At 46.8% G+C, this 1,153,433-nt stretch overlaps 7 protein-coding genes, 5 long non-coding RNA genes and 4 pseudogenes across 16 annotated transcripts in view; 8 read left to right on the top strand and 8 right to left on the bottom strand.

The window, feature by feature from the left end:
- Positions 1-78,263: 78,263 nt before the first annotated feature.
- LOC119168106 (protein RER1) lies at positions 78,264-186,210 on the bottom strand. Of its 4 annotated transcripts, none has more exons than XM_037419526.2 (6): positions 185,949-186,210; positions 173,402-173,609; positions 158,430-158,508; positions 127,786-127,921; positions 92,596-92,678; positions 78,264-78,425 (listed from the first exon to the last, which is right to left on the bottom strand). In XM_037419526.2, the coding sequence occupies exons 1-6, from the start codon at positions 186,015-186,017 to the stop codon at positions 78,410-78,412; spliced, it is 591 nt and encodes a 196-aa protein (XP_037275423.1). In that variant the 5' UTR covers positions 186,018-186,210; the 3' UTR covers positions 78,264-78,409. The 4 variants fall into 4 exon arrangements, with proteins under 4 accessions (XP_037275423.1, XP_037275418.1, XP_037275436.1 ...); XM_037419521.2 differs by having other exon boundaries at positions 78,264-78,428; XM_037419539.2 differs by having other exon boundaries at positions 92,570-92,678; positions 185,949-186,209.
- LOC142804258 (uncharacterized) lies at positions 129,496-152,787 on the bottom strand. The gene is made up of 2 exons (XR_012894551.1): positions 134,813-152,787; positions 129,496-134,754 (listed from the first exon to the last, which is right to left on the bottom strand). It is a non-coding gene; the product is annotated as an uncharacterized LOC142804258 (long non-coding RNA).
- A 201-nt stretch (positions 186,211-186,411) lies between the features above and the next one.
- Positions 186,412-406,319, top strand: LOC119168092 (tRNA pseudouridine synthase-like 1). Of its 2 annotated transcripts, XR_005109425.2 has the most exons (8): positions 186,412-186,569; positions 207,557-207,620; positions 239,899-240,092; positions 269,510-269,686; positions 315,414-315,648; positions 388,221-388,389; positions 403,819-404,178; positions 404,290-406,319. XR_005109425.2 is itself a non-coding variant. In XM_037419513.2 (7 exons), the coding sequence occupies exons 1-7, from the start codon at positions 186,454-186,456 to the stop codon at positions 403,944-403,946; spliced, it is 1,083 nt and encodes a 360-aa protein (XP_037275410.1). In that variant the 5' UTR covers positions 186,412-186,453; the 3' UTR covers positions 403,947-404,524. The 2 variants fall into 2 exon arrangements, 1 of the variants encoding a protein (XP_037275410.1); XM_037419513.2 differs by having other exon boundaries at positions 403,819-404,524.
- Positions 217,207-234,636, top strand: LOC142804257 (uncharacterized). The gene is made up of 2 exons (XR_012894550.1): positions 217,207-220,152; positions 224,444-234,636. It is a non-coding gene; the product is annotated as an uncharacterized LOC142804257 (long non-coding RNA).
- Positions 312,838-317,665, bottom strand: LOC142804256 (uncharacterized). Its single transcript, XR_012894549.1, has 3 exons — positions 317,619-317,665; positions 314,080-314,149; positions 312,838-312,989 (listed from the first exon to the last, which is right to left on the bottom strand). It is a non-coding gene; the product is annotated as an uncharacterized LOC142804256 (long non-coding RNA).
- An 8,310-nt stretch (positions 406,320-414,629) lies between the features above and the next one.
- Positions 414,630-791,110, bottom strand: LOC142804260 (uncharacterized). The gene is made up of 3 exons (XR_012894552.1): positions 790,839-791,110; positions 415,777-415,947; positions 414,630-414,748 (listed from the first exon to the last, which is right to left on the bottom strand). It is a non-coding gene; the product is annotated as an uncharacterized LOC142804260 (long non-coding RNA).
- Positions 429,261-443,222, bottom strand: LOC119168085 (uncharacterized). The gene is made up of 2 exons (XM_075891006.1): positions 442,173-443,222; positions 429,261-429,419 (listed from the first exon to the last, which is right to left on the bottom strand). The coding sequence occupies exons 1-2, from the start codon at positions 442,792-442,794 to the stop codon at positions 429,367-429,369; spliced, it is 675 nt and encodes a 224-aa protein (XP_075747121.1). The 5' UTR covers positions 442,795-443,222; the 3' UTR covers positions 429,261-429,366.
- LOC142802680 (uncharacterized) lies at positions 438,588-439,619 on the bottom strand (the record flags this gene model as incomplete). Its single annotated transcript, XM_075887649.1, has 1 exon — positions 438,588-439,619. A coding segment is annotated over one exon (1,032 nt), but the record flags the coding sequence as incomplete, so codon positions are not given.
- LOC142802681 (uncharacterized) lies at positions 439,619-441,900 on the bottom strand (annotated as a pseudogene).
- LOC142803555 (uncharacterized) lies at positions 469,013-472,539 on the top strand (annotated as a pseudogene).
- On the top strand, positions 595,815-597,324 carry LOC142802682 (uncharacterized; annotated as a pseudogene).
- Positions 700,586-804,192, top strand: LOC119168072 (protein RCC2). The gene is made up of 7 exons (XM_037419504.2): positions 700,586-701,031; positions 701,095-701,191; positions 702,846-702,977; positions 759,907-760,409; positions 775,927-776,107; positions 795,883-796,061; positions 803,698-804,192. Exons 1-7 carry the CDS (start codon positions 700,939-700,941, stop codon positions 803,869-803,871), a joined length of 1,359 nt encoding a protein of 452 aa, XP_037275401.1. The 5' UTR covers positions 700,586-700,938; the 3' UTR covers positions 803,872-804,192.
- Positions 715,866-718,675, top strand: LOC142804259 (uncharacterized). The gene has a single exon (XM_075891007.1). It carries the CDS (start codon positions 715,896-715,898, stop codon positions 717,402-717,404), a length of 1,509 nt encoding a protein of 502 aa, XP_075747122.1. The 5' UTR covers positions 715,866-715,895; the 3' UTR covers positions 717,405-718,675.
- Positions 743,274-751,575, bottom strand: LOC142804261 (uncharacterized). Its single transcript, XR_012894553.1, has 2 exons — positions 751,347-751,575; positions 743,274-743,365 (listed from the first exon to the last, which is right to left on the bottom strand). It is a non-coding gene; the product is annotated as an uncharacterized LOC142804261 (long non-coding RNA).
- Positions 804,193-954,043: 149,851 nt separating the features above from the next.
- On the top strand, positions 954,044-995,328 carry LOC142803202 (uncharacterized; annotated as a pseudogene).
- A 156,847-nt stretch (positions 995,329-1,152,175) lies between these two features.
- Positions 1,152,176-1,153,433, top strand: part of LOC119168060 (TWiK family of potassium channels protein 7) — a 136,713-nt gene continuing 135,455 nt past the window's right edge. The window contains exon 1 of the mRNA XM_037419498.2: positions 1,152,176-1,152,775. Within this exon, the coding sequence (XP_037275395.1) occupies positions 1,152,310-1,152,775 (466 nt within the window). The 5' untranslated portion in view covers positions 1,152,176-1,152,309. The remainder of the gene's footprint in view (positions 1,152,776-1,153,433) is intronic.

A 1,153,433-nucleotide genomic window follows, 5' to 3' on the forward strand; every position in this document is an offset into this window, starting at 1 on the left:
GGCCCCACATGGTCGATGGCCACTGTGTGGAAGGGTGTTTGTGGCAGCTCCCTTGGGTTGAGAGTTCCTGGTTGTACACCCTTTGCGTGGTTGTGCTGCTGACACACTCGGCACTCTCTCACATACTGTGCAATGTCCTGGTCCATATTCTGCCAGTAGTAACATTTGGACAGTTTGGACTTCGTTCGCAGGGCGTCTCCGTGACCAGCATGATCGTGGTGACTTTGCATTAGAGCAGATAGTAACGATTTGGGAACGACAACCCGTTGTATTGTCTTGCCGTGTTGGGTTATACTGTGCATGAGCATGCCATTAACGACCTGGTAGCTTTTGCCAGCTTTGCTTTGGTTTCCCGTTTCAGTGCAGCTTCGATGTCTTTGATAATAGTGACCAGTTTTGCATCTTTGCACTGGACTTCACACAGATATGAATCATTTGCCCTCTGCACAAACACTGCGTTCACCATTCTCGATAGTGTGTCTGCCACGGTATTTGTCTGGCCAGATGTGTGACGCACAGTGAAATGGTATGTGGACAGGTCTAGGACCATGCGTGCAAATCGCCTGTTGGAATTCTTTTTTGGACATAATGTGCGTAACAGCCCAGTTGTCTCTTATGAGCTCGAAATGTTATGAACTCGAACGGTAACAGTGGAAACGTTCGGTTATGGCCTAGTGAGCTGCGATTGCCTCAAGTTCCGTCGAATGCTTGTGGCTGTTGCTGTCGGAGACTTTTTTTATTGCATAATCCACTACCCGTGTGATGTCACCGTGTGTCTGCGTAAGGACTGCCCCGAGCACTGTGTGGGAGACGTCGACATGTACTTGTGTCGGCAGGTTTCGGTTGAACGTCGCCAAGATAGGTGGCTCCGTCAGTCGTTCCCTCATCGTGTGTCCATGGCACCTTGACATTCAGGTGTCCACTGAACGATGGCATTTTTTTTTTCGTGAGAAGTGTCATGGTTCGAGCAATTTCTGCGAAATCTTTTATGTACTTGCGGTAATGTGGTGAGAGTCCAAGAAATGATCTCACTTCGCTTTTTGTTTTCGGCGCCGTGTAGTTCTTTATCGCTGCAATGCGTTGAGGGTCGATCGTCACTTTTTCTTGTGATATGAGAAATCCAAGGAATGGTATCTGCTTTTCTGCAAACATACACTTGCTGTATACCACACGCAGTCCTAAGTCATGAAGAGCCTTCCGTACCTTGCCAAGCACTTCAATGTGTTCCTCAATAGTGTGAGTAAAGATGCACACATCATCGATGTAGACGATCACATGACCACTGTCGATGAATTCTTGAAGACCTTCATTCATGACGCTCTGCATTGTTGCAGGTGCTGTGCATAGGCCAAAGAGCATTCGTAGTGGTTCGAAGTATCCATGTTCTGTCACGAAAGCAGCTTTAGAAATGTCTTCTTCGCGTAGTGGTATGTTCAAGAAGGCTTTCTTGACATCCAGCTTTGACAGATATCGTGATCCGGCCACTTTCCGAATGAGTGTGTCGACTTTTGGCATCGGGTAGGCTCACTTGACCGTCTTCACGTTCAAAAATCGATAGTCCACACACAATCGTTTCGGTGTAGTCTCATGATGTGGTTGGTCGACAACGATTACAGGGGAGGCGTAGGCGGATTTTGAAGGGCGGATGATACCTCTTCTGATCCACTTTTGTGTTTCTTCCCGGATGAATCTCCTGTTGGCATCGCTTGTGCTGTAGGGCTGCATCCTGATCAGCTTTTGGTCAGTAGGCTCAATTGCATGTTCGACGTGTGTGCACAGACCAAAGTCATTGTCAGGGTGGGTGAAGACATTAATGTTGTTCAGCAGAGACGCCTTCAACAGTTTTGTTTGACTCTCTGTGAAATCTTCGGGAACAGGTTTACATTGAATCAACTGGGCGATTTCTCCCGCTGATATTAGTTGGGGCACTTCACGTGTCACTGTTGTCTTCACATCAATGGCTCCACACACTTCGATGACGTCTGTTGAGTGGACTTCTGGTTGGCTGGACATTTCTTTGGAGTATTTGATGCCTTCGCTCTTTACGAGGTTGTCCGTGCTCAGTTCTGTCACGAAGTTTGACAGAGACGGCTGGGTGTCCGAGTCACTGCTGGTTGATATACCGACATTCTTTTTCAGTTTCTGTATGAAATCGATACTGTGAATGCCGTTATCGTAGTGTTCAATATACTCAAATGGAATGGCCTGTCTCCAGTCAAGGCCTACCATGACTTCGTGTGGAAAATTCTGGATCACTTTAGCTTCTACTGTAGCACAGGCATCACCAATGGTGATCCTCGCTTGAGTCACACTGGTTGGCTTCCACGAGTTGCCAAATGGACCACCCAATACACAGTCCACGTCAGTAGCAACCTCGAAATTGTGCTTTTGTGCAAACTGCTCGTTGATGAGTGTTACTGCAGAGCCTGTGTCCCAAAGAGCTTGTGATATTATCTCATTTACACTGGCCTGTAGTAGTATTATTCTTCGCCCACTCCTCTCAACGATGGCGACCCTACTGATGCCTTGTGGTGAGCTTTTCGCCTGGCGACGTCGCACAGCTGCTGCTTTTTCATCTTCTGTGCGTGTGTCTGGATCAGGGCAGTCGACTGCTGTGTCCTTTCCTTTTGCAACGTGCGCACGTGTCGGCCGGCAAGAGTGCATACTTTGGTGTCGTTGTGGTCGTTGGTTCAGCTGCATTTCTCTCGTGGAGCTTTGACGATTTTCTGACTGCCAGAGGTTTTTTTTTCGTCGCTGATTCCAACATCTCGTCTATCCAGCTGTTGGGAATAGTGCAAGAACTCTGTGATAGTTCCGCGTCGCAGGTCGTGAAAAGCTGCTAACATGGGTTTTACGCTTGTTGACCGTACTCCCTGTATGAGCCAGTCGACCACATCGTCGTCAGACAGTTTATACCAGGCTCGTCTGATGCGTTGGAGGCGTGCGTACATATAGTCTGTCATAGTTTTGTTCTCTCGTTGAGCTTTTGCGTCGACGTAGGTGACCCATTGACAGAACAGGAGAGGCTTGTCAAATTCAGTTTTTAATGTTGTCACCCATGATGTCCAGTCGGCGTGCAGGTGCTCGGTAGTTTGGTGCCATGCACCTGCGCGGCCCCTAAGTCGCGAGATTCCTGCGTTGATTGTTGCTGCCTCAGTCCATGCGCACCACTCGCGCATTGATTCTACAGCAGTCTTCCATTGAGCAAAGTTGTCTGATTCAGTTCCCGAATAGGTCAGCAGCGTTCCCGTTAGATCTGGTGTCGTAGTTATTTGCAGCTGAGCACTGGTGGCGTTGTCGTTCGATGTGCCTGGCGGTGTTCCCAACTGCCTTTCGAGAAGTCGCGCCATAATTTGCAACATAGTGTTGAGCATCGCGAGCTCCATTGTTCCGTTTGCGTTTTAGTTCGGCGTAGTTCGGTTTTCGATGGCGTCCGTGCGTGTCAAACGAGTTGGAGAGATGCTGTCTTCGAAAATACCTTGAGGCGTCGTAAGCTTCAGCTCATTCGTGCCGAAAGCCGCTTCGTCCGCTATCAGCGTGGAGTTTTTCACTTCGGTGTGGTCGGTCTCCATACTGGTCGTTGTCGCTGGCTGCACTGTTGCTAAGTGTTATCCTCTCGCTTCGTCTTCTGTTCTACGTAGGCCATAGGTTCGTTGTTAGTCCTCGTCACCATGTCAGGGTTTGATGCATACCATTACACGACTGATTGAATGACAAACAACTGATTTATTAACGATTCAAAGAGATTACGTAACTGATACCTTGTGAACCGCTTAGCGCTCGCCAACCATCTCCCCCGTCCCCCTTGCGGCCACTCTCTTCAACCGCTAGTAGTTCCACCACATCACGAAGGTGGCGCCAGCTCTCCGTAGTGGATTTAGTTGCCTAACAGTAGCCATCCAAAGTATGTTTCTCGTGGACATTGTGAATGTTTCTTAGATATTCATATAAATCAAGATTACGAAGATTAGATGTACCCGCAACAATAAAAAGCTCGGCCGAGTAAAGTAAATTGCAGGTACGTTGCACATGGACACTGAATGGACATACGAAGGATATACATAGATATTGTAATATGGTAAATAAAACGTTTTTATGCACTTCCCACACTTACCTCATGTAGTTTGTGTGCTGGACCTGTGGTCCCATGACATTCTTGCTCATTCCGTCTCAACTGTAATTTATGGAAAGCGTCATAGGTGTGAGGGTGGCCAGATTGATTGATATGTAGTAGTAGTAGTAGTAGTAGTAGTAGTAGTAGTAGTAGTAGTAGTATTTTTATTTACAGTAAGCCGGATACAGAGCTCACTGCAGGGGCAAAGGGCTAAAGGCGAACAGCCTGACAAAGGCCCTTGTCCCTCCGCAGTCCGTGACAGTGCAAAGCTTAGACATCAGCACTGACAAACAATATATATATTTAATACATTGGTTTCAAGCAACCTCAAATTGTAAACACAAAATTCAAACATAAATAGCATAAGAAGTTTACATAACACATTTTAAGAGTTACAGGTCACTCTCGTTAAAATTCACAACTAAGCAATATCAATGAAACAACTCAAAAACATACACAAAATGCATGCGGATACAATGAATTCCGCTGTATACACTCGTATAATTGACATAGAAGTTTATGAACAATTTAAGCATTTGCAGAGGCATGAGACTCCATTACGTAGTTTCGATAGTGTACACCGGTGGTTATGAATAAGTTCTTTATTTGTTTCTTGAAAGTCGCACTACTAGCCCTAAAGTTCAATTGATCTGCAAGGGTATTTAAAACCTGAGGTACCTGGTAAGCAATACTTTGTTTTCCATATTGGGTTCTTGTTCTAGGAGCTCGTTTCTTTTGTTCTCGCAGACTGTAGTGTGGTCTTCCGGTGCAACTTTCTTCATATAGCTTAGTCTTTTGTATTAACTGAAGTAATTTAAAATGATATATTTGATCAATTCTGAGTATGGAATGTTTAATGAATAGTGGAGCAGTGCGCAAGTCTTGTAGATTCCCCCTGTAATTTTCAAAGCAGCGCAATATTTTCTTTTGTATAGTTATTAACTTATGGTAATTCCCTTGTGATGTCGTTCCCCAGACTAACATCCCATAACTTACTTTAGAATGGAAGAGCGCATAGTACATACTTATTTTTAACCTCAATGGTATTAAGTGCATTGTTCTAAAAAAACAACCAACTATTCGCGCTAATGCGGTGATCAGATGATTTACATGTGTGTTCCAGTTTAATTCCTCCTGAAACCATACACCAAGAAACTTTTGTTCCCTAACATGTGCGATGCAATTTCCTTCGAATTTTACAGCTATATGTTGCGAATAGGTTTGTTTAAAGGTCGGAATATCATATAGGTTGTTTTTTCTGCATTCAAGCGCAGTCCATTTTGCCTTAACCAATTTGAAAGATTGCTTAGATAATTATTTACACTGACCTCAATTGATATTAGATTGTCTGATGAAAAGAAAACATTCGTATCATCAGCGTACATTATAAGTTCATGAGAATGAGGTATATCGACAATATCAGTTATATAGGCAAGGAACAATATTGGCCCCAGTATAGACCCTTGGGGGACTCCTTGGTTCAACTTTATCTTTGCAGAAATAGTGTTATTTAGTTTTACATATTGATAACGATCTTCTAGGTAACTTTTAAACAGTTGTAGTGCAACTCCACGCACCCCATAACTTGATAATTTATGAATCAATGATTTGAATTGTATGGAGTCAAATGCCTTTTGAAGATCGAGGAAGAGCCCATGAGTATATTTTTTGTTTTCCATATTTTCGATTATCTTATCTTTGATATACAGTACAGCTTGTTCTGTTGATTTATTTTTTTGAAAACCATACTGACTTTTTGTTATTATTTGGTGCTTATCAAAAAAGGATGCAAGTCTATCATAAATAACCCCTTCAAATATTTTTGATATTGTTGGAAGCACGGATATAGGTCGATAGTTCGCTAAAGTATTGATAGCACCACCTTTATGTACTGCAGTGACTTTTGCTACTTTTAGCTGCTCTGGAAATACACCGTTAGTGAAGGTGAGGTTGATAATATAGGCCAAGACATTAGATATCAATGGTGACACCATTTTTAACTCAACAGAACCTATCTCATCAATCCCTGATGCAACATTATTTTTAAGTTTTCTGATTAATCTTTCTACTTCAACCGGATCTGTGGGTGCGAGAAAAATAGAATACGGCAAAGGAGACTTATCAGGAGTTGGAGCATTATCTCGCTTTTCATCCGTTAAAATAAAGGAACCCGCATTTATGAAATGTTCATTCATGACATTGGCCAACCTTTCACCACTGAAAATCTGACCATTAATTGTTAGGTCCTGTGTCCTATTACAACCCTTATTTCTGTTCGTAAGCCCATTTATGACCTCCCATAGCTTCCTCTGGTCATTGTAAATGCTTTCAAATAATTTTTTCTAGTAGTTCTGTTTAGCCTTCCGTATTTCTGAATTTAAAACGTTTCTGTATTTCTTGTACTCAGCTAAGGCGTCTGTGTTCCGCGAACGGATGAAATCATGATACAATTTATTCTTTATTTTTATGCGCCGGTAAAGATCACGGTTTATCCAAGGCTTTCTGCATTTCTTATTTCTGCCACGTGAGCGCTTCTGAAGTGGAAATGCCGCATCATAGCTAGTACTCAATAACGTTATGAATGTGTTATAAGCATCATCAGGATTTTCTTGTCTATAAACAGTGGTCCAATCTATGTTCTGAACTAGCTGAAAAAAATGTTCCCGAGTTTTGCTGTTTTTAATTCGGTGGAAAGATGCCTCTGTTTTCTGACCAATTTGAGAAGTAACTCGTGCAAGAAGGAAGATGGGCATATGATCACTTATGTCATACGCAAATACCCCGGATTTTATATTCTGTGAACTTAAATTTGAGGCGCATATATCAAGGAGCATATCAAGGCGCATATATGTAGGGTTTAACAACCAAAAACCACCAAATGATTATGAGAGACGACGTAGTGAAGGTCTCCGAAAATGTCGACCACATGGAGTTTTAACGAGCACCAAAATCTGTTCACACTGGCCTACAGCCTTTTCGCCTCCATCGATAATGCAGCCACCGCAAAAGAAATTCGCACCCGCGACCTGCAGGTCAGCAGCTGAGTACCTTAGCCTTTAGACCACCGCGGCGGGGCTGAATTTATAGATGGGTATACTGACCCAACAGGCAAAATCATTATCAATGTGTGTGAAAGGCATGATTTGGGGCTGTAATTGGGAAAAGTATGATCTGCACTGAAAAGGTTTCCTGCCTAAAATAGATTCCTGTGGCATGAAGCTTAATGACGACAGGTGTGTATTTGCTGCTACTTAAATTGCATTCTTAAATTATAACATAAGTGCTCGCGGTTTTTCGCCGGTTGAGTCTAAGGTCGCTGCCATTCTTGATTCCCCTGTTCCTAAAAGCACTACAATCCTTCTTGGGGTTAGTTGGATATTATGCGAAATTTCTACCGCCTTATGCTGATGTTGTTGAGCCTATGCACCCCTTGCTCCGGCAAGGTCAGAATTTTAAATGGTCCGCTGAGGCCAATGCCAGTTCCAATCAGGTTAAAACACGAGCGCTGAAACCAGCGCTCGTGTTGTCCTCTTTGCTTTCCTTGCCTCGCCTTTCGTTTCACGTTTCTTCTAGCACCTTTGTGCTCACTCTGCAACCCTTAATACCACGAATTCCAACCAACTAGCGCAAACAGCCGTTCTTCTTCAATACATTTCTAGTACACAGGGCAGTTCTATTTTTTGGACCCGTATTCTCAAGACCCAGCCACTTTGGTTTCGTGGATTGCAGTATGTTTATGTCGAGCACGTGCAGCATCGTGGAATATTCGGCAAAAGACATGCCCGGAAGGAGTTCGCAATTTGTGCGAAGTTTTAGCTCCATCTAGAGGACACGCAAAAAGGATGTGCAAGATCATCAGGTCTGAGTGCTGGAGACAAGTGCGCTTCTACAGAGATTGCCTCCGGGTTTCATGTGGCCGGTTCCTGACTGGTGATCACCGGGATAGAGCATACCGACAGTTGTACTACCAGTCTGAGTTGGCAACTGAGTCTTTGTAGAATCGTGTGCGGCCTCTCCTGCCAAGACGAAGCAGGCGTTCCGGACCAGCGGGGACGTTCATCAACATGGGTGACACGCCTATTCCTGAGAAGGTTCAACAGACGCTTCGTCTGGGACCGAGGTTCAGCCTGGAACCTTCTCTCCGAGGAGCTGAAAAGGTGGCTCTCGCTAGGAATGTGTCAGCCCATGTGCCTGAAGATGAACGTTGTCGGTGCACTTCGGAATGCATCGACGTCCTCGTGAGAGGTGGGTGTCGATCAAGATCGGTCATGTGTCTAAAACCACTCTCTAGGTTCTTGTCCACGAATAATTTGCGTGTTCTTCAAGCGGATAAGGAAGGTGTTTTCGTTATTCTACACAGTGATGTCTTTTTGCAAAAAGCGTCACATGCTATTGTGAAACACTTTGTACAAGTTACAGCAAGAAGTTCAAATATCAAGAAAGATGCTATAGCTCGCCTCCAGGCTGTGAATTTGCTAGGTTTAGCCCGTAGCGTAAAGAAAGCTACTTACCAAGAATTGTCTATTTTTTTCACTATTAAGAGTCATAAGCCGGAACAACCTTTGCGTGCAATTGTTTCTGAAAGAGGAATCTGGCAGAAGCTTTCTAGAGGTTATTTGCAGACAGCGCTCGTGTTGTCCTCTTTGCTTTCCTTGCCTCGCCTTTTGTTTCACGTTTCTTCTAGCACCTTTGTAATCGTTCATTCCGAACGGAAACCACCTTCACACTTGCACTCACCAACATCATTGCAGAACCAGTCGCAATACTCTGCCTCGGTTCCACGGTTGGTTTCTATCCCTATTCCTGCAGCATCACCATCTGACCCTGGGGGAAACAATATTCAGGCGCCGGTTGCAAGTCTGGCTGTGGTGCCCAGCCACGAAGTTTTACCGTGCACCGAGCACGCTTCAGAGTCCACGGACACTTTTCAAGCTCTGTCTCGATCAATATACTTGACTGACGAGCCCAGTTCCCATGCCAGTATCCTTCCTAACACTAATGGACATGGTTCCGAACTTTCAGGTTCTCATGTTTTACGCCAGGGTTCTTCGTCCCCAGCTGCAACTGAGGGACGCTTAAGCGAGTCGTCGGACTCCAGTTATTCCTGTGTGCTCTCAGCTGTGCCTGAGCCACGCGTAAGCGAGCTAGTAGGCTCATCCTCACATATACCGAGCTTGTTGCTCCGCAAGGGAGCTATTGAGACTCGCCGAAGAGAAGGAGAAGAAGAAGACAAAAGGCACGGAAGAGCGCGCGCGTTAGTAAGCAAAATAATAAAAAAGAAGATTCTTGCTGTTCACTCGCATCGAACGCAGTCTACGCTTGTCTCGTCTCGTTTCTGCGACATGGTGTCGTGACCAGGATAGCGGCTTCTCCTCTTCCCACCGGCCACGGAATACCAGGACGAAGGACAGGCCACAGAGGACGGATGAAGATGAGGCCCAGTGCGAACCGATGGCAGTGAGATGGGACATTGCCATCTGAGACAGCGGCACAGACACAGAGGACGATACAGCCATGGATGAAGATTCGCCGCTGAAATCTGTATGCGACCAGTCGTTTCCTCAATTATTCAAAATGAACAGGGAAGTAATTTCGAAGAAAAGAAAAACGCTGAGGACGCCCACCTACTGAGCACACCTACTGAGAACCCACCGAGTGAGCGAAGCAGAAAATAAGCTCCATGACAACGAGGACCCTACGGCAATATCGCTGATAGCCAGCCAGATTAGAGGCATTGCTGACATGTTAAAGAAAGTTGACGAACAGATGAAGCAGTTGATAATGCCAAAAACAGCCGAAGCCGAGTTTGCGAGGACCACTGAGTACGCGCTAAGGACGATTAGCATTCTGCATAACATCAATTAATGCCTACCTTTGTCGACAAGAACGGTGCGAGCCAGTGAGAGAACATGTCACTTCAAATGACAATGCCAGGCAAGTGCCGCAGGCAAATGCAGTAAAGCTGCCAAAGGTAGAATTAATGAAGTTTAATGGCGACAGGGGGGAGTGGCAGAGATTCTGGCATCAGTTTGAATCGGCTGTTAACGTGAGAACGGAATTAAACGAGAATCAAAAGTTCACGTACCTTCTGTCATCACAAACCGGGAGACCGGGAGAGTGGCAGCCACCGTGGAGGGACTTCAATATTCAGACAGCAATTATGTGAAAACTATCGACATGCTCAAGCAGCTATACGGGAACGATGAAGCGCTTATATGAATGCACATGAAAGAGCTCACTAACTTGAGTACTAGTAGCAAGCTGCAGTGACTATGAAGGATTGAGAAGACTGTCAGACAAGGTACAACTGCATACACGTGGGCTGTAATCCGTAGGCGCGAAAATCGAGTCCTATGCATCGATGCTACTACCAGTATTGAAAAGATCTTTACCTGCGGAGATGCACATGAGGTTCCAACTGAAACTAAGAGAATCGGCCGCTGGGTCTTCAGATCAAGATCAGAATGCAACTAAACATCATGAAGAAATTTTGAAGCGCTTGATGAGGTATATAGAAGACCAAGTTGAGTGCAGAGAGGAATTAGTAGAGCGCAAAAAAAGCCATGGCAACAAATTTGACAGTAGGCAACAAAAAAGAACGGTTAATTTTCAAAGCACCGCGGCTAAGTTTTGCGTATTCTGTGAGACTAATACCCACTATTCTGGTGACTGCAGAAAGAATATGCCATATGAAGAGAAGAAAATGAAGCTAAAAGCATCTCATACATGCTTCCGTTGCACGAGGCCTCAACATTGATTGATTGATTAAAACTTTATTTTTGTCCTGAGAATACGCAGGGGAGATCCCGCGCCACCCGGCTAATCCCATGTTGGGACCGTCAAGCCGAGCTTGGCGGCCCGTTCACGGGCACTCTGGACGGCCAGGGTTTGATCCTTAAGTTCGGGGCTGCGTAAGAGCGCAGCCCACCTGTCCTCGCTGAGGGCGAGGCTGATGGCTTCACATTCCCACAACACATGATTGAATGTGGCCAACAGTCCACAAGCGGGGCAATCCGCACTTGCATACCGTTCAGGGTAGATGGCATGAAGAACAGCAGGGTTAGGATACGCACTGGCTTGCAATAGTCTTAGGGTGACTGCCTGCGCCCTGCACAAGGCCGGGTGTGGGAGAGGGAATACCCTTCTCGACAGATAGAAGTGCTTTGTTATTTCGTTGAACGTAAGTAAGGGTTCCCAGCGAGGCAGAGGGACTGTGGAGGCGGCGCGGTCAGTGAGTCCTCGCGCGGCCTCGTGTGCGCCCTCGTTCGGGTTAGAGGTAGAGCCCTCAATCGACCCCAGGTGAGCGGGAAACCAAGTGAGAGAATGGGGCGTGATACTCTTGACGCTTTGGAAAATACGGAGGGCCTGCAGGAGGGGCTACCATCTCGGTTTCGTAGGCTTTGATAGCCGCCTTGGAGTCGCTGTATATTGACTCTCTGCGACTATCTAGCATAGCCAGCGCGATTGCAACCTGTTTGGCTATCACGGGCTTCGATGTGCGTACTGTGGCGGAGCAAGTGAGCCTGAAATTTGAGTCGGCTATGGAAACAGCGAATGACTCTTGTTGGACATATGGCGCAGCATCCACAAAGCTTGAATCAGTGGGGTTGCTACGGACGTGCTCGAGCAGAGCTCTACCCCTGGCCCTACGCCGACCGACGTTGTGCGCAGGGTGCATAATGCGGGGAATGGGTGCGATGCGCAGTTGAGACCTGATGTTTCTGGGAATCTGCAGGGAATCGGGGCGCTGGTAAATAGAGTTGAGGCACAAATCATCGAGTATCTTGCGGCCCAATTCGGTTCCGGAAAGCCTGAGCAGTTGTGAGCGCTCTTGCGCCTCGATTATCTCTTCGAGTGTATTGTGAACACCGAGCTTGAAAAGGTTTTCAGTGCGAGTACTTACAGGCAAGCCGAGCGCGAGCTTGAAGACCTTTCTTATGAGGGAATTGAGCTTACTTCTCTCTGCAACATGCCAATTATACATGGCCGCCGAGTACGAAAGGTGGCAGAGCACAAACGCATGTATGATGCGGATGAGATTGTCTTCCTTGATTCCGCGGTGTCTGTTGGTAATCCTCCGGATGAGGCTGAGAGCACTTTCCGTCTTGGTAGTGATCTGTCTCAGTGCAGCTCCGTTAGCGCCGTTGGACTCGATATACATTTCCAATATTCGCAGTGAATCCACTCTGGGCACAGGGGACCCGTCACTAGTGAAAAGCCGTATTTCACTTTGAGACGCAGGTTTCCAGCCACGGTGGCCGCCGCCTCGGGGTCTTTTCTTGTAGAGCAGAAGTTCAGATTTCGATGGGGAGCACCCGAGACCGGTGGGACGGAGGAAACGTTCAGTCACGTCGATTGCGTGCCGCATGGCTTCCTCAACTTGACCATCGCTCCCGCCGGATATCATCTTCGTAGATGGTATGATTGACTCCTTGAATCTTCGCGAGTTCCTTGGAAAGCCCGATCATCACGATGTTAATTAGTGTTGGTGAAATAACTGAGCCCTGAGGCGTGCCGCGTGAACCGAGGTTGATCTCTCGTGAGAAGTACCCTTCGATCTTGAGCTTGGTAGTTCTCTGGTAAAGAAAGGATCTCACGAAGTCGTAGACCCTCTTCCCTAGCCCTAGGCTGGCAATAGACTGGAGAATGAATTCGTGAGAAACGTTGTCGAAAGCCTTCTCCAGGTCTAATCCAAGGATGGCTCTGGTATCTCCTGTGCTCCGGTCGATGATCTGATACTTTATCAGCTTTATGGCATCCTGTGTCGAGAGACCAGCTCTGAAACCAATCATATTGTGGGTGTACATGTCATTGGTCTCGACGTGCACCTTGAGTTGGTTCAGAAGGGCGTGCTCTGCGACTTTACTGACACAGGAAGTTAAGAAAATCGGTCTTAGATTACCTATTCCTGGTGCTTTACCAGGTTTCGGGATTAGAACTGTGTAGGCCGTCTTCCATTGTGCGGGAACCTCCCCACTGCGCCACACCTCATTAATCTTTTCCGTAAGGAATTCGATGGATTCATTATCAAGGTTCTTGAGCATCTTATTGGTTATGCCATCAGGGCCAGGGGCGGATTTGGCATTTAGGGAAAAGAGAGCCTGCCGTATCTCGGCCACAGTATAGTCCTGGTCCAACTCCGGCACGTCGCACCCCGCGTAGTCCGGAAACTGTGTGGGTGCAGAGCTATCCGCGACTCGCAGATACCTGTCTATAAGCTTGTTGACAACCAATTCGTCCGGGGTAGAGTCAGTAGCAAGATGGATGGCTCATGCGAGGGATCGCCTCTGACTGGACCTGGTGCTGCCCTGATCGAGAAGGTGTTTGAGAAGACCCCAGCTCTTCCCATATCTGAGCTGACCCTCGATGCTCTCACAGAGCTCATGCCATTGTTGTTTACACAAGGTTTTGCAGTGCTCCTCGATCGCCCTGTTAACCTCGGAGACCTTCTTGCGGAGCCTCCTGTTATGCTTTTGTCCCTTCCACCTTGTGAGTAGGTGTGCCAACCTGCTCTCCATGTTTTGAACATCGAGGTCAGTGACGACCTCCTTGGTCGCTGCCGTGGCGTCATCTCTGATTACTTTGTACCATCCTTCAAAATCTGTCCCAGCCGTTGGTGCTCTCTCAGCTCTGACTTCGCGAAAAACGTCCCAGTCGACCACGTTGAATTTTTTCGTCCTAAAGCGGGCAATCGCGAAGGCTACCTCGATGATGTAGTGGTCACTTCCAAGGTCTAGAGCCGTGTTGACCCATTTGGCCTTATCAATATTCTTCACAAAAGTCAGGTCTGGGGTGGTATCCCGACATTTGGAGTTACCTCTCCTAGTGGGGAAATCCTTGTCAGTTATAAGCGTCAAGTCGGCTTCTGTCGCAGTCTGCCGTAGCTCGAGTCCCTTGGGGGTATCATACATGTATCCCCACACGCTGTGTGGGGCGTTCAAATTCTCTGCGACTACAAGGGGGTAACAACTGGCCATGCTCACAGCCCTTTTGAGGAGAGAGTTTGCTCTCGCCCTGCGATAACTGGGACTGCAGTATACGTTGAGAATAAAAAGGCTATTTCTTCGAAGACCCTTCTTGGGTGAGTTCATTATAGTTTCAGTGAATACGTACTCAATGCCATTGGCAACTGCACCGAGGTCACGCGATAGGTAATTGTATCTTTTGCTGATGAGTGTCGCAACTCCCCTACCTCCTGAATGTTATGACGCTACTAGGTAACCCGGGAGTTTGATAGGGGTCCAAGACGCAACTTCCTGAACAGCGATGATTTGGGGCTTAACATCGAGAGTGCTTAAATATTGCTGTGGAATGGGCTTTTTGTGAGTAAACCCACCACAGTTTCATTGCCAGATTCTGAAGTTTTCGTTCACACTATGCATGTTTAGGCTGAGGGGATGGTTGAGCAGCTATAGCGGCCCGGAGGATCGCGCCCTCAGTCGATGGCGCTAGTACATTGCGTTGTGCGGGGACCTGCAAAGGAGTCCGACCGGAGTCCCTCCTCGCATCGACCTCTTCTAACTTGCGTATGCGTTCACTCAGTGCTCCTAATCCCATCTTGGGGTGCGCCACGGCTTCTTGAATTTTCGCTAAGGTAGCCTGCATGTTCACAAAGGAAGCCTTGAGTTCCGACAGTAAGTTTACCGCCTCTTCTTCTTGTGTGTTCTCAACCGCTCGGCGCTTGGTTCCGCTAGGCCTATGAAGTGCCTCAGACGTATCCATGGCGACCGGGGTTGGGGCGGGCTGCACCGAAGGGGGTGAGGACGCGAGCTTTCTAATCTCCGCCATCTCCGCTGCTAGCCTGCTCATTTCTTGCTTAAGCTGCGTGTTTTCTTTCCTCAGCTGCTCGTTAGCTCGTCGCATCTCGTCGAGCTCACTCACGTGGGGAGAACCGCGATTCGATTCGTCGCCTCTAGGAGACTCACGTCTTCCTCGGGCCTTGTCGGCCCAGGAGAGCGTCGGCTTCTTGCTGTTAGAGGTGGTGGGCGTGCTGGAGCGGGACCTGGTCGGCCCCGACGAAACCTGTCCCGGCTTTGAGTTGGAGCGAGGCTGAGAAGTGGAACTTCCCCGGGCACGTTCTGTCGACCTGGAGCGCGAGCCGGAACATCCCTCGGAGGCACCACGGCGCCTGGATCCGGAGCGGCCTCCCGAGCGTCCCCTGGAACGAGGGCGTCCTCTGCGCTGAGCATCCGTGGTGGGTGACGAAGACTGGAACTCGTCCGCAGTGTCGAGGTGACGTTGCGGGGACGGTGACGCAGCATCAGTCATTCTGGCACGCTCACTGCGACGACGGCGCACAATGTACGGGATCTTGAACCTTTCAGCACAGTCTTTGCTAGCCGTGAGATGCTGGCCACCACAGAGTTTGCACTTGGGAGTACACACATGTTGCTTGTCAGGGCTTGCGGCACCACAGCCTCGGCAAATCGTGTCACCGGGAGTGGGGCACACGTCAGCGCGATGACCAAGACGGCCGCACGCATAACACACGTCGATTTGCTTGCGGTAGAGTGAGCACTGCATCAGCACTGGTCCATACCTGACAAAGTTCGGTACACGATACCCGTCGAAAGCGATGATGACTGTGCCAGTTTGGGCTATTCTCTTGGCTGCTAAGGCGAGTGGATTATTTGTGTTGACAATCTTCGCATCGATGACGTCAGGGCCGTCTTGAAGTGGGACGTTGCGAATGACCCCTTTGCAAGTGGAGTGTGGGGCAGTCGCATAGGCACTTAGCTCGTGCACTTTGCCTGAAATGAGTATTAATTTGCTTCATCCGAACGTATCGGTCTGCGTTTTCGCGCTTGGGAGTACTGGCAACCATAATATTTTGCTGCAGATTCGGGCATAGAGTATCCTGGCACAAATCTTTCTGGCTTATGCCAGCGGCAACTAGTATTGCGTCTGCCACCGTAGCTGCGCCAATTTTCGAAATATTGAGTCCACCTCTCGGCCAGATCACAATCTTGATGTCATCTTGAGGAAGAGAGGGCATCTTTCCCGCCCGTATTAGTTTGGACTTCAACGCAGCGCCTCTCGATTTGCCGTGGCGTGCACCCGGCTGCGACGATGGCGCGTTAGAGTCAGCAGTGCGTGTTTTGGCGCCAGCTCTTCTGGCCCCTGCGGACTGCCAACCTTTATCTTGAGTAAACTCTTCTTCTGAAATATCCTCTCCGTGCACTTCATACTCCATCGTGAGCAAATAATTCCGCGCACCGGGCCTCTGAAGAGCCGGCCGCAGGCGAGAACAAGCCCAGCAAAAGCGCGGTCTCCCGAGCCACTCGTTAGGGTTAAAGAGGGCACCGCTCCACAGGAAAAGAAATTGTTCCTAACTTGACAAGAACTCACTCACTGTGGTCAAATATGGTATCGGTAGGATCCTGATGACTTCTCGGAACCGATGCGAGCAACAGTTCATGAACACTTGAAGAAAAAACTCTAGAAACACAGATTTAGTTGCGCGTCCACAAGAGCCGTACGAACGCAGCCTCCCATTCCGCGTCTCCCAGCCGCCAGCCAGGCCTCGACATACCACCAAAATATGCAAGGCAAGCATAAGATGCAAGATATGCGGGAAAAGGCATGCAACGTCTATGTGCCTGGGAAATGAACTCACAGTTGAAGGTACAGCAGCCATTCAAGGTAAAAATGAAAATCAGGAAAAGCAAGGGTCGATCTGCCAATATACGAATATATTGCCACAAGGCAGTAGTGGGATTGGGGCATAAAGCGGTAGAGGGTCTCTGCTTGGAAGAAAAGACTACGAAGTGGATAGAGACTCGTCCCAGCCCACCAGTGTGCCAGCCATTGCCATCGCATGTAAACATTGTAAATATCCGCAAATATACGTTTCCTTGTAAGATTATTGGTGGAGGTGCGGGGTAGGTTTACCTGGCTCTCCCGGCAAACCAACGCGGAACTTCGGAGTGGTCGCCACCTTCATTTTCCTGCAATGGCTTGACAGGCCCACCCATAACAGCAACAGCACCAGCAGCTGCCTTTTCTAATTCTCCTGCCTCCACGAGACCTCGGAACCTTCTCGGGCACAGGCAAGGACAAGGTGAATGTCGAAGATTGGGTCGCATTGCACGAGCGCGTGAGCGAATACTATAGGTGGGACCCCACGTTGATGCTGGCCAACGTTGTATTTTGCTTGCGGGATACGGCACTCACCTGGTACGAGATGCATGAGTTGGAGTGGACCAGCTGGGACATTAGCAAAATAAAGCTTGTCGAGTTGTTCAGCAGGCCATTTGAGCGACAGCGGGCCGCGATGAAAGACCTGGGATGTCGCGTGCAGACATCGACAGAATCGTATGTATCTTATATACAGGACGTATTGGGCCTCTGTCGAAAGGTGGACGAGAACATGAGCGAAACTGACAAAATCACCCACATATATTAAGGGTAATTGCCGACGACGCCTTTAACCTGATGATCGTTAAAGATGGCGCCACCGTCGACGCAGTGGTGAAGGAATGTCAGCGCTTCGAGCACGCCAAGAACTGTCGCATAACCCACCAGTTTGCGCGTCTACCTAATACTGCAGCCACTTCGACCTGTGAAGACTGCCCCAGGTTCACGCAAACTACATCACCCGAAAATGTCACCCGGGTTTTTCACCGCGAACTCGAAGCAATGGCTCCTGCAGCCATCGCTTCATGACGGCCCTCAAGATACGTTGTTCGCCAAGAAATAGCGAATCTCGGCATCGCACCTGTTTTCGCTGTTCGCACTACCGAGAGTTCGGCTTCGGTTAACCAGATCCCGGTGTACCCTTCACGCTACCCTTCCCGCTACCGGAACCCTGCTGAATGGAGGACGTCGGATGATCGACCGATCTGCTTTCACTGCTCTCGCGCCTGACGCATTGCGCGCTACTGTCGCAATCGTTGGACGTCGATTCATCCTGGAACACTGGGACATGGCGCCGCTTTGAAGACAACTCTCGTCGGATTCCTACTCACGATCCGCAGCCTACTGCTACTAACGTTCAGGGCCGAAGGTTCAGCCAGTCACCATCATCCCAAGGCCACCGATCTCTCTCGCTGATGATTCCTCGATCCAGGTCCCCTGCACAACCTGGGCCCTCAACCTCGATCGGGAAACTACACCATGCAGCCCTCGGAGGTTACGCTGCATTAACGACCCGGTCTTCAATTCCTCTGTTGACGATTCCTACACGCCGCAATATTTTGGACCTTTTGGTGGATGACGTAACCGTTACAGCCCTCATAGACACTGGCGCACAAATTTCAGTCATGAGCGCTGCTCTCTGTATGAAACTGCGAAAAGTGATCACGCCTCCTCTTAAGTGTGCAGTAATGCTTGCCTATCGATAGGAGCACATCTACCGTTCTCGGCATGTGCACCTCTCGCGTGTGTATTGCTGGCCGCCAGACCGTCGTATTGTTCACCGTGCTTGAGCAGTACCCACATGTTGGGATTCTCGGTCTCGACTTTCTCTCTGCGCACTCTGCCACTGCTCGACGGGCCTTCTTCAGTTGGCACTGCCTTTTGACGCCGCTGTTGCCCGTGATGCTGAAAGTCGCTCTTGTGCCACCGAGTTCCTGCATCTTCCGCCGCAAGCCGCGACTTACGTGCAGCGCGTGTGTGATCCGCCTGTGCGCGATGGTGAATATGTCGTTTCACCTATTACCGACGTTGTGCTAAAGCACTCCATTGCTGTCCCGCACACCGTGGTGAGAGTATGCCACAATCAGACCCATCTGTCTCTTTTGAACTTTGGTTTCTCCACGCATGTGCTGCCTGCTGGTATTAAACTAGGCATCATGTCGTCGTTGCAAGAGTGTGATATTTCTGAACTGTCGGCTTAGCAACCTACTCCGCACGTCAACTTGCTCACTGCGCCCAACCTGTCAAGCACTGACATTGCCAAAATGATAGCGCCAGATCTTTTGACCTCCGAAGCACAAAACCTCCACCGTCTGTTGACATCCTATGCGGACATATTCTATCTTGACAACCGCCCTTTAGGCCAGACATCAGTTGTGACCCATCACATCAACACCGGCGATGCCAACCCAATTCATCGCCGCCCTTATCGCGTCTCCGCTGCCGAACGCTCTGTCATCCAGAAAGAGGTCGAGAAAATGCTCGCCAAAGGCGTCGTCGAACACTCATCTAGTCCGTGGGCATCCCCGGTCGTGCTTGTCAAGAAGAAGGACAACACATGGCGGTTTTGCGTCGACTATAGACATCTCAACAAGGTCACTAAGAACGAAGTTTACCCTTTACCAAGAATAGATGACGCCCTTGACTGCCTTCATGGCGCAAAGTTTTTCTCGTCCATTGACCTTCGATCTGGTTATTGGCAGATCGCTGTTGACCCACGGGACCGAGAAAAAACAGTATTTGTAACCCCCGATGGGTTATATCAATTTAAAGTAATGTCGTTTGGGCTTTGCAATGCACCGGCCACCTTTAGCACATGATGGATTTCCTTCTGCGCGGCTTTAAATGGTCTACTTGCTTGGGCTACTTAGATGATATAATTGTTTTTTCACCGACGTTTGCGAGCCACCTTGAGCGACTGTCCAGTATTCTCCAAGTATTCCGCAACGCTGATCTCCAGCTGAACTCCTATAAATGCCATTTCGGCCATCGCGAAATAATTGCACTTGGTCACCTCGTTAACGCATCTGGGGTACCGCCCGACCCAGATAAAATTCGCGCAGTCACTCAATTTCCCGTACACTTTTCTGCTAAGGATGTCCGGGGCTTCCTTGGTTTGGGCTCCTATTTTCGCCGCTTCATCCGGAATTTCGCCGATATTGCGTGGCCTCTCACCGAGCTTCTCAAAAAAGACGTCCCATTTACTTGGAATTCGCCTTAACATGCTGCATTTTCGGCGCTTATTGCAGCCCTCACGACTATTTGGACTGCCCCGCCGCGATGGTCTAGTGGCTAAGGTACTCGGCTGCTGACCCGCAGGTCGCGGGTTCGATTCCCGGCTGCGGCGGCTGCATTTCCGATGGAGGCGGAAATGTTGTAGGCCCGTGTACTCAGATTTGGGTGCACGTTAAAGAACCCCAGGTGGTCAAAATTTCCGGAGCCCTCCACTACGGCAACTCTTATAATCAAATGGTGGTTTTGGGACGTTAAACCCCACAAATCAATCAATCAACTATTTGGATGACGAGTCCATAACTAAGTTAACTGAATTCATTAACAAATCATGGAAGACAGGGTAGATTCCGCGACAATGGAAGACGGCAAAAATCGTGTTAATACACAAGCCAGGCAAGCGACTGCAGATTGTGGACTTGAGACCCATATCTCTCACATCTTGCGTGGCGAAACTCATGGAGCACGTAATTCTGGAGAGGATAACTACCCATCTCGAGGACCGGGATGCGCTTCCACCCACAATGATAGGGTTCAGGAGGAACCTCTCAACGCAAGACGCAATGCTACAGTTAAAACATCAGATTATAGATAATCCGGGAACAGCGACTAAGACCTTTCTAGAGTTAGACCTCAAGAAGGCCTTTGATAATGTAACCCATGCAACGGTGCTAAAGAGGGTAAACGATCTAGATCTGGGACAACGGACGTTCAATTACGTGCGTAATTTCCTGACGGGAAGGAAGGCAAAGATCATGATAGGAGGCCTAGTTACGGAGGAAATTGAGATGGGCAGTGCAGGTACGCCGCAAGGCTCGGTATTATCACCTATGTTATTCAATCTGGCTCTAATTGGACTGCCAACCAAACTCCAAGCAATCGAAGGACGGAATCATACAATATATGCAGACGACATCACCCTATGGGTGAGAAGTAGTAGTGATGGTCAAATAGAGGAAATCGCTTCAAACAGCAGTCGAAATGGTCGAGCGGTATCTGGAAGGTACTGGGCTAGCCTGCTCTGCGGAAAAATCGGAGCTGTTGCTGTACAGACCTACTCCTACTCGTAGAGGTCGCAAACCAGGCAACTGCCTGCAAGATCTCGCTCATAGAGAAGTAATGCAGATAAGAACAGCCGATGGAAAAACCATACCCATAGTCGACAGGATCAGTGTACTGGGTTTGCTCATCGAAGCCAAGGGCAACAATGGAGAAATCCTCAGGCAACTGGATGCAACTGTAGCCCAAATAATGAGACTCATAAAAAGGATAGCAACTAAGCACAGTGGCATGAGGGAGGAAAACGCGATAAGGTTGATACGGGCATTCGTGATAAGCAGAATAGTATACATAGCGCCGTACTTAAAATGACAAGTCGTGGAAAAGATCAAGTTAGACTGCCTCATTCGAAAAATATTCAAACTAGCTATAGGGCTACCGATTAGCACAAGCACCGACAAACTGTTACAGCTAGGCCTGCACAATACCATAGATGAGCTCATTGAGGCACAGCGTACGGCGCAATATGAACGTCTCTCTAAGGCACGAGCAGGAAGACATATTCTAGAGCGACTAGGCATAACGTATCACACACAACACGGCGTCAAGGTGGACATCCCAAAAGAGACCAGGGAAACAATGATGATACCCCCCCCCCCCTTGCCAAAAAACATGCACCCCGAACACAATAAGGCCAGACGAGAGACAAGAGCAAAACAAATAAAAAAAAGTTCGGTAATGACAAGGACGCAGTTTTCGTAGACGCTGCTCGATACAAGCGCAGACGGGGGTTTACCGCAGCCGTAATCGATTGCAACAAACGCTGTACGACATGCGCGACGATACGCACCACAAGTACCGAGACAAGAGGTGGCCATAGCGCTTGCAGTAGCTCAGACAAACGCCGTGATAGTATCTCCCCGGAGGCACTACGTATTCTACAAGTAGGGTGTCGAACAAGCCCCCGAAATACATACATTATATGGACACCTGCTCATGACATCGCGGGGGACAGCAACAACGGGGCTGTACATGACGCAGCTCGAGGGCTCACTGACCGAGCTGCCCTCTTAAGTGCCGCCCCAGCCTCCTCCGGTGCTTACGGCGTGGCAGACGAGTGGGAGTGGGAAGACAAAATGACCAGATACAGTAAAATTACAAAACATTATAGACTACAGAGGGGCATATTCCCGCCCCCTCACACAAAATTAACAAAAAGACAGTCTGTCGAATGGCGGCAGTTACAAACTAGGACGTATCCGAATCTTGCACTATTGCACATTATATATCCTGATATATACAAAACGGACAGTTGCAAGAGTTGTGACTCCAGAGCCACTATGGAGCATATGTTATGGTAATGTAGAGGGATTAGTACTCATAACAAGTATGCGGCCTCTGCTGACAGCCGTCGCGCGCGCTGGGAAGCCGCAACGCTCAGCTCCGTCCTCGAAGACCAAATGTGGGCCGCCCAGCGGGCCGAGGAAGCCGCTAGGATTCAAGGACTCCTGGCCGTAACCTAGGCGGGGCCAATCGCCCACCCCATCTACTCGCCGGACTCTGAATAAAGTTCTTTCCTCCTCCTCCTCCTTTCAAATACCATACCTGGAACACAAGTAGAAATATTTCACAATAGGGGGATCGCGCAGAGCTGCCACACCGGATGTGCAGGCCTGTCTGTGCCAATGACTGGTCGACGGCACGCACTATGCCATTGATAAGGCTTGTGCCACGCGCTCCGCTGTTCGCGCTTCATTTGATGCCGATAGTACGTCACAGCCCTGTGACTTGAATGAGCTTTTTTGCGAACCATTTCGCACTACACAAAATTATAGGGGTGGTATGGCACAATACAAAAATCAAAAATAACGTACGTGTGGCGTAACAAACAATACATTCATCCGACTCCTTCATCAATACCCCAACGTACTGGACGTTTGACCAGTCCGCCCGCTCTGGTCACATATCCTGTGGCCGAGGGAACCTGAGTAGCCGCTAATGAGGCGGCGGTATTTTCATCGCGCGGCTCAGCCTGATCATCGGAGTCTGGGAACTCGTAGCTATTTTAGGGTTTCTCCCGCTTTAGCAGATAGTATAGCATCTTTTTGTTACGCCGTAGCACGATGCTCTTATCAGTTTCCACCACGTAAGACCTGGTTGTAGCTGCCGCTGCAATTACCGTGGCTCTCGTTTGCATGTCGGTCACCCAAACCGTATAGCCAGGATTGAGTTCAAGAAGTTTTCTGGCTCGGGGCGTTTGTTAAAATACCACGCTTGCCGGTTCTTCTCAGCGCAGTCTTTGCCTTTAACGTCTAAGAGACTAGGCTTGAGTGGGTCACGCGATCGCGGTACCATGGGAACACGGGTTCGAAGAAGCCGGCCCATCAAAATTTCCGCCGGACTGAGCCCGACAATACCGGGTGTCACCCTGTAGGTGAGAAAAGCCAAGTATGGGTCCTCCGATTTGAGCACGTAGCCTGAATTTGCTTCTCACTCTCACGCACGTAGCGGGCGATGAGGAGACGGTTGGCATCCGCGAAGCACCCGAAGTAGGTGACGCTGGTGTCGGGGTCGTGCGCATCCTTCGCGGCACAGTCGGACGCCTCGTTGCCGGGTATTCCTATGTGTGAAGGCACCCAGTGCAGCGAAAGGTCACATCCCGTTTGCTGCACGGCGTGTAGCTTCCGGGCAACTCTCTGCGCAAGGAGGCTGCCGTCTTCCTCGCACGAGATCGCGGCCAAGGCCGCCCGGGAGTTGCAGATGATGGCTGCAGCACTCATGGGTGCCCGCTCACTCAGGAAATCGGCTGCTAAATTTATTGCGACGAGTTCCGCCACAGTGGAGGAGCCGAGGGAGCTAGGGGAGGCGACACTTGAGAACCGCGCCGACTGATGGCATAACGCAGGCGGCGGCCGCGGAGCCGTCGCGAAGCACTGACCCGTCGACGTGAAGAAGCAGCCGGCCGTTCGTGAAGGAGGGCGGAGCACTCCTACTGCATCGCTGCCAGCGGGATGCACACCTTCGCCTTGATGCCGCCAATGGTCTTGGTGATCACCAGAGGGATGTGGCAGTAGGGGGATAGCCAGCCAGCTGGGGTACTGCATGTCTGGCACAACCGTCAAGAGCTCACCCCCGTAAAGCACTGATATCCCATCAACATAGAATTAAGATCCACATGTCTACGTCTATTGATAACATCTAATCGACATCCCCATGATGTGCCATCCTTACAATCTAGAAAGCCTGCGTATTATTAACGTCGTATGCACTTCTCTGTTAAACAAATACTAGACGTCGCTAATGATGTCACATATACGTGCTCACAACATCAAATGCATCGCAGAGCTTCTTCTTCTAAAACTGTAGTATATCGTGCGGCGGACGCACCGCACGGAGAACACAGGGCACAGCGCTGAAATGCCGGCCGACAAGAAGTACGCAGCAGCCGGTAGTAAAGCAGCAACAGTTTTACTATATACAATGTCATGCATATATACACAGGGTAGCACTACAGAACACCTATACACTACCTTTGTAGCAACCCCTAACGGTGAATATTGTTTACATGAAACCGGAACTAGCTTTTACTTAAACCGAAACACACATCCCCCCTCCCTGAGAATGAAGAGGACATGTGGTTCTACGATCCTTATACACTGAATAATGGCACATAACTTATATAACCTTATACAATTTTAGAGGAGCGGTATAGGACTTGTACGGCCTTAAACTACAGTATTTACAACATTAACATCCTTCCTCCTTTTGTCGTAAAGTAACCAATTGAAGAAGAGAGTAGTGGCATGAAATGAATAAAAAAACATAACTATGTACACGGCGCACCATGGCTGAAAGCACTTATACAAACAATACAACAAAAAATCGCAGCATACCAGTGTATCCCTTATACCTTTATAAAATAAATAAATAAACAGCATACACACAACAATGCACACGTATGGTACAGATTCTAACATACGAGTAAGAAAGAAGAGTTTAGGACACGAAGTCCTTAAACCTGGATGGTTTCTTACGTGAACGCTTAGAACAGTGAAGCTCATTGCGCTCCGAAGTGCTCCTGTCGCAGAAACGAGGCGAGATAAGCGTGGACTGCGTTCGATGCGAGCGAAAAGCAAGAATCTTCTTTTTTATCATTTTGCTTATTAACGCGTGTGCTCTTCCGTGCCCCTCATCTTCTTCTTCTCCTTGTCTTCGGCGAGTTTCAATAGCTTCCCGCGCGCATGAAGTTTTGTTCTCCTCATTGGAAACAACCTTCAAGTTGGTAGATAGGTTGTACAGGTCTCCGAAGGAGTTTTCCATTAGTTTTCAAAAGGCAGGAGGGTACGTTCCCGTCGACTTCCGAATAAGCTTTAATTACTTTGGCCAGATTCCAAAGTGATAAGAATGCGTGAACCAAGCAATGCGATGTCTCCTCGGTTCACTCTCGTTTATTTTTTACTTGCGTAAGCTTGCTCTCTCAATTCCTTCAGGTATTCCTTGTTCCACTTTTCCCACCAAATTTTCATGACGTTTTGCCGCCTTCTCCAGATTTCTTCATTGTTGACTTCATGTTGATCTTCGTCATTGCCTGGAAGTCTGTATTTCCACCTATTATGTCAGCTGGCACAATAGGTAGCGGCTCATCCGGTTCGCTGCATATATACGTTAACGGCCTGTTTTTAGGCACCGCTTCAACTTCAGTGGTTATTGTTTTCTTCTCTTCCCTGGTTAGCAGTCTCTTTCCGACGAGTTTCCTCATTGAAGATTTCATGCATCGTATTATTCTTTCATTAAAGCCTTCCCACCAAAGCGCTTGTTCGGCGATAAACTTCCACTTTATTTTATCTCCTTGGTTAGCTCTTCTATAGAGACTTTTTCTTGTAACTCCTTCAGTATACGATTGATTTCTTTGTCGGCTTTCTTGAACGTCCTTGCATTGTCACTATATATATTGTGCGACATAAGCCTCTTCTCGCTGTAAATCTTCTCAATGCGTGTAAGAATGCTTCTGTTTTACAGTTGTCGACAACTTCGAGATGTGCAGCTCTTGTTGTTGCACGCACGAATACTGCGATGTACAGTTTTATCATGCCTTTCACGGCGTCTTTTATAAGCATCAGGCCTGTAAAATCAACACCAGTCACTTCAAATGGTTGTCGGTGGTTTACTCTGTCAGCAGGTAGGAGTGCTGTGTCTTGTTGATTGGTTTAGCGTCAAATCGTTGACCCTTTAAACATCTATGAATAACCTTCTCCACCAGCTGCCTTCCTTGGATTATCCAATATTTCATTCTAAGCTGCTACAGTGTTGCACTGACTCCTCCATGCAACGCGAGTTAATGCACATGCCGTACTAGCAGCTTAGTAGCAGCCGTCCACTTTGGTAGCACAATTGGATGTTTTTCGTTGTATGTGAGTCCACTTTGAGACAGACGAACCTTGTGCCTTATTAGTCCTTGTTCATCTTGAAAGACCTCCCTACCACAAAGAAACATACTTGTTGTCTTAGTCTTATTGCTCTTGTTGAGCGTAATTTGTTCCCGTATCTTTCGTCGCTCCAATTTTATCATCGCCGTCTCTGCATTCTTTAGTTCCTCAAAACTCAGACGGCCGATTATCTGCTTCTTTCTTATAAACTGTATGTATCTCAGAACCCAAGCTGTTACTCTGAGCAACCTTATGTAGGTTCCATACTTCTCTGCGTCGATCACGACCGTAATTGACGTGTAAATGTTAGTTGCTTAACATTCACTACTCTCAGTGTCTTCCGCTTCCGTCTGCCCTGTGGTCTTGTTTTTCGTAACAAGCCACTTTGGACCATGCCACCATAGGTCCGACTGTACCAAAGCCTTTGCGCTTACACCTCTGGTCATGATATAAGCTGGGTTCTCTTCACTTGCAATGTTTTTCTAGTCTGATAGCTTCGTTTTATCTTTTATCTCCTTCACCCTATTCTCTACAAATGTGTCTCACTTTTTCTTTCCATGTAGCCAACTAAGAACAACGGTCGAGTCCGTCCAGTATCTTGTAGCATTTACATTCCTTACAAATCCGCTTCTGATGTATTTAGAAATGCATGAAGACAGCAACGCAGCCATCAACTCAAGTCGTGGTAACGAGATTTGCTTCATTGGCGCTATTCTTCCTTTTGCATTTGGTATTTCAGCCTCCTTTTCCTTCTCGTAGTGATTTATCAAATAGGCCGCTGTTCCGTGTGCATATAGACTTGCATCCGAAAACAAGTGAAGTTCCATGTGAATAGGCTTCCTCCTCTGTCTTACATCCAACCATCCTGGTACACTGAAATCTTGAATCGATTCCAGCTCTTTAATCCATCTTCTCCAAGTCTTCCTTTCATCATCTGGCAGTGAGTCGTCCCAAGACGTCCCTTTCCCCCACATGTTTTATATTTCTTGCTTGGCTGTTACCGTGAATGGAGTAAATAGTCCCAGAGGATCGTATACTCTTGCAGTGAGCTCTAACATCTGGCGCTTCGTTAGTGCACCGCTGGTATTGATGTCTTTTATGTCAAACGATGGTAGGTACAGCCTATTTTCCTTGAAGTTCCATCTGATGCCAAGGACCTTTATTTCGGTGGAAGCCCCGAAGCTTGCGTTTTCCTCTTTCTTTATGTTTTGTTGTAGTCCAGGCTCAATTGTGTTGAACTTTCTGAGAGTCATTGACGCCTCTTGAAAAAATCTCCTTTGATTCCCAGTAAAGTTTTTTGGCTGCCTTGGTTGATTCGGCTCCCATTATTATGTAGTCGATGTAGATGTTTCTCCTCAGCTGTTTAATCGTCTCCATAAATTTCTCTTCCAACTTGCTGAGGCGGTGCTGTACTGTTGCTGCGAGCAAGAGGACAGTGCCAAACGTCACTTTTGACATTCTCTATGTTACGATCTTCGCATCGCTTTTACTCGGAACTCTATCCGACCAAAGGAAACGCAGTGCGTCTCTTTCTAATGTATTGAAATCTGTAAGAATGCATTCTTAATATCAGCTTATTATTGCAATGAGATGGTGTCTGAAGTTCATCAGCATGTGCACGAGTTCACAATTGAGATTTGGCCAAGCTTAGAGGTTGTCATTTAGAGATGACCCTTTTGTGGACGATGATGACACACCAATTACTATTCTTATCTTTATTGTTTGACGATCCTCCTTGATGACGGCTTGATGCGGCATGTAGTAGCAGTGTGTCATTGGTGCCCTCCCTTCCTCGGCCACTCTGCCACTCCACTAGTCAAGTACTCTCTGATGGCATTGTCGTAACGTTGCAATACACTTTCGTCTTTCTGTAACCTTCGAGTGAGTTGCTTCAATATGGTCATTGCGACACCCTTGTTTTCATCAAGCTCCGCGGTATTTTTCCATGGAAGTCGTTCCGACTATCTTTTTTCTTCACACTTTAAGTTCTTGCTAAAATACAGCATACTCTCTTATTTCTTTGCGTCTTCCTCAGTGCCCTCTATGCCGATGGTTTCTATGTCCCAGAAATGCATTAGCTCTGTTTCTATGTCGGACTTTTTCACTTCAACCTGAAGTACCCTAACGGTTGACCATTTCATTAACGTTGTGGCTAAATTAGTTTTGCCCTGCACCGTCCAACCGAATATGGTCTCTGTTGCCGTCAGCTTCTCTTCCAGTTTTCGGATGCTTCCGGTCATTATTGCCAGTACTGGTCTGATTCAGCAAAGATTCCGATTTCTCTGCAGTCTGTGCTAGCACATAAACCGTCAGCCAACTTTAATCCGTCGTCTTCATGCTTCTTCTTCAGCTAAACTGGCAGGAGCGGTATTTTTTTTTTATATAACGTCAACCTCGAGTGCTTCCAACGAAACCTCTTCGCCACCATATGCGCTTCTAAGTTTGACTTATTGATGTAGCTGTACCCTTTAAATCAGACGGTGGCTAACGCCACCTAGCCGTAATACTTAGTGAACCAACAATCATATTTATCTTTTTCTCCTTTAAATAGTGAAGTTGAGGGCTAGTACTTTGCAGTGAATGGTTTAATTTTCACTTGTGCCTTGATTTTAGCCACCAATCAGATAACCTCCTTCTAGTTAATTCTACCCACTCAAAGTCTAGCTATTTTGCCCTCCCTGTCTCTAAACCCTATAGTGCTTTGAAAAACTCTGCGCCATCATCCTGAACTATAGGGTGAAGCCCTTTACAGAACATTATCAAGTGTTCGGCAGTTTCCTCCTCCTCTCCGCATGCACTGCATACCGTGTCTACCCCTTCGTGTTTGGCCCGATATGTCTTGGTTCGCAATACTCCCGTCCCGGCCTCAAACAGTAGAGAACTACCCCAAGTATTATCATAAATCCTTTCCTTAGCAATTTCCTGCTAAAAAGTCCAATGGATCTCTAGTGTGGTCTTCTTAATAATGCCGCTTCTCCACATGTCAGTCTCCGTTTCCTTCATCTTCTTCTTAACCGATAGTTCTTTTTTGGTTTGGCCACCTGCTGTTTTCTAAGTATTTACCAGTCAATTTCCTGGTTCGCTTCCTCCATTTGGTATCGACATTCTTCATGTACAAGTAGCTGAAAACCTTCCTAGCCCAATGGCCCTCCCCCATTTTTCTCAATCGCTTCTCAACTTTTATCTTGCTGCTAGCTTCCCTGCCCTCAAATGATTTCCATCCCATATCACCTTGTACGGTGTATTGCTGTGAGCTCCTAAAGCAAGCCTACCTATTCCACGTTGCTTAACGTCTAATCTTTCTTGAACTTCTCATCTCATGCACAAGACCGCAATGCCGAACGTCGGACCAGGAACCATGACCACTTTCCATATTCCTCTCACAGCATCATACCTATTGTAATTTCACAGTGCCCTATTTTTCATTACTGCTGTATTCCTGTTACCTTTAGTCGTCACGTATACTTCGTGTTCCCTTAGGTACTCGGTCTCATTGCTTATCCATACGCCCAGATATTTGTATTATTCTGTTGTTTCTAGCGTGACCTCCTGTATCATAAGCCCACTATCTTCATTATCATTAAAAATCATGACTACTGATTTTTCCTTACTGAATCTGAAATCTAACCTATCTCCCTCATTACCGCAGACACTTCGCGTCAGCCTCTTCTCCCATAGAGTTTCTTAATATACACTAGAGGGAATTCTGGCGCTAGTGTCTATGGAAGCTGCAACGCAGGGCGGTTCAGCGAGCATGGGAATGATGGGTAGTACACACATTTGTCTAAACTTCGTACTTCTGGTCTGGTTTTGGTTCCGTGTGTGTTCGTGTGGCTTGGAGCTGTTTTCTCACGAAACAAAAATCAGCAAATGTTCTGTGATTGTGTTTCACCACTTCATTCTTTTAAACTTACCTTTCCAAATTAGGTCACGAAGTTCAAAAGGGTTAAATCTTTATTTCAAAACAAAACCGAAACACAGCAGTAAACGAAGCCGCAAGTACGATTCGCCACCCACAAGTACGAAGATTAGGCAAATGTGTGTACTACCCATCATTCCCATGGTCGCTGAACGATCGCAGCGCCAGAGTGCCCTCTAGTTAATTTTAGGAAACTCTGTGTATTCTTCATCCGCTTCTACACTTGGGTCTATTTTCAAACCCACCCGGCATCCTGAACTTTATAGTCTTTTTAACCATGTCTTTCTGACACCGATTGTCCCTATAACTTGTCTCACTCGATAATTACAAAACGCGATCCCTGCCCTACGGAAAGGGAATGTTTAAGCTCTGCTACAAAAAATTTGTAATAGAAAAAACAACAACAAAAAATGAAGCACACACACGCGCACAAACTAATAAATACCTGGTGACTGACCCGCGAAAAAGCCGCACAATGTAATAAGAGCTACAAAGATTTTAACTGTTGACTTATTAATTATAAAGACAAGCTTAAAACATGCAAAACCACTTATAGGCGCAGTCGATCGGGAGAGCTCGAAAAACACGTCCATCCACCATGACAGTCCGAACCGAAAAGTGGAAGCGAGCTCAGGCGCGCCATCTAGCGGTTGGTGAGAGCCTATCTTGCTGGGCAGCGAAGGAGCTCGAGTCGCCACTCTTTATATAACATGTTTCTCCATGGGCGAGGGGCCAAGGTATATGTAAACTGGTGGCGTAACTTCCATAGAAGCCCATGGATCCAGTAGTCGGCGGCTCGTTGCCACCATTGAGATCTAGTGAAAAGAAAAATACTAACAACAAAAATGAAAATAATGACGTCACGACCGGAAGTGGTAGCGTCGTTGCGCATTTTCCATACATGGCACGAAATTGAAAGTTTGTTATTGCTGATCTCCTACGTGCATTTATTACGCGACTTTATCACGCCATAATTGTGTCTCGCTAATTGCATGCGAGAAAAAAAACAAATAACAAAGATTGGGAAGTAAAGCTGTTTTATTAGCCAAGTGCCGTACTTGTAATATGCACAAAGTTCGCAGAGGCGATTGTGAGTCAACTGTTCACGAGCACAATAGCGTAATAGTTTGGAAACTCGCGTTGGCCAAACCTTGAAAACCATGCAGCAAGACAACACTTTTGAAAATATAGCTTTGGCAGCCGTAGAGTAAAGCACCTTGTTGCTTAGCCAGTGGCGTTCACAGTCACCAAAGACGAGAGCGTGCCAGCCGAGCGCCAGCGAAAACAGTCGGCACTCACATGAGCGGCTATCTACACATTTTGTGAGCTAGTTGAGCAATGAAATGTACATAAAAAATAAGTAAACTTCTGAAGCTGCGCACGAAACCACCACGGAAAAGTGCGCGATGCCTCGTAGACCTGGTAATGCGCCGAAGCACAAACCCGCCGAACTAAACACAATCTGTGATAGCATGTTGCCTGGATACGCTACAGTGTACTAGCCCTGTTCTAGTACAATGAAATTTGTTGGTCTATGTTACCAGACTGCCTGCATATGCCCGTTTTTTTTGAAATACGAAAAAAATAGGAGCTCGACCACATACCAAATACCTAAACTTTATTAAGGTGATCTGATTTTGTGTAACAAACAAAATCAAACTATTGAAAATGAACGTTTAAAAAATTTTGTTTTTGCTATCTGTCCCTTTCTCACCTAGTCGCGCTTCAATCGTCAAGCTGTTGATGTTGTCTGTCGCAACAGGTTTCAAACAACTTCTCATTCCGACTTTAACGACCACGGAGGAACGAAAGGTGTTAACGACCTATTTCGATTGACCTTGTAGGGGCGTTGGTCGACGGGTTAGACGCTAGCCCGGCCGCGCAAGCGCAAAAAAAATTGCCCGCAGCTTCCCTCGGGGGAACACTGAGGAGGATGCGGACCATATAATTGGTTAACGGGGTGTTAAAGTGCGACTTACTTGGGTCGATGGCTAAATTGGTTAACGTGGTTGTGAAATGGGGTGTTAAATTGCGACTTACTTGGGTCGATGGCTAAATTGGTTAACGTGGTTGTAGGAGGGGGTGTTAAATGAGTGAACACGTACACACGTATGCGAAAGGGCGGCGCTGGTCGAAGGGACGTCGATCATTGTGTTTGTGGATTCGTTGGAATTCATTTCACCGCGACCTTGGACGTCGACGCGCCGTACAAACCAACCGACGAGCGGCAACTGAGCGAGCGAGCGCCGACCTTGAGTATATATACAGCGCGACGGCGCATGCACTGTCAGCTGTTGAATGTTCTCGAAGCGCGACGCCACATGCGCGTCCACTGGAGAATCAGGAGAATTGTAGATGTCGAACGCGGTGTGTAGAGGAGGAAGGGTGCACAGATGGTGGAGGAGTGAAGCGCGCGCGGTGTGTAGAGGAGGAAGGGATGCACAGATGGTGGAAGAGTGGGCGACGGCGCGACGGCGCATGCGCGCGCGTCAGCTGTCGAATGTTCGAGAAGCGGTGCGGACGGCGCACTACAAGGCGCGAGTATAAGATGCTCCGCATCTAAAACAGCTGTAGGCGAGGCCTTCGCCGCGTCGTCTGCTAGGGCACGGCCGCTCAACCGAATAGCGCCTGCTTTGCGGTGAAGCAAGCGTCGCTCTTGGTATGTGCGCATGCAAATTGAGAAGCCGGCGCGGTTCTCGAGAAGCGAAGTGACTGTACCTTTCCTGCAAGCAATCATACAAGTAATAAACCTCGCCCCATACATGAGCGAAATTTCAAGCTCTGCTGACACTGCCATAATTAAGTGATTTGGTAGAACGCATGACACTTTTGATCAGCCCAAAGTTGGGCGCCGCAAAAAGCACAATAAATATACTACTGGGTTATTACGCCCGGTAATAGGTGGGAACGCTGTAGGAATGCACCGGCTGCAATACACTGCATTGAAAAGAACTCAGAAGAATGCATGACCATGATTTACTCTCAATAAATAAAAGAAGAAAGTTCTGTTCAAGCTTATATGAAAGTGAAAAAGTGGGTTGGGACATTTACAAATGTATTTTAAGTTAGCTGTACTGCTGTACTTAGATAATTAGACTATTTAGAAGCGGGTCGCATCATCGTGAGCCTTGATCGCCGCCCTCCTCTTATCCGGAAGGGACGCATGCAAGGCGTCGCATGTCTGAGCGTTCGCCCTGGATTCCTCCCAGCAGGCTTGTACTGCTGACCACAGGTTGTCCGAAGACAAGCCATGTAGGCTGCGGGAGCACAACGCTGCTTACACGTTTTCCCAAATGTTCTCAATTATGTTAATGTCTGGGGATTGTCGTGGCCATTCCAGCACGGCAACTCAACGCTCTTGTAGGAAGGAGGAAGTCAGCTTGAACTTGCGTAGGGGGAGTGGTATTGTTGGAGGATGAAGCCTTCATCTGGAAACGCTTCCCCAAAAAGGAATGGCAATGTCACATCGTCTAGAATGAAGAAGTAGCTCTCAGCTTCGAAACAGCCATGCACCCTGTCGAGAGGACCGGGGCCATTCTTTGTGATTGCCCCCCAAACAGTCACTGAACTTCAGCCACTGGCAGCAGGAAATGAACAATATTATTTTATTAACGGACAAAGTTGGCTTTATAGTGCTGCAACATGTAAATGCGGAAAAAGGCAGTGCGACAAGGTACTGACCGAGCCAATGACTGGTGATTTTTTTTTGTGGTTGCTTTGGAGACATTATGCACCGGGGCCAAAGACTCGTGGTAGGTACGCATATTTTTCATTCTGTCATGGGTGTGATGAAAGAGACCCCGAGGGCAAAACGAGGTTCCGAGAAAAATAGAGACAGCGAGCTTGATCAGACTAGACCTGAGATGCCGTAGCCGCCGACCAGTTAGCCTGCGGGTCGTCTACAGACGTTTTCGGGCGTGCTTCCCGAAAACTGTGAGTTACACCTGCATCCATTTTACAAATGAGTCACCTTCGTGGGTTTCCACATGAGTTGAAGTAGGGTTACAAAGAATTTTCAATATAAACTTGCTTATTATAGGTACACTTTTCATCATGCGTACCAAAAAAAGGGCATTTGGTTAAGTGTATTAGATACCATAGTTCAGTGTTCTAGATAACAAGGAAAGTTATAGGTGCTGTTCTCAGTGTCTGATAAACTCCAATGAATTACCTTCCTGTTAGACATCACTCGCACCATGCAGTACCTTACAGAAAAAAGGTTCTGACACTATTTCGCGGCTAACTTCAAGTCAATGAAGTATTACCACTTACTGAACAGTCATATCACAGGTAACTAGCGCTGCTAAAAGCAGCGGACGAAATTCACACAAACACGACTGCTTCTTGAAAGCTTAGAACTTCTTTACATATCGCAAGTTCATGGGGCGCTACACTCGTGTTCTCTGATCCCACCAAGTCGTGAACGTGGACTGGCCCGTCCAGTCAGATGCAGGTCAGTGGGCTATATCTTAAGCAAACTGGAGTCACTTCGCCTTGTTCTAAGGTCACATGAGCGCCTTCCTGACAGCCATTCGGCTTCTAAGTCCTGTTTCGTAGAAACGGCGCTTCACAGTTGTCGCCGAAACGTGGTTGAGTGCGAGGTCAGCCTGTACTTCTCGAAGTGTAGTTTTCGGCTATTCCGCTACGGCTGTCACAATTTACAGGTCTTCGTCATTGGTAGTAACCCGACGACGGGGCTGCCGAGGGGCGTCTCCAATGCGTTCATCGTATCTGTACCCTTCAATGATCCGGTTGACAGTGCAAGAGGACGGTTTGTCATCGCATATATAGCACGTTGAGAATATTTTTCTCAGGCATAAATCTACGATGCGTCGTCTTTCGTTTTCTGGCACTTTAGGGATGGTCCTTCAATCGAAACGCAATACTGGAATGAAGTACTACCGCACATATCCAGCCTTTTATCACATGACGATAAAAAAGGAAAGTTTGGCGGCGCTACGAATTGAAGGCTTCCAAGAAATTACTACAGTAGGCTAACATGTCAAGTCAAAAACACATGAAGCGATACGCGGGCCTTGCGTTCACCAGATACAAAAAAAAAAAGGAATGAAGCTTTATTCTGCACCTGGTCTCAACAGTAAAAAATTGTGATCGACACTTGGTTGGTGCACTGATTGCCCAGTACAAGTTCTAAATTCACCCAAATTCACGCAGACTTCGTTCGCTGCCACGACCTACGGAATGTGTTGTCGGTCGCAGCCATCTTGTCTGTTTTTGTCTCGGCTGTTCGAGATCTCGCGAGAGCCACTGCTAAGGTATTCGACAACTGTAGCATGCCGTCATGGAGGAAGGAAAAACTTTTTCTTCCTCCACGCATGCCGTAGAGGTGTGCGCCGAGGCGGTTTCGACCAGCAGTGGCGTGGGGCTTGTTTTTAGTCGGCGGCGGCGCACGGCCCCTTTTCGTCGGCAGCAGCGGCGCCGGCGGCGTGGAAACCTAAACCACAAGTTCAAAAAGGTCTTTACTGCGTCCTTTTTTTTTTGCTTAATTGGCTGAAATTCGGAGCTTTTAGTACTAACGGCATAATAAGACAGTTGAGATTACTAGAAGAGAATTGGCAGACGTTTCGTAAATGCTTTGTTTTTGAGCATGCACACTGAAAACGGGGGGAAAAGTGGGGTGAGGGGGGATACTTATCTCAAGTCGTGCACAGTACATTATTAATTTTTGGGGACGTTTTGACCACCCGTTTAGCGTTCGTCAAATAGCGATTACCGTGGCTGGGATCGAACACGGATCAGAACACCGTACCACATCGGTACGTATGTTGAATGTATGTTGCTTCCACACATGTGCAGCATTTTTTTAGGGGCGAGGCCCCTTAGGGTGTGGGTCTGTACAACTTCTGATGGTGTATGTAGCCACCGAAGCCACATACCCGAAAAAGTGGTCCTTAACATGTCCGCTGGATGGCGGCACTTCTATATGATGAATACATGATGAAAAGATGTGAGATGGCTGTACTTGGGAGTGTTCATAGTAGATAGACGGACGCACGTACAGATGACCAGACGGGCTGATGGACGCACAGACAGACAAAGGGGCGGACGCACGGACGGATGGACAGATAGACAGAGGGACGACCGCACGAACAGACGGAACAACGGACCGATGCATAGATGGACGCATGGGCGGACGAATGAACGGACGGAAGCAAGAACGAATGGGCGGACGAAAGCACGAACGGACTGACGAACGCTTCGCCCCACCAATCATCATTCACTCCGTGGATATGCTGTGTTTTTTTTTTTTGGTGCTGCTTTTGCATATGTATCACTAGATTCATGGCGGTAACCTGCTGGCATATCATTTGAAAGAATGACGAACCCAGCCTTGAAGGATGCGCGCACACAACAAGTTTCAACACGCAAGCTTGGACGTCAATATTTTTGATGAAGCAGCACGGTTCGAAAGGAAAACCAAGACGAACATGTGCTACACGTGATGCAGCTAGTACAGGTGAAAACACTGCGCAGGAGACAACCACATAATAAATAACGAACACGTGCCCATGCGCCGTAAAAACCATAAAGATTTAACGCAGGGCATAATACATTCTAAATTACATTTCTCTATAAAGATGATCAGCGTCTTTACGTGATAACGCTCTGGAAGGTACATGCTCAGGACTATGTTTTTTCTGTGAATTTCATATACTTCATTCAGTTCTTTATCGCATATCGTGGCATTTGATATATTCTTTCGTCAGTTCTTTCTCGCATTTATTTCATTGCTGGGTATCATTAAAAACTGGCGAGAAACTGCACTCTCAGATGTCGAGCAGGCGAGTCTCCTCCCGATGATGTGGTCGACATTTCAGGTTCTTTGAGCGCCTCGCCTGGCCTATGCACACTCTACCACAAAACAAGGAATGGCTGAAATACCTGTCCATTTCTTCTTCCGCACACAACAAGGAAACGGTATACGATACTTATGACATCTAACAAAATAATGAGCCCTTAAATGTACACTTACTTTTTTCACGTTTGCGAGTAATTCGGTTAATCTATTACGTGTTCAGTTGTACCTGCTCCTTGATTTCCGGATTCGATGATCTCACTAAATCGCGAAAGCATTGCATGGCGCCGTGAAGTTGGCATTTTTTTTCACGCTATGAGAAATGTGTACTACCGCTCACCTACTGTACACACTTGAACGCGTACCTGAAGTTCCGACTGTTTCTTTTTTAACTTCCTTTTCGTTTCAACTCAACCTTGAAGCATTGCAACGGGTAACTCAAACGCTGCAGCTTCTCAACGAAGGCTGTCCAAGTACCGCCTATTTCCCTCTGCGATCGTAGGTATGCATGACCCCCTAAAAATGCACGTTCTTTCTACTAAGAGTCCTTCCAAACAAACAAAAAAGTAGGGATGCTGCGGGGGGAGTGGGGCAGGGGTCACAAAGCAGTAATTTACATTGCCAGTGTCAGAAGCAATTTTCCAGCTTTTTCTTTCTTAATTAAAGTGGAGTAGGTATGGAATCACATACAAGTACTTCTCCGCGGAACACGTTGTGGGTTTGGTCCGGCGCAGAGTCACGGAGAAAGCGGTGACCTCTTTCTTCTACCTCCTCTTCCTCCTAATACAAGAAACAGGCCGCCGGAGGGCTGTGGGCCTGCTGATGGCTGTCCAAATATGTGCTCTGGACATGGGAAGTGGGGCGCTATGCAGCCCGACGAGGCAAGGAGTTCGACGAAAACTACTGCAATGGTTCCCGGCCACACCACCCTGCTTGACGAGAGTGGTGTCACGGCGGATGACAACCAGTCTCGATAATTGGACCGTGGCGAGCAACGGTCCCTTTTTTTTTGCTCCATTGCATGAGCGTTAGACCTATGTCTCAGCCCTTCTCACATCAAGAAAGAGACACGTTAAACTGTGGTGGCAATGCCTAGTAAAAAACGTTTACCTGCAGGTGGGCGTGGGCTCAGTGGAAACATCTTCATCTGGTTTCATGATATGTCCATCACGTGGCAAAATGCTTGTCCTGTAATTATTCTAAATAAACGTCAATTTTCCTTTTACTTAAGGAAATTTAGTATCTTCAAGCTGCCTCGACCCCATCTTTGCGAATCATCTATGCCAGAACGACCGGGCTCAGCACTTCTAGAACCACTTATATATCTTTTGAGAGTTTATTGTCATTTCGTAATCTGTCATATAAAGGGTTGTTTATTTATTTGGCAGTTTTATGAATTCTTCGATTACTCGCATAACAATGATCTACGGTAAAAGACTATGCACAATTCAAGAATATCTTTCTGAATATTTCGTACAACATGCTGAAAGGAGGTCGATCGGTCTGTGTAGTTTGTGGATGAATGGTGAAACAGATCACGTCGTCTGTTGATGAAGTGGAATCGTATATGCGCATGATGAGAAGTTATCAGGAGAAGAGGAAGTGTGTGAGGACAGTTGTTACATCACTCGCATGGCGATAAAAGTGATGATCTTTGGTGAACTATGCTTTATAAGAAACCACCCAAAAGCACGAAAACAGCGAAGGAGCCAGACAGGACAAGTGCTGGGCTAACAACTAAATAGTTATTAAATTAAGCCCCCACACGCATGAACCATCAGCGCATGCGTAAATGGGCTATCAGAGCCTAGTATGTTGCACATTTAACAATACAAAGCCAAGAATTAAGAATGTCAAGGTGTCGCAAACAGCGCATTTACACAAAGCCAAAATATTAACGCCAAGAATTAAGCATATCAAGGTATTTCAAACAGTGCATTTCCAAAAAGCCAAAATATCAACGCCACGTGCGCCCATTGACTAAAAACTGAGGGTTCGCATCGCATATGTCACGTTGCCTTTTTCATTATACTGATACGCTTCGCAACTTTCATATTAAATGTTATTTCTCAAATCCTTTTTTATGGCACCCTGATTTGTAATCAGGGGCATGCAGCTACAGCCCTTGCAGCGCAGACGTACGTGAGTTTCAAAATTTCCTTGTCATGTAGCCGTTTATACAAAGTGCTGTGTTGGGGGCTGGCTGGTCCCGACGAAGCAGAAGAAGAAGAGGACGGCCGACGGAGACGTACGCGGCCGGCGGGGACACCGACCAGCCCGAACACGCGGGTTGGCGCGAAGCGCCGAAAGAATGCACGACAACCGCACTCCACGGTTACCCAACGCACACTGTCTATTTTACAGTCGCCTTGAAATCCTAGATTAAAGTGCCTGAAAAATCATAACAGCCAACATAAAATCCAACAATCATAACAACCCCTGCTGAACGCAGATATTCAGTAGGAGAGCGTGAAGCTCTCGCTTGTCTTTTTGCCCGTGAGAAATGGCATGTTTACTTGTGGGGCCGGCACTTCACATTACGTACAGATCACCAAGCACTAGTTGCTCTTTTTTCTGCCGGATCCGAAGGCCGCCGCCCCATTCGCATTTCCCGTTGGTGTGCCAAACTCATGTATTATAATTTCAGTGTTCATTATTGTAAAGGTTCTGATAACGTGGTTGCTGATGCACTGTCGCGCCTTCCTCTTCAGATACCGGTTACTGAACAGCGGGATGAGAAAGTTGTTTCATTAGTTACTTCTTGCATTACTAAAACTGAGCTTCAGGCAGCTACAGCTGCAGATTCCACTTTGTCTCAAGTTCTCAAATATTTACGTGAAGGATGGCCTTCCAAAGGTGCTCTTGCTTCTGAATTCTTGCCTTACTTCGCAGTCCGACAGGAACTGTCTTGTGTCGAGGACTTGCTTTTCCGCGACGAACGCGTGATTCCCCCTGCTTCTTTCCGTAACAAGCTAATACAGCTTGCCCATGAGACCCATCCAGGCATTGTCCGCACCAAACAGAATCTCCGAGACAGGTACTGGTGGCCAGCCTTAGACAAGCAGGTCGAGCATGCAGTTTACAACTGTCATATACGTATGTCAGGCAGCTGACAAGTCTGCCAAACCTGCATTTTCTCCGTTGCAGCCAGTCCAGTGGCCTGATCGGCCTTGGCAGAAACTCGTCATGGACATCATCGGTCCTTTGCATAATGTTCCGCAAAATGCCCGGTTTATTGTTTCTCTCATCAACTACCATTCCAAATGGCCAGAGCTTTGTTTCACGCATACGGTTACTTCTGAGGTCATCATTGAGTTTCTGTCTTCAATCTTCAGCCGGGAAGGTTTTCCTGATGCCATAGTTACGGACAATGGTCCACAGTTTCAGTCCCAACATTTCGAGGCTTTTCTTTCACAACGAGGAATTCAGCACTTGAGGTCATCAGTTTTCTATTCCCAATAAAATGGGCAAATCGAGCGCTTCAATCGCGTTCTGAAGGAACATATCCAGATCGCCCAATTAGAGCACCGTCCCCTCAAGCAAGTCTTGACTGAATGTTTAGCTTCGTACAGGTTCACACCACAAGGCACCACTGGAGTGTCTCCTGCTCAACTTCTCCACGGTAGGCAACCGCGAGTTGCTCTCGACATAGTCTCTTTGCCTCGTACCATAGCAGTGTCTTCTCCTGATCAAATTCGTACCAGGGTTTTTTCTCATCAACAAGCAATGAAAAAGTATGTCGACACCCGTCGAGGTGCAAAGCAGTCCAAAGTTCGCACTGGCGATCTAGTCAAGGTTCGTGTGCCAGGCAAGCGCCCCAAGTATCGGGGTCCTTACAAAGTCTTGGGCCGGGTTAGCCCCACTTCTTTTCGCTTAAGTGATGGTAACATCTGGAATGCTTCACTCCTTGTTATTTTTCATACGGATACGCCTTCAACACCTAAAAGTCTTCCTCATCACGTTCCGTCCACGCCTTCAACTACGCATCAGACTGGTACATGTGGCCTTCATGTACAGGCATTTCTTCTTCAAGGGGGGAGGAGTTACCAGGCGGTGTCGCTGGTTCAAGTACACCAAGTCATACGGTTCACTTCGAACCTTCAAATACGGCTGAGACCGTTGAACCGGACTTCGGTCCGCAAAATTCTTCCGAAGCTCATGCTGCGAGCTCTGATGAGACCACAAATTTTAACCCTCGTTCAGAGCCTTCGCAATCTTCCACTGCTCTTGATGTGTCACATCAGAGCAGAAGTGACCCAGGTGCAGAGACACCTGATTCTACACCCAAAAGGGCCCGCCCTAAGCGGAAGCGGCAGAAGCCCCGTCGGTTCGAAGACTATGTGATGTAGAACTCTTGTTCCGAACAGTTGTGTACATTTTTTTTGTTTGTCAGTGCATTTTCAGGACTTGTAGTGTGAGAGTTCGGTGTGCCGTGCTCTGAATTTTCATGTGTTCTAATATACATACCTTGTATATGTTGGTATCGAGCATGTATATATATAAACAGTGTATAGGTGTGCTTTTTTCGAGTGAAATCCTAGATGCCAGAGTGGCGCCCCCTCGCATCCTCACATGTCAATCCGAAACTGAAACCCAGAACACAACACAAAGGTCAGAAGAACCGATCAGATTCAATAACAGACTGCGTGAACACCGCATTCTACTCCCTACAGGAACTGGTGGAAACTCACCACTGCATTGCCATGGCTCTACGTCCCTGATTTCAAATCAATAAGTGTCATTGGCAAAGGAATTAAAAATAAGCTTTAACGTAAAGTATTTACACCCTTCAAAATAAAACAAAACATGGCAAAGCGTCATATGTAAATCATCTATCAGTTTTCGTTACAGATAAAGAACTCGCGTTGCTACATAGTGATTGCACAATACCATCGACTTAAAAGTGTTTCATGAAAATGTGCTGTTTGTAACACCTTAACACCTGGGCACTGTTAGGTGTGCAATTGTCAAATGTCTCAAATAGCGTAATTTATGCACGCATTGCTGGGTTGTGTGGGCCTGGGCTTTCTGCAATAAACATTGTGTTTGAAGTCCAATGCTTGCTCTCTGCGGTTGTTCTCCTTTGTTGTCTTCGTGTCTTTCATTGAATTTCTCTTCCGAATATTATGAAGAAACTCGCACAGGAAGTTGCGTTAGTGATGTACTGTTTCAAACACCGTTGAAAAAAATTGGCATCTATATTTAGTTAGTCGAATTTAGTCGAAGATAGAACACGGGTGTAGTTAAGCGCAGATTACTCGGTTTGATTGTCGAAGAGTGCATGACAAAGCGGAAGAAAGACAAAACATTACGTGTTTATCCGCATTATAGACACAGTGGGGTTCGAACCGGAGTCCGCTGGGTGCCTATCCGGTATTCTACCACTGAACCACACGAGGGCTTGGGGCTTGTAGCCAAGCTTGCTTTAGACAAGGTTGATGTCGGAAAAGCAATCGCGTTGTTACGACCTATAAGATGTTTTAAAACAGCGAAATTTCGAACAATTAACCACTCATCGCACAATGCGGATAGCGTAGCGTGTGGGTCGTCCAATATGCTCCAATCTATAACAAAAGATATTGTTCTTGTTCAGTCACTTACTGTGGCGCATACTAGCTTCAGGCACAATTCCTCATCGTCGTCAGTCACTGCATGAACAATTGGCACAAAATTCCTGGCAAGTGTTTAGCGAATACAACGCGTCTCAAAAAAATTACAAGAAATAGCAGATCGAACGCCAGCCTACTACCCTAAAATTTTTATTATTAATGCCGTAGTGGGTTTCAAGCAGGTGTGCTTGCAGCAGTTACGAAATGTGCTTAGAAAAGGCTCTGAAAGGCCGTTCTTCCAGCCCTTGCTTTGACTGTGCTGCACCTCCCGCGTAGGCCTGGCGTTTTTTTTTTTTTTTTTGATCCAGGTCTTTAATTGTAACCGGCAGGCAAATTGATTGCGATGCGTTAACTAGAATGAAAAATTAAGAAAGGACCTGTAACTTACTGGTGACAGAATAAACTGCCAAAGAAAGTTTTACTTAAAAAAAATTATTCGACGCGCCAAAAAAAAAAAACACACTCCGGCAGCAGCGGCGCGCCGATCAGCTGGTGTCCGCAGCGTAGCGAAAAGTGTTGGCGGCGGCGCGCCGACGTCTTGGCGCACACCTCTAAGCGTGCGCAACGTAAGAGCGGAGACACTCTTGCGTACAGCGCATGCGCAGAGTGTGCTCCTTCTACGGGCGATGCGTGCGTTAGGCAGTTGCGTGCGCTAAACTAAAACTCTCTACTGATGCCATAGGTTGTTCGATGGCAATAACCACAGGAAAAAAGCCTTAATTTAGCGAGAATCGCGTAGCACTGACAGTTACAAGATGGTGTTGGTTCATAATTATGAACGGCGCATGTTCCGTGTGTTTTTATGCGCTGTTCATAAGTTTGAGAATCGTGTAATTCGCGACAACTTTATTTTCGCACATCGCACGTTTCACGTAGTTTTTCGCCGCTTTGAACGATTAAGCAGGTGCCTCGATAAAGCAATCGCTAGAACTATACTTCGGTATTTTACAAATAACGCAAGCAAACAAGATATTTCGGCATATATAAACATAGCTGTGGCACACTGTCATCATGACGACCATGCAGCACTGAGTCGACGTTCACTAAAAAGGGACAACACAAGACACAGCCACAAAATCAATAAAGTAATACTTCCACACTCAGCGGGATCGCTTCGACGGACTGCTTGGGCAGCGATGCTGGTGGAATAGGTTTTCTCTGGTGGCGCGGTGGTCGCCAGCCCCCACGCGGCTAGAGTGTACTAGAGGTGTTGACTCTGTTGAGTGGTGGTACCACGCCTCACCACCTGATACCTACAGCGTTGCCCGTAGCAGCGGCGCTGCAGTTAGAGGTGTGCGCCGAGGCGATTTCGACCGGCGGCGGCGTGGGGGTCATTCAGAGTCGGCGGCGGCGGCATCGTCGGCGGCGGCGGCATCGTCGGCGCACGCCGGTTATTTCATAGGCGGCGGCGCGCGGCTACTTTTCATCGGCGGTGGCGGCACCGGCGGCGCGGAAACCGAAACTAAAAATTCAAAAGGTTCTGCCACAGGTTACTGAATTAGTTGAAATTCAGAGATTTTTATCCAAATAGCACTAATGACACTACAAAGATGTGTCGACGTCACAATAAATGCAAAGCGTTTTGTAAAATCACGGAGGAAGGAAAAGGTAAGGAGAGGCCCTGACATCACTCGTTGTGAAGCCGCGATGAAGCCGGAAGTCGGCCATATTGAGTAGGCAAATTCTCCTCTCTTGTTTACATATGAATGCGAAGCAGAAGGCGCGACTCCCTCTCCGGCTCGGAAAGCACGTGGGGCGTGTGTCGTGACGATCCGAAACTAATGGAACTGGGCTCATCACTCAGAGCCAGCGGGACACCTTCAGCGAAATCGCTTCGTCCGAGTAATAACAAAGAGTAACAGCTCGCTGACAACGAAGCAACTACGAAAGAACGCACGCTAGATGCACTGACAACGGCGAGTGCTTTCACGTCATGATTTCAGCAACTGTACAGACAACAAGATTGGTCGTGCGCCTTCTACGGTTGCATTCCGCCGCGTGACTGACGCAGCGCCCTGCCACTGTGTCCGTGTTCCGCGTGAAACTCACCTGCGTCAGCGTTCTGCGACCGTGGAAACTTTGAGCACGGTGCTAGTGACAGTTGAACGTGGTTGCTGTTACGTTGAGATTACATGCAATGCTGGTGGAGAGTGTACCAAGCGGAACAGAAAAGGTGTTTTAATACGCACATGCAAGTTGTTACTGTACACACACAACACGAAACTACGTATGTGCACATGGTCCTCACGGCGTCTTGCTGGGCTCAACAGCGTCGTCCGTTGTCACAAGCAGGAGCACTGCTCAACCGTCACTGACCTGCAAGGCGTTCGTCGTCATTCAGCTTCGTCATGGTGCCCAAGGCCATTTCGCTGAACACTAACTGCTTCATCCGCGTCGTCCGCCGCACGACACATGGATATGCACTTGTTCTACGCGCTGTTGAAACCCCGTGATGGACAAAGAGATTTGTAAACGTTGCTAAGAGTAATGTAACAGCCAGACGAACACTGCGTAACCAATAACGCGGCGCAGAGCACAGATATTGTCCGCCACGGCTCAGCACGAGACCTGGGGAGGCACACATTCCGCCGCCAGCCGCGGCCGCTCACTGCTAGACCAGCTTCACTGCGCAACACGTAACCATAACAACGCCGCCATTGTGCCTACTGAATATGGCCACCATGATGTCATTTCCGCCCCATTTTTTACGCCCTGCGCCGGCTGGGCATGCCTCTCTCCATACCTTTTTCCTTCCTCCGTGTGTAAAATAGTTTCTATTTCACCTTCATAATAAAATACGCGTATTTCAATATATGTCCATGTTCTACCACGAATGTGCAGCACTTTGCTTATTTTTTTTTTTAAATTTAAGATGCAGCAGTTTGTTTCTGTTGTTGGCTACGTCATACTTCATGAAACCTTCTTTCATTGAACATTGAGCAAGCACCGACGCACGTCAGTCAGTTGGCTTTTTCCAAATCGAATCTCACTTTTACATTGTACGCTGCACGAAAAAAGAAGCACCTCTGCTACGAGTTTTCTTATTGCGATTGCAGGAAACCGCTCTTTTGAGTATCTGTCATGCCTTGAATGTTACTTTCCTTCAAACGAATCGATATACCTACTTTTCACAATATCAGAATGTTTTATGTAGCGGTATAACATGCGGAAGAAAACAAATCTGCGCATTTAGTCAACTAGACCTCACCGTTGTGTTCAATGAATGAAGTGTAGACATAAGCGTGGTGCAAAAGGGGCACTTGACCCCTTCAAGCCGCACCAACACTTACTACCCACTCTAGCAACACCAACACGGCCCCCTCCCTCAGCCATGATGCAAGTTGAAAGAAGGGTTTGCTTACCCCCAAGACAAAAACCTGTCGGTGGCCATATGTGCAGATGACAGCAAATGCAATATTTGCTCAGATACACAGCCCACACTGGTCACGACTTGTAGGCCCGTTGACACGCCTGCCGAGAACGTTGACTCCCCGACGACCCCTTTGTGCTCGGTCAGGGGAGGGGAACACCCCTTGCAAGCGGGCCCCATTAAAATTTCTCTTAAAAACGTCACAAATAAGAATGCTTGATAAGTATGTATGAAACATTCAACTTTTTAATGCTTTTTGTAGCGTGTACACGTGCTCAATACACATCAGGTGTGTGAGACAATTGAAATCGCAACTGCCACTCTCGAATGGTTTCGGAAAAGACTCAATAGAAGAATACAATTACGAGAGCTGGGAACCTACGTTCGTTTGTCTATTTGATTTCTGGGCATGATTTTAATTTTTATATAAACAAAAATAAAACCTGCAAAATATTAAAACAAAAAAACTGCTATTGCAAGATGTGTGTCCCCCTTCATGATTTTTCTAGACTTACGCGTCTGCAAGCAACATCTGGTGTCACAAACTTGCAAGTGTCTCCCCTCCTCCCCACGACATCTCCCAAAAGCCCCCCCCCCCCCCTCCCCAATAAAAAGGCACCAATGTAGGCCTCCGTAGGCCTCCATGATTGCCTACTGGCGCATGGCGGGCCATTTCGGTTGCTAGGAGCAACAGTGCCGATTTCGACATGCTTTATTGAAGGTGCTGAAGGATCAAGAAAAGGCCGATTGTTGTAAATTCCTTGAGAGTTCAAGGATAGCTTCTTTGTAAATACCGTAGATTATTGAACCTAACTTTGTGTATAATGCTCCAATGAAAAAAAAATGGTTTCACCCTGGGTCACTGCAGAGTCAGAAGCCATCACATGGGCATGCGTCATTAAGCCTCTATATAACATTGCTAAGGTTCAGCACATTTGTGCAAATAATTCTCGTTAATTGAACATTGAGTATAATCCTTGCTTGGGTTAGTATGTGTGAAACATAAATTTGAAATTTAAAAATTCTCATTGTGGGTTTCCGCAGCAAAGACACATTGATTAAAACTGATGATCCCGGAGCTATAGCAGAGGTAACATTCGTTATGTTTTTTTTCGGTTACGGTAATGATTGTGCGTTACCTTTTTTGTGTATATATATATATAACGTGGAGCCGTCAAACGTTCCTTTTTTAATAGAGTAACGGGTAACGTATTTAGTTACTTTTTATTGTAACGGATACAACCCTAAATATATAGACTTACAGGAGTGATGTCGGCCCACACCGTCAGTTGCGGTCTATAGGCTGGCTGTAAACATTACATAGATATATTCCTTTCATCCAGCACGTGATCGTGAAGGTTTGCTCGACCATTGATGATCTCGACCTTTGAGGAATACAGAACAGCTTCTTAATAATATGCATATCATCAAACCGAAGCGTGCACTTTGTTTCGCTATAGTTTACAGTCAACGTGAGTGCTGTCATCACGCCGTATGTTTTAGGTAGAAACTTAGCCTAGGTACTCAAAATACCCAAAGACGTCGATCCACCTAGCAACGCGTGGCTACCCGCTGACGGTTCTGTATGAAAATAGCATCCACAGTGGAACCTGTCGCGTCTGCTGAAATTTTATCGCAACATTGTTATACTGCCACTTCGCTTGTATTTTTATGTCACTGCCTAGCGCAAAGGCACCGCCATTGTTGTTCAGTAGCTAAGGTACTAGGCTGCTGACCCGCATGTCGCGCGATCGAATCCCGCCAGTGGCGGCTGCATGTTCGATAGAGGCGAAAATGCTGTAGGCCCATGTGTTCAGATTTGGGTGCATGTTAAAAAACCCCAGAATGTATCTTGCCGGTACTTAGCTACGGAGCAGAAACCTGGAGACTTACAAAGAGGGTTCAGCTTAAATTGAGGACCACGCAGCGAGCAATGAAAAGAAAAATGGTAGGTGTAACCTTAAGAGACAAGAAGAGAGCAGAGTGGATTAGGGAACAAACGGGGGTTAAGGATATCATAGCTGAAATCAAGAAGAAGAAATGGACATGGGCCGGACATGTAGCGCGTAGACAGGATAACCGATGGTCATTAAGGGTAACTAACTGGATTCCCAGAGAAGGCAAGCGGGTTAGAGGGGAGACAGAAGGTTAGGCGGGCAGATGGGATTAAGAAGTTTGCGGGTATAAAATGGCAGCAGCAAGCTCAGGACCGGGTTAACTGGCGTAACATGGGAGAGGCCTTTGTCCTGCAGTGGACGTAGTCAGGCTGATGATGATGATGATGATGATGATGATGATGAAAGAACCCCAGGTTGTCATAATTTCTGGAGTCCTCCACTTTGGCATCTCTCATAATCATATGGTGGTTTTGAAACGTTAAACACCACACATTAATCAATTGCCTTGCGCAAAGCACGCTTGACTGTCTGCGAAAATTCTACATTATTTTAGAATCTTCTGATAAGCTTGAGACACCTACAATACGGATGATGACAGAGAATTGTCATATCAAGGCCCGCAAGACAGACGACAGCAGGGTATTTTGGATTAATACGGAATCTGATCTCAACTTATTCACGTGACGTTGACAAATTCGGTTCGCTTTTCCCAACTCATTAGATTTCGTCGTGTATCATCATGTCGTTGCTTTCTTTCGAGGAAACTAAATCCCTCCTTGCTAATTCTACTTGTTCATTGCTGCACATCAATGCGCGTAGTTTGCCAAAAAACTACGATAACATTAATGGATTCACTGACTTACTCTGTCATTCCTTTTCATTTTTATGTATTACTGAAACATGGCTAGGATCTTGTGATGGCAATCTGTACGGATTTCGATCGTTTAATTCTGAATATTGTCACCGCGATTCAGGTCGCTATGGCGGCTCGGCCATATTTATATTGCCCGAGATAAAGTACAAGCGCAGGACTGACCTATCTTTGAATATTCCGAACTGTGAATCTGTATGGATCGAGGCTGCCTTGCCCTCCTCTGTTAACCTAAATAAAGTGATCATTGCATGCATTTACCGTTCTTCATCTTCGTCTATTCCGCATTTTCTACATAATTTAGCTGCTGTACTCGACATTATCGCCGTAGAAAATAAGAAAGTTGTTTTGGTTGGTGATATCAACATTAACCTAATGGATACAGATAACAACCGCACCATAGCATATAGTGATTGTTTTCTTGGCTTCGGGCTTGAATCCTTAATTTCATCCCCTACTCGATTTTCACCCACTGGAACAAGCACGCTTGTTGACCACGTATTAAGCAATTTTTCGCCAACCCCTAGCGCAGGAGTCATTGATGTGTGCATCACTGATCATCATCCTGTCTTTGTAACTTTTGCCGTAAATCTACCTCGCCTTAGCACGTGTCATTTCACGTCAACCTTCGATCAGGAAAACTTTATCAAGGCAATTCAAGGCTCTGAGTGGTCTTCCATTAGCACCTTAGAAAATCCTGAAGAAGCACTACGCAACTTCTGCTCCCTATTTCTTAAAGATGTGCATGCAAACACTAAAACTGTTAAATGCAAGAAAATATATAGGTTTCAACGTAATCCCTGGTTAACTCAAGGCTTGTTAACTAGTATGCGGAAAAAAGATAATCTCTACAGGAAAACAAAAAAACAGCCATTTAATGTGAATTTGAGACTTAGCTATAAAAATTATAGTAAGATGTTGAATAAACTGCTGAAAAAATCAAAACGACTTTATTATGAAAAAGAATCCTGTAAAGCAAGAAATGACCCAAAAAAATGGGAACCTTTCAATGACTTTTTAAACAGACCTCAGGTTAGTAATGTCGTTGATAAAATTAGGTATAAACAGCAAATCTGTACTGAGTCCTCTGACATAGCCGAGTCTTTTAGTGATTACTTTTATGAAGTATACAATGATAGGCCCAAAGTATCCTCGTACACCCTTACCCGCTGTATCCATTCATTCTTTCTATATCCTGTTACCATTGACGAAGTCTATTCTACAATCCTGAGTCTAAAAAACTGTAGCGCTGGACTAGAAAATGTATCAGCGTTTCATTTAAAACTTGCTGCTACAGACATCTCAGAAGTCTTAAGCAATATAATTAATGTCATTTTTAAACATGGTATATTTCCGAGCTCACTGAAAAAAAGCCAAGTTAATCCCAGTACACAAAAAAGGTTATACGACAGATGTCCGTAACTACCGCCCTATTTCTATTTTGTCTTCCATCAGCAAACTTATTGAAAAATTATTTGTGAAACGTATTAACAAGTACCTCAATAAATTTAAGCTGCTAAAGCCTTGTCAATTCGGTTTCCGGACTGGTAGTTCTACGAATTTAGCATTGCTATCATTAACCGATTTCTTGAAAACGTCCATCGACAACGGTAATTTCACAGGGTCTGTATTTCTTAATTTCACGAAAGCCTTTGATACCATTAGTCATAATATTTTATTTAGCAAATTAGAGTCCTTGGGAATCACTGGCCCTTCCTTGACCTTCATAAAAAACTACCTTCTTTATCGTGAACAATCAGTCTGCATTGGGGGCGTTAATTCTAATGTTAAAATAATTAATCAAGGGGTCCCACAGGGTTCTATTCTTGGACCCTTACTGTTTTGTATCTATATTAATGATTTGCCTGACTGCCTTGGAGATTCTAAAGTTATTCTTTACGCTGATGATACGACCATTTCCATCTCACATAAATCATTACCTACTCTGATCAATAAGTTGAACAAAGAACTGACTAATGTCGTTGAATGGTGTCGCTTAAACAACTCAATTTTACACCCGCTCAAAACTCAGTTCATGGTTTTTAAAACATCACAAAAAATGCTACCTTTCATTCCACAAGTGTTCATTGACAATCATTTCATTCCTGCGTCTAACTGTGTGTGTTTTCTGGGCGTAAAATTAGACCCTCATTTAAAGTTCACCAATCATATTCTTTACGTCAAACAAAAAACAGCATTTGGTATAAGATCACTCATCAAATCTCGTCCTTTTTTTTCACTTGAAGCCTTATTGTCTTTATACTTTGCCTTCACACATAGTCACATCACCTATGACATTACATCATGGGGAAATACATATAACATTCATATTTCGTCTGTACTGCACATTCAGAATCAGGCCATTCGCATTATTACCAACAGTTCATCTTATTCTAATGCTACACCACTCCTTCAGGCTAACTGTATTCTTACTGTGTCTGGCTTATTTAATTTTCACTTAATCATATTGTTATATAAACAACTTAACAAACAGCTTGTGTTTGATTTATTCGATGCTAATTTACTCACTAACACCAATAGCACTAGATTCGCCCACAGTCACAACTTCCTTTTACCTAAATGTAACACCAATTATGGCAAAATGACGTCCGCCTTCGCGGTCATTAAATTGTGGAATAACCTGCCCTATACACTAAAATCATCGTCATCTTTTCATGCATTCAAACGTGATCTTAAAAACTTCATCTTGCATAACTAGGTTGACAACGATGATTACTTAACGATTCTTATGTATCCGGGCATAAAATTGGAAAGACTTTGCAAATTTAGGTTATTGCTTTATGGTGTGATTATGTTTTACTTGTATGTTATTTTATGTGTGTTCACTGTTTACTTTTCACATGTGTTGCGTATTTTACGTGCTGTTATAATTAATAATTTTATTGTTATTGTTAACCGAGGGTCCCACTGCAGTCGCTTGACTTTGGGACCCTCGTCTGCATACTACATTCTACGAATTTTGTATTTTGAATGAATGAATAAACTGAACTGAACTGATGTTCGATGCCACGGGTATATATGGCGACGTACCTACACGCAGATCATATTGCCGACGACCAATGCTCTAATTACCGCTATCTGCGTAAAGCGTAAATTTCTAGTAATTTGTACTTTTCTAGGCACACGTTCACGAAATAAAAAGTGTCGTCTTGAGCAACCCAAGTACCACATTCTTTGCCGTCGCAACCACGTGGCAATATGGTGAGATGAGAACGGTGAAATGATTGATACAAAACAGTGAGATAGGGCGTAAGTACACGGCCAAGTTTTATTTAAGATGCGTATACCACAAGCTTTTTTCTTCTATAGAACCAATATAATGTGGATTTGTTAAATTACTGTGAAGTTGAATGTCAAGAAAGGAAGAACACGAACTCGGAAAGAGACAGTGGAGGCGAAAAGTGATAGGTATCGACGTGAAGTTTGATCGGTCATTCCACGCCAAACATCCAAGGCGTTTTGGTGACTGCCTCAGGTGTATTCGAAAAATGTCGGGCTGATATACTCCATGAAAGCAGTGTATTGCGAAAATGTGTTGCAGAGAAAAATGTTTTTGGTCACCTATATGTGACCAAAATACCGGCTATAGGCTAGGCCCTATATCGAGTCCTAAGATAAAAGCACACTTACTGAGCGAGTCTACATAGGCTCCATATATTTTGCCGACCTATGGTTCCGAATATTTAAAATCTCCTACTATGGCGTGCCTTGTTGTCGTATTGACGTTCAGGCTTGTAAAGCCGAAAACTTTATATTTTCAAACGATAAAACTGTTCATATCTCCCCCTCCCCGGAACTCATTCTAGGTCCTTTGATAAACACCAGTCATATATCTTTAAAAAATGCTTGGATATCAACTATTCATAACTCTCATTTAAGGATGTAGAAATGAAATGACCGTCACTAAATGACCGATGATGTGAAATATCAACATTAAAAGCATAGTAAACGTGACTAAATAGCTAATTCTACGCTAAAACAATGTAACCTGAACTAATGATGTCACCACACCTCTAAAACCTCATGCAATGTATATTGCATACCTGGAAGGTGCGGTTATTCGAGCGCTTTTTGCAGTGAAATTTGGTCATGGAGTTAATCCCGTTCATGGTGGTGCTATTTGTAAATTTGACGTTTGAATATATAACGAAGCATTAGAAAATTCTTTCCGTAAAACCCGTATTTTTTGGCGATGTAATTGAGGATTGTATGCATTGTGTTGGCACCAAGTTTAATGTAGGTGATGTGTTTGTAGAGTACACCGTTCGCTGATTGTGGTGAAATAGAAACAGCACTTTATGTTAATTCATGCTACAAAACTCACGTGATCTGCTCCCAGAGAAAAGAAGAATACATAACGAAGTGCGTTACTAACGAACGGAGGAACTAAATATTTCTCGGTCTTTTAATGTTGTTTCTGTTCTCCAATCTACAAACGTTTGTATTAAACGAGCATGACGGTACGAAGGCATGGAATTGGGTTCTGCAGCTTGTTGTGACACATGTGCCACTCCAGGTCACCTTTATTACGTGACATCGGAATTTACACTGAGCTTGATCTATGATTATGTACCTAATCAACGGAGAATAAGTGCTAAGCTCCAGATTCATTATTAATGTGGCTTCAAAGACGATAAAGCAGCACGATTCGTGAGCAATCGAGCACCCGTTCTCTCTCTTTATTGCGTTGAACTGCTTGTGCCCTCAGATGCCACTTCAGCTTTTTCTTGAATAAATGTGGCGATTCGGAAAGTTGTGAGCACTAAACAAGACGTTAAGAAGAACGAGAGAGACAGGATGGGTGCTTATGAACTTCGTGAGGAAGCATTAGTTTGCGCTAAAAAATTTTCCAATAGCAATGCGCCATCTGGCTGGATTTCAAGTTTTGTTGAAATGTACGATGCCACAGACCATGGGCTTTTGTAATGTCCTTTGCTACCAATTAAACAGCGGCTGCGTAATCCAGGGTACCATGAAAATTCTTGCGGCCATATTTCAAGAAGAAAGGAGGCAGAAACGCACCGTTCATACCGTATGTGATCCTTCATCACTCGCGGAAATAAATTTATTCAAGCTGAAACGTGGTCGAAGAATTCTTTTACCTCTCGGCCATCAGAGAGGCTTTTAATTCTCGAGTCTCTTTGTGAGATATTGCTGCCATCTTTTTCCTAACGGCCAGCAATTCTGTTGTAAGGACACAACATAGCAATGCCCGTGTTTTTGTAGATTTTTTTTCATTCCCATTTAAACACTTTTCCATTCATAGTCATCTTTGAAGCGCATAAAAACTTCCTGTCGTCCCTCACCCATCATTGCGTTTTTCCAGTCCACACTGCAAAAGGCTTAATTGATGACAAAGTCATTTTCCACGCTCAAGTTTCTCGTACCCAATCTTTCGCGCTCTTTGTGCTTTTCAAGGAATGCAGAAAGACTACAAAACGAAACGAGCTCTACACCGTGCCTTCGGGACTGGTATGGGGCAAACATGTTGCGAGTGGTGTCGCAGTGTTCCGCCATTGCGCTCCGTTCGCTGTTCCCTGCGCTCAAGTTGGGTCGACATGCGGCGTCCTTGCGGCGCCATCGGTGTCGTGTTTCCCGTGTCTTTTCTTTTTAGTGCTGGGTACCCAAGCGGCTTGCGTACGCAGGACGTTGGGGCGGCGGTATTGCGCATGCGCGAAACCCCAAACAGATGCGTCGCAAGATCGCTGGGGCGATGGGGCCATGCGTCCGCGCGGTCCACCTTCGCAATAACTCACGGTATCCGCACTGCGGATACTCTAGCCGTCGAGTTAAAATAAGCCAAAGTGCGAGCACTTATAGCAATTACACGGTTTCAGCCAGATTTCCAAAGCTAGAATGGCCTGGAACATAGAAACTAAAAAGCATATGCCAGCCCCCGACCAGCTGAATAGGTGGCGTCATCTAGCGCGGCTATAGTGAAACAGACAACCACAACTTTGTTATTGCAGAAACATTGGGCATTGTACATCTGGTGCAAAAACTGCGCAGCGACAATATTAAAAATGAGTAACCTTTTTATTCATTTTCACTTCGAAAACATTACGCGTAAGCTAACATGTTCCTGACTGCGGTTGCACAAAGTGTCACAAGATGTCAGCACTGTCGTTACAGTAACCTTGTATTTTTTATTTTTTTGCATATACCAGATTACTGTACACAATAAAAAAGTGTACTGATCACTATGTATGTTTTATTTAACAATTTAAATCATAAAAAGACTTAATTATACTTGTGAACTTCGTGCGGCTTGCGTTTGCGTGCGTGCCATTGTGCCACCGGGCTGGGCACGCAACGCCCCAAGAGAATGCGTACCCAGCACTAAAACTCCCTAGTGTTCTGCGAATAAATGCCTCTGTGTAGCCGCTCCTGCCGAGGTCACGGATTATGTTTTTCCTTCCTTCCGCAGCTGTGGTGACAATCAGTGGTTGGATTATCGGTTGTTTATTTATTTTAGTTTTCTTGTTTAGCTAGTTTTCTGTATTCTTGCCCAAGAAAGGTGATCTAGGACATTTTTTTTTCTTGTGGGAATAGCCATAGGTATGTGCGTACGTGGTTGCAGCTCCACATTTCCAAGTCGTACGACTAGGACTGCCCAGCCAACGGCCCCTATTCTCTTTCTGCTCTGGCAGCCATGACCGTCACGTTCTTCCAAACCTTCTCCTCCTTCCTACTTCTAAACTCTTTTCTCCACTCCCCCCCCCCTCTCTTCAAGCCGCTGAGCCCTGCTCTCGCAAGAAAAGATAGCGTCTTTTTTTTCCTTTTCTTCAACCACAGATTCTCAGGGGAAGCTTGCACGCAGTAACTGGTTTGGAAGGCAGGTGAGGTTCGCGGAAACTCACCTCACCCTCAGCTGCCGAGCACAAAACAAAGCTTAGCCGAGAGTCATGAGAAGGCTAGATTACACAGCAAGTTGAAAAGAGAAGATATTTTGCCTAATGAAGTATTGCGAAAGCCACTGGGGCAACCCTTTCCTTTACCACTATCCCCACTTCTATTCGTACATTGAAGTAATGAGAAAAGTTTCGCCAAAACATATTAAAAAAACGACGTTTTGAAGCCAATCTCTCACCCCTGAAGAAGAAGCCGGACCAGATTCGAAACTTCTGTTTTTTTTTTCCTTAAATATATTTCGGTTGGAGTTCTCATTCCTTCAGTTTCTATCCAAAACAGACAGGCTTATGTCGAATGTTCACCTTTGATTCCCTCTCGTACATTATATCCTCGCTGCTCCGACAAACCCCCTCACACCGAAACATTTAGAGAAGCAATAACAGGTGCGCAACCGTAAACAGCCCCTCTTCCTTCTTGGACGCTTATAGCTCTGGTGTGCTTATGTGTGCGGGGGGGGGGGGTAGAAACAGGAGCACTGAAAGAAAAAAAATGTTGCATCTTGTTTTTTTTTATTTGTTGCAGCAGGTAGCTAACGACCTAGTCATTATTTTCCTTTTGAGGAAGCAGCATACAATACAACACAATCATGCATACCTAAAAAGACGCAAACACAGGCGCTGTATTGCAACTGATGAGTTATTGTCGAAAGACTCAGCCTATCTAGGATAACACGTACATGTGCACTAACACCAGTGCATCCAATGAAGACAAGTTTTTCTTGTAGTGTTTTGCAGGAACACTACAAGAATTTATGTTATTAATTTTACAAGAAATTGTTAAATTAAAAATTATTAAATTTAACAGGTTCTAAATTTAACATCTTTGGCTTATCTAAGTTATCTGTGTACTTGCACGTGTTCATACCTTGTAACAATGGATCCTAGCATGAAATACAAGCTGTGTGGAAGCGAGGAGCATTTAGAGAACATATTGGGCTTTGTTCAGGCAAATTGAAGTGATTTATTAGGGAGTATTAGTATGGGTCCCTATCAAAATGTAAAAAAATTAAGACGCCGATTTATTAAAAGGTCGAATGTCAAAAAGCTGAAAAATTTAAATGCCATAGAATCGAAACACCTAAAACAACGAATGCTGGAAAATCAAAATGCTGAAAAGACGCATCGCCGAAAATTCCTTGAACCATGCACGCGAATACCCCCGATTCGGAGGGAAATGGACGAAGAAGTGGCGGGGTGTGTTACCAAAAAGGAAAACCAATACTTTGTTGCAGTTGTGGTTATGTTTATGTTGTTGACAAGAAGGTGTATTCTAGGCCCTATTGGAGGTGCGAGAAGTGAAGAGACTGCAACGCCAGAGTGACTACCGACCTTCCTGTAGAAGGTACTCGCATGACAATCTCGAAGAAAGTGATCTACGACAGCCATGCAATTTCGGTTTATTGCTACCATGAAGAGGAAGCAAGCCAGGCTTGAATACATCGTCAAGGGAGCGACAACCCCACTGCTTACAGAGCAAACTGTTTGCGATAAGCAAGCAAATTGAAACCACTCTGATGTGTGATTGGAGGTGGAAACATTTATAGTTTGCTATTTTTATGAAGGCTTGAGACAAATATGAAGGGACAACTGGTTATGAGGATGAACGAGTGTGCTGGCGTAACCTCTAATTTAGCTAGATACTTCATCTTCCAGTATAGCTAGGTGACGCAGACATTTTGATATTTCGGCGTTTGGATAGTTAGGTGTTCTGATTTTTTGACATTTTACACTTTCGGTATCTTGTATAATCGGCTTTTTGATTTTTCGGTGTTCTTAATTTCGGCATTCTAAAAGTTCGTCATTTTAATTTTCGGCATTTCGAGTGCCACATTATTATAGCTTTAGTCAACAATAAATGCGAACTCTACCCAGACGCATTTAAACCTCGTGCAGCTCTCCGCTTACCGGGAAGTGATACAAACCTGTGCGACAAAAGCAAAGAATCCATAAAATAAAAAAATGTTGCATGACAGAGAAGTCACAGTTATGAACTAACTGAATAGTATTTAAGGGACCATGTTTAATTAACCAGTAATCATGTGTTGGTTTATAATTGAAACTTATCCGCCGCGAAGCATACTTTTTTTTATTTTCGCGGATTATTTGCATGATCGTTGTGCTGTATCAATTTATAAATCTTCGGGTGTAATTAACGAGGAGCTTGACACATCGGTATACTTTTACAGTGTCACAAGAAGTCCACGTGGTGCACTCTAAACGTATTCAAATTCCTCGTTGACTAAAGCTAATACTTGCACGGAAATAATTTGAATAATTACTTAGAGAGCTAGATATGCTGTCTAGATGTTTCTCGTATCTGGTGAGCTTGCAGTTAATGCTAGGACGCATTGCTTAAGGTATAAACCAACCACCTTCATTTAAACACATGCGAGGACTGGGATCAGTGGAAAGCCAATTCAAAATTATTTAACTCACTAAAACAAAAAAAGCTTTTTTGAAAAAACTTGCAGTCGGTACACAGGGCAGGCTGCTAGCAAATGTGCTGAGTATATTTCTGTCTAGACACATCAATGTTAAATTTAGAACCTAATGTGGCACGTCATTGGCTCAACATCTTTCTTCAGAACACCACAGTCTAGATGGTGATGGTCTATAAGTCCTTCAATTAGCAGAAGTGGTCTCTTATAATGTGCTTTACTTTTCCAAGCGTGTCAGGCGTATAGTCTTCTATGCAGCCCCCTAGAATAGGGTTAATTGAAGGACTCATTGAAGCTAGCTTTCTCTTTGTACCAGCACCAAATAGCACATCGTCACTACTGCCGCGTGCTCCACATAGCACCACTCAAAAATTTTATTCAGAAACGCCATGGTGAAAGTAGCAATGGGCAAAGGGCATGGTTTAACCCAACACTCTCAAGACTAGAGGTTTTCGTTACACTGGACGCACAGACAATAGCATAGAGGCTTTTACTTGCCGTCTTCGCACTCGCCATTATCAAGAGTTACAACATACAACATCTGTGCACCGGGCCCCAGTGCATAAATCGGGTTTTCAGCAAAAATATGTCAATTCTTCTAATCAAAATATACCAGAGGGAAAATGCCTGGTGATCGTATGCTTGGTAGTCTGTACAAATTCCTGTAACTGCGTTGATACGGCTTATTGTACACCATTCTATAGAAGCGGCAGCGGGGCTCATGAACCATGGAAAAGCGCAGACAGAGAACAAGTACTCCCACGAGCAAACTTAGTTTTAAAAATGTTGGAGCGATTTCCTTTTTCTCGGAGTATCATTTCTAGAAGTCGTGCGCGGCGAATAAATATTTGTAGTACTTTAACCCAATTATATGGGAGTAACCATCGCCTCATACCTCAGCTATATAATGAAAATATACTAGAATTACAAGACTTTCAAAGAAAAGAAGCTATCGCATACACTGCACGCCTGTTTTAGTAGATGCACGTTACGTACGTCATTGTGACCACTTCCATTTCCCTTTCGGAGTGAAACTGTGCGTGCTTGTGTGCATGCGTCTGTGAAAGATGTTAAGATTGGCCTCCCTGGCTAGGCACCGCTTGGACGCGGGGGACGATTGCAGCTAAGCCTACCCTGATTTGTTTCGGATCAACGCTCTCGAAGTGCGCCAAAAGCAGCGACAATACGAAAGTCATACTTCAAATTCTTTAGGGTTGTTGGCTCCCCTCGTCAAAAACTCTTTGGACACGCCTGACGGCCAAGGAAGAGCTGTTGGAAATCGAGGCTGCTTGATTTGTTCAACGTGCCACGAGACGCGCTGAACAATTCGCCGAGAGCTTGGGATCCCTGGTCAGGTATGTTTCCCACACTCTGTGGTGCTTGAAAGTCTTCCTTTCTCACAAGCCCTAGCTTGCCTAACGCTGCAGACCCTATTCTGCGCATGCGATGCAATGTTATTGCACTGTGATGTGTTGTGCGTATTATTGCACTCTGACCTACGTTACGTTTCTCTCTCGCAGTGTGACCAACTGAACGTGCACCTTCTCTCTTTCCTGGGTTGAAAAGAAGGCAGTGTTTGACTTTCTTTCTTTTTCTCCCTCTCTCGATTTTTTAATCCTTATTCTCCTTATTCGCTGCGCCCTGCACTCCCTGCTGGGCTGCAGAAATTAGGTGCCTTCTTCTAACCCCCCCCCCCCCCTCATTCGGCAGACAGAGATGAAGACGACAATTTCTTCGGACTGCCCTGAACTGAATGGACATGCAGTCTGTCAGTTTACAGTAATCTGCAAGACGGCTTTTCTGTAAGGTTTGGTTTCGAACCAAAAACTCTCGTTCACAGACTGCTTTAATTTCTCATTTTGAGCACGCGAGTACAACAAAATGTCACCTCTCTAAATTCCAGCGAAGGCACGCGAGCACAACAAGATCTCAAAAAAAAAAGGAATGGCAAAAACGAAATGAGTGAGAATAGCAGCCTGTGAACGAGAGTTCTTGGTTGAAAAACTAACGTTACAGGAAAGCTGCCTAGCAAACTATTGCAAACTGTCCATTGTTTTCTCCTGTAGAGAATTTTTGGGAGACCAGGGCGTAAAGCGCGAGCACCGAGACGCTCTGAACCAGCTCTCAGAAGCTCCCATCAAGCTTCCATGATGCTACCATCAACGTATATATAATATTCATATGGATGTAAAACGACATCATTATCAGTTCAAGATGGCAGCCTATGACCGTGCCCGAAAGAGGGCGCATACACAGAAGAAATGAAGTGGTAGCAGTGCAGCACGAATGCAGCGCGTTAGGTGAAGAACTACACAACATTACATTTATTTTTTGTCAATTTGTCGAACATGTAATTTCATACAGCGGCCGCCGAACTTGTGCCGCTGGTCATAGTGGTACTCTCGGTCTCCGAAGCTGGATGAAGATAACTAAGAAGCCTGTTTTTGACTGGCTACATAAATGTGAAACGAAGCTATAAATCAAGATGAAAAAGAAAAAGCAAATATGTGAAAAGTTAGTACTGGTGCATAAATGGCGCGCCGATTGCGCTGATGAAAAACGTCGGCGGCGGCACGCCGATCAGTTCGCGTCGGCGGCGAAAACTCTCGGCGGTGGCGCGCCGACCAGTCGGTGCACACCTCTAGCTGCAGTCGAATAGTACTGAAAGAGCCACGCACCGCAACTGCTATGGGCTTAAGCTTCTCCGGTGCGCTTTTTTGATGCAGATTTCTTCGTACCTACCCATCATTCATGTCTAGCACATGATGTCATAACCCTTGGAGTATCACACGCCAACCTGTTGAATTAGAGCTCCATAGAAATCCTTGTGAGGGATGAAAAATTACTTTAAAAAGGCGTGTCTTATTGTGATTTCTTCTGTCTTAACTTTTTCCTCATTGGGCAGGCATCTACAATATTAGGAATAACTGAGCTAATTTATTCGAAGTTAGCTGTGGGATGAAAAAAAGATATACCACACGGACCGTGGATATACCATGTTGTTGAGAACGACGGACCGATCCCGCCGAAGCCACCACTGTTGCGAAAGACGGCGACGCCAACACGGCCCCGGAGGCGCCACTGCTTTCAACTCCGCCGGGAAGGTCACCAGCCGTTTGGTAGCGTATGTTTATCAGCTCGCGACTGCTTCTGCGCAGAGCTGATAAGACGAGCGGACGAGACGACGGTGAGTTAAACAAGGTTTATGTACAGCATATTTACAGAGGCGTTACAATTTCGGCACTGGGGCCGACAGAGAATCGAAGAGCCGAGCTCTCCTCTCTAACACATAGGTCAGCCTTTCGCCTAAGACCGCTGACTCACACACATGTCGGCACTCCGACACGGGGACTCCTCTCCTCGGACCTCCGATCGCGACGCGCCGCAGGGCTTCTTTTATTTACACCGGGTCCAACCAAAAAGGTCCAATCAGAAGCGCCGCTGGTCGTCAGGGCAGATTCCGCCAATGGGGGTCGCCGCGCCATGCGTCAGACCACCAGACACGCGGACGCCGGCTCGCTGTCACGCGCGCAGCTGACTCAATGCACGTGGGCCAGGGAGGCGCCGCGCGTGTTCACTCCGTCGAGTTGATCGCGCCAGGCAGACTGCGGGCTGGCCTTGACCCAGATTGCCTTTTTCAGAAGCACGGACGTTTGACGAGGACTCGCTGGCATAACAGCACCCCCGCCGCCAGACAATGCACCGGAAAGACGAGCTGCTTCCACGGGGCTCGGATGTCAGGTGCGCTCGTTCGCCAGGTCCCTCCAGGTTCGCCTCCAGGGCCATGGGGAGAATACAGCTCCAGACTGGTCCGGGAACACATTCCACTTTTGACGACGGATCCCAGCTCCACTGGCTTGTCGCCACAACTTGCTGGCCAACTGCGCTCGTCTCTTCTGACCATCTTCGGTTTCAGCACTTGTCGATGGTTCTGCAACTTGCTAAGAACGGTTCGACAACAGACAACACACGACACAAGCAAGTGCCCCCGGTCACCTGACAGAACACCAGACAAAGTATAGTACAACATATACCTATCTACGTGTTTATCGGAATTTTGTTCCCTCTACATCAAGAGGCACATGTGGGACAAAAGACCCCTAAAATGACAACTCAATTTTTTTCCCCGTACAACAACGTAACGGATTAGAATACCACATAAAGTTGGCCCCTTGAGATCACTCTGAACGAGAGCGCTCAGCCCAGGTCGTGATGAGGTCAAAATTTTGCCCCGAATCGCCAGCGAGAAACCGAAAGGTTGAGAAGGTACTAACTAAACGCACGGCTCAATGCGTCGGCATTAGCGTTTAGCCTTCCTTTTTTGTAGCGAACGTCAAAGTTGTGCTGTTGGAGTATCATGCTCCACCTCAGTAACCGGCCACTTTTAGGCGACATGTTATTTAACCAGGTTAGAGGACAGTGGTCCGTTTCAACCACAAACCTCGAACCGGAGACATAACAAGCTAGCTTTTGAACGGCCCACACGAGGCAAGCGCATTCCTTTTCAGAGGTACTGTACGCCTCTTCCCTGCCGCTGAGTTTTCGACTTAAATACAAAACTGGCCTTTCGTTACCAGCACTGTCCTCCTGGCACAATACAGCTCCCATGCCGCGATCACTCGCGTCGCATTGAATCACAAATCTCTTAGAGAAATCGGGTGCCATGAGAACAGGCTTTTCGCTTAGGGCCTGTTTTAGCTGGCAAAACGCAGTCTCCTTTTCTGAGTACCATACTACTTTAACCGGCTCGGACTTTCGAAGCGCGTCAGTGAGGGGGCTGGCAATGCTAGAGTAATTTTGCACGTAATGCTGATAGTATCCAGCCAAGCCCAAGAATGCCCTTATCTCTGATTTTGTGGTTGGTCGTGGATAGTTCACGACAGCGGCTACCTTAATTTCTGAAGGTCTACGCAGGCCACGCCCCACAACGTGCCCCAGGTAAGACACCTCGCCACACCCTAGGTGACATTTAGTAGGTTTCACGGTAAGGCCAGCCTTTCTCAACCTGTTCAGCACGACGCGTAGATGCTCGACATGTTCTTCCCAGTCGTTGGAGAAGATGGCGACATCGTCAATATACGGCAGAGCGAACTCGGAGAGGCCTTTAAGAACGCGGTCCATTAAGCCTGAAAAACAAAAGGGTGCATTTTTCAATCCAAAGCTCAGCTTAAGTGGGCGATACGTTCCAAATGGAGAAACAAATGTGGCATAGCGGCTGGCACGCTCTGTAAGGGGGACTTGCCAATACCCTCGCACGAGGTCTAACGTGGAAATATAGCTGGACTGTGACACAGTTTCCACCCTCTCCTCTAGGTTGGGTATCGGGTAAGTTTGGTCTCGAGTTATTGCGTTAAGACGCCGGTAATCGATGCATGGCCTCGGATCTTTTCCTGGCACCTGAACCAATATTAGAGGGGATGTATAGTCACTCTCGCCCGGTACTATGACTCCCAACTCCAGCATTTTATCGATCTCCTCTTTCATGATCTGCTTTTGCACGGGGGAACAACGATACGGCTTGCTACGGATTGGCTCCTCACAAGTTAGCTCGATATCGTGCTCGATCACCGTCGTGTTTCCGGGACGGTCCGAAAACACGTCTTGAAACTCGGAAACAATCCTTCTCAGGTCCTCCTTCTGGACTTCACTTAACCTAGGCTCTAGGTTCAACTGCTCCAAGATTACCTCCGACCCCCTTCGATTACATCACTAGAATTCAAAATTTCTTCTCCCTCTTCTTCTGCAGCATTCAACAGCAGATTTACGACCGCTTGACGTTGAACGTATGGTTTCATCAAGTTACTGTGGTAAATTTTGTTCGGCCGCCTTCCTAATTTCACTTCATAATTGGTATCAGAAAGCTTCGATATTACTTTGGCAGGCCCTTCCCAATGAACCTCAAGCTTGTTCTTTTTGGACGGCCGCAGCAGCATTACTTGACTACCAACTTCAAATGTGCGCTTCTTCGCCGATTTGTCGTAGTACTCCTTCGACAATACTTGTGCAGCCTTCATGTGGCTTTCCACAAGATCTTTCGTTTTTCCAAGCCTCTGAAGGAGGTCTAAAACATACGCAACTACATTAGGGTCCTCATCGAATCCCTCCCAGGACTCGCGTAGCATTTGCAATGGTGTTCTCAAACTCCTGCCATACACAAGTTCTGCAGGGCTAAAACCAGTGCTCTCATGAGGAGCTGATCTTAGAGCGAACATAGCGGGAGGAATACACGCTTCCCAGTCGCATTTGTGCTCATAGCAGAGAGCTCTCAGTATCCGTTTCAGAACGGAATGCATACGCTCTACCGGATTAGATTGCGGGTGATGGATCGAGCTGTGCACTACTTTTATTCCACATTTATCCATAAAGGTAGAGGTAAGGCAGCTGGTGAAGACACTACCATTGTCGCATTGGATTTCAGAAGGAAATCCGACGCGTGCAAAAATAGATAGCAGCGCATCCACGACCTGAGGGGAATTGAGCTCCTTAAGGGGTATCGCTTCCGGAAATTTTGTGGCTGCACAGAGAGCCGTCAGGATGTACCGACAACCTTGCCTTGACTCTGGCAATGGCCCGACTATATCAATTACTAGGCGCCGAAAAGGTTCTGTGATAATCGGCACAAGCTTCATAGGTGCCTTCCACTTGTCCGTGGATTTCCCCGCTCTCTGACAAGTGTCGCATGAGCGCACAAAGTCTTCGATATCCTTCCAGCATTTCGGCCAATAAAACTGAAGGGAAACTCTAGCCTTGCTCTTTTTTATGCCGAGATGCCCTGCCCATGCGTTTTCATGCGCCAGTTCCAATAGTTGGCGACAATACTTTTGTGGCACTAAGAGCTGCTCATACTTGCGACCTTGCGCATTTGTGTAGCTCCGATACAAAAGCCCCGCTTTCTCAAAAAAAGAAACATTCTTTTTCTTTTTTTCTAAGTTTACGCTTTCCATTAGCGCTTTAATCGAGAGGTCCTCACGCTGCTCTCGAATGAGCGTTTCTCGATCAACCCTCGACAGCTCACTCCAACTTTCCGCTACAGGCGAGAGCGTTGCAGCCCTCTCCCTCTGATCCAATGGCGCCATGTCGTCTCCCCTTTCCACGGGAACCGCGCTGGTCGGTCCGGCGACGGGCCGCTCGCGCGACTGCTCACATGACTCACGCGGAAAGTTTCCTCTCTGAGGTTCCGTCGACCCGCCGACAAGGTCACTTGAGAGTTCACCGCTTTGAACAAGGTCAAGCTCTTGCGAGAGCTTCCGCGCTTGCGATCGCGTGAGGGCCATGTACGCTAAGTTGGGGAAGAACGATTTACCCTGCTCTTTGAGAAGCTGCTCTGAGTTGTTGGAGAAGAGATAAGGAAAACGATCGGGAAGCGCGGCAGACACAGCCGCTTCGGTGCGAAGCTTACCGAACGGGCCTTCAATGACAACCGTGGCGATTGGTAAGCAAGCACTCTGCTCCTCGGCGACTTGCCTGATCCACGCGCATTCTCCTGTAAAGTCGTCTGGAGACACCAATGAAGGATGGACAACATCCATGGTTGCCGCGGAGTCTCTAAGTGCTCGACACGCTTTCCCATTCACACTAATTTCTTGGATATACGGCTCCAACAACCGCATGTTCTTTTCCGATTCTCTAATTGTTGCAAAAGCAAACTTTTGCTTACAGTTTATCGCGATGTGCCCTTCCTTTTTGCAGTTGTAGCAGATTAGTGGCTTCCGTGATTCAAACGCCCGTGTGGTATCAGTGCGTTGTTTAGAAACCTCACTCGATTTTTCCGCTTCTGTTTTCCCTTCCTCTACAGTGTCCTTCGTAAGAGACGGGTCCTTTTTGAAATTACGGTGCGGAGCGGGCTTCCGTTGATCAGGTTTCTTTGAAAAGCCCTCCTTTCTTTCATCCTTTTCAACGCGCACTGCCCTGCTATGCAACTTTCGGCGAGTATAATACTCCTCAGCTAACTCTGCTGCCTTGTTTAGCTGTACTTCACCAAGTTTGTCCTGCAGCCAAAGTTTGACATCCTCCTCGATGCAGCGGTAGAATTGCTCCAGTGCAACGCATTCCACCACTTTATCGCGGTCGTCATAAACACCTTCGCCCTTGAGCCATTCAATCAAATCGGCTTTAAGACGAAACGCGAAGTCAACGTGTGACTCATTCCCCTTTCTAGCATACCGGAACCTTTGCCTGAAAGCCTCGGGTGACAACTTATAACGTCTCAAGAGCACTTCCTTAACCTCGTCATAGCTCTCAAACGCTTCCCTCGACAAGCAAGTTATCGCGTCGGACACTTCGCCGGGAAGAAGAGCTAGCAGGTTCCGCGCCCAAAGAGGCCGCTCCAAAGCGTTTCGCTCACAGACGTGTTCAAACTTGACGAGATACTTCGCCATGTCCTCGCCTACTACGAACGGTGGCAGTTGGTCCCGAATTCTAAAACCGCTGACCTGAATCGTCGGAGAAGCTACGCTAGGCGCCTGCGAACACTGTAGGATTGCCAATTCTAGTCGTTTCAACTCTAGGCGCTCTTGTCTCTCGGCCTCCTCACGCTCGCGACGTTCGCGCCTTTCAACTTCTTCACGTTCGCGAGCTTCGCGCCTTTCAGCTTCTTCACGTTCGCGAGCTTCGCGCCTTTCAGCCTCTTCACGTTCGCGAGCTTCGCGCCTTTCAGCCTCTTCGCGGCGTGCTTTAATATCCACCCAGGCCTCATCGACTTCCTCAGCCGACACTCCCTCATCCTTCATGATTTCAAGGATCACTTGCTTTCGTTTCGCACGGCCCAAAGTAATGCCGAGTTCCTCACAAATTTCGATGAGTTCCTTCACTTTAAGGTTCTCCATCGTTCACACTAGCCTCTTGCTGTTTGCCCCTGTTAACAATTTACTTGCCGTACCCACTATAAGTCAACTAGCAAGACGCGCAAGCAACTTTTCACTCTCCCGTGTTTACCCCCTCCGCATTAACTTTGGTTTCAAAGCACTTCGACTTTGCTTGAAACGATCAAAGCTCACTCTAATGCTTCACACAGCCCTTCTCTAAACTACTACAACCTGAGCTAGAGTAGTCTGGTGAACTGAGGGGAAAACATCAGGCACTCACCGCATCGATGTCGCTGACGCCGGCCGATCCCGCAGCTGCCAACCACTGTTGAGAACGACGGACCGATCCCGCCGAAGCCACCACTGTTGCGAAAGACGGCGACGCCAACACGGCCCCGGAGGCGCCACTGCTTTCAACTCCGCCGGGAAGGTCACCAGCCGTTTGGTAGCGTATGTTTATCAGCTCGCGACTGCTTCTGCGCAGAGCTGATAAGACGAGCGGACGAGACGACGGTGAGTTAAACAAGGTTTATGTACAGCATATTTACAGAGGCGTTACAATTTCGGCACTGGGGCCGACAGAGACTCGAAGAGCCGAGCTCTCCTCTCTAACACATAGGTCAGCCTTTCGCCTAAGACCGCTGACTCACACACATGTCGGCACTCCGACACGGGGACTCCTCTCCTCGGACCTCCGATCGCGACGCGCCGCAGGGCTTCTTTTATTTACACCGGGTCCAACCAAAAAGGTCCAATCAGAAGCGCCGCTGGTCGTCAGGGCAGATTCCGCCAATGGGGGTCGCCGCGCCATGCGTCAGACCACCAGACACGCGGACGCCGGCTCGCTGTCACGCGCGCAGCTGACTCAATGCACGTGGGCCAGGGAGGCGCCGCGCGTGTTCACTCCGTCGAGTTGATCGCGCCAGGCAGACTGCGGGCTGGCCTTGACCCAGATTGCCTTTTTCAGAAGCACGGACGTTTGACGAGGACTCGCTGGCATAACAATGTCAAACGCGCGTAGAACCAGAAGTATGGTGGTTAGAAGGGGCAGTGTGACAGGCAGGGGCCAGAAGGTGCACATACGTTCAATGAAACACGGCGGCACGTCTAGGTGGCGCTGCGCGCGTCAGGAGCGTGTGCAGTGGTGTTAGAGCGTGGCTGAGGGCCAAGTATGTATATATATATGTTTCTTTTCATATTTGTTCATTATGCGGCATGCATTTGTTGCACGCTAAACTTCCCATGTATGCTGCAAATGAGCAATTTTATTGAGTTGCCAGTCTGCGCGAGATATGCAATACATACGGCGAATGGGTAGTTGGCAGTCGCCCATGTTATGTAAATTTGTGTTAGACGTTCGTCCCGGATACGACGTGCTCCTCAAATTATTTTATTCTTGTCGCTCCCTAGTTACGCCCCGCACTCAATAAAATAAACAAGCTCCGGTTCGCGTGGAAACTATACTAACTGCGCAGCTGCAACTTGAATGTTATGAAGAGGGGCGTTACATTCCCTTAACATTTACAACTTGTGCGTGTCACAAGGCTACAACACTCTGGTCATTCTACTACCACTAAGTATATTGAGCAAGTGTTTCTGGAAATGAAAAAAAGTTTGTACGGTGCATCCAGCTGGTTCTTCAGAAACATTTTATTTTTGACATGCTCATGCATCAGTTCCAACACAGTGCGAATAAATGCACTAAAACAAATCAGTCAGCACAGCAGAGAATACTAAGTGAAAGTACCCACAAAATTTACTGGCACCTTCGCAACGTGAGGTGTTTCTGTTTTCGCCGCTGGACAGATAGGTCAGAACAGCTTCAGTAAACTCCGATTCTGCAGCATGCTGTGCTTCTATTACTTGTTCACTTTCTTCCTGCGCCTGCTGCTTTACAGTAGTCTTTTTTTCTTTAGTCGGGGGCTCACCTTGTTCACACAGGTTTCTCTCCTTCCTTCTAGTCGGCGTTTTCTTTGTGAGGTATTTTGGCGCATCCGGGAAGATTGTAGGAACGGCGTCTTCTGTTAGCAGCGGCCGATCGTGTGGAATTTCAACCCCCTTGTTGTGTTCTAAGTTTCGGTTTCGGAATGACATGTGAGGATGCCAGGGGGCGCCGCTCTGGCATGCAGGATTTCAAGGCGACTGTAAAATAATACGAGTGTGTGTTAGGTAACCGTGGAGTGCGGTTGTTGTTCTTTCCTTCGGCGCTTCGTGCCAATCCGTGTGTTCGGGCTGGTCGGCGTCCCCGCCGGCCGCGTGCGTCTCCGTCGGCAGTCTGCTTCGTCGGGACCAGCCAGCCCCCAACACAGCAATGTTAACCGCATCAGTGAATGTGGTATGAAGCTTAATAACAAGTGCATTTTTTTTTCTGTGAATGAGTTACAATTTCTAGGACATAATGTCGGTTCCCGCGGCTTGACACCCGTTGAATAAAGTTCAGGCCATTGTCAATGCCCCGCAGCCTACTGATGCCAAAACCTTGCAATCTTTACTAGGACTTGTTGGTTATTATGCCAAGTTTGTTCCTCACTATGCTGATGTTGTTGAACCACTGCGTACTCTACTTCGTCAAGCACAGCCTTTTAACTGGTCAGCTGAAGCTGAGCAGAGCTTCATTCGAGTTAAGTCAATACAGGCCTCAAAGCCAGCTGTTAGTATTTTCAATGAGAAGCTTCCCATCGTCATCACGACGGATGCGTCCGATGTTGGACTGGGAGCAGTGTTTCAACAACTCAGAGGTGATCAGCTGATCACTATCGCTTTTGCATCTCGTACGTTGACCCCTGCTGAACGCAGATATTTAGTAGGAGAGCGTGAAGCTCTCGCGTGTCTTTTTGCCTGTGAGAAATGGCATGTTTACTTGTGGGGCCGGCACTTCACATTACGTACAGATCACCAAGCACTAGTTGCTCTTTTTTCTGCAGGATCCGAAGACCGCCGCCTCATTCGCATTTCCCGTTGGTGTGCCAAACTGATGTATTATAATTTCCGTGTTCAGTATTGTAAGGGTTCTAATAACATGGTTGCTGACGCACTGTCGCGCCTTCCTCTTCAGATACCGGTTACTGAAGAGCAGGATGAGGAAGTTGTTTCATTAGTTACTTCCTGCATTACTAAAGCTGAGCTTCAGGCAGCTACAGCTGCAGATTCCACTTTGTCTCAAGTTCTCAAATATTTACGTGAAGGATGGCCTTCCAAATGTGCTCTTCCTTCTGAATTCTTGCCTTACTTCACAATCCGACAGGAACTGTCTTGTGTCGAGGACTTGCTTTTCCGCGATGAACGCGTGATTCCACCTGCTTCTTTCCGTAACAAGCTAATACAGCTTGCCCATGAGACCCATCCAGGCATCGTCCGCACCAAACAGAATCTCCGAGACAGGTACTGGTGGCTAGCCTTAGACAAGCAGGTCGAGCATGCAGTTTACAACTGCCATATATGTCAGGCAGCTGACAAGTCAGCCAAACCTGCATTTTCTCCGTTGCAGCCAGTCCAGTGGCCTGATCGGCCTTGGCAGAAACTCGTCATGGACATCATCGGTCCTTTGCGTAATGTTCCGCAAAATGCCCGGTTTATTGTTTCTCTCATCGACTACCATTCCAAATGGCCAGAGCTTTGTTTCACACATACGGTTACTTCTGGGGTTATCATTGAGTTTCTGTCTTCAATCTTCAGCCGGGAAGGTTTTACTGATGCCATAGTTACGGACAATGGTCCACAGTTTCAGTCCCAACATTTCGAGGCTTTTCTTTCACAACGAGGAATTCAGCACTTGAGGTCATCAGTTTTCTATCCCCAATAAAATGGGCAAATCGAGCGCTTTAATCGCGTTCTGAAGGAACATATCCAGATCGCCCAATTAGAGCACCGTCCCCTCAAGCAAGTCTTGACTGAATGTTTAGCTTCGTACAGGTTCACACCACAAGGCACCACTGGAGTGTCTCCTGCTCAACTTCTCCACGGTAGGCAACCGCGAGTTGCTCTCGACATAGTCTCTTTGCCTCGTAACATAGCAGTGTCTTCTCCTGATCAAATCCGTACCAGAGTTTTTTCTCATCAACAAGCAATGAAAAAGTATGTCGACACCCGTCGAGGTGCAAAGCAGTCCAAAGTTCGCACTGGCGATCTAGTCAAGGTTCGTGTGCCAGGCAAGCGCCCCAAGTATCGGGGTCCTTACAAAGTCTTGGGCCAGGTTAGCCCCACTTCTTTTCGCTTAAGTGATGGTAACATCTGGAATGCTTCGCGCCTTGTTATTTTTTATACGGATTCACCTTCAACACCTAAAAGTCTTCCTCATCACGTTCCGTCCACGCCTTTCAACTACACATCAGACTTTTACATGTGGCCTCCATGTACAGGCATTTCTTCTTCCAGGGGGCACGAGCTACCAGTCGGTGTCGCTGGTTCAAGTACACCAAGTCTTCCGGTTCACTTCGAACCTTCAAATACGGCTGAGACCGTTGAACCGGACTCCGGCCCGCAAAATTCCTCCGAAGCTCATACTGCGAGCTCTGATGAGACCGCGAATTTTAATGCTCGTTCAGAGCCTTCACAATCTTCTACTGCTCTTGATGTGTCACATCAGAGCACAAGTGACCAAGGTGCAGACACTTGATTCTACACCCAAAAGGGCCCGCCCTAAGCGGAAGCGGCAGAAGCCGCGTCGGTTCGAAGACTACGTGATGTAGAACTCTTGTTCCGAACAGTTGTGAACATTTTTTTTTGTTTGTCAGTGCATTTTCAGGACTCGTAGTGTGTGAGTTCGGTGTGCCGTGCTCTGAATTTTTCTGTGTTATAACGTACATCGATCATGTATAAATATAAGCAGTGTATAGGTGTACTTCTTTCGAGGAGGGGATGATGTTGTGTTCTAGGTTTCGGTTTCGGAATGGCATGTGAGGATGCCAGGGGACGCCGCTCTGGCATCCAGGATTTCAAGGCGACTGTAAAATAAAACGAGTGTGTGTTAGGTAACCGTGTAGTGCGGTTGTTGTTCTTTCCTTCGGCGCTTCGCGCCAATCCGCGTGTTCGGCTGGTCGGCATCCCCGCCGGCCGCGTACGTCTCCATCGGCCGTCTGCTTTTTCTGCTTCGTCGGGACCAGCCAGCCCCCAACACAGCACACCTCACCATTAATAACATGACGATAAGTTCTCTGTATAAACGTTGCCTCGAAACGACGCAGTCGTTGGTTAGCTTCTTATCGCCTTGTTTTATATTACGGGCTTACTGCTCCCGTTTCAATGCATCCTTGGGAGCTCGAAACGACGACACCCTTGCTGGACACGACTTGTACCCACTTTTACAACCGGGTACTAAACACGTACCTGCTTTCGCTGGCATGGTAATAGTGCGTCGCTATCCGCAATCATTTACATGGTGCGCGTCCAGGAGTCACACAAAAACAGTTGCACGTGCAGAAGTTTGCTCACAGGGCCAAACACACGTGAGTGTAGCAGCTGTAGCAATGACTGAAGCGGCGAAGATTTCGCGCACTCCCGACGACCGCCGCGCCCCTAGCGGCGTAAAAAATGTCATCGCGCTTTGTGCGACTCTCTCCCACGGCGTGCATATGGCGACCGTCACACTGCCCCTTCTAGCCACCATACCAGGAGGCCGTAAGTAAAGAGGGAAGAGGAAAAGAATCTGAAGCCCCTACACAACGAAACTTTCTCGGAATTTAATTTTTAGGGTATACTAAAATTTTTACACGTATTCACAGTGACCACCAATTGCCAAAGTTAGTCGTTCTGCTGCACCCTTCCTCTGAAAAAAAGTTTGGGTAGCCCTGCGCCAAACGTTTACAGTTGGCGAAGCTAAATATAGCATGCCTCTGTACAAAAGTGCACTGTAAATTTCACCTCTTCGACAGTATGAAAGCTCAACCTAGTTCTAGTCTAACGTAGTCGGACGAGAAATGCACCGCTTAAAAATAGCGGCTGTTCTAAGGAGCATATATATATATATATATATATATATATATATATATATATATATATATATATATATATATATATATATATATATATATATATATATATATATATATATATATGTATGTGTGTGTGTGTGTGTGTGCGTGTGAGGTTACTGTACATATACACAAGTTGAATTTCTCAAAACAAAATGCACCACTGCCTGTGCCTACACTTTTGACACTTAATAAGAACTACACCTTTTATACTAAACTCGTCATAAATTTGCTGGCTTTCAATGGCGTCACGTCAACAGAATATCTAGAAAGCAGCACAACTTAAGCTATCGATACAAAATGAGAAATGGGTTCAGTGAATTAACGCAAATTAACAAAAGGGCTATATATTGCCGTGAACCATGCATTGGGTTTGTTTATTTGTGTTTTGTGTTGGGCTTGCTTGTCGGCTTGGCAATGGCTTAGGGTTCATGTACCCCGCACCTCCACCAGATGTCACGCAGCAAAGGACGAAAACGTTGTCTATAAGGAAAACAAGTTTATTGGAGCGAACCTGTGCTCCCCTAACAACTGAAAGAATACACAGGCGGCGAAGCAGCGGCCGGCAAAACGACGGGCATGCTAGTGAGCGTCGGCCATCGACTGACGCGGCATCGGCTGTGCGGGAATTTATATCTCTCGGCGCGAGGGTTTCTCGAATAGTCGAATTGTATCGAGAACACCGTGATAGCGTTTGTTAGAAACGCTGTTCGTTCGAACAGCGTTTCTAACAAACAATGCTTGAAGCGTTGTTTCTATCGAACAACGCCTGAAGCGTTGTTCGATAGCATTTGTTCGAAACGCTGTGATATAGTTTGCTCGAAACGCTGTGTAAACGGCGATAGCACAGGCCGGCGCAGCCAGGCCGAAAACACAAATAAACAAACCCAATGCATGGTTCGCGGCGACGTTGCGTCACCTCGAAGGACGCAACGTCGCCGTGCCTAGGGCGTTCAAGCGCAACTTACTAGCGTTCAGCCTCAAAAACTCCATCCTAGTGAAGAAGAATTTCAACCCCGGAACGAGAACGAATTATCTACTTGTCATCCCCGCAGACCTTCGTGACGAAATTTTGGAAGCGTGCCACGACGACCCGTCTTCCGGACATCTCGGAACAGCTCGCACGATTACAAAAATCAAGGCGAAATACTTCTGGACCCGCCTTACATCCGATGTCACTCACTACGTCCGGAGCTGCCGTGACTGCCAGCGACGAAAAACCCCACCGACGAGACCAGCCGGACTTCTGCAGCCGATCGCCGTCCCAACGAGGCCCTTCCAACAGATGGGAATGGACCTTCTGGGCCCGTTCCCTACATCCCGATCCGCGAACAAATGGATTGTCGTAGCGACAGACTACATGACGCGCTACGCAGAGACCACCGCTCTTCCTAGGGGAACTGCACAAAAAGTTGCAAAGTTCTTTATTAACCAAATTGTGCTGCGACATGGAGCCCCTGAGGTCCTAATCACGGACCGCGGAACGACCTTCACTGCGGAGCGCATGCAAGGAATCTTACGCTACAGCAACACAGATCACCGAAGAACGACGGCGTACCACCCCCAAACGAATGGACAAAGGGAACGGCTCAATAAGACAATCGCGGATATGCTGTCTATGTACGTCGACGTTGAACATAAGACGTGGGACGAAGTCCTCCCGTACGTCACGTTTGCGTACAACACGGCTATTCAAGAAACCACGCAGATGACACCGTTCGAGCTCGTCTACGGAAGACGGCCGACTACGATGCTCGACGCCATGCTTCCGCACGTAGAAGACCACGACCTCAACGCCGACGTCCAAGGATACCTCCAACGTGCGGAGGAGGCCCGCCAGCTTGCTCGAGCTCGTATAACGGACCAGCAACTGGTGGATGTCGGACGCTACAATCTCCGACGCCGAGTACCATCCTGGAGATCGTGTGTGGGTTTGGACTACCATTCGACGACGTCGACTCAGTGAGAAACTTCTACCACGCTATTTCGGACCCTACCAGATTCTACGACGTGTTGGCGAACTAACGTACGAAGTGATCCCCGATGGGGACTCCCGTACATCACGACGACGCACGCGGCCCGAAGTCGTCCATGTGGTTCGCTTAAAACCTTTCTACGGACGATGACGAACTTTTATTTTAATTTGTGTGAACTGTCCCTTATGTCAGCATCGGGTCGATGCACTCTTAGAGGGGGGGGGGGGGGTAATGCCGCGAACCATGCATTGGGTTTGTTTATTTGTGTTTTCGGCCTGGCTGCGCCGGCCTGTGCTATCGCCGTTTTCACAGCGTTTCAAACAAACTATACCGTTTCGAACAAACGCTGTCGAACAACGCTTCAGCCGTTGTTCGATAGAAACAACGCTTCAAGCGTTGTTTGTTAGAAACGCTGTTCGAACGAACAGCGTTTCTAACAAACGCTATCACGGCGTTCTCGATACAATTCGACTATTCGAGAAACCCTCGCGCCGAGAGATATAAATTCCCGCACAGCCGATGCCGCGTCATTCGATCGCCGACGCTCACTAGCATGCCCGTCGTTTTGCCGGCCGCTGCTTCGCCGCCTGTGTATTCTTTCAGTTGTTAGGGGAGCACAGGTTCGCTCCAATAAACTTGTTTTCCTTATAGACAACTGTTTCGTCTTTTGCTGCGTTATAGACAACTGTTTCGTCTTTTGCTGCGTGACAATATATACAACTGCCACTTTTAATATATATTTAAGATAACCCCTTTCGCATAGAGTTCTTGACTAGGAGGGCGTTCCTTAAGCTCGACTCCCTGGCTCGGCCTCCTGGAGCTTGCATAAAAGAAGCAAAGTGAGCACGAAAACATGTGGTTAAATCAAGAAAGCCTTTCAGAAAGCATTATTTATTATCTTCCGCAAATGTGGCCTGATATAACCGATATAAATGTTGTGACAACGGTTTCTCATGAAACAATCGAGCGCATGTGGACTTATATGAGGAACAGTATTCTTGATATGAGAAAACGAGCGCATGATTTAATCGCGGTTTCGATACTTATCTCTTTGTAGTTCACCAGTAGCCACTTATGATGTAGCGCAGCTCAACGCGCTGCTTGGGTGAGAAGCTAGGTGGGTTTGTGCAAATTCCGATTGTACATTTTCCTTTTTTTTTGTCGGCAGGATCTTGAAAGAGTGCATGTCTCGCCGCAATTACGGCATGCCTGCATAATCACTCGTGCACCATTGGCGCTTAGTAGGTGTGCATACTGTGACGAAGGATCAGAAACGCATTAAACGCGCTAGAACGAGCAAATACACGCTTTAGCAGTCTACGGCGTGCGCGCTCCCAATGCAGACGCTCCTGAGATCTTGAGTACCATGAGACTACAGCGTCGCCGCTAATGTCACTCGCCGGAGAATCAGCCGAGATATGGCGCGGCCGCCTCGTTCACTCTACTGCCCCCTCCTAGTACACTGTAGCGCGGCCGTGAAGTTGGCTTTCCCTAAAATGGCCGTTTTTCGAGCTCGTGAGCGCGCTGGACGAATTGGAGCGCGAGCGGCGAGTTCTATCAGTGGCGAAACTCTGCTACCTAAAGGTAGCTATACCGCAATTCTACACGGTCCCTAAAGGCGCGTATGCACTATAGAGACGAGACATCGATTTTGGTTTGCGGGCTGTCTTTGGGAGTGTCTTTTGTCGTCGACGTATGTACACTGCAGACACAAACAGTCCGCCAGTGGTCTCTCGAAGACTCCGCCCGCGCCTTGTCATGTTCACAGTCTTTCGTTGGTCAATTTTGTAGTCACCTTGAAGGCGCATGCAGGGACACTGACCAAACATGTACACCGGCAGCTTATTTTCAGCCATGCTCCCTGCTCTGCCCTTGTCTCTCTCTGGCTACTCAGCACAGCCCCCTCCATAATCTATGGTGACGAGCGATGGGAGTGGTGGACACAATACGGAAAGGAAGAAAGGACATGGGTGCTCAAGCTGCCTAGTCAGACGCCGCGGGGGCCTCGGAGAGGGCATTGTTAACTCTTTCAAGATTGCCCACTTCACGTTGGTTTGAAGCAAAGACATAGGGCCTATTTTCCTTAAGCTGTACATTTCCCAAAGACAAGCTGACGGCAGGCTTGCGGATGCGTTTTGCTGGTGTTTTCGGTCTGCCATCATGTTACACTACGATGAAATGGTGTCTTTTGAAGCGTCGTCGTCGGCCTAGTGTGATCATGGGGCCTGGTGACTCGTCGGTCGATAGTTTGCGTCTTCATCGGGGTCATGTCAGTGTCGTGTCTCTCTAGTGCAAACGCGCCTCAAGAGTGTCGCTGTCTGGCGACCTCCGAAGCATCATTGGCAGTGCCCGCGTTCCCATTAGAAAAACTCGGCGGTCGAGACTACATCAGCGCACAGCAGATGAACCACGTTCAACTGCTATCTCATCATTATTCGAGCATAGGCATATCTTTAATGTTATTTTCTCGTGGCTGCATGCTGTCGGGCCCCACCAGTTTATATATGAGTGTATATATATATATATAAGCAATGAACGCAATAGCAACAAAGTGAAAGGTCACGCGCAGAATGGCAAACAGATCGAAACGTGCCCCACGTTTCTCACGCACAAATGATGCACAAAACGTACTTACAGGTACAGATGAACGCGAACAAGCGTTTCCGTTATTTCGCTGTGTCTGAAAAGCGTGCCCTTTTCGCATACTGAGACTGTGTAACAATTGCAGTGACCTTTGTGTGCCCAGTTACTACAACAGAATCATTCCGGTCAAATCCCAAGGCCAGCCAAGACATGATCCTCTCCACCACGAGATAAGGGTGTGCGAGCTAGTGTCCACTCCTCTCCTCTCTCTGGGGCACACTACGCATGGGAGTAGAGCACGCGCTGCCGCATCGTGACGACGCACTCATGGCGCCATCTTGCTGGTAATGCTGAAAATACGATAGTTGCCCCCGAGATGCCCGTCAACAGCGGTAAGTGGTACATATAAATAGCTTGCCGTTTGAACGTTGAAGGATGTTCCTCTCTGTGGTTAACGCCTCGCACTCGCGTTTAGAAGTCCCAAGTGTGATTCCACGCGCCGAAGTTTTTTTTACTGAATTATTTTTCTTTTTTGTGTTTTCATATATAGATATGTATACATATACAGAGAGTGATGTCGAGGCCGGTGCAAAATCCAGCCGAGAGTGTTCATAGAATTTCTATCACAATAAAATAGGTTATAGAAAAGTAGTGAAAGAAGATACAGCAAAACAAAGTGGGAGTGTGGCTTTTCTGGACGCCCACTCCAATTTATTGACACACAACAGTGTGCGGCGCAGCCGCAACATGCTGCCGATCGGTCCCGTCTTCAACGACGGGAGTGCGATTCCAGCGAAGCAGGTCCCACAGCCGCCTGTCACAGCTCCTGGATGCTGCTGCACACAGTACATGATGCTCTTAGCATCAAGACAGATCTAAAGCACAACACAGAGTCATTTCTCCTTACAAGCAAAAATGTTATAGCATAGTCATCTCAGACTACTACTGGTTGCAATTGATTGCAATGAACACTGTGGGCAAGCAGTTTAAATGGATTTGAATTTGTCTACTTTTGAAAGCAACACTCCAGGACAGACACCACCACTGTAATATTGGTTGCTTGTGTATTCCTCACACCACTGCATTCACATAGACACAGCAATTTGTGAGGAAGAGTGCCGTCATATAAAAAGTACCTATGTTAAGGGTAACAATTATTTTAAGTGAACAAATTAAGTGTTAATGACAATTGAATTAGATAAGCTGGTTTTTACTGCTTTATTCCTGCAGTAGGGTATGCATTTGGGCTTGCTGGTTCATGATCTCCAGTGAAAAAGTAGTGGACAAACAAAGGACACAAACAACAGCATTGACTAGGGGTAGTCAACTCTCTCTTTAATGATTGCGGCTTGCACAGATTCAACTTTTTTGTCTCATTTCTGAAGTGTGTCATATCGAAAACGACGGCAAGGCATGTGCCTGCCTCTCCTCGATTTCCCTCCTTCTGAAGAAGTTAACATTTCTGTCTCATTGATTATTTTTATTACCTCTGCGCAAGCTGATCATTTTTGCACATTTTTTATTTTTCTTGCTTTTCAGTTTCCTTCAGACCTTGGTGGAGTATATTAGCCCCTAGAATGAACACTGGCGGCGCTGCGACTGCGTTGATGTGATGTCAAAGCAAGGACTCTCCTGCTCTGCGGCCAAAGCCCGCCCCGTCTTGTTCTGCACCCATTGAGTACCCACTATTTTGATATAACGATGATTACTGCTCATTCTTGCGGTGCCAATCTCCTGAGGTACAAGGTGAAAGTTTTCACTACTAGGAATAGTTCAGTAAGCTATAGATAGTTTGAATAATATAGGTGCAGTAAAGAGTTCATAATGATCAAACTCCCATCCGAACGGGATATTCAATGAGAAAATGATGATGCAAAGTGGACAGGCGTTAGTTGTTTTTACTGCGTACTCCCTGAATAGGTGCTACGAAAACATTTACGCTCATTTACATATCCATTACACAGTGGCTTAGACTCTAAACTTCAAAATGGGTCCCAAAGTATTAAAAATTAACTAACAAGGATATCTATTCACCAACTACATCACAGTTTGTTGTACAAGTTTTGTCTACCTTTACAGATAATCTAGATGTTCTCACAGAATTGTGCTTCCTGCTACATGGTACTCTAGGTAAATATGTAAATCACAAGGTATTTCTGAACATATTTGGAACATTAAAGGAGCACTGACATCCAATTTGAAGACCGAGATGTGCCCATCATTCAATGCTTGGTATGCATACGTCTTCTTAGCCATATTTGAATGGCATCCGTCGCCTGAAAGTTATTTTAATTCGATGTCAAACAGCGTAAAAAAGCTAAGGAAAAAAAAAACAGAAGATAGACTGCCCTGCGACATCGACACTAGTGCTACGTGTTTGGTGTTATACATTCCACAGATACCATTCTGACTGACGATGCTCTAGTAACAATGACGTCGATGATCTGTGTGTGTGTTTGGAGCCGACTCCCGCCCATGATCTCACTAATGGCTCTCCTAGCTGTGTTGAAGCGTGCGTGCGATTCATTTTGTCGCATCGACTAATTTGAGGTGTGCTCCACAGCGTGAGCATGATCATTAGAGTAACAATGCGTGCTAGAATGTTGGGGAACCGCTGCGCAGTGAGAAGCTGCATGTCGAGGTGCGAAAAAAGCGAAAAGTGTGTGGTGTTTCATGTCTTTCCAAGCCCCGAACCTCAACGCAGCCAGTGGATTGACTTCGTACGCGCCGATGTGGAAGGAGGACTGGACGCCTGTGAAAAACAGCTGCATTTTCTCGCTTCACTTTGCACCGAGCTGCTACAGGATAAATCTTGTGTTGGAGAACCTGTTGGGTTTCACTGGCAGTACGAGGCCCCTTCTCGAGGCCGGGGCTAAAGGGAGAGGGGAAGAATGAGTTGGCGCTGCTTAAGTTAACCGGCAGAAAACTCATGGAGGGGTTTTAGTCGACATCATTAGAGACACAGGTGGACTGACTGCCCGTGTGCTCCTAGCAGACAAAATGCCAGTGTGCGTGACGTTACCATTTTTGTGAAAGCAGCATCAGCTGTGCAGCGGTCTCGAAGTGGCCGCGAGGTAGCACTGACAGCGCTACAATTTGGAGGGCATTCGACCCATTTTGAACCGCATTCGAGAGCAGATAGATTAATGAATATTACAAATATTCATTCATACCTCAGATGCGATTTAGGTCGCGAATCGCTACTAGGGGTCGATAGCTACTCGTTGATGCAAAAATCTTGACATGAGTAAATTTGATGTTAGTGCTCCTTTAAAATAAATAATATTGCAGTCATGGCTGTGCATATTCAATAACATATAGTTCAATAGTTGAACTCGGAAACCAATTTGTGCCCAGTAAAGAGAGCCCGGCATAAAGCAAGAAGTTGTCCCCAACGCGGGCCCAGCAGTCCCAGCACTGGGCTAAGTTCAGTGTAAACACCTTGAGCACTGGTGCGGCCGCAAGAAAGGCCCCTGTCCTAGAATTGAACTCGAACGAATCTTGTGAGAAGGCCATGTGAGTTCAAAGCAGTCGAATTTTGGCTTGGGCGAAAGGAAGATGCCCAGTGACTCAGTCTGGACCAAACTCACATCGGCTAAGCTCCATTCTCTGGTGTCAAGTCACTCCCCCGGTTACGCAGCGAGGGCTCCAGCAAGTGTCAAGTGCTACTTCGAACCCCAACTGTCACCAACAAAAATAAATTAGAAATTTATTGTTTTTTATGTGCAGCGAAATCAGGTTGCTATTCGGACTGTTAAATAATGTCGAATTCGAACCACACTAGAGTCGTAACATTGCTGACAGACTTTTTTATGTGTATTTCTTTCTCACATTTGGCCAATGACAAACAGTAGAGTGTAAGTGAGCATCCCTCTGGTTTGCATCACTATACGGATGGTCAAGACAACTGCCGAACACACAATTAATGGTTGAAGTGCTGATATGTTAGTATGCTTGGACGTGTAAAGTCATCTGAGATCCCGTGGTTGTACACCCTGATTCGCATCAACTGCTGGTCCAATCAACGACCGCTTCACAAGCAATAATGTTCCATTCACGTGGGCACTGTTCATAACTACCCTTGTTAAAACAAATGCCTGAAAGTCGAAATGCACAACATGAAGCTTCTTCGGCGAACGTCGTCAGACTTACTTCAAGTTGAAGAACCTGGACAGCGACGCCAAGGTTAAAAAAGGCAACTAAGGTGCAAGCACTTGCGTGCTGCGTTGCAGCACTGCTACAGGCAGGGCGTTAACAGTGTTTCTAGGTAACCCTGTGCTGCAAGTCGTGCTGCCAATCGTATATATGCCATTGATTTCTGTTGTCCTCTCATAAGCTGAATACACATGGCATTCCCTTGATTACAAAATTAACCTATGCCTGAGTCAGTGTATGCAGTGATAAGAAGACCATAGCTTCAATTTTAATAGAAGGGCTCCTTTCTTTTCGGTTTACAAACAAAAAAAAGGGTACATGTGTGCAGAAGGTAGGGGGCAGGCTCTAGAAAAAAGGTGGCATCGCAGAGGGAGCCAAAGCGGGAACAAAAAGAAGTCAGGTCAACTGACGATCTCCTACTTCCCTAGACTTGCTTTGCTGCGACAGTGTGTCTAGAGTAGGCTTATCGCTGCCTTTATACACTGCTCATCCTGGAATAGGCACACCGCTGGTATTATACATTGTTTGTCACCGGCTGCCAGCATCAGTGAACAACAGACAAGCTGCTACTGCCGAAGATTTGCTTTTCCGCCACAGTGTGATCACTCCGCCTGGAATAGGGTGATCACTGCTGTTATACACCTTTCGCCCCCTGACTGCCAGCTTCAAAGCACAACTGATGATGTCTTACTGCCCAAGACTTGTTTGCCACCATGCTCTAATCACTGCGTCTGGGATAGACTCATTGCTGCTGTTATACAGCGTTCGCCACCAAGTGCCAGCTTCATTACACAACTGACAACCTCCTACTGTCCCGGACTTGCTTTGTTGCGACGGTGCGTCTGCAATAGGCTTATCACTACCTCAATACATCGTTCATCTAGGAATAGGCTCACCACTGGCGTTACGCACTGATTGTCACCAGCTGCCACCATCAGTGAACAAGAGACGAGCTCCTACTGCCCAAGACTTGCTTTGCCGCCACATTGTGATCGCTCCGTCTGAAATGGGCTGATCACTGCTGTTATACATGTTTCGCCGCCCGACTTCCAGCCTCAATGCACAACTGATGACACTCTAAACTTGCTTTGTCGGCCATGCCATGATTGCAGCACCTCGAATAGGCTCATTGCCGTCGCTATACGCCGTTCACCACTAAAAGCCAGCTTCATTGCTCAACAGATGACCTCCTACTCCCCTAGCTTTACTTTGCCACCATGGCATAATTGCATCATCTGGAATAGCCTGAGGGCTGCAATTATACATTTTTCGCCACCAGCCGCCAGCATCAGTGCACAACAGACGACCTCTTACTTACCTCATCTTGGTTTGCCACTGTAGAAGTCAATCGCCTTTCAATAACTTTTTATTGAGGCAGACTTTCAAGCAATTGTACAACCACAGTCCTGCTCCAGATTGCAGCAACTTGATGTCAACAGAGGGGAATAGCAGCAGCAGAAGCACATGAGTGGCACTTATCCTGCGAGCCATATCTACTGCCACACGTCGGTGCTTCAACCTTCCACCACGCTACAATGACGTCGGGTTGCTTTGTTCCCACTAGGCTCCCTCTGCAATGCCACCTTTTTGCTAGAGCCTACCACTTACCTCCTGCACGCATGATGGCCTTTTTCGAGAGCCTCCCTCATTTTTTCGTTGTGCTTGGCAAGCCTTCCATTCTATGGAATTTATGGAGTTTCCTTATCCACCCAAAAGCAGCCAGCAGAAGCGGCTGCCGAAAGACGGTGCTCTTCAGTGCGCTTGGCATCGAGGGACCAGCAAATACTTTGTGGGGCAGGAACAACTCGATGCACAAAGTGTCGCAAGCATATGACTATCATGCCGGCGTCGCCATTGACAGACGGGCGGCAGTGACGGAGTACGACAGGTTACTGCAATTGCTAGATGGGCTTTCCGCCACGATAACAAATGTGGTAGGTGAGTAGCACCTTTTCCTGAGCCAAAAACTACTGCTCAGTGAAACTTTTTCACGTCATCATGGCGCTCAAAGAAAAGGCCCAGTCATGAAAGTTTGAACTTGCATACGATGAGCAAAAACGTGGCCAGATAATTCAAGGGGTCGCCAATGCACATGCTCGGCCCAAGTTGCTACCCTACAGGCACGGCCTCACGTTGCAAAGAGTGGAAGAAGTTTGTCAAGACTAGAAGGCGCTTCACAAAGCCAATGCAGTGTTTGAAGAGAATAAGTGGCTACTCGGCTCGCACTCCAATTCCGGCAGCAGCATCCAGCACGCCTTAGTGGTGCAAGATGGTGGGTTGGCGGCTACGTCAGCTGGCCATCTGCGTCAAAGATGGCTGCGCAGGCTCATCAGTGGGTTGCAAGACTGCGTTTGCTGCCGGCAGGCACACAAGCTCGCACTCAGGCATTGAGTAGGCCCCCATTTTCACAGCGGCAAGTCAAGACATTTGGAGATTTCCCAGAAATCAATTTTTTAAGAATCCGGAATTTATTGAGACAATTTACAATTGTCTTGAGAAACGTAGCAAACGGCCCGAAAGGTGTCTGACTAGGCCATCACCCAGACAACAGTTGCGGCAGTGCGTGATGTGATTCCCAATTTAACATACACTCTAAAAAAAGAGTAAGTAAAAAGGGTGTCTTTTAGTCCCACAACAATAATCATCTATATTGCGTTCCATCCTTGCGTTATCGCCCCGCGCCCGGTATATTGCGGCCACAGTCGACATGCCCATTATCACGGTTACATTGCATTCTCGATAGGAAAGTGGCCAGCGCCGAGTTTTCAAGAAAGGAAGTGCACGCAAGCCTGATGACAATTATTGTTGCAGGACAAAAAGACACCCTTTTTACTCCACATATTTTTTTAGAGTGTAACCTAAATAGTGCTTGTATAGTACAATAACAGAAATTAAAAAAAAATCTGCTCTTGTAGCTTTGAGAGGAAAACAAACAGTAAAAAAAAGCAACAAGACAGTTGTACAAATGTGGCAGTATCTGTTAAAAAGATGAATGGAAAAGAATAAGAAATGCCATTTCCACAATATCAAAGGGCACTTTGCAGCAGTCTGCCATAAGGTTACCCCCATCCAAGACACCGACTCCGGCACTGCCGCTGTTCTGTCCACGCGAACTGCGACGACCAGCCCAAAGGACTTGCGTATTCTCGTTGTCGTCTGTGAACATATCCACATGTTGTTAGATGATACTGGAACCGACACTGCATCGCTACTGATGAAAAAGGACTTTGACATGCTTTTCTCTTAGGGGCATCGTCTGCTATGGATGTTGGCTCGCTTGCAAGGTTTCTTAACAAGTCGTATCCACAACCTGGGTTGTTTCCAGACAGACGTGCAACACTGAAGGAAGCAGGCTCACATTACATTCTACGTGACTGCATACGGGACTTTGCTGCTGGGGCTTGACGTGATCGAGCGACTACAACTTCAGATCAATGATGAAACCTTAATGTGTCATCCAACAACATCACCTGCTCCAGGTGTACCTCCAGGATTCCAGCACCTGTCTGGCGAGGACCTGCATGGGACGTGTCAATGACTACGTCCACCAGGTCAACAACCAGCAGGATATCGTGCTACTGTCCACTAACCTGCATTGGCTGCTTCGGGCGCTCCGACAACAGGTAACCAGCTAGCCGTGCCGGCTTGAGAAAAAAAAAAGGACCTCGTTTTCGATAGCTGCATTCAACATTACACTTGAGCAACCAGGTGTTGCCAGCGTAGGCATTTGCGGTGGCCCTGCTTTGAAATGCGGCTCGGCACTTGTTACTGCTCAGTGCGACTACCCACCAGCTGAAGTGCACCCTAAATTGCCTGCAACCCAGGATCATCGGTCGGAACTTCCAAAAGAAAATTCTGGGTACTCCTCTTTCCCTTTGGTAAACGTGCAAATTTCCAGTGCAGGGAAAGGAAGCACGGAAGCACTGGGGACAGGACTGCAAAAGCTGGCTCCTGACAGCTGCAACCTTCAATTTTCTACAGAGCCTGGGCCACATCGTTCCCAGAGGGCGCGTAAGCACCCAGTCCACTTGAAGGACTATGTCACAGAGTAAAGCAGTCGGTGCGTCTTCTAGTGCTGTCGTGCTTTCACAGCACAGCCGCAGAGGACTTAGCATGTGTGCAAGTGTGTGCGTCTTGTGAGAACAATGCAAGTCAGTACATGCCGGGCGGATTGAATTTTCTGTGTATATTTCAGGGTTTTAATTACAAATGTACAAATTACCAATTTCTCTAAAAGGAAGACGATGTTGGGTTGTGCGACACCTGGGGTTGTGTAAGCAAAACAGTTCATTTCTCTATATAGGAGGCTACGAGATACGTACACCTAAACTACCACGGTAGCGCCAAATCTAATAGACAGTTATAGCTTACGGTTAACATGATAGTGGAGGTTAAAATAATGACGTTACCATGCAGCAAATGTTCGTTGTGGACAGCGTCTTATAGTATAGAGGGATAGCGTTTACGTGCCCCAACTGAGACAGTGGCGCCACCTATCGGATGGTTAATAAGTTAGGACAGTGAAAAGATAAAGAAAAAGAAAATGTTTGCCTATGCCACCGTGCGAAGCATTGTTACAAGTTTATTTTACTAATATTAAAAGGAAATAAATATGAACCACGCACCAAATGGGGGAAAAATTATGTTGCCGATTTGTTTACATCAATCTTGTAGTTAGACCTAGACGCGTTCGAAGTGGGAAGCTATCTCAAAAATTACGCACACTTTTTTTGTAATACTCAGTCATCGAAGCTAACTGAAGGTAAGCGAAGCCACTTTAAGCAGTTGTTTGTGGCGAACAAGGTGAATCTTTCAACAGCTACGCCAAAATCTCTTCGAATCGGGCGTCCGAGAGCGCCGCCATATTTACGCACACTATGTACGCTTACGCTACCACGTTAACCTTAAATTTGAAAAATACTGCGCGTACGGTAAGTGGTACGGGTAACGTATGTATCTGCATATACGCGCTTCGATTCCAGTATCACGGTACGCCCGGTATCCCGGTAAGCCCGGTATCCCGTAAGCCCGGTATACTATACCTGCCTACTGTCGTTGGCATCGCCGGCCTGGAGTGACAAGACCATTTGCCAACATCGTCGGCCACTGACTGTATCCGATCGTCTGCGTCTAGTGCACGCACGTACGCTACTCCACAGACTCTGATAATTCTCAATTATATTTGTGTTTAGAACCTGTTCTCGCTCAGTTCGCACTCGGCTCAGTATGCCCTCCGCACCCGCGTGGAAGCATGAAAAGGGTTGTTAATTTGAGCAGAACGAGTCGCGGAATATTGAAGTCAGTGAGGCCACGCGAGCCCACCGGCGCTACAAAATGATTTTTTTACCACGGCCACCGATTCTTCGAACACCGTTGCGCGCACCGATTCAGGCGGCCATGCTTCAACTACTGCGCGCGCATGCACTCTTTCTAAATTTTTCTACGTGCGAGTTTCGCGGACCTTTCAAGCAAGCTACCCAACCTGCTTCCTTTCAGTGTGTTTTAGTTTGCAAGGTTGCCCTCCCGCCGCAACCTCCCCTCTCCTTATCGCAACTCCTTGACCTTCTCTCCTAGTCTGCTCTCCTCTCTCGATCACAACCCCCTTCGCCCGTCTCCACCGCTCCGCGACGCCCACCACGCTGGCTCGAATTAGTTTCGTTTTCTGACTAGAAACGGACCCAGAGCTGTTCCGCGCGTCCTGGCGCGTGTGTCGCGTGTGCGCGTCTTGCTCACTTTTGGTGTGCGTGTGTGATCATGATGGACGACGGGAGGACCAGCAAGCTTTTTTCTGCCGCTCAACAAAATGTCGAAAGTGTGACCGCTTGGCTTGAGCGTAATCCACGCGTTAGGTGCCACGGTGCGAAGCGCTTGCTCATAGCTGTTGACCACGTAACAGCCAACTTGCCTCTTTGGGCGTCCCGGTATTCAGCTGTGGAGGTGGTGAATATTTCGTGGGCGGCGGCGACGGCTACATGCGTGCGAAACTGTTTGCGTGAGGCCGAGTTCGTCGACGTCAAACCCGATTTGTGGCAGCGCGCCGTCGACTCCAACATGGGAGCGCAGGTGGAACATTTGTTGCGACAGTCTGATGATGCCGACACCACGACACCGTGCATGAATTAGGGCATTGTGTATAAAGTACAGGGCAAGAGCGATTTGGAGGAATCGAATTGCGAGAATGACGAAACTTCGGAGCCCCTCCCTCACGCAGCTTATGCCACGGGCTTCGGCGAGCGAGCCACGCTGCTGTTTGAAATAAACTAGAGACCGCTCTTATCGCTTCTGCTTTTCGAAACACGTGCATCATGGACTTTTTGGGGCGAAAAAAAAGTTAGCGTTTCCATTAGCAACTTTTTAAAAAGCTGCTTCATTTACTATGAACTTCGGAATACAGCGAACGGATGGCGCGTCAGACTCAGGTTCGTCATAAGCGGGCTCGCCTGTATATATATGTGACGTATGAAGTGATGGTAGATAGAAGCCGATGAAGAAGAAGTCACAATGGAATAAACAAGGCGTATGAGCCAGGCCACGTCTCCCATTCATCATAGCGTTACACGAGTCGACAGGATGAAGACCTCGCAACCACTTCATCGCCCGGCCATCATCATCGAAGACCTCAGCGAGACGCAGTGACCGGACGCGGATCACAGAAAAACGCGGACCACCAAGACCACCAAGCATCATGACAGCAGCATCAGACGACCTTGACATCCCTAAGTACACTGGATCAGCGGACGACGGACCCGTACAGGACTGGTTCAACCTGTTCGAGCTCCATGCCGCCGCTGCATCTTGGTCGGAACGGGAGATGGCTACAAACTTCAGCGACTACGTCACTGGTGAGGCATTCAAATTTTACCTGATTCACATATTCGAGAACGACGAGTCATGGCAAAAAATCGAAGAGGAGATGATTACCCGTTTTAATGATTATGACCAAGACTTACTCATTGCCAACCATCTAGAGACAACTGCAGACTATCGTCAATTTTCTAAACAGTCCTCAAGCATTCGAAAGTCCAGCGCGAATCGACAAGTGCCTCAAGACGAAGTGGCACATGCGTTTACTTACAGAAGGCCATGCATACATTGGCCAAAAACCCAATCGTCAAGCGCGTCTCCCTTGTACACGAAAGTCGGCATTTCCGAAGTCATCACTTCAGCATATGGCACGAGACGTTGCTGAACCACCTGATGCCCTGCACTCTTCGTCTCGCATACGTGGTCCACCACCTGAGTTTTCGTCACTCGGTTTTTCAAGCGCTCATATCGCTCACCATTCGCCTCATAAGGACACTGCGACCTCGGTAGACGACCTAACGCTTCACGAAAATACCCTGTCAAGCCAGGCTCTTTCCGGACATGTTCATTCATCACCGTGCGGTGCACACACAATGGACAGTCGAAGCAAAGCAGAAGGCTCAGACGCATCGAACGCCGCAAGCTACCAGGCACAAGAACTACTCGCAGTGAACTGCGAAGAAGCCCCTGAAGAACTTCATGTCATCTCTGCGGCACCACAGACTTGCCAAAATCTGCAGTTAAAACCTGGTAATGCCACGTCACCTGTGGTATCCCCATACAGTGCTTACAGCTCCAAGAACCGAAAAAATGCAGAAGTAATACATACACCAAACCTCGCACGCAGCTTTCTGCCCGAAGCGTCCATACTGGAACACCTTACCGAAGTCTTTGAAGAGCATAATGATGGCACATTACCAACTATGCCCGATAAGCAAGACACCAGCTCACCATGCATCAGCTGTCTACAGGACGCGTCAAACCTCGAAGGAAATGAATGCCCGATTCCAGAAGGGGCGCCACTACAGCCATCTCTTGAGCAGCACCAGCAAAGCAAGCAAAACGAAGTTCACGAACTCAGAAAACAATGAAAGAGACTGCAACGAGGGCATCGGCGAACGCCAAATTCAATGGAAGCGCATTCATCAGTTGAAGAACATCGAAAAATAAGATCTCCAAACCAACAAGACGTCAGACACTTTCAGACAAAGAAAAGTCGCCACAAACGCTTCCAGCGCCTGCTATTCCGTCTACTGCAACACCACAGAAAGCGCCGAGAAAGACGCGGAAGCACTGCTTGCAAACCGCAAGCACTCAGGCACTCCATCACAGTCTGCCGAAAAGCACGCAAGCAAGAAGCATCGGAATTGCGCCATTCACGGCGAAAAATACAACCCCGACGACACCCGAGCTTCCGATGCAACAAGGCGTTCCAACCTTGGTCAGCCCGAACAAGAGTTCTAGCAGTACTGTCAGTATCCACATGTATACCGCTCTGTCCGGAACGCAACAGTCAGCCTCGCCCACCAGAGTTGTTATAGAGTTCACCGGACTGCTCCCTCGGGCTTGAAGATTTAAAGAGACTGTGGAACTCTGTCGGGACGTGATACTGTGAATTTGGACATTGTCTGTTTATTGGCTTCTTCAATTCTTCGTAGGTTATAAACGGTGCCATTTTTCGGGGGGGGGGGGGGGGGGGAGGGGGAATTGTGTGACGTATGAAGTGATGGTAGATAGAAGCCGATGAAGAAGAAGTCACAATGGAATAAACAAGGTGTATGAGCCAGGCCACGTCTCCCATTCCTCACAGCGTCACACACACACACACACACACACACACACACACACACACACACACACACACACACACACACACACACACACACACACACACACACACACACACACACACACACACACACACACACACACACACACACACACACACACACACACACACACACACACACACACACACACACACACACACACACACACACACACACACACACACACACACACACACACACACACACACACACACACACACACACACACACACACACACACACACACACACACACACACACACACACATATATATATATATTAAATCTGGGTGTTACCCTAACCAGAATGAAGACGAAATAAATATATTGTGCATGGGCAAGATATATGCTGGTGATCAGCAGAACTGACTGGATTCCAAGAGAAAGCAAACATGCCAGGGAGGGACCGAAATTTGGGTAGATAGATGAGGTTAAGAAGTTTGTGGGTATAATATTGGAGTAGCGAGAACTGGACAGGATTATATAGAGGAATAGAGGAGAGGCTTTTGCCCTGCACGGGCGTTGTAAGGCCAATGATGATAATCATTGCGTTGACTGTTTCCGTTTTTGGTTTGCAGTTTTTTCCTAACTACAGATTACCGGGAAAGAGAGTGCTCAATTTCGGCACTAAGGGAGAGAGTGCTCAATTTCGGCACTAAGGGAGGTCACTGATCTCTTTTTTGTGAAATGCTCTGTTAACTTACTCGACGTATGGGATACCATGTGACTTAGAACTGAAAGATAAAGCAGATAAATGAAACTCGCATAAGCCTAGTTGACATGGGTACAACAAATCTGCCCTTTTCAAGACAGATGTGTCTCATTATGGCTGTCCACTAATTCAGTTTTCACTTTTTGATGTTGCACACCTGCTGCACTAAGCGCTTGGCGAGCTCTACTATTGTCGGGATTGAACATCTTGCAGTCAAATATGACTGAATTAATTCGAATTAGATGTCACTGAACAAAGCATGAGCTTGCGGGGACCAGAGAACACATCTAAATTATACAATGTTCTAACATTATTAATACTAATAGTAATAATACAAAGTAAGGCTGGGTTCTGGATTCGATATTGCAGAACTCCTACAAAACACTGGTGTGAGCAAATACGACTGCTCCGGAAAGATGTGCTATATTCACACAGTCTCTTTGCATTTAAAGCGCGCTGATGTTTGCTGAGATGGCACGCGCCTAAAATCAAAGTTCACTGTTGCTAATCGAGCAACCTCCATTCCGTCCACCGTTTTTTTTTTCATGCTCGTTCAAGACGGGTCATTTTCCTTCTGTTTCAGCATTCGAAGGAAGCTCTAACACTTGCAGCGGTGTTATCTTATGCGCCCTACAGGCGATAGAGATGGGCCGGCTCATTTGATCTCTGCTTCAGCAGCGCTTGTGTGCTTTTGCCCACTTCTAAAAGTTACAATGCACAAAGACATGTTATCAATTTGGACTTGTTACGAAACATGGCGGCGACAGCAAAAACCTGTCGAGGGTTTCCATATAATTGCTATCCCAATAATAACGTAGTATTTATTGCTAAGTAACTGTTTTGAGCTAGCTCCCACTCAAGTTTCCTATTTGTTTAACTTGTGCATTTAGTTTGTGAATCTTATACTGAACCTGCCAATAACGAAATCCTTTTTATAACAAATTTTTCCAGAAATTTGTCAATTTCGTTAAATCCAGGTTCAACTGTGGAGCAGTTTTGTCAGAGAAGAATAATATGAACAAAAAACCTCACTGAACTGTAGGCACAGTCTAGTTGATTTGGCTGCAGTAGAAAATCTGCACACAACCACACAAAGACATTAAAAAACAGTCCTTGTGAACTTTTTCATTTTTTTTTCTATGGCATGCGCAAGTTTTCCTTTACACTCATTAGATTGACAACACACATAGACATCATTTGAGTCAATGTGTATACCTGGGCAGACCAGAAATGCGTGATTTCAATGAGATTTAATATGAATGCTATTTATGGCAAATGACCTAACCTACATCGAATAACAGCGGCATCAGTCAAAGCGAAAAATCATTAAGTACTTGTTGAGTCTAAAAGAATGTGGTGACCTTTTACTGTCTCTACCATTGCTCACTGCTGTCCTGGTAGTTTACGACACATCTCTCAACAGATGAATGCCCTATTAAAGGAGAGAGCACAGACCGAGTGGCGGCCAGACCCTCACCGGCAGGAGGCAAGAGAAGTCCTCACTTGAGCGGGCCACTAGCCATGTCCCGTGCCCGGTATTGTGTCTTGCCATGAGTCCACGGCAGGTACCGGTACTTCAGCATGTGCTGCATCAAAGAGTGCCAAAACATTTCTTTTTAGCATTGCTGTTCAATTACACAGTGCACCACTTACAGCCTCAACAACCTAACCAAATATAAAAAACAAAAAATAAACTACAAATGTGTGAAACATGCGACTCATGCCATTGCACACAACTGAACAGGAAACCACCCTTTGTTAGGAACATCGAAAGGTTGCCAATGGCTTCACATGAAGTAAACAAAACAACACAGGAAAAAAGAAACCTGTAGAGGGAACAGCCACGCCAGCTGATTACTTGGACTACTTATTCGCATTCCTATGCACTGTCCTGTACTCCTGAGCAGTGTTGTCAGTTCTCAGAAAGCAATAACCAAGCCACAGCATGAGGAGACTGCAGCATGACCACTCTTTGCTGAAACCAAACCACTGTCCTCTATTAAAGTCCATACAAACCCTCGTCACCTAGATGGAGATGCCAACGGCCAACATATTAAAGGGACCTACAACTGATTGTTTTCAAAGCATTTTTTTTTCCCGGCACGACAAACGCTTACCCTTCATAATGTTTGTAGCTGCAGTAGTTAATCCCAAAAGCACGTAGTCATTTTATAAGCCCTACTTTTTTTATCTGACAGGCTCCGAACACAGACGTGCCCTTTCATCCAGCAATGCTAAGAACTGATAGCTATGCCGTAGCCTTTCTGGCAACTTGTGCATGCTGTTGTTGCTCTGCTTTCACAGGAGTTCCTGCAATTATGTTTAAGCATGTTTATTCCGAGCTTTACAACTATTTTTGAAAATAAGAAGCCATTACAATGAGACGACGTGAGACACTGCGACTCAGTAGGGCATAATTTATTTTTTGAAACAATTTGTGACCAGTGGCGTACCAACTCGTTCAGGAGTGGGGGGCGCAAACCTACCTCACTCGTCAGCCGGGACACCACACACAAATACCTATATATATAATTGAACAAAGGCGTTCCGGCGCAGCACGTCTTTAATGAATTGTATGGTTCGTCGCAGAACGTCGGGGGCAACAGTCGAGTAGGCACAAGCGCCGCGATGCACCAACCACGAACGTAGTTTTTCTGCCTGAGAGTGGTCCCCATTACCTTTTAGAACAGCGCTGATCTTCTTCATTACATTTATCTCTCCTCCTGAAAAATAGCCATCCTGGCGACTTATAGACAGGAGACTACAGTAGGGTCGTAGTAAGGCTTGAGCCGGTTTACATGCACTGTCTCACGTCCGCGGCGTCGTTGATCAGCAGACGTTGCAAGCGGTTCAACGTTATAATTGACTGGTGATGATTGCTGGACTATGCGGTAACGGCCATGGTATTTCGAAACAAATTTTGATGATTGGCCCGGGCTGGTGGAAGGGATCCAGAGCGACACAAGTGAACCAGGAACATGACGCAAGAGCCTCCGAGCTGCCTCGATGGTGTTTTTGACGTTGTTGATCAAACGTGGTGCGGAATCGAGCAAGCTGGGGACACTCTCCACGTACTTAGCCGCTTCGGAAATGGTTGTCGACTCAGTTGCGTCAGGACGGTATGGAAAAATGGTGTCGAGCATGCAGGAGGGCTCGTCGCGCCCATAAAGTAGACAGTATAGGGAGAATCCCGTGGTGGTCTGAGTTGCAGTATTGTGTGCGAACATCACGAAGGTGAGAACGTGGTCCAAGTTTGAGTGAGCGGAATCAACGTACATTGCCAGCATATCACCCAGTGTTCGATTAAATCGTTCTGCCAGGCCATTAGCCCCTCAAAAATAAGAGAATAAACTATTTTCAATATGGCATATTATTTGCCCTTAGTTCTCCGGCATTTAAAATTTTCTGGATGTCATGAAATTACTTGCTTATTATATGACGTAACAAAGCCGGAGAGAATCTCCTTCTAAATATAATTCAAGTAGGCTAGCTGCCAATCTCATAAGCTGTGGCTACATATAGCAACTGGCGAGATGGGTTATGAGTTCAATAAAATATTGCCACATGCAGCACAATGATGTTTAGTAGTTTGTGCATGTATACATACACCTCTGTGAGCTCGTACTTCCTGAGAGAAAGAGAAATACAGAGAAATAGGCAGTGCTGCATGTGTGTGCTTTTTTGCTGTCCAAGATGTATTTAGAGCTGTAAAAGTCAATTTAAGTCGAGTGAAAACCAGCTACACTGATTCCCAACTAAGCCTACATAGTGCTAAAAACCATGGTATTTAACCTTCTCCCTAGTCAAGTGGGTCAAGTTGTGAGCCATGCTTAAAAGCTGAGCTTCCTACTGAGCTCGAGTCCACTGCTTTATTCGTGGCCACTTTGCAAGCTGCCGCTATGGCTCCAAGTTACCATAAGCAAGGCTGATAAGGTTTATCATAGACTAAAGCAGAAAGAATGTTTGGCCTTTCAGTACGGAAAAACTTAAACATAAAAAATAATTCGTGACACTCATCGGCTTTAAACAGCTTCGACAGAGCAGCGGTGATGGTAAACCCTTTTCGAAGAAAATTATTTTCCGGTTTTTACGGAAGCAGCAAATGCTTTGACCGGTCCATAAACAGCTTGCTTGTTCTTCTCAGTAACTGCATCAACAAGTCACAGCAGAATAAAAGCATAAACAAGTGATGTAATAGTATAGGGCCCCTGTTTAGGTCTTGCCTACTCTGCAATACTACAGGACAAGATGCGAAAGCGTCGCACAGGCGACCCGCACCGCCAAGAGCCTACAAGAAAAAATCACAGCGGCAATGTTGGCGAAATATTGCTGTGTTGTAACTTTGCCTAATAAATAACATTTTAATTCTCCCATAAGAACAAAATTGAGTAATTACTGTTGTGACGGAAAACTTCGCCGTTCTTGCAGGTTTCCCCAGCGTGCAGCCGAAAGTGACCATGTTGCACTGCCCAAAGTGAGGGGGGGGGGGTTCCGCTCCCCCTAACCTTTCTCACCAGGAGGTCTGTCACCCCCCCCCCCCCCCCCCGCTGATATGCCTATGTCTGTGATCGCGGTTTGCCTTTTTTCCTTGAAGTCGACACCCAGCACTTTTTGCTCTAACGTGCAAATTTGGCAGACGGCCTGTTCACCTTCTTCAAAACTTAAGAACAGACGGGGCCGCATTCAAATCAGCCATGACTTCTGCAGCAGAGGGCTGCACTGGTGCTTCGTCCTCCTCCTCATCATCGTCACTAGCAGCGACAGGTTCTGCACTTCTGACCTAACATATTTTGTCGTCATCCGTGAGTTCACTACACACCACTGCACTTGAGTCCACATTGATGTAGTCCGCAAAACAGACGTCTTCCAAAACGTCCAGCATGGGGGCGGTGACACTGTGTTCGAGCACTGGTGGCTTGACAACTTGCAGAGCTTCGGTGCTGAAGCCACAGTGGTGATAGCAATTTGCTATCGTAAGGGCTGTCGCTTGCTCCCAAGCACGCACAAGCATGCGTAGTGCACTTACCAGCGTCACTTGGTAGCTACTGCACAAAATAATTCATTCCAACATTTGACGCCGATAAAATAATTTTAAATTTCTAATTATACCCTGGGCCATGAGCTGCAGTACTGCTGGCATGTCAGCTGGAAAGAAGGCTGGCCCAATGTCTTTCGTCTCAACGTTGACATTATGAGCCAAACAGTTGTCCACAAGAAACGGGGCTTTGCGGCCACAGCATTCGAACCTCTTGTCAAGCTTCCCTAGCCGCTGCGCGAACAATTCCCCGTCATCCAGGCCTTTTTGTTGGCTGCGTAGTCTGATGGGAGGGACCGAATGTTCTTGAAGCAACGAGGACCTCTCGATTTGCCTATCACGAACAGCGGCAACTTCTCAATGCCGGTGATGTTCGCAGCCACCATCACAGTTATCCATTCTTTACTTTTTTTCCCCCCGTATGCACTTGTCACCTTTATACGTAATAGTTTTGGCGGGCAGCGATTTAAAAAATGAGGTAATTCAAACCGCATTCAATATGTCCTGCAGAGAATACTTTTACATGTAGCCTTGAAGCACCTCGGAGCGCCAATCTTCAAACGCTTCCACGCTGACGGCGTTATTTCACCCGACACAGCCCGGAAGATGAAGTCATAGCGCTTGCAAGAATGGTCCAACCACCCATCTGAATTAGCAAAGTTGTCGTAGACCAGCTGCAGGGCGAAGTCCGCTGCCTTTGGCAGTATGACTGCGCCACTCAGAGTGTATGTCCTGCAAATGTATCTCTTTCATCCAATTGAGAAGTGCTTTCTCGAGGTCAGGATACTCGAGGGCTGCAACCTCCTTCTTTTGCTTGCAACTTCTGCCTGTAAGGTGTCTTCAATTGTCCTCTTAATTTTCACATAAGTAGCGTCGCTTTAAATATATACACTTTTTCACAATTTTTTGCTTAGGCAGTAGTTCAATGTCCACTACCGGCAGGATATAAGCTTTCTCTTGAAGTGTTTTGGCATGGTATTTGTTGCGCGCACACGCTATTAAGTCATAGCAGCAGAATCGTGACAAACGGAAGCTACTCCCGGCGCTACTGCAGCAAACGTTAGCCAAGACCTAACACCAACACAAAGAATCGCGACAAACGGAACCTACTCCCGGCGCTAACAACCGAGGCGTACGACATACGCCTGACACAGAGACTGCAGAGATAAAGGCTGGGCGAAGCTACGACGCACCCAATTTGCTATGTGCTGGTCATGCCATTTGTCGTTTAACAGCAATAGCTACGAAAGATTTGTAAAAGCTTTGAGATCGGCGCTTAAAAAAAAAAAAAAAACAAATCTTGGAGGTTACGTAGGCCAGAAAGGAGGCAGCCGCCAAGAAAGAGAGAGATAATGGGGAGGAGGGGGGCGTTTGAAGAGTAAGAGGTGCTATTTTCTGCGCTCTGGCCTTTGCGCCAGCTTTTTTCTCCACTCCCTGTCAACACCGCATCGTTACTCGGCAGCTGCTCTATTGAGTGACTACCCAAGCTGCCAGCGCGGTAGCGTGTAGTTTGAATTATCAGTGGGGAAACCTACTCGCATTCGAATTAATGGGCTTTTTTAATTCATTGACTTGTATAGAGCTTGGCCAGACCATAACTTACAGTTCCAATCATTCATAACTTCGAATTACTAAAGTTCAAATCAAAAAGCTTTCACTGTATACATACATGCCAAGTTCAAGGATTCTGAATCTGGTAGATTTCCACAACAAAAAAGGGCGGGGGGGGTACCAATTACCTTACAAGCGTAAATTACCTTGCATCAGCACTGCAGTCAATAATAGCTTGGAGTGGCCGAACAGATGGGGGGTAGGGTGTTCCAACTAAGGTGCAAGTCTCCGAAGGGGAGTGCAAATACTTCAGAAATTTAAAGTAATCAAGACAATTATCAAAACCTAGTGGGAATTGAGGCTAGCCAGCTGCCATTGTGCGGGCTTTGTTGCCTATTTCTGCCGTTTTCATGCCCTGACATGACTCTCCCCTCTTCAGCGGTCGGTCGCTCTGGGGGAGCGAAGAGTGACGATGAACCCCTCTCACCCGGTAGCGGATGTGGACTGTGGCGTCCTGCATGGAGTCTCTCGGGATGTTCCGCACGCACGCGTCGGGAGTGAGTCTGGGATGACTTAGGGTGAGCACGCATTTATTTTCCGTTCATCGGCTCCTATTCTTTGGTGCTCATCAGACTTCGCCAACGACACCTTGCGCCCGTGGCGAACGCCCTTTTTTTCCTCGTCCTTTTCAAACGCTAGGCCGAAGAACGATGCGGTGTCTGTGCACTTGGTCGTACTACGCCAACCGGTATCTCTCGAAGCCATTGCGAGCACATTTTTCCCTCGCTCGAGCGTTTGGGCCCTGTTGTCCCGGCGTCACCGTGAATCTCTTTTGCCCACAGAGACGAGCTCACGGCACACTATGCAGTACAGTTAAACCTGCTTAAGACAAACCTCTATATAACGAATTCCTCGAAATAACGAAGTTTTTCTATTCTCTGCCTTCGCTCCATAAAAGCACATGCATTTGCAACCTCTATGTAACAAAGCAACTGCGGTAGACAACCTTGATATAACGAATTTTTTCCATGGACAATCTAAGAATTTTGCTCCGTATTTTGGCATTTTGCTGCGAGCATGCATTTTCCGCAGCTGCCCCGCCGCCGCTGAAGCGGGCACGCGGCCCACGTACGCCTGAGGCAGGCAGGCGGGACTGCACCGCACGAGCAGGCGTTGCCCACGTTCTCCCCGCCGCGGTCGCCTGCGCGGGTGTGCCAAACCAACAACAACAAACAACTTTTACTTTTCTGTTTCGTTTCCTTATAGACTTTTCTTTGCCTTTTTCTGTGCTTTTGTTTTTTTTCCTTTACTCATGTATTGCTTTAGTGCCACTTGGTTTTTGTCACATGGTTTACTGTCTCCTCTATATGTTTTCGCGCTCTGCGCAATAAACTCAGTTGCAAGTTAGCGCTCGTGTCCTTCTTGCCTCTGTGTCGTCGTTCTGTTCCCGGGCTATAACTATCGTCATGTCATACTAACTAGCCCAAGCTGTCACACTTCTAAATTGTCTCGAAGGCCAGGCTTTGATCAGGTTTAGCTGCTGCAACCTCAGAGTCCATGCCCCGACCACCGCAAATGGTGAGCATTTCAATGGCACGGCAATAGCACGGAAAATTTGAGACGGTGAGCATGCTGATAGTACTTGCAAAAAGCTACGTGCGACAACATAAGTCAGTCACAAAGGGTTATATTCAGTGAGAATGCGCGAGTTTCTTTCAGTTCTGGGCACTATTTTAGATCGTCAAATCCATTCATGGGGTTATTTTACTTCTTTGAAATAAGGTTTTAAATGCAGGTGTCTCTATGAGATATTCATTTGGATTTTGTCTATTTTACAATATCATATATATATATTATACTGGAGCATAGTGGCGCCAGCGTCAAAGATGTTGACGTCTGTGTGACTCGTGCTTGCTACACACACGCAATTTATATAAGAGAAAGAAGTGTATACCCAAGGGCTCGTTTTTTCGTGTTTTGACACAACATTATTGATATCTAACAGACAATAATGCCAAGGAATGTATAGGGGAAGTTATTAGAACCAATGTAATGTAAATAAGAAAGAAAGAAAAGCAGGAACCTACTCACGGCAGGTTAATTTTTCATCCACTGTTCTATCTTCTTATTTACATTACACCCCTGATGAAGGGAGGACCCCTCCCGAAACTGTTGGGAAATAAATATATTTATCCTTGTTGACAACGCTCCCGTTGTGCCATATCCCATACCTTCACGCAGACTAACTGGCCAATTGAATTATTACTCCCACAATATATATATATATATATATATATATATATATATATATATATATATATATATATATATATATATATAATTCACATATAAACCCAAAAACAGTGGGTGGAGGGAAAGCCGCTGTGATAGCTCAGTGGTTAGAGCATCGAACGCGTTATTCGAAGGTCGTAGGTTTGATTCCTGCTCACGGCTGGTTATTTTTTCAGCCACTTTTCTTCTTATTTACATTCCACTTGTTCTAATAACTTCCCCTATACATTCCTTGGCAATATTGTCAGTTAGATCTCATTAATATTGTGTCAAAACACAGAAAAACGAGCCCTTAGGTATACACTTCTTTCCCTTATATATATATATATATATATATATGTATATATATATATATATATAGTGACGACGTGGGATCGACGAGCACACAAAGAATCTCGAACAAATGCGCTTTATCGATCCCAGGACAGAGACTGGAACGTCTTTTTCGTCTCTGCTCTCGGCCAAGGACACTCTCGCTGCTTCGTTGTCACCGCCACTGGCACATACGCCGCATTATTCCCCCTTTAAAAAAACATCGCCTCGATGTTAAACCTTCCAAAAGCAAGGTAAAACCAAAACTGCACCGTTAGTCACTGAAAGTAAGGCTTCATCTGAAGCACGTGGACAATCTCTGGTGAATGTCTGCGGCGCTTTGAACACTGAATGCCGTCCAGAACAACCTCGTAGTTGACGTCGCTGATGTGTCGCAGAACCTTGTAGGGTCCGAAGTACCTCGCAACAGCTTTTCGGAGAGGCCACGCTGACGAATAGGTGTCCAGACCCACACTTTGTCGCCCACGTTGTATGTGACAGTTCTGTGCCGGAGGTTGTAATGTTTGGCGTCATCGTCTTGCTGTTTGGTTATTCGCAACCGGGCAAGTTGTCTGGCTTCCTCTGCTCGCTGGATAAACTTTTCGGCATCCGTCTCATTACCATCATTTTCATGAGAGAGCATCGCGTCTAACGTTGTCATGACTTCGCGTCCGTAAAGGAGACTGAAGGGTGTCTTCTGAGTGGTCTCCTGACGAGCCGTGTTGTACACGAACGTCACGTAGGGCAATATGTCGTCCGAGTTCTTGTGCTCTACATCTACGTACATACTTATCATGTCGGCTAGTGTCTTGTTGAGACGTTCGGTGAGCCCGTTGGTCTGGGGATGATAAGCCCTTGTTTTCCTGTGAGTTGTACCACTTAGTCGGAAAACGGTGTCTAAAAGCTGTGCCATGAACGCAGTACCTCTGTCGGTGATGACTGTTGCAGGAGCACCGTGTCTTAAAACGATGGCTTCGATGAAAAATTGCGCCGCTTCAGCTGCTGTTGCGCGTGGCAGAGCGCCTGTCTCCGCGTATCGAGTCAGGTAATTTGTGGCGACAATTATCCCCCTGTTTCCAGTGGCAGACTTTGGGAAAGGGCCCAGAAAATCCATGCCAATTTGAGCCAACGGTGTCACCAGCACTCGAACAGGCTGCAGCAGGCCGACTGGTTTGATGGATGGTGGTTTGCGACGCTGGCAATCTAGACATGCCCGCACGTAAGTTTTGACAACTCCGGCAAGTCTTGGCCAGTAATAGTTTTGCCTTATCCTCGCCAATGTTCCTGCGTAACCCAAGTGACCAGCGGTAGGTTCGTCGTGGCATGCTTGCAGTACCTCACGGCGAAGCGAAGAAGGAACGACGAGAAAGTAGCTGCTGCCAGTGGGTGGAAAGTTCTTCTTATAAAGATTGTCCTTCCGCAAGCAGTACGACGGCAGCCCTCTCAGAAATAACCTCGGCACGCTATTCGTTCGCCGTTGTAGGTAATTTATGAGTGGTAGTAGTTTAGGGTCGTCGCGCTGCTGTTGAGAAAAGGGGGCAGTGTCCAAAATTCCCAAAAAGGCCGTGTTGTCGTCGCCATCCGGCGATGCCATCCCAACAGGAGATCGAGAAAGACAGTCGGCATCGGTGTGTCGTTTTCCCGACTTGTAGGTAACAATGAAGTCACATTCTTGGAGCCGAAGACTCCAGCGTGCAAGACGGCCAGATGGATCTTTCAAGTTGATTAACCAACAGAGCGAGTGGTGATCGCTAATAACGGTGAATGTGCGGCCGTACAAATAAGGACGAATCTTCAGCACTGCCCACACCATTGCAAGACATTATTTCTCCGTCGTAGTATAGTTAGCTTCTGATCAGGACAGCGTCCTGCTGGCGTAGGCAATCACCTTTTCCATGTTGTCCTTCGTCTGTAGGAGCACTGCTCCAAGACCCACATTACTAGCGTCCGTATGTAGTATTGTTGGCGCGTCTTCATCGAAGTAGGCGAGCACGGGCGGTGTTTGCATGCGCTGACGAAGCTCGTGAAATGCCTGCTGCTGGTCTTCGCCCCATGTGAAGGGGATATCTTCTCGAGTAAGCTGTGTTCATGACCATGCGATGCGCGAAAAAGTGGCAATAAACCGCCGGTAATAGGCACAGAGTCCCAAAAAACGTCGCACTGATTTTTTGTCCGATGATGTCGGGAAATTCGCCACGGCGGCAGTTTTATCCGGGTCGGGTCGGATCCCTTGGCTGCTCATGACGTGACCGAGGAATTGAAGTTCGTGGAAGCCAAAGTGGCACTTTTCGGGTTTTAGAGTAAGACCGGCCAAGCGTATAACTTCGAAAACTGCTTCAAGCCTTCGTAAGTGTTCCTCGAAAGTCGCCGAAAAGACAATCACGTCGCCGAGGTACACCAAGCAGGTTTGCCACTTAAGTCCTGAGAGAACCATGTCCATCAGACGCTGGAATATTGCTGGCGCCGAACACAAACCGAAAGGAAGTACCTGAAATTCATGAAGTCCATCGGGCGTAACAAAGGCGGTCTTCTCGCGATCTCTCTCATCTACTTCAATTCGCCAGCAGCCGCTTTTCAAGTCCATGAACGAAAAGTAGAGTGCGTTTGGTAGTCTATCCAATGAATCATCAATACGCGGCAGAGGATAGACGTCCTTCTTTGTGATCTTATTTAGCTTCCGATAGTCGATGCAGAAACGCAAGCTGCCGTTCTTTTTTTTTTTTTTTGACGAGTACTAGTGGTGATGCCCAAGGACTGTTAGATGGTCGAATAATACCATTTTCCAGCATCGTTTTCACCTGTGTTTGAATTGCTTCACGCTCTTTTGGGGCGACGCGATAACGATTTTGCCGGATGAGTCTGGCGTCGAAATTTGTGATGATGCGGTGTTTCGTTAGGGCCATTTGACGAACTCTTGATGTGTATGAGAAACAGCTGTGGAACTTGTTGATCAGCGTGACAAGGCGGTCTCGCTCAATGGGAGATAACGTTGGACTAACGTCGACAGATGCCGGTGTAGTGATAGTAGACGCTGCTGCTTCTTCCACTAGATGACAATCTTCTACTTGAGCGAGTTCGTCGAAATAGGCAATAACTGTGCCAGGGTGTCTAGCAAATTGCAGAATTAAATTTTCCTGACTTTTCTAGGTTTTCAGTGACCATTTTAGCTAAAATTCCCTGACCTATACAACAGACACCATTTTGTGGAAATGGTCCGTGAAGCATATTAAAAGGGTACAGAAAACACATTTCATTGTAGAGTAAAGCATTTATTGCAACTGCCCTCATTCTCGAAATGCACTTCAATTAGGGTTTGACAGAGTTTATTTCGTCTTGAAGAATAGAAGCTTCAAGTTGCGCTTCACTAAGCAGCCTTTGCTTTTTTTCTTGTAGCTCTTCAATCAGAGCTGCTGCTCTCTTTTTCTTCTTCTCTAATTGTGTTGTTTCATCTCACTCTCTCTTCTTTGTTTGCAGCTGCTCCCCGTAGACGCTGTAAGCACTGCGAACTGTCTTCACCATCCTGTCGGTAATGTCTACTTGAGCGATGCCACCTGCTACCAAGATTGCATCATGCACTACTCTCTGTGCCACAAGAGAATCTTCTTTCAAATTTTTAACAAGGCATTCCTTGTTGACAGAAAAGCCTCTCCCTACCGCAGCATTGCCGTGAGACAAGCACGAGAGAAGTTTCACAAAAAACTGCAGCTCCTTGTGATTTTGGGAACATATGTTTGTCCACAGAGTATCCAGCCTCTGTTTCTTCCTGTCAAAATTTGCCAGCTGTGCCCGTGTACTGCTTTCTGAGCACACCTTCACGTAGGAGCGATGGGCTCGCTTTGCTTGCAAGCCGGTCATCCAGTGGTGCTCGGAAAGTACTTCAAGTGCCAGCGTAAGCCGCCTGGGACCAGCCTCCAAAGACAATGCACAGACAGGGTCCAGACAGCCTGCACCCACGGCCAACTTGTACTTAAGCGGCGATCTCTCCACCACTTTCTGTGCACAAGCCTTGACAAACGATATGCAGCCTTTTTTAAAATTCATTATTGCAAGCCGTGACAACTTGTTCTTGCAGAGCTCGTTTTTTGCCGAAAACCCAACGTCGAATGCGGCTACATTTACTGCATTTTCTGGTATGCTTAGGTCTATCTTCATCAACTTGGCGATCGTGTCGGCAGCATCGAGAACTTCCCGTTTTACAATTCTCGACAGCAGTGAATGCAGAATGCTCTCTAGTGCTGCTGATAGGAATGGAACCATCGGTTTATCCATTGGTTCCATTCCGCAGAAGGGGTTCCAATTCACGCAGAAAGGGTTCCAATCCCTCGGCAATCGAAAGAGCAAAAGCTAGCTTTGCTGACAAGACCTGATTAGACACAGCTTATTCAACCACTTTGTAGCTTGAGCATGTTGGCCTCTTGTGTGCTTTTTCTTTACACTGCTGCACAAATACAATGAGATGCGGTAGAATCTCCAGTGCCCTACAGATTACAGTACTGTTTTCCAGCCACCTCACTGCACAGAATTTCATGGGGAATTTAGAGCACCCTGTGAGGCTGACGAAGTCGGCGCGACGTGCAGGAACGCATTTGAACAGGTTGTAGGCACTTCGAAGAAATGATACCAAATCCCAGCCAGATGCCACGTGACCAGCTTTATAAGCACCATTGATTGCATGAAGGCCACAGCTTCCTATGTCGAGGATATGGCTGTCATCTGAATCGCGAAGCTCTTCCTTCAGAGACAGCAAAAACTTAAAATTTACATTTGGCACGTCCATGGACACTTGCAGGATTTTGGATCCTTTGATTTCCTCAACCACTTGACGAAACGCTCACGCCAAGTCTTCAGCGCACTTATGACCCATGGAACAAGACGTCAGGTAGCGAGTATTCACGCTGTCGTCAGCAGCATCTCAGTATCTAATGAGAACATCCATTTGCTGTTTCTGGGTGACCTTGTTCAGCACCTCGTCGAAACAGACTACCAGGTAAGGCACAATGACGAGACTCGACAGCAACATATTGTGAAAGTACGGCTTAATGCCATGGCGAATAGTGTAGCCTACCTTGTCTTTACCTAGCTGAACTTTTGCAGCCACCTCAGAAGTGGGAAACATCAGTGGAAAAGTGCCGCAGAACGAAAGGATCCATGTGTCATTATGGTATTGAGACACCAAAATATTTCTGCTTTAGTCACGTTCTTAAACAAAAAAACCACCCACTGACACCTGCACAGGAGCTGTAGTCACTGCAACTTCGGTAGCAGCAGGCGCAGATCCAGCGCTACTGCTAGGCGAGGCGTCCGTCGGGCTTTTAAAAAATGACAATGTGTGGGCAGTGTGGGCAGGCCCCAAGACAGTTTTCCCTGACTTGTCTCGCTCGATTGACGAATTCCCTGACAATTCCCTGACTTTTCCTGGTGGCTAAAAATTCCCTGACATTTCCAGGTTTTCCCGGTTTTCCCGGTCGCCAGACACCCTGTGAGCCTTTAACTATGTGTCGGCGTTCTCTGCTGAAATTTGTCAACAAGAGTTCAGTGCATCCGTCAATAGCAGTGACGACAGCCCTGGCAATAGAAATGCCGCTAGTGATTACGAGCCCCTTGATGTTTTCAGCGGTGCCAGTACCGTTTTGTAAGATGTCGCAGTGCACGGATACGAGGGAGCAACTTCGTGGCGGCAGTATGACGTCGTCATTGTCAATACGGAAACGAGGTGGCTGGTGTTCCTCATCAGTAGCAGTGTGCAAGCGTTACGCTTCTGTCGCGGAGGTCAATCACAACCCCGTATTCGCGCAAGAAATCCATTCTCAATATGAGCTGTTTTCAGCACCCGTGAGAAATGACGAGGGTGGCGACAAAGGCGGAACCAGCGATGAAAATTCGGGCCGTGCACTTTCCAACCAGTGTCAGCAACTGACCTCCTGCAGTTCTTATATTGGGTCCATGCCATGGCATTTTCACCTTCCTTAGTCTTTCGGCTAGCTGTAGGCTTATTATAGAAAAGTGGGAGCCAGTGTCCACAAGAGCCGTCACTTGGTGGCCGTCAATGTGAACGACGATTGATATGTCGGGTTTAACGTGCCAAAACCACCATATATGATTATGAGAGACGCCGTAGTGGAGGGCTCCGGAAATTTCGACCACCTGGGGTTCTTTAACGTGCACCCAAATCTGAGCACACGGGCCTACAACATTTCCGCCTCCATCGGAAATGCAGCCGCAGCAGCCGGGATTCGAACCCGCGACCTGCGGGTCAGCAGCCGAGTACCTTAGCCACTAGACCACCACGGCGGGGCTGTGAACGACGAGGTCAGCGCTAATAACGTCGGTTACGTCGGCAGTTGTCTCCTTCGTCGAATTAGTCGTTGCTGTCGTCTTCTTCGGTATCGATGGCTTCGAGCTGTCATTTGTCTGCAATAGGAGCTGTTCAGGATTTCGATTATTGGCAACCCCACCCCCCGTGGTCGCTGCGTCTAGTTTCTCCGTTGTGGGCTAGGGGATTTGCCCCTGGTGACGTCGGCAAAACTGCGGCAATTAGGTGAACTGGGCCGCACAGGAGATGGAGAACGTGATCTGGGCATTACTGGATTTTGCGGCGGTGTGTTCACAGGAGCGTCGTTGTACATGCGTCGATCGTCGTATGCAATGTAATCAGGGTAGCGAGGAAATCTCGAGTACCTAGTGTCGCGATAACGGAAAACTCTGTAGACATGCCCAGCTTCACCACAATGAAAGCATACCGGTCGACGGTCAGCGATACGCCACAAATCGATTTTCTGACGCTGGTAGGTAATTGGAGACTCACTATTGGGCCATGTTGTGGGGCCACGTTGTGGGGCATGTTGGCTATATGGCATTCATTTTGTCGGAGGAATCGGTGAGGTTGCGAAAGTGGTCGGCGCTGAGAGTGGCTGTGTTTGCAGGGTTGGTGATGGTCCAGTCATTGGAGTTCGCTGTGCCGAAGGCACGACGACGGGGCGTCGAAGTGCATCAGCACAAGTAAGATGCCGTCGCACATCACCATAGCCGGATGAAGAGAGAGCCTGACGGACCTCATCCCGGACAACATCAGCGACAAAAGACAGTGCCGGCGTCGGTTCGGTTGCTGGAATTAAACCAAGCTGCCGAAGCTCCTCCCTCAAAATCTACCTGATGACTTCCCGCAGAGGCGTCGTTGTCGGAGAGGCTCGCCGCAGCCGCAACAGGACTACTCGTTCGAAAGTTGACCGGGTTCTGCTGGCGATACCATTGCTGTAGGGCCCGTTCAATAGCTGTGGCTTCTTTTGTGAACTCAGCTACTGTGGTTGGGGGATTTCTCACAAGCCCAGCAAACAGTTGCTCCTTCACGCCTCGCATTGAATATCGCAGCTTCCTGTTTTCCGGCATCTCGGGATCTGCCCTGCCGAAAAGACGGGTCATGTCCTCGGTGAACATAGCAACGCTCTCATTCGGTATTTGAAATCCAACTCCCAAAAGGCGTTGCGCATTTTCCTTTCTGTTGAGACTGGTAAACGTGTCAACCAGATGGTTGCAAAAGTCGTCCCACATAGCCAAGCTTCTTTCCCCGTTGATGTACAACGTCTGAGCGTTGTTCTTCAGGTAGAAGTACACATTCGCGAGCTTGTCTTCTGGGGTGGCCCACTGGTTGTACTTGGCACAGCGTTCGAACTGGTCCAGCCAGTCTTGGGCGTCTTCATAAGTCTCACCATGAAAACAATCTGGAATCATGGGATTTTGTAGTGTCATGCGCACTGGAGCTGCAGTGGCCATGGTGGTTGAAGGAGGCAAGCGATTGCTGGCGGTTTCTCGCAAGGGATTGAGCTCAGGAGCCAGGCCTAGCAGACGGCGACTGAAACGGTGGACTGGTGTGTCGACGCGCGGTTGCGATTCCGGGCTCGAATTTCGGGTCCGTGAAGGGGTGCCAAGCATTAAGACTACCCAGCACCTCCACCAGTGTGACGACGCGGAATCGGCCAGCACACAAAGAACCTCGAACAAATACGCTTTATCGATCATAGGACAGAGACTGCAACGTCTTCTTCGTCTCTGCTCTCGGCCAAGAACACTCGCGCTGCTTCGTTGTCACCGCCACTGGCACATACGCGCGGCGATATATATATATAAATATATATCGAACCTACGACCTTCGATAACACGTTCGATGCTCTATTCGAAGGTCGTAGGTTCGATTCCTGCTCACGGTAGGTTATTTTTTCACCCACTTTTCTTTCTTCTTATTTACATTACATTTGTTCTAACAACTTCCCCTATACATTTCTTGGCATTATTGTCTGTTAGATATGGGCAGTGGAACGGAGCGGCCGCCACCATGGTCGCATCCAACCACTTTTTGCTTTTTGTACAGTTGTTCGCAGTCATCAGCACGAGCTCGCCAGACTGCGTGGAACCACATGCGCCTGGCACGCCAAACGGCACGTGCCCTCCCCAGCCCGAACCAAGCCGTTGTTGCCCGGAGCCACTTCAACCTCCCGTTCCGGTAACCCCTTACGCTGCCACCAAGCCAACCACATCGACATCGTCAAGCCACCCAGAAAACTACAAATACAGCCAGCCTTGCACCGCGCTCCTCAGTGGGCAGTGGAACGGAGCGGCCGCCACCATGGTCTCATCCAACCACTTTTTGCTTTTTGTACAGTTGTTCGCAGTCATCAGCACGAGCTCGCCAGACTGCGTGGAACAACATGCGCCTGGCACGCCAAACGGCACGTGCCCTCCCCAGCCCAAACCAAGCCGTTGTTGCCCGGAGCCACTTCAACCTCCCGTTCCGGTCACCCCTTACGCTGCCACCAAGCCAACCGCATCGACATCGTCAAGCCACCCAGAAAACTACAAATACAGCCAGCCTTGCACCGCGCGCCTCAGTGGGCAGTGGAACGGAGCGGCCGCCACCATGGTCTCATCCAACCACTTTTTGCTTTTTGTACAGTTGTTCGCAGTCATCAGCACGAGCTCGCCAGACTGCGTGGAAGCACATGCGCCTGGCACGCCAAACGGCACGTGCCCTCCCCAGCCCGAACCAAGCCGTTGTTGCCCGGAGCCACTTCAACCTCCCGTTCCGGTAACCCCTTACGCTGCCACCAAGCCAACCGCATCGACATCGTCAAGCCACCCAGAAAACTACAAATACAGCCAGCCTTGCACCGCGTGCCTCAGTGGGCAGTGGAACGGAGCGGCCGCCACCATGGTCTCATCCAACCACTTTTTGCTTTTTGTACAGTTGTTCGCAGTCATCAGCACGAGCTCGCCAGACTGCGTGGAACCACATGCGCCTGGCACGCCAAACGGCACGTGCCCTCCCCAGCCCGAACCAAGCCGTTGTTGCCCGGAGCCACTTCAACCTCCCGTTCCGGTAACCCCTTACGCTGCCACCAAGCCAACCGCATCGACATCGTCAAGCCACCCAGAAAACTACAAATACAGCCAGCCTTGCACCGCGCGCCTCAGTGGGCAGTGGAACGGAGCGGCCGCCACCATGCTCTCATCCAACCACTTTTTGCTTTTTGTACAGGTTGGTCCCTTCCAAGATTATAGCGCTAAGCGATCTAGCAACTATTGTCTGCTGCTCCTTCCATGCCCACATGTGTTGCTTGATATAGTCGCAGAGTGTTTTGTTGTTATAAAGGAACTTCTTCTTTGCGGGGATATTGAACAGAATCCTGGTCCGAATAGCGAAGTATTAGCCGCCATCAGCAAACTAACCGCACACTTGGATGAGCGTCATGACAACTTGCAGAAGACTTAACGAAGTTAAAGAAAACCAGTTGCTACTTGATGCCAAAGTAACAGATTTAACCACCCGACTAACTGTACTTGAACAGATGGTTCTTACCCTCGAGAGCGTTCCCGACAATGCACAGATACAAGGTCTTGTAACGGCGGCCGTGCGACACGAAAGTGTCGCTCTCAGTTCACGGCTTGGTGACTTCGAGGATCGCTCTCGTAGGGAGAACCTAATTTTTTATGGGATTTTGGATTCTGCCTCAGAAACCTGGGCCGAGTCGGAGCTAAAAATTCGTGAAATCCTGTCTGCGTCTCTTAAACTGGAACTTCCTAATGAAGCCATCTCCCGTGCACACAGGCTTGGAACATATGTACAGAACAAATGTCGACCTGTTATTGTTCGCTTCAGTTCGTTTAAAACAAGAGAAAGTGTCTTTACTAAGAAATCGATGCTTCGCAGCACCCCCGTGTCAGTTAGCGAAGATTTCTGCAAGGCCACGCGCCACGTGCAGAAAAAGCTTTCAAATTTCGCGAAAAGCACTGGGCAGCCATATTACTTGAAGTATAACAAGATACTAATCAACAAGAAAGCCTACGTTTATTGTCCGGTCACCGATCGTGTAACCGAGGCAGGACCTATTTATGATAACCCCATCCACGTTGCTCCCGAAGTAAGCAATGCAGAATGCGCAGGGGCCAGCGCTCCTCCTTCACATCGATAGCTAGATAAGCATTTTCGAGCTCATGAATTTTCTTTTTTTGCTATGTAATTCTCGAAGTGTTACTAACAAGCGTGATGCCCTATCTGCGCTAATAGATACATGTCTAGCTGATGTCGTCGTAGTAACTGAAACTTGGCTGTCCACGGAAATTGAAAATAACGAAATTTTTAACTGTTCAAAAAAGTTTAAATTCTACCGCTGTCACCGGGGTACGAGGCGCAGGGGCGGCGTATTGATTGCCATTAGCGACGAGAGTAGCTCGTTCAGCGTGCCTGTTGTTTCACCGCTTGAAATTGTTGTCGTGTGTGTTCGCATTAACCACAAAGATATCGTTGTTTGTGGCTGCTACCGGCCTCCTAGCCTTACTACCGGTTTCGCAAATGAATTACACGATGTACTAAATAAGTTGTAAGTAAGGTTTCCGGCTGCGCCTATGTTTCTCCTAGGTGACTTTAACTTCCCTAATGTTTCGTGGTCTCCCCCTTTCCCAATAATTTCATCAACTTCTGCTGACAGTGCTGCCTTTCTTGATGTGTGTTCAGACTTTAACCTTACCCAGCTGGTTAACGCTCCAACCCGCATTACCTCGTCCACCTCCTCAGTTCTAGACTTGGTGCTGACCACGCATCCCGACCTAATTAAATCCCTATCAGTTATTCCGGGCATAAGCGACCATCTAGCTATTCATTTTAACATGACTAAAACAACTAAAAGAAATGATAGCTCAAAAGTTTTTAGGGACTACAAAAGAGCCGACTATGTTTCAATTAATAATGAGCTTCAGCTTTTCCTAAACGATTACCTTTCGCAATTTCTGGAAAGGTCCGTGCAACAAAACTGGAATTTGTTTAAGCAGAAGGTAGCAGAACTTACCAATCGTTTTATTCCGCTCCGCAGAATTAGGCAAAGCGCAAAGTCCCCTTGGTTCACGCTTACACTAAAACGACTACTGAATAAAAAGAAACGAATTTTTCGAAGGGCAAAGCTAACTAACAACGCGGAAAGGTGGTCCGCTTATCATCACGCAGCTGACGAGTACACTCGCGCATTATCCGTCGCAAAAGAAAATTATTATCAACAAGCGCTTCCCTCTCTGCTTGCAACTAACCCTCAGAAATTTCGGCAGATGATTAGGGGAAATGAAAAAAAGGCGATAGAATTAATCCATGATGATAACAGCCGTGTACCAAAAGAAGAGTGTTGTGTCATTTTAAGCTCTGTGTTTTCATCGTGCTTTGTTAAACCTACAGCGCTTTCCTTTCCCGATACCCCCACCCACAACTTTGTTGCCACGGAACCCCTTTTATTTGACTGTGTTGGCATACAAAAATTGATAGAAAACTTGAAATTAGCCAGTGCTCCAGGTGAAGACGGTATCTGTGCAAAGTTTTTGCATAATACCTCTGTTTACTCATCTGTCATTTTATGTAAGCTTTTCACACAGTCTTTGGAATGTCATTGCCTCCCGGGCGATTGGAAAGCGGGAAAGGTGGTTCCTCTTCACAAATCAGGTGACGTTCATAACCCCCGCAATTACAGGCCCATATCGTTAACAAGTATACCGTGTAAGCTCATGGAACACGTCATCTACTCCCACATAATCACTTTCTTAGAAAACAACTCGTTCCTTAGTGATAACCAGCATGGATTCCGGAAACAGTACTCATGCGAGACCCAACTTCTCTGCCTTACTAATGACCTTTTTCTTGCCATTGACACTTCTTCCCTTGTTGACTGTATTTTTCTCGACTTTGCTAAAGCTTTTGACACGGTATGCATAAACTGCTACTGCTAAAACTAAGCAAACTTAATCTTGATGCTAACATATTAAAATGGATTGAATGCTTTTTAATAGACCGCTCCCAATTTGTAACTGCGAATGAATGCAACTCTCCCCTTTCACCCGTAACCTCTGGCGTCCCCCAAGGATCCGTTCTTGGCCCACTACTCTTCCTGATTTACATTAACGATTTGCCACATAACATCTCTTCTTCTATTAAACTTTTCGCCGATGACTGTGTTATTTACCGAGAAATTAAAACCTCTTCTGACCACCTTGCCCTTCAGTGTGACTTAGACAATGTTTCATCTTGGTGCGATACTTGGCTAATGAAGCTTAATGTTACTAAATGCAAAGTAATGAGAGTCTCACGTCGAACATGTAATATTTCTACTAACTATGTACTTAATAATTCTCTCCTTACTAAAGTTAGCTCATACAAGTACCTTGGCATTACAATTTCTGACAACCTTTCCTGGCAGTCTCACATTGACATTATTAAAAACAATGCTAACCGCACACTTGGTTATTTACGCCGTAACTTCTCCCTTGCCCCGATGCAACTGAAACTTCTGCTCTATAAAACATTAGTCCGACCAAAGCTAGAATATTCATCATCTGTATGGGATCCCCACGTAAACATCCATATCAGTAGCATCGAAGCAATTCAAAATCGCGCCGCTCGTTTCATTTTGTCGAACTATTCCCGTACAGCAAGCGTAACCCATATGAAGTCAACCTTAAATCTACCCAGCCTATCATTTCGCCGCAAAATCTCGCGCTTGTGCCTCTTCCACAAGTTGTACCATACCATGCACTCACTGAGTAACTCGCTTTTTTTGCCGCCATCCTACATTTCATCCCGCAGCGATCACCACTTCAAAGTTGGAATTCCAAGCAGCCGTACAAACCTCCATTTTAATTCATTCGTGCCCAAAACAAGCACGGACTGGAATCACCTTCCCGCTTCCATCGCATCCATCACTGACCCGACCAACTTCAAGAATACCATAAACGCATACCCTTTTTAAACATGCTCCATTTGTTTGTACAGTTTGTTTGTTTTTTTTACCACTCCTCTCTGTAACGCCTTGTGCATTGAGAGAAAATAAATGAAATGAAATGAAATTAATATTATGTCAAAACACAGAAAAACGAGCCCTTAGGTATACACTTCTTTCCCATATATATATATATATATATATATATATATATATATATATATATATATATATATATATATTGTGAGCGCTGACAACGTCGTCTCACAAGTGGTGGAGCGTGCTGTGATTCCCAAGTCCTCGTGCACTACCGGTCACCCCTGGAGCTCCGATCAGGTCGACGGCTGTGCTTGCCAACAGTGATGGCGCAAAACGACCCACCCCCTACCGCCTTCTTCGCACCACCCGCTCAGCCTGCTGGGCCTCACCACACCGTGAGTACCTCGCAACGAGACCCTCCAGTGTTTTCTGGCCTTCGCGGTGAGGACGTAGAAGAATGGCTGGACAGTTACGACCGTACCAGTGCTTGCAATTACTGGGATGAGGCACATAAGCTGCGCTATGTACCCTTTTATCTGAAGGAGGTTGCTAAGACGTGGTATCATAACCACGAACGCGACTTTCCTGATTGGTCAGCATTCACGGTGCAGCTGCGTCAAATATTCGGCACTTCTACAGGACGCTCTGAGGTAGCTAAACAGAAGCTCGCTACCCGCATCCAGGGGCCTGACGAATCGTACACATCGTACATTGAAGACGTTCTGGCCCTCTGCCGCCGCGCCCAAAAGGACATGCCGGAGGCCGATCGTATTCGGCAAGTAATGAAAGGCATCAACTCCGTCGCCTTTAATGCTCTTGTCATGCAGAGCCCGACAACAGTTCAGGACATTATTACCACCTGCCAGCGCCTGGACGCACTTTACTCAATGCGCCTTCCACACGCCTCCTATGACACTCGTCTTACTGGCGAGCATGAGCTGCGAGCTCTAATTCGCACCATAGTGAGAGAGGAACTTCACAGCCTTGTTCCTGCCAGCGCACCGACTTCACCTGCCCGCTCACCCCCTCCTAACCTGCGGGAAATTATAAAGGACGAATTGGCGTCGATGACGAGCGTCGCACGTACCCCGCCTCCTGTGCCCTTACATGTGCCTACGTATGCCGAAGTCGTGTCACGGCCTCCTCCACCTACTCCACCTGTAACTACGGACGTCGTATACGACCATTTGGCCGCGATGGCAGCCAAGGCACCACCACAACCACACTTCCCTGCCTGGCGCCCTACGCGCCCCGTCTGTTACTACTGTGGCATAAGAGGACATATCTCCCGCTTTTGCCGTCGGCGCCAGCAAGATGAACGACGAGGTTATTCTTCGTACGAGAGTGACCGGGCTGCGAGGTCTGACCCCTACGTTCCAGGAACCTACATTCCCTCGTCACGACGTTCGCCTTCGCCTCCTTTGTCCCACGGTGAACCTCGTTCTTCCCGCTCACCCCGCCGTCGTTCACCATCGCCCTTCCGCCGTACTACTTCGCCTTTACGTTCTGCCCTGATGCCCCTCGACAGCCACTCGGAAAACTAGCAGCTGCAGTTTTTGGAGGAGAAACTGCCTGTCGTCGAAGTGTCCCAATTCCTCCTGCGCGCCCTGCAAATTTACTAACTGTTTGTGTAGAAGGCATTTCGGTTGACGCACTCGTGGACACTGGAGCAGCCATTTCGGTCATTGATCGCGAACTATGTCATCGTCTACGAAAAGTGCAAACTCCATATGTTGGTCCGGTGTTATGTGGTGCTAATGAAAATAGAATTTACCCTATTGGACAATGCACTGTTCGTGTTCTGATCGACGGAATTCGTCACCATATACAATTGGCTGTGCTTTCTTCATGTGCTCATCCGATTATATTGGGCTGGGACTTCCTGTCAGCCGCTTCCGCTGTCATTTCGTGTGGTCCGCCCGTTATTCGCATTACGGACACTGAAAATTCTAGTGCTTACGATTTTTCGTCGCCTCACCTTGTTGCAGCTGCAGACTTTGTACTGCCCCCGGCCCAAGAACGTATCCTCACCATTAGATCCAGCGATACCATTGACGGTGACGCAGTGGTTGTCCCCGATCAGCGCTGCATTTTCCGAGGAATCGCCATCGCATGTTGTCTAGTGCGGTTTTCGCGTGGTCATGCCAGTCTCACCGCCTACAACACGACAACAGAGCCACAACTACTGCCAGAGGGGTCCACTGTTGCCAGCCTTATCGACATAGCACCGGTATGTGTCGTCACTGTATCGTCTCCGCCGTCAGTCGCTAAGTGTACGCCACCAGGAGGCTCATCTAATGCGCTTAAAGCCACTTTGAGTCCATATCTCACTCCAACGCAAACTAATGACTTAATGGCCCTTTTAACAAAACACAAGACTTGTTTTGACGTTTGTTCGGATGGCTTAGGTCAAACTACGGTGACCTCTCATCACATCGCCACAGACGGTTCTCGTATTATCCGCCGTCGCCCTTACCGCGTGTCGTCTTCAGAACGCAAGGTCATCGAGGAACAAGTCAATGACATGCTCGCACGCAACGTTATCAGACCTTCCACAAGCCCTTGGTCTTCTCCTGTTGTCCTAGTTAAGAAAAGGGACGGATCAGTGCGATTTTGCGTTGATTACAGGGCACTAAACAAAATTACGCGCAAGGATGTATATCCTATGCCTCGAATTGACGATGCACTTGACACCTTACAGGGTGCAGAATATTTCTCAAGTCTCGACCTACGATCTGGGTATTGGCAGATCCCGATGCATGAGTCTGATAAAGAGAAGACAGCGTTTGCTACTCCTGATGGTCTCTTCGAATTCAATGTGATGCCTTTTGGGCTCTGCAATGCCCCAGCCACATTTGAGCGGATGATCGATACGGTGCTGCGTGGCCTAAAATGGAAGACCTGTCTTTGTTACCTGGATGACATCGTCATCTTTTCATCCAGCTTCTCGCAACACCTAGAACGTCTAGACGAGGTGCTCACATGTCTAGCCAAAGCCGGTCTCCAGCTAAATACCAAGAAGTGTCGGTTTGCGAGCCGCAGCATCAAAGTGTTAGGCCACGTTGTCAGCAAGCTTGGCATCGAACCTGATCCCGACAAAGTGGCCGCTGTGCTGCACTTTCCTAAGCCCACCACGCTCAAAGACCTTCGCAGCTTCCTCGGCTTAGCCTCTTACTTCCGCCGTTTTGTCCGTGATTTTGCCACTATCGCGGCTCCTCTTCACAAACTCCTGACCACAAGTGCATCATTTCTTTGGACAGATGACTGTGAAGCTGCTTTCCAGACCCTGAAGCGATGCCTCACGTCAGGGCCAGTTCTTCGCCATTTTGATCCCACAGCCCCTACTATATTACACACTGACGCAAGTGGGCACGGAATCGGCGCTGTTCTGCTGCAGCGTGACCAGGCTTCACAAGAGCAAGTCGTGGCTTACGCGAGCCGTACTCTCTCCCCAGCGGAACGCAATTACAGCATCACTGAACAGGAATGTCTCGCTATCGTATGGTCCGTGCAAAAATTTCGCCCCTATTTGTATGGCCGCCGCTTCACGATCGTCACGGATCATCATGCGCTCTGTTGGTTGTCATCATTAAAAAACTTGTCAGGACGCCTCGGTCGTTGGGTGCTCCGACTGCAGGAGTATGACTACAGTGTCACATACCGGTCGGGCCGCAAACACCAAGATGCCGACGCTTTGTCACGCTGTCCGCTGTTGCAAAATCATGACGCATCTACCTGCTGCGCAGCACCTCCCAGCCAAGAGACCACGCAGATGACCAGTCTTAGTCCCATCGAGCCCACTGCACCGGATGACTTCCTTCAATCCGCAGACCTCACCTCGCTCCAACGTGCAGACACATACTGCCGTACAATCATCGATCGGCTCACCGGCTCATCTCGTGCTCCCAACAGCCGCTTGCGACGACAACTCACGCGTTTCAAACTTCATGACGGAACGCTACTTCGACAAACTTACCATCCTCTCGGTAGCCGATGGGTCCCGGTCATACCTCGCTCACTTCGACTCCAAGTCTTAGAAGCCTTTCATGACGACCCGACGGCTGGCCACTTGGGTTTTCATAAAACCTACGATCGCATTAAGACTCGCTGCTTCTGGCCTGGCCTCTCCACTAGTGTTTCCAGGTACGTCACTTCCTGTTCATCATGTCAACACCGAAAACGTTCGACATCTCTTCCCGCCGGCCCTCTACAGCCTCTCCCGTGCCCATCCGCTCCCTTCGAGTTCGTCGGCATAGACTTATACGGACCCCTTCCGCTTACCGCCGCCGGTCACCGCTGGATTGTTACTGCCGTAGACCATCTTACTCGCTACGCTGAGACGGCAGCTCTTCCTACTGGAGCTGCCAGCGAAGTAGCCGACTTTGTTCTGCGTGCCATTATCCTGCGCCACGGCGCCCCTCGTGTTCTCCTGAGTGACCGTGGCAAGACATTTCTTTCTCGTGTGCTCGCTGAAGTTTTACAGGCCTCTGACACAATCCATAAGACCACCTCGGCATATCATCCGCAAACCAATGGTCTTACTGAGCGTTTTCATAGAACTTTGTCAGACATGATCTCTATGTATGTCCAACCCGATCACAAGAACTGGGACACAATACTACCTTTCGTCACGTTTGCCTATAACACTGCCATACAACGCACTACAAGTTACAGCCCGTTTTTTCTTGTGTATGGCCGTGCACCATCTTTTGTTCTAGACACCAGCTTTTTGTCCACGCCTTCTGTCCCATCTGCGTCCCTTCCGGAAGAATTCGCTGCCCGTGTCAACCACTGCCGCACAATCGCCCGCGCCAACACCTCTACCATTCAGGCCCAGCGAAAAGTTCGTTGTGATGCGACACGTAGAGTTGTGTCATTCTACCCAGGCGACGAAGTGCTCCTCTGGACACCTGTTCGCACACCCGGCCTCTGTGAAAAATTCATTCACAGATACCTGGGTCCTTACACCGTGCTTGAACGAACATCGGCCGTAAATTATCGCGTCGCGCCGGTTACTTCGGCTTCTGATCGCCGTCGTCGCGGGACCGAGATCGTCCATGTGTCTCGCCTGAAACCTTATATCCAGCGCTCATACACTTACTAAATGAACGTCTTGCAGACCGCTTTCGTGTAGGGGGGAAATAGTGTGAGCGCTGATTGTGTTGCTCATCATTTTCACTTTCACCTGCGCATACAAAGCACCGTGATCATCATCATCGTAGCGGCTCGCTGCTTGTTCGGTTGCTGGCTCGCGCGTCTGGGTTGACAATAAAACGGTCGCTCCTTCGTACCTGACGTCGTCTCACAATATATATATATATATATATATATATATATTGTAGTGAAAAAGAGGGGCCCCAGCGGAATTTTTCGGCGCCTCTAATGTTGCTTTCTAAGAGTCTTCCCACTGTCCTAGAACTGACCGAGTTATGCAGGCAACGAGTTGACGAGTTGCGCAGGCAACGCCTTTCCATCCGACGTCCCTCTGTGCTCGACGACTCTTTGTCCAGCCTGTCCACCCTTGGCATAGGAGAAGACCATGCCCCTCTTCTCTCCAAGATCCAAGAGTTCATCCGCGCTGAGGTCGCTCGTCAGCTCTCTTTGATGTCCTGCGTACCCGATCAACCACGCAGATTGACGTCTACACTCCGCGACTTCATTCAAGACCAGGTCGCACAAGTTCTTCCTCCCGCCCGTGAACCGCCGCCAGTCGCCGCACCTCTCACGTACGCTGAGGCCGTTGCTCGACCTCGACAGCCTGTGTTCCAGCCAGCACCTATGTATTCGCCGCCGCCCTTTTCGCCACCGATTTATTCACCACCGCCTATGCCGATACCACCTTGGCCGCAGTTTTCTGCCCCCCAGCCGCAAGTCGGAGTCTACTCTGACCAATGGCGGACCCAGGACAACCGTCCGATATGTTTTGCTTGTGGCGGTGTTGGCCACGTGGCACATCATTGTCGTCGTCGCCAGGCTGCTCAGAACATTCGACGAATGCCCTCTTTCGACCCTCAGTTTTCTTCTACGCCTTCAAGCCTTCCTTCCTCTTCTTTTCCTTCTGACCGTCCACACGGTCCCACCCGCCGGCCCCTATCCTCACGTCGACGTTCGCTTTCCCCTATGCGTCGCCTTTCCAAACCCACCTACCAGGAAAACTAACGGTCGCAGTTCCCGAGGCATGAACTACGTCCCCGTCGCCATGCACAAGTCCTCGCCCCTGTCCAGCTAACGTCATTGAAGTGTCAGTCGATGGTATCGTCGTCATGGCGCTTGTCGACACCGGAGCCGCTCTATCCGTCCTTTCCATCAACCTGTGCCGCAAACTCCGCAAAGTTCTGACGCCATTATCCGGCCTCTCTCTCAGAACGGCTAACGCACAAAGTGTAACACCTCCCGCAGCCTGTACCACACGAGTCGTCATCGAAGGGATTGTGTATATCGTCGAATTCGTAGTGCTGTTCTCGTGTTCCCATGACATGATACTCGGCTGGGACTTCCTTGCAAATAATAATGCCGTCATTAACTGCTGTCGCGCTGAACTTGAGCTATCTGGACTTCCTGATGTTGACGCAGTCGAAGCCTCCCTGCCGTATTATAAACTGTCTGTTTCGACGACACCACCGTACCACCGCGCTCTTCTCTGCCGGTGACTGTGTCGTGTGACGCTATTTCCGACGGTGATGTTGTATTTACGCCCTCTGCCCTGTTCGTTCAACGCAAATGTTCTCCACTGCCCGTTGCTCTCCTTACTCTCCACCATGGCATCACGAAGACGCTCGTGTACAATACGCTAGAAGGGCCTTTACCTTTATTGTATGGTGAATGTCTCGGTCACGTGCATCCGATCGACGCCCGTCATATTTTTGACGCTCCATCTAGTTTACTTTCTACTGACCTCTGTGCACTCATTTCTGACTCTGTTGTTGACCAGTCACTCCTTGACGCTTTCCACCGCTCCATCGATGTCGCAACGTCTGCTTCAGAACGAAGCCAGTTGGTGAACCTGCTGCAAAAGTTTCGTACTTCTTTTGACAGCCACGCTTCTGGCCTCAGTCGCACATTGAACATATCTCACAAGATTGACACAGGAAGCCATACGCCTCTACGGCAGCGCCCCAACCGAGTCTCAGCATCGGAGCGCCGTGTTATTGACGACCAGGTTGCTGACATGCTCCAGCGGGGTAGTGTACAGCCTTCTAACAGTCCCTGGGCGTCACCGGTTGTTCTTGTTTAGAAGAAGGACGGCTCTAGTCCGTTCTGTGTGGACTATCGACGTTTAAACAAGATCACCCGTAAGGACGTTTACCCGTTACCGCAAATAGACGACGCCCTTGACTGTTTGCAGGGAGCAGAATACTTCTCTTCGCTGGATTAACGGTCTGGATACTGGCAAGTACCTATAGAAGCATCTGACCCGCCGAAAACAGCATTTGTCACACCTGATGGATTATACGAATTTACCGTTATGCCTTTCGGCCTTTGTAATGTTCCAGCCACTTTTGAAAGAATGATAGACACTATTTTACGAGGCCTCAAGTGGAACACATGTTTATGCTACCTCGATGACGTACTTGTCTTTTCCACCGATTTCGACACCCATTTAAATCGTCTCGAGCCCGTCCTCACACGCCTCATCGACGCCGTGCTTCAACTCAACCTCAAGAAGTGTCGTTTTGGTGCCCGGCAGCTCACCATTCTCGGCCATGTCGTATCACGGGATGGCATACTTCCCGACCCCGCCAAGCTTCGAGCAGTCGCCGATTTTCCGAAGCCAAAGAACTTAAAGGAACTTAGAAGTTTTGTCGGCTTGTCGTCATACTTGCGACGCTTTATTAGAAATTTTGCTTCCGTATGTGCGCCCCTTACGGACCTTCTTAGCTGCGACAAGGACCTTTCCACCTGGTCACCAGCATGCGCGATGCGTTCACCAAATCACGCCACCTGCTAACTTCACCACCCATCCTCCGCCACTACGATCCTGCCGCTCCCATGGAGGTTTATACTGATGTCAGCGGTGTTGGACTTGGCGCTGTGCTCGTGCAACGAAAGGCATGGTTTGATGAATATGTTGTCGCCTACGCAAGCCGAACTTTGACAAAAGCCGAGGTTAACAACTCCGTGACCAAGAAAGAGTGTTTAGCTATTATTTGGGCCCTTGGAAAATTTCGCCCCTACCTGTATGGTCACGCATTCGACGTCGTCACTGACCACTACGCCCTTTGTTGGCTATCCACACTTAAAGACCCTTCCGGACGACTTGCTCGCTGGGCACTCAAACTTCAGGAATACGACATTCACGTTATTTACAGATCCGGTCGTAAGCACACGGACGCTGACCCCCTTTCTCGCTCACGCATATCGGATGAAGGTGTTTGCCTCTCTTCCCTCGAGCCTGCACTTGTGTCATCCGCCTTGTGCAATATGACCGTGGAACTACGAAAGGATCCCTGGATCAGTGGCCTCATAAGCATTCTTTCTGATCCTCTCACTCCTTCGCCGTCTCGCACTCTCCGCCGCCAGGCTAGCAACCTTTGCCTAAGGGATGATCTTCTTTATCAACGCAACTACCTTTCTGACGGTCGCAAGTGTCTCCTTGTGATACCCCGCCATCTTCGAGGTGCTATTTGCAAAGCTTTTCACGCAGACCCACAGTGGGCCCACGCAGGCCTCTTCAAGACATTCGCTAGGCTTCGACTCAGATTTTATTGGCGTGGCATGTATAACTACGTGCGGAAATTTATTCGCTCGTGTGCTCAGTGCCAACGACAAAAGTTACCTCCCGGGCAAGTCTACCCGTCACAACCTCTTCCTTGTCCTAGTCGACCTTTCGATCGCGTCGGCATTGACGTTTGCGGACCACTACCATCAGCTCTAGCTGGTAATCGATGGATTATTGTTGCAATAGACCATCTGACACACTATGCCGAAACAGCCGCTCTGCCGACTGCCACAGCCTGTGACGTTGGAACGATTCTGTTGCAACGTTTCATTCTGCGTCATGGTGCCCCTCGCGAGCTCTTAAGTGACAGAGGCCGTGCCTTCCTTTCTGATGCCTCGAAGTCATTAGTCAACGAATGCCGAATCGTACACCGCACAAGTACAGCGTACCATCCTCAAACAAATGGCATGAGGGAGAGCTTCAACCATACTTTTCGCAATATGCTGTCGATGTACGTTGCCTCTGATCATTCAAATTGGGACCAGGTTCTCTCGTTCGTCACCTATGCGTATAATACTGCCGTACAAGCTACTACTGGGTTTTCGCCATACTTTCTTCTGTACGGACGAGAACCTTCAAATACAGTAGACACTATTCTCCCATATAAACCTTATCAGTCCGAAAGTACAACTCTGTCCGAAGCTGCTCGACATGCTGAAGAATGCCGCCAGCTTGCCAGCTCTTTTTCTACCGAGGACCAGTGCCAGCAGCGATCCTGCCTGACTGGGGACCGTTCGGCTCCAAACTTTCCGCCTGGTTCATTGGTATGGCTTCGGGCACCTGCTACTGCACGTGGCCGCTCCGCGTTGTAGAACAAACGTCACTAGTCAACTATATCGTGGAGCCCATCATCCCATCCACAGACCTACGCCACCGCGGTCGCGACACTGTCCACGGCTCTGGCCTCAAGCCATATTATGACCCATTAGTCGTTTCTTCTCCCTGTTCCGCCAGGATGGCGTCTTTTTCTGCGGAGGGCGATTGTAGTAAAGAAGAGGGGCCTCAGGGGCATCGCCATTAGCATAAGCTCGTGCTTGCTGCGCTTGGCCGGACGCTGCTGACTGCTTTGCCTTCTGCGTTCTGCTCTGCAAATAAACCCCGTTACAATATATATATAGTCGAGCCCACTTATAACGAAACTGAGCGTGACGCGGCATTCGTTCGCTGTATCCCGAAGGTTGTAGTAAATGAAACATAGCTTTTAAAAAAAGTTGCGAGCGAAAACACAAACTTTTCTTGCCTCAAAAAGTCCGTGATGCACGTGTTTCGAAGAGCACAAGCGATAAAGGCGATCTCGAGTTAATTTAAAACGGCAGGGTGCTCATTCACCGAGGTCCGTGGCATAAGCTGCATGAGCCACTGGCTCCGAAGTTTCGTCGTTCTCGCAATTCCATTTCTTCAAATTGCTCTCGCCACGTATTTCGTTTACAATGCCCCTATCCGTGCATGGTTCAGCAGTGTCGGCATCATCATCAGCCGTAATTAAACCATCGCAACAGATGTCCCACCCACTCTTCCAAGTCGGAGTCGACGACGCGATGCCACAAATCGCTGCCGCAGTAGTCTTGTTCGGAAGCTTCAGGCTCGGCATAGGGCCCGACGCCAACGAAGTCGGCCTCACGAAAATAGTTTTGTCCGCATGTAGCCATCGCCGCCGCTCACGAAATATTGACCATCTCCACAGCTGAATACCGGGACGCCCAAAGCGGCAAGTTGGCTGCTAGGTGGTCATCAGCTATGAGCAAGCGCTCCGCACCGCGTCACCTAACGCGTGGATTTCACTCAGGCCAAGCGGTCACACTTTCGATGTTTTGTTGAGCAACAGAAAAAAGCATGCTAGTCCTCCCGTCGGCCATCATGACCACACATGCACACCAGAAGCGAGCAAGACACGCACATGCGACACACATGCCAGAACGCGTCGAACAGCTCTGGGCCTGTTTCCAGTCAGAAAACGAAACTAATTCCAGCCAGCGCGGCGGGCGTCGCGGAGCGGTGAAAACAAGCGCAGGCATTTCTTTCCTCCGTGGGCGAAGGGGTTGTGATCAAGAGAGGAGAGCAGATTTGAGAGAAGGGCAAGGATGCGGTGAGAGGGCGACCTTAAAAACCAAAACACACGGGAAGGAGGCAGACTGGGTAGCTTGCTTGAAAGGTCTGCGAAACTCACTTGTAAGAAAACTTGGAAGGAGTGCCTACGCGCGCAGAAGTCAAAGCGCGGTCGCCTGGATCGGTGCATGCGGCGGTTTTCGAAAAATCAGCTGCCGTGGTAAAAAAAAATTGTTTTGTTGCGCCGGGGGGTTTGTGTGGCCCCACAAACTACGATATTTCACGATTCGTTCCCGGCAAATTAAAAGCCATTTTCGCGCTTCTGCACTCGTGCGGAAGGCTGCTCAGCCAAGTGCGAAGTGAGTGAGAACAAGTCCTAAACACGAAACGAATCAGGAATTATCAGAGTCGGTGGGGTAGCGTACGTGCGTGCACTAGACACAGACTATCGGATATAGTCGGTGGTCGACGATGTTGGCAAATGGTCTGGTCACTCTAGGCCGGCGACGCCAACGACAGTACCAGCGATCAAAAACAGGGTAGATGGCTGACCGGCCATCGAAAGATTGGTGGCAGTGTGAAAACACGGGCTTTGTCTGATGATGTGGGGTGCTCAGAGTGGCGGGGTGGTTGGGGCAACAAAGGACAGAGGGGTGCGTAACAAAAAACAGTCGGGGCATGGAAGAATGAAACAGCTTACATTCCTCCATGGGTATGTGAGAGCGGCAACTAGAGGGTCGCGGAGGCAGGGTTGGCGTTTAACAATAAGAATGTATGGGCACCTCGCCGATACCTGATCGGTGGTTGAAAGTAGTTTCCTGAGAAGCCGGCAGACCACTGACTCCGTTCGCTGTAACCGACCAGTGGCGCTCGGTGATGTTCGTTGTAAGTGCGATTTTGTGCCATTGAACCAATGTATATTTTCACTGTCACGCGAAAATTGTTCGTTTTAAGTGGGGCTGTGATATGTGGGCTCGACTGTGTGTGTGTGTGTTGTACTGGAGCATAGTGGCACCAGCGTGAAAGATGTTGACGTCCGTGTGCCTCGTGCTTGCCGGGTTCCTGCCGGAACCAGCTTGCTGCGGCTAACGCTTCATTAATAATAACAAGTGTTTATATGTGAACTCGCTCCTTGCATTTGGTCGAAACGTGCTGCGTAACGTCCTGGAGCTCCACAGTCGTAAGCTACTATCTCATTTCGCAATGACTGAGCGCCTCAATCCCTCACAAGCTTCTTCCATACCGCCGCCTGTCATGTGCCCTAGTGTACTTCGTCTGCGTGACCCACGAGTCTACAAAGCCACTGATGATGATGATGTCGAGGACTGGCTGGCAAAGTACGAGCATGCCAGGGCGATTAACAAGTGGGATGACCCTACGTAGTTGACTAACATTATCTTCTACCTCACAGACTTGGCCAACCTATGGTTCACCAACCACCAAGCTGACATCCTAATCTCGTCGGTTTTCAAAGGGGCCATGACCTCGTTTTTTGGTCGTCCAGCTATGTGCAAGCTTCGCACTGAACTTGACCTGCGAGGACGATTCCAGCGAAATAGTGAGAGCTTCGCGAGCTACACTGAGGATGCGGTTGGCCTCTGTAAGCGAGTGGATGCGAGCATGACGGAGGCCATAAGAATAAAGCATAGATGACAGCGATTTTTATATGCTTGTGGCCAAAGACCCACAGACAGTCACGGCCGTGATTCAGCTCCGTCAAAGTTTTGATAAGCTGCGCAAGCAGCGAATATTTCGGCTTTAAGGTGCAAAAGCAGTCGCCCCGGCTACACCGTATTGATACCTCAAATTCAACAGTACATTCGGGAGGAAGTTGCTCGACAGCTCTCTCTTGTGGCCACCATCGACGAGTCCCCCAAAGCACTGGACCACTCACTTCACCGTGTATTCAGACGCAAATTGCTGAGGCTCTCCCTTCACTTGCGTCCCAAATATTAGTTACAGTAAAATCTCGCTAATTCAACCCCCGTTAATTCTGAATTTCGGTTAATTCAGCCACGGCGTCTAGTCCACGGCGTCTAGTCCAAAATGTTCATGTTTGTCCTGGCCCGCCCATACTTGCCACTCCCTTCACCACTTGAGAATTCACTCCAATTCGTCTCTTTCCTGAGCATTAAATTTTGTATCAAGTTTTAGGTATACATGCAAAACACTGAAAAAAAAAAACAGTTTACACCTGCACAAACATTGTTAGTGCAGGTGTAAACTGAGCTTTGTCATGCTGCCCGGGTAGTTCGCAATTCCGCCGACGCCTTTGCCGCAATGTTCAATACGGGGCTGGTAGTTTACGTCCCATGGTTTGAGAGCTAGTGCAGTTGGTGTAGCCAAAGCCATGAAGCAAAAAGGCGATATTCTATCCTGTGGTGGGAAAATTGTTTTCGGACAGTTTTTTTCTTGTCGGCCTTGCGGCGTGGTTTTCCGGCCACTGATGCGGTGAAGCGAGAGAAATTCCTGTAAGTTTTGTCGTGTTCACTCCGTTTGAGGCCAAGTGTGGACGGGCCTTCCTCCCACAAGCAAGCCGTGTCACGTTGCTCGCGTGCAGCGGTCAATTGCGTGTTGCATCCATGGTGGCTGGGGAAACTGTTTTTAGGGGCGAAGCTCCTTAGGGCGTGGGCTGTGCGTCCCCTGTAGCCTGTATGTAGCCACCTCTAGTTTAGTTCTTGCAGTGTTCACTAGATGGCGGTACCGTCCCCTGTATGTAGCCACCTCTAGTTTAGTTCTTGCAGTGTTCACTAGATGGCGGTACCGTCTCCTGTATGTAGCCACCTCTCGTTTAGTTCTTGTAGTGTTTACTAGATGGTGGTACTTGTAGCTGATGAAAAGATGCAAGATGTTATAAACTAGAAAGCGGTACTTGTAGTTGATGAAAGACGCGAGATCTTATAAAATAGAAATGATGTCACATATGGCGCGTGTCATTGGTTGAAGGCAATCGTTCGATTTAGTGCGGCGACGTAAGCTAGGGGGAGCGTTGTAATAAAATCCGTCCGCTGTTGGCGCGCTCGGAGTCGCCGGATCGATAAGGCTGACGAAAGGATGCAAGATGTTGTAAACCAGACGGCAGTACTTGTAGTTGATGATGAAAGATGCGAGATGCTATAAAATAGGAATGATGTAACATATGGCGCGCGTCATTGGTCGAAGGCAATAGTTCGATTTAGGGCGGCCACGTACGCTAGGGGCAGCGTTGTAATAAAATCGAGTGGGTAAAACGTACGGAGGATTCATAGTTTACCAGGTTTACCTCCGGAGCTTCGCCCACTCATCATCATTGACTTCGTGGATATGGAGTCATTTTTTTATAACGCCGAATCACAGCGTATTTATATAATGTAGTCCATCTGAAGGAACCTTAAAACTTGTATCATTACGAAATTTGCATCAACCGTAATTGTATCATCGAGATTGTACTACTATAGTTAGGAGGTGCTTCATACCTTGATCTGGCGCTTCATGGTGAGGCAGAAGAGTGTGATGAAGTAGAGCAGGAGGATGGGCCAGAAGACGGGCACATTAAATGCGTCAAAAAATGTGCACGCTATTGCCACCAGCGTTGCTTTGGTGGCCGAATACCTGCACATACAATTTGAGATGTGTGGCAGCACTGCTCTGGAATCATCACTTTAAACAGCGCCAAATGAGACATTGCCCGGAGATGCTTTCATTTTTTGTTATTTAGTATTATTATAGTGACATGGTAGCAAAACTTCCAGTGTCACCCCATACTTCAAGGGGCTCGTTTGTTTGTTATGAAACCAACAGAAATTCAGCCAAGGAAAAAAACAGGAGACATTAATTGTGTTCCGTATAAAGAAAATGACCCAATTGAAAGGAACTGAAATGAATGAAAAAGCACGCCGTTTCCGTCACTTGAGATCTGAGCCTGCAACACTCAAACGCCCATAAGCACTGAGATGCAATGCACGATGAAGCAAGTGAGTGAACCCCTGAGAGATTGAACGTCTAGAAGATATCATTACTTTATTTGATTTTTTTTACTATGTTATATGGGCATATCAAAAGTGCACAGAACCCAAAATTTTATTCATGAAAACCCTCCCAGCATTCTAATAATAAATACTTGAAGGTGGCAGCACAGGTGTCTCATTTTTGTTTACTGCAATATTTTCCAATGTGACAGCATATTTTTCACATGGCAGCACAGGTGTCTCATTTTTGTTTACTGCAATATTTTCCAATGTGACAGCATATTTTTCACAAACTATAAGCATTATGTCAATTTTTTTTTATGCTTTTCATATGCATCCCTCTAAACCACATCTACACTTTCCTGATGCTGTCCACCAAATAGAAAAAATGAGAAAAAATGGCAAGTGCAGCCGTAGTCAAAAAGTTTGCTAACACTGATGTGTCTTGGCACACTTCCTATTTCCCACAGAAACAAAACAGTGTCAAACAGAACAGAGCCGACATGTTGATTGTAGTAAAAGACTCTAATAAAACAACTCATACGCCACTTCGAGACGTCTGCTTACCGGCCATTCGTTGTAAGAAAATGCTTTTAGTTTGGACTATATCGAGGCCCTGCCAAGTGGTCTAGTGGCTAAGGTACTCGGCTGCTGACCCACAGGTCGTGGGATCAAATCCTGGTTGTGGCGGCTGTATTTCCGATGGAAAAGGAAATGTTGTAGGCCCGTGCACTCAGATTTGGGTGCATGTTAAATAACTCCAGCTGGTCAAAATTTCTGGAACCCTTCACCACGGCGTCTCTCATAATCATAGGGTGGTTTTGGGACGTTAAATCCTACAAATCAATCAATCAATGGACTATATCGAGAGCACCCAAACAAATCCTTAAATATTAGTCACGCTTGTAAATGTTGTGCATTTATGATCTTGTTATAGAGTCACTGGAGATGGGTTTTCTTCAATTGCCCAAGATTTTCCTGCGATATATTGACAACTGTTTTCTTCGTCATCAGAAGAGAAGGTTTGAAAGCAGTGCATTCGAACACCGCAGAGACATCCATTCAGTTCACAGCTGAAACGGAGGTCTCCCTTTTCAGGGCGTCCTTGTAGAGAGAAACGAAAGAAAACAGGCGACCTTCTTTCGGTGTTTTCTGGAAGGCGAAACAACCGAGTCGTCATTTTCATGCGTGGTCGTCGGCGGGATTTTTTCTTGGGAGGGGGGGGGGGGGGGATGTGTGTGCAAACCTGTGTTGCATCGAAGCTAGGTGAGACTTGAAGGGGGCGAGTGCCCCCTTTGCAGTCCCCTGCCGGTGCCCATGCTAGCTTGACGAGTCAATCCAGCCAGCCTGCTACAAGTGTTCAGTAGCTGCCTCCCTGATAGAGAGAGCACAGAGGATTTGCTCCAGCAAAGATGGCCCAGCCTCTGACCAGTATAACATGCGCAGCAAACTTTCGGACAAGTTCCACATGAACAAAACTAATACATTTTAAGTTCCCCAAAGTGATGCACATGCAACCAGACCTCATAGTGCACAGTGCAGCGCCAAGCTCAGGCAGCCAACCTTTACGGGGGGGTATTAGTGAAGTACCTGCCCACACGTGGTGCATGCCCCTGCTCGTAAATTGAAACCCTTCTTGCACATAAGAAAGGCCTACACAAGAAAGAAAACTTCCCAGCTATTGTTTATAGAATTCTGTGCACAGACTGCAACTGTTTGCACCGGGCAGAGTGTAAATTTTAAATGACGGCTAGAAGACCACACGAATGACATTAAAAAAAAAGAAAAGGTTGCGTCCATTGACTCGGGTCCAAGGTTCACCAAACGGCTGCTTCCTAGCCATGAAATTTTGTTGAATCTTCATAGTGCCTTGAAAATTCAGTGTGATTTGTAGACAATTCCACAAATTTTGTGATATAGCATGCCCACTGTCCCTAGTTAAAATGAAACTAGTACTGAGTGCCGTGTGAAAGAAATCATGCATCCTAATGATGCAATCATAGGAAATGTTCATGCGATCTAAGGAAGCCTATGCACAGATAGCTGAAACAAAACTTTTGGGTGTCGCATCATCAACGAATAAAACCATGATTGTTAGTGACATGACCACAGTGTCCATGTAACTCTGCAGGCTTGAGGCAAGTACAAAACTGTTGTTTGTTGTAGACACTGTTTATGAAACCACCGTGTGCTGTTGATGTGTAAGCAGTTTGTGTGTGCCAAGCAAAAACAACCAGTTTTTTTGTAAACACCTGCGACCAACACTGTGTAACACTCAGTGTTAAATGCACATCGGTATGAACCGTGAACGGAACTGGCACTTTGGCTTTCCTGCTTCTCTGTCATTACCTCAAGGATCGAGCTGATGACAAGAGAAATGTGGACTGCACCCCCTAGTTTCGATTGAAAGTGGTTTCACACTTTTTTACATCCCAAATTTGGGATGATTTACACTCAGTTCACTCCGATGATAGTTCGGAGGAATTAGGTGCCCCTAAGCAATCTGTGTGCTTACCGGGTGCTGGGAATAAGTTTGAAATGATGAGTGTTAACTGCATAAAAATGACAGCTTTTGCTGTGTTTCTCACCTCTTGGCATTCCCAGTTCTAAAAGCACGAGCTTTGAGATTAGTGCATGCTAGTTGTTGAGGCTGTTGCTGGCAACGTCATTCAAACACCCCTCAGTGCTGCCTAACCTTACACGCATCAAAATTACAAGGCATCATTGTTGGATATTCATTGGTGAAGGCTAAGCCTTTTCCACGTCATCAAAACAAGTTTGAAATATCCCCAACAGCACCAGTATTCGCCTGGATGGAATTCATTTTCAAACAGGCTTTCTGCTCATGGCAGTGTAGTCAAACAAACTATTGCATCACAATGCCTTAAAACAGTGCTGGCAAAGTAGCGCCTTTCCTTGGCTCAGGATAGTCTTAGTAGCCAGACTGAACACCGCCATAATGGTCTAGCGGTTATGGTGCTTCAATCCCACGACCCGCAGGTCGTGAAATCAGATCGAAACTGCAATGGCTACAGTATTATAATTATTTATAGCCAGATTGGGCGCTTACAGGTGGTTGGATTCCCCCATTTAGACTTCAGTGCTGCGCCTGAAACTTTCCTTCAGAAACTCAAGGGCAAGGAGATGAAGCTCGACCCTGCATTTTCAGCTACAAGGTCAGAAGTGGTGCGTTGTGCGCACTAAGCGTTGCACAGTCTAAAAAATGTGGCCAATAGGTACAATGTCATCATGATCAGCCTGACTACGCCCACTGCAGGACAAAGGTCTCTTCCATGTTCCAACTGTCAACCCGTTCCTGTGCTCGCTGCTGCCACTTTATACCCGCAGACTTCCTAATCTCATCTACCCACCCAGCTTTCTGTCGCCCTCTAACCCGATTGCCTTCTCTGGGAATCCAGTCAGTTACCCTTAATGACCAGTGGTTATCGCGCCTATGTGCTATATGCCCGGCCCAAATCCATTTTTTTCTGCTTGACTTCAACTATGATATCCTTAACCCCGTTTGTTCCCTGATCCATTCTGCTCTCTTCAAGTCTCTTAAGATTACACCAATCAATTTCCTTTCCATCGCTCGATTCTACTAGGTAGGTAAATACATAAAAGAACTTAAAGTGTCTGGTAAAGTGCAGCTGTTATATACTTTCCTCTGCTTGCCGAATATGCTCCACCCCATTCTTATTCCTCTAGTTACTTCAATCTAGTGGCTCTGTTCAGAGGTTACTAGCTGACGTGCTGTTTTACAACTTCGAGTGCATTGCTACCTATCTCAAAGTGCTGTTCTCTTCTCTTCTATAGGTACAATGTACCCATAGTTTTTTTCAGTGCCACATGAAATGACTGGGCTATGCCCATCAATTTCAGTGCCACCCAAGAAACCCACGAGTGACATAAGGCATGTGCGATCCTACGTTACATGTGCCGTAGGTTTTGTGAACGAAATTCTACTACCTAGCAAAAAGGTTGATATCGAGCAAATTGGTTGACGAGTCTACAATTGAGCCCTAAAACACGAACAATCTGCTCGTAATGACTTGTCTTTTCACTTAGCTATGCATTGCACGACTTGTGCCTGTGAGTCAGAGGAGACCAGTAATATTCACAATCTGGGCGGAAGGGAGAATGCACTTGCTTAGAGAACTCATGGAAGCTCGTTATATTAAAAAGAAAGAGAGAAACAGGAACAGAGACATGTTCGTTGCGCTGTGCAGCAAAGAGAGAGAACGCTTACGCAGATAGTCATCATTAGCATGCGTCTCGATGACCTTCGGATCTGGAAGGTTGTTGTGAGAACGTAACATGCAGTGTGGGTGCTAACAGAGCTGTGCATATAAAATGTTTCAAAATAAAGCTTAGTTGCGAATAGCATGTGTCTTGTGCTTCTGTGTTCTTTCCTGGTGTCATGTCTAATTCAAGCTTTTCAGTATTTAAAAACATTAGGTTACTGAACGTAATAGACAGTGCTGCCCAGTAGTTAGCTCTGTCATGTTTGCCAGCTATTTTCGATATCAATTTTTCTACTAATTCGGGTGAATGGTGGCCCTTTGAAGCCATATGGCAATGCCACGTTGCATTGTTGAAGATTTATAGGTGAAGCAACGCAGCCTCATCGGTGCCAGTGCATCTACACGAAGTAACGAGTGGGCGAAGCTAAGCCCTAGGGCCCATGATGACTACGTTGAAGTCGACAGATGGACGGATGCATAAATGAACGAACCCGATGGCCCGGCAGACAGATGGATGGATGCATGCACCAATGAACAGACGCACAGAGAGTACAGTCTATTTTTAAACCATATGTGCACTATGTGCCTGCTGTCATACAGTTTCATATGATACGATAATACCTAGAAGGAAATCTGGTGCTAGTATTTACGCGGACTTCTTCAGCTGCACTTGTACCCCCTTAGGAATGATGGGAAGGTACAGGTTTCGGATCTGCTTCAGATGAATTACGCTCTTGAGATTTGAGACACTTGTTGGCCGAGTGTAAACCAAAGTGATATGAAGTCATTTCCAATTGAAACTGGCTGTTCTACTCATGGTGCATGTGTTCCTGTGCATTTGCCTTAATTTCTCGGTAAGTAGGGCGCTGCTGTTGATTATATTGTTGTTATAAATGGTTGTCATACACTGAGCTTTCACTCTGAAATAAATTATTTACCTTTGGTGTCCCTTCAACGTAGCGCTGCAATGCCAGGTGTGTCTGTCTAGGTGGTCCGCCTCCAACGCACCCCTCGTTTCGTTTTCAAGTCGAGTCAGAAGAGCATGATTGTGCGTCTACTTAGTTTCGCTATCGTTCAGCAGACCAATTTGATTGAGCTTTGGCAAGACACGCTTATGAGAAAACATCCACTTGATGCAATATCTTGCATTTGACGTTACATCTATGCGCAGCAGTGGATAGACGATGCATCGCTTATAATGCCTGAATTATGAAATGGCTGAACAATTAAAAAATTGTTTTCACTTTTCAGCTTTAAATAGCAACCTTTAATTGATTCTGCAGTTAAGTGATCCAAAATGCAATTTCAATGCATACATTTAGGCATGTCACAAATTCTCAATATACTACAGAAGAGAGGACCTTGCAAACAAGAAATGTACTGCAGAGCTACATGAAATGTCGTGTGCCACCTCATGGGTGTGTACACACCATATAAACAAAATGAAATTAGTCAACCAAGCGATAAAGAACGAATAAGTGAGAGCTGTTTTATGCCCTTCGCGCTCTCCACTATTAATAACAGAACACTTGGTTCTAGCATAGAACATCTTACACGAGACGGTGCTACAATTTTTAAATGAAAGCAATCTTCCCCATAGGTACTTGACAGCCGGCCATAAAGGTGACATGCATTTCGTGAGTTGCTAGCTCAAAGTTTTCCGGTATGCCGCGAATTCGCAACACCGAGCAACAAAGGGTCAAAGTGTCAAATACAACTTGCAAAGCTCCAATGTGAAAGCAAATCAAGAGAGCCTCTTTGAATAATAAAGGCACTACTAAAGAATGAAAATGATATCGCAGTACTAACACTATCCAGTTCGAAGCCTGTACTTCCCAACATAGGGGTACAGCAATCGCAGTGCCAGATTCCTCTCTAGGTATTATTGTATGAAATTCTATGCTTGATTCATGCCTGTGCTCTGACTGAGCTTTCCAGGGAACGAATGAACACTGTGCAACTCAAAGTTTTTTCTAAGGCACTTCGGCATTAAAAAAAAAAGCTCGAAATGTACATTTGGGGAGACGTGCTTCTCATGCTACTTGCAGTGTCAGCCTGTCATGATAAGACTATTCCCTTATTCTTTCTAGAAAAAAGAAGACGAGTCAGACAGAACATGTGACATATTCTGGGTTGGAAAAAACGATCACTGAACCTTTTGAGGAAGGTACAGCAGGAGACAACAACCAGCCGCATCAGTGCATACGCTGCCAGAGTAATTCCAACTGGAGGTCTGCACACACCAGAAATTTGGTCAGACCTACCTTGAAACAGATCGACAATTGATTTACCTTGAACCAGTATATTATGGTGCAATGAAAAGCCCCTCCTCGATGCTTATCAAGCTGGCAACAGTTGATTCTAAGCTTGTATGAATATCTGTAAGCAAAATTTTTCAAGTTATGTACGAACAGGCAAATCACCACATTCTTACGTGAATATTTCAATTTGAGGAGACAATAAAGTTTGAAGTATTTGAAGTTTAGGTGCGAATACTACACTGACAAAGATAAGGCACACACACCTTGTGTGTGAATTTTATCTTCGTCTATGCCGTATTTGCACATACGTAATTCTTACGAAAAAAAAAAAAAAAAGGCCCACAGCTTTATTTTGTGCTGCGCTGCAACACGAGTGCCCCCACTCATTGTAGTGTGCCGATAACTATCCGGTTTAGAATACGTTTCCCTTCCAACTTGTTCTTTATTTGCTTGATGTTGCAAATATGCAACATACCGTTTTTATAGAAAATGTGAAAACCCAAGAAAATTATTTACTATGGTTATGCTCCTTTGAAACTCCAAGAATAATCTTTTGACGAAACGAAAAATATCGCAGTGAAGGGTTGACATGGCCTCCTATTCTGTGCACCTGTGAAGGTTGTTACACACTTCCTGCAAGCATCTAGGACATCACCATATGCAAGGACAGACTTCTCAAGTTTGCTTAAGGTATTCTGCGATTGTCTACGTAGTTTTGATGCTGGAAGTGTGCTAAGTGAGCACTAGCACACTGTAATGCAGACGCAGTGCACTACTTGGTCAAGAGCGCGATGACGTCACGGCTTCCCGATTTCTCGAGTGGGGCCCCTTTGAATGGAAATGTACATTAGATAGACAGTTTGAGAAGAGCTGCCCTGTGTCTTTTCTTTGCATTTGTATGTCCTTGACACTTTGTGCAGACACATGGTGAAAGTGGGCCTGCTAGAAAGAAAAAACAAAAAATTACAGTGTCTCGAGCAGGTGTGGACTCACTTTCAGCTATTTGGTTGCCACAACATCACAAATGTTTTTGGCACCACCACCCTGGTTTATAGACTCCTGGGAAAAGAAGCCGAGATTCCGTGGGAGGTTTAGCGGCCAGTGAGATTCTTGCCAGGCAGTCACTGCACTACTTGAAGAGTGAATGGAAAGGTTTATCTTCTCTGCATCTGTTGTTGCATTAATATTTCATCAAGGTGTCTACCAATTTGCTTTTTTAAAATTCCCTGACTTTTCAAGGTTTTTCATGATCATTTGAAGCTAATTCCATGACCTTTACGTCTGCTGCTTAGAAAACTCTGTGCACTGAAAACAGACTCTCAAGTGATAAAAAAAAATCAGGCACTCCTATAAAATAAGTAAATAAATGTACCAGAAGTATTCAGTATGTTCTGAGCACGTGCGGTAAATATGAAAAATATGTATATCTGGCCAAAATGAAACCTCCGAGTGAGAGAGTAAGCAAGCTGGCTGTTTATGTTTGGAAAAACTAGAAAGCGCACAAGCTAAAATTAACTGCAGCTAAAAGTTCAAAGGAGCCCACGACAATCCTACAATGTAACTAAAGCTGCTAGAAAATGCAGAAGTGGCACTATCTCATGGAATTTGTGTAAAAGGAGGACGCCGGAGCCCGGCCGGTTCCGCCACTGGAATATACTCTAGTTCACTATAATGGTTACAGCCCAGGCTGCTTAGAATGTGGATTGGACTAGATTGACCTGTATTTACTGACTAAACTATTCAGGATGTGCATTTGGAGCTGATGCGACATGGATTTCTGTAATTACTATTGATTTGCATCCTCACCTAAATTGCACACTTTTTGTACATACTTTCCAGAAAAAAAAAAAACATAATACTCGTGTATTCTGTGCACCTTGCAGAGAACAATCACTAACAATGTCGCAAGAACGAAGCCTTACTGCATAATTTCCTTTCATTCATTCTTTTCCATGACGAGCACATGCATGTTGATGTTTTATTTCTCTGGGCTCTGATGATTAGAGCTCTACGAAGTCCTCAGATGCCAGCAATGAAAGCTAGGGGCAGTGTTTAAATAGATGCTCTTGTGAACATGCGCTGGCAAGAAGGAATTTGTCGGAGCGCAAAAACTCCCTCAATTCCATAGACTTATCACAGATGCCGGCAACAACTCTCTCATTTCCATAGATTTATCACAGATGCTGGCGGGTTATCTTCGTTTGTGTACTTTTCTATGGTTATAAAGCTAAAAAGCAATCACAGATTTATTAATACCATCTCAAGCAACTGAAATGAAAAATTTGAATGAAGTTACCCCATTCTACTCTTGAAACACTTGCTACAAGCAATAGGTGCCTAGCTGAGGAGGTTTGCTGTTGCATCGCCATTAGTAATGATGATAGTAATAATAATCATAATAATAAGAGAAGACATGACATTGCTCGGCAAGCCTCTGCTAATGGCAGTTTTGGCTTCAAACCGAGCCAAATCATGGTCATGACAATTATGCGCAAATTCAATGACGTAAATTATGTTGTGGCTAGAAAGTCAGATATGCTGCGTGATATGTAGAAGCAACAGACATCCACATGGTGTATGTACGAATATGGAAACTAGGGAAGGCATTAGACAACGTGGAGGACAAGTTGCCAAGCGAAAATTTCCACTGTCTTTTGTACTTTAGGCTGACACAACTGTGACAACCAGTACATCGGCGAGACCACTGATTTCAAGGAAAGAGTTAAAACCCTCTTCTCATTCATTATCACCCAGAATAGACCATCTACAAAAAGTTTATGTTCCTCGCAGTTAAAAAAAAATAATATGATGTCAAGAAACTACGTGACCTCATATGCTCTCGCTAAACATGTGGATTCTACAGGCCACCAAACTGACTGGTCAAGTGTGCGTGCTCTGGCCAAAGGAAAGCTTGCATCATGCCTGCATCTGAAATACCAGCACAAGCAGACAACTGCACATATGTTGAACAGAAGTCATGAGACGCTTCCAACAATGTACTTCCGCTGCTTACGATGTGCTCATTCGCCTTCACTGCATGGATCGAGACTCTGTAACGCAGCGCCTCCAGAATACAATTTGCCGATATTCTCGTGCAGAACAGAAAATAAACGTTGTGTTCACTCTCTCCCGACGCAAGATTATCATTTGTCGACGACATTGGCAATAAAACATCCAGATACGAGGCCAATTTTTTTTCCATGACGGTCCCACAGGCTACAGTCAGTTTCCATGACCAGGCCAGATTTTTCATAAATTTCCTGACTTTTCCAGAAGGGTCCAAATTCCCTGACTTTCCAGGTTTCCCAGGTTGATAGACACCCTCTTCATTGACATAGGATGCGGCTGTTGCATACGCACGTGAAAAATTTACATTTGCATATTTTTTTAAAGATATAAAAGCTGCAATGGATCCAGTGATTTTGGACACAACAGTATTTGCTGCATATGTTGTTCCATCGCATTTCCTTACCTCTCGCTGTGAAGCACAATAGTATTTATTCAGGCACACAATATTTAATAAGATTTCAGACACTGCACAATCCTTGTAAACCCACCAACTCACAAAATGAGGTCTCATAATGAGAGTCGAGCCAGTGCCAACAGTGTTGAGCCAGTGGAATAAGAACATTTACACCGCAGTACATAGCCACATTTGAAAAAAAAAAAGGGGGGGAGGGGAGGGCTTTACATTTGTGTATTTAGTTTACAAAAGCCAGCTTTCTTTTGCTGCTGCCTAACACAAATGATTTTGCACCACTTGAAATCGGGATTGACAAAACTTCGGCAAGGTAATGTTCGTGTGCAGCATCATTACATGCTGACCTCTCGGGCCTATAGCCTAGCATTAACTTCGAGCTAGCAAACACGTTCAGTTCATTTCTGATGTGCAACTTCGACAACTACATGTTACATGGACAATACTGCACATCGTGCAGCGTCACAAATGCAGTCGGATATGGTGGCACTTTCACAAATCACAACGTGCGTTACTTTTACTGCTTAGATGGACTACGTTTGAACCACGTGACACAAAAAATTCCTTGGTTAAGTCTTCCACAGTGTAGACTTGTTTAAATAAAATGAAGCCATTTTTATATTCTAGAGAAAACAAACGCACATGTTTCAAAGCAGAGCTCTCTTGCGCTTTCAATTTATTCAGAACATGACAAACGCAGCATGGTGAAAATACTCAAAAATGTGCCAAGCCGAGGATGCACTAACGCCCACGGAGTGTATACAATTTCATAATTGCTTATTTCAATACATATGTTTAAGAACATCACCCTGTCAAGGCACTAATTTGCAGTAAACACAGCAAGAATGCTACGACTGAAAGAGAAAAAGTATGGAAAAATTCAATCAGACAATAAAAAGCTATGAATTACCTTCACTTTCTCTAGCATAGAAAACCACTGAGAAAAGTAAGTAAATGAAGGCAGCAAGCTACTGGGAAAAAAAATTCCGCCATATCCACGCAGTGAATGATGATGAGTGGGCGAAGCTTCGGAGGTAAACCTGGTAAACCATGAATCCTCTGTACATTTTGCCCACTCGATTTTATTACATCGCTCCCCCTAGCGTACGTCGCCGCACTAAATCGAACGATTGCCTTCAACCAATGACACGCGCCATAAGTGACATCATTCCTATTTTATAAGATCTCGCGTCTTTCATCAACTACAAGTACCGCTTTCTAGTTTATAACATCTTGCATCTTTTCATCATCAGCTACAAGTACCACCATCTAGTAAACACTACAAGAACTAAACGAGAGGTGGCTACATACAGGAGACGGTACCGCCATCTGTGAACACTGCAAGAACTAAACTAGAGGTGGCTACATACAGGGGACGGTACCGCCATCTAGTGAACACTGCAAGAACTAAACTAGAGGTGGCTACATACAGGCTACAGGGGACGCACAGCCCACGCCCTAAGGAGCTTCGCCCCTAAAAAAAAGAAACAAGAAAGAAAGAGGAAACTGATGTAAAAAAAGAAAAAAAAAAGACATGAGCTTAGTCGACATATAGTCAATGAAAATAGGAAAAGCAAAAACTTTTTTTTTGACAGCAAACAAGAATGAAAAACACCTAATAAACTGGCAAGAACATGAAGTTACATTAACTGGTTTCATGAAGAACGATCCACATTTTTAGCGTCATTTGTCACTGGATAACGAGGGTCTTAGAGACATTGTCGTTCATGATGAATTTATCACTGAATGCTCTCGTATTGCAACTTGTTTTAATAATTTTTTCCGATCTGTCTTTACTGATAGTTCTGCAAGTGGCTTTTAACCTTTTCTTCTGCGATCCCCATACATTTCGCCAATGCCTGATATAGAGGTGCCATATGAAGGTATTGTAGCGCTTTCGTTTAATAATGAACATTACAAATCTATAGGTCCTGACCGTATAGTAACAAATGCGTATTTACGCAGGTATTCTGAATGGGTAGGCCACTATATTGAAATTATTTTTAAGGCATCGCCAGCATAGAAACAGATACCAGATAATTGGCTAGTCCCAGAAGTTATTGCGGTACATAAATCAGGTGCAAAGCAAGACGTCGGAAACTATCGACCTGAAGGCCTTTTTTTTTCTAATCAGCATGGCTTTCGACGGAACTTGTCAGTACCTGTACTCCTGTGTATGTATCACCTGTATCAGTTGTCAGCACCTGTACTGAATTCGAAGAGCATCGAAAAGCTTTGAAGAGTGCATTTAAAATATATCGTAACAGTGAATATTGCTAGTATTATACGTACATTGCCATGTTGTTAGAAAATAAATCGCGTACTTCATGTTTCAAGGTGCGTTTCTTATTTACACTTGGCTTCTATTCGATCTTTGGCTACAAAGCCTGTCTAGAACGCTCAGCACAAACTGCGCCTCATTGTTCTAGAAGGTTCACAATTATAGCAAATCGTTTTGTTAAGATTACGCCCACTTCACGGACATTGCAAATTATTCTGAAACCTACCCGGCCGTTAGCGATAACGCTAGACTGTTTGATACCATGTGTATAGTGGGCTTGGTGACACTGCTAGGAGACAGATGCTTACTCTGCTTCTCTTTGTTCAGATCACCTGGCAGGCGCATTTTACCATTGAATCGACTGGCATTGCCTTCAAGCAGGCTTCCTGTGACAAATGCGTGGCAACTGACTGGGAGCATGTGCAGATGAACCTCGTCGGCACAGCAATGCCATGGATTCACCATTCACCATGAGCCTACGCCCTATTTGCGCCTGGCGTATCATCTGATCAGCTCTGTGACATCATCAAGTGCCAATAATTTCAAGCATAAATGCCGGAGCCCATTGGAGGATCCTTTCAGGGGGCTTGGTGACACTGCTAGCAGACGAATGCTCACCCCGCTTCTCTTTGTTCAGATCCCCTGGCAGGCGCATTTTATCACTGGATCGACTGATTCTTCAGGAAAATTCTTGATGTGAAAGTCAATTCCATGGAGCGGATTCACAGAACAGGTCGAAAAAACACCCAGTGCCTTTGTCCGGAGATTTTGAGACTCTGCAACTACATAGACAAAACTAAGGTGTTGTCATCATGCTTCAAATTAAAAGTTACCGAAATATCCATATCAGAAGACTTTTATAGGAATATTCGGGATACTCGAGAAAAATTATGGCGCTCCACTGCTGAAGAAAGAAAGACCAGTTCTAAGGTTTCTCTTGTTTACGATAAAGTGAAAATTGATGGCAAAGTGTTCGTGTGGGATGCGCTTCGTAACTGCAGGGTAGAGGTGTCTCAATCTACTGCACCTGCGCCATCCAAGCAGTTGTTCCTTATTTGCTCCACTCGTGTGTCCGCTCGTAAGCATGATAACAAATGACAGGTTAGAAAAACACTTCGGATTATTTCACTCAATGCACGTAGTGTTCTGAATAAGATACAGCTTCTTGAAGATATATTTAAATTTACCAACCACACGTTTTGGTGATCACGAAAATCTGGCTGCAATCTGACATGCGAAATTCTGAAATAGTGCCATCCTCTAACACCCTTATTTATAGGGGCAGAGGATCACGGGGAGAGGGCATCATAGTTGCTATTAAAAACGTCCAGTTTACTCGCTTAGACAGCATCGATAATCACGAAAGCTTGCGGTGCAAACTGAGATTTTTCGGTAAGAATATAACTTTGGATGGTGTCTACCGCCCTCCAAGTGCACCTCCAGAATGCTTAGAAGCACTCTATGATCACCTGCTGCAAAATACGGACTCGCGTTGAGACATTCTTTTAACTGGCGACTTCAACTTACCCAGCATTAATTGGCCCAATCTTTCTCATGACGGCAAGAATTCTCGATATGCTGAATCACTGTTATTAACTGCATTTACTTTTTCTTTAAACCAATTGGTATCCGACGCTACCAGTATGACCAGTTCTTCTGTCTTAGACCCTGCGTTCGCAAGCAGTTCCCTCGCAGAGTGTTCGGTCACTCTCGGAGACGGTATCTGATAACAAGTTACTTGTTATAGAGTGTCCCATTCCAGGGTTCCAATCAACAATTAGACCTTCCGACTCACTTTTCAGGGACTTCATGCATGAACAAGATGACGCAGTGCTAAGTTACATGGAATCATCATTTACTTCTTTCAGTGAACTAAATAATGTCAATGAGTTGTGGTAGCGTTTTAAAGCTGTAATATTTCACTGTCAACATACCTATGTGCCATTAAAAAAAGAAGCGCATTAACAAAGAGTACCAATAAATTAATCGTGATTTGATTCATACGAAGTGCAAAATCAAACGCTGTCATAAGCAAGGTGACAAGAAACTGCTTCAAAGCCTAATACACACTTTACAAGAATAGAGTCATGCAGCAAGAGACCAATGTTTTTCGCCCACTTTGTCTTCCTTCATGACAGATCAACCCAAAAAATTCTAGCATTGCTTATCTAAAGATAAAAACATCTGGTGGAACTAGTGACGACTCAAAGCTTCAATACCTTTTTTCAGTCGGTTTTTACGCTGACGGCCTCACACGCGCACATGCCATCTTATACGCTCGCCGAACAGATGCCTGAAGTACACTTAAGTAAAGATGGCATCCTGAACCTCTTGTGTCTACTGCAGGCAACCGATGGGTTATCGTCGCGACGGATTATTTGACCCGTTATGCCGAGACAAAGGCTATCCAGAGAGGTACAGCAGTGGAGGTGGCAAGATGTTTTATCGAGAATATTATACTGAGGCATGGTGCACCAACCGTCATAATCACAGACAGAGGAACCGCATTTACAGCAGCTCTTTTGGACCATGTTTTGAGGCTGAGTGGAACAACGCATCGTAAGACCACCGCATACCACCCACAAACGAACGGGCTGACAGAGCTTCTAAACAAAACCATTGAAGACATGCTTTCGATGTACGTTGACGTCGAACACGAAAATTGGGATACAATCTTGCCTTACATAACGTTTGCATACAACACGGCAAGCAAGAAACGACCCGCATGACACCTTTCAGCCTCGTTCATGGACGGGAAGTACGAACCATGCTAGATGCAATGTAACCGCACGAAGGCGACGATATCGTCCTGGACGCCGACACGTTTACGGAACGCGCAGAAGAAGCTAGGCAACTTGCACGTTTACGGATCAGCCAGCAGCAAGACTACGATGCAGGCCGCTACAATCCTCACCGCAGAACAGTCGTCTACCAAACTGGTGACAAAGTATGAGTTTGGACACCCATACCAAAACGAGGACTTTCCGAAAAACTCTTAAAAAGATACTTTGGACCGTACCTAGTTGCGTGACGACTGAGCGATGTCACTTACGAAGTTGTTCCTGACTGTTCGTATAGTACAAGGCGTCGCCAGCACCATCCTGAACTCGTTCATGTAGTCTGCATGAAACCTTACAACAGCGAGTGATTGCGTGATACTTTACTTTAGAAAAAAAGTGCATTACAGACTGCGCATCGGGGCGATGCTTTTGAGAGAGAGGCAAATAACACGTGTCTTCATGTGGACGATAACGATGATGGGGCATTTAGTGGGCACGAGGTAGTGGGCCTCTAGCTTCTCTCGAGGCCGAAGAAGACGATCTTGTGGCTCAGCTGTAGAGGACACGCTGCTTTCGTCGTCCCAAAATGTATCTGTGTTTTATTCACGTTGTACCGCGACAATATAGATGCATACGAAGAAATCACCAGGACCTCATGATATATTGAACGTTTTTCTTAGCAGACATGCAGTCTATGTGTCAGAATATTTGTGTAAAATATGTGTAACCTCATTAGAAACTTGTGTGATACCCAATGACTGGCACTCTGCAAGGATAGTCCCAATTCATAAATCTGGGTCACCATTGGAATTAAACACTACAGGCCAGTTTCCCTAACATCCGCAGCTTGTAAGCTACTGGAATATATAATATTGAAGGTGATTATAACACATCTGGAAGATAGTTTTCACGACAACCAACATGAATTTAGGTCTGGCTTATCCACTTTGTGGCGAAGCCTTCGAACAGTGGGTCGAATAACATCGCGGCGAAGCGTGTCGTGCACTTGCTGGTTGATTACATGGCATTCTGTGCGAGATACGCGATATGGACGTTGCCATAGTGGTGGTTGTGCGCCTGTGTCGATGCGATGCGTAACAGTGGATGTGCGGCCGAGGGAAGGTTGAGCGACATTGAAAGAAGAGCGGAATTCTCGCAACAGGGCCAGAAGCTGGGAGCGCTGGACCGGCGTAAGGTTGTCGGCAATGGAAGGACCAAATACATCAGCGGATGATGAAACAGATGTAGAAACAGCACTAAGCGTATTGGAACTTTGGCAGTGCGTGTCTTCAGGTTGATCCATGACTTGTGTGTCTTCGATGGGTTCCATGCTGCCGAGACATTCTCCTCGCACCAACGTAACACTGTATGGGGATGAGTTCAGAACAAAAATAGTGGTGCTGCTGTGAGTGACGCGAAAGGAACCAGCAAGCCTTTTCTGGTGAAAACACGATGAGATGGCGAGAGGAGTGCAGCGGTGTCGGAAAGACTTGCGCAGTAGATCGACACCGCCGCGGACGAGTTTGCAGGCACTTGCGTGTCATCCCTGACGAGTAACTTGCTTGCAGCAGATAGACTGTCAGCCGGCGTCAAAGAAGAGAATTGTGTCAGCTGTATTTCAGCTGGTGCACAATGAATGACGGCGTCGTGGCGGGAGAGAAAATTCCACCCTAGGATGACGTCATGAGAGCATGAAGGAATTATGATGAATTTGACGGCATACATCACGTCCTGAATCATGAGGCGGGCTGTACACATCGCTGTAGGGTGAATGCTTTGGGCGCTGGCTGAACGGAGGAAGAGCCCGGAAAGTGGCGTGGTCACTTTGCGCAGTAATCGGCTAAGTTTTGCGTCCATGACGGATACGGCGGCTCCAGTATCTACAAGGGCAGATGCACGAACACCATCCACAAGCACGTCTATCACGTTCGATGGACTTTCCTGTGGGCTTCCGCAGTTCGACAGCATCGCAGCCCTTGCCTCGTGGACTGCGACGACTAGTTTTCCTGGTCACCCTCTAGTGGCAAAGCCGCATCGGCGACAGTGAGCGACGTCGCGGATAATGTGAACGGCGGGTAGATGGAGTGGGGCGGGACGACGGTGACGTAGGCGGCGGTTGGTCATAAAAGCGGCTCGATTGGCTAGGAAAATTGGAGGCGACCTGCGGTAGCTGCACACGATCGCAATAGCGTGCTACGTGACCGACACAACCACAAGCAAAGCAGATGGGGCGATTGTCAGCAGTGCGCCATCGGTTCGTGGGTCCCATTCATGTCGCAGAACGCGATGGGCGAGCCGGCTGCTGATATAACTGCATAGTGGGCGGCACATGGGGTACGTGGATGATGTCAGCATATGTAGGCGTCTCAACAACTTCTACTCAATTAACTGAGATAACTCATGATTTTGTAACTTCCCTAATTTCTAAGGGCCAGATTTATGCAGTGTTTTTAGATTTTTCTAAAGCATTCGATGTAGTACCACATTATGATTAGGTTATGAAACTGTACGCTATTGGTATTGGCCACAACATTCCGCTGGATTACATTTTATTTGTCTACAAGGAACCAATATGTGATGGTTGATGATTGCGTTTCTGACACATTATTTATTTATTTATTTATTTATTTACAATACTGCTACTCTCCTTCGAGAGCGTGGCAGTAGGGCAATACAGTAATTTTTCACACACACAAAAAAAGGATGTAGACGTAAAAACATGCAAGCATAATAACAGGACATGAGGATTATATAACCATTGAGCAGTACAGAAGTTTAACGTTAGTTATGTTATTAATACACAATGTATGCAAAAATCACAAGATACAAAGCAAGTTATAGCCATTATACAGAGCTGAAACCATGCCGAAAGGCGATAGAAATAAAATACAAGATTGAAGAAAGGAACTTATGTTAGCATTGGTATCGTGAGGAAAAACATAAATGGAACAGTTGTGACAGGAATAGCAAGCACTAAAAGCATACTTCAAAAATAGCTATACTACTGTGAAAGGGACATTGAAAAAGGTGTTGCTTTAACTAACGAACAGCAGATCTGGACCGGTGCGCCTGCATGAGTATAAATTGTTATGCGCGCCCAGTTTTTTCTATCTGTGCAATAAATTCTGATAGCGATTGGGAGTTTGTGATAGTGGCATCAAGTTGGTTCCATTCCGCTATCGCGCGCGGGAAAAATGAGTACCTAAACGTGTCATTCCTACATGCGTATTCTGACAACGTGCGCGCATGTTTATTGCGAGTTTGCCGAGCCTGTGAAAATGAAAGGTATTTGGATGAATCTATCTTGTAGTTATTTTTTACTAGCTGGAAAAGGAATTTTAAGCGAGCGTATTTCGCTCTTGTGGACAGCGTTTGTAAACCTGACTGAGTTAAAAGATGTGTTGGGGAATCTGTGCATCTATATTTGTTGTAAATAAATATTACAGCTTTCCTTTGTATTGCTTCTAGTTTGGTTATATTAGTCAACGAATACGGAAACCAGACAGTGTTTGCATATTCTAAAACTGGTCTTACGAATGATGTGTAAGCTAGCAGCTTCGTTGGCGTTGTTGAGAGCGCGAGAATTCGTTTTAAGAAGAATAGTTTGCGTAGCGCCTTCAAAGTTCTATTAGCGATGTGTTTGTCCCATTTGAGATCAGAAGTCAGTGTAACTCCTAGATATTTATGTTCCTCAACTTTATTAAGAAGTGTGTTATTAATGGTGTATAGGAAGTTGGATGGTTTTGTTTTTCTGCTTACGGTCATTATCCCTGATTTTTGTGTGTTTATTTTCATCTGCCATTTAGAGCACCAATTAGCCACGACAGCTAGAGAATCATTAAGCATAATGTGATCGCTGTAATGATTAATTTCTCTATAGATCACAGAGTCGTCCGCAAATAGCTTGATGTTGCAAGTGATGTTAGCAGTGATATCATTAATATAGAGCAAGAAAAGCAATGGCCCAAGTACCGAGCCTTGGGGAACGCCGGATGTTACTGCTACTGTGTTAGAAATTGTGACCTGTTAAATAAAAAAGCTTTTATCCAAGCGGAAAGTTCTTCTATTCCGAAAACATTTTCTACTTTAGCTATTAGTTTGCTGTGGCATACACAGTCAAAAGCCTTAGATAGGTCAAGTAGAATTAAGTCAGTTTGACCACGATTATTAACTGTAATGGCAAGGTCGTGAACTAGTTCAGTAAGTTGAGTTACCGTCGATAAACCACTTCAAAAACCATGTTGGTTAGGGGAGAAAAATTTATGTGCTCTAGAAATACTGTCATGTGTTTTAAGATTATGTGTTCGAGTAGTTTACATGATGTGCTGGTCAATGAAATAGGTCTGAAATTTGAAAATTGTGCTGCGTCTCTTCCTTTATGGATCGGTATCACCTTTGCAATCTTCCAATCGTTAGGTAGTTGTGAAGTCCTGAGTGATTTTCGAAAAATGAGACCAAGATATTTGCTACACCATTCTGCATATCTTTTCAGGAAACTGTTCGGTATATCGTCTGGTCCACTACTTTTTTTGGTGTCGAGCTTAAGTAGCAGGTTGAAAATCCCAGCATCAGCGATGTCTAATTGGTCGACTTTCGTACGATGTTGCTCTTCTATTGGCGGAATAACGTTATCATCAACGGTAAACACCGATCGAAAAAAATCGTTATATGCGTTGGCCTTAACAGTTTTTTCTTCTGGAAGGAGATGCGATGCTGCTGTTTTAGTGGCGCGAAAGTGATTCCAGAACCTGCAGGGATTATTTAGAAGGAACGTAGGTAGTGTCTCGTCAAAATAGCGTTGTTTAGCAAGTTTAGCTTTGTGCTTAAATTCCGCGATGGCATCCGGTAGCTTTCAAATTCTGGATTCTCCTCCGCCTTTAGTTTTTATTGCTCTACGTAACCTTTTCAAACGTCGCTTCGCCTGAATAACTTCGCGCGTGATCCATGGATTATTTTTCGGCGAGCGTTTGACTTTTGTAGGTATGTGGTGAGCGATACAAAAACATACGACAAGTTTGAAGTGAAGCCAAAGGGAATCGACATCTACTGATGTATTCAACCCTATTTCTGAGAAATACAGGAATTCATGAGCGAGATGAGTTAGTATGCTATCGTCATCAGCGTTTTCGAAGTCTGTTACAACGGACACAGAAGAATGAGTGGTCATGGTGCCACCAAGAGGAACTACGCACACTGGTACATCGTGGTCAGATATTCCGCGGGTTACATCAATTCTTATGCGGTTTATGTCGAAATGGTCACTGAAAAATATTAGATCAAGTATGTTCTCAGTTACTCCCTGCGAGCGTGTAGGCTGTGAAACGACCTGATGAAGACTGAAGGTTAGCATGAGGTCGAATAACACATCCGAAGCTGATGACGTATAGCACATACTATCCCAGTTAATGTCTGGAAGATTAAAATCACCCATGAGTACAACACGTGAACCGTAAGCATGACGTTGCATGTAGTCATGAATTGCACTGATAGAATCGTCACCCGAGTTTGGGCTTTGATAAACACAACCTAACAATATGCTGGTACCGTCACAAAGTAGTTTACAAAAAACCGCTTCAGCATTTTGTACCTCTGGAAGGGCCACGAAAGAGAGGCCTTTTCTTATCAATATTGCCACCCCACCACCACGTGTGGGGCGATCTTTTCGGATCACGGAATAGTTGGGTGGTGTAAATTCATGATCTAAAACATCAGGCGTGAGCCACGTTTCTGTGATTAGATGTACACTCAGGGGTGCCACAAGGGTCAGTAGTTGCACGATTATTATTTTTAGTGTACATAAATGATCTTCAATTTCAAGTTCCATCACCTGTGAAAAACGGACTTTTTGTGGACGATTGTGTTGTCTATGCCAGCATTGATCAGCATACTGATCAAGCCAGCCTTAACGATGCATTGCACTCCCTCTACGCTTGGTGTGAGAAATGGGGCTTGAAGCTTAACGCATCAAAAACGGCATCCATTACAATTACAAACAAACAAAATCCATTATCATTCCATTATACCATTAACAATGCATGTGTTAAAAAAACTACGCAAGTCAAGTATCCGGGTGTCATGCTCACAGGTAACTTAAGTAGGAAACCCCATATAAAAAGCATCTGTAGCAAGGCGCTAAACAGGTTAGCATTTTTTAAACGCAAACTACGTCATACTTCACCTTCTGTAAAACTAACAGCTTACAAAGCACTTATCAGGCCTAAGTTAGAGTACACAGACGTTGTTTGGGCTCCGTATCAGAAATATTTAATTAAAAAAATAGAGAGGGTGCAAAACCTGGCTCTGAGGTTTATTTATTCAAGCTATTCTTGTTTTGTGAGCATATCTGCCCTTTGCAAGAAAGCAAAGCTCAAGACACTCGCTCACTGTAGTTTCTCGTCTAAAATTCATTTATCAGCTATACCATGGCCACTTCAAAATACCACCCAAACGTTACATAACCTGCCCGCCCATGCCCATGCTTTGATCGTATTCATCATAACAAGACAGTTAGGAAACCGTTCATTCACCTCAACGTACATCAGTATTCATTATTCCATCATTCTCTTTCATTATAGAACAAGTTACCGGAAAAAAAGGTTAATGTTGACATGACACAATCATTCGCCCATCTCGTCAATTATCAATCTCTTGATTTTTAAAATGCTGCTATATCTTATTTATGTTTCTCATTGGTGCTGTGAATTGTTGTATTTTTGTATTGCTGTATATTTATTACATTCCTCGTTCATAATGCAAATTTTCGCAACTTTTGTAACTTTTACTGATTTTTTTCATGATTCTCAATGACAGTTATGTACCCACTCCTGCTTGGGCTGGATGGGGCTTGCAGTATTTGTAAATAATAAAAAAAATGCCAACATGCTTTACCGCTTGTCCGTAGATCGTTGGCCGATGCTCTGTTTGCTGCTATCAGTGCCCGCGTGTTGCTGCAATCTAACTTTCAGTTTCCTGGCCCCAAGTTCATCCAAAAAAAAAAAAAAAAACAGTTTGATCTGAACATTTAGTGTGTTCTTTTTGTCCACGTAATGGCCCTGGGACAACATTGCATACTATACTACTATCACAATATCTATATGCATCGTTTTTTTTTCTACAGCATTTAAAAAATATTTTTTCTTTGTTCTAAAAAAAATGCATTGCTATAGTTCTGTCTTCATTAAAATACGCTATACTCGCTTTTGTTTTATGTTAACATTTACTGTATCCCTCCTGGTACAACCAGGACGGCCAACAGTATTTGAAAATAAAGAAGAAACACTAAAAAACAGAAAAAGAAACAGCTCCAGATGGCAACTTTCCCTCTTGCGTTACAGAGACACATTTTTCTCCATTTACTATGAAGTCGTCAGTGGCATCAAAATCTTTTTCACACACTTTTTTTTTTATTTAAGTATACTAGAGACCTTCTCGGTCCAAGGAGGAGTGGTACATAGGATATACAAACAATGATGTCACGTACAAAAAGGCACCGACACAATCAAAAAAAAAAAAAAAAACCTATTGAATTCCAAGTAGCCAAAACAACAGTGTCATAATGCAATGTTCAGAATCATGCTAAAAGGACAAACCAGTCAAAGGGAAAGAAACTGCTCACAATAAATCCCTATTCGTACATTTGCGACTCTAACGTGTCGAGAATCAAAGGTATTTAAATCCAACAGCTTTCTGTCACAGTATTGTCCCTTCCCATTCATTCACCTCATCGCCCTCCATAAAGAAACTGACGACACCTTTTCACTTGTACATTTGTGGACAGAGCAACAACCCGGGACACAGCATGCCTTGGGCACCCCCACCCTGTCCTTGCATGCAATCATCGCACCCATAAGTTGCTATTTGCAGAAAACAAGGACAATTCAACTCCAATGCTGCCAGAATTTTTGGGCTCCCCTGCACCGAGACGCTGTCCTCAATGCATGGCTGCTGCGGCAACATGGCAAGTTCTCCCCATAGCATTATGGAGGAGCATTATAAATGAAGACACATTTCAAGTTAGTTGCCTGCTTGCTGCTTGGCACGTCGTCATTTTAGTAATGACATAAAATAAAGATACAAGTTTGCATGTAACGAAACAGGGCTTGTTTTAGCCAGTACAACAGACAATCTCTCCCTTTGTGGGATTGTCCCTATGCATGTTCTGAGAGGTTGTCTCCCCATGAACATTTTGTGTACTTATATAGTAGGCAGAATGTAGGCAAAAGATAACACAATATTTGTCTCTTATGCCGGTGACACAATAGTTTTATTTACAGGGAGCTTGGAAACAGAGATATAACTAATGACTAATAAAACACTGTCTCCCCTAATTTCATGGGTTTCAGCGAATTTATGGAAATTAAACCCTTGAAAGATAAAAGTTATATTATATCTGCCTAAAGGAAAAGCCTTAACAAATAAAATTAACTTACTTCTGGGCTCTCTGCAGTTTTATGTTTGATTCTGTTAGTACCCTTCAATATTTTTAGATTGACTTAGTAGGCAAAGAGTGTGGCCTTCCTGTAGCGCGGAGCCACAATTTCCAACCAGGCGGGGGCATCGCAGTCACGTTAGGATTGGCCTCGGCGGGTCGTCCAGTTTGCACTTTGCTTCCAAGGAGCTGACTAGTGACTACTACAACGCTTAGCTGTGGGAGTTGCTTTCATTTATCTCAGTTTTGTACAAGCAGCTCATGGAAAAATAAATGATTAAATGACAAGGCAAGCACTGCATATATCTTCATTTTGTTCCGCATTATGCACGCATTTATTTTTTGTCTGTAAATGCGATCTTGCGATCCCGTAATGCACAATTATAGTTTAACTTCACTTCAATGCACAATACGCGGCCTGCTGAAAAACCTACAATGTCAAACTGCACTGGGAAATATAAGGAAAAAAAAAAAACATCAGGTCAGTTTCAGTCGATTTTGTGTAAGAGAATGCAGCAAGTACATTTCCAGCGACCTATCTACGGGTTGTGTGTGCGAATATTCAAAAATTGATATTCAAATGAAGCAGTGCTTTCATCGATTGTATAATTGCGTTGAAAGCCGTCATCTATAAACTCGAATACTTTAAATATATTTCAAAATGTCAACGGCACCGAAGTGAGGATGAAACTGACGCAGATGTACGATAACTTAAGCCCCATCGGCTTATTAGCACTATGAATGGTGCGAGCTAATGTAATGAGAGCAGCTACTTTTCGCTTTGGGAATGCCAGTTTATTAACTACACAATAAGCAATCACGCATTCTGAACAGTTATATGAATACAAAATATTTACTTATTCCTCCAGATGCTTTCTTTACTGAAATCCTGCATAGTGCTTTAACATTATTTACTTGCTCTTAATCACTGTTCACAAGCAAAATTATCCTTCCTGTGCATCCTTTTCGCCATACGCATACAAACGATGTGTACCTATAGCATGTACCCTTTACAATACGTATTGACCTTCTTTTAGCTGTATATGCGTATACACAAAACCTAAATTCCTCCATTCCATGTGCACAAAAACCTCCAGCACTCATATTGGACAGAAACTGAACAAGAAGCACAACTCATTCGCGGTCCAATAAGAATTTAACAAGTAACACGAGAGCCGAAACCACCAGCTACTATTTCTGTTCAGCCGTAACTAGTGATTAATTTAGAGTAATTTTTAGTGAATTGTGGTGATAAAAGCAGCAGTGGACATCGGGGATGCACCTTTTGATTCGTTCTCTGACACGTAATGCTTGGCCGGTAATGTTACTTAACACGATAAAGTTATTTAGGTTACATATTGCTCTGTCCCATAAATACAGTTCTTTTTTGCAATCCATGCGTTTTTTGATGACATGCCATTCTAAAGCATGCAGCCATCAGGTCCTGTCAACTCTCACAAACACTCCATTTTCCCATCTGGTAACTCCCACTGGAACAATTCACCTAACACACTATATGTCGTAATACGACTGACGCGCTGTGTCCTAAATGATCACCATGAATTTTCGGCACTGTAGATATCACTTGCGTGTATTCATGCATGTAACCACCCCTGCACAGGTCGTGAGGAACCTGCAGTATTCTTCCAAAAAAGAAAAAAAAAGAGGGGGGGGGGGGGGCGGGGGGGACACATTTTTGACATTGTCCTAACTGACCTTTTTTTGCTTACTCAATTCTCCTGTTTTGAAACTTCTAGTAAAATAAATAAATAAGTAAGTACTAAAGTTATGAATACGGGCACAGGAACATCACTTTCACATTTTTGTAAGAACGGCTGTTTCATATTTGTGACTAATTTCAGTGGGTACACAAAGGTCACTGGTTTGGTCAGTGGATGTACAAAAGGACCGTGTAGTGTGCAACGTCGTCACTCCCTAATAAACACCCGAAGGTCTAAATTTCTGGAGACAACTGTACAGCGGCGTGCCTCATAATCATATCAACGGTGGCTGTGACATGTTAAGACTGCAGATATTATTTGCGTGTCATTGTGAACGGGACAACTGACACTTGCGTCATCACAGCCCCAAAGTGTGTCAATAAGCCTTCAAACAGACAGATCTTTTGCTCCTCGACTGAAAACTTGGCTTGAAAGCCTCTTAACACAAGGAAAATATCCCATGAAGCAATGTCGCATGACGGAATTTGACGCACTACACCTGAATATGTCGAGAATCCGAGCTGACAATTCGCAGTATCTCAAGAAATATGTATGCACAATCACTGCAAAGAGCTCAACCGTTTGTAGAATGCGTACCTCAGAATACACTTATGCCCAACACGCGAGCGATGCAGCAACAATGCTGCAAAACACGCGGCTGAAGCAAGAGTCGCCTATCATACTGCATCTAACCCGATCTCAACGCTACGCCAGCGCCACCTCTTGCAAGGTCGACAAAACCTGGCCGCCTCTCCTAGCCAGTTAACAAACTGAATATATGTAGAAATGTTGGTATCCTTGGAGTATATTTTTCATGGCACCTTAGGAGGAATGTACGTGTCGATAACCTTCACTATAAGATGTCATCGGCCATTGGTTGATTGATTTGTGGTGTTTAACGTCCCAAAACAACCATATGATTATGAGAGACGCCGTAGTGGAGGGCTCCGGAAATTTAGACCACCTGGGGTTCTTTAACGTGCACCCAGATCTGAGTACGCGGGCCTACAACATTTCCGCCTCCATCGGAAATGCAGCCGCCACAGCCGGGATTTGATCCCGCGACCTGCGGGTCAGCAGCCGAGTACCTTAACCACTAGACCACAGTGGCGGGGCCATCGGCCATTGGTGTCCTTGCACGTTCGCGATCTATTCTTTCTACTAAAGTGAAAATTATGATATCCAACGCACTGGTATCTTTTTTACCGTACTGTAGCATAGTGTGGTGCACTACCAGAGTGACGAACTTGCGCAAGCTACAGAAAAGAGCCATAGAACATATTGCTACTATACACTGTCCTCTACAAAACTTCTTTTTAAAAAATATCATATTATTCCAGTTTTCTCCTTGTACAATTACAGGCTGATGTTGTGTTATAAAAAGCTTGTTAAAGGGAAGCTGAAGGGATTTTAGAATTCAATCAAACTTCATGTTTAGGAAGGATCGACATTATTGTTGGCGATGTCGTAAGTGTTTTCGCGGTTGTAGCATCAGGAGCTTTTTGGCGTTCACTTTTGAGAACTCTCACATCGCTTTTCTAATTCAGAAGGGATCAAACTGCCTTTAGACGCTCCTAAGTCATTTCTTTTAGAAAAGTTCTTCAGCATCCCTTCAAGCATGGCACCAATACCCCCCTTACTCTTGCTAAACTTGACGTAAACTTGAGTGTTCGACAAACCAGGCACAAGAAAGTTTGGCCTGTACCCGGCCCTAGAACTGTTTTATGATGAACAATCATTGTCCTATAGGCTACCTTCTCTACTTGGCTTATTAAACTGTGAAGATATAATTCTTCGTCTAAACAAAACTAACACATTAAACACTTCGCCCAGCTCATTACTTTTCCTGAATAATACATTATGCGGAATTTTGGCCATTCTTCTCATCGATTCTTGCTTTTTCATGTTCATGTACTTCAGGACTATACATTTCAACTATTCTATATTCACTGCCTTGTTACATAAATTTTGTATTACTTCATGTGATGTTGTGCATGTAAGTTTACTTGCTATTATTTTACATGATTGTCTGTCATTCGTGCTGCTTTACCGACATATAACAAAATCGGCATCTCGTGAAGCTCTCTAGTTTTTAGTCCTGTACTTCTCCTACTACAATGAAATACAGCAGACTCACGATAATTCAAGCACAATTCAATTTTTTTATTGGCCCTCTATCCTTTACATATATTTAAAAGCCTCTTAATTCAAACTCCACCGTTCAGTTAATTCATACTTCTTGCTGTTCTATACCAAAAAATATCTGCTGCTCTCCCACTACTATTTAAAAATGTGCATGCATATATAACCATACCAGTCTAAAAATAAAAAAATAGACGCCCTAGGCCTTTAAGGAAAATGACTTTGCTAATAAAGAAATGTTTGAAATGAAGACCACTCATAATAAACTGGGATGCTTCTCAACTGGTAGAGAGAGCTTTGTGCTGAAGGCACATATAGCAAAGAAGCAGTTGGCCATTTACCACTTCTATAAAAGGTCTGATCAGCAGTAAATGGCCAATAAACTTGCAGAATTTACACTTTTCTGTTCATTTCATTGCGTGCAGTTAGCATTCGCACTTGAGAAGTGAAGCCAAAACTAAAACGCAAGAGCGACCGGAAAACCACGACCGCACACGTCTGCCCCTGACCCGGCTGCTGCAGTCGCAACCTTGGGAATGAATTCAATATTGTCTGCTTTCTGAGCACTAAATTTCGTACTGTGTTCTAGTTATTCATGCAAAGTACTAAAATGAAGCAGCTCGCACCTTTTCAAATGTTGTTTCGGGAGATAAGCCAGAAGAAACGACCCGAGTCAATGCACTGGTGGATTCAGCAGGCTGTACACAAACGCGATACACGGGACATGCCGACTCGCTGCTGCTGCACCATCTAATTCCAGAGTTCTTGGCGATCGTAATCCAAGCCAGGATCTGAATGAACGCGTCATCATTGAGACGGTCAAGCTTCGTTGTGCTGCACGGGTAGTTTGCGACTTGAGCCGATGCGAGCCACTCCTAACACCTTTGCTGCCATGTTGAACCTGGAGCCGGCTGGTTAGATCACGTGATTTGATGTAGCGCACCAAAGCCGTGAAGCGGAAACAAAATCTGCTTTCGCATGGCGAAAAAATTGGTCTCGGAACGATTTTCCGGCCACGTGAAAATCGGTCTCAGAACGATTTTTGCATGCCGGCTGTGCGGCGTGGTTTTCTGGCCGCTTGGATGACGAAACAAGCCAGTTTTCGGAGACATTCGCCTCTTTCGCTCTTTTCAAGGCCAAGTGTGAACGCGGCCTCAGGGTCTGAAAATGCTTAAAAATTTTTAAATGTAATAAAATCAATGCCTAATCATAATGTGTGGTGTCACCTTGTGATGCAGGTTTACGGTTTCATAAATTGTTGCTCGGAGAGAAAGCCTCAGAGCCGAGAAATGATGAAGCCATTTAAAGTAAGAAAAGAAAAGTAGAAACTTTAAGCATAATTAAGAGGAACAAAAAAAGATTAAGTTGCAATGTACATACACCTAGTCTAAGCTGACAAACTAAAACAAGTGATGTAAGTTGTCCAGCTATAATGCTTATGAAAATCAACAGTCACCGGTGGCGTTGATGGTGGGTTGAGGCGGCGGATGCTGGTGATGTTTCAGCAGCTGGAGTCACGCGCTGACCAGCACGGCGACGCTTGGCGGAAGACGAGGTAGCCCTTGCCTTAGCAAGAACTGCGGCCGCTTGCTGATGCTGGCTCGTTTCAAGGAGATGATCACCACGCGGAAGGTTCCACCCTCCACGGTTGGTTCGGGATTGGAGTCGAAGCCCGGACACCTGGGACGTGACCTTGAACAGTCACGGCCGGAACTCTGGAAGGCCGGAACTCTGGAAGGCCGCGTACCTCCGAGTACACCGTGGGCAGCTGGAGCGTCCTGGCCTTGCCTGACTTCACGCGGTCGGGTCCGGAACCCGACACCGCAGTCGCGCGACACCCAGGATCTGCACTTCAGCCAGCTTGATGTCGTTCTGCCCCCGACTCGTCTTCCTCTTCTTCTCCCCCTCGTGCATTGGCAGTGCAACCTTTCGCGCACACTTCCTCTTCCTTTTGGCGGGCCGCAGTTTCATGCGTGACGTTTCGCGCCAACGTCACCATCATCTTTCCGCAGCTCAATTGAGAAGCACCGCTGCCGTCGCCTCCGAGCACGTTGTACATAACACCACGGTGCCACCACACTTCACCGACACCACCACTTCACTATACTACACCACACTCCTCCCACCGAGTCTTATGTTTGTATTTCTGATAATTCAAACTTCTTGATAGTTTAAACAAAAGTCAGAGGTCCCTTTGAGTTTGAATTAATGAGACTCAGCTGTAAAATTATTGATTGATTGATTGATTGATTGTACGAAAAGTGCTCTGCAGAAATAATTGCCCTTGGTCTAGTTGGTGCCTACTACTAATCATAGTAAGGCGCAAAAACACAAGGCAGAGACACAAAAACAAACTCCACAGCATCTGTGGTGTGTGTTGCTGTGTCTCTGTTTTGCTGTCCTTGCGCTACAACACAATTTTTATAATAAAAAATGGTCGAATGATTGCATTGCATTTCTTCTACTTTGCTGGCATGCATTTAAGAGAACCACGAGATTTTTTTTTTTTTTTTTTCAACCTACGAGTCTCCCACACTGCTTTATGACTCCAAAGGGCCACCAGTTCTATGGGTTTGCAGCAAAATCTGGACCAGAAATTGCCACATAGTGCACAAAATGTACTAACTGGGCTGGTGCCGACAGCCACTTCAACTTATCCCCTCACATCATAAAATACGAGATCACAGAAATTATTTCAAACAAAATTTACTGTATTACCAAGTTCCAATTAAAGAGGTTTAACTATGAGTGTGCATGAAACTACAATCATCTCAGCAGCTGGTAAGGACAACATTTGGTAGTTTTGGTGCAACTCACCAGAACTTGAACTCTGGTAACCGACGAATAAACGGTCGAAATTCTTCATTGACCCTCGTGGGAAGCTCAGGACCGTCCTCTGTAAAATAGAAAGCGAAATGACAACCACAGGGCTTGTCAGAGAATGACTCATTTCAATGCCACAAAACAATGGTGCCATTTACCTTGTGGACTGGGTAATGGCCCCAATTTCAATGCCCTGCAGCAGTGTCATGCTCAGCTCCACTCATTAGCAGAGAAAAGATATTTCTGGTCACTATGGGACTGGCTACCCTTGCCATAAAAAGGTTGCCAACATTGATACCAGTACGTCTTAAAGAAGCAAGTAGACTCAAACGTTGATAAAACGGATCTGAATATATTGGTTGTAATGAGGTAGGTAAAGAATAGTCATGCAATAAATACAGGGTGAGGAATATACCTTCATAACAAATTTTCTAATATAACAAACTTATTATCGTGCAAGATGCAGCTGTGTTATAGTGACATTTAAGTGTATACTTAAAGGGACCCTGAAGAACCTTTTCGAGTAACCATGGAATGAATTCGCTGGAAGAGCTTATTGCCTCGTTGAATTCAACGCAGCAAAAATTTTAAGAATCCGCCCAGTACGAGCGTAGTTACAAAGATTTTTTTGCACACTGCAAACGCATTTTCCCTTCTCTCGTCCCGACGAAAGCATTGGAAGCTAGGCAGGGAGGAATGGTAGGGGCGAAAAAAAGATACGTCACATGCGCCTTGTGCCCTTGAGCACTGTTTTCTTTTTATTTTTCTTCAGTTGCGTGGCTTTTTCAGTGTGACCGTGCACGAACGCGTGGACAAGTCGTGGATAAGTCGTGGCCTCCCGCAGCGATCTGTGTAACGACCGATCGTGTCATGTTCAAATCAGCCAATGGCTGATAGATGGGCTTTCTACGAGTGATTTGGTACGAGTGATTTTTGAGCGTCTTCCATGATTTGTCAAGAGAAAAGAAAGCAATTTGCAGCTGACTTTGATAACTTATTGTGAATTCCAGGCTGCATGCTGCGCTATAATATTTGGTTCGAGTGTTGTCGGCGCCTCTACTTCAGATCGGCAGCATTTTCTGACCATGCTCAAAAAGTGTTGCAGGGCCGCTTTAAGCTTGTATTTTTAGACTAAACCTAACAAGCCACATTCGTATGAATTTTACTATGACATGCTAGACCAGAAAGAATCACTGATGTGGGTGCTTGCAACAACATGGTCCAATTGCCATTCGCACCTTTTATACGAGCAAACGACGCCCTTTTCCAAAGGGTTCGTTTACTCCTACAAACAAGTACCCTCTACAGAGAAGGCTCAGAGCAAGTGTTCTTGTACCCCGCAAGCCGGCGCTGCTGCGGGTGTGCCCGCCACTCCAAACCAAAATAAAAAAAAGAGAACTACTTTAGCGTGTTGGCAGTGCCACACTTTAAGTTAGCGTCACGTATGCGGGGCTGCGCTGCATATGGAGGCGCTTTACCAAATAGTTTTCCGCAGTATCCTTGTTTGTGTTGTTCACTCTTCATTTGCGAAGCCATGCGCAGGTGTATAGTTTCACTGCACGCGCATGCTGTGGTCCCCGACGACGTTTAGCTTTGCTTTTTTTTTTTACGATAGCAAAATATTGGACATTCTCCGCTGTTTTTTTGCCATTGCCGCTGCCATTCATCGCATATGTATACGTATCTATATATATATATATATATATATATATATATATATATATATATATATATATATATATATATATAAAAGCTCCAGAAAGAAAAAAAAAGCCGCCTGCGCCTAGCGCCCAGCTCGTAACGATGCCCCATTTGCGCTTATCTCCCACGTGTACTTTGACCCGCGGATAGGGTGGGGGGTGGATAGAATAGCGTGCTTTCGACTTTGACCGAAACTATTGCATTTGGTTGCCGGGTGCACAAAGATCACTTCGCTCGCAGGACAAGCGTCGTTTGCGAAAAGAGTGCGCTTTTCAAACACAGCAGGTTTCTGGAAAACGAGAAAATATTGTGATGATTTTCACAACATAGTAGCACCCTCAATTCTTGCCTCACTTGTTCGCCACGCATACAGAAACTTCTCGTGCGGAAGTGAGGCGGCGGCCGTATTTTATCGTTATTCTTGTTATCGATGGTTTGTTTTGATGTTTCGGGGGTAGCTTGCTACAGTGTTTGTTACTAGCTATAATGACAATGGCGGCGGCGTGCGAGGTTGCCGCGAAGTTGGCAAAGTGCGTCGTAGCGCACGCTTTTGGGCGCCCCTGGCAATCAAAGCAGATACCACTGTTGCGATAAAAGATATCCGCAAAACGCTTTTACATACCTGCCATGTTATGGAATTCTGAATCCAGGAGATTTCCGCAAGAGGGGGGGGGGGGGGGGCAATAAAAACGTAAGAACAAACAAACAAAAAACATCGCGAAAAACAAAAGGGGGTGGGAGGAGGGTCTCAATCACAAACGCCAACATCAGAGTTGCGGCCTTATGGTGGCTACAGGTAGCCGAACACACGAGGGTAGAGTTTTTCACAAAGGTGAGAGTCTCAAAGGATCAACACAACTAGCAGAAGCTATTTCAGTCAAAACAACTCGCGTGTGTATTCCTGGGACACAGCTGAACGGACGGGACAGCGCAGCTGGCTGCCGTACAAGCGCAGGTCAAAGTTCTCCTTACGGCTACATTCTTTCGACAGGAACACCAAAACGCGTCTGGCCCCTTTTTATTGCGATAGCAATCATATGGACAGTCCAGGCTGTTTTTTTGCCGTCGCCACCGCCAACGTCCTTCACCCAATATGTATAGGTATCTATTATATATGAACACTCACAGAAAAAAAGCCACCTGCACAGACACGTGCTTATCTTGGTGGGAGAATCTTTCACTACACTTGTTAGTTTGTACTCATCTGCACCTGTGATTATGTATTGTGCATCGTTTTTGTTTGAACATGGCGTTACCTGTCGAGCGGTAAAACCTGTTAGTCTGCTCTCGTACAGCGAGTACAGTTTTCGTGCGTCATTTCTGAGTAAGTAGCGTGCTGCACGTTTCGATCTGCTTGTCGTTCTGAGCGTTACATTCCAAGTTGTTGCTGTCGCACTTATTGCTTGGCCCTTGCGGCGCAACTGCAACTTTTATTTTTTACGTATTTACTGCCTTTAACCTAACGCTGTGTGCCCCCGGAGCTCGCAGATCGTGTCACCGCGACCATAGTTTTGTGCACAACGGTCGCGGCAAACAGTAGTTCATTTTAGTATCCCCATGCACTTGGCTGCGCATGCGCCTTCAAAACTAAGTTGTTTTATGTCATCTACGATAGCATCTGCCACAGGTTTGTCCGCAGAGTTTACGAATAGCAGCGTTGCTTTGACTGGTCGAGCGCACACTTTTGGGGTTTTCTCAGTTACGTTGTCACCATACATGATCGTGTACGGAGCAACAGCGCTTTCGTCCTCAGCAGTTGTGGCAATGACAATCACACGCACTGTAGTGTGCCAGTCGAACGCGTACTTCCAAAGCTTTGAGTACGCTGCTCTCGGCCTTCGTTAGGCGGTTTCCGTGCTACTAAAGATCATATCACCCGCCACGATTAGGAAATGTGTTCGGAACATTCGAATTGAGGCCCAATGAACATAGTAAAATTTGGCTGGGGAATTTAGAAATACATATCTGCTGCAGTTTCGCATCACTGAGATTATACTGTACGTTTACATGAACGCCTCTTAAACTCATTTAGAATAAAATGTGGTAGGTTCGAAAAGCCTGGAGCGGATTTAGCTGCTTTTTTGTCAATGCGGACAGATCAGGCACAGAAAACAGGCACAGGCACACACAGTTGTGTTCTTCAGAGCTTTGGTTGCAGTCCCACCACGAAATGAGGTTGCATTTCCCTGCTCCACAGAAGTACTGGCGGCCAATTTTTGAAAGCAGCGGCAATGGCTTGTTTGCAGGAAGGTAAAAAATTCTCTCATTAGACTCAAGCACTGTCTCCGGTAATTAAAACATCAATTATATTATTTAAATACTGCCGCAATTGCAGTGTCTAGCGATTTCAAGACTTCTGACGTTCCGAGAGCCACATAAAACTGCCCTGCGAGCCTAATGCGGCCCGCGGGTCACAGGTTGTGGACCGTTGAGATAGATGGTTTGGCACAGTTTGGCGCAATTTAAGCTGATTTTATCAGGTTGGCGCAGCAAACCTTATTTGGTACACACTTGCGCAGGAATGGGATCCCTGCTTGTTACGGAACATGGCGGTGATGGCAAAAACTCGCCAAGAGCCTCCATGTAATTACTATCGCAATAATAATGCAGTTTTTTAATGTAAAATGAGCGTTTTGGGTTAGCTCTGCCTTCAGTCCCCCTTTTGTTTATTTGTATTTTTTTCAAACGTTCGTACCGAACCTGCATATAACGAAATTCTCTTTATAACAAATTTTTCCAGGAATTTATTATTTCGTTATATTCAGGTTTAACTGTAAAGAGAAAACATGATTGACAACTCTGTCATAAGAATCGGTATAACACGAAAGTAAACCGTGTCCTTACAGAAGTGTGTGAAAAGTTACTCGCACGCCACAAATGAGTTAGAGTGAAACACGCCTACTTTTCAGCAGGCACGTATTTCAGCTAACGGCACTGCGATAGCAGCAGCGAGGTTTGCTGTTTCCCCAGGTTTGCAGCAAACTGGCAGCAGGTATAGTCGCCAGCTGGTGGCCACTGGCTCAAGAGCGCCTAGTGTGGAGTGCTACCCAGGTCGTCTGCCAGCTACCTAAGGCTAGCATGTGGGCATATGCACGTTGTGGGATGCTGACACTCCCTGTAGAGTTGTTTGCGCCGGGTGGCGCACATGTCTCGCACAGAGGTCGTAGTTCGGGGGTGACAACTACCAGGCAATAGATGGTGTTGTGTTCGCGAGAGCTGGACTCTAATGTGGCCAGGATTAGGGATGGCATTTTCCCGACAGTGAAGGAAGATGGGAGAGTGAGGGTGGAGGCCCAGTCAGAGAAGAACATGGTGGATGCACTGGCCAAAGCTCAGAAGGTTGTAGAGGACAGCAAACAGGGCAGAAATCTCGTCATTATTCATGCTGGACTCAATGATGTGTTGAAGGGCAAGGATCAGAACCTTCCGGGACAGAGGATGGGATGCGTAAGCTCAGAGAAGCCTCTGGGAGTGTGCATGTGACCATATGCACAGTCCCAAAGGTCTGGGGGCAGTCTCGTGGGATTGAAAGGAGGGTAGTGGAGGCCAACTGTGTGATCAGGGGTAAGAGCCGGCAACTCGTATACAGCGTAATGGAAATGGACCAAGATGTGTATGAGCCCGGCGCTCGCCCCTTTGCACAGGATGGCATTCATTACAGAAGTGCGACAGGCAGGAGGGTTGGTAATAGGATGGGTAGTCAAGCGACAGCTTTTTTAGGGGGACCCAGAGCCCTGAGGCCAACAGTGTAGCCAAAGACGGACCTAAAGGGGTCCAAATATTCAAGCCACAGGGAGTCCGTGGGAGAAGAAATCGACGTAAGCACAAGGGCCATGCTAACCCGACATAGGCTATATTAACATGCAGGGTGGCAGGAATAGATTAAAGTGGGAAGAGATAGAAGAGCAGTTGAGACAGGAGGAGCTGATTGTATATGTGGTTGTGAAGACACATCTTCAGGACATGGAACAGCCATCTTGCAATCCGGACTACGTATGGGAATATTGTTATAGAACAGAAGGCAGCAGAAAGGGGAGTGGTATTGGGGCTTTCATACATAAAAGTATGGGTCGGCAAAGAGTCAAGCAGGGATGCATGGAACATTTATGGTTAAGAGGGAAAGTAGCTGGGCGGATGACACTCCTTGGTTTGGTATACTAGTGGACGGGAGCAAAGGCCAGAGAGGAAAACGAGGCAATGGTGGAGTGTATATCAAAGGACATTGAGGAATCAGGAGGAGAGTGTGAGATAACTATACTAGGAGATATGAATGCACACATAGAAGATATAAATGAGCATACTGACCCAACAGGCGAAATGATCATAGATATGTGTGAAAGGCATGATTTGATCATTTGCAACAGTACTGAGAAGTGTGAAGGGCAAATAACATAGGAAGTAGGATGGCTGCAGTCGACCATAAACTATGCACTGATGTCACATAGGATGTATGATAGGCTCAGGGGAATGCACATAGATGAATGTGGCTCCAGAAGTCTGAGTAGTGATCACGAACGTATCAAGCCAAGTTTTGGAAGAGCAGTGAAAGTGGGAAGGAAACAGGATGAGCAGCTACAGGAAAATTATTATTCAGAAAGGCAAAAAGAAATAGCTACTAAACGAATGGAGACAGTAATCACTGACGATAATAAAACAATGTGGACATACACAAATTTAATTAGACTGTTTGAGCTAGAGCTTGCTAAGTCACATGAGAAGTCACCCCGGAAAAGAAGACACAAGCCCAAGAGTTGGTGGGATGAGGAAGTTAAGAGAGCCATATCAAAACGTCAGGAAGCCGCTAGGGAACACAGACATGCTAAGCAGCGGGGTGAACCGACAGACGATGTTGAAAGAAAATGGGACATCTTTTTAAGCTGTATAAGGGAAGCATCCCTTCTGATCAGTGAAAAGATTAGAAGAAAGGAGGCTCAGTGACTGGCAGAAGTACATAAAAATAGTAAAAGCAGCTGCAAAATTTTAGAACCATCTAAACTCCCTAAAAAATCAGACAGGCCTAGAGCAGAGGTTTATAACTACAGCTCTAAGTGCTAGGCTGGAAGGGGATGAAGCTATTGAATATATAAGAACAAGGGTGACAGAAAAATTTACACAAAAAAGTGCCTTATGCACCATAATAGACAAGGATGGATCATAATAGACAAGGATAAATCAAGTGGCACAATGGCTCCATTTTCACGAGAGTGGAAAAGGGCTGACAAGAGGGTTCCTAGTAGTACATCAACAAGCCAACATGGAATTCAAACTATGCTGATAAAGATATTGGGTCTTTATCAAGTCTAAACAGAGTTTGAGAAAGGTAGTGAGCAAAACAATAATCGATGGTGAAGTCCCCGATGGATGGAAACTTAGCAGGATGAGCATGATCTATAAAGGAAAGGGGACAAAGCTGACATAAACAACTACCGTCCTATAACAGTGACATCAGTGGTCTACAGGCTGGCGATGCAGATTATAAAGGAAAGACTGCAGGCATGGATAGAGGATGAGGGGGTGCTGGGGGAACTGCAGAATGGGTTTCGGAAACACAGGAGGTTGGAAGATAATCTGTTTTCACTGACGCAGTGCATCGAAATAGTAGAAAAGAACACAGGCCCCTGTGGCTAGCATTTTTAAATATCATGGGAGCGTACGATAGCGTGGTTCAAGAGGACTTGTGGGAATACTGGACATACTAGGTGTAAAAGATGGAGTCACTAATCTTTTAAAGGATATCTATAAAAGCAACAAGGTAGTTATAAAGTGGGAAAAACAGGTATCCAAGCTCACAGAGGTAAAACGGAGGCTTAGGGAGGGGTGTCCTTTGTCGCCCTTGTTATTCATGATGTACCTACAAGGATTAGAGGCCAAATTAGAAAGAAGTGAACTTGGCTTCAACCTCTCTTTCGTCAAACAAGGAAAACTCATTGAACAGGCACTTCCATCATTAATGCATGCAGATGACATAGTGCTAATGGCCGACAACAAGGAAGATTTGCAAAAATTGATGGACTTGTGCGGTAATGAGGGAGATAGGTTACATTTCAGATTCAGTAAAAAAAAAAAAAATCAGCAGTCATGATTTTTAATAATAATGAAGGTAGTGAGCTTAGGATACAGGAGGTCCTGCTATTGATAACAGATAAATACAAATATCTGGCCGTATGGATAAGCAATAGGACCGAGTACCTAAGGGAACACGAAATATACGTAACAACTAAAGGTAACAGGAATGCAGCAGTGATGAAAAATAGGGCAATGTCGAATTACAATAGCTATGATGTTGTGAGAGGAATATAGAAAGGGGTCATGATTCTGGGTCTGACGTTTGGCAATGCGGTCTTGTGCATAAGATCAGAAGTTCAAGCAAGATTAGAAATTAAGCAACGTGGTATAGATAGGCTTGCTTTAGGGGCTCACGGGAATACACCAAATCAGGGAATACACCAAATCAGGGAGTACAAGGTGACCTGGGATTGACAGCATTTCAGGGCAGGCAAGCCAGCAGCAAGATAAAATTTGAGAAGCGATTGAGAGAAATGGGGGAGGAGCGTTGGGCTAGGGAAGTTTTCAGCTACTTGTACATGGAGAATGTTGATACAAAATGGAGGAAGTGAACCAGAAAATTGACGGCTAAGTACTTAAAAAACAGCAGGGGGCCAAACAAAAAAGAACTATCGGTTAAGAAAAAGGTGAAGCAAATGGAAACTGACGTGTGGAGAATTGGCACGATTAATAAGTCTGCACTAGAGATCTATCAAACTTTTAAGCAGGAAATTGCCAAGGAAAGGATCCATGATAATACTCGGGGTGGTTCTCTACTATTTGAGGCCAGGACGGGAGTATTCCAAACCAAGACATATCGGGCCAGACTTGAAGGGGTAGAAACGGTCTGCAGTACATGCGGAAAGGAGGAGGAAACTGCCGAACACTTGATAATGTTCTGTAAAGGGCTTCACCTTATAGTTCAGGATGATGGCACAGAGTTTTTCAAAGCACTGGGGTTTAGGGACAGGGAGGGCAATATTGACCTTAAGCGGGTAGAATTAACTAGAAGGAGGTTGTCTGATTGATGGCTAAAGTCAAGGCACGAGTGAAAATTAAGCCATTCACGGCAAAGTACCATTTGTCAACTTTACTATTTAAAGAAAAAACAAAGATAAATCTAAGTGTTGGTTCACTAAGTATTATGGCTAGGTGGCATTAGCCACCACCGAATCTAAAGGGGTAGACACATCAATCCATCCATCCATCCATTGGCCACCACTATCGTCATCATCATCATGGTGTAGCGCCGGCGGTGACCCCTGGCGGAAGCAAGCCTTGGTGGTGGGCGAGAGTTGAGCGAGTCTTCTGCGCGTGGCGGCTGCAGCGAACGGTTGTCTCTAGCGTGGGTCCTTGGCGCGTGGTAATGCGGCCTGCGTGCCGGGGTGCCCCACGTGGTAAGTCAAGCGTTGGCGATGCCGCCTTGGGTGGCGTGGCGTGGCGCGTTCGCCAATTCGAGACCCCAACACTGGCTGCCCAACGTGGAGCTCTTGGAGTATCGGGCGACAGTTTCCGCTGTTCGGTGCAACCTTTTGTTAGAGCCGGGGAAGAATAGGCCTAGAGGGGACTTCATTGCTAGCGTCGGCAGTGTGCATTATTGAGAGCGAGAAGATTGGTTGTTGTGGCGTGTTTGAACTTGTTGGCATGTCGAGTTTTTTTTTTTTTTTGCTCGCAAGTGCTTTTTTTTTTCGTTGTTTGATTGGTTTTTTAAGAACGTTGTTCAATTGACGAGAGCCATGTGGTCTGCATCCTGAAGTGAGCAAGGCCTAAAGCATGTGAATTGTAGGCTAGGCCCGAAACGAGTGAGTACGGAAGCCTCGTAGGTGGTCCGATTTTTCTTTAAATAGCTTCTCCTATCTTTTTTGGGCTCAGAGCCGGGCGTCGTTGCTGTCTTGTATTGCGGCTCGATGCCGGGGCGGTGGATGTCGATTGCTCGGTAAGCTGCTGTGTGCGGCGAGCGATAGGGCCACCTCACAGAGTGGATGTCTCCTCGCGGCTGCTACTTCTGCGCCTAGGCTGGGTGGGTGCCGGTTGTTGCCGAGCGACTCATTAGGCCTAAGGCTCTGCGCAGCCGCCTGTTGCACGTGGCACAACTAGGTGGATCGTAGCATTGAGGTGTTGCGCTGTGCTTTTTTTTTCATCTTGTGATGCACGAGTTCGCAAAAAGTGATTTTTGTTTTATTTTGATGGGCGTCTCGGCCGCCGCCGATGTATTGGCTAGCAGTACTGACCATCGTACCACGTGACCGAGAAGCCCGAAGCTCCCTTCTCTAGGCCCTGCTCTATTGTTTTCTTTCGAGTGTTTGGAACGTACGCAGTGAGTGTTGTAATCCTCAGCTGGCTGTTTTCTGTGCATCATCAGTGCCGCTGGCCAAGAATGAGGTCATAAGGTAGGTCGTTGGAGATGCCTGGGACCTGCGCAGCTGCCTGCAGTCCGGCGCCCTCGTGAGTGCTGGTCGCAACTGGAAGACGGGTCAGCATGAGAGACGGATCATCATGCCGACAACAACCTTGCTGTTTCGGGACCGGTACTGAGGTGAAGTCGAGCCGGACAGTGCAGCAGTGTTGACCGGCGGCGGTGTCGTAGTGCACGGGCATAATGCAGAGACATGTGTTGTAATTTTTTTTTTATAGCTTGTGTAGCTGACTTATTTGTTTTCCTAATATGCTTTCATTCAAGGTTGGGGGAATGTGGGGTGCTGACACCTCCTGTAGAGTTGTTTGCACCGGGTGGCACACGTGTCTTGCACAAAAGCCATATTTCGGAGGCGACAACCACCGGGTGATAGGTGGCGTGTTCGCGAGAGTTGGCCACCACTATCGTCATCATCATCATGATGTAGCACCGGCAGTGACCCCTGGCAGAAGCAAGCCTTCTTGGTGGGCAAGAGTAGAGCGAGTCTTTTGCGCGCGGCGACTGCCGCGAACGGTTGTCTCCAGCGTGGGTCCTCGGTGCATGGTACTGCGGCCTTCGTGCTGGGGACCCCTCGTTGTAAGTCAAGCGTTGGCGCCGCCGCCTTGGTGTGTTATTGTGTTTGTCATGTTATTGTGTGTTTGTCGTGTTTTGGGGTGTACGGAAATAGTGGGTACGGATGTCCTAGTGTGTTGATAACAACTGATGTATTGATTCGGCGGACAATATCGTCGTCTAAATTAGTTACATAAATGTATGTATTGTTTCGTTTGTACTGACCGTGTCCACTGTGTCCGTTCACTTCAAGAGCGTGGCGTGGCGCTCGCCAATTGAGACCCCACAGCATTCATTTTCAAAACGCGGTTTGTCCCACTCTAATAGCCCAAGTATGTTTGCTTGTACGGTTGCCCAGCACAGATTTTGCTTTGGTTGGCTGTATATGCTGCATAAGATCAGTTCAGGCACTTGCCCGGAGTGCTGTGTATTGTCATCGAACTCTTTGTCTCCCACAATCATGTCGGTGTAGGTGCCGCATTTTCGCTGAAGCATGTCGTAATGTGCACTTGTCGTCGTTTGAAGAATATTATATATTGTGTAATGCAACGTTTTAGCAACTCAGTGATAAAGTTTTTTAGTGTTGTTAGGTGTTTAGCTGCAGCACTGTTGCTTATCAATTACGTGATAAGCTTTAATTGTGCTTGAGGTAAGCTTATATTGTACAGTAGTCATCACACTACAATAAAATATTTGTCTCGAAAACTCTGACACTTTGGCACATAAATTGTCCCTTTGAAAAGAACAGGAAATGGAATGACATTAATTTGATTACAAGTGGAGTCACTGTGCGCAATGTTTATATTAAGTTAAATTTATGCAGATACATCTGTGTGCCTATCTTAAGGTTTGCCTTCAAGAATTCAGATGGTAAAAATGAATCCAGACAGCATGCCTCCCAAATAGTGTTGGTATCGTATAATGTCATGCAAAATAACACCCTCTTTTTTACAGTAACTTGTGCGCTTTTGGTCCCATGATATAAGCGAACCTTTGTTGCATCACTGTCATACAGATAATCAGTAGAAGAAAGCGGCAAGCTTAAATGGGCCTTGAAACACTTTTTTAAGTAACCATGGGATGAACTCACTGGAAGAGCTTATTGCCTCACAAATTCAAAGCCGCAAAAATTTTAAGAATCTGTCCAGTACGACCGGAATTACAAGATTTGAAGCACGCTGCAATCACAATCTCTCTTCTCCTGCCCCGACGAAAGCGCTGGAAGCTAAGCAAGGAGGTGTGGCAGGAGCAAGAAAAATAGGTCCTGCGAGTCTCGTGACCTTGAGCACTTCTTTCCTTCAAATACGCGTCTTTTTCAGTACGATTGCACGCGTGGACAAGTCACGACCTTCCTTGACGACCTCTGTAACGACCGAGCACGCCATGTATGAATTAGCCAATGGGTGATAGATGGCCTTATATGAGTGATTTTTGAGCATCTTCCATCATTTGTCCAGGAAAGAGAAAGCGATTTCTAGCGGACTTAGATCATTTATTGTGAATTCCAAGCCGTGTGCTGCACTACAGTTAAACCTGCTTATAATGAACTTCCATATAACGAATTCTTTTATATAACGAAGTTTTTCGATTCCTCGCCATTGCTCCATAGAAGCGTATGCGTTTGCGACCTCTATGTAACAAAGTAACAATGGGAGAGAACCTTGATATAACGAAGTTTCCCCACGAACAATCTAGCCCTTGATATCTAAGTTCATTATTACTACTCAAGCGATTCCCCTCCACAGGTTGTTTCATGCTCGTTCAATACGAGTGGTTCACTTTCTGTTTGAGGATTCGACAGCAGTGCTAACACGCGGGAGACGCTAACTTATGCACTTTCCAGGCGATAGAGATGGGCCAACTCATTTGATCGGTGCTTCAGCAACGCTCGTGCGCCTTTACCTGCTTGTAAAGGTTACTATGCGCAGGGGCATGTTATCAATTAATTTAGACTTGTTGCAAAATATGGCGGCGACGGCAAAAGCCCACCGAGAGTGTCCATATAATTGCTATCGCAATAATAACACAGATCTTTTACCGTATAATAAGTGTTTTGGGTTAGCTCTGCCTTCAGCCCCCCCGTTTGTTTAATTTACACCTTTACATTCCAAATATTCGTGTCAAAACTGCATACAACGAAACCTTTTTATAATGAATTCTTTCAGAAAATCAATTATGTTATTACACCCAGGTTTAACTGTATAACATTTGGTGCACATGTTCTCAGGAGCCTCTACTACCAATCGGCAGCGTTTTCTGAGCATGCTCACAGAGTGTTGCAGGGCCCCTTTAACTGCAACATTGTATACTTTCTAACCTTTTTTACTGTAACCTTTTTATACTGTAATAGGAGTAAGAATGAGTGTCCTGAAGCGCCGTCAGCCTTTTAACCTTCGTGAATAAATTCTTCAACTGTACCACATTCATTTCACAGAGAACTGAATAAGAAAAAAAATGTGGATGCATATTCGCAGTTATTTTATCTCATCGCCCATGAATATGACATTTCATTCTCTCTCTCTCTTTTTCTTAGTATCCAAGACCAGCATGCATGAAGCTGAAAATTAATTCAGGTGCACTACAGCAGTGTGTAGTCGGTGGGACACAAGCTTTACACTTATAAATTAATCTATAATAAATGTAATATAGCGGAAAAATGATCACAGCCCCAAGCCCCAACATCTCTTTCAATGGCAGATCGCTTTTCCCTTCAAGTAATAGTAACATTCGGTGAGCTTCGTGCATCCATTCGGCAATGGACGACATGCACATTATGAGTTGGCTGTACTCAACACATTTTATTCGCCTACAACCCGTTCACACCACACACAAAAAAGTGAAACTGCGTACATTTGTATGCGCACCGCCGGCCACCTATCCACACTAGAGATGGTGCTGCCACCTATAGCCCGGTCTCGGGGCAAAAAGCTGGATTATATAACCCTTGGAGCCACAGACTACTAGTCATGGTCTCTGATTACTTTCAGCACTTTAATGTTTCTTCACCCCACTTTTTGAAGGTTTCGTACATTCTACAACCCACCTAATTAGTAGATTTTTCAGTGACCTGGTGACCTTAAGTTAGTGAAGTTTCACTGTTCACCCGTTCACCAGCCCCATGCTCGGACCGTAGCTCACTCATCGTCCTTTTTCGTGCTGACGCCCCAAAGACTGCACCATTCTCTCTGCTGGTACCGTGCGCCACTCCAGCTGGGCACTTTTCAAAACAGAAATTGTCAAGAATTTGTTGAGTTTTTTTTTTTTGACCAGCCCTCATGTAAAACCCTTAAACCAGGGCGTTTGAGGTAACAGAAATAAATAAATAAATATTCATGGTAATGCTACAAGATACTGCAACTTCCAAACTCGAGAGATCTCTGAAGCCTACTTCATGCATATCATTCTGAAGCCTTCTTCAATGCACTGCATGGAATCAGCCTGTGTCAGTTCACCGTAAATAGTGTTAATTAACAAGGAGATACACTGTCTGTGGTCTGAAGCTCCTTGTGTCATCGATAGAGTGAGGCCCATATTCACAGACCAACCTTGGCCTTACCTCCAATTTTTCTTTGACATGCGGTATAAGGGCACAAAAATGGTAACACGGTAAAACATAACGTCAAGATTGGTTCACGAATACTAGCCAACTTTGTATATAGCGCAATAAACACCTAAAACCTATAAAGAAAACTCGAGGCAAGAATAAGGTTGGTTGGTGAATATGTGCCTCGGACACACGCACATTTTTTGAAAACATTTTTCTCTCCCACATAACCCGTACAAATGATCGCATTGTTTGATAGTCGACGCCAGCTCTTCTTCCTGCGTTTTTGGTTTTCACACTGTTTTGTAGTCAAGAAACACTTGGCTGCTGCAGTATTGATGCTGGGATGTGAAGCCAGAGGAAAAAAATTGGGCAGGAGTATTGAACATGAAGTCGTAAAAGTGTCTTATCTAGGTATGCATTCAATGCAGATGATGCTAATGCAGCTAATGTGCAAATATGCTCAGCCAACATGTTAGAAGCCTAATATGTTGCACTTCCCACTGCGACCACTTGGTCAAGTTGGGATGCAAGACGCAAATGCTCTCTGCTAGTCTATTCCTTCTTTGGTGATGCTAAATGCATGTAGGCATTTCCTGCACTGACACAATTCAAAGCCTACTTAAGCTAGCTAGTGATGCCAATGCAGCTGAGCTGTATGACTTGTAGCTTTGTTCGTTAATTTTAACATGGGTCGAGCTCTCTGACCGTAGTCGTCGGTGCCCATGGCTGGATCCACTTTGGGCGTGAGAAAGGCAATGAAGAGGTTGAGGTGGTAGATGCCCAGCGCGTACGTGATGATGTACCAGCCTTGCAGGTACAGGATGCGCCCCAGAAATGCCACCAGCAGCAGCAGGGCCCCCAGCCACCGTGCCAGTGTGTATGGCGTCCACACATCTAGCATCCGTTGATAGCTCTGCAAAATATGCAAAGCAAGTGTCCTTATTAGCTTACATTTCCATCAAAGCCAGCCTTGTCGTTGGCCTAAAGCTCACTCAAGTGGCCCGTCATCCAGTGGCCTTTTCTATGAAACTGTAAACTGCACTGCTCACATGCTCATTTGTGAGCTTCGCAAAGATGCTATCATGGTCTGCTGATTTGAGCAATTTTTGGAGCAGAAAAAAATGCATTTTGGAGCACTTTGGAGCAGCAAAATTTCTCATTTTGGAGCAATCTGGAGCAGCTAACTTCACATACTAAAGGAAAAGCATGTTGCAGTTACATTGAAGGACATCAATAATTATTTTGGGGCTCTTATGAAGAGCTATAAATATGTTGATTCATTGCAAACCTTGTGAAGCCAGCCAGACATTTGATGATGCAAAAATAATGTTGTCATTCTGTTAAACATTCTAAAGAAACTTGTTCAGTGATTATTTTCGTAGTAAATAAACAGAATACTAGAATAAAATAGTACTTCATGAAATAACACATGCATACATCAACTAACTCACGAGCCTCAGTCCCCAGCGGCTGCGAAGCAATAGACCACGGCTTCGGTCAGATTTGCAATGCAGCAGAGGGTGCTAAGAATCTTTGGATCCAGGCAGGCCGCCATTGGAACCTGAACTTGGCAACGTCTAAACCTAGAACCTTATCTAGTGAGGCAAGTCTAGGTGTACTATTCGAGGAGCTAGAAGGCATTAAATTGGATCTAATAAGGCTCAGTGAGGTTAGGAGGACAGATGAGGCCTATACAGTGCTACAGAATGGACACGTCCTTTGCTATCGGGGCTTGGCTGACAGAAGAGAACTGGGAGTGGGGTTCCTTATCCACAGAAACATAGCTGGCAACATAGAGGAATACTATAGCATTAATGAAATGGTGGTAGGTATCGTAATTAAACTCAATAAGAGATACAAGATGAAGGTGGTACAGGCTTATGCGCCTATATCCAGCCATGATGACGCGTCAGTTGAAAGCTTTTATGAAGACGTGGAATCGGCCATGAGTAAGGTAAAAACACAGTATACTATACTGATGGGAGACTTCAACGCAAAAGAAGGAAAGAAACAGGCTGGAGACCAGACAATGGGAGGCACCAGTACTAGAAATGCCAGAGGGGAGCTACTAGTAAAATTCGCAGAACGCAATAATTTACGGATTTTGAATACCTTCTACAGAAAGTGAGGGAACCGTAAGTGGACATGGAGGAGCCTTAATGGCGAAAATAAGAATGAACTAGACTTTATACTGAGTGCACACCAAGGCGTCGTGCAGGATGTGGAAGTGCTTGGCAAGGTACAATGCAGTGACCATAGAATGGTACAGTCCCGAATTCGCCTAGACTTGAAAAAGGAACGACAGAAGCTGATACGCAAGAAGCCAATGAATGAGCTAGCACTGAGAGCGAAAGTGCGAGAATTCTGAGTCTTGCTTCAGAACAGGTACTCGGCTCTTATCGAGGAAAACAGCCTTAGCGTTGACGCAATGAATGATAATCTGACGAGTACCATTACGGAGTGTGCATTGGAAGTTGGAGGTACTGTAATTAGACAGGACACTGGCAAGCTGTCCCAGGAAATGAAGAATCTCATTAAGAAGCGTCAAAGCATGAAAGCCTCAAGTACAACCGACAAAATAGAGTTGGTAGAGCTTTCAAAGTTGCTTAATAATTAGCGTAAGGTATCCGATGCAAGAAGGTATAACATAGAGAGAATCGAACACGCTCTGAAGAACGGAGGAAGCATCAAAGTTGTGAAGAGAAAACTCAGGATAGGCAAAAACCAAATGTATGCACTAAGGGACAAGGAAGGCAAACTAACTACCAATATGAATAGGACAATAAAATTAGCAGAGGAATTTTACAGAGATCTGTACAGTAGCCAGCACAACCACGACCTTAACATAAGAACTAGTAGTAACCCAGATGACACCCCACCGGTAAGGATAGAAGAAGTCAGAAAAGCCTTGGAGAGCATGCAAAGAGGCAAAGCTGCTGGTGAGGATCAGGTAACATCAAGCCTGCTGAAAGATGGAGGACAGATTGTGTTAGAAAAACTAGCGACCCTGCTTACGAGGGGTCTCCCGATGGGAAAAGTACCTCAATCTTGGAAGAATGCTAACATCATCCTAATACATAAGAAAGGACATGACAAGGGCTTGAAGAATTACAGGCCAATCAGCTTACTCTCCGTAGTATGCAAGCTATTTACAATGGTAATTGCTAACAGAATTAAGACACTAGAATTCAATCAACCAAAGGAACAAGCACTGAACAATCGACCACAATCAACCAAAGAAACAGGCTACTAAACAATCAAACACAATCATACTATTAATCAGGTAATAGAGAAATGCTCAGAATATAGCCAACCAATATACATAGCCTTCATAGATTACGAGAAGGCGTTTGATTCAGTAGAAATATTAGCAGTCATGCAGACACTGTGGAATCAGGGCGTCGACAAAGCATATATATAAACATCCTGGAACAAATCTACAGGGAATCAACTGCTACCATAGTGCTTAATAAAAAAAGCAACAGAATACCAATCAAGAAGGGTGTAAGGCATGAGAATACAATCTCCCCAATGCTATTTACCGCGTGCTTACAGGAGGTTTTCAGAGGCCTAGAATGGTAACAGTTAGGCATAAGAGTTAATGTACCTTAGTAACCTGCGCTTCGCTGATGACATTGCATTGCTGAGTAACTCAGGGGACGAATAGCAACTCATAGTTACGGAGTTAGACAAGGAGAGCAGAAAAGTAGGTCTTAAGATGAATCTGCACAAAACGAAAGTAATGTACAACAACCTCGGAAGAGAACAGCGCTTCGAGATAGGTGATGGTGCACTTGAAGTTGTAAAAGACTATGTCTACTTAGGACAGGTAATAACCGCAGAGCCGAACCATGAGACTGTAGTAACTAGAAGAATAAGAATGGGGTGGAGCACATTTGGCAAGCACTCTCAAATCATGACAGATAGATTGCCACTATCCCTCAAGAGAAAGGTATATAACAACTGCATCTTGCCGGTACGTAGCTATGGAGCAAAAACTTGAAAACTTGCAGAGAATTCAGCTTAAATTGAGAACAACACAGTGAGCAATGGAAAGGAAAATGGTAGGTGTAACCTTAGAAGACAAGAAGAGAGCAGAGTGGATTAGGGAACAAACGGGGGTTAAGGATATCATATTTGAAATCAAGAAGAGGAAATGGACATGGGCCGGGCATGCAGCATGTAGACACTATAACCGCTGGTCATTAAGGGTAACTAACTCGATTCCAAGAGAAGGCAAGCGGGTTAGGGGGAGACAGAAGGTTGGGTGGACATATGTTAGCGGGTATGAATTGGCAGCAGCAAGCACAGGACCGAGTGGACTGGTGGAACATGGGAGAGGCCTTTGTCCAGCAGTGCACGTAGTCAGGTTGATGATGATGATGAAATAACATTTTAAATGCAGCCACGTGGTTATCAGCAGATTCGGTAAACAAGTCGTCCACCACTCATCTCTCTGTGCTGAAACTGCACAATTCAACAAACATTGTTTTCCTTTTGCAGTGTTGGTTTATGTGGCTAGAGCGTTCTGTCTATACACTAAAAAACCCCTAAAGTGTCCTCTAGAAAGCACCGCAAAAAAAAAAAAACCTCAAGGGGTACTTTATGCCCCTTGAGACTACTAAGACAACTCGAAGGCAAGAGCCATTTCATTTTTATTGTGATAGCAATTATACGAACACTCCCGACTGAATTTTGTCGTCACCAGGAATGTAGGTAGAAATATTTTTCTTGGAGGGGGGAGGGGGCACCTTGATTTGAAGGGGAGGGGGGCAAGCAAATGGTCATTTTGCACGACATATGCCACGGCAAAAAAAAATTCGGGGGAGGGCGGACAATCTCGATGTGTCCTCCCCCTGGCTACGCTACTGGCCGTCACCATCATGATGTGTACTGTCTCAATCGTTAACACCCCCCTCCGCATCGTGTGATTTACACGCAGGTAGAAGAAGCACGTGAGCGGGGGCGACGAAGGTGACTAAAGCAGAGATAAAAAGAGCCGACCTGTCTCCTTGCACGGAGAACAGATGAGATAAAATCCTAGTACGTGTCAGGCCTGCCATCAATTGTCACTCAAGGAAAGAGGAACGCGCCGCCCATTTTAAGGAGCACAAGGAGCAGGAATGAACTAGGACCGTAAGGGGGGGGGGGGGGGGGGGGCTTATTATATGAACTCTGACACTAAAGGTCTGATCACTAGCGCATTCGCTATTTCTGCAAGCATTAATGACAGCTGGTATACGCTGCTTCTATCTTCTACTCTCAACGCTAAGTGACTGGGCGAAAGTGCTTTGCTTTCTGGAGCGGCCATATAGAAGTGTGCACTGAGCCTTAATCGTAAGGCGGCCCCCACAATAGTCGTGCCATTTTAGAGGTCCATTCATACGCGCCATTTGTGCTGTACAGATAGAATCACACTTATCTGGAGCAGTGCAGAGTGTGCCTGTCGATACTGTTGTTGACCACGGCCTTTATCTCACATTGCCTACAAGCTTATGTTCATGCTTACACTATAGCACAAGGACTCAACACGTAGTATGACCATGTTTGGTATTATTACAGTGTCTTTCCTGACATATTTCTGAAAAAAAAAAGAAAAAAAAAAAAGGTATGACAGCTGGAGCAGCCAGCTGGGCGCTCGAGACAAGTCTGCTATCTGTGCGTGGGTCAGCGTAAGAGGTGTTTTGGAGGTCTCTAGTCATCTAAGTCGCTGTATATATTGAACACCGCACATGCAGAAAGTTCTCTGCGCCTGCGTGCGGACCTTCAAAATGAGAGCCCCCTGCTGGTGCTCCTTGCAGGTATCGCATTCATCTAACACTAACAAATTGTATCTTTTGGACCTGATATTGTGCAAATCGAAAGACCGTTGGCTAAAGGGAGATTGATCACACCAGCTACCGAAGTGGTTTTCGTGCTGTCAGTTATCAAAAACGTGACGTAGAGGTTAGTAGCACAGAAAGTTTGCAAACAGTCTTATGCCTCGCCCGTCAGCGAGTGCCTCTCCTACAAGTCAGAAAACAAAACAAAACAAGAAAACACGAAGAAATGATTGCTATCCCGTGATGTCAATTTTTTTTTTTTTCGACCATACACTACTAACTCTGGAAAGTGAGGGGCCTAAGTGTAACATGGCGTAGCCGCTTCACAGTGGGCCTTCCAACACCAAAGCTGCCAGTGATGGCCTTACTACTGAAAGCTGCACATATTGAAACTTTGCGGCTGCTCTGACCAGGAGGCGTGGTTTCAACGAGATAACATTAAAAAAAAAAAAAACACAGGAAAATTTTATATTTGGACTTTAGCAATATCAAGTTTGAAAGGGCTGGGTCTTTTGGGGGCTTTTACCACAACAGCCATTACAAATGCGGATGTACTGGTGGACGACATAAGGAAAAAGATCTTCTGAATGAATATCTATAAATAAAGCGTATTAAAAGAAAAGTGTCAATGCGTTGCCACCATTCACATGTTGTTCTGTGAACACTAAGCACAGAAAATTAGATTGCTATGTCCAGAAGTAGACATGACAGACATTCTGACGACATGTGTGATGTTATTAGTGAAAATCCTTTATTTCGTGCTGCGCAACTCTTCAAACGAGCTATCAGCAGCGTTCTTGGAACGGACGATGTCCGCCGATGAATGCCCACCACAGTTTCACGCCACCCACCACGAGCCCCTGCAGAAGCACGTTTTGCCGTTAAGTGGACTAGCACAACAAAGTTGCGTAGGCACCAAAACATAACATCGTGGATTATTTAGGACGCATGCACGGCCGCTGCTGATTAAGTGGAATAATTCTAGGTACGTGATTTTGACCTTGGTGGCTCTGAGACAAAGGTGCACATTTTGACGCAGCGACGTGAATATTGCTGGTAATAAATGCTTGCAAATCTAACTTTAGCACAGTTTGGTGCAATTTCCATTGATATCAAGATTACACAGTAAATTTGATTTGGACTCAGTTGATGCAAGAGCGGGATCACTGGCTTCGCTATAATGCCACACTAATAGAAAGTACTGTAACTGGATCATTTATTTTTTTCACTTTGCTTTGATATTATCAGAGTTTTCTTCTGGGTTCGAGAAAGCTTGCAGAAAAGCGGAAAGGTGGGCTATAGTTGGTTAGGGTTCGTAATAAATTATATGGGGCAGCGCTAGAACGAATACAAGGAGGAGAAAAGACGGGACACGCACTGTACTTACAGCTAAAATTTTACAAGAATATACATTGGCTATGCGGATGACGGCGGGAGCCAGCTGCCATCACGAGACCCGCCGAACCCTATTCCTCACTACAACTTGTTGACACTGGTGAGATGAGTCTTGTGACATTGTGCTGTGTTGTGGCGAGTACTTGGTCTTTGCTATAACTTTTCAAGCTTAATTTTGTGAGTGTTGGGTTGCACTGCTGCATTGCGAATTAGGTAAATCACCTATTTATGAGTATTGACTTTTGAATGAGTCATAGGGGTCACGCAATTATGTGTGATATGCAGGACCAAAGTAAAACAGGAATTATGAAGCAATAAAGTAAAGCAGCATGATGAATTGAGGCAATACAGTGGAGGATTCAGCTGTCCTTAAGTATACTGCACAAGAATTTGGAGAAACAAATGAGTGAAGTGCAATTCAGAGCCGTAGAGAAGCTTAGCACACGAAGATAGCAGCAGGTTCAAGGATGAATAAATGTTGGGTGCTGACAAAGATGCTACACTAAGAGGCCGCCGAAGGCCATAATGAGTGCGACAAGGTGTTGTGCCAGTTTAATCAGTGAGGTGAGCCGTACACGATCTGGCACAGACTTCAAGTGAAGTTGTCATGACCATAGATCTTGCAAACTATGTCCACGGATATTTGACTCGATAGGCAAAGACACCAAAAGAAAACCAGCAGAGTGTACTGAAGAAGTACAGAGTGATGATAACAGCACAGTTGTAGACAGCTCCCAGTAATGCGAGATAGATTGTTTAAAGGAAAACAGCTGCACTGTTCCAAATCACGTTAAGGCGCCTGCCCTAGTCTTTAGAATAAAAAGATGATTTTTTCCTACATCGTTTAGACTGCACATGGGAGACAGCTAACCGAGAAACTGTGGGAGGGCTGACGAGCACGAGATGCAAGCGGGAGGCTTGAAAATAAGCTGTAAAAGGCAGCGCCGTCGAAAGAGACGCCGTAAAGCCACCAGTGAAGCAAACAGCCCTACGTGTATAAAGAATGGCTCTTAACCCTTTGAGCGTAGTAAGTACAACAAGGTGCTTGTCATCGGCCTCAAAGTTGCTTTGCATGCGTCCGAGCGGCAAAAAAGAAAAAGGAAAGGAAGGTTGTTCGCGAATGCAATCAAGTAGAAGGCACCAGTTCTCCCATTTTTATATGCACAGCACATTTCATGGGGCGCACGAGTAAGAGATTAGCGCTCGTGAATCGGCTTGACAAGGCAACAGAGCTGAGAAATCAAAGTGCAGAAGGGGTGGTGCACCCTTGAGGTGCAAAACTAGCGATGATGCAACCCGAAGTGACATTTGGAGCAGTAAGGAAAAGGTTGATCACAAACATCCCCGCAAAAGAAAAAAGCGAACTTGTGTGGCAAAGTGAGGGCTTGTGAGAGGTGGCAAACTGCCGGGCGAAAGAAAGGAGGATAGGTCATCGGCCAGTTAAATAAAAGGCGTTTGTGGCATACAGTGAGGCACAAGTGGTGAAGTGAATGCGCAAGTGGTGAACCACAACACGCATTCTCGTGACGGAATGTATGGTGAAGATTAATGTCAAGCAAACACAAGATTGTCGAAGTGGTCCTAAAATAAAGGCAACAGTACCTAAGCACTGCGCCACAGCAAGCACAAAAATGGCATGGCCACTCTTTTCCCCATATTCCTGGCATCGCCTCATAAAACCCGGCCTGATTCGCAGATAAGGAATAACTTCGCAATTCAGCTGGTAGTGCATGTTTGTGGTAATCCACAAAAACCATGACTGTCGCGTGTACGATTGAGAAATGGGGGACAGTTGTAAGCTTTTGTGGGGAAGACAACACAAAAATTCCTCGAAAGGATTTTTCTTTTTAAATAACATTCGTATGTTACCTCCACAGCTAGTTTGTCTAGGCACGCAGTTCTTCACTTTTGCTTTTCTTACAGCTGTTCAAGTTGTTTCTTCGTTAAGCGTTGTACGAAAGCAGTGGTCGTATCAGAACAAGCTATCTAGGAAATGTGTTTTCTTTGGTGTGAGAGCACATTGGTCATAAATGAGGATTTGTATGGCCAATAATTTTGAAAGCATGGTAGTGCTTGTCGAGCGTGCAGCACGAAGCAGTATACCGTCTTAAGGGAGTAAATGAGCATATCCAAGAAAAGTTTTGCAGTAAAATAAAGGATTTTTTTGGAATGTTCATGTTTGAGAAGCATTTAATATGGGGTTCTCGAGGTTTTTAGCACAAAAACCAACACAGATTTTATCACGTGCTTCTAATGTGTACGGAATCAAGTAATATTTTCTTTGCGTGTTGGTTTTCGTGAACATTCAAGTTGAGACGCATGTCTGGATGAGCTTAGGTTCTTTGAATATAATATACAGTTGAGTGGTGAGTTAATATTTCAGCACTCTACGAATGTGAGTTGTGCAGAACTGAAGCGCACAGGAGAGCCCGGTTTGTTTTTAATCAGAGAGACTGAAATGAGAATGTTACATTAAGCAAATGACTTTGCTTGTACGTGAAGTGCGTTTTCTTTACTTCATTTTTATTGATTGAGCATTGATCACATCATCACTTGGTCTGAGCATTAGCGCTTTACCAAACAATGAGGTTAGGGATACATCGAGATAGCGTCTCCTCTGAGGTTAATGACAGGTGTGAGTGTACTTACAAGCAATCTTGAAACAGTTGAGCAAATAACTTACCTACATCAATTTAGCAACCGTGATCTGCTCCAATTAGCCACTAATATTCTGTTACCACTAATATTCTGTTATTCGGACAAGTACAAAAAAAAAATTATAACTACAGCAAGGGTGACAATACTAATGCCAAACTATAACTTTTTTCAATAATTAGGGTTCGTGCAGGTTTCAAAGGAAATAATTCAAAGACATTTAGAGATTTAAAAAGCTTGTCGAGTTTTTTAAGCAGTAAAAAATACAGCATTGAAATGATGATTCAACTTTTGCACAATAACAATGTTCCAAATTCTGACTAAATTTATCACAATCATACACATACAGTTGAAACATAATTCAACAAAGTCACGACCATGCTCAAGCTACTTTATTAAATTGAGAGATTTGCGAAATCTAGAAAGGGGGTTTTTTCGTGCCTTGGAACCTAAAATTGTTACACAGAGACACCTAAAATCTGCCATAGCATCGTTTTCCCCAGCAAACCGTGTGTGCTCGTGCAAAGTCCCTTCAGTTGTACCGAACATTCAGCCTCGTGTATTTGGTCCAGGCGATAAAGTCAGTCATGTGAAATGTGACATGCAGCCGTAATGTAAAGGCGGGGAGAACAACTGCAGTAATTATGCGAGCAAGGCAAGCAAAGAACAGGCGACGAGATGATCAACTCATGTCACATAAGTAATGAAATAAAGAGTGCTTGTGTGGGAGGATTGACAGGAACAATAAACTACTAATGGCGCCATCTGGTACGTAAGGGTGCAACTGTTGTCCACTGCTCCATGCATGTGGGTGGCCTTGTCAAAATAAAGCCAAGCTCGTGAATATGCGAGACAGATGTTTTAACGCAATAGCACATTTCATGCATTTTTCATAACATTTTTAATACACCTTTCTGTACAGAAGATTCACTCCACCATACCCGAGGTTCCCAACTTTAACCATCAGTATACGGCATCTATCGAAATTTCTATCGAAGGCATTGTGGCCCTTACAAACTAAGTTAATTATCTGATTCTTGTTCAAAGAACAAAAGTCGATTGTGTAAAAAACAAAAAAATAGCACTTCTTTTTACTTATTTCAGAAAAAAGGACGGAGCGGGATGCTACACAGACCCCAAAATTCAAGAGATTTCAAGGACAGAATACAATTCCAGGATCTTCAAGGGCTTGAAAAGTGTACATTTCAATTTCAATGGTTTTCAATACTAATCATGGGTTAAAGATGGGTTTATAATCTGAAACACAGCTTTGAAAATTCACAACTACCTTGCATTTTGACATGAACTGTAACATGGCATCTTCGTCTACTTTTCTAAGGTGTTTGATCGTGTAGCCCACTGCCCCCTAGCTTCACAAATAACTGCTCTAAAATTATACACACAGACAATGACTTGGCTCCGAACTTTCTTTCAGATTACCAGCAGCTTTTCTCTCCTCTATCCTACATTCACTCTGGCATACCATAAAGTAGTGTTCTTAGGTAGCTACTATTTTTAACGACTTACCTAATAACCTAGCTTTTTGCATGCAATTATTCACTGCATTATACACCACACTGTACATGGATTTAGTGACTATCAAATTCTGCAAAACGATCGTGAACTTATCTGAAATCGGCATAGCACTTCGTTGACCACACTAAATTCATTTAGATGCAGAATAATCTCTTTTCCTTGTAAATACTGGGTCTCTAATTTGTATTCTGACATATTTAACAACCCAATATTTTCAGCCACACCATAACAGTACTCGGGAATTATTCTCTCATCAAACGTTTATTTAGAACTTAAAACTTTACTACTATGTGCAAACACTTCGAATTCGCTTGGGTCTTTTTGACAAACCCTGTGAGAATCCCCCTCCAACATTGGCAAGCTAGCTTGCCAATGTTGTTCGTTCACTCATGGTTCAAATGTGCCTCTAATATAATCACCCCACCACGACAACCTAATGAATTTATTAAAATGAGTAAGAAATTGGGATGGTTAGTTTACCTTGCATAACTATACTTAGGAATCGACCACACCACGAATAAAACTTGATATCTCGCTTCCTTTCTGTGGTATTTGCCATGACTTTGCTTCACAAATACGGACAAAATCTCCCTCCAGTTTTACCTTGCACAACAACCTCAGTTTTAAACAGACGTGCCTTCTATTCATTGGCGCTTCCACATGCCACTCGGCTGCGGAATGTTCTTCCCACTTTTATTGTCCTGGAAAAAAATTGCGACAAATTTTGCCAACTCATCAGTTCACATTCCACAGCATAATATAACCTATACAATATGCATATCGCCTTTTTTTTTTTTTTTCAGTATGCATGCTTTAGTTAGCCATTTGGTTTATGAGTTATTTATTTTTACTCATTCTTGTGTGCCGAAACATTTAACTTCGTGCAGGGGCACAGAATGTACCTCTTGACTCCTCCTCTAAATTTTACAAAACATTAAACTACTTCCTTCGTCATTTTTTTGCCTCTACAATTATTGGTCAATATACTAACTAGTTCATGATGCTGCGTGTATACTTTCGGCCATTCAATCCTGTATGACACGCGTTTATCACGCAAGATCATGTGTTATTGAGATGACCCAATGCCTCTGAAGAGGCCTGTTAGGTCTTTTTAAGTAAACAAACTGGATGTCTGGACAACATATAAACGAATAACAATTTGATTCCACTGTTAGGCTTTGTCATGTCGACTCTCACACTTCCTTCAAGGTGTTTATTAAACAGAGTCAATTTCGTTTGACAAATTTTACACCACTCTTGCATTATTTCTAGACCGACTGCATATTTCTACCCACTTTCGCACTGACGTATGTCACGGCTATCGTTAATTGGTTGCGCTGCACACAGCTTGTGCACTGCCGACTCGGCTGTACTTATGTTCTCAATCATCGTCGTAGCTGGACTGTTCTCATTTCACCAAGCTCGCTTGGCAAGCGTGAAACATTGAGTGTGATTGCACGCGATCAGTTTTTCTAGAAGATGGTAGGCCGCTTAATCTAACCACGACACTGCAGACCCATTCATTGACACTAGAGGATTCAATGTGCGGAAGCTCGCACACGCGAATTCTCAGGTCATCAGACGCTTTTTTTTTTTCGGGGAGTAACCACTGTTCAGCACAGAGTCACCAGTTCTAATAACCATTGATCACGTAGGTTTCTTATCGTACTGCCGTCCCGTGGATGGATGGACCCACCGCTCGTTTTTCGGATGTCACGGCTTCGCACCGGTAATCGACTGCCCATCACGTGCAGTACGACGAATGTAGCATTTCAGGCTCCCCTAGCAAGGCGCTACGTTTCTTTTCCAGTACAACACATGGCCGTGCCTCGACGGCAACCCACCTGACCGGCGCGCCTGAAGAACATGGCCACAGAGGACGGCTGTCCGGCGTCGCCCCCTTCCATCATCATCGTCTGGGGGGACCGCACAGGCAGCAGCGATTCAATACTGTTTGGTGCTGCGTTGTCGTAACCCCGCTGCAGAGCCTGCGAAATACCACAGCACGGTCGATCGCCCCGTTATTCAACCCATACGCCACGTAGCGAACTCAGCCGCAGCGGCACAACCTTCCGTTCATTAACTGCTGCTGCTCCACGCCTCGACTGAGCCCAAATCGACATCAACAACTACAGCCTCTTCACTGTTGCATTCCAAAAAAAGCCTATTTGCACAATGTTACTTTTTATTTTGGAAAGTAATAAATTTGATTTGGTCACATTGCCTTATTTCTACTAACTATTACTTTTTGTGAGGCTACAATTAGACTTCGAATAATAAAATCTGGCAACAACACAATGCATTGAAGCAAGTTTGGAACGAAGTCAATCCAGCAAGAAAAAATTGCGCATGTTTTGCTTCAGTTTCTGTTCGTCGAGTCCTTCGGTGTCTTCGGTTAGAGAGTGCGTCGGAATGACTTCGCCGAGGTACCTCCTAAGGTTCGCTTACCTCGGCACCAGATACAGGCAAGTGGATCTCAACATGATTGTTTTTGCGTCGTGGTGGCGCAGCTAGTGGTTACAGTGCTTGGCTGCTGACCCGAAGGTAGCGGGTTCGACCCCGACCGCGGCAGTTGCATTTTGATGGGGTTGAAATGTTGAGGCCCGTGTGCTGTGCAATGTCAGTGCACGTTAAAAACACCTGACTGTCGACGTTTCCAGAGCCCTTTACTAGGGCGTCTCTCGTAATCGTATCTTGGTTTTGGGACGTATGTTCGTTTGCGTCTGGGCCCGAACGTGTACCAATCTTAAGTGCGGAGCACTTTAGTGACCCGGCTTGTCGTACATCCATTGAATCACGCTCGCAGTAAAGTGCTTTTATTACATGCAATCACAAGCAATGCTCAAAACTGGGTTCAAATGAAAGGTCAAGGTCTCAAAAATAGTGTATTTAACAGAAATAACGAAAAACCAATCCCAGTGCTTGCCTAAAAGTTGTTAAAAACGTTTCAGCAACGTGAGATTGACTCCGAGACCGCGTAAGTATCTCTATCTACGCCGTCTCACTAGGGTGGCTAGAATGGGGAAGTGTGAAAAGCGAGCCGTGTTTCCCTTGCCGAGCGGCGCCGCGGTGCGCGAGATCTTCGCTAGGTCGTGATTTAGCGTGGTCATCGGAGGCACTAGTAGCCGCTGCTGCTAGCGCGGCTACTAGCGCGGCGGAGACGGCTGCAGGTGCAGTGTATGCCGGGGGAGGCTGCTGGTCACTCGCGGCAAGTGCTTCTCAGCATCGCTTGTGTTCCACGTGGTGCGACAACTTTGTTGTGTTTTCCCTTAAAAGACTAAATGGCTCCCACAAAAAAGAAGAAAAAAAAACGCTGCGGACTTTTTTTTTTTCGTGGGTGCAACGCGGGATACAGATCGTGCGCTGAAAATTTTCCCTTTTTTTGTGCGCTCTGGCATGCAAAGACAGGTTAGCAAAAAGAGAGCGCACCATCGCAAGGACGGACAAAGCGCTCCAGGAAAATACCGCCATCAGCGAAAAACATTTCGATGCATGGTAAATCTATTGAACTTAAGGTCAGAAAAGACGTGTGCATGTGTGCAAGGCATCGGCAAGTGAAGATATTGAACACTTTGTGGCGCTCTTAACACCTCGGCCATTGCTTTTCGATAAATACATTTATTTACCTGAAATGTATGTCTTCTCACTTGAATTTAGATTAGAAGGCGCAGTTCGATGTTATAGAAAATAAAACTGTTTTGGTTTCACCAAGCATATAAAGAGCGGTGCTGTCGGAATGACGCTCCGTCGAAAACTTCGCTCTAATAGAATGTTCGTTCAGCGAAAGATGCGTGTATTCATATTAGGTGAAATCGCAGTTTTATAATTACTTCGAAAAAACTCTTGTACTGGCGAAAAACTCAAAACGACCATCGCGAGTACATTGCAACGGAGAAAACTAGCAGTGCCTCCGACTACAGCGCCACCGCTGCAAGCTCGCGAGCGGGAGCCTCCTTGGAGAGGCCGGTTTACACACCTCCAAATTCTAGCCATCCTAGTCTCACTCTGACCGTGCCGTCAAGGATGGATGGATGGATGTATCTGGCTACAGTGTAATCTGGCCACGGCCACTGGATAAAAGAGCGCACGGGTACGGCCCGCCGCGTGCTTCAAAACCCATAGAGTTTCCCAATGTACATTAGAGAGAACTCTGGCGCTAGTGTCTATGGGAGCTGCAATGCACGGCGCTTCAGCAAGCATGGGAATGATGGGTAGTTACAGTGTACTAGAAGGGGGCAGTGGGCACTCTCCGGCAGAGGGTATGCAGTGGGGTGGCTCCAGAAATGTTGCACGTTTGTGGTTTTCTGGTCGCACGAGTGGCGGCGCTTTCATCGCCATCAATGGAAGAATTTTGGGAGGGACGTTGCAGCTGAGGCGGTTGTGAGCCTGTTAAGTCCTGCAGAGCAACAGAGTTTGAGCCACGTTGTGTAGCTGTGGACATTGTTGCGCCGAGTTTTCGCCATAAGCTTTCAGTGTTACGCACCACGCAAGATGACAGTATACTTTACAGTGCATACTGTAGCCATGCCGCGACAACGGCAAAACCTCTGTTAGGCGCTTGGGTGTCTAACAGGAAACGTGTTCGTGAAGAGTAAGCAGGACCTGTCATTGTTTGGCGTCCTGAAGATGAAAACAGGCCGAAAGAATGCGAGAAGAACCAGCACAGAGCGGACAAGCTTCTGGAAGACACCATCGCTGTTTGCGAACTCCACTTGCAACCGCGTCTGTGCATGTTATTGATGAAAAAAAAGTGCGCATACCTCACCCATTATCCACGCCGAGGCTGTTTTCAACTTGTTCGGCTGACCAACTTTTGTGACCGAGGAGGCCTCCTTCATCCCTCAAGTCAGCTGTACAGCTTCATGAAAAAGCTCGAGGATATTTTCACAGAATGTTTTTGCCAGAGTAAGCTGCACTCTGACAGCATTATGGACATACTGGCAATTGTTCAGCGCAGACTCTCGATTGAAGTTGGTTGCAGTGTGCATGCAGCTATCCTCAAAGCAAAAGTAATTACTTTTACGTTGTCACACGTCTTCATTCAGTTTGAAAGGACTGAACACTGACAATTAGGCAGGGAAGCGGCAGAGGGCCAAGCAGCTGAAGATGAGCCGTCACACATGAAGTGAATAAGGTGTGTAAATCAATGGCTAGATGGTGTACTTCAGTTCTTGCAAATAAGAGCTTCATGTCAGGAGCAGTAGCTTCGTGTGTATCGTTATTTAGTTTTTCACTATGTCGCTCTACATATGTCTAACATACGTGTGTCTGCATAATTATGATTATTAATAACCCCCAGAAAACTGTTGTGCCATGGTCTACAACTGAAGCAGAACAAAAATTATTTAAGCACTACAATTTCACTTTATAATAAAGGCGCAAACCCAGCCGGCACACCTGCATGTTAAAGCTTTTCTAGGAAGTGAACATGCACTGTTTTCTAATTATGTCGTAAAAGGGCGGGCATAATCTTGTTGCGAATTCTTTTTAGGTTCGGTCTACACAGCACGAACCATACGTTTGGTCACTGTATCAAACCATATAATTTGTGGGATACATCATCCTTTTCGACTAGGTGTTATATTCGAGGAAACACGATGTGGCCTGAACAAATATAGTGCTTATCAGGAATATTCTACTAACTCAAGCACACACCCTCCGAAACCCACACACACACAAAAAGCGTTAGCTGCGTCGCACTAAAAAGGAGAATGCACCGGCTGCCGTCGGACTAATTTTGGGGAAGCTGTATCCCAAAAGATAAGGAAAACACTGTGAAGCGAGAGCACCAGAAGCACATAATATAATCAGAGGGCAGTCAAATCATGCAAGTTTATTACAAATATCTAATAAATGCACGTTCCAACTTTTACAAGCGACCATCGGTGAGCAGCTTCTGCAGGTGAAGCTTTCATTGAAGATGCCTGTGGCGCCATCTCTGTTATGTGACGCCAAAAGCGTCAGAGTAGCTGTGGAGTAAGCCCACTGCCCTCTTCTAGTACACTGCAGGGTAGTACACAAATTTGTCTAAACTTCGTACTTCTGGCCTGCTTTTGGCTCCGTGTGTGTTCGTGTGGCTTGAAACTGTTTTCTCACGAAACAAAAATCGGTAAATGTTCAGCGATTGCATTTCACAACCTTATTTTTTTAGGCTTACCATTTTCAATCACGTCACTAAGTTCTACAGTGTTCGTTTTTTCTTTCAAAACAAAACCGTAACTAGCAATAAACGAAGCCACAAGTATGATTCGCCGCCCGCAAGTACGAAGACTAGGCAAATGTGTGTACTACCCATCATTCCCGTGGTCGCTGAAGGATGGATGGATGTGGCTGTACCCTTTAGATCGGGCGGCGACTAACGCCACCTAGCCGAAATACTTAGTGAACTAACCATTAGATTTATCTTTTTTTTTTCCTTTTAATAGTGAGGTTGAGGATTCGTACTTTGCAGTAAAGGGTTTAATTTTCACTTGTGCCTTAACTTTAGCCACCAATCAGATAACCTTCTTCTAGTTAAGTCTACCCGCTTAAAGTCTAATTGCCCTCCCTTTCCCTAAACCCCAGTGCTTTGAAAAACTCTGCGCCATCATCCTGAACTATAGGGTGAAGCCCTTTACAGAACATTATCAAGTGTTCGGCAGTTTCTTCTTCCTCTCCACACGCACTGCATATCATGTCTACCCCTTCGTATTTGGCTCGATATGTCTTGGTTTGCAATACTCCCGTCCTGGCCTCAAACAGTAGAGAACTACCCCGAGTATTATCATAGATCCTTTCCTTGGCAATTTCCTGCTAAAAAGTCCAATGGATCTCTAGTGCGGACTTCTTAATAATGCCGTTTCTCCACATGTCAGTCTCCGTTTCCTTCACTTTCTTCTTAACCGATAGTTCTTTTTGGTTTGGCCACCTGCTAAGTATTTACCAGTCAGTTTGCTTCCTCCATTTCATATCGACATTCTTCATGTACATGGATGGATGGATAGATATGGCTGTACCCTTTAGATCGGGCGGTGGCTAGCGCCACCAAGCCGTAATACCTAATGAACCAAAAACTATATTAATTTTTTTTTGCCTTAAATAGTGAGGTTGATTCGTACTTTGCAGTGAAGGGTTTAATTTTCACTCGTGCCTTGACTTTAGCCACCAATCAGATAACCTCCTTCTAGTTAATTCTACCCGCTTAAAGTCTATTTTTCCCTCGCTGTCCCTAAACCCCAGTGCTTTGAAAAACTCGGCGCCGTCATCCTGAACTATAGGGTGAAGCCCTTTACAGAACATTATCAAGTGTTCCGCAGTTTCTTCTTCCTCTCCACACGCTCTGCATACCGTGTCTACCCCTTCGTATTTGGCCCGATATGTCTTGGTTCGCAGTACTCCCGTCCTGGCCTCAAACAGTAGAGAACTACCCCGAGTATTATCATAGATCCTTTCCTTGACAATTTCCTGCTTAAAAGTTTGATAGATCTCTGGTGCGGACTTCTTAATCATGCCAATTCTCCACATATCGGTCTCAGCTTCTTTTACCTTCTTCTTAACCGATAGTTCTTTTTTAACCTGCTGTTTTCTAAGTATTTAACAGTCAATTTCTTGGTTCGGTTCCTCCATTTGATATCGGCATTCTTCATGTACAAGTACCTGAAAACCTTCCTAGCCCAACGCTCCTCCCCCATTTCTCTCAATCGCTTCTCAAATTTTATCTTGCTGCTAGCTTCCCTGCCCTCAAATGATGTCCATCCCATATCATCTTGGACTCCCTGATTTGGTGTATTCCCATGAGCTCCTAAAGCAAGCCTAGCTATTCCACGGTGCTTAATTTCTAATCTTGCTTACACTTCTGATCTCATGCACAAGACCGCATTGCTGAACGTCAGCCCAGGAACCATGACCCCTTTCCATATTCCTCTCACAACATCTTACCTGTTGTAATTCCACAGTGACATATTTTTCATCACTGCTGCATTCCTGTTACCTTTAGTCGACACGTATAATTCGTGTTCCCTTAAGTACTCTGCCCCATTGCTTATCCATATGCCCAGATATTTGTATTTATCTGTTATCTCTAGCGTGACCTCTTGTATTCTAAGCTCACTATCTTCAATTGTCATTAAAAATCATGACTGCTGATTTTTCCTTACTGAATCTGAAATCTTACCTATCTCCCTCATTACCGCAGATATCCACCAATCTCTGAAAATCTTTCTTGTCGGTCATTAGCACTATATCATCTGCGCACATCAATGCTGGTAGTGCCTGTTCAATGAGTTTTCCTTGTTTGATGAAAGAGAGGTTGAAGCCCAGTCCACTTTCCTCTAATTTGGCCTCTAGTCCTTGTAGGTACATCATGAATAATAAGGGTGACAGGGGACACCCCTGCCTAAGCCCCCGTTTTACCTCTGCAGGCTTGGATACCTGTTTTTTCCACTTTATAAGTACCCTGTTATCTTTATAGATATCCTCTAAAAGATTAGTGACGACATCTTCCACGCCTAGTGTGTCCAGTATTCCCCACAGTTCCTCTTGAACAACGCTATCGCACGCTCCCTTGATATCCGAAAATGCTAGCCACAGGGGCCCGTGTTCCTTTTCTGCTATTTCAATGCACTGCGACAGTGAGAACAGATTGTCTTCCAACCTCCTGTGTTTCCGAAACCCATTCTGCAGTTCCCCCAGCACCCCCTCATCCTCTATCCATGCCTGCAGTCTTTCCTTTATGATCTGCATCGCGAGCCTGTAGACCACTGATGTCACTGTTATAGGATGGTAGTTGTTTATTTCAGCTTTGTCCCTCTTTTCTTTATAGATCATGCTCATCCTGCTAAGTTTCCATCCATCAGGGACTTCACCATCGATTATTGTTCTGCTCACTGCCTCTCTCAAAGTCTGTTTGGACTTCGGACCCAATGTCTTTATCAGCATAGTTGAACCACCGCTGTGGCGCCACCGGAGGGGGGGGGGGGGGGCAGTTTTCGCGAGCGCTTGCTGTAGTTGCAATTGAGTGAATCTGTGTGCACCCCGCGACGTCCTTTATTATCCGTCTAGCGTGTGCCCACCAGGTAATTTCCGATCTTGCTTTCACATAGCTGCAGCCCTTCCAAATTTTTTGCATTGTCTGGCCCGAGATGCATGGAGCCTTGCACACCGATCACTTTTCATAGAAGAAAGAATTGTGAGCTCATTTTACTCGGATCCTACAAGATCACAACAACTGATCTGGAAGAGCTACACCTTTCCTAATGCATCGAAATTCATTATAGTAAATGTTTGCATGTCGCTTCAGAAACCGTTGCTTCAGATTTAACCATTTTGTTTAGAATAAGCAACCTCAGCTATTGCTGTTGCCACTGTTCATTTAACACAAAATAAGATAGACTTGTTACTTCCTCCAAACATGTCTGTAGTATTCATAAAATACAGTATTACATGCAACAACCACGATATATAGCATGTGTGCAGTCTCATAACATTGGACTCGAGCTTCTTTGAAATTTCAGTGATTGTAATTTGAATGCTGGAAATTGAGCGAGCAGTTATAAAGCTGAATGATATGAAAACTGTGAGACGAAAAGAGCGATGAAATACTGCAAAAAGTGAACAAAACCGCTTGCGTTCCTGTACTTTTGAATGTTTTTGCCTATTTCCATCATGACGTTCTTATTGATAATGCAACTTATTCAACAATGAACACATAATCGGAACAAATTACGTGAAAATATTTTATTTATTTTCAATTTAAGCCTGATCCTGGTATTTTTGTATTTTTTTTTTTAGTTCTTAACACCTTTGCATGATAAACCAGTTGAAAATTGCTTCACATCTAGGTAGGCAATATTTTTCAGGGAGAATTCCCTAGTTAGTTCATGTTAGATTGCGACGCTCACTCATACACACAAAAGGTGCCCCGTTCCGCAGCCGACAAACATATGTTTATGTTCACTACCCCACAGCCGCTGGCTGCAAACATTGTTGCATCCAGGAGTTCTGATACCACCTTCCCGTTTTCTCTTATCTCTAGTTTTTTTTTCTACTTTCTGGCTTATCTCTAATTTTCTTCTAATGTCTGCCATTAAGCCCTTAATTGGCACCTTTGTCATTAGTTCTGGTTATTTCCGAACGCTTTCGCGTTGTGGTGTCGTGCATCTCCCGCAAGGCCATGTGGAACTGATGTTCGTTTTCGTAAAACAGCTCGAGCACCCCTTCCAGTGAAGAAGTTTGGCTGTCTGTGGTCATTTGCGGAACGGCACACTCAAACTTACATCTGCAAAACATACGAAGGCAAAAAGGTGCCGGAAAGCAGCTGGTGGGCTGATGAGATTTTATATTTGAAAAATATATATACTGGCAGCCGACACACACATTGAGAGCCTCTAGCTGGGAGATTGTCAGGAGTTTCGTTCTGGAAAGAGCTGCGGTAGGAAAAAAAAGATGCCATAAACGACCTGCTATAATCGTCTCTGTTTACTTTTCATGTTATTTGTTATTGTAGTTTTGTTCTGCCTCCATCTAGTGCACCCAGCTTTTGGCTTATGTGTCTATTGACAATAAAACCATTCATTCAGTATTTTCATATTAGCCTCTTTATGGGCACTGGCAAATTCTGATAGCACTCCAACACGCTTGTGTTCTGGCAGTTTCCGTCATGCGGTTCTGTTATTCATTACTGTTTATTTGTTCTACTATGTATCATCGACAAATTGGCGCCTGTGCTCACTGAAACGAAAGAACGTGTATTTGACTGCCCTACAGCAGACATGGTTTGGCGATGTGTAAACATTAAAACATGGTTGTCAGTTCACCCAGGTGGAAAGCCTAGAAGACCAAGTTGACTCTCTGGGAGCACATTTCGAATCCATATCCAGCTCGACATACTATTCAAACCGATTCTAAAGGCACAAAACAACATGTAAACAACAAAAGTTTGAACATCTTCAAATAGGAAGGCATATAATGAACCATTCCGCTTAGCAGAGCTGCAGGCAGTTGTGAACAGCTGCAATGATTCTTCTCCAGGTTCGAATTGCATTGCATATGCAATGTTGATGAAACGCTTACCTTACTCTCCTTGTGTAATGCCATCTGTTTTTTTTCCGGCGATATCCCCGCCTCCTAGAAAGAGGCCATTGTGATTCCTATATTGAAACAGGACAAAGATTCGTTCTTCATCACAAGTTACAGGTCGTTCGCGCTGACAATTTTCTTGTGTAAGCTTTTTGAAAAAATGGTTAACCGTCGGCTAATACATCTCCTAGAGTCAGGCAAACTCCTTGACCCATATCAGTGTGGCATTCGAGAAGGTCGATCCACCACTGATCACCTCGTACGTATTGAGGCGTGAATCCGTGAAGCCTTCGTGTGCAAGCAATTTTTTCTCTCAGCGTTCTTTGACATGGAAAAAGCATACGACAACTTGGCGGTTCGGAATACTGAGGGATCTATCCCACTTAGGTTTACGAGGTAGAATGTTGGCTATAATAGAGAGTTACCTGTTGAATCGCATTTTTTGAGTCCGAGTGGGAAACATGCTTTCACGGACATTTGTTTAGGAAACAGGAGTACCACAAAGTGGTGTCCTTAGCTGCATGCTTTTTATTGTTAAAATGAATTCGCTGCGTCCGCACACCTAAGGAACATGTTTTATTCCACGTATGTGGATGACGTGCAGGTAGGATTTAGATCCTGCAACTTGGCAACGTGTGAGAGACAGGGTCAGCTTGGTTGGAACAGGGTGGCAAAACGGGCGGATGAAAACGATTTCCGCTTGAATGCTCAAAAAAGCACATGTGTCCTTTTCATGAGAAAGAGAGGCCTACATCCCAGTCCTGATATACACCTACAAGGTCAACGCCTATTTGTAGAAACAGAACAGAAATTTTAGGCTTCATTTTTGACATGAAGCTATCATTTGTGCCACACATGAAATATATCAAAAACAAGTGTATGAAAGCAATAAATGTCTTAAAGGTCCTGTCAAGTAGTATCGGCGTCAAATGAAACTTGAACAGCGGATCGCGTGTTTCAAGCATTACAAACAGTATAGTGTTGGCCGTCCAGTAATCACCATTGACAGGCATGCACATCCATTTTGGCAGCACTGCGCGATCCCCCATGCAGTGCGTTATCTCTGTTTCTGCTCTAGTTTACGTATGGTGGTAATGGTGCCCATCGTGGGCGTGCCAAGCGTTTTTGATCGTATCACTCGCTATTCCTTGCTTTTACTTCAGCATGGCAATGCGATCGGTGACTTGGCATGATAAAACAAAAAGAGAAATATAATCAATTTGCGGTTGAGTCTCAAACGATCATCGTGTCTCGTTCGACAGCGTTGCTTTACCTGCACTCTTCTCTCAGAGACCGACCCAAAAACGGTGTCACTTTAGCGGGAAATGCCAAGCGTTTCTTTGGAAGAGAAACCGCAGATTGTTTCGCTTTACCGGCACGAAGTGAAACAGCGTGAAATTGCCAGCATTATAAACTGACTTTTGTCTACTATAAATAAAAACAGCGAGAAATTTTCTGATGATGGACTCCGTTATGACAAACTGTGCTGCAATACTCGCCTTCGGCTGCAGTCGTTTGACCTGTGTTTTTTTTATTTTGTTTTTTTCAAATACCATACCTAGAACAGACGCAGAAATATTGCACTATAGGGGGATAGCACAGTGTTGCCACACCGGATGTGCGGGCCTGTCTGTGCCAATGACTGGTCGACAGCATGCACTATGTGCCACGCGCTCTGCTGTTTGCGTTTCATTTGATGCCAATAGTACATCATGGGGCAGTGACAAAAAATGGCTCCTAAACCTGTGCAAAAGTCTTCTACGCACAGGAATAGGCTATAGAGCCATAGTCTACCAGTCTTCCACACCGAGCGCATTGAAGATTCTTGATCCTGTTTATCATCTGGGCGTTCGCCTCTCTACAGATGCATTTCGCACAAGCCCTGTAGAAAGCCTATATGTAGAGTCGAACGAGTGGTCGCTCCGCTTTCAGAGAACTTCTTGTATTACTTGTCCTTCTTGTATTACTTAAAAGTAAATACAGATAAGGAATGCCCGACACACTCCACAGTTAATTCAGTTTTGTCTTTTTTGATAACCGGCTTTCAGTGAGACGACCCTTCTCACTTCGCATGAGGGGTCTAGCTGAAGAAACCGGTGTGCCGCTTCTTGAAAGCTGTCAAATGACTCCTGCTGCATATCCACTGCCGTGGCAGTGGCAGCTCATTGACTGTGATTTATTCTTTGTTGAAGCAACGAAATATGCCCCTACTGCATATATACGTTCACATTTTCTTGAATTGCAGCTGAAATATTCCTGTCCTGAATTTTTTACGGACGCTCCAAAGTCTTGCACTGGTGTGTCTTATGCTGCCGTTAGAGCATGCTTTTGTGATTCTTCTATTTTGCATCACAATTCAAGCATATTTACCGTAGAAGCTTATGCGCTACTGATGGCCTTTAAAGAGATTAAGGAATCGTAAACTGCAATCTGTAGTTATATACTACACGAATTCTTTGAGCATCATAAGAGCTTTAAGATTTCTACATAAACATAAAAATCCTGTCCTTGTCTCACTATACACTCTTTTATGCACAATATCCACACTCAAGAAACACATATAGTAGTGTGCTGGGTGCCAGGGCACCGTGATATTGGGGTAAATGTTTCGGCGGATCAACTTGCTGCATCCGCCCAAGGCAACACTGTCGCCAATACACCCATAGCGGTCTCTGCTCTCGACCTGAAGTCTTTCCTTCCATATGAGCTTAGGGCGTGTTGGCAGCAATCATAGGATAGGGAGTCGCAAAACAAATTACATGTAATTAAACTGAGACTTGGTAATTGGTCAACAATGTCCAGATCACGCTACACACAAGTAACACTCACAAGATTACAAATAGGACACATACACAGCACACATGCATGTTTGTTGTCTGGCAGCGAGCAACCCATCGGTGGGAGATGTGGGGAACCGCCTACGGTTCTCCATATACTTGTTCAGTGCAATGTGTACGACTATCTAAGAAAAAAGCACTTTCTGTTATCCCACCGACAGTAACTGCTATTACATCCTGTCATGTTCATTGGTAGGGATTCCCTTTTTAAGCTTAAATTACTGTTCATGTTTTTAAAAGATATACATAGTTTTCACTCGATATTTTGAGGTGATTCGTAGCACGACCTCGGTACAGAGGTTGAAGGTTCGATGATTGCATTGAAGACAGCACCTGCCTTGCTGCCCTGAATGCTACTCTGCATTACAATAAGATGGCTGTTCATTTTTTTTTATTAAGTTTGGCAGCTTCTCTAATGGTAATTGTCTTCCCATCACATTATTTCTGGTTATCTAGTTTGTTACAACAATTCAACAGTCTTGGGACCCAGATGTTCTTCAACACCCTCTGAAGGCAACGAAAGTAGTAATGCCAACCAACAGTCCAGTGCAGTACACCAACATCGCCGAGGGCACGGCACAGCAATCAAGTATCTATTGTCACTTTTGTAACAAGCTGCATAAGGTTGAACATCAACCTGCAAAGGCAGGAACAGTGGTTTAGCCATCCTAGCCGCTTGAGCTATGCCATGCCCTCTGATGTGGCTGTTACATGTGTAGATTAACTGATGGCCAGGTGGTAGTGACTACTGTGAACAGTAGGCCATCAGGCCCGCGAAGAACACGAGAACATGTTGAGCCCTTAGCCCAGAACGAACTGTGGTTTATTGTTTCCAAAACAGCCATCCCGCCGCTGTGCCAGGCTTGCACAGCTCAACACAGCTATTAGTGCCGCATGGGGGAGCTGCATTTGAACCAATATTGTAACACTCCTCCCCTCTTGGGAGGAAGACTACGGGGAGTATCTATTCACCGGTTTCCTAGTTCTTGTGCCACGTCGCAACTTCGGCGAGCTAGGCGTAGGAACGACAGAGCCACTGTTCACATGCACACCACTGTTGAGCGCAGTCCCGTCACTCTCCGTGGCACAGCTACTCCCAGAGAAGCTGGTTCCAGGTAGCTGTTCCTGATAGGCACTTCTGGAACAGCTGGCGCATGATGAAACAACGGCTCCAACTGTGGTAGAGCTGCAGCGATAGCAGTTTCAGGAGAGGCCAACGTTTCTGTCTGCACAAGGCGCAAGTGGTCGCTGTGTCGGTTTCCCAAGGTGCCATCTTCAAAACGGACACTGGCTGATGATGGAGTGACGTCCACGACACTGGCAGGCACCTAGGGTGCCTGCCAGTGTCGTGTCCCTGTGAAAGTTTTGCGCATACACATCATCACCTGGCTGCAGTGATGGAGCCTGCCGGGACCCTCTGTCAGCATACAACTTCTGCTTGAGTTGTTTTAGGAATACAGATGCCTGCAGGCTTGGCCTGAGGACATCCAACGGAGTCTTGAACATTCTTCCTGTCAAGAGTTCACACGGTGGCCGACCTGTCACTTCATGTGGTGTGGTCCGATAGTAGAACAGAAACCTGGTGATCTGCGTTTGGAAGTTCCCAGAACCAGACTTCTTGAGTTTCTTCTTCACAGTTTGTGCAACTCTTTAGTTTGTACAACTCTTTCAGCTGCACCATTTGAGGCAGGCCATGCTGAGCGAGTGCAATTCTCAATGCAGAAATGGTAGCTTCTACAGATGTGGGAGACACAGGAATGACTTCTATCCACTTTGAGAACGCATCCACAATAACCAAGAATGTGTGACCTAGAAATGGTCCCCCAAAATCAATGTGAAGCCTTGACCAGGGTCGCTGTGGAAAAGGCCACGGCGTCTGCTGAACCGGCTGTGCAGCTCGATGTTCAGTCTGGCACGTAGCGCAGCTCTTCACGCTGTTGGCAATATCACTGTTAATGCCTGGCCACCAAACATGGCTCCTGGCAATCATCTTGCTCTTCTCGATACCCGGGTGGCTGGCATGAAGAACACCAAGAACTTGGGCCTGCAATGACTTTGGGATCACTACTCTTGATCCCCAGAGTAGGCAACCCTCATGGAGACTGAGTTCTGAGCTCCTGGTATTGAAAGGGTTCCACTCTGGTCCTACTGGGAGGCTTTCTCCTTTCAGAACGGCAAGAACAACATGGCCCAGAAGTGGGTCATTTCGTGTGGCTTGGGCCAGAACACCTGGTGAAAAGAGTCTCGGATATGCCTCCTCTAGCAAGATTTCAGCAGGTCGTGGTAATGCAGTAGTGTCAGTTGGGAGAGGCAGTCTACTAAGAACATCAGCGTGGCCGAGCTCTTTGCCAGGCTTGTATACAAGTTCGTACTTGTAAGCAGACAGCTTGAGAACCCACCTGACCTCTCGAGGCGAAGCTTGCACGGGAACGGGCTTGTTGGCACCCAGCAGTCCAAGAAGTGGATTGGGGTCAGTGTGTGCTTTGAATGAGATGCCCCTCAAGTACTGGTGGAACCGATCCACACCAAACACTAAAGCCAGTGCCTCCTTGTCGAGTTGACTGTAGTTTTGTTCTGCTTTTGACATGCTCCTTGATGCAAAAGCAATGGGATGTTCCCCTCCATCAGCATCTTTGTGCGCCAGAACTGCACCTATACCATAAGGCGATGTGTCACAGCTGAGACAAACAGGCCTGGCAGGGTCGAAATGTACAAGAACTGGAGCTGATGTCACCAAGTGCTTGCAGGCATTGAATGCATCTTGTTGTTCATGTCTCCACTCCCACTTCTTCTCTTCACAGAGAAGTAAGTGCAGGGGACGAAGGAGGGACGAAAGATTGGGTAAGAAGTGCCTGTAGAAGTTTACAAGTCCCAAGAAACTCTGAAGTTCCCTGACATCCTGAGGCACAGGAGCATGCAGAATGGCTGCTACCTTGTCAACATTCGGGAAAAGGCCTTCCTTGCTGATGATGTGCCCGAGATACTCAACTTACGGCACGAAGAAATGGCATTTTTCAAGTTTCAGCTTGAGGCCCGATTCCTGAAGCTTGCCAAGTACAGCACGAAGGTTGCGAAGGTGCCCGGCATCATTTGCGCCAGTCACAAGAATGTCGTCAAAATAGACTGCTACATGGGGCAGTCCCCTGAACAAGTTCTTCATCTCGCGCTGAAATATGACAGGAGCAGATAAGACACCAAAAGGCAACCGGGTGTACAGAAATAACCCCATATGCGTCGTAATTGTGACGTACTCCCTAGAGGCCCCGTCAAGGACAACTTGCTGATACGCATCTCGCAAATTCAATTTTGTGAATTTCTCACCTCCAGCAAGCACAGTCCACAGGTCCTCGATCCTTGGAATGGGTTACTGCTCCACTGTTGCCACTGGGTTTATGGTGACACCAAAGTCTCCACATATTCTGTTGCGTCCATCCCTTTTGGTCACAAGAACAATAGGTGTAGCCCACTTTGCTGTCTTGACTGGAACAAGAATGGAATCTCTTCTTAGTCTATGAATTTCTTGAGTTACTCCATCTGTAAAGGCGTACGGCAGTGGACGTGGCTTGAAGAACCGAGGCAGAGCATCTGAAGGAACATGTAGAGAAGCTTTAGCACCCTTGAATGTACCAAGGCCTTTTTCAAACACTTCGGGGTAGTTTTGGACTAGGTGTTTGACGTCGGAAAGTGCGTGGATGTTTACTTCAACATCGGAGACGCCAATGCCCAGCTCACGTATTCAGTTGCGTCCAAGAAGAGTGGGCGAGAACGTCTCCGGTCAGAAAAATAGGTAGGTTGGCCTCCCTGCCATGAAACTTCACACTGACGTCAGCTTTGCCCTGAATTTTTTTTAGTTCCCCGGAATAGCTTCGCAGAAGCACTTGTCTACGGCTGCACAGGAATCGAAGGCAAAAGCTTACGAAGACGCGACTTCGCCATGATAGAGACACTTGCCCCCGTGTCCACTTTCATGCGGAGCGGCTTGCCGCAAACATCAACAGTGACGGTGAAAGGCGGAGGCGGCGTGGCGTAGTCGACTGGCCACATTTCAAAAACTTCACAAGATGAAGTGGTAGCGGCATCCTGCTTGTGTACCGTATTAACACGATGGCGGTTACTCGACGACGTTGAACTGCAAGCCGAGAACGAACGTTCCTTGGTAGGGCTGTTGCTTTGGGCCTGGCTGTCCCTTCGTCGCGAATCGCACACCTTTGCCAAATGACCTCGTTTGTGGCAGTAATTGCAGATTGTCTTCACATGCTTGCATTTTGATGCAAGATGTTCGTCTCCACAGCGGTAGCAGGTGACGCCCCCAGAACCTGACGAGACACGGTGAGTCGAGAAAGCGCTGCTTGTGTTCGCTTATGCTATCTCACCTGCGTCCCTTTTTGCTGCTTCTATTGCCAGGGCGGTCTGCACAGCATCGTCGAAGGTGAGGTCCGGTTTTTCCAGAAGTCTTGTTTGGACATCCTTATTGTTTATGCCACACACGACGCGGTCGCGGAGCATGTTTTCGAGTTCAGCCTCGAAGGTGCAGTGCTCGGACAGGCTTTTTAGTGTTGCGATAAAATTGCTGACTGATTCCCCTTCCGCGCGAACGCGCGAGTTGAAATGAAAATGCTGCACGACGGCAGAGGGCTTCGGACAATAATGGCTTCCAAGTACTTGAAGAATCACGTCCAGATTTTTATCACTGGGCTTGGCGGGCTTGACCAAATTGCGGAGCAAAGCATACGTTTTCTGCCTGCAGCAGCTGATGAACACGGCAGTACGATTGTCTGGGGCGACATCATTCGCCAGGAAAAATGCTTTGAGCTGGTCCACGTAACAGGGCCAGTCGTCTCCTCCCCCCTCGAATGGCTCGAGGTTGCCGAAACTTGGCATGGTGAACAGATGGCAGAGAGCTGTGAGAACGAAGACTTACATGAAACTTCCTTTCATCCTCGTCTCCAGTTGTTACATGTGTAGATTAACTGATGGCCAGGCGGTAGTGACTACCGTGAACAGTAGGCCATCAGGCCCGCGAAGAACACGAGAACATGTTGAGTCCTTAGCCCAGAATGAACTTTGGTTTATTCTTTCCAAAACGGCCACCCCGCCGCTGTGCCAGGCTTGCACAGCGCTATCAGCGCCGCGTGGGGGCACTGCATTTGAACCAACATTGTAACAGTGGCCATCGCAGAGTCTGTACATAAGTACGCCTGTGCTCATTGTGTCACTGTCGTCCATCGAATGTTGTCCGATAAGATTTTCGATGTCTCGTTTTCGTAGTCATGCAGCAGGATCGGTGGCTGCCCGTGCAGTTTGCTCGTCATAATCACAGCGAAAATCCAAGAAAGTGCCTGCGAAGGTAGCAGCAGCGGTTTAGCGATCCTAGCCGCTTGAGCCGTGTTGTGCCTTCTTCAAACCGTATTCCGAAAAAAAAAAAAAAAAAAACTTGAAGGAAATCATTTACACAAGCTCTTACAAAAGATAACAACACATGTCCCCAAAGAATGTCTGTCCACAGCGACACCGCCGCCTGTCGGCACTGCTGCACTGTCCGGCTCAACGACTTCACCTCAGTACCGGTCCCGCAACGGCAACGTTGGCGTCGGCGTGAGAAACCGTCACTTACGCCGACATATCTGGTTGCGATGAGCACTAACGAGGGCGCTGGACTGCAGGCAGTTGCGCTTGTCCCAGGCATGTCCATCGCCCGATCTCACGACTGCATTCCTGGCCAGCGGCGCTGACGATGCGCAGAAGACAGCCAGCCGTGGGTTACATCCCTCCCACTGCGTACACTCAAAACACTCGAAAGAACAATGCAGTAGGTCAAAGGGAAGGGAGCTTCAGGCTCTTCGCCCACATGGTACGATGGTCAGTACTGCTAGCTAATACATCGGCGGGTGCCGAGACGCCCAGCAAGAATAAAAAAAGGTCACTTTTTCCAAATTCGTGCATTGCAATATAAAAAAAAAAGGGAGGGAAGCAGAGTGCAACACCTCAACGCCACGATCCACCTAGCTGTGCCACGTGCGACAGGCGGCTGCGCAGAGCCTTAGTCCTAATGGGTCGCTTGACAACAACTGGCATCCACCCAGCACCCAGCCTAGGCACAGAAGAGGCAGCTGCAAGGAGACATCCACTCTGTAGGGTAGCCCTACTCGGTCGCTGCACACAGCAGCTTACCGAGCGATTGGCATCCACCGTCCCGGTCGGTGTCACGATGCCCCGGCGTCGAGCCACAAGACCAGACAGCAACGATGCCCTGCCTCCCGAGCCCAAAGAGATAGAAGCTGTTTTGAGAAAATCCAACCACCTACGGGGCTTCCGTACTCGCTCGCTTCGGGCTTGGCCTACAATCCTCATGTTGTAAGCTTTGCTTACCCCAGGATGCCGACCGCATGGCTCTCCTACTAACTCAACAACATTCTTGAAATAAAAACAAAAAAAGTCCACTTGCAAGCAAAAAAAAATAATCTTAACATGCCGACAAGTTCAAACACGTCGCAACAACCGATCCCCTCGCTCTCAACAAAGCACACCGCCGACGCCAGCAATGGGAGTCCCTCTAGGCCTCCTCTACCCCGGCTCAAACAAAAGCTTCTACCGAACCGCGAGAACTGACGTCCGATGCTCCAAAAGCTTCACGTTAGGGAGCCAGTGAGGGGTCTTGATCTGGAGAAGAGCGCCAGCTCTTAGAGTGAACGGACACAGCAGATATGGTTGGAACGAACCTAACAACAATTTATTTAACTCCCTTTAGAACTACAGTATCGTCGGCTGAATTATTATACATCAATTATGAAGACACACTAAAACAGCCTTACACAATATTACACAGCACTCAAAAACATAACAAACACAAGAACACACACAAGGTGGCTTTGCCAACGCTTGACTCACCACGGCCCCCGGCGCGCAACCCGCGGTGCTGCACACCGGGGATCCACCGCTAGAGATAACCATTCGCGCCAACCGCCACCTGTCAAAGAGACCTCTCGTGTGCTGCCACCTAAGCTTCCCGCCAGGCCACACCACCGGCGCTATGCACTAATCACGATGATGACGGTGATAATCAATGCTCGCAAGCACAACGCCACCTACCGCTCAATAGTTTTGAACCCGAAATGTGGCTTCTGCGCGGGACACATGCGCCACGAGGTGCAAACAACTTTACAGAGAGTGTTAGCACCCCCACAAGTTGTATGAAGACTAGAATTCTCATTGCATAATCGGACTGATTGTCTGTTAAGTTCCATAACAAGCACATATATATGTGAATTTAGCTTTTGCTGAGTGACTCACTGTGCTATGCTGTTTTCTCTGTGCCTTGACAAAGCTTTGTTGGGTGTCACACGTGCATTAATTTTCAAAACATTTGCTTTGTAAGCTAATGTGTGTAAATTAATTCCTAATTTGTTGTTGTAAACGTATGTATGTGAGTTTGTGTGTGTAGGTTTGCACGTGCATTTGCTTGCAATCGTATGTGTGACTAAGAGCGGGTGAGTGTGCGTGTGCGAGATTATGTGTAAGTTTATGTGAGTGCATGCATTTGCTATGTCTGTAGCGACGCCTGTGTGTTCACGTGCACTCGCACATATGTCTGCGTATGTTGTATGCCTGCGTGCGCTTGTGCATGTATTTACGCGCTACCTTGCACAAGAGTGTGGGCATTTATTTTTGGGTGTGTGTATGTGCCAGCATGTGTGCGCATTTGTGTATGTTTAAACTGTAATTTAGAAGTGTCATACTATTAGAAGCTTTTGTTTGTGCAGTCAGCTTCTTTTAAGGGCGAAGCTTCTTAGGTCGTTCATTCCTCCATATATATGTATGTAGCCACCTCTAGTTTATGACTTGCTCAACAGATAGCGTTAGTGGTTTTCAGAGCATATCTATGGAGTGAATGATGATGAGGGGGGCGAAGCGTCCGTGCGTCCATGATTCTGTCCATCCGTGCATCTATCAGTCTCTCTGTCCGTGCCTCTGTCCGTCCGGATGTACGAACGGATGGACACATGAACGAACAGACGGACTCTTCAGGCCACTCATCATCTTCACCATACACTCCGTGGTTATGCTTTAATTTTTTCTCCTTTTTATAGACTGGGGTAAATTACAGAGATAATGGAATACAATATTTTATCGTTTCGTTGGGACGGAATACAGTCACGCGCATTAATTCCACTCGGGCTTCACGCAAAAAATTCATGTCGTGTTACCTTTGGTAACATGAAATGAATTTTTCCCGTCGGTGTTAGTATTGAATTCAAGCAATATTGAATTGCTTGAAAACGCAATAATGATGATGCCTAGTTTTTCTCGTTAGGTAATCGTAAAGGTTTAATGCGTTAGCAGGAATGTCTGAAAGTGCGTTGTGTAGTGTTCTACATTGTGCGAATTATAGCAGGCACCCAGTGAACGGCTGATGGTGCGCCTCTCATTAGGTTCAGCACGATAGGCATTAGTGTTGTTCATTCTCTTAGCGACCAACTGGGATGGTAATTTTTTTTTTCAGCTAATGGGGAAGACTCTAAAGGTTCTGGTAGGTTCTGTGAAAATATGTTGCGGCAGAATTTCGTTAGAGTTGGGCAAATCATGCAGTGGGATCTGCTCACATCATTCGCATTACCAAATACAGTTTGTGTTGAAGGATGAAAAAAAGAAAACAAGAAAAAATAGCTGAACATTGTCAGGCAGATCGACTAAGTGGCACAGCACATTCGCGGAAATTAGTTATGCATGTGTCGGGACACTTTGGTAGTGATCAAACCCAGTCGGGAACAGATGTTTTCGCTATCTCATCTGCGCATGAATTGGAGGAGCTAACCAACAAGGTTAAACGCACATGGAATCTTGTTTACTGTATTTTTCTCACATGCGGATGAGTGTATGTGGGGCAGACTGGTGGCTGCATAAATATTCGCATAAGGGAGCACCAGTCATCTTTAAAGGGCAGGCCGCTAAGGCATTTGGCCTTACACTGTGCAAAATGCAGATGCGAGGGCACACTTTTCAAATACAATCATTTTGTTTAAGCACCACAGTCGCAACGCAGGAGAGATCGTGAAAGCATTTCACATCAACGTTACGCAATCATCCTGTATCAGCCACCCGTCAGTGACAATTTTAGAAAAAGAAGTGTCACTGCTAAAGCGAATAATGAACACATGAGATATGGTACGATAGACATGGATTTGAAATTACGACGGTGCGCATGGTGGAGGGGTCAGAGGGTGACTACATTGATATATAAATGTTCCTTTTTTGAATAAAACCTTAAGTTGATAGTAGCGCTGGTGTTATACTCTTCTTTTATTTGTCCGTGGGTCAGTGTGCACTAAAAATAAGTTACGATGCTCTCTACAGAGCAACCGAAATGCGAATGGGGTTATCATGTGCGTTTCATTGCCAGCAGAAGTGCTTTTTTGGCCAGTTAGTCATTAGAGTTGTGCTACCCAACAAGAGAGGTCAAGTTCGCTCAAAGGTTAGGCGCAAGGTGTACTTTAAAAAAATAGTGTGTTTACATGTGCCGGGGCAGGCTATCTTTGCCTGATGTCTTTTTCTTTATTGTGCAGAGGGATGCAGCGCCAGAGCACACGTCCCCACACTGAGCACTGGACTGTCCAGGGTGCCATCGAGGTATGCCTTTTGTTCAACAGTCCTTCTTTCCTTCAGTGCTAGGTCTCACATTTCACTTGGAATACTTTCCTGAGTCGTCCCCTCTTATAGTGCATCTATAAACCTACTTTGTTGTGCGAGAACCGGAATGTGAAGTTATGGTGGCACCAGAACACACACTAAAAAACTTGGTTAATCCTTCTGTCATAGAAATTGCTATAGTGCAATAGTGAACCATAATCTTACACAAGTAGTTGAATGTTGATTGTGCAAAGAGTGCTTGTAGAATGTCTCTTAGTGTTTGACGGCATGAATGTACTCATGTTGGCATTTCAGTGACTAAAGTTTATGATTAAAGATTCCACAACTATTGTGGTCATAGAAGCATAGGGTAGCTGTAGTTTAAGGTGAGAGCGATGTGACGGCCAAGAGAGCATCACTGAATAGAAGCCGAACTTTGGTTAAACCAGCCAAGGTTGCCAACTCGTGGCATCTCAGGGTATTCAATTCAATTCTTTATTTGCAGGCGTAAACTACAGAAATACCAAAACGCCATTGCCCGACTAAAACGAAATGCAACATGCATTGTGTCTTCCCTGTTGGCCAGCCACGATTTTTCATAGGGTGAGCTAAGTGGGAAGCACGGTGTTACAGCCAGGTGAAGTAGGCACACGTTTCGAAGTTACTTTTGGTATTTGCAGTGCCCACGAACTGTAGACCTATTTTATGTTTGTAAATAGGGGCATGTGCTGTCGATATGTGCTTCCTTGTAAGGGCGTCACAGTACGTTGGCTCCACCCTGCTGTCTCAGCTCAAAGCTCACTACTGCCTTCCATATCCACATGACTACACAAAGCAGGTGCAAATGCTGTCTCCGAGTAGAGTGCATTGGGGCACCTCCCACATGTTTACAAGCGGCAGCTGCAACAAAAGCTGCAGTGGCTGTAAGAGAGACTCTGAAATGAACATATGAGCTATGTTGACACGCAGCTCCAGCTCTAAGAATCTCATCGAAAAATTAGCTATCTGCACAGCACGAATGCGACTCAGTTGTAAAATGTTGCTGTTACAGCAGTGTAGGATGCACGTGTACATTTCAGTTTGTCAGCTCATGCACGAACGACTGACCCAGTTAAGCGAGTTAGGAGGCTCTTGGGTATGATAAGCAAATTCGCACAGTAAAAATACATAGTTACAAATCGTTACGGTAAATTCTCACACTGAACAAATGTGCCTGAAAAGTTATTCATGTAAACAACAAGGGCGATCTCGGTGACACTTTCATCTGTGATGCACTTTAATCAAATCAAATCAAATAAAAAAAAATCTTTTATTTTCACCATTTCATACAAAGGTGAAAAAGGGAGAACGGGAGAAAAAGCCGATAGTTCTTCGGCTGGACAAAGCTCCGGTCCCCCAGGCAGACACTGGTGAAGTTTGTTTCAAAACAATAGAAGAAAGCATGTTACAAAGTATAAAGCATTAAAGCAATAATAACATTTCAATTGAATATAAAATAAACATTGCGATGAAGGAAGAGAAATTTATAAATTAAAAACAACTATACAGCAACTACAAAGTACAACCGTAAAACACCTTTTTTTTTATAACATAGAAAATTACTATAACAGCAGCATGCTATCAACAACCGGTGGGATTTTTTTCTTTTCTAATCCTATGTTAATGAGCCGTTACAGGAACAGGTCCAACATTTTAGTTTTGTTTAGCGATAACACATCAACACTTTGTCTGTTGAAATGGTTAAGTAGCGGAGTCAGTGTATGACAAAGGCGCTGTTGTCCATAATTTGTATGAGAAAAAAGAATTTGCCATGGAGCCTGACGGCAAAATTAATATGTACTTTTGTTTTCTTGTAGATCAGCGAGGGTTAAAAATGAATCTAGCTTTCCTAGCATAGCACTCTTGTAGCATTGTAGAGTTTTCAGTTTCCAAATATCATCAGCTTTTATTATTTTAATTTGCCGAAAAAGCTCTTCCGTATGTTCGGAGAAAGCAAACATTCGCAATAGCTCGAACTGCGTTTTTTTGAAGTGTTTTCATCATCTGAATATTTTGTGCAGTGGTGTTTCCCCATATGAGTGAGCAATAAGTGAAGTGTGAGTGAAAGAGAGCATGATAAATGAGGTGCTTAATTTTATAGGGCAATGTATTTTGATAGCGATTTAAAATACCAATAACTTTTCGCACTTTCGCACACAAATTGTCAACATGAGCATTCTAGGACATATGCTCGGTGAATATAACTCCGAGTGTTTTCATAGAGGACGTAATGGTAATCTTATATGGACCCAGAACAATGTTATCTGGTAATGTAGTAGAACTTCCTTCGGCAAGAAAAATTACACATTTTGTTTTGGCTTCATTAAGAATCAAGCAGTTTGCCTTTGACCAGCGTTGAATTTTGTTACAGACAGTGCTAGCTATAGGCATTATTTCTTCAAAGTCTTTTCCTGTAAAGAAAATGTAGCAGTCATCTGCGTAAGCGACAACCTTACACATATCACTAATTTATGCGATGTCATTAATGTAATAAAGAAAAAATATCGGGCCAAGGATGCTATCTTGAGACACACCGACTTTTAGAGGTTTCGTTTGTGACCTATTTTCATTAATTTCAACAAATTGATGTCAACTTTTTAAATAATATCGGATAAGTTCAAGTGTTATTCCTCGGAAGCCATATCTTTCTAGTTTCGTAAGCAACAGTAGGTGGTTGACTCTATCAAATGCTTTGCTAAAGTCTAAGTATAACCCTAACGTTAGAAGCTTTTTTTCAATGTTCCAAAGAGTAAGATCCTTTTGTATATTTAATGCACTTTCTGTAGACCGTCTTTTTCGAAAACCGTGCTGACACTCGGTTAGCAAGTTATGTTTCTGCGAAAAATTATCAATACGGACGTTGATAATTTTTTCGAGGCCCTTTGATAATACAGAAAGAATAGAAACTGGTCTATAGTTGCCAATATTGTTTTTATCACCCCCTTTATGTAAAAGCATTACTCGGGCTACTTGCATATTGCGAAGGAAAACTCCAGTCGACAAGGATGCGTTAAAAATGTGCATTATAACAGGATAGAGAAAGTCTATGGCATACTTAATTGGTCTAATTTCTAAATCGTCCATATCCCTACTGCGGCTATTTTTCAGACATGAAAATGTTGCAATCACCTCAGAAGTGTTAGTAGGCTTTGGAAATATAGACTCCCTTAACGAGGTTTGATGCAGTGTGGTCTGAATGCCGTGATCTATGCATCCCACTTTCACAAAGAAATCATTGAATAGGTCCGCAAGTTCTGTGCCGCTTATAGTAATACCATCGATATTCAGTGTATCTATTCGTGTAGTGGCTGGCCTGCGATTTAGTGTATCGTTTATTTTTTCCCATACCTTGTTATTTCGGCGCATACAATCATTATTAAATATACGCGCCTAGTAGTCATTTTTTGCCTTTTCTTTTTCTTTGTTCAATTTATTTCTAAGTTGTTTATATTCTTTTCACTTTGACAAGTCCTTTGACTCGACAAAACACTGGTAAAGTTTATTTTTTTTTTGTTGATTTGTCTTATGAATTGTTTCAAAATCCAGGGCTTGCACGATGGCTTTTGATTTCGGTAGTGCTGAATCGGAAATGATTTAAAGTAAAGTATTTTCAGTTTGTTCATAAACTTGTCATATGACTCATTGGCATCCCTAATGGAAAGTATGCCAGTCCAGTCTGTTTCGCGCACAGCTTCTCGGAATTTATCAAGTGACTGAGCCGATATCTTGCGGTACGTTGCATTACTAGTAAACGTGCTTTTAGTTGACGTCTGTGGAAAGACCAGCCCTAAAACCAAACTGACAAGGAGAAAGTATGTTAAACTTGCAATAATGCTTCAACTACATGATATGGACAGTGTGGTTACATACCTGTGAGGTTCGTGGTTCCCTTTGTACACTCAATTTGAGACCATGAAATGCGTATAGCTTGTAAACAGACTCGGTCAGTTTCTTGGGTGCTGTCTTCTGCAAGTTCCACATAGGTCAGCAAACAGTGTTGAGCTCACTCATTCGTGAAATAGATTTTGCACTTTGAACTTGCTCGGACTCACCAAAATTTGGCTGAGCCAAACTCCCTCGATCTCACACTTGTGAATATTTTCTTCAACCTGACTCACTCCAACTTAGCAAAATATTACTCATCCAGACTCACTCAGGCTCAGACTCATAGATTGATGTATGCCTGAGTGAGTGGAATCGCGAGTCCACTAGCCTAGAATTACACTCAGACCTCAATGTAATGAACCTGGATATAAGAAAATATTGGTTATAATAAAGTGAAAAGTAAATTAAAAATAGTTCTGCAATACATTGTGTTAGACATATACCTTCATAACAAATTTCTTAATATAACGAACTTTCTTTGCTGTGAGATGCAACTTTGTTGTAATCAGGTTTATATGTAGCTTTTTATACCATGGCGTCAATGCTCCTTAACACCGATATCTCACGTAATAAGGGCTCATCTTGATACTTTTTTATGTAGTACGTTTGAATACTATTTACGAGTGTTTTGCAAACCAGTCAAGGTGTTTTTCTTGAGAAAGGTGACAACAAAAGATATATTTATCAAGAACTTTCCTGGATGAGTTAGTGGGGGTATGTAAATGCACCTCCTTCCCCAGTGCAATTGATGCTTGTGGTCAATAAATATTGACATAGTGTATGAATGATACTGCTTGGGGAATACGTGTGAGTGAATCCAGGCAAGGCTCATAGGTAAGACCATGGGTCAGCAAAATATTGTGGGACTCCCTCAGGCTCACTCCAGAAATATATCTTGCTCTTTGGACTCACTAAAGTATTGCTCACCCAACTCACATCAGATTCACACTCACGAAAGTTTTCTTCAATCGGACTCACTCAGACTCACGGATCAATCTCAGTCAGAGTGAGTTGACTCATGAGTCTGCTAACCTACAATTAGCCTTTAAGACAATGGCATCAATGCTCCTTAATGCTGATATCTCATGTAATCAGTGCACTTCTTGACTCCTCTTCAATGGTACGTTCGAACACAAGTTATGATTGGTTCAAAACCAGTAAGTCGACTAATGAGTGAGTTCGTTGACCTATGAAATCTCTACAATCAATCAATCAATCAATCAATCAATCAATCAATCAATCAATCAATGTTTCTTTATTAGCATCAGAAATGTACATTGTGAGTAAGCCTGCAGGAGGAGGTCTCAAGGTAGTAAACTACAGGCGGGACCTCCTAGGTTAATACAAAGAAAACGCTAAAATACGAATAACGAAAGAGCAAATCACAAGAATATTTCGAACTTTTTTTTTACAAATAAAGCAAGATATTGAAAATTAACAAAATGCAGCAGTTATACGTTTAATAGAGACTATCAATTTTGTCTTAAAAACATGAACGTGTATTGAGTCTTTCATATCATGTGATAAAGAATTTCATAATGAAATTGATGAACAACAATGGTCATTTTTCCATAATTAGTGCAAACTTTAGGTAATAACAGGTTATGGGCAACGGCGACTCTAGCTTTATCGGAATTATTCAACAAGGCAAAAGAAAAGATGTCGATATTGAGGGTGCGGTGCACAATTTTGAAAAACAAAGCACACACATTATAAACATACATTTGGGAGATGGGTAATACGTCAGGCTGGCACTGAATATGAATTACCCCGTGATGTAATGCAATAACTGAGATGACTATGTATGAATGCATAATACAATGCCTTCAGAGTTTTGATGTTAAAACACATTCATGACTTGACCAATGCCCTGATACCGTATGAAATCTTTTTACAAACATAATTGATATGTTGCTGAAATTTCAGAGGTGTGTCCATTATAACTCCTAAAAATGACGTATGATCTATTAAAGGAATAAATAATGAGTTCACAAAAGGTGAGGAATGAATGCTAGTCTTTTGTTTGGTGAATGAAAAAGCATAAAACATATTTTGGAAAGATTAATAAATAATCTATTACAGTTGCACCTGTCAACAAGACAATGTCAGCTTGAAGTCTTGACACGAGAGTCGCTAAATCCAAGTGATGAGAAAAGAGAGTCGTGTCGTCAGTATAAAGTAAACAAGAAGAATGATTCAGGCAATGTAGTAAATCATTTATGAATATTAAAAATAATAAAGGACCCAAAATTGAACCTTGCAGAACACCTCTGGTAATGGGGTTGGGACTGGATGTAAAATTTTCGACCGAGACCATTTGAAACATATTAAGAAAAAAGCTCTGTAATAGCGGTAATGTGGGACCAGTTATGCCGTAGTACTCAAGTTTACGAAATAGGATGAAATGTTCAATACTATAAAGTAAAGTCGACGAAGACAGATCCTGTGATGTTGCCATCATCAATGAATGATCCGATTTTGTCAGTGTGAAACAAGCAGTTGCAGTATCAGTGGAAAGACCAGCCCTAAAACCAAACTGACAAGGAGAAAGTATGTTAAGTTTGCTTAAATATTTAGATATCCTTATTTCAATTACTTTTTCCAAAATTTTATTCAGGAAGAGAAGGACAGATATGGGCCTGTAATTGCACTTGCTGAGGGGATCACCTTTTTTAAATACTGGCACTACCTTCGCTACTTTTAATTTATTCGGGAAAACATCATTTTTCAAACAGTGGTTAAAGATGTGGGTTAATGTAGGCGCTACAAGAGATATTACAAGTTTAATGTGCTTTGAGTGAATGTTGTCTAACCCAGCTACGGTAGCTTTTAATCCTGAAATATTTGAGGAAATTTCGGAAGCAGAAGTAGGAAAAATGAACATCGACTGAGGACTGTGAGAAAACAGAGGTATATAGTCTGAGGAGGAGGGGACCGCAAGGCTAGTGGAAAAGTGTACATTAAAGGCATTGGCCACGTCACTGGCCGCAGTGAGGGTGACGTTGTCGACACGAATAGAGGTAATTTTTCTGCGCGACTCAGTGGAGTTAAAAAATTCTTTTAAAAGCTGCCATTTTTTTCTTGAGTTATGTCCACAATTCTGTAGTTCCCTCTCATAATAACTTTGTTTCACCTTTCTTAAAAGTATAGCCGATGTTCTGGAGTAAGTTATATAGCGTGATTTCAAGCGTGAATGAAAAGGCTTGGCGTTTCGTCTTTGTATATAAGTTCTCTTCCTTGCGAAGAGATAATATCAGTGATTCTGATAACCAAGGGCACGGTGGGGCAAAGTAGCATCTGTTAGATGGTTGCAATGTAGTTGAACGCTCAAGTGCTGAATAAACAGTGTTGTAGAACCTGGTCAAGGCCTCTTCAGGATCATTTGCGGCATATACGCTGGACCAATCTTCATCGGCAAGGAGCATGCAGTGCTTGTCTGAATCAAAACGATACTTTTGACGCATTACGATGCTACGTGTGATGACCTGACGTAAAACCACAGACGTGAAAACCTTGTGAACCACACCACAGACAAAACAGCCATACCCGATACTCTTGTGTCAGGTGCGTCCTCGTATCCGCATATAATCAGGAAAAGCATAGTCATCCTTTTGTTCGCTGCCACTTTATTGAACCGAAAAAAGAAACACATGCTCTGTGACTGAGGGACATGTTCAGTTCATGCGAGTGTGATGAAATCCTTCTGACACCTCTAAGTCTTCTCCAGTTATATTAACAATGGAGACTATCGAAAATTCTTTGCATATGACAATGCTATTTACAATGATAGCATGAATTGAAGTGAACATGCTATGCCTCCACTCTGGGCTTATTCCAAAAATTGTGGTGCGGCACATTATAATGACAAATGCTTGGTGGAGCTAGCTCTTTTTTCTCGTTCACTCCTGAATATAACCGATGAACCGGTGTCGAAGACAGCCTCTCGATCATGTTCTACAGCTGTGGCCAATTTATCGTAACAGTCTTCGTAAACAAAAAACTGAACAGAAAAAGTCTTGGTCCATCTTTCTTGTGCCTGCCCATGCAAATCGCTGTGACAACTCATTGGCAGACAATTTTTTTCTTGTTTGCACGATGACAAATAGTGCGCGCACGAGCAAAAACACAGCAGCAACCACAGTAGGTGCAGTGGCTTTTGCCTATCATGGGAAATCCAATGCCCGGCGAATACGCCACTGCATTTTTGTGACATACGTCTGATGGAATTCAGAGGGAATCCAGAAAAAGGTCAACCCGTTTGTTAGCATAGGAACAGATTGGATGTGGGGACATACGTCCTGTTTTACTTTCACCGGATGAAGTCATGAGCTGCACTGAAGTGGATATGAAACTGGAATACTTTCCCAGATCATGCAAGCTCGCCATCTAATTGTTTGCCGCAGTGTGAAAGATTATATTTGAAATCTGTTATCGTGCATGAACAATGCTTCGCGTAACCCTGTGCCTGCTACAGAAAACTGCACGAACAATAATTGACATATTAACTGAATGGCATTCGGAGGTGATATGTGCTGAACCTGCCTGACGCATTTTTCGCAATAGCAGGCCTCTAGCGAGTAGCGCCAGCACTGCTGCACAGGACCGAATGTTTAACGTGGTGATGGTATGCAAACACATTATGTCGTCAAGCAGTCAGAAATATGGAGTTGCTTTTTCAATGGAACACACGCATTTAACATCCTTTCTAGTAGCGCTTGTGTCACAGCTCTGCTCAGACTCTAGCCATGTCAATTCACAGCACTCGTATGTGGCAATTTCGATCAGCGCAATCGAAACATGGATATTGAAAAGAATGCAGACATTTTCTATTTGCAACGTCAATGTTGCGAAAATGTGGAACAATGCCGTTTGAAAAGGACCAGTGAGATACAGGAAAAGTTATCCAAGAGATGCAGATTGTGGCCGTGACTGCACGTTTCATCACTCTAACCATATTGCTTCGCTGTTCGAGCTTGTGTTCCCGTCATGCAGCGCTTCATGATAGTATTCAAAATAATGGAACTACATGCAGTGCACGAGAAAAACTATGCTTTTATTTATTATATGTATAGATATTATATATGTAGAATATAAAGTGATTTACAAGTGTGAAAGAAGATTAATGCATGAGGGAACGGGAAGTGCTCACTTGTCGTGAGTTAACAGCTAATTGTTCATTTTCTATGTCACTCTCAGTGCTTGCACAGCTTTCTCTGTCCAGTGAAAAATTCTCGCCGTCAATATTGTTCCTTTCAACCTCACTGCTGAAAGAAATCTAAAAAGTTTCCATCCGGGTTTACCACATAATCAGGGTGCTGAGAATGTTTTTTTCTCAGACCGGTCAATAAGCAAAGCGCTTACAGCGGGGCTCTTCGATTTTCCACTTCTGGCGTCCTTCCGGTTGGCGTTCGTTTTTCTTGGGTTGGACGGCCCGAGGATCTCCAGATGTTTCCAGGACAATTTAGTCGTTAAAGCTCTCTGGAAGTTCGAAGTGTGGCAGTTTGGGCTAGTTAGTATGACATGACGATAGTTATAGCGTGAGAACAGGACGACAAAGAGACAAAAAGGACACGAGCAGAGTTGGAAGTTAGCGCTCGTGTCCTTCTTGTCTCTTTGTTGTTGTGCTGGTCTCGCGCTATAAACTATCATCCTCTCTAGAAAGTTTTGGGCAGGTTTCGGGTTAGCAGACGCTGAAAAGGTACGATACGCGCTTGGCGCCATCTTTGGGAGGACTCGACAGATTGCAATGAGTGCGCTTGAGGACTGCGCCTTCGCTTGTCATTACGCATGGAGTTATCTTCTAAAGCCTGTTCCGCCTTGCCGGATGAGGCAATTACGAGTGGCAGCGAGAGTTTGAAGCTACTGTTAATCGCTTTTGTTATGTTTCCCATGAAGCTTCCTCCTGTGAACAACACGGCGAACTGTTGCCTGCTGGCTGCGTCGTGCGCAGGCCTCAAAAGTTATGTACTAAATGTTCGTATGCACGCATAAAGAAAACTTTGGTGTTATTTTTTTTTTTCATAGTAGTCGAGACCTTGGTAGTCGTTTGTGGAGCTGTGCCTGCTTTCTGTGCACTTAGCAAAAATGATTGTGGTCGAACTAGCTCGCTCCGTCGTATGTTAGCATGCGTGAACCTCTGTCCTGTTTGCTCGATTGATCTTCAATGACGATAGAAGGCCTTAGATCGCGACTGTTGGTGATGTTTGCCAGTCCCGAGTGGTGTGCGAATCGACTTCGATCTATGGGCCAGCATATGTGGTATGATAATATATGATACGACGTGAGAAAAAAAAAGGAGAATGAATTCAGAAATGTATACATTCTTTCGTTGCCCATTTCATCGTTGGCTTTGTCTAGTTTCACCTCTTCATAATAATGCCGTGCAGTATGTACTATGTACAAGGAGGTTCTATAAAACCTCTGGAGTGGCAGTCCCGGCCGCTGCCAACGGGAGCAAGTGAAGCCGCCGCCGGCCATATTTCTAGAGGAAAAACAGCGCGGAACCGTCATAGACCGCAATGGAATACGCGCGTTGCGCGTGTTGGTTTGCACTTCTACGATTGAAAAAAATTAGATGGAAAGTACTTTTAGATTAGACCAACAAATAAATGCATATTCTTGTTTATGAAACATTATTTAATGCACCCGTTGTTAGCTGCACACTTTCAGATCAATCTGTTGTCTAGGGATACTTCGCATATCGAGCGTGCAGGCGCACTATTTCGGTACAAAAGGGTTATAGTGTATATTGGGCGTTTTAAGAAATGTGTCTGCAGATACTCAAGATCAAGGGGAACGCGACATTTGCTCGCCTCTTTCATATATGCGCTTGTGTGTGTGTCGGCAGATTGCCAGAGAATATATCAGGAAGTTGAATTAATAAAGCTAAAGTTTGAAAAGAGAGGTTATTAAGTAAACTAAGAGTCACCAGTAATTTTTCTAGAGTTATCGAATTCTAACCAATTTACTTGTGGAACCAAAACTGAAGCACTGATGTCGCGTGCAGCCGACAAACTCCAGGATTCAAAATGAACCGCTTTTAAGAACAATTGCAGTGGCGTTAGTTCTGCATAATATTTATCAATCCCATTGGCGACGTGTGTTGTCATGGCAAGAGCAGCCTTCAGAGCCTTGAAACGAGGTAGCTCGATGTTTGATATAACGCCACTCAGTTTGGCAACTTCACCTATCAGCATTTTGGTTTCGGTTTTGTCGGCAAAATAGAATGGATTTCCAAGGTGTCTCATCTTGTTTTAGATGCAGTTGCTTATTTTTGTGACTAAATTCTATTGAACCTACGTCAAAGAGGTAGAAACTAACAGGTTTTTGCAGATGCGCTGGAAAATGGGGAAAAATTGAAGGTGCATTGCTAGGCCGCAGTCTGGTTGACTGTGCTGTTCTGCCAAAGCAGCATCTTTCGAAGTCAATGGAACAGAGGTGGTAGCCATCTAACTACCGTAATTACTCGTGTAATCCTCATACTCGCACAATTCTCGCACCCCCCACATCACCCAACAAAAATACAATGTCTTTTTTCCTTGAGTAATTATGGCACCCCCGAAAACTGCCACAATAATGTCGTCTGCTCCTTCCAGCTTCTGGATGGATAGATGGATTGCATGGATTGATGTGGCTGTACCCTTGAAATCGGGCAGCGGTTAACGCCACCTAGCCGTAATATTTAGTGAACCAACAACTAAATTTATATTTTTCTCCTTTAAACAGTGAAGTTAAAATTCTGATAATGATAACGCGCGTCATCTGGCACCATCTCTTGAGCATCAAGCGTACTATTATTGCACGGAGATTCAATCCAATCCAAGCCAAGCCAAAGTGGCAAGTGTGCGTTGCGGCGTGTTTTGTATGTTGTGTCAATTCCTCCTAGATTTCCTGTGCCTGCTGGATTATCTGCGGTCACTTAAGAAGCGGCGGTCATCGGAACTACAGTGGTGGCGCCACTCAAGTAGGGGTATCTTCAAATAGGTTTTTACGTTTTTGGAGCTTACAAAAATAACGTAAAAAGTTTTAAAAAGGTGTAAACAAAATTATAATTAACCCTACGTAAGTTGACGCTGCCATTCAACAAGCAACTTTTTTAATACAAGGCATCCTTTGAAATTAGTAGCAAACGCCAAAATTGCCGATCTGAAAGGCCAAGTACTAGAACCCTTACCCCTACGTAGGCAGCGCCGCCATAAATGACCGGCGTTTCGCGCTCATTCGGCAGGCACGGGAAATCTAGGAGGCGTTGGTTGTGTCAGTAATCTTGTCACTTTATGGGGCGATACTGAAGCTACATGGCTGCTTTCAAGTTGAAAGTGATAGATCATGATCTAAGCAATGGCAACGGGGCTGTCGGTAGGTCTTTCGGAGCATACAAGTTTTGTGTTCGTTACTGGTGACAGCAGCTGAAAACCACCAACATGCATTGGGCCTGCCGTGTGCCTAAAAGTGGGATTGATGGTAAACTTTATTTCTTCAGGAGGAAACTACGGACGGTTCTGATAAATAGTTACCAGCCCAATACTGACGTCCTGCGCTTATCTTTTGAGGGCTCGTGTTGAGCAACGAACGCTACTGCCACGCCTGCATCGCCCACAAGCTTTGCGTACGGTATTCTAATTCTCGGCTATTTGCTTGCACTTTTTGTGTCTCAAATAAATCTTGCCTTGTGTTGAATCTGTGCTTTTAGTGTTGAGGTAAATTTTAATTAGTACTTCTCAAAGCTTGCTGTTAGAGTTGGTGTGAAAATCCCAATTTGCAGCCACTTCGTTTTCTTTTTCACTTTGTACTTTTCGCGGAAAGTTTCTCCGCGTAATTCTCGCACCCCCCAACTTCGCATTGATTTTCCGCCAAAGAAAGTGCGAGGATTATCCGAGTGATTATGGTATTTCTTGGAACATCATGTGCCAAGGCAGAACGAAGTGCACTTTTTTTCGGAAACCTGTAACACGGATATTCACGGCATAAAATATTGTCTACTTTTGCAAGTTCCTTGATAAACATGCACCAAAGTGATATTAACTTGCCAAAAAAATATGCATGCAAGCCGTCAGTCTTGCCTTGTAAGACAACACCAGAAAACTTGGAATTCAAAGGGCATTCAGACGTCCTACTCGTTTCAATGTTTGATACATGCAGCCTAGACTGCAAGAGCTTCGTTCACAAACTTAAAACTTATGAACAATGTGTCAGCAAGCATTTAAAGCTTCAAGTTACCTTCCATACAGCTATACGCATGTATTACACACATGCGCACCTTTCATATTGTTTCTAATTTACCAGCATACGCGAAAAAACAGGCGATCATCAGCAAACGAAGCTAGAATGCTTACTGAAAAGTGATCCCAGGCATCTTCTTGATGCGATTTGTGCAGCCATAAGTGACGCACGAAGTCATCATGACCTCGTAAAATCTTTAACTGCTTTACAAAAGCATCTCACAGTCTCCAAAGGCCACTACGAAAGCGGAGCTATGAAGCGCACTTTGTTGTCTGCTTCAGTCTTTTCTTTTCCAATATGGCGGCGACCGGCGTCACTTCTCGGGGCGCACCTCCACTCGAGAAGACATATCCCTGTATTCACAAACGCTCCTCGACTCGACTTTCACCCTTCACGTGACAGAGTTGAGCACTGTGCCAGAGCTCGGCTCAAAATGACACTGCGCTACTCGAGAATCGGAGCAGATTATTGCTGATAGTCAGTGACTTGCCATGCCTAGAGACGGCGCTCCCATTGGCTTTCTCAAGTGAAGGTGAAGCATTGAGCGAAGGGACGTTCTAGAATACGGAGGCTAGTATAGAACCTCCTTGACAATGTATGACCTAGTAGGGCAAATCAAAGCTGATATACATGACATTTCAAAGTACCACTTAGGACTGGAAAACAGGTCCAGGCAATTTTAAAATGGGTTGAAATGTGTCATGCATAGGTTTATTTTATATACGACTTGAACTCGTGGTACTAATACTACGCATGTCAAAACTTTCGACAAAAACTCAAGTTGGTCAACGTGTGTTTGCGACACATTCTACATGATAGCTGAGCAGGTATATATTCTCGAGGTCTTGTGGGGACATGATCACTTTCGCGTGATTTTGCGTCGTGTTGTGCAGTGACTGATACACGTATTAAAAAGACGTGAGCTCGTTAAGCCGTCAGCGTCGTGGCAGCTCACCTTGCATTGTTCTCGAGGAGGCGTGGGCGAGCTGGTTGTTTTGTTCGCAGACGCGGCGAGTGATTGTGCAAGCGTACAAAGTCGTACCCCAAATGCGTACGCTCAAGGATATTATTTCAGCTTTTTGGCGAACTTTGCTACACATTTCCAAGCAGACAATGCAGAAAAAAACCAACGTGCACACAGTGCATTGTTTTGTTTGGTATAACTATCAGTTAAAGCGCACGAAAAACAGACTGGTAGATAGGACAAGCGCTTTCTCGCAACTAAACTGTTTATTAGAAAGAGCAGAATATATATACAGGCAATTGAAAAACACGACGCATGCGTGTGCAGGCAAAAAAGTACATTCGTGGCACATCGAGAACACATGGTAAAAGAAGACAGATTATCTCTGAACATAGTCTAGAAAAACAAACTCTTTATTGTGCAGCAAAACCGAAGGCTGGCTGACGCATTGTTCCCCTCTTTTATTTATGTGAAAAGCTTCTGTCAACTCACGAGTTAATTTATTTTTAGACCGAAAAACCACTTCAGTATCCTGAAAAAGAGGATAACAACAAAATAAAATAGATTAACTCGTGAGTTGACAGAAGCTTTTCACATAAGAAAAAGATGGGAACAATGCGTCAGCCAGCCTTCGGTTTTGCTGAACGATAAAGAGTTTGTTTTTCTAGATTATGTTCCGAGATAATCTGTATTCTTTTAACATGTGTTCTCGATGTGCCACAAATGTACTTTTTTGTCTGCACACGCATGTGTTGTGTTTTTCAATTGCCTGTATATATATTCTGCCCTCTCCAATAAACAGTTTAGTTGCGAGAAAGCGCTTGTCCTCTCTTCCTGTCTGTTTTTCGTGCGCTTTAATTGATAGTTATACCATGCATATCCAACTAGCCCAACTATCGATTCTGTTGCATTGTTTTGTTTGCTGCCACGACGGTATAGTTTGTTTACGTTTACGCTGGCTGTCCCAGCGTCCGATTTTGCGATCTTCGGGCAGCTTCAGGTTGTCTCGGGTTCCCCACACACACGTGACCACGACGTTATTTCCTGTCCAGACTAGAACTAGCTGACTGATGTCTGGCTAGCTCTTGCTGCCAGAGAGCTGCCAGAGGCCTGAAAATTGAAGAGCCCCAGTGTGTTGCCACCTATTGACAAAAACAAGCGGCAAAACGCTGGCCACTTTCAGATTGCTTAATTATTGAAGCAGAAGTCGCCGCGACTTTCCGCATACAATGTTATGGAATTCATTCACTATAAAAGAACTGACAAATGCTATATGCAAGTAAAACGAGATGAGTTTTAACAGAAAAGGTCAGATGATAACAATCAGATAACCTACCTACGTGGCTACAAAAAAAAAAAAAAAAGTGAAGCTGAGACATGTATGCTGTGGGCTAGCATTGAAAGCGCAACTTGCCATATACTTTCTTGGATCAGATTTATTGCATCACAGAATGCCCTGTTTGTCCACTGATCCAGGAAATACGCAAAGTCGTGTTCTATCTTGCTGAAGCATAAACACTAAGGCAATCACAGCTGTACAATGGAGTGATTGTGTGCACTGTTATTGTCTTGTCTACTGACAACCTAGGGAGAATTGAATTAAATCGATTTTATTCAAGTGTGCAAAGTTACGCTTAAGAAGAGAGGACTAAAGGCACTGGCACTACCACTTGAAGTCCTCCCACATGAAGTCCTCCCATCTGAAGCAACTGCTGTTCAGACACTAGCATCGGTAACAAAAACAGAAGTGATTGAAAGCTTACATAAAAAGTAAATGTCTACATACAACTTTGAATAGTTATAAAAAGATAGAATATGGTTTTGCAGGTAATTGCAAAATTTACAAAATTTCAAATGTATTATTCTTGTGAATGGGAATCATTAGACACAAATAGCGAGCTTTATACACTGGAAGTAACACAAAAACTACAAAAGAATTAGTTGACCTATTTGACACTTAATTATTTTTCCTCATTTGTGGTTTCGTATTATTTCTTTTTACTCTTGTTGTTGTTCAAGAGAGTCGTAATCTGGTTGTACAGCATTTCTGAACCATAGTTTGTCCTGATCTTGTTATATTCCTATAGCTAAGATATCGAAATGTATAAGGCAGATGCATTTGCGAGTTGTGTAGAGTTTGAGAAAAAGCAGTGTCGTTGTTAAGTAAGTGATATGTTTTAAGAGCCAACCACAAGGTCTTTAGTTACATGTGTTTAGTATACCCAGTTTGTTTCTGTGTTTATTTTTGTTGTCTTGATATTTGAAATTACTAATGGCATAACTGGATTTTTTGTGTAAAACATATAGTGATTGCATTTTAAATTGCGTTGTGCTTTCCCAGACCAATGGACAGTTACTTAGGTATGGTTGCACTAGAGCATAGTGCATTTTCTTACTAAACCATAATGGGAATAAATGTTTCATTTTGTAGATTGTTGTGATGGTTAAGGACGTTTGTCACTATGTTTGTTTATAGCAGACGAGAAAGGATTAACATGAACAATTTAAGCGAACAAAAGAAGCTTTATATTGTACACTAGAGAAGGAAGTGACAGGAGAAAATAAAACTATATGTCCAATCCTATACGCCAAGCATCACGCAACATGCACGAGAGTCAGACCGCCATTAATATGCGCAGAGTTCGCGGCTATGCTAACTCAGTGTCCAGCGCGTATAGTTCTCGGTTCGTAAGAAGAAACCGCTGTCTCACAGTTTGGGTCCCCGTCGTCCCGACATGATGCGGTCGTCGACGTGCGCGAGGGCAAAGGTGACACGGCTGGAACAGCTGCCGGCACACGGATGCGCTACTGTGTGCAGCGCCGTTGAGTCGGACGTCGCGGCCAGCCCAGCAGTCAGGGTCGCAACTCCCGAGGTCCAGGATCAGGCCACGGCTCACGAGGACCACACCCGGTAGGCCTCGCCCACGAACCTGCTCCCGGCCACTGCACCCAGGCAGGAGCCGTTCAGCAGGCCCTGTCCTTAGACCTTGTACAGGCCGACGGACTCGACCTCGAACAGACACATCGGAGCTCGACCTGGCCGACACGTACGGGTCCCACGTCCGGCCCAACAGAACGTCTCGCTCGTCCCCGATGTGCGACGCTCTGGTGACACCGGCGCTTGATGGCATGGGTGCGGCTACGGAGCAGTCAACCCGCATCGGAGACGCGATGCTCCATGCGGGGAATGGCCAGCCCGTCCAGCGAAGAGCGTGCGCCGAGACGCGATGCTCGGCGCAACCGTGACCATTAGCCAGGCCACATTCATCGCTGTGCCGAACGGCTGACTGTGGAGACGCCTCACCGTGATCCGCGATGCCCTCGGCAAGGAAGAGAACAGCAGACCAGGCCGCGCCCCGAGATGCAGTACTCGTGCCGGCAATGCCGCCCAGCTGGTGGTTGGACGGCAGCAGCGTGGACGGCCGCGTTCTCTGGCCGGACCCTGGATCGTCTGCGTCCAACGCTTCGGCCCGCTGTCTGCCGCTGCTTCGGCTCGTCCCCAGCCACAAAGCCTACCGCCACGTCATGATCACACGTGGCCCAATCGTGGCACGCCACTTCTTTGGGCCACCGCAGGTCATCAGCTGATTGACTCACCTAACGCGCACAGTTGGCTCAAAATCCCACCCGCCACCCCGCACTTCTGTCGTCATCGTTTTCTTTACTCATCACAATTGTACTAACTGAACTAGAGAGTTTATAACATACATGAATAATGTGATCGGTCCAAATTAGTCTTTCATAAAGAATTGTGCGCTATTGTGCATGCTTAGTGAACTATATTGCGCACGATATAGCGTACTATCGTGCATTCGGGAGGCTCTTGAATTCTCCTCGGCAGCACAACAGTCAGTGGGCATTGCAAATGAGTGGATGCTATGAGCGAAGCTGACTCTTGTAGACACTTGGGCTAAGGTCGCTAACTGGCAGTCTGTTAAGGCGTCAACAGATTTGCACTTCTTTTATTGGAAATGTGCCGAGTGAGATGGACGCACAGAAACTTCACGTCGAAGGAGGTAGTTGCGGATATCATGGTTATGATGCATTGCTTCACTTTAGCAAGAGGGCTGTGAGAGGACATTGTTCGATATAAAAAGCGTGTTTGTAAAGCTTGGAAAGCATGTGGCTGTGGCGCAGTGAGTAGCATGCCTGGTGTTTGTTGTCGCTATCCAAAAAGTTGTTCGACTCCCGTTAACGGAACTTTTTCTCTTTGTTTTCTGATCAGGCATATTTTTTGACGTCACTTCCCTGACAGAAATACATCACTGAAGCCTTGGTGGATCCCAACATAAAACATCTCTGTGTTAATAAAAAAAAAGCCAAAATGGTGGCAAAGCTTAGGCATTTCCATTTCCAAGCCTTCTCCATCAAATTGACGGTAAACTCTCGTTCTCTATCAAGGTATTCCTTCATTGTTTTAATGCCTCTTGCTTCAGTTTAGAATATGACCAAACCAGCAGGTTGACAACATTTCATCGCAAAAAGACGACAGGATGTCATTTTCAAATGACAGGGCTTTGTCACCATTTTTCTTTCTTTGTTGTGAATGTATAGTACAACTAAGGCATAAATGTGACATCGCTAAATTAATGCCAACCTTAAGTTTTATGTGGCAGTGATTATCTTTGTTGTAGAAATGCTCTATTGAGAAGGGCAGTGTCCTAGAAAGCGCTGACAGCACAGCACTTCGTAAGAAACACCGTTTAAATTGCCCCACTTGATTCTCCAACACTCATTATATAACATGAGGGCACACTTAGTCAGTCATCATTTATACATGTCCTTTACACCCCTTTTTGGAGCATGAATGTATTAGACATAAGAACACCTGACAGTCTAAGATGCACACGTTATCAATAAAGCCAGAATGTCAGTCTGCATCTTTTCACATGTTTTCTGGAATGTGAACACTGAGCACCGGGAAACTCCGGAACTTGTACGGTTTCTTTATGCTGGGTATCCGTTGCAGGCTGGTCCATCTTGGTGAAGGTCACCGCAATATCTGACAGCAGACCAGGAAGACCTCTTGTTAGTTGGCGAACATTCATACTGGCTAATGACTGTTGCATTGGCGAAGGTGTCTTGGATGAAATTCTTTAAGTAGCCAAAGCTGGAGAAGTGGTGGTAGTAGTGGTTAGAAGAGGAAGAAGGCGCCTAAGGTAGAAAGCACGGCGCAGTGCCTGTGGAGAAGTAGGAGGCGAAGTGACATGGGACAAGATGTTGGAAATTCCTGAAGAGAACACCATTGAGCATCTGAGCCACATAAGAGGGCGGCCTTTGAGCAGGGCTTGGAAGTGTAACACACACTTTAAATTCTCGCCCCACCTTTCTTTCCTTTCCTTCGGGGCAGTGAGATCCTTACAAGCATGGTGGGCATTGTAACTACTTGCCTTATCTTGTCTCTGTCTTCTGTCCTTGTCTTGAAAGTAATTGTTCAATAGCCAGTTGGGCCTGAGCTTCTTGCTCCGAACTGGGATTCGCGTCCGAGAGCATCTCATCAGGAGTTTAGGTGGACTGTCACGGGAAATGAATGGGACTTTACACAGGGGCCAACGCAGATGCTATATAACATAAAGTCAAACTGCCACCAAGGCTATCGATACCATGCTCCATGTAGAGTTTCTGTTTTATCCAGCGAGTACGCCAGGTCAAAGTTGTGGAAAACTTACTCATAAGGCTGAGTCTATTAGATGCGCACCCAAGAAGTGGCTCACCTTCTGGCAGGTCAAGAGAAGCTGGGCACTCCTGGAACGTTTTAGGGACAACAGACTCATTGGCACCCGAGTCTACTTTGAAGGGAAGAGCGTGTTCACTCACTTCAATGCTGATGAACAAATTATGTTTGAGGGAAGTATTCACTGTGGGCAGCAGAATGTGGCTGAGACGCTTCTCCCTGGAATGGCAAACTTCAGCAAAGTGTCCTCACTTGTGGCATAAATTGCGTGTAGTCATTTTTGCTGGGCAATTTAGGCAAGAGTGCCAAGTAGACACAGCAATTACATAAAGTGTTCGATAAGACGTGATGCTGGTTGGCCTGAGGACAAGAGGAGCATTGAGACGCGTCTGAGGTGCGGCACCGACTTGCGTCTTTCAAGGGTGTCTATGTTAAGAGGATGTACTTGAGAATCGCCAGCTTGTTTTTCCTTTTCAGCATCATCATGAAGCGAGCTTGAGTCAGCGCATCTTGAAGAGTGAGCTTCAAGATGCGGCAGAGCTCGTCCGACAGGTGAAAATTTAGTAGACTTAGGACAAAATGGTCGCGTATGAGATGATGTTCTACTGTGAGAGGGTAGCTGCATTTCTTGACCACATTCAAGAGCATAATGACAAACGCATGTACAGTCTCGCCAGGCAGTTGACTGCATTTGTGGAATCCGCTGGACTCATAGATTTTATTGACTAGGTCAACAAAGTATTCGATAACTTTTTTTATTGACTGCGTCACATGAGGCGTAAGCTTCCGTCCGTGTCAGTCATGAGAAAAACCAAAATAAGACAAGCTTGGGGACACGTGCAGTACAGACACTAGGCCTGATGTGAAGAAGTCTTCGAACTGTTGTATGCATGCCAGCCACTGACCTGTGTTGTTGGAACGGTGGTGGACTGGAAGCAAAGGGAAATGCTGGCACCAAGAGGAGCAGCAGAACTTGAGGTCTCGAGATCATACACCGTAGTGGCAGGATCCCACTTCTGACACCATATCGAGACACTCTGCGGAAAAGGTCAATTCCTTAGAACGCACAGTGAGTGGAGCACTTCACTTTCTTCTCTAAAAATTTCAACTTTCTTCTCTAATGCCCCACTGTCTCCTCTAACTTATATAACAGTATATAGCAACTAGTCTGTTATTATTTACACAAGGCCTCGAGAGTTTTTTCACAAGTCTTTTGTGAGATTCAAATGCAATTGGACCACCAAGTAGCAGCTTTCTTTCAAAGAGTAATTGTTTTGTTACTGCACAAAAACGACTGTTCTTCGTATGTCTCGAGAAAAACATTTTTGCCACTTTGAAAAGTACTTCGGCACACATTGCAGCATAGCAAATTGTGCACAATGAAATGCTTTTTCCAAAAATATACGTTGTAGAGCAAGAAAATATTTTGAAATAAATACAAATTTGGAAAAGTGTGTAATTTTTAATTGCCAGCTGTTAAACAGTGCAATAAAAAACACTATATCTTCAAAATTATTCAAAAGATAGAAAATTCAGAATATACATTTTGAAGATAAATGACTCAGGAACAGTATAAAAAATAATAATTTTTCTACAGAATGTCTGTATTCACACAAAGAAAATCGGAAACAATGTGCTTCTTCATTACTTGGGCCATGCGGTGAAGCATTACATAATTTTTCGTGAGACATGAGTGAACGTTTAGACTTTTCTCAGTATCTCTTTTTTTCTATAAGAGCCTGCAGGTGTTCCTTTATAGATAGGTGATATGAATAATTTCTCTATAAATCAGATTTTTAATGAACTTCGCTATTTCGCCTAGTGTCACCTCTTTCCGTGATCCACATCACTCTGCATAGGCTGGTGTTCCAATATATGCATCCAAGAACATTTCATTGCAGTTTTGCACATCGTATTAAAAGAAAAATATCGCCCGGTCCTAAAATGTTTTTGACTGCTCCATAGTCGGGCCCAAGGTGTTCTTCGGTGGCCTTTTGTCAAGAGGAGAAGCTCTGCAGCGCGTGTTAGCTCACCGGGCCCAAGCGATGCGTGGACCTCGCACATAACCAGAGTAGCTATAAGATTGTGCACAAAGGTCAGCAGCTACGCACTTGTGGCGAAGAAGAAAACTTGAGGCCGTAAACAAAACAAATACATAAACGACTGTGAATGTCTTAGGCTGACCGATACCTTGTCGCTATAGAACTTGAAGCTGAGGTCGTCATCCTCGGACTCTAAGCTGGTCTTCACTCAATTCAGATGCTGTTACAAGACAGTTTCAAATGGCATGTGTTTTTTGGAGCCCAGGTGCGCACCCATGCAGGCTTGACGAAGATACCATAGGAGCGACTAGTGATACTTGATGCGGCCCTGTGATTGATATACTGATACAAACGAAACCAAAGCTGTTGGAAACTGGCTCAGAAGACCATCTCCACACTTTACACAGGCGGAAAACCTTTGGAAATAATCTTTTGTAGAATAAATTTTTCCATACTTGCATCAACAGCCCTCTATTGAATAGCTGGCATACCTTTCTGCAAAATGTTGTTGCTGAACGCTGTCAGATTGTGAAGCTGACACCATGAACTGATTTTTGACTGACAAAGGTTCTTTGGATTACAGAACTTTTATTGCACTATAACATGACCGCAAGGGGCATGCACTTTTGTCAACTTCGCCAGCCAAGTGCATTTTCCCAACAATACATGCACATTGGTGCGTGCAAAGGTCTGTCAAATGTCACTATGTTGCCAAAATGAGCAAATCCTAATTCACTCTGAAAGTTGAGTGGCTGGACTAACTACTAGAAAGGTCTGGGTGCACGAGAAACAAATTCGACATGCGAAAATTGACAATCCGAAGCATGATCATCGGTGATCGATTTAAATAGACGTGGTTACGAAAAAGTTATGATGGCAAGCTATGTTAGGATAATGTTGCTCTTATTGAATGTGGCGTATTGCTTGGGAGCATGAAATGCAGCTTTGTTGTCATGAAAAGCAGCTGTGTTGGCCCAAAACGACATGTCAATATGAAATATGTAGTGTGGTCAACTTTACAACATGACTCGTTCTTTGTTGGTGCGCTGTAAAGGACGTGTATGTAGAAGGCGTTGGTCTGTGGTGTTCATATTTTCACCTTCATGTCGCAGGCAAGAGCGGCTCTCACCTTGTGGCTGCCGTATGCTAGAGAGCTGCAGCCTGTCCGATGCTCTTTTCAGGAGCCAGCTACTAAGGGTTTTATTAATAGACCCCAGTAGTAGACTCCTATTAAACGAAACTCTCTTAAATGAAATTGCTGCTTAAATGGAACAACTGCTCGTAATATGTCTGGTTTCGTACTTGACTATTATACCCCTGTCTATCCCTCAATAAACGAAACTCCCCTTAAAGGAAACACATTTTCCTGGTCCTTTCAGGTTTCATTCAGTAGTAGTCTATTGTTCTTCTTCATATTGTCACCTGCGTGTTGAAAGCATGAGCGGCTATCACCTTGTGGCGGTCGTCTTCTCAAGAGCAGGAGCCTGACCGATGCTCTTTTCGAGAGCCAGCTACTCAGTGGTTTATTAATAGACCCCAGTACTTCTTCGTATTGTCACCTGCGTGATGAAGGCCAGAGCTGCTCTCACCTTGTGGCTGCCGTCTGCTCGAGAGCTGGAGCCTGGCCGATACTCTTTTCAGGGGCCAGCTACTCACTGGTTTATGAATAGACCCCAGTACTTCGTATTGTCACCTGCGTTTTGAAGGCAAGAGCGGCTTTCACCTTATGGCTGTCGTCTGCTCAAGAGCTGCAGCCTGACCGATGCTCTTTTCAGGAGCCAGATACTCAGTAGTTTATTAATAGACCTTAATATTTATTCATATTGTCACCTGCGTGTTGAAGGCATAAATGACATTGTCAACGTTGTTACACCTGGCACACAAATCAGATTGTTTCCAGGCAATTGCGTTTTATATCAGGAAATAACTACAGTGCATAACCAAACCGACCTCGAGATTAGTTTGCACAACATACAGGTGTGGTGTGACAGATCAGGCATGTCCTTAAACAAAGAAAAAACTGTCTGTCTTCATATCACAAGGAAAAAAAGCCCGTTAAAATATACCTACACACTGGCCACCTCACCGCTAAAAGAAGTTGAAAACTATAAATATCTGAGGGTAACATTCTCAAACAACCTTTCGTGAAATTTACATATTAGTAAAATATGTTCCTCAGCTTTCCCGAAAATTTGTTTCCTGAAACGCAAGCTTAAAAATTCACCCACCCACATAAAACTACTGAGTTACATTACTTTCATTAGACCGAAGTTTGAGTATGCTTGCATTACATGGGAAAGCTACTCTAAACACAACATTAATGTAATAGAGAAAGTCCAGAGAAAAGCTGTTCACTTTATTTACTTTAAGTTCAAGCACACCGATTCCCTCACACAGCTGATGACAGAAAATAACATCCCCATCCTCGAAACACGTGGGCAGATCTCCGCCTCAATTTCCTACAATCATCTATTAAATGTGAATTATCCATCGACCCTGTATTATATGTAACACCTCTGTCCACAAGGCGTACATGTCACGATCACACACATGCTTTAACCCTTCATTTTGCTAGGACAGATACTTACAAATACTCATTTTTTCCCAGGGCAGTGTCGTAGTGGAACTCTAATGGTAAAATGAATGAGCTTTCTTAAGTTACCACAATACCCACTTTAGGTGTTGTGTTTTGATTTTGTATGATTTTGTATGTCAGAGTGGAATTCTCGGCATATAATGAATGACCCTTTTTAAGTTACCACAATACACGTGTTAGGTGTTGTGTTCCCATTTTGCATGTTTTACTTCATTTTTTTACTTCTGTTGTAATTACAGTATTGCATTTTTTCTTTTTTTTATCGTACGCGATTTGAGGACTTTTACTATGTTGAGTCTGAAAATTTGCATGTTCCTTGTAATCACTGTACTGATATATTGGTATAGTATTTCTTTTTTGAGTGTAGTATGAGTGCCCTTCCTCCAAGGACCAAATTCTGGTCTGCAGTATGCTATTAAAAAAATTTTAAAAAATTAAAAAAAAGTGGCTCTTATCTTGTGGATGTCGTCTGCTCGAGAGCTGGAGCCTGACCGATGCTCTTTTCAGGAGCAGCTACTCAGTGGTTTACTAATAGAGCCAGCACTTCTTCGTATTGTCACCTTCGTGTTGAAGGCAAGAGCGGCTCTAACCTTCTGGCTGTCGTCTACTCGAGAGATGGAGCCTGATCGATGCTCTTTTCTGGAGCCAGCTACTCAGTGGTTTATTAATAGAGGAAGTACTTCTATCTATTGTCACCTGCGTGTTGAAGGCAAGAGTGGCTTTCATTCACCTTGTGGCTGTCGTCTACTCGAGAGCTGAAGCCTGATCAATCCTCTTTTCAGGAGCCAGCTACTCGGCGGTTTATTAATAGACCTCAATACTTCTTCGTATTGCCACCTGCATGATGAAGGCAAGAGTGGCTTTCATCTTGTGGCTGTCGTCTGCTCGAGACCTGCAGCCTGACCGATGCTCTTTTCAGGAGCCAGCTACTCAGTGGTTTATTATAAGACCCCAGTACTTCATATTGGCACCTCCGTTTTGAAGGCAAGAGTGGCTTTCACCTTGTGGCTGCCGTCTGCTCGAGAGCTGCAGTCCGACTGATGCTCTTTTCAGGGCCAGCTACTCAGTAGTTTATGGATAGAGCCCAGTACTTTTTCGTATCGCCACCTGTGTGGTGAAGGCAAGAGCGGCTCTCACCTTGTGGCTGCGGTCTGCTCAGGAGCTACAGCCTGACTGATGATTTTCTGAGGGGCCAGCTACTCAGTGGTTTATTAATAGACCCCAGTACTTCTTAGCATTGGCACCTGCGTGTTGAAGGCAAGAGCATTTGTGGCTGCCATCTGCTCGAGAGCTGCAGCCTGACCGATGTTCTTTTCAGGAGCCAGCTACTCGGTAGTTTATTGATAGACCCCAGTACTTCTTAGTAATTGCTACCTGCATGTTGAAAGCAAGGGCAGCTCTCACCTTGTGGCTGTCGTCTGCTCGAAAGCTGGAGCCTGACTGATGCTTTTTTCAGGAGCCGGCTACTCAGTTGTTTATGAATAGAGCCCAGTACTTTTTCATATCGCCACCTGTGTGTTGAAGGCAAGAGCGGCTCTCACCTTGTGGCTGCGGTCTGCTCGAGAGCTGCAGCCTGACTGATGCTCTTTTCAGGGGCCAGCTACTCAGTGATTTATTAGTAGACACCAATACTTCTTAATATCGTCACCTGCATGTTGAAGGCAAGAGCGGCTCTCACCTTGTGGCTATGGTCTGCTTGAGAGCTGCAGCCTGACTGATGCTCTTTTCAGGGGCCAGCTACTCAGTGGTTTATTAATATACCCCAGTACTTTTTCGTATTGCCACCTGCATGATGAAGAAAAGAGCGGTTTTCACCTTGTGGCTGTCATCTGCTCGAGAACTGCAGCCTTACTAATGCTCTTTTCAGGAGCCAGCCACTCACTGGGTTATTATTAGACCCCAGTACTTTTAAAGCCCTGTGAAAGACTGGTGGATGCATGGAGTAGCCCTCACAGATGTTACAGACCCTCCTGCCCTACAAGACCAGGGTCAGTCAACACTCCCATGCATTGGGCCAACCGCCGTATCAACATCCGGAATTCGACAATGCTGTTCCTACACAGACATGGATACTTTTGTTCAAACCATTTCAATACACTTAGAAAGCGCAATGTTGAACCAGTATACATTTGAAAGACCACGGGTCCCGACAGTCAACATTTCATGGCACAAAGCTCAAAGGCTTTGAAGAATGATGCTTTACTTGGAGCACGTAGCTGCCTTGAACCGATGTGACAATGCGAAAAAACTGGCGCAAATATTTCTACCTATACGCTGTTTCATTACTTTGGTTCAGCACTACCAAAACTACCAGATGTAAGAAAGCACACGCGCTCGCATGTGGCTTTCAAAAATTTACAGGGTTAGCTAGACTGGTGTTTGTTTGATGTATGTTGCACCGCATTATTATGCCTTATGGTTATTCTTGCTTGCATTTATTTTGTATGCATCTAATTATTTGTGTCGGGCACCACCGGTTAGTGTGGTTACAAATCAGATGGGAGCATCGATGTAGGAGCCACCGCCCCCTTTGATCTGAACATGCTCATTCCGCTGACAGCAATGAATAAATGGTGAAAGCAGCCATTTATTTATTTATTCATTTATTTTTTTACTTATTTATTTATTTACTTATTTATTGTACCCTCAGAGCCCGAGGGCATTACAGAGGGGAGTAGGGATATATATAACGGAAGTAATAAGGAAAAAGCTATACTAACAATAATAAGCTTATATATACACACATATATGTATACATATAAACAAACATATATATATACACACACAAACATTTAGAGAAGATCAATGGTTTTACGAAACATATTATTATCAGTTATATAAGCGATATCATGGGGAAGATCATTTCAACTGACACATGTTCTGGGTATCAATGAGTCATGAAAACATTTGGTGTGACGTGATGAAACTCCAACTTTATTGCGGTGATCAATGCGAGCTGATAAGTATGATGACCTTGTTAATAATTTCTGTTTCAGATAGCTGTTGTGATAAATTTTGTGAAAAAGACATAATGAAGCTACTGACCTGTGATGAGAAAAAGGAGGGAGGGACAAACTTAATTTCATGGCGGTTACGCTGCTTGTTCGGTGATAGTTGGAGAGTATGAAACGGCTGGCACGGTTCTTCACAGCTTCCCAATCGGAAATGAGTGATTCAATGCCAGGGCTCCAGACAGATGCAGAATACTCTAATGTTGAGCGAACCAGTGTTTTATAAAGTAATAGTTTTATTGAACTGGATGAATGAGAGAAGTTCCTGCGAATATACCCACGCATGCGGTCGGCGTTATTTATGATATAATGAATATGAGTTTTCGAAGACAGGTTAGAAGAAATATGAACACTTATAGGCACTATAGGCACTTATAGGAGAGCACAGTTTCAAGAAAGACATTGTTAATGTGGTAAGTGGAAGCTGAGCTAGAATTTCGAGAAATGTGCATATGCTTACACTTATTAATGTTTATTTTCATGTTCCAAGTGTTGCACCTGTCCGTAACCTTGTTAATGTCGGATTAAAGGCAAGAGACATCGTTATTGTCGTAATTTCACGATAAATAACACAATCATCTGCAAAAAGAATAATTGAAGAAGAAATAGTCGGTAAGTCATTTATATAGATTAGAAACAGAAGGGGCCCGAGAACGGACCCCTGAGGTACACCAGAACGGACAGGTAAAGGGTGTGAGTCAAAGTTGTTTGCTGTTACGAATTGTGAGCGGTTTGAAAGAAAACAGATCAACCATGCAAGTATATTAGGGTCAATGTTAAGATTACGTAGTTTAAGAAATAGAAGTTCATGCAAGACTTTGTCAAAAGCTTTCGAAAAATCCAAATATATACAGTCTGCCTGAGATCCCTGATCGAGGATGCAATGAAGTTCATGCGTGAAACATATGAATTGGGTTTCACATGAAAATGACTTACGGAATCCGTGCTGAGCTATAGTGAAAAAAGAATTTGATTCTAAGAAAGAGACGAGATGAGAGTATATGACGTGCTCCATCATTTTACAAGGTACACTAGTGAGAGAAGTGGCACGAAAGTTGTTAGGGCATTGTTTATTTCCAGACTTGTGCAGAGGAATCACCCTCCCGACTTTCCAATCGTTGGGCATACAACCTGTTTCAAGGGATCGTTCAAACAGTTTATTAAGAATTATGGAACAATACTATTAATCAAGAATTTGGGATGAATGTTGTCAATGCCACAAGAAGAAGAAATCTTAAGATTTTTTAGCATCTTCTGAATGCCGGATGCGTCAAATATAACTGGGTCCATAGGAAGAACATCAAAAGCAAGGTAGTTAAAATTATCGCAAGAAACATCGTTAGAAAAAGCTGCCGCAATAACATTGTTGAGAACAGAAGCACATTCGTGTGACGGGACTGCAACATCATCAGTAGATGTAAGTAACACTGTGGTTGTGTATTTCTTGTTTATTACATTCCAAAATTGTTTAGGATTGTTAATCAGCATAGCAGGCAAAGTGTGGTTGTTGAACGTGTCCTCGGCGCTCCTTAATGTGGCTTTGTACTCAGCAGCCACGAAAAAATAGGATTCTCATTGCACCTCGGAATTCATCACCTTTCCAGAGCGAAACAAACGTTTCTTTTTAATGAACAGTTTTTTCAAATGCTTATTAAACTAAGGTGATTCTTTCTCACACCTCAAGGATTTAAGTGGCTCAAAAGCGTCAATAAGATGCTCAACAATGCCCTTAAACAGTTCCCAATTAGTGTCCACAGAATGCACTGAAAACTCCTGCAAGTAATCATCGAGAAAAAAAGCTAGCTCACGATTTATCGCGTTGTAGTCAGCACGTTTATAGTCTCTAATGTATTTTGTCTGATTGATGTGGTTTCAGACAGGAGTTTCAAGATCAAAATGGAGTAACGAAGGACCACTGAGGCCAGGTAGATACACGAGTGAAGAGATAAGATGCGGTACGTTAGTTAGAACGAGATCTAAAATGCTGGATGTGGCTGAAATAGTTCGAGTAGGTTCAGAGAGAAGTTGTGACGGGTTGAAGTCCAGACAAGTCATCAAAACTTGTTACACTCAGTCGACAAAGGGCTAAGATAAGGCGATGCATTATTCCACACAATCGAGGGGTGGTTGAAATCTCCTGCCAAGAGGATAGGAGTGTTGGGAAAACGTACAGTGATCATGCTAAGCGCGTCATAGAATTCATCAAGGAAAGTGGGACACGAAGACGGGGAGGGTAACATATGCCCAAGATCAACTTCTTAAAACGTACGCAAAGCTCAACCCAGACTAGTTCCAGGTTACTTGGGGAATCAATGGGCGACACAACAAAATTATCTGCAACAGCTATCAAAACACCACCGTCACATCTTTGGCCTCTGTTGAAGTGGAATACGTTGAACTTCTTTTTGCAATCAGTTCCATACTCGTTACCTTAGAAGAAAGCCATGTTTCAAACAATAAAACAACATCAGCACCACAGGAATTGCTTATAGAGTCAAGTTCATCGCGCTTCGGTAATAAACTTCTAATATTTGTAAAAAGAAAAGAGACAGAATTTGTGATAGTAGGCGCTGAACCACTGCCCCTTCCGCAATCCTACAGCGCAGGGTGCGGTAGAACAGGGACATCACGGGTTAACTGCTGACTCTGGACCAGCGGACGAGCAGAGCGATCAGAATGCTCAGTATGTGACAAGACAGAGATACTAGAATCATCGATATCGTGACGCGATGCCTGTCCCCGAAAATTATTTTCCATAAAAACAGGATCACGAGCTGCGTTGTAGCTATAGCACTGACCATTAATGTACAGTTTGTTGTACCTCAGTTTGTGATGCGAGCCCTGATTCTTTGCAAATTGAAGCAGCTTTTTCCTGGCTTGGTGCGTTTCTAAAGAAAAATCTTCCCTTACGGCGATACCTTTATCCCTGAGCTTCACTGACTGGTATAGAATCAGCTGCTTCGTTTTAAAGGAACGAATTTCACGATTACCGGACGGCATTTGTTTCATCTTACTCAGAGTATAAAACATCAGGTACGTTTTATCGTTATTGGTGAGATATGCTGCTTGCTTAGTCGCACCTGCCAAGCCTAGCGTGCCAAGGCGGTGCTCAGGCTGCTTTGCCAGACAAACAACTCTGCATCTCCTTGTATCGGGCATGCAACCTCGCACAGAATTCTGTGTACACCGGATCCATCTTTGGTAGAAACAAAAAAGTGAAAAGCTTTACAGTGGAAGACTGAAAATAATGCGTCGATAGAGAAGCAGTCATGCAAGAGCCACGAACGAGGCCAGAGAGAAACCGTGACCACCCAAGTTCCCCATGTAATGTGTTGAGCATTCCGGCTCAAGTGCAGTTTTTTTTTATTTATTCAATACTGCCAGCCACCCTTTGGCAGCCAGGGCAGGAGTGGTACAGTGCAGAATTCGAATACAAAGTTTACACGCGACCAGTACCACGGTCCACGGTATACAGGGAAGCAATAAAGCAGTAAGCTTTGAGATTGTCACGACACACACACAAGCGTGCGCAATCAGTAGCACGGCCCACAATTTGCAAAGCAGTAGTAATTCTCTTTACAGATAGCTACGTGAATGTACAATAAAACCGGCAATGCTATTCTAATGCAAAACATACAAAGTGCGCTATGCGCATTGACCAGAAAGCGTGAAAACAAAAACAAAAAGCAGTGTGCGTTAGTGGCATAGTAGCAAGATAACGCGTAAAATATGTTAGTTCAATAGAACAGGGAAACAAGACCAGCACTTCCAATCATACACAATTTTGAATAGCCGTTGAAAAAGCATTTTGATTAGTTAAGTTAGTAACGGCGCGTGGCAAAGTGTTCCATTCTGCTATCGTTCTCGGAAAAAAGGATAGACGGTGAGCGTTTGTTCTCGTGAAAGGCCTTAGGATTGTTCTGTTGTGCTTGTTCCGGGTGGAACGTGACATGTTGAATTCGAGATAAGTATTGAAGTCAAGCTTTGAATAAACATTAACTATGCTGTGTAATATTTTAAGACGACGTAGTTTACAGCGGGACTCTAGTGTTGGTAGGTCAGAACGCCTGCGCAGTTCTGTCACGAATACTTGCCTGCTGTATGCGTTGTGAATAAATCATTTTTCCTAAATTTTTCCTAAATAAAAGTTTTTCCTAAATTTCCTAAAACACTTGGAGCAACTACTACAAGCACACTTGCCTGGTGCCCACTACGCCATAAATCATCGAAGTTGTATGCAGTGGGAAAGTGTGTGCTATGCCATTATTCTCCATTATTCTCCCTTATTTGGAAAAGCAAGGTACCTGCTACATGCCTGTAAGGCATTCATTATGTGCACTTTGTCAATGCTGTGGCTGACGACGATCAACAATTATGCCTGAGACTTTTGCAAAGGATAGGAGCATTTTACGACCCACTCCTTATGTGATTCACAGTGTGCGACACCTGGTTGTTACTTCACTATTCTAAAACAACTTATTACGTATGTTAACTCAATTCCTTACCTGACATGAAGCCTGCACAGGGTCAGTCTGCGACGCAGTTTCAAGCACTGGCGTAGCTCTGTGGTAGAGTACTGGGCTGCCACATAGAGGACCTGGGTTCGATTCCTATTCAGTCTGCAGTGTTTCTTATTTATTTAGCTTTTTTTTCTTATTTCATGTGATAGTGGTTACCGACATTGGCGGTAGGGGTGTAAAGCTACGGTGCCAGAATCGACCTTAGTTGTAATGTCGTAAAAGCTTTCTGGAAAACTGCGTGAAAACATCGTAAATGGGAAAGTAGCATGATACTTATCCAGGTCTCATCCGTGCAGTTGTACAACCACTGTGGTTTCGATCGCAGGCCGCGTTGTGCCAGCTGGGCTGCCTGGGTGATCCAGTACTGGTGCTTGCGAGTCGAACTGACACGGGCGTTCATGCATTCGAAAGTGCAGCACACGTGGACCTTCGGCCAGCCAATCCAAATCAAGTTTTCCAGCCTCAGCAGCTTGCCGTTGGTCTCAACACTGTGCTGACACGCCACAAGCACGACATCATGTAAGTATCACGATGATGAGCCAGATTGTAGCACACTATATTAGGAATCAGAAGGCTTGATTGGAGTTGTAATTATATGGCTAGGTCAGTAAAGTCCTGTTACATTTGTTTATGCCGGCCCTATTAGTATAAAAGTTAAGTAGTACTGGTAAGGTGCCATTTACTTAACTCAGTATTTTATTGAAAAATGTTGGCAAAAAGGCTCAATCGCTCAAATGATAGTTTCACGAGCCAATAACTTAATTCTAGCAGTTTCAATTGTTTTGTTCTTGTTTCAAATGAATTTTGCTAATTTTCAAGTGGCCCACATAAATGCGCCCAAACGCCAACATGCAGCTTTCAAAAAACCAGACGCATCCTGTTTCACGAATTGTAAGGCACATTGTTCACAATCGTGCTGTCTGAAAGACCTGGGAAAAAAAGACTTGACATAAGGACATTTATTTGAGCAGGCGGGAACACAAAATTCTATTTCAGTCAGCGCACATGTTGTTATCTCTAGGAAGTTAGGTGCAGAGCTTCATTACATTTAAGAGAGCTGTTTCAAAAATTGAATGTCGGTTCAGTTTTCATGTGAAGTTTAGGGTTCGTTGAAAACTCGTCTGGTTAGAAAAACTGATGGTTGAAGAAAATGTACACCTGCCAACTAAAAGAGTCCTGGTAATGTCTCCAAAATTTTGCGCCAGGACTGCAAGGCATGTTATGTAGATGAGAGTAGAAACTTTAAAAGAAAGCTACAGCAGCATCATAATGATGTAGCCAAAGGACACGCATGGTTCGAATTCCCTGGCAGAGCATTATGAAAAAACTGTACAATGTCTTGGCTGGCAGTCGGCTTCCATTATCAAAAAAGAGGAAGTATGATCATCCTGCCTGCTTATTGAACCTTGCAGCAACTACTAACATGACAAATTGGAGACGGGGCTCATTCCCGGAGGTATGCGGAAGCACGTTGTGTCTTTCGGCACATAGACCACCATTCATTCATTCATTGTGAACAAAGGACCCACACTGGGTGCCAAACCATTGCTTCTCTTGTCTTGTGTCCTTTATTGGTTGACGAGCGTACATTTTCTTCCACAAGTTTTAATGTTCTGCACGTCACAAAAAACTGTTGCACGCATTACCACACAATGCAGGCCATGCCAGAAGTCACAGGAACCTTCCTGACTGTTTTAGAGAGGGTGCCTGAATAGAAAAAAAAATACTGCTCTCTTTTTTTGTCCTCTGTTCGCGCACTGTGTTATACGCCGTCGTAAAACAACTTGCCTAACTTTACCACTCATTTGACGCAATAAGTCAAATGTATCGTGGAACTAAACGAGTTGCAGTGATAATTGTGGTGTGTTTGATAAGCTCGCATAAATGCTCACGAGTGTCGCCGATGAACAGAGTATTGCTGGTTTTTACTCACCGCTTTCGTTCAACAGCGAGCAGTTATTACAGCGCCGAGCTGTTATGAGATCACGACAAGGCTCTTGTGCACTGTAGTTGTTTGCCACCACCGCCGTCACAGGTGTTCATAACGATTATAGCACGAAATAAGAAAAAAACTTAGTAAATAAAAAGACCAATGATGCAATGGTATTCGAACCCGGGTCCGCTGCGTGCCTGCCCAGTACTCTACCACTGAGCCACGCCGATGCTTGGAACTCCGTTGCAAACTGTGGCCTTAGGCAAGCTTGATGTCGAGAAAGGAATCTCGTTAATATGAGTAATGCAGCGTTTTAGAATGGCAAAGGAACAACCAGGTGTCGCAGAAGGCTAATGGTGCAACAAGCATGTCGTCGAGTGCTCCAACCCATTACAAAAGCTTGATCTCGTTCATTTATTAACTGTGGCGCATACCAACCAAGGAGTGACGCAGCAGACGGACGGAGAGCTGTTGAACAGGAAGCCGGTGTAGACCACATGCATCCCGTGAGTCTTTGCGCATTTACGTCTCATCTATAGAGAAATTCCACTGGACTTCCACCACGAAAATGCGGTGGCACTGTCTTGGTAGGCAAAAGACCCTCTGCACTCTGCCTATTGTAGTTTCTGCTGGGTTTTCAGTGGTGCAGGTGGTGTTCTCAGTCAAGCAATGAGAAAAAAAAAACTGTATGCCGACGAGCTGCGTCGCGGTTGGATGCGAGTTGCGTCTCACAACTTAGTTTTGTTTGTTGGCGCTCATTGCAGCCTTCAGCGCTTATGGCTTTCAAAACGCCTATGGAGTCTCACAACTTCGTTTTGTTGGCACACATCGCAGCCCTCAGCACTTATGGTGGAAGTTACGTGGGGACGTCGCTATAATTTTACCCATAATGTCGACATCGGCCAACCTGTGTTTACAAACATGGAATGGGTTGATAGGAGACCAGCGCTGGTTAGGTGGCGCGCCAAAAAACAGCACCTGACAGAGAGTCATGGGGCAAAGACGACCGGCCACAGTGCACTGCATGGAGAGCACGTGCGTGCGCCACTGCCATGCTTCATTTCAGAACGAAGAGCTCAAAAAGCCATTGCGCCAGTAATACTGCACCGCGGTTTAGAGGAAAAAAAACTGTCCGAAGGCTACTCTCACTTAAAAAGCATTCGAAAACGGGGAGAAGCCCTGCTAAGTGGACCTCGTCTATGCATGTGGCATCGAAGGGACAGTGCTGTGCAGAGGTGGCAACTCGCTCGTCATTATTTTCTGGCTACATGCTAGAGTTTGTAGTAAGCTAGTGCCGGCTGATATGCCATCATTGATAAGCCCGTGTGGCGATGATACCACACTGCCCACTTCTGTATTTAAAAACAAAACAAAAAAAGTCGAAGATTCCGCATTATCTTTTTTTCTGGCGCCATATGTATGCCTTGTCTGTGGTGTGTATGCACCTGTACTTTGATCAAGTGATCAAGCAAACCACTGTGATAGCATAGCGCGGGTGATGTCAGGCTGCTATGCTTGATGGAACGGGATAGATTTCCAACCATGGCAGCCACATTTAGATGGGAGCGAAGTACAAAGAACACCCGTGAACCAAGATATATGAGCTTATTGAAGAACTCCAAGCAGTGACAATTAATATTGACACCGCACTACAGTGCACCTCAAAATCATATTTTGTTCGGTGCATAATAGCCTAGCAGTTATTGATGTTGAACAGACACATTTATTTTAAGCAAACAGAGGCAAGCGGAAAAACTGAAACTGTGCATTAGGCAAACTAAACTACGAGTAGAAATCAAGGACATTTGATTCTTTTCTGGCAAGGCATGAATTCCGATGTTACTTAGCCATGGCAACAAGAGAGAAAGAAGCTTACCACATTGGCTGACTCTAGAAAGCTAAGCTTTAAGTAGTCCGCTGCTGTATTCGTAACAAGAAGTCTGTCTTCAGCACAAAATAAATTAAAAAACAGAGGCTCTTTAGCATCGAGTATTTATCGCGAGCATATATTTTGTAACGGTTCAGCGGCTTAGGCAAATGTACTCCCACATAAATTTTGTCGACAAGGTAGCCAGGGTACGTAGCAGTCCTTAACACCCTTGAAAACCCTTGAATTTTGATATGGCATTTTCAACGCCTTGCAAACCCTATCATTTGTTTGAGGTTCCTAAAAGCACTTGAATTTCCTCAATGGAAGTTCTTTCAGCCACAATATAGTGGATTTTTCTGCGCAGCTGGCAACTATGCTCTTAAGCCAACAAACTATCTAATCCAATCCGTTTCTTTAGCCATATCAGAGTGCTGTGGTAGCGCTCGTGTGGTTAAATGGTAGTATGTATACTCTGTTTCAGAAGTTCCCTTCAGCACTGTGGAGGCTACAGGCCGCTCAGCCAATAGAAAAGACACTTAAACCCTCCATATGTATTCATTCGCGCCGTGTCGTCTGCTCACCATATTCACGGCATTTGCTCAACAAATTGTAGTTATTATGGCGAGATAATTAACTTAAAAATACAGTAAAGCTATTAAATGAGCAACTACAATGAAAACTTGAAGAAGCATGAATTTTTTACTCTGCTGAAGATGTGTAGAATCTCATGCCGTTGGATAACTGCACCTTGTGGCTGTTTTTTCTGGTGCTGTTTGTGGCTCTCGTATGTCTGTTTCTCCGTTGACACGCTTCTTTGTGTCTCCCGCTGCAACACTTCTGTAAAGTTCTTGATAGTTTTTCATCAATCAGGTAGATCTTGAACGATGATCTGCAGAGATAACGAACTCAACGCAGGCAGCACCGGAGGTTGAATGGACGACTACGTTTATGGGAACGGAAAATACTACATACAACTGAGCTTAAACGATACAAAGACAAACACAGGAAAAACGTACAGTCTCACTCTTCTATCTTTAAGGAAAGTTAGAGGCCAGACTGTTCTAAATCGTATTTGCCTCTTGCCTCACTAGTTTACCAGCGCCCTGATTGCAGCCCAGACAAGATCTACGTACATGGTACGGAGTCTCACCGATCTACCAGCACCGCTGACTTCATCCCAGACTGCCCAGACACAATCGTGCACGTCAATATCTAGTGCCAAGAACAGTGAAAATGGTACGTGGCTGTATTTTAGCCTGCCCTTCACAGCGGTGGCCTATTAGAGCCAAAATATTCGTAGGCCACAGCCCACCAGGCAGGGCCAAGACGGAAAGCCAATATACAAAAAAAAAGCTTTCCCTCTTCCTCATTCACAAGTGGTTGCAACCATTGCAACTAGCGGATGTCACACATGCGCGATTTATTGCTCTCACATTCCGCTCTTCAACAACATCGCTAGCCAACAAAAGGGACGAGGCCACGCGAAACGGGGTCATGCCTCTGCAGCGTGCACCGTAGTTGGCAGATGCCCTCCAACAGCTCCACCTGTGCTTCAGACCCACTCAGTGTGGTCTGTTTCTTGACCGGACGTGACGTATTTCCGGAACTTAATAACAAGACTGCCGCGGCCGTGGCTTTTGATCTGACGACGTAGTCCCAACACTGCCTTGGTGCGTTAGGCTTAGCAGGTGTGGCTACGCAAGCAGCACATCTTGCTAATATCGATAAAACGTACTAGATGCTTTAGTCCCAGAGTAAGATGAAGCAAATCGATTGGTGATTTCATCATTTGTTTACTGCTGCCAGCGCAGTGGGCATGTCTCACGAGCAAGTCGGGATCGAAGCGTGCAGTCTCTTTTGCATGGGTGCTGCCATGTCCATTTGTAAACACTGTTATTGGTGGCAACCAACACAAATTGTTTAATGTGTATGAAATAAATGCCAAAAAGAATACAGTCGAAACCCACAATAAAGAAATCGCTGGGGAAACTGAAAAATTTCGTTTTCGCGAGCATTTGGTTGCCGCGAGTATGAGACATAAAAACAGTTATACGGCCAGCAGAACGAAAATTTATTGCCAGAAGTCGGTCAACTTACTTTACCGACCCTTGCCATGCAACAACTTCAAAGCTCTGCCTTCACACTGGAAAAAGTGGTCCATTGCTACGTCGTTGTCATGTGCGCTGAAGAAGGAGCGAAGGATGTCCAGCGCATCCAAAACAACCCGCGGGTCAAGTTTCTCCGCGTGCGTCTCTTCTTGGTTCTCGGTGCCATCAGCTTCGCGCACGCTTTCGATAATGGCCTCGTCGATCACTTCCTCGTACACGACTACGTCGGCGGCGGCGCGAACGAACGCATCAACGATGCGGTGAGTTCATCTGGGATGTGGATGGTGTTGGTGTTGCTTCGGCCTGTTGAGCTCGTCCGACGGCGCCATCTGCACTCCAGCAGGATCATTTGCCATCGCCTTTTGCAGTGTGGCCAGGCATGTTGCCCAACACAGACCCCATCACTGATTTAAGCAAACAAAAATGGCGGTACCCACGCTAGCGTGACAAAAGCAGACGTTTACAAGTTTTGAGTGTGCAAACACGCATACAAGCATATTTTCGTCAGTTAACCTTTGGCGGGAGGGTAAAATAAGGCCCGCACTGTGGTAGAAAATTCGTTAATGTGGGATCGCTGTTCAAAAACTTCTCGTTGCCGCGAGATACGTAATACATGGGATTCTATGAACGTTCGCCGGGGACCCGGAAATATTACGTTGTCGCGGGGATTTCGTACTCGCGGGGTTTCGTTATTTCAACTTTCAACTGTAAACATATCATCTATTGATGTGGCGAAAAACGCCAAAGAAACGCCAATCCTAGCCATCCCTATCAATTTTAAAGAACTTGTATGTGGAACTACGTTATTCTGCGCAAGCGTGTGGCCTTTCTACACCCCGTAGCTTTGGTAGTGCTGAACCAAAGTGGTGAAACAGAGCATAGATGTTCTGTGGTTACAGCAGCAATAACTGAACTAAGCCTTGGCTTTTGGTGGAGACTGTCTGTGCAAGTGTGCACGCATTTTCGCAGTCGCGTCGCTCATGGTGGAACTATGCCAGGCCAGTGCGAATTCCAGCCGTTTTGGTTATGTATTGTTTCTTATAGAGAGTGGATTGCACCAGATACGTCGAACTCTCATCGGGCAAAATGTAAGTTATGTGGGAAAATCTTTGACGTGTCATCAATGGGGGAGTCTGCCCTTAAAAGTCACATGAAGAGTGTGAAACTCATCGAGAACACCAAAGCGACTACAGCCCATGGTAACTTGAGTGCATTCGTGGTGCCAACCATCATTGAGCAACGCGTAGAGCCAGTTTCATCGTCGTGCGATGTGAACAGCATCTGCCAAGCGCACGAGTGTGTGACCGACACAGAGATACTGTGGACTCTGAAGATGGTTACCTCCCACTATTCGTACAAGTCATCTCCCGCACAGGAGACTTAGTCAGGAAAATGTTCCCGAATAGCAGCATTGCTAAGGCATTCTCATAAGGGGAGAAATCTGCGTATGTTGTGTGTCATGGTCTAAGGCCATTTTTTCTCTCCAGCTTGAAACGTGAAGTGGGGCAGTTGGATGTGTGTACTATTCTTTTCAACGAGTCCTTCAACAACTACTTACAGAAGACACAGATGGACATCCACTTGCGGTTCTGGAGCGCAACGCCGGAGCGTGTAACGATGCGATAATTCACGTCGGTTTTCATGGGACATTCGACCGCCGAAGACCTCTAGGAGAAACTTCTAGGTACATTGACAGATTTGCCGCTGAAGAAAGCTGTCTAGCTGTCGAGGAATGGCCCCATTGTAAACCTGAAATGTTTCAGGGGAATACAAAAAAACCTGCTGAAAAATCATCAAGTTCAATGTTTGAACTTGGGTACCTGCGGACTTCACACTGTTCATAATGCTTATAGTGTGAGTTTTGTTGCCAGCAAGTGGTGCCTAGAAAATCTTCTGTCAAGCCTCAGTGCCATGTTTCATGATGTGTCAGCACGAAGAGAAGATTTCACCACTGTCACAAGCCAAGAGACATTCTCCCTGAACTTTGCTCCACATCGTTGGGTTGAGAATGTTGCTGTGATAGAACGGGCCATTGCACTGTGGGATGATGAGAAGAGATATGTAGAATGTACAAAAAGGAGAGATGTGAACATTCTCAGGTGTAGATCATACACCCAGATATCTGCTTTTTGCCAAGACCCACTGCTTTTGGCCAAAGTTAAGTTTGCCACTGCAATGATTTTAAAGCCATTCCTCACTGAGTACCAGCTGGACAAACCGCTCATCTTCTTTCTGAAAAATGATGTGGAAAGTCTCATGAGGCAACTTCTCACGAGCTTCGTGAAATGCACAGTGCTGATAGCTTCTGCAGGATCGATGAGCATACTCACAATGGGCCTCTCAGACCCAAATAACCACGTGTCTGCTGAAAAGCTGGATGTCGGTCATGCTGCTAGAGAAATAATCAAGGCTGCAAAGGTGAGTGCCAGAGAAGTATTCGCCTTTCGAATAGAATGTAGACAGTTCCTTGTAGCTACAACAAAAAAATTCTCGAGAAGAGCCCACTAGCAAATCAGCTGGTTCGTTCGACCCCTGTCAAATGGCCTCAAAGCCCGATGAGTGTTTTACAAGCTTTAGGAAAGTCCTAGACGCACTCATAGCAGTTGGTCGGTTAGATGAGCATGAGTGCGATGCAGTGCTTGGAGAATACGCTGAACTTCTGCAGGAGAAAAAGCCCAACCCGCGGCAGTTTGACAAATGCTCTACCTGTCTGGATGAATTTTATCTTGAGCAGCTAAAGACTGATAGCAGTTCGTCGTACATGCACCTATGGAAGGCTGTACGACTTCTAGTTTTGAGCCATGGACAGGCCTCTGTTGAAAGAGGTTTCAGCGTCAACTTGGATACCTGCGCCGGAACTTGTGGAACTCACCAAGCAGTCTAAGACAACTCACCTATGAAACCATCGTTCGTCCGCAATTAGAATATGCTTCACCAGTGTGGTCTCCTCATCAAATCTACCTGACTAACAAGCTTGAGTCTGTACAAAACAGAGCCGCTCGTTTCATTACTTCCAACTACAGCCCACATTCCAGCATAACGCAGATCAAACATGACATACCGCTTGTGCCATTAAATGTACGTCGTTCCATTTCTCTTTTATCTTTATTCCATAAATATCGCTATAGCATCAGGCCATCTCCCTTACCAATGGAAGCGCCTTCACGCATATCACGCCGCTTGCATAATCAATATAGCATTAAACGCATCAGTGGACGAACTAACACTTTCAATTCATCAGCACTTCCCCGAGCCATTGTTCTATGGAATGATCTTCCCGACAATATTGCATCTATCAGTAACCATCAAGCATTTCTTGACCAATTGCGTAAGCATTTCTTGAAATAGTATCATGTCGTCACCATTACTTTTTTTTTTCGCGAATTCTTCCTCCATTCTTTCCTTGCGAGTGTGTGTGATTGGCGAAAAATTGTTTCATGGAATAAGAAATGCTGTTCCTCTGTTTGAAAATGCTTTGTACTGTACATATGTATATGTGTGTATATATATATACATATATATGTATATATATTGTGTTTTTTTTGCTGTTAATTGCTGTTTTTTGCCATGTGTAAAAAAAAGGAGGAAAAGAGAAGGGGGGAAAAGGAGGAAGGAAAAAAAAGTTCCTTAACTACACTGTACCCTTTTTTTTCTTTTTTTCAATTTTGTTTCCCTGTATTATTTCAATTTTGTATTGTAGTTCAATTTTGTTTCCCTTTTTGTTTCGTACTTGCTCCCCTTACTCAATGCCCTATCGGGCACTGTAAGGTATCATGAATAAATAAATAAATAAATAAATAAATAAATAAATAAATAAATAAATAAATAAATAAATAAATAAATAAACCGACAGGTATTTGTTGAAAACCTAAAAGAGATCTCACATGCGTCGTGTCACAGTGTCACCTATGATGCAGTAAGCAAGGCTGGTGGTGTCAACATTGCAATAACAAAGGAATTGCTCAAATCTGTCTCAGCTGCACACAGCTACTATCAGGCCTACTTGGAGGAGAAGAAAAAACAAGCGAACAAGCAGGCAAAGATATCAAAGAGAAGCAACATTGAGAAAAAAATTCACAGTATCAAGGTGAAGAGGCGCTAGCTTGAAGAAACAATCGCTGACTTGACAGCTTGCGCTGCCAACTACTTTGAAAGGGCAGAAGCTACAAGTGACATTTCTTTTATCGTGAAGTCCAACAGTTTGAGTAAAACAGCGGAAGAGAAGACTTCATAACTTGCAGGAGTGGATGAGAAATTGAAAGGAAAGTTTCATGAACTTCTGAATCATGAACTTCTTCATGAATCTCTAGTCCACTGCCGAAAAAGGGCTTTTTGTTTATGTGTGCGTGTCTGTGTGCAATATGTCTTGTGGTGCAATATGTGGTGCAATATGTGTTAATTTATTAAGCAAACCATAAAACCGGTTTTTGAAGCCTGTGATAAACAGAAAATATCGAGCTGATAAATAATGTTAAATTTTGTTAGATAGAAAATTATTGTTCAAATGTATTTGGTTTTGCTTCTGTGATAAAGTACAAATTTTTATGCTTTAAAAAGTGGTGTTGTCATTTTCAGGAGTTTCAGGTGTTATTTTAGGTCCTTGAAGAGTATTCGTTAGGTGCTTGAAAGTCCTTGAAAACTCTTGAATTTCACTTCACTCAAGTGCTATGAACCCTGGTAGCTTTCCTTTCATGTTACTGTTAGCAAATTATGTAGACAACGTACTTGTATCATTCACTTCACGTGGAGGCATCAGATGGAGTTTGGTGGTGGTGGTCAGATAAAAACTTTTTTTACTTATGGCGTATGCTGCATGATATGCTAGCCTTATTTCCTGCAAAACACTGGATAAATTCGTCTGTTCGTCATGCTTTCCACTGGTGGCCTTCTTCATTATTGAATAAATGTAGCAGACAGGCACAATTCGGCCTAGAAAATAGCCCAATACCGCTAGACTGGAGAACGAGAGCAGAACATACTTTGTTCGTCTGACATGCAATGCCGCGTATTTTTTAAATGCGAATGCATTTTTTAGTTGGGCTATGTCAAGCGTCCGTCGGGATTCGTCTACTGCCCTCTCCTATAGCAACATCTGCGGGTGGGTGCGTCCCTAGCAACTGGAGCTTCCACCACGTAATGCTTCGACGTGGCAGCTGTCAGCAACAGCTGTGGGCGCCACACTTATTCTCGCCCTTAGCAAACGGAGCCCCCACCTCTTTGACTTGAACATGACTTTGCCATTGCGTTTGTAGCGTTTGTGCTGCCAGCATTTGGGGAGCGTTTGTGTTGATAAGACGGTTATATTATGGCCGTCAGGTCAAATGACAGGTGCAGTGCTTCGCCGCTCCTTCTCTCGTCGTTCACTTTCTCTCCTCCCTGTGCCCCATTCTCCTGTCCGCTAGCGCCTCCCTCTTGACAGTTCGCTGGCAGGACTCTCAAGAACATCCGTAAATGTGTGCTCGAGACGCCGCTCTAAAACACTAACGCTGAGCCGAGAACGCTGTTTGTTTGGTTCACTTCTTAGTATTTTTTAACAGTGCACACTATCTACAACTAGAGCTGGAAATTCATACCGCGTTTCTCACGACCGAAAAATGCCGCGTGCAGTAAACGGCGCTATTGGTTGTGTGGTGTAAAAAAAAAAACATTATTTTTCTAAGGCTGAGTTCTCACGTGCGAAGTGCCGTTATCTACGCATTCGCATTTTCTCATGATTCTCTTCAGAGAGGTGGAAGAATTTTTTATTGATATTGATACACAACAGCCGGCACAGCCTGGCTGCAAGAAAGAGAAAGACGACATTGGTGGCTGGTTGTTGATGAACTGTCGTCATCTTGTTCGCCAAGCACGGTGCATCGTATTTAATTTATTAAATAAGTTGCCGTAACATTAATGGCGGAAATGGACGACTCCCGTAGCTCGATGGAGACGCGCAGCGGTCGCAACACCGGGGACTCCTCGGCTACTTCAACTGCCAGTGCCTCATCCCCACCGGTCTTTTGATCCGAGTCGACAACCTACGTCACCCTGCCACCCCTGCGGGATCCTGGAACTTTCTCAGCTGACGGTACCGTCGACGTTGACTCCTGGCTGCACGGGTACGAACGAGTCAGTGCTACCCACCACTGGGATCCCACGCTCATGCTCGCCAATGTTGTGTTCTACCTCGACGGCACGCCGCGGACATGGTTCGAAACCAACGAAGCCGAAATCACAAGCTGGGATCTTTTCAAATCGAAGATCCATGATCTTTTCGGCGATTCATCTGGTCCTCAGCTCGCTGCCAAGAAGACTCTCGCCACTCGCGCCCAGAGGTCTACTGAAACGTACGTCTCATACATTCTTGACGTCTTGGCGCTTTGTAGCAAGGTCGGCAAGCTCATGTCAGAAGAAGAAAAAGTTAATCACGTCCTCAAAGGGATTGCTGACCTTCAACCTGCTGGTTTTTAATAACGTCACGAGCATCGACACGATCCTGACAGAATGCCGCCGTCTAGAACAGGCTAAAGCCCGCCGCGTCACCCACGGCATCACGCCCTGCCGAACACAGCTGCTACTTCCTCTTGTGATGACGCCGTTCGCCCAGTTCCCCCATGTGACAACCTCACCCGCATCATTCGTCGCGAGGCCGAGGCAGCCCAACCAGTAGCTACTCCAATTCCAACGCCCGATCCTTCACCGACCACTATCTCACTAGTACAAGCCGTCGTTCGTCAAGAATTATCGATTGTCGGCCTACACCCCATTCAACCAGTTGACTCTGCCGAGCCTTTTTATCCTCGTCCCTCCGCTCCTCGATATGGTTCCAACTACTCTCGACAGCGCAATTTGTCCGAATGGCGTACACTGGACGACAAGCCCATATGCTTCAACTGCCGACGTGTCGGTCATATTGCTCGCCACTGCCGCAATCACTGGGCTCCGCCGGCACACTATGGGCCTCCTACCCAGGCCACTTCTGTCCACCAGTGGTCCTCGACATTTGATTTTGATTCCCCAATGCCGACCACATCTTCTGATTCTGCCGCACCTCTGACGAGACCTCGCTACGCCTGCTCACCATCCCCTGCTCGCCGTCAATCTCGTCGCCCCCACAACGCCGTCCTGCCTCTCTGACCTATTCGCAGCGCTCCCAACTGGAAAACTAGGCAGTGCAGCTTCTGGAGGTGAAACTGCCGTGACGACGACCCCTGCAAGAAATCCTCTTGTAACATTACCGACCACCCGGAATCTTTTGAACGTTACTTTAGACAATGTACCTGTGTGCGCGTTGATCAATACCGGCGCGCATGTGTCCATAATAAGTGCTGCTCTTCGTTGCCGCCTAAAAAAAGTTATCACACCCGCCTTGAACCGAGCCGTTCGAGTCGCCGACGGGGGAACTGCCGCGATTATTGGCATGTGCTCTGCCCGTGTGACTATCGCCGTTAGAAGCACTGCTGTTCTTTTCACCGTTATAGAAAATTGCCCTCATGAAGTAATTCTAGGCATGGATTTTCTAACCGCTCACTCGGCCCTTATAGATTGTTCAGCCGACTGTCTTGACCTTGAAATGCCTCTACTTTCTGATCTGACCAACCCACCCCAAGGTCGCCTTTGCTGCATTGATTTCGCACGCCTTCCGCCTAACTGTGTCACACATATCGACCTCTTCTCTACACTACCTGTACCTGACAGCGATTACATGGTGGCCCCAATTCATGCCGTGATGCTTACGCATGGCGTCCCTGTTCTGCACACCATTTTGACAATCGTTGAAAATCACACATGCCTTCCTATTGTCAATTTTGCCCTCACTGCCCAAATTCTTCCACAAGGTATCTTCCTGGCCGAAATTACTGCTCTACAAGACCATACGGTTGAACCCTTCAGAGTGGATGATTGCTGCACCTCAGACCATGAACCAACTCTATGACGTTTATCTGGCGTCGACGTTGACCACATGGTATCATCAGACCTTGCTCCTGATCAAGCGGAAGCCCTTCGTCACGTCTTGGAGTCCTATAGTGACATTTTCGACTTCGCCAGCATGGCTTTAAGCCGAACGAGTGTTGTTACTCATCGCATCAATACTGGTGACGCGAGTACCATTCACCGACGTCCATACTGTGTTTCCGCGTCCGAGCGAACAGTCATACAACAGGAAGTCGAAAAGATGCTTGCAAAAGACATAATCGAGCCCTCTTGTAGCCCCTGGGCTTCTCCTGTCATCCTGATCAGAAAAAAGGATGGAACATGGCGCTTTTGTGTAGATTATAGACATCTCAACAAAATTACGAAGAAAGATGTTTACCCATTGCCTAGAATCGACGATGCCTTAGACTGCCTTTATGGTGCTTCGTATTTTTCCACTATCGACCTTCGATCTGGCTATTGGCAGATCGCTGTGGACGAGGTGGACCGTGAGAAGACCGCATTCGTCACTCCTGACGAGCTTCATCACTTCAAAGTTATGCTCTTTGGTCTCTGTAATGTGCCGGCCACATTCGAAAGAATGATGGATTCATTGCTCCAAGGGTTTAAATGGTCAACCTGCTTATGTTATTTAGACGACGTTATTGTTTTCTCGCCCACATTCGACTCCCATCTCAAGCGTCTATCGGCGATTCCTGAAGTTTTTCGTCGGGCCAGACTTCAACTGAACTCGTCGAAATGCCACTTTGCTCATCGTCAAATAACCGTACTTGGCCACATCGTCGATGCCGCAGGAGTCCGCTCGGATCCCAAGAAAATTCGCGCCGTCACGGACTTTCCTGTTCCGAAGTCAACAAAGGACGTTCGCGGTTTTGTGGGCTTGTGCTCCTATTTTTGACGGTTTGTTAAGGACTTTGCCATCATTGCACACCCACTCACAAACCTCCTGAAGAAGGACACCCCGTTTTTCTGGGGCGCTGATCAAGCCTCATCTTTTTCCCAGCTCACAACGCTCCTTACAACACCGCCGATTTTAGCTCATTTCGATCCATCAGCTTCAACCGAGGTTCGAACTGACGCTAGTGGGCATGGCATCGGGGCAATGCTATTGCAACACCAACTCGGACATGACCGTGTTATAGCATATGCAAGCCGACTGCTATCTACAGCCGAGCGCAACTATTCAATCACGGAGCGTGAGTGTCTCGCTCTTGTGTGGGCAGTCGCCAAGTTTCGCCCATACTTATACGGGCGTCCATTCCGGGTAGTCACCGACCACCACGCGCTCTGCTGGCTGGCCTCACTCAAGGATCCCACAGGACGCCTCGCTCGTTGGTCCCTACGATTACAAGAATACACATTCACCGTGTCGTACAAAACAGGGCGGTCACATCAAGATGCGGATTGTTTATCACGCTATCCTGTGGAAGAAGCTGCTTATACTGACACCTTTCCAGACCTTCTGTCTGTGACGCAGCTACTCAACCTTGGTCACGAACAACGCCGGGATGCTTCCCTGCGAACCATCATTGACAAGCTTGAGTCAATGCCTCGCGACGCATCTCTACAAATGTTCCTGGTAAAAGACTGCATCTTGTATCACCGTAACCTCGATCCATATAGCCATGACTTGCTTCCTGTCATACCAGCACATCTTCGTGCAACTGTTCTCAACCGAATTCACGACGCTCCTTTGGCAGGCCACTTGGGCGTCTCTCGCACATACGACTGTGTACGTTGTCGTTTCTTTTGGCCTGGTCTTGCCTGCTCTGTTCGACGCTACGGTCCGCTTGTGAGCCCTGCCAGCGCCACAAAAAGCCATCTTTCCTACCAGCTGGATTCCTTCAGCCGATCGACATTCCCATTGAACCTTTTTTTCGAGTTGGCCTCGACCTGCTTGGCCCATTCTCGATCTCCAGCTCAGGCAACAAATGGATCGCTGTCTATGCAACATGGTATGCCACTGACTATGCGACACGGTACGCTATCACACGAGCACTTCCGACGAGTTGCGCAACCGATGTGGTGGACTTTCTGGTATATGATATTATTTTAGTACACGGAGCTCCACGCCAACTTCTCACTGACCGGGGCCGGACCTTCCTACCAGCTGTCGTTGATGAAATCCTGCGCTCTTGCTCTGCCAAGCACAAGTTTGCCACTTCGTACCATCCGCAAACGAACGGTCTTACGGAGCGCCTCAATCGCACCATAACCGACATGCTTTCTAAATATGTAGCGGCCGACCACCAAGACTGGGACGTTCTTCCGCCATTTGTGACGTTTGCATATAATTCGTCACGTCACGACACCGCCGGCTATTCGCCATTCTATCTTCTATATGGCCGAGAACCCGCCTACCCTTTGACACTTTGCTGCCCTCGGTCACTGAGTATGCCGGCGAAGTCATCGCGCGAGCCGACCACGCACGCCAACTCGCCCGCAGCCATCTGCAGGCCTCACAGAAGCACCAAAGACAGCTCTACGATTCCCATCATCGAAACGTGCACTTTTCACCGGGTTCCCTTGTCCTCCTCTGGTCCTCCACTCGGCGTGTAGGGCTTTCTGAAAAACTGCTGTCACGCTACACTGGATCATACTGCGTCGTTCGCCAGGTGACTAACGTTACATACGAGATCGTTCCAGCCGATTCAACATCATTATCGTCACCTTCAAGTGACATCGTGCACATAGCTCAACTGAAGCCTTATCACCCTCCTTCTACCGCATCCGAGTTGCTCAAGCACCGAGACGGTGCTTCTACCACCGGGGGGTTATGACACACAACAGCCGGCACAGCCTGGCTGCAAGAAAGAGAAAGACGACGTTGGTGGCTGGTTGTTGATGAGCTGTCGCCATCTTGTTCGCCGAGCACGGTGCATCGGACTTAATTTAATAAATAAGTTACCCGTAACATTATGATTAAGAAAGAAAAAATGTGCAGGGATACGTCCTTCCTTATTTCAAACTATTGTCGCACTTGAATAAAGGGAAGTGATCATACCAGCAGTATCACCAGTGGCCATTAGTTTCATTTCGGCGTTGCATGCCCGCACTGCCTTTACCAGCCGCCACTCTCGCCTGCGGGAGTGGCTGAGAAGAGCGCGCTTTGACTGCCAGGGCACCGCAGAAACTCCAGCGCTGGCTCTTTATAGCTGTCCAACACTAAGTGATGTTGTTAAAGCTCTCTGATATTGATATACAGTAAAAAAAAAACTACTTCTGTAAGGACACGTTTTACTTTTGTGTTTGACCGATTCCTGTGACTGAGAGATCGATCATTTTTTTTTTTTCTAGAAAAATTTAAGCGCCATGTATACCTCGTTGGCTGATGTAATGTTGCACGGTGGTATAATCATAGCAACCATGCCGTCACGTTAATTTTATCTCGGGAGCGCTTGTGAAGGATTGATTTTAGAGAAACAGGAGACGAGCGTGTCAAGACAAACACACCTTATCACCCAAAATTAACAAGAACAATACATAGATTTTGTGTTAAAGCACTCAACAACTCAATAACAATCAATAACTTCATAACACTCAACGACTCAATAACAATTATTAACACAATTGTGAGACTGCACGTCCCCCGCCGCGGTGGTCTAGTGGCTAAGGTACTCGGCTGCTGACCCGCAGGTCGCGGGATCAAATCCCGGTTGCGGCGGCTGCATTTCCGATGGAGGCGGAAATGTTGTAGGCCCGTGTGCTCAGATTTGGGTGCACGTTAAAGAACCCCAGGTGGTCGAAATTTTCGGAGCCCTCCACTACGGCGTCTCTCATATTATATGGTGGTTTTGGGACGTTAAACCCCAGATATCTATCTATCTGTGAGACTACACGTAATCTGGCAGCCTTGTGCTCCATGTTGAGCTAGTCGAGACGCTGTTTTGTAGTGTTGCTCCTAGGCGCACGTGCACTACGACTCTATTGATGCCGTAGCTCCTGTTTATTAAAGTCCTTTTTGCCATATCATTACTTTGTCTATGTTGTCGAGTCCTCACATTTGGCGCAGTCGTCGAACAACTATGCAGCGGAAGCTAGAGCCTCTCGTTTATTTCGTGTGAGTTGGTGGTTGGTACCAGCGGCCCACATCTCCGCCTTTGCCTGCGTTAAGCCTTCTTCGAAATCGCCCGACCGTCCATCGACCGCAATGCTGCTTATAAACTGGAATGAGGCCACTGTGGAAAACCTCGATGGGTTCACAGCGGACTTCATACACCAAAAACTTTCGCGCCGTAGTTTGGAGACGACTGGCTCGCAGTAAAACATGATTGAGCGCTTGCTTCATGACATCGCCCGGAACTGTCAACCGTCTGGTAAGTCCGACTCAACAGCTGAGCAGTCGGTTTTAAGTACGCAAGTGCTGAATGACCTACTACAGCATTTTTTGATGTCACAACGGCCAATGTTTCCAGTTCAAGTCACTACGTTGCCCGGCCTTTGGGCTTCGCTGCCAACCTTTAGTGGTGACGGTAGCATTTCAGTTCACCAGTGGCTTGAAGAACATTAGCGTACTCAAGGCTTGGCGTCATGGACACCGTCTACTCTCCTAGCCGTGATGCTTGGTAAGCTCCATGGCCATGCTGCAAATTGAGAAAGCGTGGCAGGAAACCAGTTGGACACAGGGAATTTCAAAGCTGCGTTCGAGAACCAGTTTGGGAACAAGCCTACACTTTTGCAGTGGCAGCTCATAGTCACCAGACGCGTCTAGTCACCCAGTGAGAGTCTCGTTGACTACTCGTTGGTAAAACTGTGCGTAATTTCAAGATGTCCCGTCCAACTGACAGATCCTCAGTGCATTCAGTGTGCACAACAGGGTGTGCACAAAGCACACTTCCTTAGCAACAACCATCGCTGCACAATGGCCACCAACTGTGAGTGCATTTTTACCATCGTCACCCAACTCGATCGAACTTTAGAGCATGCCTCTGTTTTCCCAAGTCAGCCGCCTATTGCAGCCAGAACATCAACGACACGAGTGCCTTCCATACCTGTGCAGCAGATTGGTAAAATGAACGACCGATCTTCGTCACCAATCGATCCGGCTCAGTCAACAGTCTCGTGTAGCATTTCCTCATTATCATTAGAAGAGCAAGGCAGTCGTTACTGTGCAATCAGCTCTTGAAACGGTAAACCTGCTTATCGCCCTGGGGATGACCTAAGCAAGGCCACGTACTATCATTGTCTGTAGGCTGGCCATCTTGCATCCAAGTGCCTTTATTCCAGATGCAATGCTCAGAGCCAGCAAATGAGTCTTCCTTCCATGGCGTGCTCTCAAGCTTCAGAGCCACTCGAAAAACCATTAATGCAGTGCGCCGTAATTCAAGCCTACATTCCACTTGTAGGCCCTGTTGATGTGTTTCCAGACAGTGGTTACAAACGCACAATGCTCTTGCTGAGTGTTGTTGGATTGTAAAACGTGTTATCATGGTCTAAGCCTCTCATATCTGTTATAGGTGGTGGTGCTGTCATGCCAGTTGGTACAATATGTACTCGCATCACTGTGGGGCCTACTTCTGCAGTGCTTGAGGCTCTAGTTCTGGCTAGAGACCTCTTGCCTTTGATTATAGAAGAGGACTGGTTTGAAGCCACTCATGTTGAGCTGATTGTTCGGCCACCTCATCCAACAGAATTTTGCCATCCCAGCTGGGGTGTTGTCCTGCGATGCCTGCAGAAGCCGCTGCCATGAATGTGTAATGCTGTTGTGCTGTTCATTAGCTCTACACCTTTTTTTTTATACAAGAAACGTCTTTTACAGCCTGTTCGCCGTTTTCTCTGTCACCGCACAAACCCCAGCCAACATGGCTATTTCTCAAATGAAATGCAGGGTTACCTAATGTGATGCCACATGAACGAAACGCGGCGCAACTTTACTCGAGTGATACCACATTGAAATTGCCACGGCCGCAGCTACGTGATGCCCACGTAAGTCCTCAGTTACAACAAGAAGTTACTGCAGTTCAACACGTATTGCACCAGCATGTCGACGTCTTTGCCGCTGAGGACAATGACTTGGGGCTTTACAAAGGTGCTGACCACTCTACTGATCTTTTGCCAGATCTATCATCATACACATGTCACCTGCATAGATACAGCAAAGATGACAATTTCATTCAATGCCAATGTCAAGAGCTTCATGCTAAGGACTAAAACGTCTAGACGGGACGGCTGGACTCGGGACATTGCCAGAGAGTTAGCCAGCCACGGCAAGCCAATGAATTGAAAACGAAGAAGCAAAAGGAAAACAATGCAGGCATGCACTCGGCCGTACTAAAATGTGTCAGTTCTCTGGATGAGCCCCGACAGCATCTTAGCTGTAAGATTGAGGCTCTCCAAGATGAGGAACCAGCAGGTGGTGTGCCCGGTGCCCAAGGCAGGGAAAGAAGCCATGACGCCAGCTGCTAAGCCACGCAAAAACAAGTGACACAAGCCAACTCAAGGCAGCGTTGCCATTGCGAAAAACACGAAATTGGGAAAGGCACGCCAGGCTGTAGTTGCCTTTTACCGTGACAACCACATTGTCTACAGTAAGCTTGAACTGACTGACTCGTCAGCTGGTACAGATGCATGGTCCAAGGCTGAAAAGGAGGAGGAGGTTGTCCGGCAACTGGAGTTGAAGGCATAAAAGGTGAAGCACCTTAAGGAATGTTAAATGTGCTGTGCGAAAGGGGCTCAGGAGAAGCGGAAAGGTCACTGGGCTCTGGACAAGAAAAGGGAGATCAAGTTCAGAGGTGACCATATTTTGATGACGTCATCGCTGAAACGGTGCGAGAAGAGGCAGCAGAAGAGGCACAGGAAGTGGGATTCACGCACTCAGCAACTCGAACAACGTCAGATTGAGCGCCAACAGAAATGTCGGGAGAATATCAAAGCACGTAGAAAGGCCAAACGTCAGACAAAGGTGAAGAGTTTAAGAAGGACCACATCTTTGTAATATTCTGGGAAGATATTGCTGTTTTGATTGCTACTAGACTGGGTGAAAAAAAAAAAAAAAACCTTGGTGGGGTGTGATCTCAAAAGCCCATCGACCATTTTACAAAAAAAGAGGGGTTGAATGTGAGACTACACATTATCTGCAAGCCTTGTGCTCCTTGTTGAGCTAGCCGAGACGCGATTTGTTAGTGTTATTCCTAGGCCCGTGTGCACCACGACTGTTTATTAAGCTCCTGTTTATTAAAGTCCTTTTCGCTATATTTTTGCCTTGTCTACGTGCCCCATTGCTCACACAATAACAACCCGTGTACATGAGCACACTCAAACTGACTGTAGCTCAGTCCAAATAATGACCTACTCTTGACCTATCCAGATGGCAGGATTCTTATGGAAGCGCGTGTCCCCGTTCTCGTTCAACCACACACCGTTGATGGTGCTACCTTTAATCTGTTCGTCTGCTACTTCACGGCTGTTTGGACGGTACTGGAGTCAGAATGCCTGCATTCTGCAACGAACTGCCAGCATATATGTGACTATTTCTGGAAACTTAGATGGCTGGCCAAGTAAGCTATTCGGTGTGGTAAAATGTTTATTGCACACTGTCTGACAAACATGACAACTCGAAGACTTACGGAGTGTAGGACAGCCTATTAGTGTCAGATCCATTCATTTGTTTATTTATTTATTTATTTATTCAGAATACTCCTAAGGGCCCTCTCACTGGAGGGTATTACATAGGGGGGGGGGCTATAACACATACAGGCACATGAAATGATTAATTGGGCCAGAAAATACGCAAGCTAAACTATATACAGCTGCTAAATAGATTAGAGTAAATATAAGGTCAATATTCTTACCACACAGTCTTAAATAATCAGAATAAATAATATGAGCCAAACAGTAATGAAACTATAAAAATATTTTAAAACTGATCTGAGCAAGGAAGGAAATAGAGTCACAAGAGTACAATAAAACGCAATCTAGCTTACTACAAGCACACGTGTCATTAAAACATAAAGGAATGACAACATCACCAATAGCACGTAAGAAATACTGAATTAAGCAAACACAGCAAAAAATAACGCGAATCATGACCCTACGCAGATTATACAGAAAACACGGTTTGCAGAAGAAAGAGGGGGGAAATACCGCAAAAGGTTCAGACGTTTGCACTCATGTTTAGTAGGTTCTGAAATACAGTGATATCGGGGACGGTTGCAATGTTTGATGGTAAGTTATTCCACTCGGTTATTGTGCGCGTTATGAAGGATTAAGCATAATGAAATGTGCGACAAGAGAAGTGTTCGATTTTAAAGGGATGATCAGGAAGCGGAAAGATGGCAGGGGGTGGCCTCAAGAAGTTCCCGTGAAGTAATGTGTGATGGTAGAGCTTATGTAGTAGTGATAAGCGAGCAATTTTACGGCGACGTGATAAGACTTCCAGTTCGGCATGAAGTTTCAATGAAGTGATGCTGGTGTGACATGAATAATAAAAAATATAAAGCGTACAGCACGGTTCTGCAGGGCTTTGATGTTTTTAATAATGTTGTCTTGATCGTGATCCCAAATGGTCGACGCATATTCTATTTTAGGACGAATGAGGGTGATATAAGCCAGTTTACGCAAGTGCAAGGGGGTGTGTTGCAAGTTACGTTTAAGGAACCCAAGCGAGCAATTTGCTGAAGCAAGGGTGACGTTCATGTGGTGATGCCATGACAGGTCAGACCGAATGCTAACCCCAAGGTATTTATAAGAGGTCGTAAGCTCCACTGAAGTATTATTTAGCAAGTAAGACGTTGGAATACGAGACGCTTATTTAGTAAAACAGATTAGCTTAGTCTTTGAAGGATTTAGTGTCATTTGCCATGCTGTGCACCACGTAGTTAAAGAGACAAGATCAGATTGTAGAGATTGTCGATTAGTTTCAGATGAAATGGTATGGTAAATGACACAATCATCAGCGAATAGCCTAACTTTAGAATTGACTGAGGAGGGTAAATCATTAATATTGTTACGGAAGAGAGACGCTGTATCGACGAGGCTGTGGACGAAATATATTTCAAACCAGCAGCAGCAGCGTGCCCGGTAGACCAGACACCGAGCGGAGACCACCCTTCGTCTTCCTCGTCAGGCACACCCGCGCGTCGCCCCCTAGAATCTCAATTTGCATTCATGTAGCATAATCCCCGGCGGCAGAAGCGCCATCTCGGCGCATCTAAATGTCAACGTCACTAGGAGAGTGGTAGGGCTTCAAGCGCACAACATGTACAATATCGGTAGCCTGTTGGGCACATGAAGGCGATGGGGTGACGGGACCAATTTCATATGTCACAGGGGTAACCACATGAAGGACTTGGTATGGACCTGTGTAGCGAGTAAGCAGTTTTTCTGACAAGCCAACTTCACGGGTCGGAGACCAGAGCAGGACCAAAGAACCGGGTAGAAAGTGTACGACGCGGTGTCGCTGGTGATACAGACCCCGTTGCTTCACTTGAGAGGTCAGAAGGCGAGTACGGGTGATTTCGCGTGCGTGAGCAGCCCGAATGATAGCGTCCATGGCATAATCATTGGTCGGCCGCGCAGTGGATGGTATGACGGTGTCTAGAGGCAATGTTGGTTCTCGGCCAAACAGCAGAAAAAATGGAGAGTAACCGGCAGTGTCATGGCGCGAAGAATTATAGGCAAATATCACGTACGGCAATGCAAGATCCCAGTCGGTGTGGTTAGTAGAAACATACTTAGCGAGCATGTCTGTAAGATTTCGATTTAGACGCTCCTTGAGTTTATCGGTTTGCGGATGATATGACGTAGTCAGCTTGTGTCTCGTTTGACAGGACTGCAAGATGTCGGCTATCACCTTCGACAAAAAGGTGCGGCCACGGTCTGTAAGCAGCTGCCGTGGGGCTCCGTGGGGCTCTGTGTTGCGAAATTCGTCCTTGAGGAGGAAGTCGGCGACGTCTGTGGCGCAGCTTGTTGGAAGAGCTCGTGTGATGGCATAACGCGTGGCGTAGTCGGTGGCAACAGCTATCCACTTGTTACCCAAAGAAGACGAGGGGAAAGGGCCAAGTAGGTCCAAGCCAACGCGAAAGAATGGTTCTGACGAAATGTCAAGTGGTTGAAGGCGTCCGGTGGGAAGTGTCGATGGCGTTTTGCCGTGCTGACATTTCTCACAAGCCGCAACCTATCTTCTGACTGAGCATGCAAGCCCTGGCCAAAAGAATCGTCGGCGTATTCGGTCGTAAGTGCGTGACACACCAAGATGATTAGCAGTCGGAAGGTGATGAAGTTCATGTAGAACTTCCGAGCGAAGGTGTTTCGGAATGACAAGCAGCAGAGCTAGTCCATCCGGCTCAAAACTTAGGCGGTATAATACACCATTGTGGAGCATTAACGAGCTATGGGACTGATTGGAAGATGCTGATTCGAGGCGCTCAATGATAGAACGCAAGGACGCATCATGGCGCTGCTCGCCACCGATGCATGTCATTTGTGAAAGAGAAAAGACACAAGGGCCAGTGTCGGTGTCAAGTACAGTGCTCGACTCAGCAACTGGGTAGTGGGACAGACAGTCTGCATCCTGATGTAGGCGTCCGGACTTGTACGTCACCATGTAGGTATACTCTTGCAGTCACAGAGCCCAGCGCCCGAGCCGGCCAGTAGGATCCTTCAGTGAGGTAAGGCAACATAGCGCATGGTGGTCAGTTACTACTGAGAAATTTGTGCCATATAAATGTGGACAGAACTTTGAGACTGCCCAAACAAGAGCGAGACAGTCACGCTCTGTAATGGAATAGTTGTGCTCAGCAGCTGTGAGGAGGCGGCGAGCGTAGGCAACAACTCGGTCATGTCCCCGTTGGCGTTGGGCTAGGACGGCTCCAATCCCGTGACCACTAGCATCGGTTTGGACTTCTGTCAGAGCGGACGGGTCAAAGTGAGCCAACATAGGTGGAGTCGTCAGAGTCGTTAGATGAGAAAAAACAACAGCTTGGTCGGTACCCGACGTAAACGTGACGTCTTTCTTCAGAAGCTCAGTGAGAGGTCCAGCGATGGTTGCGAAACCTTTCACACACCTTTTAAAGTAGGAACAAAGTCCTACAAAACTCCAGACATCTTTGACTGACCGGGGTACAGGAAAACTCGTGCCTTCACGAATTTTCTCTGGGTCGGGCTGCACAGCAGATGCGTCGACAAGGTGACTCAACACTGTAATTTGCCGGTGTCCGAAGTGGCACTTCGACGAGTTCAGTTGAAGACCTGCAGTGCGGAATATGTCGAGAATAGCTGACAAACGCTGAAGGTGGGTCTGAAATGTTGGAGAATATACTACAACATGGTCAAGATAACAGAGACATGTTGACCATTTGAACCCTTGTAGCAGAGAGTCCATCATGCGCTCGAACGTGGCTGGGGCGTTGCATAGCCTAAACGGCATAACCTTGAACTGATGTAGGCCATCTGGAGTTACAAATGCAGTCTTCTCTTGGTCTTTTTCGTCGACAGCAATCTGCCAGTAGCCGGAACGTAGGTCTATTGAAGAAAAGTATCGAGCGCAGTGGAGACAATCGAGAGCGTCATCGATGCGGGGTAAAGGGTAAACGTCCTTTTTTGTGATTCTATTCAGATGGCGGTAATCCGCGCAGAAGCGCCACATGCTATCTTTCTTTTTAACGAGCACAACGGGGGACGCCCAAGGGCTCGAAGAGGGCTCAATGATTCCCTTGGCTAACATCTTGGCGACTTCTTGTTGAATTACTTCACGCTCGGTGGCAGACACCCGGTATGGTCGCTGATGAATGGGATGAGAATCACCTGTGTTAATGCGGTGCTTGACTAGTGAAGTCTGGCCTAGTGGACGGCTGTCTATGTCGAATATGTCGCGGTATGAAGCCAGAAGGTGGCAGAGCGCGGCTGACTTCTCAGGTTCGAGGTCCGGGGCGATCATGGAGCATAATGTTGCATCCAGGCAAGTGTCATCCTGCGAGTGACATAGGTGATTGGGACATACGTCTGCCGCAAAACAGGCGACGTGGTCGTCAATTAAGGGTCTTAGCGTGGCGACGGATATTCTTTGAGGTAGCACTTGTTTTATAAAACCGAAATTGATAACAGGTAAATATGTTCGGTTAGAGGCCACGGTTACGACGTTGTGTGGGATAGTAATGTCACGCACCAGGAAAACATCAGGAATAGGCGTCACGATATAATCACCATCGGGCATGGGAGAGGGTGTTGCCAATTCAACGAATGTGAGAGCTTTAGGTGGTATCCGGAAGAAGTCAGTGGTGCACAGGCTGTTTGGAAGTTCAGGGTGAGAATTCAGGAGAAGAGGAAGTTCTAAACGGAGAGTGCCGACGGAACAGTCAATCAGATCAGAATGCGTTGATAAGAAGTCCATCCCGAAGATGACGTCATGAGGGCAACTGTCGAGCACGGTAAATAAAACAGGAACATGGCGGCCGGCAAGGCTAATGCGAGCGGTACACATTCCAATTACGGCTACAGTTCCACCATCGGCGACACGGACGGCTTGTATTGCGGCAGGCGTGAGTACTTTTTTGAGACGGCGACACAGACGAGCACTCATTATAGACATCTGAGCTCCAGTGTCAACTAAAGCCGTCTAAGAAAGACCGTCCACATGCACTTCCAGCAAGTTCTTATTAATAGGTAGCGTCAACGGAAGATGTGGGTCAGTCGCACTTTATGCAGCACTACCTCCAGGAGCTGCATAATCTAGTTTTCCATCCGGGAAGATTCATAGTTAGTCGATGATGGATAGTGGCAGGGTTGGAGCGACGGAGAACGGCGGCGTTACGGTGACGGTGAACACGCGGTAGAGCGGCTGTTAGGTGCGTCGGAAGCAGGGTATTCACGGCTGGGCGAATACCGACGGGGGTCCGCGTATGGCCGAGGAGAAGAAGAAAATTGGCTCCAACGGGGGGGCGTCCAAGTGCTGCGGCAGTAGCGGGAGACATGGCCAACTCGGTGACAGCAGAAGCAGATTGGCTTGTTATCTGCTGTTCTCCACTCCGTCGGATTGCGGGATCTGGGCAGAGTGTACGGGTCGTGGCATGGTGCATTGCCAAAAACCAATGGCCAAAAACTGCCTAACTCGGCGGTTTTTGGCCATTTCGAAGCGGTGGCATTCCTTAATTATAACATCGACGATTGTGACGTTGTTGTAACGAGCAAGTTGAAAGTGTCGTCCGCGATGCCCTTCAGTATGTGGTCCACCTTGTCACTCTCCGTCATTTGCTCGTCCACTTTGCGGCACAACGCGAGCATATGGACGAGCAAATCCTACCTCGCATCTGCCCTGGAAGCTGTCCAAAACGGTGCTGCTAGATTAATTTATTCCACTTTTTATTACCGAGCTAGCGTATCGTCACTGAAAGCGGAATCCGGTTTATCTAATCTCTGTCTTCGTCATCGTATTGCCACGCTATCATTATTTCACAAATTTTATTACAGTGATCTCTGTCTTCTACCATACATTGTTCACCTTACACGCATACCTCATCGCCGCGGACATGAATTGCAAGTGTCACGCCCACGTGCTCGCACCCTCACATTTTTCTGTTCATTTTTCCCCCGAGCAGCAACAGATTGGAATGGCCTTTCCCACACCATTGCAGCAATTACTAATCCATCAAACTTCTTGGACAAAGTAACAAACTTTCTTACCAAGTGAAATCACCTGGCTACACCATATACCCACCCCTTATGTAATACCCCCTTGAGGGGTCTTTAAGGAAATAAAGTGATGTGATGATGTGATGTCCTGTATGTACGAGACATACGACTCGGTTGATGACTGTACTCGGGTGGCCAGTTCTTGTTGTGCGGCCGTTTGTCGACCGGACGGGTCCCCAAAGGTGTCGCGTAGTCGGTCCTTGAAGATGTCCCAGCTGGTGAGCTCGGCCTCATGAGTATCGAACCATATATGCGGGGTGCCATCCAAGTAAAAGATTACGTTGGCGAGCATCATGGTTGGGTCCCATCGGTGAGACAGGCTAACGCGCTCGTACATGCGGAGCCAGTAGTCGACGTCAAGGCCAGGCTGGGCGAAGAACGTACCGGGATCACGGCGGTGGGGCATCGCAAGGTACGTAGTAGCTGGCGCTCCAAGTGATGGCGGTGAGGGGGGTTATCATTAGAAGCCATGGCCGTAGGCTGGACGGTGCGGCCACTGCGAAGCTTCGTGGTGAGGATGGGGAACGTTCCACCTTTACCAAATATGTTACGGAAGAGAAACGCCGTATCGATGAGACTGTGGATGAAATATATTTCAAACCAGCAGCAGCAGCAGCGTGCCCGGTAGACCAGACCCCGGGCGGAGACCACCCTTCGTCTTTCTCGTCAGGCACACCCGCGCGTCGCCCCCTAGGATCTCAATTTGCATTCATGTAGCAATATAAATAAGGAAAAGTAAGGGACCAATCACACTTCCTTGGGGAACTCTAGATGAGGCTTCAACAAAAGGAGAGTATTGACAGACATGAATTGTTTTCTACTGGAAAGAAAGGCTTGCAGCCAGGCGAGAACAAGTGGGTGAATATTAAGCTGCCTAAGTTTTAGTAAGAGCCGATGGTGCGGGACACGATCAAATGCTTTTGAAAAATCAAAGAATATGGCATCAATTTGAATGCCGGCGTCCAATGATGAGTGCAAGTCATGAGTATATCCTGCAAGTTGAGTTTCGCATGAATAGCCCTTGCAAAAACCATGCTGGTATTTAAAAATGATATTGTGTTCCTCTGAATAGGAGATTACCTGTGAGTGTATATTGTGTTCCAAAAGTTTACATATGGCACTAGTTAAAGATGTGGGTCTATAATTAAGCGGGGATGAACGATCACCAGATTTAAATAGCAACACTACTTTCAAGTAGTGCTGCTATTGCAAACAATTTCTAAATCTTTTAGTATATATATTTCTGAAATATTTTTTGTTTGGGCATAATAATCACGTACTATGAGTGCTCTGTTGGCTGAAATATGAGCACAAATGCTGAAAGTGACGCCAGCGCACAGGGCCTGGCTAGCGCCACGCCGCTCGTAGATAATGGGCCTAGTAGCAGAAGGTACAAACTAGACGTGGGCGCTGGAGAGGGGCTATCTGGGCAGGTCAAGAGTACACATGGGAGTACAGTAGGTCGTGGTCCAAATCCATTACTAGTGCTAGCCGCTAGCTTTAAGCCAATATGGTGCCAGCAATTGAATGTTCTTACAGTTCGTCACATTGTGACTCGTTGCCTGTTGCTGTGTCGACACTTAGTCGAGTGTTTGTAGTTAACGGGCTGGTCCACTTCTTGGGCTCTCCGTCAATTGATCTCGCCAAACGCACTGCTCGTCCTCATCGCCAGTGTGCCGGTCCTCCTCTCAATCTTCAGCCTTGCTAGCCTTAGCTCGTCATGGACTCTCCTGCTGATGTGTCCACTTTGCTGACTGGTGTGGACTGCTCCCGTCCTAGCGCGATGTGGGGTAGCTGCAAGTACACCAGGAACAGCTGGGCAAGGGTGCGGCAAGTCTGGGCAGCCTCCCTCAGGAGCACCTTCGAGGTCAACGGCCACTTTCTGGGCCTCTCATGCTGACATCATTTAGAACCAGGCGCCTATGCTGCTCCTGTCGTAGCGACGCTGGTTTCCCACATCTTCGCAGCTCGGAGCTTCAGACCACAGCACAGTGCCAGATCATCCTCTGGAATTTTTCTTGACCGTTCGGGTCGCGTGCCACAGACCTTTTTCTGACCAATCTGTTGCGTTGACGTTGCTGATGAGCATGCCCTCGGGTTACTTTTTCCTCCTTGTGAAAAACAATGTATGCAGGTATGCTAATATATATATAGCCTTAAAAACGTGCAGTGGCCACTTCGCTATTTTGCTTAATGTGGTTACCTCGCAACTGTGCCTATGAAAATCGCTTTACGAAGGCCACTTTTCCAACTTACGCTGCGACTATGCTGCGCGTTTTGTGCATGCCTTGCGTCTTTCCTTTTTTTTGTTCTGAAATGTTTATTTTCATTTTCGTTGCGCAGGATTTGCATTAAAGACCACTAAAATCTAATCCTTAGCGTGCCTCAGTGTCTTTTTGTTTTTTGTAATATTTAAAATGTTTTTCTGTATTTTTGGGGGGTAGTCTTTAATACTATTCCAACTACCAAGTGTTTTGCTTCGCAGCATCCGCGACGTGTTGCAGGTGCCTGCCTGGTTCCACGCACGGCACTTGGCCATGTGGCGCAGTTACCGGTACCGTGTGGCCGTCGTCAAGGCGTTGCAATCCGACGAGCCAATTCGTGTCGGAGGTATTCGCGCCTGGCTCCCACTCGCAGAACTCAATCGGTGCCACATCGTTCCGTAAGTAGCTTGTTTTACATCTATGTTTAGCGATGTTCTAGGCATTTTTTGAAACATGACTTGTCTCTATGCTGACCACTTCCTGTGCCTCATTGGCATTCTGCATCAACATCACGAATGAGACAGTGAAAAGCACTAGTTTTTGCTAGTCCCGGATTCGGAACTTAACGTGGGAATGTGGTTGAAAGCAACCGCCCTCCACCTTGTAAGCTACAATACTAGAGAGGAGCCACAGGCTTCCGATTAACCTGAGTGATCACATCTGTGCATTTAAGGGTGGGTAAAGTGAACTTGACAGATATGTTTTTGTCTCCCTATAGCAACTTGCACCATTCACAAGCCCTTTCTGTGCACTTAATCCACTTGATTTAAATGATTAAAAAGTGATGCTCCTGAATTATAGCTTGTATACGTGCCGTTAATGGTTTGTGCGCAGCCTGTTTTGCCTATCACATGGCATTGATTGTGTAATGGATGTAGTAAGTTCTCCCGGGCCTGCATGCAGGTGCAGCCGAGATAATTAGAGTTTGTTGTGCTTGTCTTTTGACTGTTCTAGACCGCTGTCTCAGCACGATTTTTAGCTCGTAAGTCTAGATAAACAGTACTAGATAAAATCTGTTATCAGATTACTCCAGGGGCACAAGATCTGTGTCTATGGCACCAAGCGGAGTGAACAGTGAAATGAGTAGAAATTCTGCCACACTGCTCAAAAATGTCCGAAGAACCTCGAAATTTTTTCAGCTGCTCTAATTTTAGCTAGAAATGGCCAGCTGCAGTTTGGCCATATAATCCAATTCCGATGCTGATGTGCAGATCCCAACCTTACCCTCTGAACTAGAATATTGCCTTGTTGTGTGTTGTTTATTTTTATGTATGGGGTTTTCACCCGAAAAGACTGTTCACAACGCTCTGCACAGACTGCACTGCTTTCAAGAAGCTTGGTGATTATTGTAGCTCAAATAAGTTTATTCGAGAGCACCAGCGTTAACGCTGGTGCTGTCAGTGATTTGGTGGTTACTGTATGAGAGACAATGCGTACCGCTGATGTATCATAGACAATGCTGCTATCAGTCTACAGCGCGCATTGCTTGTAATTTGTCATTTTTTGTCGCACAAATAAAGCGTTAAGTCCTCAACATGCCAACTGCTCCTTTTGGCAACATCGTCACGGCAACGTGATAACATTCTGGCAACTAGATTAGCACCGCGCAGGGGGTCTATTTTTACTTGCATGTCAATAGATAGCGCCACTGCTACTTTTCATACTTTGCACCAGCTCGTGGCATTTATGTGTGTAGTAATAGCGGATATTTAACATGTACAGCACCATCTGTCGATGATTGCGTAAGCTCGATTTGCTGGATCGGCTTTGAGCCACCTTCGCCGGATAGTTTTATCTGCTGGAAACTCGTGCTAGCTTACACCAAGCTTTTTTGTCTTGGTGCTTGTCTTGCAGTATGGCTCGCAGAAGTATGGCATATTCTTAAAAAACACGGTAAATTACAGATGGACTCTGAACGCGGATAAAAAAAAAAAAACAAGTCGCTTGCCTAGAAAACGTGAATATGCATACGAAAACAAACATGTTACTAGTTGCAGGAAGCCATCAGCAGCTGTTCAGATAGAAACTGGGCCCGTATACATGTAATAATAGAGGCGGATATTAGAAGAATCGTAAGCTTCGCCTTTAAAAGTTGACTAAATATAACAGCACGAAAAAAAAAAGAACTCTGACAAGAAGCAGGCGGCACAAGCGCAGACTACCAACTGATATTTTAACCGCCTTTTTTCCCCCTTATTTCAGCAGCACCAGTGCTGAGTAGCAAAACGAATGCCAATATCTGATTAACCTCCTGGCTTTCCTCTTCTTTCTCTCTTATAAATAGGCTCCTATAAATAGGCGAGCAAACAGTTAACATGAGAAAGCTCTTATAAATAGGCTAGCGAACAGTCAAAAGAAAAAGAGAGGAACAGTGAAAAATGGCCAGGATAACCAATGAAAAGATAGGAAACCACTAAAAATATGAACAATCATTGTGGCTTACTGCGGAGACCCTCTCATTCCAAGAAGCAGAACTCTCTGTCTGATGGTGCAATTGATGACTTGCTTATATACACACAATCTTTTCACGCACCATCTGTGCAGCTTCGCTGATCATACGGGCGTGCTCTTCTTTAATCTTATCCAGAACTGTGATCCTTCCGAACTGCGGAGTGCACCCACACGTTCTCTCGTGTAATGCCAGGAAGCCATCTTTGCCATCACAAACATTATTGGCGGGTTTTTGTAAGTTTTCATTTAGGCATCTGCTCGCCAGGCCCTCGTAACATACATGGCAAGACAATGCGGTCCGCTCAAGTGCAAGCTTGCAAGCTGCGTCAGCAGGGCGGATAAAATCGTGTGCATCAGTAGTAACTTCGGTCATTTCAGGTAAGAGCATGGCAACCAGCATCATAATTGTTTCTCGACCATGAAGCAACCAAAGAGGGGGGAACCTTGTACTCTCTTAGATCGCAGTGTTGTAAGCAAACGGCTTCCCATACATACTGCTCTACAAATGTGATCAACAAGTCGGCACACCCACGTGCCATTATTCTCTGGAATGGTTTGCCTGATTACATTGCTGCCGAGTCAAATCATGAAACATTCCGTCATATGTTATCGAGCCACTTCACAAACTTCACCGAGTAGATGCCTTTCCGTAGCGCAAGGATAAATTTTGGGAACTTTTTTGCCCTACATCATCATCAAAGCAAATTTCTCGTATGCTTCATTAGATGAGCTATTTCTGACTGGCAGTTATCCCACCTATCCCCTTTTATTATTCACCCCGCTGTATTGCCGCTATGAAATGTATTGTTTTCTTTATCTTCATCGCGCATGGTATTAGTTTTTATTTTGTAAAACATGAACTCATTTTAAGATTGTTGCAGCTGTGACATGTAACCGCTCCGTTCTTGTGCTCAATAAATGCACACTTTCGCTTATTCTTTGCATGCGTGCATCATCTTTACATGTATATATTTATTTATAATGCTTTCTGTTTATTCTATTGCAATAGTATCGTTCCTTATGTATTTTTGCCAACTCCACATGTATATGTGAATGTACCTAGTGTATCGCCCCCTTATGCAATGTCCCCACCCCTGGGGCCCCTCATCATCATCATCATCATCAGCCTGTCTACGTCCACTGCAGGACAAAGGCCTCTCCCATGTTCCGCCAGTTAACCCGGTCCTGTGCTTGCTGCTGCCAATTTATACCCGCAAACTTCTTAATTTCATCTGCCCACCTAACCTTTTGTCTCCCCCTAACCCATTTTCCTTCTCTGGGAATCCAGTTAATTACTCTTAATCACCAGCGGTTATCCTGTCTACTCGCTACATGCCCGGCCCATGTCCATTTCCTCTTCTTTATTTCAACTATGATATCCTTAACCCCCGTTTGTCCCCTAATCCACTCCGCTCTCTTCTTGTCTCTCAAGGTTACACCTACCATTTTTCTTTCCATTGCTCGCTGCGTCGTCCTCAATTTAAGCTGAACCCTCTTTGTGAGTCTCCAGGTTTCTGCTCCGTAGCTAAGTACCGGCAAGATACAGCTGTTATATACCTTCCTCTTAAGGGATAATGGCAATCTACCTGTCATAATTTGAGAGTGCTTGCCGAATGGGCTCCATCCCATTCTTATTCTTCTAGTTACTTCAATCTCGTGGTTAGGCTCTGCGGTTATTACCTGCCCTAAGTAGACATAGTCTTTTACAACTTCAAGTGCACTATTACCTATCTCGAAGCGCTGTTCCTTTCCGAGGTTGTTGTACATTACTTTAGTTTTCTGCAGATTAATTTTAAGACCCACCTTTCTGCTCTCCCTGTGTAACTTCGTAATCATGAGTTGCAATTCGTCCCCTGAGTTACTCAGCAATGCAATGTCATCGGCGAAGCACAGGTTACTAAGGTATTCTCCATTAATTCTTATCCCTAACTGTTCCCATTCTAGGCTTCTGAAAACCTCCTGTAAGCAGGTGGTAAATAGCATTGGGGAGATTGTGTCCCCCTCCCTTACACCCTTCTTGATTGGTATTCTGTTGCTTTCTTTATGAAGCACTATGGTAGCAGTTGATCCCCTGTAGATTTCTTCCAGAATATTTATATATACTTCATCTATGCCCTGATTCCGCAGTGTCTGCATGACGGCTGATATTTCTACTGAATCAAACGCCTTCTCGTAATATATGAAGGCTATGTATAGTGGTTGGTTATACTCTGAGCATTTCTCTATTACCTGATTGATAGTATGAATGTGGTCAATTGTTGAGTAGCCTGTTCGAAATCCTGCTTGTTCCTTTGGTTGATTGAATTCTAATGTTTTCTTTACTCTGTTAGCAATTACCTTTGTAAATAGCTTGTACACTACAGAGAGCAAGCTGATCGGCCTGTAATTCTTCAAGTCCTCGTCATCTCCTTTCTTATGTATTAAGATGATGTTAGCGTTCTTCCAAGACTCTGGTACCCTTCCCGTCAGGAGACACCTCGTAAACAGGGTGGCTAGTTTTTCTAACACAATCTGTCCTCCATCTTTCAGCAGATCTGATGTTACCTGATTCTCACCAGCAGCTTTGCCTCTTTGCATGCTCTCCAAAGCTTTTCTGACTTCTTCTATCATTACTGGTGGGGTGTCGTCTGGGTTACTGCTAGTTCTTATGGTATTAAGGTCGTGGTTGTCCCGGCTACTGTACAGATCTCTGTAAAACTCCTCCGCTATTTTAACTATCCTATCCATATTGGTAGTTATTTTGCCTTCTTTGTCCCTTAGTGCATACATCCTACTTTTGCCTATCCCAAGTTTCCTCTTCACTGCTTTAAAGCTTCCTCCGTTTTTCAGAGCGTGTTCAATTCTCTCCATGTTATACCTTCTTACATTGCAAACTTTACGTCTATTAATCAACTTCGAAAGCTCTGCCAGTTCTATTTCGCCTGTTGTACTTGAAACTTTCATGGTTTGACGCTTCTCAATTAGGTTCTTCGTTTCTTGGGAAAGCTTGCCAGTGTCCTGTCTAACTACCCTGCCTCCAACTTCCACTGCACACTCCGTAATGATACTCGTCAGATTATCATTCATTGTATCTATGCTAAGGTTGGTTTCCTCGCTAAGAGCCGAGTACCTGTTCTGCAGCGACACTCGGAATTCCTGTACTTTCCCTCTCAGTGCTAGCTCATTGATTGGCTTCTTGCGTATCAGTTTCTGTCGTTCTTTCTTCAAGTCTAGGCGAATTCGAGACCGTACCATTCTATGGTCACTGCATCGTACCTTGCCAACTACTTCCACATCCTGCACGATTCCTGGGTGTGCGGTCATTATAAAGTCTATTTCGTTCTTATTTTCGCCATTAGGGCTCCTCCATGTCCACTTGCGGTTTTCTCGTTTTCGGTTGAAGGTATTCAAAATCTGCAAATTATTGCATTCTGCGAATTCTAGTAGTAGCTCTCCTCTGGCGTTTCTAGTGCCGAGGCCATAATCTCCTACGGCCTGGTCTCCAGCCTGCTTCTTCCCTACCTTTGCATTAAAGTCGCCCATCACTATAGTATACTGTGTTTTTACCTTACTCATTGCCGATTCCACGTCTTCATAGAAGCTTTCAATGCTTCAGTTGAAAGCTGGGGCCTGTAAGGTACCTTGAATTAAAAAAAAAAAAAATGTTACGTATGGCAGAACCTCATCCACGTTTTTGTGATCACGGTCAATGTACATGGATAGCATGTCAGCGAGCATCTTGTTTAATCCCTTCATCACACCGTTGGTTTGTGGATGGTATGTGGTCGCTTTGTGATGAGCAGTTTCAGTAAGCCTCATGACGTCTTGCATCAGTTGGGCTGTAAAGGTTGTTTCACAGTCAGTGATGACAACTGTTGGTGCTCTGCGGCGGAGGACAATGCTGTTTATTAAACACTACGCAATCTTATTGGCTGTTCCTTATTGTAGCACTTTCGTTCCATAATACCTCGTCAAATAGTCACTAGCGACTACGATCCAGCGGTTGCCATTTTGTGACTTCGGAAAGCACCCGAGGAAGTCCATGCCAATTTGTTCAAACGGGTGTGATCGTGGTGCAATAGGCTTCAATAAACCAGCGGAGCACACAGGTGGGGTTTTACAGCACTGGCAATCGTTACATGTTTTAACATAATGCCTTCCATCCTCCCTGAGCTTTGGCCAGTAGTAGGCAGTACGAATCCGGGCAAGGGTATGCGGGAGTCCCAAACGGCCTGACAAAGGCTCACCATGGCAGGCAGATAAAACATCAGCACGTACTGCTGATGGAACGATGAGCAGGTGTTCCATTGCATAAGGTTCGAAGTTCTTTTTTGTAGAGGATGTCGTTGGGGAGACAAAATGACCTTGAACGCGCAAATGCCCGTGATGGACTTGAGCTGTGGCCTTTAAGGTATTCAATAAATTGTGCAAGCTCTTAATTGTTCTGCTGTTGTTGGGCCATTTCAAATTCACTGACCGTTCAAAGGAACTGGCCATCAGTATCATCATACCTCGAAGTTGTTGCAATGGAGCGCGAAAGACAATCGGCATCAGTGTGTCCGCGGTCACACTTGTAACGACCGTTACATTAAATTCTTCAAAGCCCAAGCTACAACTCGCGAGGCGCCCTGATGGGTCCTTGAGATTAGCCAGCTAACAGAGAGCATGGTGGTCTGTAACAACTCACGGACGGCTATACAGATATGGTCGGAACTTTTGATTTCGCCCAAATAACAGCAAGGCACTCTTTTTTCGTGTCCGAGTAGTTGGTTTTTGTAGATGACAGATTGCGACTAGCACAAGTGATAAAACGCTTGACGTTGTCTTGCCATTGGACAAGCACTGCACCAAGACTGACGTTGCTTGCTTCAGTGTGCAGTTCGGTTGTGGCACCTTCATCAAAGCGCCCTAGTAAGGGCTCAGTCTAGACCTGTACATCAGTACCAATATAGTCGGCGGCGGTGCGCCGGTGTTTTCACCTCCAGCGGTAGCGCGTGATCGGGGGGGGGGTTAAACTACAGAGTGAGGAGAAGAGAGCAAAGAGTCGTTCGAATGGAGAAAAATAGAAAGATATTTACCAATATCATGGAAATATAGACTGTCTCTTTGAGGAAAACTCTGTATTGCAAGATTCTGCTTCGGTTCTGCGCAGCACGCCAGTGTCGGTGGTGTTTCATGGCTCCGGAGTATGACGATAGAAACCACCTTCATTTTCCTGCGCTGCCCGTTGCCCTTTTTGGCAGAAAATTGATAAGCGCTGGGAAAACCACCATCGCCAGGATGGAAGTCTCCGATATAAAAAAGAGCCTTGCGTGCTTTCCGCTAGGGAAAGAAGCATCACTGCCGCATCGGGAAGGGGTGGATTGAACTCACCAATGTCTAGTTTCTTATGAAGTCAATAATTTCAAAAGGCTTCAATGCAGCGTCGGGTTCAACCTACTGCTGAACATCGAAACCACACGTTTCAGCTTTCGCTGGTTAATCATTTATACGAAGTGCTTTGGCGGTGATGTTTTCTTGCTCCTGTCGCTTGCTGAAGTTCATACAGATTCGTACTATAACCTTGAGGAAAATCGGTTGGCGTGGTCGTTCAACTATGGTGGGAATGATGGGAAGTACACAGTTAGGATGAAATTGCGTTAGTTAGCGAACTGTCGGTGGGTGTTTTCAGTTTCAATTTGATTCTTTTATTCTGCGCGCTGTAGCTTCACACGGCCTACAGTATTCACAGGCGTGCGTATATGTGCGTGTCGGGGAGCGGGGCAAGGAAATGGTATCTTCTTTGAAGTGGTAACAGCATGCTAGCTTGTCTGATTTAGGCTGCATTGCATGTTTATGGTTGGTATTTGATAGTTTTGGCAAAGTGTCGTTCATGCACCGATCCCCAATATTATATAATCCGAAATATACCAAGGAAACTACATAGATTTCACTTTATTGTCTGTATAATTACGTCTTTCCTAGACGCACTTAACGTGGCGATGAAATGATGGCAAAATGACGATGAAGCTACCTGAACGCCCCTGAATGATCCGCTGAACCTCCCTGCATTAAAAAGATCTTTTCTGCTCTGTACTGAATGGTCTTTACAGCGGAGCGAGAGATCCATTGTATATGAACCACTGTTTTCACGATCTTTATACGCATGAGCACAGGTGCCTGCCCTTGGTATAAAAGAATGTGTTTATTACTTACTTTTCTATGCGGTATTTTTATTTCCATAAATTGATTATGCATGTTCCGAGTACAAAACTCGTGTTTATTTTCACCATTTCCAAAAAATTCTTCATTATTTGCTAGCGCCGAATCTCAAAAATAATTCCGATCATTGTATGATACTCCAGTTCGGTAGAATTTGACCCGGTTTCGGGTAAATATCAAGGTCACGCAGAGCTCCTGCAATCAGCTCTATATTTGGAAGAATGAAGCAATACTTTATTAAGAATAAGTTCATGACACTTTGTTTTATTGTCGATGAATGACCACCGCGAATGCCGAGAATGAAATCCACCTGAAGCAGATACGAAGCTTCTACTTTTCATCAGTCCCATTGTGGTTGGAGAGACTGGTGTCTAGCCTGTTGGTACATAGCTTGGAATCTAAAAACCCAGCTTTCATAAAACACATACACAAGAAGACCAATAAGACAACCGCACAACTAGAGCTTGTCATCATGTGTTTTTTGGAGGCTTGGTTTCTCTATTCCAAGCTATGGTGGTCGAAGCACCGCTCAGTCAGCCTCGCGTGCCCAACGTAGACGTTTCAAAAGTTAATTTGAGCACACACACACACACACACACACACACCCAGGCGCATCAAACACGCGCAGCGCTGTGTGTGTGTTTGTGTCGATTGTTAACGCTGAAATTAATTTCCTGTAATGATCTACCAACTAGCCCAACAACAAGTTCTTCTACTCGCGTAGACACTCGCTCCAGATTCCATTCTAGGTTTGTATTTTATGAAATTTTACACTGAAACTGGCCTCCTCAATCGGCTTAAGCAGTGTGCTTTCGATTACCGAGGACACTGTGATGTGAAAACACTCGCTGACTTTGGCGTTTTGGTAAAACCGGGGACAACCGGTGTGTTCAGAACCTTCAGTATTGTACAACGTTGTGCCACTTTACCGTGCGGGGCTAGCGCATTCGCTGCGGCATGATGATATATATATAAAAAGAAATGACAAATAGTGGCGGGCTGGCGCCACATCGCCTTTATGGTGCGACGGCAGCGTGCCTGCCCTGAAAATTTCGGCAGCAGCGACGCCAAGCAGCGCGAGGAAACCAGGTGGCGGCGCACAGCTCTACCTTAGTCTGAAGGCACTGCTGAAGCTCGGAAAAAGCGGCACTTTGCTCTGGACCGCAGGCAAAAGGAGTATCCTTCTTCGTTAAGCGAGTAAGGGGTTCGACGATGTTTGCGAAGTTAATATGCACAGAGACCCAAAGATTGCCACACATCCCGTTTGTTTAAAGGCAGGGGAAAATGCAGCAACAGCCATTGTCTTCTTTAGGTCTGACCGAATGTTATTATGACTGACAAACTTTAGTTCCTCCCAGCTTACATGGCACTTTCCAGTTTTAGTGATGGGCCTGATGATTGAATTGCGACGAAGATAAACTGATGTCGCCGTGGATGTTGCTCAAATGTTTGGGAAAAGACCCCAACAATCTCTAGACAAAGCATGATTCCCACTTCAGACCTGACAGCACCGTATCCATCATCCTTTGGAATTTCGCCAGCGCAGAGCACAATCCAAATGGTAGCACTTTAAATTCGTAGATGCCATTGGGAGTTGTGAATGCTGCTTTTTTTCATTTCCGGTCATCAGCTTCAATATGCCAGTAGCGGCTTCACAAATACATTGATGAAAAATATTGGGCATGTAGAAGTCGATCCAGTGAGTCATCTATGCATGAGAGAGGTTACATGTCTTTCTTCGTCACTTTGTTGAGCTTCCGGTGATTCACGCAAAATTGAAGAGTGCTATCTTTTTTTTAACAAGTAGGAGAGGCAACGCTCATGAGCTGTCGAGGGTTGGATGATGTCATCGTCGAACATCTGGTTCACCTGAGTGCGTATCGCCTCTTGTTCTTTTTGCGACATGCGGTAAGCGTGATCATACTGGCTGTTTGGTTGGGTCCGTTATAATGCGAAACATCACAGTTGGGGTCGGCTTGATTTTTGAAGTAGACCCAAACATTCACTATACATGCGTAAAATTATGGGCATCTGCTCCTGCTGTGCAGAGGATAGCTGGCAATTCATGTCAACTGTGCTGGCCAATGAAGTGTCACATTCGGTGGCAGGGGCTATTGGAGCTATAGTAAAACATGCTTCGTCATCAATGGCTTCGAACTTCGTGATCGCTGTTCGCTTTGCCAAGTATTGGTACTTGCCGCTGAAATTCGTGATCAAAAGCTGAGTCCTCTGATATTTGCCGAGCCAGGAGCACGGAAATGTTATTTCCGGCGATACCACTACTCTTGTTATCACAGTCGCTCTCCACAGTTACCAACATGCTGGCTCACAGTGGGAGTGCGATGGCGTTGTTAACAATTTGAACTGTTGTGGTTGTCTGCACAGTGGTATCTTTTTGCCGGGGCATATGGTCTTCAGTAAATGGTATAAACAGGTCGCGAAGGTTAATAACGGCTCCATGCTCGCAGAGGAAATCCATTCTGAGAATGAGCTTTTGGGAGCATTTGGATGACGTCATCGAGCATCTGCTTCACCTGGGATGTATTGCATCTTTTTCTTTTTGGGATAGGCGTACTGTGTTTCTGGCCATTTGGTAGGGTCGGTTATGATGTGGAGCTTCACAGAACTTTCGTATTTCTTTACGGAGCCCTCGAGAGAGAGAGAGAGAGAGAGCTCTGTAAGGAGATACAAGAAGTAAAGACAAGTCTAGACTTTTTTAATACGAAGTTTGAAAAAATATCGGCTTTGTTGTCACGACTGGAAAAAGAAAATGGTGAGATAAAATCTCAAAATGATGCTATCAAAACTGAATGCAGACAAATTAAGGCGGAATGAAGGTCTTCAAAAAATTTGTTATCCTACTGTTATGAAAATTACCATGCTTGCAAACCACTGAATGGAGATGTCAATTTTGCGAACATATTTCAAATATCTTATCTAGAAAAAAAGTTATGACAAATTTCCACATTATACTAGGTAAATTCTTACAGATCGTTATGGTAACTCGCAATAACAAAAGTTACTTTTCGAAACTACGTGTTTTCTCTAAACGGTTCATCCCACAGGCTAATCAAACTAGATGTGAAAAGGGTTATTTCTTTGATCAGAAATAACTTTGAAACTTGGAAAGTAAAAATGAGCTGGTATTTATGATATAATCACAATTCTATCTAGGTTGAGAGAAAAAAAAAAGCTTTAGCCTGTAGTTCAAGTGCTGCGGAAGAGAATGGTACCAAGTTTGTTTCGATATCTTCACAGAAATTTGCTCAAAACTTCCATAAAGCAGATTCACTTCACAAAAATAACAATGCCGAAAAAATTACATTTCCAGTCGTAAAGACACATGTGATTTCATATATTAAGCTTTTAACAAAATGAAATGTTATTTTGCCATAATATAAATTTTTATAGTATAAATATGTAAAATTGCAATTTTCAAAAGCCAGCATTTTATTTTTTAATTTGTCCTACATTAAGACCCTCGTCCCCCCCTTAAGCAACTCATTATTAACAATGAACTTAAAACTACTACCCTAAAACAGTATTCGCAAAATAAAAATATTTAAGTGAAGAACATTCCTGTCATAGAAGGTAAGCAGTTGACGAGGGTTGTTCAAAAGATTGGTGAAGTTATTGGTGAATATGTGAAGGAAGATGACATAAATATATGCCATCGCGTGGCTTTTTAGAATGTGTCTTGCCCTCATATTGTTGTACAGTTCAAAAACTGGTCTAAGCACGACACACTACTAAAAAGGTGAGAAAGTTGCACCTAACGACAGCTGGTATGAAAAGCTGCTCAGTGCAGCTTTTTTGCCAGGTCTCCTCACAACCTTGTTGCGCAATAAACTTAAGTCAATTCAATAATTCAATTCAATATTGGTTTTCCGAAAAGCATTTTTTTTTTACCTAAATGAGTATATCTGCCCACAGTTAAAAAACCACTGGAACAAACTGTTGCGTGTGAATTGAAAGTGAAATGGCGATTTCCCTGGAGGAAACGTGGCAAAATTATTGCCTTAAGGGATGAGAAATCGAGGGTGCTTCAGATTACAACTGAGAATGATGTAGAAAAAAATGGTCTAGACTTGTTGCATTTCATCTTTTAGTAAAAAAAAAACAAAATCAGAATGGCTGTAGATTGTTTAACGCCATACGAATTGAGTTTATTGGTATCTAGTAAAAATAACCCCAGTTCCTTCCTTCATATTAATGTACAATCAGCTAGAAACAAAGCAGATGAGATAGTGATACTGCTTGAATCATTTGAATTTTTCTTTGACGTCATCATGGTTACTGAAATGTGGTACCACCATGAATCGGAAGTTTGTCATATACCTAGTTATGTCACTTATTTCTTGAACCGCAACTATAAATTAGGTGGTGTGAGTATGCTTTTAGTGAAAGGTGTGTTTTAGTGTGAAATAGTTGAAGCTCTTTCGTGGTTACTGATGATTACGAGATTCTGACTGTGAAGTTTTCTTCGAGTATCTTCCCTGTAGTACACTGTCCCCCCCCCCTCCCCTCAATGCAACATGTCCACTTTTCTTTTGTTTCTAGACACTTTTCTGTCATAAGCCTATAAAAATAATTATAACCTTACTATCCGAAGTGAGCTAAACATTAATATGCTAACTATCAGCGCCCACTGGCTTCATCTTTGTGATATCATGAAATCGAATGCATTTACGAATGTCATAAAACACCCCACTTGATTTTGTGCCCATTCCTGAACAGTTATTTACGTCATTATAACAAATATTACCAGTATGCCTATTTGCTCTGATGTCCTTAAGACACACATCCGCGTCCATTTACGTGTTTATTCCATTTTTAGACAAAGGGAACCTAAACTTAGGGATGCTGAACCACTGCCTAGACTATACTGGTACATATTCGCTAGCACACTTTATATGTTCATTGAATATATATGGAAGATCTAATGGGACTTCGTTTTCTGTGATACTGATGCTGACACATTATATAATGCTTTCATCATTCATCAAAAGTTTTATCAAAGCCTATGACAAGTGCTTTACAATGAGGGCGACCGCGCAAGGCAAGAAAGCCTTGGATTACATCGAAGTGCCTGAAAGCTATTGAAGTAAAAAATGAACTTTATCAGCAATTCGTAAAATCAAGAAAAAAACAATACTTCGAGTCGTTTAAAAAACACAAAAATACTACAAATTATCTATAAAGTAAAAACAAGTTTCAATATTTTAGTGGCCTTTTCAGCCCTGAAAAAACTAAAACATCTGGAGCCATCTGGAACAGGTTAAGCATGTTGCTCCATCAGTCTTCAAATGACGACACATACACGATTAAACTTACTGTAGACAACCAAGTCCTCACTGGTGATATTGGTGATAACTTTCCTAAAGCCTTCAGTTGTTGATCATCAGTAATTCTCAAAAAAAGATGCATGATTATCTACTGACGCTTCAAGCATGATACGTCTATTTTTTTTTTTCTTTCTTATTTTAAAGACTATAGTCTTTCTTGGGGAGCTGCGACGCAAAAAATTTGGTCTACCTGTCTGTTCATTTGTCCGTTTGTTTGCCTTTAACGACACCTTAAAAGGCAATGGAGTGACCGGCCGATACCCCGAATGGCCCACCCACCCCATCCATAGCGCCCACCAATATTACTCAAGGTTCAGCGTTCATACTCGTGCGATTGTCAATTAAAAAGCAATTATTGTGCATATCTGAGGCACCATAACAACACTTCGATATTTTGTGTGTATATCTTTTACTAGACAAGACATACATAAGCAATTCTAAGGACCGTAGTGCTAATCACGCTGCGCTGACCATGCGACGCTTGCACGAAAAACGAGTGTTTCTAACGCTTTGCTAAGATGACACAGTGGTGGCACCTACCCGTTACCTTGCATTCTACGCCTTATCACCTCTGAGACGGGTGCGCACGCCGCGCGTGTGCTTCGTTTTCCAAGATAACTGCCAGATGGCGCTCATGTGTCACGTGTGACGTGACTGGATGCGCTCGTTCGTCTCTGCTGCACGCTCGAGGCACTCTTAACGCAGCACCTCCAAAATACCATTCATTCATTTTCTTGCACAGCACATCAAATGAACGTTTTTTTCACTCTTTCCAGATGCAAGACTATCGTCTTTCGACAACATTTGCAGTGTAACATGCACATACGGGGCCATTGTTTTGTATAAATTTGCATACCTCATGTACTTTATTTTATTACATGTGTCTCAATTTTTGCAAGGCACGCATATTCCTGTTCACTTATTTGCAAAGTTTCACTTGTTTCACTGATGTTTATAACGATGTTTTTTTTACTCCTAAATGTTTTTTTCTGTAGAGTGTTTGATTATTTCTTCCTCTCGCTTTTTGTTTTACTTTTTTGCTGTAGATCTGCACCTAATGTATTTCTACTGTATCAAATTTGTGTATTTATGCTTTAAGCTATGTAATTATTGTGTTTTGACAGTGTATTGTATTGATGTATTCTTACTTTGCATATTTATGCTTTATATGTACATATATGTACTATCCGCAATTACTGAGTGTTGTGCATTGTTGTGGCGAGGGCAGGGGTCGGTGCTCTGTCAGGCATTCAGTTGCTTTTTCATCACCCTTTCCCATTCAACCATTTGATAAATGAATGTTGTATGTTTTCGATTGTGAGTAAACTTCAAATTCTTTACCTCTAATGGGGAGAGCTCGCAAGACCATAGCTTTGCGGGATTCATGGGTAAGCAAATAGGCAAAAGTGCATTTCCGTTTTTGGTGACTATACGTCCCTAAATAATAGCAGGTGTTGCGATGTAGACGGTTTTCAAATTCATTCCGTGAAGCATGTCGTTCATGTATCACCTGTACTAGCATACATCGTTAACCTAATCTTTCAATTTAGCACCTTTCAAAAATTGGGACAAAAAATAACGTGTCGAATCACAGACCCATTTCTGTTCTACCTGTATTTTCAAATGTAATAGAAAGCCTTTTATAGAAACAACTACTGTGGTTGTTAACCGAGCAATACATTAATATTCATTCTCAATTTGGTTCCACAAAGAAGCACTCTACAAAAACTGCTCTAATAAGGCCAAAAGAAATAATACTCGATGCACTTGAAAAAAAATACATATATACTATATACACTTGGAATTTTTGTACATTTTTCAAAGGCCTTCCACAATAATTAAAAAACTTGAACACTATGGCATTCGGGGGAACTTTCTTAATGTCATAAAAATATATTCAAAGCACAGACAGCAAAAAGTAGAACTCAATGGCTACACATCTAGTTTAAAAAAAAACTGTTTCATGGCGTGCCCTAAGGCAGCATACTGACTGGGTCCCCTGCTTTTTAATAGTTATGTCAACAACCTGGTAAACATTGATAATTATGCAGCCTTTATTATTTATGCAGATACCAGTTTATTTTTTTAGGACCATGATTTGAATAAACCCTTGAATAAAGCAAATGTTGTCTTGGAAATGTTGAACATTTGAAGCATAACAAATTGGCTAATTATAAATACCTCAAAAAACAAAATCTGCGCTTTCTTGCTCAATAAACAAGCCAGTGATCTGCAATCTGGACTTGAAGGCTGGCTCTGAATTCATTATTATTGAACCTCTGGTGAAAACTCTAGGAGTAGTCTTCCATGAGAACATGCTATGAAACGAACAGGCTGAGCGCTAAACGTTCCTTTACTGTAGATCTCCTATCACGTATCCTTTTGCCACAAAAATTTAACTCTATAGTTTTGTCTACATCATTAAGTTGCTGTCAGCAACATTATGTTGCTGCTGTTTGGTATGGGGCACCACGATGGATGTATAAATTACAGAAAAAAGCTGTACGCATAATTGACCTTTCTCAAGCAATCCCACAACGCCCCGCGGACACGCAGAACACTATGGAAATAGTCTGTACGTCGAGGGAACTGGCCCTTCCTCCGCCCGCTGCTTATTTGTGTCGTGTGAGCACAAAACGAAAAGAACATGCCGCCGCTTGTTGAATAGGGTGCGAACCTGAAGCTGCATGTGCTTGAATTCTTATACATTTTTAGTTGACTTATGTTGCCTTCCCGATTTGCGCATCTGATACTTGTTTCTTTATTTTGTCTTTTTTTTCTTGTGTGTTATAAATGTTGTACCCACCCCCTCTGTAATGCCCTACGGGCCCTGAGGGTATTCTAATAAATAAATAAATAAATATATCTACGCTTGAAATGTGAAATGAATAACACTGTCAGTATAGGTATCACTGTACGGGTGTACATCAAACGTAGAAGATGAGCGGCATGCGAGTTGTTGCGTTCTGATACATTTGGTCAAAACATGCTATTGTGAGGAATATGAGCTGGAACATTTAATTCATGGTTATTGAACCATTAACTGCTCATAAAGTGCTGTGGCTTTTAATACCATCGTGGTATGATCGGTCTATTAACACAAGACTACAGAGAAGTGTTAGAGTTATCGAGTTTTTAATATTCTTATGGACAAGTCTTGTGCTGAAAAAAAAAAGGGGGTGGGGGAAAGTAAACACACTCTAAACGTGTTTAAAGACAAAGGCATGGGCCTAGAATTCGAGTGCGAGACACCTTGCTTTGATCACTTGCGGTTTCTTCTAATATGCTTAACTGCCTCTGCGGAGCATGTTTGCGGGCAGTATATTCTGCATTGAGTGAGACCACTATTTAATTTCACGTCGGCGCCTTCAAATATTGTTCAATGAGGAATAATGATGTTGTATACTTAAGCTCGGCTAAGAAAAAAAAAAACACATAAAACTTGGGCACATTACATGAGCAATATTTTCCAGCTGCAAGAAGGCGTGGTGTCCTGCCTATATCATATTGCATTAGTTGGTGAACAGCTCATTCGCACTGTAAAGAAAGACTACTTTAGACGACCTTCAACCACGTAGAAACCAGGAATATTGCAGTTAATTATGCATACTTTCTGCTCAGTCTGAAAGAAAGTTGGGAAGCGATTACGAGGTGATGATTACGTTTTCTACACCATAAGCTTAATAACATTTTTTCTGTACAGCGCAAAATTTCGCAGGGATCTGCTGTGGACAGGGAAAAGTATATGAAAGGCATGCTAATTATTCTTTCAATTGTTGAGCAAGAGTTGTGAACCGAATTCCACTTTAGTTCACATATATGCATCGGTCAGACTGGTTGATGTATCAACACGCGTCTCAGAGAGCATCAAAATTCATTGAATGAAGCAATCTCATCTCATCTTGCATTTTCAAATATGCAAAAAAAAATTTCATCTCTGAAGGCTTGATAATCTTGCTCAGTCATCCTTACCAGACCACGCGAGAAATTTCGGAGACATCTCATAAAGAGCACCGGACCTTGTTTTAGTCGATCAACCTTCAGTATCGCTACAATACAAGAAACTTAACTTTACTAATCAACTGTAAACATGCGCCTGGGTTGTGACATGCTGGATGCACCTACATTTTTTTATATATGTTTGTTAACATGTGTGATAACCTTTCAGTCGTGAGGGAGCGTTTCCGGTGTACAAACTTTTTTCTTGGTTCTACTTCTTTCTTTTTGCCCTGAACACTTTATTCCAACCTGCAATTACTGCCCCAAGGGAAGTTGGGGAGGCATATGCTGCAAGTGGCATGCAGTACTTTTGTGAATGTATGTTATTTTACGAAATTGTGCTTATTCATCAAATGCTCTAAATATACCAGAACCGTACAATTTACTCATAAGCAGCATAGAAGGACATTGATTCCTAATGTGTTCGTTAATTTATGGACAGTGCTTGCACCTTTTAGGCAACCAAGTTGTACGGCTTTTTATTTATGCCAAAGGTGGACTGATGCTAAAGGATAATAGTAATTAACTGTGTCAGGAAAATAGTAATTAGGATAGTAGTAATTAACTGTATCAACTGTGTTGCTCATCTGGTTTAATAGGAGGGCAAATGCAAATTGTAGACAGGCCAATTGTAGACAGACAAACACTGCAGCCTGTGAGTGAATCACGCAGTAATATATCACACCTTGCCGGATTCACTTGATCTGAGAAGTGCTGACCCAGTGCAAACGAAAAGTTGAAGCATGAGGCCTGCGCACTCATCGTGGCGGCTGCTGTGGCGTACCAACTTTTTACATATGTGTTCACATGCCTGTCGGCGGCACTGGTGTCCTTGAAAAAGGCCCATTGGAAGTGTCCCAGGCGATGAGCATACCAGACCAATTTTCGAAGTCCTTAAATCACAACCAATGCCCAACATGTACAATTCAGTTTTAATGAAGCGATATTGCACTAGACTTGCATACCATCATACATTGCATACTTCCGTACTATCATATTAGATTTGCGCACTATACTTGCAAATAACTGCTCTTTTACTCCCCGCATCAGTAGGTGCACCTTCTTCCGTCGTTGAGGGGTCTGCTCGTTTGTATAGCGGAGACATGTCGTCAATGAACATGGGAACGCTATTGTTCGGGCACTGGTTTTGGGAATCGAGGAGACGCTCTGCTTGCTTTTTTTAGTCAGATCTTTGAAAGGTATTCTGCAGCTGAATACAAAGCTCTGGCCAGGTTTTCATCATTCATGGCTTTAGAACCAAGTGCGCGCAGAGTCTTCAAGGTAAAAGTAAACATACAGACGCTTTCATTGCTCATTCCATTCGTTGACCCTGGCGCAATGGTTGTAGTTGTCAAGCCAGTCGTTGACGTCCCCGTAAGGGTCACCGTGAAATTGCTTTGGAGTTCGCGGAGCATACTTCTGTCGAGTTGTGGAAGGGGGCCGAATTCAGGTGGTAATCCTTATTGTTGCCTGCTATGCCGTAAGTCAGCTGGTTCTTCCAACACACCACTATTGCCAGTATTTGCCTGCTGATTGCTCTGTGTACAACAGTACCCCACACCTCCACCAAAAAATGGCATGTGATTATGAATTAAAAAGCACCTCTGTACACACGAGCACGGTACGTCGATTATGATGGTGATGTTCCTCTCATAATACTGGCACTCGCCCACAAAGAGGGATCGTCCAAAGACCGGGCGGTAGGATCTTTAGTTATCGTAGTGGGTTATGTATCTAAAAACATACAATTGAAATTAAGTCTATAAAATCAATTCGTAAATAATGAATGAAAATGCTGCACGAACAAAGCGGTCAGGGGATCAGATAGGCTCGGAGCCATAAATAAGAACATGCTAACAAGTTAATCTTTTTGTTTCTATTACATATGCAAACACAGCAGAGCGAGCCTCCCTGTGACTGTAATCTTATGTAATCATTCCAAAGGATAAAATTGCTGCAATATTTATTTCTAAACTTAGCCTTTCAATTGGATCGACAAGGGTTCTTTTTTTTATATAAGATTATCGGCGACAAGATATAAAGAAATCTTATATTGGTTCTATTTCCTTGTATAAGAGACATAATGGAGACGCTGTGAGCCCAGCTTTATGTGAGTAATAATTCAGATGCTGAATTCTACAACGTAGTTTGGAGATTATAATTCCTAACTGCTGAAATACACGACACTGTTTATTCCAGCAAAATCTTGGATGTACAAAGTCTCTGAGTTTACCCAATGATAAACAAGCATTCCTGAATTTTAGTGCTTTTATACGTAAGCCAAATTATGTAAAATATGGAAAAAGGGTCTGCTTAAAGGTTCTCTGGCTAATGAGTTTGCCATCTCATTCAGATAAATCTTGCGCTGGCCAGGTACGTCGAGCCGATTGATTGATTGATTGCCCCCTTTTATTTTGGCGCAACCCACCACGGGTGATCGGCTATGAAACCAGCAGTGCCGAACCAATCACCAGAAACACGAGCTCATCATCTACTTTTTTCTTTGTCTTTTCTTTTTCACGATGGCACATACACACAGTGACACATGCAAATCTCGTTTCACGTTCATGGCAATATTGTGTGGATGCAGCATTTTACAGCGGTCGCATGAAGTTAGAAAAAAAACCTTGTATCAATGACACAGTGGGGCTCGAACCTGGGCCCGCTGGGTGCCAACCTAGTATTCTACCACTGAGCCAGGCCGGCGATTGGGACCTGTTGGCCAACTTGCCTTAGGCGGACTTGGCGTCGGGAAAGCAATCGCTTTAATACAACCTATAAAGAGTTTTAAAACAGTGAAACAACAACCAGTCGTCGCACAATGCCAATAGCGTAACAAGCGGGTCATCCAGTGCTCCAGCCCATTACAAAAACTTGTTCTTGTTCAGCTATAAAATGTGGCACATACCCACTTCAGGCATAATTATTCATCATCGTCAGCCACTGTATGAACAATTGACACAAAATTCTTTGCAAGTGTTTAGCGGATACCACGCTTCTCAGAAGAATGACGAAAAACAGCATAGTGAATGCAGGCCTACGACCCAAAAATTTTTATTACTAGTGCCGTAGTGGGTATCGAGCTAGTGCGCTTGCAGCAGTTACCCAATGAAAAGACTCCGATAGGCCGCTGTTCTAGCTTTCGCTGTGACTGTGATGCATTCTGCGCAGGCTTGACGTTTTTCTACTTGTGTGGAGGGCGTAGCAATGCTGGCAGGACTGTGCTTCTGTTTTGTTTGCTCTGACATGTGGCAGCTTCCTTCTCAGTATTAAAATACGCTTATCCATATCATTGAGTCTGTGGCTCTCAGATCACATTCGTCTTTTTTATTTTTTTCGAGGCGCCATCAAGCGCCTTAAAATGGATACCCTTTTCCGCCGTATGTTGTTCATTATTCTTTCCATTTTCCTTCAGCAAGCGAGGCAATCCTAGCACCTCCCTTGTCTTTCTCTCTCTTCCAGTGTGCTTTTTCTCTCTCGCAGCACCTGTTGTCACGTAGCCTCCGTGACACTCACTACCGGTAGTTGGGATGACGCACGAGTTGGGGGCCATTACTAGGGCAACAAAGACGACAGTACAGCGTCCACCTTTGAGACAGCTTCACTGTATAACATGCATCATGCAATGGATCGCCATATGATTAGCGCAAAGTTAGCAGTGGAAAAACAGTAGACTGGGTTAAATAAGAATAATAATAATAATGATAATACTTGCACTTTGTTGCGCAAAACATGAGCGTGTCGGTGCTACTCGCCGTTGACCGACACGTACAGCTACCGGGGTGTGCTGCGTCCTACTCAGGAGTGTGCACTTTCCTGGGACGTTTTATGACTCTACGGACACGATCGGGCGGCAGGCGCTCGATCGGATCTGATAGTGTCACCATACAGTAGAGATTGGACGTGATGTCGCCATCGGTGTGCGTGGCTGCCTTCTTTTCTTTTTTTCTTTATACATTTTTAATTCGCTACTTTCTATCGCCTTCACTGATATTTTAGTGACTCAGTGGTAAATTAAGTTTTGCATTGTTATGTGTCTAACTTCGGCGCTGTTACTTATCGGCTGAGCTTTAATAATGCTTGTACCGTAATGGTGCTTGTGCCACATGTGCTTGTACAGGTGTAAAAACTGGACTGTGAGAGATTATTTCAGTCCAAAATAAGCCGTAGAAGTCATCGACTGTAAACTCCGCCACGGTGGTCTAGTGGCTAAGGTACTCGGCTGCTAGCCCGCAGGTCGTGGGATCGAGTCCCGGCTGCAGCGGCTGCATTTTCGATGGAGGCGAAAATGCTCTAGGCCCCTGTGCTCAGATTTGGGTGTACGTCAAAGAACCCAAGGGGGTTTAAATTTCTGAAGCCTTCCACTAAGGTGTCTTTCATAATCATGTGGTGGTTTTGGGATGTTAAACCCCACATATCTATCTAAACTCCGCCCACCGACGGCGATCGCCGTTTTGCAATGGCGTGCGTGACGTGACAAGCACTAAAGAGCAGTGCCATCGTCTGCTACCAAACAGCCCTTACCGCATGCGGTCAGTGTGTTCACTGTGTTTTGTCGCGTGGTCCGCGCGTGTCAGTTTGGTGCAAGTTTTGTGGTGTGTTACTAATAACTTTGCCATGTGGTCGTGCCGGCCGCAGGAGCTGAGAAAGGGACTGAGCCGCTTCCGATGGGCGGGAGATAACGTCCAACAACCTTTATTCCATGCAACCAGCATACATATATAGCAGACACTCATGTGACCAATGATGTCACGTACAAACGACACTTTACAATTGCGGGCGACAGCGCCAGATAACGCGGACACTTGACGCGCCTGGGCGCTATCACCACATCTCCCCTTCTTTAACAATACGCTGACAGTTGCAACAAACTTCGCAGCACTGCCAGCGAAAGAACACTTTGCAGAAAACAAAAAATGCGCAAGAACAATACAGTCAATTACTGAACCCGTAGCGGTCCGGCCGTCGAACAAGACGACCAGATCGCGTTTGGTATTCAGGAAGGTCAGTTCCCGGCAAGGAAGGGCTAGATAGATCGTCAGGCGCCATGCTGTCCGTAACGCGATTAGAATTCTGTTCCGTTTCTACCCGACTGTCATCTGCCTGAGGAAAATCATCGCTATCTGCCTCATCCTCACCTTCTTTTGGCTGTGAAACAAAGCGCACCAAGGATTTCCTGTTTCTTTCTAGAACTACATCAGTGGAAGTTCTAACCACATACGACCTCGGCCGCTCAGCAAGTCGCAAGACTCGCGCTTTTGCTTTGCAGTCCGTCACCCAGACTTCCGCGCCCGGTTCGAGTGCTCGCAACGAAGTAGCCCTATGACGAAGGTTGAAGTTCCTACGCTGCCGCTGTCGGGCGGTCGTATCATGGCTTCTGAACTCTCTCAGGTTCACCGTCTGAGGCAGAAGGCTTGTGGGATGGACAGGCACCGTTGTGCGTAGCCGCCTGCCCATTAGAAGTTTTGCAGGGCTTTTCCCAAGTGGCCCCGGAGTGTCCCTGTACGCTAGGAGAGAAAGATATGGGTCCTTCGCTTTTGTATTGAGACCTTTGATTGTCTGGACCATCCTCTCTACTTCACCATTTGCCTGGGGGTACCTTGGGCTAGACGTCACAGCGCGAAACCCGTAGTTGCGAGCGAACAACTTGTATTCCTGCGACACAAATTGCGCTCCGTTATCAGACATAACAACTTCTGGTGTGCCATGTCTTGCAAAGAAACTTTTAAGGTGCGTAATGACAGTGGCACTCGTGGTAGATGATAACAAAGCAATCTCTGGGTACCTAGAAAAATAATCTACGACCACCAAATACCATTTTCCTTGAACATGGCAGAGATCAGCTCCTAGTTTTTGCCAAGGACGCTGTGGAGGGGTTGTCGGGATCATTGGTTCTGGCTTTTGGTGTCTGTGCTCGGCGCATACGCGGCAATCGGTAACCAAAGCTTTCAGCTGATAACTCAACCCTGGCCACCATACCGACTCTTTGGCTCGAGCTCTGCATTTTTCGATTCCCAGGTGACTCTCGTGCAAGCGTATCAAGACCTCTGCGCGCAATTTTCGAGGGATGACCAACCTCATACCTTTAAGTAGCACGCCTTCAGCAACTGTAAGCGTGGCTCTTTCCTGCCAATATGGACGCAAGACCATCGGAAGAGATGAAAATTTTGGCCACCCTTTCCGGCTGACTTTTACGAGTGCTTGACAAACTTCGTCAGCGGCTTGTTCTGCTTTCACTCTCTCGAAGAGGCTGGCCTCGACCACGTTTGACAAGCATCCTGAAACGTGCTTGCTGACGTCACTAATAGACAGTGCATTATCAGTTTCTTTTCCCCGAATCGGGGCCCTCGACAACACATCTGCAGTAACTAAGCTCTTGCCCGGGACATGCACGACTTCATAGCTGAACCGCATGAGCCTCATGCGAAAACGCTGAATGCGAGGTGGTAAAACATCTAAAGGAGATTTTTCCAGCAAGGTTACAAGAGGTTTGTGGTCGGTTTCACACACAATTTCAAGACCTTTGATGTACCCTTCGAATCGTTCTGCCGCCCACGTCATTGCTAGTGCTTCTTTTTCAATCTGGGAATATCTGGTTTCGGCAGGCGTCAACGATCGTGATGCAAAGGCAACGGGTCGTTTTTCGTTGTTTGGTTGAACTTGCATCAGTACCGCCCCCAAACCAAATGACGACGCATCGGTGGAAAGAATCGTAGGGTACTTTGCATCATAGTTAGCCATGACGCGCGCCGAACCTATAACGTCTTTAACGTATGACAGCGCTTGCTCTTGGGCTGGTCCCCACGTCCATTCAGAACTCTTCAAAAGCAAGTGACGTAACGGCGCCGTCTTTGACGCCAAATCTGGTATGAATCTTGCCAGATGATTAGTCATACCGAGCAGCCGTCGAACGTCAGACACGTTATTTGGCGTCGGCAGTTCTTTGATGGCCCGGACCTTTTCAGGGTCCGGCCTGATTCCATCTCGACTTAGAACACAACCAAGAAACTTTATCTCAGTTACTCCAAAACAACACTTTTCTTTGTTTAGCGTAACACCAGCACTCATGAGACGGTCTAAAGTAAGACGCAGACGCTCACCATGTTGAGCTTTGTTGCAGCCATAAATGAGCACATCATCCATCATGTTTACCACGCCTGGGATTCCTTCCAGAGTCTGCGACATTTTCTTTTGAAAAAACTCAGGTGCTGACGTTATTCCAAACGGTAGCCTCTGAAAACAGTATCGCCCAAATGGCGCAATGAAGGTAGTCAACAATTGGCTTTCCGGCGACAACTGGATCTGATAAAATCCAGAATTAGCGTCCAGCTTCGAAAAAACCGATGCCCCACTTAATAGACCAAGGCTATCTTCAACCGTTGGCATAACATAGCGCTCGCGAAGTACACTTTTATTTAGTTGCGTCAAGTCAACGCAAATACGAACGTCTCCAGAAGGTTTGAGTACTGGTACAATACCTGCGCACCATTCTGTTGGTTTGTCTACTTTGCGGATTACGTCATCTCGCTCCATACGCTCGAGCTCCTGCTTCACTCGGTCCCGCAGGGATAAGGCAATGCGACGCGCAACCGGAATAGCAAAGGGTACCGAGTTCGGCTTCAGTCTGATATTTCAGACTGAAGCCCCTTTCATAGCTCCCAGACTACCTAAAAGCTGAGGGTAGGAAGCTCCGATGGCTGTTGCGCTACTGACCGAGTCAGCGAACTTGATCAGCTCAAGGGCTTCGAGCGCTGGGAGACCCAAAAGTATCGAGCGTAAAGGCGAGACTACGTACACAGTTTGTCGGACAATGCGTTGTCTCCACTGTATAGTGGCAAGAAATTTTCCGAGAACATGCAGTGGCTCATTCGCAGGGCCTGTTAAGGTTATGTCGCACTTGTCTAATTTGGTAGGCAATCCCGGAAATGTTGAGGGTACAACGGACACTTCTGCACCCGAGTCAAGTTTAGCGAACACCGGAGTGCCGTTAATGATAACTTGAGCATACCGAGAATTGAAGTGCTCCCCATTTACCGCGCCTACGAAATATGCCCCTTTTTCCATATGGAGAGAAGAAATCGGTACCTTCTTTTGCTCGCCTGCAGCCTTTTTCCGACACACCACTGCAAAATGTCCGGAACAACCGCAGTAGTTGCATTTCGCAGCTCGTGCCGGGCAGGAGGTCCTCGGGTGCTCTCCTTGACCGCAGTTGGGGCACGAACTGGACGTGAAAGGTCGGTAGGACTGTGGTCTGGTGCGTTGACCTTGTGTGACCGGTGCACTGGTCCTTGACGAGGTGCCGGAACGCTGTCCTGAAGAATTCTTTCGGGGCTGCCGTTGTTTGTTGACCGCGTCCAGGTTGCTGGCTGGCGCTGCCGAAGGTTCGTCGCTGGTTTCTCACAGCTGTTGCTGCTGTCGTTGGACGGTCTCCTTCAAGCGAGCTTTTGCCAAAGCGCTGGCGAGTGTAAGATTTGCATCCATTTGCAGAGACTCCGAGAGCTTGGCATCACTGAGGCCGACTACAAACCGGTCGTGGATCATGCGTTCCTTTTCCTTGTAGTCGCACCGGTCCGCCAGTGTGTGCAACGCGGTGATGAATTAGTCGACTGACTCGCCTGGTTGTTGTATGCGTCGGTGAAAACATGCGCTCTCGTAAACGAGGTTCCGTGCGGCCACGAAGTGATCGTCGAACTTTTTTCTGACGGTTTCATACTGCTTCTGCTGTTGTTCAGATAGTGTGAAGGTCGAAAAGATCTCTCTCGCTTGCCTGCCCATTGTGTAGAGTAGAGTCCGGACTTGCGCTTCTTCACTTCGCTCATTTAAGCCAGAGGCAAAGTGGTAGTCGTCGAATAGTTGGATCCAGGAAGGCCATTCGGACGTTCGCTCGAAGTCAAACACTGGCGGAGCTGGAACCGCGAACATGCCGTGAACTGGCTTGACTTCTTTGTCTTCTGACATGGCGCCGCTTGACGAAGAAAGGTGCAACGCCCCTCGAATATCAGAAAAATCCCACTTCTGACACCATGTCGTGTTGCGCCCTAGCGAAAGGGCATGAGCGTCCGTGCCGGCCGCAGGAGCTGAAAAAGGGACTGAGCCGCTTCCGATGGGCGCGAGATAACGTCCAACAACCTTTATTCCATGCAACCAGCATACATATATAGCAGACACTCATGTGACCAATGACGTCACGTACAAACGACACTTTACAATTGCGGGCGACAGCGCCAGATAACGCGGACACTTGACGCGCCTGGGCGCTATTACCACAGTCGGCCCCATCATTACCTCACAATTGGGGCAGCGTGTGGTTCATAGAGCAGCTGAAGCGGCAACAACATCGAGTACGCTATGCATTTTGACTTTGGCCCTATCGCCACCAGCTCATGCAACGAAGAAAGCGTATAAGGCGGGGTGAACCTAAATGCTAACTACTTTTTTTCTTGGCCAAGCCACTGTAGTTGGCGTGAGCCATGCATTTACATCATCATCATCATCACCAACAACCTCGGTGTTGTGGCAGACATTGCAGATTGTCTTTCGCAGCGATAGTTGCTGTATTTCAAGAGTGCCAAATTGACAAGCGAGCTTGGGATACGGGGTCTGTCAACGCTGCTTCCACGAGCAAGTGTTACTTTGCACAGGGAAACTCGTAAAGTGTGCAGATTTTTGTTTGCTAGCATACATGCATGAGCGACTTTTGCTGCTGAACATAATAAATAAGTGGTCATAACATTTCTGCACCTCAGGACCGTTGTCGGTTTTTGCATGCAGCATATGTAACTAAACATTGGCCAAACCAAATCCTTGTGCCGCATGTCAGTGTGGCGCTAGGGTTATCTCACAATATACATTTTTGCTGAATCTTAGATTTGGTTCCCGTAAAAAGATAGCAAGTGTGACATTTAACATTGGCACTGCCTATTAGGAGTCTCAATAAATATTTATCTGTAGGGAACAATGGCATATGCATTGCACATTCCTGGGACAATTTTTTACCTCAGACAGATTGACAAAAATTGTTTGCTGCAAGTACCAGTGCTACTTGGGTGATACAGTGGCATTGTTTCAACCTCAGGAATGCATTTAGTTCTAGTGGCAAGTTGAACAATGCAGAAAAAGTTTGATTGCAAGTGCAGCTGACCACAGAACACAAACGTTCTCCGGAACGCGCACCGTGCAGCAACGAGCAGCTCGTAAAGTCACGGCTACGGAGCGCGGCTGTGTTGCCCGCCTCTTAGGCCACTCGCTGGTTTATAAAAATATCTGATTTTAAATTAACGTAGTGAACATACAAGGATCAACCGACAGAACACAGATTATAGTCAAAAATTGGGTGTCCTGACCCTTATAAGGAAGTTAGAGGGTTCAGAGCATCAGTTTCAGCTGGTTTCGAATTTGCGTGGCCTCGCCGCCTTTTTCCCTCACAGGGAGAAGAAAATATAGCTCGTCATCGTGACTGGTTCAGACCAATCGACGAGCTGCTTGCTGCATCAAGATGCGAATCGGTGACTTGGCGTCACTGCACGTGAAAGGAGGACTGACTGGTCAGGCATAGAAAAGGAGTGTGAGAATTGTTTTTTCATATGGAGGCTCTGTGCGGAGCTGTAATATTTGAAAAACATGATCGCCGCGGTTTACCCCACTGTTTGCCGAGGTTGTTTTGGGGGGTGTAAAAAAATTACGTTATCTTCTGCTAAAGGGAACTATGTGTAGATGCAGATGCTAAGCAGCGTGCGCTGACGCTTGCACTGGAGGTGATGTTGATGCTGACGCTTTTTGTGGCGTTGCGCAGGAGAGGAACTTGGGGAGGTGCAAAGCAAGCAATGATGGACTAGTGTTTTCTGCTGGAAACTGCCGGTTACTGCTAATGGGCAGTGAGAGTCAGAAGACTCAGACTGGACGCAGATACGCTAAGTCCGCTTTTAGTCAACTCTTACGCTAGGAATTTTTATTCTTCAACAACGCATAGGAGAAATCTCCCATCGGCACTACCTTGGAGATCTAGATCAAGCGCCTATATATAAAGGGGGGCCAGTGAACAGTTGTGCAGCACGAGCAGTCGGTTTTTTCAATCGGGAAACTCGCTAGCAGACACTGTTTGCGTCCGCGTTGTGAAGTGAGGGAAGGGGAGCGTAGGAGATGAGAGATAGGAGACATGCATGTGCTATAGCAGTGCAACTGCCACAGGGAAGAATGCCTTGAGAAGAGGAGGAAGTGAGTGTAGGTTAGCAGATACTCTCTGCATCCGCGTTGCGAAGCAGGAGCGTAGGAGAGAAGATGCCTCTGGGAGGGATGCTTAGAGGAGAGTGAAGGGGGAGCGAGTGCAAGCAGGTGGTAGTATTAGAGATGCAAAATTCCTGGAAGTTTTGAGCGATTACAAAAAACTTTTTTCTTCACTTTTTTTTTCTAAATTTTAGAAATTACGGAAAAGAACATTTTTCTTTAGCACATGGCAATAGTTTATTGACAGGTGTCAAAAGCAATAACATTCATTATGTATATAGCAGAAATTAAATGCTTTCTCTCTTTGCAAATGAATACGGTATTTAACAGATCGTAGGCAGGCCAGAAGCATTGCCGGGAACTCATTTAACTTTTTGTGAATGGCTGTGGCTTCCTAGAATTGTTGCGGCAATGAAAACAAAGAACCCAGAAATGTCTTTTTCGTTGTGGCCTCGACTATGGGAACATTGATCGAGATGGTAAACAGATGAAGTTCAAACTCTTATTCAGAGTCAGTATCACTAGCTTCATCTGTAGCGTTTTTTATCGTGTAGCTGCTGTTGTGTAGCTGCTGTTGCAGTGCTTACAAACAGTGATTCCCCGTTCGCAAACACAGGTCCCCACAACCGGAAAGTGCCTGACTACACATTAGAAATTAGCCTAATTATTGCAGAATTTGCTCACACGGTTTTACAAGTGGATCTTTGGCACAGGTCGCAGAAGTGTACGAGGGAAATTCAACTATAGTGGGTACGAAAGCATCAGAAACTGCCCCCAAACGATGAAGCTGCACTGTAGACTGAAGCTTATCTGATGCTGGAGCTGTTTTTGTAATCTCGATGGCGAGTGGTTATTCGTTATTTGGTGTTTTGGTATCATGTACGATGTTTTGGTTTCATGTTTAACACTGGGTGTTGCCTTAGCTTTATTTCTGTACATTTCAGCCCTTAGAAATTTCCGCCAATTTTTTCCGACTACATGAAAGAAAATGAAAAAACCAGTTCTTTTGCGGAATTTTTCCTGTTTTTTTTTTCGCACTTCGTGTAGGCGAGAAGTAGAGAGAGCAATGCGCAGCTGTTCAAGAGAGGGAAGGGGGATAGTGCGCATGCCCACTGTGAGTGCGGACGCCGCGGGACATGGGTCCAAGCAGGAGATGTTTGGCATCTAAAAATGGTTGAGCCCTTTAAGGAGAACAGAAAATGGAATGACATGGAGGGGACTAAACTGGAGTTGCCTTGCCCAATTTTACCATTGAACAAAGTTCACACAGACACTCCAGTGTGCTTAGATTTGGGTTCGCTTTTAAAGAATCCAGATGGCAAAAAGTTAATCCAGATGGCATGGCTCACACTTAATTATGTCATGTAAATTCATGGGAAACATCATCTTTTTTACACTGTCTTGAGTGTTTTTGTAGCTTTGTTATAGACGGATTGAGGGAGTGGGCATTATTCGCTTAAATATATTTTTGTCCCATCAAATAACCGAACCATTGTTGCATTACTGTCATATAGACAATCAATCAAGGAAAGCTGCATGCTGGACTGTTACCATTTTATATTGTTATTGCACTGAGAACAAGCATGCTGTAGCGCTTTCAGCCTCATGGCTTTCCTCAAGAAACTTGTCAACTGTCCTACGTTCATTTCATGCTGAACTGAATAAGAAAAAAGTTGCAGCATATTCATGGAGTGAATGATGGAGAGTGGGGCGAAGCATCTGTCTGTCCATTTGTTCTTGCTTCCATCCGTTCATGCGTGCATCTGTGTGGCGGCCCGTGCGTCCATCCGTCCGTTCGTGTGTGCATCTGTTCGTGTGTCCGCACGTTCATCTGTGAGTCGGTCGCTGCGTTCGTCCATGCATCCGCTCCTGCGTCCGTTCATGTGTCCATCTGTCCGTACAGCCATCCGTGGGTCCGTCCATGCATCTGTCTGTGTGTTCATTCGTCCACCTATTCAACACTCTAAGTACCACCATCTTGCACCTTTTCATTATATATTCCTCATATAGTAGCACGGCCGTCCAGCGGACATTGCAAGGACTGAACGAGAGGAGGCACACGCACACTTTCTTACGGCTTGCGCTTCGTGTCTACTTCCCACCTTTAACCACCTCGAGTTCATGGTATATACTAGTTCACTGTATTCATGGCACTGCGGCCCAACGCTCACTAAACCTTTCTAAAACCGAAGAGGTTACGCCCAGCGAGTATAACGTAACAACCCTTTCTTGTCAGATAGTGCTCAATGTACATGCCAGTGGCTGCTAAGGGGAAATGAGAGGCAGGAGAATTCGGCTTTTAGTTAACGCGCACGCTGCAAATTTTTATTGTTCAACAACGCACAGAAGAAATCTCCCACCGGCACCACCTTGGAGGTCAAAATGTAAGTCTGGCTACACACTACAAATACTACTACTACTACTACTATGAGGGACGAACGGGTGCCGCTTTAAGGAGCTTTCCCCTAAAAAGGGGATGCATATTTGCAGATATCTTATCTCATTGACCAATAATATGGGATATCTTTCTTTCTCTCTTTTAACAGGAAAGTGTTTTATGCCTGGTGCACCACGGCTTCACTGGATATGACGTAAAATAATTCCTATAGAATGCAAAGAAAGAATGTGCCTGATTCCTCTCAGATGGCAGGTTATCAGCCTCGCACTGAGTCTTTCCTTTATGTGCTCACTTTCCCTCCTTTCATATTGCTCGCTTTGAAAGGGCTGGAAGGGGCTGTTTTTGTTTAGTTGGCACAGCTCTAGCCAACATGACTGTCTGCTTCTTTTAAAGACACGATACATGGTGTCAGAAGTAGTAAAGCCTAGTTGTAATCGATACCGTCGAGCCTCCAGAACAGCTACAGCTGTCAGGCAATTTACGAAGAAATTGGCAGATGTCTTCACAGCAATGCCCACTAACCACCCAGGACAGAAGCCACCAAGAGAGCAATCCTGCGCAGCATCACCGTTGTAGAAGCCCTCGACGTCTGCAACAACTTTTTGTTGGAACAAGGTGAGAGCAAGGAAAATTACCAGACAGTGCTGCGGGAGTTCGAGGTGTTGTCAAAGAGAAGGAGAGAGAGCCGTTTGAGCAGTATTTGCGAGAGCTAAAGAAACAAGCGAAGCTATGCAAGTTCGGCACGCTAAAAGAATCCATGATTAGAGGCCAGATTGTTTTTGGCGCGGATAACCCAATGATCAGGGAAAACATGCTGCGAGAAAAGCACTTAACTTTACAGAAGTCGGAGCAGATGTGCAAAGCAGCTGAGACTTTTGCACGACAGAATGCTGTTTGGTCAACTGAAACACTGCGAGTAGACTACACCCACCGGGCAGAGCACAACGAAAAAAGATTTAGGTGCCGACAGTGTAACAAAGAGCATGCGCAATAGCAGTGTCCAGCGCATGGAAAGACATGCTTTGCTTGCAATAAGCCAAACCATCTTGCAATATGCTGCAAGCGCCGCCCGAGCCGACACATAGACCAAGTAATCGAAGTTGAGGCAGGTGACAGATTTGACATTTTGGATATAGGCATCTACAGTGTAAGCGATGGGGCAAGCGCAGACTAGACGGTGAGCGGAAAGATATGCGGCCAGGAAATCAGATTCAAAGTGGACACAGGCTCACTAGCCAACGTAATTCCTTGGTGGGTTTTCCGCCATTTCAAGAAAACAGCGGCACTGCAGAAAAGCAAAACAATTTTGAGAGCTTACAAGGGCAGTGCCATCAAGCGCGTCAGATTTAGCTGAGAAATGTTGCTAAAGGACGTGACGTATGCTGTGACCTTCTTCATAGTAAAAAAAAGTTGCCAGGCCATATTAAGACTGCACGCGTGTCAACAATTTGGACTTATCCCAAAAGTTCAGTAAAGTGGAGCGAGATGGTACCTGAAAGGGCTTCTCCAGACTTATTCCAGGGCACGGGCTGTGTCGGAAGGTGATACTGAATGGTTCTGTGGGAGGACCAGTTGTGCACCCAGTCCAACAGGAACCCTTGGCCCTGAGGAGGCCTCTTCGACAAGAGCTGGAAGGCATGGAATCTACCTCTGTTATCAAGAAGGTGGACGAACCTTTAGGCTGGGTGGACCCTTTTGTAATTGCATGTAAGAAAGATGAGGCCTTTTGGGCCTACATGGATCCGAGGGAAATAAACAAGAATCTGAAGCACGAGCACTACCCCATGCCAACGAGAGAAGAGATTGAGGCAGAGCTGTCAGGTGCAAAATTTTTTTCTCAGCTAGATGCCAAGGCGGGTTTCCACAAAATTTCATTGGACAAAGTTACATCACGAGTGTGCACTTTCGTGACTCCGTTCGGGTGTTACCGCTTCTTGCAGCTTCCATTCGGAATTTCGTCAGCAAGCAAAGTTTTCCAGAAAAATCTTAACAGAAATATTTGAGGGATTCGCAGGTGTCCGAATATACATAGACGATGTTTTAGTGTGGGTGACAGTAAGGATCAGCATAACGAATGCCTACATGCTGTGCTAAAGCGGGCACAGAAGCAGGGCTGACTTTTAACCTGCAAAAATGTCTTTTTGGTTTGAAAGAAATTTGGTTTGAAAGCAGGGAATACGTCTTAATCACAACCTGGTTGAAAGGGCCCGTTCGCTGTTGACACCTACAGATAGACACGCCGTGCACAGAATGATGGCCGTTGTCGACTATTTCTGCAAATATTTACCCTCACTGAGCAATGACACAATCTTGCTGCGGAGCCTTGTGAAAGAGAACGTCACGCTTGAATGGACCACAACACATTAGGGTGAATGGGTGACAATGTGCAGTGCATTAACGAATCATCCGTTACTTGTGCTCTTTTACCAGAAGGACACTAAAATCCTTGCGAATGCTTCAGGGACCGGTTTAGGTGCTACCCTGCTGTAGAAATATGGCAATGACTGGTGCCCTGTGACGTATGCATCAAGAACACTAACCGTCTGCGAAACTCGTTACTTGCAAAACGAAAAGGAAACACTAAGTTTAGTGTTTGCTTGCGAGAAGTTTTATAATTATAATTTTCTTTATAGTCGGAAGGTAGGGATCGAAATGAACCATAGACTCCTGCTTGCCATTTCTCAAAAGGCATTGGAGACATGCCACCACAATTTTAGCGTTTTTTCATCAGGCCTTTACTATATGAATACACTTTCCAGTATGTGCCTGGCAAGAACCTGGTCCTAGTGGACGTGTCTTGGTGGACACCTGTGCCATCACAGTCATCGAATGCCCTGAAACACATATAAATCCATGTGACAGAGGTCATCACTGGTATCGTAAGCATGCCCATGAAAGCACGGCTGTAGAAGAAAATCAAAAACGACCCGTATTTGAGAAAGGTGAAAGAACAAATATCACGCGGTGACACAGTCAAAGGCGAACTCAAGCCTTTGCCGGAGAACTGTCGGTAGTAGAAGGAGTGTTACTCAAGGGCTGCAAAGTGGTCATACCTAAAGCAATGAGAGGAGAAATTCTTTCAGGAATTCACGACGGCCAGCAGGAATTCACGACGGACACCTTGGACTAAATAAATGCAAGGTGAGAGCACACAGATTAGTATTTTGGCCTGGACTCAGCAGTACTATTGATTCCTTCATTTGGGGGTGCAGTGCTTGCCAGAGGTATGCATATAAGCAGCCGAGTGAGTCCTTCCTCTTGCAGCCAATTCTGGACAAGCCATGGCACCTAGTGGCAATCAATCTTTGCCAGTTCGGTGAAGCCTCCTATATCATCGTATACGAAGCCTACTCCAATTTTCCTGACGTTGAAGAGCTAAGTGGCACAACAGCCAAAGAAGTTGTGATAAAATATTTGCCATTTTCTCACGGTACGGCATCTCAGTATTAGTATGTACTGACAATGGGTGGTAGTTTGGATTGCAAGAGTTCCGACAGTTCACCATAAAATATGACTTTCAGCATATCACATCGAGTCCAGAGTTCCCACAGTCAAATGGACTGGCAGAAAAAGGGGTCCAAATGTTAAGCACATCATAAAGAAGACCAATGACTCCCACGGTGACTTTTGGTTGCGTCTTTTAGCCTATAGGTCATCCGCTCCAGAAGATGATTGCTCTCAAGGCGAGCTACTGCAAGGTAGCTGCAAGGTAGCTTGGTATTTGGGCACGACCCTGCCCCAATACCAAGACGATCCCGGAATTCCCGTGAAAAAGCATCGCCAGTCTTTAAGGGGCAAGGCACAACCACCGCTCCAGAGGATAATGTTGGTGCGCATTCATAATGGAGACTGGTCACGCACAGCCACAGTAAGTAGGCAAGCCGCACCAAGGTCGTATATGGTGAAAACTGAAGACCAGCGTATACTGAGTGGAAACAGGCAACCTCTTCTGCACATACCAGGAAACGATGCAAGCGAGGATCAACGCGATGCAGTAACCCCGGGTAATGTGTTCAAGCCGGATGAAAGACAGGACTGCAATACACCAGGAGAGCAAACGCACAGTGACTAAGGCATGGCGAACTCCACTACTACAATGCCATGGGCTGACCACAGAGGTGTCAACTCTTTCAACTCTTCAGGTAAACGAAGGTCAACGAGGCAACGCATGGAATCCCAACAATTACATTACGGCACCAACCTCCGCCAAATTTCCTAGACTTGTTCTTTTTTTATATTGTATCAGGAAGAGGAGATGTATCAGATTGCAGATTATCAGTGTTTATACATCACACTGAGTCTTTCCTTCATGCGTTCCCTTTCCCTCCTTTCATATCGCTCGCTTTAAAGATGCTGGAAATAAACCGCTGGGGCTGTTTTGGTTTAGTTTGTGCAGCTCCAGTCAACATGACTGTCTGCTTTTTTTAAAGACACGATACATTCTATATAGAATTGGTGTAACATGAAAGTGATGCATGTCTTTACAGAGGTAGTTGAGCGTTTATTGTGCATTGTTTCAGCAACAGCAACAACTTGCAAAGTCTTATTAGAAACAGCAAGCAGCTCGAAACTTGCAGCACACACCTCAAGCAGAAAGCACGCACGAAGTTAGCATACACAGGACGAGCGCGGTATAACAACTGTCACAATTCTTTCTGTGCCGTGTGTCTGCAGTGCACTTCTTTCATAAATGCGGGCATGGCAGCTTGTGAAGTGACCTTGCTCTTCTCCCGAGTCACCGAGTCTGGTAAGCAAGCGCGCAGGAGAGACTATGCTCTGTGGGACTGTGGGGGCAGTGCTTCAACGAGGTGGTGACTTTGAGAGCACATCAAACGTGAGACCATGACGCCATCTCGTCACTGATAACGAAACTGCGCTAAAGTTTTGAAGCTCTGAGGACTGGCAAATGAATGGTTACATAAATGGCTTACTGTTAGCACTCCAGACACCGTACGCTTTGTGGCGTAGTCGTTAGCATCACGAGCTCAGAATCGTGAAGTTGCTGGTTCGATTCTGCATGACAGATGTTTCCCTTCTGATTTTTTCTTTGCAATCTCTTAGCATATATTTTTCAACGTCACTTTCGTGACGGAAGTACGCCATCGGAGTTGTTGTGGACCCCGGCATAAAACACTTTTGTGTTAAAAAAATGAGAAAAAGCTTTCCCCAGCAGGGCGTTGAATCAGTGACCTTTCGATCCGCAGCGCGCGGTGCTAACCACTACGCCATGAAGTGTACCTTTTCATGGGTGCTAGTGGCAAGCAATATGTGCCATTTACCGTTGGTAGTCGTCAGAGCTCAGGGACCTTAGCATGTTTTCGTCATGAGTAGCGAGAAGCGTGCATTCGGCACACTTGCTCAAAAAGTCGTCGCCCCGTGCCACCCCATGCGTTATGATGCGTGCTCGTCTCCACATGGCATGGTCAAATGCGTATAGATGCTACCTGGGGTGGTCGTTCACTAACTAGCACCTGTGCTTATCTCAGAATTCTGGTGCTTTGTACCTCTTGTGCTACCACCAAAAGTTTGCTTCGAAGTTACAGTGGTTCAAGAAAGCATGAAGGTCACTTTGCTAGCTGCCGCAGCCAGGCTCACCTAAGGAACACGCTGCTCACACACAAAGAAGTCGGAATTGTGATATTTGTTCACGCTCGTCTTGTGCATACTTGTGTGTTTATTTCTTGCATCTCTCTGTTTGACAAACGCGCTTGAGGTGTCCAGCTGTGACAGTTGTCCGTGCTCGTCTTTTGTACGTATAATTCGTGTGTGCTTTCATTTAAATAGCAGATCGGGTTTTTCTCACAGGTAATAGTAACATTTGGCAAGCATTTTATTCGGCTCACACTGATCACAAAGAAATTACACCACCTCCCGCTAAAGAGTATTATTTGTGGATGTGAAGCAAAGGGTAGATGGTAAATGTCACCCACAGAAACCCGTCTGCATCGCCTTAATCAGGTGCACCAACATTCAGAACCTCTATTTGACTGACGCTGCCACCACAAAAAGCCACAAAAACTGCGGGCGACCATAGCTTCTACCACAAAAAAATGGTGGACAGATTCAAGCGCCTGGACAGCCATGGTCTTGGCACCATTACTCTTCATTACCTCTGTGTTTTCCGAGAAGACATTGAGCCTGAAATAAACTTTACTATAGCACTGCTAAACAGCCGGTCGCTCAACGCACACGCCAGAGACATCGAACGTGATCCTGTGCTAACTAAAGACATTTGGCTTGTGTCACGGAGTTGTAGAATGCCGTAAGACCGACGATCAACGGCTACGAAGTGATCATGTGTATTGAGGAAGCGTTTCGTTGCCTTTGCCACAGACTCGGGAGAGCGAGGGGGAGTGAAGAGAAGAGGGAGAGGGGTGCGCATGCACAGTGGGGATGTGGACGCCGCACACCAAGAGATGGACGTTGATTACTGCTGAAAGCCCCCGTCATGAGCTGCTTCGCATCTAAGTAGCGCTGCTGCGTACATTTATACGCACGCAGCCGGCCGTCTAACCACACTGACATGGTGACGGTGGCGCCACCTGTAGCCCGATCTTGGGTTAAATACGAGCTGCCTGTGATGCTTGCCGAGATAACAGGCGCGCCATTGATCGCGAGGACTGCTGGCTTGAAGTAAAAGTTAATGTTTGCTGCGTGCTCGTCCTGACAAGGAAGCTGCTCGTGACCGCTCCTCCCGTGTAAAGGGACTTTCCCATTCCCCCCTCAAGACTATAATAAAGTTCATAATCTGCTGCTTCATGACCGGCCGTGGCTGCTCGTTCGACACCCCTTCTAATGATCGTTCTTCTTAAAGATGAGCGGGGCGTTTTGCTTGAATACCATCGAAAGGGGGCCATGCATGCAAGGACACACATGCGCCTTGCGCAAAACGGAGACAGATGGCTTTTTTTTTTCATTTCTGCTTCACTTGCATTTGTCACTCCTGCTGACGGCTCACTCACGCTTAAACGTGGGTAAAAAAAAATGTATGATGCGTGGAGGATGTTATACGGAAGAACGGCGACAGCGAAAGCATCCATGTATTAGAATAAAAATTTCCATGCCATGTCTGCTATAGGCAGGTAAACTGGTCGGCTGTATGACTTGTTCACCTATAGTACGCATCATAGACAGTCTCGAACAAAAACAGCAGCACAACAATGTGCAGCAATTGGCATATTTGAAGCATTGAAATACATTAGCTACTTTATGCACAAAGTATCATTGGGTCTGTTGATGTTCTTCAGAGATTGATGTGTTGAAAAATGCCTGTTACGGTAAGCTTGTTCGTACATGCTGAGATTGAAAAACAGCGCTAGTATGGGAAACAGGGTAGAGATATATACCTCGACTCGTTTCGTCGTCCTGGTTCATTTAATAGCCATAGAAACACAATTTCGATTCGCCACTCAGCTGTACAGCTGACATCACTTTAAGTCAGCCAATGAAAAGTCCCTGTCGTCGACAAAACATGGCAACACAGTGATGCTTGCAAAGCCATCGTTGACTGAGGTACGCGGTATCATACTGTCTCGATTGCGGTGACGTAATGCAGTCATGAACGTTGCTTCCACTTTAAGTTGTGCGGCACGGTCTGACAATGCACACGCTAGGCATAGCAAGGACTAAGCCACCCGAAACACGCCATAGATCGCAACCTAATGCAACCAGTAAGAAAAATGCTGGGGCAGCGGCCGCTGTGCCGAGCCAGCGGCCGCTGTCGTAAGCGGAACCAAGCAGATCACCTTCGACTACAAGAAGGCGAGCCTTCTTGTAGTCGAAGGAGGACTACAAGAAGGCGAGCCTTCTTGTAGTCCTCCTTCTTTTTTTCGGGCGCTTGCACAAACATTTCAAAATTTCCCAAAAGTTTCACAGGCACGCAAATTCAACCTACAAAGTTTGTCTATTTATTACACGGGGTTATTCTGTTGGTGAATAGTGTGATATAGGCACGGTGACTGGCGCGCCACCCCACGGTCGTCAGAGCAGACAGTCGTTGAGAGCCCGAGCATAACCAAATGCTCTCTCAGTGCCCACTAGCACGTAGTTTATTGGAATCATGAACTGCTGCATAGTCAATTGCATCAAAAGTACACCTCGTGTCCTGCGGGAATGACGTTTTACTGTTTTTCGACTTATCTCTGCTATATTGGGCAGCTTAATAATTGGATCACAGTTGTGAGACCTAAAAAGCATTTGGTTCTCGCTCCCTCTGCTGTTTCTCATTCTGCCACTGAATGCTTGAACTGGTCTCAAACACCACCTCTGCAGGTGAAATTATCTTTGTGATGTTCCTGCTGCTATAGAGCTGGTGAAAAAATAAAATTATGCTAGGCATTTTAATTCAGCTCAAGGCTGATGGAATGCTTTAATGGACCTTATTAATTATCAACTCGCCATCTACCCTTCAATTAACTCTTTCATTACTGTTCGAAAATGGTTATTTTTTATATATCTCGGGAATATCGTTTTTGCCAGTTCTAAACTTACTCCAGCACGCATCGTAGCATGTCAAATTTTGTGCAAATAAAAGCTCTTTCCTAAAAACACATGTTATAGAGAAAAAAAATATTTTGGAATGAATAAAAATGTGATAAATGTGTAATTTTTGGTTGCCAGCTAGTAAATAGTGCAATGAAAAATACTATATGTGAAAAATATTCAAAGTAAAAAAAATTCAGACTATACATTTTGAAGAAAAATGACCCAGGAACAGCATAAAGAATAATAAATGTTTCTACTTCACTTAGACAAAAAAAAGATCTGAACCGAGGTGCTGCTGCGTTGCTTGAACCATGCGGTCAAGCACTGCCTGGTTTTTCGTGAGACACAAGTGAAATTGTACACATTTCTGAGTAAATATTTGTTTTCTTGGCATAAGAGCCTCCAAGTGTTCCAATATAGATGGATGCCTGTGAATAATCCCTCTATAAATTAGATGTCTAATGAACTTCACTATTTCGTCTAGCGTCACCTCTTTCGGTGAGCCACCTCCCTCCGCTTAAGTTGGCATTTCTATATATGCATACAAACATATTAGCATTTTGCACATCGTGTTACAAAAAGAACAATATCGCATGTAGTTCTAAAATGTTTCACGCTGATCCGTAGTCAGGGCCGTGATGTGCTTTAAGAACTTTCTTGTCGTTAGGAGAAACTCTGCAGCAGGCGCCAGCACACCATGCCCTAGCGAAATGTGGACCTCACACTCACATGTAACCAGAGTAGCTATAAGATAGTGCACAAAGGTCAGCAGCTACACACTTGAGGAGGCGGAGGAGACAACTTGAGGTCATAAACAATACAAACCCATGAATGGCTGTTGGTGCCTAAAGCTGACCCAAAACATCGTCACTTGAAGCTGAGGTGTTGTCATCCTCAAACTTTAAGCTCTTCCTCACTCAATTCAGGTGGTGTTTAAAGACAGTTTCGAGCGGCGCATGTGTTTTGCAGTGTTGGTTCGCACCAATGTGCGTGTGAATGTTGGGTTTTAGGAGCGACTAGTAGCACTATATGCGACCCTGTGTCTGATGTAATGATATAAGCAAAAGCAATGCATCTAGAATGGCTGGAATGTCATCTTGACAAGTTAAACAAGTGGCGGACCATCGAAAATATTTTTGTAGAATAAATTTTTCATGGCTCCTAGCAACAGCTGTGTATTGAATAGCTGGCATAAATTTCAGGCAATTATTTTTGTTAAAGACTATCAAATCGCTAAGCTGACACTTTAATTCAATACTTGGCATGCAAAGGTTCCTTTTGTCACAGAACTTTGATTTTGCTGCTGCAGCATAATCACAAGGCGCACGCACTTTTTTCAAGTTTGCCAGCCCAGTGCACTTTTCCAGCAATACATGCACATTGGTTCCCGCAAAGGTCTGTCAAAAATCACCATGTTGCCCAAACGCGCGAATTCCAATTGATGATGAAAGTTAAGTGGTTGGACTAACTACTAGAAAGTTCTGGGTGCACGAGAAAAAATTTAACATGCTAAAATCGACTATCCAAAGCGTCGATCACAGGTGATCAACTTGAATAGATGTAGTAACAAAAAAGATTAAGGGGTGAACTGAGTTTTGTAGTATATTATATTGTAAACACGACTATTCACCCAGCAATGCTATGGGAACGTGGTAGGATCAAGCTAAGACTTTGAATGATTGGTTGGCCCATGTCAAACAGGCACCCCACCTTGGGGGATCGGCCATAAAATTGTTAGTGCCTTGTTATGTAAAGAAGTTTGTAGCTTATCTCAAAATGCTTAGCAATAGATCGTTTTCGAAACAAGTAGTTAGCTTAATTCACAAAGAGAAACACTAATGTTGGTGAAGAATAAGCTTAGCATTAAATAGAATAAGCTTAGCATTAAAGAATAGCCTTAGCATTAAATTCGTTTCTTCTGGCATAGTAAATCCCATTAGTCATCGCATAAGCTCCATTGGCTAAAACCTACTGCTATAACCCCAAAGGGAAAATCCTCGGAAGTGATAAATTGAATCACATTCTTCGGAGTGGCTCATCCAGAAGTCTTTTTCTTTGATTGGTAAACAATCTGCATGTTAGGAAGAAATGATGCAGGGCGAAGAGTAGCAGAACTACAGGGTGAAAAACTAAGCTTCACCTATTCTGTAGCGATGGATGTGCGTTTCGGAAAGCAACATAAACAATGCAAGAGGTTGTAGTTAATGAGAGAGATGTCAAAGAGGCAGACGTGACCGTGAGCTACCTTACAAGGTGAAGCGAAAGACGAAACGGAATTCTCATAATCATATGGTGGTTTTGAGACGTTAAACCCCACATATTATCATTGTCAATGTTGCGTGCCAACAGCACCACAAGTGGCGCTGCGCGCGGCTTTCCAAGCGGCCCCTATAGGCTCAGTCGGATTGTACAGAAGTCCTCTTTCGCATTTCAAATATCAGATGATAGTTTATTACACATTTGCGTAGAAACCTCAAGACTTGAGTCTCTATCTTTTATGAAGTCAGCGTAAGGTTTACTTTTGCTAACAATTCTTTTTTGCAAATCCTTATCTATAAGGTTTTCTAGACATTTTAAATTTAGCATAGCTAACCAACGAAAATGCTTTATTGTATACTTTTAGAAAATTTTATATGAAACCGTGTAACTAATGTTTGGGTTATTTATTTGGGTAACTAATGTTTGTGTTTAGGTTATAGAAGACTGCCGATGTTTTAGGTGACGTCATAATATTCGGAATTAAAATGAAAAAAGGTAAATGATCAATCAAATCAGATACCATAATGAATTGAATGGGGCAGAATTAAGACAAATACACAAACGACAAAAGACACGACAAGCGCTGCACTCAGAACTTGTCGTGTCTTTTTTCGTTCGTGTATTTGTCTTAACGCTGCCCCATTCAATTCATTATAAACTCTAACAAACTAGCCCACCTTTCTGTTATTCTACAATACAGATACCATAACGGCAGGATGCACACCACAAGGCAAAAGATCGGTGAAACACTGATTTATTGCAGTTGAACTGTTAGCAGTATTACGAGTAGGAACATTGATGATCTCAGAATAATTATATCAGGACATTACGTCAAGAAGACTTCTTTTAGAAGACGTATCGGACTGCATATCGATATTGAAAGGCCCTGGTTACCATGACAGGTTTTCTGTTTCTAGTTTTATCATCAAGTACATTGTCTGTTCACAGAACAAAATTATTTACTTTGCCAAAGTGGGGCATTCACCTCTACAGTCTGTTTAGTTTAGTTTATTAGTTTATTAGTACTTCAAGGGTCCTGAGGGACATTACATGAGGTGTGGGCAAAAAAAAACATAACAGATGAAACAAAAAAAGGGAGCAAATTGGCATAAACAATAAAAAATATACAAAAACAGCAGTGGATCATAATTATAAAGATAAAATATGGCTTTTTACGGCGTTTTTAAATTGATCGAACTGAGATGGCATGGCGATGTGGGCGGGCAGGTCGTTCCAGTCATGTGCTGTCTGAAGGAAAATGTTTTCTGGAAGGTTTTTGTTTTTGGGGCGTACGGGATATACGTACTGCATTGGAGTGATAATGTCGTGATGTCCAATGTGCAGGTCTGATGAATGCATTGCCTGGTGGAAAAGAATGAAAAACTTGTGATACAAGCACAAGCATGAAATTTTACAGCGAGAGGCAAGATGAGAAAGATTAAGCTGGTGTTTGACTGCTGACACACTTATGTTATTTGAGTAATTTGAGATAATAAATCTCGAAGCACGCTTCTGAATGGATTCGAGCATAGTGGAAAGGTTAGCTTGATGAGGATCAAAAATGGCATTAGCATACTCCAGTTTAGGCCTGATGAGTGTTTTATAAGCTATTAGTTTAGTAGCAGCAGGTGCCGATGCAAGGTTACGATGTAGGTATCAAAGAGCTCGATTAGCTGAGTTAGTGATGCTAATGATGTGTAAAGTCTATGTTAGATCAGATGAGATATGAATACCTAAATATTTGGCAGTGTTGGTAGCGGCTATGAGTTAGTTGTTTAGAAAGTAAGTGTTAGCGATGTAGTTATTACGACGATGAAAAGTCATTAGGAAAATTTTGTTAACATTTAGCAACATTAACCACTCCTCACACCATTACTGTATAGTGTTAAGATCTGACTGTAAAACAGAAGAATGTGAGGAATTATTTACAAGCTGATACAACACGCAATTATAGGCGAATAGTCTAACAGTAGAGGTGATGTTACGTGGCTAGTCGATAATGTAAACTGAAAAGAGGAGGGGACCTAGTACAGTACTTTGTGCAACGCTACGACTGAATGGAAGAAAGGGGAGATTCGCAAGAGTTAGGGACAACAAGCTGTTGGCGATGGATTAGAAATTCACGAATCCAGTTCAGCACGGAGGGGTCTAAGTTCAGACGGGAAAGTTTAAGCAGTAAGTGACGATAGGAAACCTTATCAAATGCTTTTTCGAAATCAAGGATTATGACATCAATGAGGATATTATTATCAAGGTGAGAATGAATTTCATGCAGGGAAAGGGCTAGTTGGGTTTCACAAGAATGGCCGGGACGAAAACCATGCTGATTGGGATGGAAAAATTATTAGTAGAGAAGAAACGCGCTACTTCAGAGTACTCTGTATGCTCCATTATTTTGCAACAGACACTGGTGATGGATATGGGAGGGTAATTGTTAGGAGGATCCGATTACCTTTCTTGAAGACGAAGACAACATGCCCGATCCACCAGTCCTCTGGAACTGAACCTGAATCTAATGATTGCTGAAATAATAGTGATAATATGACACTAGTTACATGTTTGTAATTCATGATGAAGTGAACATGTGTCTTTTAACAGATTGCAATGCATGGTATTTCTGATGTGCAGTGAGACGCCACCACTAACTCTGTTCTTTCCACATAGAGACAAATCCATCAATTTTCATGACGTTCTCACATTCACTGAACCATGTTTGTGTTAAAGGCAAAAAATGAAGAGGCACTGTGCCGACCAATGGGAAAAGTTAAAAACACACAGAAAAAGACGTTTCGGCTCCCACTAATGGTGCTTTGTTGACAAATGAACAAGGCTTCAGTAAAGGCAAGTATGCCGGCATGAGTCAAGATGCATTGTGGCTTCATCAGTTTTGTTACTTTGACTCCCTGTATTTAAGCAAAAGATCGAAAGCAAGAGCTGCTCAAACCACTGACTGAGCACAACACACTTGCATGAAATTCTGCTGCACTGTAATAGGCATCATTGGGTGAATAGTTATCAATGATTATCGTACTGTATCGTAATCTGGCGGCGTTTGCATCCAAGAGGAACGTCTGAGCAAAACCTTTTAGCTTGCAAGGTCCGGCTAACCCAATTAGTCATTTCTAGCTGAGCATTTGTGAACACCGGAAGGTCAGACTCGTTTGACACTCTCAAAACTGGCTCACCAGGTCCCTTACGCACCAGCATTTTCCCGCCTCAGTCTCTGCCATACCTAGCGATATCCTATTTCAGAATCCTTTGTGTGTGTCAACCAAAGCACATGATTGTTCTGCGGGGTCAGATTATCACAGAAGCGCACTACAGACTGATGCTCGTAATTGTTGCTTCTCTTTCTGTGATCGGTTTTCTTTTGTTTTCCTGATTACAAACCCGATTTTAACGGGAGAACACGACCGTTTTAGGCAGCAAGACGCTGTATGCTCTTGATATCTGGTTCACTCAGAGGGGCTAGAATAAGAGATATACTCCAAGATCATTGAGCACATATAGCAAATTTTTGTTATAGTTGCATGAAAGTTCACGTATCTCAAGGTTTTGCCTGTGTCCGTACTGCTCAAGGTCATTAACATGGCTTCTTAGACTTGATTTATGCTTATCAGTTACGCCTTCGATGCGAGCCAATCGTACCTTGACTTGAGTGATCTCTCAGTCCTGTGCGGTCAAGCATGCCATCACTTCATTGTACTGGTCAGGCATGTGTTCAACTGACTTGTGAAGTGCAGCTGCTCGGAATGTCCCACAAGTGTTCTCCTTCCCCTGACACAGGCCCTTGGATTTCGACTTGGTGCATGAGGCAATGGAGCTGTTGAGTGGTGAGCACGACTTTCGTTCCTTTAAGGGCGTCAGTCACACACCTGAAGAGAATGAGCGCAGCACAGTCCGAGATGTGACCGACTTCCGACTCCGGCCGGCTGCGCCGCTGGACTGCGACGACCCGCTGTACGAGAAAGTCCAACTCTGGGAGTTTCACATCCGCTCCAAGTCATTTCTCTATCGTCAGGCAGGTCTATCATTTTCTGCTGCTGGCAATAATGGTGCTTCTTTTGATGTGCTGTGCTTGTATGCGATATCTGCCACGCGCACTTTTTTCATTTTCTGGGTTACCGTCCTTTACGCATGCGCCTTGCACAAACTGCGCTCGAGTATCTGGAAAGCTTCCAGTTTATTTTACAACCTTCCGATAAGAATACATGCGCTGTGTGTGAGTAGATTCTTGAATTTACCAGCTATAACGCAGAAGGTACTTGGCACGTATAAGAATGTCGACGCGCTATACCACTTGGCAGATCACTCGGCAGCCAGCAACTGTTCTCGCCACTGTTAGCCACTGTCAGTATGCAGTGCCATTTGCTTGTAGCTTGGCCTTTCATTTTCAGGGCTTTCAACACACTGACTTCTACATTTTTCAACATGGCGACCATATAACAAATTTTTAGATGCGAAGCAGCTTACAGTCAGAGCTTGTCCTTTGTTTTCCGTAGCCTAGCTAGTACTCCGAGCATTCACTAAATGGCTCTGCGGTTGAGCGCTTGCTCCATTCTGGCGTGTGCTCTGGTATGAATGGAGACCGCTAGCAGTGCTGCGCTGCTCTATATAATGAAGATGCATACTCCTTTTTCACACGCACAGTATAGTAGTATGAATGAAGATATGAGCATGAGTGTGGCTTAGACAGGGGATCGCAAAGCAGTTGTGTGCGCAACTATGAACCTCTACAGAGATTAATGAAGAGCGCTCCATTGCAGAATTTTAAGTCGATTCATGCCTGCTTCGCATACTACCTAAAGTTCACTTTAGGGTGCCGCATTCAACCTGTAGAGAAGAGCTCACGCAGCACGAAAAGAAGGTGAAGTTCTTGCCCAGTCTTCTTTTTTAGTGCGTTTCATATAATTAAAGTGAGCTCTCTTATATCTGACTTCAGCTCTTTCTGCGTCGTGACAACGGGGAGATAAGTGTAATTTTTTAGCCCAATGGAGGATGAAGAAAATTTTTAAGGGCTCGTTCCTTTGTTTGACTCAACCTCAATGAAAACCAATAGACAACAAAGCGAAGGAAGGTCGTTAACTGTATCGTTTTTAAGTATTTTGCAGTAATTCTGGTATAGATGCAAAGAAAGTAAAGTGAACAAAATGGCAACTTGTTGCCGGCAGAGACCGAACTGGCGACCTTCTAGCTCAATGTAACATCGTGTGTGTGTTACACAAGGGTGTTGGCAGGATTTTGTCTAGGGGTGTAGAGATAGGGCGGGGCTAGTGCAGCTTACGTGAGGGAAAATGCTACTGTGGTTTGAGGGGGTGGGGCAAGCTCCCCTCCGCTATCTGTTACAGCCTACTCTGAGAGGACAAAAACTTTAGGGGAGCCAAGCACCCTAGGACTGAGGCTTGTTCATTACGGTATGGTACAGCACTGTGTAAAAGGTTAACAAGAGGCTGTTAACCAGAATAAAATAAAAGGGCACAACAACGTAAGAACACCAGCATTTAAGTACCCATCAATCAAAGCATATTACAAAAAAAAAGGTTTAGCAATAGACTAATATTAGTCATAATTGTGACAGAACAATATGAAACACACCTACAAGCACAAACCTTTTACACTAACCGGCGAATTCAGCGTAGACATTGTGGACCTTAGGACGTAGTTTTGTTGTTGACTCTTTATGTCACTTTATATAACATTAGTGTCACTTTGTCACTCAGTCTACATTACGTGTTTATTCGAATACAGGTCGGCCTTTCTTTTTCCGAAAATGTCGTTTATAATCAGCTATCGACCTATATTCGAGACCAAAGAATCTCAGCTTATATTCACGATTCAACCAAAAGCGGCAAGCTAATGGCGTTCAACTGCCACGCCCGCTGTTCTTAAAGCAGTTCCTGCTGCACACGCATGTTATATACCATAAAATCTGAAATAAAGAACCCCCTCCTTCTTCTCGACTACGTAAGTAATTGCGAAGAAAAAAGTTACTTATGCAATAGTCGCGCAACGCCCCTGCAAAATGCAGCCGCTCCGCCCCACAATGAAACTCACAATTTCCCACAGTTTGCAACCCACAGTTTGCTATGAAACCCACAATTTCCCTAGGTATTGAGTCCCTAGCCCGCTAGCCATGCTTCCTGTATTGCCTTCCGGCACACAGCCGCACTGGCACTGGCCTGAGGCCTCGCCGTCGCCGCCTCGAACTTTGCGACGGGATGACGGTTCGCATTTGCTGTAGGTGCTGCGCCGTGCTCCCTACTGGGCTGCAGAAATTAGGCGCCTTCTTCTTTTTCTAACCACCACCACTATTTGGTTGTGCGCGGTTGCGACGATGTCACCTTGGCAGTGCTACACAGGTGACTTCAAGTGCCAAGTGATACTTTTTACCAAGGACTCGTGCAACTGTGCCGTGCAGCACAAGTTCTGTGCAAAATAATAGACCTCGTGTTTTTGTTTCAAAACATAACAGACTATGTTTTAAATATTTTAGATGGCATGTGCCACCACAAAATGTCGTCTTTAGTAATTAAAACTAGTGCATGCAGTTTAGAGAAACCGTTCCTTCCGGTAAAAGTAAAGGACTTTAAAAAGGCAGATGACACTTCCTTCATAAATTTTCTCGAGCTCCACTTTATTGATTTCGAGTGAGCATCACATGTTGAATCTGTGGAGCAATTGTGGCGGAGATTTAAGGCCAACGTCGTAACTTGCGTTGATCGCTTTGTCCCTCTTCGTATTAAAGAAACACGTAAACAAAATCTCTGGATAACACGCAGCATTATACATATGAAACATCGAATTAAGAAATTAAGGAAAAGTAAAAAAAGAGCGACGGAAATTGCAGCTATAAAAATCAAGTTCAAAGAAGCCCTTGTGAATTCCAAAAATAAGTTCTTTGGCCAAACGCTTATGATCTTCCTTAACAGCTCGCCATCCATATTCTGGCGTTACATCAGTGACAGAAAGGAAAGAATTGAGCAGATCGCACATGAGGGTTGTATCCTGACAAAAGTTAAAGACTTAGCAGATACTTTTAATCGCTTCTTTCAGTCCGTTTTCACAATAGACCAGGGCGATAAGATAGGGGCATCCATCAATAACAGTGCAACAACCGCAATGGAACCTGCTATTATCAACCGCGAAAGTGTTTTTAAGTTACTGCTTGAGCTAGATGCAGAGAAAGGAAGTGGTCCGGATAACCTACCAACAGAGTTTCTCAAGAGATACGCAGAATGGGTCTCGTTTAATTAGAAATCATATTTGTGAAATCGGTTGAGACGCGATCACTTCCACAAGACTGGCGCAATGCAGTTGTAATTCCGATTTTTAAAAATGGTAACCGCTCGTTAGTAAACAATTACTGGCCCATATCCTTGACGTCGGTTTGCTGTAATGTTCTGGAACATGTACTATTAGCAAAACATATTCTTAGTTTTCTTTATTCTAACCAGTTACTTTGCGCAAGCCAACATGGGTTTCGGCATGGTCTTTCTACTGTGACACAATTAGCTGAAACGCTCCATGATTTTAATAAAAACAGCGATGCCCTTCTGTGGACTGATCTAATTTGTGTCGATTTTAGGAAAGCCTTTAATAAGGTCTCTCATCGTAAATTACTTTTCAAGCTTGAAAGATCAGGAATAAGCGAAGAAGTATTAAAATGGATAGATGCCTATTTATCCACACGTCAACAGGCTGTAAAAATTGAAAATTACATCTCAAGACCACTGGCCGTGTACTCGGGCGTTCCCCAAGGATCTGTTTTAGGACCAATTCTTTTTCTGATATTTGTTAATGATCTATGTTCAATAGTTGAGGCTCCCATTAAAATGAAACTTTTTGCAGATGTCTGCTTGATTTATTCCCCAGTTACTTGGAAAGTGGCCAAATTAATCTTAACAGGTGCTTACAGGCATTAGATCAGTGGTGTATAATATGGGACATGAAAATAAACTATAGCAAGACGACATTTACGCATATTCACTCTAGTGGACGAGAATTGTTATTCATGTATCACATCGGAAGTCACCCTTCAAATAATGCCGATTGTTTTAAATACCTGGGAGTTGGTATTATGCACACATTGAAATGGCACTTGCATATCGATAACATCTGTTCTAAGGCAAACAAAAAACTGTATTTCCTAAAAAAAAAAAAAAAACTGGAACATGCCACACCAGATGTAAAACTAAGTGCTTACAAAACATTCATACGTCCTGTCTTAGAGTACGCTAGTATTGTATAGTCACCTCACCAGAAGGTGTTGTGGACCAAAATTGAATGAATACAAAAATTAGCAGTCCGTTTCATATGCGGTAGATACCAATGCACACACTCAGTCACAGCTTTGTTAAAGGCCTGTGAGCTTGAGTCTTTGGAATATCGCAGGCGAAAACATCGCCTCAAATTTCTTATTAAGATTATAAGCAGGCAAACAAAGATAAATAAGGATTTATATATTCAGCCCCCTGGAAGGCGATGTGATCGTCTTAATAATAGTAGAGCAATTCAACCTTATTTCACACGCACGAATGCTTTCCGCCACTCCTTTTTCCCAGACACAATAGATATGTGGAATAGTTTACCCAATGCGGTTGTGCAACAAACAACATCAGTGGATTTTGAAAATGCATTAGACGGTTTTCTTTGTAGTGATGCGTGCTAAATTCTGTTGTCAGAATTTATTCGTTGATTTTTATGTGTAGTCACTGTTGTTTGTTTCTTATTTTTTTATTGTTGGTTATTCATCTAGTATTTATATGTGCTTTTGAAGTTTTCTATTTTGTGCGAACTTTATGTACTTTGTGACACCCTCCCTGTAATGACCCCAAGCACAGGGTTGACAGTATCAAATAAATAAAAAAATTAAATAAATAAATAGAACCTTTATTGCAAAACACGGCCGCGCGAAAACTGCAGGACCGTCTGTTTGCGTTCAAATGTCAGTGTCGTGCATCTTGCAGCCCAGAAATCGGCAGCAGGAACAGCAACGAGGTTGTTTGGGAAGTCAATGGATGCTTGCGAAAAATCCGATAACGACATCATCTTGCACATTTGACAAGATGACGGCCCCAGCAGCGATTAATCCGCTGTGGTATGTAAATAAAGATGTCCTGCATTTCAATTTCTCTGTTTCTAAACCTAAAGAAACAAACATTTGTCAATCTATATTCGAATATTTTTTTTTTCTCTTCTAGAACACTATAAATAAGGTTCGGCCTACATTTGTGCCCGACCTATTTTCGAGTAAATACGTATATGGGGCGGCAGCGCTCGGGTAATCATGCAGCATGCCGTGCAGTAACTCATCAATAGGGAGTTTTTGTGCTCTTGTGGTGCAGTCACTGCCACTGCACATGCGTCGTAATGCGAGCCGCTGTTAGCGTTCGCAGCCCGCCCGCAGAAAATTCGAAATAGTGTGTGGTGATCGAGATCCGCAAAGTGCTGTATGCAGCTTCCATGCATGTGGGTTTCCGGTCGGGGCAAAAGTGCCTAGACTTTTCCTTTGGGAGAGCAAACGCTATTCTAAAGCTCATATGGTGCCCACAACTAAAGCAATGCCTGCAACACCTGGGAACATTATTTTAAAACTCCCTAATACTGTAACAAGGCCTTCTTCGCCCACTCGTCATGATCTAATTCTTTAAGAAATCTGGGTTTCTTGGCAAGTTGTTTGCCGCATGGGTTCGCCACCGCCTTGCTGTGTCTAAAGTCCCGCTATATATCTTTCAAAAGTAGCGAGAGGTCCAGCTGCTGCACCCTGCAATCGGCCGGTTAGGGACACGAGACTTTTTCGCCTTCGCGTTCCTCCTAAAGGGTCCAGCGGTGGCAGCGCTGTGCCAGCGAGGGGCACAGATGACTGCGCTTTCAAGCATAGAGTTGGATAGAGCTGGTGACAACTTTAGCAAGCATAGAGTACTTGCTCTCCGCTTGTTCCTATATATAGGAACCATACTTGGGATGTAAAAACAGCGCAAAAAATATAGACTAGGACGGAGGGAAAGACGACACTGCGCTGAACTCGCAACTAAACTTTATTGTAAGACACGCACATATATCATGCAGTCGACCCAGTCACATGGCAAACCAAAGGCGTCTGCGCAGCATAGCAAAGAAGGTACGAAACATGCCTAATTATAGTGAATAGCAACATGTGTGCAACACACCTTCATACTTGCCGAAACCATACGCAACAGTCTTTAACAAACTAATAATCACTTTAACATGGCAGCGCTAAACTCGGGCACCGAACCCCCTTTTCACCAAGGGCCACCGACGGCTTACTTACACATCTTTCCCCCTCCCTTTCAATGAAAAAGCCTCCATCACTTCTCTCGTGCACTTGTCCCGATTACCAAACAAACTAGTGGCTTTATCTGCCATAGGTTGGCTGCCACACTTCTTACAATGAGCTCGCAAGTGCAACCCGCCAGCAACCATTAAAAAGGTTAAGTGTTCCCTTAGTCTCACATTAAAGGGGTCGTGAAACGCTCGCTCTAAAGCGTCAATGCGAAGCCACTGGCGTTCACACGCACTAACTAGGTGACGTCATCATAAGTAATTCTTCGCCTATCGAGGAACGCAAAGGCATGAGTGATACACGCAGGAGAACAGAGTGCATGCGCAATGAAAAGAAACCAATTATGGTACCCTATGTGCACAAGTTTTTACATTGCTTGACGGATGGACCGAAAAACTTTATTAAAAAAAAAAAAGAAACCCTGCAGAGTTACCGGCCCGGACTCGGGCCACCCTGACGTTTTGTGCAGTGAGGCGTAGCCTTTCCACCACTGTCCGGCCCCGCTGGATTGCCCACAGTTGGTCGTGCAGATCTGAGCTAGTCAGCGCACTTAGCCAAAGCTCCTTGAAAAGGTCCGGTTTTATATTGTCCTCTCGGTATATTACTGTGACTTTTGTGCATTGCCGTAGAATATGTGACATATCTGCGTGTTCGTGCTTACAGAGGGTACAGCTTGTTTGTGGGTATTGTCTGTAATTTACTCTGTTCAGGTGTACTGGATTTGAAAAGGTTCTGGTTTGCAATCTTCGCCAATCTGTTTCTTGAGATCTATCTAGCTGTTTGTGTGGGGGGGGGATATTCTTCTCGTTGTCGCTTATAATGTGCCAGTATGTCGTGATACGTGACCAGTCTGTCTCTGTTATCTTGTATCGCCGCCATCGCCGCCACCGCAGTCGTCCCCCCTTCTGTGGTGGGTGCGCGGGGCTGGGCCGTAGCTATCCAAGCCGTTGTGGGTTAGTTCTCGCACGGTACGGTGGGCCTTCTCGTTGAGGTTTTAAGGGATGGTCGTGTCTTCGATGTTTAATTCCCCCATGTGCGCCGGGATCCACTTGAGGTATTTGGGTACAATTTTGCCGTTCCGGAAGTCTTCTGCTCTGCGGTTCAGGATTTTGGCTGCTTCGATGGAGACCCATCCCTTTGTGAAATTTCTAATGGCCATCTTGGAGTCACTGATTATTAATCTGTCGTGTTTTCAACCATTGACTACGGCCAGTGCAAAGGCCATTTCTTCCGCTGCCTCCGACAATCTGGTCCTTACGGAGCCCGCGGTCAAGGTCTTCCCTTTTGTGTCTATGACCGCCATTGCGAAGAAGGAGCCATGCACAACACTATAACTGATATCTTTATTTCGGGAATACCAGGCGGCGTCTACAAAAAGCACACCCTCCCGCTTGGCGTGGTTTTTAAGGATCATTTTCATGCGGCTTTTTCGTCTTTTAACGTTCTGGGCAGGGTGCATATTTTTTGGGATGTTTTCCATAATTATCGCGGATCGGACGTCCGGGTAAATCTGGGCCTTGGGACCTTTCATTCGGTGGTAATTAATGGAGATCTTTTCTATAATTTCTCTACCCACCATAGTTCCAGACAATCGTTCGAGTTGGGCTATCCTTTGTGCTTCAGCGATCTCGTCCAGCGTGTTATGTACTCCGAGTTCTAGAAGCATTTCGTTCTTTGTGTATTGCGGTAAACCCAGCGTAGCTCTGTACGCTTTTTTAATCAGCGCGTCGACTTTGTCTTTCTCGGCTTTGTTCCAGTGGACGAGCGCCGCTACGTACGCGACATGGCTGATCGCGAAGGCCTGGACGAGTCGTACAACGTTTCTTTCTTTAATGCCCCTTCGTTTATTGGATACTCTTTGTATTAGCCTAATGGCCACCATGTCTTTCTTTTCCAGACACGTTATAGTTTCCCCGTTGGTTCCCCTGGCTTCGATCCAGAGACCCAGGATCCTGATCTTCTGGACCAAGGGTATTGCCGTGTCATTTCTAGTGGTTATCCTGATTCTTTTGTGCAATTCTGCTACGTTTCTGCAATGTATGCCTAGTCTTTTGGGGTGGTTTAGTAGCAGTTCTGATTGAGCCGGTGAGCATTCCAGTCCGGTGCCATCCAGATGACTCTCGACTGCATCCACCGCCTCTTGAAGTCTATTCTCTATCTTGCCTTCATTGGTGTCTTAAGTAGTCCAAATCGTAATGTCATCTGCATAAATTGTGTGATTGATGCCTTCGATTTGCTCTAATTTTTCTGATAATCCCACCATGACAAGGTTAAACAGCATCGGTGACACGATGGACCCTTGCGGTGTGCCAGCGCTGCCCATGTCTATTTGGATGCTCTCCTCCTCGTCCAGTCTAACCGTGGCAGTTCTTCCCGTAAGAAAATTTCTGATGTACTTGTACGTGCTCTCGCCTAGGCAGAGTTGCGCAGTTCGTTTTAGAATGGCTGCGTGCTCGACCATGTCGAAGGTCTTTCTTAAATCTAGCCCCATTATTGCCCTCATGCATCGTCCAATGGGGTCTATGACAGTTGCTCCCTTAGTTGTATCATGGCATCTTGTGTGGAGAGCCCTCTTCTGAAGCCGATCATGTTGCTGCGGTATACGTTGTTAGACTCAAGGTAGCCGTTAACCCTTTTCAGGCAAGCATGCTTCATTACTTTACTAACGCAAGAAGTCAGAGAGATGGGCCGCATGTTCTGGATTTCTAGGGGTTTACCCTGCTTAGGAATGAGAATTACATCAGATTTCTTCTATTCGTCGGGTATCTCCCCGTTCCTCCAGCACTCGTTGATAAAGTCTGCCAAACGGCTCGTTCCCTGGTCGTCCAGGTTCCGGAGCATCTTGTTGGACACTTTGTCGGGACCTGGAGCTGACTTGGTCTTGATAGTCTGCAGGACTGCCCTGATTTCTTGCTGTGAAAAGTCTCTGTCAAGATCTTCGTTGGTAGAGCCCGAGTATTCCTGTTGTTCGACTGCCGGGGGTCTGCCGAGGTAGAGCTTGACGATTTCATCACCCATCTGATGGATGTTCCCTTTATACCTGTGTCTTAACTTGGTAATTTCCGCTTTCACCGCCGTTTTGGTGGCCGACAAGTCCAGCAGGTGCTTGAGGATTTTCTATGTCTTGCCTGTGTTTATGTTGCCGTCCATGGCGTCGCACACTTCGTTCCATTCCTGATGGCATAGCTGGGTACAGTGTGTTTCAATGTGCTTGTTTAGCTCGGCGAGTTTTCTCCTTAGATTTCGATTGTGTTTTTGCCTATGCAGCCGTTTTTGAATAGATTTTTTGGCTTCGACAAGGTGTGAGAGCCTGATGTTCATCCACATTGAGAGGGTTCCGCCACACTCATCTTCGTCTTGTCGTCGAGCCAACCAGTCATCCCACTCCATTTCGGTTGTGGCTTTTTCTACGTCTCGTAGAAGTTCCCTGCTCCATTCTTCTATGTTTTCGATGGGTCCCTGTTCTTTCTCGTTTCTGCTTTTGCGGAATTTGTCCCAATCTACGCGCCTGATTGCCCGTTTGCAATTCCTGGTAGGAGGATTGCTTAAGGCGATGCTGAGGATCTTGTGATCACTTCCCAGGTCTTCAAAGATGTTTTCCCATGTGATTCGCCCGGCGTTCATGCAGAGGTTAAAGTCCGGCGTGGTGTCCCTGTGGGGACCTACACCGATTCTGGTGTGCGAGGCTGGCTCATTCAGAATGGCTAGTCCGGCCTTTTCGATGAGGTCGGCAAGGATTTTTCTTTTCTTCGACCAGTGCCCATATCCCCACTGCGTGTGTGGAGCGTTAAAATCTCCTCCAATAACAAGTCGGTTGTCACCTGCGATGTTCATCGTTTCGTTAATCAGTTCTTCGAAATTATGCTTTAGGCCCTTTTTAAACGGGCTGCTGTATACGTTTAGGACAAAAGTGCTGCTCTCCTTTTTACTGGGTGGCACGACTTCTATAAGAATGTGGTTGATATCCGTGACTTGTTTCGTAATGTGTAAGATAGCAACTAGCCCCTTCTTCACTAATGTGGTAACGACTAAGTCTCTCCCCTTTCCTTGTGTGCGTTATTTGTGGGTGGCATACCCGGCAATTTTGGCATGGTCGAATGTCTCCTGCAAAATGATCACGTCAGGTTTTTTTCTTTTTGTGGTGATTTTGATTAGTTGCGCCATCGATGCTTTTTTATTAGAAAAGCCACGGCAGTTCCACTGCCAGATGTCGAGTTTTCTCATTTCGGTGCCCGCCATGTCTAAGAAATTTTTTTCTCTAGCTCTTCGAGCCGCTTGTCGTGTTTGAGTGCCAGTACCTTACTCTCCGCCTCACTGTCGCTAAGTCGCGTGACCAGCATCTCGAACATTTTCTCCATTTTTTCCGACAGTTTGTTTATCATGTCTTCAAGGACGTCTGTTTTTTTCGTGCTAGGACGGAGCCTCTTGACCTCTTTTTCTGAGTCATTTTGCTCTTTGGTCTTCGTCAGCGGGATTTTTCACTTGGCACCTGGTTGCTGTGTTTCCACTGCTACCATTTCTACCTCCTCATTCTCTCCCTCCCTGGGGTTTTGGTCGCTGGCGTGGAGACGGCCGCGATGGCGGTCAATGGAGGCGACGTCTGTATCTGCATCTTCATGAGTATTTCATTAAGTGTTTGCTGTAGTTCATCAATTTATTTAGCTGATTCACTGTTTTGCTTTTTTGCTTTTTTTAGCTCTTGTCTGAGTAGCTTGTTTTTCGTTCTGTATTCCTCTACACGTTTCTCTGTGTCTCTGTAATTATCTCTAGCCTTACTATTATTGCCCGACCTTGCCAAATCGTGATTGGCCACTACGTCTAACCAGCCCACCTTGTCTGGCGTTCTCTGTTCTCCTTGCTACTTCATTGTCGCTTCGGGCGTCCTTCCCCTCGAGGTGGATCTCCGCTTGCTTCTGGTCCTGGGTCTGCTTCTGGACCTTGACCCCAAGCGACGTAGTTTTCAGGCTCCCAGCCTGGACTTGGATCTGGATCTGGACCTTGATGTGGGTTGACGGGCTGGTTGTGTGTTGCTGCTTCCCCAGGTGTCCTGGTCTGGTGAGCCGGCTTCCGCTGGAGTTCTTCCTCGTTTCTCCTCGCAGCCCACCTTTGTTGCTTTACAAAGTATGGCATCTTAAATTTAGCCCTGCAAGTCCGGTCTGCCGTGGGGTGTGCGTCTCCGCAGAGCTTGTGCTTGGGTGTGCTTTCATGGTCTCTGGTAGGATTTTTGGCACCACACACCGGGCACAACTTGTCTGTCGGTCTTGGGCACACATCGGGCCTGTGCGCGAGCCTCCCGCACTCTTTACAAAAGTCTATTTGCTGCCGGAAAGGGAAACTTTCATCATGATGCTGTTGAAGTAAGCCCACATGGGGACCCTGTTGCCTTTGTACAGTAGTATCACGGTGGTCGTGCTCCCCAGTCTCTTGGCGTACGCCAATGAAGGGTTCCTCACGTTCACTAGTGTATGCATGAGCTGATCATGTGTGTACTTCAAGGGAATGTTGCGGATTAACCCCTTGGCCTTGTGTTCTGGTGCCGAGACGTACGCGTTGGTCTCGTACTTCTTCCCGTTGATTTTTAAATCCTTGATTTTTACAAATTTCGTCGCCGTCTTCTCATCCCGTGTGCTGATCACCAGGATGTTTTGTGTAGGGTTGGGGCAGATCGTGAAGATTTCGTGGTTGCTAACTTCTGCTTCTTCGCGTATCGCTTCGTCAAGGCTGGCTCTGCACGTGTGTCTAATGCTCAGCCCGTCTCTTGGTCTGACGATTATCTTGATGTCATCTGCAGGCAGCCTTGGCATCTTGCTTGCTTGTAAAATCTTGCTCACGATGCTCTTTCCACCTCTGCGCGTCGGACTTCTTGAGCGGGTGTCTTTCTGTGTTGTCTCTTCGCCAGAGCTCACACGACCCTTCCTTTTATACGTGACTTCGATCCAGCCCTCCGCGTCGCCGTCTCGTCTCGTTAGGTCGCTATCGTCCTCTCTGGAGTCATTACTTGGAGTTTCCCCCACTTCTGCATCATCTACGTCCATTTCGGAGGTGCGTCCGATCCCTTGGCTTACAACTCGGCACCGTTGATAACCCTTCCCGAGGCCGGCGTCGGCCTTGTCGGTGTAGGCTTAGCTGGGCGCACTTGTAGCTCGGGTGGTTTTTCACATCGAAAAAGCTTCAAAGTCTCTCACCAAAGTTCTTGGTGTCGAAGCATTCAGATGGACCCGCTCTATCCGGTGGTGGTCGATTGCCAGGTATTTGACTTGATAAAACTGTGGAACACATTCATAAAAGGCTGAGCCGACATGAAACGCGTCCGCAGCGTTGCGATGCCCGGCAGCGTCCCGCAGTGTTCACATTGCTTGAAAAATGTAGCCAGTAGGTTGGGGTACGTGTAGTGATGCCCGCTGCCAAGAAGTTGTCCTCTATTCGCTCCCGCGTGCATAAAATAAGTTCGGGCTTACGAAAATCCTGCTCATTCTGTCCGGAGAAGAGAAAAATATATATGTTCAGTGTAAATCGTGTGTTGTATATATGTTGCCATTGTCATGCGGGGAGGTTTATATAAGACAAACCGGGCGGTGCATCAAAGGGGCCGTCAAACGGTCGCTTTACAACGACAATGTGGCACCATCGGCAGCCACATGCGCTAACTGTATCATCAGCCCAAGTGGACCTGTATAGAAGCTTTGCCTATCGAGGAACGTGGAACTCTATGTCATATCGAGCACGCGTAAGAGGCACTCATCGGCATCTGCCATACGCAATTCGCGTCCCACAAGGACTCTGCTTAATATGACGTCAGAGTTCAAGTTAGCGTTGATTGTGTATGACAAAGACGCTGATGAGTGTCCCAGTTGCACGCACTCGCAAGTACCGAAAAATTCCACGTTCCTCGATAGGCAAAGAATTACTTATGATGATGTCATCTAGTTAGTGTGCGTGAACACTGGTGGCTTCACATTGTCACTTTAGAGTGAGCGTTTCACGACCCGTTTAACGTGAGACTAAGGGAACACTTAACCTCTTTAATGGCCGCTGGCGGGTTGCACTTGCGAGCTCATTGTAGGGAGTGTGGCTACCAACCTATGGCAGATAAAGCCACTTGTTTGTTTGGCCATCGGGACAAGTGCACTAGGGAAGTGATGGAGGCTTTTTTCATTGAAAGGGAGGGGGAAAGATGTGTAAGTAAGCTGTCGGTGGCCCTTGGTGAAGGAGGTTCGGTGCCTGAGTTCAGCACTGCCATGTTAAAGTGATTATTAGTTTGTTGGGGACTGTTGCATATGGTTTCGGCAAGTGTGAAGGTGTGTTACACACATGTTGCTGTTCACTATGATTAGGCATGTTTCGTACCTTGTTTGCTATGCTGCGCAGACCTTTGGTTTGCCATGTGACCGGGTCAACTGCATGATATATGTGCGTGTGTCTTCCAATAAAGTTTAGTTGCGAGTTCAGCACAGTGTCGTCTCTCCCTCCGTCCTTGTCTATATTTTTTTGCGCTGTTTTTATATCCCTAGCATGAACCACCAACTACCCCAATTTTTGCTATTATTGCTATTATAAGAACCGTTGTCATGGCTAAGGTCCCACATTTTAAAGATAGAGGCACTTTAGGCGTGTCTGGCGAATGGGCAAGCTTTGTAGTGATGACGCTGACCATGTCTTCATCAAGCCTTTAATTTGGCGCTTTCCGCCATGTTTACGCTGTCTGCGCTATGGCTGTCTAGCCTAGCTTGCTTACACGCTGTTCGTGCATGAGTGCTATTAAACAAATTGTGAAAGTGAGATAGTGCAGGAACACTAATTCAGCTTTAACAAAGAGTATGAAGAAGATTCAATGTATGATAACATTCGAATAATACTCCTAAAGTTGTGTTCTTGGACTGTCATGAGTAGGAGGGCACGAGGCACGTGCCAGGTGCTAGAATGTGGCGTCCGTGCTCGAGACCCCCGATCATGCACATACGCACCACGTTCTATTACAGCGGGATTCACACTAGGGAGAAATACACGGGGGATAAAGGCGGAGCCTAGTGACGTCAGCAGGCGTGGAAACTCACACGGACAAGGCGAACGGTGGGGGAGATCAGTGTGGCCAAAGCCTCCATCATATAATGGAGCGGGAGCCCTGAAGAATTCTTTGACCCCCAGCCATAGATATCGGCTACTGTAATATCGACAATCTTTTGTCTTAGGGGGTGGGGGGGGGGAGGGGACAAAGCTGCGTTGTGTTTTGACTGCAGAAGGAGGAAAGCGATGATGTTTCTTGGGTGGGGAAAGTGCTGGTGTGATTTGAGGGAAGGAAGTGCCTGTTTTGCTGCTTTTAGAAACTTTCTTGTTTATATGTCTCTTTTTTGTGGAATGTAGACGCGGCATTGTCCTTGGTTTGACTCACCACCACAAGCTTTTCTTTTTTTTTTTTGCGACATTATGGACAACGTCATTAACAAAGGCGTTTCTTTTTTTTGACTACGAAATTGTTCACAGCCTCTCTGACTCGTCAAATACTACTATTGAGTTGGCAAATTGGAATTTAAGTATTTTTCGATGTCGGTTGGCTTTCTGTGAACGAAGGAATTATGCTATCATAGCATTTCTCTCATGAGAACAACCGAGAATGGAAGGAATCTAGCCTAATAATATTTGACAATTATCTGTACAAGCGTTTCATTATAATTTTAACACAAGGTAATAGAAGACCACTTCTGTCTTCACTGCGCGAACTCAGCCTAAGATTCTGCTGCATCAGTGCAGCCGATAAAGTAAAATGTGAAGTATGTCATGTTTCTGAAAATAAAAAGTAGCTTTCAGATTCTATGGCCGTCTATATTTTAAGCGTCTAATCTTGAATAAAGAGGCCCGTTAAAAAATCTTGTTATAAAGTAAGGCATCTCTATCAGGCTGAACTAGCAGAGCAGTAGCAGCAGCAGTAGCAACAAAAGCGGGCGATGTCACAATTCCTATCACAATAACCACTTTAAAGAAAACTAAATATCACTCTATAGAGATCGTAGCGCTCCATCATGTGCTTGACTATTATCTTCCACACACCATTCTTTAGGTTAGTTTTACTATAGTCATCGAAAGATATGTCCTACCAGTGAGGATATTCTTCTACGAGAGAAAAAACAAATTGGGGGATCCTTAAGCTTCGCCTCTAAAAGTGTGACGCGATAGCGAAATTTGGCCCCTTGTGCACCCTTCAACTGCTAAGTGCATACTTATTCATATTATAGTGAATAAGAAAGACGTTGATACCATCAGGTCAGCTATCATCAACACAAGAAAAAGGCACGAGATCGGCGATCAAGCACCGTCATCTGGGTCTGCCTGCGTTCCTTTCGAGCTACCACCCGCTTGCTCAGTCCTTCAATAAACCCTCTTTACATTTGGTAGATCGTGCTGGGTAACTACATCACCTATACCCTGTAACTCCGATCCCGTATCCTGCCGTCGACCATGCAAGTTGATGCTGCCCAACAGACAGCACCTCTCGCGGCCGCTACTTGCCCCGGCCCGGTTCACCAGCGAGACCCCCCGATCTTTTCGGGCGCCGAAGACCAGGATGTCGAGGACTGGCTGTCGTCCTACGAAAAAGTCAGTGGACCAAACAGGTGGGATGACGCTGCTAAGTTGAGCACCATCAACTTTCACTTGGCTAATGTGGCGAAACTGTAGTACACAAACCACGAATCCGAGTTCTGAACTGGGCCACTTTCAAGCAGGCAATATCCTCGGTTTTCGGTCGCCCTGCTGTGCGGAAGTTGTGCGCCGAACAATGCCTGCGCTCACGGGCACAAGAACCTGGCGAAACGTTTACCGCCTATATCGAAGACATACTCGATCTCTGCAGGCGTGTCGATGCCGCAATGAGCGAAAGTGCCAAGATCCAGCACATTATGAAAGGTGTCGATGACGACGTATTTCAAATGCTCCTTGCGAAGTCTCCTGGCACGGTGTCTGAAGTGGTAACTTTGTGCCAGAGCTACGAGGAATTGCGACGGCAACGAGCTCTCACCCGTCGTCCATTTCAGCCTAACCAACCAATCGCTGCACTTGACGTCGTACCTGACCACTACCGCCTTCTAGCACAAATGAAAGACTTTGTGCGTGAGGAGGTCATGCGTCAGCTTTTCTTCCTGCCGTTTTGTCAGCGCCAAGAGCTCCCACAGCAGCAGCAAGAGCGACCACCAACACCGTTAGCTCCCATGCTCTGACATGCGCTTCAGGACCAGATTGCCGAGGCTATGCCAGTGCCCTTTCAGCAGCAAGTTGTCACCGCGCCTCGTACTTATGCTGACGCAGTAAAGAGGCAGCAGCCACACCAGCCCCCGCCGTTCAATGGACTGCCACATGTCACCGCTCCTACTCAGTCTTCCGTCGCATGGGCTCCTCCCCTGGCTACCATAGCCTCGACTCAGTCGTATGCGCGTGGTTGGCGCCCGTCGCTGCAAATGCCTGGCGAATGCACTATAACCGGCCGATCTGTTTTGCATGCGGCGGCCCTGGCCATATCTCCCGATACTGCCGTCGTCGCGTGCCCGGCTACACAGACGTCCGACCACGAAGCAACTACATGGACGGACCCCCTTTTGGTTATGAAAGTTCGGATCGTCAGTCAAACACGTCTTCCCGTGACTATCCGGCAACTTCGTCTCGTCCCTCACCTTCACCCAATCGACGCTCCTTGTCACCCATGCGTCCACGACCAGCCCCTCAAAATGAGGGAAACTAGCCGTCGCAGTTCAGGGGGCAAGAACTGCGCTATCGAAATATCCAAGTCCTCGCACCTTGCTGTCAAATATCGTCGAAGTTTTTGTAGACGGCGCCCATGCATACATTCTTGTGGATACCGGTGCCGCTGTGTCTGTTATAGAAGCCAAACTTTGCCGCAAGCTCCGAAAGGTGACCACGCCGCTTGATATGATGTCCTTACGTGCAGCAAATGGAGAACCTGTTCGACCTGTAGCCGCCTGCACTGCCCGACTCACAATTGCGGAGGACCACTACATTGTTGAGTTTATCGTCCTTTCCTCGTGCTCTCATGACATCATACTTGGCTGGGATTTCCTATCGCGTAATCGCGCCGTTATAAATTGTGCCCGTTCCGAACTTGAACTACTTCCGTTGTTCGACCAGCCCTACGACCACACTAATCAAGCCGCGCACAAGCTAGTTGTCAAAGAGGACACTGACATTCCACCGACAACAGCTGTTTTGCTCCCTGTGGTCTCCGACGGCATGCGTGACGAAGTAGCATTTTTTGAGCCATCAAGCTTCTTTCTAAGTCGGAAACCACTTCTGCTCCCTTATTCAGCCCTCTCAATTTTTAATGAAGCCAGTACTCTCTGCCTTACCAATTCCTTTCCACATACCATCAAACTGTTTAAAGGCAAGTCTCTTGGATGCGTACAGCCCATTGATAACGGACAAATTTTTACCGTGCCGCAAGAATCATCCCAAAGTGACCTCGCCGCCGTCAGTGCTCTTAACCACTCTGATCTGCAGGCTTCGAAAGTGTTCGATTCGGCGATCGCAGACGAACTGTCACCATCTGAACGATCTGAACTCCTCCAACTGCTGTGCCAGTACCGTGAATCTTTCGATGTTGTTCAACCTTCACTTGGCCGCACTTCTACCACTCTACATTACATCGATACCGGCTCCCATGCGCCACTATGACAATGACCATATTGTCACGCACTAAGAGCTCGAAGGAACGTATAAAGGGACGCGACTGTCAAAATCTCAGAGACAAAGGACGTCTCCGCTGGCACGGGTTGCTAGTCTTCGTCTTCCTCGTTCACCGGCAGAGAACTGACCCACTGTTCACTGGCACAGAACACCAGGTGGCATTACTCCTCCTCCCAAGAGAGCAGCGACTCGGTGCTCAAACAAAAGTGTGCACAGAAGTGGGTCGAAGTAGGTAACATAAAGAAACATTAAACAAATTAGTGCACGAGAGGAAATGGATCCTGGGGCCCGGCAATTGGAAATAAACGGCATTCACTGTTCACATGAAGAGTTCACTGGCACAAGAAGAAAATTCGCATCACCGCGTAAAGTATGGTTTTAGGCGGACTACGTGTACAGTCTCTGGGCGTGGTAACCTGCGCTGGGATGATGGTGAGCCTCCGTCTGGAAGCACTTCGTAGTTCACGTCACTCACACGTCTGAGTACTTTGTAAGGTCCAAAGTACTTCCTCAAGAGTTTCTCACTGAGACCTCGCCGCCTAATGGGTGTCCAAACCCAAACTTGGTCACCAGGTTTATAATTAACTTCTTGGTGGTGGATGTTAAACCGCCGTGCATCTGCGCACTGTTGAGTTCGGATGTGCAGACGGGCCAGTTGACGTGCTTCCTCAGCGCGTTGAATGTACTCATTGATGTCGGGGGGCTAATTGGTCGAGCTTGTCGATGTCCTCATATGGAATCATGGCGTCCAGCATAGTTCTAACATCTCGACCATAAACGAGTCGGAATGGCGTGAAGCGTGTAGTTTCCTGCGTTGCCGTGTTATACGCAAATGTTACTTACGGCAGGATGTCGTCCCTAGTTTTGTGCTGCACATCCACGTACATAGAGATCATGTCGGCTAGCGTTGTGTTTAGCCTTTCTGTTAAGACATTACTCTGAGGGTGATACGCAGTGATCTTTCGAAGGATTGTGTAACTCAACCTGAAGATATCATCCAAGAGTTTCGCTGTGAATGATGTCCCTCGATCAGTGATGACATATGACGGGGCGCCATGCCGTAGCACAATTTGATGCATAAAAAAACTGGCAACTTCAGATGCGGTCCCTCGTGGCAACGCCTTCGTCTCAGCGTAACGCGTCAAATAATCGGTTCCGACAATAATCCATTTGTTGCCAGAAGAAGACAAAGGAAACGGGCCTAGAAGGTCCATCCCCACTTGTTCAAACCGTGTACGTGGTGGATCGATCGGTTGTAGATGACCTGCAGGTTTTAAATGTGGTGTCTTGCGACGGTGGCACTCACGGCATCCCTTCACGTAGCGTTTGACACAGGCAGACATTTTAGGCCAGTAGTAGAGTTGTCGCACCCGATCCATAGTTCTCAAGTAGCCCAGATGGCCAGATGTGGGCTCGTCGTGGCAAGCTAATAAGACGTCATCGCGGAGGGCTTCAGGCACGACGAGAAGATGAGATTTGTCACCAGCACCAGTGTTCCTTTTGTATAAGGTGCCATTTCGTAGGCAAAATGATGGCAACGTTCGCGACATCGGACGAGGAATGGGCGCAGTGCCACCTTCTAAATGATCTATGATCATTCTTAGATTGGCGTCATTTCGCTTATGTGACATCAGATCCGGTCCGCTGACAGTTGCCACGAAGGCGCCGTCCTCTTCTGCGCTAGTACTGGCGGATTGAAGAAGTGCTCGTGATAGCGTGTCGGCGTCTTCGTGCTTTTTGCCTGACTTGTACACGATGGTGACATCAAATTCTTGTAGGTGCAGACTTCATCGTGCTAATCGTCCTGAAGGGTCTCGTAGATTGGTCAACCAGCACAAAGCATGATGGTCAGTCATCACTTTAAATGGTCTTCTATAGAGATATGGCCTAAACTTTGTAATTGCCCAAATGACCCCGAGACATTCTTTCTCTGATGTGGAATAGTTTGATTCCGCGCGAGACAGTGTGCGACTTGCCTAGGCTATTACCCGTTCAATGCCATCTTGTCTTTGTACCAAAATAGCTCCAAGACCAATATTTCTGGCATCAGTGCGTATTTCAGTGTCAGCATCTTCATCGAAGTGGCCGAGCACGGGAGGGGAAGAGAGCCGGTGCTGTAGTTCCGCAAAGGCAGTCTGCTGTTTGTCAGCCCAGACAAATGGTGTGTCATCACGCGTGAGGGGGAATAGTGGCTCCGCAATGTTAGAGAAATTTTCAATAAAGCGCCGGTAATACGCGCACAGACCCAGAAACCGTCGAAGACTTTTCTTGTCAGTTGGAGGTGGAAAAGCAGTGACGGCAGCAGTTTTGTCAGGATCAGGCCGAACACCAACGGCGCTCACGACAGGACCAAGAAACTTGAATTCCTCGTAGCCGAAATGACATTTCTCAGGCTTGAGTGTGAGATCGGCCGATCTAATGGCTTTGAGCACACTCCGAAGGCGACGTAGATGCTCGTCAAACGTTCTGAAAACACAACGACATCATCGAGGTAGACGAGACAGCTTTTCCACTTGATGTCTGCCAGGACGGTGTTCATCATTCGCTGGAATGTGGCTGGAGCGGAACAGAGGCCGAAACGGAGCACTTTGAATTCATAAAGTCCATCCGGCGTTACAAAAGCTGTCTTTTCCCGGTCAGGTTCATCGACCTCTATCTGCCAATAACCGCTCTTCAAGTCGACGGACGAAAAATACTTCGCGCGTCGCAGCTTGTCCAGAGAATCATCGACTGTGGGCAACGGGTACACGTCTTTCTTTGTGACATTGTTCAACTTTCTGTAGTCAACACAAAAGCGAAGCATGCCATTTTTCTTTTTCACAATAACGACTGGTGATGACGAAGGGCTACTTGAAGGCTGTATCACGCCATCCTGAAGCATTTCCTTCACCTGCGTTTGAATCGCGTGCCGTTCGGTTGGCGAAACACGATAAGGCTGCTGCCGTATGAGATGCGCGTCGTCGTAGGCGATAATACGGTGTTTCGTTATCGGCATTTGACGTATCTTCGAAGAACGTGCAAAGCATGTGTAGAACTCCAGCAACAGCTCGCTCAAACGCTGCTTGTTCGCTTCAGAAAGCGTTGGATTGATGTCGACGCTGCTGAAAGGTGTTTCAGCAGTGCCGATGGCCTCGGAAGCAAAACACTCGGTGACATTGGCGACTGGGTCGGCGTAGGCGATGACAGTTCCAGGAAAAAGGTGCCGGTGCTCGTAGCTGAAGTTTGTGACAAAAACGTTGCAGGGATCATCACGAAGGTCAACAAGGCTTCTCGCTACGCAGACACCCTGAGACAGCAAAAGCAAGTGATTGCTTTCTACGACTGCTTCACCGTGCATCACTCCGTCCCACGCCACCTGAACCACAACAGTTGCACGGGGTGGTAACGTGACAGCGTCGACGACGCAAAGAGACACTCGGGAGTGGCTGGGGTCGGCGTAAGCGGTTCTGGCGTTTGTGGTCGCGAAAGTGACTAGACGTCGTCGAATGTCAATTATAGCACCATGCTCCCTGAGAAAATCCATGCCAATGATCAGGTCTCGAGAACACTGCCGGAGAACGCTCAAACTAGCAACAAATGTACAACCGCGAACTTGCAGTCTTGCCGTGCACATACCGAGTGGCGTGACGATATGCCCACCAGCTGTACGAATTGGCGTTCGGTTCCAAGGCATCGTTACTTTCTTGAGAAGGGCGGCCAGCTTTTCGCTAATTATGGAATAGTCCGCACCAGTGTCCACTAAAGCGCTGACTTCGCGACCATTTAGCAGAACAGGAATATCTAAGGAAACTCTTCCACAATCAGCCAGTGGTGTCGTCGATGTATCGTCGGTATCTTCAGTCCACGTCGATAGGGGTCCTTGAGCATGACCAGTCTGAGCGGCCTTGCCCCTGAAGGTCGCTGAGGCTAGTTTTCCCGACGCGGGCTAGGTGACCGGCCCTGCGCCACGCCTGCATAGGTGCGATGATTCGGCGAGAACCCCCGCGGTGATGGAGAGCGTGAGTGGTGCCGACATGTCGATCCGTGCTGCTGAGCAACGTAGTCAGCAATTTCCGGAGGCCGCTGGCCGAACCTAGGAGGTGGGGAGTTGGCCGAAAGACCATGAAGTCCCAGCTGTCGATAAGTGCACTGTCGGTAGGTGTGCCCAAGTTCACCACAGTGATAGCAAAGGGGACGTCGATCGGGGGCCCGCCACACGTCTGATTTTCGCGGAATCGGTCGGCGGTCACTGAGGTACGGGCCCGCTTGGGCTGCCTGAAGCATGGCTGGGGCTGTGGTATAAGGCGGAGTGAAATGTGATGCAGGTTGCCGCAGAATTTGGTCTGCCTGAAGCATGGCAGGGGCCACGGTGGGAAGTGGAGCCAAAGGTGGTGCTGGCTGGAGCAGAGTTTGCGCATACGACATGCGAGGGAAGTCATTTAGGAGCCGCGGCTCTGCCTGACAGGACGGTTCTCGTAGTGCCTGCTGAACTTCATCTCGGACGATGCCGGACAAAGAACTGACAGAGGGCCCTGAGGGTACAGATACCTTCTGCAGTTCTCCGTGAATTACAGAGCGTATGAGCTCTCGGAAGAAGTCGACGTGGGCCCCAAGACCACCCATGTAGTACGTAGCAGAAGCAAAGTTCACTTGTCGCTCGTACGTCTGGGTCCGTTGCCGAAGCGTGCTTTCACTCAGGACGGCTTCAGCAAGAAACTCTGACGTAGTCTTGGGGGGGCTGCGTACAAGGCCACCGAACAACTGCTCCTTCACTCCATGCATCAGGTATCGCACCTTCTTCTCTTCCGGCATGTGAGGGTCGGCTCGTCGAAAAAGACGCGTCATGTACTCAACATACATTGCTACACGTTCATTCGGCATTTGCATACGGCACTAGAGTTCACGTTCAGCTCGCTCTCGGCGATCGGGACTTGCGTACGTTTCAAGAAGCCGGCGTTTGAAGTCCACCCATGACGTGAACACACCTGCCCGGTTTTCGCACCAAACACGTGCCTCGTCATTCAAACTGAAGTAGACATGTCGGAGCTTGTCTGTGTCATCCCACATGTTATGAGCGGCAACGAAGTCATAGTGGACTAGCCAATCTTCAGCATCCTTATGGACAGCACCATGAAAGGGATTCGGCGTTTTTGGTTTGAACAGTGTATATTGCAATGGCGTTGCGCCTTCCATACTGGCTGGGTCGGAGCCGCTTGGGACAGCGCTGCTTGGAATAGTTGGGGCCGTCATCTCCTCTGAGAGAAGTCCGAACTCAGGGTCTAGTTCACGGATCCTGCGGCCAGCACGGTGAACAGGCGTAATCACCGGTATGGGGCTGGAGCTTCTTTTACTGGGAGGGGTTCGGTGCATAGGGTACCCAGCACCTCCACCAGTTGTCACACGCTAAGAGCTCGAAGGAACGTATAAAGGGACGCGACTGTCAAAATCCCAGAGACAAAGAAGGACGTCTCCGCTGGCACGGATTGCTAGTCTTCGTCTTCCTCGTTCACCGGCACAGAACTGACCCACTGTTCACTGGCACAGAACACCAGGTGGCAATATCGTGTTTCTTAGGCAGAACGCCAAGTTATTACAGAACAGGTGAACGATATGTTGCTACGTGGCGTCATTCAACCTTCACAATGTCCATGGGCCTCATCTGTAGTGCTCGTTAAAAAAAGGATGGTTCCGTTCGCTTCTGCGTGGATTACCGGCGCCTAAATAAGATCACTCGAAAAGACGTGTTTCCTTTACCCAGGATTGACGATGCCCTTGATACTTTACAAGGTGCCGAGTTTTTTTCATCATTAGATTTGCGCTCAGGGTACTGGCAGGTCCCCCTTGAGATACCGATCGACCAAAAACAGCTTTCGTGACACCGGACGGTCTATATGAGTTTAATGTCATGTCTTTCGGCCTCTGCAATGCGCCTGCCACCTTCGAGCGCATGATGGACTCGGTTCTTCGGGGTTTGAAATGGCAAATCTGTCTCTGCTATCTCGACGATATTGTCGTCTTTGCGCCAGACTTTGGAACACATCTCGAGCGCCTCAAACACGTCCTCACGTGCCTGAAGAATGCTCAGCTCCAACTCAACCTCAAGAAGTGTCACTTCGCTGCTCGGCAACTTACGATTTTCGGGCACGTCGTATCAAAGGACGGTATACTTCCAGACCCGTCTGAGTTACGTGCTGTCGCCGACTTCCCCAAACCAACGACTATGAAGCAGTTACGGAGCTTCGTGGGGTTATGCTCCTACTTTCGCCGGTTCTTGCGCAACTTCTCCTCTATCATTGCACTTTGGCTGAACTTATAGGCAGCACCACTGATATTTCGTCCTGGTCTTCTGAGAGGCCAAGCCTTCTGTACCCTTCGTCGTCTCCTCACTTCATCACCAATACTGCGTCACTACGATCCTACGGCAGCAACTGAGGTACACACCGACGCCAGTGGTGTCGACCTCTGTGCGGTTCTCGCGGAACGCAAGCCTGGATTCACCGAGTATGTCGTCGCCTACGCCAGAAGAACTCTCACCAAGGCTGCATTAAACTACAGCGTCACCGAGAAGGAATGCTTGGCGATCGTTTGGGCTCTTGTCAAGTTCCGCTCATACCTTTATGGCCGTGCTTTTGATGTAGTAACGGACCACCACGCGTTATGCTGGTTATCTTCGCTCAAGGACCCATCGGGTCGTCTTGCCCGTTGGGCTCTTCCGCTTCAAGAATATGACATTCGCGTTGTATATCGTTCCGGCCACAAGCATACCGATGCTGACGCACTGTCGCGATCTCCCCTATCCCCGGACATTGCATTTGTTTCCTCGGGCAACACATTGTCAGCTCTTATTGAAGACACCATCTTTTCTGCACAACGCAATGTCCCATAGATCGCTTCACTTCTTGACGCGTTATCCGAGGCACCGACACTTCCAACCACTCGAACCCTGTGCCGCCAGGCTCCGCACTTTAGTATTCGGGATGGCCTTTTGTATCGGCGCAACTATTCAGCAGATGGTAGGAAATGGCTACTAGTCATTCCCTGAACGCTGCGCTCTACTATCTGCGCGTCGTTTCATTCCGACCCGCAATGTGCTCACGCCGGTGTTTTCAAGACCTACGAGCGCCTACGAAAAAGGTATTACTGGCGTGGAATGTTTACCTTCGTTCATTTGCGGCTGCCACGAATGTCAGCGGCGGAAATGCCCGCCACATCCTGCAACAGGTTCATTGCAGCCACTTCCATGCCCAGACCGCCCATTCGACCGTGTAGGAATTGACCTCTGCGGACCACTATCATTAACAACAGCAGGCAACCGATGGGTTATCGTGGCAGTGGATTATCTAACACGGTACGCTGAAACTGCTGCTCTTTCCACAGCTGCAGCACAAGATGTCGCAACTTTCATACTCAATCGTTTTGTGCTTCGTCACGGTCCTCCTCGAGAACTCAGTGACCGAGGGCGTGCTTTCCTCTTCGATGTAATCCAAGCACTTCTTCAACAGTGCCATGTTGTACACCGAAAGAGTACAGCCTACCACCCACAGACGAACGGCTTGACTGAGCGGTTTAATAGTACTCTGGGGGACATGCTCGCTACGCATGTCACTTCTGATCATACAAACTGAGACCTCATTCTCCCATTTGTGACATACGCGTATAACACCGCTACGCAAGTCACTACCAGGATTTCCCCATTTTTTTCCTGTACGGTCGCCAACCATCGCACACCATTGACACTTTACTTCCATTTTCGCCCGATCCCTCCGAATGCACGCCTGTCTTGGAAGCCGCTCGCTACGCAGAAGAGTGCCGCAAACTAGCCAAGCAGGTTACTACATCCGACCAACAGCGCCAGAAGGAGACCCGTGATGACGACCATAGTTCTGCACCAACGTTCGTTCCTGGAGCACTTGTATGGCTTCATGTACCGCCCTGCGCCCCTGGTGTATCACCCAAGCTACTTTCTAATTATCATGGTTCCTACCACGTGGTCGACCGTACCTCACCCGTGAACTACGCCATTGAACCCCTCACGCCACCGAGCGACCGTCGTCGGCGTGGACGTGATATCGTTCACGTAAACCGTCTGAAGCCCTACTTTGACCCGCTTGTCTCCACGTGTTAGATTGCCAGGATGGCTTCAACTTTTTCCCCGGGGGTAAACATAGTGAATAAGAAAGACGTTGGTACCATCATGTCAGCTATGATCAACACAAGAAAAAGGCACGAGATCGGCGATCAAGCACCGTCATCTGGGTCCGCCTGCATTCCTTTTTAGCTACCACCCGCTCGCTCAGTCCTTCAATACAGCCTCTTTACAATATGTTTTGTTACATACACACGCACGCACCCAGTAGATTGGACCAGCGCGCGCTATTATCGCCAAATGGGCTCGTTTTTGTCGTGACACTTGTCGAACAAAATGCGTTAAAGAGGCCCTGAAACACTTTTTTCAAGTAACTATGGATTCACTAGAAAAGCTTATTGCCTCACGAATTCAACGCCGTAAAAATTTTAAGAAACCGTCCAGTGCGAGTGGAGTTACAAAAGTTTGTCGCATGCTTCAATAGCATTATCTCCTCTCTAGTCTTGACGAAAGTGCTGGAAGCTAAGCAGGGAGGGGTGGCAAGGTAAAGAAACTACTGCGCCTCGTGACCAAGAGCACTTTTTTTTTCTTTGTGACACGAGCTCTTTAACACTGTTACGTTAAAAGTTGCTTCATCGTTCATTTTCGTCATCACGGTGCACGCAAGTACGGAGCGCCGCCGCCGTGTTCTGCAGGCACTGCAGGAGAGAGGGCTACAATGTGGCCAGCGACCCACCTGAAATTACACTACATCCCACGCTGCATGGGGATTGTTTGACCGGTCGAAGAAACGATCCCCGCCTCCCCAGAGGAGCCACGAGGAGGTCACGTCGACACACTAACCCGTGATGTTGTTGTCACGTAATGCGCCATCTTCGCCTCTCCGGGGATTTCTCGCTCGTGTGAATCCCGCTTACGAAATTCTTTAGAGAAAGGCTCGCGGCACACGACCTAAGCCGTAATGGAAAATCTTGAAGCATGAGACGTTATTGTGCATTGGGGCTTCAAACTGCGGAGATCAGGAGGGCCAGCATCGCTACCACGACGGAAGCAGTACAGCCGCCCGGTTCGAGACTGCCGATGAAGAGGCTCGGGGAGTGGCCGTCGATCTCAGTACACTTGAGTGAGGCTGCCCGGACTTGCCGAAACCTTTCATAGCAGTTCTTTGGTAGACTACAGCTCTTCTGCATGGAGCCAGAAGGTATGCAGCCTGCACCATACTCAAAACGCCATTGACCAGTTAGGCAGAGCCTAACGGAGCCAGAGAAGATGACGAAGATTGGAACCAACTGGCAATGAGGTCAAGCGGCTCATTCAGCGAAAGAGGACGACGACTGTAGAAACTTGAGAGGATGTCGACACTCAGAAGACGAGAGAAAGACACAGAGGGAAACGTCTTTACTCTGCCGAGACTTGACCGCGAATGCCCGGTAGCGGCCACTGTCTGCGAGCGCACTAATGTTCCTCGATCTCTTCTCTCTTCAAAATAAAGCTAGAGAAAAGCTTGCAACCGTGAGCAAACGTTAACAGCAACTGTTACTAGCCTTCTTGGGCCATTACCAACTTTTTGCTACCTTTTTATACCTACATCAGCAGACACCTAAAGATTGCAATGGTTGCTACATATTGCCTACCATTTCTAACTTTTTGCCATGTACCTGTTTAACAAACTTGTTAATCGAATTTTCAAAGTTATTATTGCAAATTTTTTGCAGCCTGTTTACTAGCACCGTGATCCATCTAAATTAGGGTGATATTAGTCATGTCGATACGCCATCATGGGCCTTGTATATTTGGCCATATGCTGAGGTGGTAATATGCAAAATGGATGTAAATTTGTCTTAATATTGCTACGATACTGAGGGGGCACGTGGAAGAAGAAAAGAACGAGATTGGCACGAGCGGTGATCGGCCAGATCCCTGGACTCTCGCATTCATCATCTCCTGTAAATAAAGGCATCTCACCGTAACAAGATTGGCGGAAGGTGCTGGGTACAGTGGAGCGGTCCCAGGCGAACGATCACGGAAGCGCTACCTCAAGAACTACGCCGGAGCCGCCGACTGGCTGGTCTACCACCGCTCTCTATGGATCCGATTGCTGACGGCGACACCACGCACTCTTCGTCTGGTGCTACGTGGCCCCGACACATAGTACCACGAAGCTTCTCTGGGATGGTCGGAGAAGACGTCGACGAATGGCTGAAACACTTCAACCGTGTGAGTAAATACAACTGTTGGGATGCGGCCTCCCGGTTGTCGAACGTCGGATTGTTTCTTCAAGGGACGGCGTTGGTGTGGTTTAAAAACCACGAAGAAACAATAACGACCTGGGAAGGGTTTGAGAACGAAATAGCGAGCTGCTTTGGGGACCCATTGATGAAGAAGAAGCACGCTGAGCAAACTTTGATGCAGCGTGCTCAAGTCCCCGGTGAAACATGCACAATGTACATTGAAGAGATTCTGAAATTGTGCAAGTCTGTAGACCCACGCATGAAAGAAGATGACAAGGTAGGGCATCTCCTCAGAGGGGTTGCTGAGGATGTCTACAATTTCCTCATCGGCAAGGACACCTTGGCGTCTGTAGTGGACGTAATACAACACTGCCGGACGTTTGAGACCCTGAAGGCTAGGCGCATCACTCCCGAATTCAGTAGACTTGCCAACGTCACCACCGTTGCAAGTGTCGACGTCCCTCCAACACCCTCCTGTGATCTTGCCTCAATGATCAGGCAAATTGTACGCGAAGAACTTGGACGACGTGATGCTGTCAACCCGCCGAGAGCACCTGCTATGAACACCTCCCCGCCATACGACGCAATGTGGGCTGCCGTTGATGCCAAGCTATATGATGTGCCCCGATCAAGAGCACCAGAGTCCACAACCGACAACTTACATCATCGTGGTGGTTTCCAGAACGCTTCCCGCCAACCACCTACAATGGTGTCTTCGTGGGACGATCATGGGCACATGGCGCCTCGTGGAAGGTTTGGCGAAGTGCGTGAGGCCCCTGTGTGCTACAACTGCAGTTTCCATGGACATGTGGCTCGATTCTGTGGTCAAAGGCGTCGCCCCCAGCAGCGCTACTATGAGGGATCATCAGCTTCTTCTCGACAAAAAACCGCTGCCGCAGTGGTATGCGTTCAATGCGGGACGCATACGTTGGGGACAGGATCAGCAAACGACCCACAGTGATACACATGTAGGATGCAATTTCCACCGGAATTTACGCAACGACTTGCCTTCCTATGTGCGAAGCTTGACACCCCCCACAACACGCTGGTTCCGCTCCCCATCTCCTGGTCGACGCGTCACCTCCCCGCCTCCGGGAAACTAGGTGGTGCAGCCAATGGAGGTGAGGTCGCCGAACATTTGTCACTACATCCGCCTATGCCTCCACCCGTTTTTATGATGCAAAATAGGGTCCCCGTGCTTATTGATGGACTTCCTACGATGGCTTTGATAGATACTGGAGCAGCTGTTTCAGTGACGAGTCTTAACTTCAAATTGCGGCTAGGACATAAAGTGATGTTACGCTGGGACAGTTGTGCATCATTTCGTGCAGTGAGCGGGGAGACACTGTGCCCGATCGGTGTGTGTGTTAGTTTCACTTTGGGTGACAAGGTCTTCGAGGCTGAATTCGCTGTCCTGACCAGCTCCACTCATGACATCATCTTGGGGATCGATTTTCTACGCGAGTGCTGGGCTACTGTAGATTGCGGTGCTGGCGAGATTATGCTATCAGCATTTACTGACGATCCTAGGTGCTGTCAAGGATCTATCATTGTCATTGAGGATGTTGTCTTGCCGCCCAACTCGATAAAGACCGTACGCGTTGACACCTCTGCCTCGGACGCCGGAAAGTTTGATGTTCTTGTGGAGCCCATTCCTCTCAATTGCGCCAAGAAAAATGTGCTCGTTCCACATTGTGTTTTGTCGATCAGTGATAGGCAATCGCCCTTATGGGTGTCGAAATATTCAAATGAACCTGTTATGCTACCCTGCGGAATGCGACTCGCCCTCTTCGAACAAAATACGACCAGTTTTATTGCATCTTTAAGCGACGAGAGAGTAGATCCTATTCGTGCAACGTACCATACAGAAGCCAACTTTCTGAGTATGGTAAACAAGTCGCTATCATCTAAAAAACATCAAGCTTTGGTCGAAGTCCTTTACTATATTTGACTTTGCGCAGAAAGAAGAGCAAATAAGTGTACCCGAGTCACGTACTCGCCATGGGATTGACTCAGGATCCGCTCACCCTATCCGGCAGAAACCATACCGTGTCTCATCTGCGGAGCGCAAGGTCATTACTCAACAGGTAGAAGAGATGTTAAAGAAAAGGGTCATCCAAGAGTCGTGTAGCCCTTGGGCTACCCTTGTGATTCTTGTCCAAAAGAAGGATGGTACATGGCGATTCTGCGTGAATTACAGACGGCTCAACTCTGTTACTAAAAAGGATGTCTACCCGCTTCCCAGGATTGATGATGTCATCGATTGTTTACATTCGGCATCGTACTTCTCTTCCGTGGATTTGAGATCTGGTTATTGGCAAATCCCTATGCACCCGAATGACCAAGAGAAAACGGCCTTCATAACCCCAGATGGTCTATTTGAATTCAGTGTAATGCCGTTTGGCCTATGCAACGCTCAAGCCACGTTTGAGCGCTTCATGGAATCTATGTTACGTGGACTAAAGTGGGAAGTTTGTCTTTGCTACCTGGATGACACTATAATTTTTGGCTGTACATTCGATAAACACAACCATCGTCTAGACATTGTTCTCGCCTGCCTTGAGAGAGCTAAGCTCACTCTGAACTCTAAGAAGTGTCACTTTGGCAGCCGTGAGACTCTTGTTCTCGGTCACCTGGTGGACAAGCATGGCATTCGACCCGACCCCCAGTTGGTCGCTGCAGTCAGCAGCTTCAAACAACCTCAGTCGGTACGAGAGTTGCGAAGCTTTTTGGGCCTATGCTCGTACTTCCGTCGCTTCGTGCCCAGGTTCGCCGACCTCGCTTACCCTTTGACGTCCCTACTCAACAAGAACGCACCTTTTCGGTGGTCAGCGGAATGCGAGTCGTCTTTTTCGCAACTCAAGTTTGTTCTTACGTCAGGGCCCGTACTTCGCCGCTATGACCCATCTGCTGCCACAGAAGTTCATTCCGACACCAGTGGTGTAGGTATTGGCGCCGTCTTGGTCCAACGCCATAGAACTGCTGAACACGTTGTTGCCTATGCCAGTCGCTGTTTAAGTAAACCGGAGGGAAACTATACTGTCACAGAGCAGGAATGTCTCGCGGTCATATTTGCCGTGCAGAAGTTTCGCCCTTATATCTATGGACGCCGATTCTCGATTGTCACGGACCACCATTCTTTATGTTGGCTCACTGGACTACAGGACCCATCTGGTCATCTTGCTCGTTGGGCGTTACGATTGCAAGAACACAACTTTGAAGTCTGTTACAAGAGCGGCCATTGTCATGCCGACGCCGATTGCCTTTCACGACTTCTCCTACCGACAACCGAGTGTGACGCTGACAACTTTGATGAATATTTGGCTGTAGTGGATACTCTGTTTCCTGACCTAACAACTTTTTGAGCAGAGCAACGCAATGACAACAGTCTCGCTTCTTTCTTTATTTCTGGAACAAACGGTCAACATGGTTTCGTCATAAAGGATAGCGTTCTTTACAAAAAGAATTATTCCGGTGTAGGCCCTCGCCTACTCCTAGTTGTGCCTACAAGTCTACGACAACACGTACTTCGAGCAGTGCACGACGACCCGACATCTGGTCATATGGGTTTTTCCAGGACATTTTATCGCACGCAAGAACGCTTCTTCTGGCCGAAGATGCGTAAAAGTGTGACTGCATACGTTGCGAGCTGTGAGCAATGTCAACGCCACAAGCGTCCAACAACTCCGCCAGCCGGACTACTTCATACCATGGCACCCCCGAGTTCACCATTTGACGTCAGGTGTCGACCTGCTCGGCCCTTTTCCACGTTCAACGAACGGCAACCGATAGATTATTGTGGGCGTTGACCACCTCATACGTTACGCCGAAACTGCGGCGATTCCTGCGGCAACGGCCACTCAAGTTTCACAGTTCATGCTGTCACACGTTATATTACGCCATGGATCTCCCCGTGTCATCATCAGTGACCGCGGGCGGCAATTTGTTGCCCATGTAGTTGAAGACCTCCTTCGTCTTGCTTCGTGCCATTTTCGTCACACTACCCCATATCACCCGCAGGCTAATGGTTTGACGGAACAAACTAATAGGACTCTCGTCAACATGATCTCCATGTATGTTGATTATGGACACAAAACATGGGACGCGATTTTGCCATTCATAACTTTCGCCTACAACACTGCACAGCACGAAACAACGAGATACAGTCCATTTTATTTGCTCTACGCACGCCAACCCTGCATAGCTCTTGACACTATCCTTCCTTTTTCCGAGGCTGATCAACCTACTCTCGCCGAAACCATTTGCCGCGCAGAAGAGGCCCGGCGCATCGCCTGTCTTCGAACTTTCGTCTCACGGAAACGCTCCAAGAACCCTTACGACAGAAGTCACCGGCACGTATTGTTTGAGAAAGGGGATTTGGTGTGGCTTTGGACGCCGCTTCGCAAGCGCGGCCTCTGCCAAAAGTTTCTGGCCAACTACACCGGTCCGTTTGTTGTCCTGGAACGTCTCAGCGATGTCACGTACGTGATATCTCAGCTGTTGTCAACTGGCCGCGCTCAAGCAAGACCAACGTTGTTAATGTTGCCCGTCTAAAACGCTATCATCATCGCAACGAAGCCTAACCCACCCGGTGGGCATCGTCTGCAAAGGGGGAATTGCTACGATTCTGAGGGGGCGCATGGAAGAAGAGGAGAACGAGGTTGGCACGAGCAATGATCGGCCAGATCCCTGGACTCTCGCATTCATCATCTGCTGCAAATAAAGGCATCTCACCGTAACAATATGTTTAATTTAATGTCCTGTGCTTTGTTATCTCACGCACCTAACGAAATTGTGTACTATGTAAATATGCGTGCATAACTTAAACTGTTCATCATGACGCGTAGATGCTCTCGGGCACCTACTGCATTTCTCAGAGGCAGGGTCTCAAACACTCCTGGAGTCACATAGGAATTATGCCCATCACATAGACTTGTCATTGTGTATGTGCACTGTTCTCATTCATGACATTATGAGCATAATTACGCATGTTATTACTCGCGAATTCGACTGTGAAAGAACAGGTGATTTGTAAGGCGAAATAATCGAGACACTGTGTTTCTTTTGGGAAGTAGTAACTATTACTATGCATGTTTTACTAATTTGCAAGAAGAGTAGCAGCTGTAATAATTGAGTTTGTAATGGCGAGGGTAGTAATGGTTAGTAACATTTGGGACAAGTATCACTCTCGGAAAATATGTTAGTAATCAGTTGGTAAATGCGTGTTTTTGCTTGTTTGTGGAGTATTTCACTACCCTCACGGCGTACGTTTGCTAGCCAGCAGCTAGTATAGCTTGTAACTTTAGCCGTTACTAGCTAGAAAAGTTTTCTTAGCGTTTTGAACTAAGTAACTACTAAGCCACGTACGTGACCAGATCTACCACAGTATGTTTTGTCGTAACTGGGACATCGTAAGCAAAATTTAGGCAAGATTTACCTTGAAATAGAAGTTTTGTGCCGCATAATGGCACACATCTAAGCTTATAGAAGAGCACATAATGACGTATAGATAACAGCAATTATCTTACAAATCTTATGGCTGGTAACCAGTACACGGTGTGAGATACCAAAGTAGGGGTATATATATAGCCTTCAAGCTACAGTGGAGATCTACGATGTCGAAGTCTTGAAGATTTGAGTCTGCAATTGCGTGCCTGTTCTCGCTTGTAATCTATTCATATGCGTTCTCATATTCATATGATCACAAGCTTATATGGATATGTGAACTGTATGAGCATATTATATATTTATATGATCATTAGTATGATCATATGTAAATGTGATGTGATCACACGATTATGTTATCAATTCTGTATAATTATGTTGCTGTGATATGCACTTACACCAGTATAGTTACATATTGTAGTTAGCAGTCAATAATTAATATACGAGGACAATGCCACTTCATTTGTTATCCTATACTTTTGTAATATAATCAATTTGATATGCAGTGCACATGCACATATAACAAAATAGGCATAAATCTCTTATTTGCGGGGTTACTAACAACATAGTAATCAACTGACCACTCGAGTCAGCATTTCACTTACTAACTAGGTAGTAAATTTTGCTAACCTGCCTTTTAATATCTTCACTTACTAAGAGGTTAGTGCTTTATGTGACAAGTGAACGTTAGTGAATATGCTGACTTTTTTAAGAGTGTAGGTAGTAACTAATCAAGGTGGACGATTGGGCGAGTTGGTGATTCATGATCGACGTATGTAACTGCGCGGTAGTAAACTGCGCTTGTCCTTGTATCTTCGTGTCGTCCGTGTTTACTACCGCGCAGTTACATACGTCGATGTAGGTAGTAAACCGAAGTTAGTACTATAAGTTCTACGTTATTATTAAAGAGTTCTGCGGTCGGAGCGCTCGCAGCCGTTGAGTGCTCTCATAATGTGTACGTGTGTGCGTGCATGTACCCACACATGCATGCGTGCACAGACATACTCACACGCCTGCATGTGCGTTGACAATCAGGTGCACAAGTTTTCGTAATTCAGGAAGTTTACGCTCCTCCATTTTTTGTTTGGAAGCTTAATGAATTGGACCCCTTCAGAGCCAACAAGCACGCGACAACAACCAATTCACGCAACCAGTTCACGCGTGAGTACCAGGATGAATACACAAGCCCCACGCGTGCTTCTCCGAGGTGATGGTGGCTGGCCTTCACAGCTCCATGTGGCGCTGCTGCGGCTGGCAGGGAGATTGGTTGTACATCATGAAAAGTGGGTGGCGCTGGGGCGGTGACCGGAGAGCGAGATAAAAAAATCGCCCAACTCTCCCAAAGGGTACAATGGCGCTGACCGTTCCTGTCTTTCTTATAGTTACAGTACACACGCGCTACGAGAGGAGACTTCGAAGCAAAAAGAAAAAAATCTTCGACAAACAATAAATTTAGATGAAACTAGTGCTAAAACGTGTTCCATGGCAGTCACTATTGCAAGTAATACTGTTGTTTTTTTTAATAAAAATCGCGGAAACTCTTGCAGACACGACTCTGGACAAATTAGTTTTGGCAAATCTCTCATTTCATGCCATTTTTGACGCAGAAAAAAGTAAAAATATATATGAAAAAAGTAAAATATATGGCTTGAAAAAATGCACACCACAATTATCACAGTGTGTTTTATGGATGCGAAGTTCTAATTGACGTCACCGTGGTCACCATCTTGGGGCACCGACTGGCTGAGATGCTGCGTTAAGTCTTACTGCAAAGGGGGGAGCAATAAATGGTGGCATCAGATTAATTACCACCCCATCGTGTTCTTTTTTTGCTCAGAAGAAAGCGGAGACTGTGTGTCCTCACCTTCACCGAGACTCTCTAAAGAGATAAGAAGTCGCAGTGGCTGCCTTGTTGACGTACCCAGCAGCATTGAGAACCATTCTGTGATTGCACGCGCACAATTATACGCATATCTAGGTAACTTGTCGACCACAATGCGGCATGGCACTTGAAAAGGTTGAAGGCGACCTCTACGGTTCCTCTCTCCGCTGAATCAGGGTATACTATGGCATGGTCCATGGAAGGAGACCACGCCGCCGAGTCAGAGTCACTAGGATAACATCAGCTCAACTTAGATCACGAAAATGGCACTAGAATGAGCGCCATCCTGACTTCAGAAGTTGCATAAGGCCAGATTACGCTGTTCGCATGTACAGACGTTAGCAAACTTGACACGAACGCTCCGCGGCTTGTCTGTAAACAGTTTGATTCACATCAGTGCCACGTCGCTTTGGGTTCTGCTGCTGATGTGTTGACCATGCATACTAGCCAAGCATACAAAAGTATTGTCTGAGCAACAATGCTAGCTTCGCGGCCGGCATCAGTTGAACCTTTCTAGGCTGAAATTGCGGAGCTCAGTTAAACTAGCTCATGTTGTGGGGGTGCTGACACCCCCTGTAAAGTTGTTTGCACTGCGTGACGCACATGTCTCGCCCAAAAGCCGCATTTTGGGTTACTACCATCGGGCGATGAATGGCATTGTGTTTGTGTTGATCACCACTATCATCATCATGGTGTAGCACTGGCAGTGACTCCTGGCAGAAGGCAAACCTTGGTGGCGGGCGACAGTTGAGCGAGTCTCTTCTGCGTGTGGTGCTTGCCGCGAACGATTGTCTCTAGTGTGGGTCTCCGGCGCTCAGCACCGTGGGCTGCGCGTCGGAGCCCTCATCTGAAGTCAAGCGTTGGCTATGCCGCCTTGGGTGGGTTATTGTGTTTGTCATGTTATTGTGTGTTTGTAGTGTTATTGTGTTTGTCATGGAGTGTATGGTAATATTGTGTACGGATGTCCTAGCGTGTTGATAACGATTGATCTATCCATTCGACGGACGATATGCTCATGCTAAATTACTTAAATAAATGTGTATTCTTTGGTTTGTTTCGACCGCGTCTTCTGTGCCCGTTCACTCGAAGAGCGTGGCGTGACGCTCGCACGCAATATTCAGACCCCTCCTGGCGCCCAACGTGGAGCTTTTGGAGCATTGGGAAAGGCTTCACGGTTGGGTACAAGCTTTTGTTTGAGCCAGGGAAAAGTAGGCCTAGGGGGGGACTTTTTTGCTAGCATTGGTGGTGTGCTTTGTTGAGAAGCGAGGAGATCGGTATTTGGGGCGTGTTTGAACTTGTTGGCACGTTGAGTTTTTCTTTTTTGTTCTGATCGTAAGTGGGTTTTTTTCGTTGGTCGTTTTCAAGAACGTTGTTCAGTTAGGACGAGAGCCATGTGGTCTGCATCCTGGGGTGAGCAAGGCTTAGAGCACGTGGTTTGTAAGCCAGGCCCAAGCGAGTGAGTTCGGAAGCCTCGTGGGTGGTTCGATTTGCTGTAAATAGCTTCTTCTATCTCTTAAGGCTCAGGGAGCTGGGCGTCGTTTCTGTCTGGTATTGCGGCTCAACGCCGGGGCGTCGTAACACCGTCCGGGGCGTTAGGACGCCGATCGCTCGTTAAGCTGCTGTGTGCGGCGAGCGATAGGGCCACCTTACAGAGGGGATGTCTCCTCACGGCTGCCTCTTCTGCGCCTAGGCTGGGTGCTGGGTGCATACCGTTGTCAAGTGACTCACTAGGCCTAAGGCTCTGGGCAGCTGCCTGTCGCACGTGGCACAACTAGGTGGAACGTGGCGTTGAGGTGTCGCACTTTACTTCTTTCACTTTTTTATCTTGCGATGCACGAATTAGGAAAAGTGATTTTGTTTTATTTTTTAGATGGGCATCTCGGCTGCCGCCGATATATTAGTTAGCAGTAATGACCATCGTACCACGTGGGTAAAAATCCCGAAGCTCTCTTCTCTAGGCACTGCTCTATTGTTCTTTCGAGTGTTTTGGAAATTACGCAGCGGGAGTCTTGTAATCCACGGCTGGCTGTCTTCTGCACATCGTCAGCGCCGCTGGCCAGAAATGCGGTCGTGAGGTCGGGCAATGGAGGTGCCTGGGACCTGCTTAACTGCCTGTAATATGACCCCCCATGAGTGCTAGTCGCAACCGGAAGACGTGTCGGCACGAGTGACGGATCATCGTGCCGATGGCAACGTTGCTGTTGCGGGACCGGTACTGAAGTGAAGTCGAGCTGGACAGTGCAGCAGTGTCGACCGGCGGCGGTGTCATGATGCACGGACATTATGAAGGTTCATGTGTTGTGATTTTTTTTTTGCTAGAGCTTGTCTAGCTGATTTCTTTGTTTTTCGAAATATGGTTTGAATTAAGGTTAAAAAAATGTGGGGGTGCTGATACCCCCTGTAAAGTTGTTTGTTCTGCGTGGCGCGAGTGTCTCGCGTAAAAGCTGCATTTCGGGTTACAATCATCGAGCGATAGATGGTGTTGTGTTTGCGTTCAGCACCACTATCATCATCATGGATGTAACAGTGGTAGCGCCGGCAGTGACCCCTAGTGGAAGGCAAGTCTTGGTGGCGGGCGAGAGTTGAGCGAGTTTCTGCTGCGCGTGGCGGTTGCCGCGAAGAGTTGTCTCAAGTGTGGGTCCCCGATGCTCGGCACCGCAGGCCGTGCGTCGGGGGCCCTTGTGGTAAGTCAAGCGTTGGCAACGCCGCCTTGGTTGTGTTATTGTGTTTGTCATGGAGGGTATGGTAATATTGTGCACGGATGTTCTAGCGTGTTGATAACGATTGATGTTTCGATTCGGCGGGCGATATCGTCGTGCTAAATTACTTAAATAAAGGTGTATTGTTTGGTTTGTTCTGACTGCGTCTGCTGTGCTTGTTCACTCCAAGAGTGTGGCACTCGCACGCAATATCCAGGCCCCACAATGTATTATATTTGACACTTACTCCTCACTCGGACTCAAGTGTCACCAAATTTTTCCTTACTCGCACTCGCGAAAATTTCTTTTTTAACCGGACTCACTTTGACTCAGGCTTACGAAAATGTTACTGAACTGGGCTCACTCCGGCTCACGGTTCGATCTGAGTCCGAGTGAGTGAACCGCCATATGCATCCAGATCGCCCTGCGTAGCTTTCAAATTAAGCTTGCTGACGACTGTACAGTATAGAGCAACTTTTACGAGGAAAAAATAGTTGCTTACAAAAAAATGGTCAGGAACGCACACTCAGCAAACGTGCATTCCAGCAAGGAGCCATTTGGCATAGTCAACTCTAAACCAAGGAGTCTCATCGAGAGAAAATAAAAAGAAAAAAATTGCCTCCATCTCTTCGAAGGGAATACTGAGGATATGTGATTGCATTTCTTGTACCGGGAGTACATACAGTAGTAATTTTAATGGCACAAATTAATGATGAGACGAGAATTTGTATCGTAACCATTCATTTACACATTCATCAGCCTGCGAACGGTCAGGAGTGAGGCGCGCACTTCACTCCATTTATATAAATGTACAAGCGACGGGACGGCACACTAGGGTGCAGCGAGGAGAGAGAGCGAACTGCAAGAGAGGGAGCAGTGAAGCACTGCACCTATCCTCTCTCCACACACGCAGGAGCTCCACCAATTCGAGCACCCTCACCTGCCAGAGGGCGATCCTCTTCTTCACTCACTAAGGTGTCTCGATGCATGCCCTCTCACTCAGGGTGCTTCCAGATTTTGTACTCTCTCCTCTGTCATTGTAGTACCTGCAGCACCTTCGCCCAGCTGTAGGGTTCAATTTCCACTTTCTTCAGCCAGGTATGCCTGGATGTCTCGTTCCTGAGTGCAACAACTATTCGCGTTAAGCTAGTAAGCCACTTCCCGCCACAGCGAATCGAATCTAGTATTTAGCGGAAGTGATAATGGCGGCCGCTGTAGCAAATGACGGCCATCTTCACTCTGAGCGGAGGAGCCAGCATGGAGGCACTCTACCACTCACTCTTTGCTACTCTGCCCGCACCACCTGCTCTAGTTGCTAGGGGCGAGGATACGCACGCACACCCACACTTATTGCTATGGGAGGAGTGAGAGCGGAAAGATAACACCTGCTGGCACACAGGCACGGACAGATGCCTGACATGCCCCAACTAAGAAATGCATTCGCGTTTAAAAAAGGGACAGCTAAACAGCAAGTCAGCACGGTAAGGGACAAGGGAAATTCGTTGGGGGGGGGTTCATTTCTTTGCTAGGCACAACTGGTCACATCAACAGACCAAGAAAAACGTTATTTTGTAGTGTTTGGCTGTAGCGTTCCAATTAGGACCCTTCAATTTATGTCACAATTATTACACCGTTGTTAAATACTATATATTGGGCATGGAAACAGCATTGACAGGGTTGTGCTTAACCGACACGTTTTCGCAATGCAGGTGACGCTATCACTCGTTCTTGCTTGGCTATCATCCATCCCTGATCGCCACATAAGCCCAGTCCCGTCATTTCGGAGCTTCGGTTTTGACAATGGCTCGTGCACAAACGCCCATTTTCTGGATACCAGAAACTTCTTGGATTCAACTTCCGTTGTCAAACTCTCTCCTAGCTACCCAGCACCAGCATCAGCATCATCAGCTGCACTGACGTACTTAAACTGCCGGCACACCGACGCCGACTTGTGTGGGCGCGGAAACAGCGTTGACAGCGCTGTGCTTAACTGACACGTTTTCGCAATGCAGGTGACGCTATCACTCGTTCTTGCTTGGCTATCATTCGTCTCTGATAGCCACACAAGCCCAGTCCCACCATTTCGGAGTTTCGGCTTTGATAATGGCTCGTGCACAATCGCCCATTTTCTGGATACCAGCAACTTCTTGGATTCAACTTCCGTTGTCAAACTCTCGCCTAGCTACCCAGCACCAGCATCAGCGTCATCAGCTGCACTGACATACTTAAACAGCTGGCACACCGACACCGTCTTCAGTGGGTGCGGAAACAGCATTGACAGCGTTGTGCTTAACCAACACGTTTTCGCTATGCAGGTGCGTACACAACTCTTGCCATATTCTAAGAAATCTGATGAACTTTTCCCGATTATTTTCCCGTGCCCACAGGTGCTGTGTGAATCTCTATGTCAGTGCTACTTAATGGCTATGTTACTGCTTTGTGCCAGTGACGTTGAACCCAACCCTGGGCCTAACACTCATGCTCTTGGTCTGCAAGGGCTCGAGGACTTACCCGATAATCCTGCAGACCAAATGAAGGCGAGGTTTATGCTTCTTAAATATATTCAAGCATGTTTTCTTCAATCCACAAAATGCCAAACTGAACTTGCAACCAATGTGAAGGCCATCAAATCAGGACAAAAGAATATACAGACAGAGCTTACAAATATCCGAATGAGGCTGGATAACCTTGAGGAAAAAACCAAAACCCTGGAGCGTTGTAGTACCGACTTGTCACGCATACAGGACACTGTACTGCGACTTACTGCTCACAATAACTCATTATTACTACGTCTCAGTGATTTAGAAGACAGGTCCCGCCGTGACAACTTAGATATTTTTTGGGCTGCCCGACTCGAAAGAAACATGGCAGCAGACCGAAACAAAGCTAATCACTGTTCTAAGCGCCGCACTTTGCTTGACTAGTATTGATGGCATTCAGCGAGCCCACCAGCTCGGCATTTACACAGCTGACAAACAATGTCCTGTAATTTCCAGGTTTGCTAATTTGCTAATGAAAGAAAAAAATACTTGCAGCACGCGGGCAGCTAAAGCCCAGCAAAATCAGTGGTGAGGACTTTTTTCCCGCAACCTGCTTGGCTCCTCTAAAACTTTTTGAGTTCGCATTTTCGCTGCCAGACAAGCCGCAGTTCAAAATTAACTACAAAAAATTGCTCACGAATAACAAGCGTTACATTTACCACGCTGAATCTGATTGAGTTCAGGAAATTCATGAACATAGCAGACGTTCTAACAATAAGCCGGCTGCTCCACAACGCGTTCCTACATAGGTGTGCATGAGGGGTAGTGGCGTCAATGAAAACAGACCAGCCAGCATTCTCTATACGAACATCAGAAGTTTTCTTAAGAATCGCGACTCGCTAGCATCCACGATAGACACCTGCTCAGCCGACATAATAGCTCTTATGGAAACGTGGCTATCAGACGGTGTACTTGACTGGGAACTTTTTTGTAGTAGCATACGATATTTGGTATATCTTTGCGATCGGAAAGACCGTCGAGGAGGCGGTGCACTTTTTGCTATCTCAAAAGACATCCCATCATCAAGCATTCACATCACTTCCAACTTGGAAACAGTTTGGGCCACAGTTACGCTCAAGAACCAAAGAATAATCTTAGGGGTCTGCTATTGTCCACCTTTATCTCCACCCTCACTTATTCACGATTTACATGATGTAGTTTCAAACATTACAGCAAAGTTTCACTCCACGCCCCTTTTTCTGCTAGGGGACTTCAATTTTCCTAACATTACGTGGGCAGATAACCAGCCTACCTCATCGTTTTCTAATTTACAAGAATTTTTGGGTTTTTGCTTTACTTTTTTTTGTGTCAATTAGTAATGCATGCAACAAGAATTACACCAAATGCTTCTAACACTCTTGATTTGATCTTAATGAACTGTCCTGAATATGCATCAGATATTCATTAATTACCAGGTATTAGTGATTATTTGGTAATTACTTTCCTCCTTAATGTTCCTTTTTAAAAATTTCCAAACAACAAAAAAAGTAATCAAAAATTACAGAAAAATGAACTTTGAAGAAATAAATAACGAACTGTGCAACTTTGTGAACGAATTTCTTTAGGGCTTTGATAACCGTACTGTGCAGTCAAACTGGGACATGTTTGCGGCTGATTCAGTACAGCGTCTAACAAACAAATACATTCCAACCCGTGCCATAACATGTAATCCACATGCGCCCTGTACAATAGTACATTAAAACGGTCGTCCAACGAAAAGAAGCGTTTATATAGTTTGACGAAGCAATCGCCCACCGACTCTCGATGGGAAGTATACACATGTGCATCTAACGCCTATGTAGCCGCTCTCAAACACGCTAAAAACGCATTTTTGTCATCGACATTACCATCAATGCTAACAACCAACATACAAAAATTATGGCGTGTCATTAATCCTCTTCCCAATAGTTCCATCAACCTAAACGATTCTTCCGACAAACTTTTTTCAGTAAACCATCGCAAAACTCTGTTGAACGATGTTTTCGTGAAGAACTTCTCGCAAAGTACCGATATTACTCTGCCTACACAGAAAGTTTACAACTATTTACCGATGTCTCCAATAATTGTTGAGGTTGCTGGTGCACTTTGGCTAATAGATTAATTGGAAATGCATTCTTCTCCTGTATGTGATAACATCTGTGCCAAATTCCTTAAAAACACCTCCTTGTATAGCTCTATCGTACTGACTGAAATTTTCCGGCAATCACTCGACACATCCACTCTTCCACTTGTGTGGAAAACGGGAAAAGTTATTCCTTTACATGAATTTAGAAGCAAAACCTCACCTGCAAATTATCCTCCCATATCATTAACTAGCACCTTCTGTAAATTGCTTGAACGTGTTATTTTTATTAGTCTCATGCATTTTCTTGAACATAACTCATTTTTTACGCATTCACAACACGGCTTTTGGAAAAGCTTTTCTTGTGTCTCAATTATTGTCTTTCACTCACAAATTACACCAGATACTTGACCACTTATCCCTTGCTGATTGCATTTTTTTACTTTTCAAAAGCATTTGATAAGGCAAGCCATAAACTTTTCTTTACTTCATAAACTAAGCATACTGAACCTTGATCCTAACCTTGTAGAATGGATTGATTGGTTCCTTGTCAGTCATTTCCAGTTCATAACAGCTAATGATCATGACTCGCCACGCAACATCGTTCAGTCTGAAGTGCCCCAAGGTTCAGTCCTGGGGCCTCTTTTATTCCTTATCTACATTAATGACCTTACTTCAGTGGTTACTTCTAATATACACTTGTTTGCCGATGATTGCATAATTTTTAGAGAAATAACTTCACCGCATGATATATCTACTCTTGAATCCGATCTAAATAACGTTTGCAATTGGTGTCACCTGCGGCTAATGGAGCCTAACATTAACAAGTGCAAATTTATGAGAATATCTAGATTGAACAGTAGCCTGCCCGTATACCATCTGAACAACATTTCATAAGTAACTATGAATGCATATATATACTTGTGTGTGCATATAACATCTAACTTAAGGGGGCAGACTTGTCTTAGACATTTTTTGTTTATTTCTTCAGTGATCTTTATCAAACTGCATAGGAATATGCAGTTTTTTCTGCTGATTTCAAATGTTTAATTAGTTGTCCTGTAACTCATCTTGTTCCAGAGATAACATAAGTTCAGCCCTTATTGTTTAAGGCTGCCATAGAAAAAATTGCTTAATTAAAAGTGATATTTAAGATATGCCAACATAGGCTAATGATTATAGAGTGAAAGTTTTTTGTTTTTTTTTTTTTGTGTTTAGGCTTTTTTTGGTTATTTTACAGTAAAATGAACTAACCATTTTCAAAAGCAGTTGAAATTGTATCAAAATTTTGATGATTAATTAATTAAAAAGGCTTGTGCTCTAAATTCTGCTCCCATGCTTGCATTTCACACACATTAGCTTTCCATTGCAAAAAAAAAAATATTATTGTACCTGCCCTAGTTGCAGAGATATTTAGGCCTCAAAATTGAACAGTCGTAAATTCATTTTTTTGAGAGAAACGGAAAAACCTGAAAGCACACTACTGCTTCAAAAAGCAACAATCATGGTGCGCACGTTTTGCAATTCTCATGAAGGTGCTGATAAATTCGTAGCAGAGCTTCTAGCACAGGTGCTAAATAAAGAAGCCTCGAAGTCGGTTCCCCATTTTTTCGCAGGTTCTGCATGTGAACAGCACCAAGAATCTGAACAGGTAGAATGACATTACAAAAAAATTACCACTTCCTGGTGGGTGAAAACTTGCACAGAGATATAATAATACTTGCAGAAACCAAATATGTCAATTCAATAAAATGAATTTTTTGTTACTTTTTGAGGGGGCGCCGATTCATGCGGTCGTCTAAACATCGGCTCCTGCTTGCTCACCTTTTTTTTTTCTGGGAAAGTTAGCTATGTGTTTGATGCCTTTTACTCCAGTCGACGCCCGAAGTCTTGAGGACCATGTGGAAACAATTTTGCCACGGTGGGTGGATCTTTTACTGAATTTCGAAGGACTTTCTTGCTCGACCACGCTGTGGGTTGCTAGGCCTAAGGTTAGGCATAGCTAAGCCTAACACTAGGCTTAGCACGTTTGAGCTATCAAGATAGCTATGCAAGTCACTGTGCAAGGGGAGGACATTTCTCTCGAAGAATTCCAGTGTTCTGGATGGACAACGGCGCTTTATAACGGAAAGTCAACTAAAGCACCCGTGGCTGGCGCTGAAGTTCAAGGCCAACCATACGGCAAGAACGCTGGCACCCAATCTCGCGCCAACGTGAAGAAACGCCTCGCTAACGCGTCAAGGCTGCCTCATCTACCAAGGGAGCATTTTCGAATCATTGTTAGGCCTCGGGGAGGCCTGAACGTTCAGAATACCAGTAACGTCCGGATTTCTCAAGCCCCCACAACAGCGGCGCGTCTCTCCACTGCGGATATTACAGAAGACATCATTTGTCCTAACGCTATGCAGAACATTGTGTTGATTAGTACGCCATCGCAAGCCAACACCAAGGCCTATTCAAGTCTAGAGGCCATCATTGTTAATATTGCAAAATACGAGGTTAGCGCTTGCATTGCTGCGCCCGACAACACATGCAAGGGCATCACCAGAAACATCGATATGGAAATTGACGACGAAGAGCTCAAAAGACTTCTTATTCAGCTGAGGAATCCCACTGTTCTCGAAGTGCGGCGAATCAAGAACTCTACCACGCTCGTTATCCTCTTCGAAGGACTTCGAGTCCCAAATTACGTCATGTGTGGTCCCAGCATAGTCAAGTGCATCCTTTACCGACGGCAGACAAATGTCTGCTATACCTGTGGTAGACTCGGCCACAGAGCCGACGTGTGCCCCACTTCAGGAAATGTTATCTGTCAAGGTTGCGGAATGACCTCCCCTGGCGACCAGCACGTTTGCTCACCGAAGTGCGCCTTCTGTGGAGGGCCTCATCCAACGGCCGACAGAACCTGTACACAAAGATTCGAGATACCTTACATCGTCAGACGGCGCAGAAGAGAGAGACGCGACTTTGACAAGGACTTCCCACCGATACATCACCCGTCCGAACCAGCCAACAAGTCCAGGTCCCAGTCCAAGAGCTCGAGGGGGCGCTCCCGATACAGGAGCGGTCCCCGATCCACAAGCCATTCCCAGTCCCGGAGCTGTTCCCGACCAAGGGGCCCGGTCGTCAGCATTCAGGTGCCTGCTGCCACCGCGACCGAGTGGGCTGACCGCGTCAAAGGATCCCAGAAACAGGTGACGGGGGGCATACTGCCAGAGCAGAACAATGATAGAATTATTCAGCTAGAAAGGGAGAACGCTGCACTAAAGGAGGCGATTGCGCAACTTAGAGTATAGTTGCACTTAGGAATGCTAATAACGCTAAGAGTGAGGCTCCACAACCTTCTCATGTCACTAGACTCGAAACGCCTGTTGAAACGCCTATAGAAACGCCCGTGGAAACACCTATGGAAATAGCCATGGAAACGCCTGTAGAAAAACTCGCGGAGACGCCCGTCGAAACACCCATGAAAGTGCAGTGTACTGTTCGTCCAGCCAAAGAGAGGGCTTTGACGAGGCCCGCGTTTGATCAGAAACTGCATAGTTTTAAAACAGAGATCATAGACATGTTCCAGTCGCTTAGCCAAACAGTCGCATTGGTTCATGTTAAGGTCGATACCTTGGCGAACAAGTTCAGCGCACTGGATGCCAAGGTCAATACGTTGGACGCTAACTTAGTGCGTTGGACGCTAAAGTCAAAGCGCTCGAATGCAGGCACAAATCTTTCGAGCCTAACCATGGCGCGTCCGCATAAAGAGTTCAAGATTTGGCAGTGGAACTGCTGGGGGTTTACCCACAAGAAGGCGGTTCTTCAGCAGTTCACTCGTTCTCACTCTGAAAAGCCACACGTCATTTTGCTTCAGGAGACGCTTTCGGATTCTTTCATTCTGCCGGGTTACACACCTCACGCTCTTTATGGAGACGGACGAAGGGGCATTTGCACGCTCGTATCTAAGGAATACACCTATATCTCGCGTGATCTTTCTGTGAACAGTAGTAAAATGGAACACTCATCGGTCGAAATTAATCCGGGGGGTCTTTTAAAGAGTAGCGTTTTCATCTTGCATATTTATAGTTCACCAAATGACTCGAAACAAAGGTTTGCGGCGCTCTTGAGTAGGGCTGCTGCCAGGGCCGGTATCTCCCCGCTTGTGTTGGCGGATGATTTCAACGCTCCTCATCAGGGTTGGGATTATCTGCAGTCATCCTGTAAAGGCGAGGATTTGTGGCAAGCAGCGGCGAACTTGAACCTCACCCTGACCACGGACCCAGAATTTCCGACCAGGATGGGTAACTCCTGCACGAGGGACACCACGCCGGATCTTATCTTTGTTAAAAATGTTGAATCTGCTACTTGGCACAACTTGCATGTGGATCTGGGTAGTGACCATAATGTCTTAGCTACCCATATCAGTGTAAAGGGCAAAACCGTAAGAGAGTTTAGTTTCACAGATTGGGACTACTTCCGGCATATTAGAAAAAAAAAACGCGCGCAAGCTGAAGATTCAACCCCCAACCTGGATCAATCGGCCAAACAGCTCAAGGGAGACGTTGGTGAGGCGACAAAAAAGATACACGCAGATTTGGAAATGGATAGGATGGACAGCCGCCTTGCGCACCTCCTAGAGGCCAAGAAATCATTACTGAATAGGTGGAAGGGGAAGGGGCAGAGGCTCAATCGTCGGCTCAGCAAGAAAATTGCAGAACTTACTGAACCATCGAGGACCACTGCCAGACCCTCTCTAGGCAGCAGTGGGATGAGGTGTGCAATTCTGTTGATGGCCAAATGAGAATAGGAGGGAAATGGAATTTGCTAAAGCACCTTTTGTACGAGTCGAATTCCAAGAGTAATCAAAGGCAAGCCATTGCTAAACTGATACATGCCGCTAGACAGTCTGATTCTGAAGACGCTATACTGGATGGTTTGGCTCACAGATATTTACCCATTGGCTCCTCGAGCTGTTTAGACTATCTGTCTTACGCTGGACCCCCTTGCAATGAGCTCGGAGAGCCCTTTACCACCAGTGACATTTGGGAAGTTCTTCAAAACCTTAATGGACGATCGGCTCCGGAGCCGGATGGCATTTCGAACAAGGCCCTCAGGAACCTGGAAGACAAATCCATCAATTTCCTTACCGATGAGATCAATCACATATGGAGAGAAGGTTCTGTCCCAGACTCTTGGAAAATGGCATCGGTTGTCTTCATTCCCAAGCCGGGGCAACCTCCTGGTTTAGGCAATCTAAGGCCCCTATCGCTAATGTCTTGTGTCGGCAAGGTGGCGGAGCACGTCATTTACAACCGTGTCTCTAAGTACATCGAGAAGAACGGTCTTTTTCCTTGCAACATGGTTGGGTTTCGTCCGTCTTTGTCCGCACAGGACACAATGAGGCTGCTCAAACATCAAATCATAGACGTGAACACAAGGGACATAAGAGGCATCCTGGGTCTTGACTTGGAAAATGCGTTTGACATTTCTCACGTGCACATCTTAAACTCCATTTCAGACCTTGGACTAGGCGAAGCCTCCCACAGATATGTCAGCTCCTTTCTCGAATCCAGGAAGGCCACGCTCAATATCGGAGGCCTCAAGTCCTCTCCCATAGCACTGGGCCCTAAAGGCACGCCGCAAGGAGCTGTGATATCTCCGTTTCTCTTTAACATCGCTATATGCAAGTTGTCTACCCTGCTATCTAACGTGAAGGGCATCAACCATACGCTTTACGCTGATGATACTACTATCTGGTGTCCCGGAGGTAGTGAAGGGGAAGTCGAGATTGCACTCCAGGAAGCCATCGATTAGACAGAGCTCTTCCTTGCTGGCACAGGGCTGAGGTGCTCCTCGAGTAAATTGGAGCTGCTCCTATACAGGTCCAATAGAAAAGGAGCCAGGCCAAAAAACTCGAAGCCTTTATCAGAGGTAGACATTGTACTTCACACTGGAAGTGGCGCCCCTATTCCGGGAGTGGACGCTGTTAGAGTGCTGGGCATGATTATAGAGTCGCACAGGTACAACGCACAAACCATCGCTAAGATTTCAACCAAGACCGAGAACATGATCAGGTTGATTAATAGGGTTTCGAATAGAAAGGGGGGACTCAGAGAAGACAATCTGCTGAGGCTCTTTCATGCATTCCTTATGAGCCACATAACATATTGTGACGAAGGAACGCGTTTATTTACAGGAAATGGTTGAGATCGGTACAGCTCAGAGCCAGAAAACCGGCGACCGAGCTGCTCGTGAGCCAGACCGCTTCCACCTCTTCCTCTTCATGCGCCCATCGAGGTGTGTCATTTCCCCCGTTCGCAGACGATGCCCACTGGGCGAGTCAATAGGAAGGTTGGTGGTGATATGGCTTGAGGCGCGCGACGTGTGTCAGCTGTGTCTTGCTAGAGCGCCGACCATTGCTTGTGACGCCGGAGATGACGTATGTGACGTCACTGAGACGGTCAATGACTACAAATGGTCCGGAGTAGTGGGCCAGAAACTTTTGGCATAAACCACGTTTGCGGACAGGTGTCCACAACCACACCAGGTCACCCTTTGTGTAGGCAACGGAGTGATGGTGGGCGTCGTACCGGGTCTTGGAGCGCTGTTGAGATGCAATGGTTCGAAGGCGTGCGACGCGACGGGCTTCTTCAGCGCGGCATAGTGACTCGGCAACCGATGTTTCCACATCTAACGTAAAAGGCAGAATGGTGTCGAGGCAACTGCGGGGGGAGCGGGCGTAGAGCAGGAAAAAGGGCGCGTACCCTGTTGTCTCGTGTTTCGCGGTGTTGTAGGCGTATGTGATATAGGGCAGTACTTCGTCCCAGTTTTTGTGCTTGGCATCAACATAAATTGACAACATGTTCGTTAGCGTCCTGTTGGTCCGCTCTACGAGGCCATTCGTCTGGGGGTGATACGGGGTTGCGTGGCGAAATTGGCTGGCAGACAGGCGTAGGATCTCTTCAACGACGTCAGCGACGAACTGACGTCCCCGGTCGCTAATGACGACTCGTGGAGGGCCATGACGGAGAATGATATGCCGAAGCATAAACTGCGACACGTGAAAGGCTGTTGCAGTAGGTATAGCCGCAGTTTCTGCGTAGCGCGTCAGGTGGTCGACGCACACGATGACCCATCGATTGGCACTGGCTGAACGCGGAAACGGACCTAGAAGGTCGACACCAACAATCTCGAAGGGAGAGCTAGGAGGTGGTACGGGATGGAGAAGTCCGGGTGATGTAGTCGTGGGACGCTTGTGACGTTGACATTGTTCGCAACCCGCTACGTATTTTTCTGTGTCGCGTCGCATCTTGGGCCAGTAAAACCTTTGCTGGATGCGATGAAACGTTCTGGCGAAGCCCATGTGCCCACTGGTTGCGTTGTCATGGCAGAACCGAAAAATTTGGGGACGTAGAGTGCGTGGAACTACCAGAAGCAGACGGGCGCCTTGGCCAGAATAATTCTTCTTGTAAAGGACGGCGTCATGGACTACAAAAGAGCTTGAACTGGCCGGGTCATTCGCGGAGGCAAACAGGTGATCTAAGCAATGATCCTCGTGCTGTGCTGTCCGGAAAGCCGCGATGTCAGGAAAATGAGAGTCAATAGCTGTGATAAAATCGTCAAAATTATCAGCTTCACACTCGGTCGTTGGTAGAGGAAGCCGTGACAGGCAGTCAGCGTCTGCGTGGCGATTACCGCTCTTGTAGCGGACCGTGAAGTCAAATTCTTGTAACCGTATGGCCCATCGCGCAAGTCGACCAGATGGATCACGTAGGCTCACCAACCAGCAAAGAGAGTGATGATCTGTGATAACTGAGAAACGACGACCGTAGATGTAGGGGCGAAACTTGTGTACGGCGAAAACGACGGCGAGGCACTCCAATTCGGTAACCGTATAATTACGCTCTGCCTTGCTCAGGGACCGGCTTGCATAGGCGACGACGTGTTCAGCATTGTTGTGTCGTTGAATAAGCACCGCGCCGAGACCAACTCCACTGGCATCGGTGTGGATTTCCGTGGAAGCAGAGGGATCGAAGTGGCATAGTATTGGCCCGGAAGTGAGAGCGAACTTTAGTTGCTTAAACGCTGACTCACAATTTGGTGTCCAGTGGAAAGGGACGTCCTTGCGCAGCAAGTCAGTCAGTGGCTGGGCCTTTTCAGCAAAATTAGGTACAAAGCGGCGAAAATAAGAGCATAGGCCCAGAAAGCTTCGTAGCTCGCGGATAGACTGTGGCTGCTTAAACTTGCTGACGGCGTCCACTTTCTGCGGGTCCGGTCTAACACCAGCTTTGTCCACAAGGTGTCCTAAAACCAGTGTTTGCCGTTCACCGAAACGACATTTTTTTGAGTTCAGTGTCAAGGCGGCTTTCTCCAAACATGTTAGAACAACGTCAAGGCGATGATTATGTTCTTCAAAAGTTCGTCCAAAAATAACCACATCGTCCAGGTAACATAAACAAATTTCCCATTTAAGGCCTCTCAAGACGGTATCCATATAGCGTTCAAATGTTGCCGGAGCATTACACAAGCCGAACGGCATAACATTAAATTCAAATAGACCGTCTGGCGTTACAAAAGCCGTCTTCTCTTTATCAACTGGATCCATGGGAATCTGCCAATACCCGGATCGCAAGTCTACCGAAGAAAAGTAGGAAGCTGAATGAAGGCAGTCAATTACGTCATCAATGCGGGGGAGGGGGTACACGTCCTTCTTGGTTATAGAATTGAGACGCCGATAATCAACACAGAACCTCCAGGACCCGTCTTTTTTCTTTACCAAAATAACAGGCGCAGCCCACGGACTTGACGATTCTTGAATTACACCAGTGGCTAGCATCTCGCCAACTTGTTCAGCAATAACTTTGCGTTCGGACACGGACACGCGATAGGGCTTTTGTCGGAGAGGATGAGCAGAGCCAGTATCGATCTTGTGACGAGCGCGCGTGGTCGGTATCTGAGCCCTAGGCACCTTCCGTGCAAAATCAAATACTTTAGCATGTCTCGCCAGCAGTGCAACCAGGTCTTTGCGCTTCTGTGAGGAAATGGACTTGCTAACCATTTTTGAAAATTCAGCTTCCATACCAGAAGTTTCCGGACCCGCCCTTTCAAGATCGCTTAAAGCTCCAATGCAGGTGCTGCTCTGCTTTTCGAACAGGGCAAGGCGCATACCAGCCGGTAGTACAACCGACTCGGGTGAGCTGTTTATCACCCATAATTGAGCCGTCTCGTCTGCGAGAGATACAATGCATCGTGGTACAAAGATGTTTTTCTTGAGACAAGCTACAGGCAACGGCTCAATCACTATGTCACGTGAATTCAAACTCGAGTTGGTTTCCGAAGTGGTCACTTGTACGCTGGCCGTGGACCACGCTGGCAGAAGTACATCTTTAGCTACAGTGAGGTTACCTTTCTCACAATCAGGCTGCTGGGCGAGAGTAGACAACAGAACCTCACCTGCTCCACAATCCACGGTCGCACGACACTCTCGCAAAAAGTCTATGCCAAGTATAACGTCATGCGTTGATTGAGCCAGTACTGTGAATTCCGCCTTGAACGTTTTACCGGCAACACTAACAGACGCAGTGCAGACGCCGACAGGACGCAAGAATGCGCCGCTCACTGCCCGAAATGTGGCAGGTTTGTCCCAGTGAAACATAACCTTACGGCCTAGTCGTTGCTTAAAAACTAAACTCATCACGGAAACACTTGCGCCAGTGTCTATCAATGCCATCGTGGGAACGTCGTCAACAAGTACCTGAACCTTATTCTGAAGCATAGAAACTGGTGGAGGCATTCTTTGATGAAAATCGGTACGTCCAGCGACCTCACCTCCGTCGGCCGCGCTGGCTAGTTTCCCGGTGGCGGAGACGACATTCGTGACCGGCGCCGTGGAGATGGTGACCGAGGTGGACGGGTGGTGGGCGGCGTTAAGCTGCGCACAGATCCGGGCGAATCACTCCGGTTGATCGGCTGGTAGGCGTGCCGCTCGTCAGTTGGGTTGGGGGGCCAGTAGGTGTAGTCAGGCCGTTGGCTTCGTTGTGCAAACGTCGCGGATCTCTGAGGGAATGTCGAACGTGGATTACGTCGCATTGGGCAAAATCGGGCGATATGTCCACGAACACCGCACTGGTAGCAGACGGGCCGTTCACGGGGCATAGGGAACGTCGCTGGATGTTGAGGGTACGCGGCGCTCTGTTCCCACTGAGACGCAAAAGGAGGTGGATGGCTGTTGTAGCCGTAACGACTGTGGGGAGCATAAGGCGGCTCTACATAAGAAGACGCCGGTGGTGGAGCCCTTAGCTGAGGGCCGCGGTTGGAATAGCTGCGCTCCTCGAAACTCGTAGCATTGATACTTGTGGACGGTGTATCGCACGGTGGTTCTCGGGCGTTCAAGGGCGCGTAAAGGTGACGACGAAGTTCCTCACGTACAATGAGGCGAATCGTTGACGAAAGGTCGGTAGGCACGGAGTCTTGGCACACATCGACAGTGGCGACGGTCGTAACATTGGCAAGGCGTCCGAACTTCGTAGTGATGCGGCGAGTCTTCAGGGCCTCAAACGTTCGGCAGTGCCCAATCACATCGGCCACAGACTCAAGACTCTCCTTGCCGATAAGGAAGTGGTAGACGTCTTCCGCAATTCCTTTGAGAATGTGGCCCACCTTGTCCTCTTCCGTCATGTTGGTGTCCACACATTTGCACAGTTTCAGTACCTCCTCAATGTAGGTTCTGCATGTCTCACCACAAGCTTGAGCTCTCTGCGACAACATTTGCTCTGCACGTTTCTTCTTCGTCGCAGGGTCGCCAAAGCACTTCTTGATCTCCTCCATAAACTGGTCCCATGTTGTCAAGGTGTCTTCGTGATTCTCGAACCACACTAAAGCACTGCCATCGAGAAATAGACCCACGTGGGACAACTGGCTGGCCGCATTCCAGCCATTGGCTCGGCTCACCCGTTGATAGTGGCTGAGCCATTCTTCAACGTCATCGCCAGGTTTTCCTGTAAATGTGCGTGGCTCTCGGTAGTGGAAAGACGGCGCCCTCGCGACCGGCTGCTGGATGTCTCCGTCCAAGTTCATATCTTGAGGTAGTGGTGGCAAGCCCGCTAGTCGACGGCTGCGGCGAAGCTCGTGCTCTTGCGGTTCCGTCGTTAGTAGACGGCTGCTCTCCGGTCTCGCTTGACAGTAGCTGGCTTACCCAGCACCTTCCACCACAACTGTGACGAAGGAACGCGTTTATTTACAGGAAATGGTTGAGATCGGTACAGCTCAGAGCCAGAAAACCGGCGACCGAGCTGCTCGTGAGCCAGACCGCTTCCACCTCTTCCTCTTCATGCGCCCATCGAGGTGTGTCAATATGTTGCTGCCATGCACTCTTGGTATGGATTCGAAAAGAAGAAGCTGGAAACTCTGATGAGAAAAAGTGTAAAGAGGGTGCTGGGCATCCCCGTGCGAACAAGCACTGAACGGCTTATGCAGCTACGAGTTCATAACACCCTAGATGAGATCATTGAAGCCCAAGAGACTGCACAGTTAATGCCCCTGTCGTCTACGCCGGCTGGTAGAAAGATTCTGTCCATCCTAGGCCTCAGTCCGGCGCTCGTAGGGGATCACCGTCTTCAACTACCAGATGAACAGCGTACTGCCATCCAGGTCTCTCCGTTTCCGCGAAACGTCCATCCTCAGCACAACGTAGGAAGGTGCCGGGCTAGGGCCATCACACTTCTGAAGAACATGAGGAACGATCCTCATTCAGTTTGTTTTGTCGATGCCACTCAGTACGGTCGCTCAGCTAGGTTTTCTGTTATTTCTGATAATCATATGGGCTCTATTATCAATGCTGCGTCAGTTAGGGACTCTACTACCTCAAGAGCCGAACAGTTGGCTGTGGCCCTTGCCCTTTTGGATGACAGTAGATTGCAAATCTTCACCGACTCAAGGTCAGCGGTCAAGGCTTTCGCCTCTGGTTCCGTCTGTGCTGAAGTATTTAAACTACTTGAAAATAGGACACTTTCTCCACATACCATTACCTGGTTTCCTGTACATGTCGAACCCCTACTGGACTCTCAAGTAAACCTGAATGACACTGCTCACTCCTCGGCGCGCGCACTAACCCTCCGCGCTGGGGAGGACGTAGGTCCGCAGGTTGGCGGTGAGATGTTCAGGAACGCTTTACTTACATTCAGTAAAGTGGCTAAACACTACTAGTTGAGTAGGCGGTCATTTGCTCCACCACACAAGTTGTCTAGACCTCAAGCCATCACGTTTAGAATGCTCCAGACCAGGTCCTATCCAAGCCTATTTTTCCTCAGTATAGTCTCCTCAGAGGCTTTTGACTCTACCTGTCCTGATTGTGGTGAGGTTAGTGATTTAGCACATATGCTCTGGCAGTGCCCCTTGTTACGGGGCTCAAGTTGGCTCACGGAAAAATATTGGGACTTTGCCTTACGAAGTTCAGAGTTGCTACCACAACTACAGGCTGTCCAGAGAGCCCACGACGTAGCGGTGAGGCTAGGCTTCCCCGTTCCTACGTCGGAGCGGCCCGCGATGTTGCTCTAAAGGAGCAGCGTTTCTCAGGACCCAATAAAGTTCTTTGTCTGTCTGTCTGTCTGTCACTTTTTGGTCCCAAAGACTAGTCTGCCCTCTTAACATAGAATTCACATATCGGATACATAACTAATCAAGCCCATCATTTGTTAGGTTATTTGTGCCGCAACTTTTCTTGCACTCCATCATTATTAAAGTTACTACTTTATAAAACATTGATAAGACCAAAACTAGAGCACGCTTCAACTATATGGGACCCTTATCACCACAACCTTATTCAATCCATTTAACTAATCCAAAATAACTCTTGTCGATTTATTCTATGGGACTACAACCGAACATCCAGCGGATCTTTAATGAAATGACATCTGCATCTCAAATCACTAGCTTCACGACGTAACGTTTCTCGCTTATCATTTTCTCATAAGTTGTATCACCATCCCACATTACATCCAATATTCATGTCACGACCATATTACTTATCTCGCTGCATTGATCATCAATGCAAAGTTAGAATTTGTGCGTGCAATACCACATGTTTTCAAAATCAGTTATACCTCGTACATCAAATGACTGGAATGACCTCCCGGCTGATATTGTCAGTATTATTAACAATGAGAACTTTTGGAAAGCATTACATAACATTGTACAGTAATAAGTGTTTGCGCGATCTAATGTCACCTCAACAATTTTTTTATGGCATACTATTGATGTTGCACCTGTCAATCTCATCATCTTATTTCAAATAAAGCTGCAGTTTTTCATACAGCACTCTATTTCACCTACCCAACTTATACTGTATAAGCAACAAAATTCACGTATTTGTTAATTATGTTCTCCTTGCGTGCGATATTCGTCATACTCAGCTAACATTGTATGATTAGCAAACATTGTACAAATCATGAATTGTGTTGTTTAGTTAGTACTGCTGTGTCTTTTTTTCCTCCTGTAACCCACTCCCCTCTGTAATGCCACAAGGCCTTGAGGGTACAATAAACAACAATAACAATAAACAACAACAATAAATATACGAGTATGTCTCCTACACTTTTACAAAAAAGGTCGGCATATTCACTAACCATATACAGAGGTGGAAGTGCTGCATCGATAGCACAATCCTGCGCCAATTTGACCTGCTGCGCTTAATCATCAAATTGCGTTTGTGACGCCAAATTAAGCCGAGTCTCATGATTGACCGAGAAAAACACGCTGGCTACACAAATTTAGTTGCAACAATATTTGATGTAGTTCAGGCATGTCGTATTTCGGTTCATGCATATTGCTCACACTCTGCTTGAACGTAACATCATGTATGAATCTTGTGCCACGTGAATAAAAGGCTTTAATCCTGTTATCAAGAAGGCAGCTGTTTCTAAAGAATAAAGAAGTACAAAAAACTCGCTGCGCCGTTGCCGAGCATCCGCCAAGCACAGCAGCCACCAAGACCGTGAAACCATAAAAGCCGAAAGAAATACAAAATCAGTTTCACCGCAACACTCACAGCCCCAAGAGAGTGCTGGCAGCTCTCCTTGCGGTAGTAAATGCTCGTCCCATATTTCACTCTCTTTTCAGGAGTGCTGGGAAATGTTTGCTGCACATAGTAGACGCACTCTCTCGACAGAGCGCCTGTAGTCTGGCTGAACGGGAGTGAACAAGCTCCCTCGCCAGAGTACAGTCACACCTCTGAAATAGCGTTTATATGCTCTACGGGAGTTACACTACTCCAACAGAGTTTTACAATCTGGTTGGGCTAGAGTGCAGCAATTCCCTTCAAGAGTAGAATCACTCTTGCTGCTAGGACTAACGTCTAAAAAAAAGTCGAGCATATTCTAGAATTCAACAGAGCAAAGATTGCTTGAAGCTTCCGTCACATATAGAAGACCGACATCGGCACACACACTATAATCGTACACAACACAGAAACACAGAACATACACCTTTTGCGATACAGGCAATTATATATACTTCAACCGGTATTTATATCCGTGATGTCTAGCCCCCCTTAAGTGCGGGTGGTGCAACATCTCTAGTGTGAAAATTTGAAGAGCAATTATACATCTGGCTTGTGTAAGTATTGGTGATGGTTAGGTACTTTGTAAGCATGTCAACCTTTTATGATAAAACTACATGATATTCAACGTCGTTTTCATTACTTAATTTTAATTATCAGCTAGCATTCTGTCATAACGGCTCAACGCAGCAAAGGCACTTGTGCTTAAGACCAGGAGTTGTAGCTACGCGCTTACAAATACGGCTGGGACAATCTTTCAGCAGTGGTGGCTGAGAAATAATCTATTACATCACGATTCTGCGTCCATTCTGACTTGCGATGCTGTGGCGTGTACTAGTATGCCATAAAAGCAACGCCAGTTGGAAAACCACATTTCAAACGCATCTCTGGCAATTCTTACAATTTCACTTACCTAAGCCAGGCAAGATTGGCCCAACGAAATGTTACTTGTACAACTCCCAGTGAATGTATGCCTGGCTTACCAGCTGAGTCCGTCATACAAGTTATCAGCGCTTCTGGGTTTAATAATATGTGATTCCAAAGAGTGAAAATTACTGTACAATAGAGCCTTGTCATCGGTGAACTTGACTGAACCATTGTTTATTCCGTATGATACCCGCACAAGGAGTGATGAGCATCAATGCAATGCACTTTCAGCCAGCGGTGCAGTGCAGGCGGGCCACCGAAAGCCACCGGGTACATTCCTTGCCCCTTTGCTGTCTCCTACGTGAAAATACAGGCTTGTTGTTCGGTACACGTTCATAAAGTAACCGATAGAAAATTTCTTGAGCATGCAATTTGGTTTTTAGCAATTGGCTATGTAGTTCCAGCTTTCGGTTCACAGATGCAAACCTGTACATTCTGACACGGCCGCTGCACTATAGCATATCATCGCTTGCGCAAGAAAATACACCTTATTCAGTCAAGTATGCAGATGTTTATCAAGCTTAACAGTCGATATAAAACTTCTGTGGACATCAACCAGCAACAAAGGGAGAGATGGCTGTTGCACTTGGCAGCAAAAGCTGATGTCTGCCCCAGCTTTACAGTAACATTTGTATTTTGTTTTTCTTTTCTATGTTGTGAGTTCTGAAAAAATTTGGTGTCCTGGCATTAGCCGCATGTCATGTGTGGATGGCAGCAGTTTCCATATTATGAAGACGCAAGGTTTCGTTGGAAAAGAAAATCGCGTCTGAGTTCAAACTGCGACCCGTGAAGCGGTACAGCGTTTTCTCTTTCCCAGTTTTTTTTACTGCATAGTGAGCATGATGTGATGTGGCGTAGTGGTAGAGTACTCGCCTGGTCGTGCGTGAGGAGTTCGAATTCCACTGGGCTAAGATTTCCTTTTCTTTTTTTTTGTAAGCCATTTATTTTTTCCACTGTGTTGAGCCTCTACATAATTGTAGTGGCAATTCGTGCCCCAAACTAATTTTCGGCAATGAATTAAAAGTTGCCACTGTTCCTTGCTTTGAAGGTGTTATCGCTTCGGGAACGAAATATTCATAATAAAAAAACTATGCTTTTGTCATCACTGAAGGTTCTCCTATGAACTTGACGCATTAAACTTACATCTGGGGCATCTGCACTCAGAGGTGTGTGATTATGACACCGTCAATATGGCTTTCTGGCGTCAGTGGGGTTATGCAGGCACTAGATTGTACTCAGTCAGCAAGGGTGGAGTGCCAGACTCTTTTCACGTCTCATCGGCGAGTTGCATAAATTGGGGATTCCACCTGAATAGCAGAGCGTTCGCCGTCTCCCTTCAAGGAAAGAGCGAATTCCGCAACTAACTCTGCCCTACTTATTTATTGAGTTAAAGAACCCTAGGGAGTGATAGCATTCCTCTGCTCTTGCAGTACTTCTTTTAATTCTGTGAGTAAAGAGAAATGATCATTTCGCACGGTCTCTTCGCATTGAGGGTGCAGCACGTGAGAAAGAATATAGGAGCCCTGCACTGATGCTTGCCAAGATAGCGCGCTAGCCAGCGGTCACAACTGCGTCCTCAGAATCAAAGTGAACAGCTGCTGCTTGAGCAATCCCCCTTCCCTTGCATCTATTCATACTCGTTCATGCTCTAAAATCCCGCCGTCAAGACCGCTGGGTGTCGTTGCATGTGTCTTCCGAGCAGCGGAAATGAGCTGGCTGGTTCGATCTTTGCTTGGGCTGCTCGCGCACTTTTACTCGCGAATAAGAACATAAAATGCGCTGGGGTTGTTGTGAACTTGTAGTGTACTTGAAATAAGACAGCGGCGAAACGCATCGACATCGCAAAAAGGAGAACTTGCCGCCCCATTGCCTAGAAACGACGCATCTAGTGTATTGCTCTCTGTTTTCTATGGTTCTCATTTCGGCTGTGGCTAGCATAGAGTTTCCTAAATATACACTAGAGGGAGCTCTGGCGCTAGGGTCTATGGGAGCTGCAGCGCATGGCATGGGAATCATGGGTATGACATGGATTTGTCTAGTCTTCGTACTTTACTTTCATTCTGGCTTTGCACGGCTTGAAGCTGCTCTCTTAAACAGCAATCTGCAAATGTTTGGCAGTTCCGCTTCACCACTTTAATCTTTTAGGCTTATCACTTCGAAATGGGTCACAAAATGAAAAACGATTTGTTTTTTTTCTTGTAAACAAAACAAAAACACAGCATAAACAAAGCCACAAGTGTGTTCACGGCCTGCAAGCACGAAGACTAGGCAAATTCATGTCATACCCATAGTTCCCATGGTCGCTGAACGATCACAGTGCCAGAGTCCTTTTCTAGTTAATTTTAGGAAACTATATGGTGACCAGGCCCGCAGCCCTGGGCAGGGGAAAGCCCCCCCCCCCCCCCCTTTCAGGGAAAAAAATTCCTGGCTATGGGCCCAGCCGTGGCACTTAAATGTTCCAATAAAACTTGTAGCTGGGCGAGTTGGTTCATAATACTGGGTAAACTGGTGTGCGCACAAAAAAACAGACAAACGACAGCAGAGAAGAGACAGGGACAAGCGCAGACTTTCAACTAAATTTAATTCTTCGTCAACCTTCAATTTACAGTCGCACAGAACATAGTCAAGTGGTCACGAGGACAGAACCTAATAGTTTACAACAGGCCACGCAGAAAATGACGCTCACTATCAAAAAGCGAAATGGATGTATCACTAACACAGGTATTGCCTCTAGCAGAAATATAAAACGCTTCCATCAGTTCCCGGGCTGTGGTATCAGCACTCCGACCCAAAATCCTAATCTCCGAGAGAATCGGTGAGCACGTGCAAGCTTTGCAATGCGCGGGCAAATGCGTGATCCCGTTATTTTTAAGTGACAGCTCATGTTCCCTTGCACGGTCGTTCACGCAACGCCCCGTATGACCCACGTAAAATTTCCCACAAGACAGCGGTATTTCGTAGACAACGCCCGTCGCACATTTCACATACACAAACGCGTGCTTTTTTCCGCAACCACCGGATCTCTTCTCGCCAGGGAAGATTCTGGGACAAAGTCCAGCCAACTTACGTGGGGCGGAGAACACGATCGGCACACCGTGTCTACTCGCTATCTTTTTGAGGTTGTGGGAAATGCGATGCATATAAGGCATCACCTCCGGACGCCACCTGCGACGCAGGCCAGGGTTCCCGCTGGAACGGACTGCTTTGGCATCACGCAGAAGCACTTCAGCGACTGCCGAGACTACCGTGCAAGGATACCCAGCGGCAATTAAACGCCGCACCTGATCATTAAAGCTTTCTTGCATTGCATGTGAGCATGACTTCTCAAGAGCGGACCGTAGACACAGTTTGGCAATCCCCCTTTTTACAAGTTTAGAATGCGCAGAATCATAGGACAAAAGGGCCTTCTGCGCACGGGGACAATAACGCCAACATAGGTGGTCATATAAAACGAGACGTAAATCTAAAAACTGCAACGAATTATCAGTAGGAAATTCATAGGTGAAGGTCAAGCCCTTACCGCACAGTTTAAATGCATTAAGAATAGCGTCAACAGAGTTGTCCAAAGAAGTAAAATGGGGTCTCTTTAAAAGAATTAAAAAATCGTCCACATACCTAAAAACTTTAACAACGCATCTATTATCAAGAATGCTAACTAAACCCCGATCAACATCCGCCAAGAAAATGTTGCATAAAACAGGCGCCACGCACGATCCAATACAAATACCTTCTCGCTGCAGATAAAAACCATCTTTAAATGAAACAAAGGTAGAACGAAGATAAAATTCTAGTAACGACATGAAATTCTCGACCGATAAGCCGGAAGCATTTTGAAAAGCTATGACTCCATTCGAATCAATGCAGGCACGAACAGACGCGAACAACTGCGCATGAGGAACGGAATAAAATAGATCCTCTACATCCACAGAAAACATAAAGTCCGTACAATTCTCGACCTGCAGAAACCGCACAACATCCTCTGAACTCTTTGTAGCGAAAGGATCCACAACTTTCAGCCCATTCAGTTCTTTGAGCAAGAACTGGCTAACTGAATGCTGCCATGAACCCTGCTCATTAACTATCGTTCGCAAAGGAACTCCAGGCTTGTGCGTCTTTGCAGTGAAGAAAACTTTGAGTGCATTACCTTTGCTTGTGCTAATATCTCTTGCCAACCGAACGAGTTCAAAGTCCTTGCACATGTTAACTGCTTTAGTTTTAACACGAACAGTACTGCTTTTAACAGAAACAAAGTTCTTAGAAATTGCCTTCATAGCCTTCTCAGCATACGAACCAGATCCTAGAACAACAAAACCGCCCTCTTTATCCGCTTGAAGAAGGCAAAGATCATTTCCTCTGAAATACTTCACCACCTGTTCTGTGGGATCCCGCCGCTGATGGCAGTTTGCCTTATGCACAGTCCTTGACAATGCGTCGACGCCCTCAAGCAAACAACGCACATACTGATCTTGAGGTGCTCTGGTTGCAACACGTCTGTTAAAAGCAAGCAATTCTTGAGGCGGCACAACTGGTTCATAGCTAAACTTGGGACCCTTCTTGAGGATGCGTTCCACGTGTTCCGGGATTTCCACATCATCTCCTAAGACGAGAACAGGTGACTCACCTCTTCGTTTGTCGGCTTTCTTTCGGATAACGTGAAGCACACTACTCAGGTAGGAGGCCCACCAAAACTCAACCATGCGAGCAGTGTACGCCCTCAGGGAACGCAACTCCACTTCTGCCTTCCAGGGCGGGTCACAAGCATAGCATAAGACACGCAGATAATCCTGGAGAAGCCGAGTTTGCCTCCAAAGTTCAGAGCGGATAAGACGACACACTCGATTGGCATGACCTGGCGTCGGTAACGCACAACCGAACAGCCCCAAAACTTCTGCCGGTACCAGGCCTTTCCTTAAACAGAACGAAAGATATCTTGAACGGCAGGTAGTTGTGACAATGTGGCTCACCAAGAGATTGAAGGTTGACGACGAAGGAACGGACGAAACATTGAAGAAAGGGCCCGTTGTAGTAGAAATGTGGTTCAATAAAACTTGTAGCTGGGCGAGTTGGTTCATAATACTGGGTAAACTGGTGTGCGCACAAAAAAACAGACAAACGACAGCAGAGAAGAGACAGGGACAAGCGCAGACTTTCAACTAAATTTAATTCTTCGTCAACCTTCAATTTACAGTCGCACAGAACATAGTCAAGTGGTCACGAGGACAGAACCTAATAGTTTACAACAGGCCACGCAGAAAATGACGCTCACTATCAAAAAGCGAAATGGATGTATCACTAACACAGGTATTGCCTCTAGCAGAAATATAAAACGCTTCCATCAGTTCCCGGGCTGTGGTATCAGCACTCCGACCCAAAATCCTAATCTCCGAGAGAATCGGTGAGCACGTGCAAGCTTTGCAATGCGCGGGCAAATGCGTGATCCCGTTATTTTTAAGTGACAGCTCATGTTCCCTTGCACGGTCGTTCACGCAACGCCCCGTATGACCCACGTAAAATTTCCCACAAGACAGCGGTATTTCGTAGACAACGCCCGTCGCACATTTCACATACACAAACGCGTGCTTTTTTCCGCAACCACCGGATCTCTTCTCGCCAGGGAAGATTCTGGGACAAAGTCCAGCCAACTTACGTGGGGCGGAGAACACGATCGGCACACCGTGTCTACTCGCTATCTTTTTGAGGTTGTGGGAAATGCGATGCATATAAGGCATCACCTCCGGACGCCACCTGCGACGCAGGCCAGGGTTCCCGCTGGAACGGACTGCTTTGGCATCACGCAGAAGCACTTCAGCGACTGCCGAGACTACCGTGCAAGGATACCCAGCGGCAATTAAACGCCGCACCTGATCATTAAAGCTTTCTTGCATTGCATGTGAGCATGACTTCTCAAGAGCGGACCGTAGACACAGTTTGGCAATCCCCCTTTTTACAAGTTTAGAATGCGCAGAATCATAGGACAAAAGGGCCTTCTGCGCACGGGGACAATAACGCCAACATAGGTGGTCATATAAAACGAGACGTAAATCTAAAAACTGCAACGAATTATCAGTAGGAAATTCATAGGTGAAGGTCAAGCCCTTACCGCACAGTTTAAATGCATTAAGAATAGCGTCAACAGAGTTGTCCAAAGAAGTAAAATGGGGTCTCTTTAAAAGAATTAAAAAATCGTCCACATACCTAAAAACTTTAACAACGCATCTATTATCAAGAATGCTAACTAAACCCCGATCAACATCCGCCAAGAAAATGTTGCATAAAACAGGCGCCACGCACGATCCAATACAAATACCTTCTCGCTGCAGATAAAAACCATCTTTAAATGAAACAAAGGTAGAACGAAGATAAAATTCTAGTAACGACATGAAATTCTCGACCGATAAGCCGGAAGCATTTTGAAAAGCTATGACTCCATTCGAATCAATGCAGGCACGAACAGACGCGAACAACTGCGCATGAGGAACGGAATAAAATAGATCCTCTACATCCACAGAAAACATAAAGTCCGTACAATTCTCGACCTGCAGAAACCGCACAACATCCTCTGAACTCTTTGTAGCGAAAGGATCCACAACTTTCAGCCCATTCAGTTCTTTGAGCAAGAACTGGCTAACTGAATGCTGCCATGAACCCTGCTCATTAACTATCGTTCGCAAAGGAACTCCAGGCTTGTGCGTCTTTGCAGTGAAGAAAACTTTGAGTGCATTACCTTTGCTTGTGCTAATATCTCTTGCCAACCGAACGAGTTCAAAGTCCTTGCACATGTTAACTGCTTTAGTTTTAACACGAACAGTACTGCTTTTAACAGAAACAAAGTTCTTAGAAATTGCCTTCATAGCCTTCTCAGCATACGAACCAGATCCTAGAACAACAAAACCGCCCTCTTTATCCGCTTGAAGAAGGCAAAGATCATTTTCTCTGAAATACTTCACCACCTGTTCTGTGGGATCCCGCCGCTGATGGCAGTTTGCCTTATGCACAGTCCTTGACAATGCGTCGACGCCCTCAAGCAAACAACGCACATACTGATCTTGAGGTGCTCTGGTTGCAACACGTCTGTTAAAAGCAAGCAATTCTTGAGGCGGCACAACTGGTTCATAGCTAAACTTGGGACCCTTCTTGAGGATGCGTTCCACGTGTTCCGGGGTTTCCACATCATCTCCTAAGACGAGAACAGGTGACTCACCTCTTCGTTTGTCGGCTTTCTTTCGGATAACGTGAAGCACACTACTCAGGTAGGAGGCCCACCAAAACTCAACCATGCGAGCAGTGTACGCCCTCAGGGAACGCAACTCCACTTCTGCCTTCCAGGGCGGGTCACAAGCATAGCATAAGACACGCAGATAATCCTGGAGAAGCCGAGTTTGCCTCCAAAGTTCAGAGCGGATAAGACGACACACTCGATTGGCAGTCTCGGCAGTCGCTGAAGTGCTTCTGCGTGATGCCAAAGCAGTCCGTTCCAGCGGGAACCCTGGCCTGCGTCGCAGGTGGCGTCCGGAGGTGATGCCTTATATGCATCGCATTTCCCACAACCTCAAAAAGATAGCGAGTAGACACGGTGTGCCGATCGTGTTCTCCGCCCCACGTAAGTTGGCTGGACTTTGTCCCAGAATCTTCCCTGGCGAGAAGAGATCCGGTGGTTGCGGAAAAAAGCACGCGTTTGTGTATGTGAAATGTGCGACGGGCGTTGTCTACGAAATACCGCTGTCTTGTGGGAAATTTTACGTGGGTCATACGGGGCGTTGCGTGAACGACCGTGCAAGGGAACATGAGCTGTCACTTAAAAATAACGGGATCACGCATTTGCCCGCGCATTGCAAAGCTTGCACGTGCTCACCGATTCTCTCGGAGATTAGGATTTTGGGTCGGAGTGCTGATACCACAGCCCGGGAACTGATGGAAGCGTTTTATATTTCTGCTAGAGGCAATACCTGTGTTAGTGATACATCCATTTCGCTTTTTGATAGTGAGCGTCATTTTCTGCGTGGCCTGTTGTAAACTATTAGGTTCTGTCCTCGTGACCACTTGACTATGTTCTGTGCGACTGTAAATTGAAGGTTGACGAAGAATTAAATTTAGTTGAAAGTCTGCGCTTGTCCCTGTCTCTTCTCTGCTGTCGTTTGTCTGTTTTTTTGTGCGCACACCAGTTTACCCAGTATTATGAACCAACTCGCCCAGCTACAAGTTTTATTGAACCACATTTCTACTACAACGGGCCCTTTCTTCAATGTTTCGTCCGTTCCTTCGTCGTCAACCTTCAATCTCTTGGTGAGCCACATTGTCACAACTACCTGCCGTTCAAGATATCTTTCGTTCTGTTTAAGGAAAGGCCTGGTACCGGCAGAAGTTTTGGGGCTGTTCGGTTGTGCGTTACCGACGCCAGGTCATGCCAATCGAGTGTGTCGTCTTATCCGCTCTGAACTTTGGAGGCAAACTCGGCTTCTCCAGGATTATCTGCGTGTCTTATGCTATGCTTGTGACCCGCCCTGGAAGGCAGAAGTGGAGTTGCGTTCCCTGAGGGCGTACACTGCTCGCATGGTTGAGTTTTGGTGGGCCTCCTACCTGAGTAGTGTGCTTCACGTTATCCGAAAGAAAGCCGACAAACGAAGAGGTGAGTCACCTGTTCTCGTCTTAGGAGATGATGTGGAAATCCCGGAACACGTGGAACGCATCCTCAAGAAGGGTCCCAAGTTTAGCTATGAACCAGTTGTGCCGCCTCAAGAATTGCTTGCTTTTAACAGACGTGTTGCAACCAGAGCACCTCAAGATCAGTATGTGCGTTGTTTGCTTGAGGGCGTCGACGCATTGTCAAGGACTGTGCATAAGGCAAACTGCCATCAGCGGCGGGATCCCACAGAACAGGTGGTGAAGTATTTCAGAGGAAATGATCTTTGCCTTCTTCAAGCGGATAAAGAGGGCGGTTTTGTTGTTCTAGGATCTGGTTCGTATGCTGAGAAGGCTATGAAGGCAATTTCTAAGAACTTTGTTTCTGTTAAAAGCAGTACTGTTCGTGTTAAAACTAAAGCAGTTAACATGTGCAAGGACTTTGAACTCGTTCGGTTGGCAAGAGATATTAGCACAAGCAAAGGTAATGCACTCAAAGTTTTCTTCACTGCAAAGACGCACAAGCCTGGAGTTCCTTTGCGAACGATAGTTAATGAGCAGGGTTCATGGCAGCATTCAGTTAGCCAGTTCTTGCTCAAAGAACTGAATGGGCTGAAAGTTGTGGATCCTTTCGCTACAAAGAGTTCAGAGGATGTTGTGCGGTTTCTGCAGGTCGAGAATTGTACGGACTTTATGTTTTCTGTGGATGTAGAGGATCTATTTTATTCCGTTCCTCATGCGCAGTTGTTCGCGTCTGTTCGTGCCTGCATTGATTCGAATGGAGTCATAGCTTTTCAAAATGCTTCCGGCTTATCGGTCGAGAATTTCATGTCGTTACTAGAATTTTATCTTCGTTCTACCTTTGTTTCATTTAAAGATGGTTTTTATCTGCAGCGAGAAGGTATTTGTATTGGATCGTGCGTGGCGCCTGTTTTATGCAACATTTTCTTGGCGGATGTTGATCGGGGTTTAGTTAGCATTCTTGATAATAGATGCGTTGTTAAAGTTTTTAGGTATGTGGACGATTTTTTAATTCTTTTAAAGAGACCCCATTTTACTTCTTTGGACAACTCTGTTGACGCTATTCTTAATGCATTTAAACTGTGCGGTAAGGGCTTGACCTTCACCTATGAATTTCCTACTGATAATTCGTTGCAGTTTTTAGATTTACGTCTCGTTTTATATGACCACCTATGTTGGCGTTATTGTCCCCGTGCGCAGAAGGCCCTTTTGTCCTATGATTCTGCGCATTCTAAACTTGTAAAAAGGGGGATTGCCAAACTGTGTCTACGGTCCGCTCTTGAGAAGTCATGCTCACATGCAATGCAAGAAAGCTTTAATGATCAGGTGCGGCGTTTAATTGCCGCTGGGTATCCTTGCACGGTAGTCTCGGCAGTCGCTGAAGTGCTTCTGCGTGATGCCAAAGCAGTCCGTTCCAGCGGGAACCCTGGCCTGCGTCGCAGGTGGCGTCCGGAGGTGATGCCTTATATGCATCGCATTTCCCACAACCTCAAAAAGATAGCGAGTAGACACGGTGTGCCGATCGTGTTCTCCGCCCCACGTAAGTTGGCTGGACTTTGTCCCAGAATCTTCCCTGGCGAGAAGAGATCCGGTGGTTGCGGAAAAAAGCACGCGTTTGTGTATGTGAAATGTGCGACGGGCGTTGTCTACGAAATACCGCTGTCTTGTGGGAAATTTTACGTGGGTCATACGGGGCGTTGCGTGAACGACCGTGCAAGGGAACATGAGCTGTCACTTAAAAATAACGGGATCACGCATTTGCCCGCGCATTGCAAAGCTTGCACGTGCTCACCGATTCTCTCGGAGATTAGGATTTTGGGTCGGAGTGCTGATACCACAGCCCGGGAACTGATGGAAGCGTTTTATATTTCTGCTAGAGGCAATACCTGTGTTAGTGATACATCCATTTCGCTTTTTGATAGTGAGCGTCATTTTCTGCGTGGCCTGTTGTAAACTATTAGGTTCTGTCCTCGTGACCACTTGACTATGTTCTGTGCGACTGTAAATTGAAGGTTGACGAAGAATTAAATTTAGTTGAAAGTCTGCGCTTGTCCCTGTCTCTTCTCTGCTGTCGTTTGTCTGTTTTTTTGTGCGCACACCAGTTTACCCAGTATTATGAACCAACTCGCCCAGCTACAAGTTTTATTGAACCACATTTCTACTACAACGGGCCCTTTCTTCAATGTTTCGTCCGTTCCTTCGTCGTCAACCTTCAATCTCTTGGTGAGCCACATTGTCACAACTACCTGCCGTTCAAGATATCTTTCGTTCTGTTTAAGGAAAGGCCTGGTACCGGCAGAAGTTTTGGGGCTGTTCGGTTGTGCGTTACCGACGCCAGGTCATGCCAATCGAGTGTGTCGTCTTATCCGCTCTGAACTTTGGAGGCAAACTCGGCTTCTCCAGGATTATCTGCGTGTCTTATGCTATGCTTGTGACCCGCCCTGGAAGGCAGAAGTGGAGTTGCGTTCCCTGAGGGCGTACACTGCTCGCATGGTTGAGTTTTGGTGGGCCTCCTACCTGAGTAGTGTGCTTCACGTTATCCGAAAGAAAGCCGACAAACGAAGAGGTGAGTCACCTGTTCTCGTCTTAGGAGATGATGTGGAAATCCCGGAACACGTGGAACGCATCCTCAAGAAGGGTCCCAAGTTTAGCTATGAACCAGTTGTGCCGCCTCAAGAATTGCTTGCTTTTAACAGACGTGTTGCAACCAGAGCACCTCAAGATCAGTATGTGCGTTGTTTGCTTGAGGGCGTCGACGCATTGTCAAGGACTGTGCATAAGGCAAACTGCCATCAGCGGCGGGATCCCACAGAACAGGTGGTGAAGTATTTCAGAGGAAATGATCTTTGCCTTCTTCAAGCGGATAAAGAGGGCGGTTTTGTTGTTCTAGGATCTGGTTCGTATGCTGAGAAGGCTATGAAGGCAATTTCTAAGAACTTTGTTTCTGTTAAAAGCAGTACTGTTCGTGTTAAAACTAAAGCAGTTAACATGTGCAAGGACTTTGAACTCGTTCGGTTGGCAAGAGATATTAGCACAAGCAAAGGTAATGCACTCAAAGTTTTCTTCACTGCAAAGACGCACAAGCCTGGAGTTCCTTTGCGAACGATAGTTAATGAGCAGGGTTCATGGCAGCATTCAGTTAGCCAGTTCTTGCTCAAAGAACTGAATGGGCTGAAAGTTGTGGATCCTTTCGCTACAAAGAGTTCAGAGGATGTTGTGCGGTTTCTGCAGGTCGAGAATTGTACGGACTTTATGTTTTCTGTGGATGTAGAGGATCTATTTTATTCCGTTCCTCATGCGCAGTTGTTCGCGTCTGTTCGTGCCTGCATTGATTCGAATGGAGTCATAGCTTTTCAAAATGCTTCCGGCTTATCGGTCGAGAATTTCATGTCGTTACTAGAATTTTATCTTCGTTCTACCTTTGTTTCATTTAAAGATGGTTTTTATCTGCAGCGAGAAGGTATTTGTATTGGATCGTGCGTGGCGCCTGTTTTATGCAACATTTTCTTGGCGGATGTTGATCGGGGTTTAGTTAGCATTCTTGATAATAGATGCGTTGTTAAAGTTTTTAGGTATGTGGACGATTTTTTAATTCTTTTAAAGAGACCCCATTTTACTTCTTTGGACAACTCTGTTGACGCTATTCTTAATGCATTTAAACTGTGCGGTAAGGGCTTGACCTTCACCTATGAATTTCCTACTGATAATTCGTTGCAGTTTTTAGATTTACGTCTCGTTTTATATGACCACCTATGTTGGCGTTATTGTCCCCGTGCGCAGAAGGCCCTTTTGTCCTATGATTCTGCGCATTCTAAACTTGTAAAAAGGGGGATTGCCAAACTGTGTCTACGGTCCGCTCTTGAGAAGTCATGCTCACATGCAATGCAAGAAAGCTTTAATGATCAGGTGCGGCGTTTAATTGCCGCTGGGTATCCTTGCACGGTAGTCTCGGCAGTCGCTGAAGTGCTTCTGCGTGATGCCAAAGCAGTCCGTTCCAGCGGGAACCCTGGCCTGCGTCGCAGGTGGCGTCCGGAGGTGATGCCTTATATGCATCGCATTTCCCACAACCTCAAAAAGATAGCGAGTAGACACGGTGTGCCGATCGTGTTCTCCGCCCCACGTAAGTTGGCTGGACTTTGTCCCAGAATCTTCCCTGGCGAGAAGAGATCCGGTGGTTGCGGAAAAAAGCACGCGTTTGTGTATGTGAAATGTGCGACGGGCGTTGTCTACGAAATACCGCTGTCTTGTGGGAAATTTTACGTGGGTCATACGGGGCGTTGCGTGAACGACCGTGCAAGGGAACATGAGCTGTCACTTAAAAATAACGGGATCACGCATTTGCCCGCGCATTGCAAAGCTTGCACGTGCTCACCGATTCTCTCGGAGATTAGGATTTTGGGTCGGAGTGCTGATACCACAGCCCGGGAACTGATGGAAGCGTTTTATATTTCTGCTAGAGGCAATACCTGTGTTAGTGATACATCCATTTCGCTTTTTGATAGTGAGCGTCATTTTCTGCGTGGCCTGTTGTAAACTATTAGGTTCTGTCCTCGTGACCACTTGACTATGTTCTGTGCGACTGTAAATTGAAGGTTGACGAAGAATTAAATTTAGTTGAAAGTCTGCGCTTGTCCCTGTCTCTTCTCTGCTGTCGTTTGTCTGTTTTTTTGTGCGCACACCAGTTTACCCAGTTAAATGTTCCAAGCATAAGTTTTTGCAGTTCATTTTTACAAAGTGGTATTAACGTAAAATGGTACCAATAACTTTGAGAAACCTTAATGGCAGACTGGGCAAGAAACAGACAGGAGTTGCAGAAATCCTAGCTTACATCAATTGAAAAAAAAAAAGGTCAGTTCGATTCGCCTGCACAACGTGAACCAGTTCACAAGGTGCTGCACCTTGTCATTCGTTTCAGCGGTGCAGCATTGACGACCGCTGAACCCAGCCATTCGTTTCGAAAGGTGCAGAAGAGGTGCAGCACTGGTTCACAATTTTTCTGCACCTCCTTCGCTGACAGTGCCGGCTTGGTGCAGGCGCGCGTGCAGCTGAGCAGACGACGCAGCACTTACACGTAGGTGGCTTAGGCGCCGTACCCGCCTCTACAAATGCGGTGTGTTTTGCCAAGATGTTTGCGCCTCATAAACTGTCCGCATGTGCGTTTCGCCATAGATCAGTGTTTGCTGAACGGTATAAATTAACCGAAAAGAAATAAGCCCAACACCTTGTCGGCACATCGTCATTTATTTCAGGTGTCGTGCTGTGCCTGCACCGCTGAACTCACGCTGCACAATTTCTGAACTTCGCGTGCACAGCCGTGAACCGGTTCCGACCGGTACAGGTAAATCGAACGAACCTAAAGTGGACCTGGGTTGGTCATATAATGCATAGAACAAAAAACCAGTGTGTAATAAAAGTAACTGTTACCAAGGTATGGAAAACATAGTATGACAGGGCAGGGGGTTAAATGAAGTGACAAAACTAGGTGGTCCGAAGGGGTAAAATGAAATCAGTTCGTGCAGGATATAGGGTAGACTGGAGATCATTAGGTGAAGCTTTTATCCTGTTGTAGACTAGCACAGGCTGAGAATGATGATGACGATTATCGGATTTAAAGTGAAAGTAACATTTATTAGCTCATCTCTGGTCATCATTTGCTGTTCGTGTGTGATGCAGTGTATTATTAAAGGTTAGAATGTACGATGCATTCTAACGTGTTATCAATTAGGACTTCTTGCGGGACATGATGGCAATGGCAATAACAGAGACTTGTAGGGAGTGTTTAGACAATTGCTATTGCAAGAAAATGCAGTATCGCACCACACTGTAATAGACTTGTGGTTAATGTTGCATCGCAATGTGTTCCAGTCGCTAGCAGCAATGCATACCGAATGACTTTTTATACCGCTAGATAGTTGTAATGCATGGATAGTTTAGTTTGCTGTAATCATGATATGAACAGGGAACTATTCGAGTTATAAGTAAAAAAAGGGAATGGGCCAGATTTTTCGGCAAATGTCATCTGTTCTATGAGCTTTGGCGGCCTGCTTTACAGCAAGTGGTTGCTGCGCAGGTGCGGCGCATGGTGAGCATGGTGCTGCATGCCGGTCTGTCGGGACATGACACCCTTTTGGTGATGCGCAAGCTTTTGGAGAACCCGAGCAAGCACAACTGGCCCGGCAACGTCACTGTCGTGCCCGCATGTGGTCTTTACCTGATGCGTGTGCAGTACAACCCCGAACGTAAGTGCTGACACTTGTTTTCGAAGTTGTGCTTACTCCCCGGCACAAATTTTCTGTATGCAGTGATGGATATGAGCTATAGTTTCTAGGTCAGTGAATGTTGATAAGAATCATTCAAAAAACGACATGAACACAGGTGAAGAGGCAACAGGTGCTGATTCGTGATTTTTGACCTCTTTCTCATGCCCTGTCTTTCAAAGTGATTAATGAGCTCACCTCTTCGTCATTTTGTTTACCTTGTAAATTAATCAGTCGACCTTAGTTCTCACCTATAACAAGAACATCTGTGGTGAAAAAAGGTGGCCGGGAAAAAGATCAGGGCAGTGGCAGCTTGACAGAGCAGCAGCCACCCATCAACGGTAGAACGACAGGGCACGGCACTTGATCGCAAAATGAAAGGAGATGGAAACCTAGCTGGTTTCTCATCTTATGAATCTGTATAACACAAAAGGGAAATGGGCCTTCACAGAGGAACTTGAGCATTTACTGTGCATTGTTTTGCCACAAAGGCGAAGGAATGAATGCTACTGCAGCAAGTTGTAATTTCTCGCGAAGAAATGCAAGTAGCTCGAATCTTGCATTGAGCATAAACTTGCTCAAGCAGAAAGCACGCACAAATGAGCACACTCAGGAAGCCGCTCCGTGGTGGTTTAGTGGCTAAGAAACTCTGCTGCTGACCCTCAGGTCGTGGAATCGAATTCCAGCTGCAGCGGCTACATTTTCGATAGAGGCAAAAATGCTGTAGGGCTGTGTGTTCATATTTAGGTGCACGTTAAAGAACTCCAAGTGGTCGAAATTTTCAGAGCCCTCCGCTACGGCGTCTTCCATAATCATATAGTGGTTTTTGGATGTTAAATACCACATATAAATCAATCAAGCATACACAAGAAGGGCGCGGACAACCGTTGCAATTCTTACTTCATCGTGTGTGAGCGGCTCGCTCCTTTCGTAAACTCGGCTGGCAGCGAAGTTGCTTTCATGGTGTCCTGATTCACGAGATAGGTGCACGCGCATGAGAAAACACATTCATGCACGCAATGAAATGCGTGCAATGACGAACTTTAGAGCGTGCCCACCGCATGCACTTCGCGTGATCTCGCAACTGATGATGAAAACGCACTGTAATTGCGTAGCTCTGAGGACCGCGAAATGGTATATGATGTAAATAAGTAGCTTGCCATTAGACACCCAGCAATGGAACTTTTTCTTCTGATTGTTCTTTTTGCAATCTGTTAGTATTATAAACGTTGTACTGGAGCTGTCAAGCCATCGCGCACAGTTGCGAGCACGGTCCGCTAGCTCAAGCCTCTGCTGCGCACTCAATGCTGCTGCCCTTTTGATGATCTGATTCCTCTTCATTACAGTATATATTTTACAGCGTGCATTATATCTTTACAACCTCATATTCATGAGGGAAATACGTCAGTGAAGCCGTGGTGGACCTCGGCATAGAATACAGTCATGTTAAAAAAAAATGGCAAAGTAAGCACGGTTGAAACTTGAGCTGGTTGCTACATACTGTTGAAAAAAAAAATTGACAGACTCCACGTACCTTAAGAATATTTGGTTATGCAAAGCATGTTTTGTAATTTTTATAGAGCAAAACTTTACAAAGTAATACTAAATATATGCACGTGACACATGTCAAACTGCCGCATATGTTTTTCATAACCACTTATTTACAGTTGCGTAACAATGCCAACAACATCATGTATATTAGTAGCAACAGAGGGGTAAGTTGCTATGAAGCGCTGATGCTTGCGAGGATTGTAGCCCTGGACACTCCTGCATAAATCAACTTCGACGGATGGTGCCTAACTACAATTAATGTTAACCAGATATGACAGATGTATGAAAGCAGTACAGTCAGGCACAATTTGAAGGTTATCGCCAAGCATCAACTAAAAACTACGAGCGCCACATCCCAGAACACACTTTCGAGGAAAGCGTGGTATCATGCAAGCTTCACTCACTCTTTTTGCTGTTCATTAAGGAGTGCCTAGCCAGCACCAGCTGCAACACATCTTTTCAAGCAATTCTATAATTGTCAGCATAGATAAGAGCCCACAAAGAATACACTTTATAGCGAGAATTGGAGAGCTCAAAATTGCGAGAAGGGATGTAGAGTTCGTCTTAAGGGTAATCTTTGTAGCATGCAACAGCCAACGAGAAAAAAAAAAAGCTTTGGTAAAATCACGATTTTCATTGTTCTAAACAAATGGCTAGGCCCCTGGGACGTTAGGCTGGTCGACGGTCATGTGATGTAACCTTAATATCGCACGCAACTGTACATATTGCCACCCGCACTTGGTGGGTCAAGGGCGTCAGTGGCTCTTGCCCTAAAGAAAAAAGGAGATCTCGTGATTCTTCTCTGCTCGAGAGCCAACCGGGACGGACGCATTGTTAATGAGCTATCTACTCAGTGGCTTAATAAACCCCCCAGCACTTCTGAAGCCTCGTGACAAACTGATGGATATGCTGGGTACCCCACAGATGTTGCAGACCCCCCCCCCACCAGGGAGTCTTGCTACGGGTACAGTGCCAGTCAGCACCCGTGCATCGGCCAGCCACCGAATCAGAGGATCGCCTCTGGAAGTCGAGGGTATTGTTCTTACTACGTCAACAAACATGACCAGCGCTTCGGTCCAAACCTCGCGAGCTGGCAGGGAAAGCATGATGTCAAACCGTTATACATTAGAAAGCCCACGGGTCCCGGCGACGTTCCATGGCATGGAGCATGAGGACGTTGAGGACTGGTTGACCGACTTCGAGCGCATAGTCACCTGGAAAAACGCGGCGAAACTGGGTCGTGTATATTTCTACCTGGTGGACAGGGCGCGAACCTGGTATCAGAATCGAGAGGAGCAGCTCGTAGATTTCTGCATAATTACGCCAGTGCTGATCGCCAAGAACAAGCTGAACGAGCTACTCTGGCCGGCGTCCAGTTGCCAAATGAAACTGTGACCACGTACACTGAAGACATGACGTGCCTCTTTCGACGAGCCAACGCAAGAATGATGGAGGACGACAAGTTGCGTCACTTTAGGCGCAGTTTCAAGGAGCAGCTTTTTGCCAGCCTCGTGCGGAGCCTTCTGAAGACGGTTGTGGAGTCCTTGTCTGAGGCCATGACTGTGAAAAAAAATGCTGCAGCAGTGATCCAACCTATACGATAGGCAAGTCAGTGGCATGTCCACTTCTGACATTTTCACTGCCACTGGTACCAGCAATGACTGCGTATGAACTGATCCATTTGATAGTATGTAAAGAGTTGCAAAAGGCCAGCGTAACACCGCATCCCATTCTTAGCTGTATTGCAACTGTGATCAAGGATGAGCTTCACCAGGCCCTCCAGAACGCCTTGCCTCCTGATACAGCTGTGCCGGCTCCTGCTGAATACCGCCAAAAGACAATGTATGAGAAAGCCTTAAAGCGCCCTGCTGTATTGCTGCCACTGTTGGTTAATGCTGTTCCTACGATTTCACTCCAAACAGCGCAGCACATACCGTACTACAAAGGCACATACACGCCCCTACCCTTGCTCTATGTTCGTGGCGCTCCTGTTGCCTATCGTTCAGAGCAACCGGTCTGGCACATCGACGATCGACACACGTCTCCTCGGAAGTCAGATGTTTGGCGCACACCCGATTGCCGGCCTTTATGCTTTCACCGCGGATAAGCTGATTACTTGTACTGCCAGTGCCCATACCGCTGCCTTGGGCTTTGCGGCTTCTCTGTGTACTTTCCGCCACCCCGCTATAGCCAGCGACCCCGCGACATCGAAAACTACCTCTCCCAGCAGCATTCACCACCGTCTGCCTAACCGAACTACCCGAAGCACTCTCTGGGGCGGGGTCGCTGAACGTCGATTGAAGACTTTCTATTGACGCAGAGCCCTACAAATACTGATCCAACATCACCTGCTGCAGCAAGGGATGGCCAGCTTTCTCTCGACATGTCAGTGACGATTGATGGTTACGCGGTTAATGCATTAGTGGACACCAGCGCAGACTATTCCATACTGAGCGGGAAACTGGCAGTGCCGCTTAAAAAAGTAATCACGTCGCGGCGTAACTCACAGATTCAGACCAGCTGGTGGCCACGTCGTTACTTCACTGGGTGCCTGCGCAACTACAGTACAGATTCAAGGGCATACATTCGCAGCAAGCTGCCTGGTCCTATGGGAACGCTCCCATGACATCATTCTGGGAGTTCATTTTCTGCAGGAGAATGGTGCTATCATTAATCTGCCAGAGCACCACCGTCACATTCTCCACTAGTAAGCAATCGTCATGCAGGACGACGAGCGGCGTTTCTGAGTGGAGCTTGATGCTGCCTCCAGGAGCAAGTCGACGCAAGTTCTAGTCACGCAAGTTCTAGTCGACGTCACATGCTGTGGTTTGGGCTATGGCGAAGTGGTGGCCAAAAGAAACTTTGAACACCTCCTGCAGCGAGGCATTTGTGTAGCTAGAAGTGTAATACACCTTCGTGATGGCCAATCTGAATTGCTGGTTACCAACTTTAGCAACGAGCGTCGACACCTTTTCTGTGACACTTCGATAGGGTTTGCCCGCAGTGTAGCAAATGTCACCTACAGTTCCTCAAACATCCGCCTGACAACCACCACTCAACACAGGATCATCACGGACGAGGATGCACGCCAATACACCAGCACCCTTACCGCTTGTCGTATAAAGAACGTGAGGGGATACATACGCAAGTCCACTAGATGCTTGATGATGGCTTTATTGAACCATCCAACAGCCTGTGGTCGTCTCCAGTTGTCCTTGTCAAAAAGAAGGACAGGTCTCTAAGCTTCTGCGTTGACTACCAGAAGCCTAACAACATAACCAAAAAGAATGTATACCCGATGCTGTGTATTGACGACTCGCTGGATAGACTTCATCGTGCCCATTATTTCTCTTCTCTCGATCTGAAAAGTAGATACTGGCTAATTGAGGTAGATCAGCGAGAGCGTGAAAAAACAGCCTTCGTGACTCCAGATGGCCTCTACCGATTTTGAGTGCTTCCTTTTGGCTTGTGTTCAGCGCCAGCAACTTTCCAGCAAATGATGGACACTGTCCTCACAGGGCTGAAGTGGCAGACTTGTCTTGTCTATCTTGATGATGTGGTGGTCTTCTCTGCCACTTTCGAGCAACACCTTCACCGCCTGTGCCACGTGCTGGAGGCCATCCAATCGGCGGACCTCACACTAAAGCCACAAAGTGCCACTTCGGCTATGAAGAACTAAAATTTCTTGTACATGTAGTTAGCGCCGAAGGAGTCCGGCCCGATCCAGACAAGCTTACCGCTGTTGCCGAATTACCAGCTCCTGTCATTAAGAAAGCCGTCCGGCGCTTCCTTGGTTTGTGCGCCTACTATCACCGGTTCATTCACGGCTTTTTGCAGATAGCAGAACCTCTGACTCGTCTCACAAGGGACGACACGCCGTTTGTCTGGGAAAACGAGCAACAAGCAGCTTTTGATTGACTGTGGCACCGCATGCAATCAGCACCCGTTTTTGCTCACTTCGACGATGATGCTGACACAGAGGTGCATGCTGACGCTAGTAACATTAATCTCAATACAGTGCTTGTTAAGTGTCAAGATGACATAACGCCATTCGCTCCCTATCCCATGCTGGGACGGATTATTTCACTACGAAGAAAGAGTGCCTCGGAGTCGTGTGGGCAATCACCAAGTTTCGTCCGTAGCTTTAAGGTCGTCCCTTCAAGATAGTGACGAACCATCACGCTGTTAGTTGGCAAGGCTGCACAACCCTTCATGACGACTAGCAGGGTCGAGCTTGTGGCTTCAGGATTTTGACGACACCATCCGGCCGTAAGCATGAAGACGCTGACACACTGTCATGTGCACCCCTTCATCCTGTCAGTCAAGAAGCAAAGGACAATGAAGGTTTTCTGGGTGCCATTAGCTTATCAGACTTCAGCAGACGGTAGCAAGATGATGCAGGGATTCGTCAAATCATCGATCATTTAGAGGGCCAGGAAGCAATCATACCACGTCATTTATCGTGCTCGTTGACATCGTTCTGCCTGCGAGACAGTGTGCTGTACAAGAAGATTGATTGATATGTGGGGTTTAACGTCCCAAAACCACCATATGATTATGAGAGACGTTGTAGTGGAGTGCTCCAGAAATTTCGACCACCTGGGGTTTTTTAACGTGCACCCAAATCTGAGCACACGGGCCTACAACATTTCCGCCTCAATCGGAAATGCAGCCGCCGCAGCCGGGATTCGAACCAGTGACCTGCGGGTCAGCAGCCGAGTACCTTAGCCACTAGACCACCGCGGCAGGGCAATTCACTAGAGTGAGCGAGAGGTACTATTGAACACCCAAATGCTAGAAGCGTCTTGTTGTTCCTGTCCAAAGAATCTAAAAGCGAGCAAAGCCAGAGCTTTGACGCGGGATTTCCCGGCAAACAGCTGCACCGTCCCATCTGTTCACATGTGTTCCAAGAGGACATTCGTGAGTTGTTTTGACGGAAATAGAATCTGCTAGTTGTTTTGATGATGCAACATTTCGGGAGTATTTAGCTCTTACCTTAGTGGGAAACTTAGCTCATGTGTTCGGCCGCTACAAGCAATCATAAGACCGCAATGCCAATGTTGGCGCTTGCTATTGCCCCCCCCCCCCCCCCCCCGCCCCTCCTTGTCTCGTTATTGCGAGAAGTTTTTTCTTTTTTTTTTTTTTGGTGCCGTAAAATTGGGAAAAATAATTCAGCCCGTCGCCCCTCCTCTTGTTGTGGAAATCTTCCGGATTCAGAATCTCTAAACTTGGCAGGTATGCCGTACGCATGCCTATGTGAGTGAATGTGCATCTGCATTGCTAGAACTTAATGCTGAAGCTAGCTTGATGGTGCAATATCTTTTCACTGTTTTATGTCACTGCTGGATGCTGCTTTTGTTTATTTCTTGTGCTTATTTTGTACGCTTGCTGGTTCTGTATAAATGAATATGTAAATTGAGAAAACATTAAAATAAATTAAAGCTGAATTTTCTTTCTATGTAGGTGTCATGAAAAGCCTGTGCATGTTCCAATCACAGAGGTAGCTCCTCCAAAAGAAGATTTTGCCTGCTCCAAAATGCTGGAAGGCATTCCCACCACTTTATTGCCCCAAGTTAAGGGGGTGATCACGAGAGCAACCAGATGTAGAGGGATAGACAGACAGGCAGGTGCATGCTTAATGTGCCTGTAGTAAACAAAAATACTTGGCATTTAAAAACATCGACAGTCATTGCAGCCTGCTGCTTTAATCTTATCCAAAATTGTGGTCCTTCCGAATTGCAGAGTGCACCCACACGTGCTCACATGTAACGGCTGCAGGAAGCCATCTTTGCCACTACAAACATTATTGGCGTGTTCTTGTAGGCGTTCGGTTAGACATCTGCTTGCCTGGCCCGTGTAGCACGCACCACAAGACAATGGGCTTCTGTATGTCATCACGCCCTGCGCACACTGGACAAATAAGGTTGACCATGCGCACTTTACCACGCGCTTTTACGGAGCAGGTCTTGTTTTACAACTGGTACAACTTGTCTCCTGTACGTCATCAGGCCCTGCACACACTCGACAAATCAACTTCACCACGCACAGTTTACCGCGCGCTTTTATGAAGCAGGTCCTGTTTTACAACTGGGACAACTTGTCAGTAGCACTGGAAACCAGTTTCTCGTTAAGGCGTTGTCCTATTTTCTTTAGGCACATAGTGCATATTTGCCCCGAGATCTAGCAGAGTCGCTGCCTGGGGGCCCACTGGCTGAAGCGCGCCTAGTGTGGATTGCTCCCTGCGTTGTTTGCTAGCCACAAAGGCTCTGTTAGTGCAAGTTTGACTGCTTGTACATCTGCCTAGTACGATCTAGAGGCACATTTGGCCTTGATTCGCTGTACGCACTGCAGTAAGATCAGTTCAGGCTCTTGCCATGAGTACTGTGTATCACCACTGTGCCCTCCGTTCGCCAGGATCATGTCAGTGGAGGCGTCAATTTTTAGATGAAGCACATCGTAAAGTGCACTTGGCGTCATCCCAAGCATGAAGAGTATCAGATATTGCATGATTGCAGTGTTTTAGCCACTCAGTGAAGTGTTTGACGACGTACGTGACGACTTTGGGACATTATTTGTGCCATGACCAGCGAGTCATACTCGTCAGACTATCTTACCCCCTTAGTTATTTTTGTTTACCCCAAGTTAAGGGGGTGATCATGACGGCACCCAGATGTAGGCAGACATACAAACAGACAGACGCTCAAAATGCCTGCAGTATGCAAAGAAATGCTTCGCATTTTAAAAAATAGCGCTTAATCAACAGGGACATGAGAAGAGGCCTCACACACGCAGGTTACGAGATTGAATCCTGGTCACGGCGGCCACTTTCTCAATGAATGCGAAAATCCTTGAGGCCCGCATGCTTATATTAACACGCACATCAAAGGGATACTGAACAAAATCTTTGTCGGCAAGATTTTCAACCAAATTGAGAGATTGGGTCCTGAACTGGTTAGAGACAATCTTCATTACAGGCGGTAACTGTAGGAAAATAGCGAATTTAATTTGTTTTTCACAAACTACCATGTCTAGCAGCCGCCCCGTGAACTAGAGGAGATGGCACGGGGCCTCCGAAATGAGCCGTGATGTCACAAATGCCCAAAGCAGGTAAGCAAACAATGCCCGCCATTGCCCGCATCTCTCCACATGCTCATCTGCCCCTTTGTTTCCCAGAACCGGTATGAACTGCACTGGTAGCAGAAATGCTCCGGGCTGGGGTACAGCTTGAGTGCTTTTGTGGAAGGAGAGAGGGGAATGAAAGGAGATGTGGAGAAAGGAAGAGGAGGACAATGCATCCTGCATGTGCCTCGACAATTGTGACGTCACAGCCGCTGTGCATTGACAATCCATCGAAAATACAGCCATCTGTTCAAAAACATGCGAAATCAACTCTGTTTATGAGAAAAGTCTCCTATTTCAAGTAGAATTTCGAAGTTTACTCAGTTTTTTTCAATTTTGTTCAGTCTCTTTTTAAAGAACCCCAGGTGGTCGAAAGATATCATACTGCGTCTCTCATAATCATATGGTGGTTTTCGTATGTAAAACCAGAACAATTATTATTATTATTATTATTATTATTATTATTATTATTATTATTATTATTATTATTATTATTATTATTATTATTATTATTATTATTATTATTAGAGAACACACAACACATCTTTGTCATTGCTGAATAGTTTCACAGTCAAACTGTGGCACACTTACTATGTGTGCGTGTGCGCTAATATTACGAGCTAACGTATACCTTAACTTTTTTAACTTAAACATACCACTACAGAATAAAGATTCTTCAATGCAGTGAAAAAAAACATCAAGCACTTGAAGTAAGTTGAAACCTATTATGTTTAGTTGGGCATGGATATGTACGCGCAGATACTATGCACATGTACTTATATACAGCACATGAAAAACAGTACAAAATACATTATCCATGGCAGAACACATGAGCGCACCGATATTACAATAGGCCTATTTCAATTTTTTTATGAACTGTGCTCAAACTTCTTTTTTTTTTATCTGAAGAACAAAATATCTATTCCTTGGATTACCCGAAGTGATGTATTAATGTGACAATAATAATTTGACCACAATTGATACTAGACAAATAATGGGGAAAAGAACTCACTAGTTTGAGTTGATACCTTTTTTTTAAACCATTTTTTATGATCCACAGTTAGTAAAGGCTAAGGTAATTGCTGATTGCTGTTAGTAAGGACAAAAATAGTTACAGTTACCATTCTTGCTTAACTAACTGTTCTTACCAATGGGGTAGTAACATATGTGACAAGCATTTACTACACCAAAGTTAGCAAGTACTACTACTTTTGTTTTTTAAGAGTGTAGTCAATGTAGTTAATCAACAGTGCGTATACTCCATCTCAGAAACACCTTGCAGCTGCGGTTCTTCTTAGCCAGTAGGAAACTCAAATGGCCCTTTGTGGGGTCTCAATGTGGCAAGAGCCAGGCTCTTGGAGTGAACAGACACAGTAGAAGCAGTCGGACCAAACCAAGCCAAAGAAGTTGCACATTTTCACTACTTTTGAACGGCAATATTATCAGTCAAATAATTATACATCAATCGTGATCAACACGCTATGACATCCTTACACAATAATAAACAACCCTCAACAACATGACAAACAAGGCGGTGTTGCTAACGCCTGACTCACTACAAGGGCCTTGGCAGACGGCCCGCAGTGTCGTGCTCCGGGATCTCCCTGCGAGAGACAACCGTTCGCGCCAAACGTCACCAGGAAAAAAAAGCGTCGATCAATTCTTTCGTGCCGCCACCAAGGCTTGCTGCCAGGGGTGACCGCTGGCGCTACCAATCTAACCATGATGATGTTAGTGGTGATCACCACTCGCGAACACAACACCACTTACCGCTCAATAGTTGTGACCCCGAAATACGGCTTTTGCACAGTACACGTGCGCAAGACACGTGACTTCACAGTGGGGTGTCGGCAATCCCACATCACCCCAACTTTAATTCGAACCATATCCTGAAAAGAAAAGAAATCTTGTACACAAGTTTTAACAAAACATGACAACCCATGTCTACACAATGCCCGTGCACCATGACACTGCCGCCGGTTAACACTGCTGCGCTGTCCGGCTCGACCTCACTACTGGCCCCGCAACAGCAACGTTACCGTCGGCGCGACGAACCGTCACTCGCGCCGACACGTCTTCCGGTTGCAACCAGCACTCACAAGAGCGCCGGACTGCAGGCAGTTGCGCAGGTCCCAGACATGTCCATCACCCGACATCGTGACCGCATTGCTGGCCAGAGGCGCTGACGATGTGCAGAAGACAGCCAGTCGCCGGTTACATCACTCCCACTGCGTACATCCGAAACACTCGACAGAACAATGCAGTAGGGCAAAGGGAGCTTCGGGCTCCTCGCCCACGTGGTACAATGGTCAGTACTGCTAGCTAATACATCGAGGCGGCCGAGACGCCTATCAAAATAAAATGAAAATCACTTTTCCTAACTCGTACATCGCAAGATAAAAAATTAAACCCAGGCCTGCACGGTAGGCCCAGCACAGTCACAGTGAAAGCTAGAAGAGCAGCCTTTCAGAGCCTTTTCATAACACTCATTGGGTAACTACTGCAAGCACATTTGCTTGGTACCCATTAGGGCATTATTAACAAACTTTTGGGTAGTAGGCCGGCATTCGTTGTGCTATTTTTCATCATTCTTCTGAGAAGCGTGGTATCAACTAAACACTTGCAGGGAATTTCGTGCCAATTGTTCATGCAGTGGCTGACGACTATGAGGAATCATGACTTTAGTGGGTATGTGCCACAGTTAATAAGGAAACAAGAACAAGCGGCGGACAACATGCAACTGCGCGTGACCCATAAGTCATCTCATAACAGCCTTCATTGTGAAAAAGTGAGAGAAGCAGAATGCACCACCTGAACGCCACAGTCCACCTAGTTGTGCCACGTGCGACAGGCAGCTGCGCAGAGCCTTAGACCTAGGCTTGACAACAGGCCTAGGCTAGACGACAGGCAGCTGCGCGAAGCCTAGGCTTGACAACAACCGGCATCCACCCAGCACCTAGCCCAGGTGCAGAAGAGGCAGCCGCAAGGAGACATCCACTCTGTAAGGTGGCCCCATCGCTCACTGCACACAGGAGCTTACCGAGCGATTGGTGTCCACCGTCCCGGAATGAGGCTTCTGTACTCACTCGCTCCAGGCCTGGTCTACAATCCTCGTGCTCTACGCTTTGCTCACCCCAGGATGCAGACCGCATGGCTGTCATACTATCTCAACAACGTTCTTAAAAACCGACAACAACGCAAAAAAAACAACACTTGCTAGCAGAAAAAAAAAAACTCAACGTGCCGACAAAACAACCGATCTCCTCACTCTTAACACAACACAACGCCGACGCTAGCAAAGAAGTCCTCCTTGGCCTACTTTACCCCGGCTCTAATAAAAGCTTGTATTGAACCGCGAAATCTGTCATCCGATGCTCAAAGAGCTCCACGTTAGGCAGCCAGTGTGTGGTCTCGATATGGGGGAACACCAGTGCCACAACGCTCTTGGAGTGAACGGACACAGTAGATGTGGTCAGAATGAGCCATGCCAACACACATTTATTTAACTACTTTAGCTTCTGCGCGAGACACGTGCGCCCTGAGGTGCACAAAGCTTTACAAGGGGATGTCAGCAGCCGCACACCCTCAAGACCTGTTCATGCGCATGGTGTTGTCTCCTCGTTGTTTTTTTGGCGTTGGCTTGCCCACCTTATTGATACTTGTTCCTTGAAGTTAATTTAAAAGCCTCCTCATGAACGGCACCTCACTTTTCTTCATGTTCTGATACCCACTTATGCTGGGTATATTCACTGGTATTTGTGCGAAAGGCGTTTTTTTTATGACAGCGCTAATGCTGGTGCCTTCATCGAGCTTTATTTTTTTCTCTTCCCTTAATTTTTTCTTTCTGCAGCATCGGACATTTTCAGTGCTATTAATTCCACTTCATTCGGACAATATTGGTTGTTTGACCTACGGTGTTCCAGTGATGCACTTGAAGCACTTTTAGCAGCCATCACGTACCATTTTTGTGTGGAAGACCAAATTATTGGCACTAAGAACGATGTAGACATTTAGAGTGTTTCATATTGTCAGCATATCTCCGGCGCTAATGTTGTGGCACTGTCAGTTCAGTGAACATCCAACCACTTTTACAGCTCCGCAACGCCTGGATAGGTTTAGCAGCATAAAAAAAAAAAACGTTGCTGATACCTCCGTAGAAATCGGTAAAACACGAAATTAAAAGGTGTTCTCACAGAAGTAGTTTAATGTTTGCTGTACGTTAATATAAGAGAGCTAGCGCTATGTCTATTGGCGCTGAGGCGTTAAGGCGAACTTCTATTTGAAACGAGCCAAATGGGATAGACGCTTAGAACGACAGGTTGAAGGAACTAATGGCGGATGCCATGGTCATGACTGCACCTTGCCAAGAATGCTGTGAAAGGGCAGTGACAGATATAAAAGGCTATTTTTTTTAACGTACAAAGAACCTGACCGTGGCACAAGGCATAGTCTGAATATAGTCTGAATATTCAAAGTCTGAAAATTCGCCCTATATCTTCATGTTGGACTGCAAATGTCAACGAAGGACGATAGTGTTCCGTCTAGAGAGAGTGAATAAAACAGTTATTTGGTGCTCTGCGAGAGAAAAACAGTGAATGAGATTCTTGAGACCATCTGTTAAAGTGCCTCGATGCGTGCAGCGAATAGGTGCCACCACCGTATAGTCTTAGTCAAGTGCAGGAACCACCCACCTTTTCGTCCATCGCCTTGCATTGTCAGCTCAGCGTATTAAACCCTACTTTCCTTAGAATAGGTATGACATTTATGGTATGAAGAAACACGCCACCATATATTTATGTGTTAATTTTCTGCCTCAGATATACGAAACATTCGATTTTTAGTGGACACTACGCGTAAGTATGACCATAGAAATGTGAGCAATATTGTTGGGAATGCAGAAGTGGTTGGATTTCGGACCGTGGCCTGGACCGTGGCCAAGGCATAGTGTGCCTGGCATTTCTCGCCGCAGGCCGAGAGGTCATGGGTCCGACTCCGGTTAACAGAACTTCTAACATCACAGTATTTTATACCAGGGTCCGCCACAGCCCTGCTGACATATTTCCATCGCAGATATAACGTTGGAAAATAAATACTGACAGATTGCACAGAAAAAAGAAGGCAAGATCTGTCATGTGGACTCGAACCAGGAATCTCTTGATTCGCAATGCTAACCACTATGCCACAAAACGTACATTGTAGGATTCGGTGACGGCAAGCCATTTATATACACTGTGCAGCGATCCTCAAATCTTCCAAACTTTTGTGCGTTTTTGTTATCAGTAGCGGGATGGGGTGAGGGACTCGTGTTTGGTGTGGTCATTGCCTTGTGCGTTTGTACGAGCTCCACCTCCACGAAGCGGGGTCTTTGCTACACACATGCTTATCTTACTTGTAGTTTTGGAGAGGATGAAGTTCACTTCACTCGGCGCCACGGCCGCATGTACGCAAAGAGTGCGCTGCTGACACACGACGATAGAAGAATTGTCACAGTTGTTTGCTCTTGTCCTGTGTATACTTGTGCGCTCGTTTCGCACGCCTGTCTTTCTGTTTAAACAGCGTGCTTTAAGTGTCGAGGTGCGGCCGTTGTTGAGGGATGTGCTGCAAGTTTCAGCTGCCTGCCATTCCTAACGTGGCTTTGCAATTTGTTGATGTTGCTGCTACAATGTATAATCAATGCTCAACTACCTCTGTGAAGACGCGTTTCACTTTTGTGCTATACCGATTTTTATGTTAGGGGATCATCCACTTTTTGCTTCGTTGTCTTCCTATCATAAATATCTTTATGATGCCATTTTTGTGGCGGAAATATATTGCTGAAGGCTTGGTGTAACCCGGCATACAAAACTTTCACGTTAAAAGAGTGATCCAAATAATAGTGAAAAAATATACTTGATGCTTGGGTTTTAGCATTATATGAGATTATTTCATTACAGATTACACCATTTATTTTTTGCTTCCAGGCAGTAAGCCCCCAAAAAGCGCAAACTCAGAGGGATGCAAATGGTCTAAAATGTATGGGGGCTGCCATGTCGTTTTGCATCATAGTGTTTAGGGTGGCTATTGCAGTTACCAACCGGTTATTTTTTCAATATTTTAGAAATTGATTATAAAATGCCTGTCTGAGACAGAAGGTCTGAGACTAAAGGTCTGAGACTGAAGGTAAATGCCTGAGACTGAAGGTCTAACGCATTGCGTATCGCCATAACAAGTTATGCAAGAGGCACGACTGAAACCCTTATCTCTTGTTTATAATGAAACAGTTACACTCGGAAATATATCATGTGCTTCACAAGACTCCTCGTCGCTTCAGCAGTGTGGCAAGGTGGTTGTGAAATGGAGTAGCACCACTCGCACTCGCAGGAGACTCTCTTGGGATACCTTGCTTGAGAACCCTTGCCTGTGGTAGATCCAAGCCTCGTTAATGGTACTTGGTGGCTGTGGGAAACCATGCTTGCCATGTCTCTGATGCTTCCCCGTAATGTGCATTGTTCTTATTGTGGTGAAGCCGGCATGTTACACTTGTGTGAACAGTAGATGGTGTGAATATGGGAACCGAATAGTGTCCTACTCGATCCATTGTTTAACTCTGTTCTAGTAATTACGATGTGTAGAAAGCACTTACTTGAAATTTGTATCATAATTTCAGTAGAATATCCTTGTCATCTGCTGGCTTTCAGTGACAAACTGCAAGCGCAACCGAGACGGATGGAAAAATCGCTCACTACAAACTCTCTCTTGCAGATCTGGATTTGAACGCAGAGATGCCGAATGAAGTGGCCGATATGTACGATGCCAAGAAAAATGAACCACTCTACGAAGAGGAGAATGAGATCGACGAAGAGGTCGTCGAGCAAGTTACAGCAACCTGAGTATGGCTCAGAGTTATGGCAACATGGCTGGGACACTGTGTTCCAGAAGGACTTCTTTAAGGGCCAGTTGTTGCTTACATTAGTCAGGTTCTGGTGAAAAATACATTTCGTGAAAAAGAGAAGAAGGTGAAGCACCAACTACCATCTGTTTAATGGCAATCTTAGAAACCTGCAGGGAAGGAAGGGTCACTTTTCGCGGATGCCTGAAGAGTGATCGTACGAGGTCAAAGAGGTATGTTATCAAAGTAGCACGTTTCTGAGTTACAGAAAGTTATAAATCTGTCACTGCCACAATCAGACCCTTTTCTTCTGTTGGAAACATGTGTATCTTTTTCTTCCTCAGAAAGTATCGAGAAAGTGGACATCGAACGAATGTGCTTTCAACTCTAACATGTGTCCCAAGTGTGGAGAAAGAACACCAACAGCTGCTCTCCCAAGCGTGTCGACTGTATGGTGAACACACAACAGGATAGCACCCTCCTACAAAATCGAGAATAGAGCCAGCAGCCAAAAAGAAAGAAAAAGATTAATATACTCTTCAGTCATAGGAATCGAAAGTAAAACATGTCCTTACAGAAGTATAGTGGAATTTTTATTGTATACATTGATGCAACAGAGCTTGCACAATGTCTGTTGGTGTTTGGCAGCTGTAACACCCTTTAACCTAGATGCACTCATGTTAACGCTTGGTGGCACATCTCCATCCCGACGAATAAAGACCATGATCAATAATTTAACAAACCTTATTGAAAACTGTGGCCGTACTAGAGGCTAGCTTCATAGTAAAGCAGACTGAAAAAGATGAAGACAGGTACTGAACTAACAACTGTCATGTTTATTGTGCAGAAAGGAATGAATACATGTTGTCCGACTGCGTGTGCATCGTCACATTACAGATACTTGTCACTTTTGTCGAGCCAGCTAAATTCGCAATCATGAAGACATATAGACAAGGCAGAAATGCAGAGATCATGGTTGTGAAGAAATCGTGGTTGTATGTGTGTGCGTAATGTGAACAGCTGTATGCTAATATTTCACATGGCTGACGATGACAAGAACGCTGTGAAGCAATGGTGTACAGTCATAGGCGTCACAATTTGATGACCAATGAGGAGTAGCTATACCTTTTACTTTGTTGTTGTGCTGGTGCAGTCTCTCTTTAGTGGCAAGTATGTGTAATGAGATGACGCACCTGCAGTCAGACTACCTGTATTCATTCCTTTCTGCACTATAAACGCAACAGTTGTTAGTTTTACAGTGTCTGTATTGTGTACTCCTTCATCTTGTGTCTTCAAATTTTTGGGCTGTTCTACTATGAAGTCAGACCAACTAGCCCCATTTTGCATGCTCTTAAGAAGAGGGAAGCACATCGTGTCTCCCCCTAGCTCGGCTGAGATCTTTTTTGGGACGAGACCAAGCAGTGTTTACCCCGTTTCACAAGCTGATGGCACTGCTGGCAGCAGTAGCAAATAGTGCGTCAACTATTTTAACAATCTCAAACAATTTCATGCACTACAAACACATAAAGTGACTGTATGGTTAGGATTCATGTTTTAAAGCGTCCAAAGTGTTTTATTAATTTTTGGAATCAATTGCAAAAACCCGCTTGCATGCAGCTCAGCAGAAGCTTGTTGTGAGGTGGTGATGCGCTGCCTTTTTGCAACATGGTCTAGGCCGAGTTGTTTGTCTTTGCAACACGTCCCACAAACTCGCTGGTGAGTCATTTTTCACGAGTGTGATTTTCCCTAGCTGGCAAAGGAAATAGCTTTAAACATTCTTCAAGGGATTCGTGCAGTTCAGGAAGATTGCAATTGTGGACTGCCCTCATCGAGAGGACGGGAAAGCTTGCCGAAGCGAGCGACCGAATGCGATATCAGTGAAAAACGGTGGCAGAGAAAGTGTTCGTATGGTAAATGTTGTGATTGGGCGAAGAGGCTGGATGATCTTGAGTCAAGCACCTTGCGGAGGATGGTGCACATATTTATTGAGACGTGAGATTCCAACAATCACCTAGGTGGTGCAGTGTTTCGAAGAGAATGAGATGCAATCGACCATAGCCACAACAATAATGCAGAGGATGTTGAGTAGCTTGGCTTCAATTACAAAGAACGCTCTCTAAACGCATTTCTCATAGAAGCAAAGTGCATTGGGCAATTCCACCGCTGGTTTCTACAGAGCTGCGATGCCAGACTCAAGTTGGGAAGAGTACGATATGTTAAGAACTTTTCTCGTGGGATCACGACAATCACTAAGTGGTGCGTGCTAGATAGGATCATTCAGTGCTATTGCAGGGACAGTAGGAAACAAAAAAATGAAAAAAGAACATGCACTATTACTTGGGATAATAAAGCTTTGGAATGATTGATTCAATGATTTCTTTGTTAATTGACTCAATGATTCATTTAAGTTGATTTATTCACTAAAGTAAATATTTTTTTATAGCTATGGCATGGACATCTTAAAAAGCTTTGATTTGCAAGACCTCTTAGAACAGGTAACATTTCATATAGACAAAGCTGGGCCAATTCTTTTGGAAAGGATGCCGGCCGGTCCAAATATAAACAAAACTGATTTGAGTTGGAGCTATGGGCCACCTGCTACAATATTCAAAAGTAAGTATAGTGCTCAATTTTTCATGCAGACAGGTGGCAAGTGCTCAAATGGAGTCGCGAATACACCATTTGACAAGCTGTTGGCAGCTCTGTCGAAGATACGGACGTCCTCAGTCAATCATGACAGAGTGCACTACATGACTATGTTTCTATGCAAATGTGCTTTCCACCAATCTGGCAAGTGGCCCACTTGCCAGATTCGTGGCCCACTTGCCAGTTCTAGTATTGTTTTTATTGATGCTGCCAGGCTTGTATGTACCTCTGTTGAAAAGAGGACGAAGACGAGCTTGTGGAAAAGACGAAGTCATATTGCCAGTGGTTCGTCCCTTGGCCACAATTACGGGAAGGGTGCCGATGCTTTGGAGGAGATTATTAAAAGTTCAAAGAGATTTACATCGTATAGTCAACCCGTACTCCTATTTTCTGAATTGCGTTATAATTCCTAATTATTATTTTCTAAATTACATAGCTCAGAGTTAGTACCTATGTTTTTACTCATTTATTGGTATACTTGCAAATTTGTTACATGACTACTTCGTTCATCTTCAACGAGACGACAGTTAATAAAATAATTTGGAATTTTTTTTGAAAACTACCCAGTTCTTGGCCAATCTAGCACTGTGGGTGTGTGCCACTGTCCAAGGTTCTACTCTACTCTACGGTGCAGCCTGATGTCCTTGGGCGCCGTTAATTACAGGTTTCTGTTATGGCATAATGTGGCACTGGTGGAGGTGCTAGGTAGTTTTCTATGCGCTGTACCCATGAGGAAGGTTTACACCCCAACATGGATGCCTTACAGCCAACCTTCGGCACAGCTGGCGGCATCTCGGCCTACCCCCCCCCCCCCCCCCCCCAACTTAGGCCCTCTTCCAGAACGCTCCAGAACCATGGCAAGAGTGACAACAGCAAGTCAGATTGAACAGACCACGACTCCGCCAGTTCCATGGCCGCCAGCCCGTCGAACCCCAAAGCCCTTCCATGGGGAGCCCTATGAAGACGTTGAAACTGGCTGGACCAACACGATGTGGTCGCCGTCGCCAACAAGTGGAACGATCACCGGAAGCTCAGGTATGTTTATTGCTAGGTGGAGCATTCGGCCCGCATTTGGATTGAGAACCATGAGGCTGCCTTGACAACCTGGCTGGTATACTGCACTCAGTTGCGGAACACGTATGGTAGGGCCGGCCGAAAAGAACAAGCAGAATGTCTTCTCAAATTTCGCAATCAAGGACCAAACAGAAGCGTTAATGGCCATGTTCGTTGAAGAGATGTCCTGGCTGTACCGTCGAGCTGAGTCCGCAATGATGCAAGACAAAAAGGTATGTTTTCTGATGCGTGGCGTCAAAGAAGAGCTGTTTTCAGGACTCGTGCGAAACCCACCAGCTTGCGTGGGGGAATTCCACAGCAAAGTGATAATGATGGAGTGAATGCTAAGACAGCGCTCTTCACAGAAGCTATACTTGCTCCTGCGCCGGCGGACAACTGTTTTCCTTGACCAACCAGCCTGCAGATGCCGCAATACTTCTCGGGCCCGCCGCAATATCAAAACCCACAACCAACCAGCCTGCAGACGCAGCAGCACTTCTTGGGCCCGCCACACTGTGAGAACCCGTGACCTAATGTGCGGAAATGTAGTGTGTCGCTCTTCCGACAATCGATCACTTTATTGCTACCACTGTGTTGAGCTAGGTCACTTGTACCGGGAGTGCTCGTATCGACAGATGGGCTTGCCTGGATTTCGACTTGACGCTCATCGGCGTCAGGATTGCGAACGACCCCGTGCTACTGCAGAGTACTTGACGAGTACTCTTGGAATCTTCAGCGACCCCAATACCATTCTCCATCTCCTCGCCACTCTACATCCCTGGGTCAATACTCCATCTTTGCAGATGTTGCGGGGCGGTTTGCTAGGTTCCCAAGCCCATACCGGGGAAATAAGGAACGGCGGCCTTCGGGGGTGGAATGGCTGTTAAGCTATTGTCAAAGCATTCTGCTCAGATCCGTCCTTCCCGTCGAGACCCCTCATCGACAAGCAACCCGTTTCTGCTTACATTACCATTGCAGCCAGTCCGGGAGGATGTTTTCTGTTTGGGTCAGTCCCAGGCATGGTACTTTCCTGCATGATTGCAGTGAAATGTTAGCCCTTGTGCCGCTGCTTTGCGCTGCGGCCGAACTGATCCGAGGTCATCCAGAATGCGGTATTTGTAGTCGATGTGAGCTGCCACGCCACTTCTCGGAGTGTCGCCAAGCACTGTCGATGACTTGTGATGTTCCTTTTAAGCAGTTGATATTGCAGCCAGTCCAGGAGGATGCGCGCGGCGCTTTCCCTATGGGTCAGTCCCAAACACAGTACTTTCCTGCAAGATTGCAGTGAAATATGAGCCCTTGCTGCACTGCTGCGGAACTGATCCGAGGCCGTTCAGAACGCGGTATTTGTAACCGTCGATGTGAGCAGCCACGCCACCTCTCAGAGTGTCCTCAAGCACATGTCGATGACTTGTGGTGATTCTTCTAAGCAGTTGATATTGCAGCCAGTCCAGGAGGATGCGCGCGGCACTTTCTGTTTGGGTCAGATTGCAGCGAAATAGTAGCCCTTGTGTCGCTGCTTTGCGCTGCTCCCAAACTATTTCCTGTTGAGGAGACCGCTATCAGCATAGTTGAATTCATGTAGAAAGTTGTGAGGTTATGCATAATCATCGTGTGTAATATTATTACATGCATCATGTATGAAAAACATATACGTGTTGTCCCAGTGCACGCTGCTTCAAACTGACTATTTTTCTTTGAATGTGAAGCATTTCTTAGCGAACTTCGGCGACTTTGAGTCTGTCTGTCTGTCTATCTGTCTATTTATCTATCTATCTATCTATCTATCTATCTATCTATCTATCTATCTATCTATCTATCTATCTAGATGGATGGATGGATGGATGGACGGACGGACGGACGGGCGGGCGGGCAAGCGGGCGGGCGGGCGGGCGGGCGGGCGGGCGGGCGGGCGGGCGGGCGGGCGGATGGACGGACGGACGGACGGACGGAATGGAATGGAATGGAATGGGTGGGTGGGTGGGTGGGGATGGATGTGGACGGACGGACGGACCGTGACAATAGATAGTGATAGATAGATAGATAGATAGTGACAATAGATAGTGATAGATAGTGACAATAGATAGTGATAGATAGTGACAATAGATAGTGATAGATAGTGACAATAGATAGTGATAGATAGATGGTTTCAGTAGGCACGTTCCCAAGACATAAGCTGGAAGCAATCATGAGACAAGTGAGCGCAAAACTCACAACTAAAGACGATAGACGAAACATCTGCATTATTGCGGGCAGTTTAAATGATGTCTTAAATGAAGATTCGGCAGGATTAGCGACCACACTGGCGAAAGGGGTCGATGACATGCACACTATTTTCACTCAGGTACAGGTAGTCATACGCACGATATCGGAGGTCCTGGTGCGTGACGGCAACCTGCAAAGAGCGGTTGTCGATGCATACAAAGACGTATGGCAGATGAGTCTAGAGAAAGGTTTCGTAGTGGAAATAAACAGAGAGGTGTATAGGTTGGGTGGTTTTCAATGAGAAACAATTCACTTCGATAGGAGGCTAGGTCGCGATGTGGGTTGCAGGACGTGCAGTAGCTTTCGGAGGGGGAGGGGGGTGGGGGCACGCGGGCTCTTTGGTGTCCAGGATAGCTAGTAACGAGTAAACAACCAGGGGGACTCCTTGACAGGTCGTATAGGCAGATATGATTCCAAAGTGGCACCAATATCTAAGGTACTTAGAGTCTGAGGGAGAAATCAACGTAGGCACGAACGCCGAGTTAATTCAGACGTTGGGTATATTAACATGCAGCGTGACAGGAATAAGGATGAAGTGAGGAGAGATAGAAAAACAGCTAAGGAAGGAGAAGCTAATGGTATATAGGTTTGTAGAAACACATCTTCAAACATGAAACAACCATCTAGGCATCTGGACTGGGCATGGCAATATTGTAATAGAACAGAAGACAGCAGAAAGGGGGGTGGTATTAGGGGATTCATTCATAAAAGTACAGACAGGCAAACCGCCAAGCAGGAGTGCAGGGAACATTTATGGTTAAAAGCGAAAGCGGCAGGGCAGATGACGCTCCTGGGTTTTTTATACTTGTGGACCGAGGCTTAAGCTAGAGAAGAAAACCGAGAAATGGTGCAGTGTATAGAACATGACATTGACGAACTAGGAGAAGAGTGCGAGGTAATTATATTAGGAGATGTGAGTGTAGATATGGATGGATATATGAACCCAAAAGGCAGAATGCTAATGTATATGTGGGAAAGGTATAAATTAATCATTAGCAACAGTACCGATAAATGCGAAGGGCAGATAACATGGGAGGTAGGAAAACTGCAGTTGATGATGGATTATGCAGTGATGTCACATAGGATGTATGAACGGCTAAGGTTGATGAACATCGATGAATATGGTTTTAAAAAGCGGGATGTATGAACGGCTAAGGTTGATGAACATAGATGAATATGGTTTTAGAAGCTTAGGTAGTGATCACAAATGTATCAAGTTCAGTTTTGGAAGAGAAATGAAAAAGGAAAGGTAGCATTATGAATAACCACACGGTAATATTTATTCAGAAAGGCAAATAGAAATAGAAATAAATAGATTAAGAAAATAATCAGTGAGGATACTAAAGCAGAGTGGACGTACACAAATCGAACTCGATTGTGTGAGTTGGAGCTTGCTGAGGTATGAGTCAAATCAACTGGAAAAGGGAGACACAAAACGAAGAGCTGGTGGGATGAGGAAGTTAAGAGAGCCATAGTAAGACGTCGGGAAGCCTCCAGGGAACACAGGTATGCTAAATGGAGGGGTGAACCAGAAGATGATGCCAAAATAAGATGGGATAACTTTTTGGGCTGCAGAAGGGAAGTGTCCAATGTGATCATTGAAAATATTAGAAGAAAGGGGGCCCAATGAATAGCGAAAGTAAAAAAAAATGATAGAAAGGCAGCTGCAAAGTTTTGGAACCATCTCAATTCTCAGAGTAATAAGACAAACATGGAACAAAGGTTTATAACTACAGCTCAAGCGTTTAGACTAGGAGGGGATGAGGCAATGAAATATATAAGAAAAATGATGACAGACCAGTTTAAACACCAAGGAAGCGCTGCATGCACCATGCCGGATGAGGGTGGACCAATTAGTGCGGTGGTCCCACTGGGACGAGAGAAAAAAAAGTGGGTTTGAAGAGGGTTCCTAATAGCACATCAACAGGCCCTGATGGCATCCCAATTATGCTAATAAAGAAACTAGGACCGAACTCCAATCAAATACCAAGAGAGGAAGTGAGCAAAGCACTAATGGATAGTGAAGCCCCCAATGGGTGGAAATTAAGCTTGATCTATAAAGGGGGAAAAGCTCATACAAACAACTACTGTCTTATAACAGTGATATCCGTAGTTCACAGGCTGGTGATGCAGATAGTAAAAAAAAAAAAAGACTACAGACATGGGTAGAGAAAGAGGGGGTGCTGGGAAAACTACAAAATGGGTTCTGTAAATAAAGGAGGTTGGAGGAGAATCTGTTTTCATTGATGCAAAATCGGAAATGATTTTATTTTCCAACGAAATTGTTCGGTGTCCTTCAGGCGAAAAGCTGCATTGTACAACTTGAATGTGCCTGAAGGCCCTCACATGGCAGCAGTAACACTAAAACCAACATAAATACAGATGTTTAGCATATATCGAAATAAAATACACCATTTTAATTGAAACTGCATTTTAATTGCAGTGTATGCAATGGCAGAAAAAGAACACAGGCCCCTGTGGCTGGCATTTCTAAATATTAAGGGAGCTTACAATAGCCTGATTAAAAAAGACTTACAGAAGACATACTGGATGCACTAGATGTGGAAGATGGAATAACTAATCTTCTAAAAGATATGTATGAAAGTAACAATGTAGTTATCAAATGGGAAGAACAGGTATCTGAACCTATACAGATACAACGCGGGTTTCGACAGGGATGTCCCTGTGTTAATTATGCTGTATCTCCAGGGACTAGAAGCCAAATTAGAGGGGAGTCGACTCGGATTCAGCCTCCCTTTTACCAAGCAAGGAAAATACATTGAACAGTCACTACCAGCATTGATGTACGCAGATGATATAGTATTAATAGCCTACAACAAGGAAAATCTGCAGGGATTGATAGACATCTGTGGTAATGAGGGAGATAGGTTAAATTTGAAGTTCAGCAGGGAAAAATCGGCAATCATAGTTTTTAATGATGACAAAGGCAGTAAGCATAAGATACAGGAATTCACGCTAGAAAAGTGGATAAGTGCAAATATTTGGGCATATGAATAAATAACAGGGTTATGTACGTAAGGGAGCACGAAAGATACGTAACGACTAAGGGCACCAGGAATGCAGCTGTAATGAAAAATAGGGCACTGTGATACAATAGGTATATGACGTTGTGAGAGGAACTTGGAAAGGTGTCATGGTCCAGCAAGGTTCCTTTTGGCGTTGCATAAGTGTATGCCAGACTGAAAGGGTGGTTGTTGCCAGACTGCTGCTAAATTTGGCTGAACATTTTTTTTGTAGTTTTGGCTTTTCCGTAAGAGTTTGGTGCTATCCGCGGTGCATTTTGCGAGTGTTCTCTTGCTGTGTGCGCAGCTGTGCGATTAAGATATCGCGTCTCAGTATTGGGGATGACTGGGAAAACTGAATAGAGTCGCAGGAGGTGATGCGCTGCCCCCCTCCCCCTTACTTTTCTTTTTTTTTCCTCTCAGCTGATCGTGTCGCGTCGACCGCGCGCTACGACGCGGGACGCTACGCTTCCCCTAGCTGTGTCAGCACAAGACATATCGTTAGGACTCGTATATACATGTGATGAATAAGCGTTCCAAGGCTGGTTAATTGGGGTATGTTGGATATGCTACAGCTATGTACGCCTGGACTCGCGAAATGACCGCGGATAGCACCAAGCTCTAACGAAGAAGCCACAACTACAGAAAAAAAATTTTAAGCCAAATTAAGCGGCAGTCTGGCAACAACCACCTCAAAGTCTGGCAACAAATTTATGCAACGCCAAAAGGAACCTTGTCATTTGTTTTGTATACTGTTTTTGTAATGTTAGTATATATTACTCAGTTTAACAACCTAATAAATTATTTGTTGGTTTATAAGTATTATTAAAAGGAAAATAGGTTGATTGTTTGTTGGGTTTGCCCCTGGTTTCGGTTTGGAGCGTATTTTGATCCTACGAGAAGTGATTCTTAAAAAAAGAGAAAAGAAGAGAAAAGTGAGCCCCGTTCTTGTCTGCTTCAGTGAGCGACACCGCCACAGTAGCTCACGAGGGATGGGGGTGAGGGGGGATAAAAAGGATAGGAGTAAAGATGTAGGAAAGCCGAAGAAGGAGAAGAGAGGAAGAGACGTGAGGTGGTGAGCGAGAGACGACAAAAAATGAGGGGATAGAAAAGAAAGGAAAGATGGGAGCACGGTCACTGGAGTCCGAGGACGGGGCGCACCTGCGAGAGCTCCTTTCGGCGTCGGTGGATGGCGTAGAGCTAGTCCAGTAAGTCAGGGCTGCACTGTCGTCGGAGGTGGAAGGTCGTCGGCGGCAGGAGGTGACGTAGGGCGAAGCCAGTCGGCCAGAGCCACGCTGACGCCGGAGGTCGCAAGCGCGCGGAGCGCGCGACCGGTCAGCCCGAAATCCAGCTAGCGAGTTTTGATCCTACGACTACCCAAATACAGTACATGTGTACAGTATTGTACACATACAGTACACATACGTACAGTATCACACACAATATTGTACAGTACATGTGTACGTTCTACATCGCAATGTGCCATGTCAACAGCATTCGCCGAACACCGTGTGATAAATCTGCATCGCAACGTCAACAGACTGTTTCTTTTGTAGACAGAGAGGAAATCGGTGGTCTGGTGTCAGATTAATGGTCATCCTTGCCTTTCGTTCGCAAAATCTATGCGTCCAGTGACGCTGTTCTGGTACCACGTCTACTGCGGCGCGTTTTTCTGTCATCAGAGCGTCAATAAATAGCGCGAACAGCATTGCTTACCCAGTGGCGGAGGAAACAATGCAGTCAGTTGCATCGTTTTTGCTTACGGGCCTGGAGTTTTGTGTGTCCTTGTACGTCTCGGCAAGAAAGTGCATCGATTCTGCGAGGATAATCAAACATTCGAAATCAAAGGAGGCGGCATTCAGGAAGATCAGTCCAATATGTGCTTAGGAGAAACTTAATTGTTAACTTGTGTTGCAGACAGTACATTATTGTTATTGATTGCAGCAGTGCTCTGAGGGACGAGGATCTTTCAGTGCGCTGCTAAAATCAAGAATGCGATCCAACTTGCGTATGCAATTTTCAGTTTTCATGCAGCACATTATTGATCGCCTTATATGAAAAAGTTAACAAAAAAGTCATTTATGTACGTGCTATGCATGCCACGTTAAGCTTCTGTGCTAACTATACCCTTGCACTGGATATTAAAATGTTTACATGCTTACACTCTGAGGAAGAGATGGTTTGCTTATTTCTTTTAAACAAATCTGGAATGTTGGCCATGTTGTCGCTTGTGCCTCTAGACCAGGTAGTCGTGCCTGGACCACCAAGCAAACCAGCTTGACCTCCCTCATGCCCAGGGTCACACATCTTAATTCATGCGGCTACGATGTGCTGCTGCACTTCCACTATGAGTTGAATATGTTCGCAAGTAGACTGCCATATAAAGCACTTGCAGGTGCTCTTCGGTTTTCTTTTCTTTTTTAGCGCGTTATAGTGCAGCGATTGGTTCGCAGGTAGGACTTGCAAACCTTGTACGGCTATGGACAGGGCTGACTATTGTAGCTTCGTATGCATGTAGAAACCTTTTCCAAGTAGAAAGGTTATTATCATCAACATAAGAGAAAAGTATACAAGCTGTTTTCATCCAACCTTTCTTCACGAATGAGATAAAAATGACTAACCCATTACTACTTGAATTACTAGCCATACTGTACAGGTTGCCGTCAATTTAATCAATGCAACACCCAACATTAAAACCACACTAATTCATTAATTTCACCTGTGACGGCAATGTTAGTACAGTCAGCATTAGGCTGGCAATCCTGGCACTGCACGAGAGCCTCTTTCAATGTTGCCTATAGCAGCTAGATTACAAAAGCACTACAGTTTTGTCGAAAAACTCACATGATCTACGAAGTCTTCACGTCTCGCTATTGAGGTGACCAGGGCATGGTTGGAAGTGCTGCGATCATATGTCTGACTAAGGAGCTGAAGTGCTTGCTTCATGTGTGATGCCTGTATTGCGTTGATTTGCTTGCATCGGATCCATGCATTCATTGTGCACGATGACCTAAACTGATACGACACATGCACCTTAAAATCTCATAACATAGACAGATTAAGAGATGCCCTTCTTGGCTACCTAGTTCATAACTGAAGCTCAACAGTGGCAGGACAAAAACATGTGGGTCTAAAGGACCGGGCAAAATCCTCCTGACCTTATATGATGGTCTACTGACAAATTTTGTCGCCTCCTCACCAATGCCAAATTTAGTGTTAGTTATAAACGTTCGGCGATTTTAAACTTCCAGGCTTCAGTTTTGTCACCTTATCTATCTCGGCTAGTGATAAGGTAGCCCATGCCTTACTATGAAAGCTTGTTAAGATTTTCGCCTAACTCAGTTCATTAAGAAGCCTATACAAATTGTAGGTTCTGATTTTGATGAGATAAACCTTGAAACTTCTTTTTCTGAGAGCCTTTTAGCTCTATGTTCTCCCCATTTTATTGAACAAAATTAGACGCCGCTCAAAACTACCCGAACTCATGATATGACACATACCTGTTACAAAAGTACGGTGTAGTAAATGTGCATTTTTGCCTCAAAGAGCCAATAAAAACAAGAAACGAAAATGTCTGTGTAAGTCTACACTGTACCCTATGAATCCTTGGGAATTCAACAGCAAGTTATATGGATTACAGAAAAATGCTCAAAGCCTCAAGCCGTCAGTTGAGGTGCTGTCCACTATCATCATCATCATCAGCCTGACTACGTCCACTGCAGGACAAAGGCCTCTCCTATGTTTCGCCAGTTAACTCGATTCTGTGCTTGCTGCTGCCACTTTACACGTACCCACAAACTTCTTAATCTCATCTGCCCACCTAACCTTCTGTCTCCCCCTAACTCTCATGCCTTCTCTGGGAATCCAGTTAGTTACCCTTAACGACCAGCAATTGTCCTGTCTATACACTACATGCCCAGCCCATGTCCATTTCCTCTTCTTGATTTCAACTATGATATGCTTAACCCCGTTTTGTTCCCTGATCCACTCTGCTCTCTTCTTGTCTCTTAAAGTTACACCTACCATTTTTCTTTCCATTGCTCGCTGCGTCATCCTCTATTCAAGCTGAACCCTCTTTGTAAGTCTTCAGGTTTCTGCTCCATAGCTAAGTACCGGCAAGATACAGCTGTTATATATCTTCTTCTTGAGGGATAGTGGCAATCTACCTGTCATAATTTGAGAGTGCTTGCCAAATGTGCTCCACCCCATTCTTATTCTTCTAGTTACTTCAATCTCTTGGTTCGGCTCCGTGGTTATTACCTGCACTAAGTAGACATAGTCTTTTACTAAAAACTCGCGCTCAGCTTGATGACTTGACTCATAGCCGCAGAACTGCCTGCCTTTCGCTTCTCCACAAACTCTATCATCACCCATACCTTCACCGCATTTTCGAAGCACCAACTGTCATCTTTCCACGCACAGACCATATCTTCAAGATAAAATGTATAACTTGTCGCTCAGCTCATTACGCTAATTCCTTCATTCCCCGAACAATAGTTGCATGGAATAGCTTGCCATCCCACATTGCCACTCAAGCAGATTTCACAACATTTAACGAACTTTTACTCAACATTTCCGACTAGATATCCACCGCGCGTACTCTCATTAAGCTTCTTCATATGTACATCAGTGTTTAATTTTCTTGTTATCATGTGTTAATGTTTTTCACGACCATTGTACACGCTTGATTTGTATTATTTATGTGTTAATTGCGAACTTTTGTATCTTAAGATCATGCCATCATTTTAGTTTTTTTTCCTTGCATACTGTATTTGTTAGTGCCCTTAATTTATGTTTCCAGTATTCAATATTCTATCTCTACTTATTTTTCTTTTTTTCATAGTATCTGATTTTGGTTGTTGTTGTTGCTTTTTGTATTTAGCTCGCTTTCATTATTTTGTATACCGTAATTACTCGAATCTAACGCGCACCTTTTTTCCGGTTAAGCGAGTTCATAAATCGCATGCGCGTTAGAATCGAGTACGAACAAAAAAATTACGGTCAATCTATTGCCATCGCAAATACAAAATGGCCGCCCCCTACGTGCGTTGGCATGGTGTGTCGGCTATTTCTGCCTATGTGTTTACCATGTGCGGCACTTCGTACGTGTGCTGAGAAGTTCGTCATCTAGTAGTGCATTAGCATCGACGACTTGGAAGGGCCGACTCCAAAAACTCGAGTGCACCACGATGCCGCTTTTAAAAGAAAAGTCATCGCGTGTGCAGAAACGGACGGAAATCGGGCCGCATCGTGGTCCTTCTCGAAACGTGCGTGCGGGACCGGCGGAAACAAAAGCAGAAGATTGTCGACAGCAAAGCTTCACGCAAAGGCTTCAGTGAACCACAGCAGGGTCGGTTTACGCAAATTGAAGAGCTGCTCCGCGAGTATGTGCTTGAGGAGCGAGTGGCACAGCGGCCCATGACGACAGAACTGCTCCAAGTGCGGGCTATGCAATTAGTCTTAGAAAAAAGTCTAATGCGGAGCCTGTTTAAAGCGAGCAGGTGCTGGCTAATTAACTATATGAAGAGGAAAGGCTCTTCCCTCCGAAGGGGAACATGCATATGCGAAAACTTTTGCGGAGAAGTACGATGAAAAGCTTTACAGTTTTCAGAGGTTCGTCCTAAACTTGCGGCGCAACAACGGCTACCTGCTTGGGCAAATCTGGAATGCCGATCAGACGCCTCTTTACTTCGACATGCCTGGCACCACAACTGTCGAGAAGAAGGGGGCGAAGCAAGTTCGCGGGCTGACATCGGTCCACGGTAAAACTACAGTGACGGCAATGCTCTGTTACACGTCAGATGGGCACAAGCTTCGCCCGTACCTCATATTTAAATGGAAGACAATCCCGAAAGGAATCGTTTTTTCGAGTGGTGTGATCGTGCGGGCCAGCAAAAAAAAAAAAAAAAAAAATGGGTGCGCGTTGCAATCGATGTCTTACGTTTTTTTTTTTTTTTCGCGGTGGAAATCGGGTGCGCGTTACAATCGAGGGCGCAGTAGAATCGAGTAAATACGGTAATCTTGTTTTTAGATTGTATAAGCGTACAAAAATTTGTTTCATGTGTCCGTTCTCCTATGTCATACCCCTTCGGGGGCCTTTAGGGGTATTATGAAATAAAAATAAACAACTTGAAGTGCACTATTACCTATCTCGAAGCACTGCTCTCTTCCGTGGTTGTTGTACATTACTTTCGTTTTCTGCAGATTAATTCTAAGACACACCTTTCTGCTCTCCTTGTCTAATTCTTTAATCATGAGTTGGAATTAGTCCCCTGAGTTACTCAGCAATGAAATGTCATCGGCGAAGCGCAGGTTACTAAGGTATTCTCTATTAACTCTTATCCCTAACTGTTCCCATTCTAGGCCTCTGAAAACCTCCGGTAAGCACGTGGTAAATAGCATTGGGGAGATTTTATCCCCCTGCCTTACACCCTTCTTGATTGGTATTCTGTTGCTTTCTTTATGAAGCATTAGGACAGCAGTTGATCCCCTGTAGATGTCTTCCAGGATCTTTGTATATGCTTCATCGACGCTCTGATTCCGCAGTGTCTGCATGACTGATGATATTTCTACTGAATAAAACGCCTTCTCGTAATCTATGAAGGGTATGAATAGTGGTTGGTTATATTCTGAGCATTTCTCTATTATTTGATTGATAGTATGAATGTGGTCGATTGTTGAGTATCCTGTTCGAAATCCTGCTTGTTCCTTTCGTTGATCGAATTCTAATGTTTTAATAACTCTGTTAGCAAGTACCTTTGTAAATAACTTGTATACTACAGAGAGCAACCTGTTCGGCCTGTAATTCTTTTAGTCCTTGTCATCTCCTTTCTTATGTATTAAGATGATGTTAGCATTCTTCCAAGACTCTGGTACCCTTCCCGTCAGGAGACACCTCGTAAATAGGGTGGCTAGTTTTTCTAACACAATTTGTTCTCCATCTTTCAGTAGATCTGATGTTACCTAATCCTCACCAGCAGCTTTGCCTCTTTGCATGCTCTCCAAAGCTTTTCTGACTCCTTCTATCATTACTGGTGGGGTGTCATCTGGGTTACTGCAAGTTCTTATAGTATTAAGGTCGTGGTTGTCCTGGCTACTGTACAGATCTCTGTAAAACTCCCCGTTATTTTAACTATCCTATCAATATTGGTAGTTATTTTGCCTTCTTTGTCCCTTAGTGCATATATCCAATTTTTCCCTATTCCAAGTTTCCTCTTCACTGTTTTGACGCTTCCTCCATTTTTCAGAACATGTTCAATTCCCTCCATGTTATACCTTCTTACATCGAATACCTTACGCCTACTAATCAACTTCGAAAGTTCTGCCAGTTCTATTTTTTCTGTTGTACTTGAGACTTTCATGCTTTGATGCTCTTTAATGAGGTTATTCATCTCCTGGGACAGCTTGGCAGTGTCCTGTCTAAGTACCGTACCTCCAACTTCCACTGCACACTCCATAATGATACTCTTCAGATTATTATTCATTGCGTCAACGCTAAGACTGGTTTCCTCGATAAGAGCCGAGCACCTGTTCTGAAGGGAGACTCTCAATTCCTCTACTTTCCCTCACAGTGCTAGCTAATTGATTGGCTTCTTGCGTATCAGTTTCTGTCGTTCCTTCTTCAAGTCTAGGTGAAATCGATACCGTACCATTCTATGGTCACTGCATCACACCCTGTCAACCACTTCCACATCCTGCACGATGCCTGGGTGTGCACTCATTATAAAGTCTATTTCGTTCTTACTTTCCCCATTAGGGCTCCTCCATGTCCACTTACGGTTTCCTCGTTTTCGGTAGAAGGTATTCAAAATCCGTAAATTATTGCGTTCTGCAAATTCTACTAGTAGCTCTCCTTCGGCATTTCTAGTACCGATGCCATAATCTCCTACTGCCTGGTCTCCAGCCTATCTTTGCATTAAAGTCTGCCATCAGTGTAGTATAGTGTGTTTTTACCTTACTTATTGCTGATTCCACGTCCGTCTTCATAGAAGCTTTCAACTGATGCGTCATCGTGGCTGGATGTAGGCGCGTAAGGTTGTATCCTTCATCTTGTATCTCTTATTGAGTTTAATTACGATACCTACAACCCTTTCATTAATGCTATAGTATTCCTATATGTTGCCAGCTATGTTTCTGTGAATTAGGAACCCCACTCCCAGTTCTCTTCTGTCAGCCAAGCCTCGATAGCAAAGGACGTGCTCATTCTATAGCACCGTATAGGCCTCATCTGTCCTCCTAACCTCACTGAGTTTTATTATATCCCATTTAACACCCTCTAGCTCCTCGAGTAGTACAGCTAGGCTTCCCTCACTAGATAAGGTTCTAGTGTTAAACGTTGCCAAGTTCAGGTTCCAATGGCGGCCTGTCTAGATCCAGAGATTCTTAGCACCCTCTGCTGCATTGCAGATCTGACCACCGCCGGGGTCAGTTGCTTCGCAGCTGCTGGGGTCTGAGGGCCATGAGTTATTTGACGTATGCATGTGGGAGGTGGTGGCCAGATACTGCACCAGGGTGGCCAATCCATCTCTGGTGAGACCCCCCCCCCCCCCTTAGCTTGGGTCCGTGGTGTCACTACACACCAAACGCCTGCTTACGCAGACGCCCCTGCGTGTCCACTGCGCTATGTATTAAACCCTGGAGATTTTGGAATGTAATATAAGCCGCATTTATATCCTGATCCATCTGAACATTGACTAGCTGAATGGCGTCTATTCTGCCTATCTTATAAAAGCGTTCTCATCTGTTTTCACTCTTGAAATGGTTACTCCTTTTCGAATCTTTAGTTCATTTCGTGATTTCTCTATTCTATGCAATAAATTTGTAGTCGTCAGTAAAGATGGTATTTTTTCTTTATTTACAAACAATAAAAATGCTGCAAGTATAGATCTCCTTGTTTTTAGCCACGATATATTAAAATATATTTGGGAGCATTTTTGAAGCCTTTACTGCACTTTTTTTATTGATCATTATCCTTTTGCTGCATTCCTCATCACTGGTGTGAAGCCAAGTTATGCAATGTTCTAATCAGGCACCTGCCCTGATTCTCTAAACTACAGACCCATTCCTTTCACTTACACCTTTTCCAAGCTCCTCGAAGGCATCATTCAAACTCAAATAAATAATTATTTCAAAGATTACATCATGTTTAAATAGCACAGTTTCTGTAAGGAATTTCCTTGTGATCATCAGCTGACATAATTTACTCATGGCTTATTAATAGACACTGGCTTTCAAGTTGAAACCTTGTTTCCCAGTTTTTTCGATGCACTGATTGGGTCTCCGACCATAGGCCTGTATTCACTAACCATCCTCGGTGTTACCTCAAGTTTTTGTTATCGGTTGTAAGCCTTTATTGCGCTTGATGTACAAAGTTGGCCAGTATTCGTGAACCAGTCTTGTTGTAGTTTTTTACCTCCTTACCATTTTTGTGCCTTTATAACACAAGTAGAGGGTACAAAAGCTTGAGGAGAACTCGAGGAAAGGCCAAGGTTGGTTTGTGAATACGGGCCATAGACTCTGTAGTTAACACAACTGAACATTCACACACACATCATAGTATACAAGGGTTCCTCTGATATCGCAGTCAATTCACCTCTGTTAATGGCTCTAACCCTTCGACAGCTCAAGTAACATTCGGCACTCCGCAGGGAAGTTTCCTTGGTCCCCTGTTCTTTTCTAATATTCGTTAATGATTTGCCTAGATGTATTCTTTCTCAAACTAGACTTTTTCATTGATGACCTCATTTGTAGTGTACTGAGCCATGAAAAGTAACTCTGGCTATCAGTTATTATGAAGCAACCTCTGTTCAATTACAACTTGGTGTTCATCATGGCTACATTTCTAAATAAGTGTAAGGCTAAACTTGTCACGTTTACAAAAAGTTTCATGCTGCTTTCTGAACATCACATATTCCTAATGACATAAATGTTGATTCAGCTTGCACTGACAACTATTTAAATGTTCATTCTATGTTTGACCTGACATGGAGCCGTCATACCTATTTCGCTTTGTAGTTGCCACTACCTCTCTGCCTCTCAAATTGTAATCTACAACATGCTCCTGCACAGGTGCATAAACTCACCCACTTTACTTTAATTCATCCTAAAATATAGAGTATACTTCATAGATGTGGCACCTGGATTAGGCCTTCATCATAGGTAACATCGATCTCTCCAAAAAAATGCAACAGATTTTTTTTTTCTGATTACTACCATTTCATTGGTGTGTCAGTCCTAAAGGCTTGTGCTGGTCTTGATAACCTTTACCATCATTGTACACTAGTTTGTTTACCTCTTTTTTATAAAATATACTGCCACTCATTACTTCATTTTTTTTTTCCAATCATATTTCCACATCACCATCGTCCTTTCAAAATTAAACACATAGCTTGCTGTACTTCCATCTTTGCTAAATCATTCATCCCTAAAACCATTATCGAGTTCAACTGGCTGCCTCCTTATATTGCAACTAAAATTAATACACTTAAATTTAATAAACTTATTAAAAATATTACCCATTGTAGGCTGTCTCACTAGAGCTTTTCTATTTTCAGAATTGCATTTTTGTATATTTTGTGTGTTATGTCACACTTTTTTAGGTGTTTGTTTGATGAGTATTGTTGTTCTGCTGTTTATTGATGCTACAGCCTATCTGTTTTTCCCTCCTCTTTATGTAATATATCCCTACAAGTAAGGGCCTTGAGGCATTTCTTGCAAGAAAATCAGTAAATGACAATTCTAATGTACCAAAGTCTCCTTCCCTTTTAAATGAAACCGCTTTATGAATTTTTAGGCTGGTTAGTCATTATCAATAAAGTTTGTGAATGTCTTTTTTATGCCATTTCTAAGCCTGAAGAAAAAAAATAGCAAGAAAATACTTTAGCCACAAAAAAATCATTTTTTATTCAAGAGAAGCACTTGCATGTACAGGCTGGTGCACATGTATGCACTTATATTTTCAGAGGTGGTGCCGCTTCAGTGGCTCATACAGTACTCGCCTACTCACCCAATAGATGCAGCTTTGATTAATCCAGGCACCACGGTTGCATTTCTGTAGAAGTGAAATCCTAGAGAACCACGTCAATTGGAATACTAGGGCACAATAAAGAACCCAATGGGGTTCAAATTGTCTGGAGCCTTCCAATACAATGTCTCGAAAAGGTCGTACTACTTTGTTAAAGTCTGTAAACTTAAATTTAGAGGCAAAACTCTAAAGTAAATGATAACAGTACACTGATGAAGTCATGCAATAAAAGTTTGGACACAGCATGGTAGAGTTGATGTGTCAGAATTAATGGTGTGAAAGTATTTGAAAAGTGCAAGTAATATTGTGCAGTACCATTCAATTTGGTCTTTTGTTTGAATAACTCTAAGGGAATATTTTTTGATTGTTTAAAATTACAGCAAAATCTCAATAGTATCAAACAAACACGAGATAAAGGTATGATAAATATAATCCAAAATGCCAGAATTTGTTAGATATAGACAGCAATCACTTATACTTTTTAAGGAGAGTCACCAGATATATTAGGCCCATGGCAAAGTATCTCCAGTGCGTTACATGCCACAAAAGTGCTACTGACATTCTTTTGGGCCCCAAATCTGAATGAAACATCGTAAATAGTGTAGTGCACGTGTGTGAGTGCATGTGTTATGTATTTATCACTGAATATATCATAGGTATCACCCAGTATCTGGAGTAACATGTCAGGAGAAAAGCCAGACAAACATCTACAACTATCCACTAAAATGATTCTCACTCTTCAACAGCTTTTTGCAAAATCTGGCTAAAAAATCACCACTTTTTTCTTTGTGTTTAAAACTTGCTCTTCTTGCTAATTTCTGTAGACGAAAATTTTCTTGCCTGTTCGTGCTAGTTTATAGCTTTTCGCCGACTCAGCTAGAGAGTATCAAACAACAATTTTCATTCAAAGGATGTCTATAGGATGCACTCGATAAAATAGTGTTTATGGCAAGCTAATGAGATAATGTAACTGTAAATAAATTACTTTTTTATGTATATAAACTCATTAAGTGATTTTGGCACGAGCCAAATTGAATAAATTTGTGAAATTCGATATTCACTGTAGAAGCATGTCAAAATAAAACGGCACAAATAATATGTCATAGCAGCCTGTTCAACATGCTATGAAGTAAAAACGATTAAGGTGCTCAAGATATATCGACTGAAAAATAAATTCCAATTTCGCTTTTTTTTAGAAAAAAGCTCAGTGTTCATTGAAAGCCAACTTTGCTGGTCACTTAGTGGACTAAAAGTATTCATTAAGTTATGTATATTAGCTAAAGATATGTGAAGTTACAGGGAAGTATTGTTTTTTGAACTCGAGAAATACTTTATTTTTTTCAATTTTGTAACACTGTAAACTTTTTGACGATGTAATGCAAGTACAACACGCGTTCGCAACAGCAGCCTTCAGCCCAAGCCCACTGATCTGGGATGTAGGCAGTAAACTTGGTACTGTCTATGAATGAAATGGGGTTATCATTGGCGTTTTATTGCCAACAGAGGCAATACAAGCAATGTGGTCAGAGAGTGACAACATCCCAATGAGCCATCCAGCCATTAAGATTTAAGATCATAACATGGTACTTTCTTCAGAGGATTCTGCAAATGAAATAGGTGTGTTTTTTATATTTATATAACAATAAATAATATGCATTTAATAAGCCAGATAGAGCACTGGTGCCATTCACGCAATATACTAATAAAAGCTGACCTTTTACAATCGTTTAACTTCAAGTGCAATGCATTTCTTAGTGAACTTCTGTGACATTGAATCAATCAATCATACAATCAAACGATCTCTCTCTCTCTCTCAATATATATATATATATATATACCTATCTATCTAGCCGCCTACGACCTTGTGCACTCCTTAGCATACCTATCATTAAAGGGATGTACACCCCAAAATTGGTATACATACCGTTATACATTGATTGGTACACTCGCAGCCGTTTCATTACATAGATATATGCCAAATATGATATGACGAGATATTTTTGTACAAATAACACAAATTGAGGGTGTGGTAATGGGAAAACCATGACGTGCATGTCACGAATGGGCTCACATGCATGTCACGAATGGGCTCACATGCATGTCACGTTCATGGTGTGCTTGCGGTTATTTTGCTATAGCTTGGTTTATACCAAAATTAATATGACGTGACCATAGGTCAGCAAAACTTATGCAGCTCATTCAGACTGAGGCTCACAGCTTGATTTGAGTTTGATTGAGTCGACTCGTGGGTGAGTTCGTCAACCTATGGACGTGACTGCATGATGAACATAAAGAGCAAATGGTAACATGTAAGTTATGACATACAATCATGCACCACGTGATTTACATGACGGGCTCTTGGTGTGCTTGCGGCAATTTCGCTAGCTTAATATACAGTGAAATTTGCATTGCATACCACTGTATGATGACCATAAATGACATTTCCTAACATGCAAATCATAATATCCACGTCTTAATTGTACAGCATGGTTTCCTCCTTCCTGGCTGCTTCGCATACTATGCATCGATTCCTGTATACTGTGCATGGGATCTGCCTTTTCTTTTTCTTTTCAAGAAAAGCATCCTGCTCCTTGGGAGCCAAAGAATGTCATAAAACTAAAATATAGTCTAGCCTTATGACGCTGTTGTTTATGTTACAGTAACATGATGCACTGCGAGTGTCAACGAAAGCTACTGTGCATGCTCCTCACAGCAGGCAACCCATGAGTGGGGCCATGTGTATATGTCAGGTTGTTAGAATGGCGTGTATGAATTGCTGTGTGAATATATATATATATATATATATATATATATATATATATATATATATATATATATATATATATATGCACCTGCAGCAATGTTTTTCAGTGTTCTGCTGTAACAATGCGTCACAAACCGGCGGGAACTCACTCTGGATTAGTGTCCACCGTGTAAATTTACAGGTGATTTTGCGGGCACATTTATAAAGTACATGTAGCTATAGTTCGTAGTATGCTCCATGTAAATTAACTGATACTTTTAATGTGCTGAACCGAATGGCAGCCGGTAATGTGATCTAGAGTCTGCAGTCTACATTTCTTTGGCGGAAAATCTTCGACTGCAGATCCAGCAATTTTCTCTCGTACACTGGGGCCATTTTAGATGCCAAGCATGTTATGGTCGAGTTCAATGCTGTGTGCGGCGTGACCACCCTTGCTGCGCATGCGCGTCCCCTCCCCGTCTCTCTTTTCTCCTACACTCCCCCTTCTCTCGACTCGCACCACCGACGCAAGCAGCATCTGATAGCGAGTTCCTTGATAAAAAAAAAAAAAAAAAATGACTGCTAGCACTGCACAACCGTTCACTGGCCATCCCGCTTTAGGCACTGGATATTGACCTCCAAGGTAGTGCTGGTGATAGATTTCTATTGTGCGTTGTTGAACAATGAAAATGAGCAGAGTGCACGTTATACTTAGTTAAAAGTGTACTGAGGGTCTCTGCATTTAATAAGAGTCTTGTGTCTCTCACCCATTAGCAGTGATTGGCATGTTACAGTAAGAAACACCGGTCCATCACTGCGTGCCTAACGCCTCGTCCCCAGGTTGATCTCCTGCGCAACGCCGCGATAAGAGCCAGCGTCAACGGCGCTGCCTGTGTAAGCGTTAGCGCCCGCTGCTTCACACGTATGCATGGTTCCCTTTAGTGGGAGAGAGCAATTTTTCTTCCACCATCAGTTTGTCTATCGGCGCAGATCCCAGACTGCGCAGCTCGTAAGCAGGAGCCGTACATTAGGAATAAGCCCTGCATGCCTTACCAAATGCATCGCGTACCACGAGATTTTAAATATTTATTCCCCATCTGCAGCAGTTAACCTAAACAGCACTGCGCGCGCAATCAAAGCCACGCCACGTCAATCTATCTATATAACTCGGTGACAGCTAAGACATCATGTGCAAAGATGGCACGTGGCTAAGTTACTCAAGGACTCATGCAAATTCAACTTGCGATCAACCAGCTATAGTTCCCAAAGTGAGCAATCAAAGAAATGTAACAGCTATTATCACATCAGGTATTGCCTCTCACTCACACAATAGCCTGCCAAATGTGAGCAGCTTTAATACTCCAACAGGTGCGTACGATGAATAAGGCATATATCCTTTGATTGCTGCACATCATTTACTTATAGGCTTTACCGCAATGCTTTCGCAATGCAGTGAAGCTTAATCATCTTTTGGTAATTGTCTTTTTGTCTGTTTGAAAAGGACTCGCCAAGATGCATATTTGGCCTGAGCAGTCGCAAATGTTTATATTTGTTTGATGCACAAGTGGCCTGTGCATGCGTTCATTTCGTATCATGTAATGCTCATCTGCACACGCTGGCTTTAAGGCAGTGCTTTCGCGATGCAGTGAAGCTTAATCATCTTTTGGTAATTGTCTTTTTGTCTCCCTGAAACGGACGTGCCAAGATGCATATTTGGCCTGAGCAGTCGCAAATGCTTATATTTGTTTGATGCACTAGTGGCCTGTGCATGCGTTCATTTCGTATCATGTAATGCTCTTCTGCTCACGCTGGCTTTACGGCAGTGCTTTCGCGATGCAGTGAAGCTTGATCATCTTTTGGTAATTGTCTTTTTGTCTGTTTGAAAAGGACTCGCCAAGATGCATATTTGGCCTGAGCAGTCGCAAATGCTTATATTTGTTTGATGCACAAGTGGCCTGTGCATGCGTTCATTTCGTATCATGTAATGCTCTTCTGCTCACGCTGGCTTTACCGCAGTGCTTTCACAAGGCAGTGAAGCTTGACCATACTTGCTTTTACGTGTATTGCGACTTGTCAAAGTTTGTAATAGCTCAACTGTTGACGCTAGAAGTGATGCATTCTATGTGAAAGTTTTGTACTTAACTTCGGGGATTCATGTTTTCATAAAGTTTTCACAATATATCAGTAAGGTCGAGTTGGATAATATGCATTCTTGGGAAACGCCCACGAACACGACGGAGACACGAGATTAGAAACACTCAGTACTTCGCCTTTGTCTTGTGCCTCCGTCGTTTTCACGTTCATTTTCGAAATATCTATCAAAATGCTGACAACGCTGTTTCACTGCCAGCAACCTTTGGCGTGCAAGAAAGGGAGCTAAATTTTCTCTCAGCCTGTAAACCAAGCAATCGCGGCTACTTGATGTGCGATAAATAAAATACCAAAATTAAGAATGACCAGCTGATATTGATAACAGGTGCTCATAGCAGCACTTTTTTGCTGTGCACTTGAGTTCCTGTCTTATGTAATGTTATGGCCCGTGAGTACACAATGACACTACTACAACCAAGAAAAATTTAACTAACATTTATTTGTAAAATAACTGCTACAAAATAGAATTTTGATCCCCTTCTTAGTAGTTGCAAAATTTAGCTGGAAGAAGACAGCATCATCCAACTTCCTGACGACTTGACAACAGGGTGAGTCCACAATGTACTGGACCTGTACAAGATGAAGAAAACAGACGAAAAAAACAACAGATAAATCAAAGAGTTTAAAAAATGGCACCTGAAACTTTCAACTTGCCCACCACAGCAGTGAAAAGACTCCTGTTGTCATATGTATTTTCTGCCTGTTGGTTCACGGGCACAAGTGCCAGTCTTGTTTATTAATAGAAGCTGCTTAGCATTACTTCATTGCAAGACTTCTCTCTATCCGCCACCCGAGAACGCGCTCTGTAGCGGTCAGGCTTCGCCTAGAGACTTGTGGCAGTGTGACGTTAATGTGGGCAATGTATACACAGACTTTGGTTGCTTAATTTGTAGCAAACTCATTGTGAGCAAATTTCATAGTTGAATTGATAAAATATTTGAATGTAATATAACACTAAAATGCTGAGGCTTTAGAACATTACAAACTCAGCCTGCCTACATTAACAATCCTAGTGCCACAGGCATGCAAGAACTGCTTGCATAATCATGAATCAACTAAACCATTTTGATATATTGACAGGTTTTCAAAAATGACTATTTTTGAAACATTGATATTCATATTTTTCTCCTAAAGGGCAAGTTACTGTTGCTGAAAAAAAAAAGCAAATCATATACAAGATCTGATATTTTTTTTTGCAGTTTACAGCTGCACATGGTAAAAGGCTGCATGCATGAGTGTTTGTTGTGTGCCATTCATGGTATTATTTTCGAAATCCTTTTTCAGTTGACATTTAGTGATCAGCCTATAAATTTTCTTGTTTTTTATTTTTCATTCCGTTCATTAGATATGAATATATTTTAGTTCAGGAAAATTTGCTCAACGAAGGGAAGTTTTTCTACTTTTGGCAAAAAAACAAAGCAAGAACTAGTTCTAGAACTTTTATGAAAGAGACAGGTTTGAGGTTTGACGTGATGAGAAGTCAATAAAGAAGGAATGCCACAGAAAAGATTGCCTCAACAAAGGAATTTGGTTCGTCGGGGTAACATACATTTGGCAATGTTTTTATGTACTTGTAGTTAACGCTCCACCACTAGCTTACAACAAGAAAGAAAAATAAGGTGGTGCATGCAGAAAGTTAACTCATCACATAACGTGAAAATTTGACCCAGAACAAGAGAAGGAACAAAGACGAATGCTCACCTCCAACAAGATTTATCTTGAAGAGCAAACATATATACTCTTGAAATGCAAAAAATAGACAAATCATTCAAAAAGCCCACAACTGCCATGCACGAAAACCTTACATCCTCAGGAAAGACAATTCGTTTTGACAAATCTCTAGAGAAAGAGTGAGAGAAAGTACTGATGCAGTTCAGCTCTAGTCAACAAATCTTTTTTGCCACGACAATTTCTCTTGTAGTTTTTTTTCCCCCAATGATAATGGTGTCACACAAAAGTGGTTTGGAGCCACACCTGCTGCAGTGCAAGGCCAAGAAACGATTGCGACCATTCTTGAGGTTACAAGGGTGTTCATTGCAGCACGTGTGGCTGCAAAATGATTTTGCGGGACATCATTATTGCTGGAAGAAAAAACAACAAATAAAATGACAAGAGAAATTATCGAGGCAAAGAGGATTTGTAGACTAAAGCTGAACTGCATCAGCACTCTGTCTCGGGCTTTGTCAAATTGTCTTTTTTGAAAATGTAAGATATTTGCGCATGGCAGTTGTGGGCGTCTTGAATGATTTGCCTGATTTTTACATTTCAGGAGTATATATGTGTTTGCTCTTCAAGATAAATCTTCTTGGAAGTGAGCACTAGTGTTTGTTCCTTCTCTTGTCCTGGGTCAAATTTTTGTACTATGTGATCCATTATGCATTACCAACATGCCTAACTTCATACTTTCGATCCCTGAAGTCAGTCCTTAAAGGGCCACTCACCAAGTCCCATAACAAACTGTGGAAGTTGTGTATCTAACGGAGAGCATTATACCACAAAAAGTTTTTCAATCGGTTCATTACGAGCTGAGAAAACAGTTTCTTCTTTTTTTAACAGCAGGAAACAAGGATGAAAGGAGGCAAGCTCAAAACCCTTGCCACTCTCCCGTGTAGCCTTCACAAGCCAAATCTCTTTCCTACCCTCTCCAGCATCCGACCAAGAGGTCACGTGCACATGACGTGCTCAAACAAGCCCAACCCTCGAGCGCGCGAGCGGTGTTGTTTTGTTGACCAGCATTGTATTGTGTCTACTGCCTGTTTTTGCGACATTGTTTGGAAACGCTGGCTTTGATGTGGTTGAAAAGATGAGCATAATGAGTGCTCGAATGCGCAGGACCATTAATTTCTTTTCCAGGACAGGAGTCTGCTTGATGCAGTAACCGCGGAGACACAAACGCATGCGAAACGCCAGCACATTAGCTCGGCATCCCGTTGCAATTCACGGGGAAAAAAATGAAAAAGACAAACACATTCTCCTATTGCGTCTCAATATGTATCCCAAGTTTTATTAATCTCTTCAAGCAACAAATTGCATTACGCATGTCACGTTAAATAATTTCCGCCATGTCACGTGCCACTGTTGGCAGCGTCAGAGCACAATCGTATACATAGAGGACCAACGTCACTGCACTGCTGTGTATGTAGGGCGATTCATACGTGCACATCATAACCTCCTTTTCTGGGGGCGCGACCCAAAAAAAAGGGAAAGAAGCGTTCGTTTTGAAATTTGACCCATTTCCGCGTCGCATAGAGTTGCAATGTTTGGCAGACGTGACCATAAACTCCCGATGTACGCATAGCACTTGTCAGCTTAAAATCGCCAAACCCGGTGAGTGGCCCTTTAAAGAAAAGCAAAAATTAGAGGAGGAGACATGAAGAATGCTTAGAAATTTTGCCATATGTCTACACCAAAATGGAATGCTATTATTAATTAGAAGAATGTATCTTTTCCTTGGCAACCAGCAAACATGACTGAGAACACACGAATACTTTTTTGTCCAAGTTAGCTGCTAAAGAGCCGAGACAAGCTCCGTGAAATCCTCTTGAACAACTTGCACAAGTAATGTCCAATACTACCCCACTATATTGTGGTTGCCGGCAGACACAATGTAACTTGTAAATACTATCTCTTGGCTGTACGGGAGCAGCCATGGAGTTTATGAGGGGAAAGTCTTCGATCATACCATTCTGTATGCATTGCAGCAAATGTTTGCGTAGCATAACTTGGTTAAGGTTCAAAGTTTCTGGTTTTCTGCCTGACGCTATATTGCCACGTACCATTCCCCAAGCTTTTGTTATCGTCCCAAAACACCACATGATTCTCAGCGCAAACCGCGCCTGCAGTTTTCGAGAGGGTTCCGGACTGTAGTAGATCATTTCGATAAGATCACGCCCACTGTGCGAATGGTACAGATTGTTCTGGAACGTACGCCGCCGCCAGCGGTAGCGCTAGAACATTCGACGGCGGGAGTATAAATTCCGACGCGCTTCGCCGCTTGTCAGTTGTTGTTGATCGAAGGCCGACGCTCCGTTCGCCGCTATCAGTCCGAGACTGCTATCTGTGCGAGACTGCTGCAGTAATTGGACTTTCCGTTTACCGGGCACAGGTTCGCCCAAATAAACAGTTAAATCCCAACACGAAGTCTCCTGTCTTCGGCCACGTCACGACCCCGTGACATCTGGTGGAGGTGCTGCTTCGTTCATGTACCGCACGCCCCCGTCAAGCCGTGAACCCAGCCCACGTCGCGGAGAAGACACCGACGCCAACCAGGAGCAGCGAACAAGCCGCCGACAGCAAGGGCTACCACCGGAGTACGGGCTTCTACACGACAAGGCGCGGAAGACCAAGGCCATGACCGCGACTGCAGGGACAATGACAACCGCAGCGTCCCAGCCCACGATGGTCATGCATCAACCCAGGGAACCACCAATTTTTCATGGGTCATCGTTCGAAGACCCGGAGTCCTGGTTAGAAACATACGACCGTGTGGCCGCCCTCAATCACTGGGACAACGAAGAAAAGCTCCGGCGTGTGTACTTCTACCTGGAAGACACCGCAAGGACCTGGCTAGAGAATCGTGAGTCCACGCTCCGAACGTGGGATGTCTTCTGCGGCGCATTTCTGCAAACGTTCGCGAGCGTCGCTCGCAAAGAAAGGGCCGCTGCTCAACTAGAGACCCGGGTTCAGCTACCGAATGAGAAGGTTGGAATTTTCACAGAGGAGATGACCCGCCTATTTCGTCACGCTGACCCAGACATGCCTGAGGAGAAGAAAGTTCGTTTCCTCATGCGAGGGGTCAAACAGGAGCTCTTCGCTGCACTAATGAGGAATCCACCGAACACCGTCCAAGAATTTGTATCCGAGGCGACCACCATCGAAAAAACCCTTGACATGCGCACCAGACAGTATAATCGTCGCCTGACTCCAGAATGCGCTGCTGCTCAAACCAGTGACTCCGAAAACCTGCGTGAAAGGATCCGAGCGATCGTGCGGGAAGAGCTGCGCAAACTGTTGCCTTCGGCGCAACCTCAAGTGGATTCGATCGCCGACATTGTGCGAGAAGAAGTCCGGCAATCACTTCGAATTCCCCATACACCGCTGCCCGAGCCAGAAACTATGAGCTACGCCGCTGCAGTGCGCCACAACGCTCCTCCCCGTCCACGCCAAAACGCCGCCCCGTCGCACTTCCGTCGCCAGACACCACCGCCGCCACCACCCCCACCAACGACCTACCGCTCACTAGCAGCCCAGCGCAGTGCGCCGAGGAAAACCGACGTTTGGCGCACCCCTGACCACCGCCCACTGTGCTACCACTGCGGCGAAGCCGGGCACACTTACCGCCGTTGCCAGTACCGACAGATGGGACTGCGTGGCTTCGCCGTCGATGCACCACGTCCGCAGCCAGGAGAACGACCACGTGACATAGCCGACTACCTGACAGGATCTCGGTGGACACCACGAAGCCCTTCGCGTTCGCCGTCGCCCAGCCGCCGCACGCCACCGCACCACCGACAGTACTCTGGCCCAACGCGGGGCCGGTCTCCTAGCCCGTATCCGGGAAACTAAGGGCAGCAACCGGTGGAGGTGCGGTTGCTGTGCGACGAACTACCGAAGATCCTCCGACGACGACGACGCCGCGACGGAGCTTTCCGAACGCAACGCCAACCAGGCAAAGCCCTGACGGTGAAAGCTCACTTACTGAAGGTGGCCTGACGACGCAACATGGAAGCAGCGGAACAAGCCGACGCAGCCGTGACCCGACGCCACGCCCTAACTGTAATGCGAGACGGCGAACTAGCGACCTCGACGTTCTTACCGATGGCCACAGTGTGACCGCTCTCGTCGATACTGGAGCCGACTATTCTGTCATCAGTGGGTCGTTCGCCGCGAAGTTAAAGAAAGTAAGGACAGCTTGGAAAGGCCCTGAAATCCGCACAGCCGGAGGTCATCTCGTAACGCCTGCAGGAATCTGCACAGCGAGAGTCACCATTAATGGCCGTATTTATCCTACAGACTTCATAGTCCTACAGCGTTGCTCGAGAGATGTCATCCTTGGCATGGACTTCTTATGCCTCCATGGTGCTGTCATCAACCTAAAAACAAAGTCGATAACGTTATCCACAGAAGAAGCACTACCGCCGCGCACGCCGTCAGGACACCATGCCTTGAATGTGCTGGAAGAACAAGTCACCATTCCGCCTCGCTCAAGCGTCATTATTTCAGTCAGCGCTCCTGAATCACCCGACTTCAAAGGCGTTGTTGAAGGCAGTCAGCATCTGTTGGTCACCCGAAATATTTGCGTCGCAAGAGGAATTGCAGAGCTGAGGGGAGGCAAAGCAACGGTTATGCTCACGAATTTCAGCAATGAGTACAAACATGTGAACAAAGGAACAACAGTCGCATACATCGAAGAAATTGTCGAAGCCACCAGTGCTTTCACCCTCGCCGATTCTGCGGAACCTGCTCAGAGGAACCAAGCCCCTCCCATAGCTTTCGACGTCAATCACAGACTTCCGAACGATAAGCAAGAACAGCTCAAGGCCCTGCTCCTGCAATACGAAGATTGCTTTTCGTCGTCATCGAAAATTCGGCAGACCCCAATCACGAAACATCGCATAATAACCGAAGAAAATGCCAGACCACTCCGTCAGAGTCCGTACAGGGTTTCGACGCGATAACGTGAGGCCATGAAGAGACAAGTTGATGAAATGCTGCGGGATGACATTATCCAGCCGTCCAAGAGCCCATGGGCATCCCCCGTGGTGTTAGTGAAGAAAAAAGATGGGACCCTACGTTTCTGCGTCGATTATCGCCGCCTGAACAAAATCACAAGAAAGGACGTGTATCCTCTCCCACGTATAGACGACGCACTTGATCGGCTCCATAACGCCAAGTACTTTTCGTCAATGGACCTCAAGACTGGCTATTGGCAAATCGAAGTCGACGAAAGAGACCGAGAGAAGACGGCGTTTATAACACCGGACGGCCTCTTCGAGTTTAAGGTGATGCCCTTCGGCCTTTGCTCAGCACCTGCAACTTTTCAACGCGTTATGGATACAGTACTGGCAGGATTGAAGTGGCAGACTTGCCTTGTGTACTTGGACGACGTCGTCGTGTTTTCCTCGAATTTCGACGAGCATCTTCGGCGCCTTGAAGCTGTACTTCAAGCCATCAAGACTTCCGGACTCACACTGAAGCCAGAAAAGTGCAGATTTGCGTATGAAGAGCTCTTGTTTCTGGGGCACGTTATCAGCAAGTCTGGAGTTCGTCCTGATCCACGGAAAACAGCCGCCATCGCCGACTTCCCGCCGCCCACTGACAAGAAAGCCGTGCGCCGATTTCTGGGCCTGTGCGCCTATTATAGGCGGTTCGTGAAAAACTTCGCCCGCATCGCCGATCCTCTCACTAACCTTACCAAGGCCGACGTGGAGTTCAAGTGGGAAACGCCACAGGAACACGCTTTCCAGGAGCTTAAACATCGCCTCCAGACGCCTCCGTTACATGCCCATTTCGACGAATTCGCCGAGACAGAAATACATACTGACGCAAGCAGCGTAGGTCTTGGCGCCGTTCTTGTGCAGAGGGCTGACGGACTTGAAAGGGTTATTAGTTACGCCAGCCGATCGCTATCCAAAGCAGAAGCAAATTATTCCACAACAGAAAAGGAGTGCCTCGCCATCATCTGGGCTACGTCGAAATTTCGCCCATACCTCTACGGCAGGCCCTTCAAAGTTGTGAGCGACCACCACGCCTTGTGTTGGCTAGCCACTTTGAAGGACCCTTCAGGTCGCCTCGCACGATGGAGCCTGAGACTTCAAGAATATGACATTACTGTCATTTACAAGTCCGGCAAAAAACACTCCGACGCCGACTGTCTCTCTCGTGCGCCTGTCGACCAACCGCTACCCGACGACCCGGATGACGACTACTTCTTGGGAACGATCACTACCGACGACTTCGCTGAACGACAGCGGGCCGACCCGGAACTTAAGGCCCTAATAGAATACCTCGAAGGCAGGACCGCCGAAGTCCCGAAGGTATTCAAGCGCGCACTTGCGTCGTTTTTTCTACGAAACGGTCTTCTACAAAAGAAAAACTTTTCACCGCTTCGGGCTAAGTACCTCCTTGTGGTGCCTTCAGCTCTGCGACCAGAACTCCTACAGGCCCTGCACGACGATCCGACGGCAGGGCACCTCGGTGTTTCTCGCACGCTCGCGAGGATACAAGAAAGGTACTACTGGCCGCGTGTTACCACCGACGTCACTCGTTATGTGAGGACATGCCGGGACTGTCAGCGATGCAAGACACCGCCGACAAGGCCAGCGGGACTTCTGCAGCCAATAGATCCACCTTGCCGACCTTTCCAGCAGATTGGTATGGACCTACTGGGGCCGTTCCCGACGTCGGCTTTCGGAAACAAGTGGATCGTGGTAGCTACCGACTACCTCACCCGCTACGCCGAGACAAAAGCCCTGCCAAAAGGCTGTGCATCCGAGGTAGCTAAGTTCTTCGTCGAAAATATCGTCCTACGTCACGGCGCCCCGGAGGTCCTTATCACCGACAGAGGAACGGCATTCACTGCCGACTTAACTCAAGCGATCTTGGCATACAGCCAAACAAATCACCGCCGGACGACAGCGTACCACCCACAGACCAACGGCCTCACCGAGCGGCTTAACAAGACGATCGCCGACATGCTGTCAATGTACGTCGATGTCGAACACAAGACGTGGGACGCCATTCTTCCGTATGTGACCTTCGCATACAACACAGCGGTGCAGGAGACGACGCAGATATCTCCATACAAATTGGTCTACGGAAGGAGCCCGACAACGACGCTCGATGCCATGTTACCCAACGCCACCGACGAAGAAAACCTCGATGTGAGCGAGTACCTTCAACGCGCTGAAGAAGCCCGACAACTTGCGCGTCTCCGTATCAAGAATCAACAGATGACCGACAGCCACCGTTACAACCTTCGACGACGCTTCGTGGAATACCAGCCCGGTGAACGTGTTTGGGTGTGGACGCCGATACGCCGACGTGGACTAAGTGAAAAGCTTCTGCGACGGTACTTCGGACCGTACAGGGTGGTTCGACGTCTCGGCCAACTTGATTACGAGGTTGTCCCCGACGGCATCACGAACTCTCAACGACGCCGATCGCGACCTGAAGTCGTCCATGTCGCACGCCTGAAGCCGTTTCATGCGCGTTAACAAACTGAAACAGTGTTTTTTAAGTGTTATTGTTGTATTGTAATTTATTCATTGTACTTTCTTGCATTATTATTGTACCTTCATCTTTAGTTAAAGCATCGAGACGATGCCTTTTTCAGAGGGGGGCAATGCCACGTACCATTCCCCAAGCTTTTGTTATCGTCCCAAAACACCACACGATTCTCAGCGCAAACCGCGCCTGCAGTTTTCGAGAGGGTTCCGGACTGTAGTAGATCATTTCGATAAGATCACGCCCACTGTGCGAATGGTACAGATTGTTCTGGAACGTACGCCGCCGCCAGCGGTAGCGCTAGAACATTCGACGGCGGGAGTATAAATTCCGACGCGCTTCGCCGCTTGTCAGTTGTTGTTGATCGAAGGCCGACGCTCCGTTCGCCGCTATCAGTCCGAAACTGCTATCTGTGCGAGACTGCTGCAGTAATTGGACTTTCCGTTTACCGGGCACAGGTTCGCCCAAATAAACAGTTAAATCCCAACACGAAGTCTCCTGTCTTCGGCCACGTCACGACCCCGTGACAATATAATACATGTTGGCAATTGCAAACAAGCCACAGTCAAGTGTGTTGCACTGGTTTTGTGCCTTCATTGTTTGAATGGTTAATGTTGGCGATTGTAACTTTAGAATATGACAGATTTGCCTAACAGCGTCAGGAGGGGTATCTTGATCAATTGAATCATATATGAAGACTGTGTTTTTGTCCGCACCAACATTTGTTACTGTAAGCCAATGATTGGGGTTCTGAACATGCAAGATTTGAACGAAAGGGCCTTTGATTTGAGTGAATTGTAAACATCGGCCCAGTAAGACATCTTGAAAGCCGACACAAGTAGGATACTTTTTCTGAATTAAATACTGTGCAACATTGATTACGCTATCTGATATGGAGGTGCCCTGTACCAGAACATTTAAATCTGCATCTGAAAGAGAATACCGTTTGTAGACATTTAGCATGTCTACTTTAACAGTTGCAAGGCCTACCTTTTTTACTTGATTTGGGAAAAATTTACGCTTGACAGCTCTCACTTTTTTTGGCCACCCCCTTCTTGCTTTAACCAAAGGTACCACAAGTTTTGTACTGTTAGAATGCCCAAGATAATTTGTGGCAGTAGTTTGTGCTAACTGAGCCGGTGCAGCCTTTATGGCTGCTGAAGTTTGGTTACGAGGAAATGTGGTTAAATTTCTGAAGAAAGCCTTGCAGGACGAAAGTTTTTCCATTAACTCCTTCTCACCACAATTAGATAATACGTTAGCCATGGTTTTTGACATTTCGCAAAGACTCCTATAAGCATAAGTATACTTCTCTTGTGCAGTGTCAAACTTCACACAGGGTGGTGACTGAATGCTGCTTGTTACCACTGGTGTGGCACTAGTGGTTGTGCAGCTGTCACTCAAGAAATGATCCTTGCACCACCTGTCTGGTATGCAAGCCTTGTCGAAAAGATCTTGCTTAGTAAAGTCACGCACTGCTAAAATATGTGCACAAGGCAGAGTGTACTGGTTATAAAAAGCACATGTGCAAGAAGTCAAGCACAATTAAACACTGTACTGTGATCTTGGTGAAACTACAACATAAGAATTAGGAGTGGAAGTGACTTGATAACTTAAATTTTTAAACTTCTCATACTGCTCTAGTACTTTACTTGTAGCCTCAGAAGTGCAATTATGGGACAATTCTAGCTGAAATGGGTCATTGAAATCATTTATGTTTAGGTTCAGCTTCATTTCTTTAAGCTTAGAGAACTGTAGAAATAAAGAATCATTATCAATGTAACCTACCAATGCTTTTATTGCTTGAACCAAATGCATGCTTGAAGAGAGATAATTTTTAATCTTTTGATTGTGGCACTCAATGCGATTATTAGTAATATTACCAAATGTAGGAAGGGCTTGCCGATATGCATGTACCCACATTTCCTTACACAAGTGCCAGTTATGCATATAGTAAGAAGTGAAATCTGTGCAAGTCATAGCTTGGAGGTTAGCAAGCTTATCGATGTAGTCTTGCTCAGTGGGGGAATAAACTAAGCTTTTTAAGAGAGGAAGCAACTGATCACGTTGCTGTCTAGCTTTTTCATTAACCTTTTGCTGGGAACAATGCAACACATGCCACGTATACAAAAATATGTTAGAATTAGGAAGAGTACTGGTTAAAATGCGCAGTTCATTGAGATCTTTATCAATCATCACTACTTTGCAAGCAGACACAACAAATGGGTTGAAATATACAAACTTTGTGAACATGGGCTCAACAATTTCAGTCGTCTCATTTCGTAAGAAGGCATAACACACAGGTCTACCACGACCACGACCATCTTGAACTAATATAGAGTAAAGAATATAACCCTCAATATTCACTTTATACGTTCCATCAATAAATAGAATCGCTGGATACTTTTCCAAAATCTCACGCATGTACATTGTTTGAAGAAGTATGAATTGCAGGTTATTATTTTGATTCATTTCATAGTGAATAACCCAGTTTGGATTATTTTTTAGCAAGGTCTCTACCTTCTCTAAAACCTATTCACCATGAGCCTGCTCATTGCGGATAGGAATAGAAAATCGTTGCTTGTAATTATTAATGTCCTTTGTAGTTAACTTCTTACCAGTTTTTCGCTCGACCAAGTTTTTAAAATCCTTTGCGTCAATATTACATTTAGCTAAGTTAAAGAATTCTTCTTTTTCTCCATAATTCAGGAGCCTCTTCTGAGGATACAAATCATAATATTCTGTGGGATGGTTATGCTTAGCTTGTAGTTTAGTTATCTTGTAGTGCAGAGTAGGCGATTTACATAGGCTTACCGATACTGTCATTTCACAGCCAGTACCATTGTAAGCTTGCTTTGGTCGCTTTCCTATCCCCCTGGGCTTTATTGTGCGACCGTGAATGCAGCTATATTTAATCCTAATATACTCGAAGTCCTTATCTTCTGATGTGAATGGACTTTTATTACTCTTATTTATCATGACTACATGCCTGCCCTCCCTGCACCACTCATCAAAGCTTTTCTTAAAAGAAGAAAAGTTATCAAATGTTGCATTTAAATAAACTTTGCTACCCCCACCATATAGTGTATTTACTGGGTTATTGAGGACAGTTGGGTTGGCACCAGTGTTTATATAAATAGCCTGGGCACCAGGCTGGCAGGCCTGCTTTTGGATGTCAAAGCAGCCTCACAATACTTGTACTGCACAGCTGCAGTGCACCCAGCTTCCATAGGGTCACTAGCCTCTGTGCCAGGATCGCTCTCAATTCACATGCAATCCCGAGTCAGTGCTGGTAGATGACTTTTGCAGACAGAAACCTCGTTCACAGCGTCATTCGTGATAGATTCACAGTGAGTCGCGGAACTAACTGAGCAGTCTTTCAAATGCTTGCTAGGAACACGCTGCACCTTTTTAAAACTATCACGAATGACATTGTGCGAGACACTGGCTCGTCCTTCAGGCTTTCTACCACAGACAGCGGAAGAAGCAGACTGAATCTGTTTCTGGCTCACAACTGCTGTCATAGGTGAAGTGGACCTGATGTACTTGGCAGCTGTCACAGCAAGAACTTTGCCTTCAATGTCTGCACACAGTTTAGAGCTCTGTTCTTGCTTGTGCAGTGCCGCAGCGTTCCGCCGGCTCTTCTTTGACTGCACCAGTTTCCACTCACTGTCGCCACACTGGCGGACAGCCTGTGGCACAGCTGCTTTTCCAGCACTGGCCTCCTCTTCCCCACAGAAGAGCGCACAAGAGCACTCTCATGCTCCTGTGAGGCTCTCCTTATTTTCCTGTCACAAGTGGTGCTTGCACCTCGACTAGAGATCATTGGCTGAATAGGCCTCTTCCCAGTGTTTCCCTTGCATGGTACACTTGTGCCATGGAAAATGGGGAAAGGCAGGCTGTCCCAGGTCCACCAAGCCTTGCTTCCCTAGCAGCGAACGCGGACACCGCCAACGAGCGTAAAGCCAATACCATGAATGGTACTGGCCAGTTGGTCAGTGTCGTGTCTCTGCATTAGAGCACTGCTGGTTTTCCAGACAGGAGCTGGTGCAGCGGAAGGTCCACCTACTGCTGGAGAATATTGAACTGCATGCATACCAAGTGCTGGAAAATCGACTTCCAAGTTGATGGAAAAGTGCTCCTGCCGAGCCCACCCACTCCATGCAGATGCCTTGGACTCCTTGTAGGACTGTTGGATGTGTCTCCTCTCTAGATGGGTGGACAAGGCACAGGCCTCACGGTGCAAGAAGTCTGCCAGCACCTTGTTGCCAAGCCGGCTGGGGTGGACACCATCCCTGCTCAGGAATCCAGGCCAGCTGTCCACAAGACTATCCAGGATAGTGAAGCCCCTCTCCAGGCAAAGCTGTGCGAGTGCGGCATTCACATTCCTGTAGTGGTCATTCAAATGACAAACATCACACAACTGTTCTTCCCCTTGGCGGTACCGATTCTGCCCCCGAGGAAGAATGGCAGAAAATGCTTCATGCAACGTGGGATTGCTTTCCATGATTCCCTGAGCGAGCTGGCGATATTTGTCCATGCACATGTTCACACTGTCAACAGTGTTGTTCGTGCCAACATGTACAATGATAACATCAAAACTGGCCAGCTTGTCAGCAATCATTGAGAGCAAGTGCTCAATCCTTATTCCTCTGTGTGCGGCAACGCTAACAGACAAGCCACGGCGCGATAGGAAATACTGGTCCACGTATTTCACCATTGAGTCGCCCGCTACTAACACACGCGTTATGATGTTGCGCACACTTTCAATTCAGAATTACACCATGAAAAAAAAGAAACAAGAAAGTGAATATTTAATCTAAAACACGGCTGTCAACTACAAAATGCACTACGACACAGATACGAAGCACGTTAACACGGATGACCAAAGAAAGGGCCACGTACAGATACTGCTAAATCAGCCTATACGCGAAAAATCACAAAAATACGTATTGGGATGGATATAAACAACGTTAGTAAATATAAAATAGCAGTGAAAATGAGCGATTGAGCTTAGATGAAGATGATGTTCGAGGCTTGCGAATATGTAGCAGAACAAGGCCTGTAGACAGCTCGCAGAAGCAGCAACCAGCCGTACTCCAGCAGCAGCAGCAGCACCAAGTGCGCGTCTGCCGGGCAGCTGAGCCACGTTCCGATTCGGTAAATTCGAACAACGCGCTAAATCAGAAAAACGTATGTCGTGACAATTTTTGTGACGTCACTTTCGTGCGGAGCAGAAGCCGTCTCTGTGTGGGGATGGCTGCTGCTCCGCGCGTGCAGCAGTCTCTGCCCCCTTTTTTTTGGCAGCGTCTCCTGCGCGGCGCAGCAGCCATATCCACACAAAAGTGGCTTCTGCACCGCACAAAAGTGACGTCACTTAAAAAATTATTACCCTAAAGCTAGTTAAATGTGTAAATTATTTGTGTCTAATGCGTTAAACCTACAAATTTTTTACTAATCAGGTATTTAACGAGTCAATCAACCTATCAACCTAGGTTTATTATTTAAATACATATTACAAGTATTTTGAATACAGGGGGCGCCATGGGCGCTGCGGCTGCGAAAGGTGAACATTGTGAGATGATAGCCGCCTGCGATGTGTTAGGTGTAGAGATGTGCGCCGACTGGTCGGCGCGTCGCCACTAATAGTTTTCACCGCGCCGCCGCCGCCGACGCGAACTGATCGGCGCGCCGCCACCGCCGCCGCCGGCGTTTTTCATCGGCGCAATCGGCGCGCCATTTATGCGCCAGTACGGACTTTTCACAGATTTGTCTTCTTTTTCATCTTGATTTATAGCTTCGTTTCACATTTTATGTAGCCAGTAAAAACCAGGTTTCTTAGTTATCTTCATCCAGCTTCAGAGACCGAGAGTACCACTATGAACAGCGGAACGAGTTCGGCGGCCGCTGCATGAAATGACATATTGGACAAATTGACGAAAAATAAATGTAACAGTTACAGTAAAGCATAGACACTGCCATCTTAGGCTCAAAAGCAATTTTTACTGTTTTTTGTGTCGTAATTAGCTATGATTATGGTGATACGACGTTGAATGTAATGGCCCAGCGTTTTGATGCGTGCGAGTTCGCCATAGCACAATTCGAATATTCATACGGATGAAAAGCGGCATCATTATTAGTCCAAGATGGCAGCCTGAAATTGTGCCCGAAACAGGGCGTATATAAAGAAGAAATGAAGTGCTAGCAGTGCAGCACGAATGCAGCGCGTTAGATGAAGCGAGGAGGAGGAATAAATGAGGAAGGAAAGGGAGGTTAGGCGTTAGATGAAGAACTACACAAAACCCCGAAGGATGAAATAGAAAGGGGGAAGTTTAATGAATATTAAAAGTGTCGAAGCATAATACATGCTCGAACCTACTAAGGGTATATCAGCACCTGTCCGTGGTGTTAAAGTTGATAATTTTCGAGGATGACCATCTATATGCAGCGTCTGAACATGCTGCAGAAAATATTCACCGTCTGTTTTATTGTTTAACTTATCTGTTTGTACCGGCCTTTTAAGACATTGGATTCCCGGGATGAAGATGCCAAGGCAGTAAGATGGCAAGAGAGAGAAAGGAAGGCTGGGGGATTAACCATATCTTGGCATCCGGTTTGCCGCCTAGCACTGGGGGTTGAGAAATAGGGGCAAGAAAGGGCGTGTAGAAAGACAGAAAAGAAAACGCATGTGCACTCACGAGTAAGATGGCAAACTTAACAGAGGATTTATTAAATTCTGTACAGACAGGGCGAGAGGTCTCTTGCGAATGAGCTGGGTGGCTCACTATAAAGTGTACGTTTTGACTTAATCAGGGAATGGGTCCAGAATGCGCTGTTGAATCACGAGACACATACGCCATTTCTGACGGTCCCGCTCACACTCGCTCAAGTCAAGGTCTTTGATAGGGGCGTGGCCACCTCACTGCACCTGTGACACCAAGAAACCATTGTGGTCGTCTCGTCGAACGTCTTATGGTGTCGGAATGCCACCTTACTTCCCGGCTAAGATGGACAGTACACGGCGGACAGCAGGCTGGCAGCCCTTCGGTGACTTGTTTGATGAACAAAGAACGCGGCCCTCCCCCGTTGGCCCAGGCGCCACGCGTAACAACGGCTATCCAGTGGTGAGAAGAGGCGTAATAAGCTTGTCTGAGACCGCCAGATTTAAAAAGAACAAAACAAAATTTAAAAAACTTGCCAGTAGACAATTTACAAAAGACGGCTGGATTCATCGAAAATCCAGAGACCGACATTTGAGCGACATGTCATATATGACATAGTTCAGCAAACTGGTTTTCATGACGTAACTTGAACGGACCTACCGGCACTGGGAGAGGTTAAGAATGATTGTCGCTGACAGATGTACTTCTGTTGCAAAGGTAATGCTCAGAGTCAACCAAATAAAACTTAACATTATATTCAAGTCTTGATAAAAAAATAAGTCAAGTTAGAAGGCTCCTGAGGTGACCAAATAATAAATTACTTCACCATACTTTATGAAGAGGTAATTTGCAAATAAATAATGCAACCACTGTTTATATGACATTAAATGACGTGACCGCAATCAACGGTGTGTCGTCGCTATAAAACTGGAAAGTTAGATGTGGACCCGATCGGGCGAATGCGGCGGAGAACGAATATGTCACGTAATAAAAGCGATGTGATGTTGCACATTTTCATCTTTACAACTCCGGGCCCTTCTGCTTGCTCGTGATGTGTTCGAAGGAGCTAGCCAAGTGTCAGGTAGAAGTCAAGCAGAGTAGCCGGGGCTGATAAGAGCAACGTTTATGTTCACTATTTACACACTAAAGGTAGCAGCATGGAAGCTTGATGAGAGCTTTTGAGAGCTGGTTCAGAGCGTCTTGGTGCTCGCGTTTTAAGCCGTGGTCTTCTTAAAATTCTCTGCAGGAGAAAACAATAGACAGTTTGCAATAATCTGCAAGGCAGCTTTTCTGTAAGGTTAGTTTTCCAACCATAAACTCTCGTTCACAGACTGCTTTTCTCGCTCATTTTGTTTTTGCCATTCACATTTTTGAGATCTTGTTGTGCTCGCGTGCCTTTGCTGGAATTTGGAGAGGTGACATTTTGTTGTACTCGCGTGCTCGCGTGCATTCGCTGGAATTCGAAGAGGTAAAGACACAATGAGGGAGAAAAGCAGTCTGTGAACGATAGTTTTTGGCTAGAAAATAAACCTTACAAGAAAGCGGCCTTGCAGATCACTGTAAATGGACAGACTGTATGTCCATTCAGTCCAGGGCAGTCCAAAGAAATTGTCGTCTTCATCTCCGTCCCCCAAATGGTGGGGGTAGTGGTTAGAAGAAGGCGCCTAATTTCTGCAGCCCAGCAGGGAGCACGGCGCAGCGAATAAAGATAACAAAAAACGAGAAGGAGAAAGAGAGAGAAAGTCAAACACTGCCTTCTTTTCTAACCAGGAAATAGAAAGGATGCATGTTCAGTTCATCACACGGCGAGAGAGAAACACAACGTAGGTCATAGTGCAATAATACGCACAACACAGCACAGTGCAATAACGTTGAATCGCACGTGCAGAATAGGGTCTGCAGCGCTACGGCCTGGGGGAGTGGAAGACTTGAAAGCACCACAGAGTGTGGGAAACATACCTGACGACAGATCCCAACCTCTCGGCTAATTATTCAGCGCGTCTCGTGGCACGTCGAACGAATCAAGCTGCCTTGATTTCCGACAGCTCTTCCTAGGCCGTCAGTTAGTCAGGCGTGTCCAAAGAGTTTTTGACGAGGGGAGCCAACAGCCCTAAAGAATTCGAAGTATGACTTTCGTTACGATAGTTATAGCGCGAGAACAAAACGACGACACAGAGACAAGAAGGACACGAAAGACACGAGCGCTATAACTCTTTCGTGTCCTTCTTGTCTCTGTGTCGTCGTTTTGTTCTCGCGCTATAACTATCGTAATGCCATACCAACTAGCCCAAGCTGCCACACTTCTATGACTTTCGTGTTGTCGCCTCTTTTGGCGCACCTCGAGAGCGTTGACCCGGAACAAATCAGGGTAGGCGAGGTGACTTTCCGTGAACCTTACCTGCTTTCCAAACCAGTTACTGCATGCAAGCTTCCCCTGAATGGATGAATGTGTGGTTGAAGAAAAAGAAAAAGACACCATCTTTCCTTGCGAGACGACGGCTTAGTCCCTTGAAGGGAAAGGGGAGAGTGGAGAAAATAGTTTAGAAGTAGGTAGGAGGAGAAGGTTTGGAAGAACGTGACGGTCATGGCTGCTAGAGCAGAAAGAGAATAGGGGCCGTCGGCAGGGCAGTCCGAGTCGTACAACTTGGAAATGTGGAGAAGTGATTCTTAAAAAGAGAAAAGAAGAGAAAAGTGTGCCCCGTTATTGTCTGCTTCAGTGAGCGACACCGCCACAGTAGCTCACGAGGGATGGGCGTGAGGAGGTATAAAAAGGATAGGAGTAAAGATGTAGGAAAGCCGAAGAAGGAGAAGAGACGTGAGGTGGTAAGCCAGAGCAAGCGACGACAAAATAAGGGGATAGAAGAGATAGAAAAGATGGGAGCACGGTCACTGGAGTCCGAGGACGGGGCGCACCTGCGAGAGCTCCTTTCGGCGTCGGTGGATGGCGTAGAGCAAGACCAGTCAGAGCTGCACTGTCGTCGGAGGTGGAAGGTCGTCGGCGGCAGGAGGTGACGTAGGGCGAGCCCAGTCGGGCAGAGCCACGCTGACGCCGGAGGTCGCAAGCGCGCGGAGCGCACGACCGGTCAGCCCGAAATCCAGCAAGCGAGTCATCCGGAAATGTAGAGTTGCAACCATGTACGCAGATACCTATGGTCATTCCCACGAGAAAAAAAATGTTCCAGATCACCTTTCTTGGGCAATAATACAGAAAACTAGCTCAAACGAGAAAACTAAAATAAATAAAGAAATAACCGATAATCTAACCACCACTTGTCACCACAGCTGCGGAAGGAAGGAAGGAAAAACGTAATCCGTGGCCTAGGCACCAGCGGCTACACAGAGGCGTTTATTTGCAGAACACTGTGTATAAGAAAAGACACGGGAAACACGACACCAACGGCGCATCAACGACGCCGCGTGTCGACTCAACTTGAGCGCAGGGAACAGCGAACGAAGCACAATGGCAGAACACCGCGAGACCACTCGCAACAAGTTTGCCCCATACCAGTCCCGATGGCACGGTGTAGAGCTCGTTGCGTTGTTTTGTAGTCTTTCTGCATTCCTTGAAGTGCACAAAGAGCGCGAAAGCTTCGGTACGAGAAACCTGAGCGTGGAAACAACTTTGCCATCAAGCCGTTCGCAATGTGGACTGGACGAATGCAACGACGTGTGAGGGGCGACAGGAAGTTCTTACGCGCTTCGATGTCTATGAATGGAAAAGTGTCTAAATGGGAACGAAAAAAAATCTACAAAAACACGGTCATTGCTATGTTGTGTCAGTACAACAGAATTGCAAGCCTGTTGGAAAAAGATGGCAGCAATATCTCATAAAGAGACTTGAGAATTAAAAGCCTCTCTGATTGCCGAGAGGTAACAGAATTCTTCGACCAATAAATTTATTTTCGCGAGTGATAAAGGATCACGTACGACATGAACGGTGCGTTTCTGCCTCCTTCCCTCTTGAAATATGACCGCGACAATTTTCGTGGTACCTTAAAACACGCCGCCGCTGTTTAACTGGTAGCAAATGACATGACAAAAGCCCATAGTCTGTGCCATTGCTACATTTTAACAAAACTTGAAATTCAGCCAGATGGCGCATTGCTATCGGGAAATTTCGAGCGCAAACTAATTCTTCCACATGACGTTCACAAGCATCTGTTCTGTCTCTCTCGTTCTTGTTAACGTCTTGTTTGGGGCTCACAACTTTCCCAATCGCCACAATTATTCAAGAAAAAACTGAAGTAGCATCTGATGGCACAAGCAGTTGAACGCAATAGAAAGACAGAATGGGTGCTCGATTGCTCGCGAATCGTGCTGCTTTCTCGTCCTTGAAGCCACATTAATAATAAAACCAGAGCTTAGCACTCATACTCCGTTGATTAAGTACATAATCATAGATCAAGCTCAGTGTGGATTCCGATGTCACGTAATAAATGTGACCTGCAGTGCCACATGTGTCACAACATGCTGCAGAACCCAATTCCATGCCTTCGTACCGTCATGCTCGTTTAATACGAACGTTTGTAGATTGGAGAACAGAAACAACATGAAAAGACCGAGAAATATTTAATTCTTCCGTTCGTTAGTAACGCACTTCGTTATGCGTTTTTCTGCTCTCTGGGAGCATATCACGAGAGTTGTGTAGCATGAATGAACATAAATTGTTGTTTCTATTTCACCACAGTCGTTGAACGGTGTACTCTATAAACGCATCATCTACAATAAACTTCGTGCCAGCACAATGTATACAATGCTCAATTACATCGCAAAAAATACGTGTTTCATGCAAAGAATTTCCTAATGCTTCGTTAGATATTCAACCGTTAAAATTAAAAATAGCACCACCGTGAACGGGATTAACTCTGTGACCAAATTCAGTGCAAAAAGCGCTTGAATAACTGCACCTTGCAGGTATGCAATATACATTGCATGAGGTTTTAGATGTATGGTGACTTCATTAGTTCAGGTTACAATGTTTTTGTAGAATTAGCTTTTTAGTCACGTTTACTATGCTTTTTAATGTTAATATTTCACCTCATCAGTCATTTAGTGATGGTCATTTCATTTCCACATCCTTAAATGAGAGTTATGAATAGTTAATATCCAAGCATTTTTTAAAGATATATGACTGGTTTTTATCAAAGGACCAACCCTAGAACAAGTTCCGGGGAGAGGGGAGATAGTAACAGTCTTATAATTCGGAAAATAAAATTCTCGGCTATACAAGCCGGAACGTCAAGAGGTTTTAAATATTCGGAACACTAGGTCGGCAAAATAAATGGAGCCCACATAGACCCACTCAGTAAATGTGCTTTTATCTTAGGACTCGATATAGGGCCCATCCTATAGCCGGAATTTCGGTCACATATAAAAATATTTTTCTCTGCAAAACATTTTCGCAATAGACTGCTTTCAATAGAAAAAATCAGCGCGACATTTTTCGAAAACACCTGAGATAGTGGAATGACCGATCAAACTTTACGTGAATACCTATCACTTTTCGTCTCCACTGTCTCTTTTTAAGTTGGTGTTCTTCCTTTCTTGACATTCAACTTCACAGTATTTTAACAAATCCGCATCATATTGGTTCTATAGAAGAAAATAGCTTGTGGTATACGCATCTCAAATCAATCTTGGGCGTGCACTTACGCCCCATCTCACTGTTTTGTATCGATCATTTCAGCGTTCTCATTTCACTTACGGTATTGCCACTTGGTTTCGACGTCAAAGAAGATGGTGCGTGGCTTGCTCAAGACGGCACTTTTTATTGAGTGAACATGTACCTAGGAAATTGCAAATTACAAAAAATTCATGTTTACGCAGATAGCGGTAATCAGAGCATTGGTCGTCGGTAATATGATCTGCGCGAAGGTACATCACCATTTATACGCGTAGCATACATATCGTAGGTGTCTCAAGCTTATCAGAAAATTCTAAAATAATGTAGAGTTTTCGCAGACAGCCAAGATTCCTTTGCGAAAGGCAACTGATTAATATGTGGTGTTTAACGTTTCAAAACCACCACATGATTATGAGAGATGCCGTAGTGGAGGACTCCAGAAATTTTGACAACGTGGGGTTCTTCAACATGCACCCAAATCGCATCACATGGACCTACAGCATTTTCGCCTCTATCGAAAATAAAGCAGCCGCAGGTGGGACTTGATCCCGCGACCTGCGGGTCAGCAGCCGAGTACCTTAGCTACTGAACCACTACGGCAGTGCCTTTGCGCAAGACAGTGACATAAAAATACAAGTGAGCGTGGCAGTATAATAATGTTGCGATAAAATTTCAGCAGATGCAACATGTTTCACTGTGGATGCCATTTTCATACAGAACCGTCAGCGGGTGGCCACGCGTTACAAGGTAGATCGACGTCTTTGGGTATTTTGAGTAGGATAAATTTCTACCTAAAACATACGGCGTGACGACAGCACTCACGTTGACTGTAAATATTAATGAAACGAAGTGCACCCTTCGGTGGGATGATATGCATATCATAAAGAAGCTGTTGTGTATTTCTCAAAGGTCGAGATCCTTAATGGTCGAGTGACCCTTCCCTATCACGTGCTGGGTGAAAGGAACATATCCACATAATGTTTACAGCCAGCCTATAGACCGCAACTACAACTGACGGTGTGGGTCGATGTCACTCCTGTAAGTCTATTTAGTGTTGTATCCGTTACAGTAAAAACTAACTGAACACCTCACTCGTTACTCAAATAAGAAAAAGGGGAACGTTTCACGGCTACACATTATATATATACGTAAAAAAGGTAACGCACTACCGTTACCGTAACCGAAAAAAACAAAACGAATGTTACCTCTGCCGTAGCTCCGGAGTCATCAGTTTTAATCAATGTGTCTTTGCTGCAGAAACCCACAATGATAATTTTAAATCTCTAATTTATGTTTCACACATACTAACCCAAGCAAGGATTATACTCAAAATGTTCAATTAACGAGAATTATTTGTACAAATGTACTGAACCTTAGCAATGTCATATAGAAGCTTAATGATGCATGCACATGTGATGGCTTCTGACTCTGCAGTGACACAGGATGAAAGCATTTTTTTTTTCATTGGAGCATTATACACAAAATGAGGTCCAATAATCCACGGTATTCATGAAGAAACTATCACTGAACTCTCAAGAAATTTACAAATCTCGGCCTTTTCTTGATCCTTCAGCATCTCCAATAAAGCAAGTCGAAATCGCCACTGTTGGAGCTAGCCACCGGAATGGCCCACCGCGCGCCAGTAGGCAATCACGGAGGCCTACATTGGTGCCTTTTTATTGGAGAGGGGGGGGGGGGGGGGAGATCGGGAGATGTCGTGGGGAAAAGAGGGGACACTTACAAGTTTGTGACACCAGATGTGCCTTGCAGAGACGTTAGTCTAGAAAAATCACGTCTTGCAACACACATCTTGCAATAGCAGCCTTTTTTTAATATGTTGCAGGTTTTAATTTTGTTTATATAAGAATTCAAATCATGCCTAGAAATCAAATATACAAAAGAACAAAGGTTCCCAGCACTCGTAATTGCACTGTTCTGTTGTGTCTTTTCCGCAACAAGTCGAGAGTGGCAGTTGCTATTTCGATTTCTCACACATCTGATGGGTATTGAGCACGTGAACACGCTACAAAAAAGCATTGAACAGTTGAATGTTTTATACATACTTATCAAACATTCTTATTTGTGACGTCTTTATGAGAAATTTTAATGGGGCCCACCTGCAAGGGGTGTTCCCCTCCCCTGACCAAACACCAAGGGGTCGGGGAGTCAACGTTTTCTGCAGGCGTGGTCAACGAACGCCCAGCTCGTGACCAGTATGGGCTGTGTATCTGAGCAAATATTGCATTTGCTCTGATCTGCACATATGACCATCGACAGGTTTTTGTCTTGGGGGGATGCAAACCCTTCTTTCAACTTGCATCATGGCTGAGGGAGGGGGTCATGTTGGTGTCGCTAGAGTGGGTAGCAAGTGATGGTGGAGCATGAAGGGTTCAAGTGTCCTTTTTGCACCACCCGCCTCGCCCACGCCCATGTCTACACTTCATTCATTGAACACTGCTCTGAGAACTAGTTGAATAAATGCGCAGATTTGTTTCCTTCCACATCCTATACCACTGCATAAAAGATTCTCACATTGTGAAAAGTAGGTATTTTGATTCGTTTGAAGGAAAGTTACATTCAAAGCATGACAGATACTCAAAAAAGCGGTTTCATGCAATCGTAAGAAAAAAACTCGAAGCAGAGGTGCTTCTTCTTTTGTGCAGCGTACAGTGTAAGAGTAAGATCACATCCGGAAAAAGCGAAATGAGTGACGTGCGTCAGTGCTTGCTCATTGTTCAATGAAAGAAGGTTTCATGAAGTATGACGTTGCCAACAACAACAAACTGATGCATCTTAAATTAAAAAAAGCAAAGTGCTGCAAATTTACCATGGAACATGGACATAGATTGAAATACGCGTTATTTTTTCATGAAAGCGAAATAAAAACTATTTTACAAAACGCTTTGCATTCATCGGGATGTCGACACATCTGTGTAGTGTCATTTATGCTATTTGGATTAAAATTCCTGAATTTCAACTAATTCAGTAACCTGTGGCAGAAGAGCCTTTTGAATTTTCAGTTTCGGTTTCTGCGCCGCCGGCGCCGCCGCCGCCGACGAAAATTGGCCGCGCGCCGCCGCCGATGAAATAACCGGCGTGCGCCGACAACGCCGCCGCGGCCGACTCTGGACGACCCCCACGCCGCCGCCGGTCGAAATCACCTCGGCGCACACCTCTAGTTAGGTGGTGAAAACTCCGATGAAATCGTGGCCATGGCCTAGGCCACTCCCAAGGAGGACTGGAGTGTCGTCGCTGCTTCATGTGATTGCTGGATACTTAGTTGAACCTGGTGGTTGGAGCTAGCGCGGCCGTCCACCGCGCGGCAGCTTCATCTGAGTGTGTGCGCCATAAAGTTTCTCAGTATGATGTGCGGATTACAGTCGTTGGACGTACTACATTTTCTAGATTGCAATGCCAAGCGTGGTGTTGTCAAAGGTGAAAGTGTTCTTGCGGCCGAGTTTTGCTTGTCGCGAAGGACAAGGTCGACGATGAAATAAATGCTTTCGCATGGTTCACGTGTGACTGACTGGACGCACATGCATGAAACCTCAGTGCGTCGGCGAAGTGTTCATACGATGGATGGAAACAACTTTATTGTAATGTTCTTACGAAGCCTGTGATCTCCGAAGGCCAGAGCTACTGCATTGCCGCCTGTTTTGTCAAGTGCGAACACGTACGGCCGTTCTCATCCGTTGCTACGCGAATGCTCCCGTGCTGTCACAGGCCGCGCGTGCTATTGAGCAAAGCAGACAAGTAGTTAGATGGGCTAAAGCCGTCGGCACTTGCCCTTGGGTATTGTTTATAAAGTGCAGATCGCCGAGAACATTACGGTGACAAGTCAGTATTTTTAAAGAAAGCGGCCTGCCGGTTACCTCGTCAGGTGATGGTACACTGAGCGACATAAAAAAAGTTGCCGGAGACTACGTTGCAGTGCACCTTTCTGTCATCAAAACTTTTGATAAACCGTGGAAATCAACATTCCTGACACCTGTGCTGATGAAATCAATGCAGCCAGCTGCATTCGAGTTTTTGTGTCTTTTTTGCGTCTCGCCGATTAAGAGCATTAATTCGCAACACATTTTATCATAATAAATATAGTCAATCCTGCAAGAGTCATCGAAGATCCAATATTAAAGGGCCTGTGGACGGGACCACCACCAGCAGCAAGTCGGGCTGATGAGGAGGCGCAATTGTTAAAACAATACATGCGTGAACAAAAAAGAGAAAGTATCCATAACTGCAATAGGACTTGAACCACCAACCTCACCAGTTTATGTGTTGCTTTAACCAACTACGCCACAGCTGCCGATTAGTTTGAGATGGCAAACAAGCCGGTTTTGTATTGTTGTCACACTAAACCTAAATAGCATTTTCGTTCGCTTTTTTCGTTTGGACGTAATTTTAACGACTTTTATTGTTATGTCTAGACGTACCGCTAGACACCCCCAACTATTTAAACGAAGCGCCTAACCGAAAAATGCATGACGTCACTTCCGTGAGGCGCAGCAGCCGTTTTTGTGTGGGGGTGGCTCGTTCGCCGCGCGGCGCAGCAGTCTCTGCCAAAAAAAAAAAACAGTTATAATCACTGCAACAGAATTGTTTTTACAAAATAATAATTATACGCGCAAATCTGGTATGTTCTTTATACATAAAAACAATTTATTCAACACACCTTACGCGATTATTTTTCTTCAGCCGTACTGTCTTAAACACTTTCGTCAATTTCGTCAACGTCGGCTGCGTCGGCGTTTTTGTGCGTGAGATAACAGGTGAGGCACGTTTTCAAGCGAAGCTTGTTGAATGACATGTTGTAGGGCTTGTTATGTCATTTTTTCAGAAAACGGTTACACCTGCGCGAATAAGACACCATGCAACAAACATAAAAAGATGCACACACACACGTTGCGCTTTGTGTGTGCGAGTTTGTTTCTTACGTGGCGTCTCACTCACGCAGTTGTAACCTTTTTCTGAAGCTTGTAAGGACGGGGAGGTTCGCTAAAAAGAAAGTTTGCCGCTCTATGCGGCGGCTAGACGGGAACATTGTGCAACGTATGCAGTATAGCAAAGGCGGCACGGCGTCAAGCCGAGGCGACGCGTACTGCGTCTGCCACGGACGCGAGCGTATGTGCGCTGAGCATAGCTGGGCAGCTAGGTCATAGGCTCGGTGGCTGGGCATAGGGCTCGGTGCAAAATATTGAGAAGCGTTCGCTGGGCCTCGCATGCTTTACGACGCGTTTCCCGAAGGCTCGGAACACGAATGATTCTTGGTGTGCCGGAGGCAAATCTGGACTAGCCAAGTGGCCATCATCTTCGTTTCTTCGCTAGCCTTGTGCCACTAGTGCAAGCTGCCCACAAAATTTTTTGACGTTTCCAATATAATTTTACCGCACAAATTTCAACTACGATTTTACTTCCCCAATGTACTGCTGATACTGCGTACGCACGAAGGTCTTCTAAAGTTCCCAGGCCACGATACCATTGCATTACAAGGGATAGCGGCCTGAAAACTTCAGAAGGTCTTTGTACGTGGTCTTGACGTCTATCTTTGCAAGTAAGAGTTTTATGGGTCAGAGATGTATCACTGGTTTTGTATTGTGCATCGATTAGCTAATCATTCAAAGGGGTTTGCTGGTACACTTATGACGTGCACATATCTTTTTCGTAATTTGACAGTGAAGCATCCACTTACTAACATTTTCAGACCGCGCTGATGCCATGCCGTCCGGCGGTCCAAGCTACGGCAGCTACTGCTGTGTACCGTGGTGCTTCAACAATGGCAGAACCCACACGAAGCCTGGGACGAGTTTCTTCTGCATACCACGGGACGGCAGGTGTGTTAAAGCTTTTGTATGGTTTGCATGTCTTTAGGCTTACTGTTCGTACTTGCTCAGTGAGGGTAACAATAAAAAATCACTATTCAAGCGCTTCCCCTTTCACCTGATAGTTCATTGCCAATGCAGGATGAAAGCATGGATGCAGTATGCTGGACGTGATGATCTCCTGAGTAAGCCGGCCAGCCTATTGTACGCAACGTACAAGTTTTGTAGCGACCATTTTACTGCTCAAAGTTTCATGGACCCTGGGCACACAAGGCTTACAAGAATGGCTGTTCCCAGTGTGGAACCAGCTGCACCATGTAAATGATTGACTAAAACTCAAATATGTGCAATAGCAGCCACTTGTATTGAATCAGTGGCGACAGTTAACCGCGAAGATCTTTGTAGCCGATGGAGAAACCTCACTATAGAAGTAACACTTGGAAAGTCTTAAATTTTGTGAATTGTGGGCTATTACCTTCCTAACAGCAGCTTTACATTTCTGTCGTTTTTTGATGCTCTTGACCTGCGCAACTTGTTTTGAAAGACTTTAAAGGGCTATTTCACGTTATCTTCAAGCCTGAGTGCACATGTACATATACCTTTCATCAGTGAAAGCTGGCACTGTTGATAATTCCAAAAATCACAAATTACTTGTTTCATAGTTGGTGCCTTCTCTTTTCTTCCACGTTCGACCAATTTATGCGTTTGAAAGAGCTGTTTAAGTTTCCCCATGCTACAAGCTTTGTAACTTGTACCAACTGCACATATATGCAGGTTCTCTGAGTGTCGCTTCAAATAGTGACTGTGACATGACTGCAGAATCTGCACTGCAAGGTGCGGATGAGCTTCAGTTTGTGTTATTTTAAGCCTCTTACTGACACAATGTCGTAATTTCATTTCTTCAGGACCTGCGGTAAAGGCTTCAAAAAGCGGCTCCCACACATTGAGGTGCCCCGATGAGCAGGGTGCGTTCAGTGTCGCGATTTCTTTTTTTTTTAACCCAAATTGACTGTTGACCAAACCTCTGCAGGTGGCAGCTCCCTTGTAGCTGGTGAAAGGATTTCTGCTGACTTCGTCTTGCCGGAGAAAACATTAACCAGTCGTTCAGTTGTCACAAAAGGAACTTGTGTGACCGGTAAGTTGTATGTTCACTTCAACACCAGAGTGGATTGATATAGAGACTTCCGCAGGCCGCTCGCAAGATTGTTCCGACAGCACTGTCCGAGGCACTGAACAAGCTTCACAAGACCCTCCAGAAGACGTCTCCGCCAACAGCTCCACGCCTGAGTGCCCTAGAGAAAATGGTGACTATGCTTTTATTGCAGCTGTTTTTAATGTGCTATTTTATGTTTAGGACATTCTGAGGAAACTATCCTCAAAAGGACACTACGTGTGCACTTACAAAATGTAAGGGTGTGCTCTCAGTGATTTTCATTTTTTGTGCATTATCAACATTGTGAATGGTTTGCTTTTAGGTAGTGGAATCGAAAATATTGCACCACAGAAAGTTGTGCACCTTGGGTCTAAAAGAGCGAGGAAAGTGCTCGTATGGGATTAGTTGTTCTTCGCTTTTAGATCCATTTTTTTGTTTATTGCAGTGCTTTCCTGTGTGCCAGCGACAATGTCTCCATCAATGAAGTACAAGCAAACCAATGAACATCTGCAAGCCAAAGTAGCAGCACAGCGGAAAACTATCAAAAGACTGCAGAGACAGCCTCACCAAGCACCGTTATCGACTTCAAAGGCCCTTGGAGTTATGCGACCGCACGTCACCGAGGAGGTTTTCAAACTTCTTTCTGCACATGTTCGCCTGAGGCCCAAACGCAAGGGCAAGCGGTTTCCCGTGTGGTTCAAGAAATTCGCTCTTCACTTAAACTTCCGAGGTCCGCGAGCATACCGATTTCTGGCTCCATATTTTTCTTTGCCCTCCCGGCATTCAATAAGGAGGTGGCTAGCTAATGTAAAGATGACTCCAGGCATAATTCCAGGAATCCTTTCTTCCATTGCAACAAATACTCAAGCTTGGAATGAACGGGACCGAGTGTGAACTTTATTTTCGACGAAATAGCACTCAAAAAGAAATTGTACTATGATGCTGCAAGAGACGTCCCGGGTTTTACAGATGATGGCACTCATCGCACTTCGACCATTGCTGATCGAGCACTGGTTTTTTTTCTTGTTGGTGTTTCGAGAAAGTGGGTTCAACCGGTTGCTTTTACTATAGGGCACACATCAACACCATCATCTGTTATGCATAACTAGCTGGTGTCACTCATTTTGGAGCTTAGGAGCATTAATATTGCAGTGAAAGCAGTCATTTGTGACCACGGCAGTTCAAATGTAAGTCTCGCTAACCAACTAAGAGTGACTGTAGCAAAGACATTTTTTGAAGTTAATGGTGAGCGGGTGTATTACATTTTTGATGTTCCGCATTTAATTAAAACAACGCGCAATAATGTCCAAGCACACAAGTTATTCATTGGGGATGACATCGTTAACTGGTCACACATTGTAAGCCTTTACCAATTCTCACATGAGTTGCGGTTGCGATTGGCTCTAAAGTTGACTGAACGGCACGTTCATCAGAAACTTTTTTCTAATATGAAGGCCAGCAGAGCAACTCAGGTCCTCAGTGCATCAGTTTCGATTGCTATCACGGCAATGGTGTATGCGAAGGTGCTGCCTGCCTCAGTCATCACTACAGCTCAATTTTGTGATCGTATGGAGAGGATTTTCGATGCCTTGAACAGCTCGAGTAAAAAAAAGAACATCGCAAAAGCTGTGGCATGCAATCATGAAAAATGATTCAGAGCTGATTGACTTCCTCCGAGGCCAGCTTCCCTGGAATGCATCATGGCAGTTTGTTGGCAGACGTCAACCACAAACCATCGTAGATTGGCAAATTACAATTCAGGCTATTTGTCAACTATTGGACGACCTCTCCAAAAATTACAATTTTCAATACCTGTTAACACGCAGGCTTCAACAGGATCCTCTGGAGAACATATTTGGCCACATTAGGCATAAACAGGGTTGCAACACCAACCCCAATGTAGCACAATTTATTTGTGGCCTGAAGCACATATGCATAAGAAAACTCTTCAAGCTGTCAGAATACGGAAATGTCGAGGATGATGAATGTGACCTCCTCCAGGAGCAACTCTCGCCATTCTCCTTCACCAGTGCGTCTCTTGTGGATAATGAGGAGTGTGCGCAGCCACAGCCTGACGACTTTCCCGCTCTATACGATGTCTCTGAACTTGCAACCAACATTCACTCCCATATTATTGATGACTCCGCTGCATATTATGTCGCTGGTTTTCTCATCAAACACTTCCTTCGGAATGCATGTGACGGTTGCAGTTGCCCACACTTACTGAAAAACGACAGTGAGACGCTTAAAGGTACCCACCAGTATTTCACAATGCTCAAAGCATACCACGTCCCCAGCAAATTTTTTGAGAATATCACTGTGCCACCAGAAGCAGCTTTTGCATACGTACAACAACTTGAATCTCACTTTCTTGCCATGATTGAAGCCACTGCACATCATTTGAAAGTGTGCGATGTTTTGTATCGCCATCTGGCAAGTGTTGGCGATTTTCATTTCTGCTCTGCTGGGTGTCGCGCGAAGTTTCTGAAAATGTTTTGCCGGGTTCGTTTATGTTCGCATGTGCGTTTTGTGAACCGAAACTTAGATAGGGTTAGGTTCCAGTCTTCAATCTCAGGCATACAGCTTGACAAGTTCAAAGGTTAGCAATTAGCGGCGGGTTTACACTAAAGTATTCGAGTTGAGCCGAATCCTGCAATAGCTTTGTTATGTTATTACTTCGTTACAGCAGACTTCATTATAGTCTTATATGCTTACATTAAGTTCAACTGGACTAACCACTCCTTCGTTGCATACATTGTTTTGGTTACCCACTATGAGGAGTAGGGACACTGTGTATTCACTCGAAGTGATTTGCATAACCTTAAAAAGAATGTTGGGTATCCTGTCTGTATTTTTGTAGCGAATGCGGGCGAACTGTACACTTTACTGTGGGTCGCTTGGTCACTGTGTATGCTTTATCTCTCGAGCTCAAGTAATATATTGATAACAAACCGCTTATTGAAATGTCTTCAAGCGGGTAAGGAACACAGTATGAAGTGGGAACGGTTCATGTTATCACGCTTTTCGTATTTTAGCTTAGCTTCTCATCAACCTCCTCATCTCGCCCATCAAAATTTTCAAAAGCATACCCAAACTTGTCGCGTTTGATGGGGCTGCGGACGCTGCCATTTTATTTTTATATAGCTTGTGAGTGATAACGTACGATGTAGAGCCTTTGTGAAAAATAATGAGCCAAAGTGGTTTCCTTCTGCTATTTATTAGCCCTGTAATACCGCTCTTGTAGCAACAATTAAGGTCCACAATTCTGGATAAGTGATGACTACAATCTATTTTAGCTCGCAAGTGTCACAGCAACACCCAGTCACAAATCACTTGGGATCTTAAGTTTTTAATGAAGCGACACATAAGAAGAGCCACAAGACCTGCCAGTATTGTAGCATAAAGTTTGCCTTTCACGTAGTGAGCAAGCTGCAAAGCCCTATCTTTCCGAGGACAAGCAGGCATCAAGTCTGCTTTTTTTCATTTTGGGCTAGCTGTCCTTAAGCACAGCCAGCACACTGCACCTTTGCCTTTCTGCTATATTGTGTCGTGTGGTTTCTGTGCGCTCTTTTTTTCTATGCATTATTTTGGTTAACCCCAGGCGTGATTCGCGAATTCATTGCTGTGTATGTGTTACTTCTTCCTTCTTCATCAGCATTGTGCGCTGTGTTTTTGCCATAGATCCTTACTTACCCACTGGCCCGGTGTGTCATACTTCACCAGCTTCTCGGCTTCTGCCAACTCTAGCGATGTGTGCGTTGTCTGTGTTCTCTCTGTATTTGTTACAATATTTGTTACAATTTATTTGTAAAGCGAGATGCATTTGTTGTCTACCTTTGTCATATTGTGCTTTTTATATTCTCAGACTCTACCTTGCCTTTGAATAAAACATTGCAGATACTCTGTCTCTTTGACTAATATATACATTGATCACTTGTTCCAAAAGAAAAACACAAGCGCGATGAATAAAACCGTAGTGAATTATCATTACCTGCATCTCTTTTTATTATAACTGAATCGAAATAAATATTATGTCATGACCAATTCGCACGAACCACTGAACAAAACAAAACAGAGAATCGCTAAATCAAAACGACCTACAAAAACTATTCATTTGGGCGATGAAAAGTGGTCTGAAATCATGAACTTTCGTCATAGCCAAACGTCGGTTACGCAAAGTAATTCAAAATTTGCGCCAGTGAAACCGAAACAGGAAGCGCACGCCACTTGCTCTCACCAACTACCAGGTGTGCTAGGGTGTTTGGGCCGCTGGGGTCTACGGGAGTGTCCACTCTTAACCTTTTTTTTTTTATTTCTCTATGGTGGCGCTCTGACACCAATGCTTCTGTATGCACTCTCGTGGCGCGAAAACAAAGTCATTTCTTCATCCCAGGGCGCACTACAGGCTACAAGTCAGTTTCATCCTAGGGCGCACTACAGACTACAGGCTACAAGTCAAAAAGAAGGATGTGGTGTTCGGCGTTCCAGAGGACGAAGCTCTCTTTGCGCAGTGGCGGAGAGCGGTGCCGCGCGCTGACAAGCTGCTTCAAGAAAACTAGGCTGTGTGCGAGCTGCACTTCGACGAGAGGTACATCTCCCGGCATTTCGAGCACACTGTGAACGGCAAAATTGTTCGCATTGAAAGGGGCAGGCCCATGCGTGCTTGCCGTTCAGGAAAGGGAGGGGGAATGGCGAAAGTTCATCGCAGGGTGCCGCCTCCCTAGTAAATCAATGTATGAGGCAGATTTTACGCCTCCCTTCTAGATGACCAAAAGAGTGCCCCGCTGCCTAGTCAATGCATAGAGCAGATTTATCGGCCCCCTCCCAGGTCACTATAGGGGGGGAGCACCCGCCCCCTTTGCCTCCCCCCCACCCCTCGTGTGGACGCCTATGGGGAGGCCTTTCAGAGAAGCTCTTCGCATTTGTAGACGCCTTCGAAATAACATTTTCAAAGTGTTTTACCTACAACAACGAGCTTCACAGGGGCAGCTTGGAAAATTTAAGGTTCTTTTCTGCTTGGAAAAAAAAAATGTCAGGCTGGGCTGCGCACAACATGGTCCGAGCCTCACCAATCAGGCGACCAAGTTTTTTTCTGCACACCCATTTGCGTTTCTACTCAGATGCACTCCACGCGGACACGAGCATCTTCCCGTGAAAAGAGGAAGTACCTGAAGCTCAGGCGCGTCACCTAGGCTTGCGGCTAGGTTCTGTGGAGTGCTTGTAAAGTACAAAACTTTTTCTTTCTTGGGGATAAATAAAGACACGCGACCAGTTATTAAGAATTACTTGTACATGTCTTGTATGACCTGTGTGCACAAAATAAAAGGTTTTCATCCAGATAACCCTCGCAATACTCGTCTCTGATTTGATGTTACAAATGATGGGGCTTTATTTACAAGTTAGTGCTATGAAATGACGGTTCACCGTTGAAGGTTTTGCAAGCAAAGGCTCACAACCTATTTCATCGTTCCATTATTCTACCTCTTCCTATCAATATAATGTTTCATTGCCGTTACGCGCTCACTTTCGGCACCCAGCTAATATTTCAGTTCAGTCGCGCACCCGCGTAGGCATCCGGTTATTCCTGAAGCTAATTAACATATTTTCTTGGTCGCCATTAGAGGCCATGCACCAGCAACAAAAAATATTTTAAACGTTTCATATTGCCAGCGTGCGTGGTTGGTTCCCATCTCTGTACAGCGCATCGCCGCCTTAGGTTACGTTGTATGAATGGATGGATCGATATGGCTGTACCCATTAAATCGGGGGCTGGTACTTCGGTAGTTGGGGGCTGGTACTTTGCAGTGAAGGGTTTAATTTTCACTCATGCCTTGACTTTACTCACCAATCAGATAACCTCCTTATAGTTGATCCTACCTGCTTAAAGTCTATTTTGCCCTCCCTGTCCCTAAACCACAGTGCTTTGAAAAACTCTGCACCATCATCCTGAACTATAGGGTGAAGCCCTTTACAGAACATTATCAAGTGTTCGGCAGCTTCCTCATCCTCTCCACATGCACTGCATGCCGTGTCTACCTACCCCTTCGTTTTTGGCCCGATATGTCTTGGTTCGCAAAACTCCCATCCTGGCCTCCAACAGTAAAGATCTATCCCGATCGAGTATTATCATATATCCTTTCCTTGACAATTTCCTGCTTAAAAGTTCGATAGATCTCTAGTGCGTACTTCTTAATCATGCCTATTCGCCACATATCGGTCTCCGTTTCCTTCAACTTTTTCTTAACCGATAGTACCTTTTTGGTTTGGCCCCTTGCTGTTTCCTAAGTATTTACCCGACAATTTTCTGGTTCGCTTCCTCGATTTCGTATGGACATTCTTCATGTACAAGTAGCTGAAAACCTTCCTATCCCAACGATCTTCCCCCATTTCACCCATTTCTCTCATTCGCTTCTCAAATTTTATCTTGCTGCTATCTTCCCTGCCCTCAAATGATGTCCATCCCCTATCACCTTGTACTCCCTGATTTGGTGTATTCCCGTGAGCTCCTAAAGCAAGCCTACCTATTTCATGTTGCTTAATTTCTAATCTTGCCTGAACTTCTGATCTCATGCACAAGACTGCATTGCCGAACGTCAGAGCAGGAACAATCACCCCTTTCCATATTCCTCTCACAACGTCATACCTATTGTAGTTCCACAGTGCCCTGTTTTTTATTACCGCTGCATTCCTGTCACCTTAAGTCGTCACGTTTGTTTCGTGTTCCCTTAGGTACTCGGCCCCATCGCTTATCCATATGCCCAGATATTTGTATTTATCTGTTATCTGTAGCGTGACCTCCTGTATTCTAAGCTCACTACCTTCATTGTCATTAAAAATTATGACTGCTGATTTTTCCTTACTGAATCTGAAATCAACCTATCTCTCTTAATTCCGCAGATGTCCACCAATCTCTGCAAATCTTCCTTGTTGTCGGCCATTAGCACTATATCATCTGTGTACATCAATGCTGGTAGTGCCTGTTCAATGAGTTTTCCTTGTTTGACGAAAGAGAGGTTGAAGCCTGTGTCGAAAGGTTGAAATGCTATGTCACTAAGCACCACCACAACTAGTAGCAAGTACGTTAAGCCACTCTGCCCTTGGATGACACCTAGTAGTCTAGAAATACTGAAACAAAAAGACCATTGGTATCACAAGTGAAAGCAGCAGAGAACGAATGCCTACTACTTAAATCAGTTCAAATGCTATAGGAATAAGTCAGTCACCCTAATGAGGAAACGAAAAAAAGAATACTATGCTAAGCTAATCGAAGAGGCTGGAGGCAACACCAAGAGAACTTGGGAAATAGCAAAACCCGCAGTTGACCTTGGCTCAGATAAACGTGCACTGCCTGACGGTATAACTCAAGACACAGTGGACCGCTTTAACAAGTATTTTGCAGACGTCGGGCGTGCTTTGGCTGCTCCGTTTCCTGACACTACAGACCACAGCGTCCCATTAGACCAGTTTCTGATAGTTTTGCCATATTTGAGATAGAAATGTCCCATATTATGTCAATAGTAAAAAAAACTAGACGACAATAAAGCGGCTGGGCTCGATGCTATTACAGTTAAATTAATAAAAAATAACATAGAGATTCTGGCAGACCATTTCCTGCACATGTTTCAACACTGCCAGGACTGTGGTATATACCCAAATGAGCTTAAGTTGGGCAAAGTCGTCCCTGTATACAAAAATGGAGACCGATCAAGTGCATCAAATTACAGACCAATATCTGTGTTAAGTGTATTTAATACATTTTTTGAAAAAATTCTATCAGTGCAGATAACATCATTTGCATTCAAACATAATATAATTTGCTCAAACCAGCACGGTTTTCGAGCACACAGATATACATCTACTGCAGTTTTGGTATCAACCTAACAAGTTAACAAAGCCTTGAACAACAATAAGATAGCCGTCGTAGTTTTTTTAGACATAAAAAAAGCTTTCGATTCCGTCAACCACAACATCATGGTAAGTAAGCTTCATGACTATGGTTTTCGAGGCAAAATTCACCAGCTTCTCAATCATACCTATCCGACCGCCAGCAACGAGTAGTGATGAATGGTGTCGAGTCCTCTACTCAATCAATAGTCTCTGGGGTACAACAAGGCTCAGTTATTGGACCAACTCTCTTTTCCCTGTACGTTAACGATTTTCCCTCCATCTTACTATATTCAGAAGCTTTAATGTACACAGACGATACGGCACTAATCTTTGTTGGTGACAGCTTAAGAGACATCGAAGATAAAATTAAGGAAGAGTTACAGAGAGTACAATTATGGTTTAAACGAAACCACCTAAATATCAATACAGAGAAAACTAAATGCATGGTCTTTCACTCTAGGAAAAAAGTATACTCGACTTTGCAGGTTTCAACTTGGTTTTAAATACGGCACTGCTACAGCCAGTAGCCTTGTTTAAGTACTTAGGGGTCATGTTTGACTCGGACATGAACTGGAAATTGCATATAGAAAAGACATGCTCCAAGCTAGCATATGGGTGTCACACGCTACTAAAAGCCCGTGAATGTTTTGGCGCATCAATTTTGCGCATCCTATATTTTGCATTCGTGCACAGTCACTTGAGCTACTGTATAGCATCGTGGGGCAGTACATATAAAACTCATTTGAAATGTATTAGCCGCCTGCAAAAGAGGGCAGTCCGGATTATCACATACTCAAACAGGACGGATTCTGCAAAACCACTGTTTTAAATGATGCGTGTACTTCCACTGGACTCTGTCCACGTGTCTAATGTTGCTTATATAGTGCATGGAATAATAATAAAACGTGATGACCCATTCCCATTAAGCACCTTTACGTTACCCGCGCGCTGTACAAGAGCTGCAGCGAATCACTGTTTTAATTTACCGGTAGCCAGAAATGCCTACGGTCGAAGGCTCAGAGAATTTCACGGCGCTCTCATATGGAATGCGATACCGACTGATGTGAAAGAGGCTAGAAAATTTTCCATAGGCCATGAAGCATGCACTTCATGCGAACTTTTCAAGTAATACGTCTGTATAGTCATTTATGTTTGTTATTATTATTATTATTATTATTATTATTATTATTATTATTAGTAGTAGTAGTAGTAGTAGTAGTAGTAGTAGTAGTAGTAGTAGTAGTAGTAGTATCATTCTAGTGCTATTATTATTCTGTGCTATAAGTAGCTATGTTCTGCACTATGTTTCTTTGTATAGTTCAATCATGTGTTTTTTGCTTTTTTTCTATTTTAAACATTGTATCCAGTTTGATGACCTTTGTCGCTGTGTAACCGCTTGCGCAAGTATGTGGGTATGTCAAACAATTGGTCCCTCTACTAGCCAGTTAGGCTATGGGACAAAACAAGTGTTTGCGAAGTTTTTTGTTACATGGATGAAAAAGTTACAATAAGAAAAAGCCCAGTCCACTTCCCTATAATTTGGCCTCTAATCCTTGTAGGTACATCATGAATAATAAGGGTGACAGGGGACACCCCTGCCTAAGCCCCCGTTTTACCCCTGAAGGCTTGAATACCTGTTTTTCCCACTTTATAATTACCTTGTTACCTAAGATATCCTTTAAAAGATTAGTGACTACATCTTCCACGCCTACTGTGTCCAGTATTCCCCACAATTCCTCTTGAACCACGCTAACGTACACTCCCATGATATCCAAAAATGCCAGCTACAGGGGCCTGTGTTCCTTTTCTGCTATTTCGATGCACTGCGTCAGTGGGAACAGATTGTCTTCCAACCTCATGTGTTTCTGAAACCCATTCTGTTGTTCCCCAGCACCCCCTCATCCTCTATCCATGCCTGCAGTCTTTCCTTTATAATCTGCATCGCCAGCCTGTAGACCACTGATGTCACTTTTATAGGACAGTAGTTGTTTATGTCATCTTTGTCCCCCTTTTCTTTATAGATCATGCTCATCCTGCTAAGTTTGCATCCATCGGGAACTTCTCCATCGAATATTATTTTGTTCACTGCCTCTCACAAGGCCTGCTTAGACTTCAGACATAATGTCTTTATTAGCGTAATTGGAATGCCATCTGGGCCTGTTGATGTACTACAGGAAACCCTTTTCTCAGCCCTTTCCCACTCTCGTTGTGAAAATGGAGCCATTGCACTACTTGATTCATCCTTGTCTATTGTGGTACATGAAGCACTTCTTTGTTGAAATTTTTCTGTCAACATTGTGCTTATATATTCAATAGCTTCGTCCCCTTCTAGCCTAGCACCTTGAGCTGTAGTTATAAACCTCTGCTCTAGGCTCGTCTCATTTAATTCTTAGAGAGTTTAGATGGTTCCAAAATTTCGCAGCTGCCTTTATATCTTTTTTATGTACTTCTGCCAGCCACTGAGCTCCCTTTCTTCTAATCTTTTCATTGATCAGAAGGAATGCATCCCTTCTACAGCTTAGAAAGATTTCCCATTTCCTTTCAATATCATCTGTCAGTTCACTCCGCTGCTTAGCATGTCTGTGTTCCCTAGAGGCTTCTTGACGTTTTGCTAGGACTCTCTTACTTCCTCATCCCACCAACTTTTGGGTTTGTGCCTTCTTCTCTGGGGTGAGTTGTCATGTGCCTTAGCAAGCTCTATCTCAAACAGTCTAATTAGATTCGTGTATGTCCACACTGTTTTATTATCCGCAGTGATTAGTTTCTCAATTTGTTTTGTGGCTATTGCAATTTGCCTTTCTGAATAAAAAGTTTCCTGTAATTGCTCATCTTGTCTCCTTCCAACTTTCACTGCCCTTCCAAAACTTAGCTTGATACGTTGGTGATCACTACACAAACTTCTGGACCCACCTTCATCTATGTGCATTCCCCTGAGCTTATCATACATCCTATGTGACATCAGTGCGTAATCTATTGTCGACTGTAGCCTTCCTACCTCCCATGTTATTTGCCCTTCACACTTCTTGGTACTGTGGCAAATGATCAAATCAAGTTTTTTCACACATATTCATGATCATTTTGCCAGTGGCGGTGGCGCACGTGCAAACGTGCGCCACCGTCACCTGGTGGTTTCCTTCCAAGGCGTTGTGCATAGACGGCGCGTTCATGCCACTTTCCCATTCTAGCCACTGTATTTCTGCCGGGGTGCCATGACGAAGAGGTCTTGACGTCATATTCGTGAAGTTGCCGCATTGCAAACACCCGCACAACCTCTTAAGGGAGAAGCAGATAAACACTTCTCGATTTCTGGCGAACCACCGCAGTGGCCTTGGAAATGGTGTTTTCTGGCGGCAGCGAGTCAATCCACGAGTGCTGCTTTTTTCGCGTGTTTTTTTTTTAAAGATGTGCGATGCCCAGCTTTATAGTGTATACTCGACGCGAATCGCTACACCGCCAGATGTACCTGGTGGCACTTTTCACGCATGTTCGCTTCACTGTTGATGGCATTTTTATGCGGAGCTCTCAGCTATACGCTCCGAATTGATTCTTACTCATTGTGTCAACTGAGAACACACTGGAACTTTCGTTTTCAACTGTTTTAGGCATCGTGTCGCGTTTTTAGAAGTTGTTTCATTCATACGGAAGGACAAGCTTTTCTTGTTACCGGACTAAGTGTGTATACATTGTATGGTGTGCGCTCGCTGCGTGTTAGCACAGTCCCTTAATACCGTTCTGGTCACGAAACTTCTCCGTCACTCTATGGGAGAGCTTGGTATGGTGCCAAGAGCGGCCGCTACGCGGCGCAAGCCGTCCTAGGGGGGCCATCGCCCCGCTGCGCCCGGCGGGGCGCACTGGCCGCGGCGGCATCCCGAAGGCGTTGTGTGGTGGCAGCTCGCGGTTTCTGCATCAGCGAAACGCGAACTTCATGTGCAAGTGCATCGTGCTCAAGGTGGACGGCATGAAAATTCGAATGAACAATGCCTAAGACGTGCTGTGTGACGGGTTGCAGCTCCGGATACCGAAGCAACAAAGGAAAGGCGTCGCTCTTCTGTTTCCCAAGTAGTGCCGAACTCCGAGAGAAATGGAAGCGAGCTGTACCGCGGTTGGGAGCTGGCGGTTTCAGCTTCGAAAGTAAGAACGTTCGGGTGTGCGAAAAGCATTTTGATGCTAGCGACGTTGTGAGAACCGACGAGCACATCGTGAACGGGGTGGTCGTGTCGCTTCAGCGAGAGAGACCGAGGCTTCGCACGAACGCCGTTCCAAGAATTTTTGACGGGCTCCCGGCGTACCTGACAAAGCAGAAACCGCGTTCACGGCCTGCGACTCAGAGGCAACCAGCGAAGAGGCGGCGCGAATTGTCACCGGAATGCGCAGCAGTGGAATGCCAAAATGTCAACACCAACTCGGCAGAAGCCAGTGACGGTAAGCTCTTGAGCCGGTTTAGTCGCGGCGTTACTTTGTTCCCTCAGTCGCATGACCCTGTGTTAGCGGCTGGTGGCATTGAGGTGCTTCTGAACGGTGTTATTGAATTGTATTACAGATGCAGCAGCCAAGGATAGCGGACACGCAGATCAGGCCTGCCAAACGGAACAGGCAGTGTGTTCGTTTCTTGAAAGTGCAGGTGCTAAAGGCGCAGCTTTCGAGTACGCGGCAACGACTCTAACGGTGTCAGAAGCAGCTTGTGAAGATGAGAGTCCTGGCCAACAAAAATGCAAGACTCTTGCAAAACCTGGACAAGCTATCTACCCGTGAGAAGCTTATTTACGATCAGTGCATCATGAAGGCAAACGCGAAATCTCCGAAAGCTGCCAGGTAATCTTCAGTCGCACATAACTGCCACGAAGCTATGAATATAATCGCACATCTTTCTCGTGCCACTGTCTTGTGCATATTTTTTAAGAGCAGTGCACGCTAGCATTGCATGTCAGAGTAATCCTAAATTGCCCGCTTTGCATGATCGCACAATGCAAGCTGTCTGTTGCTCTCGTACTGGAGTAGGGGTGCATGTTAATATTAAAAATGACGAGGCATTTTTAAACACGGTGGTTGTGTATTGCGGTATGAGGAAAGATGGTGTGATGCATGTCGTGCATCTTCTTTTCTCTGCTTGCTGTGGTTATGCACTTGCACTGTTCACTCACCAGCCTCGGTTTACCTGAATGCACAACGAGCCTGCACTCTCTTTAGGTACAAAAAAGCATGGATTTATGACTGCCTGCTACTGAAGATTAAGTGGACAGCGGTCAATACATTCCTTCACGAGAATGAGTACCTTCCCTTGCCTAACCCTCGCACCCTCTACACGTACCTGAGGAGCCTCAAGGCTGACTTTGGTTTTGACAGCAGTCTATTCACCGTTCTCAAAGACAAGCTGCAAGTACTTCCTGAGCGAGAGCGTCGAGGTTTGGAACAATGCACAAACTTGCATTGAAGGACTCTGGTGTTAGCTGTGTGCACACTGGAAATACACACTTCACGTGCATGATCACGTATACAATAGAGTGGTGCCTTCTTACGGATGTGAATGAAGTACGTCAAGCACCGCCGCCGACGACGAAAAGTGGCCGTGCGCCGCCGCCGATCATATTGCCCGGCGTGCGCCGACGACGCCGCCGGTCGAAACCACCTCGGCGCACACCTCTACGTAGCGGGCGGGAACCCCGTGGCACCCTAGGCAATGATAAATAAACAAATAGTACACTAAAGGTACAAAAAGTAGGAAAAAACAACAAAAAACACAGGCAGGTTGGTGGGCGAAGAACCCCTTCTCGAAGTCCCTAGAGGGTTATTCACCTCCATTGTTCTAGGCGTGCCTTGCTGCGCCTCACTGCGGTGTAGTCCACCACGCCATCTGCACCAACAAACCCCAGCGCAGCGGTGAGGTCTGTGTCCACATTAGGAGGGCCCAGTCGTGTGCATACAGTCACAATGTGTGCAATGGTCTTATCAGCCCCATTACACGCACGACGCACCACACTCATGAGTGCGCTGTCGTATGCTTGTTTACGGACGAGAGTACGCAGGGCCACTGCTCTCACCTCAAACAAAAGCACACTTCCCTAGCCATTATCATACAGTGGGACTGGAGAAACGGTATCTTTGTGCTGACGGTAAACGAGTAGAGTAGACTTGTTCGCCTGTGCCTGCCTCCACTTGCCCTCCTCGGCCTCCTTGACTTGTTGACAAATTTTCTTAGTACGCTCACGTTTGTTTTCGACCACAAGTGGTGCCTAGAAAAAGCCATACTTTTTTTTCAAGTTGGTATACTCACCGTATATCCACTTAATGCGCATACACGTCGCCATGAGGTAGTCAGAGACTCGTCGAGACCACCTCTCGCGAGCCATGTACATCAGCCGGCAGAGGAACGTCAGTTTGCTGGCCGCCTGACGCGCTTCGAAGCTCGACCAGCCGATGTGCACCTGGACAGCCTCATTTTCCACCATGCCATGACAGCCCAGAACGATAATAAACGCCTCCCTAGTGGTAGCCGGGCACGTGAGACGAAACTCGCTGGTTTTGCCGGAGAGCGCGTTGATTGGGACGGCCTGAAAGAACCACGCCGCACGCCCGCAATCTCGGAGGCCATGCCCGGAGGTGGCGCCTTGCGCGATCTTTTTGCTTGGCACGGAGGAAGGAAAGACAGGAGAGGGCTTGGGAAGAGGGCATGCCCAGCCGGCGCGGTACGTTACAGTGTACACTTCTAGTACACTCTAGCTACGTGAGGCGTCTTCCATGGGAGGAAATGACACCATGCCGGCGTTGGTATGGTTACGTGTTGTGCAGTGTACAACTACAGTGGGTGGTGTAGCTGGTCTACTAGTGAGCGGCCGTGGCTGGCGGCGGCTTGTGTGCCTCCGCAGGTTACTTGCTGAGCCGTGACGGACAATATCTGTGCTCAGCGCCGTGTTATCGTTACGCAGTGTTCTCCTGGCAGTTATTATACTCCAGCAACGTTTACAAAATCTTTTGTCCACCAAGGGGCCTGAACAGTGCGTGGAACGAGCGCATACCAATGTGTCGTGCGGCGGATGACGCGGATGAAGCATTGGAAGTGTTCAGCGAAATTGCGTTGGGCGCTATGACGAAGCGGAACGACGACGAACGCCTTGCAGATCAGTGACGGTTGGGCAGTGCTCCTGCTTGTGGCAACGGACGAAACTGTTGTGCCCAGCAAGACGCAATGAAGATTATGTGCACATACGTAGTTTTGTGTTCGGTATGTGTACAGTAACAACTTGCATGTGCGTAATAAAACCCCTTTTCTGTTCGTAATCTCAACGTTAGAGTAACCGCGTTCAAGTGTCACTTGCAACGTGCTAAAAGTAATCATGGTCGCAGAATGCTGGCTCCAGTGAGTTTCACGCGGAACACGTGACCAGTGGCCGGGCGCTGCGTCTGCTGCGTGGCAGAATGCAACCGTAGAAGGCGCACGGCCGATCGTGTTGTCTGTACAGTTGCTGAATTAATGACGTCAAAACACTCGCTGTTGTCAGTGTATCTAGCGCGCGTTCTCTTGTACTTGCTTTGTTGTCGGCGAGCTGTTACTCGCTGTTAATACTCGGGCGAAATGATTTCACCGAAGGTGTCGCGCTGGCCCAGAGTGTTGAACCCCGTTTCAATAGTTTTGGATCGTCACGACGGGCGCTGCGCAGCCCACGTGATTTCCGAGCCGGAGAGAGAGTCGCGCCTTCTGCTTTACATTCGGATATAAAAAAGAGAAGAGAATTTACCCAGTCAATGTGGCTGACTTCCGGCTTCACAACGAGTGACGTCAGGGTCAGGCCTCTCCTAAGTTTTTTTTTCCTTCCTTCATGCTACAATGTACTAGAAGGGGGCAGTGGAGTGAACGAGGCGGCCGCGCCGTACCTCGGCTGATTCTCCGGCGGGTGACAGCAGCGGTAGCACTGGAGTCGCATGGTACTGAAGATCTCAGAAGCGTCTGCATTGGGAGCGCGTGCGAGTAGCCCGTGAAAGCATGTATTTGCTTGTTTTTAGCGCGTTTAATGCATTTCAGAGCCTTTATCAGTGTATGCACACCTGCTAAGCGCAATAGTGCACGAGTAAACATGCAGTCACGCAGAAATTGCGTCGGGACATTCACTGTTACAAGAGCCTGCCGAAAAAAAAAAGACATGTACAATCAGAATTTGCACGGATCCGCCTAGCTTTTCACTCAAGCAGCGCTTTGAGTGGCGCTACATCATAAGTGGCTACTGGCGTGCTACAAAAAGTGAAGTATCAAAACCGCGCTCGTATAAGTCCCTATATAAGTCCACATGCGCTTGATTGTTTTATGAGGAACCCGATTATAAGTAATGATGTCAGAACATTTATATCGGTGACGATTTAGTTTTATCATCCCAGTTTTGCGGAACATAATAATTATTGCTGTCTGAAAGGCTTTCTTGTTTCAACCGCGTGCTTCCGCACTCACTTTGCTTCTTTTATGCGAGCTCCAGGACGCCGAGCCAGGGAGCCGATCTGAAAGAACGCCTGTACCTCCTAGTCAAGAACTCTGTGCGAAAGGGGTTATCTTAAACATATTAAAGAGTGTCAGTTGTATAGTATACATAGCCCGTCTGTTACTCTGTAAATTCACTGTAATCAGTTCACATTTTGCAACGACAGCTAAAATTTTACTGCTTTCCTAATATTATATATGCGTAACGCCGTTGCAAGCGAGAAAATGTATGGCGATGTTTAGTATCATGGATGTAGTTCTTTTATTATGTGTCAAAAGTGTAGGCAGGTATTGGGGAAACATTTTAGGCTTTGGCGCAATAAAAACTTTCCACATAAAAGCATTTTTCACATAAAGTGTAGGCAGGCGTTGGTGAAACAAAAAGTGAAACATATTGCCGCTTACTCGCATCGGGATGCGAGTAAGCGGCAATATGTTTCACTTTTTGTTAAAGCACGAAGTAGCACTATGGTTAAAGCACCATGATTAAAGCACCAAGTAGGCTCAACCTGTGACGAGCAGGAGGGCTACCACTCTATGAAGCTACGTTAAACCATATCCTCCGAGATTGCGAGCGCCCGGCGGATTTCTCTGATCCAGCCGTCCCAATCGCACGGAGAGCGCGTGTTTCCAGAGGTAGGCATGGCCCACTCCTGTTTCCGCACCGCGGCGCTCTTTCTTCCGGTGAAAAGGGCTGCCGTACTGTTGGCGAATCTTCTATGTGGCGTGAAAAAATGGTTTCGCGCTTCTAAGTAGCTTGTGTTCGTAAACGTCGGGTGAACGAATACGAGAGGCAAAGACAATTCTGGGGCGTTTTATTTTCAAATAGGGTTTTGATTTTGCTGTAGATTGGCACCGCCCATATTAGAGCAGTTAAAATTGCAATGCCCCTGCAAGAGATCTGCATGTGCTCGAAGCTATACTTGGAAGTTCGCGGGCTGTATAGAAGGAGGGGGGGGGGGGCACCGGTGAAGTAGAAAGACAAATGGCACCCCGATCCACAAGCGAGGTCAAACGACCACAGCGCTCTACGTCCATAGATTATTTTTTACGTTCGATTGAATGGATTCTTCTTGCTCTCATTGAACTAGCGCTTCTCATTGTAAGGCTGTTTCGAGAATGCTTGCAGACGCCCTAGTGTGATCACAGCTGCGCCACGACGTGGTTTTATTGCTTCTTAAAAGCGTTCTTTGCTTCTTGGGCTGGCACACCGGCCGTCCAGCCGTGCTCGCCAAAACTAGTCTTCCCTATATATGAGACAGAATCGGCTGGACTTGCAACGACAAGCAAAACGCTGTGCGGCGTGCGAGGAATAAATAAACAAACTAAAGCATATGCACGGAGTGAATGATTAGTGGAGTGAAGCGTCCATCTACCCGTCCATCTGTCCACGCATTCGTTCGTCCATGCGTCCGTCGACTCATATCACACTACAACACGCATCGGATGGATGGACGCTTCGCCCCCCTCATCATGTCAATCACTCCGTGGATATGATGATGGCTACGCTGGATAGAAGGACGGCAGACCAAGTCGTGCTATAAAAAGCTTTGTATAAAAAGTCTTGGTTCGCAATACTTCCGCCGTGGTTTCAAACAGCAGAGAACTACCCCGAGTATTATCATAGATCCTTTCTTTGGCAATTTCCTATTTAAAAGTTTGATAAATCTTTAGTGCGGACTTCTTAGTCGTGCCAATTCTCCACATGTGGGTCTCCGTTTCCTTCACATTCTTCTTAAGCGATAGTTTTTTTTTTTGGTTGGGCCCCTTGCTTTTCTCCAAGTATTTACCCGTCAATACTCTTGTTCGCTTCTTCTATTTTGTATCGACATTCCTCATGTACAAGTAGCTGAAATCTTCCTAGCCCAACGCTGTTACCTGTTACCTTTACTCGTCACTTATATTTCGTGTTCCCTCATGTACTCGGTCTCTTTGCTTATCCATACGCCCAGATATTTGTATTTATCTGTTATCTCTAGCATGACCTCCTGTATTCTAAGCTCACTACCTTCGTTGTCATTGAAAATCATGACTGCTGATCTTTCCTTACTGAATATAAAATCTAACCTATCTCCCTCATCACTGCAGATGTCCATAAATCTCTGCAAATCTTCCTTGTTGTCGGCCATTAGCACAATATCATGCGTACATTAATGCCGGTAGTGCCTGATCAATGAGTTTTCCTAGTTTGACTAAAGACAGGTTGAAGCCCCGCCCACTTCCCTCTACTTTTGCCTCTAATCCTTGTAGGTACATCATGAATAGTAAGGGTGACAGGGGGCACCCCTGCCTAAGCCCCCGTTTTACCTCTGCAGGCTTGGATACCTGTTTTCCCACTTTATAACTACCTTGTTACCTTTATAGATACCGTTGAAAAGATTAGTGACTACATGTTCCACGCCTAGTGTGTCCAGTATTACCCACCATTCCTCTTGAACTACGCTATCGTACGCTCCCTTGATATCCAAAAATGCTAGCCACAGGGGCCTGTGTTTCTTTTCTGCTATTTCGATGCACTGCGTCAGTGAAAACAGATTGTCTTCCAACCTCCTGTGTTTCCGAAACCCATTCTGCAGTTCCCCCAGCACGCCTCATCCTCTATCCATGCCTGCAGTTTTTCCTTTAGAATCTGCAACGCCAGCCTGTAGACCACTGATGTCACTGTTATAGGACGGTAGTTGTTTACGTCAGCTCTGTCCCCCTTTCCTTTATAGATCTTGCTCATCCTGCTAAGTTTCCATCCATAGGGAACTTTACCATCGATTATTATTTTGCTCACTGTCTCTCTCAAAGACTGCTTAGACTTCGGACCTAATGTCTTTATAAGCCTAATTGGAATGCCATCGGGGCCTGTTGATGTACTACTAGGAACCCTTTTCTCAGCCCTTTCCCACTCTCGTTGTGAAAATGGAGCCATTGCACCACTTGATTCGTCCTTGTCTATTGTGGTGCATAAAGTACTTCTTTTTGAAATTTTTCTGTCACCCTTGTTATATATTCAATAGCTTTGTCCCCTTCTAGCCTAGCATCCTAGGCTGTAGTTATAAAACTCTGCTCTAGGCTCGTCTCATTTCTTGGGGAATTTAGACGGTTCCAATATTTTGCAGCTGCCTTTCTATGTTTTTATGTACTTCTGCCAGCCACTGAGCTCCCTTTCTTCTAATCTTTTCATTGATCAGAAGGGATGCATCCCTTCTACAGCTTAGAAAGATTTCCCATTTTCTTTCAACATCATTTGTCGGTTCACCCCGCTGCTTAGCATGTCTGTGTTCCCTAGAGGCTTCCTGACGTTTTGCTGTGGCTCTCTCAACTTCCTCATCTGTCACAAAACGAGCGCTCAAAAAGGGCGCACCGCCAAATTCTCGCGAGAAAGCGCGGAAGAGACGCCGCGAGGTCAACAATAAAAAAAGAAAACAAGCATCCAAAGACTCCCTGGGCGTGCGTCCTTCTCCCTTCGGAAGCGTGGCTTCACCGACGAACCTCCTCTCATCGGCGCCCGATCAAGCCCTCGAATGTTCTAGATGGAAAGGGGCGGGGGATGCCGGGTTGCGTCATCCGTCGCAGACGGCGTTCGAACGGTCTCGCCTTTTCCCCCAGCCTTCGCTGCGCATCGCGCCGACGAAATGATGAGAACTTTCTGGAATCTTGCGCGGAAGGTATGTAATCGAGCAGCCGAGATGAGAGATCAGGAGAAGACGGAAGTTAGCGCCAGAGCACGTAGGGCATTCCGCCGTGTAGTCGGCGAAGGTTTTGTCCGTAGTGACAAGGCAGGAGAAGAAGGGGATGTCTACCTGAGGGGTGACAACTCGAGCTACAGGCAAGAGTGTGTGTCTACCGCTATCGAGCGAAGACGCGTGGCAACAGCTGCGAGTGTGAAGCCGACGTGTTTCTGGTGAAGAAGTTCGAAGCTTGGAGAGCGGCACGTGAAGACGCGAGGTTTCCTGGAAGAGAAACTTCTGGGGCAGTCGAGGTTTCCTGGAAGAGAAACTTCGGGGGCAGGGGAACGACAACAACGCTGGGCTTTGAGTGAGTGATTCTCGGAAGAGTATCATCCAGACTTTTGTTCCAAGAACTTTGGACTGAATAGGTTTTCTATCTCTTTAGTCTTTAAGTGTCTTGGTTTTTCAATGCATGCGACTGCATTGTAGGGCGTATTGTTATCTGTGTCCGTTGTTTCGAGTTTGGCTGATTGTACTGTGTTGTACGTTGTTTGATTAATGACATATTGACCCAACTATTGTGGAGTGTGCATACTTGTGTATTGTTTTTGATCTGCCATTATTGAGAATATAATTTTGTTTTGTTTATCAACTCTGGCTCTGACTTGTTCTTTGGGCCACAGCCGGCGTCTGCTGGCACGCCAAAAAGGCCACTTTTAAATTGTCCACACTTTCATGGTGCGGTTCGGGGGGCCGATACTTCGGCCCTTGGAATTAGCCCGGCGATCGTCTCCCTAATTAACGGGACCTGTGACATCATCCCACCAACTTTTGGGTTTGTGTCTTTTTTTCCGGGGTGACTTGTCACGCGTCTTAGCAAGCTCTAGCACAAAGAGTCTAATTAGATTCGTGTATGTCCACACTGTCTTATTATCCTCCGTGATTACTTTCTCAATTTGTTTAGTGGCTATTTCAATTTGCCTTTCTGGATAAAAATTTTCCTGTAGTTGCTCATCTTGTCTCCTTCCCACTTTCACTGCTCTTCCAAAACTTAGCTTGATACGTTTGTGATCACTACCCAGACTTCTGCAACCACCTTCATCTATGTGGATTCCCCTGAGCTTATCATACATCCTATGTGACATCAGTGCATAATCTATCGTCGACTGCAGCCTTCCTACCTCCCATGTTATTCGCCCTTCACACTTCTCGGTACTGTTGAAAATGATCAAATCATGCCTTTCACACATATCCATGATCATTTTGCCTGTCGGCTCGGTATACCCATCTATATCTTCTATGTGCGCATTCACGTCTCCTAGTATATTTATCTCGCACTCTCTTCCTTACTCCTGAATGTCCTTTGATATACACCCTACCATTGCCTGGTTTTCCTGTCTGGCCTTTGCTCCCGTCCCCAAGTACACGAAACCAAGGAGTGTCATTTGACCTGCCACTTTCCCTTTTAGCCATAAATGTTCCTTGCACTCCTGCTTGACCCTTTGCCAGTCTGAACTTTTATGAATAAATGCCCCAATATCACCTCCCTTTTTGCTGCCTTCTGTTCTATTACAAAATTTCCATGCGTAGTCCGGATTGTTCGGAGGTTGTTCCATGTCCCTGAGATGTGTTTCTACAAAACCGTATACCATCGGCCTCTCTTCCCTTAGCTGTTCTTCTATCTCTTCCCACTTCAGCCTGTTCATACCACCCTGCATGTTATATACTCTATGTCTGAATTGGCTCGGCGCTCGTGGCTACGTCTATTTATGCCCCGGACTCTACCTATCTTAGATATTGGTGCCACTTTGGAATCGTATCTGTCCATACCACCTGTCGAAGAGTCTCCCTGGTTGTTTTCATTGTTACTAGCTATCCTGCACCCCGAAAAGCTCGCTTCCCCCCCCTCCCCAAAAAAAGCCACTGCGCGTCCTGCAAGTCGCCAACCCACCTCATGACCTAGCCGCCCATCGAAGTGAATTCTGTCTCGTTGAAAACCACCCCACCTATGCACCTTTTTGTTTGTTTCCACCACCTCAAAGTCTTTCTCTCGACTCATCCGCCACATCTCTTGGTTTGCGTTGACAACCGCTTTTTGCAGGTTGCTATCACGCACCGGTACCTCCGGTATTGTGCATATCACTACCTGTACCTTAGGAGAAGTGGTGCGCATGTCATCGACGCCTTTCGCGAGTTTGGCTGCTAGTCCTGCTGTATCTTCATTTAAGACATCGTTTAAACCGCCTGAATTTATCACGAGGTTTCGTCTATCAGCTGTAGTTTTTAGTTTTGCGCTCGCCTGCCTCATGACTGCTTCAAGCTTGCGTCTTGGGAACGCCCCTCCTGCAACCCTCTTGTCACCTCTTACCCTCTCTTTCATGGCTTCTGTGCATCGATTTAAATTCGAGTCCCCATCGATTATCACATGCTGTGACTTTTCAGCTGGAACGTCCTGCACCTGGGGGCTACTTGCAACTGTGACGCCAGCTGCTTTGTCCCCTCCCAGCCCCACCACTACCTCGCTGAAGCTGGGCCTTGCGACAGTTGAACCGGCTAAACCTGTTTTTTCCAAACTTGCTAGCTCTTCCTTCTCCACTGTTCTGGTTGCCGGTTCTCTACTGTTCTCTCCGTAGGCCGCTTCTTTGTTCAGCTTCGCTAGTGCTTCCTCGGTGGACTTCAGTCTTTCTCCCATTGCCATCGTTTTCTCTTGCTCTGTCGCCAACGCAGTCTCGAGCTCATCGATTCTCACCAGCAGTTCACTTTGGGCAACCGTCATTTTCTTCATTTTTCTTCGACCTCACATTGCCTACACTTCGCCTCTTCTCCATCCGCTTCTATGCTTTGGTCCACTTTCAAACCCACTCCACATCCTGAACACTTTACAGTCTTTTTAACCATGTCTTTCTGACACCAATTGTCCCTATACTCGATAGTTACTAAACTCGAGCCGTGCACTACGAAAAAAAAGAAAGTCCAAGCCCTACTACAAAAACTTGCGTGTTCAATGTACGCGCACCTCCCCCATGGGGTGGCAAAAAAAAATCAAACACACACACCCGCAATAATTAATAAATACCTGGTGACTGACCTCCGAAAAAGCCGTACCATAAAATAAGTTCTACGAAGATTTCAACCGCTGCCTTATAATTATAAAGACAAGCTCAAAACATGCAAAAACACTTATCTGCGCAGTCGATACGGAGCGCTCAAAAAACACGTCCATCCACCGTGACAGCCCGAACCAAAGGGAGTGAAGAACAGCGCCGCGTTGCGGCACACGGCCGAATTACCTCTCACATTTTTTCAAAGGTGCGCGCGCTGAATGGGACGGCCGGAGCAACCGCCGCGCACCCCGATCCAGGCGGCCGTGCGTCGGCGTGGTTGGTGTTTCGGCTACCACCAAGACGAGGCCGGCCCTTTAGGCCTTGTCCCACCGTACGCTTGTACAGCGCAACCATAGGACGGTTTCGGTGTTTGTAAACAAACTGGCTCGCGCCGAACGGCCTACTCCAGCAGACTTCCGGTGCGGCACTGCCGGCAATGCTTTTTAATGGTTTCAGCAGGGTTTTCGTGGTGTGTCTCAGTTTGCTGCTCTGTTAATTCTGGCGCATTCCTTAGGATGTGTTTGCAGCAACGTCTAGCGGCTACATTAAGGGGCTCACTGCTCGCGTGGCCGATGGGCGTCACGCAAAATATTGTCACCAATCTTGTCTCACTCAAGGAAACCTTCCGCAGAACTGCTCGTCAAGCTAGGACAAAAAAAAAAACTGCTCCAACCCAACCTCTTCGTCCTCTTCCACACGAAAACCACGCGAATTCATGCGGCATTAAAAAGCGGCTCAATCCCAACCTCTTCGTCCTCTTCCACACGAAAACCACGCGAATTCATGCGGCATTAGTCCCCCCTTTTAAAAAGCATCGACTCGATGCTTCTAAATAAAGAGAAGAAGAAAAAAAAACCCATAATTAGAACACGCGTTGACGCAGAGAATGACAAAGTGAGTGCCAGGGAAAACAAAGAGGGCGCACAAGCACTTGGACCATGCGCGAACACGACAGCACCAGTGGAAGAGTCAAGAAAAAAAAAAACACCACATGAGATCACTGTCACGTTTGCGAAGTAACTCGCAAGCACAGAGACTATTGTGTGTAGTACGGCTTGAGTCGTACGACATGCACAGTTTCGGGCCGATGTTGTCGACGTGACGACACTGTGCCGTCCGGAAGTACTTCGTATGTAAGGTCACTCACACGTCGGATAACCTTGTATGGTCCGAAATAACGGCTCAGAAGCTTTTCAGACAAGCCTGGTCGTCGGACAGGAGTCCACACCCACACTCGTTCACCCGGGTGGTATGCGACGTTTCGACGGCGAAGGTTGTAACGTCGTGCATCTGCGTCTTGTTGGTGACCGATGTTCACGCGAGCCAGTTGACGAGCCTCTTCGGCGTACTGCGTGTATTGCTCGGCTTCTGGAGAAAGAGCATCGCTATTATCGTACGGCAGCATAGCGTCAAGCATCGTTTGTACGTTGCGTCCATAAACAAGGTGGAAAGGTGAAAATCGGGTTGTTTCCTGCATTGCCGTATTGTATGCGAACGTGACGTATGGGAGGATATCGTCCCAGGTTTTGTGCTGCACGTCCACGTACATTGACAGCATGTCCGCTATGGTCTTGTTGAGCCTTTCCGTCAGTCCATTACTTTGTGGGTGGTAAGCCGTTGTTTTTCGGTGACTCGTGCAGCTCAGTCTGAAAATGTCCTCTAGCATTTGTGCCGTAAATGATGTTCCTCTATCCGTAATCACACATGACGGCGCGCCGTGCCGGAGGACGATGTGCTGCACGAAGAACTTCGCCACTTCAGACGCCGTGCCGCGGGGTAATGCCTTTGTCTCAGCATACCGGGTCAAGTAATCGGTTGCCACTATAATCCATTTGTTACCAGTGGCCGATAAAGGGAAGGGTCCTAGAAGGTCCATTCCCACGAGGTCGAAAGGTGTCCGTGGTGGTGTAATAGGGTGGACAAGGCCCGCAGGTTTCACGGGTGGCGTCTTGCGACGCTGGCACTCGCGGCAGCCTTGCACGTAGCGGTGTACACTGGTCGAAAGTCGTGGCCAATAGTACTGCTGGCGCACTCTGGCGAGAGTCCGCGAGTAGCCCAAGTGTCCCGACGTGGGCTCGTCATGGCACGCGAGGAGGATGTCATCCCGCATGTCGGCTGGTACAACGAGGAGGAAGGCTTTGTTGCTACCTCGAGCATCTTTCTAGTAAAGAATGCCCCTCCTTAGACAAAAGGATGACAATTCGCGAGCGATGCGCCGAGGAGTGTGAGAATTTCGGCCTTCTAAGGAATCAATAATAGGGCGCAATTCCTGATCGGCTCTCTGTCTAGACATAAAGTCAGAATCACTGAGGGCTCCGAGAAAACCATCAGCATATTCCGAGTCCATATCAGGATGTCCCACGGGTGCTCGAGAAAGTGCGTCGGCATCTTCGTGCTTGCGCCCAGACCTATACACAATCATGATGTCAAACTCTTGCAAGCGCAAACTCCACCGAGCGAGACGACCAGACGGGTCACGGAGATTGGCCAGCCAACACAGCGAATGGTGATCGGTCACCACCTTGAAGGGACGGCCGTAGAGGTAAGGTCGAAACTTTGCCGTTGCCCACACGACTGCGAGGCATTCCTTCTCTGAAGTGGAGTAGTTGGCCTCGGCTCGAGAGAGAGTACGACTGGCGTAAGTTATGACATGTTCTACGCCGTTGTGCCGTTGTACAAGGACAGCGCCAAGTCCGACGTTGCTTGCATCCGTGTGAACTTCGGTATCAGCGTCCTCATCAAAATGCGCAAGAACAGGTGCCTCTTGCATTCGCTGCCGTAACTCTGTGAAAGCTGCTTCTTGCTCTGTAGTCCAGGCAAACGGTACATCATCTCGGGTGAGTCGCGTGAGCGGTTCGGCTATCGTCGAGAAGTTGGTAATGAATCGGCGATAATAAGCACACAAGCCGAGAAAACGCCGTACCGCTTTTTTGTCTGACGGCACAGGAAAGGTGGCGACTGCTGCAGTTTTTTCTGGGTCAGGCCGCACTCCATCCGCACTCACAACATGTCCCAGAAATTTCAGCTCATCGTAGCCGAAATGGCACTTCTGGGGTTTTAGCGTGAGTTCGGCCGAACGAATAGCTTCCAGAACCATTCTTAGACGCTTCAGATGTTCTTCGAAACTCTCGGCAAAGATGACCACATCATCAAGGTATACAAGGCAGCTTTGCCACTTCAAGCCAGCGAGGACGGTATCCATCATTCGCTGGAATGTTGCGGGAGCCGAACAGAGGCCGAAAGGAAGAACTCTGAATTCATAAAGCCCATCGGGAGTTACAAACGCTGTCTTCTCTCTGTCTCGCTCATCGACCTCTATCTGCCAATAGCCGCTCTTCAAATCTATCGATGAAAAATACTTCGCGTGTCGTAGCCTGTCGAGAGAATCATCAACCCGTGGAAGCGGGTAGACGTCTTTTTGGTGACGCTATTGAGTTTCCTGTAGTCAACACAGAATCGCAGCGTTCCGTCTTTCTTCTTTACTAGAACGACTGGCGAGGACCACGGGCTGCTCGACGGTTGTATCACCCCGTCGTCAAGCATCTCCTTTACCTGCGTCTGTATAGTCTCGCGTTCTTTAGCCGAAACACGGTAAGGTTGCTGGCGGATTGGGCGAACATCATCGTCGGTAATAATTCGGTGCTTTATGAGGGGTGTTTGACCGACTCTAGATGAAGAGGCGAAGCAAGATTTAAATTCCTTCAGCAGGGTATGCAGTGCGGCCTTCTTCTCGTCCGAAAGCTTCGAACTAACGTCGATGTGGTCCAGAAACTTATCTCCATCAACCATTTCCTCGGATGCGAAGCACTCGGTGACATCCGCTACACGGTCTCCGAAGGCCACGGTGGTGCCGCGGAAAAGATGTCGGTGCTCGAAGTTAAAATTTGTGACGAGTATCTGCGACCGTCCGTCACGCACACGCAGAATGCTTCGCACTGCACACACACCTTGAAGCAGTAAAAGGGATACGTTGCTCTCGGCGACCACGTCACCGTCTTGGAGGTCTTCACAGGTGACTTCTACGAAAGCAGTCGCTCGGGGAGGCAACGTCACGCTTTCGTCGGCAACACGCAGCGCAGGTCTACGACAGCTATCAGCGCCTCGATCGGTTGCAAGTTGCGTCGAGAAAGTCACCATTCGCTCGCGGAGATTTATGATCGCGCCATTCTCTCGAAGGAAGTCCATTCCAAGGATGAGCTGACGAGAACAGTCGCGTAGTACGAGGCAGGTTACCACAAACGTTGACTCGCGTATTTCCACTCTTGCGGTACAGCGACCCAATGGAGTAATAACGTGGCCTCCAGCAGTGCGAATACGCGTCCCATTCCAAGGTGTCATCACTTTCTTAAGACTGGTTGCCAATTTTCCGCTCATAATAGAATAATCTGCACCTGTGTCCACCAATGCGCTGACCGGGTTCAGACGCACAATCCGGCATTTCTCTCGCACTGCACTCAGACGTCAATTCAATGTCTGCAGCGTTTTGTGGAAGCGTCGATAGGAGGTCTTCCGCACTTTTAGTCCCAGCGACCTCGCCCCCGAAGGTCGCTGCCTTCAGTTTTCCCGACGAGGGCTTGGGGAACGTCCCCGTGCCATCGTACTGAGACGTGGTCCAATAGCTGCGGGTCGTCGTGGAGATGGAGACCGCGATTGACGCCGTGGGAAAGGCAGACGTTGCTGCGCGAGGTAGTCCTCAATTTCTCTTGGCCTCTGACCAACTAGGGGACGAGGCGAATGAATAGAGAAACCGCGCAGTCCAAGTTGTCGGTATGGACATTCCCGGTAGATGTGACCGGCTTCACCGCAATGGAAGCAGAGGGGTCTTCTATCCGACGTACGCCAAATATCGGACTTCCGCGGAGGGGCACGGCGACCGTCGATGTCCAAACCAGCATGCGCAGATTGAATTGAAACTGGCGGCATCGTCTGGATTGGGACTGCAGGGCTTGAGACCGGCATGGAAGTGCGCAGAGCTTCGGCATATGTGCGGTTCCCAACATCAGTGGACGCAGGAGGTGGTTCTAGATTTGTAACCGTTGGTTGAGGGCGACGGCTGTGAAGCACCTGCTGGACCTCGTCCCGAATAATATTGGTGATGCTGCTTACCTCCGGCTGTCTCGCCCCGTGTAGTTTCGCGATTTCCTCGCGGACGACGGAGCGGACGATTTCGCGAATCCACTCAATGCTGTTGCTCCCGAAGCTGGCGGAAAATTCAGTAGGTGATGCAGAATTCACTTGCCGGTTGAGTAGGGCTGACCGCTGATGAAGTACCCTCTCCATCGTAGTGGCTTCGGTCAGGAATTCTGCTACACTCTTCGGAGGACTCCGCACTAGACCAGCAAAAAGCTGCTCCTTCACGCCTCGCATCAGATAGCGTAGCTTTTTTTCTTCTGGCATTGCCGGATCCGCTCGCCTGAAAAGCTGCGTCATGTCCTCCACGTACATGGTGACGGTCTCATTAGGCATCTGGATGCGTGAATGCAATGCACGTTCAGCACGATCGCGGCGGTCGGGGCTCCGGTAGGTCTCCAAGAGGCGATGCTGGAACTCGCGCCAGGATGTCAAGACATCACTTCTGTTCATGAACCACGTTCGGGCGCCGTCTTTCAAACACGCGTAGACGTTGCGGAGTTTGGCGGCTTCGTCCCAGTAGTTGATCGCTGCGACGTGTTCGAACTCGCTCAGCCAGTCGTCCACATCCTCAAACAGCTCTCCGTGAAAGGGACTAGGCATCAGCGGGTTCTGGACAGTGCAATAAATTGGTGCCGACGACGTAGGAGTTTCCATGACGCCTTGAGGCGAAGTCATAGTCGCTCTATGGATAAGCTGTGCCGGTGTCTCTGGTGGTAGGCCTCGTTGGCGGCGGCTTGTTCTGTGAACTGGCGTGTCCACGGGCACAGGGCTTGTGTTCCGGCTCCTGGATGGGCTCTTGTGCATGGGGTGCGTCGTCAGTTGTCGTACCCAGCACCTCCACCAATCTTGTCACCAATCTTGTCTCACTCAAGGAAACCTTCCGCAGAACTGCTCGTCAAGCTAGGACAAAAAAAAAAACTGCTCCAACCCAACCTCTTCGTCCTCTTCCACACGAAAACCACGCGAATTCATGCGGCATTAAAAAGCGGCTCAATCCCAACCTCTTCGTCCTCTTCCACACGAAAACCACGCGAATTCATGCGGCAATATCCATCGTGGCGTACCAATGAGCGCGGCCCCCTGCTCCTTATTGCCTCTGATAGCGGTAGCGCCTATACGATCAGAAAATGCATCAACTGCAGGAGAAATTTGTCAGTGAACTCAATTGGGTCAATTCGTTCTGCATGGCAACAATGTGGATGCGCTTTGAAGACGCGGAACAGGAATTGACAGCGCACACCTGTCTTTTTCCTGTCCACGTCTTCATAGCGCACCCACACCGTCGACATGCAGAAGAGTCGCTACATTCATTGTGAAGTTGTTCAATTCAGCTTTTCGGTAGAGATGGAAACCTTCCTCCTGTTAAACTTCGAACACATTCGAACATAAAACGCTTATTTCTGCGCCTGTGTCACATCGGGCGCTTTTTAAAGAGATAAACGGCGATGGTAATCGTTAGCGATCCGAAGTGTTCATGTGACTGAGAAAATATAAAATGTGCTGATGTGACAACGTCAACTGTGGCTGCAGGGTCACGTGAACTATTATGGTTTACTCACGAGTAAGCTATTCGTGAATCAAACTTTCAAGTTGAACCTCCCTAAATTTACAGTTCATGTTCACACCAAGAAGATACATTAGCGAGAATTCGGCGATGTTCATTAGTGGCAGAAAGACAGGCGATGAGTCATCTGCTCGCACAGATGAGAGCTCACTCACCAGCGTCGCTTTCCGAAAACAAAAGAAAAATCAAATGCAACGACAATGAAGCGTGTACGCCACGACGTACACTGTGCGGCGATTCATGTAAAGCATGGGTACTTTGCGTCCCGTGTTGTTTCGAACAGTGCACATAATTGATATCACTCAAGCTTTAAAATAAACACCTTTTCGATAGATTTTTGGTGGTAGCTTTCACGTTTTGCTGCCCATTTCAGACGTCAGTACACTTATGTGCCACGGGCGGAACACGACAGTGACTGCCCAGTTGATTGTTCGATTGATTGATTGATATGTGGGGTTTAACGTCCCAAAACCACCATGAGATTATGAGAGACGCCGCAGTGGAGGGCTCCGCAAATTTCGACCACCTGGGGTTCTTTAACGTGGTCGCAAATTTGAGCACACGGGCCTACAACATTTCCGCCTCCATCGGAAATGCACCCGCCGAGGCCGGGATTTGATACCGCGACCTGCGGGTCAGCAGCCGAGTACCTTAGCTCCTAGACCACCGCGGCGGGGTGACTGCTCAGCAACCGGGCGCCTTCGACTAATCTAAAGTCTGAGTAACGCCTCTGTGCCATCTGTCAGCGCTGAGCTTTACATTGGCTTTGATGAATTGCTAAAGAAGCCTACGTGCTCTTAGTGGGAATCCAGTTTTCTAGCGTGATCGCTACAATGCAGGCGCTCTTTCTATCGTTATTGGTCGGAAAACAGAATGTTTTGAGTAGCATATAAAATAATTTACGCTTGTAGACTACATCCTGGCCTGACACAGCTGTGCTTGAGTTGCCAGCGCTTCATCGGAATGATTTTATCCGCCTAAAACATCGGAACACAAGCAGCTCCAGCTAGCAACAAACGCTAAACCTACGTGAACACAAGTGAAACCGGAAGTTTACAGGGGTGGTTTTCTGGTGAACGCACAATGTTGCAAGAAACCGGCAGGCTCTGGCGAAACCGTCTATAATATGAAACTCTATGCGTGCAACTATACAATGGGGTTCTTTGTGCGCCGAGGTGGTTTCAACCGGCGGCGGCGTGAAGGTCGTTCCGAGTCGGCGGTGGCGGTGTCGTCGGCGCACGCCGGACAAATTGATCGGTGGCGGCGCACGGCCACTGTTCGGCAGCGGCGGCAGCGGCGTGGAAAGCGAAAGTACAATTCCGAAAGTACAAACTACTTTATCTCTGCTTATTTAGCTGAAATTCAGTACTTTGAACAGTAATGCCTGAGACAACAGCATGGACATGTAATAGGACTGGCAAACGCTCCGTAAATGGTTTGTTTTCCAGCATACATATTGAATGTAAGTTCCTTTAGCACGTCCTGTTTCTTCACATAGCTAACGCTGTATGACAAGAAATTTATTTTCTTTTTACTCTCACAGCGATGCAGTTATATCTGCTAGGTATTATTCCTTATTTACTTACTCTGTGTATTGTTCTAACTTCCAAGTAACTGTTGTTCTTTTATTTATTATCAAATGTACAAGTTGCCTCTGAAATGCCTCCCAGCCTTGATGCTACTAATAAATAAATGAATAATGAAGGAGCCTCTTTTCAACAGGTAAGTAGGGGCAAGTGGAGCTCACCGTCTTTGTGCGTAATGTACTGCTTTTTTTTCTGAGTAACAGGCAGGTGGGCAATTCATGTAGGTCACAACGGCATATAGCGATTCATGAAACATACGAGAAAGGCGCTGATTCGTCTCCCGTGAGGAGACACTGCTCAGCGACTTATGATGCAAGTACTACAACGCAACGAATATAAAAAGAGTGAAACGTATATTGGACTACATGTGCTTTTTTGTTTCCATTATCAAAGACTCCATTCTTGTAAAATGCAAGAAGGTGCGGGGGGGGGGGGTGGGGTGGAGCGCAGTGCTTAAGTCTCGTTTGTCTGTGAGAGCCCTTTTTATTAACAAACCAGCCCGTACTCCCTCCCCCTTTCGTTCCCTTAAAAGGAGTACTGAAAAAAAATTTTGAAAGTGAAATAACCTGCCAAATACATTTGTGTAAATACACACATCATCTACGAAGTGTAAATAAATATTGTTGCCCAAAATGTAGTCAAAAATAGGTTTGATTCACGTGTTGCCCTATGGCATACTAATCATGCCATCGTCATTCGTGTAAACAAACAACCACCCCCGTATCGCAAGTTTTATGTTGGCTGCTCCTGGCGAATAATTGCAAGGGAAATAGGGGCAGACTTGTACGGCAATACACAGGCTGGTGTTGGAGCTTCAGCAGCGTTTTTTGAAAGGGTCACGCATATTTACAACACCGGAGAGGAGCTCGCAGGAGCGCCCACAAAACTTTCGTTTGAAAGAGTTGTGAGCTTGGTGATTTACGCGCACGTGGTTTTGTGCGTCCACCTAGCCAGTTAGCTTTGCACGAAAACCCAAGATTCCTTTCCTGCATGCGCCAACCCCTCTAGGTCCCGCCTCACTCGTCGTTCTATGGACATCGCGTGCTCGAGCAAACGAGCTTACCTGCCATGAGTTGCAAAAAACTGACATTTTTTTTGCGTAAGTGCTCTCTTGCTCACAGAGTGCAAAATGTACGACGCGCACCAGTCCTGTCTCCTATCACAGTGTGTTGAAGACTGGGGTGCTAGGGCCTAATTTACGACTGGTAGTGGGGATGGTCGTAGATTAAATGGCTGCCGAAAAGGCTTTAGCAACGCTTCATTGCGCAAAAGATCCTTTCTTTTCTTCTTGCTGTGCTATCTCCATGTTTTCCCATGACCCCCCGCTCAGCTTTGTTTTGTGCTTGCGAGCTATGCGTGAGGTGAGCTTTAGCTAATCCCTTCAGCCTCACAGATCAGTTACTGCAGGCTTCCCCTGAAAAGCAACCATACACGTACAAAGATGTTCAAAATCCCCTTTCTCGGGCAAGAATAAAGAAATCTGAACAAACGTGAAAACTCCAATCAAATAACCAATCATCCAATCACCAATCATCACCACAGTGGTAGAAGGGAGAAAATAATCCGTGACCTCGGCACCAACGGTTATAAACAAAGGCGTTTATTCGCAGAGCCCTCCGTAAGAGAAGGAAGATAAGTGACACTAACCGCGCCGCAACAACGCCACGTGTCGATTCCCTACATCGTGGGCACCGGAGAAGTTAAAAAGGCAGGAGTCGACTTTGCCGTCCTCCTCTATCGGCAGTTTCATCCGCTGGTCCAAAGACCTAGGCTTGCACCCGCGAGAAGAGTGCAGGGCGCTGTGTGCAGGATCGCGTGCGCCGGCTAAACCAAGAACTTCCATGAAAAATTGTGGCAGCACAAGAATGACTTCCGTCAAATGAACAATGAACAGAGCACCGAGGCAGAACATTGTTAGCGGGTGTGCCACCATACCAATACCGACCATGCGGTGATCTTCTAAAAAGAAACCTTCGCCAGCGGCTCCCCTTTGAATCCTCACACATTCAGCAGACAGCGAGAGACACCAACCGCACCATGGGGACACTGCCCTCCATCTACTTCCAGGGCAACGAGTCGTGGCAACCGCCTCGTGCCTTCTCACCCCTGAAGAAAAAAAGCCGATCAGGCTTCAAAACATCAGGCTTCTTAATATAAATATTGGCTGGAGCTTTCTGTTTTTTTTTCATTTTTCTGTTATACCAACCAAGCAGACTTCTGCCGAATGCTCACCTCTGAGATAATACAGATATCTGTGCTGCACGCCCTAAACCTGGATAGTAGAGCACATCGCTGCGTTTTGTGGCCTGTCTGCATTCCTTGGGACGTAAAAAGAACACAAAAGCTCAGGTATGAGTAACTTGATCTTTGGAAAAGCCTGTGTCGTCAAGCTTTTCGCCGAATGGACTGGGTGAAAACAATGACGGGTGAGGAACCACCAAAATTGCTTCCACGTGTAAAACCTGACTATAAGTGGAAAGGAGTTTGAATAAGAAAAACAAATGCGAAAATACAGGCGCGGCTATGCTGTGTCGGTATGAAGTTCTGAACTACAGTCGGGCTGGCAAAATGTTTAGAAGCTCCTCAAGTTCTCAGGGGTCACAAAAATGTTTGACCTCATTACAGTTTGAAGGAATTTGTTTTTGCCAGTGACTAAGCATCGCACACGGCAGGAGCGGTAAGTTAATGCCTGCCTCCTTCTTCCTTAGAATTTCCTCGGAAAGCTTTCAACGTATCACATGGCAGGAAATTATATAAAAGCTGATAGCGTGTGTTACATTTACAAAACTTGAAATTCGTCGAGATGGTGCTTTTCGTCGATTGGAAACTTTTTTAACGCAAAACAATACATCGAAAGGGCATTCACAAGCACCCGTCCCATCTCTCTTCTTCTTGTGAATATTTTGTTTTGCCTTCTGTAATTTTCCAATCGCCACATTTATTCATGCAAAAACGGAAGCGGCGTCTGAGGGCAAACAGTTCAATGCTGGAGAGAGCGAAAGGGCGCTCGGTGTTCGCGAATCATGCTGCTCTGTCGCCTTTGAAGCCGCATGATTTATGAAGGCGGAATACAGTGCTCAATATCCGTTGATTTAGTACATAATTGTAGATTAAACTCAATGTAAATCATGATGTTACGTAATGAAATTCCCGGGAGTTGCACATGTGCCAGAACATGCTGCACAACTCACTTCCATGCCCTCCTAAAGCCATGTTCATTTATTTCGAACAATTGTGAATTACACTAGATACACAATAATAAAATTATGGATACTTATTCAGATTTTCCTCTCGTTATCATTGCAATCCTATAAGCGTTCTGCTCTGAGAAAAGATCATACAAGCGTTGTGGCATGCATGAGCGTAAATTGCTTATTATACTTTGTCATAGTCTGCAAACGGTGTCCTCTATAAACGCATTACCTATTAGCATTAAAGTTTAATCCAGTGCGATGCATAAAATCAATACTACATCACCAAACTTAACGGTTTTTTTTAAAAGCAACTCCTAACGTCCTGTTGGAAATTCTAACTTCAAACTGTGAAATCACGCCGGCGCGAACGGCACTAGCTTCGTGACCAAATACACTGCAAACAAATTTACAAATGGCTGTGCACCTTGGAAGTAGGCAGTACACATTAGCTTCTCAGTCATGTTAGCATTTTGATGTTGATATCTCACCTCAGTGGTGCATTTTATGGCGCCGTTTTATTCCGCGCCTTTAAGTTATCATTTTTATTCGAAGATATGAGCAAGTCGTTTTGAATAAGGACCTTCACTCGAACAAGTTTCAAGGGTGTGGAGAATTCGACAGATTTACAATTAGGAAAATAAACTGTGTTGCTTTACAAGCCGGCACATACACGATTACAAGACACGCCATAAAATGAGACTCTAAATATTTGTTACCATAGGTCAGAAAAATAAAAATATGTGCTCATTGAATCAGTTTTTTTTTCACACAGGACTCACAAGGACCCAGACTAACCAAAATATCGCTATATCGAACTAGGAACCTCTCGAACTCAGATTCACTCTGGTAAAACTCAGCCGGGCTCACTCAGACTGAGGCTTACCTAAGTATAACTTAGCCGGACTCATTCAGACTCTGTCTCATGTCTCCATCTGAGCCTTTCAATTTCTCTGATAGACTCATCAGTGAGTTTGAAGACTTATAATTGGAACACGTTTCTCGTTGACGTCACGCGTTGGTGAAGACATTTTGTGTGCGTTCACGATGGTGAAATATTGGAGAATAAGGAAGGGTGGTTGCTATGCCCACATGAAGATAATAGGGATGACCTTTACCGATCAACGTAAGAAGAAACCAACTAAAAACGCGAATGCAGCGGAGGAACCAGGAAAGACAGGTGCTGTACCTATGACATGTTATTATTTAAAGCCCTTACAATAGTTAACCAGAAGTGTATGCTTAAAAAAGGCTATCTAAACCACAGTTGCGCAATTAACTGTACTTTTTTTCAGCAAATGTTTCAAGCTGGTATAAAGCGGCCGATTTCCATGGAACACCAAAATATCAACGCCAAGTATACCAGCTATATATACCACGAGTTCATCTGTGAGGAAAGCTGAGGGATTTCTCACACATGACACTTCGCACTGTTTTGATTTCGAAGGCTTCACGAGTTTCGCTTTCAATCTTTTTTTCTTTTGCCAATGGCATACAATGATTTGAAAGAAATCACTTTGTCATGCGGTCGTGTCTACAGAGATCAGACGGGTCGAGGCCTAGTGACACCTATAGGCCATGTGAACATCCTTCAGGCACAAAACTGACCTCTTCGCTAGTCTCAGCGTCCCCAATATATCAATGTCATCGGCAAAAGAAAAATTATATTGAACGTGAAGATTCTGCAGCCTTAAAAAACAACAAAAAGGCAAAGTGAAACGCATGTATAGGTGATTCTTCAGTGGTCCTTACAGCTAGATTAAAGGTTAGCGTTGCTAGATAGCGAGTGCACATGGCGTTGATCATGGAAGTGTGCTGTTTGTACTATTTTGGTACGCTTCTTGCATTTGTAGTGTTAGGTGTGCAGCTGTGGAACACATCAGTCTATTTTTCATGAATGCACTTCTGGTACATAGTTTTGTGGACTTTCCGCCATAAACGTTTCGCTCGATGTCCTGCCAGCTTGAACTCCCTATAAGGTTTGTTCTTTCAAAAATATTATAAACCAACTCACCGAGGAAGCTACATATGTGGTGTCCTTTTTGAAACACGGTTGTGACAAATCGGCATCTATAGTTAGTTGAATTAGGTCTGAGATAAAACTGGTGAAGGAAAGGTAGATTACTTGGTTTGATAGCGCGGCGTAGAGCGTCAGACGTTGTGCCGGACAAAGCACATTGAATATACAAGCCCACACTTCAGTGTTTTGTCCGCATTCGTCTTCTGTGCGTTACTTCACAAATCACACAAACTTAATTTATGGTGATCAACAATTCGTCCAATATTGTTGATCTTGCTCAGCCTGCCGATACAATGGGGATCGTTTTTGTTTGATAGAGCATTTCGTATAATCATTGTGATTTTACCTTTCCTTCTTCATTAAAAGGCATGCATGTGGTCCACTTTCTTAACTGTTCTCTTTTTTTGTAAATATGCCTTAAACAGCTAGCGCTTCCTCAGTTATAACAATATCTTCCATACACATCGCACTTCTACCCTGCCCATCCCAAATTCTGGCCCCCAACTTTCGCATTTGAGCTGCCTTTGTTTTTAGACTCGCTTGCACACTTAGAATTTTGAATATTCTGGTACCGACTTTCCACATTTTTCATGACTGTTAAAAGCCCGCTTCACATATTACTTATTGCCGCGTGCATAGCTGCATTTAGCGGTGAGATAGCGACGACAACAAACATTGCGGATTCGCTCGAGAAGCGCAGGGCAGGCGATTGAAGAAGACGACAATTGTTTTTTTTATTAAGGTAAAAAATAAACGAAGCAGTCTTTGTCACCATTACTTAGCGATGGCTACCCCTTTCCACTTGATTGGTACAAATAAAATTATAAAAAACAATAGCATATATACATATATACAGTCCTACATGGGTGAGAGCAAACTTTCTCCTATGGGCAGAAGAAACACGTAGACGCCACGCTCACTTTTAACTTTTGTCCACTCAGTATTTGTCACAAATCTTCGTTTCTTCGAAGAACTGTTGCAGCAACTTATTGCTTTGCCATTTGAAGCGTGGAAACTTGGGCAAGTTGGTAGGACATAAATGAATGCAGAAACAGCGCAACCTGGAAGTAGTTACTTCGTAACTACGAAAGCAATAAAAACAAGGACAGAAAAGAGTGCTGGCTTTTAACAAAGATTTATTATAGGACTGGTGTACTTATATAGGCGAAAAATGAGAAAATTGGGCATGCATAAAGGGTGCAGGAACAACCATTGCGACACAATGTCAGCAAAACTCTTGTCTCTTGTTGAATAAGGTGAAAACAAATACATATGTAACTTAAAAAATATCGAGATTCACAATCTCCTTTCGCAACAATGCAACCGATGGGCAACTTACACATTTACCGTCAAACTTGTTTATTTGATAAGCTTCAATTATCTTACTCGTGGCCTGCGAGTTGTGCTTGCTTAATACCTCGCAACGCTCAAAACATGGCACGCAGCCGCAGTCTCGGCAGTGGATTCCGAGGGGTCCTTGAACTGTATACGTTGTGCACATTGTTATTGTGCTCTCTTAAACGGTCATTAAGGCACTTTCCGGTTTGCCCTATGTATACCATTCCGCACGAAAGCGGAATGAGATATACGACACCAATAACACAAGGTACAAAGCGCGTTCTGTGTTTCACAGTGCATATTCCTCTAATATCAGCGGGATTATTCACCAGCTTACAAAGCGTTGCAAGCTTTTCTGGGGCGGAAAACACAATAGTGACACTAGCGCGTTTACCGATTTTTTTCAGCCGATGCGACACGTTGTGCCGATAAAGAACTGCAACACATTTCACGGGAACAGACGCGCTTTGAGGCTGAGATAGCCCTCCTTGATTTTTAATTTGCTTCAAAAGTTTTTCCGCAACGGCATTAATTAGGGCGCTCGACTAACCAGCGCTTAAAAGGCGCTCTACCTGTGCTTTGAAACTGCATTGCATCGAGTGCGGGTATGACCTCTTGAGAGCGTTTACAGGGCAACTTTTAATGATACCCGCTTTCACCAATTTTGAATGAGCTGAGTGGAAAGGTAAAAGGGGTTTACCACTTCTCGGTGAAAACAGCCAGCACGAAGGATTACTTCTAGGACGGGGTGTTAGGTCTAAGAACCTAATCGAATTTCCAGACGGTAGCTCATGAGTAAGTTGATTGATTGATTTGTGGGGTTTAACGTCCCAAAACCACCATATGATTATGAGAGACACCGTAGTGGAGGGCTCCGGAAATTTCGACCACCTGGGGTTCTTTAACGTGCACCCAAATCTGAGCACACGGGCCTACAACATTTCCGCCTCCATCGGAAATACAGCCGCCGCAGCCGGGATACGAACCCCTCATGAGTAAGTTCAAGAGGATACAAGTGCTTCTTAAATAAATCTAGAAAACTAAGGACAACAACTTCAGAAACAGTATTCAAACAATCAACAAATACAATGAAATCATCAACAAACCTACAGACCTTTACAACGAGAGACAAGTCGAGATCTTTCTGAATGAACCGATCCATTATGCGCGAGAAAGATGTCACTCAGGACTGGTGCCAAACAGGAACCTATGCAAACGCCGCTTTTTTAAATTAAATGTTGCTCATTTCAAGACGCAGTCGTTGACTTTAAATAAAACGAAAGCAATTCCAGAAAACCATGAACTGCCATACCTGACACATTCTGGAAGTTTATCGACCCAAACAAATCAATGCATTCTTCTAAGCACGGGAGCAGTGCGTTATGTGGAAGTGAATAATATAGATATTTCACGTCTATCGAGAAAGCCTTCAGTCATTTGTCATTAAACCTTAAAAACTTAACCGCCTCAGAGTCTTTTACCAGGAAAGGATCGTCAACAGTTAAAAGGTCAAGCTTTTCTTGTATAAACAAGGCGACCTGTTTTTGCCTTCATTTCTTGTACAGCGGGCTCTTTTTCTTGCTCCTTTGTTCCTCCCGGTGTTTTAGTAGGTCGTATTGCCTTGGCTGTTTGCAATGCTAGGTCCTTCGCCTACTGCATCCGTGTAAAGGTCTTGCCTGCAGAGGTGGCGTTCCTTTGTGCTGGCTTCACTCCTTCACTTGGATATGGTGCTCGCATTTGCAAGATTTTGCGTTCAGAATGGTTTCGCCAGGCTCGCCTTTGCCGCGAGAACCTCTATCTGCAGCTTCAACGTTCAGAAAGGCCCTCTACTGCCAAGATGAAATAGTGTGAGCTATCTGCCTTGGCTGACACCACGACGGAATTTATGTGGCAACACACACTACTTAGCCTACGAGCTGTCCCTTCAAAAGAAGCCAGTCTTGCCGAAGAACCGGGTACACATCGTTGGTGATGTTGAACATCGTGAGAAAGTGCATGATGTTTTGGGACTTGGACCAAAGTTTGCTGTTGAACCTGGAAAAATGCCACAAGAGCTACAGACCCTCGTACGACAAGTTGCTCGACGCACCCCAGACAGCGAGATGAACAGGTGTGTTTCTGATGGTGTGGACGTTTTAACACGCTGTAAACCACCTAGCAGTGCAGTGCCCACTAGAAATGTTGTATCTTTCTTAAAAGCCCAGTCTTTAGCTCTTTTACCATCAGACAAAGAAGGTGGCTTTGCTGTTTTGCCTTCCCTTTTGTTTAAAAAGAAAGCCACCATGGCTATAAACTCTGTTTTTAAACCAAGCGACTCTTATATTGCAAAAGGTAAATTGAAAGCGAAAAGGCTTTGCAACTCTCTCGGCCTAGATAAAGTTGCAAAATCAATCGACAAATCAAAGAAGCTAAGTCTTGACATCTTTTTTTACCGCTAAGACGCACAAGATTGACTGCCCACTGCGGGTAATCGTTTCTGAAAATGGGATCTGGCAAAAACAGGTCGCCTTGTTTTTACGAGAAAGCTTAACCTTTTGACTATTGACGATCCATTCCTGGTAAAAAACTCTGAGGCGGTTATTAAGTTTTTAAGGTTTAATGACAAAGGACTCAAGGCTTTCTGGATAGACGTGAAAGATCTATATTATTCACTTTCACATAACGCACTGCTCCCGTGCTTAGAAGAATGCATTGATTCGTTTGGGTCGATAAAATTCCAGAGTGCGTCAGGTATGCCAGTTCATGGTTTTCTGAAATTGTTTTCATTTTATTTAATGTCAACGATCGTGTCTTGGAATGAGCAACATTTAATTCAAAAAGCGGCGTTTGCACAGGTTCCCGTTTGGCACCAGTCCTGAGTGACATCTTTCTCGCGCATAAGGATCGCCACATTCAAAAATATCTCGACTTGTCTCTCGTTGTGAAGGTCTGTAGGTTTGTTGATGATTTCATTGCATTTATTCATTGTTTGGATACTGTTTTTCAAGTTGTTGTCCTTAGTCTTCTAGATTTGTTTAAGAAGCACTTGTATCCTCTTGAACTTACTCATGAGCTACCGTCTGAAAATTCGATTAGGTTCTTAGACCTAACACTCCGTCTCAGAAGTAATCATTTGTGCAGGCTGTTTTCACCGAGAAGTGGTAAACCCCTTTTACCTTTCCACTCAGCTCATTCAAAATTGGTGGAAAGGGGTATTATTAAAGGTTGCCTGGTAAACGTTCTCCAGAGGTCATACTCGCACTCGATGCAATGCAGTTTCAAAGCACAGGTAGAGCGCATCTTAAGCGGTGGTTACTCGGGTGCCCTGATTACTGCTGTTGCGGAAAAACTTTTTAAGCAAATTAAAAATCAAGGAGGGCGATCTCAGCCTGAAAGCGCGTCTGTTCTCATGAAATGTGTTGCATTTCCTTATCTGCATAACGTGTCGCATCGGCTGAAAAAAATCTGTACACGCGCTGGTGTCACTGTTGTGTTTTCTGCCCCAGAAAAGCTTGCAAAGCTTTGTAAGCTGGTTAATAATCCCGCTGATATTAGAGGAATGTGCTCTGTGAAACTCAGAACGCGCTTTGTACGTTGTGTTATTGGTGTTGTACATTTTATTCCGCTTTCGTGCGTAATGGTATACAAAGGGGAAACCGGAAGGTGCCTTAATGACCGTTTAAGAGAGCACAATAACAATGTGCAGAACGTAGTTCAAGGACACCTCGGAATCCACTGCCGAGACTGCGGCTGCGTGCCAGTTTTTGAGCATTGCGAGGTATTAAGCAAGGCCAACTCGCAGGCCACGCGTGAGATAATTGAAGCTTATCAAATAAACAAGTTTGACGGTAAATGTGTAAGTTGCCCATCGGTTGCATTGTTGCAAAAAGAGATTGCGTAGCTCGTTGTTTTTTAAGTTACATATGTATTTGTTTTCACCTTATTCAACAAGAGACAAGAGTTTTGCTAACATTGTATCGCAGTGGTTGTTCCTGCACCTTTCTACGCATGCCCAACTTTCTCAATTTTTGCCTAAATATGCACACCACTCCGATATTAATGCTTTGTTGAAAGTCAGCGCTCTTTTCTGTCCTTGTTGTTTTTTTTCGCTTCCGTAGTTACGAAGTAACTACTTCTTGGTTCCGCTGCTCCTGCATTCAGTTTTGCCATTTGTTTCGGATAGCCATGGACCTAGTATTTTATTCAGTGCAAATGGCTGCTCGGGATCTAACTTATGCAGTTCCTGTTCTAGTCGCCTTTGGTGTGTGTCGTGTTTTGGACAGTAGAGCGAGAGGTGACAGACATCCTCGTCGTCGTGGCCGCATGAACATGCTGACAATGTTGCACGCTGAATACGAACTAGGAAGCGCTTTGTGTAAGCAGTTCTGAGTCGTAGGCGATGAATGGGTGTGTCGATACGTCTTGGGAGGTCACGGTCTAATTGGTATTCAAGATTAAGATCAACGAAAGATAGGATCGATTCCATTGTTTTTTCTGTGAACCAGGTAGACAGTCATAATTCACGTTTTGTTGTTCTTAAAATTCTATTTAGATCATATTGAGATACCGGAATGAGGCACGTTTGCATAGGATTATGAGCGATTTTCGCCAACTCATCCGCCATTTCATTTTCCCTTAATATCGCGGTGTCTGGGAATCGACTCAAATGCCACTAGATGATTAGACTTCGTAGCTTCTGAGAGCTCTTTTAGAATAGCGTATACTATACGCACACCAATGTGTCTTGAAGTGGCATTTTCTTGGCGGCCTTCTTTTGAGAGTGTCTCTCGGAGTTCCACTGTCCAGGTTTTTAAATAAACTCTCTGTATTTTATAACCCGCGACACTGGTGGAGGAGTTGGGTACTACCACCTCATGATCAGCACCCCTGTGTGAAGCCCTGAGTCCAGCCCTACGAGACAGCCACGCGTGGAGACGCCTGTGCACCACTCAAACCGTCGCCTTCAAGGTCTTGAACCAGAATTTGGCCTTTTAAAAGGAGCAACACTTTCGACAGCCACCCCTACTCAAGAAATGGCATTTTCAAGGAGTTCTGCACAGGTGACGGTTCAGAATATGCGCATTCCTGAACCATTTCATGGCCGGCCGAACGAAAATGCACAAGACTGGCTTGAGCAATTTGAACGGGTAGCTAAATCGAACTACTGGAGCCTCGATGAAAAGCTCTTCCACGTATACTTCGCCCTTGAAAACGGTGCGAAGACGTGGTTTATAAACCGCGAGGCAACATTGACGACATTGGAGGAGTTTTGTCGTTGATATCTTGACACCTTTGGTAACGCGGACCGACGCGAAAACGCACAACGCCTTCTTGAAGGGCGCACCCAACAGCTGCATGAAAGCGTCGCCATGTTTGCTGAGGATATGGTGCGTCTGTGCCACCGCGTGAGCCACAACATGCCCGAGGCTCAAAAGCTGAGCCATCTACTGAGGGGCGTCAAAGAGCAACTATTTGTTGGTCTTGTGCGAAATCCACCAACAACATTGGACGAGTTCACCAGGGGGGCCACCGCAATAGAGCGTGCGCTGCAGCAACGGTACCGACAGTCTGATCGCCTGGCCCCAGGCGCAGCTGCAGGTGTCACCGCACTTACCGCAAATGACGAGTTTTCTCTACGCCACCTGAGTCGACAGATCGTGCGTGAGGAGATTGCAAAGGAGAACGCAAAGTACACTTCGCAGTCACAGGTGCCTCCGCCGCAGGAGTCCACGGTAGCTTCCGTCGCTGAAGTCGTTCGCCATGAATTTTGAGAAGCGTTTGCCTCTCCTCAGCAATGTTCCGCTCCATCGTACCATCCAAACTCGTATACATACGCAGACGCTGTGCATCATCCATTGGATCCAGAAGTATCCTACCAGCCCAACGGATACAGCTATGCAGACGCGGTTCGTCGACCCACGCCCATGCCAGCGCCGCAGTACCTCGAACCATATCCTGTGACATCCTGGTCTCAGCAAGGTTCTGTCAGGTGACCCTATATTCGGGATCCTACCGGATATGACACACTGCTGATCGCCGACCACTTTGCTACAACTGTGAAGAGCAGGGGTACAATTACCGTTTTTGCCCACATCGCCGATCTGAATACCACGGAAGTGCACCTACCGCTACGCGCCGACAGTTCGACAAAAGCCTTGCTCCCATCGACGACGACCAGGCTGGCAGGCGGGACGGCTCTGCTACCTTCCGGACGCGCTCACCATCCCCGGCTTGTTTTGGTTCACCAAGCCGCCGTAGTTTTGCTGACGCCGTCAAAGGTCGGTCTCCCAGCCCACGGCGGGGAAACTGAAAGCAGTGACCTCTGGGGGGGGAAGGTAGCAAGCCGTTAAATTCCCGAAAATTCCCCACTGCTGCCGAAACACGTGAGACGACGATGAAGACTCCACCGAGAAAACTGTGACTGCCAACGTCACTGTGACTATTGATGGCGTTGAAGTGGCGGCCTTAATCGACACGGGTGCAGGCTTTTCCATAATGAGGGAATGATTGGCAGACAAACTCAAGAAAGTCAGGCGGGAATGGACGGGCCCTTACATCCGAAATGCTGGAGGCCAGATAATGACACCCACAGGAAAATGTACAGCAAGACTTACGATTGAAAATGTGGCTTTTGTAGCCACATTTCTGATCCTACCAGAGGGCTGCAAACCTATGATACTGGGAAAGGACTTCTTAAGAGAGTACGGTGCTTTGGTCAACATACGCGATGATGTGATTACATTCGCCGCTGACAAGCCTGTGACCCATGATCTTGACCAAGGACTCAGGGTGTTACGTGTGGTCGACGACGACGTCTGTGTGTCACCACTGTCATGTAGTCTTGTTTCCGTATGTTGCGGCGTGCACCATAACGAAGACGCCATAGCCGAACGCATCACCACCCTTCTTTTTTGCCATGGCATTGCCATCGCTCGCTGCATCGTCAGCTTAGTGGATGGGCGCGCAGAGGTGCTTCTGACCAACTTTACGAATGAGCTCTGGCATATCAGTAAAGGCACGGCTGTGGCGTGCCTCGAAGAGCTCGACTACTCTCGCGACTGTCTTCTTATGCAAGGGGAAGCCACAGCCCAATCACCTTCACATACACCACCAGTCTATATCGGTCCGAGTCTAACACAGACTGAAAGGTGCCGTCTTATGGAGCTGCTCAACCAGTTCAAGGACTGCTTCTCATCGATATCACGAGTGGGTCGAACAACTCTGACTAAGCATCGCATCATTATTGAAGACACAGCAACACCGATCCTACAGAACCCATATCGCGTCGCTCAGAAAGAACGTGAGGTAATCCAGCAGCAAAGCAAGAAATTGCTAGAAGATGATGTAATCCAACCATCAAAGAGCCCTTGGACATAGAAAGTGGTACTCGTGAAAAAGAAAGATGACAGCTTGCGTTTCTGCATCGATTATCGTAAGCTGAACCACGTTACAAAAAAAGACGTTTATCTATTACCACGGATCGATGACTCTTTGGACAGGCTACGGCATGCACGCTACTTCTCGTCAATGAACCTTAAAAGTGGACACTGGCAAATAGAAGTAATGAGCGCGAACGAGAAAAGACCGCCTTCATGACGCCAGACGGGCTTTATGAATTCAAAGTCCTCTCTTTCAGTCTATGCTCAGCCCCAGCCACGTTTCAGAGACTAATGAATACCATTCTGTCCAGCCTTAATTGAAAAACATGCCTTGTATACCTCGACGACGTGATTGTTTTTTCGGCCATGTTTGAAGAACATCTAAAGCGGCTACTGTCAGTCCTTCAAGCCATACGGTCGGCTGGACTCACACTCAAACCAGAAAAATGCCACTTCGGCTTCGAAGAACTGCACTTGCTCGGACACATGGTCAGTCGCGAAGGTGTGAAGCCCGACCCAGATAACACTGCAGCCGTCGCAAAGTTCGCAAGGCCTGTTGATAAGAAAGCGGTCAGGCGTTTTCTGGGTCTCTGCGCCTACTACCGGCGATTTACAGCAGGCTTTGCACACATCGCCTCTCCCATCACTCGCCTTACAAGGGAAGACGTTGCGTTTGTATGGGGGGAAGAGCGAGAAACTTCGTTCAACGGCCCAGTTCTTCATTGAGAACATTATTCTGAGACATGGTGCTCCAGCTGTCATCATAACAGACAAAGGCACCGCGTTTACAGCCGAGCTTTTGTGCACTGTGCCTACGCTCAATGACACAGTGCTTAGGAAAACGACAGCTTACCACCTACAAACGAATGGGCTTACAGAACTATGATATGTGGGGTTTGACGTCCCAAAACCACCATATGATTATGAGAGACGTCGTAGTGGAAGGCTCCGGAAATTTTGACTAACTGGGGTTCTTTAACTGGGCTGCAACTGGGCCGCATCTCTATCTGTTGAGCATCGGGACGACGCTCACTCTGGTGGAAGGGTAACGCCGCGTGCATAGCTGCATTTATCGACGACATAGCGACGACAAAGAAGATCGCGGATTCGCTCGAGAGGCGCATTCGGTTATAGCCACAGGGACGTCTGCTGTGCGGTATTTGAATACATAATTGAAACAAAGCGATTACCATGTTAATCTGCCTATATATATCATTTTAGACCCACCATTACCTCTGTCTCAAATCGCATCTGATAGACTTAGACTGCATCGCTCCCTGCTCAGATATACTCCTTTTTCGATTTTCGGCTTTTCTTTCTATATATGTTTTTCAGCCCAGAATTACGTTGTGTTTGAAAAACCATAAGCCTTTTAGTTAAGATCCTGCCGCCCGGTTCTTGGTCGATCCCCCTTTGTGGGTGTGCACCAAAGTATCAAGGATCATCATCATCATCAGGCGCAGGGCAGGCGAGTGAAGATGACAATCGATTCCGCAGACGTACGCTTATGCAAGTCTTTAAAGGTTCAGCACTAACAAACTCTACAGAATATTGCCATTTATTATATCCCTGGCGAAGAGACTTTTGCCGCACTCGAAAACAAGAAGTAGCTATCACAAGGCTGCGTTGCCGGGTACCAAATTTAAATTTCTATAAACACAGGTCTGCTCAGGCACCTTCGCCACTGTGTGCATTGTGTGATGAACTGGAAACAATAGACCATTTCTTTTTGACCTGCACGCGGTTTAACACATTACGAAAAACCCTATTATAAATACCTTTACGTGGTATTGGTATGGACTTATCTCTGCCTGTCATTTTGTCTTTTGGAGCTTCCATTTCTGGTTTCTCTAATGCGACAGTATGCGCGGCCGTCCGGGACTATATTGATAAAACTAATAGGTTGACTAATTAACCAGTTTCATTCCCCTAACAGGCACACATAATTACATACGTATAAAATCAGATTATTGCTCTATTCTAAGAATAAATTCGTTTATGTAAAATTTTGTATGCATTACATTAAGCACCACACTTTCCTAGGCTATCGGTAATCTTCCTGTTAAACCTCCATCATTCTAAATCTGAACAGTAAATTTTGAAACCACTCGATTCTTGGCCAATCCCCCACAACGGGTATGCGCCACTAACAATAGGACAACAACAACAACAACAACAACAACAACAACAACAACAACAACAACAACAACAACAACAACAACAACAACAACAACAACAACAACAACAACAACAACAACAACAACAACAACAACAACAACAACAATCTTAGCGGCCTTCTTTTGAGACAGTGCTTTTGAGACAGTGTATGTTTATAATATTGCATTTTTCACGGCACATAGTGACATAAATTCTTCATATCAAAATCTACAGAGATATGTGAATATGCTGGAGAGATGGCTAGATGCAGTCTGTATGACCTTAAAAGTAAATAAGAGTGCAGTATTCATATTCTCGTTATCAGATCCCATCTCAATTTCAATATGTTATAAACAAGAGCCCATTTTGCAGGAGGAATCTCTTAAATATTTGAGAGTAATTTATAATGCCTACCTAAACTGGACTTTCCACATAGAAAGCATGGCATCTAAAGCACAACGCGCCTTAGAAATTCTCCGTAGACTGAGCAGCCGTCGACATGGTTTACGCAGGGGCACACGGGTGATGATATTGTCACGGGGTCGTGACGTGGGCGAAGACAGGAGACGTCATGTTGAGATTTCACTGTTTATTTGGGCGAACCTGTGCCCGGTAAACGGAAAGTCTTATTACAGTAGTAGTCTTGCACAGATAGCACAAAGGGAATTTTTATTCAACGAATAACATGTAGTCAATATACACATACCTTTCTCATAACATTGCACATAGTTGATTTTTTTAAAACTTATCAGGAATATTGACAGGGGCGCTGTGGCCGTACATTGTTACTCAAATGAACAGGGCCTGTATTGTGATTGTGGACATGGTACAAAATAGCGGATGGGTACTTGTAGTAGCGTTAGGCAGCCGAGCTGCCGTACTCAAAGAAACAACAGTGTTAGTTGCAGAACAAGAGATCCCCTGGTTTATTCTTGGGCCACGCTTTTATAGGCATGCGGTTGATTATCCGCTGCCGCGTCAGTGCAGCTGACGACGAAGTGGAACGTCACGCAGTAGGCATTATCACATTCCTTCACCCAAGATTGTTTATCTTCAGTGACGGAAATCGTGAGGTGCGTATCAGTCGGGCTCTTTCCGTGTACGCTGGCTTCTGCGCAGGGCTGGTGGAGAGTAAGAAGGCTCTTCCGCTGGCGTCTGAGGAAGTTCGTCGTGAGCCACAGGCAGGGGCGATTTCTGCCCCCCTGTTGGCGGCGGGACCACCATTGTTGTGTCATAGGGAAGATGTTCTGCCGTGTTCGCCTCCGGATGCTCCTGGTGGGGCGTGGTGGGAGCCTCCCGATGACCTGCAGAGTCCTCGGTAGTGGGTCGTGTCAGGGCCTCTGTACCGATGTTTGCTCCTGCATACTTGGAATAACTGCGTGAGCGCAAATGGTCCACATCAACGTGCCGTACTGTGTTCTGAGTCTCTACCAGATAGGGCACCGGACTAACTGGCCAGCACCACTTGCCCTTCCGTCCGCGATACCTTCTCTTGCCTGACAGTTTTCACGTATACCCAGTCTCCTTCACAAAATACACGAAAAGTCGATATCCGTCCGTCATGCTGCCGTTTCGAAGTTTTTTGCTTTCTCTGCATGTCGTATCGAAACGATGGCCTCAGTAAGGACAACTTCGTGTGCAGCGTTCGCTTTAGAAACAGTTCGGCGGGACACTTGCCTGTTGCCGTGTTAGGAGTGGTCTGATAGGCAAGCAAGAAGTCGTCCAGTCTCTCCCTCAGCGGCCTGCTGTTACTCCCCTTGTCGTGCTTGCGAAGGCTCCTCTTAACAGTTTGCACTGCTCTTTCAGCAGCCCCATTGAATTCAGGGTGGTACGGTGGGCTGTAGGTGCGCCGGATACCGCAAGCATCGAGGAAGTCTTGGTACTCCTGCGAAGAAAACTGGTGACCATTATCAGAAACCAGTTGCTCAGGGAATCCGTAAGAAGCAAACAAGCTCCGCAAGCGGTCAATAGTCTTCGCGGCTGTAGTTGATTGCATAGGAAACACTTCGATCCACTTTGAAAATGAGTCAATGCACAACAGGAATGTTGTTTTTTCGAAGTCGAAAAAATCCACATGCACTCTCTGCCAGCATCGGGCGGGAAACGGCCATGGCTCCAGTGGGGGACGAGGAGCGTTGTTTTGCCTCTCTTGACAAATGCTGCACCTCTTTACTGCTAATTCTATGTCTACGTCGAGCCCCGGCCACCATAGCAGACCACGTGCTAGCATCTTCATGCGTGACGCACCGGGGTGTTCTGCGTGCAGCAGCCCTAACACCGCGTCTCGCAACTTTGTTGGCACGATAACCCGACTTCTCCACGTGACACAACCTGCTTCCAACGATAGTTCCGAACGCCTATTGTAGTACGGTATGAGCTCTGCACCTTCGACTTGCGCTGGCCATCCTCCCAAAGTATATTGATAAACCTTGCTAACCGTGCGGTCATACTCGCTTGCTTTAGCGACGTCCTTAGCAATAAGTGCCGTTGTTTCAAAAACAGCGGGAGTATCTGTCTCCTCCGTCTCGGTTCTACTTGAAATAGGCAATCTCGACAGTGCATCTGCAACTTCTATTTCAGATCCCTTTCTATATCTCAAGTCGTAATAATAAAAAGCCAAAATTAAAGCCCATCGTTGCATGCCAGCGGCCGCTAAAGATGGAACTTGCTTTCCTGGCCCTAAGATGCCTATCAGTGGCTGGTGGTCCGTGAACAACGTGAACGTCCGCCCATATAGATAGCGATGAAATTTCTTGAGGGCAAAAATTATCGCCAACGATTCTCGCTCGATCTGGGCATAGCCACGTTGAGCTTGCGATAGTGTTCTGGAGGCGAAAGCGACGGGTTTTTCTGTGCCATTTGGAACGCGAGAGCACATTTTTCCGTCCAATTCCAACGCTTTCCTTTCCTAGAAGCTCATACAGCGGCGCAGCTCTGCTTGCCAAGTTGGACAGGAACTTTGAGTAGAATGTTACCATTCTAAGGAAGGACTTTAACTCCGTTGCATTTGTGGGCTCGGGTGCATTCTTTATCGCCTTTACTTTTGACCCAAGTGGCCTGATTCCCTCCGCTGAAATTCCGTGGCCCAGGTAGCGAACTTCGCTGCAAAATAGCTTGCAGTTTTCCATGCGCAGGGTCACGTTGTGATCGCGTAACCGGGTCAACACTTCTTCCAGCTTCAGCCGAGAGTCATCAATACTTGACCCTTCTATGATGACATCATCGATGTAACATCCTACTTGAGTGACGCCCTTGAGGATCCTGTCCATGAGTGACTGGAATATGGCAGGAGCACTTGCGATGCCATAAGGGAGCCGCTGGTATTGGTATAGGCCTTGGTGTGTGTTTACCGTTAAAATACCTTTGGCATCTTCGTCAAGCTCCACTTGCTGAAAAGCGGAAGCAAGGTCAAGAACGCAGAATACCTTGGAGCCTGCTAAAGTTGCGAATAAGTCTTCTGGCAGAGGGTAGTACTCAGTCAGTAGCGCAGGGTTCACTCTGACCTTGTAGTCGCCACACAGCCGTACTTTTGCTCCTCCATCTTTTGGTACCACCACTAAAGGAGTTGCCCAATCGCTTCTGGTGACCTTTTTCAATATCCCAGCACGCTCTAAGGAGTTCAGTTCCTCAGACACAGCTTGCTTCAGCGCAAATTGCACTGGTCGAGCCTTGCAAAATACTGGCTTGCTGTTTTGTTTCAAGAGAACTTGCGATTTATAGCCAAATATGAACCAGATCTGCGGCGAAAACACTGCCTCGAAATTCTTCATTAATTCATCCACATTCTGATCTTGCTCTACGGCTTGAACTTCTAGCCAGTTTACTTTAAGCTTCCTCAACCAGTTGCGACCAAGCAGACATGGCAACTCTCGACCACCACCATCAACACAGGCAGGGTGTCAGATTGATCACCGTGTTCAACTCGCACGTTCACTGATCCTACCACCGGCACTAGTTCCCCTGTGTATGTCCTTAAAGAAACAGTCGCTTTCTTGATAGTCAGTTGAAGAAATTCGCGCTGAAAAACGGATTTCGGCATGACGGTAACGGACGCCCCTGTATCTATTTGCATCTTGAAGGCTCGTCCTTCAATCCTGACAGTGACAAAGCAGGCAGACTTATTGATTTTTATACTGTATATTTCTTGCTCTTCATCCGAATTCTCTGCCGGACCATCGATTGCATTCAGTGCCTTTGTTCTGCCGGGGCGCTGCCTACACATTGTTCGCAAGTGACCTTGCTCGCCGCAATTATGGCACTTATACTTGCGATACCGGCAACTTTCCGAAGTATGACGTTTGCCGCAACAGAAACACTCTGGGCACTCCGTTCTGCCACAACAGCTGTCCCTGCGACGACTGCTTTGCCTGAGAGCATCAACTTCTAGGCCGGAGCGCTTTTGTGAACTACCTTGGTGTTCTTCCAACGACAATGCCCGGGTTTGTGTGGAAGCTAGCTCACGGTTTAAAGCAATTTTACACGCCTCTTCGAATGTCATTTTTTCAGCTGCGAACAGCTCGCGTTGTGTATCGGTGCAGTGCAGCCCGGCAACAAGTCTGTCTCTAAGCGCTTCGTCGAGAAACTTTCCAAACTCGCAACTTCTGGCCAACTGCTTTAGCTGCACCACGAATTCGGCCACAGTCTCTTGTTCCAACTGCACCCTTCGGTTAAATCGGCATCTTTCGGCTATCACGGCCTTTCGGGGACTGTAGTGACCTTTCAACAAAGTCGTCACCTCGTCATACGTTTTGCTGGCTGGCGAGTGTGGTATTAACAGGTTCTTCAGGACCTCATACACTCGAGGGCCTACAACTGTCAAGAATACAGCTAGCTTCTTGCCTTCCGTCACATCGTTTGCCGAGACGTGAAGCTCAAATAATTCCAGGTAGGACTCGAAGCTATTCCTTTTTTCATCAAAAATGTCACGTTTTCCCACCTTCACCATTGCAGTGACGCCCACGCAGCCGTCGTCTTGACTTCAGCAGCAACAGAAGCACGTGGAAAGCCGACCGGATCCCATCCTCGTTGCCAGTGTAGTAGCGTTAGGCAGCCGAGCTGCCGTATTCAAAGAAACAACAGTGTCAGTTGCAGAACAAGGGATCCCCTGGTTTATTATTGGGCACGCTTTTATAGGCATGCGGTTGCTTATCCGCTGCCGCGTCAGCGTAGCTGATGACGAAGTGGAACGTCACGCAGTAAGCGTTATCACACGGATATTCATACGGATACAATATATTAGAGTGTGTCAGTATACAATGGCGAACATGCATATAACGGCTTAGCATGCAAGCATGCCCTTTCTCTTAGCAGTGTTCACCCCGCAGAGTACACTCATGCACTACCTTATGGATAACTCATTTAGACAGTAAAAGGTGGGTTTGCCACTTTTTTGCCCCCCCCCCCAAAGAAAAAGAAAAGCTGGGTGGGGAGGGGTCAATAAGGCATGACTGGGCTCAACGATCTGCCGTTCTTTAAAAAGAAAAACCTGGTATGCCAGCGGCGGAGGAACTTCTTCTCGCCGCTGGTCTCGAGTTCTCTTGTGAGGTGCTGCTACACCAAAAGTCTAATGTGGGATACCGCTGGGTAGGCCGCTCTAATGGTCCTGTGCTTGGCTTCCGCTAGGCATCGCCTTTGCCATATTACGTAAAGCGTGCAAGCGACCACCAACCTACCGAATGCGCCTTTGTTACGGTCAAGAGCCGGCGGTGGCCGTATGCAGAAATCCCTTGTCACCAGTCGCCAGATAGGCCTGACCACAGGGCATTCGAGGAGTGTGTGCTCCGCTGACTCGTCAGCACGGCAGTTAGGGCAGCGTGTGGATGGGACTACCCCAAACCGATGGAGTCTGTCCCTTGTTGGGAGGACCCCCCAATTCCTCTTCCAAACAAAATCTTAGATCGCCTTTGGTAGGCTGCCCCCAAGCTTCGCCTGTTTCCTTCGCCATTCCCGTACTTTGCTTCTCTCCTCCTCCGACATCTGGCGTCTCGTCACCTCCTCCACTATACGGACCGGTGGTTCTTCGTCGACGTCGCACTCCGCGACCTCCTTGTAGAGCATCCTCTTGGTGTTCGCCGCCACCTTGTAGAAGGGGGAGGGGTTTTGCGCCAATGAACCTAGATGCCTGTCGGCTCCTAGAAAGCCATTATTGGTACTGGAGGAGTACAGAAGGAGGTTTTTCCCCACGTAGTCTCCCATCTGGTGCAGGGAGCGTGCGATTTTAAGGCGAGCACTTTGCTGGTTGTTGCACGTGTGCCAGTGCTAGGCCCCCTTCCTTCGCGGGCAGCTGTAGGAGGCTTCTTTTTACCGGTGCCGGATTTCCTCCCCACAGGAAGCCTGTGATGGTGCTGTTCAGCATACTTGCGGTTGCCGTTGGCATCACTGCCACTCTACTGGCGAAGAACGCGAAGGCACACATGGCAGTTTTTACAATAATGGCCTTTTCTCGGAGGGTCAGCGTTAAGTTGTTGGCTCTTTCGGCAACGCTTTGAGCTCTCTCCAGGGCTTTCTGCCACGTTGCGCTTTCTACGCCTTCCCTTGAGAAATAGACACCCAGGACCTTTACTGTAGCGAGCACTTACATGTTACCCATCGCATTCGATGGAAACGAACCGAAAGTCAAAGCCTTGCTTTTCTCTTCGTTGATTCCGGCCCCAGACGTTTCGGCGTAGCGGCTGTAGGTGTGTCGAAAGCACTCAAGGCTGCTTCTGTCTCTAACAAAAAAGGAGACATCGTTGGCATAGGCCAATACCTTTAACTCCTCATCTCCAGTCAGTGGTAGTCCCCTGATGTGCGCATCACCTGATAGGCTCGTCAGCAACGGCTCGATAGATAGGACAAAAAGAGTGGGGCCCAGCGGGCACCCCTGCCTTATGCCTCTGGTGTAGGCAAAGCTTGCCGTTTCTATGCCATTGACGGCCACGCAGCATGTCAGGTCACTATACAGCAACTTGATAACGTGGATGAAGACCTCTGGTAGGCCAAATTCTCGCAAGACCTCAAACAGGTATTCGTGCCTGACTCTGTCGAATGCCTTTGCCTGGTCGAGCGACAGGAAGGCACCCGAGAGTCTCTTGCTGGCCGCATACTCAAATGCATCTCTAGTTACTGTCAGGTTTGCGAACATGGATCTTCCGGGGACAGCGCAAGTCTGGCTCGGAGAGATAATTTCTGGGAGGAACCATTTCACACGATTGTTAATAACTGTGGACACAACCTTGTAGTCGAAATTGAGGAGGGTTATGGGGCGCCAAGATGATGGTAGGGCCGGGGGGGGGGGGGCCTGTCTTTTAGCAGCAGCGCAATTCGACCTACACCGAACGAGGCTGGTTTCCGGTGCTGTTTTAGCACCTCGTTCACAAGTGCTACAAGTGGTTCCCCTAAGAGGTCAAGAAAGACCTGGTAAAATCCGGCCGTAATGCCATCCATTCTCGGGGCCGAGTTCGGGGACATTCGGGCGACTGCGTATCGCACCTCCTCAATTGACGCTTCACCGCACAGGGTCTCGTAAGCGCCTTCGCCAAGTCTGCGGAGGTTCCGGCAGAGATTTGCTACCGGTTGAGAGAGTGAGTAGCCATCTTCGGGGGCGACTTCCTGAAAGAGGGACTTGAAATAGCTTCGGAAAATGGTAGCTATTTCCGCTTGATCATCCGTGGTCGAACCGTGCAGACGCATGGCCTGTGTTATTCTAGAGCTTCCGTTACCGCAAACCTAGCGCAAGTCAGCCGTCACGTCCGTTTCACCCGACAATCCATGCGTTCCTGACGTCTTAAGCGTGCTCTCCTCTAGGGGTCGTTTGTATTCGACTTCCAGGGATGACAAGTAGTCCCTTGTGCAGGAGGTAAGGGTCTCTGAGCCTTTAGCGATTCGCATTCTGCGTAACACTTCGGCCATTTGTGCCGTCAGGCGGCGCTTTCTGTTCCTTCCTTCGCTCTGCAGGAACCCCTTCCACTCTTTTTTAAAGCTCTCCCAAACATCTGGTGTTACAGAAGGGACTTTCTGCGCCGACTTTTCCAGGAAGGACCTGATATTTTGCAGGCTGGTTTTGTCCTGTAACAGAGTGGGGTCAAGTCGCCATGCAGAGTCGTCGTGATGAGGTCCGGCTGTCCATTTGACTGTCAACACGACCGGGGCGTGATCCGACATTCTTTCTACCATGGAGGATAGGGTTGCTGTTTCGCATGACACCACTGAAGGTAGCAGAAGTCTGGAACATAAATCCTGTCGATCCTGCTCGCGGTGGTCCTGGATACACGAGTAGGTACAAAAATATTGTCATGAAGGTGTACCCAAGCATCCGTGAGCATGAAGTGACGCAAGGTTCTGACTAATTCCTTAGCATTGAAAGTAGACCTCCTACTGCCCGGGCCTCTGATGTCCCGTGTCGAGTCCACCACGCAGTTAAAATCGCCTAACAGAACGGGGGGTAGTGGTTCCTGCAGGTTGTCATGTAGCCCTCTGAAGAAGGCATTCGTGTCCGTTCGCGTGACTGGTGCGTAAATAAACATGAATCGAACCCTCCTGCCGTCGATGTAGACTTGGAGCATCAGGGAGCGCCCATTCTACCCAAAGGTACAGTGGGCCTTGCGACGGAATCTTCGCGAGATAAAGATGGCGCCAACACCGCATGACCTGGCACTTGTCAGGGAAAAAAAAAAAGCTTCGACGCGGCATTCTTTTTTAAAGACAGTGACATCGAGTGGGAACCTGAAGTTGGTCTCCTGAATAAAGAGGATGTCAATCTCAAGTGCTTGAGCCACAGCCAGAAGCTCGCGCTGCTTAATCTTATCAAGGAACCCGCGGTCGTTCCCTGTAGCAACTCGGAGCGCCATATCGCTTCGTTTCAAACCAGTGCCTCGGGGAGAGGGGGGGGGGTGCGTCGAGGGTTAACCTTCGCTAGGTTGTGCATAAAAATTATCTCGGGCCTCTGCTTCGAGGGAAGAGGGGAGGGGGCACCTCAAGCGCGCTTGCGCTAAGGTGTGCATTAAGTGCCAACCACTGGCACGCGTACGCTCGCGTCTACGCGTCAAAAGCGTCAAATGCGCTTCTCGGCGTCGACGTCGGGGGAGGGGGGAGGGGCATACATGAGCAGGCGCGAGGGATCAAGCCGGGCTTCATATTTCGCCTCGCGTACGCTACGTCACCACTCGTACAGCGGTGCCAACCAACCAGGGACCGCGTGCCAACCAACCAGAGGCCGTGATGCCTCCGAATGTTATGTCTAATGGCCACCGCTTAAAGGCACGCCCGAGTGTTTGAAGCAAGCGCGGAAACTACTCCAAACGTGCCTGAATGACCACTTCGTAATCTAGAACGACAACGACAGGAAGAACGACTGCGAGTGCTACGAGCGTGACGCGGTTTCGTGCCGAGTTCGAGCGACGCCGACAAATGCAGCGGATGCCGCCGGCTATGCTTGCGCCGGTCCCGAGTGCGATCGTCGTCCGAGCGAAAACATCGCACAGACTACTGGAGCCTGTCGGTGTTCTTGTGCTTTGATCTGTGATTTTCTGTGCTAAAAACGAGTGAAAACTGACTTCAGAGGTTCGAAGCTTTGAGCATGAGTCCTCGCCTACCGCGGAGGCAATTCAGAGCGGTGTCATCGGCATCCAGCGTAGGCCTCTACCCTCTAGTTCGTATGAACCAGCACATGCGAGGAACATCGGCTGAAAAAAAAAATCTACGGTAGTTTCCGTCGGAACATAGACACCATATACGACGCCCGAAACATCGTGTGGTGCATACAGAGGAGTTTTTTCTGCACTGTGCTTGTTTCAACATTGGTATTCATCATCGCTGAAAGCGAACCTCACACTAGCCAGCAAGTTTCGGTGATGTGAAATCGCACGTACTTATATAAGTGTATTCGCGAATGGTATGACGCTGAAACATTCGTTGGCTTCGGTGCTAATCGTTTTCGTGTGTTGCCAAGCTAATAACAAGCGTGCGCTGGTTGGTAGCAGTGTGATGTGACTTCGTGTCGGGTACCAGCGACGCTGGCACATTCAGCTGTCAGCGGTCTCATTTCCGTTCATGTACAAGATAGAAACACGAACGTGCGTTGCTGTGGTGATCGAAAAAAAATTGCATGATTAAGTGCTGCTGGCATTGCCTGCTATTTCACTTCTTGCTTGTTCTGCTTCTCTGCCACGCTCAGTAGCACTTACGTTGTTTGGAGGCATTGTAACACACACATTCTTAATTATTAGTTCATTCTGATACTCATAGATATAGGCATACAATGGCGCTTCTCCACTGATTTACAGTTTACCATAATATAACAAGCGTTTTGTTTACAGCTGGACAGATAACTGAAAACCTTGTGAGTAGCGGATGATTTCAAATCAGCTGCACGATGACACGATAGTAGGAAAAGAATGTCATCACATGTATGCACAGAATAAATGAAAGTGCACTAGTACTGTACTGCTCTTTGTATAGAAGAAATGGAAAAAGTACCTCATGTGACTTATGAGACCTTTCAGAACTGTGCATGTATTTATCTGTTCCTCCAAATTGTAATGAGCTGAAGATATTATTTGATGGTTTCGAACATTTAATATTTGTATGTGTTTCCAAGGAGTGCTTTATTTCTGTTTAGTTTTTTAAACATATGCATTAACTTGGATTATATATATCCATGAACTTAAGCATATCCAGTTTAGCTCTGTTGTAAAACTTGCCAAAACTTCTGTACGGTGCTCTGGTGCAATCCTATGATCGGTATCTTTCCCATCAAAAATTTTATGCATGCTTTATTGCATTATAGGGTATTTTGACAATTGATGACATGTGAAAGCCACAGTGCTTGGCTGTAATCTCAAAAGCAATGTCTGTCTCATCAAGAAGTGTCAGATGCATTTTGTAGATGTTAAAGGATATTTAAACTACCAGCAAAGTGCTGAAGCCTTAAACACAGCACTGATCCTCAATAACCATCCAGCTTAGAAGTCATTTGTAGTGCTCTCTAACACGTTCAAATAAAGTTATAAAACACTGGATTGATCTACTTGGTTTGATTCTTTTACCAGTGTGTCTGACTGTTTGGAGGCACTTGTATTATAATAATGTTCTATTTCTCTGATTTCTTACCGGGGTGCACTCAAGGGTAGTGATATTTGTTTACCTTGGCACACTTATTGGGATATTACTGTTTAAATCCTTTCATTTTGTATATATGTGCGCCACTTTTGCAGTAGCCTCACACTGGGCTGCCGTATTTGAAAATAAATAAATATACCATCCGAAAGTGCTCCACGCTGTGCTTGGTTCCAATATGATCGCTAATATCTGTTGCATCATGATGTGTCGGGTGTGTTTTATTGCAATGGAGAACATTTTGGCTGCCTTCCATGAAGGGTTCAGTTCGAGTATTATGACCGATATCTGTGACTTCATGAAGAGTCGGGCACAGTTTGTCGTTTTAGAGATTACTTTAACTACAGACAACGTCCAGAAGCCTTCCAGACAGAGTTCAGTTGCAGTCCTATGGCCAATATCTCTCTTATCATGAAAGTTTTAAGTACAGTTCGTTGCATTAGAGCGTATTTTGACTCCAAAAAATGCCCAGAGGCATTCTACGTAGTGCTTGGTTCCATTATTATGACCAGTATCTGTTGTATCATTAAGAGCCAGATGTGGTTTCTTGCATCACAGGATATTTTCAATACGCTTATCATTCAAAAGCTCTCCGCACAGGGCACAATTACAGCCTCATGACCTAAATCCGTCACATCATGAAGAGTGGGGTGTGGGTTGTTGCATTGGAGAACATTTCAGCTGCAGACAACGTTCAAAAGCCTTCTATACAGAGTTCAGTTCCAATATTATGACCGATATCTGTGAGTTTATGAACAGTTGGGTGCGGTTTGTCATTTTAGAGAAAAATTAGACTAAAGACAATGTCCAGAAGTCTTCCATACAGAGTTCAGTTCCTATATTATGACCGATATCTGTGACTTCACGAACAGTTGGGTGTCATTTGTCGTTTCAGAGAATACTTTGACTAAAGACAACGTCCAGAAGTCTTGCATTAAAGTTTCGGTTCTAATATTATGGCCGATATCTGTGACTTCATGAACAGTTGGCTGTCATTTGTCGTTTTATAGAATACTTTGAGTAAAGACAACGTCCAGAAGTCTTGCATTAAGGTTTCATTTGTAATATTATGACCGATATTTGTGACATCATGAACAGTTGGGTGTCGTCTGTCGTTTTAGAGAATACTTAGACTAAAGACAATGACTAGAAGTCTTGCATTAAGGTTTCAGTTCTTATATTATGACCGATATCTGTGACTTCATGAACAGTTGGGTGTCGTCTGTCGTTTTAGGGAATACTTTGGCTAAACACAATGTCCGGAAGTCTTGCATTAGGGTTTCAGTTCTAATATTATGACCGATATTTGCGACTACACGAACAGTTGGGTGTCGCCTGTCACTTTAGAGAATACTTTGACTAAAGACAACGTCCAGAAGTCTTGCATTAAAGTTTCGGTTCTAATATTATGGCCGATATCTGTGACTTCATGAACAGTTGGGTGTCATCTGTCGTTTTAGAGAATACTTTGGCTAATGGCAATATCCGGAAGTCTTGCATTAAGGTTTCAGTTCTAATATTATGACCGCTATATGCGACTACATGAACAGTTGGGTGTCGCCTGTCGTTTTAGAGAATACTTTGACTAAAGACAACGTCCAGAAGTCTTGCATTAAGGTTGTGGTCCTAATATTATGACCGATATTTGTGACTTCATGAACAGCTGGGTGTCGTCTGTCGTTTTAGGGAATACTTTGGCTAAAGACAATGTCCGGAAGTCTTGCATTAGGGTTTCAGTTCTAATATTATGACCGATATTTGCGACTACACGAACAGTTGGGTGTCGCCTGTCGTTTTAGAGAATACTTTGACTAAAGACAACGTTCAGAAGTCTTGCATTAAGGTTTCGGTTCTAATATTATGACCGATATCTGTGACGTTATGAACAGTTGGGTGTCGTCTGTCGTTTTAGAGAATACTTTGGCTAAAGACAATGTCCGGAAGTCTTGCATTAAGGTTTCGGTTCTAATATTATGACCGATATCTGTGACTTCATGAACAGTTGGTTGTCGTTTGTCATTTTAGAGAATACTTTGACTAAAGAAAACGTCCAGAAGTCTTGAATTAAGGTGTCAGTTCCAATATTATGACCGATATCTATGACTTCATGAACAGTTGGGTGTCGTTCATTGTTTCAGAGAATACTTTGACTAAAGACAATGTGCAGAAGTCTTGCATTAAGGTTTCAGTTCTAATATTATGACCGATATCTGTGACTTCATGAGCAGTTGGGTGTCATTTGTCGTTTTCGAGAATACTTTGACTAAAGACTACGTCCAGAAGTCTTCCATACAGGGTTCAGTTCGAATATTATGACCGATATCTGTGACTTTATAAACAGATGAGTGTCGTTTGTCGTTTTAAAGAATACTTTGAAGAAGGACAACGTCGAGTGGTATTCCATACCGGGTTCAGTTCCAATATTATGACTGATATCTGTGACTCCATGAACAGTTGGGTGTCGTTTGTCATTTTAGAGAATACTTTGACTAAAGACAACGTCCAGAAGTCTTCCATGCAAGGTTCAGTTGCAATATTATGACCGATATCTGTCACATCATGAAGTTTCCGGCACAGTTAGTTGCATTAGAGCACATTTCGACTGTGGAAAATGCCCGAAGGCATTCTACGCAGTATTTGGTTCCTATCTTATGACCAATATCTGTTGTATCAATAAGAACCAGGTGTGCTTTGTTTCATTAGAGGATATTTCGAACACACACATCAACCGAAAGCCTGCTACTCTGGCCTCAATTGTAGTCTCACGACTGACTAAAATCTGTCAGATCATGAAGTTTCAATAATACTGATTGTTGGCCTAGTTGGTATTTACTTAATGGCATGATTTGGCCGCAAAAGAGACACACACAAGAAAAGGAACACTCAAACGAACACTCAAATGCCGCCTGTGCTTGTCGTTTGAGTGTTCCTTTTCTTGTGTGTGTCTCTTTTGCGGCCAAATCATGCCATTAAATCATGAAGTTTCAGGCGTGGTTATTAGGTTGAGTGCTATAAAATATGATGTGTAAATATACTGAAGGTACCAGCATATTCAAAATATTGTTAATAAATTTGGTAGTGCAGGTATAGAAACCCGGTGGTTTGCAAACCTGATGAGGAGGGCAGCCGCCACCTCATTCACCGAAGAGAGGGGGGGAGGTCAATGTCAACTCCATATAATAACATAAAGGGAGGGGGCGCTAAGTCAGCCCCTACACGGAGGGGGGCACTGCGACGAACTTTTGCCCCCCCCCCTCTCCTTAAGGAGAACTCTGCACACGCCTATGATAGACGTACAGTATGCTAGACGCGAATGTTCATTCGCGGGAGCGGCGCACGCACCGATGTTGATTTCTGGTGCATACCGGTGTAGTTACGTTGGGCACTGGAATGTCAATTACTTCTAAAATAGTCTAAACTGTGGTGGGTGAAGCACTATCAATTTTTCAACGTGTTCTCATATCTTCTAAAACATATAAACCCGCTCCAGTTAGGAACGTGCCGTTCTGAGCTGAACCTGGACAGTTCGAAGCTAAAAGGTCAAGCAGCATTGTGCATCGGCCTTGGACGTATGGTGGCTTATTGTACGCGTGGGCGTCAACGCGGTTGACGCGTGCCAATGGTTGCGCGCCCTTTTCCTCCACAGGCGCGACTAGACGCTTTTGACGCGTAGGCACGTGCATACGCGTGCCAGTGGTTGGCACTTTAGACTTCGTGACGCGTCAGGGTCTATCACCGGCCTCTCTGCCAGGCGATTTCCCTCTCCCATGTGGGGTTCTAGCTAGTCTTTGGGACTTTGCTCGGGGAGAGGCATCGCTGTCGCTACTCAATATCATAGGGGTCTGTCGGCGATGTATATTGTCGGAGCCCTGAGGTATGACCTGTACCGAATCCTCTGGCCTGCTCTGCGCCCGAGGCGAGCGTGAGCGCGAGCGGTCACTGCGCCCGCGAGCGGGCTGCGTCGGGTTCGTAGGAAAGCCTTTGTCGGCCTCGTTAACGGGGCGTGCTGGTGGTGTCGTGTCTGCCGGGCTGGGGTTAACTACCAGCTGCAATGGGTTAGGTGTCCTGGCATGGTCGCTACCAACTCAAGGCGTAATGCCGGTATCACGAGGTGGGGCGTCGCCGACGTCCAAAGGCGGCAAGTGTGCCTCGTCGACGAGCAGTTCCACCAACTCTTCACCATTCTCGTGGTCTGGTACTTTTTGCTCCTCGCCCTCCAACAACGAGAGCACCCATGACTCCCTCGAGGTCTCGGCAGAGCCGGTTTCAGGGCTACTGCTCGCCGCCTGCTCCGTATCAGTGCCATCATGGCTCGACTGACTGCCGTTTTCCCCGGCATCCATCAGGGGCTCGGGTTCTGGTAGCGTGGTGTGCTCATCGACCCGCTCGTGTTCTGCGGCATTGTCCCAGTAGTTGGGTGCTCTGCTGGTGGTAGGCGCCGGAGATCTGGGTTTAAGGTGGCGGTTCTACTGTCGCCATATTGCGAGTAGTTCTGGAAAAAACACCAGACGGCGCCATCAAGTCAGGACTGGAAGGCCAACATTTCGGAGGTGAACTGCCACACGTGTGCTGGCGCGCCACACTGCATGACGAGGGGGTGCAAATCGCGCTGACACGGTTCGAAGAAATGAGGCACTGAGCAGGGGCTTTTTTTTTCTCCCCTTCAACGACACCTCCATCTCTCTCCATGCTCACTAGCCCCTGACCCCTGTGGTCGCTGCTTTTCAAGAGATCCCTCATGTAGGCTGCGTAGCCTGCTTGGCCAGCTGCTCTACGTTCCATACAGTGCCGGAATGCGAGGTTGAGTGAAAAACTCTATCGCGGAGGTCACAACAATGTATACAACGGAGATAAAAACTTGGACTATGAGTATTCATGCGAGGTTCAACGGCACAGTTCGCTCTACAAATAATTGGGGTTGCTGGAGCATGATGCGGTTCGGTGGGACAGGAGAAGGCAAATTATATTTGACTATGTATACTTCCTTCCCAGTATGACCTAAGCTTCCGAATTTTCAAAAAAAAAAAACGGGTAGTTAGGCAAATCGCGTGCTAAGAAACGTGGCCGCTGTGACTCACGGTGCCCAACACGTGCCGACTGCATAATCATTAGTTTTCCCCACTATACGTAGTGTAATTTATTTCATTAGAATTGAAACTTCAGCAGGCTAGAATGAATTCATGTTTTGGTTGATGCAGCGTTTATTTATCACGTTGCCGTACGCAAAGCATCGGACTAGTCGACAAACTATTTTTGTGACGAAAATGAAGCAATAACCTCTTGTGTGTCATATGAGCGAGACTCGCACATGCGTGGCCTGAATAGTCCAGGTGCGTTATTCCCTTGTCCAAGGAACGAATTCTCTATTCGCGTACGCTATTTCAACATCATTTTTTCCTGTAAAGGTCGTGGCAATAACATGAAGAGTGATCGTTTCGCCCAAATCAATTATTGACTGCAAGCTCGTAGATTCGAGGCCGTTACCTCAAGCTCTATAAACATCTCATGACAAAAACTGGGGCGGATTCACACAAACCTCCCAGGAGTGCAACAAGGGAGGGGAAGACTTATGGTACAGTGCATCTCCCATGCATCTTTCTACACAGCCGCTGCTTGTATTACTTCTATGTCGTACCCATTTCGAGTTCGTAAAGCGCATGCAAGGCAAAAACATGAGTACACAAATACAATAGTTGCAAAGAAGTTGAATAAAAGGTCTTGCCGCACTGAATAAGGCTTTTGGATGCATGATTGGTCAATTCAAATAACTATGTCGGCTAACATATCTTCAAGCAACGAGTCTTAGTGTTGTGTATATGCTATGCAATGAAGGGCTGTCATGCAGTAAGCAAGATTGAGTCAATACACGTTGTTGTGACAATTTATTTAGTACGAAACGAGCGTCGGCAGCACTTGGTTACAGCCACGAAGACACCTGAACATCACACACACAAAAAAGCTCGCAGAACTACAACGCATACATTCAGAGAAATGTGAAATCGCACAAAGCAAAAGTACATATAATCACGACTTTCGGATGCGAACTTGTGACAGCAGAGAATGAAGGTTTATGTTTTATTATTATTTTCCGTTATCCTATATTACACACGAACTTTTTACAAAAGTTCATTGACGCTTCTGTGGTCATGTCTTTCGGTCATTGCTGCTGCAGAACGCATGTGAATGGCTGATGACACACCCGACACAAGGAAGAGAATTGCTACCTCATAGCTTGTTCGAGCAAGAGTCTTTGCTATCGTCAAATCTGAGCCTGCATCTGCCATTAGATATATACAAGTTCGTTCTCCTAATGTGCAGTTCTTTAGAGCGAAGCTCTTACGCACATACTGCTGCGTTAAGCGGCGGCGCTTGTTGGCGTCGTCGGCGTAACCAATAGAGCGAACAAGGACGAAAGAGAGCGAACGTGGAGTCTGCCGATGTCACTCGCCACTGGCCTCTAACCTCGCCTTCTTCCTCCGTCACGCTCGCTAGCCCCCCCCCCCCCCCCCCCCCGGTCACAGCTCGCGCGCGCGCAGGGCTGGCTTCGCTTGTCGTAACGGGGCTCTCGGCATTTCGCTTGGTTCGCGACGCCTGCAATGCACAAAGTGGTATGCGTAACGCTCGAGCGCTGGAAATTTGCGTGGAAATATGTAAATAGCTACAACTGCACATGGCCGAAACTACAGACGCACTTGGCGTTGCCCCAACACGAAAGTGCGCTCAAAATCATCATTTGGTAGCATCGTCACAATTTGTGAATTTCTTGACAGTGCACGCGCCCAGCAGTCCTACGACTCAAGGCTGTGGAAAATGTCCGAGTCGCCACTCTGCTTTGCCTCCTTGTTCTTCATCGAAGCTCGTTTAGACTGCTGGTGTGACTCAATTGCTTTCACATTCCACTGTGGTCTGCGTATGGGCATGCTGCGCGTAGTACGGGGATCTACAATTTCAGGTAACATGCAGTCTCTGTAAAATCTGATTAGTTGTGGAAGCATTCTGAATTTCCAAAAGTCATTATCTCTTTCGATCCGCTGTACGTGGATGCCCTTCGACGTGCAGACGACGAAGTGGCAGAAACTTCTTTTAGTGATATGCAGCTGGTCTTGCACTTAGTAGAAATAGTTATGAGAGCGGCTCAATTTGGGTGGTTCGTGAACTTGGCTCCTTTGATTGTACTTTTTAGCTGCCTCGGATGGCTGCATGTCCTTCGCAGTGAATGGGCACTTCACCTCCACAATACCGTCGCTCGCAATCAATCCGTCTGGCGACGACGCCAAGAATCCGTACTCTGGGTAAACAAATAACCCGCAAGGTTGCACAGCAGTTTCCATTTCTTGCTCGTATAACCGGAGTGCGACACGTTCCTGTTGTCTTCCATGCTCAAGAGCGGCACTGGTGAAATTTTTCTCATAGAGCAGGGTTTTCACGAGCGTGTCACACGGTGTCCACTCCCTCCTTCGGCATACTGCATAGAAATTCGACGCCGTTAGGCGCATGTTTCTTTCAAAATGCCATGTAGGATTATCAGCCTGTCATCGAGTAGCCTTCTCAATTTCCATCTGCTGTTTCTCATTCACCTGCAGGCTTGCTAAAACAGCCCGTTCTTTCTCGGCATATTGCTCTAGTGGCATGTCTGGCTGCTGGCAATTCGGACCATAATGAATCATTGAGTCGTTCACCGTAGACTCCTTGCGCTTATGCTGCCGGTGGCCATTTTCTTCAAACAGTTTTCTTCGGAGAGACTCTTTGTTTGCTTTCTGAGCCGTCTTCTTGCTTGCGTAGCGCTTCAAGACGGCTGCAGGGCTCTTGCAGGTTACAGCCTTGGATGTGGTGCAGTGCTACTGTGGCCCCAGCTGAAAGCTGAGCCCAGCTCCATAACAGCGGTGTTCATAAGAGCCCTTTTGACATCTGTTGGTCTGTTTACCACCAAATAATTTGGCTACCAGTGCCATGACTGCCTCGGCAAGATTACTTGTATCATCTGTCACAAGACGGTCAGCTTTTTCGGCAATTATATTGGCAGCGGTAACTGTTTTCATTTGTAGCACCTTAGGCATGCTATCATAAATGTTGTCACCTTTGGTGCCGTCACACAAGTAGTCTTTGCATCTGTCGTGGCAACCAAAAACATGTTTTGGGCCATTTATGAGGTCACCCGCAAGCTGGCGCGTAAGGTCGGCTTTCTGGGCACGCTGCTTTTGTGCAGTATCCTGTACATCTCTAAGAATGTTTGCGTAGTGGTTTATGGCCTTCCGTGCACCATTCTTTAAGCGCTTAATCCTAGGGCCACTTAGGAAAGCTGAACTGCCCTATGTTTCTTTGGCTATGCCATAGAGCCGAGTGGTGTAACATTTCACAACATGGTTTGCACATTCCCTCCTTTTTACAAAGCGCCCGTACTCCACTTTCGTGAGTATCTGATGTAAAACGGACAAATCCCCGTCCCCTATGAATGTCCGGTATTCCACACCATGCATATCCACGCTTCTCTGGAAGCCTTCAACGATAATATCCGACTCCATTGCCCCTGAGCTTTGGTTCCAATTCTTGTAGCACACATGGTCTTTCTTGCCCTTTCCCGTCCTAGAATAGTGCTCACAGGTACTGCACAGCTTCTTTCGTACTCCTAGGTAGAAGAGCTTCTTTGTGCGTTCTTCTATAATCACAGCGACACCAGAGTTGGCGGAATACCGCTGTCCATGACTGCGGTGTGACCATACACTATCGACAATCTCTGTAATATAGGGGGTTATGCCATCCTCACAGAAAGCCCCAGCTTCTTCCGCGAGTTTTTTTTTCTTCTTTTCCGACTTTTATCATTTGTTCAAGAAGGACGGTTTTCTAGCACTGCAACAAAACAAAAATTACAGCAGATTACAACGTCGAAATTGTTTTCACAATAGCGATGCCGCACTTTGTAATTGCGTCAATGCGTGAGTGAGCTCCTAGACAGGACGATTACTGGCTCACTTGTAATCCTGACATCTCACGATCAATCGTTTCATTGTATACGACGAAATGTTGCAGAGAAATTCTCATCGTGCCGTACTCCCGTTCAAAACGCTTGCCATGCACGTGCCACTGTCGCTTCACGTGAATTTTACTAAAAATAAAGCGCTGTACATCCTCCATCGTCTTCCGAAAGAGAAAATAAATATTTATCAGCTTATATACCTTTCCCAGGGACTCCTCCCGGCGTAGAAAAGCCCCTTTCCTCATAGCAGCAATTTCCATGACTGCCATTGCTTCCTCGAACTGCGAGTGGCCCGATCCGATACTCATGAATGCCCAAACAGCAGCATCATTGACTCCTATGTTTGCTTTGTCAGTGAGGGACGTTGGTTCTGTGACGGGGTCAGTCGTCAACTTTCTGATTTCCTGACATTCACAGCAGGTAAACGTGAGCTCCGACCAGAGCCCCACTCTCCGTTCTTTCACGAGTGCAAAACGTCCAGTCAGCTTAGGACAGCTGTGGTCGTCGAGACTACGAACAGCGTTCACGAAATGGTCCAGCGACACAACTCTTCTTCCGGTGATGATCGGCTCCTCTGGCTGAGTTGTGACGCTTGTCTCCAGACTCAGGCCCGGAAGCTACTCTTCGACGATGCCGAAATTGTCCCAGTATTCAGACGTTGCGTCATCCTCTCTGGCAAAACCACTGTCGTCCAAGCATGGTGCACAGGCGGTGCTTTCGCGTTGCTCTCTGTTGCTCTCCGGTGAATTCGCCTTCCTGAAAATTTTACAGGAAAGTACATCATGTGGTTAGTGAGCTAGCACCAGATGCACAGGGATCATAGCAGCTACACTTCCAAAGCTGGCATGAATAATAAGCTGGTGTGGTGAGGGACCGATGCAAAACTCAAAATAAAAGGGTGAGTCCTTTTCTCAGTCGGGATAATTACTGAAAAGAATTTCTCCCGACAGTCGTCTACTATGGGTTGCTTGAATGTCGACTAAAGGCAAGATAGACGATACAGGTGTTTGTGCTGCCTTCCTTGAACCCAATCAATCAATCAATCAATCAATCAATCAATCAATCAATCAATCAATCAATCAATTGATCAATCAATCAATCAATCAATATATCACTATATCAATATATAAATTAAATAATTTTGTTTCCAAAAAAGCATATTTACGGTAGGAACGGGTGGCCGGGATAAAATATGAACCATTACGGATTGACAAGTGCGTCATAGAGTTTTGAGAGGATGGTTGGGCGGATAGGGCATGTGACACGCTGTGTGCGCGCGTGTCCGTGCGCTGTGGGATAAGCGCTCGTGTGTACAGAATCCTTTGATTGGGTGCATCTCACATCTTTTTTTTTACTTTGAGCACAGTCTAGCTTTTATAGAACACTTTCTCAGTTACAGTGCTCAGCTCTCAAGCATGCCGCGTGCTTGCGACAAAAGCAGCATCAGACAAAGATGCCGGGCTTTGCCACCACTGCTCAATGTTCCGCCCGCAAATATGCTGTTCGATCGGACAAGTGCAGGTCAGAAAGATAGACGGAACCCAAGGTCACGACAAATAAAAGGCGCCTAAGCAGACAAACACGCAAGCTGGAGCGTTGTGACGTACACACAGCGTGCTGTAGGTCCCGATTCGTCCAGACCTCTCGTCACAGCGCTAAGAAGCACCTACCCTTAGCGTTTTGATACACGGCAGCGACATTTCAGATACACAAAGAAACAAGGCTTTTTATAGACTCCACACGTCCGCAGATCTTAGCACTTTCTTCTCACGGGCGCGCATTATCTAGGAGTGACTGCGTGTCCAGCGTCCTGTACACGCACCTAAAGGCGCCGCAGCGACAAAGTACGGGCTATAGCATTAGACAGTTTTGTTCACCTGAAGCCGTAAAACAGAAGTTCTAACGAATTTGTCTTTGTACATATATAGCCGCCAAAACTAACATGCCGCCCCGCCGCGGTGGTCTAGTGGCTAAGGTACTCGGCTGCTGACACGCAGGGCGCGGGTTCGAATCCTAGCTGCGGCGGCTGCATTTCCGATGGAGGCGGCAATGTTGTAGGCCCATGTGCTCAGATTTGGGTGCACGCCAAAGAACCCCAGGTGGTCTAAATTTCCGGAGCCCTCCACTACGGCGTCTCTCATAATCATATAGTGGTTTTGGGACGTTAAACCCCACATATCAATCAAATCAAAACTAACATGCTAACATAAAATAGAGTAAAGTACAGCAGTGTAGCTGGCAACGTAAAGCTGATCATAGAAAGAATGTCGCCCACAATGTGACAATTTGCCTTCTGCTTCCTTCCTTCCTTTACGGAGCCAACATTGCGTCTGGGGTACAAAACGAGCTCGCCACCGTATCAAGAGTAGGTTTCTATAATGGTTTTTTTTTCTTTTTGCTGCTGTAGCTGCGCGCTTTTATTATCAAAAGAAACGACAGAAATCGAAATGGTCTTACCTTGAATGGTGTGAAAATGCAGCTGCTGCCCGTGCTCGACATGTCGCGATGGCGGCTCTCTTCCTCTTCCGTGAAGCTCTATCCTTATGATTTGTCATGACTCATGTGAAGCCCGGCAAGGCACTCGTGCTGCAGGTACTCCCACACACACTCGCAGCGCACGCTAAGCAAACTCTAAAGAAGCCCTCTACGCGAGCAGTGGACACCAGAGGATGCGGCAGAAATGCGTTCTATCTTTAGTGTCTCACGCTACTACAGCACTGTCGCCTTCCGTGCTGAGCACGCATTTTTGGGTCCGTCCTCATCCTCAGTTAGTCCGCCTCTCCCCTCGTCATGCTGCCTCGCACCTTCAGGCTAGCATAGTGGCTGTTATTTCACATCTCCTGCCCTCGTGCGAGGCCATCTAGACCATTCAGGTGTTAGTGGTGTCGCCTTGGGCACCCCTTCTTCCCATGGAAGCACCTGGTAAAATGCGTTCCTCGCTCACTATTGACGGGGGACTAGCTGGAGGAGAAAGGCGCGTCGCGTTCGCACATTGTTCACTGATAGGCGCGTGGCTAATTTACTTATACGTACGCGGCTTTGGAAGTCTTCCTAGTTAGGAAGCACATGGCGGCAGACACCGGCTGTGTGTGAGAGAGGGTCGGGAGAGGAGGCAGTTGTCGTTACTTAGGTAAAAAACAAAAATTTAGCGTACTTTAGTCCTGAGAAGCTATTGCTTTCTGTCCTCGCAGCTGTCTTTTAGTGTGCGAGAAGTGCACACAAGGCCAACACGACGAGTGGTCGGCGTTCCTTTGTCGTGAAAAGTACTCTGGGTCGACTTACCCCTCGAAATCCAGACCTGCCTGGCGCATTTGTGCGATACGTCTTTCTAGCGCATTACCCCCGTTTACATGGTCGTGATGCGCCAGTTGTCACATTCGTATAAACGCTGTGCGTGCCGTGCCGGCTTACGGCAAACTGTCTACGCCCGGCTATACGCAAACGTGCTTTCTTATCGAGGACAGACGAACTGGACCCCACTCCCAACAACCGTGGAGACGGCGTGCCAGCCTCTTGTTGAATGAAGTTAGTTAGTCGCCCCAGCTGGCAGCCGACTGACTGGCAGTTGCCTCGAGCTGTCAGGCTGTAATCAATTTTACAAGAATGCCAGAGTAGCCCATCGACTTTGCAAGCGCGTTTTGGAAAGGTGATGCGACGCCGTTTGCAGGACCTCTCGTCTTCTGTACGCCGCAGCTACCATGTGGTGTCGGATTACAGCGAGGGAATATCGGATTACAGCGACTTATAGCTGGGCGAGTTGGTTTATGTAAAAGAATTAAAAAAAATAACTCATTAGCTTAGTCGTGCCTCGAGCATGGGAAACAGAAATTCGCACAATTTTCTGCGTCATCAACCACTATATAAATAGGTACATATTAGCGCGAGCAAAATAACAATGAATTGAGAAAGGAGTGGCAGGAAGTAGGAATATCTCAGCTCCCGACATTTCTGCTTCGTCCCACTTCTTTCTCGAGTGTTTTTGTTTTCTTGAGCTAATATTAATTCCTTATAGCGAAAGAGGGACGCCCGAAGTTCGCACAAAGGGGGCCACCATTCACCTCATCGTGATTTACGGCCCGTGAATCGACCGGCACTCGCAAAACTGCCGATTTCCTACGCATTAGTGCAATGCGCCTTCCAATGCTTACATGAATGTGAAGCTCATGTTTCGCACTCATGTAAACGTGTTTTATGCACACCGATGTCACCACACTTTCTTATAAACTTATCTTTTTCAGAAACATTTCTGTTCTTTTCGAGCTACTAGGCGTAAGTCCAAGATCGGCTATTTCTACTCGTCAGCCTTATGGCTCACGCTAACGAGTCAAGGAGCTGCTATCTTAACGCATTGACAGTTCTCCGCACGGCAAACTTCCCAATGACGAATTGTCAGCAGGTGCCGCATGCCCTTGACATTTTTCTCTATTCTTTTTCTCCCCTTCCCCCTCCCCATGTAGGGTAGCATATAAGCCTTTCCTTTGCCTTTCTCTCTCTCTCTCTCTTTCTCCTTCAGGCGAAAGCGTCAGCAAGGTGCCTTGTCGCATGGTGTTGTACACTGGCACTGAAGAAAACCAACAAGTTCCCTACTCGACGTTGCAATCCTTAGATTGAGTGGCATAAACCCTCAGTGCATAGGAAATATAGATGGGCTTCACCACTGCTGTTCCCCCACCAGACCTGCTCAGTGGGAGCATAGTCAAAAGTTATCCGCCTTTCTGCCTCCCTGAAAGACCTCACTTGTCGCGGGTGCTTCAAAGCAGAAAAAAAAGAGCCCTGGTGCCTCATTGCTGTCCCCGCACCAAAGTACTTTCTTCCACCACGCCGTGCATTCAGCAAATTTCATGCCACTTCGCTTCGTTGTTACTGGCTAAAAAATCTGCAAGATTTTCGGGCAGTAGCATGACTTTAGCCAGTTTATACAGTGAGCAACGGAATAAATATTGCTCGGTTTTGTGGTTTATTGAAACCGACGACGGATATTCACAGCCGACTCCGAGAGAAGAGTTTTCAAGCGCCCGCGTCCCTTAGAGCGAGTTTGCAGTGATTATGAGGAACGCCATCATCGGGTACTCCAGAACATTGGTGTTTGCGCTATGGAAATGTGCGCTTGTCGTATATAAAGGCGGAAAGTGAACACGCGTCCTCAACTCCTGCTGCACCATAGTTTTCCCCAGAGTAAATAAAGGAAATAAACTCGCAGAAAGTACAAAACAGACTTCATCTCATTCCTGTAGGTGTGCCTCGTTTCGTGTTAGTGCTGTTTGTTGTGATGGGTTCATACCAACAAGCCCAGCACGTCTGAAGCTCCGTATATTTCACGGTAAAAAAAAAAGATATTCACAAATACCTTACCCACGCACGTCTGCTCAGTTCGCTCGTATCGCCCTTTTGTCGTTCGTTTTTCTGCTTTCTTCTGACTGTCGTCGCACAGCCCTCGCTTTTCGCTATAGTCCGTGAGGGGTGAGGAGGGCGACAAAGACGTGCACACATAAAAGAGGGACTTTCCAAGAATTCCGCCTTTCTTTTCCCGTGAAGACGCTCACCCCATCCTCTCGGAGGATACTGCCCACCTGTTTTCACGCTCTCCCGCGGTACCGCGCAGCCTTATGAGACTCTGAGGAGAGAAAGGCTTACAGATGACAGTGCATGGTTTGAAGTTAGAAAAGACGTTTCCTCCTGAGGATGGATGGATGGATGGATGCTATGAGCGTCCCCTTTATAACGGGGTGGTGACAAGTATGCCACCAGGCTCGACAAAAAAAAACCTTTTTTCCTTTTTTTATGTTGGCCTAATGCCTCTACTTCGATAAATTCTATCTTAATGAAAAAAAAGGTAAATTTTCAGCTTAAGTTCTCTGCCATTTACGGCACACTGTCCATATTTTATTTTTCCAATATTTATTTTTGTCCTTTCTCTCTAATTTTCAGCCACCAATACTCTAACCGTCTCTTACTTATTTCAATCGCGGGTGTGTTCAGCTTTCCATTGTTGTCCCTAAAACCCAAGGCTTCCTGTAGGCTCGTGCCCAAACGTACACCTGGGTGGATATCTCCACATTCAATCAGAACATGCTCCGCCGTTTCCTTATCTTTCCCGCAGCATGTGCATTGTTCTTCTTCTTTACTGAATCTTGCTTTATAACTACGCGTTCTAAGGCAACCCGATCTCGCTTCAAACAGTAAAGCGCTTCCCCTTGAATTATCGTAAAATGCCTCCCTCCTTATTTCATTTTTGCCCTTTCGGTAGTTACTCAAAGCCGGTTTTTTCTCCATAGCTGCCATCCAGTAAATCCTCTCCGCCTCCCTGACTTTTCCCTTAACGATCTTTGTTGACATATGGCTCACAATACCAGCCGTATATTTACTAGTGAGTCTTCTAGTTCTTTTTCTCCACTGTGTGTCCACGCTCTTCCTATACAAATAACGGAACACCTTCTCTGCCCATCTACTCTCCTTCATATTTCTTAGCCTTTCTTCGAACCTTATTTTGCTCTGCGCTTCCCTCGCCTCAAAACCTGCCCACCCCATATCGCCCTTTACAGCCTCGTTTGTCGTCTTCCCGTGAGCACCCAACGCGAGGCGTCCCACAGTCCTTTGATTTACATCCATTCCCGATTGCACCTCTGCCCTCATGCACACCTTTGAGTTCCCAAAAGTAAGCCCTGGAACCATTACACCCTTCCACAGACCTCGAAGCACCTCATACCTATTGTATCCCCACAACGCTCTGTGCTTCATTATTGCCGCATTCCTCTTTCCTTTTGCTGCCGAGGCTTTTTCCTGTACCTCCATGTATCTATCACTCTCATTTACCCATACTCCAAGGTACTTGTATTCACTTACCCTCGGTATTTCTTGGCCTTGTATGGACACCGTCTGATCACAGGGATTATTGAATACCATCAAACCACACTTCGTTACACTGAATCCTAGTCCAAGAGCTTCACCTTCCCTTCCGCATATATTCGCCAGCTGCTGTATATCATCTCGACTGTCCGCAAATAAGACGATATCGTGCGCATAAAATAAACCTGGAAGCTCCTGCTCAATCATCATGCCGCCCTGTTTGTGTGACAGATTAAAACCAATGTTGCTACCTTCTAGCGCTTTTTCCATACTCACCATGTACAGCATGAATAACAGTGGGGACAAAGGACATCCCTGTCTCAGACCCCTGCTAACCTCAACGTTCTCTTTGCTACGCATTCCTTCCCACTCTATGCAAACTGTATTTTCTCAGTATATCTCCCTCAAAAGCTGTATACAGTCGTCGCCCATGCCCATTCCTTTCAATATATCCCACAAAATTTCCTGATTAACGTTTGTCACAGAACGAGTTCTAAAAAAGAGCGCGCCGCCAAATCCTTGCGACAACGGGCGGCAGAAACGACGCGAGGTAAAAAAAAAAAGAAAGCAAACATCCAGGGCTCCCGGGCGCGCGCTCTCCCCGCAGAAGCACGGCTTCGCAGACGATCCTCCTCACCCCACTTCGGCGGCCCAGCAAGCCCGCGATTTTTCCAGAACGAAGGGGGCGGGGCCATACCGAGTTGACTCACCGGCCGGAGAGGGCATTCCAACTTTCTCGCCCTCTTCCCAGCTTTCGCCGCGTATCGCGCCGACGAAATGACCAGAAATTTCTGGAAGGTGGCGCGGAAGGTATTTAATCGAGGGGCCGAGACGACAGAACAGGAGGAGACGGAAAGTTAGCGCCGGAGCGCGTAGGAATTCCGCCGTGTAGTCGGCGAAGGTTCTGCCCGTAGTGACAGAACAGGAGGAGACGGAAGTGAGCGCCAGAGTGCGTAGAGATTCCGCCGTGTAGTCGGCGAAGTTTTGTCCGTAGGGACGGCTCGAGCTACAGGCAAGAGCGTGGATTTACCGCTATCGAGCGAAGACGCGGGGCAACAGCTGCGTGTGTGAAGCCGACGGATTTCCGGCGAAGAAGTTTGAAGCTTGGAGAGTGGCCATTTGAGGACGCGAGGTTTCCTGGAAGAGAAACTTCGAGAACTACGGAACGACAACAACGCTGGACTTTGAGTGAGTGATTCTCGGAAGAGTATCATTCAGACTTTTGTTCCAAGGACTTTGGACTGAATAGGTTTTCTATCTCTTTAGTCCTTAAGTGTCTTGGTTGTTCAATGCATGCGACTGCATTGTAGTGCGTATTGTTGTCTGTGTCCGTTGTTTCAAGTGTGGTTGATTGTACTGTGTAGTACGTTGTCTGTTTGGTGACGTATTGTATGTAACTATTGTGGAGTGTGCATACGTGTGTATTGTTGTTGATCTGCCGTTAATGAGAATATAATTTTGTTTGTTTATCAACTCTCGGCTCTGTCTTGTTCTTTGGGCCACAGCCAGCGTCCGCTGGCGCACCAATAAGGACCACTTCTAAATTGTCCACGCTTTCGTGGTGCGGTTCGGGGGGCCGATACTTCGGCTCTTGGAATTAGCCCGGCGATCGCCTCCCTAATAAACGGGACAGGTGTGACAATTAAACTGGCGTCCGCGACATAGGACCCTTTGGTGCACAGTGTGTCCAAAGAAGTGAGAAAGAGCCTCGAGTTATTGATAGTGCTATCGGAACGATTTTGTGTGTTGTTCAGTGTTCTCGTTAACGAGTGCAGGGGAGTGTTCCGATAGACCGATTTAGGCAGATATTTTTTGCACACGGCAAGGTTTTATTTGCGAGACACAATGGATCTCGAAAAGTTAGTTGCTCTTGGTGAAAAGATGGGTCTTTCTGGCGCCGAACTACGGAAGTGGGTCACCCAGAAGGAAAAAGAAGAAAAAGAGAGAGCCAAAGAAGAAAAAGCAGCCGAGCTGGAAAGAGAGAGGTTGGCGGCAGAGAGGGCCAAGGAAGAAAAGGCAGCTGAGTTGGAGAGAGAAAGGCTGGCCGCTGAAAGGGCGAGAGAAGAAAGAGAGGCAAAAGAGCGACAGCTGAAGGAAGAACGAGAGCAGCAATTGAAGTTGGAGCTGGAGAGAGAAAAGTTGGCAGCCGAAAGGGCGAGAGAAGAAAGAGAAGCAAAGGAGCGACAGCTGAAAGAAGAAAGAGAGGCAAAAGAGTGACAGCTGAAAGAAGAAAGAGAGCTGCAATTGAAGCTGGAGCTGGAGAAAGAAAGACTGGCAGATGAGAGGGCGAAAGAAGAAAGAGAGGAAAGGGAACGGCAGCGTCAGCACGAGATGGAACTCGAGCGGCTCCGTTTGCAACAGCGAAGCGAAAGAGCGAAACTCCCGTCCAAGCTAGAGTTGAAAGCAGCGAACGGGAAGATCACGGCTTCCGCTTGAACCCAAGCAAGCTGCTCGTAGCGTTTGATGAAAGGAAGGACGACCTTGACGCGTACCTTCACCGATTTGAGACGATTGCGAAGAGCCAGAATTGGCCGGAACATCAATGGGCAACTGCTTTAAGTACCTGCTTGAGTGGTGAAGCGCTCAGTGTGTACGGTAGGCTGACGCCGACCGATGCAGCCAACTACGCAAAGGTGAAAGCTGCTTTGCTGAAGCGATTTAGATTTACTGTAGAAGGATTCCGAGACAGATTTCGGACAGGAAAGCCAGCTAATGGTGAGACGGCTACGCAGTATGCCGCCCGACTTTGCCATTATTTCGACAGATGGATTGAACTTTCAGGGACAGCGCAGGAGTACGATGAGCTTAGAGAGCTCCTAATTAGAGAACAATTTCTTACTAGTTGCCACCCAAGCCTGTCGCTGTACTTGAAAGAGAGGAGAGCTAAGTCACTTGAAGACATGCTTGAATTAGCTGATCAATTCTTGGAAGCACAAGCTGGCACTGATTTGGCCAAGGTCAAGAAGGATTGTCCCGATGATTCGAAGAAATTGGCTCCTGAAGAAAAGAAGCGTGCACCAGAGAGCATTCCGCGATGTTTTCTGTGCAACCGAGTGGGTCATCGCGCGAAAAACTGTCGAACGATCTTTACGAGCCCTACGGTAGTGAAATGTTTTAAGTGTGGTCAGACTGGGCACAAAGCAGATGCATGTCGAAACGGAGCGAGTCAAACTCACCAGGTATCCTGTGTGCAAGCGGCACCGAAATCTGATAATAATGCCGTCACCGATGGATTCGTAGAATTGAAGAATGGGGAGAAAATTCCTATTGTGGGTGCTGTAATGTCAAAACAGCCAACCGGTGTTACGAAAGGAATGCCAGCGCTGCCTGGAAAAGTTGCGGACAAAAAGATTACGGTGTTACGAGATACCGGCAGCTCCACTGTTATCGTGAGGAGAGATTTGGTACGGGAAAGAGAGTTGACCGGCAGAACGAAACCGGTTTGCCTAATTGACCGTACGGTCCGGATGCTTCCCGAAGCAGAAATTGAGGTTGAAACCCCGTACTTCAGCGGGAAGGTTACTGCGTTATGCATGACGACCCCCCTGTATGACCTTGTCATCGGAAACATCGACGGGGCGCGAGGGCCAAGTGATCCAGAATGTTTGGGAGAAGACCCGAAGATAGAGCCCTCGCCAACACAGCGGCCGCGAGATACAGTGGAGGAGCATCCCGTGACGGATCTCACTAGAGCCCAAGGCGAAGCTGCGGCGCAAGAGACAGCGAAGGAGAAGACGATCGTGTCGAATAAGTTCACGGGCCGAGCAACCGGACTTACGTCGGCACGACCTCAACCGACCGACAGTGTAAAGGAGACGGAGTTCGCCAGCCGGGAAAAATGTAGAGGCATGATCAAGCGGGTAAATAAACAGACAGGACCCGTCGAATGTAATGACCCGTTAACGGTGTCGGAAGTGACAACGATGGCTGAGACGCCGCCTCAGATATCGTCGTTGGAAAGGGCTCGCCGAAAGGGAACGTGGAAAAACAAGAAGTCGAGCGAGCACCGCAAGAAAGGGCGCAAGCGCTGTTCGAAGTACTCAAGATAGGTGCTGAGGTGGAATCAGAATGTGTTCGGCAGGGCTGAGTGACATATGTTGTGTTAAGGTTCTTGTTATCCTGTGTCTCAAGTGTATGTCGAGTGAGTCAGTGTTCTGTGCGATGGTGTGATGTATGGTGTTGTATAATTGTTGGATAGACAGAACTTTGTACGGTTGTATTGTTTAGAATGTGTGATGAAGTGTTGTAGGCATGTACCTGTGGCTATATTTCATGTGTTGTGGAATTGAACTACAATGTACGATTGTATTGAGTGATATATTGTGAATGTGAAGTGTCATGAGCGACGGATTGTGTTACAGTCTGTGTGGTGACTGTTCGCGCTCGTCTGTGTGGTTTTTGAATATTATGAGATAATATTCTTAAAGTGGGGGGCAGTGTCACAGAACGAGCGCTAAAAAAGCGCGCGCCGCCAAATCCTTGCGACAACGGGCGGCAGAAACGCCGCGAGGTAAAAAGAAAAAAAAAGAAAGCAAACATCCAGGGCTCCCGGGCGCGCGCTCTCCCCGCAGAAGCACGGCTTCGCAGACGATCCTCCTCACCCCCCTTCGGCGGCCCAGCAAGCCCGCGATTTTTCCAGAACGAAGGGGGCGGGGCCATACCGAGTTGACTCACCGGCCGGAGAGGGCATTCCAACTGTCTCGCCCTCTTCCCAGCTTTCGCCGCGTATCGCGCCGACGAAATGACCAGAAATTTCTGGAAGGTGGCGCGGAAGGTATTTAATCGAGCGGCCGAGACGACAGAACAGGAGGAGACGGAAAGTTAGCGCCGGAGCGCGTAGGAATTCCGCCGTGTAGTCGGCGAAGGTTCTGCCCGTAGTGACAGAACAGGAGGAGACGGAAGTGAGCGCCAGAGTGCGTAGAGATTCCGCCGTGTAGTCGGCGAAGTTTTGTCCGTAGGGACGGCTCGAGCTACAGGCAAGAGCGTGGGTTTACCGCTATCGAGCGAAGACGCGGGGCAACAGCTGCGTGTGTGAAGCCGACGGATTTCCGGCGAAGAAGTTTGAAGCTTGGAGAGTGGCCATTTGAGGACGCGAGGTTTCCTGGAAGAGAAACTTCGAGAACTACGGAACGACAACAACGCTGGACTTTGAGTGAGTGATTCTCGGAAGAGTATCATTCAGACTTTTGTTCCAAGGACTTTGGACTGAATAGGTTTTCTATCTCTTTAGTCCTTAAGTGTCTTGGTTGTTCAATGCATGCGACTGCATTGTAGTGCGTATTGTTGTCTGTGTCCGTTGTTTCAAGTGTGGTTGATTGTACTGTGTAGTACGTTGTCTGTTTGGTGACGTATTGTATGTAACTATTGTGGAGTGTGCATACGTGTGTATTGTTTTTGATCTGCCGTTAATGAGAATATAATTTTGTTTGTTTATCAACTCTCGGCTCTGTCTTGTTCTTTGGGCCACAGCCGGCGTCCGCTGGCGCACCAATAAGGACCACTTCTAAATTGTCCACGCTTTCGTGGTGCGGTTCGGGGGGCCGATACTTCGGCTCTTGGAATTAGCCCGGCGATCGCCTCCCTAATAAACGGGACAGGTGTGACAACGTTGTCGTATGCCCCAGTGATGTCTAGAAAAGCCACGTACAAGGGCCTATTCTCTATTTTAGATATTTCTATACACTGAGTGAGAACAAACAGGTTATCGTCTAACCGCCTGTCGACTCGAAATCCGTTCTGAAGTTCTCCCAAAATATCGTTATGTTCGGCCCATGTTTCTATTTTCATTTTTACTGCTTGCATCGCCAACCTGTATAGTACCGATGTAATGGTTAGTGGTCTATACGAGCGAATCTTGTCCTTTTCTCCCTTGCCTTTATAGATTAAGTTCATTCTACTTTGTCGCCAACTGTCCCGTATTTGTCCGTCCTTTAAGCTTTTTTCTACTGCTTTTAACAATGCTTCTTTAGTGTTATGTCCTAGTTCGTTAATGAGGCTAACGGGAATCCCATCTAAACCCGCGGCAGTGCGCTTTGGAATTTTTCCTTCGGCCTTTTTCCAGTTGAAATTATCTAGTACTAGCTCTTCCTCTGTTGCTTTCTCCGCCACACTTTTACTCACCGGGGAGATCCCCTGGACGCTCTTTTGAAACGAATCGGCTGTTACCTTTTGGATGTAACCTAGCGCTTCGTACCCTTCCAATTGATTTCCTCCTTCATCTAGAATATGTTGTTGCGTTGTGACAGACTTCCTACCTAGCGCCTTCATGTGGCTCCAAAAAATCCTAGGCGCGGCCTCCTTTTTTTCGTGTATCTCTGTCATCCAGCGTTCACTTTCACCTTTAATTTTTGCCTCTACCAATTTCTGTACAAGGGATTTTTTCTCCAAATATATTTCCCATATTTTTTTGACTTCGTCCTGCGGCCGCTTCTCCTTTTTTGCCTTTCTATGCTCCCGTGATGCTTCGCGTCGCTTCTCGATCGCCTCCCGGATTTCCTTGTTCCACCAACTTTTTGGCTTCCTTTTTCCTTTCCAGCAAACGGTTTTCTTCTCTTTCCCTATCTCCTTCGTCATTAGATGTAACAGCTCCCTATACTCCCAGTCCTTGCCTGGTATTTCGCCTACTTCTTCCTCGACTCTTGCGGCTATATTTATTATTTGTTTGTCATTTAAATACGAGCTGCCAGACTTTGATTCCATGCTCATATTTTTAGTTTCGTATCCCATTTGTAATGTTATTCGTTTATGATCACTACCCAAGCTGTTAATGCCTTCCTCGTCTATCCTCATTTCTGTCAGTTTGTGGTAAATTCCTTCAGTCATGAGACAATAATCAATACTTTATTGCTTGTTTCCGACTTCCCATGTGATCTGGCCGTCACATTTAGGCCCCGTGTTAACTATCTCCAGACTATGTTGCTCGCAAAGATCTAGTAATAACTTCCCATTGGTGTCTGAATATCCGTCAAGGTCATGTATGTGGGCATTCATGTCCCCTAGAAGGATGATTTCGGCCCCATTACCAAATTCCTTAATATCCGCACTCATGCAATCCACTATCTCCTGATTCTTTTTTCTGCAGTTATTCCCCGTCCACAAGTAGGCTACCCCTAGCCACGTTTCCTTTCCACCTACTGTGCCCAGAACCCAGAGGTGCTCTGAACACGTCTGTTTCACTCTAACCCATTTGGCTCCGCGGTGAATTAGCATTCCTACACCCCCACCTTTCCTTTCCGATATGATCCTGTTACACCCTTCCCAAACATAATTTTTAATATGTGGTGGCTCTTCCAAGTCTCTAAGGTGTGTTTCTGTAACCGCATACACGCCTATCTGTTCTTTGTTTAACTGCTCCTCAATCTCTAACCATTTTGCCTTCTTTCTGCCACCCTGCATGTTTATGTAACTAATTGCAACACGCGCCTTTTTCCTTTTTCTTTTACCTTTTTTCTGGTTTTTCGCAATTCTACCTGTCAAAGCGTCCTCCTGGTTGTTTTCCCTGTTACGAGCTACCCCGGACTCTGAAGGACCCGTGAGCCCCCCAAAAAAGCTACTGTGCGTCCTGCCAGTCGCCAGCCCACCTCGTGTCCAAGCCTCTTATCGAAATGAATCTTGTCTCTTTGGAATCCACCCCACCTGTGCACTTCCCTGTTTAAATCCACTACCTCGAAACCCTTCTCTCGACTAATTCGCCATATCTCTTTGTTTGCGTCGACTACCGCTCTTTGCAGGTTGACGTTGCGTACTGGTACTTCCGGTACTGTGCATACTACAATTTGCACCTGGGGGGACACGGTGCGCATGTCATCCACCCTTTTCGCCAAGGTCGTCGCTAGTCCTGACGATTCTTTTTTCAGGACGTCATTTAACCCTCCCGCAATTACAACAAGGTTACGATTGTTAGCTTTAGCTGCGAGTTGTTCACCCGCTTGACTCATTACTGTCCCCAGCGTTTGTCCTGGGAACGTCCCTATCGCAACTCTCTTGTCGCCTTTCACCCTTTCTTTGATTGCCGCTGCGCATCGGACTAAATTTGAGTCACCGGCGATGATGACCTGTTCAGACATTCCTTCTGAAACCTGCACCTGGCTGCTGACTAGGTGACTAGCGTGAGTCACGGCTGCTGGTTTGCTCCCTCCCTCCCTCAAAACTACTTCCTGGTAGCTGGGCCCTGTGGCCAATGTATCTGCCTTTGTCATGCCTGTTTCCCTCATCTGTCCCGCACGGGGGGGTCGTCGCCATAATGCTTCCGCCGTCACCTGCGTCTTCGTTCCCCTTCACGACCTTCGATAGGCCCTTCTCGGCTGCCCGGAGCCTTTCCTCCATGGCTGACGTTTTCTCTCGCTCCTTCGCCAATGCATTCTCCAGCTCTGCGATTTTCTCCATGAGCCCACTCTGGACCGCCATCATATTTTTCATTTTCTCCTCGAACTCGCACTGTCTACACTTGGCGTCATCTTCTGCTTTCTCTTCCGCACTAATTTCCACCTTCCACCCTATCCCGCACTCTGAACACTTTACGGTCTTTTTGACCATGGCTAGCTCAGTTTACCGATGCGCACGTGTTAGATAACTGTACTAAAATACACTGGTCTAAGTCAAAAAGAACCACAATAATAAATAAATACGCTACACTTCACAGCACCTGCGCATGCACGTGGTCGGTCTACGCGCAGGCCTCAGCCACGTGGTGGCTGGAGAAAAAAAAGACACAGTACAGAATACTAAAAAAAAAAACGTACACCGTACTAGACCTAATCAAGCTTTACGCTAGCGCCTTACGTTCTCATAACGCTACATACAGAGGCAAGCTGGAAACATGCAAAAACACTTATCTGTAGCTGTCATTCCGGAGCTCTCCAAAAACACGTCCGACCTCGACGAAGGCGCCTCACCGAAGGCAAAGTGTTTTCGCACGCCGCATTCTGGGAGACAGGGAACCTTCAAATTCAGCGCTTTCCTTATTTCTGTTTAGGTGGCGCTAGGGGAAGATTTTCGTTGTAGTGATAGGAATAATGTAGAATTCTCAATATCCCTGCAGTTCTTGTGTGCGATTCGTGTGCATAAGTATACCAGAAGACCGTAACTGTTATATTTTAGGCTATGCATGCTTAGATTTCAGCGCTATTTCAAGATAACAACGATTTTGTTGATGTTTACGGCACGATAAATTCAGACAATTTGCGAGCTTTGTTTCGCATTTCTGCTTGCTTTATTGAAAAACGCTACGTTGAGGAAATAGATCAGGGGTTCTAGTTTACCCACGTGCAAATTCAACTAACGAACTTCAGTAGTTCTCCGCAAAAATGGTCCACGGTAGGTCTATCTAATGAGAATATTTCCCAATTTAGATCAATATAATTAAAAAGCGAGCGGGCGTACATAAATAAAATTGAGCATTCAAACGAAAAATGTCCTCCTCTATATACACCCAGAAAATGAATTTTCTCTAGCGAATAGGTGCCGGATAGTCCGCATCGGCATTTACTAAATTTGGCTGTTTTCAAAAGCTAATCAGCAATACAGTAAAAGTGCTAGAATATTTTGCTACGTTGAGGAAATAGATAAATATGTCTTAAATGTTCTGCGCAAAGAACAGTGCTGTAACTGCAGCAGATGTTTCAGAAAATGGTCACTGCTTTTCACACAGTCAGACCAAACCATGTAACTAGCGCTTATTCTTGGCTCTCCCAACCCAAATGCTAAAAGCTTACTTATTTTTAATAGATTTGTTTAAAATGTACAAAAATTAAGCTTTTCAATGACGCATAAACCAACTATATAAGACAAGAAGAACAGCCACCACGTCAGTTGGTAAAGTGACAAAAACGATGTGTTCGTGCCACCGGAGTGAGACCGCCGCCTTAAGGACCTGGAGTCCCGTCGTCTGTTCCGCGCAGCGTGAGGTCACAGGGTGACCGTTCTGCTCGTCGTTTGCTGGTTCATCATGGACTGGTGGGAAACCGCGTGCGGCAGCCACGTACGAGCGGTGCTGAAAGCACGCGCGCGTGCCGTGTCGCCCACCGCATCGCTTGCGCGCTTCTTCGCACCCTTCCGTGCTATGGCCAAAAGCGACGCACCGCTTACAATAAGGAGTGGTGCATGCGGTGGCCATGTGCCCCTCACCCTGGCAACGTGCGGACACGCGTCGCATGCCAAGGTATTCCAGCATTACTTTATGGCCCTGAATCGTGGTGAAGTTAGGAGCTGGCTTGCTCATTTCTATCTTCACCACCCGAACTTCATTCAGTTTAGTGTGCCGGGTCGGTACCGTGGCAAACGTCACGCTCTTAACTTTACCAAATTGTTGCATAACCGAGGTTATTGCTTCATCCGGTACATATGCCGGCGAGTGGTAGACGTTTACATATGTGACAGGTGGCCCTACTGCTTCCACTCGCACCTTCGTGCCAGTAACGGCGAAGCCCTCTGCTACCATCAGTTTGGTTGCCTGGCTAGCGTTCCGCGTACAGATGAAAAATCTGAAGCCTCCAATGTGCTGGAGGACCAGCACACTATCATCACCTGCCGTAAATTCTATAGCATCTATAAGCTCATCTACTGAAGCGTCTCCTTCCAGAGCGTTAAATAAGAAACAGTATTCCATCACCGGGGATGAAAAAACAGACGCCATTATGGTGGGCGTAATCTTTCCGTCGCGCCGGCAGCAAGGCCGGGGGCGTCTCTGGTAGAACTGGAGACGCGCAGCTGTTGCTGCGCACTCGTAGACAGGGCTCTTGGCCTTGATCAGGTGGGCGTGGCAGGTGGCTGTAGCTGGGGTAGCGGCGAGGTGGATCCGTGAGAGAGGGTCACTCCCAGACTAATCCTCTGCTCCTTGCTCCAGGGGGGGGGGGGGATGGGGGGAGTCACCAGCTGGATAACCGGGGATCACCGCCTTCGGTGCTTCGCACGGGAATCCGCTGAAGCAGGCACTTTTTCTTCCTTCTGATTACGCTCCCGGGGGTCAGCGCCGGCGTGACGGGACCCCGGGCTGAACGAAAAAAGGCTAGCTTGGAGCCGCTCAAAGGCGTTAAGCAGTGAACGGAGCGTCGGCCGTCGATCTACTACTGACAAATGGCGAAGTGCGTCGGCATTTATACTCTTACATTGAATGTTCTAGCATTATCGCTGGCAGTAACGAGTGTTCCAGAATAATCTATACAGTTCTCGGAGTGGGCGTGATCTTATCGAAATGATCTACTAAAGTCCCGAAGCTTCTCGAAAACTGCAGGCGCAGTTTGCGCTGAGAATCGTGTAGTGTATTGGAGCCATAACAAAGCTTGAGGAATATAACGTGGCATTGCGCCCCTCTGAAAAAGGCATCATCTTGATGCTTTAACTGAAGATGAAGGTAACACAATTATGCAAGAAAGTACAATGAATAAATTACGATACAGCAATAATACAAAAATACTGTTTCAGTTTGTTAACGCGCATGAAACGGCTTGAGGCGCGCGACATGGACGACTTCAGGTCGCGATCGGCATCGTCGAGGGTTCGTGATGTCGTCAGAGACAACCTCGTAATCAAGTGGGCCGACACGTCGAACCACCCTGTACAGTCCGAAGTACCGTCGCAGAAGCTTTTCACTGAGTCCACGTCGGCGTATCGGCGTTCACACCCAAACACGTTCACCGGGCTGGTATTCCACGAAGTGTCGTTGAAAATTGTAACGGCTGCTGTCGGTCGTCTGTTGATTCTTGATACGGAGACGCGCGAGTTGTCGGGCTTCTTCGGCGCGTTGAAGGTGATCACTCACATAGAGGTTTTCTTCGTCGGTGACGTTGGGTAACATGGCATCGAGCGTCGTTGCTGGGCTCCTTCCGTAGACCAATTTGTATGGAGATATCTGCGTCGTCTCCTGCACCACCGTGTATTATGCGAAGGTAACGTACAGAACAATGGCGTCCCACGTCTTGTGTTCGACATCGACGTATATTGCCAGCATGTCGGCGATGATCTTGTTTACCCGCTCGGTGAGGCCGTTGGTCTGTAGGTGGTACGCTCTCGTCCGGTGGTGGTTTGTCTAGATGTATGCCAAGATTGCTTGAGTTAGGTCAGCAGTAAACGCTGTTCCTCTGTCGGTGATGAGGACCTCTGGGGCACCGTGACGTAAGACAATATTTTCGACGAAGTACTTAGCTACCTCGGTGCACTGCCTTTGTGCAGGGCTTTTGTCTCGGTGTAGCGGGTGAGGTAGTCGGTAGCTACACCGATCCACTTGTTTCCGAAAGCGGACGTCGGGAACGGCCCCAGTAGGTCCATACCAATCTGCTGGAACGGTCGGCGAGGTGGTTCAATTGGCTGCAGAAGTCCCGCTGGCCTTGTCGGCCGTGTCTTGCATCGCTGACAGTCCCGGCATGCCCTCACATAACGAGTGACGTTGGTGGTGAGACGTGGCCAGTAGTACCTTTCTTGTATCGTCGCGAGCGTGCGGGAAACACCGATGTGCCCTGTCGTGGGATCGTCGTGCAGGCGTGCAGGAGTTCTGGCCGCAGAGCTGAAGGCACCACAAGGCGGTACTTCGCTCGAAGCGGTGAAAAGTTTTTCTCTTGGAGAAGACCGTTTTGCAGGAAGAACGACGCAAAGGAGCGCTTGAATACCTTCGGGACTTCGGCGGTCCTGCCTGCAAGGTATATTGTATTAGGGCTTTAAGTTCCGGGTCGGCCTGCTGTCGTTCAGCGAAGTCATCGGCAGTTAGCGTTCCCAAGAAGTAGTCTTCATCCGGGTCGTGGGGCGGTGGTTGGTCCACAGGCGCACGAGAAATACAGTCGGCGTCGGAGTGTTTCTTGCCGGACTTGTAAACGACGGTAATGTCATATTCTTGAAGTCTCAGGCTCCATCGTGCGAGGCGATCTGAAGGGTCCTTCAAGGTGGCTAGCCAACACAAGGCGTGGTAGTCACTCACAACTTTGAAGGGTCTGTCGTAGAGGTAGGGGCGAAATTTCGCCATATCCCAGATGATGGCGAGGCACTCCTTTGTGTTGTGGAATAATTGGCTTCTGCCCTGGATAGCGATCGGCTGGCGTAAATATTAACCCTTTGAAGTCCATCAGCCCTCTGTGCAAGAACGGCGCCGAGACGTACGCTGCTTTCCTCAGTGTGTATTTCTGTCTCTGCAAATTCGTCGAAATGGGCAAGTAACGGACGTGTCTGGAGGCGATGTTTAAGCTCCTGGAAAGCGTGTTCCTGCGGCGTTTCCCACTTGAACTCTACGTCGTACTTGGAAAGGCTAGTGAGTGGATCGGCGATGCGGCCGAAGTTTTTCACGAACCGCCTATAGTAGGCGCACAGGCCCAGAAATCGGCGCACCGCCTTGTTGTCAGTGGGCGGTGGGAAGTCGGCAATGGCGGCTGTTTTCCGTGGATCGGGATCAACTCCAGACTTGCTGATCACGCCCAAGGAACAAGAGCTCCTCGTACACAAATGTGCACTTTTCTGGGTTCAGAGTGCGTCCAGACATTTTGATGGCTCAAAGTGCAGCTTCAAGGCGCCGAAGATGCTCGTCGAAACTCGAGAAAAACACGACGATGTCATCCAAGTACACAAGGCAAGTCTGACACTTCAATCCTGCCAGTACCGTTTCCATAACGCGTTGAAAAGCCGCCGGCGCTGAGCAAAGACCGAAGGGCATCACGTTAAACTCAAAGAGGCCGTCCGGTGTTATAAACGCAGTATTCTCTCGGTCTCTTTCGTCGACTTCGATTTGCCAATAGCCAGTCTTGACGTCCATTGACAAAAAATACTTGGCGTTACGGAGCCGATCAAGTGCGTCGTCTATTCATGGGAGAGGATACACATCCTTTCTTGTGATTTTGTTCAGGCGGCGATAATCGACGCAAAACGTTGGGTCCCACCCTTTTTCTTCCCTAACACCACGGGGGACGCCCATGGACTCTTGGACGACTGGATGATGTCATCCCGCAGCATTTCATCAATTTGTCTCTTCATGGCCTCGCGTTCTCTCGTCGAAACCCTCTACGGACTCTGACGGAGTGGTCTGGCATTTTCTTCGGTTATGATGCGATGTTTCGTGATTGAGGTCTGCCGAATTTTTGATGACGACGAAAAAGAATCTTCGTATTGCAGGAGCAGGGCCTTGAGCTGTTCCTGCTTATGATTCGGAAATCTGGGATTGACGTCGAAAGCTGTGGGTGGGGTTCGGTTCCTGTGAGCAGGTTCCGCGGAATCGTTGAGGGCGAAAGCACTGGTGGCTTCCACAATTTCTTCGATGTATGCGAATGTCGTTTCTTTGTTCACATGTTTGTACTCATTGCTGAAATTTGTGAGCATAACCGCTGCTTTGCCTCCCCGCAGCTCTGCAATTATTCTTGCGGCGCGAATATTTCAAATGACAACAGATGCTGACTGCCTTCAACGACGCCTTTTAAGTCAGGTCATTTAGGAGCGCCGACTGACGCTAGAGCGAGGCGGAATGGTGACTTGTTCTTCCAGGACATTCAAGGCATGGTTTCCTGACGGCGTGCGTGGTGGTAGTGCTTCTTTTGTGGATAACATTATCAACTTTGTTTTTAGGTTGATGAAAGCACCATGGAGGCATAAGGCGTCCATGCTAAAAATCACATCTCTCAAGCAACGCTGTAGGACTACGAAGTCTGCAGGATAAATACGGTCGTTAATGGTGACTCTCGCTGTGCAGATTCCTGCTGGCTTTACGACATGACCTCCGGCTATGCGGATTCCGGGGCCTTCCCAAGCTGTCCTAACTTTCTTCAACTTCGCGGAAAACGACCCACTAATGACGGAATAGTCGGCTCCAGTATTGACGAGAGTGGTCACACTGTAGCTGTCGATAAGAACGTCGAGGTTGCTTGTTCGCCGTCTCGCGTTGCAGTTAAGCCGTGGCGTCGGGTCACGGCTTCGTTGGCTGGTTCCGCTGCTTCTATGTTGCGTCGTCAGGTCACCTTCGGTGAGTGAGGTTTCGTCTTCAACACTTTGTCTGATTGGCGTTGTGTTCGGAAAGCTCCGTCGTGGCGTTGTCGTCGGAGAAGAATCTTCGGTAGTTCGTCACACAGCAACCGCACCTCCATCGGTTGCTACCCTTCGTTTCCCGGATACGGGCTAGGAGACCGGCCCCGCGTTGGACCTGAGTACTGCCGGCGGTGCGGTGACATGTGGTGGCTGGGCGACGGTGAACGGGAAGGACTTCGTGGTGTCCACTGAGTTCCTGTAAGGTAGTCGGCGATGTCTCGTAGCCGTTCCCCTGGCTGCGGACGTGCTGCATTGACGGCGAAGCCACGCAGCCCTATCTGTCGGTACTGGCGACGATGGTATGTGTGCCCGGCCTAGCCGCAGTGGTAGCAGAGCGGGCGGTTGTCAGGTGCACGCCAAACGTCCATTTTACTCGGCACACTGCGCTGGCCCGCTGGCGAACGGTAGGACGTCAGTGGGGGTGGCGGCGATGGTGGCGTCTAGCGACAGAAGTGTGATGAGGCGGCGTTTTGGCGTGGACGGGTAGAAGCGTTGTGGCGCACTGCAGCGGCGTGGCTCATAGCTTCCGGCTGGGGCAGCGGTGCTTGGGGAATTCTAAGCGATTGCCGAACTTCTTCTCGCACAATGTCGGCGATTGAATCCACTTGAGGCTTCGCCGAAGGCAGCAGCTTGCGCAGCTTTTCCCACACGATCGCTCGGATCGTTTCACGCAGGTCTTCGGAGTTACTGGCTTGAGCAGCAGCGCACTCTGGAGTCAGGCGACGATTATACTGTCTGGTGCGCATGTACAGGGTATTTTCGATAGTGGTCGCTTCGGATACAAACTCTTGGACGGTGTTCGATGGATTCCTCATTTGCCCCGCGAAGAGCTCCTGTTTGACCCCTCGCATGAGGAAACGAACTTTCTTCTCCTCAAGCATGTCTGGGTCAACGTGACGGAATAGGCGGGTCATCTCTTCTATGAAAATAGCAACATTTTCATTTGGCAGCTGAAACCGGGTCTCTAGTAAAGCAACGGCCCTCTCTTTGCAAGCGACTCTCACGAACGTTTGCAAGAATACGCCGCAGAAAACATCCCACGTTCGGAGCGTGGACTCCCGATTCTCAAGACAGGTCTTTGTGTTGTCTCTCAAATAAAAGAACACACGACGAAGCTTTTCGTCATTGTCCCAGTGGTTCAGGGTGGCCACACGGTCGTATGTTTCTAGCCAGGTCTCCGGGTCTTCGAGCGATGACCCATGGAAAATTGGCACTTCCCTGCGTTGATGCATGACGATCGTGGGCTGGGTCACTGTGGTTGTCATTATCGCTGCAGTCGCGGTCATGGCCTTCATCTTCCGCGCCTTGTCTTGTAGAAGCCCGTAATCCGGTGGTAGCCCTTGCTGTCGGCGGTTTGTTCGCTGCTCCTGTGTGGCATCGGTGTCTTCTCCGCGACGTCGGCTTGGTTTACGGCTTGACGGGGGCGTCCGGTACATGAACGAAGCAGTACCTCCACCAGATGTCATGGGGTCGTGACGCGGCCGAAGACAGGAATCTTTATGTTGGGATTTAACTGTTTATTTGGGCGAACCTGTGCCCGGTAAACGGAAATTTCGATTACAGTAGCAGTCTTGCACAGATAGCGTTTAAGAGAACTTTATTTCCGGATATATCTCACACAGCTTATGCGCACACATAAAAATGGACAATGGTGAACAATGAGTGTGTGCAATGCAAGCTGTTATTACAGCGAAAGAAGTTATAGCGTATGCAGTGACGTAAAAATGCAAAAACTGTACAACAAAGACAGGACATTCATGACATCGAGATGATTAACCTAAATAAGCAGTAAGGCTGTATGAACAAACAAGGGGAGGTCATTCACAGCGTAGCGTGATATTTTGCATTTACCTGTGAGGACAATTTGCTCTCGCGCTCAAGAACAAAATATTGCACAAAAGGACATGTTTATAACGAAAAAAAGAAAAATACACACTGTAATGTCACAATGGTACAAGCTCTAGCCCACCTCCTCAATAGGGGAGGAAAGGCATGGACAGTCCGTTGTTTTTTACGATAATAAATCGCGTAGACCACCGTCGGAGGAAAGCCTCCTCTCCCAGCATGACTAGTTCTGCGTTAAGATGCATAATCATTATGTTTCTTAGCCGATGTAGTAGGGGAAACATGGCTCTCTGGGGGCGCCCCTCAGGCAGGCCAGCGCCCTTCGTTTCCATAAGACGAAGGCTCCGATAGGCATTAAGAGTACGACAAAGGTATCCCTGTGGCAAGACTTCCACTGCATACTTGTTTGAAATATTCTGGTAACCATGCACCAAAAGGTGCGCGCTACTATACATTCGTGGAAGACATGGTTCAGTGTTTCGACGCGACTGCATTGCGGGCATGGGGCGGTGGGCGCCACGCCCCACGCCGCAAGGTGGTTGGCCGTTGGTAAAGCCCCCCATTCCCTGAGACAGTTTAGGTCACGGACCTCAGAGGGGAGAGACGTGTTTGTAAGAGTCCAGCGTCTTTTCGCCCGGCATTTCCGGCGTTGTTCTTCAGATAGGCTTTTAAATGCTATTAATTCGCTCATATCGGTGGGGGACATTTCCATAAGTTCTTGAACTGGAAAATCGTTTCGCCATCGTTGCAAAGATTTTATAACATGTGTGTAATACGCTGGTGGCTGCTCAGCAGCTGGTCCCGTGTCGTTTGCTAAACCAAAAAGTCTTCTAGAGGTTCCTAGCAGATACACTGCAAGTTGCCTGCCTCGATACGATGAGTTCTAAAGAGTGCCCAGGTGTTTTTGAGAGCCAACATGCGGCACATTACATCAAGGTTGCGTACACTGAGCCCTCCCAATTTTACTGGTAGGCGGACCAAGGCTCTGGCAACAGCTTCGGCGTGGCCATCCCAAAAAGAGGAGCCGCACGCAGTAGCCACTCTCAGCCAAACCCGTCGAGGTGGTCGGGCAATTCTGGCTACATAAAGCAGTGGCACTGTTATGCTGGATTTAATTAGATAAGCTCTTTCAGTGAAAGTAGTTGAAACGTTCTGGCGACTTCAATGCGTCTGTCCACTTTGTGTTGGATTTCTTTCCATGCGGTGCGGGCAACCTCACCAGTCGAAAGGAAAGTTACACCTAAGACTTTAACGCCTTGGACGATTTGGATGCCATCAGGGAACTCGTCGATGTGCATCCCAAAGCACAATGCCTTGCTTTTTCCGGGACTAAGACGTGCTCCCGACAGGTAACTATACGTGTGAAATATTCGCAGAAAGACCCTGTAGCTATCTATGTTCCGAATAAACAACGAGATGTCATCGGCGTATGCCGCTACTTTCACTTCGCCCAAGCCTGGAAGAGGGAAACCACGTATCGAAGTGCATTTCTGGATTTGTTTCAATAATGGATGTATGCATAATACAAAGAGAATTGCGGAGAGGGGACAGCCTTGTTGAATGCCCCTACTTACTGCAATAGGTTCAGATGTATAGCCATTCACTACTAATGACGTTGATTGATTGATTTGTGGGGTTTAACGTCCCAAATCCACCATTTGATTATGAGAGACGTCGTAGTGGAGGGCTCCGGAAATTTTGACCACCTGGGGTTTTTTAACGTGCACCCAAATCTTAGTACACGGGCCTACAACAGTTTCGCCTCCGTGGGAAATGCAGCCGCCACAACCGGGAATCGAACCCGCGACCTGCGGGTCAGCAGCCGAGTACCTTAGCCACTAGACCACCGCGGCGGGGTAACTAATGACGTTTCTAAGTCTGTGTAGAGTAAGCGGAGGGTGTCGGTTAAATGTGCTGGGAAGCCATAACACTCAAGCACAGCGAAGAGATGGTTCAATTCTACGCGATCAAAAGCTTTTTCCTGATCCAAGGAAACAAAAATGCCAGATATTTGTGTTCTTGTAGCGTACGTGAATAAATCGCGAGTCAGTGTAAGCGAGGAAAGATCGTACGACCTGGGACACAGCATGTTTGTATGTCGCTTGCTATTTCCGGTAGAATGGTTGTTATGCGGTTTCCAAGGATGGCTGTCAATATCTTATAATCCGAGTTAAGTAGGGAAATGGACCTCCACGCCTTTTGATCGGACGGCTCTCCCTCGCTTTTAAGCAAGAGTATAACTCTGCTCTCACTAAACGTAGTCGGTTTGATTCCGTCAGCAAGAAGCCCATTTAGCATTGTCAAAAGGTGGTCTTGTATTGTTTCAAGGAAGGTTTTGTAGAAACTCAAAGGTATCCCGTCAGGGCCGGCGGCGGCTGTTGCGTTCATGTGTTGAAGCACGATGCGTAATTCATCCAGCGTCACTGGGCTGCACAGACCATTGCGGAGCTCCTCCGGTACGCGGGAAATTCCCTCGCAAAACTTATTAACTATGGTGGTATAGTTCACGTCGTTTGCGTTCTCTGCCCTGAAAAGATTCGAAAAATGTGTTTCAAAGACCCTCATCATGTCTTCTGCTCGTGTAGACTGTTCGTCGTTCGGCAACTGAACGAAAGGGACATGCATTTGTTCCCCCAAGGAGCCGTTACGAACACTTCGAAGAACAGCTGGATCTGAAACTGGTCGTCCGTTGATAAAAGACTGCGCAGCCATGCGTGAACTAAGACGCAGGAAACGTTCGTACCGCGCCTTTAACTGATAGAGATAGTCGTGCATTGCGAACGTCAGCAACTCGCCTCTGCGTACAATGCGCGCTTTTCCTAGCGTGTCGTTTATCTCTGTCGTCAGGCGCGCTTTCCTTTCGCGCCCCGCTTTGATAAGCTCGGCGCGCCAACTGTGTTTCAATGCGTCCCAGTTACGGGGTTCAGGCGGCCTTTTGCATGCTTGCTCTAGTGCATTGCGCAGTAATGCTACGCTTTCCGGGTCGTGCACGAGTGTGGTGTTCATTTTCCAATGATTTCTAAATGTAGTGGATTGTTCAAAGAAAAGTTTTACAGACACTGAAAAATGGTGTGTAATGCATGAAACGTCCGGTGGGAAATGCAGGTCCTCGCAACTAAGGACATGTGTGGCTAGCACTTCTGGAAAGTAGAAGCAGTCTAGCCGGGTCATGTTGGGACCCCGTTGCCATGTTGCAACGAAGTCATTTCCGTGAGTGTCGACCCACGCATCCCTGAGCTTGAAATTGCGAATGAGTTGTCACAATGCGCTAACTCCGTTATATTGTCTGCTTTGTCTGCGTCCGCGCGCATCTCTGCCGGGGTCCTCAACACAGTTAAAATCCCCTACTAAGAAAGTAGGGTAGCTGTCAAACATAAATGAATCGAGTGAATTGAAAAAATCGACCGTGCCCCCCCGTTGAGCTGGGGCATATATTACGAGTGCCCTTACTCGTCTGCCGTGGAGGTCAAAGTCTACTGCTAGTGTGTGGCCGTCAAAACCATAAACACAGTGTGCTCTTCGACGTAACTCTGGTGTCAAGAAAACAACTTCGACTCCGCACATCTTCGAATCAGTCAGCGAAAAAAAAAGCTTCGACTCCAAATTGTGAACGAAAGGATTGCACATCAAAAGGGGTTCTAAAATTACATTCCTGTAAGAAGAGGATGTCGACATGACGTGACTTTGCGAAGTGCATGACTTCTCTCTGCTTATCTTGGCGTCTGAAACCCCTGGTGTTTAAGGAGAGAAAATGCACCGTAGCCACTTTGAAGAAGAGAGAGTGCGCGCAAACTTCAAAAAGACCCCTTGCGGAGGGTGGGGTGAGCGCTCAACGAGTAAACATGACTAAAGAGAGAAATGCTCTGACGTCGTCAGAGAATTTGCGAATTTTGGGGGCTTACTACTGTCCGTAGAGCCCTCAGAGTCCGTGGTCGGTGGGTGGGCTCGTTTAGTGGCTGGTCAGTCTATTTCCATGGCGCTGACACCGACACTCACACCGGCTGCCGCACCTGTAATCTGGTAAATGGGGTTTGACAGGCTCAGTTTGCGAGTCTGAGCCGAGTACTTGCTGGCGCGGGCGCTCGTCGTTGTCAGTGGCATAATCACCGTTGTTGTCTTGTCTGGGCCGATGACCGGAGTGTCTGCACGTACCGTTGTTCGGGTGCCGCGTCCCATCGAAGCTCTCGGCACCTCGGAGCTACTGGTGGTGCCAACTGTGTCAGAGCTGTAGCTCTCATGGTCTCTGCTAAGTACGGGCCCTCGGGCTTCGGCTTTGGATGAGCTGTGTTCTTCATAGGCGTCCGGCGAGAAGTCGCTGGTCTCGGACGGGGCGTGAAGGGTTGACGAGGCTTTCTCAGACAGGGGAGGCAGGTCTCCTGCGTCTTGTGGTTCAGCATGGGCGTCAGTGTCGCCTGTGTCAGTGTCGCTCGCAGGCTCGAGCGCCAGATAATCATCTTGCAATGCGGGCGTGAGGTCGGTGCACGCTTGTTCTTCTGTTGCCGCTCCGGCAGCCGCTGCGAAGGACTTCGAACGTACGCAGTCAGCTTTTGCATGGCTGCCCGAGCACTTGCGGCACGGTTCTGCGCATCCCTCTGTGGCATGTCCAAACACGTTGCAGCGCGTGCAACGGGGCGCGGCACAATCTTTGGCGATGTGGCCAGCATTCCTGCACTTAGAGCACACTTTCTTGACACCCCGGTAGTCACACATGACATTGTAGCCTTGAACTTTCAGAAAGTTCGGTATTTGGCTTTTCATTTCCACTCGCGCCACACGGACACCTGTGCCAACCCCAGGGCGGCCCTTGAACACTGGCTCGTGGATATGTTGCACGTCGCCGTAGGCGGAGAGAGCAGTTGCTAGGGCTGCGTCGCCTACCCACAGCGGTACCCGGAAGACTGGGACGTGGACTATTTCAGGACCTATGCTGTGAGACGTCCCCCCCTCCCCTACGCCACCGATCACCAAAGAGAGGGAAGACCACTCAACCCCTTGTCTATCCGGTTCCCTCTTGGCTACGTGTCTCAATCACTTTCCACATACAGGGATTCGTGCTCGGGCCGGGAAGTAAGAGAAGCTACGACCTGTTCCTGTTTACTGATTCATTTAATTTATTACTAACTGGAAGCATCGTACACCCTCGTACGTCAACGACTACAAAAAATATAACAAAAGATTTAGGCATTTGCGACGTTCGACACAGGGCAGGCAAATAAAGAAAGTAACTGTAACAATACAAGGGTATGCATATAAAAAACACACGACGACACAAATGATGAAGTTATCAATGAATAAAATCACGCAATGTCTTAACAAGCCACCTCCCTTCCCGCAAAGCTAATTTAAATAGGGTGCATAAAGTTCGTCTCACGAATGGTCCGTGTTGCCAGTCTTCATCGTCTTCGTCGTCTCCGTTGTCTCTCTCAGCAATTTCCATCTTAATCTTCTTTCATAACGTCCCGCAATCACTTGCTTCCTCGTTTCCCATCTCTAACTTTCATTCCTCGTCATATCATCTCTGCCTCAGTCATCATCTCATTGACTCTCATTGCTATCTCTTCACACCGTTATCTTCCTTTTCCATTCCGTCTCTCTACCATCTCGAGCTCATCGCATCGTATCTCTGACCCCCTCGTATCGTCTCGTAGTCCCTTTTTGTAGGACCCGACTCCGCCCTACAGGGGCGCCAAATCGATCGCCACTATCGACGCGGCATATTTTCTTGTCAGACGGAGTGTATCATCTTCGACCGCCGCCTCCGCGACTCACACCAGTAGAAAGCCCTCTCCCAAACAAAGGCGAGCAAGTAACAATGTACAAACTCAAGCCTTAGAGAGAGAGAGATGGGCGAGCTGTCCCAAGACACTTTAATTACGAGCGAACGATGGTCCCGATGCTTCCGACAAAGTGCGTCGTCTGTAATGGCCAACGTCCGGAGTTTGCAGTGTTGTGCTGAAAAGTTTTCGGCCGAACCGATTGCCCCGGTTTCTGGTACTTCACGAGCCGATGTCCAGAACGAGTCTCAACGTCTCCATGCAGCTCGGTATCTCCCGCGAAATTCGCCGTAGCCGCCACTTCTTCGTCATTCAACGCCGCGGGTGGTCATCAGCGCAGATCGCAGTAATGAGCCCTGGAGCCATGGAGGCTGACGAAAAGTCAGGTAGGACCCAGCACAGGCGCTGCGGCAGGGTCGCATTCCCCGAACCAAGAAAAGGTGCTCTGCTGCTCCCCCATGCCACAAATCTGAAGGGTGCGCGCGGATTATCTTCACTGTACACTGTCACACTGTCTGTAGACGACAAGACGCCGCCCGGTCCTCGTGTTTGCGCGGGGGAGCCCGCAAAACTAGTAGAAATAATCCTTCCAGGTATTACACTCCGGAATGCCCATTCGTTACACGGAAGGTTTTCTTTTCCCTTTTTTATGCATGGGTTTAAGAAACGAGTGAAAACATGCTGAAAGGATCTGGATTCAGTCCTTGTTTGCGGCGACGTCAGAATTCCTTCATCTTGCAGAATTTTCCCAGCGGGGAAATTCAAACACGAGAAATTCGGGCGCATAGCGCCTTCGGGTTGTGCAGCAAAATTGAGACATTGCGGCAGTCTTAGACAATATGCGAGCACAGCACACTTGTGATTCAGCCCTGGCGTTGGCGTGTCGCTGAGAGGAACCAATCTGTGATTGTCGCTGAATCACCACCCACCATGAAGCAGTTTGATTCCGTATTTTGTGGAGATAGGTTTGCACAAGGCTTACCTACTATGCGCAACCGTGTAGGGATGCGACGTCCTCCAGTGCCGCTGCATGCGAAGACGTTGTGACCGGGTTCGTCGTTTTCTCCGGCATGGCACAGAAACCACACACGAGGCAGGATAACAACAACAACGGCTTTATTAACTCAAGATGCAGCACAGTGCGACACTCACGGGCTTGCAGGCCGTATAATGAACTCCGCATAACCGAGCAAGTACGCTTGCCCAGGGCGCTACGACTCCCGCACAAGGGCCGAAGTCGTACGCACGAACGAGAAGCCACCTACTGAGCAGCGCGTCAACCTCTCGTGGAGGCCTGAGAGCATCTCGTAGGAGAGAAGGATATCACGCGCGCCCAATGGGAAATGGCCCTGCGTTGTGACGTAGGTCCGCGCAGCGCACCAGCGCAGCGTGCCTGGACATACCAGCGCGGGAAGAAGCCGACGGTTGACTGGCCAAGACCAAGAGGCACCCTGGCAGCCATCTTGGCGGATGCCTGTGCTTGTGCGCTCCCGGGCTACGCTGGTGGCGCGCGTGCGGCAGCTGGGGAATGAGACGCCCGGTAAGAGGGCGCTCTCGATTCCCACATCCCCCCCCCCCCTCCTAGGACCGAGGCCGCCCTAAAGACGCCGTAATAACAGCATCCACCGACACCGAAAAAACTGAGGTCCAGGTCCATGCCGTCCACGAGATCGTTGGGCGCCCCGGTGTCTTCGTTCGGCGGCGTCTCAGCAGGACCCTGGGGTCGCGGGAGGGCGGCGGACACTGCAGCAGGGATGGCCGACTTGAATGAAGAGTCCGTGACGAGCGCCGCCACGACCGCCTGAACGGAGTTAGTCGACAGGGCAGGTTGAAGGCTCGGGCCAGGCGGCACCACCAGAGTGGACATGACCGCAGGGGCACCACCGGACTTCGCTCGGTGAACCCTCGAACGGAGGTGGGTAGCCTCGTGCACCAGCAGGACACCACAAGCGTCGCAGTAGGAGGCCTCAGGAACAGGCGGCATCGGGGCATCTCCGGAAGCGTCTAGCAGGTCCGAAAGGGTGCGTCCGCGGAAATGACGCGGGACGGACTCGGGGTCTAACGCCACCCAGACTTTGCGTTGCTTGGACCAGTGACGAGTCGACACGAAGGCGACCGGGGCCTCAGTGCCATGTTGGAACGTCCACGTAGCGACTTCACGACGAGGTGGTGTCTTGTTAGCCGGGGCCGGGGGGAGCATTCGACGGAGGTGGCATGGACGCGGCCGGTGCTTGCGGAACAACCGAGCGCGCTGCTTGTCTCCCGGGCTTTTTCTTGGAAAAACGGGACATCGAGGAGGACATAACGGATGCTGAGGTGTCGGTGAAGAGCAGAAACGCACTGAAGGTGCGGCCCCGGAGGCGCGACAGGCTGGCCCAATAAAGAGAGCCTACTCCGTCGGACTGAAGGTTGCGTGCGCCAATAGGGCGCACGCTTCCCTTCTCCCGCCGACTACACGGAAGATACCTAGTGAGAGAGTGAGCCACCGGGGAAAGTGCTTCTCTCTCGAGCAGCCTGGAGTGCTGGGAACTGGGTGTATATTCCGCGCGCAGCGCGTGTAATGGTGTTCCCAGGGAGAAAGCTCGCCAGCTAGCCGTTACTGTTGCTGTTGGATGGGCTGTCGCACAGCAGCTATAAATCGCCGCTCCCTTACATTGAGGGGATAACGTCCCGCTAGATGCCAGGGGCGAAAATCAGACTAAGTACGTTTTCGCAGGTTGTACCAGTGGCGTGGTTTGGAACCAGCCTTATGCCGGTTTCCCTGCGGTTCGGTGACCGCCTCCCCCTCCCCGAAGTCGTTCCTGAGGGCAACGAAAGGTTTGAGGTCGGAGACGTTAACTAGACCGCCGACTGGTATCCCTTGGAAGTCAGCCAACTTGTATACCAGGGGCGACACTTTGGTGTGCACTCGGTATGAGCCCAACCACTTAGCCGAAAGGGAGGCCGAGATGCCTTTGGCGGCATCACTCAAGACGCGATTGCGCCTGAGGACGAGATCACCGGCATCGTAACGGACATCCCGATGCGACCGGTCATATTGAGCCTTCTGACCAGCTCGCGCTTTGACCAGGTTGGAACGCGCCAGGTCGAGGGCCGCGTCCACCCGTGAGCGCAGTTCCGCCTCGTAGCCAGACGGGCTGACCTTCGCGGCGCTTGCCCCGCCACCGCCCTGTAGGACGCGGTCCATGGGGTTAGGCAGCTCTTTTCCGAAGTTGAGGAAAGCGGGCGTGCACCCTTTCAAGCGATTGACCGTAGACCGCAAGGAGAAGCCGATCTCGTTAAGACAAGCATCCCAATCCCTGTGTTGCTGCTCAAAGGCAGTCAGCAAAGGCTTGAGGTTCCGGTTGAACCACTCGGTCGGGTTGGCCTGTGGGTGATACGTGGTTGTTTTATGGTGCCTAATGCCAAAGGCAGCACACGCATCCACAAACACCTTGGCCGTGAAATAGGACGCATTGTCCGTGATCTCCGCCGGAAAGCCAAAGCGGGTAAAGACCTCGGTCAACTTGTCCCAGATTACGCGTGCCGTTAACTTCCGAAGGGGAAACAGTTCGACCCACTTCGTGAAGTGATCTGTGACAGCCAGGAGAAAAAAATGGCCTCTCCGGCTTCTTGGGAAAGGTCCTATAATGTCACAAGCCGCGACCTGCAAAGGCTGTTGGCTGTCGATCGGCTGCATGAGCCCGGGAGGCTTAACCCCACGAGGCTTCACGCATTGGCACACGCGGCATGAGCGGGCGTAGTGAACGGCGTCGTGCTTCATGCCAAGCCAAGTTGCGGAGCGGCAACTCTTTTGAAAAGTCTTAAGGCCACTCGCGTGTCCGGCCAACCGCGAGTCGTGGAAATAACCTAGGGTGGCTTTCCTTAGACTGCGGGGTATCACCACCTTGAAAGACTCCTGGGGAGCTTCTTCAGATGGTATGTAGCGTAGGAGAACGCCGTCGGCATCAAGCAGGTACGAGTCCAACGTGCCCGCAGATACCAGCCTGCGTACGGCACTCGGCGCCGACAGCAATACCAGCTGTCTGTTCGCGCCCGGCGGCTCGACCGCCACGCTCCACTTGGGAGCTCAGCTCTTTGAGCTCATCAACGATGTGTTGACAAAACGTATCGTCCTGCTGTGCCTTGAGCAGCTCCTCTCTGCTAAAGACGATACCGGCGGACGTGATAGAGTCTACCAGGTATGCGTCCTCACCCGAGGCTGTCGACTCGAAAGTCACTTCGCCATTAGAGTTCGCGCCTTTCGACCCTTTGGAGCTAGAGGGCCCGGAATCTACTTGATGCGATTGCTCTCGGGAGTGGCGGACACAAGTGTCGGACGCCGAAACGGGGGCACGCGACAAGGCGTGAGCCACGACGTTCGAACTCCCTTTTTGGTAGCGCACAACAAAGTTGTACCGCTGCAAGGTCAATGCCCAGCGCGTGAGGCGGCCCGAGGGCTCGCGCAAGCGCTTAAGCCAGGTGAGTGCCATGTGGTCCGTTCCCACCATGAATGGCACGCCGTCGACATAGCATTCGCACTTCCGGAGAGCCAAAACTATAGTGAGACATTCCCTTTCTGTGACGCTATAGTTACGCTCGGCGGCGTTAATTGACCGACTCGCAAAGGCGACTGGCCGGAGGACGCCATCGTGCTCCTGAAGGAGTACCGCGCCGAGACCCAGATCGCTCACGTTCGCTTGGACAACGAACTCCCTGTTCGGGTCGGGCAGCTTTAACTCGGCTGTGGCCACTGGAGCTTCGGAAAGCGCTTTGAAGGCTCGCTCTTGTTCTGGCCCCCAGCTCCATCGTGTCGACTTTTTCAAGAGTGCAGTCAAGGGCGCTTGGAGGGCTGCACAGTTTGGGATGAACTGTCGATAGTAGTTCACCATGCCCAAAAAGTACCTCAGGCCCTGAATGTTTGCCGGCGTCGGGTACTCCACAATGGCACGTACCTTCTCCTCGCACGGCAGAACACGGCCGCTCTGAATGGTAAATCCTAATAGTGAGATGCGAGTCTCACCTATTTGAGCTTTCTTAGGGTTCAAAGTCAACCCGGTGGCACGCAATCTCCCGAGGACATCCTCCTAGTGGTGAAGGTGTTCCTCGAACGTTCTAGAGAAGATGACGATGTCGTAGAGGTACGCCATGGCGTGTTGCCATTTAGCATCCCCTAGAACGCGGTCTATCAATCTCTGGAACGTAGCTGCAGCTCCAGAACAGCCAAACGGCATGCGGGTAAACTCGTACAAACCTCTGTGAGAGGTGAACGTAGTTTTCTCCGCGTCAGCCGGCTACATCTGAACCTGTAGGTAACCACGGCTAGCATCCAAGGTGCTGAAGTAGCAAGCACCGCTTAGAGCAGCCACGATCGAGTCAACGTTAGGCATATGATAAGCATCCTTCCTCGTGACCTCGTTCAGCCGGCGGTAGTCCACACAGAGCCGATGAGAGCCGTCTCCTTTGGGGACCATTACCACCGGTGAACCCAAAATACTGTTTGAGCGTTGGACCACTCCGGTCTCAATGAACTCATCCAGTGCCTGGTGAATTGCTTCCCTCTTTGCCGCACAAACGGGGCGAGGATTGCATTTCCACGGTTGTGCGTCGCCTGTGTCAATCCGGTGCCTCACGAGAGAGGTGCAACCCAGGCGTTCCGTGAACGCGTCGCTGAAACGTGTCAACAGCGACGACAGGCGTGCTTTCTCGCGTTTCGACAAGCTGTCCGGCAAAGGCGGCAGCGAGCCATTCGAGTTGCTGCTTAGCGGGTGGGTCACATGCCTAACCGAGACCTCGTTCACCGCGGCAGCATTATGCTCGAGGAAAGCTGTACGCACGGACCGTTTTCCGCCACGCCGGCCAAAGGACCCGTCTTGGCGTCGGAGGGGGGGACGCGGGCGGCGGGGGCAACGCTTGGTCTCCTTTTCTCCTTCCTCCTTGTGGCGTCCGGCGACTTACTGGCAGCCGAGACCACGGGAGGTGCAGCAAAAGGCCGTAGGGCGCCGGAAGGGCCGTCCCTGTAGCCTCCGCTTGCGACGTCAGTCGCGGTACCTGTGCGCGCGAGAAAGTCGCAACCGAGAATCGCAGGCACGGAAAGACCAGGGAGATGCACAAAGCGCTGTCGGCGTGCGCGATTCTCCCAACGCACAACCAACCACGTAGCGCCGCACGAGGTGGCGGTACCGCTGGCGAGGTGAAAGGCAGTGTCGCCAGCTTGAATGCGGACAGAGCGGTCGCGCAAATGAGCCCCAACCTCTTCGCCGAACAGCGAGATAGAATCTCCGCTATCCAGCAACGCCGCAAACTCTCGACCAGCGATCGTAAGGGCGATGAACGGCGCCGGCGTTGCTGGAATGTCATGTCCAGCGCGACACGCCATCGGTGCCAGAGGTTGTGTTACACTCCCGTGCTCTCTTACTGCTGCAGCCGCCGGCAAGGGGGAGTTCACCGACGGCTCTTCCCGTTTCCGACGGGCGAGCAGGCCGTTGCGTCGGTTGGGGCACGTTGCACTCTCGCGCGGTGTGACCACGCTCACGGCAACGAAAGCAGACAACGCCTTTTCCTCCAACAGGGGGGGGGGGGCGGGATTTGGCGATCCTTTAGAGCTACGAGGTGTCCGTTCGCTAGCCGCAGTGAGGCTTCGTGATCGAATATCCTTTCGTGCACTGGAGCACGGGGTTTCCATTCTTGTTCACGCTTCCGGGCAACGGTGGCCGCCCGGCCGTACGAGTACCGGTCCAGAGCACCGTGCGACACGTCGAGCGCGTCTCGGTCTCTCGCGGCAGAGGCCACCTCATGGTTCGGGGAACCCCAGTGTGACGAGCCACGACCAGCCCACGCACAACGAGGCTCAAGAGACGCGGACGGCGGTGGGCGATAGGCTCGCGCCGCCAGAATGTCGCCCTGAATACGCTTCGCGTCGCATGCCAGCTCGTTTAAGTCACGATAACGGGCACTCCGAAGGTAAGCGGCGAAGGTTGGATTAGCCTGGCGTATGGCTCGCTCCACCTTCTCGGCGTCTGATGCCGTAGGATCGGCAAGGAGGTAGAGCTCCTGCAAAGCTCGAACGTACTCGTGAAGAGATTCGTCGGGATGCTGTGTGCGAAGCTCTAACTCACGACGCACGCGGCGCTCGTATTCAGGAGGAAGGAATTCGCTATGAAAGAGCGCACTAAACTCCTCCATCGAGCGAGCTTGGTGGCCGACGAGCCGGTACCACCTCGCCGCTTGGGCTGTCAGCGACACGGGCAAAACAGAGCCTAGCATAACGCTGTGGCTCAGCCGCGTAGCCTGCTGATAGCGGTGCAGCGCATCGAGGTACTCTGTGGCACTGATGCGGTCTGAATAATCGCTGTACTCAGGCAGAGGTACCGTTAAGCTACTCGGAACGCTTGGCTGAGGGGACTCGGGGTCTCCCTTTAAAGCACAAGGCTGCGAGCGCACCGCATCCAACAGAACGTTTAGGAGCTGCGCCGCAGTTGCGTGCAGCGGTGACTGCTCCGACGCGGGCGCGGCCGTAACAGGTGCGCGCGCCTGTTCCACAACATGCGCATCCGACCGAAAAGGGCCAGTACACGGCATTGAGGAGGGTAGGGTTTGCGCTCCGATTGGTGCTTGAGGCCTCACACGACTGGCAAACGGGTCGACAGCGGAGCACGGTGGCCCACGTCCGTCGAAAGCGTCGCCCACGCGAGTCTCAGGCCAGCGAAGGTCGGTGAACGCGGCGACGTTGTCGGTTAAGCGAGCAGGCTCGCGAACGACATCGTCAACCCTTTGCGCTCGCGACCACGACGGGTCAGTAAGCGCGTTGCCGTCAACACCTGAGTGCCCCCGGTAGGAAGGACGGGTGCGGCGATTTGAGCTGTCAACCGTGCTGCTGACGGGGAAAGGCCAGCGAGCGGAGACTGCGCCGGGGACGGGGCCGCAAGCGCGTGAATCTCGAACAGCTGATACAGCCCGTTACTGGCTTGGCTAGGACTGTGGTCCTCGTTCAAGCGACTCGCATCCCCATAGGGGACCCCGAAAAAGGGATCTCTCCCGGTGAACGAAAGCAGAGGGTTGCCGAAAGGGCCGTCCCCCGGGCTGTTGCAGCCGTCCGCCTCGAACGAGATCAAGTCCGTCGCCACAGGATCGAACAGGAACGAGCGCCTCGAAGGGGTCTGCTCTGAAGCCATGCCGAAACCAAGTTGGGCGCCAGTTATGTGAAGATAGGTTCGCACAAGGCTTATCTACTATGCGCAACCATGTAGGGATGCGACGTCCTCCACTGCCACTGCGTGCGAACACGTTGCGGCCGGGTTCGTCGTTTTCTCCGGCACGGCGCAGAAACCACGCACGAGGCAGGATAACAACAACAACGGGTTTATTAACCCTAGATGCAGCACACTGCGACACTCACGGGTTTGCAGGCCGTATTGGAAACTCCATAAGACCGAGCAAGTACGCTTGCCTAGGGCGCTACGCCTCCCGCATAACGGCCGAAGTCGTACGCACGAACGAGAAGCCGCCTGCTGAGCAGCGCGTCAACCTCTCGTGGAGGCCTGAGAGCATCTTCCGCGACGAGCGAATCGTCGGGCACAATACAGCTCGTAGGAGAGGAGGATGTCACGCGCGCCCAATGGAAAATGGCGCTGCGTTGTGACGTAGGCCCGCGCAGCGCATCAGCGCAGCGTGCCCGGACATGCCAGCGCGGGAAGAAGCCGACGGTTGACTGTGTCAGACCAAGAGGCGCCCTGGCAGCCATCTTGGCGGATGCCGGCGCTTATGCGCGCCCGGGCTACGCTGGTGGCGCGCGTGCGGCAGCTGGGGAATGAGGCACCAGGTAAGAGGGCGCTCTCGATTCCCACAATTTCTACCGCGCACAACACACTTGAAACCTTCAGAATCACCGCAGAAACTCGTGGATAACGCGTGGACAAAACGCACACTGGTCACAGCTGCTCGTCGGATGGTTTGGCGCGCAACGTTCAGTCATGTGTGCGGAAGGTTCACTACAATGCGAGCACATCACACACTTCGCCTGCACTGTCCACTCTCGGCACAACCGAACAGAGGATACACACATTTCAATACGCTTTCATTCCACACATGCACAAAATTTTAAGACCTTATCGAACATTTCAAACCAAACGAAAAGCGGGATGGCGGGAGAGCATAGGTCATACAGCCAGCAATACCGAATTACCCTCGTGTACCATCTCCTGCCTGGCCTCATTTCAAAACACAATCAACAAAATGAAACAAGGATACAAGCCAAAGCAATACAAAAAAAACTTAAACTTTGACAGAAGGTCTTTACTAATGGCGCTGCGTTACTAATTCACAATGACCGAGTAGAAATTATAGAACATAAAATGGCATACAACATTGCGGACTCTTATGACCCTAGCCGATCCCCGAGCACTCGGCATCTACCTGTATGCAGACCTCTTTCCTGACTCCGAGTCCCGGACCCTCGATGGATGGTCCGAACTTTCACCTACTCAACCCAGTCGCGGAATGGGGCATGTGCGAAGCTATCTTATAAGACTATCGCTGCGCATGCCCGGGCTTGGTGCGGTGTACATCGAGTGTGCTGCAGTTCCCCTTTGGCCCCACAAAAACCACCCCGTTGCTATCTAGGCATTCCTCAATCTCAGTTACTCTCTCTAACTTTCGGTCTACCACCGTGTCGACCAAGACTCCGACAACTGCATCCTCAGAAAACCCATTCTCATCCAACTCCATATCCGCCACTCCTACTGGTAATGCCTCATCGTCTCGTGGGACCTTCGAGGTAGAAACCGCAACTAAATCGTCTGTATCCGCTCTAGCAACCTCGACATCGACAGCACTTGTTTCACCCAGGGGCACTGGCGTGCCAGCGTTCCCTCCAAACACACACTCGCTCAATGGCGGAGCATCCTCCTCGATCACGGAAATTACATTAACCACTTCCGCACACGGTGAACCACGACTCATTTTTACGGAGCTTGTTTCCTCGCGAATATTTACGATCGCGATTTACCTCTGCGCGTCACCGTCATGAGAAGGAGTTGCGTCTAGGTTTTCAGATTCGAATTTCGTCACCATCTCCTTGTCTTTGTGAACGCGGCTGTCACCAGTCAAATTCCACTTTCGTCGCCGGTACCGAAAGCATTCTCGCCAAAAGTGACCAAACCTGCCACAGTTATAGCACCCAACGGGATAAGGGACCTGCTTCGGGAATTTCTGAAAATTCTGTTTCACTTTATTGCGTACTGCCAAGCTCTCCACAAGTTTTTCGAGGTGGTCAAGGCGGCTATGCATCTCATAAACATCCGTGTTCTCTTCTACGTATCGAAAGGGTAACGAATGGTTCCTGGACACTTTCTTATTCCTCCTTGACCGCTATGGCAATGACCTCGTCAAACGTTTTCGGGTCTCGAGATAGAACAAATCTGCGGACCGGATCCCTCAGGCATAATAAAAATTGCGAGAGCAATTGTTCGGCTAGAATTTCGCGGCGCAGTGAAGCTTTCAACGGGTCCTGACTATCGGAGCTCGCCAGGGTGGCGGTCCCGAGCATGCGCAAACGACTCGCAAATGACCGCACCTCCGCATCTGCCTTCGGCCTCGCGTTTAAAAACCGTTCCGCTTTAAAGATAAGTGGCTCCGTATCGAACCTCTTGAGGGCCAAATATTTGAACTCAGAAAAGGTTGCAGCCGCAGCGACGCCATCATCCCACCACGCGAAATCGTGCGCCACGCCTACCATCTTGCATCGTGCTATGCAGGCCAGCTCAGTATCCCGCCATCCACCCAAGCGACCAACCTGCTCCGAAATTTTCAAGTAGACCCCAACATCCGGACCCGTATCACCTCCCGTAAATGATGGAACCATTTCCGCTAACATTAACGCGCTCATTTCTAGTGGGTCGTCTCTATCGGTCATCTTGGTAGCCTGCTCGTTCATTTTGCCGCCTCTCCTTGCCTAGTACGAGGGTGAAATCTCGCACCGTTGCCCCAGCAGCAATCCCACCGCTGCCACCACTTGAGACGTCCCCCGCTACGCCAGCGATCGCCAAAGAGAGGGAAGACCACTCAACCCCTTGTCTATCCGGTTCCCTCTTGGCTACGTGTCTCAATCACTTTATACATACAGGGATTCGTGCTGGGGCCGGGAAGTAAAAGACGCTATGACCTGTTACTGTTTACTGATTCATTTAATTTATTACTAACTGCAAACATCGCATACCCGCGTACGTCAACGACTACAAAAAATAATAACATATGATTTAGGCACTCGCAATGTTCGACACGGGGCAGGCAAATAAAGAAAGTAACTGTAACAATACAAGGCTATGCATATGAAAAACACACGATGACACAAATGATGAAGTTACCAATGAATAAAATCACGGAATGGTTAACACGCCACCTCCCTTCCCGCAATGCTAATCTAAATAGGGTGCGTAAAGTTCGTCTCACGAATGGTCCGTGTTGTCAGTCTTCATCGTCTTCGTCGTCTCCGTTATCTCTCTCAGCGATTTCCATCTTAATATTCTTTCATAACGCCCCGCAATCACTTGCTGCTTCCTCGTTTCCCATCTCTAACTTTCATTCCTCGTCATATCACCTCTGATTCAGTCATCATCTCATCGACTCTCATTGCTATCTCTTCACACCGTTATCTTCCTTTTCCAGTCCGTCTCTCTACCATCTCGAGCTCATCGCATCGTATATCTAACCCCCTCGTATCGTCTCGTAGTCCCTTTTTATAGGACCCGACTCCGCCCTACAGGGGCACCAAATCGATCGCCACTATCGACGCGGCATATTTTCTTGTCAATCGGAGTGTATCTTCTTCGACGGCCGCCTCCGCGACTCACACCAGTAGAAAGCCCTCTCCCAAACAAAGGCGAGCAAGTAACAATGTACAAACTCAAGCCTCAGAGAGAGAGAGATGGGCGAGCTGTCCTAAGACACTTTAATTACGGGCGAACAGTGGTCCCGATGCTTCCGACAAATTGCGTTGTCTTTAATGCCCAACGTCCAGAGTTTGCAGTGTTGTGCCAAAAAGTTTTTGGCCGAACCGATTGCCCCGGTTTCTGGTACTCGACGAGCCGATGTCCAGAAAGAGTCTGGACGTCTCCATGCAGCTCGGTGTCTCCCGGGAAATTCTCCGTAGCCACCGCTTCTTCGTCATTCAACGCCGCGGGTGGTCATCAGCGCAGATCGCAGTAATGAGCCCTGGAGCCATGGAGGCTGACGAAAAGTCAGGTAGGACCCAGCACAGGCGCTGCGGCAGGGTCGCCTTCCCCGAACCAACAAAAGGTGCTCTGCTGCTCCCCCATGCCACAAATCTGAAGGGTGCGCGTGGATTATCTCCACCGTACACTGTCACACTGTCTGTAGACTACAAGGGGCTGCCCGGTCCTCGTGTTTGCGCGGGGGAACCCGCGAGAATAGGAGAACTAATCCTTCCAGGTACTCCACTCCGGAATGCCCATTCATTACACCGAAGGTTTTCTTTTCCTTTTTTTATGCGTGGGTTTAAGAAACGAGCCAAAACATCCTGAAAGGACCGGGGTTCAGACCGAGTTTGCAGGGACGTCACAGCTGACTAGTGGAACTGATTCGCCGTTCAAATGAATGGCGCCACGGCTCTTCAGCTTGGTGGCTGCATGGACGTTTGCAGCTGCGGCGCCGAACTTTTCTCCTCCCATGTGCTGGAGGGACTTGATACCGGCTGGGCCGGTTACTGCTTCGAGGGCATCTATGATGTTGTCGACGGTGCTCCCCTCTGGATCGCCGAAGTTAAAGCAATGAGCTTTCGGCGGTGGCGCTGCGAAAGCCATCACACTTCCGTCCTGGCCCTGGCTCCCACGGCTTGCGCTGTGGTGCCCGGGCGTTGGCTCACGATGAAGGACTGGACAGAGCCGGGGGGTTGTCCAGGGCTTCCCTTGATGCTCGATGAGATGGGGTCGATGACTGGCAGCGTGCCTGGTCATGGGAATCCCTGCACCAGGTAAGCACTGAACGGAGCGTCGGCCGTTGATCAACTATTGACAAGTGGCGAAGTGCGTCGGCATTTATATTCTTGCCAACGAATGTTTTAGCGTTATCGCTGGCGGTGACGAGAGTTCCAGAATAATCTATACAGTTCGCAGAGTGGGCGTGATCTTATCGATATTATCTACTACAGTACCGAAGCTTCTCGAAAACTGCAGGCGCAGTTTGCGCAGAGAATCGTGTAGTGTATTGTGGCGATAACAAAGCTTGAGGAATGGAACGTGGCAATTCACCAAATGTATATGCGACCAATGCTAGAATTTGGGTGCGTATTTTCTCAGATGTCCCTGCTCACAAAATAAAGCCTCGGGTTAGGCTTGAACGAGAAGCCTTGAGATTGTGTCTAGGACTTCCTAGGTTTATAACAAACAATGTTTTGTATCAGGAAGCACGATTTCCTACATTGCCTTGCCGTTTTCGTATCCTAACGGTTCAGACGTGTCTGAAACTTTATAGCCATGCGCAAAGACGATCTGAATATGCTTTTATAAATGACACAGACACTTTTTTCTTGCTCATTGGCCACGGTTTCGAACACCTCAGATTGCTTTTGTCTAGAAACAACTAGATAGGATAAATGTAAAAATTCGAGATGTGATTGTGGCGCAGGTTACAAATCAGATTTTGAAGATGTAATTCGATGAGATTTTTCCCTCTGAGCCCAAGTTACAATCCTAAAGGGTCTTGAATAGCCGACTGCAAGATTATCTTGCACACGCAGAAACGAATAATATTATAGCCACAGATGCTTCAGTAATGGATAAAAATACAGGTGTAGGTATATACTCTCATTCGCTTGACTGGTCTCTTTCATTAACATTACCGGATTTCACCCCAGTTTTTGAAGCTGAACCGTTGGCAATATTTCTAGCGCTGCGAAAGCTACCTTTCAATACCGATAACGCGATCATAATCACAGATTCCCTGTCAGTATGTACGTCGATTACGGCGTCAACAAAATCGATGGCCTTAAAGACGCTTCTTATGCTAGTCCCTCCTCATCTGCAGCTACTGAAATTAGTATGGGTACCTGGTCATTGCGGCTTAGAAGTAAATGAAATCGCCGACTCTCTAGCACGAGCAGCATTGGAAGGGCTAGTACTATCAGTCCTTCTCGAAGTGGCCACTATAGCTGTGACATGATACAGAAAACTAGCGCTTGGTGCAGACGCTATGGTAAAAATAATTTCAACACCAGAATTTACTCACTTAAGGTTTCCGTAGAAAATTTATTGGTGTCCTACAAGACATTTGGAAACCATAATACCCAAATTTCGATGTCTTGTCCCACCGTTAAATTTCTATTCACTTAGGGCTAGTCTGGCGATATCACCGCTATGAAACTTTTGTTCAGAATCAGAAACAATAGAGCACTATTTTAATCATATCGCCAATACAAATTGCTCAGGAAAACACTCTTAGTCCTCCCATTCGCTAGCCTGGGGCTGAACTTCACGTAGAAAATATACTTTCCTTCGGTGCTTCCGATATGGCCTTCAGCCACGAGAACGCTTTCTATGCAATTAGCGAGTACCTTAATGAAAGTAAAATAATTAAGCTTTTAATTGCGTGATTATTATTTCTGCAAAAATATTCCAACATGCATAGGAGCTTTGTTTAACCATGCTGATTCTTATTCGAGGTAATGAATGATTGTCTGATCTGAATGAGTGACAAACAACTATTGCGCTCCTTTTATTCTGCCTAGAGTGTCTTTTCTTTTTAAAGACTATAGTCTTTCTTGGGGATCTTCGACGCAAAAACTTTGGTCTGTCTGTCTGTCTGTCTGTACATTTGTCGGCTTGTCCACTGTTACCGTGAACTGGATACTCGAGACAGCACTCGCCGATACCCCGAACAGCCAACCCAATCCGCAGTGCCCACCAATGTTGCTCAAGTATCAGCGTTCATACGTGTGCGATTGTCAAATAAAAAGCAATTATTGCGAATATATGAGGCACCATAACCACACGTATATATTCTGCATGTTCGTCTTTTACTAGAAAAGGCATACATAAGTAATTCTAAGGACCATAGCGCTTATCACGCTGCGCTGACCATGCAATGCTTGCAAGGAAAGGGGAGTGTTCCCAACGCTTTGCTAAGAAGACATGGTGGTGGCCCCTTCCCGTCGCCTTGCGTTCTACACCTTATCACCTCTGAGACGAGCGCGCACGCCTGTCTCAGGGCCACGCGCTCTGTTTTCCGAAAAAGAAAACTGCCAGATGGTGCTCATGTCTCATGTGTGACGTGACTTGATGCGCTTGTTCACCTCCGCTCACGCTCAAGGCACACTAACGCAGCGCCTCCGGAATACCATTCGCCGATTTCCTTGCGCAAAACATCAAGTAAATGTTTGGTTCACTCTCTCCACATGCAAGACTATCGTCTTTCGACGACATTTGCAAATTACATGCAGATACGGGGCCAATTTTTCTTTCTTTTTTTTCTGCGGTGGGTGGTTTTGATATTGAATAAAAAAATCTTACTGAATTAAGTCATCGATTCTTGGCCGATCCTCCTGAGTGGGTACGAGCTATGGCTGTGGAATCATCATCATCATCGTCTTCTTCTTTTGAGAGCGTCTATCGGACTTCCACTGTCGGTGTTTTAAATAAACCTTCTGTATTTTATAACCGGCGACAATTGAAGTGAAGAAGAGGGGTCTCAGTGGCATTTCTCGGAGCTTCAGGGGCATCGCCGTCAGCATAAGCTCGTGCTTGCTGCGCTTAGCTGGAAGCTGCTGACTGCTTCGCCTTGTGAGTTCTGCTCTACAAATAAACCCCGTTACATGTGGTGGAGTCTGCTGGGTTTCGATCACCCTGGAGCTTCGGAATCGCATTTTACGGTCCAGTATGCCTACCGACGCAAGCGCCACTCCACCTCCTCCACCGACACCGCCTACTGTCTTCTGCGCCGGTTCTCTGCGTCTGCGAGATCCTCCTGTTTTCTCAGGCGCAGAAAACAAGGACGTTGATGACTGGATTTCTATGTACGAGCGAGTGAGTTTTCACAACAAATGGGATGACACCGCCAAGTTGGACTAAGTCTCTTTCTACCTGTTGGACGTGGCCAAGCTGTGGATCATAAACCACGAAGCGGGATTCCCTACGTGGTCTGTCTTCGAAACGAGCCTCACACAAGTTTTCAGGAGGCCTGAGGTACGCAAACGCCATGCCGAGCAACGTTTGCATACTCGGTCCTAGCCGCTTGGTGAGAATTTCACAACCTATATATTGAGGACGTTCTGGGCCTTTGCAAGCGAGTCAATGGATCGATGTCCGAAGAGCTTAAGATCAAGCACATCATGAAGGGCATTGAGGACGACGCTTTCCAAATGTTGCTTTCTAAGAGCCCTCGCACTGTCGTAGAACTTACAGACCTATGCCAGAGTTTTGACGAGTTGCGCAGGCAACGTCTTTCCACCCAACGTCCCTCGGTGCCCGACGACTCTTTGTCCAGCCTGTCCACCCTGGCATAGGAGAAGACCATGCCCCTCTTCTCTCAAAGATCCAAGAGTTCATCCACGCTGAGGTCGCTCGCAAACTCTCTTTGATGTCCTGTGTACCAGATCAACCACGCAGATTGACGTCTACACTCCACGACTTCATTCAAGACCAGGTCGCACAAGTTCTTCCTCCCGCCCGTGAACCACCACCAGTCGCCGCACCTCTCACGTACGCCGAGGCCGTTGCTCGACCTCGACAGCCTGCGTTCCAGCCAGCACCTATGTATTGGCTGCTGCCCTTTTCTCCGCTAACCTATTCACCGCCGCCGATGCCGACACCACCTCGGCCACAGTTTTCAGCCCCCCAGCCGAAACTCGCCGTCTACTCCGACCAATGGCGGACCTACGACCAACATCCGATATGTTTTGCTTATGGTGGTATTGGCCACGTGGTGCATTATTGTCGTCGTCGCCAGGCTGCTCCGAACAATTGACGAATGTCCTCTTTCGACCGTCAGTTTTCTTCTACGTCTTCAAGCCCCCCTTCCCCTTCCTTTCCCCCTGATCGTCCACTCGGCCCAACCCACTGCTTCCCGTCTTCACGTCGACGTTCGCCTTCCCCTATGCGTCGCCGTTCAGGATCTACCAATCAGGAAAACTAACGGCTGCAGTTCCCGAGGCACAAACTGCGTCCCCGTCGCCATGCAGAAGTCCTCGCCCCTGTCCAGCTAATGTCATTGAAGTGTCAGTCGATGGTATTGTCGTCATGGCGCTTGTAGACACCGGAGCCGCTTTATCTGTCTTTTCCGTCCACCTGTGCCGCAAATTCCGCAAAGTTCTGACGCCATTATCTAGTCTCTCTCTTAGAACGGCTAACGCACAAAGTGTAACACCTCTCGTAGCCTGTACCATACGAATCGTCATCCAAGGAATCGTGCATATCGTCGAATTCGTAGTGCTGCCTTCTTGTTCCCATGACGTGATACTCTGCTGGGACTTCCTTGCGAATAATAATGCCATCATTGACTGCTGTCGCGCTGAACTTGAGCTATGGCACTTCCTGATGTTGACGCTGTCGAAACCTCCCTGCCGTATTATACACTGTCTGTTTCTGATGACACCACCGTACCACCGCGCTCTTCACTGCTGGTAACTGTGTCGTGTGACGGTATTTCCAACGGCGATGTTCTATTTACGCCCTTTGCCCTATTTATTCAACGCAAATGTTCTCAACTGCCCGTTGCTCTCCTTACTCTCTACCATTGCGTCACGAAGGCGCTCATGTACAACACGCTAGAAGGACCTTTACCTTTATACCATGGTGAATGTCTCGGTCACGTGCATTCGAACAACGCCCGTCGCATTTCCGACACTCCGTCTATAGTTTAGTTTCTACAGACCTCAGCGCACTCATTTCTGACTCTTTGATTGACCGGTCACTCCTCGATGCTTTCCACCGCTCCGTCAATGTCACAAGCGCCTCACATATTACATATTCTCGTCAGCTAGAATATGTAGACAGTAATCGCCAAACACTACCATTGGCGCTGTCACTGACCGGGATTCGCTGAAAAAAATGAACTCAAAAGTATTTTAAAATTCACTTTTAAATCTAATCCAACATTATTAGGAGCACTCGACTAGTTTTTATATATATATATAGTTCACCTATTTAACTTAAAATGACAGGTGAACCAATTTTGATGCGCTTGCAAAGTGGACAGAATTAAGGCAAGACTGGTGACAGAATGTGCAAAATAAAGGTAGGTTAGCTGAAAAAAAAATCCCCTTCAAATGGCGCGCCAGAGAACACGTCGGCGGCGGTGATGACAGCGCGCCGATAGGTTGGCGTCGGCGTAGCAAAACTTGTTGGCGGCGGCGCGCCGACCCCTCGGCGCACACCTCCAGTTGGTTCTGGAGACCCGTGGGCACGACCTACTGTATGTCATGCCCGCGGGCTCCTCGAAAATGTACCGAAAGCTACCGCTGTATAAGGTTCCGATAAGAAATAATGTGGCTGGTTACGCGCGTGTAGAGTTGTGCGCAGACTGGTCGGCGCGCCGGCGCCGAGAGGTTTCGCACCGCCGACGCGAACTGATCGGCGCACCGCCGCCATCGCCGCCGACGTTTTTTATCGGCGCAATCGGCGTGCCATTTATGCGCGAGTACTGACTTTTCGCAGATTTGTCTTCTTCTTTTCCATCTTGATTTATAGCTTCGTTTCACATTTTAGGTAGCCAGTAAAAACCAGGCTTTTTTGTTATCTTCATCGAGCTTCAGAGACCGAGAGTACCACTATGAACAGCGACACAAGTTCGGCGGCTGCTGCATGAAATGACATATTGGACAAATTGACAAAAAATGTAACAGTTACAGTGAAGCACAGACAGTGCCATCTTAGGCTTGTTATGGTGTTTTTTAGCCGGCACACAGCGAGCATACACAATGGTGACAGTAACGGCCAAGGGACTCTCAGCGCGAGTGGAGTCCTTTTTGGGTAGACCCACTAAAAAGCACTTGAGGGTGCAACTCATTTCAGTGTTCGGAAGCTCCTCTACATTTACCCCGAGGTCGAAGAGGGAGCCGCCTGGCGACCTAACAGCTTTTCACTACGAGCGGGTCATAAAAAGCCTTCAGGCGCTCCACGTTGACTATGTCGCGCCCGCGATGGCGCATGTTCGAAGATTGTTCAATTGGTTTGATAGTTGACTGGAGATGTGCGCTCGATCACACGGTAGGGACCTTGATATTTCGGGAGTAGTTTGAAAAAAGGCCAGCTACAGAGGTCGGGATCGAGAGCTATACAAGGGAACCAGGAAGGAACGTGGGCTCAGAAGTGGCGGAGCCATCACGAATACTCTTCTGCTGCTCTTGCTCATGCGTCGTAAAAGTCTTTGCAAGCTCGCGACACTCTTCAGCAAGCCTGACTGTCCCGGAAATAGGTGTACACTCAGATAGATTCGGCGTGTACGGGAGTATCGGGTCGATGGTGTGTGATGGGTGCCTTCCGTACAGCAAGAAGAAAGGTGAAAAACTGGTCGTGCTCTGAGAGGTGGTGTTGTAGGTGTAGGTGACGAAGCGCAGTATAGTATCCCAATTCGTGTGGTTGGCGGCGACGTACATCGAAAGCATGTCGCCGAAGGTGCGGTTAAAGCGTTCGCTCAGACCATTCGTCTGCGGGTGGTAAGCGGTAGTTTTGCGGTGGACAGAATGGCACTCAGTGAGAATGGCGTCGACGACTTCTGACAAGAAGACACGGCCTCGATCGCTGAGAAGCTCCTGGGGTGAACCGTGGCGCAGTATGAATTGATGCAGTAGGAAGGACGCAACATCACGCGCAGTAGCCGCAGGGAGAGCGGCGGTTTCGGCGTATCGCGTTGAATGATCTACGGCGACAATGGCCCAGCGGTTGCCAGCGGAGGTCAGAGGGAGTGGTCCATACAAATCGATACCTGTGCGCCCAAACGGACGGTCAGAGCAAGGTAATGGTTGCAGACTGGCTGGTGAAATGTGTGCTGACGGTTTGCAGCATTGGCAAGCGAGGCAGGAGCGAACGAACTGCTGCACGTAGCAGTACATCCCGCGCCAGAAGTTGCGTTGTCGAATGCGATGGTAGGTTTTGAATACCCCGGAGTGCGCGCGTTGTGGATCAGAATGGTAGGATTTACATATCTCCGACCGCAGACTGCGGGGTATCACGAGTAACCACTGCCGGCCCTCAACGTCGTAATTGCGTCGGTGTAGGAGGCCGTAACGAATGGTGAAATGGTGAGCTCAATGGCGCAAAGCACGCGTGGATGGCGTTGCGGACATATCAGAGAGCAAGTAGATCAGTGGGGCGATCCAATTACCCTTTCGCTGTTCGGTAGCGAAGATGTTGCTGTTTCTGCCAATGATGTCAACATCAATGGCAGAAACAGCAACCGAGGATACTGAGCAGAGCACGTCAGCTTCAGGCAGAGGAGAGCGCGAGAGGGCGTCGGCGTAAGCATGCTGGCGTCCGTTGCGGTAGAGCACGCGGATGTCGTAGTCTTGTAAGCGAAGAGCCCAACGGGCGAGATGGCCTGAGGGATCCTTCAATGATGACGACAGCCAGCATAGTGCATGATGGTCGGTGACGACATCGAATGGGCGACAACTTTGTAAGGGCCCAGGCGATCACCAGGCACTCTTTTTTCTTGACGGTGTAGTTTGTCTTGGCTCTCGTGAGCGTACGGCTTGCATATGCCACGACATAATCAGAAAATCCCGGTTTGCGCTGCGCCAGGACAGCGCCGAGGCCTACACTGCTGGCGTCCCTGTGCACCTCCGTTGGGGCCGTAGGGTTGTAGCGGGTAGCGGCATAGAATGGAAGGAGACGTCAATGAATGGCAGAGCTTCGCGAATGCTCGTCGCACTCGGATGACCACGAATTCAGGGGCTCGTCACTTCCAAGGAGCTTCGTCAGCGGTGATATGATCGTGGCAAAGTTTCGTTTGAAGCGTCGGAAGCATGAGCACAGACCCACAAAACTACGCAGTTCTTTGACGGACACAGGTTTGGGGAATTCGGCCACGGCCCGAAGCTTGGCTGGGTCAGGAAGAATGCCATCCTTGGACACGACGTACCCTAGGATGGTGAGTTGGCGTGCTGCAAAGCGGCACTTCTCCAGATTTAGTTGCAAGCCGGAATTGCTCACACGTGAGAAAACTTCTTTCAGACGTTGGAGATGCGTGGATAAATCTGGAGCGAAGACAACAACGTCATCGAGGTAACACAAGCACGCGTGCCATTTCAAGTTGCGCAGAACGGTGTTCATCATGTGCTCAAAGGTCGCAGGTGCATTACACAGACCAAACGGCATGACGTTGAATTCGTACAAGCCATCGGGTGTGATGAAGGCAGTCTTTGGTCGAGCGTTATCAGCCATGGGTACTTGCCAGTACCCTGAGCGCAGATTGAGAGAAGAAAATTGGGCTCCGTGAAGGCTGTCAATCGAGTCATAGATGCGCGGCAGTGGGTAGGCATCGTTTCGAGTGATCTTATTGAGCCGTCAGTTGTCCACACAGAACCGCACAGAACCATCTTTCTTCGCAAGAAGAACAAAAGTAGACACCCATGACCTGTCCGAGGGCCGAATGACGTCGCATTGGAGCATATCGTCAACCTGCTTGTTAATTTTCCGGCGTTCAGCAGGCGACACGCGGTATGGACGTTGCCGTAATGGTGAATGGGCACCAGTTTCGATACGATGCGTAACAGTGGACGCGTGACCGAGGGAACTTCGCGCGACATCGAAAGAAGAATGGTATTCTTGCAACAGGACCAGAAGCTGGGAACGCTGTACTGACGTAAGGTTGTCATCAATGTAGGGGCCAAATACATCAGAAGAAGATGGATTAGAAGTGGGAACAGCACTGATGGTACGCGAATCATGACAACGCAAGTCTTCGGGTACGTCCAGGACTTGTGCGTCGTCGACTGGTTCCACTCTGCCGAGACATTCCCCTCGAACCAAAGTAACAGTGTACGGGGATGGGTTGGTCACGAAAATAGCGGCGTTGCCCTGGGTGATTTGCACGGTCGCGAAAGGTACTAGCAACCGTTTCCTTGTGGAAGCACGGTCGGATGGCGAAACGAGTGCAATTGTGTCGGAGAGACCGGTGCAGTAAACCGATACAGCCATCGTCGAGCTTGGAGGCACTATGGTATCGTCTTTCACGAGATCTTGCTCCGTGTCGAGGGACTGTCTTCTGGCGTCAAATGCGAGAAGCGTCAGAGTTCAATTTCGGCGGCGGTACAATGAATGACGGGGTCGTTGCGGGAGAGAAAATCTCATCCCAGGATGATGTCATGAGAGCTTACAGGAATGATGATGAATTGGGGACATACAGAACGTCCTAAACGACAACGCGAGCTGTGCACCCTGCTGTAGGATGAATACAATGTGAACTAGTGGTACGAAGGGTCACTTTTCGAAGCAAGCGGCAAAGGTTTTCGTTCGCAACTGATACGGCAGATCCAGTGTCAATAAGACCAGGCGCATAAACACCGTCCACAATTGTCAATGACATTAGATGGGCGGCTCTGAGGGCTTTCACAGTGCGATAGCGTCGCAGTCCTTGCCTCTGGGACTGTGACGACTAGTTTTCCCGCTCATGAGCAGCCGAACTTGGCCACATGGGGGACAGGGACTGACGTCGTGGAGACGGCGACCTTCGAGGAAACGGACCTGGGCGAGACGACTGTGGCATAGGCGGCAGTTCATCGTTATACGGACGGCTAAGCTGGCCAGCAACAGGAGAAGAAATGGAAGCCGGCTGCACTCGAGAGCAATAACGGGCTACGTGACCGGCGTAACCGCAAACAAAGCAGATGGGCGGTTGTCGGGTGTGCGCCATCGGTTTGCCAGGGTGAGTTTCGCCCGGAACGGTGGCTGGAAAGGCTGCATGGTGGGCTGCAAATTAGGCTGAGGGGTTGCGTCAACACACGCAGCCGGCATACCCGCTGCAAAGGACGGAGATCGTGCGGCAGCTTCGGCGTAAGTCAGTGGTGCAGGCGCTTGAACGACTGGAGGCTGCCTGGCGACCACTTGGGCGTAACTTGGGGGCGCAGGGGCCGGAAGTTGTTCTGGGTGGTACGCAGGCATGAACTCCGCTATTTCCTGCTGAATCACTCGGCGGATGGGTGGAAGAATGGTAGTTGCTGATTGTTGAACAGATGGTGGGTGGGCAAAGGGAAGGAGAGAAAACTGGCACGCGATTTCCTCACGTACGAAGGACTTGAGGTCTGCCAGCAGCGCCACCTGATCACATCTCGCCTCCAAGCCAGCAAGCCCTGAATCTCGTGGTGTGGAGCGACGGGTCATCGAACGCTGCCGGCGGAGCTCCTCGTAGCTCTGGCACAGCGTGATGACCTCAGTCAGTATGGCTGGGTTTTTGGCAAGCAGCGTCGTGAAGGCATCATCGTCAATGCCCTTCATGACGTTCCGGATCTTGTCTGATTCACACATGATATCACTGGATTTCTTGCACAAGTCCAGGACCTCTTTAATGTAACTGGTGAATGATTCACCGGCCTGCTGAGCGCGTTCGCGTAAGCGCTGCTCGGCTTGCAGCTTACGAACGGCAGGGTGGCCAAAAACGTTGGTGATAGCGGTCTTGAAATCGGACCAGGTTGCGAAATCGGACGCGTGGTTGTTGTACCACAAGCTTGCAATGCCCGCAAGGTAGAACACCAAGTTTGTCAACTTGCCGTCCTCATCCCATTTGTTGGGGACGCTCACGTGCTCGTAAATGGCGAGCCAGTCTCCACGTAAGTGCCATCGGCACCCGTGAAGATGGGTGAATTGCGGATCCTGGGGACACCGGGACAAGGAGGTGGCATGGGAGGAGGTGTTTGCTGAGAGGCGTCGTAGGACATGGTAGATTGCAGGGTACGTGATCGTAGTTCCAAGGGCATCGAAGAGGATTGTAGCACTCTCCACCAATTTGTTATTACCCGGCACACAGCGAGCATACACAATGGCGACAGTAACGGCCAAGCACGGACTCTCAGCGCGAGCGGCGTCATTTTTGGGTAGACCCACTAGAAAGCTGTTGTGTCGGTGAGCGGCGTCCGACGGCGAGGGCCCGACGACTGAACGCGAGACGCAACGTGCGCCGGCACGCGCCCCCGACACGCGCTGTAGAAGTGAGTTGACCGGAGCCCGCGGAAGCCCAAGAAAGACTGAGCCGGCCAGCGGCCGTTTATTGAATGACACACAACGGACACGCGGACACACGTGATTGGCTGCATGAAATCACGTGTGTGCCGTTACAGGCGACATCTGTTGACAGAGTACACACTAAGGCGCACTCAGTGCGCGCGCCACTCACAGGTGGCGCCACGACACATCATCCCCCCCGCCGTCGACAAAATGAGCATTATCACAGGGTAACACTAGAGAAGGTCCCGGGATCTCCATTAAGGAATGTTCACGCCACACGAGCGGCGGGGAGAAGAACAGTTCGCGCACAGGCACAAGTGGCCTAATACAACAGATACGTCACACATCTTGTGAAACGAAATACACTACAAAAAAACACAGAACTGAAAGTCTCCTCCGATGTCATGGCTGGGCCCACCAGCTACGGCATTATAGGAAGTACTCTTTTGAGCTTAGGTGACAAAATCTTTGAGCCAGTCAGGTCGTTTTGTCTGACGGCGCGGACGCATAGAAGTCTCAGTAGAACTTGTTGAAGTGCGACCAGGTTCGGTCGTCTGTGAAAACCTTGTAGCCGCTTCACTTTCCCCCTCCCTAGGGTTGAGATTCAGTGGATTACTTGAAAAAGGTACCCGCACCAGGTCCTGCCAACTTCCCAACGTTCCTTGGGGAACAACTGATTCAGACCCTTTACTATAAGAGATCTCTGCCGAATCAGAGTCTGGCTTAAAACTGAGGGTGGAGCCCTGCAACGTAGGTGCACCAGGGGACTGACTGCCACAAAGATCTAAACTGGAATAAGAGTAAATAAGTTCTTGAGGTGTAGTAGAAAGGGCGGCATTCTGGAAAGAATCCCTAGGAATTACTCTTAACTTGGATGCATTCCACACTTTTCCGTCACTGAAGAGAAAAGTGGACGGCGCAACCTGAGAATTCCCTGTAAGAGGTCTACTATACTTGAAAAAGCCTTTCCTATGGAGTCTTACCTTAACCACATCGCCGACTTTTATGCGGGTTTGCTGCGCACCTTTCCTTTTGTCAAAATACCCTTTGCTCTTATTCTGTTTCGCTGCAACCTGATTCCGGACATTAGGCAACCGATTGGGTGACTCGGATACTTTAGGACGAATCCTAAAGTTGCTAATGTCTACTTTGGAACGAGGTTGTCGACCGTGCAGCAAAAAAGCTGGAGACGGGCCAGTCACCGCATGTGGTGTGACCCTATACGAACTCAAAAATTGTGTGATGCTCCTCGAGGCATCTTTACCTTCAAGTCTGGCTACCTGCAAAAGTTCCTTCTGGGGGACCTACTACCGTAGTTCGACGCCAGAAAGACACATCTTCTCACCAAGAGCGACTAACTTTTCGAGATCCATTGTGTCTCGCAAATAAAACCTTGCCGCGTGCAAAAAATATCTGCCTAAATCAGTATATCGGCAAACTCTCCTGCACTCGTTCACGAGAACACTGAGCAACACACAAAATCGTTCCGATAGCAGTATCAACAACTCGAGGCTCTTTCTCACTACTTTGGACACACTGTGCACCAAAAGGTCCTCGTCGCGGACGCCAAATTAATTATCACAGGTCCCATTAATTAGGGAGGCGATCGCCTAGCTAATTCCAAGGGCCGAAGTATCGGCCCCCCGAATTGCACCATGAAAGCGTGGACTATTCAGAAGTGGTCCTATTTGGTGCGCCAGCGGACGCCGGCTGTGGTCCAAAGAGCAAGTCGAAGCCGAGAGTTGATAAACAAAACCAAATTATATTCTCAGATCAAAAACAATACACAAGTATACACACTCCACAATAGTTGAGTACAATATACCACCAATCAAACAACGTACTACACAGTACAATCAGCCACACTCGAAACAACGGACACAGACAACAATACGCACTGCAATGGAGTTGCATGCATTGAACAACCAAGACACTTAAAGACTAAAGAGATAGAAAACCTACTCAGTCCAAAGTTCTTGGAACAAAAGTCTGGATGATATTCTTCCGAGGATCACTCACTCAAAGTCCAGCGTTGTTGTCTTTCCGCTGCCCCCGAAGTTTCTCTTCCGGGAAACCTCGCGTTCCGCTGGCCCCGAAGTTTCTCTTCCAGGAAACCTCGCGTCTTTAATTGGCCACTCTCCAAGCTGCAAACTTCTTCGCCGGAAACACGTCGGCTTCACACGCGCAGCTGTTGCCACGCGTCTTCGCTCGATAGTGGGAGACACACGCTCTTGCCTGTAGCTCGAGCCTTCACCCCTCAGGTGGAAATCCTCTTCATCTCCTGCTTTGTTCCTACGGACAAAACCTTCGCTGTATACACGGCGGAATCCCTACGCGCTCTGGCGCTAACTTCCGTCTTCTCCTCATCTCTCACCTTGGCTGCTCCATTAAATACCTTCAGCGCGAGATTCCAGAAAGTTCTCGTCATTTCGTCGGCGCGATACGCAGCGAAGACTGGGGGAAAGGTCGAGACGATACGAGGGCCGTCCGCGACAGATGACTCAACCCGGCATCACCACGCCCCTTTCCATAGAGAAATTTCGAGTTCTTGCTCGGCCGCCGTTGTGGGGTGAGGAGGTTCGTCGGCGAGCCTACGCTTCCGAAAGGGGAGGGTCGCGCGCCCCGGGGAGTCCTTGGATGCTTGTTTTCTCTTTTTTTTCGTTCACCTCACGGCGTCTCTCCCGCGTTTCGTCGCGAGAATTGGGCGGCGCGCCCTTTTTGAGCGCTCGTTTTGTGACACCCCACACAAGCACATCATCCAGATAGCAAATTACATTCTTGCAATCTTTAAAAATCTGGGACATCATTTTTTGAAAAACTGCAGGTGCGGACGCCAGACCAAAACAGACACGCTTAAACCGGAACAAGCCAGCATGCGTGATGAACGTCGTTAAGTCCCTACTGCTCTCCTCTAACAACAGCTGGTGATAAGCTGATGCTAAGTCTAGCTTAAAAAAACAAGTGGCTCCATGAAACATCTGCAACAACTCTTCAACGTGCGGCAAAGGATACCCATCGATGATAATTGCCTTATTCGGTTCCCTGAGATCTACACACAGCCGGATGCTTCCATTTTTCTTGCGGACGACGACGAGCGGCGAGACCCACTCGGAAGCGTCGACGCGTTCGATGACATCCGAGTCCTCGAGTCGTCGCAACTCGGTCGCCACCTGATCGCGAAGAGCCAGAGGGAGACGCCTCAGCTTGGATGCAACCGGAGTCACACCTGGCTGCCGTTGAATGCGATGAATGTACCCTTGACGAGACCCAACTCGTCGCTGAAGAGCTGCTCGAAGCCCGAAGGCACGTTGGAGGGACACTGCACTTCACATGATGTGAGTCGACACGTCAACGACGCGCCGTCAATCTGGATGCCCAGTCGCTGGATAATGTCAAGGCCCAAAAGCAATGTGCCCTTATCGGTGACGTAGAAGACCGCGGAGCAAGACCGCTGCAACACTTTGGAGCTTGGAAGGAGCCAAGAATCCCGATGCGCTGCTTGGAGAAGTTTCGCAAGTTGACTACAGCTTTGGACAGGCTGTGCTGTTTGCTGAAATGACGCTGAAAGTCTTCTGCCGTCATCAAGAATACAGACGCTCCTGTATACACCAGTAGCCGCAGGGTAACACCATCGACCACAGTGTGGACGACTAAGTCTTTTCTGGATGAGGTGCTAACTGTGAGCACGGACAACAAAGGACGATCCGAAGATAACACTGATGAGCTTGAAGTTGAGTTCAACTGAGTGGAGGCCTGCTGCTCCGGTACGACGTCGACAGCTCCCCTCGAAGAGACGCGCTGTACAAGGGCAGTCTTGCGGCACATCGACGCGAAATGTCCCCAAGCGTTGCACGTATTGCAACGTCGTTTTTGGGCGGGACAATTTCGAAAACTTGAGTGGTGCCGTCTGCTTCCGCAGCGGTCGCACAATTGAGATTGGAAGTCACCTTGAGACTTCTCATTTAGGACTGGAGCACGGTACCCTGACGACGACTGCGGCTGAAAGTCGCCATCCTGGCCTCCCGGACCTGATGACGTGACGTCCGGGCCTCCCCGACTGGCGCGGCCATTCTTTCTCTTGGCGCCGCCACATTGGGCGCCTTTCTCAACGGCTTCGACATGTTCAGGTTGACTGGGAGCAAACGCTTGGTTCGGCAAGGACAATGCTTCGAGCGTCCGACCGACTTCTTCCGCTTTCTCCAAGGACAACTCTTCGCCGTATGCCAGCAGCTTCTCTCTCACCCGCAAGTTGGACGAGCCGTGAATAATCTGATCGCGGACGCGTTCCGCGTACGTGAGCCCAAACTTGCATCGTACGGCTTTCTCCTTCAGGACTGTCAAGTAGTCGAGGAAACTCTTGCCGGGAAGTTGACGACGACGAGTGAACTCGTGACGTTCAACTAGCGGATTAGTGGACGCGGCGAAAAGCCGGTCGAGCTGCTTGACGAGACTGTCATACTTTGTAACGTCCGGAGCTGAATCTGGGTCAGACGCCAACGTAGTTGGCACGGCGTTGCTCGGAGTAGACGCCGCATTGCTCGTTTCGTGTCGGGCTGCTTCCTGTTCGGCTGCCGCGAAATACCTCCGCTGTCCTGCGTCCCAGCAGGCTGACGAGCACCGACGCACGACGCGCGTCGTTCCAGTCGCTGCCACCGGCCGCCTCGAGGTGGGCCTGAAACATTTTTTTCCAATGAGTCCACGGAACCGGCGGCGGCCCCGGCAGCTGGAGGAAGACAGGAAGGTGCTCGAAGAGAGCCATGCCGACAGGAGAGGTGTGGAGCGGAGCAAGGGCGAATGTCTACACGAGAGCTTGCCAGAGTCTGCACACAAAGAGTGCTAGGCCTCACGGGTTCTTTCTGCCGTGGAAGGAACTGAGGCGAAGAACATCCTCGTCGCCATTCTGTTGTGTCGGTGAGCGGCATCCGACGGCGAGGGCCCGATGACTGAACGCGAGACGCAACGTGCGCCGGCACGCGCCCCCGACACGCGCAGTATAAGTGAGTTGACCGGAGCCCGCGGAAGCCCAAGAAAGACTGAGCCGGCCAGTGGCCGTTTATTGAACGACACACAATGGACACGCGGACACACGTGATTGGCTGCATGCAATCACGTGTGTGCCGTTACAGACGATATCTGTTGACAGAGTACACACTAGGGCGCACTCAGTGCGCACGCCACTCAAAGGTGGCGCCACGACACAACAAAACACTTGAGAGTTCAACCCATTTCAGTGTTAGGAGGCTTCCCTACAGGCTTAAAAGCAATTTTTGCTGGTTGTATATGTCGTAATTAGCAATGATTATGGTCATACAAAGTTGAATGTACTGGCCCTGCGTTTTGATGTGTGGGAGTTCGCCATAGCCCTATTCGAATATTCATACGGATGCAAAACGACATCACTATCAGTCCAAGATGACAGCCTATGATCGGGCCCGAAACAGGGCGTATATACAGAAGAAATGAAGTGGTAGCAGTGCAGCACGAATGCAGCGCGTTAGGTAAAAAACTACACAAAGCCCCGAAGGATGAAATCAAAAGAGAGAAGTTTATTGAAGATTAAAAGCATCGAAGCGTAATACATGCCCGAACATACTCAGGGTATATCATCACCTGTCCGCGGTGTTAGAGTTGATAATTTTTGAGGATGACCACTCATACGCAGCGCCTGAACATGCTGCAGAAAATATTCACCATCTGTTTCATTCTTTAACTTATCTGTTTGTACCGGCCTTTTAAGACATCGGATATCCGGGATGAAGATGCCAAGGGAGGGAGATGGCAAGAGAGAGAAAGGAAGGCTGGGGGATTAACCATTTTGCCACGTTCCATTTCTCAAGTTTGTTATCACCCAATACACTACACAATTCTCAGAGCAAACCGCGCCGGCAGTTTTCGAGAAGCTTCAGGACTGTAGTAGATCATTTCGATAAGATCACGCCCACTCCGCGAACTGTACAGACTATTCTAGAACCTACGTAACCTCCAGCGATAACGCTAGAACATTCGATGGCAAGAGCATAAATGCCGATGCACTTCACCGCTTGTCAATAGTTGATCCAAGGCCGACGCTCCGTTCACTGCTATCTGTGCAAGACTGCTACTGTAATTGGACTTTCCGTTTACCGGGCACAGGTTTGCCCAAATAAACAGTTAAATCCTAACATGAAGTTTCCTGTCGTCGGCCGCGCCACGACCCCGTGACATCTGGTTGAGGTGCTGCTTCGTTCATGTACCGGATGCCCCTGTTAAGCCGTGAACCCAGCCACCGTCGCGGAGAAGACACCAACGCCAAACAGGAGCTGCGAATAAGCCGTCGGCAGCAAGGTCTACCACCGGAGCACGGGCCTCTACAAGACAAGGCGTGGAAGACCAGGGCCATGACCTCTACTGTGGCGACAATAACAACCGCAGCATCCCGGCCCGCGATCGTCATGCATCAACCCAGGGAACCACCAAATTTCCATGGGTTATTGTTGACCCGAAGACCTGGCTAGAGACATACGACCGCGTGGCTGCCCTCAACCACTGGGACACTGAAGAAAAGCTCCGTCGTGTGTACTTCTAACTGGAAGACACCGCAAGGACCTGGCTCGAAAATCGGGAGTCTGTGCTTCAAACGTGGAATGTCTTCTGCGGCGCATTCCTGCAAACGTTCGCGAGCGTCGCTCGCAAGGAGAGGGCCGCTGCTTTACTAGAGACCCGGATCCAGCTACTAAATGAAAATTTCACTATTTTCACAGAAGAAATTACCCGCTTATTCCGTCGCGCTGACACGAACATGCCTGAGGAGAAGATAGTTCACTTCCTCATGCGAGGGGTCAAACAGAAGCTCTTCGCGGGACAGATAAGGAATCCACTGAACACCGTCCAAAAATTCGTATCTGAGGCGACCACTACCGAGAAGACCCTGGACATGCGTACCAGACAGTACAATCGTCGCCTGACTCCCGACTGCGCTGCTGCTCAAGCCATTGACTCCGAAGACCTGCGTGAAACAATCCGAGCGATCGTGCGGGAAGAGCTGCTCCATCTGTTGCCTTCGGTGCAGCCTCAAGTAGATTCGATTGCCGACATTGTGCGAGAATAAGTTTGGCAATATCTTCGAGTTCCCCAAGCACCGCTGCCCGAGCCGGAAGCTATGAACTACGCCGCTGAAGTGCACTACAACGCTCCTCCTCGTTCACGCCAAAACGCCACCCCTTCGCACTTCCGTCGCCAGACGCCACCGCCGCCACCACCCCCAACGACGTCCTACCATTCGCCAGCGGGCCAGTGCAGTGCGCCGAGGAAAACCGACGTTTGGCGTGCACCTGACAACCGCCCGCTCTGCTACTACTGCGGCGAGGCAGGGCACACTTACCGCTATTGCCAGTACCGACAGATGAGCAAGTTCGGCAAGTCCGGCAAAAACACTCCGACGCCGACTGTCTCTCTCATGCGCCTGTCGACGAACCATCGCCCGACGACCCGGATGACGACTACTTCTTGGGAACGATAACTGCCGATGACTTCGCTGAACGACACCGGGCCGACCCGGAACTTAAGGCCCTAACAGAATACCTCGAAGACAGGACGGCCGAAGTCCCGAAGGTATTCAAGCGCGCCCTTGCGTCGTTCTGCCTGCGAAATGGTCTTCTCCAAAAGAAAAACTTTTCTCTGCTTCAAGCCAAGTAGCTCCTTGTGGTGCCTTCAGCTCTGCGACCAGAACTCCTGCAGGCCCTCCACGACGATCGGAGGGCAGGGCACCTCAGTGTTTCCCGCACACTCGCGAGGATACAAGAAAGGTACTACTGGCCACGTCTCACCACTGTCGTCACTCGTTATGTGAGGACATGCCGGGACTGTCAGCGACTCAAGACACCGTCGACAAGGCCAGCGGGACTTCTGCAGCCAATTGAACCACCTCACCGACCTTTCCAGCAGATTGGTATGGACCTACTGGGACCGTAGCGGGGCTCTCGCTGATCCAGCCCCGAAACGCATCGTATGGGTTCCTGGCCATCAGGGCTTACGAGGTAATGAGGCCGCTGACGCAGCCGCCCGAGCGCTTACCCACCGGGCTCCTCACCTTGGCTCTTATGACTCGGAGGCCAATACACCACTGCTGCGGTTCAAAGAAATTCTGAACTATTATCGCGACACTCACCGCCTTTACCCGGCTCCTGCAAAGGGGCTGAGTAAGGTGGAAGAGCGAACTCTAAGGCGCCTGCAGATAGGTACTGTACTCTGTCCTGCAATCCTAAAACATTTCGATGCGAACACAGATGGGTGGTGCCCACACTGTGGGGAGACGTGTGATATCTTCCACATGGTATGGACATGTCCGAAAAATCCCCACCTACCCCCTTCCCCTACCCCTTCCCGAGAGGAATGGGAGACTGCCCTCCTCAACTGCTCATCACTAGAGTCTCTACGGGCTCTGGTGAGACGGGCGCGAGTAGGGGCCTCGTCATGTGGTGTCCCGGACTAAGGACGCCGACTATGTAGCGGGGTCATGCTTTGGCCCCGTACCTCTCTCTTTTATAATAAATGTTTTTCATCATCATCATTCCCGACGTCGGCTTTCGGAAACAAGTGTATCGTGGTAGCTACCGACTACCTCATCCGCTACGCCGAGACAAAAGCCCTGCCCAAAGGCAGTGCATCCGAGGTAGCTGAGTTCTTCGTCGAAAATATCGTCCTACGTCACGGCGCCCCGGAGGTCCTCCTCACCGACAGCCCAGGTAGCACAATACATTAAAGTAACGTTGTATTTTTGTTGCGAATGTTGAAGAAACGTTTTATGTTTTCAAACAACATTGTCTGAACGTTTTACATAAAACGTATAACTTTCTTTGTTGTACGTAAAACGTTAAATATATATAAGAAATACACTGTTAAAATAACGTTGAATGTGGAACATTGGCGCAACATTCAAACAAAACATTGAACATTGAATGTTATATTTCAAACATTAAAGAATTGTTAAAATCGCACAAAAAATCAACATAACTGGCAAACATTCGGTAATGTTCATTTAATATTTTACCATCATTATTTGCCGAAAATGCCTATTAACCAATAAATTTAGTTGCATACAAATACTTCTTGATGTACAGAAAAAACACAGAGAAAACATCATTTCATTTAGGAAATGAAATTTGTTTTCGCTAAGTGACACCAGATAATGATGGTTACAATAACATATAGTGCAGTCAATCCGTGGCTATTCTTCAATTGATATTGCAACTATTCTATGCAAGCTTATGAACTGGTTTTACTGCTTGAAATGTCATGGACAGCTGTCTTCTGGTCAGGTATCTGTAGTAGCTTTCAAGTTTCTCACACATCACTGTGGTATGTACTTTAATAGCCAAACTACCATGGACGTCGGCATGAATGAGTTAAGTTTTGGCGGGGCGGTGGGGGTTGCATTGCGGTGGGGGAGTGCTGGTGTGACTTGGGCAAATGATGCTTTGAATTTGCATGCCCCTGCTGACTCCCAAGAACACTGGTGACTCACAAAAGGTTGTCAAAACAGTAATGCAATTTCTTTATTGAGGTCCCAATGCTTTACATGCGGGAGTGAACCAAAGAATAATTGTAAATAAAACAAAAATTCTAAGGCTTCGCTAAAGCTATCCAAGTTTAAATGATGGTGATGCTCTTGGAAATACCATTCCAGTCCTGGGTAGTCTAGCAAAGGAGCGACAGTGGGTCATGGTGCAAACAAGAGGTAGGCCGACATCCTTCTGATAATGTGTGTGGGCTGAAGTATGATGAGCAGTTGGGAAGTTATATTGAAATGTATGCAATTGGTACTACAAGTACATTCTAGTGATTGTGCATTGCAGGTAAACATTATGTACACCTGGGTTAGTCCTTATCTAAGCAACACTAGCTGGTAGAGTACGAGTAATGCTTGAGTAATTGGAACAGATTAATATACCTTCATGGTTGAGGTCAAGCTCCATAGAGTTTATTTGGGCTGCATTCAAACTGCAGTCGATTACTTTAATTTTGGGCCAATTCATATTTTGTGAGTTCAAAAATGTGTCTCATGGAGGGGCAAATGCAAGTTATAATGAAAATAGTCAGAAGCTTTGTAAGTATTGTTAACTATCTTACTTCAGAAGACGTTTAGATTCTGGTAATTCTTAAAAAACAAGACACTTAACATAATTGATAGACTACATCGTAGCATGACCTCACCAGGCTTTTGCAATCCTTTAGACTTCTATCAGCGAAGCTGTTTAGGAAATCGCGAGTCGGTGGTAGAAAACTATTATTGTTACAGGTATGTGCCTCTGTGCAGCCTACCAGAAAACTATCATCATTATAAATGGGTATGTGTGACAGAAATTGGGAAAATCTCACTACTCGCCTCTGGCCCACTAATATTGATGAAGGCAACAGTTAGCCCAACAAATCGCTTCAAAACAACAGCAAACCGAAGTCCCCTGAGCCCCCATGAGAAAATACTAGGAAATGAGAAAGGCAACAGCAGCGGCGAGAAGACCCCGAAGCAACGGAAGGCCTGTGCTAAAGACGTGCCTGTTAATCTATAAGAGGTGTGGACGCTCAGTTTCAGGGCGAGTTTCTGTCTTTAGAATTTGAATAACCATGTCGTGCCTGTGACTGTCTATGGGTTTCTCTGATCTAATAATCAACGTAAAAACAACCCAGCATCACCTAGTTAAAGCCTAGAAGCAACCAGATAAATCTTCACAGTCGTCCAATTTTGCTGTTTCAAACCTTGAGTGGCTTAGTACAAGCTTTGTAAATTCTTGTAGGTCACTGCATTAGAAGCAATATAAATATTGTGTATAGTTTCCGTGGCCACCAGAATCTGAGATAACTTATGATGCTTTTATAATTAACATGTCGACACATTTCTCATCTCAGTAAGAATCACTGCTCCTAACAAGTATGGTAGCGTGAGCATGTAAAGAATGCTCCTCATTTGGGCTTGTTTTCATTCACCGTCTCAACATCAGGAGTCAAAGCTACAGCTCATTTTGACAGAGGCAAAATGCCAGAGGCCCATGTACAGTCATCAGTAAGCCTAGCTCGAATGCTCCACAACATGTCCTGAAGCAGTTTGGTTGAGACCAGCGCCACGTAGCTTTGAGTTTTGTTGCCAAGGTGTTACGCATGCATGCCGACATACAATCCAAGCTTACCGAGCTATTATCTTGGCAACAGTGCCTAGTGTTTCGCGGCTGGCCTCAGTCAAACCAGTCCAAGACACGCTGCGGAGCGTTCAAGTTAAGCTTTCCGACAATTGTACGGTGCAATGTCGTTTAGGAACACCAGATAGTTGAAATTCCTGAAGCTCTCTGCTACAGGGCGCTCATATTCATATTGTGGTTTTGGCATGTAAATGCCCCGATAATATTAATATTAAAACTATACAAAGCCATACATAAGGGCATCACAGTGTAAGTAGTCTGGCTGTTTAAATTTCAGTGCATAAAAGAAAACAGAGCAGTAAGAACATTCAACATGAGCAGTCATGTTGTACGTTCTCCGTGTGCACTCTGCTCTTGGGCAACAATATTTCAACAAGAGCCAATACCAGATTTCACACCATTTCTGTCATGTGCACCTTGAAATTGTGTTAAATTAACGGAGATATAGCAACTCGGTCAGGACTGTAGGCACTGCGTTAATAGGATGAGGTTAGTTTCTACATTTCATCTGCAGCCCAGCCCGAATGAATTTGGCCAAAAATGAGACGTCCCATGAAAAGCATTAGGCTAACGTAACTCCTTAGCCAGGACAGCAACAGGGAAGCTACATATATGAGACGTAACGCAAGTGTGCGAATAACACACCTCGTAGGCTGTACAACTGCATACAGTCGGCCATTCGATCAAAATAGCTGAACACTAGTCAGGAAATGTCCTGCCGAAAGTCAATCCGTGCACAGACATGAAATCGCAACCAACAAAATATGGTCAGCGGGCACATTCTTTCCGTCACCACTTCAGTGAATCATGAATGCAAGGCGTGAAGACAGCGCGCAAAGGCAGTGTGCAGCTGGGCTAGCTATCCTGGCTGGGCCGCACCACGAACTGAACCTAACCGGAACTGAACCTAATTGGTTAAGAATGGGAAGATGTTCATGCGACGAAGCGCACGTCATCAAATTGTTAACATAAGAACTGCTGAAAATCTAGAAGGGCTGCGGAAACTAAAAAAAAACTAGAAAGTTCCTTTTCTGGCCGACTTAATTCATGGCTTTTTTCACACAGTCGCAGAATTATTATGATGCCTTTTCTTTCGGCAATTAAAAGCTACACGAAACGTCATACACCTATCCTTCTTAAATCTAAATGCCCGTAGTCTTAGCCACAAACAAGAATCTGTAAGCCTTTTTTTCGATACACTCGAACATAATTTCGATATCTTGACATTCACAGAAACCTGGTTTTGTGGTGATAACCCTGATGTACATTTCGCTGGATACAAATGTATTCAAATTTCGCGAGAGAACAGAAAAGGAGGTGGTCTGGCGGTTTATATTAAAAACTCCCTTCAATATAAAAATACTTTGGAATACTCCCATATTGAACTTGACTATGAGTGTTTAATGATCAAATGCATGGTCACAATTGTTGTCCTCATGTACAGACCCCCTTCTGGTTCTGTTACTGTGTTTCTTAATCATCTTGAAAGTGTTCTAGAATACTGTTGTCAATCTGGATTTCCTGCGATTTTCTGTGGTGACTTTAATATCGACTTATTGGCAACAACATCTAATAGGCAAAACCTCGTTGATATTTTCTGCTCTTTTGGGTATCAAAATGTAATTAACATGCCAACAAGAATTACAGACATATCTGAAACGCTACTCGACTTATGTTTTACAAACTATCAGCCATGTGAATGCGACGCAGGTGTACTGATAGCAGAGTTAAGCGACCACTTGCCCTTGTTTATTTTCTTCAAGTCATACTTGTCCAGACATAACCAAACTATTCAGAATACAACCAATCCATGCAGAATAATATCTGTGGATAAGATTGCGATTTTTCAACACTTAGTTGAAGGTACAGATTGAAACTCTGTGACAGAGATCAAAGATCTCGTTGCTTCATACCGCCTCTTTCTAAACACTATCAAAGGTCTCTATGACATTGCATTTTCTAAGACAACGATTAGAAAAACCCGTAGGTCTAGATAACATGGATAGATTGACACCTTTTAAAAAGAATAAAAGTGCATGATAGTCTGTTTAGTGTATTTATCAGAACAAAAAGCTTAGACACATTAGCTACATACAAAAAAATTAGAAATAAACTTGGCACTGATATTAAACAAGCGCGTTTCGCTTACTACGAAAATATGTTTGGTGGTATATCGAATGACTCCAGAAAAGTTTGGAAAAAGGTCAATGACCTTATGTGCAAAGATGATAAATCGGTTATATCGGAGCTCGTGATAGACGGTGAACCATGCTCAGGTCCACCACTTGCAGATAGGTTCAATGAACACTTCCTTAGAGTTGGCGATTGTGGGACTACTGCTGGGGAGATAAGCAATCATACTTATGTAACTAGCAACATTTCATCCTCTGTTTTCTTGTTTCCCACATCCGAATCCGAAATATACAAACTGTTGCAAAAATTAAAAAATAATTGTGCATGTGGCGTGGATGACTTAAAACCCCAGCCTATTAAAGCAGTTGCCCATACCATAAGTAAGCCGCTTTCACATATCGCTAACACAATTCTTAGTTCAGGTATTTTTCCTGATGAGCTAAAGATTGCGAAAGTATCTGTCATCTTTAAAGGTGGTAATAAAAATGACCTTAATAGCTATACGCCTATCTCATTATTACCTATATTCTCTAAACTATTTGAGCAAGTTATGAATACGACTTTCAAATTACTTATTGCAAGAAAATGTGATAATACAACAACGGTATGGCTTCCAAAAGAAAAAATCCACTGAAACAGCACTACTGGATATTAAAAAAATACTTGACAACTTTGAACATAAATTACTTACCATAGGAGTTTTTCTCGACTTCAAAAAAGCGTTCGATTCGGTTAAGCACCATATTTTATTACGGAAACTCCCTTCATATGGAATTAGAGGGAAGGCTCTAGAACTTATAAAAAGTTATCTAAGCGATCGGCAACAGTACACCAGTCTCGGCGACACTAAATCAAATGTAGGTAATATCATTTGTGGCGTTCCACAAGGATCAATCTTCGGGCCTTTGCTATTCTTGATTCATATCAATGATCTACTCAACATGCCGCTAACACCCGATGTTGTTCTCTATGCGGATGACACCAATATATTCTGCGCCGGTAATTCCCTCAATCAACTTGAACAACAAGAAACCTGTGGCTGACGCATCTATCTGACTGGTTTAAGTGTAATAGATTAGAACTAAACACCAAAAAAAACAAAATATGATTTATTCCGCCCACGCAATAAGGCAATCACAAGCGAGCCTACAATAATATTTGAAGGGCAGAAAATTGAACGTGTCACAGCGCATAAATTTCTTGGGATACTTTTTCAAGAACACTTAGACTGGTCCTTACACACCAACCACGTTCGTACCAAGATTTCCAGATCCACGGGTATAATCTGCAAATGGCGACAACTCCTCCCTCTGTGGTTGAAAAAACAACTATATTATTCCATTGTTCACTCACATCTCCATTATTGTCTTCTTGTATGGGGGAATACGACTAAAGCAAACACTGACAAAATTCACACCTTGCAAAAAAAGCTATACGACTAGTATCAGGGGTGTCATTTAGGCATCATACCGCGCCTCTCTTTAAGGAACATAAAATACTTACGGTAACCAACGTCATGAAACAAAAACTGGCAATGCTTATTTATAAACAGGTACGAACTGATCGCTCAGGGTTTTATCAGAGGCATCTTCCGAGAGATCACAGTCACAACCTACGGCCCTGGGTGTATACATACGAGAAACCACGTACAAATTACAGCACACAAAAACTATTGTATGAAATTTCGCATTTCCTGAACGAACAACCGATTGTAGCTTCTCTAATTGACAATACAGTCTCATGTGGCATTTTTAAAAAGAAGATACAGGAACACTTCCTATTTACACAAACGTAATCACCGTCACCATCTTTGTTTCATATTCCCTGAAGTATTTTCTTGTGTAAATCACATTAACGTTTGGTTATGTTATCCAAACTGTGTTTCATTTATCGGTCAAACATATTCCTTATTGATGTTGTTGTCTTTTGATTGTTGAAACCTTGTATTCAAGTTTAAAGTTTCTTCAGGTATTTTACATGTCTTACATTAGTGTTTATGTCCTCTACAGTTTGCTTCATTTGTCGGACACGCATATGCTTTATTGATTTCATTGCCTGCGCAAATTTTCGCTCATTTATGTTTTCCTGTACATGTTTTGCATGTAGAAACTTATTTATGCTTAATTTATTATTGACTCTTTACTTTACACTGAGCACTGTGTTGATTTGGTGGGTTTTGGGTTTACAGGGGGCAGGCGCTTTGTCAGTCTTTTATGCCTTTTCGCCGGTCCCCTAGGCAAATTGTACCTTTCTTCTTTTTTTTTTGTTTTTGCCTGAAATAAACTTCAACTTCAACTTCAAAAAAAGGGGGGGGGGAGGGAAACACGCTGAACACAGCTAGTACATTATCGGCAACATGCCGTAAGGTGGGACAGGTCGGAATCGATCAACGCAACCACCTTCCGCGATCAAATCAAAAGCACAGTAGGCGAGCGCTGAGAGTCTCAAGATCTGTGAAGGCCAATTTGTGCGTCGAATGTCAGCGACAGTTTTGCAGATGATGCACACACACTCCATACGTTTCGGGACGATTCCCCACATCAAAATTTGTTTCCATTACGATCTTTTACGACGCTAATTTTGCCAATGGGTCATTGCAGCGCGCAAAGGCAGCTTGCTTTGCGGCTCTACCTACGGCGTTGCCTATAACCTAGTTTTTTTACAATTTAAGCCAGTTCACGGGTGCAGCCCCGTTTACCTCTGTTTTTGCTCAACTGAGAAGGTGGTGCTAGTGAAAGTTTACCGATGTTTTTAAAAAAATAAACATATTTTATTTAGATAACAAAATCTTCCTATATTGAACAACAATCCGTTTTGTTTTGCAAATGTTTTTTTTTTGCTGAAGCACTAGAAGTCTTAATCAGATGCAGCACTTAATTTTTCTATATGTTGGCTCGAGTTGGCAACCATGAAAGCGTTTTTTATTTTGCTGGTGTTGCTCGAGTTTCCTCCTGTTTCCTTGGCGAGCGTAGACGATCGTGACGACAAGACCGGCGCGCTTTTCGTTCACGCTTATGAAGATAGTATATGAAGGCAAGCATAAATGAGTTCATTGCACTTTAAAGCTGCTACTCTCAATGAAGTGAAACTACTGCATGCATGTAATACCAATGTCATGCGGTACCGCGCCGTGGCTGACACGAAATTACAGGAGGGGTCAACAGTTCCCAGGCCACGCTGCCTTAGGAATACATGGAATAGTGGCCTAAGAACTTTTGACCAACCCTGTACGTCGAAGCCACGATGATACAAAAAAACAATCCGCGGATGGAGTTTGGCGCAGCGCAATCTGAAAGTTGGATCGCGTTGCGATAGGGGCTGATCGCAATTGGAGATGTCAAAGTAGCAGCACCTGATCCGGCTTAAGCCTTATCTAGATCGGCCCTTTTTGCGATCGTAACTGCTCGTGCGACACCGGTGCAGTCATTTTTAATCGCGATCACCAATCGCTATTTGTGCGATGTCTGCGCCAAACTCTATTCGGATCAGGCTGTAACGCAATGCATTGGCCAATTGTTTGCGATCAAAAGCGCTCTTGTGTCACCGGTTTTGCAATCGAGAAGTGATCGGGCTTGATTGTGACCAGAAGTACTCTTGTGACATTTGCATAGCCTTTAAGTTGTGAAGAGCAGAAATGATTGCGCATGGGGTGTTGTTGGAGCCAATATTTTGAAAGGTTTTGCCAGGCAGAAACAAATGCGATTCTCGAAACGTTCGTTCCAACGACACCTCGTGTTCGCAAATTTTTCATGTCTTCAAGCTCCCATTTTCCCCTGAACTTCTCCCTTCACCCTCCGTGGCTGTATATCAGTTTTCATGCTGCTAAAGTCGAGGCCACGGCCACCGCATCGCGAAGAGGCTAAGTACAAGCAAAGCTATACATTTCAATCCACATGAAAAATTCCCAGCTCGCCAAAATTAATCCTGAGTACCCCCTTTTTTATGGCATGCCATAATATCACCACTTAAGCTCGTATTACTGCAGTAGTTATTAGCTTTCTTTGTGTGTCAACTTAAATTGAAAACACTCGCTATATCATATGCAGATATGAAACGGTACCGGAGACATTTACAAGATGTCGGCGACCGGCAGAGAAAAAGAAGAGTTGCTGAATGTGTGCACGAACACTTCGCAGACATTGCAACTTCATCTTTTTCCAAACAGGATAAGAATTTCGCAAGTTATGAAGTAGACAACAGAAGCAGTGATGTCACGGAGGCTTCAAATCAAGAGTATGTCAACCCTACAAATGCTTTTGCAAGCACATCAGCTGTAGAACAGCCAAGATTGGCCAGCAACGTGGCAGAAGTTGAGTTTCAAAAAACTTATGAAGAACAACCGAGCTTAATTGGCCAGCGAGCTGGCAGCTTGGGCCTGTGAAACTAAAGCTTGTGCATCTCATCTAACGCTGCTGCTGAAAATATGGAAGAGGCACCACCCGAAGTTACCCAGTGACTCACGAACCCTAATTGGGACACCGAGGTCTTGCGCGTTAATAAAAATGGGTCTGGTTTATACCACTACTTTGATATTAACTCAACACTAGAACAAATGATACAAGCAGGCAGCATCACAAGTGATACCATCGCACTTTTGATAAATACTGATGGGCTTCCCATTGCAAAGAGTTCAAGCAAACAGTTGTGGCCAATATTGGCATCTGTTGAAGAGTAAAGTGATGTCAAGCCATTCGTCATTGCCTTTTTTGTTGGAAACACAAAACCTGAGAGCCTCCAGGACCACTTGAGTGATATTATAGCTTAAGTGAGCATGCTGGAAATGGAAGGCTTCACTCAAGGTGACAAAAAGTTTACAGTTCAAGTACGTGCATTTGTCTGTGATGCACCTGCAAGGGCATTCTTGAAGTGCATCAAGGCCCATGGGCAGTATTACAGTTGCGAGAAATGCACTCAAGAAGGAGTCTATTCTGAAATCTCTCGGAAAGTAATCCTTCCAGAGCTCAATAATCCACTGTGAACTGATGAATCATTTCTGAACCAAGATCAGGAAGAGCACCATCGTGGACACTCACCATTGACCGAGTTAAAAATTGGCATGGTTAGCGATTTTTCACTGGATTACATGCACCTTGTGTGCCTAGGGTTTGTGAGGAAATTGCTTCACTAATGGGTCCATAGAGTACCTCATAAGTCAAAGGTTCCAGTACGTGTGCAGAATGAAATGTCAGAGATGCTAATAAATTTGCAGAAGCACACACCTCGGGAAATGGCCCGTAAGCCCCGAAGACTTTGCGAACTGGAAAGATGGAAGGCCACAGTTACGAAGCTTTTTATTCTAGTTTGGACCTGTGGTGCCATCAAGGCGAATTGAAAAATGTTATTACCAGCATTTCATGAAGCTGAGTGTGGCATTGTCTATCCTCGCAAGCCCTGAGCTTTGCCACCTGCATTTAAACTTTGCCAAAAATCTCCGAGCGTTTGTCACTAATGCTGGACGTCTTTAAGGGGAGGGTATTTACGTGTACAATGTACATGCACTTGTACACGTTCCTGATGATGTGCAGAAGTTTGACCATCTTGACTCATTTTGCACATAGGGGTCTTACTAGGCACGTTGGCTACACCAGCTTTGTTTATTGTGTACAGCTGGATCCCTGGGTTGTTAGATGACTATTTTTCCCACGCCAAAGATACCTGATGCCTTGTCTTCAGGTGTAGATGAGACTAAGTGATGACAGGTTATACCGCTTATTTTTTGCTGTCTAGGTAGAGCACCAGTAAAAAGCACAAATTTGGGTGAAAGCAGATGGTCTGGGCTGTATGGGGCTGCCATGCTGCTGTAGGTCATCTTGGTTAGTGAGGCTATTGCGATTACCAGCTGGTAATGGCTACAGTAATTCAGAGTTTGTGAAGTACATGTCAAATGTACTTCTTATAGCTTCAGCGTGTCATGCAAGCAGCACAGCTAAAACCCTTGTATATACTTAATGAAACAGTTATGCCCGGAGCTATATTATATATACTTCACAAGTCTACTGCCAGTGTACTCCGCGTAGCTCCGGCAGCGCTGCAAGGTATCTGCTTCCATTCAGTGATATAGGGGTCAAAAGCTTTAAATTTTGAAATGCAGTCATGTGCAAGCAGGCAGCAAGTGACCACATATACCATCGAGGGACTACCATGACACTATCCAATGTGATGTGGACCAGGAAGGTAGCACTATTGCAAGGCAGTGCTGACAGTGATCATTATTGGTGGTTGGACGAAATTCGAGTTTTTAAAAACAGCTGCTGCGAACAAGTACTTCACAGAGCTCTTACAAAGCTACGTGCATTATTTTGCACTGCTTTGGTGGTCTAGTAGCTAAAGTACTCGGCTGCTGACCCGCAGGTCGCGGGTTCCCATCCCGGCTGCAGCGGCTGCATTTCCGATGAAGGCGGAAATGTTGTAGGCCCGGGTGCTCAGATTTGGGTGCACGTTGAGGAACCCCAGGTGGTCGAAATTTTTGGAGCCCTCCACTATGGCGTCTCTCATAATCATATGGTGGTTTTGGGACGTTAAACCCCACATATCTATCTATCTATCTATCTATCTATCTATCTATCTATCTATCTATCTATCTATCTATCTATCTATCTATCTATCTATCTATCTATCTATCTATCTATCTATCTATCTATCTATCTATCTATCTATCTATCTATCTATCTATCTATCTATCTATCTATCTATCTATCTATCTATCTATCTATCTATCTCTCTATCTATCTATCTATCTGTCCATCCATCCATCCATCCATCCATCCATCCATCCATCCATCCATCCATCCATCCATCCATCCATCCATCCATCCATCCGTCCATCCGTCCATCCGTCTGTCTGTCTGTCTGTCTGTCTGTCTGTCTGTCTGTCTGTCTGTCTGTCTGTCTGTCTGTCTGTCTGTCTGTCTGTCTATCTATCTATCTATCTATCTATCTATCTATCTATCTATCTATCTATCTATCTATCTATCTATCTATCTATCTATCTATCTATCTATCTATCTATCTATCTATCTATCTATCTATCTATCTATCTATCTATCTATCTACGTGCAATAATTGTGCAGTGGCGATGAATGGTTTTCATTGTCTTATCAATAGCATCTGCAATGTTTATGCTGCTACTAAAGCTATTTTGTTTGTTTATTATCTGCAGTAATCCCTGAATATTCGTTGTTTTTGCAGAACAAAGTGCCGCGGCCTGCTTATTGATCACAACCAAGCCTCAGATGAGCATCGAGAAATAAAGTATATATGGGCATCATGCAATAAAGTATATTTGCAATCAAGACATGCAGTTGACCTGAGTTAATGCTGTCGAACAGCTGCAAAATGTAGAAAGTCTTTACAATTGCTGATTAGATTGCTTCGAATCCGTCTGGTTCAGTCCATGCATATATTTACAAGCCGCTAACACACATACGTTCCATCAATAATTTAATGTACTTTAGAATACCCTACTGCATTTTGAAGACATGCTGTAGCTATGATACGCAAGTTTGTCTTTTCAGTTAAAAATACATGTGGCATTGAGCCTGTTTTCAGCGTTGCATGCGCATAATTTGCAATAATTCTTAATATTTTAGAAATGTTACGGGAGTTTAACTTGTAACGTCACTCTTGCGTTTTTCTTAACGTTATGCAAACATTAGCATAACGTTTTAATAATGTTTACATCATGTTCAAGATAACGTTATTGCTACGTTTATGCAGAACGTTAGCAGAACATTTAGTTTCGATGACATAACAATATTGCTTCAACATTGAAGATGAACGTAAAAGTAACATTATTATAACGTAATTGTGCTACTAGGAGAGGAACGGCATTTACTGCTGACCTAACTCAAGCGATCTTGGCATACAGCCAGACAAACCACCGCCGGACGACAGCGTACCACCCACAAACCAACGGCCTCACCGAGCGGCTAAACAAGACAATCGCCGACATGCTGGCAATGTACGTCGATGTCGAACACAAGACGTGGAACGCCATTCTTCCGTACGTCACCTTCGCATACAACACGGCGGTGCAGGAGACGACGCAGATATCTCCATACAAATTGGTCTGCGGAAGGAGCCCAGCAACGACGCTCGATGCCATGTTACCCAACGTCACCGACGAAGAAAACCTCAATGTGAGTGAATACCTTCAACGTGCCGAAGAAGCTCGACAACTCGCGCGTCTCCGTATCAAGAATCAACAGACGACCGACAGCCGCCGTTACAATCTTCGACGACGCTTCGTGGAATACCAGCCCTGTGAACGTGTTTGGGTGTGGACGCTGATACGCCGAAGTGGACTCAGTGAAAAGCTTCTGCCACGGTACTTCGGACCGTACAGGGTGGTTCGACGTCTTGGCATACTTTATAACGAGGTGGTCCCCGACAGCATCACGAACTCCCAACGACGCCGATCACGACCTGAAGTCGTCCATGTTGCGCGCCTCAAGCCGTTTCATGCGCGTTGACAAACTGAGACAGTGTTTTTTTGTATTATTGTTGTATCGTAATTGTCGTATCATAATTGTTGTTTCGTATCATTGTACTTTGTTGCATTATTCTTGTACCTTCATATTTAGTTAAAACATCGGGACGATGCCTTTTTCAGAGGGGGCAATGCTACGTTCCATTTCTCAAGTTTTGTTATCACCCAATACATCACGCAATTCTCAGCGCAAACCGCGCCTGCAGTTTTCGAGAAGCTTCAGGACTGTAGTAGATAATTTCGATAAGATTACGCCCACTCTACGAACTGTACAGATTATTCTGGAACCTACGTCACCGCCAGCGATAAAGCCAGAACATTCGGTGGTAAGAGTATAAATTCCGACGCACTTCGCTGCTTGTCAGTAGTTGATCGACGGCCGACGCTCCAATCACCGCTATCAGTCCAAGACTGCTACTGTAGTCAGACTTTCTGTTTACTGGGTACAGGCTCGCCCAAATAAACAATTTATTATTTGATTCGAAGTGTGCTACATTTTTCCACGTCACGACCTTGTGTATCTTGGCATCCGGTTTGCTGCACAGCACTGGGTGTGGGGAAACAGGGGCAAGAAAGGGGGTGTAGAGAGAGAAAAGAGAACACATGTGCACTCAGGAGTAGGATGGCAAACTTAACAGAGAATTTATTACATCCTGTACAGACATGGCGAGAGATCTCTTGCTAATAAGCTGGGTGGCTCATTATAAAGCGTGCGTTTTGACTATATCAGGGAAAGGGTCCAGAATGCGCTGTTGAATCACGGGACACACACACCATTTCTGACGGTGCTGCTTACACTTGCTCAAGTCAAGGTCTTTGATTGGGGCGTGTCCATGACACTGCACCCGTGACACCAAGAAACCATTGTAGTCGTCTCGTCGAACGTCTTATGGTGTCGGAGTGCCACCTCACTTCCCGGATAAGATGGACAATACACGGCGGACAGCAGGCTGGCTGCCATTCGGTTACTTGTTTGATGAACAAAGAACGCCACTCTCCCCCGTCAGCTCAGGCGCCGCGTGTAACAACGGCTATCCAGTTGTGAGCAGAGGCGTAATAAGCCTGTCTGAGGACACCAGTTTTAAAAAGAACAAAATAAAATTAAAAAAACTTGCCAATAGAAAGTTCACAAAAGGTGGCTGGATTTGTCAATAATGCGGAGACAGACATTTCAGCGGTATGTCATATATGACATAGTCCAGCAAACAGGTTTTCATCACGTAACTTGAACGGACCTAATGGCACTGGTAGAGGTGAAGAATATTTGTCGCTGACAGATGTACTTCTGTTGCCAAGGTAATGTTCAGAATCAACCAAATAAATCTTAACATTATATTCAATTCTTGATAAAAAAGTAAGTCGAGTTAGAAAGCTGCTCAGGTGGCCAAGTAATAAATTACTTCACCATAATTTACGGAGATGTAATTTGCAAATAAATAATGCAACCGCTGTTTAGTTGATATTCAATGACGTGACCACAATCAATGGTGTGTCGTCGCCATAAAAACTGGAACGTTATATACGGACACGAGCAGGCGAATGCAGCGGAGAACGAGTATGTCACGTAATAAAAGCGATGTGTTGTCGCACATTTTCGCCTGTACAACTCCATGCTCTTTTGCTTTCTCGTGATGTATTCGAAGGAGCTAGCCAAGTCTCAGGTAGAAGTCGAGCAGAGTAGCCGGGGCTGATAAGAGTAGCGTTTATATACACTATTTACACACTAAAGGCAGCGTAACACTACCAGCATTTCGACCGGTGCACGTGAGAGACAGTCGGCGTCGGTGTGTTTCCGCCCAGATTTGTGGACGATGGTGACATCGAAATCTTGTAGCCGAAGGCTCCATCGTGCTAGACGACCTGAGGGATCTTTGAGATTCGTGAGCCAACAAAGGAAATGGTGGTCGCTAACTACCCTGAATGGGCGGCCATACAAGTATGGGCGGAACTTTGTTATGGCCCAGACAACAGCGAGACATTCCTTTTCGGTTGCAGAATAGTTTTTCTCCGCTGGGGATAACGTTCTGCTCGCATAAGCGATCACGCGCTCGACGCCATTTTGCCACTGAACTAATACCGCTCCTAGTCCAACGTTGCTGGCGTCAGTGTGTAATTCCGTGTCAGCGCTTTCGTCAAAATGACCTAGTACAGGCGGAGCCTGGAAGAAGTTTCGGAGGGTGTCGAACGCATGGCACTGATCGGGACCCCAAACAAACGAGACACCGTCTTTTGTAAGCTTGTTGAGGGGTTCAGCAATCTTCGAGAAGTTTTTGACAAAGCGCCTGTAATACGCACAGAGCCCCAGAAATCGGCGTAGGTCGCGCTTATTTGTGGGCACGGGAAAGGTGGCAACGGCGCGGGTTTTCTCGGGATCTGGGCGGATGCCAGCATGGCTCACAACGTGACCAAGGAACTTCAGTTCTTCATATCCAAAATGACATTTGTCGGGTTTGAGAGACAGCCCCGCTGTTCGAATTGCCTGAAGAACTGCACGAAGGCGTTGGACGTGTTGTTCAAACGTGTCTGCAAAGACCACGACGTCATCAAGGTAAACAAGACATGATTGCCATTTGAGCCCCGTGAGAACCGTATCCATCATTCTTTGAAAAGTAGCTGGCGCTGAGCATAGACCGAAAGGCAACACTTTAAACTCGTACAGACCATCGGGAGTAATAAACGCCGTCTTTTCGCGGTCGCGCTCGTCCACTGCGATTTGCCAGTAGCCGCTACGCAAATCCATGGAGGAAAAATATTTAGCGTTGCGTATACGGTCCAACGAGTCATCTATCCGGGGTAGAGGATAAACGTCCTTTTTGGTGACCTTGTTCAGTTTACGGTAATCAACGCAAAAACGCAACGTACCATCCTTCTTCTTTACTAGCACAACTGGCGAAGCCCAGGGACTGGTCGATGGCTGAATGACGTCGTCCTGAAGCATCTGCTGGACTTGGTCACGTATAGCATCTTGCTCTTTTTGCGACACCCTATAGGCATGTTGTCGGATGGGTCTCTCAGTAGGTTCCGTGATGATACGATGTTGAGCAAGTGGTGTCTGTTTAACCTTTGACGTAGTGGCGAAGCAATCTTGAAATGAGCCAAGTATACGCAAAAGGCTTTCTCGTTGAGCTGAAGGTAGTCTCTCGTTTACGTCAAGAGTGCTCACGAAGGCCTCGTCAGGGTGCCCATTCGATGAAAATGAAGCTAACGTAGATGGACCATCGGCATCGGCAAGTTCTTCACAATATGCAATGGCAGTCTGTCTCGTTAGGTGGCGATATTCGTCGCTGAAGTTCGTGACCAGCAGGTGAGCATGCCTATTGCTAGGCTGAATGATTCCTCGGGCAACACAGATTTGTTGTGAAATAAGGAGAGACAAATTGGCCTCTGCAATTACCGCGTCAGACAGGTCCTGTCCCAATTCTACTTTCACAAAGAGGCTGCTTCGAGGTGCCAGAGTCAGAGAATCGTCGGTAACACGGAGCGCTCTTTTCCGGAATTGCGTACTGTCAGTTGCAGCGCAAAAAGGATCCTCGAACGACACAAGTAATTCACGGAGGTCAATAACGGCGCCGTATTCACGAAGGAAGTCTATTCCTAGAATGACTGGGCGAGAGCACACGCGCAATACGAGGAAAGAGCCCGCAAATGTTGACGTACGTATTCGAATGCGTGCCGTGCACATACCAGTAGGCGTCACCAGATGGCCACCTGCCGTGCGCAACTGAGGTCCTTGCCAAGGCGTGGTAACCTTCCTCAGTTCAGATGCCAGTGTTGCGCTCATTACGGAATAGTCGGCACCGGTGTCGACGAGGGCGTTAACAGCATGATTGTCGACGAAGACGGCAATTTCAGCAGAAACAATCTTTTTGCTGTCGGAGAACACTGCAAAACCGGAATCGCCCTCGTCTGGTCGTTGCGTCGAAGGAGGGTCTTTTACAATTCGCCGGGCCGCGACTTCACCCCCAGAAGTCGCCGTTCCTAGTTTCCCCTGCGGGGACTTGGTGACCGGCTCCTGAAAGGAGCGGAAGACGATGAGGGCAAACTGGGTGACGTAGACCGGCGAGGCGATGGTGATCTCGACTGGTGGTGCCGAATAGTCGAAGGAGTACGTTGGCCCGTGAGATAGGCTTCAATTTCGCGGGGGCGCTCACCGTAGCGCGGGCATCGAGCATCAGGGTGGAAGCCGCGGAGACCTAGTTGCCGGTATTGACAGTTCCGGTATACGTGACCCGCTTCGCCACAGTGATAGCAGAGCGGACGGTTATCCGAGGTGCGCCACGTGCTTGCCTTGCTACCACTTTGTCTTGAGATTGACGGCGAATAGGTGGGTGGGCTCGAAAACCTTGAGCCGAGAGGTGTGCTTGAAGCAGTGTCGTGAAATGGCTGCATAGCCTGGTACCTTGGCCGCATAGCAGTATCTGTAGCCGGTGGCGCAGGGGATCGCAATGCCGCTGCGTATGTCAGGACTGGGGCCTCGGGAATCGGCGGTGCGATTGGGGCTAGGGGTGTGACGGCCTGCCGGACTTCTTGTCTGATTACATCCGCGAGGGCTGACACAGGTGGATGGGATCCCACTGCCTGCAGCTGTCGCAATTCGTCCCGAACGATACTTCGAATGAAGTCTGCGAGGGTCTGTCTCTCGCTGTCAGAGCCGATAGCGCATGTGGCGGCCGGGATCTGGCGTTCGTATTGAGACGACCGCTGCTGCAGCGTACGTTCCATCGTAGCTGCCTCACTGATGAACTGGGCGACTGTCGTCGGTGGATTTCGCACTAGCCCAGCGAAAAGCTGTTCTTTTACTCCGCGCATCAAATGGCGCACCTTCTTTTCCTCAGGCATGGCAGGCTCCGCGCGCTTGAAGAGTCGAAGCATGTCCTCGACAAACATGGATACACGTTCATTCGGCCGTTGGTTTCTGCTGGATATGGCTTGTTCGGCCCTCTCCTTCCTTTCGGTGTTGCGATAGGCGTCACGGAGCTGTCGGCTAAACTCTTGCCATGTTGCAAAGGAGCCCTCGTGGTTCTCGTACCACGTCTTCACAGAATCCTCCAAGTAGAAATAAACTCGGCGCAGCTTGCGAACATCGTCCCATTCGTTGATACTGGCAACCCGATCAAAGTGGTCTAGCCAGTCATCAACATCCTCGAAGATGTCTCCATGGAACGGCTTTGGTGTCTGTGGCACGTGAAAAACATGGGCGAGAAGAGAATCATGGCCATCGCTGGTTTGGACCACCTGGCTTATCATCGCAGTTGCCATCTTTCTGGGTGTCGATGCCAAGGGACCAAATTCAGGGGGTAATCCACGCAGGCGGCGGCTGATTCTTGCTCTGGGAGATGTAGCTGTCTCCACGATGGCCGACACAGCCGAAGTACACGTACCCAGCACCTTCACCAGTAATGTCACGAACAAAACAAGACCTGCAGCCAGGAGTTCACTTGAACCAGAGCAACGAAGATGTTCTCTTCTTCGTGCCCAAAAACGCGTATGAGCCACAGTGGCTCGTTTATCAATGGTGGCAATATGTTGATGGTAGCATCATGGAAGCTTGATGGGAGCTTCTGAGAGCTGGTTCAGAGCGTCTTGGTGCTCGCGTTTTAAGTCCTGGTCTTCCCAAAATTCTCCGCAGGTGAAAACAATTGACAGTTTGCAATAATCTGCAAAACAGATTTTCTGTAAGGTTAGTTTTCCAACCAAAAACTCTAATTCACAGACTGATTTTCTCACTCATTTCGTTTTTGCCATTCCCCCTTTTGAGATCTTGTAATCGCGTGCCTTCGCTGGAATTAGGAGAGGTGACATTTTGTTGTACTCGCGTGCTCACGTGCATTCGCTTGAATTCGAAGAGGTAAAAGCACATTGAGGGGAAAAAACAGTCTGTGAACGAAAGTTTTGGATTAGAAAATAAACCTCACAGGAAAGCCGCCTTGCAGATCACTGTAAACGGACAGACTGCATGTCCATTAAGTCCAGGGCAGTCCAAAAAAATTGACGTCTTTATCTCCGTCCCCCAAATGGGGGGGGGGGGGGTAGTGGTTTGAAGAAGGCACCTGATTTCTGCAGCGCAGCAGGGAGCGCAGGGAGCAGCAAATAAGGATTTAAAAAAAACAAGAGAGGGAGAAAGAGAGAATGTCAAACACTGCCTTCTTTTCAACCCAGGAAAGAGAGAAGGTGCACGTTCAGTTTGTCACACGGCGAGAGAGAAACACAACGTAGGTCATAATGATAATTCGCACAACACAGCACAGTGCAATAACGTTGCATCGCATGTGCAGAATAGGGTCAGCAGCGCTAGGCAGGCTAGTGCCTGTGGGAATGGAAGACTTGAAAGCACCACAGAGTGTGGGAAACATACCTGACGACGGATCCCAAGCTCTCGGCTAATTGTTCAGCGCGTCTCGTGGCACGTCGAACAAATCAAGCAGCCTCGATTTCCTACAGCTCTTCCTAGGCCATCAGTCAGTCAGTCAGGCGTGTCCAATTAGTTTTTGACGAGGGGAGGGAACAGCCCTAAAGAATTCGAAGTATGACTTTCGTGTTGTCGCCGCTTTTGGCGCACCTCGAGAGCGTTGACCCAGAACAAATCACGGTAGGCTTAGCTGCAATCGTCCCCCGCGTCCAAACGGCGCCGAGCCAGCGAGCCTGATCTTAACGTCTTCTACAGACCCGCACAAAGCACACACAGTTTCACTCCGAGAGGGAATCGGTAGTGGTCGCAATGACCTACGTAACGTGCATCTTCTATAAAAAGGCGTGCAGTGTATGCCATACCTTCTTTTCTTTGAAAGTCTTGTAATTCTAGTATATTTTTATTATATAGCTGAGGTAAGAGGCGGTTTTTAGTCGCATAAATTTCGATTAAAGTACTACAAATATTTATTCGCCGCGCATGACTTCTAGAAATTATACTCCAAGAAAAAGGAAATTGCTCAAACATATTTTAAACTAAGTTCGCACGTGAAAGTACTTGTTCTTTGTCTGCGCTTTTCCATGGTTCATGAGTTTTAAGGCCTGCTGCCGCTTCTATAGAATGGTGTACAATAATCCGTATCAGCGCAGTGACAGCATTTCCTACAGACTATAGCATTCTATCACCAGACATTTACCCTCCGGCATATTTTTATTAAAAGAAGCGACATATTTTTCCTAAAAACCTGGTTTATGCACTGGGGCCCGGTGAACAGATGTTGCACATTACAACTCTTGACCATCGAGAGCGCGAAGACGGCAAGTAAAAGCCTCTATGCTATTGTCTGTACGGCCAGTGTAACGAAACCCTCTAGTCTTGAGGGTGTAGGGCGAAACCATGCACTTTTCCCAGTGCTATTTTTCATCATGGCGTTTGTCTATTAACTGACTGATGCTATGTAGAGCACGCGGCAGTAGTGCCGATGTGCTTTTTGGTGCTGGTACAAAAAGAAAACTGGCTTGTATCTCTTCTTCAATAAGTCCTTCAATTTAACCTATTCTAGGGGGCTGCATTGAAGACTATACGCCTGACACAGTTGGAAAAGCGAAGCACGCTGTAAGAGACCACTTCTGCTATTTTAAGGACATGTAGACCATCGCCATCACCACTGTGATGTTCTGCAGAAAGATGTTGAGCCAATGACGCGCCGCATTAGGCTCTAAATTCAACATTGATGTGCCCAGACAGCAATATACTAACAGCGCATTTGCTAGCAGCCTGCCCTATGTACCATCTGTAAGTTTTTTCATAAAAGGTTTTTTTTTGTTTTTAGTGAGTTAATTAATTTTCAATTGGCGTTCCACTGATTTCAGTCCTCGCATGTGTTCACATGAAGATGGTTGGTTCATACCTCAAGCAATGCATCCTAGCATTAAGTGCAAGCTGAGGGGACGCGAGAAACATCTACACAGCATATCCAGCTCTCTAAGTACTTATTCAAATTATTTCCGCGCAAGTATTAGCTTTTTTAGTCATCGAGGAATTCGAATACTTTTAGAGTGCACCACTTGGATCTCTTGTGACACTGTGAAGGGATACGGACGTGCCAAGCACCTCGTTTATTACACCCGAAGATTTATATATTGATAGAGCACAACGAGCGAATAATTCGCGAAAATAAAAAAGGTATGCGTCGCGGCGAATGAGTTGAAATTATAAACCAACAGATGATTACTAGTTAATTAAACATGGTACCTTAAATACCATTCAGTTAGTTCATAACTGTGACTTCTTTGCCATGCAACATTTTTTTTTATTTTCATAGATTCTTTGTTTTTGTCGCACAGGTTGGTATCACTTCCCGGTAAGCGGAGAGCTGCACGATGTGTAAATGCGTCTGGGTAGAGTTCGCCTTTTTTGTTGCCTAAAGCTATAATCATGGCACACTCGAAACGCCGAAAATCGAAGTGACGAACTATTAGAATGCCGAAATTTAGAACAACGAAAAATCAAAAAGCCGATTATACAAGATACCGAAAGTGTAAAATGTCAAAAAATCAAAACACCTAACTCAAAACGCCGAAATATCAAAATGTCTGCGTCACCTAGCTATACTGGAAGATGAAGTACCTAGCTAAATCAAAGGTTACGCCAGCACACTCTTTCACCCTCATTTCCAGTTGTCCCTTTACATTTATCTCAAGCCTTCGTACAAATAGCAAACTATATGCTTTTCCGTCTCCAATCGCACATCAGAGTTATTTCTTGCTTATCGCAAACAGCTTGTGTGCAAGTCGTTGTCGAAAACATGAAACGTTGTCATTGTCTGGGTTGCCCAGAGCAGCATCAAGCGATTTTGCTTAACCCTTGTTTCTTGCTCTGTAAGCGGCGCGGTTGTCGCTCCCTTGACGATGTCTTCGAACCAGGCTTGCTTCATCTTCATGGTAGCAATAAGCCGAAAGTGCAGGACTGTCGTAGATCACTTTCTTCGAGATTGTCATGCGAGTACCTTCTACAGGAAAGTCGGTAGTCACTCTGGCGCTGCAGTATCCTCACTTCTCGCACCTCCAATAGTGCTTAGAATACACCTTGTTGTCAAAAGCATAAACATAACCACAACTGCCACAAACTATTTATTGGTTTTTCTTTTTGGGAACACAACTTACCAGATCTTCGTCCATTTCCCTCCGAATCAGGGGTATTCGCGTGCATGGGTCAAGATATTTCCTTCAGTACGTCTTTTCAGCATTTTAATTCTCCAGCATTCGTTGTTTTAGATGTTTCGATTTTATGGCATTTAAAATTTTCAGCTTTTTGACATTCCAATTTTTAATAAATCGGTGCCTTCATTTTCGGCATTTTGATGGGGACCCAAGCTAATACTTCCTAATAAATCACTTAAATTTGCCTGAACAAAGCCCAATATGTTCTCTAAATGCTCCTCGCTTCCACGCAGCTTGTACTTCATGCTAGGATCCATTGTTACAAGGTATGAACACGTGCACACAGATAACTTAGATAAGCCGAAGATAACTAGTGAATAATTTTCTCACCTAAAACAGTAAACAAAAACTTTCAGTCAGTACGCAATAAAAATCACTACTAAATGACATACTTTTACCTGGACCACGTCAGTACGTGTTAATCCTACGAACACTTATGGGGAAAAAAAGCTTTTTTAGCAAATTTTGCCGCCAGTTGTCCACAGTATTTTGCATAACGTATGTTTAAATTGATTTTTAGCCTACAGGAAAACTACTTGACAATTCGTTAATACAATCTATTTCTTTTCACTATTTTCTGTCTATGGAAAAAATCTGCACTATGTGCCATATTTCTGATTTGATTGATATGTGTAGTTTAACGTCCCAAAACCACCATATGATTATGAGAGACGCCGTAGTGGAGGGCTCCGTAAATTTCGACCACCGGGGGTTCTTTAACGTGCACCCAAATCTGAGCACACGAGCGTACAACATTCCCGCCCCCATCGAAAATGCAGCCGCCGTAGCCGGGATTCGATCCCGCGACCTGCGGGTCAGCAGCCGAGTACCTTAGCCATTAGACCACTATGGCAGGGCTGGGCCATATTTCTCTTTCTTAAGGCAGCAATAAACATTTGTGAAAGGGTTCGTAAAATCATTTCAAGTTAAAAGGACACCCCAGTGCAATTGGACAAACTTTTCTCTATTTTAATATAGGAGTGATCTTCTATACATTTTATTGAGAATGTAGAACGGATTTTTCGGCTATACATTTTACGAGTCAAGCCTTCCGAAAACAATTGCCATGCGTCTTACGGTACTGAAATTGTATGTCAAGAAACGTTTCAAGAGAAAACCACTTGCTCTATAAATAGATGATCCTCAATTTTTTAAAGCTAATCTCTAATGGTTGAGCGTCAAGGTTTGAAGAGATGGCGTGGAATAGCCCAGTGATAACACTTGCCACATAAAGCTGTTTGTTTGCTCTAGATTCAGGTATAAAGTTAATTTTCACTTGGAGCCCCACGTGGTGTAAATTTCGTCTCACTGTTGATGTCACACAGGTCCCGTTAATTAGGGAGGCGATCGCCGGGCTAATTCCAAGGGCCGAGGTATCGGCCCCCCGAACCGCACCACGAAAGCGTAGACAATTTAGAAGTGGTCCTTTTTGGCACGCCAGCGGATGCCGGCTGTGGCCCAAAGAACAAGTCAGAGCCGAGAGTGGATAGACAAACGAAATTATATTCTCAATAATTGCAGATCAAAACAACACACAAGTATGCACACTTCACAATAGTTGAGTGCAATATGTCACCAAACAAACAACGTACTACACAGTACAATCAGCCACACTTGAAACAACGAACACAGAGAATAATACGCACTACAATGCAGTCGCATGCATTGAACAACCAAGACACTTAAAGACTAAAGAGATAGGAAACCTATTCAGTCCAAAGTTCTTGGGACAAAAGTCTGGATGATACTCTTCCGAGAATCACTCACTCAAAGTCCAGCGTTGTTGTCGTTCCGCTGCCCTCGAAGTTTCTCTTCCAGAAAACCTCGCGTCTTTAATTGGCCACTCTCCAAGCTTTAAACTTCTTCGCCGGAAACACGTCGGCTTCACCCACGCAGCTGTTGCCACGCGTCTTCGCTCGATAGCGGTAAACACACACTCTTGCCTGCAGCTCGAGTCGTCACCCCTCTGGTGGAAATCATCTTCTTCTCCTGCTTTGTCTCCACGGACAAAACCTTCGCCGACTACACGGCGGAACCCCTACGCGCTCTGGCGCTAACTTCCGTCTTCTCCTCATCTTTCGTCTCGGCTGCTCGATTAAATACCTTCCGCGCGAGATTCCAGAAAGTTCTCATTATTTCGTCGGCGCGATACGCAGCGAAGGCTGGGGAGAGGGCGAGACGGATCGAAGGCCGTCCGCGATTGATGGCTCAACCCGGCCTCACCACGCCCCTTTCTATCTAGAAAGTTCGAGTTCTTGCTCGGCCGCCGTTGTGGGGTGAGAAGGTTCGTCGGCGAATCTACGCTTCCGAGGGAGAGAGTCGCGCCCGGGGAGTCTGGATGTTTGTTTTTTTTATTGTTGACCTCGTGGCGTCACTCCTGGGTTTCGTCGCGAGGAGTTGGCGGCGCGCTCTTTTTGAGCGCTCGTTCTGTGACACTACCCCCCCACTTTAAGAATATTATCTCATAATATTCAAAACCACACAAACGAGCGCGAACAGTCACCCAACACTCTCACAGACTGTAACACAATCCGTCGCTCATGACACTTCACATTCACAATAGATCACTCAATACAACTGTACATTGCAATTCAAACTCACAACACATAGAGTATAGCCACAGGTACATGAATACAATGCTCCATCACATATTCCAAACATTACAAATATACAAAGCTCTCATTACCACAATTCTACAATACTATACATCACGTCACAGCAAAAACACTTCGACACTTGTGACACAGGATAACAAGAACGTTAACACAACATATAGCACTCAGCCCTGCCAAACACAATCCGATTCCACCTAAGCACCTATCCGGTGTACCTTGCGCGGCGCTTGCGCCCTTTCTTGCGGTACTCGCTCGACCTCTTCTTGTTTTTCCTCGTTCTTATTCGGTGAGCCCTTCCCAATGACAGCATCTGAGGCGGCGTCTCAGCCATCGTTGTCACTTTCCACACCGTTAACGGGTCATGATGCTCAACCGATCCTGTCCGACTATTCACCCGCTTGTTCATGTCACGACATTGGGCCTAACTGGCCGACTGCGTCACCTTTACACTGTCGGTCGGTTGAGGTCGTGCCGACGTACGTCCAGCTGCCCAGCACGTGAACTCATTCAGCACGATCATCTTCTCATTCGCGGTCTCTTGCGCTGCGGCTTCACCTTGGGCTCTAGTGAGATCCGTCACGGGATGCTCCTCTACTGTATCTCACGGTCGCTGGGTCGGCGAGGGCTCTATCTTAGGGTCTTCTTCCAAATATTCCGGATCATTCGGTTCTCGCGCCCCGTCAATGTTTCCGATGACAAGGTCGTACAGAGGGGTCGTCATGCATAGAGCGGTAACGTTCCCGCTGAAGTATGGGGTTTCAACCTCGATTTCTGCTTCGGGAAGCATCCGAACCGTACGGTCAATTAGGCAAACTGGTTTCGTTTTGCCTGTTAACTCACTTTCCCGTACCGAATTTCTCCGCACGATAACCGTGGAGCTACCGGTGTCTCTTAACACCGTAACCTTTTTGCCCGCAACTTTTCCAGGCAGCGTTGACATTCCCTTCGTAACACCGGTTGGCTGTTTTGCCATTACAGCACCCACAATAGAAATTTTCTCCCCATTTTTCAACTCTACGAATCTATCTGTGACGGCATTATTACCGGATTTCGATGCCGCTTGCACACAGGGTACCTGGTGAATTTGACTCGCTTTGTTTCGACATGCATCTGCTTTGTGCCCAGTCTGACCACACTTAAAACATTTTACAACCGTAGGGCTCGTAAAGATCGTTCGACAGTTTTTCGCGCGATGACCCACTCGGTTACACAGAAAACATCGCGGAGTGCTCTCCGGTGCACGCTTCTTTTCTTCGGGAGCCAATTTCTTTGAATTTTCGGACGCTCCTTCTTGACCCTGGCCAAATTAGTTCCACCTTGCGCTTCCAAGAATTGATCAGCCAATTCAAGCATGCCTTCAAGTGACTCAGCCTTCCTCTCTTTCAAGTACAGCGACAGGCTTAGGTGGCAACTAGTAAGAAATTGTTCTCTAATTAGGAGCTCTCTAAGTTCATCGTGCTCCTGCGCTGTCCCTGAAAGTTCAATCCATCTGTCGAAATAATGGCTAAGTCGGGCGGCGTACTGCGTAGCCGTCTCACCATCAGCTGGCTTTCCTGTCCGAAATCTGTCCCGGAATCCTTCCACAGTAAATATAAATCGCTTCAGCAAAGCACCTTTCACCTTTGCATAGTTGGCTGCATCGGTCGGCGTCAGCCAGCCGTACACACTGAACGCTTCACCACTCAAGCAAGTACTCAAAGCAGTTGCCCATTGATGTTCCGGCCAATTCTGGCTCCTCGCAATCGTCTCAAATTGGTGAAGGTACGCGTCAAGGTCGTCCTTCCTTTCATCAAACGCTACGAGCAGCTTGCTTGGGTTCAAGCGGAAGCCGTGGTCCTCCCGTTCGCTGCTTTCAACTCTAGCTTGGACCGGAGTTTCACTTCGCTGTTGCAAACGGAGCCGCTCGAGTTCCATCTCGTGCTGTCGCTGCCGTTCTCTTTCAGCCATCTCCGCTTCTCTTTCTTCTTTCAGCTGTCGCTCCTTTGCCTCTCTTTCTTCTTTCAGCTGTCGCTCCTTTGCTTCTCTTTCTTCTCTCGCCCTTTCGGCTGCCAACTTTTCTCTCTCCAGCTCCAACTTCAATTGCTGCTCTTTTTCTTCCTTCAGCTGTCGCTCTTTTGCCTCTCTTTCTTCTTTCAGCTGTCGCTCCTTTGCTTCTCTTTCTTCTCTCGCCTTCTCAGCGGCCAACTTCTCTCGTTCTAACTCAGCTGCTTTTTATTCCTTGGCCCTTTCAGCTGCCAAGCTCTCTCGTTCCAATTCAGCTTCTTTTTCCACTTTGGCGCTTTCGACCGCCAACCTTTCTTTTTCCAGCTCAGCTGCCTTTTCTTCTTTGGCCTTCTCTTTTTCTTCTTTCTCGTTCTGGGTGAACCACTTCCATAGTTCGGCGCCAGAAAGACCCATCTTCTCACCAAGAGCTACTAACTTTTCGAGAACCATTGTGTCTCGCAAATAAAACCTTGCCGTGTGCAAAAAGTATCTGCCTAAATCAATCTATCGGAACACTCTCCTGCACTCGTTAACGAGAACACTGAACAACACACAAAGTCGTTCCGATAGCACTATCAACAACTCGAGGCTCTTTCTCACTTCTTTCGACACACTGCGCACTAAAAGGTCCTGTCGCGGACGCCAGAATAATTGTCACACAGGTCCCGTTAATTAGGGAGGCAATCGCCGGGGTAATTCCAAGGGCCGAGGTATCGGCCCCCCGAACCGCACCACGAAAGCGTGGACAATTTAGAACTGGTTCTTTTTGGCACGCCAGCGGACGCCGGCTGTGGCCCAATGAACAAGTCAAAGCCAAGAGTTGATAGACAAACGAAATTATATTCTCAATAATTGCAGATCAAAACAACACACAAGTATGCACACTCCACAATAGTTGAGTGCAATATGTCACCAAACAAACAACGTACTACACAGTACGATCAGCCACACTCGAAACAACGGACACAGACTACGATACGCACAACAATGCAGTCGCATGCATTGACCAACCCAGACACTTAAAGACTAAAAAGATAGGAAACCTATTCAGTCCAAAGTTCTTGGGACAAAAGTCTGGATGATACTCTTCCGAGAATCACTCACTCAAAGTCCAGCGTTGTTGTCGTTCCGCTGCCCTCGAAGTTTCTCTTCCAGGAAACCTCGCGTCTTCAATTGGCCACTCTCCAAGCTTCAAACTTATTCGCCGGAAACACGTCGGCTTCACACACGCAGCTGTTGTCATGCGTCTTCGCTCGATAGCGGTAAACACACACTGTTGCCTGTAGCTCGAGTCGTCACCACTCAGGTGGAAATCATCTTCTTCTCCTGCTTTGTCTCCACAGACAAAACCTTCGCCGACTACACGGCGGAACCCCTACGCGCTCTGGCGCTAACTTCCGTCTTCTCCTCATCTTTCGTCTCGGCTGCTCAATTAAATACCTTCCCCGCGAGATTCCAGAAAGTTCTCATCATTTCGTCGGCGCGATACGCAGCGAAGGCTGGGGAGAGGGCGAGACGGCTCGAAGGCCGTCCGCGATGGATGACTCAACCCGGCCTCACCACGCCCCTTTCCATCTAGAAAGTTCCAGTGCTTGCTCAGCCGCCGTTGCGGGGTGAGGAGGTTCGTCGGCGAATCTACGCTTCCGAGGGAGAGAGTCGCGCCCGGGGAGTCTGGATGTTTGTTTTCTTTTTTTTATCGTTGACCTCGCGGCGTCACTCCGGCGTTTCGTCGCGAGGAGTTGGCGGCGCGCTCTTTTTGAGCGCTCGTTCTGTGACAGTGGACCCAAATTACGATTTCCTTAAGCCCTTGTTTTTCTCACAAAATTAAAAAAAAACTTTAAGCTCCTAATAATATAGGCATGATATACCCTCCCAAGAGCAAGCATTTCCTTACTCAGGTATTTATGCATAGCGCAACAACACAAAGAAATAAATCAGGGGCAGCATCACGATTATTTTACTGGTGGGGCACCCATGATAAATGAGTCCTTCAATTGTGGGCAGAGAGGCAGGGAACTTAGCCATTGTGTTGTGGCTATGTTTCCTCTTGGGGGGCAATGGGTGGGGGCGAGTGAAAACTGAGGGGGAGGGGAAGCTCTAGCTCCCCCGCGCCCACCCCTTGCACTGCTACCTTGAATAAATGCAAACGGAACATTTCAGCAAGATTTCTGGATGCTTGTATGACAGAAAAATAGCAGCAATATTGTTCAGCTTTTAACACCTGGAACAAAAAAAAATTTTAACATGAAAACCGAATTCACCATTCAAACGAGCAATGTTATAGTAAATTTCGCAAACAACACTCAGACTACAGACGTCGGTATACGGAAAGAGTGCACGTACGGCATAGGTTGGCAAAATAAATGAAACTCACTAACACTAACTCAATAACCATATATAAAAATATTTTGTGTTAGACTCACTAGGACTGAAAATAACGAAATTTTTCTCTAATTAAACACACTCAGACTCACCGATCTTTTTTATCAGCCGGATCCACTAATACTTTCCTCAAATATACCCACTCAGACTCATCAAAACGTTCCTTCAGCGGACTCACTCGGGCTTAAACTCACCAAAATAAAATGAAAATACAACTCTGGCAGACTCAGACTCACCAAGATTTCCCTGAAAAGGACAGGCTCGGACTCATACATTTGCCAAATGTTTCTAAGACAGATGCACTCGGACTAAAAATTAGCGATATGCGACTTGGTCCAGCTCATACAATAAACGTCGAAGGATCACCATTAAAAACACGTGTGAAAGAATTGCAATTGCCAAGCAACCTAGAATATATATATATATTGTAACGAGGGCAGTGGGCATGAAGCTCGAATATAGGAAAGGAAGAAGACTTGCTGTGATCGCAGGCTTGCATTCAGTTAGCCCTTGCGCTCAATAAAGCTTTCGTTCGCCGAGTCAACTCCTGCTGGTTCAACACCCCGTTTCAAGTGGTGGAAGTGCTGGGATACATCTGGTCCGCACCCTGGAACTTCGTAGCCGCACACTCCAACCACCTTCTGCGATGACTGATCCGCGACCGTCTCAGGCCGCCCCTCTAGCTCTCGCACCCATACCTGTCTTCTGCGCTGGCGCTCTCCGGCAGCGCACCCCCCATATTTGGTGGCACAGAGGACCAAGATGTGGACAACTGGATTGCCGAGTATGAACTGGTGAGCGCGTACAATAAGTGGAACGCAGCCGATAAGCTCACAAATGTGAATTTTTACCTGACCGACGTGGCAAAACTATGGAACAGGAATCATCGAAGTGATTTCAGTACATGGTTGGAATTGGCAAAAACCCTCTCGGAAGTCTTTGGACGTCCTGCTGTCCGCCGCCTTCGTGCTGAACTGCGATTGCGTGGCAGAGTACAGAGAACAGATGAGACTTTCACGAGCTACATCGAAGATGTGCTTTTCCTCTGCCAGCTCGTCAACCCGACTCTGGATGAGGCAGGCAAGATGAAAAACATAATGAAAGGAATTGACGATGGTGCATTCCAAATGCTTGCTGCGAAGTGTCCCCAGACAGTCGCCGAGGTGATTCAGCTCTGCCAAAGTTATGATGAGCTGCGTAGGCAACGTGCTTCCACACGTTGCGCTGCTAAAGACACCGCGAACCTCTCATCCCTCGACTATCGCCATGACACTGCCGACCACTCTGCTTTAATGGCACTCATAAAGCAATTCATACGCGAGGAGGTCGCCCAGCAGCTATCTATAATCACCAGAACTACCGAGCCGATGGCACCCTTATCGCCTTCGCTTCGCCAGGTCATTGAATCGCAAGTTGCCGAAGCATTGCCGCCAGCTCGGGCTCCACCATCTGTTACCGCACCACTAACATATGCAGCCGCTGTTGCTCGGCCACGCGCTCCATCGTCTCCGGCTATCTACGAAGCAACTCGCCACGTTTATTTGTCGACGCCACCTGCCCGCCCGTTGACTGTCCCGTCTCCGGCTGTATACGAAACAACTCGGAACGTTTATATGAAGCCGCCGCCTGCACGACCGTTTCCGGTACCTCATTCGGCGACAAGTGCCCCTACCATCAGCCAATGGCGCACTCCGGATAATCGGCCAATATGTTTTTCATGTGGCATCCCAGGCCACATAGCTCGTCACTGCCACCGTCGCAGCTTCCCTTCTCATGACATTGCAGGGGCCTCACACTACATGCCCACTCAGCCGCGATATCCCGTTCCTGCCGATCTACCTCTAGACGTACGTACCGGTCGCCGCCCATCCGGCTCAAGCCGTTCACCTTCTCCTCGTCGCAGATCTATTTCTCCAATGTTACGTCGTAACAGCCCACCGCGAGGGGAAAACTGACGGGCGCAGTTCCGGAGGCAAGAACTGCGTTGGCAGCGAAAATTTCAAGACCTAACTGCTGTCCCCCGAACGAAATTGAACTCTATATTGATGGCATTAAGGTGCATGGACTTGTTGACACTGGAGCTGCCGTATCTGTAATTAGCGAGAAACTGTGCCGAAACTTGAAGAAAGTGACCACGCAACTTACCGACCTATCTTTGCAGACAGCTACGTCCCATCATATTCAGCCTTCAGCTGTGTGCACTGCACGAGTCGTCATTCAAGGTGCGATGTACGTCGTCTCATTTGTAGTTTTATTCCGTTCTTCGCATGATGTTATCCTTGGATGGGACTTTCTTTCGTCAAATTCTGCTTTGGTCGACTGTGCTCGTTCCGAACTCGCATTATCTGTGCCGTGCTATGACCCCGACGATGGCGCTTCGTGTAGAGTGTTTGCTGCTTTTGACGTTGACATTGCGCCTTTCTCAGCTGTTGTCTCGGTGTCGTGTGCCTCCCCCCCCCCCCCGAAATCACCTGTGTTGTTTATGCCATCGGTCCCATCTGCGTGCCGTCGAAATATCATGCTTCCGTTTGCCGTCGTCGTTTTCCGCAACGGTCACGCTGCCATTTATGTGTGCAATCCCTCGGACAGCCCGTCATCCCTACTACGTGGAGAATGCCTGGGAAGCTACGAACCTTACGAGTGCATTCTTCCGGCTACTATACTCGATTCTACGGTTTCGCTCCCAATTTGTGCTGTCACTCCTACCAACACGCCTAATGATGTTCTCGGCGTATTCTCGGATGCCATCGACTCTGAGCTCGCACCAACTCAGCGCGAAGAGATTATAACTCTTCTTCTCCGCTTTCGCTCTTCATTCGATCGTGACCAGTCAGGCTTAGGCCGAACCTCTGCGGTCGTTCACCGTATTGACACCGGTCAACAAGCCCCGCTAAGGCAGCGTCCATACCGTGTGTCATCTGCTGAACGCCATGTCATCAACGAAAAAGTGGACGACATGTTGAAACGTGGCATCATCGAGCCCTCAAACAGTCCCTGGGCTTCACCGGTTGTTCTCGTCAAGAAAAAAAGACGGATCCATCCGATTCTGCGTTGACTACCGCCGACTCAACAAGATAACGCGCAAAGACGTATACCCTCTGCCGCGCATCGATGATGCTTTGGACTGCCTACAAGGTGCAGAGTTCTTTTCTTCGTTAGATTTACGCTCCGGCTATTGGCAGGTGCCCATGGCAGAGGGTGACCGCCCGAAGACAGCCTTTGTAACACCGGATGGACTATATGAATTCACCGTTATGCCCTTTGGCCTCTGCAATGCGCCTGCCACTTTCGAAAGGATGATGGATACCATCTTGCGAGGTCTGAAATGGAAAACGTGCCTCTGTTATTTGGACGACATTGTGGTATTTTCAAGCGGCTTTGCGACCCACCTCAGCCGCCTCGAGCAAGTTCTTACGTGCCTTTCCACAGCGGGACTTCAACTTAACTTGAAGAAATGCCACTTCGGCACTCGCAAGCTTGTAATTCTCGGCCATGTAGTTTCTAAGGACGGCATTCTCCCGGACCCTACGAAACTTAATACAGTCGCGGCGTTCCCAGAGCCAACCACCATCAAAGAGCTTCGAAGCTTCATCGGCCTATGTTCTTACTTCCGGCGCTACGCCCGCAATTTCGCCTTTATTATCGCCCCCTTGACCAATCTTCTTTCCGGAAGTTCTGATTTGTCAGCGTGGTCACAGGCGTGTGATGATGCATTTCAGGAACTCCGACGGCTCCTCACCACGCCTCCCATACTCCGACGTTTCGATCCGTCTGCTCCAACGGAGCTTCATACAGACGCTAGTGGTGTCGGGCTAGGGGCCATACTGGCCCAACGCAAGGATGGTTTTGACGAGTACGTCGTTGCCTATGCCAGCCGCACCCTCAGTAAAGATGAGAAGAATTACAGTGTAACTGAAAAGGACTGCCTTGCCATTATTTGGGCAATCGGAAAATTTCGGCCTTATTTATATGGACGTGCGTTTGATATTGTAACAGACCACCATGCGCTTTGCTGGTTATCTTCACTAAAAGATCCTAATGGTCGGCTCGCTCGTTGGGCATTGCGGTTACAGGAGTTCGATGTCCGTGTTGTCTAGCGTTCTGGTCGTAAGCATTCCGACGCCGATGCCCTGTCACGTTCGCCATTGGCTTCAGAGCCTGTTGGCTCGCCTATCTCCACCAGTGCTGCCTTGGACATCAGCATTTCGGACATGCCTTCCGAGCAACGCAAAGATGCTTGGATTTCTTCTCTTTTGGACTTGCTCTCAAACCGGACGCCCGCTACAGTTTCCAGGACGCTTCGCCGTCAAGCAGGACACTTCGCTATTCGGGATAACCTGCTTTACCGCCGAAACTACAGTTCGATGGGTCGTAAGTGGTTGCTCGTCATTCCCCGACATCTGCGCTCTGACATCTGTGCCACGTTCCACGATAATCCGCAATGTGGCCGGCTGGTGTGTTAAAAACATACACTCGCTTGCAGCTGCGGTACTACTGGCGCGGTATGTGCCGCTTCGTTCGCCGTTACGTAAGGTCTTGCCTTGCGTGCCAGCGACGCAAAATGCCCACTCAGCATGCCACAGGTCCCTTGCAGCTGTTGCCATGTCCAGCACGAGCTTTCGATCGTGTCGGAATCGATCATTACGGTCCGCTTCCCTATACTTCGAGTAGCAACCGCTGGGTCATTGTCGCTATCGACCACCTAACGCGGTACGCTGAAACAGCTGCGTTACCTTCTGCTACCGCAAAAGATGTTGAATGTTTTATGCTGCAAAACTTGGTTTTAAGGCATGGAGCACCTCGAGAGTTACTAAGCGACCGCGGCCGCGTTTTTCTCTCCGATGCTATCAAAGCGTTGTTGAGCGAGTGTCGCATCATACACCGCACTACCACAGCCTATCATCCGCAAACTAATGGGATGACAGAGCGTTTTAATCGTAACCTTGGGGATATGCTAGCCAAGTAAGCTTCATCCGACCAGTCAAATTGGGATAGCATACTGCCTTTTGTGACATATGCTTATAACACTGCAACGCAAAGCACCACTGGATTTTCGCCTTTCTTTCTTCTTTATGGACGCGAGCCATCATCAACAATGGATACTATTCTTCCTTATCGACCGGACCCTTCAGAGATGACTACCGTTTCTCGAGCAGCAGCACACGCTGAAGAATGTCGGAAGCTTACTCGTGCGTTCACGTCACATAACCAGACGCGCCAAAAACATCGCCACGACGCATCAACCACGCCTATGAGCTTTGCACCGAAGTCACTGGTGTGGTTATGGATTCCTTCTACTCCTCCAGGACTCTCCGACAAGCTTTCGTACAGGTACCATGGCCCTTATCGAGTTATACGCCAAACATCCCCTGTCAACTACCTGGTCGAGCCGCTGGATGCATCTCCGGACAAGCGCCGTCGGGGACAAGAAATTGTACACATTTCTCGGCCCAAGCCATACCATGACCTTTCTGTGTACACCTGTCCTTAGGTCGCCAGGATGGCTCCCTCATCGCCCGGGGCTGATTGTAACGAGGGCAGTTGGGCATGGAGCTCGAATATAGGAAAGGAAGAAGACTTGCTGTGAACGCAGGCTTGCTTTCAGTTAGCCCTTGCGCTCAATAAAGCTTTCGTTCGCCGAGTCAACTCCTGCTGGTTCAACACCCCGTTTCAAGCTATATATATATATATATATATATATATATATATATATATATATATATATATATATATATATATATATATATATATATATATATATATATATATATATATATATATATATATATATATATATATATATATATATATATATATATTGTGAGAATTCATTGTACGTCATCTCTATCAATAACCATCATCAGTCTTCACCCGTTCCTCTTCATCATCGGCGCCATCTTGCTGTTCCTTGAATAAAGCGTCAGCTGCACCGTTGTATTTCAAGTGGTGGAAGGTGCTTCCCGATCTCTTCGACCTCTCTCCATCCAAAGCCAGCTCCTGGAGCTCCGTTCGGGACGTCGCTTGCGCCAGCAGAGCACCATGGCCCAAGAGCAAGCCCAACCGAACCACCTCCCTGTCCTTCCTCATTTATTCCTCCTCCTCCTCCTCCAACCGAACCACCCGCCGGCGCAACCACCAGCCGCCAACCCTAGCCCGGTCAACAACCCGCCTCGGGAGCCTCCAATCTTCTCCGGTCTGCCTGGCGAAGATGTCGAAGACTGGCTCGACAACTATGACCGCGTAGACGTCTACAACAACTGGAACGAGGCATCGAAATTAGCACGCGTCCAGTTTTACGTCTCTCAGGTTGCCAAGACGTGGTTCCTGAATCATGAGAGTGACTTCCGCGATTGGTCTTCCTTCAAAGACCAGCTCCGACGCATTTTCGGTACACCGACCGTCCGTTCAGAAGTTGCTCGCAAGAAGCTGACAGAACGCGTTCAACATTGCGGTGAGTCCTACACTTCCTATATTGAGGATGTGCTTGCACTTTGCCGCCGAATCGACGACACCATGCCAGAAGTTGATCGTGTCCGGCACCTTCTGAAGGGTATCGGACCTACCGCTTTCAACGCCCTCGTCGCACACAACCCTTCGACGGTTTCTGGCGTCGTCTCGGTATGCCAGCGGCTTGATACCTTGCAGTCAATCCGCCTGCGACCCGACTTCTCTGAGAACCCCTTGGCAAACAGTATAGAGCTCCGATCCATCATTCGAGCCATAATTCGTGAGAAATTGCAAGCCTACACTTTACCTCCTTTTAACAACGTTCCCGCTCAACCCACCTCTAGTGATCTGCGTGGAATTAATAGGGAAGAAATGTCAGCGTTTCAAAGCACCCACCGTGCTCCACCATGCCCCCAACCCACTTCGTATGCACAGATCGCTGCAATGCAACCCTCGCCGTCTCAACTACCACCACCTGTACCTGATCACGAACATCTCGCACCTCTAGTCGCCCGTCCACCGAACCCTACCTACCATTCTTACTGGCGGGCCCCACGTCCTATTTGCTACTACTGTGGAATTCGAGGACACATTTCCCGGGTCTGTCGACGTCGGCAGCAAGATGAACGTCGTGGTTATGCCGCTTTTGAACGAGATGACACATGTGCTCGAGGTTACTACCGTTATGCCGACAGTCCTTCCAACCACCGATGACCGTCTACTGTGTGCGAGGATTAGAACAAGCTAACGCACCTGGCGCGTCGGACGGGGACAGCCACCGCGGCTCCGCTTCAGGCGTGGAATAAAGTGGCGAGATCAGCACGGCCCCGTCTGCCGCCTTCGACGCCGTCTCACGTCTCTCTTCTCTCGCCGCTACATTAGTGACCCGGAGAACACGCCCTTCGCCGAACGGCCCGCTGCCATGTTCCCGCAACTTTGCCCGCCAGTGCCGCCGTTCCAATTGACCTACCCCAAGGTATGGTTCATGCAGCTCGATGCCGTACTTGCGCTGAATGGCGTCACGGACCAGCCGCTGATGCACGCCATCCTTCAAAACGCCCTTCCGGTAGAGTTGCGTCATCTCTCTGGCACTTCAACCTCCAGCCAGCAACCTTACGATGACCTCTGTTCTGCGGTGCTTGCCAGCTATGGCCTCACCTACCACCCGCTGCCGTTTACCCGCGACTTTCAGGTTTTCCCTGCGTCGCAGCGTGCGGGACCCTCCAGCCCGAAGCTCTCATCTGACCGCAACCTAACTTCCACGACAACGTCTCCCTCCACCTTGGGTCCGGCCACTAGCGAAGTGAGTCTCGCACCCGGTCACATAACCAACGAGGTTCTTGAAGTCGTTCCTGCTGCTGACAACCTCTCCACCACGATGTGCGTTTTTTCGAAGTCCTCGGCCAATGGTCCTTCTGGCATGCTTGCTACATCCATGTTTTCCACGAAAGCGACGGCACGCGACACCGTGGCCCCACCAGACTCCATGACGACCACCTTGCCGCCCACATCGGAGTCTGGCACAGGTGACCTTTCGCCACCGAGCTACGCGGCCATGTTCCAGTCAGCACAAACCTGGCAGCCTCAATTCGACCCACCACTGCCCCCGTTCCAGACCTCTCGCCTAGAGACGTGGTTCGAGGAGTTTGCGGCAGCCTTGTATCACAACGGCATCTGGATCCAAGAGCTCATGTACTAGGTATTGGAATACCATCTTCCACATGACCTCAAACACCACCTCACATACTTCTCCTGGAGCCCTCGCCTGTACGATCACTTGCGAGATGCCGTGCTCAAGCTTTACGGCCTTAAACATGCTCCTCCTCCCAAAAATGACACAACTGCACCTGGCTCATCACCTTCCAGGACGCCTCTCGTCCCACAGCCAGTCCAGACCATTCCCCTGCCGGAAACTGGCCACATAGATTCTACACCGGCCGCTGCCCCGTGCACCGTCGCATTCGCTGCAGAGACTTGGTCGGCTGAACTGTCTGTCCTGGGCGATTCGACGACCTCAGCTGGGCCAGCTGACCTTCCTGCAGACTCCCCGCCTGTCCCGGCACCTGTGGAGGCCCGCGACACTACTCACACTATGAACCCAGAGCCCACTGTGACACTGCACGCCATCAGTTTCCCCTGCACACCGGTGCCTGCTGCTCAAAACCTCGTGGACTGCCAGCACCTACTAACATCATCCTCGATGTGTCCTACAGAAGTTCAAGCCCCTGAGCATGCATGGCTGAACGTGCATGATGCTGTAACCATGTCAGGAAATCCCGAGGGCCGCACGCCTGGCTCACCACAGGTGGAGCACACCGTGCATGCCCAAACAGATGCGCAGTTAAACCATCCGCCTACAACTACGTACGCGTGCTTGAGCATTTCAACGCCGTCGACGGCCCATGACAACTGTGACGCCACGTACCCGCCGCTCGATCTCGCATCACCAAACGTCGGTTCTAGCTCGAACAACGCGACGACTCATCGGCGTACGCCTGCGCGTTACACATCGTCAAAGGTTGGAAAAAGCAATCTATCAGTGCCCTTTGAGCCGGCTAGTTATCACTATAAACCAGGTCGCACTTCATCGGTCCAAAGCGCACCGTTTCCAACTTATCTGCACCCTACTCGGCTGACCAGGCGGCCGCCGCAGCCGGTAATGTGCCACCGGAAGCGACGGTACCAGCACGGTAAACACACTACCAGGGTTGAGCGCACTCCCCGTCGACGTTCCCACCAGCTCCAGCAAAGAAGTAACACTAGACCTTCTGGACTGGCCGTACTACACTCATGCTACAGTCTATCTTTTAAGCATCAGTGTCCGAGTGCGCGCGACAATCGAGCGCACCGAAACGGCCCGTGTGTGTTCTCGGCCCTTGACCATTTTTCGCCTTGTCGTTGGTACTCGCTATCAACAAAAGTGCCCCTTCATCACGACCCTCGCCCGCTCCTTCCAACAGCGTGCCTGCGTAGCCACCCTCGTTCGCTGCGCCATTCCCAGTGTCGCCCGCCAGAGACCCGCTGCTTACCGATGGCCCATCAACGTTGACAACCTGGACTTTCCAAATGAACACTTTATGGATTGTCGTTCATGTATATAGCTTTTGTCACTATCTTTCTTTTTTTCATATGCCTTCAAATCGCGCAAAGCGCTAGGGGGGGAGCCCTGTAGTGCCATCATCACCATCATCATTTCTCAATCACCGCACCGCGCCTCTCGCGCAGCTGATGCTAGCTCGAGTTGCGCGAGGATTAGAATAAGCTAAAGCACCTGGCGCGTTGGACGTGGACAGCCACCGCGCCTCCGCTTCAGGCGTGGAATAAAGTGGCGAGATCAGCACGGCCCCGTCTGCCACCTTCGACGCCGTCTCACGTCTCTCTTCTCTCGCCGCTACATGCTCATGAACTAATTTTAGGTTGGGACTTTCTCTCATCAGCATCTGCATTAATTTCTTGCCGTCAACGTGTAGTCGAAATGACCGAGACCGATCACTGCAGCGAACGCGTCAACGAAAAACTATTGCGTTTCTTCACAGCTTCTGAATCCATACTGCTCCCGGGTAAAGAGCAACTCATCACCATCACTTCTCCGAATATTGCGAATGGTGACGTTCTTATCACCCCTTCCAGCAGCCGTCTAGCTCGCGGCGTTGTAGTCCCCTCCAGCCTGGTGCGGTTCAAAGACAGTGCTGCGATAATCCTTGGCCTGAACCCTACCCCAGAGCCCGTCCTCCTACCTCAAGGTTCTGCAGTGCCATGTTATGTGGATACACAACCGGTATCTTTGGTCTCTCTTGACGCCTTGACAGTTCAGCCACAACAGGCCCAGTCTGTTACTTCCTCCTCCTTTGCTCCCGAGATAAATCCTGACCTTTTTGCTTCTCAGCGTGAGGCGTTGCTGAATTTGCTCAGGAAACACCAGGCCTCCTTCGACGCCAATGCTTCGGCACTAGGACAGACCTCAGTTGCGCATCATCGCATCGACACTGAAGGTCAGACTGTTGTACACCGTCGTCCCTACCGAGTCTCCTTGGCCGAGCGCAAAATCATCGAGGAGAACGTGACCGATATGCTAAACAGAAACATCATACGACCCTCTACCAGTTCTTGGTCATCACCCGTTGTGTTGGTACAAAAGAAGGATGGATCGGTACGATTTTGTGTTGATTACCGCGCGCTCAACAAGATTACCCGAAAGGATGTATATCCGATGCCCCGTATAGATGATGCACTTGACTCATTGCAAGGCGCCCAATACTTCTCCACCCTTGACCTTCGGTCCGGGTATTGTCAAATACCAATGGACGAAGCAGACAAAAAAAAGACCGCCTTTTCTACGCCGTACGGTCTTTACGAGTTTAACGTAATGCCATTCGGTCTATGTAATGCTCCCGCCACATTTGAAAGGGTGATCGACACTGTTCTTCGTGGCCTCAAGTGGAAAACTTGTCTAAGCTACCTCTATGATATCGTCGTGTTTTCTTCCACTTTTGATGATCATCTGCAACGCCTAGATCAAGTGCTCACAGGTGTCTCCAACGCTGGACTTCAACTAAGCACAAGGAAGTGCCATTTTGGCAACACAGCTATAAAAGTTCTAGGACATCTCGTTACTAAAGAGGGCATCCAGCCCGATCCGGACAAACTTTCCGCAGTCCTCAACTTTCCGCGACCCTTCCGTTCCAAAGAACTACGCAGTTTCCTTGGACTCGCATCATACTTTCGCCGCTTCATTCGCAACTTTGCCACTATTGCCGCTCCTCTCCACAAGCTCCTTGCTAGTACCGGTTCTTTCGATTGGAATGATCAATGCGAAGCCTCATTTCAAGAACTCAAGCAGGCACTGACATCCCCAACGGTGCTTTGTTATTTCGATGACAAGGCACCTACGATATTACACACTGATGCGAGTGGACAAGGAATCGGCGCCGTACTCCTGCAGCGCGACCATGCCTTTCGCGAGAAAGTTGTCGCGTATGCAAGCCGCACTCTGACCTCTGCAGAGAAGAGGTACTCGATAACCGAACAAGAGTGCTTGGCTGTTGTCTGGTCCATCCAAAAACTTCGCCCGTACCTACATGGTCGACATTTTACTGTTGTAACAGACCACCATGCTCTTTGCTGGTTGTCCACAATCAAAAACTTGTCGGGATGACTTGGCCGCTGGATTCTCCGATTACAATCTTATGACTTTGACGTCATCTACAAGACTGGAAGACAACATCAAGATGCCGACGCTTTGTCACGATGCCCTTTGCCGCAGTTTCGGCGCACGTCACATCGCCTTGTCAAATTGGCTATACGGAGGACGCCTCGTCGATATCATCCATTTCTTCCCTACCTTCAGCCACCCGTCCGTCAGTACTGACTACTCACCAGCGAGCCGATTCTTATTGCACTGACATCATTGGTCGGCTTACCGGTGCTTCGTCTTCCACTAATGCCAGGCTCCGGAAACAACTCCGACTATTCTAGTTGGAGGACGATGTGCTATATCGATACATTTTCCACCCGGAAGGCCACCGATGGGTTCCCGTCGTACCACGCGCACTACGCACTGAAGTTCTGCGCGCTTCCCACGACGACCCGACGTCAGGACACTTGGGTTACTACAAAACATACGAGCGCATCCGTAGTCGATTCTTCTGGCCAGGTCTTTCCACGACAATAGCTAAATATATTGCCTCGTGCGCACTTTGCCAACACCGCAAGCGGCCCACTACTGCTCCAGTCGGTACCCTACAACCACTTCCTTGTCCATCAGAGCCGTTCTCTGTCGTCGGAATTGACCTCTTCGGGTCCCTCCCAACTACATCAGACGGCAAGAGGTGGATCGTCACCGCGGTTGATCACTTGACCCGGTACGCTGAGACGGCCTCAATCACTTCAGGAAGTGCTTCGGAAGTAGCAACTTTCTTCTTGAATGCTATTTATCTACGTCATGGAGCCCCTCGTGTCCTTTTGAGCGACCGGGGAAAGGCATTTCTTTCAAGCACGCTCAGTGAAGTTCTTCAAGCATCCAAAACAGTTCATAAAACAACATCTAGCTATCACCAGCAAACCAATGGCTTAACGGAAAGATTTCATTGCACGCTGTGTGACATGCTGTCCATGTATATCCAACCGGACCATCGCAATTGGGATACCATACTTCCCTTTGTCACGTATGCATATAATACGTCAGTTCAACGAACCACAGGCTATTCTCCATTTTTCCTAGTATACGGACGCCAACCGACATCACCACTCGGCGTTTAATTCTTTTCTGGCCCCGTCAACTCTTCATTATTCGTTTGCGACCAGTTTCTGTCCCGCGTTGCTCGATGCCGTCGTCTTGCCCGTGTAAACACCGAAGCTAGCCAAGAAGATCGCAAACATCGTTACGATGCCATTCACCGCGTCGTTCTCTACCGCCCTGGCGACAATGTACTTCTGTGGAATCCTGCGCGAACGCCTGGCTTATGCGAAAAGTTTGAGTCACGCTATCTTGGCCCTTACAAAGTTATCGAACAGACCTCACCAGTGAACTACCGTGTCACACTTGTTCATGTCCCCACTGACCAACGCTGCCGCGGGACAGAGATTGCGCACGTTTCGCGTCTCAAGCCCTATTGTATGCGTTCCACAGCGTAATTCGCGGCCAGGCTGGCCGCTTCCGTCGACGGGGAAAATTAGTGTGAGAATTCATTGTACGTCATCTTCCTCATCTATCAATAACCATCATCAGTCTTCGCCCGTTCCTCTTCATCATCGGCGCCATCTTGCTGTTGCTTGAATAAAGCGTCAGCTGCACCGTTGTATTTCAATATATATATATATATATATATATATATATATATATATATATATATATATATATATATATATATATATATATATATATATATATATATATACATATATATAATAGCTTTCAACATATAAAAACAATTCATTTCCCATGCCTCTAAATATTATTATTGAAGAGAAGCTTAATAAAACATGCAATTTCCGGGACAGGCACATGCGCGCTGATATCTCTAAATACAATAAGTGCCACATGAATTGGCTGCTGTAAATGCCTGTGCTATTTTGAAATTTGGTGATACTACGCTGGTCAATACATTCGCCCACGCTTGTAATTTGGTCATTGTGCGGAATGCTGTAATATAAAATTTTTTAGCGGAAAATCTGAGAACCATGACTTGACAGGGTCACGTTCTTTAAAAAGTCTGTTACCTGTCTCGAGTTTCGAATAAGGTAAGGTACATTCATGGTTCATCATTCATCAAGTGTTCCTGCAAAACACAGCAAGAAAAACTTGTGTTCATTGTATGCTCCGGTGTTAGTACACATGTACTTGTTATCCTACATAAGCTGAGTATTTCGATAATACCTCATCAGTTGCAATACAGCGCCTGTGTTTGCGTCTTTTGAGGTGAGCATGATTGTGTTGGATTATATGCTGCTTCCTCAAAAAGAAAATAATGACTAGGCTGTTAGATACCTGCTCCAACAAAAAGAAACAAACAAGATGGAACATTTTTTTACGTCAGTACTCCTCTCTCTACCCCCCCCCCCCCACACACACACGCACACCAGAGCTATAAGCGTCCAAGAAGGACGAGGGGCTGTTTACGGTTGCGCACCTGTCATTGCTTCTCTAAATGTTTCAGTGTGAGGGGATTCGTCGGAGCAGTGAGGATATAATGTACGACAGGAATCAAAGGTGAGCATTCGACATAAGTCTGCCTGTTTTGGATAGAAACTGAAGGAATGAGAACTCCAACCAAAATACATTTAAGGAAAAAAACCGATGTTTTGAAGCTGGTCCGGCTTCTTCCTCTGAGGTGAAAGATTGGCTTCAAAACGTCGTTTTTTTTAATATGTCTTGGTTGGATTTTTCTCATTACTTCAATGTACGACTATAAGTGGGGATGGTGGTAAAGAAAAGGGTCATCCCAGTGGCTTTCGCAGTACTCCATTAGGCAAAATATCTTCTCGTTTCATCTTACTGTGTAATCTCCTTGCCTTCTCATGACTTGTGGTTAAGGTTTGTTTTGTGCTCGGCAGCTCAGGGTGAGGTGATTTTCCGCGAACCTCACCTTTTTTTCAAACCAGTTGCTGCATGCAAGCTTCTCCTGAATGAATGAATCTGTGGTTGAAGAAAAGGAAAATGACACTATATTTCCTTGCGAGACCACGGCTCAGTCGCTTGAAGAGAGGGGGGGGGGGAGTGGAGAAAAGAGTTTAGAAGTAGGTAGGAGGAGAAGGTTTGGAAGAACGTGACAGCCATGGCTGCTAGAGCAGAAAGAGAACAGGGGCCGTTGGGAGGGCAGTCCGAGTCGTACCACTTGGAAATGTGGAGCTGCAACCAGGTACGCTAATACTTATGGTCATTTCCACGAGAAAAAAAATGTTCCAAATCACCTTTCTTGGGCAATAATACAGAAAACTAGCTCAAACGAGAAAACTAAAATAAATACAGAAATAACCAATAATCTAACCACCAATTGTCACCACAGCTGCGGAAGGAAGGAAGGAAAAACGTAATCCGTGGCCTAGGCACCAGCGGCTACACAGAGGCGTTTATTCGCAGAACACTGTGTATAAGAAAAGACACGGGAAACACGACACCAATGGCGCAGCAACGACGCCGCGTGTCGACTCAACTTGAGCGCAGGGAACAGCGAACGGAGCACAATAGCAGAACACTGCGAGACCACTCGCAACATGTTTGCCCCATACCAGTCCCGACGGCACAGTGTAGAGCTCGTTGCGTTGTTTTGTAGTCTTTCAGCATTTCTTGAAGTGCACAAAGAGCACGAAAGCTTCAGTACGAGAAACCTGGGCGTTGAAAATGACTTTGTCATCAAGCCTTTTGCAATGTGGACTGGACAAACGCAACGGGTGAGGAACGACAGGAAGTTCTTACGCGCTTCAGAGATGTATATGAATGAAAAAGTGTTTGAATGGGAATGAAAAAAAATCTACAAAACATGGGTGTGACATAGTGTCAGGTTTGGGCCCAGGACCACAAGCCGAGAAACAAATCGAGCCACGAGTGCACACACGCACACACACAAAATATATTTACACGGAAAAAGAACTACTGAAGGAGCATCTCTAAACATAGTCGGTCACATGCAGTTCTATCCGAAATCTCTCCCTAAATTTGAAGTCTGTCGCCGTTTTTTGCTTGGGCTTGGACTCCGATCGCTCGGGGTGACGTGTAGTTTGTCCCGTTGGCGTCTTCAGCGTAAGTTGGCCCACACCATCTCATGGACTTATGTCGTAGTAGCAGCAGGAGGGTAGCGGTCACTCGGAAGCTCCGCACAAGAGCAACAGCTTTCAGCCGCCGCGTTCGTCCCTGTAGCCCACCTGGGTCGTGCCAGCCACCCGGAACGGCAGCAGGACCAGCGGCCCACAGCAAACGGGAACTCGTAATCACTCGGGACGGCAGCCGGAACAGCAGAATCTCGCCTGGTCCCTGGGCCAGTCACCCAGCCGGTATCCAGGCCTCGTTCACCGGTTGTCCAGCTGTCAGGAACGGCAGCCAGAACAGAAGCGGATCGCCTGGTCCCTGGGCCAGTCACCCAGCCGGAGTCCAGGACAGTACAGTGCCTAGAGAACGTTCCCTAGTTCCCCGGACCAGTCGCCCAGCCAAGAACCGTCTGTCCTTGCCCGCTTCGTTGCCCCGAACGCTGTCACGCGCTTCCCGATCCCGTGCGCTCTTCTTTGTCGTGTTCACTCTTCTGCCCATATTATCATAACGGGCAGTGCTATGTTGTGTCACTACAACAGAATTGCAGGCCTGTTGGAAAAAGATGGTAGCAATATCTCATAAAGAGAATCGAGAATTAAAAGCCCCTTTGATTGCCGAGAGGTAACAGAATTCTTCGACCACGTTACAGCTTGAATAAATTTATTTCCGCGAGTGATAAGGGATCACGTACGGCGTGAGTGGTGCGTTTCTGCCTCCTTTTTTCTTGAAATATGGCCACGACAATTTTTATGGTACCCTAAATTACGCAGCTGCTGTTTAATTGGTAGCAAAGGACATGACAAAAGCGCATGGTCTGTGTCATCGCTACATTTTAACAAAACTGGAAATCCAGCCAGATTGCACTTTGCTATCGGGAAATTTTGAGCGCAAACTAATGCTTCCACACGACGTTCAGAAGCACCCGTCTTGCCTTTCGTTCTTGTTGACGTCTTGTTTGGCGCTCACAACTTTCCCAATCACCATAGTTATTCAAAAAAAAATAAGTGAAGTGGCATCTGAGGGCTCAAGCAGTTCAACGCAATAGAGCAACGCAATAGAGCAATAGAGCAATTGCTCGTGAATCGTACTGCTTTCTCGTCTTTGAAGTCACATTAATGAGAAATCCGGAGCCTAGCACTTATTGTCTGTTGATTAGGTACATATTCATAGATCAAGCTCAGTGTGGATTCCGATGTCACGCAATAAAGGTGACCTGGAGTGACACATGCGTAACAACACGCTGCAGAACACAATTCCATGCCTTCGTACCGTCACGCTCGTTTAATACGAACGTTCGTGTATTGGACTACAGAAACAACAATAAAAGACCGAGAAATACTTAATTCTTCCATTCGTTAGTAACGCACTTCATTATGTATTCTTCTGCTCTCTGTGAGCAGATCTCGTGAGTCTTGTAGCATGAATTACCGTAAATTGCTGTTTCTATTTCACTACTGTCACCGAACGGTGTACTCATAAACATTAAACTTCGGTGTACTTAAACATTAAACAGTACTACATTAAACTTCGTGCCAGCACAATGCATACCATCCTCAATCACATAGCAAAAAAAAAAAAAAGATACGGGTTTCACGGAAAACATTTCCTAATGCTTTGTTAGATATTCAAACGTTAAATTTTAGAACAGCAGCACTATGAACAGAATTAACTCTGTGACCTAATTTCACTGCAAAAAGCGCTCGAATAACTGCACCTTTCAGGTATGCAATATACATTGATTGATTGATATGTGGGGTTTCACGTCCCAAAACCACTATATGATTGTGAGAGACGCCGTAGTGGAGGGCTCCGGAAATTTAGACCACCTGGGGTTCTTTAACGTGCACCCAAATCTGAGCACACGGGTGCAATATACATTGCATGAGGTTTCAGATGTGTGGTGACATCATTAGTTCAGGTTACATTGTTTTTGTAGAATTGGCGCTTTATTCACGTTTACAATGGTTTTTATTGTTAATATTTCACCTCAACAGTCATTTGGTGATGGTCATTTCATTTCCACATTCCTAAATAAGAGTTAAAAATAGTTGATATTTAAGCATTTTTTTTAGGATATATGACTGGTTTTTATCAAAGGACCAACCCTACAAGGAGTTCCGGGGAGGGGGGAGATATGAACAGTTTTATCATTTGAAAAATAAAATTTTCGGCTTTACAAGCCGGAACGTCAATACGACAACAAGGTACGCCATTGCGGGAGGTTTTAAATTATCGAAACCATAGGTCGGCAAAATAAATGGAGCCCACATAGACTCGCTCAGTAAATGTGATTTGATCTTAGGATTCGATATAGGGCCCATCCTATAGCCGGAATTACACTCACACATAGGTGACCATAACTATTCTTCTCTGCAAATATTTTCACAATATAGGCTGCTTTCAATTCAGTAAATCAGCCCGACATTTTTCGAATACACCTGAGATAGTCGCCAAAACGCCTTGGACATTTGGCGTGGAATGACTGATCAAACTTTAACTCGATACCTATTACGTTTCGTCTTTACTGTCTCTTTCCAAGTTCGTGTTCCTCCTTTCTTGACATTTAACTTCACAGTAATTTAACAAATCCACATCATATTGGTTCTATAGAATGAAATAGCTTGCGGTATACGCACCTTAAAAAAAACTTGGGCGTGCACTTACGCCCCATCTCACTGTTTTGTATCGATCATTTCAGCGTTCTCATTTCACTTACGGTATCGCCACTTGGTTTCGATATCAAAGAAGATGGTGCGTGGCTTGCTCAAGACGGCACTTTTTATTGAGTGAACATGTACCTAGGAAATTGCAAATTACCAAAAATTCATGTTTACGCAGATAGCGGTAATCAGAGCATTGGTCGTCGGTAATATTATCTGCGTGAAGGTACATCACCATTTATACACGTGGCATCGAACATCATCCATATCGTAGGTGTTTCAAGCTTATCATAAGATTCTAAAATAATCTAGAGTTTTCTCAGACAGCCAAGCGTGCTTTGCGCAAGGCAATTGATTAATATGTGGTGTTTAACATTTCAAAACCACCACATGATTATGAGAGATGCCGTAGTGGAGGACTTCAGAAATTTTGACAATCTGGGGTTCTTTAACATGCACCAAAATCTCAGCACATGGGTTTACAGCATTTTCGCCTTTATCGTAAATAAAGCCGCCGCAGGCGGGATTTGATCCTGCGACCTGCGGGTCAGCAGCCGAGTACCTTAGCTACTGAAACACTACGGCAGCGCCTTTGCGCAAGACAGGGACATAAAATTACAAGCGAGCGTGGCAGTATAATAATGTTTCGATAAAGTTTCAGCAGATGCGACATGTTTCACTGTGGATGCCATTTTCTTACAGAACCATCAGCGGGTAGCCTTGCGTTGCAAGGTGGATCGACATCTTTGGGTATTTCTAGTAGGCTAAATTTCTGCCCAAAACATACGGCATGACGACAGCACCCACGTTGACTGTAAATTTTAGCGAAACAAAGTGCACGCTTCGGTGGGATGATATGCATATTATTAAGAAGCTGTTGTGTATTCCTCAAAGGTCGAGATTCTCGGTAGTCGAGAAACCCTTCCCTATCACGTGCTGGGTGAAAGGAACATATCCACATAATGTTTACAGCCAGCCTATAGACCGCAACTACAACTGACGGTGTGGGTCGATGTCACTCCTGTAAGTCTATTTAGTGTTGTATCCGTTACAGTAAAAACTAACTGAACACCTCACTCGTTACTCCAATAAAAAAAAGGAACGTTTCAAGGCTCCACGTTATATATTGCCACGTTCCATTCCTCAAGCCACGTTCCATTCCACGTCACCACTTCGTGACAATATATACATAAAAAAGGTAACGCATTACCGTTACCAAAACCGAAAAAAAAACATAACTAATGTTAACTCTTCCGTAACTCCGGAATCTTCAGTTTTAATCAATCTGTCTTTGATGCAAAAACCCACAATGAGAGTTTTTAAATCTCAAATTTATATTTCGCACATACTAACCCAAGCAAGGATTATACTCAAAATGTTCAATTAACGAGAAATATTTGTACATTTGTACTAAACCTTAGCAATGTTATATAGCTTAATGATGCCTGCACATGTGATGGCTTCTGTCTCGGCTGTGACACAGCATGAAACCATTTTTTTAATTAGAGCATTATACACAAAGTGAGGCTCAATAATCCATAGTATTCCATGGTATTCCATGGTATTCCAATAATCCATGGTATCACTGAACTTTCAAGAAATTTACAACAATCGGCCTTTTTTTTTATCCTCCAGCACCTTCAATAAAGCATGTCAAAATCGGCACTGTTGGTCCTAGCCACCGAAATGGCCCGCCGCGTGCCAGTGGGCAATCACAGAGGCTACGGAGGCCTACATTGGTGCCTTTTTATTAGGGAGGGGGGGGGAATCGGGAGATGTAGGGGGGAGGATGGAGGACACTTGCAAGTTTGTCACTCCAGATTTGCCTTGCAGAGGCGTAAGTCTAGAAAAACCGCGTCTTGCAACACACATCTTGCAATAGCAGCTTTTTCAATATGTTGCAGGTTTTCTTTTTGTCAATATAGGAATTTCAATAATGCCTAGAAATCAAATTGACAAACGAACATAGGTTCCCAGCACTCGTAATTGCATTCTTCTATTGAGTCTTTTCCGGAACCAGTCAAGAGTGGCAGTTGCTATTTCAATTGTCTCACATTTCTGAAGAGTATTGAGCACATGTACATGCTACACAAAAAGCATTGAAAAGCTGAATGCTTTATACATATTTATCAACCATTTTTATTTGCGACGTTTTTTAAGAGAAATTTTATTGGGGCCCACTTGCAAGGGGTGTCCCTCCCCTGACCAAACACAAAGGGGTCGGGTAGTAAACGTTCTTTGCAGGCGTGGTAAACGGGCGTCCAGCTCGTGACCAGTATGGGCTGTGTATCTGAGCAAATATTGCATTTGCTCTGATCTGCACATATGACCATCGACAGGTTTTTGTCTTGGGGGGATGCAAACCCTTTTTTCAACTTGCATCACGGCTGAGAGAGCGGGTCGTGTTGGTGTCGCTAGAGCGAGTAGCAAGTGCTGGTGTGGCTTGAAAGGGTCAAGTGTCCTTTTTGCACCACCCGCCTCGCCACGCCCATTTCTACACTTCATTCATTGAACACCGCGCTGAGGACTAGTTGATTAAATGCGCAGATTTGTTTTCTTCCGCATCTTATACCGCTGCATAAAACATTCTCACATTGTGAAAAGTAGGTATTTTGATTAGTTTGAAGGAAAGTTATATTCAAGGCATGACAGATACTCAAAAAAGTGGTTTCATGCAATCGCACTAAGAAACCTCGAAGCAGAGGTGTTTTTTTTTTGTGCAGCGTGCAATGTAAAAGTAAGATCTGATTCGGTAAAGCGAACTGAGTGACGTGCGTCAGTGCTTGCTCATTGTTCAATGAAAGAAGGTTTCATGAAGTATGACGTAGCCAACAACAACAACAAACTGCTGCATCTTAAATTTAAAAAACAAGCAAAGTGCAGCACATTCACGGTAGAACATGAACATAGACTGAAATATGCGTTATTTTTTTTATGAAAGCGAAATAGAAACTATTTTACAAAACGCTTTGCATTCATCGTGATATCGACACATCTGTGTAGTGTCATTTATGCTATTTGGATGAAAATTTCTGAATTTCAACTAATTCAGTAACCTGTGGCAGAAGAGCCTTTTGAATTTATAGTTTCGGTTTCTGCGCCACCGGCGCCGCCGCCGCCGACGAAAATTGGCCGCGTGCCGCCGCCGATGAAATAACCGGCGTGCGCCGACAACGCCGCCGCCGCCGACTTTGGACGACCCCCACTCTGCCGCTGGTAGAAATCGCCTCGGCGCACACCTCTACGCGGCGCGTGCCCGGCGACAGCCCGAAGGTCGCAAAATCGAGCTACAGTAGAGTCTAGAAATATATTTCTAGACACTGTAAACGAACGCAGGAGTAGCGGCCGTCGTCTGCTCATATGTGCGTCGTCTGCTCGTGAAGCTGGTCTGTTTTCGTCACGCTCTCAAGAAAAATGATTGCTGTAGAGCGGCTCTCGCAGCCACTGCATTTTTTTTTCGCTCCTCTTCAGAACATGTGTTTACAACGACAATGACGAGGAGTGCAGCGGCGACGAGTTTGTCATGACTTTGCTGATACCAAATTTGGAGAGTCACGATCGGCACAGGGTGCCTTTGTACGTCGAGCGTGTTGTGCCAGCATACCTCGACTTCGAGTTTCGGAAGCTGTTCCGGCTCTCGAGAAGAACATGTGGAGCTCTTGAGGAAGAATACGAGCGATCTCCCTTCTATCCGGTGGGATTTCGGGGACGCCCGAAAATAACGGTGCAGAGGAGACTTATTGTGGCTCTTTCCTATTTAAGGTCGCAGCACACTATGTATCATATAGCCGACAAGTTTGATATCAACCAATCCACTGTGCATGCGGCTATCAGCCGAGTGCTCGACTTTCTGGACTCCATGAGTGTTCGGGAGATCAGCTGACCAGACCACGACGAGAGAGAGAGCGGAACGAAAGCGCTTTCTTGAAGTACGTTCGCCGCGGAAGGAGGCTCCCGGACGTTGTCGGTGCCATCGATAGAAGTCATGTGCGCATTGCTAGACCCACTGAGTCGGAACAAAGCTAGTACAACCGCAAAAACTTCCACTCGATAATTTTGCAGAGAGTCTGTGACGCAGACATGATGTGCACCGATGTCTTCATCGGAATTCCCGGGGAAGCTCACGACTCCGAGTACTTTACGACCTTCTTCTACGAATAAGCTGCGGCAAAGTGCGAAGGTAAGAGTTTAGTTACTATATTTCGTGTGCATGACTATATGTGAATGCGAAAAAAAGTACATGCACAAATTATTGAGTTGCTCGCAAACGGCAAAGCAGAAAGGTGCGCGTTACATATATTGCTGACGCATTAAGACGACAGCCAACAGCGCTGGACATTGGTGAAAGAACGAGAGATGAGGGCGCTGAACTAATAACCCATACGCTAGGTCATTGCTAGGATAGAACACGCACACACGCACAAAAAAAACGCCCTATGTCCAGCGCTCTTTGCTCCCTTCTTGAGTACTAACCAACTAGCCCAGTCAGATGCAGTCCTGCAGACGAGATATATCTGTAATGAGCGCAAGAAAGACACTGAGCGCGAAACGAGCAAATCGACTAGATGACCCAGCATTGTTGTTGTTCTATAGCAATTGTTCAAACTGTTTGTTTATGATAATTGTTTCATATGCGACCTCGTTTACCGCACACCTTGTGGCAATGATTAGACTAGGTTCGTTATCGACTTGCTAAACCTTAGCGTGCCTTCAACTATATCAATTATGCGAAACATTGCATGAGGCTACCTTGTGGAAGATGCTGCATATCCACTCAAGATGTGGTTGCTGCCCTCTTACTGCCGCATGACGGCAAAGTGGGAGCCCTGGATGGCAGCCTTCAACTACGCTCATACGAGGCAGCGTGTGGTCATCGAGCAGGCCTTCGGTATTATGAAGGCCCGATTTCAGAGGCTCTACCACATCGACGTCGGCAGCATCAAGCAGGCGGTGCAAATTGTGCTTGCACCTTGTGTGCTGCACAACATGGCTCGACGATGTGGTGATATCGTGGAAGGCTTGGAGGTGAGCAACAGCGGCACAGGTTGGTTGTTGGTTGGTTGTTCCTCAGAGTCCTAGCGCAACCCACCACGGGGGATAGGCCATGAAACGGACGGTGCCTCATTTGTGAGGTGGAGTTGTTTTACCACCCTGCTTATTTAGATAACGATGTTTAAACAAAGAACCAATTGAAAAACGATAGATTAGAAATAAAATAGAGGTAATAAAGAGAATGAACAGGCTGATATAATTTGAAATAATGTGAATTTATGTCTCAGCTTAACATTCTAATTGTTTTGTTGCCTTTAGAAAGTCGCATACGGCCTCGCAAACATTCCTGTGGCTAAATCCATTTTCAGTTGCTCTAAAGGAGAGGACCACCGGAAGGGATAAATTTAGAGCCAACATACGGAGAGGTTTTTAAACAGTCTCCTCCGTTGGTTTGTGTATAACCTGCATGTTAAAACGAAATGGTGAAGGGATTCGCTCTCGTTGCAATGGAGGCATAGGGGAAACTATGCCAGACCATACCTGTGTAGGTAAAAGTTCAGTGGGGGGACTCGGCATCTTAGTCTCGTAATTGATATCTCCGCCGTTCTAGAGGAGCACCATCGATTTTTCCAAGGGTACTTTAGATGGGAAAAATCCGATGTTGCCAATCGAGAATTTTCAAACTGATCTGACATGACAAATTTTTCAAAGCGTGCCATGGCGATAAATGCTAGCGTCGGTAATATAGAAATTATGGGATAATTAGGTGAGGCCACTGCGAGTGCATCTGCATATTCATTGAGGGTTAAACCTTGATGCCCTGGTATCTACACTAAACGAATGAGTCCTAAATGTCTTGGGGCAAGGTCGTAAAATACTTTTAAAGCATTGGACATATTAGGCGCAGTTAATGAACTACACACAGACAAGCAGTCTGAAAGATTAACAGCATCTGGTATCGATTGAGGTAATTTTCGTAGAGCTAAGTGGATTGCCTGTAATTCCGCTTGATAAATAGGTGTGAAATCGGGTAAACGAACCGAAAAAGAGCAATCCAACACTGAAGATGCAATTTTGACTCCTGCCTTCTCTTCGCTAACTGAAGCAACAGCTGCTATTACAATCTTAATGTCTAATCTTGCCAGGTGGTCTCTCAAAATGGCATTTAGATATCTACTGGGAAGAGTTTTGCAATTATTATGAAAAATATTCTGAAACTCTGTTTTCATTGTTTGAATAGGTGTTTTTAGTGCCCATACTTCATTAAGGTTAACTTGCAATGTTTCCAAGAGCTTCTGTACGACGATGACTTGTGGACACTTTATTCTAGACCACTGTTGGTTAAAAAAGGACGTCGGCTCATTAATGAAAACATATTGTGACCTTCTATGTGGGGATACGTATATTTTTAGGAAGGTACGGACTGCTAGTATTTGGAACCTAGCACGAAGAGAAGGCACACGCGCTCCCTTATATAAAATAACAATTGCAACAAATTCATGAAGCCCAAGACATAACCGTAGCGCTTCGCGTTCTAGTAGTACCAGTGGTCTAATTTTGTAGGCGGGTGCTCCAGAAAACAAGACACAGCCAAGCTCCAACTTTGGGCTAATATACATACAATATATCATTACTAGCACATCACGACGTAAACCACAACGTTTATTGCTGAGTCTGCGAAGCATTCCAAGCTCCTGTGCTTCTTTAGCTGCCATATTTTCTATGTGTGGACTCCAATTTAGGTTTTCAGTATAAGTCACTCCTAAGTATTTAATCGATGTCACCTGCTGGATAAAGTCCTGTCTGTAAAATACGGAAATCTGCACTGGAACACTTATAGGAAAAACTACGATTGCACTTTTCCTGATGTTTATTGATAGATTAATGTCGTCTAACCATGTGTCCAGAGCGTTCATATAAAACTGTAGCATCTGATATAATGTATGTATATCTGCAGCTGTGGCAAAAAATGGTATGTCGTCAGCGTATACATACACCTGTACATCCTGTTGTAATGGAATTGTGCGCAATAAAATATTAAATAATAATGGTGAAAGAACCGATCCTTGGGGGAGACATCTAGTTTGTTTATACTCTGAAGACGACATGCCAGATTGAGAGCTATAGTATTCTCTATCTTTTAGAAAAGAGTAAACCCATGCAACGAAGTAATTTGGTAACCCGATGTGCGTTAGCGAATTTATTAGTTTAATGTGTTCCACACTGTCATAAGCCTTTGCAATATCTAAAGTTACTAAGGCGGAAACCTGTTTTTTAGAACGAGCTAGTTGTATCCTGCTTTCCAGATCAACATGGGCACGCCAAATGGAGTAGCTACGCCTGAATCCAATTTGGCATGGGCTTAAAATTGCGTTTTCATCCAACCAGTTGTCTATTCTATTGTGTAGAAGCTTTTTAATTAGTTTTACCAGATTAGATGTGAGTGAAATAGGCCTAATGTTATCCTAAGTAAACCCAGCTCCATGTCTCTTTAATAAAGAAGTTATTTTCGTGATTCTCCACTCAAGCGGAATCCACGAATGTCTAATGGAGTGGTTAACTATTGCAAGTGAATCTTGAGGTGATACTTTATGGATTATTTTTATTACCGATGCAGTTATTCCATCGGGACCTGGAGCAGAATTGGGTAATATTTTCACTACTTGTGCTATTTCCGACGCTGTAACCTCTTCAAAGTCATCGCTGTTAACAGGGCACGGCGAGTGGTAAAAGTTAGCAGCCGTGAAGCGGCTTTCCAGCCTATGAGCAATATTTTCCAGAAAAGTAGGCAACTCACGTGGCGTTGAAACTATCGATTCGAGGTTTGTTGATGGTGGGATTACTTTTTGGGCTTTAAGGAAGTTGAAATGTGATTTCCAGTGGCTAGGCGTTGAAAGGAACTCGGAACGTTGGCTATCATAGTTATCCTTCGCAGCGGCAACTGTTCGCTTAAAAATTGCAGCCACGTATTTGTAATCGCTCCAGTTTCTAGGGCACTGATTATAGAGCAGTTTTCGCCACGCTGCTTTTCTTAGCCTGTAATAATGTGAACAATCAGAGTTCAACCAATGATTCAAAAGACGTTGTTTTGAGACCTGAACTGTGAATTTAGCTTTATTTAAAGTTTGTTTTATAGCATCAGTAAAGTTGATAACATTTCTCTTTTTATTTACCTCGGTTCGTTTTGACACAGCCACACGTATACTGTCTGTTCAAATGTTTTAAAATTGATGTGAGAAGTGGGCTGCCTGATGATTGAAGTCACGGGACATACAAGTTCAAACAATATAAGAAAATGATCGCCATTTGTACCCGAGTTTAAAGTAGACCAAGTAGAAATACAAAGACTAGGACTACAGAAAGTCAGATCAATCGCAGAATGAGACTGATTGCATAAAAACGTGGGGGTTTGCTGGTTAATGCATGTTAAATTATTTTGAGCAACAATATCCCATAAGCGCTTTCCACTTACATCTGTTCTGAATCCCCTCGAAGTGTAATGAAAATTGAAGTCTCCTACCATTAATATGTCTTTTCTGCATGATGAAATTACGGTATCTAAAACACTAGAATTTTGAACACGTGATGGGAAATAAGAATTTACTAACAAAAAGAAAATGTGTCCTGGAAGAGCAATATCTAAAGTTAAAATTTCACTTTCTAAATTTATTATTTGACCTGTAACTTTTGCCCGATGTGCAATTTTGGAAGAGATAAACACTGCTAAACCACCTCCTCGAGAGGGGCGTTCTAAGCGAAATGTTCGGTAGTTTTTAAGATGAAAGGTTTTTTCTTTAGAAAGCCAAGTTTCTTGCAACACTACAACATCTGGGGAATGCTGATTACAATGGCAAAATAAATTAGTAGTTGCGGAAGAAATTGACCGGTAATTCCACTGCAAGATTCTTAATCCACCTATTTTCAGAATATGCCGGCAGCATTCACTGGCTTCTGCAATAAGTTATCTTTCAGAAAATTCTCTTTTGATGCTATTTATTTCTGGTATTTTTTACTTTTCCCTTTAGGACTCACTGGAGATCCATTTTTTTTTGTGGCGACGCCCGCCGTTTCATTTTTTTTTGAGTCGAATTCCATTTGTGAGTCCTGCGAGCCTGAATCAGAGCTCCAATCCAGATGTTCAATGGGAATTGTTTTACGGCCGCTGTTCGATGGACTAGCTCTTGATGAATATAACTCTTCAACAGATGTTGTTATCGGTTGGCTTGGTTTAGAAGGCCCTGTTTCTACAGATCCTGCATTCACCTTCTTAGCTGAAGAAAGCATAGAGGCTGCATGTGGATGATTAACATTCGTGAGGACTTGAGCGATTTGTGCATTTACTATTTGAGCAAATGACTCCGTCAGCGTCACAAAAGGGTTCTCCAATAGCTTCGTCATTGTTTTCTTAATGGTCGAGGCTATCACGTCTGAGAGTGACGAGTCCATGACATGGTTATTACGGGTCGCAGCTACTGCGTACCCACGACAGCGCTCTGCGATGGCGATTCGAGCTTCGCGTCTTGAACAACGTTTTTCCTCAATCATTTCCATAATTTGAATCTCCTGAGTTCTCGCAGGGCATGTGCCATCATCAGATGGGTGAGGGCCACCGCAGAGACAGCAAGACCTTTCCTGAGTTGTGCTGTCCTGCACACATTTGACACCGCTATACTGATCGGCAACCCTTTATGCTATGCCCAAAACGCCAGCATCTATGGCACTGCAGTGGACGCGGAGTTAGCATTTCGACCCGATATATCAGTGGCCACGCTTTGATCTCTGTTGGTCTAGTAGTCCCAGCAAAGGTAACTATCACTGACTCTGTCGGGGTCTTATTTTTGTCAGCGCTACGTGAACAGCGAAAAACTGCCACCGCGCCTGCAGCAGAAAACATCTCTAGAATTTCGGATGGAGACAGGCTCAGGTCTACCCCACGAACCAAACCTTTCACACAGGCCAAGTGAGGAGGAACAAAAAGGCTCACTGGGAGAGAAGCAAACGATGTGCATTTTAGCAGATCTGATATGCAGGCCTGATCCGGGGAACAGCACAGAATGCCTCACGACCAAACTGTCGCACCTCGGTGATGAGTTGGAAGTGTTCGGTCACCTTCCGTAGCTCTTCCTGGATGTTTTTGTGGTGTTTCATGTGAATAGAAGCCCCATTTGTTGGGACGAGAGCCACCGGAATGCTGCTGAGACCGCTGCGCAAGAAAAGATCAATGGGTAAATTAACATTAGTGAGGGAGGCCGACCAGGCAGAGTTTGCCTGGCCGGGAGACGCGACAGACATCAGTCAGCTGAGCTCAAGTCAGTGCCGCCCGCAATGGCCGCACCCCCCCCCCCCCCCCGGAAGGGTGCACCCAGACGCCGAAGACAGCTGAACAGGAACTCGAAAAGGTCTGAAGGAACAGAGCGAGCGAACGAATGGCCGCGCGTGCAAGCGGAGTGCAGAAGCCGTTATAGCACACATCTGTGCCGTTATAGCGGCACAGATGTATCGTCTGCCGAGCCCGCTGAAGACGACTATGCACCTACTCGCTCTGCCACAGCATTCCGTGATAGCATCACCCAGAGCCGCATGTAGCCCGCATGGAGGCATCTCCTCATGATGTCCCTTTCTTCATGGATGTTTTTGAACTTAATGTATATGTATGATGTGGTGCATCAATCCTCTTCTATTTGGAGGAGAAAACTCTTATATTGTTCTTTCTGTGTAGCCTGACCTATTTGAATGCTCAATACCTGCAATGAAATGTTTTTTGAACTTAATGTATATGTATGGTGTGGTGCAGCAATCCTCTTCTATTTGGAGGAGAAAAGACTTATATTCTTCTTTCTGTGTAGCCTGACCTATTTGGATGCTCAAAAACTGCAATAAATGTTTTCGAACTTAATGTATATGTATGGTGTGGTGCAGCAATCCTCTTCTATTTGGAGGAGAAAACACTTATATTGTGCTTTCTGTGTAGGCTGACCTATTTGAATGCTCAATAACTGCAATAAAAATGTTTTTGAACCTAATGTATATTAATGGTGTGGTGCAGCAATCCTCTTCTATTTGGAGGAGAAAACACTTATATTCTTCTTTCTGTGTAGCCTGACCTACTTGGATGCTCAATAACTGCAATAAATGTTTTTTAACTTAATGTATATGTATGGTGTGGCGCAGCAATCCTCTTCTATTTGGAGGAGAAAACACTTATATTGTGCTTCCTGTGTAGGCTGACCTACTTGAATGCGGAATAACTGCAATAAAAATGTTTTTCAACTTAATGTATATTAATGGTGTGGTGCAGCAATCCTCTTCTATTTGGAAGAGAAAACACTTATATTTTCTTTATGTGTAGCCTGACCTATCTGGATGCTCATTAACTGCAATAAAATGTTTTTTGAACTTAATGTATATGTATGGTGTGGTGCACACACACATATGTATATCAGCAGTTTTGGTAGCTCATGAAGTTTCTGAACCGGCATGGCTATTAGTTTTTTTTTTCCCTCAAGGCGGGTGCATGTGCTAAAGATGCAACACAGGTAAAGCTTTAGAGGGGCTGCAACTAAGCCAAGGCATGGCATGTACCATGAAATACATACTGCAATAATCAATTTCTACGATTGAATGTTTATTACAGGGTAAAAAATATGAATAGAAAGGAAAGTACAAACAACCTTGAAGAATCGGAATCGTACGAAGAAAGCTTCAGTGCAGCATTATTTCCAATATTACAAATTAATTTCACAAACAACACTACAACAAATCATGCTAAAACAGGAATCTGATCAAAACAAAAACACAAGTGAAATGAGAGGGCTTTTACAGAAGAAATATTTTTCAAAAACGTAAGATTTATTTAATGATACAATCAGCCGCATTTGTGCTGTAACAGTGGTAGAAAAAATAAACATGCATTTACAAAAATTAGGCACTTCCTGTACAAACAACTACTACATATAGAAAAAAATATACGTATAATAGTCATGGCACTTTGCAAGAAATAGTCATACCACTTCTCTCTAGAGCACAGAAAATAAGTGCAAAGAAAAACTATACATCTTAAAACACTACATCACTTAGCTTTTTAAGAAAGAAGTTACACCTTCAGATAAGGCAATGGAATCTCAGAATGAACTATGTAAAAGAGAATATAAGGTATTGATATTTTACAAGTATTTTTTACAGAGATTTTTTTACGCAAGGCTAGTGAAACGTTTTTTACAGAAGGCTAGTAGTCATCAGTAAAAGGTTGCTGTTTCTCAAAAGATCTTGCTAAGCGCTCTGCAACACCAAGATCTTCCCGATGATGCCTATCTTTTGGTTCTATGCGCTCTGTGTGGCGCCGTTCTCTGTTCTCCTCAGCAGCTTTTAAATAACTTAAAAAACCCTCAATAAGGGCCCGGTTTGGGTCTTGCTTCTGTCGCTTGGCTGGAGGACCCTGTTACTGCTCCTGCTGCTCTTGCTGTTGCTGCGCCTGCTGTTGCTCCTCTTGTTGCTCCTCCTGTTGCACCTCTTGTGGCAATTCCGCTTCCACGTCTGCGCCCACTGGTTGGAAAAGGCTTGCAGGGCGCACTTCTTCGTCTTCAGTGACCGTGCTCGTGCTAGGCATCGAGCTTTCTCCTGCTGGCATCTGGGGGCTTGGCGCAGCTGACTGGGCACTGGCGGCAAAATGCAAGCCAAATTTGAACCCTTACAAAGGAAAAAACCTTCTAAGCCTTCTGTGCTGAATTCACATGCAAGCGTAATTGTAAGACATTTATTCAAACATAATGCCACGGTCCACTAAGACCATAGTATTCATCATTGAAAATGCAACAGTGCAATTAAAATGTATATTAAAATATCATTATGCATAAAGCATCCAGTCTGCCATGCTGCACAAATACATTTCAAATATAAAAATGACAAATAGTTCATTGTTGCTGCGATACAAACATTGCTGTGAATATTTTAAAGTGCGATTGAAAACTGGTACACAGCCTCCATGTGGCCAACACATTGTTACGATGGGGCGTATTTATTGAAGAGTGAATGGCGAAGGGTATGCACGCCGACACCAAGCTGCTTCCAAAAACAGACCACTTCATTCTCCTCTTCCTCGTTTCACACGTTGCCACTCAGCGTAACACTCCCCCTTTCCCAGACGAAGCCCCCTGGGCGAGAATCAGTCACGAGGATGAGAGCTTTAGGCGGACGACGTGAACAAGCTGCGTCTGCCTAGAACGGTAGCCACGAGATACGAGACGAGCGATTGAATATGTCACATCACTTAGGTGATCGACGATGACAAAAGGACCGGTGTAATGAGCCAGGAACTTCTGGTACAGACCACGCTTGCGAAAGGGTGCCAATAGCCATACTTTTTCTCCTGTTTTGTATGACACGTTCTTGTGCAGTGAGTCGTAGGCAAGCTTGGAGCGGTCTTAAGTTGTCAAAGTACGGAGCTGAGCTAGGCGACGTGCTTCCTCCGCGCGGCAAAGAGCCTGGGCAATGGAAGATTCCTCATGCACATGAAAGGGCAGAATGGTGTCAAGAAAGTGGTGGGGTGGTCTGACATAAAGAAGATATAATGGACGGTAGCCAGAGGTTTCATGCTTTGCCGTGTTATAAGCGTAGGTGATAAATGGCAAGATGTCATCCCAGTTTTTGTGCCTGGAGTCAACGTACATTGAAAGCATGTTGGTAAACTTTATGTTAATTCGCTCGACGAGGCCATTTGTCTGCGGGTGATACGGGGTCGAGTGGCGAAACTGGAAAGCACAGAGATGCAAGAGTTCTACAACATCGGCTACGAATTGTCGACCATGATCACTCAGAATAATCCGAGGTGGTCCATGGCGCAGTATCACAGAAGAGAGGAGGAACCTCGATATATCGATGGCCATGGCTGTTAGTAGCGCTTTGGTTTCCACATAACGTGTCATGTGGTCACCACAGACTTTGATCCAACGTACATTGAAAGCATGTTGGTAAACTTTATGTTAATTCGCTCGACGAGGCCATTTGTCTGCGGGTAATACGGGGTCGAGTGGCGAAACTGGAAAGCACAGAGATGCAAGAGTTCTACAACATCGGCTACGAATTGTCGACCTTGATCACTCAGAATAATCCGAGGCGGTCCATGGCGCAGTATCACAGAAGAGAGGAGGAACCTCGATATATCGATGGCCATGGCTGTTAGTAGCGCTTTGGTTTCCACATAACGTGTCATGTGGTCACCACAGACTATGATCCAACGGTTGCTGTTCAATGAGCGTGGAAATGGGCCGAGAAGATCTTCAACCATTTCGAAAGGAGACGAGGGAGACATCAAAGGGGTGGAGGAGACGAACCGGGGTAGTATTTGGTCGCTTGAATTGCTGGCATTTATCACAACTGGCCACATACTTTTGTGTACTGCGTCGCATAGTAGGCCAGTATCATCGAGCAAGCAAGCGGTGGTACGTTTTGGCGAACCCCAGGTGCCCCGCTGATGCGTCGTCATGCATAGCATAGAGTACGTGCGTTCTCAAATTCTTGGGGACCACTAAAAGAAGGCGGACACCATCAGCCGCGTCATTTTTTTGTAGAATAAGCCATCTCGAACGATAAAGCCATGGCTACCTATCGGTTGAGCGGTTGAGTCAGAGATCATCCAAGCTGTGGTTCTTGCGCTGTTCTTCCCAGAAGATGGCGAGGTCAGGAAAAGCAGTATCGTTGATGGCAGCTAGAAAATCATCAAAATTGTCGGCGTCGCATAGATTGCTTGGTAGGGAAAGCCTCGAGATACAGTCGGCGTCTGCATGATGGCGGCCCCTCTTGTAGCACATTGTAAAGTTAAATTCCTACGAACATAGCGCCCATCGCTCGAGGTGACCAGGAGGGTCACGGAGACCAACCAACCAAAATAGTGAATGGTGGTCAGTCACGATCGTGATTTGCCGCCAGTAGAGATATGGGCGGAACCTATGCACAGCAAAAACCACAGCGAAGCACTCTTGTTCAGTAATGGTGTAACTCTTCTCGGCCTTGTTCAAAGAATGACTGGCGTAGGTGATGACATGCTCGGCATCATCGAAGCGCTGGATGAGCACGGCGCCGAGACCAATGCCACTCGCGTCGGTGTGCACATCTGTCGTGGCAGACAGGTCGAAATGGTGCAGTATGAGTCCAGACATGAGAAAGAACTTAGGTTCGCGAAACGAGGCATCACACTCCGCTGTCCGGATGAAATCTTTATCTTTGCAAAGCAGTGAAGTCAATGGGGAGGCAGCATCAGCAAACATGGGCAATAATCGGCGGAAGTATAAACAGAGACCCAGAAAACTTCTTAGTTCACGTTGTGACTGCGGTTTGAAACAGGTAACTGCAGCAACCCTCTGAGGGTCTCGGCGCACACCATGCTTGTCTACAAGATTACCAAGTACAAGTGCTTCTCGTTGACCGAAGTGACATTTCCTGGAGTTCAGGGTAAGGGCAGCTTGTTCAAGGCATGTTAAAACAACGTCAAGTTGTGCTCAGCAAAAGAAGATCCGAAACTGACGATGTCATCGAGGTAACATAAACAAATCTCCCATTTAAGACCATGCAGTACCGTGTCCATAAACCTTTCTAATGTCGCAGGGGCGTTGCACAAACCAAACGGCATGACATTGAATTCAAACAAGCCATCTGACGTGACAAAAGCAGTGTTCTCTTATTCGGCGGAATGCATAGGTACCTTCTAATAGCCCGATCGGAGGTCCACAGATGAGATGTAAGATACCGAATGAAGACAGTCGATAACGTAGTCTATGCGGGAAGCACATACATATCATTTTTCGTCACCGAGTTTAGACGCCTGTAGTCGACGCAAAACCGCCAGGACCCGTATTGTTTTTCTTCACGAGGATGACTGGTGCAGCCCAGGGGCTAGAAGAGTCTTGGATGACGCCCTTAGCCAATATGTCTTCCACCTGTTCGGCGATCACTTTGCGCTCCGATGCAGACACACGTTATGGTTTCTGCCGTATGGCATGTGTGGACCCCGTGTCAATCATGTGGCGAGCCCGCGTATGGGGAACACGAACTTTGGTAGCACCCTGGGTGAAACCAAACAATGAAACATGCTTGCTAAGGACGCTGACCAGGGCTTCACGCTTCTCAGAGGGTAGTGCCTTGCTAATCATGTTCGAAAACGGCGAAGAGTCTTCGGGGACACCAGGGCTACTCTCATGCGCCCAGGATTCATTCGAGGCGTGATTTCTTAAGGCGCCGATATTAAGGCTCGTATCCGCTTCAAACAAAGCAAGTCGCATACCACATGGAAGCACAATAGACTGGTTAGACAAATTTGACACCCACAATGTGCTTGTGCCACAGGCCACAGAGACAATACAGCGAAGCACAAGCACACCCTTCTTTGCGACGATTCATGCATCGGCTCAACAACAGCGTCGAATACATCGTTGTCGGCACTAGCAACAGTAACCTGAACGCTGGATAACGAACGGGGCGGTACGAAAGAATCTTCACAGACGGTGAGGGTGTGCAGACAAGCAACAGGTTGGTCGGCAACAAAGGGAGAGACAAAAAGCTCACCGGTACCGCAATCAAGAGTGGCACCACACTGTTGGAGGAAATCTAGACTCAGAATCACATTATGCGTTGATTTATCGAGCACTGTGAATTGCTGCCCCCGTAGAAAGTGCGTGGTCGCCCATAGGATGGGGCTGCCGTGCGATGGCGATCGGGGCAGAATCGGGTGACATGACCGCGGATGCCACAGTGACAGCATATGGGACGTTCGCGGGGTGCGCTGAGGTCAGCAGAATGAATGGCCCGGCCGTTCCATGCTTGATAACCGGTAGGTGGTCTGCGCGCGTATTCGTCGTCCAATGAGCAGTAGGGACGCATTGTTTGGCTTGGCCCTCGAAGACGAGGCGTATAGTTGTAGGCATCAAAGGAGGCGGTGTTGATAGTCGTAGTGCTTAAATCGTAGGGAGGAAAGGGTTCTCGAACATTAGGTGCCAGCCGAGAAGCCGCCTCGCGTAGGTCGAGCTCTTCGTGCACTACTTGGCGAATCATGGACGCCAGATCAGATGGGGTTGGATGCACGTCGACACTGGCGCCATTAGTGACGTTGGGCAGGCGGCCGAACTTTGGTGTAATTCGCCACGCTTTCAGCGCTTCAAACGTACGGCAGTGCTTGATAACGTCACCTACACGCTCCAAACTTTCTTTTGCGTTGAGGAACTGGTAAACGTCCTCCGCGATCCCTTTTAGAAGATGACCAACCTTGTCCTCTTCTGTAATCCATGGGTCCAGTACCTTGCACAACTTGAGCAGCTCCTCAATATAAGTCGTGCAGGTTTCCCCGGGGACTTGCCCTCGTTGCACAAGAGTTTGCTCGGCACGCTTCTTCTTCGCTGCCGGATCCCCGAAGCACAACTTGATTTCATCGACGAACTTCCTCCATGTCGTTAGGCTTTCTTCATGGTTTTCAAACCATACAGGTGCGGTTCCTTTCAGAAAGAGTCCCACATTATTGAGCTGGGCGGTGGCATCCCAGCCATTAAACCAACTCTCCCGTTGGTCGGAGCTGAGCCACAAGTCGACATCTTCTGCAGCTTGTCCAGCGAAGGATGGAGGCTGGATGTAGGGCCGGCACGGAATGTGGGAAGCAGGTGGCTCGTTGTCATTGTTGTCATGAAACGCCATCGCAGGTGGCAGACCAGCAAGTCGTCGGCTTCGGCGAAGCTCCGCGTATCGCACCTCAGCGGTCGATGAGTCACCGTTCGTCGGGGGCGCCGTTATTGTACACAGCACCTCTCACAAAAACTGTTACGATGGGGCGTATCTATTGAAGAGCGAATGGCGAAGGGTAGCCATGTCGACACCGAGCTTGTCTTGTCTTGTCTCCTAGGAGATCTTGGCTCATACCCACATGGTGGATTGGCCACACTGTACCTCATAATAGATCATTTTTTACAACGCTTGCTAAAAAAATAAAGAGAAATTAGATAGGAACAATAATAATGTTCCTTTGAAAAAACTTGAAAAATTTCAGAAGAATGCGATAAACCAGAATATATAAAACAAATTAACAAAAATGAGGAAGGGGGAGAAAGAATTGAATATATCTGGCAGTACCACTAGCAGCGTATCCTTACGGTTGCCGCTTCCAAAAACAGACCACTTCGTTCTCCTCTTTCTCGCTTCACAGGTTGCCGCTTCAGCGTAATAATACATATGGTTTCATTTCTTATTAATTGAGATAACAAGTTTGTACCTCTGGTAGTTTTCTCTTACAGTTTTTATACATTGCAAGCTGGAAGAATATTAAGATAAATGTATTGCTTCTGTGACTGTATTTTTTCTGTGGATGGTAATGTGTATGACCTACGAATGACTCGAGAAGGAAGTGCTTTATTCTGATTCCATAATAATTATCTCCAATAATTTAAACGAATATTACGGGAGCCTGCAACTTCAGTCCTGTTCCACTTTCTAGTACCTGAAGATAAGAATTAATGGGACATCTGTACGATTGTATTTGTTGTGAATAAACGGCATGCTTTAATGAAACCATACATTTTTTTTATTTTTATAACAATTATCTTAGTACAAAGTGGAAAGCCTCACATTATCATACTCGTAATGTAAAGAAATTCGTGTCGGATAGCATCCTGGCACTTGCTTAAGCATATAAATACAGTCTGCTACGTGAAGAAAAAATGTGCAGAATAATTGTAACATACCTTTGAACTCGTCGACGTCCTGCCCCGGTGACGTACACCGAATTTATTAGGTGCTGCCGCTCCAAGACCTCGGCCAGCTGCCTGAAAATCAAAATGAAGGGAGCTTCTGATGGACATTGTGCCAAAAAAATGAGCCCGTTGGCATCTATTTTAATTTTGTCCTGTTTGCTCATCTACAAAGCAATTGCAACAAGAGAATAAGGAGAAACAAACATGCTTACTGTAAACTTTAAATTAAATATCAAGATAACATATCTACAGAACGTGAGAGAAATAACATAACCTAGGTTCATCCTAGTGCCAAGCATAAAAGAAAGAGTTTCAAATCAATCTTACTCCTCGAATTCGCAGGTTTTCCGGTCATTTCCAGAAATATTATGTTGCTTCACCAGGTGGTACTTCTTTTCGAGAGCCCTCCATTTGTTTTCTCCTTGGTTTGGGAGAATTGTGCTGTCGAATTCTAAGCTGATTTGATCCGAATTAATTTGCACATTTGCTTTTTGTTTGTTTTTTCTTGTTTCTGATGTCCATGGGAGACTAAGTTCGCCTTGGAGGACCTGGACCAGCAACGACGTCTCGTCGCCAGGGCCAAGGAGGCAGCGAAGGCCAGAGGGTTACTGGAATGAGGAGACCTCCCACCTAAGGTGAACGCGGAACCTACACCACTACATCGTTTTGAAAATAAGCGGCTATTCCTCCTTCTCCTCTGAGGTCCATGTGATATTTTTTACCATCCTAATTAAGCAGAAAACTCGAGCTTCGGGCCACAGCCCTTCTGTCCGCCGTTCCGGAGAGCCATGCGGCGTGGCATCATCTAGCTGCATTCGCGAGAGTAATGCAGTGCGGGATCTTCCTCCATAAGCCAACCGGGAGAGTGATGCAGCGCAGCATCCCCCGCCTGCCATTCGGGCGAGCCATGCGGCGCAGCAACCACCGCGACCGTATCAACGCGGACTGGCATGTCATCTGCGATAGAAAAACAGTATATCTAAGCGCCAAGATAGTTTGAATACGCACACTACTGTGTATAATCATAAGAAGAATACTTGAACGTACCTGCGGTATTACAGATAGGCAGGCCATCTTCAACGATGGGCAGTTCATCAACATCGATTGCAGGGTAAACTTCGGTCACCACATCGTCTATAAGAACGTGTATTGACATGAGGTTGTGGTGAGCTAGCAAGAATGATGGTAGCCTGCGCCCGGTCGGCCTTTTTTATATGCAAAACAACAAATTATTGAGGAGAGAGAGTACACTTATCCCTTTCTCTGGGATGCTACAGGTGTCCAACATCAACTTCTTCTTCTCTCCATCCACAGATCTCTCACTCTCACGTCCGCTTTCCGCGCTGAAGAAAAGGTTCAATCCACAATTGAGTGCGAACAGGCGCATTCACCTGTTTTCTGTTACGGATGGAAGAGAACCAAAACAAGCGATCGGCGGTGGTGTGCGCTAGCGCATCTCGAGAATTTAGGCGGTGGGCTCTCTTCTCTCTCTTGCCTATACTTATTTACGTTACCTTACACGCCAACCTTCCCCTGCGCATAGCAGATATGCGCGTCCTTCCCTATACCCAAACCGCTACTACGTCCATCTGTACCGAGAAAAGGGAGTACAAAACAGTCGCAACATGAATGATACGTACGACACTCCACCTAATTATATATAACCGCAGACAAGTGCGCTCCGCAGCAGACGACGAAACCGAAGGAAACCGAAGGACGTGCTAGCTTCACAAAGGTATGAACGCCACGCGGCACCTCTCGTATCATGGCATCTCGGAAAGAATGGATGCCGCTATCAGCGGATGCTGTTGTTACGTGCGTGATATAGACCCTGATTGTTGGCGCACCTGAGCGCCATTGGCTTTCGCTTTTTACAGTGATCCCTCCACTATGTCTCGCCCGTCATTACAGCGACGCTTTTTAACTTAAGCGGAGTTCGCCCTTCGTCGAAGCTGCTTTGTAACGCACGTTAGCACAAGCGATAGCCGAAGCGCACAGGTCGTGTGCTCAAGTTTTGTGCGCGGTGAGTCAGAAGATGATTATAAAGCTTGCCACATATTCAACCGGCAAATAATTTGTGCCTTTTGTTCATCCTTCGCAACTACGTTTCCAGCATGATTATTTCTGAGTGACCTGCATCCGATTTGAAGCGCATTTATTATCGATGTAGAGGCGCTGAACCGGTCAATTTCACACCCTATTGACGCATTGCACCACATTAGATGACCGAACCACAAGATGTTTTTTTTCGCAAAATGCTGCAAAACGTTTTTGACTTTAACCAGTGAAATTAAAGAAATTAAAAATTTTCTATGAAAATTACCGTACTTTTTTAGCACATGAAAAAACACGAACTAAACACTGCTACTTTGAAAACTACCTCATCCCAAATAACCCTCTACCTTATTTGGGCACTAATTATTATACAGGTGATGATGATGAACAAACTTTATTTAATTAGCAGAAAAATTCTCTTCCCCTCTCAGGTGCCAGAGGAGAAGAGAGGACCAAACCTAGGCGACGGCCATGATCCCATGGGCCCTGGCGGCGTCTTCGGCCTGCCGTATTAGGCGGGCTTGTCATTGAGAGTCAGAGCTTAGGAGTGCAGTATCCGATCCACTCCCGTCTGGAAATTCGCCTCTCATGGAAGCCTGCGGGCATGCCCATAAAATGTGGCTCAAGTCAGCCCTGTTGTGGCAAAATATACACTTGTCGGAATGAAGTTCCGGCACGCAGCGGTTCATTGTTACCGCACTAGGAAACGTATGGGTCTGGAGTAGGCGCCACACCACCACATGTCTTTTGTTCAATGACGAGTGTGCGGAAGGATAAATTTTCCTGCTTAGCATGTAATATTGCGTAATATTTCTATAAGTGGTCATCCGCTGAAATATCTCATCGTCCTCCCCGCTCGACCAGGGCAATCCATAGGCTCGGTCTGTAAGTCCTCGAGCTGTCTGGTGTGCAGCCTCATTGCCGGGTAAGGAGGAGTGAGCGGGTGCCCAGACTATATCTATTTTTTGTTGGTCTTTGCATCCAGCCAATATTCTTAAAGCTATTTGAGATATTCGCCCTCGTGCAAAGTTTCTCACAGCCGTCTGCGAGTCGCTAACAATTAGTGAAGTCGAGGTGGATGCTATGGCCATTGCAATAGCTGCTTCCTCCGCCTCATCTGCAAAGCTCGTTCTCACCGTGCCGCTAACCTTATGATTACCTTTGTAGTCAACTACTGCTATAGTCACGTTGTCATTTCCTTTGTATTTGGCCGCGTCTACGTATGTTGTTTCCGGTAAATCTTTTACGTTGTTATGTATATCTTTCGCTCTTTCAGCTCTCCTTGCCTTGTGATGGTCGGGCGACATGTGTTTTTTTTCGAATCGGTAAGATTACTAAACATATATATGCAGGTGATTTTTTTTTTCAAAATTTATACCGTGGCGAAGTGTGAAGAATACACACGAGATTGCATATACATTTTTATTGTAAAAGAGTAATGTCATCAACCAAGTACACCAATTTCGCTAAATAAGTGTGCTGTAAGTGCACAAAGAATCAACTGCAAAATGAACCGAGAAAGTTCTCAATGGCTGTGATAAATTGATAAAAGAGTTTTAGGCAGTTCTACTTATTTTGCAAACAACCTAACAATCATTGTTCTCGCACCAGCCTCGCTATGCAACTGCAAAAAAAAGCAACGAAGACAAGGAAAACATTACACCACAAGGATAACCTTAGGTCTGAAAGGGGGCGCACCCACAGAAAGAGCCACAATGCGTGAAACGGCTGTAAGCTGTACAAGCGAAAACAGAAGGGCGCGCGCGCCTCGCTGTATCGAAAGCATCGCGAACACAAGGTCACGAAAAACTGGAAGCGAAGGCTTTACTAATATCACGATAGTCATAATGCGAGAACAAAACGATGACGAAGAGACAAGAAGAGCACGAGTGCTAGCTTCCAACTGAGTTTATTGCGTAGAGCCCCAAAACATACAGAGGAGACAGTAAACCATGCGACAAACACCATGTGGCACAAAGAGCAATGCACGAGTAAGTAAACACACACACACACAAAGCAGAGAAAAGGGCAAAAAAAAGTCAATAAGGAAACGAAACAGAAAAGCAAAAGTTAAGTAATTACTTGCGTGGACCGAAACCTTCGAGGACCCTTAATTCCTTCTCAGACAGAGACACGGACGGCTTGCTAATGTATGACACCTGTTCGCGTGCCATCTGCGTGGTCTCGACGATGACTTCGGCGCGCTCATCCCTGTGCTTGTACAGCGTCACTGTGTCCTTGAAAGTGGGCTTACAGTTGCACTCAGTGCAGTGCTGAGCAAGAAAACCATCTTTCCCGTTTCTAACATTTCCAACACTGTATAAGCACAGAGATGAGCGCACCTATGTCAACGCGCATATATGGTATCCCGATGGCGTATTTGGAATTGCTGGTCCCGCAACGCACGAAAGGGGGAAAAGAAAGAGTGCGAGGAGGACGACAGTGCCAGCGTCAGGATCGCTCGCGCGCTATTGGTTCGCCTCTGGAGGTGACGTGCTGGTGACGCGCATGCCAAGGACGCAGCGACACAGACTGAGATTGCACACCTGCGCCTCATTTTCAGCCATGCTCCCCACTTTGCTATTGTGCCTCTCCGGCTAAGCGGCGCAGCCCCCGCCATAATCCGTGGTAACGAGGGACGGGGTTGGGGATACGCAATAGGGTAGCGAAGAAGAGACGTCAGTTGGGTGTTCGAGCTGCCTATTCAGACGCCGCCTCGGAAAGGCATTGTTAACTCCCCCAAGCTCCCCAAAGATTGCCCGCTTCGTGGTCGTTTGAATAAAAGACATGGGGCGAAAGAAGTGTTCAGGGCTGTTTTATCGTGCGAAAGCACCCTCGCCCCTTCAGTGCCGTGGATGGATCGCTACCGTGCGGCGAGGGCACGAGCGAGTGGGTTTTGATAAGATGGCGATCGCACGGTGATGGTTTCAATGAGCGAAGAGGCTCCGACTGTCAACGTGAAGTGCCTCCGTGACGCTTTCAGCACAGACAGCAGCAAGCAACTAATACGAAGTGGATCGTCGTATTAGTTCCCGTGCTGTAGCTGGTGAGCCACTCATACGCATCTGTCTGTGCAGAGGTCGAGGAGGAAGTTCACGTCAGATGTGCCGGCCGAACTGGTGTCTATTTCTCTCGTAAATGTTCGCGTGGCTGCCATGTCATTCAGAACCACGTCGTTGACCAAAATGCGCTGCACGTTTGATGTGCTGCGTCTAATTCAGACGTGAATGTCTGCCATGAGAGTCGAAATCGCGTTTCTGCAAGGGCAGTTGGAACTGGTATGGTGTGTGACATAAGCGCAATGCACGTGACCGAACGTTAGATGGTAATTTCGAACTTTAATTCGCACATGAGTGTCGACCACGTCAGAAGGGGTGCGTATGATGTAGTGGTTAATTGAATAAAAAAACAAAAACAAACATTTAGCCTTCCGCTACTCTTTCGTGTAGTTCGGTTCAGCTCACATCTTACAGGAAGACGGAAAGAGGGACGCCGAAAGGCAGAAGGAAAAGGTAGAGAAAGAGTGTGGCAGCAGGGCGTGGGTGCTTCCGTACGGTGGAACAGCCGCGAAAACTCCGCACATTCCATCGCGGGCAACGTTTCTAAAACTAGGTAAGTTGCAAAACTGAGAGATGTTACGCGGCGCTGCCACTGCCAGCGACAAATGTGGCGCTGCTGTCACATCCGGATTCACACACTGCATTCTTGCTCGTGTCACACCCGTAATCTCTGTCGGCTGTGCATGTTGCACTACGTCGATATTCACGGATGCTTGTTTCTGCGTTAACAGTTCTGTGCTTCAGCGTGCCCTGTTCGGCTTTGTATGTGTGGCGTGTTTTCATCATGCCCAAATGTTGCGTTCCTGGCTGTACGAGTGGTTACAGGAAATAAGAGAAACCACGACAGTTTTTTTTGTGCCCCACGTGTACTTGAGCAGTGAGAGGCATGGGACCACGCTATTCCTCGTGTGGATAAGAAACTGCCCAGCACTCTCGTGTGTGTGACATGGACTTTCATGAGAAGGACATCCTGAAGACTTTCACTCACGTCATCAATAGTAACAAGGTGCAAATCGCCAGAGCAGAGTGGGACCTCGTCGAAAGATGCGTTCCACTAATATTCCCGAATTTGCCCACTTGATTTTTAAAACCCGCGATAAAGAAGCGAAAGCTGCCCGATATGAGTGGGGTACTTTCCAGAATATTATCGGCAAAAACGAATAGACTCCAAGCACTGAGCTCGAAGACAGTGAAATAAGTCCCGACATGCCGTCAATGAGTGGCGTCATTTCGCTTCAAGACATAAAACATTTGTTTACCTGCTGCATGCTGGCGGAAAGTTGAGAATAAGACGTGGTGTTTCTAGTGCTCAAAGAAGAAAAAAGAGCGCTATTTGTGGAAAAATGCGTTGTCGTCGCAGATGACATGACAGTCACCATTAGTCGCCGTCGTCATCGCGTAGCCAAGTTGCCCGGCAATGCACGTACCATCACCTAATTGGCGGAACTTCACGAGGCTGAAAGTGTGTTTATGTTGTCCCAATGCGTCAGCAGGCAGCCTCGTGAGTAATGACTACTTAATGCTCACCGATACCTCGAAGTGCGGTCCCTGCTCCAAGCTTTGGCTGCAGCTGTGTTAACAGGTTTCATTGAGGAACTCAAGAAGAAGCAGAGGAAAGACGTGCGCAAGAAAAGGGTCACAGGCGCAGCTTTTAGACGGTCTAGTTGCTGAAGAATGTGACTTGCATAAAAAAAATAAGCTGAATATGTAACCAGACAAAAGCCACGCGATTGCGCCACATAGTTGTAATTTATTTTCAGGCACGAAAAACACAGTCACAAGAGATGATATAAGACAATGTAATCAGGTTTTTCGCGTCTAAAATCAATTGTGAACGTACACCAACTAGCAACTAACAGACATGCTCGTATGTTATGCTATGCATCGTTTATCAAGGGCAGTTCAGAGAGCCTAAATTTTACTGTATTTGTTTTACACCGCTAAATATTACGCATTATTAAGTTTCTGCGGCAGCACAACAAATCTCGATAATACACTGTTGGCAAAGCTCTTTCAGAATGGCCACCCCGGCGTTTTACAACGACGACTACGAGTTTTCGTCTGCAAGCGGAAGCTTGTTGCGCTATAGCGCCACCAAAGCGGAAGCTGTCCCAGTGCCAGGTGACGAGTAGTCTGACGCGGGGAGTTTTGCAACTTGCCTATTCTAGAAACGTTGATAGCGGGCGCGTGCGTGCGTCACCTGACGTCATCTGCAGGCGTGCACGTCACCTACAGAGAGGAACCAATAGCGCGCGAGCAATCCTGAAGCTGGCACTGGCGTCCTTCTCGTACTTTTTCTTTTCTCTCTTTCGTACGATGCGAGGTCAGCAATTCCAAATACGCGTCCCGTTGGCCCCAGGGTATACGAGACACTTCTCGAACCCCAGGAGTGTAGGATTTGCTGACATACGTCTTAACCACACGTCACAGCACACACTCACGACACACGTGCATCCACGTCCATGTGCATCCGCCGCGTTTCCATCTAGCACACGTGCAAACTAGAGTTACTGATATGTTCCCTACGCGAGCAGAATTTCGCAATGGTCCACCATTATGTTCCACGGCTGTGCAGTAAAGCCACTTTCCGCGCACGCAGGAGAAAAATACGGCGCGATGGTTTGGCGCGGGTGGCGTGCCGCAAACTTATCCGAACGCGCTGAACGAGATTGCACGTTTGCAGTGAGGCAGTATGTTTCCATAGGTAGCAAGAACGGTTGAGGCCCATGTGCTTAGATTTAGAAGCATGTTAATGAACACCAGGTGGTCAAAATTTCCGGAGCCCTACACTACGAAGTGTGGCAGCTTGGGCTAGTTGGTATGGCATGACGATAGTTATAGCGTGAGAACAAAACCACGACAAGGACACAAGAAGGACACGCTCGTGTCCTTCTTGTCTCTGTGTCGTCGTTTTGTTCTCGCGCTATAATTATCGTCATGCCTACACTACGGCGTCTTTCTTTAAAAACCAATAAATGAGTGAGAGGAAAATGCTTGAAAAACGCCATGCAATCATGATAACGCTGACGTGTGGTTTTTACACAAGACATTTTACACAAAACAATTTTGTGGTTGCCTGGTTTCTTTTGAGACCACTAGATGGCACCACCCTTCCAGTCTGTCGGGGGCTCACACGTTTGCGGCTTCCATGTTCTAGCCATTTAGCTTTGGTAATCCGGCTGAAACAGTGTAATCGCTACTGGCGCTCGCACTTCAGCTTATTTTGACATGTTGCCTGGAGTTTCCGCTATGCGGATATCGCGAATTACTACGAACGAAGGTGGATTTGTGAAACAGTGCCGTAAATGTAAAGCCGACCCGGCGGGTAATTTACGTTACACAAAGGTTTACGTACTGTAAACACCCACGCATGCGCTGATTCTATCCGGTAATATGGTAACGCAAATCCTACACGTACAAGCACGGAGGAAGGAAAGGTAGAGGAGTCCCTGACGTCACTCGTTGTCAAGCCTCGATGAAGCCGAAAGTCGGCCATATTGACTAGGCAAAGTCTCCTCTCTTGTTTACATCCGGATGTAAAGCAGAAGGCGGACTCTCTCTATGGCTCGGAAAGCACGTGAGCTGCGCAGCGCGCATGTCGTGATGATCCGAAACTAATAGAACGGGGCTCAACAATTTGGGCCAGCGTGACAAATTCGGCGAAATCATTTCGTCCGAGTATTAACCGCGAGTAACAGCTCACCGACAACGAAACAAGTACAAGAGAACGCGCGCTAGAAGCACTGACAACGTGCGGCGAGTGTTTTCACGTCATTATTTCAGCAACTGTGCAGATAACACGATCGGTCGCGCGTTTTCTACAGTTGCGTTCCGCCACGCGTCCGGCGCAGCTTCCGGTTGGTGTGTCCATGTTCCGCGTGAAACTCACCGGCGTCAGCATTCTGCGACAATGTGGACTTTGAGCACGGTGCAAGTGACACTTGAACGCGGTTGCTGTTACGTTGAGATAACATGCAATGCTGGGGGGAGAGTAAACGAAGCGGAACAGAAAATGTGTTTTAATACGCACATGCAAGTTGTTGCAGTACACACACAACACGAAACTACGTATGTGCACATGGTCCTAAAGCGTCTTGCTGGGCTCAACAGTGTCGTTCATTGTCACAAGCTGGAGCCCTGCCCAACCGTCACTGACCTGTAAGGCGTTCGTTGTCGATCCACTTCGTCATGGTGCACAACGCGATTTCACTGAACACTAATTGCTTCATCCGCGTCCTCCGCCGCACGACACTTTGATTTGCACTCGTTCTACACACTGTTGAAACTCCATGATGGACAAAAGAATTTTTAACGTTGCTAAGAGTACAGTAACCGCCAGGAGAACACTGCCTAACCAACAACACGGTGCAGAGCACGGATATTGTCCGCCGCGGCCCAGCACGAGACCTGGGGAGGCAAACATGCCGCCGCCATCCACGGCCACTCACTGCTAGACCAGCTGCACTGCACAACACATAACCATAACAATGCCGTCATTGTGCTCAGTGGATATGGCCGCCATGTCATTTCCTCGCCGTGTTTCTTGGCCGCTGGATTCTCCGATTACAATCATATGACTTTGACGTCATCTACAAGACTGGAAGGCAACACCAAGATGCCGACGCTTTGTCACGATGCCTTTTGCCGCAGTCTTCGGCGCACGTCACATCCCCTTGTCAAATTAGCTATATGGAGGACGCCTCGTCAAATTCCTCCATTTCTTCCCTACCTTCATCCACCCGTCCGTCAGTACTTACCACTCACCAGCGAGCTGATTCTTATTGCACTCACATCATCGGTCGGTTTACCGCCGCTTCATCTTCCCCAAATGCCAGGCTCCGGAAACAACTCCGTCTATTCAAATTGGAAGACGATGTGCTATATCAATACATTTTCCACCCGGAAGGCCACTGATGGGTTCCCGTCGTACCACGCGCACGCACTGAAGTTCTGCGCGCTTCCCACGACGACCCGACGTCAGGACCCTTGGGTTACTACAAAACATACGAGCCCATCCGCAGTCGATTCTTCTGGCCAGGTGTTTTCACGATGGTAGCTAAATATATTGCCTCGTGTGCACTTTGCCAACACCGCAAGCGGCCCACTACTGCTCCAGTCGGGACCCTACATCCACTTCCTTGTCCATCAGAGCCGTTCTCTGTCGTCGGAATTGACCTCTTCGGGCCCCTCCCAACTACATCAGACGGCAAGAGGTGGATCGTCACCGCGGTTGATCACTTGACCCGGTACGCTAAGACGGCCTCGATCACTTCAGGAACTGCTTTGGAAGTAGCAACTTTCTTTTTGAACGCTATCTACCTACGTCATTGAGCCCCTCGTGTTCTTTTGAGCGACCGGGGCAAGGCATTTCTTTCAAGCACGCTCAGTGAAGTTCTTCAAGCATCAAAAATAGTTCATAAAACAACATCTAGCTATCACCCACAGCTTAACGAAAAGATTTCTTCGCACGCTGTGTGACATGCTGTCCATGTATATCCGACCAAACCATCGCAATAGGGGTGCCATACTTCCTTTTGTGACGTATGCATATAATATGTCAGTTCAACGAACCACAGGCTATTCTCCATTTTCCTAGCATACGGACGGCAACTGACATCACCACTCGAAGTTTTATTTTTTCTGGCCCCATCAACTCTTCACCATTTGTTTGCGACCAGTTTCTGTCCCGTGTTGCTCAATGCCGTCGTCTTTTCCGTGTAAACACCGAAGCTTGCCAAGAAGATCGCAAACATTGTTACGATGCCACTCACCACGTAGTTCTCTACCGCCCTGGTGACTCGAGGGGCAGAGGAAGAGACCGACGAAGTTGGGGTCAGCAAGCAAGGGACATTTTGGCTGACCATTTTTAGTTTTGATTTTACGGGCACAGGTTCACCCTAAATAAATAGTTCATATAGTACCAAGTGCTATATTTATTGGTCCCCCTCCTAGCACGCATCGCCCCGATGCGTAGAGCCGGCTGACAGTTTCTAAGCAATAGGACTTGTCCTTGTGTTAGACGACGTGAGTCAGTTCGCTTATTCAGTTCCTGTCGTAGCACGGTTTCATCCGTACTACATGTACAACTTGCCGGAGATTCCTGCGTCGTGTTGTGCATACTTGACCTTCAGGGATCACTTCGTCGTTTAATGGGCCTAGCTGACGAAGAACCTTGTAAGGGCCAAAATAGCGCCGCATAAGCTTTTCTGATAGGCCACGTGTACGTACAGGCCTCTAGACCCACCATTCCAAGCCCGGTAGATGATCCCTGCCCGTGCCCCGTCCGGGGGAGCTATGTACGCGTGAAATCCCAGTTTTTTACCACGTAGCGTGAGTTCTCGTATTTTTTCATAGTTGGCAACTCGGTCGGCGCAAGATGTGGACACGGTGAAAATATTCTTGGCCAGATTGGTGCACACAAGATCTTCGTCGGCAACCACAGAGTGCAGTTCGCTTTTGGCGACTACAGCCGCTCGTAACTCTACGTCGTTGTATTGGGCCAGATCTACACCCGCACTCGGACGAAGGACAATCTTGAAGTCATCGACTGGCAACCGTGGCAGTCGTTTTAAGTGAGGACGCGCCACAGCTGTGTTGTCGAGCTTTGAGGAAACGCTGGGCGGTGATTCCGTTTTGCGTGCTGGCGTTTCGGCAGCTGACGCCGCTTTACTTGACTGCGTTCCTTCAGTTTCTTTTGACTGTTGTCGAGGTGAGCGTTGTCGGGCATTCAGGACTACACTCCATTCTTCTGGATTGAATTCTGTGGCAGGCAAATCCGTGCCACTCACCATGTATGTCATTACGTTGCCAAATGAACTTGTGCACGCGCGTCGAAGCGCGAGCCCGACGCCGGTGCCGGTGGCGTTCCCCCGCTCAGCAAGAGTTGATGTTTGCAAAGCTCCTCAAGAACAAAGAGGTTTGAGGCACTCACCAGCAGAGCCGGAAACTTATTGAAGTACAAGAGAGACCACTGTTGGCACCAAAAAAAGCAGTCTTGGTTCGACAAAAACTTCGTAGAATACGGAGCCCGTGCGAGGCACACCTGCCTTGCTTGGCCCCCTTGCGGACTCTCCCTGTTTTGGCATCTTCATCAAAATGAGCGAGTATGGGAGGTGAGTGCAAAAGCCGTCGTAACTCAGAGAAGGCGTCTTCTTGCTCTTTGTGCCAGGTGAATGACACACCTTCTTTTGTAAGCCGTGTCAGTGGTTCCGCAATCTTGAAGAAGTTTTCAACGAAGCGCCTATACTAAGCACAAAGCCCCAGGAAACGTCGCATAGCTTTTTTGTCTCTTGGCCTCGGGAAATTTTCAACCGCAGTGATCTTATCCGGGTCTGGGCGGACACCGTGAGAACTGACAACGCGCCCGAGAACCGAAGCTCCCGGAATCCAAAGTGGCACTTTTCGGGTTTTATCGTAAGTGCAGCCATGCGAATAGCGCCCAGTACCATTCTCAATCTCTGTACGTGCTGCTCAAACGTAGTGGAAAAAATTACTACGCCATCAAGATAGACAAGGCATGACTGCCATTTGAGGCTGGAGAGCACAGTGTCCATCATCCTCTGGAAGGTAGCGGGAGCAGAAAACAAACCAAAGGGGAGTACTTTGAACTCGTAGAGTCCGTCGGGTGTCACAAACGCCGTCTTCTCACGACCTCGTTCGTCGACTTCTATTTGCCAGTACCCGCTCTTTAGGTCCAACGATGAAAAAGTGAGCATTGTACAGTTTATCCAACGTATTGTTGACTCGTGGGAGTGGGTACACGTCCCGCTTCGTGATGAGGTTGAGTTTTCTGTAATCAACACAGAACCACATGTGAGGTCCTTCTTCTTCACAAGTACTACCAGCGATGCCCATGGGCTTTTGGAGGGCTGTGTGACATCGTCGTCGAGCATCTCCTGTACTTGCTTCTTGATCGCCTCCCTTTCTTTTGGAGCTTCTCGGTATGGATGCTGACATACTGGTCTAACATGCCCTTCAATTATAATGCAGTGCTTTGCTACAGGAGTACGCCCGACTTTCTATGAAGAGGAAAAACACTATGCGAATTCTTTGATCAACTCCACAATCTGGTCTTTCTGCAGAGATGAAAGCTCTTGGTCAATATCTATTTTTTCGAGGACACTGTCCGCTGTTGAGGGCGCTGTTGGTACTTTTTCTATGGTGCCAACATCTGAGACTTGTGCATAGTCATGAAGTGATGCTATGGCTGCTCCCTTCGCCACATGCTGTACCTCGTTGGTAAAGTTAGTCAATAGCACATCAGCATATCCGTTCCGCAGGTTCACTAGACCTCTCGCCACGCGTATCCCTTTCGTGAGTAGCAGTTCAATATTTCCATCAGCTAGTCCAGCATATGCACGAAAAACGTCACTTTTCACAGAAACTGTCACGCTGCTACGTGGAGGCACTGTCACACCTTCATCCACAATACGAAGAGACGAAACAATTGGTTGCTCCGCATGACACACGGCAACAGCGTTCTCAGTAGAGAAAGAAACTTGGGATTTCTGCAAGTTGATAATGGCACTGTTTGCTTGCAGGAAGTCCATGCCCAGAAAAACCTCACGGGAACATTCGGGGAGAACAATAAAACTGCAGACGTACACATGGCCTTTTATTCCCATTCTCGCTGTGCACAATCCTACGGGGCTGACTAAGTGCCCTCCGGCGGTACGTATCTGCGGTCCGGTCCAATAAGCGAGCACTCTCTTCAGCTTCTTTGCGAGAATGCTACTTATTACTGAGTAGTCGGCACCAGTGTCTGTTAACGCTATGGTTTCGACGTCGTCGATTCTGACTTGTAGCTCGGATGTCACGTCACCATTACTGCACGTGTGCGTCTTATTCGTTATTGTGTCAGTGTCGTCGTCTGATCCGGTTAACAATGGATGGTTTTCAGTTTTTCTAAACTCAGCGGCCCTGCCTCCACAGGTCGCTGGTTCTAGTTTTCTCGTCGCGGGCATGGTGAACAACGCCTCGGGAAAGTAGATGATGGGTGTGGACTCGGCGACCTATTGCGCATTGGTGCAATTGACAGCGATTTATGTCGCTGAGTGTTTGGAGAGGCATAGCACGAAGATAAAAATTCTTCGATTTCGTAGGGGGCTCACCGTTACGAGGACAGGGTGCACTCATTGGGAAGCCACGTAGCCCGACCTGACGGTAGTGGCATGTGTGATAAAGATGACCTGCCTCCCCACAGTGGTAGCAGAGTGGCCACCGGTCTGCAGTGCACCATACATCAATTTTACGGGGCCTCGCTTCTGGCATCCTCGGTGACGTACTGCAAGGAAACGTCGGTGACAGAACGGGAGCTTGTAAAAAGCTCGAGCATCTGATGTCTTGCCGTACGAGTTGCGCGTACGACAGCTGTGGCTGAGATTCCGGTTGCGTGTGGTGGGGCATCTGAGGCTGTGGTTGAATAATTGCTTGCCGCACTTCTTCACGTACGACGTCCGCAATTGAAGGCATTGCTGGAGGACTTTGGGTGAGGTGCAGTTTCTGGAGCTCCTCCTTAACGATAGCCCTCATCATTTCCCGGAGGACGTCAACGTTGGTGGGGAGAGTTGTTGACACCACCCTGACTGAGGAGACGCTGAAGTCTCTGTTGTACAGTCGCGCACGTTGTTGTAGTGTCCTTTCCATGGTCACTGCCTCGGACCAGAACTCCGCCACAGTTTGCGGTCGATTACGCACCAGGCCTGCAAAAATTTCTTCTTTTACTCCGTGCATTAGGTGCCGTAACTTCTCCTCGGCCATGTTTTGGTCGGCTCGGCGAAAGAGCCGCGACATGTCTTCTATGTACATGGCCACGCTCTCGTTATTCCGTTGGTTCCTCCCCTGAAGAGCTGCCTCTGCTTTCTCTTTGCGGTCCATGTTCGGATAGGTTGCGATTAGCTCTCGTCGGAAGTCGCCCCACGACAGCAAGGACGCTTCGTGGTTCTCAAACCACGTACGTGCCGAACCATGCAGGGCGACGTAAACGTAACAACGTTTTCGGGCTTCGTCCCAACCATTCAAACGTGCAACGTGCTCGAAGCCTTCAAGTCAGTGCTCGGCGTCTTCAAAGGTCTCACCATGGAAGACCTCTGGTGTACGTGGTGAATCCACAATGAGGTGAGATAGAGATGGCATCGACTGGGTGGCCATCGCAGTGACGCTTGTGCTTGAGGTCTCGACAGGTCTTGATGAGTCAATTTGGGGGCCAAACTCGGGCTGCCCACCACGTAATCGGCGACTCGTGCGTTGGTGCACAGGTGCTAATTCTGCTGGCTCCATTCTTCTGGGATCTGGGCTTCTCTCCCTTGCCTGTGGTAGGCTTGGAATCATACCCAGCACGTCCACCAGATTGTTACCAATAAATATAGCACCTGGTACCATATAAACTATTTATTTAGGGCGAGTCTGTGCCCATAGACTCAAAACTAAAAATGGTCAGCCAAAATGTCCCTTGCTCGCTGACTCCAACTTCGTCGGTCTCTGCCTCTGCCCCTCGAGTCGCGTGCCGGTCCCGTGGCGTAGCATCGTGGCGCGTGCAGGACGGCGCACCATGGCGTGGCTTTCTTGCTACTTGTGTGGCGGCATTTAAAAGAACGCGAATTGTTGAACGCGTCTTCTGCGATGGTCTAACTGTGGCAATATAAGAACAAGGGTGACAGAAAAATTTCAACAAGGTGCCTTACGCACCACAATAGACAAGGATGGATCAGGTGGCGCAATGGCTCCATTTTCACAACAAGAGTGGGAAAGGGCTGAGAACAGGTTTCCAAGTAGTACATCAGCAGGCCCAGATGGCATTCCAATAATGCTGATAAAGACATTGGGTCCGAATTCTAAACAGACTTTGAGAGAGGCAGTGAGCAGAACAATAATCGATGGTGAAGTCCCTGATGGAAGTAAACTTAGCAGGATGAGCATGATCTCTAAAGGAAAAGGGGACAAAGATGACATAAACAACCACAGTCCTATAACAGTGACATCAGTGGTCTACAGGCTGGCGATGCAGAATATAAAGGAAAGACTGCAGGCATGGATAGAGGATGAGGGGGTGCTAGGGGAACTGCAAAATGGGTTTCGGAAACACAGGAGGTTGGAAGACATTCTGTTGCTCACTGACGAAGTGCATCGAAGTAGCAGAAATGGAACACAGGCCCCTGTGGCTAGCATTTTTTTATATCAAGGGAGCGTACGATAGCGTGGTTCATGAGGAATTGTGGGGAATACTGGACACACTGATTGTGGAAGATGGAGTCACTAATAATTTAAAGGCAATCCATAAAAGTAACAAGGTAGTGGGATAAACAGGTATCCTAACCCACAGAGGTGCAACGGGCACTTAGGCAGGGGTGTCCTCTGTCACCCTTGTTATTTGTGATGTACCTACAAGGATTAGAGGTCAAATTAGAGGGAAGTGGACTTGGCTTCATCCTCTCTTTACTCAAACAAGGAAAACTCATTGAACAGACACTACCAGCATCGATGTACGCAGATCATATAGTGCTGATGGCTGACAACAAGTAAGATTTGCAGAGATTGATGGACATCTGCGGTAATGAGGGAGATAGATTAGATTTTAGATTCAGTAATGAAAATCAGCAGTCATGATTTTTAATGACAATGAAGGTAGTGAGATCGGAATACAGGAGGTCACGCTAGAGAAAACAGATAAATACACATATCCGGGCGTATGGATAAGCAATGGCACCGAGTATCTAAGGGAACACGAAATATACGGGACAACTAAAGGTAACAGGAATACAGCAGTGATGATAAGTAGGGCACTGTGGAATTACAACAGGTATGATGTTGTGAGAGGAATATGGAAAGGGGTCATGGTTTCTGGGCTAACGTTCGGCAATGCGGTCTTGTGCATGAGATCAGAAGTTCAGGCAAGATTAGAAATTAAGCAACATGAAATAGGTAGGCTTGCTTTAGGAGCTCACTGGAATACTCCAAATCAGGGAGTTCAAGGTGATATGGGATGGACATCATTTGAGGGCAGAGAAGCTAGCAGCAAGATAAAATTTGAGAAGCGATATAGAGAAATGGGGGAGGAGCGCCGGGTTAGGAAGGTTTTCAGCTACTTGTACGTGAAGAATGTCGATACAAAATGGAGGAAGCGAACCAGGAAATCGACTGATAAATACTTAGAAAACAGCAGCTGGCCCAATCAAAAAGAACTATCGGTTAAGAAGAAAGTGAAGGAAAAGGAGACTGACATGTGGAGAATGGGCATGATTAAGAAGTCCGCACTAGAGATCTATCGAACATTTAAGTAGGAAATTGCCAAGGAAAGGATCTATGATAATACTCGGGGTAGTTTTCTACTGTTTGAGGCCAGGACGCGAGTATTGCGAACCAAGACATATCGGGCCAAATAGGAAGGAATAGACACCGTATGCAGTGCGTGTGGAGAGGAAGAAAAAACTGCCGAACAGTTTACAATGTTCTGTAAAGGGCTTCACCCTATAGTTCAGGATGATGGCGCAGAGTTTTTCAAAGCACTGGGGTTTAGGGACAGGGAGGGCAAATAGACTTTAAGCGGGTATAATTAACTAGAAGGAGGTTATCTGATTGGAGGCTAAAGTCAAGGCGTGAGTAAAATTAAACCTTCCCGTGCAAAGTACAAATCCTCAACCTCACTATTTAAAGGAAAAAAAAGACAAATCTAGTGGTTAGTTCACTAAGTATTACGGCTAGGTGGCGTTAGCCGCCGCCCGATCTTAAAGGTACAGCCACATCCATCCATTCATTCATTTATCCATCCATCCTGTCACCTCACGCTTTGCCTTTTACGCACTTCTCTGCTTTGATATTAGTAATAGCAGGGCTTTGACGTCCCAAAACCACCATACAATCATGAGAGACGCCGTAGAGGAGTACTCCGGAAATTCGACCACCTGGAGTGCTTTAACGTGCACCTAAATCTAGGTACACGCACCTAAGTATTTGCGCCTCAGCCGAGAATGCAGCCGCCGTGGCCGGGATTCGATCCCGTGATATTCTAGCTAGTACACTATACTGCTACCTAAAGTATATCTAGTGGATGGATGAGTGAATGGATTGATGTGGCTGTACCCTTTAAGTCGGGTGGTGGCTAACGCCACCAAGCCGTAATAGTCAGTGAATCAACAACTATATTAATCTTTTTCCCCTCAAAATAGTGAAGTATAAGACTGGTAATTTGCAGGGAATGGTTTATTTTCACTCGTGACTTGACTTTAGCCACCAATCAGATATCCTTCATCTACTCAATTCTACCTGCTTAAAGTCTATGTTACCCTCCCTGTCCCTAAACCTCAGTGGAGTGCTTTGAAAAACTCGGCGCCATCATCCTGAACTATAGGGTGAAGCCCTTTACAGAACAATATCATGTGTACGGCAGTTTCCTCGTCCTGTGCGCATGCACTGGATACCATGTCCACCCTTTCGTATTTGGCCTGATATGTCTTGGTTCGCAATGCTCCAGTGCTGGCCTCAAACAGTCGCGAACTACCCCAAGCATTATCATAGATCATTTCCTGGGCACTTTCCTGCTTAAACTTTCTATAGATCTCTAGTGCGGACTTCTTAATCATGACAATTATCCACACGTCAGTCTCCGTTTCCTTCACCTTCTTAACCAATAATTCTTTTTGGTTTGGCCCCTGCTGTTTTCTAAGTATTTACCAGTCAATTTTTTGGTTCGCTTCCTCCATTTTGTACTGACGTTTTCATGTACAAGTAGCTGAAAACCTTCCTAGCCGAACGCTCCTCCCCATTTCTCTCAATCGCTTCCCAAATTTTATCTCACTGCTAGCTTCCCTGCCCTCAAATGATGTACATCCCATATCACCTTGTACTACCTGATTTGGTGTATTCTCGTGAGCTCTTAAAGCAAGCCTACCCATTCCATGCGTCTTAATTTCTAATCTTGCTTGAACTTATGATCTGATGCACAAGACCGCGTTCCCGAACGTCAAACCAGGAACCCCGATTCCTTTCCATTCTTCTCTCACAACATCATGTCTATTGTATTTCCACAGTGCCCTTTTTTTTCATCATTGCTGAATTCCTGTTACCTTTAGCCATTACGTATATTTCGTGTTCCCGCCCAGATATTTGTATTTATATGTTATCTCTAGCGTGACCTCCTGTATCCTAAACTCACTACATTCATTATCATTAAAATTCATGACTGCTGATTTTTCCTTACTGAATCTGAAATCTAACCTGTCTCCCTGATTACCGCAGATGTCCATCAATCTCTGCAAATCTTCCTTGTTGTCGGCCATTAGCACTATATCATCTGCATACATCATTGCTGGTAGTGCCTGTTCAATGAGTTTTCTTTGTTTGACGAAGGAGAGTTTGAAGCCAAGTTCACTTCCTTCTAGTTTGGCCTCTTATCCTTGTAGGTACGTCATGAATAACACGGTTGACAAAGGATACCCTTGCCTAAGCCCCCGTTTTATCTCTGTGGGTTTGGATACCTGTTTTTCCCACTTTATAGCTGCCTTGTAACTTCTATCAATTTCCTTTAAAAGATGAGTGACTCCATCTTCCACACATAGTGGGTCCAGCATTCCCCACAAGTCCTCTTGAACAACGCTATCGTACGCTCCCTTGATATCCAAAAATGCTAGTCACAGGGGCCTGTGTTCATTTTCTTCTATTTTGATGCACTGCGTCAATGAGAACAGATTGTCTTCCAACCTACTGTGTTTCCGAAAGCCATTCCGCAGTTCCCCCAGCACCCCCTCATCCTCTATCCATGCCTGCAGTCTTTCCTTTATAATCTGCATTGCCAGCCTGAAGACCACTGATGTTACTATTATAGGACGGTAGTTTTTTATGTCAGCTTTGTCCCCCTTTCCTTTATACATCATGCTCATCCTGCTAAGTTTCCATCCATTGGGGACTTCAACCGTCGATTATTGTTCTGCTCACTGCCTCTCTCAAACTCTGTTTAGACTTCGGACCCAATGTCTTTATCAGCATACTGGGAATGCCATGTGGGCCTGTTGATGTACAGTCGAGTGCATAATTTTAGAGACCACGGGAGCGCATGCCGAGGTGCGTCACTGCGCCTTCTGGCGGCTGCACGGGTCTCTCCGGAAGTGCTCACTGCGCACGCTCGTCCCATATTACCCGGCAGCCTGCCCTTTCGCTCGTTTCAACGGCGCGCATCTCAAAACGATGCGGATGGCACCCACTTCTGCAGTCGCTGTGCAAGCACCGGTACTCCCGAGTGATAATATAGCGGCGAAAATGCTTCTAATGTAATAGCATGGCTCGAGCACGCCATGCAATACGCTTTCTTCCTTGATGCAGCGCGGAAAACATGCAGTTTCTCAGCTTTTCTCAAACAGAGTTGCGTGATATGCTCATCTTGCAGTGATGAATTTCGTGCTCTGTTTCGGAGACGTTATGCTAGCTCCATTTCTTGGTGCGAATATCGCGCTTGCAGTTGTATGCAGCAAACCACTGAATATCACACGTCCAGAATGAATAGCCACGAAACGCGATAAACAAACAGTTTATTTTTATAAGCAACAAAAAAAAATAAAACTATAGCTATAACTGCTATCCAGGAAAGATCACTACTTTCAGTATTTATTCAAACGCCCATCGGCGGCAATCACTTGTGCCACACGAAATGGTATCGAATTGTAAAGCGCAGCCACGATCTCGGGACGTGAACGAATTGCTTCCCGCTCCTCCTGTACGGCCGCGAATAGGATCTCCTTCGTTGAACTTCCAAGATTCCGCGCCGCAAGTCGGCGTTTAACGAGACCCCAGACGTTTTAAATGGGGTTCAGGTCCGCTCCTACAGGTGACCATTCCAATGTGCGAACAGCAAGGCCCTCAAGCAAAGATTTCACACTGTGAGCAGTGTGAATCGGGCTCCTGTCAAGCTGGTACACGAAACAACCATCCTTAAACGGCCCAATCAATACATAAGGAAGCAATTCTCTCTCTATTATAAGGGAGTACGTGGAGGCCGAAAGGTTCCCATCGAAAAGAACCAGTAGTCCAAGTCCTTCCCTGGTCATGACGGCCCAGACACTCACAGAGCATCGGCCACTGGCAAAGACCGACTGCGTGTAACGTGGTGAATACCTGGCGAGGAAGGAAATGCTGGATTGGTTATACGGATTTATAAGAACGACAATGGCACATAGTCACTTTATCTTCGAACATTTTCGTCTTACTTGAAGATCCATATAATGAAATTTTAATTATGCGAGATCGCCAAGATGTTGCGAAATATTCGACATGTTTGTAAGGCACCCTCAGTGCGTTCCAGAAGGCCTCGCAAACTCAACTGTATTTTTCTAAGGTAATGAAGTATAATATGCAAACATTGGCTAAGGTGCTTAAGTTTGGCGCGCTGCTCACGATAAGAAGCAACACAGCTTAAAGAGAATCAAAGCTAAGCAACGTTCTACAGCTGGGCTTTACTTGCCTTAACCACAACGTAATAAGGCGCACTGTAGTGGGTGACCTGCCACTAATTTTTACCAGCTGCGGTTGTTTACCCTGTGCACTACTCTTTCTACACATTCATTGGTAAATAGTACAAGGATGACATTAATGTAGAAGACGAATCGCAAATGTTACCTCGAGTTCATTGGACGCCATACTCGCGCCGTTCATGATCCCAGTGACTTGAAAACGTTGATTCATCACTGAACACGACTTCTCCCCACTCTTCTGATCCCCATGTCTGCACAGAACACGCAAACTGCAGTCGCATGGATCTTTGCCTGTCCGTGATGTGGGGCTTCTGGGCCGCGACGCAGTTGGCAAGCCCTGCTTCTGCCAACCTCCTTACGGATAGTCCGGACGGACACGTTGAGATGCAACGCATCTTTTATTCCTTTCACTGTTATATGGGGATCAGCTACTACGGTGGCGATAATTAGCCTGTCCACTTCGTCATCTGTGCATTTGACCTTCCAGCATGGTCTCTGTCACTGATCCCCCTGTTTGTCGGTACGTTTGGATGGCACGACTCACCGCATTTCTTGACCTTTGAAGGAGCCGGCAGATGACCCGCTGAGAAAAGCCTTGGATGCTTAACTTAACGATGCGTCTCCTTCCATCAGCTGGTACTCATGGCAACATTTTTGAAGACGAATGTGGGGGCCTTGAAACCCCCGATCTTATACTCTTTCGAGAATGGCACTGTTCAATAGCTGTATAACAGCTGGGCTGTGCCGCAATATGCTGCCATTCAACATTTGCTGTACGAGATAATTTCTTATCGTCACCAAGCCCGAAAGACCACGAAACAAGGCAAATAATTGACAAAAATGACAAAATTGTACTGCGCCTCGCAAGCACGCGTGAACCTTCTGAGTGCCCAATTTTTCTGAGAAAGTTATAATAACGAATCGCATTTCCACGCAGTGAGTAATGCGTACAAAAGGAGCGGTGTGCCTCCGTGCGAGGTAGTTGTTGTTGTTGTTCTCCTATTGTAAGTGACGCATACCCACTGTGGGGGATTGGCCAAGAATCGAGTGGTTTCAAAATTTACTGTTCAAATTTTGAATGATGGAGGTTTAACAGAAAGATTACCGATAGCCTAGGAAAGTGTGTTGCTTAATGTAATGCAAGCAAATATTTACATAAACGAATTTATTCTTAGAATAGAGCAATAATATGATTTTATACGTATATAATTATGTGGACCTGTTAGGATAATGAAACTGGTTAATTAGTCATCCTATTAGTTTCATCAATATAGTCCCGGACGGCCGCGCATACTGTTGCATTAGAGAAACCAGAAATGGAAGCTCCAAAAGACAAAATGACCGGCAGAGATAAGTCCATACCAATACCACGTAAAGGCATTTCTAATAGGGTTTTTCGTAATGTGTTAAACCGCCTGCAGGTCAAAAAGAAATGGTCTATTGTTTCCAGTTCATCACAGAATGCACACAGTGGCGAAGGTGCCTGAGCATACCTGTGTTTATAGAAATTTAGATTTGGTACCCGCAACGCAGCCTTGTGATAGCTACTTCTTGTTTTCGAGTGCGGCAAAAGTCTCTTCGCCAGGGATATAATAAATGGCGATATTCTGTAGAGTTTGTTAGTGCTGAACCTTTAAAGACATGCATAAGCGTACGTCTGCGGAATCGAGCAGCAGTCACATAAGCGGATGATGGACAGAGTGGTAGAATTGGTTCGCTGATTGACGACTTAGCTAAGGAATCGGCTATTTCATTTAGAAACAAACCTTTATGTCCAGGCACCCAAACTAATCGTACTTTTCTCAAATGCGCAGGTACTAAAGCGTGCGAGGTATTTGGTCGAACTGCTTAAGGAATTAACTTTTGTTTCTTTGTGGGGCCTCCAACATTTGAGCACTTTGAACTGAAATGTGCTCGACTGTAATTCACTGCAGTATTTTACAAAACAACGGGACCAGAATACCAGAATACACGCTGATGCTCGAGCGACGGATGTTAATGAAGGCAGTCTCAATGCCCGACTACTTCGCGTTCGAGAATGTTCCGCGCATATGTCATGGGTAGAGTTCTACTGAAATACTGAAAGCGGTTACGCCCCTTTCAACCTTCGTGATTTTCTCTGGTTTCCGGAAAAACATTTCCAGATAACCCGAAATATGAAAAGACTCGAAAGTGAATGCCTATGACATCTCTTGCACGTCTCAATCCGCATTAATTCACGCTTGCTTGTCTTAATCTACTATAATGCATCCAATTAATGAGTTGACTGCAATTGGGGTTTATGGTTCGAGTAGTAGAAGATGACACATGAATATCTGAAATTCGAATCCTAGCAACTCGTGGGTCGAGGCTCGACTCCTACAAATAATAGGTGGGGACTCTCGACGTGACAGAACCACGATATAGAGAGAGAAATAAGTTTTATATATATATATATATATATATATATATATATATATATATATATATATATATATATATATATATATATATATATATATATATATATATATATATATATATCATATGATATAGAGCTCCACCAAAGTAACGTCTTGCGAATGTTTGCTCATTCGGGGTTCTTCAATGTCCCCCCAGTATACTAGTTTCAAATATATCTCCTCTATCGAAATACGGCATGCGCGACCAGACTTGAAGATACGTCTTTCGGGTCAGCAGCCGAGCATGGAAACCACTTCACCCACGCAGCGGCCTTAATAAAGCATTTGTCCTTAATAAACCGAGTTTGTTTTCACCTTTCTTCCTCGGCTCTTTTCTGCAGCTGTTGCAAGTTTGGTGGTTTCATGCATGTTTCTAGACACATGATATTTGGACCGAGTATTACTATGTGCGTTAGTGCGGCGAATGAGAGCGCAAAAGGCAACACTGCTGGCTGAGCCTATTGATTGCCTAACTCGACATTCAAAATGTGATCACGCCGCGTATCGCCTAGGAGTAACGTGCACTAAGTGCAGCACACCGAAACCCGGAAATGATGTGCTGTCGTCACATTAGCGCTCGGCTTTTTTTATTGTCGTCACAGTGACTACAGAAGTGACACCTTGCACCATCCGCATCGTTTCGAGACGCGCGCCGTTGAAACCAGCGAAAGGGCAGGCTGCCGGGTGATATGGGATGAGCGTGCGCAGTACGCGCTCCCGGACAGAGCCGTGCAGCCGCCAGAAGGCGCAGCGACGCGCCTCGGCACGCGCTCCCGTGGTCTCTAAAATTACGCACTCGACTGCACTACTAGGTACCCTCTTCTCAGCCCTTTCACACTCTCATTGTGAAAATGGAGCCATTGCGCCACTAGATCCTTCCTTGTCTATTGTGGTGCATAAGGGATTTCTTTGTTGAAGTTTTGCTGTCGACCTTGTTCTCATATATTCAATACCTTCGTCCTCTTCAAGCCTAGCACCTTGAGCTGTAGTTATAAACCTCTGCTCTAGGCTTGTCTGATTTCTTAGGGAGTTCAGATGGTTCCAAAATATCGCAGCTGCTTTTTTATCCTTTTTATGTACTTCGGCCAGCCACTGAGCCCCTTTTCTTCTAATCTAAGTCCAGCCCATCACCCGCCTTCTCAGGCCGATTTTCGCCCTGGCCCGCGGAAGTCCACCGTCTGGCGTGCACCTGACAATCGTGCTTTGTGCTACCATTGTGGCGAAGTTGGACACATGTACCGCGACTGCTACTACCGACGAATAGGCCTACGCGGATTCCACCCAGATGCCCGTTTTCCACGCTATGGTGAGCGCCCGCAAGAAATTGCGGATTACTTGGAAGGTAGCCATCACGCTCCTGTATCACCGCGACGACAGTCACGGTCACCATCACCCCGTCCATCCGCATCAATGCACCACGCCCGACCCGCCTTTGGATTCCCTGGTGTCAATGGCGTGGGCCCACGCCGAGGAAACTGAAAACGGTGACCTCCGGAGGTGAGGCTGCTGTCATGCGAACCGACAAATACCCTCCGCCGCTGCCTTACGACGTGCCGTTAAAGCATGTTTCTGAAACCACCAGCAGAACATCTGCTGCCATTACCGCTTCCGTCGACTGTTATCCGGTGACTGCGCTTGTCGACGCGGGAGCTGATTACTCGGTGATGAGTGCTTCATTGGCCACCCGTCTACGAAAGGTGCTGACAACGTGGGACTGTCCTCAACTAATCACTGCTGGAGGACACCTCGTATCCCCTATAGGAATTCTAAGGTGCACCGCCAGGCTTGAGATTTGTGCATCGGCTTTTGTAGCGTCATTTCTTGTACTGCGCAATTGTTCTAGGCTGGTAATTTTGGTCTCCCCAATGCTATGTACCGCGTGTTACAGGAGGTTTTCAGAGGCATAGAATGGGAACAGTTAGGCGTGAGAGTTATTGGAGAGTACCTCAGTAACCTGCGCTTCGCCGATGGCATTGAATTGCTGAGTAATTCAGGGGATGGATTGCAACTCATGATTGCAGAGCTAGACAAGGAGAGCAGGAAGGTGGGTCTTAAATTTAATCTGCAGAAAACGAAAGTAATGTACAACAACATCAGAAGAGAACAGCGCTTCGAGATAGGCAATAGTACACTTCAAGTTGTAAAATATTATGTCTACTTAGGGTAGGTAAAAACCGCGGAGCCGAGATTTAAGTAACTAGAAAAATAAGAATGGGGTGGAGCACATTTGGCAAGCACTCTCAAATCATGACAGGTAGATTGCCACTATCCCTCAAGAGGAAGGTGTATAACAGCTGCATCTTGCTGGTACTTAGCTACGGAGCAGAAACCTGGAGACTTACAAAAAGGGTTCAGCTTAAATTGTGGACAACGCAGCGAGCAATGGGAAGAAAAACGGTGGGTGCAACCTTAAGAGACAAGAAGAGAGCACAGTGGAATTGAGAACAAACGGCCGGGGGTTAAGGATATCATAGTTGAAATCAAGAAGAGGAAATTGACATGGGCCGGGCATGTAGCGTGTAGACAGGATAACCGCTGGTCATTAAGGGTAACTAACTGGATTCCCAGAGAAGGCAAGCGGGTTAAGAGGAGACAGAAGGTTAAGTGGGCAGATGAGATTAAGAAGTTTGCGGGTGTAAATTGGCAGCAGCAAGCACAGGACCGATTTGACTGGGGGAACATGGGAGAGGTCTTTGTCCTGCAGTGGACATAGTCAGGCTGATGATGATGATGAATTTTGGGCATGGATTTTCTGCAAGAGTATAGAGTGATAAATAATCTGCGTGGTTTGTTCATCAGTTTTGCTGTTACTCAAGATTCCGACATCGAGAACGAACATCGTGGCGTGGCCTTACGTGTAGTTGATGATTGCGTCACGTTGCCACCTCGCAGTAGTATCTTCGTGCTTGTTAAGTGTCCACGGGAGCAGTAAATTACGGGCATCGCCGAAAGTAACCTTACGTTATTGCTTGATCGGGAAGTCACCATTGCTCGAAGTCTTGTTCAACTCCGAAATGGCCAGACTACGCTTTTAGTTACGAACTTCAGTGGCGAATACAGGCATTTTGCGAAACGCACAATCATAGCTTACTTGGAGGCATTGAATGATTTGGACGCCTTCCCTTTGATTAAGACGATCTCGACTGAGAGCAGCTGTGATACTGACGTAACTAGTCGCCTAAACGTCAATCGTCAGTTAGAACCTAAGAGGGCAAGGTTTCTTAGTCTCCTCTCATCCTTTAGTGACTGTTTCGCCACTACATCGAAAGTCCCGCAAACCCCTCTTATGAAGCACGGTATTATCACTGAGCTCAGCGTCCAAACCGTGCACCAACATGCTTACTGCGTGTCGCAGAAGAAGCAGGATGCCATCCGCCATCAAGTGAAACAAATGCTCGACGACGACTTAATTGAACCATCGACTAGTCCTTGGGCGTCACCAGTTCTGGTTAAAAAGAAAGATGGTTCAATATGATTCTGCGTAGACTACCACAAACTGAACAAGATAAAGAAAAAGATGTATATCCTCTTCCTCGCATTGATGACTCCTTGGATCGCCTGCGGCACGCCCGTTACTTCTCTTCCATGGATCTCCGTAGCGGGTATTGGCAGATTGAAGTAGATGAACGGGATCGAGAAAAAAACAGCGTTTATTACACCTGATGGTCTCAATGAATTTAAAGTTCTCCCTTTTGGCCTGTGCTCCGCTCCAGCCACATTACAACGAATGATGGACACATTTTTATGTGACCTGAAGTGGCAGTCTTGTTTAGTGTATTTAGACGACGTAGTCATTTTTTACGACTTTTGAACAGCACATTGAGCGGCTTGAGGTGGTTCTTTTGGCTATTCGCACTGCCGGCCTCGCTCTGAAACCAAAGAAGTGTTATTTCGCATAAGAGAAACTCAAATATCTTGGCCACATTGTCAGCAGTAGTGGTGTTCACCCCGACCCTGAGAAAGCTATGGCAGTTGCTTTGTTCCCGATACCAAGAACAAAGCATGATGTACGCCGCTTTCTGGGCCTTTGTGCTTATTAGCGCCGCTTCGTGATAAATTTTTCGAAAATCGCCGACCCTCTACAACAACTCGTCAAGGACGACGTCGTCTTCGTCTGGGGTCCGAAACAATCGGACGCTTCCCTCGACCTTCAACAACGCCTACGAACGCCGCCGATCCTTGGTCACTTCGACACCGAAGCAGACACAGAAGTACGCATTGACGCAACCTTGGCCCCGGAGCTGTTCTGGTGCAATATTAAGATGGCGTGAAACGCGTCATCGTCTACGCTAGCCGCACGTTGTCATCTGCGGAGAAGAACTACTCGACGACTGAAAAAAATGTCTGGCGGTTGTATGGGTCATAACGAAATTCAGGCCCTACTTGTACGGACGCCCCATCCGAATCGTCAGTGGCCACCATTCTCTCTGCTGGCTAGCGAATCTGAAAGATCATTCGGGCCGTATCGCAAGATGGAGCCTTTGGTTACAGGAATTCGATATAAAGATGGTTTACAAGTCTGGCCAGAAACACACTGACGCTGACTGTCTTTCCCACGCACCCGTCGACATCGCTGCAGAAGACAAGGATGAAGACTCCAGCTGCCTTCCTTTTCTCGCATCATTAAACGTGACTGAGCAGCAACACGAAGACTTGGAACTACAACCACTGATCGAACACCTTGAGGGACGTCGCCCACAACCCCCACGTCAGTTTGCGCGTGATTTGTCATCAATTTGTCTACGCCGAAACATCCTCTACAAGCGCAACTTTAATACTATAAGCGCAGCTTTCATCTCACGAAAACTGTTTACCTCCTCGTCGTTCCTGCAGCTCTCCGCTATGATATTTTGCGTGCTTGTCACGATGAGCCATCGTCAGGGCATCTTGGCTTCGCGCGTACTCGGGCACGGATCAAGGGCAAATACTACTGGCGGAAACTTACGAAAACCACCCGGCAGTACGTCAAGATATGCACAGCGGTCAGCACAGCAAAAATGCAACGACGAAACCCGCCGATCTGCTGAACCTCCTCACGCACCTTTTGAAATGGTCGGGATGGATTTACTCGGCCCATTTCCGAAGTATACGGCTGGTAACCGCTGGATTGTGGTTGTCACCGACTACTTGACCAGATACTGCGAAACACGAGCCGCCCAGCGAGCAACTGCTTCCGATGTGGCTGGCTTTTTTACCAAGAACATTGTTATTTACCACGGTGCTACCGATGTCGTCATAACGATCGCGGTAGTGCTTTTACGGCACAGTTGCTCCGGGAGATTCTGTTGCTGAGCGGCACGACGCACCGAATAGCAACTGCGTACCACCCGCAGACTAACGGGTTAACCGAACGCTTTACCAAAACGATTGCAGATATGCTTTCGATGTATGTCGCCAAGGATCAGAAGAATTGGGATGAAATCCTCTCGTATGTGACATTTGCCTACAATACGGCTCGGCAGGAAACTACCGGCTTTGCTCCTTTTCGTTTGTTTTACGGCCGCGACGTCACAAGAATGCTTGACACCATGCTCCAACCAACACTGCCATACATGATTACCCCGGACGCAGATGTATTTGATCAGCGTGCCGAAGAAGACTCCCTGCAGCTACCGGGGTCCCCACGCACGAAGGCCTTGAGGTCTAGGCCCGCGTGACATTAGGACTTCTAGTGTAACGTGAGATAGGGTGAACCCCACGCCCTGCGCGGCCGGAGGGAATCCCGCATGCTGGAACCCAATAAAGTTTATTCTCTCTCTCTCCCTGCAGCTAGCGCACTTTCGCGTTTTATCGTGGCAAAATCAAGATGCTCGCCGGTACAACACCCACCACAGAGCAGTAAATACGAACCCGGTGATCTAGTCTGGTTTTGGACTCCTATACGTCAACGTGGACGCTCAGAAAAATTATGTTGGTACTTCGGACCCTACCGAGTTCTTCATCGCCTCGGGGAAGTGAACTACGAAGTTGTCTCAGCAGACACGTCGCACCATTCTCGTAAACCACGCCCCTCGTATGTGGTTCACGTCTCCAGGATGAAGCCTTACTATTCGCGTTGACTGCAAGTCAAGAACTTGGTGATGGGGCACTTGCCTTCAGCACAATTGTACATTTCTTTCTCGTTTCTTTCTTTTCATCTCGTCTTTTTTTTTCTTCTCAATGGACACAGACGTTTCTTATTACCTTTTGTTATTTTTGGAGCCGCGGCATTCATGCGATGTTTCTTCTTTTTTTTTCTTTGGGGAGAGGGTAATGCCACGCTGTGTTGGTGGAAGAAGAGGAGAGCGTAGAAGTGAAAGGCTGCTGTGGCTGAGCTAACAGTCGTACACTTCTAGTACCTGTCTATCATTTACCCTCGCGACAATATCTTCTATGTGCACATTCATATCTCCTTGTATAATTATCTCGCACTCTACTCCTAATTGCTCAATGTCCTTTGATATACACTCCACCATTGCCTGGTTTTCCTCTCTGGCCTTTGCTCTCGTCCACAAGTACACCAAACCAAGGAGTGTCATCTGCCCAGCTACTTTCCCTCGTAACCATAAATGTTCCGTGGATCCCTGCTTGACTCTTTGCCAACCCATACTTTTATGTATCAATGCACCCATTCCGCCCCCCCCCTTTTTGCTGCCTTCTGTACTATTGCAATATTTCCATACGTAGTCCGGATTGCAAAGTGGTTGCTCCATGTCCTGAAGATGTGTCTCCACAACCCCATATACCATCAGCTCCTCCTGCATCAACTGCTCATATATATCTTCCCACTTTAACATATTCCTGCCACCCTGCATGTTAATATAGCCTGTGTCTGACTTAGCTCGGACCTTAGCTTACGTCGATTTATTCTCTCACGGACTCCGTGTGGCTTGAATATTTGTGCGCCTTTAGAACCGTCTTTGGCTACACTGTTGGCCTCAAAGATCCGGGTCCCCCTAAAAAAGCTGTGGCTTGACAACCCATCCTATTAGCGACACTCTTGCCAGTCGCACCACTGTAGTGAATACCATCCTGTGCAAAGGGGCAAGCGCCGGGCTCGTACATGTCTTGGTTCACTTTCATTATGCTGTATCCGAGTTGCCGGCTCATACCCCTGATCACACAGTTGGCATTCACTACCCTCCTTTCAATCCCACGAGACTGCCCCCATACCTCTGGAACTGTGCATATGGTCACATGCACACTCCCAGAGGCTTCTCGGAGCTTACGCATCCCATCCTCTAACTGTCTCTGAAGGCTCTGATCCTTGCCCTTCAACATCATTGTGCCCAGCATGAATAATGACGACGTTTTCGCCCTCCATGCTGTCCTCTACAACCTCCTGGGCTTTGGCCAGTGCACCCACTATGCTCTTCCCTGACCAAGCCTCCACCCTTACTCTCCCACCTTCTTTCACTGTCGTGAAGACGCCATCCCTAACCCTGGTCACGTTAGAGTCCCTCACACCTAAGACCCTTCTACGCTCCAATCGCTGGCTTCCTGTTTGGGATGGCGCCCCTGTTCGCTTCACCTGTTTCTCTCTCTGCCGTCTGTCCGGTGTTTCTGCCCTGCTCGAAGACTGCCACGCCACCGAGCTGTATGTTCTCGGAGCCTCCGTGCTGTGGCCAGACTGCCGCGCCATCGAGCTGTGTGCTCTCGGCGCCTGCGTGCTGTGGCCAGATACTGCGACCCCTTGACCTGCCATCTGGCATGTTCCTTCCCGCCTGTCGCCTGCTCCGCTACCCACGCCTTCTGTCTCACACCGCTGGCGGCCGGGGCAAAGCGCCATTAGCTCCTTTACCCGCTGTTCGAGCTCGGTCCGCCCTTCCCGTTCTTTTCGAAGGTCGCCCTTTATTTGCTCTAATACGCTGGCGGTAGCCTCCTCCCACTCACGCGACGCTTCAAGCTGTTTTTGGAGTTCTATCCTCTGCTCCCGTTCCGCCCTAAGCTCCCCCTGAAGCCCCTCGATGCCATCCTCCATGCGCTGCACAGCCGCCTTCAATGCCTCGCACAGCCTGCTCACGAAGCTCGCCTTCTGCGCGTCGGCTAAACTCAAGAATTCTGTCTCGTCCAAGTAGCACCAGCGCTTGCACTCTTCGCACTGCACCAGCTCAGTCTCGCCCGTCGTTTTCCCAGCCTCCTTAGCCATTGCCCGCCCAACCATCGGACCGAGCGCCCAACAGCCCTAAGTTCAACCCTAATCCCGCTATCCAGCCGCCGACGCTAACAACTGTTACAAGCTTTTGTGTTCTTTGAGCGCCCCAAGGAATGCTCACAGGCTACAAAACGTAACAAGGAGCTCTACTGTCCGGGTTGCTCCTTTACATTCCAGCACCGTTGGATGGATGGATTGATACGGCTGTACCCTTTAGATCGGTTGGTGGCTAACGCCACCAAGCCGTAATACTTAGTGAACCAAAAACTAGATTTTTTCCCTTTAAATAGTGAGGTTGAAGACTCGTACTTTGTAGTGAAGGGTTTAATTTTCACTCGTGCCTTGACTTTAGCCACCAATCAGATAACCTCCTTCTATTTAATTCTACCCGCTTGAAGTCTATTTTGCCCTCCCTGTCCCTAAGCCCCACTGCTTTTAAAACATCTGAGTCATCATCCCGAATTATAGGGTGAAGCCCTTTACAGAACATTATCAGGTGTAGAGAAGTTTCTTCCTCCTTTCCACACGCCCTGCATAGCGTGTGTAGATCTTCGTATTTGGATCGCTATGTCTTGGTTTGCAATACTCTCATTCTGGCCTCAAACAGTAGTGAACTACCCCGAGTATTATTATAGATCTTTTCCTTGGCTATTTCCTACTTCAAAGTTGGATAGATCTCTAGTGCGGACTTCTTAATCATGCCGATTTTCCACATATCGGTCTCAGCTTCCTTCGCCCTCTTCTTAACCGATAATTCTTTTTGGTATGCCCCCTGCTGCTCTATAAGTATTTACCCGTTAATTTTCTGGTTTGCTCCCACCATTTTGCATTCACATTCTTTATGTACAAGTAGCTGAATACCTTCCTAGCCCAACGCTCCTACTCCATTTCTCTGAATCGCTTCTCAAACTTTATCTTTCTGCTAGCTTCCCTGCCCTCAAATGATGTCCATCCCATATCACCTTGTACTCCCTGATTTGGTGTATTCCCGTGAGCTTCTAAAGCAAGCCTACCTGTTCCACGTTGCTTACTTTCTAATCTTGCTTGAACTTCTGATCTCACGCACAAGACCACATTGCCGAATGTCAAACCAGGAACCATGATCCCTTTCCATATTCCTTTCACAACGTCATACCTATTGTAATTCCGCAGTTTCCTATTTTCATGACTGCTGCATTTCTGTTACCTTTAGTCCTCACGTATAATTCGTGTTCCCTTCGGTACTCGGTCCCATTGCTTATTCATACGCCCAGATATTTGTATTTATCTGTTATCTCTAGCGTGACCTTCTGTATTCTTAGCTCACTACCATCATTATCATTAAAAATCATGACTGCTGATTTTTCCTTACTGAATCGGAAATATAACCTATCTCCCTCATTACCGCCGATGTGCATCAATCTCTGCAAACCTTCCTTGTTGTCGGCCATAAGCACTATATTGTCACGCAGCAAAGGACGACGCAGTTGTCTGTGAGGAAAACAAGGTTATTGGAGCGAACCTGTGCTCCCCTAATAACTGAAAAAATACACAGGCGGCGAAGCAGCGGCCAGCAAAACGACGGGCGCGCTAGTGAGCGTCGGCGATCGAATGACGCGGCATCGGCTGTGCGGGAATTTATATCCTTCGGCGCGAGGGTTTCTCGAATAGTCTAATTGTATCGGGAACGCCGTGGTAGCGTTTGTTAGAAACGCTGTGAAAACGGCGATAGAACAGGCCGGCGCAGCCAGGCCGAAAAAACAAAACACAAGTAAACAAACCCAATGCATGGTTCGCGGCATTACCCTCCTTCTAAGAGTGCATCGACCCGATGCTAACGTAAGGGACAGTCCACGCAAATTAAAAGTTCGTCATCGTCCGTAGAAAGGTTTTAAGCGAGCCACATGGACGACTTCGGGCCGCGTGCGTCGTCGTGATGTACGGGAGTCCCCATCGGGGATCACTTCGTACGTTAGTTCGCCAACACGTCGTAGAATCTGGTAGGGTCCGAAATAGCGTCGTAGAACTTTCTCACTGAGTCCACGTCGTTGAATGGGAGTCCAAACCCACACACAATCTCCAGGATGGTGCTCGGCGTCTCGGCGTCGGAGATTGTAGCGTCCGGCATCCACCAGTTGCTGGTCCGTTATACGAGCTCGAGCGAGCTGGCAGGCCTCCTCCGCACGTTGGAGGTATCCTTGGACGTCGGCGTTGAGGTCGTCGTCTTCTACGTGTGGAAGCATGGCGTCTAGCATCGTAGTCGGCCGTCTTCCGTAGACGAGCTCGAACGGTGTCATCTGCGTGGTTTCTTGAATAGCCGTGTTGTACGCAAACGTGACGTACGGGAGGACTTCGTCCCACGTCTTATGTTCAACGTCGACGTACATAGACAGCATATCCGCGATTGTCTTATTGAGCCGTTCCGTTAGTCCATTCGTTTGGGGGTGGTACGCCGTCGTTCTTCGGTGATCTGTGTTGCTGTAGCGTAATATTCCTTGCATGAGCTCCGCAGTGAAGGTCGTTACGCGGTCCGTGATTAGGACCTCAGGGGCTCCATGTCGCAGCACAATTTGGTTAATAAAGAACTTTGCAACTTCCTGTGCAGTTCCCCTAGGAAGAGCGGTGGTCTCTGCGTAGCGCGTCATGTAGTCTGTCGCTACGACAATCCATTTGTTCGCGGATCGGGATGTAGGGAACGGGCCCAGAAGGTCCATTCCGATCTGTTGGAAGGGCCTCGTTGGGACGGCGATCGGCTGCAGAAGTTCGGCTGGTCTCGTCGGTGGTGTTTTTCGTCGCTGGCAGTCACGGCGACTCCGGACGTAGTGGGTGACATCGGATGTAAGGCGGGGCCAGAAGTATTTCACCTTGATTTTTGTAATCGTGCGAGCTGTTCCGAGATGTCCGGAAGACGGGTCGTCGTGGCACGCTTCCAAAATTTCGTCACGAAGGTCTGCGGGGATGACAAGTACATAATTCGTTCTCGTTCCGGGGTTGAAATTCTTCACTAGGATGGAGTTTTTGAGGCTGAATGCTGGTAAGTTGCGCTTGAACGCCCTAGGCACGGCGACGTTGCGTCCTTCGAGGTAGTCAATCATGGCGCGGAGGTCAGGGTCGGCACGCTGCTGGGCGGCTAGGTCGCTCTCTGTCACGACTCCGAAGAACGCGCTGTCTTCATCGGAGTCCTGTGGTGGTGGGTCGACGGGGGCGCGGGACAGGCAGTCGGCGTCGGAGTGTTTCCTGCTGGATTTGTAGAATATTGTAACGTCAAACTCTTGCAGGCGCAAGCTCCACCGCCAAAGACGGCCAGATGGGTCCTTCAATTTGGCGAGCCAACACAGCGCATGATGGTCTGTCACAACCTTAAACGGTCTACCATAGACGTATGGGCGAAATTTTGAAATGGCCCATATGATAGCCAGGCACTCTTTCTCGGAGGCAGAGTAGTTTCTCTCCTCCTTCGACAGACCACGGCTTGCATAGGCGATTACCTTTTCGTAACCGCTTTGCTTTTGGACGAGGACGGCACCGAAACAGATATCACTGGCGTCCGTGTGCATTTCCGTTTCGGCGTTTTCATCGAAATGAGCGAGCACGGGCGGGTTTTGCAGGCGTTGTTGCAGCTCGCAGAATGCCTTTTCTTGGTCGTTTTCCCAGCTGAAAGGGGTGCTTTGTTTCGTCAGGCGCGTGATTGGCTCTGCAATGCGTGCGAAGTTTGCGACGAAGCGCCGGTAGTATGCGCACAGTCCGAGAAACCTGCGTACATCCTTCTTATCTTTCGGCCTTGGGAAGTTCGCAATGGCTGATGTTTTTGCCGGGTCAGGTAGGACTCCCGCGGCGTTCACGACTTGACCCAAGAACTTGAGTTCCTCGTACGCGAAACGGCACTTCTCAGGCTTCAGCGTTATCCCCGACGTACGAGTGGCCTCGAGTACAGATTCCAACCTTGTGAGGTGTTCGTCGAAAGTCCGGGCGAATACGACAACGTCGTCGAGGTATACGAGGCAAGTGTGCCACTTCAGGCCTGCTAGCACAGTGTCCATGACTCTCTGAAACGTTGCGGGCGCTGTGCACAGCCCAAACGGCATCACCTTGAACTCGTATAGACCGTCCGGGGTTGTAAATGCTGTCTTCTCTCGGTCTCTCTCGTCCACTTCAATTTGCCAGTAGCCAATCTTCAGATCCATTGATGAGAAGTACTTGGCGTGGCAGAGGTGGTCGAGGGCGTCGTCGATTCGTGGCAGGGAATACACGTCCTTTTTGGTGATTTTGTTTAGTCTCCGGTAGTCAACGCAGAATCTTAAAGTGCCATCTTTTTTCTTCACGAGTACAACCGGCGCAGCCCACGGACTTTTTGATGGCTGTATTATGTCGTCGCTGAGCATGTCATCAACTTGAGTCCGGATGGCTTCGCGCTCGTGTGAAGAAACGCGGTACGGTGACTGTCTGGTAGGTCGGGCTCCATCTTCGGTTATTATCCGGTGCTTCGCCAAAGGTGTCTGACGTAACTTCGAGTTCGAGGAAAAACACTCGCTGTAGCGACGGAGCAACTCCAGTAATCTGTCCCGATTTTCTTGCGACAGCGCCGGGTTCACGTCAAAAGGATGTGGCAGCCTGGAAGCATCTGCGCGTGCGCGTTCAAAGGTGGCGACCGCGATCACTTGACTCGCTTCTCGCGTTTCTTCGAGGAACGCAATTGCAGCGCCCTTGTTTAGATGCTGGTACTCCTCGGTGAAATTGGTGAAATTGGTACTCCTCGGTGAAATTGGTGACGTGGGATCTGCGTTGCTTAAACCGCGCAATGCCTCTTGCGACAGACACACCGCGGTCTAGAAGCAACCTTTGGTCAGTCTCCACGATAGCGTTGACGTCAGGAGCAGCACCTTCACAATAGACGGCGATCATCAAGCTTGCGCGGGGTGGCAGGGTGACGCGATCGTCGGCGATCCTTACAGCAGCACGGTGTCCGAGGTTCGGCTGCGGCGTCGTGGAGTGATCGGAAGAAAACGTTATCGACCTGGTCTGCAGATCAATTATTGCGCCATTGTCCGTCAAAAAGTCCATTCCGAGAATTACGTCGCGGGAGCAGTCAGGCAAAATGACGAACTCCGAAGGGTACGTAGTGCCGTCCACGGTGCCGCGCGATGTGCACATTCCACTTGGGGTCACGAGGTGGCCTCCTGCTGTGCGTATGTGTGGACCGTCCCATCTGGTCGTAACTTTCTTTAGCTTGGACGCGAATGAGCCGCTTATGACCGAGTAGTCGGCTCCCGTGTCGATGAGGGCGACTACGTCGAGGCCGTCGATGGACAACTGGACGTCGGATGCCGCTTTCCTCGAATTTCGGGTGCGTCGGGGCGTCGCATCGCGGCTTGCACGTGTTGATGGTCGGGCACTATGCGTCGTCATCGTCGTCTTCTCCGCGGCAGGCTTCGTCATTTCGGGTACGCGTCACGCAGCGTAGCTGTCGTCGTTTTCGGGGGTCTCGTCAGGGTGTCGCCGGGTCGTTGGGATGAGGGCATGTCGTGAGTCACGGTCTTGCGTCGTTGGAGGGTTTTCATTTTCTCGCCGTTGTGCAACTTCACCTCCAGAAGTTGCTGCTTTTAGTTTCCCCCTCGTGGGCTAGGGGACCTTCCACGGGCGAAGTCAGCATGCCTACGATGGTTGGGGAATTGGTACAGGTAGGGCGACGGCGAACGGTTGAAACGGGATGGTCCACGGCTGGTGTTCGACAGGTATTCTTCGATCTCAAATGGGCGCTGGCCGGCTCGCGGGCGGGGTGCGTCGACGGAGAACCCATGCAAACCCAGCCTCTTGTACGGGCAGCGGCGGTAGACGTGGTCGGCCTCTCCGCAGTGGTAGCACAGCGGACGATTATCTGGCGTTCGCCACACCTCGGTCTTCCTGGGCGCCTGGTTTCGGGTTACAGGGGGTCGGGCGGGCGACATTGGGCGGCGGTACGGCGGGGCCTCTTGATAACGGGTTGGGACGGGTCGGGGTCGACGAGCAGCAGCGGAGTAGGTCATCGCTTGTGGTTCGCAAGATGCTTTCGACGGCGTGGAATTCCCCAGTGCTTGCTGAACCTCCTCGCGGACGACGTCAGTGAGGGAGGCGACTTGGGGCTGCGGCGTTGCTGGGAACAATTTCCTCAGTTCCTCGCGAACTACGGCGCGGATGGTCTCCCGCAAGTCTTCCGTCGCCAATCCAGGGGCGTTTACCGGGTTCACCGAAAGGGTGTTGAGTGGTCTATCGTATTGCCGCGAATGCATATCCAAGGTCCTCTCGATCATCGAAGCCTCGGTGACGAACTCAGCGACGGTCTTAGGGGGGTTGCGGATGAGTCCAGCGAAGAGCTCTTGTGTAACTCCCCACATCAGAAAGCGCACCTTCTTCTCTTCTGCCATTTCGGGGTCAGCTCTCCGGAACAGCATCTTCATCTCCTCAGCGAACAGTACAGCACCTTCGTTAGGTTGTTGCATTCGCGTCTCCAACAAAAGGGCGGCTCGTTCTTTCCGCACAACCGTAGCGAACGTTTTGAGGAATTCGCTCTTAAAGACAGTCCAGTCGGTTAGGGAGCCTTCGTGGTTCTCAAACCACGTTCGCGCTGCATCCTCCAAATAGAAGAAGACATGACGAAACGTTTATTCGTCATCCCACTTGTTAAAGATGCGGATGCGCTCCAGCTTCTCCAGCCACTCTTCCGGGTCTTCACCAGGAGATCCTCGGAATGATGGGGGCTCATGAGGTTGTTGCAGAACGACGGGAGGGTTGGTAGCGCTGGTCATGGTACCTGCGTTGATCATCGTGGTTTTTACGTCTTCTTTCCTTTTTTTATCCGGGAGCAGTCCAAACTCTGGCTGAAGGCCTTGCTGTCGGCGGCTGACACGAGTTGGGCGTGCTTGTCGGCTTGGCAATGGCTTAGGGTTCATGTACCCCGCACCTTCACCAAATGTCACGCAGCAAAGGACGACGCAGTTGTCTATGAGGAAAATAAGTTTATTGGAGCGAACCTGTGCTCCCCTAATAACTGAAAAAATACACAGGCGGCGAAGCAGCGGCCAGCAAAACGACGGGCACGCTAGTGAGCGTCGGCGATCGAATGACGCGGCATCGGCTGTGCGGGAATTTATATCCCTCGGCGCGAGGGTTTCTCGAATAGTCGAATTGTATCAGGAACGCCGTGATAGCGTTTGTTAGAAACGCTGAGAAAACAGCGATAGCACAGGCCGGCGCAGCCAGGCCGAAAAAACAAAACACAAATAAACAAACCCAATACACGGTTCGCGGCAATATCATCTGCGTGCGTTAATGCTGGTAGTGCCTGATCAATGAGTTTTCCTTGTTTGACGAAAGAGAGGTTGAAGCCAAGTCCACTTCCCTCTAATTTGGCCACTAATACTTGTAGGTATATCAGGAACAACAAGGGTGACAGAGGACACCCGTGCCTAAGCCCCGGTTTCACTTCTGTGGTCTTAGATACCTGTTGTGATGAGTGAAGAAAACGATGACGACGGAAGTACGGGGCAAGGCGCGTGAGATTTTGAGCCAACTGTGCGCGTGAGGTCAGCCAATCAGCTGATGACCTGTGGTGGCCCATAGAGGTGGCGTGCCACGATTGGGCCACGTGTGACCATTACGTGGCGGTAAGCTTTGTGGCTGGGGACGAGCCGGAGCAGCGGCCGACGGGAGACAGCGGGCCGAAGCGTCGGACGCAGGCGATCCAGGTTCCGGCCGGGGAACGCGGCTGTACACGCTGCTGCCGTCCAACTACCAGCTGTTCCTTTTCTGCTATTTCGATGCACTGCGTCAGTGAGAACAGATTGTCTTCCAACCTCCTGTGTTTCCGAAACCAATTCTGCAGTTCCCCCAGCACCGCCTCATCCTCTACCCATGCCTGCAGTCTTTCCTGTATAATCTGCATCGCCAGCCTGTAGACAACTGATGTCACTGTTATAGGACGGTAGTTGTTTATGTCAGCTTTGTCCCCCTTTATAGATCATGCTCATCCTGCTAAGTTTCCATCCGTCGGGGACTTCACCATCGATTATCGTTCTGCTCACTGCCTCTCTCAAAGTCTGTTTAGACTTCAGACCCAAAGTCTTTATCAGCATAATTGGAATGCCATCTGGGCCTGTTGATGTACTACTTGGAACCCTCTTCTCTGCCCTTTCCCACTCTCGTTGTGGAAATGGAGCCATTGCTACACTTGATCCATCCTTGTCTATTGTGGTGCATAAGGCGATTCTTTGTTAAAAATTTTATGTCACCCTTGTTCTTATATATTCAATTGCTTCGTCCCCTTCTAGCCTGGCATCTTGAGGTGTAGTTATAAACCTCTGCTATAGGCTTGTTTCATTTCTTAGGGAGTTTATATGGTTCCAAAATTTCGCAGCTGCCTTTCTGTCCTTTTTATGTACTTCTGCCAGCCACTGAGCACCCTTTCTTCTAATCTTTTCATTGATCAGGAGGGATGCTTCCCTTCGAGAGGTTAGAAAGATGTCCCATTTTCTTTCAACATCATCTGTCGTTTCACCCCGCTGCTTAGCACGTCTGTGTTCCATAGAGGCTTCCTGACGTTTTGCTATGGCTCTCTTAACTTCCTCATACCACCAATTCTTGGGCTTGTGTCTTCTTTTCCGGGGTGACTTGTCACATGCCTTGGCAAGCTCTAGCTCAAACAGTCTAATTAGATTCGTGTATGTCCACACTGTTTTATTATCCTCAGTGATTACTTCCTCAATTTGTTTAGTAGCAATTGCTATTTGCCTTTCTGAATGAAAATTTTCCTGTAGTTGCTCATCTTGTCTCCTTCTCACTTTCACTGCTCTTCCAAAACTTAGCTTGATACGTTTGTGATCAATACCCAGACTTCTGGAGCCACCTTCATCTATGTGCATTCTCCTGAGCTTATCATACATCCTATGTGACATCAGTGCGTAATCTATTGTCGACTGCAGCCTTCCTACCTCCCATGTTATTTGCCCTTCACACTTCTCGATACTGTTGCAAATGATCCAATCAAGCCATTCACACATATCCTTGATCATTTTGCCTGTCGGGTCGGTATACCCATCTATATCTTCTATGTGTGCATTCATATCTCCCAGTGCAATTATCTCGCACTCTTCTCCTAACTCCTGAATGTCCTTTGATATACTTTCTACCATCGCCTGGTTATCCTCTCTGGCCTTTGCTTCCGTTCACAAGTACACGAAACCAAGGAGGGTCATTCGCCCTGCCACTTTCCCTATTAGCTGTCAATGCTCCTTGCACTCCTGCTTGACCCTTGACCAGTCGGTACTTTTATGAATGAATGCCCCAATACCACCCCCCTTTCTGCTGCCTTCTGTTCTAATACAATATTCCCACGCGTAGTCCGCATTGTTAGGACATTGTTCCATGTCCCTGAGATGTGTTTCTACAAAACCGTATACCATCGGCCTCTCCTCCCTTAGCTGTTCTTCTACCTCTTCCCACTTCAGCCTGTTCCTACCACCCGGCATGTTAATATGCCCTCCCAGACAACACAAAAACAACCTTAGGACGGCCTCAGTGTGCCTCCGTGAGGACAATATGACGCCCTCAGAATGTCCTCTTATGGTACTAATCCTGTCCCTTTGTCCATACACATAACAACCTCAGCACATCCTCAAAACAGCACTTCAGGACTTTCTCAGTATCTTTTCAGAACAACGATTGCGTGGCCGGTTCGGTACTGTGGGCAGTGATACTATTTAGGATTTACTTCTGTTCATGATATTTCCATACGTCAAAAGAAAAACACCTGCGAGGTCTCGTGTATATATACTGTATCAATCGAGAGAGGTGACAAAACAAGCAAAGCTTGTTGACTGAAATTTATTTAACAGTAATTAATCACAACTGACCGCTTTGTCAGGCATTCGAGTCTACATATAGTTTGAGAAAAGAAAAGCAATATCGAGGCAGTCAACACAGCCCAATCAACCACGTTTGTAACCTTACTCAAAAGTTTGACACAGTGTCCTCATCACCACGTGTATCATGCCCAATGCACTCACTAGTGTTAGAGACTCTGCTATGACAGCCTACCAGTGCACTCTACATGGGCTTTGACTTGACTTGCCCGAGGTCGGGCCATGTGTCAGATGCAGAAGTCGATCATTTCACGTTGGAACCAGGCTGCTTCGAAGCACAATTGATCGCGATTCGCTGGTGTTCCAGGCTGCTTAGTACCACACCTTGCCGCGGTCGGCTGGTGACAATACATCCAAGATCAGTCTGAACGTTGAGCAGCCCAGTGCACCCATCAACACGGCAATTCGTCTCCTGTCATCACCTACGACTTAAACTCTCACACATATCTCACTTTCAACCATGCACACAAACAAAAAGGACACGAACCTTCACTAGTACTTAGAAGTGTGGCAGCTTGGGCTAGTTGGTATGGCATGATGATAGTTATAGCGCGAGAACAAAACGACGACACAGAGACAAGAAGGACACGAAAGACACGAGCGCTAACTTCCAACTGAGTTTATTGTGCAGAGCACGAAAATATATAGAGGACACAGTGACCATGGCACAAGAGCAGAACATGAGTAAGAAAACCAAAAACGAACAGCACAAATACAAAGGCACTGAAAAACAGCAAAGGAAAGCCTAGAAGAAACCGAACCAGAAAGGTAAAGCTACCTGCCCGCACCGAATCCTTCGAGGAACCTGCGTTCCTTCTCGGACTAAGCCACGGAGGGCTTGCTAATCCAAGGCACCTGTTCGCGTTACCTGCCCGCACCGAATCCTTCGAGGAACCTGCGCTCCTTCTCGGACAAGGCCACGGAGGGCTTGCTAACACAAGGCACCTGTTCGCGTGCCATCTGCGCAGCCTCGACAATGACCCGGGTGCTTACATCTCTGTGTTTGTACAACGTCGCTGTTTCCTCGAAGAGGGGAACACACTTGCACTCAGTGCAGTGCTGGGCAAGAAAACCATCTTTCCCGTTTTTAGCATTGTTCGCGTGCTCTCTAAGCCGATCGTTCAGACACCTTCCGGTCGTTCCGACATAACAAGCACCGCATGAAAGGGGGGTCCTATAGACGACTTCCCGGGAGCAGGCTGCATACCTGTTTCGATGTTGAACTCTGCAATCTGTTGATGATTTTGTTTTCAGGGGGTTGGTAGATTTGGTGAGGCTGATTAATTTGAACGGTGCTGAGAACAGGACGCGAACTCCAACACGTTTTCCGATTTTTTTGAGCCTATGTGATATCTGGTGTATGTAAGGAATCACGGCTATCCTTTCAAGTTCTGTATCCGTGTTGATCAGATTCTGTCGCGTCCTCTGCTCCGCCTTCATAGTCCGCAGGATCGTCTCCGCAACAGACGCGATAAACGCCTCGGGGAAGCCTGAAGCCTTAAGGCGGGAAACTTGCGCTTTGAAGCTCGCAGAGATATTGTGGGCGCAAGACCTATTTAAAGCATTCTCAAGGCAGGTTCGTGCTATGCCTCGCTTAACTATCTTACTGTGAGCAGAAGAAAAGGGGAGTAGAGGTTTCTGCGCACGTGGTTCATAACACCAACAGATGTGCTGTGGGCTAAAACCAGATTTAAATCCAAGAAGCGTAATTTGTCATTATCGGGCATTTCATGTGTCACAACAAGAGGCTGCAAACAATTTTCGAACACGCCTATAGTTTGAGTGGCCAACGAGTGAAACATAGAAGACTTACAATTTAGAATAACCAAGAAATCATCCACGTATCTAAAAATTTTGACGACATGCGAGCCTTCTAACAACAAGAGGCTGCAAACAATTTTCGAACACGCCTATAGTTTGAGTGGCCAACGAGTGAAACATAGAAGACTTACAATTTAGAATAACCAAGAAATCATCCACGTATCTAAAAATTTTGACGACATGCGAGCCTTCTAACTTTTCCTGCAGTGTTTTGCCCATTTTTGCCAATAGAAGATCACTGAGTAGAGGTGCTATGCATGAACCAATTGAAACACCCTTTTTCTGCAGATAAATGCGATCATTCCATTGAACGAATGTAGACGTAAGATACAGCAAAACCAGGTCAAGAAAATTCCGCGAACTAATGCCAGTTTTTAATTGGAAGTTCAATTCCCCGAAAATTTCTATGTTATCGCTTATACATTCTAGTACCTCATCGTGAGGCAGCGAGTAGTATAGGTCCTTTATGTCAATTGAAAAACCGAAAAGATTAGATTGATTTGACTGTTTGAAAAATTCTATCAGAGCCTGCGAGTTTTTGATCACAAATGGGTCGTCAATCTTTAGACACTTAAGATGGGTCTGAATAAACAAGCCGAGTTGCTTTTGCCACGTACCACTTTCTGTCACAATGACACGGAAAGGCATGTCAACCTTATGTGTTTTGGCAGAAAAAACATGCTGAGCCCATTTTTGTCACTTTTGCTAATGTGCTGTGCTAACTGTTTTAACTCTAGTTTACGACATATTTCCCTGGCCTGCGTTTTTACCCTATCTAGACGAATGTCGGTACAAAATTTGAAAACAGATTCGATAGCTGTGACCGCCTTTTCCAGGTACAAGCTATTAGGAAGAACGGCGAAACCACCCTCCGTGAAAGGATAGCCGTGATTCCTTACATACACCAGATATCACATAGGCTCAAAAAAATCGGAAAACGTGTTGGAGTTCGCGTCCTGTTCTCAGCACCGTTCAAATTAATCAGCCTCACCAAATCTACCAACCCCCTGAAAACAAAATCATCAACAGATTGCAGAGTTCAACATCGAAACAGGTATGCAGCCTGCTCCCGGGAAGTCGTCTATAGGACCCCCCTTTCATGCGGTGCTTGTTATGTCGGAACGACCGGAAGGTGTCTGAACGATCGGCTTAGAGAGCACGCGAACAATGTTAAAAACGGGAAAGATGGTTTTCTTGCCCAGCACTGCACTGAGTGCAAGTGTGTTCCCCTCTTCGAGGAAACAGCGACGTTGTACAAACACAGAGATGTAAGCACCCGGGTCATTGTCGAGGCTGCGCAGATGGCACGCGAACAGGTGCCTTGTGTTAGCAATCCCTCCGTGGCCTTGTCCGAGAAGGAGCGCAGGTTCCTCGAAGGATTCGGTGCGGGCAGGTAACGCGAACAGGTGCCTTGGATTAGCAAGCCCTCCGTGGCTTAGTCCGAGAAGGAACGCAGGTTCCTCGAAGGATTCGGTGCGGGCAGGTAGCTTTACCTTTCTGGTTCGGTTTCTTCTAGGCTTTCCTTTGCTGTTTTTCAGTGCCTTTGTATTTGTGCTGTTTGTTTTTGGTTTTCTTACTCATGTTCTGCTCTTGTGCCATGGTCACTGTCTCCTCTATATATTTTCGTGCTCTGCGCAATAAACTCAGTTGGAAGTTAGCGCTCGTATCTTTCGTGTCCTTCTTGTCTCTGTGTCGCCGTTTTGTTCTCGCGCTATAACTATCATCTTCACTAGTACACAGCATTTTTCCTGACAGAGCCCATTTCGACAGTCAGTTGGCTTGGAATGGCTTGGCTACTTGACTATTCAGAATGATCAGTGGTTGTCAGCTGCTTGTTTGTTATTACTTGGTACAGCGGCGTATAATGACTAATTTAAGGCTGTGGCTTTAAGAACACAGTGTTTCAGATTGAACATTTTGCAATACCAGGTTCAATACCCAAGACGATTAATTACGCTAGTCTCATCAAACGGAACGCATAATTTCAAATTTTTTGGCCAAAAAAAAAAAGAAACAAACGAGGCGAAAATATATATTATCTTTATGACTGTATGAAACGACCGCGCGGAGAAAGTTTTTACATATGAAATGCATCTACTTGGTGCGCAAAAGTTTTGGGGAATCATATCTAAATGCTCAGTGGAATATTTTTGTCATCCCCAAAAGATCCTTGACAGGACCTTTTATGGACCAATTGTTGTCCTCAGAAAGCACTCGAAAAGACGTTTCCGGGTCAAACCAGCTTGTGTCGTCCTCAGTAAGTACTGAGGTCAATGAGAACTGTGCGAAGACGATTGTACCATATGAGGACGACCTCAGGACATCGAGTGTTGTCTGGGCTATGTCTGAATTTGCTCGGCGCTCGTGGCTACGTCTATTTCTGTCCCGGACTCTACCTATCTTAGATACTGGTGCACTTTGGAATCGTATCTGTCCATACCACCTGTCAAAAAGTCTCCCTGGTTGTTTTCCTCGTTATTAGCTATCCTGCACCCCGAAGGACCCACTTGCCCCCCAAAGAAGCTACTGCACGTCCTGCAGGTCGCCAACCCACCTCATGACCTAGCCGCCCATCGAAGTGAATTCTGTCTCGTTGAAAACCACCCCACCGATGCACCTCTCTGTTTATTTCCACCACCTCAAAGCCTTTCTCTCGACTCATCCGCCATATCTCTTGGTTTGCGTTGACAACCGCTCTTTGCAGGTCGCTATCACGCACCGGTACCTCCGGTATCGTGCATATCGCTACCTGTACCTGAGGAGAACTGATAAATAAACAACTGCGCGCGCCCCTACGTGGCTCCTCCTCCGACGCTTCAGTGCGCTCCGTAGGCGCCATTTGCTGCTCAATACACTTTACTATTCTAGCCAGCTCGGCTTGCAGTTTTTTGTTATGATTGATCGAAAGTTTGCCTTACGACATGCAAAGTTAAAGTGTGCTTATTTGATTATGAAGTGCCCGAATATTGATACTATGAGCTAGAATATTCCAGTTTATTATATGTAATACCTAAATGCTCTCGAATGCTGATGACAAGGCTCGTGTAATGAGATATAGGTCCAGAACAGCAATTGGTAAGTTGTTTCAGAGTCCTCATCACATCGTTTTCTTTGGAAACATGAAAAGGTACATTAGGGACGGATTGTACGAAAAATGATAATGGAATAGCCAAAATGAAAATGCAACTGTTAATAAAATTCAAATGCGGATGGCTATATTTGACTGCAAATATTTTTGATAATTTTTGTTTTTGGCTACAATCGGTTGTACTACAGTTGCTCTATCTTTTGACTACGCCGCCTCGTCCGACCTGGCAACACTGGCACACCACTGCACTTTATTGTAATCATTATAACCGTACCTAGGCGGTTAAAGTAATATTCGCTTTATTTAAACCTCCTTGAATCGTACTGCTTTAGTGCCATTTTACCTTGCCCTTTGTTCGCCGTTTGAAAAAGTATCACGAATGCACTATCCTCATATGCGGGTCACGTTTGCGACTGCCTTTTTTACAGTGTAACGCTCATTCGAAAGCCTCGGTCTTCTCCGGCGCGGTAACTGTGGGCGCCAAGCTAAGAGCGGCCACCTGGCACGACCTACTTCCAAAGAGCGTCAAAGCGGGCTCATCGCGTCGTCCCTTCTCCGGCGGCACAACAACGGCGAGCATGGACAACGAAGCGGCGAGCGAGGCGAAGCGACCGCGGCTCGAGGACGGGGACAGCAGTCCGGCTGCGGTGGACGACGCCAAGCGCGGATTCGTGAGTTGCGCCGCTTGTAAGCCTGTCTGTGCGAGTGTGTGAACGCCACTCTCGGCGATGCAGCGCGTCCAGGCAACCGGCTCTGCTGGCACGCTGCTCTTCTCCGGGGGCACCAACTGGGACACCATCGGCCGCAGACCCAAAGACAAGCAGAAGGCCGGTGAGTACCGAGGTCTTCCATTGTATTTTGACGCGCCCCGGTCCGCTTCTGCTGCTCCAAGGGCGGGATCATCGCTGCTGAAGAGTTCCGTCCGTGATGCTGCTTATGCTTTGACATTTATGTCAATTTCTACAGAGCTCTGCGTGTGTGTTTTAACAATGGTTTAAATTTCTTCCGGCAAATGCACCTCGCTGGCTGGTCAAGTCGGGTGATCTCGCCACACAGTTGTGTCATTGGACGTCACTAGTGCCGGCAGGAAGAACGCTTAACCATAATGTTGAATATTGAACATCTTCAGTTTGGGCGAAGAAAAGAAAAAAAAAAATCAGCGGGTCCCACGTTTTGTGGTAGTCTGTGTCATGCGATGCAGGGGGCCAGTGTCTGTCCTGCATTTGTTGGCTTTGATCGAAGTGTTACGAGGTAAGTGTCAAGTAGTTCTGTGCACATTGTGGGCTAAGCAGGAACGGCAACTGTGCTAGGTGGTTCACAGACTAACGTATCATCAGCCCTCACGTTAGAGCACAGACTTTAGTATTGTCAAAACTAAATGCACTTTACAGTGCAATGATGTGAATACCATATGTGAATTTCATTAGCGTATTCCTCCAAGGTCAATCAATGCTTGTCGATAACCTTGTCGGTAAACTTCGCTAAGAAATGCTTCGCATTTTAGAAAGCGTGAGCATGCATAAATAACCAGTTCCTTCATAGATCGTTCAAATTATACAACACCACAGATGCAATCTTAACTAGCAGTGTTACAAAAGATGACCGAACATTACCGTACAGGGACACAGCCATAAGCAAAATATTTTGCACAAACATCAATTGAGTAATATAAAACTAACGGCACAATGCTAAGGAATTATGTCGTAGAGACCCACAAAATACAGAAGATTTGTATATGCGTGCGTCTTTAATGCAGTGCAAGGTTATTTTCAAATTGATGTGCACTGGTGCTTTCTTGCGTTAGTAGTGGCAATTCATTCCATTCTGTAATGGTATGGAAAACGCAGGTGGCACGTCAAGCAGAACGGCATTCACAGTTTCGGGGTAAAATTGTGTGGCTTAGAATAAGGTTTTGTTTGGTGTTAGGCAAGCAGTTGCATGGGCTTACTTAGGTAGGACACGTGGTCGTGGCTGTTTTGCACAAAGCAGTCACAATGATGATGTTGGTGCGCAACCAGCAGGCCAATGAACATGAACAGTCGTTCAGAGACAAGTTGGTGTCGTTCCAGAACTTACCCGCCCATTGCAGCTCTTACAGAAACAGTGAACCTCAGCTTGAGAAAATCAAAATCCTAAGCAGAAGCGGACCGATTAGCTCGAAAACTATCCGAAGAACTTTGTTCACACAGTAAAGTGACATGTGTCAGCACCACGTTCATGTCCTTGCGTGCCACTGAGTGTTAGATACTAAACAAAAAGTGATAGCTTGCACAAATTCCTCTCTCTGCAACTGTTCTCTTATGATTGTGCATGCGTTTGTTGCTATAAAATGCAATGTGTGGGATTTCCGTTAGGACAGTTGTAGTCAGCTCCTGTTCTGTCACGGTCTTCCCTGTTTTTGACCTAGTATTTTGTAACGTTGCAATTTTTCAAGCAAGTGTGTGTCTAAGTTTCACCAACTAGCCCACCCGCAATGTGTGTTCAGGTGGTTCACAGGAGCGCAACCTGTGGGGCCCCCACCGGCTGGCCTGGCCACACCGCGTGAAAGCAGTCTTCTCGGGCTGCTCGGCTTGCCACACCGTGCTACTCACCGAGCAGGGACAGGCCTACACCTGGGGTAACTACTCAACCTAACCATTTTTTTAACAAAGGTGCCATTGTCGTAGGTGTAGGACCATCTCTCTCTCTCTTTTTTTTTACATTGCTTGTGGTGTGGCACTAACATAAAGGGCTCAGACTAATTCTTCTGAAGCCTAAAAATTTTCGTAGGGTCTGGACTAAAAAAAAAAAAAACAATTAACAGTGCAACTGTCAACTTCAAGTTTAGGGTTAACAAAAGTGAATATAAAACAAAAAAGAGCATCTACTGCTTAATGCATGTTTGTAAAATCAGGTTTTAATCACTATGGCAGGGAAACTCTTTATACAGTGATGCTACCACTGCGCCGATTGCGCCAAGGTGCCCTGGCTGCTACATCATGTGCTACATTTCCTCAAAATTTGGCGAGTCTGCACCAAAGCAGCGTCGAAGGCCATTTCCAGATTTTCGAAAACAAAACTATCTACTTGATTTTTGGAAACAAAGATATCTACTTGCGTTTCCTCTACTCAAAACGAAGTCGCGATGTACCCTGCGTACGCCATGATCCGAGCCAAACTAAACTGAGCAAAAGGTCGCTGTTGCAATCAGGTCATTGTCCGATTTCACGCACTACCTAGGGACCACTGAATCATCCGGAAAGATGAGTTTAGGAGTTCTTTGTCTCACTGAAGCGTTCAGATAACTACAGCTAAGGCCGAAATAGTTTCAGCGCCCTCCAAGACTTATCAGGCATTTTAGTGCACGGCCAGGCTCTCGTAAATAGATTTGAGACTTTCCGCAAACCCCTTAACCATGGGCCAACCACAAGCTTCAAATTCGCGTCTCGTGAAGAGTGCTGCCTATACCAGCAAAGCGTGGAATAAAACTCGGGCTGTGGCACATTGAGCATTTGGAAACGTAGTAAAAACATGCAGTGTGCTTACAAGTGCACTAGGCAGTTAACCAAAAATGCTTATCGTAAAGGGATGTTAGCTATTAAACTGTACTGGCGCATTCCCTGCGTTGCCCCCATCCCGCTTCTGTCCGACTCCAGTGCTTATCAGTATAGACACCACCGCACTGCGCTGTGATAGTGGCCCCTTTTGATTTCCAGTCTGCTTCTCTCCAATGGGCGCAAGACCCACCACTGGAGGAGCACGCGCTGCAATCGCGGTGACGTGCAGAGGTGGATTGCGTGATCTCGCCTCGCTCTGGCAAAGGAAAGCTGCCAGTTGGATGCGCTGTTTTCAACTGCAACTTCGCGGTGTTTTAACTTTCGAACAGCGTTGTTTTGCTCCCACTTCCTGTGTGCGGACTTGTACAGACTACACAATCTGTAAAGTTGCATTGAACGTTATCGGCGCCACACCACAGCTCGCTACGTACGCGATGCCACTGTCACGACCCCTGACAGTGCCACTTTCACCTCTCTCTATGTTGTCGTGGTTATTAATTCAAGCCCATGGGGTTAAAATGAACAGCGACCCCGATTGTTCACATAAAAGCAGAACGTTTCAGTTACCGTACGGAAACCTGGCTCACAAAAGAAATGATTGTGCAAACAGTGTGATTATGTGTATTTTAAAATACGATGCACGTGCGTACATGTGGGGGGAATTGCCGCCATTACATTTAAGAACGTGCGCCAAAACCTTCTTTCTTACATCGCACATGTGCCGCTCTAGTCTGCTAAAGCTACTTCTCTATCGAAGGTATACCTTTTACCACAGTCAGCACCACACCCCACTCTCCTCTTCAGGTGTCTGTTCCCATGTGTGTACCCTACCACATGGGTTTCCGTCCACCTGTGGCGTAGCCAAAGGGTAGCACACAAAGCCCCCCCCCCCCCCCCCCCCCCCCCCAAATTTTTTCGCATGGCATATAGCGCACAAAATAAGCCAACCGCATCTGCCTGCCCTCCAATTCTAATCAACGTAGAGACCCCTCTGGAGAAAGTTTCTGCCTATGCCCCTTACGCAACTTCAGCTCACATTGTTCCTTGCTTATATGTCTGTAAAATGGGCCCACAGCCACTGTTACCTCTTCTCAATGTTGTTTTGATCTACAGGCGTAAACGCGGTCAGCTTCGAAAACTGATTCATCTTCTGAGAGCTACCGTGAACTCTCACACAGCTTATAAATGAAGCTGAAAAAACACTGGACGCTGGCATTTTTACTGAAACATGAAATTGCCGTTTAGATCACGGCACACAAGACGAACCTCGAAGCATGCTCATTTAAGGGCGCAAAATAATACGGCTGGCGCAAAGCGCCTTTGCTATAGTAATCAAGCCCGGTCTGGATCGATTTTTTTTTTTACCATTCAGCTCTTCGCAGAAGCTGTGGAACTGAGCCAGTCATTCATAATTTTCACCTATGTGTGGCTCGATGGTGATCAAATGTGCACTTGTGACAACCGTACAAAACTTTTGCAATAAATATTTGGATCGTGTTGCAAATAAATTTTTTCTCATGTGAAATTTTACGTAGTTACAACTCTGAATGAGGCACGTGCGTGTGGCTGTAAGAATGCTGTGTTGCTTCCCACAAAGCGTGGTATCCGCTTGCGCTGTGTTTCATAAGGCAATGTGTGCTCAACAAAAATGCAAATTTACGCATGCTGGTCGGTTTGAACTGCAGCTTGTCTTTAGATGCAAGCCTACAATGAAGGAAGTAGCGTGGTTGCACGCATTTATTTCACTGAAAATAAGTCTATTAGCCGCAAGCACGCGTTAATACCCATTTGATGCTTCAATGGGCTTTTTTCAAGCACACTATCGCCGCCGACGGGCGTGCGAACGCTTTTGGGAAAAATTAGTACGCCGCAGCAGTTGCCGTGACGAGCGCACATGCCTCATGCTTCAACTTTTCGTTTGCACCGTGCCAGAGCTTCTCAGATCAAGTGAACTTGGCAAGGTTTGATATACTACTGCGTGATTCACTCACAAGCTGTAGTGTTCGGGTGCTATGACCGGTTTACGATTTGCACTTGTCCTCCTGTTTAACCAGCTGAGCAACCCAGTTCAAACAGTAATTACTATTATCCTGCCACAGTTAATTACTATTATCCTTTAGCATCAGTCCACCTTCAGCATAAATAAAGAACCGTAGAACTTGGTTGCATGAAAGTTTCATTAGGTTGCATAAAAGTTGCGCGGACGCATTAGGAATCAATGTCCTTCTACGCTGTTTGTGAGTAAATTGTACGGTCTGGTATATTTAAAGAGCACTTTAGGAATAAGCGCATTTTCATTAAATAATATACATTCACCACTGCGCACCGCTTGCAGCATACGCATCACCAACTTCCCTTGGCGCTGTAACTGCAGGTTGGAATAAAGCCATCAAGGCAAAAAGAAAGTAGAACCAGGAAAGAAATATGTACACTAGAAACACTCACTCACGACTTAACGGTCATCGCACATGTTAACAAACATATATAAAATGTGGGTGCATCCCACATGTTACAATAAGGTACAAAAAGACTAACAACCGAGGCTTGTGTTTACACTTGATTAATAAAGTCAAGTTTCTTGTGTTGTAGTGATAGTGAAGGTTAATTGACTTGGAACAACGTACCATGTTCTTTTATGATACATCTCCAAGATTTCCCCCGTGGTCTGGTTAGGGTGACTGCGCGAAATTACCAGGCCTTCAAGGACGAAATTTCTTTTGTGTATCTGAAAATGCAAGGTGAGATGAGATCGCTTGATTCAGATAATTTCGATACTCTCTGAGGTGCGTGCTGGTACATCAATCAGTCTTATCGATGCATATATGTGGACACAAGAGGAATTCGGTTTGCAACTCTTGCTCAACAATTGAACGAGCAATTGGCATGCCTTTTACGTACTTTTCTTTGCCTACTGCAGATCCCTGCGACCTTTTGCACTCTACGGAAAAAATGTTACTAAGCTTATGGTGCAAAAAGCACAACACTCGCCTCGTATCGCTTCCCAACCTTCTTTCAGACTGTGCAAAAGGTATGCATAAAATAACTGCAATATTCCTAGTTTCTTAGTGAGTGGAGGTCGTTCAAAGTGACCTTTGTTTGCAATGGGAATTAGCTGTTCACAAACTGATGCAATATGATATAGGCAGGACCATGCGCCTTCTTGCAGCTGGAAACTATTGCTCATGTAATGTGCCCAAGCTTTTTTGTTTTGTTTTTCTTCGCCAAGCGTAAGTATTTTTTCATCATTATTTCTCATCAAACAGTATTTGAAGATGCTGACGCGAAATTCTATAGTGGTCTCACTCAATGCAGAACATATTACCAGCAAACATGCGCCGCAGAGGCACTTAAGCACCTTATGAAAAAAACGGCAAATGATCAGAGCAAGGTGCCTCGCACGTGAATCCTAGATATATGCCTTCGTCATTAAACACGTTTAGAGTGTGTTTACCTTTTTTTTTTTTTCAGTGTTATTTGTCCATAAAAATTAAAAAATTCTAAAGCTCTAACACTTCTTCTCTGCAGTCTTGTGTCAACGGCACAATCAAACTGCGATGTTATTAAAAGCCATAGCACTTTATGAGCAGTTAATTGTTGAATAACTATGCCTTCAACGTTCCAGCTCACATTCCTCACGATAGCATGTTTCCACCACATGTACAGTAATACCTCGTTAACTCGAAGCTGTTAAAACCAAATAATAATTGTAGATACAGTCGAGCCTGCTTATAACGAACCTGAGACTGACGCGGCATTCGTTCGCTGTATCCCGAAGTTCGTAGTAAATGAAACAACACAGCTTTTAAAAAGTTGCGAGTGAAAACACAAACTTTTCTTGCCCCCCAAAAAATCCTTGATGCACGTGTTTCGAAGAGCAGAAGCGACAAGGGCGGTCTCTAGTTTATTTTAAACAGCAGCGCGCTTGTTCGCCGACGCTCGTGGCATAAGCTGCATGAGGGACTGGCTCCAAAGTTTCGTCGTTCTTGCCACGTACTTCATTCACCATACCCTGTTCCGTCCGCGGCTCCGCGGTGTCGGCATCATCATCGGCTGTAATGAAACTGTCGCGACAGATGTTCCACCCGCTCTCCCATGTTGGAGTCGATGGCGCGCTGCCACAAGTCGCCGCCGAAGTGATCCTGTTCGAAAGCTTCGGGCTCGACATCGGGCCCGACGTCAACGAAGTCGGCCTCGCGAGAACAGTTTCGTGCGTGGACTCATTGCATACCAGGACGCCCGAAGCGGCAAGTTGGTTGCCAGGTCGTCAACAACTATGAGCCAGTGCTCTGCAACACGGCACCTAACGAGTGGATTGCGCTCAAGCCAAGCGGTCACACTTTCAACGTTTTGTTGAGCAACAGGAAAAAGCGTGCAAATCCTCCCGTCTGCCATCCTGATCACACACCACACCAAGAGCGAGCAAGACTCGCACACGCGACACACATGCCAAAACACGTGGAACAGCTCTGGGCCCGTTTCTAGTCAGAAAACGAAACTAACTAGAGCCAGCGTGGCTGGCGTCGCGGAGCGGTGAAGATGGGCAAAGGGGTTGGGATCAAGAGAGGAGAGCAGATTTGCCAGAGAAGGAGGGCAGTAAGTTGCGATAGAGTGAAGAGAAGGGAGGACATGGCGGGAGGGCGACCTTGAAAACCAAAACACGCGGGAAGGAGGTAAGTTGGGTATCTTGCTTGAAAGGTCCGCGAAACGCTCAACTCACACGTAGAAGAACTTGAAAAAGTGCCTCAACGCATCACTCGCCCGTAGAAAAACTCGAAATAGTGCCTCTGCGCGCAGAAGTCAAAGCATGGCCGCCTGGAAAGGAACGCGCGGCGTTGTTCAAAGAATTGGCGGTTGTGGTCAAAAAATTGTTTTGTTGCACCGGCGAGTGTGCATGGCCTCACGAACTTCGATATTTCGCGATTCGTTCCGCGCAAATCAGCAGCCGTTTTCACGCTTCCGCACGCGTGTGGAGGGCATGCTGAGCCTAGTGCGAAGTGAGCGAGAACAGGTCCTAAACAAAAAACGAATGGCAAATTATCAGAGTCGGTGGGGTAGCGTATGCGCGTGCACTAGACGCGGACGATCGGATACAGTGGGGGGCCGACGATGTTGGCAAATGGTCTGGTCACTCCAGGCCGGCGACGCCAACGACAGTACCAGCGATCAAAAACAGAGGGGATGGCCAATGAGTCTTTGAAAGATCAGTGGCAGTGTGAAAACACGGGCCTCGTCTGGCGATGCGGGGTGCTCAGAGTAGAGGGGGGGGGGGGGGGGGCAAAGCACAGAGGGGTACGTAACAAAGTGGTTGGGGAGAGCAGCAACTACATGGGTGCAGAAACAGTGTCGGCGTTTAACAATAAGAATGTATGGGCACCTCGCCCATGCCAGATCGGTGGTGGAAAGTAGTTTCCCGGAAAGTTGGCTGAGCGCCGACCCTATTCGCTGTAACCGATCGGTGGCCCTTGGAGACATTCGTTGTAAGTGTGATTTTGTGCCATTGAACCAATGTATGTTTTCACGGTCACGCGGATATTGTTTGTTCTAAGCGAAAGTTCGTTTTAAGGGGAGGTGCTACTGAAAAAAGTTTTTTTTTATTTCATGACCCAGCTCCTTGAAATTTTAGATGTTAGTAAAGCTTGCAGTGCTAATTTCATAACTGCAGTTATTTTTTTGATAGCTATAGTAGTTCCGGAGTTACTACAACTTTGATACCAAAATATAGGGTTTTTTGTGCACATAACAAAGCTTACTAAACATTTTCACACAGAATCGTAAAACGGCTCATTCTGCTGCACTTGAGCAGTACAATACAGAAAAGTACTTCAAATAGGAAATTTATTTGCTACATTTAAAAAAAAAATTGAAAGTACTAAATACATATTTTGCATCTTTCTATCAGTGTATCAAGTTGTGTAACAAAAAATCTGTGATGTATATTGCAACCTGAAGTAAATACTTGTATTCTAGAGTGGCTGATTAAGCTCTGTGCAAAATTTCATCAAGATAGGACTATTTTATGCGTAAAAAAGATTGTGCACAATATGAGAGAATTACCGCAAAATGGAAATTGAGAAAAATGCATTTGAAAGGTGTGAATATTGATACATAACAGCCGCTAAACACGGCTGCATGAAAGAGGAGGACGAAGTGGGTTTTCGTTCGTTTGATGCTTGTCTGGTGCCATCTTGCTCGTCGAGTTCTGTGCGCTGTAAATAGATCATTAAACAAGTTACTCGTAACATTATTGGTGGAGGTGGACGACCCCCATACCTCGATGGAGACGCGCAGCGGTCGCACCATCGGCGACCTTTCAACTGCTTCGACTGCTGGTACTTCCTCTACGCCGCCCTCATCAGTCCAAGCCACCACCTACGTCACATTCCCGCACCTCCGGGATCCCTGCACTTTCTCCGGTGATGGTACGATCGATCTTGACACCTGGCTGTACCGGTACGAGCGCGTCAGTGCTATTCACCGCTGGGATCCCACGCTCATGCCAACGTGCTTTTCTACCTGGATGGCACTCCCGGAACATGGTTTGAAAGCCCCGGAGCCGACATAACGAGCTGGGATCTCTTCAAAGAAAAGATACGTGACCTGTTTGGCGATTCATCTGGTCGTCAGCTCGCTGCAAAGAAGGCTCTTGCAACACGGGCCCAGTCTTCTACCGAATCGTACGTCTCCTACATTCTTGACGTCTTGGCCCTTTGTTCCAAGGCCGACCAGTGTAAGACGAAAAGGTTAACCACGTCTTGAAAGGCATTGCTGACGATGCTTTCAACCTGCTGGTATTTAACAACGTCTCGAGCATCGACACAATCCTTAAAGAATGCCGACGTCTCGAACAAGCTAAAGCCCGCCGCGTAGCCCAAAGCATCGTGCGCCTTCCGAACACAGCGGCCACTTCTTCATGTGACGACGCCTTCCTCCAGGCCCCTCGATGTGGCAACCTTACACGCATCATTCGTCGAGAGGTCGAGGCAGCACAACCGGTAGCCACGCCATTACCGACGCCTGCGCCTTCCCCGACCACGATCTCTTTAATACAGGCGGTCGTTCATCAAGAGCTGTCGAATGTCGGCCTACATCCTGTTCCTACCGTATACTCTGGTGAGCCTTCTTATCGTACCCCTTCTGCGCCTCGCATACAACGCAATCCGTCCGAATGGCGTACTCTTGATGACAGGCCCATATGTTTTAACTGTCGACGCATTGGTCATATCGCTCGTCACTGCCGCAGCCGCTGGGCTCCACCGTCCCATTATGCACTTCAGTATCACGCCACTTCGGCTCGCCAGTCGTCCCCATCACTTTCTCCATCAACGCCGACCACATTTTCCGCTCCTACAGCACCTCTGAGCAGACCTTGCTACGACCGGTCACCGTCCCCTGCTCGTCGTCAGTCCCGGTCGCAGCACCTATTCGCAGCACCTCCGACCAGAAAACTAGGCCGTGCAGCTTCTGGAGGTGGAGCTGCGTTGACGACCTTCCTAAGAAATCCTCGATTAACGTTAACAACGAACCAGAACCTTTTGGACGTTACTGTCGACAATATTCGTGTCAGTGCATTCATAGATACTGGCGCGCATGTATCCATTATGAGTGCTAACCTTCGCCGCCGACTTAGAAAAGTTGTCACGCCCGCCCTCAACCGAGCTGTACGAGTCGCCGATGGAGGAACTGCCGCAATTCTTGGCATGTGCTCTGCGCGAGTGTCCATTGGGGAGAGAAGCACCGTCGTTCTTTTCGCCGTTATCGAACATTGCCCTCATAAACTCATTCTCGGTATGGATTTTCTAGCCACGCACTTTGCCCTCATAGACTGTTCAGCTGCTTCTCTCCATCTCGATTTACCTCTCTTTTCCGACCCGACCAGCCCACCGCAAACCAGCCTTTGCTGCATTGATTTCACGCGCCTCCCTCCTAACTCTGTCACACGTCGACTTATCCTCCACGCCGCCAGTACCTGATGGTGATTACATGGTGGCCCCGAATCCTGCCGGGATGCTTACGCATGGGGATGCTGTGCCGCATATGATTCTGACGATTACGAGAAACCGCACCTTCCTTCCACTGGTCAACTTTTCACTCACCACCCAAGTTCTGCCACAGGGTATCTCCCTGGCCAAAGTTACCGCTCTCCAAGATGACCATGTCGAGCCCTTCAGAGTTGACGATTGCTGCAGCTCAGTCAGTGGTTCCACTCCATCACGTTCTTGGGGCGCCGACATCGAGCGAATGGTGTCATCGGACCTCACGTCTGAGCAAGCTGCAGCGCTTTGCCACGTTCTTGAGGGCTATCGTAGCATTTTCGACTTTTCCAGCAACTCTTTAGGCCAAATGACCATTGTCACCCATCGCATAAATACTGGCCATGCAACTCCCATTCACCGACGCCCCTACCGTGTGTCTGTGTCGGAGCGTGCAATATTACAACATGAAGTCGGCAAAATGCTTGCGAAAAACATTATCGAGCCTTTATGCAGCCCCTGGGCTTCTCCAGTCGTCCTTGTTAAAAAGAAAGATGGAACATGGCGCTTTTGTGTCGATTACCGTCACCTTAACAAAATTACCAAAAAAGACGTTTATCCTTTACCTCGCATCGACGACGCCCTCGACTGCCTGTACGGTGCCACTTATTTTTCAACTATTGACCTTCGGTCAGGGTACTGGCAGATAGCCGTCGACGAGGTGGACCGTGAGAAGACCGCATTCATCACTCCTGATGGTCTTTATCAGTTTAAGGTGATGCCCTTTGGTCTCTGCAATGCACCAGCCACATTTGAAAGAATGACGGACTCATTGCTCCAAGGGTTGAAATGGTCCACCTGCTTGTGTTACCTTGACGATGTTATTGTCTCTTTATTAATTTTTTATTTATTTCAATACCCTAAAGGCCCAATTGGGCATTACATAGGGGGGGATTTAAGTGAATACATACATTTCAAGCAACATGAACGGAAAACAGAATACCAAAAAGTAACAATAAAAAGGAAACAGCGAGCAAATCGAATCACAGCATCAAGTCAAGTACGTTCACAAACATTAATCGAGTACATATTCATTAGTACAATAATAATGAAAACACTTAAGAAAATTACATCGAAGAACACTGAATAAGTATCGGGAGCAAAAACAGCAGACGAAACGAGGGCAATCAGACACAGGTCAGCCATGTTTTTCACTATGCAAATAGCCCTGAAGCATGGAGTTAAATATGGAAGGATCTGTAATTTCGGCGATGTTAGGTGGAAGAGAATTCCACTTGATTATGCATAATGATAGTGGCGAATTCTGAAACTTCTTGGTCCTAGCAAAAATGGGGGCCATCTTGTGCGCATGATCAAGGCGGGGTGAAGTATGAGGGGCTGGAAAGATATGAGACTGAGCGAAGGATGAGTTGCCCACATTCGACTCGCATCTTGATCGTTTGTCAGCTATTCTGGACGTTTTTCGTCGAGCCGGACTCCAGCTTAACGCCTCCAAGTGCCACTTCGCTCGTCGTCAAATTTCCATGCTCGGTCACCTTGTCGATGCCCAAGGCGTGCGTCCAGACCCAGAGAAAATTCGTGCAGTCACGAACTTTCCCGTTCCAAGGTCCACAAAAGATGTCCGCAGTTTTGTGGGGTTGTGCTCATATTTCAGACGCTTTGTTAAGGACTTTGCGACCATTGCACACCCCCTGAGAGACCTCTTGAAGAAAAACTCCTCGTTTATCTGGGGCCGTGACCGAGCGTCGTTTTCGAAACTTACGACACTGCTTACAGCGTTACCAATCTTGGCTCACTTTGATCTATTAGCCCCAACCGAGGTTCACAGGGACGCCAGTGGACACGGCATAGGAGCTGTGCTATTCCAGCAACAACGGGGACACGACCGTGTTATAGCATACGCAAGTCGACTGCTATCTGCAGCCGAGCGCAACTATTCCATCACGGAGCACGAGTGCCTCGCCCTTGTATGGGCAGTCGCCAAGTTTCGTCCATACCTGTACGGGCGCTCATTCCGTGTTGTCACGGATCATCACGCGCTCTGCTGGCTAGCCTCCCTGAAGCACCCCACGGGACGTCTCGCTCGTTGGGCTCTACGCCTTCAAGAGTACACATTCTCTGTAATGTACAAAACAGGGCGATTACATCAGGATGCGGATTGTTTATCCCGCTACCCTGTTAACGAAGCAACCGATACTGACGCTATCACAGACGTTTTTTCCGTGTCGCAGCTGTTGAACATTGACGAAGAGCAACGTCGAGATGCTTTTTACGAGCCGTCATTGACAAACTGGAGTCAACGCCTCGCGACCCGTCCCTACGGATGTTTTTGGTGAAAGACGAGATCCTATATCGCCGTAACCTTGATTCCTTCGGATCAGACTTACTTCCTGTCATCCCAGTGCACCTGCGTTCCACTGTCCTGCATCAACTTCATGACGCTCCCATGACGGGCCATTTGGGCGTTTCTCGCACATACGATCGGGTACGACGTCGGTTTATTTGGCCTGGACTTGCCCGCTCTGTTCGCCGCTATGTCGCCGCTTGTGAGCCCTGTCAGGGTCGCAAAACGGCGTCTGCCCTCCCAGCCGGCTACCTTCGGCCGATCGACGTTCCCAACGAGCCTTTCTTTCGAGGTCTCGACCTGTTGGGCCCTTTTCCACTCTCCACAGCCGGAAATAAATGGATTGCTGTTGCCACGGACTACGCGACGCGGTACGCAATCACACGAGCACTCCCAACCAGCTGCGCTACCGACGTTGCGGACTTTCTGCTGTACGACATAATATTAGTGCACGGTGCTCCCCGTCAACTTCTCATCGACCGTGGCCGCACGTTCTCATCAGCTGTCGTTCATGAAATCCTGAGGTCTTGCCATACTAAGCACAAATTTACCACTTCGTACCATCCCCAGTCAAATGGCCTCACGGAGCGCCTTAACAGGACCCTAGCTGATATGCTTGCCTAATACGTTGCGCCAGACCACCATGATTGGGACATTCATTTGCCATATGTGACGTTCGCCTACAATTCATCTCGTCACAACACTGCCGGCTATTTGCCCTTCTAATATGGCCGGGACCCAACTCTACCCTTAGACACTTTGCTACCTGCGGCCACTGAATATGCTGGGGAAGCCATTGCTCGCGCCGACCACGCGCGCCAAGTCGCCCGTAACCGTCTACAAGCTTCACAGGCCCGCCAACAACAGCTCTACAATTCTCACCATAGGGACGTGCACTTTTCTCCGGGTTCTCTCGTGCTCCTCTGGTCACCTACTCGGCGTGTGGGACTGTCTGAAAAACTGTTGTCGCCCTACACTGGACCATTCCGTATCGTTCGCCAAGTGACAGACGTCACGTACGAGATTGTTCCGACCGATCCAACAAAGTCATCGTCAGCTCCGAGCGACACCGTTCACGTGGCTCGGCTAAAGCCCCATTACCCACCTTCGACATCATCTGCGTAAATTTAACACCGGGACGGTGCTTCTACCGCCTGGGGTTATGATACATAACAGCCTCTAAACACGGCTGCATGAAAGAGGAGGACGAAGTGGGTTTTCATTTGATGCTTGTCTGGCGCCTTCTTGCTTGTCGAGTTCAGTGCGCTGTAAATAGATCATTAAACAAGTTACTCGTAACATTATGTTTGCTCATGATTACACAGTGCGATTTGCACAAAACTTGGTGATATCATAGAAGGGACACAGCTAGAGCACCTAAAATTGTCCTGCTCCATATGTGGATCCTTCTCGCCGCTTGAGAAGGGAGTCATCAAGGCTTGCTTTCTTTGCCACGTTCCGCCGATGAGCCCTTGCCTCGGCTGTTTCACACGCAGACATTCTTTCGATTCTCCTCTGGTCGCGTGATTGGCCCAGGGTGATCAGTTGATCTGTGGGACTACACCAAGCTCCTCTAGCACGTGTTCAAAGCTTAAACGTCCTTTATTGAACCACAGCACGGCCATAGACACGGCGCTCTTCTCGGCCGTCACTCACTCTGTTCAATGTATCAGGTGCTGATCGGGCTCATGGCAGCGGCGGCGACGTATGCTACACCCGTGGCATTTCGACCGATCGACACATGGCCAGCGGCTCTTGGCATTCCACAAGCGACTACGCATGATCTACTAGATTCACCAAGCACCTCGGAGCGGTGCCATCTGCGCATCGAAACGAGCTGGATGACAAAGCATCGTGGTACGCTTCCGGATCCGCCTACTGCTGGCTACAAAAGGGAGCCCCTGAACCAATGCCCACTGGGACACGGCGCTCTTCTCGGCCGTCACTCACTCTGTTCAATGTATCAGGTGCTGATCGGGCTCATGGCAGCGGCGGCGACGTATGCTACACCCGTGGCATTTCGACCGATCGACACATGGCCAGCGGCTCTTGGCATTCCACAAGCGACTACGCATGATCTACTAGATTCACCAAGCACCTCGGAGCGGTGCCATCTGCGCATCGAAACGAGCTGGATGACAAAGCATCGTGGTACGCTTCCGGATCCGCCTACTGCTGGCTACAAAAGGGAGCCCCTGAACCAATGCCCACTGGGACACGGCGCTCTTCTCGGCCGTCACTCACTCTGTTCAATGTATCAGGTTAGTTATTTATGCCGTTGTAATTGCTTTAGAAGCAGTGATGACATGCTTCTTAGAGTGTCGTGTCCCATTAACGGTAAATGGCTTATCTGGACGTGCTATGCTGTTTCTCGCGAGTGTATGGCTGCCGCATTGAATTGGTCTGTCTTGGAGGGTTACGATGTGGCCTCTCAGTCATTACTACTCTTGGCTGGTGACATAGAACAAAACCCTGGCCCTATGTCTGTGCCTGAGCGAGAACAGATAAGTAAAATCGAAGAAATGCTAAAGGTGCTACAGTCAGGGCAGGTAACCGTGTTGGAAAAGCTGTCGGGCATTGCTAAAACTCAGGATGAGCTTCGGAAAAAGCTGGACGACGTGATTACTAAAACTAATGTAATTGAAAAGCGCCTTACTACACTAGAGGAAACAGAAAAGAAGTTCGCTGACAAACTAGACGACTTAGAAAACAGAAGCCGGAGAACAAACTTGGTATTCTTTGGAATACCAGATAGTCATCCAAAGGAAACTTGGGAAGAATCCGAAAATCTAGTTAAGTCTGTCTGTACGGATGTATTAAAGCTGGAAAATATAGCAATAGAAAGGGCTCATCGTCTCGGGGCCTACAAAACAGAAAGAATTCGTCCAATAATTGCTAGCTTTTCAGGATCGAAATCAAGAGAATCTGTTCTGCGAAATGCATACAGATTCAAGGGGACGTCATACAGCGTATCAGAAGACTTCAGCAAGGCAGTTCAAGAAAAACGCCGGCAGCTTTGGAAGTACAGTAAAGAAAAACAGCTCGACAAGAAAAATCGTGTACATTTAAGTTACGATAAGCTGGTAATCAATGGACAAGCATTTGCCTGGGATACTGACATGCACCAACCAGTTCCTCTTCGGGCGCATGCTCAGATATTGGGGCGGAAATGACATGATCATTCTAGCTTAAGAACAAATGGGAAATATACCATCACAAAAAGCTTTACACCAGTATTGTTGGTGGTCAATTGTCGAAGCCTAAAAAACAAAACTGATGAGTTTACAATCTTACTTGAAACGGTGAAAGCGCAAATCGTTATGGGTACCGAATCATGGCTTGACGACACAGTATTGGATGTAGAAATATTTCCGCCAGGTTTTACAGTGTACCGTAAAGATAGAAACAGGCACGGTGGTGGCGTGTTTCTTTTAATTTCAAGTAGCCTTGCCAGCGAAGAAGTTGTTTTTGATAATGAAACTGAATCAGTATGGTGCCGCGTCCAATTTCCCCAGGGAAACAACATCGTTTTTGGATCATTTTACCGCCCACCTGACCACAACAATGAATCTTTGATTCAACTTTCCGACATACTATCACAAATATCTCACTGCGTAATACTGGGAGGGGATTTCAATCTGCCCGATATGAAATGGGATTCCGACTGTGTAGCCCCACAAAAAAATCGAAATTGTTCTGCCTTTTCAGAACTAATGAGTGTCTATGGGCTACAACAATATGTGAACGAACCAACTCGGATTAACGCTTTACTAGATCTTTTACTAAGCAATGACGAAAATGTTATTGTTCACACAAACGTATGTCCAGGAATTAGTGATCATAGTTGCGTTGTTGCAGAGTTAAACGTTTCTAGAATACCTGCGTGTAAGCAAACCCCTCGAAATGTTTTCATGTACGACAGAGGGGACTTTAATGCCATTTCCGAAGAGCTGGTCTTGTATTATCCCACTTTTTTATGCATATCGGAGTCATGCGGCATGGATGAATTGTGGCAAATTTTCCGTGACAAGGTTACAGAGCTGGTGAATATGTACGTACCTCAGAGGTGTCTAAGATGCAGAAAGAGGCACAAACCCTGGTTCAACTCTGAGATACGCAAACTTGTTAGAAAAGCAGCGAATGCCCATAAAAGGTTTCTTAAAAAGAGAACAGCACTAAATAAAACAAAGCTCAAAAGTGTAAACAAAGAGCTTAAGTTAAAACTAAAACAGGCAAAGCGTGTCTTCTTTGACAAGCTAAACACAGACTTGAAGTGTAATCCAAAATTCTTTTGGAAGTATGTCAAGAGCAACAGAAAAGACGACACAGCTATCCCTGACCTTTTAACCCAGGAAAAAACTATAACGGATGACTTGGAGAAAGCTGAAGCATTTAACGCCTATTTTCAGTCAGTGTTTTCAAAAAGAACTGAACACTCTCCAATGCTACCTCCAAAAAATATTGGTAATGAAATGGCGGAAATTGAAATCGATTACGCTGGTTTGGATAGTCTGCTGCGTACTCTGGACACCTCTAAGGCTACAGGGCCTGACGGTATATCATCTCATGTACTTAAAAAGTGTCACGTTATTATTGCACAATATTTATGCATAATGTACAAGTTGTCTCTAGACACCGGCGTTATTCCAAGGGATTGGAAAACAGCCAATGTGGTTCCTGTACATAAGGCAGGAAGCAAAAAACATGTACAAAATTATCGTCCCATATCCTTAATTTCAACCTGTTGCAAATTATTAGAACATGTTATTTATAGCGCATTGTTCAAATATCTCGAATCTACTCATTTTTTTGCCCGCTCCCAGCATGGATTTCGGCAGGGTCGTTCATGCGTCACGCAACTAACTGAATTTCAGCATGACGTACTGACTGCGCTTGACCGTAACAACATTGTTGATGCATTATTTCTCGATTTTCGCAAGGCATTTGATACGGTCCCACATAATCTGTTAGATATTAAACTGGCTTCACTGAATATTAATGCTAAGCTGCAAACCTGGCTACGGAATTACTTAAGTGGTCGTAAACAGTGTGTTGTTTTAAATTCTAAAACGTCTTCATATGTAAACGTGACTTCAGGCGTGCCACAAGGTAGCGTTCTAGGTCCGCTGTTATTTTTGGTTTATATAAATGATATAGCATATAACATAAAATCTTGCATAAAATTATTCGCAGACGATTGCATCATCTACCGTCACATTACTTCAATCACAGACACTGAACTATTGCAAGATGACTTAAACACGGTAACACATTGGTGCTCCACGTGGAATATGTGCTTAAATATCTCGAAGTGCAACCACATCAGCTTTGCAAAGAACATTTCAAAAATCCAGTGCACATACAGTATTAATGGCGAGGCAGTCAAAAAGGTGCCCGAGTGTAAATATTTAGGAATTTACTTGACAGAATCGTTCCATTGGAACAGACACATAGACCAAATGATCTCAAAGGCTAGTAGAACGTTGTTTTTTATTCGTAGAAACTTTCACTGTGCAACAAAAGAAGTGAAAGAAACTCTTTACTTCCTTCTTGTCAGGTCTATACTTGAATATGCTTGTGTTATCTGGGACCCGGCTCAAAAGTATCTTGCAAAAACAATAGAAAAAGTCCAAAACCAGGCAGCCCGTTTCGTCAGCAACAACTACGACCCATTCGCTAGTATGTCAGAAATAAAGGCCATATTAGGCTGGGAAACTCTAAAATCTAGAAGACGGAAACTTCGATTAAAACTTCTGCATAGCATATATTATAACCTAACAGGAATTAATAAGTCTGAATACCTACTAGCACCAACATATCGTTCCACAAGATGCCAACACTCACATAAAATACAAGAATACGCGTACAAAACCACTACTTTTGCCAACTCCTTCTTTTTAAAAACAATTAGAGACTGGAATGAACTTCCCGAAGGTATAGTGAACTTGAGTGACAACAGCGCTTTTTTCTCATCGTTGTGAAATTGTGACATATGTACTTCTCTTTTGGTACCTGTTGTCATGTGCAATATTGTACTAAAATATTTTTTATTTTTATATGTTGTTATAATTGAATTTTTTCACTATGTTTGGCGTCTTATCGCAGAAATGTTTCCTATGACTTCTTATGTATACCCCCCTGCAGTAATGCCTCTACGGCGTTGCAGGAACTATGTTAAATAAAAATAAATAAATAAATAGCAGCTGCAGTTTCCACTGTTATCCGGGAGGCAAACTCAGTCTTCGGACACAACAACAAGATTTTGCTGTTCAAAGATTCTGCAGCGTTTTGGGTCTTCCCTTGGATACAACACACCAGCAACTTTTCATCTGTGAGGCTCTTGTAAATGAGAAGCACAGCCAATCCTTGAGCCTTGGTCAAGATTGGTGTGTGGTCGGGTGGGGCCTCCCCAAGCGCTTCGGCTCGCCTATGCTTGCACCAGGAAGTCGCCCCTTCTGGACAGTATCGGCGGCTGCCTGCTGTGTTGCTCGATGATGAATGGAAATATGAGGCCCAGATGGCATGATGCATTTTCAGAATATCACCTCTGTTGTTTGTGATTGAAATATGGTAATAGTTCTGCAGCTTCTGAATTGTGCCATCTGTCAGCTTTTTCCCTCGTGGAAGTCGTGTTGGCAGTTTCCGAAGTGCAGTGCCTAGACGCTTGGCCACATGGTTTGTGCACTCCTCCTTGTCCACAACAACTTCACCATATACCTTGGCCTCAGCGACAGTGGTATAAGCTTTGCTGTCCCCATGACTGAGGAACTTGGTGAAGCGCAATGGTGTTGTGTATGAGGATGTCCTGCCCCATATGCGCAAAGCTGCTTCAGTCTCCATGGCATGAGAAGAGCGCTCTGTATTTTTTTCGCAGACAGGTGCGTGGAATGCTTGCCATATTTCTTCCTCATCGCCCAAGTCCTGGTGCCGGCTACAGGCAATTCGATAGCATTTCAAAATCTAGGCACAAACCAGTGTCCACAGACACAGCAGTGCCGATGCCATTGTGGCTCTTGTGCCCTCTTTTTTGCCATGTGCCATCATACATGACAGCAGTATTAGCCCCATCCACTTTCTCTTTAGTTATCATCCGCGCTTTCGCCAGGTTTTCTTGCACAGCTTTGGTAGCTGCAGCATGAACTTTTTTGCCGATTGCAATAAAAGTCTTATGATGCATAGGTATTGCCAGTCCAAGAATAGCGCAAAAACGCGACAGCTGTTCATGCCCGATGCCTATTGCACGCGCAGCCACAACTATCTTCACATTGACAGCGAAGCTGTCGCGCAAGCTGCCGCTTCAGTAGCTCCAGTCATCACCGGCATCGGTGGGCTGTCTTTCCGGCAGAACACGCCGCGAACTATGCGCGGCAGAAACCACTGGCTCAGGACACTCACTGTTATCACAGTGCAGCTCGAGGAATGAAGAGAGGCCCTTACGTTCACTTGCGGTGTCGCTAACGACGAGTCCAGCGGTGTGGCATGTTGGACAAACAGCACGGCTTGCCATCGGTGTCAGTGCGCCGATGTCACAAAATACTCCGCTCACAGAGCCACCAACACTCTTCGTTCTCGCGCTTTCGAACTGTTCAATCTTTTTTTCCGATGCGCTGATGAACTTGATCGCGGCGTCGATTTCGTCAAAGTTCCCGCAAGCCGCCGTATCCCCGCTGCCTTGATTAGGCCTAGTGGCCCGCGGCTCGCATTCTTCTACCGCTGCTTTGCGCTTTGGCTTACGTCGACGCCCTCGGTACTTGTTCTTGCTTGCAAACTTTCGTGCTCGGAAGTCTCGCTTCTTCGAGTTAACCATGGTGAACTCGGAAAAACGTAGAAACGCTCGGCAAGTGCCGATCGTCGCAAGCGCTCAGCGAGCGAGGCCGATCAGATATAGCCAATGGCGGCCTCGGTAGCGTACCATGTGACCAGTAGAGATGCTTGAAGCGGCTGCAGCTTGGCTGTAAACCGACTTGGAAACGACTGTTTTGTGAAATTCCTCACTAAAATACGAAACTAGGGAGACGCCTGTACACTAGAAGGAGCCTTGATCTACATCACGGAACAAACCTCGATGGGGGACGTCATCGTGTTGCCGAGTGGTGGATTTTCAAAAATAGCCGTCGGATGCGCGAATTGGCGACTTCGGGAGCTACCTTCGCTAGCGCAGATCGACTTTTTACCACTTTCTTGTTTGAATTCAGCTATGACCTTTGGGGAAATGATAGTTGAATGATCAAAAGTGATTTTAGAAACAATATCTCAAAAGTGGAAATTTTCGCAAAAAACGCGATTTTTCGACCCGCATCTCCCCTTAAGCGGGGCCGTTATATGTGGGCTCGACTGGAAAAGGATTTTCGAGATAAGCGAAGTTGTGCTAATCGCCGGGAAAAATCGAGCGCGTTTTAGCAAAATCACTACTACTTACCGGCTCTTCAGCAGCAGTTTCTAATGTTTCTTCTCGTGAAAGTTTAATAAGAGAAAAAGAACTGTCACACAGGAGACGTGAACCAGCTGGATTTCGCAGCACTGCCATTTCATTTAGCGGAGAAAAACTCCCTAATGCTCTTCTGCTTTGCGGCCGTGCTCAGGCCTAAGAAGGCGTCCTCCAGCTTTCGCGCATCACATCAGACTATCTTCCCCGCCTCTGCACTGCACCTTATCTCAAAGGAAATGCAGCAATTTTCTTGTTTCTGCAGATGTAACCTCTCGAGGTGGTTCATCTTTGGCGTCGTCTCTGCCTCTCCCTACGTTAGTGGCTGTTCGAACAGTTTCGGTATCCGTCATTTCTCCGATCACGGGCACATCATGCTTGCACAGCGCATACTCAAGAAAAGTCGCGTCCCTTACCGGCCTGCTTTCTTCACTCCCTTAATTAGGGCAACATTTTTTTTTTTTTGAGCGTTAGCGATTTGCACTGTTTTTGTGACTCCATGCTTGCCGCAGTCACGCTATGTCGACGCTCCTAAAGTCAGCGTTAAATCTGTACCTCGTGCGTTGCGCAGATTAGACTGAACAGAAATGACACTACAGAAAAACAACTAGCACTGTCAAACGAACTAGAAAAACGATGCGGCTACACCAAGCGTGGGGCAAAGAGCGAGGCCTGCTGCGTGGGAGTCTCATGGCGTTCCACAGGGTTGCTCGGCCAAGTTGATATGCCACTAGGCTCAAAATTCACATTTGCGGAAAGTATCGACGTAGCGGCAGGCCCGGCTAAATAAGTAAAAAGTAAAAATTTCACGGATTTCAGGCATAGCAGCATCGCGCGAATCTTGTGTAATGGCTTGGTGACGGAATTTTTCTACCACTCCCATTCAAGATTTTGAGATATCTGCAATCTGATCCAGAAGCACTTTGAGATAAAGGGGAAAAAAATACATGGGATATAACGGAGAAGGATCGGTGCCACGGAAAATTTCCACTTGGCAGATTTTTCGAGATATGCGAGTTCGAGTGAATGAGTTATTACTGTATCCGTACGCAACAACTCGCATGCCACTTACCTTCTACGTTCGATGTACACCCATGCAGTGATACCTATGCTGATTGCGTTATTCATTTCACATTTCATGTGTAGATATACACTCAAACCCCTTTGTACCGTAATGGGATATAACAAAATAGTGGGTATAACAAAGTAAAGAAGTTCTCCTTGAAAGCTCCATTGAGAACAATGCATTTTAATCCTCGTTTTAACGAAGTAGAATTGACTGATAAATGGAGCTAAATTAGTCGATCAAATAGTATATCAATTAAAAAAACGACTGCAGTGTGTTAAGTATATTTTTTTCTGCGCAGTTTGACGCTCGTTCGGCGCGTCTCTTTCAAAACTACCGCGCCGAGCTTACAGCCATGCCATGCATGGCCGAGAGAGTTGTCCTCACACAGCCAGCGGAGAGGATCGAAGAAGCGTTCAGCGGGTCCCATGACCGCGAAGCGGCGCCGCGTTGCAAAATGATTTCCCTCTCACGATGGCAACAACTGCATCTCCGCTGCTACCCTCTGCACCAAGAAAGCACTCTCTGCGACAGCTTTTCTTTTTTTTCTCTCTCTGCGCGCGGCCTTGAAAAGAGAAGGGTCTCTGTGTGCAGAGACGGTAAAGGGAGAAGCGTGGAACAGGCGTGTCGCAGATCGGCATTTGAGAGAGAGCAAACAATCCGCCACAGTCTTTCCTTTCTTTTTTCTCTTTTCCTTCTTCGCGCGCAGCATTAACAGGTGCCGCCGCGGGATCGGGCATGGTGCTGAGAGCACTTTCAGAGCGCAGTATGTTCAAATTAACTGTCGCAAGTGCTTGAACATTCGAATTACAGGGCGTTTTGACCTATTGGAATACACATAGCTTTGACGGGACCACAGCGTGAGTTCTAATTCACCGGAAGTTTGAATTAAGCGTGTTCGAATTAATGAGATTCGGCTGTGTTTATTTTCTGCGCACGTGTGGTCGTGTAGTGGCACATCGGGCCGGAAGTCGGGTTTCCTTTTTTGCATGCTTATAGGTGTGCGCCCATCTGAGCATACATTGCCACAAACTGTTATAATCGGTATAACAAAATAATGCCATGATATAACGAAATTGTTGTGGCTCCCCTTCAACTTCATTATAACGAGGTTTCAGTGTACATGCAGGTGCGTTCTGACCCTATTCAACAAGCAATGGCATGTTCTTTTCGTTTAGTGCTCGCACGGCGCCACCGAGCAGCGGGCGGAGGAAGAACCGGTTCTCTTGGCGTACTAACTTTTCCTATAGTGCTCTGCGTGCCCGCGGGGCATTGTGGGATTGCTTCAAAAAGGTCTATTCGACACAGAATGAGCCGTTGCCTTTCACAAAAGCAGCGTGCTGGACCTCCGTGGTTTTTCATATATGTGGCCATAACAGACGACGCAGGCAATCTGGCATCATGAGGAGCATAACACTTTTCCGGAGCAGTTATTTAGCACTTCGTACAGTCAGTGAAGAATCTGCAGCAGAATTTTTATGATTTAGTTGCGTGAAGTACAAGAATAAGAATAAAAAAAGGAGATGCGAGAACGGCTGCGGGCTGCGCGTGAGAGGGCTGGCTGAGCAATCCAACCACGTACGTCACAGGGATGCGTCTGCATGGTGGCACTGTGGCATGTCATCGCGCCCAATACCATTTAAGCATTGCAGCAAAGCGCCGATTCAAGACCATAAAGTGGTAGATGTAGCAGAGGTGGGTCTTTCAGTAAATGCTGTTTTGGACCTGAATTGTGAGGGGGAACAGTCCAGAAAACTGCGCATCGAAGAGTTTTGACTTCCAAAATTTCAGACGTTCTTGTATATTGTGTATATTGCCGTGTATAGGGGCATTGCGACTGTGCCGCGAAAGTGCAGAATGTTTAAGTGTTGCTGAAAACTTTGGCTTCCGTGAAATCGGCAGAACTCAAAGGGGATCGCGAATTAGTTTATATATGAAAAATTTCGATATAAAGAAATACAGGCTCAGAGAGCTTGCTTGTAGCGGACCGTCATCTACAATAGGCGCATTCAAGAATGACAACTAATTCCACACATACGCCGCAGCCGAATGATTTACTTGCGTGAAAAAAAAAAGCTGATTTTTGCCTGCTTTTTTGTTTTGAAGTGAAGTTGAAGCCGTTAGTCTCGATCTTCTCAAGGCTGTCCAGGTGCGACAGTCCGGGTCCCTCCATGTGGCCGATACAACAGTGAATGACGCCGAACGCTGCTGCCACTTCAGCGGCGGAGTACGCGTGTGTACCCAGCGCCTCGTCCGGACGATCTTCCTTGTCACATGAGCCGTCAGCCTGGACATTGCAGTCCGCTTCCACAAAATTGTCCGCAGACACTTCGTGTGGAACTGCCGCCGGGAGGAGCGATGACAACTTGCGAAACGCGTCTAGGCGATGGTCGTCGTCATCTTCACTGGTTTCCGCAAGTTCTGCCATCTCAAAGCTTGCCTTGCCGAAGCAGTTGATTACAGTGTCCATCATCACGTCTCCCCATTCGTTCAAGATCTCCGTGGTAGAAAACTTCACGGAGATTTCCGGCCACACCCACTGCTGGATGTCCTGGCTGCTGACAGCTTTGCTTTTGCCAGAAATGGTTTTGCCAACAATATTGTAGCGCTGCTCAAATCGGTAAAGCCACCCGGTGTTGTCGGTGAAGTTGTCTTCACTAAGTGCAGCGGCAAACCTTTTGGCCCTGGCCATTGGCATCGAGCGATCCTCCGGAATGTTCCTCGCACCCACATGACAGGCTCCCTATGTTCACTGTATTGTCACCTGCCTTGATATCCCAAGTGCTCCGTGGTATCGTGATGTCGTCTGCCAGGGTCGAACATTTCTTGCCCGCCTCAACACGCTGAACTGCCTTCAACTTCGTCGCGCCCCCCCGTGGTGGTCTAGTCGCTAAGGTACTTGGCTGCTGACCCGCAGGTCGTGGGTTCGAATGCTGGCTGCGGCGGCTGCATTTTTGATGGAGGCGGAAATGTTGTAGGCCCATGTGCTCAGATTTAGGTGCACGTTAAAAGAACCCCAGGTGGTCGAAATTTCCGGAGCCCTCCACTACGGCGCCTCTCATAATCATATGGTAATTTTGGGACTTTAAACCCCACATATCAATCAAATCAATAAATCAATCAACTTCATAGCAAGTCAAGGGTCTTGTGCTTCTTCACGGTGGTCATAGCTACACAAGAAATCGACAATTCAAGGAGTCCGCAGCAGCCTTGCACACCACGAACGAAAAAAAAAAAAAATGCTGCACATCCGGTGGTGCGTAGGCGATGCGGCAACGAAAGCAACAAAGCGCTCGCGAGGCGATGGCCACCTGTGCGGGCAACAGCAAGAGGCACGAGCTGTGGTTTGCCGATAAAAACTCGCAAAATGGCAGCAAAAAAAAAAAAAGAAAAGAAAAGCGAAAAGAGGAGGACATCGGCTCCTTTATTCTCGCTCTCCAAGCCAATGGGTACGTGGAGAAATCATGAGAGAGAGAGAAACGAATGCACGAGAAAGAGAAACGAAGAAAAAAAGAAAAAAAGGTGTTTCGCACGTTGGAGACTGCGGCCTGAGTCCTCTCGCCCCTATCTTCGAGTGTTTCTGGTTTTGGCGGAGGCATAGTGCAGCGAAGAGGTCGCCGGGCGCTGTAAGTACCAAAACGCACCTTCTAACTTGCGCGCGGAGCTGTGCTACCGTGGAGATCGCAGGGCAACGCACAGCGAGTGCCGCAGCCCACCTTCCAGTTTGCGCGGCATTCGATATATCCAAAGGCGGGTAAAAATACTGTTCGACATAAACGTCCTAATTTCTGTACTTTTATAAAGAAATTTCAAGGGAATAACGAGTTTTGTATACACGAAGATTTGATATATATATATATGGGTTCGATATATCTGTGTTCGATTGTATTTGCGAATATTTACGTGGCTGGGTTACTTGGTGCACACTGAGACGGATACTACACCACACCAAAGCTCCTTGCGCATGTTCAAGCGACCAAAGTCAACCCAGCAAACTTTAAGTTTAGGAAACTTTCTGCTTGGTGGTCATGCGTCAAATACAGACTCTATTTTGTGCTTGGGATGACGCTTAAGAGTATTGCTTGCTCTTGGACTGATGCAATGGCTGCCCTGTGTCTGAAAATGTTTACTCTCAAATGGTCATTTAAAAGATTCAGAACTTCCTATGCAGTTTCTGATGTTCTTAGGCTGCAGTAAAAGAAGCGTGTGGTCGATGAACTTGTTAAAAGAGCCACATGTGTTTTCTTCTCGTGATGTTGGTATAATGCAGAGGTGCCGTCACAGACGTTTATGTAGTATCTTTTTGTCCAAAAATGTACAAGTTAATCTGTGATAGTCATGTCATCTTTAGTCATTTCATAACAAGGTGTTGTGTTTATATGTTTGACCATGGCTCTCTCTACCAGATCAGGCGAGACATGGGTGATATATCCAATTTTTTGTTTTTCATACTTTTATTATGGTTGATTAGCGTGCGGAAAATCGTCTTATAATCGGTCATCTGTCATGAGTGCAGTACGTTTCTTAAAATTGCTGCTAGGAACAGGCGCTGCAAAAGCCAGTTTTGCTGCTCCAAAATGCATTTTTTCGTGCTCTGAAACCTGCTCCAAGACCTGCTCTAAAACAACCTAAGCCAGTAGTATCACACATTTTCCTAAATTTTAGTGTTGTATTTTGTCATGGTATCGCACTATTGGCACTGACCACTGTTTTAATTCTTTCAAGACTTTCTGTATCAGTTTTCAACGATGGAAAAAATGTTCTTAAAATGCAATTAAATGACATTGTTATCGAAGAGCTATTAGGAATGAAATGGAATTTCATTACAAATTGAATTAAAGATGACTGAATATAAAGACATTGCACTACTATTACTGTATTTATTCGAATATAGGTCGCTTTCTTTTTTCGAAGTTGTTCATAACCAGCTATCGACCTATATTCCTGACCAAAGAATCTTGACCTATATTCACAATCAAACCAACCAAAAACAGCGAACTTCTGGCGTTCAGCTGTTGCGCTCGCTGTTCTTCAAGCGGTTGCTGCTGCATACGCACGTTATCTATGAAATCTGAAATGAAGACCCCCCCCTCCCTTCTCCTTTCCGACTACCTAAGTAATGGACAACGAAGTTATATTCGTGCAATAGCTGCGTACCGTCTTCGCGAAATGCAGCCGCTCTGATATGCAGCTGCTCTGCCGTGTTTGCGATGAAACCCGCGATTTCCCTAGGTATTGGCTCTGAAGTTTTTAGTCCCTAGACGGCTTTCCGACGTGCAGCTGCACTACTGGCCTGAGGCCTCTTTGCCTTGCGCTTTGTTCTTTGTACGATCGGCATGACGGGGTGACGGTTCACATTTGCTTTAGGCGCTGCGCCGTGCTCTCCACCGGGCTGCAGAAATCAGGCGCCTTCTTGTAACCATCACCACCATTTGGTTTTGCACGGTTGGCATGCTGTCACGTCGGCAGAGCTACACAGGTGATTTCAAGTAGCAAGTGATAATTTTTACCGGGGACCTAAGCACAATTGTGCCGTGCAGCACGAGTTTTGTGTCAATGAGACGATTGGGGGTCGCCAAAAGCAGCGGGACCGTCTGTTTGCGTGCAAATGTAGGCGTCGTGCATTTTGCGGCCCAGCGATTGGCAGTGGGGGCAGCAAGGACGACGTCGATTGGGAAGTCGCGGATGCTTGCAAAGAATCCCATGACATCATCTTGCACATCTGACAAGATGACGGCCCCGGCAGTGTTTAGGGCGCTAAGTTGTGTAAATTGAGGTGTGCTACTTGTCAATTTGTTTGTTTCTAAATTAAAAAAAAAAGAAACATTGGTCGGCCAATATTCGAATATTTTTTTTTTTCCTCTCGTAGAACACTAAGTAGGGGTCGACCTATATTCATGCCCGGCTGATTTTCGATTGAGTACATTCAGGCGTAGATTACCTTGGTATCCCCTGAACACAATATCATCCTTTGTCTGCACAACTTGTCTGCACTATATGTACAGACTGTAAATGCAGGAAAATCTCACTAATTTAAATTTGGTTATTTCAATATCCTGCCTGATTTGAAGAATTTCTGTAGTCTACTATTTTTAAGATGAATTGGAGTGCATGATAACAAAGAAAGGATGTTCTTAAGCGGCCACGTTCAATGTTGTTAGTAATTGCATGGCAGTATGTAAGAATTGGCTTATTTGTGTGTGGGGATACACTGTGAAAATGTGTCGCCACGAAAAAGACGCAGACTAAGAAAGACGACGGGACAGCGCGCTGACTTCTTGCAGAATGTCTATTCGACGAAAGTGGAATGTATATGTTTGAACTGTGCACGCAGGCGCTCATAGATCTGGCTGTGCCGACAAAGCAAAACATATTGCAGAGGTAACTAAAGGAGGGAGCAGAATGATTAAAGTGCTTGAAATGCTGTGCATTGCACGTGCAGAGCCACGCTACTGCCAGGGGGACTAGATAAAAAAAAAAGGTGCTGCTTGTTGCATGCCGAGGAAGCGGCGTCCTGGGCCTAGTTCACATTGCGCCCTCTCTGGCGCTAAAGCTCGTCCCAGGTGAAGCGCTTGTGCATTCATTGGTATGTGTGACAGTGACTCCAGTCTGGCTGTAAACAATGCATTTTGTAGTTGCGCATCACAGGTTCAATACTGAAGTTAATACTAGAAATACGTACTTTACATATGTTCACCCTCGGTGTGCCAATATTTCGTACTGTGGGCCCCAATACTTTTCATGAATGCTTGCTCGTTTGACTCATCTGAAATGAAAAGTGTCACTGACCCATTAATGGGGAAGCAATCGCCGGGCAGGCTCCATGGGCTGATGCATCGATTCCTCGAAACGCACCCTGTAAGCACACAATTTAATTCTATCATATTTACTCGCATAAGACCCCCACTTTTTTGGTGAAAGACCAATGAAAAGTGGGAGGTGCAAGAATTATACCCGTGCCACACGGGCAGAGAAAATGGCATTTACCTCCTAATGTTTTCAGATTTAATGTCATTCGCGCATTACCAGACGGATGAACAAAATAGCATTCGCCCAAATGCCATTCGTCACCTAACGCCATCGACAAAACTCATTCGACTGAGAAATGCATACTCTCTATGGCACAGCTGATGAAGTAGTTATATAAAACGACATTTGATTCGACTGGAAGGAAACTTTCCCATATGTTATTTACACTGGTCCCTTAAACAAGTGTTTAAAAACTTTTCTTCAGCTGGTAGACGCTGTGAAATAAATGCGACAGGCACCATTTTCTTTTTATGCTGCGGATCTGACTAGCTTTGGCCTAAGTTGCTACACGGTCGGTCAGAACGTCGTTAAACAAAGTAACAAACGAAATATAACGACAGTGTAATATGCTTATTTCTACATTTAATTCTTCTAGGAGGTATACGAAACTGTCGTCAACAAATTACATTGTATGTTTTGCCCAGTTTGAAAGAAAGCTCTCTGAAACCTCAGCTTTGCCTTACCAGGCAGGCCAAGTACATTTCTCACTCCGTTTGATAGAACATTCCTGAAGCTTCCAGACCAAAAGACTGATAGACTTTAACTCTTTCCTTACCGTCAGGAAAAGACCCGTTTTCATGTGGTGCAGAAAAAAAAGTTTATCGTTATATAACAATGTTTTTTTGTTGATTGTAATACACCAAAATGTAGACAAATAAATGCGCTTTTAATGATATAAATACAAAACATGTGTTTGCAACACAATAGCAGAAAAAAAACCCCAAACAACATCCTGCAACTACCGCAAAAAAATGGGGAAAAGTAGGCATGGTGGGCACAAATATCTCAGTAAAAAAAATTCAAGGTATGTGTTTTGTGGCATAATTACATAGCTAACTATCCTAAATGTTTCAACAGTACACATAAAAAATTGTTAGCACAGCAGAAAAAAAAGTTAGCACTTGTGATTACGGGACAATTTTGTGAGGGTGCAAGAAAAAAAATTTTATCCGCAGATAAAAAATATTTTAGATGTTCTGCAGCCCATGAAAATGGAGAGGAATGAATAGTCTATTTATTTCAATAAATTTAGAACAAGTTTTTATTACACAGTAAGAATGAAAAAATAACAAACAAAAAAATTCTCAAAGGCAGAAGTTTTTTTTCAAAAAAAGTGGGTGTAACAAGCGAAAAGATGGCAATACAAATTCTGAATATACATTGGTTAGGTAGTAGTTACTTCTAAAGACCACAGAGGTTACAAGAGTACACGTAAACAACTGTGAGACCACACAAAAATGTTATCCCTTGTGGTGGCGGTGCCACTCACCAAAGCAGTCTCTGGTCGCGATGAAGCACAAGTAAACGCCACACGTTTCACAAAAGACGCTCGTCCTGTGCTCAACCTTGCGGCTCGCATAGCAGAGCTTGCAGTTGCGCCTCGTTTCCATCACTTTTGGCTTGTGCGCAGACTCTCGAGAGGGAGGGGCGCTGCCAAAACCTGTGGCTTCAATTCCCAGTAGCTGCTTCACAAGCTACATTCGGAAGGCAAGCTGGTTGTAACGAGGCGCTCGGTGCAGTTCTGGAATTTCGGGGTGCTCTCTCCTATGGGCTTCAAAAAGAATAAAACTGTTCACAACAGCGATGTCGATGCAGTGGAAGAACAAAGTTTTCCACTACCTGACGCACTTCATCAACACATTGTACGATGCGAAGAGCTGGTCTGACCTGTCTACTCCAAGCATGCCTGCATTATATTCTTCAATTAGTCTTGGTTTCCTAATTGGGACCTTCTTCCTTTGGCCAGCGACCTTTAGTTTCCGTGTTGCAGTCACATGGCTGTTCGCAGTATGGGCAGTGCTTATCATGTGCACCGCGCGTCTCTCCTTCTATTGAAAGTACAGGACGCCTTGATGCCGCAGCCAGCGAACATCTCCCCTCTTGGCCTTTTTCTCCCATGTGGAGTCCTTCAATTCCGCAGGGAACATGCGACGATCCTTCCGTGTCGTTCCACAAGCAAGAGTCTTCCGCTCCAGGAGTTGCAAAAAAAGAGACGTGGACGTGTAGAAATTGTCCATGAATAGTGTGCATCCCTGGTCAAAATACATTTCACACAGGCTAGTCACGACATCAAATGCGAGTCCATTTACGCTCGGTGTCTCACGCTTCCCGGTGTAGACACTAAACTGCACTGTGTAGCCGGAATTGGAGTCTGTGAGGACCCACAGCTTGTATCCCCACTTGACAATCTTGTCGCGAAGATACTGTCGTATTCCCGACCGGCCTTTAGATTTCACCATTCTTTCGTCGACGGAAATGTAATGGTCTGGCTGAAAATGGAGCGCAGATGCATTATTGATGTGCCGAAGTAAAAAAGCAATTCGGTGCAGCTTGCCGTCTGTAGCGGGATTGGTAGCTTCATGATCCGTCACGCTCAGCATACCGAGGAAGGAGAAAAAATGTTTTCTTGGCATAACCCCATGTGGGATTAGCCCAGAAAACAACTCTGCTGTGCTCCAATAGAGGTGCAGGCGAGGCAGTTGCACTATCCCCATGTAGACGAGGAGTCCGATGAACTTAATTATTTCATCTGGGGAAACATTTTTCTACGATCCGTCGCGTTCCGAGTACGTTGGTTTCTCGAGAATGTGCGCCCAGGCGTATTTATTTGCGTTCTCGCACATCGCTGTGACGAGTTCTGTTGTGAAAAACAGCAAGAAGAAATCCAGGGCTCGAAGAAACCGACTAGCGCTGCTCCGTCGCGCCATGCCCAGATCGACTCCCGGTTTCCGTCTTGGACAAAACTACACGCGCTTTGCAGCGGGAGGCATTGAATCGCGCCCATAGGACGTAGAGATCCTGCGGATAGAGATAATAACTGTGACAACACGCTCGGTCCCCTCGCAGGCGCCCAACAACGCGATAAATCCCGTAAAAAAAACTCACCGTCGAGCTGACGAAGACGTTCCCGGAGTGTTGAGGGCTTCATCGCTGTCGGTGCTAAACTCCGCTGATAGCGAATCTTCTTCAGGGCCACTGCTACCACTTTCATCCGAAAAATCTACTGTAACAACACTAGAATCACGAGAAATATGACGATTCCTTCCAGACCCGGCGCGCGACGACGACGCCATGGCTGCCGCTATCGCCACACGCTCGCTTATCTTCCAAGCAAGGTCAAAAATCACCGGGTCTCCGGAAACCAAAACCGAAACTGACACGGGTTGTGTGCTACCTGAGCTTCATTTCAGATGGCGCCTCATGTCTATACGGCGCGTTGGGGCGCGGGAATTTCAACTTGAACCCATCGATCAGATTGACCGAAATTGAATAGGCGCGGTAAGGAAAGAGTTTAGGATCGAAGCAGATGGTCCAACCTTGTTATTCATGGTATTCCGAAAAAACCCCAACGAAACGGAAGCATCATTCAAGGAAACAGTAGTGAAGGAAGTATTTCAAGATAGAATGGAAGTGAAGTGCGCTTCAATAGGGCGCACACGGCTTGATAAACAAAAGGATAAAAGGCCTGTCATATTGTACTTACAAGACGATAACGAAAAGAAACTAATACTGGAAAATGTGGAAAAGCTTAAGGGATCCAGTAGTTTCATTCGCATCGATTATTCGCAGTCAACGTTAAAGAAAAGCAAACTTCTGTGGAACAGTGCAAAACGGGACAAGCAACAAGGAAAAAGGTAAGCTTGATTCATGATAAGCTTTAAATTGACAAAGACATCTATATCTGGGATGAAACTAAAAATATCAGAGTGAAAATGAAGATCGTCGAAACGATCAAGCACAAGGGTGACATAAAACTCCCTTAGAATGAAAAATGTTTCGCCTGCTAAACATGAATGCTCGCAGCATTAAAAATATAACTGAGTTATTAGAGGTGCATTGAAACCTCGTTATAACGAAGTTGAAGGGGAGCCACAGTTACTTTGTTATATCCATTATTTCGTTATATCAATTGTAACAGTTCGTGGCAGTGTATGTTCAGATGGGCACCCTCCTATAAGCATGCAAAGAAGAAAACGGCCTCCAGCCGGATGTACCACTGCGCGACCACGCGTGCGACGGCAAATAAACCCACTCGCAGCTCAATAATTCGAACACTCTTAATTCAAACTCACGCTGTGGTCCCATCAAAGCTATGTGTATTCCAATGGGTGAAAACGCCCTGTAATTCGAAGGCACAAGCACTTGCAACGATTAATTAGAACGTACCGCGCTCCGAAAGTGCTCTTAGCACCATGCCCAATCCCGCGGCGGCACCTCTCAACGCCGCGCGCAAAGAAAGAAAAGAAGAAAAGGAAAGAAAAGAATGTGGCGTAGTGCTTGCTCTCTTTCAAAAGCCGATCTGCGTCGCACCTGTGCCATGCTTCTCCCTTTTCCGTCTCTGCACGTAGTGACCCTTCTCCTTTCAAGGCCGCGTGCGGAGAGAGAGAGAAAAAAAAAAAAGCTGTCCCGGAGAATAGACTCTCTCTCTAATGCTGATCTGCTTCTCTCCACGTGGAGACACTCCGTCTTTCTTGGTGCAGAGGCTGGCAATGGAGACGCAGTCGTTGCCGGTGTCTTTAGACAGTGTTGGCGCTGTACTTAGCCGCGCACTACTATGCTTTGCAAACTGCGTGCGAAATTGACTCACTACAAGGCAAACGTGTGCAGACGCACATCACCAATTGCTTCAATTAATGACGGCTGTTCTCTGATTTGTGAAGCTTCCCCATCGGAAGCTTCCCCATCGTGTGTTCTTAAGTGAGAGGGAAATCGCTTTGCACCGCGGCACCGCTTCTCGGTCATGTGACCCGCTGAGTGCTTCCTCAATCCTCTCCGCTGGCTTTGTGAGGAGGACGCCTCTCTCGGCCGTGCGTGGCGTGGCTGTAAGGTCGCAGCGGAAGTTTTGAAAGAGCCGTGCCGAGCAAGCGTCAAACTTCGCAGAAAACGATATATTTAACACACAACGGTCTGTTTTATTTTTTTATCAACTATTTAACAGACTAATTTAGTTCGTTATATTCATTTACCGGTCAATTTTACTTCGTTATAATGAGGTTTAAAATGCATGGATCTCAATGGACCTTTTAAGGGGAATTTCATTTAATTCTTTATATCCATTATTTCATTAGATCCTGCTACGTTATAACAAGGTTTGAGTGTATTGCTTTGGCAGCACAATCTACACATTACAGTTATAACAAAAACGCGGCTTCATACTGATATATCTGACGATAAGGTGTTTCCTCCTGCCTATGCACCGTATTTTCCGGTCTATAAGTCGCACCCCCTTCAAAATGGCAGTTTTTCCGAGAAAAAAAACGTATATAAGTCGCACCGGTGCACAAGTCGCACCTGCTCACCCGGCCATCAAGTGCTGCGTCATGAGAAAGCACTACGAAAATTCATGCTAGAGGCGGCCGTCGCACTTGCAAGTTTCCAGCTGTTTGTACGCACGCGTGCGAGCTCTTCCCAACATACATAAACACAATATTTTCTGTCTGGAGTATCTTTATTGCGATGGCTAGCAGCGTTTAGTCAAACCCATCGAAGTCGTCTTCTTCCGAGTCGCTGACAAATAGCGCAGCTATTTTAGGTTGTACTCTGGGCACGTCGTCCTCCGGCACGTCACTGTCGTCCTCCGACTCGCTCGATTCGGACTCAACATCGGTCACGCAGGGGATCAAACCGGCCTTGCGAAAGCCCGCCACAATGATCTTGTCAGATATTGTCAGATCCATGCTTCGCTCACCCATTTCGCCACTTCCCCTAACTCAGCGCATCTCATGCGCCCCGTTTTAGTGAAGCTGTGTTCACCCTCCGACATCCATGATTCCCACAAACGTCGCAGGACGGCCTTGAAGCTGCGATTAACCGAAATATTGAGTGGCTGAAGCATCTTGGTCATGCCGCCGGGTATAATTACAGGCACACAATTCTTCGTACCTTTTGGCAAGGTTTTTCTCTTAAAAATAAGCATGGGAGGTAGCTTGGTGCCGTCTGCGCAGCAGGAGAGCGCAACGGTGAAGTGAGACTTCTCGTGGCCTGTTGTCCTCACCGTGACAGTCTTTTGGCCTTTCTCAGCGACGCTTCTCCCAAGAGGGATACACACTTTTAGCTCTGCAACATGACAAAGTGAAAACCTTAACCCTTTTGCCCCCCCCCCCTCTTTTCATCCCTAAACTTCTGTAATATTTTACCATTCGTAATTAATAATGCTTCAAATAAAGTGTAGAGAGCAGATAACTAATTAGGAAGCACATGCAGAATATGTAATACGCGTGAAATATAATAGACTTGAAAAGTCCATATCTCACCTATCCTAGTAAAGGTATACCTACAATCTTTTTTATTATACAATAAAATATTGCTATTTAAACTAGATAATTGCATTTATCATACTTTAGTTAAAACTTGGGCAAAATTTCATGCTGATACGAGCACTAGAAGTGTCCGAAAAAGGAGGGGCACATTTGAAAAAAATGGCGAAATTTGTGTTTTAAGAAAAACGAGTTTTAATGTTAAAATTGAGTTTTTATTTATGAAAGATATTAAATCGGATGAAATTAGCACACCAAAAAGAGCAATCCTTCTTGTAGTGGCCACTGCGACAAAAATACGGCAGCACCCTGAGTTTGTCTCTCTCGGCTTTTCCGAGCCGACTCCTCACAGACCTTTCGCTCACAGACAGGGCCATGAAACGCTTGCCAAACTTTCGCTTCATCTGGCAGAGCCTTGTGCCAACTGCAAGCTAGGAGGAAGTTCGACAAGACTGCGAAATCCAAACTAAGTCCAGTGTCCTTATTCTTTATTCTTTATTCAGAAATACCCTGCTCTGCCCAAAGGAGTGTAAGCGGGGGGGGGGGGGGGGCTACAGCTTTGAAAAAAACAAGTCTTCGTTATGACAGCACACTTGGTCACAAGACAATTGATTCCACTCTTGTACAGTATGAACAAAAAAAAAATTAGCATAAAGGTTCGTTCCAGTCCGGTATTCTTGAATCTTAAGGTCATGATCAGACCTTCTAGACAGACAATGTGGTGGTTTAAGGTAAGTGTTTTTATTGATGCCAGTCTTCTTATGGTAGATCGGAAATAACAATTTCAAATGCAATTTTCTTCTGCGAGAGGAGAGCGCTTCCCATTCCAGCTCGTTTTTCATTTCAGTACAGCTGTCACCTCGCTTATACCTACTGAGAACGAACCTTGCCGCTCTGTTCTGTATTTTCTCGATCAGATCAATCAAGGACTTTTGGCGCGGATTCCACACACAACATGCATATTCCAAAATCGGGCGGACAAATGAAATATACGCGGTACTTTTTAGGACAGCAGGGGAGGAGCTCAGATTTCGTTGAATGAAATTTAGGGCTCTGGCAGCTTTTGCAACTACAGCATGCACATGCGCATTCCATGAACAGTTGCTCTTAAGTGTTACACCCAAGTATTTATATATTGATTGATGATCAATGACGTCACCGTTCAAAAAGTGTCATGCCATTTTGCAGCCATGTTTGTGTCACATACGGTCGTGCATAATGGCAATGTCGTCCCTGCTAAGTTTTCTCGCTGTGAGCTGTTTCGACCTCTCAAGATTGGCGCTGACGTCATCCATTGCTGCATCACCAACTTTCCGGCTGACGGGTGTGAATGACTTTTGATGCATTGGCTTTTGCAAGCGAAGAACTGCCGCAAATCGTAGCAGCTGCTCGTAGCCTATTCCTACAGAGCGTACCGCACAAGGGCTTTCACTTGCGAGCAATGCCTTTTTTCATTCATAACGGAGAAAATTACGCAAGAAAAGCATTGTTCAGCTGCTCTGCTCGACAAGACATGGACCCCACAAATAGTTTTCTAGCACATGCAGGCGCGCAGTGGCCAATGGCGGTCCCTGATTCGTACCATGTGATGAGCCAGTTGCGGCGCTCGAAAAATGTGCAGAAGAGTGCTTCTTTTTATTATTTCTTGCGCTGCATCAGCGAGAGAAACTTGTTATTTGAAGAGTGAAGCTCGACTCTCGACTCTTCGACTCATGTGATCAACAATGGCTAGTGGCGGCGCATTATCGGCGGCAAGCTGCCCAAAGAATGCACACTTACAACGTTTTAACAGGCACCTTGTGCTCTTTAGATGCAATTTTAAAGCATTTCCAGTTAAGTCACGGCCTGTATTTTTTTTTGCATAACAGTAGAGGTACTAATCTTATCAAAACAGGCAAAAATAAAAAATCGATAATTTTGGAAAAAACTGCGTTTTTCGACCCGCATCTCCCACTAAAGAAGTCACTAACTATAAATATTTGGGCTTCACAATTTGCAGGGACCTTTCCTGGAATCTTCATGTTCAAAACGCATCTTCCTCTGCCTTCAGAAAACTATGCTTTCTTAAATACAAACTTCCCCGCAGGGGCGCCTGCGCAAGTAGGCATTTGGTGTGTAGCGACACCACGGACCCGAGCTAACGGGGGAGTTCTGACTCCCTCCCACGCCTGGCCGTGCGTGGCTTTGCCGTGTCCGGGGAAAAAGGGATCTTGGGGGTTGAGCTACGCTGGGTGATTGGACCTTTAAGGCCCCCCGGCAGAGGCAACACACCCCTTTGGCCCTGGCTTCACGTAGACGGCACCCCCGGATTGACCCGCCTGGGGGGAATCGGCAGTCGCCTTTTCCCGTCTCCCCCTCACATCTTCGTCTTTTCTCTTACTTTAAATCTTCCCTGTCCTCTACTCTCTTCCGTTGACTTCCGTGTTTCCTGGCGGCAAGGGTTAACCCTGTGTGGCTATCCTACCTTGGATACACCATATTCGGTTATAGTGGTGGTGTACAGCTGGCGTCTGCAGGGCCTGTGCTTGTGTTTTAAACCCTTGACTCTTACTCACGAACTGCCTGAAAGCAATGCCATAAAATTCCTCGATGTCCTCTTCACCTTTCATCCTAACCGCATATGTTGGGCTTACCAACCACATATGAACAAACCGGTCCTTCCTTACCAATTAGCTCACTCCAAACTAGGGAAAAGAGGCATCATCAGTCATTGTTTTCGTCATGCTTTAAGCAAATCTTGTGAGCACGAAATCGCCAATAGTTTTCATAATCAGTCAGACCGTCTGTTGAAAGCAGGTTATCCTATGCACGCCCAAACTTCAGTTGCAGAAGGCTTGCTTCGTACGCTTCGCAACCCAGGATGTACAGCGAGTCGTGACTCTGAGAAACCGAAGCACCTAGTCGTCATACCATACTATCACAAGATATCGCACAACCTAAAGAAATTAGCTGAGCGCTCTGAAGTTATGGTTGTCTTTTCGGCTCCTAAGAAGTTGGTCAGCCTGTGTGGCCTTCATGACCGTGACGGAAAACCCAAAGGTTGTAGTAAGAAGCATCGAACTGTTTATGTTCCCTGTATCATATGCGTTGTTTATCGTATCCCGCTTTCGTGTGGTAAAGAGTATATTAGACAGACGGGCCGTTGTCTTAATGATCGATTAAGAGAACATTGTAATAATGTGAAAAACGGCCAGGGAAGTTGGTTGGCCATACATTGTAAATCCTGCGGCTGCGCGCCGATATTCAATGCATGCACAGTTATCAAGAGAATGTTTGACAAGCTTACTAGAGAGATTATTGAGGCTGAGGCTATCGCTTCACTGGGGTCTAAGTGCGTCAGCACTCCCTCTCTTACGCTCAGTGATAAAGAATTGTATTTTCTAAGAAATTAATTTTTTGTGCGCATCATTCATGTCATGTGATGTTATTTTTCTCTGTGATATAGGCGAGTGTGCGGTGGTAATAAACATTATGTTGGAAGTTAGTGCCTGTGCCGTGTGTCCTCGTCTTGTGTCCCCGTTTCTTTGCGCTATTTTTTGTCGTCACAATGCACCAACAAGCCCAAATTTCGACAGTGTTGATAATATACCATTGGTGCAAGTTTGACTGGGGGCGTTTGTGATACTTACATCGAGCAAAGTGGCCTTGTGGGTGGTAAGACGTGTAGGTTGTGTGATGACATTGGAACAGGCAAACGAGTCTAGAATAGCTTTCAGCTGCTCACATGATGCATCCCCACTGAGCATGTCAACATTTACATCACCCATGATAAGGAATGGACTACGCATCACATAGAGTTTGTGCAGAAGCTTTTTTATAAAAATAAAAAAATTCAGACTTATACCCAGTGGGAGGTCGGTGAACAGCTGCAACTATTACATTTTGCACACACATTGTAAGACACTCTATATGAGGCGTGATACAGGTCAAGTCGTCGATAACGTCATGAATGAGGGTATCTTTAACATACATACTGATCCCACCACCCCGATTCGAATAACGAACAATGCCATTGTGAACATAACTCGCGAACTGTGGTGGGCTATCTTTCGGAGTCAGCCAAGATTCCGTAAAACACAAAACATGAAATTTACTCTCAAAACGGTTGAGGAACAGGCTGATGTCATCCGTTTTGGTTTTAACGCTGCGAGCATTTAGATGAAATGCAGCATACTGTTCAGACAACACTTTGAAGATGCACAAGAGATTATCTTGGCCATGATATTGACAATCTGAAACCTTGGCCATCCTGGAATAATTAAAAACAGCCCAAGTACTCAGAGTTCATTCACTAATGCATCTTATCTATATCTTCCCGACAACAGATTCCGAGTCTCTCCGATGTCTCCGATTTTCGCGCGAAGATTTTCCCTCCTTGCGTCCAGACGAATCGCCAACCAACTTCCCGTTTCTTTGCCACTGCAGCAAAAAGCAACTGTTTATCCTGACGGGTTAAGTTTTCATTTACAAAGATTGGTGCTGAGCTCTTGAGACTAATTTTTCTAGCCGAGGGCCTCACTTTTCTAGCTTTCATGAGAACGGCATTCCGCTTGTCGCGTCGCACAAAACGTACAACAATGCTCCTAGTTCCTTCCTTAGATATGCCCATCTTATGACAGGTGTCAATATCAGATTCCGTGATTGGTTCCTGGACTGCGGCACACAACTTTAAAATTAAAAGTTTTCTGTCTAACTGAACCTTTCGAGTAAAAGTGGGAAATGCTCTCTCTAGATCATTTACCCAAGAGACTGGTGTTCCGCAAGGGGGCGTGCTTAGTTGCACACTCTTTCTTGTAAAAATGAACTCCCTGCAGTCAGTCATTCCAAGCGCGATGTTTTATTCTGTGTATGTTGATGATGTGCAGATGAGTTTCAAATCATGCAATATGTCTATCTGCAAACGACAAGTGCAGCTTGGAATGAATAAATTCTCTAAATGGGCGGATGAGAATGGTTTTAAAATAAACACCCAGAAAAGTACTTGCGTACTCTTCTCCAACAAACGAGGGGTAATGCCACTACCAAATATTGCGATTAAGGGAGACTAACTCTCTGTGAGCAGCGAGCATAAATTCCTAGGAACCACTTTAGATTCTAAGCTCACGTTTATTCCCCATATTAAACATGTAAAAATGAAATGTCTGAAAGCGATGAACCTCCTAAAGCTCCTATCACGTACAACATGGGATAGTGATCAGAAGTGTCTCTTGAACTTGTACAAAAGCCTTGTTTGGTCGCGCCTTGATTATGCCTCTATAATTTATCATTCCGCAACGCCAAGTGCTTTGAAAATCCTAGACCCCGTTCACCATCTGGGTATCCGACTGGCAACCGGTGCTTTCAGGGGTCACTTCACCTACAGCGATTCTATAGCAGTTTCACCTATTTTATAAAGGTACGCGCAAACATAAAGCATCCTTCTTATTCAGCTATAAACGATATGACCGCTGCCACCCTCTACCATAATCGACCCGCAGCGAGAAAGCCGCAACGAGAAGCTTAAGTGAGGAAATGGGTGTTCCGCTGTTAGAACTTTGTCCTATGCCCACAACAAAACATTTACCGCCGTGGCAGTGGCAGCTCATGCATTGTGACACTTCCTTTGCCGAGATCACTAAACATGCACCAGAAGCACATATTAAAATGCATTTCCGACAACTCCAGTCCAACTACTCATGCGTAGAGTTTTATACTGACACTTCTAAGTCGCATGCAGGGGTGGCTTATGCAGCCGTCGGACCATCCTTCTCGGAATCCGGTGTGCTGCACCCGGAAACAAGTATATTTACGTCTGAGGGTTATGCACTATTGTCGGCTGTGAAGCATATACGGAAATCAAACATACAAAAATCAATTATATTCACAGACTCGTTAAGCGTCGTGAGTGCATTAAGATTCCTTTTCAGATTCAGAAATCCGGTAATAATTGAGCTGTATTCCGTTCTGTGTACAGCGTATATGTCCAACCAGCATGTTACTATTTGCTGGGTTCCTGGCCATAGAAGCATCGAGGGCAATGTGTTAGCTGACCAAATGGCAACGTCAATTATATTGCGCGCTATTAACCCCACCGCTACTGTCCCTGCAACAGATCTAAAACCCTTCCTACGTAAAAAACTGCGAAACCACTGGCAACGCTTGTGGGACACAGAAATAAATAATAAGCTTCACTTGATTAAGCCGCGGTTGGGTTACTGGCCCTCCGCTACAAGAACACGACGAACTGATGTCCTATTCTGTCGCCTCAGAATAGGACACACTTATGGTACCCATAGCTTTCTGCTGACTGGCAATGAACCTCCTACTTGTGGTAGATGTGGTGTGAGAGGCTAACCGTCCTCCTGGAGTGTCCGGAAGCTGAAAGTGAGAGAAAGAAATATTTTGCTTTAGCATACCGCTATAATCTTCCTTTACATCCGATTATGTTTCTCGGTGAAGAGCCGCTTTTTGATGCAAAATCAGTTTTAAGATTTTTAAAGGATGTAGTATTGAATGTTTTTAGCCCAACAGGTTCATAGCGCATCCTCTGTTCAGAGGATGCCGCTGTGATAGCTTTCAATGAGCCCAGGCCTCCATGCTCTTGTTTTAAGGGCTCTGTCGAGGCACTGGTGCTCCATGCCAAGTTTTTATTTCACATACATATCACTTTTAAACCATTTTATGTCTCCATAGCACACATCATTTGTCATTGCCATAATTTTACTATATATGTATTTTTACGCACCTACAGCGACTGTTTTTTAGGCCCATTTACAGCCACGTCGCATCTGTTTTATCTATACTGCACATCGCACAGTTCATTATCATCGCTCTGGCGCTCTTTGGCCACATCTGGCCCTTGAACCAATAAACTCCACTAATTATCACTAAATACAAACTTAAACATGCTCCGGTGTCTGATAAACTTCTTGCGTATTATTACTTAATTCTCGAGTACGCTTGCGTTGCATGGGACCCCTACACACAATGTAACATAAAAAACCTTGAACGAATCCAAAGACAGGCTATCCGATATGTTTTCAATAGATTTTCTACTTTCGACTCACCAACTGAACTGATGCAGTCGAATGATTTTGTCCATCTTGAATTGCGTCGAAAAAACAAAAGAAAAGAAACTGGGGCTTCACTTTCTGTCACGGGTTCTCGATAATAAACTGCACTTGATCCGGCAGAATATTTGAGTCTACTATCAACGAGGCCTACTGCCAACATCACCTGAATGTTGTAACCCCTTATTTTGCCCGAATCGGCAGATTCAAGTATTCTTTTGTTTTCCGCACACCATTAATGATTGGAACAACTAACACACTGTACCATTTATTTGCACACTCGTATTGCATATTATAGGTTATTTAAAAATGTATGCTAAAGACATTATAGTAAAGATGATTAGCATGGGCCTTATGTCTGCAGTATGTATTAAATAATTATAAATTACGTAGCTCATAAATGCATGTTTATGTTTCTATTACTACTCCACAGTTGATTACTGCAGAAGGTGATCTAATCGACATCATGCGAGTCAAATGTCATTCGGAAACTGAATGCCTTCACTACCGAATGTCATTTCCTGTGCCCGTGTGGCACGGGTATTATGCCGGGAAATTTTCCGCAAAAACGTACAGAGCAAAAAAAAAAAAAACTGAAGTGGCCGCAAATCAGGATTCTCACACTAGCAACTAACTGCAAGCTTTGAGAAGTACTAGTCAAAACTTACCTTAACAATACAACCACAGGTTCAACACAAGGCAACATACACAAAAGCCGCAAGCAAGTAGTACTGAGAATACTGTACGCAGAGCTTGTGGGCGTTGCAGGTGTAGCGTTAGCATTCAGCGGGAGCTCGCAAAAAGTTAGCTTACGACATCAACCTTGGGCTGATGGCCATCTAACACAGAATCGTCTGCAGTTACCTTTCGACAAAATAAAGTTTACCATCCACCGCAGTCTTAGTCACATGAAGGTGAAAATGGTGTAGGGCCGTGTGCTCAGGTTTGGGTGCATGTTAAAGAACCCCAGGTGGTCGAAATTTCTGGAACCCTCCACTACGGGGTCACTCATAATCATATGGTGGTTTTGGGACATTACACCCCGCATATCAAATCAATAAAACCAATCTTAGTTACATGGAATGCTCTACGCGTCTTGGTGGCTTTCAGCTGCTCGCACTGCCGTCACCAGTAGCGAACAAACTCATCGACTCCGATGTGCCTACTGGCGGCCCTGTTGCCGTTGTCAAGTGCATGATCAATCACTTTCAACTTGAAAGCAGCCGTGTAGCTTTTGTATCACCTATATTTATCCATTTTTCGTTCCTTTTAAATCTAGCTATCATTCCAAATGATTGGAATGTCGCCCGGATAGTGGCAGTTCAAAAAAAAAAAAAAAAAGAGACCGCTTAAGAAAGGAAAACTACTCTGACGTCATCCTGCTGCAAAATACTTGAACATATACTCGTACATTTCATAACCTAATTTCTTGAACGGAATAAACTGCTATCTGACCACCACTTCTTCAAACGTTTCTCAAATATTTCTCTTCCAAGAACCACTCAAATGAACTCCAATGCTGATCGTCATTCTGGTGACACTCTTATGCACAAGCTGTGTCATCACTTGATTCTTCAAAATCAACTGAACGCACTGCACGACTCACTCTAACCGCATGAAACACATAACTTCTTCTCCGTGTTCTCTACCCCGTCCTACCTTCTGTGACCTCTTGTTCGGATGCTTCTTGGTATCGCGAACATTTCAAGTGATTGTTCGACGTTAAGCACGTATCACAGCAACAGTTAGAGGAAAAGGATTCCTCTTGCTGCTTCGTTTGCGGAAAGAGTCGGCACCAAAAGAGGCCCCACTACAATGTCTGAAATTCTCTCGTTTTGCGTGGGTGTGTTGTTCATTGAGAGGGTAAAGCCACACCCTGGGTGCCTTTTAATACCAGTTTTTTTTTTTTTTTCGTTGCATGTGCTTATTGAGAGGGAGTAGTCGGCGCAGTGGATTTATGCTGTCGTCTGGATGTAGCAATGTGGGCCTGTATTTGTGTTCGTTTGTGACAAAAAGATTTGCTCTATAATGAATAATACACTTCCGGACTCTGTGAATTGCAAGGCAGTACGTGGTACAGTCTACATCTGGTTTCCCGTACCCTCAAGGGACCGCGGAAACGTCCGGAAAATTGGGCAGTCTGGAAAAATGAACACTAGCGAAAACACAATTTTTAATAGGTATTTTTCAGTGACTGAGAGGGTTGCCGCAGGAGCAAATTGCAATTAATCGAGTGCATCGTTCAGGCGGTTCTGAAAAGAGCTGAAAGAAAAAGAAGAAAATCTTGAGTGGCTGGCACTACCGCATTTGTAAACACTTAGGCGAGAAAGGAAAAAAAAAGAAGGCGCTTATTTTCGTTTGTACGATGTTCCACTTGCCTGCGATGACGTCTACCTCAATTTCAGTCAACGTGACGCTGTTGCTGTAAACTGATGATAGTGTCAGTGCTCTCGTCAACTCCAAGCTTGTTGGCTGTGTAGGCGCTGTTTCTTTGATCTCGGTGTCGAAGTCGTCAGAATCCTCCGTAACGTGATGATTTTGTCATCACGTTACGGCTGTCTCGGCATCCAGTAGATTTGTGCGCCGGTATGAAAATTGCTGGCGGTGGCGCGTCGGTGTTATAACCTCCAGCGGCGACGTGTGACTGGCGTGAGGCTCATTGGATTGGCGGCGGCGTGGCGCAAAAGGGGGGGGGGGGGGGGGGGGGAGTTATACTCTACAGTGAGAAGAGAGCAAAGAGTCGTTCAAATTGAGGAAAATGGGAAGAAATTTTTCAAAACCATAGAAATATAAACTGTCTCCTTGAGCAATGCTCTGTATTGCTAGATTCTTCTTCGATTCTGCGCAGCACGCCGGTGGGGTTCCGTGGCTCCGGAGTGTGGCGGTGACTTTCAATTTTCTGTGCTGCCCCTTGCCCTTTTTGGCAGGAATTGGAAGGGCTGGGAAACCTGTCGTCGCCTGGATGGAGGCACCCGATATAAAGAAGCACCTCGCAAGCTTTCCGCTAGGGAAGGGAGCATTCGCTGCCCCATCGAGAAGCAGTGGATTGGACCCACCAATGTCTGTGTCTGAGTTTATTATGAAGTCAATACCGTCCTAGCGACGGTACGAGCATTTGTGAATACCTTTTGCCTTGACTAGCATGCACATAGTCAGTACTGAAAAATAAGGTGCAAGAAAAAGCGTTGGCATGCAGCAACATGTGACCGGGCGCTGAAGTGACGAAAAATCGCTATAACCGAACAAATTATGTGCGAAGATCCGGTAACATCGGGTATAGCTGCCCAGTGACGGATGAACAATAGCGCAAAATTTCGTGCGAAGTGCGGCACTCGAATGAGTGTAACGTTCTCACGTCCCCTCTCGTGTATTTATCTGGCTTTCAGCAAGAACGTGGCTCATGTGCAAGCACACTCAATCGCTTTATACCACAGTGGCCCCAAAGCAATGGTTTATATATATGTGTATATATATATGTGTGTGTGTGTATATATATATATATATATATGTATATATATAGACGTAGCGAAGAAGGAAGCGCACTGGCTCCGTAATAAAAACGGAAGCGAGACAGCACGACGTACGAGGAAACACTTTCATTAATCACATACGTTTCGGCTGGTGGGCCAGCCTTGGGTCACACTGATGGCTGGTGGGTCACACTGTTGAAGGCTGGCCCACCAGCTGAAACGTATGTGATTAATAAAAGTGTTTCCTCGTACGTTGTGCTTTCTCGCTTCTGTTTATATATATATATATATATATATTACCAAGGTTACATGCACAGTCCGCATACATTGCTCAATTGACTTCAGGAAAGCATCAGTTTTTTCGTTTGGGGATGGGGGGGGGGGGGTGTTTTCTTTAGTTATGTGGTTATTTATTTCCACGAGTAAATGCCAAGGGAATAGAGTGTACAAACTTGCAGATACACTCAAACCTCGTTATAACGTAATAGGATATAACGAAATAATGGATATAACAGTGTAAATGAAATCCCCCTTGAAAGCTCCACTGAGAACCATGCATTTTAAACCTCGTTATAACGAAGTAAAATTGACCGGTAAATGAATATAACTAACTAAATTAGTCTATCAAATAGTCAATAAAAATGAAACCGAGTGTTGTGTGTTAAATATAACGTTTTCTGCGGAGTTTGACGCTCGCTCGGCGCGGCTCTTTCAAAACTCCTGTTCCGACCTTACAGCCACGCCACGCGCGTCCGAGAGAGCCGTCCTTCTCACACAGCCAACGGAGAGGATTGAGGAAGCACTCAGCGGGTCACATGACCCAGAAGCGGTGCCGCGGTGCAAAGCGATTTCCCTCTCACTTAAGAACACACGATGGGGAAGCTTCCGAAGGCTTAGATTTATTCACAAATCAGAGAACATCCGTCATTAATTGAAGTAATCGGTGTTGTGCGTCTGCACATGTTTGCTTTGTAGCGAGTCAATTTCGCACGCCGTTTGCAAAGCATAGTAGTGCGCGGCTAAGTCCACAGCCAACACTCACGAAAACGAAGGCAACGACTGCGTCTCCGTTGCTACCTTCTGCACCAAGAAGGAAGTAGTGTCTCCACACGGAGAGAAGCAGATCAGCAATAGAGAGAGAGTCGATTCTCTGCTACAGCTTTTTTTTTTTCCTCTCTCCGCACGCGGCCTTGAAAGGAGAAGGGCCACTACGTGCAGAGACGGAAAAGGGAGAAGCGTGGCACAGGCGCGATGCAGATCGGCATTTGAAAGAGAGCAAGCACTCGCCACATTCTTCTCTTTCCTTTTCTTCTTTTCCTTCTTCGCGCGCAGCGTTGAGAAGTGCTGCCGTGGGATGGGGCATGGTGCTGAGAGCATTTTCGGAGCCCGGTACATTTGAATTAACCGTTGCAAGTGCTTGTGTGTTCGAATTACAGGGCATTTTCGCCCATTGGAATACACATAGCTTTGATGGGACCACAGCGTGAGTTCGAATTAAGCGTGTTCGAATTATTGAGCTTCGACCGGGTTTATTTGCCGTCGCACGCGTGGTCGCGCAGTGGTACATCCGGCTAGAGGCCGTTTTCTTCTTTTCATGCTTATAGGTGTGTGCCCATCTGAGCATACATTGCCACGAACTGTTACAATTGATATAACGGAATAATGGATATAACAAAGTAACTGTGGCTCCCCTTCAACTTTGTTATAACGAGGTTTGAGTGTACATTTACCTGCCAAGCAAGTGATGAAAGACTCCTATAGAAGCAGTAGAGGAAACAATGTCGTTTGAAGGATACCATGATATGCAAAAGATAGCGCTTGTTACGATAAATAAATATAAAACTCTCCACGCCTTGTTTGATCCCAGAACAACCAATGCGATTAACATAATTCAAAAGCATTTAACCGCTAATTACTCTTCTATGACCGTCGTCATGTGAGGGACAACGTGAAGCATGTGAAATGCTGTAGTAGACCAAGCGAAACATGTGTCTAACATGTGTCATTAAGGAGTACGAACATGTAACCAATAATTGCGAAAGGCTGCAGTGAAGGGTCGGGTTCAACCCACTGCTAAACACCAGGACCACACGTTTCAGCTTTTGTTGGTGCTTGGGCGGCAATTTTTTTCTGGCTCCTGTCGCTTGCTGAAGTACATATAGATTCATACTATAACCTTGAAAAAAAAAAATCGGGTGGTGTGATCGTTCAACTTTTGCGGGAATGGTGATTAGTACACAGTTCGCATCCGATTGCGTTAGCGAACTGCCTACGGGTGTTCTCGTTTTCAACTTGGTTCTGCGCGCAGGAGCTTCACTTGGCCTGCAATTTTCACGGGCGTGCTGTTTGTGTGTGTCGCGAAGCGGCGCAAGGAGCGGTATCTCCTTGAAAGTGGCAGGAGAATGCTAGCTTTCCTGGTTTAGGCAACGTTGCATACTTACGGTTAGTATTTGATAGTTTTGGCAGAGTGTCACGTACCGATCTCCATATATACATATATATATATATATATATATATATATATATATATATATATATATATATATATATATATATATATATAATTTATATATATCCGAAGTTTACTAAGGGAACTGCATACATTTCACTTTGTCTGTATAATTGCGTCTTCCCTAGACGCACTCATCGTGGCTGCAAAACGACAACGAAGCTACGTGAACGCCCCTCAATGATCCGCTGAACCTCCCGCCGTTAAAAAGATCTCTTCTGCTCTGCACTGAATGGTCTTTACGGTGGAGTGGGAGATCCGTTGTATACGAACCGCTACTTTCACGATCTTTCTGCGCATGAGCACATGTGCCTGCCACTGGTATAAAAAATGTCTTTAATATTTACTGTTCTATGTAATATTTTTATTTCCATGAATTGATGATGCATATTCCCAGTTCAAAATGCACGTTTGCATTCATATTTCATTTCAAATGCATATTTCATTTCAAAATATTTCATCATTATTTGCTAGCACCGAATCTTAAGAAGAATTTCTAGCAGTGTATCCCCAGGTTCGGCTGAATTTGTCCCGGTTTTGGGTCAATATCGAGGTCACGCAGAGTTCCTGCAATCAGCTTTATATTTGGAAGAATGAAGCAAGTAATTATTGAGAATAAGTCGAGGTCACTTTGTTTTATTTTCGGTGAAAATTTCGGCGGTGCCAAGAAACCAGGCGGTGGTGGCTGCGCACAGCTCTAGCATCTAGCTCACATGGCGAAACAGTTCCGGAGGGTCTGTTATGTAACTGCCTTCCACAAGTCTGCAAACATGCTGACAGCAGACGATAGGTCAACAGCGTAGCTTTTCCCACTGTCGGAGCACTGGCTGCGCAGCAGCAGCATGCGGTCTAAGCTATGGCTGGCAACTGATTGGCGTGAGCTGGATTGCGACATTTTTTGTTTTTGGGGGTATGGCATACGAAAGCGGTGTCTTTCAAGTCTGCAGTTAGTGGCAAAAAGTCCAGAAAATCGGATGGCCAAACTATAAACGTCCAGAATTCCGGACTTTTCAATTCACTATGGCGAACCTGACAGTGCCGCAGATGAGTACGGGAAATCAGGCATGTGTGAAATTTTGGGCGTCCGAAAAATCAGACATCGACTGTACTTCACAGTAGCGTTTTTTTTCTGCGTTCTAGCTGCTCAGCGTCACACAAATGCTTGGCGGCATCATCACTGGAAGAAACAGCCTGCCACACACGTGGGCATCGAAGAACCGTTCTCAAGCACAGTAAACATGAGGCAAGCGACCCACCACACATGATTACATGCAAAATAAGTACGAAAAAGCACACAGACAGGCACAAACCTCGAGGCAATCACATTGTAACACAAAGTGTTGTCTGCCTTGATAACTGGAGTGTTAGCGGCCGCAACTGTCGGCTTAGCCTAGATGCGCTTGCCTATTGATGACGATGCGACACAATAGGCTGCACCGTCTTTTTAAATGTCAATGCATTTCTTAGTCGGGCTATCTCAGGCATCTGGCAGCGGCGGCTGCGCACTGGCAGGTGTTATCTCTTTGCTCTCACTCTCTCTCCCACAGCAACAGCTGCGGGCGTGTGCTTATCACTCTCGATCATTCGCTGGCTGGTTGCCTTTCAAGAATATCCGGAAATGTGTGCTCGAGACGCTGCTGTGAAACGTCAATGCAGAGCCGAGAACACTGGTCCCCCTCTCCTCCCGTCCGCTCGTTCCTCACTCTCGACCGTTCGCTCTCTGGGCCCCTCTCGAGGCGATGGCAGTAGTCGGTGAAGGCGAATGTCGGACGGTAATGGTGCCCTCTATCAGCGCAAGCAATGCATTCGCATTTCCTCATGATTCCCTTCGGGGAGGTGGGGGAATTTTTTTTTTATCTTGTGGCCGTCCTACTGAGTTTTGTCGTAACAATGAAAACGTCTTTTTCTTAGGTTTGTAGAAGCAGTGCTAATGTAAGAATCACCCAATTTCTTGCGATTTCCACTGTCGGAATGATCCCAGGAGTTGTCTTACTGCCGCTAGTGCCAAAGACTGGGCAATTAGCAAATTAAGGTGCACAACCACAGGTACTGCAGTGCTGACTGAGGTTACTGGCTTTTATAGAGGAATTCCACCTGACGTTCGTCACGAAAATGTAGTGGCACTGTCGTCGGGCGTTTCGCTTCGCGTGGTAGGCCAAAGACGCTGCACCTACCGCAGTTGCTGCTGTGTTTTTGCTCGCGCATGCGCCGTTTGTCGTTGTTCAAAGAAGAAAAAAAAAAGAAATGGTGTACTGACGATCTGTCACGGTTATTTGCGAGGGAATGCAGAAGAAAGATCCGCTAGGTGTTTTTTTTTTTTTCAATTTTTTATTGACGACAACTGTCGCATATCAGCCGCAGCTGTGAAACACGAGTGCCTTCGACGCCGTTTCATCGATTATGTTTTGGAGCCGCCTACCCAGAAAAAATGATTAGCTCTCTCAGGCGTTGGAGTAAGCTGTGGAACTATGCATATATTTTTAATAAGCCGTGGAGGCATATTGAGTACGTTTGGCTCAAAGCATGTTAACGTTCTGAATAGCATTGCCATTTGCGAAGCATTTTTCGTGGTTACCATTGTTGATGTAACTGCAAAAGTTTTCGAGACGTCAAAGTCGTACTCGCGTGAACTTAAGGTGGCACTTTCTCATCGAGCCAATGATCAGGCATGTGTTTCTTTCTACAATGAAACTTTGATTATACGTTCCCCGGTTTCGCGACAACCTGCATTTGATGACGAATCGGTTTGGTCTCCTGCAAAATTCCTATGAAAACAATGTATTTTAAAAACCTTCGTTATAAAACTCATTATTACTCAGACCCTGCATCTTACAACGACTTTCAGATTTCGTTGCGAAAAAAAAAACAAACATGTTAACTCGAATTTCATGTCAACCAAGTATTCACGATTCCAAAATATGAACTTGCATACCTCAAGGGGGACTACATGAAAAGTAGTCATCTTCATCGAATGGAATCTTTATTCTCCCGGAACATCATGCACTTCTAGATATGTCTTAGTCGCGTGCATACGTATCCGTGGTCATTACCAAGTCAAGCTCTGTGCACATAGAGTAGGTGTACCTGACCAAAAAGCTGATATTTCCACATTTCCTGTCCTTGAAAACATTTTCTGGTCGACATACAGTTGATCTCCTGCCTATGTCACACTCACAGTCGCTGGTTTGCACTAAAGACACGATGCAGCTGCTTTCGCCGTGCAAAATTACTCTTCACTTGACGTCAACGTTCATAATAACAGCGGGACACCACTAGTTGCACTTAACAAGGGAACAAATTACACCGCGCACAGATCAGTCGCACTTGAGCGCATCGTACATAAACTAATTTTTCGTCGCCATTATGCGATAGCGATGACAATGCGTCTGACTTCTGATGGGAGGCTCACGGCAACACGGTTCCAGTTTCGTTTTCACGCACAGGCAATTTTTGGACTCTATTTATCGGTAGAAAGATGCACGGTGGATTTGATTGTTTCTAAGGCTGAGAACAAAGATTCGCTCTGACCTCCTTTAACTAATTATTGTTGCCGTTAGCTACCACTGGCAGCGATAATTTAATCTACCCTCATTGCCGATGCAGAAGGTCGTGCCGTGGGCTTATTCAGACAGATTGTACCCTTTTTTCAGGCAAGGCTGAGTGTCGCGGTCTATAATCTTAGTTTCTTTGTTATACAATACCCGGGCGACAGTTTTGAATGGTCCCCTAAAAGTTGCATAATTGGTGTTCCACTGTACGTGGGTACGGTTCATTGAAGTAGCAGTGAACGCATGACTTAGATTACGCTTTTCTGATTATGCGTCCCCGATGACACACCTGACATAAGTGTTTCGGGCAGGGCTGTTCTGGCTGAGGTGCGCTTCACGAGATTTTCACATCTGTGTCAATTCACAGAAAAAATTATCTTGCTTTAGCGCAGCTTAGTTTGAGCGTGAAGAAAAGATGCTATGTAGTCAAGAAGGAAAAAAAGAACAGACGACAGTGTTCTGACCCCTTTCTTGATCGTATAGCATCTTCACGCTCAAACTGAGCTATGCTAAAGCAAGATAATTTTATCATGCTCCAACTCGCCCATCAGCAGTACTCGTCACAGAAAAACATCGCTCAAGGAAACTTGTCAGGTCTGTCTACAGTCCGTATGCATTTCACTGCGTCGTCTTGAGCGTAACGAATTGAGCCACGGACCTTACAGGTACGTAACCATATTGTCCACAGCATGTTGCTGAAGCATTATCGCTAGCACATTGCGGGTGAAAGTGTCGCCGAGATCGCCCTTCTTGCATACATGAATAACTTTGCTGGCTGGCACGTGCGAGGATGTACTGTAACAATTTGTGGTTATGTATTTTTACACTGTGCATTTGCATATTGTACCCAAGAGTCACTTAAAACTGGGTCTGTCCTTGCAGTAGTACAAATTGAAATGTGAACGCGTGACGTAGGCTGCAGCAACGGCTATGACATTTCGCGAATGAGCTGCATTTCCACCGTTAAGATAGCTCATATGTTTTGATGAGGTTCTCGGAGCTAGAGGTACATGTCAACATAGCTCATGTTGCTGTGACAGGTTGCTCGTGTTCTAGTAGTGCGCCGCAATCATGGCGGCACGAACACCAGGCCAGGCTCCGCTCGCATGCGCCAGGTGCCCGTTTGCTCTGGCTACAAAGAAGGAGACAGCTGGTGAAATTCAACTGACTTCGGCTTTGACGACCATAGTCACTTGAAAAGAGTTGTGGGAACAAGTTGGCTCTGATAAATATGTTTGTTTTATTACCCTTGTTTTATTACCCTGTCTGCCTCAGCATCGCTACGATGTGTTCATTTCTGCAGCCACTGCAACTTTCTTTGTTGCGTCCCGTTTTTGAAGGCACCTTGTGGACCTGCTGCCCTTAGAAGGTGGTGGTGCGCTTTTAGTTTGGACGCCTGGGCGGAGCCAACGCGCCGTGACATTACTCAGCGCCTACCGTGTTAACAAACATGGCGTAGGTCTACTAGAACTGTTAAAATGCTCATAAAATTGATTATTTAAGCACCTGCTGGGTATATTTCTTTCTGCATGATAAAGGTAAAGAATATGTGATGTCTCTACAACATTTTCATTTCATTTTTCATTTTATTTTAGTACCTTAAGGACCCCTTAAAAGGGGTATTACATAAGGGGTGGGAATACATTAGTACATAATTTGATCAATGCATAACTAAACAGCCCCGCCGCCGTGGTCTAGTGGCTAAGGTACTTGGCTGCCGACCCGCAGGGCGTGGGTTCGAATCCCGGCTGCGGCGGCTGCATTTCCGATAGAGACGAAAATGTTGTAGGCCCGTGTGCTCAGATTTGGGTGCACGTTAAAGAACCCCAGGTGGTCAAAATTTCTGGAGCCCTCCACTACGGCGTCTCTTATAATCATATCGTGGTTTTGGGTCGTTAAACCCCACAAATCAATCAATGCATAACTAAACACAAAAAAGAAAAATACATGCGCTAAAGTACATAATTTGCATAATATGTAACTGAACACGAGAAAATACAGAAACATACATGGGCTAAGGTGTTACATACGTCAGCACAAGTGCAATAAATAATACTTCAGCACTAGTACAGTAAATAATACAAACTATAATTTCACTTTTTATTGCGAAAAGTGCGCAGTGATACTCTCTGCAAACGAACACGGGCAAGTGATGGCGGCGATGTGGTGGGGAAGGTTGTTCCAATCTGTAGCGGCATGGCAAAAGAATGAGGCGGAAAAGGTAACAGTGCGCATGCGAGGGCGGCCCACTTGGAAAGTGTGCCGTGTACGATGAGATGCTCGGGCTGCGGGGAGGATATAGGGTGGCTGATGAAGCGAGGTGTGATAAAACTTGTGGAAAAGTGAGAGGGCTGCAGTGCGCCGGCGCGTACTAAGGGGAAGAAAATTCAATTTTCGTTAAGTAAGATATCTGGTGTCATATAAATAATTAAAATGAATGAACCTTGCGGCACGATTTTGAACGGCTTAGAGTGCGTTGATGAGAAATTTTTGCTGAGGATTCCATATGGCAGATGCGTATTCCAGTTTCGGACGGACTATTGACTGGTAGGCCAGTAGTTTAACCGGTTTGGGGGCGCATTTCAGACAACGCTTGAGAAAACCAAGTGATTTGTTAGCAGAAGAAATGATGTTAGTGATGTGTGTGTGTCAGGACAAGTCGTTCAATATAGTAACACCTAGGTACTTGTAAGACTGCGCAGAACATATGGGAATGTTCCTGATTGTGTATGTGTAAGGAAATAGGTCGTGTCGACGAGAAAATACCATCAGTTTGCATTTCTTGGGATTAAGTTCCATTAACCAACGGTCGCACCATTGCTGTAGACGATTGATGTCCTCCTCAAGTAAGTCTTGATTCGATGTGTTAGTAATTGTTCGATAAATGACGCAGTCGTCTGTGAACAAATGAACGTTGCAATACACGTGCAGAGGCAGGTCATTGATGTATATTAGGAAGAGTAAAGGTCCGAGAACAAATCCTTGCGGTACGCCGAAGGTCACTGGGAGGGGACTAGATGTGTGGTTGTTAACTGTAACCAACTGAGATCGGTTTGTCAAGAACGCTTCAATCCATCGCAAAATGACGCGGTTAATGTTCGCAAGAGAAAGTTTTAGTAATAGACGTTGGTGTGGTACCTTGATGAACGCTTTTGTGAAATCTAGTAATATCGCGTCTGTCTGGAGGTTAGAATCTAAGTTGGTATGAATAGCATGAATATATGAATTTCATGAAATGAAAGAGGTTGTATGTTTTGTGGCACATAAAACGCAGACCGACTTGTCATAAATTTAAAATGACATTTATTTTCGTTATGCAATATCAGGCAGGTAAATTGACACATCGTTCACCTAATGTCATTTTTTGTAAATGATGTTAGATTTGCCATGTGACAGAGGGGTATTGGTTCATTACTAGTAGCCCACGAGTGAATGTAATCAAATGTTTAATTTTCTCAATTGAATAGACATGCTACATCCTAGCTCGCAAAGTATAGTCTAGTATCATCGTTGTTCGATATTTGTTTCACTATAGATCAATGTTTAAAATTTTGTTCATATAAAAAAGAAACGAAAAGAAAAGGACCAAGACAGCCTCCCTTTGGAACATCTACATTAACAGGTTTGATTGTACAAGGCTGACCAATAACCATGACAAACTGAGAGCGATGTTGTAGGTAGGACGAATGAGTGGCAGGAGGCTTTCTTCGAGTTCCATAGTGCTCCAATTAGTAGGTTGTGGTTAATGAAATCGAATGCCTTTGTGACATCCAAAAAGAAGCCTTGGACCAAGTGAACGTAAATTAACTTGAAAGTTTCGGAAACATGCGGTTGTCTCTGGCACTGTGCAAAAGTGAGCGCCACTGCCTTGCAGAGTGCACCGTTTCACGTCTCGTCAGCTTTCTAGTGTGCTGCATCTGAAGGAATGTACTGATGGAGCTCGCTGCAGATGACACGTCTCAACTGCTAAAAGGAAGTCCATAAAGTGCAGCGAGAGGTAACGCGCATTTCATACACCGTGTTTGCAAATCTTCTTAACAAGAGTGTACTCGTTCGTGCTGGTGAAATCCTGAATGTTTACCCCGAACACTGGCGTCATCAACACTTTGGGAATCGCTGGGTGCCCGTGCTAAGTACTTACTCTACTTTTACAGTAGTGGTGTTGTTGTAGTATGCCTTTTCACGATTCATCCCACTGTCGCATAAATGCTGGGCTTGTGTACTCTGAGTGTAGTAGTAGTTCTCCGAAGCTCTCATTGGAAAGTCATTGGTTTTGTAGCTACAGCTGCTCTTGGTCAAGCAGCCTTCACCATTATTGCAGGGGTGGAACAGCTGCACCATTTGCGCCATTGAGCGCCATACTCGCTTACCAGCGCCGAACCACCCCTGCTGTACCAAAATCTCCTATGAGCGCGATACTGCACCGCAGCACCAGAATTCAGCTCCAAATGTGAAAGCCATCAAGCACTGTGCCTGGAAGCGTGGCTGAAACACTTTCTTTTTGGTTTGATCGAAACGGGTGCAGTTTTGGTTCGTAAAGGCTGTGATCCCTGCAGGAGCAGCTGTGAACTTCGATCCTGGGCATGCTATCACTCTGCGCCTGCGATCTTGGCAGCCATCAGCGTGAATAGCTTGTGAACCATTCTGTGTGCGGGGCTCTCAACACGAAGAGACTGGGATGAAAGAATTTCTCCCTGTTTTGTGTAAGAGAGCAGCTCTCAGATGTGATTCCGCGCTTCGCCATTCGGGTGGACCTGTTTTTTTTTTTTTAATAACATGATGGTAGCGTTCGGAAAAGAAATCAAGGATGGCAGTAACGGCGCTAAAAAGAACAAGGGTAGTGTCCATTTCCCAGAACAGCCTCCCAAAGAACGATGGGTGCACCGTGTACATGAGAGGTCATCGAACGTATGCGCGTCTTCTCGTTCATTCGGCCACTTTGCTTCGTGCGTATCAACTCGGCGGTTGACGATTGCATGCTCAGGAGGAAAATAATTAAATAAACATGGGCGGCTGTATTTATCTAGGAGAGTAGCAGTTGCAACGCAAGTGTGGAGCAATGAATGCAATGGCGGCAAATTGTAAGGCTATACAAAGTGACATTGGCAGCTAACTTATTTGGAACCGATCTCATGTAACTGTACAAAACGCTGGTGTACGAGAATACGATTACTGCAAGGAGACCAACAGTTTTTGCACATTCTCGGTGCGATGAGAGTGCAGCATGTAAAAGTGTGGTCGCCCACTGATGGCTGCTAAGCTAGCTTGCGCACCAGCAATTGCGACCACGCGTGGGAGTATGTTATCAATTTGAAATTTATATAGTACACGATGGAAACGGCAAAAACCCACCAGTTGGGTCCATATAGTTTCTGTCACAATAATTAGGCTATTGCACAATTTAGTCGAGTGTTTAAAAAATGCAGCATTGATTAAATGCAGCTTCACAAGTGCTTTGAACGGTGCTAAAACTGCTCGGTGCTAAAACTGCTCGGAGTATTCTTGCTGTTCTAATTGTGCTAGGAAAGGCCCCTTTGGCTGCTTCAAGCCTGCTCCAAAACTTTTCTCTGGCTGCTCACAGATCTCCCAAACCCATGTACCCTGTTTCATTCCTGTTATTGTGTCCAACATCACATGGACAAGGTATGTTGTCAAGCTTTCAGTTAGAGCAACTTTGATGAGAGCGCAAAGCACACTCAGCAGATTACAAAACTACCACTGAGATGTGATCACTTGAACCGAGTTCAGCTCGATGAAAAAAGAACTGTACGCAGTCCGTAGACCAACCTGTAACACCAAGAAATTCTCCTTTCCATGAATTGAACAGAACCACACAAGGAGCATTTTATTACACCTTATAATGCATGGAAGGTTCTTTTTTTTTATTATAAGTAGGTTGAGTACTAGTGAGTAATTGTACTTGTGTGGCGAATGCTACGCATGCGCAATATGGATGAAATTGTAGGGCAAAATTGACTGAAAGAAGACTGGTCGGGTGAGTGAAACTTGTTGACTGTAACGGCCTAGACTTTCATCTTGCGTGTAAGGAACTTTACGGTAGACACTTTCTCCCTTTACCTGTATCGTTGTGATACTTCCTTCTGTCATTTTGTCCTCGTCTCATATAAAGAACGTCTTCGTGTTGTCAGGTAGTCTTGACTGCGTTTGATCACCTGGGCCCACTGACCCTTACTGGTGCATATCATGTCCTACACTTACCTCAATCAGTGTAACACTGCTGCTCCTGATGTTTAAGACATTTTCGGGCCTTTTGTTGCTCAGACATGCATTTTTGTGTGCCTTGCTTATTGCACTGGTGCAGGGCGCAATGACAAGGGCCAGCTGGGCCAGTGCGACTTGAAGCGGCGCGACCTGCCCACCCTGGTGGAAACGCTCAAGGACTCCATGGTGGTGGCGGCGGCATGCGGCCGTGCGCACACGCTCTTCCTCACTGACCATGGCTCATTGTTTGCCTGTGGCGACAACAAGATGGGCCAGTGCGGGGTGGGCTCGCAGAATGCCTCTGTCCACGTGCCGACTCGCGTTGCCTTCAAGCTGCGGCCGGCGGTGCGTGTCTCGTGCGGGGGCGAGTTTTCGGTGCTCGTCGATTGTCGGGGCCACGTGTACACGTTCGGCTGCCCTGAGTACGGCCAGCTCGGCCACAACACTGATGGCCGCTATTTCGTCACCAGCAACAAGCTGCAGTTCAAATGTGAGCTAGTGCCTCGACGCGTCCAGGTGTTTATTGACCGTAACCGCGAGGGCCACGTCGTCTCGGTCGACGACGTTCACATTGTTGAAGTTGCCTCCGGACTCAACCACACGGTGAGCTGTTTCCCATGTCTCCCCTTCGAAATATATTTGCCAGTCTGCTGCATCCAAAATCAAAGCCATGAACTTAATAATGATGCATGAGCGAAAAGCATTGTGGAACTTGGCTCAGATAATTTTATATAAATTAGCAGTGTGTGTGCAACAAGGGCCTCGTTCTGATTTGGAAGAGGAAAAAATTTCGATGGAAGCTACTCAATTTATCGAGGGCTGTTTTCGTAAAAAGTACTGCATTCACTATAACAGCATGTGGAAACTTGAGTCATCCTCTCGTCACACTTTCAATGAGGAGTGTGTCCTGTCGGTCCAGAGTGGTGTTCTTTAGTGTCAGGTTTTCTTTGCATGACACACTTGACAACTTTTTTAATGTCGCATGCGCACGCAACACACCTTACAAAGAAATTCACTGATGATTTTTTAGAGACATCAGCATCGGTCACTGCTATGCTTATGTGCCCACAAAGTGAATCAACGCTAATGACAGGGACTGGCTCTGCAATAACGTCCAGGTCAGGCTGGTCGGGTACTTCTTTGAGCCTGAGGTTTTGGTCAGATTAATAGATCTGCCTGATTGAGATGTAGTATTGCGCACCAAATAGCTGGCGGTACTTCCCAAACCTACTTCCCAAATTTTAGCTCTCTAAGGCAGTACGCTGAGATCTCAGACACAGCATGGCCCGTGTGGCCAACAGCGTAGTGCGTCTCTGTGGCCTGCGCTGTGCTTGAGGCTAGCCCAATAATCTAGCCGCTCTAGTATTTTTGTCACAAATTCCAACTGTGGACATGCTGTTAACCCAATCAGACACTGCATCCGATCACACAAGCAATCACCTTTTCTGAGCGTTTTCACATTTACGATTCGCCGCAATGTCAAAGTGGCATTAATAAAATCTGCTGTTTCTTTGGCATGTTGAACTGCTAAGCACTGTAGTTCAGCAGCTGCTGATTGATGAAATATTTAGAGAGCAAGCTTAAAATTCTGACACTCCATACTTGAGGGGTTTACGGCGTTGTTGCCAGCTTTAAAAGGTTGTCCTGCTCAGCGTCATGTAAATCAGCCAAAGATTTAAATGATGATAGGGGGCTTTAGGTCATTACTGTTGGGATCAGGGTAATACATGCACTTTCCACTGTTTCTCTGGTTTATCCAATTGTTCCTTATCGACTTCAGAAGGTGGACAGGATCCGAAAATAAAGAACAGTGGACGAGAGAAGTCAGCTGAATGTGGGTTAACAATACTGGCTTTAGGGGGGCTAGCAAAAAAAAAAAAAAAAACAACACGTTAAGCCTGTGCAGAACGTGCAGCACAGTCACAGCAAAAGCTGGAAGAGCAGCCATTCAGAGACATTTCTAAATACTTTTTCAGTAACTGCTACAAACCCACTTGCTGGGTACCCACTATGCCATAAATAATAATAATTTTTGTCTAGTATCCTTTGTCGTTCTTCGGAGAAGCGGGGTATCTGCTACACACTCGCTACACACGCAACTCACCTTGTGCAGTTGCTGTATTCCGCAGCAAAGCCACCTCCATAGAGCGCGCATTGCAGCAGCACTCCAGTCACTACAATCATGATGCCAGTAATGTTCCTGCGAATGTCTTCTCAGCAAACCTGGGCAGCAGCAGCGAAGCGTTGAGGGAAATGGTGCGATCCATTGTGAAGGAAGAGTTCGAGAAGCTGCTGCCCCCACAAGTCGCACCGCCAGTTTTGTCTCTCACTACTCTGATCAGAGATGAAGTTTGCCACGCCATTCTACAAGCGGAACTTGAGGCCAACCTATTCGACTCGAACAGCAATTGCAGGAACGCCGATGCTATGCCGGTGCTATGCTATGAACCGACTTACGCCGATGCTATGCGCCAGCTTGCCGTGCATACTGCTTCATTTGCAGCTCCCAGTGGCTATCGATCGGCTTCGCGTGGCTCCAACTATCCAGCTAATTCGAGACCACGGTAAAGCGACGTGTTGCGCACACCTGACAGGATGCCGCTCTGTTTTCACTGCGGCGAAGCTGGACACCTGTACAGAATGGGCCCATTTCGACGAGTTGGTCTCTATGGGCTTTCTCTAAACGCACCGTGCCCCCAAAATGGTGAAAGACCCATTGAAATTGAAGATTACTTGTCCGGCCATCTGTTTCCTACTGCTAGTTTCTAGCATCAGCCTAGATCACTAGTGCCTGCTCGCTATCGATCACCAAGCCTTCGACGATTTAGTTCACCTTCTCCACCTTCAACCTTAACATGCCGTCGTTCAAGCAGTCCCCATCAGGAAAACTGAAGTCAGCGACCTGTGGAAACAAGGCCGCTGATGTCCGACCAACTGAAGATTCTCCGTCAAAATCCCAGTGCAGCAACGACGAGCGGAAAACTACAACTAGGCTAGGTAAAGACAAAATTTTTTCAGACTTACGCTTAACCGTAGACGGGTGTGAATTTAACGTTTTACCGTATTTATTCGCATAATCCTCGCACTTTTTTTTTTTTTGACGGAAAACCGATGCAAAGTTGGGGGGTGCAAGAATTACGCAGGGAAAACTTTTCACGAAAACATACAGAGCGAAAAAGAAAACGAAGTGGCCGCAAATCAGGATTCTCACACCAGCAACTAACAGCAAGCTTTGAGAAGCACGAATTAAAGCTTACCTCAACAATAAAACCACAGGTTCAACACAAGGCAAGTTTTATTTGAGACACAAAAAGTGCAAGGAATTAGTCGAGAATTAGAATACCAAACACAAAGCTTTTGGCGTTGCGGGCGTAGCGGTAGCGTTTGTCGCTCAACAGGAGCCCTCAAAAGGCAAGCGTAGGACATCAGTATTGGGTTAATGGCTATTTAACAAAATCGTCTGCAGTTTCCTTCAGAAGAAATAAAGTTTACCATCAATGCCAGTTTTAGGCACACGGTAGGCCCAATGCGTCTCGGTGGCTTTCAGCAGCGGTCACCAGTAGCGAACACAAAACTCCGAAGGGCCTACCGGCGGCCCTGTTGTTGTTGTTTAGTGCACACTTTCAGCTTGAAATTAGCCGTGTAGCTTTGGGATCGCCCCATAACGTGACAAGATTACCGACACAACATACAAAACACGCCGCAACGCGCACTTGCCACTTTGGCTTGGCTTGGATTGAATTGAATCTGCGTGCAATAATAGTATGCTTGATGCATAAGAGATGGCGCCAGATGTTGTGTGTATCATCATCAGTGGTTTGAATGAGCAGACAACATTATTGCGTCAGTTTTTGGGGGTGCTATAATTACTCGAGGAAAAAAAGAAATCATATTTTTGTTGGGTGATGTGGGGGGTGCGAGAATTATGCGAGTGCAAGGATTACGCGAGTAAATACGGTAGTTGACACAGGTGCTGATTATTTGGTTGTCAGTTATGCTGCCGCAAAGGATTTAAAGAAAGTTGTGACGCCTTGGAGTGGACCGCAAATACGCACAGCCGGGGGTTTTCTCATTACACCTCTGGGAAGATGTACCACAAGAATCGGAATTCAAGGCACTACTTACGTTGCTGACTTTGTCGTGCTTCTGGAGTGCTCTAGAGATATAATACTCGGAATGAATTTTCTGCTAGCAAACGGAGCTATAATCGACCTGCAGAATTCTTGTGTCTCTTTCTCGACAAAACTGGCAATAGACACAAATGAGCCAGAGTACACTGCATTACGTGTTATCGATTGTGATGTTACCATGCCGCCACGATGGAGCGTAATGGTCAGTGTAAGAAATAAGCATTCGTTGATTCTGAAGCTATAGCAGATGCAAACATCGAACTACTGCTCATGAAAGGCATTTGTGTAGCTCGAGGCATTATTCAACTACGTAGTGGATGTGCCTATGTATTGCTCACGAATTTAAAATGAAATTCAGCATGTTGCACTGCTATCGCTTTCCTGCATTGTTTTGAAACAGTGACAGACTTATGTGGTCTGGTGTCAGGGCCACCTGCTTTGGAACCTGCGCCCGATGTCGCGGCAAGAGTTGCAATCAGCCAAAATCTATCACCAGCCGAGAAGAAAATCATTCAAGACCTCAGAAGAGATTTCGCCGGATGTTTCTCTACTTCGTCGAAAGTATGGTGGACCCAGGTTGTTAAACACCGAATAATAACAGATGAAGCTACAAGGCCGGTACACCAACATTCTTACAGAGTATCACCAAAGGAACGAGAGATCATAAAGAGCCAAGTGAAAGAGATGCTGGAGGACGATGCCATACTGCCATTCAATAGTCCGTGGGCGTCGCCTGAAGTCTTTGTGAGGAAAAAGGACAACAGGTTGAGATTCTGTGTTGATTACCGAAAGCTGAACAGTGTGACTAAGCGGGATGTCTACCCTTTTGCCACGTATTGATGATATGTTGGACCGGCTTTGTCATCCAAGGTATTTTTCTTCATTGGATTTAAAAAGCAGCTATTGGCAAATTGAAGTGGACGAAAGAGATCATAAAAAGGCTTGCTTTCGTAACCCTGGATGGTCTATATGAGTTAAAGCACTCTCATTTGGCCTGTGTTGTGCGCCTGCAAGATTGCAACGCGTGATGGACAGCGTCTTTTCAAGCCTCAAATGGCAGTTGTGCTTAGTCTACCTAGACCACGTTGAGGTGTTTTCAGCAACGTTTGGACAGCATGTAGAGCGACTACGTTCGGTACTTCAGGCTATCCAGTCAGCCGGCTTGACGATTAAACCGGAAAAATGCGTTTCGACTCAAGAAGCTTCGTTTCCTCGGTCATGTAATCAGCGCTCAAGGTGTTGGCCCACACCCCGACAAGACTGTGTGGCTGTGGGGCTGTTTCCCAAGCCAAAAGACAAGAAGGATGTACCCCGATTTTTGGGTTTGTGTGCCTATTACAGGCGGTTTGTGAAAAATTTCACGAAAACTGCTGAACCTCTAACAAGGCTCATGAAAGAGGACGTGCCATTTATTTGGTGCACCAAACAAGAGAGTGCTTTCAACGAACTAAAGAAACGTTTGCAAGCCCCACCTGTCTTGGCTCACTTCGACGAAACCGCGGATGCGGAAGTTCATACAGGTGCCAGCAATCGTGGCCTAGGTGCGGTCCTGGTGCAATGGCAAAATAGAGAAGAGACAGTGATATCATATGCTAGCCGCACCCTCTCAAAAGCGGAAACTACTCTGCAACCGAAAAAGAGTGATTAGCAGTCATATGGGCGACCACCAAGTTCAGGCCATATCTCTACGGCAGGCCGTTCCGTGCCGTCAGCGACCACCACTCACTTTGTTGGCTGGCGTGCTTAAAAGACCCATCGGGACGGCTTGGAAGATAGTCTGAGGCTCCAAGAGCAGTCGTATATATACGGTCGTATGTAAGGTCGTATACGGTCGTATATAAGTCTAGCAGAAAGCATGATGATGCTGACTGCTTATTACATTCACCAGTCGACTCGACTCTTTCAGTAGAAGAGGACTTCCCACTCCTTTGTGTGATAAAAACCTCATAAATCGCCGAGCATCTACAGGCTGACATGGTACTGCTCCCATTAATAAAGTATCTCGAAGAACATGACAAACAAGTTCCTCTTGTATTTAAGAGAGGGTTATCCTCATTCTGCTTCCGAGATAATGCACTTTACAAGAGGAATTTCGAACACCAAATGGAGGAGTTCTTACTTGTACCATCAGCCATGAGGCATGAAGTCTTAGAAGCCTGTCATGATGAACCATCTGCAGGTCACTTGGGCACGTTTCAAATATTCGCCGAAATTCATTAGAAATATTGCTGGCCCAAGTTGCTAGCATCCGTGAAACATTACGTCAAGACATGTCGCGACTGTCAAAGACGCAAAACACCCCCCCCCAACACGGCCGGCCTTCTCCAGCGCGTAGAGCTTCCGGTGACTCCATTTCAACAGGTTGGAATGGACCTCCTCGGACTGTTTCCAATGTCAGCATCAGGGAAAAGGTGGATAATAGTTGCTACTGAATATTTGACACGATATTCTGAAACCAGCTGCCTTGAGCGAGGAACGGCAACGGAAGTCGGGAAGTTTTTCGTTCAGAATATTGTTCTTCGCCATGGAGCCTCACTCGTCGTTATTACCGATCAAGGAGCAGCGTTCACGGCTGGTTTGATGCAGTCCTTAAGGACAATGACTAACACCAGTCATAGAAGACCACTGCATACCATCCTCAAACCAGCTGGTTGACAGAACGCCTGAACCGCACCATTGCTTACATGCTGTCGATGTAAGTTGACATTGAGCATAAATTGTGGGACGAAATCTTGGAACACGCAACCTTCGCCTACAATACGGCCGTGCAGGAGACCATCCGCGTCACACAATTTCAGCTGATGTACGGTCGCACTGTCACTACAACACTTGATGCCATGTTGCCAGTAGACAACGACAATTACGAGCCATCTGAAATTGACGACTTGCTGCAAAGGGCTGAAGAAGCACGCCAGTTAACATGACACCGAATACATCAACAGCAAAACAAGGACGCAAGCCACTACAACCTGCGCCGCAGAAAAGTTTAGTTCAACCCAGGCGAGCAAGTATGGATATGGACACCAATCCGATGCCGCAGCCTATCAGAAAAGCTCCTTTGTTGATACTTTGGTCCCTATAAGGCCTTCCGAAGAATTAGTGACCTAAACGATGAAATCATCGCCGATGGACACATCAGTTCAAAATGGCAAAACAGTGCAGTAGTCATACACGTTGTTCGTAGGAAGCCTTATGAGAGGCATCGTGTCTGTGTGTGCTCTACAAAAGGGTCGCTGCTTGCATGAAGGGGCTATAGAAGTGGAAATGAGTACCTATTGCATTGCAAGTGCATATCGCAGATGAAGCAGAATTCGACAAGCTGTGATGTACTAGCACCATTTCATTCTTATTTGAAACGGAAGCATTTCTTAGCGAACCAAAAACACCTTCAGTTGTTTCTATCTACGTGTCCATCTATTTACGTGATAGACATCTACGTGTCCATCTATAGACGCCGAAGCCAATATAGGTGCTCTTGTGGTCGCCAACTTAAGCTAATTTGTATATATTTTTGACAAACGTGACTATCTGGTTGTGGCATGAGTAGCACAAAAATCTTGGTCTGTACATCATGAAACCCTTTTCTATTGGCAATGAGGGCCTCCACTTGAGCGGCTGGTGGTGCGATCTTTTTGACGTCACAGATCAGATGCTAGTGCTCGCCTTGCTGTGTATAGTTGTTGTGGAACGCGATGTTTGGGTGTGATCGCGGTGCGCATTATTCATTTCTCAGTGCGTAAAGCTTAATTCGGCCTCCTGAAGGTATTATTGCCGTGCAAGCAGTGCTAGGTTATGTGCAAGCAGCTTTAGATAATAATGTAATATCTGAGGTTTCACACGAAAGAACTATAATATGATTACCATATTTACTCACATAATTCTTGCACTTTTTTTGCGGAAACCCAACGGCAAGTTGGGGGTGCGAGAATTACGCGAGAAAAAAAATTTTTGGCGAGAATGTACGGAGCAGGGAATAAACAAAACATAAAACTAAATGGCCGCAAATCTGGATTCTCACGCTATAGCAACTAACTACAAGCTTTGAGAAGTAATAATCAAGACTTAGCTTAACAACAAAACCACAGGTTCAACACAAAACAAGATCTTTTTGAGGCACAAAAGCTGCAAGGAAATAGTGAAGAGTTTCTTTTAAATACCGCACGCAAAGCTTGTGAGGGTAGCGTTAGGGTTCGCCACTTAACGGGAGCCCGCAAATGGTCAGCTTACGATGTCAACCTTGGGCTGATAGCCATCTAACATGGAATCATCCGCAGTTATTTTTAGTCGAAATAAAGTTTTACCATCCATCCCAGCCTTTGACACATGAAAGGCCCAGCGCATCTTGGTGGCTGTCAGCTGCCCATGCTGTCGCCTCCAGTAGCGAACAAAAAGCTTGTTGACTGCAAAGTGCCTACAGGTGGCCCTGTTGCCGTTGTTTAGTGCATGATCAATCACTTTCAACTTGAAAGCAGTCGCATGCAGCCATATAGCTTCCTTTACATATTACGCGCACTTGGCACTTAGGCTTGGCTTAGATTGGATTGGGACTCCGTGCATTTATAGTATGCATCTTACGGGTAGTGCTTAAGAGATAGCACCAGGCAGTCGTGCGCTATTCTCATCAGTGCTTGGAAGGAGCAGGCGGCATTATGGCTGCAATTTTCGGGAGTGCGATAATTACGTTTTGGGGGGGGGGGGGGAGATCGTAGTTTTGTTGGGCGATCTGGGGGGTGCGAGAATGATGCAAGTGCGAGGATCGCGCGAGTGAATACGGTATGAGAGATGCCGTATAGGGAACCAGTGCTGGAGTTTTCGACGACTACCCTGGCGGTGAAAGCGGGCACTTCTCAGCTACTTCCGTAGATGAGAGTGGCGGCTGATAGAGGCGGTGTGTGCGCCCATCACAGTAAAAAAACGAACGAGCACTGGCGATACTGCTGCATATTCAAGTGCAACAATATATAAAAAGAGGGAGGACGTAGAAAGAGGAGACGGCGTTGCATCCTAGCAGTCAGGCGAGCGAAATTCTGCTCTCGCTCTCCTGTAAAGTGCTGTCGGGCTCGTTCCTAAGCAGAGCGGCGCGTGTCTGCTATATTTATTCGATAGTGAAGACAGCCACCAATGGAAACCAGCGCCAAAGAGTCGAGGTTGAACGGCGTTTCGTTAGAAATAAAACGAGTGTATTATGCAACATACGGCCTATGTAAACTTTTTTTATCTGGCCCGCTGAGTGTTGAGTCGTGCACTTTAGGACTATCAAAGTTTTTAGGCATCCATTCATCTGACCACCACCTCCGAACTCCGATGCCACCCTGAGAAGTGAATGATACGATAGGCAAGTAGTCTTTTTTTTTTTTTGTAAATAGTTGCGTGTGAAGAAAAGTTGCCTTGTCCACAAGACTTGTGCGGGGCCACGTTCACTTACGCTTCTAAGCTGTTCAAAAGACAAGGTTTTTGTTACAAACAAAGCAGTGAACTACTCGAAGCTTAGCTTTCTGGATTAAGCCGATGTGGTAAACGTTTTTCTCACTGGCTGTGGTGGCTAAATAACATCGGAATTTATGCATTGCTAGAGAAGTATCAAATGGCTTCGATTTTCACTCGTTGTTAGTTTGCATAACAACACAGTTTCATTTTTCCTGCTTGCCTGTGTCGGCCTAAAATGAAGGTGTCTGTTCAACATCGATAATTGCTAGGCTTTTATGAGCCAAATAAGATATCATTTTGAAGTACGCTGTAGTGTGCGTGCCAAGGTTGTGACCGCTTGGGGTTCTCCAATGCGCACATATATCTTCGTTCACGGGTGTTCTTTTTATATTTCACCCCCATCAAAGTGCGGCCGCCGTGGTCGCTAATCTATTTCGCCCCCTCAAGAATACACTGAAACCTCGTTATAACATAACGGGATATAACAAAATAATGGATATAACATAGTAAATGAAATTCCCCTTGAAAGCTTCATTGAGAACCATGCATTTTAAACGTCGTTGTAACAAAGTAAAATTGACCGGTTAATGGATATAATGAACTAAATTAGTAATAAAAAAAAGGAAACCGACCGTATTGTGTTAAGTATATCGTTTTCTGTGGAGTTTCTCGGCTGCTGACCCGCAGGTCGCGGGTTCGGATCCCGGCTGCGGCGGCTGCATTTCCGATGGAGGCGGAAATGTTGTAGGCCCGTGTGCTCAGATTTGGGTGCACGTTAAAGAACCCCAGGTGGTCGAAATTTTTGGAGCCCTCCACTACGGCGTGTCTCATAATCAAATGGTGGTTTTGGGACGTTAAACCCCACATATCAATCAATCATTCTGTGGAGTTTCACGCTCATTCTGCACTGCTTTTTTAAAACTACCGCGCTGACCTTAACAGCCACGCCACGCGCGGCCGAGAGAGCCGTCCTTTTCACACAGCCAGCGGAGAGGATTGAGGAAGCGTTCAGCTGGTCACATGACCGAGAAGCGAAGCTGCGGTGCAAAGCGATTTCTGTCTCACTTACGCGCCTTAAACACGACGGCAACGACTGCATCTTCGCTGCTACCTTCTGCACCGAGAAAGGAGGACTCTTCGTGACATAGAAGTGTGGCAGTTCAGGCTAGTTGGTATGACATGACGATAGATACAGCGCGAGAGTAGATAGTCGTCGATCTGTTCTCGTGCGATATTTACCTTCGCGACGGCTGTTTTTTTTTTTTTTTTTTACTTTTTTTCGTCTCTCTCCATGCACGGCTTTAAAAGGAAAGGGGTCTCTATGTATGTGCAGAGGCGGAAAAGGGAGAAGCGTAGCACAGGCGCGTCGCAAATCGGCATTTGAGAGAAAGCAAACAATCCTTCGTAGTGTTTTCTTTTCTTTTCTTTTTTTTTCCTTATTTGCGCGCAGCGCTGAGAAGTGCCGCCACAGGATAGACGTCAGACTCTTCCTCGGAGGCGCTGTGAAAAATGCTGCCACCAGCATCGCTGCGCCGGCCATAATTGGGTAGTGCACAGAGAGCCGTACGCAAAAGAACGTGTGTAGGCCCTCCTCTTTCGTTGGTCTTGAGGCGCGGTTTCCTGAAAATTAAGGACCTGAAAGCTTCTTCGTTCAATCTAAGCTCGCTTCATAAAAGTAAGCAGCTCATCAAAACGAAATGCAGGCAGAATGCAAGATATGATTAATTTATTTCCGCATGCTGCACCTGGCAATTCAAGGGCAAGCGAGCATTGCATGACATTGAGTTCGAGGCAAGCACTAAACTCGGGCATATGCATGATGCCAAAGCAGTGAAGAATCTATGCGATCAGTGGTACGAGGTTGGCTTTATCCGGTACGAACGGCCCTGGTGATTTTCGCTTTGCAGTTGCATTCTCCATAAATTTCTCACTTGCTGTGCATTGAAGTGTTTTATTATGCATGCTCGAATGCTCTGTTGACGGTTGTCTACCGTTTGTATATACTGCAAATGGGGATACATGCGTGTACACCTTTCCAGTGTACAACGGAAGGCCAAAGCGATGCCTTCGAGATAGCTCTAGGGCAATTCCAAAGACCAATGGCAAAAAAAAAAAAAAAAAGTGTGTGGTCGGGATCATTTTGCAATTTACCTGTATGACGCACGTGTTCGCATTTCCTAGTTAAAGCCGGCACTTAGAGTCTTCAAAGCCCAAGTGTGCGTAATGCTGTGTAGTGGCGATAACTTCAGATTATCAGTGGTCGCAGCGTGCACATTTGCTGTTTAACGCGGCCGGGCGTCACCTGTCTACTGTTGCACGTTGGGCAATGCGGTCAGAGGGTCTGTTAAGCTTCATAATCAAAGTTAACACGGTTCTCCGTCAAGGCTACTCAAAACAATAACAGGAGACCTACATTATCACACTTACTCAAGCGAATGGCTTAGAGAACGCCAGTATTTGCTTACCCAACACGTTCACAACGACCTGTGTTTAGCGCTCTCACCATTCTGTTTTGTGGAAGCTACGGAAATCAGTAAAACTGAAGTCGTCTACGTCTGTGGCGATTCCCAACGCAACAGTAGCGCAGGCTGGGGTCTTTTTTCGCAGAGTGCTAAGCTGTGTTGTCTGCTCTTTTTCTCGCCATCGCTCAGGCGAACGAACCAGCAAGCACTTAACGGCGGTTCGGTGACACGTCCGACTAGCGTAGAGAAATTCGTGGCTCTTTTTTTGAGGGTTTAGTGTGCAAATACATCTAATATTTAGCTCAATCATTGTTTCGTACGCTGTAGGTGCACCTGGTTGCGCGGCAAACTGTGCGAGGGAGTCGGGCTTTGCACTAGTGGCGCTGCGTGTCCACAAAACTTCAGTCTGACGTCAGTCTGACGTCTACTGGGCATGGTGGTGAGAGCATTTTCGGAGCGCGATATGTTCGAATTAACCGTTGCAAGTGCTTGTGCGTTCGAATTGTAGAGGGGTTTTGTTCATTAGAATATGCATAGCTTTGACGGGACCTAAGCGTGAGTTCGAATTAACCGGAAGTTCGAATTGATGAGGTTCGACTGTGTTTATTTTTCGTCGCACGCGTAGTTGCGTAGCAGCATGCCGGGCCACGAGGCGGTTTCCTTCTTTGCATGCTTATAGGTGTGCGCTAATCTGAGCATACATTGCCACAAACTGTTATAATTGATGTAACAAAATAATGGATATAACAAAATAATTGTGGCTCCCCTTCAACTTTGTTTAACGAGGCTTGAGTATAGTAGCTCGACACCCCACGTGATATGCTGCCACGGTATTTTGCTTGATCAACGTCCGTGTGCATACACACCGCGGACAAGGCGTACAAACAATGCCAGAAAAAAAAATGACGCAGCTACCACTTACTCTGCTTTTTTTTTTGTTTTGTTTTACTGTAGATATTGGCTGCGTGGTATCGTCGCAAGACAGATTTATGAATGGGGGGCACGTCAGCCAGATCTAGCATTAGCCCAAAACCCAGCATGCAACTAGAAAATGAGAACACACACAGCAGCAGTATCACAGCACAGCACTGTCCTTTTGATACTATATGCGTAAACGCAGTCAGCTTTGCAGAGCTTCTCTCCATTTTTTAGTGCTCTTTATGTAAAAGTAGCCTTCGGACAAACTTTTTTTTTTTTAGAAACCACAGTGCAGTATTACTGCCACAATGGCTTTTCGAGGTGTGTTCCAAAATTAAGCGCGGCAGCGGCACTCGCGTGTGCTCTCAGATTGGTACACTGTGGCTGATCGTCTGGGTGCGAGCGACTGAGTTGTGTTGCAACTCTTCGCCAGGTGCTCTTTTTCGGCGCGCCACGTATCCTATGTTGATCCCGCATAGAGGGCTCCGGAAATCGATTATCTGATGTTCTTTATCGTGCACTCATATCGCACAGTAAACAGGCCTCCAGAATTTCGCTTACAGCGAAATGTGACCGTCATGGCCGGGATTGAACCTGCGACGTCAGCATCGAAGTACCGTAACTGACACACCATTGCGGTGGACTCCAAGCAGCTTTAGCTTGTTTGTGTACTGTTAGATGCCCCAGTGCCAAATGTACACAACAGATGCCCCTGTAAGTTTTCATTAATGCCCGAAATGCAAAAAGATGCCAACTCGCGGGTCCACAGAAAGCACTTTCGCGACGAAGATATCAGGTACGCCGCTGCCACTGAGGAGTTCAATAACAGCTGACGTATGTTCACGAACGCTCCGGGCACCTCATTGCGTGCGTTTGAGGATGATGGAAAACGACAGGCTTACTGTAAATTAACAAAATACCTAAAAAAAAGAGCACCCACTTCTAAAGTATCTCTCATGGCAGGGTACTTGGGAAACAGTTCTAAACATGTGTGGCGATTCCCTGCGCTTACCATTCTCACGTGTTCGTTGACGGTTGCGCATTTGCACAGCACACGCGGGTGGTATTACTGTTTTGCGGCATGTTTCCCTCATTAATGAGCAAGTTCACTCGCTCGTTTCATACAAACTCTAAGGATTTGTGCGGGGAAAGTATTTCATAAGGTGTTAGCTGCTTAGCTTTTGTGACATCACTTGCATTGTTCACTATGGCATCAGCTGCATCAAGATTGTATCGAGCTACAAGTAGCTGCCACTGTGGGCACCGACTCATGGCTTGCTAGTTCGAATTATCAGGTAATTCATTCTAAAAAACAGGGCGTGCAAACACGCATACAAGAAGGAAATGAAGACACCACGTGACAACAGGTGACTTCCTTCTTTTGTCTGTGTTACGTGCCCTGTTTTTTAGAATGAATACGAAACCATTAGCTCAGTGCTCTGTTATTCTAAGCTTTATCAGATCATACTCCATCTTTAAGAAATAAGCTTCATGACAAAAGGAAAGCACGTGAGGTACAGACAACAAAAACGCACAGTGGCAAAAGCGCACAAATGCAGTGTACCAGCAGAAGACACAACGTGGCATCCTATGAGTGATGTCATGACGTAGGTGGTGCCACATTATGTCCTCGAAGCCAATAGCTACGTGTGGCACGTACACAGGCCTCGGGATACATGATGAGCCGCAGGTGATTGCAGTTTATGTCTACCCAGAAGTGGCAAATGTGGCATCAGCCGTGATGACTCAAGATATGCAAAGAATTGAAATCCGATACCAGAAAGAACTCATTGCAGGCATTTTAGTGGCAATCAATGATTCTACAAAAGAGTCAAGCCAGGTTTTAAAACTCCTTTTGAAAAGACCCTATGCGCAAGAAAATGTCGGTGCAAGTAACGTTAATAGTCGTTGAAATGCTGGACTTCTAATTTTATCACAACGTACTAAACATTCTTATGTACACCTAATACTGTGATACAGACGTCATGTTGGCTGCGCTTTTATAACTGTCTCATAAACATTACATATATGCATCTATGACTCTGCAACCTATCATCAGGCATTGTTCTACCCGAGAGCAACACTCTGATGAATGCTACGTACGATGTTCACAGCATCGCACGTGAAATGTGAATTGCACCAGAGTGTGCACTTCATTTCAATAAAAAAAAAAATCTCTACCTGAGGTTATGTCAGACCGTAAGTTACCCTTGACACATCAGTGTAGTCGGTAAGACTGGCTAGCCACACAACTACTCCATTTACAAAAACACGTTGGTGCGCTTTGTTACGCTTGACTGAAAGCTAAACAAATGCAGCATAGACTCTCTGTTTGCTTTGCATAGAACCAATCCCCAATGTGTAAGATTTGCCGAATCCTTCCTAGTACCTTGCTATTGTGTCTACATTGTCCCGTAGCATTGCTGAGGAGAGTGCGCATCTCCCACTACCTTTTCGTCTCTCTTTATTCAATGCTCCCCCAATCGCACTTCTTTCTCCGTTGAACTTCTTGCCCGTTCTCGATTTCCTCTTTTCTTTTCGATGCTTCACCGGGGCTGATATTTTAAAGGGTAATGTAACCCTCATTCTTTGTAAACTTTACGTAGATTTCGGCAGCGTGTGATACAAGCAACAGCAGCACAATTAATCAAAAGTAACGTCTAGCCTCGAGCCCCCGCAGCAAGCACCCGTCCCGGCACCCACATGTCATTACTTCCCTGTTACCATCGAGAGAGGTGCCACCAGTTCAAACTCACCCCGCACCTGTTGTTTGTTGCAGTAATCATGCATGGCATAAGAGTACGTTGCCATCGGGTGTCACAACATGTGATTATCATGACTTGATGGTTTAAAGCCGGTCACCCATTATAAAAAGCACGCATGTTACTGCGCCTATTCTCTTAAGGCCACGTGGTGGGTGCGTAGCAAGTTCCAAAAGATTTCATGCACTAAGTGTTTGAAGTACGCACCAGGAACAGGGTAATATCGCTATCGCGCTGAGCGTTTAAAAGCAAAGCGTAAGGGTCCTTTAATTTTTTTAAGGACAGCCTTTTCGTAACGTTGAAGTGCTTGAAAGATATTCTATTGACACCTTTATTAATTTCCTCTGCATGCAAAAATTTTGCTCTTTGCTACTCCCAGAGAGTAAAGTGTGGGGGGGGGGGGATAATGATGCATGCGCAGATAGCCTTGGACGAGCGGAAGCGGTGCTTCTCGTGGGGCTTTGGTGGCTATGGCCGGCTCGGCCACAATGAGCCCAAGGACGAGATGGTGCCTCGCCTCATCAAGGCCTTCGAGGGACCCAATCGCGGACTCTGCTCGGTGTATGCCGGCGGCACCTTCAGTATGGCTGTGAGCGAGCTCGGTGAGTACGGGGGGTGAACCATGCCACCATGGATAACGCCTTGGAAAGCCGTTCACGCAGAAAGCTATACCCCTTCCTGTTATGCAGTATGAAATTTGGCCTTCCCGAAAGATAATTTTAGCTGTGCAGTTGTCAGTATAAAGTAATCGAGAAAGCCTAGTCGCATGGTTAGCTATGCACCAATGATAGCATCATGTTACGGAGACACAGCTATGCACCAATGATGGCGTCATGTTACGGGGACATAGTCACAGCGATTTGGCACGTCCACCCTCTGTGCGGCAAAGGAGGGTGGAGAGGCAGGGCAAGAAGCCGAAGTGAGCAGAAAAAGGTTTTCCCATCTAATGTAACTTGTTTGTCAACTTGCTGTAAGTTCTTGTGGCAGCATGTCCACATCATACATATACAGTCGATCCCAGATATATCGTATCATTGACTGTATCGAACAGTTAAGAAATCCCCTTGAAATTCTCATGCGAAAATAAGACACACACATATATCGAACCTCCACACAGCGGACATCCACTATATCGAACACTGTGCTGTGCCGAAGCACAGACAGCGCATTTTTCTTATCAAATATGGATCATTTTTCGGCCGCGTTCCAACAAGTTCAGATTCTTATCCACATGCCGCTCATGAGAATGCGACATTGCTCCATCATGGTGGTCTGGTTCGCTGCGCATTGCTAGTGCACCGGTACGTTTCATGCCCGATGTGCAGGTTTTACAGCGCAGATGTAGTGTATAAAGATCGATTGCCATTGGCACCAAAATGAGAATGTGAAGTGACTTGGTGACCTCACTGCAATGTTCCTATCCCTTCCTTGTTTGTTCACCTAGTGGCTTGCGAGCCTGAAAAGGATGGCCTTCAAGATGTGCAACCTCGCAACATATTTTTGGTGGTTTCACTTTGAGAACGCACGCCTTGGATGATGATGATGATGAACAAACTTTATTTAATTAGCAGAAAGATCCTCCTCCCTTTTCAGGTGCGAGAGGGGAAGGGAGGACCGAACCTAGACGACGGCCATGATCCCATGGGCCTTGGGAGCGTCTTCGGCCTGCCGTGTTAAGCGGGCTTGTAATTGAGAGTCAGAGCTGAGGAGCGCGGTAATACATCCACTCCCGTCTGGGAATTCGCCTCTCATGGGGGCCTGCGGGCACGCCCATAAAATGTGGCTGAAGTCCACCCTGTTGTTGCAAAATTTACACTTGTCCGAGTGAAGTTCGAACACGCAGCGGTTCATTGTTACCAGACTAGAAAACGTATGGGTCTGGAGTAGACGCCATGCCACCGCCTGTTCTTTGTTCAATGACGAGTGCGCACGTCTTGGAGGCTACGCTTTTTCTAGCTTTCAAAGCCACAAGTGACATCACTACTGCCAATATGTCTCTAGTTCATTTGTTGTTTGTGGGCAGCGATGTCTTTTGTGGCTTGCGTATTTCTAGCCTGCAGGTGGGGAAAGGGAAGGATTTTTATCAGCAAAGAAAGTATGAACAGAGATCTTCAGCTGCACGTTCATCTGGAAAAGTCACTATTGACGGTTTTCGCATGTGATTGAGGCTCACCCAAGGAAACGAACTGCCAGGAAAATAATCATTTTTATTCTTTAAAAGATAATTGTGCTTACCTTTCTCTTTTTTTTTTCTTGGTTTCGAATTGTCAACATAGGGCTGTGCTATAAATTAGTTGTTTTAAAAATATATTCATGATTATATCCTTTATGAACCAGCGAACTTGGATGCACCCTCATTAAATAGTGTAAATACTGTACTGAAAGATCAAGTTGAGCCAAGCGAATGCTTTCTCTTATTTGCATGCAATTGTAAGTCTACTACCTTAGTGTTGTCAAGAAGCATCTTTGGACACACTTTCAATGGAGATCAGATTTAAAAATGCAAGCTTTTTTTTTTAATTACATACGCCTTATTTTGATTTCCTTTTGCAAAATTAGTTTCTCTGCTTTCACGGCAAAAAAAAAAAAAAGAAGAAGATTGTTATTGAACTCGAAATAGGGTTGAAGTGCTTTTAAAGAGTGCAAGCTGGCTGCTAAGTGAGCTCATTGTCTATAGTTCTCTGGAAATTGTCACCTGGCTTCTTGGCTTTAACCCCAGAATGAGACGAATTTTTCAACGTCGCAGAAGCTTTTTCTTTCGGAGAAATCTGTACGGATTTCCGTGGCTTCGTGCTACAAATAGGTGGTTGTCTTGTGTACCTTTCTTAACCCTTCCACCACCTTGCGAGTTTCCGCAGAATTCATTGCAATACTTGTGCCCATGTGCTTCGTGCTTTATGTTGTCGATGAATTTGCCCTTGCGCTGTCATGTACTAGCTTCCTGGTTAGCTCACTTGGTATAGCGACAGCCCCAGAGGGCAATGGTCCTGGGTTCGAACTTAGGAACCAGGACATATTTTTTGGCAACTAAGACGCTTTTTTTTTTTCTGGGAAATCTGCACGGATTTCCTTGTGGCTTTGTGCTACAACCTGGTCGTTGTCTTCTTTCCCTTTCTAAACATTTAAAAAATAAAATTATGATAATGCAGAAAACATTTTAAGTGTTTTGTTTGTACTCGCGATAATTCATGCCCTCGGTTAACATGAACCTCCTCTCCGGTCCTGTGAAGCCTGAATTAATGATGTTTTACTGTAGTTATGTTATGTGCTGGCTCTGCTTATAACAGTTTGAATATTGTCTTTACTAGGTGGTGCTAATTCTGCACTGCTTCTCTCAATATTACTTGGAACTTGGCGTGTTTATCAATATCCTCAAATCTAAGTTGGCCCTACAGTATGATACAAAAATGCCTTGGGCCTAGATTCGAATAAATATAGTTCATGTAAGTAATATTTACTAATATCTGTGCTGTACGGGCAGCTTCTATGCTTAACTGCTGTTGAGGTGTTACACTTACCTGCAGTTTACAAGATTAACTGCAGTTACTACAATTGCAGCTTCCCGTTGCTACACGTGTTGAGTTGGTCCAATTAAGCAAGCTGCTCAAATCACGAGCTATACTTAAGGACAGCAAGAAGTCTGGGCACATCCTCGGCATTTATTGTGGTACAGGAAAGTCCCTCTACACCTCAACGACAGTTTATTCATTCATTTCATATTCAGCGACGTATTTGGAACATCTGGCTCTGTGTTGTGGCCAGACACTAACTGTGCACAGAGCAATTCTCCTAAAGAAATCTCCAACAAAGCTCTTGCTAATAACTGTTGAGAACAGAATAATCTTTTTTTAGGAGCTTGGCTTCTAAAGTTGTGGGTCTGTACCTGCATGTCTCTTCTGGCCGGTTCGTAACTACCTAATTGTATGACTCACTCAGCAGGTGGCACTAAAGTGAGTGACAGACGAGCGGACGATTCACGGTTTACCAATGAAACCCTACAAAGCTTTGCCCCAATCATCATCATTGACTCCGTGGATATGCTGTACTTTTTTCTTAGCCATACAATGGTGAATCCTCTTTATCACATCATTTTTTTTTCTAATTTCGTGCGATGTGGTTACAGACACTTGTGGCAATGGTGGCGGACAACTGAGCGTGGCCTAAGTTGTGATCTAATAACAGCTTTCGCTGTAAAAACCTCAAACACCATGAAGCTTCCAATTGACTTTCTCCTGGTCGTGGCTCTTTGTGAACTGCCCATATTGTCTGTTTCTTAGTTTGTTAGAGTAAACAAATCTAGGTTAGCAATAACCACAGTTAAATGATTAACTTGCACTGGGTCACGGCTCTATGTAAACCGGTCATCCTATCTGTTTGTGAGAGTAAAGAGAGCTTGGTTAGCAATAACCACAGTTGATAGATTCACTCTTGCTATGTCTGCCATGTAGCTACCCATGACCATGGTCAGCCAGTCATAACCAAGGACAGAGGTTTAACAAAACCTGCATTTTTTGTTGTTCTTGCAAGTTATTTGAGTTTCCTTAGACAAGACACATTTTCATTGGCTAAGGGCAGAAATGGGAAAGCACTTTGTAGATATTAACAGAAACTTCTGCAGTATAGATATTTTAAAAACAATGGTACAAAACTTTATTGGGCCAACATGACTTTCACAAGGCATGAAACCCTGAGTTGCTCGCTCGGAAAGCAGGAAAATATCACTGAAAGAGTCGCAGACGTGGGTAAGTGAGTGTCTTCTGCCTGTGTCCACTGTGTGCTGTCTTAGCCTTCCAAGACAGTATGCGTCGCGTCAGCATCATAAAATGTTATACAACCTGCCGTATCAACAAGATGCAGGCTGGCCTTTTTGTTGCCACGCATTTTTCACTCGCATATCTCGATAAAAAGAAGGTGAAGTTCTTTTTTGCAGGCTTTTTATTGAGAACCTGGTCTGTGCACATGAGCACATGAGTCATGTGTTTGATATAGCCAGTCTTGACCATAGTGAGCATGAGGAAGACAAACAAAGGCCACTCAGCATACTTGGCAAGTGTCAGCAGAATCTACTCTAGCCACATAAAAATGCATCCGCTAATCCTCCTCGTGACGTTCATGTTTGTATTTGCTGTACAGTGCTACTGTCTATGGACCATGCAAATTGATAGTTCAGTTGAAATCAAGGAAACTAAAGAGTAATCAGAAATATCCAAGTAGCCAAAACATTTTATTGCAATAGCAATTATATGGACACTCTCGGCTGGTTTTTGCCATCGCCCTCATGTGCTGGATATGCATATGTACAGTTGACGTCCGATTTTGCAGACACTCAACAAACCATGAAAATGTCTGAAAAGTCTGGCAATTTCTAAAAACGAATGCAAGCAAAAACACACTTTTTGAATGGGTATTTTTCGCTGACAAAGAAATTCACTGCAGGATTACAAGATTCTCATACCAATTCAGCAAAAGCATCGTATAGGTGCTCTGAAAAGAGCCATTGGTATTTAAAAAAAAACTAAACATAGAAAATTTAAGAAATATCTGATGTTGTTGGCACTCTCAGCTGATTTTCGCCATCGCCCTCTTGTGCTGGATAAGTATATGTACAGTCGACGTCCGATTTTGCAGACACTCAACAAACCATGAAAACGTGGGCAATTTGGAAAAACGAATGCTAGCGAAAACACACTTTTTTAAAGGGTATTTTTCGCTGACTGAGAAGTGCACTGCAAGAGTACAAGATCTTTATAGCAATTTAGCAAAAGCATCGTTTAGGTGCTCTGAAAAGAGCCGTTGGTATTTTAAAAAAAAACTCAAGAAAATTTAAAAAATATTTGATGTTGCCGGCACTGCTGCATTTCCAAACACTTAGGCACTCACACAAAAAAAAAAAACTCATTTGTATGGCGTTCTGCTTTCCTGTGACGATGTCTGCCTTATTTTGAGCTAACTTCATGCTGTCACTGTGCACCGCGAACAGTGTCAGTGCTCGCGTCAACTCGGAGCTAGTTGACTGTGTAGGCGCTGCTTCTTAGATCTCAGTGTCGGAGTTGTCAGAATCCCTCACAACTTGACGAACAGTTTCATTATTGGTCAACAATGCACACAGCTCGAGGTCTTCGTTAGCATTGGCGAAGCCAAAGGTTATCCTGGCTAGAATCGAAACACTGGCAGTGTGCAGATCGTCGAAGGCAATGTTCGTGGATGGAAGTTCGTCGCACACGCTGTCCACTGGGGAAGAGAGCCATCTCGGCGTCTAATATCAAGCTCCCGTAGCGAAAACATTTCTGGAGGGTCTGTTGCATAGCCGCATTTCATGAATCTGCAATCACGTTGACAGCAGACCATAAATCATCAGCTTAGCTTCTTTCGCTGCTGGTGCACTGGCTGTGCAGCACCGTGCGGCTGTGGCCACAGGTTTGACTAAGTTAGGCTGGCAACGGATTGGCGTGCGCTGGATTGCAGTATTTGTGGTTTCAAGAGTACCGCAGCCGCGGCGCGGTAGGCTTGAGGGTACGAAAACAACCAAAATGGAGGCATCGATAGTGACTGCGAGTGTGCGGTTAGCGGTAAAATGTCTAGAAAATTAGATGGCATGTAATGAAAAAGTAGTGGGTCATGCATAGCTCGGCAAACACATCGTCAGTGATAAGCACGAGACGCTCGGCCCAACGTTGTCGCTACTTTCGCTCCTACCTGGTCTGAAATAACAGTTCTGACTGTCTCAGTTCTTTATTATATTTGGTGGAGTTTGCTGGGTCTCCTCGCAATCCTGGAGTTGTGAAGCCGGACTCAACCTGCTGCTATGACCACTGCATCTGCCATCAGCCCTCCGCCTATTGCTCGCCAGGTTATCGTGTGCTCCGGCGCAGTCCGTCAGTGGGACCCTCCCATATTCAGTGGCACTGACGACCAGGACGTCGACGACTGGCTGGCTACCTACGAACTCGTGAGTGTCTTGAACAAATGGGACGAAGCGTCGAGACTGGCCGCCGTCGGCATTCACCTCAGTGGCATTGCCCACTTGTGGCTTCGGAACCATGAAACCGACGTTCCAACCTGGACAGCATTCAAGACAAAATTTAGCGAGGTCTTTGTTCGTCCTGCTGTCCGCAAACTTCGTGCGGAGCAGCGCCTTCAGTCAAAATCTCAACTGCCTGGTGAGAATTTCACCATAGAAGACATCATTGACTTGTGCAAACGCATCAATGCGAACATGACAGAGGTGGTCCGCATCAAGCATATTTTTATGGGTATCGACGAGGACGCATTCCAGATGCTCATTTCAAAAAGGCCGGCTACTGTCGCTCAAGTTACTGAGCTCTGTCAAAGCTATGATGAGCTCTGCCGGCAATGTCTCGTTACCCGCCGTGCTGGCCCGCATCAGAAATCGATGTCCGGCTTGACTCCCTCGCAAATCCCGTCCTTCTCTCGCAGATAAAAGATTTTGTGCGCGAAGAAGTTGCCCGCCAGCTGTTGCTCATCTCCGGCCTACCGGAGCGCAGTGCGCCGCTTAGCCCTACACTACGTACTATTATACAAGACCAAGTGTCTGAGGTCCTTCCTCCGCAGCTGGTGCCACCAGTCGATGCACCATTGACGTATGCCGAAGCAGCAGCACGACCACGACCACAGATTTTCCGAGCACCGCCTCCACTGCCTGCTCCTGTTTATGCCGCCCAGCCGCCACGACCTCCAGTCCACCAAGTCCCTAATCCATGGCGCACTGCCGACAACCGACCGATCTGCTTTTCCTGTGGTCTACCCGGACACGTCGCGCATCTGTGCTGCCGCCACCCACTTCATTCATGTGAAAACCCACGTTCGTATGAGTATGACCACACGTTTCGCTACACTCCAGACCCCGAACTGCACCCTCCTCGACCAAGCCACCGACCACCTTCTGATCGCCGATCTCCTTCTCCACGCCGTCACTGGCCCTCCCCGATGCGCCGACGCCCCCCTACAATCGATGCGGAAAACTAAATGACGCAGTTCCCGAGGCAAGAACTGCGTCCTCATCGCAAAGCACTAGCCCTCTTTGTTCGCCGCCAAATGTAATTAGTGCCGTTCTTGAAGGTTTACCTGTACTTGCCCTTATTGATACTGGTGTGGCCATTTCTGTCATTGCCGAAAAAGTTTGCTGTTCAATTCGAAAAGTGACAACGCCCTATTTGGGTTCGTGTCTTCGTACTGCCAGTGCACAGCCTGTGCAGCCTGTGGCCGCTGTTGTGACTGGCGCCGGAGCTGACGATGGAGCGGCGCTCTTTGGATCTTCAAACAAGTAGCCGACAGGCCGGCTGCCTATGACTGCCAGGCATTGTCCCTCCTAGCCGGAGGGTGAGACGTCGTGTCGCCACGACGCCATAAGCCGTTCGAAAGAGGACAACAAGTACAGCATCTTCCTTGGAAGAGACTGCGTCGGCCGCCGCAAATCGCCCCGCTAATTGAGCGAGCAGTTCGGCGGACCCTTTGATGTATGCTGTCATGAGCTTGGGACCCCTCGACCAGCGGCCCACACACGACGAGGAGGAGCCCCGCTGGCACCACCTTGGATTGCAGTGATCACGGCGCAATATTGGACATTCACATGGGCCGTGCATGCTTGTCCCCCTCGCCAGTTGTGTGTGATGTGTGATTGGACTGTACCATCTGCACGTGTTCCCTGATCTAGGGATCTGGGGAGCACATACCCTTTATAATGAGCCACCTGGCTCATTCGGAGGAGCACCATGTAGAGGAACGCCAGATTCCAAAGCTCGCCATGTAAGAAAGAGCTCATTATGTACGAGAGCTCACCTTGTATATAGTGTAAATAAACCCTCTTCAAGCCTCTCTTCCTCCTGCCTCGACAACTTCATCCCGGACCTCCGGTGCCTGCAAACCTCGGTCGCAACACCGCATGTACCGCCAGACTTGTAATTTAAGGAGTGCCCTACACAGTGCAGTTTGTAGCAACTGTTTTCACAACATCATTTTAGGCTGGGATTTTCTCTCCCTTCACCAAGTCGTCATTGATTGCGCCCATGCCGAAGTAGTCTTTTGTCCCCTTGGTGATGCTCTACCTGTGGACGATCGCCCTTCCTACGCGAAGTTGGTCATTAGTGACGACACCCATATCCCTCCGCTCGCTATTGTCTTCGCACCTGTGTCGTGTTCCGCCTTCGTCGACACTACCGTATTCTTCAGGCCTTTCGTTGCTTTCGTTCATTGCCACTTATCGCCGCTCCCAACCGCTCTCGTTACTCTTCAAGGTGGTGCGACTGACGTGCCTGTGAAGAGTGTGTTCCCATTCATGATTACGCTGTTTCGGGGCGAATGTATAGGCTCAATCGAATCATTCGAAATCATCGCTACACTTGACGTTTCAGATGGATCGTCGGAAGTCAGCGCCCTCTCCCGTAGTTCGGGGAATGGCCCTTCAACTGCCGACATTTTCAACAGTGTCATCGACAAAGGCCTAAACCCACCACAGAGGTGGGAGCTTTTGAACCTCCTTGACAAATTTCGGCCATTTTTTGACAGTAACAGCGCTACCTTAGGTCGAACATCTACTGTATGCCACCAGATTGACACAGGTAATCACCCACCACTATCGCAGTGACTGTACCGTGTTTCACCGACTGAACACAGTGTCATCAATGAAAAAGTAGGTGACAGGCTAAAGCGCGGCGTCGATCAACTATCAAATAGTCCTTGGGCGTCGTTGGCTGTTTTAGTTAAAATGAAAGATGGCACGCTAGGCTTTTGCATAGATTATCATCGTCTAAAAAAAAAATAACACGAAAGGATGTTTCCTTTTGCCTCGGATCAATGACTCCCTCGACTCTTTACAAGGCGCAGAGTTCTTTTCCTCTCTTGATCAACGCTCTTGGCATTGGCAAGTGCCCATGAATCCGGATGACAGACCAGAAACTGCCTTTGTTACACCAGACGACTTATACGAATTTAACGTGATGCCATTCGGCCTATGCAATGTGCCGGCATCATTTGAGCGTGTGATGAACACTATCCTACGAGGCCTCAAATGGAAGACGTGTTTGTGCTACTTAGATGATGTCGTGGTGTTCTCGCCTGATTTTCCCACTCACCTCCGTTACTTGGAACAGGTTCTACGCTGCCTTTCTGCAGCAGGCCTCCAACTAAACTTGAAGAAGTGTCACTTTGCAGCACGAAAGCTGACCATTCTCAGACATGTCGTGTCGAAGAATGGCGTTCTTCCTCACCCGCTAAGCTACGTGCTGTTAGCGAGTTCCTGAGGCCCGCATCTCTCAAGGAGCTGTGTAGTCCCATTGGGCTTTGCTCATACTACCGCTGCTTCGTCCAGGATTTCGCCTCGATTATGGCACCTCTGACAGACACTTCAGGGAGACCGCAATCTATCTGCGTGGTCTCCAGCCTGCGACAGTGCCTTTGTGAAGCTCTGTGAACTGCTTACAACACCACCCATACTGCGACATTTCGATTCAAGCGCTCCCACAGCAATCCACACGAATGCTAGTGGTGCCGGTCTTGACGCTGTACTCGCCCAACGAGAGCCTGATTACCAAGAATATGTTGTTGCGTACACGAGCCGCACTCTTACAAGAATAGAAGCAAATTATTCGGTAACTAAGAAAGAATGCCTAGCGATCATCTAAGCCATTACGAAATTTCGGCCTTATCTGTGCAGCCGCCCTTTCGATGTCTTTAGCGATCACCACGCGCTCTGCTGGCTATCCTCCCTCAAGGATCCCTCCGGACACTTGGCACGATGGGCTTTACGGCTCGAAGAGTATGACATCTGTGTCATTTATCGCTGAGGCCAGAAGCATGCCGACGCCGATGCTCTTTCCCGTTTGCCCGTTTCTACTGATATTGCGAGTGTCTCCATCCAAGACAACTTACTTCCACTATCAGGACCCATCAACATGGCTGCGGAGCAGCGCAAAGATTCGTTGGTTGCGTCTCTGATGGATTACCTATCTGAAACACTCGCCCACCCGCTATCTCCAACAATACACCAACAAGCCTCCCACTTGGCCATCCGGGATGGAGTACTTTATCACCGCAACTACCACCCTGACGGCCGCAAACGGCTGCTCGTCATACTCAGGCATCTCTGTGCCAGCATATGTGCTGCTATCCATGCCGATCCGCAGTGTGCACACCCCGGTTTGTTTAAAACCTACACCAGGCTACGCTTTCCGTTTTATTGGCGCGGCATGTGCACATTCGTTCAAAAGTACATTCGATCTTGCACAGAGTGCCAACGCCGCAAGCACGATCCTAGCCGTTTTACTGCACCAATGCAGCCATTAACATGCCCAGTGCGACCATTCGATGGGGTTGGAATAGATAGATCTTTATGGTCCTCTGCCATATACATCAGCTGGGAATCGCTACATTATTGTAGCGATGGACCATCTCACGAGATATGCAGAAACGGCCACTCTACTAGCCGCGACAGCACGTGACGTTGCATCTTTTCTGCTCCAACGTTTTGTTCTGCGTCGCGGCGCTCCGCGTAAACTTTTGAGCGACCGAGCCCGTGTCTTTCTCGCGTATGTTATTCAAGAACTTCTTGCTGAATGCCATGCGGTTCACCGCTGTACTACCGCATATCACCCACAAACGAACGGCTTGACCGAACGTTTCAACTGCACTCTTGGTGACATGCTTTCTATGTATGTCGCCTCTGACCACACCAACTGGGATCTTATCTTTCCCTACGTAACATACGCTTACAACATGGCACTTCAAGCAACGACAGGCTTTTCTCCCTTCTTTTTACTCTATCGTCAAGAGCCATCATCTCCAATCGACACCATTCTCCCCTACCTACCCAATCAATCCAAAAGCAGAGCAGTTTCCGAAGCCGCTCGGCATGCGGAAGAATGTCGGCAATTAGCTCGCATCCTTACAACACAACAAGGGCTACAGAAATTTCGTCACGACGATGGACGATCCCACTGCCACTTTTCGCCCAACTCTCTTGTTTGGCTGTGGCTGCCTCCCACTGCTGCTCCTGGTATATCAACAAAGTTTGTCAGCAGGTACCATGGGCCTTATCACGTCATAGAGCAAACTTCCGCTGTCAACTATCTCATCGAACCCCTCATGCCTACTTTGGACCTGCGTCGCCGAGGCCGCAAAATCGTACACGTGGATCGTCTTGAACCGTATCACGAACCACTTGTCCTCACGACACCTTAGAACAACTACTTGGCTCCATCTTCAGCGAGAGGGAAATATGTAATGAAGAAGTAGTGCGTCATGCATAGCTCAGCAAACACATCGTCAGTGTTAAGCACGAGGCGCTCAGCCTGGACGTTGTTGCTTTTTTTGCTGGCTAGACCTACATTCCTACCTGGTCTGAAATAACAGTTCTGTCTGTCTCAGTTCTTTATTATAGGCAAAAGCTATAAACGTTCAGAATTGCAGACTTTTTAATACATTGACTCTATGGGACACTTGACAGTGCCATGAATGACTCGGGAAATCAGGCATGTCCGGAATTTCGGGCGTCCGAAAAATTGATCATGGACTGTATATTGCCACATTCCTTTCTTCAAATTTTGTTATCGCCTCGTTACACTACGTTCAGCGCAAACTGCGCCTACGATGTTCGAGAAGCTGCGAAACCGTAGTAGATCGTTTTGTTAAGATCACACCCACTTCGTGAACATTACAGATTATTCAGGAACCTACGTGGCCCTTTGTCAGTTGATCAACGGCCCACGCCCTGCTCGCCGCTATCAGTGCCAGCTTCTTGCTCTAATCTGATTTTCGTTTCACGTGGCCACAAGTTTGGCCTGAATAAACAGTATATTATTCGACCTGTAGCCTGTTTCCCTCATCCACGTCACAACCCCGTGACAATATTGTTGCGGTAGGGGTTTGCAGGCACCGGAGATCTAGGATTGATATGTCGAGGCAGGAAGGTTGGACTTAGTAGAAGGGTTTATTACATTATTTACATGGCAATAGCTCTCTGGCCCGAAGCTCTACATTGAAAAGCTCTACATTGAAAAACTCTACATTACAAGGCTCTCCATAGAACAAGCACCATGAACAAGCACTGAGCAGCCCGGGAGGGCCGATTTTTTCGTCTCATTTCCCCAGATTCCTAGATAGGGTAATAGGTCCATGTTTCACTGTCCAATCGTACTCCTGCGCTGTCCCTGAAAGTTCAATCCATCTGTCGAAATGATGGCTAAGTCGGCCGGCGTACTGCGTAGCCGTCTCACCATCAGCGGGCTTTCCTGTCCGAAATGTGTCCCGGAAACATTCCACAGTAAATCTAAATCGCTTCAGCAAAGCAGCTTTCACCTTTGCATAGTTGGCTGCATCGGTCGGCGTCAGCCTACCGTACACACTGAGCGCTACACCACTCAAGCAAGTACTCAAAGCAGTTGCCCATTGATTTTTCGGCCAATTCTGGCTCCTTGCAATCGTCTCAAATCTGTGAAGGTATGCGTCAAGGTCGTCCTTCCTTTCATCAAACGCTACGAGCAGCTTGCTTGGGTTCAAGTGGAAGCCTTGATCTTCCTGTTCGCTGCTTTCAACTCTAGCTTGGACCGGAGTTTCACTTCGTTGTTGCAAACGGAGCCGCTCGATTTCTATCTCGTGCTGTCGCTGCCGTTCTCTTTCCTCTCTTTCTTCTTTCACCCTCTCAGCTGTCAGTCTTTCTCTCTCCAGCTCCAACTTCAATTGCTGCTCTCTTTCTTCTTTCAGCTGTCGCTCCTTTGCCTCTCTTTCTTCTCTCGCCCTTTCGGCTGCCAACTTTTCTCTCTCCAGCTCCAACTTCAATTGCTGCTCTCTTTCTTCCTTCAGCTGTCGCTCCTTTGCCTCTCTTTCTTCTCTCGCCCTTTCGGCGGCCAGCCTTTCTCTCTCCAACTCAGCTGCTTTTTCTTCCTTGGCCCTCTCAGCTGCCAACCTCTCTCTCTCCAACTCAGCTTTTTCCGCTTTGGCTCTTTTGACCGCCAACCTTTCTTTTTCCAGCTCAGCTGGCTTTTCTTCATCGGCCCTCTCTTTTTCTTCTTTTTCCTTCTGGGTGACCCACTTTCGTAGTTCGGCGCCAGAAAGACCCATCTTCTCACCAAGAGCGACTAACTTTTCGAGATCCATTGTGTCTCGCAAATAATCTTGCCGCGTGCAAAACGTATCTGCCTAAATCAGTCTATCGGAACACTCCCCTGCACTCGTTAACGAGAACACTGAACAACACACAAAATCGTTTCGATAGCAGTATCACCACTCGAGGCTCTTTCTCACTACTTTGGACACTCTGTGCACCAAAAAGGTCCTGTTGCGGACGCCAGATTAATTGTCACAGGTCCCGTTAATCCGGGAGGCGATCGCCGGGCTAATTCCAAGGGCTGAAGTATCGGCCCCCCCGAACCGCACCACGAAAGCGTGGACAATTTAGAAGTGGTCCTATTTGGTGCGCCAGCGGACGCCGGCTGTGGCCCAAAGAACAAGTCAGAGCCGAGAGTGGATAGACAAACGAAATTATATTCTCAGTTATGGCAGATCAAAACGATACACAAGTATGCACACTCGAGAATAGTTGAATACAATATGTCACCAATCAAACAATGTACTACACAGTACAATCAGCCACACTCGAAACAACGGACACAGACAATAGTACACGCTACAATGCAGTCGCATGCATAAAGACTAAAGAGTTAGAAAACTTATCTTAGAACAAAAGTCTGGATGATACTCTTCCGAGAATCACTCACTCAAAGTCCAGCGTTGTTGTCGTTCCGCTGCCCCCGAAGTTTCTTTTCCAGGAAACCTCGCGTCTTCAATTGGCCCCTCTCCAAGCTTCAAACTTCTTCGCCGGAAACACGTCGGCTTCACACACGCAGCTGTTGCCACACGTCTTCGCTTGATAGCGGTAGACGCACACTCTTGCCTGTAGCTCGAGCCTTCACCCCTCAGGTGGAAATCCTCTTCTTCTCCTCCTTTGTCACAAAAGACAAAAGGCTTCGCCCACAAGGCGGAACACCCTACGCACTCTGGCGCATACTTTCTTCTTCTCCTACTTTGTCACTGTGATGCATGGTTCTTGTTGCTGATTTGTTTTTCTCCCGGGCTGAGCCTCAGAGAGTTTTTCTAATAAGGACAAAGCCGTTCGGTTTCCAAGAAACACACAAAAGGTTTAATTGAAAAGTAAAAAGGCAAAGATTCCTCACAAAACAAAACACTTAATAAACAGTTGACTGGACATGACGAAACACATCTGTAAACACCCAACAAGAACGTTCAAAGTCAGTAACTAAACCTAACGTTCGAAAGGGGCTGAGTGATGGGAGTAGCGCAAGAGTATCGGTGCAGTCTCACCCACAAGTTGGTTTTCGGCGGTGATGAGAAACCGGAACGCCGTGACTCCTGCGTCAATGCGTGGGCTGGACGAGGACGAGGGAACGCTGGCTGCTGGCGACACGTCGAAAAGCCCTACCAAATCGTGATGGTTTCGGCTTGAGGAGCGTGGACACGTCGGAGATGGGAGAACGCAGGCTGGTGGCGACGCGTCCGGGAACTAGGGTCGACCTAGTCAAGCAGCTGGGCGCACAGCTCGGGCCCGGAGCCCGACGGCTGTAGCTCGCCTGCCGGAACCGAAGTCCGCAGGCTCTGGAAAGGAGTTCAGGACCGGATGGCCACGGTCCTTTGGAGCGGGAACCCGACAGCAGGAGGCCCCGGCCGGTGGAAGTCCTGTAGGCTCGGGTCCGGAACCCAACGGCCCATCTTCAGCGCCCGGTCCGGTGACGACCTTCCGCTTGCACTGCCTGCCTCGAATTCCCCTTGCTCTGGTCTCCCCAGGCTCCTGCTTCAGCTCTGGCCCACTTGTCTCGTTCTCATTGGAGATACTGCTGTTTCGTGGTGTCAAGCCATTAGGCCTTGAAATCTCCGTGTTCGCTGCCCATTGGATGTTTTACCTTTTGTTTACTTCACGTCCTGCCACGCATCCTCGTGCTTGACGCTCTTTAACGTCGTCATTCTTGTTTAAGCAGCACCGCACGTGCACTCTGGTATTTCTCCTTTTGTTTTTTTGTTTTTTTTTTTTTTTTTTTTTCCGTGACGCGCACTTTTCGAAGGCGCGCACTTTGAACGCGCACCACACATCACATACGCCCCCCTTTTATTCAAGTTTTTTTTTTTTTTTAGAAAAAAAAAAACTGCCGATGAGTGCGCGTTCTGCACTACGTCACAATTAAACCACATATTTGCACCACGCAGTTCAACACATCACCGGGCTACAGTTCGCTACATCGTCCAAATGTCCACACTTAAACTTTAGATTCACCCAATTGCATTTAAAAGTTCTGAAACCCGGAATAAACCTTTTTACTACAAAATCGACTATGGACAAAGCTACTTGTGTCCGCATCTAAAAGTCGAAGTCCAGAAAGAGCTACCGGTTTTCTAACCCTACACTCAGGTTATCGCGTCCCAAACCAGACGCACTGCCCTTCTCGCACGTTTCGAAAGTAACTGTGGCAAACATGCTTTTATGCACTTTCGCTGAAACGCGTGTCTGCGCCCCCGCCGGCCACATGAACGCTTACCGGTCACAGAGGAACAGGGCGCGGTCTCGAGCCGTCGGCGTCGACACGAAACGCACTGAGACACGAATGTCCAAATGCCACAATCTCTCACACAAATGCTTTCTTTTAATTCACCATCTAATGAACACAAGCTCGGGGTGCCCTCAGCAAGCCCAAACGCTCCGACAAGCGTGTGAGGTTCCTGGATTCTTGAGAAGGGATGCCGTTGTGCTCGGTCATTATACAGCTCATCTTGAGTGGACTTAATTATAGGTTCAAAACCAATCACGTTCTCAGGTTCAAGACCCTGTCTGGCATTCTCCATACCTACTATCGAGCCCACCTCCGATTCGATACTGTTTATTTTGAAGAGTGCTTCAGCACTCCCATCGTGTTTTCTCGGACAAATAGCAGTTACGCTATCCTGTGAACTAGAATCCCCTCTCTCTCTGAGTGAGATATATGTATGGTCTAGGACCATTGACGTGGTGCCTGCTGCTACCTCTGTCGGTACAAAACAATCAGTGGCCACTATATCAGAGCCTTCATGGCATTCGCTGCCATCTTCCCAATGACGTTCTAGCGCTCCTTCCATGGAGCTATTGAGAGGTAGCCCTACCCCTTCCCGAAATGTGCTCGGCCTCTGAGACGTTCTGATACACACCTCATTCTGAATGGAGCTTCTTCGTTCCCTGCTATCGAAGCTTTGCTCCACAACATTTTCCACAGCTTCTAGGTCGCCCATATCCAGGCGCTCTTCTTCATAGGTGCTTGGCCTCTCAGAGGTCCCCAAGCAGCTAACGGAAGTAATATGTTCCCAGCCAGAGAAGCTTTCCGTCGCTTCAACAAACTCCTCATGACTCCTGCCTTCTTGGCTGTCCACCTCTCTGCCTTCCTCTATCTGAGCTTCTCGCTCCGAAGTAAGGCTGTCGCGAGGCTCGAGGCCAACCTTGCAGGAATCGACTTCCCTCCAGCAAACGCTGCTATCGGAGCAAACATTCACCGCTTGCTCGACCTTCTGCATCGCCAGCTGCCCCCTTTTCGCCATCGCAAGCTCGAGTCGCCGCTCGAAGTCCACCCTCTCTAATTGGAGCTGCTGCTTCAGTATGCGTGTCTGACGCTCTAGCAACACTTTATTTTCACGCGTTACGCGCTCTAGCTCCTCCTTCTTAGCTCTAAGCACCAATTCAAGCTTTTCCTTCGCCGCCTTTCGTTCTGCAGCCCGTTGCTCACGCTCCCTCTCCATCCGCTCCTCGTACCATACTCTAAACTCCGCTCCCGTCAGTCCCATTTTATCCGCCAACTCAATTAACTCCCACGTGTTCGTCATCGTGTTAACCGCGTCAAAAAATCTACTGGAAAAACAAACGACTTTGTCCTGTCGCGGACGCCAATTTGTGATGCATGGTTCTTGTTGCTGATTTGTTTTTCTCCCGGGCTGAGCCTCAGAGAGTTTTTCTAATAAGGACAAAGCCGTTCGGTTTCCAAGAAACACACAAAAGGTTTAATTGAAAAGTAAAAAGGCAAAGATTCCTCACAAAACAAAACACTTAATAAACAGTTGACTGGACATGACGAAACACATCTGTAAACACCCAACAAGAACGTTCAAAGTCAGTAACTAAACCTAACGTTCGAAAGGGGCTGAGTGATGGGAGTAGCGCAAGAGTATCGGTGCAGTCTCACCCACAAGTTGGTTTTCGGCGGTGATGAGAAACCGGAACGCCGTGACTCCTGCGTCAATGCGTGGGCTGGACGAGGACGAGGGAACGCTGGCTGCTGGCGACACGTCGAAAAGCCCTACCAAATCGTGATGGTTTCGGCTTGAGGAGCGTGGACACGTCGGAGACGGGAGAACGCAGGCTGGTGGCGACGCGTCCGGGAACTAGGGTCGACCTAGTCAAGCAGCTGGGCGCACAGCTCGGGCCCGGAGCCCGACGGCTGTAGCTCGCCTGCCGGAACCGAAGTCCGCAGGCTCTGGAAAGGAGTTCAGGACCGGATGGCCACGGTCCTTTGGAGCGGGAACCCGACAGCAGGAGGCCCCGGCCGGTGGAAGTCCTGTAGGCTCGGGTCCGGAACCCAACGGCCCATCTTCAGCGCCCGGTCCGGTGACGACCTTCCGCTTGCACTGCCTGCCTCGAATTCCCCTTGCTCTGGTCTCCCCAGGCTCCTGCTTCAGCTCTGGCCCACTTGTCTCGTTCTCATTGGAGATACTGCTGTTTCGTGGTGTCAAGCCATTGGGCCTTGAAATCTCCGTGTTCGCTGCCCATTGGATGTTTTACCTTTTGTTTACTTCACGTCCTGCCACGCATCCTCGTGCTTGACGCTCTTTAACGTCGTCATTCTTGTTTAAGCAGCACCGCACGTGCACTCTGGTATTTCTGGTATTTCTGGTATCACCGCGTCAGAACTGCATCATGTAGCTGTGACTTTCCGTCGGCAGTTTCGGGACTTTAGATGTTTGTTTTCCTTCTAAATCCCGCTTTTAGCCAGCTACTCTTTTCTTGTAGTTTGTGTTTGAGTTTTGCTGCAGTTCTGCAGTAAATGTTTAGGTGTTGTTTGTTAAGCAAACGGCTTCGTCCTTATTAAAAAAAAACTCTCCGGGGCTCAACCAGGAGAAACAAATCAGCAACAAGAACCTGCATCACAGTCACTAAGGACAAAGCCTTCACCGACAGACGCGGCGGGATACCCTACGCACTCTGGCGTTAACTTCCTTCTTCTCCTGATCTCCCATCTTGCTCGATTAAATACCTTCCGCGCGAGATTCCAGAAAGTTCTCATCATTTCGTCGGCGCGATGCGCAGCGAAGGCTGGGGGAAAGGGCGAGACGATACAGGGGCTGTCCGCGACGGATGAGGCAACCCGGCATCACCATGCCCCTTTCCATCGAAAAATTTCCAGGGCTTGCTCAGCCGCCGATGAGAGGAGGTTCGTCGGCGAACCCACGCTTTCGAAAGGAGAGGGGCGCCCGCCCGGGGAGTTTTTGGATGCTGGTTTTCTTTTTTTTATCGTTGACCTCGCGGCGTCACTCTGGCGTTTCGTCGCGAGAATTTGGCGGCGCGCCCTTTTTGAGCGCTCGTTTTGTGACAGCCACTATCATTAAAGAGAAATGTATACAACTGCCGCATGTTGTTAGGCACCTGCCGAAGTCCTGCGCCGCTTCCTGTTACTTTGAATTCTGCCACACCAACGGACAAGCCAAACGCGCCAAGCTATAAACGCGCCATGCAACGCTGGCTGCACGTGTTACCACATCACGCGCTGGACAAGGAACGCTGGCGGTACGCGCCAAGCTATAAACGCGCCGTGCAACGCTGGCTGCAGGTGTCACCACATCACGCGCTGGACAAGGAACGCTGGCGGTTTTTTCGAGGACAGCTGAAGGCGAGACGCAACAGAAGTTGACGAGGTTTTGACCAGTGAGCTCACAACCTTTGTGTATTTAGTTGACGGGCACAAGTTCGCCATTAAGAAATAGCTGTTTCAGCTTCCGGCACTGTATTTGTTCGTTACACAACCACTGCAGGCTATTCCTGACAAATGAGGCTTTTGCAACATAGAGATTAATAAAACTAGAGCAAAAGCTGAGGAGTGTGTAGTTCAACATCAAGCGAAAAAAATGGACCTGGGCTGGTCATGTAATGCGTAGCACAGACGGCCAGTGGACAGTAAGAGCAATAGAATGGTTACCAATGAGTGGGGAACGCAATCTTGGAAGGCAAAAAGTCGGATGGAGTGATAAAATTGAGAATTTTGCATGGGTAAAGTGGAATCAGTTCGCACAGGAGAGGCCTTCATCCTAACACAGGCTGAGAATGACGATGATGCATCTGCAGGTGTGCTATATTTCTGGGGCATGAACAACCATGGTGGAGAAGCAACCATGTACCCCAAGCCCATTCAGGACCTGACAGGCTGGCACATCCGGGGCATTGGCTGCTCCAACAAGAGCATCGTGGTGCTAGCTGACGAGAGCGTCATTTCCTGGGGACCACACCCGACCTATGGCGAGTTGGTAAGTTTATTGGAATTCCACATGATCATAAGTGAGGCACCTCAGGTTTTTAGTTTTTGTTTTTCATGTATATTACATGAATGTATCTTTGCGGGCCTAAGGCGCACTCAAGCTACATGTCTGTAGCTTTTGGTCTCGGGTTTCTTCCACCTTTTGTTTGGGAAACATAAAGACAATTCATTTTACCGTAAGGTTTAGTAGCGCAATTTTTAACATGGACAAGAGGAATAAAAAGGACACGACACTCACTACACTTGAAACTAAGTTTATTTCGGGAAAAAAGCTTTATATATATATGCACCCACCTGAACGCCCAGCCACACAGAAGAGAAATAACAAGCACTGAAAACTTATCCAATATTAACTTTCTGAGCATTAACAAAGTCAATATTGGATAAGCTTTCAGTGCCTGTTATTTCTCTTCTGGGTCGCTGGGCGTCTGCGTGGGTGCATATATATAAAGCTTTTTTCTGAAATAAATTTAGTTTCAAGTGTAGCGAGTGTCGTGTCCTCCTTATTTCTCTTGTCCATGTTAAAAACTGCTCAACTTAACCTTACGGTAAAATGATCAATTACCAACTAGCCCAGTTATCAACCTTATTGAATAAAGACAATTATTATTATCTTCGGAGAAATTAGATTGTTGAGCATTCTCATTGAACAAGTCGCAGCGATCTCTGAGCAATCGTGTCCTAGTTCAGTCAAACTTGCCGAGAATTGTTTACTAATGTTGGTTATCTCTTTATATATCTCTTTCTGACCCCGCGACCAGTGCACTGGATATGATGCAAAAAGTAATGCAGAAAAGCAAGCAGAGCTGCAATCAGAACTGAAACCACAGCTTCTATAAGAGTCAAGCAATATGTTCTTAAACGTAGTCCCTCCTTCAGCCCCGTTTTACTTTAGAGGTGCCTTAGAGTAATGGTGTGGCCCCGCTGCGGTGGTCTAGTGGCTAACGTACTCGGCTGCTGACCCGCAGGTCGCGGGTTGAAATCCTGGCTGCGGCGGCTGCATTTCCGATGGAGGCGGAAATGTTGTAGGCCCGTGTGCTCAGATTTGGGTGCACGTTAAAGAACCCCAGGTGGTCGAAATTTCCGGAGCCCTCCACTACGGCGTCTCTCATAATCATATAGTGGTTTTGAGACGTTAAACCCCACATATCAATCAATCAATAGAGTAATGGTGTGAATGACATAGAAGCATGGACATACGATGGGGTCGACTATACAGAATTGATTCGGGAGCTACATTTGCACAGTTTGAAAAACTGGTGCGAAAAGATAGCTTTTCTAATCGGAAGACTGCTGGCAATGCAGAAATGTGTTTATGTTCAGTATACTAAACACCGGGATGAAATTGTGGCACACACCATGCTAAGCATGGGGGAAAAAAAGAGGCAGCGTGAGAATGCAGTTTTGAAGCCCAGCCATTAGAAATGGAGCTGCGGTATGCTGGGAGCATGGAGCACGAGGAGAAAGCGGCGTCTGATAAAGTTGACTTGTGAATGCTGGGTTCTCGAATAGAGTTTTCGTAGTCCTGCCACTGAATACAAGGGGAGCAGCGGTTGGACAGCAAGTTTCTTATATCGTCATATGAAATTTTCCTGTCATAACTCCCGTGACCTTTTTTCTCCCGTGTAATGAACCCTCCCCACAAATTGGCGTCTGCTTTTCTGAAAAAAGGGTGGGTTCATTAACTGAGTAAATTTGGTACGTCGACCAAATGCCTAGCTGCCAAGTCTCCAGGATTTCAACCATTTCTTGTGTTTGTACGGTCGGCTGGAAAATGTCCCAGAAGTTGAAATTTTTGTGTGTGGTCTGGCCGCATTAACAGAAATCTAATGCAATCAAATTCAGGCTTTTTGTGAAACTATTGGACTAAGGTTGTAATTTTAAGGAATTGAGAGGCGTTTATAGAAACTTACAGCAGAATCTCAGTGATATGTGTAGTGTTGTAGTGATCCTAGGTGGCGTCACTTACACTAACACTAGTAACACACTAACAGAGGGCGCCACTGAGTGTTTACGAGGATGTATCAATAAACAGTACTGGGCACGCAGTCGTTGGCCCAGCCAAATGTCGGATCATTCTTTCATTAGTCTCGACATGGTGTAAGAAGGGGGATCTGCATCACAGTAAAAATGCCCTTGTGGAGAACACCAACTACAGCGAGCTATTTGTGATGACCGGCGACAAAGCCATCGTAGCTATGGTTGCTGGACCCAATTCCCAACCGCCACCCCATTTCTACTTCAAGAACCCAGCGGCTTGGCAAAGGTGACGTCAGCAGTTTAATGACTCCACTTTTGCTACGGGTCTTCAGGCGGTGGACAATGAAGTTTGCGTCAGAACGCTGCCCTACTGCATGAGAACCAAGTCATGAGACATTTCGCGTTGCAAGTACGGGAGGCAGACTATGCGAGGTATAGCGTCATCATTGGTAAACTCAACGAATACAGTAAAATCTCGGTGATACGAATTTGAAGGGATCACGCAAAATATTCGTATCATTCTGAATTCGTATCAACCAAAAACATGTTAAAGCTGATATTGAAGATGAACAAGAACTTTATTGGCAACTTTTTGCTAAAAAAAGTTTATGTTCTTTTGAACTTTCCTGCCTTCATGGTCTTTCAGTAAAGTGCTGCAGTTTCCCCACTCATGCTGCGGGCACGGCACATTCACGCTTGACATCAAAGAGAGTGAAAGTGGTCAAACTCATTGAAATTTTACTCGCTTTTCAAAACGCTAAGTCACCGGAAAACGGCGCTGTCAAGTTGACATGAACAAAGTCAGTTCTGGAGAATTCACACTCGAGAATTCAAGCAAAAATGCCAGAGCATCCGCAAAAGCACGTTCGCACCCGTTAAAAATTTTCAAATTCGTTCTGCCCCTCGCCACCGCCGCCATCTTCGCCGCTTGAGAATTTATTCTTGAAAATTAAAATCCCCACCAAGTTCTAGTTATGCATGCAAAGCACTAAAAAGAAACAGTTTACACCGTTACAAACATTGTCTCAGGAGATACGTCTGATGAAAGGACACGAGCAGACGCACCGACAGCGGCGGCGACGGATTCAGCCGGCGGATTCTACTGTACTTTCATACACCCCGCCAAAGAGCTGTACAAGAGCGCAAGATTCCACGGACGTGAGGCGAGACAGCTGAGGCGTTCTTCACGTCACTGGGAAATGTGGAGAAACGCTGCAATTACTCATTACATGGCATAGAGGAGCAACTGGTTCGCGACCTTTTTATGATTGGCCTTCGTGACACGAAATTATCGGATAAACTGTGCCACAATCCAAAGCTTATGCTAGATGAAGCATTCATTTGTGTCTGTCAGGCGGAAGATGTAGAGAAGCAAAGAGCAAGTTCTTCAGCATGTTCGCCCGCAGGAATAAATGTGGAGGCAGCTAAAGTTGTGCAGAATCGCCCACAGCAGGGAGAGGCGTGCATCACAGTTGCCACATGGATGAACGTTTGTTCACCTTGAGAATCTTGTGGTGGTTCCCTACATCCACACTCAGAATGTCCCGCACGCTGATTAACCTGTAGCGAATGTTGAAAAAAGAGCTATTTCGCAGTGGTTTGCGGGGCTAAGAAGCGCCTTTTCATTGTGGAATTGGTTGCTGTCGATTCGAAGGCGAAGCTCGGCCCAAGTTTGTCGACGTAAAAGTGAACAAAATGCTGTTGTGCTTCAAAGTTGACACTGGCGCCAAGGTCACAGTCGTCCCCAGTACATTTCCTGTAATTCTGTCTTATCTTGAGGTGCCAGAAAGGGAACTTTTAGGACTGGCGGGACAGTCATTGGATGTGCTGGGAATGTTCATCGCTACTCTGTAGTGGAAGAACAACTTGGCAATGCAACGATTTTACATGCTTCGGTCACAAGTGGCGCCACCTCTTGGGTTTTCTGCTATCCAGGAACTTAAGCTCAAGTTCATGAATCCGGTGGTCAAGAAGCAAGGCAACCAGGCGGCATCAGACAAGGTGTTCTGTGGTTTGGGCGAGCTGCAAGAAGCTTACACTATACGCCTAAAACCAGATGCTGTCCCCTATTCGCTGGCCCCAAGACGTGTTCCCATCCCTTTACTTAGTGTCGTCAAGGTGGAGCTCAGCAGGCTTGAAGTGGAGAGCGTGATCAGACGCGTGACAAAGCCTACACAGTGGTGCGCCGCAATGGTCATTGTACCGAAGGCATTTGGTTCATACCGCATCTGCGTCAACCTCACCAAATTGAACCATGTGGTCGAACGACGGGCTCCGTTATCTGAACACGTGTCCATCAGTTGAATGCTTCGTGCATTGTTCATAAAACTTTATTATTGCTGTCGCTTCTCTTTGCCTAGGGCAACAAATGCAAAGGCGTACAGCTTTGTATTGTTCAAAACGAAACACCGCTGCTACTCTGCGAATGTGACACCGAAAGTAGTAGAGCGGTGTCCACGTCGTCTGCTTCACATGCCAGTGGCACCCCTGCCACCGCTCCCGGCTCTTTTCAGAAGGAGAGCAGCTGGCACCGCACGACGGCCACTCGGTGCCTATGCAAACATATTGTGTCCAATGGTGGATTCGTGTGAATGTTGTGCAACTACAATGTTGCAGCGTGCTGAAGCCAATGCTGCCAACACCTTCAATGGAGTACCCATGGCAACAAGTCGGTGCAGATTTGTTCCTCATGGAGGGACAAAATTTTCTGCTGCTTGTGGACTACCATTCACACTATTCAGAGGTTATAACACTACGCAACACTTCTAGCGAAGCACTTACATCAGCTATCAAGAGTGTCGTGGCTTGATTCAGCATACTAGAAGGGCTTCAGAATGATAATGGCTCCCAGGTTTTGTCACACGAGTTTGCTAGTTCTGCCAGGACTATGGGTTTGTCACATAGTTAGCAGTCCACGTTACGCTCACTCAAGCATTGCTGGCGTATCAGTACGCCAGGTGTCACTGTGTACAGCCCGTCCCAACTCCTCATAAGACGATGGTTACGGACACGCACTTCCAGGGACCAGGGCAGGCTGTCACCGGACCTACATCGACCTGACGCCATCTTTCAAAAGGACGTCTCCGCCAAGAAAAGGGAAGTTCAAGACTTCAATCGTCTGCATGGGGCTCCAGAGCTTCGGGAGCTCTCTTCAGGGGACAAGGTGTTCAGGAGGCGGGCCCAGCGTCCACGATTCTATGATCCCGGTGGAGTTATACATCGATGCCGACGGCATCTCGTGCCTTTTTCCTCAGATCCTAGTGCATCATCCCCAGTCTCTCTTCCAAGGCCGGGGCCAAACCAGAACCACAGGTCAACCAGGATGAACCATCACTTGGTCAACACGATACAAGTTCTAGGGCAGACCCTGACAACATACCTGACTGAATATGTAGATCCTCGAAGGGGAGATGTAGTGTTATTGTATGTTGTTGTAGTAATCCTAGGTACCGGGCACTTAGTCGCTGGCCCAGTCGAACGTTGCATCGTTCTTTTATTACTCTGAACAACATGTATTCTTGAAATTTCTTAGCCCGAATTCAACTGTGTCCAGTGGGCCTAAATTCAGCTGTTTCGTACACTTACATGCGTCGCACCGGGTAATACAAACTTCAGTAGCAAACCGTCGAGCGATGCCCGAGAAAACGTGCTGGAAGCGTTGGAAGGACACCAACAATACCGCGAACACTCGATGCAATCTGACAAAACTTCAAAGGTGCACCTACGTCCAAGGTTCATACATTCAAAGCAACCCCTTTTTCCACAATCGCTGACCAAACCATGATTGATGCAACTATTTACAGCAAAAAGAGACATAGTTGAGAGGGCACGTGCATAGCCAGTGCACGCCTATTATAAATGGAACTACTGTTTGCTACAGTCGTTGCAAGCGAAACCCTGGTCACTGCAACGCAATTATCAATTCAGGTTTCAAAGATGCGCGGCCAATGCAAGGGTAGATGAAGGCATAGAAAAATGGCACAAAGCGTTCGTGTGTTCATGTCAATCTTCACTTACGACTACCGTGGAGCGGACTTGGCACATTTCAGCTGACTTCAAGTGAAGCTTTGATGCGCACTTCTGCGGCAGCCAGCTGCGTCATCCTTTATAGGTTCGTTTGCGTGTGTCCCAGAAGGAGAGTTCTTTTGACGAAAAGAAATGTTTTGTGGGTATATGGGTTTGAAACCAACTTTGCTTGTTTTTTTTTTTTTGTAATTATGCAAAGTTTGGGGTGATAAGAATATTTTCGATCCTGCTTGAGATTCGTACGTATCACCAAAATTCAGCTGTAGTAGGGAGAATCTGCTTTGTTCATAAGCGATTATAGGAGTGCAGTGCCAATGTTTACGCTTACAGAACTCTCTGCCCCCCTGTGTGTTTCCGTGTTTTCTAAAAAAAAAAAGTGCAGGAAATTGGCAAACGTAACTCCCCCTTCTCCTAGTTTCGGTAATCTCCCGGATTCGAATCATTGAACATGGCGAGTATGAAAATGGGAAGGTGCATGCATCAATGAGCATGCTTGTGGACATGAGCTGGCGCTAAAATGTGAAGATCGAGCACATTTTCGGGCCCACTGCAAGTCCCGAAAGTGTGAGCCATATCTGAATAAAATTCACATTCTATGGAAAAGCAGGGACAACTCTGCTCGAGAACTGTCGAAGCTTTTCACATAAAAACATGAGGGTTATTATGCATTCGTGACACTTCGTTGTTCTTTTCACAGGTGGAGAGCATGTTCTTAGATTGCAGGTTGTGATTAAGACATTATCTAATCGATGTGTACCTTTCCTTTTCTGCATGTCTATATCTATGCATTGAATTTTTTACACTAAATGTTATCTGTTCGATGTGTGCCTTGCTTTCCGCGCACGCCTTTGCATATACACTCGGACCTTACTACTAAAACAGTCACACCTGCCACGAAAATACTTTGTTACATCCGAAAATTTGTTATAAACATATATTTGTAGCACTGTATTTATGGCAGAGCTATTTTTCATTTACTTCATTATAATCAATAATTCATTATATCAAGGTTCAAGTGTATATTGCACTGCAGTTATTTTGGAATAAAGAGTCGAAAGTTTGCACTCCTCTTGACCCTTCCCTCGTTGGAAGGTTCAAGTGTATATTGCACTGCAGTAATTTTGGAATAAAGATTCGAAAGTTTGCACTCCTCTTGACCCTTCCCTCGTTGTTTCTTTGTGTGAAATAGCCACAACTGTGGCTTCTAATTGAATACTCTGTTACATTCAGTTAATCATTGATCTCTGGAAGCACCAAATGAGAATAGTTCAATTGAAGTGAAAGTTCTTCGAAAATGTTTTTACATAAAAAGTAGAGGTGACAGGCACCTAATCTTCTTGGCTCAGTGATGCACTGATGGTGGTGATGCACTGATGGTGGTGAAATGCTGCACAGCTTAAGCTTTTGTCTTGTGTTCCGTAGCATAGGTGCATTGCCAAGCCAACGTCATAAACCAGGTAGTCCCTTTTCTTGCATTACTCACGGCCACATTTAGCAGCTAAAAACAGTGGCATGCTTTCGGATCAAACCTATCTGTAATCGATCTAACTGCAGTGAGTTAATGCAAAAACTGTAATTTGCACTTGCTGGCCACCTAAGAGTGTTCTGTGATGGTCCAGGGCTATGGCGAAGGTCGGCAGAAATCCTCGACCACTCCCCAGGAGGTGCGCCTGCTCGAGGGCATTCACGTGCATGCCGTGGCCTGTGGCCTGGGCCACTCGGTGTTCATTGCACGGGACGAGAGTGAGGAGGAGCGTGCCCGCATCCGCCGCCTGCCCGAGTTCCAGCCCTGAGTGGCCAGAAGAACCCCCCCTTGCTGTACATACACCACCATCACGTATCCCCAGCACCCGACACGATCAGCGGCCAATCACGCATTCCCAGCAAATACTCACTGGAGGAGGAGCTGCCTCATGTAGTTCTGGTTGTGCGAGAATCTCCTGCCATTTTTTTTGTTGCTTCCTTCCCATACTGTACAGCAAGTTCAGTTTTAGTCACGTGTGCCACGTTATGTGATTGGCCACTCATCATGTTTGTGCAACATGACCTCATTGTATGATCTCAGGACAATAGATTTTATGTTTTGATAATAAAAAGCAATTGTCAAAGCGCAAGGTCTAGTGCATTTCTGTAACCGCAACCACGGTGGACTACCATTGGGACAGCAAAGTGATTCGCTAGACAATCTCGTCAGCTTTCTTTTGAAGCACTTTCACTGCTTTTGTATGGCATGAATATTTGTTGACTATAGTACATATTGCCTCTGACAGTCATAGCAATTAGTGCCACAGTTAAAGCCAAGAACTGTCTACTGCGGGCAGCAGACAACTTTGTGTGCACCCATGTGGAAAAAGCAGCTCGACAGTTCGAATTGACCCATAGGATCCATGCAAAAACGTGAATAATTGCAATACTCCACTACATACAGTTAAACCTAAATATAAAGAAATTTACAAATTTCTCAAAATAAACAAACAAAAAAAAAGAAATAAAGGGGGAGCCCACCCAGAACACTTACTTGGTGGTAATAAACTGCATTATTATTGCGATAGCAATTACCATATTTACTCACGTAATCCTCGCACTCGCATAATTCTCGCACCCCTCCCTTCGTCCAAGAAAAATGAGATTTTTATTTTCCTCGAGTAATTATCGCACCCCTGAAAACTGCCGCAATAATGTCGTCTGCTCGTTCCAGCCACTGATGGTGATAGCGTGCACCATCTGGCACTATCTATTAAGCATCAAACGTACTATTGCATGCAGATTCAATCCAATCCAAGCCAAGCCGAAGTGGCCAGTGCACGTTGCGGCGTGTTTTGTAAGCTGTGTCGGTAATCTTGGCACGTTATGGGGTGATAAGAAAACTACACGGCTGCTTCAAGCTACAAGTGATAGATGATGCACTAAATGACGGCAACAGGGCCGCCGGTAGGCCCTTCGGAGTCTACGACTTTTGTGTTCGCTACTGGGGACGGCAGCTGAAAGCCACCAAGACGCGTTGGGCCTGCCGTGTGCCTAAAACTGGGATTAATTGTAAACTTTATTTCGTCAGAAGGAAACTGTGGACGATTCTGTTAAATAGCCATCAGCCCAATACTGACATCCCACGCTTACCTTTTGAGGGCTCCTGTTGAGCGACGAACGCTACCGCTACGCCCATAAGCTTTGCATATGGTATTTTAATTCTCGACTATTTGCTTCCACTTTTTGTGTCTCAAATAAATCTTGCCTTGTGTTGAACCTCTGCTTTTATTGTTGAGGTAAGTTCTAATTATTACTTCTTAAAGCTTGCTGCAGTTGCTGGTGCGAGAATCCCGATTTGCGGCCACTTCGTTTTCTGTTTCGCTCGGTACGTTTTCGTGGAAGGTTTTCCCGCGTAATTCTCCCACCCCCCAACTTTGCATCAGTTTTGCGGCAAAAAAAGTGCGAGGATTATGCGAGTAAATACGGTATATAGACACACTCGTGTTTTATAACAAGTCTCAATTAGTGACGTACGCCTGCGCAACCAAACTTTTACGAGCGGGTATACGCGTCTGCACGTCGGCAGGTGTTTTCTCCAGATGCTCAAAGAGAAGGGAAATCGACCACTTGTCTTGAACGAGCACGAAAAAACGCGGGAAAGGGGAAAGGGGTTGCTTGAGTAGCAACAGTGAACTTTGATTTTAAGGTAGTGATTTCGGGTGCTATGCAGGATCGGTCGAGTTTCGCCCGAGATCGCGAAACTCGAGATCTTCCCGAGCTCTGGCGACACCCTGTTATAATCGAACCAACAATACGAAAAAGTCAGCTCCTTCACTCAGCGCGCTGCGTTTCATTGGCTACGATGGAAGCAGTCATCGCACAAAGGACGGTCAATTAAGTTGGGCGGTGTTATCAAACGAGAGGCCTTTTTTCATTTGTTTGTCGTTCCCCCGAGTGCAGAAGTGCACCCTGTCATGACTGGAGCCTGACAGTGCAAGAGACGCCCATCAGCTGAGGATCTTGAGCGGTGCTCGTCGACGAGAACCCTGTCTGCCTACCACAAGAGCGCGGGAACACTTCCAAGTGCACTGCAAGGAATGCGCACCGGCGTGCCAGTGACACGCGGTCTGCGTCGCACGCGAACGCTGCGACACGCAGTCGGAGTTTCAGAAGCGCGTGCAAGGAGAGGGGAATAAAAAGCGCGTCGCATGTGCGCGAGGGTGCTTTTTCTCTCTCAGGCTGCGTGGCGTTCACCACAACAAACGTTGACAGTCACAATAGCACCATCACAGTCACGAGTTGAACTTAGGCCTTCTCAGAATTAACGAGCTTGTGTCTGAGTTCACGCGTCCATCAGTTTGATTGACAGACGCCCGCGGCGAATATCGTGTCTATAGTGTACTAGAATATGGGGTAGTGTGTTCAGGCACCCTCTCTCGCCATGCATCGCGTGAAGCAACGCACGTGGACAAAAAACCAGTTCTCAAGGCGGCGCTGCCGTAGCATGGGCTGGCAGGATTGCCAGCTCCGCACCGCTCTGCCTTCTCGAGTGCTGTTCAGTGACCTGTTGCTTGTGTTCACGCCCGCTTAACAAAAGCTTTTCTGACAATGTTTTTGCTGGCCACATGACAGTGAGGCAATGCCGAGTCATCGGCGGCAACGACGCTGCTTCGCACCTAGGTGCGAAACAGGGTATACCTTTGGTTTTAAAAAAGGTGAGCAGCCATCGCTTTTTGCTGCACTCAAAGACGAAGCACGGAGGAAGGTTTGGGAACAGAATTTACATCGAAAGGATGGGACCTCGAACGAAAGCTGCTCTGTATGCGAGCTGCACTTCGAGCCTTCATGTATGCTCGGAGACTACTTGCACGTTATAAACGGCGAAGAAGTTCGCGTACCACGAAGGAGGCCAGAGCTAACGCCAGAGGCCGTGCCGATGTTACTGCCCAACGCTTCAAGCTACTTATCGAAAAAAGCGCCGCATCTAAGACTTCCGAGAAAGCGGAAGAACTCGGCGGTCGAATCTACCATCTCCAAGAAAACTGCAGCACCCTGTGTTGACGGTGAGGCCACTGATTCAGGTTCATCGATGGACCTTCCTGTCGACTACGAACCCGAGGTGGCGAACACTACAGGGACTGCAGCTTCGCTGGAACGCTTAATCAAGCTTTGTTTGCCTTCAATTTATATGAGCTCGATCGCACCGCATCTCGTGTCAAAGAGTGGTAATTTATGTGCTGTCACGGCTTCATTTTTTCGTGAAAGGTATCAACCAGTCTCGAGAGGCAAAACGAAAAAAAGAAAAGAAAAGCTGCACGCAAAAATCAGTCGGGGTTCATAAAGATGCCATTGTGATGAAGTGATCGCGAACTGATAATTCCACGAAATGGCGATGAATTGGATCGGTGTTACTGATCATTGCAGTATGCGCGCTCTCAAATAAAGGCTTTCTTCTTACAGTCTGACAGTGGTACCAAGTGATGTTTCTTTTTGACTGTACAGTGCAGTATTCTGGCCACAGCAGCAGTATTTCGGCTTAATCGTTTAAGGACCCAAGATTGCCAAAATTATTCCCAAGTCTTCAGCTACAACGTGCCTCTCAATCAAATGGCAGTTTTGTCACCTTAGCCACATAATTAAAATTGCATGATGCAACTATCGACAAGAACGGTGCCGCGCGCGTAACGAAGGAAGCCGAAGCTGTCGCAGTGTGCAGACTACGACTCGATATAGCAGTAATATAACAAGAAACTTTCGGGCTTATAGATGCTCCTTCAATACCTCGATCTTCCTAATTTTTGTTCATTCATCAACCGAGCTTTAAAAACTGCAGGCAATTTCCCCAGGGATGACTGCTTCGCCGTCGTTTGTTAATACCTGCATTCAGACCGTGCGTTGCAGTTTTGGCACTTCGTTTTGTTTTGAATTTAGTACGAACACACCCATTCAGAAAGCTTTTCGCGGACGTGTCAGCAATTAAACACAAGGCTATTAAGCGCGGCGTATGCAAGCGCATGTCACGGGATCGAATTCCGGCCGCGGCGGCTGCATTTTCAATGGAGGCGCAAATACTGAGGTGTGTGTACCTAGATTTAGGTGCACATTAAAGCACCCCAGGTGGTCGAATTTCCTACTGTTCATGGTATCACTACCGCCTGGCCATCCGTTAATCTACACATGTATCAACTGGCGACGAGAATGAAAGGAAGTTTCGTGTAAGTCTTCGTTCTCCCACCGCTCTGCCATCTGTTCACTATGCCAAGTTTTGGCAACCTAGAGTTGTTCGAGGGGGGAGGAGACGACTGGCCCTGTTACGTGTACCGGCTCCAAGCATTTTTCCTGGCGAATGATGTCGCCCCAGACAAGCGTACTGCCGTGTTCATAAGCTGCTGCTGGCAGAAAACGTATGCTTTCCTCCGCAATTTGGTCAAGCCCGCCCAGCCCAGTGACAAGACGCTGGACGAGATTCTTCAAGTTCTTGGAAGCCATTACTGTCCGAAGCCCTCTGCCGTCGTGCAGCGTTTTCGTTTCAAATCGCGCGGAAAAAAAAGCCGTTGGCAATTTTATCGCAGCACTAAAAAGCCTGTCCAAGCGCTGCAACTTCGGGGCTGAACTCGAAAACATGCTTTGCGACCGCGTCGTGTGTGGCACAAACGTGGATGTCCAAACAAGACTTATGGAAAAACCAGACCTCCCCTTCGGTGACGCCGTGCAAACCGCCCTGGCAATTGAAGCAGCAAAAGGGGACACAGGTGAGATAGCGCAAGCGAACACAAGCAGCACTTTCTCGACTCACCGTGTCTAGTCAAGTTCTGGGGGCGTCACCTGCTATCGCTGCGGGGACGGACATCTTGCATCAAAATGCAAGCATGTGAAGATAATCTGCAATTACTGCCACAAACGAGGTCATTTGGTGAAGGTGTGCAATTCGAGACAAAGAAACAGCCAAGCCCAAAGCAACAGCCCTACCAAGGCACATTCGTTCTCGGCTCACAGTTGACCGTCGTCGAGTAACCGTCATCGTGTTAATATTGTACGCAAGCAGGACGCCGCTACCACTTCATCTTACGAAGTTTTTGACATGTGGCCGGTCGACTACGCCACGCCGCCTCCGCTGTTGTCCGCTGTTCACCGTCGCTGTTGACGTTTGCGGCAAGCCGCTCCGCGTGGAAGTGGACACGGGGGCAGGTGTCTCTGTCATGGCCAAGTCGCGTCTTCAGCTTTTGCTTTTGGTTCCTGTGCAGCCGTCACAAGTGCTTCTGCGAAGCTATTCCGGGGAACTAAAAAAGGTTCAGGGCAAAGCTGACGTTAGTGTGAAGTTTCATGGCAGGGAGGCCGACCTACATATTTTTCCGACCGGAGACGGATCGCTCACTTATCTTGGACGCAACTAGATGTGTGAGCTGGGCAATCGGCGTCTCAGACGTTGAAGTGAACATTCACGCACTTTCCGACAGCAAACACCTAGTCGAAGACTACGCTGAAGTGTTTGAAGAAGGCCTGGGTACATTCAAGGGTGCTAAAGCTTCTCTTTAAGTTCCTTCAGATGCTCCGCCTCGTCCACTGCCGTACGCCTTGACAGATGGAGTAACTCAAGTAATCCATAGACTAAGAAGAGATTCCATTCTTGTTCCAGACAAGACAGCAAAGTGGGCTGCATCTATTGTTCCTGAAACCAAAAGGGATGGACGTATCAGAATCTGTGGAGGCTTTGATGTCACCATAAACCCAGTTGCAACAGTGGAGCAGTAGCCTGTTCCAAGGATCGAGGACCTGTAGAATATGCTTGCTGGAGGTGAGAAATTCACAAAATTGGATTTGCGAGATGCATAACAGCAAGTTGTTCTTGACGAGGCGTCAAGGGAGTACGTCACTATTTCGACACGTATGGGGTTATTTCAGTACACCTGGTTGCCTTTTGGCGTCTCATGTGCTCCTGCCATATTTCAGAGCCACATGGAGAACTTGTTCAGGGGACTGCCCCATGTAGCAGTCTATTTTGACTACATTCTTGTGGCCTGCTCAAATGATGGTGAGCACCTTCGCAACCTTCGAGCTGTACTTAGCAAGCTTCAGGAATCGGGCCTCAAACTGGAACTTGAAAAATGCCATTTCTTCGTGCCGCAAGTTGAGTATCTCGGGTACATCATCAGCAAGGAAGGCCTTTCCCCGAATGTTGACAAGGTAACAGCCATTCTGCATGCTCCTGTGCCTCAGGATGTCAGGGAACTTCAAAGTTTTTGGGACTTGTAAACTTTACAGGCGCTTCTTACCCAATCTTTCGTCACTCCTTCGTCCACTGCACTTGCTTCTTTGTGAGGGGAAGAAGTGGGAGTGGGGAGGTTAACAACAAGATGCATTTAATGCGTACAAGCACTTGGTGACATCAGCTCCAGTTCTTGTGCATTTCAACCCTGTCAGGCCTGTTTGCGTCAGCTGTGACGCATCGCGTTATGGTATGGGTGGAGTTCTGGCGGACAAAGATGCTGATGGCGGGGAACATCCAATTGCTTTTGCCTCGAGGAGCTTGTCAAAAACAGAACAGAACTACAGTCAACTCGACAAGGAGGCATTGGCTTTAGTGTTTGGTGTGGATCGGTTACACCAGTACTTGTGGGGCATCTCATTCGAAGCACACCCTGACCACAAGCCACTTCTTGGACTGCTGGGTGCCAACAAGCCCGTTCCCGTGCAAGCTTCGCTTTGAGTGGTCAGGTGGACTCTGAAGCTTTCTGCTTACAAGTATAAACTTGTATACAAGCCTGGCAAAGAACTCGGCCACGCTGATGCTCTTAGTAGACCGCCTCTCCCAACTGACACTATTGCGTTACCATGACCTGCTGAAATCTTGCTAGAGGAGTCACATGCGAGACTCTTTCCATCAGGTGTTGTGGCCCAAGCTGCACGGAATTACCCAGTTCTGGGCCATGTCCTTGCTGTTCTGAAAGGAGAAAGCCTCCCAGTAGAACCAGAGTGGAACCCTTTCAATACCAGAACCTCAAAACTCAGTCTCCATGAGGGTTGCCTACTCTGGGGATCAAGAGTAGTGATCCCAAAGTCATTGCAGGCCCAAGTTCTTGGTGTTCTTCATGCCAGCCACCCGGATATTGAGAAGAGCAAGATGATTGCAAGGAGCAATGTTTGGTGGCCAGGCATTGACAATGACATTGCCAACAGCGTGAAGAGCTGCGCTACGTGCCAGACTCAACATCGAGCTGCACAGCCGGTTCAGAAGACCATGGCCTTTTCCACAGCGACCCTGGTCAAGGCTTCTCATTGATTTTGGGGGACCATTCCGAGGTCACACATTCTTGGTTATTGTGGATGCGTTCTCAAAGGGGATAGAAGTCTTTAATGTGTCTTCCACATCTGCAGAAGCTACCATTTCTGCATTGAGAATTGCATTCGCCCAGCATGGCCTGCCTGATGTCATAGTTTCTGACAACGGTCCTGCCTTCACTAGTGCCCAGTACCTTGAGTTCTTAACTCGAAATGGAATACGCCACATGCTTGTAACGCTGTATCACCCTGCCTCAAATGGTGCAGCTGAACGAGTCGTACAAACTGTGAAGAACAAACTCAAGAAGTCTGGTTGTGGGAAGTTCCTAACGCAGATCTCAAGGTTTCTGTTCCACTATAGGACCACACCACATGAGGTGACAGGTTGGCCACCGTGTGAACTCTTGACAGGAAGAATGTTCAAGACTCCGTTGGATGTCCTTAGGTCAAGCCTGCAGGCATCTGTATTTCTAAAACAACTTAAGCAGAAGTTGTATGCTGACAGAGGGTCCCGGCAGGCTCAATCACTGCAGCCAGGTGATGATATGTACGCGCCAAACTTTCGCAGGTGTACACCCTGGGTACCTGACGGTGTCGTGGATGTCACTCCGTCATCAGCCAATGTCCGTTTTGAAGATGGCACCTTGGAAAACCGAAACAGCGACCACTTGCGCCTTGTGCAAGCAGAAACATTGGCCTCTCCTGAAACTGCTATCGCTGCAGCTACACCACAGTTGGAGCCGCCGCTTCTTCATGCGCCAGCTGTTCCAGAAGTGCCTCATCAGGAACAGCTACCTGGAACTAGCTTCTCTGGGAGCAGCTGCGCCACGGAGAGCGACGGGACTGCGCTCAACAGTGGTGTGCATGTGAACAGTGACTGTTGTGCCTACGCCTAGCACGCAGAAGTTGCGACGTGGCACAAGAACTAGGAAACCGGTGAATAGGTACTCCCCGTAGTCTGCCACCCAAGAGGGGAGGAGTGTAACAATGTTGGCTCAAATGCAGCGCCGCCACGTGGCGCTGATAGTTGTGTTGAGCTATCCTTATTTTTCACTGTCATTATTCGTGATGTACCTACAAGGCTTAGAGGCCAAATTAGAGGCAAGTGGACTAGGCTTCAACCTCTCTTTAGTCAAACAAGGAAAACTCATTGATCAGGCACTACCAGCATTAATGTACGCAGATGATATAGTGCTAATGGCCAACAACAAGGAAGATTTGCAGGGATTGATTGATATCTGCGGTAATTAGGGAGATAACGAAGGTAGTGAGCTTAGAATACAGGTCATGCTAGAGATAACAGATAAATACAAATATCTAGGTGTATGGATAAGCAATGGGACCGAGTACCTGAGGGAACACGAAATATACGTGACGACTAAAGGTAACAGGAATGCAGCAGGGATGAAAAATAGGGCACTGTGGAATTACAATAGGTATGATGTTGCGAGAGGAATATGGAAAGGGGTCATGGTTCCTGGGCTGATGTTCAGCAATGCGGTCTTGTGCATGAGATCAGAAGTTCAAGCAAGATTAGAAATTAAGCAACGTGGAATAGGTAGGCTTGCTTTAGGAGCTCACGGGAATACACCAAATCAGGGAGTACAAGGTGATATGGGATGGACATCATTTGAGGGCAGGGAAGCTAGTAGCAAGATAAAATTTGAGAAGCGATTGAGAGAAAAGGGGAGGAGCGTTGGGCTAGGAAGGTTTTCAGCTACTTGTACATGAAAAATGTCGATACAAAATGGAGGAAGCGAATCAGGAAATTGACTGGTAAATACTAAAGTAGAAAACAGCAGGTGGCCAAACCAAAAAGAACTATCGGTTAAGAAGAAAGTGAAGGAAACGGAGACCGACATGTGGAGATTGGGCATGATTAAGAGGTCCGCACTAGAGTTATATCGAACTTTTAAGCAGGAAATTGCCAAGGAAAGGATCTATGATAATACTCGGGGTAGTTCGCTACTGTTTGTGGCCAGGACAGGAGCATTGCGAACCAAAACATATCGGGCCAATTACGAAAGGGTGGACATGGTATCCAGTGCATGCGCACAGGACGAGGAAACTGCCGTACACTTCATATTGTTCTGTAAACGGCTTCACCCTATAGTTCAGGATGATGGCGCCGAGTTTTTAAAAGCACTCCACTGAGGTCAGGGACAGGAAGGGCAACATAGACTTTGATTTGTGGGGTTTAACGTCCCAAAACCACCATTTGATTATGAGAGACACCGTAGTGGAGGACTCCGGAAATTTTGACCACCTGGGGTTCTTTAACATGCACCCAAGTCTGAGTACACGGGCCTACAACATTTCCGCCTCCATCGGAAATGCAGCCGCCGCAGCCGGGAATCGAACCCGCGACCTGCGGGTCAAGAGCCGAGTACCTTAGCCACTAGACCACCGCGGCGGGGCGGCAACATAGACTTTAAGCAGGTAGAATTGAGTAGATGAGGGATATCTGATTGGTGGTTAAAGTCAAGGCACGAGTGAAAAATTGAACCCTTCACTGCAAAGTACGAATCCTCAAACTCACTTTAAAAAAATAAATAAATCTAGTTTTTGATTCATTAAGTATTACGGCTTGGTGGCGCTAGCCACCGCCCGATCTAAAGGGTACAGCCATATCCATCCATTCATCCATCCATTCATCCATCCAGCTGTGCAAGCCTGGCATAGCGGAGGGTAACCGTTTTGGAAACAATAAACCACAGTTTGTTCTGGGCAAAGGGCCCAACATGTTCTCATCTTCTTCGCAGGCCTGATGGCCTACTGTTCACGGTATAACTACCGCCTGGCCATCCGTTAATCTACACATGTAACACAAAGCACCCCTGTACGGCGTCTCTCATAATCATATGGTGGTATTGGGACGTTAAACTCCTGCTATTACTAATATCAAAGCACGGAATGGCCTAAGAGGCAATGCGTGAGGTGACAGCTCATGCTAAGGTGGCGCCATCTTGTGGCTGTCGTTACCAACTGCGGCAGCCGCGGCTCCTCCCTGAATACAATACCCCATATTTTGCCGAGGAGCAGTGCTCACGCCGCAACGCCAGCGAGCGCACGGTTCATCTACCAGCTTTATCGCGCATACTATGCTCACACGCACGCAGAAGTCACCATGTGGCTACTATAAGAAAGGTTAAGAATAGCGCACCGCGAGCTCTTGCGGTGCGGTCGCTGCCACTGGACCTGCGTCGTTACGCGAGCCGCCGTTCGCGTTCACGGCCCGCTCGCAGAAAATTCAAAATCGCGTGCGGCGATCGCGGCCCGCAAAGTGCTGTGTGTGGCTTCCGTGCATTTGGGTTTGCTTTCGGGGCGAAAGTCCATAGTCGTTTTCCCTAGGGGAAGCAAACGCTAGCTATTCTAAAGCTCATATGGCGCCCGCAACACTTGCGGACGTCATACCTCCCCGTGTCTCGTATTCAAACCTCCCCGTGTCTCGTATTCAATTTCACCGCGCTCGCGACATACTCAATCAAAGCCGCGTTGCCGACTAAATCCCGTTGATCTTGGAAGATAAAGGGGCTTTATTGCCGACAAGATGCGAGTGCTCCTGGTGACCACCTGTCCTTCACTTATCCGGAATACTTGATAGAAGCAAAACGAGCAGCACAAGTGTGCTGCGTGTGCAGCCTTGCTGCCTTCGAGAGTGGAAATTTCCATGCTGCAGGTGGAACGAAAGAACCTGTGCGAAAGAGGACATCGTTCACGAACATGCCTGTGGGAGGCGCGTGGCGAGTTGGCAAAAATACAGCACGACAATCACGCTGACGTCGCTGCACTGATAAAATGTTGAGTGAGTGGCGGCGCTGCCGTGCTGGGTCACGGTGTTTCTTTGATAACCGCTGCAAATGTCCCACATGCGTTTCCAACGCCACGCGCGTTCGTGTAGCGATTTTTATCAACGCTGCTTTGACGCGCTCCGCACTGTCTTCATGCCACGCAACAGCAAGCGAGCTCGGAGCAAAGTCGGCTACCCGAGAAGCTCGGGCTATCCTGCATTGCACCCCTCGTCAGCCATCAGGGCCAACCTTCATAAGCGCGAAAATGCACGCGACAGCGACGAGCGACGCGACGTAGATCGTCCTCGCGCGATCAGTCGCTAGCGCAGGCAAACCTCATTCACGCGACGGCTTCGGCGAGCGAACTCCACTGTTGCTGGCTTGAGGCCGTCTACTCGTACAAAAAAAAAAAAAAACGCGTAGTTAGCGGTATGCAATTTAAAAATAAGATATATTGTTGTGTAATGGAACGCAAAGTGTTTACGAGTGCTTTGCAGCACTTTATTTATATGCACAAGTGTAAACATTGCGTTATTTATTGTTGCGCATACGTGACTCGGGCAGGGTCACGTGCACCGATGTAGTCTTTGTCTTTTCTGGTTTTTCGCTATTGGCTGCTTGAGCCCAGCACTTCCGGGCGATGAGCGACGGTTTCCAAATCGGGAGAACCGAGCGATCGCGCAAAAACGAGCACGCGACACGTCGCGCGAACGCCCTGTTTCGTCGCTCATAGCATCGCTCGTCGCTGTCACGTGCATTTTCACGTGAGAGTCAGATGAAAGCGATTTAGCATATAAAGGCAAGGAAATGAATTGGTCTGTAGTTGCCGCCAAGCGACAGCATCTGCTCTGTTTAAATGAAGGATGAGGGGGAGGATACGTATAACAGCTCTGTCGATAGTACTCCAGCGTAGCATTGTAGTTTAGTGGTTCTGTCGATGCGTCGTCTGGATTGGACAGCTCTTCCAATGGAGCCCGGCCGGTCAGTTCTCGGGCAATCGCATGAACGCGTTCATTACCATGGACAGAGGCGTGTCCAGGAGTCCAGATGATACGCACAGGACGTAATGCGGACGGTGAGACAGAAGAGAGGATATTGTGCGTATGTGCAGCCACAAGTCCTTGAGCGAAAGCACGGCAAGCCGCTTGTGAATCTGTTACAATAGTGACAGGGGAGTCATGTGACAGTGTCGTAGCGTGAACAATTGCCAGAGCGAGAGCTCCCTCCTCTGCCAGATCACTGTCTGTAGTGTGAAGTGTGGCAGACGCCACAAGGGCGTCTGTGTCATCTGTCACGGCTAAACACATGGCTGACTTCTCTGGGTAGCGTGCTGCATCAGTGTGAAGTACTTGTAAGTCTGAGGTACCATCATCAAAGACGCGTGTCATAGCCTGAACTCGGGCACGTCGACGACCGACGTGGCGGGAGGGATTCATATTGCGTGGAATCGGAGGCACTTTGATGAGTGCGCGGACAGTAGAAGCAAGTTTATGTCGCGGTACTTGTGCGGGTTTTTGAGGAATCGGGTAGCCAAGACGAGACAGGATGGCGCAGCCCGGACGGGTCTGCCTGAGCCGTTGGAGCTGACTGTTGTGCTGGGCCTCGATGAGTTTGGTTATGGTGTTGTGGACTCCTAATTGAAGGAGGCGTTGTGTAGATGCGTGTGGAGGCAAGTCGATAGCTGTCCGTAGAAGGATGTCCATCTTTTTCATTTGAGCTAGCGTGAGATTATGAAAGGGAAAATGATAGGTGAGCCGACTAACTATGAGTGCTTGTACTAAGCGGAGGACATCCTTATCACAGAGGCCTCTCCTGCGATTGGTGATGCGTTGGATCATGTGTGTAATTGGAGTTATCTGCTGAGCCAGAAGGTGTGTAGTGTGTGAGGCCTTGCCGTCGGACTGAAGGTACAGGCCTAAAATGTGAATTCGTGGTACCAGAGGGATAGGATTGCCATCAAGAAACAGCGAAATGTCAGGAGAATCAGCGGTTTTGCGGCACCGCTTGTATACCAACAACAACTCCGACTTATCCACTGAGCACGTAAGGCTGCCGGCAGCAGCATAGTCTTGTACCACAGACACAGCTTCCTGTAGGACGTCCTGAATGGTTCCGTCTGATCCTTTGGTAGCCCAAATTGTAATGTCATCAGCATAGATGGCATGCTAGATGTTGGGAACCTGATGTAATAGGGAAGGGAGTTTAGCCATAGCCACGTTGAACAAAGTGGGCGAGAGAACCGAGCCCTGTGGTGTTCCTCTGCCTGCGAGACGAATGACGTCTGAACGGAGGTCTTCAATCCCAATAGTGGCCGTGTGGTCAGAAAGAAAGGACCTGACGTAATTGTAGATACGTGAGCCACACTAAGATGAAGCGAGATTGTCAAGAATAAGGTCGTGGGAGACGTTGTCAAAAGCACCCTTCAGATCCAGGGCCAGGATAGCTCGGACCTGATTTGAAGTGGGGCTATCCAACACGTCCTCCTTAAGCTGTAATAATAAGTCCTGTGTAGAGATACCAGGACGGTAGCTGAATAGTGTATCAGGAAAAAAGTGATTGTCGTCGAGAAATGGTTGTAGTCGAGAGAGGACAACGCGTTCAAGAGTTTAGCTACACATGAAGTTAAGGATATAGGGCGAAGATTCTGGAGGGATAGCGGCTTGCCAGGCTTTGGAATAAGTATGATTTCTGCGTGTCGCCACTCCTGTGGTAGCGTGCCGTTTTTCCAATGTTCGTTGTAAAAAGCGGGTAAATATTCGATGGACTGGTCATCTAAATTACGCAGAAGTGTGTACGTAATCCCGTCTGTACCGGGTGCTGTGTTGCGCTTAATGCTTTGCAAAGCTGCCCTAACCTCTGCTTCTGTAATGTCCTCATCTAGAGGCGTATTGTGTACGTGTGGATAATCATGGTAGGCGAGACGGGGGCCCGTGGATACTTAGTGTTGCTTTAAGGTGTGCAGCAGAGTGTTATCGTCGAGCCCTGATTTGTGGAGAATGGTGCGGTTTGCGTTAGCAGTGTGTGATTTTGTCTGCGTGGGATATAAAAGAGCACGGAGTATACGCCACGCCGTTGAGTTGATCACAGAAGTTATGCCAATTGTTTCTAGTGAGGATGTTCGCATAGTCATGTGCCTCAGTAGCTAGTTTGGCGATTCGGAGACGAAGTTTTCGGTTATGTTTCTGTCGCCGCCACCGCCGTGCCAAGCCTCTGTGGGCATCCCAGAGATGTAGCAGATGCCGGTCCACACCCGGCGTTTCTGTCGTCGCAGCGATGAGTTTGGTAGCTCTTTGAAAATCGGAGTGAAGTTGTAATATCCAAGCCTCTAGGGAAGGAGAGTCCTGATGGGTAGTTGTACGATTACGCCTAAATGCATCCCAATTCGTTAGTTTTATGATGCGCTCTGGGGCACGCGTGGCTGCTACTTGGAGCTCTGTAGTAAGTATATGGTGATCACTGCCTAGATTCCCCATGAGGTTGCACCAGGAATGGTGACTAACGCCCTTTACTATCGTGAGGTCGGGGCATAAGTCCCTACTCACATATTACCTAGGCGAGTGGGTTGATCAGGTTCTGTCAGCAGGGTCATGCGATGAATCGCGAGAACCTGTGCGAGTCGTCGGCCTTTAGGCGTTTCTGTAGCGTAGCCCCAAGCCGGATGGGGGGGGGGGGGCATTGAAATCTCCTACAATAACTGCGTTTACCCAACTTGCATATTTGTGCAAATAGATGACCGAAGTCATCGTTCCTGGCGTTAGGTGCACTGTAAACGTTAAGCACGTACAGGCTGCTACTGGAACGAGAGCACGGGACTAATTCGAGAAGTAAGTGTGATATGGAGGTGCTTTGAAGGGTGTGTTCTATGACAGTGACATGCTTAGAAACTAATGTAGCTGTGCGATGTGGTGTATTGTTCGTTACGTCCGTGTATGTGGTGTAACCCGGAAGCGTAGGGGTACATTGTACTTCTTGTAACGCTATGACATCGGGAGTAATCTGCTGCGTCGCAATGAATTGCATTAGAGCTCCGCTTTTGCTACGATACGCCCTGCAATTCCACTGCCACACACGTAGAAGTTGAGGGGTGTCACGCGTTGACCTACGGTTTCTCGCCATGATCATGCAATAGCGGGGCCTCGGTAGTACATGGAGGCATTTCGGACTGTGCTAAATCTTGGTGGAGGGTGGTGGGAAGCGGGACTGCAGCAGCTGCGGCTGTTGGGGCGGTTTTTCGGGATGGTGATAGGAAACGGGAGGGGCGTATGTAAGGATGCGGTCGCTGTGTTTCACGTGTCGGAGACGTGGTGCGTTGTGGTGCAGATGGCGAAATATTAAGTTCGCCAAGTGCAGCCGATATCTGCTGTTTAACATCCGTTACAATCTGCTGGACAGCGGGTTGCAGGGCCTGCTGGATCAATTGTTGGAGTGGAGCTGTTAGTTCAGCCACAATGCTATCCTTCATTTTCTGCATTTCTACCTGCATCATAGTTGTGAATTCTTTCCTTAAAGAAGTAGCCATTTCGTTCAACGCCTCTCGTGTGCAATAGTCGGATCGTGCCGTAGTTGACGACATGTCAGGGTGAAGCTGAGTGTCTACTGAAATCGGTTGTGGTAGTCTAAGTGGCGTTGGTTGTGGTGTTCTTTTCTGCGTTGATGTTTGTGTGAGGGAGTGGGACTGGTGCGGAGAGGGAGGGAGAGGAGGGAGAGGAGGGAACTGCCCTGCCCAGCTTACCGTTTGTGCTTTCTTGTGGGAACCGCTTTGCTGGCCATGATGACGCGTTGTCCCGTCCGTGTGCCAGCCTTGAGATCCCGGCTGGCCAGCGAAGCCGCTCCGCGATGATGAGTTTCCTCGCTTGGGCCCCGACTTATCCCTGGAATGGCTCCTTCGCCTGGCTGCACTCCCGGACGCACTGCTCTGACGTCTGGGGCTGGGAGATGGTGACTGGGCCTTCTTGGTGGGAGTAGCTGACCGGGGTGGTTTGCGTCGGTTGACTGGTGGCAAAAACCGCTTTGGGCATGGTTTGGCAGCCGTCGGGTGGTCGCCACCACAAAGCATGCAAGAAGGGCGGCACTCGTGGTTGTTGGGTGATAGTGAATCCCGGCACACTCGACATTTCGGTGTGTCAGGAGGCTGTGGGCACACATCCTCACGGTGTCCAGTTTTGTTGCACTTTCTACAGTGGGGAATAGTCCGTTTGTAGAGGTAGAAGCGGGGAGCCTGTCCGTACGCGTTCACGAAGAAAGGGACTCGCTTGCCACAAAATGTGAGCACCATTGCTCCGTAGTTGCCGAGGCGTCTGCACGTAAGGACCTCGTAGCCCGGTACTTCAACTTCTGTCAGGAAGTCGTCTGGTGTGATTTCATGGCCTATTCCGTTGACCACTCCTTTGCACGAATTATCAGGCGCAATACCATAAGAGGTGATGTCGTAGGTTGCTGCGTGCACTGTAATTTTGGTGATTTGTCCAAGTGCCACGGCGATGTGTTCAGATGAGGTGCTTATTGTTAACACATTTTGATTTTCGTCAACTCGAAGCTTGATATCAGGCTTCTCACTGCGTGTATTTGCTGCATGAACTACGGCGAGAAGTACTGTCTTGGGGCTAACCTTGCTCAGATTTAATCCACCATGGGGACGGATTGCTAGCTTGTAGTCCTCGGCAGGGAGCGGTGGGAGTCTTCGTAGACGCGTCTTAGGCCGGCTCTGGTGTAGAGCGGGCTCAGACGGCGTGCTGGGCAGCTGTTGAGTCGGTACGGTATGGGGTTGCAGCTGTCGGCGTTTGTTCGCTCTCTTGGTAACAGTGATCCACGGATTTGCATTGTGGTCATTGTTCACTTGCGTATCGGCGTCTTGACTGGCCTGCGTATCCATCATGTGGTCCGTGGAGCGAGAGGGCAATGAGTGCTTCTCGTCGGCTGCGACGCTCCCAGAGACGCTCGCCATCCGCTGCAGAGCGGGGTGGCGTTCTGTCCAAGCCGCGTCTCCGGCTTGTTAGGGTTAGCGAGGTGGACCTCTTCAAGAACTTTCGAAAGCGTTAAAACGTTTAAAAGTGCACTCACAGGTTGAAGTCCGGTAGAGGCTTGACAGTGGTGATGCTAGGAACACGTTGGTATCGTTGCAACAGGTCGCCAGGAAGAAATTCTTCTTGAAAATGAACCTGAGCCGGAGCCGATGTGATTCGCGTCCGTCGCATGCTCTCGCTACTCGGTGACCGATGCCAGCGACGCACGCAGCAGTCCGTGTATGCGTGGATGTGCTGTCAGGTCTGTAGAAAGGCGTATCGGTTCCAGGGCTTACATCGGGAACTCAGTGTTGTGCATGAAGTCAGAGGTGCAATCAGGAATACAATGCGGGACGTCTCGCGTTAGGCGCTCGCGGGAAGACGATGAATGAGGCTGTAAAGAGGCATATGCGATGAACAGGCTTTGAAGTATGGGAAGCTAAGTGCAAAATTAGATTTGAATAGAGACTTAGGAAAATGAAGTAGAGTAGATGGGAATGGGTACTTGTATAGAAAAAGCGCGGACACGAAGTGAAGAAAAAGAACTAGGAGGATCACCAGTAAACGTACGGCTGGCAGAGTGGGCGACATGGCGACAGAAATCATTAAGCGAGAAGTAAGAAAGGTCGAGAGGATTTATTGGGTGACAGCGATAAAAAAGAAGCCGGCTCTCGGTAATTACCGAAAGGGCAAGAACGGAATGAGGCGGGAGAGGTTTAATGATAATTCAAGGGGAAGCGCGTTACTGTTCGAAGCGAGGTCGGGTTGCCTTAGAACGCGTAGTCATAAAACGAGAGTCAGTAAAGAAGAAAAACAATGTAGTAGATGCTGTGGGGGAGTCAAGGAAACGATCGAACATGTTCTGATTGAATGCGGCGACATCCATCCAGGTATACGTGTGGGTATGGCCTATATGAGGCTTTGCGTTTCGGTAAGCTGCACATGTCCGTGATAGAAGCTAATAAGAGACGGTTAGAGTACTGGTGGTAGAGACGTAGAGATAAAGGACAGAAATAGTAGAAAGTTTATATTTTTTTGTTAAAATAAAGTCAATTTGATCGAAGTGGCTAGGACATTAGGCCAACATAAAATGAAAGATATTGTTTTTTTTTCTTGCGAGCCCGGGGGCACACATGTTATCGCCCCATTATAAAGTGGACGCTCATAGCATCCACCCATCCATCCGGATGACACTTCGTGTTTGAAGGTGGTTGCGTGAGGCATAGCCTCCTCTATAACTTTGTGCCCGAGCGGTCGGTCCCTCAGCGCCGTCCCCCGAGCTATTATGGGATGCGAGCGCTCCTGGCGGAGCGCCGAGGCGCAAAACGAGAGAATGGATGGCAGCTATGGAGAAAAAACCGGCTTTGAGTAACTACCGAAAGGGCAAAAATGAAATAAGGAGGGAGGCATTTTACGATAATTCAAGGGGAAGCGCTTTACTGTTTGAAGCGAGATCGGGTTGCCTTAGAACGCGTAGTTATAAAGCAAGATTCAGTAAAGAAGAAGAACAATGCACATGCTGCGGGAAAGATAAGGAAACGGCGGAGCATGTTCTGATTGAATGTGGAGATATCCACCCAGGTGTACGTTTGGGCACGAGCCTACAGGAAGCCTTGGGTTTTAGGGACAACAATGGAAAGCTGAACACACCCGCGATTGAAATAAGTAAGAGACGGTTAGAGTATTGGTGGCAGAAAATTAGAGAGAAAGGACAAAAATAAATATTGGAAAAATAAAATATGGACAGTGTGCCGTAAATGGCAGAGAACTTAAGCTGAAAATTTACCTTTTTTTCCATTAAGATAGAATTTATCGAAGTAGAGGCATTAGGCCAACATAAAAAAAGAAAAAAGGTTTTTTTTTTTTTTTGTCGAGCCTGGTGGCATACTTGTCACCACCCCGTTATAAAGGGGACGCTCATAGCATCCATCCATCCATTCCATCCAGCTCGACCCCGGGACATCATAAAAAACTTTTGGAGGTTGTGCTCGTGAAGTTTCTCCGCCCACTTTTTCTGAACTTCGCGACGAGTGTGACTGACAAACACGACTTGGCAAAAGATTTTCATGTCAAACCATTGTCTCGAAAAGTGCTCAAGCTTTGAGCGCGAAATCAAATAACAAAGCTCACATTGCATTCTGCATACAGTGCTTGTGTTAAAAATTTGGTGTGTGCGCACTTCTTAACGTATACGCATAATCCAATGCAATGTAGACGGTTTCTAGACCGTCATAAACGCAAGCGTGCATAGGCCGCGTCGTCTGCTGTTATTATGGGATCGGTGCGGCATCTGGCGGCGAGCGCCAAAACTATAAGGGACGGATGGCGCGTATGTATTTAGCGCTAATGCGCGGGCACAAAAAAATATAGGAGGCTATGCGTGAGGATTTGTGCGCGTGCTTTCTAGTGCTTTTTTTTTTTTGCGACCATATGTGTGGGGTGTAGCTTGCCTCATGTTTCTTGTGCTCGAGTACGATTATTTGGTGCGCGCGTGTGTGGCAGACGGTTTTTTCGTAAAGTGACGCCGCGAAGCTGTTCTGTGCCGCTGAGCAGCTCGAATGCAAAAAAAAAAAAAAAAAAAAGAAGACGCTACTTTGAAGTAGCGAATTCCCTGCCATCAACAGTGTCGAGAAGCGTATCGGGATGCGTATTATTCGTAATGGAGCACTTAATTTTGTCACAAACGAGTGTTCAATATCAGACGCGCGCCGCCGCCTCCAGGCGAAAGTATCAAACCGATGTGCTAACCGTTCCCTGCAAGGGCGCACAACGAAACTAGAAAAGCATAAAAAAAGCGCCCAGGGGCACTTACTCTCTACACACGCGGCAGCCAACCAGCACAGATCGGGAGACATCGAAGCCATCTTTTAGAGGCGCCCGTGTTCGCAGACAAACTGGCGAGACAAAACGCTTTCTCCTGGTTGTTGTCGTGTGGTATGCGTGCTGCGAAACCGGGAAGAATCGAAACTAGAGGTGACGGAAGGTAGGACGAGTGGTGAACTCGACCAAGAAGTTGTGATGTTCGAGCGGTTTGAGTGAGTCTTGTAGTACAGTCAGTCGATGTTGAAGAATCGAATTATGACGCCGCTGGAGTATACTTTGTTGAAGAGTGTCGCCAGAGTGACGAGTGGCGCTGGAGTGTTCCCTTGAAGATAAATATCCGAGACACGTTCGAAGAACTTTGGACTACACACGTGTGGTGAAAATTCGAGGTCGCAAATTTTTTTGTGCAGTTTATAATTCGTCATATTACAATAGTAGCGCGGTAAGCTTATTCCCGCTGTCTTAAATACCTTCTGAGTGATTCTGTGAGTTGTAATTGGCAGGTGCAAGTTTGTGTGATGTTTTTACTGAGAAAACATATTTTGTTTGCGTTATTATAAACTCTCCGTTTTGACTCGGTCTTTGGACCACAGGTGGCGTTGTTGCACTAATATAAAAACCTACATTTAAATTGTGCGTGCTTTCGCAGTGCGTTTCTGTGGGCCGACACGTCAGCCTTTTGGAATCTACTCGGCGATTGCCTTCCCATGAACGGAATCAGTAGTGACCGCTTTCGTTGCAGGTGGGCCAAACGGGCAGCATTCGTAGAGAGTATTGAGGCCTATACTCAGCAAAAGATTGGTCCTCTTAGGGCAAACTGTTCTCAAATGTGGTGTACTAGGTACTCCTGATAACGATTCATGATCAAACCTGTGATGTGCAACTACGAAACGTGTTATCTACGGTCTACTGTCACGCGTAACATTGCGTGTGAGAGTATTTTTTCTAGGAGGAGTAGTGGCGTCAGAGCGAGCGTGAGGTGAACTGGGCCCGGAACGCCGCTTCGGCAGCACGCAGCAGGCCGCGCCTTCATTTTTATTCAGTGGCCGTGCCAGAGCTAATCCGTCACCCCCGGAAGCTTTTCAGGCCTGCGCGTCACGTGACGTGACGTCGACGACGTCACATCGCGCCGGCCGGCCGGCCGCCCTTCGCTGGGTGGCTGCGCCAGCCGCGAGCGCTTGCCGCGAGCGCCCTTCACGCCTACCGACTCGGGCGAGGTGCCTTGACACCATGTCCGCACGATTTATCAAGGTATCGATTGATTGTATGGTTTAACGCGCCGACGCAACGCAGGCGATGAAGCGCGCCGTAGAGATCAAGTTTGACTACCTGGGAATCTTTATTGTGTGCCGAAATCTCGTACACACGGGCGTTTTTGCTTTTCGCCTCCATCAGAAATGCGGCCGCCGCAGCCGGGTATCGAAACCGCGCCCTAGTGCTCAGCAGCGCTACGCCTTAGCCACTGAGCCACCGCGGTTGGGGAACTTATCAAGGTATCAAGAAATAATGAATATCGTGAATGGAATAATGCATATTTATTTATCACAGCCAGACGCCGTCTGTACAAATATCACAGTGCACATTGTTCTCGGTCCAGGCAGACGACAGGCAACACAAGGTGTTGCCCTTATGCTGAAAATATGCCAAAAGTACAAAACACAATATCTTGCCACATAAAACTCAAAACAAAACAGATTGTAACAGCAAAAACATCCCCGAGCTTTGGAACAGAAAAAGCACACTTTCATTTAAATTGTACGTTAGAGGAAAACATACCATTCGTTTATCATAGTAGCAGTAGCAACACAAGGTATCAGGTTCAAACACTTGCCAAAAAATACAATACATAAGAACACTGGTGACTAAATTGTGGTCCACAGCATGATAAATGACAGAAAGAAAAGTAATTGTACTGCCACAGGTAGGTGCATGCCCTAGGGAAAAAATCAAACAAAAATCTAAGAAAAAACAAATCACAGTGCACAACATGTCTGTACACAGAGTGCACAAGGAAAGTGTACACAGCTTAGGTACCAAAACGGACTGTACAACTGCTACAGTAGGCACCGAGGCAGTTCGAGTTAAAAAAAAAGAAAAAAGTACAGCACTTTTAAAAGCTAACAACTTGTAAAGAGATACAAAACTGGAAACAAGGCTCATTTTACATAAGGCAGAAGTATACCAAGGAAATCAAGTCATGACATGCAATCAAATACACTCTGTGCAGTTTCACAAGAATAAATGTGAAGAGAAAGACGCGACACTTGGAAAATAACTTTCCAAGAAAAATTCGGGCCTTTCTATTTTTCGCCTTCTGATCTTTTTCAATGCGTAAAAGATCGTTCCTTTGCTTGCACAAGTTGTTGAGCATTATATTTGCTGCACAGTTTGCAACCAATGTGATGAGGAGCTCGTAGGTGTGCCCGTTTTCACACGTATCTATGTCCTCAAGCCTTGGCAGAGAGTCCAGTGTAAGTTCTCGAACGACATTCTTTTGGTTCGGCCCATGGAGAAACTGGGTAGAGGTACTTTCCGTCATGAGCTTTCTAACTACAACCTCTGTGTACATAACTACTGTGATTACAAGAGCAGAAGGAAATTTGAGGCCACCCCGATCCAGTTGTGCGATTAAAGAATGGGTGTCCTCTCCTGTTTCGGCCGTATTTCGGGTAACGACCAATTGCCTCTGGCAGCTTTCACACTTGAGAACTTTCATTGCAGCGTGTGCACAATACCCACCAACATAACCAATCACCGGCATTTGTGCTCTGAGCTCATCAAGGTCAGCATCGCTAACATGAACACTAAAAGAAGTGCCCGCATCCCTGACACTGTCCGTCTCTTCGATGCCTCTGAGATCATCGTTGCTCATCCTTGGAAGGGCATTTTGAAGGCGAATCCTTCCCTCGGTTTCGCAAAGCTGGCGAACAGATATGTGATACTGCCCACCAGCCATCTGCCTGTACTGTCCAAAGCGACTCTCGAGGGTATCCGTCTGGACTTTCCCTAGCAGAATATATTTAAAGTGAAGCTCACTAACGCAGTACTTCACCAATGCCAAAAGGGATTGAGCAGAGAGCCTCAAGGCACTCAATGTCTCCTGGGTAAGTACTCCGGTGTCGTGTTTATAAAATTCCCACACATCGAGCCATGTGATAAAAGCGCTTAGAAAGCTTGCCTTTGGGTCATCTGTGTGGTTTGACATGGGCTCTTCGTAAACATTACGGTGATGGAAGCCCTTACTAGGTGTCTTTACATTGACAATGCTCCACCAACGAAGAATTATTTTGATGAACTCGGCGGTTGCTGTAGCATGTTGAAAATCAGTATGACCCTTGCGAGCGGCCAGGGCTTCGGCTACGTGTGGATTAAAAACCTGCAGTACGAGTTTGACGTCCTGTCGTTCAAAGCTGCTTGGATTTAGAGCTTTTGACGTCAAGCCATACCCAGACTTCATAAGCAGGGGTGACTCCTCTTTATGCAAATCTCTCAAATGCTTAAATGAAGCAGTCATCTTGCATTCGGGATGAACTTCATTGTTCGAAAGCTCGAAGCGTGGGTAGAAAAAGCAAGTTCCAGCATTTTTCTGGTTGAGCCAGTTATTTCTTATGCATTTAAATAGATGCACAGCATCCACCACGTAAAATAACGGCCGATCTGGGTCTGCCGGATGCGGGTAAACAGGGCTAAGCTTTGGTTCTGGCAGAAACATCTTCATTGCCTTCCTGTTCAGCGAGTTATTGTCACAGACAACGGCTATGACCCTGTATCCAATTTCTTCTAAGCCCAAGATCACCTTCTTCAGCATGCAATGAAGATCTTCACCCTGTAAGGCTTTTACCGGAAGAATGTGCGCCACCTCCTTGAATGCGCTCAGCAAACTTTGTATCATAAACACGTGCACCGATGTGGCCGCTTCGTTGGAGTTAACTGCTGCACCACATATGTTCACACCTTTGTAATCTAAACAAGGTTTGATACAAATCTCGTCAAGCATCAGCGTCACAGTGTGTTCATGTGCCTGCAGATGTTTGAATCTCTGAGACACATACTGAAGGAAAGTGTCGTCAGAAGAATCAACTTGTGGGCACATTTGAATAGACGAGCACACTTTTCTAATAGTGCTTGGGTGGGGCAAAGTTAGTGCACCTGTGCTTCTCAGGAACTTGTAGGCATGTGGTGATATTGTACGCAAGATGCATGCAAAGACCATCACCTGTGCGCTATACTGAATGCGCTTTGCAGAAAGGAGTAGTAGCTGCTCCTTCATAAAGTTCACCGTCTCTTTCTTGCCTTCATCAATGCTGGCTTCCAATTTGTCCAGAAGGGAATGTATTGCTTGAGCCAGGTGGCGATAAGTGCAGCGCTCCTCAGACAGCATCGACAGGTTGTTCAAAATTTCCAACAAGGAACTTACTTTTTGAACTGAGTCTGGTACAACAGCGCTACCAAGGTTCTTGATTGGTGAACCTTGATAGCAGGCAAAGACTTCAAGGTTTGCAAACACGGTCAATGACGCATTCAAACAAGGTTCACGATAGTCGATAATGTTCAAAAACATGGAGCACTCTTCTTTATGAATCACAGTCCACTTCGGAGACACTGACACCCCTTGCAGGCGAGCCCTTAGTTCTTCGAGGGACGAAAACCGGTCTCGTTCTTGCTCCGCTTCATATGACGCCAGCGACTCTTCTACAGCACGGGCGAGTTGGGAGGCTTCTTGTCGGCTCCTCTTGGCGTCAGGGGTTTCTCTCGTGCTCTTGTCTCGTACTGAAAGGTAGGACGGACAGCCGGGAAATACCGTTGGGACAGATCCAGGACGCAACCGTGGTACTGGGAGTGCAACTTCAATAACTCTCCCAGTCCTTGGATCCGTGTACGATGTCGTCTTCTCGATGCATGAAGCGTCGAAATGATCCGCGCACACCTGCACAAACGTTTCAAGAACGTCTGAGACGCCACTTCTCAAAAGAAAAAAATGCGCTCCCGTTTGCATGACCGTGTTTACAGTCCGTGTAGCTAAAACAAAGTCTACCTACGTTTCGCAAGCATCTAAATAAAAGCGCTGCGCTAAGCGGTACAAGCAACATGAAAGGAAACACGGGAGCGTGATGTCACCGCACTCCACGAAGCGCTTCCACCGAGAGCTTGCAAGAATGGACGACACCACGGCACTGTTAGTGAACAAAGCGCAGCTGACCATCCTTGCTGCGAACGCTGCTGGCGTCAGCGCTTCGCGAGGCCCGGCGGCCACACGCTCAAGTATTTCCCATCATAGGTGATTTCTACCAGAACAAGCAACGACAAGCTAAGAACAGGAGCTTCTCAAATTCTTACCTTAGTGCACGAAGTCGGCACGAAGTCCTTCCTAGGAATGGCGCGTAGCCATTGTTTGAGAGCGTCGGCGCCTTTAGGGAAGGAAAACACTTGTATCTTCTTTCCTGTTTTGTAGTTGCCGGTGCATCCGGGTACACAACACTTATTCGGCATTGTCGCATCACTCCAGCATCACGCACGGAAACGAAATTGCCGCAAAACAACAACCGAAAGCAACAAACGCGAAACACCGTCAACACCACGCCGCCGAACCGTCACCACCGCCGCCCGCGCTGCGCTCGCTGCCGCTGCGGCTTCCCCGAGAGTCGGCCGGCCGGAAATGACGTCAGATTGCTGGGCGCAGGCCTGAAAAGATTTTCCGGGGGTGACGGCTAATCGCGAAGGCTACGGTACCGCCAACGCCTCTTTTATTTCTTACAATGCCATTGCAAACGCGTTCGTCTCAACGGGAGCAGTCAGTACGCCTTAGCTCAGGTAGTGGTCGTGATGCGACGCTACATGTTCAGTAGAGCTGGTACAACTGCTGTGTCACACGTGCGTCTAAGAGCTTTACCACGGAGATTCCATAAACGTGTTTTCCTCTCCATTATATCATGCGTCTGTAAGATTTGTTCCTTCTTGCACGTTCTTCGTGGCTCGAAGCAATGCCACCGCCGCTTCACGGCGCTCTTGAGAGCATGCAACAGCGTCGCAGTGACGCTTCCCCATTGGCTGCCCGCGTGGCGCCAAGAACGGCCACACGCTATTTCAAAATACCATAGAGTTAATGTACTGACTCTATAACTGTATGCAAAACACCGCATCGTTTACAGAGCCAGCGTGACCACCCACGTTGTGAACACGAGGAATGCCAGACGCCGCCCCACGGATCACTGCACAACTGAACAAAATAATGACTTCGTATTATTTGCGCTGTGAGGCACTCCATGATTGGTTCTCTCCCCCATGATCGCAAAGCCAAACGAAGGCTTGGCGGTGGGCGAGAGCAGGAAAGGGCTAGAGGAAAGCGAGATGAACAGCTCGATCGGGCTGCAGCATTGAAGAAATAGAGGAGGCGCTGGTACCGCCAACTCGTGGCGCAGCACAAGACGGCAAAGCGCGTCACGAGTCGACCTCCGAACATCCATCATTGTCACCGTGGTCTCAGAGAGTTTCCATCAGTACTTAATCTGTCACATCCTCGCTAGTAACGACATGGTGTCTTCATTGAAGAGAGAGAAAAAAACAAAACAAAGCCGAACATCGTCAGAAGACACTCCGTGTGCAGGCAGGGAAACCATGCCCGCGCGCACGGCGTCGAAAAGGGTGAATAGGATAGAGCGCTCTACTTTAATTTTTAAACTTGCACCAACTCGCCCAGCAACGCATTTTATGAAGCGTTCTCTATATGCAGCGCGGCGCCTCATATGTGACGATAACTAAAAGTGTAACAACGCAAAGTGACATCACCGGCGTCACCTATAAAGTGTCACAGCTGCGCCCGCCTCCCACACTCGCGCTCGGTCTCACCTCGGAGTCGCCGGGGCCACAAGTGCGCCGTGCGCGCCACCCCGCGCGTCGTCGTGGCCAACCGCGGAAAAAGCATGCTTGGGGCAAAAATGACAAAATCCGGGGCAAAATTCCTAGATTGCTCACGGCGAAAATTTTTTGTATTAGGATGTCTCCCGCTGTTACTTTGTTACATAGAGGTCGCAAACGCGTATGCGTATGCTAATAAAGCTACGTAATATCGAGGAATTAGTTATATAAAGATTTGTTATATGAAGGAATTCGTTATATGGAGATTTAATTGTATACAAAGTGTGAGCACAGCCACATGTGTATTTCAGTATTGTGATACACTCAAATCTCATTATAACAGCCACACCTGCCACAAAAATATTTTGTTATAACAAAAAAATTGATTATTTAGAACACTCTACCTACCTATGACTGTAATAAAGTTTTAAAACCAACTAACTCTACCTATGACAGAGCGATTCTTCATCAAGTTCGTTTTAGCCAACTTTGTTATATCGAGGTCTGAGTTGATACAGAAGCAAACAATACGAGAGCCACCTGTGTACATACAGTTAGAGAAAGCTTAGCTGTAATTTTACTTTAAAGGGATGCTAGACAAAATTTTTGCCGCCAATAATTTCAGCCAAATCGATAGATTGGATCCTGAAATCGACAGAGACAACCTTTATTTCAAGCTGGAACTACGAGAAAATAATGAAGTTAGCGCGTTTTTCACACTGACGCGTCTAGCGGCAGTTCCATGAACTAGAGGATATGACGTTCGGTGACGTCAAATCCACCGGAAACTGGCAAGCCAGCAATGCTAGTCATCGTGGAGGAAGGAATAAACTCAGGAGAGGCTATTACGTCACATTTTGTGAAGCCGGAAGTGGGGAAGAGTAGAAGACTCCTCCTCTCAATTGCCAGGCTACGGCGACTCGCGCATGCGCAACGGGCGTCAGCTTGCCCACCTTGTCTCACAACCTCCGTGCAAAAGCACGTCACTTCCACCACACCTTTCGCTCTGTAATTCACATTGCAAGGGTATGGTGGCTAGAAGGAGAGGAGTCAGCATCGGCGCACCGGAGTGCGAGCGAGAATTCATCCGGATGAGGCGGCGCTGCGGTCGTTTTTGAGATGTCCTTTTTTGCACCCACGCGCGCGTATCAGTCGTTTTTCGTCGGAAATATTTCACGCTGCCCTGCGGACTATAACGAAGTCTACCTGTCACAATTCTGGTGGTGCGCTGCAAAGCGTGTATTGGCACTGAAAACTGGTGTTTTCGATTCACTTCGTAGTATATCAGCTACGAAGCCACTGGAGGCGGAAATGTTGTAGGCCCGTGTGCTCAGATTTGGGTGCACGTTAAAGAACCCCAGGTGGTCTATATTTCCGGAGCCCTCCTCTACGGCGTCTCTCATAATCATATAGTGGTTTTGGGACGTTAAGCCCCACATATCAATCAATCAATCAATCAGCTACGAAGCTTAGAAAAAAGAGAATCAAATGACTTGCCGTGAGCTTGACACCAAGACAAAGTCTTTGCAGTTTTCACTTTGATGCTGCATTGTTCTCCGTGACGTCTCAATGCAGGTAAAAGTATCAGCAACCGTTATTTTGATGACCTGCGCAGTCAAGGTTTATTTTATAAGCAAGACATTTATTTTCACGAAAGCGAAAAACAACATAAAAATAAACAAAACATATGCATTAAGGTTGGAGAGAACTGCAAGTTAAACGAAACTCCGCTAAAGCAAGTGAATAAGGCAACTAAAAAGAACAGTAAATATGTGATGGTACGCAGGGCCCACATACACACCTGACATTGAAATTTAATTGGCAAACATAGATACGGTCAGATACCAGTTCACGAAAAAATTGATTTCTGCATATGCGAAAGACAGCAAGACAGTGACATCACAACTCTTAATGGGATATTTGAAACAATCTGATCAAGACAATAGTAAAATCACAAAAACAACACAGTGTGAGAAATGCACAATAATATAAAATAAAACCTTGTTTGCTGAGTTAACATTATGACAGTTAAGTCATACGTCTCAACTTCAAGAACTTCTTTTTCTTTCTCTCTCTCTTTTTGACTGGACGCACTTTCTCCAGCAACCAGAAAATACATTCTGGTCAGTGTAAAGAATCTAATTATCTAATTTGTCACTTCCACTCCTCAGTGTTCACAGCCGACCATATTTAAACTCTTCACAGACAGGCAAGATATAACGTCTGTCATGCTGTCACTTTTCAACTTGTTGAAACTGAAGAAATATGTGAATACATCTTCCATAGCTTCGACCAGGTCTGTTAAAGACTCGGACGGGTACAGAAGGGTTAGGCATGAATCGGCCGTTAGTTAGCTGTAATTCTCATAGTGAACCAAAAACCTGTTACATTAGTTGCACTTCGCCTTTTTCACCATCTTCCAGGCCACATAGCCACTGACGTTATAAGTGATCCGGGAGTCACTTTTGCGTCCAATGAGATCAGTGTCGTCAGGGAGGACTTCACAAGCAACCATAAATTTATGGACCCCACTGAGACACCCCGCATCTAGCAGCTCATCCAGCTTATTCAGCAGTTTGTTGAATTATTGTGGATGCCCGTGCATAGAAGGCTGCTCATACCTTCAGAAGCTATGTTTCCACTGTAGGGTGATTGTGCCAAACTGCAAAAACTGAGGCAATTCACAGAGATTAAAAACTGTGTTGGCATAGGGTGAACATTCGAGCCAGACCTTTGCTTCAGAATACAAAAAAAGTTTTAAGCGTATCTTGGCAGAGGTGAGACGTCATTAAGTATTTATAGCTCAAGGTTTTTGTGATATGGTGCAGGATGGAAAGGGTGCTGGTTAGAGTGACGCGAAGTCCCTGAGCAGTTGATTCACTCAAGAACCCACCCTCCTTAGGGAGAGCTTTTTCCCAAGTTGCTAAGAACCCGTTGATAACAAGCTTGTAGCTACGGACGATGAATCTTTCATCATAATAAGCTTCGCACACAACGCAGTTCTTTGTCCTGTGGTTTTTCAGCGTGAGGAATCGCACGTTCCCAGGCCTTGCGCCGTTCATTGTCGGCGGGAGCAGAGAAGAGATACGCTTTCTTCCCTTGTTTGCAGGCCGAAGCACATCCCGCATTGCATCGAGGTGTAAAGCAGTGTCTTTGAGGTTTACTCATAACTGTGGCATGGTCACATTGGCACGTATTGATCCCGAACAAGTCCAAAGAGGCAGAATGCAGACGTTACAACTTGCGAGTACACGAGCAAGTGACTGAATGTGCCGCGCTAGTGGCTGGCGAACGCTCTCGACCGATCACGGTGGCGACTTGCGCGCCACCGCGCCGCGAAATGAAATACCTGCACGCCTCCGTTCAAGCGACAGTATCTAAAAACGTTGCTTCAAGGCACGGCCGGGACGATGCTGATACCTCTCCCTCTAGCCACCATAACGAGGGCCTCTCCAAGCTCTCAGCTTTCCTTCTTCATGCCAGCCATCGCCCACGTCTCTCGACTAGGGCTCGCAAGTATCCATAAACCGGCTATCCGGTTAAACCGGAGAAAAGCGAATCCGGCCTTGACAGCCGGTTATTCGGATTTAAAGAAACGGGAATTCTGCTGATCCGCTTTGAATGAACGTACACACGGTTAGTCGAATATTAGGAAACGAATATTTAGTCTCGATAAGAGCTTATTCGAAATTTAGGTGCTATAATAGGTTTCCTAGCTCAATTTAATCCAAGCGCCAGCCAAATTAATCTAGGCGCGAGTCAATTTAATCCAGCCGCCACTCAAAGTATTCCAGGTGCCATTCATTTTAATCCAAGTGCCAATAAAATTGTCCAACCGCTAGCCGATTTAATCCAGACGCCAGCGAATTTAATCATGATGACATCGTGACTTCAAAGCGACCCAGAATATTCGGGAGCGCGTGGAGTGAATAGCTTCGGAGCGATTTCATTAGGAAATATTAACAAGATGCGTAGAATAAACAGTGAACCAGTCACCAGTGACACAGTGTGATTCGCGTGACTTCATCACGCCTATCACCCGCATACGCATTATTCACACATTCGACAGGGATATCAAAGGAAACGCCGTCCACAAAGTAATAACTTGATACCTATTGCCCACGCCAGTGATATGAATACTAGTGACTCAGGTGACGTCATCACGCCTAACACTCACGCAAGCACTCTCTAACATGCCTTCATGCATATCAAACTAAACGTCTTTGAGAGGGTGATAACTCGAACGCTGTTACTCGGCCTAGTGACCTAGTCACTAGTGACGTCATCGCGCCTGACACCCACGTAAGTACTCCCTAACCTGCCTTCTTGCATATCAAGCGATACGTCTTTGAGAGAACTTTTAGTAACTTGAACGCTGTTACTCAGCCTAGCGACATGATTACTTGTGACTCGCGTGGTGTCTTCACGTCTAACAATCACGCAAGCACTCTCTAACCTGCCGTCATGCATATCAAACGAAACGTTATTGGGAGGGTAATAACTTGAACGCCGTCCCGCGCCCTAGTGACATGATCACTGGGGACTCACGTAACGTCATAACACCTAACACCCACGCACGCGCTGTCCTAACCTGTCTTCATGCATATCAAATGAAACGACTTTGAGAGGGTAGTAACTTGAACGCTGTCACTCGGCCTAGTGACGGTATCACTAGTGACTCACGTGACGTCATTACGCCTAACACCCACGCAGGCACTCTCTAACCTGCCTTCATGCATATCAAACGAAACTTCTTTGAGAGGGTAATAACTTGAGCGCTGCCACTCGGCCTAGTGACGGGATCACTAGTGACTCGCGTGACGTCATCACGCCTAACACCCACGCAGACACTCTCTAACCTGCCTTCATGCTTATCAAACGAAACGACTTTGAGAGGGTAATAGCTTGAACGCTGTCACTCGGCCTAGTGACGTGATCACTAGTGACTCACGTGACATCATCACGCCTAACACCCACACATGCAATGTCTAACCTGCCTTCCTGCATATCAAACGAAACGTCTTTGAGAGAGTAACAACTTGAATGCTGTTACTCTGCGTAGTGACCAGATCACTAGGGACTTGCGTGAGCTCATCATGCCTAACACCCACGCAAGCACACCCTAACCTGCCTTCATGCATATTAAACGAAACGTCATTGAGAGAGTAATAACTTAAGTAAGGCCGTCGCAGGCAGTGTCTGCTAGTAGAAAATTGACTTCTCGCATGCACAGCTGTTCACCAGTCAGCCCGTATATGTTGGCACCAAATCGCGCGTCTCAAATTCAGTTATGAACGTCTTTACATGGCTTTCGCTTGACATGACGCTTTTCTTAACTCGAGTGTATGCAATGGAAGCAAGACTACCTTCTACCAATAGTGTGGTACAACCCAACATCAGCGTCCCACCGCTCGTTGAAAGCAACACTTCTCCTTCATTCAATAAATAAGAATAATAAAGGCGAAATAACAATTGAGCATTTCCAAACCATGCTCAATTACGCAACATTCACCTGATACCCTCACCAGTCTGCGACGCATTTACTCCAGCTCGTCGTCTGGGAAGATGTGGGCGGCTTTTTTGTTAGTTCTCGTGTTTAAAAGTATGCCTTGGAAACGCGGGCAACCAGGCCGCGCTACAGTGAACAGACAGGTGTTCACCCCCAAACAGGCATGCTTATTCCATGCACACTAACGGCGTGATGTAGAAGGTAGAAAGGCATGATTCAGGCACGTTTGATGGCGCATCAGCAACTGGTCACTTGCAATTAGCAATGGTATGTATCTCAAGTACGGGGACTGCCAACGGATTTGTTTCACAGGATAACCAGATGAAATATTACTTGAGCCGAAGGAGTGGTTGACAAATCCTTTTGAAGCATGTTTTTTAAACAGGCAGACTATGCGTCTTATGCTTGAGTATGTATATACAGTGTTATGACTTACCTGGCATGTTATCGCCATGCCGAAGCGAAGATGATGCCCGGTTAAACACCCACCCGACCTTAAGAAACAATCGTTGTTTCTAAAACGTCGAGCTTGTTAAATTGGTGATGAAATGGGTGATGAAAGAGAACCGCAGCAGGTGCGTAAAAGGCGAAATTTATTATCATACAGGCAAAGCAGTATTCATAAACACGCAGCCATACTTGTGCTGCTGAGCAGTGTTTTGAATATCAAGGCAGCCGAGAGCAGCTTGTACGAAAGTGTAATTGTGCGTATTATAAGCGGCACAGTCCACACGCTGGATGTGCTGCGTAGAGCGACCGGCGGCCTCCACTAGCAGAGCATGGCGATGTTCTTTCTTGGAGATCTCTCTTGTTGACGTGAGGAGATCATCCCTCCGCTCGCTTAGAAAGCCCTTCACACCTGACTTGAACCTTGAGAAAAGCTCCTCAGTAGGATTGAAGGATGGGCTGTACGGCGGTAGCCACTTTACAGCGTAGTCGCTTGCCGCGAGGACAGCCTGCAGGCGTGGCGGTGCTCTGGTGCGTTGTCAAACAGAAACACTGCCGGTATTTCCGGTTCCTGCTGAGAAACGTTTCTCGACACTTCTGCGAGAAAGTCGAAGACAGCCCAGTGTGGTTGTGGTTGTAAGGAAGAGGAAAAGGCACCTAATTTCTGTCTGCCTGAGCGGCGACACGGCGCAGTGCCTTATAGGGGTGAGAGGAAGAAGGGATAAAAAGAATAGAAGGAAATAGAAGAATAAATAGAGAGCCAAGCGACGGAAAATAGAAAGAGATAGGAAAGTGGGGATCCGGTCGAAGCAGTCCAAGGGCGGGGCACCACAATGCGAGAGCTACACGGCGTCAAGAGACCGCGGAGGGTGAACCAGTCGGCGGGAGCTACGCTGGCGTCAGAGTTTGTGAGAGCACGACCGTCCAGCTTGAAATCCTCCGAGCGACAGCCCAGTGTACCTTGTCCGCAACTGTTTAATGAAGAAGGCCGTTTGCCGACATGCGGGTTATAACATTTACATTCGCCCCCTTCGCGCTAGTTGACAAACGGCACGCTGGAGCACGTCGTTTCGTCCTTCCGAAACTGTGCGAGCACCATACATTGAAGTTGGTCTCGTCGATCTAGTATTGTGTTAGTGTAGTTCTCTCGTTCTGAAGCCACTGGGTATATCGGCGCCGCAGGTGCTTCACATTGGCGCGATTTTGACCTACTAGTCTCCGGGTCAGCAGCTTCACCGAATAACCATGGCCATCGAGTAGCCGATCAGTCGCCGATGTGGTCACTTTAATATTAGGCATCTCTTCCTTGAGAGCCCTCTTTAGCTGTTCCAGCGTGAAGGATAGATTTTGCTAATTGTTCAGCGAACTGAAAGTGCGGGAAGAACACAGACACGAAGCAAAGAGGAGGCAAACAACACGAACAGTTCGCTGAACAGCTATGAATTACCAACTAGCCCATGTTTCAATCCTATTGCGATGAATTTTCGTGTAAGATTTGTTGCAGGGCGTCCACTACGTCTGGTCCAAACTTGTTCGACGAACCACCAGGTGTTTTAGCTGTGTCACGGTCAGTAGCGGCAACAGAACGCACAGTCTTCATGTTGATTCCCAGTGTTTCGGAGACCACTTTTAAATCCCCTACGTGCCTGAAAACATCTTTTATCCGGCAACAATCCACAGGAGAAACGCAAACGTACTTTGTCTGCTGTTCATCAGGTGCCTTCCGCGGCCTTCCGGGGCGTCAGTTGTCTCGGTCTTCCATAGAACCAGTGGTCCCAGCGCTTTCGCTTATTAAAAAGCCTGCAAAATTGCTCACATAACAATGTCTTCAGCAGAAACTTGGAGCTACGCCAGCTTGTCTCTCGCGTTGCACCACGTCGTCCCATCATCTGGTTGAAACACAATTGCCGAAAACAGCTGCGACACACCGTCGTCTGCATTGCAGACTGTCTGCCCATCGTCCGCATGACAGTGAATCACGGAAATTGACGCAAATGCGTATATATATATATATATATATATATATATATATATATATATATATATATATATATATATATATATATATATATATATATATATATATATATACATAAGGGGGTTTATTGAATAAAACCAATTGCCTGGTTCAAGAAGCGTCAGTCAACAGTCACGAGCTCAGCTCTTCGTCGTAGTCATCTTTCAGGTGCTCCAACTAGATACTGTCTCTCTCCCTCTTCCCCACTACATTTGCCCCGGTGGTGAAGAGGAGCCATCCTGGCGACTCACGGCGAAGCGAGCACAAGGGGATCATAGTAAGGTTTTAAGCGGCTGATGTGGACTGTCTCACGACCACAACATCGTCTGTCCTCGGCAGGTGTCACTGTTTCGACGACGTAGTTGACCGGTGAAGTGCATTGAACGATGCGGTACGGACCATTGTACTTGGGTGAAAACTTTCGGGAGAGGCCAGGGGACTGGAATGGAACCGAAAGCCATACAAATGAGCCTACGGGGAAGCTGTGAGCAGGCTTGTCTTGGTCGAGTCGTTCTTTTTGGAGACCTTGTGCGACGGACGTAAATGAACGCGCTAATTGGTGGCACTCTTCGGCACACTGAACAAGTTCGGAGGCTGGGCGGTATTCTGAACCATCTGTGCGGTAAGTAAGTATCGTGTCAAGCGTAGAAGAGGGCTCACGTCCGTACAGTAGAAAAAAAAACGTGAAAACTCAGTAGCTGCTTGCGCGGTCGTATTATACGCATACGTCACGAAAGGGAGCACCAAATCCCAATTAGAATGGTCGGAGGATATGTACATACAAAGCATATCACCGAGCGTGCGATTAAAGCACTCTGTCAAACCGTTTGTCTATGGGTGATAGCTTGTAGTGGTGCGATGAATAATATTGCACTCACTGGGAAGCTCCTGGACGACTTGCGATATAAACGCACGCCCACGGTCGCTAAGCAGCTCACGTGGCGTGCCATGGCGAAGGACAAAACTATGCAAGATGAACAAGGCGACATCACGAGCAGCAGTGGCTGGCAAAGCGGCGGTTTCAGCGTAATGGGTTAGGTGGTCAACGGCCACAATAATCCAGCGATTTCCCGCAGGAGTACAAGGTAGTGGGCCGTAGAGGTCGATGCTGATTCTATCAAACGGCCGAGCTGGACATGCAATGGTTGTAATTCGCCAGAGGCATGACAAGTTGTTTTCCGTCGCTGACACTCAGTGCAGGAGCGTATGTACTTGCGAACATACGAGTACATTCCACGCCAGAAAAATTGCTGACGAAGCCGGTCGTATGTTTTCAAAACGCCAGCGTGTGCGTTTTGAGAATCTGCGTAGAAGTACGCGCACATGTTTGAGCGCAAAGGGCAAGGTATAACAAGAAGCCATTTCCTACCATCCGGCTAATAGTTGTGATGGTACAACATGGCATCCCGTATTGCATAATGGGGAATTCGCCGACGTAGTGCACGAGGTAAACGCTGGCGTGGTGTCATCGAAGACGAGGAGAGAACGTCGATGAGCGAGGCTATTCAAGGGTCCCTGCGTTGTTCCGAAGGCATGTAAGCAGTATCGATGCTGCCGATGGTAGCTTCGGCAAAGGAAACAGGTGCAACGGCTGAAGCCTAGGGGCGAAGGAGAAAGAGCATCTGCGTCGGTGTGCTTACGGCCTGAGCAGTAAATGACGTGAATATCAAATTCCTGTAAACGTAGCGCCCAAAGTCCAAGTCGGCCCGAAGGATCCTTCAATGAAGCGAGCCAACAGAGTGAATGGTGATCTGTAACTACATCAAATGGGCGTCCATATAAGTAAGAACGAAATTTTTGTAATGCCCAAACATTGGCCAAACATTCCTTTTCGGAAACTGAGTATTTGTGCTCTGTCTTGGTTAGGGTGCGACTGGCATACGCAACTACATACTCCGAGAAGCCAGGCTTGCGTTGAGCAAGGACAGCGCCAAGTCCTATGCCACTGGCATCCGTGTGCACCTCGGTTGGAGCAGTAGGGTCGAAATGGCGTTAAATAGGTGGTGAAGTAAGGAGATGGCGTAATGTTGCAAAAGCATCATCGCATGCTGGCGACCAATCAGAGAGGTGTCCATCGCCAGAGATCAGCTGTGTCAGTGAAGCGAATATCGAAGCAAAGTTCTCCACAAAGCGGCGAAAGTACGAGCATGATCCGACAAAGCTGCGAAGCTCTTTCACGGTCGTAAGCTTCGGGAACTCAGAGACAGCACGAAGCTTCTCTGGGTCTGGGAGAACGCCCTGTTTTGAGACAACGTGGCCAAGTATTGTGAGCTTCCGAGCTCCAAAGTGGCACTTCTTGATGTTTAGTTGAAGACCTGCGCTCGTGAGGCAGCTCAAGACTTCGCTGAGACAATGGAGGTGTCTGTCGAAATCAGGGGAGAAAACAACATCATCCAAGTAGCATAGGCATGTCTTCCATTTTAGCGCACGCAAGACACCATCCATCATCCTTTCGAATGTGGCTGGCGCATTAGAAAGGCCGAAGGGCAATACATTAAATTCGTATAGCCCATCGGGCGTCACAAAAGCAGTTTTTGGACGATCTGATGGTGCCATGGGGACCTGCCAATAACCGGACCGTAGGTCTAGTGATGAGAAGAATTCAGTGCCTTGCAAGCAGTCCAGGGCATCATCGATGCGCGGCAAAGGGTATACGTCTTTAATCGTGACTTTGTTTAAACGGCGGTAATCGACGCAAAATCGAATCGAGCCGTTTTTTTTCCTCACAAGTACCACAGGTCAAGACCAGGGACTGCTGGACGGCCCAATGACGCCACGTTGAAGCATGTTGGCCACTTGCTCGGTGATCACACGTCGCTCAACAGGAGATACACTGTAGGGCCGCTGTCGCAGAGGCACTTGGGAGCCGGTGTTAATGTGATGGACAACAGTTGCGTTCGGCCTAACGACGTCTGCTGGCAATTGAACGAGCCGCGAAACTGGTGAAGAAGTTCTATAAGCTTTTCGCGGTGTGGTTCTTCAAGTTCGCCATCAATTGAAGGGCCAAACAAATTATTGTTTTCGGGGACAGTTGAATGGGCAGATGGCATCAATGCATTAAGCTTCAAATCACTTTCACCGTCAAGGTCGAAGATGGAGGAAACGTCTAAGTCTTGGAATGTTCCAATACATTCTCCGTGACGCAAGGTTGTGGGAGACGGCAAGGGATTTGTGACAAACAAATTGGTAGCGCCCACCGAAATATCTAGAACTGCAAACGGCAACGCGAGGCTCTTGCGACTTTGGAATATTTGGGAAGGAGTAAACAACACTGCAGGCTTAGACACATCGGCACAAGATACGGCAACAAAGGCTGCGCTAGTCAGTGGTATGTCGATGTCGTCAGCGACAAACAGCTTGTTCAACGGAAATTCCGGAGACGAGGCACACAACGCACAGAAGGCCACTTCAACACGAGCACAGTCGATAACCGCATGATTACGAGACAGAAAATCCTAGCCGAAAATCACAGCATGAGAACATGCCTGTAGCACAAGAAATTCAATGGTATACAAAACATCTTGGATGAGAACGCGGGCGGTACAGGCAGCTGATGGTCGAATATGGTGAGCACTGGCAGATTGGAGGGACAACCCCTTTGGCGTCGTGGTAACCTTCCGAAGCAGGCGGCAAAGTTTTAAATCAATTACTGAAATGGCAGCACCAGTGTCCACAAGCGTAAGGGTACGGTAACAATCCACAAAAACGTCGATGAGGTTTGTCGGAGAAATGCGAGGACTTGATTCTTTCGACGACGACGCAGTTCGTGCCTCCGGAACTGCGTCATCTAGTTTTCCGCGTCTGAAGGGCAGGGTAGACGGCGCATAGGCGACAGCGAGCAACGTCAGGGAGATGGAGATCGGTGACTGACTGAGGGAGGGTGGTAGGGTGAAGGGGATCCTTGTTGACGTACTATGTTGTTAAAGCGCCGAGAGTCGTGCGACGAACTTTGCATGGTGTCGCTCTGAACGAGAGGGCGGCGGCGGCACAAGCGAGCCACATGTCCTGCGTAACCGCAAAAATAGCAAATCGGGCGGTTGTCTGCGGTGCGCCACGGATTCGGAAACGCTGCAATCGGCCGGCTGAACGGAATTGGTGATGACCGAGCAGGGATCGGTGAGGTAGCATACGTCGGCTGTCGAATTGCTCTGGCTGCAACGATTTGCGCATACATCAAGGGTGCGGCCTCCAGAGGTGGTGAACGAGCGGAAGGCAAAGCGTCAGCCCTCATCTTGTATGACGTGCCTTATGGCCAGGGCCAGATGATCTGGGGCCAAAGGATGCGTTCGTGCTGGCTCGGGCGCGCTCGATAAAATGAAGAGCTGCCGAGCGACCTCCTCGCGCACGAACTGCTTTATGCGAGCCAACATGCCGTTCTGATCTCCGAGAGTCAAGGCCGCGATCGAATCACGTTGTTCAAGAAGTGCCGTGTTTGGGCGCGTTGTTTGCGCAATTCGTCAAAACTCTGACACTAGCTGACGAGTTCGGCAATGGTTTGTGGGTCCTTGGCTAACAACATTTGAAATGCGTCATCGCATATGCCCTTGAGGATTTGTTTGATTTTGTCGGCTTTGAGCATCGCTGGGTTTACCCGCTTGCACGAGTCAACAAGGTCTTCAATGTAGCTGGTAAAGGTCTCTCCTGGCTGTTGAGCGCGCTCACGAAGCCGTTGTTCTGCGTGGAGTTTTCGCACAGCAGGGCGGTCGAAGACTTGCGAAAAGGAGGCCTTGAATGAATCCCAGCTGGCAAAGTCGGCTTCGTGATTGCGCAACCAGAGACTAGCGACGCCGTACAAGTAAGAGCTTACATAGGTCAGCTTAGCCGCATCGTCCCATTTGTCCGCTGCGCTCACCTTGTGGTAAGTAGCCAGCCACTCCTCAACGTCTTGGCCGTCAGTGCCGCTGAAAATCGGTGGGTGACACAGTGGCTACATGCCGGGACATGTAGAGACGGGAACTTGCGAGGTACCTTGGGTGGAGGGTTCTTCCGGCATTGCTGGTACTGCAGGTAAGGTGCGATTTTGTAGTTGCAGCTTCGAAGATTACCCCGTACCTCCACCAAAATATAAGGGGGTTTATTGAATAAAACCAACTTCCCGGTTCAAGAGGCGTCAGTCACTGTCACGAGCTAAGCTCTTCGTCGTAGTGTGTCTTTCAGGTGCTCCAACTAGATACTGTCTCTCTCCCTCTTCCCCACTACAATATATATATATATATATATATATATATATATATATATATATATATATATATATATATATATATATATATGGTGGGGTGAAATTTAATGGATCCGGTGGAAAATGCGGTAAAAAAAGAGGTCGACAAACGTGCGAAAAAACACTGGTTTTACTAACGTTTCGGCAGGTGGGCCTGCCTTCGTCGGAGTGAATGGTTAAACATGGCACACAGGGCACAGATATAAGCCGCTTCTTTGCGTATCACATGACTAAGTCATTATCAGTAGTTTAGGAAACAAGATTATATATCACCAAAGGTACGTGGCTATAGTGCATATACAGCTGAAAACGCGTATTATTATACAATAGTGAATTGGCACGTATTAAATACCCTACAACTTGTGCGGAATGAAACAGGTCAGCAAAATAACAGACTGCGCACGCTGTAGCTCACTTGGTCATACGTTCTGCGGGTAATCACAGCCTAAAAACATTCAGTAAGCCTTTAAAAAAGAAAAAGAAGTTTATCTCTCTAAACTTCTAAGCTGCTAACACCCTCGATAGAGGAATAAATGAGAATCCTGGTACACTTGCAGCAATTAAAGCATTAGAAAACAATAACGGCAACGATGAAAATAGTAACTGAGTTCACGGCACTGCAGCTGCGAAGGGCACTGGACAACCTAAAACAATTCCAAGTGTAACTACTCTTCCTAAGTGCAGCTGTCGTCTGTTTTCTGTTTTATTTTACTACCCAATCAATTGTGCCATGCACGACATGCCCAACAGCAACCATGTGTACAGCCGAGAGGCCCCCACGACACGCGTAAATTAGAAGCGGGCCAGGAATTCGCATTGCACGCGCTTGCACAGCCTACCGCAATACGGCGCACCCCTATTTTTTCGACGAAATGTTGACAGGGCGCGGAGTAGTTAAAGGCTTAGAACTTCCTAAAATGCCCGCTGACCAGCCTCTGCCACAATACGCGGCCCCCGTCCTTCTACGACGAATTGTTTACGGGACCCCGAGCAGTTAAAGGCTTAGGACTTCCTGAAAAGCTCTTTTTTGCCCCACACCGAACCGCCAGTGCCAGGAGGGACCGTCTGATCGGGAGTAATGCGCTAGTGAACGGAAACATACACAGACCGCTGACATCAGAAAGGTGAAGGAGAGAGGGGGGAGAGAGATGGGGGGGAGTGGAGGGAAAAGTGGAAGGGGGGCACCCGAGGGGCGTTCACCGTATATTATTTTTATCTTTTTTCTTTTTTTCTTTCCTTTTCTTTTCTTTCTTTTTTTCTTTTTTTCCCCCTCTTACCTTGCCCTCTTATTTGAGATTGTATAAAGCTGAGCACCGACAAACTGTATCTTTATTCCTGATGAAGGCCAGACTCTAGGCCGAAACGTCGAAATAAACCACGTTGTGACCGCTCACGGAGGATCTACTAGACTATATGCAACGCTACGGCCACTCAACCACCATGCCTGCCTATATATATATATATATATATATATATATATATATATATATATATATATATATATATATCAAATTAGGATTAAAGGAGCACACCTGCGAAAATTTGATAGTTGTTTACTCTACGTTTCGGCCGTGGCACGGCCTTCGTCAGGATTAACAGAAATACGAGTATGTGGCCGCTTTTATGGGCAGGCATGAACACGTCAGTACAAAACACGTGCGATCAGCGTGTGAGTGTAACAAAAATTCTTTGAAACAGCCGTGACTACACTAAAAAACCATTAAAAAATGTAATACAATATAAAAAATTGTGGGCATGTAAAAAGGCATTTGTAACATTCACCATTGACGACGAGGGTCACGCATGAAAAAAACAATAAAAAATAAAAAAAATACTAAATATGTGATAACCTTTAGAAAGTATAGAATACGTTAGGGTTACTTCTTTCAATATTTCGCAAAATTGCGGACGTCATGGCATCGTAGAAAGGCATGACACTTTGCCGACGCACTCGTTAATGCCGTATAACAGACTGTTGAACTTGTGAATCAAGAACGACTCTCGAATTTCGCGATCATGGTGCGATTTAAAGCCTGATTCTGATAGTGTCACCATAATCTTGTCAAACGATTGACCTGGTAGATGAAAATGCTTGGACAATGGAAGATGTGGCAAACTGTTTACGTGTGGTTTGTGGTTGTTGAAACGGATGCGGAAAGATGTCTCGGTTTGACCGATGTATTGCATGTGCCAAATAGAGCATTCAAGTAAGTAAATGATGTTGCTGCTATCGCAGTTTAAGTCGCCTTTAATGCTAAGTGAAAAGTTAGATGCCGTGCTTTTAGCAACAGTCGCAGTGGTCATGTGCGCACAAACTTTACATCGCGTTTTTTTACAGGGGTGACAACCAACGGGAGCAATGAATCTAGTCTTGGAAGAAGTTCCCATGTCGCGCAAGTTCCTTGATCTTCGATATACAACCCGTGGGAATTCAGTGAAGATGTCCTTAAGCCGATCACTCTGTGTCAGTAAGTTGTAATGCTTTCTGAGTAGATGCGACACTTTAGGAATAGATGCAGAATGCGTTAGAACGAGGTTGGTTCGGGAAGGTGGCGCTAATCGTTTGTCCTTACTGATGAGCTCTTTCCGATCGAGACATTTGGTCCGTTGGAGAGCGTCGTCAATTATTTGTGAAGGATATTGTTGTTCGGTTAATGCTTTACGGAGCTGGTCACAGTTGCGAGTCAAATCCCTGTTGTCCGAACAAATTATTTTAAAACGGATAGCTTGGCTATAGGGGATACTTGTTTTGGAGTGTTTGACATGACTACTTTTAAAATGAAGGTATCTTTGTCGGTCAGTGGGCTTCCTGTATAGGTATACCTGCCCATAGGTATACCTATACAGGAAACCCACTGACCGACAAAGATATCTTCATGCTCACTCACTCACATGCTGATCGCACGTGTTTTGTACTGACGTGTTCATGCCTGCCCATAAAAGTGGCCACATACTCGTATTTCTGTTAATCCTGACGAAGGCCGTGCCACGGCCGAAACGTAGAGTAAACAACTATGAAATTTTCGTAAGTGTGCTCCTTTATTCCTAATTATATTTGCACCAGACCCACAGAATTTCTTTTTTGAATCATATATATATTCATATATATATAAGGGGCTAGCCTCACAGCTTGAAGGGGGTGTTCCAACCATAAGCACCTCGACCGAATGTCACACTTACGTGTCTTGTGCCCATAAAAAATTGCCTGAGAACTGTCGGTGGCCTCCAACCGGCCTGTGCGGTTCAGCGTCGGCGGAAGGAATACCCGTGCTCCCTTCACCGATACGCATCAGATTATCACGTGGTCCCACTGCTTATCAAAGGCATGCCCAGCGCTCGAGCGATGGGACGACGCGCTACCGACGCCACACTGTAGATAAGCTGAGGGCGTTGCTGTGCAAGGAAGTGGGTACCAACATAAATGCACGTGGCAGTGCTCCCCCATGAAAGAGCATCATCCTGATGCTACAACGTAATGAATACAAATGAAACTGGAAGCTTTCTTAACAATTGGTGTAGGAAAAACATACATAACACAAAATATTGTCCATGAGTCCGCTAACGCTAAAAAATCTTTTTGATGCGCACGACATGCACGATTTCAGGGCGTGCCCAGCGTCGTTGAGATCGCGTAACCCCATCAGGAACAACTTCATACGTGGGTGACCCTAGACGCCGTGTGATTTCGTAATACCCAAAGTAGCGACGGAGGAGCTTCTCGCTGAGACCGCGATGGTTAATCAGTGTCCATACCATTACACGATCACCAGGTACGAAATCCTTGTCGCGGCGTCGCAAGTTGTAGTGTCGGGCATCGGCGTGTTTCTGCTTCTTTATGAGTGTTCGGGCAAGCTGGCAGGCTTCTTCCGCACGTTGTAGAAATCCGGCAACATCTTCGTTGATGTTCTCATCATCGACGTGTGGTAGCATGGCGTCCAGCGTAGTCGTAGCGTCTCGGTCATGAACAAGTTTGAAAGGCGTCACATGCGTTGTCTTTCGCTGCGCCGTATTATACACTAACGTAACGTAAGGTAGAACTTCGTCCCACGTTTTGTGCTCGACGTCCACGTACATAGCGAGCATATCGGCAAGCGTCTTGTTGAAACGTTCCGTGAGGCCGTTTGTCTGTGGTGGTAGGCCGTCATACGGCGATGATGAAACGCAATATCTGTTGTGTGAGATCTGCAGTGAACGCTGTTCCCCTGTTCGTACTAAGGAACTCAGGTGCGCCATGACGGGGAATGATGTTCCTCAAGAAGAATCTCGCGACCTCTAGTGCTGAATCAACGGGCACTCTTGACAGGCAAACTGCATCGGAGTGTTTTCTTCCCGACTTGTAGACCACTGTTACGTCAAACTCCTGTAGCCGTAAGCTCCAACGATCTAAGGGACCGGAGGGGTCCTTCAGGATGGCAAGTCAGCACAAGGCATAGTGGTCGCTGACTACTTTGAATGGCCTGCCGTACAAGAACGGTTTAGACTTTGTGACTGCCCAGATGACAGCGAGAAACTCCATTTCGGTTGTCGAGTAATAGCATTCAGCCTTCGACAAAGACCTGCTGGCGTACGCGATGACCTGTTCCTGCCCGTCCTTTGTTTGGACAAATACAGCGCCAAGACCTAAGCCAATTGCGTCTGTGTGAACCTCGGTGTCGTCGTCCTCATCGAAATGACCAAGTAGTGGCGGAGACTGTAGACGTCACTGAAGTTCCCAAAAGGAGTCTTCTGGCTTCTTCCACTCATAGTTCACGTTGGATTTCGTGAGGCGTGTAAGGGGCTCAGCGATTTGTGAGAAGTTCCGGACAAAACGCCTGTAATAGGCACAAAGTCCCAGAAACCTCTACACCGCCTTCTTGTTAGCTGGTGGTGCAAAATTTCTGATGACAGCTGTTTTCTGGGGGTCAGGGCGTACGCCATCACGATTAACTACATGGCCTAAAAACAGAAGTTCTTCGTAGATGAAGAGGAACTTCCCTGACTTTAACGTTACACCCGACCATTTGATTGCCTCTGGTGCTGACTGTAGCCTTTGGTGGTGGTCTTTAAAGTTTGCTGCAAAAATAACGACGTCGTCGAGATTGATTGATTGATATGTGGGGTTTAACGTCCCAAAACCACTATATGATTATGAGAGACGCCGTAGTGGAGGGCTCCGGAAATCTAGACCGCCTGGGGTTCTTTAACGTGCACCCAAATCTGGGCACACGGGCCTACAACATTTCCGCCTCCATCGGAAATGCAGCCGCCACAGCCGGGATTCGAACCCGTGCCCTGCGGGTCAGCAGCCGAGTACCTTAGCCACTAGACCACTGCGGCGGGGCGACGTCGTCGAGATTAACGAGGCAGGTTTGCCACTTGAGTCTTGCCGAATTTGTGTCCATAACCAGTGGAAATGTGGCGGGTGCAGAACAAAGTTCAAATGGCATGACTTGAAATTGAAATAGGCCGTCCGTTGTAATGAATACGGTCTTCTCCCGGTCTCTTTCATCGACTTGAATCTGCCAATGCCGCTCTTGAAGTCCATCGAGGAAAAGTACTTGGCACTGCACAGTTGATCAAGAGCGTCATCGATTCTCGGTAGTGGTACACATCTTTTCTCGTGATGCTGTTGAGTCGGCGGTAATCGACGCAAAACGTCAGTGTACCATCTTTCTTCTTCACGAGTACAACGGGTGAAGACCACGGGCTATATTCGATGGCTTAATGGTGTTTTCACGAAGTATTTTCTCGACTTATGTTCTGATTGCGTCGCGCTCTCGTGGTGAAACGCGATATGGGCTCCGGTGGAAGAGTCGGGCTGATTTGTCGGTGATTATACGGTGCTTCGCAATCGGCATGTGTCCGATTTTCGATGTCTTTGAGAAGCATTCGGCATAACCCAGAAGAAGGCTGCGTAGCTTTTCTTGTTTGTGCTCTGCAAGGGCAGGATCGACGTCAAAGGTCGGGACATCCTTCATCAGCGATGATACTTCGGCGGATGATTGTGACAGCGTATATGCACTTCCTACTTCGTCAATTGGTTCTACGAATGCGATCGTCATGCCTTTATTCAATTGGTTGTGCTCGGAACTGAAGTTCGTAGCGAGAATGTCTGCTCGGCCTCGATGTAATTGCACCACGACACGTGCGGCACATATTTGTCGATCGAAAAGCAACTGCGCATTCAATTCGACGATCATGACTCCGGCTGATTCTCCTTTCATTTCGACGGATTCGAAGACGCTTGTACGAGATGGTATTGCCACTTCATCATCAAGGATTGCGAGGAAGGCACTTTGGTAGCCGGTGCATTCCGGTGACGAGGATCGTTCACTGGTAGGCGTAAAAGATCCCGTTTTGAGGTTGATCAGTGCACCATTTTCGGTCAGGAAATCCATCCCAGGGATGACGTCACGAGAGCACTGCTGCAGAACGACAAACCTGACTGGGTACGTATTACCGCGAAAAATCACTCGCGCGGTGCAACGTCCAATTGGCGTTACGAGAAGCCCTCCTGCCGTGCGAATCTGTGGTCCGTGCCACGCAGTTCTGATTTTCCTCAGATGCGCTGCAAACGGCCCGCTTATCACTGAGTAATCGGCGCCACTGTCAAAGAGCGTGATTACTTGACGTACGTCGATCATGACCTGTGTGTCGGCACTTGGCGCACGGCTTCGAGGTCGAGTAGTGATCGATTGTGCGGTGTGTCGCTTGGACCGGTCACGGCTGCGTCGAGTACAAAATTCGAACTTGGGCGTTGTCGTGATGTTAAGTCGTAGTGACCCAGCGTCGGATCGTGGCGTCACGCCATCAGGTTGTTGCACCGCGGCGACGGTTCGTGGCGTTGGTGTTGGAGGGTCTTGCTTTGTTCGCTGAGAAGCGGCGTCACCTCCGTACGTAGCTGTCGTTAGTTTCCCTGACCAGGGCTTGCACGTCGCCCTCCCGTTCCGTAGAAACGTACTGAGTGTGGCGACTGGGCACGGCGTGATTGTGGCGAAGGCGACCTGGGACGGGACTGCGCTTTTCCTTCCATTTTCCTCAGACATGCAGCGATTTCATGCGGCCGCTGGCCTGGAAGGGGGTGCGGGGCGTTGACGCTGAAACCCCGTAGGCTCATTTGGCGGCAAGGGCATGTTCGAAGTATGTGGCCGGGTTCGCCACAGTCGAAGCATAACGGGCGTCCGTTTGGTGTCCGCCAAAGGTCAGCCTTCTTCGCAGTGGCTTCTTGACAAGCCATAGGTCGGCTTTGCAGCGGTGGTCGTGGTAACGGCGTGTAGGGCTGGGGAGGCGGTGACGCTGTGTACGTATCAGTGCGTGTGACCAAAGGCATCTGGCTACGGATGGCATCGGCATAAGTCATCACTGCGGGCTGCGGAACTTGTGACAAGACCGTCTGGGCCAGAAATGCTGTTCCGAGCGCCTGATGCAGCTCATCGTGAATGACGCTTGTCAGAGGTGTGACGTATGAGCTAGCCGCAGGGAGCAATTTTTGAAGTTCTTCATGGATTATGGCCCGTATGGTAGCACGCAGATTATGAGCGTCCAGTGTATCGAAGTCACAGTGCCCGAAGAAACAGCTGGCAAGCTGCGGATGTATTGTCTGGCTCGCAGGTCAAGTGCTTTTTCAATTGTTGCTGCCTCTGTCACAAATTCTGCAACTGTCTTCGGCGGGTTGCGAATGAGGCCGACGAAAAACTGTTCCTCCACGGCTTGCATCAAGTACTGGAGTTTCTTTTCCTCGGCCATATCGTCGTCTAGGTGTCGGAAGATTTTCTGCATTTATTAGACAAACAAAATTACAGAAGCATTAGGGTGCTGCTGACGGGTCCAGAGCATGGCTTCAGCTTGTTCCTTTCGGTGGGCATGTGGGAATGTAGGTGCCAGTCGTATTTTAAAAATGCCCCAAGTCCTCAGGGAAGCCTCCTGGTTTTCATACCTAGTTTGGGCGGAGTCTTCGAGAGAGAAAAGAGGGTGCGCAGCTTGTCTTCTTCCGACCACTCGTTATACGATGCGACTCTCTCGAACCTGCCCCGCTATTCTTGCGAGTCCTCGCAGGCGGAGCCATGAAACTTCGGTGGTTCCTTCTGTTGTTGGAACGCAACCGCAGTGGGACCAGTGGCGTTTGTCATCGTTGTTGAAGGATGGGCTTCCACGTGTCGTTCAGGGTCTCGCAACAGTTCGTACTCCGGAGGCAGTCCCTGGCGCCTTCGACTGGTTGGGATTTCTCTCGAGTTCTCTATCTTTACTGCTTCGGTGCGGTCGTCTTTGTGTAAGGCGCCAGCTTCACAGCTTGAAGGGGGTGTTCCAACCATCCTACAATACATTTTATTTAACTATTCACGTGGTGGCGGTATATGCATCTTGATTAAGGAAGCATTTACTTGTGAATTACTATCTGAACTTTCTGTCACTACACATGACTGTGAAATGCTGTCAAGTAAAGTGAAAAACATGGTATTAACTGTCTGCTACCGTCCTCCCAGTGGTGCTTTAGCTCCATTTTTTAGTTATCTTGAATCAATTGCAGAGATCGTTAACGAAAATTATTTTGATGTTGTGTTTGGTGGTGACAATAATATTAATATGATGAAGAATGACTCTCTCAAGCAAAAGCTTGATTTTTTACCCTTGGTAAATGGCCTAGTTAATGCAAATAATTTACCCACTAGAATAACTCAACATTCCTCATCTTTCATTCATATCTTTTTCATAAATATAAATTACGCAAATGTGAGAGCAGGTGTTTTCGCGTATGATATAAGTGATCACCTCCATATTTTTTTGTTGCAACATACATGTACGTAGTAAGAGGCCGAAATTAGAACATTTTGCCCAGAGAATTACAGAAGAAACTATCGCGATTTCGTAGTAAAATAGAACATACTTCTTGGGAGGAAGTGTTGAGGTGTTGTGACGCAAATAGGGCGTACGAAATCTTTCTTCGTATTTTTAAACCTATATATGAAACTAGTTTTCAGGCCATTTGCATGAAGCAAACGCGGAAAATTCGAAAGCCCTGGATAAGCTCCGAGCTTCTTTCTAGAATCGGGAACAAGAATAAATTATACCACAGATTCATTCAAACCAAACACTGTGAGCTGTTTCACAAATTGATTGATTGATTGATATGTGGGGTTTAACGTCCCAAAACCACTATATGATTATGAGAGACGCCGTAGTGGAGGGCTCCGGAAATTTCGACCACCTGGGGTTCTTTAACGTGCACCCAAATCTGAGCACACGGTGTTTCACAAATTCAAATCTTGTAGTAATTGCTTCGATAAGGATATAAACAAAGCTAGGCGTAACTACATTGTAAAATATTTCACCAGCGCTGCTAGATGCCCTGAGCTTATGTGGAAAAGGCTAAACACTGTCTTAAAAGTATACACCACTCCTGAAAAGATTACGAAATTAGAGGTAAATGGTGAAGAGCTTTCTGGTACACTGCTTGCAAACGCTTTTAATAAGCATTTTCTTAGCGTTGCAAACATTCCCGTTTGGCAAAACAATGTAAATAGCCTTTCTTACATTACAAACACAATTTTTTTAAACCCTGTAAATAAGCCTGGAGTGATTTATATAACTCATCACCTAAATACCAGTAAAGCAAAAGACATAGATGGCTTCCAGATTAAACCCATAAAGCATGTAATTGATCTATTAGCACCTCCTCTTTTTTTTTACATTTTCAACCTGTGTCTAAACCAGGCTGTCTTTCCCTGCAGAATGCGAGCTGCACATGTGACGGTGCTATTTAAAAAGGGTAATAACAATTACATGGGTAACTATCGCCCTATATCTATTCTTCCAGTATTTTCAAAATTACTTAAAAAATATTGTTGAATCGATTTGCTGAATTTCAAGAAAAACATAGCTTTATAACACCGTTACAATTTGGTTTCCGCAAAGGTCTTAGCACTGAACTGGCGTTATTGGCTCAAAAAGACTTAATATTAACAGCACTTAACGAAAGTAAATTAGTCCTAGGAATTTTTGTTGACTTCACTGAAGCATTCGATCTTATAAATGATACCCTTCTATTAGAGAAACTGTTACGCTACGGCTACCGCGGCAAGGAGGCTGAACTCATAAAATCCTATCTACAACATCGTATTCAGCGTGTCGACATATCGTAACATATCGTAAGTCACAACATCGTATTCAGCGAGTCCCCTTGCCGTGTCTTCAGGTGTGCCACAAGGCAGTATCTTAGGCCCATTTCTTTTTAATCTTTATGTTAAGGATATTACTGCCATAAACCTTGAGGCAAAATTTATAATTTACGCTGATGATACTAGCACCTTTTAATAGGGAATTCGGCTGATGAATTAATAGATGAAGCCAACTTGACCTTAGAAAAGTTAGACGAATGGGCATCTGTCACAGACGGCCAATTTGGGCGACCCAGCGTCACGGCAATTAACGGGCGCCGCACTCCCCCACTGACCGTGAGAACGGCGGGCGCATGAAAGGGAGCCAAGAAGTGCAGAATGGTGTGCTCTTCTTGGAACGTCACCGCCAACGATTGATCCTTTTGTAACTGCGGCAGCGTCTGCAAAGTCGTGGAAGGCCGCGTTGTACCCCGAACAAAGATTAGACTACGGGGCGCACCGGCTGAGAGCCAAACAGTCTAACCGTTTCCCATGAAAAAAAAAGCGTGCGAAAACCTCTGGTGGCCAAGCCGTATGACAACAACCCAACAGGTTGTCACTCTCGCTAGTTGAGGGCCCTCTCCCAATTAAAAAGGGGTGGGGTCAATATATTTTTGGGGCGGAGTTTCCATCAATTAAACGCGCATGATTGGACCCATGTAAAGGTCTCTTGCCCCCAAGGAAGAGAGCGAGGAGAAACGAGGGGGATTTAAGCACAGGATTTTGCCCTGCTAGGCAGACTAGTCGCTGACCAACATGGTGTAGAAACAGATCAACAAGCATCTCTTCTAGAAGTTTTTAGTGTGGCTCTGTATCGGCTGGCCAACTAAACTTAGCCGTTCGTCTACTTGTGACGCGATATTAACGTCTGCAACGTAGACATCGGGATTTCGCCTCAAGTTAGCTCAACCTGCTCGAAGTCACCTGCAAGCACTAGCCTCCCGGAGCCACCAGCGTTGCAACACCGCCGACATCGCAGTCGTGCCAGAACTCTCTTCGACTTCTCGCATCCGATCGTCGGGGATGGAACGCGGCCGGTCATCACACGTATGCCTTCACCTGTTTATATCTTCGAACTTTCTACTCTATCGTTCTATTGTTGTTAGTTTGTGTAGTTTGTAACAGTTCTCTCTCGTAAGCTGATTTATTGTTTCTTTTATATATTTCTTTAGTTGTATCAAGTGTCGATGTATTTTGTTAGTTGTATTGAAGTGTTGTACTAGATTTCGTGTGCTGCAATATCACTAGAGTAAAGTTTGTTTTGTTTTCTCACGTCTCTGATCTCTTCACTGTCTCTGCTTGCGTACGGAACGAACCAACCTGCTGTCATTCCCGTCGCCGACTTCGCGCTGGCGACGCTAGAGTGGCAGCTTGTAACAAAACTGGCGTCCGCGACAGGACGTTCCGTACAAGAGTAAGACAGTGAGGGGTGAACGAGAACGGTGCGGACAGCGTGGTGATAGAGCCGCACAGTTGAAGCAGTTGCATCCTGCATATGATTGCACTGTTTGTATAGTGGCAATATAGTGACAGTTGCAGTATGGAGTGTCTGGATTTTGATAAGTGGATCGCGCACGGTAAACAGTTAGGCCTCGAGGGCGCCGAACTGAGACAATGAGTTAAGGAACACCAGGAACAGGCGCAGGCGTAGCCAGAGAAGAGCGGGCACTGGCCTGGAAGGAAAAGGAAAAAGAAAGGGAGAGAGAACGCGAAGAAAAGGAAAGAGAACGCGAAGAAAAGGAGAGAGAACGCGAAGAAAAGGAGAGAGAACGCGAAGAAAAGGAAAGAGAGCGCAAAGAAAAGGAGAGAGAACGCGAAGAAAGGGAGAAAGAACGAGAAGCGGCAAGGGAAGCGGCTAGGGAAGCCGGAGAACGGGAAGTGCAGTTACTGCAATTAAAGATTCGCCTCAGTGAGAGTAGCAGGGTGAGCCGATCCAGCAGTGAGCACGGCGATGCCGGGGAGGAGCCGAGTTTGAGAATACACGCAGGTAGACAGCTCGTCACCTTTGACGAAGGAAGGGACGACTTAGATGCGTTTATACGCCGATTTGAGAGCATCGCCAGAGGGCAAAAGTGGCCTGAAAGTCAATGGGCGACGGCGCTTTCGACATGTCTTAAAGGAGAGGCGCTAAGTGTTTATGGCAGGCTACCACCTACAGATGCAGCGGACTACACCAAGGTTAAAACCGCCCTCCTGAAGCACTTCCGCTTCACGGCGGATGGGTTCCGAGACAAGTTTAATAAGGAGAGGCCAGTAGGGGGTGAAACAGCAACACAGTACGCGGCTCGCTTAAGACATTACTTCGATAGATGGGTTGAGCTGTCCAAAACTGAGACAGAATTAGAGTCCCTCCGCGCATTGCTGATTAGAAAGAGGTTTTTGCATGGATGTGGTTCGAACCTGGCATTATATTTGAAAGAAAGGAGGGCGGAATCCCTGGGAGACATGCTTCAGCTGGCAGACCAGTTTTTGGAAGCTCAGGGTGGAGCAAGCCTAGCGAAAACGAAGACAGATGGTCCCATAACAGACGAGAAGGGGAAATACGAGAAAGGAGGCAACAGCCACGCACCACTACCACGGTGCTATATTTGCAATCGTGGGAATCACCCGCCGCACTTGTGTCGCAACAGACCTGCCGCTAATGTAGCCATCGTCTGCTTCAAGTGTGCAAAAAAGGACATAGGGAAAACGACTGCTGGTCAGGAGCAAATAACTCACTCCAGGCATCCTGCCTCTATGCACCAAGGGAAACGCGTGAAGACCCCATATGCGACGGGTATATCGAGCTTAGGAATGGTGAAAAAGTCCCCGTCGTCAACGCCGTAAGGGTGACACCGCCGAAAAATCTGGCCGAGAACCTACCAGTGGCCACAGGGACACTCCGAGGCACAGACATATCAGTGTTGCGGGATACGGGGTGCAACACAGAAATCGTGCTGAGGAAGTTGGTGAAGGAAGACGAGCTGACAGGTACAAGGAGACTCGTCTACTTGGTTGACGGAACAGCGAGGATGCTGCCCGAAGCAGAGATTGAGGTTGACACCCCCTACTTTACTGGCAATCTGACAGCACTATGCCTGCAAGATCCACTGTATGACCTTATTCTGGGCAATATCGATGGCGTAAGACCTCCTAATGATCCCAGAAAGGAGACTGAAAAACCTGTCTCGACAAAGGAGTTAAGGCAAGAGCCTGTAGCAGCAGCTATCACCCGTTCCCAAGCACATGCACAGCCGGAAAAGTTTGCCAAGCTTCGTACGCCTGGGACCACGGCGGGATTGCCGGGAGATAACTATGGCTTCGAGCAGAGGGGAGATGCGACACTCAAACAATGTTTTGAGAAGATCGGCAGGAAGCAAACATGCCGAATTGAGAAGGGAAGCGTCGAGTATAAACAAGAGCAGGGACTGCTGTACCGACAGTACACAGAGGCCAATGGACGGCTTGTACGCCAATTAGTCGTTCCGCACTGCCATCGAGAAGCTGTGCTTAAAACAGCACACGATGGTATAATGGCAGGACACTTGGGCACACAGAAAACCAAGGACCGGATCTCGGAGGAGTTTTTTTGGTCAGGCATCACAGCTGACGTAAAAAGGTTCGTCGCCTCATGTGACATTTGTCAGCGCACCGTACCTAAGGGCCGTGTACCACATGTTCCACTAGGGAGGGCACCCATAATCGACACCCCGTTCAAGCGAGTGGCGATCGATATAGTGGGACCGATTCACCCGCCCTCAAAGCAGGGGAACCGATACATTTTAACTTTAATGGATTATGCCACCCGGTATCCAGACGCAGTGGCGCTCTCGAGTATCGAAACTGAGCGAGTGGCCGAAGCCCTGGTCGAGATGTTCTCCCGATTGGGCGTCCCCCGCGAGGTACTGAGCGACCGTGGCACGAACTTCACATCGAACCTGATGAAGGAAGTAGCGCGGCTCCTTTCCGTGCGCCAGCTCCACACCACCCCATATCACCCCATGGCGAATGGCTTGGTGGAAAAATTCAACGGCACCTTAAAATTAATGTTGAAGCGCATATGCGCCGAAAAACCGAGAGATTGGGACCACTACCTGGCACCTCTTCTCTTTGCCTATAGGGAGGTTCCGCAGGCCAGTATGGGGTTTTCACCCTTCAAGCTTCTCTATGGCCGCCATGTGAGGGGACTCTTGGCGATACTGAAGGAGCTGTGGACGAACGCCGACTTGACTGAAGAAGCTAAGACGACGTACCAGCATGTCTTCGACCTTCGGAACCATTTGGAGGAAACGTGCCACCTGGCACACGAGGAGTTGGAAAAAGCCGTAGCACGGTACACGAAGCTGTACAATCGAAAGGCGAAGGAGCGGAGTTTCTACCCCGGAGACAAGGTACTGATTTTGCTTCCTACCGACACGAACAATCTGCTGCTGCACTGGAAGGGCCCTTTTGAAGTCCGGGAAAAGAAAGGTGAAGCTGACTACGTCGTAGACATGGCTGGTGGCAGAAAAATCTTCCACGCCAACTTACTGAAAAGATACGAGGAGAGGGACAGCCCCTCCACCAAGGTGTGCAACGTGACATTTGGTGTTGTGGAATCGAGCGAGGACAAGAATAATCCAACCCCTGACTGGCTGAAAATAGAAGGGGAAGAAGACGTGAAGCTCTCCGACAAACTGGACGCTCAGCAGATCGGGCAGCTGCAAAGAATTGTCAGGGAACACGCTCGTATTTTCTCGGATGTCCCGGGCAAAACTGACTGGGTCCACTGCAACCTCGAACTCACCACGAGCAACCCCGTCCACGTGAAACAGTACCCTCTTCCCTTTGCAACACGAGAAGGTGTAGAGAAATAGGTGCGGGAGATGGAGAAACTCGGCATCATACAGAAATCAGTCACCTTATAATTCGCCAGTAATTTTGGTAAAGAAACCCGACGGCACAAATCGATTGTGTGTCGATTTTCGACGCTTGAACAACGTTCTGGTGGCCGACTCCGAACCTATGACGAGAACTGAAGCGGTGTTTGCTACAGCGGGAAAGAAGAAGTATTTCTCGAAGCTGGACTTCGTGAAGGGCTATTGGCAGATCCCGCTGACCGAAGAGTCCAAAGCGAAGACGGCCTTCTCGACGACATCGGGAATATATCAGTTCTGCTTCATGCCATTCGGCATCAAGACAGCGCCTGCTGTATTTGCTAAGTTGATGCGGAAGGTTGAAGAAGGTATACCCGGTGTGGACCACTACTACGATGACGTACTGGTAGCCACCGAGACATGGGAAGAGCACCTGACGTCTCTGGGACTGCTTTTTGAGCGCATACAGAGGCCCGGGCTCACAGTGCGCCCCACTAAATGCGAACTTGGTGTGGAAGAAATCGACTTCTTGGGACACCGAGTTGGCAGGGGCAGATTGCGACCACTGGGGAGAACACTCGACAAGATCGAAGCTGCACCAAGTCCTTCAACCAAGCGAAAAGTGCGCGCCTTCCTCGGTTTGACCGGGTACTATCGGGAATTAATCCCGAATTACGTAGAAGTCAGCGCTCCTCTTACAGATTTCACCCGGAAGGGCGAAGCTAACTCGGTGAAATGGACAGCAGCCCACGAGGAGGCTTTTCGAAGTCTCAAACAACATGTCTCTACGGAGCCGATACTACGGCTACCAAATTTGCACCAATCATTCGTACTTCGAACGGACGCATCGGACACAAGTCTCGGAGCCGTGCTCATGCAGGCCCACGAAGGCAAGCTCCACCCCACAGCTTATGCCAGCCGAAAGCTGCTTCCACGGGAGGCTTCCTATAGTACCATCGAACGCGAACGTCTCGCTTTGGTGTGGGGAATTCAGAAATTCTCCATGTACTTATATGGAGTACATTTTTGTGTCCAGACAGACCACCAGCCTCTGAGTTATACCCAACAGGCAAAACAGCTGAACGCTCGAGTACTTCGATGGAGTTTACTACTCCAAGAGTACCAGTTCACCATTACGCATATTAAGGGTAGCGAAAACGTGGGAGCCGATTACTTGAGCCGGATATAGTTCTTGAGGTCTGGGGAGCATGTTTTTTTTTATTCCTCTCGTCGTTTGTTTTCTGTTTGTGTGTGCGTATTTCATTGTATAAGAAGTGTATTTTGAGTTATTTTCTTTTTGCTTGGTGCATTGGTTGTTTTTACACGTTGTAACGCACATTGAAGGATTTCACTACAGTAGAGGAGCGCACCTGTTCCGTTTTGTTCGTAGTATACCTTCGTGCAGTGTATTCTGTATTGATGGCTGCCGTACACGGCTATTTCTTTTCTTGTTTGCATGACGCATTGATATTGTTGCGTGTAACTGAAGCTGGTACTCTAACAATTGTTTTTTCCCTTTTGTTGTTACTTTGATGCACTCTGCCTATTTATGTTGTGTATGAGAGGGACAGTTCTCATTTCTCCCTTGTTGGTGGTGTTTTGTTCCTTGTGGTTGAAAAATTCCCCTCCGTGTGAACAAATGTTATGAATAACATACTGAAAGTGGGGGGCAATGTCACGAACGGCCAATTTTGGCGACCCGGTGTCATGGCAATTAACGGGCGCCGTGCTTTCCCACTGACCGTGAGAACGGCGGGCGCATGAGAGGGAGCCGAGAAGTGCAAAATGGGGTGCTCTTCTTGGAACGTCGCCGCCGACGATTGATCCTTTTGTAACTGCGGTGGCGTCTGCAAGGTCGTGGAAGGCCGCGATGTACCCCGAACAAGGATTAGACTACGGGACGCACCGGCTGAGAGCCAAGCAGTCTGACTGTTTCCCACGAAGAAAAGCGTGGGAAAACCTCTGGTGGCCAAGCCGTATGACAACAACCCAACAGGTTGTCACTCTTGCCAGTTGAGGGCCCTCTCCCAATTTAAAAGGGATGGGGTCAATATATTTTTGGGGCGGAGTTTCCATCAATTAAACGCGCATGATTGGACCCATGTAGAGGTCTCTTGCCCCCAAGGAAGAGAGCGAGGAGACACGAGGGCGATTTAAGCGCAGGATTTTGCACTGCTAGGCAGACTAGTCGCTGACCAACATGGTGTAGAAACAGACCAACAAGCATCTCTTCTAGAAGTTTTTAGTGTGGCTCTGTATCAGCTGGCCACCTAAACCTAGCCGTTCGTCTAGTTGTGACGCGATATTAACGTCTGCAACGTAGACATCGGGACTTCGCCTCGAGTTAGCTCAACCTGCCCGAAGTCACCTGCAAGCACCAGCCTCCCGGAGCCACCAGCGTTGCAACACCGCCGACATCGCAGTCGTGCCAGAACTCTCTTCGACTTCTCGCATCCGATCGTCGGGGACGCAACGCGGCCGGTCATCACACGTATGCCTTCACGTGTTTATATCTTTGAACTTTCTACTCCGTCGTTCTATTGTTGTTAGGTTGTGTAGTTTGTAATAGTTCTCTTTCGTAAGCTGATTTATTGTTTCTTTTATATATTTCTTTAGTTGTATCAAGTGTCGATGTATTGTGTTAGTTGTATTGAAGTGTTGTACTAGATTTCGTGTGCTGCAACATCACTAGAGTAAAGTTTGTTTTGTTTTCTCACGTCTCTGATCTCTTCACTGTCTCTGCTTAAGTACGGAACGAACCAACCTGCTGTCATTCCCGTCGCCGACTTCGCGCTGGCGACGCTAGAGTGGCAGCTTGTAACAGCACCTCAAAACAGTTTCAAATTAAATACAAATAAATTAAATACAAAAAACAAAAGCTATGTTATTTCGCAGTAATTATAAAAAAGTTATAGTTGAGAACCCTTTAATAGTAAACTCCTCACCTATCGCTCCGGTAACCAGTTTTGAAAACATTAGGCTGGGATGCACATGTCGATCGCCTAGTAACAAAGCTCTCTCAAGTGACAAGTATTGTGTACCGCAATCATCATATACTGACACAGAACATTATGATGCTAATTTTCAGCAGTTTGTTTCTATCCAGACTGAACTACTGTAATTTAGTTTGGGGCACCACTACACAAGGAAATCTACACAGAATACACATCCTACAAAAAAGTTCTTCCGCACAATTAAAAATGTCCCAAGACATTTCCTCGCACGTGAGTATTTCTTGTTCCTAACATTACCATTGTCAAGCCTATACCGGACTTCAACCTGTGAGTGCGCTTTTAAACGTCTTAACGCTTTCAAAAGTTCTTGGTCGAGGTCTGCCTCGCTAGCCCTAACAAGCCGGGGACGTGGCTTGAACAGAACGCCACCCCGCTCTACAGGGGATTGCGAGTGTCTCTGCAAGCGTCGCCGCCGACGAGGAGCACTCATTGCCCTCTCGCTCCACGGACCACATGATGGATACGCAGACCAGCCAAGACGCCGATACACAGGCAAGCAATGAGCACAACGCACAGCCATGGATCACTATTACCTAGAGAGCGAACAAACGCCGACAGCTGCAACCTCATACCGTACCGACTCAAAAGCTGCCCAGCACGCCATCTGAGCCCGCTCTACGCCAGAACCGGCCTAAGACGCGTCTACCAAGACTCCCACCGCTCCCTGCCGAGGGCCACAAGCTAGCAATCCATCCCCATGGTGTATTAAGTCTGAGCAAGGTTAGCTCCAAGACTTTACTTCTCGCCGTAGCTCATGCAGCAAATATACGCAGTGAGAAGCCTGATATCAAGCTTCGTGTTGACGAAAACCGAAATGTGCTAACAATAAGCACCTCATCTGAACACATCGCCACTCCACTTGGACAAATGACCAAATTTATAGTCTATGCAGCAACCTACGACATCACCTCTTATGGTATTGCGCCTGATAATTCGTTCAAAGGTGTGGTGAACAGAATAGGCCATGAAATCACACCAGACGACTTCCTGACAGAAGTTGAAGTACCGGGCTACGAGGTCCTTACGTGCAGACGCCTCGGCGACTCCGGGGCAATGGTGCTCTCATTTTGTGGCAAGCGGGTCCCTTTCTTCGTCAACGCGTACGGACAGCCTCTACGCAGCTACCTCTACAAACGGACTATTCCCCACTGTAGAAAGTGCAACAAAACAGGACACCGCGAGGATGTGTGCCCACAGCCTCCTCACACACCAAATTGTCGAGTGTGCGGGGATTCATCATCACCTAAGAACCACGAGTTCCACCCTTCTTGCGTGCTTTGCGGTGGCGACCACCCGACGGCTGCCAAACTTTTTGGTTTTTGCGGTTTTTGCCACCAGTCAACCGACGCAAACCACCCCGGTCAGCTACTCCCACCAGGAAGGCCCAGTCACCATCCCCCCGCCCCGGACGGCAGAGCAGTGGGCCCGGCAGTGCAGCCAGGCGAAGGAGCCGTTCCACGGATAAGCCGGGGCCCAAGCGAGGAAACTCATCATCGCGGAGCGGTTTCGCTAGCCAGCAAGGATCTCCAGGCTAGTGCACGGACGGGACAATGCATCATCATTGCCAGCAAAGTGGTTCCCACAGGGAAGCACAAACGGTAGGCTGGGCAGAGCAGTTTCCTCCTCTTCCTCCTTCTCCACATCAGTCCCCTCCATCACACAAACATCAACGCAGCAAAGAACACGACAGCCCATGTCAATGGACACTCAGCTTCACGCTGACATGCCGACAACTACAGAATGATCCGACTATTGCACACGAGAGGCGTTGAACGAAATGGCCACTTCTTTAGGAACGAATTCGCAGCTATGATGAAGGTAGAAGTGCTGAACATGAAGGATAGCATTATGGCTGAAGTAACAGCTCCACTTCGACAATTGATCCAGCAGGGTCCGCAACCTGCTGTCCAGCAGATTGTAACGGATGGTAAGCGGCAGATATCAGCTGCACTAGGCCAACTTCATAATGCGCCATCTGCACCAAAACGCACCACGTCTCCGACACGTGAAGTGCAGCGACCGCATCTTTACACACGCCTTTCCTGTTTCGTATCACCGTCCTGAAAAACCGTCCCAACAGCCACAGCTGCTGCAGTTCCGCTTCCCATCACCCTCTACCAAGATTTAGCACAGTCTGAAATGTGGCCGTGTACTACCGAGGCCCACTATTGCATGATCATGGCGAGAAACCGTAAGTCAACGCGTGACACCCCTCAGATACTACGTGTATGGCAGTGGAATTGCAGGGGGTATCGTAGGAAATGCGGAGCTCTAACGCAATTCATTGTGACGCAGCGCATTACTTCTGATGTCATAGCGTTACAAGAAGTACAATGTACCCCTACGCTTCCGGGTTACACCACATACACGGACGTAACGAACAATACACCGCATCGCACAGCTACATTAGTTTCTAAGCATGTCACTGTCATAGAACACACCCTTCAAAGCACCTCCATCTCACACGTACTTCTCGAATTAGTCCCGTGCTCTCGTTCCAGTAGCAGCCTGTACGTACTTAACGTTTACAGTGCACCTAACGCCAGGAACGATGACTTCGGTCATCTATTTGCACAAATATTCAAGTTGGGTAAACGCAGTTATTGTAGGAGATTTCAATGCCCCCCATCCGGCTCTGGGCTACGCAACAGAAACACCTCAAGGCCGACGACTCGCACAGGATCTCGCGATTCATCGCATGACCCTGCTGACAAAACCTTATCAACCCACTCGCCTAGGTAATAGTGTCAGCAGAAACACATGCCCCGACCTCACGATAGTCAAGGGGATTAGTCACCATTCCTGGTGCAACCTCAAGGTGAATCTATCAGCGATCACCATATACTAACTACAGAGCTCCAAGTAGCAGCCACACGCGCCCCAGAGTGCATCATAAAACTAACATTTTGGGATGCATTCAGGCGTAATCGTACAACTACCCATCAGGACTCTCCCTCCCTAGAGGCTTAGATATTACAATTTCAGTCCGATTTTCAAATTGCTACCCAACTTTATTCGGTCCTGAGAAGACGAGAATGCCCCCGTCAAGGGGGTACCGTCTGGGGCCCCCACCCACGATGGCGCCGGAAGGTTAAGGCTCTCGGCGACTTCGCGGGTACTCTGGACAGCTCTTAGCTGCTGGTCCTTTGCGGAGCTGGCGATAAGCTGTAGCCAGTCTTCCTCAGTGGAAGAAGACCCTGAGCCCCCATGCAAGTCGTGACACTGCCACACGATGTGTGGATGACCACAGCACGGACAGTGTGGGTCTATTCCGTCTATAAATTTTGACGAAATAAACGGACATGGATACGTGTTTGTTTGTAAGATTCGCAGTGTGATTGCCTGTGGTCTGTTTAGGTGTGGGTGTGGAAGCGGAAAGTTCCGACGCCCTAGCTGATAGTGCTTACAGACCTCGTTTTAAGTGAGAAGAGGGTCCCTTTGCCACTGCCCTCCCTCGGCCTCCGAGTGCCCACTTCCGGCGCAGTGAGTGAGACCTCGCGCCTGGGAGTGTGCAAGTTCGTTGGCGTTTGGGATGGTTTCGCGAGTATCACTGCCCACGTGACCAGAAAACCAAATTAAATACTTTTTGCCTGTCCAAGATACAGCAGCTTGAGCGCGAGCGGCTTCTTTGCACACCGAGCCTTTCATAAATGCTCTAGTGGTGGTTCGCGAGTCCGTGTAAATAGTCGAACGTTTCGTAGTGGCCATGGCGATGGCCACTGCCACCTGTTCGGCTTTGTCGGCATCCGAATGTTTGAGCGTAAGTGATATCAGCAACTCATCCGTAACGACGTAGCTGCTGAAATAAAGTGATTAGAAGCTGCGTATCGCGCTGCGTCAACGAAGGCGACGTTGTCCTCAATCGTAGCCTCTGTTCGAAGAAGGGCTTAGGCCCTTGCTTTGCGTCTGCCGTAGTTGTATTGGGGGTGCATGTTTCTAGGTACCTGAGATACAGTATACATTTCCCTGACTCTGATAGGGAGCGCGCACTCCCTTTGTCTGGCGATGGGAGACGGTATACCAGTATGCGCTAGTAACTGTCTGCCAGCCTCTGTGGAAGCCAGTCTTGCAACTTGGGCGACCTATTATACCTCTACTATTTCTCTAAAGGTGTTGTGGACACCCAGCGCCAATAGATGTTCTGTACTGGTGCTCTGTGGGAGACCCAGTACCTTTTTCATGTTCTTGGGAATTTTTTATTCTAATCGGGCTTCATCCTTCCTGTTCCACTTGTGGGCCAGGGCGATGTAGTTGATGTGGCTCATTAGGAAGGCGTCAAAGAGTCTACGAAGGTTCTCTTCGGATAACCCCCTCATTTGTTAGCCACCCTCGTGATTAACTTTACCATGAAATCGGCTTTGGCTGCGATGCGTTCTAACGTGTAGGCGTTACTGCCATCCTCCTCTAGGAACATACCGAGGATTCTAACTTTCTTTACGATCGGAATAATAGAGCCGTTCGTTGTGGTGATCAAGATATAGGAGAAACTTCCTTTATTTGGCCGGCGGTAAAGGAGCAGTTCCGATTTCTTAGCCGACAAGCAGAGTCCTGCCTTGTGAAAAAAATCTTCCACAACCCTGATCGCTGTTTGTAATCACTATTCAATTTGCCCGTCACTACCTCCATCGCACCAGATGGTGATGTCGTCGGCGTAGAAGGCGTGACCAAGACTTTGAATTTTGGACAGACTGTCGGAAAGTGCTTGCTTTCAGCGATAAGTGAAATAAAAATGGGGATAGCACTGCCCCTTGTGAAGCGCGTCTGGGTCCAAGATCAAACGTCTTCGAGCCGAGAGATCCTAGGCAAATGGTAGCTTTCCTATGCTTAAGAAATGAGCTGATGTAGTGGACTAGCTTCTTTAACGGAATAAAGTATGTGAGAGTGTTTGACCTTGTCGAAGGCCTTTTCCAGGTCAAATGCCAGAACAGCTCTGGTGTCTCTGGAGACCCTGCCAATGATCTTGTGTTTTAAGAGCAACATTACATCCTGCGTTGACATGTACGGCCTGAATACACTTAAGATAAATGGAAAGAGATTACTTTCCTCGACAAATTTAGTGACCCGCTTGAGGATAACGTGCTCGGCGACCTTCCCCATACACGAAGTGAGAGATATCAGCTGGAGCGAGCTAAGCTACAGGGGTTTCCCCGGCTTCGGGATGGGGATGACGGTCGTGCCGCGCCACTCTATTAGAACCTCACCGGTCTCCCATACCTTGTTGATTTTATTCGTTAGAAGCTCTATATCCTCGTCAGGTGAATTCTTTAAGAGTTTGTTACAGATACCATCGTGACCCGGAGCTGATCTGCAGTTGAGCTCATATAGAACCTCTCGTACCTCTGCGCACGTGAAGGGGGAACCAAGAGGGTGCATTTCGTTCTCTGGCACAGCCGGAGGGTAGTCATTGTGTGAGGTGGGTTCTGTGCGAATATATCTCGAGGTGATTTCATAAATAATTTGTGTCTCTGTCAGACCAGAGTTCTTCAGGTTGTGAATAAATCTGTCAATTGTAAGCTGCTGATTGGCTTTGGATTGTTTATACCCCAGTAGATGTTTGAAGAGGTTCCACTCCGTACCACTCCTCATCTGCCCGTCGACGGCATTGCATACTTCCTCCCATTGCTGCCGAGCTAGCGTTTCACTATGCTCATCTATCTGCCTATCAAGTTCAGCAATTTTTCGCGTAGGCGTCAGTTTAGTTTCTGCGTTTTCCATTGAACCTGAAGCGCGTTTTTAGCTTCCAGCAGGTGGGCTAATCGACTGTCCATGTGCTCTATCTCTCTTCCTGTCTCCACTTCCTTTGTGGAAGCAGCAACGTCTTCTTTGAAGCGAGTTAATAATTCGTTTAACGAGTTGTATTTATTATCGCCTCGCTTTTTGATATCTCTAAAAAGGTCCAGTCTGTGACGTGGAATTTTTGAGTGGTGGTGACGAGATTCTTATCGCGAGGCTGCTAATGTAAGATCGCTACTAAGATTCTCTTGTAAGTTGGTCCATACGGGTTCCTCTGCATTCCTAACCATGGTCAAATCTGGTGTGGTATTCCTGCTGATCGAATTGCCTATTCTGGTGGGGTATTGTGGATCGGGGACTGATTTCAGACCACAATTGAGCTATAATTTCTGCCGCGAGGGCTTTGCCTTTTGCGGTATCCTTGATATAGCGCCAATCTTGATGATGTGTGCTAAAGTACCCTGCTATGATGAGCGTTAGATCACCTGCAATTGTACACGCTTTGTGGGAAAGAGCATGAAACGTCTCTTTTCTGTCGGCTGGTGAGCTGTGAACGTTTAAATTGGAAACGGATTGCTTAAGTTTAGCGTTCGGAATGAGCTCGATCATCGCGTGTTCTATGTTTAAGTCCGGGCTTACGTCACGACGTAAATAGGCGAGATGCTTTCAGATGATTGTCGCTACACCCCTCTTGCCCTCCTTGAAATACGCTTCACCACGATAGTAACGAAGAGCGATGACATCAATGAGCGTTTCCTGGAAGAGGATTTTCTGATGGCCTTCCGGTATCAGAGCTAAGTAAGTGTTACAGTACTGCCTTCCTTTTGCGGAAGCTGACGCAGTTCCATTGCCAGAAAACTAGATTGCTTGCATTAGTCATTTTACTGACTTGAAGGGGGTGTACCAAGCAGTGCATGCTGCCTGTCTGATTCCAAAACTTGAAGCCTCGCGGTGTGCTCGGTCAGTTGGAGCATAATAGGGGTAATTACAGCGATTTCATTTGTTAGTTTTTCAAGCAGTATTTGGATGCCTCAGACGTTAAGCGTCTCTCGTCCTTAAGCTCAGGGTCTGCCCTGCGTTTCGCGCCTCTGTTGACGGACGCTGTGGCTGTGGTAGCTTGATCGCCAGACGCACGCTCTCGCTGCTGCATTTCTCGCAAGATTGACCTAATATCAGATAATTACTGTCGAAGAGACGCATTCTCGCGCTCTGGCGATTGCATTTTATCTAGCGTTTGCTGTGAGAGTTGCCCTGCTTGTGCAGGGGCATAGGCCTCACCTGTTTCGGCTACTTTGTCTGCCCAGGTAGGTTGCGAGTTGAAGTCACCCCGGGAACACTGAGAGCGTTCCGTGGCAGCGTTCCTGGGAGCAGCTGCAGCTGATGTAGGAGCGGCAATTTCCCGGTCTCCGGCGCTGCTCGTAGCGTTCTTCGTCTTGTGACCGCCTTTCCTTCTTTTTCTACGTCGTCTTCTTACAACGTAGGGAACTTGGTACCTGTTTTCGCAGGTACGGTAACCAGTGAGATGAGCGTCTCCGCATAGCACGCACTTCGGTTGCACACATTCGTGTCCGTTTGCGATTATCTAAGTCCCGCACTTTTCACATACTTTTGCAGTCGGTCTAGGGCAGACGTCGTGCCTGTGGCTGATTCGGCCGCAGTTAGGGCAAGTGTTGACTTGCCTCTTGTATAAGGTACAGCGTAGCATGTTGGGGCCACAGTGAACATAGTTGGGTACTTTTATGCCGTTGAACAGTACGATAACGGTAGGCGTCTCTTTTACGCGCCTGACTCCGAGCACCATCTGGTTTTTGGGTGTGACAAAAAGGCTTTGCAGCGCAGCTTCGGCCAGATCGATGTTGATGCCTCTGACCACACATCTACAGATATTTCCCGGAGGTGTAATTTAAGCCGTGATAGAGTGCTTTTTACCTGCCAAGATTATTTCCTGCACTTTGTATTATGTATTGGCATTTGATTCAGAAGGTGTGCTTATAACAAAGATATTCTGCATGGCATTCGCATACACGATATCCTCCCCGGTTGACGCTGGGTGCAGCCTGGTAGGCATTAAAATGGCTTGCGTGACCTTTAGCTGACTGTCGCACTTCGAGCCCTCCCGCTGGGCGGACGACCACGCGAAAGTGTGATGTGGGCAGGCGCGGTAGCCTGGAGGCTGCGGCAACCTTTTAGATGCGGAGCATCTAATACTCGAGGCTTGTAGTGCAACGCCGTCCGCAAGCTTCCTCCTCCTTCTTCCACCATCTGTGCATCCCTTCCTCCTCTACACACCGCGCGCGCTTCACTCGTACACCATCTGTGCACCCTTCCTCCTCTACACACCGCGTGCGCTTCTCCTCTTCACGAACATTCGCTAGCTGTATAATGTAGCGCGCATGCGCCGTCATGCTTCGAGAACATCGGCAGCTGACGCGCGCGCATGCGCCGTCGCGCTTCGAGAACATCGGCAGCTGACGCGCGCGCATGCGCCGTTGCGCTTCTCCCCCTGCTCGAACATTCGACAGCTGACAGTGCATGCGCCGTCGCGCTGTATATATACTCAAGGTCGATGCTCGCTCGCTCAGTTGCCGCTCGTCGGTTGGTTTGTACGGCGCGTCGACGTCCGAGGTCGCAATGATCGACGTCCCTTCAACCAGCGCCGGCCAAAGTGGCATCTAAAAGCCATCGTGCTCAAAGTTCGTCGCAATAAATAAACACCGCCCTTTCGCATACGTGTCATACGTGTTCACTCATTTAACACCCCTCCTACAACCACGTTAACCAATTTAGCCAGCGACCCAAGTAAGTCGCAATTTAACACCCCATTTCACAACCACGTTAACCAATTTAGCCATCAACCCAAGTAAGTCGCACTTTAACACCCCGTTAACCAATTATATGCTCCGCATCCTCCTCAGTGTTCCCCCGAGGGAAGCTGCGGGCAATTTTTCAGCTGGCTGGCTTTGGCTGCGACAACGTGGGCTCCTGTTTGCCTAGCCGAGCACGTCTCGTGCTTGAAGCGGGTTTTATCCACATTCCGCTGTCTGTGGGCGGTAATCCAGCTGTTGGACTCGGCTTCCTTTTTGCTCTCCTTTTACCATAGCCTCATGAGGCATGGCCTCCTCGGGGGTCAGCCGAAAAAGCGGCCGCGCGTTCCACCTTTCCGCGCTGCGGCGCCCGATGCTGTGTATAAGCACAAATAGGCCTAACTCTTGGTGTTGGAGAAAGGATCCACAAAAAAGGTTCCAGTGGACCTACCGTGATCAAAGTGGTATCCAGGTGTTCCTTGAAACTTCCGAAGTTGCTCCAGTAGAAATCTCAGAGGGAAAGCACATCGGACTCAGTTGAACAACGTCGGTTGGCGGAGCCGATGCAGACGCGTCCACAAGCTACACCATCACTTAGCGCCCCCTCAAACGCCGTATGTGGACCGGCATCTGCTGCATCTCTGGGATGCCCACAGAGGCTTGACACGGCGGTGGCAGTGGTAGAAACATAACCGAAAACTGCGTCTCCGAATCGCCCAACTAGCTACTGAGGCACATGACTATGCGAACATCTTCACTAGCAATAATTGGCATAACTTCTGCGATCCACTTGACGGCTCACTAAGTACACCTCGAACGTGGCGTATACTCCGTGCTCTCCTAAATCCCACGCAGTAAAAATCACACACTGCTAACGCAATCCGCACCATTCTCCACAAATCAGGGCTCGACGATACCACTCTGCTGCACACGCAACACTATGTATCCACGGCCCCCGTCCCGCCTACCATGATTATCCACACGTGCACAATACACCTCTAGATGAGGACATTGCAGAAGCAGAGGTTAGGGCAGCCTTGCAAAGCATTAGGCGTAACACAGCACCCGGGACAGACGGGATCACGTACACACTTCTGCGTAATTTAGATGACCAGTCCATCGAATATTTAACCGCTTTTTACAACAAACATTGCAACAACGGCACGCTACCACAGGAGTGGCGACACGCAGAAATCATACTTATTCCAAAGCCTAGCAAACCGCTATCCCTCCAGAATCTTCGCCCTATATCTTTTTTTATTTTTTTATTTTTAAATACTGTTGGCTGTTATGGCCGTAACAGGGTGGGATCAGTAAACATAAAACAAAAACAAGTACAATGTTTTGTACAGAAGACATATTTTTTTAAAATACACAAAGGCAAAATATTTAAACGCTGTTAATAAAAACGTACATACATATATTGTGATGGTGGCATAGTATGCAATATGAAGTAGCTACGCGACGTATTTTCAAACATGCAATACTATGGCAACACTCAATGTTTACGACATATTTTTAATGCACTGTTCAAAGATTTCTATGTTCTTCGAATTCAGTACCGGTACTGGCAACTGATTCCACTCTTTTATCGTTCGTGGAAAAAAAGGAATACGCATAGAGATCAACATTGCATTTAGGAACCGAATACACAAATTGATTGCATGATCTGACATTGTTGGAAGGCGTGGGAACAAGATAGGGTTTAGTTGCAATATTAAGGTGTCATTTTGATAACAAAAAAGAAATTTAAGTCGATCGACTTTTCGGCGATCAGAGCCAGCGTAGGCAATTCAAGCAACCGAAGCATTTTAGAAACAGAGTCACTTCGTAAATAACGCGATGAAATCAGCCTTGCGGCTTTTGTCTGTATTTTTTCAATTCAATTTATTATCCCCAACTGGAAGAGGTCCCACACTGCACTGGCGTACTCTAGCGTTGGCCTTATGTAGGTCAAATATGCAAGCAGCTTAACGGATGCTGTTGCTAGCTTTAGTTTGTGACGGAGGAACCATAACTTTTTTCTGCAGCTGCACAAATGTTGTTCACGTGTGGTTTCCAACTTAAGTCATTTGAAATTATTAAGCCTAAGTATTTTATCGAGTTGGCTTCGTTTAGAGTTGTGGAGTTCATCTCATATTGACATTTAATTGCATGTTTTTTTCGGTTCGTAACTCTTAGCATAACTGATTTGGATTCATTGATTTTCATTTGCGATTTAGTGGCCCATCTTTCTACGGCTCTATGAGCTTGCTTAAGTGACACCTGATCATTCTGGTTATTGATTTCACGGTATATTAGGCAGTCATCTGCGAGCAATCTAACGGTTATGTCGTCACTTACGTCAATAGCAATAGCATTCATGTAAATAAAAAAAAAGCAGGGGTGCCAAAACGGATCCCTGTGGCACGCCTGAAGTTATGTTTAGCAGATCCAATTTGTTGCCATTTATTTAGACGTATTGAGTCCGACCTGTGAAGTATGAGCGGATCCACGCTACAACTTCATAACTTATAGTCATTTCCATTATCTTATTTATTAGGTTGGTGTGCACAACCCGGTTAAAAGCCTTCAATAAATCTAAACATATAGTGTCGATCTGCTTTCTGGTATTTAGTGCAGTCGAAAAGTCATTAATTGTTTCTACCAACTGTGTAACAGTGGATAGGTTCCGTCGAAAGCCGTGCTGATTAGAAAAAAACACCCTCTTGTTTTCAAGATAACCGTAGATTGATTTTGATATTATGTGCTACAGAAGCTTGCAGCACACGCACGTCAATAAAATGGGCTGGTAGTTGCCTATATCTTGCTTTCCACCTAATTTGTGTACTGGAACAACTGTTGCAATTAGCCAATAATCTGGGATTCGTTTCTGTACTAGCGATGCCTTGAATATAATCTCAAGATAGCGGCCTACCCATTCTGAATACCTGCGTAAAAACGCATTTGGTATACCATCAGGACCTATGGATTTCTTATCTTTAATATTAAGCAAAAGGGCTACAATACCTTCATATGACACCTTTATCTCAGGCATTGTTGAAGTGTATGGGGACTGTAGCGCAAAAGGTGAAAAATCATTTGCAGAACTATCAGTAAACACAGATTGGAAAAAGTCATTAAAACAAGTTGCAATACGAGAGAATTCCGTCACGAGTTCATCATTAACGACAATGTCTCTAGGACCCTCGTTATCTTGTGACATATGGCGCCAAGAACGGTGTGGGTTATCCTTCATAAAACCAATCAATGTAATATCATAGAAGGTTTTCTTAGCAGCAGCCAGCTTTGTGCGCAAGGCAGTGCTTAGTGCGAAAATTTTACTGTGATCTTTTTTAAAACTTTTTTCGTTCACGGCTAATTTTTCGTTTTAAATTTATGATTTCACGGGTTATCCATGGATTGTAATTGTTTTTGTTTTTCTTTTTATTGGTATAGGCCTAACAATGCAGTGAAACACTATATTTTTAAATTCAGCCCACATTGCATTGACGTCATTCGTCTGACTGAAGCTATCTAAACATAGCGAAAGGTGATCAATATAGCTTGTGTCATCGGCTCTGACAAAATTTGGCGCATGCGTACTTGTGCTGTCAGTCCTTGAGCACAAGGTGGTATGCTTTATTTGCAAATAAACTAACCTATGATTTGAAATGCCAGCCTCTACTTAAACCTCATATTCTTCAAAACGCCCGTCCAGGAACACTAGATTCAAAATCGATCCCGATTTCCCAATTACGCACGTGCACTCTTGAACTACCTGTTGTAAATCATGACTGAAGGCTATCTCTAGGACCAGTTCACAATTGTTTTTTTCGCAAGGCTCCGCGCCAAGCTCAGACCAGTCGATGCCTGGAAAGTTGAAATCGCCAGAAATAATAATTCGACAGCTGCGGATCATCAGGCCTTCTAAGTAAAGCTGCATATTTTCGAAATACAAAATAGGGGACTTAGGTGGTCTATATACTGCACCAATAATTATCGTTGTTTTTCATACTTTAATTTGGGACCAAACACTTTCGTGTGTTGGAATGCCAGCCATTTGTACACAGTATATATCAGCCTTGATCACTACAGCAACTCTGCCCCCCCCCCCCCCCCCACCCGCGCATCGTGGTCCCTGCGAATGATTTTATAGTTTGGTGGCACAAGCTCTTGGTCTTTTATTTCGGGCCGCAGCCACGTTTCGGTAATTTTGATGACGTGAGGATCATAGTTAGCCAAGATGTATTCCAGGTCTCCAACCTTGTTAGCCAAACTTCTTGCATGCAAATTGATTAAGCGTAATGTGCACGGATCTCATTCTTTTTCCCGTCAGTCATCCCTAACAGAAGCAGCATGTCTTTTCGGACGCTAGCTGAACCTTCATGCGGCTGTTCTTTGATCCCACGTGTACACTTCCGAGTCCACGTGCAGCTTGTCATAATTCAAGCGTACATGGCACCCACTGTCCCTTTCCTGTTTCGCGGTATCCCAGAGCATTTTACGCCTTACCAATGTTTCCTTCGAAAAGTTATCCGATATAGATATGCCGCTGCCTTTCAGCTTTCTGCACTGCTTGTAAACTTCAGCATTTTTCCTTTAGTCATACAACCTGAGAACGACAGGTCGAGGCCTAGAGCTTTTCTTCCCTATACTGTGTATTCGTTCCACGGCATAGAGTTTCCCAAAATAACTAGAGGGCACTGTGGCCCTGTGATCGTTCAGAGACCATGAGAATGAGGTGTAGTACACACATTTGTCTAGTCTTCGTACTTACAGGTGGCGAATCGTGTTTGCGGCTTCGTTTATTGCTGGTTACGGTTTTGTTTTGAAGGAAAAACTAACCCTTTTGAACTTGGTGACTCGATTCAAAATGATAAGCCTGAAAGAATAAGGATTTGAAGCGCAAACGCTGAAAATTTGCTAATTTATTTTTGTGAAAAAACAGGTCTAAGTCACACGAACACACTTGTAGCCAGAAGCAGGCCAGAAGTACGAAAATTAGACAAATGTGTGTACTACACATCATTCACATGCTCGCTGAAGCGCCGTGCGTTGCAGCTCCCATAGGCACTAGTGCCAGAGTTCCCTCCAGTGTATAGTAGGAAACACTAAGTTCCATGGTACTCAAGTTGACACCAAGCCTTTTCTGCAATACGTTTACGAGCACTTTCACTTCAAGGTCGGCAGCAGATTACTTGAATCGCTTTAAGGCTGCTTTCTACTACCTTCATTCGCTTGCTGAAGCTTTCAAGATCAGCTTGTATCCCCTTTTGCCCATCACACAATTCTTTCAACATTGTTTTTGTTTCAGGCCCGGGGTTCACTTTTACATCGCCGGAAAGCAATAGACACAATGGTGCAAAGCCGGAAAAAATCACTTTGGGGCACGGCAGCACAACAATAAAGTGATCATCATTCTTGTAGCCATAATAACAGTAATAACTAACCTGTTCAAGGAACAGAAGGTGATTAGGCGACATTGCATAAGTGGTGCCGCTGTGCCCACTGAGGCCGTAGGTTGAAGTTGGCTGATTTATAGGGTCAGCTATGATCCGTGTTGCTTGCCGTTGATCACAGTGCCCGATGCCCGAGATTGCAGTCGATAGCGTGGTCCTATTGAGCGCCGATCGTGTCCGCAGACGGCAAGATGGCGCACTGGTTTCACGCATGCAGTTGGTATGATACGGCTATCAGCATCACCTGTTCAAGGAACAGAAGGTGATTAGGCGAGATTGCATAAGTGGTGCTGCTGTGCCCACTGAGGCCGTAGGTTGAAGCTGGCTGATTTATAGGGTCAGCCATGATCCGTGTTGCTTGCCGTTGATCACAGTGCCCGAGATTGCAGTCGATAGCATGGTCCCATTGAGCGCCGATCGTGTCCGCAGACGGCAAGATGGCGCACTGGTTCCACGCATGCAGTTGGTATGATGCGGCAATCAGCATCACCTGTTCAAGGAACAGAAGGTGATTAGGCGACATTGCATAAGTGGTGCCGCTATGCCAACATTCAAACTCAAAGAGTTTACTTCATGTGTAGCTAAACTCTTTGAACGCATTGTCCTGTCTCGGCTACAACCATCTCTCGAAGAAAATTGCTTTTTTTCCTGATAAAATATTCGGCTACCGTCCTGGTATCTCTACACAAGATGTATTGTTGCAGCTTAAGGAGGACGTGTTGGATAGCTCCACTTCAAACCGGCTCCGAGCTATACTGACCCTGGATCTCAAGGGTGCTTTTGACAACGTCTTTCACGACCTTATTCCTGACAATCTCGCTTCATCTCAGTGTGGCTCACGTATCTACAGTTACGTCAGGTTCTTCCTTTCTTACCACTCGACCACTATTAGGATTGGAGACCTCCTGTCGGACGTCATTCGTCTCGCAGGCAGAGGAAGACCACATGGCTCGGTTCTCTCGCCCACTTTGTTCCCAACATCTCCCTTCCCAACACTCCCTTCCCTATTAAAACAGGTTCCCAACATCTCGCATGCCATCTATGCAGATGACATTACAATTTAGGCAACCAAGGGATCAGACGGAACCATTCAGAACGCCCTACAGGAAGCTACTATGCTGCTGCCGGCAGCCTTACGTGCTGAGTGGAAAAGTCGTTATTGGTATATAAAAAGTTGTTATTGGCATACAAGCGGCGCCACAAAACCACTGATTCTCCTGACATTTCGCTGTTTCTTGATGACCGTCCTATCCCTCTGGTACCTCGAATTCGCAATTGATGCCTCTACCCTCTGTCCGACGGCAAGGCCTCGCAAACTACACAGTTCCTGCCTCAGCAGATAACTCAAATAAAACACATGATCAAATGCATCACCAATCGCTGAAGAGGCCTCTGTGAGAAGTATGTCCTCCGCTTAGTACAAGCACTCATAGGTAGTCGGCTCACCTATCATCTTCCCTTTCACAATCTCGTGCTAGCTCAAATAAAAAAGATGGACATCATTCTACGGTCAGCTGTGAAGGCGGCTGTCGGCTTGCCTCCACACGCATCTACACAACGCCTCCTTCAACTAGGTGTCCACAACACGGTGAACAAACTAATCGAGGCCCAGCACAATAATCAGCTCCAACGGCTCAGACAGAACCGTCAGGGCTGCGCCATCCTGACTCTTCTTGGCTACCCAATTCCCAAAAACCCGCACAGGTACGGCGACATGAACTTGCTTCTACTGTCCACGCACTCATCAAAGTGCCTCCGATTCCACGCAATATGAATCCCTCCCGCCACGCCGGTAGTCGACGTGCCCGAGTTCAGGCTATGACACGCGTCTTTGGTGATGGTATCACAGACTTACAAGTCCTTTACACTGATGCGGCACGCTACCCAGAGAAATCAGCTATGTGCTAAGCCTTGATAGACACAAACGCCCTTGCGGGGTCTGCCACACTTCGTACTACAGACAGTCGTTTGGCAGAGGAGGGAGCTCTTGCTCTGGCAATTGTTCACGCTACGACACTGTCGCATTACTCCCCTGTCACTATTGTAACAGATTCACAAGCTGCTTGCCGTGCTTTCGCTCAAGGACTTGTGGCTGCACATACACGCAATATCATCTCTTCTGTCTCACCGTCCACATTACGTCCTGTGCGTATCGTCTGGACTCCTGGACATGGTAATGAACGCGTTCATGCGGCTGCCTGAGAGCTGACTGGCCGGGCACCATTGGAAGATCGGTCCAATCCAGACGACGCATCGACAGAGCCACTAAACTACAACGCTACGCTCGAGGACTACCGACATAGCCGTTATACATATCCTTCCTCTCATCCTTCACTTAAGAGAGCAGATGCTGTCACTTGGTGGCACCTACAGACCAATTCATTTCCCTGCCTCTATATCCCAAATCACTTTCATCCGACTCTCTACCCCTACTACTGCCCCTCTGTGGATCCGGACCGACAGTGTACCACTCCACGTGGAAATGCTCTGCCCCACAGGGTGTTCCTTCCATTTCCAACCCCACCCCTTCCTCTTGGGAGTCTGCACTGCTCAGCTTACGCCAGCAGGAACAGCAGCAGCTGGTCCAGCGGGCTCGCAGGGCCGCACAAGGCAATGGAGCCTTGGACTGAGGGCCCCACCCAAGAAAGGCTCAGTGTGCATTTTTTTATTAAGTTCTCTCTTTTTATCTCCGGAGGCCTCCACTACGGTGTCTCTCATAATCATAGGATCGTTTTGGGACGTTAAACCCCATATACGAATCAATGCACAGCTTTCGCAGCATTGCACCTGATGTATGAAATGGAGTATAGGTACATCTGTGAGCATAGGCGTGCACATGGGGGAGGACACGGCGCACTCCCCCCCCCCCCCTTTTTGTCTCCTGATAGTAGGTGCGTGAAGTTTGTCCCATACCATAGTGCCTAAAATGTGCACCCATACAATACATTGATAGAGAGGAAGGCACTGCTATTAACCATTGACTCTCCTTCGAAGGGGAACCCTCCGCATGTGTATGTCTACCAGACGACGCCAGTGATGCTAAGATTATCTATAAGTGTTACGCAGCGCCCCGGGATCACTCAAGAGCGCTTGAAAATTAGGATATATGGTCGGAACATACATTGGCTGCAGAAGGTATAGTTATTTGCTAATATTCCTCATTGTATAGATTATCGAGTTTGTGTAGCGTGAATTGTGCACGTATTTAAACTTTTACATGCAATCCAAGATTTATTTCTTTTCTGCTAGATCAGTTGCCATTCACTGGAAAAAGCAAAATACACTTCAATCGGCGATTTTCGAATGTACGATGAGCACTTGGAAAAAAAGAGCTGATGTATTACAATTATGCAAGACTTGCTAGTTTAATTATTACGTGCGTAGATACATGTGTCAACGAGAATACAGTGTACTGAAAATCATGTGTTGCAATAATTTTGTCTATCTTCCATAAGCGTATCAGCCGGAATCAGGCAAGGGGGGCGCGAGCGCCCACCACTGAGAAAAGTTGGGAAGGGGGGGGGGGGCTGAGCCTCCCTCTCCCGCTTTAGACAGTGGTCACTGTCGGCTGCACGCTGAGGAAACCAACAACTAAGGCGAAATTTTTCTTCACAGTAATCGCTTAATTATATTGTTACGAGGAAATCCACATGTTATCAGGGAATGCTTTATTACAGTGAAATCTTTCCAACATTTCTGCTGTGAAGGTTTTCCTTGGAGGCTCTTTGCCTTGCGGGCAGCCTATGCAATGCTTTTGCGCCCTGAACAGTAGCATTGTAAATCAGGCTACAATACAAGGCGCGAAAGCGTATATTGTTTGTTTTATAGATGCTTTGGCTGCTTTGTTGTGGAAGGGAACGAGCAATCGTTTTGTGGACCAATCAGAGCATTTGCTGCTTCAGAAAACTAATTTTCTTGAAGAAAAAAAATTAATAGCATCATCGCTGCTCTGTCGAAGCAGCTGTGAGCCGATCATTCTGACTAAATATTCTTCAATGTTTTAGTTCTGCCGTACTGGAGCACCAAAAAAAAAAAAACGGTTCCCGCTTTTGTCTTTGACAGACCTGATAAGCCTTTCTCATACTAGGAGCGATGGCAGCAGTTTGCAGAATGGCGACGTATAAAGTAGTAGACTCGAGTACAATGGGAAGCTCAGCTTTTAAGCTTAGCCCACAGCTTGACCCACTGGACCAGGGAGAAGGTAAAAGACCAAGGTTTTTTAGCTCTATGCAGGCCTAATTAAGAGCCGGGCAAGTTAGTTTTCTTTCAACTTGTATATATATATATATATATATATATATATATATATATATATACCTGACGAAGGCCCTCCTGAAATATGTGTTGAAAAACAACGGACGAACGTGCTTCCTATGTTTCGGCAGGAGGGCCTGCCTTCGTCAAGTAAGTTTGCCCCCCCCCCCCCCCCTCGCGAAAGAGTTGGTGCGCCACTGCTTTCTTCTTCCTTCAGTGCCATATGGTTTTGTTATAAGAGTCATTGCAGAGTAGTGTGCCGGTGAAAATGACGTGGCATCTGAGGACGGGGCCGATCGGTAAACATATAGAGCGCTTTTGAGAAAAGGTTCCATACGAAATGATTGTTGTATTTTTCATTTCCATTTTCTTTCTAGCAAGCACGAGCATGCCAACATTTCTAGAGAAATCGGAACGCATTACTTCTGAGAGCGAAACAGTTACAGAATACAGTTTTGTTTTATGCTTCTGCTAATCAGGCAGAATACACCTACTTGTTCTAGAAAGTTGTGGGTTTTTTTTTATTGACTTACAGGCACCGTTGACAAGTTTGCCATTTAGGTTGCCGCAATAGTTTTTCGAAAATGGCAGCATATCCACGGGGTGAATGATGGAGAGTGTGGCGAAGCATCCGTCCGTTCATTCGTTCATGCTTCCGTTCATACATGCGTCCGTCTTTGTGACTGTTTGTGCGTCCATCCGCCCGTCCGTGCGTGCGTCTGTGTGTACGTTCGTCCATCTAGTCAATACTCCAAGTACCACCATATCGCATCTTTTCATCACGTATTCCGCATATAGAAGCACCGCCATCCAGCGGACATTCCAAGGACTAAACGAGAGGTGGCAAACGCATACTTACTTTTACGGCTTGCGCTTCGTGTCTACTTCCCACCTTTAACCACCTCGAGTTCATGGTATATACTAATGTATTCATACACTGCAGCACAACGCTCACTAAACTTTTCTAAAACCAAGGAGGTTACGCCCAGCAAGCATAACGTAGCAACCCTTTCTTGTCAGATAGTGCTCAATGTACATGCCAATGGCTGCTAATGGGGAATGAGAGACAAGAGAATTCGGCTTTTAGCTAATGCGCACGCTGCGAATTTTTCATTGTTCAACAACGCACAGAAGAAATCTCTCACCGGCACCACCTTGCAGGTCAAAGAGTGAGACATGTTACGTACTACGACGACGGACGAACGAGTGCCGCTTTAAGAAGCTTCGCCCCTAATAACCGGCATATCCTACGTACCTTAACAATCGACGTTATGCGAAGCATGCGTTGGGAAGGTGACCATGTTGCAATTTTTATATTGCGATACGTCATGAAATGACGCTAAATATATGTACAAATCTTGCAGCCACAGACACACGTTGCCGATTTTTGTATATTCAGTTTTTTGAACTTTCGCGATGATGTCTTTTTCACAGTCCACTTGCAATCGAACCTTACATTTCCCCCCCATTTCGCAGGTCATATCGCATTGGCCATGTCTTTCAAGTTGCCCGTCAACGTTCCCGCACCGTTACTTTTGCTGCCTCATTTTTTCTTCGTGCAGCAAAAGACTGGAATGACCTCCCCCACCATATTGCAGCAATCACCTGTCCATCAACATTTATGCATAGCGTCACAAGACATTTTTCAAACTAATTCATGGCTTTTTTTTGTACGTTTTTGTAACCCCACCCCTTATGTAATGTCCCCCTGGGGACCTTTAAGGTAATAAAATGAAATGAAATGAAATGTCAACGGGGAACATGAGTATTAGCAACACCAGAAGCGATAAGGTGATATGAAGCACTGGTGCTCGAGAGGATAGTACGCCTAAACGCTCTTACATAAATCGACTTCAGTGCATGGCACCTAACTACAATTGACGTCAACCCGACGTCACGACTGTATCGTAGGACTGCATATGTTATCATGATATAATTGGATAGCCAGCAAGGCAACTATTATTACCATTTCATGAACATTAAGGTCTATTTGAAAAAATAGTTCTGAGACCTGGCGTGGCTTTGTGGTAGAATGCTTGATTGACATGTATAATGCTTGGGTTCGACTCCTGCGGAGACCTTGACATTTATTCTTTGCATTCGTCAGATTAGCGTTGCCGATGTCATGTTTTTCATAACGCTCACGTGTTAAAGCTGCTCCTATGTGTTCACGTTGTTGCGGGGTATAGGTTCCAAGTGTCGATCACCTGTGGTACATGCCCGCATATCAGTGGCACATACCCGCCCGCAAGTTTGTGCCACTCTCTAGTGGAAGGTGTTTGACGGCGCACGCGACGGAATTATGAAAGCATTCATGTCTTCAATATCGCGTCCTGTTCATGAAATTATCTTATCCTCCTATACTAATTATGGTTCACGCGATCACGAGAGCACCCAGACGTAAGCGGCTAGATAGATAGATAGATAGAGAAATAGCTACTCTGATAGATGCCAAAGGTGCCTGCAGTACGCGAAAAAATGCTCCGCATCGAAAATGTTCGTCAGTGCTAAAGGATATGTATCAGCACTATTTTTCAAATGCGGCCATTCTCGTGGGCATTAAAGTCAGGTTATTCTTCGTTGACTATACAGGCTTACTCTGAAATTCTCGGCAATTACAAGATTTGAGAACGTCGACCGAAAGTCCGGATGTAGAAGTACGATCTGTGTGACATTATTTCTGCGAATCAGTGTGCTAGTTTCTTGAAGGGATGAAGGCACAAGGGGATGTACCAGAGTGGACTGTGAGCATCGAACCATTGGTACGAACGCCACAGTATTGACCAAATGTCAGCTTAGAACTGATGGTTTTTCATTGTATTTTGTCGAGTGTGTGAAATCTGTACAGTCTTCATATGCAAGGCAAGAAAAAAAAACATCGTGTCCCCTTTGAAATGGCTGTGCATACATTTCATCCGCATTGCATGTCAGCGTCTTTTCTTTCTCAATTTTGAACCTCACAGACATAAAAAAACTCAAAGGAACGCGCAAAACACGAGTGGCTAAATCACGAAGGAATGCACATTGCTAAAGACGCCGCGGGGAACACTGGTTATGCGAACGCATGATGAACGCGCAATTTTCCGGCGTACCGAAACCATTTGCCACTTGATGACACTGCCCCACCTGCTGACGTAGTGCGAGTGGAAAGGATTCGTTACTCAGCCCGTCTCCTTTTCCGGTTGGTGTTTGTTACGTGCGGTGACTAGGCTTACCTTGTGAGGCAAACTATGAGTCCTGGAGATGTAATTCATACCGGTTTTACCTGTTTCCTGATGTTGAATTACACCACATTCAGTGAACGTTACAACTCACATAAAACAGCTTGATTTTTCATTCAATTGATAGAGCTACCACCAAAAAACGCTTGTGAAATTTAAGATTTATTGAAAATATTTAGTTTGAAGCACTGAGTGATCAAGTTAGTGAGCACAAATAGATACAAGACGCAACATGTATCTACTAAAGTGCAGTACTCTTTGGTAGTTAGTGCCTAAAAGAAAAAAAAGCCATTTCCTACGAAACTGGGCAGCAGAAAAATTAGCCATATTCAATGCTGTCTTGTGGATTTCCTAATAAAGCTAAAATAATTTTTTCTTAATAGAATCTCAGAAAGGGGCCTGCTACTTCATTATATAGAAGTTCAGAGTATCAGCTAGTATAGCTTTGTTGCTTCATCGGTAATGCGTGACCAAGCACAGTCGTAAAGGGCCCCATTGACACAATAATAATTCATCTTGTTTTCGTCAAAGCACTAAGCGACTTCGTATGGAAAATAAGGGTAATGTATTCTACAAAGCCACTAAATAATATGGTTTTGCTAAGTAAAGAAAAAAAGTGTTTTTACGCAAACCTTCATTGTTTTACCCATTTTCATAGGAACGTAAAAAAGAACTAATTAGTATATGTCCAATATCTTTTCATAGAAACCTTGAATGGCACTTTGTCTAAAGGCACAGTGTATTCCGCTTTGTTACGTTGAATGGTTTCGCCGTACTCGCAGTACAACAGAGGCTCGTACAGCGAAAATGCTTTTGTTACTCATACTATTTTCATTGGTACTAGGTAATGCTTTCGACTAGGCATTAAAATCAGATGTCATTGAAAAGAGGGGATAATAAGCTTTCCGAAGTAGCCTAATTCAGTTTTCTTTGTGAAGCGCAGCGAGCCCAGTGCATCCGCAAACAATGCGTAAAAGGCGGAGTGGTTGCGGCCGGAGTGGGACCACCACCTTAAAGACGTTTCGTTTGATATGCATGAAGGCAGGTTAGAGAGCACCTGCGTTGGTGTTAGGCGTGAATACGTCATGCGAGTCACTAGTGATCATGTCACTCGGCCGAGTGACAGCGTTTAAGTTATTCACAAGTGCAGACGCAAAAATAGATTAAAGTTTCTGTTTCATTATTAGAAGGTGAGTTTAAAATTAACAGAAATGACTACATAGAACAACCTGGCAAACGAAGCGAGAGGGGAAACCATACACGAATACTGCAACCTTATTTTGCACGAACGAAGGCGTACCGTCATACTTTCTTCCCCGATGTCACTGAAGATGGAATGGGCTACCGAGTAACATAATCAATGCGGGTGATGTTAATGAATTTGTGCAGTTACTTGATTTACATATATGTGATTTATTGTAAATATTATTACGATTGTTATTCGTTGCATTGCGAATCAGGGTGTGTGTTTTTTTGTTTTTCGTTAGGAATGCAGAGCTTTCATGGATTTGTATATATGTATACCTGGTTTATCATTGGGAGATGTATAGTTATATCCCCAATTTCTTTGTACAGTGTGTCGTACCTTCCCTGTAATGACCCCCAATAGAAGGTTAACAGTATTTATAAGTAAATTACCCTCTCGAAGACATTTCGTTTAATATGCTTAAATGCAGGTTAGAGAGCGCTTGCGTGGGTGTCAGGCATAATGACGCCATTCGAGTGACTAGTGATCAGGTCACTAGGCTGAGGGACAGCGTCAAGTTATAACACTCTCAAAGGCGTTTCGTTTGATATGCATGGAGACCGCTTAGGACAGCGCGTGCGTGGGTGTTAGGCGTGATGACGTCACGAGAGTCACTAGTGCTCACGTCACTAGGCCGAGTGACAGCGTTCTACTTATTACCCCCTCAAATACGTTTCGTTTTATATGCATGAAGGCACGTTAGAGAGCGCTTGCGTGAGTGTTAGCCGTGATGACGTCACGTAAGTCACTAGTGACACCATCACTAGGCCGAGTGACAGCGTTCAAGTTATCACTGTCTCAAAGACGTTTCATTTGATATGTATAAAGACAGGTTTGTACTGCACGTGCGTGGCTCAAATGCGAAGAGGACGACACGTGAGTCACTAGTGATCACGTCACTAAGCCGAGTGGCAGCGTATAAGTTATCACCCTCTCGAAGACATTTCGTTTGATATGCATGAAAGCAGGTTAAAGAGTGCTTGCATGGGTGCAGGCGTAATGACGTCACTAGTGATCAGGTCACTAGGCCAAGTGACGGCACTTAAGTTGCTGCCCTGTGAAAGACGTTTTGTTTGATGTGTATGAACGCAGAATAGAGAGTGCTTGCGTGGGTGTTAGGCGTGATAACGTCACGCGAGTCGCTAGTGATCAAATCAGTAGGCCGAGTAACAGCGTTCCAGTTATTACCCTCTCAAAGACGTTTCGTTTTATATGCATGAAGGCAGGTTAGAGAGTGCTTGCGGGGATGTTAGGCGTGGTGACGTCACGCGAGTAACTAGTGATCACATCACTAGGCCGAGTGACATAGATCAAGTTATTACTCTCTCAAAGATGTTTCGTTTGATATGCATGACGAAAGTTAAGATAGTGTGTGCGTGGCTGATATCCCTGATAACGTCACCTGAGTCACTAGTATACATATCATTGGCCTGGGCAATAGGTATCAAGTTATTACTTTGTGGACGGCGTTTCCTTTGATATACCTGTCGAATGTGTGAATAATGCGTATGCGGGTGATAGGCGTGATGAAGTCACGCGAGTCACACTGTGTCACTGGTGACTGGTTCACTGTTTATTCTACGCATCTTGTTAATATTTCCTCTTAAGTTCACTCCGAAGCTATTCACTCCACGCGTTCTCGAAAATTCTGGGTTGCTTTGAAGTCACGATTTCGCCAGGATTAAATTCGCTGGGGTCTGGAATAAATCGGCTGGTGGTTGTATTAATTTCAGTGGCACTTGAAATAAAACGAAATGCACCTTGTTATGACCGTCATCATTTTGAAGTATTTCGGTCTTTGTGAACGGAACGAAAATATTTTGACGCATTCCAAGCAAGGATGTGCCATCAAGACGGGTTGGTTTCCTGTCAGCAAAACGTGCACAGGGGGTCCAGGACCAGTTCGCGCAAAGAAAACGCACGAGCCAAGAAACGCCATTGTGTGCTCAACTCTATGCAAGGCTTTTGAGGCAGACAAGGGAGCATCTGGGCCATTTTCGAGGTCACCGAGGATCTGGAAATCTCGGAACAAGCATGGTAATTGCAGTTCAGGCTGAAAGCTTAAGCCAAACTGGTTGTGGCTGCATCTTGCGAGGAGAAGCGGAGCCCCGGATATTCGCAGCTAAGCCGCAGCTAAGCCGCAGCTTCTAGCAAACAACCAGAAATGGAATGTGGGATTGAAGGAAAGGAAAGGACTATCTGCTGTATCCCTTGCGGGAGCCCGCCTCGACGACCAGGGCTTAGTCGACCACTCCTCCTTCTCCCTTTCTCCATAGGATCGGCTGAATGGAGTGGCATATTTTGAGGATATGCTGGCACACTACTACATTGTCCTACCCAAACACAGTCAAGCAAGTTTGACACGTGTCTGGCAGCCGGTTTTTCGAACCTCACCCAACTGCCAGAAGAGTCTTGGAAACCAAGGTCAGCTAAGATAATCGGATGTGCACGAAATCTTGGTGACGTGTGCGAAACGTCAGTGCAGTGCATTTGTGACCTTATTTGGGCATCGTGTAGACTGTGCCCTCTCCACATGCGTTGTGTGGGGTCTTTCCTCTCCTTCGTGGGTGGAGCATCTAGACCATGGAGCGCCCTATTGGCGGAAGCCGCGGACAATGCGCCCAGGGTTGGGAACGAGGCGCTATATAAGCGAAAGACTTTTGTACATTTGATGTTCTACAGTTTAACAGTTCTCATGTACAGTTCTTGACTTCTACTTGATCACTTCATCACCTCTTTTCGAATTCTCAGTTACTAACCAAGTAAATAAATCGTTGTCGTTATTACGAGCGTCTCATGTGACTTGTTGGACGACGGTTCCTACGACGGGGGCCCGCTACCAAACTGAGACCCACAGGACCCGGAGCCGCAGCAACCTGGATTAATTTTAGTGATGGCCGGAATAAATTGACTGGCGCCTAGATTATATTGGCTGGCGCTTGGATTAAGTTGAGCGGGAAAACCTGTCGATGTGCACCGACACAACATGAGCAGCTCGTTAATTCATTAGTGACGTAATTACTAATGACCCATGCAAAGACTTCCTCTTTCTCAACTGTGCATGCATTTTCGCACCCTGTGGACATTCGTAACTAACGGAATGTTTGTGGATGGGTAATCACTAGCTCCCTTTCAAGAGGCATTATCAATAGTGGCTGTCCCCACATTAAGAGAAATCAACAATATAAGAAGGTCAATAAAAGCACAGACCGGACTTGTACAAATGATTGCGGTGTTTCCGACAAACACGAGAATCCAAAAAATATGAATGTTTATCACAGCATTACAATATAAAAAATGGTTATTTTATTATCCGAATATTATAGTATTGTTAAGCGAATAACCAACCGAATATCTGGTCAATCCGGTTTTTAAAATCGAATAACCAATAAATCAAATAAGTGGTTAACAAGTTTTGCCACAAAACCAGTTTAATGTTGATGCCTTACACTCGACACACTCATCTTCTACTTCACTTCTCAGAACCGGCATGAACAGCAACAGCAGCAAACAATGCTTCTGGCTGGGGCAAAGCGCCAGCTCTTTTGTGGCAGAGAAAGATTGCAGTGAAAGGACACCTCGAGAAAAGGAAGAGGAGGACAAAAACACGTGCATCGTGCATGCGCCTCGGTGAGTTCGACGTTAGGCACTGCGCCGTGTCGCCTATAGGCAGAAGGAAATCAGGTGCCTTCTTTCTTTTCCTCATGAACCACTAACAACAGTTCGACGTCACTGGTTACGCTCTCGAGCAGCCGCCGCGTGCTCACAGTCCATCGAGAATACAACCAACTGTTGAAAAATTCGGGAAATGAGCTATGTTTATCGGAACAATTGCATTTTCCGAATGGAATTTCGAATTCGTCAGCTTTTACAAATTTTCACCAGTATCCCTTTAGGAGCAAAGCTCTTAACGTTACCGTAAAAATATACATGTTTCGCGAAACGCCATTCTTCTGCCGCTCCATTAGATACAGCCGTGTGACGTGAGGTTTTATCTTATATACGTGCACTCCAACAACCACAAAAGCTGCTGCCATTAAAGGCCAACTCTGGCGATTTTTCGAACACGTCAAGGTAATGGTGTTTTTATGTTCCTGAGACACTCTTTTGATGAGTCCAATAGCTGAAATGCTCAGAAAATTTGAAAATAATTTTCAATAATCAAGAAAGTGCAATACCGAAACCAAACCAGGCACCCTGTCTGCTTATGACGTACTATTTGGTAAGAACCGGAGTCCCACTGGCGTGGAGTATGAAAGCTGTGAAAGCCAGACTAGCGAAGCGCCAACCAAAGAGCACAGAGGAAGGAAGAGAGCTTTCCAGTGCTATACCTGTGCTAAACACTGCCGCCGTTGCCTTGTGGCCGCACAATAAACGCTGTAGCGGCTAACGTAGCGATGCCATCGGCTGCGTCACTTCCGTTGACAGGCCAAGCGTGACGTCACACAGACAGTGTTGCCAATAATTCTGGCAATCGAAGTGAGCTTTTCGAGGCAATCTTTAAAATTTATTTGCAAACAATCAGTCCATCTCTCAAAACTGTATTTTGGTGCAAATGACGGAAATGTTCAAAAGAATCTACCCAGAGAATTTCATTGAGATCCATTGACCTCGAAAAATCGCCGGAGTTGGCCTTTAAGCCATGGCCAGCTGCGGAGGCACCTCGAACAACCGCGTTCCGGCATTTGATCATGTGCAGCCATAGGACGCGTAAAGAAGACATCTACTCCAGAGGAAACAGCACCATGAAGTGACGCTTGTCGCTGTGCGAGGACAGCACAGACGAGCACAAGCAGAAAACGCGGCCTTGGAAAGTGAGAACAAGAGGCGATGAGAAGATATCTACTACCCGTAACCGCCAATGGAACGCAGCGCGCATGTGAGCTGCGTCAGAATCCAGCCTGCATTCTAAGAAGTAAAGGAGGAAGAGGCGTATCGAGGTTGATTCTTTAGAAAATAACTAAACTGCCACACCCATTTCTCCATTTCAGGGGTAACTGCGGAGGTACTCCGCGATCTCGCGGTTACTACTCATGGGAGCAACACTTATTTTGCGCAAAAGAAAAATCAGGTTTTGGTTAATTTAACCACCCTTACAAGGACCTCCACAGACATCAAGCATGGGACTGGCGCCACCTGCAGACATTCCCAAATCTGCATAAGCTTCACATCATGTGTCTGGAGAGTTATCCCAATGCATGCTCGTCGTACGCAGATACTCCTTGTGAGGGCAGGTTTCTGTAATTACGGCGACTCAAATGGTCATTTGCGAGATTGACGAAGGCACTTGCACGAAGATGAAAAGATGTTTACGACGCAAGAGATGGCGTAGGAGTTAGCGGTAATGAAGCGATACAAAAGGGACTACAATGACGAACACCATTCTCAAGTCCTTTAACGCAGTTGCCCACTACACTAAACAAAGCTGGCTAAGTTTCACCATGGGCGGGTCGAAGGCTGCTTGGTCGATTAGTCGCTGCGTGGATTATCACGCCGACAGCAGGGGCAGGCCAGGCATGGCTGAAACACATCAGAATCGATGTTGTGGAAGGAACTCGTTATGGGGCCAGTGGCAGGCCCGAGTCTTGAATGCGCCAAAGTCCCAGCACACGGGACCGGCCCCGACTACTGGAACACCAGTCGGGGCGAACGACCCATGGGTGGACATCAGGCAGTGGTCTGCTACGGGACCCGGACCCGACGAGCGCCTCGGTCTGCGACTGCTTCTCGGTCACGTCCTCCAACCCACCTCTTCTTCCTCCACTTCTCTTCGTCTTTGTCCAGCTTGGCTTCCCAATGACGGTACTGTCTTCCAGCTTGTCTAGTCCTTCTTTTCATCAACGCATCACACAGAAAACAAACCGCAATCACTGCGCACATGACAAAAGCCCCCCCCCCCCCCCCCACTCTTTTCCAAAGTTAAAAAAAGCTGCCGAAAATGCACGGAAGACAAGTGTTACGACAAAAAGGTGTCTGCAAATGATTGCCCTATATGACACTTTATCTGTCTACTCAAGTCTACAAGCTCTAAGGGGTCAACATTGTCCGCTATACCGTTAGTGCTTTCATCTGCAACCTGCACCTATACGCGTCATTACCACTCTCTCTGAACTTTTATCTTCCACGTGGCAGATGCGAAAGTTGTCCTCATTGTGCTAGCATCTCAGTTCTTACATCCTGACTAACATTATATGAATAGAGGGGAGTGTCGGGTTGTCCTTCCGGCACGTCGAGGACTGAAGCAGCCCGACTCGCGACCCGGTCACCAAGAGGGAGTTGTCGTCTTTAAAATATCCGAGCACAGAACTTCTGCGCATTGTGGGGTTGAGAAAACGTTTCGTGTGCTAACTTCAAAGTCTGCTCAAGATATGCCTATAAGACAAGCAAACATTCATAGGGGGCCGGTATGTCTTCTATAGGTGTTCTCTTGTTTTTGACTGAAAGACTCCCGACTCATCCCCGTGTTTCCCAACTTGGTTGTCGTCAGCTTCCGGCGATGGCCTTTGTTTGAAACACCAACCATGATGGTGCTCTCTGTTCCGCATCCGTCCTTGGGTTTGTCTTTAGATTTCAGGGTCTCAATGATCGCGAACTTTTGGCTCGCTGATGTCTTCCACTTTGAGTTAGGGTCATTAGCGTTACGAGCACCGAGAACATTTCCCACGATGACATCATAGAGCGGTGAAGTCATACATATGGCTTGCGCATTTCTTGCAAAATAGAGCGACAGAATCTGTACTTCTGCTACCAGTACGTTGATGCAACTACCATCAGCCAATACAATAGTAGCGGTGGTACCGGTCCGCGCATTTTCTGGAACAAGGTAACGGCGCACAGTCAACGTGTTGCTTCCAGTACCCCGCAAGACTGAAACAGAGTGGCCAAACACCTCTCCCTATAATACCAGCAAATTTCGTGTAGCCGTGGTGGAGCGCTTTCTGAGCCCATTGGCAACACATTCATTGCATTCATCTAGGTGCAAGTCATCGGTAGATCCGGGTTGGTTTGTCTTCCGGTCTGGTAACACGTTGCAAGATGTCATCTTCTTTGACCCCACCGGTGTTTGGGCATATTTTAGCATGATAGCCTGACTTCCGACAATGCCTACAGAAGACTCGCTAGGGCTTCGTGCGGCAATCAGAAGCTCCGTGTCCAGGTCGATCCCAGAGGAAACACCGAAGTTGCGACTGCGTCGAACTACCCCTTTCGTGTTCGTTTGAAGTATTGTTTCCTGGTGAGGTACGAAATGGGAACAGGTTTCCTTACCGTTGGGCCTTCATAAATGTATCAGTCGCTTCTGCCATTTCTTGGACTGTCTTGTACTTCTCCCTCAAAAACAGATCCAAGCGGTCGTGACAGTTATTTAGAAGCTGCTTGGCTACGATGAGGTTGTTGTCACAAAACGAGCGCTCAAAAAAGGGCGCGCCGCCAAATTCTCGCGACGAAACGCCGGAGTGACAGCGCGAGGTCAACGATAAAAAAAAAAGAAAACAAGCATCCAAAGACTCCCCGGGCACGCGTCCCTCTCCCCTCGGAAGTGTAGGTTCGCCGACGAACCTCCTCACCCCACATCGGCGGCCGAGCAAACCAACACCACCTAGAGGAAATTCTTTCCAGGCCGGGGGGCTGCCTCTGTGACGTAGCCGGGATGGGCCGACGGAAGTGGGGAAACGCTTGAACGAAAGTCCTTATATTATTTATTCAGACACCCTAAGGGCGCCGTAGGGCATTACGAAGGGCATAAGTTGTGCGCTTGGCTGACTTTTTTTGCTGCTACACGTGTAATATACTTATATAGTAATATCTGGGGTTTAACGTCCCGAAAGCAAGATATGACTATGAGAGACGCCGTAGTGGAGGGCTCCGGAAATTTTGACCACCTGGGGTTCTTAAGCGTGCACCTAAATCTAAGTACTACACGTGTAATATACTGAATAAAATTAGGAAGGAAAATACAAAAGAGACCACTCATATTGACACCCATCGCCGTTTTATTCATTTATTTGTTAGAGTTTGCAGCTTTTGCTTCTTAGACTTGTTGTCCGGGTCCGAAACTTGGCTGTTCAATCACCGGCAAAAGTTCTTCAGCAGAATGTTCGTGCTGCACCACAATACATATTTGAGCACCACTTCACTTGCGTGTCCCTTTTCACAGACGTCGAAATCTGAAGGCTCCTCGTCGCTGAGCAGTTGCAGTGTTAGTTCTGTGGCCACTTGACGTTGGTTTTAAACTTTTAAAAATTCGGCACATTGGGAAAGCTCTTCCGCAACAACGTAATTATGAGCCACCGCATTCACAGCTGGCATTGCTGGGTAAACCAGCCCTCCCCTGTAAAATTCTTTGACAAGACTGTACATGCGATTTTCCGGAGAAACTGCGACAGTCTTGTCAATTGTGAGGAGCTCTCTGCATTTGTCACAATTTAACCTCTTCACAGCGATGTGCACCAAGTAACCAGCAACATAGGCAACCACTGGAATGACATCCTTAAGTTTTGATAGTGCCTCCTGGGTCATAACAACGTTGAATTTTCCACTTGGCACCGCTGCCTGCGTCCCCTGTAAATTTCTTTGACAAGACTGTACATGCGATTTTCCGGAGAAACTGCGACAGTCTTGTCAATTGTGAGGAGCTCTCTGCATTTGTCACATTTTAACCTCTTCACAGCGATGTGCACCAAGTAACCAGCAACATAGGCAACCACTGGAATGACATCCTTAAGTTATGATAGTGCCTCCTGGGTCATAACAACGTTGAATTGTCCACTTGGCACCGCTGCCTGCGTTTAGAGTTCTTCCCAATTTTGATTTTAGTCGTTGTCGATTGCGGACGCCGTGCTGATTTGTGGTAGTGTGGTTTGCAGTCACAATTGTTCTCGCACTCGTAAATCTGTCTTACGGACAAATGATACTGTGAGCTAGCCAGTCGTCGGTAACAACCAAAACGTTCTTCCAGAAGGTCTGTTTAGAACTTCCCAAGAAGCACAAGGAACATCTTGAGCTCCTCAAAGCAATATGCGCAGATTTCAATTAACGCCCGAGTCGTCGGAATAAGAGCCCCATGTGTCTCATCAGGCAACTTACAGGCATCTGCTCCCCTTTCCTTCCACTCCTCCAACCAGTCCAAAAAATCGTTCAAGAAAGAAACCTTGGGGTCGAACGGAGAAGGGTAGACTGGTTTTTGCAAGTCATCCCTTAGTCTCAGTCCTTTGAAAAGAGTCTTTACGTTGACAACCTTCCACCATCTCACTATTACATCAATGAAACTGGCGGTTTCTTCGTAGTGCTTCAGGTTGTGCTTGGCTTCAATGACTTGAAGTGCATTCGGTCCGCACTCGCTGAATACCTGCAAAGCAGGTTTAACATCCTGTTTCTCGATATCTGTTGGGGAAACAGCTTTTCTGGACAAAGTGTAGCCGTACCGGAGTAACTGCTCACTCTCTAAATTATATGCGTCTTTAACTGTCTTGAAATACGCATACTGCATGCGCCGCTGCCCCGTTGTGCTTGGTTCAAACTGAGGTAACCAGAAACACTGGTCATTTTGTTTTAACCAGTTCTTGCGCACGCACTTCAGTAAATGTGCTGGGTCGATGACGAAGAACAATGGCCTGTGGGGATCTGATGGGTGTGGAAACACGAAATCATTTGCCAGTGATTTTTTTGAAACGGCTTGAGGAGCCTTGTTCACAGAATACTTACACGGCACCATTGCGCTTCGATTCACGGCGTTGTTGTCGGTCACGACACACATTACTTTGTATCCAATTTTTTCTAAGCCGCGAATGATATCTCCTGAAATGTTGTGCAGAAATTCTCCATTGGCCTTTTGAACGGGAACGATGTGCGCTACCTCCTTAAACTTACACATGAGGCTGTGTACCATAAATACAAATGCACTATTTGCTGCTTCTGCGTTGTTCAACAACATCGAAAGCATGAGTGACGCAGCCATATCCACAACGGTTTCACGCCCCAAGCGCCGAGTGAAGTTCCGTGCTATTTGTAGGCTGTAATCCTCTGTGCGATCAGATCAGGCTTGATCGACCGGCCACTAAGAGCGGCCAATTTCAGCTGCGAGGCACACTCGTCGGTTTCCGTCGTTGTGGTCAGTGTCGCTTGAATCCCATGACGAGCAGTCGAACATAAGTTCATCGTGTGGCGAAAGCTGAGCTCTTAAGTCGTCGGGCTGTAGTTCAGATGCTTGCTTGCTTGTGTTTCGTCGGAGCAGTGCCTTCAGAAAGAACACCGAAAACGTGAGTGGCGCAGCAATATCCACACTGGTTCCACGCCCCAAGCGCCGAGTGAAGTTCCGAGCTACTTGTAGGCTGTAATCCTCTGTGCGATCAGATCAGGCTTGATCGACCGGCCACTAAGAGCGGCCAATTTCAGCTGCGAGGCACACTCGTCGGTTTCCGTCGTTGTGGTCAGTGTCGCTTGAATCCCATGACGAGCAGTCGAACATAAGTTCATCGTGTGGCGAAAGCTGAGCTCTTAAGTCGTCGGGCTGTAGTTCAGATGCTTGCTTGCTTGTGTTTCGTCGGAGCAGTGCCTTCAGAAAGAACACCGAAAACGTGAGTGGCGCAGCAATATCCACACTGGTTCCACGCCCCAAGCGCCGAGTGAAGTTCCGAGCTACTTGTAGGCTGTAATCCTCTGTGCGATCAGATCAGGCTTGATCGACCGGCCACTAAGAGCGGCCAATTTCAGCTGCGAGGCACACTCGTCGGTTTCCGTCGTTGTGGTCAGTGTCGCTTGAATACCATGACGAGCAGTCGAACATAAGTTCATCGTGTGGCGAAAGCTGAGCTCTTAAGTCGTCGGGCTGTAGTTCAGATGCTTGCTTGCTTGTGTTTCGTCGGAGCAGTGCCTTCAGAAAGAACACCGAAAACGTGAGTGGCGCAGCAATATCCACACTGGTTCCACGCCCCAAGCGCCGAGTGAAGTTCCGAGCTACTTGTAGGCTGTAATCCTCTGTGCGATCAGATCAGGCTTGATCGACCGGCCACTAAGAGCGGCCAATTTCAGCTGCGAGGCACACTCGTCGGTTTCCGTCGTTGTGGTCAGTGTCGCTTGAATCCCATGACGAGCAGTCGAACATAAGTTCATCGTGTGGCGAAAGCTGAGCTCTTAAGTCGTCGGGCTGTAGTTCAGATGCTTGCTTGCTTGTGTTTCGTCGGAGCAGTGCCTTCAGAAAGAACACCGAAAACGTGAGTGGCGCAGCAATATCCACACTGGTTCCACGCCCCAAGCGCCGAGTGAAGTTCCGAGCTACTTGTAGGCTGTAATCCTCTGTGCGATCAGATCAGGCTTGATCGACCGGCCACTAAGAGCGGCCAATTTCAGCTGCGAGGCACACTCGTCGGTTTCCGTCGTTGTGGTCAGTGTCGCTTGAATCCCATGACGAGCAGTCGAACATAAGTTCATCGTGTGGCGAAAGCTGAGCTCTTAAGTCGTCGGGCTGTAGTTCAGATGCTTGCTTGCTTGTGTTTCGTCGGAGCAGTGCCTTCAGAAAGAACACCGAAAACGTGAGTGGCGCAGCAATATCCACACTGGTTCCACGCCCCAAGCGCCGAGTGAAGTTCCGAGCTACTTGTAGGCTGTAATCTTCTGTGCGATCAGACCACGGTTGATTGACCAGCAAAGAACAGCGTGCAAATTCAGCTGCGAGGCACACTCGTTGGTTTCCGTCGTTGTGGTCAGTGTCGCTTGAATCCCATGACGAGCAGTCGAACGAAAGTTCATCGTGTGGCGAAAGCTGAGCTCATAAGACGTCGGGCTGTAGTTCAGATGCTGGCTTGCTTGTGGTTGATCGGGGCAGTACCTGAAGAAAGAACATCGAAAACATGAGCGGCGCAGCCATATCCACACCGGTTCCACGCCCCAAGCGCCGAGTGAAGTTCCGTGCTATTTGTAGGATGTAATCCTCTGTGCGATCAGACCACGGTTGATTGACCAGCAACGAACAGCGTGCAATTTCAGCTACGAGGCACACTTGTCGATTTCCGTCGTTGTGGTCAGTGTCGCTTGAATCCCATGACGAGCAGTCGAACGAAAGTTCATCGTGTGGCGAAAGCTGAGCTCATAAGTCGTCGGGCTGTAGTTCAGACGCTTGCTTGCTTGTGTTTCGTCGGAGCAGTGCCTTCAGAAAGAACATCGAAAGCGTGAGCGGCACAGCCATATCCACACTGTTTCCACGCCCCAAGCGCCGAGTGAAGTTCCGTACTATTTATAAGCTGTAATCCTCTGTGCGATCAGACCACGTTTGATTTGACAGCAAAAAACAGCGGACAATTTCAGCTGCGAGGCACACACGTCGGTTTCCGTCGTTGTGGTCAGTGTCGCTTGAATCGCTTGATGAGCAGATGAACGAAAGTTCATCGTGTGGCGAAAGCTGAGCTCATAAGGCGTCGGGCTGTAGTTCAGATGCTGGCTTGCTTGTGGTTGATCGGGGCAGTACTTTAAGAAAGAACATCGAAAACATGAGCGGCGCAGCCATATCCACACCGGTTTCACGCCCCAAGCGCCGAGTGAAGTTCCGTGCTATTTGTATGCTGTAATCTTCTCTGCGATGAGACCACGGTTGATTGACCAGCAAAGAACAGCGTGCAATGTCAGCTGCTAGGCACACTCGTCGCTTTCCGTCATTTTGGTCAGTGTCGCTTGAATCCCATGACGAGCGGTCGAACGAAAGTTCATCGTGTGGCAAAAGCTGAGCTCATAAGTCGTCGGGCTGTAGTTCAGATGCTGGCTTGCTTGTGTTTGATCGGAGCAGTGCTTTCAGAAAGAACACCGAAAGCGTGAGCGGCGCAGCCATATCCACACCGGTTTCACGCCCCAAGCGCCGAGTGAAGTTCCGTGCTCTTTGTAGGCTGTAATCCTCTGTGCGATCAGATCAGGCTTGATTGACCGGCCACGAACAGCGGCCAATTTCAGCTGCGAGGCACACTCGTCGGTTTTCGTCGTTGTGGTTAGTGTCGCTTGAATTCACGGACGAGCAGTTGAACGAAAGTTCATCGTGTGGCAAAAGCTGAGCTCATAAGACGTCGGGCTATAGTTTAGATGCTGGCTTGCTTGTGGTTGATCGGAGCAGTACCAGCAGAAAGAACATCGAAAGCATGAGCGGTGCAGCCATATCCACACCTGTTCCACGCCCCAAGCGTCGAGTGAAGTTCCATGCTATTTGTATGCTGTAATCCTCTGTGCGATCAGATCATGGTTGATTGACCGGCCACGAACAGCGGCCGATTTCAGCTGCGACACACTCGTTTTTTTCCGTCGTTGTGGTTAGTGTCGCTTGAATTCTATGACGAGCAGTTTAACGAAAGTTCATCGTGTGGCAAAAGCTGAGCTCATAAGACGTCGGGCTATAGTTTAGATGCTGGCTTGCTTGTGGTTGATCGTAGCAGTACCTGCAGAAATAAACATCGAAAGCATGAGCGGCGCAGCCATATCTACACCGGTTCCACGCCCCAAGCGCCGAGTGAAGTTCCATGCTATTTGTATGCTGTAATCTTCTGTGCGATGAGACCACGGTTGATTGACCAGCAAAGAACAGCGTGCAATTACAGCTGCGAGGCACACTCGTCGGTTTCCGTCGTTGTGGTTAGTTTTGCTTGAATTCCATGAGGAGCAGTTGAACGAAAGTCCATCGTGTGGCAAAAGCTGAGCTTATAATTCGTCGGGCTGTAGTTCAGACGCTGGCTTGCTTGTGGTTGATCGTAGCAGTACCTGCAGAAAAAAACATTGAAAGCATGAGCGGCGCAGCCATATTGACACCGGTTCCACGCCCCAAGCGCCGAGTGAAGTTCCATGCTATTTGTATGCTGTAATCTTCTGTGCGATGAGACCGCGGTTGATTGACCAGTAACGAACAGCGGGCAATTTCAGCTGCGAGGCACACTCGTCGGTTTCCGTCGTTGTGGTTTGTGTGGCTTGAATTTCATGACGAGCAGTTGAACAAAAGTTCATCGTGTGGCAAAAGCTGAGCTTATAATTTGTCGGGCTGTAGTTCAGATGCTGGCTTGCTTGTGGTTGATCGTAGCAGTACCTGCAGAAAAAAACATCGAAAGCATGAGCGGCGCAGCCATATCCACACCGGTTCCACGCCCCAAGCGCCGAGTGAAGTTCCATGCTATTTGTATGCTGTAATCTTCTGTGCGATGAGACCAAGGCTGATTGACCAGCAAAGAACAGCGTGCAATTTCAGCTGCGAGGCATACTCGTCGGTTTCCGTCGTTGTGGTTTGTGTGGCTTGAATTTCATGACGAGCAGTTGAGCGAAAGTCCATCGTGTGGCAAAAGCTGAGCTTATAATTCATCGGGCTGTAGTTCAGATGCTGGCTTGCTTGAGGTTGATCGGAGCAGTACCTGCAGAAAAAAACATCGAAAGCATGAGCGGCGCAGCCATATCCACACCGGTTCCACGCCCCAAGCGCCGAGTGAAGTTCCATGCTATTTGTATGCTGTAATCTTCTGTGCGATGAGACCACGGTTGATTGACCAGCAAAGAACAGCGTGCAATTTCAGCTGCGAGGCACTCTCGTCGGTTTCCGTCGTTGTGGTTAGTTTCGCTTGAATTCCATGACGAGCAGTTGAGCAAAAGTCCATCCTGTGGCAAAGGTGAGCTTATAATTCGTCGGGCTGTAGTTCAGATGCTGGCTTGCTTGTGGTTGATCGTAGCAGTACCTGCCGAAAAAAACATCGAAAGCATGAGCGGCGCAGCCATATCCACACCGGTTGAACGCCCCGAACGCCGAGTGAAGTTCCATGCTATTTGTATGCTGTAAACTTCTGTGCGATGGGACCACGGTTGATTGACCATGAACGAACAGCGGGCAATTTCAGCTGCGAGGCACACTCGTCGGTTTTCGTCGTTGTGGTTAGTGTCGCTTCAATCCCATGAGGAGCAGTCGAACGAAAGTTCATCGTGAGGCAAATGCTGAGCTCATAAGTCGTCGGGCTGTAGTTCAGATGCTGGCTTGCTTGTGGTTGATTGGAGCAGTAGCTGCAGAAAGAACATCCAAAGCGTGAGCGGTGCAGCCACATTCACAGCGGTTTCACGCCCCAAGCGCCGAGTGAAGTTCCATGCTATTTGTATGCTGTAATCTTCTGTGCGATGAGACCACGGTTGATTGACCAGCAAAGAACAGCGTGCAATTTCAGCTGCGAGGCACACTCGTCGGTTTACGTCGTTGTGGTTAGTTTCGCTTGAATTCCATGACGAGCAGTTGAACGAAAGTTCATCGTGTGGCAAAAGCTGAGCTTATAATTCGTCGGGCTGTAGTTCAGATGCTGGCTTGCTTGTGGTTGATCGTAGCAGTACCTGCAGAAATAAACATCGAAAGCATGAGCGGCGCAGCCATATCTACACCGGTTCCACGCCCCAAGCGCCGAGTGAAGTTCCATGCTATTTGTATGCTGTAATCTTCTGTGCGATGAGACCACGGTTGATTGACCAGCAAAGAACAGCGTGCAATTACAGCTGCGAGGCACACTCGTCGGTTTCCGTCGTTGTGGTTAGTTTTGCTTGAATTCCATGACGAGCAGTTGAACGAAAGTCCATCGTGTGGCAAAAGCTGAGCTTATAATTCGTCGGGCTGTAGTTCAGACGCTGGCTTGCTTGTGGTTGATCGTAGCAGAACCTGCAGAAAAAAACATTGAAAGCATGAGCGGCGCAGCCATATTGACACCGGTTCCACGCCCCAAGCGCCGAGTGAAGTTCCATGCTATTTGTATGCTGTAATCTTCTGTGCGATGAGACCGCGGTTGGTTGACCAGTAACGAACAGCGGGCAATTTCAGCTGCGAGGCACACTCGTCGGTTTCCGTCGTTGTGGTTTGTGTGGCTTGAATTTCATGACGAGCAGTTGAACAAAAGTTCATCGTGTGGCAAAAGCTGAGCTTATAATTTGTCGGGCTGTAGTTCAGATGCTGGCTTGCTTGTGGTTGATCGTAGCAGTACCTGCAGAAAAAAACATCGAAAGCATGAGTGGCGCAGCCATATCCACACCGGTTCCACGCCCCAAGCGCCGAGAGAAGTTCCATGCTATTTGTATGCTGTAATCTTCTGTGCGATGAGACCAAGGCTGATTGACCAGCAAAGAACAGCGTGCAGTTTCAGCTGCGAGGCACACTCGTCGGTTTCCGTCGTTGTGGTTTGTGTGGCTTGAATTTCATGACGAGCAGTTGAGCGAAAGTCCATCGTGTGGCAAAAGCTGAGCTTATAATTCATCGGGCTGTAGTTCAGATGCTGGCTTGCTTGTGGTTGATCGGAGCAGTACCTGCAGAAAAAAACATCGAAAGCATGAGCGGCGCAGCCATATCCACACCGGTTCCACGCCCCAAGCGCCGAGTGAAGTTCCATGCTATTTGTATGCTGTAATCTTCTGTGCGATGAGACCACGGTTGATTGACCAGCAAAGAACAGCGTGCAATTTCAGCTGCGAGGCACTCTCGTCGGTTTCCGTCGTTGTGGTTAGTTTCGCTTGAATTCCATGACGAGCAGTTGAGCGAAAGTCCATCCTGTGGCAAAGGTGAGCTTATAATTCGTCGGGCTGTAGTTCAGATGCTGGCTTGCTTGTGGTTGATCGTAGCAGTACCTGCCGAAAAAAACATCGAAAGCATGAGCGGCGCAGCCATATCCACACCGGTTCCACGCCCCAAGCGCCGAGTGAAGTTCCATGCTATTTGTATGCTGTAATCTTCTGTGCGATGAGACCACGGTTGATTGACCAGCAAAGAACAGCGTGCAATTTATGCTGCGAGACACACTCGTCGGTTTCCGTCGTTGTGGTTTGTGTGGCTTGAATTTCATGACGAGCAGTTGAACAAAAGTTCATCGTGTGGCAAAAGCTGAGCTTATAATTTGTCGGGCTGTAGTTCAGATGCTGGCTTGCTTGTGGTTGATCGTAGCAGTACCTGCCGAAAAAAACATCGAAAGCATGAGCGGCGCAGCCATATCCACACCGGTTCCACGCCCCAAGCGCCGAGTGAAGTTCCATGCTATTTGTATGCTGTAATCTTCTGTGCGATGAGACCACGGTTGATTGACCAGCAAAGAACAGCGTGCAATTTCAGCTGCGAGGCACACTCGTCGGTTTCCGTCGTTGTGGTTTGTGTGGCTTGAATTTCATGACGAGCAGTTGAGCGAAAGTCCATCGTGTGGCAAAAGCTGAGCTTATAATTCGTCGGGCTGTAGTTCAGATGCTGGCTTGCTTGTGGTTGATCGGAGCAGTACCTGCAGAAAAAAACATCGAAAGCATGAGCGGCGCAGCCATATCCACACCGGTTCCACGCCCCAAGCGCCGAGTGAAGTTCCATGCTATTTGTATGCTGTAATCTTCTGTGCGATGAGACCACGGTTGATTGACCAGCAAAGAACAGCGTGCAATTTCAGCTGCGAGGCACACTCGTCGGTTTCCGTCGTTGTGGTTAGTTTCGCTTGAATTCCATGACGAGCAGTTGAGCGAAAGTCCATCGTGTGGCAAAAGCTGAGCTTATAATTCGTCGGGCTGTAGTTCAGATGCTGGCTTGCTTGTGGTTGATCGTAGCAGTACCTGCCGAAAAAAAAACATCGAAAGCATGAGCGGCGCAGCCATATCCACACCGGTTCCACGCCCCAAGCGCCGAGTGAAGTTCCATGCTATTTGTATGCTGTAAGCTTCTGTGCGATGAGACCACGGTTGATTGACCAGTAACGAACAGCGGGCAATTTCAGCTGCGAGGCACACTCGTCGGTTTCCGTCGTTGTGGTTTGTGTGGCTTGAATTTCATGACGAGCAGTTGAACAAAAGTTCATCGTGTGGCAAAAGCTGAGCTTATAATTCGTCGGGCTGTAGTTCAGATGCTGGCTTGCTTGTGGCTGATTGTAGCAGTATCTGCAGAAAAAAACATCGATAGCATGAGCGGCGCAGCCATATCCACACCGGTTCCACGCCCGAAGCACCGAGTGAAGTTCCATGCTATTTGTATGCTGTAATCTTCTGTGCGATGAGACCACGGTTGATTGACCAGCAAAGAACAGCGTGCAATTTCAGCTACGAGGCACACTCGTCGGTTTCCGTCGTTGTGGTTAGTTTCGCTTGAATTCCATGACGAGCAGTTGAACGAAAGTCCATCGTGTGACAAAAGCTGAGCTTATAATTCGTCGGGCTGTAGTTCAGATGCTGGCTTGCTTGTGGTTGATCGTAGCAGTACCTGCAGAAAAAAACATTGAAAGCATGAGCGGCGCAGCCATATACTTAGAAATTTGGCGCAACCTCGACTCACGCAAACACTCACACAAGCACACACACTTACACCAGAGCAACACACACGACACGCAGCGCTCACTACCAACTGTTTATTGCTCCTATCTGACCTTCTTAAATACGTACATCGAAATGCGCAAAGGCACAAACTAACAGAACTGCGCCGGTAGAAAACCAACATGGCGTCACCACACCACTAGGAACAAGTAAAAAGTAAAAAAAGTAAAAAAAGTAAAAAAAGGGGGGGTTAACACGAAAAGGAGATATAATCGCTAAACCCTCGCATCAAGGAAAGATATTTCTTGTTGATGCAACACCAAAGATGGCTCGCTGACACATATATCTTTATTCTTTTCTATATAATATGCTTCTAACAGCAAACGTGCTGATAAATTTGAGCTTCTCCCAAGAATCCTTGTATCAGAAAATCGTGGTTCACACCCACATGCGGCAATATGCGACACAAGATGTGCGTACTTGTCCTCGTTTTTCTTAACCTTTAGCGCATGCTCCCTAAGCCGGTCATTGAGGCATCGCTCGGTAATACCAATGTACACGTTACCGCAGGAAAAAGGAATGGAGTATACAACTCCCATGGAACATTTTACGAAGGCATTCTCATGTTTTTTCACGCAACCGCGTCTCTTGACATTGCAAATACGCGGACATAACTTGGCGAGCTTTTCCGGCGCAGAAAAGACCACAGCCACACCATGCCTTGCAGCAACCTTCTTAATATTATGGGAGAGCTTGTGCACGTAAGGCACGACTTGAAGCTTGGAACCCGAAGGGTCCCAAGTAGCTCTATCCCTTTGTGTTCCACGTTTCATCTTCTGCAGTAGTGACTCGGTGACCGCGTTTAGGACCGACGAAGGGAAGCCCGCCGCCGTCAATCGGCTGATCTGTTCATAAAAACTAGTACGCATGTGGTGTGGACACGACTTAATCAACGAGGATTCTAGACATAGCGAAGCAATACCTCTTTTAACTAATTTCGAGTGCGCAGAATCATACGGCAACAGCCCCTTCTTCACTCTAGGCCGGTAGACCCAACAAAAGTGTTCACTACCCCACAGTAGCTTGAGGTCTAAAAACTGGAGACAAGTCTCTGTGGGTACCTCGGTAGTGAACCTAAGTCCGCGTCCATGATCTTTAAAAACACTAAGCACATGTTCACAATAAGAACGCTGCACTTCATATGAAACCTCATCCGCACGCACACTCACTGAAGTACAGGCGTCTACTTGAAAATCTAAAAAGTAATTGGGGGGTGTATATGGCCCCCGCTTGTCTAAAAGAATTAAAAAATCGTCAACATATCTAAAAATCTTCAAAACCTTATTCCCCCTTAAAAATTTATCCAACGTCCTATCTACATCTGCTAAAAAAATATCAGTAAGAACAGGGGCGACACAAGAACCTATACAGATGCCTTGTCGTTGTAGATAGGGCTTGTCGTTAAAAGTAATAAAAGTAACGTTAAGATAAAATTCTAAAAGTGCTAAAAAGTTTTCAACGGATACGCCCGCATTATTCATAAAAGAAACGTCACCATTATCTTCTATGCACTGTCGGACCGAAGTCAAAAGCTTATCATGAGGTACCGAATAAAACAGGTCTTCAACATCTACTGAGAAAGCAAAGGAAATCTGCTGGTTATTCCGTATGAAATCTGCGACATCACTAGAGCTTTTAGTGCGAAACGGGTCACTAACACTGAGTGGCTTTAGTTTGCTTAACAGGAATTTGCTAACGTTGCCCTGCCATGAACCATTTTCACTAACAATGGTTCTGAAGGGAATGCCCACTTTGTGGGTTTTAGCGGAAAAAAAGACGTTCAAGTTAGTGCTTTTGCTACTAGCTAAGGTTCCAGCCAGCGTAGGAAGTCCTACTTCCCTACAGAACGCGGTGAATTTAGATTTAACGCGTACAGCACTTTTTTTAACAGGTAAAAAGTTCTTGTCAATGGCGCTAATCGCTTTCTCATTGTAAACACCCTGTGGCAAAACAACGAAACCACCCTCCTTGTCGGCTTGTACTAACATCAAATTCTGCTTCTTGAAAAAAGACACCACACTACTCAGTCTTCTGCTACCGCTATTGTCCGGAAGTTGGCTTGCACACCTCGTGAGGCAGTCCATACCGTCCAGCAGGCATCTTTCTCGGTCCTGGTTGGCCTTAGATGACAGGTCCCTGTTCAGGCCTACCAGGTCATGGGCGGAAACACTTGGTGTGCACGCATACTTTGGTCCTTTTCGCAGAAGCTTTTCAATGTCTTCAGGTAGCACTGCACCCCCGAGAACAACGAGGTCCTGACAATTATCTCTTCTCCGTTTACCTTGAAGCCTCAGAAGGGGGGTCAACACGCTCCTCCACCTAGATTCAGTTGTTGGGTCTACCGGCCTAGAGTGAAGAAGGGGCTGTTGCCGTATGATTCTGCGCACTCGAAATTAGTTAAAAGAGGTATTGCTTCGCTATGTCTAGAATCCTCGTTGATTAAGTCGTGTCCACACCACATGCGTACTAGTTTTTATGAACAGATCAGCCGATTGACGGCGGCGGGCTTCCCTTCGTCGGTCCTAAACGCGGTCACCGAGTCACTACTGCAGAAGATGAAACGTGGAACACAAAGGGATAGAGCTACTTGGGACCCTTCGGGTTCCAAGCTTCAAGTCGTGCCTTACGTGCACAAGCTCTCCCATAATATTAAGAAGGTTGCTGCAAGGCATGGTGTGGCTGTGGTCTTTTCTGCGCCGGAAAAGCTCGCCAAGTTATGTCCGCGTATTTGCAATGTCAAGAGACGCGGTTGCGTGAAAAAACATGAGAATGCCTTCGTAAAATGTTCCATGGGAGTTGTATACTCCATTCCTTTTTCCTGCGGTAACGTGTACATTGGTATTACCGAGCGATGCCTCAATGACCGGCTTAGGGAGCATGCGCTAAAGGTTAAGAAAAACGAGGACAAGTACGCACATCTTGTGTCGCATATTGCCGCATGTGGGTGTGAACCACGATTTTCTGATACAAGGATTCTTGGGAGAAGCTCAAATTTATCAGCACGTTTGCTGTTAGAAGCATATTATATAGAAAAGAATAAAGATATATGTGTCAGCGAGCCATCTTTGGTGTTGCATCAACAAGAAATATCTTTCCTTGATGCGAGGGTTTAGCGATTATATCTCCTTTTCGTGTTAACCCCCCCTTTTTTTACTTTTTTTACTTTTTTTACTTTTTACTTGTTCCTAGTGGTGTGGTGACGCCATGTTGGTTTTCTACCGGCGCAGTTCTGTTAGTTTGTGCCTTTGCGCATTTCGATGTACGTATTTAAGAAGGTCAGATAGGAGCAATAAACAGTTGGTAGTGAGCGCTGCGTGTCGTGTGTGTTGCTCTGGTGTAAGTGTGTGTGCTTGTGTGAGTGTTTGCGTGAGTCGAGGTTGCGCCAAATTTCTAAGTATATGATGTATAACCAACTAGCCCAACAACAAGTTTTATTAAGCTATATTTCTAGTGCAATGGGCCCCTCTTTTTATGCTCCTAATGTGTCTGCGAAGATTGACCTTCTTATGGGCTACATCAGTGAAGCCACTTGCAGAGCAAGGATTTCCGCCTTCTGCATCCGGAAAGCCATCACACCAGAAGAAGTAAGTGCCTTGTTTGGGTGCGTGAGACCTTCTTGGGGACACGTGAAAAGAGTGCTCAAAATTCTTAGAGCGGAATTGTGGCGCCAAGTAAGGCTGCTCTATGATTGGCTTCGTGTGATTCTTCAATGCGAATACCCTGAACAACTTGCGGCTTATAAACTCGGGAAAGTCAAGCGTCGTATAGCTCAGACAACTGAATCTAGGTGGAGGAGCGTGTTGACCCCCCTTCTGAGGCTTCAAGGTAAACGGAGAAGAGATAATTGTCAGGACCTCGTTGTTCTCGGGGGTGCAGTGCTACCTGAAGACATTGAAAAGCTTCTGCGAAAAGGACCAAAGTATGCGTGCACACCAAGTGTTTCCGCCCATGACCTGGTAGGCCTGAACAGGGACCTGTCATCTAAGGCCAACCAGGACCGAGAAAGATGCCTGCTGGACGGTATGGACTGCCTCACGAGGTGTGCAAGCCAACTTCCGGACAATAGCGGTAGCAGAAGACTGAGTAGTGTGGTGTCTTTTTTCAAGAAGCAGAATTTGATGTTAGTACAAGCCGACAAGGAGGGTGGTTTCGTTGTTTTGCCACAGGGTGTTTACAATGAGAAAGCGATTAGCGCCATTGACAAGAACTTTTTACCTGTTAAAAAAAGTGCTGTACGCGTTAAATCTAAATTCACCGCGTTCTGTAGGGAAGTAGGACTTCCTACGCTGGCTGGAACCTTAGCTAGTAGCAAAAGCACTAACTTGAACGTCTTTTTTTCCGCTAAAACCCACAAAGTGGGCATTCCCTTCAGAACCATTGTTAGTGAAAATGGTTCATGGCAGGGCAACGTTAGCAAATTCCTGTTAAGCAAACTAAAGCCACTCAGTGTTAGTGACCCGTTTCGCACTAAAAGCTCTAGTGATGTCGCAGATTTCATACGGAATAACCAGCAGATTTCCTTTGCTTTCTCAGTAGATGTTGAAGACCTGTTTTATTCGGTACCTCATGATAAGCTTTTGACTTCGGTCCGACAGTGCATAGAAGATAATGGTGACGTTTCTTTTATGAATAATGCGGGCGTATCCGTTGAAAACTTTTTAGCACTTTTAGAATTTTATCTTAACGTTACTTTTATTACTTTTAACGACAAGCCCTATCTACAACGACAAGGCATCTGTATAGGTTCTTGTGTCGCCCCTGTTCTTACTGATATTTTTTTAGCAGATGTAGATAGGACGTTGGATAAATTTTTAAGGGGGAATAAGGTTTTGAAGATTTTTAGATATGTTGACGATTTTTTAATTCTTTTAGACAAGCGGGGGCCATATACACCCCCCAATTACTTTTTAGATTTTCAAGTAGACGCCTGTACTTCAGTGAGTGTGCGTGCGGATGAGGTTTCATATGAAGTGCAGCGTTCTTATTGTGAACATGTGCTTAGTGTTTTTAAAGATCATGGACGCGGACTTAGGTTCACTACCGAGGTACCCACAGAGACTTGTCTCCAGTTTTTAGACCTCAAGCTACTGTGGGGTAGTGAACACTTTTGTTGGGTCTACCGGCCTAGAGTGAAGAAGGGGCTGTTGCCGTATGATTCTGCGCACTCGAAATTAGTTAAAAGAGGTATTGCTTCGCTATGTCTAGAATCCTCGTTGATTAAGTCGTGTCCACACCACATGCGTACTAGTTTTTATGAACAGATCAGCCGATTGACGGCGGCGGGCTTCCCTTCGTCGGTCCTAAACGCGGTCACCGAGTCACTACTGCAGAAGATGAAACGTGGAACACAAAGGGATAGAGCTACTTGGGACCCTTCGGGTTCCAAGCTTCAAGTCGTGCCTTACGTGCACAAGCTCTCCCATAATATTAAGAAGGTTGCTGCAAGGCATGGTGTGGCTGTGGTCTTTTCTGCGCCGGAAAAGCTCGCCAAGTTATGTCCGCGTATTTGCAATGTCAAGAGACGCGGTTGCGTGAAAAAACATGAGAATGCCTTCGTAAAATGTTCCATGGGAGTTGTATACTCCATTCCTTTTTCCTGCGGTAACGTGTACATTGGTATTACCGAGCGATGCCTCAATGACCGGCTTAGGGAGCATGCGCTAAAGGTTAAGAAAAACGAGGACAAGTACGCACATCTTGTGTCGCATATTGCCGCATGTGGGTGTGAACCACGATTTTCTGATACAAGGATTCTTGGGAGAAGCTCAAATTTATCAGCACGTTTGCTGTTAGAAGCATATTATATAGAAAAGAATAAAGATATATGTGTCAGCGAGCCATCTTTGGTGTTGCATCAACAAGAAATATCTTTCCTTGATGCGAGGGTTTAGCGATTATATCTCCTTTTCGTGTTAACCCCCCCTTTTTTTACTTTTTTTACTTTTTTTTACTTTTTACTTGTTCCTAGTGGTGTGGTGACGCCATGTTGGTTTTCTACCGGCGCAGTTCTGTTAGTTTGTGCCTTTGCGCATTTCGATGTACGTATTTAAGAAGGTCAGATAGGAGCAATAAACAGTTGGTAGTGAGCGCTGCGTGTCGTGTGTGTTGCTCTGGTGTAAGTGTGTGTGCTTGTGTGAGTGTTTGCGTGAGTCGAGGTTGCGCCAAATTTCTAAGTATATGATGTATAACCAACTAGCCCAACAACAAGTTTTATTAGGCGCAGCCATATTGACACCAGTTCCACGCCCCAAGCGCCGAGTGAAGTTCCATGCTATTTGTATGCTGTAATCTTCTGTGCGATGAGACCGCGGTTGATTGACCAGTAACGAACAGCGGGCAATTTCAGCTGCGAGGCACACTCGTCGGTTTCCGTCGTTGTGGTTTGTGTGGCTTGAATTTCATGACGAGCAGTTGAACAAAAGTTCATCGTGTGGCAAAAGCTGAGCTTATAATTTGTCGGGCTGTAGTTCAGATGCTGGCTTGCTTGTGGTTGATCGTAGCAGTACCTGCAGAAAAAAACATCGAAAGCATGAGCGGCGCAGCCATATCCACACCGGTTCCACGCCCCAAGCGCCGAGTGAAGTTCCATGCTATTTGTATGCTGTAATCTTCTGTGCGATGAGACCAAGGCTGATTGACCAGCAAAGAACAGCGTGCAATTTCAGCTGCGAGGCACACTCGTCGGTTTCCGTCGTTGTGGTTTGTGTGGCTTGAATTTCATGACGAGCAGTTGAGCGAAAGTCCATCGTGTGGTAAAAGCTGAGCTTATAATTCATCGGGCTGTAGTTCAGATGCTGGCTTGCTTGTGGTTGATCGGAGCAGTACCTGCAGAAAAAAACATCGAAAGCATGAGCGGCGCAGCCATATCCACACCGGTTCCACGCCCCAAGCGCCGAGTGAAGTTCCATGCTATTTGTATGCTGTAATCTTCTGTGCGATGAGACCACGGTTGATTGACCAGCAAAGAACAGCGTGCAATTTCAGCTGCGAGGCACACTCGTCGGTTTCCGTCGTTGTGGTTAGTTTCGCTTGAATTCCATGACGAGCAGTTGAGCGAAAGTCCATCGTGTGGCAAAAGCCGAGCTTATAATTCGTCGGGCTGTAGTTCAGATGCTGGCTTGCTTGTGGTTGATCGTAGCAGTACCTGCCGAAAAAAAACATCGAAAGCATGAGCGGCGCAGCCATATCCACACCGGTTCCACGCCCCAAGCGCCGAGTGAAGTTCCATGCTATTTGTATGCTGTAAGCTTCTGTGCGATGAGACCACGGTTGATTGACCAGTAACGAACAGCGGGCAATTTCAGCTGCGAGGCACACTCGTCGGTTTCCGTCGTTGTGGTTTGTGTGGCTTGAATTTCATGACGAGCAGTTGAACAAAAGTTCATCGTGTGGCAAAAGCTGAGCTTATAATTCGTCGGGCTGTAGTTCAGATGCTGGCTTGCTTGTGGCTGATTGTAGCAGTACCTGCAGAAAAAAACATCGATAGCATGAGCGGCGCAGCCATATCCACACCGGTTCCACGCCCCAAGCACCGAGTGAAGTTCCATGCTATTTGTATGCTGTAATCTTCTGTGGGATGAGACCACGGTTGATTGACCAGCAAAGAACAGCGTGCAATTTCAGCTGCGAGGCACACTCGTCAGTTTCCGTCGTTGTGGTTAGTTTCGCTTGAATTCCATGACGAGCAGTTGAACAAAAGTCCATCGTGTGGCAAAAGCTGAGCTTATAATTCGTCGGGCTGTAGTTCAGATGCTGGCTTGCTTGTGGTTGATCGTAGCAGTACCTGCAGAAAAAAACATCGAAAGCATGAGCGGCGCAGCCATATCGACACCGGTTCCACGCCCCAAGCGCCGAGTGAAGTTTCATGCTATTTGTATGCTGTAATCTTCTGGGCGATGAGACCGCGGTTGATTGACCAGTAACGAACAGCGGGCAATTTCAGCGGCGAGGCACACTCGTCGGTTTCCGTCGTAGTGGTTTGTGTGGCTTGAATTTCATGACGAGCAGTTGAACAAAAGTTCATCGTGTGGCAAAAGCTGAGCTTATAATTCGTCGGGCTGTAGTTCAGATGCTGGCTTGCTTGTGGTTGATTGTAGCAGTACCTGCAGAAAAAACATCGAAAGCATGAGCGGCGCAGCCATATCGACACCGGTTCCACGCCCCAAGCGCCGAGTGAAGTTCCATGCTATTTGTATGCTGTAATCTTCTGTTCGATGAGACCACGGTTGATTGACCAGTAACGAACAGCGGGCAATTTCAGCTGCGAGGCACACTCGTCGGTTTCCGTCGTTGTGGTTTGTGTGGCTTGAATTTCATCACGAGCAGTTGAACAAAAGTTCATCGTGTGGCAAAAGCTGAGCTTATAATTCTTCGGGCTGTAGTTCAGATGCTGGCTTCATTGCGGTTAATTGTAGCAGTACCTGCAGAAAAAAACATCGAAAGCATGAGCGGCGCAGCCATATCCACACCGGTTCCACGCCCCAAGCGCCGAGTGAAGTTCTATGCTATTTGTATGCTGTTCTCTTCTGTGCGATGAGACCAAGGTTGATTGACCAGCAAAGAACAGCGTGCAATTTCTGCTGCGAGGCACACTCGTCGGTTTCCGTCGTTGTGGTTAGTGTCACTTGAATTCCATGACGAGCAGTTGAACGAAAGTTCATCGTGTGGCAAATGCTGAGCTCATAAGTCGTCGGGCTGTAGTTAAGATGCTGGCTTGCTTGTGGTTGATCGGAGCAGTACCTGCAGAAAAAAACATCGAAAGCATGAGCGGCGCCGCCATATCCACACCGGTTCCACGCCCCAAGCGCCGACTGAAGTTCCATGCTATTTGTATGCTGTAATCTTCTGTGCGATGAGACCACGGTTGATTGACCAGTAACGAACAGCGGGCAATTTCAGCTGCGAGGCACACTCGTCGGTTTCCGTCGTTGTGGTTTGTCTGGCTTGAATTTCATGACGAGCAGTTGAACAAAAGTTCATCGTGTGGCAAAAGCTGAGCTTATAATTCGTCGCGCTGTAGTTCAGATGCTGGCTTGCTTGTGGTTGATCGTAGCAGTACCTGCCGAAAAAAACATCGAAAGCATGAGCGGCGCAGCCATATCCACACCGGTTCCACGCCCCAAGCGCCGAGTGAAGTTCCATGCTATTTGTATGCTGTAATCTTCTGTGCGATGAGACCACGGTTGATTGACCAGCAAAGAACAGCGTGCAATTTCAGCTGCGAGGCACACTCGTCGGTTTCCGTCGTTGTGGTTTGTGTGGCTTGAATTTCATGACGAGCAGTTGAGCGAAAGTCCATCGTGTGGCAAAAGCTGAGCTTATAATTCGTCGGGCTGTAGTTCAGATGCTGGCTTGCTTGTGGTTGATCGGAGCAGTACCAGCAGAAAAAAACATCGAAAGCATGAGCGGCGCAGCCATATCCACACCGGTTCCACGCCCCAAGCGCCGAGTGAAGTTCCATGCTATTTGTATGCTGTAATCTTCTGTGCGATGAGACCAAGGCTGATTGACCAGCAAAGAACAGCGTGCAGTTTCAGCTGCGAGGCACACTCGTCGGTTTCCGTCGTTGTGGTTTGTGTGGCTTGAATTTCATGACGAGCAGTTGAGCGAAAGTCCATCGTGTGGCAAAAGCTGAGCTTATAATTCATCGGGCTGTAGTTCAGATGCTGGCTTGCTTGTGGTTGATCGGAGCAGTACCTGCAGAAAAAAACATCGAAAGCATGAGCGGCGCAGCCATATCCACACCGGTTCCACGCCCCAAGCGCCGAGTGAAGTTCCATGCTATTTGTATGCTGTAATCTTCTGTGCGATGAGACCACGGTTGATTGACCAGCAAAGAACAGCGTGCAATTTCAGCTGCGAGGCACTCTCGTCGGTTTCCGTCGTTGTGGTTAGTTTCGCTTGAATTCCATGACGAGCAGTTGAGCGAAAGTCCATCCTGTGGCAAAGGTGAGCTTATAATTCGTCGGGCTGTAGTTCAGATGCTGGCTTGCTTGTGGTTGATCGTAGCAGTACCTGCCGAAAAAAACATCGAAAGCATGAGCGGCGCAGCCATATCCACACCGGTTCCACGCCCCAAGCGCCGAGTGAAGTTCCATGCTATTTGTATGCTGTAATCTTCTGTGCGATGAGACCACGGTTGATTGACCAGCAAAGAACAGCGTGCAATTTATGCTGGGAGGCACACTCGTCGGTTTCCGTCGTTGTGGTTTGTGTGGCTTGAATTTCATGACGAGCAGTTGAACAAAAGTTCATCGTGTGGAAAAAGCTGAGCTTATAATTTGTCGGGCTGTAGTTCAGATGCTGGCTTGCTTGTGGTTGATCGTAGCAGTACCTGCCGAAAAAAACATCGAAAGCATGAGCGGCGCAGCCATATCCACACCGGTTCCACGCCCCAAGCGCCGAGTGAAGTTCCATGCTATTTGTATGCTGTAATCTTCTGTGCGATGAGACCACGGTTGATTGACCAGCAAAGAACAGCGTGCAATTTCAGCTGCGAGGCACACTCGTCGGTTTCCGTCGTTGTGGTTTGTGTGGCTTGAATTTCATGACGAGCAGTTGAGCGAAAGTCCATCGTGTGGCAAAAGCTGAGCTTATAATTCGTCGGGCTGTAGTTCAGATGCTGGCTTGCTTGTGGTTGATCGGAGCAGTACCTGCAGAAAAAAACATCGAAAGCATGAGCGGCGCAGCGATATCCACACCGGTTCCACGCCCCAAGCGCCGAGTGAAGTTCCATGCTATTTGTATGCTGTAATCTTCTGTGCGATGAGACCACGGTTGATTGACCAGCAAAGAACAGCGTGCAATTTCAGCTGCGAGGCACACTCGTCGGTTTCCGTCGTTGTGGTTAGTTTCGCTTGAATTCCATGACGAGCAGTTGAGCGAAAGTCCATCGTGTGGCAAAAGCTGAGCTTATAATTCGTCGGGCTGTAGTTCAGATGCTGGCTTGCTTGTGGTTGATCGTAGCAGTACCTGCCGAAAAAAAAAACATCGAAAGCATGAGCGGCGCAGCCATATCCACACCGGTTCCACGCCCCAAGCGCCGAGTGAAGTTCCATGCTATTTGTATGCTGTAAGCTTCTGTGCGATGAGACCACGGTTGATTGACCAGTAACGAACAGCGGGCAATTTCAGCTGCGAGGCACACTCGTCGGTTTCCGTCGTTGTGGTTTGTGTGGCTTGAATTTCATGACGAGCAGTTGAACAAAAGTTCATCGTGTGGCAAAAGCTGAGCTTATAATTCGTCGGGCTGTAGTTCAGATGCTGGCTTGCTTGTGGCTGATTGTAGCAGTATCTGCAGAAAAAAACATCGATAGCATGAGCGGCGCAGCCATATCCACACCGGTTCCACGCCCGAAGCACCGAGTGAAGTTCCATGCTATTTGTATGCTGTAATCTTCTGTGCGATGAGACCACGGCTGATTGACCAGCAAAGAACAGCGTGCAATTTCAGCTACGAGGCACACTCGTCGGTTTCCGTCGTTGTGGTTAGTTTCGCTTGAATTCCATGACGAGCAGTTGAACGAAAGTCCATCGTGTGACAAAAGCTGAGCTTATAATTCGTCGGGCTGTAGTTCAGATGCTGGCTTGCTTGTGGTTGATCGTAGCAGTACCTGCAGAAAAAAACATTGAAAGCATGAGCGGCGCAGCCATATTGACACCGGTTCCACGCCCCAAGCGCCGAGTGAAGTTCCATGCTATTTGTATGCTGTAATCTTCTGTGCGATGAGACCGCGGTTGATTGACCAGTAACGAACAGCGGGCAATTTCAGCTGCGAGGCACACTCGTCGGTTTCCGTCGTTGTGGTTTGTGTGGCTTGAATTTCATGACGAGCAGTTGAACAAAAGTTCATCGTGTGGCAAAAGCTGAGCTTATAATTTGTCGGGCTGTAGTTCAGATGCTGGCTTGCTTGTGGTTGATCGTAGCAGTACCTGCAGAAAAAAACATCGAAAGCATGAGCGGCGCAGCCATATCCACACCGGTTCCACGCCCCAAGCGCCGAGTGAAGTTCCATGCTATTTGTATGCTGTAATCTTCTGTGCGATGAGACCAAGGCTGATTGACCAGCAAAGAACAGCGTGCAATTTCAGCTGCGAGGCACACTCGTCGGTTTCCGTCGTTGTGGTTTGTGTGGCTTGAATTTCATGACGAGCAGTTGAGCGAAAGTCCATCGTGTGGCAAAAGCTGAGCTTATAATTCATCGGGCTGTAGTTCAGATGCTGGCTTGCTTGTGGTTGATCGGAGCAGTACCTGCAGAAAAAAACATCGAAAGCATGAGCGGCGCAGCCATATCCACACCGGTTCCACGCCCCAAGCGCCGAGTGAAGTTCCATGCTATTTGTATGCTGTAATCTTCTGTGCGATGAGACCACGGTTGATTGACCAGCAAAGAACAGCGTGCAATTTCAGCTGCGAGGCACACTCGTCGGTTTCCGTCGTTGTGGTTAGTTTCGCTTGAATTCCATGACGAGCAGTTGAGCGAAAGTCCATCGTGTGGCAAAAGCCGAGCTTATAATTCGTCGGGCTGTAGTTCAGATGCTGGCTTGCTTGTGGTTGATCGTAGCAGTACCTGCCGAAAAAAAACATCGAAAGCATGAGCGGCGCAGCCATATCCACACCGGTTCCACGCCCGAAGCGCCGAGTGAAGTTCCATGCTATTTGTATGCTGTAAGCTTCTGTGCGATGAGACCACGGTTGATTGACCAGTAACGAACAGCGGGCAATTTCAGCTGCGAGGCACACTCGTCGGTTTCCGTCGTTGTGGTTTGTGTGGCTTGAATTTCATGACGAGCAGTTGAACAAAAGTTCATCGTGTGGCAAAAGCTGAGCTTATAATTCGTCGGGCTGTAGTTCAGATGCTGGCTTGCTTGTGGCTGATTGTAGCAGTACCTGCAGAAAAAAACATCGATAGCATGAGCGGCGCAGCCATATCCACACCGGTTCCACGCCCCAAGCACCGAGTGAAGTTCCATGCTATTTGTATGCTGTAATCTTCTGTGCGATGAGACCACGGTTGATTGACCAGCAAAGAACAGCGTGCAATTTCAGCTGCGAGGCACACTCGTCAGTTTCCGTCGTTGTGGTTAGTTTCGCTTGAATTACATGACGAGCAGTTGAACGAAAGTCCATCGTGTGGCAAAAGCTGAGCTTATAATTCGTCGGGCTGTAGTTCAGATGCTGGCTTGCTTGTGGTTGATCGTAGCAGTACCTGCAGAAAAAAACATCGAAAGCATGAGCGGCGTAGCCATATCGACACCGGTTCCACGCCCCAAGCGCCGAGTGAAGTTTCATGCTATTTGTATGCTGTAATCTTCTGGGCGATGAGACCGCGGTTGATTGACCAGTAACGAACAGCGGGCAATTTCAGCGGCGAGGCACACTCGTCGGTTTCCGTCGTAGTGGTTTGTGTGGCTTGAATTTCATGACGAGCAGTTGAACAAAAGTTCATCGTGTGGCAAAAGCTGAGCTTATAATTCGTCGGGCTGTAGTTCAGATGCTGGCTTGCTTGTGGTTGATTGTAGCAGTACCTGCAGAAAAAACATCGAAAGCATGAGCGGCGCAGCCATATCGACACCGGTTCCACGCCCCAAGCGCCGAGTGAAGTTCCATGCTATTTGTATGCTGTAATCTTCTGTTCGATGAGACCACGGTTGATTGACCAGTAACGAACAGCGGGTAATTTCAGCTGCGAGGCACACTCGTCGGTTTCCGTCGTTGTGGTTTGTGTGGCTTGAATTTCATCACGAGCAGTTGAACAAAAGTTCATCGTGTGGCAAAAGCTGAGCTTATAATTCTTCGGGCTGTAGTTCAGATGCTGGCTTCATTGCGGTTAATTGTAGCAGTACCTGCAGAAAAAAACATCGAAAGCATGAGCGGCGCAGCCATATCCACACCGGTTCCACGCCCCAAGCGCCGAGTGAAGTTCTATGCTATTTGTATGCTGTTCTCTTCTGTGCGATGAGACCAAGGTTGATTGACCAGCAAAGAACAGCGTGCAATTTCTGCTGCGAGGCACACTCGTCGGTTTCCGTCGTTGTGGTTAGTGTCACTTGAATTCCATGACGAGCAGTTGAACGAAAGTTCATCGTGTGGCAAATGCTGAGCTCATAAGTCGTCGGGCTGTAGTTAAGATGCTGGCTTGCTTGTGGTTGATCGGAGCAGTACCTGCAGAAAAAAAACATCGAAAGCATGAGCGGCGCCGCCATATCCACACCGGTTCCACGCCCCAAGCGCCGAGTGAAGTTCCATGCTATTTGTATGCTGTAATCTTCTGTGCGATGAGACCACGGTTGATTGACCAGTAACGAACAGCGGGCAATTTCAGCTGCGAGGCACACTCGTCGGTTTCCGTCGTTGTGGTTTGTCTGGCTTGAATTTCATGACGAGCAGTTGAACAAAAGTTCATCGTGTGGCAAAAGCTGAGCTTATAATTCGTCGCGCTGAAGTTCAGATGCTGGCTTGCTTGTGGTTGATCGTAGCAGTACCTGCCGAAAAAAACATCGAAAGCATGAGCGGCGCAGCCATATCCACACCGGTTCCACGCCCCAAGCGCCGAGTGAAGTTCCATGCTATTTGTATGCTGTAATCTTCTGTGCGATGAGACCACGGTTGATTGACCAGCAAAGAACAGCGTGCAATTTCAGCTGCGAGGCACACTCGTCGGTTTCCGTCGTTGTGGTTTGTGTGGCTTGAATTTCATGACGAGCAGTTGAGCGAAAGTCCATCGTGTGGCAAAAGCTGAGCTTATAATTCGTCGGGCTGTAGTTCAGATGCTGGCTTGCTTGTGGTTGATCGGAGCAGTACCTGCAGAAAAAAACATCGAAAGCATGAGCGGCGCAGCCATATCCACACCGGTTCCACGCCCCAAGCGCCGAGTGAAGTTCCATGCTATTTGTATGCTGTAATCTTCTGTGCGATGAGACCACGGTTGATTGACCAGCAAAGAACAGCGTGCAATTTCAGCTGCGAGGCACACTCGTCGGTTTCCGTCGTTGTGGTTAGTTTCGCTTGAATTCCATGACGAGCAGTTGAGCGAAAGTCCATCGTGTGGCAAAAGCTGAGCTTATAATTCGTCGGGCTGTAGTTCAGATGCTGGCTTGCTTGTGGTTGATCGTAGCAGTACCTGCCGAAAAAAAAACATCGAAAGCATGAGCGGCGCAGCCATATCCACACCGGTTCCACGCCCCAAGCGCCGAGTGAAGTTCCATGCTATTTGTATGCTGTAAGCTTCTGTGCGATGAGACCACGGTTGATTGACCAGTAACGAACAGCGGGCAATTTCAGCTGCGAGGCACACTCGTCGGTTTCCGTCGTTGTGGTTTGTGTGGCTTGAATTTCATGACGAGCAGTTGAACAAAAGTTCATCGTGTGGCAAAAGCTGAGCTTATAATTCGTCGGGCTGTAGTTCAGATGCTGGCTTGCTTGTGGCTGATTGTAGCAGTATCTGCAGAAAAAAACATCGATAGCATGAGCGGCGCAGCCATATCCACACCGGTTCCACGCCCGAAGCACCGAGTGAAGTTCCATGCTATTTGTATGCTGTAATCTTCTGTGCGATGAGACCACGGTTGATTGACCAGCAAAGAACAGCGTGCAATTTCAGCTGCGAGGCACACTCGTCAGTTTCCGTCGTTGTGGTTAGTTTCGCTTGAATTCCATGACGAGCAGTTGAACGAAAGTCCATCGTGTGGCAAAAGCTGAGCTTATAATTCGTCGGGCTGTAGTTCAGATGCTGGCTTGCTTGTGGTTGATCGTAGCAGTACCTGCAGAAAAAAACATCGAAAGCATGAGCGGCGCAGTCATATCGACACCGGTTCCACGCCCCAAGCGCCGAGTGAAGTTTCATGCTATTTGTATGCTGTAATCTTCTGGGCGATGAGACCGCGGTTGATTGACCAGTAACGAACAGCGGGCAATTTCAGCGGCGAGGCACACTCGTCGGTTTCCGTCGTAGTGGTTTGTGTGGCTTGAATTTCATGACGAGCAGTTGAACAAAAGTTCATCGTGTGGCAAAAGCTGAGCTTATAATTCGTCGGGCTGTAGTTCAGATGCTGGCTTGCTTGTGGTTGATTGTAGCAGTACCTGCAGAAAAAACATCGAAAGCATGAGCGGCGCAGCCATATCGACACCGGTTCCACGCCCCAAGCGCCGAGTGAAGTTCCATGCTATTTGTATGCTGTAATCTTCTGTTCGATGAGACCACGGTTGATTGACCAGTAACGAACAGCGGGCAATTTCAGCTGCGAGGCACACTCGTCGGTTTCCGTCGTTGTGGTTTGTGTGGCTTGAATTTCATCACGAGCAGTTGAACAAAAGTTCATCGTGTGGCAAAAGCTGAGCTTATAATTCTTCGGGCTGTAGTTCAGATGCTGGCTTCATTGCGGTTAATTGTAGCAGTACCTGCAGAAAAAAACATCGAAAGCATGAGCGGCGCAGCCATATCCACACCGGTTCCACGCCCCAAGCGCCGAGTGAAGTTCTATGCTATTTGTATGCTGTTCTCTTCTGTGCGATGAGACCAAGGTTGATTGACCAGCAAAGAACAGCGTGCAATTTCTGCTGCGAGGCACACTCGTCGGTTTCCGTCGTTGTGGTTAGTGTCACTTGAATTCCATGACGAGCAGTTGAACGAAAGTTCATCGTGTGGCAAATGCTGAGCTCATAAGTCGTCGGGCTGTAGTTAAGATGCTGGCTTGCTTGTGGTTGATCGGAGCAGTACCTGCAGAAAAAAAACATCGAAAGCATGAGCGGCGCCGCCATATCCACACCGGTTCCACGCCCCAAGCGCCGAGTGAAGTTCCATGCTATTTGTATGCTGTAATCTTCTGTGCGATGAGACCACGGTTGATTGACCAGTAACGAACAGCGGGCAATTTCAGCTGCGAGGCACACTCGTCGGTTTCCGTCGTTGTGGTTTGTCTGGCTTGAATTTCATGACGAGCAGTTGAACAAAAGTTCATCGTGTGGCAAAAGCTGAGCTTATAATTCGTCGCGCTGTAGTTCAGATGCTGGCTTGCTTGTGGTTGATTGTAGCAGTACCTGCCGAAAAAAACATCGAAAGCATGAGCGGCGCAGCCATATCCACACCGGTTCCACGCCCCAAGCGCCGAGTGAAGTTCTATGCTATTTGTATGCTGTTCTCTTCTGTGCGATGAGACCAAGGTTGATTGACCAGCAAAGAACAGCGTGCAATTTCAGCTGCGAGGCACACTCGTCGGTTTCCGTCGTTGTGGTTAGTGTCGCTTGAATTCCATGACGAGCAGTTGAACGAAAGTTCATCGTGTGGCAAATGCTGAGCTCATAAGTCGTCGGGCTGTAGTTAAGATGCTGGCTTGCTTGTGGTTGATCGGAGCAGTACCTGCAGAAAAAAACATCGAAAGCATGAGCGGCGCAGCCATACCCACACCGGTCCCACGCCCCAAGCGCCGAGTGAAGTTTCATGCTATTTGTATGCTGTAATCTTCTGTGCGATGAGACCAAGGTTGATTGACCAGCAAAGAACAGCGTGCAATTTCAGCTGCGAGGCACACTCGTCGGTTTCCGTCGTTGTGGTTAGTGTCGCTTGAATTCCATGACGAGCAGTTGAACGAAAGTTCATCGTGTGGCAAATGCTGAGCTCATAAGTCGTCGGGCTGTAGTTCAGATGCTGGCTTGCTTGTGGTTGATTGGAGCAGTAGCTGCAGAAAGAACATCGAAAGCGTGAGCGGTGCAGCCACATTCACAGCGGTTTCACGCCCCACGCGCCGAGTGAAGTTCCATGCTATTTGTGCGCTGTAATCTTCTGTGCGATGAGACCACGGTTGATTGACCAGCAAAGAACAGCGGGCAATTTCAGCTGCGAGGGACACTCGTCGGTTTCCGTCGTTGTGGTTTGTGTGGCTTGAATTTCATGACGAGCAGTTGAACAAAAGTTCATCGTGTGGCAAAAGCTGAGCTTATAATTCGTCGGGCTGTAGTGCAGATGCTGGCTTGCTTGTGGTAGATCGTAGCAGTACCTGCAGAAAAAAACATCGAAAGCATGAGCGGCGCAGCCATATCCACACCGGTTCCACGCCCCAAGCGCCTAGTGAAGTTCCATGCTATTGGTGTGCTGTAATCTTCTGTGCGATGAGACCACGGTTGATTGACCAGCAAAGAACAGCGTGCAATATCAGCTGCGAGGGACACTCGTCGGTTTCCGTCGTTGTGGTTTGTGTGGCTTGAATTTCATGACGAGCAGTTGAACAAAAGTTCATCGTGTGGCAAAAGCTGAGCTTATAATTCGTCGGACTGTAGTTCAGATGCCCACTTGCTTGTGGTTGATTGTAGCAGTACCTGCAGAAAAAAATATCGAAAGCATGAGCGGCGCAGCCATATCCACACCGGTTCCACGCCCCAAGCGCCGAGTGAAGTTCCATGCTATTTGTATGCTGTTCTCTTCTTTGCAATGAGACCAAGGTTGATTGACCAGCAAAGAACAGCGTGAAATTTCAGCTGCGAGGCACACTCGTCGGTTTCCGTCGTTGTGGTTAGTGTCGCTTGAATTCCATGACGAGCAGTTGAACGAAAGTTCATCGTGTGGCAAATGCTGAGCTCATAAGTCGTCGGGCTGTAGTTAAGATGCTGGCTTGCTTGTGGTTGATCGGAGCAGTACCTGCAGAAAAAAACATCGAAAGCATGAGCGGCGCAGCCATATCCACACCGGTTCCACGCCCCAAGCGCCGAGTGAAGTTCCATGCTATTTGTATGCTGTAATCTTCTGTTCGATGAGACCACGGTTGATTGACCAGTAACGAACAGCGGGCAATTTCAGCTGCGAGGCACACTCGTCGGTTTCCGTCGTTGTGGTTTGTGCGGCTTGAATTTCATGACGAGCAGTTGAACAAAAGTTCATCGTGTGGCAAAAGCTGAGCTTATAATTCGTCGGGCTGTAGTTCAGATGCTGGCTTCATTGCGGTTAATTGTAGCAGTACCTGCAGAAAAAAAGATCGAAAGCATGAGCGGCGCAGCCATATCCACACCGGTTCCACGCCCCAAGCGCCGAGTGAAGTTCCATGCTATTTGTATGCTGTTCTCTTCTGTGCGATGAGACCAAGGTTGATTGACCAGCAAAGAACAGCGTGCAATTTCAGCTGCGAGGCACACTCGTCGGTTTCCGTCGTTGTGGTTAGTGTCGCTTGAATTCCACTACGAGCAGTTGAACGAAAGTTCATCGTGTGGCAAATGCTGATCTCATAAGTCGTCGGGCTGTAGTTCAGATGCTGGCTTGCTTGTGGTTGATTGGAGCAGTAGCTGCAGAAAGAACATCGAAAGCGTGAGCGGTGCAGCCACATTCACAGCGGTTTCACGCCCCAAGCGCCGAGTGAAGTTCCATGCTATTTGTATGCTGTAATCTTCTGTGCGATAAGACCACGCTTGATTGACCAGCAAAGAACAGCGGGCAATTTCAGCTGCGAGGGACACTCGTCGGTTTCCGTCGTTGTGGTTTGTGTGGCTTAAATTTCATGACGAGCAGTTGAACAAAAGTTCATCGTGTGGCAAAAGCTGAGCTTATAATTCGTCGGGCTGTAGTTCAGATGCCCACTTGCTTGTGGTTGATTGTAGCAGTACCTGCAGAAAAAAATATCGAAAGCATGAGCGGCGCAGCCATATCCACACCGGTTCCACGCCCCAAACGCCGAGTGAAGTTCCATGCTATTTGTATGCTGTTCTCTTCTGTGCGATGAGACCAAGGTTGATTGACCAGCAAAGAACAGCGTGCAATTTCAGCTGCGAGGCACACTCGTCGGTTTCCGTCGTTGTGGTTAGTGTCGCTTGAATTCCATGACGAGCAGTTGAACGAAAGTTCATCGTGTGGCAAATGCTGAGCTCATAAGTCGTCGGGCTGTAGTTAAGATGCTGGCTTGCTTGTGGTTGATCGGAGCAGTACCTGCAGAAAAAAACATCGAAAGCATGAGCGGCGCAGCCATATCCACACCGGTTCCACGCCCCAAGCGCCGAGTGAAGTTCCATGCTATTTGTATGCTGTAATCTTCTGTGCAATGAGACCACGGTTGATTGACCAGTAACGAACAGTGGGCAATTTCAGCTGCGAGGCACACTCGTCGGTTTCCGTCGTTGTGGTTTGTGTGGCTTGAATTTCATGACGAGCAGTTGAACAAAAGTTCATCGTGTGGCAAAAGCTGAGCTTATAATTCGTCGGGCTGTAGTGCAGATGCTGGCTTGCTTGTGGTTGATTGTAGCAGTACCTGCCGAAAAAAACATCGAAAGCATGAGCGGCGCAGCCATACCCACACCGGTCCCACGCCCCAAGCGCCGAGTGAAGTTTCATGCTATTTGTATGCTGTAATCTTCTGTGCGATGAGACCAAGGTTGATTGACCAGCAAAGAACAGCGTGCAATTTCAGCTGCGAGGCACACTCGTCGGTTTCCGTCGTTGTGGATAGTGTCGCTTGAATTCCATGACGAGCAGTTGAACGAAAGTTCATCGTGTGGCAAATGCTGAGCTCATAAGTCGTCGGGCTGTAGTTCAGATGCTGGCTTGCTTGTGGTTGATTGGAGCAGTAGCTGCAAAAAGAACATCGAAAGCGTGAGCGGTGCAGCCATATTCACAGCGGTTTCACGCCCCACGCGCCGAGTGAAGTTCCATGCTCTTTTTATGCTGTAATCTTCTGTGCGATGAGACCACGCTTGATTGACCAGCAAAGAACAGCGGGCAATTTCAGCTGCGAGGGACACTCGTCGGTTTCCGTCGTTGTGGTTTGTGTGGCTTGAATTTCATAACGAGCAGTTGAACGAAAGTTCATCGTGTGGCAAAAGCTGAGCTTATAATTCGTCGGGCTGTAGTTCAGATGCTGGCTTGCTTGTGGTAGATCGTAGGAGTACCTGCAGAAAAAAACATCGAAAGCATGAGCGGCGCAGCCATATCCACACCGGTTCCACGCCCCAAGCGCCGAGTGAAGTTCCATGCTATTGGTGTGCTGTAATCTTCTGTGCGATGAGACCACGGTTGATTGACCAGCAAAGAACAGCGTGCAATTACAGCGGCGAGGCACACTCGTCGGTTTCCGTCGTTGTTGTTAGTTTCGCTTGAATTCCATGACGAGCAGTTGAACGAAAGTTCATCGTGTGGCAAAAGCTGAGGTTATAATTCGTCGGGCTGTAGTTCAGATGCTGGCTTGCTTGTGGTTGATCGTAGCAGTACCTGCCGAAAAAAAACATCGAAATCATGAGCGGCGCAGCCATATCCACACCGGTTCCACGCCCCAAGCGCCGAGTGAAGTTCCATGCTATTTGTATGCTGTAATCTTCAGTGCGATGAGACCACGGTTGATTGACCAGCAAAGAACAGCGTGCAATTTCAGCTGCGAGGCACACTCGTCGATTTCCGTCGTTGTGGTTTGTGTGGCTTGAATTTCATGACGAGCAGTTGAACAAAAGTTCATCGTGTGGCAAAAGCTGAGCTTATAATTCGTCGGGCTGTAGTTCAGATGCTGGCTTCATTGCGGTTAATTGTAGCAGTACCTGCAGAAAAAAACATCGAAAGCATGAGCGGCGCAGCCATATCCACACCGGTTCCACGCCCCAAGCGCCGAGTGAAGTTCCATGCAATTTGTATGCTGTAATCTTCTGTGCGATGAGCCCACGGTTGATTGACCAGCAAAGAACAGCGTGCAATTTCAGCTGCGAGGCACACTCGTCGGTTTCCGTCGTTGTGGTTAGTGTCGCTTGAATTCCATGACGAGCAGTTGAACGAAAGTTCATCGTGTGGCAAATGCTGAGCTCATAAGTCGTCGGGCTGTAGTTCAGATGCTGGCTTGCTTGTGGTTGATCGGAGCAGTACCTGCAAAAAAAAAACATCGAAAGGATGAGCGGCGCAGCCATATCCACACCGGTTCCACGCCCCAAGCGCCGAGTGAAGTTCCATGCTATTTGTATGCTGTAATCTTCTGTGCGATGAGACCGCGGTTGATTGACCTGTAACGAACAGCGGGTAATTTCAGCTGCGAGGCACACTCGTCGGTTTCCGTCGTAGTGGTTTGTGTGGCTTGAATTTCATGACGAGCAGTGGAACAAAAGTTCATCGTGTGGCAAAAGCTGAGCTTATAATTCGTCGGGCTGTAGTTCAGATGCTGGCTTGCTTGTGGTTGATTGTAGCAGTACCTGCAGAAAAAAACATCGAAAGCATGAGCGGCGCAGCCATATCCACACCGGTTCCACGCCCCAAGCGCCGAGTGAAGTTCCATGCTATTTGTATGCTGTAATCTTCTGTGCGATGAGACCACGCTTGATTGACCAGCAAAGAACAGCGGGCAATTTCAGCTGCGAGGGACACTCGTCGGTTTCCGTCGTTGTGGTTTGTGTGGCTTGAATTTCATGACGAGCAGTTGAACAAAAGTTCATCGTGTGGCAAAAGCTGAGCTTATAATTCGTCGGGCTGTAGTTCAGATGCCCACTTGCTTGTGGTTGATTGTAGCAGTACCTGCCGAAAAAAAACATCGAAATCATGAGCGGCGCAGCCATATCCACACCGGTTCCACGCCCCAAGCGCCGAGTGAAGTTCCATGCTATTTGTATGCTGTAATCTTCAGTGCGATGAGACCACGGTTGATTGACCAGCAAAGAACAGCGTGCAATTTCAGCTGCGAGGCACACTCGTCGATTTCCGTCGTTGTGGTTTGTGTGGCTTGAATTTCATGACGAGCAGTTGAACAAAAGTTCATCGTGTGGCAAAAGCTGAGCTTATAATTCGTCGGGCTGTAGTTCAGATGCTGGCTTCATTGCGGTTAATTGTAGCAGTACCTGCAGAAAAAAACATCGAAAGCATGAGCGGCGCAGCCATATCCACACCGGTTCCACGCCCCAAGCGCCGAGTGAAGTTCCATGCAATTTGTATGCTGTAATCTTCTGTGCGATGAGCCCACGGTTGATTGACCAGCAAAGAACAGCGTGCAATTTCAGCTGCGAGGCACACTCGTCGGTTTCCGTCGTTGTGGTTAGTGTCGCTTGAATTCCATGACGAGCAGTTGAACGAAAGTTCATCGTGTGGCAAATGCTGAGCTCATAAGTCGTCGGGCTGTAGTTCAGATGCTGGCTTGCTTGTGGTTGATCGGAGCAGTACCTGCAAAAAAAAAAAACATCGAAAGGATGAGCGGCGCAGCCATATCCACACCGGTTCCACGCCCCAAGCGCCGAGTGAAGTTCCATGCTATTTGTATGCTGTAATCTTCTGTGCGATGAGACCGCGGTTGATTGACCTGTAACGAACAGCGGGTAATTTCAGCTGCGAGGCACACTCGTCGGTTTCCGTCGTAGTGGTTTGTGTGGCTTGAATTTCATGACGAGCAGTGGAACAAAAGTTCATCGTGTGGCAAAAGCTGAGCTTATAATTCGTCGGCCTGTAGTTCAGATGCTGGCTTGCTTGTGGTTGATTGTAGCAGTACCTGCAGAAAAAAACATCGAAAGCATGAGCGGCGCAGCCATATCCACACCGGTTCCACGCCCCAAGCGCCGAGTGAAGTTCCATGCTATTTGTATGCTGTAATCTTCTGTGCGATGAGACCACGCTTGATTGACCAGCAAAGAACAGCGGGCAATTTCAGCTGCGAGGGACACTCGTCGGTTTCCGTCGTTGTGGTTTGTGTGGCTTGAATTTCATGACGAGCAGTTGAACAAAAGTTCATCGTGTGGCAAAAGCTGAGCTTATAATTCGTCGGGCTGTAGTTCAGATGCCCACTTGCTTGTGGTTGATTGTAGCAGTACCTGCAGAAAAAAATATCGAAAGCATGAGCGGCGCAGCCATATCCACACCGGTTCCACGCCCCAAGCGCCGAGTGAAGTTCCATGCTATTTGTATGCTGTTCTCTTCTGTGCGATGAGACCAAGGTTGATTGACCAGCAAAGAACAGCGTGCAGTTTCAGCTGCGAGGCACACTCGTTGGTTTCCGTCGTTGTGGTTAGTGTCGCTTGAATTCCATGACGAGCAGTTGAACGAAAGTTCATCGTGTGGCAAATGCTGAGCTCATAAGTCGCCGGGCTGTAGTTAAGATGCTGGCTTGCTTGTGGTTGACCGGAGCAGTACCTGCAGAAAAAAACATCGAAAGCATGAGCGGCGCAGCCATATCCACACCGGTTCCACGCCCCAAGCGCCGAGTGAAGTTCAATGCTATTTGTATGCTGTAATCTTCTGTGCGATGAGACCACGGTTGATTGACCAGCGAAGAACAGTGTGCAATTTCAGCTGCGAGGCACACTCGTCGGTTTCCGTCGTTGTGGTTAGTTTCGATTGAATTCCATGACGAGCAGTTGAACGAAAGTTCATCGTGTGGCAAAAGCTGAGCTTATAATTCGTCGGGCTGTAGTTCAGATGCTGGCTGGCTTGTGGTTGATCGTAGCAGTACCTGCAGAAAAAAACATCGAAAGCATGAGCGGCGCAGCCATATCCACACCGGTTCCACGCCCCAAGCGCCGAGTGAAGTTCCATGCTATTTGTATGCTGTAATCTTCTGTGCGATGAGACCACGGTTGATTGACCAGCAAAGAACAGCGTGCAATTTCAGCTGCGAGGCACATTCGTCGGTTTCCGTCGTTGTGGTTAGTTTCGCTTGAATTCCATGACGAGCAGTTGAACGAAAGTTCATCGTGTGGCAAAAGCTGAGCTTATAATTCGTCGGGCTGTAGTTCAGATGCTGGATTGCTTGTGGTTGATCGTAGCAGTACCTGCAGAAAAAAACATCGAAAGCATGAGCGGCGCAGCCATATCCACACCGGTTCCACGCCCCAAGCGCCGAGTGAAGTTCCATGCTATTTGTATGCTGTAATCTTCTGTGCGATGAGACCACGGTTGATTGACCAGCAAAGAACAGCGTGCAATTTCAGCTGCGAGGCACACTCGTCGGTTTCCGTCGTTGTGGTTTGTGTGGCTTGAATTTCATAACGAGCAGTTGAACAAAAGTTCATCGTGTGGCAAAAGCTGAGCTTATAATTCGTCGGGCTGTAGTTCAGATGCTGGCTTGCTTGTGGTTGATTGTAGCAGTACCTGCAGAAAAGAACATCGAAAGCATGAGCGGCGCAGCCATATCCACACCGGTTCCACGCCCCAAGCGCCGAGTGAAATTCCATGCTATTTGTATGCTGTAATCTTCTGTGCGATGAGACCAAGGTTGATTGACCAACAAAGAACAGCGGGCAATTTCAGCTGCGAGGCACACTCGTTGGTTTCCGTCGTTGTGGTTAGTGTCGCTTCAATTCCATGACGAGCAGTTGAACGAAATTTCATCGTGTGGCAAATGCTGAGCCCATAAGTCGTCGGGCTGTAGTTCAGATGCTGGCTTGCTTGTGGTTGATTGGAGCAGTAGCTGCAGAAAGAACATCGAAAGCTTTAGCGGTGCAGCCACATTCACAGCGGTTTCACGCCCCAAGCGCCGAGTGAAGTTCTATGCTATTTGTATGCTGTAATCTTCTGTGCGATGAGACCACGGTTGATTGACCAGCAAAGAACAGCGGGCAATTTCAGCTCCGAGGGACACTCGTCGGTTTCCGTCGTTATGGTTTGTGTGGCTTGAATTTCATGACGAGCAGTTGAAGGAAAGTTCATCGTGTGGCAAAAGCTGAGCTTATAATTCGTCGGGCTGTAGTTCAGATGCTGGCTTGCTTGTGGTAGATCGTAGCAGTACCTGCAGAAAAAAACATCGAAAGCATGAGCGGCGCAGCCATATCCACACCGGTTCCACGCCCCAAGCGCCGAGTGAAGTTCCATGCTATTTGTATGCTGTAATCTTCTGTGCGATGAGACCACGGTTGATTGACCAGCAAAGAACAGCGTGCAATTACAGCGGCGAGGCACACTCGTCGGTTTCCGTCGTTGTGGTTAGTTTCGCTTGAATTCCATGACGAGCAGTTGAACGAAAGTTCATCGTGTGGCAAAAGCTGAGCTTATAATTCGTCGGGCTGTAGTTCAGATGCTGGGTTGCTTGTGGTTGATCGTAGCAGTACCTGCAGAAAAAAACATCGAAAGCATGAGCGGCGCAGCCATATCCACACCGGTTCCACGCCCCAAGCGCCGAGTGAAGTTCCATGCAATTTGTATGCTGTAATCTTCTGTGCGATGAGCCCACGGTTGATTGACCAGCAAAGAACAGCGTGCAATTTCAGCTGCGAGGCACACTCGTCAGTTTCCGTCGTTGTGGTTAGTTTCGCTTGAATTCCATGACGAGCAGTTGAACGAAAGTTCATCGTGTGGCAAAAGCTGAGCTTATAATTCGTCGGGCTGTAGTTCAGATGCTGGGTTGCTTGTGGTTGATCGTAGCAGTACCTGCAGAAAAAAACATCGAAAGCATGAGCGGCGCAGCCATATCCACACCGGTTCCACGCCCCAAGCGCCGAGTGAAGTTCCATGCTATTTGTATGCTGTAATCTTCTGTGCGATGAGCCCACGGTTGATTGATCAGCAAAGAACAGCGTGCAATTTCAGCTGCGAGGTACACTCGTCAGTTTCCGTCGTTGTGGTTAGTGTCGCTTGAATCCTATGACGAGCAGTTGAACGAAAGTTCATCGTGTGGCAAAAGCTGAGCTCATAAGTCGTCGGGCTTCAGTTCAGATGCTGGCTTGCTTGTGGTTGATTGGAGCAGTAGCTGCAAAAAGAACATCGAAATCGTGAGCGGTGCAGCCACATTCACAGCGGTTTCACGCCCCAAGCGCCGAGTGAAGTTCCTTGCTATTTGTAGGCTGTCATCCTCTGTGCACACAGATCAGGGTTGATGACCGGCAACGAACAGCGGACAATTTCAGCTGCGAGGCACAGTCGTCGGTTTCCGTCGTTGTGGTCAGTGTCACTTGAATCCCACGGTGAGCAGCTGAACGAAGGTTCACCGTGGGGCAAAAGTTCAGCTGATAAGTCGTCGGACTGTAGTTCAGATAGTTGTTTTCTTGTGGTTGGTGGAACAGTACCTGCAGAAGGAACATCGAAAGCGTGAGCGCTGCAGCCATATACACACCGGTGAAGCATTTCTATAGGATGCGTGTGTTTGTAAAGCATGTCACTCTCAGTGCATTTCCAACCAGAGGAAGTTATTTTTACGGTATTTTGGAGGAGACGTGGGGCTGTTAGGTGGAACATCCCCTTGCCACGCAAATGACGTGGGTTCGATGCCCACTTGAACCGTGAACGTAGCGTGTGTTAACGCAGTACAAAAGAGAAAGGGACACAACGCAGACGTAGAGATAGGTAGGCGCTAAACTTCCACGTGTTTATTTCAAGCCAATTACACTCATTTTATACATCCGCGACAAAGCACAACTCATTTTGCACGTGTTCTCAAAGCAAGGGTATCATTTCCTTTTCTGGCAAAGAAATCGATGACGAGCTTACACACAAATGGCCTAATTCTCCTATAGCCTTGGCTTCTTTTATCTTCCGTGTGAGCCGATCTCTAGAACGACCGATAACTATGCAACCATACAGATCTGGGGAGCACCCACAGCCTTTGCAGTGTGCCGCCAGGAACACCCGCCGTAAGCTCATTTCTCGCGTTATTGCAGTGCTCACGTAGTCTGTCATTCAGACACCGTTTTGTTTGCCCAATATAGTACATCCCACAGGACAATCGACATTTGTAGATGACACAGGATACACAATCAACGAATCTAACGTGGTGTTTCTTATCCCAAGCTAGGGGAGCAACAGTTCTTGGACAAGGGAGCTTGCAAAGCTCCCCTAGTTTCTTGGGCGCTGAAAAAACGAGACGTACATTAGCCCACTGGGCCACTTTCTTTAAGTTGTGAGAAATTGTGTTCATGTAAGAGATTACACCTACTCTGCAGCCCGAGTACTCCGAAACTTCACGCCTGTTGTCTTTTCGAGACTCTTGAAGAAAGAGTTCGGCTACAGAAACCTGTAACAGAATCGGGTAGCCTGCTTTGGTTAGGCGCTTGCTTTGGGTCTCGAAACTGGATGTCATGTTGTGCTGACACGATTTGGTTACGGCCTTTTTAAAACACAAGTTTGCGATGCCCTTCCTATCGAGTTTTGGATGCGCGGAAGCAAACGAAAGAAGAGGATTATTCGCTCGCGGTTCGTACCACCAGCACGTGTGGTTTTCCGAGAAACATAACCTGAGGTCCAAAAACTGAACCGCCTTGAGGAAGTTCGCAAGTGACCACCAGGGGCGCGAGGCATCCCTTAATCGCGGGCAAGACATCATCAATCTTCGCATCTACGTCAACAGAAGTGCAATCAATTAAAAACAGGAAGTCGTCAACAAAGCGAAAAAGTTTGCACACTTTGGTGTTTTGTTGCGTTTTAGACAAGGTAATGATAAGACCAGATAAAAACAAATCACTAAGAACGAGTGGTATACGCGAACCGATACAAACGCCTTTTTTTTGCAAATGCAGTGCGTTGTTCCAACACAAGAAGTGGACAATAAGTAAAATGATTAGAGTTAAAAAAAATGACTCGTTGACAATGAAGCTTCGCTTTGAAAGCGCATGGCGCCATATTCATCGATGGTATGTTCAAGGGAAGGCAACGGAGCATTGTGAGGGTTGAATACAAGTTTTCATGCCTACCAACCATGCTTCATAGCCTGTTCAGGGATGGTCCTTCAAGAACCCAACCACTTGATCCGAGTTCCTAATCAAGAACGTATCAGTCACGGTCAAACAATTAAGCTTGGCTCTAAGAAACAAAGCGACTGACTTCTGCCATGTGTCATTCTCGGATACAATTACCCTTAAAGGGACGTTCGGTTTGTGAGTTTAACCAACGTACGATAACTGGTGGTGGCATCGCTTGCTATCAATAATGCTCCTCCGCAACTTATCGTGATTAAGCTTTCCACAAAGTTTTTTGGCCTGCACCTTAGCCTTAGGAAAAGTGATGTTATCATTTCGTTTAAAAACACTGGAGATGGCCTCGTCTGCCTTAGCCCAAAACGTGCCTGTGGGCAAAACAAGGAAGCCACCTTCCTTGTCTGCGGGTAATACACACAACGCACTGCTAGTCAAAAAATCGGCAACGCGTTTGACAGAATATTTGGGACGCGTGATACTATGACGTGATATGGCATATACTCCTTCCGATACAACACGCATTGCATCCTCCTCTGGGACAAGTCTAGCAGGCTGTCTCACCATGGACAACAGTTTCTCTGGTGGTCTCTTCTTTTCGACCACGAACTTTGGACCCAGCGAGAGCGCGTCGTGGACGAAACCTTGAAGATACAGCTTCGAAGCCCCGTGAACAGAGCCTTTCTGCATGGGTCTTTTTTTGGTAGACGGCTCCGGAGCTGCTTCAGATGGAGTTGCCACAGCCGTTCTGTCCTCTAGCCGACAAAGCGCGAGAACGCCCAAATCCTGCCATTAGAACACACGGGATCACCGAAGCACCACAACTCTGTGATCAGAACCTGTCGGCGGAGACGCACATGACGGTACAGCTCCGAACGTAGCATCTTGCAAATCCTAGACGAGTAGTGCCCGGTGACGATATGAAGCCTCCTAAGAGGCTAACTATTTCTGGCAGGATGATTTTTTGACGTGTACAGAATGCAAGAGAGCGTGTTTTACTCTGGTTTCCGCAATCAGCGAAACGATAGCATGAGAATCATGACGTGCGAAGAAGAACGGGCCCGTTGAACAAGAAATGAAGTCCACAAGAATTGATGATCGGGCGAGTTGGTCATCCATGAACGTAGCGTGTATTAGCGCAGTACATAAAAGAAAGGGACACGAAACAGACGTAGAGATAGGTAGGCGCTAAACTTCCAACGGTTTATTTCGTGGCAATCACACTCATTTTATACATCCGTGACAAAGCACAACTCACCTTGCACGTGTTCTTAAACCAAGGAACATCATTTCCTTAACTGACAAGGAAATCGATGACGAGCTTACACACAAATGGCCTAATTATTCTATAGCCTCGGCTTCTTTTAACTCCCGTATGAGCCGATCTCTAGAACGACCGATAACTGTGCAACTATACAGATCAGGGGAGCACCCACAGGATTTGCAGTGTGCCGCCAGGAATCCTCCCGCCATAAACTTATTTCTCGCGTTATAGCAGTGCTCGTGTAATCTGTCATTCAGACACCATTTTGTTTGCCCAATATAGTACATTCCGCAGGATAATGGAAACTTGTAGATGACACAGGATACACAACCAACGAATCTAACGTGGTGTTTCTTATCACAAGCTAGGGGAAACTAGGGGAGCTTTGCAAGCTTCATTGTCCAATAAATGTTGCTCCCCAGCGTATTATACCTTTATCACGTGAACACAATCCTGCCAAAATAATATAAAAAATAAAAGACTTGACTCAAACGTCCACCGGATACCGGGCATGAGGTCACAAATTATCCTTAGCCGCTATCTAATATAGAAACTTCGTCATCCATTAAGGAAATTGACGGCTGGCTGACACATGGAGTGTTCTTCGTATTTATAAAAACATGCTATCTGTGACTACGATGGTCGTTAAGCGGTGGTTAGAAGGTACCATTCAAAAAAAGAAAGAAAGAAAGGAATGAATACGATAAACTACATATAACAAAAAAGCGGCCGCCATATGTAATGCGACCAGAAGCAGCCCACGGCACAGGGAACTCTTTTTTAACCACCGTGATAACCATGATGGTGGCAGAGAGGTTTTCAAATAAAAAGGAAGGATATAAAAAGCACGATGGTAATATGTAGTGAGCAGTTTTTTTAGACACGCTTCGAAGAAAAATTGGAGTCTGGAAAGATGCACTTCTATAACGAAAGAAGAGAGGCGGCAAGATCACTTGGCAGCTGACACACATAAATTAGGGTAAATAGTTCGACATTGGTTCAAAATTAGGAAACGCTCAGGCGACAACAAGCCGGCATTTTAGGGGTGAAGCTCCTTTGGATGTGGGTTTTTCCCTCGTAATAGTATGGTGTAGTAGAAGCCACCTCTAGTTAGTTTTCATGCTTGCTCGCGAGATGTTGTTGTGTGCATCTTTCGTTCAAAAGTGTTGTGGCTCGGGCGAGTTGGTTATCCATGAACTTAGCTTCTATTAGCGCGGCACATATGAAAAGGAAAGAGGAAAGAATACAGAGACGTCAAGACAGGTAGGCGCTAACTGCGATAGGTCTAGTTAGCGCCTAGTTAGCGTCTAGTTAGGTCTAGTTAGCGCCTACCTGTCTTGACGTCTCTGTATTCTTTCCTCTTTCCTTTTCATATGTGCCGCGCTAATAGAAGCTAAGTTCATGCATCTTTCGTTTTAAAAATAATAAGGCAGCAGTTGAAACCTTTGTAGCGTTTATTACATTGTGCGGCTTTTCAGAGGTCAGTTAACAGATATTTACTAGCTTGTGTGTGTGTTTGTGTTTTTTTCTTGCCATTTCGTGGGAGAGGTGCACGTACACCAAACACGCAAATGTTTGTAGTAGAGCTTAGACTTTCTTTTTTTCGTAGGGCAAGATTCGTCCTATGCCGTGTTTTGTCATTATCGAGTGGGACAATTCATAAAGACAATTGGTGTCAAAAAGACATGGAAAAAAAGCTGTAGAATGTTCGGAATGCGGGGTGCGTTTGGAAATGAATCCAAGTACAGGCACGAATGGAGAAGAGGCTGACGTCAAGTGAAGGCAATGTGAGGTCGAGAAAAAAATAGAGAAAATGATGGTTGCCCTTCTGATGAGAATCACCGAGCTGGAGAGTGCGTTCGCGACAGAGCAAGAAGAATCCACAGCTATGGGAGAAAGGCTGAAGTTCGCCGAAAAGGCACTAGTGAAAGTGAACAAAAAAGTGGTTGACGGAGAGAACGGTAGGGAACCGGTAACCAGAACGGCGCAGAAGAAAGAGCAAGCAAGCTCGCAAAAACAGGTTCAGCTGGTTTAATGGTCGCAAGACCCAGTTTCAGGTAAGTAGTGGTGGGGCTGGGAGAGGACAAAGCAGCCGGTTTCAATGGTGCAAGTAACCCCCAGGTGCAGAAGGCTGCAGCTGAAAAGTCACAGCACTCGATAATCGCTGGGGACTCGAATTTGAATTGATGCGCAGGAGCAATTAAAGAGAGGGTAAGAGGCGACAAGAGGGCTGCAGTAGGGACGTTCCCAGGACGCAAGCTGGAAGCAGTCATGAGGCAAGCGAACGCAAAACTCAAAACTACAGCTGATGGACGAAACTTCGTGATAATATCAGGTGGTTAAAACGAAGATACGGCAGGAGTAGTGACCACACTGGCAAAAGGGGTCGATGACATGCGCACCATTTCTCCTCAGGTACAGGCGCAATACCGTAGGTACCGGTGCGTGACGGCAACCTGCAAAGATCGGTTGTCAACGCAAACCAAGAGATATGGTGGATGAGTCGAGAGAAAGGCTTTGAGGTGGTGGAAATATACAGAGAGGTGCATATGTAGGGTAGTTTCCAACAAGACAAAATTCACTTCTATGGGAGGCTAGGTCATGAGTTGGGTTGATGACTTGCAGGACGCGCAGTAGCTTTTTTGGGGGCATGTGGGCCCTTCAGGGGGCAGGATAGCAAGTAACGAGGAAAACAACCAGGGGGACTCTTTGACAGGTGGTATACACAGATACGATTCCCAAGTGGCACCAATATATAAGACACGTAGAGTCCGGGGCAGAAATCGACATAGCCACGAGGACCGAGCGAATTCAGACGTAGGGTATATTAACACGCAGGGTGGCAGGAATAGGCTGAAGGTGAGAGAGATAGAAGAACAGCTAAGGGAGGAGAGGCCGATGGCATAAGGTTTTACAGAAACACATTTTAGTTACATGGAACAACCTCCTAACCATCCGGACTACGCGTGGAAATATTTCAATAGAACAGGAGGCAGCAGAAAGGGGAGTTGTATTGGGGCATTCATTCATAAAAGTACAGACTGGCAAAGGGTCAAGCAGGAGTGCAAGGAACAATTATGGCTAAAAGGGAAAGTGGCAGGGCAAATGACGCTCCCGAGTTTTGTATACTTGTGGTCAGGGGCAAAAGCCAGAGAGGAAAATAAAAAATAGTGCAGTGCATAAGAAATGACATTGACGAATTAAGAGAAGAGTGCAAGTAATTATATTAGAAGATATGAATGCGCACTTAGAAGATATAGATGGATATGCTGACCCAACAGGCATAATGCTAGCGGATATGTGTGAAAGGCAGTATTCAATCATTTGGAACAGCACCGAGAAATGAAAAGGGCTGATAACATGGGAGATGGGAAGGCTGCAGTCGACGATAGTCTAGGCAACATTGTCACATAGGATGTATGATCGGCTAAGGGTGATAAACATGAATGAATGTGGGTCTAAAAGCTTAGGTAGTGATCACAAACGTATCAAGCTAAGTTTTAGAAGAGAAATGAAATTGGAAAGGTGGAATTACGAGCAACCACACGATAATATTTATTCAGAAAGTCAAATAGAAATAGCAACTAAAGAGATTGAGAAAATAATAACCGAGGATACTAAAACAGAGTGGACGTACACAAATCTAACTCGATTGTATGAGTTAGAGCTTGCTAAGATGCGAGTCAAATCAACCGGAAAAAGCAGACACAAAACCAAGAGCTGGTGGGATGAGGAAGTTAAGAAAACCATAGTAAGACGTCAGGAAGCCTCCAGGAAACACAGGTATGCTAAACAGAGGGTGAACCAGAAGATGATGTCAAAAGAAAATGGGATAACACGGGAGCTGCAGAAAGAAAGCATCTGATTTGATCAATGAAAAGATTAGAAGAAAGTGGGCCCAATGGAGGGCGGAAGTAAACAAAAAGGATATAAAGATAGCTATAAAGATTTGGAACCATCTCGATTCTCTGAGTAATAACACAAGCATGAAACAGAGGTTTATAACTATAGTTCAAAGGGTGAAACTAGAAGGGGATGAGGCAATGGGATACATTAAAAAATGATGACAAGATATTTAAACCCCAAAAAAGCGCTGCATGAACCGTACGAGATGAGGATAGACCAATTAGCTCAGTGGCTCCACTGGGACAACGAGAGTGGGAAAGGGCAGAGAAAAGAGTTCCTAATAGTACACCAACCGGCCCTGATGGCATACGAACCATGATAATAAAGAAACTAGGACCAAATTTTAAGTAAACATTTAGAGAGGCAGCGAGCAAAGCAATAATGGATGGTGAAGCTCCAAATGGGTGGAAACTAAGCAGGATGACCATGATCTCTAAAGGAAATGGTGACAAAGCCGGTATAAACAACCACCGTCCTATAACAGTGACATCAGTAGTTTACAGGCTGGTGATACAGATAGTAAAGAAAAGACTACAGACATGGGTTGAGAATTGAGGAGGTGTTGGAGAACTACAAAATAGGTTACGTTAACGAGGTAGTTTGGAGGGCAATTTGTTTTCGTTGATACAGTGTATTAAAATAGCGGAAAAAGAACAAAGGACCCTGGGGCTATCATTTTTCGATATAAAGGAAGCTTACGATAGCGTGATTCAAGAAGACTTGTGGGGACTACTGGACACACTAGATGTGGAAGATGGAATAACTAATCTTCTAAAATGTATCTATCAAAGCAACAAGGTGGTTATTAAATGGGAAGAAGAGGTCTCTGAACCTGCAGAGATATAACGCGGGCTTCGACAGGGTTGTTCCTTGTCACCTTTGTTATTTATGCTGTATCTCCAGGGAGTAGAAGCCAAATTAGAGGAGAGTCAACTCAGATTCAGCTTCTCTTTTGCTAAGCAAAGAAAACACATTAAACAGTCATTACCAGTACTGATGTATGAATATGATATTGTATTAATAGACGAAAACAAGGAAGATCTGCAGGGATTGATAGACATCTATGGTAATGAGGGAGATAAGCTAATTTTGAAGTTCCGCAGGGAAAAATTGTCAATCATGGTTTTATTGATAAGAAAGGCAGTGAGCATAAGATACAGAAGTCATGTCGGGAATAGTGGATAAGTACAAATACTTGGGCGTATGAATAAATAACGGGGCTGAGTATCTGAGGGAGAAGGAAAGATACGTAATGGCTAGGGGCACCAGGAATGCAGCTGTAATGAAAAATAGGGCACAGTGGAACTACAATAGGTATGACGTTGTGAGAGGGATTCGAAAAGTTGTCATGGTCCCGGGTTTGACGTTCGGTAATGCGGTCTTGTGCATGAAATCAGAAGTTCAAGGAAGGTTGGAAATTAAACAACGTGGCATAGGTAGACGTGCTATGGAAGCACACGGGAATGCTCCAAATCAGGGGGGACACGGAGACATGGGATAGACATCGTTTGAGTGAAGGGAAGCTAGCAGCAAGATATAGTTTGAGGAGCGATCGAGAAAAATGGGAGAGGAGCGTTGGGCTGTGAAAGTTTTCAGCTACTTGTACATGGAGAATGTCGATACTAAATAGAGGAAATGAACTCGAAAATTGTCAAGCAAGTAATTAGAAAACAGCAGGATACCGAAGGTGAAGGAAACAAAGAAGGACATGTGGAAAATGGGAATGCTTACAAAATCATCACTGGAGACCTACCGAACTTTTAAGCAGGAAATTGCAAGGAATAAGATCAACGATAATTCTCGCGGTAGTTCTCTGCTCTTCGAGGCTCGAATGAGAGTATTGCAGATCAAGACGTACCGACCAAAATACGAAGGCATAGACACGGTATGTACTGCGTGTGGAGAAGACGAGGAAACGGCTGAACATTTGATACTGTTCTGTAAAGGGCTACATCCTGTAGTCAAATATAATGGCGCCGAATTTTTCAAAGCATAGGGGTTTCGAGACAGTAAAGGCAAAATAAACTCTAAACGGGTAGAAATAACCAGGAGGAGGCTAACTAATATGTGGCTACAATCAAAGCGCTAGTGAAATTCAATCCCTAAACACACAGTGATAGTACTCAAGTTTATGGCAAGGTGGCGTGAGCCACCTCCCGATCTAAAGGACACAGCCGGATCCATCCGTCCATCCATCCATCCATCCATCCATCCATCCATCCATCCATCCATCCATCCATCCATCCATCCATCCATCCATCCATCCATCCATCCATCCATCCATCCATCCATCCATCCATCCATCCATCCATCCATCCATCCATCCATCCATCCATCCGTTGGAAATAATATCACTTTGAGGCGTTACTGGCTTTCATATATTTGTCGATAAAAGAGGATAGATAGCGCTGTTTTAATAAGAAATTCACGGCATATCCACGGAATAAATGATGAGTTGGGTGAAGCGTCCGTCAGTCTGTCTATCACACAGACAGACAGACAGACAGACAGACAGACAGACAGACAGACAGACAGACAGACAGACAGACAGACAGACAGGGGGACAGACAGACAGGGGGACAGGGGACGGACAGACAGGGGGACGGACGAAAGGACGCTTCACCTCCCTCACCATCATTCACTCCATGGGTATGCTGTGACATTTTTTAAAATGCGAAGCATTTCTTTGTGAACTTCGGCAACTTTGAGCGTATCTATCTATCTATCTATCTATCTATCTATCTATCTATCTATCTATCTATCTATCTATCTATCTATCTATCTATCTATCTATCTATCTATCTATCTATCTATCTATCTATCTATCTATCTATCTATCTATCTATCTATCTATCTATCTATCTATCTATCTATCTATCTATCTATCTATCTATCTATCTATCTATCTATCTATCTATCTATCTAGCCGCCGATGACTTTTAGCTCTCCTGGCCGTTTCAATAACGGTATCGATAGGAAAATTGGTATGACATATCATGACTGTATGAAGAACGTATTTGAATAGTCATAACATGAAAATTATGACATGGATGTCATGAATGTGATGACTTACTTTCATGGTCCTGCAGCTCTTGGGGTGGTTTAGTTCACAGGGCATGTTGCAAAACTGGTATGGTATGACATGATTGCATGGCGAACATGAGCGACAGACCCTAACATGAAAATCATGACATGCGTGTCATGTGACATGACCACATGCCACGTTCATGATGCCTTCGTGGCCGTTTCGGTAGCGTCACATATACCGAATTTGGTATTACGGTACGTAATTGGATGACGAAGGTATGTGACTGGTGCAAACATTATAATCGTTAAATGCGTGTCATGTAACAACATGATTACGTGCCACGCTTATGATGCGCTGGTGGCCGTTTCGCTAGCTTCAGTTATACGAAACTTGGTATTACGGGACGTGAAAGAATGATGAAGGTATGATACCGGTGCAAACATGATAAACATAAGATGTGTGTCATGTAACAACATGACTACATGCTACGCTCATGATGCGCTCGTGGCCGTTTCACTAGCTTCAAATGTACCAAACTCGGTACTACGCAACGCGAATGCACGACATAGGTAAATTACACATACATACATGATAATCACGACATGCGTGTCCTGTAACAACTTGACTACATGCCACACTGATGATGCGCTCACGGCCATTTTGCTAGCTCCACATTTTCCGAATTTGGTATTACGTGACGCCAATCGATGACGAAGGTATTTCTTGGTGCAATTATGATAATCATGAGATTCGTGTCATGTGAAAAGATGATACATGCCACAGTCAAGGCGCTAATACATTTCGACGTGACTCGGTGCGCGTGCTCGCGGGCGTTCATTTCGTCGCGTCACGCCGGCGTTGTCACGCCAGGCACCGGTCCTGCCATATACTCGCAGGCGACCGCCGCGCTGCGTCGCTTTGACGCATGCGCGTTTCAACGCGTCCGGCGTCCCTCCGTTCCGAAAAGAGGGACATGCAGTGTTGTATGGGTAACGAATCAGTATGAAGTAATGCTACTCTATGGCATCAGCGCGAAATGCAGGATGTCGCATTTCGTGCCAGACGCGACCAGTGTCCGTCGGAGCGGAGCGGACGCTGGTCGCGCCTGGCGTCAGACTGTAAAGTGCTCCCGTTTTGCAAACGTAGCATCACTGTGCCCAGCGTGCACGTGCGTCAACGCTACATAGGAGTATATTAGGCCCTTCATGATGCGCTCGAGGCCGTTTTGATAGCTCCACAAATATCAAATTCGGTGTTCCGTGACGTGAATGGATGACCAAATATATGACTAGCGCAAACGGGATAATGCTGACACGCATGTCTTGTAAGAACGTGACAACAAACCACGCTCATAGCGTGCTCGCGGCTGTTTCGCTAGCTCCACATATACTAAATTTGGTATCACGTGACGTGAATAGATGACGAAGGTAAACGACACGTCCTAACATGATAATCATGAAACGAAAATCATGTGAGGCTTCATTCACTTCCACCTGGTAATGTTGTGCTGATTTTAAGTGACATATGAACATTTCTCATTCATGCTTCGCATATCATCGATTCTCACTGTACGTGGGATCTGCCATTTTTTTAGATGTCGCACTCTTTGAACAAAAGCTCTACGTAAATTAACCGGCGTCGTCATGTTAGCATTAATTGAAAATTTTGTTATTTCTGCAATAAAGCTACAAATGTTTTGTTTGAATTGTTTCCTATAGTCAGTATTTAAAAAGTCTATTAACAGTAAACATGCAACAGTAAATTAGCGACTGTTTAACGTATGTATGTGCGTACGTTTGTACATATCTTCAGCGTGATTTCGTTATGTATCACTCAGCGAGAAACTGCAACAGTGTTACATTTCCTCCCCGTGCTTCGCATAACATCGATGCCCAAGGTATGTGAGATCTCCTAAAAAATTTTGTAAATCGCTTGTAGAGAACAGACAGTAAGCTTATCCGCCTGTAATATTTCAATTCGTTGACGTCCCGTTTTTTTATGGATTAAGATGACGTTGGCCTGGTTCCTAGATTCTGGTACCCTTCCAGGCAAGACACCCTTCTTACACAAGGTGGCTGTTGTTTTTTAACACAATCTCTCCGCTATTTTTGTATAGGTCTATTAGAACTTTGTCCCCCCCCCCCACAGCAGATTCGCCTCCTCGCATTCCTTCTAGGGCTTTGTTGTTACAGGTAGAATGGCAGATTACTCTGGGCTATTATTTTTTTACGATATAATACTCATTGTTCCCGCTGCAATACAGATGTCGGAAGAACTCCTCCAGGACTTCAAAAATCCCATCGATATTGTTTATGACATTGCCTTCCTTGTCCCTCACTGGATACATCCAATATTTGCCTATGCACGAAATTGCCTTCACAGCATTATTTCTGCCGCTTTTACAGTATGCTCAATTCTCTCCTTGTTATGTCTACTTAGACTATCTACCTCCCAGCTATTCATTAACTTCAAAAGCTTCACCAACTCTTATTTGTCTGTTGTATGTGAGGCTTCTATGGTTTGTTATCTTTCAATGAGATAGTTTGCCAGTGTCTTGCATAATTACTGTAGCTTTGACTTAGATTGCACGCTCTTTAATTATACTTGTAAGATTATCCCTCCTTATGCCAACGCCAACGGAAGTTACCTAGCTTGCAGTCGCAAATCTATTCTCAAGCGAAACTTTGAGCTCCTGTTCTCTCCCTTTTAACACTAGCTCATTATTGGACTTCTTGCGTGTCAGTTTCTGATGTTGCTTTTTAAGTGTAGGTCAGTTTGAACTCTTACCAATCTATGGTCACTGCATCGGATCCTGCCAACTACATCCACATCCTGTGCAATGCTGGGGTGTGCACTCATGTTAATCTATTACATTTTTAGTTTCGTCAATAGCATTGCCCCACTTCCACTTATGGTTAGGCCGTTTTTCGTAGAAGGTATTGAAGATCGGTAAATTATTAAGTTCCGCGAACTCTTCCCCTAACTTCTGTCTGGCATTTCTAGAGCCGATGTCATATTACCCGACTGCACTGTCTCAGGCCTGCTTCTTGCATACTTCAGCGTTGAAGTCGCCCGTCAGTGCAGTATACTGTGTCTTTACCTTGTTAATTGCTGACTCTGCGTCTGCGATGAAGCGTTCAACCAAATGATTATCGTGATCCATTACAGGCACGTAGAACCGTACCTTCAATGTGTACGTCTTGTTAACCTTTAATACGATACTTACCACCCATTAATTATTGGTATAGTACTTTTATATGTTGCGAGTCATGTTTTCGTGGATAAGGAACCTCACTTCGACTTCTATTCTCTCAAATAATCCATGGTAGCGTAAAGCGTGTCCGTTTCTTAGCACTGTACAAGCCTCACGTGTCCCCCAACTTCGCTGAGCCCTATTACATTCCATTTAACACAATCTAAATCTTCAAACAGGACAGCTAGACTAGGCTCACTAGATAATGTTCAAGCATCAAACGCAGCCAAGTTGATAAGTATATTGTTAGAGGCACACTGAATCAGAAGACACAGCCCAGCATCTTGTGAAGTCACGCGTAAAATGTCGCGAAGGTGGTGTTTCCAAACTTGCGAGTGTTAGACACATGAATTACACCGGGATTTTCGTGTGGCCATAGATTTTGTCTCTTCATTACATGACTAAAGGCACACTGACAGCCAAGCAAGCTGGTAGGTGCTCGAACGGGTGCTGTAATTGGCAATGTCGCCTTAAGTACGACGTCGCAGTTTTCTTCCAATGAATCTCGGCTTCAACTCTATAGCATCAATTCGTTGTATGATGGCGACGTAAGCGATCCAACAATAGCGACGTCTCGAGAAGCTTCCAGGTCATGGTAGTCAAGTACTTGCAGCCGCATAGGTTTTAAATTTGCTTAGGAAAGAAGGGAAGCGTGCATTCATTGAGAATGGCTGTCGTTAGTAGGAGATGGTGGACGAATTTATTAAAGGAGTATTACGTTTGCAAGACTTTAAATGCACCCACTGTGTCCTTGAATCAACCTTCAATTTACCCGCTTAAATGAAGGACAAAATGCTGTAGGCCGACGTGCTCAGGTTTCGGTGCACGTTGAAGAACCCCAGGTGGTCTAGATTTCTGGAGCCCTCCGCTATGGCGTCTCTCATAATCATATGGCGGTTTTGGGACGTTAAACCCCACATACCAATCAATTGATTTTACACGTTGACAATGCAAATCAGACGCCTCACGTCCTCGCATTTTTCGCACATGAGATTGCAGCTGCCCGTTGGCATCGCTTTGAATACGTTGGCCACACCAGCCGAGGAGGAAAGCTCTCCTGAGGGAGCGCGCGCCTTCCACGCCGTCGATATGACGCCCCGCTCGTTTCATTGATCGTTGCGTCGCTTGCCGTCGAGTCTCTGATTTTGCTTTACTCCAGCCGTCGCTTCACTTTTGCGGCCATCCCACTCTGTGCCTTTGCGCTGGCCGAGCGCATATCGATCAGGAACACTCGGTTTTTCTATCTTGCCTACTTTTCGAATTTTTTCGATGATAAGGAACGGCAGCGAGAACAAACATGTGGACACTCACCCTACTTCGCGTGGAGGTGCTGCTCTTGATCCGCGTCTTCACTCCATTGATTTCATTTCACCTTCCTATCTCACCTCATACATTTTTAGCAGTTTTCGGATCAGCTGTATAGACAGTCACCTATTCTGTGTTTCTTTGTGCTCCAATATCGTTTGGTATTTATTGTTTGTTAGAATGTACAGGCTACAAGACTAAGCAAAGCACAAGAATTTGGGAAAAGCAGAATTGGAGCGGGTAACAGTGCGTTGTGATCAAACACCCGACAAATCTTCATCGACAGCCTGGTTGGTCTTCTCCGCTCCCGTGCTTTGTTTCCCACCACTGCGTCTGTCTCGCTCTTGTGTTTCGTCGTTCTAAGCCGCCCCAGTTTGCCTTTGTCGACACGATGACAGGTAACATGGTGCACTTATTAGAAAACATGGGCGACAGCGCCTGCCCCCGCACGATCTTTTCGGGAACGTTTTTGTTGTCGCTCTATAGGTTGGTGTATGTGGCGTTTCACTTTTACGTACTAATCCGGACTCAAGCAACTGAGCACGATAACCACACGTCGATAGAGACCATGGCTGTTTTGACAGCAACACGTGGTTTGTTTTTCTCGAGCTTGTTTTTATAAGAAAGTAGAAATCACAATACAGTCGGATCACACAAGTTCGCTTTCATCGAAGAAATCGACGTCAAAATTCTCCAATCAGCCATTGCTCAAAATACACGCACCATGATTGATGACCCACTCAGGCGGCGCAAAGGCAACATGTTTCCCGCTACTAACTATGTTCCTTGCTTCCACGATTGATCCATACGAGTAAAGTTTCCCCACTTTCTAATCTCTATAGTGAAATTGTTACGTCCACACGCTTAGCAAAAAACAAGGGTTAAAGAGAGTCGGGGCATACTTACTCTCTTCGGTTATTCACGAAAACCTATTTTGAAGTTAGAATAAGGAATTTGGAGTTTATTGTTATGCAAGAGAAAACTGACTCTTGTGAACCTCGATACGACTAGATTCTGTGTTGCCCCGCCGCGGTGGTCTAGTGGCGAAGGTACTCGGCTGCTGACCCGCACGTTGCGGGATCGAATCCCGGCTGCGGCGGTTGCATTTCCGATAGAGGCGAAATCGTTGTAGAACCATGTGCTCAGATTTGGTTGCATGTTAAAGAACCCCAGGTGGTCAAAATTTCCGAAGCCCTTCATTACGGCGTCTCTCCTAATCATATGGTGGCTTTGGGACGTTAAACCCCACATATCAACCAATGGATTCTGTGTTGAAGACGCCACAATGTACAGTACGGTCCACGGTTAGGGGGAACACGCGAACACGTAGCCACGGACCGCGTGCCGCAACCTGATGGCGAAATTTGTAAACGTGGCGCACGCGCATAAAAGCGCTAAGGCAGTGCTTGTCGGAATTCGCCGGCGTCTTTCCGCTCCTGCGATTGCCGAGCGCTACTGTTTTTATGCAAAGTGATTCATGGCACCGCTGGTCTGCTGGGGTCCCGACAGGTAGTCAGTAGGCATATAAAAGGTCCAGCTTGCATATTGTGTGGTATCTCGCCAGTTTTGAAACGATGCGATTAGCAACCACAGTGGTGTAATTTTGATTAAAGGCGATATACAATGAAACACCGTGCCATTATAATTAGAAACATGTTAATAAACACTTAATAATAAAAAATGTTGGAATTCAACATCGCAGAACTGCGGTATGATTATGGACGAAGCAGTGGTAGGCTCCAGAAATTTCAACGACTTGGGGTTGCAATCAAAGTACAAAGGCCTTGAATATTCCTTCCTTCATCGATAATACCGATGCGCGGCAAAGATTTGATCCCGTGACTTCAGGCCAGCTGTCGAGCCCCATAACCCCTATAACATCGTGAAGAGTTAAGAAACACTTGAAGATGAACTCTCTTCAAAGCATCGATACCTCATGATTCCTATGTTCTGGTTCTCGCTTGCTACATCCCGGCAAATATTAGTGTTAACGTTCTAAATCATGTGAATCATGTGAAAGAAGCATCATCTGAAGAAGCTCCATATTTCGAATTGCAATAACATGCACTTTTATGAAAAGAATGGCACTTCTCCAATATGGGCACGCATGAGAAATGAAGTGCGTAAAACACGAAAGAGAAAATTTATTCGTCATTATTTGGTGGCGAAAGTTAGAACAGGTTAGATCTACGGCCTCTTAACGTTAGAAGAATGAAAAACTTCCAGCATCGAGCTGTACTCGATGCTGGAAGTGATGTCACTTCCAGCATCGAGTACAGCTTTCATCCTTACAGGCAGAGACATGCACAGAACTACCCAAAAGGTATAATTGCGCTTAAGTCCAGAAGTCATCCATAGATTTGACGCGGCCAGTTTGGCGAGCGAGAGAGATGATTTTATTCTGTCTCACACAGTTTCAACTAAGTTGAAGTCAGGAGACTAAGGGGAAGGGACACATAAGCCCCATCACGGTCTTGAGTGGCCTGTTAACCACGGAAGCGATAGCACGTTGACTGTATTCTTTAGAGTAGAGCTCGACTATAGGAAGCCTTTCATCGCAAGGTGCCCTCGCCACGTATAAGAGCTGGCACCATCGAAAATTTGTTCATTGAAGAATAACGCCCGCAGCTGTGGGATTATGTGACAGCGATAAGGAGGTCCATCACTAGCGTAGCCTAGAGTGTCATTGCTCACAGAAATGTTAGTCGTGAGTTTGAATTTGCACAACGCTCGAACCAGCCGGCTATCTTTCATAGCAGACAAGGAAATTGGTGCTTCATGAAATGAGCACAGCCGGCTTCTTCCAACCACTGAAACACTGCACGGCCTCGGCGCACGCCAGGCGATAGGGCGGGGAAGTGGCAGACGACGCAGGGTACGAACAACTCTCGAGATTCTGTGCGCATGCTCCGCGTTTCCAAATCTCGCCAGCAGTTGGCGCCCCGCAGACTGTTGGCCCCGCAGATGATGTTGTGAGAGGAATACGGAAAGGGGTCATGGTTCCTGGGCTGACGTTCGGCAATGCGGTCTTGTGCATGAGATCAGAAGTTCAAGCAAGATTAAATATTAAGCAACGTGGAATAGGTAGGCTTGCTTTAGGAGCTCACGTAAATACACCAAATCAGGGAGTACAAGGTGATATGGGATGGACATCATTTAAGGGCAGGGAAGCTAGCAGCAAGATAAAATTTGAGAAGCAATTGAGAGAAGTGAAGGAGGAGCGTTGGGCTAGTAAGGTTTTCAGCTACTTGTACATGAAGAATGTCGATACAAAATGGAGGAAGCGAACCAGGAAGTTGACTGGTAAAGACTTAGAAAACAGCAGGTGGCCAAACCAAAAAGAACTATCGGTTAAGAAGAAAGTGAAGGAAACGGAGACTGACATGTGGAAAATGGGCATGATTAAGAAGTCCGCACTAAAGATCTATCGAACTTTTAAGCAGGAAATCGCCAAGGAAAGGATCTATGATAATACTCGGGATAGCTCTCTACTGTTTGAGGCAAGGACGGGAGTACTGCGAACCAAGACATATCGGGCCAAATACGAAGGGGTAGACACAGTATGCAGTGCGTGTGGAGAGGAAGAAGAAACTGCCGAACACTTGATAATGTTCTGTAAAGGGCTTCACCCTATAGTTCAGGATGATGGCGCAGAGTTTTTCAAAGCACTGGGGTTTAGGGATCGGGAGGGCAAAATAGACTTTAAGCAAGTAGACTTAACTAGAAAGAGGTTATCTGATTGGTGGCTAAAGTCAAGGCACGAGTGAAAATTAAACTCTTCACTGCAAAGTACGAATCCTCAAACTCACTTTTTAAGAAAAAAAAGAAATATAGTTTTGGGTTCATTAAGTATTACGGCTTGGTGGCGCTAGCCACCGCCCGATCTAAAGGGTACAGCCATATCCATCTATCCATCCATCCATTCATCCAGCCTAACATGGGAGGTAGGAAGGCTGCAGTCAACGATAGATTACGCACTGATGTCACACAGGATGTATGAAAAGCTCAGGGGAATGCGCATAGATGAAGGTGGCTCCAGAAATCTGGGTAGTGATCACAAACGTATCATGCTAAGTTTTGGAAGAGCAGCGAAAGTTGGAAGGAGACAAGATGAGCAACTACAGGAAAATTTTCATTCAGAAAAGCAAGTACAAATTGCTACTAAACAAATTGAGAAAGTAATCACTGAGAATATTAAAACAGTGTGGACATACACAAATGTAATTAGACTGTTTGGGCTAGAGCTTGCTAAGGCACGTGACAAGTCACCCCGGAAAAGGAGACACAAGCCCAAGAGTTGGTGGATTGAGAAAGTTAAGAGAGCCATAGCAAAACGTCAGGAAGCCTTTAGGGAACACAGACATGCTAAGCAGCGGGTAAACCATCTTGAAAGAAAATGGGACATCTTTCTAAGCTGTAGAAGGGAAGCATCCCTCCTGATCATTAAAAAGATTAGAAGAAAGGGTGCTCAGTGGCTGGCAGAAGTACATAAAAAGGACAGGAAGGCAGCTGCGAAATTTTCGAACCATCTAAACTCCCCAAGAAATGAAAACAGCCTAGAGCAGAGGTTTACACCTACACCTTAAGGTGCTAGGCTAGAAGGGGACAAAGCTATTGAATATATGAGAACAAGGGCGACAGACAAATTTCAACAAAGAAGTGCCTTACGCAAAACAATAGACAAGGATGAATCGAGTGGCGTAATGGCTCCGTTTTCACAACGAGAGTGGTAAAATGCTGAGAAAAGGGTTCCAAGTAGTACATCAACAGGCCCCGATGGCATTCCAATTATGATTGAGACACTGGGTTCGAAGTCTAAACAGACTTTGAGAGAGGTAGTGAGCAGAACAATAATCAATGGTGAAGTCCCCGATGGATGGAAACTTAGCAAGATGAGCATGATCTATGAAGGAAAGGGGGACAAAACTGACATAAACAACTACCGTCCTGTACCAGTGACATCAGTGGTCTTCAGGCTGGCATTGCAGATTATAAAGGAAACACTGCAGGCATGGATAGAGGATGAGGGGGTGCTGGGGGAACTGCAGAATGGCTTTTGGAAACACAGGACGTTGGAAGACAATCTGTTCTCACTGACGCAGTGCATCGAAATAGCAGAAAAGGAACTCAGGCCTCTGTGGCTAGGATTTTCGGATATCAAGGGAGCGTACGATAGCATGTTTCAATAGGAATTGTGGGGAATACTAGATACACTAGGTGTGAAAGATGGAGTCGCTAATCTTTTAAAGGAAATCTATAAAAGTAACAAGGTAGTTATAAAGTGGATAAACAGGTATCCAAGCCCGCCGAGGTGAAACGGGGGCTTAGGCAAGGGTGTCCTCCGTCACCCTTGTTATTCATCACGTAGCTACAAGTATTAGAGGCCAAATTAGAGGGAAGTGGACTTGGCTTCAACCTCTCTTTCGTCAAACAAGGAAAACTCGTGGATGAGGCTCTACCAGCATTAGTGTACGCAGGTGATATAGTGCTAATTTCCGTCAACAAGGAAGATTAGCAGCGAGTGATGGATTTCTATGGTAATTAAAGAGATAGGTTAGATTTCAGATTCAGTAAGGAAAAATCAGCAGTGATGATTTTGAATGACAATAAAGGCTTTGAGCTTAAGATACAGGAAGTCACGCCAGAGATAACAGACAAATACAAAAATCTGGGCGTATAGATAAGTAATGGATTCTAAGAGAACTTGTTGTTGGGCTAGTTGGTAGAGCATTTCGAAAAGTTAATTCGAGCGCGAAAACTTGACAAGATCACTCACACACGCACACACCCATGCATCAAACACACAGCACTCACTTCCAACTGATTTATTCATAGCTCGAAGGCTTGAATATATACAGGACACATTGTGCACACACACACCAAAGAAGGCCAACAGCATACATTATCAAAACGTACAGTTAAGCAATGTCAGTGCCTTAGGGCGATGGACTGAAGTTCGCTTGGTAACAACAAAATTGAAGGGGCGCTTACACAGTGATCTTTATTTTTTTCAATGAAAAAGTCCTCTAACACTTTACGTGCAGTTTTACTTGCGCTTCTGCCCAGAATCTTCGTCTCAGAAAATCGTGCGTCACAACCACACGAGATGACATGCGCAACCAGGTGCGTATACTTGTCATCTCTTTTCGTTAATTTTTGGGCGTGTTTCCTTAATCGGTCATTAATACACCGTTCGGTTTGGCCAATGTTCACTTTTCCGCAGGATAAGGGTATAGAGTACACAACCCCCACGGAACACTTAACAAAGGCCCTCTCATGTTTATTCTGACAGCCGCGCTTCTTTCTATCGCACACACGTTGGCACAGTCTTCCAATTTTTTCTGGTGCGGAAAACACCATCGGTACGCCGTGCCTGGGCGCAGCTTTCTTAAGGTTGTGCGAGACCTTATGGATATATGGCACAACTTGTGGCCTAATCGTTAAGGGCTGGGTAGCAGTCATCGCTTGCCGTGTTCCACGTTTAAACTTCTGCAGAAGTGATTCAGCAGCGGCCGTAATGACCGATCGAGGGAACCCAGCAGCCTGTAGTCGGCTCACCTGATTAAGGAAACTAAGTTTCATCCTTTGTGGGCACGACCTTTTTAGCGCTGATTCTAAGCAAAGAGGCGCAACGCCCCTCTTCACAATCTTTGAGTGGGCAGAATCGTACGGCAACAGCCGCTTCTCAATACGAGGATGATAAGACCAGCAAAGATGCTCATCGTTCGACGTGAGGCTTAAGTCTAAAAACTGCAGACAAGCTTCTTGAGGAAATTCAACAGTAAAGGAAAGCCCTCGTTCTAGTCTTGTAAAAACGTTTAAAATAAAATCAAGGGATGTAAGGTCACCCTGTTTATCTAAAAGAATTAAATATCGTCAACGTACCTAGATACCTTTAAGATCCCCCCCCCCCCCCCGCTTTAAAAGCATTGTCCAAGTCCCTACCTACATCCGCTAAAAAAATATTGCAAAGAACCGGTGCGACACAGGAACCAATGCAGATTCCTTGCCGCTGAATAAAGGGCTTTTCGTCAAACATAATGAATGTTGCATTGAGAAAAAATTCTAAAAGTGATAAAAAATTGTCTACATTAACGCCCGTGTCATTGATAAAATCGATGTCACCATTCTCTTCTATGCAGGATTGCACAGAGGCTAGAAGCTTGTTATGCGGCACCAAATAATACAGATCTACAACATCCTCTGAAAATGCGTTGCCTGTGGTAACGTGAGACCGCAAAAAGTCGCACACATCACTTGAGCCCTTCGTACGGAAAGGGTCTTTCACCGCGAGATTCTTTAGCTTGCTCTGAAGAAATTTGCTAACGTTAATCTGCCAAGACCCTCCTTCACTAACAATAGTGCAAAAAGGTACATCCGGTTTGTGTGTCTTGGCCGAGAAAATAACGTTCAGGTTGCTCCCTTTGCTGTTCTTTATGTCCTTAGCTAACATTGTAAGCCCAGCATTCTTGAAAAAATCAGTGAACTAAGACCTAACGCGAGTCGCTCCCAACTTAACTGGGTGGAAGTTCTTCTTGATAGCCGCTAAAGCCTTTCCTTTGTAAGCTCCCTCAGGCATGACCACAAAGCAACCTTCTTTGTCGGCTAGCATTAACGTTAATTTGTGGTTTTTAAAGAACGACACGATGTTATTCAAGCCTTTAACTTTAGGTCTATCTTGATTCTGCGGTGCACATTTCGATAAACAGTTCATACCATCTTGTAGGCATCTGTCCCGGTCTTGGTTGGCCTTCACAGACAAGTCCCTGTTTATTCCGACAAGTTCATGGGCAGAAATGCGAGGCGGCACGGCAATTTTCGGTCCCTTCCGAAGCCATCTCTCGATTTCTGCCGGAACGTATGCGTCCTGTAGCACCACGAAACGCTTCTGTTCTTCCCTTCTTTGCTTGTCAAACACCTTGAGCAGTGGGCTCAAGACCTGCTTCCACCTCACTTCCGTGAGTGCGCCCAGTTGCTGCCTCAGCCATCGAAGGTGTTGAGCAGCCTGCCATTGCGGAAGAAGACTGTAGTGGACCACGCGGAGCCAGTCATGAAACAAACGCACCTGACGCCAAAGTTCCGCATTGAGAATCTTGCAGACTCTTTTGACATGTCTCCAGGATGGTTGAACACCTCCAAATAAGGCACAAACTTCCTCAGGAGGGAAACCCTTGCGTATGCAGAAGGCACACTTCCTAGCTCGGCATGTGGCCTCGATGATGTTGCGCACAAGTCCATCAATAATTGACACAAGGTCTAACGAGTTAAAAGACAGGCCCACTGTTATGTTTTGCCGCTCATAAATTGATCGTGCGGATGGGACAGCACCAGAAGCTACGTTATTCAAAGCTTCTTTCTCGGATCTCTCTCGGCAAGGTCGCATATTGCTTCCTTTGATCATGGGATGACAGCGCGGGAAGCTACGTTATACAAAGCTTCTTTGTCGGCTCTCTCTCGGTACGCCCGTGTAACTGTACACCGCTTATCCTCTGGAATGCAAACTACGTCCGTCTCCTCCGCTGCCGGGGACAAACACACAATGTGAAATGAACCCGCTCTGCCAACCGGCTTGGAATTTTTGTGGTTTAGAGACAAGTCGCCGCTGCCGGGGGCAAACGCACAATGGGATTAAGCGACCCCGTCCTGCCTCCGCTGCCGGGCGCGAGCTCAGTGGGAGTAGGCGACACGCTCTGCCCTGGCGATCGGCTCAAAGTCGCAGCGATGCACGACCCGAACACAAGGAAAGCGGAGAAAGTCAAAGACCGATTGCTACCTGCGGGGGCAATAACGTTCCGCGCGCGATCATTTAGCTTCCGGCTTTGAGGTTCGTCTCGGCTCGCTGGGTGTGGGAAAAGGCATGAATGTACCGGGTCTACAATGCCGATATCTCTCGAGCGAGAGAATTCCTGAGCGCGTGGGAGGTGGAGAGAGAGAGAGAGACATGATGGGAAAGAGTACCAAACGCCTGTTTAAACTGTAGAAGCGCTGCTGTCGAGAGTAAGGTCAGCCCAGTAGGGAGTGACTTAATCTGAGTGGAAACAGATTGGATGAGAGAATGTTGAGGCGGACCAGCAGTGGCCCCCTCCCCTTTTTCTTTGTTACCGCAAGATGCTTAAGACTGAAGGGAATCCGTTTCTCTTCAGTCGAGGCTGCAATCACTTAACTGATAGATCAGTACGACTCCATACGATGCAACTTTTGTCTGGGCCGTAACCACTTGGTGGTCGAACAGTGAGACTAAGTACGTTGTATGTAATAACAGTGTTCTAGGCTCTAACTTAAGAAAAGTCAAGTAGAAGAGTAAGACGCTGTTGATGTCTGTGTTATCATGAGTGTGCTTCGGCAAGATGTACATATGACTGTAAATATTTCGCTGTAATATACCTTCAAGTTTTCATTACCTCCAACCTGCCTCCTGCTTCATCGACGCCGATCATCTCCTTGACGGGACTGACGGGACTTCAATCCACATCAAGGAGATCAACGAACGAGAAGGAAAACTTAACTGGCGCAGCCGACAGGATTCGGCGAGCTCTGCAGCACCATACACTAGACCAGCGCTGAGAGGACCGAGGGGCAAGGCATCCAACAGCCACCAGCGGCAAAGTCGAGACGCTCCCACAGCAGCCAACTCCGGCACCGTGGAGGAGATCCGTGAACGACAGTGCATACAGCAAAGGGTGAGCAGGATTTCTTGCATGCTTCTCTAGTTGGCATGGCAGTTTATGTGTAGAGCACATGGTGAGAACACGCGGGGGTGCTAAAACAATGGAGTCTAATGAAGATGAGGGTACGAGTGCGGCAGATGTGAATCGGAGTCGAGAACCATCCAATGATGGTATTCAAAATTCTGATCAGTCAAATGAGGCGACAGTGCCTACTCAGAGGCAAGAATCGATGCAGCAGGCATCTCAGGTTTTGCCGAAATCAAGCGAAACGAGAACGCTCGAGCTTGAAATTCAAAAGCTCAATCTTCAGATTCAGTACGAAAAGCTATTGCAGGCTAGAATGAACGCGGAACGTCTCAATGGCACGTTGTCCAACTCTGGGTCGGAGACGGGTGATCAGAGGCGCCGGGGTTTCGATTCTGTTCAGCAATGTGCAAAAGTGCTAAAAAGGTTCTGCCTGCCGAGTGACGAGGATGTCCCATTATGGTTTGAGGAAGTAGAAAAACTTTTTGCTACTTACCAGGTACCGCACGAGAGCCGCGTGCATTTGGTTATGCCAGCGCTAACTGAGCGAGTCCGTTACCTACTGCGTAACCTCAACCCTGAAGAGAATGCAGATTATGAGTCAGTTAAAGCAGCAGTGCTGACGGAACTGAAGCTTCCTCCTGCAGAGTACCTGCAGAGGTTCGAAAGAGCAGTAAAGCGTAAGGAAGAGACGTGGGCGCAGTTCGCGTCCCGCGTGAAAACTTATTTCTCATACTACCTCCAAGTGAGAGAAGCCGACACGGTAGAAGTGATGGCAGAACTCATGATTGCTGACCGCATAAAATTGGGCCTTAGTACGGAGGGTCTTGAGTATGTGAGATTAAGGGAAGGCGAGGGATGGCTTAGGCCAACTGAGATCGCGAAAGTGCTCCAAACTTTCGAACAAGCGAAAGGGAAAGGGCGTGCTTCAAAGCAACCAACTGTAGAAACGGGGCAGAAGCCGGCGACACGAGTTGAGAAAGGGGCTCTGAAATGCCACTTATGTCACGGCTCAGGCTATTTCGCTAAAGAGTGCCCGAAGGCTAGTGATAAGGAGAACAACCCCAAGAAGGCTACCGAGCCAAAGCGGAAGGTTCAAAAGGTAACGTTATCCCACGAGACGGATACTGAAATACCTACTGGAGTACTTAGCGCAAAGGTGAAGTCTCTGGAACACGAGGGTGAAGGCACAGATAAACTGCAGTTAATTCCTGTATCATGTGCAGGCATATCCACAGATGCGATTTTGGATACGGGGAGTGAGATAACCGTCATCCGGGAGAGTCTGCTTCCGTGAAGTGTTGTAGAACCGTCTGGCACGGTAAGATTGGTGTCCGCTTTCGGTAAAACTATCGAGGCAAGGCTAGCTACGCTACCGGTCAAATTAAATAGCTCGCGAGAGGTTACGGAGCCTCAGAACGTCGACCTACTCTGCGCGTTAACTGATGAGCTCGTCGAGGGCACAGATTGTTTGTTGACCAAGGACGATTGGAAACTTTTGTTGAAGGCCAGCAGCCCTCTGGCATCCTGTCGAGCGCCGGCTGAGCCTGCTCACGAGGCGGAACAAGCAGTAGAGAAACAAAAGGTAGTTGCCTGCAATCTTACCTTGGAGGAGAAAGATGATTCCGGGGAAGAGGCGCAAACTGATGAAGAAAGGGAGGCGTCATTAGGCCAAAGAGTAGAATTCCGCAATGTGCAGTTGGGCGACACTACGCTAAAGAAATGTTGGGAAGATGCGCGTAGTGGGAAATCCGGCATGTTCATTTCAGACGGACTATTATACCACTGCGTCTCAATAGCAGGCACTCGAGTGAGCCAGCTAGTTGTCCCCAAAGATAAGCGCACTGAGGTGATGCACTTAGCACACGAGTCACTATGCGGGGGGCACCTAGGGTCAAAGAAAACAAGAGCTCGCATTAGGTATAATTTTTTTTGGCCGGGTATGGCGAAGGAGATATTAGGGCACTGTCGTTCGTGCCATGAATGTCAAATTCGTTCAGACAAGCGTCGCACGGATAAAGTGCCTATAACTCCGCTCACTAGACCCGAGCACCCTTTCCAAGTTGTCAATGTAGATGTGATCGGACCCCTAGACACACCGTCAGCGAGAGGGCATATGTACGCGCTGTGCTTAGTGGATCTTTGCACGAGGTGGCCAGAGGTGATCCTATTGCGCTCTTTGACAGCTAAGGCGACTTGTGATGCACTGATTGAGATATTCAGTCGCACAGGCATTCCGGAGATGATCTGCTCCGATCAGGGCACTAATTTCAAATCGCAGCTCACGCAAACGATGCTGGAGAAATGAGGTTGCATGCCAAGAGTTTCAACCCCAGAACACCCAGAGAGTAATGGAGTTGTAGAAAGGTGGAACCGAGTACTCAAAAACATGTTGTATCATGTCATTCAAAGAGACTCCAAGAATTGGGACAAATTGATCCCAATGGTTTTATGGGCTTATCGGGAAGTCCCCCATGAGGTAACCGGAGTAGCTCCGTTTCGTCTATTGTATGGAAGGAATCCCACGGGACCGCTTCTAATACTGCAGAAGACTTTGACGGGAGAAATGCCGGTGCCCGCAACATTGAGAGAAAACCCCGCTAAGTATTTACAACAACTTAAGGAGCAGCTCGAGACGGCCGCTAATATAGCTGAGCTAACTAGTGCAACTCATCAGGAGAGTTACGCCAGTGCTTATAATCGCAGCAGCAGGCTCAAAGCTTTTAACGTTGGCGACCAAGTTGTGGTTTTCGACAATGATCAGAGTGGTAAAATGTCACCTAAATGGCTAAGCCCATTCACAGTGGTTGGACGTGAGCGCGAACATTCTTACCGCGTAGAAACATCTGAGGGAAAGGTGAAAAGTGTCCACGCCAACAACATTCGACCTTACTATGCAAGAGTCAGTCATATTGGGGTCGTCTTCGATGAGGACCATGATTTTCGGGAGGTGGAATATGCCCCACAGCCAACCACTGCGAAGCGGGAAGAGCTAGTGGTAACGAGCGAGAAGGTTGCTCACCTTGATGCTGACGCGCAGGAGGAAATACAGGCGGTGTTCCAAAGACATTGCACCCTCTTTGACGGTACTCCGGGTATAGCAAAGGTAGATGAACATAAGATAGAAATAGAACCGGGTCACCAGCCAAAAAAGGCGTTTCCGTATCGGGTGCCGGAACTATTAAAGAAAGAAGTCAGCCGGGAAGTTGACGAACTTTTGACTTGGAAGTTGATCTACCTCACGGAGAGTGAGTTTGCACACCCGGTGGTATGCGTCGGAAAAAAAGATGGGACTATCCGCATGCGTGTGGAATACAGAGCGCTAAATGCCATCCCCAAAGCGGATGCGTTCCCGATGATGAATCCTCAGGAATTGATTTTCCGAGTAGGCAGAGCGCAGTTCATTACGGTAGTGGACCTTAGGCGCGGGTACTGGCAGGTACCGATGGAAGAAAAGGGTCAGAAATTCACCGCATTTGTAACGCATGAAGGTCAGTACGCATGGAAAGGGATGCCTTTCGGGCTGAAAAATTCCGCGGCAACCTTCCAAAGAATGGTGAACAAACTGTTGTCGCAACATCAAGTGTATGCCACGGCATACCTAGATGACATTGCTATTTTTTCTAGCACTTGGGAGGAGCACTTAAGGCATCTAGACATTATTCTTAAGTCTTAGAGAAGGCGGGACTGAAAGCCAGCCCGGAGAAGTGTCAGATTGCGCAATCCCACATACATTACCTGGGGCATATTGCAGTTCATGGACACACGCACCAGACCCAGAAAAAATAGCAGCAGTTAAGAACTTGTTACCACCGCGCACCAAGAAGGAACTACGCAGCCTGTTAGGACTTTGCGGCTACTATTGAGAGTACGTCAGAGGATATGCAGAGGTGACGAGCCCGCTTACGCTGTTAACAAAGAAAGCAGTACCTAATAAGATACCCTGGCCGGAGGAAGCTCAGGCGGCATTTGAGACTCTCAAACGATCTTTGTGCGAGGCCGTGGCGCTAAACACCCCTGAGCCATCTCAGCCCTACTGGCTTTTCACAGACGCATCAGCTACGGCGGCGGGAGCATGTTTGGCACAAATGTCAGCCGAGGGAGAAGAGAAGCCTATTGTCTTTGCAAGCCACCGCTTCTCACCGACCCAGATGCGTTGGTCGACAATTGAGAGGGAAGCGTTCGCAATAATATGGGCCTTAAATAAGTTTGACTACTGGCTTTTCGGTGCCATAGTAAACGTCGTTTCCGACCACAATCCGCTGTCGTACCTTACAACTTCGACTCCGCACGGGGCGAAATTAACAAGATGGGCGCTGGCTTTACAGCGATATCATGTGTCGGTACAACATCGGATGGGAGTATGTAACGGTAATGCGGATGCGTTGTCTAGGCTTCAGGATAGTTCATGGAAGCCATCAGAATAACAGTGCCATGCCAACTGGGGGGGGGGGACGGGAAGGTTCCTGCCCACATGCTGCTGTATATTGTGGACTGTGTGATTGACAATTCAAGAAACAGACACTAGTGATCTCACTGCTTGAAGCAGCAATGCTGTACTTGATTGTTTAGCATGTATTTGTTTTCGTTTAGTGTATTCTCCTGTAGTGTTGACTTGCAATTGTGTTTGATGCTTGTGTACAACTGTTGTGTGGTTAGAAAATCCAGTGACTTAATCGCGGCAGTGCTTTATCGTATCACTGAGCGTAAGACAGCCCAGTATACTCTTTAGGGGGGGACGTGTTATGTTTTGCCGCTCATAAATTGATCGTGCGGATGGGACAGCACTAGAAGCTACGTTATTCAAAGCTTCTTTCTCGGATCTCTCTCGGCAAGGTCGCAAATTGCTTCCTTTGAGCATGGGACGACAGCGCGGGAAGCTACGGTATACAAAGCTTCTTTCTCGGCTCTCTCTCGGTAGGCCCGTCTAACTGTACACCACTTATACTCTGGAATGCAAACTACGTCCGTCTCCTCCGCTGCCGGGGACAAACACACAATGTGAAACGAACGCGCTCTGCCAACCGGCTTGGAATGTTTGTGGTTTAGAGACAAGTCGCTGCTGCCGGGGGCAAACGCACAATGGGATTAAGCGACCCCGTCCTGCCTCCGCTGCCAGGCGCGAGCTCAGTGGGAGTAGGCGACACGCTCTGCCCTGGCGATCGGCTCAAAGTCGCAGCGATGCACGACCCGAACACAAGGAAAGCTGAGAAAGTCAAAGGCCGATTGCTACCTGCGGGGGCAATAACGTTCCGAGCGTGATCTTTAACTTCCGGCTTTGAGGTTCGTCTCGGCTCGCTGGGTGTGGGAAAAGGCATGAATGTACCGGGTCTACAATGCCGATATCTCCCGAGCGAGAGAATTCCTGAGCGCGTGGGAGGTGGAGAGAGAGAGACATGATGAAAAAGAGTACTAAAACGCCTGTTTAAACTGTAGAAGCGCTGCTGTCGAGAGTAAGGTCAGCCCAGTAGGGAGTGACTTAATCTGAGTGGAAACAGATTGGATGAGAGAATGTTCAGGCGGACCAGCAGTGGCCCCCTCCCCTTTTTCTTTGTTACCGCAAGATGCTTAAGACTGGAGGGAATCCGTTTTTCTTCAGTCGAGGCTGCAATCACTTAACTGATATATCAGTACGACTCTGTACGATGCAACTTTTGTCTGGGCCGTAACCACTTGGTGGTCGAACAGTGAGACTAAGTACGTTGTATGTAGTAACAGTGTTCTAGACTCTAACTTAAGAAAAGTTAAGTAGAAGAGTAAGATACTGTTGATGTCTGTGTTATCATGAGTGTGCTTCGGCAAGATGTACATATGACTGTAAATATTTCGCTGTAATATACCTTCAAGTTTTCATTACCTCCAACCTGCCTCCTGCTTCATCGACGCCGATCATCTCCTTGACGGGACTTCAATCCACATCAAGGAGATCAACGAACGAGAAGGAAAACCTAACTCCCACTGTACGAGAAATGTATTCTAAGAGAGCCTGTTGTTGGGCTAGTTGGTAGAGCATTTCGAAAAGTTAATTTGAGCGCGAAAACTTGACAAGATCACTCACACATGCACACACCCATGCATCAAACACACAGTGCTCACTTCCAACTGATTTATTCATAGCTTGAAGGCTTGAATATATATAGGACACATTGTGCGCACACACACCAAAGAAGGCCAACAGCATACATTATCAAAACGTACAGTTAATCAAAGTCAGAGCCTTAGAGCGAAAAACTGAAGTTAGCTTGGTAACAACGAAATTGAAGGGGCGCCTACACAGTGATCTTTATTTGTTTCAATGAAAAAAGCCTCTAACACTTCACGTGCAGTTTTACTTGCGCTTCTGCTCAGAATCTTCGTCTCAGAAAATTGTGCGTCACAACGACACGAGATGACAAGCGCAACCAGGTGTGCATACTTGTCATCTCTTTTCGTTAATTTTTGGGCGTGTTCCCAAAACAGCATATGCTTGACTAACGAGCTTTACTACTGTTGTTAGATTAGCTTCTCGGAGATGCTTGTCCAGGTCAAAGATATTTATGAAACCGCAGTGCAGGTGGTGCATTGTGGGGTGATTCAAACGCAGCGCATGCTCTCTGCACGAGCACGTAAGCGAGTGACAGCGCAATGGAGGGAAGGGAATGCACGCAACATGCATCCCGGATTTCTACTTTTCTACCAAAGATGGCGCTGCCTTTTCAGAGTCACTGACACGGAGACTGACATGTGGAGAATGGGCATGATTAAGAAGTCCGCACTAGAGATCTATTGAACTTTTAAGCAGGAAATTGCCAAGGAAAGGATCTATGACAATAAACGGGGTAGTTCTCTACTGTTTGAGGCCAGGACGGGAGTACTGCAAACCAAGACATATCGGGCCAAATACGAAGGGGTAGACACAGTATGCAGTGCGTGTGGAGAGGAAGAAGAAACTGCCGAACACTTGATAATGTTCTGTAAAGGGCTTCACCCTATAGTTCAGGATGATGGCGCAGAGTTTTTCAAAGCACTGGGGTTTAGGGACCGGGAGGGCAAAATAAACTTTAAGCGGGTAGACTTAACCAGAAGGAGGTTATCTGATTGGTGGCCAAAGTCAAGACACGAGTGAAAATTAAACTCTTCACTGCAAAGTACGAATCCTCAAACTGACTTTTTAAGGAAAAAAAAATAAATATAGTTTTTGGTTCATTAGGTGTTACGGCTTGGTGGCGCTAGCCACCGCCCGATCTAAAGGGTACAGCCATATCCATCCATCCATCCATCCATCCATCCATCCATCCATCCATCCATCCATCCATCCATCCATCCATCCACAGTGCCACCACGCGTTGCTTTCTTTTGATCTACGCCGCTTCTTCCTTTCCCCGCCGGAGCTTCTTGTCTTTTTTGCGTAGATGCGCCGAAGAACCGAATTTCGCCGCTCGGTGCCATGTTGGATGCACCAAAGCTAGGGACCTTACCAAAGCGTTACTGTGTGGCTTGTTCGCCGCATGCAAAGTGCAGGACGTGTGAGAGAAAGAGCGAGAGAGCGAGAGAAATAACTTTATTGGGTTGAAAAAAAAAAGAAGTGGTTTAGGAGCTAGATGAGTGGGGCCCCATGTCCAAGGCTCCACTGGCTTGCGGCGCCTGCCAGACGTGGTCCAGGAGTGCTAATTGCACCTCCGGGTCCGAGCTAGCGAGGAGTGCCTCCCACTGCTCCAAAGAATTTTCTACTCTATACATACGCTGTGAGCGATCCAGTTCATTTGGCCGTTTAGCAAAACTTTACGAGATATGATAATGGGTCGCCCCGCCACGGTGGTCTAGTGGCTAAGGTACTCGGCTGCTGACCCGCCGGTCGCGGGATCAAATCCCGGCTGTGGCGGCTGCATTTCCGATGGAGGCGGAAATGTTGTAGGCCCGTGTACACAGATTTGGGTGCACGTTAAAGAACCCCAGGTAGTCAAAATTTCCGGAGCCCCTCACTACGGCGTCTCTGATAATCAAATAGTGGTTTTGGGACGTTAAACCCCACAAATCAATCAATCAATGATGAAGGGTAGGTGGCGAGTCGTGACACCAAGGACAATCGCGCCCATACAAAGTTGGATGAATTTCGTGCGTTCATAATAAATTTGAATAAACTCCAGTTTGAATTTTACGGAGGTCCATTGCGTTTTCTCCTTTGAGCGATTTGTGGGGAGAGCCATATTTGTACCGCCACGTGCATCGCTGATGAGAAAGAAGCTCTCGTGGAGCCATCCTAGCCGTGTCGTTTTCCTCCTCCTCGCGAAAGCCGTCGTGGGTAGTGCTGGGTAGCGGTAACAGCAAGAAAGGCTGCTGCTCCACTCGGTTCGTGAATGCTCGAGCTAGAGCGTCCGCCCTCTCGTTACCCTCTAGGCCTGCATGTCCTGGGCACCAGACCAACCTATAAGCGTTGCTCAATTCGCCGCCTAAAAATTTGCAAATGTTTAATGGCTGGCGGCCTTTCGTGAATAGCCGGCACGTCTCTTGCAAATCCGAGAGTATGGTGATGTACGTCTGACCGTCGTTGCCCTCTCGACTTATAATCGCCAATGCGATGGCGAAACACTCGGCCTTGGTGATCGATGTAGTGTAGAGTGATGCACTGCACGCCATGCCTCTCGTGTCGCTGCTTACCACTGTGACGACGCAGCTCTTCCAGATATACCTGGAAGCGTTAATTAGTGTATGGCACGTTCTCATTTTCTCTGACTAATTTTCTGATCCATTTTACACGCTCCTCTCGCCTTTCGTGATGCCGCTCCTTGGTCATGTTCCTGAAGATAGGGGAGATAGAAATATGCTGTCGGACTGGGTTTGGTACGTCTACCAGCTCCTCGTCCAAGGTTTGAGGTTGCGGTGGTATACCCACCCTCATCAGTATCTCTCTTCCCGACTTCGTCTGGCTGAGGCGGTTGCGCTGAGAGATCAATGTTGCTGCTTTCAGTTCAGCGTACGTGTTATGCAGGCCGATCTCGAGAAGCCTGTGTGTCAAAGTGCTTATCGGTAAGCCTAATGCTGCCTTGCAAGCCCTTTGATGATAAAATCTACTTGCTCTTCCTCGGTCTTGTTCAGCGTGTGGAAAGAGAGGCTGTATGTCAATTTGCTCATTACGAGCGCCTGCACTAAACGGACAGTATCACTTTCCTTCATGCCCTTTTTTCTGGAAGGTGATCCTCTGAATCATCCTAGCCACTTGTTTATTTGCCGATTTAAAAAGACCGATAGTGTGATTTGCCCTATCATTGCTTTGAACCCAGGAACTCAGAATCTGGGCGACGGTGACTTCTTTAACTTTCTGTTTTTCGATTTCGATTTATATTCTTCCATTACTTTTGTAGCGTTTGCTGTGTATTCTGATCACCTCCAATTTTTCAGGTGCGCCGCCGATACCACTGGTTCTGGCAAAGTTTTCTACAGCCAGTGCCGCCTCTCGCAGAGTCTGCTATTTGGTGGCCAGGGAACCGCATGTGGCCCACAAAATAATGTCGTCCGCGTAGAGGGTATAACAAGGCCCGGGAACTCTCAAGTTCAAGTGATCACCTGTAGGGGGCGAAAAATCAACCACGGCGCGCTTCTGCTTCAAACACCCAGAATGGATCTACTAACCTTTCTCGGCACTCGCGCTATAGCACTTTCTTGTAGGGGCGCCCTCGTTGTGGCCAAGTTTTAATATTAAAATGATCAAATACTACATCTATGCGTACGGCTACAGATAAAAACAACTTGCTCTTTTAGCAAGTAGTTTTTTTGAACACGTGCTGCGTCATCAATTTTTTGTAATTGTGTTCGCTCCAATTGACTCGAGGTCAGCAGCAGCCTAATGACATCATTATCCTCATTTCAAAGTGAACGGCGGCCAACGGTTGTGACGGCAGGTAACGGCCTGCGGTACGTTCGGATGTGTCTCTGACTGTTTCGTTTTGCTGTCAATTTTTCGAGCCTCTGCCGACCGACATACTCTTTCTGGTTCTGTTTATTTTGACTCGTCCAAATGCTTTCGCGAAGGGAATTCACGTGACTTTCGGGGAACGATGGGACCGTTGAAGCTTTCATCGTATGAACACCCGTTGCAAGCCCGGGCCGGTGAGTAGAAACCACTTCAGTTTTTAAAGGACGGTTGCTTGTGGGGCTAGTTGGTACATGTCAACATAAGTAGTTTTTTTGCCAATGCCTGCGTAGGCGTCACACGGTGGCAGCGCATTGCAATATTGAATTTTAAAATTGTTTAACGTCTCAATCTGTAGCCGGAAAAACGTATGTTACCTGCGGCGTGGCTTTGCGTGGGAACGAGTCGCTTACTCAATAGTTATTTCATAAATTCTATCACCAGGTAACACCAACCAGGGCATTTCAATCAAAGAAGGCAAATAAATCATTGTTGCCTCACTTGTGTCTTCGTAGCTAGCCCATATATTAGTGCAAAAACCTACTGGTTAATAGTTTACCGCAGTCGCGTTTGAGAAACATCACACAATTATGGGTCTGGTTTTGCTATAGCGTGACAAAGAAAGCATCACATAAATGAGAACTAGTTCTTTTTCTGCCACAGCCTCCTGGCCCACCGGACATGGAAGCAGCTGGGTACAATGGGCAAGAAACTTGCTACATGACCTGCCTTGTGAAGAAGCAGCCCAAGTGATACACGTGTTATGAGTTATCATTACATATATACTGCTGGTTACTAGTTAACTGAATTGATTGGTTTACTTCGGAAAATTTTATGCATTGATTATGCATCGATTTCATGCATTGATATCTGGTGATGTTACTTGTTTTTCCAGACTGCCATGCAGCGACAGGATGACTACCCCCGTATCTCCACTCTGCAAGCCCGTTGAAACATCTGAATGTCCACTACAACAGGTCATCTCGAACCTCTCACATGTAATGCTGTATTTGTGAATGCTTTACCACGCATATCGTGAAGGCGTGCTGCAGATTGGCCACAATCATTGGCTGTCAACTGTGGCATGGAATCTACGCTTCAATAATGTTTAAACTGTAACACTATTATTAAGATTGTGTGGCACAGCTGAGATCAACAACACACTGTTTGATCCCAGCCACAGTGTTCATATTTCAATGGGGGTAAAACGCTAAGACGCTTGTGTGCTTAAGGCTTTGTTTGATTCGCCTGCACCACATGATCTATTTTACAAAGTGCTGCACCTCGCCATTCGCTTCAGTGGTGCAGCAATGACAATGTCTAAATCGTGTCATTCATTTCGAAAAACGCAGGAGAGGTACAGCACGAAATCTAGTTCATGACTTTCCTGTACCTTCTGCTCTGACGGCGCTGGTTTGGTGCAGCCGCACGCACAGATTAACAAACAACATAGCATTAAACGTAGATACTGTGCCCACCTCTATAAATGCGGCGTGTTTTGCCAAGATGTTTGCACCTCAATAAATTAAGTGAACAAAAATAAGGATTTGACTTTGTTGGCACCTTGTCGTTCACTTGTGATGCTGCACTGCCGAATTCGTGCTGCACAAGTTCTGAACTTCTCGTGCACAGCCTGTGAACCAGTTCCGATTGGTGCAGGTGAACTAAACTGACCCTTAAAATATGAAAGCTTGATAATATAAAAAAATCTCTTAACATAGGGTGTCAGAGCAAATGTTTCGACAAGCAGTCCTGTCTCCTGTGAGGCTACAATGTCATTTGTTTGAACCTCTGGAAGCTAGAATCAATTTAAATTTGCCCACTACTGTACGTCTCACGGTCACTTTATAGTTGGCATGTGAATTGTCAGAAATTATTGATTGCGAAATGAAGACCCCCGCAGTGAGGGGCATTAACAGGCCTTCCGACATTTAGTTGTGCTTTGTGGCAGTTTGTTTAACTTTGTTTACCTCATACAAGTTTACAAAAGATGCGCCAAAGCTCATAAGGCTGCACTTAATTTCTTTAGCTTTGCACATATGTTCGGTTGGCTCCTAAAATAATAAATCATAAAGGCAATGAGCACTTGCAGCAGAACTTCATCAAGCACGTAAATGCTGGCGTGATGAGCAAGTTTGTGTTGATTGGATGTGGTATTGATGTTTTTCATATAGCAGAGAAAGGTCCAAAATTTCTTTGAACACATCTGCTTCTGTTTCAATTAAGTTATCATAACTATAGTGTCCACCACTACGAAGCGAAATTCGGTGCACTACCGTCATGAGAAGAGTCTAGAAAATCGCACTGCTAGTTGAAACATACATGATCTTGACTTATGCACAGCCACACTGCAAGGTAGTACGTATTTAGAGTCCTAACATCTAAAAGTAGCAGGGAGAAAACAACTTCAACTTTCAAGCACAAGTATACAGAAAAAGTAAACACAATACCAAGTGTGAAATAAATGTGACCTTTATTGATCCAGTCACTGGATGATTTGGACAGATTCACATCATGTACCACCCATTGATTTCAGGAGTGCTTGCTTGCAAGACAGTGCTCAAGTTCTATCAATATGTCTATGCAAAAAAGCGATTGTGCTCAGAGCTGAGCAGATAGTGTACTGTAAGAGCACCAATAAAGATTTACAAACATCAAAATTGTACAATGCAAGCCTAAAGCTTATATTCTTAGAATTGGGCCTTTTCGATCTGTAAGCACATATCTCGTAAGTGTGCCTTTAGCATACATGTTCGCTGCATACTCAGCAGACTGGTCATTACCTGCGACGAGAAATTCTAGCAGTAGTAAGTGTGTAACTTAACTCTAACAATAAATGTTGTAAGCCTGAAATATTGTTTAGGCCCATTACCTAAATACATATTACCTATGATATGTGCTCACGGCTGAGAATTAAAACTAGTGCCTACCCTGTCGACACGACATTGCACAATTGTGAAGTACTCACTGTAGCATTGCAGAGCGAAAAAAATTTAGAACTGGAAGCATTCGCAATTGATTATTTAACAGATTTAGCAAAACTACATTGCTCTCACTGTGTGAGCTATCTATCGGCAATGTGCAAGTTTCCTTCCCGATTCCACATCATGCATTCACTTCACTTCAAGATCAACACTACAGGACAAGCGCCACATCTGACGGCAGAATTGGGCCCTTGTCCTGAAGCCACGCTAATAAACTTGAGCGCCGCAACACAACGAAAGTGACGTTCATTCAGCGATCTCGATGTTCAGTTATATGCATATGCTTGTTAGCTTTCAAGTGGCTTTACACATGGCTTAAAAGCTTTCGATATGTATGAGTGACTTGTTTTGTTCGTGCCCGACCGTATACATTGATTGTACCGGCTTGGACACTCAAAATAAACGATGCAAACCTTACTTGATTGACGTTGTTTTTACCAGTCGAGGCCACCTAGGTCAGCTGGCGATAATTACAGACGCGAAGCGCGATTTAGCAACGAAAAAAAAAAAACCCAGAGGAAGCGAGCAGTGCGAACCAGCCGTGCCCCCCCCCCCCCCCCCAACTGCAGCAGAAAAATGTGTCTGTTTATTGATGATGATAGTACTACCAGCGCCATCTCGCCTCGTGGTATTGCAGTTCAGTACGCTGCCGCTGCGTATTTGCAGGTTATTTTGATACAACGGCCCAAAGGTACACTTTCCGTTCTCTAAACTGCTAGATGTTCTGTGGTATAACCTAGTTGAGGTACGCAGTTAAAGGCCCGAGCGAATCGACGCATAGCGATATTAAACAACAGAGGATATATTATGGCTCCTTGAGGTACTCCCTTGTTTGGCATTCGGAATGGCTCAGACCTTACGCTTGAGATACGAATTGTCGCCTTCCGATCGGTGAGAAAATCCTTTATATAGTTATATATCTTTTCCCCGCAACCAACTATATTTAGCTGTGAGAGTATACACTCTAAGCAAACGAGTGTTAAAAGAGTGCGTGGTTCGTCCTTTTGGGGACTAATGGGACTGCCACAACCATTAATCCCTTTTAGGACTAACGGCACCGGGTCTAACAGTTAGTCCCCACAGACAAGCTCAAGGAACTAACATTTAGTCCTCACATTTACACCTCAGTGAGTAACCGTTCATCCCACAATTCACCTCAAATGACTAACATTTAGTCTTCACAATCGCACCTTATAGAGCAACTGTTAATCCCCTCAAATTCACCTTACCGGACAACTGTTTGTCCTCACAGTTGCACCTTGCCGGACGAACGGTTGATCCACTCAAACACTTCAATCAGATGAACTTTTTGTCCCCAGTTCACACATTGTTGTTTTGTTTATTTTCCGCTTGGCCCAATACTTTTTCGCCTGTTTTTCTGTGCAGTGAGCAACAAATTGTGCAGAAAAGAAGACGCGAAAAAATAGTTAGCCACCTATGTGTAACTGCATTCGCAGTCACGGCAACAACAAAAGACAAAAGTGAGACATCGAAATCTTTTATTTTTCTACATACACATGAAGTTTCTCCCTTCTGCTAAGTGAATTCATGATGAAGTGTACAAGTCCAGTCTCGTTGTCGAATCTTGTTCGCTCCTTGTGGAACTTCTCCGACGGAAGCGATAGATGACAAGCATTGCAGACGCCAGCGCACCCAGTCTTCTACCTGTTGTGTTCCCACGGCTGCACGTACAATAATATAGTAAAAATAGTTAGACACACGTGACAGAAGATGAAGATGCACGCATAGGACAAGTGCGTGCACGCTAATATAAAAACAAGCGTTAAAATATGACACACAAACAATATTACCTTCACATCTCGCACAGTCCTTCTGAAGCTGCTCTGACGAAAGAGATGGATGACAGGCATCGCAGACGCCAGCGCACACAGTCTTCAGCATGACGTGTGCCCACAGCTGCACAATAAGTATGTAAAATTGTAAGTCACACGTGACAGAGGATGAATACAAATGCATATGAGAAATACGTGTAAGATGAAATGAAAACATACTGAGATATGACATGCTAATAATTTCACTGTGATGTCACACATCGTCAAGGACTCATTTCGATCCCCGTAGCGCAGCAGCTTAGGAGCGGCGGCCGCAGCCACGACTCCGCGAACCACCGTACCGCTAACAAGTCGGTGAGTCCTAAGCGAGCGACGTCGTTCAGCTCGAGCAAGCGAACGTGAGACGAAACACGGCGCGGCACGCGGAGTGTCTGCCGCCAGCGAACTTCGAACTGGATAGCGAGCGTACGTTTGGCCGCCACCACGAACAGCGCCGAGCTGGTTCAGAGCAAGCGACGAAGAAATAGACAGTAATGCGGCCCTTTTCCACAAACTAGACCGAGTGCAGCACGCAAACTCGTGTCCACCACCGCGACGAATGGACGGTGCCGAGCTGCTTTCGACCGACTAACGGGAAAGCCAACTGTAATAGCGGCCAATTTTCAGTAATTTCCGATGCTAGCGAAAGCTCCGCCATCCCGTGCTGGTGCACTTACAGTGCGCTACATACTACAACCAAGCTCTTTACGAGAACCCGCAACGTGTTTACGACGACTCCCAACACAGCGACGAGGTCTCAGCCCAATATCGTCAGCCCGGTGCTCATCGCGGCGGTGAAGACAGGAGAGCACTCGATGAGCGAGCGTATGGGGGGCCGACGGCAATAGCGGCCCATTTCCAGGCGGTCGCAAAGCACAGGTGTACTGCAGACACCGAAGCTTATCTTCGCGATGCATTTCGTGCGTGCGATACACAACACGACCGAGCCCGTTGCCGGCAAGAGCAATCCGTATCGCACACGCGACAAGTAGAGTAGAGAATAGTAACCCACTTGCCTTAGACTCCAGCGCTGTTTTCTGCCCTGAGTCCGACTGAAGCATACATCCGATAGGTCTGTTGTCTTCTCGTCCGCCATATTGGCCTTCCCAACTGCTGCGGTCCTGTGTTGGTCGTGACTATCTTAAAGCCAGAGATATACAGCGCGGCGTGGTGACGTGTCGAGACTTGCTCCAGACTTCATGGGTGCAGCGAAACGCAAATGCAGCAGCAGCCCACGCTCATCCAAGCGTGCACACAAGTACCACGTCGTATTTTTGGATCGTCGAATCCAGGCGGCCGTAGTCGAGCACTCCGAGCGCGACGCAACCGAACCATCGCCGGCAAAATACGGGGAAAGACTGAGCCAGCAGAGAAGGAGAATGAGGGCTGGTCACCTTGGCAACGCTTTTCGCGCTACCTGCACTACCCTGGCGGTTCATCCATTTGGAGCCTGTTTAGAGAGTAAGTGGTTTCGCGCCGCAAGCTTCCCCCTGTGGTTGCTCCTCAACGGTCTATCCGTTCATCGCACGCGCCTATTTGGTACCGTTACTCCTTTTTCGGGTAATTTTGCCTTAGAGTGTAGCTTCATGAGAGATATTGTCAAAAGCTCCCTTTAAGTCTAGAGCAAGCAGCAAATGGTCTCCACCTTTGGGAACGCCTTTGAGGACCTCTTCCTGTATCAGGAAGAAAGCGTCCTGTGTTGACAGACCACTGCGGAAGCCCAGTATGGCGGCCGGAAACAGCCCCGGTCCTCTATAAAATTCTGAGGTCTGGTGTGAACGACCCGTTCGAAAAGCTTCCCCATACATGACGTAAGTGGTGTAGATCTGAGAGCCTGCATGGAGGGCTCTTTTTCCGTGTTTCGGAATGGTTATGATTTTGGCGGTTTTCGATTCTGCAGGGACCTTCCCTTTGTCCAAATGGTGTTCATTGAATTGTTCTGTCAGGCCTTCGATGGCTTTGTTGCTAAGGTTCTTTGTCTTCTCATTCGTAATTTGGTTTTCACCAGGGGCTGTATTCCTCTTGGCTGCCTGGGGTGCCGCAAATACCTCCTCCTTTGTTATCGGCTCGTCTACTTTCTCATTTCTAGCTCTGCTGTAACTCATGCGATTAGCTGAATTACTTGGTGGACTGTCGCCAATGACGTAAGAGAGCATTTCTCTCAAATGTGGTTAATGTTTCGAATTTCATTATTATCGCGGCTGTTCTCAAGTGCAGCCCGTGTCTGCAACAGCGCGCACGTGCTCCTTATAAAGTTTACCACTGGCACTTGCAAAAAGGAAGCTCGGCAGATCCCACGTACCTGGGAATCCACGTTATGCGAAGCATGCGGAAGAAAGGTGACCTTGTTGCATTTTTTTATTGAGCGACAAGTCATCAAATGACCCTAAATATAATGGGCGAATGCCAGACACACAGACATACGTTGAAGAGTTGCAGGTGTTTATATAAGCAGCAGCTTGCACTTGCGCAACGATGCCAACTGGAACATGCGTATTAGCTACACCATGAGCTGATATGAAGTGCTGATGCTCGCGAAGATGCTTACCCTGGACACTGCTACATAAATCAACTTCAGCGCATGGCAACTAACCACATCTGAGTTTAACCCGACGTGACGGCTGTATCAAAATAGTACGTATGTAATGTTTATAAGATAGGCAGCACTGAAACCACTATTAACAGTTCACGAAGATTAGCATATATTGGAAAAGTAGTTCCGAGGCTCGCCCGGCGTAGATCAGTGGTGAAATGCTTCATTGGCACCCAAAATGCTTGGGTTCAATTCCAGCTGGGACACGTTGGGTTGATGCTACCAACGTCGGGTATTTCTTAACACTCGCACGTTGAAAATGCCAATGTGTGTTCTCGTCGTTCCAAGCTGCAATCACCTGTGGCACATACCCGCATACCCGGGACACATACCCGACCGTGGGTATGTGCCACTGTCTAGCGGGAAGTGTTAGACGACGTACGCGACGGGACTGTGACATTATTCACGTCTTGAAAAGCGCGTCGTATTCGACGAACTATATCAACCTCTCATGCTAATTTTGGTTCACACAAAGTAAATGGGGTGACCATGAGAGCACCAAACGTAAGCGGCTAGATAGATAGATAGATAGATAGATAGATAGATAGATAGATAGATAGATAGATAGATAGATAGATAGATAAATAGATAGAGAGATAGATAGATAGATAGATACGCTCAATGTCGCCTAAGTCCACTGATAAATGTTTCGCATTTAAAACGCTTTATTGCAATATATATGGCAATGTGCAAAAAAAATATTGCCCCGCCGCTGTGGTCTAGTGGCTAAGGTACTCGGCTGCTGACCCGCAGGGCGCGGGTTCGAATCCCGACTGCAGCGGCTGCATTTCCGATGAAGGCGGAAATGTTCTAGGCCTATGTGCTCAGATTTGGGTGCACGTTAAAGAACCCCAGGTGGTCTAAATTTCCGGAGCCCTCCACTACGGCGTCTCTCATAATCATGTAGTGGTTTTGGGACGTTAAACCCCACATATTAATCAATCAATCAATGTGCAAAATTTTCTCAATGCTATGAGGTGATGCTGGGCGTTGAGTCCAGATAATACATCACTGAAAATGGGGGAGCAGAAATTTCTACAGAGAGGACCCAACTGCGTTTTTTTACGTTTACACCACAGTACCATCTTCGCCATCCAGGAAATTGAAATAGTTTCTGAGTGCAAGAACAAAATTTATCACCTACATTATCTGCAACACCCATGAAGACACGTAAAACATTGACAGCAAATGGCGCCGCAGAGAACAAACATCTCAGAATGGCGTACTGCATGCACAAGACATTAGACAGGCAGAGGAGATGTAGCATGTGAAACTTCATGAAGTTCTGAGCGAGCACTTTCATGAACATTGTTGAGATTGCTGCAGTTATAAAATATTGAGATAGTTTGTAACACGGGAACTATTCCTTCCCAAATGGCGTGGCTTAAGACACCACAACTGCAATTTATATATTTTTACTGGTTCAATAATTAGCGTACCGAGTTTAGTTAATTTATTTTAACCTGTTCTCAATAAAACCATTTATGTATATCAGCGCCAGATACAGAAGGACACACTATGCTGCGAAAAGAAGTTTAAACGACGTGAAATTCTCTGCAACTTGTGCATGACTTGCAGCAGCCCTTCTGCATTAATAGTTATTGATGGTGAGCGCACCCAGTCTTGCTGAGAAAATTGACGCGATAGAATCATTACACAAAGGCGCATGTGAGGCACGGCCGTGGCTGTACAGGAAAGGCTGTAACAAATGCAACAGCGGCGGCGTACCACCGGCTCGAAAGCAAACTGCAAGCTCGTGGTGCGTTAAAAAGGGGGGCCCCTGTCTCAAGTGAAAGAAAAAAAATTGGCCCCGTATCTGCATGTTAATCTGCAAATGTCGTTGAAAGACGATAGTCTCGTGTCTGGGGAGAGTGAACAAAACGTTTATTTGATGTTCTGCGCAAGAAAATTGGTGAATGGTAGGCTGAAGGCATTGCGCTAGAGTGCCTCGAGCGTGTAGCGTAGGTGAACGAGCGCCTCGAGGCACGTTAGACCCAAGTGCCATCTGGCAGTTTTCTTTGAAAAAAAAAAAGCATGCGGCTCTGAGACGGGCGTGCGCGCCCGCCTGAGAGGTGATAAGGCGAGAACGCAAAGCGACGGGTAGGTGCCACTACCGTGTCGTCTTATCCAAAGCACCCTGGAAACACTTGCCTTTTCGTGCAAGCGTTTCATGGTCAGCGTAGCGTGAAAAGCGCTAGGGTGGTTAGAATTACTGATGTATGCCTTTTCTAGTAAGACAGACATACAGGATATATACGTGTTGTTATGGTGTCTCAGATATGCGCAAGAATTGTTTTTTAATTGACAATCGCACAAGCATGAACGCTGAATCTTGAGCAACATTGGTGAGTGCCGCGGATGGGGTTGGCCGTTTGGGGTATCGGCTAGTGCCGTTTGGAGTACCCAGTATCGTTAAGGGTGGACAAAAACAGACAAATGGACATACATTGATTGATATATAGGGTTTAACGTCCCAAAACCACCATATGATTATGAGAGACGCCGTAGAGGAGGGCTCCGGAAATTTCGACCACCTGGGGTTCTTTAACGTGCGCCCAAACCTGAGCACATGGGCCTACAACATTTCCACCTCCATCGGAAATGCAGCCGCCGTAGCCGGGATTTGCTCCCGCCACCTGCGGGTCAGCAGCACAGTACTTTAGCCACTAGACCACCACGGCGGGGCAAAAAACATGGACAGACAGACCAAAATTTTTGCGTCAAAGGCTCCAAGAAAGACTATCGTGTTTAAAAAAGCAACGCGCTGGAAAGAAAGCGGCGAGGGAGACAGCAGATGGCGTTACTTTACGAAGTATAAGGGTTTTGAGCCAGCCTTGGCTTCCTCGTTGCGTGCGTCCCTATACGCCACTTTGGAGTGTGGCAGCTTGGGCTAGTTGGTATGACATGACGATCGTTATAGCGCGAAAACAAAACGACGACACAGAGACAAGAACGACACAAAGGACGCTTCGTGTCCTTGTCTCTGTGTCGTCGTTTTGTTCTCGCGTTAAAACTATCGTCATGCCGCTTTGGAGGGTGGAGACAACTGTATCGTCTACTACAGAGTCCGCCATTACGATGCCGTCTCCGCAAGCCACCTATTCGCCCTGAGATCACACGGAGTTGCTGTTTGGTGGCCACTGGCTGAAGCGCGCCAAGTGCGGATAGCCCCCTGCGTCATCTGCTAGCCACATAAAGCTAGCCAGTGCGCCTACGTCACGTTCATCCTCAAATGATGGTTAGTCCCACTGTGTTAGCACAAGTTTAAGTGCTTGTACGTTTGGTATAGTACGGTCTACAGACACATTTGGCCTTGCTCGGCTGTTAAATGCATTGCAACAAGATGAGATCGTGCACTTGCCGAGAATGCTGTCTATCGTCGCTGTATACTGCGGTCTATCGTTGTTGGCCAGGATCATGGCAGCGTGGGTGCTGCTTTGTGGCTGAAGCACTTTTTAAAGTGTGCTTGGCATCGTCCCAAACAAGAGGGGTGTTAGATATTGTGTGAATGCAGCATTTCGGTGACTCGGCTGTTGTAACTGAAGTTTTGCGTTGTTGTTAGATGTCTGACTGCGACGTTGTTCTTTATCGCTTATACGATCAGCTTAATCTCTGCTTGAGCTAACATTTTTTTGTACTGTTCTGAACCCACTACAGCGAAATATTGCTGTCCAGTAAATTATAACACTACGGTACTTAAATTGTCCCGTAAAAAAACAAAAAATAGGAACGACATGAATGTGAGTAAACTAGAGTCCCCGCGCGAAATTTTAAAATCAGGCGAGATTTATACACACATTTATACACACAGATTTATTTGGCTTCGCTTTAAATAATCAAGATAGTGAAACCTATTCGAGACAGCGTGACTCACACTTATGCCATATAATTTCATGCAAAACGTCGTCTCTCTTTACATTATCGTGACCGCTTCTGTGGAGTTGTTATAAATTGACGGAAGGAGTAGACACTACTCACTTAAAAAAATGAAATGAATACTTTTGTCCCATAGAGTAAGTGAACCTTTGTAGCATCACTTTTATGCCGATAATCAATCGAATAAAGCTGCACGCTCAACTGTTACCTTTATATACCGTTATTGGAGTAAGAACAAGGGTGCTAAAGCGCTGCCAACCACGTAGCTTTCCCGAATAAAACCATCGGCTACCCTATGATTATTTCATGGAGAGCTGAGTCTGAAAAAACGCGGATGCATATTCGTGGTAATTTTAGCTCATTGTTCAAGAATATGGGGTCCTTTGTTTATCTTTTTTATTATCCATGACCAGCGTGCATGAAGCAAAGAATGAATTCCGGCGCACTTGAGCCGTGCGTAGTATGTGGGAGCAGAAGCTCAACGCATACAAATAAAAATACAAGAAAAGTGACATAGTGAGAAGAAGGCAGTCTTCAATCGCGAATGTAATGGCAGATTGTGTTTCGCTCACAAAAAAAAAATAGTAACGTTCGGCGAGCTTGGTGCGTTCCTTTAACCATGGACGACGTACATAGCACTAGTAGAGTGCGGTCAACGCATTTAATTTGCCGACAATCAACTCGCACCACTCACAAAAAAAAAAAAAACAACCGGTGCGTACAATTGCATGCATGCCACCGGACGCCCACCCACACTAGTGTGGTGACAGTGCTGCCACCTGTAGCCCGGTCTCGGAGCGAATAGCCATGATGGCCAGCCAACGAGTGTTGCGCGGCTGCATACAGAGTTTGTTGCGTCAAAACGTGTGTTACTTAAACAACATGAAATAAATACAAAATTTTTGCATCGGGATATAAAGGTCTTAGATTTCTAATCTCTAGTCTTCCTTTTTAAAGCGACATTGGCAGCTGGAGTTGCTCAACATATTTGGACAACGCAAGACTACTAGTAGTTACGGCGTAACAACAGAAGAAAAGACAAGGACAGAAAGAGCGCTGTTTTCAACTGAAATTTCATTAGTGTAAATGCTGGAAATGTATACTCGTGGCTGAACATCACCGCGCAATCGCGCAACTTATTGCATAACAGCAAGACGATCATCATCTCATTATATGGGTACAATGCCACAGCTCAGCACAAATTCACGATCTATTGTGTGTAAGCCAGAAACTCGATTTCTTTTTTTTAGTCAGAGCAAGGGAAGGCATGCTGATACATTGATGCTGATACATTTGCATTTCATCGACTTCCATAATCTCTCGTGTTAGGGAGTGAACGATGATTATGCGTGGGGAGAAGCGTGCATCCGTGCTTCTGTCCGTACTTCCGTCCGTACTTCCGTCCATGCATCCGTTCGTGCGTCCGTTTGTGCGTCCATTCGTGCGTTCGTTCGAGTTCCGTCTGTCCATGCGTGCATCCATCCGTCCATACGTTCATTCGTGCGTCGATTCATGCCTCCGTCTGTCCAGCATATCTACGGAGCACAACATAGCAAGGACGGAGGAACGCTTCGTTCCACTTATCATCATTCATGATAAGATGGACAAAGCGCACGTCGCCCATGCTTCCGTCCGTCCTTGCATTCTTGCTTCCGTCTCTCCGTGCATCTGTCTGTCTGTCCTTCTTTCTGTCTGTCGCTCACGCTAGCGCGACATGCTGAGTGAGTCATACAACTGAGTGGTTACCAACCGGTCACAGACATGCATGGACAAGCCCATGGCTTTAAAACCTTCGCCCCTTTGAACTGTGGCTGCGTACTATATTTTTATATATTGTTTTGAATTATACATTAGCTACCTCATTTACAAAGCACACCCTAGAACGCACAGTATATTGTATTTGTTTTTCATTTCTTACACCGTACTTCAAAAAGGAGATTGGCAATAAATTGTGGAAAACATATCATACTATTTGGTGATCTGCATGTGGCTTTTACGGCAATAAATCAAGCATCGCATGCAGACATTGACTGTCAAAGCAGTTTGGCGTGCTTTTTTTATAGAAATATACTGTAAAATAGCAATCTTTTTAAAGCGTTCATTGCTATCGTAAAAACGAAGTGACCGATTGGCTTTACAACAATCAGCAAGCAAATTGCATTTATTATACGGCAATTTCGAATGCCACAGCTTTATTTGGACGATAACGGTTTTATAACTAAAAAACAAGCGTGATGACTCAGAGCAAGTTAACCGCAACGCATGTTTTGTTCCCACTTCAACTGTTTCTCGTTGCTTCGAGCTGGCGCAGGCAAATGCGCAGCTTTACTCATGCATAACTTGATATTAACATTTCTTTCCACTGTGGCCGGCATGCCTGCATGCTGCACTTAACCCTTTCAACGCGATAGCGTTTGAGAGCTCGTATCGCCGTCGTCAGCATCGGCACCATTGGTTGTGAGTGAAAAATCGTCAGTGAGCGAAAAATGGAGAAAGAAGCACATAAAAATAAAACAATTTTCAGTTCTATTTGAGGATCAAGCCCGGGCCGTTCGCGTGGCAAGCAGGCGTCCTACCACGAAGCTACGAAGTTATTTGCAGCTGCTTCGAAAAAAAAAAACATTACCTAAATATCATGTAATAGAAAGAGTCTCCTTAACGCATTTTGTTCGACAGGTGTCCCGATGAAAACTACTCCGTTCGGCCAATCGTAGGGTCAGTTAAGATGCCATCAAACTACGTCGAAAAAGGCCGTGATAGGGCAGCCGTCGCCACTATAAACACAGTGGAAGAGTTCATATAGCAGTAAAAGTGGACAACTATGTATATCTAGCGGAAAACATATCATGGCTTTCTAGAGGCATTGATCAAACAAACAGCAGACGCTAGATAATATGCTGCCATCTTTGAGGCCATGAGACTCTTGCTTTAGATAAAAAATTGACCCCGTATCTGCATGTTTTACTGCAAACGTCATCAAAAGACAATAGTCTTGTGTGTAGAGAGAGTGAACAAAACTTTTATTTGGTGTTCTGTGTGAGGAAATCGGTGGATTGTATTCTGGAAGTGCTGCGTCTAGGAGTCTCCATCTGTGCAGCGAAGGCGAACGAGCGCATTAAGCCATAGTAGACACGAGCCCTGTCTGGCAGTTATCTTCGAGAAGGAAGAAAGGTGAGTGCGCCCACACAGAGATGTGTGCCTGTCTCGGAGGCAATAAGCAGTAGAAGGCAAAGCGACGGGAGATGTCTTCACCATGTCGTCTTAGCAAAGCGTTGGAAACACTTGCATTTTTGAGCATCACGTTGGACCGTCAGCGCAGCGTGATAAACACTATGGTCCTTAGAATGATATACGTGTACAATCTCTAGTATAAAAACAAATTGTAGCGGAACATAGTGGCGCCAGCTCCTGCCAGCGTGAAAAAAGACGTTGACGTCCGTGCGTGGCTCGTGCTTGCCGGGTTTCTGCCTGTACCAGCGTGTTGCGGCTAACACTTCTCGAATAATAACCAATATTTTTACGTGACCTCACTCGTTGCATTTGGTGGAAACATGCTGGGTAACGTCCTACAGCTCCACAGCCGTAAGCTACCATCTGATTCCGAGATGACCGAGCGCGTTGATCCCTCACAAGCTTCTCCACGCCTCCGCCTGTCATGTGCCCTGGTGTACTTCGTCTGCGTGACGCACCAGTCTACAATGGCCCTGAAGATCGTCATGCCGAGGACTGGCTGGCAGACTACGAGCGTACCAGCGCGATTAACAAGTGTGATAACCCTGCGAAGCTGAGTCACGAAATATTCTACCTGACAGATTCGGCCAACCTATGGTTCACCAACCACCAAGCTGACATCACCACCTGCTCGGTTTTTATAGAGACCGTGACCTCGTTTTTTGGTCGTCCAGCCATGCGCAAGCTTCGCGCTGAACTTGGGCTGCGAGGACGATTTGAACGAAATGGTGAGAGCTTCACAAGCTACATTGAGGATGTGATCAGCCTTTGCAGGCCAGTTGATGCGAGGATGATGGAAGCTGACAGAATAAAGCATGTACTGAAATGCATTGATGACGACGCTTTTCATATGCTTGCGGCCAAAGACCCACGGACCATCATGGCCGTGATTCAGCTATGTCAAAGGTTTGATGAGCTGCGCAAGCAGCGAATTTCTACACGTCGCATTAATACGCAAACAGCGGATATTTCGACTTTGGAGTGCAAAAGCAGTGGCACCGACTACAGCATGTTGATGCCTCAAATTCCACAGCATATCCGGGAGGAAGTTGCTTGACAGTTCTCTCTTGTGACCACCATCAACGAGACTCCCACAGCACTGGACCACTCACTTCGCCGTGCTATTCAGACGCAAGTTACCGACGCTCTCCCTTCGCCCGCGTCCTCAATATCAGTTGCTGCACCACTGACTTATGCAGAAGCCATCCGCCGACCTCCTGTCCAACCACCGCTTCCTTCATACAGTCCTGCCACCAACTACTACAGGTCACCAGTTCCGGTTTATCCCGTAAATCGACCCTTCCCGCCACCTCGAGCACCTGTAAACTCTTGGCGTACTTCGGATAACCGGACCGTGTGCTACGGTTGCGGTGTTCGAGGACATGTCGCGCGCTACTGTCGTCGCCATGGATTTTATTTTAATGATGCTCCGCATTCCGGCAACAATCCTCGGCAGTCAGAATCGCTTGTGACACCTGATGCAACTGACCCGGCTCACGTCGACCAGACTTCAGCCCACGTCGATCTCCTTCACCCCGTCTTCGGTCTCCTTCCGCCATGCTTCGCTGTTCCAACCACGCTCAATAGGAAAACTAACAGTCGCAGTTCCTGAGGAAAGACCTGCGCCACCGACGAAATTTCCAAGGCCTCATCTGTCGCCCCCTAACGAGATTGCCGCGTGTGTGGACGGTTTCGCCACAACTGCTCTTGTCGACACAGGTGCCGCTGTTTGTGTAATCAGTGAAGTGTTATGCCGCAAACGTAACAAAGTGACGACTCTACTGGTTGACATTTCTTTACGCACAGCGAGTTTCCAGCACGTCCAACCTTCTGCCACATGCACTGCTCGTGTTGTGATTCAAGAAGTGTTTTACATCGTTGAATTTGTCGTGCTTCCGCATGCTTCTCATGAAATTATTCTGCGATGGAACTTTATTTCCGCTAATCATGCGGTTGTCGACTGCGCTCATGCTCAAATCGTTTTGTTTCGATTCAGCACGACATTCATAGATCCTTCTTGCTCATCCAAAAAGGTGCTCGTCGCCGCTGACGTCGTCATCTCTGCTTTTTAGGTCATCGTGGTCTCTCTTTTGTGCAACTCCGTCCCCGATTCAACTGCCCTCTTTATGCCGTTACAAGAATGTGCTCGTCGCCGGAACCTTGTCGTCCCGTTTGCCGTCATAACACTTGCCGTTGGCTCTAGTGCTGTGTACGTGTGCAATCCGTTCCCTTGTCTCGCTACTTTATTGCATGGCGAATGTATTGGGAGTCTGACACTTATGATGACATGTTTCCTTTCGATGCCTCTTCTGACACGACGCCGATGTCCATGGATGCTGTCACAGCTGCCACCGCGCCCTCACTACCTGACGAAGACATTCTGTTGCGCAGCGTCAACACCGGGCTTACGCAAGACCAACGCAATCAGCTCGTTCAACTACTTGACCGTTTCCGCGCCTCCTTCTACCACGGACAACCTGCTTTGGGACGCACGTCAGTTGTTGCTCACCATATCGACACCGATCATCATAATCTGCTTCGTCAGCGCCTCTACCGCGTCTCGCAGGCTGAGCGTGATGTCATCACTCAACACGTTGACGAGATGCTGCAACGTGGTGTTATTCAACACTCACAAAGGGCTTGGGCTTCGCCAGTGGTCCTCGTGCGAAAAAGGGTTGGCTCTATCAGGCTTTGCATGGATTATTGTCGACTAAAAAAGATCACACGCAAGGATGTTTATCCCCTGCCACACATTGATGACGCCTTGGATTGCCTTCAAGGTGCAGAGTTTTTCTCTTCACTGGATCTGTGCTCTGGATATTGGCAAGTTTCAATGGCCGAACCAGACCATCCAAAAACGGCGTTTGTGACCCTTGACGGCTTATAATAATCTAATGTAATGCCTTTCGGTTTTGCGATGCACTTGCGACTTTTGAAAGGCTGATGAACAGTGTCCTCAGGGGACTTAAATGACACATCTGTCTTTGCCATTCAGACGAAATAGTTGTATTCTCTGCAAATTTCTAAGCTAATCTTTCCCGTCTGGCAGCGGTTCTCCAGTGCCTTACGGCAGCCGGGTTTCAACTGAACTTCGAGAAATGTCATTTTGGCACCCGCAAACTCGCAACGCTCGGCCACGTCATCTAAAAAAAGCAATATCGCCAGACCCTGCCAAACTGTGTGCCGTTGCCGAGTGCCCTAAGCCTACTACCCTAAAGGAGCTTCGTAGTTTCGTAGGCTTGTGTTCGTATTTTCGGCGTTTTATTCGCAATTTCGCCTCTATAATTGCCCCCCTGACTTAGCTTCTTTCTAGTAGCGCGGGCCTCTTTGGCTGGAATTCCCACTGCGATGACGCATTCATGGCGCTGCGCCGGCTACTCACTTCTCCGCCAGTTCTCCGCCACTTCAATCCCAATGCACCTACTGAAATGCATACGGGTGCTAGTGGTGTCGGTTTCGGTGCAATTCTCGCTCAACGCAAGGATGGCTGCGACGAGTACGTTGTCACCTATGCCAGCCGTACCCTAACGAAGGCAGAGTCCAACAATTCCGTCACGGAAAAGAAGTGCTTGGCTATCATTTGGGCTATAGAAAAATTTCGCACTTAACTTTACGGACACCAGTTTGATGTCACAAATCACCATGCCTTATGCTGGCTAGCGTCCATGAAAGACTCTACTGGCGGCCTCGCTCGTTAGGCTTTACGCCTTCAGGAATGTGACATCCGTGTTATTTATCGCTCGGACGCAGACATTCATACGCGGATGGCCTCTTCCGTTCTCCGCTGCCTCCTGACCTTCCCTGCTTACCAAGTGCCATCTGCGATTCATCTTCGTTGAGCATTACCGACATGCCATTCTAGCAGCGCAAGGATCCCTGGACGAAAATTTTTTGCTCGACGTCCTCTTTCACAGTTCGTCAGAATTGACTCCACGCTCCCTCTCTCGTCAAGCAAGACACTTTGCTGTCCGTGAAGGCTTGTTGTATCGCCTCAATTACGTGACAAATGGCCGTAGGTGGCTCCTTGTCATTTCCGGTCGTTCGCGCTCAGACATCTGCGCTGCCTTTCACGATGAACCTCAGTGTGGCCGCGCTGGAGTATTCAAGACTTACTCTCGCCTTCGTCAAAGATACTACTGGCGCGGCATGTATCGGCACGTTCGCCAGTACGTTCGGTCATGCACCACGTGTCAACGCCGCAAGACGCCTTCTCACAGCACTGCTGGCCCTATGCAACCCTTAACCTGCCTAGCGAGACCATTCGATTGCGTCGCAATTGACATTTATGGTCCTCTACCCAACACTCTTCGAGGCATCCGGTGGGTTATCGCCGCCGTCGACCATTTGACACGCTAGGCTGAAACATCTGCGCTGACTGCTACCACTGCGAAAGGCGTTGCGTCTTTTCTTCTTCACCATCTGATTTTGCGACACGGTGCACCTCGTGAATCATCGAGTGACCATGGACGCGTGTTTCTCTCGAACGCCGTCGACGAGCTGCTCAACGACTGTCGCACTGTCCATCGGAAAACCTCGGCATACCATCCTCCAACCAATAGCATGACAGAATGTTTTAATCGTACCCTTGGAGATATGCTTGCCATGTACGCCTCTGACGACCACACTAATTGGGACCGAGTGCTCCCTTTTGTCACGTACGCGTACAACTCTGCGCCACAAACAAGCACTGGCTTTTCTCCTTTCTTTCTCTTGTACGGACGTGAGCCATCATGCTCCATGGACATCATTCTCCCTTACAGGCCTGATGTTTCCGAAGCGACGCCTGTTTCCAAAGCAGCTGCTTATGCCGAAGAGTGTCGTCAACTCGCTGGCTCATTTACCGCGCAAGACCAATGGCGCCAGAAAATTGACCACGATGCCTCTGCGTCTAGTGTCCACTATAACCCAGGATTGTTGGTTTGGCTCTGGGTCCTGTCTACCCCTCCCGGCCTTTCCCCGAAGCTTTCGTCGAAATACCATGACCCCTACCGTGTGGTGCAACAAACATCTTCTGTCAACTATGAACTTGAGCCCATTGATACACCTTCGGACCAACGCTGCCATGGGCGTGAAACAGTACACGTATCACGCCTCAAACCGTGCTATGACACCCTGTCGGGTCATTTCCCAAGCTCACCAGGCTAGTTCCTCTCTGCGTGAGGAGTAATTGTACCGGAGCATAGTGGTGCCAGCTCTGTGCCAGCGTGAAAGAAGACGTTGACGTCCGTGTATGGCTCGTGCTTTGCGGGTTTCTGCCTGTTTTAGCTTGTCGTGGCTAACGCTTCTTGAATAACAACCAGTGTTTTTACGTGACCTCACTGGTTGCAAAACATACAAAATATTGACATGTTGTTATGGTGTCTCAAATATGCGCAGTATTTGCTTTTTATTTGACAACCACGAAAGTTTGAACGCTGAAACTTGAGCATTACTGGTAGGCGCTGCGGATAGGGTTGACCGTTTCGGGTATCGCTTGGTGCCGTTTGGGGTATAGGCACCCATTAGTGGACCAGAGGCCACGACGAAGATCTTTGGGCTGCCTCAGCATTGTTGGTACCGGCTGCCAGGGATACCAACAAAGTAAAACACTCGCTGAACACAGCGACACACTGAAGTGTCAGTGCCTTTTTTGGCACATTTTCAAAGAACGCTTCCTGGGCGCTTACATAATCAGCCGTGACCCACTTGCTCGCAACAACAACAAAAAAGAAAATGATATGCACGTTCAAGTTTAGTTTCGCTGCGTCTACTCGCTAGGCTGCGTGTTATGGCGCTACCATCAGATCGTAAACTGCATTGCCGGGTGCGTATTGTGACAGCGGACAAACAGTCAAGTGTACAGACAGAAAGACAGACAGACCAGAATGTTTGCGTTGAAGTACCCGAAGAAAGACTATCGTCTTTGAAACCTGTAAGTTCCATAGAAGTGTGGCAGCTTGGGCTAGTCGGTATGGCATGTCGATAATTATAGCGTGAGAACAAAACGACGTCTCTGTGTCGTCGCTTTGTTCTCGCGCTATAACTATCGTCATCGTCTGTACGTACCATTCGCGCACGCGCGCTGGTATGATTTACTGTAAGCGCGCGTGTGTGTAACAACATATATTAAGAAGTATGCACGTAGTGGTTGAAGGGTGCACGAGGTGCCAGGTTTTGCTGTCGTGTTCAACTATTAAAAGCGAACCTTAAGGGTCCCCGAATTTTTCATTATTCAGTTACAAATTTGAGAGGGGACTTCAAAGTGAACAGCTTGTGTGTCCAGGATGTGATTCCTTTAAAGTCCTCTTCCCAAAATATTAGAGAGCTCATAACCTTACCGCTCGGATAACACAATTCTCACCATCCTGACCATACTCCTTTAGTCCTTTTAAATATGCGTGTTCATGGCTCGCCGATCACTTCATTGCAGCCCTGCACTGCCCACAGTCCATTTTCTTCAAGATTTCTTACACACGAAATCCACCCATATGGTTCAAAATGGTGAACCTAAGTGAATTCAACGCTTCAACGAAAATAATTTCCACATCATCTATCTTCTCTTCAGCATCTCCACGACACTTAATTTTCTTTTGGAAAATTATGTCAGCCAGGAAGCGTGAGTCATCATTTTCGTAACTGGAGTTCACCGGGACGTGCAAAACTGAGTGACGTATACAAGCTTTAGAGCCCATTTCATGTCGCAGGCGTTAGAAACGGGCGCACGCACCAACGCAGGGACGGACGAATGGGCGAATGCAGAGATGAACGAACTGATGAACAGACGTACGGAAGGACGCACGTATGGACTTACGGACGCTTCGCCTCACGTAACATCATTCACTCCGTGGATATGCTGTGACACGTTTTTATTGACGTGCAATGCAATACAACTGGCTACAACGACTACGATGACTACGACGATACTCGACATACGTCCCACGGCGTAAGGACCTTTGCCCCTAAACAAAATAGTTGAAGGCGCCGGCAGCACCAAGCGCGCATTGTAGGTCTTTCGTGCAATTTAGCTTGTGTAGAAGAAGCGATTAAGAACAACGCATCTTGGGCTATTCAAAATGAAGGAGATAAATGTGCATGTACACAGCATGCAAATGAACGTGTGTTGCACCCGGTGCACTGGTGATTGCAATTAAGCCCAATTAAATCAACTTTCTCAACTGTGATTGATGCCCTTGTGCAGCTGGTGGGCGTAAGAGAGCCAATCACATCAGGCTTTATCGCGATTTAAAATACCCGTGTGACAACGCTTCAGGTTATAACTTTCTAAATGCTGAAATGGCATAACATACGCTGCACAAACACGAACGGTCCGTGGGATGCCACTTCTCGCGCTTGATCTTTACAAGCCACAAGAGTCACCTTTTCGGATCTTTCGGGAATCTGAACATCCTGTAGCCATTTCGCGAGTGTTTTGTGCACTGTGGCACGCCAACACCCAGGCATTTTGCGAGAAAACGCCGCGCACGTGTCTCACCCAACCAGCCGAGACGAGACGGGGGGAGCTGAATGGCGGCTGCCGATTTGAAGGCGGCACTATGGTGGCTAGAAGGAGAGTTGTCAGCATCGTCCTGGCTGTGCCTTGAAAAGAGGCGTGCTGCTATTTCATTCGGCCGCGGGGCGGCACGCAAGTCGCCACCAAAAAACTGCCGAACACTTGATAATGTTCTATAAAGGGCTTCACCCTATAGTTCAGGATGATGGCGCAGAGTTTTTCAAAGCACTGGAGTTTAGGGACAGGGAGGGCAAAATAGACTTTCAGCGGGTAGAATGAACTAGAAGGAGGTTATCTGATTGGTGGCTAAAGTCAAGGCACGAGTGAAAATTAAACCCTTAACTGCAAAGTACGAATCCTAAACCTCACTATTTAAGGGAAAAATATATCTAGTTTTTGATTCATTAAGTATTACGGCTTGGTGGGGCTAGCCACCACCCGATCTAAAGGGTACAGTCATATCCATCCAGCCATCCATCCATGATCGGCCGAGAGCGCTCACCAGCCGGTAGTGCGGTACTTTTAGTCGCTTGCTTGTGTGCTCGCAACTTGCAGCGTCTGCGCTTTGCCTATTTGGACTTGTTCGGGATCAATGCGCGCCAGTTTGACCATGCCACAGTGATGGGTAAACAGCAAAGACAATGCTTTGCACCTGGATGCAATGCGACATATGTTTCGGCCCACAAACAAGGGAAGAAAGCGTCTCTCTTTTCTGCTTCCGCCGATGAACGGCGCAAGACCTCGGAGCGTGCGATTCCTCGCGCTGACAAACCACTGGAAAATAAGTGCGTTGTGTGCGAAGCTCATTTCGACGAAACATTCATCGTTCGTAGCTACAAGCATGTTATCAACGAGTTCTTAGTAACTTGTGAAAAAGCTATACCTAAGGAGGGTGGGTTCCTGCATGAATCAACGGCAGAAGGACTCCGCGTCACTCTAACCAGCACCCTTTCCATCCGGCACTATGTCACGAAAACTTTGTGCTATAAATACTTGATGACGTCTCCCCTCTTTCAAGACGTGCTTGAAATCTTTCTTTGGAATTCTGAAGTAAGTTCTGAAGTAAGAATTGCCAAAATGATAGCACCATATCTTTTGCCCTTCGAAGCACAAGACCTCTGCCGTCTCTTGACATTCTATGTGAACATATTTGATCTTGACAACCGCCCTTTAGGCCAGACATCAGTTGTGACCCATCACATCAACACCGGCGATGCCAACCCAAAACATCGCCGCCCTTACCGTGTTTTCGATGCCGAACGCTCTGTCATCCAGAAAGAGGTCGAGAAAATGCTCGCCAAAGGTGTCGTCGAACATTTATCTAGTCCATGGGCATACCCGGTCATGCTTATCAAGAAGAAGGACAACAAATGGCGGTTTCGCGTAGACAATAGACATCTCCACAATGTCACTAAGAAGGATGTTTACTCCTTACCAGGAATAGATGACGCCCTTGACTGCCTTCATGGCGCAAAGTTTTTTTCGTCCATTGACCTTCGATCTGGTTATTGGCAGATCACTGTCGACCCACGAAACCGAGAAAAAAAAACAGTGTTTGTAACCCCCGACGAGTTATATCAATTTAAAGCAATGGCGTTTGGGATTTTCGATGTGCCGGCCATCTTTGAGCGCATGATAGATTCACTTCTGCGCAGCTTAAAATGGTCTACTTGCTTGTGCTACTTAGATTATATAATTGTTTTTTCAGCGAAGTTCGCGAGTCCAGTATTCTCCAAGTATTCCGCAACGCTGGTATCCAGCTGAACTCCTCCAAATGCCGTTTCGGCTGTCGCAAAATAACTGTACTTGGTCACCTCGTCAACGCATCTGGGGTACAGCCTGATCCAGACAAAATTTGCGCAGTGATTTGATTTCTCGTACCCTCTTCTGCTGAGGATGTCCGGAGCTTCTTTGTTTATTGCTTCTATTTCCACCGATTCATCTGGAGTTTTGCCGATATGGCGAGGCCTCTCACCGGGCTTCTTAAAAACGACGTCCCATTTACTTGGAGTTCGCCTCAAAGTGCTGAATTTTCGGCGATCATTGCAGCCCTCACGACTACGCCTATATTAGCCTACTTCGATCAGACCATACCGACAGAAGTTTGTACGGACGTGAGTGACCACGGAAGTAGTGCTGTTTTAGCTTAGCATCAGTATGGACGTGACTTCGTTATCGCCTACGCCAGCCACCTTTTGTCCCCTGCCGACAAATATTTCATCACCGAAAGAGAGGGTCTTGCTTGTGTTTGCGCTGTCACTATATTTCGCCCGCACCTGTTCGGCCACAGTTTTACTGTTGTAACTGATCTTAATGCGCTCTGCTGGCTTTCGTAGCTCAAGGATTCCACGGGACGTCTCAGTCATTGGTCTCTCTGCCTCTAAGCATACACCTTCTCGGTCGTGTATAAATCTGGTCGCCTCCATCAGGACGCCGACTACCTGTCACAGTAGCCAGTGGATCCGCCAGATGCCACAGAGAGAGCTACTGAGGCTTGCGTCTTATCAATATCAGACTTTCTTGATATCGCTTCTGAGCAACGCCGCGACCAGAACATACTTCTCATCATAGAAAGCCTGAATTCCGCTACTCCACCCACTTCTTTGAACGTGTATTTCTTTTATGAAGGGATTCTCTACCACCAAAACATGCGCCCTAATGGTCCTTACCGCCTCTTCGTTGCGCATTCCCATTTGCGTGTAGATGTTCTCCAATAGCTTCAAGATGAACCCGCCGCTAATCACCTGGGAGTCACCCGCACCTATGATCGCGGCCGGCGCCGTTTTTTCTGGCCACGCCTATATCACTTTGTGCAAAAGTATGCCGCCAGCTGCGACATTTGTCAACGTCGAAAATGACCAACATCGCTTCCAGCTTGCCCCTTTCACTCTATTGAGATCTCCGCTGAACAATTCTACCACGTAGGGCTCGACCTTCTCGCGTCATTTCCCACTTCTGAATCCGGGAACAAATGCGTTGCCATGGCGACAGACTACGCGACACGTTACGCGATCACCCGCGCTCTTCCACCCTGCTGCGCTACCGATGTCGCCGACTTTCTACTGCATGACATCATTTTGCATCACGGTGCTCCTTGACAGCTCGTTAATGACCAAGGCCGATACTTTTTATCACGCATCGTCCGGGATATTGTACGTTACTGTTCCACAAACCACAAGTTCACAACGGCAAACCATCCACAAACTAATGAACTTGCAGGGTGCCTGAATCGCACTATCACCGACTTGTTGTCGATGCATGTTTCTCCAGACCACCGCGACTGGGACGCAACGTTACCCTACGTCACCTTCGTTTAGAACTCCTCCAGACATGACACTGCAGGCTATTCCCCGTTCTACTTTCTTCATGAACGTGAACCCTCTTTGCCTTTTTATACACTCCTTCCCACTGGTTCAAGCTCTCCTGTGACATACGTCCGCGATGCCATAGAAGGAGCCGACGCAGCACGACAGATTTCCCGAGAACGACTCGTACACCAGGCGATGGAGATCTGCGAGGCGATTCATAAGCTGAACCATAATACGTCTACTTGCGTAAAAGTACATTGGATTCAAGGCCTTGCTGCGAACCCACACAACATTGCTGCCGACCAGCATGCGCACTGCCCTCCAGACATAGACCTTCCTCTCATTCCCCTTCCACCTCAGCCCCTAAACTTACTCCATACCCGTAAAAATGTTTTCCGGCAGGATACACGTGCTCTCATTCCACCGTCTGTCTGCTCTCTCCCCCCTCACTTTACTAGGACGGAGGAAGTTGTGCTTAGGAGGCTTCGGGCAGGGGGGCCCTTACACCGGCCGTTATATCGTCATGGAACTGGTCACATTTACGAGTTGGTGATAAGTGTCCGTATTGTCCCACTCTTGCGATGCAAGCAAATACATACCACCTTTTATGGACATGTAAAGGGTTGCAGCTAGAACGCTCCCGTCAGCTCGCTCAAGCCAGCCTTCGCTACAGCGACACAGCCAGTTACAACCGCTGGTTACATGAAAACAGATTCCACAAGACACTACTTCAATTCATACACAACACCGGCCTAACAGCACACATTTAACAAAAATATTATGCCTTAAAGGCAAGTCTTTGTTGCAATAAAAAAGACTCATATTTTCTCAAGCCTCTCTGAAAGATTGGTACGATCATCACCACCGTGAAGTTTCGCATGCACACGGTTCTATGGTATTTTTGTGAACCCCATTTCGTCACATCGGCCTCTCAGAAAAGCTCTTATTTCACTATGACGGATCATACAAAGTCCTACGTAAGGTAACTAACCTTACCTACGAGATACAGCGAGTCGTCGATGAAGCGCACTCAACGCCACCACCATCTACTCTTGTGCGCGTCATAAGACTGAGGCCTTATGTGTCAACTTACACTATGCTTTCATGACAAGCGCCGGGTCGGGGCTTTAACGCCGCGGGGCAGAGCCACAAGGCAGTAGTGGGATACGGCATAAAGCAGTACAGGGTCTCTGCCTGAAAAAAAAGACTACGAAGTGGATAGAGACTGGTCCCAGCCCGTCAGTGTACCAGCACTGCAATGATTCAACTTTCAGGAGAATTTCATATAACGATTCCACCACAGATATTCAACAAATTCTATTATTTCTCCCCCCCTTTTTTTTCTTTTTTTCCATTGCGCCAAATTAATTTCACAGTCAAAACACAGTAATCATATTCCCCTAATCTAGAAAATCTATAGGTATTTACTTGCATTAACCACCGGCTTCTTGGCCAATCCCCCTTAGTGGGTGAGAGCCACAAAAGAAAAGAACAAGCAAGCAAGCAAGTGTGCCAGCCATTGTCATCGCGTGTAAACATCGAAAATATTCACAAATATAGGTTTCCCTGTAAGAATATGAACTATATCTCGGGTTATCCAAGGGATTCTTTGTTTTGTTTTTTGAACATGTCATGGAACATAATTGTCTATGCAGTAACTTATAACACACTTGAATTCTTGCCATAGCTCTTCTACCGATTTCAAACCAGAGGTTGTCTCGATGTTTCAAATTGAACCTCCACACAGTCAAGAATTGTAGTATCGTGGGCCCTAACATAGCTTTTAACCTTTACTTGTGTATACCTCTTCCCATATCACGTTGCTCGAACAGGCAGCTCAAGACAGATCATCCTGTGATCCGATATACGATCTTCCACCGTTACTTTGTAATCGTTTGACTTATTGGATAGGAACACCCAGTCTAGTAACAACCGTGAAGTCAGCGTAATTCCGGTATCCTAAAGCACTATTTGCTTTAGATTGTAGGTAAACAAAATTTCTAGCATTTTTTCAGCGTTTGCTGGTTTTCCACCGCTGTACGAAATATGCTTCCAGTTTATATGTGGAATACTAAAATGTCCAGTCATTACCAACCTAGTGTTCCCATTTACATTCTCACATAAAAACTTGTTCATGCATTTCAGGAACTCAGAGGAGCTTGCGGGTGGCCGATATACAACTCCAATAAAAAAAAAACAGTACTGTCACAAGTTACTCTGCACCAGAAAGTCTCTGGTACTTCAAGATCAATCAATGAAGCATTTAGAGAACCTTTAACAACTATACACACCCCACGTTCCCGTGAGTCTCTGTCTTTTCTAAATATTTTGCAACTGGGAGGTACAACTCAATCATTCGGCACATTTTCATGCAACCATGTTTCCGTTATTGTGATTATATGAGGATCGTGTAACAGCAATAAGTACTCAAGGTGCGTAGTCTTGTTCACTACTCTGCGAGAATTGAATGAGAGCAATCTTAGCTATTTTCTTGGTGTGTCGAAAGAGCTGCCTGGGCTATCAGATTCGTTTGACTTGGTTCATACGACGCGCTCACTTCGTTTTGTTTTATCAGAGTCACGTTTGCCCGAGAGCAAATAGCGCTTGCCCCTGATGTCATCCCATGCCTATAAGTCACCGTTTATCTTAAGTTTATCATGCAAGAGCACCTATTTATCTTTCGCACCTACTTTCGCACCTACTTTCGCACCTACTTCCGCACCTACTTATCTATCTGTGGCAGCGCTTTCCCATAACTTCTTTCGTATCTACACTGTTTCCTTCACATAAACGTTGCTTATTCTGATCAAAGTTACTTTCAGTTTTTGCAGTTTTTAAACATATGTTCTTCTTTGCTGTCGTAAAACTTCAAAATCACTGGTCTTGGTTTATCCTGGTTTACTTTACCGATCAGATGAATTCGTTCGACCGTAGTGACGTCTACGCCAAGAACGTAAAAATGTCATTCACAACGCGTCTAACACTTGCTCACAATCGTTCGCGCTCCAGTGAGGCCAAATACTAAGAGATTATTTCGTCTGCTTCTATTTTCATAATTGATTAGTTTGTCATTTTGCTCTCACATGGTAGTCTCAATTTATCTATTCTATCCTTCAGTTCATCAAACATCGACAGCACACTTTGCATTTTTTTCTGTTTTAGCATTGACCTCAGCAATTTCTTTCCTGATATCGCGAATTTCGCTATTCAAAGAATTTCGTTTTGCAAGAATTTTCTGCAAAAGTTCCCCAGCTTTAGACCGGGGTTCTCCTCGACGTCACCACCAACCAGCAGCAACAGCAGAAACCAACAATCATTCAAAACAGCATGGCATCTGCGTGGGCATGACATAACTACCAAGCATCATTATAAATACGATACGTAGAACTGTAACTGACTCGCAATAGCAGAAACGGCGTTTTAGACATCTTGATCGTGCCGTGCCCTCTGTGTCTGTGTCGACTCTCACTTCTTTATGTGATTTCAGCCACATTTTTGACGATTGGCGCAAAGGTTTGGTACTTATGTGAACAGCCCTTCAGCGCTCTATAAGATATCACCGTTTACGCAGTGAGTGCATTTTTCTATACTTCATCATGTTTTGACCAGTTGACGCGGTGCGTCAGATGCTGAACCTGACCGCGTCTAGGCTTAGCGTGAGTACGACATTAGACCTGGCTACGACTACGTCTTACACGAGGCAGAGCCGGGCCCAGTGAGGTCTGCGTACGACGAAACCAGACGTCATGTTTGAGACAATCGTAGTGGAAGGAATGAACAATACGCAAGACGATCTTTCCGACACGCACTGGATTACTGCCTTTGGTAATCGAAGACGGCCGCACCAGGTAAAGAACGCAACGCGTGCGTCTGGCGCAAAAAGTGAAGACGCGACTAAGAAAAACTGACGTTACAATTGTACCCCATCGACATTTCAGAGGGTTGTAGTTGGTTTCCGACTCCTCAGAATTCCGGAAGAACACCTTAGGGTTATAGTCCATCCAATGGGAGGTATGAATGCAGAGTGGACCACTTCGCACTCTTAAAGTCACTGATTATGGCCGCAGCGCTCACGGACCAACAGACAGAGCAAGACTTTGTTTAATTGAAACAAGGTACAAAACATTATTGTCATTTCTACTCCAATATGACAACCAATTCCAAGGTTTGTGCAATCGTACAAAGAATACACACAAGCTTTGGAGCCTTCGAGGTAGCCGCCTACGTAGTGGAACCGGAGAATACTTGCAAAGGGGTACTTAGAAACATAGACCCGTCGATTACTGAGCCCCAACTACACGAGCCAATTGTGAACAGCCGTAACCCAACAGCGATTGGCGTGAACACGCGAGCAGTAGTCGTACTGTTTGGAGGTTCACACGTACCGAGGCACGTTGCGTGCGGATCGGCGTCCATGGAGGAGTCGCTGTACAGAGGGTAGGTGGATATCTGCTATGCTTGCGGCCAAGTGGGGCACCAAGTCGACGTATGTCACAAGAGCAAGGAGGAAAAAGTGCCACAACTGCGGGAAGAACATTCAAGAAGCTACCAAAAAGACGCACAGTTGCAACCCCTAATGCAAGCTTTGGGAAGGAGATCTCATCACGGGTGAGAGTTCGTCCAAGAGGAGATACCCGGTTCCACACATAGTGAGAAAACGCCGAAGGGACAGGCGCTCCAAATCGGGGGCAGACCAAGTGGAGTGTGCTTGGATGGCCTTGAAGCAAGGGACACCTGGTGCTGATGCAAGGCAAAGCTCCCTTTTCAGAGGGCATTCCCGCTTTAGGGCGCATTCCTGCTTTACAGAGGTTTCCCGCTCCCGAGAGCGCTCTCGCTCTCGAGGGCGCTCTCGTCTCCGACGTGGTCCCCGAGGATCTGCCGGGAGCCGATCAACGAGCCGCTCTTGGTTCAAGGCCAAGCTTACCTGGGTGGACGAGCTGGTGAGTGGTAGCAGCAGCAGTGACGACAACACCAGTAGAGCGAGAGCCCAGCCCCTGCCGTGAGCCCTGTTTAGAGGTAAGGAACAACCAGAGCACAATAAATACGAAAAGCACAACCTTGTCCTAGAGCGTGAAAACGCAGAATTAAAGCATAAACTAGATAAATTGATGACACTAATGACCAAGAGAGTTCGCGATCCTCAAGACAGCGCTTCACCAACACCCCCACCTTATCAGCAACCACTCACTGTTGTAACCACACAAAGAAGCACACACAAGCAGAGAGCAGTGGCCGCTATGTCGGACGAAGGCGAGGATGTGTTCAGTGACGGCATGTCAGACATCAGCAAGGCCCCCTAAACGTTTCAGCTGGTGAGGGTAACTCCATAAGTCGATGCTGCAAGTGCCGTACGAACACGTTGAGCACCATCAGCACCATGCTAAAACAGTTAGAAGAGGCAATCACGCAGATTAACTGTAGGCTAGATCACTTAGAAAGACCAGTGGAACACCCGAGCACCAAAAAACTAGCACCAGCTTCTGTGGCAGCAGCACTTATGCCCTCTCCGAGACCAGTGATTCCGCCACACGAGCCCTCTCAACCACACAAAGTTTATACGAATTGTGCCAGTGGGGTCGCAACACTCGCACAACAAGATCATAGATAGTTCACCGCAGCTTTTCAGACTGTGGCAGTGGAACTGTAATTCAGTCCCAAAGAACAAAAATAGTCTAGCACGACTCCTTAAATCATGGAAGGAAAAGCCCCATGTAATTCTTCTACTAAAAAGCGGAGTCACTGAATCCCCACGGAATCTAGCTTTCCAGGAGTACATGGTAACCAGGCCGACCCTGTGCCCCGGCTTCAAACGTGCTAGGGATATAGCTACTCTTCTCCGCAAAGACATCAGCTTTGTGGATAGAACAACCCCCGCATACAAACAAGGCCTGGAATCACAGCTGGTAGAAACATCGCAGGTCGTGCTAGCAAAGCCAACATTTTTCTTTAAACGTCTACAGTCCACCGGGGAACAGGCTTCGAAACTCCAACAGCCTCTTCCTAGTGGCTGCAAAACAGGCCAAAAACAAGCCTCTCATAAGTGCAGGAGATTTTAACAGCCATATAAATCATGGTGTTACTCACAAAAATGGTGCCGAAGGAACCAAACTTGCTGAGATTGCGGATACGCTTGGTCTGAAACTCATCACGGACCCTTGATTTCCGACACGCAAGGGCAATTCTGTCCAATGTGATACTGCTCCTGACTTAGCCTTCCTGTGCAACGTAGAAGGGTCGTGGGACAACCTACAGGAGGACCTGGGTAGCGAACACTCACGGCAATCAGCGTATACATTACTCAACCACCGCTAAGAAAATACACGTAAGCTGATTGGGACATGTTTCGCAAGATCACAAACAATGAAGACATGCTGCGAGAAACATTCGACGACCTCGTGAGTAATCTAAAAGAGGCCGTGAACCGGACAACCAAAAAAATCTCCGTGGAGCTGGAGGTACCTGCAACGAACTCTAGGCTAGCACATCACTCGGAGGCCAAGAACGCACTTCGTGAAAGATGGAAGAAGCAAAAGCTGAGCCAGTGGCTCAGAGGCAAGATATACCCACTCAACAACGACATTAAACAACATGCCAAGAAACTTGCTGCGCAGCAATGGGATGAGGTCTTCAAAGAAGCAGACGGCAAAATGCGCTGAGGTAGCAAATGGGCCCTACTCAAGCATCTGTTTACTGACAGCACTAAACCATCCAAAAGCAGCACCCGTTTGGAAATTGAGAGACTCGTCTACATGAACTCCTCGGAAGGCTGCGATCTACAGACATTTGCTGACAAATTCGCAGAGATATACTTATTACCTGAAGGTAGATCTATGCCATAGGACAACCCCGCACCTGAATATCAAGGAACCCGACACTCAATCTCGGATAGACCTTTTGAAGTCGCGGAGATTGTTCATGCCTTACGGGACCTCAATGGACGGTCGGCGCCCGGCCCAGACGGAATCTCAAACAAGTTTCTTAAAAATTTTGACAACGCAGTGATAGAAGCCCTTGCAGAAAAAAATCAATCAAGTATGGTCTGATGGCAATGTCCCAGAGGCGTGGATAATGGTTAAGGTCATACTCATAGCCAAACCGGGAAAGCTCTTGGGACCAGAAAACTTGCTCCCGATATCATTTACATCGTACCTTGGGAAATTGGCGGAGCATATCATTCATAATCGAATAAGTGGACACATTGAGGATGAAGGTCTCTTCCGGCACATTATGGTGGGCTTCCGGAAATCCCTGTCTACACAAGAAGCCATGCTTCTCATTAAGAGGGCCATACTCGGTAACACGTCTCTAGAGATCAAAGGGATGTTGGCACCCGATCTGAGGCAGGCCTTCGACACACTAAAGCATGAGCACATTCTCAATGAAGTTTCCAAGTTGAGCGTCGGTGAAGAATTTTACAACTTCGTCAAGTCTTTTTTTGGGCAGATCGGAACGCTACAATCAGCATCGGCCCAATGAAAAGCAAAAAGTACACACTGGGTAACGCTGGCATAGCGCAGGGATCAGTAATGTCACCGCTTTTATTCAACATTGAAATGCACTACCTCTCTCAGGTGTACGCCGACATTTCGGGCATTGGCTATGCAATATACGCGGACAGTATCACCATATGGTCCGCGGAGGGCGCTATTGAGAAGCTGGAGGGCAATCTACAACGAGCACTCGATGTTACAGAGGATTTCCTGGCGAGCACGGGTATGAAGCTATCTCCTGAGAAGTCAGAACTCCTCCGCCAGAAGTGTTTTCCGAGGCAAGGGCCGGAGATTCATGGTGTTAAGTTTGGCCCGGAAATTCGTTTGTGCAGATTCCATAGTGAGTAAGCTAGTCTACGGGGGAGGCTCTCAATCCCTTCGGCGCCGAGTCTGCTAGACACTACGAAGATTTGAGCCATTACCCAGACAATGTGGCAAGCAAAGGCGAGTTTCCGACTTTCAAATGCGGACCCTTTCTTCGTACCTTCAAGCAGCAGCGGTGCCTGATGACCTCGGTGATTCATCTGGCGACGGGGAAGCTGTTGTGACCGGTGCCAGAGCTGACAGGAGAGCGGCGCTCCTTTTAATCCTCAATCAAGTAGACGACCGGCCGGCTGCCTATGCTCGACAGGCATTGTCCCTGCTAGCCGGAGGATGAGACGTCGTGTCGCCACGACGCCGTTAACCGTTCGAGAGAGGACAACAAAGACAACATCTTCCTGGAAGAGACCGCGGCGGCCACCGCAAATCACCCCGCTAATTAGGCGAGCTGTGCGGCAGACACTTTGATGTACATTGTCAGAATCGGGGGACCTCTCGACTAGCGGCACACACACGACGAGGAAGAGCCCTGCTGGCACCACCTTGCAGTGCAGTCTTAACGACTCAATATTGGACGTTCACGTGGGCCATGCATTCTCGTCCCCCTCACCTGTTGTGTGTGTGTGTGTGATTGGTGTTCTACTCGAAGAGGAGGAGCCCGACAGAGCTTAAAACGACGCCACAGAGTGCTGGACGTCGCTCTGAATCATGTAATGATTCAAAGACCACGCTCGTGGTTTGTGAAACCACTAACCTTTCTTTGCTGTAAATATGTGTAAATAGTGCCATAAACCTTGTTTTGTTTTCGTATCCTCCAGCGACCTTCCTTCCGACCCTTACAACTGGTTGGCAGCGGTGAGATGGACTTCACGACATGGTGCTGTGGTGTGGTGAGTGCTTGGTCCTGGCTTTACTTTCCAGGCCTCACTTTGTGAGTGTGAGTTTATTAGAAGCTGGATTGTTTGTGAGTTAGGGAGATCACCTATTTGTGTGTTAGAGGGATCCCCTACATTTGTGTGAGATGCAGGACCAAAGTATAACGGCAATCATGGAGGTGAAGACACTGCTAAAAGATGGTCTTTTGTACATTTGTGAAGACCTTGGTATTAAGATTAAGGAGGGAATGGGCAGGTCAGAAATTTTAGAGCTAGTTTTAGAAAGCGCCAGCGAGGAGGATATTGGGTACTCGTTAAAAGCTTTAAAAAGGTTGCAGGAACGGAAACGAGAGAAACGTGAAAGAGAGGAACGAGAAAGAGAACGAGAGGAACGGGAAAAATAAAGAGAAGAAAAGAAAAGAAGGAATAGAAAAGAGCGTGATCAAGCACGCGACTTGGAGATTAAACTTCTGGAACGTAAATTGAAGCAATGCGGCGGAATTTTCAGCCATCCGTAAGTGTAGCACACGAAAAGTGCGAGAAAAACGTAAGTAAGGTGCAGTTGATAGCCGTAGATAAGGCTAGCACGTTTAAGGACAGCAGCAGGTTCGATGAAGAACCAAATTTGACTGCTGCTAAAGAGGCTGCGCTGCGTAGAGAGGCCGACGAAGGCCAGAGCGAGTGCGACGAGTTGCTGTGCCAGTTAGCTGTTAGTGAAACAGCTAGGATAGCTGTAGAAAAACTGGTACAGACCTCAACTGTGTTTGTCGCGACGGTGGATCTTGTAAACAATGTGGAAGTGATCAAAAACACTGAAGAAAGCTCAGAAGCAGCGAATGCAGAGTGTGAGGAAAACAGTACGGTTGTAGACTGCTCACAGCCAGGCGAGCAAGATTGTTTGAAGGAAAACAGCCGCACTGTTCGTAAGAGCGTGAAGCTGTCCGCCAGTCTAGAGTGTGAAATAGGTGGTTTTTTCGAAAATCATCTAGACGGCGTGGCGTCGACAGCTGACGAGTGTAGTGAGAGTGTTAACGACCTTGAGCTGCGAGCGGTAGGCTCAGAGACGAGTAGCAGGAAACGGCACAGACGCAAGAGACGTCGGAAGGCCGCGAGAGAGACAGAAGGTACTACGCGGGTAAAAGAAGGCGCAAAACCTTTGAGCCTAGCTAGCGAGCCCATGATCAGTAGTGACTTCAAAGTCGGTTTTCAGGCATCCGAGCCGCCGGACGAAAAGTAAAAAGAAAGCGGGAATGCAATTACGTGGAAAGAGCAAGTCCTATGGGTTGCCTTTGAACTGCTATATTGCCGATGACTCAACTCGCGACCAATTTCAGACCAATGAGGGAAAGGTCAGTCGCAAACGCCGCCGTAAAAGAAGCGTACGCGAGTGACAAAGCGAAGGGATGAAGGAGGTAGCAAACAGCCGGACGAAAGAAACAAAGGTAGCTCATCGGCCAGTTCGGCGAAGAGGCCTTTGTGGCGGGAAGTCAGCCGCCAGCGGCGAAAGGGTAGACCTCAGTGCGCATCCTCGCGACGGAATGTAAGCAGGAGATTTAGAGCTTTGCGAGGACAGAAGTTTCGAAGGGGTCCTACAAGAAAACCCACAGTAGCTAAACGCCGCACGGGAGTGAGCCCAAAGAGGACATCGCCACTCTTTCCCACGTGTTGCTCGAATCCCCTCCGCCAGAACGACAAAGGCAGGCTGAAATCGCGAATGATGCGTGACTGTGCCGTTCAGCTGGTAGCACATACGCGTCGTTGCCTCAGGCGTTCTGAACCGCCAAGACCTCGACCACCGCGGGTACGATTGAAGAGAGAGGGACAGCTGTAAGCTGGAGACCGAAGGGTACAGGAATTTTCTTAGAAGCATATTTGTTTGCCTATTTTCGGTTTTAAAGTGGTGTTCCTCTGTCATCTCCACAGCTAGTTTGCTTGGATACTTTTTTCTTCCCTCTAGATTTTGTTTGTGTGTAAGCTTTGTCAAAATTTTGAGTTAAGTGGTTAAGCGGTATGCGAAAGCAATGACCCGCCTCGGTCAACCGACTGCGTGAAAGGAGTTTTTAAGATAAGAGCACGCAAGTCGCAAATGAAGTTTTGTTACGCCCGCTATTTTTGAAAGCGCGGTAGCGTTGTCGAGCGGCGCCTAAGTTTCTATGCTTCGTGCCCTTTAGTGTAGCGTGACATCGCATGTGGTCTTAAATAGAGTAATTGAGCAATGTCTAGGAAAGTTTTAGAATAAAACCAGAAGCGATTTTCGAGATGCTCGCGTTTGAGAACCAGTTGGTATGGGTTTTTTAGCGCAAAATTTACGCAAGTTTTGTTTGGTGCTCCTGAAGTGCATAGCATCTACAGTTATTTCCTTCATGTGCGGGACGTTTTTTGTAAACGTTTACGCTCAAACGCATGTGTGGTGTTGCCTATAGGTTATATAAATATGGCCAATGGTTAGGTGTGTGTTTGTATGCTAGCGCTCTTTGGATGAGAGCATGATGTCGTGCTAGAGCGCACAGCAAAGTCATGTGCGTTCTTTAAAAACATGGGCTGACATGAAACTACATCCAACAAATGAGCGTGTTGGTACACAAGGTTTACTTCATTTCGTTGTTTTAGTGATTACTTATAAGGATCAAATGATCACTTGAGCTGAGAGCGTTGCGTTCACCAAACTTTGAGGCTAGAGATACATTTATAGAGTTTATAAAAATGCAGTTTGATCTGTTGTGAGTCAGTTTTCGTTGGCGTCAGGGTGTCCTCCAAGTAGGCACTCACGACTACGTTTTTAGTTTGTAATGAGAGAATAGAAAGTGCGCCCAGATACATTTTGTAGGTTCAGGCTGCATTTGTGTGGAATTTAGGTAGTTGTCTTTCATGAAATTAGACATGAAGTTAGATGTAAGTTACCACTTAGCAGGGTGGATGGTAGGAAAAAGCTAGTTTTGAAGGAGTGTGAGTACGGTTTTATGGGGCCAACTTTTATTTGCCTTTGTGTGCTTTTCTCACACGGCAATTTCTTCCATCTTCGGCAAGCATCTCCACATCTATTATTGATGTAACTTTGGTGGCACAAAATTGTCTCAAATATTTAGCGTACAGGTTTCTCTTTTGTTTGTGTTTCTTGAGAAGTCTGGAGGGTTTTAAGCGGGTCCAATGTGCTTGACTTCAGCATGGTATTGTGTTGTGTGGTTAGCCTTGCTGCTGTCGATCATTGTGAGCTGGTTTGGGAGTTGGTTACGAGTTCGCAGCTGGAGGGTCAAAGCCAGGCCTTCGTCCTCGTCACCAGCCGTTCTCTTCGTGCCCAGCGGTTGGGTGCGCTGGCCAGCCGAGATTTTCCGGGTGGTGGAGGAGCTGTTAAGTTTGGCCCGGAAATTCGTCTGGGCAGACGCCATTGTGCGTAAACCGGTCTACTGGGGAGGCTCTGAATCCCTTCGGCGCCGAGTCTGCTAGACGCTACGAAGATTTGAGCCATTACCCAGACAATGTGGCAAGCAAAGGCGAGTTCTTGACTTTCAAATGCGGACCCTTTCGTCGTACCTTCAAGCAGCAGCGGTGCCTGATGACCTCGGTGATTTATCTGGCGACGGGGAAGCTGTTGTGATCGGCGCCAGAGCTGACAAGAGAGCGGCGCTCCTTTTAATCCCCAATCAAGTAGACGACCGGCCGGCTGCCTATGCCCGACAGGCATTGTCCCTGCTAGCCGGAGGATGAGACGTCGTGTCGCCACGACGCCGTTAACCGTTCGAGAGAGGAAAACAAAGACAACATCTTCCTGGAAGAGACCGCGGCGGCCACCGCAAATCACCCCGCTAATTAGGCGAGCTGTGCGGCAGACCCTTTGATGTAAGTTGTCAGGATCGGGGGACCTCTCGACTAGCGGCACACACACGTCGAGGAAGAGCCCTGCTGGCACCACCTTGCAGTGCAGTGTTAACGACTCAATATTGGACGTTCACGTGGACCGTGCATGCTCGTCCTCCTCACCTATTGTGTGTGTGTGATTGGTGTTCCACTCGGAGAGGAGGAGCCCGACAGGGCTTAAAACGACGCCGCAGAGTGCTGGACGTCGCTTTGAATCATGTAACAGTTCAACCACCACGCTCGTGGTTTGTGAAACCACTAACCTTTCTTTGCTGTAAATATGTGTAAATAGTGCCGTAAACCTTGTTTGTTTTTAGTATCCTCTTCTTGTCAGCGTTCGTTTCCTCCACCCGGTTACACCACGCTACCACAAGAGACCGGGTAGTCCCCCATCCCTTACAATGGGCAGCCTAATAACCTGTGATCGTGAAGTGGAAAACCAATTCGCATCTGCGAATCCGTTAAGGTTCTAGGCATGACAATTACAAAGTACAGCAACAACACCGATGCACTCACTCTGACAGCTTCACTAGGCTCATCTCCAGAGTTGCCAACAAAAGAGAGGGGCTGAAAGAGGATAATCTCATGATAGCCTTCCATGCGTTCCTCCTCAGCCACAATATTTACGGCGCTCCTTCCCCAAAACTGACAAAGAAGAACTTAACAAGAGAGACAATTATCAGGACAGCGCCAAAGCGGGTCCTAGATCTTCCAAAAAGCACAAACACAGATGCTCTTACAGCTCGGACTGCATAACACAGCAACGGAGCTCTTTGAAGCTCAAGGAACAGCGCAGCTATGCCGATTGTTACTTACCAAGGTGTACACCAGGATCCTCTGAAAAGCCGGGTAACAACCGCTCTTCATGCCACCTGAAAAACAGAGTATATCTTCTGAGATAAGAGGGGCCATATGTGTCGGCCCGGTCCCCAGGAACATCCATCCGGTGCACAACGAAGGGCGTCGACAAGCAAGAGCCGAGGCCATCGCGAGGAAGATCGGGCGCTCAAGTTAAGCTGTCCTCTTATACGATGCAGCCCAATACTGGAAGAAGTATGCGTATGCCATCACTGTTGTTATTGTGAAAAGATGCCTAGTAAACGCTGCCATGGTGATCACCACATTCACTCACGAAGCTAGAAACTTGAAACCGCGGTCGCTCTGCACAAACAAAGAAGAGATGTCACCATCTTTCGGACTCAAAAACAGCCATCTGGTCATTCTCATCCGGCTTCGTCTATACTATGGCTTCTCACATCACGAATTAGGTATCTGCTCAGGAAAATGAAGTGGAAGTTCCCCGACACATATTGCATTGTTCGCAGCCACCATATAGGTAATCTCTCGTCTTGCCCGTCCGGCGATCCGAACGAGAGGGCTCACCACCTAGCGCGCGAACTAGCTACCCGCGGCGGTGAGTGGCCCTCTCAGAGGGGTAGCGAACGGGAATGTATGGGCTTCAAAGATCCTTTGATTACATTTCACGAGATCACCACAGCTCATAAACTAGGTCACCGAGTTTTCCCTCTTCCACACCCTAAATTGAATAAAGGACAAGCAGTTCCACTTCGACAACTACAGATGCAACGTACATCACACCAATCATAGTGCACAGACTTGACTCGGATTTTTCACCCCACTGCCCGCACTGTCATCACTACTGTAATCTCGAATGCATGCTTCAGTTGGGCCCCTTGAACTCGGGCTCTGAACTACCAGACCAAATCTTCTGGGAGGCTGCCACGCACAGCACGGAACTCGGCAACCAGCTCCTGGCCATCCAGAGGGCCCGGGACATCGCCGAGAGACTTCACCTCCCGGCACCATCCTGGTTGGAGCCACCTGGCTAAGCTAGCGGGGCCTTTGGTCTCGTACAGCCTCTGCCGCCTTTGGACAAAAATAAAGTTTTCACTCACTCACTCACTCACTCACTCACTCACTCACTCACTCACTCGCTCACTCACTCACTCACTCACTTACTAACTTACTAACTCACTAACTCACTCACTCGTGGTTCCACAAAATGAAACAGGGACAGTAATCACAGTTCTTCAGTGTTTTTCCATTTGCTTTTACGAAACTTTCGCTGCCAGATATTTTCGATGTCTTCTGTTACAATAGCAACTATGACTCAAAATGAAAAATGGAGAAGTGATCCGAGATTGGTGTCGTGTTTTTTTATTCTTGTGCTGCGGTAAATACCATATGCATGTCTCACATCGCCATGCTTGTCATTGTGTTTGAGGTATACGCCAATGATGATTCGGCGTCCTGTTTCATCGAAGTAAAAGTGCGTAGCTAAAATTGTGCTTAACAGCGGAGATAATTGCATACGCTGTGGCTAAATTATTGCCCAGGTGATGTGCGCTGCTAAAGTAGCGGTGACTAAAAGTTGTAGGTGATTTTCTTTGCTGGCTTCCATAACTTTCAATCCATGGTGTTGCCACCACCCCGTCAGTCCTTTAATATTGAAATTTTCAGAGCAGGGCCCAGTTTTACTGTAACAGGGGCCACTAACTTGAATGAATTTGTCTGTGCGAAGGCGTGTTTGTGCAGGCAAGGGGTTTTTTTTTTCTTCAGGGAATGCGAGTGAATTGCGTGCAAGACTGTGCTTTCACAGGGAAGTGAATTGCCTCCATCTAATCTTTCATGGGGGAGTAAATTATGTAAATAAGTTATCTCTATGCGTAATACAAGGGCAATACAGGAAAATTGAAAAAAAACACAAAAAAAGAAATGTTTCCTAATTAATTAATGACAAGGGTGATACAATGTCTTAAAAACAAAATATTTCCTTTTTTTGTTCACAGATGCATAGTTAAAGCGGCATAGTTTGGGTGACGATAACGAACAGTGTAACTGATCGTGATTGAACGTGATTGCTGCGTCGAACACAATTCGATGCAGCAATATGACATAGCTCGCGTCATTTCCCGGTTTGAAGAACCTCGCACGGTGTTTCTCATGCAAGGAAGGCATTCGTACTTCGAGCGTGAGACAAGCGCTTACCCAACGAAAACATTAATCTGGCACGTAATTATGAGTCGGTGGAAATTTCATTAAATTGACGCAGTTGTGCCAATTTAAACACTTCAAAATAATCACACACAGACCAGATGACCACAAATTATTTTATAATGCATACACCTATGCATATTCTTTCCACCTGGTTGGTTTACTCTCGTACTGTGTCACGCCAGCAGGTTCTCTCAACTTGATAATGACGTGAGGAAACACATTAGGGTTGAGCCAATCCCCCACAATGTTCAGCCAACGTTCAACAAAGGGCGAAGGAAGGACAGAGCGAGGGCGTTCATAAACAAGGCAAAAACACAACACGCACACACTATTCGTAGATGCCGCCCGCTATTACGGCATGGAGGTGTTTGCCATAGCAGTCGTTGATACAGACGGAAACCTCATAAACGCGGCAACCGTTAAAACAAGCCATGTCCACGAAGCAGAGAAAATGGCGATCGCGCTAGCCTTGCAGAGATGCCAAGCCTACTCCACAATATACAAAGACTCTAAGATAGCGGCACGAACGTTCGCGGCGGGCCTAGTAGCTAGAAGCGCTGAAAAACTCACCGTCAACGCAATAAGAGAGTACGAGAGCCAAGAAACCCTTATTAAAAAGAGAAAGCTCAAATCTACGTATTGTGGTTTCAAGCCCACATGGGAAAGTTACCTGGACTCGACCACTGCAATCCCAACGAAGAGGCCAACTGCCTGGCGCGTGAGCTCATACGCCGCACCGCGGACAACGAGCCCTCGACGAGTGAGCGGTACTAGAATCTCTGCAGCCAGGACTAAGCACTCACATACCACGATATCACTTCAAATTACCGGGGACGAAGACGTGCCTTCCCAGCACTGCACCCGAAACTTAACAAAGCACTAGCTCTAACTCTAAGAAGATTGCAAACACGTACGTACATAACACCATACACCTTACGCAGAGTCGACCCCGACACACCACCCACATGCTCTCTTTGCAACCATCCCTATTGCAATTTCGGAAACATGCTTTGGCTGTGCCCTACCCACAGCGCAGCACAACTGAATACCCAAGAGGCTTGGCAGGAAGCCCTCAAGAGCGACTAATACAACCAGCAACTACAGGTGGTCCAGAGGGCCCGGGACACCGCTACAAGCCTTCGGCTGTCAGCGCCATCCTGGGCGGAGCCTCCAGGTTGAATTAAGGGTCGGAATGACCCTTTCTCAGCCTCCTCAGTATATGTTCAAAAAAGGTTAATCTCTCTCTCTCTCTCTCTTTCTTTCTACCGGGTTCTCTCGGTTGATTTTTTTCTTACCCCTTGCCCGCACTTACGACACTCATATGGGCGCACAACACAGCGCCTATAGCAAAAGATCACCAAAATTCCCACGTTGCGACAGCCAAGTTACACACTCAGTCAAGCACATGTAGCAACGATGATGCCATGTCTTTAGTGGGTGGTAAATCACAGACACGCACATTTCACAGAACACAGGCGCGCACATTCTGTCAGACTTCCCCTTCACCTTAATGCACACGAATAGCCACGACGACTATCGAGTGCTCATCCTAGCGACGCATTGAGTAGACGTCGTGTTTCTGCTTCACGCTGCCGAATCAACGGAACGCGATGAGGCTCTGCCATTTCGGTGTAGTTGAAATGCTGCAAAATCATAAGTGCTTGCATCGAATGATGGCTGACGAGGATGATTCTGAGGTCGAGTGCATGAAAAAGCTTCTTGACGAAGAAAACACCACAGAAAAACCGAACGAACGCCTGCCAGTCTCGGTGCAGCGGCACATCACCTCTCGTTGCGAACGGCGCCATCCTAAACTTGCATTGGTTCATCATAGCTCTTACGTCATAGTAATGAGCGGCCGCAGTTTGACGTGCATAATACAAATGAAGAGTGGTACACTTAACTTTTTATTCTTAGCTTGTCACCTTTTATAGCGCTCGTGCTTATCTTAGAATTTGAGTGCTGTGTACCCCTTGTGCTTCCACCGCAAGTTTGCATTGAAGTTACAGTAGTTAAAGAGAACAGCAAGGTCAATTCGCTCGCTGCCACAGCGGTATTTGCAAAAGAAGCGCACGCACGAAATAAGAATTGTGACAGTTGTTGATTTTGTTTGTCCACGCTTGTCGCGTGTTTGCTCATTTGGTGCATGCTTTCTGCTAGAGGGGTGTGCTGCAAGTGTCGAGATGCTTGCCGTGCTTCGCGATTTGTTACTGTAGCAGTCATTCCTTCGCCCTTGTGGTGAAACGGTGCACAGCGAATGCTCAGCCGCCTATACGAGGGCAGATTTCTTTTGAGGAAATAAATACATTTTACTCCGATGACCCTTTATTTTTTGTGTTTTATTTCCTGAGTAACCCCCAAAGGGTATATTACTTCATACATTACGAGAAGACTCAGTCGAAGCAACAGCAGTGGTGCTGGCACTAAGAAATCAGGGCATCAACGAAGCCTAAATAAATATACTGGAAGAAATCTTCAGCGAATATACACCCATCCTAGTACTCCATAAATAAAGCGAGAAAACCCAAATAAAAAAGGCTGTAAGGAAAGGAGCCACAGTCTTCCCACTGATGTTCACAGTGTGTTTACAGGTGATTTCCATGGCTCTAGATGGTGAAGAGCTAGGGAATAAAGTTAAGGAAGAGTATCTTGGTAATTTGCGATTGGCTGATGACATTGCCTTGATAGGTAACTCAGGAGACGAATTACAGCTTATGAGTGCTAAACTGGACACGGAAATCCACAAAGTCGGTATGGAAATAATAATCATAAAACTAGCGTAAAGTGCAACAGTCTCAGCAGAAAACAGCGCATTGCGATAGGTGGAGAGACGCTGGTAGCTGTAAAATATTATGCCTTCTTAGAACAGGTGGTAACCGCGAATACGACCTTGAGAGTGAAATAACTATGATGATATGTGGGGTTTTACGTCCCAAAACCATGATATAATTATGAGACGCCGTAGTCGAGGGCTCCGGAAATTCGACCACCTGGGGTTTTTCAACGTGCACCCAAATCTGAGCACACGGGCTTACAATATTTCCGCCTCCATCGGAAATGCAGCCGCCGCAACCGGGATTCGATCCCGTGGCCTGCGGGTCAGCAGCCAAGTTCCTTAGTCACTAGACATCCGTGGCGGGGAGAGCGAAATAACTAGAAGAATGAAAATGGGGTGGATCACAGTCAGCAAGCAGTCTGAAATTATGAAGGGTAGTCTACCACTAACCCTGCAGGGGAAGGTATCTAACAGCTGCAGCATGTTGGTACTTATGGAGAAGAAACTTGGAGTATTACAAAGAGGTTTCAGCCAAAAATTAAGACGGGGAAGCGAGTGATGGAAAGAAAAATGATAGGTGTAAACTTAAGAAAAAAGAATGGAGCAGAGTAGGGCAGGGAGCAAACCGGGGTTGAGAATATCAGAGTTCAAACGAAGAAAAGGAAGAAATGGACATAGGCTGGGCACGTACGTAGACAGGATAACCACTGGTCATTAAGAGTAACTGACTAGATTCGCAGAGAAGGCAAAGGCACGAGGGGAAGACAGAGAGTAGAGTGGGCCATTGAGAAGAAAAAGTTGGCAGGTATAACGTGGTAGTAGAAAGTGCAAGACCGGGTTGATTGGCGGATCAAGGGAGGGGAATTCGTTTTAAGTGGGCAGTCAGGCTGATCATGATGATGGAAGACTGAACACGTCTGTGGCAAAGGCAACGACATGTTCAGCATCTCCATGGCGTTGGACCGAGATGACCCCACGATACCTACGCCACTGGCTTCGGTATCAACTTCTCTGGCAGCATGCAGGTAGTGTCGAAGCGTGGCCCCTGACGGAAGAACAAACTTGTGTTGCGAAAAAGATGACTCACATTTCGCTCACCACCTATACGGCACATGTTTGTTTTGTAAGGACATCAAAGGGTAAGCGAGGCTGGCGAACTTAGGCATGAGTCTACAGAAGCACGAGCATAAGCCCAAAAAGCTTCGCAACTCTCTTTCACTTTCACTTGATTTCCTTAAAGGCCCCGAGTGGGGGCATTACATAAGGGGTGGGTGTACAGTAAGGATACATGATACATGACCATTCAGGATGAAAGGTGCACTTTTACAGCATCACTGAGAGCATCTGGGTTAGTGGTGGCAACGATGGCGTAGGGAAGGCCGTTCTAGTCTACAATGGTGCGTGGGAAAAAAGAAGACGAGAAGGTGAGAGTACGGGTTTGAGGACGAGCAACACCTAATGCAATGACCTTTACGATGGAATATGCGAACAGGCTGATTGAATGAACTGTAATACATTTTGTGAAACAGGGATAGGCTGGCAGTGCGACGGCGACAAGAAAGGGCAGGCAGGCCAGCTGCCGCCTTTAATGAGGATACAATAATGTTATACGAATATGTTGTGTCCGCTTGCGCTCCATTGCTAAGAGCACTCTGCGAAATGCGCATGCGCCACTAGGTGTTAAAAGCAGAGTGCCGCTTGCTAGAGCGCCTCTTCTTGCCCGAGCCACGAACCTACAAGCGTGGGTCAATAAACGTCGTTCACCCGGAACTTGTCTGGTCCTTCCGGCACGTCTGTTGCAAAACGTAACACTTGGCGACGAGGATGGGATCATGAAGAGTAGCACAGCGTCAAGAAATTCCTTGACACTGTGAATGCCGAGAACACTTTTCTTAAGGCAAGTGTTCTCGGCATTCAGCCTCTGTTTAGTATCGACAATTGAAGAGTGCTGCATTTTTGTTATCGCTGACAAATATGAACGAAAAAGCGAGTGCAGGTTCGACGCCGTTTGCTGCTCAGGTTGGCCAGATGGAACCATTCGACGTTTCCACGAATGACTGGGCGTCGTACGAAGAGCGGCTAACGTCATTTCTAATCGTCAACCGTGTTTCTGAAGGAGACAAAGTACAGGCATTTCTGAGCATCATTGGTCCCAGAACCTGCAGTCTTCTCAAATCACTGGTCGCCCCAAAGCTGCCTTCAACGAAGAGCTTCGACGTACTGAAGAAGACCCTGGGGGACCATCTGTCGCCGAAACCTTCGGTCATAGGCGAGCGAGCGACGTTCCACAGGAGGCAGCAAGTCGAAGGTGAGTCCATTTCTGATTACGTTGCCGAGCCACGGAAGCTAGCACGAGCCTGTGATTTCGGAAGCTCGTTAGACGAATCCCTCCGGGATCACTTCGTGTGCGGTTTATTAAGAGAGGATGTGCAGCGAGTGTTGTTCACTGAAGACAACGAGCTCACGTTTCAGAGAGCGGTAGAGTGCACTCTGGCTATGGAGGCCGCAACTAAAAGCACTGCTGAAACCCGCACGGGTGTGCTTGCAGCCAACGCTATGCATAAAGTAGAGGCGGCTTCGAGTGTCCAGTCGCAGGCATGTTTTCGCTGCGGGTCGCCGAAACATTTCGGCAAAGCGTGTCCCCACCTATATGACAAATGCTATAAGTGCAACAAAAGGGGGCACCTTCAAGGAGTCTGCCATAGCGCCTCCGGCACGTCGCGCGGGAAACACCTCATCAAGAGCCCTGTAAAAACATTAGCGGTGGTATCCAACTCAGAAGTGGTAGCCGTAAAGGGTGTATCTGCTCCCAGTATGGAGCCTATCATAGTACAAATGAAAGTAAATGATGTGGCAGTCTCTATGGAGCTAGACACTGGTGCCGCCGTCACAGTCATGCTTTTCAAACAATACCTCCAATTTTTTTCATCAACCAGACTCGAGCCGACAGAAGTCAAGTTGCGCACCTATACAGGGGCCCTGGTGATCCCAAAAGGTGTCCTACAGGTCACGGTGCAGCACGGCGGCAGCACGGCGAGCCTGCCGTGATACGTCATCAACCAAGAGGGACCGCCATTGCTAGGTCGGGAATGACTTCAGGCAATCAGGCTGGAGTGGAGCAAAATATGGACCGTCCACCATCTGCCAAGATCAGAGCTGCACATTTCGTGTCGATTAGAAGAAAGGCTGCTCGCTTTGATCACAAAGTACGACTCTCTTATTAAAGATGAGCTAGGCATGATTACCGAAGAAAAGGCCGAGTTGCATTTCAAGCCTAATCAGGCACCGAAGTTTCTTAAAGCAAGAAACGTGCCATTCGCGCTGCAAAAGGTGGTCGAGGCTGAGCTTTCCAAGATGGAAAAAATGGGCATCATAACAGCCGTGGCCACATCAGATTACGCCATGCCAGTCGTACCCGTTACCAAGAAAGACGGTGGCATACGCCTCTGTGGCGATTATAAGGTGACTGTGAATCCGTGCCTTGACGTCACCCGTTGTCCGCTGCCGAAGGTCGGTGACTTGTTAACGGCTCTTTCTGGAAGCAGGCATTTTTCAAAGATCGACCTGAGCCGCGCTTACAAGCAAGTGGTGATGTCTGATGCCTCAAAACAATTCCTAACCTTGAATACGCACAAGGAATTGTTCGTTGTCAACAGACTACCTTCTGGAATCGCTTCCGCGTCGGAGATTTTCCGAAAGATAATGGACAGTATGTTGAAGGGCCTCAAGGGTGTTTGCTGCTACCTAGATGATATTTTGTGAACGGGAAAAACAACAGAGGACCACTTAGGCAATCTCGAAGCGCTGCTAGAGCGTCTTCAAAGCCGAGGCGTCAGGATAAAGAAAGAGAAGTGGTCGTTTTTCCGAAGCGAACTTCACTACCTTGGTCACAAAATCAGCGCTGAAGGCATTGCCTCATTGTTAGATAAAGTGGACGCACTTCTTCAGGCACGAGAGCCGAAGTTAAAGAAGCAGATTCAATCTTGGTTGGGCGTCACCATAAATTACAGCAAGTTCGTGCCCCAGTTAGCTACGATAGCTAAGCCATTTACAGCCTTCTGCAGAAAAAAGTAGCTTCGCACTGGGATGAACATGCTCGAAAAGCGTTCAACCAAGTGAAAAGTGTATTGGCGCAACCACCTACGCTCGCACACTATGATCCCGAAAACAACTGAGGCTGTCATGCGACGCGTCCGAGTATGGTGTAGGAGCCGTCCTATTTCATGTCTACGATGATGGCAGGACACAACCCATTGCTTACGCTTCCAGAACGTTATCCAAAGCGGAAAAGAAATACAGTCAACTGGAGAAAGAAGCGTTAGCCATCATTTTTGGTGTAAAGAAGTTTCACTTCTATCTGTATGGGCGCTCATTCACCTTGGTCACAAACCATAAGCCTCTTCAAACAATATTAGGCTCGACAACTGGAATTCCCACCATCGCGGCTGCTCGGATGCAACGCTGGGCCGTAACGGTGGCAGCGTACTCGTACAATCTTATCTTCAAGAAATCAAGCGAGAACGTGGAAACCGATTTTTGCTCCTTCTGCCGCTGCCAGATCTTGAAGCGGAAACCAAAGAAACAGAAGAAGCTTTTTATTCGTTGCGATTGGACTCATTGCCTGTTTCTAGCCGAGAGGTCGTGGTTGTCACGAGTAAAGACCGAAATCTTTGTCAAGTGAAGGAATTCGCCAATGTTGGATGGCCCACGTCAATCACGGATGAGCACTTCAAGCCTTTTTTTTTTCGCAGGTGCAACGAGCTGACGGTACATCAGGGATGCGTAATGCTGGGCACAAGAGTAGTCGTTCCTGCAAAGCTGCAAGGGTTCGTTTTGGACGAACTCGATGACGGCCATCCCGGCATCGTGCGCAGCAAAGAGTTAGCGCGCAGCTACGTGTGGTAGCCAACGCTTGAGGTGGACCTCGAACGTCGCATCAAAAGCTGCGCTAGTTGTCAAGAGGCCCCACCGCGGTGGTCTAGTGGCTAAGGTACTCGACTGCTGACCCGCAGGGCGCGGGTTCGAATCCCGGCTGCGGCGGCTGCATTTCCGATGGAGGCGGAAATGTTGTAGGCCCGTGTGCTCAGATTTGGGTGCATGTTAAAGAACCCCAGGTGGTCTAAATTTCCGCAGCCCTCCACTACGGCGTCTCTCATAATCATATTGTGGTTTTGGGACGTTAAACCCCACATGTCTATCTATCTAGTTGTCAAGAGCAACGCAACGCGACAATCAGCGCACCTCTTCACCCGTGGTCATGGCCGACTTCACTGTAGCAGCGTGTTCACGTAGACTTTGCCGGACCGTTTCAGAATACCGTGCTTTTAGTGGTGGCCTGCGTAGTGGTGGTCTACACAAATACTAAATGACCAGAGGTTTTTGAAATGTGCTCGACAACTGCAGAAAGCACGATTCGTTGTATGACCGAGCTCTTCGCACGTTTTGGTTTCCCGGAAACAATTGTTTTCGATAATTGACCTCAATTTGTTTCGCAGGAGTTCAAGCACTTCGTGCAGGTAATGGGGGCATGGCACGTCCTCACGGCTCCCTACCACACCTTCTCCAATGGGCTGGCAGAGTGTTTCATTCCGACCTTAAAGAACGCCCTTCGCAAAGACAGCGCTGGAGAGACTCTGCAGGTAAAGCTGCATAAATTCTTGCTGTCGTATCGCAACACGCCGCATGCGACGACTCTCAAATCACCAGCGGCATTGCTCCTGTGACGGCGCTTACGAAGTCGGCTAGATGCCGTTAAGCCCTCCGTGACGGAAAGAGTAGCCCACAGACAATGCACTCAGACACTAAGTCGTCCTTATCGCGATCGTGATTTCTAGGTAGGTGACAACGTGGTAGTACATAATTATTCTAGAAAACCGAAGTGGACTCTCGCGGGGATTGTTCCTCAAACAGGTCCTGTCTCTTTCCAAGTGCGTGCAACCACACAAAGGGGCACCTTCACCTGGCGTTGCCACCAGGATCAGCTGCTGCACAGACCTGCAGAGAACGTTACCCCTATGCATGTAACAGCTGGCGAAGCTACATCCAGCGAGTACCTGGTTTTTCCTGAGACTGGCGACACACCAGTTCCTCCCACGCCACAACCGTCTAGGGCAATTTCGATTTCTTCACAGGCAACACCCGCTGAAGCAAGACCCCCTGCGAAATCGTCGCCCACCAGATCGATTCCAAGCTGGACTCTGACTGACTGTGTGTGTAATTAAAAAAAACAAGGGGAGGTGGTGTTGTGTCGGCTTGCGCTCCATTGATAAGAGCACTCTGCGAAGTGCACATGCGCCACTAGGTGTTAAAAGCAGAGTGCCACTTGCTAGCGCGCCTCTTCTTGCCCGAGACACGAACCCACAAGCATTGGTCAAGAAACGTCGTTCACCCGGAACTTGTCTGCTCCTTTCGGCACATCTGTTGCAAAACGTAACAGAATATGATGAGTGAATGAACCTGATGGTGCGGTTCTGCTTCATTTCCAATGCGTCTATGAGATAAGATTGATGAGGATTCCAGATTGTGGACGCGTACTCAAGTTGAGGTCGAATTAAAGATATGTATGCGATGAGTTTAACGTGAGGAGGAGAGCTGCGTAAATGACGTCTGAGAAAGTCTAGGGTTTTGTTACTGGATGAGATGACGTTTGACACATGCAGAAACCAATTGAGATCTTAGGAGACAGTTAAACCGAGATATTTGAAGGTACTAACAGATTCAATAGGAGTGCTAGCAATTTTGTACGGATAGAGGAGAGGGCTTCGTGAGCGGGTGACGGATATTAATTTACATTTACTGGGAGTCGGGACCATAAGCCAGCGAGCGCACCAATTCACGATTTTAGATTTTTTTAGATTCACGATTTTAGATAAACATCTCTGCAGCACAGCCTGGTCGGAGGTATTTTTTATTGACTGGTAAATAACGCAGTCGTCTGTGAACATACAAATAGAGAATGTAACTTCTAATGGCAGATCATTGATATATATGAGGAACAATAGGGGACCCAGCACGGAACCCTGGGGGACGCCGGAGGATATAGGGACGGGGTCCCATTTATAGGGACGGGGGCCCATTTTTTGTTTAATAAACCTTCAGTTGTGAGAGCAAGCACTGTCCTTGTCAGCCTCTTCTCTCCGTCCGTCTTTAGTGCGCTTCAACAAAATTTTAAATTATGAACGTAATCCAACTAGCCCAACTTGCCACCTTGCTGGATTAGTGGTCACTCTCGCAGAATAGCTGCCGAGCCTACAAGGCGATGCCGACGGGGGCGGTGGCTTTATAGCTTGGGGAACGATTGATGTCTTTAACGATGGGGCTTCCAAGCTTTGGCCAGAGCCAAGTGCTGAGATAGTGGCATGGCTTGCCGCGTTGAATTCCGAGTACTGTCCAGCCATGTCCCGCAGGTTGAAATCTGAGCCGGTCCACGAGACGGTAGCGCGTGCACCAGTGACGCGCACGTTGATGATCCAGACAGTGCAGGAAAGAGCGTCAGAGCGAAGGCATGAAGAATAACCTTCATGGTGAAGTGCAGAAGATTAGTGGTCACTCTCGCAGAACAGCTGCCGAGCCTGTACAAATGAAGGTCGTTTGAAGCTGCCGAGTGCAGCGACGTTTTGAGGGTTGGGCCGAACGCCATGCTTGTCAACCAGGTGACAGAAAACCAGAGCCTCACGGTTGCCGAAGTGGCATTTCAAAATTCAAGGTGAGCTTAGCTCCCTCAAGGCAGGTGATGACAATGTCGTGACGATGGTTGGGGTCATCAGATGTCCCGTCAAAAATCTTAGTCATCTAGGTAGCAATTACTTCTCACTTAAGCCCACGTAATACCATACGTTAAAATTGAAGATTTATGATTTGTTTTTTTATTTAAGAGCTCGAAGGCACGTGAGAACCTTTTGTGCAATTATGTTAAGCGGCCAGAGGGGCAGAAAGTTAGATTATATTTATTGTGTCAGCAGCCCAATTAACTCGAATTTAATCAATAACATTTTACTCGCCGCGGTAATTTGACATGTCTATATTGAAAAAAATGTTGGTAGTGGTGTTTTTACGTACTTTCACTAGGAAGGTTTATTCTAGCACGCCTGTGCTCCTGAGATATCCGGCTCTAAAGTTTAATTGTCTTTCGCATGTTTACGCGTGAAAGAGGGTCAGGGTCCGCGAAAAGCTCCTCCCTGAAGTGACGCATCAGTTTCATGTGGTGTTTATTGTGTGAAGAGGCTGGAAGCGTAGGCATACATGATACATGATAAATGTGAATATGTAGGAGCACAGCGTTCTTGAAAAAAATCTTCCAACTGAAACTCTGTACAAACACCACTGCCTACAATTTTTCAATAAAAACATGCCAACTTGCCACTGTCATTAGAAGTTATTTATTAAATTTTAGATCATTGGGCTGCTGATAACGATAATTATCACTCATATGTCCGTAGCCCTGGCTGCCTAACCTGTTTGCACAAGTGGTTCTCACGTGCCTTCGAGTGCCTAATCAAAAAATCACGCAGCTTATTTTTGAACACCTGGTGTAGTGTCCATGAAATGATCAAACATGGCTGGAGCGTTGTATAGGCCAAAAGGCGTTACAATGAAATTGAACGGATTATCTGGGATTATGAAGCCAAATTATTTTTTCTGATTCAGATGTGTCGGGATTTTCAAATAATCAGATGTTAAATCCGCGCAGGAGAAGTACTGTGCAGAATGTAAACAATCAATGACGTCTTCAATCCTGAGGAACGGATACTTATCCTTTCTGGTAGCATATTCGAGGCATCTTTAGTCCACACAGAATTTCCATGTACCGTCCTTCTCCCGGAAAATATTCCCAAGGACCGCCCAAGGGCTACGCGACTCTTTGATGACCCTTTTCTTTAAGATCACGTCTACCAGATGAGCAATGACTTTGCGCTTCGCAGGTGAGACACGGTATGGTTTCTGCTGGATAGGATGAGCGGATCCTGTGTAAATACTGTGACGAGTACGCGACTCATGTACACTGACAGGTTCAGTAGAATAATTTAATACCCATAAGGTCAATCACCTTCCACTGATGGAAAGACCACACTGTGGCACGAGCACATTTTTCTTGGTGCGATTGAGAGCAAGGAGCTCCACAATAACATCAAACGTGCCAGCGTCTGAGACTGAGGCATGAACGGAAGCGTTTTTCATTGATTTGGGTGGCAAGACAAAATCCTCAATGACAGGGGTGGGTTCCTTGAAGCACTCTTGATCGTCAGTAATTGCCGATAGCATAATCTCGCTGGCCCCACCATCCACAGAAGCACGACGCTCGCGTAGAAAATCGATCCCAACACGCTGCCATGTGTGGACATGTCCAAAATTATTTATTTCCTCAAAATACACCTTCTGTGAACTAATTATTCAGAGCTCAGATATTGCAAACATAACCCATTTTGGCTAAAGTCTTGGAGGCGTATATCGCCGAAAATTGTATTGATAATACTAAGCTTCAAACACTTTACCCTAGCCACTTTACTTGACACGTGCGCCAAACTTGATATAAAAAAAGAGTGGTACTTTTAAACAATATTTTTTTCACAAACAACACGCATACAACATTATGGGAAGATCAGGAGGTTCTTCCCCTAATGACCAAACATTTTTTTCTCTAAGAAATATTCTAGCAGTTCGCTGTTCTCGATACATGAAATCAGCACAATTTTGTTCAAGTACAGCTGAAATGGTCACCGAAATGGCTGGGAAGTTTGGCATGGAATGGCCCTTTTGCTTTTACTCAATGACGACTGCATACTGCTAGATTAGGTCCATTAGTTTCAATGATGCTCGTCAGCTTAGAAAGTAGTACTACTTTCTGGTGCAGCATAAGCTATTCAGTAGCTTTGCGTTAAAAAACATTAAATGCCGCGACTTGCGAGGAACTGCTGAAGAGCTCTGCACCAATACAATAAATATCATGAAGTCTTGGTAGTCTTGGCTACGTCAGCGTTTATTTGAGGAAAGACCTCGCAAAATGAACGGGCAGAGCCAGTACACAGACGAGGACGAAGATGATGACCCAAAGTGGCAATGAGGACAAAGAGACAAGCTGATGATGGTGATTGTGATCATGCATGGATGATGACGATGTAAGTAACAAATGCCCACACTAATTCCCCCCACTTGGAAGCGGACACCCAGGCCGCCGTAAGTCAAAGTGACGGGGAGCGTCGCGTGAAAGGTTTCATGCGACAAATGTGGACAATCTCTGTGCTGCGGTAGCGGCGGTCTGTTGGGGCGACGAGTGCTGTGACACGATAATTAACTGGCGAAGTCTGTTATAAAACAATGAATGGCCCGATCAAGCGTGGTTGGAATTTGTCACAAAGACCAGGAGTGCGAATAGATGTCAAAAGGAGCACCTCGTCACCAGGTTGGAAAGACACAACGCGGTGGGATTCATCATAGATGATCTTCCGCTCGTGCTGTCTCGCTTCAGTATTGATGCGAGCCTTATGGTGAGACTGGGCCAGGCGGGAAATGTATTCTTCGCTAGAAGACTGACATGAAGTCCCATGGCTGTTAAAGAAGGAGACGTCGAGAAAGGTAGTCGGGGTGCGTTCGTACACGAGGTAAAACGGTGAGTAGCAAGTTGTTTGCTGAATGGCGGTGTTGTAAGCGAATGTCAGGAATGGTAAACGAGTATCCCAGTTTTTGTGGTCGGGTTGGACGTAAACGGCTATCATGTCAGCGAGGGTTCGGTGAAATCTTTCTGTGAGACCATTTGTCTGAGGGTGGTAGCTTGAAGCTGTCTTGTGAGTAGTTCCAGAAGCGCGCAGTACTTCATTTACCACTTGTGACAGGAACAATTTGCCATGGTCACTAAGCAGTACACGAGGAGACCCATGATGCAGTATTATTGCGTGAAGAATAAAGTCTGCAACTTCCACAGCTGAGCCTGTATAACAGAGGAAGTCTCAGCGTAGCGTGTCAGGTGGTCCACGGTGGTCACTATCCATCGTTTGCCAGCAGATGTGACGGGGAGAGGCCCGTAAAGGTCAACACCTACAACCTCGAACGGCATTGAAGGGCACGGAAGTGGCTGTAGAGGTCCAGCAGGTGCAGACGTGGGGAGTTTACGACGCCGGCATGGGTAGCAGGAGCCGGCGTAGCGCGCTACACTAGACGAAAGGCCAGGCCAGTAATAACGACATAAAATGCGGTCAAGAGTTTTTTTTTAAACCCAGATGACCAGCAGTCAAGTCGTCGTGGAAGGCTTCGAGCACCTGAAGTCGAAGAGAGCGTGGCAGTACAGGAACCCAGCGCTGACCGTCAGGCTGATAGACGTGGCGGTAGAGAACCCCATTGTCCAGTTTAGAGTGCAGGAGTCGACGACGGAGTCACGCGATGGGTGGATGAGAAACTCCCGAAAGGTGGTCCATCATGCATCTGCAGTATGAATCGAACCGCTGGTGGGAGATAAATGTTGGCTCGTCGCCCGAAGAGGGTTGCCTTATTGATGCGAGCGTATGAACTTTGGTAGATGTGGCGGTTGAGTTCTCACCAACGCTGATTTGGGTAGTTGGAAGTGGGCAACGAGATAAAGTATCGGCGTCTTGATGGTTTCTGCCTGACTTGAAAATTATGTCTAAGTCGTACTCCTGCAAGCGTAGTATCCACCGACCCAAGCATCCGGACAAGTTCTTCAGTGTAGAAAGCCAGCATAAGGCATGGTGGTCCGTAACGATTGTGAAGTGACGGCCGTGAAGATAGGGACGGATGACTTCCCGTTTAAGCATGTCCGCAACGTTTTCTTCTATAATTTTTCTTTCAGTTAGAGACACGCGGTAGGGTCGGCGGTGTATGATAGATGTGCCAACAGTTTGAATTCGATGTGCTGTGGTATTAGTGCGGCTCAGCTTAGACGAGCAAATATCGAAAGAATTTGCATGTTTCTGTAACAATGCGAGCAGCTGCTGCCTCTGTGAATATGTCAATTCGCTGCTGATAGCGGTGGTAAAGGCGGAGGAAGAAACATGCTCACCGAGGCAAGGTTCCTTCGATGCGATGGCCTGAAGTGGCGGGACAAATACAGGCTCGAAGTCAGCGACACGGGCCACAGTAGTTCCCTGTGGCAGTAAAATCTTCTCCGATGTAGAGTTGACAGTGCTGACAAGTGCCAAGCCATTACAAAAACGAACGACACCGGACAGAAGAACTATATCTTTGCGAACGCAAAGTGGTGACGGTGAGACCAATACATCCCCGTGAGAGATGTCGTTGGACGTAATGCTGACAATTTGCTCTTGTAGTGGCGGCAGTTCGATGTCTTTCACAGCGACCAGACGAAGTGGCTTCAGATTGTCTTCGTCAAGCACGTAGTCGGTATCAGTGAGGTGAACGACGCGTTGTCAACAACAAATCGCCACGGAAGCAGATGATAGAAAATCCCACCCTAAAATTAGTTGGTGAGAGCAGCGGGACAGGACAGCAAACTGAAGATGATGGCGGATGCCATCGATGAAAACACGCACAGTACAAAACGCGGAAGGGCGAATGACGCTCCCCTGGGCAGCAACTAACGTGGGGCCATCGTAAGGCGTCATTACTTTCCTTAAATATTCTCACAAATCAGCACGTATCACAGACAATGTCGCACCTGTGTCTACCAAAGCATCGACTCGCACTCCTTCCACTTCCACAGAAACCATGTACACGGGCCTGATGGAGGAATTTCAGTTCTGATTCCGAATGCACTTTTCCTCCACAAACTGCATCACTTAGTGTTCTGAATGAATGTCAGAGGTGAATGAGGTGGGTCGAAGTGGAGAAGTGGAACGGCGGAATGGCGAAGACGAGCGGCGTCTCGTGTTTCGGCTGTTTCGTGGGGCAGTCGATGCAGGAGGAGCTGGAGACCGGTGCGGGGGAGACGAATAACGCCGACTTTCATAGGACGCCCCGGTGTACAAATCCCGTTCACGCACGTCGTTCCGATGCTCATCTTGCTGGTGCTTTCGGCAGAAACAAGATATGTCGCCGCGATAGCCACAGCAGTAGCATACAGGGCGAGACGAGCGCCATGTTGGGGAATAGAAGGCATTTGGGGCACCTGGAGATAGCGTGGTCAGGGGTCAGGGGCATGGAATGGTAGTTCATCGGGGGAGCGGCAGCAACTGACGCGTAGGATGGACGCGACAATGTCGCGTGGGCGTCGCTGAGAGGCACGGCAGGAACTTGAGGGTACGTGGATATAGGGTGAAAAGCAGGTGGCTGTACAGGCGCAGAGCCAGTCAGGGATGTAAGTTCCTCCCTGATGATGTCACGTAAGCGCATTGCCGAAGGCTGTGCAGGAGGTGTGAAGCCCATGGACCACAATTCTTCGCGTATAATGTCCCGGATGAGGTCACGCAGATGGCCATCGGACGTGGAGTGGTGGTCGCCAATGTCCGGTTGAAGACGAACGGAGTCCAGCGCATCAAGGCGCTGGGATGTCGTCACGACATCAGCGATGGTAGCTGGGTTTTGCACAGCGAGGGCATTAAAGGCAACAGGCCCAATGCCTTTCAATATATGGCGCACTTTGTCCGATTCCGCCATGGATTGATTGACACGCCAGCAGAGTGCGAGGATATCCTCGATGTATGAAGTGTACGATTCACCGGGATGTTGTCGGCGAGTATCGAGTGTCCTCTTCGCGACGATGGATCGAATGTCTGGTGTCCCAAAGATGTGTCGCAGCTGCTGCTGGAAGGTAGCCCAGTCGGGTAAGTCAACGACGTGGTTAAAATACCATGTCTTCGCGACTCCAATCAGATAAAAAGGCACGTAACCCAGTTTGGCGGCCTCGTCCCACCCATTAGCGGCACTTACGCGATCGTAGTCATCAAGCCAGTCTTCTATGTCTTCTCCCCGGAGACCAGCGAAGAGCGGGGGTTCCCGCTGATGTCCGTGTGTGTAAGTAGGAGGGGCAGCTTGCGGCGGTGCGTGGTTGATGACATCAGTGCCGGCAGTCTCGGTCTGGGACATGCTGCCTGACTGTGGGTGCAAGCGGTGGCCTGAACGAAGCTCCAGGGGGTATAGCGGGCTGCGGGAGGTCAGAGGACCGAAAATCCACCTCCACCACGTATGAAGTCTTGGTAGTCATGGCTGCGTCAGCGTTTATTTGAGGAAAGACCTCACAAAACGAACGGGCAGAGCCAGTACACAGACGATGACGATGATGATGACCCCGAGTGGCAATGAGGACAAAGAGACAAGCTGATGATGGTGATTGTGATCATGCAGGGATGATGACGATGTAAGTAACAAATGCCCACAATATGTAAGCTTCTCTGAAAATCTCTACAGCAACCGGAATCATGAAAGCTATTGACTGCGACTTTGTAATACATATTCATTGGGTGAACCTGATTCCAAAGTTATTTGTTTTGATTCCAAAATACTGAACAGAGCATGCTATATTTGTTGTATTCATAAATAAATATGCTACCCAGTTTTACATTTTTTGTGTCAACACATGCATTGATACCATGTAGTATGTATATTATTACAGTGTTTTGCATAGCATAGGATGTATGCCATTACAGTGTTTTACATAGCAATAATCTCTGTAACATTTGCAGTAATTAGCCAAACTATGTACTTAGCGAAGTCAAACGTCAAAATGGGGTGAGGCCCATATAACTGTGAATAGCAAGAATATTATGAAATTTCGACACGATGGACACAAGCGGACTAAAACAAATTGTACTGAAACGTCAGCAGTTATACTCAAACTAGCGTTCGCGCTGCCAAAGTACGGCTATTCGGGCACACGCATAGATGAAAGGTTCATTCAAACACAAGTGCAGCTGAATGATCCGCTACACAGGCAAAACTGCCGGCAGTGTCGTGCAACCTACATTGCGGGTGAACGAAAACATCAGTAAGGAAGAATTTAACGAAATTGAATGTATTAGCACGTAGGCAAACTTCTCTAGACACTTATAACACGAATGAATATGCTGTGCGGTCAACCCATGCATCAACTCGCGTATTCACGGTAGTTTTAGAGCACAATACGAAAAAAAGGCCGAAACAAACTACATGAAAACCACGCCCTCGTTTTCAGACCTCGGTACTTTTGTGCGATAAAAACAGCAAATGAACTACTAACACGCTCAAGCATATGCGACCTAGACATGGTTGACGCTCAGAGCTAATAGGCACCGTCCTCATGCAAGTATTAGTAAACCAAATTGTTGTTCATCGTGGGCAGGGTGCCAACCACGACTGCTCAAAAAGGGTGCCCCTACCGTTCTGTTCAAATTCCTCACTGAACCACAGCCGTGCATGCAAACTGTGGTTTCTAGTTCAAACAATCCAAAGAAAAACTTGCCCGCAGTCACACTTTTCAGCCATACCGGTGAAACAGTTCCCAAAAATATCGTCGCTAGGTAAACAAATAATAATTTATTATCAACTACTAAGAAAAAAACGTTTGTAAGTGTTATTCTCGCGCTCACGCCATTAACGAAGCGTGGCACGAAACAATGTGACAGCGGTACATACTGTTTAACCTGGAGTGCTCCATAATATGAATCCGCAAGTACCGCCTTCAGTATGGCGCATAGTCACTATAAGTAGCAGTTGCAGAACAGTCAGGACGAGCACAGCACGCAGGCACATTACAAACAACAAAACACCGACAGATCAAATAAACCGATTGAGAAGCCACGCGTACCACACGCACACACACGAAAAGCTATTTCAGGTATTTCGCCAGCGCACCAGGCCTCGGAGACTCTCAAGTTCAAGTGATCACCTGTAGGGGCCGAAAACATCTACCGCAGTGCAAAAAAACTATCGGTTAAGAAGAGCTGAAGAAAACGGAGACTGACATGTGGGGAATCGGCATGATCAAGAAGTCCGCACTAGAGATTTATCGAACTTTTAAGCAGGAAATTGCCAAGGAAAGGATCTATGGTAATATTCGGGGTAGTCCTTTATTGTTTGAGGCCAGGACAGGAGTATTGCAAACCAAGACATATCGGGCCAAATACGAGTTGGTAGACACGGTATGCAGTGCATGCGGAGAGGAGGAGGAAACAGCCGACCACCTAATAATGTTCTGTAGAGGGCGTCACCCTATAGTTCAGGATGATGGCGCAGATTTTTTCAAAGCACTGTGGTTTAGGGACAGGGAGGGCAAAATATACTTTAAGCAGGCGGAACTAACTAGAAGAAGGTTAACTAACTGGTGGCTAAAGTCAAGGCATGAGTGAAAATTAAGCCATTCACTGCAAAGTACCACTCCCGAAATTCACTGGTTAAAGGAAAAAAAGATAAATCTAGTTGTTGGTTCACTAAGTATTACGACTAGGTGGCATGAGCCGCCACCTGATTTAATGGGTACAGCCACATCAATCCATTCTTCCATCTAGCGGGTTCTAGCTTCGAACACCTAGAGTCGACCTACTGACCTCCATGTTATGCGTCACATGGGCGCCGCTTTAGTACCCACAGCGCATTCCGTATGAGAGAGGGCAGCCCCGCGTGTGATGACTGCGTGCAGATGCCGCAAGCGGAGCTGCGTGTCGAGTGGATGCATGAACGCGCGAAGCTCCTCTTCTCCTCTTGCTGCCGGAGCCTCGCCACGTGTAAAAATATTGTGTGACAGCTATCATCTGATGCACTGTTAAGTTCTGAGATGTTAAAGGCAAAGCGTCAATGCAAAAAAAAAGGACGTGTTTTGTGCCTATGTGCCGTAGTAGTTATCGGTTGAATGAGCGGAAGGTGTCTTGTTCCCCGCACCAACGAAACCAGCACGGTTTCCTGAATGGGAAAGTGAGATCAAGAGGGCAGACGGAAGGCTGACGCTGAAGGCTGTCGTGTGCGAAAAAAGATTTTGAGAGAGGCTGCAACGAACGATCTTCACTGATTACGATAAACGGTGTCGGGAACGAAATCAATGCTTCGCGCTGGCATGATTTAGAAACAAAGTGGTGGTACTATCACAATATCATTCCTGGGCGCTTTTACAGTGAATAATGTCTGCACACACAAAAACGTGTGGCGGTGTTTTGAAAGCCTTTTACACTGCAAGATTTTGGGCAGGAATGTCAGCCGTGAGCGTTTTAAGTTGGCTCGGTGACGGTAATAATGCTGCAGTAGTGGTCATACTTGTATCCACCGAAAAAAATCTTCTCGGAGTCGATCATTACGATAAGTTTTACTAGGCAGAGATTTACTTTATTGGTAAAAGCCAGACACAGTTCCAAGATATGACAGGCCACGTTCAAGCGTATGAAGTTGTGAGTCTTCGTGCTTGCGCTAAGACATACTCAAGCCAGAGAGCAACATTTCAATTGAGTCTTCACACGTTCTCCTAACACCTAAACAGACACACGCACACACAAAGAAACGCGCGCATGCGCGCGCGCGACGACATATTCTGGTAATCCAACGAACTTCTCTTGTATGCGGGTGCCCAATATATTGATACATATTTTATTGTGCCCTACCTTCTAATGGCACTGCGAAATGCTGTCTAATGACAAAGGTCGAACATGGGCAAACGTACATGCCAGTCATAACCTTAGAAAGGCCTACTATCATACTGATCATGTAACTTTAGCTGATAAAAAAATATGCTGGTCATAAGCCTAAAGTCCCGTAATGACGAATTTAGTGTGGGCAGCAGTAGTGAGCACAAGTTTCACAGTTCAGAATTGTGGCAAACAGCGCAAGAATAAGAAATATATAATGCTAAAAAAATACACGTCAAATGAAATAAGTACATATTGATTCGCTTTATCTGTTCGCCTTTTACACTGACATGACTAGAAGGGCACGCTGAACGATTCTTGCAACTAGCAACATAACGTACAAAAAGAAATGCACAGAATAAGAAAAACGTGGGTCGGTATGTTGTGTAAAATTGAGAATAATATACATAGTAACCATCACTTTTTACAAGAAATCAAATAAACTTTGTGCAAGCAATGTTTCATGCAGCAAACAGACACACGACCTAGGGTAAGAGTGTTCATTATCTTTTTCAATTGGCACGAAGAGTGAAACGCGTACAGAGCAGCGGTTTTGGTGGTCACACTCGTTATGGCTTGAGGCATTCTTGAGTGCGTTCTTCGTACGCGTGAATGGGGGGAGGACCAATGCATTAAGAACTTGGTGAATACCCTTGCCTGTGCTTTCTTTTCCAAAAAGCACACATGTCTTGCAGAGAGCTCCCTCCTTAACACCAGCCTAAAAAGGTTGTCTGTCAGAGAGGCTGGAAGTTCAGTTTGCGCTTACTGAAGTAAAGCTGTAGTTATCGCCTGGTTTCTATGGCGTCACTAGCAAACGTCGTTTAGTCTCATCGTCCAGCAACTCCGGACGTCTTGGTCTGTTAAACACGTAAATACCAATGTCGTTGTCAAGAATCGCGGTTTCCGTGCATGCATCATGCTCCGACCGATATTCAGCAGTTCTTTCGGCTCACGAGTCGTATTCAGGCAGTGCAGAACTACAGCTGGAAACCGTTTCTTTGACTGCTGTAGCCTTTTCGCCATTTGTCGAGTGCACACTCCAAGCAGCGTCTGCTTTCGAGAATAATCAAGCGTTATCTCACGGCGTCTTGGCATGGCCATCGAGTCTCATAGATGGGCGCTCATTGACACAGAACACAAACTACCCACAAATACGCGTAAGCAGCGTATTTTAAAGGGGTTACTTTGCATTGCTAGGAAGGAACGCGCTCGACAAAGTTCAGGCAGTGACACTGAATGCGAGAAAGGAGAACTTTAGCGAAGTTACATGTCGGCTGGTAAAGTTCCGCCTTAAACACCCGGTGGAAAGATTCGAGGGTATACAATTCCTCCGCTTCCCTTCAGGTGCCGGTAAAGTCGAGCTCGCCCAGCATTTTACTGCACGCGAAACGTCTCGCGTTTGTTATTGCACCCCTTGGGAAAGCTGGTAGTTTCTGTTGCATTGGGATGTCACAACACAAACATGAATGAACGCGAAGGAGTTGATGTCAGATAGTGAAATTCTAGCAACTCGCATCAGGATGCCCGAAACAGACAACCGACAGGCACGGATTTTGCACAGTGCAGCGTGAGTAAAGTCGTGTTGCATGCGCTGGCAGCTCCCGTCGGAGTTCACGCGTTCTGAGAAATTGAATATGGTGCACTATGCTCTGAATAAGACGAGGGTTCATCCCTTCATCACTAGTGACCCTATCACTCGAGAATTTGTGTGGTACGAGGTTGCTCGTGTTTGCACCAGCGTAAGGGCAGCAAACATGAATGCACGTACTCGTTAGAACAGCGTATATACATTGCATAAGTATGCTGCGCGTAGAAGTATTCTGTACAGTTGTGAATCTGTTGACGTAAAGGGAAATTACAGCTGCACGCTTGAAAACAACGGAAGACACCTTGCTGCAACGCTGTCATTTGAGAAAGCAGAGCGGCCTATAAATCTACGAAAAAAATAACAGAACATGACTTACTTCGGCACGTATTTAGGTTGTCTAGCGCATATACGCAGTGACCGAGTTATTTCTAAGGGTGTAGGTATAGAGTGTGGTCCTGAGCGCATTTTCGATTGAGATCGAATGAACATTTTTCAACAATGAATATATGCCTTCGCAGATTGCAAAACCTCTACAATGCGAGTACTTCATTGCTATCAAAAGTTACGGTGCAACTGTAGTGTCAAGCAACGTTGCGTGAAAGGCTGCCCGAAAAATAACGCGCGCGAAATCGCGTTACCAACTTCAAGCATAACTTACAAAAGATTATTTATTGCGTATTGCAAGCATGCTTGGCAGCGCGCAGTAAAGTAAAAGAAAACTATGTTGGCTAAAAGCTATCAAAGTGTCAGGACTGCTTGCCATATAGATCATAACATAAGAATGCCCTTAGGCATGCAGCCAAAAGCATGTTGTTAGTCATTATGTTTTACAAATATCTATCTTGTACGTTATGAATGAAATTATCAACCTACAAAAATGCTGTGTATACGTCTTATTCCTTGTTATAAGCGGAACCGTCCTTGACTTCTAAAACGCACTTCGACCCAACGAGAACTACGCCATCTGAGCCTAACAGAGATTAACGATTAACGGTGTCTTCTACAATCGGGCGGGTCATCGCAATGATGAGTTTTCGTAGACTGGTTTATTCCATGGTGTGACCAGAGACCGTTGCTCCAAACGGTCACTATACCGGTCATCCACTGTATTTTACGACGATTACTTAATTTTACTTACTCTTTTCACAAAAATTCGCATTAGGAGGGGGGGGGGGCACACTCTCACGACTTTTTACACAATTTCCTCAACCTACTACCGATAACCAAGTGTCAAAAAAAAAAAAAACTGATGCCGGTGTCCTTCCTCCAGTCGGGTCACGACGAACCACCCTCTGCCCCTCCTAAAAAAAAGAAAACATTTCTGGCTACGCCCGTGAATGAAATTACAGTTTATTTATAATTTCAACTATCAACCTTTTCTCTAAAACAAATTGAAAACACCGTGGTAAACTTCAAGTAGACATTTTCACCTATTTTATTGTCAGATTCCTTTTGCTATAACGTTTTGAGTATCATGCTGCGAGCGTGAGATTGTTCATTGGCATGTTAGCATTTTTGTTTCTACTCGAATGCTAGTGGAATGCAGGCTATGAGTTAAAGGTTTTAGGTCTTCTGTGATAATTCTTGCTCTCAAGAACGAAGTATATTTTTAAAACAACTGGGGGGCTGATATGCATTTCTTTGTCTACTGCAGCCACATTAGGTATCTATCTATCTATCTATCTATCTATCTATCTATCTATCTATCTATCTATCTATCTATCTATCTATCTATCTATCTATCTATCTATCTATCTATCTATCTATCTATCTATCTATCTATCTATCTATCTATCTATCTATCTATCTATCTATCTATCTATCTATCTATCTATCTATCTATCTATCTATCTATCTATCTATCTATCTATCTATCTATCTATCTATCTATCTATCTATCTATCTATCTATCTATCTATCTATCTATCTATCTATCTATCTATCTATCTATCTATCTATCTATCTATCTATCTATCTATCTATCTATCTATCTATCTATCTATCTATCTATCTATCTATCTATCTATCTATCTATCTATCTATCTATCTATCTATCTATCTAGCCGCCTATGACTTTTCGCTCTCCCGGCCGTTTCGATAATGGTATCAATACCAAACGTTGTATGGCATAGCATAACTGTATGAAGAACATATTTGACTAATCATAACATGAAAATCATGACACGGATGTCATGAAGGCCATGATGTAAATTTCGTGGTCCTGCAGCTCTTGTGGTGGTTTCGTTCACATGGCATGTTGCAAAACTGGTATGGTATGACATGATTTGCATGGCGAACATGAGCGAAAGACCCTGGAATTATAAACATGACATGCGTGTCATGTAACAACATGAATACATGCCGTGCTCATGGTGCGTTCGTGGCTGTTTCTCTACCGTAACATATACCGAATTCGGTGTTACGGTACGTGAATGGATGACGAAGGTATGTGACAGGTGCAAACATGATAATCTTGAGATGCGTGCCATGTAACAACATGATTACATGCCACGCTCATGATGCGCTGATGGCCGTTTCGCTAGCTCCACATGAACCAAATTCGGTATTACGCGACGTGAATGGACGACATAGGTAAATGACACAAACAAACATGATAATCACGACATGCATGTTATGTAACAACATGTCTACATGCCACACTCATGATGCGCTTGCAGCCGTTTCGCTAGCTTCACACATGCCAAATTTGGTATTACGTGACGGCAATGACTGATGAAGGTACGTGACTGTTGCAAACATAATTATGAGATGTGTGTCATATAGAGAACATAGCGCATGCCACAGTCAAGGTGCCAATACATTTTGGCAATAAGCGGTGTGCGTGCGCACCAGCGTTTATTTTGACGCATCATGGCGGCGTTGCGACGCCGGGTGCCGGTCCTACCATATACTCGCAGGCGCGCGCCGCACTCACACATCCACCCAACACACCCGAGTAACACACACGATACGTAGCGCTGCGTGTCGTGTGTGTTTCTCAGGTGGATGTGTGAGTGTTCGTGTGAGTGTTTAAGAGAGTCATAGTTGCGCTCAATTCTTAGAATATGACAAAACGTGGTGGACGCGCACGTTGAGGCGGCGTCGACCCTTTCAAAGAATGACCGCACTCTGAACGGGGCCACGCACATCGAGACACCCTACACATGGAGGAAGGAAATTCCTTCCTCTATGCTCTACACCCACTCGCATATCAGCACACCATGTGGGCGCCTTTGAAAGTCATCAGCGGCGGTGCCATCTCCTAGCCTGCGCTCTGCACAATAGCCAGGATATTTCCAGACACTTTAGCGCCACCATTCGCCCTACTGCACTTTCCTGTATGGGCGCCCTCGTCGGTGCCAAATTTCAATTCTAAAATGATCGAATACTACATCTCTGTGTGCCGCTGCACATTAAAAACGATTTGCTGTTATACCAAGTAGCTTTGCTTAAACAAGTGCTCCGTCATTACTCTTTGAAATAGTTTTTGCTCCAGCTACTCGCAGTCATCAGCAGCTTATACACATAATTATCCTTATTTTCAAAATGTATGGCGGCCAACGATAGCAACGGCAGGTAACGGCTCGAAATGAATTCGGAACGAGCCTTTCTTTTCTCACAGAATCTATCCAGGTAACGGGGATATGGGGAAACTTTCGCCCCGCTTGTTCGTTAAAGATCTCTCCTGTGCCTAGGTACTCCCTAGGAGCAAGCGCGACGGTATTTTATGCCTAGGTGAGCTTGTTGCTCTCTATCTTTTCGGGGTTGGCGCGCGAGGTTCGCTGATGTTGCTGGCGGACGGGGCGGTGCGTACATGATCTTCCGACGAGATGTGTAGCCCTACCGTGCCTTTACTTAACGTCCGTGCTTGTTTTTACTTCCGTCTACTGTTGCGAGAGCTTTCAAAGACTACACCAGATGCGTTTTCCTGTCATTGTGTATCAGTGTTCAGCAAATTGGCATGAACGAAAGCGTTTCGCTTATCGTCATGTCACATGGACAAATTTTATCGTGGTCAGGCTCGAACTGTATTGCGTGTTCATTTATGGTCACTAAATGCTCGCGATCTGCGCACTGTGATCTAGCTCCCGGATCATTATTTGAATGACTGCTACGCCAAACTCGATCCGGATTAGTTTGAACCGAGTAGCAGCAAGGATTGTATATCGTAATCAAGAAATATGCTCCAGGTCGACCTTGATCGTTATCAAATGTACCTGTGTAACAACGCTATAGCTATCCTGCCCGTGCCTGTGATTTTCTTGCGAAAAATATAGGGCCTGTGAACGGAGGTGCTAAGGCTTCTATAAAAAAAGAAAGAAAAACTGAGCAGGTCCTTAGATGCCAGCTGCTTACCTGGAATCAATGCAACTGCTGGTTACAAGAATACAGTGAGAAGAATACATCTTCTCGGAGACGAATTAATGCCTTAGGTAGCAAGGCTGCTATCGCTCATGTTAAGGACTTGTGTTTGTCAGTGGTGGAAATGCATAATGTACGCGGTATTCGAACCCCAACAGCCCACTGTGCAAGTGCACCAGCACTAAGTCCGCAGCGTGTTCACTTGTAAACACACGTCCCGGGGTTCAGGACACAAGCTTGCATCGTTCAGATCCACTACTTATTTCGAGTGAATACGCACATGCAAAGAGTTCGCCTACGCGATCGACTTCAGAAATTGCGAGGCCCTTGAAATAAAGCAAGCAAGCAACCAGCAATCGATTGTCGTAAAAACCGGAACAGACGGAGAGCAACAGCTGCACAGGAGTGCACAATCACACACACCTCGCGATCATACTTCACGGTCAATACAGTTTCCTGGGGATAAAAAACTTAACACGTGTTACTAGGTAGTACCTAGGCATAGGGAGATACTTAAGCTTGCCCAGTGGCCGTATTACGTATTTCTATTCTGTATTGCGTATTCCGATTTCTCTGCCACGTTACGCTTGAGGCGCTGCCCACGCCGAAAGCTCCTAAGTTTTTTGAACTTGGCCAATGAACAGCACTCGTTACCGCGCATAGTGTGTAAACAAGCGAAGTGCAGCAGTTAGCCAAGTTTACGTAGAAATTTAGAGTATTTTCAGGAGAAAAATTTAAAAGAGCACTTACATCAAATTTACTCATGCAAAGATTTTCGCGTCAGCGAGTAGCTATAGACCCCGTAGAAATGATTAGTGAACTAAAACGCAACTGAAAGATGAATAACTGTCTGTTTTATTGATTTATATTCCTGTGATCTAGCACTATTCAAAAACGGCCGGCAATTCAGCCATTTTTAGCTCTGGGAGCACCAGCAGTGGCGCTACCTCGCGGTCATCTCCAGATCACGCCACAGCTGACCACTTCTCCACAGAAAAGAGTGACGCCAGGTTCAGCTGCTCCATAGACATTTCGTCTGCTAGGCGAACACATTCAGTCATGCTTTGTCACCAGCAGTGCTGTGGTCACCATACAAAGTGTCGACTCGGGTTCAATACAATAGTCTGGAGCTTGGAATGCCTGCGATTCACGACGTCGCGAATTACTTTTGCTTCGATCGACCTTTTGCAGAACAGTGATTTGGAAATGGACGCCGTTCCAAGCAGCACTGCAGAGGCGCCCGAGGTCCCACGCTTCAGCCATGTCCGCTCGTGTGTCTCAGGTAGCTATTTTGATGTGTTTTGGCGTGCAAAGCATTCAGGTATACGCAGAGGGGTGAATGCAATATTGGTATCGCGAATGAGCATCAGCGGAGAAATAGAATAGGTTTCCTGCTTGTCAGGTTTTTTCTTTGCGCCTCCAGATGGCCGCACCTATCGAGCCTCTCGCGGGTAACATGGTGTGACCACTTTCACGTGGACGCAAAGTCTACAGATGAACTAAAATTCAGCGATACTTGCATGGTACTTGTTGTGGATGATATCTGACTATACGTTCTTCCCCTTTTGATAGCTTGTGGTCGTGTTGATGTGTAACACATACGTGATAAGAAAAGACACCCTCATTTTGCTTTCTCCGTGCTTTGAACTAGACTTCAACTCACCTGCAACTCACAGCGATTCCCCGACATGCTGACCGACAAGCACACGTTCAAGCATGCTCTTTTTTTCGCTATTTTTAATGGTAGTTTTTATGTTGATAACTCTACGAAATCATTGAAACCGGTGCGATGAAGATCAGATGCGACAAGCCACGGCCAGGCTAGACTGCTACTGCGCGCGCTTGCCCGGCCGTGGACGAGCGAGTGCGTTTCTGCACTTCGGTGGCAGTCGGTGCCACGATAAGAACACTCGGATCGTACACGTAATCGCTACTAGGGCATCGTCACTCAGGATGGTATTTGTGCATTGTATCACACCGAACACGCAGCACTAGTGCCGATGTCGCAGGGCACTCTAATTTTCGTTTTTTTCTCCTTAGCTTTCCTACGCTGTTTGACATTGAGTTAAAATAACTTCCACGCGACGGATGCCGTTCAAAGTTGGCCAAGAAGATATGCATACCAAACGATCGAATGATGAGCACATCTCGATCTTTAAATTTGATGTCAGTGCTCCTTTAAGAACTTTAGCAACTTTATGGCAAAAGGGTGCAATAGGATCGTATATTCCATTGATTTGTTACACGAGGGGAAAAGTTCCTAGTATTTTTAGGGTATTTCGAAGAGAAAAATTGGAGGACCTTAGCGACTTGCTGGCTGAGAGCAGTAAAGAGGTTGCATATTCTATGTATTTTATTCGTGAGCATGTATAAAAACATCATCCTAATTAAATTATAATAATTTTGATATAAAGGCTTCGGACGCTGACATGAATGATTACATTGCGAAAATGAATAATAAACGTTGGTGTTTTGAGAGTTAACCGAAGTCACATAACGCCAAGATAACCCAAGTCACATAACGGCAGCTGTGTGTGAAAAACAGCTTATCGTCTCTGCGAGCCACGTTTTGCGTTCTGTGACGTATAAATTTGCGAGAAGAATGTGATCGCGACTACTGGGGAGTATTTTTGTCGCTGAAAGATATGGCAAGCTACGAAGAACAAAGACGAATCACGACATTCTTGTCGTAAGGTGAGTAAACAAAGCTAAACATACTGCGATCGTGATATATTTATTTCAATTTTGTTCTTACAGGTAAAAAACAACAAAGTATAAACCGGAGAAGCCTGTACTTTTTTCTTCTATTGTCAGGCAAGCAACATTTCCTTTATTTGAGGGACGATCGTGCGTGGGCGAGCGTCGTTACAGCGCACGACGCATAACACGGAAGTGCGCAGTCATGTAATTACCCACTGTATCTTACGTACATTTTTGCTTAATGGAACTCTCGCAGAAGAAAGTTGTTTCATAAAACATTTATGTTTATCTGCAGGCCACGGTGTTTCATTTGCGGCGATTTAACAATTACATTTGATGAGCATAATTGCTTTAGACGGTAAATGATTTGTATGATATATGCTTCCCATTGGTTTTTCTCTTGATTGCGGCGAGAATTGGGAAGAAAAAGGGGAAGGCATTAACGAAGCCACTCGGTAGGGCTTCCCAGCAGCGGCGGGCCTGTTTTTTGTGCTTAACGAGCAGAAAGACTACGACTTCGTTGGCAAGTCACGAGTTCTGTTGACAGAGCAGCACTGCGTACAGTTGTCATCATGTTCGATGCACTGTGTTTTTGAAGTCGAGACTATTTAGCTAATTCGTCTATTCTGGATACACTTTGGTTATCCAGGAGGTCTATCCAAGAGACAAGTATGATGTGCCTACTTAGCGTACCTCAGAAATCACTTGATTATTTATTTTGCTTGCATTATTGCCATGAAAAGATCATTTTTAGGCAGAGAGCAAACTAATGCGCGTTAAATACAGATAACAAAAATCTGATTGATATGTTGGGTCTAACGTCCCAAAACCACCATATGATTATGAGAGACGCCGTAGTGGAGGGCTCCGGAAATGTTGACCACCTAGGGTTCTTTAACGTGCACCCAAATCTGAGCACACGGGCCTACAACATTTCCGAAATAACAAAGAATGACCACTGATACTATACAGAGCAGAACATTGTCAAAGACCCAGCTTTCTACATATACATTCACAGTGTAAGGAAAGGGACAACAATTTTGGCATAAAAATGGGGCTGATCACTGAACCGAAAAATCAGATTTGCAGTGAGCATCGCAATGCATATCGCACATTACTGCCTGCATTTCCAACACTGTTACTGTTATGTTGTGTCTATGAATTAGCCAGGCACAAAACTTTTCATGGTTACTGTACAACCATTAGGAATTTATGGCTTCTCTTGATGACTGTTGAGTGGAATCACCACCTTGCCGCGGTGGTCTAGTGGCTAAGGTACTCGGCTGCTGACCCACAGGTCGCGGGATCAAATCCCGGCTGCGGCGGCTGCATTTCCAATGGAGGCGGAAATGTTGTAGGCCTATGTGCTGAAACTTGGGTGGAAGTTAAAGAACCCCAGTTGGTCGAAATTTCCGGAGCCCTCCTCTACGGCGTCTCTAATAACCATATGGTGGTTTTGGGACGTGAAACCACACATATCAATCATGAGTGAAATCACCTATTAGGTGGAACAATGCCCGTCATTGACACATGGAGCATACTTTTCAGTAGGAGAAACAGAAAAACATCATTGGTGTGCTGAAATCGGTGCAACATGCTAACGACATAGATGGCATACTTCCTACAACTTTGCTGTGTTTACTGCTGCTACTGATAAATTGGTTGATAACATGCTTATGGATTCATGCTGTACACCTAACACGTTCTGCAATCCTTTTACTTTGTAGATGAGGCTGAAGTGTAAGGTCATACTTAACAATGCTACATTAAAGTGTTTGTGCCAAGGTTAGGAAGAAGCCAAGTGAAGCCAATCAATGTGACTTCTTGTGGTTGGGCTGTGTTATAAATGGGGCAAAGACAGGGTGGCTTTTTCTATTTTAATTTTTAACTATCTTTTCCAAATCAGTAACAAATGACACGTTTTGCTGCCCGTCTAACTCAAACAGGTTGAGCATCACTTGTGTTTCCTGTATATTTTTCGTTACAGGGTCTGCGATATATCACAAGATTTGTCTACATCATCTGAAGCTTGTCGATGAAGTGAAAGGCTTGCGTTCGGCTACCCTGACTGTCGTTGCGTCTGGAACATTTCAGCCTTTGCTGTCCCCGCCACGGTAACAACCATAACACCATCATTTTTTCAATTTAATTTTTTCTTTTGTTAGTGTTGTTTTATTTGCAAGTAAACTCCTTAGTACAAGTGTGGTGCATAACAGTGTTCAATTATTCACCTTTTCACAGTAATGCGAGGGTGTATTCAAGCATTACTTTTACGTGTGCTCCTGAGCCTTCTGAAGTGATGCGCACAACAGACATCCCGTGGCTTCATTTCATCAGACAAGCGTGGCATCATGTATATATATATATATATATATATATATATATATATATATATATATATATATATATATATATATATATATATATATATATATATATATAGTGTTCAAGTATTAATTAACCGTTTGACGCAGTGTTTCATTCAGCAGAATGTTTATTGTAATGAGGGCAACGTTAAAACTCTCCGCTTTGAGAACATTAAGTCGTGATGACTTATTAATTTGTGGGGTTTAACGTCCCAAAACTACCATATGGTTAGGAGAGACGCCGTAGTGGAGGGCTCCGGAAATTTCGACCACCTGGGGTTCTTTAACTTGCACCCAAATCTGAGCACACGGGCCTACAACATTTCCGCCTCCATCGAAAATGCAGCCGCTGCAGCCGGGATTCGAACCCGCGACCTGCGGGTCAGCAGCCGAGTACCTTAGCCACTAGACCACCGCGGTGGGGCAACATTATGTCGTTTTTTCACAGCGTGTATTTATTAAAAAAAGTGTATGTCATCTTAGCATTGAATCGGGCATGAATGAAATCACTTTTTTACAAAGTTCTGAGTTGAAAAAAAAGAGACTGCGTACTTATTCTTTCTATTACATTAGCATTTACAAATGAGTAAAATGTGCTTGAAAAGCTAGACTATCTGTTTCTGTATGGGTTGTCCCGTTCCAAAGGAACAGTGTGGTGAATGTGCCACGGAAGGTCACGGAGTGTAGTTGGTGTGCGTTGCTTAGACAGGAAGTGAGAAGACAGTGCGCAGGCATGATGTAGACGACGGCAACTATTGTCGGCAACTGCAGGATGGCAGCAGCGACAAAAAGTATGCTGATGCACTGAGGCTACGGTGCTTGACTTTGCACCCGGATCACATGGGTATGTAGGAAGATGTATGGCGTTTGGTTTCCTACATATCTTATTTATCCCTGCTCTGGAATGGACGTCCACAGACGTTGTCGTTGTTGCTGGCGTCTTCTTCTCTCGTGCTGGCTCGAACACGCGGAGCAGCTGCGGCACAACTTCTTCGTCTTCTCCAAGACGCTGCCGGCTTGCCATAGCCACCCCCCCCCCCCACCCCTAGCGAGGTAGCCCGTGCGCGAAGCAGCAAACCCTATGAGCAGGTTCTAGGTTCCGCTACTGCGAAGTGCGTTCTTTCTGGTTTTTGCGGATGACTTGCAGTCTTCGAGGACGGCTTCAGTGTCGAGGAAAGCCAGCTTTATGCGGCCAATGGACACACTCTCTTCGCGTGTATTTAGCAACAGAACAAAATGCTTCGGGCAACGCTTGACAAACTGAAAGGGTCCGTCGTAAGGAAGTTGCAGTGGGGGCCTGATTGCGTCATGTTATACGAAGACGTGGGTGCAGTCGCGGTGCGCACGACTGACGAAACTTGGGCGTGAGTGTCGACGTGCAAGATTAGGTGACACATCTCTCATGACATTCTTGAGGCGACTGGCATAATCAGCTTCGTCCGATGGTGATACCGGTGACCTGTCGAAAAACTGTCCAGGAAGCCCTAGGGTAGTGCCAAATATGAGCTTAGATGAAGAGCAGGACGCGTTCGTACGTAACGTGGTGCGCAAGGCGAGGCGGACGAGTGGAAATCGCTCCGTCTAGGCTATCAATGATTGGGAGGCCATGAGCGAAGCTTTGAGTTGGGGTGAAATCGCTCAACCACGCCATTCGACATCGGGTGGTAGGCCGTCGTCTTGATGTGGTTGACACCAAGCATTCGGGACAAGGTGCAGAAGAGCGCGGAGTCAAATTGACTACCACGATCTGTTGTGATGGTCAAACTCCGTAGCGGCTCATTCATATGGTGATGAGTCCGTGGGCGACTGACTCTCCGTGATGTCGGTGAGGTATAGTGCCTCAGGCCACTGCGTGAACCTGTCAACGCAAGTTAGCATATACCGGCTGTTTTGCGATGGGGACAAAGGGTCTAAGAGGTCCAAATGCACGTCACTGAATCGCGAGTCAGGAGGCGTGAAGGTACCCAGTGGGCTGACCGTGTTGCGCTGGACTTTGGTTAGCTTAGTTGGTACTAGAGACAAGCACGTGTCCAGTGGCGGACGCCGATTTTCATTCAAGGCCATAGGTATCGCTATGTGATGAGGCACTGAAGCGCACGCACTCCGGGGTGCGACAAGGAATACAAGGCGTCGAAGACTCTGCGGCGAAATGGTGCTGGAACATAAGGGCGAGGACAACCGGTAAAGATGTCGCAAACGAGGAAAATCTCGTAGCCTGTAAGTTGGACATATTCGAAGTTGAGGAAGTTCTCTTAAAGTCGCGACACCTGAAACTTGCTGCCGTCGTGTTGTGCAGTAGACAATCGACTTGTGGGCGCTCATCCATAGTTGCGTTGATTTCTATTCGGAAAAGCGCGTCAGCAACGGGGTTGTCTTTGCCACTGATGTGCCGGATAAAACTTGTGAACGCGGATATGTAGGCAAGCTGGCGAATCTCACGTGTGGTGTGAAAAGAGTTAGTAGCGGTCGACTGATGCGTAAGTGGCTTGTGGTCGGTGAGGGTATGGAACTTCCGACCTTCTAGAAAGTATTGAAAGTGCTTGGCAGCCAAATAAGCCGTGAGCCATTCGCGACCGAATGTGCTATAACGACGCTCGGTCTGTGAGAGCTTCCGTGAGAGTAAAGCGACCGGCTGCCGAACTCCGTCGACCCACTGCTGCAAGACTGCTCCTATGTCGACGTCCGAGGCGTCTACTGTGAGTGACGTGATGACGTCACTCTTTGGATGCGCCAGAAACGTTGCGTTAGCCAGAACTTTCTTGATGGAACTGAAAGCTGTGTCTGCATCGCCCGTCCAGAAGATGGAAGCGTTGGGCTTCGTTTGACCGAATAGAAGTGCATGAAGTGGTTTCAAGACAGCAGCGAAACGGAAAATAAACCACCGGTAATAGTTGGCAAGCCCAAGAAATTCACGTAGTTTCTTCGTGGTCGTAGTCGTGGAAACTGCAATATAGCTTCAACACGCGCGGCTGGTGGACAGATTTCACGCGAACCCACGTGATGGCCATGAAATTCCAGTGAAGAAATGCCGAACTCGCTCTTTGGTCCATTGACAACTAGTTCATATTTGCGGAGTCGTGTGAAAAGCTGACGCAGGTGAAGTTCGTGGTCTTCAGCAGTGGTGCTAAACACAAGGTTTCGTCGATGTACGCGAAGCAGAAGGTCAAACCACGAAGTACCTGGTCTACGAACCGTTGAAAGGTTTGTGCGGCGTTTCATACAAAGGGAATACGCGTGCATTGAAACATGCCAAAATGTGTTATTATGGCAGTCTTCGGTACGTCGGAAGGCTCGACAAATATTTGGTAGTATGCCTTTGCTACGCCGATTTTGCTGAATACGGTGGAACCAAGCAGAAATGCCGTGAAGTCCTGGATGTGCGGTATCGGATTGTGGTCCGGTACAGTCACTTTGTTGAGGGCTTGTTAGTCACCACATGGTCTGCAGTCACCTGAGGGCTTGGGAACCATGTGTAGCGGTGACGACCTGGCACCAGAAGAGGGGTGCACGTATCCGTGTTCAAGCATGTGCTCGGATTACTGGCATGCAATCTTGTAACGGTGAGGAGCGAGACGACGAGCCGGTGCAAACACGGGTGCTCCTACTGTTACTATGCTATGAGTGACATTGTGGCGTATCGGGTCTTCAAAAGATAGAGCACGAATAAGATCGGAAAATTCTTGCAGAAGCGTAGACCATGTCGGGGGGACTTTGGCAAGAGCTTGCACAAGACACAAGGGTGGCAAATTTGATGTCACGCCCTGAACAGTGAGGATGGTCTCAGAATCCGTGAGACGACTATGTCGTACGTCTACCACAAGCTTAAAATGCCAAAGAAAATCCGCACCGATGATGGGTACACGCACGTCGGCGGTTAAGAAGATCCACCGAAACGTGCGTCTCTGGCCGATGTCAAGCGTAACAGACCTCTGTCCGAAGGGCAGTATGGTCGAATCATTGACCATGGTGACAGGCGGCGAGGTCTGGCGTCGTCGGTGGTCCTCCAACGTAGGAGGAACAACACAGACTTCGGTACCTGTGTCGATGAGGTAGCGGACTTTGGTGACGCGGTCCATAACGTGGAATAGGTGGCTGTATGTAGGGCCTGAAACACTGGCTGCCGTCAGTGCGTGGACCGTGCGTTTTCCGCAAACTGGCATGGCTATTTGCACTCACGAGCTCGAGCTCCGTATTGGTGGCAGTCAGTTGCGCAGTCAATTTTGGAGTTTTTTTAGGGAAAGTCTCGTGCAATTACTCGCTGACGTAAAGCTTCATGCGCACTACGGGAACGAGTTCAGGATGGCGCTGGCGACGCTTCGTACTACACGAAATGTCGGGAACAACTTCGTAAGTGACGTCACTCAGTTTTTGCAGCGCTCGGTATTGTCCAAAGTATCTTCTCAACAGCTTTTCGGAAAGTCCTCGTTTCCGTACGGGTGTTGAAACCCAGACTTTGTCGCCAGTTTGATAGACGACTGTACTGCGGTGAGCATTGTAGCGGTCTGCATCGTACTCTTGCTGCTGGCTGAGCCGTAAACGTGCAAGTGGCCTAGCTTCTTCCGCGCGTTCGGTAAACGTGCCGGCGTCTGGGTCGTTGTCATCACCTTGGTGCGGTAGCATCGCATCTAACATAGTTCGTACTTCTCGTCCATGAGCGACGCTGAACGGGTTCATGCGGGTCGTTTCTTGCTTCGCCGTGTTGCACGCAAATGTTATGTATGGCAAGATTTCATCCTGGTTTTTGAGTTCAACGTCTACGTACATCGAAAGCATGTCTTCAATGGTTTTGTTTAGACGCTCTGTCGGCCCGTTCGTTGGTGGGTGGTGGGCGGTGGTCTTACGATGCGTTGTTCCACTCAGCATCAGGACATGATCCAAAAGAGCTGCCATAAAGGCGGTTTCTCTGTCGATGATCACGACAGTTGAAAAGTCTTGCTACCTCCGCTGCTGTACCCCTCTGGATAGCCTTTGTCTCGGCATAACGGGTCGGATAAACTCTCGCGACAATAACCTAGCGGTTCCTTGCAGTAGAAGTAGGTAGTAGACCCAAAATGTGCATGCCCATCTGGTATAATGGAGCTGTTGGGACCTGCACTAGTTGCAGGAGGCCAGCTGGTTTAGTCGGTGGTGACTTGCGTCGCTGGCAGTCGAGACAGGTACGAACATGGTGCTTCACGGCTGTGGTTATTCTCGGCCAGTAATACCTTTGCTGTACTCTGCCGAACGTCCTCGTGTAACTCAAATGGCCAGAGATCACCTTGTTGTGCATGCTTTGAGTACATCGGTGCGAAGGGCTGCTGGGATGACGAGTAGATAGGCGGGTCCCCTCGACGAAAAATCTCTTCTGTAGAGTACTCCGTCCCGTAAACGAAACGATGACAGCACTCTTGCGAAAACTCTCGGTATAGAGGCTAGAAAAGTTTTCCTAGTGTCAGGAAGGGGCGCGCCGAAGCGAAATAGTCTGCAATGATCCACAGTAGATGGCGCCACGGCTCGCTGGCGCGCGGCTCTCCTGGGCGTCTGCGCGCTTTTGTGCGGCTGTTCACGTGCGAGCATATTTTTTTGGCCGCTCACTACAAGTCCTCCGTAGACACACGAAAAATAATCAAACATGCGATTACATACACTCACGATGGCGATCTTGTGAGCTTGACAAGTGCACATTACGCGACCACGGCTTGGGTGCGCAAACCTCACCGGAAGGGGTAGTTTGATTGCGGGGATTGACGTGCCGAAACTGCGCCTTCGTGGAGTGCTCCCGATTAAGTTCGACCACCTGGGGATCTTTAACGTGCGCCGAAATCTCGAACACACGGGGGTTCTTCCTTTTGAACTGCCTCAGAAAGGCGGCCGCTGCGGCCAGAAATTAAACGCGCGTCCTTGTGCTCAGCAGCACAACGCTTTAGCCATGCACTAAGCCACTGCAGCAAGTGGAAGGGGCAGTTTTTCCTTTATCGGCGCTGTACGCGTGGTTCCAACCACCCTGAGTAGTAATTAAAATATTACTACTATTAAGAACATAGCGGAAGCAACGAGTTATGAAATACAGCTGAAGTTTCCAATACAAAAACTACCACACAACAAGTCCAAACATAACAGAATTTAAGATTGTCAATGAGTATTTATTGCAGCGTTATAAAATAAAACTTCAAAAATCACACATTTTGAAAATTAACACCAATTCCCATCTTTGGGAGCAAAGCAAGAAATAGACACATTGTTTAACAGACAGTCACATTTTCGTGCGAAAAACAAAAAATACACACGAGCACAGAACATTTTACACTCCAAAAAAGTATGCACGACGGTGCGTGTACAAGGCTAGGTCACGTTGCTGAACTGCAGACGTTTTTATTGACATCGCCTCATTTTCAGAAGTTTTTGTTTTTGCCTCTGAGTGCTCCTCTCCATGTTCTTAGCTTTTGCAAAAAAGTGTAATCGGGTCAGGGCACAGAACTTAATTATGTTCCTCGTAACATCCCTTCCGTGTTCGCTGCACCTAACTTCTTTCAGCTGAGCTCCATGCAAAAACTGCAAAACGTCCATCATGCTTCCAGCATGAAGCTCATTTCTGCTGAAGAACACAGTAAAGGTGTTTTCAAGATTCCCAACGAGCTCCTCGACCGGCTTAAAAGGGTAAATTAAGCCAGCATGATCAAATTCTCGCGTAAAAGAAGCATTATCATTGCACTCTGCTTGCACAGGCAAAATACAAAGAGAGGAAGCGTATTCAAGGCATGAAGACCTTTTGAGGGATTTTCTCACAACATAGCTTGCTATGTAAAATACAAGGTGGCTGTCACTGTGCTTTTCAATGCAGCTTTTGTGATCAAGCAGCCCTTGCGTTCGCAACACATATTCTGCACGCTCCAAGTTGCCATCATTCGAAATCTCGTCAATTACTGCTGATATGTGGGCTGACTTTTCTCCACCAAGGTCAGATGGCCCCAAAAGTGCTGTGACAACTTCTTCGGGAGAGCTCCCAATCTTAGGGGACCGTGCTAGGCTGTAGAATGACAGACTTTTGATCATTATCAAGAACTGCTCTAGTGATGGGTGGTCATTGCATCCGAAAGACTGCCTTACAATGCCGAACACATTTTCCATTTTGTCTTGGCTTAAATTTGCCGTTAAGAGATATTTAAAACCAAGAGAGCTACTCAAGTAGCAAAGAAGTGACAGCGTGCTTTTCAATGTTACACGCAGCCCACAGGCAGTTCCTGGACTCAAAAACCCGCCACCATGCTCAGCAGCGTGTTGTTCCCACTCAGCCTGGAATTCAATGAAATTGTCGAAAAACTGCGCACTCAGCGAGTTTGGTCGGAGGCCTTTCGATGGTGTTCTAGATGTCATGACAAAAATCAGCTTCTCCATGACCTTTACAAGCTTTTCTGTAGGTTGGACTGCTCGAAATATTTTGTTCAAGTGTTCTTTATAGCAAAAAAGCCCCTTAAGGACTTCTTCACTGAACAACTGAAAAGCTAAGTTCACCCGCATTTTCTCAAAAGAATTTGGCTGAACGTGAGACTTGGTAATGCGTGCCATAACTTTCAGTGTTAGAGAAATCTGGTCCTCTTTCCAGGCTTTCTTAATTACATCGGCATGGGCATGACCAGTTGGAATTTGAAGACCTTTTGACACGAAAGCGTTTCGCACACATTTGACCAAATGAGGAAAGTCGGAGATAAAATGCAGGCTTCTTGTTGCGTCCACTGGATGGGGAACTTTGCACTTTATTTCTTTGATGCATGCTGCAGAGGTAAGAAAATTTTGTTACTTAGGGCAACTGAGCAGGCTCAACTGGATTAAATACAAGTGTCGAGATAAAAAGTGGCCTACCTTTGATCCCAAACATTTTCCATAAACTGCGATTCCAAGGAGCCCCATCACTGGTCTAGTAGTCGACGAAAAAGCCAGACTTCTCAGCCAGAATTGTGGCCTCCAGAAGAATTTTCGAAAGAATGTTCGCCTTCACGTTTCCCTTGGAAGAGAAAACCCCTATGATCTGGGTCCAGTTCACTGGAAAAGGAAATAATAGGGCTTTGTTAAGTGCAACAACTTTGCAAAGAGAAATGCTTGTGAAGCGCAATTTTGTTCCAAAGTATAAAGTATCAAAATGTGAAAAAGATTAGACTGTCATCTCATGCTCTACAGAGAACTAACCCTGGAAAGGCTGAAACATGATGGCAAGGCCGTGGTCCCTCACTGTAGTCTCGTTGCTTTCAGTAAATGGGCCGAGGTCCACAAAGCCGCTCAGTTCTCCAGAGGTCTTGACACTGATGTTCTCTGAGAGTTTTATTTCGTCCAACACAAGACCACCATGGCAGCTGTGTGCACCAATGCCTACAGTCTTCTTCTTCAGTGCCTCAAAAACGCTGGCATTAAAGCCAAACGAATTCTTAAAACCGGCCATGTGTCGGTCTAAACAGGACTTGCTGGGCAGAGCCAGTATCTCATGCCTCCGCACGTGCTCATAAAGCTTGGGGCTCTTTATGCGCATGAGTATACACTCCAAAACCCAGAGTTTGTCGCACACCATGCCCCTGGTTGACTTTCTGGAGGAAGCATCAAAGCATATTTTCACAGCAAGGCGTTGTATGAGAGGCAGACCTTCGATCCTCTCATTCAAGGTTGAACTAGCGATATTCTGGTTCATTATTCTAAGATCTTCCAGGCTTCTGCGTGCCTTTGTCAGCTTTCTTTTCGTTCAGAAGAACTCGAGCGACTTTCTGGCCAACCGCTGTTTGAAGCTTGTGCTGCGTTTCTTCTTCAGCCTGTACATGTGATTCTGCACCAGCTTCCGAGTGTATTTACAGCGCAAACAGAGTTTCCCGTCGGGGCTGGTCACCAGGCAGTTCTTTGCGAAGTGGGCTGCACCAAACTTCACGCACTGGCCACTTGCTACTGGCTCAATGCCACATCCTGGGCAAAGTTTCAGTCCATCGGCCTTCTTCAGCACCTCCGCAGCGTCACAATCGTTATTTACGGGCAGTTCATCTGTCTGAATGCCGCGGCAGAACACGGTGCAAAGAAATGAGTTTTCCTGCACCGCAGTGGCTTCTGTGCACGCTGAAATCATAACGTGTTTCATAACACGCAAGTCGCCATGTTCTGAGCTGGTGTGCAAGGCGAAACAGAGGGCTGTAGGCTCATTTGGCAAGACAACCTTGCTGCACAATGGGGACGGCAAAATGATGTCCCCAAGCAGCTTGGGTGGCTGCGGCGTTTCCTCCGGGCAGACATCCATCTCAACGACTACATCAATGTCGGTGTTGGAAGCACTTCGTTTTGCCGGTGCGGCTTCGGTGTTACCGAAGTCTCTAGCTTTCCTTTTCTTCGGCACCTGCTTAGTGAAATACGAAGGAGCATCAGGAAATATAGTAGGGACGGCGTCCTCTGTAAGCGCTGGACGTTCACGGTCAAGTTGCACAGTTTCTCTATTGATTACGTGCGTAAACGTTTTCCGGATAAGTCGTTCATCAAAGTGGCGCGAACAGACAACACAGGTGTTATCCAAAACTTTGTCCTCCCGCTTGATATTTCTTGCCCATTCCTTCAAGCGAGCAGGGTCGGTTGGGAGCACGGAACAACGATACCTTTTGTGTTGACGACTTGTATCCACCTGTACAAAGCGGCACGAAACACGTTCTTGCCTTTTTAGATGGCATTATGGCGCACACAATAGTTCACAACGCTGCCTCACATCGTGTCTTGAGCACACAGGGAGAAACAAGGAGCACGCCAACAACGCACGTGCTAACTACACCGAAGGAAGGTTTACGTTTACGCGCCCTCGACTGCTGCGCGAGCCGCTGCTGACAGCGCGCCACCGATACCCAGCGCCACCACCCGGCCGCCGTTCCACTCATCCAAACTGCTTTCAGCGGCGCCGGGGTAAGAGACGCCCGCTCCGGACACTAGGAAAACCTTCTAGCCTCTATACTCTCGGTGCTTTCCGAGACCTGCCATCCAAGTAGTTATTTAAGCGAAGCCATTCAACGTCGTTCAGTTGTAGCTGCTCAATGGTGGTAGTGTCGAGGACACCAAGAAATGCCGTTTCCTCATCCTCGGGTAGGGTTGCCGACTCAATGGGTGAACGGGTCAGACAGTCAGCGTCCATATGTCACTTGCCTGACTTATGTATGACTACCATATCAAACTGTTGCAGCCGGAGACTCCAACGCGCTAATCGCCCTGTAGGGTCTTTTAGATTTGTTAACCAACACAGTGAGTGGTGGTCGCTAATTACTTTGAAGGGGTGGCCACATAAACACGGGCGAAATTTTGTAACCGCCCTTACCACGGCGAGACATTCCTTCTCGGTCGTGGAGTAATTAGCCTCAGCACGTGTTAACGTTCTGCTTGCGTAAGCCATTACCCGTTCTGCGCCCTCTTGCTGCTGCACAAGCACAGCTCCCAGACCGACATTGCTAGCATCGATATGAAGCATCGTTGGGGCTCTCTCGTCAAAGTGGGCAAGGACTGGAGGTGTTTGTAGTCGCTGACGAAGATCGTTAAAAGCAGCTTCTTCTTCGTTCTTCCACTCAAAAGTGACGTCTTCACACGTGAGGCGAGTTAACGGTGATGCTATGCGTGCGAAGTCCGCAATAAATCGTCGAGAATATGCAGAGAGGCCAAGAAAGCGTCTGACAGCCTTTTTATTGGTTGACACAGGGGACTGTGCAACAGCTGTGATTTTCTCAGGATCGGGACGAGCACCGGCATGACTGATGACGTTGCCGAAAAATTGCAGCTCTTCTTAGCAAAAGTGGCATTTCTCAGGTTTCAACGTCAAGCGCGCGGACCGTATGGATTGTAAGACCTCTTCAAGGCTTTTAAGGTGCTCGTCGAACGTTGCGGAGAACACTATGACATCGTCCAGACATACTGAGCAGGTTTTCCACTTCAACCCGGAAAGCACAGTATCCATGAGTTTTCGAAAGGTAGTAGGCGCTGAACACAAACCGAATGGCAAGACCTTAAATTCATATAACCCATCTGGTGTCACAACAGTGGTGTTTTCGCGGTCTCTAGGGTCCACCTCGATTTGCCAATACCCACTTCGCTAGTCCATTGAAGAGAAGTATCGAGCATGTCGAAGTCTGTCGAGAGAGTCATCTATACCAGGTAGTGGATATACGTCTTTCTTGGTCACCTGATTCAGCTTCCGGTAATCCACACAGAAGCGCAGGCTTTCGTCCTCTTTCTTAACGAGGACCACGTTGTAGCTGCTCAATGATGGTCGTGTCGAGGACACCAAGAAATGCCGTTTCCTCATCCTCGGGTAGGGTTGCCGACTCAATGGGTGAACGGGTCAGACAGTCAGCGTCCATATGTCACTTGCCTGACTTATGTATGACTACCATATCAAACTGTTGCAGCCTGAGACTCCAACGCGCTAATCGCCCTGTAGGGTCTTTTAGATTTGTTAACCAACACAGTGAGTGGTGGTCGCTAATTACTTTGAAGGGGTGGCCACATAAACACGGGCGAAATTTTGTAACCGCCCTTACCATGGCGAGACATTCCTTCTCGGTCGTGGAGTAATTCACCTCAGCACGTGTTAACGTTCTGCTTGCGTAAGCGATTACCCGTTTTGCGCCCTCTTGCTGCTGAACAAGCACAGCTCCCAGACCGACATTGCTAGCATCAATATGAAGCATCGTTGGGGCTCTCTCGTCAAAGTGGGCAAGGACTGGAGGTGTTTGTAGTCGCTGACGAAGATCGTTAAAAGCAGCTTCTTCTTCGTTCTTCCACTCAAAAGTGACGTCTTCACACGTGAGGCGAGTTAACGGTGATGCTATGCGTGCGAAGTCCGCAATAAATCGTCGAGAATATGCAGAGAGGCCAAGAAAGCGTCTGACAGCCTTTTTATTGGTTGACACAGGGGACTGTGCAACAGCTGTGATTTTCTCAGGATCGGGACGAACACCGGCATGACTGATGACGTTGCCGAAAAATTGCAGCTCTTCTTAGCAAAAGTGGCATTTCTCAGGTTTCAACGTCAAGCGCGCGGACCGTATGGATTGTAAGACCTCTTCAAGGCTTTTAAGGTGCTCGTCGAACGTTGCGGAGAACACTATGACATCGTCCAGACATACTGAGCAGGTTTTCCACTTCAACCCGGAAAGCACAGTATCCATGAGTCTTTGAAAGGTAGTAGGCGCTGAACACAAACCAAGTGGCAAGACCTTAAATTCATATAACCCATCTGGTGTCACAACAGCGGTGTTTTCGCGGTCTCTCGGGTCCACCTCGATTTGCCAATATCCACTTCGCTAGTCAATTGAAGAGAAGTATCGAGCATGTCGAAGTCTGTCGAGAGAGTCATCTATACCAGGTAGTGGATATACGTCTATCTTGGTCACCTGATTCAGCTTCCGGTAATCCACACAGAAGCCCAAGCTTTCGTCCTTTTTCTTAACGAGGACCACAGGCGACGCCCAGGGGCTCTGTGAAGGCTGAACGACGTCATCTTCAAGCATCCTTTCTACCTGCTGTTGTATTGCTTCGTGTTCTTTTGGAGCCACGCGATAAGGATTTTGATGAATAGGTCTCGCCGTTGCCTCGGTAATAATTTGATGCTTGGTTAGAGGCGTGCGGCCAACTCTTGATGCTGTCGAAAAGCAATCTTGGTATTCGGATAATAGCTCAAAAAGTCTGCGTTGTTCGTGTTCCGGCGAAGTAATGTTATGGTCTAGAATAAGCGCTGAATCGAGGTTTAGCGCCTCGTCGACTACCGCGAAGCAGCCTTCGGCATCTATGACATCGTAGAAGTTAGCGACAGTCGTGCCTTTTGGAAGTTGCCGGTGCTCAGCACTAAAATTGGTCAGCAGTAGGTCCGTGCGCCCAGCAGCAACTCTTACGAACCCTCGTGTGGCAGAAATACCATGGGTTAAGAGAAGCGAGCTTATTTGGTCTGCGACTCCTTCGGCGTCAAACTGGACAGCGGCGGCCACAGCAACAAGCGTGCATGACCTAGGAGGGAGGACCACGTCATCATCTGTAAGACGCAGTTGGTTTGCTCGCACCTCTGGAAAATCGGGTAAGCCCATACTCTTGCAGAAAGTAATCAAACTCTTTAGGATGTCCATGACGGCGCCATAATCTCGTAAAAAATCCATGCCAAGGATTACATCTCTGCAGCATGCGTCGATAACGACGAACGACGCAGTGGAAGGTGAACCGCTGATGGCAATTCTTGCTGTACATCTTCAAGAGGGCATGAATAACTGGCCCCCTGCCGTTCTTATATGGTGGCCCGTCCACGGCGTCTTCACTTTACTGAGACTGTCGGCGAGGTCCTGACTGATAATAGAGAAGTCGGCACCGGTGTCGACTAAAGCTGTCACTTTATGGCCATCAAGAAGAATACTTAGGTCGGCCATCAAAATTTCATCGTTTTCACGGCTTATCGGCTGTACGATGTCTTGCAGTAGGGGCTTTTTTTCGTCATGTTCATGGCCTGCAACCTGCCCCCGGAGGTCGCCGCCCTTAGTTCCCCGGCGTGGGCTAGGTGACCTTCTTTTATTAAGGTCCGCATAGCTGCGGCGGTGCGACAAAGGCGAGCGCGCGGGAGACGGAGAGCGGGATCGGCGTCCAAGACCAGGCGGGTTAGTAGGCATTGCCTCCTCTGCAGTGGTATAGCTGTCCTCAAAGTAAGAAAGGGCTCCGTGTCGTCGCGGCGTCGAGTGTATTCGTCGTTGGCACGTCGACCGTCAAACCAAGGTCGAACAGGACGGAATGAATCGCCTCGATTCCAGCAATAACGGGCAATATGGCCTGCACCTCCACAGTGAAAGCAAACTGGACACCTGTCGACTGTGCGCCATGCATCTGTTCTTTGTGTCGGTGGACTTCTGAGCGCCTCCCCTGGCGTCGATGTCATGGCCTGCCTATGGATGGCTGGTTGTATGGCTGTGGCATAAGTGGTTGCTGTAGTGTCTGCTCTTGCGGCGGCGACCAAAAGGCCATTAGTGCATGGCGGTACGGCGTTGGCGTAGCGGAGTTTCGACGTCGGAGAGTGGCAGCGTAGCTCATGGGACGCTGCTCAGCATCAATACCAGCCGTAGACAACGCTTGGTAGATTTCGTCGCGCACGACTTCAACCACCAAAGCAAGGGGCAATTCAGCAACCGGAGTCGGAACCTTCTGCAGTTCTTCGCGAACTATTTCCCCAATCAAGTCTCGCAAAGAGCTCTGACGCTCAGGCGTCATAGTAATAGTAACAATTTGAACATTGCTCGACAAGCGGTCATACTGCCTGCAGCTTAGATGAAGGGCCCGCTCGATAGCCGTAGCTTCCTTAATAAAATCAACCATGGTACTTGGATGGTTGCACTGTAGCCCGGCGAAAAGCTGTTCCTTGACACCGCGCAGAAGGTAACTCAAGTTAGTATCTTCCATCATGTGCGGGTTCACTTGACGAAAGAGACGAGTCATATCTACGGCAAACATAGCAAAGGTTTGATTAGGTTTTTGAACCCGTAGCTGCAATGACTGCTGTGCACGGTCGCGTCGACCGACATTGGTGAAGGTATCGACGAACTGCTGTCGAAAGTCGGGCAAAGTTGATAGATTGGCTACTCTATTCTCATACCAAGTACGAGCACCATAGTCAAGGTAGAAATAGGCTCGAGAAAGTTTTTCCTGTTCCGGCCACTGATTTATCTTGGCAACACGCTCGTAGTAGTCAAGCCAGACGTCAGCGTCTTCATGGGCGCCGCCACTAAAGCGATCAGGAACGAGTGGTTGATAGATGGTCACCTGAGTTGGGTGCATCGGAAAGCTGCCTTGGGGCAACTGTTGGGGGCTTGCGTTGGCTATTGATCGAGGTGAGCGGTGCCTGAGAGGTTCCGGCGAGAGAATGAGCTCTTCTGGCACAAGGCCTCGCAACCCGATAGTTATAGCGCGAGAACGAAACGACGACACAGAGAAAAGAAGGACACGAAAGACACGAGTGCTAACTTCCAACTGAGTTTATTGCGCAGAGCACGAAAATATATAAAAGAGACAGTAACCATTTGACAAAAATCATATGGCACAAAGAGCAGAACATGGGTAAGAAAAAACATAAACAGAAAAAACAAAAAGACAAAAGCACAGAACAACGGCAAACAAAAATCTATAAGAAAACGAAACAGAAAAGTAAAGATAATCTAACTACTTGCGCACACCGAAACCTTCGAAGAACCTGAGTTCCTTCTCAGACAGAGCCACGGAGGGCATGCTAATACAAGGCACCTGTTCGCGTGCCATCTGCGCGGCCTCGACAATGACTCGGGTGCGCTCATCTCTGTGATTGTACAATGTCGCTGTGTCCTTGAAAAGAGGCACACAATTGCACTCAGTGCAGTGCTGAGCAAGAAAACCATATTTCCCGTTTATAACATTGTTAGCGTGTGCTCTCAGCCGATTATTCAGACACCTTCCGGTCATTCTGACATAACAAGCACCGCATGAAAGGGGGGGTACTATAGACAACTTCCCGGGAGCATGCCGCATACCTGTTTCTATGTTGAACTCTGCATTCCGTTGATGACTGCGTTTTCAGGAGGTTTGTAGATTTGGTGAGGCTGATTAATTTGAACGGCGCCGAGTACAGGACATGAGCTCCAACGTGTTTTTCGATTTTCTTGAGGCTGTCTGATATCTGGTGTTTGTATGGAATCACGGCTATCCTTTCACGTTTTGTATCCGTGTTGCTCGGATTCTGTCGCTGCCTCTGCTCTGCCTTATTCAGACCCACCTAAAGTGTCTAAAGATTGATGACTCATTTTTGATCAAAAACTCGCAGGCTTTGATAGAATTTTTCAAACAGTCAAATCAGTCTAATCTTTTCTGTTTTTCACTTGACATAAAGGAGCTATACTACTCTCTGCCTCATGATGAGGTATTAGAGTGTGTAAGAGATAACATGAAAATTTTCGGGGAATTGAACTTCCAAATAAAAATTGGCATCAGTGCGCGAGATTTTCTTGACCTGGGGTTGATGTACCTTACCTCAACTTTCGTTCAATGGAATCATTACATTTATCTGCAGAAAAAGGTTGTTTCGATCGGCTCATGAATAGCACATCTACTCAGTGATCTTCTATTGGCAAAAACGGGCAAAAACTACAGGAAAAGTTAGAAGGCTCACGTGTCGTAAAAGTATTCAGATACGTGGGTGATTTCTTTGTTCTTCTAAATTGTAATTCTTCTACGTTCCACTCGATTGCGACTCAAACGATAGGTGTGTTCAAAGATTGCTTAAAGGCTCATGTGTTGACACATGAAATGCCTGAGAATGACAAGTTAAGCTTTTTGGATTTAAGACTGGTTTTTAGCCCACAGCACATCTGTTGGTGTTATGAAGCACGTGCGCAGAAACCTCTACTTTCCTTTTCTTCCGCTCACAGCAAGTTAGTTAGGCGAGGCATAGCACGGACCTGTCTTGAGAATGCCTTAAATAGGTCGTGTGCCCACAATATCTCTGAGAGCTTCAAAGCTCAAGTTTTCCGGCTTAAGACTTCGGGTTTCCCCGAAGCGTTTATCGCTTCCGTTGCTGAGACTATCCTGCGGACTAATAAGGCAGAGCAGAGGCAGCGACAGAATCCGAGCAACACAGATACAACGCGTGAAAGGATAGCTGTGATTCCATACAAACACCTGATAACACACAGGCTCAAGAAAATAGGGAAACGCGTTGGAATTCGTGTCCTGTTCTCGGCGCCGTTAAAATTAATGAGCCTCACCAAATCTACAAACCTCTTGAAAACGCAGTCATCAACGGAATGCAGAGTTCAACATAGAAACAGATATGCGGCATGCTCCCGGGAAGTTGTCTATAGAACCCCCCTTTCATGCTGTGCTTGTTATGTCGGAACGACCGGAAGGTGTCTGAACGATCGGCTGAGAAAACACACTAACAATGTTAGAAACGGGAAAGATTGTTTTCTTGCTCAGCACTGCACTGAGTGCTATGTGTGCCCCTTTTCAAGGATACAGTGACGCTATACAATCACAGAGATGAGCGCACCTGAGTCATTGTCGATGCCGCGCAGATGGTACGCGAACAAGTGCCTTGTATAAGCAAGCCCTCCGTGGCTCTGCCTGAGAAGAAACTCAGGTTCCTCGAAGGTTTCGGTACGCGCAAGTAGTTATATATCTTTACTTTTCTGTTTCGTTTTCTTATAGATTTTTCTTTGCCGTTTTTCTGTGCTTCTGTCGTTTTGTTTTTTTGTTTATGTTTTTCTCTGACTCATGTTCTGCTCTTTGGGCCATATAGTTTTTGTAACATGGTTACTGTCTTCTCTATATATTTTCATGCTCTCCGCAATAAACTCAGTTGGAAGTTAGCGCTCGTGTCTTTCGTGTCCTTCTTGTCTCTGTGTCGTCGTTTTGTTCTCGCGCTATACCTATCGTCATGCCATGCCAACCAGCCCAAGCTGCCACACTTTTAATTTACATTTCTAGTAATTCGGGCTCCTGTTTGTGTGTTTCTCTTCATCATTCAGTCCTCGTAACCCTCATCGCAGTCTCCATTTGCCGTGCGCGCACCTTTTCCTTCTGCATTCGCACCAAGCAGCTCCCTTTGGACGTTAAAGCCTTGTTTGGAGGTTACCACTTATCTATCGACCATGGCATACGGGTGTGCAAATTCTTCGGTCTGAATGGCACCGACAAGCGCGCACGTACCGGGACGCCCTGCATGTCCAGCTTCAACAAACAGATCTAACACCGGGAGTGAAGAAAAGAAGGTGGCGAAAGTACTGCAACCGAATCGAATACACTGCAAACTGCCTGTGGTCACGTGAGCTCACTGGCCTTCATGCGCAGCGCCCAAGCAAGCCCCGGCAATCAGGTGTGGTCCACTCATGCAGTGATGCCGTCTTCCCAGACAACGTCCACAACACCCTTGCCCTAGGTCCGAAGTTCGCCGTCGACCGAGAGAGGTCCACACCCGAGCTTCTTTCAACGGTGCGCTCTGTTGCTGGCCGCGCTTCACCAGAGGATTCGGACAGGTGCATCTCAGAAGGCGTCGGCGTGCTCCTACGGGGTAAGCCTACCAGCAACAGCCTTCCGGTGCGGGAGACGACAAAATTTCTTAGAGACAATGAACTTTGTGTCGTGCCGTCAGATAAGGAGGGTGGTTTCGCCGTTCTTCCTAGTTGCTCTTACCTAGAAAAGGCGGTCACAGCTATCGACTCTGTTTTCAAATGTTGTACCGACATTCGTCCAGATAGAGTAAAAACGCAGGCCACGGAAATGTGTCGTAAACTAGAGTTAAAACAGTTAGCACAGCATATTAGCAAAAGTGACAAAAATGGGCTCAGCATGTTTTTTTCTGCCAAAATACACAAGGTTGACATGCCCTTCCGTGTCATTGTGACAGAAAGTGGTAAGTGGCATAAGCAACTCGGCTTGTTTATTCAGACCAATCTAAAGTGTCTAAAGATTGATCACCCATTTTTGATCAAAAACTCGCAGGTTCTGATAGAATTTTTCAAACAGTCAAATCAATGTAATCTTTTCGGTTTTTCAATTGACATAAAGGACCTATACTACTCTCTGCCTCACGATGAGGTATTCGAATGTATAAGGAATAACTTAGAAATTTTCACGAAATTGAACTTCTAATAAAAAATTGGCATCACTGCGCGAGATTTTCTTGACCTGGTTTTGCTGTACCTTACCTCTACTTTCGTTCAATAGAATGATTGCATTTATCTACAGAAAAAGGGTGTTTCAATCGATTCATGCATAGCACGTCTACTCAGTGATCTTCTATTGAAAAAAATGGGCAAAAAACTGCAGAAAAAGTTAGAAGGCTCGCATGTCGTAAGAGTATTCAGATACGTGGATGATTTCTTGGTTATTCTAAATTGTAATTCTTTTATGTTCCACTCGATTGCGACTCAAACGATAGGTGTGTTCGAAGATTGTTTAAAGCCTCTTGTGTTGACACATAAAATGCCCGAGAATGACAATTTACGCTTTTTGGATTTAAGATTGATTTTTAGCTCACAGCACATCTGTTGGTGTTATGAACGATCTGCGCAGAAACCTTTACTCGCTTTTTCTTCTGCTCACAGCAAGTTAGTTAAGCGAGGCATAGCACGAACCTGTCTTGATAATGCCTTAAATAGGTCGTGCGCCCACAATATCTCTGAGAGGTTCAAAGCTCAAGTTTCCCGGCTTAAGGCTTCGGGTATCCCCGTTGCTGAGACTATCGTTGCTGAGACTATCCTGCCGACTCATAAGGCTGAGCCGAGGCAGCCACAGAATTTGAGCAACACGGATACAAAGCGTGAAAGTATAGCCGTGATTCCGTGGAAACACCAGATATCACACAGGCTCAAGAAAATCGGAAAATGCGTTGGAGTTCGGGTCCTGTTCTCGGCGCCTTTAAAATAATCAGCCGCACCAAAACTACAAACCCCCTGAAAACGCAGTCATCAACGGAATGCAGAGTTCAACATAGAAACAGGTATGCGGCATACTCTCGGGAAGTTGTCTATAGGACCCCCCTTTCATGCGGTGCTTGTTATGTCGGAACGACCGGAAGGTGTCTGAATGATCGGCTGAGAGAACACGCTAACAATGTTAGAAATGGGAAATATGGTTTTCTTGCTCAGCACTGCACTGAGTGCATTTGTGTGCCCCTTTTCAAGGACACAGCGACGTTGTACAATCACAGAGATGAGCGCACCCGAGTCATTTTCGACGCCGCGCAGATCGCACGCGAACAGGTGCCTTGTATTAGCAAGCCCTCCGTGGCTCTGTCCGAGAAGGAACTCAGTCTCCGCGAAGGTTTCGGTGCGCGCAAGTAGTTATATTATCTTTACTTTTCTGTTTTGTTTTCTTATAAATTTTTTTGGCCGTTTTTAGTGCTTTTGTTTTTTTTGTTTTTTTTTTCTCTTACTCATGTTCTGCTCTTTGTGCCATATGGTTTTTGTCACATGGTTACTGTCTCCTCTAATTATTTTCGTGCTCTGCGCAATAAACTCAGTTGGAAGTTAGCGCTCGTGTCCTTCTTGTCCTTCTTGTTTCTGTGTCATCGTTTTGTTCTCGCGCTATAACTATCGTCATGCTATACCAACTAGCTCAAGCTGCCACACTTCGACGCCTCACAACCATCGACTGAAACGATGCACAGGAGTTTCAATTGGTGACAATGCGTTTGGACTGCATGAACGGCTCCCAGCGGGAGTGTGGATCATCAGGCAGGGTTGCGATCCAGCACCTCCACCAGTGTCGCGGTACAACGCGAACTAAGCACAGGTACGCCTTGAGACAGCCAAAGCAGCATGTTCTGAACAGCTGAGCCGCAAGATTGTCCTCTTCGTTTTCGAGTCAAGCCAGAGGCCCACTTCCTAGTGTCCACTAAATCCCCCCATCATCGTTTTCGTTTACATGTAGACACGGGTCGATATGGTGGTTCCAGCTCATAGAACCCACGCAATAATTTCAGTTACAAAAAACTTTACCAAAATGATTCGTCTCCAGTGAGTGAGCTAGACTCTGTTGCTGGTTCATAATTTCTTGCTAAGTTTCTGGAAACACCATGGCAGCTGATCAGATAAGACGCCACACTAGTAGACTTGTGGACGTCTGTCCAATTACTGCTGAAAGCAGTGGTTGCGAGAGCACTTGAGGGGGAAGTGCAGAAACCTTGGTTTACTTCATATTATGCAAATGTTAACCACGGATGGTCAAGCTCATGCAATGCAGCACAAATATTTTAACACTGTAGTTGCTGCAGCAGGCGGTGCAGTCGCCCGCATACCCTTCTTAAATACTGCAGGTGATGCTTCTTTGTCGTGCCAAACAAGCTGAAAACATAGTTGCGGACAGCTTGCCTACGCAAGTTCACTCAATGTGCTGACTTTCTCATTCAAATTTATGTTGGTGGTCATTATTGAGCGAGCTGTCATGCTTGCTGTTATCGTCACCACTGCCATCGCTGAGACTGTCAAAGCCTATGTCACCTTCAATACAAAAGTTGTGCAATACTGCACATGCAGCAACAGTATTCGCAGAACTTTTCGGTGAGTAGTGGGGGTTACGGTGCCACTGAATGCAGCGAAAACGGCTCTTCAGTAGCCCAATACAATACTCCACTATGGAACGCAATGAAGCATGTGCAGAGTTGAACTTGTTTTTTGCCATATCCATGTGAGGACAACCTTTCAACTGGACCATTAGCCAAGGCTGAGGGGGTAGCCATCGTCACCTGCTGAAATGTTAGTTGTGTTGTAAATACTGCTAAAATGACCATGATATCTGGAGACTCTTTGACCCTAAAATACAAACAACTGAATTCATGGTGCCTGACTAGCCTGACATTGACCCTGTATTATGCAAAACATGGCTACTACAATGAGGTTGTCATGACATAGCGTATCACTTGACAATATTGCAGCAGTTGAGCCACAGCTGAGAGATTGTGGGTAGGGTTTTGTTTGGCGTTGCATATGCTGTTTCCAGACTTGGGAGGTCAGTGTTGCTAGACTGCCACCAGATTTGGCGGAAAACTTTGCCCCTGTAGTTGTGACTTCTCCATTAGGGCTTGTGTCGTCCGCGATGTATTTCGCGAGTGCGTGAGTAACGTTGGCCGTTTTAGTTACCGTAACGTGTTGCAGAAGCCAGGAAAACTTTTCTTGCTGTCTGCGCAGCTGCGAAACTAAGAGATCGTGTCTCAGAGTTAGAGAAATGACGCATCGTCTGCCGTGAATTTCGCGGGTGTGTGTGCGATCAACTTGTTCGCGAGTGCGTGCGTGGCGTTGGCCGTCTTAATTAACGGGATGAACCGCGAGTTGCAGAAGTTGGGGCGCATTATATTGCTGTGTTCTACCGCGTCTAAGCCAGCGTTTCCAAATCATCCCACAGAAACAGACAGAAGACCAAAAAATAACGCTGGTCAACAAAGAAACGTGGCTCGGGTGCTTAGGGGTTGGACTTGTTTGGGCACGTCATGCACACGTTACCTCTTGGTCGGATGCCGGAGAGGGTGGGAAAGAAATTTGGCTTGCGAAGGCTACGCAGAGGAGCAGCAAGGGTTTCGAGCCCGCCTCCTCTAACCCTCGTGTCGCGCCGCTTCGAAAAACCTGTTTTCTCCGCTCGTAATGAACCGATTCCAAAAATTTTTCTGGTAAAACTTTCCTGATCGGACATCCAACAACTTCCACTGTCTAACTAAAATTCGGCACGGGGCCTGGTGAGTGGCCCTTTAAACAACCTTAACACCAGGTCTGCTCCGGGCACGGATCGAGTAACCGACAAGACTCAACGCAACCTGGAAGATGAGTCAATTACGCGACTGACAGAATACGTTAACGACTGCTGGCGAGAAAGCTTCCTCCCAGATGCGTGGAAAAGGGCCCACGTGGTCTTGATTCCCAAACCGGGCAAGCAGGTGACGATCAATAACCTGAGTCCCATCTCGCTCACGTCCTGCGTTGGTAAAGTCCTAAAACACGCTGTCATGACTCGTGTTACTGGTAACCTCGAAGACTCTGACGTCTTGCCCCCCAAGATGGTCGGATTTCGCCGCAACCTCCCCACAGGGACGTGATGCTGCAGCTGAAAGATCAGATTTCAGACAGCACTTCTAGATCCAACAAGGTAAAACTCACCCTTAATTTGAAAAAAAAAAGCTTTTGACAGCACCGAGCATGCGGCGATTCTCGACCGTGTCCGATTGCTGAGATTAGGCCAAAAACTTTATAACTATATACGCGACTTTTCCACCAGCAGGCGTGCGAGCGTCCTTGTCGACAACGCGGAATCACGGGAACCGAAACGGGTCCTACGGGTACGCCGCAGGGCTTCTTCGTGTCGCCCATGTTGTTTAACCTTGTCCTCCTTGGCCTACCCGAGAAACTAGCGACAATATAGGGTCTGCATCAGAGCCTTTACGCGGACGACATCACCCTCTGGGTCACTGAGGGTGGATGTGATGACCACGTGGAGCGAACGCTGCAGATGGGCGTGGACGCAGTGCAGGATTTCTTGAGAGGTACGGGCCTCGAATGATTCGGCGGCTAAATCCGAGCTATTGATATACGGACCCACGAGAAGGGGCGCAAAACCGTCCTTTCCAGTAGAGAGAGATCAGAAATCACAGTAATAACGGCTGATGGGGTTTCAATACCGAGCGTTGAGAACATAAGGATATGGGGACTACATCTTCAGGCCAACGGTCACAACGGTGAGACAGTTTGAAGACTTAAACGTACAGTAGACGACACGATTCGACTATTACGCCGCATAACGAACAGACGCAGCGGTATGCGGGAAAGCTGTGCGATCCGCCTTGTATAGGCGTACGCCATAAGTCGCATAATGTTCATCGCCCTTTATCTAAAATGGCTGGCGCACCGTAACAAAAGAGTGAGTGACCTCCAAAGAATGTATGGCAACAGATACGAAGCGGTGTACGTGGACGCTGCGCGATACCCAGAGGGAAGGCGTGCTCACGTTATCGCCGTTGTGAATCACACAGGCAAATGCATCGTGAGCGTCACGGGCGCACGGAACACACAGAGGCGTCCGAGGAGGCGGTGATTGCTCTTGCACTGGTCGCTGCACCGGAGGCTGCGGTCGTGATCAGCGACTCGAGAGCTGCCGTCCGTGGCTTTGCGCGTGGTGGCATCTCGTGTCTGGCAGCCTGAATACTACAATTAAGTGATGGCAACAAGGACGGCGGTGAGCTTCGAGGAGCGATTACCTCGGCGTCTTCGTCCTCGTATCTCAAAACTGAAAATGTGAATGTCTTCCTTCTGTGGACCCCGGCTCACACCAGCTTCCCGCTCGCAGGTTACCAGGCGGCCGACACCGCGGCTGGAGATCTCACTCACCGAGCCGTGGCCGATTCGATGGCTGCCCTCGCCTCCGAGAGCGGGGTGATGGCACTATCCACACAACAACTAAAATGGTCGTGGGGTGACCGCCTGATGACATGCAACGACCTTACACAACATTACAGACTAAACAGAGGCAAATACCAACTACCACACAACAAATTAGACAAAAAACAGGCCGTAACTTTGAGAGTATTACAAACAAATAATCTCTCTATCTAGTTCACTAGAGCATCGCCGTAAACTTAGTCGCCTATAGTTCCTGCACAACATAATAAAAGGGAAAATTGGCCTTCAGAAGCCTCACTTTTTAGTACCCCTAAACACACGCTTGACTAGACACAGACACAGCTTTTCTCTCACACCTATATTCACCGAAACCAAATCTCACATGAACAGTTATTTTTCGCGTACCATAAAAGAATGGAACTCTTTACCTGTTCACGTCATACAATCAGAAAACTTTACAAAGGAATCGGAAACCACTTCTCCTAATGTTTAGTATAAATATGATCAGCGTTAAACATTTCTTACAATTGTGTCGTGAATACCATGCTCTGTGTAGTGCTCTGTTATTGTCTTAAGATTTTTTTTCGTTGCTATCACTTGTGTAAATTGTTCTGCGAAGCAAGCGTCTTGCACTGTATGTTTTTCTTCTTGCATTGTTGATCTTTTTGTGAATGTCTTGTTATTGTATTTTGTATTTGCCCCTGCTGCATGGACTAGCATATTGGCCTGCTGTATCGATAAATAAATAAATAAATAAATAACAAATACGTACCCCAGCACGGTGGTCCTGCACCTGTGCTATCATCAGCTATACCCGACGCACGCATGTGAAGCGTGCGGGAAAAGGGCCACACTGCAGCACATGCTTTGGGAGTGTGCTGAAAAAGTTCACGTTACTACCGCCGCTTCCTTAGCGACGCGTATTAGGGAGGGACGAAATCCGAGGCCAATTGCTGCTGCCACCACCGCGCGAGGGCAGGGGCCGGCCTCGGCCGTGGCTCTGATCGCTGTTGCCGATCGGTGGCGTCAGCTGCGCTGCCGCTGGGAAGCGGAACTCACAAGCGACGAGCTGGCCGACCAGCTTTGGGTCGTCCGGCAAGCTGAAATTGCCGCCCGGGTGCAAGGACTTCGAGAGATCACCTGAGGCACCACCATAATCATCGACGGCCAGTGGGAAGAGAGGGGGTTAATCCCCTCTTCCCCCCTCGCCTGTTAAAACTGCTGGACTTTATATAAAGTCTATTCATTCATTCATCCATTCATTCAAAATGTACCTTTTGTAAAGTATTCACTCCTAAGATATTCATTCAGAGTGCAGTATTGCAATAGGAAAATGAAGATTTTACACATTTTCCTTAGTTCTTTTAGCGTATGTGGTCGAAAAATGTTAATAATATTACTGAGCAGCATACACTTTACACAAGCCCCTTACTTAACATGTAGACCAAATTCGGCATGAACGTAGAAGCGGTACCTTTAAAATATATTTTTTTAACAAACTACACTCAGACGACAATCCGGAAAGCTCAGGAGGCAGCAACGTGATCAAAAAACTATTTGTCTCCGAAATATTCTTCCAGTTCACTTTTTAAATGCATTAAATCAGCACAATTTTTTAGTCTACATTTGAGATGGTGAGCCACTTCAAGAACACTAGTAATATTCGCAATTTAACACGTAACTAACTGCACACTACTTAATTTTACATGTTACTTTCACTGAATACCTTATCAATGCGAATATCGTCATGTATATTCAGGGACATTGTGCTTTTGTGCAATATAGACAAAATTATTCATATGTTGCTGCGCGTCACACTGTATAAATTTTAAGTAACTAATCTAATGAGTACCATGGTAGATTTGCAGAAATACACATGTAGCTGTATTGATGCATACTTTAGCATAGAACTTAACATTAATTTAGACTTAGTCGATGCATACAGCTAATGGAACATTATCGCATTGAAGCTGCACCTTTCAGTCAGCCTGTGCGAGCAAGCTAACAGGGGAAAGCAAGGTTTATATCTACGTCACGAAAGGTTTAGAGATTTCGCCACAGCGCGCTTTATGGCGTTTATCGCTAAGCCTACCCTTTCTTGCATTTCTCACTGCAGTGGAGCAAGATCCCACTAAATATGCTTCCTATGCACTCAATTTATACTTACACATAAGAAAGCAGTTAGTTATGCAGGGTGCACACTGTATGTTGCAATCTTTGTGAAACTCGTGCTCATTAATTCTTGTGTAGTTATTTTAGGTTTCCAGGATTGAATTTACTCATCGGCCTAGCCCCGACTCTCTCGAAGGCACCAGTCATCTCAGCAGCTGAAGATGATTGTACAAGCAGCATTGACGAGCTGTGATTTTGCTATTAGAAATATATGAATGCTGACATTACAATAATCCAACCCCTATTTTATTACCTTGATCAATGTTGACTTTTAATTATTGACGTTTATACTACGACATATAATAGGTTGTAAATAAGTCTCCAGAAATTCGCTTACTCTTTCTACGTGTTTTTTTTCTATTGTATAGGGGTCAATAAACGCCATACCTCTAAGTCATTTGCCCGACTAGCGCAAATGTTTTTGAAATAAGTTGAGGGGATTTATTGTAAACACTGAATTTCTAGTATATAGAGAAAAAAAACTTGGTCACGTGAGAGATTTCAAAATTTTTCAGAATGCCGTCAGAGTCCTTTTCGTCAGACTTTTTGCAGTTTTTCTATGAATGATGGTATTTCTGAACATATGGTTTTCTTTTTTGTGTCGGCGTTATGTTCGGTTGAACCTTGCGCAATACTTTACTGCTTGCACTATTGTGGTGTATGCATGTGTGTGTGTTATAGACCTGCCTCGTCCCGCTTTGTCATTTTTGGCCCAGACTGCCTACATATATATATATACACTGGACCAATTTGGCTCATTCAAGACCACGGCACGTTATTTTATCAGCTGCATGCGTGCAGGTATATTAAGTGCAGTGGTGAAACCAGTATCCTTTTTTTTCCCTGTGATCTGCAGAGAAGTAGGTTCGTATATGCTTCTTTCTTAGAACAGTTGAGGCTTGGGCCAGTTGGTGATGCATATTTCATGGTATAGAGTGCTATGAATGCAACAACGAAAGAGAAGGCACACAGGACGAAGAATTTCCTCTTGTCTCTCCTTTTTTTGTCCCGTTAATTGCCCTTAATTTGATCAAGTAATGTAACTGCCTGTGATATGTGTCGTGCGCGAAGCTTCAAAGTGCGCGCCATTCAAAGTGCGCGCCATACAAAGTGCGCGCTTGAAGCAGACAACGACGAAGGTAGCACGAGCGCTGAGTAGCGTGGCGGCGAAGGTACGAGAAGGAACGAGGAAGACGGGGCTCTCGACTCGGCCGTTGGGTTCCGAACCCGAGCCTAGTAACAGTCGAGCCCGGCCTACCTGCCACGTTCTACCTGCCACGGCCGTGCGTCGCTGACGTGCTGCGGCTTCAAGGCATCCTGTGCTTGAGGACACGCGGAGCTGTCGGGCTACGGGCACGAGTTCCAGCAGAGGTGTCCGGCCGGGACGCGGCCGGTGGTAGTGCCTGGTCTACCGCGCCAACGGGTCCACCTGGTCTACCGTGCGAGCAACGCGGAGCTGTCGGGCTACGGGCACGAGTTCCAGCAGAGGTGTCCGGCCGGGACGCGGCCGGTGGTAGTGCCTGGTCTACCGCGCCAACGGGTCCACCTGGTCTACCGTGCGAGCAACGCGGAGCTGTCGGGCTACGGGCTCGAGCTCCAGCAGATGTGTCCAGCCGCGACGTGGCTGCGGGGGCGGAGCCTACCCATCAACTAGTCGCCTGGTTGACCGTGCGGACAACGCAAGCCAGCTCAAGACGTAGCAACGAACCTCGGTGAGACCGACCTCATGTCTTGTGTCCATGCTAAAAAGGAGGGACGGTTAGTTTAGGACTTTGATAGTTCACAGAGACAGTGAAGGATTTTTTAAATAGCCTGTCCATGTTATGTGTGTTCGTTTTTCGTGTGTATAAAGTGTGGCGTACAAACGGCCTCGTCCTTTCGTGGGAGTCTGGGGCGACGGCTCGGACACCCATTAACTAAGAACCTGCACGTTGCTATAACACCCCCTGCAATGTAACACTGGCGTCCGCTGCGACAGGACGAGGCCATTTGTATCGCTTGAGTCAGGCTGACGATTAGTGAGGAAAAGATGAGCTCGACAGATTTAATGGCGTTAGCCATGCGCATGGGTTTGGAAGGTGCGGAATTGAAAACTTGGATTGATGAGCGAGAAGCTCGAGCTCGTGAGGAAAGGGCGGCAGAAAGAGAGGCGAAGAAGGAACAAATGCAGTTGCAATTACAAGTCGAGGAGCAGGCCCAAAGGACGATCCAATTGCGCCTTCAACTGACTCAGACTGAAACCGCCAGAGAGCCTGTCGGGGCAGACATAGGTCGATCATCAAGGGTGTCTTCCAACGTCAATCCTCATAATTTTATACCAGGATTTGATGAAAACCGGGATGACCTAGATGCGTACTTAAAAAGGTTCGAGAATGTGGCGACAGGGCAAGAGTGGCCTAGAGACAAGTGGGCCACGGCTCTGAGTTTGTGCCTAAGCGGAGAAGCGCTAAAAGTGTTTGGTCGCCTATCCCCTGAAGATGCACTTGATTACGAGAAAGTGAAACTGGCTCTATTTCAGCGATTTCGCTTCACAGCGGAAGGGTACCGTGAGAAGTTCCGGCACAGTAAGCCTCAAGAGGGAGAAACCGGCCGGCAGTACGCTGCACGATTAATGAGTTTTTTCGACCGATGGGTGGAAATGTCGAAAGTAGACAAAGAATACGCGTCAGTTCGTGACCTGATTGTAGCTGAACAGTTCATCAGTAAGTGTCATGATCGAGTGGCGCTCTTTTTGCGTGAAAAGAATTGCCGTAAACTTGAAGAAATGGCTGAAGCGGCAGATCAGTTTTTAGAGGCACAGCGACAGTCTAACCTGCTTGTTTTCCGAGAAAAGGCTGAAAACGGCATGGCTGTGAAAAGTGGGAGCACGACCTCAAAAACTTCAGTGCAATGTTTTGTTTGCAACAAAATCGGCCATAAAGCCTCAGATTGTCGCGCTCGGACGAAGCAACCTTACTGTGGGCATTGTCGTAGGGCAGGACACGATACCCAAGTTTGCACCAAGAAACCCGCCACGTATAAAAAGGCTTCATGTATATTGTCCGAAGAGAACTCTAAAGACAATGATAACGCATCCGGCGGCGGGCCCGAGAATAATGTGTCGGGGGCAGTAAACACGCAACAAATGGCAACGAAATATCAGATGCCAGTTCTCCAGGGTCTCCTATTTGGTAAGCCTGTCTCTGTTCTTCGGGATACAGGAAGTAACACGACGGTTGTGCGACGTTCCCTCGTGCCCGACGAAGTGCTGACAGGAGCTATGACGACAGTATTTTTAGCCGATGGGAGCAGAATAAAAGTTCCCGAAGCAAAAGTGGAGATATTTTCGCCCTATTTTTCTGGTACGGTGATCGTTAAATGCATGACTTCCCCATTGTATGACGTCATCGTGGGAAACGTGCCAGGATCCCGTGATCCCAATGATCCAGATAGCAGGTGGAGCGAGGGACTGTCGGAAAGGAAGACGAAGTCTAAAAGCGTCAAGGAGAGATTAGGGGTGATGAAAGCAGATCGCTACGAGAGACCAATGATCAGCGTAGTCAAGAATTCAAGTACTTCGTTGGATTCGGTGAAAGCAACCGCTTTGAATATCAACCAACGAATCTTCAAGATTGAGCAGGCGGAGGACAAGAGCCTAGATCTCTGTAGGAACAAAGTTGGGCAGGTGTTTTTTGGGAGAGGATCGACAGAATATTCGTTTGTTATGCAAAAGGGAGTTTTATATCGCCATTATCGGTTATCCTCCGGCAAGATAGTACAGCAGGTAGTTGTTCCTCGCAAACTGCGGAGCCAAGTACTGCAGCTAGCTCATGAAAGTCTGATGGCGGGCCATCAAGGCATCAAGAGGACAATTGACCGAGTACTAGGATCATTCTATTGGCCAGGAGTTCAGGAAGAAGTAAAGAGATACGTGCGATCCTGTGACATTTGCCAAAGAGCATATCCAAAAGGTAAAGTGGGCAAGGCGCCTCTGGGCGTAATGCCGTTGATCGACACCCCTTTCGAGCGAGTGGCAATCGATATTATCGGTCCTTTAAAACCTGTGTCGAGAAACGGAAACCGCTACATATTGACCATGGTGGACTTCGCCACGCGCTACCCGGACGCGGTGGCCCTGCCAGCAATCGATTCGGCGACAGTAACAGAGGGCCTGGTGGAGATGTTCTCACGCGTAGGATTCCCGCGTGAAATTCTATGTGATCAAGCATCTTGTTTTACTTCCGAACTGATGAAAGAAGTCAACGAGTTACTGGCCATTAAGCACCTCAGTTCTACACCTTACCATCCTATGTGTAACGGGTTGGTGGAACGATTTAACGGTACGTTAAAACAGATGTTGCGGAAGCTCTGCCAGGAGGAACCAAGATCCTGGGATCGGTTGCTTGCCCCACTCCTTTTTGCCTATCGTGAAGTGCCTCAGACCAGCACGGGATTTTCTCCCTTCGAACTTATTTACGGGCGTGACGTCAGAGGACCACTTAGTTTGTTAAAAGAATTATGGATTGGAGGACACATCGGCGACGAGGCGAAGACAACTTACGGATATGTATTGGATCTGCGAGATCGTCTTGAAAAAACACTGCAGTTGGCTCATGAGAACTTGACACGAGCAAGAAAATCACAGAAGCAATACTATGATCAGCGAAGCACGAAACGTCAGCTTGAAGTAGGCGACCGGGCCCTTATTCTACTCCCTACTACGGAAAATAAATTACTCATGCAATGGAAAGGACCTTTTAAGGTCACAGGGAAAAAGGGCAGTCATGACTACTGGTTGGACTTGGGACGTGACACCAAGTTGTTCCACATCAACATGTTAAAGCGTTACGAGGATCGCGAACCGGAGAGGTTTACACAAACAGCGTCATTCGTAGTGATGGAAGAAGAGGAGGCAGATTCACCTATACCAGTTTACACTATTGACCAAGGGACTGGGGTGGAGCCTGGCATTGCAAGAATACTCATTTAGCATTCAGCATATAAAAGGGTCGGAGAATACCGGTGCGGACTTCATGAGTAGATTGTGAGCCAAGAGTTCGGACTTCAAGCACTGTGATATTGGGTGTTGGACACTCAAAGTATGTCAGTGTATTTAACGGTGTTCTTGTGTATTTAGTAAATATTGGACCTCGACATGTGAACTATACAGAGGACATATACAGTGAAGAGGTTTACAGACCGCGCACGTGTCAGCAGTTTTTTCTTTTTTTAAAAAAAAAAAAAAAAAAAAGAAAAAACTCATTTAAGGGGGGGCTTTTGTGATATGTGTCGTGCGCGAAGCTTCAAAGTGCGCGCCATTCAAAGTGCGCGCCATACAAAGTGCGCGCTTGAAGCAGACAACGACGAAGGTAGCACGAGCGCTGAGTAGCGTGGCGGCGAAGGTACGAGAAGGAACGAGGAAGACGGGGCTCTCGACTCGGCCGTTGGGTTCCGAACCCGAGCCTAGTAACAGTCGAGCCCGGCCTACCTGCCACGTTCTACCTGCCACGGCCGTGCGTCGCTGACGTGCTGCGGCTTCAAGGCATCCTGTGCTTGAGGACACGCGGAGCTGTCGGGCTACGGGCACGAGTTCCAGCAGAGGTGTCCGGCCGGGACGCGGCCGGTGGTAGTGCCTGGTCTACCGCGCCAACGGGTCCACCTGGTCTACCGTGCGAGCAACGCGGAGCTGTCGGGCTACGGGCACGAGTTCCAGCAGAGGTGTCCGGCCGGGACGCGGCCGGTGGTAGTGCCTGGTCTACCGCGCCAACGGGTCCACCTGGTCTACCGTGCGAGCAACGCGGAGCTGTCGGGCTACGGGCTCGAGCTCCAGCAGATGTGTCCAGCCGCGACGTGGCTGCGGGGGCGGAGCCTACCCATCAACTAGTCGCCTGGTTGACCGTGCGGACAACGCAAGCCAGCTCAAGACGTAGCAACGAACCTCGGTGAGACCGACCTCATGTCTTGTGTCCATGCTAAAAAGGAGGGACGGTTAGTTTAGGACTTTGATAGTTCACAGAGACAGTGAAGGATTTTTTAAATAGCCTGTCCATGTTATGTGTGTTCGTTTTTCGTGTGTATAAAGTGTGGCGTACAAACGGCCTCGTCCTTTCGTGGGAGTCTGGGGCGACGGCTCGGACACCCATTAACTAAGAACCTGCACGTTGCTATAACACCCCCTGCAATGTAACACTGCCATCGTTTCAAGAGTGTTTTTGTGTGTTACAGCCCGCTCGTGCAGGTGTTGCTCCATCTAACACCCATAAACTGGGGTGTTCATCAACACCTAAAAAGTAAAGTGTAATGTTTCTTTGCACCCTATATTTTTAGGGTGTTTCTGAACACCTTATTGTCTAGGCTTCGTCTAAACACCCTAAAGGTGTTTTGCTTATGAGAGAAAATACACCCTTAAGGGTATAAAATTTTTGCAGTGCGGCGTTCAGTTATATTGTCACGCACCAAGAGCCGTAAAGACAAGAGAGGAACAGCGGGGCAGAAAGACACGAGCGTGTATCTTAAAACACAGCGCTAACACACACTTCTTTGTTCTTTTTGCCCTTTTCGGTTGGATAAAACTTGCCAGCTCACAACTCTAGGTGGCATCCTCCCAATAAAGCATCGACTCGGTGCTCATACAGGAGGGGACACCAGGGCCCATAAAGAAAAAAAGAGAAAAGAATGGACCGATAGTTATAGTGCACAGGGCATATGCAGGTGCAAAAAATATGTTCTGTGGTTGGTTACAAGAAAAAAAAAACATTAGTACTGTTCAATGTTTGTTGGAGACCCCACGTACAAAGTAAAAAAAGAAAACATTTGCCGCCCGGCCACAATAAGACCAATATCTCCGCTTAAAATACGGTTTTAGGTGGACCACATGCACAATCTCTGTTCATAGTGAGTGGCGCTAGGTCGTTGCCGAGCCTCCGTGTGGAATATTTTGATAGAGTGGGCATGGAAGTATGTACGGATTGACGAGCTTACGCACTTTTCCGCTCTTCGTGCAGATTATCGGCTTGTTGTCCTTTGGCAGGAACACCGGTCTTCTGATTACTCAGGTGGAGTTCTGCGACAACCTGCCGGCTTGTGGCTTCTACGGATTCTTCGACGAGAAATCTCAGACTACTCAACCACTTTACCTGGCTGTTCCAGATGTGCCTATTCGCCCGGCTGCTGGCTCGCACTACCAGTACACGTACACTTCGCGGCACCAAAGACTTAAACACCAGTGCGCAGTTGTAATGCTATCGACAGTGCCTCTGATGGAACACAAAAATCTCAACGCTGCAAAGTCGCTCGTCAGTGGGCATAGAAGCATGTACATAATGACAGGCTCACGCAATTTCCCGTGCTTCGTGCAGGTTGGTGGTCATTACAGTATTACCTACTCTAGTTTTAAGACTAATAATGTCTTCATTGTCGTGCTTCCATGCCCAGAAGCCGTAATTGCACGGTTTTGTTCATTATTGCTGATGTTGTGTAGTGATGTTGAAACTAACCCTGGCCCACCTAAAGAACAACCAAAAGCCTTAAGTGAAAGTCTAAGAACAATTAGGGATCTGAACCAGAGGTCTATTAGAATTTTATAAAATAGGCCGTTCGGTACATGTATGTCCGGTTTTGCTGACGTTGCATGGTTATGCGTAGATTATGTTTTCCTTTATAGTGCAGTTGGATTTCAATAAACTTTGGTTGTTAGTCCAGCGCTCTGTTCTCGTCTCTACTATCCCCTTTTGTCGTTTGGGCTATTAAGCGCTTGCTTTGTCTACCTGACTTGCTGTACTGCAATGACAAATATCAAATCTATTGCAATCATCACACCGTATCTGTTGCCCCGCCTCGGTGGTTGGATGGCTAAGGTACTCGGCTATTTACCCGCAGGTCGCGGGTTCGTATCCCGGTTGCGGCGGCTGCAATTCCGATGGAGGCGGAATTGTTGTAGGCCCGTGTGCTGAGATTTGGGTGCACGTTAAAGAACCCTAGGTAGTCAAAATTTCCGGAGCCCTTCACTACGGCGTCTCTCTTAATCATATGGTGGTTTTGGGAAGTTAAACCCTACATATCAATCAACCAATCACTGTATCTGTTGGTGGTGGTGTGCTACTTGCTTTTACTGAAAGCCTTAGCAGTTTAGTTGTTCCCATTACTAGTGATATGGAATCAGTGTGGTGTTGTTTGACTGCGAACTTCAAGAAAATGATGATAGGTGTTTTTTACCGCTCACCGTCAACCAGTGCATCATTCAGCGAAAACCTTCACGACTATTTCAATCAAATTTCTGTACAGCCTCATGGTGCTGAAATACTTCTTGTGGGTGATTTTAACTTTCTCAACAATGTCTGGTCTGCCATATGCCCATTTGCAAGATCATCATCATCCGAGCCCAACAAATTTATTTCGGTTTCTGCTAATTTCGGCTTATCGCAGTTAGTTGTTTCACCTACTTAGGTCACACAAAATTCATCGTCACTTTTAGCCCTTGTTCTTACGTCAGTTAATGATGTCGCGTCTTCGATCACCCAATTGCCTGGGCTAAGTGACCATGACATCTTGACTTTCAGCCTAGTTACAACACATTCGAAAACATGCAAACGGTTCAAAACTACTAAAAATTACAGGAAAGCTAACTACGGCACTAATAATGAAGAGCTTACAATATGCCTTGAATTTTTTTACCGGGTGTGTTCCAGCGCTCAGTACAGAGTAATCGGAATTTGTTTAAATTCAATGTTTCAAAAATGGTTCTGAAATATGTACCTAGTCGTCGTATATTTGCCAACAGTAAGGCACCCTGGTACAATAGCTACCTCAACCGACTTGCTAATAAAAAGAAACGTTACTTCCGTAGAGCAAAACTTTCTCGAAAAGCGTTTCATTGGTTATCATACAAAACAGCCGCCTCGTCATACCTTTCCGCTTTGAAATGTGGATAATTTTCATTTTTCAATATTACTCTTCCAAACATGCTTAAAACTAACCCGAATTTCGGAATGCACTCAAAGACAAAAAGAACCATATGGTTACGCTATCGTATTCATTTGGTGACCCCGTGCAGGCAACTATTACTGCCCATATGTTGAATGACACCTATGTTCAATAATTTTCATCGGTGAAAACCAATGATATGCCCAACTTCCCACTATTCTATCTTCTCATGTACTATCTTCTCATGTACACGGTTGTTTTCGATTATGGAGGAATTCCAAAGATAATTGACAAACTAAAACTAAGTTCCAATAGTAGTACAGATCAGATCAACTCAAAATTCCTCAAAAACACAAAAGAATGCTGTTCAATTATTCTAGAGTGTATTTTTTCGTAATCTTATGAATCCGGTTCTTTACCTGAAGACTGGAACACAGGTAAAATTGTCCCAATTTCCAAATCCGGAAAAAAAGTGATCCCTCAAACATTCATCCTATCTCACTTACATCAGTTCTATGCAAAATTTTTGAACACACCATCTTCCCGCATCTTGTCAATCATCTAGAGGATAACAGTTGCTTTTCGATCTCGCAACATGGTTTCCGGAAATATTTCTCGACTGAGACTCCACTACTCCCCTTCATAAACAACCTATATGTATATGATGACTTTGGCCTTATCGTAAAGTGATTTTTTTTTGGACTTCGTCAAAGCCTTCGACAAAGTCAACCCGTTCTAACTGTTGCATAAACAAAGTGCTCCTAATATTTATCCCCAAAAACTCACTTGGATTCGTGAATTCCTTTCCTTCTGTGTACAGATCGTCACAGCCAACGGCTTTCACTCTCCATTAGCAATAGTCGGTTTCGGTGTACCTCAAGGGTCAGTTCTAGGTCCGCTGTTATTTTTAATCGATATTAACGACCTAACTACTATAATTTCATCCCAACTGTGTTTGTGTGCAAATGACTTTGTCATTTACCGAAAAATAACCAGCGATTCAGACGTGACATTACTACAAAATAAGTTAGATACCGTATCACAGTGGTGCCACAGGTGGAGTATGGAACTGAACGTCACTAAATGCAGAAGCATGCTCGTAACTAGGCGCAACGTCACCTCTCCATCCTATTATCTTAACAATTCAACTCTGCAAACCACAGCTTCTTATCGCTACCTTGGCGTTCACATATCTAATACCTTCTCATGGAAACACCACGTCCATTACATATTATCCAAAGCAAACCAAACTTTAGGTTACTTGAGAAGAAAGTTCTATCTTGCCCCACCGTCACTAAAACTATTGCTTCCTACCACCTACGTTCGCCCTCAACTAGACAACGCCTCATCTGTCTGGGACCCGCACAGCTTTACATTATCACAAAGGAATGACGCAGTCCGAAATCACTCTGTTCACTTTATTTCATCTAACAACGATCGAATACTAGTGTCACAAACATAAAAGCTGCTCTTAGTCTACCTTCCTTAGCAACACGTAGAAAACAATCCCGCATTCGTCTTTTTCATAAACCGTACTACCATAACCCTGCTCTTCGTGCCGTATTCAAACACCCAGCTCTATTTCGCTCACACCGACTTGATCCTCATCACAAAATTGACATACCCTGTTTTTCATCTACTGTCGGCTCGAAATCAATTGTCTCCAGAACAGTAGCTGATTGGAATCACTTACCAGCCTTCATAGTTGACATAACTAATACAATTGCACTTAAAATGTCTTAACCAGCGTACTCTAGCACTACATGTTTATTTTTCCAACGAATTGCACTTTACTAGATTTCTGCGATAATTTGGTATAATGCTTCGTTTTACTTCTTTGATGTTATTGTTCATGATCTTGTTTTTACTATGAGCATCCTCCCCCTCTGTAATGTATTTTTACCCTGAGGGTACTATAAATAAATAAAATAATAAGTAAATAAATAGTTGACTCCGTTCGCCCGTCGTACTACTTTGTAGGGTCCAAAGTACTTGCTTAGGAGATTCTCCATGAGACCTCGCCGTCTAACAGAAGTCGAAACCCACGCTTGGTCACCAGATGTATACGTTAATTGTCGATGGTGGTTATTGTACCATTGGGCGCTTTCCCAATGCTGCAATATTATGTGCACGCGAGCTAGTTGACGTGCTTTATCTGCACGCTCAACGTAATCCTCGACATCAGGAGTTAACAGCTCGTGCTGGTCGATAACTAAAGGAATCATGGCGTCTAGCATGGTTTTCACGTCTCGACCGTAAACGAGGCGGAAGGGTGCGAACCTTGTAGTTTCTTGGGTTGCGGTGTTAGGCAAACGTTACGTATGGCAGGATCTCGTGCCACATTTTATCCTGCACATCCACGTACATAGAAATCATGTCGGGCAGCGTTTTGTTTAGCCTTTCTGTGAGGCCGTTACTTTGGGGGTAGTAAGCGGTTGTCTTACGGTGGTTCGTGTAACTTAGCTTGAAGTTGTCGTCCAACAGTTGAATTCAATGGAATTGAATTGAAAGTTTATTTGCCCCGAAAACAACTTTCAGGGGCAGGAGCAGAGACTAAAGGCTATACAGCCTGACAAAGGGCCTCTGCTACTAAATACACCTTGTAACGCAGACGGCAGAGCATCTACATATCAAACAAATATTTTGAATAAATTATTGCACATAAACACAAGAAACTACGCAGTGTGAAATAGCACAATAAACATTACTATGCAGCATGAAATAAACACAAAAGAATTTCATCACAAAGCAACATTTCAGCAGATCTGAAATTACAACAGCATAACATAAGGAACAGCACAGCATCAACATACAAAATGAGATCCTCGTAGCATATTCCAAATATTAGAAAGCAAAAATAAGCAAAGACAACATATTAAAAATCAAACAGACTTTAGAGAACATACTCAATATTATGACGCATCAGCATGGTTTTGATAATGGTGTTAAAAAAGTGTGAAATTGTGATCTAGAAGATCTTGTAGACGATTTAACATTGTAGGTATTCGATATTGAACGTGTTGTTTGCCATAATTTGTCCTAAGTGTTGGGATCTTGTGGCGTTACTGATGCATGTGCTAATTAGTACTTCCAGGTGTTGTCTGAAGACATTGTGGCTTATTTTGTTTGACCCATTGCATGAGCCTGAAGTAATACAGCTGTGTTACTACTTTTAATATTTCATATTTTTCAAAGAGTGGTTAAGTTTTCAAGTCTCCGATGATGCCGTGGTACAGCTTATATGCTCGTAAAACTCTTACCTGGAGAACAAGTATTTTTGATAGTTTGTCTGTGTAGTAGTTCCCAATACTAAGGAAGAGTATGTCATTTTAGAATAGAAAAGTGCATTATATAATTCTACTTGTAACCATTTTGGCAAAACTGCGCTAAGCTTGGGTAAGCATGCCACAGCTCTACTAAGTTATATTGTTTCTTTATCTACATTTGTTCTCCATGTCAAGCCTTCGGTAAACCGTAAGCCTAGATACTTCTGGCTGGTGGCCATGCCCCTTCTCACTGCCCTCATATAAAACAGCTGGGCTGTAGCTACGCGGCTTATTAGGCGCTGCAATTACTATGTATCTCGTTTTTCTTACGTTTAGTTGCAATTTATTTCAACTATGATAACCCGACAGCCGATATAGGTAGACATTACCCTGTCGTTCAAGCGCTAGATTGGACGTAGAACTGAAGAATATGCTAGTGTCATCTGCATACCTTAAAACTTGGGTGAACTTGGGATATTACACAGGTCATTCATATAAACCATAAATAACAGAGGGCCAAGTATCGACCTTTGCGGTACTTTTCTTTTAAATTTGTGTAAGACAATGTGATATTGTTTATACAATTATATTAATGGCGGCTTGATAAATAGTCTTTCAATATTTCAAGAACTACACCACGTACGTCGTACTTGCTAAGTTTACACATTAGCACTTCGCGGCACACAGAATCAAATGCCTTCCTAAAATTTATGAACAAGTCAAGTGAGTACAGTTTATGTTCGATATTTTTAATTAGTTCATGTTTCACAATTAGCAAAGCTGCTTCACAGAATTTATGTTTTTGAAAACCATATTGACCCTCATTGATCACAATATACTTGGTAAAGAACTTATACAAACAAATGTTTAGTGCATTCTCAAACACTTTAGATAGAACAGGAAGGATGATATTGGCCTCTAATTAGTTATTTGCCCTATATCCCCACCTCTAAGGACAGGGCATATTCTCGCTACTTTTAAGCGGCCTGGAAAAATGCCAGTCTGGAACATTCTGTTTATTAGAGGCACAATGACTAGAAATACAGTATCAGCAACGTAATTTAATAAAGTTGCCTTTATCTCGTCAAACCCAGCTGCTATATTATTCTCAATATTATTTATCAATTGTATAACTTCATGAGATGCCACTGCAAGTCATACGCCGTTTCTAAGGTTGTATGCTTTTAACATAATGCGAGGAAAGGTATTGCTATCGTTTTTGTATTTGGCACTGCTCACAAAATACTCGTTTATCTTATTGGCTGCTTCACCGTCAGATAAGGTGCCTGCATTAGTCTGAAGAAAAAGCGATTTTTTACCTCATTAAACACCTTCCTAGAGTCATTTTTTATGTTCGTAAACAGCTTTTTATAATATTGATACGCGTATGTGCCAGGGTCGGTGACAACGAAGCAGCGTGAGTGTCGTTGGCTGAGAGCAGAGACGAAGAAGATGTTGCAGTCTTTGTCTTGTGATCAATAAAGCGTATTTGTTCGAAGTTCTTTGTGTGCTCGTCGATCCCGCGTCGTCACACTGGTGGAGGTGCGGGGTAGTCTTCATGCTTGGCACCCCTTCGCGGACCCGATATTCGAGCCCGGAATCGCTACCACGCGTCGACACACCATTCCACCGTTTCAGACGCCGTCTGCTAGGCCTGGCTCCTGAGCTCAATTCCTTGCAAGAAACCGCCAGCAATCGTTTGCCTCCTTTAACCACCATGGCTAATGCAGCTCCAGTGCATATGACACTAAAGAATCCCATGATTCCTGATTGTTTTCATGGTGAGACCTATGAAGACGCCCAAGACTGGCTGAACCAGTTCGAACGCTGTGCAAAGTACAACCAGTGGGCCACCCCAGAAGAAAAAGCTCGCGAATGTGTACTTCTACCTGAAGGACAACGCCCAGACGTGGTACATCAACAAGGAAAGAAGCTTGGCTACGTGGGACGACTTCCGCAAGCAGCTGGTTGACACGTTTACCAGTCTCGACTGAAAGGAAAATGTGCAACGCCTTTTAGAAGTTCGATTTCAGAAACCAAATGAGAGCGTTGCTATACGCCGAGGACATGACCCGTCTTTTTGGCAGGGCAGATCCCGAGATGCCGGAAGACAGGAAGCTGCGATATATATTGCGAGGCGTGAAGGAGCAACTGTTTGCTGGGCTTGTGAGAAATCCACCAACCACAGTAGCTGAGATCACGAAAGAAGCCACAGCTATTGAAGGGGCCCTACAGCAATGGTACCGCCTGCAGAACCCGGTCAACTTTCAAACGAGTAGTCCTGTTACGGCTGCGGGAAGCCTCTCTGACAAGGACAGGCCTCTGTGGGAAGTCATCCAGGAGATTTTGAGGGAGGAGCTTCGGCAGCTTGGTTTAATTCCAGCAACCGAACTGACGCCGGCACTGTCTTTTGTCGCTCTTGTTGTCCGGATGAGGTCCGTCAGGCTCTCTCTTCATCCGGCTATGGCGATGTGTGACGGCATCTTAGTTATGCTGATGCAGTCCGAGGCCCCGCCGTTGTGCCTTCGGCACAGTGAACTCCATGCACTGTACCACCACCAAACCTGCAAACACAGCCACTCTCAGCGCCGACCACTTTAGCAACCTCACCGATTCCTCCGGCAAGACGTATGCCGTATAGCTAACATGCCCCACAAAGTGACCCAATTGTTAGTCTCCACTTATCTACCAGCGTCGGAAAACTGATTTGTGGTGTACCGCTGGCCGTAGACCAGCATGCTTTCATTGTGGCGAAGCTGGACACGTCTACAGAGTTTGCCGTTATCGCAACCCTCAGTATTCAAAATTTCCTCGCTGCCGTGATTACATTGCGTACGACGATCGACGCATGTAGAACGACGCTCCTGTGAACACACTGCCGCAGAATTTAGTAATGCCCAGATTACGTTCTCCATCTCCTGCGTGGCCCAGTTCACCTTATCGCCGCAGTTTCGCTGACGTCACCAGGGGCAGGTCCCCTAGCCCGTGACGAGGAAACTAGACGCAGAGACCTCGGGTGGGTGGGGTTGCCAATAATCGAAATTCTGAAGAGCACCAATTGCTGACAAATGACAGCTCGAAGCCATCGATACTGAAGAAGATGACAGCGATGACTAATTCTACGAGTGAAACAACTGCTGACGTAACCGGCGTTATCAGCGCTGACCTCGTCCTTCACATTGACGGCCACCAAGTGACGGCTCTTGTGGACACTGGCGCCCACTTTTCTATATTAAGCCTAAAGCTACACGAAAGACTAAGGAAGGTGATAATGCCATGGCATGGACCGAATATAAGAACTGCAGGAAGTCAGTTAATGACACTGGTTGGAAAGTGCATGGCCCGAATTTTTATCGCTGGTTCCGCCTTTGTCGCCACCCTCGTCATTCTTCACGGGTACTGTAAACAGCTCTTATTGGGAATGGATTTCTTGCGCGAATACGGGGCTCTGATTGACCTCAGCGACAGAAGCGTAACGTTCGCTATAAGCTCGTACTCTGCTACTAATGAGGAACCTCAGCCACCTAGTTTCCCTATTGCCGACGACGACGTCATCCTGCCGCCACGCAATTGCTCCCTCGTATCCGTGCACTGCGACATCTTACAAAACGGTACTGGCATGGCTGAAAACATCAAGGGGCTCATATTCACTAGTGGCATTTCTATTGCCAGGGCTGTCGTCACTGTTATTGACGGATGCACTGAACTCTTGTTGACAAATTTCAGCAGAGAACGCCGACACATAGTTAAAGGCACGGCTATTGCCTATTTCGACGAACTCGCTCAAGTAGAAGATTGTTATTTAGTGGAGGAAGCAGCAGCGTCTACTATCACTACACCTACATCTGTCGAAGTTAGTCCAACGTTATCTCCCATTGAGCGAGACCGCCTTCTCACGCTGCTCAACAAGTTCCACGGCTGCTTCTCATCCACATGAAGAGTTAGTCAAAGGGCACTAACGAAACACCGCATCATCACGCATTCCGACGCTGGACCCATCCGGCAAAATCCTCATCGTGTCGCCCCAAAAGAGCTTGAAGCGATTCAAACACAGGTGAAAATGATGCTGGAAGGAGGTATTATTCGGCCATCCAACAGTCCTTGGGCATCACCAGTAGTACTCGTCAAAAAAAAAAAAGGACGGCAGCTTGCGTTTCTGCGTCGACTACCGGAAGCTAAATGTGATCACAAAGAAAGACGTCTATCCTCTGCCGCGTATTGATGATTTATTGGATAGACTATGAAACGTACGCTACTTTTCGTCAATGGAGTTGAAAAGCGGCTACTGGCAAGCTGAAGTGGATGAGAGAGATCATGAGAAGCCCGCCTTTGTTACGCCCGATGGACTTTATGAATTTCAGGTACTTCCTTTCGGTTTGTGTTCGGCGCCAGCAACATTCCAGCGTCTGATGGACACGGTTCTCTTGGGACTTAAGTGGCAAACCTGCTTGGTGTACCTTGACGACGTGATTGTCTCTTTGGCGACTTTTGAGGAACACTTACGACGGCTTGAAGCAGTTTTTGAAGCATTACGCTTGGCCGGTCTTACTCTAAAACCCAAAAAGTGCCACTTCGGCTTTAACGAACTTCAAGTCCTCGGTCACGTCGTGAGCAGCCAAGGAATCTGACCCGACCTGGATGAAATTGCAGCCATGACGAATTTCCCGACGCCATCAGACAAAAAATCAGTGCGACGTTTTTTGGGACTCTGTGCCTATTACCGGTGGTTTATTGCCACATTTTCGCGCATCGCATGGCCATTGACACAGCTTACTCGAGAAGATATCCCCTTCACATGGGGCGAAGACCAGCATCAGGCATTTCATAAGCTTCGTCAGCGCATGCAAACACCACCCGTGCTCACCCACTTCGATGAAGACGCGCCAACAATACTACATACGGACGCTAGTAATGTGGGTCTTGGAGCAGTGCTCCTACAGTCGAAGGACAACACGGAAAAGGTGATCGCCTACGCCAGCAGGACGCTGTCCCGATCAGAAGCTAACTATACTACGACAGAGAAAGAATGGTCTTGCAATGGTGTGGGCAGTCCTGAAGTTTCGTCCTTATGTGTACGGCCGCCCATTCACCGTTATTAGCGATCACCACTCGCTGTGTTGGTTAATCAACTTGAAAGGTCCATCGGGCCGTCTATCACGCTGTAGTCTTCGGCTCCGAGAAATGGACTTCACTGTTACCTACAAGTCGGGAAAACGACACAGCGATGCCGGCCGTCTTTCTCGATCTCCTGTTGGAACGGCATCGCCGCATGACGACGACGACACGGCCGTTTTGGGAATTATGGACACTGCCGCCTTTTTTGAACAGCAGCGCGACGACCCTGAACTACTACCACTCATGAATTACCTACAAGGGCGAATGAATAGCGTGCTGAAGTTATTTTCGAGAGGGCTGCCGTTGTACTGCCTGCGGACTAACGTTCTTTATAAGAAGAACTTTTCACTCACCGGCAGCAGCTACTTGCTCGTCGTTCCTTCTTTGCTTCGTCGTGGGGTACTGCAAGCATGCTACAAAGAACCTACTGCCGGTCACTTAGGTTACGCGAGAACATTGGCGAGGATAACGCAAAACTATTACTGGCCAAGACTTGCCAGAGTTGTCAAAACTTACGTGCAGGCATGTCTAGATTGCCAGCGTCGCAAACAACCATCCATCAAACCAGCCGGCGAGCTACAGCCTGTCCGAACGTTGGTGACACCGTTAGCACAAATTGGCATCAATTTTTTGGGCCCCTTCCCTACGTCGGCCACTGGAAACGGGTGGATAATTGTCGCCACAGATTACCTAACTCGATACGCGGAGACAGGCGCTCTGCCACACGCATTGGCAGCTGGAGCGGCGCAATTTTTCATCGAAGCCATCGTTTTAAGACATGGTGCTCCTGCAGCAGTCATCACCGATAGAGGTACTGCGTTCATGGCCCATTTTTTAGACACTGTTTTCCGACTAAGTGGTACAGCTCACAGGAAAACAACGGCTTATCATCCCTAGGCCAACTTGCTCACAGAACGTCTCAACAAGACACTAGCTGACATGATAAGCATGTACGTAAATGTAGAGCACAAGAACTGGGACGACATATTGCCCGACGTCACGTTCACGTACAACACGGCTCGTCAGGAGACCACTGAGAGGACACCCTTCAGTCTCCTTTACGGACGCGAAGTTACGACAACGCTGGACGCGATGCTCTCTCATGAAAATGATGGTAATGAGACGGACACCGAAAGTTTACCCAGCGAGCAGAGGAAGCTAGACAACTTGCCAGGTTGCGAATAACCAAACAACAAGACGATGACGCCAAACGTTATGACCTCCGCCACAGAACTATCACATACAACGTTGGCGACAAAGTGTGGGTCTGGACACCTATTCGTCAGCGTGGCCTCTCCGTAAAGCTGTTGCGAAAGTACTTCGGACCTTCCAAGGTTCTGCGACGCATCAGTGACGTCAACTACGAGATTGTTCCGGACGGTGTTCAGTGTTCAAAGCGCCGCAGACCTTCACCAGAGATTGTCCACGTGCTTCGGATGATGCCTTACATTCAGTGACTAACGGTGCAGTTTTGGTTTTACCTTGCTTTTGGAAGGTTTAACATCGGGGCGATGTTTTTTTCAAGGGGGAATATTGACGCGCGTATGTGCCAGTGGCGGTGACAACGAAGCAGCACGAGTGTCCTTCGCCGAGAGCAGAGACGAAAAACACGTTGCAGTCTTTGTCCTGTGATCAATAAAGCGTATTTGTTCGAGGTTCTTTGTGTGCTCGTTGATCCCGCGTCGTCACAATATATTTTTTTCACTCGCTTTAACTCAGGAGTCAACCTGTTACAGTATTGTTCAAACTCTGACAACGCTTTCAAGTTCCTTGTATTAGGAAATATTTGGTACAATTTCTTTTTCGCCTTAATCATTTTAAGTAGTTTTCCATCAATCCACGGCTTCCTTGTCCATTTATGCTTCTGATATTGCAAAGTCATAGAAAACGTTGAATATAACATGCTTTGAATTTCTCAAAGAATACCTTGTATGCTGCAGTGGGGTTTCTTTGTTCAAACACGCATGCCCAATCTATTGACTGAATGTGTGTCTGCGGAAAAATTTCAAGCCTGCACCACTGAAGCTCTTAGATAAGGCTTTCATGGTAGTTGTGCGTTCGAACAGCTTGTTTGGCAGTAGACAGAAGACTGGTAAATGGTCGCTTAAGTCGACTGTTAGCAGAGCAACGATACAGTATTGTAAGTGAATGTTTGTTACTCATATGTTAAGTAACCTATCGCTGTTTTCTGTTGATCTTGTGGCTTCTGTAATAATATTAGTTCACGCGAAGGAATGAATGATTTCAGCAGCAGTGGCACCTGGTAACATATTTATGTTGACATTCCCCATTATTACACAAACATGGGAAATCGGCATAGAATAGAAAACACATGCTCCACTTAGTCAAAGAAGTATATTTGTTACCCATTGGCGGACGATACATAATAACAGCTATTAACTTCTCTGAACGTACCGACAAACACTAAGTGCTGTTATTTATTACTGAAAACTCAGACACAAATTCATAGTTTATTCCCCTTTCACCATATATTGCTATGCCACCCACGCAGCCTCTTGATAGCACCAGACCATTGTACATGTAGTCATGAAAATGAGGTGGTTTTCCAGTTTCTGTAAGCCAGGTTTCCGTGTACATCAAAATATCAAAGATATGGGTGATCAAAGCATACAAGTCACTGAGTTGTTCCTCTTTATTTGTAATGCTACGCGTGTTTAGGTGCAGGATTTTAAAGTGTTAAGAAATACCTGAAACAGTTTTGTTAAAAGTAGCGACATCGTAATAGCTACACGCGTCAGTCCATTATCTGCGGGGTGGTCTACACGTAGACACACACACAAAAAAACACACACACTACGTTGCATCGTTCATGTTTTGTATATCACTAATGCATGAAACCTTCAACACCGGATAGTCTTCAATTTTTCTCGCAAATAGTTTGCCTCCCAATGTCCACACGAATTTCCATCGTAGTTCCTTCTTTTCTTGCAATGTGGCACCGAGTGACTGGTAAAATCATTTCTTTTTCTTCTACGGATGAACCGGACAAATATGTTTGATTTGTCGTTCCGAGCAGTAGGCACACGTTGACAAACACCAATACCAGTATCCGTTACTTCCTCCTGAATGACTTCACCAATTTGTTTGATTACAGCTACTGGTTCACCCTCAAGTGGAATTCCCTTAATCTCAACATTGTTAGAACGCTGATACTGTTCCAACTCTTTCAGTACTTCCTGTAACTGCTTCGTGATTTCATCAATGCCCTCAAATTTTTCTTTTAAGCTTCTGATTTCCAACCGTAAACGCCGTAAATGCTGTCTCTTGGTCAGTGATGATAAATGATGGGGCACCGTGACGAAACACAGTGTGGTGCATGAAAAACTGGATTACTTCAGATGCTGTACCGCGTGCCAGTGGCTTCGCTTCAGTGTAAGGCGTCAAGTAATCAGTTGCGACGATGATCCACTTCTTTTCGGAGAGAGACGAAGGAAACGATCTAAGAAGGTCCATCCCAACCTGGTCAAGCGGCGTACGCGGTGGGTCGATGCGTTGTAGTAGGCCTGCAGGCTTTATAGGTGATTTGCGACGCTGACATTCGCGGCATCTTTTCACGTAGGGTTTGACACAAGCTGCGAGTTTAGGCCAGAAATATAGCTGTCGTACCCGGTCGAGCGTTCGTATTTATCCCAGATGGCCGGATGTCGGCTCATCGTGGCATGCTAATAGGATGTCATCACGGAGGTCTTCAGGAACGACTAGAAGATAACAGCTGCTGCCGACACTGGTATTTTTCTTGTATAATATCCCGTCTCGTAAGCAAAATGACGGCAACGTACGGGAAAGTGGATTAGGAATGGACGCGGTGCTGCCTTCTGTATGATCGATGATCGGCCTTAACTCGTGGTCCGCTCGTTGCTTACTGAGGAGGTCCGCCCCAGTGAGAGTCTCCGGAAGGCATGGTCGTTTTCTGCAGCTGTGTGGTCGGATTCTAGAGGTGCTTGTGGTAGCGTGTCAGCGTCTTCATGCTTCCTTCCAGACTTGTATACGACGGTGCCATCGAACTCCTGAAGTCACTGACTCCATCGCACATCGAACTCCTGAAGTCACTGACTACATCGTGCTAATCGCTCAGAGGGGTCTCGGTGGTTAGCCAATTAACATAAAGCATGGTGATCAGTAACAGTAATAATGAGTGCCTATAGAGATTAGGTGTGAACTTCGTAATCGCCCATATTAACGCGAGACATTCCTTCTCTGACGTTGAATAGTTAGTCTCGGCGCGTGGTAGAGTGAGGCTCACGTAGGCAATCAATCACACGTTCGGTCCCGTCTTGTGTTTGCACCAAGATAACTCCGAGACCGATGTAGCTTACGTCAGTGCGCACCTCTCTGTCAGCGTCCTAAATGAAATGACCAAGTACAGGAGGGGAAGACAATCAATGTTGGAGTTCCGCAAAGGCAGTCGCTTGTTCATCAGTCCACAGAAATGGGGTGTTGTCACGCGTATGTCTGATGAGCGGCTCCGCAATCTTAAAGAAGCTTTCAATAAAACGGCGATAGTATGCGCACAGCCCCTGAAATCATTGAAAACTTTTTTTTTGCCTGTTGGTGCTGGAAAATCGGCCACAGTGGCAGTCTTCTCGGAATCAGGTCGAACGCCAGCAGCGCTCACAACGTGATCCAGAAACTTCAGTTCTTTGTGGCCGAAATGGCACTTCTAAAGCTTGAGGGTGAGATCAGCGGATCGTATAACTTCAAGAACACTCCGAAGGCGACCAAGGCGCTCGTCAAACGTTTTTGAAACGACCACGACATCATATAGATAGACGAGACAACTTTTGCACTTGAGGCCAGCGAGAACGGTATCTATCTATCGTTGGATATGCTTGTTAGCTTTCAACAGTCCTTACGCATGGGGTAAAAGCTTTTCATATGTATGAGTGACTTGTTCTTATTCGAACCGGACTATTTACATCAGTGGTACCAGCTTGGACACTCGCAATGAACGATGCGAACCTTACCTGATTGACGTTGCTTTTGCCAGTCGAGGCCAGTTACGTCACCTGGTGATAATGAGACAGGTGAACTACAATTTAGCAAGGAGAAAAAAAACAGAACCCCACAGTGAGAGAGCAGTGCAAACCAGCAGTGAGCCACCCTACCTGCAGCAAAAAAGAAAAAGAAAAATTGGTCTGTGTAAACATGACCATAGTACTAGCAGCGCCATGTCGCCTCGCATTATTGCAGTTTAGTGCGCCGCCGTTACTTATTTACATATTTCTTCAATACAACCGTCCAAAGGTACAGTTTCTGTTCTCTAAAGTGTTATAGGTGTTTTATGAATGCACGCCGCGACATGTAACATGAAGCCGTTCACTCTTCCACGCTCTGTGCCCAGTACACACGTGCAGTGCTCCGGGCAGGCGTGGCTGCCTAGGCGACAAGACTTGGTGGCGCTTGCACTCCGGCTAGTTCTAATTCAACGCTAGCTACTGGTTGCCCAGGCGAAGCTTTTTTTTGTAACACTGCTCTGCTGCGTTCTACTCTTTTTTTACAGTGCATTCAAATGACAGTAACTATTGCGAGCATGCAGTGCGACCAGCGCGAGCTGCAAGTCAGAGCGCACATTTGTAATCTTCGAGAGCGAAATCGAGCGCACCTTCACCGACCTAACGTCGTGAAGACTGGTCAAAAAGCGAAGCTGATGGCCTTTGCTTAGTTCTCTTGGTCTTGAGAGACGGTGCAATCATGGTCACGCACGAGATATTTTATCAGCACCTTCATTACCGGAGAGACATTTCTCCACGCAACATTGCATTCATCGGCCGTCACACTATTGAATAAGATCATATACTTGTACTTAACTTGCAGACCTTGTAAAAGGACGGTGCCTAAAAGTAATTCAATATTGTTGATTTCTCGTTGTCTATGAAGTCAAGGCTTTGACCGAAACACGTCCGAATTTTACGAAGAGCTAAAATAATAGCTACTAGCTCGGCTTCAAATATAGGAATGAAATCTGCAAGCCTTACTGAAAAAGACCAGCCGAGGAAATCAGACGCAATTCCTATGCCTGCCTTTTCATTGTTGACAGAAGCATCTGTAGCTATTACATTCTTTGTTTCTGCATGTAACAAATAATCGTTTAATGTAGTGGTAAAAAATCTAAGAGATTGCAACTTGGCTTGTGGGGGGAAGATTTCATCGTACACTATTTTAATGTTGAGGGTTGAGGAATCAGTTTCAATTATTGTGCTAATGAAACGTGCTCCTTCATCCTTCTTTTTCTTCGTCTAGTGGTCCACGAGCGCGAGCGATAGAATTAGCAAAGCCACAAATGCACATTTTCGAGCAGTTTTGCCTATATTCTTCATCGTCAGCCTGAAGTAGTCACGCTGATGATGATGAATGACGATGGTGATGAATATAAGCAAAACTGCTCGAAAATGTGCATTTTCAGCTTTGCTAATTCTATCGCTCACGCTGGAGGACCACTAGGCGAAGAGAAAGAAGGACGAATGAGCACGTTTCATTAGCACAATACTTGAAACTAATTCCTCAACCCTCAACATTTGAATAGAGTGCGTTGAAATATTCCCCCCACCAGCCATGTTGCAATCTCTTAGATTTTTGACCACTACAATAAACGATTACTTCGTACATGCAGAAAACAAAAAAATGTAATAGCTACAGATGCTTCTGTGAACAATGAAAAGGCAGGCGTAGGAATTGCGTCTGATTTCCTCGGCTGGTCTTTTTCAGTAAGGCTTCCAGATTTCACTCTTATATTTGAAGCCGAGCTAGTAGCTATTATTTTAGCTTTTTGTAAAATTCCTACGACCGAGACCAGAGCAATCATCCTAACAGACTCAATTTCGGTGTGTGCAGCTCTAACAACCTCCGAACAATCTCGTGTCCTAGCAGCCTTCCACACATTAGCACCGCTGCACTTAAAACTCCTCAAATTAGTGTGGGTCCCAGGTCACTGCGGATTACAATTAAATGAATTAGCAGATGCTTTGGCACGAGCATCACTCGATGGACCAGTAATTTTAGTACGTCCTGACCTAGAATAAACTTATCGGGGGTTAGATATAGGAAATTCGCTATTTTTACAGATAGTTTAGAAAATATCACACAATGGACAGATTATCAGCACCTGAAATTTCCATGGAAAGCCCAGTGGAGTCCGTCAAAAAAACTTGAAATTGTAATCTCTAGGTTCCGGTGCCGTGTCCCCCCATTAAATTTTTATTTGCACAGAGCTCGTCTGACACTTTACCCCCTTTGTTCGTTTTGCGAAGAATCAGAAACTATTGAACATTATTTTGGCTCATGCCGTAACTATGCAATCATTAGGAAACGACTTTTAAATAATCCATTTGCGAAGCTAGGTTTAAATTTAACCACAGAAAATGTTCTAAATTTTGGTGTCTGTGTTTTGGGAAACTGCCACAGAGATGCATTCGATGCGGTGTGTTTTTTATTCAAGACTCTATACGTTTTTCAGCATAAAGCCCACGTTAACAGGTACTAAAAAAAAACGCGTCAAAGAGTCATTTTCAAATCTGGATAAATCCGTGACATACCAAAATAATCGGGTTTGGCAAAACCAGCTGTCTGGTCGGCTCCCAAAATCAAGTTATAGCTATTAGTGTCTACTTTCTTGTTGATTCTTTTTTCTCAATATCTAAATCTTTGGTTTCCTTCTTTTTTTAACATACTTTCTTCACTATACAACTCCCCCCCCCTTTTTTTCATTGTAAGCAATAATGCAGTTATCGTCCATATGAGACTATATAATCTCTTGGCCAATCCCCCAGAGTGGGTATGAGTCATGAATTATAGGCTAAAAACAAACAAACAAACAAACATGGGAGAAGAAATGGGGTCCTTCGAGTATTAGCAGCGTCTCCATGACCTCATAGCTTTAAATAAAGTCCTATTTAGCTACCTCGACGAATTTAAGTACTTTTAAGGCTGCTTCATGCCAAATCCCACACATTTTGGTGCTGATCGACCCGGGATTGACCAACCAACAAATATGAGTGGGCTGGAAGACATGGAGAAGATCAAGGCGAAGCAGACATCACGACTAAACCAGAACAGCCGGATACTCATTGAGGCAAGTGTTCTACTTCACAATGACTCCGCGGCGCAAGAATAGTTCGTTCCCATACACGAGAGACTAAACACGAATAACGATCAGCTGAACAAGATCAACGCTGAATCCGAAAGTCTCTTGTCCGACAAGAACTTTGAAGCAGAGTACAATACAATTCAAGAATACGAGGGCAACGGGACGCGTATACTGTCAGAGCTTCTAACCAGGCAGCAATGAATTTCAAGGACACAAGCAGAAAATGGATCGGTGATGGCTACCCAAACAATCGCTACATCACCTGACAGGACGGAAGCCGAGCTACCGAAGCTCACGATTGCGTTCTTCTCTGGGGATGTGTGTAATTGGACAGAGTTCTGGGAGCAATTTATCCTGATGGTCCACAACAACGCCACTCTGGAAACGACGGAGAAATTTCATTATACTTGGCAGTATTTGAAGACGCTGCTTCAGCGGTGGCCGGTATTTTAACGATGGAAGCATGTTACAGCAAACATCCTGCAGTAACGCTTCAGGTACAGACGTGCCAGGAGCAGGAATGCTATGCCAGATTGTGTAATCCGACTCCTGTGCGGGCATATGGTGATACAAGAGCCCTCCGACAACTACACGATCACGTCCTAGTGCTCATCTGCGGGTTGGAGTCGCAGGGTGTGCAGCTGTCTTCATTTTCGTCGATGCTCTGTAACATCGTACTAAGGGCATTACAAAAAGACATCATAGTTCTCTACCGTACCTGTGCCACTCAAAGGGCCATGGACCATGCTGGTGATACTTTGAGGCTTGACGTTCTACTGAACTTCCTTTCCACGGAACTAAAGAGCCTCGAGAAGAGTGATTACAAGGATAGCAGTGAACGAGACAGCGGTGGTCGACATTCTTCGAACCAGCCAGCCCGAAGTTACAGCTAGGACCAACCGACTTCATATGTTCGGCTGACGAACTCCTCTGGAGATTTCGAAAGAGAAAAACAATTTGGTGTTCTGCACATCGAAACAATACTCCATGGAAACTTCTCCTACCGACATGTCATCAACCCAGAAGAAACAAGTGCTGTCCAACTATTAACGTTACTTCACGTGTACAACGAAAGGCCACAAGGCGCGTGACTGCAAATGAAGAATCTCTTGCTTGAGCTGCAAAGGCCGACATGCCTCAAGCATGTGTGATCCACAAAGTATCACTCTGATTTCGCATCACGGACTCACCAAATACCATGTGAGCCAGCCAAATCAACACGCAAATAAAGAGAAAAGCGCAAAAAAGTCGAAACTAAGAAAGTCATCAGCAGCTGATGGTCGAGAAGAGGCAAGCTCTAGCTATACGACTTAGAAGAAAACCTCTCAAGAACATGATTCGACTGCGTTTATTTCCACGACATCTGCCATCTCAGAAGAGACTCACAACAATTCTGCATTTTATGATAACCGCAAGCGGCTCATACAAGAAAAAGACACTGCACCATGTCAAGCTGAAGTTCATAAGAACATGGAGCAGGCAGTATCGCAGGAAGCCAAGATGACCGAGTTGCGATCAATGTTGCGCCAAGAGAAAATTAACCACAAACGGGAACAGAGTGATAATGCGACTAAAATAACGGTACTTCAATTTCTGTTTTAGGAGCGACGACACTGCAAAAAAATGGAACATCAACCTATAGAAGTGATGTGGAAAGCTGATCTTGCAGACTTGGTAGTGCAGGACGAGTCACAAGAACAGCAACTGAATGAGGAGTTCTAAGCGGTGCGAAAGCTGCTGACTGCAGCAGAAAAGAAGCTACGGCATGCAGCCTCTTTGGTGCTCAAGATGCAGCAGAAGATCGCTGAGGAACGACACCACGATGAATTAGTCCAGGGAAAGGAACAGACAGAACGCATTGCGGAACGTCCGAATCAGCAGACGACAAGAAGTGAAGCACGACGGCTAGCTTGGAGAGCCGTGCAGAAGAGTCGCCACAGGCAGTGGGTGTGAAGGAGCTATTGCTCACTCTATAGCATAGTGTCATTGAGAAGCTGCGAGGTCATCTCATGCTGCTTGCCGCAGAAGACACATTTATTTATTACACTGTCGACATCGTTGCCAAGACAGCAAAACTCCCTTGCCAGGATGACAACCTAGACTGGAAGGTTTTGGTGGACTTTGTTACCAAAAAGCACAAGCAGAAGGTAGAGACAAAACAGAGGAGTGAGAGGCCTGTCAACTTGATTGCCTTCTTCCGTGAGCTGGCGCAAAAAGAATTCCTCAGTCTGCATTCCAAGTGGAAAAAGAAAGCTGGCAAAATGAAGGCACCGTTTTAAAAGTTGAACGCTCACAACGATAGAAAAAATTAAGGTAGACAACTACGAAGTTTTGCATGGATCTTTCAGTCAGGATGTTCAGGTGGTGACGTCCGTTCTTTCAGTGTGAGAAACACAAGGTGTTATCATAATAAGGCTTGCCTGGAAAATGTAGCACCTAAAACTGCGCGACCAACTTCACAGCGCGGCCGCGATTGTTAATTCTATCGCGAGCGCTGGCAGACCACCAGACAGAAAGAAAGACGATAGTTATAGCGTGGGAACAAAATGACAACAAAAAGACAAGAAGGAAATGTCTGTTTGTCATCGTTCTGTTCTTGCGCTATAGCTGTCGTCATGTTATACCAACTGTCCCAAATCGCCACACTTCGAAGAGGAAGAAGCACGAAGAACCACGAGAAAAGAAATCACCTGTCTCAATTAGGTACTAATATGGTAATTGCAACGGATGCATCTATGAGTGGCGAGAAGGCAGATGTAAGTGTTTTTTCTCTCACATTATTCTGGTCATTTTCATTACGCCTCCCAGATTATACACCAATATTTGAAGCGGAATTAATGGCCGTTATACTAGCTATTCGTAAACTTCCTGCGACTCATTCGACAGCTGTGATAGTGTCTGACTCGTATTACGTGTGTTCATTTTTATCATCGTCGTCGACATCAGTAGTACTAGAAACTATTAAATCATTAATCCCAGCAAACATTCGTCTAGTGCGAATAATATGGGTGCCAGGCCATCGTAGTATATTTATAAACGAGATGGCTGACACACTTGCGCGAACATCTCTTGATCTTCCGATTGTGCCAATCATGCCTCCTACAGCTTATGTAACAGCATCGAGGTTTAGGAAAGTTTCCCTTCTTGAAGACTCATCAAAAATCATGATACCGAATCCAGATTTCTCGCACCTGCACTTCAAATGGAATAATAAATGGTGTCCCACGCGTAAATTGGAAGTCTTGATAAGAAAATTACGTTGCCGTGTACCACCTCTTAATTTCTACTTAAACAGGTCTGGTCTGCTGCCATCCTCTCTGTGCTCAAGCTGTAACGAACCTGAACATATTGACCACTTTCTTATCACATGTCACCGTTTCAAAAATCAAAGAAAAAACTGCTTAGAAATTTTATGCAGAAAACTAGGAATATCACCTAATACTCCCAGTATTTTGTCTTTTGGGGCCATTTCATTGGGACACAGCGACAGGAACATCTGCGGGGCTCTCAGCGGATTCATATATAACACAAGATTACCTTGCTGAGTCAGCGATCAGCTCTCGAATTTTACTAGCCACTCTACCACTTATTATTTAGCTGATACACTGCAATGATTCAACTTTCAGGAGAATTTCATATAGCGATTCCACCTCAGATATTCAACAAATTCTATTATTTCTTTCGCCCCTTCTTTCTTCCATTTTGTTTACATTGCGCCAAACTAATTTCACAGTAAACACAGTAATCATATTCTCCTAGTCTAGAAAACCTGAAGGTATTGACTTGCATTAACCACCGGCGTCTTGGCCAATCCCCCTTAGTGGGTGAGAGCCACAAAAGAAAGGAACAAGCAAGCAAGCTAGAAATGAAGTCCTGCAAGTATTAGCGAGGTCTTAATTGCCTCATACCTATACATTAGGTCTCTTTTATTCATCTCGACAGATTTGAGTACTTCTAAGGCTGCTCCACGCCATATCCTCCACAGCCTTGTTCATACACCTCTAAGATAAAGGTCTAAATGCAGTGTTTCAAGAATGTTTTATGTACAAACACCCAAATTTTTAACATGGGAGAGTAAAAATCCTGTTTACGAGGGTGTTTTTTATGCATAAACTCATTTTAAACCCTTTATTATGTAAAGAGTTTTGCAATGTACAAGTTCACGGCATTTTTATGTATTTTTGCTTATATTTCAACTATACATTGATCATCTTGATACCAGCAAAGAACCTACTATTAGCTGGTCTAGTAATGAACCAAAACAGGAAACAAAGCACTATAACCGAAAACGGAGTGTTCATTGATGAAGTGCGTGAACTACAAAAGACGCAAGACGCAGTAGGAGCGCCACTTATCCAATACAGTAAGAGCCAATCCTCTTGTATATGCTCCTTTCACCTGTGTGGTTTGCGTGATTAGTGAACACTCACAAAGTGCACTAACTTGCCTGAATCGAAGTAACGTTGCGCACAATGGCGTAGCCATGGTGCCTCCCCCCTCATAAGATCGAAGCTCTTAAAGCTGGAGGTCAAACGTCCGCCGCCCTCAAAAAACCATCCACACAGCTGACTAGCCATAACTTTCACGTCAACGGGTCATGAGGTCTCTTGCAAAAGTGAACTTTCATGTGATATATTTAGAGTATGCACATTTCAGTTATTAATGTTGCTAATATTCCTCATCGTATCTTCTGAAACGTGCGTGATGAAAATTAAAGAGAGGACACCGATCATAAAGACGAATGCGGAAAGATGACGTTTCGATGATCCTTACGAAGTCTTGCTCACAATGACGGGAGCCTTGCTGACTAAATTGCGAACGAAGCTCTCCTAAAGGAAACCGAAAAGCATTATCGGTTTCTTTTTTATTTTTAGATTTTCTTCTTTTAATTTTATCTTACTTGCTGAGCGGACGTGCTTCGGTCAAAGCCTTGACTTCGTAGACAACGAGAAATCAACGAAAATTAATGACTTTTAGCCACCTTCTTTTAACAAGGACTGCAAGTTAAGTACAAGTATATGATCTCATTCAATAGCGTGACGGCCGATGAATGCAATGTTGCGTGGAGAAGTGTCTCTCCGGTAATGAAGGTGCTGATAAAATATCTCTTGCGTGACCATGAATGCATTGTTTCTCAACACCAATAAAACTAATCAAAAGCCATCAGCTTAGCTTTTTGACCAGTCTTCACGACGTTAGGTCGGTGAAGGTGCGCTCGATTTCGCTCTCGAAGATTACAAATGTGCGCTCTGACTTGCAGCTCGCGCTGGTCGCACTGCATGATCGCGATGCTCACTGCCATTTGAATGCACTGCAAAGAAAGAGTAGAACGCAGCAGATCAGTGTTACAAAAAAAAAAAAAACTTCGCCTGCGCAACCAGTCAAGGGACGTAGCTAGCGTTGAATTAGAACTAACCGGAGTGCAAGCGCCACCAAGTCTTGTCGCCTAGACAACCATGGCTGCCTGGAGCACTGCGCGTGTGTAGTGGGCGCAGAGCGTGGGAGAGTGAACGGCTTCAGGTTACATGTCGCTGCGTGCGTTCATCAAACTCCTATAACATTTTAGAGAACAGAAACTGTACCTTTGGACGGTTGTATTGAAATACCATGTAAATAAGTAACGGCGGCGTAGTAAACTGCAATAATGCGAAGCGACATGGCGCTGCTAGTACTATGGTCATGTTTACACAGAGCAATTTTTCTTTTTTTGCTGCAGGTAGGGTGCCTCACTGCTGGTTTGCGCTGCTCTCTGACTGTGGGGTTCTGTTTTTTTTCTCTTGACTAAATGGTAGTTCGCATGTCTCATTATCACCAGGTGACATAACTAGCCTCGACTGGAAAAAGCAACGTCCATCAGGTAAGGTTTGCATCGTTCATTGCGAGTGTTCAAGCCGGTACCACTGATGTAAAGAGTCAGGTTCGAATAAGAACAAGTCACTCATACATATCAAAAGCTTTGAACCCATGCGTAAAGACTGTTGAAAGCTAACAAGCATATCCAACGATAGATAGACACCGTTCTCGCTGGCCTCAAGGGAAAAGTTGTCTCGTCTATCAATATGATGTCGCTGTCGTTTCAAAAACGTGTCACGAGCATCTTGGTCGCCTTCGGAGTGTTCTTGAAGTTATACGGTCCGCTGATCTCACCCTCAAGCTTTAGAAGTGCCATTTCGGCTACAAAGAACTGAAGTTCCTGGGTCACGTTGTGAGTGCTGCTTGCGTTCGACCTGATTCCGAGAAGACTGCCACTGTGGCCGATTTTCCAGCTCCAACAGGCAAAAAAAAGTTTTCGATGATTTCTGGGGCTGTGCGCATACTATCGCCGCTTTATTCAAAGCGTCTTTAAGATTGTGGAGCCGCTCATCAGACTTACGCGTGACAACACCCCATTTCTGTGGACTGACGAACAAGCGACTGCCTTTGCGGAACTGCAACATTCATTGTCTTCCCCTCCTGTACTTGGTCATTTCTATGAGGACGCTGATACAGAGGTGCGCACTGACGCAAGCAACATCGGTCTTGGAGTTATCTTAGTGCAAACACAAGATGGGGCCGAACTTGTGATTGCCTACGTGAGCCTCACTCTATCACGCGCTGAGACCAACTATTCAACGTCAGAGAAGGAATGTCTCGCAGTAATATGGGCCATTACGAAGTTCAGACTTTATCTCTATAGGCGCTCAATAATGTTGTCACTGATCACCATGCTTTATGTTATTTGGCTAACCACCGAGACCCCTCTGAGCGATTAGCACGATGGAGTCAGTGACTTCAGGAGTTCGATGTCACCATCGTATACAAGTATGGTAGAAAGCATGAAGACGCTGACACGCTATCACAAGCACCTCTAGAATCCGACCACACAGCTGCAGAAAACGACCATGCCTTTCAGAGACTCTCACTGGGGCGGACCTCCTCAGTAAGCAACGAGCGGACCACGAGTTAAGGCCCATCATCGATCATATAGAAGGCAGCACCGCGTCTATTCCTCGTCCACTTTCCCATACGTGGTCGTCATTTTGCTTACGACACAGCATAATATACAAGAAAAACACCAGTGTCGGCAGCAGATCTTATTTTCTAGTCGTTCCTGAAGACCTTCGTGATGACATCCTATTAGCATGCCACGATGAGCCGCCATCCGGCCATCTCGGATATATAAGAACGCTCAACCGGGTACGACAGCTATATTTCTGGCCTAAACTCACAGCTTGTGTCGAATCCTACGTGAAAAGATGCCGCGAATGTCAGCGCCGCAAATCACCCCCTGTAAAGCCAGCCTGCAGGCCTACTACAACCCATCGACCCACCGCGTACGCCGCTTGACCAGGTTGGGATGGACCTTCTTAGATCGTTTCCTTCGTCTCTCTCCGGAAAGAAGTGGATCATCGTCGCAACTGATTACTTGACGCATTACGCTTAAGCGAAACCACTGGCACGCGGTACAGCATCTGAAGTAATCCAGTTTTTCATGCACCACACTGTGCTTCGTCACGGTGCCCCGTCATTTATCATCACTGACCAAGGGACAGCATTTACGGCGTTTACGGTTAGAAATCAGAGGCTTAAAAGAAAAATTTGAGGGCATTGGTGAAATCAAGAAGCAGTTACAGGAAGTACTGAAAGAGTTGGAACAGTATCAGCGTTCTAACAATATTGAGATTAAGGGAATTTCAATTGAGGGTGACCCCATAGCTGTCATCAAACAAATTGGTGAAGTCATTCAGGAGGAAGTAACGGAAGCTGATATTGGTGTTTGTCAACGTGTGCCTACTGCTCGGAACGGCGAATCAAACATATTTGTCCGGTTCATCCGTAGAAGAAAAGGAAATGATTTTCCCAGTAAAGCAAAAAAAAATTAAAAGTGGACGCAAAGACTCTTGGCTTGCACTCCATCTCCAGAATTTATGTGAATGAGCCCCTAACCCACTTTGGCAAGCAGTCACTCGGTGCCACGTTGCAAGAAAAGAACGAACTACGATGGAATTTTGTGTGGACAGTGGGAGGCAAACTGTTTGCGAGAAAAATTGAAGACTCTCCGGTGTTAAAGGTTTCATGCATTAGTGACATACAAAACATGAATGATGCAACGTAGTGTGTGTTTTTTTTGTGTGTGTCTACGTGTGGACCACCCCGCAGATAATGGACTGACGCTTGTAGCTATTACGATGTGGCTACTTTTAACAAAACTGTTTCAGGTATTTCTTAACACTTTAAAATCCTGAACCTAAACGCGCGTAGCATTAGAAATAAGGAGGAACAACTCAGTGACTTTAATGCTTTGATCACCCATAGCTTTGATATTTTGATGTACACGGAAACCTGGCTTACAGAAACTGAAAAACCACCATTTTTTCATGACTACATGTACAATGGTCTGGTGCTATCAAGAGGCCGCGTCGGTGGCATAGCAGTTTATGGCAAAAGGTGAATAAATCATGAAATCATGCCTGCATTTTCAGTAATAAATAACAGCACTTAGTGTTTTTCGGTACGTTTAGAGAAGTTAATAGCTGTTAATATTGTTACGAGACAATGCCCCACTTAAACAGTGAGATAGGCGCTGAGGAAGACGAGGTGACTTGTGTGTGCGCGCGCTCTCTCTTGTTCGCCATCTTGGCTTGCGCGTTGGCGCTGTGTAAATATATTTTAAAACGCCTAGTTTCCCTTGTGCCTTCACGCAACATTTTGGTGGAAGGTGCTGGGTTACAACGCACGACGGAGTTACGCAGCGGACGCCTAGTCTCTGCTCCCAACATGTCCACCGGCAGCGACGCTTCCTCAACTGCTACGCCCACTGCATCAATGGCGCCGACCTCTCCTGTTTATCTCGTGGCCGCTCCACCCCGCGATCCCGGCAACTTTTCGGGAACGGACGGCGAGGACGTGGATGAGTGGCTTAAACTCTACGAACTCTTCAGCACAAATCACAGGTGGGACCCAACCTTAATGCTGGCAAACATCATCTTTTATTTACAAGGAACGGCCAAGGCGTGGTTTAATAACAATGTGGACGGTATCACAAGCTGGGACGTATGCAAGACCAAATTACGCGAGTTGTTTGGTCAATCTGCCGGCTGCAAGCAGGCCGCTAGGAAAGAACTTGGCACACGTGTTCAGACGTCCACGGAGTCCTACCTGGCGTATATTCAAGATGTGCTGACCCTTTGCCGTAAAGTTGACCGAACCATGGCTGAAGCCGACAAGGTAGCGCACGTGCTCAAGGGCATCGCAGACGATGCATTTAACCTCATTGTGTGCAAAGGCTGTTCCACCGTGCAAGATGTTATCTTGGAGTGCCAACAGTTTCAAGAGGCTAAAAGCCGTCGCATTGCTTACCACTTTACGCGCCTTCCCAACACTGCTGCGACGTCAACATGTGCGGATCTCCATGTACCGACCCTGCCCAATTCACACTCCAGTGACATCACGAGAATTGTACGCCGTGAAATCGAAGCCATCTCACCCGCCCCCTTGAGAGCACTGGCACCGAGTGATCCTCAGCCGACCATATCGCTAATACAGACCGTTGTTCGCCAGGAACTAGCCAACGCGGGTGTTCACACAGTCTGTTCTGTGCACCGTCCCGGCGCTGTCAGTTCGTCTACCCCGAGCCACCCACAGCAGTATCGCCGCCCTGCTCCACGTAATCGTGACCCAAATGCGTGGAGAACGCCTGATGACAGGCCGATTTGCTTCCGATGTGAACGAGTGGGACACATTTCCCGTCATTGCCGAAGCACGTGGACCTCACCGTATCGGGCAAACCCAAACTTCTCCAACCCCCATTCACCGGCCCACCTCTATGACCAGGAACCACCACGGCGTGAGGGCTCAGCTAATTACGACCCGACCACTACGACCACTGCCCAGTACAGTCGCTCACCTTCACCTCGACGTAGATTTTCCCGATCTCCACCACCACCTCGTTCCCCGTCCCCGTCCTCTGCCCGGCGGTTTTCTTCGGAAAACTAACGGCTGCAGCTCCTGGAGGTGACGCTGCTGATACGACTTGCTCTCCAATTCCTCTGTTGACGCTCCCGACCAATCAGAACTTGATCGACGTTGAAGTGGACGGTTTATCTGTTAAAGCCTTAGTAGACACTGGCGCCCATATTTCTGTGATGAGCCTGCACATTCGAGACCGCTTAAAGAAAGTACTTACTCCAGCCCCTTCACGCAGCGTTCGCGTTGCTGATGGTAGTACGGCTGCTGTTATTGGCGTCTGTACTGCACGCGTTACTATTGCCGGCCGTCAAACTTCAGTTCTCTTCACTGTTCTTTCTCACTGCACCAATGATGTGATCCTCGGTCTTGACTTTTTGTCCACTCATTCCGCTCTCATCGACTGTTCAGCCGGTACTGTGCAACTTGACCTACCGTGTCCGATTGATCCGCCCAGTCGACCGCAAGCCCGTATGTGCTCTGCTGAACATGTCCGTTTGTTACCGCAAACCGTGACCTGCATCACCGTTACGCCCTCGCCACCTGTATCCGATGGTGACTATGTGCTCGCGCCCATCACATCCCTTCTCTTGACCCACAGTGTTACCTTACCACACACTGTTATTCAGTTACGTGCAAACCACGCCTGCATTCCTGTGCTCAACTTTGCTCTGTGTCCGCAAGTGCTTCCGCGCGGAATCGCCCTCGCCATGCTGACTCCTTCTGAAGAATGCGTCATATCAGCTCTGTCTTCGAACGAGGCTCGACACTCCAGCTTCACACATGCTCGATCTTCGCAAGGAAGCCCGTCTCCTGATGTTAAAAAAATGATCGCGTCAGACCTTTTGCCGCATCAAGCTGACGAACTCCTTCGCGTTCTTGAGTCATACTGGGACGTATTTGACTTTTGTGATCGTCCACTAGGTCAAACCAGTGCGGTAAAGCACCGCATTGACACCGGCGATGCCTCCCCTGTCCATCGACGGCCATACCGCGTATCTTCGACCGAGCGTCACATAATTCAAGCAGAAGTCGACAACATGCTCGCCAAAGACATAATTGAACCATCATGTAGTCCATGGGCTTCCCCTGTTGTTCTTGTCAAAAAGAAGGACAACACTTGGCGATTCTGTGTTGACTACCGACATCTGAACAAGATCACTAAAAAAGACGTCTACCCGCTACCGCGCATAGACGACGCCCTAGATTGTCTTCACGGCGCTAAGTATTTTTCTTCTATTGATCTAAGAGCAGGTTACTGGCAAATTGCTGTCGATGACATGGACCGCGAGAAGACCGCTTTTGTCACCCCCGATGGTCTTTACCAATTTAAGGTCATGCCCTTCGGATTATGCAACGCTCCAGCCACCTTCGAGCGGATGATGGACTCTCTTTTGCGTGGGTTCAAATGGTCAATTTGTCTATGCTACCTTGACGACGTTATCGTCTTTTCCCCGACCTTTGAAACCCACCTCGACCGCGTTTCCTCAATACTGGCCGTATTTCGCAATGCCGGTCTCCAACTGAACTCGTCAAAGTGTCACTTCGGACGCCAGCAACTAACAATGTTGGGCCACCTTGTCGACTCCTCTGGTGTACGTCCTGATCCCGATAAAGTGCGAGCCGTGCGTAACTTCCCTGTTCCGACCTGCACTAAAGAAGTACGCAGCTTTCTCGGTCTGTGCTCGTACTTTCGACGTTTTGTGAACAACTTTGCGGAAGTCGCCCGTCCTCTCACAGACTTATTGAGAAACGATGTCTCATTCACATGGGGCGCTGCGCAGGCTACGGCGTTCTCTACACTTATTGAATCGCTAACAAAACCACCTGTTCTGGCCCATTTCGACGTTTCTGCCCCTACCGAAGTACACACAGATGCCAGCGGTTACGGAATCGGTGCTGTTTTGGTTCAGCATCAAAGCGGCTGCGCCCGCGTTATCGCCTATGCCAGCCGTCTCCTCTCGCAGGCGGAAAGGAACTACTCCATCACCGAAAGGGAATGCCTTGCTCTCGTTTGGGCAGTAGCAAAATTTCGGCCTTATTTACATGGTCGACATTTCACTGTCATAACCGATCACCACGCACTTTGCTGGCTCTCGTCCTTGAAGGACCCCACTGGGCGCCTTGGTCGATGGGCACTACGGCTTCAAGAGTATAACTACTCGGTGTCCTACAAATCTGGCCGTTTACACCATGACGCTGACTGCTTATCTCGGAATCCAGTGGACCCACCTGAAGCGTTCGATGAATCGCCATGTGTGCTGTCTCTCTCCGCTTTAAGCAACATCCGTGAGGAACAGCGCCGAGATCCTGCCTTGCGTAACATCATCGAGAAGCTTCATTCTGCGGCACCCGATCCTTCTACTCGATTGTTCGTGCTTAAGGATGACACATTGTACCGTTGCAACGTCCGCCCTGATGGACACGAACTGCTCCTTGTGGTACCTTCCCACCTACGTGCGAGCGTGATCGGCCAGCTTCATGACGCTCCCACTGCCGGTCACCTCGGACTGTCTCGGACGTATGACCGCGTACAGCGTCGATTTTACTGGCCCAGTCTTTATCGCTCGGTCCGCAGCTACGTCGCCTCATGCGATCAGTGTCAACGCCGCAAAAAACCTTCTATGAGTCCTGCCGGGTTCCTCCAACCACTTGACGTTCCCTTTGATCCCTTCTTCCGACTTGGTCTTGACCTCCTAGGCCCTTTCCCTGCATCCACTTTGGGGAACAAGTGGATAGCTGTCGCGACGGATCATACAACCCGGTACGCTATCACGCGGGCTTTGCCAACCAGCTGCGCCACAGACGTTGCCGATTTTCTCCTGCACGACGTCATACTTCACCATGGCGCCCCACGCCAACTCCTAACAGATCGTGGGCGCTATTTCCTTTCCCGAGTTATCGACGACCTGCTTCGCTCCTGCGAGACGAAACATAAATTTACGACAGCTTACCACCCGCAAACTAACGGACTCACTGAACGATTCAACCGGACTTTAACTGATATGCTCGCTATGTACGTATCGTCCGACCACCAGGACTGGGACGTTGCATTGCCCTTCGTTACGTTTGCCTATAATTCTTCACGCCATGATGCAGCTGGTTTTTCACCTTTCTACCTGGTGTTTGGCCGTCATCCAACTTTACCTTTCGACACCATCTTTCCGACAGCCGTCGACTTTACGACTGAATACACCCGTGATGCTATCACCAGGGCTCGCAAAGCACGAGAAGTTGCTCGTCAGCGCCTTTTAGCATCGCAAGATCACCAGCGGCATCGTTACGACTCACATCACCGCCAAATTTCCTTTACACCAGGTTCTCTTGTGCTATTGTGGACTCCGACTAGACGCGTCGGACTTTCTGAAAAACTGCTTTCCCGGTACTCGGGACCCTACCGCGTATTGCGCCAGGTGACAGATGTGACATACGAGATAGCCCCGCTCGAGTCTTCCTCCGCCTCCGCTTCGCTGTCTACAGACATTGTCCACGTATCCCGCCTTAAGCTTTACCACTCGGCAACACAATAGAAAGCACCGAGACGGTGCTTCAGCACCCGGGGGTTATGTTACGAGACAATGCCCCACTTAAACAGTGAGATAGGCGCTGAGGAAGACGAGGTGACTTGTGTGTGCGCGCGCTCTCTCTTGTTCGCCATCTTGGCTTGCGCGTTGGCGCTGTGTAAATATATTTTAAAACGCCTAGTTTCCCTTGTGCCTTCACGCAACAATATGTATCGTCCACTAATGGGTAACAAATATACTTCTTTGACTATGTGGAGCATGTGCTTTCTATTCTATGTTGATTTCCCATGTTTGTGTACTAATGGGGAATGTCAACATAAATATGTTACCAGGTGCCACTGCTGCTGAAATCATTCATTCCTTCGCGTGCACTAATATTATTACAGAAGCCACAAGATCAACAGAAAACAGCGATAGGTTACTTAACATATGAGTAACAAACATTCACTTACAAGACCGTATCGTTGCACTGCTAACAGTCGACTTGAGCGACCATTTACCAGTCTTCTGTCTACTGCCAAACACGCAGGTCGAACGCACAACTACCATGAAAGCCTTATCTACGAGCTTCAGTGGTGCAGGCTTGGAAGTTTTCCGCACACATATTCAGACAATAAATTGGGCATGCGTGTTTGAACAAAGAAACCCCACTGCAGCATACAAGTTATTCTTTGAGAAATTCAAAGCATGTTATAATCAAGCATTTCCTATGACTTTGCAAAATCAGAAGCATAAATGGACAAGGAAGCCGTGGATTGATGGAAAACTACTTAATATGATTAAGGCGGAAAAGAAATTGTATTAAACATTTGTTAATACAAGGAACTTGAAAGTGTTGTCAGAGTTTGAACAATACTGTAACAGGTTGACTACTGAGTTAAAGCGAGCGCAAAAAATATATTGTGACGACGCGGGATCGACGAGCACACAAAGAACCTCGAACAGATACGCTTTATTGATCACAGGACAAAGACTGCAACGTCTTTTTCGTCTCTGCTTTCGGCCAAGGACACTCGTGCTGCTTCGTTGTCACCGCCACTGGCACATACGCGCGTCAATATTCCCCCTTAAAAAACATCACCCCGATGTTAAACCTTCCAAAAGCAAGGTCAAACCAAAACTGCACCGTTAGTCACTGAAAGTAAGGCTTCATCCGAAGCACGTGGACAATCGCTGGTGAATGTCGGCGGCGCTTTGAACACTGAAAGCCGTCCGGAACAATCTCGTAGTTGACGTCACTGATGCGTCGCAGAACCTTGTAGGTTCCGAAGTACCTTCGCAACAGCTTTACGGAGAGCCCACGCTGACGAATTGGTGTCCAGACCCACACTTTGTCGCCAACGTTGTATGTGATAGTTCTGTACCGGAGGTCATAATGTTTGGCGTCATCGTCGTGTTGTTTGGTTATTCGCAACCTGGCAAGTTGTCTGGCTTTCTCTGCTCGCTAGGTAAACTGTTCGGTGTCCGTCTCACTACCATCATTTTCATGAGGGAGCATCGCGTCCAACGTTGTCGTAATTTCGCGTCCGTAAAGGAGACTGAAGGGTGTCTTCTGAGTGGTCTCCTGACGAGCCGTGTTGTACGTGAACGTGACGTAGGGCAATATGTCGTCCCAGTTCTTCTGCTCTACATTTACGTACATGCTTATCATGTCAGCTAGTGTCCTGTATAGACGTTCGGTCAGCCAGTTGGTCTGGAAATGATAAGCCGTTGTTTTCCTGTGAGCTGTACCACTTAGTCGAAAAACGGTGTTGCAGGAGCACCGTGTCCTAAAACGATGGCTTCGGTGAAAAATTGTGCCGCTTCAGCTGCCATTGCGCGTGGCAGAGCGCCTGTCTCCGTGTATTGAGTCAGGTAATCTGTGGCTGCAATTATCCACCTGTTTCCAGTGGTAGACTTTGGGAAGGGGCCCAGAAAATTCATGCCAATTTGTGCTAATGGTGTCACCGGCACTCGGACAGGCTGCAGCAGGCCGGCTGGTTTGATGGATGGTGGTTTGTGGCGCTGGTAATCTAGACATGCCTGCACGTAAGTTTTGACGACTCCGGCAAGTCTTGGCCAGTAATAGTTTTGCGTTATCCTCGCCAATGTTCTCGCGTAACCTAAGTGACCGGCAGTAGGTTCTTTGTGGCATGCTTGCAGTACCCCACGACGAAGCAAAGAAGGAACGACGAGCAAGTAGCAGCTGCCGGTGGGTGAAAAGTTCTTCTTATAAAGAACGTCATTCCGCAAGCAGTACGACGGCATCCTTCTCGAAAATAACTTCGGCACGCTATTCATTCCCCCTTGTAGGTAATTCATGAGTGGTAGTAGTTTAGGGTTGTCGCGCTGCTGTTCAGAAAAGGCGGCAGTGTCCATAATTCCCAAAAAGACCGTGTCGTCGTCGTCATCCGGCGATGCCGTCCAAACAGAAAATCGAGAAAGACAGTCGGCATCAGTGTTAAGACAGTCGGCAACAGTGAAGTCGAATTCTTGGAGCCGAAGACTACAGCGTGCAAGACGGCCAGATGGACCTTTCAAGTTAATTAACCAACAGAGCGAGTGGTGATCGCTAATAACGGTGAATGGGCGGCCGTACAAATAAGGACGAAACTTCAGGACTGCCCCCACCATTGCAAGGCATTCTTTCTCCGTCGTAGTATAGTTAGCTTCTGATCGGGACAGCGTCCTTATGGCGTAGGCGATCACATTTTTCATGTTGTCCTTCGATTGTAGGAGCACTGCTCCAAGACCCACATTACTAGCATCCGTATGTAGTATTGTTGGCGCGTCTTCATCGAAGTGGGCGAGCACGGGCGGTGTTTGCATGCGCTGACGAAGCTCATGAAATGCCTGGTGCTGGTCTTCGCCCCATGTGAAGGGGATATCTTCTCGAGTAAGCTGTGTCAATGGCCATGCGATGCGCGAAAATGTGGCAATAAACCACCGGTAATAGGCACAGAGTCTCAAAAAACATCGCACTGATTTTTTGTTTGATGGCGTCGGGAAATTCGTCATGGCAGCAATTTTATCCTGGTCGGGTCAGATCCCTTGGCTGCTCACGTTGTGACCAAGGACTTGAAGTTTGTGGAAGCCGAAGTGGCACTTTTCGGGTTTTAGAGTAAGACTGGCCAAGCGTATCGCTTCAAAAACTGCTTCAAGCCTTCATAAGTTTTCCTCAAAAGTTGCCGAAAAGACAATCACCTCTTGAGGTACACCAAGCAGGTTTGCCACTTAAGTCCCGAGAGAACCGTGTTCATCAGACGCTGGAATGTTGCTGGCGCCGAACACAAAGCGAAACGAAGTACCGGAAATTCATGAAGTCCATCGGGCGTAACAAAGGCGGACTTCTCGTGATCTCTCTCATCCACTTCAATTTGCCAGTAGCCGCTTGTCAAGTCCATTGACGAAAAGTGGCGTGCGTTTCGTAGTCTATCCAATGAATCATCAATACGCAGAAGAGGATGGACGTCTTTCTTTGTGATCACATTTAGCTTCCCGTAGTCGATGCAGAAACGCAAGCTTCCGTCCTTTTTTTTGACGAGTACTACTGGTGATGCCCAAGGACTGTTGGATGGCCGAATAATACCACCTTCCAGCATCATTTTCACCTGTGTTTGAATCGCTTCACGCTCTTTTGGGGCGACACGATGAGGATTTTGCCGGATGGGTCCGGCGTCGGAATCCGTGATAATGCGGTGTTTTGTTAGTGCCGTTTCACGAACTCTTCATGTGGATGAGAAGCAGCCGCGGAACTTGTTGATGAGTGTGAGAAGGCGGTCTCGCTCAATGGGAGATAAGGTTGGACTAACGTCGACGGATGTCGGTGTAGTGATCGTAGACGCTGCTGCTTCCGCCACTAAATGTAATCTTCTACTTGAGCAAGTTCGTCGAAATAGGAAATACCCGTGCCTTTAACTATGTGTTGGCGTTCCCAGTTGAAATTTGTCAACAAGAGTTCAGTGCATCCGTCAATAACAGTGACGACAGCCCTGGCGATAGAAATGCCGCTAGTGAATACGAGCCCCTTGATGTTTTCAGCGATGCCAGTACCTTTTTGTAAGATGTCGCAGTGCACGGATGCGAGAGAGCAATTGCGTGGCGGCAGTATGACGTCGTCGTCGGCAATACGGAAACCAGGTGGCTGGGTTTCCTCATCAGTAGCAGTGTGCGAGCTTATAGCGAACGTTACGCTTCTGTCGCGGAGGTCAATCAGAGCCCCGTATTCGCGCAAGAAATCTATTCCCAATTTGTGCTGTTTACAGCACCCGTGAAGAATGACGAGGGTGTCGACAAAGGTGGAACCAGTGATGAAAATTCGGGCCGTGCACTTTCCAACCAGTGTCATTAACCGACCTCCTGCAGTTCTTATATTGGGTCCATGCTATGGCATTATCACCTTCCTTAGTCTTTCGGCTAGCTGTAGGCTTATTATAGAAAAGTGGGAGCCAGTGTGCGCAAGAGCCGTCACTTGGTGGCCGTCAATGTGAACGACGAGGTCAGCGCTGATAACGTAGGTTACGTCAGCAGTTGTCTCATTCGTCGAATTAGTCAATGCTGTCGTCTTCTTCGGTATCGATGGCTTCGAGCTGTCATTTGTCAGCAATGGCGGCTGTTCGGAATTTCGATTATTGGCAACCCCAACCCCCGAGGTCACTGCATCTACTTTCCCCATTGCGGGCTAGTGTACCTTCCCCTAGTGACGTCGGCAAAATTGCGACGATTAGGTGAACTGGGCCACGCAGAAGATGGAGAACGTGACCTGGCCGTTACTGGATTCTGCGGCAGTGTGTTCACAAGAGCGTCGTTCTACATGCGTCGATCGTCGTACGCAATGTAATCAGGGCAGCGAGGAAATCTCGAGTACTTAGCGCCGCGATAACGGCGAACTCTGCAGGCGTGCCCAGCTTCGCCACAATGAAAGCATACTGGTCCACGGCCAGCGGTACACCACAAATCAGTTTTCCGACGCTGGTAGATAAGTGGAGACTCACTATTGGGTCACTTTGTGGGTCATGTTGGCTATACGGCAGTCGTCTTGCCGGAGGAATCGGTGAGGTTGCGAAAGTGGTCGGCGCTGAGAGTGGCTGTGTTTGCAGGGTTGGTGGTGGTCCAGTCACTGGAGTTCACTGTGCCGAAGGCACAACGGCGGGGCCTCGGACTGCATCAGCATAACTAAGATGCCGTCGCACATCGCCATAGCCGGATGAAGAGAGAGCCTGACGGACCTCATCCCGGACAACAAGAGCGACAAAAGACAGTGCCGGCGTCAGTTCGGTTGCTGGAATTAAACCAAGCTGCCGAAGCTCCTCCCTCAAAATCTCCCGGATGACTTCCCGCAGAGGCCTGTCCTTGTCAGAGATGCTTCCCGCAGCCGTAACAGGACTACTCGTTTGAAAGTTGACCGGGTTCTGCAGGCGGTACCATTGCTGTAGGGCCCCTTCAATAGCTGTGGCTTCTTTCGTGAACTCAGCTACTGTGGTTGGTGGATTTCTCACAAGCCCAGCAAACAGTTGCTCCTTCACGCCTCGCAATATATATCGCAGCTTCCTTTCTTCCGGCATCTCGGGATCTGCCCTGTCAAAAAGACGGGTCATGTCCTCGGCGTATAGCAACGCTCTCATTTGGTTTCTGAAATCGAACTTCTAAAAGGCGTTGCACATTTTCCTTTCAGTCGAGACTGGTAAACGTGTCAACCAGCTGCTTGCGGAAGTCGTCCCACGTAGCCAAGCTTCTTTCCCTGTTGATGTACCACGTCTGGGCGTTGTCCTTCAGGTAGAAGTACACCTTCGCGAGCTTTTTCTTCTGGCGTGGCCCACTGGTTGTACTTTGCACAGCGTTCGAACTGGTTCAGCCAGTCTTGGGCGTCTTCATAGGTCTCACCATGAAAACAATCAGGAATCATCGGATTCTTTAGTGTCATATGCACTGGAGCTGCATTAGGCATGGTGGTTAAAGGAGGCAAACGATTGCTGGCGGGTTCTCGCAAGGAATTGAGCTCAGGAGCCAGGCCTAGCAGACGGCGTCTGAAACGGTGGAATGGTGTGTCGACGCGTGGTAGCGATTCCGGGCTCGAATATCGGGTCCGCGAAGGGGTGCCAAGCATGAAGACTACCCCGCACCTCCACCAGTGTGACGACGCGGGATCGACGAGCACACAAAGAACCTCGAATAAATACGCTTTATCGATCACAAGACAAAGACTGCAACATCTTCTTCGTCTCTGCTCTCAGCCAACGACACTCGCGCTGCTTCGTTGTCACCGACCCTGGCACATACGTGTATCAATATTTTAAAACGCTGTTTACGAACATAAAAAATGACTCCAGGAAGGTGTTGAATGAGGTAAAAAATCGATTTTTCTTCAGACTAATGCAGGCACCTTATCTGATGGTGAAGCAGCCAATAAGATAAACGAGTATTTTGTGAGCAGTGCCAAATACAAAAACGATATCAATAGCATTCCTCGCATTATGTTAAAAGCATACAACCTTAGAAACTGCGTATGACTTGCAGTGACGTCTGATGAAGTAATACAAGTGATAAATGAGATTGAGAAGAATGTAGCAGCTGGTTTTGACAAGATAAAGGCAACTTCAATAAGTAACGTTGCTGATAATGTAGCTCTAGTCCTTGTGCCTCTAATAAACAGAATGTTCCAGACTGGCATTTTTCCAGGCCGCTTAAAAGTAGCGAGAATATGCCCTGTCTTTAGAGGTGGGGATATAGGGCAAATAACTAATTAGAGGCCAATATCATCCTTCCTGTTCTATCTAAAGTGTTTGAGAATGCACTAAACATTCGTTTGTATAAGTTCTTTACCAAGTATAATGTGATCAATGAGGGTTAATACGGTTTTCAAAAACATAAATGCTGTGAAGCAGCTTTGCTAATTATTAAACATGAACTAATTAAAAATATCGAACATAAACCGTACTCACTTGACTTGTTCATAAATTTTAGGAAGGCATTTGATTCTGTGTGCCGCGAAGTGCTAATGTGTAAACTTAGCAAGTACGACGTACGTGGTGTAGTTCTTGAAATATTGAAAGACTATTTATCAAGCCGCCATTATTATAATTGTATAAACAATATCACATTGTCTTACACAAATTTAAAAGAGAAGTACCGCAAAGGTCGATACTTGGCCCTCTGTTATTTATGGTTTATATGAATGACCTGTGTAATATCCCAAGTTCACCCAAGTTTTAAGGTATGCAGATGACACTAGCATATTCTTCAGTTCTACGTCCAATCTAGCGCTTGAACGACAGGGTAATGTCTACCTATATCGGCTGTCGGGTTATCACAGTTAAAATAAATTGCAACTAAACGTAAGAAAAACGAGATACATTGCTGCGCCTAATAAGCCGCGTAGCTACAGTCCGGCTGTTTTATATGAGGGCAGTGAGAAGGGGCATGGTCACCAGCCAGAAGTATCTAGGCGTACGGTTTACCGAAGGCTTGACATGGAGAACAAATTTAAATAAAGAAACAATATAACTTAGTAGAGCTGTGGCATGCTTACCCAAGCTCAACGCAGTTTTGCCAAAATGGTTACAAGTAGAAATATATAATGCACTTTTCTATTCTAAAATGACATACTCTTCCTTAGTATTGGGAACTACCACACAGACAAACTATCAAAAATACTTGTTCTCCAGATAAGAGTTTTACGAGCATATAAGCAGTACCACGGCATCATCGGAGACTTGAAAACTTAACCACTCTTTGAAAAATATGAAATGTTAAAAGTAGTAACACAGCTGTATTACTTCAGGCTCATGCAATGGGTCAAACAAAATAAGCCACAATGTCTTCAGACAACACCTGGAAGTACTAATTAGCACATGCATCAGTAACGCCACAAGATCCCAACACTTAGGACAAATTATGGCAAACAACACGTTCAATATCGAATACCTACAATGTTAAATTGTCTACAAGATCTTCTAGATCACAATTTCACACTTTTTTAACACCATTATCAAAACCATGCTAATGCGTCATAATATTGAGTATGTCCTCTAAAGTCTGTTTGATTTCTAATATGTTGTCTTTGCTTATTTTTGCTTTCTAATATTTGGAATATGCTACGAGGATCTCATTTTGTATGTTGATGCTGTGCTGTTGTTCTTGTTATGCTGTTGTAATTTAAGATCTGCTGAAATGTTGCTTTGTGATGAAATTCTTTTGTGTTTATTTCACGCTGCATAGTAATGTTTATTGTGCTATTTCACACTGCGTAGTAAAAGTGTGCTAATGTTTCTTGTGTTTATGTGCAATCATTTATTCAAAATATTTGTTTGATATGTAGATGCTCTGCCGCCTGCGTGACAAGGTGTATTTAGTAGCAGAGGCCCTTTGTCAGGCTGTATAGCCTTTAGTCTCTGCTCCTGCCCCTGTAAGTTGTTTTCAGGGCAAATAAACTTTCAATTCAATTCCATTGAATTCAACTGTTGGACGACAACTTCAAGCTAAGTTACACGAACCACCGTAAGACAACCGCATACTACCCCCAAAGTAACGGCCTCACAGAAAGGCTAAACAAAACGCTGCCCGACATGATTTCTATGTACGTGGATGTCCAGGATAAAACGTGGCACGAGATCCTGCCGTACGTAACGTTTGCCTAACACCGCAACCCAAAAAACTACAAGGTTCGCACCCTTCCGCATCGTTTACGGTCGAGACGTGAAAACCATGCTAGACGCCATGATTCCTTTAGTTAAGAAAGAATAAGAATAAGATTTATTTGATCTTGACAACTTCAAGAAAGGTACAGGAGCTAAAGGCGAACAACGCCTGACAGGGGCCCCGGTACCCGTAACATGTTACAACATCATATTACATGGCATAATAGTAGTTCATTGGCAGTAAACAAAAATATAAAAAAATCGTTACACATTTGATATACAATGCGTTAGGAATACAAAGTCTTTCGCATTCGTACGTCCACATAGTTACTGTGCTATTTTTTTTTTTTTTTTTATAGACAGAGGCATAAGGTAACAAAAGGAGTATTGATATCAGCACACAATCAAGCTCAATCAAACGCATGGAATGCAATAGTGTACATAGATACATACACATACATCCATATATATATACATATATATATATACATACATATATACATACACATATATATACACATACACACATATATACATACACACATATATATACACACACACACACATACACACACATATATACACACATATATACACCTACATACACATATATACACACATATATATACACACATATACATACACATATATACACATACACATATATACACACATACACACACATATACCCACACACACATGTGTTGCAATAGTCATTCTCTCAAAGCCTGTGCAAGTAACAGTTCCTTCACCTTATTTTTAAATGCATTTCTAGTCGTGAAGAATTCAATATGACCTTCTAGCTTATTCAGGATCATTAGTACTTGGTGGCTGGTTGTTTGTGTACCATAGTTAGTCCTGGTTTTTAATGTTCGTCTTCTCTTCAGTCTCATGTCGTATGGGACTTCATTACTGCTGCTGTCGTCTAGATATAGTGCATTGGAATGTATATACTGCAGTAGTTTGAAGTCATAAACTTTGTTTGCTTGAAGCATTTGATATTTTAAAAATAACGGTGACGTGCTTAATTGGTACCATGGCCCCTGATAACTTTCATAAATGCGCAGTATCATTTTTTGTAGACGAATAATCCTATTGTAGTTGGTTTTTGTAGTGGTACCCCAGACCAGTATTCCGTAGCATAGTCTAGAGTAGAACAATGAATTATATAGGTTTTGCTTCAACCAGATAGGTATCAAGGGTGCAATTTTATACAAGCAGCCAACAGCTCGGGAGAGTTCAACGACTAAATTATTAACATGAACGTTCCACGAAAGATGCTCTTGGAACCAGACACCAAGAAACTTTTGCTCTTTAACCCTGGTTAACTCATGCCCTTGGAAAGTTAGAACTATTTCCCGGCTAAGTTGTTTGTTCAGAGCACGAAATATGACATAGTTTGTCTTTGCTATATTAAGCTGCAGTCTATTTTGGCCTAGCCAAGTCGAGAGCAACGCAAGGTACTCGTTGGCCTTAGTTTCCAAATCAGTTAAGTCTGTGGATTTAAAAAAAAACATTAGTGTCATCGACATACATAATAATTTCAGGAGAGTTTGCTATAGTTACAATATCGTTAATATAAACAAGAAATAAAAATGGCCCCAGTATGGACCCCTGAGGAACTCCTTGTGTTAGCTTTAGTTTCGATGATTTTGCGTTTTGTATTTGCACAATTTGAGAACGGTGACTCAGATAGTTTTTAATGAGCTCTAATGCTACTCCCCGCACCCCATACCTAGATAGTTTGTCGTATAAAATATTATATTTTATGGAATCGAAAGCTTTCTTCAAATCTAGAAATAAACCAAGTGTGAAATTTTTGCTATCTATGTTCGTAAGTATACTATCTTTGATGTAGCACAATGCTTTTTCAGTTGATCTGTTTTTCCGAAAACCATATTGGCTATTAGAAAGAATTTTGTGTTTGTCAAAGAAAGAAACCAGTCTTTGGTTAATCACACTTTCAAATATTTTCGACATAATGGGGAGGACCGATATCGGTCGGTAATTTGATAAATTATTTCTAAGGCCACCTTTAAATATAGCTGTCACCCGTGCTACTTTGAGTTTTTGTGGAAAAACACCAGTTGACAACATGAGATTAACAATATGAGCAACTGCCTCCGAAATAAGGTGGGATACTTGTTTTAATTCTTTCGCACCAATCTCATCAATGCCTGGTGCGACATTACTTTTCAGTAGCCTTATTGATGCCTCCACTTCAGCAGGAGATGTTGGTTGTAAGAATATTGTGTGTTCTATCATAGGTGTATCCGGGATATTAGTATCACGGTCAATGTCATTTGGCTCTTCATAACAACCGGCATTTATGAAATGTGCATTTATTGAGTTAGCCAAATCTTCAGCATATATAGTTGTACCGTTTATAGTCATTTCTTTTATATCACTGCACTGTTCCATTCTATTAGTTAGAGCATTTACCATTTGCCATACCTTCTTTGGGTTATCGTAAATGCTCTCAAACTTTGCTGTGTAGTAATTTTTCTTGGCTTTTCTTAAATCAGCATTCAGAGTATTTCGAATTTTTTTGTATCTACAAAACACTTCAGGGTCCCGACAACTAATGAATTCGTGGTATAATTTATTCTTAGCCTTTATGCGTTGATATAGACCTTTGTTTATCCATGGTTTCCTATATTTTTTGTTTCGCTGCACCATGATTTTCTTGAGCGGAAATGCATTGTCAAAACATTTATGGATCATCTCGAAAAACATGTCATAGGCAGTGTTGGCGTCTGCCTGGTCTAATATAATGCTCCAGTCAAGTCCTTGGACTAAGTTTCTAAATACTTCGCGCGAGATGTCATTTAGGTTACGTCGAGAACACATTTGCTCTTGAGGCTTATTTTCATATAAGGTGGCCAGTAAAAATACCGGCAGGTGGTCACTAATATCGGAAGAGAAAACGCCCGTTTTTATGTAGTCTGTGCAAAGGTTTGTAATGCAGACGTCCAGTAACGTGGCACTGTGTGTTGTGATTCTAGTGGGTATATCTACGTAATTTTTACAGGCATACGTGTCCAACATGGTAGTGAATTCCCTAGAGTACGTGTGTGATGATTTCAGATCAATGTTTATGTCACCCATAATAACAAATGAACCCAAAGTGAAAGAATTATCACACAGTAGCGTCTCGAAGAAATGAAGAAAGTTTACTTCCTTTCCAAGAGGTGGCCTATACACAACCACTGCGAGCACCTTGCCAATGCGTAGAGCTAAGCACTCGACGTCATCATTTATGACGGAAAGGTGAGGCAACTTTTCACAAGTAAGCGTGTCTTTGAAGTATATAGCAACGCCCCCTCCCTTCTTAGCGCTGCGGCACAGGTGCTCAGAATGGTACCCAGATATATAGGGCACTTCATTTCCGTGAATCCAAGTTTCTGAGAACATTATCACGTCAAATGATACGGTACAAGAGTGAAGAAAATTGGTAATCGCGTCAACTTTGTTCTTAAGGCTTCTGCTATTGATATGTAGAAGCGAAAAACGTTTTGCAGGAAGTGAGAATTCAGAATTGAAGGCATCAGTCGTGTAATAGTTTGTACCATGTTCTAGCTCAGGCATGGTGAAATGAGGGCAAAGATGTTAAAAAAGATGTTGCGCTAGGAAGTATGTCACTAGGCATTCAAAGCAGTATCAGCGCATATCTGAATAAGATCGGCCTGTGTGGCGATACGAACTACAGATGAGCCTTCATCCTTTCTAGCCAAAATTTTTCCGCTGTTCGTCCAGACGAATTTCCAGTTGGCAGCTTTCTTTTTTTGAATTGCGGCTGAAAGCAGTGCTTTATTAGCCTGTGTGAGATTCTCGTTTACGTAGATAGGCGTCTTCGCCTCACTTCCAAGCACTGAACTGTCTATCTTTTGTTTTCTGCATTTTGACAGAAACGCATTTCGTTTGCTTCGTCGCACAAAACGAGCGATAATGCTTTGCGCATTCTGCTTTGAGCTACGTACCCAGTGACACGTGTCGAGATCAGCTGCTTCTATAGCCTCACCCACGCTTTTCCCAATTTTTTGTATTGTAAGTACTGGATCATCTTCAGCTGGCACTCCCTTTATTTCTACATTATTGAGGCGCTGGTATTGCTCTAATTCTTCACACTTCTGCGCAAGCCTTTCGTTTTCTGCTTTGAGTGCTTTGTTCTCGTTTACAATGCCATGCATTTCCTGTCTGAGCTGTTTTATGTTTTCTGCTATTCCCTTTACGTCATTACAAATGTCCGTACAGAACGACACGCTGTCTTTTAGTTCCCTCATGTCCGATCGGTAGTCTCGCTTGAAAGTGTCGAACGCTCTAATTAATTCCCGAAGGTCTTTACCATCCAACATATCCTTATCAGCATCACCACCAGTGTCTTTTGCAGCCCCCTTTGGCATCACAAACACTTTGCGCTGAGTTCGGCAGCAGTGCTAAAAAACTAACACCAAAAAAAAACTCCGTGATACAAAGGGTCTCACCTGTAAGACAAAGTGAATTTCCCTAACGTGTGCGTCCTTCGAAGCACCGCTGCCGAACTGAGCGATAGACGAGTTGCTGCAGGTATATATCACAGACGGTTCCCTGGTGGCGTTTGTGTCCGTTGGGTCTGCGCAGATCCGTCACGCAGGTTCGCTAGTCGCTTGGGCTGGTACCGTCCTTGATGTCCGGCAATGGCCACACGAAGCCCACCTCCCGCTGCAAGATGCTGCGGAAACCACACCAGTCGTCTTGCGATATCTGTAAGACAAAGTGAATTTCCCTAACGTGTGCGTCCTTCGAAGCACCGCTGCCGAACTGAGCGATAGACGAGTTGCTGCAGGTATATATCACAGACGGTTCCCTGGTGGCGTTTGTGTCCGTTGGGTCTGCGCAGATCCGTCACGCAGGTTCGCTAGTCGCTTGGGCTGGTACCGTCCTTGATGTCCGGCAATGGCCACACGAAGCCCACCTCCCGCTGCAAGATGCTGCGGAAACCACACCAGTCGTCTTGCGATATCTGTAAGACAAAGTGAATTTCCCTAACGTGTGCGTCCTTCGAAGCACCGCTGCCGAACTGAGCGATAGACGAGTTGCTGCAGGTATATATCACAGACGGTTCCCTGGTGGCGTTTGTGTCCGTTGGGTCTGCGCAGATCCGTCACGCAGGTTCGCTAGTCGCTTGGGCTGGTACCGTCCTTGATGTCCGGCAATGGCCACACGAAGCCCACCTCCCGCTGCAAGATGCTGCGGAAACCACACCAGTCGTCTTGCGATATCTGTAAGACAAAGTGAATTTCCCTAACGTGTGCGTCCTTCGAAGCACCGCTGCCGAACTGTTATCGACCAGCACGAGCTGTTAACTCCTGATGTCGAGGATTACGTTGAGCGTGCAGATAAAGCACGTCAACTAATTTCCCTAACGTGTGCGTCCTTCGAAGCACCGCTGCCGAACTGTTATCGACCAGCACGAGCTGTTAACTCCTGATGTCGAGGATTACGTTGAGCGTGCAGATAAAGCACGTCAACTAGCTCGCGTGCACATAATATTGCAGCATTGGGAAAGCGCCCAATGGTACAATAACCACCATCGACAATTAACGTATACATCTGGTGACCAAGCGTGGGTTTCGACTTCTGTTAGACGGCGAGGTCTCATCGAGAATCTCCTAAGCAAGTACTTTGGACCCTACAAAGTAGTACGACGGGCGAACGGGGTCAACTATTTATTTACTTATTATTTTATTTATTTATAGTACCCTCAGGGTAAAAATACATTACAGAGGGGGAGGATGCTCATAGTAAAAACAAGATCATGAACAATAACATCAAAGAAGTAAAACGAAGCATTATACCAAATTATCGCAGAAATCTAGTAAAGTGCAATTCGTTGGAAAAATAAACATGTAGTGCTAGAGTACGCTGGTTAAGACATTTTAAGTGCAATTGTATTAGTTATGTCAACTATGAAGGCTGGTAAGTGATTCCAATCAGCTACTGTTCTGGAGACAATTGATTACGAGACGGCAGTAGATGAAAAACAGGGTATGTCAACCTTGTGATGAGGATCAAGTCGGTGTGAGCGAAATAGAGCTGGGTGTTTGAATACGGCACGAAGAGCAGGGTTATGGTAGTACATTTTATGAAAAAGACGAATGCGGGATTGTTTTCCACGTGTTGCTAAGGAAGGTAAACTAAGAGCAGCTTTTTTGTTTGTGACACTAGTATTCGATCGTTGTTAGATGAAATAAAGCGAAGAGAGTGATTTCGGACTGTGTCATTCCTTTGTGATAATGTAAAGCTGTGCGGGTCCCAGACAGATGAGGCGTAGTCTTGTTGAGGGCGAACGTAGGTGGTAGGAAGCAATAGTTTTAGAGACGGTGGGGCAAGATAGAACTTTCTTCTCAAGTAACCTAAAGCTTGGTTTGCTTTAGATATGATGTAATGGACGTGGTGTTTCCATGAGAAGGTATTAGATATGTGAACGCCAAGGTAGCGATAAGAAGCTGTGGTTTGCAGAGGTGAATTGTTAAGAAAATAGGATGGAGAGGTGACGTTGCGCCTAGTTACGAGCATGCTTCTGCATTTAGTGACGTTCAGTTCCATACTCCACGTGTGGCACCACTGTGGTACGGTATCTAACTTATTTTGTAGTAATGTCACGTCGGAATCGCTGGTTATTTTCCAGTAAATGACAAAGTCATTTGCACACAAACAAAGTTGGGATGAAATTATAGTAGGTAGGTCGTTAATATCGATTAAAAATAGCAGCGGACCTAGAACTGACCCTTGAGGTACACCGAAACCGACTGTTGCTAATGGAGAGTGAAAGCCGTTGGCTGTGACGAACTGTACACAGCAGGAAAGGAATTCACGAATCCAAGTGAGTTTTTGGGGATAAATATTAGGAGTATTTGTTTATGCAACACTTAGGACTGGTTGACTTTGTCGAAGGCTTTGACGAAGTCCAAAAAAAATCACTTTACGATAAGGCCAAAGTCATCTTATACATATAGGTTGTTTATGAAGGGGTGTAGTGGAGTCTCACAGGAGAAATAATTCCGGAAACCATGTTGCGAGATCGAAAAGCAACTGTTATCCTCTAGATAGTTGACAAGATGCGGGAAGATGGTGTGTTCAAAAATTTTGCATAGAACAGATGTGAGATAGGATGAAAGTTTGAAGGATCACTCTTTTTTCCGGATTTAGAAATTGGGACAATTTTACCTGTGTTCCAGTCTTCAGGTAAAGAACCGGATTCATAAGATTACGAAAAAATACACTCTAGAATAATTGAACAGCATTATTTTGTGTTTTTGAGGAATTTTGAGTTGATCTGATCTGTACGACTATTGGAACTTAGTTTTAGTTTGTGAATTATCTTTGCAATTCCTACGGAATCGAAAACAATCGAGTACATGAGAAGATAGTTGAATAGTGGGAAGTTGGGCATATCATTGGTTTTCACCGATGAAAATTATTGAACATAGGTGTCATTCAACATATGGGCAGTAATGGTTGCCGGCACGGGGTCACCAAATGAATACGATAGCGTAACCATATGGTCCTTTTTGTCTTTGAGTGCATTCCGAAATTCGGGTTAGTTTCAAGCATGTTTGGAAGAGTAATATTGAAAAATGAAAATTATCCACATTTCAAAGCGGAAAGGTATGACGAGGCGGCTGTTTTGTATGATAACCAATGAAACGCTTTTCGAGAAAGTTTTGCTCTGCGGAAGTAACGTTTCTTTTTATTAGCAAGTCGGTTGAGGTAGCTATTGTACCAGGGTGCCTTACTGTTGGCAAATATACGACGACTAGGTACATCTTTCAGAACTATTTTTGAAACATTGAATTTAAACAAATTCCGATTACTCTGTACTGAACGCTGGAACACACCCGGTAAAAAAACGTCAAGGCATATTGTAAGCTCTTCATTATTAGTGTCGTAGTTAGCTTTCCCGTAATTTTTAATAGTTTTGAACCGTTTGCATGTTTTCGAATGTGTTGTAACTAGGCTGAAAGTCAAGATGTCATGGTCGTAGACAAACAACACCACACTGATTCCATATCACTAGTAATGGGAACAACTAAACTGCTAAGGCTTTCAGTAAAAGCAAGTAGCACACCACCACCAACAGATACAGTGATTGGTTGATTGTATGTAGGGTTTAACTTCCCAAAACCACCATATGATTAAGAGAGACGCCGTAGTGAAGGGCTCAGGAAATTTTGACTACCTGGGGTTCTTTAACATGCACCCAAATCTCAGCACACGGGCCTACAACATTTCCGCCTCCATCGGAATTGCAGCCGCCGCAACCGGGATACGAACCCGCGACCTGCGGGTAAATAGCCGAGTACCTTAGCCATCAAACCACCGCGGCGGGGCAACAGATACGGTGTGATGATTGCAATAGATTTGATATTTGTCATTGCAGTACAGCAAGTCAGGTAGACAAAGGAAGCGCTTAACAGCGCAAACGACAAAAGGGGATAGTAGAGACGAGAACAGAGCGCTGGACTAACAACCAAAGTTTATTGAAATCCAACTGCACTATAAAGGAAGACATAATCTACGCATAACCACGCAACATCAGCAAAACCGGACATATATGTGCCGAACGGCCTATTTTATAAAATTCTAATAGACCTCTGGTTCAGATCCCTAATTGTTCTTAGACTTTCACTTAAGGCTTTTGGTTGTTCTTTAGGTGGGCCAGGGTTAGTTTCAACATCACTACACAACATCAGCAATAATGAACAAAACCGTGCAATTACGGCTTCTGGGCATGGAAGCACGACAATGAAGACATTATTAGTCTTAAAACTAGAGTAGGTAATACTTTAATGACCACCAACCTGCACGAAGCACGGGAAATTGCGTGAGCCTGTCATTATGTACATGCTTCTATGCCCACTGACGAGCGACTTTGCAGCGTTGAGATTTATGTGTTCCATCAGAGGCACTGTCGATAGCATTACAGCTGCGCACTGGTGTTTAAGTCTTTGGTGCCGCGAAGTGTACGTGTACTGGTAGTGCGAGCCAGCAGCCGGGCGAATAGGCACATCTGGAACAGCCAGGTAAAGTGGTTGAGTAGTCTGAGATTTCTCGTCGAACAATCCGTAGAAGCCACAAGCCGGCAGGTTGTCGCAGAACTCCACCTGAGTAATCAGAAGACCGGTGTTCCAGCCAAAGGTCAAGAAGCCGATAATCTGCACGAAGAGCGGAAAAGTGCGTCAGCTCGTCAATCCGTACATGCTTCCATGCCCACTATATCAAAATATTCCACACGGAGGCTCGGCAACGTCCCAGCGCCACTCACTATGAACAGAGATTGTGCATGTGGTCTACCTAAAACCGTAGTTCAAGCGGAGATATTCGTCTTATTGTGCCCGGGCGGCAAACGTTTTCTTTTTTTACTTTGTACGTGGGGTCTCCAACGAACATTGAACAGTGCTAATGTTTTTTTCTTATAACCAACCACAGAAAATATTTTTTGTACCTGCATATGCCCTGTGCTATATAACTATGCGTCCATCCTTTTCTCTTTTTTTCTTTATGGGCCCTGGTGTCCCCTCCTGTATGAGCATCGAGTCAATGCTTTAATGGGAGGATGCCACCTAGAGTTGTGAGTTGGCAAGTCTTATCCAACCGAAAAGGGCGAAAAGAACAAAGAAGTGTGTGTTAGCGCTGTGTTTTAAGATACACGCTCGTGTCTTTCTGCCCCGCTGTTCCCCTCTTGTCTTTACGTCTCTTGGTGCGTGACAATATAACTGAACGCCGCACCTGCAAAAATTTTTATACCCTTAAGGGTGTATTTTCTCTCATAAGCAAAACACTTTTATGGTGTTTAGACGAACCCTAGACAATAGGGTGTTCAGAAACACCCTAAAAATATAGGGTGCAAAGAAACATTACACTTCACTTTTTAGGTGTTTATGAACACCCCAGTTTATGGGTGTTAGATGGAGCAACACCGGCGCGAGCGGGCTGTAACACACAAAAACACTCTTGAAACGATGGCAGTTACATTACTTGATCAAATAAAGGGCAATTAACGGGACAAAAAAAGGAGAGACAAGAGGAAATGCTTCGTCCTGTGTGCCTTCTCTTACGTTGTTCCATTCATAGCACTCTATACCATCAAATATGCATCACCAACTGGCCCGAAGCCTCAACTGTTCTAAGGAAGAAGCATATACGAACCTACTTCTCTGCAGCTGACAGGGAAGAGGAAAGATACTGGTGTCATCACTGCACCTAATATACCTGCACGCATGCAGCTGATAAAATGGTGCCGTGGTCTTGAATGAGCGAAATAGCCCCAGTGTATATATATATCTAGGTAGTCTGGGCCAAAAATGACAAAGCGGGACGAGGCAGGTCTATAACACACACACATGCATACACCACAATAGTGCAAGCAGTAAAGTATAGCGCAAGGTTCAACCGAACATAACGCCGACACAAAAAAGAAAACCATATGTTCAGAAATACCATCATTCATAGAAAGACTGCAAGAAGTCTGACAAAAAGAACTCTGACGGCATTCTGAAAAATTTTGAAATCTCTCACGTGACCAAGCTTTTTTTCTCTATATACTAGAAATTCGGTGTTTACAATAAATCCCCTCAACTTATTTCAAAAATATTTGCGCTAGTCGGGCAAATGACTTAGAGGTATGGCGTTGATTGACCCTATACAATAGAAAAAAAAAGTAGAAAGAGCAAATATCTGGAGACATATTTACAACCTATCATATGTCGTAGTATAAACGTCGATATTAAAAAGTCAACATTAGGCAAGGTAATGAAATTGGGGTTAGATTTATGTATTGTCAGCATTGATACATTTCTAATAGCAAAACCACAGCTCGTCAATTCTGCTTGTACAATCATCTTCGGCTGCTGAGACGACTGGTGCCTTCGAGAGAGTTGGGAACAGGCCGATGAGTAAACACAATCCTGAAAACCTAAAATAACTACACAAGAAACAATGAGCACGAGTTTCACAAAGAGTGCAACATACAGTGCGCACCCTGCATAACTAACTGCTTTCTTATGTGTAAGTATAAATTGAGTGCATAGGAAGCATATTTAGTGGGATCTGGCTCCACTGCAGTGAGAAATAAAAGAAAGGATAGGCTTAGCGATAAACGCCATAAAAAGCGCGCTGTGGCGAAATCTCTAAACCTTTCGTGACGTAGATATAAACCTTGCTTTCCCCTGTTAGCTTGCTCGCACAGGCTAACTGAAAGGGGCTGCTTCAAGGCGATAATGTTCCATTAGCTGTATGCATCGACCAAGTCTAAATGAATGTTAAGTTCTATGCTAAAGTATGCATCAACACAGCTACATGTGTATTTCTGCAAATCTACCATGGTACTCATTAGATTAGTTCCTTAAAAATTATACAGTGTGACGCGCAGCAACAGATACATAATTTTGTCTATATTGCACAAAAGCACAATGTGTTAGTTACGTGTTAAATTGCGAATATTACTAGTGTTCTTGAAGTGGCTCACCATTTCAAATGTAGACTAAAAAATTGTGCTGATTTAATGCATTTAAAAAGTGAACTGAAAGAATATTTCGGAGACAAATAGTTTTTTGATCACGTTGCTGCCTCCTGAGCTTTCCGGATTGTCGTCTGAGTGTAGTTTGTTAAAAAAATATATTTTAAAGGTACCGCTTCTACGTTCATGCCGAATTTGGTCTACATGTTAAGTAAGGGGCTTGTGTAAAGTGTATGCTGCTCAGTAATATTATTAACATTTTTCGACCACATACGCTAAAAGAACTAAGGAAAATGTGTAAAATCTTCATTTTTCTATTGCAATACTGCACTCTGAATGAATATCTTAGGAGTGAATACTTACTCTACAAAAGGTACATTTTGAATGAATGGATGAATGAATGAATAGACTTTATATAAAGTCCAGCAGTTTTAACAGGTGAGGGGGAAGAGGGGATTAACCTCCTCCCTTCCCACTCGCCGTCGATGATTATGGTGGTGCCTCAGGTGACCTCTCGAAGTCCTTGCACCCGGGCGGCAATTTCAGCTTGCCGGACGACCCAAAGCTGGTCGGCCAGCTCGTCGCTTGTGAGTTCCGCTTCCCAGCGGCAGCGCAGCTGACGCCACCGATCGGCAACAGCGATCAGAGCCACGGCCGAGGCCGGCCCCTGCCCTCGCGCGGTGGTGGCAGCAGCAATTGGCCTCGGATTTCGTCCCTCCCTAATACGCGTCGCTAAGGAAGCGGCGGTAGTAACGTGAACTTTTTCAGCACACTCCCAAAGCATGTGCTGCAGTGTGGCCCTTTTCCCGCACGCTTTACATGCGTGCGTCGGGTATAGGTGAGGATAGCACAGGCACAGGATCACCGTGCTGGGGTACGTAGTTGTTATTCATTTATTTATTTATTCATTAATTTAATTATTTATTTATATATCGATACAGCAAGCCTATATGCTGGTCCATGCAGGAGAGGCAAATACAAAATACAATAACAAGACATTCACAAAAAGACTAACAATGCAAGAAGAAAACATACAGTGCAAGGCGCTTGCTTCGCAAAACAATTTACACAATCGATAGCAGCGAAAAAAACTCTCAAGACAATAACAGAGCACTACGCAGAGCATGGGATTCACGACACAATTGTGAGAAATGTTTAACACTGTTCATATTTATACTAAACATTAGGAGAAGTGGTTTCCGATTCGTTTGTAAAGTTTTCCGATTGTATGACGTGAACAGGTAAAGAGTTCCATTCTTTTATGGTGCGCAGAAAAAACTGTTCATGTGAGATTTGGTTTCGGCGAATATAGGTGTGAGAGAAAAGCTGTGTCTGTGTCTAGTCAACCATGTGTTTAGGGGTACTTATAAGTGAGGCTTCTGAAGGCCAATTTTCCTTTTAATTATGTTGTGCAGGAATTATAGGCGACTAAGTTTACGGCGATGCTCTAGTGAACTAGATAGAGAAATAATTTGTTTGTAATAATGTCAATGTTACGGCCTGTTTTTTGTCATATTTGTTGTATGATGGTTGGTATTTGCGTCTGTTTAGTCTGTATTGTTTTGTAATGTCGTGTCATTTGTTCAGGCAGTCACCCCAGAACCATTTTAGTTGTTGTGTGGATAGTGCCATCACTCCGGTCTCGGAGGCGAGGGCAGCCACCGAATCGGCCACGGCTTGGTGAGTCAGATCCCGAGCCGCGATGTGGGCCGCCTGGTAACCTGCGAGCGGGAAGCTGGTGTGAGCCGGGGTCCACAAGAGGAAGACATTCGCATTTTCAGTTTTGAGATACGAGGACGAAGACGCCAAGGTAATCGCTCCTCGAAGCTCACCGCCGTCCTTGTTGCCATCACTTGATTGTAGTATTCAGGCTGCCAGACACGAGATGCCACCACGCGCGAAGCCACGGACGGCAGCTTGCGAATCGCTGATCACGACCGCAGCCTCCGATGCAGCGACCAGTGCAAGAGCAATCGCCGCCTCCTCGGACGCCTCTGTGTGTTCCGTACGCACCGTGGCCCTCGCGAGGCATTTGCCTGTGCGATTCACAAGGCGATAACGTGAGCACGCCTTCCCTCTGGATATCGCGCAGCGTCCACGTACACCGCTTCGTATCTGTTGCCATACATTCTTTGGAGGTCACTCACTCTTTTGTTACGGTGCGCCAGCCATTTTAGATAAAGGGCGATGAACGTTATGCGACTGATCGCGTACGCCTATACAAGGCGGATCGCACAGCTTTCCCGCATACCGCTACGTCTGTTCGTTATGCGGTGTAAGAGTCGAATCGTATCGTCTACTGAACGTTTAAATCTTCGAACTGTCTCATCGGTGTGACCGTTGGCATGAAGATGTAGTCCCAATATCCTTATGTTCCCTACGCTTGGTACTGGAACCCCATTCGCTGTTATTACTCTGATTTCTGATCTCTCTCCACTGGAAAGGACGGTTTTGCGCCCCTTCTCGTGGGTCCGTATATCAATAGCTCAGATTTAGCCGCCGAACCATTTGAGGCTCGTACCTCTCAAGAAATCCTGCACTGCGTCCACGCCCATCTGCAGCGTTCGCTCCGCGTGGTCATCACATCCACCTCCAGTGACCCAGAGGGTGATGTCGTCCGCGTAAAGGCTCTGATGCAGACCCTCTATTGTCGCTAGTTTCTCGAGTAGGCCAAGGAGGACGAGGTTAAAGAACATGGGCGACACGAAGAAGCCCTGCGGCGTACCCGTAGGACCCGTTTCGGTTCCCGTGATTCCACGTTGTCGACAAGGACGCTCGCACGCCTGCTGGTGGAAAAGTCGCGTATATAGTTATAAAGTTTTTGGCCTAATCTCAGCAATCGGACACGGTCGAGAATCGCCGCATGCTCGGTGCTGTCAAAAGCTTTTTTTTTTCAAATTAAGGGTGAAAATTACCTTGTTGGAACTAGAAGTGCTGTCTGAAATCTGATGTTTCAGCTGCAGCATCACGTCCTGTGTGGGGAGGTTGCGGCGAAATCCGACCATCTTGGGGGGCAAGACGTCAGAGTCTTCGAGGTTATCAGTAACGCGAGTCACGACAGCGTGTTTTATGACTTTACCAACGCAGGACGTGAGCGAGATGGGACTCAGGTTATCGATCGTCACCTGCTTGCCCGGTTCAAAAATCAAGACCACGTGGGCCCTTTTCCACGCATCTGGGAGGAAGTTTTTTCGCCAGCAGTCGTCAACGTATTCTGTCAGTCGTAATTGACTTATCTTCGAGGTTGCGTTGAGTCTTGTTGGTTACTCGATCCGTGCCCGGAGCAGACCTGGTGTTGAGGTTGCTTAAAGGGCCACACACCAGGCCCCATGCCGAATTTTAGTTAGACAGTGGAAGTTGTTGGGTGTCCGATGAGGAATGTTTTACCAGAAAAATTTTTGGAATTGGTTCATTACGAGCGGAGAAAACAGGTTTTTCGAAGCGGCGCGACACGAGGGTGAGAGGAGGCGAGCTCGAAGCCCTTGCTGCTCCTCCGCGTAGCCTTCGCAAGCCAAATCTCTTTCCCACCCTCTCCGGCATCCGACCAAGAGGTTACGTGTGCATGACGTGCCCAAACAAGTCAAACCCCCAAGCACGCGAGCCGCGTTGCTTTGTAGACCAGCGTTATTTTGTGGTCTTCTGCCTGTTTCTGTGGGATGGTTTGGAAACGCTGGCTTAGACGCGGTAGAGTAGATGAGCACAATGAGCGCGCGAACGCGTAGGAGCGTTCCATGGCGGTCTTCTGCTAAATGCACTGTCCGCGGGGACGCCAGCGCATACGGAACGCTAGCACATTAGCTCCGCATCTTGTAGCCTTTCACAGGAACAAATGGAAGAAGAAATGGTAGCATATCCACGGAGTGAATGATGGGGAGTGGGGCGAAGCATTCGTCCGTCCATTCGTTCTTGCTTCCGTCCGTTCCTGCGTACGTCTGTGTGACCATCCATGCGTCCATCCACCCGTCCGTGCGTGTGTCTATTCGTGCGTCCGTCCCTGCGTTCGTCCATGCATCCGCGCCTACGTCTGTTCATGCGTCCATCCATGCATCTGTCTGTGTGTCCGTTCGTACATCTATTCAGCACTCCAAGTACCACCATCTCGCATCTTTTCATCATATATTCTCCATATAGAAGCACCGCCATCCAGCGGACATTTCAAGGACTGAACGGGAGGTGGCACATGCACACTTTCTTACGGCTTGCGCTTCGGGTTTACTTCCCACCTTTAACCACCTGAAGTTCATGGTATATACTAGTTCACTGTATTTATGGTTATGCGGCCCAACGCTCGCTTAACCTTTTAAAACCAAGGAGGTTACGCCCAGCGAGTATGACGTAGCGAACTTTTTCAGTCAGATAGTGCTCAATGTACATGCCAATGGCTGCTAATGGGAAATGAGAGGCGGAGAATTCGGCTTTTACTTTCTTACGGCTTGCGCTTCGTATCTACTTTCCATTTCTAACCACCTCGAGTTCATTCATGGTATATACTAGTTCACTGTATTCATGGCACTGCGGCCGAATGCTCGCTCAACCTTTCGAAAACCAAGAAGGTTACGCCCAGCGAGTATGACGTAGCAAACTTTTTCAGTCAGATAGTGCTCAATGTACATGCCAATGGCTGCTAATGGGAAATGAGAGGCGGAGAATTCGGCTTTTAGTTTCTTACGGCTTGCGCTTCGTATCTACTTTCCATTTTTAACCACCTCGAGTTCATTCATGGTATATACAAGTTCATTGTATTCATGGCACTGCGGCTCAACGCTCGCTAAACCTTTCTAAAGCTAAGGAGGTTACACCCAGCGAGTATAACGTGCCAACCCTTTCTTGTCAGATCGTGCTCAATGTACATGCCAATAGCTGCTAATGGGAATAGCAGCGTGCGCGTTACCTAAAGGCCGAATGCTCCTGTTTCTCATTCCCCCTTAGCAGCCATTAACATGTGCATTGAGCACTATCTTTTATCGTTCAACAACGCACAGAAGAATTCTCTCACCGGAACCACCTTGGAGGTCAAAATCGTAAGGACCACTATTTCGGGTATGTGCCATTGGTGGTTACGTACTACGAGGGGTGCACAAGCCACGCCATAAGAAGCTTCGCCCCTAAAACTCGCACAATTTTTGATTCCGTCTCATTATTTATTTCAAGTTTTATTAATCTGCTAAAGCAAAAATACATAAACCATGCATGTAGTGTTAAATACGTTTAGCCATGTCACGTGGTATACTGTTGACAACGTCACAGCATACTCGTCTACATAGAGGACTAACGTCACTGCATCGCCGTGTACGTAGGGCCATTCCTACGCCTTTGTCATGCCCTCATTCTCAACGCGTGCGTCGGCAGAGGGGAGGGGAGCAGCTTTCATCTTGAAATTTGACCCATTTTCGCGGCGCGTAGCTTTCAAAAGTTTGACAGACGTGATCATGAAAGCCTCGTCTACACTTTGCGCTTGTCAGCTCAAAATTGTCAAACCTGGTGAGTGGCCCTTTAAGGTTGCCCTCATTTCGGCTTCACTAAACTCCGCGTCTAGCTTCTCATTGTTCTCTCCCTCATACATTGCGTGCTGTGTTCTTTCTCCTGGTCTAAAAAAGCGCTCGCGAACAGCCTCAAGAAGTTCATCTGGCGTGCCCCCAAAGTCTCGTACGAGCCTGCTAATTTTGTGGCCCGGAGTGCTCTTGGTCTCCTCCGGATCCAGAAGGTGCTGGAAGAGGCACCAAGCGTTCGCACCATGCCTCGGTTTCTCGAGGCCATTGCACGTCTCTTGCCATTGTGTGTGGCACACCTCAAAAGCGTGTTCTTCTGTCTCCCTTTCCAGTTTGGCTATGCGCCTACGTAACATCCTATTATGCCTTTGACGTTTCCATCTCTTCAGCAATTTCGCCTGCGTACTGGCAGCGTCTGGCCTGCGGCACGCATGTATTCCGCGGGTCGCTCTTCATCGCCAGCGTGCCGAAGGTGCGGTGATGACGAAACGCTGCAGCATATTGTTTGCTCCTGCCCTGACCTGGCCACTGAGCGTTGCGCACTGGTAAGCCGCTATCGTCTGCTTGGTCTACCTGCCGAAACAATGGAAGACATACTTTTTCCTGCGCGCTCGAAGACGAAAGCCCTCCGAGCCTTCCTCGAGTTCTGTGCTTGCGCGGACCTCGCCGCCTTATAGACGGACTCTTTTCACTCGCACTACTGACTGTACTGACAAGACGTTCTCTTGCCATGACATTCACTTTTTCTTTCCTTCCTCTCTTCTTCCTATCATCTTTACTTCCCCTTCCCCGATCCCTAAAGGCGCTGAGCCGTGCCCCCGCGACGGGAGGCAGAAAATAGTGTCCTTTTTGTCTCTTCCTCTTTCATTAATCTCTCTCTCTCTCTCTCTCTCTTCAGCAAACACTGCTTGGCCTCCCACATATGCAAGAGCCGGATATCACGTGAAGGTTTGCCTTAGAAGGGATCTCGTGTGTTGCTGCCTCCAAATCTGCCTTGAGTGTCTCGGTTCTTTCTTCAATGTTCCTTATTGCTTGGTCGCCTCGCTCACGTTCCTTGCGTGTCTTACGGAATGCATCATATTCCACGAGACGGAGCCTGCGCCCTCTGGCTTTCCCTTCGCTCTCGAAGTGACATCCGCTAGCACGCGATCCCGTGTCTATTTTAATCTCTATCAAGGAATGATCTCATCCGAGATCCTCCTGCAAGTTGTGCCTCTGCGCGTTGGTTATTTTCGCCAAGAATGCAAGTTCTAGTAGCGTGTCAGCGCAGGAGCTGTTGCTCTTCGCGTGGGAACGGCAGGGTTCGCGATGAGCTCTAGTCGCTGGTCGGCCGAGTCCTCCAACAAGGGCGTGCCCTTGGGTGTTTCTCGTGGATATCCCCAGACTGTGTGAGGCGCGTTGAAGTCTCCCGCAACGAGTAGCGGCCGATCGCCGGCGACTACACGTACCTTGCTGAACAGCTCCCCAAATGTGTGCTGCAGTGAGGGCTTGCTGTAAACGTTCAATACAAATAGTCCTCAACCCCTTATCGGAATTATCTCTACGAACACGTGCGGTATCTTCACTCCTTGAAGCTCACGCTCCGCCACTGTGAGGTTGCGACGAAGGAGCACCGCGGCGCCCGGCGGCGTCACCTCAACACCTGTCGACGCAACTCAGCGTCTTCTTTTCCTTTGCTTTTCATAGACGCGGCCGCATCTATGGCTTTGTAGCCGGCTAGTTTGACCTGGTCATTTGTCTGCAATTTCAGGATAACGTCCGGCTTCCTCTCACAGTTGTACACAAAGTGCTGGAGATGGCACTCTTTCTTGTGTAACCCTGGCAGTTCCACTGCCATATCATGTACTGATGTGGATGTTGTCTAGAGAGTGTGTGTGGGTGTGTGTGTGTGTGTGTGTGTGTGTGTGTTTGCGTGTGTGTGTAGTTTGTCGTGCTTAGTCATCGTGATGCGTGTATGTTAATGCGTCCCGTCGCCCGATGTCCTCGGTTGTTGGTGCAGCGTTTCTGTGTCTGTCAGCGGTGATGGTTGGTGCTGCTGTTGCAGTCTAGCGTATGGTTTACTGGTTGCCCGCATCGGCCTGCCCGCAAGAAGTGGGGGCCTAGCTTCGATTTCGTCTATTCGTACCGCAAGCGTCGCAATCGCCTGACTCATTTGTTCCGCGAGCTTAGCCACCGAGTTGTCGACCATTGTAAACATTTGATTTTTTCCGTCTGGCTCACGAAACACTCGTCTAGTCTTGTCTCGATATTTCCTATGCGCTCTTTCAGCTTTTCATAGGAAGTGCTACACGAATCTGTCGTGGGTCGTTCAGGGTCTAACGCTGCTTTCTTAAAAGATACCGGGCGGTCTTCGCGTTCATCCGCTGTCTCCACCGAACTTTCATCAACAGCCCTACTGAAACGTTCCGTATGCGATGTCCAATAATTCCTTATGTTTCCGTAAGAGTCTTATGGAAATATATGGGAAATATATGGAAAACATATGTATTCTTTATGGAAACATAAGGAACTATTGGACTCGCACACGGAACGTTTCAGTAGGGAGTGTCTACTTCGACCGGCGTGGGATGAGGAGGAAGAGGTTGTTTTTCTAATATCACGTGGTGTTTTTGCTGCTGAGCCACCCCACCTTTCAATTTGTCTATTTCTTCTCTAAGAAGTGCATTTTCGCGTCTTAACTCATTAATTGTATATTCTAGAGGCTTTAAGCGGTGCTGTATGGCTCGTTCAAGCTCGCCACCTCTCATGCAACCGGGACCGGGGCCACCCCCACCACTGACCACGACACCATCACGGCGCCCGGCAACGCCGCCGGCGCCGAGGGAGGCAGCAACGTCCGCCTAGCTTACCCCCTGTATGTTCTTATTGTAGCGTTGTTGCGGCTGTTCCTGCTGCCAGTGGCTTCCGGTACCGCATTGGCTGCTGTCGCCATAGTCCTCGAAGCCGGCGATGCCTGGGCCGGCTGCAATCCGCATTTTCAACTTGTTTCTCGACTTCGATGTACGGGAACCAGTTAGCGATCGCGAACGTGAGCGTGCGCTAGATCTCGAGCGAGACTTTCCTGCACTGCCGCTCATTCTACGGTTGGCCGAGCGTCCTTCCCTGCTGAAGTGTCGGTTTTGCCAGGGGTGGTAGTAGCTTGCGTTATAGCTGTTGTTGTAGCGGTTGCCGTAGGCTTTGAACGTGGCGTCGTCTTCATCACGTGTTCTTCGTGCCCATTGTCGCCGTTTAACCAGGTAAGGGATCTTGTATTTGGCCTTGCACTGGCGGTCTACCGTGAGGTGATCTTTGCCACATAGTTGACACTGCGGATCGCATCGATGTTCCTGTGATGAAATGCTTTAGCCGCATCTACGGCAGCTCTTGTTATTTGAATTGGGGCACACGTCGGCTCTATGTTCCAGCCGGCCGCACTCATGACAAACGTCGATATGCTTTCTGTATAGGCTGCACTTGACGAGCATAGCTGCGTAGTACACGTATCTCCGCACGTAGAAACCGTCGAAGAGGACTATCACATTTTCCGTGTTTCCCATGCGTTCGGCGCGCAGCAAGCCGGGATTGCGCTGCGTGACCAAGCTCTTGACGATGTTCTAGGGGCTCTCCTCATAGGAAAAGCCTCTGACGAGCCCTTTAGGAGTGTTTTCAGGGGTGGTTCTGTTGGCGCTCACCTCGAGCTCTCGCCATAAAATGGAGAGTTTTCTGATGGCTCTGTATTTCTTGACTCGGTCTTCCGACGGTGTTCTGAGCACCAAAATGTTCTGTTTGTAGTTTAGGCAGACTCTATTCTCTTCGACTGCTTCGCGGCCTATCTCCGCTGCGTTACGCAGGCAGCAGTTGATTCGGTCCGTCTTGTAGTCGGAGACGTTAAAGCCACCTCGAGGGCGCCCAAAGCTTTCATATCGTTCGTCGGTAGATCTGGCATTCGGCTCGCCTTTACTATCTTGCGAACTGGACGGGCGCTCTTCCTATTCCACCTCGCCGCTGTCCCGGAAGCTGTTGAGATTTCCGTGGATAATGTAGTAGCCGTGTGCTGCTGTCCTTGCTGAAGCTTTTCGCCATGTCTTTTGATTTCACATCATCCCGAGCCCTCGCGGAACTCGTCAAGATCTAACTCCTGACCTTCGACTTGTACAACTTCCATTTACGCCTAAGGGGGCCTCCAACGTTTCTGATGAATAGCGGAGGTCTTCGAAAAAGTCCGCCGACACGTCAAGCCTACTTCACCTTACCGCCTAGGCGGCAGGGCAATGGTCTCGTATGTGTTCTATTTAGGCTTTGATTCGCCACTGACGTGGCTTCACAGACCACCAAAAATGACCGGAAAACGACCAGACCAGGAAGGTCATCACAACTTCCCTCGATAACTAGAGAGACAGATTTCACAAAACATTTGAAAGTCCGCAAAAAAAAAAAACGTAGGATAATCACGGAGCGATGAGGTATGAGTGTGCACTCTGTGGCGCCCTAGCGGTATTCGAATATTTTGAGAAAAATAAATGTTTTAGACTTCTCAAGCTATAAAACTTTACGCGAAAAAATCACGAATTTGACAAAATAGTCGTTCCGTCCATATTGAGACGCAACTTGCACCATGTGGTGGTTTAATTCAAATCCTCTTTGTGCCTAAATCAACAGAAAATAAACAGTTCTTTTGATGTGCCAAATTTTATTGTAACAATTCATGTTCCAAGGAAAAAAATCTGCATATCCAGGAGTGAATGATGAGGGGGGCGAAGGCTCCATCCTTCTGAATTCACAGACAGACGCACGAACGGACGCAAAAACAGAACAACGGAAGTATGGATGGACAGAAAGACGGACGGAATCACGGAGAAACGAGCAAACGGAAGCACGGATGGACAACCAGATGCGAAGATTGACGGACGAAAGCACGAACGTGCGAACAGATGATTCGTCCCACTAATCATCATTCTGTCAGTGTATATGCTGCGAAAACCACTAACGCCATCTATTTTGCAACTAACGAAGTGGCTACACTCTATGCTGCTATGACTACGAAGGAGGTAATGACCCGCGGCCTAAAGAGCTTTGCCCAAAAACAATTTTTTAGTTCCCCATCGGCAGCTATCACTCCAATCTGGTCATATGGCAGCGGACGTTTTAAAGTTCCCCATTGCCGTAAATAAAAAAAATTCGAAAAATATTTTTTTCTTAAAATACAAATTATAATGATGAAAATTGTCGCATTCAAAGAACCGTATATTTCCTTTTGATTTAGGCAAAAGGTGATTTTCAATTAGACAACCACATGATGCAAATCGCGTCTCAATATGGACAAAAATGACAGTTCTGTGAAAATTGTGATCTGTTCTCGTAGATGTTAACAGCTTGAGATGTACATAAATGACTTTTTCTCAAAATATATTTTCGGTGAAGTAAGTATTTACAGGTCAGATATTCATACAAAGCGCAGTATCGCAATAGGAAAATGCAAGCATAACACATTATGGCAAAATTATTGGAGGCGAATGTGGCCTAAAAGTGTATTAATCCTACTGAGCTTCAAACACCTTACATAAGCCTGTTTACTTAACATGCACAATACTGACGTAATGAAACAGGACACTCGGAGCTTGTGGCCGACGGCACATGTGCCACTGCTTGTGGGTGCGCGTAGAACCAATGAGTTGCATTGTGGTATAGAGCGAGGAGAAGAACACCTACGGAGCCGAATTACTTTTCCGGTCGCCAAAGTTTCGGCCTGTAGTTCACTTTGTGTACACTGCCAGCGTGGCGCTGCAAGGCTCACGCACATTCACATGTCGACAGCACTAGCTCCTCACTGCGCACTACTTTTATAGCAGCGCCAGCACACGACCATCTCGTTCTGCGCGCTTAGGTGATGCGGTACGCATACTGCGCAAGTACGACACAACATTCAGTCGTAGGTCGCGGGATCCGATCCCGGCTGCGACGGCTGCATTCCCGATGGAGACGGAAATATTGTAGGCCCGTGAGCTCAGATTTGGGTGCACGTCAAAGAACCCCAGGTGGTCAAAATTTCCGGAGCCCTCCACTATGACGTCTCTCATATACATATGGTGGTTTTCGAACGTTAAACCCCACATATCGATCAATCAATCACAACATTAAGTTAGAAGATTGCACCTAGCATGTGTTCGTATACGTGATAAACATCTCCATAAAACATTCAAAGTTTTCTTCAGGCTTTTTTGGCTCGACGAGAAAGAAAATGAGCGGCAGTCTTGCTTTCATGAAACATGGAAATCATGTGCATTAGTGTCGCTCGGGCGAATTGTGGCCTCTTGTTGAATAAATATGGCAGAATATCGCTCGTTCTACCGTGGCCAGCAGCTTTACAAAAATTGCCACGCAGAATAGCCGCAATAATGGGTGCTCGGGGCAAAACGTCGAAATACAAAGTCATTGCTTTAATTCTTCACGTCAACAGGCCTGCGGCTGCTGCTTTTTCTTTTCATCGCGACAAAAAGCTTGCCACATTGCTTTTGTGCAGCTGTTTGTCACGCCTACGAGCACACGTCGGGCGCTACATCTTAGCTGTATCCCATATCGTACTTGCGCAGCCTACGTGCCTCATCGTCGAAGGGCGCCGATCGAGAGCATCGCCTGCTTGATTAGTGCACACTGTGCACTTGATTCGAGCTGCATGCATGCGAAAGCGCTCGGGCCTTGCATCACAACGCTGACAGTGTGCACTTTGTGAACTAAATCTCGCATATTCAGCGACCGGAAGGACTAATCTTGATGTGTATGTGTTCTATCCCTCACTCTATACCGCAATGCAACATCCTGGCTCTGCGAGCGCCCACGAGCGGTGGCACATGCACCGGTGGCCTCACGCTACGAGTTTCCCGTTTGAATCCGAGAGTACTGTACACCAAACTTGGTATAGAAAGAAGGATCGGCACTTTAAATTTTTTCACACACACACCCAGATAACATTCTGGGAAGTTGAAAAGGCACCCACACGACCAAAACAATTTTCACCACCGAAATATTCTAGCAATTCACTGTTTCCAATGCATTAAATCAGCAGCACTTTTTTTAGACATTTGCTACGGCCAGCAAAATGGCTGGAAATTTTTGCGTTAAATGACCCTATAACTTTCACTCAATCACCATTGCATACTGCTAAAGTGGGGTCATTTGTTTCAATCATGCTGGACAGTTAATAAAGCAGAACTCCTTCCTGATGCAGCGTAGGCTGTTCAGTGGCTGCGCGTGTTGTGTTCTCAAATAAATATGCTGCCCAGTCTTATATTTTGCCGGCAACAGATTCCTGCGTACCATGCAGCATATATAAAATTGCAGAGTTTTTCGCGCAACAAAGAAACTAATATTAGCCTTCACATAGTGCAAATTCCTTTAACAATCCTTTAACATCTGGACTACTTAGCGAAGATAAACGCCAAAGCGAGGTGAGGGCGATATAACTCTCAATGACGAAAATATTTTCATGTTACACATGATGGAAACAAGCGGAATAAAATAAAGTGTACTGGAACGTCAGCAGGTATGATCAAACTGTTCGAGTACGACGATTCGGCCACACACACAGATGAAAAGTCCGTGCAAGCACAAGTCCATCTTCACAATCCGCTACACCGGCATGACTGCCGGCAGTGTCTTGCAACCTGCGTTGCGGGTCATAGCTTCTGCGGGTCATAGCCTCTTTTCCGGCCAATCCCAATCGCACGGAGAGCGTGTGTTGCCAGAGGGGGGCATGGCCCTCTCTTTTCTCCTTACCACTGCGCTCTCTCTTCCGGCTTTCGGCTGCAATGGCTCCATTTTCACTACGAGAGTGGGAAAGGACTGAGAAAAGGGCACCTAGTAGTACATATATAGGCCCAGATGGCATTCCAATTATGCTGGTAAATACATTAGATCCGAAGTCTAAGCAGGCTTTGAGAGAGGCAGTGAGCAAGGTAATAATCGATGGTGAAGTTCCCGATGGATGAAAACTTAGCAGGATGAGCATGATCTATAAAGGAAAGGGGGACAATGCTGGCATAAACAATTATCGTCCTATAACACTGACATCAGTGGTCTACAGGCTGGCGATGCAGATTATAAAGGAAAGACTGCAGGCATGGATAGAGGATTAGGGGGTGCTGGGGGAACTGCCGAATGGGTTTTGGAAACATAGGAGGTTGGACGACAATCTGTTCTCACTGACGCAGTGCATCGAAATAGCAGAAAAGGAACACAGGCCCCTGTGGCTAGCAATTTTGGATATGAAGGGAGCGTACAATAGCGTGGTTCAAGAGGAATTGTGGGGAATACTGGACATACTAGGCGTAGAACATGTAGTCACTAATCTTTTAAAGGATATCTATGAAGGTAACAAGGTAGTTATAAAGTGGGAAAAACAGGTATTCAAGCCTGCAAAGGTAAAACGGGAGCTTAGGCAGGGGTGCCCCTGTCACCCTTATTATTCATGATGTACCTACAAGGATTAGAGGCGAAATTAAAGGGAAGTAGACTGGGCTTCAAACTCTCTTTAGTCAAACAAGGAAAACTCATTGATCAGGCATTACCAGCATTAATGTACGCAGATGACATAGTGCTAAAGGCCGACAACAAGGAAGATTTGCAGAGATTGATGGACATCTGCGGTAATGAGGGAGATATGTTAGATTTTACATTCAGTGAGAAAAAATCAGCAGTCATGATTTTCAATGATAACGAAGGTAGTGAGTTTAGAATACAGGAGGTCACGCTAGGGATAACAGATAAATACAAATATCTGGGCGTATGGATAAGCAATGGTACCGAGTACCCAAGGGAACACGAAATATACGTGACGACTAAAGGTAACAGGAATGCAGCAGTGATGCAAAAATAGGGCATATTGGAATTACAATAGGTATAATGTGGTGAGAGGAATGTGGAAAGGGGTCATGGTTCCTGGGCTGACGTTCGGCAATGCGGTCTTGTGCGTGAGATGAGAAGTTCAAGCAAGATTTGAAATTAAGCAACGTGGAATAGGTAGGCTTGCTTTAGGAGCTCACGGGAATACACCAAATCAGGGAGTACAAGCTGATATTGGATGGACATCATTTGAGGGCAGGGAAGCCAGCAGCAAGATAAAATTTGAGAAGCGATTGAGAGAAGTGGGGGAGGAGCGTTGGGCTAGGAAGATTTTCAGCTACTTGTACATGAAGAATGTCGATACGAAATGGAGGAAGCGAACCAGGAAATTGACTGGTAAATACTTGGAAAACAGCAGGAGGCCAAACCAAAAAGAACTATCGGTTAAGAAAAAAGTGAAGGAAACGAAGACTGACATGTGGAGAACCAGCATGATTAAGAAGTCCGCACTAGAGACCTATCGAACTTTTAAGCAGGAAATTAGAAAGGAAAGGATCTATGATAATACTCGGGGTAGTTCTCTACTGTTTGAGGCCAGGACGGGAGTATTGCGAACCAAGACATATCGGGCGGAATACGAAGGGGTAGACACAGTATGCAGTGCGTGTGGAGAGGAAGAAAAAACTGCCGAACACTTGATAATGTTCTGTAAAGCGCTTAACCCTATAGTTTAGGATGATGGCACAGAATTTTTCAAAGCACTGGTGTTTAGGGACAGGGAGGGCAAAATAGACTTTAGGCGAGTAGACTTAACCAGAAGGAGGTTATCGAATTAGTGGCTAAAGTCGAGGCACGACTGAAAATTAAACCCTTCAGTGCAAAATACGAATCCTCAACCTCACTATTTAAAAAAAAGATAAATTTAATGGTTTGTTCACTAAGTATTACGGCTAGGTGGCGTTAGCCACCGCCCGATATAAAGGGCACAGCCACATCTATCTATCCATCGATAAGGCTACCGAGCTGTTGGCGAAGCTTTTGTGTGACGAGAAAAAATGGTTTTGCGCTTTTGTATAGCTTTGCGTTTGTTTGGAAATGTCGGGTCAAGGAGTACGAGAGGCAAAGTCAATGCTCGGGCATGTTATTTTCTAATGAGGTTTTTATTTTGCTGCATATTGGCGCTACTCATGTTAGAGCAGTTGAAATTGTGATGCCTCTGCAAGAGGTCCCCATGGCCTCGATATTATACTTCGAAATTCGCGGCCTGTATAGAAGAGGAGGGGGCATCGGTGGATGAAGAAAGAAAAATGAGAGCACGATCCGCAAGCGAGGTCAGATGAGTGCAGAGTTCTACGTACGTGGATTACTATTTCCACTTCATTGAATGGATTCTTCTAGCTGTCATTGAACTAGCGCCGCTATTAATTGTAATGCTGTTTCGAGAATGCTGGCAGATGCCCTAGTATTAGCACAGTTGCGCTAAGACGTGGTTTTCTCAGAAGCGTTCTTCGCTTTTTAGGCAGAAACGCCGACCGTCCCGCCGTGCTTGCCACAACTGATCTTCCCTATAGATGAGGCATGCACGTTCTGTAGGACTTGTCAATGACAAGCAAAACGGTGTTCGGCGCGCGAAGGATAAATAAACAAAATCACAGCATATGCACGGGGTAAATGATTAGTAGGGTGAAGCGTTCATCCATCCACTCGTTCATCTGCGCATTCGTTCGTCGATACGTCCGTCGACTTCTATCACACTACAGCACGCATCAGACGGATGGCCGCTTTGCCCGACTCATCATATCATTCACTCCGTGGAGATGCTGGCTACGCTGGATAGAAAGACGACCGACCAAGTCATGCTACAAAATGCTTTGTTCCTAAAAGCAATAAGACGACGTCGCGCTACGCATCACAGCTCTATTACGTTAGCGCGCCTGTATTAATTTTACAAGCAGCGTTTAATATTATTCAGGGGTAGTTCCACGAAAGGAACAAGAAAGTGACCCATTTATTTGCGTGTAACCCGTGAGCGCCGAATGTGGTACTCTGATTTCGCTTGTGTATTGGGCTGTCTGTTCATATTAAATGTGGAGCGTTTTATAATCGCACGTGCTCTCAGATCCGGCGTCGGCGGCACCGTTGACACTACCACTGCACATGGTGGCATCCCGTGCCTAAGTTTTTTTTTTGCTATCTAATGTGCAGGAGGGTACGCATCAGTATGAGATATTCCTTAAATAAATGAAAGAAACAAGACCTGACTGTTGCGTTGCTGCCATCAGCCTAAGCAGTTTCACATAGCACCACGGGATGGCGCCTTTTATCTCTCCTGTAATCATTGAAATAAACTTGCTGCTGGCCGCATGGTCCAGTCAGCATTTGAACTGAGCCTTGTCTGTGTGCTGCCTCGGGAGAACATTACAACTGGCGACGAGAGATATATTCTGGAAGTTGGGCACGGCAGAAAGCACCCACGCCTGGAATCAATAAGAATGTCATCCGTGGGCAGACTGAAAGCGTTCGACGAAAGCACGAGTGGTCCGAATATCACTTCACGGTGAACGATGTGGCTGAGGAAAAAAAGACGGTGTTCTTGACAGGTTGCAGAGCAACAACGTACTCGCTGCTATGGAATCTGCTGTCGCCTACAAAACCGAGTGATGCGACACTTGCAGCTATCTTCACGGCTCTTGGCGCACACTTCAAGCCCAAAGTTTCGGATGTGGTCGAAAGCTTCAAATTTTTTTCGATAAAAAGACATGAAGGCGAGGCTGTCAGTGACTACATAGCTGCACTTAACAAGCTAGTAGACGATTGCAACTTTGACGCAGTGCGCGAGCGAATGTTGCGTGACTAGAATGTCTGCGGAATCCACGATGCCGGAATGCAGACTCGCCTTTTGGAAAGTGTAGATTTAAACCTGGAAACGATGAAAAATTTTGTCATGTCGATACAAACCGCACAAGACTCGCACATGCTTGGCACTCTGTCTGTTTCTGCAGATATGGTACAGTCAGCAAGCTTCGTAGAGCAGCCGACAAGGAAGATGGCGGAGGTGATGTGTGCCTGGTGCAGTGGCAGACACCGGACGACGCGCTGCCGACACCGCAACGCTACCTGCTTCCAATGTAGTAAGAAGAGCCACCTCGCAAGGGTTTGCAAGACAGCTGCGAGTAACGGAAGGAATGGGACGGGCTCCCGCTCCGTGCGCAACACGAACGACCTTTCTGAAACAAAGCCGGGACAAGGTGAGGAATACACTTTGTGGCCTCTTCGTGCCACCAGACCGAAAACAATAAAAATTGAAGCTCGTGTCAATAACGTGCCGCTTGTGATGCAACTTGACACCGGTTCCAGTGTTTCTATAATAAGCGACGCGAAACTTAACGCTCTCTTCCACGGAGAGCCGTTGGAGCACACTGATGTGCGGCTCAAAAGCTATTCCGGAGAGCTGTCGGCAGTATTGGGGAAAATGTTAGCCCTGAAAAATGTGGGTGCGCAAGAGGCAACTTTACTGTTATTAGTTGTGAACGGAGCGTGCACGACACTTATCCGAAAGGGCTAGATGGAAGCCTTCGGTATTACCATCTTGAAGTCGTTAGACGTGAAAACAATCACCACGTTGAAGGCCTGGTCGGACAATTCAGCGGCGTTTATTCAGACAATCTAGGTACAGTGAAGGAAGTTTTGGCCACGATATCACTGCAAGGAAGTGCCAGACCGAATTTCTTCAAGGCGCGACCAGTGCCTTTCGCGCTTGTTAACAGGTATGTCGAAGGGTTGCAGCAGTTACAGCGCGAAGGCAACCTATGCCCTGTGAAGACGTTCAAGTGGTGCGCACCAGTAGTTCCGGTGGTGAAGCAAGATGGTAGACTACGCGTGTGTGGTTATTTTAAGGTCACTGTCAACCCCGTCAGAATGACTGAATGTTATCCTATTCCCAGGATTGAATAGCTGCTCGCCAAACTGTGTGGCGGAAAGAAGTTCACAAAATTGGATTTGCAGGACGCTCACCAGCAAATAAAGCTCGATGCGCAGTCGCAGGAGCTAGTTACTATCAACACAATGAAAGGCTTGTTTCCATTTGCGAGGCTCTCGTTTCGTGTAGTTTCAGCGCCCGCGTTGTTCTAGTGGAAAATGGAAAACTTGCTGAGCCATCTTCCTCACGTCGTTGTGTACTTTGACGATATCCTGGTGACAGGAAACACTGACGAGGACCACTGCAGAAACGTGAGCCAAGTTCTCAAGCGCCTCCAAGGGGCCGGCTTGCGCCTGATGCCAGCAAAATGCGATTTATGAAAGACCGCGTTGAGTACTTAGGACACGTCATCACCACTGAAGACTTGCATCCCAGCCCCAGGAACGTGAAAGCCATCCTCTATGCACTAAGGCCACAATACGTGAAAACTCTGCAAAGCTTTATGGGGTTGATCAATTTCTACCGGAAGTTCATCCCTCGCTTGTGAGCGGTACTCAATCCGTTGAATGGTCTATTGGTACCAGGTATACTATGGACCTGGGCACCACTTCAGGAGGAGGCCTTCCATGAAAGTAAGCAGCTATTAGAATCTGCGAAGACATTGGCGCACTTTGACCCAAAGAAAACTACAGTGCTTGTAACTGATGCGTTGCCATATGGTCTTGGCGCAGTTCTAGCCCAGCGGGAAGCATCGGAAGAAAAGCGGCCAATCGCTTTCGCGTCCAGAAGCTTGGCCACAGCTGAAAGAAACTACAGCCATCTCGTTAAAGAAGCCTTAGCAGTTGTGTTCGGGGTAGCAAGTTTCAAGCAGCGTCTTTGGAGACATCGATTCGAAATAGCATCCGATCACAAGCCACTTTTGGGGCTTCTGGCGGCAAACAGGCCGATCCCAGAGTCTTGCTCGCCTCAGTTACTAAGCTGGGCACGCTTCTTGTTGGGCTATGATTATGTGCTGAAGTACAAACCTAGTGGTCACATTCCACACGCCGATGCCTTGAGCCGACTACCGCTTCCAATAGCTGATTTTCAAATTGAGAACCCACCGGAGATTGTTATGCTTCAAGGGTTTTACCCCAGAGTGCTGTCAGAGCAAGCTATTGCGGACGCTACGAGCAAAGACCCGCTGCTGTCACGTCTTCGTGAAGCTCTTTGGGCTGATAGGGTAGTTCCCCTAGAAGCTCCATGGAAAGAGTATGTCACTCGTTTACATGGAATGAATGTGCAGAGTGATTGCATTGTGCTAGGAAGCAGGGTGGTTGTGCCCGCGTCTATGCAGGTCGACGTGTTGCGACTGCTACATGAAGGACATACAGGAGTGGCGAAAATGAAAGCAGTGGGCCGTAGCCATGTTTGGTGGCCAGCCATAGATGATGACGTCACGGCAGTGGTGCAAGCATGCCGCACCTGTCAAGAAAACCTGTAATTACCGAGATGGGTGCCAATGAATCCATGGCAATTCCCAGAGAGGCAGCGGTCCCGGATTCATGTAGGCTATGCTGGACCACTAAGGTTGACACATAATCGAAGTGGATAGAAGTGTTCCCCGTATCTAGCCCGTCGACTGCAGCCACTGATAGTTGCCTGCGAAAAATGTTCGCTACTCATGGACTCTCTGATCTAGTCGTATCTGACAATGATGCAGCCTTCGTGAGGGAATGCAAGGTGTTCTTGCGTAGAAACGGCCTCCGACAAATTCTTGCACCACCTTATCACCCATCCTCCAATGGTGCAGTGGAGCGTGCAGTACAGGTCATTAAACAGAAGCTGGAGAAAGCACAGCCAGAGGATGATTCGCACGTACACATAGCGAGAATCGCGCTCACATACCGGACCACTCCGCATGAAGTAACAGGTTGTAGTCCCACTCAACTTCTCATGGGCCGGAAGTTGAAAACGGAATTGGATTTACTACAACCTGAGTTACGGATCATGGTGATGTCTCAACAGATCTCTCAGAGTCTCTGGGTCAACAGAGGATCGGCAGGAGCCGTAGTCACACCACCAAAAACGACTGTTTTCGCTCGTAATTTTCGTCCAGGTCCTTTCTAGGTACCGGCCACGCTAGGGGCAGACAAAGTGTATGCGGTAAAGATAAGATTACCAGAAGGCTGCCGATAGACATGGCGCCATGATCATGTGCGAGCGGTGCCATAGCAACTTGAGCTGTCAGAATACTCTGGCCGCTGCCACACAGACCTTCCAGATTCTTCAAGCCAGCAACCAGCTGCGCCTATGGATGCTCCAGGTGCTAACACGTCTTACGCACCAACACAGAACACTGGTGCTGCTGTGACTACGGGTGTTTCGTCTGGGGCATTCGAGGACAGATGTGTCCCCAGTGATCCGTGTGGTTGTGCCAGTGTTCCGGTGGATGCCCCGAAGCCAGATGCCCTTTCTCAGACTCCACATCGCCGCAGCTCACGAGTGCGGAAACCTGTTATGCGTTATGTGCCCCCGTAGTCAAGCTGAACTCTCTGCTGGCCCATTGTAGCACTTGTTCTTTTTTGTTCTTTCGCTCCTTGTGTTTCTTTTTGGGAAGGGGGAAAGGAGCGTTATGCTGCTGCCATCAGCCTAAGCAGTTTCACATAGCGCCACCGGTGGTGCCTTTGATCGCTCTCATAATCATTGAAATAAACTTACTGCCAGCTGCATGGCCCAGTCGGCATTTTAACTGAGCCTCGTCTATGTGCTGCCTCGGGAGAACATGACACTGACGTCACTTTCTCTAACAGGAAAAAACTACAGCATTCACATAGCATTAAGTGTATGAACCGTAACCCGTCGGCAACCTAATTAATAAATCGCTACAATTGAATCAAACATTCATTCTGACTTGAATTCCGAAATTTTCTATCTCCTGTGCAGAATGCCAGTGACGCATGTACGCAAGGTAATTATGCAAACGCCACAGCATGAGCGCGTTACGAAGAAATAACACACGATGGAGAGGAACGGTGGCTGAGCCGACCAAACTCGGCGTTCATCATGACTGTCTTGCTCTCTTCTCTTAATGTGCCGACGCTGTCAAGTCTTGCGCTAAAGCCGCGCTTTCAAAGCGTACAACGCTTCGCACTCGCCCGCGAGGCCTCCCCGGTTTCTCCTCCCAACTACCTCCCATCACGCTGCAGAAGCAGGAGACAGGGAGGGAGCCTGGACTACATCTTGACTGAACGTCACCGGCTCGGCGACGACTCCGGGCTGGTTACAAGTTCGCTTTGGTCACTCATGGTCACCCATTCACACTGTGAGTTTTACGGTGTTGAGTGGCTATGTTGGGGAATGTAAAAAGGAGTATAAAGATCTTTTGCTTGCGGAAGAAGAACGCCGCACGCACTCAGAGTTCTGTGCATCTGGTATGAAACACTGCGCGGTTTTTTCAGTAGTCTACCTCAACAAATACTTGGTTTTCTGAAAGACGCCGTTCAGCCGCATGTACGACCCTTTGGTTTGGATGCAGTCGAGATTACTATAAGTGAACACGATACTGATATTACCATTGTGCTACCAAAACTTAATCAAAAGACAGATGACGAAAAATGGGGACGATGATAACTCAAGCGCTTTTGCTGCGAAGGACGTGAGGAGTGAATGTAGGTCGGCTAATCGTAGCTCTTCACGATATTGCAACAAAATTACTTGTCACAACACAAAGGGACACGATCACGGCACTTATTTATTTAGAGCATAAGTGACCACCTTATAAATATTGGTACGTAATAAAATAGTAGTGCGACCTCTAACGATAGCAGGGCAATGTAATTGAATAACAATAATTAGCCCAGTTTTAAACAATATACGCGTCTACGGAAGCAGGAATGCTAGAATGCTTCTGTCGCAGGCAAAATAGTACCTCTTTGCAATGATCTAAATAAGAAAAATTCAGCATTTTACATGGTTTTATTCGCCAATCGGACCAAAATAAAAGCAGGAACGTAAAAAAAATACTTGGACTTGCGATGAGATATACATTCAGGGCACGGCTTTCTGATGGCGTGCGGGGGGGTAGTGCGCTTTCTGTGGATAGTGTGATTGACTTTGCTTTCAGGTCAATCACCGTATCGTGGAGGTTCAGGAATTCCATTCTAAGAATAACATCTCCCGAGCGATGCCGCAGTACGACGAAGCTTGCGGGATAAATTCGAGTGGTAATGGTCGTTTTCGGCTGCACAGATTCCCGTTGGTGTTACTGGTGACATCCGGCTGTACGGATTTCCGGCCCACCTTCCCAAGCGGTCCTAACTGTATTCAAGTTCACGGCGACAGTCCCACTGATGACGGAATAGTCGGCTCCTGTGTCGACGAGAGCTGTGAAGTTGTGGCCATCAATGAGAATATTGAGGTCGCTAGTTCGTCACCGGGCGTTGCGGTTGGGTCGCAGCGTCAGACTACGGCTATGATGGTTTGCACCACTGTTTTGACGTTGCGTAATCAGGACTTCTCTGGTCGCCAAGTTGGAACGTCGGGGCTACGTCGATGTGATGGGGAATTCTTGAAGTTTCGTCGTGGCGTCGTCGTCGTCGGCGGTGGGGGATCTACGGCAGTTCTTCGTACAGCAACCACACCTCCATCGGTTGCTGTCCTTAGTTTTCCTGATACTGGCTAGGTGACCGGCCCCGGCTTGGGCCAGTGTACTGCCGACGGTGCGGTCACATGTAGCGGCCGGGTGAATGTGAACTAGAAGATCCTCGGGTGTTCCTTGCGTTCTGGTGAGATAGTCGGCGATGTCACGTGGTCTTTCTCCTCACTGTGGACGCGGCACATCGATGGCGAAACCACGTAGTCCCATTTGGTGGTACTGGCAGCGGCGGTACACGTGCCCAGCTTCACCACGGTGGTAGCACAGCGGGCGGTGGCTATAGGGGCGCGCCAGACGCCAGTCTTCCTAGAAGCGTAGCGCTGGCCTACAGGAGGTCGATAGGACGTCGATGATGGTGGGGGTGGTGGTGTCTGACTGCGGAAATGCGGTGGGGCAGCTTCCTGACGTGGGCGGGGAGGAGCGTAGTGGAGCGCTGCAGTGGCGTAGCTCATAGCTTCCGGCTCGAGCAGTGGTGCTTGGGGAACACGAAGCGGTTGCCGTACATCTCGCACAATGTCGGTGATCGAAACAACTTGAGGCTGTGGCGAAGGTATTAGCTCGCGCAGCTCTTCCCGCACAATCGCTCGGATTTTGTCATGCAGGTCGTCGTTGCTGTTGAGATGCGAGTGTAGTTTAGGCATGAATGGATTACTCTGCTATCAGCAGTGTCCTTGCTAAAAGTGAAATTGGAGGGAACATTGCCAGACGTCGTGGGCAATTTACTTGAAAAGCAAGTATCACATCACTTCTTAATGCTACAAACAGAGTCTCAACCATTCGTAACTTACTGTGCCAGCTCTGCTCTGACGCGGTTCACGAAGAGTGCGTTTCTGTAAGTTCACTTGGGAGGCATCGTATGCGCGAGAAGTGCTTGTCAAGAGAGAATTCTGGATGACACTTGGAGTTGTGGTGCATGTGACACAAACGTCCCAGCGCCCCATACGAGAAGCCATGGAGCCAGGTGAGGATTTGTCAGCCCGGATAAAGTGCGTGCTGATTGAGGCAATCGACGAGTGACATTCGAGCTAAAAAACTGAGCCTAGAAAAGTATGAAGGAAAGAGTGTTGCAGGTCCAGTTACGTGAAACCACGCTGTGTTTTGAGAGAGATTTCTTTGAAGAGGCACGCCAAGTCTGAAGCCGGGCTGGTACCCAAGCGCGTTTCAGCTCCGCGAAAGTCGTCGAAAGACTGCGTCGAAGGGCAGCTTGTTTGTTTGTTTGTTGCCTGTATGTACTGGCACATACCCACTCCGGGATATTGGCCATGAAATCTAGTAGTAGCCTGTATGTGATAATGATTGAGAGCCTATTGTTAAAAGAACAAAAATAATAAAAAATAAAAAATAATAAGACAGAATAATAAAATGAAAAAAAATTATGATAAACTAAAGAAAAATAAAAGAAAAATGAATCAACAATAGAAAAGGTGAGATGATACTTTATTAGAAGACTGAAAGTTTTAGTAGACCAGACAGTTGAGTTTATCTCACCTGATTAAAGTCAAATGATTGTGCGACTTTCATTAATCTTATCAAAAGTATTCGTCACAAATATATTTAGGCAGGCATTCTACTGATATGCGCTTAGATTTTTGAAATAAATTGCATATGGCATCGAATACGTTTTTTTGGCAATGTGCCAAGCCAGAGGCACTGAAACTGAGAACATTATCTGCAGTTCATTTTTCAAGCCTACGGTGGAACACGGAACAACTAGAAGTCTTTTCCAAATAATGAATAGTTTTTACATGATATGAAGTTATGCTCTATTGTTTCTGCTTCTTCACAGAATGGGCACAGGGGAGATATCACCAGTCCAGTTCTGTGTAGTTAAAAGTTTAGTGAAGAGACACGACATCGAAATTTGGTTAAAATAGGTTTTAACTTTTTAGATTGACCCCACTGAGGTTTCCAGGGGTATCTTAGGTGCTGATAGTCAGTTCATTTCGTAATATTTTCAATCATGTCCGTATCATAGCCAATTTTTTATATCTGATCGACACTCTGTGTCCTAATTCTGGTAGTACCGAGATCAGAGGACCATCAAGCGAAGATCGAGCTCATGAATAGGCCATTTCATTAAACTGTATGCCACAGTGGCCTGGAACCCATACTAACTTCAGGAGCTTCAGTTGGGGTGGAACTAATGTGTGCATTGTCACTAGGGCTCTTTATTTTAGGGGCGAAGCTCCTTAGGGCGTGGGCTGTGCGTCCCCTGTAGCCTGTATGTAGCCACCTCTAGTTTAGTTCTTGCAGTGTTCACTACATGGCGGTACCGTCCCCTGTATGTAGCCACCTCTGGTTTAGTTCTTGCAGTGTTCACTAGATGGCGGTACCGTCTCCTGTATGTAGCCACCTCTCGTTTAGTTCTTGTAGTGTTTACTAGATGGTGGTACTTGTAGCTGATGATGAAAAGATGCAAGATGTTATAAACTAGAAAGCGGTACTTGTAGTTGATGAAAGACGCGAGATCTTATAAAATAGGAATGATGTCACATATGGCGCGTGTCATTGGTTGAAGACAATCGTTCCATTTAGTGTGGCGACGTACGCTAGGGGGAGCGTTGTAATAAAATCCGTTCGCTGTTGGCGCGCGCTCGGAGTCGCCGGATGGATAAGGCTGCACAGCGGAGAGAGCGCAAGGCGGCAGCAGTGCGCGCTCGCAGACAGAATCCCGATGTGCGAGCGCGCGAGGCAAGGGACATCGCAAGCCATCCATCGTCTAAGAACAAATAAAAGTTGATTTGTGTATATACACACACAGCGTTTCTCACGTCTTTACATGATGATCGACTGGGCGAATTACACGGAAGATTCACAGTTTACCGATGAATCCCTCCGGAGCTTCGCCCATTCGTCATCATTCACCCCGTGAATATGCCGTAATTTCTTTCTGCAGCTGCAAGAGCAGTACACACCGAACGAGAGTCGGTAATGATCATTGCCCTGTCTTCAATTGAAGGCCGTTTTCGGAGCGCCAAAATAAGAGGAAGAGCTCAGTTTCGAAAACTGTAGTGAAGTCAGGTAGCCTTACTGAGAATGACCAACCGAGGTAATCAGAAGAAATTGCTACTGCTGCCTTTTCTCGAACATAAAACATAACATAAAACTTGAACATAACATAAAACTTGAACATGACATAAAACAAAGCTAGCTCAGTGCTTTTCTTTTTCTGGAAACCGTATTGTGCATCGTTTATGATTTAGTGCCTATTTATTAAATTAACAAGACACAAAATATAATTAACAAGAAATTAGTGTCAACCCACAGTGACCTGGAACCCATACACATTCCAGGTACTTCAGTTGAGATGGAACTAAAGATCGTAACATCCTGATGGCATGACACGTATGAAAAGTAGTAAGAGCTATGAATACCAAGAGCGAATCAGTAATTATTACTGTCATGTTCTCGTTCACCGGAATTTTTCGCAGTGCCATGATGACTGCTATGCGCTCCGCTTCAAAATACAGAGTGAAATCGGGTGGCTTCTGGGCAAATGACCAGCCAAGCGATTGGAAGACTATTCCTACGCCTGCCCTTTTCTCATTGACGGAACCATCTGCAGCTGTCCTATTACGTGTCTGTGTATGCTCCAAAAAATCTGCTAACGTGTTATATAAAAATCTGTGGGAATTAAAATTAGATTGTGAAGGAAAGATCTCGTCATTATCTATATTAAGAATCTGGTGTGAGTTATCAGATGCAATTACGTCACTAGTGTTGAGATTTATACTTGCCAGTTTGTTTTGTACATGGATTATCTGTGCTGTATGAAAACGAGGCCAATGATCGAGAAAGAACAAATCTGGGTCACTGTTGAAAACGTATTTTCGCCTAACTGCTGTTATCTTTATTTTCGGTAGCTTGGTACAGATAGTAGGCTCTAAGCAAAGTCGAAGGAGATTGTGATTTGGTCGAATAGATCAAAATCAAACTCGAATAGCATACGCCATATATTAAGAAAAAATAACATATTTATGATAACTCAACTTATGTACAAAATATTTTTTAAGTGTGACGCAAGACGCAGGAAAATGCTGTTATTCTGAGTTCAAAGGAATTTCAAACTCATTTAGAAAGTAGGAGGAATGGACTATCAGCATAATTAAAGTGAGAGCCTCTAAAACATGTTTGAACATTACAAAGGAAATGCGCTAGGGGGGCAGAGGAAGAAAAGGGAAGCCGGCACTTAGATTGCGTGCTTAGGTGAACCGGATGGGAAGCTAGACTTCCATCTCTTGATTCACGTTTCAAGTTTCTGGCAGTACAATAATTTCTAAACCTGTATTATTGCTCAGCAAGGTGTTCAGAAACAGTTTTTATCTCCCAGCCTGAGTTGTTCTTTGGAACCTATTGACCAAGATTTCAAACGCCTCAAGTTCATCATATACAGAGCTGCCCTGACAACTCAAATGTTGAAATAAGTGCCGTATCTCCGATCAGTGATAGCAACAGTTCCCCCGAAACACCGTTTGAGAAAATGTTTCCAAAACGAGTGAAACTAATGTCAGACCGCACTTTAAATTCTATTCTCAGTGATTATCTGGTTCATTCATCAATAAGGACAGTCATTGCGACAGATGCTTCGCAAAATGAAGAAAAAGGTGGAATGGGATATTCGCCCCTATCCTAGATTGGTAATTTTTTCTACGAATTCCAGATTCTGTACCAATTATTTGTAGCAGAGTTTTTGTGATAATTTTGGCTCTCTGCAAATTAACTGCACCAGCTAGTTTAGCAATAATTTTAAATGATTCGCTGTCGCTGTGCTTCTCTCAGTGCAAATGACAACTCCCACGTACTGTGTACCTTCATATCATTAGTTCTACCGTATATACAGTTTGTTAAATTGGTTTGGGTACAGGGCATAAGAGAATTTTCCTCAATGAAATGGTGGATGCATTAGCTAAGTCATCATTAAATGGCCCAGTTATTGACATACTTTCAGCATCTATATTCCTTATAGGGGCTAGATTTTGGAGTAAAATGATCTTAGAAGAATTTGCTTTGCCATCCATAATAAACACATTGCAATTTCAACACCTAAATTATTGTTGGAACAGTAAAATATGTGACACGCATGCAGTTGAAGTCACAATCACAAAACTGCGGCGTCATACTACATATCTCAATTTTATTTGCACAGAGCTGGTCTGGCTGCTTCCTCCAATTGTTGGTTTTGTGGAGTCCCTGAGACATCAAAACATTATCTTATATATTGTAAAAAATACGCTGTATTGTGCAAAATCACATTAGCTGACCTCTTTCGTCTCGTAGTATTGGAGTTGACCACTTCAAGTGTACTTGCTCAGTTGGATTTGTCCCTATGGTTCACTGACGGGGAAAGTTGTCGATGCCTTGCAGGATTTTAATAAAGCTTCAAAAAGATTCAGAATGTAGAACCTAGTTTTACTCCTAAATTACTTTTTTTTCAAATTGCTTTATTAATTTACTTGTTGTGTTTGGTGAAACTATCTGCTTCAGTTTCTATATCCGTTATTTCTAACTGTACATTTCTCTAAATGTTTGCCCTTTTCAATGATTTAAAAACCGAGAGTTGACCAGTTAACAGTTTTTCGTCAGAAATACCCGGTTCTTGGCCAATTTCTCAGCGTTGGCTTTTGCCACAGTTTCAAGGCCATTCCTTCCTTCCTTGCTTCCTGGACATGTCTCGCAGGCACACGGCTCTTTTCCCATGCCGTTTCACCTCACCTTCAAATAAATTCATTCACTCGATAAATTTCAATGGAAGGAGCTGAGTACATCGACCTAGACGACCCAGCTCTACCGATGGAGCAGACGCTTGGCCGTCTTTCCACCGCACCTACCAGACGAGGAGGACTCAGGAGAAGGCAATAACAACCTTGCTGCTGATGAGCAACACTCTCTTCTCACTGGGCAAGCTGGCTATGGCACATCGGAACGTCCACCAAGGACTTTCTCGTAGAAAAACCGGAGGATGATGTGGAAGACTGGCTCAAACATTACCAAAGAGTGAGTCGTAGCAACCTCTAGTGCACTGCTAAGCAGCTAGAGAACTTGAAGCTTTTTTCTGCATTACGCATGAAACCCTCAGAGCTTTGTGGAGACTCTGTAGCCTTTCTCACAACAGGAAGATCATTTCATCGCTCAGCGTTGCATCGGGCTGAAGATGCACGTGTACGAGCATGCCTTCGAACATTGTCCTCGCAAGAATAAAGCAAGAACCGCTACGTTGCCAAGCATATCCCCGTAGGTTTTTCTCCTGGTGGCTACGTTGGGCTGTGGACTCGTGTTCGCTGAAAAAGATTGTACCGGAAGTGCCTCGTGAGCTATTGCGGCCCACTGGTGATGTGAATTACGATCGTCTAAGTGATGTGAATTACGTTGTAGCCTGACTGACAGCTAATAACCAGCGTTCCGCGTTACGCAAGTTGTTCATGTAGCCCGCCTCTAATAGTTCTATCATAGGCATATTTAACTCGCTCGGCAAGCTTACTCTGCCCCCGCGTAAAATAGAACAAAGATGCGCGAGTGTACGGGGGGGGGGGGGGGGGGCAGAAGAAGAAGAAGAGTAGAGGAGACGGCGCTTTGAGTGTGTGGTTGGGTGGAGCGGACTGGGCTAGTCGTGCAAGTACGCTGCTCTCTTCCCCTGCCATTTTACCTCACCAGTGAATACGCCCATTCACTCGTAACATAAGTTACCCTACTTAGAGCAAATACACTGCATGACAAGCTTTTAAACTGGACAAATGGTGAATCGTTGTGAGGGTTATATTTTCATCTAACGTTGAAGTGCGGCTTCAGGGCGTCGCAGATTTCGTTCAGAAGAGAGTTTTCTTCCTTCAGCACAGTCATACTTCAGTGAAACCACCTTTACAGGAGGTTACTAGTTGTTCAATATTTATTTGGAGAAATGTATTGACGGTCTAGCACTAGTGTACTGCAACGAAACAAATTTACAAAGGGTCACATATACAGCTATTCGTTCATTTCGAATACTTCTAAATTTCATTTAATTTATAGTCGAATCGAAGCGAATTGTAATACTGCAAGATTCCTTGAAATGTTCAAAGTGTTCGAATATTCGCACAAGCTTAATGTTTTGTGAACCGGTGGAGAATAGATGCACTTACCCAATTGTTGTGGCGCATACCCGTCTGGGATGGTCGTCACTACAGTACATCGTGAAGACATTAGAGGCCGACCAGCCGAGACATTTCGGGGATTAAGGCCTAAAAGTATTGAAGGTGCTATTACAAGGTTTAGCATTCGGCAGTGCACCACACGGCAATCCTGGAAAAAAATGCCTCTAGTATATAGGCTCACAAAGGTATCTGGTACAATAGGTGGGTTCGTAGCGCGTGCATACCCTCGCCCCCCCCCCCCCCCGCAATTGGCGTCTTTGTGATGTGACCTATTGACAAAGTTATCCACATATTCTTATAGTTGAAAAGATACACGCAGTAACGGTTGACAGTGCTTGAATCTGGGTGGATGTGGCAGAAAGCGCCGTTAAAGCATCTGCCATGCCAAATTAAAAGGTGTGCGTGAACTGTTCAACCAAGCTTTTTCTAGAGCCTTTCACAAACATCATCATCAAAACATGCAAAGAAATAAAGAAATAAAACTTGAGCGTGTGACTTTGAAGTGTTCGAAATTTCTCGAATAAATAGTGCGCACTGCCGAATGAGATTTACTTGTAGGTGGTGCGCGAACAACCGGCCATCCGACGCTCTCGTGTCCGAGGCGTCATTTTTCGAGCTCTCCTTCTCCAATGCGCCGGCACGCGTTCGGTTTTTGCTTCTACCCGATGTTCTTTTGGCGCGTTTAAAGGACCTTGCCTCTTTCTTGACCGACCAGCATTCAGTCCGCTCAAGGGTGCGCCTTTCATGTCAATATATAGGAGCGCACGCCAGGCGTTCGGTTTGTTTGTACGGCCCCGCGACCCAGAGATAGGGACCGAGAGGAGGTTCTTTTGGATCCGATCGCTGCTACACGTTTCTCCTCCGGGCTTGGCGCCCGGGGATGACGGCGACGGCCGCTGACGTCACGAGCTCCCTCCGTGCTCTCGTTCGGCGAGCGCGCCCCTATGGGTTTTGGCCAACACAGCGCGACAACTGAAATTCCGAGAATGATGCTCGCCGGAGCCGATAGACGCAAGAGCATATGCAGCGCCATATCACGGCAGTTGTGCACACCACGACATCCAAATTGAAGCACGCGTTTTTGTGCTCACGACTCCGTCAAAGATCACCGCAAAGCGGCGCTGCAATAGCGATCCCCTCGGCCGGCGCTTTTACTGGGAGCGCTCGTTAATTTGGGGACGTCGCTGCAGCCTCGCTCTCCGAACTACCCCGCGCAGGCGCGTAGGCGCTCTGCGGCGGAGGCCGCAGCAGTGCGCAGCCATGCTGGCCGGCTCATGGACGGCAAGGCGGCGGGGGCCTCGCTGAGGAGCCCATGGAGCGCAAGCGGTCCTCCCGCCGGCATCACCACCACCACGGAGCCGGTGGGGCGGCCGCATCAGCTGTGGCGCCGCCCGAGAACCGCTGCAAGTCGTGTTGCCGCAAGTTCACCGCGTTTCTCTTCTCGCACGTGGGTCTGTGCGCGCTCGTGGTCGGCTACAGCATCCTGGGCGCTTTCGCCTTCCGCGCGCTCGAGGCTCCCTACGAGGTGGAGAAGGCCAGCCAGGTGATCGCCATGCGCCGAGAGACCGTGGCGCGCCTCTGGGAGATCACCGACCGCCTGAACGTGCTCTACAAGGAGAACTGGACGGCCGCCGTCTCGCACGAGATCCTGGACTTCCAGGCGCGCCTCATAGCAGCCGTAAAGGACGGCTACGATGGCAAGGAGATCGGCACGGGCGGACAGCAATGGTCCTTCTCGGGCGCCTTTCTCTACTCGCTTACTGTGATCACCACCATTGGTGAGTGCGTATCAGTTTTTTCTTCAGGTCCGCATGATCCCATTCCGGACTACTTTGGAACACTGCACACTTTACTCGAATGGCACAAAATGAGTGACACTCTGGCTACATTTTTGTAAACAAACTGCAGATGCGGTGTTCAATCTACAACTTCGTGGTTTATAACGTTCCCTTTGTGTGTTCACCACTTCGAGTAAGTTACTCTCTTAGGGCGCTACACAGCACACCAAAGAGGGGTATCTCCGTTCGCAAAATACGTTACGAAATGTTCGCCTTTCATGCCCGTTTTTGCAACCACTCAATGTGCATTTATTTGAGAGCGGATGCTTTCTGTGCTACAACCATCGGCAAATATATCCAATGCATCTTATTACTTTTGTATGCTGCTCGTGGAGTCGACTTGAACTTGAGGTTAATGATGTTATTCACTTGATCGATAAAAAATTTTCACTACGAAAATTATTGTTTTCTTGCAGTCTTAAACGAAGCTTGTTCGTTCATTGTTATGTCATCATTATAGGTAATGCAGCAGAGTACATTGAACAATTGCTTCGGGTAAATTTCTACATTATGGAGAAGCTTTTTTTGTACAAAGTACAGTTGTTTTGTGATGAAAATCCTATGGCACTCATGTTTGTGTCATTTTTGCACGCGAGAC

This window comes from Rhipicephalus microplus, chromosome 3, assembly GCF_043290135.1.
Source record: "Rhipicephalus microplus isolate Deutch F79 chromosome 3, USDA_Rmic, whole genome shotgun sequence".
NCBI classification, from domain to species: domain Eukaryota; kingdom Metazoa; phylum Arthropoda; class Arachnida; order Ixodida; family Ixodidae; genus Rhipicephalus; species Rhipicephalus microplus.

What these genes read in the sequence shown, in the direction of transcription:
- LOC119168092 (XM_037419513.2), top strand. Translation starts at nt 186,454, where the DNA reads ATGTTTTGCTTCAGTTTCTGTTCGTCGAGTCCTTCGGTGTCTTCGGTT. An exon ending in CTGTCCAGGGTGCCATCGAG is followed by an intron (nt 207,621 to 239,898) that starts GTATGCCTTTTG and finishes TTTCGATCGCAG; the next exon opens with GCCGCGTTGTGCCAGCTGGG. An exon ending in CGCCACAAGCACGACATCAT is followed by an intron (nt 240,093 to 269,509) that starts GTAAGTATCACG and finishes TTTGCTTCGCAG; the next exon opens with CATCCGCGACGTGTTGCAGG.
- LOC119168072 (XM_037419504.2), top strand. Translation starts at nt 700,939, where the DNA reads ATGGACAACGAAGCGGCGAGCGAGGCGAAGCGACCGCGGCTCGAGGAC. An exon ending in ACGACGCCAAGCGCGGATTC is followed by an intron (nt 701,032 to 701,094) that starts GTGAGTTGCGCC and finishes TCGGCGATGCAG; the next exon opens with CGCGTCCAGGCAACCGGCTC. An exon ending in TATGGCTGTGAGCGAGCTCG is followed by an intron (nt 776,108 to 795,882) that starts GTGAGTACGGGG and finishes ATGCATCTGCAG; the next exon opens with GTGTGCTATATTTCTGGGGC.
- LOC119168085 (XM_075891006.1), bottom strand. Translation starts at nt 442,794, where the DNA reads ATGGTGAAATACGTGGACCAGTATTTCCTATCGCGCCGTGGCTTGTCT. An exon ending in AGTCGATTTTCCAGCACTTG is followed by an intron (nt 429,420 to 442,172) that starts GTATGCATGCAG and finishes CATCTTGTACAG; the next exon opens with GTCCAGTACATTGTGGACTC.
- LOC142804259 (XM_075891007.1), top strand. Translation starts at nt 715,896, where the DNA reads ATGTATCAGGTGCTGATCGGGCTCATGGCAGCGGCGGCGACGTATGCT.
- LOC119168106 (XM_037419521.2), bottom strand. Translation starts at nt 186,017, where the DNA reads ATGATGATGGAAGGGGGCGACGCCGGACAGCCGTCCTCTGTGGCCATG. An exon ending in TCTTCAGGCGCGCCGGTCAG is followed by an intron (nt 173,610 to 185,948) that starts GTGGGTTGCCGT and finishes CATATTTTGCAG; the next exon opens with AGCTATCAACGGATGCTAGA. An exon ending in CCATGAAGCGCCAGATCAAG is followed by an intron (nt 92,679 to 127,785) that starts GTATGAAGCACC and finishes TCTTTGATGCAG; the next exon opens with CACATGCTGAAGTACCGGTA.